Raw genomic sequence first — 1,153,433 nt, 5'->3', positions numbered from 1 at the left:
AAGGAAAAATTGAGGGCAAGGAAAGAGGCATACAAGATGTACATACAGCAGGGGAGAGCATGATAAGGGAGGATTCGAAACGATTAGGAGAGTGGTAAAAAAAAAACAATTAGGAAGGCAGAGCTGTGAAATTAAATTATCAAGAAACATTAAAAAAAAGTAAAATATTTCACATGCACAATAAAAAAAAGGAAGGTTGGGATAGGAATAGGGATAAACAGGACAATACCACAGGTAACGATAGAGAGATGGCAGAAATATTAAATAATTATTTTGCTTCAGTATTTACGAGGGAGATAAAACAGGTGGAAATAACATTGGACGATGAACTTACTAATGAGAACAATGCATTTAAAATAAAAAGAGGGGATGAACTTTTGTTGGACGGCACAGATATAATGGTAATTACTGCAGGGAATAGAATACAATCAGGGTGCTCTCCTGGACTAGTTTCGATCACCTGGATGGGTCAGAGAGGAATTTTCCCAGGTTTTTTCTTCCTAAATTGGCCTGTGTTTTTATCTGGTTTTTGCCTCTCCCAGGAGATCACATGGCTCCGGTTGGGGTGGAGTATAGATGTTTTAGTCTAAGGGGTGTCGCAGTTGTGGTGAGGTGGACTGGTTGCTCATTGCCTTTCCATCATTGTTCATAGGTTTATATGTAACCTTTAGGGCTGTTGACCAAGGGCCATGTGGCTCTTTGTTGGCCGGCGAGGACACGATGGGCCGAAATGGCCTCCTTCTGCGCTGTAAATTTCTATATTTCTTCTATGTTTCTACATTAAATAAACTAATCAAACTCAAAGAGGATAAAACCGCTGGTCCGGATGGATTGTGTCCACACATTTTAAAACAATCTAGGGAAGAGTTAACAGAGGCCTTACTACACATATTTAATAATTCATTTGAAAAAGGTGTCGTGCCAGAGGACTGGCAGATAGCTAACGCAATACTTATATTTAAGAAGGGGGACAGAACATGTCCAGGGAATTATAGACCAGTCAGCTTAACATCGGTGATAGGAAAAATAATTGAATCCCTGCTAAAGGAGAAAATAGAAGAACATCTAGAAACCAAAACTATAATAACTAATAGTCAGCGTGGATTCAAAAGGGAAAGTGTAACTTGACCAGCCGCATTGAATTTTTTGAAGAGGTAACAGCGAGAGTAGACCAGGGTAATGCAGTAAATGTAATTTATCTAGATTTTCAAAAGGCCTTCGATAAGGTACCCCATAATAGACTGATGAACAAGGTCAGAGAATGCGGACTCAGGGGACAAGTAGCAGAATAGATCGCGAGCTGGCTTCAAGACAGAAAGCAGAGAGTAGGGGCAGAAGGTGGGTCGTGGTGTTCCACAAGGATCAGTGCTGAGACCACTGTTGTTCACCATTTAGACTTTGAAATCAAAAACACAATTTCTAAATTTGCGGATGACACAAAATTGGGTCAATAATCAATACTGAGGAGGACTGCAACATATTACAGGAGGACATTAATAAGCTTGCAGAATGGGCATATAATGGCAAATGAAGTTCAACACAGATAAATGTGAGGTATTACATTTTGGTGGAAGAATCAGGAGGTCACTTATTACTGGGAGACTGCGAGTCTGGGTGGGGCAGAGGAACAAAGGGATCTCGGATACAAATACACAAATCACTAAACGTTGCGACACAGGTTAGCAAGGCCTTAAAAAAAGCAAACCAAGCACTCGGGTTTATCTCTCGAGGGATAGCATTGAAAAGTCGGGAAATAATGCTCAACCTGTATCAAACCTCGGTTAGACCACACAGAGTACTGCGTACAGTTCTGGTCACCATATTATAAAAAGGATATAGAGGCACTGGAGAGGGTGCAGTGAAGATTTACAAGGATGATACCAGAAATGCGAGGGTATACATATCAGGAAAGGATGAACAGGCTGGGTCTCTTTTCTCTTGTAAAAAGAAGGCTGAGGGGTGACCTACTAGAGGTCTTTAAAATTATGAAAGGTTTTGATAGAATGGATACAGAGAGAATGTTTCCACTTGTGGGGAAGAGCATAACTAGAGGCCATCAATATAAGATCGTCACCAAGAAATCCAGTGGGGAATTCAGAAGAAACTTCTTTACCCAGGAGAGTGGTGAGAATGTGTGAGTGGTTGAAGCAAATAGTATCGATGCATTTAAGGGAAGGCTAGATAAGCATTTGAGGGAGAAAGGAATAGAGGGTGATGCTGATAGATTTAGATGAGGAAAGACGGGAGGAGGCTCGAGTGGAGCATACACGCCGGCATGGACTGGTTGGGCCGAATGGCCTGTTTCTGTGCCATATGTCCTACATAATCCCAAGTAAGAGCCAGCATGGTTTTATGAAAGGGAAATCGTTTTTAACAAATTTATTAGAATTATTTGAGGATGTAACTGGCAGGATAGATAAAGGGGAACCAATGGATATAGTATATTTGGATTTCTGAAGGGCATTCAAATAAGGTGCCACATAACATCTTATTGAATCAATCAATTTATTGTTGTTTGTGAAAGGCATTCAATAAGGTGCCACACAAAAGGTTGTTGCAAAAGATCAGGGCTCATGGAGTTGAGGGGAATATATTAGCATGGATAGAGGATTGGTTAATTGACAGAAAACACAGTCGGAATAAACGGGTCATTTTCAGATGTGCAGGTTGTAAGTAATGGGGTGCCGCAGGGATCAGTGCTGGGGCCTCAGCTATTTGCAATCTATATTAATGGCTTAAACGACGGAATGTGTGATGTTTCCAAATTTCCTGATGATACAAAGCGAGATGAGAAAGTAAGCAGTGAGAAGGACACAAAGAGCCTGCAAAGAGATATAGATAGGTTAGGTAAATGGGCAATAACATGGCAGGTGGAGTATAATGTGGTGAAAATGTGTGATTATTCACTTTTGTAGGAAGACGAGAAAAACAGAGTGGACCTGAAATTGCAGTCAGAGGCTTCCCACGGGCAAAAGCCTCCAATCCACAATAAAAGTACGCACCTATCTGGTGCCTCCGAATCTTCAGACTCTTGCGGACCCTGGGCCTGCAGGCATACTCCTGCGGAATAGCCCATGTATCCCAGAGGAACATACGGTTCGCAAGTATCCCTGGGATCACGTGGGCCAGCCCAACCAATCAAAACGGGGATTCCCATTTTGCTTATGGGGATTTCATTTACATACAGGATCTCCATTAGCATATTAGGAAGTCTATTAAAAAAATATTCACATCACCTAAATAAAAATAAATCACATATTTAAAATTCATAAATAATACAATTTAATTAAACACTTAAAACAAAAATTAAATTTTTTGAAAAATAAATGTAAATATTTTTACAGCCAAAGGGATCAAGGAGTATGGAGAGAAAGCAGGAAAGGGGTACTGAGGTGAATGATCAGCCATGATCTTATTGAATGGTGGTGCAGGCTCGAAGGGCCAAATGGCCTGCTCCTGCACCTATTTTCTATGTTTATATGTTTAATAAGCGAAACTAATTTTAATGATTTCTGAATGTTTAAATGATTTTTTTTAAAATTATGTAAATATTAATTTTCACTCTTATGCTGGTAAAAGGCGGCCCTACAGCTGCTTTTAGCAGAAGGGTTTTGTGGCCATTCACTGGGCTGTAGTAACTCTCCACCACAGACTGTTCATTTCCTGCTCACGCGGATGATCTGTCAAGTTGGAACGTGACAGAATGCAAGTTCAGGGTTTGCGCACATCAAGAGGAAACATGGAACTTACGACCGCAGTCATAGGCTCCATAAAATCCAGGCTAATATTTTTTAAATGGTGAGAAACTATTAAATGTTGCTGTTCAGAGCGATTTAGGTGCCCTCGTACAGGAAACTCAGAATGTTAGTGTTATATATGTGGACTTGTATTTACTCTGTACAGCCAACAGAGGGCTCATTCCCCGGAGTCCCAAGGAATCCCATAATCCCTTGGAGCACAGGTATTTAAGAAGGCTTCACACGTTGGAGAGGCACTCTGGAGATCTGCAATACAAGACTATGGTCACACTTTAATTTAAGCTCACAGTGTTCAGTCTGACTCTTTCTCCAAACACAACAACTGGCGACAAGGTACAGATAGTGAACCCAAAGATGCAGAGAACAGTGGGCATCCTGGAGAAATCTTCAGTGGGAGATGATTGGGAAACTTTTGTGGAGCGACTCGACCAATACTTCGTGGCCAATGAGCAAGATCGGGAGGAGTGCACTGCCAAACGTAGAGCGATCCTCCTCACCGTCTGTGGGGCACCAACTTTTGGCCTCATGAAGAATCTGCTCACTCCAGCGAAACCCACGGAGAAACCGTATGACGATTTGTGCACACTGGTCTGACAGCATTTGAACCCAAAGGAAAGCGTCCTGATGACGAGTTACCAGTTCGACACCTACAAAAGGTCTGAAGGCCAGGAAGTGGCGAGTTATGTCGCTGAGCTGAGACGCCTTGCAGGACATTACGAATTTGAAGGACATTTGGAGCACATGTTCAGCGACTTTATCGTACTTGGCATTGGCCACGAAACTATACTTCGCAAACTCTTGACTGTAGAGACCCCAACCTTGAGTAAGGCCATAGCGATAGCCCAGGCGTTCATTGCCACCAGTGACAATACTAAGCAAATCTCTCAGTGCACAAGTGCTGCTGTAAGTACTGTGAAAAAAGTGATGTTGTTTTCGAATCGTAACGGACAGGGCAGGTCATACATATCTGCAGCTACACATCCGCAGATGTCTCAGAGTCCACCATCAAGGGTGATGAATGCAAGGCCATTAACACCTTGTTGGCGCTGCCGGGGTGATCATCGTTTCCATTCATGCCGATTCAAAGAGTACGTTTGCAAGGGCTGGGGAACAATGGGATACCTCCGAGTGTGCAGGTGAGCTGCTAAGCCTGTTAAACCTGCAAACCACCACGTTGCAGAGGAGGACAGATCTACGGAGGATCACGATGAACCAGAGCGTTATATAGAGGAGGCAGAGGTACATGGGGTGCACACATTCACCATAAATTGTCCCCCGATAATGCTGAATGTTGAACTAAATGGACTCCCGGTGTCACTGGAGCTGGACACAGGCGCGAGCCAGTCCATCATGGGCAAAAAGACTTTCGAAAGGTTGTGATGCAACAAGGCCTCAAGGCCAGTCTTAACTCCAGTGCGCACAAAACTAAGAACTTATACTAAAAAACTGATTCCTGTAATCGACAGTAAAGGTCTCCTACCATGGAGCGGTGCACACGCTACCACTCTGGGTGGTACCGGGCGATGGTCCCACGCTGCTCGGCAGGAGCTGGCTGGGAAAGATACGCTGGAACTGGGACGATGTCCGAGCGCTATCGCCCGCTGACGACACTTCGTGTGCCCAGGTCTTAAACAAATTTCCTTCGCTGTTCGAACCAGGCATTGGGAATTCCCAAGGAGCAAAAGTGCAGATCCACCTTAATCTGGGGGTGCGATCCATCCATCACAAGATGAGAGTAGTACCGTACATAATGAGAGAAAGGGTAGAGATCGAGCGAAACCGGCTGCAACGAGAGGGCATCATTTCACCAATCAAGTTCAGCGAGTAGGCCAGTCCTATCGTCCCAGTCCTCAAGGGAGGCGGCACCGTCAGAATCTGTGGCGATTACAAAGTAACAATCAATTGTTTCTCCCTGCAGGACACCCACTACCAAAGGCCGACGACCTCTTTGCAAAGCTGGCGGGAGGAAAGATGTTGACGAAGCTGGATCTGACTTCAGCCTACATGACGCAGGAACTGGAGGAATCATCGAAGGCCCTCACCTGCATCAACACGCACAAGGGTCTTTTTGTTTATAACAGATGCCTATTTGGAATCTGTTCAGTGGCAGCGATATTCCAGAGAAACATGGAAAGTTTACTGAAGTCAGTCCTGCACACCGTGGTCTTCCAGAACGACATCTTGGTCACAGGTCGGAACACAGTCGAGCACCTGCAGGACCTGAAGGATGTTCTTCGTCGACTCAACCGTGTGGGGCTCAGGTTAAAATGCTCAAAATGTGTTTTCCTAGTGCCTGAAGTGGAGTTCCTGGGAAGGAGGATTGCGGCGGACAGCATCAGGCCCACCAACGCGAAGACGGAGGCAATCGAGAACGCACCGAGGCCACAGAACGTGACGGAGCTGCGGCCGTTTCTGGGACTCTTGAACTACTTTAGTAACTTCTTACCAGGTTTCAGCACCCTGCTAGAACCACAACATGTCTTACTACGAAAAGGGGGCGAATGGGTTTGGGGCAAAAGCCAAGAAAATGCCTTTGTAAAAGCAAGAAAATTGTTATGCTCAAACAAATTGCTTGTGTTGTATGATCCATGTAAGCGTTTGGTACTAGCATGTGATGCGTCGTCATATGGCGTCGGGTGTGTATTGCAACAAGCTAATGATTTTGGGAAACTGCAACCGGTTGTTTATGCATCCAGGAGTCTTTCTAAGGCCGAGAGAACTTACAGTATGATTGAAAAAGAAGCGTTAGCATGTGTCTATGGGGTAAAGAAAATGCATCAATACCTGTTTGGGCTAAAATTCAAATTGGAAACTGACTTAAGGCACTTATCCCTGTTTTCCGCATCCAGAAATGGGCGCTCATGTTGTCCGCATACAACAAGCCATCCGCCACAGGCCAGGCACAGAAAACTGCGCCGATGCTCTGTACTGCTATTACCCACCATGGGGGTGGAAATGGCGCAGCCCGCAGATCTAGCCATGGTTATGGAAGCATTTGAGAGGGAGCAATCACCAGTCACTGCCCGGCAGATCAAAACCTGGACAAGTCAGGACCCCTTATTATCTCGAATCAAAAGCTGTGTGCTTCATGGGAGCTGGTCCAGTGTCCCAGTGGAAATGCAGGAAAAAATAAAGCCGTTCCAGCGGTGCAAAGATGAAATGCCTAGACAAGCAGACTGCCTTCTGTGGGACAATCGAGTAGTGGTCTCCAAGAAGGGCAGAGACACTTTCATCAATGACCTCCACAGTACCCACCCAGACATCATAATGATGAAAGCGATAGCCAGATCCCACATCTAGTAGCCCGGTATCAATGCGGACTTCGAGTCCTGTGTTCACAGATGTAATACATGCTCGCAGTTAAGCAATGTACCCAGGGAGGCGCTGCTAAGTTTATGGTCTTGGACCTCCAAACCGTGGTCTAGAGTGCACGTCGACTATGCAGGCTCGTTCTTGGGTAAAATGTTCCTTGTGGTTGTAGACGCATACTCCAAGTGGATTGAATGTGAGATAATGTCGGTTAGCACGTCCGCTGCCACCACTGAAAACCTGTGGGCCATGTTTGCCACAGACGGCTTACCCGATGTCCTGGTGAGTGACAACGGGCCATATTTTACCAGTGCTAAGTTCAAAGAATTCATGGCCCGTAATTGGATCAAACATGTCACATCTGCCCCGTTTAAACCAGCATCCAATAATCAGGCAGAGAGAGCAGTGCAAACCATCAAGCAAGACTTGAAGAGGGTAACTGAAGACTCGCCTATCCCGAGTCCTGCTTAGCTACCGCACAAGACCGCACTCACTCACTGGGATCCCACCTGCTGAACTGCTCATGAAAAAAGCACTTAAGACAAGGCTCTCATTTGTTCACCCTGATCTTCATGAACAGGTAGAGAGCAGGCGGCTTCAACAAAGTGCATACCATGATAGCGCAAATGTGTCACGCGAGATTGAAATCAATGATCCTGTATTTGTATTAAATTATGGACAAGGTCCCAAGTGGCTTCCCAGCACTGTCGTGGCCAAAGAAGGGAGCAGGGTGTTTCGGGTCAAACTTTCAAATGGACTCATTCACCGGAAACACTTGGACCAAATCAAACTTAGATGCACGGACTACCCTGAGCAACCCACCTTGGACCCTACCTTTTTTGATCCCTCAACACACAAACCAGAGGCAACCGACACCACAGTTGACCACGAAGCAGAACCCATCATCCACAGCGGCCCAGCAGGGCCCAACACACCAGGCAGCTCAGCGAGGGCCCAACAAATGATTCAACAACACCAGCTTTCACACTGAGACGATCAACCAGGACAAGAAGGGCCCCAGGTCGACTCACATTGTAAATAGTTACACTATTGACTTTGGGGGGGAATGTTGTTATATATGTGGACTTGTATTTGCTCTGTACAACCATCAGAGGGCTCATTCCCCGGAGTTCCAAGGGATCCCATAATCCCTTGGGAGCACAGGTATTTAAGGAGGCTTCACAGGTTGGAGAGGCACTCTGGAGACCTGCAATAAAAGACTCAGGTCACACTTTACTCTGAGCTCACAGTGTTCAGTCTGACTCTTTCTCCATACACAACAGTTAGCATGCAGGTACAGCAAGCAATCAAGAATGCAAATGTCATGTTGGCCTTTATTGCAAAGGGATTGGAGTAGATTGGTCCTATATGCTCTCGAGTTTAGATGAATGAAAGGTGATCTCATTGAAACGTGCAAGTTTCTGAGGCGGATTAACAGGGCAGATGCTGATGGATTTTTTTCCCTGGCTGGTGAATCTGGAACGAGGGGACACAGTCTCAGGATAAACCTTTTAAGATGAGAATTTCTTCACTCAAAGGGTTGTGAATCTTTGGAAATCTCTACCCGAAAGGGCTGTGGATGCTGAGGCGTTGATTATGTTCAAGGCTAAGATAGATTTTTGCACTCCAGGGGAATCAAGGGATATAGCGATCGGGTTGGAACGTGAAATTGAGGTCGAAGATCAGCCATAATTTTACTGAATGGCACAGCGGGTTCAGCGAGCTTTTGACCTACACCTGCTCCTAATTCCTACGTTCTTATATTAGTATCTACTGTGCGACTACCTTCCTTGTAAATAAATGGAACACAACAGCCTGACAGTCTGATGTTTACTATCTTTTGTAGTGGACAGGACAGTGTGTTAGCAGCTCACATTGTCTTCAATGCATGATCCCGAGATAAAAGGGTACTGGTTTGTTATGTGGTTCATTCTTCTGCATGACATGAATGGATTAAAGAACACTTCAGTCCAAAGGAGACACTGGACTGCTATGGAAATTGTGTCTGTTGTTGTGTATCCACACTAAAATATTAGGAGGAAGCCTAGATTGTGTGTTTCCATTATTTATTTTTTACCTGTTATTAATGTTGCACCTTTAAATTGCTTGATTTTGATTTGCTGCCCTTTTTAAAAAGTAGCATGGCTGCTTGTGTCATTTTCATGGAACCTCACCAGTTTCCCAATCAGTCTTTAATGGCACGAGATAATGCCCTCTTACTCCCTCCAGCAGTCGAGGATATATACCATATGCAAGAACACGGTCAGGTTTTCTACACTGTTGTTAAAATACAGCAAGTGATGATCGCTGCATTGAAAATCTTCTTTCCCAAGAAAATAGACAAACTCACTTGGCACACATGGCTGTGAAGCCTTTTAAATGGAGATAGAATGAAAGGGATAGAAGCAAGATGGAGTGGTGCAACAAGGAAATAAAGATTTTAGACATTTCGCTGGGAGCTAAAAAATGGAAATGTACTCCGTGTAAGTCTTTCAACACACCGGAATAATCCCAATACCCTCATCATAAATCAATTCAGGTCTGGTATAAAGATAAGATTTGGAAAGGATTAAACCAAGATTGACCCAACTTCGCCACACAAGATAATTATCTTATGAATGAGAAAACAATGGTTTCAATCCTACAAGTGAACAGAGTATTTCCAAAGAACAGAAGATTATTTTCACTTACGCAAGTGTTCACGAATAGAAAGTAAAAAATACTTATCACCTGCAACAGGTTCGAATGAGGAAGTTAAACTTTTCTGAGAGGACCACAGGAATGTCATTTACCAAGAATATGATTATATAGTAAGTGGAATGGTGGCAGAGGAGAAGGAACAAAACTTGCTGGATCAAGCAAAGAGATGGAAGGTTTTGTATTATGCCGATTCCACAAAGAGTGTAAGGGTGGCTCATTAATGAAAGAATGATGCGTGACAACTGTCAGTTTGTCGATGACTGACTCTTCATCTAAGAGGAACTGTCAACAAGCAACAGATTTCAGGACTATTGATTGGATGCCTTCAATCTCGCCAACACCTCATGGGTAAATACTCTTCATTTGCTAACATGTATTTTCTTTTGAAAATAAGTTTTTTTTAAATAATTTGCGCATCCATAGCTCCTTGTAAGCTCCTGTGGTAAGAAAGTAATACTTTTTCCCGCCAATACAAAATTGCAGCACCACAAGTGTATAATAATTGTCCAAAGTCTTTCTGTGAAGCGCCGTGGGACATTTTACTATGTTAAAGGCGCTATATAAATGCAAAGCTGTTGTTAAACTCAATAAAAATAACACAATTGTCTGCAAGATGACAAACTCCAGATCCCACTCAGCCTTAAGGTTTAACTTCCTGCATTTCTGTGATGCTTTCACTGTACACCTACCTACATGAGTGTCGATGCGTAAACTGAAATTAGGCAACAATTATACGATAGCTTTCAAAACAAAGAAATACAATTTTTATTTATACGTGAAACTAGCGCATCACAACAACCTACAAAAGCCACTTCCATACTAGGCCTCCATAGACCAAAATTGCAAGTTAAATGAGAACTGATTACATCCCTGTGGAGGATGCAAGTACTCCAATTGTACGATTTCAAGATCCATGGAATATCCGAAGTGCAAAATGATCCTGTTGTTGGATAATTAAATGTCAGCATTGAGTCAGTGGGTAGCATTCCTGCCTCTGAGCCAGAGGGTTCTGGCTTCAAACCCCACTCCAGAGACTTGAGACAGTGATGAATAAAAATTAGGCTGACCAATCAGTGCAATACTGAAAGAATACTGTACCTTCAGAGGTGCTGTCTTTTGGATGAGATGACAAACCTCATCACTAACTGCCCTGCCACAGTGAGATGCTAAATATCCCATGGCACTTGCTGACAAAGAACAGAGGAGTTATCCCAGTGTCCTGGACAATATTTATCCGTCAACCAACATCACTAAAATAAATGATTTGGTCATTTATCCGACTGCTGTTTGTGGGACCTTGCTGTGCACAATTTGGCTGCAACATTTCTCTAAATTACTGCAGTAACTACATTTCTCAGGAAGTAACGTTGGGGTACCCTGAGATCATGAACGGCGATATAATGCAACTTTAGTTCTTCATTAATGAAGACAATGTCTCTCTCACTCATTTTCCTGTAGATAATGGCTAGAAATTGTTGTCAAAAGAATGATAAAGCCAATGGCATTCACTGTTATTTATGCGTAAATAGTACAGAAATTCAGGGGAGAGACAGATGGTTAAATGTGTATATCCAAACTCTTCCGCCACCATTGACGAGCACTGAATGTCATAATAGTTGCTGTATTTGCATGGTAGATACAAAATACATTGTCACAGATATTTAGGACTAGTAATTACAAGTACCCTTTTAATGATGCGTTAATTATGAATTACAACCAATCAGGCCCAGAAATTTAACAATTAAACATGTGGAGTCTCATTCCTTCAAGTATTAATTGTTATTGGAGATATTGAAATATCAAATTTAAAATGTTAAATTTTTTTTAAACATTTCCTCTGTCTATTTTTCGCTCTCTCAATCCAGTCTTTCTTTCACTCTCTTTATTTCCCTCTGTGCGATTTGACAGTGAATTCACCCACTCTAATTTACACTTCCTTCTCCATTTTTCCTGTGTTTATTTCTGAATCCTTCGATCTGGTTGGTTCAGGAAATATACAGTTGCTTGCCCTGTTCACTCGGGTCCCAGATGTTTCCCTCGGTGCTATGTTATCAGCTTGCACTCTCAACAACTTGCCACACAAACATTTTTAAACCTTTAACGTGCACGAACAAGTCTACCTAACGGCAAATACCCTGCTGCAGCAAAATCTGGCATGAATGTTTATTTTCATTCTTCGAGATAAAGTAACATTGAATTGAATAACACATCGATTATGCATGCACTTTAAGAATATCACAGTGGGAGATCAGTAGTTAAGGCACAAATAGAATGCCAGTGATTCCTCAACTGAATTGAAACGAATAATATAAAGGAGGATTAACAGTAAATAAAGTGTGGAATGGATGTTATCCAACTCCACTAGTGGTAAATTCATTAATAAATAATGAGTTGAAACAATGAATAATTCTAGAAATGTCAGACTTGGAACAAGTTTTGGCAAGCCTATTTATAATTATTTATAATGTATAACTTTTATCGTGCAAAGAGGCATCTTGCAAGTTTTGTGACCCAGTGTGCTTCGATTAGAAATAATTAAATTATATTTCTGCAGTATCTTTCACATCAAGATGGCCCAAAGTGTTTCATCGCCAATTAATTATTTATTTTAAACTGCAGGCACAGTTATGGGCTGCTGCAGTTGCCCACCTCATTTGAGCACAGCTAAGTTCCTTGAGCAGCAAAGCAGATAAATGACAGTTTGCCTGTTTTGGTCCTGGCTGAGGGAGGAATGTTGGCCAGGACACCAGAGAAATCCCCTGCTCTTCTCCTTCAAGGGTAGACAGTTGATTGAAGGAAAAAGGGGATAAAGGGATATGGGAACAAGGATTAGGATTACTGTTTGTGTAAAGGATAAACACCAATTCTGACGAAAGGTCATCGACCTGAAATGTTAACTCTGTGTCTCTCTCCACAGATGCTGCCTGATCTGTTGAGTATTTCCAGCATTTTCTGTTTTGATTAGCACAGACTGGTTGAGTCAAACAAGCATTTTCCATGCTGTAATTTCTGTGTAATTCTATGCAAATAGTGCCGTGGTATCTTTTATATTCACGAGAATGGGATCTCAATTTAAATTCTCATCCTAAAGACAGGACTTCCAATAACACAGCATTCCCTCAATACTGCACTAAAATGTCTGTCTGGATTATGTGCTCAAGTCCTGGAGTCGGGCTTGAACACAGCCTTCTGATTAACAGGACAAAGTGCTATCGACTGAGCCAAAATGATATCAGTCAGTGTTTCTTAGGTCTTTATCTGTAATCACCCCTTCATAAACCAATAGCAAATGAAAACAAAATTAATCCATAAATTTAGCAACAAAATGCTATTATGCGGCAATGTAATTCTATCTGCTTGATTTTTGACAGGTTTTGAAACACTTTACCTTTCCTTTTACATAAGTATATATGCTAATTGTGTACGCAAGTTAAAACATCTGTAAAAGGGTGGGGGAGGGGGCGGAAGGACCGCGCAAGCCGTGTAATTGCACAGGGGTAATTGACAGTCAGAGGCCCTGGGAGGACATCTACACAGTGGTAATAGCCACAGGGGCCCAAAACCAAATCTTTCCACAGCTCCCCACTGACAACCCCCCCCCCCGCCACCGCCCCCCCCCCACGACCCCTCACCCACCAACCATGTAAGCCAAACGCTGCCCCGTCTGTAAAAATACTGTAATATCTTCATTACTGTTTATCAGTTACTTTTAATAAACCTTTGCTATATTGTATAACTTCAACCATAGAATACTGTTGGAAAGTGTGAGGTCATGCACTTTGGCAGAAAAAAATTAAAGAGCAAGTTATTATTTAAATGGAGGTTAGTATGCAGGTACAGCAAGTGATCAGGAAGGCCAATGGAATGTTGGCCTTTATTGCAAAGGAGATGGAGTATAAAAGCAGGGAATTCTTGCTACATTATACACGGTATTGGTGAGGCCACACCTGGAACACTGCGTGCAGTTTTGGTTTCCATATTTACGAAAGGATATACTTGCTTTGGAGGCAGTTCAGAGAAGGTTCATTAGGTTGATTCCCAAGATAGGGGGGTTGACTTATGAGGAGAGGTTGAGTAGTTTGGGCCTCTACTCATTGGAATTCAGAAGAATGAGAGGTGATATTATCGAAACGTATAAGATTATGAGGGGGCTTGACAAGGTGGATGCAGAGAGAATGTTTCCACTGATGGGGGGGACTCGAATTAGAGGGCATGATCTTAGAATAAGGGGCCGCCCATTTAAAAGTGAGATTAGGAGAAATTTCTTCTCTGAGGGTTGTAAATCTATGGAATTCGCTGCCTCAGAGAGCTGTGGAATCTGGGACATTAAATAAATTTAAGACAGAAATAGACAGTTTCTTAACCGATAAGGGATTATGGGGAGCGGGCGGGGAAGTGGAGCTGAGTCCATGATCGGATCAGCCATGACCTTATTACATGGCGGAGCAGGCTCGAGGGGCCGTATGGCCTACTCCTGCTCCTATTTCTTATAGTCTAGGAGAATATGAGGGTCTATAATGTATCCTGTAAGCTAAGTACATTAACAAAGATTTCTGTTCAAACCTTCGGCTAAATTACCAGATATTGGACATATGAAGGTACACTCTGGTCTATTGATCACTGATGGAAGTAATTTTAGACATTATGCATGAGGAAGGTATCTAAGTTAAAACACAAAAATGTGACAGTACCTGCATACAATAAAACAATATTCAATTCTGAGATTATAACCTCTGCAAACACGAGATGCCAGCAAATCTTTAAAATAAAGTTTATCATCAAGAATGATTACACCTTGCACCATTAGTATTGCGTATGCAATAACTCAATGGGCTTAGTACCGTGAACTCAATCAGGTGCGACCTGACTCTACTTTATTCGCTCTCAAGGGTTAAACATGGAGGCTTTCTTTATATATAAGGGCTGCATGTGTATTTCTGTGGCCCAATGACCTCCGACAGTCACTCCCCCTGGTGGCAGGTAAATCCAGGCGTACATACATTCTAATTAGCATCATCGACAGTCCCTCGAACGAGGATGACTTGCTTCCACACCAAAAAGGGATGAGTCCACAGGTGTTTCAATGAAGGACCTAATATTCCAGATCCCGAACTACATCCTGAAGGGTAGAAGATGCCTGTGCGTGGATTTTTTTAACGTGTGGTGGTCGTTGTACAGCAGCCACCAAACGGGCTTGACAGAGCTAGGACTATATCCAGTGGCAAGGGTTAACCAGGACGACTGGAGACCAGCTCTGCTGCACAGACCTAGTGCACACACATATCGCAGTGTGGGCTGGCCCGTGCTGGCCCTGGGCCCTCACCTCTCCTGGGCCCCGATCACATCCCTCTACAATCTCTCGCCGCTCCTTCGCTCCGACCTCGCCGCTCCTGCTGTACCTGCCCGCACTGCAATCAGCGACCTGGATTTGGGGGACGTCAAATCCAGTTGCCCTCTTCACAGCCGTCGCCCTCCTGCAGCAGCACGCGCTGCTCCCTGCAGTGGTATGCTGCCGCACGGTGCTCCCTCTAATAAACCCGGCCTGCTGATGGTTTTGCAGGCCGGGATCGTGCTGATTTCCAGGCCGGGCCGCTACATGTTGCTCCCTCTAATAAACCCGGCTTGCTGATGGTCTTACAGGCTGGGACTGCACCAACCTCCGGGCTGGGCTGCTGCCCGTAAATCGGCACGGTCCTGGCCTGCAAGACCATCAGCAGGCCAGGGCCATTAGAGGGAGCAACGTTACACCTTGCAAACCACTGTGCCAAGCCCGTACCAAACATTTACAGAATTACTGTGCATGAGAGCCAGAGTGAATGCGATGTGCAGCTTGGGAGCAAAAGAGCAGCAATCATTTTGAAACATTGAAAAATTGCTGGACCAAAGAAAGTGATGAAGTGATAGTGGATGCTCAAACTGCTGGCCTTGGTGACATACTTTCCTAAAGTGACTGATCTCAGAAACGGCCTGATAACCTAAGTCAACAAGGCACTGTCATCTGTTGAACAATGCTGTTCGCAAACAGAACGTGAGGCATCAGTTATTCTATGGACAATTGCATCCATTCCTTTACAGTGATCAGTTTATCCAAATTCAAAGCCACCGGCTCATAAAGAGAGGGAGACTGTAATCATACAATCTTGCAATAGCGCACCCGACAAAAAAAACAAGCAGACAATATTTCATGACATCCATTACTTAATCAAACCCTGTGGAACAACAGAATGATCAAACTCGCAGAGGCATGTGTGGATTTCATTACCCTCAGTATTGCTCCTAAAGTAATGACATTGCAGGGAGTTTAGCAAGAGATCAAAGATGATCCTATCTGGTATCACTTGATCCATTGGGGCTGAAATTCCAAACGGATGCTTCCTGCTGGGAATTGCCTCCGACCTGAAACATTTCTGCGAATTTACCTGGTGGTCCGAGAGGAGCGTGCGATTCCAGTGGGGAGGCTCCCATCCTCCGTGTTCCCACGGAGACAGTGCAGTCATGTGTGACTGCTCAACCAATCAGGTACAGTATTCCACAGCTTTCTCATTAATAGCAATGGGAACTCCGTATCCGAGTTCTCAGTGCTATTAATGAGGAAAAAATAAATAAAGGCACTAAACACGTCATAAAAATTAAAAAACACACTTCACATAATTAAAATTAATTGAAATGAAAGTTAATATCTTAGAGAAAAATGTTTTTTTTGAGTTTTTTAAAAAAGTTTTAAAAGTTAAAAATAAATGTAATATAGTGGGCAGGGTTTTTAAAAATATGTTTTTTTAAATTCATTTGATATATTTTTGTATGTTTTTAAACTCTTATGCCTGTAACAGGCTATGTGCCTGCTTTTATCTGGCGCAAGAGTTTTGAGGACATTTACTGATATGGGTGAATACCGCAATCTTACCCATGCAAATGTCCTCGCTCCCGAGATGCACGAGATCTGTCAAGCTGGAGCTTAATAGATCGGAAAAGCCGGTTTTCAGCGCATGCGCATTGTCCGATGCTTTTCCGATGCTTTCCCGGGTCCGCACACACTCCGCACGGACCCGGGAGGCCGGGATTTCTGGGACAATAAGCCAAGTTCAAGCAATATCACTGCCACCCTGATGATCTTAAATCATTTTCAACATCCATGACAAGTTTATTACACTGAATAATGAGATTTTTTTTATAGTGGCACACAGAATTCATTCAGTACGCCTTTTTTATTGGCTCAAAATAATCCAAGGAGTAAAAAGTTTGATCAGCTTATTCCAATTCAAAGTGGCACAGATCACTATGTGGAAGACCTGTATTCCATACAAAGCCACACTCCCCAAAAGCAAAACTGAACCACTACAAATGTCAGAATTACCGAATGGACCTTAAATTGGATATAGGGCTAGAGGGAGTGGTGTCCAAATTTGTGGATAATATAAAACAGGAAACAAAGTAAATAAATTGGAAGACCAAAGAAACCTACTATTTTGCCTTTTCTGATCACTGTTGAAATGTTCTCCTCGTGACAACTGATGCATACTCTCAGCATTCTGTGGCAGACACAATGAAGTCTGCAGCAGCAAACACAGTTTGTTCATAATTGGACAAAATAGTCTCAGAATATTTCAGAATACCTTAAGTGTTTAAACTTATAATTATTCACTCTTCAATAGCAATGACAAAGGCCATGCTTGCTTGGGTTCATGACCACTCTAATTGGCTCAAAGCCAATGCAGAGGCCAAGTACTTCATGAATACATTGCAGAATGCAATCTCTGCCACAAATGTCGAAGCAATTCTGTAAATTCTTGGTCAACTACAAAGCAACACTCCTTCAAACCTCAGATAAATTGGGAATAAAAAGCATTGTTTGATCAGGAAAATCAAATTCAAGCTCCCCAATATCCCCCAACATGCATCACTGGCACAACTCTTCACAGAACAGTCCAAAGGGCAAAACTGACAATAAAAACATATATTGTTCAACATTCCCAAGCGATGCCATCCAAAATTGGCAAACATTTCTGAGTTTTGCTCAACGGCCACCAGCAAACAAACGAAGGGAGATTTTTCTCGAGAGATGCCCAACAGCAGCTGACAGGGATAATTCACTGAAGCTACACTACAGCCGTGCTGGGCTTTCAAGTGCAGCAAACTATTCTATCTTTATTTTGATATGGCCTCAAGTGCAACTGTGCTGAGTATTTACTGTCTGAGTTCATGTTTTTTTGTTTATTTTTGTAGAAAGGAGGGGTATTAAGCCATTCCATATTCTGTATCTGACATGCCGACAAGAAAAACACCTTGTATTTATATAGTGGCTTAAACATAGTAAAATGTCCCAAGGTGCTTCAAAGGAATGTTATAAAACAAAATTTGACACCGAGCCACATAAGGAGAAACTAGGGCAGATGACCAAAGACGTAGGTTTTAAGGAGCGTCTTAAAGGAGGAAGGAGAGGTAAAGAAGCCGATAGGTTTCGGCAGGGAGTTCCAGAGCTTCGGGTCTCGGCAGGGAGTTCCAGAGCTTCGGGTCTCGGCAGCTAAAGGTACGGCCACCAATGGTTGAGCGATTAAAATCAGGGATGCTCAAGAGGGCAGAAGCGCAGATATCTCGGGAGGGTTGTAAGGCTGAAGGAGATTACAGAGATCGGGAGGGGCAAGGCCATAGAGGGATTTGTAAACAAGGATGGGAATTTTGAAATCAAGGCTTTGCTTAACTGGGAGCCAATGTAGGTCAGCGAGCACAGGGGTAATACGTGAAAGGGACTTGGTGCGAGTTAGGACATGGGCAGCTGAGTTTTGGATACGGAGGGTGGAATTGGCGATTTTAGTTATGCCGCGGATATGTGGTTGGAAGCTCAATTCATGGTCAAATATGACACGAAGGTTGCAAACAGTCTGGTTCAGCTGCAGACAAATGCTAGGAAGAGGGATGGAGTCAGTGACTATGGAACGTGTTTGTAGCAGGGACCAAAGATAATGGCTTTGGTCTGCCTCATATTTAATTGGAGAAAATTCTGCTCATCCAGTATTGGATGTCAGAAGTCTAACATTTGAGAGACTGTGGAGGTGTCGAGAGAAGTGGTGGAGAGGTAGAGCTGGGTGTCATCAGCGTAAATGTGGAAACTGACACCAAGTTTTCGGATGATGTCACCAAGGGGCAACATGTAGATGAGAAATAGGAGGGGGCCAAAGATAGATCCCTGGGGAACACCAGAGGTAACATTGCGGGGGCAGGAAGAGAAGCTGTTGCTGGAGAGTCTCTGGCTACGATTAGATGGATAAGAATGGAACCAGGCGAGTGCAGTCCCACCCAGCTGGACGACGGTGGAGAGGCGTTGGAGGAGGATGGAGTGGTCAACTGTGTCAAAGGCTGCAGACAGGTCCAGGAGGACGAGGAGGGATAGTTTGCCTTTGTCACACTCACAAAGGATGTGATTTAGAAACATAGAAACATAGAAAATAGGTGCAGGAGTAGGCCATTCGGCCCTTCTAGCCTGCACCGCCATTCAATGAGTTCATGGCTGAACATTCAACTTCAGTACCCCATTCCTGCTTTCTCGCCATATCCCTTGATCCCCCTAGTAGTAAGGACCTCATCTAACTCCTTTTTGAATATATTTAGTGAATTGGCCTCAACAACTTTCTGTGGTAGAGAATTCCACAGGTTCACCACTCTCTGGGTGAAGAAGTTCCTCCGCATCTCGGTCCTAAATGGCTTACCCCTTATCCTTAGACTGTGACCTCTGGTTCTGGACTTCCCCAACATTGGGAACATTCTTCCTGCATCTAACCTGTCTAACCCCGTCAGAATTTTAAATGTTTCTATGAGGTCCCCTCTCATTCTTCTGAACTCCAGTGAATACAAGCCCAGTTGATCCAGTCTTTCTTGATAGGTCAGTCCCGCCATCCCGGGAATCAGTCTGGTGAACCTTCGCTGCACTCCCTCAATAGCAAGAATGTCCTTCCTCAGGTTAGGAGACCAAAACTGTACACAATACTCCAGGTGTGGCCTCACCAAGGCCCTGTACAACTGTAGCAACACCTCCCTGCCCCTGTACTCAAATCCCCTTGCTATGAAGGCCAACATGCCATTTGCTTTCTTAACCGCCTGCTGCACCTGCATGCCAACCTTCAATGACTGATGTACCATGACACCCAGGTCTCTTTGCACCTCCCCTTTTCCTAATCTGTCACCATTCAGATAATAGTCTGTCTCTCTGTTTTTACCACCAAAGTGGATAACCTCACATTTATCCACATTATACTTCATCTGCCATGCATTTGCCCACTCACCTAACCTATCCAAGTTGCTCTGCAGCCTCACAGCATCCTCCTCTCAGCTCACACTGCCACCCAACTTAGTGTCATCCGCAAATTTGGAGATACTACATTTAATCCCCTCATCTAAATCATTAATGTACAGTGTAAACAGCTGGGGCCCCAGCACAGAACCTTGCGGTACCCCACTAGTCACTGCCTGCCATTCTGAAAAGTACCCATTTACTCCTACTCTTTGCTTCCTGTCTGACAACCAGTTCTCAATCCATGTCAGTACACTACCCCCAATCCCATGTGCTCTAACTTTGCACATCAATCTCTTGTGTGGGACCTTGTCGAACGCCTTCTGAAAGTCCAAATATACCACATCAACTGGTTCTCCCTTATCCACTCTACTGGAAACATCCTCAAAAAATTTGTGACTTTGATGAGAGCAGTTTCAGTACTGTGGCAGGGGCGAAAACCAGATTGAAGGGATTCAAACATTGAATTCAGGGAAAGATGATCACAGATTTGGGAGGTGATAAACACATTCAAAGTCTTTGGAAAAGAAAGGGACGTTGGAACTGGGGCGGTAGTTTGCAAGTACAGTGGGGTCAAGGGTAATTTTTTTTGAGGAGAGCATGATGACGGCAGATTTGACGTAGAGGGGGATGGTACCAAGGAGAGAGAAAGGTTCGCAACATCAGCTAACATGGGAGCCAGAAAGGAAGGTGGTTAGGCAGCAGTTTAGTGGGAATAGGGTCAAAGGAGCAGGACGTGGGTCTCATGGACAAGATGAGAGTGGAGTGGTTAAGAGGGGAGATCAGAGAGAAACTGGAGGAAGATGTGATTTCAGGGCTTGGGCAGGGGGGAACCTGAGAGGAAGTTTGGGTTAAGGTTAGGGTTAGGGGTGTAGAGAAGTACCATCCGCGAGGGACAAGCTGGTGGACTAGGGGAAGAGAAGAGGCAGAGGCAGCTGGTCAGATGGTCTCAATCTTTGAGACAAAAAAGTTCATGAGCTCCTCACACTTGTTGTTGGAGGTGTGTGGTGGAGACAGGGGACAGAACAAAGGCATGGATGAGGGTTTTAGCGGCGGATGAGCTGTGACTAGTGGTGGAAATAGTCGGTTGTCAGTTATGGCGCAGATATGTGGTCATTTCAAGGTTAAATATGACGCCAAGGTTATGAACAATGTGGTTCAGCCTCAGACAGATACCAGGGAGAGGGATTGAGTCAATGGTTAGGGAATGGAGTTTATGGTGGGGGCCAAAGACAATGGATTCAATCTTCCCAATATTTAGCTGGAGAAAATTTCTGCTCATCCAGTACTGGATATTGAACAAGCAGTCTGACAATTTAGAGAATGTTGTTCAAGTTTGCTTATCTCTAGTCTTTCGAATAATCATGTTTGAGTGTAGGCCAATCTGGTGGGTATATTGTGTTTAATTGGAGTTTAGGATGCAATATAACACACCAGTTATACAGCAAAAATATCCGACCGTAACTAATAGCTGGTACTGGACAGACAGCTGGCATGTGTGAGCAACTCCTCTTATTTGTTCCTCTCTCCTTGAACTACCCAAAAGTGTTAGACAAAGATCAGCAAGGGGGTCCACTCTCAAAAGAGTGTTCGACCACCTCATCCACTGTCGGGAGCTCCTCTCCACAATCTGCCTGAGATATATTTAGCTCTTCCTTTCATTCTCCTTTTAGCAGTGGGTCTCAGGTAGCATAACGGACAAGACCATTTAACGGATAGAAATTCCCCTTAAAACACAGTGCCCAATGGGACGTCGAGTTCTTTGTCGAAACTTGCCAATGAAGCCCCACCCCCAACAAAGGGTCTTCAACCATTACACAGCTTTTCTTGTTTATACGTTTTAAAGGCCAATCCTTCTGGACTCTCTTATCTCGTCCGGCCCTGTCCTCCCAAAGCTATAGGTGTTATGTCTTGAATAAATAATTAGACCAGATACTGCAAGCTCAAAGTAAGTGTGACCGCAGCCCTTTATTACAGATCTCAGAGTGCCTCTCCAGCCTGTGAGGCCTTCTTATATACAGGTGCTCCCAAGGGATTGTGGGATCCCTTGGGACTCCAGGGGATAAGCCCTCTGGTGGTTAGACATGGTAGTTACAGGTTTACATACAAAACAATAGGGCTGGATTTTTGACTCGTTACCGCCTCCGTTTTTGCCCCGGAGCAGCGGTAATGGTGGCAAAACTCACTTCCAGGTGGGCAACCAGCTTCCAGTGCCCCGCCGGGACTTGCGCTGCCGGGTTTGAAGGGGCACAGAGCATTACCGCCCGGGAGAGGCGAGCCGGGGTGCAACACCCCTGGTTGCAACACCCTCTCGATCTTTGTTCCACACCTCATAGCGCGCCTGAGTGGGACCATCTGTGAAAGCGGGCGGTCCGAGCTGTAGCGGCCACAGTGAGTGAAGTAATGTCGATCTGATATCAGTGGGATTGGTTTTCATTTGTGTGATTTATGTTGCTATGGCGTCAGCAATATATTGGCAATGATTTTAGTGGTTATTTTTTCCAATGGAAGCCTCTCTTTGGGCACTGTGAGGTGGGCTGTTCAGCTTGGGATTTTCGGTTGCTCAGCTGACCTCGTGCCCTCAGGGTCCAGCTGATAAATTTTGCAGCTGGCGACACAAACCATTTCCCGGCGCAAAATTTACCGCTCTGCCTGGATTAACGCCGCAACAGAGGCAGGACCGAATTTCCACCCCATAGTCTCTTATCTCATCCTGCCTTGTAGCTCTCCTGGTCTGGACTCATTCGTCCATACACACCAAGCTTGACCTTGAGACGCTTTCAATCACAGGCCTCATTGTTCATAACTGATCAGTTATTTATGTTACATGCAGCTGGTGTATACACTAACTGTTTCATTTCATTATTAGACTGTTGTACCATGAAATTAATCATTAAGTTCTATTCTATTTTTACACACAGGTTAACTTACACATCTTAGCAAGCAATTGCATTAAACAAACTCCAATTCCTAATTTAGCATTATAATATGGTTATTAGCAATAATGGTGGAAACATAGGTTTGGCCTTCATTAGCCAAATTAAAAATACATTAAACAAAGTCAAAACCCTAACTTCCAAGCATCAGACAGCTCAGCCTGGCAAGGCGAAGTCATGCTATGAGCCTCTATGTTGGATGTTATGCATCCTCTAATCTAACTTTTTAAACACTGTCTCAATTCTAATGCCAGTCTTCTGAGGAAAACAAAACTTAAGCAATCCCGGGTAAAACATAACTTATACATTAACCCCTTATTTGTCTCGAGCAGAAACATACAATCATTTAAACACAGTATTATTCACGTCACAGTTTAATTTGCATAACCATATATTTTTCAGGTATCCCTAATTTATAACAATGTGGAGGGGGCAAAGGAAGTGGTGGTGAGGTTGAGCTGGGTGTTGTCAGTGTACATGTGGCAACTGACCCTGTGTTTTCAGATGATTTCGCCAAGGGGCAACGTGTAGCTAAGAGGGGACCAAGGATTGATCCTCGATTAAATAGGTAAGAATGGAGCCAGACAAGTGCAGTCTCACCCAGCAGGATGATGATGGAGAGGCATTGGAGGGGGATAGAGTGGTCAGCCTTGTAAAAGGCAACAGACAGGTCACGAAGAATGAGGAAAAAAAGTTTACTTTTGTCAGTCACATAGAATATCATTTATGACTTTGTTAAGAGCCATTTTGGAACCATGACTGGAGGGAATCAAACATGAGAGTTCTGGGAAAGGTGGGCACGGATTTGGGAGACGGCAACATGCGCAAGGACTTTGAAGGGAAAAGGGAGGTTGGCGAGGGGGGTGATAGTTTGCAAGGACGGTGGAGTCAAGGGTTGTTTTTTTGGGCAGATGGGCGATGACAAAAATTTTGAAAGAGAGGGGTCAGTACCTGAGGAGAGAGAACTGTTGACAGTATCAGCTCATATGGGAGTCAGAAAAGGACGTTAGATGGACAGCAGTTTAGTGAGAATAGTGTCAAGGGGGAGAAATTGGGTCTCATGGAAAAGATGAGCATGGAGAGGGCATGATGGGAGATTGTGGGGAAACTGGAGAAAGATGCGAGTTCAGGGCTAGGGCAGGGGGGAACCTTACAGGATCACAGTCTGATCAGAGGTCAGAAGCGAGTGTGTGACCAATTAATATTCATTTTGCTGATGAAGACGTACATTTCTTCAGCAATAAATGTGAGCTGTTCTAAATCACATGTGTCCTAGCTCTCTCTCGATTACAAGTACAATATAATTGCACCATAATATACTTGGTTACTTTTGTGTCGAGCACTTTCATCCATATCCAGTGGGGTTCATCTACTGACTTAAATATCTCAACTGAGGACTTAACACAGAAATTAGACAATGCAACATTTAAAATAAATTACAATGGAGCGGGAATGAAATGACGTGAGCAATGACATTGTATGAGTGTAAAAAAAGAAATTGAACAGAAATTAATTCTTAATATTGGTGCCTTCTCAAATAGACAAAATCTGCCATTGTGAACTGCCCCAGAGGGAATCAAAACAAAGTGCACGGTCCCAGCATAATAATATATTTACAGTTTTGTATCAACAATCCCAGATGCAGGAATTTAAAAGGGATCTGCCAAAAGCAATTAAAAAGAAATGTGAGAAAGTACAAGTGTTCAAATTAAAGATCTTGGAACAGTCCTCGAACCCAATGTTTAAATATCTGGAGATTCCCAAGCTCCGAGAAAATGAAGTTATCCTACATCTAATGAACGTACCCATTTGTGATCTAAAATAGCAATAAGTAAAGTTTGGTAAAGCTAAAAAAAATTACATAAAATTCTGATACCAATGAAATCAACTTTTTCAAATAATTGTTTGGTAATTATTAAATGGACCGGACTGTGATTGGTTTGGTGGTACATATGGATTTATCTACAAATGTTAATAGGAAGTTCACTTGAATGCTCCAAAGTATCACATTTGCTGCATGAAAAAAACATAACCCAAACACACAGCACACTGCATCAACTTAAATGATATAGGAATGTCACAACCATTTATCTTAATTTTATTATCCATCACATCCTTTATCGTAGTAGTGTCAAAAGTCTCTAATTTTCAGCACGACAAATATTACACATTAATGAGCAAGCTCATGTATATGCTCTACAGATTGTTGCACTTAAACATAGACCAGTGAGGCACAGAAGCTGCTTAACCCTTTCCTAGTACAGACTTCCCTTAGGCAGTCATAGATGAATGTTAACAACGTTCTATTGACTTTGTAATACTATAAAGTGCATCTACATTTTAAGTTTGCTGAAGTTGGACAATGTTTGGGGCTGTGCTGATTTTACTCGATTCTGGGAAATTGGGTAGCTGGATCAGAAATTCGTTGAAGAGAAAAGGATTCATCGTCCAATCCAATCCGATGAGAATGCATATATTAACGACTTGGAAGAAGGGACTGAGTGTAACGTAGCCAAGTTTGCTGACGATACAAAGATGGGAGGAAAAGCAATGTGTGAGGAGGACACAAAAAAATCTGCAACAAGGACATAGGCAGGCTCAGTGTTTCGATGTTTCTAAGTGAGTGGGCAAAAATTTGGTAGATGGAGTATAATGTCGGAAAGTGTGAGGTCATGCACTTTGGCAGAAAAAAAATCAAAGAGCAAGTTATTATTTAAATGGAGAAAGATTGCAAAGTGCCGCAGTACAGCAGGACCTGGGGGTCCTTGTGCATGAAACACAAAAGGATAGTATGCAGGTACAGCAAGTGATCAGGAACGCCAATAGTATCTTGGCCTTTATTGCAAAGGGGATGGAGTATAAAAGCAGGGAAGTCTTGCTACAGCTATACAGGATATTGGTGAGACCACACCTGGAAAACTGTGTGCAGTTTTTGTTTCCATATTTACAAAACGATATACATGCTTTGGAGTCAGTTCAGAGAAGGTTCACTCGGTTGATTTCGGGGATGAGGGGGTTGACTTATGAGGAAAGGTTGAGTAGGTTGAGCCTCTACTCATTGGAATTCAGAAGAATGAGAGGTGATTTCCTTGTGCATGAATCCCAAAAAGTTAGTTTGCAGATGCAGCAGGTAATCAGGAAGGCGAATGGAATGTTGGCCTTCATTTCAAGAGGGATGGAGTACAAAAGCAGGGAGGTCCTGCTGCAACTGTACAGGGTATTGGTGAGGCCGCACCTGGAGTACTGCGTGCAGTTTTGGTCACCTTACTTAAGGAAGGATATACTAGCTTTGGAGGAGGTACAGACACGATTCACTAGGCTGATTCCAGAGATGAGGGGGTTACCTTATAGATTGAGTAGACTGGGTCTTTACTCATTGGAGTTCAGAAGGATGAGGGGTGATCTTATAGAAACATTTAAAATAATGAAAGGGATAGACAAGATAGAGGCAGAGAGGTTGTTTCCACTGGTCGGGGAGACTAGAACTCGGGGGCACAGCCTCAAAATACAGGGGAGCCAATTTAAAATCGAGTTGAGAAGGAATTTCTTCTCCCAGAGGGTTGTGAATCTGTGGAATTCTCTGCCCAAGGAACAGTTGAGGCTATCTCATTGAATGTATTCAAATCACAGATAGATAGATTTTTAACCAATAAGGGAATTAAGGGTTATGGGGAGCGGGCGGGTAAGTGGAGCTGAGTCCACGGCCAGATCAGCCATGATCTTGTTGAATGGCGGAGCAGGCTCGAGGGGCTAGATGGCCTACTCCTGTTCCTAATTCTTATGTTATGTTCTTCTGATCTTATCGAAACGTATAAGATTATAAGGGGGCTTGACAAGGTGGATGCAGAGAGGATGTTTCCACTGATGGGGGAGACTAGAACTAGAGGGCATGATCTTCGAATAAGGGGCCGCCCATTTAAAACAGAGATGAGGAGAAATTTCCTCAGAGGGTTGTAAATCTGTGGAATTCGCTGCCTTAGGGAGCTGTGGAAGCTGGAACATTGAATAAATTTAAGACCGAAATAGACAGTTTCTTAAACCATAAGGGGATAAGGTGTTATGGGGAGCGGGTGGGGAAGTGGAGCTGAGTCCATGATCGGATCAGCCATGATCTTATTGAATGGCGGAGCAGGCTCGAGGGGCCGTATGGCCTACTCCTGCTCCTATTTCTTATGCTCTTATGTTCTTATATTTCAACCTAATTTTCTCTGTTGTTGAACTTTGCAATTTTTCATTGCTGCTTTTAAATTTAAAATTATACCCAGCAACACTCAAGAAATTGTATTCTGGCTTAAATGTTATTGCAGTTGAAGAAAGTAGAGAATTATTAAAATATACTGAACTCAGAGTGGGGTAGATTTTGACTTTATGCAAGTGTTAAATGGATGATAGCAACCCAGCAACCCATTTTATATCACACTCAATTTTTATTTCCATTGATTTCAAAATCTACCCTAGTATGAAAATAAAACAAAAACAACATTCTAAAATCATGAATGGAAGAGCCAGCAAACAGCGACTGAGATTAAATAGCATTTTTCGGCTTTCTACCACTAAGACATTCCAAGATAGATGCATTTAAGGTGACTTGTGCAATCGGAGCTTGTTTAAAACAAAGAGGACCCAGCTGTCTGTAACAACCAGCCCTGTCTCTGTCCCTCAGCTCTGGAGATCAAAGTTTAAATCCAGCTCGGGGAGACATGTTTATCTCCTTCGCCGATAATTATTGATGGTCTCCCAGGTTTCTAATAAAATCCACATCTCAAGACTGTTTGAAGTTTAAAACCTCTTCCAGGAATATCTCCAACAGAATACGAGTATGAAAAGAGAAAAGTATAGCTGGTGTAATGTGCGTCTATGAGTGAGTGAGTGAGACAGACATTAAAACAGTATAGTCATAACAATGCAGTCCGCAAAACAATTCCAAGCACATTAATAGTCACATCGCTTGAATTAATTTACAAGTCTTCCCGTTCCAGAAGAAAAATTGTAATGTACAAAAAGTCTTGTGGCATCTTTTGTGGGGCTTAATGTCCTGTGTGAAAAGTAGGTCATTGCTACTGATCTGGAACATGTTAGGCTAAGAATTATACAGTATTTTTGTAACTGCATCGTTGCACCACTGTGCTTGCTTTAAATGTGAAAAATCCGTAAATGTGCATTATAAAAAAAAAATTCTTTGTCCCCCCCCCTCTCTCTCTCCCACCCCTTCCCTTTGCTTCTTTTTAAATGCAGTTCAGAAGACAGGTCCACTCTAGAAACATCAACCTGTCTGTTCTCTCCACAGACACTGACTGACCTGCTGAATGTCTCCAGCATTTTCTGTTATTTGTTTCAGATTTCCAGCAGTTTTTACATATTCTATTTTGTTCGCTCATTTACCTGAAGCTTTAGTCATTCATGTCCAAATAAAAGCATGAACACGTGACCTCTCAGACATCTGCTTGTGCTGCTCAAGGTCAAAGGTGGAAGTGGGGGAGTGGTTGAGCAAATCTACAGCAGAACTATCGTGGTGAATGGAGGGGCCAAAGACGTGGCAACTGCGAGTTGGGCTTATCCAGGGATGGAAACAGAAGAGGAAATGATATTAAAAAGGTATTGAGGTGTGGGTGGTGAGGGTTACAAAGAAGTGGTTGGAGATGGCCTCGCCAGTAATCATCATAATCATCATCATAGGCAGTCTCTCGGAATCGAGGAGGACTTGCTTCCACTCTTAGCATGAGTCCTTAAGATGGCTGAACAGTCCAATACGAGAACCACAGTCTCGGTCACAGGTGGGACAGACAGTGGTTGAAGGGAAGGGTGGACGGGGAGCCTGGTTTGCCGCTCTTTCCGCTGCCTGCGCTTGATTTCTGCATGCTCTCGGCGATGAGACTCGAGGTGCTCAGCGCCCTCCCGGATGCACTTCCTCCACTTTGGGCGGTCTTTGGCCAGGGACTCCCATGTGTCAGTGGGGATGTTGCACTTTATCAGGGAGGCTTTGAGGGTGTCCTTGTAACATTTACTTTGCCCACCTTTGGCTCGTTTGCCGTGAAGGAGTTTCGAGTAGAGCGCTTGCTTTGGGAGTCTCGTGTCTGGCATGCAAACTATGTGGCCTGCCCAGCAGAGCTGATCAAGTGTGATCAGTGCTTCAATGCTGGGGATGTTGGCTTAGTTGGGGACACTAATGTTGGTACATTTGTCCTCCCAGGGGATTTGTAGGATCTTGTGGAGACAATGTTGGTGGTATTTCTTCAGCAACTTGAGGTGGCTGCTGTACATGTTCCATGTCTCTGAGCCATACAGGAGGGTGGTTATTACTACAGCCCTGTAGACCATGAGCTTGGTGGCAGTTTTGGAGTCTGGTCTTCAAACACTCTTTTCCTCAGGCGGCCGAAGGCTGCACTGGTGTCACTGGAGGCGGTGTTGATCCCGTCGTCAATGCCTGCTCTTGTTGATGGGGATTCCTGTGATATGGGAAGTGGTCCACGGTGTCCAGTAGCCACACCGTGGAGCTTGATGACTGGGGGACAGTGCTTTGCGGCATGGACAGGCTGGTGGAGGACCTTTGTCTTACTGATGTTTAGCATAAGGCCCATGCTTTCGTATGCCTCAGTAAATACATTGACTATGTCCTGGAGTTCAGCCTCTGTATGTGCGCAGACGCAGACGTTGTCCGCGTACTGTAGCTCGACGACAGAGGTTGGGGTGGTCTTGGACCTGGCCTGGAGACGGCGAAGATTGAACAGGTTCCCACTGGTTCTGTAGTTTAGTTCCACTCCAGCGGGGAGCTTGTTGACTGTGAGGTGGAGCATGGCGGCGGGGAAGATTGAGAAGAGGGTTGGGGCGATGACATAGCCCTGTTTGACCCCGGTCCGGATCACGGCCTGCATGTCGTCGTGGAGCAGGCGGAGGATGGTGACGAACTTTTGGGGGCATCCGAAATGGAGGAGGACGCTCCATAGACCCTCGCGGTTGACAGTGTCAAAGGTCTTTGTAAGGTCAAAGAAGGCCATGTATAAGGGCTGGTGCTGTTCCCTGCATTTTTCCTGTAGCTGTCGCGCTGCAAAAATCATGTCCGCTGTGCCCCGTAGGGGACAAAATATGCACTGTGACTCTGGGAGGAGCTCCTCAGCCACAGGAAGAAGACGGTTGAGGAGGATTCTGGTGATGACTTTCCCAGTGGCTGATAGTCGGGAGATTCCTCTATAGTTGTCGCAGTCGGAGTTGTCCCCTTTTTTAAAGATGGTCACGATCACTGCATTTCTGAGATCTCCCGGCATGTTCTCCTTCCTCCAGATGAGAGAGATGAAGTCATGTATTCGCGCCAACAGTGCCTCTCTGCCATACTTCATCCGCATCCGTAGCTTTGTTGTTTTTAAACTATCTTTTGGCTTTTTCTACCTCATGCAGTGTTGGGGTCTCACTGAGGTGGTGGCGGGTAGCATGCTGCGGGATGGAATAGAGAACACTCGAGTCAAAGGCAGAGTCTCAATTGAGGAGATCTTCGAAGTGCTCCTTCCAGCAGGCCCTGAATGCCTCAGTGTCCTTGATGAGTGTTTACCCGTTCTTGACCAGCAGTGGGGTGGGGCCTTGGGAGTTTAGATCGTAGGTGGCCTTGACTGCGAAGAAGAATCCTCGCACATCACGGCTGTCGGCCAGCTGCTGTATCTCCTGTGCTGTCTCCATCCACCACCTGTTCTTTAGTTTTGTTGGACCTCAGCCTTGAGCCAGTAGAGGGGACAGAGAGAGAGGGAAATGAATGGTGGTGTGACTCAGTGACAGTAAGTGGGTAGATAGCAAAGAGGGACCAAGAGTAAAAAGAAAGGGAGACCAAAATAATTGGCTCACATCTGGAGTAGCAGCCAAAATGCACACATAAATGGATACCAAGACCAAAAGCATATTTGAGACTCACGGGGCCCATACTTGAGAGAAGGTCACTCTGTGACCAGTAACCTTTATTAGCCAGCACTGAAGTGATGAAGGTAGGTGGGGCTTCCCCTTTTATACCTGAAAGTCCAGGTTAGGAGTGTCTCCCACAAGCTCACCACCTAGTGGTCAATGTTCTCAAGGTGTACAACGTAGGTCAGTTTATACATGGGTTTCAATGACAGTTAAATACATGACACTTTCAGTGTGTATCATTGAGATTGAGGCCTAAATAAGGGAAAAGAGTGAGTAGTTGCATGGCAACAAGGGAATGTGGCCAACTAAAGGAATGATCCAGGCACAGAAGGAGATGGCCTTAGCAATCAAAGCCACCTTCCACAACCCACACACAGCAGCTGAGTGCCAGGTTAGCTATACATCTGCCACATATTGTTTTTATATTTATATACATCTGCGTTGGAGCACCTTTGTTCTGAATTCTCAAGAACAGGTATTATAGTTTGAAAAATAAAACTCCATCTTCCACCTACTTGTTTCAACTCCGATAAATGTTTTGGATGCAGCGATATGGAGGGTTATTGGTCAGGACCCACCTGAGCAGTAGAACAATGCAGGTTACTGACAAGTCGGTAGAATGACCAAAATCTGACACAGCCGCGAGAAACTGATCTTGTCTCCCCATGTGTTTCTCAAAAATGCTTTAAATATTTATTTCATCCATCTCATAAATAGATGATTTATACAATATGAATTAAAGATTCTTCACTACGTTTAATTTCAATCCCAAGGGATAGAAATTTGAAAGCAGGCTACATTTTCATAACCTTTCTGAATTTTCTCATAAGTTGTTTTTTAAAAATTCGGTTTGCAAATAGGTGAATTGTTAAACAACGTATGAAGGAGATCGCAGTGACCTGTAGAACGTGAAGATATTAATTGGCACACATCAGTGAAACTGGTGCCCCGATTTTAACGAGACATGAACGGAATGAGTTTCGGGTCAAACGCCATTGGTGAATTTACTCAAACAGGGTGTAAAATGACCATCCGACCCAAACCCACCTATTTTTCTGCCGGTAGGTGAGGTTAATTCAGGGTTTAGACTTCAGTGAATCAACAGATTCATGGAAAACAATTACAATTAATACGGCATTTCAGTTCACTTTTTTTTTAAATTGACAAAAATACATCAGTTCTCTGATCAAGCACAAATCCTTATCATGCTTTGCAGGAATAAAAACAGAAAATGCTGCAACTACTCAGCAGGTCAGGCAGCACCTGTGCAGAGAGAGAGAGTTAGCGTTTCAGGTCAATGGCCTTTTGTCAGAACTGTTAGAAAGGTCATTGAAATTTTGAAGGGTATTCGCACAGCCCTGGTGACAGCCATTGCATCTATTAGCATCCGCCCACGGGAAGCCTCCGACCGCAATTTCTAGTCCATCAGAGCCTGCCTGAAGGGTCAAACCATTTTGCTAATATTTACCAAATGCTTAATAAAATAAAATGGAACAAAAATGCAATTTCTTTGGTGGGGTAATATGTTATAATAAGGCATTGTGAAGGTCAATTATATATAAAATGCATGTACCTGTGTGTTAACATTGATGTGCAGCTAATTATGTCTGTGTGTCTTTGCAATTACATCTGCATTTATGTATGAATGTTCAGTTATCCCTTGCATGCAAATCTATCCAGGTCTGTATATACGTGCATTGTGTGTTGTTTTTTCTAATTGTTCACACATGCGATGGAAGTTTAATAAATGGGATTTGTTGACAGTACATGCACCAGTCGGTGGGAATTTGTTACCTCAGTATAAGGATTTTATATTGGTCCTGAAATTGCAGCCTCTCCAGGTGCGGACGATGGGCCCATGAGCTCGAAGAAGCCCCATAGGTTCCGGGTTTAGGCACACAAAATGCATGCGCCGAAATCCAGCACTTGAGAACTGTCAAAATGTCTTGTGACAGATCCAACGTATATGAAAGTAAACTATTTGCCCAGCGAATGTCCTCCAAACTCCTTCGCCTGGTAAATGCGGGCGTATTGCTTGCTTTTACCAGCACAAGAGTTTTAAAAGATAGAAACATTTAATTTTATCACTAATTTTTAATAATAAAAACCCTGTCCATTAAAAGGTAAGTTTATTTTTAAGTCTATTAAAACATTTTCTGAAATAACTTTTTTCCTGAAACATTTAATTTAATTCAATTTCAATTAATTTTAAATATTTGAGGTGGTTTGTTTTTATATATTTATTGTGTCTCTGTGTTTGGGGGGGTATTCACATCGATAGCAATGGGAGCTCGTACAAACGGAACTCACCATCATCGTCAATGAGAATACTCCATGTTCATTGGTGTTCCAGGCCCATGTGATCCCAGGTTGTGCTTACGTTCCTGGGATGCGTGGGGTTCTACGCTGGGCTTTGCATCTAGGCCTCGGGTCGTAAGTGTTCGTTCCTCCGGGAACTTTCGTAAAACAATTTCGGTCAGAGGCATCTGCCCACAGGAAGCCTCAAATGCAATTTTTGGCCCAATAAATACCATTTGTGATGGAGTGCACAGGTTAGTACAGACAACTGATGTTAGAGGTTCTCCCAGTTGCTTTTTATGGAGTTGATTTAATTTATCAAGCAACATGCATCTAACCCAGAGCTCCAGTCAGTGAATGCAATCTCCAATTCTCCGGGGCTGCTTGAGGGAATTCCAAGCTGCTTTCTGTAGAATGAATTGTTTGGATTTTACATGCAGGCACAAGGAGAGTTATGTGCTGGGTCAATCTGAAAACCAAAAACTTACCGCTGGATCCACTTGAGGCGCCCCTGACTGGCGTGGGGGTGCGGGGGGCGGTCTGACTGTTGTGGGCAGGCGGGGGGGGGTCAGCAGCTGACTGGCGTGGCGGAGAGAGGGCCTGACTGGCTGGAGACCCCATGCTATTGCACAGGTTGCATGGTCCCAACGCTGCCCCTGATGACAGGAATGTTTTTACAGTGGCCAGAAGTAGCGACAACAAAAAGATGACGGTTATGAGCCGTGTCCACAGACCTCTCACGGACAGTCAAGAGGTTCTCCTGTGCAACCTTTTCCATGAAGCAGCCCCTTTGCCGCCTGCTCACCCTGCTGGCTTTGTGCACCTTCCTATTCCTCTTCTGGGGCATTCATTAAGCCTCCTCTGTGAGCTCCAAAAAGCAATAAATCCAGACAGCCTTGGCCGGACTGTCTGAGAAGCTCCCCCCAGATTGCTCAATAAGCCTGTCGGGTGCGGTCAGAATACCAAAGAATGTTCCTGACAATGTGAGCCTCAATACGATGGCTTACCAGTGGTTCCTGGCATCTGAACCAGGGTCGTCAGCCACTGCTCCAGAGGGCAACACGGATCTCCAAGCAGGCACCCAGACACGTGCCTTTCAGCTAACAGCAATGGTGGTTGGGTGAACCGTCAGACAGTAAAAGACTTGTGGCAGATCCCTGGATAGCAGGTTTTCACAGGCAGTGTAAGGTGGTTCTGATCGCGTACCAAATGTTCATTCATCGATTGAACACCTTCTGTCTTGAGAAAGTCGATTGCATTTTTGGTAAAAGTGCATGTTTGGCTACATGGGTGCAATTCTTTGAACTTTGCACCTGAGGAAATTCTGCCACGCTCATGTGGAAACAGTTTTTAATTCATCTGTTGTCTATTGCTCTCATTGTTAGAGAGCCCCGACCTGTGTGAGAACACCACCGTAGGTCAGGGCTATAAATAGAACTGGAGCGCCGGGCCCTTGAACATCGTGGGTGGAGGTGCAGCGAATGAGGGTACGGGCCCCAGAAGAGCCGAGGGCCCAGGGGCAGCCCACACTGCGATGTGTGTGTGCACTAGCTCCGTGCAGCAGAGCAGGTCTCTAGTCGTCCTGGTTCAACCCTTGCCGCTGGATAAAGACCTAGCTCTGTCGAGCCCGTGTGGTGGCTGGTGTGCAACGGTCACCCCACGTTAAAACAATCCACGCACAGGCATCTTCCACCCCCTCAACTAGAGTTCAGGACTGGAACATCGAGTCCTTCAGTGAAACATCTGTGAACTCTCGTGAAGCAAGTCATCCTCGTTCGAGGGACCGCCGATGATCTGATCATGATGTTGAAAAGTTTGTCTTTCTGTGAATAAAATGTGTTTGCTTTTGTGGCTCAGAAAGTTCTGTTTTGAAACCAAACAGGAGATTGTCAATCCATATGTTATACTGTAACAGCTTCCTTTTCTGTTATTTTGAGGTTTTGTTACTTGATACATTTTCTATTTCCTTCGAGGATACCTTGATGGTGAGTAATGCCCTATAATTATCGTTTTTGATTAGAGCTGGGAACTTTGAGTGCTGCAGGCCATTGTTAACAGTTAGTACAACTGAATACTGTTGAGCGTATACACAATATGCCTCAAGCAATTTTCTTCAACTGATTTTTTTGTGTGCAAAAGTGACAAGTTTAGAAATAACGCACTGCAAGTGAACCATTTCTATCAAATACACTGTACAAATGATAGTGTTTCAAATTAACCTTCAAATTAAGTCTTCATTTAGTAAGCTGTTCTTATCATTTTTTTTTAATCAGTGGTTAAAGAGCTATTGACACTAAGAAGGTGAAAGTCATCTTGGGCCGTGGTGCTCAGACTGTCATGCACACAAACATTCATGGGCAGTCCCTCGGAATCGAGGAAGACTTGCTTCCACTCTTAGAATGAGTCCTTAGGTGGCTGAACAGTCCAATACGAGAACCACAGTTGCTGTCACAGGTGGGACAGATAGTCGTTGAGGGAAGGGGTGGGTGGGACAGGTTTGCCGCACGCTCTTTCCGCTGCCTGCGCTTGATTCCTGCATGCTCTCGGCGACAAGACTCAAGGTGCTCAGCGCCCTCCCGGATTCACTTCCTCCACTGAGGGTGGTCTTTGGTCAGGGTCTCCCAGGTGTCAGTGGGGATGTTGCACTTTATCAGGGAGGCTTTGAGAGTGTCCTTGTAACGTTTCCGCTGCCCCCCTTTGGCTCGTTGGCCATGAAGGAGTTCCGAGTAGAGCACTTGCTTTGGAAGTCTCGTTTATCATTTTTATAGTGTTTATCATTTAACACAAACATTAGTCATTGGGTGGTAGTCCAAAATGAGCAATAGAGAATTAGCAGACCATTTCACATGCTGTCCGGTATTCTTTTCGACGGAAGTCATTGGAAAAGACTGTCGGGTGGAGTGTAAAATCAGCTGCTATTTCGCTATCGCCCTTTAATACAGAATGGGCAACTTTGAAAAGCAACACTAACTGTTGTGTATAGAAGAACTCCATGAGGCTGAGTACTGTAAGCTAAACTTAGTGTGACCTTAGTCTTCTTTATCCAGAGTGCCTAAACAACATGGCAGCCAACCTTTTACACTGGCCCTGCACGTGTGTGCAGGTGACCATTAGAACTCCAATAGTCACGCCCTCTGCTGGCAAGTATTACATAGTTACATACATAACACGAACAGCAGCAGCAAGAAGTGTGTTTACATGGAAGGATCATCAAAATCAATGGCAGGGGCAACCAAATGACCAAAACAGGTCTTCCATATGCACACACTGCAAAATGCCACATGCTCGCACTACACAACTAAATCTTCATGATCGAAGAACTCGCCTCTACCACTTGCACTTTGACACTCACAGTGCTTCCATTTCGCGTTTCTGATCTATGCTGTTTATATTGCCGGTATTGATTTTTTGCTATGCACTCCACTTAATGTATTTGGTATATTAATCAACCAAGCCAAGGATGTAAGTGCAGAGAGTAAGAAGAGGCCACAGTATTTACCAACATGGATTTGCTGAATGAAAATGTAACTATAGAAAGTCGAATTTTCAAAATAATCCCAATTTTTTCATTGATGGACATTTTCGTTTCATTACAAATACTTTTAGAAGTAGATACATTAACCATTATTGAGCTGCCAGATCCGACTCCAGACAATGGGCATGAAAACATGGATGAGTCATTTAGTTGGAGTTTTAAAGTTTCTTTGTCTCTCTCCATCCTGCCCCACCCCCACCGACCCACCCTTATTAAGTTTATTTTACTTAAAGTTTGAGGCCATAGCTCCTTTAGTTACCACAACCATTCCTCTGCCCGACCTGTGACAGAGACTGTGGTTCTTGTATTGGACTGTACAGCCACCTAAGAACTCATATTAAGAGTGGAAGCCAGTCTTCTTCGATTCCAAGGGACTGCCTATGACAATTTTAGCTGTGGTGTTTATCATTTACTAAAGTCTGCATATACTTCAGTGCATGAGAAAAGCCGGGGGGGGGGGGGGGGGAGGAGGCGCCCGTTCTTCCCGCGGGGGGGGGGGGGGGGGAGGAGGCGCCCGTTCTTCCCGCGGGGGGGGGGGGGGGAAGAGAGGAGGCGCCCGTTCTTCCCGCGGAGGGAGGGGGAGAGAGAGGAGGCGCCCGTTCTTTCCCGCGGGGGGGGGGGGGGGGGAGGAGACAGTGAGAAGCCTCAGTGCTGATGGCAATGTGCTTTTATGAAAAAAAATGTTCAAAAATTAAACAGCTACAAAGAACTACAAAAATGGCCGAGTGCCAATGTTTTTTTCACACTGAGCATGCTCCAACGCGCACGCGCAGCGTTGCCGGCAGGAAAAAAACTAATTTAAATAGTACCCGCCCCCTCCCACTTACAAAATCGGCGCGAGTGTAGGCTCCGCCCCCCTGGGCGCTGCGCCAAACAGACAAGGAGCTGCAGGGCGCTCCAGAATCGCGAGTTTCTTTTAGGCGCCGTTTTAGGCGCGAAAAACGGGTGCCCAGCTCGGAGTAGCACCCGTTTTTTATCGTGTGGAAACTTGGGCCCGACATGTGGCCGAACCAACGATCCTTTAAAAGACAGCTGAAGACCATCACCAAAAAATGGTTGATTATTACAAATAATATTTACCTGAATGTGGAGTCTGGAGGAGCACGAGTGTTGCTGTATTACTAGAGCCAATAGTTGCCAGGTAGCATTCTTACTGGTTTGAGAAAGTTACGGTGAGGTGACGAGACGAGACGAGACGAGACGAGACGAGGCGAGGCGACGAGAGGCGAGGCGAGGTGAGGTGACAAGGTGAGGTGAGGTGAGGAGACGTGAGGTGAGGTGAGGAGAGGTGAGGTGAGGTGAGGAGACGAGAGGTGAGGTGAGGTGAGGTGAGGTGAGGTGAGGAGACGAGAGGTGAGGTGAGGTGAGGTGAGGAGACGAGAGGTGAGGTGACGAGAGGTGAGGTGAGGTGAGGTGAGGTGAGGAGACGAGAGGTGAGGTAAGGTGAGGAGACGAGAGGTGAGGTGAGGTGAGGTGAGGTGAGGTGAGGTGAGGTGAGGTGAGGTGAGGTGAGGTGAGGTGAGGTGAGGTGACGAGAGGTGAGGTGAGGTGAGGTGACGAGAGGTGAGGTGAGGTGAGGTGAGGTGACGAGAGGTGAGGTGAGGTGAGGTGAGGTGAGGTGAGGTGAGGTGACGAGAGGTGAGGTGACGAGAGGTGAGGTGAGGTGAGGTGAGGTGAGGCGAGGTGAGGTGAGGTGAGGTGAGGTGAGGTGAGGTGACGAGAGGTGAGGTGAGGTGAGGTGAGGTGAGGTGAGGTGACGAGAGGTGAGGTGAGGTGAGGTGAGGTGAGGTGACGAGAGGTGAGGTGAGGTGACGAGAGGTGAGGTGAGGTGACGAGAGGCGAGGCGAGGCGAGGCGAGGCGAGGCGAGGTGAGGTGACGAGAGGTGAGGTGAGGTGACGAGAGGCGAGGCGAGGTGAGGTGAGGTGAGGCGAGGTGACGAGAGGTGAGGTGAGGTGACGAGAGGCGAGGCGAGGCGAGGTGAGGTGAGGTGAGGTGAGGTGAGGTGAGGTGACGAGAGGTGAGGTGAGGCGAGGCGAGGCGAGGCGAGGCGAGGTGAGGTGAGGTGAGGTGAGGTGACGAGAGGTGAGGTGAGGTGACGAGAGGTGAGGTGAGGTGACGAGAGGTGAGGTGAGGTGAGGTGAGGTGAGGAGAGGAGAGGAGAGGAGAGGTGAGGTGAGGTGAGGAGAGGTGAGGAGAGGTGAGGTGAGGTGAGGTGAGGTGACGAGAGGCGAGGCGAGGCGAGGTGAGGTGAGGTGAGGTGAGGAGAGTCACCTTAATGAAAATTTCCTGTTTCAGGTGGCTGTCAGGCAATTCATGTGGCAAAGCCTGGGACTGTTTTGATGAAAATTGCTCAAGTCCTTCAGTATTGTTCACCCTGATTAGAATGAAGAAATCTAGCTGTGCATTATCTTAATTTCAAATTGGTTTTGTGATGTTACACAATTTAGAAATGAGCGCATACCATAACAGTTATTGAATATAGATATTAGACATTCTCATTGAGGTACACAGTACTTCTGGAGCAAGTTCCATTGGACTAGAACACGGATCTTCAATCTCAGCAGTATCAATTGCAGATCATCACTGCAAAAGTCTTAGTTTGTGAAGTATTCCCTAGAGCTCTCCCAGACACTATGTGGTCATCTGTAATAAGTTCATGTGTTCAAACTTAACCAGTGAGCTTTTCAAGCCATAACCCTCATCAGTTTGAGATCATTGACATCTTTAAAATTTGACATATTTAAAATCTCCAACAATTACTACCTGAAAGGATTGAGCCTCATACTTTGAGTAGTTAATTGTCAGTGCCAGAGAGGCTAATCAGCAGTAACTGCGCTCAAAATGGCAAAGGCCCCAAGTTTTCAGTCGGCGGTGCAGCAGCAGAATACGCCTCCCAACGGAACAATAAATCCAAAAGTACCTGGTGCCTCTGGAGCTTTGGAATCTTCGGTCCTGGGCCCCCAGGTGTAAGCCTGTATAAAGGTCTGCGGATCCCAAGGACTATTGATTTTTATCACATGAACTTATTACAGATTACCACATAGTGCCTGGGAGAGCTCTAGATAATACTTCACAAACTAAAACTTTTGCAGTGATGATCTACAATTGATACTGTTGAGATTGAAGATCCCATGTCCCCAAGGATCGCAAGCATTTCAGAAGTGTCTCTGGGATCATGTGGACCAGGCTAACCAATTAGAAAGGGGGATTTCTCATAATGATTATGGGTGTTGTGTATTGCTCTGGTACATTAAGGTGATATTGTGTATTGCTCCGGTACATTAAATCTATGATAAGTACAATGGTGCACCACAGAGGGTGCTGTGGAGGGAAACCTGAAAGTACCTGCACAAGGCAGTGTAAAAGGCTGCCCACCACACCTGAAGGCCACTCTGGAGCTGTTCAATAAAGGACTAAGGTCACAGCAGTTAGATCAACACCAGACCGTGTGGAGTCAGTGATTTTTGTGCTACATACATCACAATGGGGATTCCATTTATGAATGGAACCACCAAAAGCTTATGAGAAATCCCCAAATAAAACACAATTCTAATAAAAATCAATAGTTCTATGTTCAAAATTAATGAAAAGTCCCTTTGATTAAGCATTTAAAATAAAAAAAAAAGAAACATTTTATTCCGCTCCAAAATTTACATAAACTAATTTTAAATGTTTCTATATGTTTAAAAAATGTCTAAAATTTTAATTTTACATTTGATTTAACCCTTGTGCTGGTAAAAGCAGGTCTTGCACCGAGGTGTAAGGTTTTTCGTGGGCATTCGCTGGGCAATAGTCTGCGCCAGCGAAAGTATTTTGGGGGCAGATGCGGACTGTCAAAGAGAAACGTGACAGAGCACAAGTTATGGGTTTTTGCGCGTGCGATGCGCATTGGAAAGCTGGATCATGCGAGGCCATTCTGAGGACTTACGCTGGCATGTGCTGTGCATACGCAGTCATTGGCCCCGTAAATTTCGGGCTGCTATTTTTGTGGCAAGTTTAGTTCACATCCACCGCACAAATAAAGCAACTTCACGACACAAAAGCAGAATAGGGAATGAAAGTGAATGAGAGGGAATGCTTAAATTCTTGATAATTGCCAGGTCTGGAGAACTGGTAATAAAGTTCCCTGATTGGTCAAAATCTACCAAGCAAGGAGCATCCCAGTCTTCCAGATTTGGAAGTTAATTTCAAGAGTTTGACGGTGTTGAAGTCAGCTATGCCAAAGAAGAGAACTTGCTGCAGCACCTTGGAGCCTAAGAAATTTACAGGCCACATTTAGGACATCACTGCAGTCGAGGAAGGATCTGAAAAGACCACTTGCCCATGTGACAGCGGTGAATTGCCAAACTCTCAAATGGTTCCAACCGAAGTGGCTTTGACCACTTATGAAAGGAAATGTGTGTCATGGAAGAGTTCAATCAAAAAGCATTACCTTACACTATTGTGGAGAAATTTTAAACTTGAATTCCTTCCATGTGCCCAGGCAACAATTAGGATTCCATCTACTATGCAGTGCACATGTGCTCAACTGGCAATAAATTGTAAAGTACAAATTAAAATTAACCTCAGGGCATACCACACACATGTCCACCTGCAGAGGTGAAACCTGGAGTCAGAGGAGGGTGTGACAGGTGCTTTCATGTGGAAGGCACAAATGATGTTCCAGGATCAAGCCTGACAGGGAAAATGTGACATCCACAAACTCAAGCAACTCGTTGGAAAAGAGCTGGCATGCTGAATCCTCCTTCTCCAAACTATGCAACTCTTTGCATCGTAACATGCGCAAGTTCCTGGATTTCCTTATAACGAAAGCCCTTCTTTGCATGTGTTGGAAGTGGCTGCAGGAAGACCCATTCCCCCTCCCCCCCCACCCCGCCCCCAATCACCAAGAGATGTGGCTTACGATGCTACCTCAGTCAGAGAAGATTTATTCAAAGAGGCTGAAGCAGGAAAGATTCTTCAATATCTACTCACCATTCCTTGGCCACTGCCAACGCCTGGTAGGCACATCAATAGCAGCTCCAAATACATTGCACCCGAACAGGGTTACTTGCAAAACCCTAATGCACAATCAAAGCCCACCAGACACTGACACAGCAAGTGAGTGCAGCCGTTCAGACCACTGCTACTAAACTTGGAATCAGTTCCTTTGATCTTCCACAACCCAGTTAATCAATAAAAGTGATTCATTACCATTTATACCATGATGTGCAGATGATGATCTATGAAGGCAATTCAAGTCAACATATTGCAGTCAAAAGAACAATTACGTTTTTAAAAATCCTATCTCAATTTATTTTCAAACAATATCTTCAGCGGACAAACACAATCATTTGCCTTGTACAACAACTTGAATCATATAGCAACTAAAACATATTGGCCCAGAAATCCTGGTCGGCTGCTTCCCGCGGGCGATCGAGGGGAAACAGTTACAAAAGCAGCACACCTACCTGTTCCCGCTGTGCCCACACGAGTTCCCGGTCCTGAGGCCTCCACTGACTGCGCGTCGCAGTGCGTGCACATCGGGGCATACGCAGGGTTGGAGAGCTGCAGTCACATGGCTCTGGGCAGCCAATCAGGTAAAGTATGTTCTCATTCATAATAATGGGAACTCCGTAAGTTGGACTTCCCATTATTATGAATGAGAACCACCCCCCCACACACCCAAAACACTAACAAACAATAGAAAAAATATACCACATATATTTATTAATTTAAATTAAAGTTATTTATGTATTATTAAAAATATATATTTTTCCGATTTGAAACATTTTTGTAAAATTATGGTTTAAAATAAACTGACCGTAGTGGGAAGGGTTTTTAACAATAACGTGTTTTTAAAATTTTATTTTATAATATGTGTGTATTTTAAAACTCTTGCATCTGTAAAAGTAGGCTATGTGCCTGCTTTTATCAGGCGTAAGAGTTTTCAGGACATCTGTGGGCAAGATATGAGTAAATACTGCAATCTTGCTCATGCAAATATCCGCGCTCCCGAGATGCAGAAGATCTGTCGAGCTCCAGTTTAACAGATCGGAAAAGCTGGTTTTCAGTGCATGCGCATTGTGCACTGAAAACCGGCTTTTACGATGCCTTCCCGAGTCCATACACACTCCATTCGGACCAAGGAGGCAGGAATTTCTGGGCCATTTTCAAAGCTATGTTGCACAATACATTTAATGTCAATGAAGGATTTCACAAATGTCACTTTAATTAGTACAGGTCAATGCATTTTCTACTTTGTGATTAACTGTGTTGAAATTAAAACAGTATGTCCTCAATATTAGATATCCAATATAAAGAGATTAAAGTAGAAAACTTGGCTTACCTATTTCACGACTACGATACTCAAAACTTGGATTTCCCTTTTCATCCGATTATTTAAAAAAATGTAAACTTGTCTAGATAAATCAATATGCAGAATTATTCATTCAGTATTCACTATGGACAATGAAGGATTTTAAAACAAATCTTGCCCTCAGATTGCAAAAGCATTATTTCACGCAAACTAATTTTTTTTCTTTACAACTTGCAAACCTGCAAACGACATTGAGAATGGTGGCGTGATCTGAGAAACAACCACTCAGTTGAAGCAGCAATCTTACTCAGAAATTAGATGTCCTCAAGCTTCAAGGCACCAGCAAAGGCCCCTGAAAACAACTGTCATTTCAATCTGATCATTCAATTGAAAATGGAGTTGACAAGATGTTACAAAACGATTATTGCCACAGTGCCCTTCTACTGGACATCAATTCTTTGGGTCACAAAAGTTCTTGTGTCTTCTCAAGAGCCACTGAAGTTCATTCTGTCTCCAACAGTGATTGCGCTTTTGACATCATCTGCATAGCTGCAAGCAAGGATCTGTGGTAGGAAATTAATACTAATGCTCAATGTCATCACATTGGCCAGTTCACCCACTCACAGTTGTAACTCAAGAATGACCTTGATGGTATGGTCCTCGGACACAATTATGGTGGTCATTAAATTCATCAAGCTAGATACTATCGGTTCAGGAGTCCTTAAGTGCAATGACTTACATCTTGCGCAACAGACAGAGCTCATATTCTATCCAGTGTGCTGCCTGTGACTGGTCCCCCTCAGGGATCAATACTTGGGTACTTATCTTTCATCGACATTGTGCTCGTGTACATCTGCATGGTAATGCATTACTTTTTTATGTTTCAGAAGAAATTGCTTCAAGAAATGAGTTTTCACAGCTGTCAGCATAACGGCAAAATATAGCCATCCATGTAAATATTAAGAAAACCAAATCACTTCTATTAATACTTCACGGAAATAAATACTTGGCCGAATTTAATGTCGCACCTAGAAATGAAAGGGCACCAATTATAAAAATGCTTCAAGTTAAAACTCTAACAGTTTCTTTCTAAAAAATCCTGGCCACATAATGAAGAAAAACATGCATTTAAAAACAAAAATGTACTTAGTGACTGGCCGCCTGACAGCAGTGACCATTTTTGCAATGCCAGTGAAGTTTCTGCTTGAACATGAAATTAAAATACTAGCCATTGATACTGAAGCACCGAATCAGATACCCATTGCAGCCCTTCCAGTGATTTCAATGGAGACAATCTTCAGCATTGATAACTTTGCAAATTATTTCTATTAAAGTATCAACTTGATATAATTATTTTCAAGGCACGCTGAAGCTGTAAATTTCCTTTCGTGACATCAACTCCCTCGGAAAGTAGGAAGGGAAGGAGAGATAGTTAAGAATATTAAATGTTGCACTATCAGTATCCATGGACTCCTTGAGTTTGCTAGATTGCTGTAGTGAGGGAGTCAGAGGCGAATTTTCCAGAGATTTTCCTGACATTTTTTGCCGTTTTGGTCTATTTTTTGGCCTCCCCCGAGAAGTATGTGTTACTGTGAACTGATGCACTAGATTTCAGCATCCTGTGGACACATTGAGTACTGATGGGTGAAATGGTACTTTGTTCTTTTTATAATGTCTCTTTTTTCCCAAAAAAAATCAATGGTTGAGTATTCAGCTTGGATAACAAATCAACTTTCTTAACTCACAAACAGGAGGATAGCTTCAATCCGTTAATCATTGCAAAATAACAATGTGCCTCTTCACCAGAAGAAATTGCCTGCAGATTTTAAAGTTGTTTTCAAGAATCACTTTTTCTGCTTCATCTTTTATGCAATTCAGGAGGGGTGGGGGGAGAGGGGGGGGGGGGTGGGAAGGGAAAACAACCTGCTACATTTAGAAGTAGAATGAAGGCACTTTAATTTAAGGGCCGGAAAGTGGAGTTGAGGTCGAAGGTCAGCCATGATCCCATGATCTTATTGAATGGCGGAGCAGCCTACTGCTGCTCCTAATTCTTATGTTCTTACGATTATCCAATCCCCACAGCGGAAGCCTAGCGGGCAAGCAGTTAAAATCTGGCGGGTGAAATACCCCCCCTACCTCCACATGGATCCGGCAATCTTCAAATTTAACCTGCTCTTTTGAGCAAGCGGCAAGGACACTCACTTGAAGCTGGCAAGGTCCTTCTTTAATTATGCAGTTTGAACTGCACTTTGAGTGAGGAAGTTGTTGTGGCTATGAGGCCAGGTAAAAACAGCTGGAATAGGATGTGGGACTAGAGGAGGCAAGACCATTTAAGGTGAGTTTTTCATACTTTCCTTATTGGGCCAGGAGGTGCAGGAGTCGGCAGGTGATCAAGGCAGATAGGGCCAGGGCGGGAGGAATGCAGTTTAATACTATAGTTTAATGGCGCTGAACCCAGTAAACAAAGTCCCTAAGTTAATTAACATCATGCACAGCCAAATTTCCATCAACTTACACTTCATGCAAAGCAACAATTGTAACAAATGAAAATGTTTGGGCGACCATTTGACCATGCCACTTATATTTACAAGTGTGCTGTCAGTTCCAGCATAATCATAGAATAGTAAATAGACATTGAATTAATCCTCACCCTTACTTCCTTAGAAACTCTTTCAGGGATTTGAACACAATTAGCCAACACACCAGTACACAGAGAACATAATTTTATTTTTGTACATGGTTAATTAATTATAGCCAACAGTGAGGTGGTAACAATATTTCACAAGTTGAGTACAAATATTCAGATATCTGAAACTGGATTTGAAATAAACATGGCGTTTCACAATTAAAAGTTCCACAGACCAAATCAAGCCCGTCAGACCATTTGCTGTGGCACTCAATGTACCTTAAATTATTTAGTACAGCTCAGCCAGCGAGTGGTCCTCAAAGGCCAGGCCAGACTTTCATCCAGCCTGTCAATTCTCCAGCAATCAGCAGGAGCCCCAGCAGTAATCTCCTCCCCAAACGTCTCAGGATTGCCAACTCACACAAACAGAGGGCAGGAACAAGCAAAGAAACCACGGACTCTCTATTAGCAGTTACATGGAGCATATGCACATTAATAGATGAAGGGAATAATCTTCCGATACAGTGCTCGTTGTGCACAAACTCATTGGCTACATCATTAACATTGCAGAGCTCAGAACTGTGATTTGGAGAAGAGCGAGCACCGAGCTGCACATTCTTTTAGGAAGGAAAATGCATACACCAAGCAAGGACAGGATTGGCCTCAACTGTGATTCCCCACAATCTGACAAAGCTGTCTGAGCTCACTTTAAGAATGGATTAGGTAAAGTATCTGATGGCTGCCAGTGTCTATGAAATCAAAATTCTGGATGTGCTTCTCAGTTCTTTTTTTATCCAATTTGAGATGGTATTATGAATTCACATTGAGGTGATCCCGCAATAGCACACAGCTCAGCCTGGCTCCATCGCTGATGAAAATCCACCGATCTCAATCCTGGTGTAGCTCTGGTACCACCTGCCTTCCCAGAAAGGGAGTGGGCGGGGGTGTTGCCACAATCTCCACCACACATGGGGGCAAATATTTCAACAAAATAAAAATCCTTTACTTCAGGGCCCATATGTTGCCGTTCAGAGGCCAGTACACCTCACCCATTTGGCCTACAAATCTCCACCGATGGCCCATGTACTGACTGAGCCAAAAGGAGCAGGAACTCCTGGTGCAAGGAGTCCCTGCCCACATCATCATTTCCTTGCAAGTGTTGGAAGAAGCACCTCCCTTACAAAGCAAACCGGAAGTTCCAGAACAGAAGACCTGAAGCAGCTGGATCTCCACCGCTTTCTCTGGTTTCCTGACAGAATTACGGAAGATGACTAGCAGATTCCCAAGGAATTTCAGCACTATTGCATTATCCTGTGCTCTCACATTTACACACTTCATGTACATCTTTACATTGAGTAGTCATTCAGTATATCTTTTGAACAAGCAATATAAATAAGGATCACGAATGATTTATCCTCGATATTGTTCACCTCACTACTTATTTTCCAAAAAGCCACTTAATGAATCACAATTATGTATTTTCTCTTTCCAATAATCATATCCTTTCTTTTCCATACAAGACTAGTCCACTGAAGTTTCCATATGCTAAATTATTGAATGTTCCAAAACTAGGGCCCAAGTTTCCCCAGGAGTTGCTCCGTTTTTTTTGGAGCAACTAGATTTTTTTTGAGTATCTTAAAAATTGCAATTCTCCCCATTTAAGTTGCTCCACTGTAAGTGAGTTAGTTAGGTTTTTTTTTAAGTTCAGTTTTTTTTTCCAAAAGGGGGCGTTACCAGCCACTTACGCCTGTTTTGTCCATTTAAGCAAGTTTAGCCAGCTAAAACTTACTCCAAACTAACTTAGGCCAGCGTAAGTGGGCACTTTTGTACGTTCAGAAAAACCCAGCGGTGAATTAAGAAATCAGCGCAGGCAGCCAGAGATGTGGGGGTGGGGGGAAGGGAATTTAGAGGGTTTTCCAAAGCATTAAACACTTCACTTTTAACCATAAAGATGCATAGAAACCATCATAATTTTTAAACAATAAATGAACATTAAATCAATTAATAAAAATTAGATGTCCTACCTTGCCGACTGGAACACGCAACGGCAAAGCCCTTCAGCCAGGGGTCGTGGCGGGAGGCTGGGAGGGACCTGTGCGTGTAAGGTTGCTGGCTTGCTCGCCCCACGGACATTCAAGATAGAATTGCTATATTTTGTACCTAGACGCTTATTCAGTTAGGTGTTTATTAATTTGGTGCTTCCAGATTGCAAGATTCCACTGTTAGAATTCCAACCAGTCCGGAATAAAAGCAGGGCCTTTCTCCCCCAGTCTAGGCATGCTCCCCACGGATGCGCAGATCGGTCTTGAAGTGTCATCTCCTTACTTTGACGAAGTCTGTGGTTGTCAGAGAATGTTCAAAGACGTGGATCCCGAGTCCAGCTCAGAGTCGTCAATATTGGGCAGGTCCCACATCTGAGCTTTTCAGTCACGCGTCCGTATCAGCCACTTACCTGGAGTGTTTTCTCACAGTCAGAACATAGTCTTGTTAAATGGGGCAAGCTGTGTCTGTCAACAGGTGTTGTGTGCGAGTTTTCTGCCCTGTTACTGATCTTTGGTCATTGTTAACGCATCCATGGCCAGAGCGCCCATCTTCTGAACCGAGCACAGGCTGACTCCGAACATGGGCTTGTGTAACTCCCGACCACAGCAAGTGAGTGGGCTCTCCCTCCAACTTACTTCCCATCAGGTGATTTGTCAGTCGGTCTGTCAATGAAAGCAGTGATTTCCCTCCCAGACATCTCAGGCAGACATTGTTTTCTGGGCTCCCAGTTAATTGGATCATCCCAGCGATAATCGGTGTGGGTGTTTCTAGGAAGCCTAAGTCCCGATAACTATTTAAGCACATCTTCAATGCCCCGAGAGCCCATTCAGCCAGGGCTAGGGGCAGCGTGCTTCGGGCCCCTCCCACACAGCGTTGCAGAGATTCGGGCTGTGAGGAGCTACTGCCCATGTGCTCACATTCTAGCGCGCATGTGCAGAGGTCCTGGCACAGTTTTCAGCGCGGGGACCTAGCTCCGCCCCCCACCCCTTGTGCTGTGCTATGCTGATATCAAAGACGTCCTAAGGAGCGGGGAGAATTAGAAGGTAACTTTTCAGTGCCCCTTTTTATTCTAGAAAGTTGCCACACCTCACGGAGGTGCACCGTTTTTACAGGGGAAGGAAACTTGGGCCCTAAGTAATAAGAATATCTAAAGTACTAATTAGAGTATTTGATCTTTTGCTGTGTGACATTATGGTTTTATATTTAGAAGACTATTGCAATTCATTGCAGTAGACATTCCAATTACTATTGTTCCATTCCCCAATACAGTCACCACTTTATAAAATTATGTACAGAACTCAAGTTAATCTCCATATCCAGTAAATAGCATATAGTGCAGTTCAATTAAATTTTCAATCACTATGTATCAACACTCATGGAATGAATAAAGCAAATTTGATGGAAAGCATACAGATGGTCTAGATGGTAGAAAACAATTAACTGCTGCCTTTTTATTGCCTCTTAAGCCATCGAGTACATATTTCTTCATATGTCTTATGCAAATACTTACACATGGCTTAATTGTTTCAATCGGACTTTCTCAAGGGAAGGGAAAGTAAAAACAAGTGACATATTAAACATTTTACCCTTTAAGTACCCAGTCCAATTTTTCCTGCAATTGTACCAAAGCAAAATTATGACCTCAGGGACACATTATTTTTACATAATTAATATTGTCACTGATACTCCCAAACTGCTATATCCAATAATAACTATGAAGCAGCTAATCTATTTTAGAGATTACGGCAAGTTTTCACCCTGTCACATATTTAAAACTTACTTATTCTGGGTAATGAGAAATGGGAATTTCAGGCCACCATTGTAATTACTGACATAACTTGGTCTTGCCAATAGAAGCGATGCAGCAGGCGATGATTATCTCCAAAATGCTTTTTATAAACAGGTTTTGACATGCTATTGTACGCATTGTCAAATTATAAATGATGTACACGTCAGAATGTCATCATAACCTGCAGGTTTTAAATATTCAGTTCATAAGCAGTCATTTAATATTGTAGTAGTGAGAGACCCAATATAATTACTGTCAAATGCAAAAAGGTCTCTGTAGATATAAATGATGAAATGGTTCACACAGAGACTTTTAAATATGAAGCCAGAACATAACACCTCACATAATTCTCTTTAAAAACTATTACAACTGATGCTTTCTTTTTAAATTCAGCTCTCTATAATGGAAGGCGATAACTCAAAAACCAACATGGAATTACAGCAAGTTAATTAAAATTCACTCTGCTTCGAATCTGTGCATTTTTCCAGCCACACAATCTTGTGCCTGAAACTAGTTTCTATACAAATGCAAATCAAAACAAAATGTTTTATATTCAGTAGACCAGGTTTCAAGAGGATCCCTCCCACTCCCCAAATTATTCTCCTCATAATGGCGGCAACACTGATTAGCGTACATCATCATCAGAGGCAGTCCCTCGGAATCGAGGAAGACTTGCTGCCACTCTAAACATGAGTTCTCCAGCGACTGTATAGTCCAATACGGGAATTACAATCTCGGTCACAGACGGTTGTTGAGGGAAAGGGTTGGTGGGACAGCTTTGCCGCACGCTCTTTCCGCTTGATTTCTGCATGCTCTCGACGATGAGACCCGAGGTGCTCAGCACAATCCCGGATGCACTTCCTCCACTTAGGGCGGTCTTTGGCCAGGGATTCCCAGGTGTCAGTGGGGATGTTGCACTTTATCAAGGAGGCTTTGAGGGTGCCCTGGAAACGCTTCTTCTGCCCACCTGGGGATCACTTGCCGTGTAGGAGTTCCGAGTAGAGCGCTTGCTTTGGGAGTCTTGTGTCAGGCATACATGTGGCCTGCCCAATGGAGCTGGTCGAGTGTGGTCAGTGCTTCGATGCTGGGGATATTGGCCTGGTCGAGAACACTGACGTTGGTGCGTCTGTCCTCCCAGGGGATTTGCAGGATCTTGCGGAGACAGCATTGGTGGTATTTCTCCACGATTTGAGGTGTCGACTGTATATGGTCCATGTCTCTGAGACATAGAGGAGGGTGGGTATTACTACAGCCCTGTAGACCATGAGCTTGTGACCATAAGTATCACACCTCTGGAGTCATCATCAGATCGAGATCTTAATATTAAGAATTCTCCCTCCTGATTAGTATATCATCCTTACTGCTGGTTTTATATTAACCCAACATTGGTAGAAAAAAAAGTGAGACCCCCAGAAATTAGAAAATAATTTCTTCTCAATAGTAAGAATGGCAAGAACAAGGAGGCAAAAAGGTGCAAATATCAAAGTCAAAATTTAACAAAAGCTCAGTGAATTTCTGAAAACATTTCTATTTTAATATACATGGAATCTACAGCACAGAAACATGCTATTCATCCCAAATAGTTTATGCCAGTGTTTGTACTCCACACGAGCCTCCTCCCATTTCAATTACCTCTCTTCATCTTGCCCCTTGTATCTCTCCATTCCCTTCATATATGCATCAATCCTTCCCTTAAATGCATCGATGCGATCAGCTTCAACCACGCTGTGTGGCAGAGTTCCACAATCTCACCACTTTCTGTGCAAAGAAATGCCTCCCCAATTCTATATTGGATTCATCAGTGGCTGTCTTATACTTATGATTCAATGTTTGACTGCACATTAACAGAAACTTCACATGAACAATGGCTAAAACACACAAGTGCCTACCCTTCAAGATATATTCAAGAGGGAGCTATATATGGCTCTTACGGCTAAACGGATCAAGGGGTATGGAGAGAAAGCAGGAAAAGGGTACTGAGGTGAATGATCAGCCATGATCTTATTGAATGGTGGTACAGGCTCGAAGGGCCGAATGGCCTATTCCTGCACCTATTTTCTATGTTTCCTTATGCGTTGTTAGTTAGTATGATTGGACAAAGATGAGTGTGAGGGTTGGCTAGTGAGATGGGGTAGTGAAAATGTGGATAGATAGAGGGATGGATGGAGGTGCAAGGTCAGTTGGTGTGAGTAAGGATGTGTAGGAGTCGGGTAGGGAAGGGAGAGTGATGGGGATGTGATGAGTGGCACAGCAGGATGAGGTGGAGTGTGGCTTTGTAATAACATTATGATCTCCTATGATTATTGAAAGGTTTGCGCCACATAGAAAATAGGTGCAGGAGTAGGCCATTCGGCCCTTCCAGCCTGCACCACCATTCAATAAGATCATGGCTGAACATTCACCTCAGTACCCCTTTCCTGCTTTCTCTCCATACCCCTTGATCCCTTTAGCTGTAAGGGCCATATCTAACTCCCTTTTGAATATATGTAATGAACTGGCATCAACATGCAGTAGAGAATTCCACAGGTTAACAACTCTGAGTGAAGAGGTTTCTTCTCATCTCAGTCCTAAATGGCTTACCACTTATCCTTAGACTGTGACCCCTGGTTCTGGACTTCCCCAACATCGGGAACATTCTTCCTGCATCTAACCTGTCCAATCCCGTCAGAATTTTATATGTTTCTATGAGATCCCCTCTCATTCTTCTAAACTTCAGTGAATACAGGCCCAGTCGATCCAGTCTCTACACATATGTCAGTCCTGCCATCCCGGGAATCAGTCTGGTGAACCTTCGCTGCACTCCCTCAATAGCAAGAATGTCCTTCCTCAGATTAGGAGACCAAAACTGAACACAATATTCCAGGTGAGTCCTCACTAAGGCCCTGTACAACTGCAGTAAGACTTCCCTGCTCCTATACTCAAATCCCCTAGCTATGAAGGCCAACATGCCATTTGCCTTCTTCACTGCCTGCTGTACCTGCATGCCAACCTTCAATGACTGATGTACCATGACACCCAGGTCTCGTTGCACCTCCATTTTTCCTAATCTGCCACTGCAGCCTGGTCCTCCTGACCACATCCCTGCTTGTGCCCTCCTGTGCAATGTGCATCCATACTCTGTTGATCACCTTGGGAGGTCTATTATGGCCATTGGAACGGAAGAGAACCTCCCTGCATGCTGAGACTCCCTTCATAAGCAGATGGAGGGAGTCATGGGAGAGCCTGTGTGCAGTGCGTGTCAGTGTCTGCAGCACCTCAGTACAGTAGTACATCATCATCATAGGTTCCTCAATTCCAAGGGACTGCCTAAGAACATAAGAAATCGGAGGAGTAGGCCACATGGTTCCTCGAGCCTGCTCCGCCATTCAATAAGATCATGGCTGATCTGATCATGGACTCAACTCCACTTCCCAAAGACTTGCTTCCACACCAAAAATGAGTTATTAAGTGACAGAACAGTCCAATACGAGAACCACAGTCCCTGTCACAAGTGGAACAGACAGTCGTGGAGGGAAAGGGTGGGTGGGGAGTCGGGTTTGCCGCACACTCAGCGCCCTCCCTGATGCACTTCCTCCACTTCGGGCGGTTTTTGGCCAGAGACTCCCAGGTGTCGGTGGCGATGTTGCACTTTATCAAGGAGGCTTTGAGTGTGTCCTTGAAACATTTCCTCTGCCCACCTTTGGCTCATTTGCCATGAAGGACACTAACAGCACAAATGTCAAAATTCATTTGCGCATGGTCCCTTTAAGGATGATGTCGTCAGACCCACTCCCTTCAACTGGCCGGGAAACTCACTGGGCAGGCTTAACAAGCCCAATCAGGGAAAAATAGTTTTGGGCAGCAGGCTGGTGCCAGTAGCGAGGCCAGGACCCCCCACTGATGTCGCCTGCCACGGACCCACCGAGGTTGGTAAAATCCAGCCCTATGTGTCAGTTGACATCACAATTAGAAACAGGTTTGAACCTGGAATGTCAGCTGGCTGATGTTTTCTGATTGGGTGCTGCCTGACCTGCTGAGTGTCTGCACTGATCTCAGAATGTTTTATTTCCTTCAATAACTATTACAATTTAACATTTCCCCTTTCATAAGAACATAAGAATTAGGAACAGGAGTAGGCCATCTCGCCCCTCGAGTCTGCTCCTCCATTCAACAAGGCTGATCTGGCCATGGACTCAGCTCTACTTACCCGCCCGCTCCCCATAACCCTTAATTCCCTTATTGGTTAAAAATCTATCTATCTGTGATTTGAATACATTCAATGAGCTAGCCTCAACTGCTTCCTTGGGCGGAGAATTCCACAGATTCACAACCCTCTGGGAGAAGAAATTCCTTCTTAACTTGGTTTTAAATTGGCTCCCCCATATTTTGAGGCTGTGCCCCCTAGTTCTAGTCTCCCCGACCAGTAGAAACAACCTCTCTGCCTCGATCTTGTCGATCCCTTTCATTATTTTAAATGTTTCTATAAGATCACCCCTCATCCTTCTGAACTCCAATGAGTAAAGACCCAGTCTACTCAATCAATCATCATAAGGTAACCCCCTCATCTCCAGAATCAGCCGAGTGAATCATCTCTGTACCCTCTCCAAAGCTAGTATATCCTTCCTTAAGAAAGGTCTTGCACCAACTGACACTTAAAGCAGACATTATTTAAAATATTTCGAATAGACATTTATTAAAAACAGACAATCCAGAATTTTCACATATTTGAGCCTCCCATCCGTAATTATTCCTTCCAGCATACTAAACTGCGTGCTTAATAATAGTGGTGATCTCCTTTAGGAAAGATTTTAAGACAACTACTCTTCCTTAATGACACATCTGCTTACGCTAAAGCAATTAAAGCACAATATTAGAACACAGTAACATGTGTCCAATGAACAAATATGAGCTCCTTGAATGGTTCAATGGATAAATATGCATATGGTGCAGTTCAGATCTATCCATCTAATTTGAAAGTCTCCAGTGACATTTTTCTACTTACAATCCATTGCCACATCATTTCCATCAAAATCTCCAATTTATTATCAACCCATCATTTACACAACTGGAAAATAGCAAATACGCAATTCCTCAAATGAATAGCGAAGTAGTAATATCTATGCAATCCCAAACCAAGTGACAACAGTTCATTTAGTGCATCTCAACAAATCTCGCACACTGCTTTGATTAACAAATTCTTAAAGTGCTGCAAGACTGCACTTCGATGTGGCTTCACCGCTTAATCCACCAAAGATGCTCTTGAAGAAAAATGACGTGTGCCAATGAATGGCTAAAGTGGACTGGGAAAATAGACTAAAGAATGGGACGGTTGATGAGCAGTGGCAGACATTTAAGGAGATATTTCATAACTCTCAACAAAAATATATCCCAATGATAAGACTGTAAGAGGAGAGATAAGCATCGGTGGCTAACAAAGGAAATAACAGAGGGTATAAAATTGAAAACAAAGGCATACAATGTGGCCAAGACTAGTGGGAGGCCAGAGGATTGGGAAATTTTTAAAAGTCAGCAGAGAACAACTCAAAAAATGATTAAGAGAGGGAAGGTAGATTATGAAAATAAACTAGCATGAAATGTAAAAACAGAGAGTAAGAGTTTCTACAGGTATATAAAAAGGAAGAGTGGCTAAAGTAAATGTTGGTCCCCTGGAGGATGAGACTGGTGAATTAATAATGGAGAACAGGGAAATGGCAGAGGCGTTGAACAAATATTTTGTATCGGTCTTCACAGTAGAAGACACTAAAAACATCCTAATAGTGGATAATCAAGGGGCTATCGGCAGGGAGAACTTTAATACAATCACTAATGAAGTAGTACTAAGTAAAATAATGGGACTAAAGGCGGACAAGTCCCCTGGACCTGATGGCTTACATCCTCGGGTCTTAAGAGAAGTGGCTGCAGAAATAGTGGATGCATTGGTTGTAATCTACCAAAATTCTCTGGATTCTGGGGAGGTCCCAGCAGATTGGAAAGCCACAAGTGTCACGCCCTATTTAAAAAAAGGAGGCAGACAAAAAGCATGAAACTATAAACCAGTTAGCCTAACATCTGTCTTAGGGAAAATGCTGGAGTCCATTATTAAGGAAGCAGTAGCGGGACATTTGTTGAAGCATAATTCAATCAAGCAGAGTCAGCATGGTTTTATGAAAGGGAAATCATGTTTGACAAATTTGCTGGAGTTCTTTGAGGATGTAACGAGCAGGATAGATAAGGGGGACCCAATGGATGTGGTGTATTTGGATTTACAGAAGGCATTCAATAAGGTGCCACATAAGAGGTTACTGCACAAGATAAAAGCTCACGGGGTTGAGGATAATATATTAGCATGGATAGAGGATTGGCTAACTAACAGAAAACAGAGTCAGGATAAATGGGTCATTTTCCGGTTAGCAAACAAGGACTAGTGGGGTGTCGCAGGGATCTGTGCTGGGTCCTCAACTATTTACAATCTACATTAATGACTTGGATGAAGGAACCGAGTGTAATGTAGCCAAGTTTGCTGATGATACAAAGATGGGTGGGAAAACAAATTGTGAGGAGGACACAAAAAATCTGCAAATTATAATTTAAATAGAGAAAAATTCCTAAGTGCTGCAGTACAGAGAGACCTGGGGGTATTTGTGCGTGAAACACAAAACATTGGTATGTAGCTACAGCAAGTAATCAGGAAGGTGTAAGATTTCTAAATCTCTGGCATTAAATTTGACAGCGAAACAATTCTTCTAAAACAATTGGAAGTTTATTATAAAAACACTTAGTTACAGCAGATAGAATGAGGTTATAATAAAGAGTGATATACGTTACTTACCTTTGGCTAGTTGGTTCAGGAGAGCTAGAAAAGTCTTTGGCCAAGTTCTTTATACCTCTCAAATCCATTGCCCCTCCGAAAGCCTCAGGATTGGACCGTGGTTCCAGGGCAGTTCCTTATTTCCCTCACACATGTGGCTGTCTGGTCTGGCTCAGCCATCTCTTGATTAGATTAAATGCCTTTCCAATACACAAAACCCATGCGGCAGCTCTGTGGGCTTCCATTTTGTTTCTTACAAAACTCAGCCTTTCCGTATAATCTACACTTTTAACATTTATACATTCACAGAATTCATTTTAATTATTAACACTTTTATTCTTACAAAGGCAAATGGAATGTTGGCCTTTATTGCAAGGGGGAAGAGAGTATAAAAGCAGTGAAGTCCTGCTACAACTGTACAGGGTATTGGTGAGGCCAAACCTGGGATACTACGTACAGTTTTGGTCTCTGTCTTTAAGGAAGGATATACTTGCATTGGAGGCAGTTCAGAGAAGGTTCACTAGGTTGATTCCAGCGATGAGGGGGTTGACTTATGAAGATTGGTTGAGTAGGTTGGGCCTATACTCATTGGAGTTTAAAAGAATGAGGGGTGATCTTATCCAAACATAAGATAATGAGGGGGCTCGACAAGATGGGTGTAGATAGAATATTTCCACTCATAGGGGAAACTAAAACTAGAGGACATAGTCTTAGAATAAGGGGCTGCCCATTTAAAACTAGATGAGGAGAAATTTCTTCTCAGAGGGTTGTAAATCTATGGAACTCTGTGCCCCAGAGAGTTGTGGAGGCTGGGTCATTGAATATATTTAAGGCGGAGATAGACAGCTTTTTCAGCGATAAGCGGGTAAAGGATTATGGGGAGTGGAGCTGAGTCCATGATCAGATCAGCCATGATCGTATTGAATGGCGGAGCAGGCTCTTATGTTCTTATGAACCAAAGACCAGCAAAGCATAAGTTCAAGTTCAGATTCAGAATCTCAGCTGCACTGTATAGTTTGTCAATGCTTCGTAGGCATCTGGACCGATCTCCGTTAGAAAAATTGCTTTTTTCCGTTCACTAATTACTTTATTTTGAGCTTGAACATTCGCATCTGCACCTTCGGTCTCAATACTGTTATTGGTTTTAAAAAACATCTCCATCCTCTCACTAGAAGAACTGAATGGTTCTCGCGCTCGGTCATACATGCGGAGGCATCCTCTGAACCCCGTAAGCATGGCCGCGATTGTCCCGATCCCGTCAAACAGCAACTCAGCACACTCCCTGTGTACCTGTGAGAATCAACACCGCTGTTGCTATGTATACATACCCGCGAAGGCGAAACACAGACGATTCTGCATGAGCATTAACAATAAAATTTTGTAAAAATTCAGTTTAGATGTCACAAATTCACCTTAAACCTGTCCACTCGAAGGTTGAACACTGTGTCCTTCCATGATCCCTAAAAATGGCCTTGAAATCCCATCCTTGTCGCCAAAATATAATTTGTGTGTAGCACAATGAAGGACAGAATCCATGAGCTTGCTTTATTAGGCCAGAGCGAAGTGAGTATGCTTATACTAAACCACCTGATAATATATTACAAAAGTGAAGTGAGGATTCCTGTTCTACCTCACAGAAGGCCAGATGCGGGTGGGACAAGTCAAGCATCCTCTACCTTGTCAAATTAGTTTGTCAGTGTACAGGTAAGAACTTTTACCTGCCCCAATTTGTGGCTGTAAGTGGGAGAATCAGAGCCATAATCAGAGCCATGGCAACCTTTGAAGGCAGCTGATCACAAAAGATGCATTGCATCAAATGCGTACATATGCAAGACACACAGTTTAATCACATATGAAGATGGGTAACCGGCTAATGACTAAAACATTTTCTACACGTTACCCAAGAGCCTGGGGTTGGAGATGCCGACATATGTTGCAAAATATTAAGAGCATCTTTATCTTTTTGTTAATAACTTATGTTTTTTTGTTTAAGCTATATGCACTGCTCACTGAGAAATTGGTCTGAAGGAGTTTCTGAATGTGAACAGACTAACAGAGGAATTAACATAAACACCTTAGATTAAATATTAACTTAATAGTTCTAGCTCCATTTTATTCTCAGCCTCAGTTAGCTGGAAACTTGTTTGACTGCTGAAAGTCACAAAAATATAAACAAAAAAATAAAAGCTGAGCTAGTCAGAAATCACAGGGTTGGCTAACTTCCAAAAATATGTAGTAGGTCACATACACTTGTTGGCTGAAATATTCTGAAAGGTTGGCAGTGCAGATAGTATAGATGAGGAATTGACACCGCATTAACAAAGTATTTTTCATATTTCATTCATAGGCAGTTCCTCAAAAAGAGGATGACTTGTTTCCATGCCAAAAAAAGGATGAATTCACAGGTGTTTCAATGAAGGACTTAATATTCCAGATCCTGATCTACATCCTGAAGGGTGGAAGATACCTGTGCATGGATTTTTTTTTAACCTGGGGTGACCGTTGCACACCAGCCACCACACGGGCTTGTCAGAGCTAGGTCTTGGCCCAGTGGCAAGGGTTAACCAGGACGACTGGAGACCAGCTCTGCTGCACAGACAAAGTGCTCACACATATCGCACAGTGTGGGCTGGGCCCATGCTGCCCCTGGGCCCTTGGCTCTTCTGGGCCCTGATCACATCCCTCTACAGTCTCTCGCCACTCCTTCGCCCTGACCGCGCCGCTCCTGCTGTACCTGCCCACGCTCCAATCACCGACCTGGACTTTGATGACGTCACTCTTCGCTGCCGTCGCCCTCCTGCACCAGCTCGCACTGTACCTTGCCGTGGTACACCACCGCGCTGCCCATGGCCGCCGCTCGCTGCTCCTTTTATGGCCCCGACCTGCCGCTGATGGTTTCTCATAGGTTGGGGCCGCCCAACCAACCAACCAAGTACGACATCACTATGACAGCTCCCAGCATATTGTGAATTCAAGTGCAAGGAGCTGTGGCTAACATTGTAAACTCCCTGGATATTCAGAGAATGAAACCACTGCAGTTCATAGAAATATTGGGGTTTTACATTTGAGGCTCCTAATGCCACATGGATGCAATCCATATTTCTCACAACACTGGGGAATCTGGTCATTCTGACCACTATCAAGTTTGAAGAGATCACAAAGTCTCTGTTTAAAGAATGGATTCAGTCGAGAATAATTCGTGGACTTTATGGTTTTTTTTCACTGAGGGTACTTTCCCTGTGATGGGGTCACCCTGTGCAGATACGTGAAAAGGCTGGTTTGTTAAAACTCCAGAGACCGCCTGGCAGTTGGCTGTGACAAAAAACTGTCAGTCATCCAGAATGTATGGGCTCGCCCTAGCAAAGGGAAAGGGGCTCAGATATCTGAGGCATGCATAAACTATTGGAAAACCTCTCTAATAGGCAAAGGCACTTCTCACCTCCATTTCAGAAGTGAAGCAGAACAATGGACCCACGAGCCTGGCCAGACCAAGAGGGGCCAGTTCCTCCCTATACAAAAGCCCAGAGATGTCCCAGGCCCAGGGCTATCGGTCCAACACACGTGGGCCTGATAGCCCATCACCGACTAAGCACCGGAGTACTTAGAAGCAAGTGTTATGTATGCAAACCTCACCAATGTGTAAGACTTGCCACTAGGGGGCACACCTGTGGGTGACCGAAGGGTCACCTGTGCAAGCAGGTATAAAAGGCAATCCACCATGCTGCTGACTCACTTTGGAGTTGCATTAAAGAGACCAAAGTGACAATGGTTTGAGTTTATAACAGTCTCGTGGAGTTATTCTGAACTTAACAAAAAGGAGTTCAAAGATTGGTGGGAGAGATGAGGGTAGCAGGACTCCTTTAAAAGATAGACTCTTTTCCACCATTCTCGAGCGTTGTGGAGCGTTCGAGCGTTCCCCTTCGCTCTCTCGCTCCACCAAGACCGACGTGACAAGAAGGAGGACCAGCTGAGCGATCGAGACTAACTGGTGAGCATGGTCGCCAGTGTCCCAAGCCGGTAACCAGAGCGCCAGGCGAGCTGTGTAAAGGGCTCAGAGTTTTCTTGGAAGTGAAGCTTTTTCGGGTTATTCTGGGGAGGGAGTTTCACGCGACTGGGTAATTCGCTGGGGGTGGGGGGGGGAGGGGAGTTAGACTCCACCATAGCGACAAGGAAATAACTGCATGTCACCAGTCCTCAGTGTTGTTCTGTATCTTGTTTTAACCTGGATCATTTTCTCCACAGAGACAGTGATTTTGTTTAGTACTGCATGTTTTAGCCAATGTATCTTAGACCAAATAAATATTTGCAATTTTTCACTGAAGCATTCCTGTCTATGACTTATTCCATTTACACTCTGAATAATAATCCCCGGGTATAGAATTCTCCTAAGGCAGGGACGATTCAAACTGTCCATCGAGCCATTGGGCTAGAATCAAAACCGCTTACAAATTATATAAACTGAACCGCAACAATGAAGATATTCCCATTCCGAAACCAACTGCGCAGCCTTTGGTTACGAGCTCCCGAATTATTATTTTTTAACATAATGCTCATCAAAGATACGACAGAATGTTGGTGAAGGCTTTGCAAATACAGTGGGGAAAAAAACCTGCAGTCAATCCAAGATATGGCCAAAAGTCTCCACAGGCAATCTTACGTCAGTAATTTTCCTTTAACCAAGTACTTCTGCCTTCATGAGCAGATCCTGGCAATCTGTGGCATTAAAATAGTGGCACAAAATCACAAGGGCAGACGCGAAAGAGGAAGTAAAGGAAAGCAAGATGGGAGATGTTATATATGTAAACTTGTATTTACTCTGTACAGCCACCAGAGGGCTCATCCCCTGAAGTCCCAAGGGATCCCATAATCCCTTGGGAGCACAGGTATTTAAGGAGGCTTCACAGGTTGGAGGTGCCCTCTGGAGACCTGCAATAAAAGACTAAGGTCACACTTTACTTTGAGTTCACAGTGTTCAGTCTGACTCTTTCTCCATACACAAAAACTGGCGACGAGATACAGATAGTGAACACAAAGATGCAGGGAACAGTGGGCATCCTGGAGAAATTCTCGGAGGGAGATGATTGGGAAACTTTTGTGGAGCGACTCGACCAATACTTCGTGGCCAACGAGCTAGATGGGGAAGAGAGCGCTGCCAAACGAAGGGCGATCCTCCTCACCGTCTGTGGGGCACCAACGTATGGCCTCATGAAGAATCCGCTCACTCCAGCGAAACCCACGGAGAAATCGTACGACGATTTGTGCACACTGGTCCGAGAGTATTTGAACCCGAAGGAAAGCGTTCTGATGGCGAGGTACCGGTTCTACACCTACAAAAGATCTGAAGGCCAGGAAGTGGCGAGTTATGTCACCGAGCTAAGATGCCTTGCAGGACATTGCGAATCTGAAGGACATTTGGAGCACATGCTCAGAGTCTTTTTCATACTTGGCATTGGCCACGAAACCATACTTCGCAAACTTTTGACTGTACAGACCCCAACCTTGAGTAAGACCATAGCGATAGCCCAGGCGTTCATTGCCAACAGTGACAATATGAAGCAAATCTCTCAGCACACAAGTGCTGCTGCAAGTACTGTGAACGAAGTGATGTTTTCGAATCGTAATGTACAGGAAAGATCACGCATAACTGCAGCTACAAGTCCGCAGATGTCTCAGAGTCCACCATCAAGGGTGATGAATGCAAGGCCATTAACACCTTGTTGGTTCTGTGGTGGTGATCATCATTTCCATTCATGCCGATACAAAGAGTACGTTTGCAAGGGCTGTGGAACAATGGGACACCTCCAACGAGTGTGCAGGCGAGCTGCAAAGCCTGTTAAATCTGCAAACCACCATGTTGCAGAGGAAGACAGATCCACGGAGGATCACGACGAACCAGAGCCTCAGATCGAGGAGGCAGAGATCCATGGGATGCACACATTCACCACGAATTGTCCCCCGATAATGCTGAATGTTGAACGAAATGGACTCCCGGTGTCAATGGAGCTGGACACAGGCACGAGACAGTCCATCATGGGCAAAAAGACTTTGGAAAGGTTGTGGTGCAACAAGGCCTCAAGGCCAGTCTAAACTCCAGTTCACACAAAACTAAGAACTTACATGAAAGAACTGATTCCTGTAACCGGCAGTGCTACCGTAAATGTCTCCTACGATGGAACGGTGCACAAGCTACCACTCTGGGCGATACCGGCCGATGGTCCCACGCTGCTCGGCAGGAGTTGGCTGGGAAAGATACGCTGGAACTGGGATGATGTCCAAGCACGATCATCTGCTGACGACACTTCGTGTGCCCAGGTCTTAAACAAATTTCCTTTGCTGTTCGAACCAAGCATCGGGAAATTCCAAGAAGCAAATGTGCAGATCCACCTAATTCCAGAGGTGTGACCCATCCATCACAAGGCGAGAGCAGTACCGTACATGATGAAAGGGTAGAGATCGAGCTAGACCGGCTGCAAAGAGAGGGCATAATTTCCCCGTTCGAGTTCAATGAGTGGGCCAGTCTTATCGTCCCAGTCCTCAAGGGAGACGGCACCGTCAGAATCTGTGGCGATTACAAAGTAACTATCAATCGTTTCTCCCTGCAGGACCTATACCAACTACCAAAGGCCGACGACCTCTTTCCTCTCACCAACGTTGCAAAGATATTCACGAAGCTGGATCTGACTTCAGCCTACATGACGCAGGAATTGGAGGAATCATCGAAGGCCCTCACCTGCATCAACACGCACAAAGGTTTTTTTGTTTATAACAGATGCCCGTTTGGAATCCGATCGGCGGCGGCAATATTCCAGAGAAACATGGAAAGTTTACTGAAGTCGGTCCCGCACACCGTGGTCTTCCAGGACGACATCTTGGTCACAGGTTGGAACACAGTCGAGCATCTGCAGAACCTGGAGGAGGTTCTTAGTCGACTCAACCGTGTGGGGCTGAGGTTAAAACGCTCGAAGTGCGTTTTCCTGGCACCTGAAGTGGAGTTCCAAGGAAGGAGGATTGCGGCAGACGGCATTAGGCCCACCAACGCGAAGACGGAGGCAATCGAAAACGCACCGAGGCCACAGAATGTGACGGAGCTGCAGTCGTTTCTGGGACTCCTGAACGACTTTAGCAACTTCTTACCGGGTCTCAGCACCCTGTTAGAACCACTGCATGTCTGACTACGAAACGGGGATGAATGGGTTTGGGGCAAAAGCCAAGAAAATGCCTTTGTAAAAGCAAGTAAATTGTTAGGCTCAAACAAATTGCTTGTGTTGTATGATCCATGTAAGCGTTTGGTACAAGCATGTGATGCGTCGTCATATAGCGTTGGGTGTGTATTGCAACAAGCTAATGATTTCGGGAAACTGCAACTGGTTGCTTATGCATCCAGGAGCCTGTCTAAGGCTGAGAGAGCCTACAGCATGATTGAGAAAGAAGCGTTAGCGTGTGTCTATGGGGTAAAGAAAATGCATCAATACCTGTTTGGGCTAAAATTCAAATTGAAAACTGACAATAAGCCACTTATATCCCTGTTCTCCGAGAGTAAAGGGATAAATACCAATGCATCGACCCGCATCCAGAGATGGGCGCTCACGTTGTCCGCATACAACTATGCCATCCGCCACAGGCCAGGCACAGAAAATTGCGCTGATGCTCTCAGTAGGCTGCCATTGCCCACCATGGGGGTGGAAATGGCACAGCCTTCAGATCTAGCCATTCTTCTGGAAGCATTTGTGAGCAATCACCCGTCACTGCCCAGCAGATCAAAACCTGGACAAGCCAGGACCCCTTATTATCTCTAGTCAAAAGCTGCGTGCTTCATGGGAGCTGGTCCAGTGTCCCAGTGGAAATGCAAGAAGAGATAAAGCCTTTCCAGTGGCGCAAAGATGAAATGTCTATACAGGCAGACTGCCTTCTGTGGGGGAATCGGGTAGTGGTCCCCAAGAAGGGCAGAGACACCTTCATCAATGACCTCCACAGTACCCACCCAGGCATTGTAATGATGAAAGCGATAGCCAGATCCCCCGTGTGGTGACCCAGTATCAATGTGGACTTAGAGTCCTGCGTTCACAGATGTAATACATGCTCGCAGTTAAGCAATGTACTCAGGGAGCCGCCGCTAAGTTTATGGTCTTGGCCCTCCAAACCGTGGTCTCGGCAACACGTCGACTATGCAGGCCCGTTCTTGGGTAAAATGTTCCTTGTGGTTGTAGACGCGTACTCCAAGTGGATTGAATGTGAGATAATGTCGGCTAGCACATCCACTGCCACTACTGAAAGCCTGCGGGCCATGTTTGCCACAAATGGCCTACCCAATGTCCTGGTGAGCGACAACGAGCCATGTTTTACCAGTGCTGAGTTTAAAGTATTCATGACCCATAATGGGATCAAACATGTCACATCTGCCCCTTTTAAACCAGCGTCCAATGGTCAGGCAGAGAGAGCAGTGCAAACCATCAAGCAAGGCTTGAAGAGGGTAACTGAAGGCTCACTGCAGACTCGCCTACCCAGAGTCCTGCTTAGCTACCGCATGAGACCCCACTCACTCACTGGGATCCCACCTGCTGAACTGCTCATGAAAAGAACAGTTAAGACAAGGCTCTCGTTAGTTCACCCTGATCTACATGAGCAGGTAGAGAGCAGGCAGCTTCAACAAAATGCATACCATGATAGCGCAAATGTGTCACACGAGATTGAAGTCAATGATCCTGTATTTGTATTAAATTATGGACAAGGTCCCAAGTGGCTTCCCGGCACTGTTGTGGCCAAAGATGGGAGCAGGGTAGCAGGGTATTTCGGGTCAAACTTTCAAATGGACTCATTCACCGGAAACACTTGGACCAAATCAAACTTAAATTCATGGACTATCCTGAGCAACCCACCTTGAACCCTACTGTTTTTGATCCCCCAGCATACACACCAGTGGCAACCGACACCACGGTTGACCATGAAGCAGAACCCATCATCCAAAGCAGCCCAGCAGGGCCCAACACACCAGGCAGCCCAGCAAGGCCAGATGCACAGCAGCCCAGCGAGGGCCAATAAATGATTCAACAACACCAGCTTTAACACCAAGATGCTCAACTCGGGCAAGAAGTGTCCCAGATCGACTCACATTGTAAATAGTTACACTATTGACTTTGTGGGGTGGGGGAGTTTTGTTATAAGAACATAAGAACATAAGAATTAGGAACAGGAGTCGGCCATCTAGCCCCTCGAGCCTGCCCCGCCATTCAACAAGATCATGGCTGATCTGGCCGTGGACTCAGCTCCACTTACCCGCCCTCTCCCCGTAACCCTTAATTCCCTTATTGGTTAAAAATCTATCTTTGACTTGAAAACATTCAATGAGCTAGCCTCAACTGCTTCCTTGGGCAGAGAATTCCACAGATTCACAACTCTCTGGGAGAAGAAATTTTTTCTCAACTCGGTTTTAAATTGGCTCCTCCGTATTTTGAGGCTGTGCCCCCGAGTTACCAATGGAAACAACCTCTCTGCCTCTATCTTGTCTATCCCTTATATATGTAAACTTGTATGTACTCTGTACAGCCACCAGAGGGCTCATCCCCTGGAGTCCCAAGGGATCCCATAATCCCTCTGGAGCACAGGTATTTAAGGAGGCTTCACAGGTTGGAAAGGCACTCTGGAGACCTGCAATAAAAGACTACGGTCACACTTTACTTTGAGCTCAGTGTTCAGTCTGACTCTTCCTCCATGCACAATAAGTGACATCATCCCATCCTAAGTCTGGAATGTACTGAGAGGATGGACGTTTCTTTAGTGAGCCCTGAAATGGAACGGAATTCATGTCAGGGCATGTCTCGGGCTAAAACGCATCATGGTCCAAATTGCTCACCTCACAAAGGCTCAGTTACAGATTTACCCCCTTTCCCAACTCAACAATTTCATGGCCAAGATGTTTAACTCTGTTTTTGTTAAATGAGCACTGGGTGGGGGGGGGGTGGGGATCACTGAGCAGCATTTTGTTTTCAGCTGTACTGCATTTCTATCTGATTGTTTAACAAAATAAGGTGATAGGCCTTGTGTTGTGGTTTGCCTGTTTATTGATACAGTTGTTAATTATTGGCAAACACTTCACAAAGAAGAGATGCTTTTCTATAAAAGGACATTTACATTCAAAAATATACTGTGAAGGGCAACTACATATTGAATACTTCAGTTCACTGCAAAACCAATTGCTTCTATCCTTTTGAGTTATATAATTTGCCTCAGCTATATCAATCAATATGTTGTAAGCTGTGACCCAATGCTGTGATTCTGATGAGGATTATAAATTACTCAACTGTGTTAATCATGTGACCCAATCTAATCACTTTCATATATTTTATGTCATGTCATCAGGAGACAGCAATTAATAAAACTGGATAACTGTGAAACTGGAAAAAAATGTATATTTAGATTCAATCCGTGAAATTTTCACCTTGAAGGAGAAATTGATCAGCACCTCAGATTGTTTCCAGGAGAGACTGTAATGCTTAATTTAGCTCTGTAGTTATCCTGCATAAAAGATAAACTCCATTAAACGGATACAGATTGTGAGTAAAGTACAGTACTAGTATTCATATATAGCTCAGTCTCCCTCAGAGATATCAAGTACCTGCAAGAACAATGTCCGAATCGGAAATATTTCACTGCTTCCACAGATGTAAAAGTAATAAAGTTGTCAGCATTAACATATTAAATAATAACACAAATTACAATAGCACCATATAAGATGGGTGCCATTTAGCATTACAGTAAAATTCAATTTCCAAGTGCTTAGCATAGTTAGCCATTGCAACTTACATAGCAAGGCAAAATATAGCAATCATATACTTCCAGTAGTAAGCCTAACTTAGGTTGTCAGTACAATGGCATTTGATTTCTGATTGGATTCCAAAAGAATTGATGCATCAAAATAATTTAGTCATTCTCTGTCGTGCACTGATTCAAATTGTTGCAATCTATTTTTAATAAGGTCTTATTTCTTCCTGGCCTGGTACCTGTGTTATCCAAACTCTCTTTTGTTTCCAGCCAGTGTGTGTGGTTCAGGGGATGTGCAAGTTTCCATGGTACTCCTCGAAGAACACCAGTTTCCCCTGTAGTCCTCAACCAATACATGAACTTGCCATTTCTCTCATTGCTGCTGCATTCAGCTACATAAAAGTGAACAATGTGAACCACTAGGGGCAGAGGTCATGGTCTGAAAATGTTGAACTCTATGTGGAGTCCAGAGGGCTGTAAATGTGCCTAATCGAGGTGTTCATGACCCCGAGCTTCGGGTCGCCTATCTTTTTATTTCTCCACTCCACTCTCACTCTGACCTCTCGGTTTTCTAGACCAATATGTCGAGAACCAACTAGGGGGGAGGCCATCTTAGACTGGGTGTTGTGTAATGAGAGAGGATTAATTAGCAATCTCGATGTGCGAGGCCCCTTGGGAAAGAGTGACCATAATATGGTGGAATTCTGCATTAGGATGGAGAATGAAACAGTTAATTCAGAGACCATGGTCCAGAACTTAAAGAAGGGTAACTTTGAAGAGATGAGGCGTGAATTGGCTAGGATAGATTGGCGAATGATACTTAAGGGGTTGACTGTGGATGGGCAATGGCAGACATTTAGAGACCGCATGGATGAACTACAACAATTGTACATCCCTGTCTGGCATAAAAATAAAATAGGGAAGGTGGCTCAACTGTGGCTATCAAGGGAAATCAGGGATAGTATTAAAGCCAAGGAAGTGGCATACAAATTGGCCTGAAATAGCAGCGAACCAGGGACTGGGAGAAATTTAGAACTCAGCAGAGGAAGACAAAGGGTTTGATTAGGACAGGAAAAATAGAGTACAAGAGGAAGCTTGCAGGGAACATTAAGATGGACTGCAAAAGCTTCTATAGATATGTAAAAAGAAAAAGGTTAGTAAAGACAAACGTAGGTCCCCTGCAGTCAGAATCAGGGGAAGTCATAACGGGGAACAAAGAAATGGCAGACCAATTGAACAAGTACTTTGGTTCGGTATTCACTGAGGAGGACACAAACAACCTTCCGGATATAAAAGGGGTCAGAGGGTCTAGTAAGAAGGAGGAACTGAGGGAAATCCTTATTAGTCGGGAAATTGATGGGATTGATGGTCGATAATTCCCCAGGGCCTGATGGTCTGCATCCCAGAGTACTTAAGGAGGTGGCCTTGGAAATAGCAGATGCATTGACAGTCATTTTCCAACATTCCATAGACTCTGGATCAGTTCCTATGGAGTGGAGGGTAGTCAATGTAACCCCACTTTTTAAAAAAGGAGGGAAGAGTGAAAACAGGGAATTATAGACCGGTCAGCCTGACCTCAGTAGTGGGTAAAATGATGGAATCAATTATTAAGGATGTCATAGCAGCGCATTTGGAAAGAGGTGACACGATAGGTCCAAGTCAGCATGGATTTGTGAAAGGGAAATCATGCTTGACAAATCTTCTGGAATTTTTTGAGGATGTTTCCAGTAGAGTGGACAAGGGAGAACCAGTTGATGTGGTGTATTTGGACTTTCAGAAGGCTTTCGACAAGGTCCCTCACAAGAGATTAATGTGCAAAGTTAAAGCACATGGGATTGGGGGTAGTGTGCTGACATGGATTGAGAACTGGTTGGCAGACAGGAAGCAAAGAGTAGGAGTAAATGGGTACGTTTCAGAATGGCAGGCAGTGACTAGTGGGGTACCGCAAGGTTCTGTGCTGGGGCCCCAGCTGTTTACATTGTACATTAATGATTTAGACGAGGGGATTAAATGTAGTATCTCCAAATTTGCGGATGACACTAAGTTGGGTGGCAGTGTGAGCTGCGAGGAGGATGCTATGAGGCTGCAGAGTGACTTGGATAGGTTAGGTGAGTGGGCAAATGCATGGCAGATGAAGTATAATGTGGATAAATGTGAGGTTATCCACTTTGGTGGTAAAAACAGAGAGACAGACTATTATCTGAATGGTGACAGATTAGGAAAAGGGGAGGTGCAACGAGACCTGGGTGTCATGGTACATCAGTCATTGAAGGTTGGCATGCAGGTACAGCAGGCGGTTAAGAAAGCAAATGGCATGTTGGCCTTCATAGCGAAGGGATTTGAGTACAGGAGCAGGGAGGTGTTACTACAGTTGTACAGGGCCTTGGTGAGGCCACACCTGGAGTATTGTGTACAGTTTTGGTCTCCTAACTTGAGAAAGGACATTCTTGCTATTGAGGGAGTGCAGCGAAGGTTCACCAGACTGATTCCCGGGATGGCGGGACTGACATATCAAGAAAGACTGGATTAACTGGGCTTGTATTCACTGGAGTTCAGAAGAATGAGAGGGGATCTCATAGAAACGTTTAAAATTCTGATGGGTTTCGACAGGTTAGATGCAGGAAGAATGTTCTCAATGTTGGGGAAGTCCAGAACCAGAGGTCACAGTCTAAGGATAAGGGGTAAGCCATTTAGGACCGAGATGAAGAGAAACTTCTTCACCCAGAGAGTGGTGAACCTGTGGAATTCTCTACCACAGAAAGTTGTTGAGACCAATTCACTAAATATATTCAAAAAGGAGTTAGATGTAGTCCTTTCTACGAGGGGGTTCAAGGGGCATGGCGTGAAAGCCAGAATGGGGTACTGAAGTTTCATGTTCAGCCATGAACTCATTGAATGGCGGTGCAGGCTCGAAGGGCCGAATGGCCTACTCCTGCACCTATTTTCTATGTTTCTATGTTCTCAGCCTCTTGCGCTGTTCCAACGAAGCTCAACGTAAGCTCGAGGAAATGCACCTCATCTTTTAAACAGGCACTTTTACAGAGTTCTGGACTCAACATCAAGTTCAACAATTTCAGACCATAACCTCTGCCCCTATTTTTTCACATGGCAGCTGTTGGTGATCCTGCCATTCCCATTTACACCTCTTCTCGACGTTGTTTCTTTACTTGTACCATTACTATCTCCTTTTGCTGTGTACAATCATACCTTCACCTTCTGGGCCCGAGATTGGTGAAAGCAAAGATCCGCCCAAGTACCGTGCAAAGGACCTCTGAGATCCTGACGGTACTTTGGGCAGAAGTTTCATGGAAAAATCTGGGAAAGATCGCCTGGCGGCAAAAATGGGCCTTGCACGCTGATTCTGGGCCGCAGCGGGCGGGAGCTCCCATTCTCAGCGGCAAATGCAATCCTCGGCAAAGTTCCACTGAGGACTCAGTCGGGCCCAGGGAGGGGGGAAACTGAGCAAATAAAAAATGTTCAAAACATTAAAAAAAAATCAACAGAAATCCTTCAGGGGACCCCATCCACCTGAATACCTGTAAAAAAAAAGTAAAGAAAAGTTTACTAACCATTTTTTTGCAGGTCTTCATACTCACCGTTGAGGTTAGACCTGCCTCCACATGGTGGTCCTTCTCCCTGCTACATTGGAGGACCGCCCGGACCAAACTGGTAGCTCGGCGGGCGGGAGGACTCTTGTGGGCGTTGCACGCTGGTGCACACCAGCGGACAGTCCCCAGCGGTCTTCTCTCCCCGCCGGCGGGAGGCCTCCAACAAACTCGCTCGGAGGGGAGACCGCCCAGAAAACTCAGCGGCAGCGGACGGTCAGTCCCCCAATTGTGGGCCCTTTGTCATTTAATCACTGCTGCCTTCCACTCGATCACAGATCTTCCCTTTCGTTCTTTCTTCCCCTCCCCAATTTCCCTGCTTAAAATCTGTTACATTGCTACCCTTTTCCTGTTCTGATGAAAGGTCAGCGACCTGAAACGTTAACTCGGTTTTTCTCTCCGCAGATGCTGTCTGATCTGAGCATTTTCTGTTTTTATTTCAGATTTCGAGCATCTGCAGTATTCTGCATGTGTACTAATATTGCCCAGGTGACTTCTCCAATCTGGAGCTGCCAGGAGCTGACCTTCCGAGATCTCCTAACTGAGCAGGCTCCAGGCTAGCAGGATCCTGTTTAACATAGGCAGGTCTGTCCCGATCACGTCATCGGGGCCCAACCCTTGTCATTTTTATAAGGCGGGTGAGCAGGAAGTGCCAGTGTATTTCCTGCCAGACCAACCCAGCACAGAAACGGATTCGATCAGAAGAGGTATAAAAGGTACGTTAATTATTTTTTATAATTTTCCTTAATGGGCCGAGAGAAGGAAGACATATCGCATCTCCACTTGGGAAGGCAATGGCTGCCAGGAGTCTAGATAATGATCGAGAAAAGGGTCAAATGTTATCAAGTTCTGTAAACACTGATGACAGATGACAGATAAACAAGATGACAGAATCCATAGGTGATCTGAGCTTTAGGATACTTTACAAAGGTAACTGGCACAATTTTGGGTTGTCAGTTTTAGGTTAGCTCAACTGTGATTCTATTCTATTCGAACACAAGATCCCAGCTTTATGTTTCCAACCAAAATGATTCCATCTGGTTACCTCCTGCAAATCCTCACCTATAAATAATGGTTTGATTGCAACTTCTCACAAATTTATGATCAGCAATTTGCTGTCACAGCAGCACATTTACTCCATTTATAATATCTCCCCAGGTGCTTAAGTACTTATCAATCTTATAAATCAAAACAGTGAAACAATTCTTCTATTTACAGATCCACACTGAATTACAAATTCATTTGGGGTGCAGAGAAAGTGATCATTGTTACAGAATTGATGTGAGCAAATGGCCTTTAATCCGATCAAATTTAGCATACCACAGAAACCAGAAAAAAACATCATAGATCAAAGCAATTCATTGTATTCTGCAGTAATTTTGCATCGCAAGTCTGAAGATCATTCAGAAATCCAATCAATCTCAACCGATGCTCAAGGCGAGAAATTAATTTTTTAATCCATGCATAGAGTGAGCAAAAATTTAAACAGAAACGCCAGTAAAGGGCTCTGGAATATTACCTCAGGCCAGTGCAGTCCTGCAGTCAGGATAATACCAAAGAAGACAAGTTAGAAATGGCGAAGAGCAGACATTGGGATTGACTACTTTCACAACTTGCAAATGTTGATCCCACAGTGGACTATGCTTTTGAATGATAGCACTTTTCTAGACGTCTAATGTTCCATTCACACCGCTTGAAACATTTACAAAGACCAATGGGCTTATTCAGGGACAGTTAGAAGACAAAATGAGTGATTTGCTCTACTCAGTCTCCCTCAAAATCCACAGTTAGCCGGTAGCAAAATAAAATCCATTCGAAAGGAAAAGTTGCTCCATCATTGCTACGGTCCGACTTGTAACAAATTGCCACTCATACTTCACTTCTCAAAATTGAAGGGTCAAATCTTTTTACCCAGTTCTGTAAATAATGAAGCCAAGGGCACAGTGTCCACGGGAGATGTGAATAACAGGGATGTTTTAAAAAACAACAGGTACAATTTTGGGCTGTCAGTTGAAGGCAGGTTTGTGGCAATGATTTAATTTCAAATAGAAAGATAAGCTGACCAAACATTAGGGGTTGAGGGCGGGAAATCTAAATTAAGCAACCAAACAAGTTGCATGCGAGATCATTTTCACTCAATATGTAAACACGATGAGTAAATCGATCACTTTAAGTTAAAACATTGTTTGAGTAGGCAATGGGTTTGATGATCGAGATGACCAAAGCCAGACATGCTGTTGCGAATATTTGGTGCTAGTATGATGCTTGGAAATGCTCAGCAACAGAAATACATTGTGTGCTGAATCGCAAATGGCTGTACTGGAGAGACCACAATGCAGGGAACATTATCCAGTGCAGTGATTGCAGCCGAATCCTCAGTTACCCGTAAATACAAGGAGTAGAATTTCACACTGTTTTGACAGTGACTGGAATAGATACAAGAGCAACAGTCTCAAACTGCTCAGAGAACAGAGCTGATTAAAATTGGAGAAGTATTGCAATCAACACAGAAGGAACATTCGAGAGGGGTTAGGGATCACATTTGCTCTCAACCAAATGAATATTCATCTTCAGCATTTTCAAGCAAATACGGTGCAAAATGTGAAACAAAATAGATTTTTAAACATTACTCAGAGCAAAAATATATAAGATAATTCAATTATTGTATCTGTCTATTACCTTTATGTATATATGTGTCAGACTATGTCGTTCTTTCGACGATGGGAGCTTACTCAAGAATTAAGGCCAGTATTGGATCAGTGGCAAGTCAGGATCCCGTTGCCAAGCCACCGCAACACACCTTTCCCAATGGCGCACGTGTGATCTCCAATTCAACCCAGTCTGCAGAGGGGGGGCAACCCAATTAAACCAATTATTGGGTTGTTTACAGTTCCTTAATAATGCTTTTAACATTGCCTTTTAACTTTATTTTTTTAACAAGTACTTTGGTTTGGTATGCACTGAGGAGGACACAAACAACCTTCCGGATATAAAAGGGGTCAGAGGGTCTAGTAAGAAGGAGAAACTGAGGGAAATCCTTATTAGTCGGGAAATTGTGTTGGGGAAATTGATGGGATTGAAGGCCGATAAATCCCCAGGGCCTGATGGACTGCATTCCAGAGTACTTAAGGAGGTGGCCTTGGAAATAGCGGATGCATTGACAGTCATTTTCCAACATTCCATAGATTCTGGATCAGTTCCTATCGAGTGGAGGGTAGCCAATGTAACCCCACTTTTTAAAAAAGGAGGGAGAGAGAAAACAGGGAATTATAGACCAGTCAGCCTGACATCAGTAGTGGGTAAAATGATGGAATCAATTATTAAGGATGTCATAGCAGCGCATTTGGAAAGAGGTGACATGATAGGTCCAAGTCAGCATGGATTTGTGAAAGAGAAATCATGCTTGACAATCTTCTGGAAGTTTTTTAGGATGTTTCCAGTAGAGTGGGGACAAGGGAGAACCAGTTGATGTGGTGTATTTGGACTTTCAGAAGTCTTTCGACAAGGTCCCACACAAGAGATTAATGTGCAAAATTGAAGCACATGGGATTGGGGTAGTGTGCTGACGTGGATTGAGAACTGGTTGTCAGACAGGAAGCAAAGAGTAGGAGTAAATGGGTACTTTTCAGAATGGCAGGCAGTGACTAGTGGGGTACCGCAAGGTTCTGTGCTGGGGCCCCAGCTGTTTACATTGTACATTAATGATTTAGACGAGGGGATTAAATGTAGTATATCCAAATTTGTGGATGACACTAAGTTGGGTGGCAGTGTGAGCTGTGAGGAGGATGCTATGAGGCTGCAGAGTGACTTGGATAGGTTAGGTGAGTGGGCAAATGCATGGCAGATGAAGTGTAATGTGGATAAATGTGAGGTTATCCACTTTGGTGGTAAAAACAGAGAGACAGACTATTATCTGAATGGTGACAGATTAGGAAAAGGGGAGGTGCAACGAGACCTGGGTGTCATGGTGCATCAGTCATTAAAGGTTGGCATGCAGGTACAGCAGGCAGTTAAGAAAGCAAATGGCATGTTGGCCTTCATAGCAAGGGGATTTGAGTACAGGGGCAGGGAGGTGTTACTATAGTTGTACAGGGCCTTGGTGAGGCCACAACTGGAGTATTGTGTACAGTTTGCTCTCCTAACTTGAGGAAGGACATTCTTGCTCTTGAGGGAGTGCAGCGAAGGTTCACCAGACTGATTCCCGGGATGGCAGGACTGACATATCAAGAAAGACTGGATCAACTGGGCTTGTATTCACTGGAATTCAGAAGAATGAGAGGGGATCTCATAGAAACGTTTAAAATTCTGATGGGTTTCGACAGGTTAGGTGCAGGAAGAATGTTCCCAATGTTGGGGAAGTCCAGAACCAGGGATCACAGTCTCAGGATGAGATGAGGACCGAGATGAGGAGAAACTTCTTCACCCAGAGAGTGGTGAACCTGTGGAATTCTCTACCACAGAAAGTTGTTGAGGCCAATTCACTAAATATATTCAAAAAGGAGTTAGATGTAGTCCTTACTACTAGGGGGATCAAGGGGTATGGCGAGAAAGCAGGAATGGGGTACTGAAGTTGCATGTTCAGCCATGAACTCGTTGAATGGCAGTGCAGGCTCGAAGGGCCGAATGGCCTACTCCTGCATCTATTTTGTATGTTTCCATGTTTAGCTGTTCGCCCATGGTGTGCATGCTGCTCAAGGATCACATCTGTCAACTTGAGGCAGGATTTCAGTGGCCATTGCTCCAGCTGACTGCTTGACAGCTTCAAATGTACAGTAAAAGCTCCCACCTGATAAATCACCACTTTCCTCAGCCACAGATTGCTTCTCAGTCCATTTCCAGCACAGATTCTGCATGCTTTCCACTGTCCACTCATTGGAAGAACGACCTCACCATTGACAGAATGGTTCTGTCATCTCTACTTCACCTGCCATCTATTCAATCAACATGGGTACCCTTTATACTGTCTCACCTCGGTCCTCAGAATCCAACCACGATCAGCCCCAACACCAGCATCACGAAAAACAACACCAACCTTCTTCCGCAATCACCTGATGGTGCATAGGACACGAGGCATCAGCATCCGACCACATTGCTGCCCGGGAGGCCAGGGATGGCCTCACCATGGCCAGATGTACTTCACTTGACGCTGTACACCCCGGCTGCCACATGATGCACCAGGTTGGCACCACCCCACACCAACTCCATCCCTGCAATGCCCAAGCTATTCCTTTCACACTCACCACCATTGTGGGGGTTCTGTTATGTCTCACCATTCACTAAGCCACTTCCAAAGGTGCATATAACTCTGTCCAAGAACAGAAAGTATTGAAAATAAACGTTTCAATGTTTAACAGCACTTTAACAGAAACTTAACATGAACTTTGTATAAAAAAAAACAAGTAGCTAGCCTTTTGTTTTGTTAGTTGGTTTGTGTGTGAGGGGTGGCTGGTGAGATGGGGATATGATAATGTAGATTGGGAGAGACAGAGATGGGTGGAGGTGTAAGGTATGTTGGTGTGAGTCAGCATGTGCAGGAGTAGGGTAGGGAAGGAGGCAGAGTGGCAGGGATGTGATGAGATGCACAGGAGGATGAAGATGAGTGTAGCTTTGTATTAATGTTTCTTGATTTAATGAGACTGAAAGGTTTATGCCACTGCAGCCAGGCCCTCCTGTGCAATGTTCAACCAGGCTGTGTTGGTCTCCTGGGGAGGTCTCTTCTGCCCATGAGAAGGGAAGAGAACCTACTTGCGTGCTCCGACTCCCTCCATAAGTGTATGGAGGGAGTCATGGGAAAGCTGGGTGTAGCTCTCTGTGCAGTGATTGTCAATGTTTGCAGCACTTCAATGCTGCAGAACACAGAGAGCACAACTGTCGAGATAAAGTCGTCCATGGTCCCTTTAAGGAAACTGACTGATGAAGCGTCATGAATGACATCACCAGACCTGCTTCCTCTAATTGGGCCGAGACACGAGCTAAACAAGCCCCGTTTATGTAAATTCATTTCAGGCAGCGAGTTGGAGCCAGCAGCGGTGTGCCACCTGCCACCGACATCGCCCACACCAGACCCGACCCGCTGAGCAAAATCCCAGCCCACTGATTCCCCCACTCCAGAGGCAATTCAAGCCATTCCTCGAACAAAGAGAGAGGGGGGGCAGGAAGAAAGAAAGAGCGAGAAAGAGAAAGAGAAAAAGAGAAAGAGAGAAAGAGAAAAAGAGAAAAAGAGAAAGAGAGAGAGAAAGAGAGAGAAAGAGAGAGAAAGAGAGAGAAAGAGAGAGAAAGAGAGAGAAAAAGAGAGAAAAAGAGAGAAAAAGAGAGCGGTGAAGGGAGAGAGAGGAAGAGCGAGAAAGAGCGAGATGGAGGGGGGGCTGGGAAGAGCGCGCGGGAGAGAAGAGAGAGGGAGAAAAAAGAAGGGTAATAAGTAGTATCTCTTTGGTTCCGAGATGATATGGCCAGCGGTGGATATTGAAACCAAGACAATCTCCTCTGGGATTAATGTTGATTAGTCCCGAGCACTGTTTATGATTGAGCAGGGTTGGGTGGTCATTGGTGGGACTCGAGTCCACTCATCACTGGGATTCTTTCCACTGAGCATCAGATAATCTTGCAAGCTCGTGTCTTAGGGTTAGGATGGTCATAGCTAGATAAGGAGTTGGAAAATTAAATGCTGAGTGAAAGATCTGAACATCGCCAGTGTCCTTTTGAGCACTTGGAGTTCCATATGCCTTGGATCTCGCTAGCTATATCCAAGTTCGCTATGATAGAAAAGCAGGATATATCCTTACGGAGGGAGTGCACACCTTGTCAGTCAGAAGGAAATCACTAAAACAAATTTCTCAGACGTTTGGGTTAGAGAATCTTAAGCAAGTAATTTGCTTCAATGCAATTTAGACAACTGGCTGATCAGGAAAAAATGTTCGAACCTCCAGACATTAGAGTGTACCACCGATCTCTTCTATTTTCCAAATTGCACATGTCCATCTCCTTTCTCTCCGCTTGACGTGGTAAATTGCAATTACAAATGGGATGATACCATCCAGTTTTACTCCTAATCATGGAATTTATATCTGAGGCAATATTTAATCCTGGTTCCAACTGGAATTGATAGTCACAGGACTGGATTTTCCCGTCCTTTGCGGGCGGGGTTTCGCCCCGGAGCGGTGTGAAAGGCGGCACTGAGGTCTCCAGCACCCTGCCGCGATCCTCCGGTCGGGTTTTGTGACCGCGCTAAGCAGCACGGGTGTGCAGTGCCCCTGGTTGCGACGGCGTGAGTTTGAGCTCCTGCCCGACCCGTCCGTCCGCCCAGAAGTACATGCGACCGCAATGACCACCTGGGAAATCAGAGCTGTCCAACCACGCCGGCGACGGAGGGGAAGGTAGAATACTACAGCAGTAAGTGCGAGTGGTTTAGGTTTTAATTTGTTGTGCGATTTGTGTCGTGGTGGCGTGGCCAATGTTTTATGTCAGGTTTCTCCACCCCACCCCCTCCCCCACCCCGCCTCTCTCGGAGCGCTCACCGCCCGGCTCTTTCGCCCAGGAGTTTCCCTTCCTTGCGCCACAAGAGGAGTACAACGCCTCCCTCAGCACTGCGCCCCCTTACGCAGGGTCCAGGTGCCCAAACTTACATACTAAAGCACAAACTATTCCCCGCCGCCATTATCGCCCTTAAAACAGAAAAGCCAAAAAAACAGCCCATACGGTTTTTATAGTCATACAAAATGGCATATATTTCAGTAGAATTGGAAGGAAAAAGGGTTGACACAACAAATAATCACAGAAACCAATGAACAGATTGAATAACCTGCAACTCACTTGCAAGGAAAGTAGGACATCATTGAATGATATAGAAGATCTTCCCAGTGAAACAATGAAAAGGCATTAAAGGAACAAAGGAGCATTTAATTAACTTCGGCAACGACAGGTCCACAGAAGAGAAATACAGGAAAGTCGAGAAAGAAGAACTTGCATTAACGTAGCGAATTCGCGACCCCAATGTAAAGTCCTTACCCTATGGCATGAAACCACACGAGGCACATTCCAGGGACAAGGCCACTCTGTGACCTTAACTCTTTATGACATGACTCCAGAAGTGATGACCCTGCGTAGGACCTCCCTTAATATACCTGTGTGATCAGGTAAGGAGTGTCTGCCACAAGTTCACCCCCTGTGGTCAAGGTGTGCATAGAAACATAGAAACATAGAAAATAGGTGCAGGAGTAGGCCATTCGGCCCTTCTAGCCTGCACCGCCATTCAATGAGTTCATGGCTGAACATTCAACTTCAGTACCCCATTCCTGCTTTCTCGCCATACCCCTTGATCCCCCTAGCAGTAAGGACCTCATCTAACTCCTTTTTGAATATATTTAGTGAATTGGCCTCAACAACTTTCTGTGGTAGAGAATTCCACAGGTTCACCACTCTCTGGGTGAAGAAGTTCCTCCGCATCTCGGTCCTAAATGGCTTACCCCTTATCCTTAGACTGTGACCCCTGGTTCTGGACTTCCCCAACATTGGGAACATTCTTCCTGCATCTAACCTGTCTAACCCCGTCAGAATTTTATATGTTTCTATGAGGTCCCCTCTCATTCTTCTGAACTCCAGTGAATACAAGCCCAGTTGATCCAGTCTTTCTTGATAGGTCAGTCCCGCCATCCCGGGAATCAGTCTGGTAAACCTTCGCTGCACTCCCTCAATAGCAAGAATGTCCTTCCTCAGGTTAGGAGACCAAAACTGTACACAATACTCCAGGTGTGGCCTCACCAATGCCCTGTACAACTGTAGCAACACCTCCCTGCCCCTGTACTCAAATCCCCTTGCTATGAAGGCCAACATGCCATTTGCTTTCTTAACCGCCTGCTGCACCTGCATGCCAACCTTCAATGACTGATGTACCATGACACCCAGGTCTCTTTGCACCTCCCCTTTTCCTAATCTGTCACCATTCAGATAATAGTCTGTCTCTCTGTTTTTACCACCAAAGTGGATAACCTCACATTTATCCACATTATACTTCATCTGCCATGCATTTGCCCACTCACCTAACCTATCCAAGTCGCTCTGCAGCCTCACAGCATCCTCCTCGCAGCTCACACTGCCACCCAACTTAGTGTCATCCGCAAATTTGGAGATACTACATTTAATCCCCTCATCTAAATCATTAATGTACAGCGTAAACAGCTGGGGCCCCCAGCACAGAACCTTGCGGTACCCCACTAGTCACTGCCTGCCATTCTGAAAAGTACCCATTTACTCCTACTCTTTGCTTCCTGTCTGACAACCAGTTCTCAATCCATGTCAGTACACTACCCCCAATCCCATGTGCTCTAACTTTGCACATCAATCTCTTGTGTGGGACCTTGTCGAACGCCTTCTGAAAGTCCAAATATACCACATCAACTGGTTCTCCCTTATCCACTCTACTGGAAACATCCTCAAAAAATTCCAGAAGATTTGTCAAGCATGATTTCCCTTTCACAAATCCATGCTGACTTGGACCTATCATGTCACCTCTTTCCAAATGCACTGCTATGACATCCTTAATAATTGATTCCATCATTTTACCCACTACCGATGTCAGGCTGACCGGTCCATAATTCCCTGTTTTCTCTCTCCCTCCTTTTTTAAAAAGTGGGGTTACATTGGCTACCCTCCACTCCATAGGAACTGATCCAGAGTCAATGGAATGTTGGAAAATGACTGTCAACGCATCCGCTATTTCCAAGGCCACCTCCTTAAGTACTCTGGGATGCAGTCCATCAGGCCCTGGGGATTTATCGGCCTTCAATCCCATCAATTTCCCCAACACAATTTCCCGGCTAATAAGGATTTCCCTCAGTTCCTTCTCCTTACTAGACCCCCCGACCCCTTTTATAACCGGAAGGTTGTTCGTGTCCTCCTTCGTGAATACCGAACCAAAGTACTTGTTCAATTGGTCCGCCATTTCTTTGTTCCCCGTTATGACTTCCCCTGATTCTGACTGCAGGGGACCTACATTTGTCTTTACTAACCTTTTTCTCTTTACATATCTATAGAAACTTTTGCAATCCGTCTTAATGTTCCCTGCAAGCTTCTTCTCATACTCCATTTTCCCTGCCCTAATCAAACCCTTTGTCCTCCTCTGCTGAGTTCTAAATTTCTCCCAGTCCCCAGGTTCGCTGCTATTTCTGGCCAATTTGTATGCCACTTCCTTGGCTTTAATACTATCCCTGATTTCCCTTGATAGCCACGGTTGAGCCACTTTCCCTTTTTTATTTCTATGCCTCTGAGTTGAGTGTATACAGTAATACAGTGGTTACATTGTAGTTGCAAACATGGCACCCAAGGCGTCCCAAAACGCTTTACAACCAATGAAGTACATTTGTAGTGCAGTCACTATTGTAATGCAGGGTAACACGGCAGCCTATTTTACACAGCAAGGTCCCACGATCAGCAATGAGATCATGGCCAGATCATCCTGTTTTCGTGATGTTGGTTGAGGGAAAAATATTGGACAGGACACCGCAGAGAACTCCCCTGCTCTTCTTCGAATAGTGGTACGGGATCTTTTATACTCACCTGGGAGGGCAGGCCTTGGTTTATCTCACCCAAAAGCCTTCCTCAGGACTGCATTGGAATGCCAGCCGAGATTATGTGCTCAAGTTTCTGGAGTGGGTCTTGAACCTACAACTTATTGACTTGGAGGCAAGCATGCTATGAAATTAGCCAAGGATGACAGCCAAGGGAAATTTAAAAAAAGGGAAACATAATAATAAGAACATAAGAATTAGGAATAGGAGTAGGCCATCTAGCCCCTCGAGCCTGCTCCGCCATTCAACAAGATCATGGCTGACCTGGCCGTGGACTCAGCTCCACTTACCCGCCCGCTCCCCATAACCCTTAATTCCCTTATTGGTTAAAAATCTATCTATCTGTGACTTGAATACATTCAATGAGCTAGCCTCAACTGCTTCCTTGGGCAGAGATTTCCACAGATTCACAACCCTCTGGGAGAAGAAATTCCTTCTCAACTCAGTTTTAAATTGGCTGCCCCGTATTTTGAGGCTGTGCCCCCTAGTTCTAATCTCCCCGACCAGTGGAAACAACCTCTCTGCCTCTATCTTGTCTATCCCTTTCATGATTTTAAATGTTTCTATAAGATCACCCCTCATCCTTCTGAACTCCAACGAGTAAAGACCCAGTCTACTCAATCTACCATCATAAGGTAACCCCCTTATCTCCGGAATCAGCCTAGTGAATCGTCTCTGCACCCCCTCCAGAGCCAGTATATCCTTTCTTAGAGGAGAAAGCTTGCAAATGAAGAAGGTCTGAAATTAAAACTGAAAATGTTGAATTGCCCGGTAGGTATATGCATCATCTCAAAATGGCCAACACAACGGGTGCAGACCTCCCACCAGAACTGTGTTTTGATGAAGAGTCGACATCGAGAATATTTGCCGATCTCCCCTGCCTTTCACAGTCATCCTTCCTCACCTCGCTGTGAAGAACATTGGGGATATTGCTAAGTTCTGAAGTCACAAACAGGATGGTCGAGGTAGATTTGGATATGCAACGTAACTTGGCCGGCCCGCTGGCTAACTAACATCACCAACCGATATTTATACAGCAACTTATTACGTTAAACTATCTCAAAGCACCTCACATGATGAATCACTTTTTGACATGCAGTGATTATTACATCGTTATAATAATTAACACACTGAATACAAGGGCTATTTTGAACTGCAGGCTGCTCACTTCCCACCTGAAAAACAGGCGGCCAGCAATTGCAAACCAGGGGCCACTTCAGCCATCCCATGGAGGCCCACGACCAGCTTGATGCAATTTTCTGGTCGGGCGAGCTGTAAATGGGCGAGCTGTGTGCCATTTTGTTTCAGGCCGGGGTCTGCTTGCAAATACAAACTGGGGTCCTTTGGCAGTTGTTGGATCTTCATTGCAATTTCCAGGTACAAGGGACATTTGTACCAGGCAGTGAGCAGCCCTCAAAGGGACCGCTCGAGGCCGCTGCAGGAAAAGCCAAGAAATTTGAGGGGGGTGTGGGGGGAGAATTTATGTGGGGCCAAGAGCAGCAGACATGCTCTTTCTGGCTTCACAAAAATACTGCAGCCCACTGCCAGGCCATGTTCCCTCCACCCACCATCCCCGCCCCCGCCCCCGCCCCCCCAGTGAGGCCTGAAATTGGTTCATGTCTCCCCAACGCTGGTTTTGGGTGGGCAGTTCATCCACCCGATAGTCTTCGCATCCATTGAGTGGAAATGAACACCCACTCCCGCCACAACATGTCACCAGCTGACTGAGCCCCGACACATCAGCATTCTAACCTTCCCCTGTCTACTGAAAACAAAAACACATCGTATGTGTCTAATGTACACAAAGAAATGGACTTCAAATTAATTCAAAAGCTCCTCGGGGACAAAAAAAAGGACCAAATGACTGAGAGATCAGAGGTGAAAGTAAATAAGCACAATGGCTTTGAAATAACCGTTCCTCAATTTAGTGCAATGAATCGACAGCAGTAGATACATTTAATAATATGATTATGGATGGTTGGAAAAAGCCGTTGAAACAGTACGCAATTGGTTGTTGAGCAATATGTTAATCCCTCTGGACAGCCCGAGATCACATCTGATTTGATACTTGCAAATTAAGGCCATAGCACCCTTCGCTGAATGATTCAGTAAGGAGTTACTGAGGCAACAGTCTGTTCGTCAGATGGAGAGAGAAATCACTAAGATGTAGGAAAGTATTATCGGTCTCAGCTGTGCTATAACAATGGACGAGAAACACAAATGGCAAGGTGCAATACACTGTCGAGTTAGCAGTAATTAATATTTGGATTCCACCAATTGTTCAGCTGGTTAAATCAGTGAGCAAATGAGCTCTATAAACCAGAAAAGCCGCAGGTTCAATCCACAGCGTGTACTGTGTTAGCTGAAGGTAGACAGGGCACCGCTAGCAGCCTTGGGCTAAGAAGAGGGGAGAAACATAATGTGATGAGCTTTCTGGTCTTGACTGCCATCCAGTTACCCCTCCTGGAAGTGTGCATGTGTAGCCATTGAGTGAGAACGGGGCCACATTCAGCTGTGTTGCAGGCCTCCAACAAATAACCTGCCAACACTCAACGTCTCGGCTCACATATGAAGAATGGCCAATTTGGTAAGGTACTGAGTTGATACAGCCCCCTGTGGAATAACACTCCATCGAGGAGCTGACATCTTTAGGAGAGGGGGAGGGGAGAAACTTGGCAGAAAATGAAAAAAAAATCAATAACGGATACACTTTCTTCAAGATTCATGCTTGCTTCAGCTTTTCATCCATGCTTTGAGTTCTGCAGGTACTTGCAAATCTCATTTATATTTATACAAAACTCATTTGAACTTTTGAGATAATTGGCTAATGCTTCAAGTCCTCCATTTCCTCCATCACCATCCCGGGGATGCCCTGTCCCACCGGCAGGGCAGACCCATCCAAGGTCTGCATTTACACTGCAGTAACCGATCCCAGAACAGCATCTGGATTCAAAAAATTAGTACCCTGTTTACACTGCCTGGCTGCAACAGCAAATCGCCAGCGAGCCCACGCTGTCGAGATATTTAAATTTCCTGCAGCTCAGTTTAAAATGTCCAGGAAGTTCTGACTCTGGACTGTATACCACTGTGCAGTCACCCCTGGTGGGTCTGTCCTGCTGGTGGAGGAGTCCGGAACATCTCCGTTCAGTCAATAGCAATGGAGGAGTCCGAGACATTGGCAGAAAGGTATGATTCTGTGAGCGTGACTATATATGCTGGAAATCTCAGCGGGTCAGGCAGCATCTGTGGAGAGAAAAACAGAGTTAATGTTTCGGGTCGATGACCCTTCGTCAGAACTGCTGAATGTTGGAAAAGAGCAGATTCTTAAGCACTGAAAGGGGAAGGGAAGAACAAAAGGGAAGGTCTGTGATAGGGTGGAAGGCAGGAGAGATTAGAGAGACAAAAGGGATGATGGGCCGAATTGAAAACAGTAATGACCAAAGTTAGAAAAAGGTTAAACTGGACAGGGTGTGAATGGCAGAGTAATGACCAGCTGCCATTAGAGACAAAGAGAAAAAAAGAGAAGAAAGAAAAACATAAGATGGGGAGGGGGGTGGGGGTGGAGGAAGACAAAGATGGCCAGAGGTTATGGTCTGAAATTGTTGAACTGGATGTTGAGTCCAGAAGGCTGTAAAGTGCCTAAACGAAAGATGAGGTTCTGTTCCTCGAGCTTGCGTTGAGCTTCATTGGAACAGTGCAGGAGACCAAGGACAGAGAGGTCAGAGTGAGAGTGGAGCGGGGAATTAAAGTGACAGGCGACCGGAAGCTCAGGGTCACACTTACGGACTGAACGGAGGTGTTCAGCAAAGCGGTCACCCAATCTACGCTTGGTCTCCCCAATGTAGAGGAGACGACATCGTGAGCAGTGAATACAGTACACTAAATTGACAGAAGTACAAGTAAATCGCTGTTTCACCTGGACGGAGTGTTTGGGGCCCTGGACAGAGGGAAGGGAGGGGGTAAAAGGGCAGGTGTTGCATCTCCTGCGCTTGCACGGGAAGGTGCCGTGGGAAGGGGAGCGGGTTCTGGGGGTGACTGCGGAATGGACCAGGGTGTCGTGGATGGAGCAGTCCCTTCGGAATGCTGAGAGGGGAGGGGAGGTGAAGATGTGATTGGTGGTGGGATCATGCTGGAGGTGGCGGAAATGGCGGAGGATGATCCGTTGAACGTGGAGGTTGGTGGGGTGAAAGGTGAGGACAAGGGGAACCCTGTCATGGTTCTGAGAGGGAGGGGAAGGGACGAGAGGAGATTTGCGGGAAATAGAACAGACACGGTCGAGGGTCATGTTAACCATGGCAGAGGAGAATTGTCGGTTGAGGAAAAAGGAAGACATGTCAGAAGCACTTAGTGTGAAAAGTGGCGTTATCAGAGCAGATGTGACAGGGACGGAGAGACTGGGAGAATGGAATGGAGTCGAAGGGACTAGGCTTTGTATTGAGGGAATAAGGACAAGATAGAAGAAACATTTTCCACAGGAAGAAACCCTGGGTTAGGATAAAGAGAGAGATATCAAAGGAATTCTCCAGAAAAGCGATTTTGATAAGGTATAAACAGTGGCATATGGCCAGAATTGTAAGGCATGTTTAAGGCGGGTTCTTAAAACAAGAATCAAGACAAGGAACTCAAAGTCATATTGGATATTAAGTTTTTCGGGACCCTCTATAGGTCAAAAGGTCTTGTCAATATCCAGGGTCAGGCCACCCCTAAAAAGAGAATAAAGGTAACATTTGGCGATCTGTTTAGCACAGGTATGTGAGGGAAGAGCGGAACCCAAGTCGAGCTGATCGAACAGAGTGATCCCATGCTTTACCGAAGGAAGCTCCAGACCGAGAAAGAGACTGCAAGCCAGAGAACTGCTCACATGCACCAGCCATTTGTCCGATCGGGATGGGTATTAACTATCTGTCACGGTTGTATGCTTATGCTGTATAACTAATGTGTTATATTCCGTCAAACTCTGATTCAACACAATGTACCCACCAGATTGGTTTTACAGTCGATCCTGATTATTAAAGTGAATAGAGATAGCCTTAACCTGGCACATTTCGAACACTGGCATACGTTCGAGCCCCAACTGTAGATTTAAACGACAACTTTTGCGTTGATTGTGAAATGAAAACAGAACCAATGTTAAAATTGGAATGTAACGGCGACCTGAAATCAATATTCAGGTTACGGTTTAAAAATTAAGCTTTACCCTCATCCCTCCCAAACACAATAGCCTAGAAATTCGAGAACGCTGGAAATCTGTGTGTAACAGCAGCGGCCGAGGATAACGGCAGCGGGCCGAGGGAGCGCAGGCAGTACATTGGTGCTGTCTGCTCGTTAACATTAGCGTGGCATTGATTTTGTGGTTTGTGGTGTAACACGCACTTTGTAGCGCTCAGCTCAGCAGGAGGACGAAGGTCGCATCTGTCTCCCGCTTGCAACAAAGGAGAACAGGGAAGAAAGGAGCCAAGCTGTAGGCCATCTATGGATCAGTTGACATAATTGCTACAAAGATATTACCTGCCACCTGACGTCTGTTGATTTTTTAAATATTTCATGAAATGAATGCATTTCATGAATCTTTCCCCAATGGTTACTCTTGAAAGTGTTTAAATGTGTCGTCATCATGTCAGCTTTTTAGTGGGTCTTGCGTACTCAACATAAAATAATGATTTGATAAATAATTGGTTCTGGTATTTTGAATGAATTAATGATAATTCCTTACGTTCTTAAGCAGTGTTGTTCAAATTTGCTAGGAGATGGTGTTGTGGTGATACTACCATAAAGATAAAAGAGATCTTATCAGAGTTGATCGTCAAACGTTGCAATGGAGGTCACCCATTCATTTACTGACCCAGAAAGCCGCTAATAAATACAATCCCCGCACCCCCCATCCCGCCGACTGATGGGCAAAATATGAAAGTATAAAAAAACCTTTGGAAAGGTGCCGTTTGAAGTTGTGGCATCCAACTGAGGTGTTTTCCATTTGTCAACCTCCATCCTTGTGTACAATCTGCCAAGTTGTGCCGGGCACCCCATGGGTTAATGCTGCTGAACCACGTTTAACGGCTGCACCCACTGGCGGGCTTCAGAGTGGGCCGCAATAGAAGCAGCAAAATCCAAAGTGGCTGAGCGGGCGTCAGCGCGGGGGGCCTTGCACACCGATTGACGTCACGCTCCAACTCCGTGACATACTTTCGGCGATCGCAGGCAACGGCAGCGCTGCTCACCTGGCAAAATGGCGGCCACCACAGGACCCGCCGACTGCTTTTTTAACATTACTTCATTCATGGATTGTAGGCGTCACTGACAAGGCCGGCATTTATTGCCCATCCCTAATTGCCCTCGAAAAGGTGGTGGTGAGCCGCCTTCTTGAACTGCTGCAGTCCGTGTGATGATCTTTCTTTGTAGCGGTTTGGTACAATTCAGAGAGAAGTGATAATTCAACCGCATTGCTGTGGGTCTGGAGTCATATATAGTCATCCTCACAGAATCATACCTTTCAGCCAATGTCCCAGACTCCTCCATCACCATCCCTGGGTATGTCCTGTCCCACCGGCAGGACAGACCCACCCGAGGTGGCGCACAATGGTATACAGTCGGGAGGGAGTGGCCCTGGGAGGCCGCAACATTGATTCCGAATCCCATGAAGTCTCATGGCTTGAGGTCAAGCATGGCCAAGGAAACCTCCTGCTGATTACCACCGACCGCCCTCCCTCAGCTGATGAATCAGTACTCCTCCATGTTGAACACCACTTGGAAGAAGCACTGAGGGTGGCAAGGGCACAGAATGTACTCTGGGTGGGTAGTTTCAATGTCCATCACCATGAGTGGCTCGGTAGCACCACTAATGACCGAGCTCTGAAGGACATCGCTGCCAGACTGGGCCTGCGGCAGGTGGTGAGAGAACCAACACGAGGGAAAAACCTACTTGACCTCGCCCTCACCAATCCACCTGTCGCAGATGCATCTGTCCATGACAGCACTGGTAGCCGTGATCACCACACAGTCTTTCTGGAGATGAAGTCCTGTCTTCACACTGAAGACACCCTCTATCATGTTATGTGGCTTCTACCATGCCACCGTGCTAAAATGGGAAAGATTCAGAACAGATGTAGCAGCTCAAAACTGGGCAATCACGAGGCGTCGTGGGCCATCAGCAGCAGCAGAATTGTAATCCACCACAATCTGTAACTGTTGTGTATCTGTAAAGCATGCACTCCCATGTTCCGCCACCAGGGAGCTCATCCCCTGAGGTCCCAAGGGATCCCAGCATCCCTTGGGAGCACTGTATATAAGCCAGCCCCAAAGGCCTGTTCCTCACTCTGGAGTGTCTTAATAAAGACTGAGGTCACTGTTACTTTAACCTTCCTGTGTGCAGCCTCATCTGTGTTAGGAACACAATAGTAACCTCATGACCCGGCATATCCCTCACTCTACCATCGAGCTAGGGGACCAACCCTGGTTCAATGAGGAGTGTCGACGAGCATGCCAGGAGCAGCACCAGGTGTACCTAAAAATCAGGTGCCAACCTAGGGCAAGCTGCAACACAGGACTACATGCATGCTAAACAGCAGAAGCAGCATGCTACAGACAGAGCTAGACGATCCCACAATCAATGGATCAGATCAAAGCTCTGCAGTCCTGCCACATCCAGTCGTGAATGGTGGTGGACCATTAAACAACTAACAGGAGGAAGAGGCTCCATGAACATCTCCATTCTCAATGATGGCGGAGCCCAGCACGTGAGTGCAAAAGACAAGGCTGAAGCGTTTGCAACCATCTTGAGCCAGAAGTGCCGAGTGGATGATCCACAGCGGCCTCCTCCTGAGGTCCCCACCATCAAAGAAGCTAGTCTTCAGCCAATTTGATTCACTCCATGCGATATCAAGAAGCTACAGAGCAAAGGCTGTGGGTCCTGACAACATCCCGGCTGTTATGCTGAAGACTTGTGCTCCAGAATCAGCCACACCTCTAGTTAAGCTGTTCCAGTATAGTTACAACATTGGCATCTATCCGTCAATGTGAAAAACTGCCTAGGTATGTCTTGTCCCCAAAAAGCAGGACAAATCCAATCCGGCCAATTACCGCCCCATCAGTCTACTCTCAATTATCAGCAGAGTCATGGAAGGTGTTGTCGACAGAGCTATCAAGCTGCACTTACTCACCAATAACCTGCTCACCGATGCTCAGTTTGGGTTCCACCAGGACCACTTGACTCCAGACCTCATTACAGCCTTAATCCAAACATGTTCCAGAGGTGAGGTGAGAGTGACTGCCCTCGACATCAAGGCAGCATTTGACAGAGTGTGGCATCAAGGAGCCCTAGTGAAACTGAAGTCAATGGGAATCAGGGGCAAAACTCTCCACTGGCTGGAGTCATACCCAGCACAAAGGAAGATGGTTGGAGGTCAAACATCACAGCCCCAGGACATCGCTGCAGGATTTCCTCAGGGCAGTGTCCAGTGAACTTCTCTCCATCATGAGGTCAGAAGTGGGGATATTCACTGATGATTGCATTCTTCAGTTCCATTCACAACTCCTCAGATAATGCAGCAAGACCTGGATGACATTCAGGTTTGGGCTGATAAGTGACAAGTTCCATTCACACTACACAAGTGCCAGGCAAGGACCATCTCCAACAATCAAGAGCCTAACCATCTCCCCTTGATATTTAACGGCATTACCATTGCCGAATCCCCCACCATCAGCATCCTCGGGGTCACCATTGACCAGAAACTTAACTGGATCAGCCACATAAATACCATGGCAACAAGAGGTCAGAGGCTGGGTATTCTGCGGCGAGTGTCTCACCTCCCGACTCCCCAAAGCCTTTCCACCATCTACAAGGCACAAGTCAGGAGTGTGATGGAATACTCTCCACTTGCCTGGATGAGTGCAGCTCCAACAACACTCAAGAAATTCGACACCATCCAGGACAAAGCAGCCCGCTTGATTGGCATCCCATCCACCACCTTCAACATTCACTCCCTCCACCACCGGCGCACCGTGGCTGCAGTGTGTACCATCTACAAGATGCACTGCAGCAACTCGCCAAGGCTTCTTCGGCAACACCTCCCAAACCCGCGACCTCTACCACCTAGAAGGACAAGGGCAGCAGGCGCATGGGAACACCACCAGCTCCACGTTCCCCTCCCAGTCACACACCATCCTGACTTGGAAATATATCGGCCGTTCCTTCATCGTCGCCGGGTCACAATCCTGGAACTCTCTCCCTAACAGCACTGTGGGGACACCTTCACCACACGGACTGCAGCGGTTCAAGAAGGTGGCTCACCATCACCTTCTCAAGGGGCAATTAGGGGGATGGGCAATAAATGCCGGCCTTGCCAGCAACGCCCACATGCCAGAACAAATAAAAAAAGAAAAAAATGCACTTAGCAATACATTCCTGTATCACGGATATATTCCTGAATCATGGATTGGTTGATGGTAGGGACAAGCTAAATGTATGCTTCCTCAAGCTTACTGTTGAAAAGCAGAGTTTCTCAACAATCGGCACTTACTGTCCCAGTTTTACAAATCTGCTCATATTGCATGTTCCGTAGTAAAACATGCTGCTCTCCCAGACTGGAGTGTAGATGTTTTTAGTGTAAGGGGTGTTGCTGTGATGTGGGGCGGACTGGTTGGGCTGGGTGCTTTTTGCCTTTCCGTTATTGTTCATGGGTTTGTATGTAACCTTTAAGGCTGTTGACCGAGAGCCGTGCGGCTCTTTGTCGGCCGGCGTGGACACGATGGGCCGGAATGGTCTCCTTCTGCGCTGTAAATTTCTTTGGATTATTAACATAGAAACAGAGAATGCGAGTTCAAATCCCAACATGGGAGTGTGAGAATTTTAATTCCGTTTTTTAAAATCTGCAACTAAAAAGCAGATGCTCTGTCAGTAAAAGTGACCATGGAGTTGTCAGATTGAACCTAAAAGCCCAACTGGTTCACTCATGTCCTTTAGGCAAGGAAATTGGTCATCTTTACCCGGTCTGACTCCAGTCCCAGCCCGATGTGGTTAACTCTTAACAGCCCTCTGAAGTGCCCTCGCAAGCCACTTTGTTGCACAAGGACAACTAGAGTTAGGCAATAAATGATGGCCTCGCCCGTGATGCCCGCATGCCAAGAATTAATGAAAAAATACAAAAGGATTCTGATGTGACCAAAATGTAACATTTCGGTCAAGGATGGACTATGTGAATAGCTTGTTTCGCCACCAAGTTACAGAAATACACACAAGACAGGGCAGATGAAGTGCCGTTCAGGACGATTGCCTTGATATGCAAATGTGTACTGTTGCACGGGAACACATTTCACAGGCTGTCTAAATTGTTTTGCCCAACAGATTTATCTGTTCCCAAGAACAGGCCAAGCCATTCAATTCAAATATCAGGTGGATTAAAGTATAGGTTTGATTGCAGCTCTGTTTGAGAGACTTTTTTTTAAAAAACAGAATTTGTCCCGGACTATCTACAAAGCTTACCTTGAGCTGACTTGTTTCAAGTCTGCAATTATTCTGACGCCATCAGAGAAAGTGAAAGGCCAGAGCCTTTAAATGGTCAGCAGCAAATTGGCACACAAGATTCAGCAGGATCCGTATTTCAGGACTCTCTATTACTGCCATTTTGTGCAGGAGGAAAAGCTCTGTCGCCTTCCAAGTCCAAACGATGAATAGTGAAGTCTGTAATTACTGCAAATCTACTCTTTGTTTTTGCTACTGTTCATTTATCTTTCCACTGTTCAATATATCGGTCTCGTAGTTTATAGTCTGAAACACAGTCCAGCAGAGTGCCTTTCAAAGTCAAGAAATCCAAGCAATGAAAGATTACAATGACGAGGGTTTTCTATTTAACCAAGACTCAGTACAATCATCTCCTGTAAAAAGCCAAACCCATAATTAAGAGTGAACTCATGTTATTTTTCCAGCACTGATCATCATCTCACTGTGTATTTCCTGGTTTCGCCATTTTGCTTACAACTTTACAACCACCTCATCACAAAATCTGAATGGCCTGGATTTTGGGGTCAGCGGCTAACCAACGTTGTTTGCCATTCATTACAGCTGCCCACAGGCTTTTTGTAGGCTTTTGCAGGACAATTTACGGTAATTCGAGATCCATTTCAGCACAGCCCCCTCTACAAGTGTGTGCACAGGGCAAGCAACAGTGTGTCTCTTCAACCAATCACATTGACGAATCCTCACTGAGACATGCAGGCCCCAATCTTTACTGGGACGGAATTTCCAAGCGGAAGGAGGAGTTTTGGTCGAGAAACCCAGAGTTCCAGTTTCCCCCAAACACTCTGAAGGTTTAACCTCGACAACGTGCATGTTTTCTTCCCCAACAGGGTCAGCACCTGGAAACCAACCTGATTTGACAGGTTTGGCCAGGAGCAAGTACGTATCCTGCTGGTGGAGTAGAGATTGCAGCAGGGGTGGGCGTAGTGGTTACAGTGTGGTTTGGAGGGGCGAAGGGGGGGGGCGGAGGGGTTCAGTGGTCTCAGATGTCGGTGATCGCGGAGGCGAGCCAGCGATCATGGGGGCGGGGTTTGTGATCACGGCCAGGAGTCTAATCGTGGCGGGAGGGGGGTCCTCACGTCCCTTTAGCTGCTGGGATTCCCCAAGGCCCGGGGAAACCGGACCGCCAGTATTAAATCTGGAGGAGAGGTTAATTAACCAACCCAGCTCTTGGAAGTGATGTTCAACATCTGATGTTCAAATCCCTGCATGGAGTCAATGTTCCCTACTTCTGTAACCTCCTGCAACCCCAAGAACTGGGCTTTGCTCTGACTCTTGTACATCCCCCACTCCCGTCGGCCCACTATTAGCGGCCATGCCTTCAGCCGTCTCGGCCTTAAGCTCTGGAATTCCCATCATAAACCTCTCTGCCTTTGAGATGCTCCTGAAAACCGACCTCTAAACAAGCTTTTCGTCATCCGTCCTGATATCATCATCTTTGGCTCGGAGTCAATTTCTGTCTGATTATGCTCCAATGAAATGTCTTAGGACAGTTTCCAGTGGAGCGGTGCCATGAACCATGTTTGAAGGGGGTTATCCCATGTCCCCAAGTAACCATCCTCTCCGTATTCCTGGACGGGTCAAATATTAGGGGGATGTCTGTGATCAGATACTAGCTGCACATTCATGTAGTGGTACCCTTTTCTATTGACAAATGCTGCTAGCTTTTCTGCGGTGACCCTGATGGCAAGATGAGTGCAGACAATAACCCGGTTGAAAGGGACTGGATGAAAGGGAAGTCAGTCACTGTTGCAAACTCCCAAGCCCTCTCCTGTTGAGGTCAATGAGGAAGGTGATGTACTGCTGAGCCGTGGCAAACAGGACATCAGTGACCTGCTTAACACTGGAGAAGCATAGCCTCCTAAGGCACTACTCTTCAGATAGATTAAAAACATGATTTCAACATCACAACAATAAAAGGGCAGTCAAAGAGGTGCAAAACCTAAAAGATACAAACAGGCTCAAAACTCATGATCACAAAATAATAAATATGATTACTTCCTCCAAGTATTCACAACATAGAAACATGGAAAATAGGTGCAGGAGCAGGCCATTCAGCCCTTCGAGCCTGCACCACCATTCAATATGATCATGGCTGAACATGCAACTTCAGTACCCCATTCCTGCTTTCTCTCCATACCCCTTGATCTCTTTAGCCGTATGGGCCACATCTAACTCCCTTTTGAATATATCTAACGAACTGGCCTCAACAACTTTGTGGTGGAGAATTCCACAGGTTCACAATTCTGAGTGAAGAAGTTTCTCCTCATCTCGGTCCTAAATGGCTTACCCCTTATCCTTAGACTGTGACCCCTGGTTCTGGACTTCCCCAACATCGGCAACATTCTTCCTGCATCTAATCTGTCCAGTCCCGTCAAAATTTTATACATTTCAATGAGATCCCCTCTCATCCTTCTAAACTCCAGTGAATATAAGCCTAGTCGATCCAGTCTTTCTTCATATGTCAGTCCTGCCATCCCGGGATACATATGCTCCTCAGAGATAACCTAAATAGCATCAATGACTTTGACATAAATGAAATAATCTTACAAAATAATAAAAGGATATTAAGGGCACTGAAAAGATAAATCCAGAATATTAAATTGAATTGCAAGAGTAGGACAAGGGACATAGGCTCAAAAGAGTAAATTATAAAGTTAGGATTGAGGTCAGAAAAGTATTTTTGATAGAAAGGTCAATGTGATATAGCCTTCCAGTTAGAGTAGTAGAGATAAAAACCTTGGAGGGATTGAACAAACAATGGGGTGTTGCAATGGGTGGACTTTAGAATATTTCTGTATGGATGAATTTAGATGGGCCAAATGGCCTTCCTCATCCCCAAGTATCCAATGACATGACATGAGAAAGTTGACCAAGGAGACCACACAAGATGCAGTCAATGGATGTCAAAGCGAAAACCAGAGTAACTGAAGTTATACTCGGACACAAACAGAAAGTGGTCATGGTAGTTACAGGCCAATGATCGCATCTCCAGGATAGCATTCCAAGAGTTTCTCAGGAATGTGTCCTTGGCCCAATCATCTTCTGTACTTTATCAATAACCATCCCACCATCATGAGGTTAAATACAGGGATGTTTGCTGACAAGTCGAGTGTTCAGATCCATTCAAGACTTCTGTGATAATGCCAGCCGACAGCAAGACTGGAGCAGATCCAAATTTGGAAATATTTGCATGATACAAGTGTTGGCAATGACCATCTCAACTAAGAGAAAGGCCAGCCATCTCGGTTTGACCTTCAGCAAGAACAGTATCACCATGTTCCCCGACATGAACATCTTGTGTGATCACTAATGACCAGAAGTTTACCTGACTTTGTGCAGTTTCAAGAACATTCAAAAGCTCAATAGCATTGAGGAGAAAGTGGTTAACGATTAGCACCTCTGTCACTGGACTTCATGTCTTCCATCATTGGTGCATTGCAGCTCCATTATATATAATCGGCAGATTGCATTGCAGTCGGGTATCAAAGGTTACTTCAGGAACACCTCCCTCCCTTGTGACTTCTACCATCGAGACAGCATTATCATCGGGAACATCACCACCTCCCAGTCACACAATATCTTGGACATATATCACCGTTCCTTCACTGTCACGAGCTAAAATATTGCAATTCCCCACCGAACACCATCAGGGGAGCACCATCATGACTAGGACTGCAGCAGTTGAAGGAGAAACCCCGACATCACCTTCGCTGGACAACTAGGGATAGGAAATAAATGCGGTCTCACCAGCACTGCCCATATCCCAAGAACAATTTAAAAAGAGGCAAAATCATTTTTGTAATCACTGGTTGCATATATAAATATGTATATACATTTACAGCATGCTTTGCAAAAGAAAAGTGAAAGTCTTCATCAAGCTCGCTGCTTTGAACTTGTACTGAAAAAGAAATTGTGCACACATACTTCATGCACTGACAGCTCCATCATTTCTGATGAGGAAAGGACATCGATTTTGTCAAGTTCACAAGAATCAATTTTTTTTTTTAAAGATGAACCAATTCAAATCACACATGGTTTCTTACAGACATGTAAATAGTTTCAAGCATGACCATTTTTGAAAGGGGCTCTGAATTTGATAAGGGGAATATGACAAGGTGGATGCAGAGAGGAAGTATCCACTGATGGGGGAGACTTGAACTAGGGGGCAGAATCTCACAATAAAGGGCCGCCCATTTAAAACTGAGATGAGGAGGAATTTCTTCTCTCAAATTAAAGACAGAGATAGACAGTTTCTTAAACGATAAGAGGATTAAGGGGTTATGGGTAGCAGACAGGGAAGTGGAGCTGAGTCCATGATCGGATCAGCCATGATCGTATTAAATGGCGGAGTAGATTCGAGGGGCCACATGGCCTACTCCTGCTCCTATTTCTTATGTTCTTATGACACTTAAAAGTTTAAAATCTGGTGAAGTATTAATTTACGACCATGTACGCTGTGTGTATGTGGTCATAGGCCCCATAAAATCTGGCTAGTGTGCTTCGACTACCCTTGCTGCCATTCCTGAAAGGAACTGCAATTATTTTTGTGAAGTCCTTACACAATACCACAAATCCACACGAGGCACATTCTATGGACAAGGTCACTCTGTGACCTGAACCTTTATTCACAGGACCAAGAAGTGATGACCCTGCGTGGGACCTCCCTTTATATACCTGGATGACCAGTTGAGGAGTGTCTCCCACAAGTTCACCCCCTGTGGTCAATGTGTGCATTATATACAGTATTGCAGTGCTGTTACATGAAGGTTACATACATGACAATTTCTTGTTCAATGCTTCAGCCTTCACTTTCCATTTAGCATTCCACTTTTTGCCAAGACATCCATCTGCTCCGAAAGTCAATTTGAATGAAACAAAATTTACAAGCAAGTACCTTGTATTGTCTTCCATCAAGTTTATGCGGTACTAACCAAAGTAATGGCACTTTGTACTGCACATTGGAACAGGAATCACGCATACCAGCAGGAAGGGATGCTGCGGGTATTTGGGAAGCAGAATGTTAAATTCAGTTAAGTCAGTGGAAAAAATGGATTTTTGGGGTAACTGAATCTCCAAAAAGATTCAAGTCAAAAATCAGATGACAAGGGAAACAGCCTAATGGAAGAAAGAAGCATGTTTTATTTTTGCTGGGGGAAAAGCAAACACTGACATAGTTGTACAGATCTTTTAAGATGTTTTGATTTATTTTAAAAATAAAGCTTTTGCACAAATTATCTCATCAATGTTCCTTGCTATAGAAATAAAAGCCAATTGATTTTTTTTAAATAGCTCTATAACAATGCAAGCTGATTTCAACCACTGCAATGTCATGCAAGTTCAAATAAATTTGCCTATTTGATGCGAGAGGTTGCTACGGCATTTTGATTAAGGATTTAACGGGAGGAAGAGCTAATTCGCATCTCCCTGGTCACTCGGAGGCCCAAATGATGACTTAGAATCTGGTCTTCAGTGGTATAGAATTTCAGCTGTGCGTGCGTATTGCAACAAACCCAACGCAAATCAATGAAAATTTCATGCAGCTCTTCTCATCTCCTTAAGGGTATGGTTTTACAAGCACCAGCAATCCTGCAGTGGCTCATTCAAGTGGCCATTTTTCAGATCAAAGCCAACATGGTGAGTATCAACTTGACCTTAGCTAGCATCACAGCTGAGCCTAAATCTGTACAACAGCCAGATGCATGCAGTTTGCAACAGTGGTCCCTGGATAGATGTCAGGATCAGGAAACCTGGTTGATGTTATCCCTCCCTACGGGTTGCCAAGGGCAACTGTGGTGCTCTATTGCTGCCCTAGGTTTAAAATCAGCCAAGTCAGCACAGACCACAGACTCGAACCAGAGACCTTCGAGATGTGCATTGGCTCAGTACCAAGCCACACAATTCATTCATCTATGAAGCTATTGAGCGGCCAGAGTGTGCATTTTGTGGCAGTACGACCTGCATCTATTTTCTTCCCAGTCTCCTGGATACACAGTTTCAGAAGTTGGAAGGAACAGATAATCGGTACCCCTCTCCACCAATGTTGCACTACATGTATGTCACTTTTCAAAGCGAAAGGAATGGAATAAAGCAAACCAGAAAAAATATCATTGTGTTACTACCTTAGCAGCAAAGTTGTTTTGGGTCAACAATTATCTTTGCACTTTTCTAAGGTTATGTAAAATTGTGATCGATTAACACCAAATCCTAACAATTACTGGCAAGTACAGAGCCTGGATTCAAAAATATTTCCTCCCCCATCTTATCAAAAACTACAATGGTTAAAGCAAAACCTACCATCATTTAACTATCTTAATACTCACAGGAGTTTACTGCTGTCTGAAGCTTCAATGTTATCTCCACTTGGTACTCACTCCTTCCAAACTCAATTCTAGACTAGTCAACTTTAGAGTAAGCTCCTGGCAATTGACACAGCAGCCTCCAACAAAACTTCAAGCGTCAACGAGTACCAATGGTCACTTCCTTAAGAAAAAAGTCTCTCTTGCATTTCTTTAACTGAAAGCACATTTTATTCCCAATCCCTCATTAAATGTTGAAATATTTCCACATCATCTTCTCAACTAACTCTTTCTCACCATCAGTCACTGCTGAAGGACTCACAACCACTTTGGGTCTTCCACCAGAAAATAAGACTTGTGTTTATAATACCTTATCACTTTTCAAGAACACTCCAACTGAGTTAAAAATACCTTTTAGTGCAGAATTGTTTTTGCCTAGGCAAATGCCACAACCATTTTATAAATAGCAAGATTGCACAATGAATTAGACAAAGGTCTAGCTAATCATCTTTTTTGCCAGTGTTAGTTCAAAGAAGCATCTTTCTTCATCCTCATAGGCAGTCCCTCGAAACTGCTTCCACTCAAATTGAGTTCTCAGGTGACTGAACAGTCCAATATGTGAATTAGTGTCTCTGTCACAGGTGGGACAGGCAGTGGTTGAAGAAAAGGGTGGGTGGGGAGTCTGATTTGCCGCACGCTCCTTCCGCTGTCTGCGCTTGGTTTCTGCATGCTCTCGGCAACGAGACTCGAGGTGCTCCATAGTCTAAGGATAAGGAGTAAGCCATTTAGGACAGAGAGGAGGAGAAACTTCTTCACCCAGAGAGTGGTGAACCTGTGGAATTCTCTACCACAGAAAGTTGTTGAGGCCAATTCACTAAATATATTCAAAAAGGAGTTAGATGTAGTCCTTACTACTAGGGGGAATCAAGGGGCATGGCGGGAAAGCAGGAATGGGGTACTGAGGTTGCATGTTCAGCCATGAACTCATTGAATGGCGGTGCAGGCTCGAAGGGCAGAATGGCCTACTCCTGCACCTATTTTCTATGTTGCTATGTTTCTATGCTCAGCACCCTCCCGGATGCTCTTCCTCCACTTAGGGCAGTCTCTGGCCAGGGATTCCCAGGTGTCAGTGGGGATGTTGCACTTTATCAGGGATGCTTTGAGGGTGTCCTTGAAATGTTTCCTCTGCCCACCTGGGGCCCGCCTGCCATATAGGAGTCCCAAGTAGAGCGCTTGCTTTGGGAGTCTTGTGTCAGGCATGCGAACAATGTGGCTCACCCAACGGAGCTGGTCGAGTGTGGTCCGTGCTTCGATGCTGGGGATGTTGGCCTGATCAAGAACACTGATGTTGGTGCATCTATCCTCCCAGGGGATTTGCAAGATCTTGCAGAGACATCGTTGGTGGTATTTTTCCAGTGATTTGAGGTGTCTACTGTACATGGTCCACGTCCCTGAGCCATACAGGAGGGCAGGTATCACTACAGCCCTGTAGACAATGAGCTTGGTGCCAGATTTGAGGGCCTGATCTTTGAAAACTCTCTTCCTCAGGTGACTGAAGGCTGCACTGGCGCACTGGAGGCAGTGTTGGACCTTGACGTCGATGTCTGCCCTGACTGATGATAGGCTCCCAAGGCATGGAAAATGGGCCACGTTGTCCAGGGCCGCACCGAGGATCTTGATGACTGGGGGTCAGTGCTGTGTGGCGGGCTCAGGTTGGTGGAGGACCTTTGTCTTACGGATGTTTAGTGTCAGGCCCATGCTTTCGTACGCCTTGGTGAAGATGTTGACGATGACTTGGAGTTCAGCCTCTGAATGTGCGCAGACATAAGCGTCATCCGCGTACTGTAGTTCAATGACAGAGGATGGGACGGTCTTGGATCTGGCCTGCAGACGATGAAGGTTGAACAGGTTCCCACTGGTTCTGTAGTGTAGTTCCACTCCAGCGGGGAGCTTGTTGAGTGTGAGGTGGAGCATTGCAGCGAGCAAGATTGAGAAGAGGGTTGGCCCCCAGTCTGGACATGGATTGGGTCTGCGGTGGATCCGTTGATCAGGATCACGGCCTGCATGTCATCATGGAGCAGGCGGTGGATGGTGACAAACTTTTGGAGGCAGCCAAAACAGAGGAGGACGCTCCATAGTCCCTCACGGTTAACAGTGTCAAAGGCCTTTGTAAGGTCAAAGGCGGCCATGTACAAGGGTTGGTGTTGTTCCCTGCACATCTCTTGCAGTTGTGGCGCTATAAAGATCATGTCCGTTGTGCATTTCAGTGGATGGAATCCACACTGTGACTCCGGGAGGAGCTCCTCAGCCACAGGTTGAGGAGGATTCTTGCCTTGACTTCCCCAGTGGCTGATAACAGAGAGATTCCTCTGTAGTTGCCGCAGTCGGACTTGTCCCCTTTTTTAAAGATGGTCACGATTACTGCATCTCAGATATCCCAGCATACTCTCCTCCTTCCTGATGAGAGAGAGATGAGGTCATGCATTTGTGCCAATAGTGCCTCTCCGCCATACTTTAGTGCCTCAGCAGGGATTACATCTGCTCCCGATGCCTTGTTGTTCTTGAGCTAACGGATGGCCTTTTCTACCTGGTGCAGGGCTGGGGTTTTGCTGAGATGGTGGCAGGTAGCGTGCTGCGGGATGGAGTCGAGGACACTCGAGTCAAAGGCAGAGTCTCGGTTAAGGAAATCTTCGACATGCTCCATCCAGCGGGTCCTGACTGCCTCGGTGTCCTTGATGGGTGTCTCCCCGTTCTTGGCCAGCAGTGGGATGGGGCCTTGGGTGCTTGGGCCGTAAGTGGACTTGACTGCGGTGAAAAACCCTTGCACAGCATGGCTGTCGGCCAACTGCTAAATCTCCTGTGCTTTCTCCATCCACCATCTATTCTTTAGTTCGCGGGTTTTTTGTTGAACCTTGCCTTAAGCTGTCTGTAGAGCTGTTTTGCTGCTCCCGAGTTGGGTTGTTGCTTTAGGTTCAGAAATGCCCTGCGCTTGTGATCTATTAGCTCTTGGATCTCCTGATCATTCTCATCAAACCAGTTCTGCTGTTTCATGGTTGAGTGACCGAGGGTCTCATTGCAGGCGCTGGTTATGGAGGCCTGGAGAGCAGACCAAGCACTGTGGGCATTCTGCATCTCATAAGAACATAAGAACATAAGAATTAGGAATAGGAGTAGGCCATCTAGCCCCTCGAGCCTGCTCCGCCATTCAACAAGATCATGGCTGATCGGGCCGTGGACTCAGCTCCACTTACCCGCCCGCTCCCCGTAACCCTTAATTCCCTTATTGGTTAAAAATTTATCTATCTGTGATTTGAATACATTCAATGAGCTAACCTCAACTGCTTCCCTGGGCAGAGAATTCCACAGATTCACAACCCTCTGGGAGAAGAAATTCCTTCTCAACTCGGTTTTAAATTGGCTCCCCCGTATTTTGAGGCTGTGCCCCCTAGTTCTAGTCTCCCCAACCAGTGGAAACAACCTCTCTGCCTCTATCTTGTCTATCCCTTTCATTATTTTAAATGTTTCTATAAGATCACCCCTCATCCTTCTGAACTCCAACAAGTAAAGACCCAGTCTACTCAATCTATCATAAGGTAACCCCCTCATCTCCAGAATCAGCCTAGTGAATCGTCTCTGTACCCCCTCCAAAGCTCGTATATCTTTCCTTAAGTAAGGTGACCAAAACTGCACGCAGTACTCCAGGTGCGGCCTCACCAATACCCTGTACAGTTGCAGCAGGACCTCCCTGCTTTTGTACTCCATCCCTCTTGCAATGAAGGCCAATATTCCATTCGCCTTCCTGATTACCTGTTGTACCTGCAAACTAACCTTTTGGGATTCATGCCAAGGACCCCCAGGTCCCTCTGCACCACAACATGTTGTAATTTCTCCCCATTCAAATAATATTCCCTTTTACTGTTTTTTTTCCAAGGTGGATGACCTCACATTTTCCTACATTGTATTCCATCTGCCAAACCTTAGTCCATTCGCTTAATCTATCTAAATCTCTTTGCAGCCTCTCTGTGTCCTCTACACAACCCGCTCTTCCACTAATCTTTGTCATCTGCAAATTTTGTTACATTACACTCTGTCCCCTCCTCCAGGTCATCTATGTATATTATAAACAGTTGTGGTCCCAGCACCAATCCCTGTGGCACACCACTAACCACCGATTTCCAACCTGAAAAGGACCCATTTATCCCGACTCTCTGCTTTCTGTTAGCCAGCCAATTCTCTATCCATGCTAATACATTTCCTCTGGCTCCACGTACCTTTATCTTCTGCAGTAACCTTTTGTGTGGCACCTTATCGAATGCCTTTTGGAAATCTAAATACACCACATCCATCAGTACACCTCTATCCACCATGCTCATTATATCTTCAAAGAATTCCAGTAAATTAGTTAAACATGATTTCCCCTTCATGAATCCATGTTGCGTCTGCTTGATTGCACTATTCCTATCTAGATGTTCCGCTATTTCTTCCTTAATGATAGCTTCAAGCATTTTCCCCCTCGGTGTCATCAAGGGTCGCCAGATTAGCTGTGAGGCGCTGGCTGTATGGGGCTCTCTTAGCTGGGTCTTTGAGTGCCCCGGCGTTGATTTTTTTTGCGGTACTGCTTCTGCTGTCCCCTCCGCTTTGGGGCTATGTTGATGTTGATGATGGATCGGATTGGGCGATGGTCCGTCCAGCAGTCGTCAGCTCCAGTCATGGCGCGGGTGATGCGCACATTTTTGCGATCCCTGGCTCGGACAATGATATAGTCGAGCAGTTGCCAGTGTTTGGAGCGAGGGTGTTGCCACGATGCCTTATACTTGTCCCGATGGCGGAACAGGGTATTAGTGATGACAAGGTCGTGTTCTTGGCATTTTGTCAGGAGCAGGGTTCTGCTGGATTTGGTTTTCCCTACCCCCTCTCTGCCGATCACAGCGGATCACGGATAAAGAAGCATCTCTACCATGTCATCAAGTAATTTATCTGCTCTTTAAAGAGATAGACAGGACATCAATTTAACATATGAACAGTTACATTTCAGATTACCAGCATCCGCAGTATTTTACCTTAATAATACCTCATCTAAATGACAGTGCCTTTGTCGATGGACATTCCCCGAGTATGTCACTGAATTGTCAGTCTAGATTCTGTGACTCAAAGATGAAATTACCAGGACTGAGCTCAGCTGACACCGAATTCGGTCTCCCTCTCAGTAAAAGTTGTATCCAACTAATTTCCTTAAGGGGAATATATGCATCTCACAGAACTCATCTGTACTGATGCAGGCAAACTGCAAAACACACAATGATTCCTTCTATGTGTAACAAGTAAAGCCCAGGCAATTTCTTACAACATGAGCAATGTCAAAATGAGTTCAAGCAGACTTTTTATTGAATGTTGCAAATCACTGAAATACTGCATTCACTCAACCGTTTGAGATTTTATCCTGGAAGCCACTGAATTCACTCGGTGAGAAACCGGACCTTAACAAGACAGGAATCAAACTTCCACTTTATACAGCAACATAACTGAATACTACACATTTCCAGCTTATTACATTTGTTCATCTTTATTTTTACAGGATTTAGATACTATGCCATCAATTACCAAGGTTATTCGTAGAAGGGTAAAAACAATGAGCCTCTTGCTTGCCCTAAATGATAATTAATAAAATGCTATTTTTCTAGCCTTGCATGGGAACAATACACCTAGTGGCTAGGTTGCATCAATTGCTGCTGCAGCAGTGTCATTTGCACAAATGTTCAATTATTGCATATACGTTTGCATACCATAATCCTTCAAGTCACTTCAACACTCCCATTTTTTCTTGTCGATATTCATAACATTTTTCCCAGAGCTACCGCTGCACCAACTAGCTCCATCATGGTCTCAGTTCAATACTTAAAATTGTTTCCCCTACCCATAAGTGATGACTTTTTATTAATTTCCTCCCCTTCGGCCAAATCCCCTTTTAAGCTCATTATTTGCCACACCAAAACCCCACTGACATTAATTGTTGTTCATAAAAGGATAAAAGAAAGTAACTCAATTTTATTTGGTAACGTGCTTCCTGATAAAGGGATAGCAACAATACCACAGCAACATAATTGTGATTTGTTTATTACGTTAATCTGTTCTCAGTATGTATTTTTCTATACAGACTTCATGTAATTATCACCAGAAATTGTTGGCTTTGGCAAAGGCAAGTGAGCACAACAGATGCACCTTCATTAGATTTGAGAATTGAATTGTTTAAACACATTTTTTACACTGGGTTTCCTCAAACTCCACTTTAGCCTCTTGTCATAAAGGCACATGTTTCAATATTCATTTATTTTTCAAACACTCACCTCTTGTACATGTTGTGCACAACTTCACTGTCACTACCACTCATATCTTCGTCCATGTTCTGCCACTGCTTACAGCAAGATGGCCTTTAAATTTTTAACCACTGATAGAGAATTCAAACAGGCTGCATTTAGACAGACTGTGAAAATTCACAGACCCCCAAGTCAAGGCTGCTATATGCAGTTCAGCATGTTGCATTAAGTCATCAATCAACTTGACATTTTAGGACCCTTGGGTAGCGAGCCAATTAAAAGGTTAAAAGACTATTAATTGAGCCAATAAGGTCAAAGAAGGTGAGTTCTTTTCTGTAAATTGATCCAGGTATAAGTACAGCCATTTTGACCATGTGGTCTCAGAAGGACAAAGACCTGGCTTAAAGCCAAGAAGCTTGTTGTTGCTCTCTGCCAGAAATAAAGAAATTAAAACTACAATCGGAGTTCGTATTTCATTGGAAATTAAGAGATCTAACAATTTTGGCGTCACGAACATGATTGCTGAGGAAAGAAACTGAATTTTGGACATCGGACCTACATACTGAGGTAAGGATTTAAAAGTCCTCGGTCAAAAGTCTAAATTCGCCTCTCCTTCTACGCGATTCCGAAAGCCTCCGGTTTGCAAACCCTCCGGTTGGTAGTCGGCTTGAGGTCCTATAGACGTCTAAACTTCGGCGGTGTGTTAGTTAATTAATCATCGACCTGTTGATCGGCTAGAAAGCCAACGACTCGAGACCCCAGTAAAGAAATCAGTATTATGGCAGCAGGAGATAAGGGCAAAGAATTGCCTACAACTGTTAAAGGTGGGCAGGCACCACCTGAGGTTTCGCGAGATTTAATTCTCGAACATTTGAAAGAATACATAGAGCAACAATTCAACTTATCTAAATCCTGTATTAAGATCGAACAAAAGTACGGAACCTCCAAAGGACAATGGTCCTTGGACGAGATTAAAAGGGTCTGGGGAAAAATGACCCGTATGAAAAATGAAGAGCGAACTAGATGGTCCCTAGCGGTTATGGGCCAGATTCGAATGCGGAATGAAATTATAATGCGTTCCCAACATGATCGAGAACTGACCAGTACAAAGGACCAATTGCAAGCAGTTTGTGCACAGCTGCGACAGAAAAAGCTTGAACTTGAAAAGCTGGAAGCGGAAGTTAAAGATCTTAAAGGTGAAATTAAAGAATGGAAAAAATCATTAGGTCAAGAGACAGTAATAGGAAAAGGAAAATGTATTGGTCAATTCCCAGGGTACCCATGTTTGGATAAATTAAAAGCGCAAACCCGAAGACACGACCGAGGAATAGATACGGATTCGGAGGATGAAGAATTAGGGGTGCGCTTTGCCCCGTTTAAAAAAAGACGAGTTGCAGTCAAATCAGAAGAGACTGTGGATGAGGGCGGAACCAAAAAAACGAGGAAAAGGGTGTATTCAGAATACTTATTTCATGATCCGGCAGACCCAGAGAAAATTGATAAATGGTCCAATGAATTACCCAATCCAAAGAAAGGGGGAGTAAAAACGTGGAACCAATTGGACCGCTTCAGAAATATATATCAACTTCATCCCTGGGACGGAGTGCTAATTTTGACCATAATGGTGCCAAAAACACAAGGAAGAAAATTGCACGACAAGGTAGAAGCAGCTTTGGGGCAGGATGAGCAAGAATTAGACGCAGGATGGGAGGCGATTAAACACTGGCTGCAAGCCTTCAGTCCAGCTAAGACAGACTGGGGAAAAATTGCAGCTTGCCAACAGAAAGGAACAGAGGAGGTCCTGGAGTATGACGAGCGGTTTAGATGCACGTGGCTAGAACATTCGGGTATGAATAATACGGATGAGGAAATGGATGAACAAGTGTTTGGACCCCTGAAAGCAGCTTTCGTGGCAGGTCTAAAGCCAGAACTGTCCAAAATGCTTAAGGTAGCGTTACCGGACTGGGAAGGTAGAGGAACTACCTTTGCAGCATTGGTGGATCGATGTAACCAATTAGATCGGGATATGGGAGCTAAAGTCCGAGTTGTACAGGCTATGGGATGGAAATCCCAGGATTCCGATAAACAGTCATTAGGAAAATTACCCGGAAAATTTCATTATTGTGGGAAAGAAGGTCACTGGGCCAAGACGTGCAGGGCAAAACAGCAAGGTCGTGGCTGGGGAAGAGGACGCAGCCAGGGATACAATTCAGCCAACAAACCAGGCTTGTCACAAGATAACGACCTCATAGAAGCATTTAAGCGACTGACAATACAACAACAGAAGGAGTTACTTGGGATAGCAAAAAACGGTTAGAGCCCACCCTGGCCCCCTTCCTCGCACTAATACAACAAAGGGGAGATGGGCTATATATAACTGTGAGGGTGGGCGATAAGGATGTGGACTGTCTTTTAGACACAGCGGCGGAATTAACATGCTTACCCCTACAATATGGAGACTTTTTGTCGTTGGATGGTAGGGCACATACAGCCTATGGAGCTGGGGGCCATAAAATGGAAATTAAAAGGACAACACTGGTACTTATAGGGCTGGGTCCACATGAACTAACCACGCCGGTCTGGATAGGCCCAGTGGATCAACCCCTTTTGGGAATGGACGTTCTAATCCAAGTAGATTCATCGTTGCATTTCGAGGATGGTCGGGTGACATGGTCAATTAGAACTTTGAAGAAAGAAGAATTGAAGGAACACCCGATATGGGCTAAAGATAAGAACGATTGTGGCCTACTCCAGATGGAGCCTACGTCATTTACCGGGACCAAGACTCCATGCACTAAACAGTATCCCATCAGTCCAACTGCCATCGCAGGAATCTTACCGGTTATTCAGCAATTGGAGAAACAAGGGGTGCTTATTAAAACGCATAGCTCCTCCAATAGCCCCGTGTGACCGGTACAGAAATCTAATGAGACTTGGCGTTTGACTGTCGATTATAGGAAAGCTAACCAGTGTATTGATCAAAAAGCTCCTTTGGTCGCAGATCCCTCCACCATTTTTAATGCCCTCAAACCGGAACATAAATATTTCTCGGTTATAGATATGGCCAACGGATTTTGGTCGGTGCCTCTGGCACCGGAGGTTCGACAGTGGTTTGGTTTCACGGTCCAAGGACAACAGTATACTTGGACCCGGTTACCGCAGGGTTTCCACAACAGCCCTACGGTATTCCACATGGCTTTACAAAGCCATTTGCGAGAATTACCTCCCCTGTCATCCACAGTCATCCAATATGTAGACGATATCCTGCTAGCTTCAAACACGGAGGAACAGCATGAACAAGATTTACGAGCTTTGCTGGACCACTTTCGGCTGAAAGGACATAAAGCCAGCATCGACAAAGCACAAATATCCCAAGAAGAGGTTGTATACCTGGGACAAAAGATTTCACAAGGAAAGAGAGAACTTACCCAGCATAGAACTGCAGCCATTCGGGCTGCTGAAAATCCCACCACTATTCAGGAACTAAGGTCTTTTTTGGGATTGTGTAACTTTAACAGAAATTGGATTGACTCCTTCACACAGCTTGCTCAGCCATTGAATGATATTTTAAAGGGGAAACGTGCCTCGAAAGAAGCCATCACCCTCACTAAAGAACAGCAAGAGGCCTTCTGAGTTTGAAAAAGGCTTTGTGTTCGGCACCGGCTCTGGGAATCCCCGACAGTGGTAAGCCATTTACCCTGTTTGTCCATGAGAAAGAAGGATATATGACAGCTATACTGACACAAGAACATGGGGATCGGCAAAGATCTATTGGATATTATTCGGCAAAACTGGATGCGGTAGCCCTCGGATGGGGAAGTTGCCCAAGGACCATGGAAGCTACATGTCGAGCGGTAATGACCACTGCGGGTCTAGTCCTCGACCAAAAGCTGATTGTCAAGTGTCCCCACACCGTACACGCTTTGCTGTCTATGAATAGAATGTCTCAGGTGACGACAGCTAGATGGACCCGCTGGACAGCAGTTTTGGAAGCTCCTAATCTCCATATTGTCCGGGCCAGCCCTGTTAATCCTGCAACTATGCTCCCGATGTCAGAATCGAGGGAGCAAGAGGGGGGAGAATGTGAAGAGCATGACTGCGTGGAGATTTTAAAAGAAACAGAAGAAGCAGCCTTAGCAGCAGAGGAGCCTCTGCACAACCCAGACCTCATCCTGTTTACAGATGGTTCCTCCTTTGTTGACAATGGTACCAGAAAAGCAGGATGGGCAGTTACAACCTTATATGAGGTAGTGGCAAAAGGACGTTTACCCTCAGGAACGTCAGCACAACAGGCCGAGTTACGGGCCCTGTCAGAAGCATGTCGAATAGCAGAAGGGCAGACAGCTAATGTCTACACAGATTCGCGTTATGCTTTTGGAGTCGCTCACGACTTTGGTATGTTATGGCGGAAAAGAGGATTCCTCACTGCTGCTGGTACACCTATCCGAAATGGAAAAGAAGTCTGAGACTTACTGGAGGCCATACAATTACCTCAGGAAGTCTCCATCCTGAAGTGTAAGGCCCAGACCAAGGAAAATACCACAGAAGCACAGGGAAATGCCCTAGCCGACCAGGCAGCTAAAGATGCCGCCTCACAGGGCGTTCCCCCAGAAGAACCAACACAGATGTGCAGATTGAAAGCACTCAGGACTCTGACACGAGACCTTCAAACAATGCAAGGCGAGTGCTCCCGAGAGGAAAAATGGACATGGATTGAGGCAGGAATTAAGCTATGTGAAGATGGTGTCTGGAGACAAAGAGTTACCGACAAGCCAGTCGCGCCACAAGCGCTTATGCCTTTTTTAGTCCAACAGATCCACTCGTGGGGACACTTGGCCTCACAACAGATGACAGCACAGTTCCAGAAAAGCTGGTGGGGTCGGGGATTTAAAAAACATGCCCAGCTGGTAACAGACCGCTGTGTGGTCTGCCAGAAAAATAATTCTGGACCCATCACGGTAATGCCCCAACTGAGGCCCCCTGCCCCTGTCGGACCATTCCAGCATCTGCAGGTTGATTATATATCTCTTCCTTCATGCCAAGGATACACTAACATTCTTGTCATGGTCGACAGATTCTCTCGATGGGTAGAAGCTGTCCCAACTAAAAGAGCCACAGCCAATCACACTGCAAAGGTCTTGTGTAAGGATTACATTCCCCGATGGGGAGTCCTGAGTAGCATTGACTCAGATCAGGGAACACACTTCACAGGTGCTGTCTGCCAAGAAGTCTGTAGGTTACTGAACATTACGTGGGATTTACACTATCCTTATCATCCACAATCATCAGGACAAGTAGAACGAATGAATCGAACTCTGAAACAACAGCTTGCCAAATATCACCAAGAAGGAACACCATGGCCCCAGGCACTACCAATAGTGCTATGTAGCATTAGGGCAACCCCAAACAGAACTACAGGTCTTAGCCCATTTGAAATTATAACAGGAAGACCCATGTCGCTGCCAGGAACTATCGATTTACGGAAAGCTGATGTTCACTTAATGAGTGACATTTTGTTATCATACTGTCAGAACCTAACCAATGCTATTAGTTCTGTTTCCCGACAGGTATCGGCAGTTTGGGGTAATCCACCCGAAGGAGGACACGACATCATCCCGGGAGTCTGGGTATATGTGAAAAAGTTGCATAAAGAACCTTTGGGTGCCAATTGGGAGGGACCTTATCAAATGTTATTGACCACCCAGGCAGCTGTTAAAGTCCAAGGAAAGAAAGCCTGGATCCATGCTTTACATGTTAAACGAGCACCCGTAACTGAAGCTGAAATCTAATAAGGACAATTACTTTTTGCGAAAATGTATAAATTTACTGTATTATTGATTGTAGGTATTCTAGGCATAGGCCTACTTCTTACTAGCCGACCCTCTGCACCAAAGGGAAATAGTAGGGTAGCAAGGGAATTACATGTAAATACCTTTTTATATATGTCATACATTTATGCCAAACAAGGTAACATTTCTAGTTGTTGGGTGTGTGCGCATATTCCTATTCACTCAAAGGGAGGGATTCCCTTGAGGCCAGTTCCCTTGAATATCTCGGAAATGGCTGAGTGGATAATTAATCAAAACAAAACAGGCAAGGCGTTTCAGGATACGGAAAACTGGGCACGTAAATGGAAGTCAGCAGGTTACAATCTGATTACCTTTGAAGGGGGATACCAACCGTGCTACAATAATTCCAAACGGCCCCCATTTTCTGTTATCACTAATACAACGGGAATAGGAAGACCGGGGGAATCGGTCTGTCTGATTAGAAACATCAAAGGAGACCAAAATATGGGGTATAGTAACTGTTCCTGGAATTATAATATAATCAAGCCACGGAACCGATGTGGGAATTTTTAACGTAACGGGGATTCTGAATAAAACAGATGGAAAAGCCTGGACAGGCCCCGGAGTGTTGCTGACAAAGAAACAGCTAACATTCATTGCCTATAATGGCACCTATTGGGTGTGTGGCCACAAGGCCTACCCTTGGCTACCCCAGAATTGGATGGGATCCTGCTATTTAGCCTACATTGTGCCTTATATGTATCATATAAAGTCACTGTCAGAACATTTACACCGTCCTAAGAAAGCTATCACAGGAACAGAGAGGTTCTTTGCCATTCTGATCCCCGGGTATGGGACCACCAGACTGGCAAGGGAATCCATTAACATGGCATCCGTTGTGGAACGGGTAGCCAATGATACCTCAGAGGCCCTAGTTCAAATCAATGCAGAAATGGTAGCAATCCTCACAGTAGCCCGACAGAATAGACTGGCCCTTGGTTACATCCTGGCTGAAAAGGGAGGTACTTGCGCCCTACTCGGAACTGAGTGTTGCACATATATCCCAGATAGCTCTAAAGAAATTACCCACTTAGTGGAGCATATCCAAAAGGAGGTAGAAAAACTTAAGCAACCCTCATCATTCACTCTGTGGAGCGGAGCCACTGAATGGCGAGGTTCAATAGGAACTTCATTGGTGGAAGGTTTAATTCTATTTGTTGTAATTGTTTTACTTTTATATTGTTTGTTTATGTTGATTAAATGTTGTTGCGACCAGGCGGCTGTAGCTGCTGTCCCGCAGGTGAGACACCTTGCAGGTCCCAGCAGACCGTCTGTACGTGGCACAGGGGTATGTTATGCTTAAGGGAAGGTTGTTTACTGGTTGAATTAAGATATTGATTTGGATTAAATTGGAATAAGGTTAATTAACCTACTAAAACCAGACTTCCATTGTGGCTACGATGGAACTCGGGTTGGTGTAAATTTGTGTGGAAGCTACTAGTCCGGACATGTGGCGAAACAAATCAACAAATTTTCGAAGGAAACTCTATTAACATGTATGAAATTATTTTGTAGAATGTTTAACCAGTGATACCTGATGTTTTATGATTCAATTTGTGAAAGAATCAAAGGGGGGATTGATGGAGAATTCAAACAGGCTGCATTTAGACAGACTGTGAAAATTCACAGACCCCCCCCAAGTCAAGGCTGCTACATGCAGTTCAGCATGTTGCATTAAGTCATCAATCAACTTGACATTTTAGGACCCTTGGGTAGCGAGCCAATTAAAAGGTTAAAAGACTATTAATTGAGCCAATAAGGTCAAAGAAGGGGAGTTCTTCTCTGTAAATTGATCCAGGTATAATTACAGCCATTTTGACCATGTGGTCTCAGAAGGACAAAGACCTCTTAAAGCCAAGAAGCTTGTTGTTGCTCTCTGCCAGAAATAAAAACTACAATCGGAATTCGTATTTCATTGGAAATTAAGAGATCTAACAACCTTGCTACAGCAGCACTAACTGCAGCCAATCAGTATGCAGCCTAATATCCCAACAGTTGAAGTCTTGTTAATTTTAGTTTTCAACTCGGCCCTATTACTCTTTTGACCTTCCCACAGTATCCTCACAACTAAGCCCAATTTAAACCCTTTCAATTTAATTAAGGTTTTGAACAGGTTATAATTTAACTGTGGCTATTTGCTCAATTAATTTAATACAAATGTAAGCAGATATACCTGACATTTTTCATGGCTTTTTTTTGCAGCTCTGCTCCGATACCCCTCCTCATGGGACTTACCTTCGGGCCCGGCATAACATTTTTTTTCTAATGGGCGAGCTGCCTGTGACAGGCGGCAGTAGTTCACCCAATGAATATTAATGAGGCCTGAGGCCCAGTTTTTGGGCCGGCCGTGGGCCTCCTATTCAGGTATGTGTTGTGGCTGCACACTGCAATCACTTAAGGATTCTTGTCAGAGATTATTGAGCAAATACCGTTGGGTAGGCTGTAGATAAGGAAAGCAAAGTATAAGCTACAAAAAACACTTATCTACAAAGACTGCACACAGCGCAAAAGGATTGCATGGCCCCATGAGATTAGACCACTTTCCCAAGGGCAGCAAAGAAGATGAGAAAGAAGATGAAAATCAAAGATTTTTATTTAACAATAACCAGAAATTTACGTCAAATAGGTTTCTCAAAACAAATGGGACTAATTAATGCCAATGCCTCTCACAATTACAAAGAAATACATGTTTATTTTTTGGATTCAAGTTCATTTTTATGTGATTAATTATTGGAAACAAATCTATTTTAATTTTGCTTGAATGTAACACTCCAGCCTATGTCCACTCCTGTGTCAGCTGTGGCTCAGTGGGTAGTACTCTCGCCTCTGAGTCAGAAGGTTGTGGGTTCAAGTCCCACGACGGGGACATGAGCACAAAAGAATCTAGGCTGACACTCAAGTGCTGTCTTTCGGATGAGACATTAAACTGAGCCCCTGTCTGCTCTCTCAAGTCGATGTAAAAGATCCTGTGGCACTATCTCGAAGAAGAGCATCGCAACATAGAAAATATGTGCAGGAGTAGGACATTCAGCCCTTCGAGCCTGCACCACCATTCAATAAGATCATGGCTGATCATTCATCTCAGTACCCCTTTCCTGCTTTCTCCCATACCCCTTGATCCCCTTAGCAGTAAGGGCCATATCTAACTACCTCTTGAATATATCCAATGAACTGGCATCAACAACTCTCTGCGGCAGGGAATTCCACAGGTTAACAACTCTCTGAGTGAAGAAGTTTCCCCTCATCTCAGACCTAAATGGCTTACTCCTGATCCTTAGACTGTGCCCCCTCATTCTGGACATCGGCAACATTCTTCCAGCATCTAACCTGTCCAGTCTTGTCAGAATTTTATATAATTCTATGAGATCCCCTCTCATCCTTCTAAACCTCCAGTGAATACAGGCCCAGTCGATCCAATCTCTCCTCATATCTCAGTCCTGCCATCCTGGGAATCAGTCTGGTGAACCTTCGCTGTACTTCCTCAATAGCAAGAACGTCCTTCCTCAGATTAGGAGATCAAAACTGAACACAATATTCCAGGTGGGGCCTCACCAAGGCCCTGTACAACTGCAATAAGACCTCCCTGCTCCTATACTCAAATCCCCTAGCTATGAAGGCCAACATACCATTTGCCTTCTTCACTGCCTGCTGTACCTGCATGCCAACTTTCAATGACTGATGTACCATGACACCCAGGTCTCGTTGCACCTCCCCTTTTCCTAATCTTCCGCCATTCAGATAATATTCTGCCTTCGTGTTTTTGCCACCAAAGTGGATAACCTCACATTTATCTACATTATACTGCATCTGCCATGCATTTGCCCACTCACCTAACCTGTCCAAGTCATCCTGCAGCCTCTTCGCGTCCTCCTCACAGCTCACATCGCCACCCAGCTTAGTGTCATCCGCAAACTTGGAGATATTACACTCAATTCCTTCATCTAAATCATTAATGTATATTGTAAATAGCTGGGGTCCCAGCACTGAGCCCTGTGCCACTCCACTAGTCACTGCCTGCCATTCTGAAAAGGACCCATTTATCCCGTCTCTCTGCTTCCTGTCGACCAACCAATTCTCTATCCACGTCAATACATTACCCCCAATACCATGTGCTTTAATTTTGCACACCAATCTCTTGTGTGGGACCTTGTCAAAAGCCTTTTGAAAGTCCAATTACACCACATCCACTGGTTCTCCCTTGTCCACTCTACTAGTTACATCCTCAAAAAAATTCCAGAAGATTTGTCAAGCATGATTTCCCTTTCATAAATCCATGCTGACTTGGACCGCTCCTGTCATTGCTTTCCAAATGTGCTGCTATTTCATCTTTAATGAATTGATTCCAACATTTTCCCCACTACTGATGTCAGGCTAACTGGTCTATAATTACCCATTTTCTCTCCCTCCTTTTTTAAAAAGTGGGGTTACAGTAGCTACCCTCCAGTCCATAGGAACTGATCCAGAGTCTATAGACTGTTGGAAAATGATCACCAATACATCCACTATTTCTAGGGCCACTTCCTTAAGCATGGGAGTTATCCCCTGACCAATATTTATCCCTCAATCAACATAACAAAATAATAGATTATCTGGTCATTATCACATTGCTGTTTGTGGGAGCTTTCTTGTGTGCAAATAGCTGCCACATTTACTACATTACAACAGTGATTACATTCCAAAAGTACTTTATTAGCTGTAAAGCACTTAGGTGAGCGGGCAAATGCATGGCAGATGCAGCATAATGTGGATAAGTGTGAGGTTATCCACTCTGGTGGCAAAAACAGGAAGGCAGATTATTATCTGAATGGTGAGAGAGATTAGTAAAAGGGGAGGTGCAACGAGACCTAGGTGTCATGGTACATCAGTCATTGAAAGTTGGCATTCAGATATAGCAGGCAGTAAAGAAAGCAAATGGCATGTTGGCCTTCCTAGCGAGAGGATTTGAGTATAGGAGCAGGGAGGTCTTACTACAGTTGTACAGGTCCTTGGTGAGACCACACCTTGAGTATTTTGTGCGGTTTTGGTCTCTTAATCTGAGGAAGGACATTCTTGCTATTGAGGGAGTGCAGCGAAGGTTCACCAGCTGATTCCCGGGATGGTAGGACTGACATATGAAGAAAGACTGGATCGACTAGGCTTATATTCACTGGAATTTAGAAAAATGAGAGGGGATCTCATTGAAGCATCTAAAATTCTGACGGGATTGGACAGGTTAGATGCAGGAAGAAGGCTCCCGATGTTGGGGAAGTCCAGAACCAGGGATCAAAGTCTAAGGATAAGGGGTAAGCCATCTAGGACCGAGATGAGGAGAAACTTTTTCACCCACAGAATTGTGAATCTGTGGAATTGTCTACCACAGAAAGTTGTTGAGGCCAGTTCGTTGGATATATTCAAAAGAGAGTTAGATGTGACCCTGACGACTAAAGGGATCAAGGGGTATGGAGAGAAAGCAGGAATGGGGTACTGAAGTTGCATGTTCAGCCATGATCATATTGAATGGTGGTGCAGGTTCGAAGGGCCGAATGGCCTGCTCCTGCACCTATTTTTTATGAGACATCCGGTGGTCGTGAAAGGCATTATATAAATCCAAGTCAGTCTTTCTTTATTAAATGCTACGATCCATCAGAATCCCACTAGATTGGTGGCAATGCAAACTTTGCTCCTGCGTCTCTCCATGCTCTAGCTCTGGGCAGATCCTCTTGGGTCAGGCTCACTTGATATTTTGTGGTGGTATCCTGACGGTATTTCCCGTGCCATGAGATCGCCCAGCGCAGGTGAAGGGAATGGGCAGGGAAGGATGGAGATCAGTGTGGCTCCTGCCAGGATCTAGCAGGGCCAATAGCTCTCAGGGCTGCTCCCATAAAAAGAATCTTTCTTAAAAAATTGAAAAGCATGCCTTGTCTATTGGCTCTTGAAATGTTAATGTCCCCTCTGCTGCCTTGGCAATTCTGGGTGCCAGGAATTTGATGGTATTCCTGATGTGCAGCATTGAGAAGAGGTTAATGACAAGAAATACATTGAGCGATGATCTATTCCTGTAACCTATCATTTGCATATGTCTGCCCAAATATTTAACATCAGCTGTCACCTCTAGCACAAAATCACAGAAGTGGCGGCAGAGGTCAAGAAATCCGAGGAACTGTTCCCATTACCGTTATTCCCAAAAGTGCCCTAAAACAGTCCTACAAAAGCATGGCATTAAGTTCAGAGTGTTATTGATCACTAGACCTTATTCATTTACTATTTAACATTGCAAACTCATTAGAAAATGTTGATGAACTGTGTGCCTGGAAAGTTAGATTATTCTCCTCACTAGTTTGTGAAGCTTGCCAACCTTATCTCTTACCCTATCACTACCCTCCCCCCGAAAAACATTCAAGCCATCTAAATGGATCAGAGAAGAGTTTGCAGCAATGAAATTCTATTAAGTAAATGCAGTGCAGATGGAACATTTTATTGACTGAGCAAAAAACAGTACCAGTGGAAACAAATGCCAGTTAATGCCCTTCACTGTACATTTTGTTTCAATCTAATGAACATTTACTCCATTAAGGAGATTAAAACCATCTACAAATCAAATGAAGGCAGTTTATTGCCTTGTGCTGTTACCTTGATACATTTTGAAAACATCTGGTGATCAGTGAGTAGGATGCAAGGGCAAGACAAATATATTTGTGGAGTCAGGTACAAATACAGCAGGTTGCCAGGAATAAGTGGCAGGATGGATCCACGGTAAATGCTGAATATTTCCATGTTCAATGAGTTACAAATGTGATTACTTCAACTTCTGAGTCAATCATTATTTTACTTTGGGGGCTAGGAAGCAGGTTTTTATGCCTAATTGCAACAGATCAGCAAAGAACACCTTGAGGTCGATTTTCATCTTCAATGCGTGGGCGATAAGCTAGCAAAGCGGATCACCTGCCATTTACAGAACCTCCTTTATATTCATTCCATAATGGCATGAACAACGGGCAGGTTCTATCTAGGGTGGATGATGTACTCGGCCCGATTACTGTCCAGGTGCTGAAAATGAAAATCTATCCCTTTGTGCTTCCACACTCTGCCCCTGCTGCTCCCTCACCCCTCCCCCCACACCCGCCCCTGCTGCTCCCTCACCCCTCCCCCCACACCCGCCCCTGCTGCTCCCTCACCCCTCCCCCCACACCCGCCCCTGCTGCTCCCTCACCCCTCCCCCCACACCCGCCCCTGCTGCTCCCTCACCCCTCCCCCCACACCTGCCCCTGCTGCTCCCTCACCCCTCCCCCCACACCCGCCCCTGCTGCTCCCTCACCCCTCCCCCCACACCTGCCCCTGCTGCTCCCTCACCCCTCCCCCCACACCCGCCCCTGCTGCTCCCTCACCCCTCCCCCCACACCCGCCCCTGCTGCTCCCTCACCCCTCCCCCCACACCTGCCCCTGCTGCTCCCTCACCCCTCCCCCCACACCCGCCCCTGCTGCTCCCTCACCCCTCCCCCCACACCCGCCCCTGCTGCTCCCTCACCCCTCCCCCCACACCCGCCCCTGCTGCTCCCTCACCCCTCCCCCCACACCCACCCCCTGCTAAAAGGTACCCACTAGTGCCCTTGCACCTACATTTTTAAAAAGGTACCTATTTGTGCATGTCTGCTTAAAAATAAGCTTAATTTTAAAGAGCCTTGTCAAAGGCCCGCAAACAGGTGCAATTAGCAGAAACTCAGCTTAGCGATTAATTCAATCTGGGACTCCATCAGTTTTGTGTGTGGGATTGGCTTCCACATGATTTTTTTTAACCACCGCAAAAGATTACAGAGACTCAATTTGTGTTGGACGTAATTTGCACTTGAAATTCCCTGATCGTTTGTGCTGATTTAGTCGATGTGGGGCGAACTGTGCTGCAAGAACCAGTGCAGCCTAGCAGAAGATCTATCCACTGCCCCCCTCCCTCAACCTGCGTATCTGCCTCCTGAATCACAAATCATTTGCTTTGAAGCAAGGCTATTTGACAAAGTCTCAAAAAGCACAATTTAGTCAACTGTTAGACAGAAAATACACTTTATAAAAATGACCATTTTGACATGAGTAATTCAAATCAGTTTTTAAAAAACTCAAATAATCAAACTTAGCTTCAATTCACACTCAACATAACAAATGTATGTAATTTATAGCACTATAATGAGACCAGTAGTGGCATCAAATATATTTGACAGAGACTAATACCGCAACTGGCAGTTTATTTCTACATGACTGGGATTGGTAGCGTGTTCCTGTTTAGCTGACTAAATGGGACCAATAATACAGCTGGTAAGAGTTTGACAGATTGGCTTACTAGACTGTTTGCGGGATTGGTTGGTATTTGATTGACTAACTGGGACCAGTAACATTGCTGGTCGTGTCTTAGTGATTGACTGGTTGAGCTGGCTGGTGCAAGATTGAATGACAGCATAAGGATGGCAGTGAAGCTAGTTTTCTGATTGATTAGTACTGGCAAGATGTTGACAAGCAACATTCCCTTTAAGCTGTGTGACCACACAGCGCTCTGTGGGTCCCGCACGTTCGGTGAGCCAGCTTTTAAATGGAAAAACCGCGCATTTGCGGAATTTTGAATTTCCTGTGCAGCCGGTTCAAGGGGCCACGTGGATTGAAACAAAATTAGAGGGAGCATTGTTGGCAAGTGTTTCGACTGATTAAGTGAACATTAATGAGTATATGATTAGCACGGGGAAATTTACTGACCAGAATGAAAGTAATTTTTGCCAGCTATGACATAGGAATAATGATGGACAGTTAAAGACCCTCTGGTCCATCCAGCCTGTCCCACACCATTGTGATACATTGTGCATCACAATATATACACTCCGCCCCACCCAAAACCACGTGATCTCCTGGGAGAGGCAAAGAAAGATTTTGAGATACCCAGGCCAATTTGGGGGAAAACAATCGGGGAAATTTCTCTCTGAGGCGATCGAAACGAGTCCAGATCACCACTCTGGCCCTGAATTCCCTGCAGTACCTACCTTTTGTAAGAGATGATCTCCACCCCAGCCCGAAACAGGTCCAGCTCTCACTTGGAGGAATTCAGTGACTAAGCATTCACCACACGAAACGGCTGCCTGTTCCAGAGGTCCACTATTCTCTGGGAAAAGAACCACCTCTGGACATCAAACCTAGATCTAGATTTATACAACTTAGTTTTGTAACCCCTGATCCTCCCGAACCTATTTAATAGAAACAAACTGTCAACTGGAACACAATCTATTCCCTTCAATATCTTTCAAATATCGAATCAGATCACCTCTAAGTCTACTCTTCCCTAAAGTGTACAATTCCAACTTTTTTAGCCTTTGTTGACAATTAAGATGCCTTAGACTGGGAATGAGTCGAGTGGCCCTCATCTGCACCTTCTCCAAAGCCTCAATATTACCCACCATGTGAGGAGACCAAATGGAGACAGTGATCCCAATCTTTACTCGGGGCGGGATTGACAAGTGTTTGGGGGGAGGGGGAGGGGGCAATACAGGAGTTCTGAGAAAATGCTGTGGATTTTAAACTCTGTGTGTGTGTTTTCTCCCCGCAGTAGGATCCCCGTCTGGAAGCTAGACGGCTTGGCAGGCTGGGCTCCTGGTCGGGTAGGGAATGGTGTGGTAGAGGCCACAGCTGAGGAGATGGATGGGCGGTGGGCAAGAAACCCACTCCCAGGAAGCGGGTTGCTCATTTAAATATTTGAATGAGGCTACCTACCTGGTATTTTATCTCTCTTCCAGGTTAAAACTTGGTAAGTCATGTTTCCTTGGCTTCAGGAAACCTGGCAGCTAAGGGGAGGCGAGGACTGCTGTGTGGAAGAGGCATGTACTTTTCCAGCACAGCTTGTGGGCGAGGAGGAGCAGAAGTGCTCCCTCCCGACCCCGAAGTTAATCAATTATCTATTTCCCTCCCCGTGCTCGGCCCTCCAGCCCCTTATCATCAGACCTAACCCCCCACGATCTCCAATTTCTTTGATGATTTTCTAAATCTAAGTTAGGTTACAGAGCGCACTGAATTTCAGGACCACAGCAGTCCCTTCACAAGTTTGTTCCCTGTCGAAGCTCATGAAATTGGCAAAAAACCATTCTGCATCTGTCACAAAATGTAATATCGGGCTATCATCTGAATAATCTTCCCATGGTGGTGAAATTCTTCAAATGTTTTAGCTGCCATGAGTTTAAAACTTTTCAACGTGAGGCATCTACTCCAATTCCATTTTCCCTACTTTTTCACACATACATCTTTTAAATCTTCCTTTTCAAATACTTAATTCCCTTTTATATATTATGTTATAGCCATTAATGAGAAATAAACCTGTATAGAAAAAACACCTTACAACTTCATCCTTGGTTTTTCTAGTGATAATCCTGAGCCGATACCCTGATTTATTATTGATCTATCAACCAGGGAAACAATTATTCACTAGTTGAAAACTCTATTCGATTCCCTTTAATCTTCTCTGCTCGAGTGTGTAAAAATTTGTTTTTTTAAGTTTTACTTCATTGCAAACTTATATCATTTACATCACTCAAATAAAGTTGTACAGTCCCCTTTCCTTGATTCTAACTGTCTTCTTCGAAGTACATGCACTATTCTAATTATAGTCTAATCATCTGTACAAATTCATCATCACTTTCTTGCATTGCTATTCTAGCTCCTTGTGTATAAAACCCACAATATTATTTGCCAAATACAAGGTTGGAAGGTGATGTCTTTTTTTCTGGTATAATGTTGTTTTGATGGATATAAAGAGTATGGTTAAAGGCATACATATAAGTGACTACTTATGCTGTCTTTGTGAAATAAGCTGAAAATTCTACACCAAAAGAGTAGCAGTTCTTTTTTAAACAAAATATGGAACAGCAAGCAAATAAATGTGAAATGTATCTTTAAACAGGTTTTGGACTGATGACATCCATCTCTACCTCCCTAGACCCTCCAATACCTTTGAGCACTTGTCCAACATCCAGTCTTAAATGAACCGCAATTTTTTCCAGTTAACTACTGGGAAGACGGAAAGCCATAATTTTCAGCTCCCAGAACAAACTCTGTATCCTCGCCACTGATCCCATCCCCCTTCCTAGTCACTGTTTCAATTTGAACCAGACTGTTTGTATCCTCAGCATCCTATTCGACCCTAAGCTGAGTTCTCAATCCCATATCCTCTCCATTACAAACACTGTCAATTTTCAGCTAGATAACATCAGCTGCTTTTGCCCTGCCTCATCCCATCGTCTGCTGAACTTTTACCTATGCCTTTGTCAGCTCCAGATTCAACTATTCCAAAGCTCTCCTGATAGTCTCCCATCCTCAGTCCATCCAAAACTCTGCTGTTCATATCCTAACCCACACCAAGTCCCATTCAAACATCACTCCTGTTCTGGGCCCCTAGTCCCCAAAAGCCTCCAATTTAAAATTTGTATTGTGTTTAAATCCTTTCGCTGTAACCTCCTCCAACCATGTTCCCCTCCCCTCCAGAACTCTCCGAAACTCTGACTCAAGTATCTTTGGTATCCTGTCCCCCTTCCCCCCTGCCACAGTTGGCCATGTCTTCAGCCGCCTGGGCTCTACGCTCTGTCTCTCCATTTGCCTCCCCATGTTCCTCCTATCCTTTCACACCCTCCTTAAATCTCACCTCTTTGACCAAACTTAAGTTCACCCTTCCTGATATCGCCTTGGTGTGCACTTTTGTCTGATTATGTCTGTGAAGCATTTTCAGATGCTTTTCTGTACTTAAATGTAAATTGTTATTGCTGCGTTTGTCCTCCCCCTGAAAGAACAATTGACTGCTGTGCAATACCTCATCTAGTGGCCATGGTGAAAACTGACAGAATTGAATTCAAGTGGAATACAACTCCGGGAAATAAAGTCTACAAATTGCTGAACCAGGCCTCCCCTTGTTGTCTAATTCAATAGGATATGTGTGTACACACAGTTACACCATTGAAGTGGAGAAAGAATTCACACCTGCAATGAAAATGGCAGGTAGTGGGTGGAGATTGGACATTTACCCCAAGAGAGAATTAGAAGGCAAGTAACAATCCTGTCACTTGTGTAAACGTCCTTGTACCAGCAGTGAGAGCAAAAATGTTAAGAGGAGGCAGTTTATCAATTAAGACAGTCTGACCTGCATTCTTGGCCATTTGAGGTTTCCGACAGGGATGGAGAGAGATACAACTTTTAAATGTACCATTCTGTATGAGCCATGAAGACCAGAATGGGTCTGTATTCATCCCTGAGCATTGCCGAGTGACGAGAAAAACTGGCCAGAGTCTCTGCTGCAGAAAACAGAACCCCTAACCCCCATGCAGCCCTGAAAGGGAGCTTTAGAAAGGTTGTTTAAAAAGACTTCCTAGACCACCCCATCTTCAGCACACACACACACACACACACGTATTCATCTTGTTGCTTTGAGATTTTTCAAAAAATCTGTCACGGCACTAAACTGAGCATTAAAATGTGCACACGTTGAATTAGCATTGTAATGTTTCAAATCATTTTGACGTGTCCACAAATGCCACTGCAGCCCCCAAATCCTTTAAAAATAAACGAACTTCAAGACTTGTGAGCCTCAGTTACTGAGCGCAAATAGACCCGGCATAGAGGCAGTTTTAGTGGAACCGTTAAACGGGAACATCTGACAAGACTCTGGTGTTACTTCTGAACAGTTAGCCAACACTGTGACAGAGCCGGGTGCTATACCATCCACCAATATACAACCGTGGGCCGGATTTGTTGTTTTGACACAGGGGCATGTTGTCGGGTAAATACATCCACAAATAGAAACCATGTCAATAATGCTCACCCACACAAAGCACGTTTGAGCCAGCCCGACAAGTATCGGCACACACACACAGAATTATACCACTGACTATATTCACATGCAGTGCTTGACAAACTTTATATACAGAGCCACAGCCCGCACCGCCAGCCGGCCCGCGGGGGAACGGCGCCGGGAGCCCATCCTGAGCTAGCGGCGGCCAGAACCGCCCCGCACCAATATCCCACCGGGGGCCGCTCCAGTCACACCCTCCCCTCCCCTCCCCAAATTTAATGTCAAACCCACCAGCCGAGATGACAACACATCACTTTGTGCCGAGCCACGGCCGCCCGTGTTAACTAACCCAAATAAATACATCACCGAAGGCAGCCCCCTGTCCGCGGGTGGGTCGCACCGACACTCAGCTTACCGCTCCCGCCGGCCGGTGTGCAGCCCCCGCTCCCCGCACTGCACAGTGCTGCTCTCTTCCCCCGGTACCGAGCGCCCAGCTCCCGCACACCTCCTGCCTGCTGCCTGCTGCCTGAGCCCCGCAGCCCGTCACACCGCCCGCTCCGCTCCGCTCGCCTCGCCTCGCCGCGCCGCGCGTCACTGGCTCTCCCAGTACGTCGCCCGCCCGCACTAACACCCCCGCTCCCCAAACCCCCCCACTCTGAGCGCTGACCGACCACCTGGCGACCCGAGGGCGGAGGGCGCGACCCGGCTCAGTACTGTCTGAGGGAGGGAGGGGCCCGGGGGGTGTGTCTGTGTATCTGTATGTGGTGTGTGTGTATGGGGATGTGTGTGTGTGTTGGGGGGGGGTGTGTGTGTGTTGGGGGGGGGGGGTGTGTGTGTGTTTGGAGCAGGGTGGGGTGTGTGTGTTTGGAGGAGGGTGGGGTGTGTGTGGGAGGGTGGGTTGTGTTGGTGGGGGGGAGTGTGTGTGTGGGAGGGTGGGGTGTGTTTGGGGGGGTGAGTGTGTGTGTGTGTGGGGGAGGGTGGGAGGTGTTGAGTGTGTGTGTGTGTTTGGCGGGGGGGGGGGGAGTGGGTGTGTGTGTGTTTGGGGGTGTGGGGGGAGTGTGTGTGTTTGGGGGGGGGGGAGTTTGTGTGTGTTTGGGGGGGGGAGTTTGTGTGTGTTTGGGGGGGGAAGTGTGTGTGTGTGTGTTTGGGGGGGGGAGTGTGTGTCTGTGTTTGGGGGGGGGGGAAGTGTGTGTGTGTGTGTGTGTTTGGGGGGGGGGAAGTGTGTGTGTTTGGGGGGGGGGAAAGTGTGTGTGTTTGGGGGGGGGGGAGTGTGTGTGGTTTGGGGGGGGTGAGTGTGTGTGGTTGGGGGAGGGGGAAGTGTGTGTGTTTGGGGGGGGGAAGTGTGTGTGTTTGGGGGGGGGGGAAAGAGTGTGTGTGTGTTTGGGGGGGGGGGGTGAAGTGTGTGTGTGTGTGTGTGTGTGTGTAGGGTGCAAGTAACTGCGTGTGAGATTCTCCCAGCGCCCCAAACAAGCTCTTGCGGTTGCCAAAAACAGAAAGAATGAAAACAAGGAAGCTCTGAGTTGAAATGTTGGTTAGCACCTTATTAAACGGGCACGGCTCTCCCTCGGGGGACGCGGGATGTACAAGCTCTCACTCACTATCGATTGGGTGCCGTGCACCGCACTATAAATACATTGCTCTCCATTAACCAGTTTCCCTCGGTGAGGACAAACTTTGAAAGTCAGTTTCCTTACATTCAAACATCGAGCCTCGCGAAAGCAGAGATTATTATTTGTCCCCTTTTCCCCCTACATTGTGTAAAATAACTGATGGTCCGTTAACCTTGTTTCCAGCGAGGATGAACCTACTGGAGCATGTGATAAATTGGTTGGGGCGCAGTGCCATCTTTTTATTGGACCAACAGAGGATTTATTTCCCATTTGGTGAAAGGACCTACGAGATGTGGAAAGCACGTGTGTTTTAGCTCTGTTTATAAGTCTAGTTGATCCGAGGGAAGGTTATAACAAAAATCATTGCTCTGACCAAAGATATTTGATGTTTCTATCACATAATTTGTTTTAATTCTATAAATCAGCTTTTTTTAAGTATCTATCTAAATTCAATCGACACGCATACAGACAATGCACCGTGACCTACTAAAAGTCAATACCAGGAGGTACTGCATAAATATAAGAACTCTGCAACAGACTGTTTGACATGATGTCTCAACTCGTCCTCCAGCGTCCCACCAACACCGACATTCTCTCGGTCCCTCAAACACCAAGCAACTATTGTATTCTCCATTCTGCTTTTGTAGAGTCAAATCTTACTGTGGTGAACCCGAGTATGTTAGTCGCATGGCAAATACTTTTCCAACAATTGGCACATAATTGGTTGCAGTATTTTTTAATCAGCAAAGCAAAGACTGCTGTAGCAATTAAACGCAACACTGATTGCCATTATTATTCGCATTTACATTCTATTATCACAGTAAAACTTGTTTCTTGCTATCGCTTTGAATAACATGTCTCGGGGACAATAAATAATAAGTATGAAAATATTACGAGGGAAAAAGTTTGAAATTTGCTAATTAAAATCTCAGGGCTGGGTTTGCAGTTCAGCTCACACAGGGCAGTACAAGTCTACAAGCACGCACCGCTCGAGTAGATCCAAATATAGTCTTAAAATATTTACAGTTCTGTAATTCGATTATTTTAACGAGTGCATAAATCTTTATAAAACCAACGGCATGGGTAGCAAAATGAGTGAATACTGTGACCATTCAGCTAAGGGGACTCGGGAAAGTCGCAGTGTGTTGAATGTTGGGAAAGCGACACAGAGCTAATTAACAGCAAAAGGCGCCTGGAATACCTACTCAACTGGTCATTCGTTTATTTCTGTACATATATTACACACGATGCCAACATTTTAACCTGTTCCTTCCAGTGTAATTTGTGCAGCCAAGTATCTCTTTAATCCGGAATCCCTATTCGTCAAGTGTGGTTGAAGCTGAAATGTATCCCTTCCCTACTGCTGCGCTGCCACCGTGAGGCTTCACTCTGCACACTGAATAAACTCGCAGATCCAAAGCCGAGTTTCTCAAAGCTAGGTTACAACAGACTACTCTCTCTCGGTCTCTAAATTATACCAGTAAATCTCTTGTGGTTGCTCATCCAGATTGTTTGAAATATCTTTCTCTACCACATTGGCCTCTCATTCTTTCCTCCTGCCTCATTTGTTTTTCTCTGTGTCCCTTATCTCTCCTTGGCGGCATCTATTCTTTCATTTCTGTGTTTTGGCAATGGTGCAATATTGTCCTAAAACGTGTTTAATCATCTTTTTTAAAGCCCAGGATATACCGGGAGGTGCTTGCATTGGTTTGAAAGTGGGTACTAAGTTCAGACAAATGGGAGATGTCTGGCATGCTGGAACAACCATGCCTAAGAGCAGGGAAGGATTAGGAGTCCCTCGGCCCCGGGCAGTACTCCGGTCATGGGCCCCCTACTCCCATTCACATCCTGCAGTAAATGAAATTAGTGAGCTAAGTCACAGGGCACTATACTGAGTATGCATCAGATCCAGGTCAGGTCTACATCTCAGGTTCAGTTCTCATTGATACAATGATAATAAAATATTAAATGTATCATGTTTCCAAACAATCAAACCGATACCTTGATGAAACCCTGTGTAAACAACAATGCGTTAATGTTTTAAAATCCTTACATTTTGAAACGAAATCGACAATGACAACAATTTAGAACAAGACAGCGGAAGTTTTTTGGAATACCATCATTTGTCATTTGCATTCCATTTTCTCCACAGAAGCAACTACAAGTATTATATTACATTGGTCTTTTCCTAGATTTGTGCCGGCGAAACTCGTCAATGATTCTCAAGACGTCAAGTCCTCTCAGTACTTCGCTCTTGATGCTCAGGATTAAAGGACTATTAAGTCGATCTTGTCCCATCCGGTTCCTGACCTCATCCTTGATGCGTTTTAGATTCGAGAAGGACCACTCACCACTCAATTTGATACTATCGTCGACAGATATATCCGAAGAGCTATTTCAATGTTAGAAAAGGTTTGGGTGAGGGCATGTGTAGGGAGGAATTGGTACATTCTCAGCTCTGCCAACTTAGTTTGTTTGACACAAATTGAGGTTTGAAGCTCCGTTGAGGATGCCACCAAGCTAAAAAAAAACTGGATGAATGCACTTTCAATCATAAGTTCCAGATCTTTGGGAAAGGAGCGGGCAAGATTTGCTGCTGCTTGCTTGATCTCCTGAGTCGAGAGAGTGGCTCGCTTGGACAGGAATCCAAACTTACAGTTGATTTCCTTGTATGCTTCAAGGCGATGTGTGAAGGTACTGATTAGTTGATCAATGATGACAAGGAACACTCCAGTTTTGAATTTCTCCTTGGGGGACAGCACAGTGTTTTCAGCAGCTCCATCGTCATAGCGACAGTTGCGTACCCGGACACGCCTCTGAGCTGAATTCTACTCGTTGTGGCCACACAGTTTAATCCCGAGGTCTTCAAAGTCCTCAAACTCTGTCCGCTGGGTCTTGACAAAATCGACAAGGGACTCGAGTAAGGACACCATGACATTCAGATTCACGCCGGTCTCTTGAAGCGAGGGATTGGTCAGATGAAAGCGCTTCAGGACTGTGTTCCAAATAACAATGAAAATCGCTGAATCCCATTCGCCCAATTTGTCAAGGATCAACTGAGCTCCATTTCGGCATTCATCTTTCTGTTCCCCGTCAGTTGCCAGGGATTCCAACACGTCGCATAAGGGAGTGTAACCTTCGAGCAGGGCTGACATTGCTTCATACCTTGCCGACCATCGAGTAGCAGAAAGCTGTTTGACCACAGACAGCCCTAAAGGCTTTAGTTTTTCATAAACAGTCACCAGCGATACGTTGGTGCAGAGAGAAAAGTGTACAACTTTTGCACAATGTCAAACAATCTGAGGATCACTGGGCTGCACTGGGCACTGGTTTTCCTCACAAGGTTGAGTGAGTGCGCTGCGTGTGGTATAAACGTCGCATATGGGCATTGCCCTTTGATGATAGTTTGGACACCAATGTATTTTCCATTCGTATTTGAAGCATTATCATAAGATTGTCCGTGACAATTTTGTAATTCGATCCCGTTCTCATCCAGAAAGACCAGTATTATTTCTGCTATTTCTTGTCCACTATGACCGACTATCGGCAAGAACTTTAGGAACCTTTCCTCAGGACCAATCGTTAGAACTAGGCAGACGACAAATGTCAGCTGATCCGAGTGTGTGACATCTGCCGTTGAATCAACAGATGTTGAATAGAACTTCACTGATTTCAATTCCTGAATAATCGTCTCAAGTACTTTGCCACCCATCAGACTAATCAGTTCTTCACAAGTGGTGGAAGACAAGTATGAAGTATGCCCCTTGCCTTTGCTGGCGAACCGCTTGATGTGTTCAGCAAGAAATGTATCGTCATTTGCGAGAACCTACAACACACCCAGATAATTATCATTACTTGGAGACCCAACGATTTTGTCTCTGCCTCACAATGAAAGACCTCGTTCATAGAGAAACGTTATCACACAGACAGCCCGCTCTAGCACCTTGTGCCAGTACTGCCGTTCATTTTCAATTGGAAGACAATATGACCATCCACACAACCAGTGTCCGCTTCTCTAGTGCACATTACTACCAGGGCTTCTCTATGCTACTGTCTGTTTGCATGAGATGAAATCCTCTCATCTCCACGCTTCTAGTCATTAAACCCATGAGTAAGGTGGCTACTTGTTCGTGCTGTGATCTTGCAAGTAAAGCAGTATACTCTACCGTTTGATGGTGAATAACAGACCACGTTCACTCCACACATTCCCCTGACAGCAGGTGCACATGTGTGAAGAAGGACTTCGAGCAGAATTGGCAACATCCTTCCTTGGTATGAATCACGTCGGAGATTTGGAAGTCTTTATCACAGTTTCAGCAGTCCTCATACCTTTTTCAATGGCTTTGCATGTCTTCTGAGATATTGTCTCCCCACAGCCCAATGTCACTCACAAGTTGCGCTTCTTTCAGCTCAGTATGCGCCAGTTGGTTTTCATCATCTTCAACTTTCTGGACTTGGAGCTCTAACTCGCCAACTCCGGGACCGGGGCCATGGGTGGTTTTGTTGTTGAAGTTGACGGCACAGTGTCGTCTTGGCCTTTATCTTCACGATCTTGAGTTTTTAGTTGGAACAAATTATCTACTTTAAGCAGTTTAATACTTCTCGTCTGTTTTGCTCCTCACGGAGCTGGTACGCATTCCTTTTATTCCCCCCGATGTGAGTGGAGAATGCGTCTCTAGCAAAAGGGCATCTAGAGTCTGTTTACATCGTCGAGAATAACATGGGCCTGAGCCCTTGCGGCTTCGCTCCGCTCTTGTTACGTCACTTTGTTCAACACTGCTTACACTGACCCTTGAATCCCACCCTGTATGGGCCCCACTCTAGGCTTGGACCCCGGGCAACTGCACTATCTACCACACCACCCCCCCCACCCCCCGCCTTAATCCATGTCTGCTTAAGAGAGAAAGCGGTTTTTGAGATGAAGTGGGATGGGCCTGGGTTTTGGCAAATGCAAGGCTGGAGGGGATTAGGCCAGGGAAAGATTTTTCACACCTGTGACAGAGTCTATGGCTCTCGTATTGGACTGTTGAGCCACCAAAGAACACACTTCGGAGTGGAAGCAAGTCTTCCTCGATTCCGAGGAACTGCCTATGATGATGATGATGACGTTTGAAGCGTAGTCACTGTTGTAATGAGGGAAACGCGGCAGCTAAATTGCGTACAGCAAACTCCCACAAACAGCATTGTAACGATGGCCAGATAATTGTTTTTTTTTGTTTGGGTGGGGGGGCACCTGGAAGTGGGGGCTGGCAGCACTTGGGGTGGTTGAGTTTTTGATGCACTGGGAAGGGCTGAGCCATTTGAGGTAAAGGTCGGCCAGTAGTACATTAATGATTTAGACGAGGGGATTAAATGTAGTATCTCCAAATTTGCAGATGACACTAAGTTGGGTGGCAGTGTGAGCTGCGAGGAGGATTGACTTGGATAGGTTAGGTGAGGGTGGGCAAATGCATGGCAGATGAAGTATAATGTGGATAAATGTGAGGTTATCCACTTTGGTGGTAAAAACAGAGAGACAAACTATTATCTGAATGGTGACAGATTAGGAAAAGGGAAGGTGCAACGAGACCTGGGTGTCATGGTACATCAGTCATTGAAGGTTGGCATGCAGGTACAGCAGGCGGTTAAGAAAGCAAATGGCATGTTGGCCCTCATAGCGAGGGGATTTGAGTACAGGGGCAGGGAGGTGTTGCTACAGTTGTACAGGGCCTTGGTGAGGCCACACCTGGAGTATTGTGTACAGTTTTGGTCTCCTAACTTGAGGAAGGACATTCTTGCTATTGAGGGAGTGCAGCGAAGGTTCACCAGACTGATTCCCGGGATGGCGGGACTGACCTATCAAGAAAGACTGGATCAACTGGGCTTGTATTCACTGGAGTTCAGAAGAATGAGAGGGGATCTCATAGAAACGTTTAAAATTCTGACGGGTTTAGACAGGTTAGATGCAGGAAGAATGTTCCCAATGTTGGGGAAGTCCAGAACCAGAGGTCACAGTCTAAGGATAAGGGGTAAGCCATTTAGGACCGAGATGAGGAGAAACTTCTTCACCCAGAGAGTGGTGAATCTGTGAAATTCTCTATCACAGAAAGTTGTTGAGGCCAATTCAATAAATATATTCAAAAAGGAGTTAAATGTAGTCCTTACTACTAGGGGGAATCAAGGGGTATGGTGAGAAAGCAGGAATGGGGTACTGAAGTTGCATGTTCAGCCATGAACTCATTGAATGGTGGTGCAGGCTCGAAGGGCCGAATGGCCTACTCCTGCACCTATTTTCTCTGTTTCTATGTTTCTAATCAGGGTGCATCTAAAGCACTGGGAGCAGAGGCTGAGGTTGCATTCATTGGGACAGGACAGAACGGTGTGCAGCTGCTGAGAGGAGCATGAGGGAAGAAGGGGATTGCACACACCTCATGCATGCAAGGAATACTGAATGCCAGATCAGGGTGGCACATAAAAAAACAATGTAGCCCCAGAACAAAGCATTTTGACAGAAGGGAGGCTTATGTGGAGAAAAACTATTGGAGGAATGGTTAAGTTTCATGCATTTTTCTTTCAGAATTGTTTATTTGTATTGTAAAATGTTAATTTTAGATGTGCGCAGCAAAGGACTCAACGTGGCCACTCAAAGGATATTGACTTCTTTTCAGGGGTTTAGTTGATAATGTGGTGGATGCTTATCGTTGCTTTTTAATGGCTGGAAAAAATATAAAGAAACATAAGCAATTCTTTTGAACAGATGTTTTTGAATTTTATATACTTCACTGAATGGGACATTTGAGTCAGTTCACAATATTATTTTTGATTGATTACTTATTTGTGAATGGCTTATCAGCCCTCCAGACATTTCCCCATGCCCTACAGGCACATTACAGGCATGTATCAGGTATTTAATGATAAGGACCTGGGCACATTTGTATCAGTTCACAACAAATATAATGTAAAAGCAATAATAATGGAGAAAAATGTTACTGGATTAATGGATTATAGCATGGTTTAGTTAGTATGTGTGACATGTAGCTGTAGAGCTTAAATACCCATTGTTCAGAAAAAACTACATCAAATAGGTCATGCAGAGCAGTGCGGAGGATATATCTCAAGTAGGAATGAGATTTATGTTCAAAAACAGTGGAACATTTTTTAAGCTTGTCCAAACATACGGCAAGGTGCATTTGAAATATAAAATTCATTTTTACATTTTGATTTCTTAACAATTGAGTGAAGCTTGAAAGGTCAGTATACAACTCCTCCAAGAAATATATCATTCACCTGACAGATAATGAGACAGAGTTTCCTCTTTTGCACTTGAGTTTTAAATAATAGAAAGAAAATCAGATGGGGAAGGTTGGCTGTAATGAGCCGAGCTGGGTTTCTTTCCAGTTACACGTCTGCGATGCTCACCACGCAATTGTCCTCCAAGGGATTATTTAACGTCCAAAGGCAAAAATAGGAGGTGTGCCCCAACTGTAGCTAAACACAGAAATTACATTTTCAGCAGTAGTTAGTCAATTGTAAACACACAAATGTTCTCCTTTATTCCTAATTTGACATAATACTGTTCTTCACTATAAACATGTTACTTTACAGGCTTCTCTCATCAGAATTCACATTTTTCATTCTCTGTGCAAGATAATATTTGAGCATTGAGAAATATCTTAAGCAATGTTTTGGAGCTTTGTTTTTTTCGCCCCCATTTGCCCTGTGTCCTCGTCAGTTTTCCTGTATGGCTTCTCACATACTGTTCACTACTTTGGTTCTTACAACAGTGACTACACTCCAAAAGTACTTCATTGGCTGTAAAGTGCTTTGAGACATCTGGTGGTTGTGAAAGGCGCTATATAAATCCAAGTCTTTCTTTCTTATCTCTACTTGGTGAAGCGCCTTGGGTTATTCTGAAGTTAAAGTTGCTATAAAAATGCAAGTTGTTGTAGAAATATATTTTCATTGCCTCACTGAGGTATAGTGAGCAGTTTCATAGAAACATAGAAGTTTCCAGCACGGAAGGAGGCCATTTCAGACCATTGTGTCCGCACCGGCCAATAAGAGGCTATCCAGCCTAATCCCACTTTCCAGCTCTAGGTCCCTAAGCCTGCAGGTTACGGCACTTCAGGTGCACATCCAAGTACTTTTTAAATGTGGTGAGGGTTTCTGCCTCGATCACCCCTTCAGGCAGTGAGTTCCAGACCCCCACAACCCTCTGCGTGAAGAAATGTCCCCTCAAATCCCCTCTGAACCTTCTACCAATTACTTTAAATTTATGCCCCCTGGTTGTTGACCCCTCTGCTAAGGGAAACAGGTCCTTTCTATCCACTATATCTAGGCCCCAGATAATTATATACATGTCAATGAGGTCTCCCCTTAGCCTCCTCTGTTCCAAATCTGTCCTCATAGCTCAGATTCTCCATTCCAGGCAAGAGCCTCGTAAATCTCCTCTGTACCCTCTCCAGTGCAAACATGTCCTTCTTGTAATGCGGTGACCAGAACTGCATGCAGTACTTCAGCTGTGGCCTAACCAGTGTTTTACACAGTTCAAGCATAAACCCCCTCCTCTTGTATTCTATGCTTTCTTAACCACCTTATTTACCTGGCCTGCTACCTTCAGGGATCTGTGGACATGCACTCCAAGGTCCCTTTGTTCCTCTACACTTCTCAATGTCCTACCATTTAATGGCCCAGAAATCCCGGTCTCCCTGGGTCCGTACAGAGTGTGTACGGACCAGGGAAGGCATTGCAAAAGCCGGTTTTCAGCACACAATGCGCATGCACTGAAAACCGGCTATTCCGATCTGCCAAGCTCCAGCTCGACAGATCCTCCGCATCTCGGGAGCGAGGACATTTGTATGGGCAAGATTGCGACATTTACCCATATCGTGCACAGCAAATGTCCTGAAAACTCTTGCGCCTGATAAAAGCAGACACATAGCCTACTGTTACAGGTGTAAGAGTTTTAAAATACACAAAAACATAATTAAACTAAATTTTTTAAAACATATTTTATTGTTAAAAACCCTGCCCACTACGGTAAGTTTATTTTAAACCATAATTTAAAAAACTTTTTTTAAAAAATAGGAATTTTTATTTTCTCAGACATTAACTTTGATTTCAATTAATTTTAATCAGTTTTCTTTCTCATTAATATCAATGGGAAATCGTAGATATGGAGTTATTGCTATTAATGGGAAAGCTGTGGAATACTGTACCTGATTGGCTGAGCAGTCACACATGACTGCACCGTCTCCGTGGGAACCTGGAGGACAGGAGCGCACTTTGCAGCGGGGGAAGAGAAGGCCTCCCCACCGGAATCCCAGGCCCCTCCCGGACCACCAGGTACTTTCATAAATGTTCTCCGGTCAGAGGCGTTCGTCTGAAAGAAGCCTCCCACCAGAATTTCAGGGCCAGTGTGTATTCCCTTTCCTTGTTAACCCGCCCCAAATGCATTACTTCACACTTCTCTGGATTAAATTCTATTTGCCACTGTTCTACCAACCTGACCAGTTCATTGATATCTTCCTGCAGTCCGCAGGTTTCTTCTTCATTATTAACCATACAGCCCATTTTAATATCATCTGCAAACTTCTTAATCATGCCCCCTAACCCTAACCCTAACCCTAACTGCATTGATGTATATCACAAAAAGCAAGGGACCCAGTACTGAGCCCTGCGGAACTCCACTGGAAATGGTCTCCAGTCACAAAAACACCCATCAACCATTACCCTTTGCTTCCTGACTCTGAGCCAATTTTCGTTTACTTTTGTGGCCAGTCTGCCATATGGGACCTCATCAAAAGCCATATACACTACATCCTATGCACTGCCCTCATCGATCCTCCTTGTTACCTCCTCGAAAAATTCAATCAAGTTAGTCAGACACGACCTTCCCTTAACAAATCCATGCTGACTGTCCTTGATTAATCCATGTCTTTCGAAAGGAAGATTTATCCTGTCCTTCAGGATTTTTTACAATAATTTTCCAATAATAGTTTGCAGATAAATCAACACAAATTTCCCCCCTCCTCAAAAAAACCCACCCTTGGCCCCTCTGTCCTTGCAAACGTCTGCCCCATCTCTAACCTCCCTTTTATCTCCAAACTCCTTGAATGAGTTGTCACCTCCCAAATCAGTGCCTATTTCCATGCAACTTCATGTTTGGACCCCTCTAATCAGGTTTCTCTCTGTCACAGCACTGAAATGTACCATATCAAAGTCACAAATGACATCCTATGTGACTGTTACCATGGGAACCTATCCACTTTCATACTTCTTGACCTTATGCACCCTTTGACACGGCTGATCACACCATCCTTCTCCAGCACCTTTCCTCCATTATCCAGCTGGGTGGAACTGCCCTCGCCTGGGTCCATTCCGATCTATCCAGTTGCAGCCAAACAATCACCTGCAATGGCTTCTCTTCCCGCTCCCGCACCGTTAACTCTGGAGTCACCCCGGATCTATCCTTGGCCCCTCCTATTTCTCATCTACATGCTGCCCCATGGTGACGACATCCAGGAAAATGTCAGGGTGCACATCCAGCTCTAACTCACCACCACTTTTCTCAATCCCTCCCCTGCCTTTGAGTTTTCACGCTGCTTGTTCAGCACTCGATATTGGATGAGCAGAGATTTCCTCCAATTAAATATTGGGAAGACATTGTCTTCAGGCACTGCCACAAACTCTGTCTACCTGGTAACTGTCTGAGGCTGAACCAGACTGTTCGCAACCTTGGTGTCCTGTTTGACCCTAAGCTGAGCTTCCGACCCCATATTCTCTCCATCACCAAGACCCATCTTCAACTTACCTGCTGCTGAAACCCTAATCCATGCCTTGATCATCACTAGTCTTGATTATTATTTTGCTTTCCTGGATGGCCTCCCATCTTGCACCATCCATAAACGTGAACTTATTCAAAACTCTGGTGGCCATATCTTAACTCGCACAAAGTTCCTTTCACCCATTGCCCCTGTGCTCGCTGACCTACATTGACTCTCGGTCTGGCAATGACTTGATAAAAAAATTTCTTAACCTTGTTTTTAAAACTCTCCATGGCCTCACCCCTCCTTGCAGCTGGAACCTCCTCTAGCCATACAACCCTCCAAGATCTCTGCTCTCCTCCAATTCTGTCCGTTTGAGCATTCATGATTGTTATGTATTTAACCCCTTGTAACCTGTATTACACTACCACCAGAGGGCCTATCTGTTGGAGTCCCAAGAGATCCCAGCATTCCTTGGGAGCACAGCATATAAGCAGGTCACCCATGAGGTACCTGCACTCTGGAGTCTTATTAAAGGAGCTAAGGTCACAATTGCTCATTGTACACAATACTCAGTTTCATCCTTATTATAAACTTATCAATGATTTTCTTTGTTCCACCACTGGCAGCTAATGCCTTCAGCTGCCTGGGCCCTAAGCTCTGGAATTCCTTCCCTAAACCTCTCTGCCTTTCTACCTCTCTCTTCTCCTTTAAGACACTTTCTTAAAGCCTACCTCTTTGGCCAAATCTTCAGTCACCTATCCTAATATCTCTTTATGTGATTTGGTATCAAATTTTTTCTGATAATTACTCCTGTGAAGTGCCTTGGGACATTTTACGACATGTATGTGCTATATAAATGCGTTATTGTTGTTGTTGATTGGACTAACTGTATACTCCCTCTTTTATCCCTCCACTCTGCAAATGGGCTTGACTTATCTTTCTGCTTTCAGCTCTGAAAAAGGATTTTACATCTGAAACGTTAACCTGCCTTTTCTTTGCTAGATGCTGACTGACCTGTCGTGGTTTTTCAGAATTTTCTGTTTTTGCCTACATAATAGTAGTCAGTACATTCCAAAACTAACTATTTGTGTGAAGTGCTTTGAGCTGTTTTAATAATCAGGTATGCAGCCACATTGGTCCAAAAATTGCTGCCAAAGTAACAGTGAGGCTAATGGCGCTCGCCGGTATTTATATGCAAATGTCACAGCAACTTCAGACGAGGGCAGATGTGCGAATGCCAAAACCCCAAAGTTGCTGTTGGAGATGTACCACTTTGCCGTTAGCTTTGCAAAAATGATATCTCGCTGTCTGGCTCTCCATTCAAATGCATTGAGGAGCGCAAAGATCCTGTACTTGCATGGTAGATACGAACTAAACTCGCCACAGAAAATTAGGACATGGCCATTTCAATTCTAAGTACCCTTTTAACTGCATTACAAGTGTTAATTACTGCCAGTCAACCTCTCTGGCACTGAAAATGAACTGTTACAACTGTGGAGTCTCATTCATACAGGTTTTAATTGTTGTTGGAGTTTTTAGGAAAATAATTTAAATTAGTTTTTAACTTTTTCTTTCTCTTTTTTTCTCTTTCTCTTAATCTAATCTTTCGCTCTCTGTCTCTTTCTATACACAATTTGACATTGAATTTACCATTCTAATTTACACTTCCTTGTTCAGACCTTGCATTGTTCATTTCACAATAAGAACATAAGAACATAAGAAATAAGACTCTGGATCAGTTCCTATGGAGTGGAGGGTAGCCAATGTAACCCCACTTTTTAAAAAAGGAATGAGAGAGAAAACAGGGAATTATAGACCGGTCAGCCTGGCATCAGTAGTGGGTAAAATGATGGAATCAATTATTAAGGATGTCATAACAGCGCATTTGGAAAGAGGTGACATGATAGGTCCAAGTCAGAATGGATTTGTGAAAGGGAAATCATGCTTGACAAATCTTCTGGAATTTTTTGAGGATGTTTCCAGTAGAGTGGACAAGGGAGAACCAGTTGATGTGGTGTATTTGGACTTTCAGAAGGCTTTCGACAAGGTCCCACACAAGAGATTAATGTGCAAAGTTAAAGCACATGGGATTGGGGGTAGTGTGCTGATGTGGATTGAGAAATGGTTGGCAGACAGGAAACAAAGAGTAGGAGTAAATGGGTACTTTTCAGAATGGCAGGCAGTGACTAGTGGGGTACCGCAAGGTTCTTTGCTGGGGCCCCAGCTGTTTACATTGTACATTAATGATTTAGACGAGGGGATTAAATGTAGTATCTCCAAATTTGCGGATGACACTAAGGTGGCAGTGTGAGCTGCGAGGAGGATGCTATGAGGCTGCAGAGTGACTTGGATAGGTTAGGTGAGTGGGCAAATGCATGGCAGATGAAGTATAATGTGGATAAGTGTGAGGCCACTTTGGTGGTAAAAACAAAGAGACAGACTATTATCTGAATGGTGACAGATTAGGAAAAGGGGAGGTGCAACGAGACCTGGGTGTCATGGTACATCAGTCATTGAAGGTTAGCATGCAGGTACAGCAGGCGGTTAAGAAAGCAAATGGCATGTTGGCCTTCATAGCGAGGGGATTTGAGTACAGGGGCAGGGAGGTGTTACTACAGTTGTACAAGGCCTTGGATAGGCCACACCTGGAGTATTGTGTACAGTTTTGGTCTCCTAACTTGAGGAAGGACATTCTTGCTATTGAGGGAGTGCAGCGAAGGTTCACCAGGCTGATTCCCGGGATGGCGGGACTGACATATCAAGAAAGACTGGATCAACTGGGCTTGTATTCACTGGAGTTCAGAAGAATGAGAGGGGACCTCATAGAAATGTTTAAAATTCTGATGGGTTTAGACAGGTTAGATACTGGAAGAATGTTCCCAAAGTTGGGGAAGTCCAGAACCAGGGGTCACAGTCTAAAGATAAGGGGTAAGCCATTTAGGACCGAGATGAGGAGAAACTTCTTCACCCAGAGACTGGTGAACCTGTGGAATTCTCTACCACAGAAAGTTGTTGAGGCTAATTCACTAAATATATTCAAAAAGGAGTTCGATGTAGTCCTTGCTACTAGCGGGATCAAGGGGTATGGCGAGAAAGCAGGAATGGGGTACTGAAGTTGCATGTTCAGCCATGAACTCATTGAACGGCGGTGCAGGCTCGAAGGGCCGAATGGCCTACTCCTGCACCTATTTTCTATGTTTCTATGTTTTCTATGAGCAGGCGTAGGCCATACAGCCCCTCGAGCCTGCTCCGCCATTCAATAAGATCATGGCTGATCCGATCATGGACTCAGCTCCACTTCTCTGCCCGTTCCCCATAACCCCTTATCCCCTTATCGTTTAAGAAACTGTCTATTTCTGTTTTAAATGTATTCAATGTCCCAGCTTCCACAATACTCTGAGGCAGCGAATTCCACAGATTTACAGCCCTTTGAGAGAAGAAATTTCTCCTCATCTCAGTTTTAAATGGGCGGCCACTTATTCTAAGATCATGCCCTCTAGTTCTAGTCTCCCCTGTCAGTGGAAACATCCTCTCTGGATCCACCTTGTCAAGCCCCCTCATAATCTTATACGTTTCGATAAGATCACCACCTCTCATTCTTCTGAATTCCTATGAGTAGACGCCCAACCTACTCAACCTTTCCTCATAAGTCAACCCCCTCATCCCCGGAATCAACCGAGTGAACCTTCTCTGAACCAGCTCCAAATCCTTTCGTAAATATGGAAACCAAAACTGCACGCAGTATTCCAAGTGTGGCCTCACCAATACCTTGTATAGCTGTAGTGAGACTTCCCTGCTTTTATACTCCATCCTCTTTGCAATAAAAGCCAAGATACCATTGGCCTTTCTGATCACTTGCTGTACCTGCATACTATCCTTTTGTGTTTCAGGTCCTGCTGTACTGCGGCACTTTGCATTCTTTCTCCATTTAAATAATAACTTGCTGTTTGATTTTTTCTGCCAAAGTACATGACCTCACACTTTCCAACATTGTACTCCATCTGCCAAATTTTTGCCCACAATCCTTCAATCTGATTGGTTAAGGAGATATACAGTTGCTTACCCTGTTAACCCAGAAACCAGATGCCCTGTAGAAGGCACCACATTGTTTCCATCTCAAATATGTAACAATTTTCAGGGCAAAATATTGTCAACATTAAACGGGCAAAGGCAAATCTAACTAACAGCGGGCACCTTTTGTTGGACTACAACAGCAATTTTTGAACCAAGTATTTTTGCTTTCTTTGTTGAAACTGTTTCGATAAGCGTTGATTTCCTAGCTTTTTACTGAAATTCTATCCCCATTTATATCGTAGTTGCAGTTATTGAGACTTCAAGGAGGGAAAAATTGGTGCTCATAATAATACTCTCCAGTCACAACTTTATGGTCAACTGATGAGAGAGAAAAATTAATACTGGGCCATAATTATGTTCATTCTACACTGACACATTGCATGCTGCTCTGAATCCTAACATAAAGCACTTAGCTTTTGATACCAATTTCAAGGAAACTAATAATTTACATGACAGTAATATTACCTGTTAGTTACCTTGTTAATTTAAACAAGGTTTTCTTTTCAATACAATAGTAGTGACTCGAGTTCACAATACATGTTTCTCACTCTTCAGTTGGTCACAGATCATTTCGGACCGAGATGAGGAGAAACTTCTTCACTCAGAGAATTGTGAACCTGTGGAATTCTCTACCACAGAAAATTGTTGAGGCCAGTTCGTTAGATATATTCAAAAGGAAGTTAGATGTGGCCCTTACGGCTAAAGAGATCAAGGGGTATGGAGAGAAAGCAGGAATGGGGTACTGAAGTTGCATGATCAGCCATGATCATATTGAATGGTGGTGCAGGCTCGATGGGCCGAATGGCCTACTCCTGCACCTATTTTCTATGTTTCTATGTTTCTATGTGGTTGTCCATTATTCATTATTGAGTCACATATTTTCAGTACCATTGGGTAACACATGGTGAGATATTTTAGGCAAAAGGTGAAAACAAACACTAATTGGTTACTGCGCTTATAAGGCAGGCCTGTTTGAGAGCGAAAAATTGGGCTCAGTGGTTACAAAATGGCATCTGCGGTGCAAGCACTCAATTCTGACATGAAGCGCGCCATCTTGGTAAAGGGGTTAGCAAGAAACAGAAGTATGCAAAGCAGGCAGATCATGAAGTCAATCAATGTGCAACATGATCTGATACAAGTGCTGCCATTTTGGAGCTCTATGCTCCAGCTGATGCCTTCTCCTAACCTCGCACAGCTGAACACACATTAACGTACTGTATATGAAAGGATCCTCAACTACTTACAGGTTAGTTGCTGGTTGATTTCTTCTGGCTATTGCTATAATTCTACACATTTTTGGTGCTTTCCATAATTGTTTCAAGTTTCAAAAGTCTACAGAGAGTGGTGTGGCAGGTGCGGAAGTACTGTTTGCTGAATTCTAGGCTTCTGCACAAACAAGTTGCTCCCAGACATGGATGCACGAGTAGACCTGCCTCATGGAATCGAGCATGACTGGGAGAATGAGCAGAGGCCACACTGAGCAGGACAAACTGCTGGAAGAGGAGAGGGAAAAGGGCTGTCAGCGGGAAGCCATATCCGCCCAGGGTGTTGAGGTAGCATTTCTCCGACCGGAACTTCAGCAACAACCAATGCTTGCGACATCTGCGCTTCATGAAGGAGGGCATCACTGAAACCTGCCAACTGCTGCAGTCACATCTCCACCCTCAGAGCAGGGCAAGGACTGCAATGTCAGTGACTGTGAAGGTGACCGTGGAGATGAACTTTTATGCGTCTGGCTTCTTTCAGCCTGGGCTGGAGATATTAGCAACATCTCACAGTTGGCAGTCCATTGTTGCATTTGGGAGGCCACTGAGGCTTTCTATTCAAAGAGAGATCATTTCTTTCTTTCCCTCTTGCCAGAGACAAGCAGATGGAGTGAGCACGAGTGTTTGCAAGGTTTGCAGGCTTCCCCATGGTGTGGGGTGACAATGACTGTACACACATGGTGTGGGGTGACATTGACTGTACACACATGGTGTGGGGTGACATTGACTGTACACACATGGTGTGGGGTGCCACTGACTGTACATACATGGTATGGGGTGACATTGACTGTACACACATGGTGTGGGGTGCCACTGACTGTACACACATGGTATGGGGTGCCACTGACTGTACACACATGGTGTGGGGTGACATTGACTGTACACACATGGTGTGGGGTGACATTGACTGTACACACATGGTGTGGGGTGATATTGACTGTACACACATGGTGTGGGGTGCCACAGACTGTACACACATGGTGCGGGGTGCCACTGACTGTACACACATGGTGTGGGGTGACATTGACTGTACACACATGGTGTGGGGTGACATTGACTGTACACACATGGTGTGGGGTGCCACTGACTGTACACACATGGTGTGGGGTGCCACAGACTGTACACACATGGTGCGGGGTGCCACTGACTGTACATACATGGTGTGGGGTGACATTGACTGTACACACATGGTGTGGGGTGACATTGACTGTACACACATGGTGTGGGGTGCCACTGACTGCACACACATGGTGTGAGGTGACATTGACTGTACACACATGGTGTGGGGTGACATTGACTGCACACACATGGTGTGGGGTGCCACTGACTGCACACACATGGTGTGGGGTGACATTGACTGTACACACATGGTGCGGGGTGCCACTGACTGTACACACATGGTGTGGGGTGCCACTGACTGCACACACATGGTGTGGGGCAACATTGACTGTACACACATGGTGCGGGGTGCCACTGACTGTACACACATGGTGTGGGGTGATATTGACTGTACACACATGGTGCGGGGTGCCACTGACTGTACACACATGGTGTGGGGTGCCACTGACTGCACACACATGGTGTGGGGTGACATTGACTGTACACACATGGTGCGGGGTGCCACAGACTGCACGCACATTGCTTTGTGGGTGTCGCATGTCAACTCTGCCATGTACCGGAAATGAACACGATTCCAATCCCTCAACAGCCAGCTGGTTTGTCACCATAGGCATCATGCAAGCCAATGTCCGTTATACTGGCAGCAATTATGATACCTTCATTCACTTCAGTCCTCTCTGCCAGCTGTATTTCAGCCACCATGGCAAACCAAAGGTTGGTTATTGGGTGACAAGGGCCTATCCACAGACAACATGGTTCATTACTCTGATTCACAACCCACGTACACATGCACAGCATGCATACAATGAGAATCATAACAACAGCAACTTGTAATTATATAGCGCCTTTAACGTAGTAAAATGTCCCAAGGTGCTTCACAGCAGTGTTATAAGATAAAAAATTTGACACCGAGCCACATAAGGAGAAATTAGGGCAGATAACCAAAAGCTTTGTTAAAGAGGTAGGTTTTAAGGTGCGTCTTGAAGGAGGAAAGAGAGGTAAAGAGACGGCGAGGTTAAGGCAGGGAATTCCAGAGCTTGGGGCCTAGCTAACAGAAGGCACATCCACCAATGGCTGAACGATTATAATCAGGGATGCTCAAGAGGGCAGAATTAGAGGAGTGCACATATCATGGGGGTTGTGGGGTTGGAGTAGATTACAGAGATAGGGAGGGGCGAGGCCATGGAGGGATTTGAAAACAAGTATGAAAGTTTTGAAATCGAGGCGTTGCTTAACCGGGAGCCATTGTAGGTCAGCGAGCAAAGGAGTGATGGGAGAACGGGACTTGGTGCAAGTTAGGACACGGGCAGCTAAGTTTTTGATGACCTCAAGTTTACGTAGGGTAGAAGTGGGAGGCCAGCCAGGAGTGCGTTGGAATAGTCAAGTCTAGAGGTAACAAAGGCACGGGTGAGGGCTTCAGCAGTGGATGAGCTGAGGTAATGGCGGAGACGGGCAATGTTACGGAAGTGGAAATAGGTGATCTTAGTTATGCTGTGGCTATGTGGTCAGAAGCTCATTTCAGGGTCAAATATGACACCAAGGTTGCGAACAATATGGTTCAGCCTCAGACAGATGTTAAGGAGTTGGATGGAGTCAGTGGCTAGGAAACGGAGTTTGTGGTGGGCACCGAATTCAATGGCCAGAACTGGATGTCGGACAAGCAGTCTGACAAATTAGAGACCTTGGAGGGGTGGTAAGAAGTTTGTGTCGTCAGCGTACATGTGAAAACTGATGCTATGTTTTCGGATGATGTCGCCAAGGGGCAACATGTAGATGAGAAATTGGAAGGGCCAAGATAGTTCCTTGGGAGTCACCAGAGGTAACAATGTGGGAGCGGAAAGAGAAGCCATTGCAGGTGATTCTCTGGCTATGATTAGATGGATAAGAATGGAAGCAGGCGAGTGCAGTCCCATCCAGCTGGACGATGTTGGAGAGGGATAGAGTGTCAAAGGCTACTGACAAGTCAAGAAGGAAGGGGAGGGATAGTTTACCTTTGTCACACTCGCATAAGATGTCATTTGTGACTTTGATGAGAGCTGTTTCAGTACTGCGGGAGGGGTGGAAACCTGATTGGAGGGTTTCAAACATGGAGTTGTGGGAAAGATGGGCACGGATTTGGGAGGCTGCCACAAAAAATGTGATAGAGCTGACCATTGGTATGCTGAAGCAACCATTCCACTGGCTGGACGCCACTTGAGGAGCTTGGCAGTACACGGCTGAATGGGTCTCAAGATTCGTGGTGGTATGCTGCATGTACAAACTTGCCACCACCACCTATCAGGTGAGAAGCTGAGGAGCAGGAGCACGAGGAGGAGGAGGAAGAGGAAGAGGAGGATGAGTTGGAGGAGAAAGCGAAAGAGGAGGAAGGGAAGGGAGGCTGCAGGCTGGGTAGCCTCTTACTGCCCACGTTCTTGCTGTAGAACTAATTCAAGTGTGACTCCAGGAAATACAACCCCAATTCCCATTCACTAACAGTTCCACATTCCGTACTTGCCGTCTGTCACTAACCATCGCAACGTCCCCTTGGCTACAATGCAAACATAAAAGCCCCAAAAAATAGACATTGCAAACCAAATTGATCAATGAAATCATGCCATATTGCATACAAACTTAAACTAATCATGCTTGTGTTTTCCTCACTGCTTGTCTTTTATGTGCCTTTGCCTGACCAAGTGCTCCTGTGCAATGCTCCTGCAGCATGGTGGAAGGCTGCTGACTTTCAGTGGGGGACACTGCAGATGGACTTGGAGCCCAACCTCAAGCAGCTCTGGTCCAAGAAGGCCCGGCTTCAGACTGCACCATCTCGGCATGGGTGGCAACAGTCTGGGCTGACTGGCCGGCACGCAAATACTAGGCCAGTGGCATGAGTGGGAAGACGGATGCTGTAATCCTGAGAGAGAACAGCAGGCTCATGCTCCAAGGAACCACTGCCACTCCCCCAGGGCAGCACCTCAGCAATCTTAGTAATCTGTTGGAGAATAGATTGCTGAACTGCTCGTCCCTTTGAACACTGGTATCCACAGTCATGATGGAAGCAGCCTGAGCGTGCATGGCAGCGAGCTAACCTTGACATCAGTCTGATTTTCCACCACAGCTCTGACTTTTGGTGGAAGCTGTGTGTGCTGCAATGGAAGCTGAGACATCGTCCATCAGTCGCTGCACCATGGTTGGGTTCACAGATGGAGTTGGCCACCAGTTCCATACTATAAAGGATGGCACCTAGCTCTGCACAATGACCTGCGCCAAATTGGTGCCGGCCTCCTCCATGCTCCTTGACATTGAGTGCAGACTTTATGGCAGGCTCCCCAATGCGCCAAGCATTTTATTATGTGTACCCATCTTCTGTAACCTGGATCATCTGAGTCATCTGTAGCTGAACATGTGTGCACCCACGTCCTCTGGTGAGCTGGCACCTGCGCTATCCTTGCTCCCTGCCCTGGCTGCAGCGCAATTGTGCCCGGTGTCTCACCACGTGCAGATGTTGCCTTTATGCTATCCTATAAGATTCATGTAGCGTCAGTATCTGAGCTGGTGGCTGCGGGTGTGAAATTAAGTGATAGTGAGTTTTCATCGTCTCTGTCTTCTTGGTCTTCCTCCACTGCCTTCTTAGGTATCTGAAAGGAAAAAGGAACATAGAAACATCGAAAATAGGTGCAGGAGTAGGCCATTCAGTCCTTCGAACTTGCACCACCATTCAATATGATCATGGCTGAACATGCAACTTCAGTACCCCATTCCTGCTTTCTCTCCATACCCCTTGATCCCTTTAGCCGTAAGGGCCACATCTAACTCCCTTTTGAATATATCTAACGAACTGTACTCAACAACTCTCTCTGGTAGAGAATTCTACAGGTTCACAATTCTTTGAGTGAAGAAGTTTCTCCTCATCTCGATCCTAAATGGCTTACCCCTTATCCTTAAACTGTGACCCCTGGTTCTGGACTTCCCCAACATCGGGAACATTCTTCCTGCATCTAACCTGTCCAATCCAGACAGAATTTTAAATGTTTCTATGAGATCCTCTCTCATTCTTCTAAATTCCAGTGAATACAAGCCCAGTCGATCCAGTCTTCCTTCATATGGCAGTCCTGCCATCCCGAGAATTAGTCTGGTGAACCTTCGCTGCACTCCCTCAATAGCAAGAACGTCTTTCCTCAGATTAGGAGACCAAAACTGAACACAATATTCCAGGTGAGGCCTCACTAAGGCCCTGTACAACTGCAGTAAGACCTCCCTGCTCCTATACTCAAATCCTCGCACTATGAAGGTCAACATGCCATTTGCCTTCTTCACCGCCTGCTGTACCTGCATGCCAACTTTCAATGACTGATGTACCATGACACCCAGGTCTCGTTGCACCTCCCCTTTTCCTAAACTGTCACCATTCAGATAATATTCTGCCTTCCTGTTTTGCCACCAAAGTGGATAACGTCACATTTATCCACATTATACTGCATCTGGGTAAGTTTGAAGTGTGGAGAGTAAGAAGTGCATTTGTTGCGCCACCTGCAGCTTGCAAGTCTCTGGATGAAGGGAAAGTGGAATGTGAGAAGGAGGATTAGGTATGAGGATCCCATCATCATCAACGGATTCAGCTCACCGCTGGCCACGGCTTCAGTAATGGCACTTCTAATAATGTCCAGCACCGTCTCCTCCATGGGGGTCAGACATGCAAGTGCACCTCTCTGCCTCTGGTTCATTCCTGCTGCCTCCGGTTGTGAGCCACCTTCGACTGCAAGAGAGAGGGAAGTGTGTCAATGAGTGTCGTGTAATATGTTAGGGTGATGTGGCTGTATTGGTTGAATAGCTGGCCATGTGTGCAAGCTGTGAGTTGTGGGTGTGAGGCTAAGTATATGAGGGTGAGGTGAAGCATATGAGTGTTAGCTATCAGCCCTGATTGATGGAGATTGTGAGTAGGTAAGTGATGTGTGTGTAGTGAATTGAAGAGTGCCTGAGGCTACTGGTGCAGATGGTAGGATATGGAATTTGAAGATATATTCACTGACTTTGACAACTCGTGTGAGATCATTAAACTTCTTGCGGCACTGCAACCAGGTCCTCAGGGCTAAACGTCTGGCATTTATCTCTGCGACTATCTGATCACACTGCGTTCCCATGTCTCTGGAAGGCCTCCTACCTCCCTCCGCAGATACAAGGCATCTTTCCTCCTTTCCACCTCCTCCACAAAGACCTCCAATGCAGCATCAGAAAATCTTGGTGCACGCGCTCTCCCATGGTCAGCCATTGTTCTTTGTTGCACAGCATTATTCTGAATGATGTCAACACCTCCAACAGCCACAATGCACTTTCCCTTTAAGAAGTGCAGGCTAGCTTTAAGTAGTGCAGGCTAGCTTTAAGTAGTGCAGGCTAGCTTAAATAATGTAGGCTAGCTTTAAATAGTGCAGACTAGCTTTAAGGAATGTAGGCTAGCTTTAAGAGGTGCAGGCTAGCTTTAATTAGAGCAGCCAGGCTTTAACAGGTGCAGACTAGCTTTAATTAGAGCAGGCTAGCTTTAAGAGGTGTAGGCTAGCTTTAAGTTGTGCAGTAACGATATTGGGTGCCTGCTAATAATAAGCAGGAAGCACGAAGATGGCGTGCTGCCTGCATTACATTGTAATTGCAGGGTAATTGTGTAACTCGATCCCCACCCCCGTTTTCAGTGGCTATCCAATTTAGACCCATTGAAATTTTGGATTTAGCACACAATTTTGGTCCTAGTTGGTGATTGCCATAATTTAAACTTGCCTGGAGGTGTTAAAACAGGCACCTGCAGGTTTACCACTAAAGTGCTGATGAGATGCAATTTTCATTGAGCAGCATATATGGGCTCCTCGCACCCACTTCCACTGAACATGTGGAGCACTCTGGCTGGCACACAGCAGCACATCGCAGGATGGCTCAGGACCGAGGGAGAGGGCGCGGGCGCGGGCGCAGGCGCACATCTTCTCGGATGAGGCACTGGAAGTCCTGGTGGAGGAGGTCCAGAGGAGTCGGGATGTCCTGTAACCATAGAGGGGAAGGATGCCACCTCGCCCTCCTGTCCCTCAGCTGTTGGTGCTGCTCTGCCTGGCCTCATGACCTCCTCCCATGCCTCACGCAGACCAAGGGAGACCCCTAGCAGAATGCCCATGACCAAGCATTCCCTTTCTCCTGGTTACTCCGAAAAGGTGGATTAGTACAGCACTTACCCTTTCTAGGTGACATCCTCAGAGAATTTTAGGAATAAATGTAGCTCACTGGCTTCAACTCTTTTACCAAGATAGCGCCTTGCGTTAAATGCGGGCTAAACTGACATTTCACCTCAAGAACCCATGTTGGCCATTTCTTTACCTCTTTAGCGCCTGAATTATTTGGTACAATTTGCCTCCCCACTCTTTTCAGGTGACGTCCTCAGAGAATTTCCAAAATAATAGTTACTAGAGTTTGGTGAAATCTTGACAAAGTGTTCCAGAAAATCTCCCAATGTTTTGCAGATGTCCTCTTCACAGTGAACATGAAGTGGTGAGTATTCCTTTAAGAAGCAGTTGAAATCCACATCAACGCCTTGTTCACTCCCAAACAGTTAGTCACAGTTTGGACAGAGCACTACACAGAAACATAGAAACATAGAAAATAGGTGCAGGAGTAGGCCATTCGGCCCTTCGAGCCTGCACCACCATTCAATGAGTTCATGACTGAACATGCAACTTCAGTACCCTATTCCTGCTTTCTCGCCATACCCCTTGATCCCCCAAGTAGCAAGGACTACATCTAACTCCTTTTTGAATATATTTAGTGAATTGGCCTCAACTACTTTCTGTGGTAGAGAATTCCACAGGTTCACCACTCTCTGGGTGAAGAAGTTTCTCCTCATCTCGGTCCTAAATGGCTTCCCCCTTATCCTTAGACTGTGACCCCTGGTTCTGGACTTCCCCAACATCGGGAACATTTTTCCTGCATCTAACCTGTCTAAACCCGTCAGAATTTTAAACATTTCTATGAGGTCCCCTCTCATTCTTCTGAACTCCAGTGAATACAAACCCAGTTGATCCAGTCTTTTTTGATATGTCAGTCCCGCCATCCCGGGAATCAGTCTGGTGAACCAGGTGTAGCCTCACCAAGGCCCTGTACAACTGTAGCAACACCTCCCTGCCCCTGTACTCAAATCCCCTCGCTATGAAGGCCAACATGCCATTTGCTTTCAAAACCGCCTGCTGTACCTGCATGCCAACCTTCAATGACTGATTTACCATGACACCCAGGTCTCATTGCACCTCCCCTTTTCCTAATCTGTCACCATTCAGATAATAATCTTTCTCTCTGTTTTTACCACCAAAGTGGATAATCTCACATTTATCCACATTATACTTCATCTGCCATGCATTTGCCCACTCACCTAACCTATCCAAGTCATTCTGCAGCCTCATAGCATCCTCCTCACAGCTCCCACTGCCACCCAACTTAGTGTCATCCGCAAATTTGGAGATATTACATTTAATCCCCTCGTCAAAATCATTAATGTACAGTGTAAACAGCTGGGGCCCCAGCACAGAACCTTGCGGTACCCCACTAGTCACTGCCTGCCATTCTGAAAAGTACCCATTTACTCCTACTCTTTGCTTCCTGTCTGACAACCAGTTCTCAATCCATGTCAGCACAATACCCCCAATCCCATGTGCTTTAACTTTGCACATTAATCTCTTGTGTGGGACCTTGTCGAAAGCCTTCTGAAAGTCCAAATATATCACGTCAACTGGTTCTCCCTTGTCCACTCTACTGGAAACATCCTCAAAAAATTCCAGAAGATTTGTCAAGCATGATTTCCCTTTCACAAATCCATGCTAACTTGGACCGATCATGTCACCTCTTTCCAAATGCGCTGCTATGACATCCTTAATAATTGATTCCATCATTTTACCCACTACTGATGTCAGGCTGACCGGTCTATAATTCCCTGTTTTCTCTCTCCCTCCTTTTTTAAAAAGTGGGGTTACATTGGCTACCCTCCACTCCATAGGAACTGATCCAGAGTCAATGGAATGTTGGAAAATGACTGTCAATGCATCCGCTATTTCCAAGGCCACCTCCTTAAGTACTCTGGGATGCAGTCCATCAGGCCCTGGGGATTTATTGGCCTTCAATCCCATCAATTTCCCCAACACAATTTCCCGACTAATAAGGATTTCCCTCAGTTCCTCCTCCTTACTAGACCCTCTGACCCCTTTTATATCCGGAAGGTAGTTTGTGTCCTCCTTAGTGAATACCGAACCAAAGTACTTGTTCAATGAGTCCGCCATTTCTTTGTTCCCCGTTATGACTTCCCCTGATTCTGACTGCAGGGGACCTACGTTTGTCTTTACTAACCTTTTTCTCTTTACATATCTATAGAAACTTTTGCAATCCGTCTTAATGTTCCCTGCAAGCTTCTTCTCGTACTCCATTTTCCCTGCCCTAATCAAACCCTTTGTCCTCCTCTGCTGAGTTCTAAATTTCTCCCAGTCCCCGGGTTCGCTGCTATTTCTGGCCAATTTGTATGCCACTTCCTTGGCTTTAATACTATCCCTGATTTCCCTTGATAGCCACGGTTGAACCACCTTCCCTTTTTTATTTTTACGCCAGACACGAATGTACAATTGTTGTGGTTCATCCATGCGGTCTCTAAATGTCTGCCATTGCCCATCCACAGTCAACCCCTTAAGTATCATTCGCCAATCTATCCTAGCCAATTCACGCCTCATACCTTCAAAGTTACACCTCTTCTTTAAGTTCTGGACCATGGTCTCTGAATTAACTGTTTCATTCTCCATCCTAATGCAGAATTCCACCATATTATGGTCACTCTTCCCCAAGGGGCCTCGCACAACGAGATTGCTAATTAATCCTCTCTCATTACACAACACCCAGTCTAAGATGGCCTCCCCCCTAGTTGGTTCCTCGACATATTGGTCTAGAAAACCATCCCTTATGCACTCCAGGAAATCCTCCTCCACCGTATTGCTTCCAGTTTGGTTAGCCCAATCTATGTGCATATTAAAGTCACCCATTATAACTGCTGCACCTTTATTGCATGCACCCCTAATTTCCTGTTTGATGTCCTCCCCAACATCACTACTATTGTTTGGAGGTCTGTACACAACTCCCACTAACGTTTTTTGCCCTTTGGTGTTCTGCAGCTCTACCCATATAGATTCCACATCATCTAAGCTAATCTCCTTCCTAACTATTGCATTTAATTTCCTCCTTAACCAGCAATGCCACCCCACCTCCTTTTCCTTTTATTCTATCCTTCCTGAATGTTGAATACCCCTGGATGTTGAGTTCCCAGCCCTGATCATCCTGGAGCCACGTCTCTGTAATCCCAATCACATCATATTTGTTAACATCTATTTGCACAGTTAATTCATCCACCTTATTACGGATACTCCTTGCATTAAGACACAAAGCCTAGCCTTTGGTGACTGGCACTAGGACAAGTGCCAGTCACCAAAATTCCGTGCAGCCTCTTTAATGAGCGTCAGCTGGTGAAGTCGGATTTTAGAATCCCACTGTAGTAAGACCCTGGCAGTAGTCAAAGTAGGTCAGCAGGAAAGTCTTCGATAGAAATAATAACCGTACATCACGTAAGCAGTTCCGAGAAATCGCATGGGACAGGATGTCCAGTTGCGAGAATGTAAAACTGCAGTCGCTGGAGACTGTGAGTTGTGTGCTTCTCTGTACCTGTCCGAGACATTGTGGTTGAGATGTTAAAACCACACAATTCAAGCGAACTTGACAACACGATGTTTTCCTCTCACCGAAATAGGTCAATGTAGCTGCATAAACGATTCGACCATTTTATGTTCGGAGAGAGAGAGAGCCCTGGAACGCCTGAGTGAGGACCCAGGGAGATCGCTCTCCCCTGCAGGTATAGGGAATAAACAATTCTTTGACTTTCAACAGACTTCGAATGGTGTATTCATTTGTTACACTATATTTTAAGTGGCAATCAGCCACGTAACGAGTCTTCGGGCGGCCATTCGTAGCACAGGCTTCAATTCCTTCACCAAGATGGTGTTTTGCATTAAACGCGGACTCAATGGGTGTGATTGAGCTCAAGACCCTATCCTGGTCACCTTGGAGAATCAGTGGCACCTGACCCTCCGCCAAAAATCACACCCATGGTTCTTACTGGGCCACACTTTATTTAAGTGACAGATTTGCGCAACTTCTTACTTAGTTCTGGACCACTAGAAATTCGTACTTTAAAAAAACAGTGTGTATACAGTTCTTCATTCTGTCAGTCAACACCAGAATTAAATGTCATTAGTTCTATATTTGGTTCTCAATTAATTGAGATTTGTTTCACTGAAGTGCAAGTAACTCCTAATCATTTGCAAAATGCTTGACATAAGTATCACTCTGTTGCTTGGCACTTTTCACATGACTATCTGTTAGTTATCTTTATCCTGTAACAACTTATCTGACAGTATATATGTGTAAAAATCTGGTCCCTCTTTGGTTACTTTAGAAGTTCACAATAAGCCATGAGCTAGGTTAGAGATGAAAAGGTGTGTGCTTGACAAAGAACTACCTGAATGATGGAATCCATCTCATGGTTTATCATACTTTTTGACATTTGTTGTATTCCAATTGTCTCACTATAAAGTTCGCACCACAATTGGCAGGTCAGCTATTACAGAGTATGGTCATGCATCATTTGAGTCCAATCTCACTCAGACACATGTCAATCTTCACTTGGTCACACATCACTTCACATTAGTATCACAGAATCATGTTACATATCACTCAAGTTCAGTATCATACCGTCACGTGTCAGTACTTATTTGGTCACTTGCTGTTAGTTTCACCAAGTTACAGGTCACTCCTTACTCAGTGAAGAATCATCTCCAGCACAGTTAGATATCACTTATTACTTATTCATTTGACAGTTAAGCTCAGAATGTGATATCGAAAAGAAATTACATTTCATCTATATTTCTGTTTTAGCAGGTGATTTACAAAATTGATGCCATTATAACTTGTTAAAGGACATTAAAAATTTATTTTAAAAGCAGTTCTCCAGCTTCACATTGTACAAAATGTTTTGGTTTTAATATAAAACTATCCAATCTTCCGTGGTGTTGCACACTTTAGGTGAAGCGCAGCTAGAGGGTAGGGAATAATTGGACCAAAGCATGCCAACACAATTCAGCCCCTATTTTAAAGTCATATTGTTTTTCCTTATTTTAATATGATACTTAGATTTTCTATTATTAGTAGTAGTTAAATAGTCCAACTTTCAGTCATTTGGCAGCAGAGATGTTGTGGAAGATCTTGGATATGATCTGGAAATGGGCGCAGGGATCGTGATGCGCGATTAGACCATGCCTGTTCATTGCAATGCAGGCAGTACGATAAATTTGTGCTGCCTGCTGTTTTAAATGATTGCTACATATAGCCAACACTACTTGCACTGTTCATTGGCTGCACGCATCAGCAGGGGGCCCAAAACCACAGAAGACTGGTGCTACTTAAAGGCAGCCTGCACTTCTTAAAGGGAGAGGTGCATTGCGGCTGCAGGAAGTGGTGACAGTGCTTTGTAAATCTGTGCTGTCAAAGATTGAAGAGTGGCTAAACATGGTAGAGGGTGTGCACCAAGGTTTTCTGATAATGTGCTGGAGGCCTTGGTGGAAGAGGAGGAATGGAGGAGCGATGTCCTGTATTGGCAGGACGCCCTCCGGACACATGCTCAGGAGGCAGTGGGAAGAAATAGTGGTGGATGACAATGCCAAGAGTGTTGCTCATTGAACATGGATGCAGTGAAGGAAGAAGTTTAGTGATCTCATATGGGTCATCAAGGTGAGTGACTTCTTATTCATATCCTACCAACTGCACCAATAGTTTCAACCACTGCTCAATTCACTACACTCCATCACTCACTTACCAACAATCTCCATCAGTCAGGACACCACCCGAATATTCATATGCTTCAACTCACCCTCACACACTTAGCACTGTTGCATACCTCACACCCACAACTCATAGCTCGCACACACTGGCAGCTATTCAACCTTGACAGCCACATCACCCAAACATATTGCACGACACATTTCCCTCTTTCTTGCAGGAGAAGGTGATGCATAAGAGCAGGCAGCAGCGAGGAACTGGAGGAGGACACACTGCTTGCATGTTCTGATGCCCTGCAGGAGACCGTGCAGGCCATCATGGGAAGGGGCATCGCTGAAGCCGTGGCCATATGGCACTGAAGCAATTAATAATGAAGGCATACCTGATGCCCCTCTCGCATCACACTTCTCCCTCATCCCCCAATCTTTTCTGAGTGAGAGGCCACAGAGGAAGTAAGCACACACTCACCACAACTGAACCCTTGTTCCTTTTTCATTTCAGATACCCAAGATCTGGAACCTGCCCAGGCGGTGGAGGAAGTCGAAGAAGACAGTGAAGATGAAAAAACACCATCACTCGAACTTACAGTTGCCACCATCAGTTCAGATGCTGACACTGTGTGTAGTTTCGAGGCGAGGATAGAGGAGGGTTCTACATGTGGTGAGACAGTGGGCGCAAGTGCGCAGGCCAGGGTGGGAGGAATGGATAGCGCAGAGGGCGAGGTCATACGCTAGTTCATCTGCAGAGGACTCAGACGAGGACTTCGAAGGGCCAGGCTACAGAAGAAGGCTGATGGGTGCACATAAAGAAAGAAATACTTACATTTATATAGCGCCTTTCACGACCACCAAACATCTCAAAGCACCTTACAGCCAATGAGGTACTTTTGGAGCGTAGTCACTGTTGTAATGTGAGAAACGCGGCAGCCAATTTGCGCAAAGCAAGCTCCCACAGACAGTGATTTGATAATGACCAGATAATCTGTTTTTGTTATGTTGATTGAGGGATAAATATTGGCCAGGACACCAGGGATACTCCCCTGCTCTTCTTCAAAATAGTAACCATGGGATATTTTACATCCACCTGAGAGAGCAGATGGAGCCTCACTTTAACGTCTCATCCTAAAGACAGCACCGCTGACAGTGCCGCACTCCCTCGGCACTGCACTGGAGTGTCAGCCGAGATTTTTGTGCTCAAGTCCCTGGAGTGGGACTTGAACCTACAACCTTTAAAACTCAGAGGTGAGTGTGCTGCCCACTGAGCCACAGCTGGCACTGCTTGGTGCCCTGGAAAGCCAGCCAGGAAGCCTGCATTCAATGTCCAGGAGCATGCTGGATCAATGTCAGCACCAACTTGGCACAGGGCTTTGCGCAGAGCTTGGAGCCATCCTTTAAAACATGGAACAGGTTTCATCTCCATCAGCACACTTGTGGAACCAATCATGATGCAGTGAGAGGATTTGAGTATAGGAGCAGGGAGGTCTTACTGCAGTTGTACAGGGCCTTGGTGAGGCCACACCTTGAATATTCTGTGCAGTTTTGGTCTCTTAATCTGAGGAAGGACGTGCTTGCTATTGAGGGAGTGCAGTGAAGGTTCACCAGACTGATTCCCAGGATGGCAGGACTGACATATGAGGAGAGACTGGATCGATTAGGCTTATATTCACTGGAATTTAGAAGAATGAGAGGGGATCTCATAGAAACATATAAAATTCTGACGGGATTGGACAGGTTAGATGCAGGAAGAATGTTCCCGATGTTGGAGAAGTCCAGAACCAGGGGTCACAGTCTAAGGATAAGGGGTAAGCCATTTAGGACCGAGATGAGAAGAAACTTCTTCACTCAGAGAATTGTGAACCTGTGGAATTCTCTACCACAGAAAGTTGTTGAAGCCAGTTTGTTAGATATATTCAAAAGGGAGTTAGATATGGCCCTTACGGCTAAAGGGATCAAAGGGTATGGAGAGAAAGCATGAATGGGGTACTGAAGTTGCATGATCAGCCATACTCCTGCAGCTATTTTCTATGTTTCTCTGTTTCTATGTATGACAGCCAATGTCTAAGCTTCCACCAAAGTTCAGAATACTACCATCATGGCTCTGGATACCTGTGCTCAAAGGGGCTTCCAGGGCATCACAGCAGTCTATCAATCTTTCCTTCAACAGATTACTAGGAATGCTGAGGTATCACCTCGGGCGAGTGGTAGTGGCTCCATGGAGTACAAACCTACTGTCCTCTCTCAGAATGACAGCATTCGACCTCTCACCCCTGTCACGCCACCACTACCCTTGCTGTTGCCTCTCAGCCAGCCAGTCCAGACTGTTGCAGCCCAGGTTATGAGTGTGCAGTCTGAAGCCTGGCCTTCTAGGCCCAGAGCTTCTCAAGGTCAACCGCCAAGGCCGTCTGCAGTGTCCTCCACTGAAAGTTAGCAGCCTTCCAGCAGCCTTGCTGCAACCACTGGGGAAGGACCTCACAGGAGCACTAGGACAGGCACAGGTACATGAAGGGGCACTAAGGCAATGCACAAGGATGATTAGTTTATTTTTGTATGCATTGTGTCATGATTTAATTTATCAATTTGGATTAGAATGTGCACTTCTGGTTGTCAGAAAGAGGATGATATGATGGTCAGTGTTAGAGGAAAGGTAAGCAGTGAGGGACTGTTGGTGAATGGAGAGCAGTGGCTGAGGTTACTGATATTGCTCATGAATTATTCATAATGTAGAGCCAGGGCAGAAAGGAGCTGTCTGCATTGTATCCTCCCTTCTTCTTCTGTTCCTCCACTTCCTGTTGCACTTGCTCCTCCTCCACTTCCACTTCCTGTTGCCCTTGCTCCTCTTCCACTTCCTGTTGCACTTGCTCCTCCTCCACTTCCTGTTGCACTATCTCTGCCTCCTCCTCTTCCTTATGTTCCTGTTCCTCAGCTTCTCGTCTGATAAGTGGTGATAAGGACTGTTCCCTCACAATGGACAGGTTGTGCAGCATGCGGCATCCTCCCAAAAATCTTGATGCCCGCTCAGTTTTGTGTGGCAGGACTCCTCCAGAGCAATCCAGCCAGCGGACACGTTGCTTCAGGATACCGATGGTGCACGCTATAATAATCCTTGTGGCAGCATGGCTCTCACTGTAGGCCTGCTGTGCATGTGTGTATAGGTTCCGGACCGGAGTCATGAGCCAGGTCATGAGTAGATAACCCTTATCGCCCATTATCTTGCCTTAGACTTGCCCCAGTGGGTCAAATGCAGCTGGCACAGAGGACTGCCGCAGAATGAAGGAATCATGACTACTGCCAGGATAACAGGCATCCACCTGCATGATGTGCTGCCTGTGGTCACGGACCAGCTGCAATCATGTGCGAAGGTCAGGCCCTAAAATCTGCCACCAAGCTCATGGTCTACAGGGCTATAGTAATACCCGCCCTCCTATATGGCTCAGAGACACCTCAAATTGCTGGAGAAATACCACCAACGATGTCTCCGCAAGATCCTGCAAATTCCCTGGGAGGACAGACGCTCCAATATTAGCATCCTCGACCAGGCCAACATCCCCAGCGTTGAAGTACTCAATCAGCTCCGCTGGGCAGGCCACATTGTTCGCATGCCAGACACGAGGCTCCCAAAGCAAGCGCTCTACTCAGATCTCCTTCATGGCAAACGAACCAAAGGTGGGCAGAGGAAATGCTTCAAGGACACCCTCAAAGCCTCCCTGATAAAGTGCAACATCCCCACTGACACCTGGGAGTCCCTGGCCAAAGACCATCCTAAGTGGAGGAAGGGCATCCGGGAGGGCGCTGAGCACCTTGAGTCTCATCGGCGAGAGCATGCAGAAACCAAGCGCAGGCAGCGGAAAGAGCGTGAGGCAAACCAGTCCCACCCTCCCTTACCCTCAACGACTATCTGTCCCACCTGTGACAGAGTCTGTGGTTCTCGTATTGGACTATTCAGTCACCTAAGGACTCATTCTAAGAGTGGAAGCAAGTCTTCCTCGATGCCTATGATGATGATGATGCACATTGAGAAAGTGGAATCTGCTTTGTTTCAGGAAAATTGCAGAGTTCACAAAAGGCACAAGGCAATTTGCATGCATTCAACGGCAGCCTGCTCATGGGGAAGCCTGCAACCTGAGTAAACCCTTGTGCTCACTCCCCCTGCTTGTCTCTGGCAAGAGGGAATGCGATGAAACTGTCTCTTTTTGTATGGAGAACCTCAGTGACCTTTTATGCAGACTGAAAACTGCGAGCTGTTGCTAATATCTTCAGCAGCAGCCTGGAAGGAGCCAGATGAATAAAAGTTAAGAACCACAGTGACCTTGATGGCTATAGGCAATTCGTTCCTTGCCCTGATCATTCTCCCAGTCAAGCTCAATTCCAAGAGGAAGGTCTACCAAGCCACCTATGTCTGGAAGTAACTTGTTTCAGCATAAAAGTTCTTCAGCACCAGCCAGACCACTCCCTGTATACTAATGGAACTTCAGACAAGTATAGGAAAGCTCCAAAAACACACAGAATTTCACCAGAAGAAATAATCCAGCAATTAACCTACAAGTAGTTCATGATTCCTTTAAGTAATGCGGTGGGAGTTGCCATTGAACACATGAAGCCAGGCATTGGCTGAAGCGTGGTGTTCAAAAATGGTAGCGCTGGTGTCAAATCAGCTTTGCACGCTGATTGTCGTCATGATTTTCGCTACAGAATCTATGGAGCATAAGAATTTCTTTGAAATACAAAGTGCCAAAAGTACCGCTCTGCCTCGATTAAAGCCACAACACAGGCGTGACCGAATTTCTACCCCATATCTCCAAAGGACTTTATCTCATGGCTTTGCATCCAGTTGTGTTTTGTAATCTTGCTTGTATAATCTTGAACCCAGTTGTGATTTTTTTTCTGCAACATTATATAATTTATTTTTTCTTATTTGCCAACTAACATTAAATACACCTTTAACTCAGAAGATAAAACCAAATTTATTTTACCTTGTGTTCATCCCCCTTCTGTTTTGGGTCGTGAATGAATTGTCCCCTTCTGCATTCCAGAAAAGCAACGCCAAAATAATCAATAACCTCAGGCTCGATATTCCAGTTCCTGAAAAGGATTAATGTCAGCTGCACTTTTCAAGAAGAAAAATGCCTCCCACCTGTTATATATGCAGACTATAGATATACTCTCTGTGTTATTACTATATAGTTGCATAAGATGGAGACTTGATACCTGATGTACTATCAATAAGGTTTGCACTGTGTATATACTATGCTGGCACCACTAGAGGGCGCAACTGGTGGAGACCGGGGTTTCCTACCCTTGTGGCAGAGGCTGTCCACCAGAGGGCACTGTGATGGGAGACCTGGGGGTCACCTGCATAGGTGTGCAGGGCCCAGTATAAAAGGCTGCCCACCATGCTTGTGCCTCACTCTGGAGTTACGAATAAAGGACCAAGGCCACTACAGTTTGAGTACAACACATCGCCTCGTGGAGTCATTCATAAGTGCATTACAGACTTAACACCACCAACTAAAGGAAACCCCAGGATTCAACTTCAACCCCATTGCCATCAATTTATTACAAGCTCTTAGATGGACGGTGACCAACCATTAGAACCAAAAGATTCTTCGCTCTTTATTCTCTTCAGCAATGTAGGTGATTTCTGGATCGTGTCCAAAAAAAACATAATTTTTGAGACTGTACAGGGAGAGAGACAAGAAAATTGGTTCTGTGAAATGCTCTATATGTGGGCAGGGAGGAAGAGAGATTTTCCTTAGGTGCAGGTTAATGATGTCATCACTAGTAAAATTACATTCGAATTATACACAAAACAACCAATCCCGGAATGGATCAAGGGATTGTTTATTTGTCATAGAAAACATTGATTTTGTATTTAAAGCATTTGTGATCTTTCATTTTACACATCGGATTGGACAGTCACAGGCAAGCTTCAGCAATATGCAAGCTTTTTTCAATTCTATTCCTGGTATTTCCTTTGCAAACTATGTCCAGTCAAATAAATGCTGGGATGCATCTGAATGAATATCAATTGAAAGTTATCATATCCCCCTATACCTATTGGGAAAACCACATTTGGGACACTATGAATAATTTTGGGCACACTACTTTGAAAAAATATTGATGCCCTGGAGAGGATTTAGAAAAGGCGACAGATATGATTCTGGTGCTTAAGCAAAACTAGCGTTCACAAGAATTCCCTCTCTTTTGTTATTATGTAAATTGTGCATGTTTTCATTGGAAAAGAAATGGTTGAGAGGTGATATGATTGCTGCTTTTAAGTACTCCAGAACCTGTGCTGAAGCGGGATAAATTCAAATCTAATGTGCGGAAACAATGAGGGTAATGTTATACAATACCCCAAAATGGGTGGATTTGGGTCGGGTGGGATCTTAAAATGCTAAAAATATCAAACCCCCACCAAACACGCCTTGAACCCACCCACTGCTGGTTGTAACGGAGCTGAAACAAGGAGCCGTTCCTGCATCGTCGCTGGGTCAAAATCCTGGAACTCTCTCCCAAACAGCACTGTGGGAACACCTTCACCACACGGACTGCAGCGGTTCAAGAAGGCGGCTCCTTCTAAAGGGCAATTAGGGATGGGCAATAAATGATGGCCTTGCCAGCAACGCCCACATCTCATGAATGAATAAAAAAATCTCTGGGTCTGTTATAGACTAATTGATTGTTATGATTAGTTAACAACTCCATTATCATTGAATCATGTGACTACCAGGATGGCAGAAGATGAACTAGATGCACCTTGGTCATTTTTCATCCAGCAATTCCTATATTGCTCCCTCCCCAGTGTATATACAAGGGGAATATTCTCCTATCAAAAGCAAATAATGATATGTCGAATACCCTCTTTTATAAAAAGAACTGTATGAGTCTCTTTTATAAAACCAAGACTGGCAGTTATAATAAAGGTAAGTATAAACACAGCATCAAATGTTCTATGGAATACTATAATCATAGTCCTGATGGAGCTATGAAAATGCCATCTGTGGAATGCAATGCCAGAGTTCAATGATAAATACAGGGTAAGAACAGATTACCTTCAAGAGTTTTCATTTGATTTCTTTTGGGTCACTTTATGTACTGCACTGACTCATTTGTCACCCACGTGATTTTGAGAACTCGTACCTGGCTGTTTTACAGATGTAGGAGTGTGCATTAAACAAGCAGCCAGCATTGAAATATACTGGTCCCAGACACTACTTCCAAATCCGGGAAAAGCAGGGCTCTGCCCACTGGCCATAACATGTTTTGCCTTTATTGTCAGCACTTTCTGACATAAGAGAGGTCGAGGCCGAGTAATTACAGGCCTGTCAGCCTAACCTTAGTGGTGGGAAAATTATTGGAAAAAAATCCTGAAAGACAGGATAAATCTGCATTTGGAAAGGCAAGGATTAATTAGGGACAGTCAGCACTGACTAACCTGATTGAATGTTTTGAGGAGGTAACCAAGAGGGTTGATGAGGGTAGTGCGTACGATGTATGGACTTTAGCAAGGCTTTTGATAAGGTCCCACATGGTAGACTGGTCATGAAGGTTAAAGCCTATGGGATCCAGGGCAAAGTGGCAAGTTGGATCCAAAATTGGCTTGGAGGTAGGAAGCAAAGGGTAATGATTGATGGATGTTTTTGTGATTGGAAGGATGTTTCCAGTGGGGTTCTGCAGGGCTCAGTACTGGGACCTTGCTTTTTGTGGTATATATCAACGATTTAGATTTGAATATAGGGAGTATGATTAAAAAGTTTGCAGATGACACTAAAATTGTCTGTGTGGTTGATAATGAAGAGGAATGTCATGGGCTGCAGGAGGATATCAATCGACTGGTCAGGTGGGCAGAGCAGTGGCAAATGGAATTTAATTCAGAGAAGTGTGAGGTGATGCACTTTGCGAGGGCTAATAAGGAAAGGGTATACACATTAAGCGGTAGGCCACTTAATAGTGTAGATGAACAAAGGGACCTTGGAGTGCTTGTCCACAGATCCCTGAAAGTAGCAGGCCAGGTGGATAAGGTGGTTAAGAAGGCATATGGAATGCTTGCCTTTATTGGCCGAGGCATAGAATATAAGAGCAGGGAGGGTATGCTTAAATTGTATAAAACTTTGGTTAGGCCACAGCTGGAGTATTGCGTGTAGTTCTGGTCACCGTATTATAGGAAGGACGTGATTGCACTAGAGAGGGTGCAGAGGAGATTCACTAGGATGCTGCCTGGAATGGAGAATCTCAGTTATGAGGACAGATTGGATAGGTTGGGTTTGTTCTCATTGGAACAGAGGAAGTTGAGAGGAGACCTCATTGAGGTGTACAAAATATTGAGGGGTCTGGACATAGTAAGGGTCTATTTCCATTGGTGGAGGGGTCTATTACGAGGGGGCATAGTTTTAAGGTGGTTGGTGGAAGGTTTAGAGGGGATTTGAGGGGGGCTTCTTTACTCAGAGGGTTGTGGGGATCTGGAACTCGTTGCCTGGAAGAGTGATGGATGCAGAAACCCTCATCACTTTTAAGAGATAGTTGGATGGGCACTTAAAGTGCAGTAACTCGCAGGGTTATGGACCTAGAGCTGGTAATTGGGATTAGACTGGATGACCTTTTGTTGGACGGTACAGATATAATGGTAAGTACTGCAGGGAATAGAATACGGCCAGGGTGATCTCCTGGAGTAGTTTCGATTGCCTGGATGGGTCGGAGAGGAATTTTCCCAGATTTTTTCTCCTTAAATTGGCCTGGGTTTTTATCTGGTTCTTGCCTCTCCCAGGAGATCACATGGCTCCGGTTGGGGTGGAGTGTAGAATGTTTCAGTATAAGGGGTGTCGCAGTTGTGTGAGGCGGACTGGTTGGGCTGGGTGCTCTTTGCCTTTCCGTCATTGTTCAGAGTTTTATATGTAACCTTCAGGGCTGCTGACCGAGGGCCGTGCGGCTCTTTGTCGGCCGGCGTGGACACGATGGGCCGGAATGGCCTCCTTCTGCGCTGTAAATTTCTATGTTTTTATGTTTTTAAAATTAAACTGTGGCACACTGGTGTCCACACACTTAACATGTTCCGGTGGAATTTCTTCCTCTGATATTTTAACAGAGATATTGACCTGGAAATTCATCTCAGGTGGTGGTGGAAAACGGATGATATTGCATTGACTCCCCCCCCCTTTAAAGGCAGCGCCTGTATTTGAGTTCTATTGCAGTCAATGGAACTGAATATCAGGCACTGTGTATAACGGGCGGCCAAGTCGCTACTGCCCGCTTTGACCCAGTGCCAAAGATGAATTTCGAGCCTTACTCATTGAAAATAAATAGGTTAATTCCTCCATCAACATACCACAGGAAGGAATTGCATCTAAATGTGTTAATTGCTTATATACTATTATCCCATGGCATAATTTCCAAGACCATTGACAGACTCGCAGACTGCTTGTGTGCTGATTAAATTTAAATTTGCACCAGTTTTCGCAGATGTCCTTACAGCTCAATTCAAATGCAATATACAACACAGCTTGTCTGCTGTGATAGAAGGAAAGAACTTGACTTTATATGTATTTATTTAGTGGCTTTCATAACCTCAGGACATCCCAAAATGCTTCACAGTCAATGATGATAAAACTGTTTTGAAGTAATGAAAAATCTGCAGTATAACTGCATTGAGAGAAATTTCAGGGTTTTATCTTTGAGGACATTTTACCTGTGGTGATTCACCTCCTTCAAGAGATTAATCAGTTGGTGAAGAATCCTTGACAACACAAATCATGAATGGCCTATTGGGAAAAAAGAGTTTTGAAAGCAAAATGACCATTTCTCATTTTATATTAAATCTTTTATATAAGGTGAACTAAAGCTACCACTTGAAACTTTAACTGACTGTGAAATTAGTGTTCTATTGAAGAAATAGAATAATATATTTGTGTCTCTATATATGAAAATACATTTCTCAATTTGTTTCTCTGCAAATTGTAATTTCTCGTTTCTAATCCTTTAAATAAACTGAGCGACCTTTGAACCCCGGTAACAAAATATTCCACAGAAAAACCACTATATCTATCTCTGTAATCTCCTCCAGCCCAACAACCCCCCGAGATATCTGCGCTCCTCTAATTCTGCCTTCTTGAGCATCCCTGATTATAATCGCTCCACCATCGGTGGCCTTGCCTTCTGTTGCCTAGGCCCCAAGCTCTGGAACTCCCTGCCTAAACCTCTCCGCCTCTACCTCTCCTCCTTTAAGACGCTCCTTAAAACCTACCTTCATGAACAAGCTGTTGGTCACCTGCCCTAATTTCTCCTTATGTGGCTCAGTGTCACATTTTTTGTCTCATAACACTCCTGAGAAGCGCCTTGAGACATTTCACTACGTTAAAGGCGCTATATAAATACAAGTTGTTGTTGTTGTTGCAGAGAGACGGACTGTGTTATGGGTCGCTGGAATAGGTTATGGGTTTCTGGATGATAAATGTAGTTTCCTAGCCTAATACTTGAGTTAGAAAGGGAGGCAATATAGTAACCAAGTGATCTGACTCCGCAAATTCAATCCCTGTTGATAATGCAACCTGTTAAACTCTGATGTCCTACACAAAGAATGTGTGTGTGTGTGTGGGGGGGGGGGGCGGGGGGGAGAGGGGGGGGGAGAGGGGTGGGTGGGGGGAGGGGCGGGCGGTGGGAGGGGCGGGCGGTGTCTTTGGATGGGGTTGTCAATTTATTTTTTTATAACGCTCCTGTGAAGTGCCTTGGGGGTGTTTTTATAAGTTAAGGGCACTATTTCAATGTAAGTTATTGTTGTTAGGGAGCGGTCTGCTGGTGATGGTGGGGGTTCTGATGGCAGAGACGCAGGGAGCTCGAGGGTTTGGGAGGAAACACTTCTGCTCCTCCTGGCCCACAAGCAGTGCTGTGAAGGTATTTATCCTTTCCCTGGCTCTGTCCCCACCTCCCTTTAGCTGCCGGGTTTCCCGAGGCCAGGGTTAAACCTGGAATAGCGGTTAAATATGAGGCACTCAGCCTCATTATAATATTTAAATGACCAACCCGATGGATGGTCTCCCGTGCACCGTCTCGCTTCCATTAAACCCGGAAGTTGGCAGGTTAAAAGTGGTTCGTGTAAGGTTTGCGATTTAAACATTTTTAACATCCCACCCGACCCCAACCCACCCATTTTCTGTGGTTAAATTACCCCCCAAGTTTCTGTTCAAATTATGTTAATTCCATGGGGAATTCTTTCACAAATTGTGTGCAATCTTTGATACAAATCTCAAAATCTCCTATTGGATACAACTTTGCACAAGCTGAACACTGACGGGTTATTTTGGTGAAAACAGGTGTTAAATGGGTGCTGTGCTAATAAGACATGCTGGTTTGAAAGTCTGGTTTTAGCGTGCAATTTTGGTCCTAATTGCAGATTACCATAATTTTCACTTGCCCGGAGGCGCGAAAACAGGGACACCTGCAGGTTTAGCATTCAAGCGCTGATTAGGAGCAATTTTTGTGGAGCAGTATCTGTGGGTTCCACTCATGAACTTCTGCTGAAGGTGTGGAGTGTGCTGGCTGACACACAGGGGCTGGTTTCAGAATGGCTCGGGGACCGAGTGAGAAAGCGCACAGTTTTTCGCGCACTGGAGGTTCTGATCGAGGGGCTCCACAGGAGGAGGAGGGATGGCTGTACCTGCAGGTGGTAAGTAGCCGAGCTCGCCCTCCTGCAGACCAAGGGGGACCCTAGCAAGATGCTGGTGACCAGGCATTCCCATTTCACCTGGTGACTCCTATAAGGTGTCCAATAAGGCCGAGTATCACAGCACTTACTCTCTTTAGGTGAAGTCCTCCGAGAATTTCCATAATAAATGTTGATTATAGGCCCAGAAATTGCGGTCGGATGCTCCCTTCATACGAACACCTCTGACCTGAAAAAAATCGACAAAAGTACCCAGTAGTCCCGGAGGAACGTAAGATCCTGGTCGAAGGCCTAGATTTACCGCGCAGTGCACGGGGAGATGCCTTTCAGGTACGTATTACATGCTGGAGTCATGTGGGTCTGGACCACCAATCACGGCGCAGTATTGTCATTGATAAAAATGGGAGCTCTGTTTGTACGAGTTCCCATTACTATCAATGAGAAAACCCCCCAATACACACAAACATAGCATAATAAATAGATAAAACACCTCATATATTTAAAATTAATTGAAATTAAATATAATTAATGTTTTTGACAAAATATATATTTTTTGGAATTTTTTTAACGTGTTTTAACAGCGTTAAAAATAAACTTACCTTAATGGACAGGGTTTTTAATATAAAAATAAGTGTTTAAATTTAATTTTTATAAGTTTTAAAAGAATTACGCTGATCAAATTAGGCTGTTTTTACCAGGTGTCAGAGTTTGAAGGATATTCACTGATCAAGAGTTGGACAAATAGCCCATTTTCTGCCCCACGGATGTCCTCCCGGGGATGCGCAGGATCTGTATGTAGAAATCTTGACAGATCGATTCTCTGCGCATGCGCATTGTGCAGCGAGAACCTGCTTTTGCGAGGCATCGCCGGGTGTGTGTGCATTTCGAACGGACCCGGCAAGGCCGGGATTTATGGGCCATAGTGTTGGTGAAATCTCGATAAAGTGTCCCAGAAATTCTCCTGACGTGTTTCAAAAGTCCTCTTCAATCCTCCAGCAGCAAATTAGCAGTAAAAGGTGATATACCTTTAAATCATACACAAAATCATCTGCAATAACTTGTTCACTCCCAATTGGCTGGTCATTGTCAGGAGAGGGCGTTAGTTCAACTGTTGTCCACCAAAGTGCCTGCAACCTCCTGAATGAGCGCTAGCAGGTAAAATAGCAATCAGTTGCTTAACGATCATCCGAGAGCCGTTCCTAGCACAAGCCTCAACTCCTGCAAAGAGATTTGGATAGGTTAAGCGAATGGGCTAAGGTTTGGCAGATGGAATACAATGTCGGAAAGTGTGAGGTCATCCACCGTGGGGAAAAAAAACATTAAAAGGGAATATTATTTGAATGGGGAGAAATTACAACATGCTGAGATGCAGAGGGACCTGGGGGTCCTTGTGCATGAAACTCTTTTTGGAGTTCACCTGCAAAAACATAAAACATTAAACGGTGCCACCCGACCTGGGTGACACTCCAGACATTTACAAGGCCCTTTTTTTTCCCCCCCTTTTTTTTTTTGTGTTTTTCTTTTTTTTGTTTTTTTTTTTGGGCACTAAAATCACAAATTTCCCCAGTGCCCCCTATAAAAGGGAAGGGGGACACTAAAAGCACCGGCAATTAAAACAAATTAAACTTAAAAACGTAAAATCAAATTAAAATTTGGTTGCCGGGCGTGATGATGCACTCCAGTCCCTCCGGTGCCCACCTCTCGCGGAAGGCCGCGAGCGTACCGGTGGACACCGCGTGCTCCATCTCCAAGGACACCCTGGACCGGATGTAAGAGCGGAAGAGAGGCAGGCAGTCAGGTTGAACGACCCCCTCGACCGCCCACTGCCTGGACCGGCTGATGGCACCCTTGGCCGTGCCCAGGAGCAGTCCTACGAGGAGGCCTTCGGACCTACCCGCTCCCCTCCGCACAGGGTGCCCAAAGATCAGGAGAGTGGGACTGAAGTGCAGCCAGAATTTCAGGAGCAGCCCCTTCAAATAATGGAACAGGGGCTGCAACCTCGTGCACTCAATAAAAACATGGAACACGGACTCCTCCAGACTGCAGAAATTGCAGGCGGCCTGGGAGTCCGTGAACCGGCTTAAAAATTTGTTGCACGGCACTGCTCCGTGCACCACCCTCCAGGCCAAGTCCCCGATGAATAGTGGGAGGACCCCTGCGTAGAGTGCCCTCCATCGGGGACCCCCGCCTCCTCCGGACGGCAAGATGGTACGCCATGGCGTGTCCGGACGGCCGGCGAGGATGGCAAAGTTGAGGGTGTGCAGGAGCAGCCCGTACAGGAAACCCCTCCGCGCGGAACTGAAAGGCGCGGAGGGGATTTCCCAGAGGCGGCTCAAGTTGTGAGGCGCCGGCCCCCGAGGGAGGTTCCGGGGTTTGGCGCCGATGAGGAATTCCGTCCGGACGGGGGTCAGTTCGGATGGGATCACCCCACGTGCTTGAGCCTCCTCGATGCACCTAAAGGAGTCAGGGCCCAGAGCTGTTTTTAGCGACTCGATGGCATCGGCCGCGTGGCGGACGTTGGCAGAATTTAGGCGCCGCGCCAGCGTGTCTGGCGCCATCCAGCCCGCTCCTCCGCCATCGAGCAGGTCCCTGACCCTGGTCACCTCACCAGCCACAGCCCTCTCTTCCGACCGCCACATAAAACCTCGGCCGTGGAGGTACGGATTCCCGAGCAGCGGTTCCTGCAGGACGGCCGCCACTCCAGCCGGCGGAGAGCTGCGCTTGGTGGAGACTTTGTTCCAGACCCTGATGAGTTCCCTGTAAAAGACAGGCAGCTCCCGGAGGGCGGTCCTGGCACCCCCCCAAGTTCACAAACAGGAGCTGCGTGTCATAATTGAGGTCGCGCTGCTGGCGGAAGAAATACCTCGCCAGAGCACACCACCTAGGAGGAGGCTCGACGTAAAGGTATCTCTGCAGGGTCTGAAGACGGAAAGTCGCGAGCTGGGCGCTGGCGCACACCAACGACTGACCGCCCTCCTCAAGCGGGAGACTCAAGACCGCAGCAGAGACCCAGTGCTTCCTGTTGTTCCAGAAGAAGTCCACCAGCTTCTTCTGTATCTTGGCGACAAACGCAGGGGGAGGGGTCAAAGTGACCAGCCGGTACCACAGCATTGCGGCCACCAGCTGGTTTATGACTAGCGCTCGACCCCTGTAGGACAGCACTCGGAGCAGTCCTGTCCAGCGCCCTAGGCGAGCGGCGACCTTGGCCTCCAGCTCCTGCCAGTTCGCCGGCCAGGCTCCCTCGTCGGGGCTAAGGTAGACTCCCAGATAGAGGAGATGGGTCGTGCTCCAGGCAAAAGGCCTGAGCTCCTCCGGCAGGGAGTCCACCCGCCACTGACCCACCAGGAGTCCGGAACATTTCTCCCAGTTGATCCTGGCGGAGGACGCGGCCGAGTAAATCTCCTGGCACTCACGCATCCTCCGCAGGTCAGCGGGATCCTCTATCGCGAGGAGCACGTCATCGGCGTAAGCCGAGAGGACGACCTCCACGCCCGGCCCTTGCAGAGCCAGTCCCGTCAACCTCGTCCGCAAGAGGCGCAGGAAAGGCTCCACGCAAACGGCGTATAACTGGCCGGACATGGGGCATCCCTGGCGCACCCCTCTCCTAAAGCGAAGGGGCGCCGTCAAGGACCCGTTAACCTTAATCAGACACTCCGCGGCGGCGTACAAAAGTCGGATCCGGGCGACGAAATGCGTCCCGAACCCGAAAGCGCGCAGAGTTCCGAGCAGATAGTCGTGATCCACCCTGTCGAACGCCTTCTCTTGGTCGAGGGATAGGAAGGCGACCGACAGACCAGCCTCCTGGGAACAATGTCCTTGTGCATGAAACTCTTTTTGGAGTTCACCTGCAAAACATAAAACATTAAACGGTGCCACCCGACCTGGGTGACACTCCAGACATTTACAAGGCCCTTTTTTTTCCCCCCTTTTTTTTTTGTGTTTTTCTTTTTTTGTTTGTTTTTTTTTTGGGCACTAAAATCACAATTTTTCCCCAGTGCCCCCTATAAAAGGGAAGGGGACACTAAAAGCACCGGCAATTAAAACAAATTAACTTTAAAACGTAAAATCAAATTAAAATTTGGTTGCCGGGGGTGATGATGCACTCCAGTCCCTCCGGTGCCCACCTCTCGCGGAAGGCCGCGAGCGTACCGGTGGACACCGCGTGCTCCATCTCCAAGGACACCCTGGACCGGATGTAAGAGCGGAAGAGAGGCAGGCAGTCAGGTTGAACGACCCCCTCGACCGCCCGCTGCCTGGACCGGCTGATGGCACCCTTGGCCGTGCCCAGGAGCAGTCCTACGAGGAGGCCTTCGGACCTACCCGCTCCCCTCCGCACAGGGTGCCCAAAGATCAGGAGAGTGGGACTGAAGTGCAGCCAGAATTTCAGGAGCAGCCCCTTCAAATAGTGGAACAGGGGCTGCAACCTTGTGCACTCAATAAAAACATGGAACACGGACTCCTCCAGACCGCAGAAATTGCAGGCGGCCTGGGAGTCCGTGAACCGGCTTAAAAATTTGTTGCACGGCACTGCTCCGTGCACCACCCTCCAGGCCAAGTCCCCGATGAATACTGGGAGGACCCCTGCGTAGAGTGCCCTCCATCGGGGACCCCCGCCTCCTCCGGACGGCAAGATGGTACGCCATGGCGTGTCCGGACGGCCGGCGAGGATGGCAAAGTTGAGGGTGTGCAGGAGCAGCCCATACAGGAAACCCCTCGGCGCGGAACTGAAAGGCACGGAGGGGATTTCCCCGAGGCGGCTCAAGTTGTGAGGCGCCGGCCCCCGAGGGAGGTTCCGGGGTTTGGCGCCGATGAGGAATTCCGTCCGGACGGGGGTCAGTTCGGACGGGATCTCCCCACGTGCTTGAGCCTCCTCGATGCACCTAACGGAGTCAGGGCCCAGAGCTGTTTTTAGCGACTCGATGGCATCGGCCGCGTGGCGGACGTTGGCAGAATTTAGGCGCCGCGCCAGCGTGTCTGGCGCCATCCAGCCCGCTCCTCCGCCATCGAGCAGGTCTCTGACCCTGGTCACCTCACCAGCCACAGCCCTCTCTTCCGACCGCCACATAAAACCTCGGCCGTGGAGGTACGGATTCCCGAGCAGCGGTTCCTGCAGGACGGCCGCCACTCCACCCGGCGGAGAGCTGCGCTTGGTGGAGACTTTGTTCCAGACCCTGATGAGTTCCCTGTAAAAGACAGGCAGCTCCCGGAGGGCGGTCCTGGCACCCCCCAAGTTCACAAACAGGAGCTGCGTGTCATAATTGAGGTCGAGCTGCTGGCGGAAGAAATACCTCGCCAGAGCACACCACCTAGGAGGGGGCTCGACGTAAAGGTATCTCTGCAGGGTCTGAAGACGGAAAGTCGCGAGCTGGGCGCTGACGCACACCAACGACTGACCGCCCTCCTCAAGCGGGAGACTCAGAACCGCGGCAGAGACCCAGTGCTTCCTGTTGTTCCAGAAGAAGTCCACCAGCTTCTTCTGTATCTTGGCGACAAACGCAGGGGGAGGGGTCAAAGTGACCAGCCGGTACCACAACATTGCGGCCACCAGCTGGTTTATGACTAGCGCTCGACCCCTGTAGGACAGCACTCGGAGCAGTCCTGTCCAGCGCCCTAGGCGAGCGGCGACCTTGGCCTCCAGCTCCTGCCAGTTCGCCGGCCAGGCTCCCTCGTCGGGGCTAAGGTAGACTCCCAGATAGAGGAGATGGGTCGTGCTCCAGGCAAAAGGCCTGAGCTCCTCCGGCAGGGAGTCCACCCGCCACTGACCCACCAGGAGTCCGGAACATTTTTCCCAGTTGATCCTGGCGGAGGACGCGGCCGAGTAAATCTCCTGGCACTCACGCATCCTCCGCAGGTCAGCGGGATCCTCTACCGCGAGGAGCACGTCATCGGCGTAAGCCGAGAGGACGACCTCCACGCCCGGCCCTTGCAGAGCCAGTCCCGTCAACCTCGTCCGCAAGAGGCGCAGGAAAGGCTCCACGCAAACAGCATATAACTGGCCGGACATGGGGCATCCCTGGCGCACCCCTCTCCTAAAGCGAAGGGGCGCCGTCAAGGACCCGTTAACCTTAATCAGACACTCCGCGGCGGCGTACAAAAGTCGGATCCGGGCGACAAAATGCGTCCCGAACCCGAAAGCGCGCAGAGTTCCGAGCAGATAGTCGTGATCCACCCTGTCGAACGCCTTCTCTTGGTCGAGGGATAGGAAGGCGACCGACAGACCAGCCTCCTGGGAACAATGTCCTTGTGCATGAAACTCTTTTGAGTTCACCTGTGAAAACATAAAAACAATAAACGGTGCCACCCGACCTGGGTGACACTCCAGATATTTTCAAGGCCCTTTTTTTCCCCCCTTTTTTTTTTTTTTTTTTTTTTGTGTTTTTCTTTTTTTTTTTTGGTTTTTTTTTGGGCACTAAAATCACAATTTTCCCCAGTGCCCCCTATAAAAGGGAAGGGGGACACTAAAAGCACCGGCAATTAAAACAAATTAAACTTTAAAACGTAAAATCAAATTAAAATTTGGTTGCCGGGCGTGATGATGCACTCCAGTCCCTCCGGTGCCCACCTCTCGCGGAAGGCCGCGAGCGTACCGGTGGACACCGCGTGCTCCATCTCCAAGGACACCCTGGACCGGATGTAAGAGCGGAAGAGAGGCAGGCAGTCAGGTTGAACGACCCCCTCGACCGCCCGCTGCCTGGACCGGCTGATGGCACCCTTGGCCGTGCCCAGGAGCAGTCCTACGAGGAGGCCTTCGGACCTACCCGCTCCCCTCCGCACAGGGTGCCCAAAGATCAGGAGAGTGGGACTGAAGTGCAGCCAGAATTTCAGGAGCAGCCCCTTCAAATAGTGGAACAGGGGCTGCAACCTCGTGCATTCAATAAAAACATGGAACACGGACTCCTCCAGACCGCAGAAATTGCAGGCGGCCTGGGAGTCCGTGAACCGGCTTAAAAATTTATTGCACGGCACTGCTCCGTGCACCACACTCCAGGCCAAGTCCCCGATGAATAGTGGGAGGACCCCTGCGTAGAGTGCCCTCCATCGGGGACCCCCGCCTCCTCCGGACGGCAAGATGGTACGCCATGGCGTGTCCGGACGGCCGGCGAGGATGGCAAAGTTGAGGGTGTGCAGGAGCAGCCCGTACAGGAAACCCCTCCGCGCGGAACTGAAAGGCACGGAGGGGATTTCCCCGAGGCGGCTCAAGTTGTGAGGCGCCGGCCCCCGAGGGAGGTTCCGGGGTTTGGCGCCGATGAGGAATTCCGTCCGGACGGGGGTCAGTTCGGACGGGATCTCCCCACGTGCTTGAGCCTCCTCGATACACCTAACGGAGTCAGGGCCCAGAGCTGTTTTTAGCGACTCGATGGCATCGGCCGCGCGGCGGACGTTGGCAGAATTTAGGCGCCGCGCCAGCGTGTCTGGCGCCATCCAGCCCGCTCCTCCGCCATCGAGCAGGTCCCTGACCCTGGTCACCTCACCAGCCACAGCCCTCTCTTCCGACCGCCACATAAAACCTCGGCCGTGGAGGTACGGATTCCCGAGCAGCGGCTCCTGCAGGACGGCCGCCACTCCAGCCGGTGGAGAGCTGCGCTTGGTGGAGACTTTGTTCCAGACCCTGGTGAGGTCCCTGTAAAAGACAGGCAGCTCCCGGAGGGCGGTCCTGGCACCCCCCAAGTTCACAAACAGGAGCTGCGTGTCATAATTGAGGTCGAGCTGCTGGCGGAAGAAATACCTCGCCAGAGCACACCACCTAGGAGGGGGCTCGACGTAAAGGTATCTCTGCAGGGTCTGAAGACGGAAAGTCGCGAGCTGGGCGCTGACGCACACCAACGACTGACCGCCCTCCTCAAGCGGGAGACTCAAGACCGCGGCAGAGACCCAGTGCTTCCTGTTGTTCCAGAAGAAGTCCACCAGCTTCTTCTGTATCTTGGCGACAAACGCAGGGGGAGGGGTCAAAGTGACCAGCCGGTACCACAGCATTGCGGCCACCAGCTGGTTTATGACTAGCGCTCGACCCCTGTAGGACAGCACTCGGAGCAGTCCTGTCCAGCGCCCTAGGCGAGCGGCGACCTTGGCCTCCAGCTCCTGCCAGTTCGCCGGCCAGGCTCCCTCGTCGGGGCTAAGGTAGACTCCCAGATAGAGGAGATGGGTCGTGCTCCAGGCAAAAGGCCTGAGCTCCTCCGGCAGGGAGTCCACCCGCCACTGACCCACCAGGAGTCCGGAACATTTCTCCCAGTTGATCCTGGCGGAGGATGCGGCCGAGTAAATCTCCTGGCACTCACGCATCCTCCGCAGGTCAGCGGGATCCTCTATCGCGAGGAGCACGTCATCGGCGTAAGCCGAGAGGACGACCTCCACGCCCGGCCCTTGCAGAGCCAGTCCCGTCAACCTCGTCCGCAAGAGGCGCAGGAAAGGCTCCACGCAAACGGCGTATAACTGGCCGGACATGGGGCATCCCTGGCGCACCCCTCTCCTAAAGCGAAGGGGCGCCGTCAAGGACCCGTTAACCTTAATCAGACACTCCGCGGCGGCGTACAAAAGTCGGATCCGGGCGACGAAATGCGTCCCGAACCCGAAAGCGCGCAGAGTTCCGAGCAGATAGTCGTGATCCACCCTGTCGAACGCCTTCTCTTGGTCGAGGGATAGGAAGGCGACCGACAGACCAGCCTCCTGGGAACAATGTCCTTGTGCATGAAACTCTTTTTGGAGTTCACCTGCAAAACATAAAACATTAAACGGTGCCACCCGACCTGGGTGACACTCCAGACATTTACAAGGCCCTTTTTTTTCCCCCCTTTTTTTTTGTGTTTTTCTTTTTTTGTTTGTTTTTTTTTTGGGCACTAAAATCACAATTTTTCCCCAGTGCCCCCTATAAAAGGGAAGGGGACACTAAAAGCACCGGCAATTAAAACAAATTAACTTTAAAACGTAAAATCAAATTAAAATTTGGTTGCCGGGGGTGATGATGCACTCCAGTCCCTCCGGTGCCCACCTCTCGCGGAAGGCCGCGAGCGTACCGGTGGACACCGCGTGCTCCATCTCCAAGGACACCCTGGACCGGATGTAAGAGCGGAAGAGAGGCAGGCAGTCAGGTTGAACGACCCCCTCGACCGCCCGCTGCCTGGACCGGCTGATGGCACCCTTGGCCGTGCCCAGGAGCAGTCCTACGAGGAGGCCTTCGGACCTACCCGCTCCCCTCCGCACAGGGTGCCCAAAGATCAGGAGAGTGGGACTGAAGTGCAGCCAGAATTTCAGGAGCAGCCCCTTCAAATAGTGGAACAGGGGCTGCAACCTTGTGCACTCAATAAAAACATGGAACACGGACTCCTCCAGACCGCAGAAATTGCAGGCGGCCTGGGAGTCCGTGAACCGGCTTAAAAATTTGTTGCACGGCACTGCTCCGTGCACCACCCTCCAGGCCAAGTCCCCGATGAATAGTGGGAGGACCCCTGCGTAGAGTGCCCTCTATCGGGGACCCCCGCCTCCTCCGGACGGCAAGATGGTACGCCATGGCGTGTCCGGACGGCCGGCGAGGATGGCAAAGTTGAGGGTGTGCAGGAGCAGCCCATACAGGAAACCCCTCGGCGCGGAACTGAAAGGCACGGAGGGGATTTCCCCGAGGCGGCTCAAGTTGTGAGGCGCCGGCCCCCGAGGGAGGTTCCGGGGTTTGGCGCCGATGAGGAATTCCGTCCGGACGGGGGTCAGTTCGGACGGGATCTCCCCACGTGCTTGAGCCTCCTCGATGCACCTAACGGAGTCAGGGCCCAGAGCTGTTTTTAGCGACTCGATGGCATCGGCCGCGTGGCGGACGTTGGCAGAATTTAGGCGCCGCGCCAGCGTGTCTGGCGCCATCCAGCCCGCTCCTCCGCCATCGAGCAGGTCTCTGACCCTGGTCACCTCACCAGCCACAGCCCTCTCTTCCGACCGCCACATAAAACCTCGGCCGTGGAGGTACGGATTCCCGAGCAGCGGTTCCTGCAGGACGGCCGCCACTCCACCCGGCGGAGAGCTGCGCTTGGTGGAGACTTTGTTCCAGACCCTGATGAGTTCCCTGTAAAAGACAGGCAGCTCCCGGAGGGCGGTCCTGGCAACCCCCAAGTTCACAAACAGGAGCTGCGTGTCATAATTGAGGTCGAGCTGCTGGCGGAAGAAATACCTCGCCAGAGCACACCACCTAGGAGGGGGCTCGACGTAAAGGTATCTCTGCAGGGTCTGAAGACGGAAAGTCGCGAGCTGGGCGCTGACGCACACCAACGACTGACCGCCCTCCTCAAGCGGGAGACTCAGGACCGCGGCAGAGACCCAGTGCTTCCTGTTGTTCCAGAAGAAGTCCACCAGCTTCTTCTGTATCTTGGCGACAAACGCAGGGGGAGGGGTCAAAGTGACCAGCCGGTACCACAACATTGCGGCCACCAGCTGGTTTATGACTAGCGCTCGACCCCTGTAGGACAGCACTCGGAGCAGTCCTGTCCAGCGCCCTAGGCGAGCGGCGACCTTGGCCTCCAGCTCCTGCCAGTTCGCCGGCCAGGCTCCCTCGTCGGGGCTAAGGTAGACTCCCAGATAGAGGAGATGGGTCGTGCTCCAGGCAAAAGGCCTGAGCTCCTCCGGCAGGGAGTCCACCCGCCACTGACCCACCAGGAGTCCGGAACATTTCTCCCAGTTGATCCTGGCGGAGGACGCGGCCGAGTAAATCTCCTGGCACTCACGCATCCTCCGCAGGTCAGCGGGATCCTCTACCGCGAGGAGCACGTCATCGGCGTAAGCCGAGAGGACGACCTCCACGCCCGGCCCTTGCAGAGCCAGTCCCGTCAACCTCGTCCGCAAGAGGCGCAGGAAAGGCTCCACGCAAACAGCATATAACTGGCCGGACATGGGGCATCCCTGGCGCACCCCTCTCCTAAAGCGAAGGGGTGCCGTCAAGGACCCGTTAACCTTAATCAGATACTCCGCGGCGGCGTACAAAAGTCGGATCCGGGCGACAAAATGCGTCCCGAACCCGAAAGCGCGCAGAGTTCCGAGCAGATAGTCGTGATCCACCCTGTCGAACGCCTTCTCTTGGTCGAGGCATAGGAAGGCGACCGACAGACCAGCCTCCTGGGAACAATGTCCTTGTGCATGAAACTCTTTTAGAGTCTACCTGCAAAACATAAACATTAAACTGTGCCACCCGACCTGGGTGACACACCAGACATTTACAAGGCCCTTTTTTCCTTTTTTTTGTTTTTTTTGTGTTTTTTTTGTGTTTTTTTTTTTGCTTTTTTTTTGGGCACTAAAATCACAATTTCTCCGGTGCCCCCTATAAAAGGGAAGGGGACACTAAAAGCACCGGCAATTAAAACAACTTAAACTTTAAAACGTAAAATCAAATTAAAATTTGGTTGCCGGGCGTGATGATGCACTCCAGTCCCTCCGGTGCCCACCTCTCGCGGAAGGCCGCGAGCGTACCGGTGGACACCGCGTGCTCCATCTCCAAGGACACCCTGGACCGGATGTAAGAGCGGAAGAGAGGCAGGCAGTCAGGTTGAACGACCCCCTCGACCGCCCGCTGCCTGGACCGGCTGATGGCACCCTTGGCCGTGCCCAGGAGCAGTCCTACGAGGAGGCCTTCGGACCTACCCGCTCCCCTCCGCACAGGGTGCCCAAAGATCAGGAGAGTGGGACTGAAGTGCAGCCAGAATTTCAGGAGCAGCCCCTTCAAATAGTGGAACAGGGGCTGCAACCTCGTGCATTCAATAAAAACATGGAACACGGACTCCTCCAGACCGCAGAAATTGCAGGCGGCCTGGGAGTCCGTGAACCGGCTTAAAAATTTATTGCACGGCACTGCTCCGTGCACCACCCTCCAGGCCAAGTCCCCGATGAATAGTGGGAGGACCCCTGCGTAGAGTGCCCTCCATCGGGGACCCCCGCCTCCTCCGGACGGCAAGATGGTACGCCATGGCGTGTCCGGACGGCCGGCGAGGATGGCAAAGTTGAGGGTGTGCAGGAGCAGCCCGTACAGGAAACCCCTCCGCGCGGAACTGAAAGGCACGGAGGGGATTTCCCCGAGGCGGCTCAAGTTGTGAGGCGCCGGCCCCCGAGGGAGGTTCCGGGGTTTGGCGCCGATGAGGAATTCCGTCCGGACGGGGGTCAGTTCGGACGGGATCTCCCCACGTGCTTGAGCCTCCTCGATACACCTAACGGAGTCAGGGCCCAGAGCTGTTTTTAGCGACTCGATGGCATCGGCCGCGCGGCGGACGTTGGCAGAATTTAGGCGCCGCGCCAGCGTGACTGGCGCCATCCAGCCCGCTCCTCCGCCATCGAGCAGGTCCCTGACCCTGGTCACCTCACCAGCCACAGCCCTCTCTTCCGACCGCCACATAAAACCTCGGCCGTGGAGGTACGGATTCCCGAGCAGCGGCTCCTGCAGGACGGCCGCCACTCCAGCCGGTGGAAAGCTGCGCTTGGTGGAGACTTTGTTCCAGACCCTGATGAGTTCCCTGTAAAAGACAGGCAGCTCCCGGAGGGCGGTCCTGGCACCCCCCAAGTTCACAAACAGGAGCTGCGTGTCATAATTGAGGTCGAGCTGCTGGCGGAAGAAATACCTCGCCAGAGCGCACCACCTAGGAGGGGGCTCGACGTAAAGGTATCTCTGCAGGGTCTGAAGACGGAAAGTCGCGAGCTGGGCGCTGACGCACACCAACGACTGACCGCCCTCCTCAAGCGGGAGACTCAGGACCGCGGCAGAGACCCAGTGCTTCCTGTTGTTCCAGAAGAAGTCCACCAGCTTCTTCTGTATCTTGGCGACAAACGCAGGGGGAGGGGTCAAAGTGACCAGCCGGTACCACAACATTGCGGCCACCAGCTGGTTTATGACTAGCGCTCGACCCCTGTAGGACAGCACTCGGAGCAGTCCTGTCCAGCGCCCTAGGCGAGCGGCGACCTTGGCCTCCAGCTCCTGCCAGTTCGCCGGCCAGGCTCCCTCGTCGGGGCTAAGGTAGACTCCCAGATAGAGGAGATGGGTCGTGCTCCAGGCAAAAGGCCTGAGCTCCTCCGGCAGGGAGTCCACCCGCCACTGACCCACCAGGAGTCCGGAACATTTCTCCCAGTTGATCCTGGCGGAGGACGCGGCCGAGTAAATCTCCTGGCACTCACGCATCCTCCGCAGGTCAGCGGGATCCTCTACCGCGAGGAGCACGTCATCGGCGTAAGCCGAGAGGACGACCTCCACGCCCGGCCCTTGCAGAGCCAGTCCCGTCAACCTCGTCCGCAAGAGGCGCAGGAAAGGCTCCACGCAAACAGCATATAACTGGCCGGACATGGGGCATCCCTGGCGCACCCCTCTCCTAAAGCGAAGGGGTGCCGTCAAGGACCCGTTAACCTTAATCAGACACTCCGCGGCGGCGTACAAAAGTCGGATCCGGGCGACAAAATGCGTCCCGAACCCGAAAGCGCGCAGAGTTCCGAGCAGATAGTCGTGATCCACCCTGTCGAACGCCTTCTCTTGGTCGAGGCATAGGAAGGCGACCGACAGACCAGCCTCCTGGGAACAATGTCCTTGTGCATGAAACTCTTTTTGGAGTTCACCTGCAAAAACATAAAACATGTATCCGTGCCACCCGACCTGGATGACACACACAAGACATTTACAAGGCCCCTTTTTTATTTATTTTTTTGTGTTTTTTTTTTGGGGCACTAAAATCAAATTTTTCCTTTTTCCAGTGCCCCCTATAAAAGGAGAGGGGGGACACTAAAAGCACCGGCAATTAAAACAAATTAAACTTTAAAACGTAAAATCAAATTAAAATTTGGTTGCCGGGCGTGATGATGCACTCCAGTCCCTCCGGTGCCCACCTCTCGCGGAAGGCCGCGAGCGTACCGGTGGACACCGCGTGCTCCATCTCCAAGGACACCCTGGATCGGATGTAAGAGCGGAAGAGAGGCAGGCAGTCAGGTTGAACGACCCCCTCGACCGCCCGCTGCCTGGACCGGCTGATGGCACCCTTGGCCGTGCCCAGGAGCAGTCCTACGAGGAGGCCCTCGGACCTACCCGCTCCCCTCCGCACAGGGTGCCCAAAGATCAGGAGAGTGGGACTGAAGTGCAGCCAGAATTTCAGGAGCAGCCCCTTCAAATAGTGGAACAGGGGCTGCAACCTTGTGCATTCAATAAAAACATGGAACACGGACTCCTCCAGACCGCAGAAATTGCAGGCGGCCTGGGAGTCCGTGAACCGGCTTAAAAATTTGTTGCACGGCACTGCTCCGTGCACCACCCTCCAGGCCAAGTCCCCGATGAATAGTGGGAGGACCCCTGCGTAGAGTGCCCTCCATCGGGGACCCCCGCCTCCTCCGGACGGCAAGATGGTACGCCATGGCGTGTCCGGACGGCCGGCGAGGATGGCAAAGTTGAGGGTGTGCAGGAGCAGCCCGTACAGGAAACCCCTCCGCGCGGAACTGAAAGGCACGGAGGGGATTTCCCCGAGGCGGCTCAAGTTGTGAGGCGCCGGCCCCCGAGGGAGGTTCCGGGGTTTGGCGCCGATGAGGAATTCCGTCCGGACGGGGGTCAGTTCGGACGGGATCTCCCCACGTGCTTGAGCCTCCTCGATACACCTAACGGAGTCAGGGCCCAGAGCTGTTTTTAGCGACTCGATGGCATCGGCCGCGCGGCGGACGTTGGCAGAATTTAGGCGCCGCGCCAGCGTGACTGGCGCCATCCAGCCCGCTCCTCCGCCATCGAGCAGGTCCCTGACCCTGGTCACCTCACCAGCCACAGCCCTCTCTTCCGACCGCCACATGAAGCCTCGGCCGTGGAGGTACGGATTCCCGAGCAGCGGTTCCTGCAGGACGGCCGCCACTCCAGCCGGCGGAGAGCTGCGCTTGGTGGAGACTTTGTTCCAGACCCTGATGAGTTCCCTGTAAAAGACAGGCAGCTCCCGGAGGGCGGTCCTGGCACCCCCCAAGTTCACAAACAGGAGCTGCGTGTCATAATTGAGGTCGAGCTGCTGGCGGAAGAAATACCTCGCCAGAGCACACCACCTAGGAGGGGGCTCGACGTAAAGGTATCTCTGCAGGGTCTGAAGACGGAAAGTCGCGAGCTGGGCGCTGACGCACACCAACGACTGACCGCCCTCCTCAAGCGGGAGACTCAAGACCGCGACAGAGACCCAGTGCTTCCTGTTGTTCCAGAAGAAGTCCACCAGCTTCTTCTGTATCTTGGCGACAAACGCAGGGGGAGGGGTCAAAGTGACCAGCCGGTACCACAGCATTGCGGCCACCAGCTGGTTTATGACTAGCGCTCGACCCCTGTAGGACAGCACTCGGAGCAGTCCTGTCCAGCGCCCTAGGCGAGCGGCGACCTTGGCCTCCAGCTCCTGCCAGTTCGCCGGCCAGGCTTCCTCGTCGGGGCTAAGGTAGACTCCCAGATAGAGGAGATGGGTCGTGCTCCAGGCAAAAGGCCTGAGCTCCTCCGGCAGGGAGTCCACCCGCCACTGACCCACCAGGAGTCCGGAACATTTCTCCCAGTTGATCCTGGCGGAGGACGCGGCCGAGTAAATCTCCTGGCACTCACGCATCCTCCGCAGGTCAGCGGGATCCTCTATCGCGAGGAGCACGTCATCGGCGTAAGCCGAGAGGACGACCTCCACGCCCGGCCCTTGCAGAGCCAGTCCCGTCAACCTCGTCCGCAAGAGGCGCAGGAAAGGCTCCACGCAAACGGCGTATAACTGGCCGGACATGGGGCATCCCTGGCGCACCCCTCTCCTAAAGCGAAGGGGCGCCGTCAAGGACCCGTTAACCTTAATCAGACACTCCGCGGCGGCGTACAAAAGTCGGATCCGGGCGACGAAATGCGTCCCGAACCCGAAAGCGCGCAGAGTTCCGAGCAGATAGTCGTGATCCACCCTGTCGAACGCCTTCTCTTGGTCGAGGCATAGGAAGGCGACCGACAGACCAGCCTCCTGGGAACAATGTCCTTGTGCATGAAACTCTTTTGAGTTCACCTGTGAAAACATAAAAACAATAAACGGTGCCACCCGACCTGGGTGACACTCCAGACATTTTCAAGGCCCTTTTTTCCCCCCTTTTTTTTTTTGGTTTTTTTTTGTGTTTTTCTTTTTTTTGGTTTTTTTTTTTGGGCACTAAAATAACAATTTTCCCCAGTGCCCCCTATAAAAGGGAAGGGGGACACTAAAAGCACCGGCAATTAAAACAAATTAAACTTTAAAACGTAAAATCAAATTAAAATTTGGTTGCCGGGCGTGATGATGCACTCCAGTCCCTCCGGTGCCCACCTCTCGCGGAAGGCCGCGAGCGTACCGGTGGACACCGCGTGCTCCATCTCCAAGGACACCCTGGATCGGATGTAAGAGCGGAAGAGAGGCAGGCAGTCAGGTTGAACGACCCCCTCGACCGCCCGCTGCCTGGACCGGCTGATGGCACCCTTGGCCGTGCCCAGGAGCAGTCCTACGAGGAGGCCCTCGGACCTACCCGCTCCCCTCCGCACAGGGTGCCCAAAGATCAGGAGAGTGGGACTGAAGTGCAGCCAGAATTTCAGGAGCAGCCCCTTCAAATAGTGGAACAGGGGCTGCAACCTTGTGCACTCTATAAAAACATGGAACACGGACTCCTCCAGACCGCAGAAATTGCAGGCGGCCTGGGAGTCCGTGAACCGGCTTAAAAATTTGTTGCACGGCACTGCTCCGTGCACCACCCTCCAGGCCAAGTCCCCGATGAATAGTGGGAGGACCCCTGCGTAGAGTGCCCTCCATCGGGGACCCCCGCCTCCTCCGGACGGCAAGATGGTACGCCATGGCGTGTCCGGACGGCCGGCGAGGATGGCAAAGTTGAGGGTGTGCAGGAGCAGCCCGTACAGGAAACCCCTCCGCGCGGAACTGAAAGGCACGGAGGGGATTTCCCCGAGGCGGCTCAAGTTGTGAGGCGCCGGTCCCCGAGGGAGGTTCCGGGGTTTGGCGCCGATGAGGAATTCCGTCCGGACGGGGGTCAGTTCGGACGGGATCTCCCCACGTGCTTGAGCCTCCTCGATACACCTAACGGAGTCAGGGCCCAGAGCTGTTTTTAGCAACTCGATGGCATCGGCCGCGCGGCGGACGTTGGCAGAATTTAGGCGCCGCGCCAGCGTGACTGGCGCCATCCAGCCCGCTCCTCCGCCATCGAGCAGGTCCCTGACCCTGGTCACCTCACCAGCCACAGCCCTCTCTTCCGACCGCCACATGAAGCCTCGGCCGTGGAGGTACGGATTCCCGAGCAGCGGTTCCTGCAGGACGGCCGCCACTCCAGCCGGCGGAGAGCTGCGCTTGGTGGAGACTTTGTTCCAGACCCTGATGAGTTCCCTGTAAAAGACAGGCAGCTCCCGGAGGGCGGTCCTGGCACCCCCCAAGTTCACAAACAGGAGCTGCGTGTCATAATTGAGGTCGAGCTGCTGGCGGAAGAAATACCTCGCCAGAGCACACCACCTAGGAGGGGGCTCGACGTAAAGGTATCTCTGCAGGGTCTGAAGACGGAAAGTCGCGAGCTGGGCGCTGACGCACACCAACGACTGACCGCCCTCCTCAAGCGGGAGACTCAAGACCGCGACAGAGACCCAGTGCTTCCTGTTGTTCCAGAAGAAGTCCACCAGCTTCTTCTGTATCTTGGCGACAAACGCAGGGGGAGGGGTCAAAGTGACCAGCCGGTACCACAGCATTGCGGCCACCAGCTGGTTTATGACTAGCGCTCGACCCCTGTAGGACAGCACTCGGAGCAGTCCTGTCCAGCGCCCTAGGCGAGCGGCGACCTTGGCCTCCAGCTCCTGCCAGTTCGCCGGCCAGGCTTCCTCGTCGGGGCTAAGGTAGACTCCCAGATAGAGGAGATGGGTCGTGCTCCAGGCAAAAGGCCTGAGCTCCTCCGGCAGGGAGTCCACCCGCCACTGACCCACCAGGAGTCCGGAACATTTCTCCCAGTTGATCCTGGCGGAGGACGCGGCCGAGTAAATCTCCTGGCACTCACGCATCCTCCGCAGGTCAGCGGGATCCTCTACCGCGAGGAGCACGTCATCGGCGTAAGCCGAGAGGACGACCTCCACGCCCGGCCCTTGCAGAGCCAGTCCCGTCAACCTCGTCCGCAAGAGGCGCAGGAAAGGCTCCACGCAAACGGCGTATAACTGGCCGGACATGGGGCATCCCTGGCGCACCCCTCTCCTAAAGCGAAGGGGCGCCGTCAAGGACCCGTTAACCTTAATCAGACACTCCGCGGCGGCGTACAAAAGTCGGATCCGGGCGACGAAATGCGTCCCGAACCCGAAAGCGCGCAGAGTTCCGAGCAGATAGTCGTGATCCACCCTGTCGAACGCCTTCTCTTGGTCGAGGCATAGGAAGGCGACCGACAGACCAGCCTCCTGGGAACAATGTCCTTGTGCATGAATCCCAAAAAGTTAGTTTGCAGGTGCAGCAGGTAATCAGGAAGGCAAATGGAATGTTGGCCTTCATTGCGAGAGGGATGGAGTACAAAAGCAGGGAGGTCCTTCTGCTAACTGTATAGGGTACTGGTGAGGCCACACCTGGAGTACTGCGTGCAGTTTTAGTCACCTTAATTAAGAAAGGATATACTAGCTTTGGAGGGGGTACAGAGACGATTCACTAGGCTGATTCCGGAGATGAGGGGGTTACCTTATGATGATAGATTGGGTAGACTGGGTCTTTACTCATTAGAGTTCAGAAGGATGAGGGTTGATCTTATAGAAACAATTAAAATAATGAAAGGGATAGACAAGATAGAGGCAGAGAGGTTGTTTCCACTGGTCGGGGAGACTAGAACTAGGGCACACAGCCTCAAAATACGGGGGAGCCAATTTAAAACTGAGTTGAGAAGGAATTTCTTCTCCCAGAGGGTTGTGAATCTGTGGAATTCTCTGCCCAAGGAAGCAGTTGAGGCTAGCTCATTGAATGTATTCAAGTCACAGATAGATAGATTTTTAACCAGTAAGGGAATTAAGGGTTATGGGGAGCGGGCGGGTAATGGAGCTGAGTCCACGGCCAGATCAGCCATGATCTTGTTGAACGGCGGAGCAGACTCGAGGGGCTAGATGGCCTACTCCTGTTCCTAATTCTTATGTTCTTCTGTTCTTATGTTTATCAAGATGGCGTCCTGTGTTAAACATGGTCTAAACCGACACTTCGGCTTAAGACCCCATCTTGGCCATTCTTTAGCGCCTAACGTATTCGGTGAAAATCACCCCCTGAAGATTACATTGGGGTAAAATGTAATTTACAGATTATTTTGTATCATAATAACACGTGTAATTTCCACTGAAATTAACCTAATTTATTCCTGCCCAGTTTAGTCTAGTTAAAGTTATGTATTATTTGGAGTGAGGTCCAAACTAAACCAATGTCAAAATGTTAAAGGACTTCCTCAATCGGATAATTGATAAATGCACTGACCAGAGCAGACTGAGGTGGTTGATGTCAGGTTCTGGATGTGTTACAATTTGCCTCAGTGCCCCCGGGGTTAGGATGGAGAATAATATTGCTGTGCACGTTCTGCTGCAAAACGCATGTATTGATGTTGCGTGACTTCAGGATGAGGCTCATTTGTGATGCATACCACCGTTGAATAGTATTCACTGTCTTAGCTCACAAACAAAGAATGCACACCTGGTCGAGGTACTGGAGAGAAGTTAGTTGCTGTGGAGTCATATCTCAGCAGGGCCAGCACCTTCTAAAAGTAATTCAGGGGAGGGTTATTTGAATTTCTTTATAAATGCCGAATTTGGCCCCAAGCTGATTTCAGGTGAATGTCATTTTTCCACGATGCTACCTTCTCCTGTATCCCACTGTACCTTTTCACATGTTAATAGCAGATGTTGAACTTGTAATTGATGTGTATGCCTGAAACCACAGAATGAAAGAGCTATTTTAAAAAAATCTAACAAGTCGTAGTCTACTGGGGGTATTTCATTTCCTACCAGATATACCTGATCTGTGCAGGCAATGAGGATGGTTTGAGGTGGAAGGATATTTATGTCAGCTTTAGTAATCTCGAGAGGAAGCTGGTGGCCTTGATATTTTTGCTGTGATTTCAGCCATGCACAACAATCGCTTTGGAATTCTCTTCTTAAATCTCTCTGCCTCGCTCTTCTCCTTTAAGAATTTCCTTAATACCCACTTCTTCGTGTAATTTTCGGGCACTCCTCCTCATATCTCCTTTTTTGATGCAGCAGCAATTTTTTAATTGCACCACTGTGAAGCACCTCAGGATGGTTTTCTCGGTAAAGGTGTAATAACTGCAAGTTCTGGTGATCATACTGCGTCTGTCTCGGCTCACAACTGCCGAATGGATCCCTCACATTTCTGGCTGCACGGTGCTGACATGGGTCTCCATCTTCTGCTGTTTGCTCTCCTTCCCCCTGACCAGGTCTGGCGAGGACTGCTGTCGCTGCTGTTCTCCCTCCTCCAAATGCAGGCCTCTGCAATGCAATGCTGTGCAATGTATGCAGACCAAAACAATACGTGGCACTCTCCCTGGGGCATATTGCAGGGAGTCCCCCCCCCGCCCCACCCCACCACCCCAAGCAGTCCAGATACCTAAACCTCTGGATGAGCATTCCTGTTGTGTGCTCTATAAGGATCATGGCTGTGCCTAGCTTTGATTTTATCAATGCTGCTCAGGAGTGGTGGGGTTGTGTAGAGATGTCATCAGCCATTTCTACAGGGGCAGGGGGGAGGGGCGGTATGTCTTGTCCCCTAGTAACCATCCTGTCATGATCCTCATTTGTTGAATAGTGATGAGATGGTCGAGTTTTTGAGCCCAAAATTCCACATGGACCTTTTTTGGCGCAGTTGTCGAGGTACATCGTTTTTTTTTTTAGTGGCCCAACTGCGCCAAAAAAAGAAGTTGCAAGTTTCGCAGGCATAACCGTTCAGTTTGGAGCGGCGCAGATGTCCTCAAGCTCTGTGGGTGGAGCTTAAGGTCTGCGCCGAAAAACTGAGATTGCCAGGGTAACGAGGGACACTCTGAAGGGCTGAAGCACAAATAAAGCATTTCCCCTTTGTAAATAGATCACTGAGTGAGACTTGGGACAACAGACTGAAATCCCAATATATCAAACAATATGAAATTCCTTTGTTCCTTTTCAGCATTATTTTTTTCACCTCTACAGAGCCGGTGCCATTGCAATCCTGGACCGAAGGTACCCCACAACCCCCGTACCCCCCCCCCTCCCTCACTGGCCCCCACCTATCCTGGGCCGAAAGGACCCCGCACCCGCACCGCCCCCCCCCGCAACCCCCCGTCCCTGCCGTGTCTTCAGCTCCACTGAAACAATGGCGTCTTCTCGACACCGAATTTATCTCCCCTGCGCCGATTTCCTTAAGTGTGGGGAAAGTTTTCCAGAAGGGTGCAGTGCGCCATTTTAGAAAAAAATCGTACTTGGCCAAAGTCGCTTGAATGGCCAGAAATGGCGCACCCGGCAGGTTAAGCCCCCCCCCCACCACCTCACCACCCGTCCCCGTCCCCCACCTCAGTGACGTAAAAAAATCGGGAACTAAAAAAATTGGACATACCAATTTTAGAATGCCGCAGAAACTTTGGCAAAACTCGCAGATTTTTGTCTGCTCCAAAGAAAACCAGCATGGGCCAAAAAACATTGCAGAATGGTGTCGGAAATTCAGCCCAATGATAGTAAAGGTATCGGGGTAGCTCCCTGGGTGGTGAGCACAGACCTGCATATTGTTTGTGTGATCGGTCACCCGCTACTCAGTAATAGAATTGTAGCCTTTTCTGCTGATGAATGTTGCTGGTCATCTAATGACCACATGTGTCCCATCAATCACACCCTGTAGCAAAGGTAGCTAGCCACTGCTGCTGAACAATATCAGCTAAATGGATAGGAAGGACCTTTTCCCCTTCGCAGAGGGGCCAACAACCAAGGGGCATAGATTTAAAGTAATTGGTAGGAGGTTTAGTTGGGATTTGAAGGGGAATTTTTTCACCCAGAGGGTGGTGGGGGTCTGGAACTCACTGCCTGAAAGGGTGGGAGAGCCAATCAGAGACAAGGTGGCCATTTTGGCAGTACAAATAAAAGCATCATAAAATTATGAGGCGCCTAGATAGAGTGGACAGGAAGGTCCTAGATAGAGTGGATAGGAAGATCCTATTTCCCTTCATAGAGGGGTTAATATCCACGGGGCATAAATTTAAAGTAATTGGTAGGATTTTTAGAGGGGACTTGAGGGGAAATGTTTTCACCCAGAGGGTGGTGGGGGTCTGGAACTCACTGCCTGAAAGGGTGGTAGAGGCAGAAACCCTCACCACATTTAAAAAGTACTTGGCTGTGCACTTGAGGTGCTGTAACCTACAGGGCTACGGACCAAGAGCTGGAAAGTGGGATTAGGCTGGGTAGGTCTTTGTCGGCCGGCGATAGACCAAAATAGCCTCCTTCCGTGCTGTAAATTTCTATGATTTCTATGATTTCAATCAGAGAATGAACTCTTTATCCCTACTCTCTGACTCCTACCACCCAAATAATTATCGACTCAGGTCATATCACCTCCAATTCCATGGGCTCTCATTTTTGCTAATAAACTCTTGTGCAGAACCTTATCAAATGCCCTGATGCTACATTATTGCAAATGATTTCTTTAACACAAATCCACTTTTCATAATATAAGAAATAGGAGCAGGAGTAGGCCATTTCCAAAGACATGGCAGCCTTTAACAGTACCTCTGTTGTGAAAATATTCCATTAAAGTTAATTTTGAAGATAGCAGCAATACTGCAGGGCAATGTTATAGTTTGAAACATTTGATAATAAGCACATCTGCAGAAAATTAAATGCAAACCTGCCAGATATGTAAGTGCTGTTATGCAGATTTTGTTTTCATTTTAAATTAGCAACATGTTGTTACAACTTTTTTGAAATGCTAAATGTAATATAGTCCCAAACATGCAAGCTGTAGGCTCCAGGCATAGCACTGCTTTATAAAACATGTTAAAAAGTGTACTTTATAATTGTTAGCAGCAAACCGTAAAATTATATTCTGCAAAAGATGCTTCATTTGGCAGCAGGAATGATGCGAGATAATGAATTTGTTTTCAGTGGTGATCTTGGCGTTGTTATGCCAGAAGATGCAGCTTGAAGCTTTCCACTAATAAGAATGCATTAGTGTGTCAAGCAAGAAGTGAATTATACTTACTGTGTAGCATACAATTTATTTCCATTTTCCAATAACAATAGTAAGGATTAGCTCTGATAGATATTAATCCTGGAAGAAGCATTAATTAAGATTAAGTTTTGCTGCATAGTTCCAGATTGTCTCAATGAATTGTTAAAAAAGGAAAGAATGAACATGTATTTATATAAAGCCTTATCATGACTTTGGGACATTCTGAAGTGCTTTACAATAGATTACTTTTGAAATACAGTCACTGTTATTGCATAGACAAGTGCTATAGCCAACCTGCATACATCAAGATCCTACAAACGGCAAACGATTGAAAGATCCATTCCTTTTTTTCAATGGTGCTAGTTGAGAAAGGAATGTTTCAGGTGAATTTATAATGGGGAACAAAGAAATGGCGGACCAGTTAATCAAATACTTTGGTTCTGTCTTCATGAAGGAAGACACAAATAACCTTTCGGAAATACTAGGGGACCGAGGGTCCAGTGAGAAGGAGTAACTGAAGGAAATCCTTATTAGTCTGGAAATTGTGTTAGGGAAATTGATGGGATTGAAGGCCGATAAATCCCTGGGGCCTGATAGTCTGCATCCCAGAGTATTTAAGGAAGTAGCCCTAGAAATAGTGGATGCATTGGTGATCATTTTCCAACAGTCTATCGACATTGGATCGGTTCCTATGGACTGGAGAGTAGCTAATCTAACACCACTTTTTAAGAAGGGAGGGAGAGAGAAGGTGGGTAATTATAGACCGGTTAGTCTGACATCAGTAGTGGGGAAAATGTTGGAATCAATTATTAAAGATGAAATAGCAGCACATTTGGATAGCAATGATGGGATCGGTCCAAGTCAGCATGGATTTATGAAAGGGAAATCCTGCTTGACAAATCTTCTGGAATCTTTTGAGGATGTAACTGGTAAAGTGGACAAGGGAGAACCAGTGGATGTGGTGTATTTGAACTTTCAAAAGGCTTTTGACATGGTCCCACACAAGAGATTGGTGTGCAAAATTAAAGCACATGGTATTGGGGGTAATGTACTGACGTGGATAGAGAACTGGTTGGCAGACAGGAAGCAGAGAGTCGGGATAAACGGGTCCTTTTCAGAGTGGCAGGCAGTGACTAGTGGGGTGCCGCAGGGCTCAGTGCTGGGACCCCAGCTCTTTACAGTATAGATTAATGTTTTGGATGAGGGAATTGAGTGTAATATCTCCAAGTTTGCAGGTGACACTAAGCTGGGTGGCGGTGTGAGCTGTGAGGAGGACGCTAAAAGGCTACAGGATGACTTGGACAGGTTATGTGAGTGGGCAAACGAGTTGCTGATGCAGTATAATATGGATAAATGAGAGGTTATCCACTTTGGTGGCAAAAACACGAGGGCAGAATATTATCTGAATGGCGGCAGATTAGGAAAAGGGGAGGTGCAACGAGACCTGGGTGTCATGGTACATCAGTCATTGAAAGTTGGCATGCAGGTACAGCAGGCGGTGAAGAAGGCAAATGGTATGTTGGCCTTCATAGCTAGGGGATTTGAGTATAGGAGCAGGGAGGTCTTACTGCAGTTGTACAGGGCCTTAGTGAGGCCTCACGTGGAATATTGTGTTCAGTTTTGGTCTCCTAATCTGGGGAAGGACGTTTTTGCTATTGAGGGAGTGCAGTGAAGATTCACCAGACTGATTCTCGGGATGGCAGGACTGACATATGAGGAGAGACTGGATCGACTGGGCCTGTATTCACTGGAGTTTAGAAGGATGAGAGGGGATCTGATAGAAACATATAAAATTCTGACGGGACTGGACAGGTTAGATGCAGGAAGAATGTTCCCGATGTTGGGGAAGTCCAGAACCAGAGGACACAGTCTAAGGATAAGGGGTAAGCCATTTAGGACTGAGATGAGGAGAAACTTCTTCACTCAGAGAGTTGTTAACTTGTGGAGTTCGCTGCCGCAGAGAGTTGTTGATGCCAGTTTATTGGATATATTGAAGAGGGAGTTAGATATGGCCCTTACGGCTAAAGGGATCAAGGGGAGAGAAAGCAGGAAAGAGGTACTGAGGTGAATGATCAGCCATGATCTTATTGAATGCTGATGCAGGCTCGAAGGGCCGAATGGCCTACTCCTGCACCTATTTTCTATGTTTCGATGTTTCTATGTTTTCAGGACACTGGGATACCTTCATTCTTTGAATAGTGTCCTGTGATCTTTACCTGAACAGGTATACAAGGCTTCGCTTTAGTGTCTGAACAAAACCATCGCATATCCAATAGTGTAGCATTCCTACATCCTGCATTGAATGTCAACCTAGGTTATGTGTTGATTTTGTTAGTTAAAAATGGAAAGTATAACTGATAATTAAAACCTTATCATTTTATTGAGGACTATGGTTGAAAATTCAGAAGAACCTATTCCTATTCCTATTATCCACCTGAATTTTAACAGGATGGAGCCAAACACAACTCATTGTTATTTATATTTTATCTTTTGTCAGTGAATAAAATGACATAATGCTTTGGTTATTTGTACTCTATTTGTCTTCATTCTCTGCCGAGAGTATTACTGTACCAAAAATGTAAGACCCAAGTTTGTAGAGTCTTGATTAACTGTCAATTTCCATTACTCACCAGGAAATTCCCTATAGTAAGATGGATAATGGAGGTGCCACTGTTTGCCAAAATGTAATTGTATTTTGTGTTGTTCTAATACTGTAAATACATTCTGATTACTTAATTGGTATGAACAATGAGAAATCTTTCCATTAAAATGCATTTTTAAACCATAAACATTAGACGCTCACTGTGGGCCTGCTTTTCTTTTATTAACAGCAACATTTTAACGGCATCAAAGAGCTGTGGGGTTGTATGCTGCAGTTATTCTGTTTGTGAATCATCGCTCTTCTGGGAAATCAGCTGTGTCAATGATTGTCATTCTGTTCAACAAGATGGACATAGTATGTATCACTGGTTGTCTGTCTGAAAATTGCATTTCATCCTGCAAAGCTATTGCGTACTGTCTCAAAAAGGGGAATCAATAACTTATAATGTCAATATTAAATTTCCATCCTTATATGAAATAAGCAATACTTTTCCATATTAAATATTTTAGATCTGACATTTGCAACACATTCTGCTCAGACCTACTTGGCTATGAGGAGCTGATAATCTACATTGTGGAAATAACTGGATTTTACCTGTCACCTGCTCTATTCCAAAATGGAATGATTGATCAAGAGCACAAGCACTATTGAAAATAAATCAGATATCTGCCTGTATGTTGTAGGCATTAGGCACCTGCTGAATATATAAAACACTCGGCATTAGGCACCTGCTGAATATATCTAAACTCATATAAGTTTAAAGTGGCCACATATAAAATGGCTGCCCAAGCATGATGGGAACCCCGTTAGTCAAGTAATGAACTGGGGCTGACCGAACAATGACCCTGTGAGGCCCACTACCAGGAATGCCTTGGATACAAGATAATTATAATGAACCAGTGATTTCACACAGCCGAAGCCCGAGGAAGAGAGATAAGGGGAGAACCTGCCTCACATAACGAGGTCATTAATCAGCCTGAGCTGACAAAAATCGAACATGCAGTTCCTGAGGTATCAGGGGAATTCTATTGGGTTAAAGAAACCTATATGTAATCTATAATCGTTATGATTGGATTGTGTCCAGCCGAAGTGGGCTGAGTAACCGTAAAGAACTATTGTAAAACATATAAATATTGATGAGTTTCTTTGTTCGGCGGAGTGAAGTGCCTGGATCCAGTCCTGAGGCTTCCTCCCTGCTGGAGTTAATAAAGGCCGCATTGGCGTTGGAACCGACTCTGAGTGTTGAGTGATTCTTCTAATAAAACACTAAAACTAACACTGTACCATCTTAAAGTTTATTTTCTAAGCGTAGGGTTGTTTCATTGTTGCTGCCAGTTGAATCAATGATGTCAAATGGCTGACAATTTTAGCTCTCGTCAACATACTAATTTTAACAGACAGCAATACAATTGTTTAGAATTATTGAAATGAAAATATGAAGACAACATTATATTGAAAGCCGAACTGGAAGTGACATATGTTGCACAGGAGTTGTCATTCCTTCATATTTTCCAAAATATACATGCTTTCTCTTTTTGTAATAGGTTATTTTTGAACACATTTGAAATTCCATAGTTTTCTTATACTCTCCATTTCCTGCCTGATTTTTTTCCGTGGGTTACAATGGCAAGTCTACATTTATTGCCCAACCCTCAATAATCTGCGTTCGGTAGGGTTGTCCCATCTCCGTGAACTGCTGCAATCGTTGTGGTGACAGGGCTTCCATAATGGAAAAATGGATAAATGGAGAGAGATTGCAAAGTGCCGCAGTACAGCGGGACCTGGGGCCACTTGTGCATGAAACACAAAAGGATAGTATGCAGGTACAGCAAGTGATCAGGAAAGCCAATGGAATCTTGGCCTTTATTGCAAGGGGGATGGAGTATAAAAGCAGGGAAGACAGCGATACAAGGTATTGGTGAGGCCACACCTGGAATACTGCGTACAGTTTTGATTTCCATATTTACGAAAGGATATACTTGCTTTGGAGGTAGTTCAAAGAAGGTTCACTAGGTTGATTCCAGGGTTGAGGGGATTGACTTATGAGGAAAGGTTGAGTAGGTTGGGCCTCCACTCATTGGAGTTCAGAAGAATGAGAGGTGATCTTATCGAAATGTGTAAGATTATGAGGGGCTTGACAAGGTGGATGCAGAGAGAATGTTTGATGGAGGAAACTAAAGGGTATGATCTTAGAATAAGGGGCCGCCCATTTAAAACAGAGATGAGGAGGAATTTCTTCTCTCAGAGGGTTGTAAATTTGTGGAATTTGCTCCCTCAGAGAGCTATGGAAGCTGGGACATTAAATAAAGTAAATAAATAAATAAAGTCGGGATAAATGGGTCCTTTTCAGAAATGCAGGCAGTGACTAGTGGAGTGCCGCAGGGCTCAGTGCTGGGACCCCAGCTCTTTACAATATGCATTAACGATTTGGATGAAGGAATTGAGTGTAATATCTCCAAGTTGGCAGATGACACTAAACTGGCTGGCGATGTGAGCGTGAGGGGAACGCTAAGAGGCTGCAGGGTGACTTGGACAGGTTAGGTGAATGGGCAAATGCATGGCAGATGCATCATAATGTGGATAAATATGAGGTTATCCATTTTGGGGGCAAAAACACGAAGGCAGAATATTATCTGAATGGCGGCAGATTAGGAAAAGTGCAACGAGACCTTGGTGTCATGGTACATCAGTCATTGAAGGTTGGCATGCAGGTACAACAGGTGGTGAAGAAGGCAAATGGTATGTTGGCCTTCAAAGCTAGGGGATTTGAGTATAGGAGCAGGGAGGTCTTACTGCAGTTGTACAGGGCCTTAGTGAGACCTCACCTGGAATATTGTGTTCAGTTTTGGTCTCCTAATCTGAGGAAGGACGTTCTTGCTATTGAGGGAGTGCAGCGAAGGTTCACCAGACTAATTCCAGGGATGGCTGGACTGACATATGAGGAGAGACTGGATCAACTGGGCCTTTATTCACTGGAGTTTAGAAGGATGAGAGGGGATCTCATAAAAACGTATAAGATTCTGATGGGACTGGACAGGTTAGATGCGGAAAGAATGTTCCCGATGTTGGGGAAGTCCAGAACCAGGGGACATAGTCTTGGATAAGGGGTAGGTCATTTAGGACTGAGATGAGGAGAAACTTCTTCACTCAGAGAGTTGTTAACCTGTGGAATTCCCTGCCGCAGAGAGTTGTTGATGCCAGTTCATTGGATATATTCAAGAGGGAGTTAGATATGGTCGTTACGGCTAAGAGGATCAAGGGATATGGAGAGAAAGCAGGAAAGGGGTACTGAGGGAATGATCAGCCATGATCTTATTGAATGGTGGTGCAGGCTCGAAGGGCCTGTTTCTATTCCCCGGATTCCCAAGGGATCCCATAATCCCTTGGGAGCACAGGTATTTAAGGAGGCTTCACAGGTTGGAGAGGCACTCTGGAGACCTGTAATAAAGGACTAAGGTCACGCTTTACTTTGAGCTCACAGTGTTCAGTCTGACTCTTTCTCCATACACAATACATTCCAACTGAGTTGGGTAGAGAGGATGTGCCAATCCATTGTTACAAATATGTTATTGTATCTCTCTCTCCACAAACGGAGCTAACTCCCACTTCTGAAATACCTGCTGGGATTCAAACCAGAGTTTGCTGTTTACAATTGCTTTAGTCTTTATGCCAAAAGCTTGGAAAAGGATATTGTTCAACTTCTCACAAAATCTCCCAGTTTTCACCACGGTTTACAAAATAAAGTTATAAAACATTTATCTTTCTAAAGGTACACGTTGCACATTTTCTACGGCATTCAATGCCAATTATTTCTGGATTTTGATCATTTTGTTTTGTGGTTTCCCACTTTTCATGAACTGCATTGAAACAGCTAAAATTCATTTCACTTAGGATTCTTAAGAGGCGAATTTGATTGGATCACTCAGGTCAGAGTGTGAACCCAGCCAATGCAGTGAATGGGTCGATTTCTATTGCACATTTTCACCTATAAAATCTATTCCAGATTTTATTATATCGTCCCCAAGCCATATGGGACAATGGAGCACAGCTGGCTCCTTTCAGTGGAACTCAACCCAATTTAAAAGAAAATAAATTTCATTAGTTTCCTCGTAAACGCAATTTATGTTTTGATCTGTTCAACCACATGCTGTTATGTTGTGGAAAAATTAAGAGCTTATAACATTGCACCTTATGAACTCCTTGGCCTCTATTTTATCCCGTGTAGTCTGTTTAATAAGCAATATTATAACTCTAAGTATTATAATTTTAGTTCTTCAATTTTGCACAGACTTTTAAAACACATAAAATACATATTAAAACAACTGAACAGTCCACTCTTTCTCACTGCACAAATAAGCTTACATATCATTTTGGTTATCTGTTTAAAAAAATAAAGCATCCTGTACCCAGCATAAGAATAAACTGTGGTTGTCAGTGCTGAGAATCACAACGGGAATCGTAACTTTAAGTAGTTATTGATGTTTGTGATATCACAATTTCAGGATAGTACCCGCGCAAATGGCACCTTCTCTGTCATTTAATGGTGCAGTCGCTTGACAAGATCGTCTAATAAGCTAATCATCTTCATGGCAGGTAAGTAAGTGTCAGCCAGTGACTCAGTGGGCAGCACCCTCACTTCTGAGTCGGAAGGTTGTGGGTTCAAGTCCCACTCCAGAGACTTGAGCACAAAAATCTAGGCTGACACTCCAGTGCAGTACTGAGGGAGTGCTGCACTGTCAGAGGTGCCGTCTTTCAGATAAGATTGTTGTGTTCATACTCTATTTGTTTATTACAGGACACTAGACAGGCATTAGGACCCTGCGGGAGCTATTCACACACTGCTGTAAACATGCAGGTTTTGGGATACCATTTTGGGAGTTGCTATAAGGGACACAGTTAGTTACATTACTCCTTTTTAGTTAGTCTGGTTATTTATGTACACAACATAATTTGGCGACGAGGGTGAATCAAATGAACCTCCCTACGCCCCGGCTTTCCTCTCCACATCTGGGGACCCTTCAATCCCGTGGCCGAGATGGAGAAAAAGCTTTTCTACCTACATCACGGTGAGTGGGTTAGATATGACAACATAACGTCAGCTGGCCGCCATGCAATACTTATCCACTGCCTCGGGACTGAAGACTAACGCATCTTTGGCCAAATCGAAGACATGGAGTCCTACGACAAAATGGTAAACACCCTAGAGGAATATTTTGGGCCAAAGAAAAATATCATGATGGAGAGATACACATTTCGTAAAAGGGGGCAAGGGAACGATGAACCAATCAAACAGAACATCATTTCATTAACTGAACCGGCCGCTACGTGTATCTTTGGAGCACTCACAGAGGAAATGATCAGGGATCAAATTATTGAGAAACCAACGATCCTCACATTCAGCTTGCTAATGGAGGATGATAAATTGACAATGGACAATGAAACTAATTTGGCCATCCAAATCGAATCTGTGCTTTCCGATTCAAAAGCGATCAGGTCCCCTGCTCCCCGTGCAGCAGACTGCAGCTGCAGCCCATGTGCAAGGTGTTCGTCCAAAACGGAAATCACAGCAGAGACCCAGGGCTAGTAATAAGCCACCCACTATGGATCGCGGGTCTACCTTCCACTGCTTTAACTGTGGGGACAAATCACACTCAGCAAAGAGTTTTAACTGCCCTGCACCTGGGAAGAAATGCTCTGCATGTGGTAAAATGAATCATTTTGCTCGTGTCTGTCGCTCATCGCAGCATATTCAACATGTGGACAACCCGATAGTGATGAACCCAGTATGGTTTACACCGTTAGTGACATTTCGCACGTCAGTTCGGGCAAATTCAAGGACTGTGATGTAAACATTGACGGCACGCCCATCTGCCTCCTCATTGTCCTTGGAGCCAAAGTCTCCATATTGAGCGAGGCTGTGTACAAAACCCACTTCACGCACTGTCAACTGCAGCCTGCAACTTCCACTCTACATGCGTACTCTGACTCCAACACTGAGGTACTTGGGGTCATATCTGTCCCCGATATACTGCAAGGACATAACATTGGGGAACTTTTCCTTTCACGTCGCGAAGGGCCGAAGCCTCATGAGTGTTGACCTTTGATAAGCTTGGGTTCAAAGTTTACGACCCAACCGGCACACCTGTGTACACGGTGGACTTTGACAAGCAGAATACCTCAACCTTCACAGGGTTTGGAGTGACAACAAAATTCTATCATCGTCCCTGCATTGACCCTACCATCAAACCGGTTACGCAGTGACTTCGCCATCTCCCATTCGCAGTTCGTGAGCAAGTATCCGCAGAATTAACACGAATCAAATCTCAGGGAATCGTTGAGAGCACCGACTCCTCACCCTGGATCTTGAACTCAGTCATTGCTTGGCGTAAAAATGGGGAGATCCACCTATGCATCAACCTGAAAAAGGTCAACAAGGCCACCATCCCCGACAAGTAACCTCTTCCTACCATCGACGAACTGTCTTCAGAATCCCACGGCTCAACAGTTTTTATGAAACTCGACATGCGCCGCAGTTACCTGCAAATACCCCTAGCGGAGGGCAGCAAACCGCTCACGGCATTCACGACGCATGATGGCCTGTATCAGTATCGACGTATGCCCTACGGACTATCTTCTGCACCAGGTGCATTTCAGAAGATTGCTACTACTATGCTAGCAGGCACAGAGGGAGCCCTCAACCTGCTTGATGATATCGTCATCCATGGACAGACAATGGAAGAACATGACCAGCGACTTCACACAGTTATGGCTAGACATGCTACACATAACATTACCCTTAATGCCGATAAGTGTACATTCACTACTGGAGAAATAAACCTTCTGGGCTACAGAGTCACAGCACAAGGTGTCAGGCCGACGCTCGACAACATTGACGCGATCCAGCGAATGCAGGAGGCTACCAACGTTGAAGAATTTTTATCATTCCTCGGCACTTGCAACTTCTACCTGAAGTTCATCCCGCACATTGCCAAAGTACTTCGCAGGTTGCTGTGCAAGGACATCCCTTGGGAATGAACAGATTCCCAGGATCAGGCATTCACCATGCTTAAGGAGAAAATCCCATCCCCTCCTATCCTCGCGCACTTTGATCCGAATGTCACTATGTACATCACCACGGATGCTTCAGGCACCGCCATGGGTGCTGTGCTCTCGCAATGGATTGACGGCCTGGAACGCCCAGTCGCCTTCGCCTCTCGCTCGCTCCCGCCTGCAGAACATAAATACTCTAAAGGGGAACGCAAAGCACTCGCTTGCATCTACACATGTGAACGCTGGCACATCTACCTCTATGGCAGGAAATTTACCCTCCGTATGGATCACCAAGCGCTAACTATGCTACTCGCTACAATTGGATCTGGGCACAGACCTCTACGAATCAGCCGATGGTCAGATCGCCTTCATCAGTATAACTTTGATGTTCAGTACATCGCTGGCAGTCGTAACCACATAACTGACATGCTCAGCCGCTCGACACCTGTTTCGGACTCTGGTGCTGACTTGTTCACAGATGATAAGGGGTAAGCCATTTAGGACCGAGATGCGGAGGAACTTCTTCACCCAGAGAGTGGTGAACCTGTGGAATTCTCTACCACAGAAAGTTGTTGAGGCCAATTCACTAAATATATTCAAAAAGGAGTTAGATGAGGTCCTTACTGCTAGGGGGATCAAGGGGTATGGCGAGAAAGCAGGAATGGGGTACTGAAGTTGAATGTTCAGCCATGAACTCATTGAATGGCGGTGCAGGCTAGAAGGGCCGAATGGCCTACTCCTGCACCTATTTTCTATGTTTCTATGTTTCTATGAAGACACATATGTCACGTTGATCATCATTCAGTCCATCAGAAACCTTGTCTCCCGCGACAAACTCAAAAACCGAATCACAGAGTGATGCTACGCTCCAGCACGTGAGCCACTTCCTCCAGACTGAGTGGCCTAAGCAAATTCCAGAAGAGCTGAAAACATTCCACAGACTTCGCGATTAATTTTCCGTTTGGAATGACGGCTGCCTAGTTTGTGATGATAGAGCAGTACTTCCCAAGTCGCTTCAACAGCGCGTTCTCTCATTGGCACACGATGACCCCCCTGCCATTGTCCGCATGAAGCAGAGATGTCGGGATTCAGTTTGGTGGCCTGGGATTGACACTCGCATAGAGGAGTTGGTCTCACACTGCGAAGCCTGCAGTCTGAGCGAAAAGGCCGCAAACATCCGACCAGCGCCAATGAAGCCATTCCATGGCCACAAAGGCCATAGCAACCACTTGTTGGATATCTTCAGTCCAATTGAAGCAGCTCCACAGCACCAGCGGTTCCTTGTTGTAGTACATGACCTGCATTCCAAATGGACAGAAGTCGCTACAACAAGTTCAGTGACCTCATCAACGATCGTCACTATTCTGCAGCGTATGTTCACGAAGTGGGGCCTCCCAGAGGTCATAGTCACTGACAATGGACCACAGTGTGTCCGACCAGTTTGCGGATTTCCTCATTCGTCATGCTATCGGGCATCGCCTTACTGCTCGGCACAATCCTCAAAGCAACAGAGGTGTTGAGCGGTTTAACCGCGTCATCAAAGGGTTTGAAAGCCAACCTCACAGCAGGCCAAACATTCAATGAAGCGGTTCAAACCATTTTCGGCACATACCATTAGACAAAGCATTCGCTAATGGGGAAGACACCCGCTGAGCTCATGATTGGGCAGAATCTTCGCTGGCTGCTGGACACACTCAAACCCCCAGCCAAACCTAGCACGGAGATGACCACACTCGCATCCCAGATTTTGGAACGCTAACGAAAAGCGAAGTTGTACACTGACACAAAATGATGCGCTCAAAAGCCCCAACTGAGGAATGGAGGTTGGGTCAGGGTTAAGCGCCCAAACCGGAGTCATAAGCTCGCATCTTCACTTTCGCCTCCAAAACAGATCGGGCGAAAGTTCAGCCCTCACACCTATGAGCTCAATGGTGGAACTCGATGGAACGCTCTTAGACTGATCCCAACTCACAGGCCAACAGACCAGCAGGATGGACCATCGGTACCCAACCGAAAACCTCGATCAAACACCGTAAGCTCCACGCCGGTCTTGGCGTATCAGGACACGGCCTGGCTATCTCAAGGACTTTGTCTGTCCATAGATTGTGTTTTCAAAAGGGAGGAAATATGTTGTGTTCACATCTGTTTGTTTGTTACAGGACACTATACAGACACTAGGATCCTGCGGGAGCTATTCACACACTGCTGTAAACATACTGGTTCATGCTGGTTTTGGGTCACCATTTTGGGGAGTTTCTATAAAGGACACAGTTAGTTACATTACTCCTGTTTCAGTTAGTCTGGTTATTTACATACACAACAGAGATGTTAAACCGATGCTCCATCTGCTCTCTCAGGTGGATGTAAAAGATCCCATGGCACTATTTCAAAGAAGAGCAGGGGAGTTAACCCCTGTGTATCAGCCAATATTTATCCCTCAATCAACATAACTAAACAGATTATCTGCTCACTATTTCAGTACTGTTTGTGGGAGCTTGCTGTATGCAAATTGGCTGCTGTGTTTCCTACACTGCAACAGTGACTACATTTGAAAAAAAACTTCATTGGCTGTAAAGTGCTTCGGGACGTCTGGTGGTCGTGAAAGGCGCGATATAAATGCAAATCTTTTTCTTTAAGCTCGAAATCAACTGCATCGATAGACAGACAGTTTGTTTAAAAAATTAGGGTGGAAAGTGAGTCAAAAAGAGGTACATCGTAATTATTGTGTTCCTAACACAGATGAGACTGCACACAGGGAGGTTAAAGTAACAGTGACCTCAGTCTTTAATAAGACACTCCAGAGTGAGGAACAGGCCTTAGGGACCGGCTTATATACAGTGCTCCCAAGGGATGCTTGGACCCCTTGGAACTTCAGGGGATGCACTCCTGGGAGTGCATGCTTTACAGATACACAACATCACTCCCCCCCGCCCAATGTCAAAGTGAAACCTATTTACAAGGTGAGGCGGCCGGGAGCCTTTCTTTCCCTGGTGGACCGCCTCGGTGCAAATGTCTGTTCTGGTGTGTTGGCTGTGCCCTCGCTGGGCTGGCGTGTTGTTAGCCCTGCAGGGCTGCTGGGTGAGCCTGGCCTTGCTGGGCTGTTGGGCGTGATGGGTTCGATTTCCTGGTCCGGCGTGGTGTCGTTGATCCTTTGGGTGCGTGTTGTGGGCTCGAAAAAGGTGGTGTCTGCTGTGGGTTGTTCAGGGCAGTCTGTGAACCGCAGCCTCGTTTGGTCCAGGTGCTTTCTGCAAATTTGTCCATTGTCTAGTTTGACTACAAACACCCTACTCCCTTCTTTAGCTAGCACCGTGCCCGCGATCCACTTGGGACCATGTCCATAGTTTAACACATACACAGGGTCATTCAGATCAATTTCCCGTGACACAGTAGCGCGACCATCATTTACATTTTGTTGTTGCTGCCTGCTCTCTACCTGATCATGCAGGTTGGGGTGAATCAGCGAGAGTCTGGTTTTAAGTGTCCTTTTCATGAGTAGCTCAAACGGGGGCACCCCTGTGAGCAAGTGGGGTCTCGTGCGGTAGCTGAGCAGTACTCGGGACAGGCGGGTTTGGAGTGAGCCTTCTGTGACTTGTTTAAGGCTCTGTTTGATGGTTTGTACTGCCTGCTCTGCCTGCCCATTGGAGGCTGGTTTAAACGGGGCCGAGGTGACAGTTTGATCCCATTGCGGGTCATGAATTCTTTAAATTCGGCACTGGTGAAACATGGCCCGTTGTCACTGACCAGTATGTCAGGCAGGCCGTGGGTGGCAAACATGGCCCTCGGGCTTTCAATGGTGGCGGTGGCGGTGCTTCCCGACATTATTTCACATTCAATCCATTTTGAAAAAGCATCCACCACCACCAGGAACATTTTACCGAGAAACGGGCCCGCATAGTCGACATGGATCCTCGACCATGGTCTGGAGGGCCAGGACCACAAACTTAGTGGTGTCTCTCTGGGCGCGTTGCTCAACTGAGCACATACGTTGTATTGCTATACACAGGACTCTAAGTCAGAGTCAATACTGGGCCACCACACATGGGATCTGGCTATCGCTTTCATCATTACTATACCCGGGTATGTGCTGTGGAGATCCGAGATGAACGATTGGTAGCATTACACGGTTATCCCACAACAGGCAGTCTGCCTGAATGGACAGCTCGTCCTTTCGCCGCTGGAACGGCTTGATTGGCTCTTGCATTTCAACGGGGATGCTGGCCCAGCTCCCATGCAGTACACAGTTTTTTACTAGGGACAGCAGAGGATCTTGGCTGATCCAAGTCCTAATCTGGCAGGCCGTGACAGGTGATTTATCATTTTTAAATGCTTCCATGACTATCAACAAGTCTGCAGGCTGTGCCATCATCAACAAGTTTGCAGGCTGCACCATTTCCACCCCCGTGGTGGGCAATGGTAGCCGACTGAGAGCATCCGCACAGTTCTCAGTGTCTGGCCTGTGGCGGCTGGTATAGTTATACGCTGATAGCGCGAGTGCCCACCTTTATATGCGGGCTGAGGCATTAGTATTTATCCCCTTGTTTTTAGTGAACAAGGATATGAGGGGCTTGTGATTGGTTTCCAGCTCAAATTTGAGGCCAAACAAATGCTGATGCATTTTCTTTACCCCGAACACACATGCTAATGCCTCTTTCTCAATCATGATGCAGGCCCTCTCAGCCTTAGACAAGCTCCTGGAAGCATAGGCGACAGGTTGCAACTTCCCCGCAACGTTAGCTTGTTGTAATACACACCCGACTCCGTACGACGACGCGTCACATGCTAGCACAAGTCTTTTACACGAGTTATACAATACAAGCAGCTTGTTGGAGCATAAAATGTTTCTGGCTTTCTCAAAAGCAATTAATTGGTTTTTTCCCCATACCCAGTTCTCACCTTTGCACAATAACACATGTAGGGGCTCTAAAAGGGTGGGGCTTAACCCCGATAGGAAGTTACCAAAATAGTTGAGGAACGACCGCAGCTCCGTGATGTTCTGTGGCCTGGGCGCGTTCCTGATAGCCTCTGTCTTGGCGTCTGTGGGCCGAATGCCGTCCGCCGCGATCTTTCTCCCCAAAAACTTCACTTCTGTTGCCATGAAGACGCATTTCGACCTCTTCAGCCATAGCCCTACGCGATCCAGTCGCTGGAGGACCTCCTCCAGGTTTTGTAGGTGCTCGACGGTATCCCGACCTGTGACCAATATGTCGTCCTGAAAGACCACCGTGTGTGGTACCGACTTGAGTAGGCTCTCCATGTTTCTCTGGAAGATCGCTGCAGCTGACCGAATTCTAAACGGGCATCTGTTGTAGATGAACAGTCCCTTGTGCATATTGATGCGGGTGAGGCCCTTCGAAGACTCCTCCAGCTCCTGCGTCATGTAGGCCGAAGTCAGGTCGAGCTTGCTGAACATAGAAACATAGAAACATAGAAAATAGGTGCAGGAGTAGGCCATTCGGCCCTTCTAGTTGCACCGCCATTCAATGAGTTCATGGCTGAACATTCAACTTCAGTACCCCATTCCTGCTTTCTCGCCATACCCCTTGATCCCCCTAATAGAAACATAGAAAACATCTTGCCTCCTGCCAGTGTTGCAAATAGGTCGTCTGCCTTAGGTAGCGGGTATTAGTCCAGAATCGAGAAACGATTAATAGTTACTTTATAATCGCCGCAAATCCTGACCGTGCTATCACTTTTGAGTACTGGAACAATCGGGCTGGCCCACTCGCTGAATTCCACTGGGGAGATGATGACCTCGCGTTGCAACCTGTCCAGCTCGATTTCCACTCTCTCCCTCATCATGTGAGGTACCGCTTGTGCCTTGTGGTGAATGGGTCATACCTCTGGGACCAAGTGGATCCGCACCTTCGCCCTGGAAAAGTTTCCAATGCCTGGCTCAAAAAGGGAAGGAAATTTGTTAAGAACCTGGGTACATGAGGCCTCATCGACATGTGATAGCGCTCGGATGTCATCCCAGTTCCAGCGGATTTTGCCCAGCCAGCTCCTTCCAAGCAGTGTGGGGCCATCGCCCGGGACAATCCAGAGTGGCAGTTCATGCACCGTGCCCTCGTAGGTGACCTTGAGCACGGCGCCGCCCAGGACAGTGATAAGCTCTTTAGTGTACGTTCTCAGTTTCCTGTGGATGGGGCTCAGGGCTGGTCTGAATGCCTTGTTGCACCACAATCTCTCAAACATCTTTTTACTCATGATGGATTGGCTAGCGCCAATGTCCAGTTCCATGGCTACGGGTAAGCCATTCAATTTTACACTTAGCATTATAGGTAGACATTTCGTCGAAAATGTGTGCACCCCATGTACTTCAGCATCTGCCTCCTCTCTCTGAGGCTCGAAATTGCTTTGATCCACCATGGACCGATCTTCCTCTGCCACGTGGTGGTTAGCAGGTTTTGCAGAACTTGCAGCTCATTTGCAAGCTCGTCGGAGGTGCCCCATTGTTCCACAGCTCTTGCAAACATACCCTTTGAAGCGGCATGAATAGGCTGAATGGAAGCCTCCACAACGCCAACAAGATGTGAATTACCTTGCATTCATCCTTTGTTGGGGACTCTGAGTCATCTGGGTCACCTGAGGCCTGCTAGCAGTTGTAGACTTGTGGGTTCTGCCCTATACATTTCTGCTCGCAAACACAGTTCCTGTTAATTTTTGAACATTGCTGGCACTTGTGTGCTGAGAGATTTGTTTGGTGTTATCACTGGTGGACATAAACGCCTGTGCTATCGCAATGGCCTTACTGAGGGTTGGTGTATGTATAGTCAAAAGTTTTCGTAGGATGGTCTCGTGGCCAATGCCCAGTACAAAACAGTCTCTGAACGTTTGCTCCAGGTAGCCATCAAACTCACATTGTCCTGCAAGTCGCCTTAGCTCGGCGACGTAGCTCGCCACTTCCTGACCTTCAGATCGCTGGCACGTGTAGAACCGATACCTCGCCATCAGCACACTCTCCCTCGGGTTAAGATGTCCCGAACCAGTGTACACAGCTCCTCATACGACTTATCTGTGGGTTTCACCGGAGCCAGAAGATTCTTCATGAGGCTGTAGGTCTGTGCCCTGCAGACTGTAAGGAGGACCGCTCTCCTTTTTGCAGCGCTTCCTTCTCCGTCCAGCTCGTTGGCTACAAAGTTCTGGTCTAGCCATTCGACATAGGCTTCCCAGTCCTCACCCTCCGAGAACTTCTCCAGGATGCCCACAGTTTGCTGCATCTTTGCGTTGGATTCGTATTCTCGTCACCAGTTATTGTGTTCCTAATACAGATGAGGCTGCACACAGGGAGGTTAAAGTAACAATGACCTCTTGTCTTTAATAAGACACTCCAGAATGCAGAACAGGCCTTAGGGGCCGGCTTATATACAGTGCTCCCAAGGGATGCTGGGATCCCTTGAGACTTCAGGGGATGAGCTCCCTGGTGGCGGAACATGGGAGTGCATGCTTTATAGATACACAACAGTAATGGTAATGCTCTGTCTAGAGGCAGAAATCTAAGGACTTGTATTGTGTATGAACTGCCCTAAGCCATACTAAGTGAGGCTGGATGACTGGGCAGACCAGGCAGGATAGTGGGGTCTCTGTGATAGGTGTTTGGTGAAAAACTCCTTCTGACCAGGACATTCATGTTTCAGGCCACATTAGCGCAGAAGATACCAAAGGGTTCATTCCAAACAGTCTAACGTGGACTTGGGGACCAATTGGTGAGGCTTTGGTCCTCCTCAGACTCTCGTTCAGAGAATCCCTGTCTATTTTCCTTCATCTGAAAAGTGAATGAGTAAAGGACAAGGAGAGCAACTGATTATTGTTATCACTTGTGTTGAATATGCAGACTATGGATGTACTCTCTGTGTAGTTACTGTGTGGTTGCGTAAGACGGAGCCTTGTACTGATGTGACTTGTACTGATGTTTACACTGTGTATATACATGCTGGCACCATTAGAGGGTGCAACTGGTGGAGACTGGGTTTTCCTGCCCTGGTGGCAGGGCCCAGTATAAAAGGCTGCCCACCATGTTTGCACAGCGCTCTGGAGTTTGGAATAAAGGACCAAGATCACTACAGTTTGAATACAACACATTGCCCCGTGGAGTCATTCATAAGTACATTACAGACACAATAACTTCACCCTCACAGCATCGAAGTTACAGAAGTAAAAGCCACTGACTCTAGGCGGGCTATGGTACATGCTGGAAAATCAAACAAGGTTCAAGGAAAGGAGGGTTAACATCTTGGTCGGAAAAGGTTTCATTTGTCAAATTTGATCCATCTTCAGAAAGAATTTAGTGCAGAATCTGATTCTGGCTAGTGTGAAAGACATCATCGGCGGTCCCTCGAAGCGAGGATGACTTGCTTCCACACCAAAAAGGGATGAGTTCACAGGTGTTTCAATGTTCCAGATCCTGAACTAATATTGCAGATACTGAACTACATCCTGAAGGGTGGAAGATGCCTGTGCGTGGATTTTTTAACGTGGGGTGACCGTTGCACACCAGCCACCACACAGGCTTGACAGAGCTAGGTCTTGGTCCAGTGGCAAGGGTTAACTCAGACGACTGGAGACCTGCTCTGCTGCACAGACCTAGTGCGCACACATATCGCAGTGTGGGCTGGCCCATGCTGCCCCTGGGCCCTCGCCTCTTCTGGGCCCCAAACTCACGCCTCTCCTGGGCCCCGGTCACTTCCCTCTACAAACTCTTGCTGCTCCTTCGCCCCTCCTGCTGTGCCTGCCCGCACTGCAATCAGCGACCTGGCTTCGCAGCCGTCGCCCTCCTGCAGCAACACACGCTGCTCCCTGCAGTGGTATACCCCTGCACGCTGCTCCCTCCAATGGCCCCGGCCTGCTGATGGCTAGTGTGAAAAGCATGCCAGGACTGAACAATAGACCAGGCCATATGTCCCCAAGATCCATGGGAGAGGGAGCTGATGCCAAATACTTCTCAATAGTCGAACCAAACATTTTGAGGGATGTTCATTGACTGACTGATAACAATAGCTTTTTCGACTGGGACAATATCAAAGACTTATTAGCTGTGTATGCTGTCAATAATTTATATTTGTGCTCATGGCAGTTGGTGCTGAAGTTTTCTTTTCTCAAAGACTGTGTTGGTGCACCAACAGATTCAAATAGCCAGAGCCAGTTGATGCCAATTAGCAGCAATGGAGCCCATCCTTCTACATAAGGTTTCTTGTACCTAGCAAATGCGAACATTGAGTTTGTGACACTGTGATTGGTGTAATTGGAAAATAAAACTAAACAGATCTTCAAAGGAGAAAAGAATACATGCTTAAAGAATATCGGCACAACGGATCACTGGTTATGGCTACAGTGAAATCTTGAGAGCACTTCACAGATTGTTGAAGATTGGCTGACACAGCCATAAATGCAGTACTAAAACATTTATCACAAATTCACAGAGGGTGCATGCAACATTTGCAAGCTGCACATTTGGCAGACCAAGCTCCGGATTGAAGGATGGCAAATTCACAAAATTATGCCTCTAATGTTTAAGAAACAACTGATTGGAATTTGATAAAGCGGAGCGAACTTATCCATTGTGAAACATAGAGCAAGGATCAAGAGGAAGCATCTTTTTGAATTCCAGGAAATAGTAATACAGGAACTGTCCTGTCCATATTATATCATGAACTCGAAAAACATTTCACAGGCATTCCATCAATCCCGATGCCTTTATTCCTGTTGCATGTAGCTGATAATGAATGAGAAAGAATGAAGCTGCTTTCTAAGCTCCTGCCCTATGGGCACTATAAATGTTCCATTTGTCATCTATTTTTGTCTAATTTCAAACCATTTGGCATTTCACCCTGCCTTGCTTCCCCTTTCTCTAATAGCCGAGTTAATGTTACAAGTCTGCTTGGCTGTTATAAGGTGTACTGGTGAGAATGTTGCAGGTAGGAGATATTAACAAAAGCATCTAATTGCCATATAATTCCCCGTTTGATAAATAATGGAACAAAATGTTGCTGTTCACTGGGTAATTTGATTAATATCTCCCACCTGAAACCGTGCAAAAGTACAATAATCCTCCCCTGCGATGTTTATCAGTCTGTTAGAGAAAAAAATAATCAAAGGCAAACTATTGAAAGGCAATTGTGAAATGGTCTGAAATTAGTCAAAAGATAACAAAGAGCAGTTAGGCTGTTTAGTGTCCAATGGGAACCATACAGGAAAATTAGAAGTAATATTGACTTTAGAAATTTAAAATGTTTATTTCTATTTTTTGAAAATGATATTTAATGTTATATATATATATAAAACATATGTATATATCTACCTCCTGCCCCACACTAAATCCCACTTGTCCATCATCCCAATCTGACCTACAATTGTTTCCCGACCCCGAAATACAAAATGTAAACTCCTTCGGCAAAAGATTGAATTGCTGCGGGTGGTACAGGTGCCGTTTTGGGTCACAAATTACATCAGAGCTACGCCTGCACAATCCTGGTGCGGACCATGCTGGACACCATCTTGGCAAGCATGTTAGTGTCAGAGCTGGGAGCGGTGCCACAAGTACGTACAGTAATCAGATTGTGGTATCAATCAGCACTGCATCTAAATGCTGAGTCGTACCACAGCCACAAAGCTTATCACTTGCTGCGTGTGCAGCTGACGTGCGGCCATGCCCAGCACATCATAATGGTGAATGCCCGATATACGCTCTGAAGGAGCCGAGCAGTACTCACGAGAACACATCTCAAGATCCATCGTGGTCTGCTGCATGCTCCACAGCCTCGCCATCGTGACGGCCCAGCCTTTGCCATCAGACCTATGCCGACCAGCTGAGAAGGAGAAGGAGGGAAAGAAGGAGGAGGATGAGAAGGAGGTGGAGGTAGAGGAGGAGGAGGAGGAGGAATGGGAGGAGGAGGAGGAGGATGAGAAGTCAAAGGAAGTGGAAGAGGAGGAAGTGGAAGGGAGGAGGCACCCCAGACAGCCCCTTTCTGCTCGTGTTGTCTCTGATCGACTCATCTGATTGCGGAACCAGTGAACGTGTCTGCAATCCCACGTTCACAATAGACACACACCTTACCATCCCTCTGTTACTGACCATCACAGCGTCCTCTTAAACATAGAAACATAGAAGCATAGAAAATAGGTGCAGGAGTAGTCCATTCGGCCCCTCGAGCCTGCACCGCCATTCAATGAGTTCATGGCTGAACATGCAACTTCAGTACCCCATTCCTGCTTTCTCGCCATACCCCTTGATCCACCTAATAGTAAGGACTACATCTAACTCCCTTTTTGAATATATTTAGTGAATTGGCCTCAATAACTTTCTGTGGTAGAGAATTCCACAGGTTCACCACTCTCTGGGTGAAGAAGTTTCTCCTCATCTCAGTCCTAAATGGCTTACCTCTTATCCTTAGACTGTGACCCCTGGTTCTTGACTTCCCCGACATTGGAAACATTCTTCCTGCATCTAACCTGTCTAAACCCGTCAGAATTTTAAACGTTTCTATGAGATCCCCTCTCATTCTTCTGAGCTCCAGTGAATACAGGCCCAGTTGATCCAGTCTTCCTTGATATGTCAGTCCCGCCATCCTGGGAATCAGTCTGGTGAACCTTCGCTGCACTCCCTCAATAGCAAGAATGTCCTTCCTCAAGTTAGGAGACCAAAACTGTACACAATACTCCAGGTGTGGCCTCACCAAGGCCCTGTACAACTGTAGCAACACCTCCCTGCCCCTGTACTCAAATCCTTGCGCTATGAAGGCCAACATGCCATTTGCTTTCTTAACCGCCTGCTGTACCTGCATGCCAACCTTCAATGACTGATGTACCATGACACCCAGGTCTCGTTGTACCTCCCCTTTTCCTAATCTGTCACCATTCAGATAATAGTCTGTCTCTCTGTTTTTATCTCACATTTATCCACATTATACTTCATCTGCCATGCATTTTCCCACTCACCTAACCTATCCAAGTCACTCTGCAGCCTCATAGCATCCTCCTTGCTGCCACCCAACTTAGTGTCATCCGTAAATTTGGAGATACTACATTTAATCCCCTCGTCTAAATCATTAATGTACAGTGTAAACAGCTGGGGCCCCAGCACAGAACCTTGCAGCACCCCACTAGTCACTGCCTGCCATTCTGAAAAGTACCCATTTACTCCTACTCTTTGCTTCTTGTCTGCCAACCAGTTCTCAATCCATGTCAGCACACTACCCCCAATCCCATGTGCTTTAACTTTGCACATTAATCTCTTGTGTGGGACCTTGTCGAAAGCCTTCTGAAAGTCCAAATATACCACATCAACTGGTTCTCCCTTGTCCACTCTACTGGAAACATCCTCAAAAAATTCCAGAAGATTTGTCAAGCATGATTTCCCTTTCACAAATCCATGCTGACTTGGACCTATCATGTCACCTCTTTCCAAATGCGCTGCTATGACATCCTTAATAATTGATTCCACCATTTTACCCACTACTGAGGTCAGGCTGACATCTTGGCCACACTGCTACAGTAAAAGCCATCACAAAACAAACATTCCAATCTAACTTTATCCACTAATATCCATCCAAAGTAACAAAACAAAGTTAATGAATCACCCTTCTGCATTCCCCTAGCGCCTGTCTTCCGTGTGCCTTTGCCGGTCCTGGTGCTCCTACGCAGTACTTCCCCAGTGGCTGCAGCACGGCTGGTGGAAGTCTTTGCCTGTCAATGGGAGACACTGCAGACGGCCTTGGAGGATGACCTCGAGGAGCTCTGGGCCTAGAAGGCTCGGCTGCGGACTGCACCACCTCGGCATGGGCTGGCTGGCTGACAGGCAACAGTACGGGCAATGGCGGAGTGGCAGTGGTGGGAACATGAATGGTGTCATCCTGAGAGAGGACAGCAGGTTCCTGCTCCACAGACCCACTGCCACTCCCCCGGGGTGGTGCCTCAGCATTCCTAGCCAGGTGTTGGAAGACAGATTCTTGGACTGCTGTGATACCCTGCAATCCCCTTTCCTTACTGGTAAACCCAGCCACAATAGCAGCAGGCTGAGCTGGTGTGCCAGCAAGCTGAACCTGGGGCGGGGTTTATTATGGCCAATGGGTGAAAAAAGGTGCTCAATGGATGCTGTGCTAATAAGAATTGCCTTTTGGAATGTGAGGATTTAGCTCAACATTTTTCAGTTAATTGAAGACTATCATGATTTGAACATGCCTGGTGGCGCTAACCAGAAACATGCAGGTTTAGCATTCATGCTGATTAAACGCAATTTTCATCGAGCAGTATATGTGGGCTCCTTACACCCACTGCCACTGAAGGTGTGGAATGCTCTGGCATGTTGCAGGATGGCTCAGGGACCGAGGGAGAGGGCACACAGGGACCGAGGGAGAGGGACCGAGAGAGAGGGAACACAAGGACCGAGGGAGAGGGCACACAGGGACCGAGGGAGAGGGAACACAGGGACCGAGGGAGAGGGATCAAGGGAGAGGGGTTCAGGGACCGAGGGAGAGGGCGTTCAGGGACCAAGGGAGAGGGACCGAGGGAGAGGGAGAGGGTGTTCAGGGACCAAGGGAGAGGGTGTTCAGGTTATCGGATGCGGCACTGTAGCTCCTGGTAGAGGAGGTCCAGAGGAGAGATATCATGTGCCTGCAGGGAGGTAGGACACCACCTCGCCCTCCTGTCCTGTGTTTTAAAGGTCCTCCTCGCTGTTTCAACAGCAGTGAACATGAAATAGTAAGTATCCCTTTAAGTGGTGTGTATTCCTTTAAGTAGCGCTTGAAATCGACATCAATGCCATGTTTACTCCCAAACAGCTGGTCACTGTTAGGAGAGGGCGTTAATTGAAGTGCTGGCCACTAAGATTCCGTGCAGCCTCTTTAATGAATGCTGGCAATCAGAAGTTTAACGAGCATCCAGCCGGACGTTATTAGTGCTGGCTTCAACCCCTTTACCCAGATTGCGTCTTGTGCTAAATGCGAGCTAAACTGGCATTTCAGCTTAAGACCCCATTCAGGCCACCTTTTTCCCTCTTTTGAGAACACAATTTAAACCAATTCTGTCAACATAACTGGTCAGTTTTGTTCGAAATAAAAGTAATGTAAAAACATCAAGCTTCTTACATTCCCTATTTTGAGGCTAGGAATGACTTGTCGCAAGCTTATTTTCCTGTCAGATCTAATATTTCTATTGTATTCACTCCTATCGTAACTTGTTTCAGGGTTTGTTTTTTAAATCAAGCAAACATTATGTAAAGACAATCAGCACGAATTGTCGCTGGCAGGTATGTCGAGGCTGCTCTTATCCAGAGATGCTATGTTGTCCCTCTCATCGTTCATGGCTACCCAGCGTGGCAAAAGACTGTTCAATATCTTCATTCCACTGCTGCAGGGGTTGATGTTGTCCCTGAGAAGTGCTGGAATCTTGCAATATAGATTTAAAACTGAAGAAAATGTTGTTCACCGAGCCATACATATGGTATGTAATGCAATATCTTCCTCTCTCCCAACATTAGTTCTCTTTGAGTTCATCGATCAAACTGTATAATGAGGTTTGGGAATTCTTCAGCCAGGATAAAGTCACACATTGTCGATGCATAGGCTGGCAACACTTATCCTGGAACAGCAAGAGGTATCTGGGGCTTTTCAGACTTCCTCTAACTAGTATGCTTCAATTGTTTACAAACTTCTTCCGAATATCATTTTCCAAGTCTGTCAATTCCACTTTAAATACTTCCATCGGTCTTACATTGGCAGTTAACAATGGTATTGCTGTTATTGCAGGAATCAGTCCAAAATAATACTCTGCTTGTCGGCTTCCTGGGACAATACACCAATCTGAATCTGCACAGCTTACACCAAACTATATTCCCATTTGATTTGCTAGCTCAATATAACATTTGGTATCCAATTGGTTTCTCTATCATTTAACCCCTTTTTGTATCTGATAGAAACTACCTTTGAGATCCGTTGTTCTTAATAATATTTATTGTTCTGATATAACATCGCCTGTCAATGGTCCCTTTAATTACTTGCGCATTGTTTAATCTTTTGCCCACATTTTCTTCATGTCTATTCAATTGATTTTCTTCCCGAATTGTGCGTAATAACATTCTGCACCTAGAGCATAAGAACATAAAAAATATATGACCAGGAGTAAGCCACAAGGCTCCTTGAGCCTGCTCTGCCATTCAATAAGGTCATCGCTGAACCTTTACATCAATTCCACTTCTCTTAGCAGTGCATCCTTAAATTTTACATGTGTACAATTTCATAAATCGGAAGGCAAAGAAACAAAAGGAAAATTTCACAGAGTAGGAACGTTTCTGAATTGCAAATCATGATCAGTCCATTATTTTTTGTCTTTCTCCTTGTCTCGGACATTTTATTGACTCATGCTGGTCCAAATTACTTCTGTTACATATGGGATCTTGCCTTTTTTCTTTAACATAGTCTGCAATTCAAACAATTACCACAATTGATGAATGTTCATTGATTTGCCTTCATGTCATTGCCAGAAATATGAAAAGCTTCTTGTTTTTGGGTGTTTCATTCTGCCAGATAAATATTGTCTATTGTCAAACTGCTGGATAAGAATATTAAGCAGATTGATAAAGTTAGAGACATTAATAAGTTTAATGATCCACTTAATTTCTCACTGACAAAACATTAATCTTAAACACCCTAACCAACCATTCTGAGTAACGCCTATTCCCCATGTCCAAAACTCACGTGTGTGGATCTTAATGATGATCCCTGAAGATGGCTGCTCCAAGCCTATTTATCGCACTGGGTCTCAAAGGTAGCAACGGTCTCTTTTTTTCTAATTAAATAAAAACATGGCATCTCTTTATGCCATTTTCTTTTATGCTGCTCTTCTTACATAAGAACATAAGAAATAGGAACAGGAGTAGGCCATACGGCCCCTCGAGCCTGCTCCACCATTCAATAAGATCATGGCTGATCTGATCATGGACTCAGCTCCACTTCCCTGCCCGCTCCCCATAACTCCTTATCCTCTTATCGTTTAAGAAACTGTCTATTTCTGTTTTAAATTTATTCAATGTCCCAGCTTCCACAGTTCTCTGAGGCAGCAAATTCCACAGATTCACAACCCTCTGAGAGAAGAAATTTCTCCTCATCTCAGTTTTAAGTGGGCGGCCCCTTATTCTAAGATCATGCCCCCTAGTTCTAGTCTCCCCCATCAGTGGAAACATCCTCTCTGCATCCACCTTGTCGAGCCTCCTCATCATCTTATACATTTCGATAAGATCACCTCTCATTCTTCTGAATTCCAATGAGTAGAGGCCCAACCTACTCAACCTATCCTCATAAGTCAACCCCCTCATCTCCAGAATCAACCGAGTGAACCTTCTCTGAACTGCCTCCAAAACAAGTATATCCTTTCGTAAATATGGAAACCAAAACTGCATGCAGTATTCCAGGTGTGGATGTAACCCTATCTAGTGTTTTATATAAACCCACTTGCTCGAACTGATTGATAAACAGAAATGAGAGGCCCCTTACGTTTTCACACCATATTGCTTCTCCCTGAGCCATAGCTTTGTTGTAAACAAGCTTCGATGCATGCTTTATAGCAGCACATTGCCTTTTCTATTGCAGAATTCTTCCTACCCTTATACTAACCGCTGCTGTGATGACAAACTTGTGTTTTGAAAGCCCATGTATGTTATCAGCATCATTGAGAGAAAAGACAGGCTTTGTGAGAACATGATTTAACCAATTCTGTCTACATTACTGTTCTATCTTTGTTAGAAATAAAATAATGTAAAACATATTGCTATTCTTACATGCAGCCTTTGCCCTGCCCTTGTATCCACAGTATTGATATGGCTGGTCCAGTTCAGCTTCTAATCAGTGGTGACCCCTTTTCCTCTTCCTAGGACGTTGATGGAGGACTTGGAAATGGTGATACCATTTGAGGTCATGGCGAAATGGCTCAATTTTCTCTTGTTCAAGGTGGCCATTGCCTGCTACTTATGTGGCACAAATGTTACTTTCAACTTGTCAGCCCAAGTCTGGATGTTATTCAGGTCCTGCTATAGACTGGTATGAGTTGGTTCATTATTGGAGGAGATGAGAATGCAACTGAATGCCGGGGAATTGTCCTCAAACACAATATTTCTAACCTTATAAGAAATAAGAGTAGGAGTCGGCCATTCGGCCCCTCGAGCCTGCTCCGCCATTTAATACGATCATGGTTGATCTGATCATGGACTCAGCTCCACTTCCCCGCCCGCTCCCCATAACCTCTTATCTCCTTATCATTTAAGAAACTGTCTATTTCTGTCTTAAATGTATTCAATGTCCCAGCTTCCACAGCTCTCGGAGGCAGTGAATTCCACAGATTTACAACCCTCTGACAGAAGAAATTTCTCCTCATCTCTGTTTTAAATGGGTGGCCCCTTATTCTAAGATCATGCCCTCTAGTTCTAGTCTCCCCCATCAGTGGAAACATCCTCTCTGTATCCACGTTGTCAAGCCCCCTCATAATCTTATACGTCTTGATAAGATCACCTCTCATTCTTCTGAATTCCAATGACTAGAGGCCCAACCTACTCAACATATCCTCATAAGTCAAACCCCTCATCCCCGGAATCAACCGAGTGAACCTTCTCTGAACTGCCTCTAAAGCAAGTATATCCTTTCTTAAATATGGAAACCAAAATTGCACGCAGTATTCCAGGTGTGGCCTCGCCAATACCTTATATAGCTATATGATGGCGAGGGGGTCATTAAGGAATGAGCTGAAGATGGTTGGATTGAGAACTCTTCCCTGCATTTATGACCTGGAACTGTGATGACTGGCCTCTGACAACTTTGACCAGCGTCCTTTGCATCAGATATCACTCCACTAAAAGGTTTTATTTCTAACACCCAGTGACTTCAGTTTTGCTCGGGCTACTTGGTGCCATACTCAGCTGAATGCTGCACTGATGTTTGGATGGGTACTATCACCTCTCCTCCAGTATTGAACTCTTGTGTCCAGGTCTGGATCAAGACCAAAATGAGGTCTGGAGCCAAGTGGTTCTGGTAGAACCTGGTCATAGCATCAGTGAGCAGATTACTGGTGATCCAGTTTTGTTTGATGGCAGTATTGATGACTCTTTCCGTCACTTTGCTGATAGTTGGGGAGTCGGCGGGGGTGGGGGGGGGGATGGGGGGGGCGGTGCTGAGAGGCACTACTTGATTGATATGTTATTTGTGGACAGTACATACCTGGGAAATCTTCCACAGTCCAGGCAGATACTAGTGGCACAGCAGTACTGGAACAGCTTGGCAATGTGAGCATAGAAGGCACACATTTTTCATTATTGCATACCTGTCGCACTCGGTAGAAAATGAATGCTTCCCATAAGTAGAGAGATAGTGAAGCAACTGAAATATACAGATCTTCTTCAACAGTTTTAATTAGAACTAGCCTTTGAGGTATTCATTCTATAAAGACACTATTGAGCAAAGGATTCAATCTAAGAATTCTTCTTTGCATACACTTTGGGTCCAATCCCTCAACAATAATAGTTTACAGATTGTGTTTGTGCAATTTTAATTGAAATTCTAAACTCAATAGATTGGTCAGACACCCTGAAATTATTCTTTAATCCTGATAAATGAATGTATTTAAAGTGAAAGGAAAGTTCTGGGGAATACATTTTCTTACAAAGTACTCCCCTTATATGGAGAAAATTACTTTCTCATTGGATTACTTTTAAAATTGCACTGATCTGAAGAACCTTGAGTGGAGTCTCCTTCCCTGGTCAGTCCTGTCTTCAATTACACATCCTCTTCTTTGTAGCCTGGAGCAGCTCCACTGCAAACCATTCATTTGTGGCTTCAGGTCTGAGGCCGACTAATCCTGATACACCGGGAAATTAGCATTCTGGATCGCTTCTCATAACTGAAGCCACCAGATTGGCATGGCAGGGAGCTGAGACCCTAATTGAGTTTCACCATGGTAGTTCTAAAATTGACAATGAGACTGTCATTTACTTATTTAAAATGGGAGGTGTGTTGAACAATGAAAGAATGGAGTGTGTTTCAAAATGTGTGGAAAAAGTGTAAAGAATGTTAGATATATCATCATCATCATCATAGGCAGTCCCTCGGAATCGAGGAAGACTTGCTTCCACTCTTAAAATAAGTCCTTAGTCCTTAGGTGGCTGAACAGTCCAATACGAGAGCCACAGTCCTTGTCACAGGTGGGACAGATAGTCGTTGAGGGAAAGGGTGGGTGGGACAGGTTTGCCGCACGCTCTTTCCGCTGCCTGCGCTTGATTTCGGCGTGCTCTCGGCGATGAGATATGTAGATAGGTGAGGAGGGTTTAGATAGAATGTAATGGCGTAGACTGAATATTGCAACTGTTAGCTCTAAGTTTGTCGAGTATAAGAGATATAGTGGCTCATTCCACAATCCCATACACCTAACAGGGAGGCACACTGGGGAGTTTAGATTATAATGTTGGAACTTACTTCTATTACACCATGGGGTTAATTTCTTGATCCGTGCTCCCAGCAGGGAATCTGCAATCCTCCACAGTGCAACTCCCTGCTGCGAGCGTGGATTCATGGAACTAACGCTACAGTATAAGTATGTGCTTATCGAAGCATCGAAGCACTGACCACACTTGATCAGCTCCGCTGGGCAGGCCACATTGTTTACATGCCAGACACGAGACTCCCAAAGCAAGCGCTCCACTCGGAACTCCTTCACGGCAAATGAGCCAAAGGTGGGCAGTGGAAACGTTACAAGGACACCCTCAAAGACTCTCTGATAAAGTGCAACATCCCTACTGACACCTGGAAGTCCCTGGTCAAAAACCACCCTAAGTGGAGGGAGTACCTCGAGTCTCATCGCCAAGTGCATACAGAAACCAAGCGCAGGCAGCGGAAAGAGCGTGCGGCAAACCAGTCCCACCCACCCCTTCCCTCAACTAATGTTTGTCCCACCTGTGACAGGGACTGTGGTTCTCGTATTGGACTGTTCAGCCACCTAAGGACTCTTGTTAAGAGTGGAAGCAAGTCTTCCTCGATTCCGAGGGATTGCCTATGATGATAAGTATGTGCAAGGTGCTAACTAGAAATTAGGAGAAGACCCTTGATAATCAACCAGGAAAAAAAAGGACTGCACATAATTTGCTAAACACATATTCCACAGAGGAAGATTGAAGTGTTTTAACTTACGTGATCAAATAGGTTACATATCTTTATACTAATGTCATTCAAATTATAGATTTAACATCAAAAGCATCTGATTGGCATCTGTTACACTCGATATAAAGTGCAAATGTTGACTTTGCCAATCATCCACTGTAATAGACAAAGCAAATATTACTGTTATAGTATGTTGAAGACAGCTAAGGATATACTCTGTAATGTTTGAAATTGATTTATGTTAAGTTAAACTCAGCTAACACCATTCTTTTCCAATTCTCAATCGAAGTTAACATTCTCTTTTGTGATGATTATGTTGACAATTATAATGGCCCAGAATTTACAATAATAATGGCGTGGCTATCAGTGCTCACCGTTTCACCGTTACAATGGACTAACCCACACAGCAACTTCTGGAGTATGTACATGCTCAGTTATAAATGCAGAAATCCAGAAGTTACTGTCAGAGATACTGTGCTCCTCCACAGTGTGTGCTGTAACACTCCTCAGCGATACACTTGGCACCAACATCACTGTAATAGCATGAAGTTAGGATACTTGCCCATTAGTTTCGCACTAAAAATGCCAGAATAGGTTAGAGCTGGTGCATTCAGGAGTAAGTCAATTTTTAATGGTATAATAACTGATAATTACTGTCAAACAACCTCTCTGGCCCTGAAAATTTAATGTTACTAGGGTGGAGCCTCATTCATTCAGCAGTTAATTAATGTTGGAGACTTTTTTAGACATTAAAATTAAAATAAAAAATGATTTTACTTTTTCTGTCTATCTGTTTTATCTCTTGTTCTTAATTAATATTTTATCTCTTGTTCTTAATTAATATTTTATATCGGTCTTCACGGGAGAAGACACTAAAAACATCCCAATAGTGGATAATCAAGGGGCTATAAGGAGGGAGGAATTTAATACAATCACGATCACTAAAGAAGAAGTACTCAGTAAAATAATGGGACTAAAGGCGGACAAGTCCCCTGGACCTGATGGCTTACATCCTGGGGTCTTAAAAGAAGTGGCTGCAGAAATAGTGGATGCATTGGTTGTAATTTACCAAAATTCCCTGGATTGTGGGGAGGTCCCAGCTGATTGGAAAACCGCAAATATAACGCCCCTATTTAAAAAAGGAGGCAGACACAAAGCAGGAAACTATAGACCAGTTAGCCTAACATTTGTCGTTGGGAAAATGCTGGAGTCCATTATTAAGGAAGCAGTAGCGGGAGATTTGTTAAAGCGTGATTCATTTAAGCAGAGTCAGCATGGTTTTATGAAAGGGAAATCATGTTTGACAAATTTGCTGGAGTTTTTTGAGGATGTAATGAGCAGGCTGGATAAGGGGGAATTAGTGGATGTGGTGTATTTGGACTTCCAGAAGGCATTCGATAAGGTGCCACATAAAAGGTTACTGCACAAGATAAAAGTTCACAGGGTTGGGGGTAATATATTAGCATGTATAGAGGATTGGCTAACTAACAGAAAACAGAGAGTCGGGATAATCATTTAGAGAGAGTCATTTTCCGGTTGGCAAACAGTAACTAGTGGGGTGCCGCAGGGATCGGTGCTGGGGCCTCAACTATTTATAATCTATATTAATGACTTGGATGAAGGGACCGAGTGTAATGCAGCCGAGTTTGCTGATGATACAAAGATGGGTGGGAAAGCAAATTGTGAGGAGGACACAAAAAATCTGCAAAGGGATATAGACAGGCTAAGTGAGTGGGCAAAAATTTAGCAGATGTGGGAAAATGTGAGGTTATTCACTTTGGCAGAAAAAAATAGAAAAGCAAATTATAATTTAAATGGAGAAAAATTGCAAAGTGCTGCAGTACAGAAGGACCTGGGGATACTTGTGCATGAAACACAAAAAGTGAGTATGTCGGTACAGCAAGTAATCAGGAAGGCCAATGAAATGTTGGCCTGTATTGCAAAGGGGTTGGAGTATAAAAGCAGAGAAGTCCTGCTACAACTGTACAGGGTATTGGTGAGGCCACACCTGGAGTACTGCATACAGTTTTTGTCTCCGTATTTAAGGAAGGATATACTTACATTGGAGGCTGTTCAGAGAAGGATCATTAGGTTGATTCTGGAGATGAGAGGGTTGACTTATGACGATAGGTTGAGTAGGTTGGGCCTATACTCATTGGAGTTCAGACGAATGAGAAGTGATCTTATTGAAACATATAAGATAATTAATATACTTAAGGCGGAGATAGACAGATTTTTGAGCAATAAGGGAATAAAGGGTTATGGGGAGCGGGCGGGGAAGTGGAGCTGAGTCCATGATCTGATCAGCCATGATCTTATTACATGGCGGGGCAGGCGCGAGGAGCTGTATGGCCTACTCCTGCTCCTATTTCTTATGTTCTTGTGTTCTTATCCCATCTTTTTTTCCCAACTTTATTTCACTTTCTGTACATGATTTAAATCTAATTTATGTTTCCTGACTGATACTTCGTGGTTTAGACTCCGTGTATATCAGTGAGGATTCTGCAATCTGATTGGTTGAAGAGTCTTGCTGCCTTTGCTTGTGCCTGTAGAGGGCGCTATGCTGAAACTGATGCCAGATTAGAGGGAATCTGTGCTGAAAGTCCGTGGAAACGTTGTGGGCGGCTGTCAGTGAGGTGAATAGCGAGCGCCGTTCATTCGCTGCTGACCTCAAAACCTGTGTCATTATTTTTGCATGCATAAAAGTAAGTGCATTAAAACTGCTGTTATTGCTATGCCAACTTGGATCCTGTTCAGTCCTTGATAACGTTGAGGTGAGCTAGAAATTTAGTACTTCAACCTATGCTGTAATCCATTGAGGCTGACAGTGAAACTGTGGTTCAATCTTTGTAACTGAGTCAGTCTTTGTCTGATGGCTCAGCATTACATAAAAAACCCCAGAGATAAAATTACATTCCAATCCATTTTTCTACATTGTATGTTTTTGACAAATTTTACATAACTGTTTATATGTTCGTTTACAAATCAAAACAAATGCAAAGCTTTTGAAGGTGGGATCCCTTTAAGTAGAGTTAATCAATCCTTAAATTGTTAACTTGACTATTTTTATTCTTTCGCATATATAACTAAAATTAATACTGAGGGACATTGTCTCTTCCTATCCTTTGTGTTCTACAATGTAGGTAATGCTGTTCGTGTTTTTTTGCCATTGAGCTGTACTATTAAATAGTTTATCTGGGACCTGGGGAATGCCAATGTGACCAAGCACATTGTGACTTTGTTCCCTGCATCACTCAGGAGGGTATGGTGGTGAGTTTAAATCAGTACTGGGAGGAGAATGATTCATTTCTTCTCAGTAAATAGGACACAGCATCCACATCGACATTCCACAAGGGAACCTTAGAAATAGACAAAACCCGATCACTTTAGAGATAAAGTATTACTTCATGTTCCTTATGTTAAAGGTTGATGTCTGGAGTAATTACTTTGATAACCTATTTGCTATATTTGTGAAGAGGAGAAATTCAGCCCACACAGTGGCACAATATTTTAGTGCCATGTTACTATGCCATGAACTAAGACAGAGGTTCTCCACAATATGAGGTCTCAGTGATAAGCAAGCTATCCCAAGAGGTTTTGGCGAGGTGCAAGATTCATTTTCTAGACGGAAGAAACATATGAGGTAATGTCAACCAATGCTACTCTAAATGGCCCCTCATGGCCTAAGATTGCTACTCTAGATGGCCCCTCGTGGCCTAAGATTGCTACTCTAGATGGCCCCTCATGGCCTACGATTGCTACTCTAAATGGCCCCTCGTGGCCTACGATTGCTACTCTAAGTGGCCCCTCGTGGCCTACGATTGCTACTCTAAATGGCCCCTCGTGGCCTACGATTGCTACTCTAAGTGGCCCCTCGTGGCCTACGATTGCTACTCTAAGTGGCCCCTCGTGGCCTAAGATTGCTACTCTAGATGGCCCCTCATGGCCTACGATTGCTACTCTAAATGGCCCCTCATGGCCTACGATTGCTACTCTAAATGGCCCCTCATGGCCTACGATTGCTACTCTAAGTGGCCCCTCGTGGCCTACGATTGCTACTCTAGATGGCCCCTCATGGCCTACGATTGCTACTCTAAATGGCCCCTCATGGCCTACGATTGCTACTCTAAATGGCCCCTCGCGGCCTACGATTGCTACTCTAAATGGCCCCTAGTGGCGTAAGATTGCTTCCTAACCATTTTTGGACCAGCTACACCAGTATTGGACCAAAATAATTTGCATTTATACATCACCTTTTAGGTCGTCAGGACACCACAAAGCGCTTCACAACCATTGAATTACTTTTGAAGTGTGCATGTAAGCGAGCATGGAACCAGTTTGTGCACCGCAAGCTCCGACAATCAGCAAGCAAGATGAATGGTCGGTGAATCTGTTTTTGGTGGTGCTGGTTGAGGGATAAATGATGGCCTGGATACCGACAACTCTTGCTCTTCTTCATGGGTTCATTTACGTCTACCTGAACAGGCAGATAAGTTCGCATTTCACCACGTCTAGCAATGTGGCAATCCCTCATTACTGCATGAAGTGTCATCGTGGGCTGTTTGAGAACTTCTATCTTGTAAACTAGATGCCCAAAGTCTGCTTTTAAAATCAAGATCTTTGTTTCCACTGTGCTACTGTGTCTTATCGGAAGCATTAATGATTATTGTTGACAGTTTTTGTCCCAATCTTCGCCAGCCTGCCAGCTGCCTCCCAGTATCTCGCACAAGAAGCCATTCTTTATATGCGAGACCAAACCGTGTCAGCTGATTACTTGACTGGGGGGAGGAGGGCGATCCAGTCCTCACTTTCATCTATCTGCATGTGTACACTTCCATTAGGGATCATTGGACAGTGATCAGGAGCAGTAAACACAGACCTATTTTCCACTTGGATAAACCCAAGTCACATGTTGTCACCCACACTGCCACTGTGGCCATGATCAGCTAATTCAACCACAGACTGGAGGTCAAACCTGCGACTTCCTGGTCTGCCCTGTTCAGCCACTCGTTCATCAGCAGCAAAGCAAACTTAACCCCTGTAATGTCCTTATCCTGCTTCCTGCCCAGGCTTAGACTTGGCTAACCTTCATGGCCTAGAGTTTCCGTTAGGTTGCATTGTTTCTCCAATGCAATTTGCCCCAAATTGGCCTAACCATCACAAAAGGTTGTGGGATTTCCAAGCGCAAATGACATCCAGCGCAAATCGAGTTTCTGCAATTTTTTGAGCTAGTTTTAAAAACATTGCGCTGGAAGCTGGGCCCACCCACAAAATTGGCCACACCCCCAGATTCTCAAAACAACGGCAAGTTTGGGCACAATTTGTACCCTGATCTCCGACTGTGCCCAAAGCAGAAACTCTATCCCGATCAGTTTAAGGTCGATATGGGTCTGGAAAGGGCAGTCCACAGATTACTTGGTTGGATGGAGAACAGGAAATGATGCAGAGAAATCTAAGATAGTAGAATCAAGTTTGATCATTGGGAGACAAATAAGAAATTTGTTTTAAGCAGCAAATTCAAAAATGCATAACCATATCTTGCAGTTTTTCTTTGGTGAAATATAGTTTTCAATTAACACTGTTTGAATTCCAGTGCGACAACTATTTTGTAACTCGTATAAACTGTGACCAATGATATAGAAATAACATATTCAGTGCTTTAGTGTGACATAAACATGATGTGGCCTGATTTCTCACAAAATTGGCCCTAATGAATACAGGTACTAAGAATATAAAAGGCCCCGACTATGCCTGATGGGGTTCTATGGAGCACATCAAGGGGAATACTCTCCCTGTAATCTACCCAAGTTGGGATGGAATAACTGTGGAGAATAAGAGTAAATTGGACCAGTGAGTCCGATGGTCACCTCATCACCTTGACCGAGATTTTTCTCTTTCCTGCCATACCTGGTACACCCCTGGCTTCTCTTTCCTTGCCTGCCACAAGCAGATGGTGGCGGGGTGCTGGGCTGGTGTCCCCACAGAATTTGCCTCCTCTTGGCCACAGTTACTGCTGCTTTCCGAGCCCACCACATGGAAGGTGAAGGTCGGCCCCGGTAAACCATGATCAAGGAGTTGAGGTCTCTCCATAGAGGTACAGGGCCTGTAGCAACCTCTTCTCCCTCCAGTCAATCCCAAACACTTAGCTGCTGGAGTTCCTGGTTTTGGCTGAGGCTTTATGTGAGACAGGACATTTCTTCCTCTTTAAAGTCCTCGCTGCTTATTCTGGTGCTGTAGTGGTGTCAGCAAATCCTTTTCAAACTTAATGTAAAATTCTATCATATTATAGTCATTCTTCCCTAAGGGCCCCTTTACTACAAGTTTATTAATTAACCCTTTCTCATTGCACCATACTAGATCTAAAATAGCCTGTTCTTCAGCCTGGATGGCGCATAAATGGTTTTAACTGTTCTCCTTGTGTACAATTGCTAATTTCCGTTAATCCCACATCTGATCCGGTGTGGCACCCTCGACAGGGGATCTGTGCTGACTGTGAGCTGGGAAAACAGCAGGGAGACTCAAACAATCCACTTAAAGAACCCTCGGTGAGACACGCAGACTGCAAACCATGACATAAAAACAGGAAATATATAATACATTGAAATTATTTGAACAGGAAGCTAAATAAATATTGGGACATACATATGGGATTAAGGGAGAGACATAAAACAGAAAAAAAAAGTAACATAAAAAAAATGTAATTTAAAAAGAAAATATGTTACATTAATTTTCTTCAGAAAAAATGAAACTCCACACGTGTAAAATTAATTTTTCTGGGCCAAAGAGGCTATCCAGCAGTAATTAACACATATTATGCTGTTAAAAGCTCACTTATTCCCAATTGCATCAGCTCTACTTCTTTCATCTGGCTGTAGTGTGAGATTAGTGGGTAATTACTCGAACTTCACGTCACTGCAGTGATCTCTGCAGAGATCTTTGGCAAAGACTGCAACAGCACAGCCGGTGGAGGAGCAGGGTATCACTGACAGCAACTTCAAGATTTCCGCCTTTAACTATGCATGTGCAGGCGCCCGAAGTTGCTATCAGTTTTGCCCTGTAATAACGGTGAGCGCTGATTACGTTGATGTAGCAAAATCACGTAGCAAAATCCAGGACAGTGTTGTAAACCAGAAAAAAATATCCAAACTGTGTAACACCATATAATGCACAATCTATCCATCTTCCTACAATTTTCAGGCTTTTAAAATTGGGCCGCGATTTCGCCTCCCGAGGCGAGCGACATCCGGGGCGAGCTGCGACTCCGCTCCTGTCTCCATGCATGCTTCCTCCATGACATTCCCCTGATTGGCTTGTTAATCCCGGCCTGCGAGGTTCCCGGCCAATTAAAAGGAAGTGAGTCTGCTGATGTAATTTGATGACGCGTCATCCGCCAGTTTCCCAAAGCGACAATCGCTAACTTTATTTTGGCAGTTATGCTCTAGTGCTCTACAGCATTGAGGTGCTGCAAACACTGACAAGCACTGTACAAAGGTGCATGGTTACCCCAGGCTCTCCCATGACTTCCTCCATATTCCTATGCCGGGAATCACAGCACACAGGGAGGTTCTCTTCCCTTCCAATGGGCGGAAGAGACCTCCCCAGGAGACCAAAGCAGCATAGTTGCACATTGCACAGGAGGATACAAGCAGGGATGTGGTCAGGAGGACCAGGCTGCAGTGGCACAAACCTTTCAATGATCTCAGTAGATCACGAAACATTACTGCAAAGTCACACTCAACCTCATCCTGTTGTGCCACTCATCACATCCCCATCACTCTGCCTTCCCTACCCTACTCCTGCACATTCTTACTCACACAACTAACCTTGCACCTCCACCCATCCCTCTCTCTCTATCTATCTACATCATCATATAAGAACATAAGAATTAGGAACAGGAGTAGGCCATCTAGCCCCTCGAGCCTGCTCCGCCATTCAACAAGATCATGGCTGATCTGGTCGTGGACTCAGCTCCCCTTACCCGCCCTCTCCCCGCAACCCTTAATTCCCTTATTGGTTAAAAATCTATCTATCTCTGACTTGAAAACATTCAATGAGCTAGCCTCAACTGCTTCCTTGGGCAGAGAATTCCACAGATTCACAACCCTCTGGGAGAAGAAATTCCTTCTCAACTCGGTTTTAAATTGGCTCCCCCGTATTTTGAGGCACTGATCCCTGTGGCACACCACTAACCACTGATTTCCAACCGGAAAAGGACCCATTTATCCCGACTCTCTACTTTCTGTTCGCCAGCCAATTCTCTATCCATGCTAATACATTTCCTCTGACTCCGCGTACCTTTATCTTCTGCAGTAACCTTTTGTGTGGCACCTTTTGGAAATCTAATGCCTTTTGGAAATCTAAATACACCACATCCATCGGTACACCTCTATCCACCATGCTCGTTATATCCTCAAAGAATTCCAGTAAATTAGTTAAACATGATTTCCCCTTCATGAATCCATGCTGCGTCTGCTTGATTGCACTATTCCTATCTAGATGTCCCGCTATTTCTTCCTTAATGATAGTTTCAAACATTTTCCCCACTACAGATGTTAAACTAACCGGCTTATAGTTACCTGCCTTTTGTCTGCCCCCTTTTTTAAACAGAGGCGTTACATTAGCTGCTTTCCAATCCGCTGGTACCTTCCCAGAGTCCAGAGAATTTTGGTAGATTATAACGAATGCATCTACTATAACTTCCGCTATCTCTTTTAATACCCTGGGATGCATTTCATCAGGACCAGGGGACTTGACTACCTTCAGTCCCATTAGCCTGTCCAGCACTACCCCCCTAGTGATAGTGATTGTCTCCAGGTCCTCCCTTCCCACATTCCTGTGGCCTGCAAATTTTGGCATGGTTTTTGTGTCTTCCATTGTGAAGACGGAAGCAAAATAATTGTTTAAGGTCTCAGCCATTTCCACATTTCCTATTAGTAAATCCCCCTTTTCATCTTCTAAGGGACCAACATTTACTTTAGTCACTCTTTTCCGTTTTATATATCTGTAAAAGCTTTTACTATCTGTTTTTATGTTTTGCGCAAGTTTACCTTCGTAATCTATCTTCCCTTTCTTTATTGCTTTTTTAGTCATTCTTTGCTGTTGCTTAAAATTTTCCCAATCTTCTAGTTTCCCACTAACCTTGGCCACCTTATACGCATTGGTCTTTGATTTGATACTTTCCTTTATTTCCTTGGTTATCCATGGCTGGTTATCCCTTCTCTTGCCGCCCTTCTTTTTCACATCCCCATTTCATTAGCCACCCCTCACACTCACCTTCATCCTTGTCCAATGATATCAACTAACAACACACAAGGGGAGGCACTTAGCTCGTTTAGCCGCTTTTCATGTAAAGTTTCTGTTAATGGGTTGTCAAACATTGAAATCTTTATTTTCAACATTTTTCCTTGGACAGATTTGTGTGCTCATTTGGAAGTGGCTTAGTGAGTTGTAGTGAATAGTGAGACATAATTGTACCCCCTGCAATGGTGATGTGTGTAAGGAATGACTTGGACATTGCAGGGATGCTTTCTGGTGTAGGGTGGTGCTAATCTGGCGCATCATGAGGCAGTCAGGGTGTACAGCATCGTGAAGCAAACCTGGACATGGTGAGGCCATCCCTGGCCTCCCGGGCAGCAATGTGGTTGGATGTTGATTCCCTGTGTCCTGTGCAGCATCAGTTGATTACGGAGAAGGTTGGTGATGCTGGTGTGCCTGGGTCTGCTGGTATTCGGTCTGATCGTGGTAGGATTCTGAGGACCAAGGTGAGACAGTTTCAAGGCTACCGATGCTGATGGAATAGATGGCAGGTGAACTTGAGATGACAGAAGCGATCTGTCAATGGTGAGAGAGGTAGCTCCATGGAGCTGACACTGGATAGAGCGTCTACTCCAAACACTTGCAATCATCCTAAAGCTGAAAGATGTATTCTAAATCCTGAAGGTTCCAGCTTCTAACATTGGAAAGTGAACAGCTGTGAAATGGTGGCTTTTATACCACTTTTGCAGCTGTCACCTAATCAAGGCAATGGAGAGTCAGTGAAAACCCGACACACTTACCTGATGTGATACCCGAGCGCCGTGAAAGTCATCAAAAAGCTGGCAAAATGTTAAGTAGATGGTAAAATGTTGTTTAAGTACCTTTTAACAATCTCTTAACTATTTCAATTGTCTCACCAGTCACTTAGTGTCGGGTCTATAAAGCATAGGCAGGCCTGGCACTTGGGAAACTGACACGGAGGCGGGTTCACAGTGGGATCCTGCCTCGCTGTCAATCGTTTAGATTTTGATGGTGGACCCGCCTCTGGCCCCGCCTCCTGAGCGCCGGCAAAATCCAGGTCTTGTTGTGGCCTAATTGCTACTTCCTGATTACCTCATCTCTAGTTCTTTTCAGTCATGGTTGTGCCTTGCACTACAGACCCTTGGCATTTGAGATTTGATTCTGAATAATAAAACAAAATTGCAATTATACAATGAATCACTGAATGAAACATTTATTTTACAACCAAGATGACAGACAACAATCCTTGTGTGGACTAACCAGTAATTGAATATTTTTAGCAAGAAATAATATACCGATGAAAATACACGATCTGAAACAGAACCCGTTTGGGCTAGAATTTCCACTTAGCCGGCTGTCGCCCAAAATATGGGCAATGTTTCAGCTTTCAGGATCGCTGGAAGATAACCCATTTTTCTGATCGCTACTTTCTGCTTTTTTGGGGGGGCGATAGCTCGGCGATGTGGAAGGCAAGGAGTCCCCAGCAACGACCTTTCTACGCATATGTTTTTTTTTGTAAAGATTTCCCGCAATTCAGGAGGTCGAGGGTCATCTGGGCATGCACAGAAGGCGAAGGGAGGGAGCGAGAGAGAGAGAGAGAGAGGCACACACAGACAGACAGACAGAGAGGAGAGGAGAGATTATGATATAAATCAGGAGAGATTATGATATAAATCTTATATATTGCATAATATATCATAATCATAAATATGTCCAACCTGGAGCAAGAGTTGGCGGAGAGTGGCCAGGATGTGGAGGGGTGGAGGAGAGCAAAACCCTTCTCCGGCGAGGCCAACGAGGCCCTCGTCCAGCAGGTGCACTCGCGGTGGGCCCAATTAACCCGGGGTGGGCGTGGGAAACCTCCACCCCGGGCCTACCAAAGGATTTGGGACGAGATCGCCGTCGTGGTCTCATCGGCGTCGCATGAGATGAGGAGGTCGGACCAGTGCCGCAAGCGCTGGAACAGCCTGGTTACTTCGGCAAGAGTAAGTATTAAATAGATTTTAAATTGTAATGCTCCACATAATTATATAAATCTCCCGAATTGAAATTAAGCTGGTTATTCTTGCATATATCCCCTGCTAAGATCTGGATAGAGCTCGGAACATGCGCCCTTTTTAAGTCTAATTTTGGCACCATCTCCTTTTGGGTTATGTTGGTCTCCTTTTGGTCTCCGCAAGATCCTACAAATCCCCCGGGAGGACAGACACACCAACATTAGCGTCCTCGTCCAGGCCAACATCCCCAGCATTGAAGCACTGACCACACTTGATCAGCTCCGCATGCCAGACACGAGACTCCCAAAGCAAGCGCTCTACTCGGAACTCGTCCATGGCAAACAAGCCAAAGGTGGGCAGAGGAGACGTTACATGGACACCCTCAAAGCCTCCCTGATAAAGTGTGACATCCCCACGGACACCTGGGAGTCCCTGGCCAAAGACCGCCCTAAGTGGAGGAAGTGCATCTGGGAGGGCGCTGAGCACCTCGAGTATCGTTGCCGAGAGCATGCAGAAACCAAGCGCAGGCAGCAGAAGGAGCGTGCGGCAAACCAGACTCTCCGCCAACCTTTCCCTTCAACCACTGTCTGTCCCACCTGTGACAGGCACTGTGGTTCTCATATTGGACTGGTCAGCCACCTAAGGACTCATGCTAAGAGTAGAAGCAAGTCTTCCTCGATTCTGAGGGGCTGCCTATGATGATGATGTTGGTGGATGGGGCACGACTGAGCAATGAGGGGTCCGGTGACCTTTACCCAGACTGTGTCAGTCTCTCCGGCTGCTGTCACTTACACAGTGAGACAGCCTGGACTGGGGGAGAGCTGCCCTGGCTCACTGTCTGCCCTGGGACACTTTGGGACATTAGCTCCTGTCATTGCCGAACGCACCAATCCCCCCTGGGGCCCCTGGGAATAATTAAGAATATGGCACATCACTTTGGATTTTTAAAAATGGCTTTAATATGTAAGTTCATAAATACTCTGTAGAACCAATCAGATCATGTAAGAAGTTAGGATTGGGATAATTTTACATGGTTGTATACATTTATTTTAGAACATAAGAACATAAGAATTAGGAACAGGAGTAGGCCATCTAGCCCCTCGAGCCTGCTCCACCACTCAACAAGATCATGGCTGATCTGGCCGTGGACTCAGCTCCACTTACCCGCCCGCTCCCCATAACCCTTAATTCCCTTATTGGTTAAAAATCTATCTACATTGTGACTTGAATACATTCAATGAGCTAGCCTCAACTGCTTCCTTGGGCAGAGAATTCCACAGATTCACAACCCTCTGGGAGAAGAAATTCCTTCTCAACTCGGTTTTAAATTGGCTCCCCCGTATTTTGAGGCTGTGCCCCCTAGTTCCAGTCTCCCCGACCAGTGGAAACAACCCTTCTGCCTCTATCTTGTCTATCCCTTTCATGATTTTAAATGTTTCTATAAGATCACCCCTCATCCTTCTGAACTCCAACGAGTAAAGACCCAGTCTACTCAATCTATCATCATAAGGTAACCCTCTCATCTCCGGAATCAGCCTAGTAAATCGTTTCTGTACCCCCTCCAAAGCCAGTATATCCTTCCTTAAGTAAGGTGACCAAAACTGCACGCAGTACTCCAGGTGCGGCCTCACCAACACCCTATACAGTTGCAGAAGGACCTCCCTGCTTTTGTACTCCATCCCTCTCGCAATGAAGGCCAACATTCCATTCGCCTTCCTGATTACCTGCTGCACCTGCAAACTAACTTTTTGGGATTCATGCACAAGGACCCCCAGGTCCCTCTGCACCGCAGCATGTTGTAATTTCTCCCCATTCAAATAATATTCCCTTTTACTGTTTTTTTTCCAAGGTGGATGGCCTCACATTTTCCGACATTGTATTCCATCTGCCAAACCTTAGCCCATTCGCTTAACCTATCTAAATCTCTTTGCAGCCTCTCTGTTTCCTCTACACAACCCGCTTTCCCACTAATCTTTGTGTCATCTGCAAATTTTGTTACACTGTACTCTGTCCCCTCTTCCAGGTCATCTATGTATATTGTAAACAGTTGTGGTCCCAGCACTGATCCCTGTGGCACACCACTAACCACCGATTTCCAACCCGAAAAGGACCCATTTATCCCGACTCTCAGCTTTCTGTTCGCCAGCAAATTCTCTATCCATGCTAATACATTTCCTCTGACTCCGCGTATCTTTATCTTCTGCAGTAACCTTTTGTGTGGCACCTTATCGAATGCCTTTTGGAAATCTAAATACACCATATCCATCCGTACACCTCTATCCACCATGCTCGTTATATCCTCAAAGAATTCTAGTAAATTAGTTAAACATGATTTCCCCTTCATGAATCCATGCTGCGTCTGCTTGATTGCACTATTCCTATCTAGATGTCCCGCTATTTCTTCCTTAATGATAGTTTCAAGCATTTTCCCCACTACAGATGTTAAACTAACCGGCCTATAGTTACCTGCCTTTTGTCTGCCCCCTTTTTTAAACAGAGGCGTTACATTAGCTGCTTTCCAATCCGCTGGTACCTCCCCAGAGTCCAGAGAATTTTGGTAGATTATAACGAATGCATCTGCTATAACGAATGCATCTGCTATAACTTCCGCCATCTCTTTTAATACCCTGGGATGCATTTCATCAGGACCAGGGGACTTGTCTACCTCGAGTCCCATTAGCCTGTCCAGCACTACCCCCCTAGTGACAGTGATTGTCTCAAGGTCCTCCCTTCCCACATTCTCGTGACCAGCAATTTTTGGCATGGTTTTTGTGTCTTAGACTATGAAGACCGAGGAAAAATAATTGTTTAAGGTCTCAGCCATTTCCACATTTCCCATTATTAAATCCCCCTTCTCATCTTCTAAGGGACCAACATTTACTTTAGTCACTTTTTTCCGTTTTATATATCTGTAAAAGCTTTTACTATCTGTTTTTATGTTTTGCGCAAGTTTACCTTCAAAATTTATCTTTCCTTTCTTTATTGCTTTTTTCGTCATTCTTTGCTGTTGTTTAAAATTTCAATTGATTTTGTTCTATCTTCAGCACTGAGGCAGGGTCTTAAACAGCTGCCAGGCAAATCCTTTAGCATTTTAACACTATTTTATGAATGCTTTTCTTTGCTAGATTTTGACCCATCGACTATGAGATTATCTAATCCTTTAGTAGAGGGCAGAAATCATTGCTTTTAAATATGAAACCATGCAAACGTATGAAAGTTTGGATCATAACTTTCAAATTTCCCCTGAAAGTTAGGGTTGTCTGAGGTAGTCTCTGTAAATTGCTGTTATATCTATGCTAGCTGCATAGAATATATTTGCGCCATGTATGCGTTAACAATCTTGCACTTTAAAAGCATTTTTCTCTCAATCATATAACAGCAAATTGTATTGAGCCATCCTGCATTTTTAAACCAGAAGAATATCGCCTGGGTTGGAGGTATGACCTATAATTCAGTTATTTATGTTCCTTGGGTAGGGCTCAAGTTTACATAAGGCTCATATACAAGGGAGGCCGATATGTGCATCAATATTATAGCTTCCTTCAACATTAAGGCAGAATTGCTTCGGGACAGTTCGATTAAAATTAAAATTTATTTCTGGAAATCACTTAAGCCGATTATCAGTCCTAGTGGGCACAGTATAAACATTTAGGCCGTAATAAGTGCGTAAATGGATCTATGAACTCAAGAGACATACACTAGCAAGTTATGGTAGGTTTCAGGTTTCATATAATTACAAAGAGGAAATAATACTAAAGAGGTGTTACTGAGATGTTATGGAAAAGAAAATGTCTGCTCACAGCTTAGCCGTGTTACATTTATGACGGAGGAAGTGTATATGATCCCCATAAAATGATTTTATAATTGTAGTGATTTTGGAACTGGTCTTCTAAAGAGTTGAAGTCTGCAATAATATTTGTAGCTTTTCGTTTTTCTGCATTTGCATGTTGTGGGATAATTGCGAGATTATCAGTTGTGACTGTGGAACAAAATCAGATGTCAAAGAAAAAATCAAGACATTTTGTCAGATTATTCACATCTACGCCCCAAAATGATGAAAACAGATTATGATTGTTTTAACTTCCTCTAAAACATCCACAAGTGTATTATCCAGACTACCAATTCCGAAAGCAATTTGAGAGATATTACTGAACATTTATAATTCAAAATCTGCAGACACGTGTTTTATAGTGGTATCACATATATACCAAAAGCTATTAAATCTTCGGCTCGTGGTTTCATGTTCTAGATGATGAGTACTCGATTGCTGTTGTTTAAAGATCCTTATTAGTTTGAATTTCAATGCTGTCCACATTAAACTGCAATATGCTTCTCAGAGAATTGCTCAATAATATTAACATTTTCCAACTTTCAGCATTAATATCCAGCTGAATAAATCATATTGAATATTGTTACTGCATAGTTCATGTATATTTCATTTTAAATTGCATGTATTTTAGGATGTGATATATGCATCTTATTGCATGTTGTTTTGGAGACCCCAAAATCCCATCGAATCACGGGGCAGAATTTGCGGTCGGCGATGAGACTCGAGGTGCTCAGCACCCTCCCGGATGCTCTTCCTCCACTTAGGGCGGTCTCTGGACAGGGACTCCCAGGTGTCAGTGGGGATGTTGCACTTTATCAGGGAGGCTTTGAGGGTGTCCTTGTAACGTTTCCTCTGCCCACCTGGGGCTCACTTGCCGTGCAGGAGTTCCGAGTAGAGCGCTTGCTTTGGGAGTCTCGTGTCGAGCATGAGGACAATGTGGCCCGCCCAGCGGAGCTGGTGGAGTGTGGTCAGTGCTTCGATGCTGGGGATGTTGGCCTGATTGAGAACACGGACGTCGGTACGTCTGTCCTCCCAGGGGATTTGCAGGATCTTGCGGAGAAAACGCTGGTGGTACTTCTCTAGCGACTTGAGGTGTCTACTGTACATGGTCCACGTCTCTGAGCCATATAGTGAGTACATTGCTTATGTCAGGATTTCAGAACGTTAGTACTGATTATTAATCTATGGATTAATATGACAATAGAAACAACAGCTGATTGCTCAATAATGAGTCAGGATGTGTACAGTTGAGCGTCCCGAACCCGGCAACCTCGGGACCGAGACCAAGCCGGTTTTCGTGTTTTTCCAGATTTCGGAACGTGTTTCTGACGTCCGAAATCCGGAAACGCCCGAGCCCAGGTTTGGGTATTTCCGGATTTTGGAACGTTAGAAAGCGGGAGGGAAGGTTGCTCTCCGAGGAGCTATTCGAGTGGGGCCCGTCGCAGAGGAGTTGTTGGGGCGGGCCGGTGAGGAGGGCCCGAGGTCGGGCAACAGCGGGGTCCCGAGGTCAGCAGGGTCGGTGGGTCCGGATTCCGGAACATTTTACGGATTCCAGATGACCCTGCCACCAGTCGGTCCGGAATACGGATTTTGGACGCTCAACCTGATTACATGAATTTCAGGGGCATACCACTAAAGGCGACTTCAGCTAAACTGAAAACCTATTCAGGGTAAAAACTGAAGACACTTGGACAAATGGATTGTACAGTACAATACCAGGGGCAACAAGCAAGATTACCTATTATTATAGTGAAATATGTCAATCGGCCAACACTGATGGGCAAAGGTGGGCTAAGAGTGCTTCATTTGGATTGGTACAGCGTCTGTAGTACAGAAGTCTTGGATTGATACTCTGCAGGTGAAATATGCTAACATGTTTGAGGACATATACAAGGGCATCAAGGGATATAATGCACATATTCAGATTAGGTTGGGTGTCAAATCTATATTTGTAGACCAAGGCCGGTACCATATGCATTAAAATCACAGATTGAGCAAGAGCTTGATAAGTTGGAGAAAAACAGAGTTTAGTGAAGACTGATAGAAGTAATTGGGCCACCGCGTAAGCCCCGAAGGCAGAAAAAAAGGGTACGGCTCATACAAACATAGACATAGAAACATAGAAAATAGGTGCAGGAGTCGGCCATTCAGCCCTTCTAGCCTGCACCGCCATTCAATGAGTTCATGGCTTAACATACAACTTCAGTACCCCATTCCTGCTTTCTCGCCATACCCCTTGATCCCCCTAGTAGTAAGGACTTCATCTAACTCCTTTTTGAATATATTTAGTGAATTGGCCTCAACAACTTTCTGTGGTAGAGAATTCCACAGGTTCACCACTCTCTGGGTGAAGAAGTTTCTCCTCATCTCAGTTCTAAATGGCTTACCCCTTATCCTTAGACTGTGACCTCTGGTTCTGGACTTCCCCAACATTGGGAACATTCTTCCTGCATCTAACCTGTCTAAACCCATCAGAATTTTAAACGTTTCTATGCGGTCCCCTCTCATTCTTCTGAACTCCAGTGAATACAAGCCCAGTTGATCCAGTCTTTCTTGATAGGTCAGTCCCGCCATTCCGGGAATCAGTCTGGTGAACCTTCGCTGCACTCCCTCAATCGCAAGAATGTTCTTCCTCAAGTTAGGAGACCAAAACTGTACACAATACTCCAGGTGTGGCCTCACCAAGGCCCTGTACAACTGTAGTAACACCTCCCTGCCCCTGTACTCAAATCCCCTCGCTATGAAGGCCAACATGCCATTTGGGGCTCTGTGGGGATTCTAAAATTACCCTGAATCATCATCATCATCATCATAGGCAGTCCCTCGGAATCAAGGAAGACTTGCTTCCACTCTTAAAATGAGTCCTTAGGTGGCTGAACAGTCCAATACAAGAACCACAGTCCCTGTCACAGGTGGGACAGACAGTGGTTGAGGGAAAGGGAGGGTGGGACTGGTTTGCCGCACGCTCTTTCTGCTGCCTGCGCTTGATTTCTGCATGCTCTCGGTGATGAGACTCGAGGTGCTCAGCGCCCTCCCGGATGCACTTCCTCCACTTAGGGCAGTCTTTGGCCAGGGACTCCCAGATATCAGTGGGGATGTTGCACTTTATCAGGGAGGCTTTGAGGGTGTCCTTGTAATGTTTCCTCTGCCCACCTTTGGCTCGTTTGCCGTGAAGGAGTTCCGAGTAGAGCGCTTGCTTTGGGAGTCTCGTGTGAACAATGTGGCCTGCCCAGCGGAGCTGATCAAATGTGGTCAGTGCTTCAATGCTGGGGATTTTGGCCTGGTCGAGGACGCTAATGTTGGTGTGCCTGTCCTCCCAAGGGATTTGTAGGATCTTGCGGAGACACCGTTGGTGGTATTTCTCCAGCGACTTGAGGTGTCTACTGAACCGAGCAGTTGATGATAAACAGTACCCTTTACCGACATCACAGGACCTGTATGCAGAACTGACAGGAGCCAAAGTCTTCACAAAACCGGATCTCTCTCACACCTAGGCTCAACTCAACATTGACAAGGATAGTCAGCTGTATCTGACAGTCAACACGCACAAAGATTTATATTCATACACTAAGTTGCCCAATGGTATCACGTCCTCACCAAAGATATTTCAGGCTACCATGGGTCAGACCTCACAGGGAATAAATCACTGTTTGGACAATCAAGATCATGTGTTGACAACCACCGACACAGAGAAGGAAAATCTGGAAATCTTCGAAGAAATATTCAGATGGTTCAATGACCATAATCTGAAGTGGAAGAGGAGTAAATGGGCATTCATACAGCGTGAGATGGTTTAGCTAGGATTGTGGGTCGATGAAAATGGTCTACAACCAGTTAAGGAGGAAGTGCAAGCCGTCATGATGGCTCTGGAACCAAAAGATGTTGCTGAATTACGATCCTTTTTAGGCATGGTCCAACATTATGCTCGTTTCCTTCCTGGATTAGCAACGGTGCTGGTACAACTCCATTATTTATTGAAGAAAGTTGTGAGTTGGATATGGGACAAAGAGCAACAGAATGCATATGACACATGGAAGCATCACTTGAGCAGTAGTGCTATTCTCATCCATTATAATCTGACTCGTGAACTAAGACTAGCATGTGATGTCTCTGGGTATGGTGTGGGAGCAGTGAGCAGCCATGTTATGAATGATGGGCAGAAAAAAATAGTTGCCTTTGTGTCGTGTACGCTCAAGAAAAGTGAACAAAATGATGCGCAGATTGAGAAAGAAGCTTAGGCAATTATATTTGGTCATAAAAAGTTTCATCAATTTCTTTTGGGATGACAAACCGATCACAAACCGTTACTAACTATCCTCGGCCCAAAGGCAGCAATTCCATCTATGCAGCTTCCAGGATACAAAAATGGGCTATTTTATTGTCTCAGTACGATTACAAAATCGACAATCGCACGTTGAAGCAGAATGCAGTGGCGGGTGCCCTTTCACGGTTGCCCCATGAAGATTCTGAAATTGGCCGCGAACAGTCAGTCTTCACTCTAGATGTCGTTGATGAGGATTTTCCGGTCACTGCCTGTTATTGTAGAGCACACAGAGAAAGGTGCCACGTTACAGTGGGTCTATGAGCTCACCCTGCGAGGGGGGTCTGAAGATCAGACACATTTAGATGAGGGGATAAAGCCCTTTTATTATCGTCGGCTCAAATTATCACGTGAGCAGCGATGTCTAAAATGCAATTTTGGTCCACGCAATTTGCGAATTTTGCCAGACACAGCGGTATCAACACACACGTTGGTAGCACCATAAAATCCTGCTTCGAATGGTGCAGCTGAAAGGTCGGTCAGGATTGTCAAGGAGGCTTTGCAGACACATGTTTTACAGACTGGATCATCGGTGAGCATGAAGCATAGGTTAGCAAATTTTCTTTTCAAATACAGAACTACACCCCATTCTACAGCAAGGTACATACATGCTGAATTAGCGATGAAATTTAGGCTGAGGATGCGTCTCAGTTTATTGCAAGCAAACTTGCCTGATAAAGTACAGAAGGTGCAATCGGTGCTCCCGACCTCGGCTCAACTGACCCCCCCCCACCCCCCGACCTCTGCCCGACCTCCCACATGACTCAATAAAACCCCGGCCAGTTGGGTCTAGGCCATCCACGATGAGGTATGCAGTTGTGAGCCTAGTGGATGAACTGGTAATGTGTAGTTTGATTGTTAAACCTTTGTTAATAAACCAACTAGTTCTTAATAGCAATGTGTTGCTTTAAATTCTTAAGAAAAGAACCCGTTAAGCAAATATATTACAATAGTAAACAATCAGGAGGAGAGGGATAGACTGCAGGAAGACACAGACAGGCTGGTGAAATGGGCGGACACGTGGCAGATAAAATTTAACGCAGGAAAGTGTGAAGTGAAACATTTTGATAGAAAGAATGAGGAAAAGACATATAAACCAAATGGTACAATCCTAAAGCGGGTGCGTGAACAGAGAGACCTGGGAGTATATGTGCATAAATTGTTGAAGATGGCAGGGCAGGTTGTGAAAGCAGCTAAAAAGGCTTACAGGATCCTGGGCTTCATAAATAGTGATATAAAGTGTGGAAGTTATGATCAACCTGTATAAAACACTAGTTCGGCCCCAACTGGAGAATTGTGTCCAATTCTGGGCAGCACACTTTAGGAAGGATGTGAAGGCCTTAGAGTGGGTGCATAGAAGATTTACGAGAATGGTTCCAGGGATGAGGGACTTCAGTGACGGGGAGAGACTGGAGAAGCTGGGGTTGTTCTCCTTAGAGCAGAGAAGGTCGAGAGGAGATTTGATAGAGGTGTTCAAAATCACGAGGGGTTTGGACAGAGTAGAGAGAGAGAAACTGTTCCCATTGGCAGAAGGGTCGAGCACCAGAGAACACAGATTTCAGATGTATGGCAAAAGAACCAAAGGCAATGTAAGAAAAAACTTTTTAATGTAGCGAGTGGTTGGGATCTGGAATGCACGGCCTGAAAGGGCGGTGGAGGCAGACTGAATCGTAACTTTCAAAAGGGAGTTGAATGAGTGCCTGAAGGAAAAATAATTGCAGGGCTACGGGGAAAGGGCGGGGGAGTGGGACTAGCTGAGAGTCGGCATGGGCTCGATGGGCTGAATGGCCTGCTTCTGTGCTGTAACCATTTTATGATTCTATGATCAAATCAAGCATTTTGCAAAGAGCACAGCTTAGTTGGGTTTGCAGGATATTGATTACAACCTACTATAGGGGGCACTGTTGTCAGCTGCAGCAGTATTGAGCAAAGAATTATTTTACAATGACATCAGACTACCTGAGCACCACAGTGAAGGTTACACAAGGGTACAGATACCAACAGGAAGTCCTAGCAACAAATACTTTGACACTAGTAACTGAAGAAAATTGTGAATGATCCTGAATTGTAATCATATTTGATGTGGATATTTATGTCGGACAAAATCATACAATTTGTTAGCTTGCTGATTCCTGTTACTTAAATTATAATTTTCATTAATTACAATAAAACATCGCACCCATTATTCATGAGGGAAGTAAGTGCATTTTATCTGCATTAAACCATGTCAGCCATTAAGCCAACATCCAATTAAACCCCTAGACCACTTGTGAAAATTGTACGAAATTGCTTTGAAAGTTCCAATTAAAGGAAGGTCCTTCAGTTTGCTGTACAAAGCATTTCACCATTTAATACTTTTTAAAATGCAATTTCCTATAACACTTAGTTCAAATATTGCGAAATATCGAAGTGCTAATTCAGTTTCTTTTTATGCTGCACTAAAATGTTAAATGATTTGTGGTGAATGTGAATCAAATTCAGCACAGAAGTGAGTGAAAGTAAAAACATAAGTACTCGCCAGAAGTTTAAAGTGAGGTGGCCGGGGAATGATGGAGTATTGATACCTGGGAGTCGGTAACAAAGCTGTAATGAAGCTCATCGAGCTCAGGTGATTTTATAAGCTTCAGAGGGGGAATGTTAACCTGACAAACAGGTGGGTTTGGGTTGGGTGGGATGTCAGAATTTGAAAACCCGAACCCAACCCGTCTCGAACCTGCCCACTTCCGGTTTTAATGGGGGCAGGACGAAGGGGTGGGCAACCAACCCACTCCCAGGAGGCGGTCGCTCATTTAAATATGTTAATGAGGCTTCAGGTCTTAGATTTTATGGCCTAGAAATTGGGGGTTCAGCACCGCCTAGTACCGCCGGAATCGGGCAAAAAATGGCGGCTGCTGCTCTTCCGCCAGCTGGCAGCGGTTCCCATGGTGACTGCCATTTTCAGATGGCTGGCAACGCGGAAATCATGGAAATGATGCCGATCGTGATGTCAGTGAGCGGGGGCCCGATCTGCGAGCATGGAATTCACTGCACAACATACTGGCGTGCCCCGAGTGCGAGCACACGTTGCCAAGCAGGAAGGAGGTTCCAGCAGCGTTATTTATCACTTGCACCTGACACGTTTGTTCAATTTGGCTGGTACTGTGCAACTTTCTGCAACTCTCAAAGCTTTACAAACTTCTTTCAAGTTTCTCAGGGAACAGAGTGTGTTGTTGCAAGTGGAGCACGCATTCAATTATTATTTGAAGGCTTCAGCTCGCAACACTTGCTCACGTGGGGCCTCGATTGGCAGTCCCCATCGCGCTCAAGGATCTTTGGCAGAGGGAGCGGAGGCAGCGAGGAAGACGAGCAGATGCATGCTGAGGCAGGAGGAGGAGGGTTCTCAACAAGAGGCCTTACCCACCTACCTACCATACAGAGGAGCCCACAGTAGAACCTGAAGGATCAAATCTTCCTCGCAAACACTGAATAACCATCAACCATTTTAGAACCGGTCATGGTCGATGCTGCCATCTTCTCCATAGGGGAAGATTAAAACCTCCCTATCATGCGACTGTGGAGCTCCTAGTCACACCCTCGAGCACTGCCCTCAGAGGGAATTCACAGGCAGCCTACAAGATACCCACACTGTTACACTGGAAACTTTGGCCTGGATGTCCGACTTGGATATTGATGTTTGATTTGCTTTGCGACTACCGTACGAAAGAAGAAGACCTAGGGCTGGATTTACGGCTCATTTGCGCCACGTTTAGTGCTTCGGTGGGGCGTGAAAATTATTTTCTGGATGTGAAACGTGGCGCACAAGATTTTGCGCCCGGGTGAAATTTCCGCCAATGGTTGTGCAGTGGTGCTAAAACTTAGCGCCCTGCTGCTGGTTTGACCATTTTGATGATGTAAATCACGTGCATTGCTGCGCTAACGCCACGGGCGGAACTTTCGAGCATTTCGCCCGATTTAGCGTCCACCCGAGAACCCGCCCAGAAAATCAGAGCACCAGGCACTAACGGCGCCATCTTGAAAACAGAGAATGTCACAGTTGTGAGTGATTAAAAACATTGGGAGGAGAACGCTGCGAGCACCTTTAGCGAATCCAGAGGCTTTACAAAACCGAAAGGGATTCCACTCCCTGAACGTACAGATCATCTGGGACCATACTCAGCGCATCATGACAGTCAATGGCCAATATCCAGGGAGCATCCATCATGCCTTCACCTTGCGTGAGAGCAGTGTCTCAGGCCTGTTCCAGCATCAAGCCAAGGCCAGAGCTGGATGCTGGGGGACAAAGGTTACGACCTCACCACCTGGATCATGACCCCGCTCCGGAACCCTCAGACAGAAGCTGAGCATCGCGATAATGAGAGCGATGCAGCCACACACAACATCATCGAACAGACAATTGGAGAGCTCAAGCTCAAGCAACGCTTGCGATGCCTGGACCACTCTGGAGGCTGCCTACAATACTCCCCGCAGCAGCTCTCTGAGTTCCCTGTGGTGTGCTGCATGCTACACAACTTAACCATCATGAGGGGACAGGAATTGCCAATGGGGATTGCAGGAGCACCTCAGGAGAAAGGGGGAGGGAGGAGGAGGAGGAAGATGAGGAAGAGGAGCCTGGTGAGGAACCTATGCCACCACCACAACCACAGGGGGGGCACCGTGGAGCTTTCGCTGCTGCAAAAGCCTTACGTTGGCAGCTCATAATTCAACGCTTTGCTTGAAGAGCAAATGGCAAGTTTGACCGTTGCCTGGTCACTCGATCCCACCATGTTGACTATTCCTCCTCTTATTCTGCAAATGAGACACTGCACAGGAATAGTTAATGTGAAGAAAATAATTTATTAAACATTGTAAACTTTGTCAACTTTGTAAACTTAAATTGTGAAACTTTAATAAAATAACATAAATTAGCTGCATCCAGCAATGTGATCGTTCAACAACAACAACAACAACATTATCAACAACACAATCCAGAACATCAGAATGCAACATAAAACAGAGGATGCACTCAGCATCAACAACATAATGCAGCAACCCCCACCCCACTAGATTTTCCCACCAGCTTCCCACCCTTTCCCTTCTCCCCCTCCCTTCCCTGCTGCCCCTAACCCAAGTGGCACCGGGACGTACAGCAAGGCTGCCAGAGTGCTGCTGTGTTGGGGGGTGAGACAATGGAGGCACCACCTGGGGACACACTGGACCAGCTCGTGGCGCGGAAGGTTCAGCTTCTGACTGGCGAGCCTCTTCATCGGCGTCGCCAGTCACAGGTGGTTGGTGTCTGGGTGTGCCAGTGGGGACCACAGAGAGTATGGTGGGAGGGTTTATGGACTGCATCACCTGCCCAAGCTGAAGTGGAGCTTGTGCCTGTGATGCACCATATTCCGCAAAGGTTCGTGCCACACTCTCCGGGACTCCAGCGTCACTGCTGGAGGCCACCAGCCTCGTGTGGGCAATGATGGCCCCGCAGCTCGCACCGACAATCTGTGACCCTACCTCCGTAATGGTCGCAGTGAGAATCTCGCTTCTCGCGGGAATCCTACCCAAGACATCAAGGAGCTGACGGGTGAGCTGGATGCTCTCCCTGGACAGTCCCACCATGTCCAGTTCCACGTCTGCCTCTGTCAGCAGACCGACTTTGTCGACTCACCCTCCAGAGAGATGGCCCGCGGGATTCAACCCCAGAACTGCGATGCTGCACGCCACTGATCCCAGGAGCCTCGGAGTAAAACCCTGAGAAAGTCACGTTGTCGTCCTCAGAGGAGCGGAGTGCCGATGGTAAAAGAGGGGTGGATTGCATCTGCACGGAGTCGGCTGATCGGTAAACTCCTCCTCCGCTTCCTCCTCTTTCTCCAGACGATGGCCTGACGTGGAGGGCTTCCTTGAGGGATGCTGCGCCTGTGGCTGGTCATCTGGAAGTAGGAAGCAACAGACATAGAAACATAGAAACATAGAAAATAGGTGCAGGAGTAGGCCATTCGGCCTTTCGAGCCTACACCACCATTCAATAAGATCATGGCTGATCATTCCCTCAGTACCCCTTTCCTGCTTTCTCTCCATACCCCTTGATCCCTTTAGCCACAAGGGCCACATCTAACTCCGTCTTGAATATATCCAATGAACTGGCATCAACAACTCTCTGCAGCAGGGAATTCCACAGGTTAACAACTCTCTGAGTGAAGAAATTTCTCCTCATTTCAGTCCTAAATGGCCTGCCCCTTATCCTAAGACTGTGTCCCCTGGTTCTGGACTTCCCCAACATCGGGAACAATCTACCCGCATCTAACCTGTCCAGTCCCGTCAGAATCTTGTATGTTTCTATGAGATCCCCTCTCATCTTTCTAAACTCCAGTGTATAAAGGCCCAGTTGATCCAGTCTCTCCTCATATGTCAGTCCAGCCATCCCGGGAATCAGTGGTTAGCAGCAGGGGAGGGGGCAGGGTGACATGAGGAAGGTCGCTTCGCACAGGCTCATTTGAAGGATCGCTGCTACTCCTTTATATCTAGTCCAGAGGCACTGCAGGACATTGCCCCAACACAGCCCAGGGAGTGTGCAGGACATTGCCCCAACACAGACCAGGGAGTGTGCAGGACTTACCCTCAGTATCTGAGCGGGGTCAGCGCCCCTAGTGGCAGTTGCCCGACCTGAGATGCCGATGAGGCCAGTCACTTGTTCTTCAATGTCCGTGAGTGGCAGGGTCTGAGGAGGACCGCCACCTGTCCGCACCTGCTCGCGACGGATATGTGACTTCTGGGCCTACAAAGATGAAAATGGGAATGGTTACATCTGTTCTTGTGAGCCACCAAACCACTTATACCATACTGTCTGAATGTAATGCAATCCTCTGTTTAATGACCTTGGAAGTTGCACGTGGTTCATAAGGAGGACATTGAAGTGCGGAGCCAACATATGAGATCTCAGAAATCAATCTTAATAATGCGTAAAGATCATTCATGGCAAATAGGGTGCCACACTAAGCCGACCGATGTGTCAGGCATTTTAGGAGGCAACCCACAGAGTGCTGAGAGGCACCGACAGCATGAGAACAAATAGTGTGTCAGATTTATAATTGAAACAATGAAGGAGTGCATGAATTAAAATTGTACTCACTCTAACGACCCTCGGAAGATCATTGAACTTCTTTTGGCAATGTGTGCTAGTCCTGATCACAGTGTCTGAGGCAGAGATCTCCAAATGTGCTTGAAAATGGGTGACAGTGGTCGAGAACCACCCCTACGATGTAACTCCTGTTATCTTCTCTCCACAGCCCCCACTAGAGCTTCATTAGCCTCGTGGCTGAATCGCCCGGCACGCTGTCTTGATTCGTCATCCACCATCATGAAAATTCAGCCCTCGGTGTACTGCGCATGCGCGCGGCCGCGCCCTGCATTAGCGTTTGCGACCATGTCCGCGCCTGCATTGGCGCTTGTGATCGGACAGCAGACCAGAAGTGCGGGGGGGAAAAATTGCGCATGCGCAGAACGGCCAATTGTTTTAGCACCGGAACTTTCGGCTCCGGTGCACAAAGTGTGGAGTGCAACGCTAGAATTAGCGCTAACGCCCCTCATGAACTTTCATTTGGTGAAGGTTCCTCACTCTGGCGCTAACGTTAACCCGGCGCTAAATGTTTTGAATCCGCCGCGAATTGTGCCCAGGAACTGCCGGAAACTCAAAAAGCCAAAAATCCAGCCCCTCGGGTCTTCTGAGGACACTTCTCTTATATCCACCTAAGCCAGGAGCAGTGTATTAGGAGGCTCCGCTTCACCAAGGAGGTGGTCACAAAACTTTGCCATCTCCTGCAACCAGACCTGCAGCCTGAGATCAGGGTGAACACGGCTCTCCCAGTGGCAGTCAAGGTCACCGTGAACCTCAATTTCTTTATCAGCGGATCCTTCCCGTCTGCAGCAGGAGACATCTGACACAGTTTTCCGTCCATCGCTGGATGCGATCACCGAGGCTCTACACTAGGAGAAGGGACTATGTTGTCTTCTCTCTGAGCATAGCGAAGCAGGACAAGTGCACGCATGTGGCTTTGCCAGGATAGCGGGCTTCCTCATGGTGCAGTGTGCCATCTTCTGCACCCACGTGGCTTTGCGGGCGCCAGATAACAATCCTTCTATAACTGCAAAGGCTACCACTTTCGTAATGTGCATTGATGTGTGACTACGCCTGGTGCTTCCTGATGGTCACTGTCCGCTATCCTGGCAGCCGGCATAATGCCTTCACCATCTGCCATTCCGGTGTGCCAGCAATCTTCCAGCTACCAGAGCAAACTGGAGGATGGCTGCTTGGAGGCAAGAGCTATCAGCTCTGCACCACAGCTCTCCGCCACACCAACACTCATGCCCAGCACTCATATAATCAGAGCCACGCTAAAGCCGCACTGAAGCAATAGTTCCGATGCCTTGACCACTCGGGAGGAGCCCTCCGGTACAAGCTGGAGCAAGCGTCCCATGTTGTGGTGGTCGGCTGCAAGCTTCACAACTTGGCCATCATGAGGGTGCAAGCCTTGCCCGCAGGAATTGCGGGACTATCTCAGAGGAAGACGAGAGAGAGGAGGAAGAATAAAAGAATGAGGAGAGAAGGAGTATACAGGCAGCCAATCCCCCTTCTAGATGGTCTGTCCGTGAATGCCTCATCAGAATTTGATTCCAATGAATTAAACCCCAGATCCCTGTTGCTCACCACATACCCACACATCCCCAAGCATCCCGCGTCAACAGCTTGAAAGTAAGAACAGATTGTGTGTTGAGTGGGAAATGTGATGTGAGAAGAAGGATTAGGAATAACCATACAGGTAAGGTCCCCAAGGGGCCCAACCTCACCAGGGGCCATGGCCTCTCCAATCTGCTGCCCACTTATGTCCAGCCCTCTCCCCTCCAGCTGGCTGAGGTCATAGATGTCAGCCTGCCCTCTGCCTGTCTGTTGCTGCTGGTTTTGTGCAACCTTGCCTGCAAGAGAAAGAGAAATGTGTGAGTGCGTGTGGTGCAATGTCTTTGGGTGATGTGCCCGCCATACTTGAATAGCTGTCAGTGTGTGCAAGGTGTGAGATGTGGGTGTGAGTGTTAAAAATATAGAAACATAGAAATTTACAGCGCAGAAGGAGGCCATTTCAGCCCATCGTGTCCACGCCGGCCGACAAAAAGCCGCACGGCCCTCGGTCAACAGCCCTAAAGGTTACATATAAACCTATGAACAATGACGGAAATGAACAAAGAGCACCCAGCCCAACCAGCCCGCCTCACACAACTGCGGCACCCCTTATACTGAAACGTTCTACACTCCACCCCAACCGGAGCCATGTGATCTCCTGGGAGAGACAAAAATCAGATAAAAACCCAGGCCAATTTAGGGAGAACAAATCTGGGAAAATTCCTCTCCAACCCATCCAGGCGATCAAAATTAGTCCAGGAGATCACCCTGGCCGTATTCTATTCCCTGCAGTACTTACCATTGTATCTGCGCCAGCCAACAAGAGGTTATCCAGTCTAATACCACTTACCAGCTCTAGGTCCATAACCCTACAGGTTACGGCACTTCAAGTGCCCATCCAAACACCTTTTAAATGTGGTGAGGGTTTCTGCATCAACCACCCATCCAGGCAATGAGTTCCAGATCCCCACAACCCTCTGCGTGAAAATGCTTCCCCTCAATTCCCCTCTGAAACTTCCACCGACCACCTTAAAACTATGCCCCTCGTAATAGACCCCTCCACCAAGGGAAAAAGGCAATTGCTATCCACTATATCCAGGCCTCTCAAAATTTCATACACCTCAATGAGGTCTCCTCTCAGCCTCCTCTGTTCCAATGAGAACAAACCCAGCCTATCCAATCTCTCCTCATAATTAAGATTCTCCATTCCAGGCAGCATCCTAGTAAATCTCCTTTGCACCCTCTCTAGTGCAATCATGTCCTTCGAATAATACGGTGGCCAGAACTGCACGCAGTACTCCAGCTGTGGCCTAACCAAAGTATTATACAATTTAAGCATAACCTCCCTGTTCTTATATTCTATGCCTCGGCCAATAAAGGCAAGCATTCCATATGCCTTCTTAACCACCTTATCCACCTGGCCTGCTACTTTCAGGGATCTGTGGACAAGCACTCCAAGATCCCTTTGTTCATGTACACTTTTAAGTGACCTAGCGCTTAATGTGTATACTCTTTCCTTATTGACCCTCACAAAGTGCATCACCTCACACTTCTCTGAATTAAATTCCATTTGCCACTGCTCTGCCCACCTGACCAGTAGATTGATATCCTCCTGCAGCCCATGACATTCCTCTTCATTATCAACCACACAGCCAATTTTTGTGTCGTCTGCAAACTTCTTAATCATACTCCTTATATTCAAATCTAGATCATTGATATATACCACAAAAAGCAAGGGACCCAATACTGAGCCCTGCAGAACCTCACTGGAAACATCCTTCCAGTCACAAAAACATCCATCAATCATTACCCATTGCTTCCGACCTCGAAGCCAATTTTGGATCCAACTTACCACTTTACCCTGTATCCCATGGGCTTTAACCTTCATGACTAGTCTACCATGTGGGACCTTATCAAAAGCTTTGCTAAAATCCATAAACACTACCCTCATTGAATTTTTTGAGGAGGTAACCAGGAGGGTCAATCAGGTTAGTCAAACACGATCGGGATAAATGGGTCCTTTTATGAATGAGGGGGTTGACTTATGAGGAAAGGTTGAGTAGGTTGGGCCTCTACTCATTGGAATTCAGAAGAATGAGAGGTGATCTTATCGAAACGTATAAGATTATGAGGGGGCTTGACAAGGTGGATGCAGAGAGGATGTTTCCACTGATAGGGGAGACTAGAACTCGGGGGGCATAATCTTAGAATAAGGGGACTCCCATTTAAAACTGAGATGAGGAGGAATTTCTTCTCTCAGAGGGTTGTAAATCTGTGGAGTTCGCTGCCTCAGAGAGCTGTGGAAGCTGGGTCATTGAATAAACTTAAGACAGAGATAGACAGTTTCTTAACCGATAAGGGAATAAGGGGTTATGGGGGGTGGTCAGGGAAATGGACCCGAGCCCATGATCGGATCAGCCATGATCATATTAAATGGCGGAACAGGCTCGAGGGGCCATATGGCCTACTCCTGCTTCTATTTCTTCTGTTCTTATGTGGAACATCTTTGGGTTTTCCTTAATTTTACTAGCCAAGTGTTTTTCATGCTCTCAGCATTCCTAATATCCTTTTTAATTTTACCTCTTAACTTTCTATATTCCTCCAAAGATTCTACAGTATTTAGCCGTTGGTATATGACATAAGCTTCCCTTTTTTTTATCCTCCCCTGTAAGTCCCTAGACATCCAGGGGGTTCTAAAATTGTTATTCCCACCCTTTTTATTTAAGGGCTTAGCCCTCCAGATCTCCTCCTTGAATGCCTCCCACTGTTCCGACACTGTTTTACCTACAAGTAGCTGTTTCCAGCCCACTGTGGCCAAATCACTTCTCAACTTAGCAACGTTAGCTTTTCCTCAATTTGGGACTTTTATTCCAGGCCTATGCTTGCCGTTATCCATAACTACCTTGAATCTGACTGAATTATGGTTACTGGCACCCAAGTGCTCTCCCACTAATACCCCTTCCACCTGCCCAGTCATTGAACACCAGTCATTGAAAGCAAACAGGCAGGTGCAGCAAGCAGTTAGGAAAGCTAATGGTATGTTGGCCTTCATTGCGAGAGGATTTGAGTACAGGAGCAAGGATGTCTTACTACAGTTATACAGGGCCTTGGTGAGACCTCACCTGGAGTATTGTGTGCAGTTTTGGTCTCCTTACCTAAGGAAGGATATACTTGCCATAGAGGGAGTGCAGCGAAGGTTCACCAGACTGATTCCTGGGATGGCAGGACTGTCATATGAGGAGAGATTGGGTCGACTGGGCCTGTATTCACTGGAGTTTAGAAGAATGAGAGGGGATCTCATTGAGACGTATAAAATTCTGATAGGGTTGGACAGACTGGATACAGGGAGGATGTTTCCCCGGGGCTGGGAAGTCTAGAACAAGGGGTCACAGTCTCAGGATACGGGGTAGCAAATTTAGGACCGAGATGAGGAGAAATTTTTTCACTCAGAGGGTGGTGAACCTGTGGAATTCTCTACCACAGAAGGCTGTGGAGGCCAAGTCACTGAATATATTTAAGAGGGAGATAGATAGATTTCGAGAAACAAAAGGCATCAAGGGGTATGGGACAAAAGCGGGAATATGGTGTTGAGATAGAGGATCAGCCATGATCATATTGAATGGCGGTGCAGACTCGACGGGCCGAATGGCCTACTACTGCTCCTATTTTCTATGTTTCTATGTTTGTATTCCCCAAAACTAAATCCAAAACCATCCCCTCTCGTGTTGGGCTTGCTACTTACGATAAAAAAGTTCTCGTGAATGCATTTTAAGAATTCCGCACCCTCTATACTCTTCACACTATATTTGTCCCAATCAATATTAGGATTGTTGAAATCCCCTACTATTACTGCCCAATGGTTTTTGGACTTCACAACAATTTGCCGACATATTTGCTCCACTATCTCCCTCCCACTGTTTGGGGGTCTATAATACACGCCCAGCAGTGTGGTCGCCCTTTTTTTATTTTTCAATTCGACCCATATGGCCTCATTTGATGATCCCTCGAACATATCATCCCTCCTCACCGCTGTAATAGTTTCTTTAATCAGTACCGCAACCCCCCCATTTTTACCCCCCTCTCTATCTTGCCTAACAATCCTGTAACCAGGAATATTGATCTGCCAAACCTGCCCCTCTTTCAGCCATGTCTTGTAATGGCTATAATGTCATACTCCCAAGTGTCTACCTGTGCTCTTAGCTCATCCGCCTTATTTGCTGTACTCCTTGCATTAAAGTATGTGCCATTCAGTACAGGAAGACCTCCTTGCTTACTACTTACTAAACCTTGTTTCCTCTGTCTTACAGATTCACTTTCTAAATTCTTGCTATCCAATTTCTGCTTTACTTCCTTCCCTATTGAATTTGTTCTCAGGTTCCCATCCCCTTGCCAAGCTAGTTTAAACTCTCCCCAACAGCACTTGCAAAACTCCCCGCGAGGATATTGGTCCCGGCGCTGTTGAGGTGCAACCCGTCCGGTTTGTCCAGGTCCCATCTCCCCAGAAGCAATCCCAATGCCTCAGGAATTTAAAGCCCTCCCTCCTACACCAACTCTCCAGCCACACGTTCATCCTCTCTATCCTTCTATTCTTGTACCCATTAGCACATGGCACCGGTAGTAACCCGGAGATTACTACCTTTGAGGTCCTGCCCTTTCAGTTTCTTCCTAACTCTCTAAATTCTGCCTGCAGGACCTCATCCAAGGCCAAGGTTAGTGGGAAACTAGAAGATTGGGAAAATTTTAAACGACAGCAAAGAATGACTAAGAAAGCAATAAAAAAAGGAAAGATAGATTACGAAAGTAAACTTGCGCAAAACATAAAAACAGATAGTAAAAGCTTTTACAGATATATAAAACGGAAAAGAGTGACTAAAGTAAATGTTGGTCCCTTAGAAGATGAGAAGGGGGATTTAGTAATGGGAAATGTGGAAATGGCTGAGACCTTAAACAATTATTTTGTTTCGGTCTTCACAGTGGAAGACACAAAAAACATGCCAAAAATTGCTGGTCATGGGAATGTGGGAAGGGAGGACCTTGAGACAATCACTATCACTAGGGGGGTAGTGCTGGACAGGCTAATGGGACTCAAGGTAGACAAGTCCTCTGGTCCTGATGAAATGCATCCCAGGGTATTAAAAGATATGGCGGAAGTTATAGCAGATGCATTCGTTATAATCTACCAAAATTCTCTGGACTCTGGGGAGGTACCAGTGGATTGGAAAGCAGCTAATGTAACGCCTCTGTTTAAAAAAGAGGGCAGACAAAAGGCAGGTAACTATAGGCTGGTTAGTTTAACATCTGTAGTAGGGATAATGCTTGAAGCTATCATTAAGGAAGAAATAGCGAGACATCTAGATAGGAATAGTGCAATCAAGCAGAAGCATCATGGATTCATGAAGGGGAAATCATGTTTAACTAATTTACTGGAATTCTTTGAGGATATAATGAGCATGGTGGATAGAGGTGTACCGATGGATGTGGTGTATTTAAATTTCCAAAAGGCATTCGATAAGGTGCCACACAAAAGGTTACTGCAGAAGATAAAGGTACGCGGAGTCAGAGGAAATGTATTAGCATGGATAGAGAATTGGCTGGCTAACAGAAAGTAGAGTGTCGGGATAAATGGGTCCTTTTCGGGTTGGCAATCGGTGGTTAGTGGTGTGCCACAGGGATCGGTGCTGGGACCACAACTGTTTATGATATACATAGATGACCTGGAAGAGGGGACAGAGTGTAGTGTAACAAAATTTGCAGATGACACAAAGATTAGTGGGAAAGCGGGTTGTGTAGAGGACACAGAGAGGCTGCAAAGAGATTTAGATAGGTTAAGCGAATGGGCTAAGGTTTGGCAGATGGAATACAATGTCAGCAAATGTGAGGTCATCCACCTTGGAAAAAAAAACAGTGAAAGGGAATATTATTTGAATGGGAAGAAATTACAACATGCTGCGGTGCAGAGGGTCCTGGGGGTCCTTGTGCATGAATCCCAAAAAGTTAGTTTGCAGATGCAGCAGGTAATCAGGAAGGCGAATGGAATGTTGGCCTTCATTGCGAGAGGGATGGAGTACAAAAGCAGGAAGGTCCTGCTGCAACTGTACAGGGTATTGGTGAGGCACACCTGGAGTACTGCGTGCAGTTTTGGTCACCTTACTTAAGAAGGATATACTAGCCTTGGAGGGGGTACAGAGACGATTCACTAGGTTGATTCCGGAGATGAGGGGGTTACCTTATGATGATAGATTGAGTAGACTGGGTCTTTACTCGTTGGAGTTCAGAAGGATGAGGGGTGATCTTATAGAAACATTTAAAATAATGAAAGGGATAGACAAGATAGAGGCAGAGAGGTTGTTTCCACTGGTCGGGGAGACTAGAACTAGGGGGCACAGCCTCAAAATACGGGGGAGCCAATTTAAAACCGATTTGAGAAGGAATTTCTTCTCCCAGAGGGTTGTGAATCTGTGGAATTCTCTGCCCAAGGAAGCAGTTGAGGCTAGCTCATTGAATGTTTTCAAGTCAGAGATAGATAGATTTTTAACCAATAAGGGAATTAAGGGTTACGGGGAGCGGGCGGGTAAGTGGAGCTGAGTCCACGGCCAGATCAGCCATGATCTTGTTGAATGGTGGAGCAGGCTCGAGGGGCTAGATGGCCTACTCCTGTTCCTAATTCTTATGTTCTTATGTATCCCTCTTTCTACCTATTTCTTTGGTCCCAATATGGACCATGACCTCTAGCTGTTTACCCTCTCCCCCCAAAATGTCCTGCGTCCGCTCTATGACATCCTTGACCCTGGCACCAGGAAGGAACCATACCATTCTGGAGTCACGTCTACAGCCGCAGAAACATGGCTCTGTTCCCCTAATTATAAAATCCTCTCCCACTACAGCTCTTTTATTCTTTGTCCCTCCGCCCTGTGCAGCTGAGCCACCCGTGGTGCCTTGAAATTGGCTCTGGCTACATTCTCCAGAGGCAGCATCGCCCCCACCGGTGCTCAGAGGTGAATATTGGTTGGAAAGCGAGATGGACTCACGGGGGGACTCCTGCACTACCTGCCTAGCGTTCTTCCTCCGTCTGGTGGTCACCCACTTCCCCTCTGCATGCACACCTTTAAGCTGCTGGGTGACCACCTCCTGAAACGTGCTAGCCACGTAGCTCTCAGCCTCGCAGATGCACCATAGTGACTCCAGCCGCAGCTCAAGCTCTGAAACACGGAGCTCGAGTAGTTGAAGCTGGAGACACCTCCTGCACACATAGTTGTCTAGGCCAGGCGAAGCACCCGGGACTTCCCATATGCCACAGGACGTGCAGTCCACAGGACTGAGCTGCCCTGCCATCCCTCTAATTAAACTTATCTCATTTAAAATCTAATTAACAGAAAAGGAAAAAAAAGATACTTACCAATCAAACACTTACCTGCCCGGACGAGGGCTGTGAGATCCTCGTCAGAAGTGAACTCCTCACCGACGTCTGGGTGTCCTGCTCCTCGGACTCCTGACCTCCTGAACTCCCAAACTCTCTGACTCTCCCGGACCTCTCTGGCCTCGCGAACTCACAAACTTTCAGACCTCCCGAACGTCCCGAACTCACGGACCTCCCAGTTGCAGCAGTGGTAAGGTTGTGAGCGTGAAATAAAGCTCTGATTGTGAGGAATGAGTGGCGATAAGTAGAGATTGTTGGCGGGTGAGTGCTGGGCGTTTGGTGCAGTGAGTAGTATGTGAGGCTTACGATGGAGATGGTGGGGTAATGGCATTTGCTGAAGCCTCCACTCACCTTGACCAACTGTGTGAGATCATTAAACTTCTTTTGGCACTGGATGGTCTGAGCTTGGCACCACAGTCCTAGCCATCACATGGGTGATGATCTGTTGCCACAGCCTTCGGGAGTTATGTGGTGATTGCTGGGAAGAAAACAGCCAACCTCTGCTCCATGGCCTCCAGAACCACATTGGAAAATCTCCGGGCTCTCTCCCTCTGAGGATCTCTGCCATGGCTTTGCAGTTGTTTTTTCTTTTTCTTCTTCTTTCTACAGTTCTGAGTAGCTTTGTCAATGAAGTGCTGTAGCATCAATGCACCTCCCCTTTAAGTGCTGAATAAAGCTTGTGCCACACATTAGACTGACTGGATATTGGTCCACCCGTTGAGCATTAAGCAGCAGCTTTAGCACTGAAACCAGGACTATAATCATGTTAATGAGGATTGTGCATGCTATCTGTACCATTTTGAAGTGCCACTGCTTAACATCACTGGGCCTTAACATTGCCCGGTTCATAGCCACATCCAATTTCCAGGCCCAAATCTCTTCCAGCAGTGACCCTGGTCGGCTAGTTTTCCCAGGCCTCGGGAAATCCAGCAGCTAAGAGGAGGCGAGGACTGCTGCATTGCTTATCCAGCACTGCTTGTGTGACAGAAGAAGCAGGAATGCTTCCTCCAAGCCCCCCCCCCTCCAAGCTAACCTGCTTCCCTCCCCCTCATGCGATCGAACCCCCTCTTGATCACCAACTCCCCCTGACGATCGAACCCTGATCTCTGCCCCCGATCTGTCTCCGACTCCCCACGATCACACCCAACTCTCCAAACCACCCTCACGATCTCGACCCCAGCAGCAAGATACCGCTCCGCTCCTGGGCGTTCCCTGCCCGACAGGGAGCCAAGTCTGGCAATCAGGCTGGCTTCCGGCTGGGAATATTGCTACAAAAAGAACACGTATGCCGCGCATTTAAACCGCCACAGCCTGACCAAAACTCCTTCCCCTTCCCCCTGCCCCACTCCCCCCCGACCCCCTCCCCCCCGCACCACCACCCCCATCCTCTGCCCAACCCGCTTGGACATCTGTAACTACCATTGTACTTACATTCGCAAGGGTGTGCCCATAAAGCAAGCTTCTCGTGAAACCCAGTTGCATGATGAATGTTCCTTAACTTACATACAAGAGGGTGCAGGAATGGCAATTAAATGTCACTGTTATGCTTTTCACCATTCCAAAGTTTCCACATGTTTCCTCTGGTGCGCTATAAGGGTTAATACAAAAGGAGGCCACAAACCCACAGGAGAGGAGGACCTGGAACAATGCTACCTTTAACTGCAATTTAAGTTGCCACTATCACAGTCCTGGAGATTGAGAATGTCGAGGACACACCTAAACTCAGAACGAGTCCCATTCTTTTCCTGTCATTCACTCTCCCTTGCTCAATCTCTCACTGACATATACCCAATCACAACAATATGACGCACCTTAACAATTTAGGACTATTTCAAGAGATAGTTCACAACTAGCATTGCAACATATGTTTCTAAAGCATCCTCTCGGAATCAGCCAATCTCGATGGCACAGAAGAAAGCAGCGCCCTCATTGTGTCTTTCATTGCACCTGTCTTAAGCACCAGCATAGCTCCATCCACCATGGAGGATATGACAGTCAGTTTGAGGAGAGGAAATTCTAATGCACAAGTTGATAGGTGCGTGCAATGATAGCAATGCTGAACGGAGGGGCAACACATATCCTTCCTCAGCTACAAAGTCCTGAGATTTGGACCGCATGGTGCTTGCATATCAAGAGGTTTGCTATCAGAGCATGAACATTATCTGCAGTGATCAGGTTCTGTCGAAAACACTTTGGAAGGTCTGACGATGTTGGTGCAGGAGCGTGATATCCACATCTGTCATCTCTTGTCCTGCAAACAGCTTCTTGAAACTGCAGTTCACCACGAAGAGTGTGGCAACTAGCTGAGTTTCTAATCCTTTGTTATATTTTTCTTCTAAGCGTAAAACGTTTAGCATTGTGTGTGAGTGGAAGTGCTTGAGACACATCATACATTACAGTCCACAGTGGACTTTTCATTGAATACTGTAGCTTTTCTCACAATAATGGCTCCGTGCTTGCTTTTACAGGCGTAAGGGCTTTGTGTGCATCTTGCTGGGCAACAGTTGGGCAAATAGCCCAAAGCTGCGCCAGCGAAAGTGATTTTTGAGGCGTTCCAGTAGATCTGTCAAGGAGAAGCTTGACAGATCGCAAGTTCCGGGTTTTCGTGCATGCGCAGCACTCGTGGAAATCCAGAACTTGCGGGGACTTTTACAAGGCTTACGGTGGCATATGATGGTGTCATTGGCACCGCAAAATCCGAGCCATCATACAGTAGGTGCAAGAGCCACGGCAAACTGCCCCTCTAGGTGTTGCAAAGTTCCTGCCAGACACGTAAAGAGTTCACTGCAAACTGCTTGTTTATACCAACTAATACGCTTCTAACCAGCAGTAACATTTGTGTGACTCAAGCTTATATAAACAAGCATATTAAGTAAATGGTGCACTGCAGTGAATACATAACTAAATCTACTGGGGTTTCATTAAAACTAAGCAACACAGCTCCATAAATAAACAGCTGAGTAAACGATGCAAGACTAGCTGTTGAATTTGCTTCAAATTATTGGCAACTATGGTGAATACTAAATACAGTGGATTGTAATCTTGTTTTCTATAAGTGTCACTATCGGGAGGCAGCTGATTGAGCGTTACTTCTTTGTGGTTTAATGAACTGAGAAAAGCAGCAGGTTCAAGTCACCTGCAGTAATTAACCAACAGCATGAATTTGCTGCCTTCAATTCAACTCAATTCAATGAGTGCTTTAAAGACACCAGGCTGAAGAAGCATTCTCTACTCTTCAGGTTGAGAACCAGATCTTAATCCCTTTTGCAGAGTGACAAGTTTAGGATCCTGAGAAGCAACAGAAGATGAAATGTAATCCATTCAAGGCTAATTAGCAAGGAGCCCTCATAACCGAATTGGAATGCTAACTATGCTGACACAAGGAAGCTCAAACAGCATAATGTCCACTTCATAGTCCCTCGGAATCGAGGAAGACTTGCTTCCACTCTCAAAATGAGTCCTTAGGTGGCTGAACAGTCCAATACGAGAACCACACTCCCTGTCAAAGGTGGGACAGGTTTGCCACACGCTCCTTCCGCTGCCTGCACTTGGTTTCTGCACGCTCTCGGCGATGAGACTCGAGGTGCTCAGCGCCCTCCCGGATGCACTTCCACCACTTAGGGCGGTCTTTGGCCAGGGACTCCCAGGTGTCGGTGGGGATGTTGCACTTTATCAGGGAGGCTTTGAGGGTGTCCTTGTAACGTTTCCTCTGCCCACCTTTGGCTTGTTTGCCGTGAAGGAGTTCCGAGTAGCGCGCTTGCTTTGGGAGTCTTGTGTCTGGCATGCGGACAATGTGGCCTGCCCAGCGGAGCTGATCAAGTGTGGTCAGTGCTTCGATGCTGGGGATGTTAGCCTGGATGAGGACGCTGATGTTGGTGCGTCTGTCCTCCCAGGGGATTAGCAGGATCTTGCGGAGGCATCGTTGGTGATATTTCTCCAGCAACTTGAGGTGTCTGCTTTTATGTATGTATGTTAATGTATGTACTGTAACACTAGACCACTGAATGTACCTTCACCCTGTATACACCATACCTGTACCACCAGAGGGTGCTGCTGCTGGAGACCCAGTATAAAAGGGAGCTCACCTCTTGGTGTCCTCACTCTGGGAGCAGCAATAAATGGACTAAGGTCACTACAGTTCAAGTACTATACCCTTATTTCATGGAGTCGTTATTAGAGTGCTTGCATATACTACAACTGGCGACGAGGTTATGATTTTCCACGCACATCATGTCTAACCTAAGCAACTTCCAACAATTCACTGATGGGAAAGATTGGGATGCCTTTGTGGAAAGGCTCGAACACTTTTTCATCGAGAACGACCTGCTAGCCCCAGCGAAGACGACAACCAAGACTTATGCGGAGCTCGTAACCATAATACAAGAGCCGAACGAGAGCATCCTCACAGCCAGACACCGGTTCTACACCCACCGGCGGCCCGAACGGCAAGAAATTGCTAAATATGCTGCAGATTTGAGAAGATTGGTTAAACCGTGTGATTTTGGTGACCACGTCACCGAAGCACTGAGGGACATCTTCGTTATTGGAATCGGCCACGAGGGCCTCCTCCATAAACTGCTCTCTGCGGACACTACGGTCACCCTGCAGAAGGCAGTCGAAGTGAACCAGGCATTCATGATTTTGGTCTGCGACTCCAAGAGGATGATGACTCACCCCCAGGACTCTAACCCGACGAGTACAGTGAACCGAATGGTGCCTTTCAGAGGCAAGATTGCTGCCCCGAGTCCCGCAACCCTGAGTCAGCCACATGGGGCCAACCGGCTAGCCCCGTGCTGGCGCTGTGGAGGAAACCACAGGGCCCACCAGTGCCGATACAAAGACTACACCTGCAAAGGCTGTAACACTAAAGGTCACCTTCAGTGAATATGCAGAAGTTGTTTTACTCACCGAGTTGCTGAAGAGTTGGCTGATCACCCGGGCTCCAGCGCTGATGAAAGTGAAGCGACTCTGCCCCTGGAAGAGGTGTACTGAGTGTATACCTGCTCCACCGAGAGTTCCCCACGGAAAATGGAAGTAGAAATCAACGGTGTTCCAGTCTTGATAGAGAGCGACACAGGGGCGAGCCAATCGCTGATGAATCAGATGGCCTTCGAGAAACTCTGGGACAATCCCGCCAAACGACCCAATCCAGGTGAAGCTGCTCACCTATATGAAAGTCACCATCCCAGTCGATGGCAGCTGGAGGTCCAGGTGTCCCATGGCGGCACGATGCACAAGCTTCCTTTGTGGATCGTTGCCGGTGATGGTCCAATGACTTGCTGGGAAGATGGATGGAACAAATCCAAATCTCTTGGAGCGGGGAAAGCCTCCAGGCCCCGGCGATCGACATCCTACGAGGCCCCAAACCTGGATCCACCGCAGCACCTGAAAATCCTACCGTCCGACTCGACTGCGTGGTGACGACACAGACCACACAACTCAACGGCGAGATGATCCAACCTGAACGACCAGACCTCACCTTCCGGGCTCCACTGGCAGGACTCCGAGGGAAGAAGATCGGTGCAGAAGGTAGATTCCCGACTTCCGTGGCAGAACCTGGGGAGAAAAGGATCACCGCAGCCTAGCTCGTGGAGAGAAAGAAGATGGCACCCACACCACGAGGTGAAGCACCTGAAATCAAGATGGCCGCGACCAGACCATGAGGGAGCAACATGTGTTGCCGAGCGGCAAACCGGATTGGGGTAAAGATTGCAGGGCCCTCTTAAAGGGGACCGGCAACCCAAAACAATTAAAGGGACAGTTCCACTCTTGGCATGGCGATGCTGGTGATACTAATGATAAAAGTGTAATTAATGAATGCAGGTATATTAATGTACTGTTGAACAGTGATGCCAGTAATGCTAATGAGACAAATGTAACCAACAAAGGCAGGAATCCAAATGTAACCTTGCACAGAGATACTGATAGTACACAGGAAAGTGTTGTAATTGACAAATGTGAAAGTGTAAAGAGAAATAACTAGCGTCGGCTAGTTGCTGTCGGAGCCAATGTATCATGAATGCTAATGATAAAGTGAGAAATTATGCCGGGTTCTATATGTATACCGACAATGCCAAAGGAAACCCCCCGTAGGAAACACCCAGGTCCAGCGAGCTACCTGATCATGTAGCCTGCGCTTCTGGGACCAATGTGATGCCCCAGGGAGGGTTCACACACACACAGTGGGAGCATACCCACTGCAGGGACAGCGATCAATGGACAGCACAGCCACCACCACTGGCAAACTGCCCCAGATCGGCCCTACCAGGGCCAGCACCGGGAGCAAGAGGCCAGTACCCTCCAGCCTTCCCAGCGGGACCTGGGATGACCAGACTTCCACCACCGTGAAGGGAAACGGGGCGACCCTACAGCCCTCTGTGGAGGACAGGGAGGTCACACCACCCTGTGGCTCTGCCCAGCACTAAACGTCCTCACCCACCCAATCAATAATGTATGTAACTTACCGATAACATGTACTTGCTCCACCACTGCTGAATCCTCAAACAGTGACATATCCACATGGTCGATGTATGGGGGGGGGAATGGATGAACACATGGATCACACCCGGAACCCACACAACCCTCACCGCAACCTTCAACCGTCCACTACTGACCACTTCCCCATGTCATGGCAATAAGGACTTGGGGAAGACTTGGGGGGAGTGTTGTTATGTATGTATGTTATTGTATGTACTGTAACACTAGACCACTGAATGTACCTTCACACTGTATACACCATACCTGTACCACCAGAGAGTGCTACTGCTGGAGACCTAAGGATTTACCTGCACACTGCAGGTAACCAAGTATAAAAGGGAGCTCACCTCTTGGTGTCCTCACTCTTGGAGCTGCAATAAACGGACTAAGATCACTACAGTTCAAGTACTATACCCTTACCTCGTGGAGTCGTTATTAGAGTGCTTGCATATACTACATCTACTGTACATGGTCCATGTCTCTGAGCCATACAGCAGCATAATGCATTGTTTAGCTAACAAGCAGTGACTGACGAAAGGTGAAAGATATAGAGATGGGAGGGAAAGATACAAGACAGTGAGACAACATGTTGAAATTCAGAAATCAAGATAAAAATAGCTTCTATCGATTCATGTTGCCAACAGTAATACTACCCAACAGAAGCAAATAGACACCAGCGATAGCCACTGCAATGTTTGCTGCGGATGCCTATTTGCTTGTTGCTCAGCACTTCAAGGCAGACTGTGCAGTAGGGTACTTGAGCCCAGGAATCTGAGGGCAGAAGAAGATTAAAGCCAGAAATCTAGCATTTTCACAGTCCAGGGCAAGGTCATGATATTTCACTGAACGGGGCCAGATATGTAATAGAATCACAAATTTATAGCGATGGCTTCACTACAGTATTGAAGAAATTGGAGATGGTAAAAAAAAATTCTTGCTATCAGGCATTTTCTAAATTAATCAATTTACATTCATAATGTAACTGAACAAATCAGTCACAAAATGATCAGCAAGCTAATTTGTTTCTAAGACTATTTTGTTAAAAGAAATCAGACCCCATTACAAACCAGGGGCATAACATAATATTTTGGATATAATATAAAAAAAGTGTTCCCCCCAAAACTGTCCTAAGCGGAGTTGTGTGCGAGATGTGAATGCTGCCACGTGAACTATATGCAAGGGATTCACCATCCTTTACTAAATTGCTCAAAGTTGAATGTATGAATTAAGTAGATACAACAATGGCTTGAAATACAAAAATAAATGGTACCAATTCAACAAAAATTAGCAGCACCTTTCGAACCCCTCAAGTACAGAATCAGCATCAGATTGGCTGAACAGAACTCGTGTCTCAACATCGTCTGAAGGCACTGTAGCCATGACCAGTCGCTGAAGTTCAATTTCCAACCAGCCAGAAAGAATCCTGTTAATAGTGCTTGGCTCCTGCCTGCCTCAAAGTTAACAGTTCTATTCACTGGACACATGAATGGCCACATATTTAAATTTTTAAAGAGAAGGGAGAGTAGAATTCTGCAAACGCTTAAATTAAATTGAGGCAGGTTTATAAAGCATCCAGGAAGGCTCCTGCTGCACCAATGGGTAACTGGTACGAATGCAATTGTGGCCTCGGTTTACATACAGTTGTCAGTGTCATCGCCTACCTGGTCAAGTTAAGACTCATCGTCTTCCCACAAGTGGTGGGCATAGTCCATCTTTGGTGAAGCCCGCCCTGCTTTGCATCCCTCCATTGCTCTTACTCTTCTTCCTCCAAAAGACCTAACTAAAGTGTGATTCCCGCCGGGAATTCATTGTTCCAATATTGTGGTTGGTTCAATCAAAATGGCAGTGCAAGTTCATTTGGTGCAAAACTTACTGATCAAGTGAGTGGAAACAGCCTCCACAGCCTTCTGTGGTAGAGAATTCCACAGGTTCACCACCCTCTGAGTGAAAACACTTCTCCTCATCTCGGTCCTAAATTTCCTACCCCGTATCCTGAGACTGTGACCCCTTGTTCTAGACTTCCCAGCCAGGGGAAACATCCTCCCCGCATCCAGTCTATCCAACCCAGTCAGAATTTTATACATTTCAATGAGATCCCCTCTCATTCTTCTAAACTCTAGTGAATACAGGCTTAGTCGACCCAATCTCTCCTCATATGACAGTCCTGCCATCCCAGGACTGGTTTGATGGAGAACAACCAGGAGATCCAGGAGCTAATAAACCGCAAGCGCATGGCATTTGTGAACTTAAAGCAGCAACGCAACTCGGGAGCAGCAAAGCAGCTCTACAGGCAACTGAAGGCCGAGGTCTAACAAAAAGGACCGAAAGAATAGATGGTGGGTGGAGAAAGCACAGGAGATACAGCAGCTGGCCGACAACTATGATGTGCGAGGATTCTTCACCGCAGTTAAGTCCACCTACGGCCCAAGTACCAAGGCCCATACCCCACTACTGGCCAAGAACGGGGAGACACACATTAAGGACACTGAGGCAGTCAGGACCTGCTAGAAGAAGCACTTTGAAGATCTCCTTAACCGAGACTCTGCCTTTGACTGGAGTGTCCTCGACTCCATCCCGCAGCACGCTACCCGCCACCAACTCAGCAAAACCCCAGCCCTGCACCAGGTAGAAAAGGCCATCCATCAGCTCCAGAACAACAAGGCATCGGGAGCAGATGGAATCCCCGCTGGGGCACCAAAGTATGGCAGAGATGCACTATTGGCACGAATGCATGACCTCATCTCTCTTATCTGGAATGAGGAGAGCATGCTGGGATATCTCAGAGATGCCGTAATTGTGACCATCTTCAAAAAAGAACAAGTCCGACTGCGGCAACTACAGGGGAATCTCCCTGCTGTTGGCCACAAAGTCATCGCAAGAATCCTTCTCACCATCTTCTCCCTGTGGCTAAAGAACTCCTCCCAGATTCACAATGCGGATTCCGTCCACTATGGGGTACAACAGACATAGAAACATAGAAAATAGGTGCAGGAGTAGGCCATTCGGCCCTTCGAGCCTGCACCGCCATTCAATGAGTTCATGGCTGAACATGCAACTTCAGTACCCCATTCCTGCTTTCTCGCCATACCCCTTGATCCCCCTAGTAGTAAGGACTATATCTAACTCCTTTTTGAATATATTTAGAGAATTGGCCTCAACAACTTTCTGTGGTAGGTAATTCCACAGGTTCACCACTCTCTGGGTGAAGAAGTTTCTCCTCATCTCGGTCCTAAATGGCTTACCCCTTATCCTTAGACTGTGACCCCTGGTTCTGGACTTCCCCAACATTGGGAACATTCTTCCTGCATCTAACCTGTCCAAACCCGTCAGAATTTTAAACGTTTCTATGAGATCCCCTCTCATTCTTCTGAACTCCAGTGAATACAAGTCCAGTTGATCCAGTCTTTCTTGATATGTCAGTCACACCATTCCGGGAATCCGTCTGGTGAACCTTCGCTGCACTCCCTCAATAGCAAGAATGTCCTTCCTCAAGTTAGGAGACCAAAACTGTACAAAATACTCCAGATGTGGCCTCACAAAGGCCCTGTACAACTGTAGTAACACCTCCCTGCCCCTGTACTCAAATCCCCTCGCTATGAAGGCCAACATGCCATTTGCTTTCTTAACCGCCTGCTGTACCTGCATGCCAACCTTCAATGACTGATGTACCATGACACCCAGGTCTCATTGCACCTCCCCTTTTCCTAATCTGTCACCATTCAGATAATAGTCTGTCTCTCTGTTTTTACCACCCAAGTGGATAACCTCACATTTATCCACATTATACTTCATCTGCCATGCATTTGCCCACTCACCTAACCTATCCAAGTCACTCTGCAGCGTCATAGCATCCTCCTCGCAGCTCACACTGCCACCCAACTTAGTGTCATCCGCAAATTTGGAGATGCTACATTTAATCCCCTCGGTGATCTTCACCGTGCGACAACTACAAGAGAAATGCAGGGAACAGCACCAACCCTTGTATATAGCCTTCTTTGACCTCATAAAGGTCTTTGACACTGTCAACCGTGAGGGACCATGGAGCGTCCTTCTCCATTTCGGCTACCCCAAAAGTTTGTCCCATCCTTCGTCTGCTCCATGATGACATGCAGGCCGTGATGCTGACAAAAGATCCACCACAGACCCAATCCACGTCCGGACCGGGGTCAAGCAGGGCTGTGTCATCACGCCAACCCTCTTCTCGATCTTCCTCGCTGCAATGCTCCATCTCACACTCAACGAGCTCCCCGCTGGAGTGGAATTAAACTATAGAACCAATGGGAACCTCTTCAACCCACGTCACCTCCAGGCTAGATCCAAGGTCGTCCCATCCTCTGTCATCGAACTACAGTATGCGGACGACACTTGCATCTGCGCACATTCAGAGACTGAACTCCAAGCCATCGTCAACACCTTCACCGAGGTGTACGAAAGCATTGGCCTTACACTAAACATCCGTAAGACAAAGATCCTCCACCAACCTGACCCCACCTCAAAGCACTGCCCTCCCCGGTCATCAAAATCCACGGCGCGGCCCTGGACAACCTGGACCATTTTCCATACCTCGGGAGCCTACTATCAGCCAGGGCAGACATGGATGCCAAGGTCCAACACCGCCTCCAGTGCGCCAGCGCAGCCTTCGGCCACCTGAGGAAGAGTGTTCGAGGATCAGGCCCTCAAATCTGGCACCAAGCTTATGGTCTACACGGCAGTAGTGATACCTGCCCCCCCCATATGGTTCAGAGACGGGGACTATATACTGCAGACACCTCAAATCGCTGGAGAAGTACCACCAGCGCTGCCTCCACAAGGTCCTGCAAATCCCCTGGGAGGATCGACGCACCAACGTCAGTGTTCTCGCTCAAGATAACATCCCCAGCATCGAAGCACTGACTTCACTCGACCAGTTCCGTTGGGCGGGCCACATCGTCTGCATGCCCGACACGAGACTCCCAAAGCAAGCGCTCTACTCGGAACTCATACATGGCAAACGTGGGCAGAGGAGCATTTCAAGGACACCCTTGCAAAACTTTACCATCCAAGATGTGCGTGTGTGTGTGTGAGTCGGGAGTGATAATATTATCAACCCAAGGAGTATTAATCAAAAACTTACAGTACACAGATAGTAAAACGATTTAAAAATACTTAAAATGTTTAGCTAACATATTTTGCATCAAGTTTTCAGAACTTGTATCAAATTAACAAAAATATAAATGTGATTTCAATTTTATTAGAACGGGTCAAAACATCTATACTGAACGCAATATTGTAAATATATTGGGCTAGAAATTTGGTAGGTTAGCAGCTTCCGTTAGCGCTGGGGGGGCGCTAAGGGGTTAGCGAGCGGGCATAGCGAACTCAGCGATGCCCGTTAACTTCAGTGCTGGTTTAGTGCTGGTACTAACTCGTAGCAACTGGGCCTCTAGTGCCTCGCCGATCATGACATCATAAAGTGCGCAGCGCCCCCTTATCGCCCCCTGCTGTATCGCCTCGGGCCAACAGCACCAGCAAGAGGAAGTTGTGAATGGGAATGGTTTACAGTTGCACAAACTTTATTTTGTGCACCAGTCTGGTGCCTGTGCAAAGTTTTTCATGTTTCACTAGTGCAAGCTGTCTGAGCCATCCCCTCTGTGACAGTATTTTGGGCTGTAATGGCAGTCGTGCGGGTAACCTTGAAAACCAGAACTGCTGCCAAACGAGCTTGGGCTGCATTATTGGCCCTTCCCTTTGAGCGAGGAAAGAAATCTCTCACACCGTTACCAAAGCGGTTGAAATTGTTTAGCACTCTACTGCTACCGCCCTGTTCTCGGACTTTAGCGCCCTCAGAGAACTGGTTAGTGTTTGCTTTTACACTCCACTTCCCTCTCGGAGCAGCTAAAACTGAGTATCGCTGGAGGAAAATGATTAGTGCCTGGCACTACTTTTTCAACTTTTCAAAATTTAACCAGGGTGCTGCCGTTTTTCTGGCCCTTTATTGTTGTTTGCTGGGCCAAACACAATCTAATTCGGAGCAGAACAGGTTCAGACTCAGACGGATTCTGGAGTGTAATATTATCGGTGTTGGACAAATGAGGTTTAGAATTAATGGTGTACACTTTGCTCATTTTATTTTCAGTGATAGGGAGGTGAGTCATGACATGCAGACATTAATTCTACCTTAGCCCGGCATTCACAATCCATATATCCATTTTGGTAATAGGTCATTTAATGTTATTGCCATGCTAAGAGGTTGGCACAGTGCCACCTGTAAAACAATCAGTAAAATGATTACCCTTTATTGTCTTTCTGAGCAGACCCAGCATTATCCATTCCCTGCAGTTTCTGTGGGAACCAACAGTAATTTTCATTTAAATGCCATTGGAGAAGAGAAAGTTACTTTGACTGGATAGTCAATTCAATCTGGACTTCACCCTCATGCTGAAAGCTTTGAAGATTTACAAATTGGGGCGTCTTGAATTAGAAAGCAAAATAGATACCTAATATTTTATATATTTACAGTTTACTGGCACTATCAATGATTTAACAGCGATGAACTCTTGCGTAACAAAACAATGATCTTATTGAATGGTGGTGCAGGCTCGAAGGGCCGAATGGCCTACTCCTGCACCTATTTTCTATGTAACTCACTTGCAGTCAAATGTAATTTTGTATGTTTTCAAGAAAAATATGGTTTTTCGATTAATCAATTAAAGTGAACTGCTTAAATGCTTAAGACAGTCAAGCACAAGTACAATATGTAACATCCATACATATTTACTGATATTAAGAGTTAAAGCAGTGGTCTTGTTAGAAAATTCACAACAATCCTGCCACCAACAATGTGTACTTAAAAAAGACAATGACTTGTATTTAGAAACATAGAAAATAGGTGCAGGAGTAGGCCATTCGGCCCTTCGAGCCTGTACCACCATTCACTATGATCTTGGCTGATCATGTAACTTCAGTACCCCACCCCTGCCTTCTCTCCATACCCCTTGATCCCTTTCGCCGTAAGGGCCACATCTAACTCCCTTTTGAATATGTCCAACGAACTGGACTCAACAACCTTCTGCGGTAGAGAATTCCACAGGTTCACCACTCTCTGGGTGAAAAAGTTTCTTCTCATCTCGGTCCTAAATGGCTTACCCCTTATCCTTAGACTGTGACTCCTGGTTCTGGACTTCCCCAACATTGGGAACATTCTTCCTGCATCTAACTTGTCCAGTCCCGTCAGAATTTTATAAGTTTCTATGAGATCCCCTCTCATTCTTCTAAATTCCAGTGAATATAAGCCTAGTCGATCCAGGCTTTCTTCATATGTCAGTCCTGCCATCCCGGGAATCAGTCTGGTGAACCTTCGCTGCACTCCCTCAATAGCAAGCACGTCCTTCCTCAGATTAGGAAAACATCCCAAAGTGTTTTGCAGAGGTGTAATGAGGCAAACATGGATGCTGAACTAAGAACGAGATATTAGGAGGTGTGACGAAAAACTTGGTCAAAGAGATGGGTTTTAAGGAGGGTTGCAGGGCTGAAAAAGGTACAGGGATAGGGAGGGGCATGGCCATGAAGGGAGTTAAACACGAGTATGAGAATTTTAATTTTGGGGCCTGATGGAAGTGGGAGCCAATGTAGGTCAGTGAGCACATATGGACAGCAGAGTTTTGGATGAGCTTAAATTGGTGGAGGGTAGCAGATGGGAAGCCGCCCAGCAGGGCATCGGAATCGTCGAGTCTGCAGATGACAAAGGCATGGCTTCGGAGCTCAGCAGCAGATGTCTGTACTGAGGCAGGGCAAAGGCAGGGAATGTTATGGAGCTGGAAATAGGCAGTCTTTGTAATGGAGAGCATATGGGGGTCAGAAAATCTGCTCACGATCAAATACTGAGATTATCAACAATCTGTTTCAACCTAAGCCAGTGGTCGGGGGATGAAATTGGTGGCAAGGGCAGAGTTTGTGGCAGGGGCCAGAAATAATGGGGGGATAAATTGGGTACCACCCAGAAAACGCCCAGCATCCCAATGTATAATTAATCCGTGTCTGTTGATTGTAATGCAGGCAGAACCTGCTCATTTCCATGTTCATTGGCTGCATGGGCCTCATTTCTAAATCTAATATGGCTTGCCCACTTGTTAGTTCTCCCGTGAGTGACTTCACTACTTAAAGCTAGCCTGCACCTCTTAAAGGGAAGATGCACTGTGGCTGGTGGTGGTGCTGAGATCATTCTGAATATTGTGCTGTTGAAGAACCAACAATGGCTGGCCATGGGAGAGAACATGCACCAAGGTTTTTGGACACTACACTGGAGGTCTTGGTGGAAGAGGTGCAAAGAAGCAGAGATGACCTGTATCCTCGGGCGGGGGGAGGGGGAGGTCCTCTAGACGTATGTTCTGAAGGTAGTGGGAAGAGATAGCAATGGAGGTCAATGCCAGAAGTGCAGCCCCAGGGACCTGGATGCAGTGCAGTAAGAAGTTTAATGATCTCTCACGAGTTGTCAAGGTTAGGATTGCATCTTCAAATGCCATATCCGACTGCCTCATCCAATGCTCAATTCACCACACCTCCATTGCCCACTACCAACTGTGATGTATGGAGCACTCAAATCACTGACTTCACACAGTCTGGTGTCGTAGTAATTGCTGTGACCTTGGTCCTTTATTGTGTAACTCCAGAATGCCCCTCAGGTGTGGTGGTCAGCCTTTTCTACTCTGTCTCGCAGGTACTTCCGGGTCTCCCACCACAGTGCCCCTTGTGGCGCACCATTGTAACTATACATTTAATGTACCTGGACATAACGTAACACTAAGTCTCTATCAATCAGGACTTATACCTATGCTTCACCTCACCCTCACACACGTAGCACTGTTGCAAGCCTCCCATCCACATCTCACAGTTCGCACACACTGGCAGCTCGTCACCTATGACAGTCACATCACCCAAACATTTTGCATGGCCCTCAGTGACACACTTCCCTCCTTCTTGCAGGAAAAGGTGGATCACAACAAGAGCCAGCAGGAATTAATAGAAGGGGAGAGGCACGCCTCCATGTTTTAACCCCATGGAGGAGATATTGTGGGAAGGGCTGAGGATCCTGCTCTACCTCCTGCTGCCTCTTCGAGCAGCTTGTCCTGCTCTGTGTTGCCTCTGCACATTCTCCCAGTCATGTTCAATGCCGAGAGGAAGCCCTTCTAGGCCACCCATGTCTGGAAGCAACTGGTTTGTGCACACGGCTTTAAGTCACCAAAAAAGCACTTCCTCACCAGCCAGACCACTCTAGTAGACTATTGAAACTTTAAACAAGTATGAAAATGTATCCAAAACATGTAGTAATAGCCAGAACAAATAATGCAGCAACTAACTTGTGAGTTGTTGATGATCCCTTTAAATAGCGCTGGTGGGGGAGGTCCTTCAAGTCATTTAATGTCATGTTCAGCTGTGCAGGGTTAAGAGAGGGCCTAGGCTGGAGTGCGGAGCTCCAAAATGGCAGTGCTGGTGTCAAATCAGCGTTACATGCTGACTGGCATCATATGCCCGCTCTGCATCATGATATGCCCGCTCTGCACACTGCCAGTGATCACTAATTCCGCACACTAACCCTTTTACGAAGATGGTGCCCACAGGAAGTGTGCGTGCATGAAACAACACTTTGGTAATTTAAAAGGCCTGACAGTCAGCGCTACAGAGCCAGTTTCATTCCCAATGGCTTTGGTCTTCCAACATCGAACTGGAGGAAATTGCAGCTCATCTGGGATTGGACGTCAGACTACAACACAAAGGCAGTGGAGTGGTCATGGTCATGGGAGGTGGTGGAGAGGTAGATTTGGGTATTGTTGGAACTTGACCCGATGTCTTTGGATGCTGTTGCCAGGAGCCACTGGATGTCAATCAGAAAGAAGCATTTTTCTGTATTTATTGAATTATTAGCAAGCTATTTCTTCTGCTATCTGCTAATTAAAAATAAAATTTTCTGCATCATAGGCTTGTTTTAATAAGAACATAAGAAATAGGAACAGGAGTAGGCCATATGGCCCCTCGAGCCTGCTCCGCCATTCAATAAGATCATGGCTATCTGATCATGGACTCAGCTCCACTTCACTGCCCGCTCCCCATAACCCCTTATCATTTAAGAAACTGTCTATTTCTGTCTTAAATTTATTCAATGTCCCAACTTTCACAGCTCTCTGAGGCAGTGAATTCCACAGATTCACAACCCTCTTCTCTCTTCTCCTCATCTCAGTTCTAAATGGGCGGCCCCTTATTCTAAGATTATGTCCCCTAGTTCTAGTCTCCCCCACCAGTGGAAACATCCTCTCTGCATCCACCTTGTCAAGCCCCCTCATAATCTTATACGTTTCGATAAGATCACTTCTCATTCTTCTGAATTCCACTGAGTAGAGGCCCAACCTACTCAACCTTTCCTCATAAGTCAACTCCCTCATCTCGGGAATTAACCCAGTGAACCTTCTCTGAACTGCCTCCAAAGCAAGTATGTCCTTTCGTAAATATGGAAACCAAAACTGCACGCAGTATTCCAGGTGTGGCCTCACCAATACCCTGTCCAGGTGTGGAATACTGAGTGCAATTTGGATAGCTGACACTGTCTTTCAGAGGTTACAGAAGAGTTTTAGTATTTCCATGGGAATGTATCAATACTTTCATGAGGTCCCCACAGCAAAGTTTGAATATTCAACAATAATATACAGTATGGTGTGTGCAAAAAACAAGAGACACTTAAAACATTGTTATTCTGTTTTTAATAAGACCAGCATCCATGTCCTGAAAGATCACAAGGTCATTTACACAACACATATTAGTAGCTGAAACATTCCATGATGATCTTATATAATACAAGAGTGATACACAGGTAGAAAACATGAGTTTGCAAACCTGACATGACTCTTCTTTAAGTGAAAACACATCATTGTATCACCTGAAGGGGTATCTCTGAATGTTTTAATGCTCATATACTATAAAGTACATTAGTCATCAAATGGTATGACTTAAACTGTTTCTAACTAATACAGTGACTGCAAGTACTATATATTCACACAGATTTTTTTGATAACACCACACCACTGCAACGTTAAATAAGTTAACAGCTATTCCTAGGGGATTTTACAATATCTGTGTAAGCATACAAATTACGAAAATTGTTCTGTTAAACTTGATACAAGTTTTCGAATTTTCTTTTGAGAAGACATAAAACGATACAAAGATACTGACTGCGATTGAAGACTATAGCGGTAAACCATTGAGCCAAAGGCTACAGAGTGAGCAAGTGTTTCAATAAAGGACAACAGCTAATAACATCATGCATACTGACAGTAACCTCTGTAACTTGAGGAGCAATAGTTTACATATAGCCTGAAAACTGCAATCGGTATATAGTTTATTGTACCCTTGGGCTCAAGTTTATTTCAAAAGCAAGATACCTGTTCGCATGTTTTGTGCTTCAGGGTGTCAGATGGCAAAATAATTTGTTCTCATGTGTGAAGGCTGTTCCGCCAATCGTGCAGCATTTCAGTCCAAAGGTAGAATAAAATGAAATATACCATACAAATATAAGGCTACAAATCAGAAATTATACTTTGGTTCATCAACGTTTAAAAAAAAAAGCAAGCCAAACTAAAAAGCTACTCCCTTACTACAGAAAATACAGAAGCAACTTTGCATTGGGAGTACTTTTATTGAATCAGATCATCATCAGAACACTGTTTCCTACAAATATTGGCATGGTTAAGGTCTGTCATTTACATATACTAAATGGTTCATTTGCAGTAAATATGGTAATTGCACAAATGAAAGAACAGTTTTAATAATACAATTCATCCTGATAAAAGAAGTTAAGATAGCGTGATGTATAGCCATGTATGAACCAAAGCTTAAAAATGTTTTCACACTTTAAAAAGTTGTGAATTTGCACTCTGCGTGACATGCATTTTAATAAGGCTAATGAAAATATATATAATTCCTTTTGGTTTTTACACACCAAAAGATTTAATTCCATTTTTCCCAACAAACCAATCTACTGCAAAACATGAATTGAAAACATTTGATGCACTTGTATTAAGACGGTTAGTTTTTTGCCATTATAAGTACTGTAAAGTTTTCTGCAACAGATGCAGAAGTAGACAAATACTTCCCAATTCGTTAATATAAATATTATGTCCTTTTTACAAAAATGTTGCAATTTGAAATACGTTTTAAAATAAAACTTTACCAGCACTGCTAAGCAAGAAACAAAAATAAGACTTATTGGATCTATAGTGATAAAAACTTTGACACAAGTACAATAACTTCACAATTGTTCACTAATAAAAAATTGAACTGACAACTCTTCGAAATATACCAATTTTCTGAGGTGGAGACATGTAGTTGATTTAGTTCAATATCACGGAGCTATGTTTTACATATTTTATACACAATATAAAGTCACACATTTAGTTACTTCTTAAAGACACCTAGCCTATGAGTCAACAAAAGTAATGCTTCAAGGTGCTCATCCAGAACCTGTCAGGAACATTGTTTTAAAAACATTGGAGTAGAAATTCCAACGTCCCGGGTCCGTACAAAGTTTCTATGGACCTGGGAAGGCATCGGAAAAGCCGATTTTCAGCACACAATGTGCATGCGCTGAAAACCAGCTTTTCCGATCTGTCAAGCTGGAGCTCGACAGATCGTAGCCAGATCGGGAGCGAGGATGACAGATTGGCAGCGAGGACATTTGTACGGGCAAGATTGCAGGATTTCCGCATATCTTGCCCGGCAAATGTCCTCAAAGATCTTGCGCCTGAAAAAGCTGGCGCATAGCTTACTGTTACAGATGCAAGTGTTTTAAAACACACATAAACAAAGCACATTGTATTGTTAAAAACTCTGCCCACTAAGGTAAGTTTATTTTTAACCCGAATTATAAAACTTAAAAAAAATCAGAAATATATTGTTTTTTCTAAGGCATTTATTAACTAATTTCAATTAATTTTAATTATGTGAGGTCTTTTTTTTATTTTTTATTAGTGTGTGTTTGTTCTTTCCACATTAATAGCACTGAGAACTCATAGTTTTCCGAGTCTCAGTGCTATTAATGGGAACCTGTAACTACCTACCTGATTGGCTGAGCAGTCACACGTGACTGCATCTTCTGCGTCGGGACCCTCTGGGCAGGAGCACGCTTTGCAGTGCGGTAGGAGAAGGCCCCCCCCTTCAGAATCTAGGGTACCTTCTAGACCACCAGGTATTTCGTAAAAAATATCCAGCGAGGAGGCACTTGCCCGCGGGAAGACCCCCAGAGGAATTTCTGCCCCAATGTTGATTTGTTGAGAATTACTTTTCAGCAGTCCCTCCCCAAATTCTAAATGTATTCCTAATTACAAAATGTACATTGTAGTCTTTTGCCTTGATAATAACCAAACCAGATGACTGAATACAATCGATAAATGCGAAACTTTGGGTAAAGAGCATATTTGAAGAAAAATAAGACACGAGAATTTGAACAGTCTTATGCATACCTAATGGTAGCACAGGTTATACTATGATTTATAGTCCTGACAACTCAACTTTGCCATAGCTGCCAGCTGAACAAGTACATGATTACCTTAACGGTACACTTCTATCCCCTGGATGCTATTCATCAACAAATATTCAATTCCAAATCAGATTCTCACTGGAAGTTAACACTTCAAACTGACGTGCTTGCTAGATAGAGCTCTGCGTGTAAATATTTAATTTGTTACTTTCTTCCTGTGGCTACAAATGTTAATTTGTAAAATGCGATTGTAGTATTTTGTGAGTTGTTTTATTAGTTAAAAAACATAGGAATAAAGTTCTTGGTCCCCTCAGCTGCCATAGTCATTGTATTAAGAGGCATCGGTGTGCTAGGCATTGGTCTCCTTAAGTTGATATATCGTTATCAATCACAGTCCTGCAGGTTCTTAACTTCGAAACATGTAGGGTCACACGTCACTTAAACTAACTGTAACTATAGGGAGTCAAATCTGCTTTCGGCAGTAAGGATTTAAATAGTTATAAGTTGTTACAGTGCCAGTAACTGGAATCCATTTCTGTTATGAACCTACAGACACTTACATTTTACATGAGTTTTGCACAATAAACCTTCAGAATGAAAGGTGGACTGCAACAAAATGTCCCATGCATCTTATTCTTTATCAAATATTGTACATCAGGTAAGCATTCCTTATGGCCCATCATCTTTTCTTGTCTTTTTTTAAGTTTGTTGGTAATCTGAGCTAATTTAACAAATATTCAGTTGTATCACAAATTTATTAAGAAAGTGAGGGAAATTTATGGACATGTTACTCATGCTTTAACTGGAGAGGTGGCAATTGAACTTCCATTTTCATCTGCGGCATCTTTCTCTTTATTTCCACTGTACTGTCCAATGAATGAACCATCTTCATTAAACTGCCCTTCTGATCCACCATCTTCATATTCTGCCAAACTGTCATCACTTCCTGTTGGCTTCACTCCTTCATTCAGTGACTGCTGGCTTTCTTTCAAAGGTTTATCTTCATTATCACTGGAAAAGAAATTTGCTGTCAGAAATCAAGTGCATTGGATATTTGTGATGGAGGCCTGTAAAATCTCTCGGGGTGCATTGTTCCTTTGAACTGAATTGCTTAACAATCTTGTCATTAATTCTTTGTTAAACGAGTGTCATGATTCTATAATGCATTAATAGTTTATATAATCATCTTTCATTTCAACAACTCAAATTCTGATCACCTGACAGCATTAGCAATTTTCCCCTCTACCTAAAGCATTTCAAATCTATGATCACAGTATCTTTTTCAAAGGTTAAATGGGCAGTAACGATGTACCTTTCTTTATATTGAGTGGTAAATTTCAGTAGTCATTTTATAATCTTCATTATTGTTAATTTGATCAAATAAATAGTATCAGTTATGGAAAACAATGTCATATCGGTCTTATCATCATCATCATAAGCAGTCCCTCGGAATCGAGGAAGACTTGCTTCCACTCTTAATATGAGTTCTTAGGTGGCTGACAGTCCAATTCGAGAACCACAGTCCCTGTCACAGGTGGGACAGATAGTCGCTGAGGGTAAGGGAAGGTGGGACTGGTTTGCCGCACACTCCTTCCGCTGCATGCGCTTGATTTCTGCATGCTCTCGGTGATGAGACTCGAGGTGCTCAGCGCCCTCCCGGATGCACTTCCTCCACTTAGGGCGGTCTTTGGCCAGGGACTCCCAGGTGTCAGTGGGGATGTTGTACTTTATCAGGGAGGCTTTGAGAGTGTCCTTGTAACGTTTCCGCTGCCCACCTTTGGCTCATTTGCCATGAAGGAGTTCCGAGTAGAGCGCTTGCTTTGGGATTCTTGTGTCTAGCATGTGAACTATGTGGCCTGCCCAGCGGAGCTGATCAAGTGTGGTCAGTGCTTCAATGTTGGGGATGTTGGCCTGGTCGAGGACGCTAATGTTGGTGCGTCTGTCCTCCCAGGGGATTTGTCAGTCTTAATCACATCAAGCTTTGCATATTTTCAGCTTTTGTGCAAGATTTGGTTCCAAATGTTAGAATGTTGCTCATAGCTAGACAGTTCTATAAGCATGGAAAATACTTACATAGCATCTACAGCAGAGAGACAGGCCTTCCATCCCAACTGGTCTATACTCCACACAATCCTCCTCCCACTTTAATTAACTCTTCCCGCCCAATCCCCATTCTTCTATTGTCTTCTCCTCATGTTTGCAGCAAGCCTCCAATTAAATGCATCAATGCTTCAATCACGTCATGTGGCAGTAAAATTGAAATTCTCACCACACTCTGTGCAAAGAAATCCCCCCCCCTCTCTAAATCCTTTGTTTGATGTAGTAGAGGCTATCTTACATTTATGCTTCCTTGATTTGGATTCACCCACAAATGGAAACAGTTTCTCCACAGCCACCTTACTGAGCCCTTCATAATTTTAAAGACCTTTATCAGGTCTCCTCTTTTCCAAAGAAGAGATCGATCTTGAACAAACTTTCTTGATAATAACATCCTTGTAAATCTTTTCTGCACTCTGTTCAATGCTGCAATGTTACTTTTGTTGCATGGAGACCAGAACTGTGCACAGTACTCCCACGCGTGGTCGGACTAAGGTTCTATATACATTTAACATTATCTCCCTCTCGTTGTATTTCATTCCTCGAGAAATGAACCCCAGTACTTTAGTTAATCGATGTATCTGAATGCTCCTCTACTCCATTAGTTTCTTACCTTGCAAGGAATAAGCGGTCTCCGTACTACTCCTATCAAAAGGAACCACCTCGCACTTCGTTATATTGTATTAAATTTACCATTTAGTCACCATTTGAAAGCTCTTTGGGGGAGAAATTTGCGTCGTTTGCGCCTCCTGTTAGCAACCCCAGAGACGCTATCGCTCGGGGCACGGGGCCACGACCAACTCTCGCGGGATTCCGTGGGAGTTAGCAAAGGCGCTGACCAGTAGCACCCTGCTCCTGCCGCTAGCGCCTCGGGGCACTGTGCCAGCGATGACAATGTCATCACCATGCACAGCAACCCGTTTTCGACCGGAAGAATTCGGTAGCACTCAGAGACTGCCACGGGCAATGTCCGCACCAGCCTCGCAGGTCAATATCCGGGTTTCAGTTCGCTCGTGGGGTGAAATTAAAGGGCAGGGGGGCGCGCAGTGCCGACATTTTTTTTAAATGGCCGACTTACCGGTCGCGACCTTGCCCTCTTACAATCACGGGGTCTGTGCCGCGATGTTGCAACCCATCACTCTGCTTATGTGCCAGGCTGCTGCCATGGTGGCCCCTTCTCCCCGATGCAGAGTCTACAGCGTGTCCTCCCCTTTACCGGAAGGGGTGGGCCCTGTGCTCCCGCTGGTGCTATGTGCCTCTCCGTGTTGCGCTGGAAAATTCCCGCAGTTAACGCCCCAGTCCCGGCCCCGAGAGGAACTGGAGCGCGCGACATTGTGTTCCACTTCTTCATGGCCGAGGTGAGCCCAATTTAGCTGCCTGGGTGAGACCTCCCCAGGCAGGAAGTCCCGCCTTCCAGCTGGTACCACCCCCAAACATGGCGGCACTGAATTTAGCCGCCGTTATGTTTTCCTGTATTTTGGTGCAATCTTCTAAAATACTACATTATTAGTTGTACTCTCCAATTTGGTATCATCTGCAAATTTTGACATATTAGGGGCTAAATTCGATGGCCCCAAGAAATAGGCGGGGGTATCGTGATGTGTGATTGGCTCGCGCCTGTTGAGTCCGATGCAGGCAGAATGCAAACATTGCGCAGCCTACTATTTATTTAATTGATTTTAGTGTGCAACCCAGCACTAAATGCACTGTTAAGTAGCTGAGTGCCTGAGCAGGGGGCCAATTTTGTGACAGGCTAGCAGCAGTTAAAGCTAGCCTGCACTGCTTAAAACTAGCCTGCACCTGTTAAAGGGAGGTGCATTCTGGCAGGTGCAGTTACTCGCAGTGGCTGAGGAAGAGACTCTCACCTGGAAGAACACGAAATTGTGGTGCAACGGGGAAGAGAGCATGCTCCAAGGTTCTCAGGTGCTGCACTGGATGCCTTGGTGCAGGAGGTAGATAGGAGGCGAGCGGTCCTCAATCGACAGTGGGCCAGGCGATCCTCCAGACAAACTCTGCGAAGGCAGTGGGAGCAGGTTGCCGTGGCGATTAATGCCAGAAGTGAAGCCCCAAGGACCTGGATGTGGTGCTGCAAAAAGTTCAATGACCTCACACGAGTGGCCAAGGTCAGTGAATGCATCTTCAAATGCCATATCCCACCAACTGCACCACTAGCCTCACGCACTGCTCAATGCACCACACTCCCATCACTTACCTACCAACAATCGCTATCAAACAGGACTCATACCTTACATTCATAGCTTCATCTCACCCTCGTATGACTGAGGGTATGGCTGAGGTGCTAAATGGGTACTTTGATTCTGTCTTCACCAAGGAAGAAGATGCTGCCACAGACATAATGAATGAGGCAGAGGAGATACTGGATGGAATAAAAATTGATAGAAAGGCTAGCTGTATTTAAAGTAGATAAGTCACCAGGACCGGATGAGATGCATCCTAACATGCTGAGGGAAGTGAAGGACGAACTTGCGGAGATACTGGCCATAATCTTCCAATCCTTGTTAGGATGGATGGGGTGGTGTCAGAGGCCTGGAGAATTACAACTGTTACACCTTCGTACAAAAAGGCGGGTAAAGATAAACCCAACATCTACAGGCCAGTCAGTTCAACCTCGGTAGTGGGGAAGCTTTTAGAAACAATAATCAGTGGCAAAATTAACAGTCACTTGGTCAAGTATTGATTAATTAAGGAAAGCCAGCACGAATTTGTTAAAGGCAAATCATGTTTAACCAACTTGATCGAGTTTTTTGATGAGATAACAGAGAGGCTTGATGAGGGAAATGTGGTTGACGTGGTGCACATGGATTTTTAAAAGGCGTTTGACAAAGTGCCACATCATAGGCTTGCCGGCAAAGTTGCAGCCCATGGAATAAAAGGGACAGTGGCAGCATGGATACGGAATTGGCTCAGTGACAGGAAACAGAGAGTAGTGGTGGCCGGTTGTGTTCCGGACTGGAGGAAGGTATACGTGTGTCGCCCAGGGGTCGGTACTGGGACCACTGCTTTTCTTGATATATAATGAGTTAAATGTGGGCATACAGGCGACAATTTTAAAATTTGCACAAAATTTGGAAGTATAGTGAAAAGCGAGGAGGACAGTGATGGTTTGAGACGTGAATTGTCGAGAATCGACCGGCGAGTGATACTTAAAGGGTTGACGGTGGATAGGCAATGGCAAACATTTAAAGATCACATGCATGAACTTCAACAATTGTACATCCCTGTCTAGAGTAAAAATGAAACGGGGAAGGTAGCTCAACCGTGGCTAACAAGGGAAATTAGGGATAGTGTTGAATCCAAGGAAGAGGCATATAAATTGGCCAGAAAAAGCAGCAAACCTGAGGACTGGGAGAAATTTAGAATTCAGCAGAGGAGGACAAAGGGTTTAATTATGAGGGGGGAAATAGAGTAGGAGAGAAAGCTTGCAGGGAACATAAAAACTGACTGCAAAAGCTTCTACAGATATGTGAAGAGAAAAAGATTAGTGAAGACAAATGTAGGTCCCTTGCAGTCAGAATCAGGGGAATTTGTAATGGGGAACAAAGAAATGGCAGACCAATTGAACAAATACTTTGGTTCTGTCTTCACGAAGGAAATACAAGGGGACTGAGGGTTTAGGGAGAAGGAGGAACTGCAGGAAATCCTTATTAGTCAGGAAATTGTGTTAGGGCAATTGATGGGATTGAAGGCAGATAAATCCCTGTGGGCCTGATAGTCTGCATCCCAGAGTACTTAAGGAAGTGGCCCTAGAAATAGTGGATGCATTGGTGGTCATTTTCCAACATTCTATAGACTCTGGATCAGTTCCTATGGATTGGAGGGTAGCTAATGTAACCCCACTTTTTAAAAAGGAGGGAGAGAGAAAACAGGGAATTATAGACCGGTTAGCCTGACATCAGTAGTGGGGAAAAAGTTGGAATTAATTATTAAAGATGTAATAGCAGCGCATTTGAAAAGCAGGGACAGGATCAGTCCAAGTCAGCATGGATTTATGAAAGGGAAATCATGCTTGACAAATCTTCCAGAATTTTTTGAGGATGTAACTAGTAGAGTGGACAAGGGAGAACAAGTGGATGTGGTGTATTTGGACGTTCAAAAGGCTTTTGATAAGGTCCCACACAAGAGATTGGCGTGCAAAATTAAAGCACATGGTAATGTATGAACGTGGATAGAGAACTGGTTGGCAGACAGGAAGCAGAGAGTGGAAATAAATGGTCCTTTTCAGAATGGCAGGCAATGACTAGTGGGTTGTCGCAGGGCTCAGTGCTGGGACCCCAGCTCTTTACAATGTACATTAATGATTTAGATGAAGGAATTGAGAGTAATATCTCCAAGTTTGCAGATGACATTAAGCTGGGTGGCAGTGTGAGCTGTGAGGAGTACGCTAAGAGTCTGCAGGCTGACTTGGACAGGTTAGGTGAGTGGGTAAATGTATGACAGATGCAGTATAATATGGATAAATGTGAGGTTATCCACTTTAGTGGCAAAAACAAGAAGGCAGAATATTATCTGAATGGCAGCAGATTAGGAAAAGGGGAGGTGCAACGAGACCTGGATGTCATGGTACATCAGTCATTCAAGGTTGGCATGTAGGTACAGCAGGCGGTGAAGAAGGCAAATGTAACTAATGTAACATCACTTTTTAAAGAAGGAGGGAGAGAGAAAACGGGTAATTACAGACCGGTTAGCCTGACATCGGTAGTGTGGAAAATGTTGGAATCAATCATTAAGGATGAAATAGCAGCGCATTTGCAAAGCAGTGACAGGATCGGTCCAAGTCAGCATGGACTTATGAAAGGGAAATCATGCTTGACGAATCTTCTGGAATTTTTTGAGGATGTAACTAGCAGAGTGGACAAGGGAGAACCAGTGGATGTGGTGTATTTGGACTTTCAAAAAGCGTTTGACAAGGTCCCGCACAAGAGATTGGTGTGCAAAAGCAAAGCACATGGTATTGGGGTGATGTACTGACATGGATAGAGAACTGGTTGGCAGACAGGAAGCAGAGAGTTGGGTTAAACGGGTCCTTTTCAGAATGGCAGGCAGTGACTAGTGGAGTGCTGTAGGGCTCAGTGCTGGGACCCCAGCTCTTTACAATGTACATTAACGATTTAGATGAAGGGATTGAGAGTAATATCTCCATGTTTGCAGATGACATTAAGCTGGGTGGCAGTGTGAGCTGTGAGGAGTACGCTAAGAGTCTGCAGGCTGACTTGGACAGGTTAGGTGAGTGGGCAAATGTATGACAGATGCAGTATAATATGGATAAATGTGAGGTTATCCACTTTAGTGGCAAAAACAAGAAGGCAGAATATTATCTGAATGGCAGCAGATTAGGAAAAGGGGAGGTGCAACGAGACCTGGATGTCATGGTACATCAGTCATTCAAGGTTGGCATGTAGGTACAGCAGGCGGTGAAGAAGGCAAATGTAACTAATGTAACATCACTTTTTAAAGAAGGAGGGAGAGAGAAAACGGGTAATTACAGACCGGTTAGCCTGACATCGGTAGTGTGGAAAATGTTGGAATCAATCATTAAGGATGAAATAGCAGCGCATTTGCAAAGCAGTGACAGGATCGGTCCAAGTCAGCATGGACTTATGAAAGGGAAATCATGCTTGACGAATCTTCTGGAATTTTTTGAGGATGTAACTAGCAGAGTGGACAAGGGAGAACCAGTGGATGTGGTGTATTTGGACTTTCAAAAAGCGTTTGACAAGGTCCCGCACAAGAGATTGGTGTGCAAAAGCAAAGCACATGGTATTGGGGTGATGTACTGACATGGATAGAGAACTGGTTGGCAGACAGGAAGCAGAGAGTTGGGTTAAACGGGTCCTTTTCAGAATGGCAGGCAGTGACTAGTGGAGTGCCGTAGGGCTCAGTGCTGGGACCCCAGCTCTTTACAATGTACATTAACGATTTAGATGAAGGGATTGAGAGTAATATCTCCAAGTTTGCAGATGACACTAAGCTGGGTGGTTGTGTGAATTGTGAGGAGGATGCTAAGAGGCTTCAGGGTGACTTGGACAGGTTAGATGAGTGGGCAAATGCATAGCAGATGCAGTATAATGTGGATACATGTGAGATTATGGGGGCAAAAACACGAAGGCAGAATATTATCTGAATGGCGGCAGATTAGGAAAAGGGGAGGTGCAACGAGACCTGGGTGTCATGGTTCATCAGTCATTGAAAGTTGGCATACAGGTACAGCAGGCGGAAAAGGCGGCAAATGGTATGTTGGCCTTCATAGCTAGGGGATTTGAGTATAGGAGCAGGGAGGTCTTACTGCAGTTGTACAGGGTCTTGGTGAGCCCTCACCTGGAATATTGTGTTCAGTTTTGGTCTCCTAATCTGAGGAAGGACGTTCTTGCTATTGAGGGAGTGCAGTGAAGGTTCACCAGACTGATTCCAGGGATGGCTGGACTGACATATGAGCAGAGACTGGATCAACTGGGCCCGTATTCACTGGAGTTTAGAAGGATGAGAGGGGATCTCATAGAAACGTATAAGATTCTGACGGGACTTGACAGGTTAGATGCGAGAAGAATGTTCCCGATGTTAAGTCCAGAACCAGGGGACATAGTCTTAGGATAAGGGGTAGACCATTTATGACTGAGATGAGGAGAAACTTCTTCACTCAGAGAGTTGTTAACCTGTGGAATTCCCTGCCACAGAGAGTTGTTGATGCCAATTCATTGGATATATTCAAGAGGGAATTAGATATGGCCCTTACAGCTAAAGAGATCAAGGGGTATGGAGTGAAAGCATGATAGGGGTACTGAGGTGAATGATCAGCCATGATCTTATTGAATGGTGGTGCAGGCTCGAAGGGCCGAATGGCCTATTCCTGCATCTATTTTCTATGTTTCTATGATAGACGACAGGGGATTTGTCGGACGTCTCCGCAAGATTCTACAAATCCCCTGGGAGGACAGATGCACCAACATTAGCGATCTCAACTAGGCCAACATCCCCAGCATTGAAGCACTGACCACACTTGATCAGCTCCGCTGGGCAGGCCACATTGTCCGCATGCCAGACACAAGACTCCCAAAGCAAGCGCTCTACTCGGAACTCCTTCACGGCAAACGAGCCAAAGGTGGGCAGAGGAAACGTTATAAGGACACCCTCAAAGCCTCCCTGATAAAGTGCAACATCCCCACTGACACCTGGGAGTCCCTGGCCAAAGACCGCCCTAAGTGGAGGAAGTGCATCCGGGAGGGCGCTGAGCACCTCGAGTCTCATCGCCGAGAGCATGCAGAAACCAAGCGCAGGCAGCGGAAAGAGCGTGCGGCAAACCTGCCCCACCCACCCTTTCCCTCAACGACTATCTGTCCCACCTGTGACAGGGACTGTGGTTCTCGTATTGGACTGTTCAGCCACCTAAGGACTCATTCTAATAGTGGAAGCAAGTCTTCCTCGATTCTGAGGGACTGCCTATGATGATGATGACGATGATGATAGACTACAGGAGGACTTAGACAGGCTGGTGGAATGGTCAGACACGTGGCGGCTGAAATTTAACGCAGAAAAGTGCAAAGTGATACATTTTGGTAGAAAGAATGAGGAGAGCAAATAGAAACTAAAGGGGTCCAATCCTAAAGGGGTGCATAAACAGAGGGACCTAGGGGTTTGTGTGCACAAATCATTGAAGGTGGCTGGGCAAGGTGAGAAAGCAGTTAATAAAGCGTACGGGATTGTGGACTTCATCAATAGACGGGGGCTAGAAATTCCCCGGCTTTGCGACCAGGTTTTTTGTGATAATTCACCATATTTGGCGAAACCCGGTCGGTGGGAATTTCGGGCACCTTTTTGAGGTGGTGTTTTCCACGTACCCCTGGGGAGAGGAGCACCGCCGTGCAAGACCCGAAATAGTGTTTTGGTCTGAAATTTGCCTCTCTCTGCACCCGAATTCTGCGGCCAGAATACCGACAGGGTACAATCTGTGGTACAGTCTGACCAGCAGGCGGTCGGTATGAAGAGCTGCAAAAAAAGTAAGCTAAATTTTTATTTTTTAATTCTTTTTCAGCCAGTTAGTACCTAAGGGTTTTGTGAATGTTTTGTGATTATTTTTTTTTGTTTTTTCCAATTTTTGGGAGGGTGTTTCTCCCCCCTCCCAAGGCCTCTCTCGCAGCGCTATTGGCCTCGGACTAAATTTGCCGAAATTCGCGGTTTGCGCCACGAATCCTCGTGCAACGCTGATTTTTACCGCTGCGCAATTTAAAGGCTGAATATCTGGCCTACCAACGGTAGCGAAGCGAAAACAGTAATTTTGACAAAAAATACTGAAAACCGAATTTAGAACCCTATGAGTACAAGAGTTTGGAAATTATGATGAACCTGTATAAAACACGGGTTTGGCCACAACTGGAGTATTGTGTCCAATTCTGGGCACCACACTTTAGGAAGGACGTGAAGGCCTTACAAGGGTGCAGAAAAGATTTACGAGAATGGTTCCAGGGATGAGGGGCTTCAGTGACGTGGATAGACTGGAGAAGCTGGGGTTGTTCTCCTTGGAGCAGAGAAGGTTGAGAGGAGATTTGATCGCGGTGTTCAAAATCATGAGGGGTCGAGACAGAGTAGATAAGAGAGAAACTCTTCCCATTGGCGGAAGGGTGGAGAACCAGAGGATACAGATTTAAGGCGATTGGCAGAAGGTCCAAAGGCGACATGAGGGAAAACATTTTTACGCAGCGAGTGGTTGGGATCTGGAATGCGCTGCCCGAGAGGGTGGTGGAGGCAGACTCAATCGTGGCTTTCAAAAGGGAGTTGGATAAGTTCCTGAAGGGAAAAAATCGCAGGGTTACGGGGACAGAGCAGGAGAAGTGGAACTCGCAGAAGTGCTCTTGCAGAGACCCTGCACGGGTTCGAAGGGCTGAATGACCTCCTTCTGTGCTGTAACCATTCTATGATTCTAAGCTGAAGAGGAGGAAGCAGAAGAAAGGAGGCAGCCTAGACAGCCCCTTTCTGGCTGGGATATCCGGGGTCGAATCAGCTGCCTGCGGTACCAGTCAACATAACCCCAATTTCCTTTGTCAACATTAGTCCCACAACTTACCTTCCCTCAGTTACTGACCATCACATTGTCCTCTTGGCCACAATGCTGCAATAAAAGCTACCACACAGCAAACACTCCAGTCCAACTTTATCCATATATGCATCCAACATTACATCAAAAAATAAGCTAATCACCTTTGTGCATTCCGAGTGAGTGTCTTGCATGTGTGCCTTTGCCTATCCCAGTGCTCCTACATAATGCATCCCAGTGGCTGCAGCATGGCTTGTGGCAGGCTTCTGCCTTTCAATGAGGCAGACTGCAGATGGCCTGCAGGATGAACTTGGAGCTGATGGTTGGGAGTGTGAAACCGAGTGACAGTGCATCTTCTTCACTCTCCTCTCACTCTCCTTGTTCAACCAATGGCTGGGCAAGCTGAAATTCTTGGGTGTCTGAAATGAGGAAGGCATGTGGGTCGAGTTGTGGTGAGGGGAGAGGGAGTCGGGCTGTCACCATGGACATCTGGTAAATCGGAAGATATTGTGGGATGAGGGGGAAGTGGGATGTGAGAAACAGGATAATGGATGAGGATACTGGCATCTTCCATTCTTTCAGCCTCACGCTGGCCATGGGCTCAGCCATGACCCTGCCAAGAATGGCCAGCACAATCTCCTCCACGCGGGTGAGGTGAAGGAATGTGAGGTCTGCCTTATGTTTGGTAGAGATTGTTGGTAGGTGAGTGATTTGGGGAGGGGAGGGGGCGTCGTGCATTGAGCAATGTGTGAGGCTAGTGGTGAAATTGGTATTTTGAAGATACATCCAGAGAAACATAGAAATTTACAGCGCAGAAGGGGGCCATCCCGGCCCATCGGGTCCGTGCCGGCCGACAAAGAGCCGCTCGGCCCTCGGTCAGCAGACCTGAAGGTTACAGATAAACCCATGAACAAAGAACCATGGCGGAAAGGCAAAGAGCACCCAGCCTAACCAGTCTGCCCCAGACAACTGCGACACCCCTTATACTGAAACATTCTACATTCCACCCCAACCGGAGCCATGTGATCTCCTGGGTGAGGCAAAAACCAGATAAAAACCCAGGCCAATTTAGGGAGAAAAATAAATCTGGGAAAATTCCTCTCCGACCCATCCAGGTGATCGAAGCTGACCTTGACCACTTGTCTGAGGTCATGAAACTTCTTTTGATCCTGAAGCCACATCCTGGGGATGACCATCTCGACGATCTGATAACACATTCTTCTTTCCGGAGGGCCTTCTGGCCCCTGTGGGTAGGGGACCTCTCGTCCAGTGATCACCCCTGCACAAAGGCCTTGAGTGCTGCTTCTGAGGCCACAGACTGCCCTAAGTGGAAGAAGTGCATCCGGGAGAGCGCTGAGCATCTCGAGTCTCATCACCGAGAGCATGCAGAAATCAAGCGCAGGCAGTGGAAAGAGCGTGCGGCAAACCAGTCCCACCCTCCCTTTCCCTCAACGACTATCTGTTCCACCTGTGACAGGGACTGTGGTTCTCGTATTGGACTGTTCAGCCAGCTTAGAACTCAGATTCTGAGGGAATTGCCTATGCTGCCTCTGATGGGTGTCCTTTCACTGCATTTGAGTTAGTGCTGAAGCACTTTCAATGTTTTTGACCACCAGAGGGCAGCTCCACTTAAAGAGGTGCAGACTGCCTTTCAGAGGCACAGCTTAACTTTAAATAAAGCTAGCCTTGCTTGAACATCGAGAACTTTGGCCCCGTACTGAGCGCACAGCTTGTCCTCCATAATTGATGATAAAGCTATGATGATTGTGATTTTAAAAAATGTGTTCGTTTTAGTTTCCTGTCTAATTATCATTTCGGTGGATTTCAAGTTGATCAAAGGGGCAAGTGATTTGGCATGTTAAAGCATCCCACAAATTTCTGCACGTAGTGGGGGTGAAACTGGCCTTTTTTATAGCCCTCGTTAGCAGCTCCAGGGGGCGATGCATTTTCACGCGGGGGAGGGTGGCAATTGCCCGAGAGGTTTGGGAGGGGAGCGCTGTCCTGGCAGCGCTGCACCTCACCATCAGCACCCCGGGGCCAGCGCGCAACTGTCGATTATGTCATCGCTGTGCGCGCCGACCCCTTTGTGCTTCGCAGGGGGAAATTGCAGGACGCGAATCTGGCAAACACGCGCCGTCGGGGCACCCCAGGCCACCATTTTTATTTGTTGGCCGATTCTTGCATCAGCCCGACAATGGCTGCGTTGGGTGCCCGGCACCCAATACTCCGTTTTGGATGCTGGGCTGCCGGCCCGGTCTATTGCCTCCCTGGTGGCCCAGTGGCAGCCACCAAAGGGCCTGCAGAGTGCGCAGTGGCCCTCCCCTTTAATACGCTGCACGGATCATTCGCGTAGCGCTGTCGGACTCAGCGCCGCACTGCCGTCCATGGTGCACCTTCACGGCCCAATTCCGCATCGGGGGCGGGACCACCGGGCTGGGCGCAGGAAGTCTCGGCCTCGGATGGTTACCTCCCCCCAATCAGGGCGAGGGGCGATTTCGGGGCCAATATGTTTTGCACAATTTGCTCCAAGTTCCATAACTTTTCACAAAAAGTCCTGGAGGCAGTGAAAATGCTGACTCTATCCAGATCGGAGAAGTATCAAATCACTTGCTGCAATAAATCACCTCTCCTAATGATCATTTTTGCCTCTCCATTAGCTTTGTCGGTACAACACGTAGCACACTGTGGGAAAGAGCAGAAGGCATACACACCAACAGTCTGTATTCCACACACTCAGCGTTTTTGGGACAGAATCTGCTCGTCAGCCAAGAATCAGCAATGCTTCTGACTTCTACCTCCTGTTGTCACTCGCAGAGATTAAACGCTCCTGCACACTGTGGCCAAGCAAGCTCCACATACCCATACGCAGCCTGCACTGACATTTAATCTCCTGGAGCAGTAGCAGGAGGCCAGAGCCAGCAGAAGTGCTGAGGTAGGGGGAGGGGGTCTAAAAGTAAGGAGCGTGTCAATATGAAGTGCGGAGAGAGGGGGAGAATTCAAGGTTACCCAATGGGCACATGAGAAAGCATGGGCAATAGGTAACGTGGGCCATCAAGTCTAGATATAGAATTCCCATGGACAATTTAACCTCCTGTGTCAAAGTTCTGTGTAAATAATCTTTGATCGTCAAAAGACAACAAACAAAATAATCATCTCATATCCCAATAACCTTGAGACCTTTAGCCAGATACTCATCAATTCCTTTTTGAGGAGGTATTTGGCACGTGAACAGCTTTTTCTGGCAGTTAATTTTGTATCTCGATGACCAAATGTGCCTTCTAGCTCTGTGCTAAAAATCCAAGTTAAATAATCGTTTCATATCAACATCACCTTTGCCCCTCAACAGTTTAAAGATTTGAATCACATTCCCCACAGGCTTATTTTGCTGTTGGATTGTTGGCCTAGTTGCTAAACCAGGTGGAAAACACCCAAAAGTGACACTGGAGCATCAAATGGCTCCAGAACATGGCTAAAATTTTTAGCGGAGTTTTTCTTTTCATTGTATCAAACTTTTGACGGCCAATTAAAGCCTGTTTGTAATATTACTATTTCCACTGGCATGACTGATTTCTACTTGAATACACCAGCCATTGCTTACCCTTAACTGGAGTTAAAATAATTGTGTAAACTCTGCAATGCTAGCTGCACTATGAGTAGCATTGTCAGTGTTGGTTTGTATTTAGCGTATTAGCACAGAAACAGAGGGTTGACTGAAAGGTAATGTCGACAACAGCATACCCTCAAAGCCCCTGATGTCACAATCACAGGAAGGCCTCGACTAACCATTCTGGATGGGGAGTGCTGTTTAATTCTGAACAGATGCACCAGGCAAGTGAGGTTCATCTAGCAACAGGATTCTTTAAAAATATCTCTGCTTTGTCAAGCCTGCACTTCAGTGACATGTTCAGATACAGTCCTGTCAGTGAAATGTGGTAGCTGTTATACTCACACCTTTCCTTCTACTCGCCTCGATTGTCACATTTGCTCTTACAACAATTATTATAGACGTTAAGGCTTAATAAGTGGCGACTAGCTAAGCCGTTCGGTCAGTTTTTTAAAAATTGGCTCGGTGGGTAAAAATATCACCCAATGCTGCATTGCACTGGCAACCACTAGTTTTTTGCATTATCAGCAACCCCAGCAAGAAGATCAGAAGTGCAGGAATTAACCTCTTCCATCATCTTTTCCCCAATGAAAACAATTTAGGCTCTGTAAATATCATCTCATAAATCAACCCCTTTCATGTTGCCCTTCTTTGAGCATTTCAATACATCCACCTCTTTTTAAGGCCGGGTCCCCAAGCTTGCATACGATGTTTCTTTTCAAATGTAATTAAAGCGTACGTGTGTTTTGGGGGTATTCCCATTCGTACTTATGATGATTCCTTACAAACGGATCTCACCACAAGTATGAATGAGGATCACCCTACTTCCATTGGTTGGGCCGGCCCACTTGATCCCAGGGGCATTTGCGAACCGCATGCGCTCCTGGGATATGTGGGCCTCTACGCAGGCCTACGCATAGAGGCCCAGGATCGCACATCGCCAAACCTCCTGGACTACCAGGTAAGTTCATAGATTTCTTTCAGGTCGGAGGCATCTACCCACAGAATGGCCTGTTCTCATTTCATGTATTATTACAATTTACACTGATAATTCTGTTGCTTGTGTTTCAGTACTGCTTTTGAACTGGGCATTTAACAGATGATACCAGAGCAGTTGCAGAATTATTAGCTGACAAGGTTTTATAATTCAGTGGGACAATGATACTTTAGATATGTCTAGATCATCATCATCATCGTCAGTCCCTCGGAATCGAGGAAGACTTGCTTCCAATCCTGAAGTGAGTTCTTTGGTGGCTGAACAGTCCAATACGAGAGCCACAGTCCCTGTCACAGGTGGGACAGATAGTCATTGAGGGAAGGGTTGGGTGGGACAGGTTTGCCGCATGCTCTTTCTGCTGCCTGCGCTTGATTTCTGTATGCTCTCGGCGACGAGACCATTAATGAAAGGCTGAGTTTCCTTGACATGTTAGAACAGCAGTTCTTCAGGAGGCTCAGGTTGTTGTGTCAGGTGGTGACAGACATCTACATACTCCGAGAAGACGACCTCCTCCCTGCTGGACTTGGTAACCACGCATTTCTAGTGGCTGTCAAAGTGACCACTGCCCTCAATGTTTTTGCCCCTGAATCCTTCCAGCGATCTGCCGGACACATATCCCCGATCTCCCAGTCAGCAGTTCGCATAAGACAGGTGACTGATGGTCTGTTTGTCAGGGCTTGCAATTGTGTGAACTTGGCCTGCGATGACACCAGTCAGATTGAGCAGGCGCTTGGTTTTGCGTCTCTGGCTGGCTTCCCACAGGTGCATCATCATCATAGGCAGTCCCTCGAAGCGAGGATGACTTGCTTCCACGCCACAAAGGGATGAGTTCACAGGTGTTTCAATGAAGGATCTAATATTCCAGATCCTGAACTGCATCCTGAAGGGTGGAAGATGCCTGTGCGTGGATTTTTTTAACGTGTGGTGGCCATTGCACACCAGTCACCACACGGGCTTGACAGAGCTAGGTCTTGGTCCAGTGGCAAGGGTTAACCAAGACTAACTGGAGACCAGCTCTGCTGCACGGACCTAGTGCGCACACATATCGCAGTGTGGGCTGGGCCCGTGCTGCCCCTGGGCCCTCAGCTCTGCTGGGCCCCAAATTCACGCCTCTCCTGGGCCCCGCTCACTCCCCTCTACAGACTCTTGCCGTTCCTTCGCCCCTCCTGCTGTGCCTGCCCGCACTGCAATCAGCGACCTGGCTTCGTACAGGTGCAGGGCGCCATCGACTGTACACTCATGGCAAACCTCATATCCTCAGATCAACCAATATTCGTGAGCTGCAAGAGCCTTCCCCACTGCATCAATGTGCAACTGGTGTGCAACCACAAAAAGATATTTCTGCAAGTGTGCGCATGATTCCCTGGGGGGTGCCATGATGCTTTCATCCTGTGGAAATCCAAACTCCTCGACGTCTTTGGACTGGAAACTGACTTAAGGGATGGCTGCTAGGAGACAAGGGATACGCATTTCAAACTTGGCTCATGATACCCAATAAGAAACCCGGTGAATGAAGTCCAGCAGTGCTACAATGAATGTCAGATGACGACCAGATGTGTTATTGAACAAGCCATTGGCATGCCGAAGATGACCTTCAGCTAGGATGTCCAGAATGGCCGTGGTGTGCTCTGCACAACATTTCGCAGGTCTGGACCTGCAGGGAGAATGAGGTATAGAGTGCATATCCTCGGAGGACGATTCCGAGGAGGAGGAGGAGGAGGAGGAAGGTGATGAGGGACACTGCCACCCAGGATGCCATTATTAGTGCAAGGTTTACTTAGATTGCAGTGGACCCATGTCACAAGCACATGCAATGGCCACTCTTTTCGCGGTCCCCTCCCCCAGTAATGACACTGACACAAAGCATTTCTGCAAACAACTTACCGACCCTTGCACATCCCCCCATTGGTCCCTGTGAATTCATGTCTAGCATAAGAACATAAGAAATAGGAGCAGGAGTCGACCATACGGCCCCTTGAGCCTGCTCCGCCATTCAATACGATCATGGCTGATCCGATCATGGACTCAGCTCCACTTCCCCACTCGCTCCCCATAACCCCTTATCCCCTTATCGTTTAAGAAACTGTCTATTTCAGTCTTAAATTTATTCAATGTCCCAGCTTCCACAGCTCTCTGAGGCAGCGAATTCCACAGATTTACAACCTTCTGAGGGAAAAAATCTCTCCTCATCTCAGTTCTAAATAGGCGGCCCCTTATTTTAAGATCATGCCCTCTAGTTCTAGTCTCCCCCATCAGTGGAAATATCCTCTCTGCATCCATCTTGTCAAGACCCCTCATAATCTTATACGTTTAAATAAGATCACCTCTCATTCTTCTGAATTCCAATGAGTAGAGGCCCAACCTACTCAACCTTTCCTCATAAGTCAACCCCCTCATCCCCGGAATCACCCGAGTGAACCTTCTCTGAACTGCCTCCAAAGCAAGTATATCCTTTCGTAAATATGGAAACCAAACCGTACGCAGTATTCCAGGTGTGGCCTCACCAGTACCCTGTACAAATGTAGCAAGACTTCCCTGCTTTTATACTCCATTCCCTTTGCAATAAAGACCAAGATACCATTGGCCTTCCTGATCACTTGCTGTACCTGCACACTATCCTTTTGTGTTTCATGCACAAGTACCCCCAGGTCCCGCTGTACTGCAGCACTTTGCAATCTTTCCCCATTTAAATAATAACTTGTTCTTTGAAGTGCATGACCTCATATTTTCCAACATTATACCCCATCTGCCAAAGTTTTGCCCACTCATTTAGCCTGTCTATGTTCTTTTGCAGATTTTTTATGTCCTCCTCACACATTGCTTTTCCTCGCATCTTTGTATCATCAGCAAACTTGGCTACGTTGTCTTCCCATTCATCCACCCAGAAACCCAATAATTGCCAATACAGGAAAGTGGTGAAAACTAATAAAATTTGTGTGATTCTACTAAAGAACAGTAAATTCACAACATAGCATTTTCTCATACATCCATGTGCATACCTTTGTGCAACTACAAAGCTTTACTCTTCCTTTTCCTACCCCTCCTACAAGGTGCAACCTTGTGGCTTCAACAGAGGTAGAGGCAGGCTGCTCCAATCCCTGCTCTGACTGCTGAGGTGCTCTTGGCTGATGACCTCTGGGTTTTGAAGCCTGTGAGGGCCCCACCAAAGACTGCTCCATCTGCACCTGTGCATGGGAGATGGGGCAGCGTGTGGGCCTCTGACTGGGGGTATCAACGGGTGAGAAGCATCTTGAGTGGGGTTCCCACTTCCATGTACCCATCCTCTATTGTCCCAATCTGGGCCAGCTGCACTTCACTGTTACACTCTGCTGGAGAGCACTTTGCTGCAGATCAGTGCCCGTGCTGTAAGGCCAAGGCTAAGGTATCAGTTACCCTATTTAAGGCAGCAAACATGTTGGCATCCAGAGTGTGCCCGACCATGGTCAAAGTGTGCATGGACTCATTTCATTGCTCCTCAACTATGGTCCTTTCCATCAACGGCCCTTGGGATACAGCATCTGTGTCCAGAGCTTGGAAAGGGCTGCGCATCCAACACGGACTCTCCACAGCTGTCCCTGCCACGACCAAGTCTTGCTCACTTGTGAAATATGAGTCACCAGGTGAAAACCCAAATATCTGATTCCACCAAAGTGTGAGTATCTGAGCTGGTGCATGGTAAGCACGGGTCATGTGACGGTGGGCCCTCAGAACCAATCAGCTCCTCTGAGGATTCGTCTTCTGCGAAGTCAATGGACTGGTGAAGGCCCTGGCAGAGAGAAAATATCTGAATCAGTACTGGCCAGGTGGGACATTTGCAACTTATATGATGATGATGATCATATTTCAATCACTGTTGAAGTCAAGTCAGCATGACTGAGTGTCGTGATATGTGGGTCGCTGATAATTAATTGTGTCACTAGGTAGCTGAGAGCTCCTAGTCTCCCCATCTCCGATGGCCAGGGATGCCAAAACGCCACTGATCTCCAGCACTTCCTCCTCTGCGGTTGTTAGCTGTGAGATCTGTGGAGGACCACCTCTGCTTCTCTCCCTCTCCCTAGTGTGCTGTGCTCTCTTCTCAGGCAACGGGGGAAAGAAGAGATCTATAAGTTACTGTAATGACATGTGACCACACAATGGGTACAGTGTATAGGCTGCGGGTGACAATCAGAGAGATGGCATCAAATTGAGGGCGGGTGGCAGTAATGGATGCCTAGATGGGGATGGGGAAGTGAGAAAGAGAAAGGTGGATGCGCTTGCAAGGTAAGTGGGTGTGAGAAAAGATGTGATGGGAGTAGGCTCGACAAGGCAGAGTGAGAGGCTGGGGTGTTGCACACAGCAGGGTGTAGGTGAATGTGCAACTATACTCACCTTTCCTGACCTGGTTAGGTCATTAAGGTACTTCCTGCACAGCATCCAGGAGCATGGCACAATGCTCCTGTGCTGACCTCATGGGCCACCTGCAGCTCTGCCTTATTTGTGGCAGTAGGAGGTTTCTTCCTCTCGTTGGGCTGGAAAAGAGTACTGTCTCCAACTCCTCACTGCCTCCAGCAGTACATCACGGGAGGTGTCATTAAAGCTGGGCGCAGCCTTTGATCATGCTGAATCCAGTCAAAGTTCTTCCCCTCTTGCTTCAAACTCCCAACTCCTCTAAATTGCACCTTCGGATTGGCCCTTTAAACACTGGGGTTGACATTGTGTCCTGGAGGTCCTCCACATGCCCGCTGCTGTGCAATCAACACCAAACCCAGAAGTAAAATTATATTGAGGTGGCTCCATTAAAATGACACAGACAGGCACGCTGAAATTCTTTCCGGGCTTCTCACGCGATATCGCACCCCACCCTCAACGTGTCTCCAGTTAATATTAGGGCCTTAGTAAGGATTCTTTAATCTGGTTGGTTAAGAAGATGCACAGTTGCTTTCCCTGTTCCCACAGGTCCCAGATCCCCTGTAGTTGGTGCCATAATGTTTTGGCTCTCAAATTTACAGTGGTTCCTGTAAAATCCCATAAAAAGTCTGTGTGAAAGTGTAATGAATGGCTGCCACTATCTGTTCCCCATTGATGGTGACATCTGGCCCAGTGCAAAGGTAATCTGACAGTTAATTCATGGCACAGACCTCTGTGTGGTAACTGATGCAGCTAAACCTTTGTTGCAGTGCAAAACTTAAATATACTTCTCAAATGTCCTTTGATGAAGTTTGAAAGAAAAAGACAATTTTTTTTGTTATCGATCACCCGCTATATATTTGAAAACGAAAAATGGATTTTAAATATAATTAAGTTGTGGTATGAAAACATGCTGGGCCATGCTTTAAATTATCATTCGGATAGTGAATTAAATTGAATTTTCACATTACAAATGGGGACTTTATACAGTGGGAAATGTTATAGAAATTGCAGCAAGGGCTCACTGGCTGCCCACAACTTTGATGGATAGAAAAAAGTAAACCAACAATAAAAATATGAAAAAAATCTATCAACAACACAGCTGAAAGGACAAACACTGTTACTGTCTTACCTTTCCAAGGATCTGTGCCCATTGCATAGCATAAAATCAAAGAATATAATGCATTAAAATAAAACTACTGGCTATGCAAGGAAAATAATTCATTGGTTTATGACCTACTCCATCAAGTAAATTAAGGTGAAAAATCCAACAGTTGTATAATAACTTAATTTATCTTTGTGCAATTATTTAAGATATTTTCCTTGTTACTTATTCCAGCAACAAGGGAAACATTTCCCTGCCATTTGCTATAGTTACAGGGATTACTGGGTTCAGAATAGAGTTCGCTGTTGTCAAACATATTCATCTCACAAATACACGGCAAGCACAATATGAATTTCATAAGTAGAAAATCTATGTGTAATTTTCCAGACCTCTGTTTTCTATCTTCAGTGCATTATATGTGTTGTCTAAATGTAAAGCAGACAGAACTTCTGTTTAGAAAAACTTCGATATATGCAATTCCTTATCAAGACTCTCAGAGGTCTCAAAGTGCTTCACATACCAGGAATGAATTGTGCACACAGCAACATTCCACAAACAACAAGGAGATGAATGACAAGCTAATCTGTTTTAGTGGTTTTGGCTTAGCAAGCAATTTTGGCCAGGACACCGAGAGAACTCTTTGAAAAGAGCCATGAGACTTTGCATCTGTACCTGAACTTGTGGAACAGGCAGAAAGGGCATTGATTTAATGTCCAATGTGAAGGGCGGTATCTCTGAGTTTGCCAATGCTGCTTCATGATCAATTGTAAGAGGCATATCAAAACCAAATGGATTTATGTCAACTTCCCTGCTCAATTTTCCTAAAAAGATGGAATGCCTAATTAGCAAATGCTATTGGGCAGCACTCGTCATTATCTGGCACATTTTTACTGAAACAACTAAAGGTGTTGGCAGACAACTCTGGAAATCACAGATGACCTTTCCGTTGAAACTGAATGTTTTAGTTGACTGACGTGTGTGTTGCTTTTATTTTACATTTAGACATAGCAAAAAAAATATTTTTACCAACACCAAAAAATTAAAGTTTTATGTCCAAGATATATTTTTTATGACCAATTCAATTCATGATCAGCTCAAGTACATGTCTGTGATAAAACGAACATCTTAACTGCAGTGTTGTAATTGGAGGTTTGACTGGTGGTATATTATATAGTTCCTTTCCTTAACGTAAACCCACTAAGTACATTTGGCATTTTCTGCTTGGCAAATTACAAGTCAAACTACAGTTATGCTGCTATTAGATATTAAATACTTGACGGATCAGAGTTAAGATAACAATGTAAATAAAAGCATTTCTTTCCAAATGAAATTGCTTGAATGACCATGAGGTTATTCACTTTAGTCGGAAGAATAGAAAAACAGAATATTTTTTAAATGGTGAGAAACGATTAAATGTTGCTGTTCAGAGAGATTTGGGTGCCCTTGTACAGGAAACACAGAGTTAGCACGCAGGTACAGCAAGCAATTAGGAAGGCAAATGGCATGTTGGCCTTTTTTGCAAGGGGGTTTGAGTACAAGTGTAAGGAAGTCTTACTACAATTGTACAGGGCTTTGGTGAGACCACACCTGGAATATGGTGCACTGTTTTGGTCTCCTTATCTGAGAAAGGACGTACATGCCTTAGAGGCAGTGCAACAAGGGTTCATTAGATTGATCCCTGAGATGAGAGGGTTGTCCTATGAGGAGAGATTAAGTAGATTGGGCCTATACTTGACATGCTTGACAAATCTTCTGGAATTTTTTGAGGATGTTTCCAGTAGAGTGGACAAGGGAGAACCAGTTGATGTGGTGTATTTGGACTTTCAGAAGGCTTTCGACAAGGTCCCACACAAGAGATTAATGTGCAAAGTTAAAGCACATGGGATTGGGGGTAGTGTGCTGACGTGGATTGAGAACTGGTTGTCAGACAGGAAGCAAAGAGTAGGAGTAAATGAGTACTTTTCAGAATGGCAGGCAGTGACTAGTGGGGTACCACAAGGTTCTGGCTGGGACCCCAGCTGTTTACATTGTACATTAATGATTTAGACGAGGGGATTAAATGTAGTATCTCCAAATTTGCGGATGACACTAAGTTGGATGGCAGTGTGAGCTGTGAGGAGGATGCTATGAGGCTGCAGAGTGACTTGATAGGTTAGGTGAGTGGGCAAATGCATGGCAGATGAAGTATAATGTGGATAAATGTGAGGTTATCCACTTTGGTGGTAAAAACAGAAAGACAGACTATTATCTGAATGGTGACAGATTCGGAAAAGAGGAGGTGCAACAAGACCTGGGTTTCATGGTACATCAGTCATTGAAGGTTGGCATGCAGGTACAGCAGGCGGTTAAGAAAGCAAATGACATGTTGGCCTTCATAGCGAGGGGATTTGAGTACAGGGGCAGGGAGGTGTTACTACAGTTGTACAGGGCCTTGGTGAGGCCACACCTGGAGTATTGTGTACAGTTTTGGTCTCCTAACTTGAGGAAGGACATTCTTGCTATTGAGGGAGTGCAGTGAAGGTTCACCAGACTGATTCCCGGGATGACGGGACTGACATATCAAGAAAGACTGGATCAACTGGGCTTGTATTCACTGGAGTTCAGAAGAATGAGAGGGGATCTTATAGAAACGTTTAAAATTCTGATGGGTTTAGACAGGTTAGATGCAGGAAGAATGTTCCCGATGTTGGGGAAGTCCAGAACCAGGGGTCACAGTCTAAGGATAAGAGGTAAGTCATTTAAGAGCGAGATGAGGAGAAACTTCTTCACCCAGGGAGTGGTGAACCTGTGGAATTCTCTACCACAGAAAGTTGTTGAGGCCAATTCACTAAATATATTCAAAAAGGAGTTAGATGTAGTCCTTACTACTAGGGGGATCAAGGGGTATGGCGAGAAAGCAGGAATGGGGTACTGAAGTTCCATGTTCAGCCATGAACTCATTGAATGGCGGTGCAGGCTCGAAGGGCCGAATGGCCTAATCCTGCACCTATTTTCTATGTTTCTATACTCTCTGGAGTGTAGAAGAATTAGAGGTGATCTCATTGAAACATATAAGATTCTGAGGGGGATTGACAGGGTAGATGTTGAGAGGTCGTTTCCCCTGACTGGAGAGTCTAAAACCAGGGCGCGTAGTCTCAGGATAAGGGGTCAGCCATTTAAGACTGAGATGAGGAGGAATTTCTTCACTCAGAGAGTAATGAGTCTTTGGAATTCTTTACCCCAAATGGCTGTGGAGTTGAGGTAGAAGATCAGCCATGATCTTAGTGAATGGCTGAGCAGTCTCAAAAGGCCGTATAGTCTAATCCTGCTCCTAATTCTTATGTTTTTATGTAGCTCTTTAATTTGACATAGATATGTAAATATCTACTTTGATTGCAAAATATAAATTTAAATATTGAACCAGAACCCCAAATCCAGTATTGAATCTAACCTGCAAGCTCCCTGCCATCTGATTAACATGGTGCTGGGTTCAGCTGGTAAAACTGGAAATAAAACTTGAGGAGAACAGCAGTCTTAAGATCTGGGAAAAATGTGTCTCTTTGTGTGTTGTTAGTTGATGCTAAGTCACATGTAATTAGTAGCTCTTGCCGTGTATGTCAGAGACGATGGACTCAAAATTGGACTTTCACCCAAAACGGGTAGGAAGAGGGTGGTTGGTCCGTGCTGGCACGAGGCCCCTGCAAAATTCACATTTAAGCAAAGAGGTGTGGATGCTGATCAGGTGTTCGGAGGTGACACATTTGGGCCGACTGTAACACTGGAAGCAGCCCTCAGATCGGTCCCGGTGAATGAGCACTGCAAGGTGAACAGGAGCGGGCGTGGGGGTGGGAGGGGACACGGGCTGGCAGTGCTCCTCCTGGTTCCACATTCAGGTTAAAAACTAAAACTTAGCTCGTCCTTGGTGGGCTTCAGCAGTTCCCTTGAAGGACCACTCATTAAGCCACCGTAGAGCTGGAGACATTAAGCGGAGCATGTGTGGCACCTGCTCTGCATAGATTTTTCCCAATTTGGCATGGTCATCCTTCGACAGGCTTTAATCTCCTGATTAGCCCAATACTTGTTTGAAGCGGGCACCTGGGCATTCAAAAATTTGCCAGCTGTCAATTAGGATACTGGCACCCGAAGTTGATCCCCTAATCCTCATTTTTCAGGCAGAGGTTGGGCATGATGTATACAAATTTCTACCTCTATATTTTCCTAAGACACTTGTGCAATGTATCTCTGGTTGAGTAATAATGCTGCATTCTTTTCTATATTATTCAAGTCACAATTGCGAAAGTAGTTCAAGGCTTTGAATCAATACTAGATGTGTTTCTCCTTTTCACCGTGCTGTAACCGAGATGTCGTTATGAAGATAACATCAATTACTCTACACATATTAAAGACGTAAGATTAAGTGAGCAATATCATGTATTTCTGCAGTCACAGGTCAGGACTGCAAAGGAAAGGATGGAATATCAATAAACAGAAAATATGATTACAATTTTAATTGATCAACGAGGGATTAAGGGATTAGTTATTGGTTTTGTTTAATTGGAAGTTCTGTAATGTATGCACAATTTTTAAAAATGGTATAAAGCAAATGATGTGCAAAATCAAAGTCTCATTAAACAAAATGGGAAAGATGGTGGTTTCTGTTCTCATCACATCAATCTGTAGGAAGGACAAAAACAAAATCTAGTATTGATTCAGGAGAACGTAAAAATCTCACAAAAAGTGGATGATATTATGGGGGCGAAATTGCCCCGCACCCCGTTTGGAGGCGGTAACTTTCCGGGGCTGGGACGTTTATCGGCCGGATGTTCTGCCCCCGGCCAGGAATTTGGCCCTTCCGCTCTCTGCGTCCGTGGAGGGTCGCTCCAGGGTGGTAGCGCTGGCGCTATGTCACCATGCGGGCCAACAGCCCGGCACCTATACTGGAGTACCTAGCTGCAGGGTGGTGGCCTGGTCGAAGTGAGAGCCGCCATTGTCAGGCCGACAGATGAGCCGACCAACAGAAAAATATGGCAGCCCACGGCACAAACGGCCTCCCCTTTAAGGGCCGTACCTGCAGCGGATGTCCGCTAGCTTCGCGCCCTGTGAAGCTGGTGTTGACATTGGCTGGCGCCAGCCTTGCATTGCGCGGGGCAATTTCCCCCACGGCACACAACAGGGGCGGCGTGGGGCGGTGAAGGATTGACGTGCACGATGATGACGTCATCAGCATGTGTGCGCCAGCCCGGGGTGCAAAAGGCGGGGCGTGGCGCTAACGACGCATCGCCACCCAAACCTCCGGGGCAATTTCCCCAGAGGCGCAATCATCCCCTTCCCCCCCCGGCAATAACCTCGTTCCACCCCATTAGCGCCCCCTGAAGGTCGTAATAGGCCTATAAAAAAGGGCAATTTCTCCCCCTATGGGCCCAACATTGCCCAAGCCGTTTTTTCGGCGTACTGACCTGACGCGCGTCGACTTTGCACGCTGGAAAGGGCACCAGTAACAAGGGGCCCTATCCTGGCCACTCTTCAGAGTCCCCGGAGTTGTGTTGTGGCGTGGCATGCAGTCTGAAGGGTGGGGGGCGCGTTGAGCAACAGGCCAGCGCCGAAAGCACTGCCGGCACCTGTGCGCATGCTCAGTGAGGGCTGCGCGCATGCTCCTTCCTCCCAGTGTGTCCTGTGGGCTGTGAGCAGGACCCGATGCTCGCAGACCCTATTCCAGGCCGAAGGGATGCCCTGATCTTGCAGCACCCTGTCCCCGGCTGAGTAGCTTCCTGCACCGGCCGGTTGGCCCGCTGACTTCCCGGGCGAGGTAGAACTTCGGTTTTATTTTTTATTTCTTGGCTGTGTTTGAGTCTTTTGATTGGGGAGTGGGGGGGAGGGGGAGAGTTTTGGCGGCGGCGGGGGGAGAGAAAGAGTGTTTTGTACAACAGCATTTCTCTCTTTCTCTCTCTCTGTCTCCCTCTCCCTGTGGCTACCCACCCCCCCACCCCATCCCGTGATATCACGGCCAGCAGCTCGTATTTCTCCGGTAGGATTGACTTCATTTTTATTAGTATTTTAATTGTTTGAGCATTTCCTTGCAATGTTTGGTGCTTGCTTGTTGAGGCCCTCTCCAGTTCCCTTCCCTCCCCTATCCCTGCCCTAATGTCTGCCGAATGTGCGCTGCTTTTTCTTCACTGCCCGTGAGGTTTTCCAGAACTGGCCACACACGCTGACCTAAGTCGATTTGGAGTAAGTTTTTTGTTGGCCAAAGTGGCATAAATGGTCAAAACCGGCGTAAGTGTCAGGGAACGCCCCCTTTTGAAAAAAAACTGACCTAAAAAAAATCGTACCTAACTGACTTACTCTGGAGCAAATTGTTTGGGGAAAATGGCATTTTTTAACTTACGCCAGAAAAAACAACTTTCTCCAAAGAAATTGATGCAAGTCATGGCCAAAATTGGGCCCATTGACTCTACAGGAGTTCTGGTGATTGAAGTACATGAAAATCAAAGCAGATAATATGTCTGCTCCACAGGAAAGCATGGTTGACAAAGCCAGTCAGTCAATATAGTACTCAGCTCAGAATTGCAATGAAAATTAGAGTGCAAGTAAAATATCCCAGTTACCTTCCTGTTCGCCTATCTTGCTGTCATACTTTGCATCAAATGATTTTTTTTAAATGCTGATTCACACAGGTAATCGGAAAAGCTCAATAGCTAATTTTACGATTGAAAATTTCTGGATAAATCCAGATGATTCTGTTCAAATTAATTATCCAAAAGAATATTAAAAGTCTCTGGACTATCCATGCATGAATGTGACTGAGTTGGATCGAGGAGTCAGCAATATAATGCCGTAGCGATTGAATACTGCAACAAGATGAATTTAGGACCATTTGTATCAATATACGAAGATTAAGCATGAAACCTATTTGGCATAAAATATTAAAGTTTCCCTTTTAATACAATTCATCTGCACCGGCCCTACTCTATATTGTGCTTTGTAATCAAATGTAGATTTTTATGTTAATACTACACTGATCAACTACAAAATGGAAAAAAAAATGAAATGGCATAGCTTCCAAAGCAAATGGACAATTCAGTGAATGATTATCTTGGTAAATAAACTGCAAAGACCCTGGGCTAGAAATTCCCCAGCCTTTCGTTATTTGAAAAATAACATAATTTTAGTTAATAAATAAGAATAAAAGTTTTGCCATTTTTTAAGGGGGTAAAATTGGCCACAAATATGCCTGTCATTAAAAAACGGTGTTTTACGAAGATTTGCGTTAAAAGCCGCAATCTCGCCAACTTTAGTCCGAAGCCTATCAACGCCAAAAATACAGGCCCTGGGAGGGGACAAAACACAAAAACAATTTGCAAAAAGTTAAAAAATAAAAAAATCACAAAACATTTACAAGACCCTTAACTAAGTAATTGCTGCAAAAGAATTAAAAAATAAAAACTTTAATTTACTTTTTTGCGGGTCTTCCTACTTACCGACGTTTCTGAGGCTGCAACGCTGGCTTTTCTCGTGCGTTTTTTTCATCCCAAAACAAGTTTGCTGATGCCCAAACTCAGGCTGTGCGGTGTGTTCCCCAGTGTGTTCCCCGGTGTGTTCCCCGGTGTGTTCCCCAGTGTGATCCCCGGTGTGTTCCCCGGTGTGTTCCCCAGTGTGTTCCCCGGTGTGTTCCGCAGTGTGTTCCGCAGTGTGTTCCACGGTGTGTTCCGCGGTGTGTTCCCCAGTGTGTTCCCCGGTGTGTTCCGCGGTGTGTTCCCTGGTGTGTTCCCCGGTGTATTCCGCAGTGTGTTCCCCGGTGTGTTCCGCAGTGTGTTCCGCAGTGTGTTCCCCGGTGTGTTCCCCGGTGTGTTCCCCGGTGTATTCCGCAGTGTGTTCCGCGGTGTGTTCCCCGGTGTGTTCCCCGGTGTGTTCTGCAGTGTGTTCCCCGGTGTGTTCCGCGGTGTGTTCCCCGGTGTGTTCCCCGGTGTGTTCCGCGGTGTGTTCCCCGGTGTGTTCCCCGGTGTGTTCCCCAGTGTGTTCCACAGTGCACCAGGTGCGATCCGCTTTTTGGCGATATTTTCAAAACGCCATTCTTAAGGTTTGGGCAATTTTGTGCACTTCATTTTAAGAACAAAAACGCACTTTTAACGTGAAACAATCGTGTTAAAATGTGCGTTAGGCTGGGGAAAATCTAGGCCAGATGTATTCAACTGGAGAAAAGATATACATTGGGTTGCATGTAAACAAATGATTTTTCAGAAATAACATAACTCTATGGCTATTTATTTCAGTGGGAAAGGAAGGCCTACATTACGAAGGAATCTACTGGCTGTTACATTCTGGGCAAAATGTTCCAATGCCCTCATCATAGAATCATTGACTGATACAGCACAGGAGGCCGCCATTCGGACCCTCATGTCTATGCCAAATATTCAGCAGAGCTATCCAATTAATCCCACTGCATCACTCTTTCCCCATAGCCCGGCAAATGTTTTCTCCGAGCATTTATCCAATTCTCTTCTGAAAGTCACCACTGAATCTGCTGCCACCACCCTTTCAGGCCGTGCATTCCAGATCACAACAACTCGCTGCGTAAAAAAACGTTTCCTCAGGTTGCCTCTTATTTTCGCCAATCGCCTTAAATCTGTGTCTTCTCGTTACCAGCCATTCTGCTGCTAGAAATAATGGGGGCAAAATTCCCCAGCGCCCCGTTTGGAGGTGGTAACCGAGTCAGGGCAGGACATCCTGTGCCCAGCGCAGAAGTCCCGCCCTGGCTGCCAAATTACAGTTATTGCCCCTCACAGGAAGGGGAATGCAATGTCACGCGCTCCACTTCCTGTTCAAGCGGGTTCGGGGGCACTACTCGGGCAGCACCAACTTTTAATTCCATTCCACCTGCGGCCAGATCTCTTTTCAACTCACTGAAGTTAACCCTCCTCCAGTTAATTATTTTTATGCCTGATTGTATCTTGTCTTTTTTGCTTAACTATTCTAAACCTGATGATATTATGATAATTGTTCCCAAAATGCTCTGCCACTGAAACATGGCCCACTTCATTCCCCAGAACCAGATCTGGTGCTGCATCCTTCCTCGTTGGGCTGGAAACACACTGATCAAGAAAGTTCTCTTTGCACATTTGAGGAATTCTCCCCTCACTTTGCCTTTTACACTGTAATTATCCCAGGCTTTATTTGGATAATTGATGTCCCCCATTATCACTGCTCTGCAGTTCTTGCATTTTTCTGTAATTTGACCGAACATTTGCTGCTCTCTCTCCTTCCTACTAATTGGTAGCCTATAATATACACCCTGTAGCACAATAGTTTCTCTATTGTTCCTTAATTCTAACCAAACAGACACTGCCCTTGGCCCCTCAACTACATCATTCCTCTCCAGTGCTATAATAGTTTCTGTTCTATATGTAAACATTCTAACTGTGTAAGTCTTGCCACCAGAGGGCGCACCTGTTGGAGGCCCAAGGGTCACTTGCACACCTCGTGCAAGCGAGTATAAAAGGTTGTCTGCCATGCTGCTTAGGCACTCTGGAGTTTTATTAAAGAGACTAAGGTCACATCAGTTTGAGCTCAGTCTTGGAGTTATTCCAAACATAATAGTTTCTTTGATCAATACTGCCACCTCCACCCAACATTTTTCTTGCCTCTCTTTCCTGAATATCCCGGAATTTTGTGGGCTAGAATTCCCAGTGGTTCACTGCCCGGTTTCTCGGCGGTATTGGCCGTTTTGGGCGAGAACCGGGTCGGCGAGAAATTTCCCCAGCTGAGTTACGCCAGCGGTTTCGAGGTACCGCTGGGGAGCGGATCGCCAGTGGGCACTATCCACAGATCGCCCTGGCCTGGCGCCATCTTTGGCTCAGCGGTGACCCGTACGTAAGTATAAAAATACGCACACCAGGATCAGCGGAGCTGGGCGGTAGGTGAGTAGCTCTGTAAGAAGTTGTTTTTTTACTCATTATTTTAACATTCTGTTATGGTGCTTTAGGTTAAAAGTGTCTTGAGAATGTTTTTATGATTTTTTTTTTAAGTTCTGTTTTTTGAAAAAATATTTTTAGTGTTTTTCTCCTCCGAGGCTCAACCCACAGCCTCGGGGTAAATTTTTAGTGAATTTTTTATTTATCGTCCATTTTCTTTAAGAATCGCCCAATCGACCCTAAATTCCACTTTTTCACCGAGAATCGGGGTGCAACGCCCATTTATTTTGCTGGGCGGGTTTTTTTCTTTTTTGGGGGTACGTTTTCACCAGAGATAATATTGGTAATCTTAGCGGTAATTGGGCGCTAGCGGGCTGTTCGGAAATTCTAGCCCAATGTTCCAAATCCTCCCCTTCTTTAAGCCAGCTCTCTTTATTGCCACTATATCATAGTCCCATGTGGTGATTTATACCTGAAGCTCACCAACCATATTCACCATGCCCCATGCATTTACGTGCGTGCACTCCAAACTCACCTTACACTGCTCCAGATTTTCCCCCTCTTTGATCCCTCTTATTTCTGAACTCGTTTTCACTCTGGTGCTATTTGCCTCTCCCAGTCTTTTGTGCACTTTGTTTCTCCTCTCTGTTGTTTCATCCTGGTGTCCAACACCCCACAGAATTAATTTCAATCCTCTCCCAAAGTACCAGATAACCTTCCCGCGAGAATATTGGATAGAGCTTAGTTGAGGTGTAACCAGTCAACCTTGAACAGGTGCCTCTTGCCCCAGAACTGGTCCTAATGCCCCCAGAATCTGAAGCCCGATCTCCTGCAGTATTTCTCCAGCCCCGTGTTAAACTGTTTTATCTTAATATTCCTTGTCTCACTGGTGCATAGTACTGGAAATAATCCAGAAATTACTATTTTGGGGTCCCACTTTTAAATTTCCTCCCCAACTCATAAAATCTCGACTACAGGACCTCAGCCCATTTCCTTCCTCTCTCATTGGTACCCTCAAGGACCACGACTTCTGACTATTCTCCAACCCCCCTCAAAATGTTCTGCGTTATGTCTGTAATGCACTTATGAATGACTCCACAAGGCAATGTGTTGTACTCAAACTGTAGTGACCTTGGTCCTTTATTCGTAACTCCAGAGTGAGGCACAAGCAAGGTGGGCAGCCTTTTGTACTGGGCTCTGCACACCTATGCAGGTGACCCCCAGGTCTCCCACCGCAGTGCCCTCTGGTGGACAGCCTCTGCCACAGGGGCAGGAAACCCCGGTCTCCACCAGTTGCACCCTCTAGTGGTGCCAGCATAGCATATACACAGTGTAAACCTGATTGATAGTACATCAGGAAACAAGTCTCCATCTTATGCAACTATACAGTGACTGCACAGAGAGTATATCTACAGTTTACATATATAACATTCTGCACCCTTTCAGTGATGTCCTTTACCCTGACACCAGGGAGGCAGCACATGCGAGACTCACATCGGCGGTTGCATAAATGCCTTATAATCCCCCTGACTATCGAATCCCCTATGACCAATTCATTTCTACACTTTGCTGTACCCTGCTGTATAGTCATTTTCCCCACAGTGCTGTGGTTGTGCTCTAGACTGCATTCCCCCAAGGTGTCGGTACTCTCGCCTGTAGTCAGCGCTGAAAACCAATTTGAGAGTGCCACACTCCCAGAGGATTCCTGCTCTACCTGTCTCATCCCACGCTGCTGCCTGGCCAGCCACTTACTAGCTTCCTGAACTCTCTGTAGCTACGCGGTGACCACCTCCTGCACGGACAGTCCAGGAAATTCTTAGCTTAAGGGGTGCCCTGCAAACACTCCAACCACTCCTCAAGCTCGAGTTTGTGCAACTGAAGGCACCTCCTAAACACATGGTTATCTGGGACACGAGAAGTGTCCTGGAGTTCCCACATGACACAGGAATTGCAGGCAAAAAGGTCTCAGTTGTCCCATCATTTTGCTTAAAAAATCCCTTAAAATCCAATTAATTTCACCGTATATTTCTATATTTACTGCTGCCCCTTGGTTGAAATTACTTAGCACCTCCATCCTGTTGTGTATGCATGCCTGTTTACTGTGTGATGTCTGTAACACTGTTATGCCACACTGAATGTACCCTTATACTGAACACACCTTACCTGTACACCAGAGGGTGCTGCTGTGGGAGGTTGTGGTGAGGGTTGTGTGGTTGCCAGGTGTGACCCCTGAGCTTGAGGCTGGCCTCGTACGTTTCCCCTCCCTCACACACAAACCAAGTGGGTGTCACTGGTGTGGGATCCCTCAGGGAGGTAGCCACGGCAGCAGTGGGTGGTGTGTATACACTGTGATGCGGGTAGTTGTGGGGTGGTGGGCAGGGCCACAAGACTGACTGGGCTCCTTGTCCACCAATTGGGATGAGGGTCAGATCATCCCAGGGTTTGCCAGGGAAGCTGGAGGGTATTGGCCTCACGCTCCTGGTGTTGGCCCTGGTGGCCAGGGGCTGTAGGGCTGGTCTGGTGCAGGTTGCCATTGGTGATGGCTGGGCTGCCCATTGACCACTGTCCCTGTAGTGGGTCTGCTCCCACTGGCTGTGTGTGTGTCCTGCAAGGGGCATCACATTTGTTCCAAAGGTCCAGGCTACATGGTCAGGTAGCCTGCTGGACCTGTGGGTCTCCCACAGGGGGATTCCATTGGCATCAGCATGGTCCCTGAAGGATCCAATGTCCTTTGGCAGTGTCCTACCGGTACACATGACACCTTGGCTCCGATCACACATAGTCGAGCCTGCATTATACATTCTAGCATTTGTATCACTTTTGGTGTCCTGGTTTCAACAGACATGGTTACATTAGGCATTTCACATTCTCTATCATTATTGTTAAGCATAATAAACTTGTTCTTAACCTTACTGACACCGGCATTCATCTCATTAGACACATTAGTTAAACCAGCATCACAATTCATTATTACATTGCATACATTTTCATACTTGCACCCTTTAATTGCATCTTTAGCTTTAAAGTCCATGTACTCAAATAGTTGAAACTTTCCCTTTACATTTCTTTGGTTACCGGTCTCCTTTAAGGGAGCCTTCAAATCCGATTGGCCGCTCAGTATCACGTGATGCTCCTCCAATGCTCCTCGTGGCATGGCCGTGGCCATTTTGATTACAAGTGTTTCTCCTTGTGCTGCTGGTGCTGCAGCCATTTCCTGGCTTTCCTGCAGGTGGGCTGCGGTGGTCTTTACTTCCACAGGGCCACTTCGCCTGATGTGGACCCGGTTCATCCAACTCCTGCCCAGCAGCGTGGGACCGTCACCGGCTACAATCCACAGGGGGAGTTTGTTCAACACACCGCCCTGGGAGACCTGGACGTTTACACTGCCAACGATTTGGATTTTACCTTTGGTATAGGTGTGCAGCTTCACCTGGACAGGAGACAGTTTTGGTCGAGTGGCGGGATTCATCCAAATTTTTTCAAAGGTCGCTTGGCTCATCGCAGACTGGCTCGCCCCTGTGTCAATCTCCATAGAAACTGGGACCCCGTCGATGTCTACTTTCATCATCTACGGAGAACTTTCGTTGGAGCAGGTATGAGTTTCATACTCTTCTCCCAGGTGTTGAGCAACTTCACTTTCATCTGTGTCGGAGCCCCAGTGAGCAGCAGACGCAGTGAGTAAAGCGTTTTCTGCACATCCTTTGAAGGTGCCTTTTCTCTTTGATGTATAGTCTTTGTAGCGGCACTGGTGGGCCCTGTGGTTTCCTCCACAGCACCAGCACGGGGCCATCTGGTTTGCCCCATGTGGCGGACTCAGGATTGCGGGACTCGGGGCAGCGTTTCTGCCTTTAGAAGTAGCCATTCGGTGCACTGCTCTCGTCGGTTTCGAGTCCCTTAGTGCTTCATTTAGTTGGTTGCCAAAGTCGCACGGTGCAGCCAGTCTCCTTGCATGTTCTAATCTTTCTACAAAAGCGTCCCAATCTTCCCCATCGGTAAATTGCTGAAAGTTGCTGAGATTCAACATGCTGAGCATGTGTTTCGTGGCCTCGTATTCTCGTCGCCAGTTGTGGCGTATGTAGGCACCTTTAGTGATGACTCCACGAGGCAGGGTATGATACTTAAACTGTGTAGACCTGTAGTCCTTTATTTGCAGCTCCTGAGTGAGGACAACAAGATGTGTGTTCCTTTTTATACTGGGTTACCTGCAGTGTGCAGGTAGCCCTTAGGTCTCCAGCAGCAGCACCCTCTGGTGTACCGGTAAGGTGTGTACAGTATAAGAGTACATTCAATGTAGCGTAACAGTGTTACAGACATCACACAGTAAACAGGCATGCATACACAACACATCCCATGCTCACCAAATTCTCACTGCCATTCTGTTGAGCAAGCCACTCCGTTCAGTAGATTCTCCCAGCTGTGTGTGTGGCAGATATCCCTCTGTTACAGGGGTTCTCACTCGGGGCCGATGGCTCCCGAGGGGTCCGCGAGAAGATTTCAGGGGGTCCACACCACGGGAGATCAACTAGTTTTAGCAGGTGGCTTTGGGCGGGCGCGCCTCGCTGCTGCGGCCTGCAGTGGATGCCCTGTGGGGAGGTCAGCGGCTGAGCCTGGGCTCCCCGGGTCTTCGGTGTCGGTAGAAGTGTGTGCTACCTGCGGGTGCTCTGTAAACCGATTGAGACCAGCAGGTGGGGGGGTGGAGGATGGGCTGGAGCTTCTGCGGGCAAGCAAAGACTTGGAGCCCGGCTGTCACTCTCTGCCAAACCAGCCCGGGGCATTGGTCTCTGTTTTAAGCCAGCGTGGGTGGGCCAGAGGAAGGAAAAAAAAAACAACCAAAGGACCCTGTAGGAGCCATGGCGAAGGTGCTGGTGAACAAGGTGGACAACCCATTGCCGTGTTTCAACCGTTCTCAGTTTGAGATCACCTTCGAGTGCACTGAGCATCTGTCGGAGGGTGAGTGAAGCCTGGGGCCTGGGCACAAGGGCCTCTCTGCACCATAACGTGGGCGGAAAGTTATTGCTGCTTGACAGGCTGAGGCCTCGTGCACTTTCGAGGTTTCTAATGGCAACCATGTGAGATGAACCCCCATCACCTTTCTCCACCCATACTCCCTTCTTCCCCTCCCCACACCCACTTCTTCCCTCACAGTGGGTCCATGGAACTTTTATTACATGGGAAGGGGCCTCAAATGGAAAAGGATTGAGAACCCTTGCTCCAATATATACCTTTTACAGACACCTTAGTTCCAACTAGTCAGTCAACAGCCAGCTACAATAATTAACACCTAGTCAGGTACCCATGTACAGCTGATTGATTGTTAACTACCACTGACTTAAAGTAAAGTTTTAAAGTAAGAAAATTATGTTCAATTTCAGCTCGATAAAAACACATTGGGACGGATTTTGCAGACAGTGCTCACTGTTTTAACTGGTAAATCGGACAGCAACTTCTGGCATCCTCACACGCGCAGTTAAATGAGGAAATCCAGAAGTAACTGTCAGCGATACCCTGCTCCTCCACAGAGTGCTCTGTTGCAGTCCTCCCTGATCGACTTGGCAGTTAAATGACTAACGATGTGAACTTGGGATACTTGCCCACTAGTTCCACAATAAAGATAGCAGAAAAAATATGGGCTGGTGCATTCAGCAACAAGTGAGTTTTTAATGGCATAATTACTGCTGAACAAACTCTCTGGCTCGGAAAAATTAATTTTACAAGTGTGCAGTCTCATTCCCTCAGAAAATAATTAATGTTGGAGATTTTAATTTTTTTTTTAATATCAGCTAGCGCTATCTATTCACGGCTGACCTGAGAATCCAGACCATTATTTGTATTATTTACCCATTATTTACCACTCTCACCAAAGTCCCGTTGCCACGTTTGGCAAGCCACTCCATTTAGTAGATTCTCCCAACTTTAGTAAATGCGCACAGCTCATGCTGTAAATTATTATTGCATTCAGTTATTGCAGTCTGAAATAAAATGCTGAAGAAATCCAAACTGTTATATCTAGTTAGCTACTAGTTATAGATTATTGATTTAAAAGTCACCAAGATAAAAATGATCAATATCACCATTTAAGTAGATTTTGAATAAATATAACTTTCCTTATAAATTCTTCACATGCAAGTTTGATTTAAAAACAAAATGAAAACAAATGAACTAAAATTATGAATTTAGCCGAATTTAATGTTAGCAGCAGCAAAGGCTGCATACTGTTTAAGCATGGCTTAATATAAAGGAACAAAGTAAGATATTATTGGAGAAAAATAAAAGAGAAATAGAACATGAATGGTAAAGAATTTGTTCTGATCAGCTGCATGATTTTAAAAATGTTTACCCATATTCTCCAAATGTTTCCTCTTTCATTGGTTGTGCCTCTGGATCTGCACGGGCATCTTCTTTATCTTTAACTGCATAAAGAAAATGAATAATACATAATGATACCAGAAATCATATTTGGCTTGCTTTTTCTTGGTTCTAGACCCTCAGCTCCAGAGTTCAATTGAGAAAACGTACCTCAAAGCAAAGGTATCAAAAAATAATTGCTATTCATCTTTTCTGCATTATACTTTAAAAGGAAAAGATGCTTTGCCGAGTTGCCACTTAATTATATGTCATTAATGGAAACACCTTTTTATCGTCTGCGATTCTTCAATCTTCACTATTCCTGTCTTTTATGCTATCAAAAAACTGGTTGGTGGCAGTCAAAAAGCAGAGAGACTCGTGCAGTATTTCCTTTCAGGGACATAATGAATTAAATGTATTCTGTTTTGCAATGTGATAGCAAAGAGTTATTTCACAAAATGTCCATACCAAGTTGCCTTTGATTAGCAATTTGAAAGGCACAATAACAAAGGAGAGCTGAAACTACTCAAAAGCTGAATAGGTATCTCCCTTTATAACATTAAAGTTGAACAACAATTGTGTAGAATTCTTTGCATTTTAATCAGATGGATTTTTTTTTCAGAAATGCAGATGCTAATCTTAGTTTTACCAGTTACCATAATTCTGATTGAAATGACACTTTAAAAGTTGAGTCCAAAGAGTAATACAAAAGATATGTGCACAAGATTTGGCAGAAATATTAGGACAAGACTAAGGGGCCGAAATTGTCCCGTTTCTCGGGTTTTTACCGCCGCGATGGTTGAGGTGGCCTCTTGAGTGAAATTCTGCTCTTTGGTTTTTTTTTCCCCTCGGATCCGGAAGTTGCTCTTAATGGGGGCGGATATGTGGCGGTGACACCACTGGGGGCGGTGCAGAGTGACCGTGTCACCAAGCTCTCCCCTTCAATTAAAGGGGAGAGCCTGCGTGACGTTTAAACTTCGGTCCACTGGGCCAGCAGGGAGGGTTTCGGCCAGGCCAGTGGCCTGGCACTGAAGAGGAGGTGCCCAGCTGCCTGTTGGTGGCCAGTCTGAACTCGGGGGCATAACTGTCAGGCCGACATGGCAGTCGGACGACAAAAAAAAAACATGCCGGCAGTGGCAGTGCGCCTTCCCCTTTAAGGAGAGCCGTGTCGCCATTACTGAAGGCCTCAGCCTCACTGGACGCCGCGAAAAAGCTTGTTTTGGCACCGCCGGGTGGGCCAAAGATTTTCACTGTGGAATTTTGCCGTTGGGTGGGGTGGTAAATCGGTGGTGCGCACTGTGGTGATGCACTTAGGGTGGATCGGCACAGCGGAGCAGTAGGGGGGAGCGGGTCACCGACAGGATAACACGGGAGCATAATTTGGATAATGACGACCATCGCACGGAAAGTTGGCGGCCATTGCACTCCACAGCGTGGCAGCCACTTCCGGTCTTAAGCGGCCGTCAGGAAAGGGGCAATTTCGGCCCTTAACTGTCTTATTAGGCTTACCATACATACAACGAATATAGACAAATTAAAATGAGCTTTCTCGGATTATCCAAAGTGGGATTTAATTTGGTATTTTGAAATATCAGAGATTTGTTTACCAGAGAGGAATTAGTGAGATCAGACACAAGGTTTTTTTTGGAGCCAGGTAGCACCTGGACGAAGGAAATATTACTGTAATAGTTACAAATCTTTTTCAGTTTTGTACTAGATATTTATTCAGGTTCAGTGTGATTAGCACTCATTCAGTGGACTTCATATTCCTTACGATCTGGAGTGCAAAATTTACTGCCCAATATCTAGTTAAAGGATATCCTGACCTGGAGTTTGTAAAATAGAAATCTTGCTGTGTATATCAGCTACTGTTATATCACACACACCAACACTTGCATTTTTCTGTCTTTATGAAAAATGGACTGTAAGCATTCGAACAAGACAAGGTAGCATTGCAAATGAATAAATGGGTTCATTTTACATGAAGTACATAAATGAACAAAATATGGTGATGTAAGCCAAATCCTTATGCACTTGTTTCATTAAAAAACAACCCTACTGATGCCCCAGATGGACCTCTTTCATTACTCAAGTTAGCCAGAGTAGACAGGTATTTATATTCGATGAAAACCATTTTTGCTGATAGCCTAGGATTTTTAAAAATGTATTCATTCACGGGATGTGGGCGTCGCTGGCAAGGCCGGCATTTATTGTCCATCCCTAACTGCCCTTGAGAAGGTGGTGGCGCCTTCTTGAATCGCCTAATAAGACAGTTAAGGGCCGAAATTGCCCCTTTCCTGACGGCCGCTTAAGACCGGAAGTGGCTGCCACGCTGTGGAGTGCAATGGCCGCCAACTTTTCGTGCGATGGTCGTCATTATCCAAATTATGCTCCCGTGTTATTCTGTCGGTGACCCGCTCCCCCCTACTGCTCCGCTGTGCCGATCCGCCCTAAGTGCATCACCACAGTGCTCCCATAGTGTTGATAAGTCATTTTAACTCATTGAAATCTGTGGTTTTCACACCTCAAAGCTACTGAAATTTGCATAAATGAGCAGCTTTGATGCCAGCACCTTAAGGGGGATGTACCCCCCCACTCCCCACCCCTGCCATCTTCCTGACATGAAATCCGAGAGATGTTGCAAAATAACCTTCCCTTTGTTTACTAATTAACATTTCAAAATACTATTATTGCAATGAGAATGAGGCAGTTGGCCTCATGTTGAGATAGATGCTGCATGGCCATGGGAGTTAGCTCCTTATGAGCTGAATCTAACATTATAGCAATATCATAAATTAAAACATTCAGTATAGGAAGGAAACCTGCTACCTCTCCCTGATCTGGTCTGCCCTACCATATTTAGGATTTTTAGCTCTACGTTTTGCTAGTTTAATTATTTTTTTCAAAAAGACTTGTGAAACAGCAGAGTAGAAATGCTAATATCATTATTTATTCTGTTTTCTGGCTCAAAATACTGTACAAAAAGGTCACACGCTAATATTTTAATCCTAGTCATTGATCGTCTCACTACTTTTCAAACAGTTTTTATTTAAATTGAAATCTTACAACTGTTGTACTGCTAGATGCATCATTTGAGAAATTTGAGTCGGGAGGTCATGGAGGTCATAGGCTGCAAAGCTGAAAATTTTTAACCAGAAGCAGTAATTCATTTTCAGGAGAAACACAAATCCAGATTTATCCAGACGATAGATTAGGGATGATCATTCAGAATAGAATATCACAAAGTTAAGAATTCAGACTATACAAGCAGCATTACCCAACCCAATAGACAGTGAAAAATAGTTATTCTTACACTTTGTTACTAAACTCTAATGTACATCAACTCCCCTCTCTCATACACATATATCCCCATAGGCATGCACTTATTTTGGCTAGTTTGAAACCAGTTCAGGAACCTTGGTCCTGTGCTTATTCATAATATTGATACCAATCTGTTTGCCAATCTCACTTTATTATTTGGATCTGGAAACTAGGTTATTATGTATGTTAAGTGTGTCTTTGGTCTCAGTAATGAAAGGAATCTAATCATCAAACTGGAGCAGATGAAAGTTGGACTGGTTTCAGAAAGCGGAGCATTTGAGACAAGATGAATAAGAGTGTTGGGTTGAGATTTGTCTTGGTGCAGGGAACATATAATTGTGTTGGCTGGCAATAAGAAATGAGACTTGGGCCTGGCACAGGAGGGACTATGCTCGAAAAAATGAGTCTCAGTAGTTCTCTAACAAAAGCATTTTCAATGAGGAGTTGACAGCAAGGTGTGTTCAGCAGTTTCTATGGAAAGAAAAAAGTTTATTCACATTTCACACTTTCCTGAGTATTTAAGGCCTGTGCTATTTTTAATCTGAATGAAGTATTTAGGTTGAATGAACTTGAGTTATAACTGAACAGTCGCTATTGATTGTTCATCTTAAAGCAATACTATTTCCTTCTATTATGTTCTGTTAGTAAGCAAACAGAAAATATAACCAATATTTTATTTTGTTCATTCTGTTAAAAAAAATTAGATAGATAATTTTATCTATTAAATGCCACACTGTTTATACAGAATACTGAAGAAAAGGGACTGAAAATACTGCTTTACATAATAAGTTTGTAAATTAATTTTGCTTATATTCTGGCTGGTTGCAAATTCAATTCAAATAACTTGCCTACTTTTTTAAAAAATCACTGTATTTAGATTTTAATAGACAACTAGTAAAATGGCTGCGCCCATGGTTATTTGATGATCAAAGGTTTTTCTTAATATAAAATGGTGACTGAGTTTGGAGGGAGACTTCAGAAACTCACTCCATTACATTACCTACAAGGCAACGTCTGCAACTATTTAATTACTGCTAACGGTTTACATGAAGGGTTTCCATTCTTAATATTTACATAGGCAGTTTCAATGTTAACTGTGTACATAAATGCATTTCTAAATTGGAAGTGCATGCACAAGATTTTTAACAATATTAGTTAATCTCCTGTGATCTTGTACATTCGGAGTCAAGATGAAGGGTAGTCTTCAGGTGAAAGGAGATTTGATGGTGAAGGTAATTGGACCATTTTGCAGTCATACATCCTGTCCTTATTTTTGTATAATATTTTGAAAAAACTTAAGGCAATTTCAGAAGCAAAGAAGTAGAATTGGTTGCTGTAGAGGAATTTCTTTGCCAGTTTCCATTCTAAATGTGGACATAGCAATTTATATTGGAAAAGTTGATAAAGGAAGTGTGCACAGACATAATATTTTAACTATATTATTGATATATATATATATATATAGATGCTATATTACAGCAAATGTTAACACTGATCATAATTATGCCGTGTTTCATTGTGGTCTTATTAAAATGGTAAAAACAAAATTAATCTTTGCATGCCTGACTATCAGGAACAATTTGTAGACCTATCTTGATTATGCTATTTTAACCTTTTCTTTCCATTTGGGCCATGCATTCCTTCAATCAGAACCAACATATCTATTTTAATGTGCATCTATATTCAGTGGTCATATATTTCTCATATGCTATATAATTAAACTTAAGTACATACCAGAATATTTTCCTCCTTTGTTTCTCTTTATGAAGCAAGCAATTAGTAAAATCAAGGTAAGGAGTGCAACTGCACACATCAGGCCAATAAACCATCCTTGAGTAGATATTCCTCCGTGAATTCCTGCATAAGCTGTTGTAGGCCATATAATTAATCATTAAGAAAAAGCAGCAATTAGTAAAATTAAGTCATCTTTATAACCATCAGAAAGAAAGATATAGTACAAGACATATTGTTACAACTTTATACAATTGATATACCATCCATCATTTTTCTCATGCACCTTATCTAAATTTCAATAATTGTTACATTTTTAGATATTTAAACTTGCTTATTAGAAACTGATTATTTATTTTATAATATATACAAAGTATGTCTAATCTGGTAATGAGCTGCAAGAAAAAAAATCTCACATGCTTCAATTGTGTTTCGTTAATACCCTTGAAGTTAGCTTTGTTAGATAGTAAACTTTTCACTTGGCACAATGTAAGCATGAAAGAACTGAGTCAGAATGTGCCAAAAAAGCCAATACAATTTTGAATTTCCTAAAAGAAGCACACAACTTGTATATATTATAGAAAAATAACCTAACCACTAAGAAAGATTGAAGACTTTTATGTTATCCTTAGCTATTGATGATATCAGTGCACGGTTTTTGAATTAGTGGTTATGATGCCAGTCAGCTCATGGCTGTGTTCCTGTCTCATAACTCCATTTCAGGTATCCACGGAGCTCGATATAAACTGAACAAAGCAAGCTGTCACAGTTATGTCCTGAAAACACAATTATGGGTAACACTGTGTAATAACAATTTCTTCTGTATTAGATAAGAATTTAAGCAAATTGTTCTTGACATCTGCTGTACAAATACATAAAATTATTCAGGGAATTGAGAATAGGTTTGAAATTTAAAAGGAACCCTAAATTACCACTGTGTGCAAGGACACTGATTCGGTTGATTCATTCATTGTTATCTCATCATGTATGAATTTGGCTTGAAATACCAGTCATGACTGAATTATAAAGCACAGTAACAAGAACCAGTTAAGTAATGGGGAAAGCAGCAGTGACGCATATACAAACAATGCTGATGGATTAAGAAAAAGCAAGTTGAACCATCGGGATAGCAGCAAAGCACGAATATGCAAAGGAACCTAAAGAACTGAACATTATGTGCAGCTGGACCATTGTCCCAATGTAACCACATTCCTGTAGATTATAACATCCAGATGTGTTTCGCTGGAACTCATTCTGATGTATTTTTTATTTTTAGAATCTTAGACAAATATTTTTCCATATCAACAACAATACTTTGAAATACAACTTATGTTTCTTTCAGTGGCGGAGCAAGATTTAGCCAACTCGGGGGGGGAGGGTTATCGAACTTGAAATTTGGCCAACTTGGCAGGAAGGAGGACCAAACTGGTAACTGAGGAATGTTCACATACACTCGGCTGAAGGTCGAGCCAGGAAATGCACAGGCATACTGGCCAAACCCAAAGACTGAAGACAGGTGACAGAGGTTCCTGGGAGTGAAATGGAGGTGATCCTCCAAAGGCACTTTGGCCAACCTCAAGATAATTGGAGGTGGGGGGAGGGAATTATAATCCACCCCTGACCCCCTTCTCCTGCCCGAATCCCTCCCACCTACTGGCTCCGCCACTGGTTTCTTCAGTGTTTTTATTTTTAATGTATGAAAAATGTGCTCACTCGATTCTAAATGGGACCAGTGCCTCACCTGTTCCCCTTGTTTCTATAACATCTTCAAAAATGCTAGTGTTATCAAACCAGTTCTTAGCCATAAGACGGATTGTATATTCAGTTCCAGGTTCTAGCCCTTCTAAGATGTGGAAATTTTGTGAAACATTTACTGCGTCTGAAATCTTCCATTTACCTTTACCTATGGAAATTGCATTCAGAAAATTAACTCCAAAACATTGGTTGGGATTTTAATCCCAAAACAACTCAAGTATAATTAGGTTAAATTATAAAAGTTCTGCCACATTTATCACTATACTTTATTAGTTATTAAATTGCCACCATGGGAATAGGTCACTGGAAACTACATAACAATACATATTATATCGACAATACAATTTGGTATTTATAATAAAAAGTTGCCTATAGCTGCTGCTGATTTGAGAGTGAGTTATAAAGAAATAAACTGCATTGATTTGCTTCATTAATCATAGTTAGTGGGGCTAGTTGAATAGGTACGTTAATAGGCCCATGGGGATTTCATTACAATTTCTGCAAGAATTAGAGAGCGAGAACAGCTTACGGTTATTCATATATGCAACATAAAATTCAGAAGCTGCATGTCCCATTCCTGGAATCCAGCTGATGTTTGCATATGTAGCACTTACAGAAGAACTGATGTTCAGCAAGACTGGAACTATTGAATAAGTAACAAGACAAGCAACATCGCATTAATGCAGCATTGTTATTTGCAGATACAGGAAAGGAAAAAGGAGGGTTAGATTACAACTTTGCCAAAAGCATGCACACTGCAGGGTTTGTCATTAAAGATCAGTTAAAACGAGGTGACCTGTTGGGTGCTGATTAGATTCTGCTCTGCAAATCAGCTATAAATACATGTTTGTCATGGCATTTATATTAATTTCAAACCCTGACATACTGCAGGACGGAACAAAGAAATAAATATGAGCAGAAAACAATAAATGTTTCATTTTTGCAAATTATTCTTTGATGCTGTCCAACAAAGAGACTGATCAGAAGAATGAGAAATGCGTGTTGTTAAATAGGTAATTGATACAAGATCGAATTCAAATGTTTTCTTTTGAAATGATGAATCTGCAGAACAGCTAACTCTACAATGTTCCATTCTGCAGGAAGGTAGCAGCATATAGCAGGCTCTGCAAAAAGAAAAAATGTCAGTTCCATCTTATTAGTTGGTCAGTTGAGAAAGGTTTTGCTAAGCCCCAAGGATACAGCGAAAGACAAATTGGTAAAACTGATGAGATAGTGATTGATAAGATGCAGATTCTACATAGGCATAATTGTAGAAAAATACAATGTTTTTATCTGTCAATATTACAACACTTTTATTGGAATAATGTTCAATATGACCAAGCTTCTCACTTAGGGCTTTGCAGAACTGCCATTAGATGCTGCACAGAGCAAGAATTTCATGAACACAAGGAAATGACTGCTGATAGAAGTGCAATTAAAGTAACAGTTTAGAATAAGCCATGACTCCTCAGTCAGAAAAAAAAGCCAAGCATATTGTTTTCTGGTATCTCAGCCTTCAATATAATTCAAGGTCATCTTAAAATGACTTCATATTAAACACAAGAGCAGAATGTTGATTAATGGTTCATTCTCTATTTCAATAGCATAACCCTTATTTACTTATGTTTCTAGGGCAGAGGGGAATCACATCGGTCACAGGGAATCAACTCTTTCCAAAGTGTAAAAGTCCCCCAAGTCATGAGTTCTATAAGTGTGAATGAGGTACAGAGCTTTTACATACTGGACTGTTCCATCAGTGCCTGGAGCAAAATTGTGCTCATTTTCAAGCATTTTTAGCCCACATTTTTGGGAGACACGATGGTCATTTTACATTTTACTTCCTATATAATCGCCTTGTTTTCACTGCTGTAAAAAATACTTTCGGAGACTGTGAAAATATGACCATGGCTCATTAAATACACTCCCCTATCAGATGGGTACAATCTACATATAGTTTTGTGATAAATGACACATAGCGAGTACATTTGAAAAGTGTTGAAAATGGCGAATTTTCAGTTTTGAATATGGTAATTTTAAAAAGTGCCTGTTTATATGTCATTTGATTGTGTATTTTGCATTTCTCTGGCTTGCTGGTAGTATTCTTTCACTGTGCTCCCTATGGCAAACCTCAACCGTGGAGAACAGATGTAGAAACAGCAGGGAGAAATTTACAAATCTCAATATGCTAATCCATTGTCAACAGAACAAAAAACCCTTAGCACTTGAAACTGTTTCCTATGATATGGCACTTTGAATTTCGTGTTGCTGAAATTCAGGATATTATTCAACTTAATATGAAATACCTATAGAAGACAGAGTATCATTGGCAACTGGGGTAGGGGAAGTAGTTGGAATAGAGAAAGTGGAGGAGAATCCTGAAAAATAAAGCACAGAGATAGGCACATGAGAATTTACAGAACTGTCAACAAATATTGGGAAAGAACAAAATGGGAATGATACTACTTGAACAACACACATTGCAATACTCTTCTGTTGTGTTAAACTAAAAGTAAGTCTATAAAATGGTGCTAATTTTTCAATGTTATTTAAACAATTGGGAACAGAACAAACTATTAATAGTTTGGGTTGGAGCTTTCTGGTGCCTACATGTACAAACAGTGGGCTAAATTTTCACTTTGGCACGCATATTTTGGACTCCATTTTGTGACTTGTGGCCATCGCTATATCTAATGTATTTTATCACACTGTTTACATCTCCCCATTCGTAACAATTATTTAGTATAGGGATTCCAAAATGTTTCCTCCAGAATAAAACTGCCATCCTCAGGTCAAGCACTGATGTATAATGACACCAATTGAGAGTTGGTAACATTGCATTGTCAAGCTCCAGTCATTTCAAAGTAAACGGTTAACTCCACCACAATATGCATTTTCTCACATGCTTAGACTTCAAAGCAAAGGTAGAGATTTCAAAGCAAACAGGGAATAAATGAAACATTGTTGTCATATTTTATATATATATGTGTATATATAATTTGAGACCATGCAATAGAACCAATTAGCTGAAACACGACGAAGTGACGGAGCTTGCCGTGGGCCTCGAAGAAATCTGGCCACAAAGATTTAGCGGGCCCTAGAGCATCGATTTTCCCTATTCCGACATGATTTTCAGTCTGGGGCCAGCAAAAGGGGATCTGTGGCATACAACTGACCGCTGAGCAGCCAATCAGATTGAAGAATTCTCACAGACAGCAAACCAGGAACTAAAAAGCACAGATTATAATTCACTTTTTAATAATTTTACAGAAAGCGAAAGAGAAATTGTGACATGTATATGGGATTAAGATAGAAGCTGAAATATTATAAACAAACTTAATATAAACAAAATTAAATTTTATTTTGATCATTTTTAAAAAATCATGGCATTTTTATCATGGAATGGAAGGAATGACACTTCACACTTATAAAATTAGTTTTTCAGGGCCAGGGAGGTTATTCAGCTGTAATTATGATTTAATACGCCGTTAAAAACTCAGTTACTCCTCATTAAACAAGGCTTAATGATTTTCAATGGCTTTTACAGCGTGAATAGTGCGTAAAAAGTTGAAGGTCACGTCAAATGACTGATTCCGTGTTGGTTGCCTCTGAGAAGACTGCAGCTGTGCACTCTATGCGCTTCCACCTTTAACTGCGCAAGTGTGAACACCAGATATTGCTGGCGAACGCTGACAGTTTCACCATCATTACAACTGCAGATTCCGGGCCATAGCTTCTGTTCTAATTAGCTGTTTTTTTCGGGGCAATTCGATGGTTATTGTCGTAACTGGTGCAAAGGATCATGGAATTTGTGTTCAGCGCAACTCATGCTTCTGCGATCTTTTGCGCTAGTTTTAAAAACATCGTTCTAGAAGCAGGCCTCCCCCACAAAACTGGCCATGCCCCCAGGTCAAGTTCAGCATCATCAGAGGTTTTCACTCACTGCTCATTTACAGGCCTTCGAGGACGCGCCAAAAATTAAGCTGGGTCTCTTGGGCGCAAGGATAATATTGGGAATGTTTTGAAAGGTTTAGAATTTTTAAAAAATTATTGGGGATCGGGTTACTGTACCTTATCTAACTAGAATATAGTTTCGTATATTTTTTAAAAGTAATTTTTAGACATTTAAAATTGTTGCTGGATTGACGCTGAGATTTTAAGGTCCCAAGTTTCCACACGATAAAAAATGGGTGCCCCTCTGAGCTGGGCGCCCGTTTTTCACGCCGAAAAAAAAACGCGCGATTCTGGAGCGCCCTGCAGCTCCATGTCTGTTTGGCGCGGCGCCCAGGGGGGCGGAGCCTACACTCGCGCCGATTTTGTAAGTGGGAGGGGGCGGGTACCATTTAAATTAGTTTTTTTCCTGCCGGTAACCCTGCGCGTGCGCGTTGGAGCGTTCGCGCACGCGCAGTGTGAAGGAAACATTGGCACTCGGCCATTTTTGTAGTTCTTTGTAGCTGTTTAATTTTTGAACATTTTTTAATAAAAGCACATTGCCATCAGCACATCAGCACTGAGGCTTCTTGCAGCAGTGAGAAGGTGCAGGAAGCCTCAGAAAGTTGAGGCAGCCGTTTCCCTCCTCCCCCCCCCCCCGCGGGAACGAACGGCTGCCTCAATTTGTGAGGCTTCCTGCAGCATTCTCCCTGGCTGAAGCACTTTCACACAGGTAGGAAGATGGTTTATTTCATCTTTTCTTTGCTTATAAATTTTTATTCAGCTTGGATTTATTTGTATAATATTTGTAGAAGTATAAATAAGGATTTATTGTAGAATTTAATGAGTTCCCTTCTCCCCCCTTCCCCCCCCCACCTCGTTCTGGACGCCTAATTTGTAACCTGCGCCTGATTTTTTAATGCGTAGACAAGGTTTTTTCAGTTCTACAAAAATCTTCACTTGCTCCATTCTAAGTTAGTTTGGAGTACGTTTTCACTGTGGAAACTTTCAAATCAGGTGTCAGTGGCCGGACACGCCCCCTTTTGAAGAAAAAATTCTGTTCCAAAGTGAAACTGTTCTAACTGACTAGAACTGCAGAAAAAAAAATGTGGAGAATTGCGATTTCTAAGATAGTCCGTTCTCCACCAGTTGCTCCTAAAAATCAGGCGCAAATCATGTGGAAACTTGGGCCCTAAATGTGTATTTTTTGCGCTAAACCCATTTTCAGCTGTATTAATCAAACTTTACCAAGTTACCGCTCTTAAATATATCAAGGAATAATTTTGAAACCCAAAATTTTGAAACAGTAAAATGGTATTAAAATGTGAGATTAGTGATATGCAAAGTAAATTTGAGTGGAAACGTGGGGAAAGAAAAAAAACTTTTCAAAACGGGCGCAATTTTGGGCGCAACTTGCCACCAGAATCATCGATTGGGCCCAAAGCAGAAACTTTACCCCGTTCACTTTTTCCAAAATTAAGTCAAAATCTTACATGATTTAGCACTGGATGAGATTCAAGTATGATACAAAAAATATTTGCACAGTAAACTCTGTAGTACTTGAGCACAAATCACTCTTACTTTATGGATGCCAGTTTTGTTGAAAAGAAAACATCAAAAATCACCATTAATGTGCAGGTCACACCTCCAAACAGTATTTAGAGGACATACAAAGAGATATGAGAACCCGTCCATTACACCAGATTTAATAACTATGTGCCTATTTAACTACTGCCAATGGGCCAGAAATTGCTGCAATGGCGGGTTTTGTGAAGAACAATGTCAATTGGACTTTAACACTCACCACTGACATCACACTACACTTGAGTCACAAATGGTTGGATTTTTTATGAATTAATAGTGGTCTGCGACGTTAATGCGTTATTTTAATGACATGACTTGCCAACAATTTCTGGCCCAATGGGCTGGATTTTCGGGTGTTCTCTGCTCCATTTTTTGCCCCCGAGCGGCAGCAATGGCGGGGGTGAGGTGTCCTGGGTGGGCAGTTAGCTTCCAGCGCCCCGCAGTGATCCTCGGGTCGTGTTTAGCGGCGGCGCGGAGCAGCACCACCCAGAAAAGCTGCGCCCGGTGTGTAAGGCCCCTGGTTGCGACAACGGCACGAGTTTTGACGAATGGCCAACCGGTCCGCTGGAAAGCACACCTCGCGCTGACTGCCTGGCAAATCAGGGTGATCCAACCATCGCGTCGGCGAAGAGGTGAGTAATGGACTCCGAAGGCAAGTGTGATTGTTTTTTCTGTTAAATCTTTTTGCGATTTGTGTTGTGGTGGCGTGGCCAATGTGTTGGGAATGTTTTTGTGGTATTTTTTTAGGTTTACCTCTGGGAGTGCTCCCGGCCAGGCTCTTTAGTTCGGGAGTTTCCCGTTTCCCGTATAACGCCTCACTTAGCGCTGCAAATCCTGACGCAGGGCCCAGCTGCTCAAACTTCACCACTGAGGCGCTAACTTACTGTCCCAGCGCCATTATCAGCCCAAATACATCAAAGCCAAAAATCCAGCCCAAATATCTTTTAGTAATGATTGAAAACAATAACCATTTTCCATCATTTGTCAATGATTTAATGTTATCTGAAGCAAATCATCTCTAATTCTAGTGAATGTTAGTAGTTGCTAGTTATGCTATTTGAACTACATTTGTATTCCATCACCTGTCTTCACTGTGGGTAGGAGAAAATAATCTTTTGAAAGAAAAGAAAGCAAAAATATATTAAAAAATACTAGTTGTTAAAAATGCACTGAGTATCCTGTGGAACAATGCACCACCACGACTAAAGTCTATAGAATTGCAGGAGATCTCTAATTGTGAAGTTTCTAACCAAGTTCAAGGGAAAACTTGATTCTAGGACTGCAAGGTTAGCCTTCAAAATCTTAATTGCAAGGAAGCAATACAACATTTTAAAAACAATTTTCTCAAACCATTTTGTTGACAGATCTGTTTCAAATAAAATGCAACGTTTATCTAACTGCTGGAGCTGAACACACATTTGGGCCAAAGATTTAAGCCAACCAGATACTGGGCCAATTTATTTTGACCAAAGTCAAATTGTGTTCTATTTGGATTCATACAAGTTCTGATTTTATTTACATACTGGGAGAATTCACACTTCCCAGATATAATTCTATTTGCATGGAAAAAAAACATTAAAAATGCGTCACAAAAATTACAAATGTGTACCGTGCCACAGTCACTTCAGAACAGTTTGTGACAAATCGTAATCCATGCGTTAGGAAAAATCAGCAATTGGAGTCGATTAATGGATTTACACTTCCTTTCATGAACAATAATTCAAAGAGAAAACTTCCAACATTTCTCAGGATTTTTAAAAAAGAAAGTTGAAACACTAAGACTAAAACGAAACAAATTGGTAAACTCGACACAATGAAAGCTGTGGGCGGGGAGCGAGGAGGGGAAATACAAAGAACCCAACAAGGTTAATCTATTTGCTACACATAATGTAGTCAACAAATAGAAAGCTGGACTGCAGTGGTTCCAGTTTAGTATAAGCCAGAACTAACATTTTCTTTACAACAGTAAGTTTGAGGAGTTGCCCTGTTGGCTCTCAAAGCAACCATAAATTTTCATTTATACCTTTTACATGGAAAAACATCTGAAGGTGCTCCACGAGAGAGAAATAGACACCAAGCATGTGGGTAGTCAGGGGCAGTGACCAAAATGAGAGTTGAATAGGTCATTTTTAAGTAGGCATTTAAAGGCGAGGAGACAGAGGCCCCAATTTTGGAATTTAGTGCACATGGGCATCCAGCGAGTAGAGCGATCACAACACCGCCCGATATGGTCAGCGGGAAGCCTGAACAATTTTGATGGTCGGGCATTGTTCACATTTAATTGATGAGTTGCCTGCATGATTCAAGCAGTGATCGAGAGCTCACAGTTTTGGGGATCAGGAAATCTAGCCGGGCCAGTCACAGAACTGCAGCTGGGCAGTTGTGGATGGTGATGGGGAGAAAGTGTAGGGGAGAGCTTGGAATTATTGAAAGGGGGTGGGCTGTGTTAGAGAAGAGCAGGGAAAGCAACTACGCTCATTTGGAAGCACGGCAAGTGCCATATAGTCTGTGCTTTCTTTTTGTCAGAACTGTTTCCAGTGAGGGCTTGAAGGGATATTAGTTCTGGTCATTTTCCAATCTGAACAGTGAACGGGTCCGGCACTCCGCTAACTGCATTCTTCTTTACCAAAATGGCCTTGGGGTCCTGACTTTGCCGTATGCCTCCAGTTTTATGTGACAAATAAGGCTTCCACCTGTTTCTGGAAGGAAAGCTGGGCACTTAAATCGAGATTTACAGCAGGCGGGTCTTGAGTAAAAAGTTGCCATCAAGTCGATTCCTGCAATTTTGTTCATGCTACTGCCTCATTCCTGCTGCAAAGTGGGGGAGTAGACAGACCAATATTTGGGTCAATCTGTGATGTGGGGAGGCGAGGCTGTTTCAGAGAATAGGGCCCCAAAATTGCATACCAACTCCGGGAGTGCTAGCGGGAAGTACAAATGCCTTGAATTTCTCCCCATAGGATTGTAACAGGTGAAAGTTCGGCCACCTATGGTGGAATAGAAACACAGAAACATAGAAATTAGGTGCAGGAGTAGGCCATTCGGCACTTCGAGCCTGCACCACCATTCAATAAGATCATGGCTGATCATTCAACCTCAGTATCCCTTTCCTGCTTTCTCTCCATACCCCTTGATCCCTTTGGCCGTAAGGGCCATATCTAACTCCCTTTTGAATATATCTAACGAACTGGCCTCAACAACTTTCTGAGATAGAGAATTCCACAGCTTAACCACTCTCTGAGTGAAGAAGTTTCTCCTCACCTCGGTCCTAAATGGTTTACTCCTTATTCTTAGACTGTGACCCCTGGCTCTGGAGCTCCCCAGCAACGGGAACATTCTTCCCGCCTCTAACCTGTCCAATCGCATCAGAATTTTATATGCTTCTATGAGATCCCCTCTCATTCTTCTAAACTCCAGTGGATAGAAGCCCAGTTGATCTAGTGTCTCCTCATATGTCAGCCCCGCCATCCCAGGAATCAGTCTGGTGAACCTTCGCTGCACTCACCCAATAGCAAGAACGTCCTTCCACAGATTAGGAGACCAAAACTGAACACAATATTCCAGGTGAGGCCTCACCAAGGCCCTGTACAACTGCAGTAAGACCTCTCTGCTCCGATACTCAAATCCTCCAGCTATGAAGGCCAACACGCCAATTGCCTTCTTCACCGCCTGCTGTACTTGCATGCCAAACTTCAATGACTGATGTACCATGACATCCAGGTCTCATTGCACCACCCCTTTTCTTAATCTGTCACCATTCAGATAATATTCTGTCTTCCTGTTTTTGCCACCAAAGTGGATAACCTCACAATTATCCACATTATACTGCATCTGCCATGCATTTGCCCACTCACCTAACCTGTCCAAGTCACCCTGCAGCCTCTTAGCATCCTCCTCACAGCTCACACCGCTAGCCAGCTTACTGTCATCTGCAAACTTGGAGATATTACATTCAATTCCTTCATCTAAATCATTAATGTATATTGTAAATAGCTGGGGTCCCAGCACTGAACCCTGCGGCACCCCACTAGTCACTGCCTGCCATTCTGAAAAGGACCCGTTTATTCCAACTCTCTGCCTCCTGTCTGCCAACCAGTTCTCTATCCATGTCAGTACATTACCCCCAATACCATGTGCTTTAATTTTGCACACTGATCTCTTATGTGGGACCTTGTCAAAAGCCTTTTGAAAGTCCAAATATACCACATCCACTGGTTCTCCCTTGTCCACTCTACTAGTTACATCCTCACAAAATTTCAGAAGATTTGTCAAGCATGATTTCCCTTTCATAAATCCATGCTGACTTGGACCGATCCTGTCACTGCTTTCCAAATGCGCTGCTATTTCATCTTTAATAATTGATTCCAACATTTTCCCCACTACCGATATCAGGCTAACTGGTCTGTAAATCCCTGTTTTCTCTCTCCCTCCTTTGTTAAAAAGTGGTGTTACATTAGCTACCCTCCAGTCCATAGGAACCGATCCAGAGTCAATAGAATGTTGGAAAATGACCACCAATGCATCCACTATTTCTAGGGCCACTTCCTTAAGTACTCTGGGATGCTGCCTATCAGGCCCTGGGGTTTTGTCGGCCTTCAATCCCATCAATTTCCCTGACACAATTTTCTGACTGATAAGGATTTATCAGTTCCTCCTTTTAGGTAGCCCCTCGAATCAATAGTATTTCCGGAAGGTTATTTGTGTCTTCCTTCGTGAAGACAGATCCAAAGTATTTGTTCAATTGGTCTGCCATTTCTTTGCTCCCCATTATAAATTCACCTGATTCTGACTGAAAAGGGCCTACGTGGTTTTTGCATCTTTTTCTCTTCACATATCTATAGAAGATTTTGCAATCAGTTTTTATGTTCCCTGCAAGCTTCCTCTCATACTCTATTTTCCCCCTCCTAATTATACCCTTTGTCCTCCTCTGCTGAATTCTAAATTTCTCCCAGTCCTCAGGTTTGCTGCTTTTTTTGGCCTATTTATATGCCTCTTCCTTGGATTTAACACTATCCCTAATTTCCCTTGTTAGCCACGGTTGAGCTACCTTCCCCTTTTTATTTTTACTCCAGACAGGGATGTACCATTGTTGAAGTTCATCCATATAATCTATAAATATCTGCCTTTGCCTATCCACTGTCAACCCTTTAAGTATCATTTGCCAGTCTATTCTCACCAATTCACGTGGCATACCATCGAAGTTACCTTTCCTTAAGTTTAGGACCCTAGTCTCTGAATTAACTGTGTCATTCTCCATCTTAATAAAGAATTCTACCATATTTTGGTCACTCTTCCCCAGGGGGCCTCGCACAACAAGACTGCTAATTAGTCCTCTCTCATTTCACAATACCCAGTCGAGGATGGCCAACTCTCTAGTTGGTTCTTCGACATTTTGGTCTAGAAAGCCATCCCTAATACACTCCAGGAAATTCTCCTCCACCGCATTGCTCCCAGCTTGGTTAGCCCAATCTATATGTAGATTAAAGTCGCCCATGATAACTGCTGTACCTTTATAGCACGCATCCCTAATTTCTTGTTTGATACTGTCCCCAGCCTCACTACTACTGTTTGGTGGTCTGTACACAACTCCCACTAGCGTTTTCTGCCCTTTGTTATTCCGCAGCTCTACCCATACAGATTCCACATCATCCAGGCTAATGTCCCTCCTTACTATTGTGTTAATTTCCTCTTTAACCAGCAACGCTCCTTTTCCTTTCTGTCTATGCTTCCTGAATGTTGAATACCCATGGATGTTGAGTTACCAGCCTTGGTCACCTTGGAGCCATGACTCCGTAATTCCAATTTTATCAAAATCGTTAATAGCTGCTTGCGCAGTTAATTCATCCAACTTATTACGAATACTCCTCACATTGAGGCACAGAGCCTTCAGGCTTGTCTTTTTAACACTCTCTGTCCCTTTACAATTTTTCTGTAATGTGGCCCTTTTTGATTTGTGCCTTGGGTTTCTCTGCCCTCCACTTTTACTATTCTCCTTTCTATTGTTTGCTTCTACCTCCATTTTATTTCCCTCTGTCTCACGGCATAGGTTCCCATCCCCCTGCCATATTAGTTTAACCACTCCCCAACAGCACTAGCATGGTATCCACAGAAGGGTGGAGTTGGAGGAATGAAGAGCTCAGGTATTGGTGGAGGAGTTCACAGCAGTTGGATGGGATGAGGCCAAAGAGGCTTTTATCGATAATAGGATTTAGGAATCGATCTGTTGGGGAAGCCAGCACAGGCCAGCCAGAATTAGAGTGATAGCCAATTGAGATTTAGTGGGGACAGGCAACAGGCAGAAGAATTTTCAATGAGCCAGAGTTTTGGAAAATGAAACTTGGGACGACATACAAGAAATCAAGTCAAAATATGAGAAAAATACAGGTGAGGATTCATAACAAATTGTGTCAGTCCCAATTAGGAGGTTTAAAGTTTTTATCTCTTTGAGTAATATACGGGGGCGGATTTTCGGCGGGTTTGCGATCAGGGTTTTCGCTGTGATTCGATGCTCCGCCGCGAAAAGCGGGTCGCAAAGCCCAGGGCGTGATCCTTGGGCACCTGGTTGCGGCAGCGCTTCCAAGTGCCGCCGGGGAGAAGTGCGCCAACGTGCAACGAAGCAGATTGCGTTTGTGTCCGAGTTTCAGCTCTCTCCCAACCCGTACGCCGCGCCCAGAATAGCGACAGGTCAAACCTAACGGTGCAGCCCTGCCAGCAACGGTAAGTGTGAAAACCTGCAAAAAAAGGCAAGTTAAAGTTTTTATTTTTTTATTTTTTTTCAGTGATTTGATAGATAAGGGTATTGGGAATGTTGTCTGATTGTTATTTTTTGTTTCCCCCCCCCCCGCCTCTCCCAAGGCCTCTCTCGCAGCACTCCAGGCCCCAGACTAAAGTTGCCGAAACTCGCGTTTTGCGTCGTGAATGCTTGTGCAACGCCTCCCTTACCGATGCGTCCCTGGAGCAGATGTAAAGGTAGAAAGTTCGGGCTAAAAACGGTAGTGCAGCGAAAATGGTAACTTTCAGGTATCGCTCCCATTTTCATCGAAAAACCCCGAAAGCCAAAAATCCGGCCCACAGAGCCAACTATCCTGACTGGGAATCTTCAGAAATTTCTGAGATTATCGGGCATTAGAGTTTGCTGTCTGAGGTAGGATTACATCGAAATTATAACCAGAAGCAGGCTGTTTGGCCCAACCAGCCTGTGTTGGCATTTATCCTCCACATAGGCAGTAATCCTAAGCCACGTATCTGCTCCTTGATATCCTTCTCTGTTGTAAACACTGAAGTTATGTGCTTCTTACGTATCCCCACCAGTTTCTGCCTGTTCTCTACGAACGCACTATCCTGTCCACACGGGTCCCGCTCAACACAATTCTTTGTTTAAACTGAAACATTCGTAGAATACTTTACTGTTCTGTTTTATATTTTCTGGAAATTCTCTCCTCACACTCCATCCTTAATATGTTTCCTTACTATCTCATATTTTTACATTTTTAATTTAAGATAAATTCAGCTCCATAGGATTGCACTTTCTCAGGTGATTGTGGAGAGTCATTGATGATGGCAGTGGAGAGTTTTCGGACCAATCATGCTGTCCCTGATGAAGGATGAGCATTGTTACGGATTTCATGTTGGAAACATAGAAACACAGAAAATAGGTGCAGGAGTAGGGCATTCGGCCCTTCGAGCCTGCACCACCATTCAATAAGATATGGCTGATCATTCCCTCAGTACCCCTTTTCTGCTTTCTCTCCATACCCCTTGATCCCTTTAGCAGTAAGGGCCATATCGAACTCCCTCTTGAATATATCCAATCAACTGGCATCAACAAATCTCTGCGGTAGGGAATTCCACAGGTTAACAAGTCTCTGTCCTAAATGGCTTATCCCTTATCCTTAGACTATGTCCCCTGGTTCTGGACTTCCCCAACACCAGGAACATTCTTCCTGCATCTAACCTGTCCAGTCCCATCAGAATTTTATATGTTTCGATGAGATCACCTCTCATCCTTCTGAACTCCAGTGAATACAGGCCCAGTCGATACAGTCTCTCCTCATATGTCAGTCCTGCCATCCCGGGAATCAGTCTGGTGAACCTTCACTGCACTCCCTCAATGGCAAGAACGTCCTTCCTCAGATTAGGAGACCAAAACTGAACATAATATTCCAGGTGAGGCCTCACTAAGGCCCTGTACAACTGCAGTAAGACCTCCCTGCTCCTTTACTCAAATCCCCTAGCTATGAAGGCCAACATATCATGTGCCTTCTTCACCGCCTGCTGTACCTGTATGCCAACTTTCAATGTCTGATGTACCATAACACCCAGGTCTCGTTGCACCTTCCCTTTTCCTAATCTGCCGCCATTCAGAGAATATTCTGCCTTGTGTTTTTGCCACCAAAGTGGATAGTCTCACATTTATCCATATTATACTGCATCTGCCATGCATTTGCCCACTCACCTAACCTGCCCAAGTCACCCTGCAGCCTCTTAACGTCCTCCTCACAGCTCACACCATCACCCAGCTTAGTGTCATCTGCAAACTTGGAGATATTATACTCAATTCCCGCATCCAAATCATTAATGTATATTGTAACTAGCTGGGATCCCAGCACTGAGCCCTGCGGCACCCCACTAGCCACTGCCTGCCATTCTGAAAAGGACCCGTTTATCCCAACTCTCTGCTTCCTGTCTGCCAACCAGTTCTCTATCCACGTCAGTATATTACCCCCGAAACCATGTGCTTTAATTTTGCACGCTAATCTCTTGTGTGCGACCTTGTCAAAAGCCTTTTGAAAGTCCAAATACACCACATTCACTGGTTCTCCCTTGTCCACTCTACTAGTGACATCCTCAAAAATTTCTAGAAGATTTTCCAAGCAGGATTTCCCTTTCATAAATCCATGCTGACTTGGACCGAACCTGTCACTGCTTTCCAAATGTGCTGCTATTTCATCTTTAATAATTGATTCCAACATTTTCCACACAACTGATATCAGGCTAACCGGTCTATAATTACCCGCCTTTTCTCTTCCTCCCTTCTCAAAAAGTGGTGTTCCATTAACTACCCTCCAGTCCATAGGAATTGATCCAGAGTCGATAGACTGTTGGAAAATGATCACCAATGCATCCACTATTTCTAGGACTACTTCCTTAAGTACTCCCAATGCAGACTATCAGGCCCCGGGGATTTGTCGGCCTTCAATCCCATCAATTTCCCGAATACAATTTCCCGCAATTAAGGATTTCCTTCAGTTCCTCCTTCTCACTAGACCCTCGGTCCCTTAGTATTTCTGGAAGGTTATTTGTGTCTTCCATTGTGAAGTCAGAACCAAAGTATTTGTTTAACTGGTCTGCCATTTCTTTGTTCCCCATTATAAATTCACCTGAATCTGACTGCAAGGGGCCTACATTTGTTTTCACTAATCTTTTTCTCTTCACATATCTATAGAAGCTTTTACAGTCAGTTTTTATGTTCGCAGCAAGCTTCCTCTCACACTCTATTTTCCCCCTCCTAATTAAACCCTTTGTCCTCCTCTGCTGTGTTATAAAATTCTCCCAGTCCTCATAATGGAACATTCTGATGAAAACTGGGATGAGCAGACTCTTTAATGAGGTTCTATTCGCATGCTGTGTTTTTTTTAAATTTGAGATTCACAAGTTATTTCTGTGTGGGTCCAGATATTCTGTAACCTTTACAACTTTAAATAATTATTCCATTTACGGTAATGCATGAATCATTAAAACTATGGTGGTAATTTTAATCGCGCTCACCCGGAAGCTGACCGGATTGGGTCGGCCACCCATTTTACACCCCACCTGATTTTACACTACGTTGCCTTCAATGAGGAATAAAATCAGTTGAAACATAGAAACATAGAAAATAGGTGCAGGAGTAGGCCATTCGGCCCTTCGAGCCTGCACCACCATTCAATATGATCATGGCTGATCATGCAACTTCAGTACCCCAATCCTGCTTTCTCTCCATACCCTTTGATCCCTTTAGCCGTAAGGGCAATATCTAACTCTCTTTTGAATATATCTAACGAACTGGCCTCAACAACTTTCTGTGGTAGCGAATTCCACAGGTTCACAATGCTCTGAGTGAAGAAGTTTCTCCTCATCTCGGTCCTAAATGGCTTACCTCTTATCCTTAGACTGTGACCCCTAGTTCTGGACTTCCACAACATCAGGAACATTCTTTCTGCATCTAACCTGTCCAATCCTGTCAGAATGTTATATGTTTCTATGAGAACCCCTCTCATTCTTCTAAATTCCAGTGAATATAAGCCGAGTCGATCCAGTCTTTCTTCATATGTCAGTCCTGCCATCCCAGGAATCAGTCTGGTGAACCTTCGCTGCACTCACTCAATAGCAAGAATGTCCTTCCTCAGATTAGGAGACCAAAACTGCACACAATATTCAAGGTGTGGCCTCACCAAGGCCCTGTACAACTGCATTAAAACCTGCTCCTACACTCAAATCCTCTTGCTATGAAGGCCAACATGCCATTTGCCTTCTTCACCGCCTGCTGTATCTGCATGACAACTTTCAATGACTGATGTACCAGGACACCCAGGTCTCATTGCACCTCCCCTTTTCCTAATCTGTCACAATTCAGATAATATTCTGCCTTCCTGATTTTGCCACCAAAGTGGATAACCTCACTTTTATCCACATTATACTGCATCTGCTATGCATTTGCCCACTCACCTAACCTGTACAAGTCACCCTGCAGCCTCTTAGCATACTCCTCACAGCTCACACTGCCACCCAGCTTAGTGTCATCTGTAAACTTGGAGATATTACATTCAATTCCTTTGTCTAAATCATTAATGTATATTGTAGATAGCTGGGGTCCCAGCACTGAACCCTGCGATACCCCACTAGTCACTGCCTGCCATTCTGAAAAGGGCACGTTTATTACCACTCTTTGCATCCTGTCTGCCAACCAGTTCTCTATCCACATCAATACATTACTCCCAATACCATGTGCTTTAATTTTGCACACTAATCTCTTGTGTGCGACCTTGTCAAAAGCCTTTTGAAAGTCCAAATACACCACATCCACTGGTTCTCCCTTGTCCACTCTATTAGTTACACCCTCAAAAAATTCTATAAGATTTGTCAACCATGATTTCCCTTTCATAAATCCATGCTGACTTGGACCGATCCTGTCACTGCTTTCCAAATGCGCTGCTATTACATCTTTAATAATTGATTCCAACATTTTCCCCACCACCGATGTCAGGCTAACCGGTCTACAATTCCCTGTTTTCTCTCTCCCTCCTTTTTTAAAAAGTGGTGTTACATTAGCTACCCTCCAATCCATAGGGACTGATCCAGAGTGAATAGAATGTTGAAAAATGACCACCAATGCATCCACTATTTCTAGGGCCACTTCCTTAAGTACTCTGGGATGCAGACTATCAGGCCCCGGGGATTTATCGGCCTTCAATTCCATCAATTTCCCAAACTCAATTTCCTGATTAAAAGGGATTTCCTTCAGTTCCTCCTTCTCACTAGACTCTCGGTCCCCTAGTATTTCAGGAAGGTTATTTGTGTCTTCCTTAGGAAGAAAGAACCAAAGTATTTGTTTAATTGGTCTGCCATTTCTTTGTTCCTGATTCACCTGATTCTGACTGCATGGGATCTACATTTGTCTTCACTAATCTTTTTCTCTTCACATATCTATAGAAGCTTTTGCAGTCAGTTTTTATGTTCCCTGCAAGCTTACTCTCATACTCTATTTTCCTCCTCCTAATTAAACCCTTTGTCCTCCTCTGCTGAATTCTAAATTTCTCCCAATCCTCAGGTTTGCTGCTTTTTCTGGCCAATTTATATGCCTCTTCCTTGGATTTAACACTATCCCTAATTTCCCTTGTTAGCCACGGTTGAGCCACCTTCCCCGTTTTATTTTTACGCCAGACAGGGATGTACAATTGTTGAAGTTCATCCATGTGATCTTTAAATGTTTGCCATTGCCTATCCACCGTCAACCCTTTAAGTATCATTCGCCAGGTGTAAAATGGATAGTCGACCCAAACATGCCTGTTTCCTGCAATGCACTGCACTGAGAGTTGGTTAAAATGATCTCCCCCCCACCCCGTATGTCTCAGGATCAAACTATTTATCATTACCGATATTTTCCCTTGCTTTTCTACATAAACCTCTGACAGAATCAGAATTGAGTTAAATAGATCTGAAACAGCACATCCCCATTATTTTTGGTTTGATAGTCCGATGCATTTCGACTTTGTTGGGTTGTGCATAATGAGTATGATAAAAGCTGCCATTTAACAGCTAAAGAGGCTGTACATAATAAATGAATGAAAATTGGCCTTTAGTAGCTAATTAATGCGGCACTGGTTGTTCGTAATTCGATTGCTGAAATCGGGCATTGAAATCAGCAGATTTCAACTGTACTCGGAGGTTAGCTGGTTTAGCAATTCTCTCAGCTTGTAAAAAGCCAAACCATACTACAACTGCTGGAAATCTGAAATAAAAACAGAAAATGCTGGAAACATTCAGCAGACCACTCAGTATCAGTATGCCTGACATGAGACTCCCAAAGCAAGCGCTCTACTCGGAACTCCTTCACGGCAAACGAGCCAAAAGTGGGCAGAGGAAACATTTCAAGGACACCCTCAAAGCCTCCTTGATAAAGTGCAACAACCCCACCGACACCTGGGAGTCCCTATTGAAAGACCGTCCGAAGAGGAGGAAGAGCATCCGGGAGGGTTGCTGAGCACCTCGAGTCTCATCGCCGAGAGCAGGCAGAAATCAAGAGCAGGCAGCGGAAAGAGCGGCAAACCAGACTCCCCACCCTTTCCCTCAACCACTGTCTGTCCCACCTGTGACAGGGACTGTGGTTCTTGTATTGGACTGTTCAGCCACCTAAAGACTCATTTTTAGAGTGGAAGCAAGTCTTCCTCGATCCGAGGGACTGCCTATGATGATGATGATCAGTCGAGAGCAGACAAATTAACGTTTCTGGTATAACCCTTCATCCTTTTCAGTTTTCAGTTCAGTTGCACTATGAAAGACTTTAGAACTACTTTCTTGACAATACATTGCTGTCAGAAAAAAATCATGCTTGGGTGTCAAGATGTCTTGTAAATCAAGCTGAAAATTACACCTGGTGAACTGAGAATGTATTGTCAGAGATTGATTAGCTACTATACGTTCCACAAAGCATTCTCCACTGTCTGGAGAATCTGGAGTAAGCTAGTGTTCAATAATATCTGTTCCCACTCTGAAGCAGCACCCTGTTGCGGCCCAAAGCTCAGAAACTGGCACCACTGCACTGAGTAATTGTTGGAAACTGACCCAATGAAAGAAGCAATCTGACAGATATGCAAAGAAGGATGGGAGATATACTGCACCACTTGGTGTTAGTGTGCAGTGGAGTAGATCAGAAGCTAGAATCTTCCAGTTGATGTGCACTCGAAATTTCTTTACATCAATGCAGTCAGGTGCAGTATAGGCCCAGCCATTTTTTTTCCATCTCCCCAGTCCACTGTTTACTCTTCTTTCTGGTCCTTAATATATATTTCTTTCCTACTTTACTAACTTTTGGGTCTGTATTCTCAGCATTGTATTTGTCTGACTTGTTTTCTCTAATTCTTTTTCTCTAATTTCTATATCCAACACTTATATTCATCATCATCACAGGCAGTCCCTCGCAATGAGGATGACTTGCTTCCACGCCAAAAAAGGATGAGTTTACAGGTGTTTCAATGAAGGACCTAAAATTCCAGATCCCGAACTACATCCTGAAGGGTGGAAGATGCCTGTGTGTGGATTTTTTAAATGTGATGTGACCATTGCACACCAGCCGCCACACGGGCTGAACAGAGCTAGGTCTTGGTCCAGGGGCAAGGGTTACCCAGGACGACTGGAGACCTGCTCTGCTGTTTGCTCACACCACATTTTGCTCTTAATGTCTGCCAGCTCCTTTAATAGTTTTGCCTGTCACCTTATGGTCTTCGAATGTCCAGCACTTTTGAGCACCAAACGGACGCGCCAATCCTGTCATGGAGGGGCTAAAATGAACACTATGGGGCACTGAAGAGTTTACAGTGGTCTAAGCAAACTGCATGTGTATGCAACACGGAACGTTTGAACGTGTGCAGTGGCTGAATTCAGTAATGGGAAGACTGCAAATAAACAAAACACAAGATTGAATCTGGTAAGAGGAAGGAAATCTGTGAAGAGGATAAAAGGATCCCTTTTAAATTATAAACTATTACAATATGGGACAAAACAGGTTGAGGAATCAACATTTTCATGCTAGGAGAAAGTTGGAGATTAAACGAGGGAAAACGAGGGTGGAAAACAAGATGATTTCTCACTTTTTTTCAGGGATACAATTGGTTCATTTTTGTAAATATTTGGAGAAAAAGTAGCATGTACAGTGTTTATATTTGTGTTTGAATATTTTATTTGCCTGGTTGCTTTTTAGTGAATGTAATATTTGAGCTAATAAATATATTTCACATCCAATGAACATTTCAGGCACTTAACTATGCTGCTTGGGCATATCAGACTCACAACAGATGGAAAGCTTTAATTATATAGGTAAATTGAGAGTGTGCACCTTTGTATTATTGCATTGTGTTTAATTCAAGCAGCCATTGTTTCTGAGCAATGCACTTTAAACTGACATTAAATATATAAAACCGCTTGCAGAATATTCCTCTGACCGTGGCTTTTCACAGTTTATTATTTCCACTATACTTCGAATCATAGAATGGTTACAGCCAGATGAAGGCCATTTGGCCCATCAAGCCCATGCTGACTCTCAGCCAGTCCCACTCCCCTGCCCTTTCCCTGTAGCCTTGCAAATCTTTTTCCCTCAGATAGTTATCCAACTCCCTTTTGAGTCTGCCTCCACCGCCCTTTCCAGTTGTGCATTCCAGATCCCAACCACTCGCTGTGTAGAAAAAGCTTTTTCTTACATCGCCTTTGGTTCCTCTGCCAATCCCCTTAAATCTGAGTCCTCTGGTTCTCAACTCTTCCACCAATGAGAACAGTTTCTCTCGACCTACTCTGTCCCTCATGATTTTGAATGTCTCGATCAAATCCCCTCTCAATCTCTGCTCCAAGGAGAACAACCCCAGCTTCTCCAGTCTGTCCACGTCACTGAAGTCCCTCATCCCTGGAACCATTCTCGTAAATCTTTTCTGCATCCTCTCTAAGGCCTTCACATCCTTCCTAAAGTGCAGTGCCCAGAATTGGACACAATACTACAGTTGGGGCCGAACCAGTGTTTTATTAAGGTTCATCATAATTTACACACTTTTGTACTCTGTACCTCTACTTATGAAGCCCAGAATCCCGTAAGCCTTTTTAACTGCTTTCTCAACTTGCCCTGCTTCCTTCAATAATTTATGCACACATAATCCAAGTTCTCTCTGTTCATGCACCCCCTTTAGGATTGTACCCTTTAGTTTATATTTCCTCTCCTCATTCTTTCTACCAAAATGTATCACTTTGCACTTTTCTGCATTAAATTTCACCTGCCACATGTCCGCCCATTCCCCCAGCCAGTCTATGTCTTTCTGAAGTCTATCACTATCCTCCTCACTGTTCACTTTGCTTCCAAGTTTTGTGTCATCTGAAAATTTTGACATTGTGCTTTGTACACCCATGTCCAAATCATTAATGTATATCAAGAAAAGCAGTGGTCCCAGTCCCGACCCCTGGGGAACACCACTGTATACCTTCCTCCATTCCAAAAATAACCGTTCATCACGACTCTCTGTTTCCTGTCACTGAGCCAATTCCGTATCCATGCTGCCACTGTCCCTTTTATTCCATGGGCTTCAATTTTTCTGGCAAGCCTATTATGTGGCACTTTGTCGAACGCCTTTTGGAAATCCATGCATACTACGTCAACCACATTACCTTCATCAACCCTCTCTGTTACCTCATCAAAAAACTCAATCAAGTTGTTTTAACACGATTTGCCTTTAACAAATCCGTGCTGGCTTTCCTTAATGAATCCACATCTATCCAAATAACTGTTAATTTTGTCCCTGATTATCGTTTCTAAAAATTTCCCCACTACCGAGGTTAAACAGACCGGCCTGTAGTTGCTGGGTTTATCCTTACAACCTTTTTTGAACACGGGTGCAACATTTGCTTAACTTAAGGTGATTGGCTTTTTTAAAATTTGTCTTATTTATTGGTTTGCAATAGAGACATTATTATTTTCGTGATGTGACATTGGCTTTGATGTATTTTTGCCTATTTTTGATCAAAAGAAGCAGATGAACCAAAGGTGCTTTGCTCATCAGATTCACTTTTCCAGTCCTGTTTCCTACAACTGTAGAGGCCTTTGTTACATCGTGAGTTGAAGACATTTACATAATTGCCATTTATCAGTTTTAAAATGATATGGTATTTCAAATAATGGATATGCTTTTGGTTTCACATTTATTTAACTGGAACAAAGGCTTAATCTTCAAAATCTCATCTGGAATGTTCTATGCCATTTATTCTAATGTGCAACAGTATTTCTTTAGTGCTGAAGGAGAATGAAATAGTCATTAGAATTTACGAAACTATAGTAAAGATGATAAAAATATATTAAATGCTTTATGTTCAGTCTTAAATGAACCAAGAAATCATGGCCTATTGGTTATAAATGTTCAACATGAAACACTGCATCCAACTCCCATTAACATAGACAGAAGCAACAGCATGGAAACAATATTATAGATCACCTTATAGAATTAGATGTATGCATATTTTATATATTCGAACATGCAGTATTTTAATTTGGACGGAGAAAAACAGCATTTGACAAAATAGCTGCTGCTTTAGTGTAACAGCTAAAAATGTAATTCCAACAAATTATCTGATTTTGCTTTGCTGCTGAACAAGCCACTTGAAATAACCTAGCACATCAAGTGTTGGACCTGGAATTAGCTTGGTTCATATAAGCTGCTTAACTCGGCTGGGTACAGAATAATGAAAGTTCATACATTAAGGTTGAATGTTTGATCCAGATAATTAAATATAGTGGTACTGTAAGTAATGATTCCAGCAGGAGAGAATTATCAGACTAATAAGGAAGAGCAGAAATTCACACCATTCTCTATTTAGTAATTACTTGGGAATATTCTTTTGAAGGTTGCTGGCAAATCTTTCTTCCAATTAATGAACAGGAGTTTGAAGTTGTTTCACTCAATTTTTAAATAAACTCAAGCTGCAGCTTGATTACTTTACAACCCTTACATTTCTGATGTAAAATTATCTATGTAACGTTTTGCTATACTGGTTGCTGTTGAATGTAGCATATCCCAAGGGATCATGTTCACTCAAAGCAGCATGCCCTAAAAGTAGATCATCATATTCCAAAGTATAGCTGTATTACTCCAGCAGAAGTATGGAAGACATTCAGTTTTCAGCCTAATATACTCTTTGATTTGCTATAATTTAATGATGGTTCAGTAGTAAACTAATTTAAAAGGCATTCAATGTACCTCACAACACGCATTAAAGTATCAAGCACTGCTTGAATGTGACATTGAATTATCGTACATTTTCCAACATATCATTTTTTTTCCATCATTTATTACAGTCAGTAATATTTTGTTTCCCTTGTATGGCAAGACACTTCATCCCAGTACAGCATAGGAGCAGGAGTAGGCCATTCAGCCCCTTCAGTCTGTCCTGCCACTCAATTAGATAATGACTGATCTGTACCTCAACTTCAAATACCCATCTTCGACCCATATCCATTGATACCATTACCAATCTCAGTCTTGTAAATTTCAATTGACCCAGCATCTACAACCTTTTGGGAAGCGCGATTCAGGTTTCCACTAGCCTTGTGTGAAAAAATGCTTTTTGACTGCAATCTTAAATAGCTTAGCTCTAATTTTAAGATTATGCCATCTTGTTCTTAACTCCCCCACCATTTAAATAATTTTTCTGTAACTACCCTATTGAATTCCTTTATCATTTGAACACCTCAATTAGATTGCCCTTAAACTCATGAGATTACAAGCCAAGTTTATGCAATCTATCCTCATAATTGAACCCTTTAAGCCCTTATATAATTCTGATGAATATGTACTGTACTCCTTCCAAGATCAATAGACCTTACCAGACATTTGCTGCCCAAAACTGAACGCTGTACTCCAGATAGTGTCTGACCAAGGCTCTGTACAAATGAAGCATAACTTTGTCACTTCTGAATTCCAATCCCTGGAGATAAAGGCCCACATTACAGTGTACTTTTGGATTCTTTTTGTAGCTTTTAGTGATTTGGACACCCATTGCTTCTCCACAGCTCCTAGCCTCTCACCATTGAGAAAATATTCTGATTTGTCTTTCTCAGATGCACAGTACATCACCTTGTACAGTGCACACTTGCCCAGATTGAACTCCCTCTACCATAGTTTTTCCCACTCACTTAGTCTGTCTTTGCAACAGCCTGCTCCAGTCCACTCAGTTGACTGTCTGTTATCTAACTTAGTGTTATCTGCAAACTTGGATATCCAACTCTCTATTCCTTTATTCAAGTCATTAATATGTGTGGTGAAAGCAGAGGCCCCTGTACAGATCCCCAGGAAACACCACTGGTCACATCCTGCCAATCAGACAACGAATCTGTATCCATACTCTCTGTGTGCGACCTACCAAACAATTACCAACCCATGTCACAAGGTTGCGTCCAATTCCATTCGCTCTCATTTCTGATAATCTCTTGTGCAGAACCTTGTTCTCTGGACGTCTATGAAAACAACATCCATACTCCCCTATCCACTACCAGTTAATGACCTCCTCAAAAAATTAAGTTAGATTAGTCAGCCATGACGTACCCTTCACAGATCCATGCTGACTCTCTGTGATCAGCTCTTACATGCTCAAGTGCTCACTCATTCCATCTCCAATGATTGATTCCAGTGACTGTCCCATCATTTGATTTTAAACTGACAGGTTTGTGGTTATTGGGTTTCCTCCTCCCTTCCTTCTTAAATAATGACGTGACATTTACAATTTTCCAATCCAACTGCGCAATTTCTGAATCTAGAGAACTGTGGAAAATTATGACTAATGCGTCTGCAATTTCCTCACGTATTTCTTTCAATACCCTGGGGTGGAAACCTTCAGTTCTTGGAGATTTGTCTATGTTAAGTCACATTATTTCCATCATTACCATTTTTTCTGCCTTATATTACATCCACAAAGATCCGACCCACGAGTGATGTTAGGTTCTGTTGTACTGCTTGTTTTTCCTCTATTGTGAATCCGAATACAAATGACTCATTGTTCCACAACCTAATTGCATTATGCAATCAAAGTTCTGAGGCGGTTGTTGTTTAGTATTGCGAGGAGCTGCCGATGATGATGATTGGTGGTACGCATGTAGGTTGCAGAATGGTTGTGATTGCACACAGATTAAAAAATACTACCATTAAATACAATAATTTACAGAATATATTCTTGTAATTGCTGGTTAGAATTTGGAATTTAATACGGAACAGATTTTTCACAGTTATATTCTATATATAAAGTTTTACAGAATTTTAGTTTATTGTTGTGCCTCTAATTTATCCATTTTCATTTGCCATTTTTTATGAAATGAAAGACCGACTAAAATGAGTGAAACAAATAAAAAAAACCTTATTGTTCAGTATACAGCGAATGCATTATCACAAACAGCTGCTCTAAATTATGCACAAAGATTAATAGTTGATGAGCAACAGAGATTTTTATGAATTCAATAACGAGCAGTTCAAAGATCCTTGAATTCAATACAGGCATATTCTGCAATAATCACTTATTTACTACAGATTCCAATTTGCAAACATAGTTGTCTTACCTCCTTTCATAACTGTTGTCCCTTCTTCTGTCATAAGTTTCCCAGGTCCAGCTTTGGTGTAAGCGCTCAGGTAGAACTTATATTTGCTGCTGGTGTCTAGGTCAGAAACGACTATCTTGGTTGTATTAGGGTCCGTAATATTAATAGTATTCAGGGCACCAATTTCTTCTGTGTCGTTAACTGTAAAATAAAAGATGTCGTCATTATGTAGTTCAGAGTCTGTATCCGGAAGATACAAAGAAAATAATTTCCTGTGTTAGTTTAACAACTAATTGAAGTAAATAAATAGCTACAGGAAAACCGTGCTTTTGTTTGATGTACTCCTGTTTGACGTTTTTGTTAAATATGCATAATAAATAGAATACTGGTCTTTTCCTCTCGCAGCAGGTTGGTTAACGCATACCTTCTCCGAAAGCAGCAAGTTACTATAGAGGACCATCTTCTTGCTCCATTCTCGGTGTATTTCTAGAGTTCTGACTACCATGCAATTTGATAGCAGCTCAAATTGGGGTGAGTGGTAATTCAAATTCCAATATCCAGAGTGACCAACTAATTGTCTGGCCACAAAAATTCATAGAAATGAAATGGCACCTTGTATCATTCATGGTCATTATACAGCACATGTTGCTGAACAACTTGTGTGATACAATGCTTTTCAGGTCAACTGCGATGCAGCTGAAACAGATATTGAACTGTATAGCTTGTATTTTCAGCTCTATTATGTCCCATTAATTAGTGTATAATGGGGTGCAAATATGCGAAGAGATAATGATCGCTACCCATAATGCTCAGAATGCACCTTTTTGGCGAGAGTGGTCACTGCTGAAGATAGCTCTTGTTGAAAGGTGGTGGAAGCTTTATTTCAATATTATAATGAAGGGGTAATTATGGCATATATTTCCTTCCCAGCACTTATGGCAGATATGCACCCAGGCATCGATACACCGATGTAAAACAGGATTTCAAAATTGCTGGAAGTCGCTGAATGCAACAATGGTGATTTAAAGAGTCAGAAGGAGATAAACTGCTGTTGTGAAGGACACATGATGGCCCAGAATTTGCTGGGAAAATACCCCAAGTTTATTACAGTGTAACTCCTACAGCAATTTGTGGTGAGGAAAAGACACCCTGTGAGTTGCGAATCACCACAAATTGCTGAACAATTTGCACCGCTCATCCGTTAACCTCATGAAAAGGGGAGCTGTTCGAGTGAGAATTTATGTCAGCTCACCTCATTGAATTTACATGATAAAGTAGCTTCCTAATTAATATTAGGATAGTCCTGAATCTGCTCTTTCTCTCTGAAGGTTTGTTGGCCCATGTTCTACCTACCACTTCTCAGTGGTCATTCTTCCTAAATGTGCACAGTTTGAAGCTGATCCCATATTGGTAACAGTTATGATTTTTATTTAAGCATAAGTGAGAATTAATACATTCGAGAATTTAAGCAGCAGTTTACAGGGAACAAGTGAGAAGTACTTTGCTCTGTGGCCCATTCACATCGGCTTGTATACTTGTCTGGCATCCACCTTGACCCTTCCACACTGAGAATGACCCAAACCCCTTCCAATATATCCCAAAAACTGTAAGCACTGAAAAATCCATCCAATCATAGGCATAGCAAGTTCTGTGTCTGGGCACAGGCCTTATCTGCTTTTAGTCTTAGCACAAGCTTTTTCTGGTTTCTCATTGATGACGCAACCCATGAACATTGGCAACAATCAGAGTTCTAACTGTAAATAAAACCCAAGTTCAACATGCATTTCCTTCATTCTATTAGAGGAGAACTAAAACGAAAGTAATAAATGTTGTTTCTGTAAACTTGTATTTGCTCTGTACAGCCACGAGAGGGCTCATCCCCTGGAGTCCCAAGGGATCCCATAATCCCTTGGGGGCACAGGTATTTAAGGAGGCTTCACAGGCTGGAGAGGCACTCTGGAGATCTGCTATAAAAGACTAAGGTCACACTTTACTTTGAGCTCACAGTGTTCAGTCTGACTCTTTCTCCATACACAACAATAAAACTAATGGCTAGCAAACTTAATATTCAATTGCAAGCTAGCAAAGTTTAATAATGAACAACAGATTATACTTCAACAAATATCAAAGGTATTCTATACAGTCCTGCTCACATTGCAAGAGATAAGAGATATCTCGATAGACAGCTTCAAGCCTCACACTGTTACTCCCTGTCTTCCAGCAATAACAATTTGTTTTTGCAATAACAAGGACACTTGTGATACTGAACTTGCCTGGCATCTACAGACAGTTCAAAAGCAGTGTATTTTGCAGAACAGCACTTTTAGCAAAAACTGTTGCAATGCCCAAACTCTTGTAAGTCTACATTCTTACATCACTTTCCAACAGGGGAACATGGATAGCAATGAGGAGCAGAGCCCCTGAGGCCAATTGTGGTGCATCATCACTACTTTGGCTCAGAGCAACTAATTCTGCAAATTCTGGGGATTAAGCCTGGAACTTTCTTGGTCTGTGTGACACAGTTCCACGCTGAGCTGTAATCGTTTTTATTCTGAGTAAAGATAAATTTGCGTTCAAAGGAAATCATTTGGATTGATTGCACCTATGGAGTAAAAAGCTGAAGAAAACTGAATTCTCAGATATATTGCTTCATATGGTGAGCCCGGAGATTCTCGTGGTTAGTGATACATAATTGATAGCAGAGGGAAAAGCAAAAGATTTATTTTTAAACACCCATAATCTTCAATGAAGGCTTCACACTTGAAGCGGAGTGCATTTTGGAAATTTGGGTGCATTGTTCACATGATTTTCTGACCATTAACTTAAAGGTTTGGAAAACCACAGGCAGCATGTGCCCAAATTCCCGATATGCACTAGCAACAGGCATGGCTTCCCACTGCTGGTGCAAAACCAAAATGTACACACAGAACCACAGGGCTGGATTGTCCTGTTAAATCGCTCCGCCCGATCCTTAGCAGTGTTGCGGCAGTTGTGTCATGTTCAACAGCCGGAATGCCCCTGCTGCGCTCCCGTGGTTTTCGGATGCTTCATGTCGGCGGCGGCGAAGCGACACGGGAGCGAAGTGCAGCCGGGCGGTGTGCGGCAGAGCAGGCCGATCGACTCGGGAATCTTCGGCTGCCGAGTGGTGCACGTGCGCGGGCGGCTGTCAAGCTCTGCCCCCCCGCAAGAGAGGCACCGACGAGAGGCCTGAGATCACTGTGGGTGGGGGGTCACTGTGTGGGGGGGGGGTGTGAGATCACTGTAGGGGGCGAGGCAGACTGCGGGGGGGGGTCAGAGGGAGAGAGCCTGGAAGGGGGGAGTGGGAGGGGGGGGAGAGATACTGGGGGGCGGGGGGAGAGACAGAGGGGTGGGGGAGGGAAAGTGAAACTGGCAGGGGGTGGGGGGAAGAGAGACTGGGGGGTGAGAGAGACTAAAGGAGTAAATAAGGCTTTATTAGACCATTTATATTATTGCCTAACAATAGAAAATACAAAAATCCATTTAAATATACATCAAACTGGAGAACTATAACGATCTGTGTGATATCAAACAAACCTGTCAGATCTCTGTCCATACCACCCACTTAACATCCACTTAAGATCCAGTAAGACCTGCTTTTTCAGGACGGTATTAAGATCCGGTGGTAAACGGTAATATATGGGCAGACAGTATCGAATACCGTGTGGCACTATCTGGGTGGTAACTGGGCGATTTGAGAGGAAACACTAGCCCACAGAAGTTTACAAGGCTGCCATTCCTGTCTGCGCTAACTCCCTTCGCAGAGCCCTGCCTCTTCTGTGGCTTCAAATTTATCCACTTTTCCTTTAAAAGATGCAATAAACTCTGCCGGAACCACTCCCTGCGGCAAAGCATTCTAAAAATACATTTCTCTCATGACAATTTTAAATTCATGACTCGCGAACCAGAGGGAATTTTTTCCCTATTCATCCGATCAAAATCCAGCATGATCTTACAACCCTCTATTAAATCTCTTATTCTACTCAAACCTCTCCTCACAATGACAGTTTCCCATTCCTGGTATCATTCTGGTAGATCTATGTTCGCTATGGATTTAATGGGCTAGAAATTCGTGTTTCGCCAAAAATGCTGCTAATCACACCGCCATTCTTTAAAGGCCTAAGTTCCGTCACAAAATGTGCCCAGAGGTAAAAATCGGCGGTGTACGAGGATTCGTGGCAGAAACCGCAGTCCTTGCCAACTTTAGTCCGAGGCCGACTACCTCTGGGAGAGAGGCGCCTTGGGTCAGGGGAAATCACAAAAAGCAATTGCAAAAATACAAAAAAATAACAAAATCACAAAACATTCACAAGACACATTACTATTGAATCGCTGAAAAAGAATTAAAAAATAAAAACTTTAACTTACCTTTTTTGTAGGTCTGCTTACCTACCGCTGTTTTTGGGGCTGCAACGCAGGTTTTTTTCGGGCGGTTTTTGTCACCCAGAATATGGGTGTGCCAAAAGTCCAAACTACGGCGATAGTGATATTTCCAGTCTTGCACGGCGGCGGTCCGCTTTTCAAAATCGCCGGGGCAAGACTTCGGCGAAACTGCCGTTTTTCACCAAAAACAGCGAACTGTCGCCGAACAAACGGGCACAAGATTAGTGAATTTCCAGCCCAAAGTCTTTTCTGTAATGGGACATGCAGAACTGCCACAGTACTCTGACTGTGACCTACTCATTGACTTCTACAAATGTATCATTACATCTTTGATCTCGTACTCTGTGCCTCTATTTATAAATCCCTAAAATGCCATTCTTTACTCACAAATTAAGGGTGCTGGATTAAAGCATCAGTGCACATCATGCAGTTGCTACACCCTCCCAGACTGCAGTACATTCTCTGGAGCAAGGCAGCGGTGAAGACAGATTGCCTCTTTTGCCAGCAGAACACTCGATCAGCTCCGCTGGGTGGGCCAACATCCCCAGCATTGAAGCACTGACCACACTTGACCAGCTCCGCTGGGCAGGCCACATTGTCAGCATGCCCAACACGAGACTTCCAAAGCAAGCGCTCTACTTGGAACTCCTTCATGGTCAACGAGCCAAAGGTGGGCAGAGGAAACGTTACAAGGACACCCTCCCTGATAGAGTGCAACATCCCCACCGACACCTGTGAGTCCCTGGCCAAAGACTGCCCTAAGTGGAGGAAGTGCATCCAGGAGGGCGCTGAGCACCTCGAGTCTCATCACTGAGAGCATGCAGAAATCAAGCGCAGGCAGCGGAAAGAGCGTGCGGCAAACCTGTCCCACCCTCCCTTACCCTCAACGACTATCTGTCCCACCTGTGACAGAGACTGTGGTTCTCGTATTGGACTGTTCAGCCACCTAAGGACTCATTCTAAGAGTGGAAGCAAGTCTTCCTCGATTCCGAGGGACTGCCTATGATGATGATGATATTGCATTAATTAAAATAGCGCACAGCACACACCCACAATTTCAAACAAGTGCAGCCAGTAGGTGTGGCTCCCTGTTGGAAGTGGAAAATCAGTAAATGGCCTCTAAATGCTTAAGTTCTATTTGTTTTGCGTCTATTCTCCAAATACAACCCACAAAATGGCTGGCATTAGATGTTGTTCTTCCTTCATGATTGTTGGGACCAAACAGACATACATCGCATTCTGGAATTTACAGATACAAACAGCAGCATTTCTAGGCATGTCATACAGCCAGATTACATACAGCCACATCAATATATCAATATGCACAATTGATGTTAGAGTTGATGGTGGTAATCGTAGATTTTTGCCTAGACTTTGAACCGAATAACAACAATTAGTAATGTCATTTCATTTTTCAATACTTTAATGCCCTGTTTGCCATACTGCACGAGAATAGCAGCAACATGGAATAACTTCAACAAGTTACTCATTTCTACAGTCCTATGAAATTACAGTTTATACATTGAATGCATGACTGATATCTTACAACAGTCCGTCAAACATTGGCTGAAAATTGATAGATGAAGTTAAATAACTTATGGGCTAGAAATTTGTATGCGTGCACCATTATTGTGGATGCAATAGCATACCAAATTAGCAGTGGGACAGCCTGAGGTGGAGGTCCCACTGCTGAATTCATGGGTACCGTATTTTCAGCATTCTGGGCGGACCGGCGTTAAGCCCCAAAAATGTGTTAACGAGGAGCCTACCACCTGTTTAAGAACCACTTTATTAAATCTGTTATCGATTCTTCAGCGGCTCCTGTGGCCGCTAACAAAAGATAATTGTCAGGTGTATTTTTTTTAAATCTATGTAGCTCGGGAGTGAAAGTGCCCAGCTATATCAATAGCATGGCTGGGATTCTGAGTCAACAAAGGGGGAATTTTAACCGAAATAAAAAACGGGCTAGTTAGAAGCGTGCGGTGGTTCAATTGTTCAAAATCAGAATCATACCACCTGAACCACCTCCAACCCGCCACTTCTGGTTTTAACGGAGGCGGGACGAGAGCGGGCAGCCAATCCACTGCCAGGAGGCGGGGCATCAATTTAAATATTTTAATGAGACTGGAAGCGACTACTTTAACCTCCATTTTGTTTTTAACTGTGGCTGGTTGGGTTTCACACAACCTGTAATACCCGGCAGTTACACCTACCTCCTGAATCCAGGGTCCCTGCCTAACCCAGGCCCCGCGATCGGTGACCCCCTCACAAGGCCTCTGATCACCTCCCCTCAGGCCTCCTGCTGACCCCAGGCTTCCGATCCCTCCAGGAGACCTCCCCTCCTGCACCTCCGGCCTTCCCCATCGTCCTCCCGGTCCCGATCTTCCGCAGACTCCCCCTACTTTGCTCCTCTGGCCCCCCCCCCCATGGCCCATCACCCCGTGATCCTCGGCAGAATCCCTTTTTCTATTGAAGATATCCATGTGCTTTTACATTTTTGGAGCATAGCTGACTGCAAACAGATGAATCTCCCTCCAGCGGTTGCAGTCCATAGAATAAAAAGGCCAATCTTCAGTAAACTAATTGCAACATGGAGTCATTAAAATAGCCCTGAAGTTTCGGTCGGAGGCTTCCCGCGGGGAAATGCCTCCGATCCACAAATAAAATGCCCGCGTACCTGGCGATCCGGGAGGGATGAAGACTCGTGGTCCTGGGCCTCTCCGGGTATGCGCGGGTAGAGGCTCAAGTATCCCGGTGCAGAGGCGTTCACAAGCCTCCCCGGGACCATGAGGGCTGGCCCAACGAATGACAGGAGGGAATCTCCATTCATGCTTGTGGGAATTCCGTATATACAGGAAACCCCATCATTATGAATGGGAGTACCTAAAAAGCACATCTACACATCAAATAAATAAAATAAAAATCACATATTTAAAATTAATTAAAATGGCATTTAATTAAATATTTAAAAAACATTTTAAAAATAAATGTATATGTTTTAAAGGGGTTAAAAATAAACGTACCTTATTTCACATATTTTTAAATGTATAAATTATTGATAAATTTTATTTTTCTATTTTTTTAAAACTCTTACGCTGGTAAAAGCAGGCCTTATGCCTTCATCATCATCATAGGCGGTCCCTCGAAATGAGGATGACTTGCTCCCACGCCAAAAAATGATGAGTTCACAGATGTTTCGATGCAGATCCTGAACTACATCCTGAAGGGTGGAAGATGCCTGTGGGTGGATTGTTTTAACGTGTGGTGACCGTTGCACACCAGCCACCACACGGGCTTGACAGAGCGAGGTCTTGGTCCAGTGGCAAGGGTTAACCAGGGCGACTGGAGACCTGCTCTGCTGCACAGACCTAGTGTGCACAGATAGCGCAGTGTGGGCTGGGCCCGTGCTGCCACTGGGCCCTCGCCTCTTCTGCGCCCCAAACCCGCGCCTCCCCTGGGCCCCGATCACGTCCCTCCACAGTCTCTCGCTGCTCCTTCGCCCCGACCTCGCCGCTCCTGCTGTATCTGCCCACGCTCCAATCACCGACCTGGACCTTGATGACGTCACTCTTCGCTGCCATCACCCTCCTGCACCAGCTCGCGCTGCTCCCTGGAGTAGTATGTCTCCACCAGGCGTAAGGATTTCATGGGCCTTCGCTGGACACACTCTGCACCAGCGAATGCCTTTTCCCGGGGATTTTTACAATCTGTCATGAAAATTCTTGACATATTGTAAGTTCCAGGTTTTAGCGCATGCGCAGTGCTTGCCTAAACCCGGAACTTGCGTGGCCCTTACGGACGAGTGCACATTTGGTTCACGCCCATAGAGGCTACAAATGATGGCCCGTTATCTATAAATGTTCTGTTGGACGTCGGAAGCCAATTTACTTAAAGCAAGTCCTGTATGTTTGGATTCATGTTTACAATCGATTCCAGCTTTGCTATTAGGACCATTTCCAAAGTGTGAAGCACAGAGGTCATTCTCCTGGGCAGATTTTTTGTTGTAAGCACTAGCAGAATATTGGTGCTGTGTGTTTAATGTTTCTAATCTGGTGGTTTCCAGCAGTAATTAAATATGCGACAACTAATACCCATTTGCCCTGGCAGTAAGTAGTTTACATCTGCCAAGTAGAACATTGTGACTGCTTTACCAAGCTCAGTTTCATAAGTAGCACGTTAGGAAGTTCTTCAGAATACATTATGTCTGGAACTTTCACAAGAAATTATGAATAAATACATCAATAAAATATGCCATATCTTGTGCTCTGATGACTTCTAATCTGGTTTGACAAAGATCAATTTCTGTCCTTGAGCTACAGATAATACCAGCCAGAAAATAAGGCCATCTTGCACTTTTTATAAATCTACAAATATCAGAAGGATTTTGAAAGCCTGATTCATCACATTAACCTCTATTATTCTGAAGGCATGATGTTAAATCCATTAAAGAATTTTATTTGGGACCTGAAGTGTCACTTGAATCAGAAATCCAATTGTGATACAATTACTTAAAAAAAATGTTGAAAGATAAATCGATAAACGGTACTGAAGGAGAAAAGCAACCTAACATAAAGTGAATGCTTTCAAGGCAAAAGTGTTCACACTGAAACCTGAGCCCAAATAGTTAAACAGTGAGGTTAGAAACAGCATAAAGAAAAATAAAAACAATTGTGAAATACTTAATGAAACTGGAGTTAGTTTGGAAAATATGTAAACATAATTCAAAAGGTAGCGATAATCCATGAATGAAAACCAAGAACTGGAACAATATATTGCCAGATATTGAAGAGGATAAACAAGTATTAAGGTATGAGTGGGACCTTTTAATGATACGACAGGTAAGACATTAAACAACATAAATAAAATTTTGAATCATTAGGACATACTAGTCTTCATTGTAGACAAGAACTATTTCCCAGGGGATGGATCCGAGTTCATGAATATACACAGGCCCGGTGATTAGATAGGAACAGGAGTAGGCCATTTAACCCCATCAGCCAATTTCACTGTTTAATTAACTCATGGCTGATCTGTGCCTCAACTCCATTAAATCATTATTATAATCCTGGAGTGCTTCAGGAACAGATGGGATGCATCCAAAGCTGCTCTTATTGAGGTCTGTTAATTCATATCATCATGATAGGCAGCCCCTCAGAATCAGGCAAAACTTACTTCCACTCTAAAAGGGAGTTCTTAGGTGACTGAACAGTCCAATACGGGAATTACAGTCTCTGTCACAAGTGGGACAGACAGGGAAGGGATGGGTGGGACTGGTTTGCTGCACGCTCCTTCCGCTGCCTGCGCTTGATTTCTGCACTCAAGGTGATACTCAAGGTGTCAGCACCCTCCATCAACCCTCTCTGTTACCTCTTCCTCCACTTAGGGCAATCTTGGGCCAGGGATTCCCAGGTGCCGGTGGGGATGTTACACTTTACCAAGGAAGCTTTGAGGGTGTCTTTGAAGCATTTCCTCTGCCCACCTGGGGCTCGAGTAGAGCGCTTGCTTCGGGAGTCTTGTGTCAGGCATGTGGACGATGTGGCCCACCCAGTGGAGCTGGTCAAGTGTGGTCAGTGCTTCGATTCTGGGGATGTTGGCCTGAGCGAGAACACTGACGTTGGTGCGCCTGTCCTCCCAGGGGATTTGCAGGATCTTGCGGAGGCAGCACTGGTGGTACTTCTCCAGAGCTTTGAGGTGCCTGCTGTATATGGTCCACGTCTCTGAGCCATACAGGAGGGCGGGTATCACTACTGCCCTGTAGACCATAAGCTTGATGCCAGATTTGAGGTCCTGGTTTTCAAATACTCTCTTCCTCAGGCGACCGAAGGCTGTGCTGGTGCACTGGAGGCGGTGTTGGACCTCATCATTGATGTCTGCCCTTGCTGATAGTAGGCTCCCGAGGTATGGAAAATGGTCCACGTTGTCCAAGGCCGCACCGTGGATTTTGATGAACGGGGTGTAGTGCTGTGTGGCAGGGTCAAGTTGGTGGAGGATCTTTGTCTTACGGATATTTAGTGTAAGGCCCATGCTTTCGTATGCCTCTTTGAAGTTATTGACAATGGCTTGGAGTTCAGCCTCTGAGTGTGTGCAGACACAAGTGTCATCTGCATACTGTACTTCGATGACAGAGGATAGGACGATCTTGGATCTAGCCTGGAGGCGACATAGGTTGAACAGGTTCCCACTGGTTCTATAGTTTAGTTCCACTCCAGCGGGGAGCTTGTTGAGAGTGCGATGGAGCACTGCAGCAAGGAAGATCGAGAAGAGCGTTGGTGCGATGATGCAGCCCCACTTGACCTCGGTCCGGATGTAGAATGGGTCTGTGGTGGATCCGTTGGTCAGGACACAGCTAGTATGTTATTGTGGAGTAGGCGAAGGATGGTGACAAACTTTTGGGTGCAGCCAAAATGGAGGACGATCCATAGTCCCTCATGGCTGACAGTGTCAAAGGCCTTTGAGACGTCATAAAGAAGGCCATGTACAAGGGTTGGTGCTGTTCCCTGCATTTCTCTTGTAATTGCCGTGCAGTGAAGATCATGTCCATTGTACCCCTTAGTGGATGGAATCCGCATTGTGACTCTTGGAGTTCTTCAGCCATAGGGAGAAGACGGCTGAGGAGGATTCTTCCAATGACTTCCCCAGTGGCTGATAAGAGGGAGATTCCTCTGTAGTTGCCGCAGTTTGAAGATGGTCACGATTACTGCATCTCTGAGATCTTCTAGCATGCTCTCCTCCTTCCAGATAAGAGAGATAAGGTCATGCATTTGTGCCAATAGTGCTTCTCCACCATATTTTAGTGCCTCAGCAGGGACTCCATCTGCTCCCGTTGCCTTGTTGTTCTTGAGCTGACGGATGGCCTTTTCTACCTGGTGCAGGGCTGGGGTTTTGCTGAGATGGTGGCGGGTAGCGCGCTGTGGGATGGAGTCGAAGACACTCGTGTCAAAGGCAGAGTCTCAGTTAAGGAGCTATGGCAAGAGACAGGTGTGCATGAGCTAACTCTCAGTGTTGATGCTGATAAATCCACTTTCCATAGTCTGCCGATTGATCTTGATAAAGTTGCATCTGTGAGTATATTGCCAGATTGTGGGCTCCAAGCATCCAAATGAAAAGACCAACATAAAAGCAACAAGAAATACTCAAGAAAATTAAGGTAGGAGCGATGGAAGGTATGACAGGAGTTTTATCAATTTTCTGGTACCACCTTGTGCTCACAAGGTACGAGATAATACTAAAAGATTGGAAAGCAAGCTTGAAAGAAGAACCAGAAAACCAATTCTGGGGATTCTAGATGTATTAGCTTAATATATACAATGGGAAAATATTGTAAAAGAATTATAAAATAGTAATTTATATATATATCAAGAGAACAGTACCAACTACACATGAACATGAGTTTATTAAAAGCATGTCATGCCTAACCAATTTAATGAAATTGTTGGAGAATATAATAAAATATGCTGATGATGTTAATATAGTTGAAATCAGTAATCTCTCCTTTGAGAAGGTGTTTGATGAAGTCTTTCACAGCAGACCTACGACTTTCATGAAAGCACTTGGGATAAAGCAGGCAATTTAAAATTTAACAATGAATTGGCTCAACAATAGGAAACAAAAGTATTAATGAAAATATTTCAAAGCAGGCAGCTGTAACCAATGGAATACTTCAAGAAATCACAAAATTGATCTTTAGACAGCACTTAAAGCAAAACCTTCCCTGCCTCCTATCGCAGTTGCCTACCCTGGTATGACTGACATCTTCATTCCCTCAAGTCTAAGAGGTGGGAGCTGGAGTGTGTGTGTATTTTGTGCAGAACTAGCTTAGCCATCAATCACCAAATCTGACCAGACTCCACTAAATTCTACTGAGCCTCACATTCCTCTGCCAAAACCGGCCACCCCTCCAAGGCCAGTCTGATGAGCAAAGATAGCCATAGGCTTCTGTTATCCACCACCTATAGCCTCCTTAACTCCCTCGAGCCTGTCCCTTCCATCCTCATCTGTAACAAAAATTGTCCTTTGCCTTTGATACTATTAATACATTTTATTGTAACTTTTCCCTTTTCCTTTCTCATTAGTTGCTTTAAGTTTGGAAAAGCAATACGCCTGGAAGCCCAGGATTGGAACAGTGCAAAGCTCCAGAGACACAAGTTAAGTAGGTCGTTTTCTTGTGGTTCGGAGGAGTACGCAGGCAGCAAGTCTCCGACTGCAATTTACAGGCTGTTAAGTCTTGTTTCTTTCTCCAGAGATGCTGCCTGACCTGCTGAGTATTTCCAGCATTTCCTGTTTTTGTTGTTATCGGCAGCAGAGCAGCTAAGTATTATTGTCAAAATGAGAGTTTAAAGTCGTGCCTCATGCAGTCAAAAGGACTCATTTCTCTTAATAGGGTGTTTGCCACACAATTTATTTTCGATGCTGAACATTTACAGCGCAATTAGTCCAGACAGCTTGCAGGCAAATTTGTTGCAATGGTTAAACTGCACAAACAAAGATGACTGCAAGGATAAGGCGCCCGAACAACAATGTTTGCGCTCGAGCGTGTTCACAGAGCTCAATACTGAATGATTCCTATTACTGTCTTCTAAATGCACCATTTTCTTAAAAAGGCTAAAAGATCTTGACATTTTTGCATAATTCTTCAATGAAATATAATTGGACAACAATGAACACGAGGGCATGCGTATATCAGAGATTTCACTCCACTACTGATTGTTTTGACATGAGGCAAAGCCAAGCACTAAAACAGATAATGCAGTTAGATTCCTGTCATCATTTTATGCAAGTGAATACTCCAATGATTTTTACAATGCTGTACCATCTAAAATACAGGTTGGATACTTATATCAAAGTGATCTAATATAGGATTTAACCATCCACATGTTCAAAATTATAAACATGAATAACGGATGAATTCATGAGTGGATGATATTTTATGTAGCACTAATATTTGAGCAGTACTTTTAAACAACGCCACTCATTATGAGAAGAAAACATAATCTATTCATGAATTAACACTAGATACTGATGCCAAAATTGGATAGGAATTTAATGGCTGTTTAACAATTATGACTTCACCAATCCCAATCCTAAATTTATGCCCTCTTTTTCAATGTTCTAATTAAATGTCGAACCACTTTGAAATTATGGAGGGGTTTGGTTTCCTGATTGAATACCTTGGAAAATCACTCCTGCAGCAACTAATCTTGTTAATTTAATCCCATTATCACAACAGTACATTTGCAGAGTAAAAGTAAACACTCTCTTCAAATATATGAAGAGAAAATAGATGGTTTATATACATTCAAATATGCTCTGCCACAATCTGGCTGCTTTGCTTCTGGCACTCAAAGGATGCTGGGTAATTAATTAGCATTTACACATTTTCAATAAGCAATGCCTCGCAGAGAAATCCATTCGAACTTAAACTGACATTTCATTTGTGTTTTTCCCAATTACCTATCCCAACGATAGAAGAGAACTGTGACTAACTCAATAACATTTCCCACAGTAGTAAATAAATCTTTATAATACTGCTGAATGGTTTCAAATTTTACTTATAAATTATATTATAAAATATATATGGTTATCGTTTAATATTTGTTAGCGTTAAAAGTACTTTTACCTTCGTATTGACAAACCAATTTTTTAGGGGATCAATCAACAATTAATGCTAGCTACATTGTAACATTGACTACGGGGGACATTTTTCAGTGGGGTGGGGTGGGGGGGGTCAGCGGATGCATTTGCTAGCAGGTGGGGTGGTAAATTAATTTTTGACAACAGGGTCAGGAACCCGCTGTCAACCCGCCGACACGCTACTTTCCCAGATGTCGGGTCTGTCAGGGCTGAACAAACCTGACACACAGTGCCGGGAGAGGTAATTTAAGTCATTATGACCTTGTTAACAGGCCTTTAAACAGTATTCTGAGCTCACCTTACCATATTACCAGGTTGTCCATGGTGTCTACACTGCTCGGGGATCACGTCCGGTAAGGAAGTCGCGAGTTGTGTGACCATGAATTCATTTCTTTACTTGACAGCTGCAAATGTACTATAAAAGCTCCCATCTCACAACTGTTCACTTTCCAAGATCAAAATCTGTCGCTTACTGCATTTAAAGGCAGATTGAGCTTTATGCAGGTTGCAAGTGTTTGGAGCAAACTCTCTATCCAGTGTCACCTCATTGGAACAATCTCTCTCACCATCGACAGATCGCTTCTTTCATCTCAAGTTCACCTGCCATCTATTACATTAGCATCTGTGCCCTGGAAACTGTCTCACCCTAGTCCTCAGAATCAGCAATGATCTTATTGAATGGCAGAGCAGACTCAAGAGGCCAAATGGTCGACTCCTGTTCCTATTTCTTATGTTATTTTCTTAAGTAGAATCCCAACACGATCAGTCCCAACACCAGCAGCACCAACAACAACGCTAACCTTCTCCATAATCAATTGATGCTGCACAGGACACGGGGCATCAGCACCCGACCACATTGCTGCCCGGGATACCAGGGATGGCCTCACTATGGCCAGATTTACTTCACTTGATGTTGTACACCCCGGCTACCACATGATGCACCAGGTTGGCACCACCCCACACCAACACCATAAAACATCCCTACAATGCCAAAGCCATTTCTTTCACAATCATCACCATTACCATTGTGGGGGGGTGGGGGGGGTGGGGGAGTACCGTTATGTCTCACCATTCGGCTCACTAAGCCACTTCCAAAGGTGTACACAAATCTGTCCAAGAACACAAAGTATTGAAAATAAAGATTTCAATGTTTCACAACACATTAACAGAAACTTTACATGAACATGTGTGTTGTTCGTTGGTATGATGGACTAGGATGAGGGTGAGTGTGAGGGATGGCTAGTGAGATGGGGATGTGATAATGTAGATGGAGAGAGGGATGGGTGGAGGTGCAAGGTAAGTTGGTGTGAGTAAGGATGTGCAGGAGTAGGGTAGGGAAGGCAGAGTGATGAGGATGTGATGAGTGGCACAGCAGGATGAGGTTGAGTGTGGCTTTGCAGTAACTTTCCTGATCTACTGAGATCATTGAAAGGTTTGTGTGACTGCAGCCTGGTCCTCCAGACCACATCCCTGCTTGTGCCCTCCTGTGCAATATGCAACCAGGCTGCGTTGGTCTCCTGGGAGGTCTGTTTCACCCATTGGAAGGGAAGAGTATCTCCCTGTGTGCTGTGACTCCCTCAATAAGCATCTGGAGGGCGTTATGGGAGAGTTTGTGTGCAGCCGTGCCCCTATGCGCAGTATTTGCAGCACCTCAATGCTGTAGAACACTGACAGTACAACTATCAAAATTAATTTGCACATGGTCCCTTTAAGGAAACCGTCATCAAATGACGTCATCAGACCCGCTTCCTTCAATTGGCCAGGAAATGTGTTGGGCGGGCTTAACAAGCCCATTCATCGTCAAATCATTTCAGAGTGGACTGGAGCCAGCAGCGAGGTCTTGACACGCTACTGACCCTGACTGCCGAGGGAGGGGAAATCGCAGCCTATATTTCAAAAGTACTTCATTGGCTGTAAAAACCTTGGGACATCCCGATGTCATGAAAGATATAAAGGTAAGTCTTACTTTTGTTTCTTAATTAAAGATTATCTTAACAGCGACATTTAATAGCTGTCTTGCTCATTGGATATTGCTACAGGACTAAAAGCAATAGAGATACCAACTGACCCTTGATGTAAAGTTAGTCCCCAATTTCACTCTCAGAACTTTCTGACCCGAACTGAAACAATCACCAAGAAAGCTCCAGGTGTACAATCCAGAGAAAGTGGACACATAAAACTATCCATTGTTCCCAATTGATCGCCTTGGACAAAAAAAATCAGTCGGTCTACACTAAAGATCAAAACATACATCTCTACATTTGTTACTATTATCTACATCATGGAAATGCTTCCTATGTATCGAGTGTAAACATGGTATTTAGCAGCAATTGCATCAACAATGGCACCTTTCAAAAGATTAAACTGTTAATTTGAAACAGTATTTTCCCATCAGGTGATCTGGCGAGAAGTGTTAAATTTTAGGTTACAACCAGAGTATAAGGGAGGAATTTTAACCCTCAAAAATGGATGGGTTTGGGTTGGGTGGCATGTAAAAAATGTACAAAATCTGAAACCCGACCCAAAACCGCCCACTTCTGGTATTAACAGAGGTGGGACGGTAGGCAGGCGACCAATCCGCTCGCAGCAGGCGGGCTGGTCATTTAAATATTATCATGAAGTTGCGTGTCTCAGAATTAGCCACCATTTTAAATTTAACCCTCGCCAGCCAGGTTTCCCGGGCCTCTGGAAACCCATCAGCTCGGCTAAAGGGAGGCGAGGAATACTGGATCCAGGAGGCAACTGCCTTTCCACTTACCGATTGGATCTAATTTACCTGCTTCACGCACCCCCTTTGGATCTACTCCCAAACTCTTCCGATCTCCCCCGCTGTGGCCTCTGATCTCCTCCAAAATTAACCCTTCCGATCTCCCCCCCCCACCACCCCCACCCCCCGCAGGCCCTTCCGATCTCCCCCCCCCCCGCCCCGAGGCCTCCAAACCCTCCCCCCTCTCCACGCTCCACTCCCCGGCGCCGAAAACCCACCCGCCCGACAGCCTCTCAATCTGGCTGACTGCGGCTGAGAAACGGAGAAAAAAAAATGTTAAGCATGTCCTACCATTAAATTCAGCAGGACCTGATAGAAACCCGTTCTTCCCGGAACTCCCAATATCAAAACAACCCACCCCACCGCCCCCCACACCCACCCCGCCTCTGACCTAATATTGGGGCCTACATATCTGATTTTACAAAGTATGGACAACAAATTTGTTCGGCTAGTTTGTATTTATGTCGGTCTACCTTTGAGCATCTAATCTTTGCTGTCCGTTAATGAAGTGTAGCAGTTGTGATGATTTAGACACTCCAGAGATTGCATACATACATCCAACCTTGGTGGTCCAGTGGAAATGAATGTGTTTGTTTCCGTGCAGTCGAGCATCGAACAGGAGAACAGATTCACTGATGGTCACATCAGAGAATGGTAGGCAGAATAACCCATGGAGTTATGAACTGGCTCTGGCGCTGAAAAGAATTGTATTTTATAGCCTGTAGAGATGAAAACTGCACCAAAACCCGATTATAATCCTTTGGTAATATTGGGGGTTCAAAAATATTGGTATTGCTGCCAATAAGACATATTGGAAAGTTAGGCTAAGAGCAAATAAACATAATCAATTGAATGCGACAGTTCATATTTATTCGGCTACAGATGCCTTGTGTAAGTGAACATATGAATAGCAAGATATTTCATCTTTTCTGTCAATAGATATGGAATCTGTATTATAGTATTCTTGTATTTACGGTATTAAAATAAGGATTGTCAGCAAAGTTTGGTATCCATAAGCCCCAAGTAACTTTTCACAGAGCAATATAAAAATATTTGACATCTAACAGCACACCAACAGGCTTATTAAATATGAACATCTTGTTCCATAGGCTAAATATTATTATAGCCCAAGGGTACATTAAAAATTTGATTGCAATTTTATGGCAAAAGTATTAAAGATGCATCTCTTAATTTTCTTGATGGCTAAAATAAGATTAAACATCAAAGGCAGCAGAATATTACTCAGAGTATGTTAAATATTCAAAACATGTCTAACATAGCAGTCACTGTATTTCAAAATGAATTCACTCTGCAAAGCAGTTTGAAATGTTGTGATATGATAAAAATGATCCATAAATACAAGTTTCAGCATTATTTTCGTTAGTCTTCAATGCACTGAGTGTCTTTATAAAGTTGCCCTCGTTGGTTACGCAGTTTACATCTACACTCGTGTTCTAAGCAAGGTAACACACTGCCTGAAAAGGAGAGAAGATTAAAGCACGGCAGGAGAAGAGGATAAGCATGGGCCAATGGACAGGGAGAAACATTGCCAAGAGAAAGAAATGCCTTTGTACATTATGGGTAACAATGAGCACTTTTTTTCATGTGCGAGACAGACTTCATCGCGTTTAAGCCCTTGTGGAATATTTTTGTTTAAAAACCAACTGACCATAAACATTTGATAGAAGAAAAAAAGGAAAATTTGAAGCTTTTGGATTTCAGCCAAGCTTAGAGTTTGTTTCTGTCGAGGAGAACCATTGTTATTTTGTGATACCACCGTTCAAGATTACAGGAGCTGAGTGGCCACTGATGAAATCTATGGCAGGCTGGTGATGGGATCAGACAAGGCAATGTGGGTGCAGTCTATGATGGCATCTTGCACCCTGGGGAAGCCTGCAATGTGGTGCTGTCTTGTTCTTCGCTCTGTCCATTGGAAAAGCAATGTATGTGTTCTTCCTGGCTTAGCAAGCCTCAGTCACCACCCTGACACAAAGGTGAACAGCAATCTGGGAGATGTCGCTTATGTCACCTGCTGCAGCCTGGAACGACTCCGTGGCATAAAAGTTAAGGGCCAGGGTGACCTTGACAGCCAAAGACAGAGCTGGCCATGCCCTGGTTCGAGGCTTGAGTTGTGTCTGCAGCTGGGGACACAGCTCAGAGATAGCCTCCCTGGTGACATGAAGGCACCTGACACACTGCCCCCCAGTGAAGATAAGGTAGGAGAAGTTACCCATTTACTCAATACTTAAAATTAAAAAAAACAGTCTGGTAAGTGCATATATTAAGATTCTTTTTCTATGTTACTTATTTCACACAGGAAAATGATGAGTGATTATTTTTAAGATTCTGAACAGAAAGCTTCTTATACTACTACCCACATAAAAATGTGCTTCATTGTATATTGATAGTGAGGACTCTTTTTAAAAAAAACTTTGCATTGCTAATTGCATAAATAACCTTCGACTGGTGAAGTTGTGACGAAGCAGAATTGCACAAATTGCTATCACTTCTGCAAACTGAATCCAAAACCAGCCCAGACTGATTGGATGAAAATCTCTCTCTGCAGGTCTGAGATGAAATGAGTTTGTGCTATCTGGATCCAGTTCCAAGTGAACATATACTCACAGCATGAACCGTCCATAATTCAGCACTAATTGGAAATTTCACTCAGCGAGGCCACCGAAATGATTGAAGTTGAAGTGGAGAAAATTCACCCTGTATCACTGCTGCTCTTCTGAGGGTTGAGTTCAGATTCAATGCTGGGACAGAACAAAGGGCGTTTTGCTTTCTACCTTGCCTGTGCTATATCTGATAATTGCGTGTATGTTTCTTGTTCTGGGCGATGAAAGTGGGAAGTGTTCCATTCATTGGCTCTGACATCCCTCAGCGCAATGAGCACATATATTCATTCAAAAAAAACTCCTTCTGATTTGAATTTCAGCAGTCAAATTAGATGTTTAATGGATTCCTCATGCTTCTGGCTCTACCTCCAATTTTCTCACAGTGTTTGGTCTTGATTACCATCTCTTGTGCATTCAGCTAAAACAAGCTGTAACTGCAACAGTGCAGCCTGAACAATCATGAATTAATATTTCTGTCAAATGGCTTAAACTTAGTTGGTTTGAAGCCATAATGTAGTACAGGTTGAACCTCCTTTATCCGGAACCCTTGGGACCTGGCCTGTTCCTAATGAGGTATATTTACAGATAAGGGGAGGTCACGTGTTTTCATTGTGTGTGTGCGCCGATTGGCTGGAATGACTGTCAGTCAGTCAGTCAGTCAGTCAGTGTGGTGCCGTCGGGCCCCGAAGGAATCGGCTCCAAAGTTGGGTAAATTTATTGTACATTGATATTTCGAGGATTTGGGGTAAATTTATTGTAAGTATAAATGGTCACTTTTTTTTTTACATTGATATTTTGTGGATTTTGAGCGGACACGTTCTGCGCATACGCCACCCGGTGACAGGGAATGGTTCCGAACGAGGGGTGGTTCCGGATCAGGGAGATTCAACCTGTATTGCTTGTTTGACACACTCGATTGGTTAGATCTCATAGAAACATAGAAACATAGAAAATAGGTGCAGAAGTAGGCCATTCGGCCCTTCTAGCCTGCACCGCCATTCAATGAGTTCATGGCTGAACATTCAACTTCAGTACCCCTCAGGAACATTTGATGAACTCCATTTCCAAATTAATTGTAAATCATTTCTTTTCTCCTCAACAAATCTCTGAAGCTCAAGGCCTTCATGACTTGAATACTGGTCCCATATCTGACAAAGCTCTTACAGCACCTCTCTCACACTTTTGGAGATGCTTACTGTCTGATAGGTTAGTCCCACTCTCATCTCTAGCCTCAAACTTCTATATCTTTATCATAAACTTTTGCCTTTCTCTATTCTGGTCAGTGCTCACTCTGCAATGTTCTTCTTTTTCCGATTCTATGCTTTACACATGTCCTGAAAGCTTTTCCTACTGTATGTTGAACTCAAGACTTCTCACCAAGGCAGTAAGAAATCTGTGGGAATAGGTGTTCCCTGTAAAATATAGATTTTTTAAGTACCTGCGCCTTTCTGGATATTTCAGCATTTCCAAAGGATTTCCTTGCTCGTGAGCATTTCTTTTAATCAATGCCACTCCACAAATAAAACAAAAATAAAGTGGAATTACAGACGTTATTTTTAACGCAAACATTTTTAACTCCATCCTTAAAAATGGTGCTACCTTAACACTTCACCAAAATTTAAAAAACTTTTGGTGAAACTTAGGCTTTTTTTTTGTCGCTATTTCGGCATTAAAAACATCAGCCGTTATTCACAAATAGCTCCAAAAAACGATGCTATTCTTAAATGTGGAATTTCTAGCCTTTAATGTTTTGTTTTGGAGTTTTAGTCAAGATATTTTTCTCTGCTTCTGCATCTTAAACAATTCCCATTGGTGGGACCTTGCTCCCAATGACCCAGAGTGTATCTTTACCTATCCAATACCTTGTACTTTGCACTGAGCCCAGGAATTAAACAGCCTTTTTCAGCTTACTGGTTATGTCACATGCCCCCACATGACAGGTAAAGGTCATGTGACAGGTGTGCCCACGCATGCGCAGTACACTTCCTGGCCTGGACAGCCATTTTTAAAGACCATTGTAACTTGCAGGAGGTTTGAGTGTACTTCCACACAGGAGCTCCAAAACAAAAAATGGAGTCTGATTCAGAAAGGAAAAGGGGGCAGGAAGTTTAACCAAGATGCCAATGAGGGCCTGGTAGGTGCTGGGTAGAGAGGGCGGTGCCAGATTGGCAAGAAGGGGCCTGGTCAACTTAAACCAGCAGCAATAGCTCAAGCTTGGGAATGCGTTGCAGAGCAGGTTTCCTCAGTGGGGTCCATCAGGAGGACTGGCCAGCAGTGCTAGAAGAAGTGGCAGGACCTTTGCCAAGCAGTTAGAGTAAGTAATGTTTTTACTCATGCACTACAATTACTTGAATTGTAAATGTGACTATCTGTGTGTGTCACGATAGCAGAAGGCCCCTCTCTTAAAAATTTCTATTGCCATCTTTGCAGAAGAAGGTGTCTGACAACAACTGAGAGCGGACAAAAACTGATGGAGGTCCGCCAAGCGTGCACCCACTAACAGCCTTGGAAAGTAGAATTGCAGGTTTTATTGGTGGGTCCCGAAAGTCGACCACCCATGCAGATACTGGGTCCAGGTTGCAGAGAGAGGGTAAGTCCTGCAAAATCCAGTCTAGGTTGGCACAAGTGGGCTACGCTTCGGTTTATGCGATGTACTATCATTCGTCATGGTCCTTCAAATGAGCCTGCGCTATGTGAGCCTACTCATGTCACTCTGCCCCCTCCCCTGTTGCTAACCATTCGTCTGTTCTGTTAAATTTTGCAGATGTTGCACAGACATTCAATAATGAAGGACAAGACCTCACCACCTTGCCAGAAGCAGAAGTGGATGAGCTAGACGATCTCGGCCAAACTGAACAAGTTCCACAGGGCAATCAGGAGGACCAGGAGGAGAATGAGAAGGAGCAGGAGCTCGACAATATTTTTCAGGAATGTGTGGGATGGCAGGGGGTGGGTGGGAAGAGGAGGAGGATGATCAGATGGTGATATTACTTGGAGGAGTTGCAGCCCATGGGTGTACCAAGCGTTTGCAACAGCTCTATGCACAAGGGGACATTTGTGAGTTGGCCACCCGCTGAGGTTGTGGGTCCCAGTGGGTTGCAGGAAAGCACACCCAGGGCAGCAGCAGGCCCGTCTGTACGGAGGAGGAACCTGAACAGCGCGTTCCCTGAAATGCAGGCTCGTTGGGAAGTGGTAGTGCCCATGGGAATGTGTGGGGAGAGTGTTCAGCTTACAAAATCGCTCCAAGGCCGATGGTGGGATCAAGGAAGGAATATCATCATCGTAGGCAGTCCCTCGGAATCGAGGAAGACTTGCTTCCACTCTAAAAATGAGTCCTGGGGTGGCTTAACAGTCCAATAAAAGAGCCACAGTCCCTGTCTAAGTTCTCGGGCAACGATGGTGGTGTGACGTTCCGGCCTGCCGCTGCTGGAGTTGTCCATGAAGGTCCTGACGTTCCAGGTCCCGAACTTCATGTTAAAGGAGTGGAAGATGCCTGTGCATGAGTTCTTTTAACGTGGGGTGGTCGTTACACACCGGCAACTACACGGGCTTAGCTGAGCAAGGTCCAGTGCCAAGGGGCTCCAAGATAACTGGAAACCAGGCTCTACTGTATGGGCCTAGTTGCTTGCGGCAAGATGTTGGCTACAGGCTCGGTGCTGGGTAGCGCCCTTGATGGTAGGTGGTCCAAGGCGTGGTCGAGGGCAGGCATTGGGAGGGTCAGTGGCCCACTGGAGTTCAGTGTGGAAGATCAGGGTGGTCACAGCCGTGGTACTCACCACGGACTGGAGGAGAAGAGGCTGGGTCACCAGTGGGGAAGGAGAGGCCCAGCCGTCGCTGAAGGAGGAGAAGCCAACCACGGTCGTAGAAGAGGAGGAAACCCAGTCGCTATTGAGGAGGTGGTCACCAGGAGGGAGAAATAGCAATATTACCTGCTGACATTAGGGAGAGCATGTTGGGAGGAATAGCAGGCATGTCGGAGGTAGTCGCTGTCACGCGGGAACACACCCAGGCTCTCATTGCCCAGCGGCAATTGACGGTACCAAGTGATGCCACTCCCACTCCAATCCCGCAGGTTGATCCACAGGCCCAAGCCGGGCCTTCCGGATCGCCGCCTCCTGGGTCTGTCTTCCAACAAGCGGAGCGCTGTACCCGAGACACTAAGAAGACTCACCGGGAGTAGGGCTAAGCCTGCGGTAATGGGTAGGGGCAAGGCGGGCGGGCGGCGCGAGAGGGTTGGGGGGGGGGGGGAGGGGAATGAGGTGGCTGCAGCTGGAGTCAGTTTGCTGCTGCTGTTGTAGTAGTTTTGCTGTTCTATTATTCTTCTTTTATGGTTATTTAAGCGCTAATAATTTAAACATTTAAAGTTTAATATACATTTTTTAATTAACATTAAGTACAAGTGTACAAATGTTTAATATACTGCAAATTATTTTTTTCAAACAAACCAAACTTATGTCGTGTCTCATTCGCAGAACAGGTGGAAAGAGTCAACATGGGATACAATGATCAAACGTTCCGTTCAGCCTTCATGCAAAGCGGCGAAGTATCAGGTGCTCACACAAGGCTCTTGCAATGGTGTAACGTCCACGAGGCCTCCTCCCCCATCGTCCTGCGGGCTGTCGTGGTCCCATGGGCTCCTCCTCCTCCTTCTCTCCCTCCTCCTCATTCTCATCATCAGCCTCTTCCGACACCTTCCCCCCTCCACTCCCGCCCACCGCCCTCGCCTGAGCTGCTTGTACTATGTCCTCCAGTGAGAAATCCTGTCCCCTCATGATGGTTAAGTTGTGTAGCATGCAGCACACCACAGGGAACTCAAGAGAGCTGCTGAGGGGAGTATTGTAGGCAGCCTCCAGGGTGGTCCAGGCATCGGAAGCGCTGCTTGAGCTCTCCAATTGTCTGTTCGATGATGTTGTGTGTGGCCGCATGGCTCTCATTATCGCGATGCTCAGCTTCTGTCTGAGGGTTCCGGAGGGGGGTCATGAGCCAGGTGGCGAGGTCGTAACCTTTGTCCCCCAGCATCTAGCTCTGGCCTTGTGGCTGATGCTGGAACAAGCCTCAGACACTGCTCTCACGCAAGATAAAAGCATCATGGATGCTCCCTGGATAATTTGCATCTACTGCCATGATGCGCTGAGTACGGTCGCAGACGATCTGTACGTTAATGGAGTGGAATCCCTTTCGGTAAACTTCCGGGTCGTCTAAAGGTGCTCGCAGGGCGATGTGCGTAAAGTCAGTGGCAGCCTGTACCTTGGGGAAGCCAGCAATTCATGCAAAGCCTAAAGCCCTCTCATTTTGTGCCTCCCTGGTCATTGATAAGTTTATGAAGTCCATCCTGTGTGCATACAGTGTGCTTGTCACCTGGCGAACGCAGCTATGTGCACCGTGCTGCGAGATGCAGCATAGGTCCTCAGTTGATGCCTGAAAGGAGCCGAAGGCATAGAAGGCAAGTGCCGCAGTTACCTTGATCTCAATGGGCAGTGCAGTCCTCCCGCTTCTAGGCTGTATATCTGCCTTTATGAGCTGGCATATCTCTGTGACCACCTCTTTTTCGAAAGCACAGCCTCCTAACGCACGGCCCCTCAGTGAGGTGCAGGTATGAGCGCCTCTCCCTGTAAACCCCTTCGGGGTAAGGCCTCCTCTCCATAACTCTGCGACTGCTTTGATTATGCAGATAACGCTGCCGAATAAGCCTTCTTCAATGAAAAGCCAGGACAGCATAAACACACTGTCATGTATTCAACTATCATTGTAACCCGTGTATAAGCTGACCTAAGTTGTACACCTTGAGGACACGGACCACAGGGGGCGAACTTGTGGGAGACACTCCAAACCTGAACTTTCCGGTATAAAAGGGGAAGCTCCACCCACCTTCATCACTTGAGGTCTTGGTAATAAAGGGAACTGGTCACAGAGTGACCTTCTCTCAAATATGGGCCTCGTGTGCATTTATACTGTATAGTAAGGACATATTATTGGCGACGAGAAACTGGGATTTAAACCACGTGAGCATGGCCACTTGCAGCACAGAAGAGAGGTACTGTATTGGTGATGATTGGGACGACTTTGTTGAGAGACTACAGCAAAGTTTTGTCACTAAGGAATGGTTGGGACAGGATTCGTCCGACAAACGCAGGGCTCATCTCCTGACGGTTTGTGGATCCAGAACGTACTCCCTGATGAAGGACCTTCTAGCGCCAGAGAAGCCGACTGACAAGATGTTCGAAGAGCTCAGTAAGTTGATCGGGGAACACTTTAAACCGGCGAGCAGCATGCACATGGCGAGACACCGGTTTTACACGCACCGGCGGCGAGAAGGACAAAGCGTTCCAGACTTCGTGGCAGATCTCCGGCGACTGGTGAGCCTATGTAAGTTCCCAGATGCATGCAGAGTGGAGATGCTGCGAGACTTTTTTATTGAGGGCATCGGGCACGCTGGGATTTTCAGGAAACTGATTGAGATCAAAGACTTGACCTTGGAAGCGGCGGCTCTGATAGCCCAGACAATTATCTCAGGGGAGGAAGAGACCAGAATGATTTATGGCAACAATCTTGGCTCAAATGCGGCAAACAACCAGGGAGTCAACATTGTTAACGCGGCACACAGTTCTCTAGGCAGACGAGGGCAATCGGACATGCCCCAGCATGCAGTTGAACCCAAAGGGAGAATTCAACAGAGACAAGGGCTAGCTGAACGGTGATTCATGGCATCGCAATGAACAATACAGCCAGTAATGGGGCCATCAACAGCTGTTAATGATGCACTTAAGGACAGTTACAGAGACAGTCAGAGACGATCGACTGGTAATGGACCTTTTGTTTCCAACAATGAGGCCTCCAGCTCATGCTGGAGGTGTGGAGGCAAACGCCCAGCCAGAGCTTGCAGGTATCAGCAATATACCTGCAGAAACTGCAACGTCAGCGGTCACTTGGCGCGTATATGCAGGAAGTCTGCAGCCAGGTTGATGTACGAGGAGGATGGGCCCGATGTAAGCCCTACGAGGCCAAATGAATACTGGGGGAAATCGCTGGAAGCTGAAGTTCAGCGAGTTCATGTGGAGCACATATACAGTTCATATACCAGGACTCCACCGATAATGATGAAAGTGCTCCTCAATGGCATCCCAGTATTAATGGAGCTGGACACGGGGGCCAGCCAGTCCCTGATGAGTATCAAACAGTTTGAAAGGTTGTGGGTGTCCAAGGCCTGGAGGCCAAAATTATCGCCGATTGACGCACAGCTACGGACTTACACAAAGCAGATCAGTCCGGTGCTCGGCAGCACCACGGTAGTCGTGACCCACAAAGATTCGGAGAACAGGTTGCCACTCTGGATTGTCCCGGGGGACTGTCCCGCACCACTGGGGAGGAGTTGGCTTACTGTCATGAACTGGAAATGGGGCGATGTCAATGCAATTTCATTTGTGGAGCGAGTATCATGCTCACAGGTCCTGGACGAATTGGACTCATTATTTCAACCCGGCATCAGCATTTTTATGGGGACCAAGGTAGTGATTCACATAAACCTGGACGCCAGGCCAGTACACCACAAGGCCAGAGCGGTGCCGTACGTGATGTGCGAAAAGATAGAATGCGAATTGGACCGCCTGCTGAGGGAAGGCATCATCTCGCCAGTTGAATTCAGTGACTGGGCGAGCCCGATTGTGCCGGTGCTCAAGGCGGATGGGTCTGTCAGGATATGTGGCGATTACAAGGCCACCATCAATCGGGTGTCACTCCAAGACCAGTACCCGCTACCGAGAGCGGAGGACGTCTTTGCGACGCTATCCAGTGGCAAACCTCTTTCAAAATTGGACCTGACCTCAGCTTACATGACCCAGAGCTGATGAGTGAGTTGAAGAAGCTGCCCACCATCACGACACACAAGGGGTTGTTTGAGTATAACAGATGTCCATTTGTTATTCGTTCGGCCGCCACGATCTTTCAGCAAAATATGGAAAGCCTCCTCAAGTCAATTCCAAGGATGGTGGTTTTTCAAGACGACATCCTCATCACGGGTCGCGATACTGAAGAACACCTCCACAACCTGGAGGAGGTGCTACGCAGACTGGACCGGGTACGGCTGCAACTGAAAAAGGCGAAGTGCGTCTTCTTAGCTCCAGAGGTAGAATTCCTGGGGATGAGGGTAGCAGCAGACAGGATCAGACCCACTGTGTCCAAAATGGAAGCGTTCCAGAGAGCACCCAGACCCCGTAACACAACGGAGCTGCGTTCGTTCCTGGGGCTCCTGAACTATTTTGGCAACTTTCTTCCCAAATTGAGAACGCTGTTCGAGCCGTTACACGTGTTCCTACGCAAAGATCGCGATTGGGTCTGGGGGGACAGCCAGGAAAGGGCTTTTGATAGAGCACGCGATTTGTTATGCTCCAACAAACTGTTAACGTTATATGACCCGTGTGAGAAACTAGTTTTAACATGTGATGCATCGTCCTATGGGGTCGGGTGTGTGTTGCAATATGTGAATGCCAATGGTCAGTTACAGCTGGTAACTTATGCCTCCAGAAGTCTGTCCCGGCAGAAAGGGGCTACGGGATGGTTGAAAAGGAAGCGCTAGCATGTGTATATGCAGTAAAAAAAAATGCACCAGTCCCTATTTGGCAGGAAATTTGAGCTGGAGACAGATCACAAACCCCTAACGTCCCTTTTGGCCGACAACAAGGCCATAAATGCGAGTGCATCGGCCTGCATACAGAGGTGGGCACTTACGTTAACCGCCTATGACTACACAATTCGGCACAGACCAGGCACTGGAAACTGCCCCGATACACTCAGCAGGCTACCACTAGCCACCACTGAGGAGGCAGCTGAGCATGGTGCTGAGATGGTCATGGCTGTTGAAGCTTTCGGAAGCGAAGGCTCACCTGTGAAGTCTGGACAAATAAAGACCAGCTACTATCTTTAGTTAAGAAGGTGTCCTGAATAGTGTAAAGTCCTGTCTCCTCAGTACAGATTCACACGAGGCATGTAGTGAAGTCAAGGTCACTCTGGACCTGCACCTTTATTTCACAGCTCTGGAATGCTGCACTTGCCTGAGACCTGTCCTTATATACCTGTCTCTTGCAAGTGCACCCCTGGTGGTAAGATATGCTGGTGGTTACAGGTCATATCTTATTATAGTCATGTATAGCATGTTAGGATACAGTTATAAATAATAATGTAAGATACATGACAAATAGGGACTGGGCAGCCACGTACGGGACATGCCCTGAGGAGTTTAAACCGTTTCATAGGTGCAAGGATGAACTCGCGATTCAGGCCGATTGCCTACTGTGGGGAAACCAAGTAGTCATGCCCCAGAAGGGCAGAGAGGTGTTTATCAGAGAACTTCACAATGAGCACCCGGGCATTGTCATGATGAAGGCAATTGCCAGGTCACACATTTGGTGGCCAGGGATAGATGCAGACCTGGAACTTTGTGTTCGCAGGTGCAACACGTGTGTTCAGCTGGGCAACGCACCCAGGGAAGCTCCCCTTAGCCCCTGGTCCTGGCCTGCCAAGCCATGGTCACGCATCCATGTGGACTACGCAGGTCCTTTCATGGGAAAAATGATTTTGGTTGGAGTAGACGCCTACTCCAAATGGATTGAGTGTGCCATTTTAAATTCAAGCACATCCTCTGCCACGGTAGAAAGTCTATGGGCAATGTTCGCCGCCCATGGTCTACCGGACATCTTGGTCAGTGACAATGGCCCGTGCTTCACAAGCACTGAATTCCAGGACTTCATGGCAGGCAATGGAATCAGTCATTGAAGGTTGGCATGCAGGTGCAGCAGGCGGTTAAGAAAGCAAATGGCATGTTGGCCTTCATAGCAAGGGGATTTGAGTACAGGGGCAGGGAGGTGTTGCTACAGTTGTACAGGGCATTGGTGAGGCCACACTTGGAGTATTGTGTACAGTTTTGGTCGCCTAACCTGAGGAAGGACATTCTTGCTATTGAGGGAGTGCAGCGAAGGTTCACCAGACTGATTCCCGGGATGGCGGGACTGACCTATCAAGAAAGACTGGATCAACTGGGCTTGTATTCACTGGAGTTCAGAAGAATGAGAGGGGACCTCATAGAAACATTTAAAATTCTGACGGGGTTAGACAGGTTAGATGCAGGAAGAATGTTCCCAATGTTGGGGAAGTCCAGAACCAGAGGTCACAGTCTAAGGATAAGGGGTAAGCCATTTAGGACCGAGATGCGGAGGAACTTCTTCACCCAGAGAGTGGTGAACCTGTGGAATTCTCTACCACAGAAAGTTGTTGAGGCCAATTCACTAAATATATTCAAAAAGGAGTTAGATGAGGTCCTTACTACTAGGGGGATCAAGGGGTATGGCGAGAAAGCAGGAATGGGGTACTGAAGTTGAATGTTCAGCCATGAACTCATTGAATGGCGGTGCAGGCTAGAAGGGCCGAATGGCCTACTTCTGCACCTATTTTCTATGTTTCTATGTTTCTATGTCAGAACGGCACCGTTTAAGCCGGCCTCAAATGGCCAGGCGGAACAAGCAGTGCAGATAATCAAACAGGGGATGCTCAGAATCTCAGGGGATTCCCTACAAAGCCGCTTATCATGCCTCCTGTTGGCCAATCGATCCCGACCACACTCACTCACAAGGGTTCCACCCGCAGAGCTGCTAATGAAAAGGATGCTGAAAACTAGGTTATCCCTTATACACTCCACCATGAAAGAAATTGTTGAGAGCAGGTGCCAGTCACAATGTGACTACCATGACAGGAATGCGAGGGCGCGATGTATTGATGTAAATTACCCTGTTTTTGTCCTTAATTACGCTGCAGGGCCCAAATGGCTTGCAGGCACTGTGATTGCCAAAGAGGGGAATAGGGTTTTGGTAGTTAAACTTACCAATGGACAAATCTGCCGCAAACACGTGGATCAAACTAAAAGGAGGTTCAGCAACCCCATAGAAGAAGCAGAGGAAGAACACGACGTAGAGTTTACTCCACCACAGGTGACCGAACACCGGAACCAAGTGGAGGAGAGCCCAGTCACTGTGGGCAGTCCGGACAGGCCTGAGGCACCGCAAACAGCAGACACTCAGGCCAGCGCCCAACAACCGGAGCCCCAACTCAGGCGCTCTACAAGGGAGCGTAAACCACCAGAGAGACTTAACCTGTAATCCCAATAAGACTTTGGGGGGGAGGTGATGTCATGTATTCAACTGTCATTGTAACCCATGTATAAGCTGACCGAAGTTGTACACCTTGAGAACACTGACCACAAGGGGCGAACTTGTGGGAGACACTCCGAACCTGGACTTTCCGGTATAAAAGGGGAAGCTCCACCCACCGTCTGCCTCTCGAGGTCTGGTAATAAAGGTAACAGGTCACAGAGTGACTTTCTCTCAAGTATGGGCCTCGTGTACATTTATACTGTATAGCAGGGACATATTACACGCACCACATATGGAAAAGTTAGAATAGCCCCCATTCTTTAAATGTCCTTAGAAACGAATTATAACCTCACAAAAAACTCAATGTGTAAACGCAGCCTTCCCTCTAAGCTTTAACTCAGCTCCGTGTTCCAAGATGGCACTGTTGATGCCGATTTCAATCGGACTCGACTCGATAAGGCAAGGTTTTTAAAAACGGTACTGACCACTATCTTTACAAATATCCTTATTGGGGAAACTCGCAAAAAACAGCATTATCGTTGGGTTTGGCCAAGTGACATCACAAAAACGGTTCTCAAAAAACTCGACTCTTATTTATAAAGGATGGCGTGACACCTCTGGTGAAACTAGCAAAAACAGGAAGGCAGATTATTATCTGAATGGTGACAGATTAGGAAAAGGGGAGGTGCAACGAGACCTGGGTGTCATGGTACATCAGTCACTGAAGGTTGGCATGCAGGTACAGCAGGCAGTTAAGAAAGCAAATGGTATGTTGGCCTTCATAGCTAGGGGATTTGAGTATAGGAGCAAGGAGGTCTTACTGCAGTTGTACAGGGCCTTGGTGAGGCCTCACCTGGAATATTGTGTTCAGTTTTGGTCCCCTAATCTGAGGAAGGACATTCTTGCTATTGAGGGAGTGCAGCGAAGGTTCACCAGACTGATTCCCGGGATGGCAGGACTGACATATGAAGAAAGACTGGATCGGCTCTGCTTATATTCACTGGAGTTTAGAAGAATGAGAGGGGATTTCATAGAAACATATAAAATTCTGATGGGATTGGACAGGTTAGATGCAGGAAGAATGTTCCCAATGTTGGGGAAGTCCAGAACTAGGGGTCACAGTCTAAGGATAAGGGGTAAGCCATTTAGGACCGAGATGAGGAGAAACTTCTTCATTCAGAGAGTGGTGAACCTATGGAATTCTTTACCACAGAAAGTTGTTGAGGCCAGTTCATTCGATATTTTCAAAAGGGAGTTAGATGTGGCCCTTCTGGCTAAAGGGATCAAGGGGTATGGAGAGAAAGCAGGAATGGGATACTGACGTTGCATGATCTTATTGAATGGTGGTGCAGGCTCGAAGGGCTACATGGCCTACTCCTGCACCTATTTTCTATGGGGTCAAGTTTCGGGCCGTGCCTAGAATGGCGCAGCCCCGACCTGGGCGTCCGTTTTTCGCGCCTAAAAGTACAACAGAAAAATACTTCTTAATTCTCGGGCTCCTTGCTGGTCCCTGGGAGCTCGGTGCGCACACAGCAGCGGGGGGCGGAGCCACAGAGTCGCGCCGATTCTGTAAGTCGGGGGGGGCGGGGCTAAGTTAAATGAGGCAACGTCGTGCTAGTAGCCGTGCGCGTGCACGTTGGAGCATGTGCAGACGTGCAGGAGCCCAGAAACATTGACACTCAGTCATTTTTAAACGGACTTAAAGAAATGTGTTCATTTGTCCCGTGGACCCTTGGAAAGGCTTGGGATTGAATTTTGATGATTTCTTTGTGTCTGAAGGAGTGCTTTTAGCAGCACTGCTGAATAAATCATCTGCTGAAATCAGTGAGTGCTGCTTTGCACTGCTAAACTTCCAGAACAGGTGCTACATTGGCGCATGCAAATTAAGGATTGTGTGTTTTGAGAAATAAGAGTGTCAATTCAATATAGCAATGGAACAACATCCACCAAAAACAAAGAATTTCTTGCATGAGAAAGTGGAGATATTAGTCAACGTAATTGAGCAGAGATGGCAGGAGCTAGATACCAGCAACAGAGGTCGCATAAAAGTGCCACCGAAAGAAATGAAGAAACGCTGGAACCAAGTTGCAGAAGATTACTGCGCAGTGGTGCATACCAGGAGATCTGGAAGCCAGTGTAAAATGAAATGGCACGACCTTGGTTAAATAGTTAGTGTAAGTAATATTTTCCATTTTTAATGTAATCGTAATTGTAATGTGACTATCTGTATGTCTCACCCTGCAGACTGACACACTCTGTAAAAAGTTATATTTTACTCTTTGCAGAAGAAATTGGCCCACAACAAAAGGGAAGCAACTCGGACAGGAGGAGGCGTGCCCAATCTGCATCCACTGACACCCTTGGAACAGAGGGTAGCTGCTATGATGCGTCGGACATGGAGTAAAGCAATCGGTACAGCACAAGCTGGGCCCGCACGCGAGGAAGAGGGTAAGTCCTGAAAATGCATCGTGGCCCTTCAAATCAGCCTGCTGCCTAACCTGCTATGTGTGAGAGTACTCATGCCACCCATCCGGCCCCCTCCCTTGCTGTTAAACATTTGTCTGTTCTGATGTATTTTGCAGAACATGATGATGATGATGATGATGATGATGCTGCTGCTGCCAACCCTGAGGATCCTGAAGATACAGAACAAGAACCAGTACAACCAGATGCGGACGATCCAGACTAGATGATGGCGGTGATGACTGAAATGTCTACAGGGGAGAGCTTCCAAATTAATGTCAATGAACCCCCATTAAGGGGCATCAGAGTTTCAACCCCTTGCATGGGTTCTGGTTCCACCTTCCATGGTTTTGATTCCGACATTGCGGGTCCCAGTGATGCTGGTGATATAATGGAGCAGTTTAAACCCATTCACCCACCATTCCAGCCCATGGCTCACACTCGAGTGCTGTAGTCTGGAACACCGAGCACCCCACCGTCCCAGCCCGAGCCTCTCTCTCTAGTGCTGCCATCTGGAGCACAGAGCGTCCCATCGTCCCAGCCCGCGCCTCCCTGTGTAGTGGTGCCGTTTGGAACACCAAGTGTCCCACTGTCCCTGCCCGCGCCTCCCAGTGTAGTGGTGCCACGAGGCAGACCCAGGCAGAGGAGGAGGAGATTGGAGACACGCTCTCCTGAGATGCAGCGTGCAACAGATGCGACTCAGGTTGTGGCTTTGGGTATGGAGACCAATGAGCTTACCCGATCACTCATCGGTGAAGAGTTGACGGTCCTGACGGGAGAAATAGCAATAATGACACGGGAACTTCGGGAGGGAGTGCAATCGACGGCACAGGCCATCAGGGAGGGCCTGCAAATTATGACACAGGCCGTCAGGGAGGGCCTGGTTGAGGTAGCTGCTGCAATAAGGGCACACAGCCCGGCCAATCAAATGACACCCCCATGAAGAAGTGAACATTCAGTGAGATATGGATGAGATGGTTGCAGCCTTTCTTTGCTGCTTTTGTTCTTGTTCTTGATGTAGCTCTAGTAACGTTTTTCAAATTGAAATTGTTTTGTAAGTTTTGTAACTTTACAACTTATAAGTGATCTTATGGTTTTTAAAGTGATCTTATCGTGTAAATGCTGTCACATTTTGTAACTTATTTAATTTTACATCTAAAAATATGATCTTGAAGTTTGTGATCTTAAGAGTATAAGATTTTTCACATTGAAATTGTTTTGTAACTTTTGTAACTTTACAAGTTTATAAGTGATCTTAAAGTTTTCAAGTGATCTTCAAGAGTCATATTAAAAAGTAAAGTTTGATACAACAAATATTTTATTACAGTGACGTTAACTTTTCAATAAAATATTTTTTCATTAAAACTGTTTCATGTTCCATTTACACAACACAACGTAGGAACAACTGCAAAGAATAAACATGTCCATGCGCAACACTGGTCGCAGAGCCCTCAGGCATCAGTAGTTGAAGAATTCACGGATGAGCTGCTGGCGCAAGTCTTGAGCAATCGTTAAAGGGGCACGATGGACGGCCCTCCTCTGACCTCGTGCTCTGACATCAGGCACTTGCATGTTTTCCTGATCGTCGTCATCATCCACATCCTGCTGTTCCGTAATATTATCATCAGGCACTGGACCCTCACGTGGGTCTTCTGGTTCCACTACCAGCTCCTGCTGCCTCATGATGGCTAAGTTATGGAGCATGCAGCACACAACAGTGAAACGACCAACAATCTGAGGAGAGTATTGCAACTGTCCTCCGGAATGGTCCAGGCATCGGAATCACTGTTTCAATATGCCAATGGCCCTCTCAATGATGCTGCGCGTCGCAATGTGCGCCATGTTGTATTGACGGTCAGCTTCTGTCCATGTCACGCGTAGGGGTATCATGAGCCAGGTGGTCAGGCCGTACCCTTTGTCTCCCAGTAGCCAGCTCTGCCCTTCTGGCTGCTGCTCAAACATGTCAGATAGAACGCTGTCGCATAGGATGAACGCATCGTGGGTGCTGCCAGGGTATCTCGCATCGACTGACATGATGCGCTGCTTGTCGTCACACACGAGCTGCACATTGATAGAGTGGAAACCTTTCCTATTTCGGTACGGCTCAGAATCCTCCACAGGTGCTCGCAAGGTTACGTGGGTACAATCTATGCAGCCCTGTACCTTTGGGAAGCCGGCAATCCTGAAGAAGCCCACAGCCCTCTCATGGATCGCTTGTGCGGTCATTGGGAAATTGATGAAGTCATTCCTTCACGCATACAGTGCAGCCGTAACCTGCTAAACGCGGGCATGTATTGCACGTTGAGAGATGGCATACACATCTTCAGCTGTAGCCTGAAACGATCCCGAGGCATAGAAAGAAAGTGCAGCTGTTACCTTCACTGCAACAGACAGGGCAGTTGGCGTTCTGCTTCTGGGCTGCAAATCTGCTCTCAGCATATCACAGATCTCAGCGACAACTTCTCTGCGGAAAGGCAGCCTTTTGACACAATCAGCCTCGCTCATGTCCAGTTACGAGCACCTGGCTCGATATTGCCGACGTGGGTAAGGTCTCCTGCCCATCAGCCTACGGGCTATGACGTTCCTGGTGCAGTGAGCTCTAATCAATTCTCTCCTATGCAGTGAATTGATGGCGAACCATTGCATATTCCATGGTGTTGACAATGCAGCACCCATTCTGCAAATTTAAGTTTCAACCTAGCTATCTAGCTGCCTCTCCCTGTCCCTGGCCGAATGGCCTCAGTCTCCCTTGCAGCTCGAAGGCTGCTTGCTGTGTCTTCGGCTGCCATCAGCCACTACCGATGCCCCTATCCCGTGGCCAAATGGCCTCAGTCTCCCTCGCAGCTCGAAGGCTGCTTGCTGTGTCTTCGGCTGCCATCAGCCACTGCCGATGCCCCTATCCCGTGGCCAAATGGCCTCAGTCTCCCTCGCAGCTCGAAGGCTGCTTGCTGTGTCTTCGGCTGCCATCAGCCACTGCCGATGCCCCTATCCCGTGGCCGAATGGCCTCAGCTTCCCTCGCAGCTCGAAGGCTGCTTGCTGTGTCTTCGGCCGCCATCAGCCACTGATGCCGCCCCTGACTCCAACATGGAAGGCCTGCCTGAAGCACCGCAGCTCGAAAGCTGCTGCTGTGTCACACAGGTAGGAATATTCAATATTTTGTCTTTGCTTTGTTTATAATTTTTTATTCAGGATGGCTCTTTATTTATGTAAGTAAGTCTATTGAATGCTTGTCGAATTTAATTACTTCCCTTCCCCCTCCCCCCTCGTTCCCTACACCTGATTTGTAACCTACGCCTGATTTATAAGTGTAGGCAAGGTTTTTCTGAGTGTACAAAAATCTAAGTTAGTTTGGAGTAAGTTTGCACTGCCTAAACTTTCAAAACAGGCGTAAGTGGCCGGACATGCCCCTTTTTAAAAAAAAACAATCTGTTCCAAAATGAAACTGTTCTAACTGACTAGAAATGGAGCGAACTAAATGCCGAGAATTGCAATTTCTAAGATACTCCATTCTAAACCAGTTGCTCCAAAAAAATAGGAGCAACTCAGGCCGAAACTTGACCCATTGTTTCTATGTTTCTAAAATGGCCCTAAATTTATTTAGCTCCAATAAATGGAGCTAAGTCGATCGTTATGATGGCAAACTTCTAGCCTTACTAATTTCTGTCTTACCCATTTTTCATCATTTACCTTTCAACTTCTGTTCGAAAAAAAGTAGTACTCTACAATCAGGCTCATTTCAGTCAGCTTTCTCTGATTACACAACTGGGAACTGTTTGTGGACATTGAGCAGAGGGAAATTTCTGTTCTGGATGAAGCAAAATTAACGAGATGGCGATAAACATTTGTACATGGGCAAATATTGGTTCCATGAGAACAATGAAAGTGGTGTTCTACATCTGTTCTCCTGGAAGAAGCAACTCTGTGTCAGCAGGGCACATATAACAGGGTGAGAAGGGTTTACTGGCAGAGCATGCCTGAAATTTATTTTCGTTTTTAAGTTGCAGAATATAAAACTAAATTTCAGTGTTATTGGTAAATGCGATGACCTTTGCCGTTAACTTGTCCAACTTGTCTTAACTAGATTTCTATGTTATTTTAAATGTAAAAAGAAAAGTCGAAGTTTTGCTTTCTCAAAAATTCTCACAGCTGTATGCATTGTCAAAAGATATCAACATATTAAACACTTTCACTTCAAAATATTAATAGTAATCCAGATTTTTTATCAAAAGAATAATTTTTAAAAGAATTCTGCTCGATTATGAATGTCATATGACAGTTATTAAAAAAACCTTTTAACACGTCAAAGATACGTTAGAGTAGAAGTTATGTCACTGGATGAATAATCCAGAGGTTGGACTTTTAACCCAGAGACAGTGATTTCAAATCCCAATAAGGCAGTTTGAATATTTGAATTCAATTTTTTTTTAAACTGGAAATAAAAAGCAGGCATCAGTACAAATCACCATAAAGCTGTCGGATTGTCATACAAACCCACTTGGTTCACTGATGTCATTTAAGGAAAGAAATCGACCATCCTTAGCTGGTCTGGCCTTTCTGTGACTCCAATCCCACACCGACATGGTTGACTCCTCTAACTGCCCTCCAAAGTGGGCAAGGAAGCCACTCAGTTGTGTCAAACTGCTGTTGCAGCAGTCCATTACATTTGCAGGGCAACTAGGGATGGACAATAAATGCTGGCTTTGACAGCGACACCCACATCACAAGAATTAATTTTTAAAAATTTAGCACCATGTCACTTATACCTGATGTAATGAAAATTCTCCAAATCATAATAATTTGGTCATTATTTTTTCAGGAAAATAATGCTCTGCTAACATTATTTTTTGCCCGAAACAGCAAGGGCTCTTTACAATACTGTCATACATGTATCACTGAGGTTGATTGTGAGGAAACAAAACGAACGAGAACAACTGAAATGACAAGATCAGGGTTAGTGACTTTAGGCGTCATCATTCTCCATTTGCTAATTTTAGTGAAAAGGTACGTGTCAGTACAAAGTAATGCTCCTGTTTAATATTCATATTTCTTTTGCTTAAAAACAGCAAACAGAGTAAAATATATTCACTTATGTTGATTCACTGCTGGGCTAAGTAATTACACCAAGATGCAATGATGCCAACCATACAGAACCAGTGGGAACCTGTTCAACCTTCGCCGTCTCCAGGCCAGGTCCAAGACCACCCCAACCTCTGTCGTCGAGCTACAGTACGCGGATGACGCCTGCGTCTGTGCACACACAGAGGCTGAACTCCAGGACATAGTCGACGTATTTACTGAGGTGTACAAAAGCATGGGCCTTACGATAGACATCCGTAAGACAAAGGTCCTCCACCAGCCTGTCCTCGCCACACAGCACTGCCCCCCAGTCATCAAGATCCACGGTGCAGCTCTAGACAACATGGACCACTTCCCATACCTCGGGAGCCTCTTATCAGCAAGAGCAGACATTGATGATGAGATCCAACACCGCCTCCAGTGCGCCAGTGCAGCCTTCGGCCGCCTGAGGAAAAGAGTGTTCGAAGACCAGGCCCTCAAATCTGCCACCGAGCTCATGGTCTACAGGGCTGTAGTGATACCCCCCTCCTGTATGGCTCAGAGACATGGACCATGTACAGCAGACACTTCAAGTCGCTGGAGAAATGCCACCAACGATGTCTCCGCAAGATCCTACAAATCCCCTGGGAGGACAGATGCACCAACATTAGCGATCTCGACTAGGCCAACATCCCCAGCATTGAAGCACTGACCACACTTGATCAGCTCCGCTGGGCAGGCCACATTGTCCGCATGCCAGACACGAGACTCCCAAAGCAAGTGCTCTACTCGGAACTCCTTCACGGCAAATGAGCCAAAGGTGGACAGAGGAAACGTTACAAGGACAGCCTCAAAGCCTCCCTGATAAAGTGCAACATCCCCACTGACACCTGGGAGTCCCTGGCCAAAGACTGCCATAAGTGGAGAAAGTGCATCCGGGAGAGCGCTGAGCATCTCGAGTCTGATCGCCGAGAGCATGCAGAAACCAAGCGCAGGCAGCGGAAAGAGCGTGTGGCAAACCAGTCCCAACCATCCTTATCCTCAACGGCTCTGTCCCAATTGTGACAGGGACTGTGGCTCTCGTATTGGACTGTTCAGTCACCTAAGGACTCAATTTAAAAGTGGAAGCAAATCTTCCTCGATTCCAAGGGACTGCCTATGATGATGATGACTGATATTTTAGCAAAAATATTAAAAATTTCACAGGTAAAGCAATATAGAAACAAATATTAAAGTAAATCATAAAATGTTTGACTTTTAAAAGGGGCAGTACTAGTAAGACTCCAATGCACCATTTTATTATAACCAATGAGGACTATTACTGATACTTAAGTATATGTCTCACATTTATTTTAAAATGATGTGCATCTGTTTTAAAGTAGATATCAATTATAGGATATAGACTACTGTAACCGTGCTTTAAATTTTTATAATTACTAAAGTTAATTAATAGCCGATCATTAATTGATCTCAAAATATACAGACAATCCTCTTTTTTGCTGACAACAATCTCCACAAAGTAGAGATGAAAATTATATTTCATCTTTGGTATTGCTGGTCTCATTATAATGGACTACAATCGAGTTTTCATACGGTTAATTGGACAGATATTGTTACTTATTATGTAACGTTATCATCCCAATTAACAAAAGATTAAATAATGTTGTACGGTATTTAAACCCACAGTTTTAATTGTGTGTGCAGATTTTAACGACCATAGATTGATCTGATGAGATTATTTGCTCATAATTGCTGCATATTCTTTCAAGGGCGGGGCTTCGTACTCGGGCAGATGTTTAGCAAAGGCTGGTACAGTGCAGTATTTTTTCAAGATGAAAGCAAATAAGAAAATAAAATGCAGAGATCTGAGTTTGAGATACAAGTACAGAATTAGTACTCTGGGCAAAAAAACAAAGTGACAGACTCAATTAGCAAAAAAAAGGTACAATTCAGGGAGACATCAGCAAAGTCCAAAAAGAACAGGATTCTGTTTCGGAGCAGGTCAAAAGTGCTGCACACTTCTAAACTTGCTGATATTGGAGTCGAACTTTTTGATTGATTTAAGGCAGCATACGAGACAAATCTTCTGGAATTGCAGAAAAAATTTTCTAAAAGCCTTCAATATAGCACAAGAAATCAGGTTTCGGGATCGTGCGTGAGTCAAGTTGGGATAGAAAAATGTTACCGTCATAACTCGTAAGATAATGGTTGGAGAAACTAATGATCTGACCTCTGAACTGACAAACAAATGGCTTTCGTCAACTCCGGCTGCATTACCTCACAAGTGTGGCCTCATGATTTGTTCAATCTTGATGAAGTGGGACTTTTCTGGAAGCTTCTGGGAGACAGGAAGTGCATTGATGGGAACCAGAGCAAGGAGGTATGACTGTCCTTCTGGACACCAATGTGAACAGATCGGAGAAGATTCCTCCGCTGTTCATTGGTAAGCGTGAGGGACCAAGATGTTCCAAAAGTATTTGATACCTTCCCTGGAGGCATTAGTTATCATTTGATAGAGAATTCAAACAGGTTGCAAAGTTGAGAAAACACAGACCCCATGCCAATGTGAGAATGAGCACATTGCATTAAGTTAGCAATCAACTTGACATTTCAGGGCTTTTGGCAGCAAGCCAATTAGGGGTTAACAACATATCAATTGAGCCAATAAGGTCAAAGGAGGAGAGTTCATTTCTGCAAATTGATCCAGGATAAGTACAGCCATGTTTTGCCATGTGTTTGAGAAGAACAAAGAGCTGGAATCCTGCCAAGGTTCTGTTGCTGCTGCTGGAATAAAATTACTTTAAATCTACAACCGGAGTTCGCGTCTCATTGAAAATTAAGAGATCTAACATCATTTCAACTCAAAAAATGTTGGCCATTTTAGCAAAAATTGAAGAAGCAACTGCTCGTGATTCAACCGAAAATGAAACAGTCCAAAATAGAAACATAGAAACATAGAAAATAGGTGCAGGAGTAGGCCATTCGGCCCTTCTAGCCTGCACCGCCGTTCAATGAGTTCATGGCTGAACATTCAACTTCAGTGCCCCATTCCTGCTTTCTCGCCATACCCCTTGATCCCCCTAGTAGTAAGGACCTCATCTAACTCCTTTTTGAATATATTTAGTGAATTGGCCTCAACAACTTTCTGTGGTAGAGAATTCCACAGGTTCACCACTCTCTGGGTGAAGAAGTTCCTCCGCATCTCGGTCCTAAATGGCTTACCCCTTATCCTTAGACTGTGACCCCTGGTTCTGGACTTCCCCAACATTGGGAAAATTCTTCCTGCATCTAACCTGTCTAACCCCGTCAGAATTTTAAATGTTTCTATGAGGTCCCCTCTCATTCTTCTGAACTCCAGTGAATACAAGCCCAGTTGATCCAGTCTTTCTTGATAGGTCAGTCCCGCCATCCCGGGAATCAGTCTGGTGAACCTTCGCTGCACTCCCTCAATAGCAAGAATGTCCTTCCTCAGGTTAGGCGACCAAAACTGTACACAATACTCCAGGTGTGGCCTCACCAATGCCCTGTACAACTGTAGCAACACCTCTTTGCCCCTGTACTCAAATCCCCTTGCTATGAAGGCCAACATGCCATTTGCTTTCTTAACCGCCTGCTGCACCTGCATGCCAACCTTCAATGACTGATGTACCATGAAGAAGTTCCTCCGCATCTCGGTCCTAAATGGCTTACCCCTTATCCTTAGACTGTGACCTCTGCTTCTGGACTTCCCCAACATTGGGAACATTCTTCCTGCATCTAACCTGTCTAACCCCGTCAGAATTTTAAATGTTTCTATGAGGTCCCCTCTCATTCTTCTGAACTCCAGTGAATACAAGCCCAGTTGATCCAGTCTTTCTTGACAGGTCTCTTTGCACCTCCCCTTTTCCTAATCTGTCACCATTCAGATAATAGTCTGTCTCTCTGTTTTTACCACCAAAGTGGATAACCTCACATTTATCCACATTATACTTCATCTGCCATGCATTTGCCCACTCACCTAACCTATCCAAGTCGCTCTGCAGCCTCATAGCATCCTCCTCGCAGCTCACACTGCCACCCAACTTAGTGTCATCTGCAAATTTGGAGATACTACATTTAATCCCCTCATCTAAATCATTAATGTACAGTGTAAACAGCTGGGGCCCCAGCACAGAACCTTGCGGTACCCCACTAGTCACTGCCTGCCATTCTGAAAAGTACCCATTTACTCCTACTCTTTGCTTCCTGTCTGACAACTAAATAAGAACATTTTACAGTGAAACGGAAGTAAAATGTTGAATTTTTGGGGGGCGAAATTGTCCGTTTGAGAAAGGCCCATTAGGCAGACGTGCTAACAGGGCGTTAATTTTTTATCACCCAGGTGCTGCGGCCCGGGTGACTCCCGGAATTGCCCTCCGGGATTCTGTGGGTAAAAACGGGTTTGCGCTGCATCCCGTACTTTTCCCCCTGGGCGGGGGGGGCACACACGATGAAGTCATCACCGTGCGCGCCGATTCCTTAGCCAACATGTCGCCGGGCACCCTCTCTCTCTTTCTCTCTCTCTCGAGTGCCGGGCCACTAGCCCGGCCGAAAATCTTCCCTGGTTGCACAGTGGACCGCCACGAAAGCGGCTACAGAGTTCGCAGTGGCCCTCCATTTTTAAAATAAAACGGGAGGGACGCTGATGTCTTCAGTGCCGTGCCCTGCTAACGCCCCAGCAGTGCCCCGTGGCGGCCATATCGCCGGACGCCAAACCTTCACTTAATTCAAACTGTGAGCCTGGGGCGCAGGGCAATTGCAACCTTATAATTGAAATCGAAAATGCCTTCAAAACTCTGTGCAAGTGTTTAGGTGAAAAGTTCCTCGATTGTTACAGTATGTTTAATGGTTTGTCCGGTCCGACAGCGTACAACATTAGCTCGATCAGATTTCTAACCTTCATCCTTGATCCTGGTTGACTTCCTGCTGCTAAATTCTGACAATACTCATCTTTCTCATCTCCCGCACTTCTACCATTTAAATACCTCCAGAGGTATTTTACTCAACCTCAGGTATACATCCCCTGTTTCTTTTTGTCAAATCAGATCAACACAGCATCATGAGATATTGAGCAAGTGAAAAAATTGACTGTGCAGAGGTTCTGACCCCTACAATTCTTCACAAGCTTGACAGGTGTTCAGTTTGGAGAACACTGCAGGAAGTTCCATTTGCATTGACATGGGCACAGTATAATGCACCATAACAATCACACATGAAACAGTATGTGGTTGTAATGAAAATTTAATCTTTTGAGCTCAGCTTTGGCAAAAACAGAAGAGAATGCAGGTAGTATTAAGTTTTCATTTCAAAAATATTCAATGGTACTTGTCAAGGAAAATAGGCTTTATTTATAATCAGCTAATCCATCAGCATTATGGACATTGAATTTATCCATCAAAATGTGAGACAGGTAGTATTGTTATATTGCAGATAATGCTCATCAGCCAGCAGGAGAACTCAATCCAGGAGCATTCTTCAATTGGAAAGTGTGCCCTTAAATGCAACAACAACTTGTATTTATGGAGCGACTTTAACATCGTAAAACAACCCAGGGCACTTCACGATTATCAAACAAAATTTGAAACCGAGCCACATAAGGAGAAATTAGGGCAGGTGAGCAAAAGCTGGGTCAAAGAGGTAGGTTTTAAAGAAGGTCTTAAAGGAGGAAAGAGAGGCGGAGAGGTTTAGGCAGGGAATTCCAGAGCTTGGGCCGAGGTTTTAGAAGGCACGGCCACCAAGGGTTGAGCGATTATAATCAGGGATGCTCAAGAGGGCAGAATTAAAGGAGCGCAGACATCTCGGGGGTTGTGGGGCTGTAAGAGATTACAGAGAGAGGGAGGGGCGAGGCCATGGAGGGATTTGGAAATAAGGATGAACATTTTGAAATCGAGGCATGGCTCAACTGGGAGCCAATGTAGGTCCGTGAGCACAGGGGTGATGGGTGAGCGGGATTTGGTGCGAGATTGGAGAGAAACTGGAGAAATATGTGAGTTTAGGGCTAGGGCAGGGGGGAACCTCAGAGGAAGATTGGCCCGGTGGGCTTGGGGAAAGAAGGGAAATAGCAGAGGCAGCTGGTCGGATGGTCTCAATCTTAGAGACAAAGAAGTCCATGAGCTCCTCACACTTGTTGTCGAAGGTGAGGGTGGAAGAGACAGAGGAGAGAAGATGGTTAGCAGTGGAGAATAGAAGCTGGGGTTTATCTTTGCATTCCAGAATGAATCTGGAATAGTGAGCGATTTTGGTAGACAAAAGCAGAACCATTTAGTGCTTTATGTGGTCCAGTCAGATCTGGCGGTGAATGGCTAAACCTACTGTCCGCCATATCCGTTCAAGTCTGCGCCCCTTGGACTTAAGGGAGCGAAAATGGAGAGCCGTACCAGGGGGAACGGCCAGGGTGAGAGAGAATAGTTGTTTTAATAGGGACTAGGACATCAAAGTTGGTGGTGAGGGTGTGATTGAGCAGATCGGTAACTGCAGAAATGTCCTGGTGAAAAGAGGGCCAATGGCTGGACAGTTGGGATTTCATAAGTGCAGTTTTACAAGAGTTTGGAGAGTTTTTTTTCGAGGCGGTGGACACAGATGGAAGTAAGGTTTGAGGGGGGTGGGGAGGGTGAAAGGGGGACGTGGGTGGAGAGCGATACTAGGAAGTGGTCAGAGATGGCCTTATCTGCGATTGACATGATGGAAGTAGCGAGGCCACGAGAGATGGCAAGGTCGAGGGGATGGCCATGAATATGGGTTGGGGAGTTTCCAGGGAGAAATTAAGGGAGGATAGGAGGCTAGTGAACTCAGAGGAGAGCGAGCACAATGAATTGAGATGGAGTTTGAAATCACCGAGGATGTAAAGTCATTTGGTGCAGAGGCTGAGGGAAGAAAGCAGTGAGGTTTAAGGAGTGCCTTAATGGAAGAAAACGAGGTAAAGAGGTGGAGAGCTTTAGGGAGGGAATTCCAAAGCAAATGCACATTTAAAGCTCTGCTAACCAGTCTCTGATTGCTGGTTACATTTTCCATATTAGTAAAGAGCAGATGGACCTGACTTGCCCAACATAAAAAATGATGGTAGATCAGTGGACTGCTTGGGAAATGTTTATTTTAAAGCTTAAAAAAGTTCACTTTACAGAGGCTGCAGTTTTTGAGGCTTCCTGTTCGAGTGTGTCTCTCAGCAGAATCTGAAACCCATATGCAATGTAGTCTGGTTTCAGGTATTCATCGTCATTTACTTCACTATGGAACAAAATGTGTCATATAACCGATCTGCAAGAGTGTAAGGATTCAATAGTTTTTGAATGAGCTCCAGAATAGTGTTACCCTCTCGAAATAAGCACAAACTTTTTTGGACCATTCACAATCGTCAGTATTATTTCATTTTTTCTTACTGTTCTGACTAATGAATTACTCATTTGGGAGAAGAGGTGATTGGTGGTTTAAAACTGATTCAGGTGACCCAAGTTATTATGATCTTGACTGCACTTTCCCAAGGGAATTGCATATCTCCTGTTAGAGAGCCACACAGGCCCAGTTGGCCAACGGCCACCCTTTGCAGGATTATTCTAGGATTCTATGAATAAGGAGGAAAGGAAAGCTGCTCATATTGGACTTGTCTTCATTTGAATTCTCAATTACGGACATCCGTGAGTTGGCTCCCAATGTTTCCACAACTAAATCATGAAAATTTTGGATAATGAAGACAGATTTAGCCTTGCAAACACTGGGAACTAACTCGCTGATAGCCATCTCCCAGAATCTGAATTAATACATTAATAACAATAGCTGCAGTGATGTATCATCTCAGCTGGGAAGTGAAAGCAGTACAACAACTGGCTAAGACAGCCCAGATTAAGAAAGTGAAAATGGGCAATGATTGCTCATTACTGAAGCTTCCAGATGTATATATGTCTGGATTGAACTCAGTTGAGCTATCCTCTACTGTGCTGCCACTCACTGTCAAAAGCTCATCCAAAAATAACTCCACTTGGGGCGCGGGATGGGCTGGGGGGGCGGAAGTAGCAGAGGAGGGCCAATACCTGTAAAAAAACTGTATGCAACTGAGGCCTTGCAGATGAATAGCCTAAAAGTGGCCTTTTAAACCATACTGCTGAATTCTGCAAATATACAACAATATTAGAAATCTGGGAAAGTTCAGAAAACACTCAGAGCAAGAGACAAACAGAAGGGTAATGTAACTCACAACTGTTTACAAATTGCTGACAAATACCAGTAAAGGCCATTAAATAACTGGCTGTCTCTGGCCGCATAAGGAACATTTGGAATCGACTCACGGTAGGGCATTTTTATTCAGTACTACTGTCTTGTAATGTGATATAAAGCTGAAGAAAGGCATGTATGTTGAGCACTGTCCCAACGGTTTGGCCCTCATCAGCTATTTAGAATCTGGCTAAGATGGGATCGTGACGTGTCTATCCAAAAAGAATCACGGCTAAATGTGAATCTTTGTGATCCAAAATGGATCATCTTGATTGGTTAAACATAGAAACATAGAAAATAGGTGCAGGAGTAGGCCATTCGGCCCTTCGAGCCTGCACCACCATTTAATAAGTTCATGGCTGATCATTTTTGCAACTTTAGTACCCATTCCTGCTTTCTCTCCATACCCCTTGATCCCTTTAGCCGTAAGGGCCACATCTAACTCCCTTTTGAATATATCTAACGAACTGGCCTCAACAACTTCTTGTGGTAGAGAATTCCACAGGTTCACAATTCTCTGAGTGAAGAAGTTTCTCCTCGTCTCGGTCCTAAATGGCCTACCCCTTATCCTTAGACTGTGACCCCTGGTTCTGGACTTCCCCAACATCGGGAACATTCTTCCTGCATCTAACCTGTCCAATCCCGTCAGAATTTTATATGTTTCTATGAGATCCCCTCTCATTCTTCTAAATTCTAGTTGATCCAGTCTTTCTTCATATGTCAGTCCTGCCATCCTAGGAATCATTCTGGCGAACCTTCGCTGCACTCCCTCAATAGCAAGAATGTCCTTCCTCAGATTAGGAGACCAAAACTGAACACAATATTCCAGGTGAGGCCTCACCAAGGCCCTGTACAACTGCAGTAAGACCTCCCTGCTCCTATACTCAAATCCCCTCGCTATGAAGGCCAACATGCCATTTGCCTTCTTCACCGCCTGCTGTACCTGTATGCAAAGTGACAAGTAGTTGGAGCAAGGCATTACATTTTATAATTAAGGGTATAAAAGATCGGCCCTTTTGAAAGTCAAACTGGAAGGTTTTGAAAAGAAATGATCTCAAAGGGTTTGGGAACTTTTAGAAGTGCATCACACTTATGTCGAAGTTCAAGGGCTACAAATTTGTGGGCTTTACGCCACTCGCTACCACTAAAACGTAGCAAAAAGAGGGCAGCCACTGCTCTTTTGCCAGCTGGTGGCAGGACCCACAGTTTTCACCATTTTCCGATGCCCAACAGCGCTGCCAGTGAGCGATTGCCCTGAAACTTTAAATTAGGGAGCGGTGACATCAGTGCAACACCAACTTAACATCATCTCGGCGAACTTGAACCTTAGCACCTAGTCCTCAGTGTTCGGCACACTGACACAGGAGCTGTCAGCACCTCTTGAAGAGACACACACATCTTTCACACAAGTTTGCATTTAAGCTTTTGAACTGGATTTTGTTTGATTTTATTGAAGTAGTGCTCGGTGCAATACATGTTAAAACTTTTTGACGTGTGTAGGGAGTGCTGCTGGAGTCTTGCAAGGCCTCAGATGGTAAAGGAAGACAGAAAATGCTGCAAATACTCAGCAAGTCAGGCAACATCCATGGAGAGAGAAACAGAGTTTACGTCTCAGGTTGAGATGGCGCCTGAGCTGCTGAGTATTTGCAGCTCTATGCTGTCATTTCAGATTTACAGTATTCACTCACAGTGGGACTTCTTTTAATTGTTTCTTTTCAAAGAGGCCATAAGGGCTGAAAACCAAATTTTTTTTACCATTTTTATTTTCATCAGTTTTAATGCCTTGCTTCCAGAGGCTGTTGGAAGATGGAACGCCGCTTCTGGGCGACAACTTTCCTTCCGATGCCTGCACTAATGCCACCAGGTGTTACATGGTGAGTTAGCGCTGGGCTAAAAATCGTGAGTCGTGCTCTACTACTGTAGTCACCCCTTTCAGTGGCTGTTATCCCGAGGTCGTATGACACCGGCAACCTTCGTGGTGGCCACACCTTTCTCGGCCCAAGTCTCTTAAGAACAGAAACAAGAAGCAAAGCAATAGCCCAAAAGGAACATATTTTAGGAGTAGACACAGCAGGATGAGAAGCTGATAACTAGGAGGGAAGGAACACTATGATTACAGACAGGGATTAACCCTGTCAGCGCCCTCAGTAGTGAACACGAATGTTATAGAGGTAGGTAGAACCATCTAACTCCAACCCAAACAGTCCTGGAAAGATAAAATGGTATACCACTATGAAATAGTATTGGTTGAAGCTAGCACCTTACCAAAATTGCATTCAAATAGTCAGTGATAAAAATCTTGTTAACCCGCTGATAAAATTGGACAACTGTACTTTTGTTGTGTTGAAAAATCATCACTGCAATGTCTGAATATTAATACCCATAAACCAAGCTTATGCCTGTAACAATTTCAACTTTCAATTAATAATATCTACCAAATATAACATGGCCTCCTTGTTGCTTAATCTTATGATGATATTAATGGTGTTATCAAAGATGTGTTAATCATCATCCCATCATCTGTTAATTCACGATTTCTGTGCATGACTTCATCTTTAATGACTTTGGCGAGAATAAGTTAACTTGTTTACTCAATAGTGTGCAGCATCCCCTGGGAGTTTAGCTCAGCTTGTGTAAATGCTGATATACTTTAGATAGGGTAACATAATAGAGTTTAAAGGTGAGCCATAATTTTAGCTATTTAATAACCCATCGCATCAGGGCACATTTCCAGTCAGTTCTCTGATGCAGAATTGAGGTAGAAGGGCTAACTATTCATCCGATACCTTTTCATTAATATTCCTTATATTTTTACAGATTTACCAGCCGCTGGGCCTTTGGGAAAGAAGGGGAGAAAATGAGAGAGAAAAAAGAAAATGCTACACCAACAATGTCTGTTAAGTTGGTAGCTGACAATAACAAATCTAGCTGTGCATTGCAGTATTCAGTCATCTTTTATTTACATAGATTCCAGTACAATACACAACCACCCCCTGAAGCCATTACACAGAAAGGGACTCCATCACAGACTGCAGCAAACGGCAAGTATTCTTTCTTCAGCAAATTCTACAATCATTAACTTGACATCCCATTGTAACGACGATAAAAAGCTTAATCCCAGTATTAACAATCATATAGCTCTGTTGCTTCAGGAATTTCACCTCAAACTGCCGAATATGACCATCATCCCTTAGTCCATCCTACATTTAGAATGCCCTTTTCATGGTTCACACTAGACTTAGTATTTGCTGTGCAGTAGAATGAGAGAAAATTACACAACATTCTGCACCCAGCACATTCTTCAGGTGGAGCTAATAATTAACATGTTTCGACCTGCATTTAGTTCAGCTACTGCCTTCAAAGTTCAAGGGAATGATTTTCCAAATAAATGAACAACTCGGTATAAAGTTCTTTTCTTTTGCAATTAACAACAATTCTTTCAAAGTGCACTTGAAAGATTCAAACTGTCATTTTCTTTAAGTATTAAGGATAAATGGAGCAGATCCTAAGAACAGTCGGATCATTTAGTTTAATAAAATGGAAAAAGTGCAGATGCTGGAAATACACAGCAGGTCAGTTAGCCTCCGTAAAGCAACAAGGCGTTGCAGAGGTACACCTTTATCAGAAATCAAGACTTAAATGTCTAAACCTATCCTTTCTGTTTATAGACGCTGACCAACCTGCTATGTACTTCCAGCACTTTTTGATTTTATTTTTGAGCAATTTAGTTTATTGTTTTAAATGTTCAACCTGGTTTTATTCTTGCAAATCAGTTGTTACAAATTTCAGACATGCACCAGATATTCTCTTGTATTCAGCTTCACCACATCCATTATGATCAGGAGTGTACCTTTACTGCCCAATATCTCATCATATGATAGCATGACGTCAGGGTTTGTAACAATGAAACCCTTCCTATCTGAGCTGGATGCTCTAATCTCCCACATGACCCCATGTACCCTTCTCTAACCTCCTGAAGAGAGGACTGATTATCACTTTAATGAGTCACGATCAAATAAAAATCAATGAACTGGTTTATTATTTTACAAACCATAAGTGAATGAACAGAGCAACGTCAGTATATCTCTCTGTACTTTAACTTAAACCTGTAATTATGTGAGAAGCATCTTTCCAGAAATTGATTTCTCTAGCGTTAATACAAATCCTCCAGCACTTCTGTTCATTGACTTTTACCCCTTGAGAGCGAGATTTAACTTAACAGTAATACATTGATAGAAATCAAAGCAAGATGCTTCCAAGGTGAATTTATTTAAGGTATCAATCGTGGCTCAGTAGCAGCACTCTCGCCTCGGAGTCAGAAGGTTGTGGGTTCAAGTCCCATTTCAGAGTCTTGCACAAAATCTAGGCTGTCAGTGCAGTGCTGAGGATATGCTGCACTGTTGGAGGTGCTGTCTTTCAGATGAAATGATAACTAAAACAGTTTATCTGGTTATAATCATGCAGCAGTTTGTGGGACCTTGCAGTGTGCAAATTGGCTGATGCATTTCCTACATTACAAAAGTGACTACACTTCAAATGGCTGTAAAGCACAATGGGATGTGTTGGGAGTTGTGAAAGATACGAAATAAATGCAAGTCCTTCTGTGTGTATTTATATTGTGTTTGGGTGTATTTATATTGTGTGTATTTATATTGTATTTGGGTGTATTTATATTGTGTTTATGTATTTATATTGTGTAAGTGTATTTATATTGTGTGTATTTATATTTGGGTGTATTTATATTGTGTTTGGATGTATTTATATTGTGTTTGTGTATTTATATTGTGTTTGGGTGTATTTATATTGTGTTTGTGTATTTATATTGTGTGTATTTATATTTGGGTGTATTTATATTGTGTTTGTGTATTTATATTGTGTGTATTTATATTTGGGTGTATTTATATTGTGTTTGTGTATTTATATTGTGTTTGGGTGTATTTATATTGTGTGTATTTATATTGTGTTTGGATGTATTTATATTGTGTTTGTGTATTTATATTGTATTTGGGTGTATTTATATTGTGTTTGTGTATTTATATTGTGTTTGTGTATTTATATTGTATTTATATTGTATTTATATTGTGCGGCACTGGAGCTGCGGGTGGATGAACTCTGGAGCATGCACGATGCTGAGAATGATGTGAATTGCACGTTTAACGAGTTGGTCTTACCGCAGGTTAAAGATACACAGCCAGATAGGGGATGGGTGACCAACAGGAAGACCAGTGCAAGGAAGGTAGTGCAGGGGTCCCCTGCGGTCATCCCCCTGCAAAACAGATACACCGCTTTCGGTACTGTTGAGGAGGATGTCTCATCAGGGGAGGGCAGCAGCAGCCAAGATCATGGCACCGTGGGTGGCTCTGCTGCACAGGAGGGCAAAAGAACATAAGAATTAGGAACAGGAGTAGGCCATCTAGCCCCTCGAGCCTGTTCCGCCATTCAACAAGATCATGGCTGATCTGGCCGTGGACTCAGCTCCACTTACCCGCCCGCTCCCCATAACCCTTTATTCCTTTATTGGGCAGGAAAAAGAGTGGGAGAGCGATAATGATAGGGGATTCAATTGTAAGGGGAATAGATAGGCATTTCTGCGGCCACAACCGAGACTCCAGGGTGGTATGTTGCCTCCCTGGTGCATGGGTCAAGGATGTCTCGGAGCGGGTGCAGGACATTCTGAAAAGGGAGGGTGACTAGCCAGTTGTCATGGTGCATATAGGTACCAACGATATAGGTAAAAAATGGGATGAGGTCCTACGAGACGAATTTAGGGAGCTAGGAGCTAAATTAAAAAGTAGGATCTCAAAAGTAGTAATCTCAGGATTGCTACCACAGCCACGTGCTAGTCAGAGTAGCAATCGCAGGATAGCTCAGATGAATACGTGGCTTGAGGAGTGGTGCAGAAGGGAGGGATTCAAAATTCCTGGGACATTGGAACCGGTTCTGGGGGAGGTGGGACCAGTACAAACCGGACGGTCTGCACCTGGGCAGCACCGGAACCAATGTCCTAGGGGGAGTGCTTGCTAGTGCTGTTGGGGAGGAGTTAAACTAACATGGCAGGGGGATGGGAACCTAGGCAGGGAGACAGAGTGAAATAAAATGGAGGCAGAAGCAAAAGATAGAAAGGAGAATAGTAAAAGTGGAGAGCAGAGAAACCCAAGGCAAAAAACAAAAAGGGCCACATTACAGCAAAATTCTCAAGGGGCAAAGTGTGTTAAAAAGACAAACCTGAAGGCTCTGTGTCTCAATGCGAGGAGTATTTGGAATAAGGTGGACGAATTAACTGCGCAGATAGCATTTAACGGATATGATGTAATTGGCATCACGGAGACATGGCTCCAGGGTGACCAAGGCTGGGAACTCAACATCCAGGGGTATTCAACATTTAGGAAGGATAGACAGCGAGTGTATTTATATTGTGTTTGGGTGTATTTATATTGCGTGAAACCCTTGCTGGTACAGCTGGTTTCTTCAAGCAAACCAACTGCAAGCCAAGTGTAAAATTCCCAATCATCAAGACCAGTTGACGGATACACCTTTTTGCAGCTTGTTCTGACCATTTCACGTTTGGCTTGTAGTTGCTGAAGCAAGATACACGTTTAGGGACCGCAGCAGCAATAGTGCAATCTAAACAGTACTGTTGGTCGTTCCAGCTGACACTTGCTCAGATGTACACCCGTGACCAGATCAGCCATGATCTTATTGAATGGCGGAGCAGGCTCGAGGGGCCGAATGGCCCACTCCTGCTCCTATTTCTTATGTTCTTATTTGTACACCAACTTTAGCAGTCTGGCCAGTACCTTCCCCAGTGTGAGAACGAATTTCAAACACTTGGCAGTGGGGGTACTGGATATTAGCTACTACAGGCCTCAGCAGGTTGATGCAACATAGTAAGGCCAGCATGGGCATGGGGTAGGGGGGCACAAAATGTCCCTTGGCCTGCACAACTAATCATCGTGTGCTTCCAACGCGTCAATCTGAAACCCCCTTTCACCGCCCTTAACAATGCTTTACTGAAGGAAAGCACAGTGTTGCTATGGTGCAAATAATAACATTTACATTGTATGTTTTAATGCCATCATTTTATTGCTAGGGAACATGACCCCCAGACTGAGCAATGTTCTCTATGACCCCATTCCTTGCGGCTGAAAATCTCTGAGTGGCAGGAGCAAGCGCTGGCGCTCCCGAACATCTTTATAGTATTCTGCAGGAATTACGCCAGCTCAGGTATCCAGCTAAACCTCCTCGAGAAACGTTTCATTGCCTCGGACAGCGGGAGCATTGGCTAGTTTACAGAGTTGCCTTTGATGGTTGGGTATTAATTAATTGGTAATGTTCCAAGAGCAAAAAGTACAATGAATGAAATTCAGAATTTTTACTATTTCTTTGTTGAACAAGGTGCACAGCTCAGTGGCAGCCTTGTGTTGTGGAGTATGAGATGCGGGGCTTTGTTGGGGTTATTTATATTGTGTGAGACCAATGCATAGGTCTTGGACAGCTAACTGCATGCCCAGTGTAAAATAGATGGGGCATCAGCTTTCACTTTGTGAAGTATATATATTGGATTGATAGGTAGGGTTATATAATAAATTATACATTTAAATTCAATTGCAATGTTTTATATTTATTGTAATGTCTGCAGCTATGCTCACAGATTTGTAGAGCTGTTGCGTGGTTTAAGGTGGCTGGCAGATGAGAGAGAGCTGTGTTTGGCAAGGTGATCAGGGTCAGGGACCTGCTCGATGGCGGAGGAGCGGGCTGGATGGTGCCTGAACAGCTGGCACGGCACCTATCCTGGGCCGACGTCCGCCGCGCGGCCAATGCCATCGAGTCGCTAAAAACAGCGCTGGGTCCTGACTCCGTTAGGTGTGTCGAGGATGCTCAAACACATGGGGCGATCCCGTCCGAACTGATCTCTGTCCGGATGGAATTCCTCATCGGCGCCAAGCCCCGGAACCTCCCTCGGGAGCCGGCGCCTCACAACCTGAGCCTCCTCCAGGAAATCCCCTCCGTGCCTTTCAGTTCTGCGCGGAGGGGATTCCTATACGGGCTGCTCCTGCACACTCTCCACTTTGCCATCCTCGTCTGCCATCCGGACACGCAATGGCGCAATATCTTGCCGTCTGGAGGAGGCGGGGATCCCCGATGGAGTGCTCTCTTCACGGGAGTCCTCCCTTTATTTATTGGGGACTTGGCCGAGAGGGTGTTGCACGGAGCAGTCCCGTGCAATAAGTTTTTAAGTCAGTTCACAGATTCCCAGACCGCCTGCAATTTCTGCAGTCTAGAGGAGTCCGTGTTCCATGTTTATCTTGTATGTGTGAGGTTGCAGCCCCTCTTCCATTATTTGAAGGGGCTGCTCCCCAAATTCTGGTTGCACTTCAGTCCCACGCTCCTGATCTTTGGGCACCCTGTGCGGAGGGGAGCGGGCAGGTCGGAAGGTCTCCTCGTAGGACTGCTCCTGGGCACGGCCAAGGGGGCCATCAGCCGGTTCAGGCAGCGGGCGGTCGAGGGGGTCATTCAGCCCGACTGCCTGCCTCTCTTCCGCGCGTACATCCGGGCCAGGGTGTCGCTGGAGATGGAGCACGCAGTATCCACCGGTACGCTCGCGGCCTTCCGCGAGAGGTGGGCGCCGGAGGGACTGGAGTGCATCATTTCAACAGGGAACAGAATTTTAATTTGATTTAATTTGACTTGATTCAACAAAGGTTCCCTTTATGTTAAATTGTTCATTTGTATTTTGGTGGCCTCAATAAAACCCAAGAGGGCACTTGAATGAAAGTTTCGACGAAAATAGTTGTAGAGCTGTTGCATTGTGAGTGGCTTAGCCAGTCACATGATGTTCACAAGATGCAATAAAACCCCAGTCAGTTGGGTCGAGGTCATCCACGATGAGGTATGCAGTTGTGAGCCGAGTGGATGAACTGGTAATGTGTAGTGTGATTGTTAAACCTTTGTTAATAAACCAACTGGCCCTTAATAGCAATGTGTTGCTATGAATTCTTAAGCAAAGAACCCATGAAGCAAATACATGACATTTAATGGTTAAGTGTGTTGTATACTTTCGCTATTCATTTTCGCAATGGTTCTCCTGATCATCTGTTGTAATTTCAGCAGAAGATCCAAGGAAACCCCAGAGAAAACTGTTCATGCCTTTTCTCCAGGATTCCCATGGAGCTTCTGTCAAAGTTACAGTGGAAAGTCAGAAGAATCCCTGTGGAAATGCAACCCCTTTATGCTCACACAATGGATGTTAGAATGGCTTATGTATACTTGCACAACAAAAAGATTTATAAACCCAGTCCCCTGCCTTCGTATTTGCTTTTGAAAGAAAAACATAAAGAATGAAAGAGAAGAAAGAAAGCATGAAAGGCTTGCATTTATATCGTGCCTTTCATGACCGCAAGATGTCCCAAAAAGCTCTGCAGCCAACTAAGTACGTTTGACAATGTTCTCTTTAAGCTGCACGCCCGCGCTGCTCTCTGTACCTCTCGTATAGCCGGCAAGTCGCGTTTTCAAGGGGAAAAAGCGCGCATGAGCAGTGTTTTAAATGGGCCACACAATCTCTTAAAGGGGCTTTGTGCCACAAAAATAAATTAATGGGAACATTGGTCACTGTTATAATGTAGGAAATGCAGCAGCCAATTTGCACACAGCAAGGTCCCACAAACAGCAATGTGATAATGGCCAGATTGTGCCCCAGAAAACAGGTGTGGGGATCGTGATGCTGGATCAACCCGTTCCTGCTCAAGGCAGCATGTAAACTTTGTGCTGTCTGCTAATTACAATGATAGTTTCGTGCATCATCATCATCATCATCATAGGCAGTCCCTCGGAATCGAGGAAGACTTGCTTTCACTCTTAAAATGAGTCCTTAGGTAGCTGAACAGCCCAATACAAGAGCCACAGTCCCTGGCACAGGTGGGACCAGATAGTTGTTGAGGGAAAGAGTGGGTGGGACAGGTTTGCCGCGTGTTCCTTCTGCTGCCTGCGCTTGATTTCTGCATGCTCTCATGCAGCCCAATGCTGAGTGTGCTGGAGTGGCTGCACGCACAGCAGGGGGTCCAAGTTCATGCGCGGCTCGCAGCAATTAAAGCTAGCCTGCACTTCCTAAAGCCAGCCTGCACCTCGAAAAGGGGAGGTGCTTTATGGCTGCAGTTAATGATTCAACTGGTTGGGTGCAGAGTTTGAGTAAGAACAAGTACAATTGGACAAAAGGGGAGAGATCGTGCTCCAATGTTCTCAGATGCGGCACTGATAGCCTTGGTGCAGGAGGTGGACAGGAGGAGGGCGATCCTATTTCCACAGGGGCGCAGGGGGCCCTCCAGGCAAATACAGAAAAGGCAAAGGGAGCAGATAACCGTCGCGGTCAATACCAGCAGTGTAGCCCCAAAGACCTGGACGCAGTGTCACAAGAATTTCAATGACCTCACACGAATGGTCAATGTCAGTGAATTCATCTTCAAATGCCATATCCTTACAACTGATCCACTGGCCGCAGACACTGCTCAATTCACCAGATCTCCTTCACTCACCCACCAACAATCTCTGTCAATCACGACTCATTCCTCACATCCATAGCTTCACCTCACCCTCACACACTTATCACTGCCACAAGCTTTGCACTCGCATCTCTCAGCTTACACACACTGCCAGCTATTCAACCATGACAAACGCAACACCCAAACACACTGCACCACATTCACGGACACACTTCCTTCTCTCTTGCAGGACAACCATGATGCAGCGCCTGATGGCCAATGTCTCAGCTTCCATTGCATCACAGGCAGAGGCTTCCTATAAGTGTATGCAGGCACCTTTAGTAATGACTCCACGAGGCAGGGTATGGTTCTTAAACTCTCGAGACTTGCAGTCCTTTATTAGCAGCTGCTGAGTGCCAACAACAAGCTGTGTGTTCCTTTTTATACTGGGTTACCTGCCGTGTGCAGGCAACCCCTGGGTCTCCAGAAACAGCACCCTCTAGTGTACCGGTAAGGTGTGTACCGTACAAGAGTACATTCAATGTTGCATATAGTGTTACAGACATCACACAGTGAACAGGCATGCATATACAACACATCCCACCATCTGAGTGCTGCAGCAAAAGCTCATCAAGTCATGCAAGCTCAGCTTACTGCCACACCAAGCACAGTCGACTGCCATCATGGCTGCCGTTACCATGTTGAAAGGGGCTTGCAGGGTGTCAGAGCAGTCCAGCAGTCTATCCTCCAACAACTGACTGGGATTGCTGGGGCACTGCCCCGGGGGATTGGCAGTGGCTCCGTGGAGCACTAACCTGCTGTCCTCTCTCAGGTTGACACCATTCGTCCTCCTACCCCTGCCACTCCACCTGGGTCCTGGCTTTTACCCGTCAGCCAGACAGCTGCCACGCATGCCAAGGTGGTGCTGTCCAAAAGCATGCTGTCGAGGCCCAGAGCTGCTCGAGGTCATTCCCGTCTGCAGTCTCCTCCACGGAAGACCAGCTGTCTTCCACCAGCCATGCTGCAGCCACTGGGGTAGCACTGCGGAGAAGCACCAGGACAGGCAGTGGCACAGGGAAGACAGGCATTAAGGGAATGCAGGAGGGTGGTTAGTTTATTTTGGATTGTGATCTTGGATGGATTGATGTATAAAGTTGGTTTGGAATGTTTCTTTTGTCGTGGTTTGATTTCAGCATTGTGGCCAAGAGGACACTGTCATGGTCAGTAACAGAGGGAAGGCAAGGTGTGGGATGATTGTTTAGTGGGTAATTGGGGTTTGTGATCACTGGTACCCCAGTCAGATGAGTCGATCGCGAACAGCCCAGGCAGAAATGGGCTGCCGCCTCCCTTCCGTTTCCTCCTCCTCCTCAGCTCATCGCTGTATACGTGGCAAGGGCTATTCTCGCATGATGGCGAGGTTGTAGAGGATGGAACAAACCACGATGAATCTTGAGAAGGGTACTGGCGAGTAGTGCAGGGCTCCTCCAGTGCGGTCCAGGACCACGATGGTCTGGTTGATCAGATTCTGTGTAGCAGCATAGCTTTCATTATACGCATGCTGCCCACACGTGACTGGGTCACTGACCGGAATCATGAGGCAGGTGGTTGACGGTCAGCTCTCGTCACTCTGTAGCCACCCTCTGCTTTGTTCTGGTGGCTCAAATGCGGATGGTACAAAGGACTGCCGCAGAATGAAGGCAATTATGCCTTCTGCCAGGATACCGGGCACTGACTTGCACAAGGTGCTGACCATGGTCACACAGCAGCTAGACACGGAGGGAGTAGAATCCCTTCCCCTTGCAGTACGTTTCCGACTTCACATGCGGCGCTCGCAAAGCGACATGTGCGGAGTCAATGACACCCTGCACCATGGGAAAGCCTGCTATCCAGGCAAAGCTGCATGCTCAAGCCACCTGCTTCTCTCTGGCAATACAGAGCCCTGGTTAGACCACACCTGGAGCACAGTGAGCAGTTCTGGGCCCACACCTGGAGCACTGTGAGCAGTTCTGGGCCCCACACCTGGAGCACTGTGAGCAGTTCTGGGCCCACACCTGGAGCACTGTGAGCAGTTCTGGGCCCACACCTGGAGCACTGTGAGCAGTTCTGGGCCCACACCTGGAGCACTGTGAGCAGTTCTGGGCCCACACCTGGAGCACTGTGAGCAGTTCTGGGCCCCACACCTGGAGCACTGTGAGCAGTTCTGGGCCCACACCTAGAGCACTGTGAGCAGTTCTGGGCCCCACACCTGGAGCACTGTGAGCAATTCTGGGCCCACACCTGGAGCACTGTGAGCAGTTCTGGGCCCCACACCTGGAGCACTGTGAGCAGTTCTGGGCCCACACCTGGAGCACTGTGAGCAGTTCTTGGCCCCACACCGAATGGCCTACTCCTGCACCTATTTTCTATGTTTCTATTTTTGCTATGAACCCGATGCAGAAAGTTGATGGCCATGCTCGCCCTGACAGTCACTAGCAATGCTGTCCTTGCCTGACCCTGAGGCAGCACATAGCAGATTTCAGTGAGCACCTCCTTAGTGAAGCGGACACGTCACACACACTGTTCTTCACTGAGGATAATGTCGGGAAATTGTTTCCTGAAGACCTTGGGTGGATATAGCTTCTCTCCCCTGCACCTCCTCCTCCTCCCTCTTCGAACCGCTTTTCCTCCTCTGTCACCTCTGCTCAATCTCCCCGTCATGCTGCAGGCCAAAGGGGGATACAAACTACTACACGTCCAGGAGAAACTGGTCTGAGCAGAAGCCTTGAAGTAACCTGCCAAACCACTCCCTGAACACTTCAAATATGGCACCAAACCAAGAAACACCTCGAGAAACAAATCAAGAGCCAGTGGAAATCAATCAGCAACGAACCGTAAAGCAGGTGATGATGCTTTTAAATAGTTCTGGTGCAGTGTCCTTCCTGCTGCTGACCACATGTTCAGCTGTGTGAGGTTAAGAAAGAACATAACATAAGAACATAAGAAATAGGAGCAGGAGTCGGCCATTTGGCCAATCGACCTGTTCCGCCATTCAAAAAGATCATGGCTGATCTGATCATGGACTCAGCTCCACTTCCCTGCTCGCTCCCCATAATCCTTTACTCCCTTATCGCTCAAATATCTGTCTATCTCTACCTTAAATATATTCAATGACCCAGCCTCCACAGCTCTCTGGGGAAGAGAATTCTACAGATTTACAACCCTCTAAGAGAAGAAATTCCTCTTCATTTCAGTTTTAAATGTGCAGCCCCTTATTCTGAGACTATGGGCCTAAGTTTGCCCCCACAATTAGGTGCGGCGACTTTTTAGACCAGAAACGGCGCCTATTATTTACCTTCGTATTCTCCCTGCAGTCCGGCCGATTCAGGCCCTTGGCGCAGTGCAGTAGAATGGGTGGAGCGCAGAGCCAGGTCCCAGCACTGAAAACATTGCCGGGACCTCTGCACATGCACGCTAGAGTGTGCGCGTATGTGCAGTAGCTCCTCGCAGCCCGAATCTCTGCAGGCTGTGTGGGAGGGGCCCGAAGCACGCCGCCCCTAGCCCTGGCCGAATGGGCTCCCCCGATGCCCGCGTTCATGTGAGCAGGCCCCCAATGGCCCTAGCAGCATTATTTCAGTGGCTGTGCCTATGTGTGGGCGCACGCTTTGATTTAAAGTATCTTGAATATCTCATGACAAGATTGGGATCTTTACAGCATAACTTGACGAAGGCAGTATTGTTAACCAGCAAGTCAAAGGCAGGAGATGCTCGGCAACAGGGTTAGTGTGCGTGTGGGGCACAGGAAGCATTCAGAGAGTGGGGACGGTTTCGTGCAGCGTGTGAAAGTGAAGGAACAGGGCAAGAGGGGGCGAGGCAGATGGGGACCTGACTTGAGATGAATTACCGAGCTGGCTGAGGCCAGAAAAACAAACTTTGAATGAACCAAGGCAAACAGCCAACAGCTGCTGGCACCAATCCAATATACGGTTTGTGGCGTTATTTTGTTGACCAAATTGAATACATTTCGTGAGTGTGTGTGAGTCTATCTCAAAAAATCCCCCCCCGTTAAGATGCTGCGTTCACCACCCACCGCCCCCAGCACCCCCCCGCCCCGCAGCCTGCCGCGTTGAGCCTTCTCCCTCCCCCGCCTCCGTTCAGATGCTGCGTTCTCCCTCCCTTATCCCAGACCGAAGGGACTCCCGCACGGCCAGCCAATGCTGAGTTTAGTTGAAGGTAGGATTTACTTCAGTTCTTTATTTGTTAATTTAATTATTTACTTCACTTCTTTATTTTTTATTGAATGCTTATTACTTTTTGTGCTTTGTTTGGTGCTTGGTGGTGCTTTAAATGTAGTTACTTGCGCTGATTCCTTAACTCGAGGTAAGGTTTTTCTGTGCGGTCAGAAGTGGCCACATACGCTGGCCTAAGTTAGTTTGGAGCAACTATTTGCGGGCCAAAAGCCTAAAACAGGGGTAAGTGGCTGGGAACGCCCCCTTTTGAAAAAAAAACGAAACCAAAAATAAACCTAACTAACTCACTTACACTGACGCAAATTAAATGGCCAGAATTGCAACTAAAAAGATAGTCCAGAAAAATCAAGTTGCTCCAAAAAAAACGGAGCAACTCCTGACATGTCCCCTAGTTTTAGTTTCCCCTATGAGTGGAAACACCCTCCCTGCATCCACTTTGTCGCGCCCCCTTGGTATCTTATATCCTTCGATAAGATAGAAATATAGAAACATAGAAAATAGGTGCAGGAGTAGGCCATTCGGTCCTTCTAGCCTGCACCGCCATTCAATGAGTTCATGGCTGAACATGCAACTTCAGTACCCCATTCCTGCTTTCTCACTATACCCCTTGATCCCCCTAGTAGTAAGGACTTCATCTAACTCCTTTTTGAATATATTTAGTGAATTGGTCTCAACAACTTTCTGTGGTAGAGAATTCCACAGGTTCACCACTCTCTGGGTGAAGAAGTTTCTCCTCATCTCGGTCCTAAATGGCTTTCCCCTTATCCTTAGACTGTGACCCCTGGTTCTGGACTTCCCCAACATTGGGAACATTCTTCTGCATCTAACCTGTCTAAACCCGTCAGAATTTTAAACATTTCTGTGAGATCGCCTCTCATTCTTCTGAACTCCAGTGAATACAAGCCCAGTTGATCCAGTCTTTCTTGAGATGTCAGTCCCGCCATCCCGGGAATGAGTCTGGTGAACCTTCACTGCACTCCCTCAATAGCGAGAATGTCCTTCCTCAAGTTAGGAGACCAAAACTGGACACAATACTCCAGGTGTGGCCTCACCAAGGCCCTGTACAACTGTAGTAACACTTCCCTGCCCCTGTACTCAAATCCCCTCGCTATGAAGGCCAACATGCCATTTGCTTTCTTAACCACCTGCTGTACCTGCATGCCAACCTTCAATGACTGATGTACCATGACACCCAGGTCTTGTTGCACCTCCCCTTTTCCTAATCTGTCACCATTCAGATAATAGTCTGTCTCTCTGTTTTTACCACCAAAGTGGATAACCTCACATTTATCCACATTATACTTCATCTGCCATGCATTTGCCCATTCACCTAACCTATCCAAGTCACTCTGCAGCCTCATAGCATCCTCCTCGCAGCTCACACTGCCACCCAACTTAGTGTCATCCACAAATTTGGAGATACTACATTTAATCCCCTCGTCTAAATCATTAATATACAGTGTAAACAGCTGGGGCCCCAGCACAGAACCTTGCGGTACCCCACTAGTCACCTCCTGCCATTCTGAAAGTACCCATTTACTCCTACTCTTTGCTTCCTATCTGACAACCAGTTCTCAATCCACGTCAGCACACTACCCCCAAACACATGTGCTTTAACTTTGCACATTAATCTCTTGTGTGGGACCTTGTTGAAAGCCTTTTGAAAGTCCAAATACACCACATCAACTGGTTCTCCCTTGTCCACTCTACTGGAAACATCCTCAAAAAATTCCAGAAGATTTGTCAAGCATGATTTCCCTTTCACAAATCCATGCTGACTTGGACCTATCATGTCACCTCTTTCCAAATGTGCTGCTATGACATCCTTAACAATTGATTCCATCATTTTACCCACTACCGATGTCAGGCTGACCGGTCTATAATTCCCTGTTTTCTCCCTCCCTCCTTTTTTAAAAAATGGGGTTACATTGGCTACCCTCCACTCCATAGGAGCTGATCCAGAGTCTACGGAATGTTGGAAAATGACTGTCAATGCATCCGCTATTTCCAAGGCCACCTCCTTAAGTACTCTGGGATGCAGTCCATCAGGCCCTGGGGATTTATCGGCCTTCAATCCCATCAATTTCCCCAACACAATTTCCCGACTAATTAGGATTTCCCTCAGTTCCCCCTTCTTACTAGACCCTCTGACCCCTTTTATATCCGGAAGGTTGTTTGTGTCCTCCTTAGTGAATACCGAACCAAAGTACTTGTTCAATTGGTCTGCCATTTCTTTGTTCCCAGTTATGACTTTCCTTGATCCTGACTGCAGGGGACCTACGTTTGTCTTTACTAACCTTTTTCTCTTTACATATCTATAGAAGCTTTTGCAGTCCGTCTTAATGTTCCCTGCAAGCTTCCTCTCTATTTTTCCTGCCCTAATCAAACCCTTTGTCCTCCTCTGCTGAATTCTAAATTTCTCCCAGTCCCCAGGTTCACTGCTATTTCTGGCCAATTTGTATGCCACTTCCTTGGCTTTAATATTATCCTTGATTTCCCTTGATAGCCACGGTTAGAAACATAGAAAATAGGTGCAGGAGCAGGCCATTCAGCCCTTCTAGCCTGCACCGCCATTCAATGAGTTCATGGCTGAACATGCAACTTCAGTACCCCCTTCCTGCTTTCACGCCATACCCCTTGATCCCCCGAGTTGTAAGGACTTCATCTAACTCTCTTTTGAATATATTTAGTGAATTGGCCTCAACTACTTTCTGTGGTAGAGAATTCCACAGGTTCACCACTCTCTGGGTGAAGAGGTTTCTCCTCATCTCGGTCCTAAATGGCTTTCCCCTTATCCTTAGACTGTGACCCCTGGTTCTGGACTTCCCCAACATTGGGAACATTCTTCCTGCATCCAACCTGTCCAAACCCGTCAGAATTTTAAACGTTTCTATGAGGTCCCCTCTCACTCTTCTGAACTCCAGTGAATACAAGCCCAGTTGATCCAGTCTTTCTTGATAGGTCAGTCCCACCATCCCGGGAATCAGTCTGGTGAATCTTCGCTGCACTCCCTCAATAGCAAGAATGTCCTTCCTCAAGTTAGGAGACCAAAACTGTACACAATACTCCAGGTGTGGCCTCACCAAGGCCCTGTACAACTGTAGCAACACCTCCCTGCCCCTGTACTCAAATCCCCTCGCTATGAAGGCCAACATGCCATTTGCTTTCTTAACCGCCTGCTGTACCTGCATGCCAACCTTCAATGACTGATGTACCATGACACCCAGGTCTCGTTGCACCTTCCCTTTTCCTAATCTGTCACCATTCAGATAATAGTCTGCCTCTCTGTTTTTACCACCAAAGTGGATAACCTCACATTTATCCACATTATACTTCATCTGCCACGCATTTGCCCACTCACCTAACCTATCCAAGTCACTCTGCAGCCTCATAGCATCCTCCTCGCAGCTCACACTGCCACCCAACTTAGTGTCATCCGCAAATTTGGAGATACTACATTTAATCCCCTCGTCTAAATCATGAATGTACAATGTAAACAACTGGGGCCCCAGCACAGAACCCTGCGGTACCCCACTAGTCACTGCCTGCCATTCCGAAAAGTACCCATTTACTCCTACTCTTTGCTTCCTGTCTGACAACCAGTTCTCAATCCACGTCAGCACACTACCCCCAATCCCATGTGCTTTAACTTTGCACATTAATCTCCTGTGTGGGACCTTGTCGAAAGCCTTCTGAAAGTCCAAATATACCACATCAACTGGTACTCCTTTGTCCACTTTATTGGAAACATCCTCAAAAAATTCCACCTTCCCCGTTTTATTTTTACGCCAGACAGGGATGTACAATTGTTGTAGTTCATCCATGCGGTCTCGAAATGTCTGCCATTGCCCATCAACTGTCAACCCCTGAAGTATCATTCGCCAATCTATCCTCGCCAATTCACGCCTCATACCTTCAAAGTTACCCTTCTTTAAGTTCTGGACCATGGTCTCTGACTTAACTGTTTCATTCTCCATCCTAATGTAGAATTCCACCATATTATGGTCACTCTTCCCCAAGGGGCCTCGCACAACGAGATTGCTAATTAATCCTCTCTCATTACATAACACCTAGTCTAGGATGGCCTTCGCGCTAGTTGGTTCCTCGACATATTGGTCGAGAAAACCATCCCTTATGCACTCCAGGAAATCCTCCTCCACCGTATTGTTTCCAGTTTGGTTCGCGCAATCTATGTGCATATTAAAGTCACCCATGATAACTGCTGCACCTTTATTGCATGCACCCCTAATTTCCTGTTTGATGCCCTCCCCAACATCACTACGACTGTTTGGAGGTCTGTATACAATTCCTACTAGTGTTTTCTGCCCTTTGGTGTTCTGTAGCTCCACCCATACCGATTCCATATCATCCAGGCTAATGTCTTTCCTTACAATTGCATTAATTTCCTCTTTAACCAGCAACGCCACCCCGCCTCCTTTTCCTTTCTGTCTATCCTTCCTAAATGTTGAATACCCCTGGATGTTGAGTTCCCAGCCTTGGTCACCCTGGAGCCATGTCTCCATGATGCCAACCACATCGTATCCGTTAACTGCTATCTGCACAGTTAATTCGTCCACCTTATTCCGTATACTCCTCGCATTGAGGCACAGAGCCTTCAGGCTTGCCTTTTTAACACACTTTGACCCTTTAGAATTTTGCTGCAAAGTGGCCCTTTTTATTTTTTGCCTTGGGTTTCTCTGTCCTCCACTTTTACTCATCTCCTTTCTATCTTTTGCTTCTGTCTCCATTTTGTTTCCCTCTGTCTCCCTGCATTGGTTCCCATCCCCTTGCCATATTAGTTTAACTCCTCCCCAACAGCACTCGCAAACACTCCTCCCAGGACATTAGTTCCAGTCCTGCCTCGGTGCAGACCGTCCGGTTTGTACTGGTCCCACCTCCCCCAGAACCGGTTCCAATGCCCAGGAATTTGAATCCCACCCTGCTGCACCACTGCTCAAGCCACGTATTCATCTGAGCTATCGTGCGATTCCTACTCTGACTAGCACGTGGCACTGGTAGCAATCCCGAGATTACTACTTTTGAGGTCCTACTTTTTAATTTAGCTCCTAGCTCCTTAAATTCATCTCGTAGGACCTCATCCCGTTTTTTACCTGTATCGTTGGCACCAATGTGCACCACGACAACTGGCTGTTCACCCTCCCTTTTCAGAATGTTCTGCACCCGCTCCGAGACATCCTTGACCCTTGCACCAGGGAGGCAACATACCATCCTGGAGTCTCGGTTGCGACCGCAGAAACGCTTATCTATTCCCCTTACAATTGAATCCCCTATCACTATCGCTCTGCCACTCTTTTTCCTGCCCTCTTGTGCAGCAGAGCCAGCCACGGTGCCATGAACTTGGCTGCTGCTGCTCCCCCCTGATGAGTCATCCCCCTCAACAGTACTCAAAGCGGTGTATCTGTTTTGTAGGGGGATGACCACAGGGGACCCCTGCACTACCTTCCTTGCACTGCTCTTCCTGTTGGTCACCCATTTACTATCTGGCTGTGTACCCTTTACCTGCGGTAAGACCAATTCACTAAACGAGATATTCACGTCATTCTCAGCATCGTGGATGCTCCAGAGTGAATCCACCTTCATTTCCAATTCCGCAACGTGGTCTGTCAGGAGCTGGAGGTGGATACACTTCCCGCACACGTAGTCGTCAGGGACACCGGAGGCGTCCCTGATTTCCCACATAGTACAGGAGGAGCATAACACGTGTCCGAGCTCTCCTGCCATAACTTAACCCTTAGATCACCTCTCATTCTTCTGAACTCCAATGAGTAGAGTCCCAACCTACTCAACCTATCTTCATAAGTCAACCCCCTCATCTCCGGAATCAACCTAGTGAACCTTCTCTGAACAGCCTCCAATGCAAGCATATCCTTCCTTAAATACAGAGACCAAAATTGCACGCAGTACTCCAGGCTTGGCCTCACCAATACCCTGTACAGTTGTAGCAGGACTTCTCTGCTTTTATACTCAATCCCTCTTGCAATAAAGGCCAACATTCCATTAGCCTTCCTGATTACTTGCTGTACCTGCATACTAACTTTTTGTGTTTCATGTACAAGGACCCCCAGGTCCCTCTGTACTGCAATACTTTGCAATTTTTCTCCATTTAAATTGTAATTTGCTTTTCTATTTTTTCTGCCAAAGTGGATAACCTCACATTTTCCCACATTATACTCCATCTGCCAAATTTTTGCCCACTCATTTAGCCTGTCTATATCCCTTTGCAGATTTTTTGTGTCCACCTCACAATTTGCTTTCCCATCCATCTTTGTATTATCAGCAAACTTGGTTACATTACACTCGGTCCCTTCATCCAAATCATTAATATAGATTGTAAATAGTTGAGGCCCCAGCACCGATCCCTGTGGCACCCCACTAGTCACTGTTTGCCAACCGGACAATAACCCGTTTATCCCGACTCTCTGTTTTCTGTTAGTTAGCCAATCCTCTATCCATGCTAATATATTACCCCCAACCCCGTGAACTTTTATCTTGTGCAGTAACCTTTTGCGTGGCACCATATCGAGGGCATTAGCTCCAGCATTAACGTTAAAAAAGGCAGCACTGGCATCATGTCAGCGTGACATCACTATCTGCGTACTCTGTATACTCCAGCACCCACGCGGATGGCCTCCTGTGTGGCTTGCACCAGAAGTGTGCACCTGCTCTTCGAATACTATTTTGGAGCCAAACCCGAACCTGCAGCACCGTAAAAACCAGCCACGCTGGGCCGAATTTAAGGCACATCTGTTTCAGTGACATTGGTTGAGGGATATATAGTGACAAGGGCACTTGTGAGAACACCTCTGCTCTTCTTCAAAATAGTGCCATGGGATCTTTTACGTGCACCTGGTTTAACGTCTCATCCGAAAGACATGAAGGAATCTTGCACATCATCCTGCACAATAGCAGGCAAGGCGTAAAGTTCATGCTTTGTGCAGCACAGTACAATTCTGAGAGTCAAAATTCTGAACTTGATTCACTGGAGGATGTCTGGCTGTAGAAGCAGTAAACCAATTAACTACTGCAGAATTGGGAAATGAACCAATTTATTTTCCTCTGCGTATGTACAGAAGGCCACATTTAATCATGTGCAGAGCACAATTTCCTCACCAGCTGCTGACAGACTTTTACTATGTGGTTTTATTTTCCCCTAAAAAACAGGCAGCTTGCTCAAAAAAGGACTGTCCAATTAAAAAAAACTGGATGGCTAGCAAACGTAATGTTCCTGGTTTTGTTCTAATGCACTTCCTGGAAATGGTTAGCATTAGTTTAAAGAAAAAGCTCTCTCCAAAAGTACAGATGCATTAAACCTTTTCAAACATACTCAGCGGCCAATATATTATGCACCAAAAGTTAACTTTGTGCGATCCTGAATCAAAAGAGCTAATTATAGTTGGGCTTATGTAAAAGGATACCAGTGTATTCAGATAACACAACAATGTTTCTGCTAGGGACATTGTATCAGAGATCTCACAAGAAGAAATACAAGAACTTGAACCCAAGGATATATATGCAACTAAGTGGCACAAGGATATAGTTGATGCAAATGTAAACTGAAAAGCACTTTGCAGATATTCAGCTACTTTGGAAATGCGATAGTGATTCAGCCATGAATGCATTACTATTCTGATGTCAAAGTATCTTTTATGTTCTACTTTTGGTAATGATCCTTTACAAACAATTGATACTACTTTTCTGCAGTAAATAACCTTTTAAAGTAATATTACAGAAAGGACAATGATATGTCAATATCATTACTTCTCAAATATTCAGAAATACTCAAAAATCGAAAATCAGCAGCCTACACAGAACACAGATGGTCATGCAACAAAATTTCACATTGGGGTTTACACTTCGATAAGGTTCCTGTTAACTTGGGTAAATCCATATTTCCTCGTGCCGCTGCCACCATCAATAAGCTGCATTAGAGGGACGAGAATTTAACAGACACAAAACTTGCAAGTGAAATTATCTGCCCCACGTATAATTTTGTTTAAGTGCCTCTGCGAACAAGGTGAATACAACTGCTCACTGCGCTAACAGATGACTCCATGCACAGGTATTGACAGTTATTAAAGATAGCCTATGCTACCATTACAACTGCTGTGCAAACATCAATCAAAGTAAGCACTGATAAAACAAATTGCAGCAAAAGAAAAATATGGTTGTTCAGTATAATTAAAGATCTCAGTGATCTAAAATTCAGCCAGCAAATTTTTATGATTTTTCTTTTTTTTTTAAAAAAGAACCAGGAAACCTCGAGAAAGGGAGGCAATGTAATTTACAGATCTTCGGAAAAAAATGACTCACAAAATTGTTGGAATCCAAGGACTTACAGAACTGGCTTTTACTCATACAGCACCCTCCAATATCAAATCTTGTTGAACTTAAATCCCAACAGTGCCTTCGAGCTATAGTACTGAAAAATGGAATGTAAAACTTTATCAGTAGCCATAAACCATGCACATGCTCATTCTTTCACCTAATTTAGCTCCCTCCATTCCCTTTCTCATGCGTTCAGCTGTTCATGGTCTTCATTGCAACTGCTGTAATGTTCTGCTGACAAGCATCTGTTAGAAATATGCCACAAAGCCTGAGCCGACTTTCCAAGCTGTACAAAATAAAATTAACTGAGAAATGCAGACTGACAGCTTTTCATACGTGTGATATAAATTGGCCCAAGTTTCTGTCTTGTTTAATAACATTATTTGAGTATAATGTTTGGTATTAAAGTGACAGCTGGAGAATTAGACTGTTTGCTTGCAATTTGTTCTGGCCCTGCAGCTATTCTGCTTTAATTTAGCAAACATCCTTATGCGATCTAAAATCAAATCCACTTATTATGCGCATTAAGAATTTTGTGAATAGCTGAATATAGTATCATTTTCCCAAACAACTAATCACAATATCAGGAAAGTGAATAATTGATGTTACTGTGACAATTTACTTTATATATACACATACATTGTTTAATTTTTTTTTAATTATCTGAATAAATTGCAAACAAGTCAGCATTGTTTGCTGGAGAATGTGTTTTATTTCAAGTTACTGAAAGACTATTAAATTATATGGTAGCATTATGGAATTACCTAAATCTAAAGTCGTAAAACTTGCCCAAAGAATTCATACATTCAAAAACAAGATCCATAATTAGTAACTGCTATGGTTGGATAACATGCTTCTAGTCTGCTAGTATTACATGCCCAAAAGACATTTAAGACTGCAAAAGATCACACTGAGTTCACAATCATAAAACCGAGTGTTACATTTAGTCACTAGGTATATGACTTTCCTTCAAACACAGCAACAACTTGCATTTCTATAGCATCATTAATCTAGTAAAATGCCCCAAGGTACTTCACAGGAGTGTTATCAAACAAAAGTTCTCACCGAGCCACACAAGGAGAATTAGGGCAGATGCCCAAAAGCTTGGACAAAGAGATAGGTTTTAAGGAGCATCGTAAAGGAAGAGAGAGGCAGATAGGTTTAAGGAGGGAATTCCAGAGTTAAGGCTGAGGCAGCTAAAAGCAAGGCCTGCCAATCGTCAAATATGACACCAAGGTTGTGACCGGTCTGGTTCAGACTCAGACAGTTGCCAAGGAGAGGGATGGAGTTGGTGGCTGGAGACCAGCCTTACACCTCCGCAGACTGTGGCGAGGACACAGAAGTACGATGGGGTGGGCTTTCTGCCTGCCCAGAACCACAGTCCAAATCCCGAGGATGGAGACATTTTAAAATTTGGAGTGGATACACTGCACCGACCGAGGCGAATAGCGGTGCTCAGCTGTGGTGGTGGTAAACTGGAGTGGCCAGCTGCTGTCCCGAGAGAGTAAGCCCTCTGGGATTAATTACCTTTCTTTTCAGCAATCTTGAGGATTTCTGTCACACCCAGAACAAGATCTATGCCTGCTCGCAGTCAGCGGAAGTTTCATTTTTTCTAAGGCATTTAATTACCTTTAACATCAATTAATTTTAAATATGTGAGGTGTTTTTTTTAAATAAAAGGGCTCAATTTTCCTCAATGCCGAATTACGGCTGTTTTTCTTGGCTCCAACTACTCCAAAAAAAAAGTAGCAAGTTTCCCCGCTCTATTTTTTTAAATTGATGCCGCACAGCCTGTCCTGTAACCCCATTGGCAGGCTTAGCCTAATGTCTGCGCCGAAAAAACGATGCCGCCCCTTCTGCGCATGTGCGGAAAAAAGTTAATTTTTGACGTGATTGCTGTGGGCGGGCCCAGTACAGCTCCCGGTCTGCAATTGGCCATTTTTAAAGAGCCAGTTGTGTGTGTGAGAACTTTAATTCTCAGTGGAAAAATCGGAGCTGCAATACAAGATGCAACGTGGCAAAAGGACCAAGAATTTCTCACAGGATGAAGTGGAGGCACCGGTTACTGTGATTGAGAACAGATGACAGGAGCTGGACACCAGCAGAGGTCACATAAAAGTTCCACCCAAAGAAATGAAGAAACGCTGGAACCAACTTGCAGAAGATTACTGTGCAATGGTGACCACCCCGAGGTCTGGAGGCCAGAGCAAAAAGAAGTGGCAGGACCTTGGTCAAGTAGTTAGTGTAAGTAATATTTTCATTTAGTCACTGGAATTGCAATTGTAAATGTGACCATCTGTATATGTCCCACCCAGCAGAAAGACACCCTCTCTAAAAAGTTATATTTTCATCTTTGCAGAAGAAAGTGGCACACAACAAAAGGGAAAGAACTCGAACAGGAGGAGGCCCGGCAAATCTGCACCCACTGACACCCTTGGAAGAGATGGTCGCTGCTTTGATGGGTCCTGCCTGGAGAAAAGCAACCACCACTGCACAAGCTGGGCCCACACTCGAGGGAGAGGGTAAGTCCTGCAAATTCCACAGTCTGGCTTTGCTAAATGTTAAGTACTGCGTGAGCTAGCCAGGCTTTGGTTCATGGGGATGTCTCCATCAGCTACGCTTCGGTTGATGCAATGTGCTATCATTCATCGTGGTCCTTCAAACCAGCCTGCTGCCTGCGCTGTGTGAGCCTACTCATACCACCCACCCTGCCCCCTCCTCTGCTGCTAACCATTTGTCTGTTCTGTTATATTTTGCAGAACTTGAGGTCAACCCTGACGATGCAGAAGATTCAGACGCGGACGAGTCTGAAGAGGAGAACATCTTCCAATCCCACATTCCAGACCAAGAGCATGGGGGTGAGGGGGAGAGGCAATGGAGGGGGAGGATGAAGGCCCCACTGTTGTACTCACTCTGGAGGAGGTGCAGGTGCCACCCATTGAGGTGCCAGCACCTTCCCTGAGTGGCACGAGTGTTGGTGGGACATTCATGGTTTCCCACCGTCCAAGGCTGGCGATTCCAGTAGGATGCAGCGAGGCACACCCAGGGCGCCACCATCCGAGACTGTGGGTCCCATTGGGGTGCAGCGAGCCACACCCGGGGTGAGGAGAGGAAGGAGAGCTCAACAGCACTCTCCTTAGGTGCAGGATCTAACAGATGTGGTTCACATGATGGCAATGAGTGCGGAGAGCATTGACCTTACCCAAACACTCCTGGACATCAGAAGTAGGGTGGGTGATGAGGGATCGGGAATGTCGGGAGAAGTAACAACACTCTCATGAGAAATGGAAACACTGTCCGGGAAAATGAGGGCGGGAATGTCGCAGGTAGTTCAAACACTCTCAGTGAACATGAGGGAGGGCATGTCACAGGTAGGTGAGACACTGTCGGCAAAAATGTGGGCGGGAATGTTGGGGGTAGTTAACATACTGTCACGGCACATGAGGGAGGGAATGTCGGACATAGCTGCTGCAATAAGGGAACATGCCCAGACCCCGCGGCCATTGACAGAATCAACTGCCACTCCCACTCCAATCCCCAGACCAGCCTCTGAAGAAGCCCAAGCCGGTCCCTCCACATTACCGCCTGCTCCCACCCCCCATCGAGAAGTGCGCATTACCCGAGATGTTCGAAAGAATAAGCTTGGTACCAACCCGAGAAACACTGCACCACCGCCTGTGGGCAGGGGTGACGTCAATAAGATCAAGCGCAGCTGGCGGTCTTACAATAGGTGGAGGAGAGATGGGTGCAGCCTATCTTTGCTGCTGTTGTTGTTATTATTGTTGGTACTGTTGTAACTGTTCTTAAATTAAGTTTTTTTTTAAATTATGTAAATTTATGTTTAAAAGTTCATAAGTGATGTTAAAGTTTGTAAGTGATCTTAACTGAAAACTTTAAAGTTTGATACAAGAATATTTTTATTGTAGTTAAGTTATGTACAAACAAATGCTTGTTAAACATCTAAATAAAATATATTTTATATTATAACTGAATCAATTACATTATTTGTTCCATTATTAGAACAACTTTTTGAACTAAACAAGAATAATTTCCGTTATTTGTTCCAGTAACACAACACATTACGGAACAGGTCCAAACAGTACACATGGTCCATGTGGAATAGTTGCCACTGAGCCTTCAGGCAGCAAAGCGTGCACGGATGAGCTGCTGGCCCAAGGCTCGAGCAATTGTTAAAGGGGCACGGCGGCCTGCCCTCCTCCGCCAATTGACAAAGCACTCCTCCTGATGCTTCTAGGTCGCAGGTCTGCTTTTACTAACTCACAGATCGCAGTTACACCTTCTTTCGGAAACACAGCCATCTGACACAGTCTGTATCACTCAGGTGCAGGTACTTTAGAGGCTCGATTAGACACGGGATCAGCACGCAATGAGACAACAGGCATCATTGACCTGCAGCCATGGCCAGGTGTTAGCTCACCGGAGGGTGAACACACACACACACTCACGCACACATGCAGTCATGCACACACACACACACACACACACACACACGTACGCACACATGCAGTCATGCACACACACACACACACACACATATGCACGCACGCACACACATGTACACGAGTGCTGCTGCACAGGACTCAGATGAGGACTTCGATGGGGTGGCCTACAGATGAAGACTGATGAGTATGCACAATGAAATGCTTGGTGCGTTGGTGGGCCTGCCAGGAAGCCTATGTGCAATGTCAAGGAGTGTGGTGAAGTCACGTGCCAACTTGGCACAGGGCTTTGCGCAGAGCTTGGAGCCCATCCTTTCCAGCATGGAAGTGATGGGCAACTCCATTAGCGCACTTGTGTCCGATCTCTCAGCTTCCACTGCAGCACAAGCAGAAGCCACCCAACACCTGGGTGCTGCTGTGGAAGCTTCAACTCCACTGTGGAGGCTCAGCTATCTGCCAGGCAAGCTCAGACTGGTGCCAGCATGGCTGCAGTTACCAATGTTGAAAGGGGTCGCCAGGTGTCACAGCAGCCCAAGCATCTGTCCTTCAACAGGTTCCTAGGATTGCTGAAGCATGTGGTGACAGCATTTTTGCTCCCACCCTTGCCACTCCGCCATTGCCCTTGCTGTTGCCTGTCAGCCAGCCAGCCCAGACTGCTGCTGCCCGTGCGGAGGTGGTGCAGTCCGAAGCCGGGCCTTCTAGTCCCAGAGCTGCTCGAGATCGTTCATCAAAGCCATTTGCAGTCTCCCCCATAGAAAGTCAGCGGCCTTCCACCATCGTGCTGCAGCCACTGGGGTAGCATTGCATAGGAACACCAGGATAGTCAAAGGCACATGGAATATAGGCACTAGGGGAATGCACGAGGTGATTAGTTGACTTTCGTATGTAATATTAGATGGTTTGATTTATAAATTTGACTTAGAATGTTTGTTTTATGATGGCATTTATTGTGGCCAAGAGGTCACTTTGATGGTCAGTAACAGAGGAAAGGCGAGGTGTGGGACTTTTGCTGAATGGGAATTGGGGTTGCGCTCACTGGTATCGCAATCGAACAATCACGGACAGCAGGGCCGGAAAGGGAACGTGTTGTTGTCTCCTCCCCTCTTCCTCCTCCTCTTCGTCCTCCTCCTCAGCTCTTCACCAAATATGTGGTGGCATGGGCTGTACCCTCATGATGGCCAGGTTACGGAGCTTGCAGCAGACCACACCGAATCTTGAGACGTGCTCTGGTGTGTACTACAGGGCTCCTCCAGAGCGGTCCAGCGAGTGCAGGCATTGTATAAGCACGCCAATGGTCTGCTCTATCAGATTCCTTGTGGCAACATTCTTTCATTATAGGTATTCACATGTGCTTGGGTCACGCACCGGAGTCATGGGCCTGGTGGTCAGTGGATAGTCCTTGTCGCCCAGTAGCCATTCTCTGGTTGTCATGGTGACTCAAATGCAGATGATACAGTGGACTGCTGCAGAATGAAAGCATCATTGACCTGCATGATGCACTGAGTAGAGTCGCACACTAGCTGGACACTGGGCTAGAATCCTTTCCAGTTGCAATATGTCTCCGAATTCACATGCGGTGCCCTGAAAGCAACGTGTGTGCAGTCAATGGCGCCCTGCACCATGGGGAAGCCTGCTATCCTGGCAAAGCGCGTAGTCACTCTGCCTGCTTCGCTCTGGCAAGAGAGAATGAAATGTATTCACCTCTCTTTGCACAGTGCCTCAGTGACCTCCCTAATACAACAGTACACGGCAAACTGGGAGATGTTGGAAATATCACCTGCACCAGGCTGGAAGGAGCCCGATGCATAAAAAGTCATGGCTATGCTCATCTTCACAGCCCCTGGCAATGCCTTCCTCACCCTGCTGCCAGATTGCAGCTCTGCCTGCAATAGGTGGCAGATTTCTGTGAGCACCTCCTCAGTGAAGCGGAGACATCGCACTCACTGTTCCTCACTGGGTTAAGGTAGGTCTGCTCCCCTCCCCCTCCTCCCTTATCGAGCAGCTTGTCCTCTCTCACCTCTGCTCATTCTTCCTACCAAGTGGCATTATGCCACGTTGGCCAGAAAAAACTTACTCCAAATCGACTTAGGTCAGCGTACGTGGCCAGCTCTGAAAAACATTGCGGACAGTGAAGAAAGCGGCGCACATTAGTCCATCAGCGGACATTCGGCCAGGGATAGGGGAGGGAAGGGAACCGGAGTTGACCTGAAACGATACAACCAAGCAACAAATATTGCAGGAAAAAGTTCAAACAATTAAAAGACTCATAAAAATCAAGTAAATCCTACCTTAATCTTTAAAGTCAGCCCGGGAAGGCATCGGGCCGGCCTGTGCATGAGGCCATTCGGCCAGGGATAGGGACGGCTGCAAATGAATGGGGGAGTGTGGAAGCAGAACGGCCAATCGCAGCATCGGTGGGGGGGGGCGGGGGAGAGTGAGTGAGAGATGCTGGCCTCGATATCAACGGGGGGCGGGGGAGCAGGTGAAGCAGAGCAGCCGACACGGCATCGGGGGGCGGGGGGGAGATGCTGCCCGAGTGCCAAGTTTCGGCGCTACTGAGCATGCGCGCACATCGGACCTGACACCACCGCGCATGCGAATAGCTGCCGGCACTGTTTTCGGCACAGGGCTGTAACTCTTCCCCCCACTGCACTATATATGCCGTGCCTGGACCCGGGACACTCGGCAGAGCGGCCAGGATGGGGGCACATTTTTTCCGCGCCGTTTCCAGCACACAAAGTCGGCGCCGAAAAAAGGGGTTGGGGAAAATTGAGCCCTCTGAGTGAAGACATTTCTCCTCATCTCAGTCCTAAATGGCCGACCCTTATTCTGAGACTGTGACCCCTGGTTCTAGACTCCCCAGCCCGGGGGAAACATCCTCTCTGCATCTACCCTGTCAAGCCCTGTAAGAATTGTGTATATTTCAATGAGATCACCTCTCATTTTTCTAAACTCGAAACAATATATACCTGGTCTACTCAATCTCTCCTCATAGGACAATCCCCCCATTCCAGGAATCAGTCTGGTGAACCTTCGGTGCACTCCCTTTATGGCAAGTATATCCTTCCTTAGGTAAGGAGACCAAAACTGTATGCAATACTCCAGGTGTAATCTCCACAGGGCCCTAAAAAATTTCAGTAAGACATCTTTACTCTTATACTCAAATCCTCTTGTAATAAAGACCAACAACATACCATTTGCTTTCTTAATTGCTTGCTGTACCTGCATGTTAACTTTCAGTGATTGGTGTACAACGTCACCCAGGTCCCTCTGAACACCAACATTTCCCAATCTCTCACCGTTTAAAAATACTCTGCTTTTGAAAATCCAAATTCACTACATCCACTGGTTCTCTGCTATCTAACCTGCTAATTACAACTTTAAAAAACTCGAATAGATTTGTCAGATACTATTTCCCTTTCATAAATCCGTGTTGACTCTGCCCTAACGTAATATGATTTTCCAAGTGCCCTGTTACCACATCCCTAATCGTAGATTCAAGCATTTCCCCTTACTAGGCTAATTGGCCAAAGTTCCCCGCTTTTGCTCTCCCTCCCCTCTTGAGTGGAGTTATGTTTGCTACCTTCTAATCCACAGGGACCATTCTAGAATCTATGGAATTTTGGAAGATCAAAACCAATGCATCCATGATTTCTGTAGCCACCTCTTTTAAAACGTTAGGATGTTGGCCATCAGTTCTAGGGGATTTGTTGGCTTTTAGTCCCATTAATTTTAACAGTACTTTTTCTTTACTAATATTAATTTCTTTAAGTTCTTCATTCTCACTAGACCCTTGGTTTCCCACTATGTCTGAAATATTGTTTTGTGTGTTCGACCGTGAAGACAGATACAAAGTATTCATTTAATGTCTCTGCCATTTCCTTATTCATCATTATAACTTCACCTGTCTCTGCCTGTAAGGGGCCCATGTTTACATTAGCTAAGCTCTTCATTTTAACATACCTATAGAAGCTCTTACAATCTATTAAGTCTCTCGCTAGTTTACTCTCATTCTATTTATTCTCGCTTTATCAATTTTTTGGTCATCCTTTGCTGAATTCTAAAATCCTCCCATTCCTCAGGCTTACTACTCTTTTTGGTACAATTATAAGCCTCTTCCTTTAATCTAATACTATCTTTAACTTCTCTTGTTAGCCACGGTTGGAACACTTTTCCCATGTTTTTATTTTTCATTCCTTAAAGGAATATATATTCATTGTGAATTAATAATTATTTCCTTAAATTTTTGCCATTGCTTATCTGCCATCATATTTTTAAATCCAATTTCCCAATCTACCTTAGCCAACTTGCCCCTAATACCGACGTAGTTTGCTTTGTTCAGATTTAAGATCCTAGTTTTGAATTTAACTCAATCACTCTCAAACGCAATATAAAATTCTATCATATAATGGAATGCTCTTCCCCAAAGGCTCCATTACGACAAGGTTATTAATTAAACTGGTCTCATTGCATAATACTAGATCTAAAATAGCCTGTTCACTCGTTGGTTCCTTGACATAATGATCTAGAAAATTATCTTGAATGCATTCCATGAACTTGTCCTCCACACTATTACTGCAAATTTGATTTACCAGTCTTTATGAATATTAAAGTCCCCCATGTTTACTGTATTACCCCGGCTATAGACACCTATAAATTTCCTGATTTATACTCTGCCCAACACTATAACTACGAGGACATATAAACTACTCCCACCAATGATTTTTGCCCCTTGTTGTTTGTCACCAAAACTGATTCTAAATCTTGATTTCCGAGCCAAGAACCTTTCTCTCAGGGATGCCCCCAGTAAAGGCTGTGATTGTAGTTGCGGTGGGCTTAAGAACTAATTAGCCTCCCCAGATTGTGGGTAGACACCTGATGGAGCAACACCCCTTTCCTGCCACAGCTCCACCAGGAGGTAGGATTTCTACCTTTGTGTTTTTTCCGTCATTACTACAGATGGTATGAAAGGATTACTGTGTGTACCCACAGTCATAAGCATATGGGCATAAAATCTTTGAATATTGTTTGTTCATTATGACATTTGGATTAGTGCTATTTGCAGGAATTATTTATGCACCTAAGTGGATTTAATTTTAGATCACAGTATAAGGATTATTTTTGAATTACTGCTTTCTCTGTTAAAATTTCTGAGCCAAATGACATTTGTTATAACTTAAACAGCATCAATCTTGATTCTAACTGACAGACAAGTGCAAATGTAGTAAAAGCTACGCAGTACCATTTGGTATTTAAAGCCTTAGGGGGATGAGAGTAAAATACTTAAAAGAACAGAAATTAGGTTTTATCAATGGAATTGATTATAATTTAAGCTATTTCCCCGTGTTGATTTGCAATAGCTTTTTACAATAAAACCCATTAAAAATAACAAGATATATTACTTTCTGTTTTGAACTGTTCCTTAATTTAGACCCTGCTAGAAAAATGCCAATAGATAGCCTTTATTACTTAGGACATAATGATTGCAAGTCTGAAAGTAAAGTTTTACATGCATAAATTCCAAACAGGAAAGTCATGATTTAACAGCTCAGTTCAGTCTCCATAATCGCAAATATTCTTTTACTGCCCTTAGCTAGAAAACTGACACAAGTCACATTAAAACCAGAGCATTCAATTAATATGTACTAATTGATTCAAAAAGTTTATACGGAATTTAAACTTACAGGTTCTGTGCTTTTCAGTGTTAAAGTGGTAGCTGTGACAGATTATTAAACTGTCTAAGTGGAAAACAAAAATAACCAGTTCTTCTCAAGTTCAGGTCAGCAGAAGATCACAAAATAGATACAGATGACAGCTACTTGACCCATCCAGGAAGTACCTGCAGTTCCACCTATCTCAGCTGTGTCTCAAATTGTTGCTGGATTTTTCTTTCACTAGGCGACAAAGTCCATTCCATATGTTGAACACTCTTTGTACAAAAATAACTTGATATAAATCCTAAATTTGCCTACTGTTAGTTTGAACCCATATTCCCTTGCTCTTCTGTCATGGTTTAATTTACGCACTGTGAGTACATATCATTCTCTTCTGATGATGCTCATCTATTTGTACAGCATTCATGTAGTAATTATATCACTGATTCTTTTTCTCCCTCTGTGCAATACTTTAGTCTTGTTCTCATTAAATTTCACCTCATACTAATTGCCCACTTACATATTTTATCTAACTCATTCTATTCGTTCCTGAATGCATCCTCCGATTCAGCAACGCACCCTCCCCTCCCAATCTAATTTGGTATAATTTGTCAATTTGACCAGTTTCTGTATCCAAATGATTGGAAATTGGAAACAGCTGGGGTTCCATTCTGCACGTACTTTCAACCCAATATCAGCGCCCTCACAAAAATCTGTTGCTTCCCATCCTTCAGCCAATGTCTCATACATTTCTATGTTTTATCTTCAATATCCACTGTTTCAAGCTTAATAGGAGCCTTTTGAGTGGAACTTCATCCAAGGAGATCCTGAAGTTGGGAGTTGTGCTATATAAATGTAAGTTCTTTCTTTATAGTCTGAAAGTTAATCCTAACCAAAATTCCAAACCAAATCATAACAGTACACCTATAATTTGCAGAAACAATCAAGTGCCCCCTGATTTAAGGGGGGGTCACACTCAAAACATTTTTCAAGTGCCCTCCTTTTTTGATGATAACAGTACAACTATTTTGTTGTAATCTGTAAAACAATCATTAAATCAAGTCCCCCCTTGTTTTTTGGTTTTTTGGGTTTTTTTTTGAGGGCACCAGAAACACAAATTATACAAGTGCCCCCTGGCTAAAAGGGGGGGGTGGCACTAAAACTGACAACTTAAACAAATTAAACTTCAGACACCAACGGTTCAAATTAAAATTTGGTTGCCGGGGATGATGATGCACTCCAGTCCCTCCAGTGCCCACCTCTCGCGGAAGGCATCATAACAGTACAATACAAAAATAAAGAGACCATATGGAGTTGATTAGCAATCAAGCTTATCAAACTGTATTTTCGACTTACTCAATTGGTACTTAAGCAAATAACCGGTGAGAATGCCATTCGGTTTTGCTGGAGGTCCCCACATCAAAGTCACCGAGCTTTTGGCAAAGTTTGCAATTCTCAGGAAAGCAGGCTGCTCAGGGACTGTGAGAAGAAAACAGAATGTGAAACATATTTTTAAATTGTGGTTTCAAGTTTTTATATTTTACATTAAGAATGGAAAGACATTGCAAACAATGATCCCACTAATATTTTCATGACTGATCAAAAACTTACAAAATGTGATCTTGCCAAAAGTAACATGATTTTTCCCAATATTATATTCAGTTTGATTTGTTCATTTGTGCGAATACATAAAATTCCAAGTATTACCTTTTTTCAAATAGTAGAAAATGATTTGCTGTCGTAAAAAAAAAGGCAACTCCATAAATCACGCCATTAGCAGGGCACTTACGATGTGAATTACCGGCCTGAAATAGCTGCGATGAGATTACTTTGTATTAACAGCACAAATCCAGCAATTTCATGACACACAATGAGGAGGCTCACGGATGATGGTAATTTTTTCAGTTTTGGCAAGGTTAATGGCAGAGCGGTGCAAATTGTCCAGCAATTTGTGGAGAATCGGAACTCATGGCGCATCTCTTCTGCACCACAAATTGCTGGATATTTTATGCTCTATTAATGGCACACATCATTAATTCGTTATTACTTTTCCAGCAATTTCAGGAATATAATTTTAATGAATTAATTTCCTCTGCACTAGTCATATCAATTAGATATTAATTCATTAATTTTAGACATTAACAAACGGTCACTAGGTGCAAAGTTGATACTGGGTTTAAGACCATTGTTGAAAAGGCAGAGGTGATCTGTAAAGCACAGCTTTCACAGCTAGAATGGAGCAACTGTGATTAATCTAGATTGTTTTCTTTGTGCTTTGAAGTATTCAGAAGATAGAACATATAAACAAAGCTTTTAACGCTACATTATGAAGCATTTAGTGACAAACCTATGAGATCTCCAGCTCTGTCATAAAAGATCATTTTTTGCCAGAATGTACTTCCCAGACAGCATCGTGTTTTTTCCCAGTGCAGTCACTTCTGAATGTAGGCATTACTGGTTCAAGTGATTCTGGTTGGAGAACTGTTTATGTTTGGAGAGAATTTGCTAGTCACCAAACGTTTTGATTTTCCGATCAGGCGTACCCTCGATGGGAAGTTAGATAGTGAGGGAAGAGCATGTGTGTGACCTTCAGTATATTGCTCACATATATTTTAGAGTCAGCTTTATCAACATAAGGTAAGTGAAGTGCCGGCTCTGGAAATGTCTGTAATTGGAAGCTCACGCATTGGCGGCCAGGAAATTTGGTGCTACAGCGGTTTTGCAACACTGCAATCCACTATGGAACAGCTCCAATGATATCTAATACTCCCCCTTCCCCTCCACTGTGGCACAAGTTCGAAGGCAATTTGCTACCTTTTTAATGAATGCTCAGATGGGAACCATGAAGGCTTGGGTACCCCAGGTGAAACAGGGCACTTCTCTCTTTGACAGGCTTGGGGATTGGCAAGAGTGAACCTTGAAAAGGGGCTTTATTGATCCTATTGGTGCCATTAGCTCTGCTCTGATGTCAATTTCTAGCCATGATGATGCAGTTCGCACCAGCAGGGTCATGCTTGGAATGGGCAAGGATGATGGTGCTCTCTGTCGGGATTGCAAAACATTCAAGCCCTCCTGGCAGCCCCGCCTAATGCCCGAGGAAGTAAGTCTTCCTCGATTCTGAGGGGACTGCCTATGATATGCGGAGAGTCAGGCCATCCCTACAGTTATGGCAGGGGTAGAGCTAGGAGCTGGTCCATCTTACAACCTAGTTGCCAGGGAGCAAATGCCACCTCAATCCCAAGATTCTCTTATTGATGCACAGCAACCTGCCTCCTCATACTCTTGCTACTGAAGTAGCAACAGGAATACGTCAAGGGAGCGTCGAGAGAGGCGGGAGTCGAGAGAGGCGTACTTGTGCAGCTCCAGCTGAGAGAAGTCAAAAAAGAAGTAGAAAGAAATCAAAAGGTGACGTCACAGCCAACGTGGTAAGTGATTGGCTGCTGATTGGTGAGTAGTTTTTCTTTTTCTTTATTAGTCAGTAACTTTTAACATTGTTGTCGGCAATTTAAGTGTATCTAAGGGTTAAGTCATGGCAGGACAGCTCGGTCACGTGATATGCTCCTCCTGTACCATGTGGGAACTCGGGGACAACACCAGTGTCCCTGACGACTACATGTGCGGGAAGTGTGTCCACCTCCGGCTCCTGACGGTCCGCATTGCGGAGTTGGAGCTGAGGGTGGATTCACTCTGGAGCATCCACGATGCTGAGAATGACGTGAGTATCACGTGTAGCGAGTTGGTCTTACCGCAGGAGAAGGGTCCACAGCCAGCGAGGGAATGGAAGACCAGCAGGAAGAGTAGTGCAAGGAAGGTAGTGCAGGGGTCCCCTGTGGTCATCCCACTGCAAAACAGATACACTGCTTTGAGTGCTGTTGAGGGGGATGACTCATCAGGAGAGGGCAGCAGCAGCCAAGTTCATGGCACCGTGGCTGGCTCTGTTGCACAGGAGGGCAGGAAAAAGAGTGGGCGAGCGATAGTGATAGGGGATTCAATTGTAAGGGGAATAGATAGGCGTTTCTGCGGCCGCAACCGAGACTCCAGGATGGTATGTTGCCTCCCTGGTGCAAGGGTCAAGGATGTCTCGGAGCGGGTGCAGGACATTCTAAAAAGGGAGGGAGAACAGCCAGTTGTCGTGGTGCACGTGGGTACCAATGACATAGGTAAAAAAAGGGATGAGGTCCTACGAAACGAATTTAAGGAGCTAGGAGCTAAATTAAAAAGTAGGACCTCAAAAGTAGTAATCTCGGGATTGCTACCAGTGCCACGTGCTAGTCAGAGTAGGAATCGCAGGATAGCTCAGATGAATACGTGGCTTGAGCAATGGTGCAGCAGGGAGGGATTCAAATTCCTGGGGCATTGGAACCGGTTCTGGGGGAGGTGGGACCAGTACAATCCGGACGGTCTGCACCTGGGCAGAATCGGAAGCAATGTCCTCGGGGGAGTGTTTGCTAGTGCTGTTGGGGAGGAGTTAAACTAATATGGCAGGGGGATGGGAACCAATGCAGGGAGATAGAGGGAAACAAAAAGGAGGCAAAAACAAAAGACAGAAAGGAGATGAGGAAAAGTGGAGGGCAGAGAAACCCAAGGCAAAGAACAAAAAGGGCCATTGTACAGCAAAATTCTAAAAGGACAGAGGGTGTTAAAAAAACAAGCCTAAAGGCTTTGTGTCTTAATGAAAGGAGTATCCGCAATAAGGTGGATGAATTAACTGTGCAAATAGATGTTAACAAATATGATGTGATTGGGATTACGGAGACGTGGCTCCAGGATGATCAGGGCTGGGAACTCAACATCCAGGGGTATTCAACATTCAGAAAGGATAGAATAAAAGGAAAAGGAGGTGGGGTAGCATTGCTGGTTAAGGAGGAGATTAAGGCAATAGTTAGGAAGGACATTAGCTTGGATGATGTGGAATCTATATGGGTAGAGCTGCAGAACACCAAAGGGCAAAAAACGTTAGTGGGAGTTGTGTACAGACCTCCAAACAGTAGTAGTGATGTTGGGGAGGGCATCAAACATGAAATTAGGGGTGCGTGCAATAAAGGTGCAGCAGTTATAATGGGTGACTTTAATATGCACATAGATTGGGCTAACCAAACTGGAAGCAATACGGTGGAGGAGGATTTCCTGGAGTGCATAAGGGATGGTTTTTTAGACCAATATGTCGAGGAACCAACTAGGGGGGAGGCCATCTTAGACTGGGTGTTATGTAATGAGAGAGGATTAATTAGCAATCTCGTTGTGCGAGGCCCCTTGGGGAAGAGTGACCATAATATGGTGGAATTCTGCATTGGGATGGAGAATGAAACAGTAAATTCAGAGACCATGGTCCAGAACTTAAAGAAGGCTAACTTTGAAGGTATGAGGCGTGAATTGGCTGGGATGGATTGGCGAATGATACTTAAGGGGTTGACTGTGGATGGGCAATGGCAGACATTTAGAGACCGCATGGATGAACTACAACAATTGTACATTCCTGTCTGGCATAAAAATAAAAAAGGGAAGGTGGCTCAACCGTGGCTATCAAGGGAAATCAGGGATAGTATTAAAGCCAAGGAAGTGGCATACAAATTGGCCAGAAATAGCAGTGAACCTGGGGACTGGGAGAAATTTAGAACTCAGCAGAGGAGGACAAAGGGTTTGATTAGGGCAGGGAAAATGGAGTATGAGGAGAAGCTTGCAGGGAACATTAAGACGGATTGCAAAAGTTTCTATAGATATGTAAAGAGAAAAAGGTTAGTAAAGACAAACGTAGGTCCCCTGCAGTCAGAATCAGGGGAAGTCATAACGGGGAACAAAGAAATGGCGGACCAATTGAACAAGTACTTTGGTTCGGTATTCACGAAGGAGGACACGAACAACCTTCCGGTTATAAAAGGGGTCGGGGGGTCTAGTAAGGAGGAGGAACTGAGGGAAATGCTTATTAGCCGGGAAATTGTGTTGGGGAAATTGATGGGATTGAAGGCCGATAAATCCCCAGGGCCTGATGGACTGCATCCCAGAGTACTTAAGGAGGTGGCCTTGGAAATAGTGGATGCGTTGACAGTCATTTTCCAACATTCCATTGACTCTGGATCAGTTCCTATGGAGTGGAGGGTAGCCAATGTAACCCCACTTTTTAAAAAAGGAGGGAGAGAGAAAACAGGGAATTATAGACCGGTCAGCCTGACATCGGTAGTGGGTAAAATGATGGAATCAATTATTAAGGATGTCATAGCAGTGCATTTGGAAAGAGGTGACATGATAGGTCCAAGTCAGCATGGATTTGTGAAAGGGAAATCATGCTTGACAAATCTTCTGGAATTTTTTGAGGATGTTTCCAGTAGAGTGGATAAGGGAGAACCAGTTGATGTGGTATATTTGGACTTTCAGAAGGCGTTCGACAAGGTCCCACACAAGAGATTGATGTGCAAAGTTAGAGCACATGGGATTGGGGGTAGTGTACTGACATGGATTGAGAACTGGTTGTCAGACAGGAAGCAAAGAGTAGGAGTAAATGGGTACTTTTCAGAATGGCAGGCAGTGACTAGTGGGGTACCGCAAGGTTCTGTGCTGGGGCCCCAGCTGTTTACACTGTACATTAATGATTTAGATGAGGGGATTAAATGTAGAATCTCCAAATTTGCGGATGACACTAAGTTGGGTGGCAGTGTGAGCTGCGAGGAGGATGCTGTGAGGCTACAGAGCGACTTGGATAGGTTAGGTGAGTGGGCAAATGCATGGCAGATGAAGTATAATGTGGATAAATGTGAGGTTATCCACTTTGGTGGTAAAAACAGAGAGACAGACTATTATCTGAATGGTGACAGATTAGGAAAAGGGGAGGTGCAAAGAGACCTGGGTGTCATGGTACATCAGTCATTGAAGGTTGGCATGCAGGTGCAGCAGGCGGTTAAGAAAGCAAATGGCATGTTGGCCTTCATAGCAAGGGGATTTGAGTACAGGGGCAGGGAGGTGTTGCTACAGTTGTACAGGGCATTGGTGAGGCCACACCTGGAGTATTGTGTACAGTTTTGGTCTCCTAACCTGAGAAAGGACATTCTTGCTATTGAGGGAGTGCAGCGAAGGTTCACCAGACTGATTCCCGGGATGGCGGGACTGACCTATCAAGAAAGACTGGATCAACTGGGCTTGTATTCACTGGAGTTCAGAAGAATGAGAGGGGACCTCATAGAAACATTTAAAATTCTGACGGGGTTAGACAGGTTAGATGCAGGAAGAATGTTCCCAATGTTGGGGAAGTCCAGAACCAGAGGTCACAGTCGAAGGATAAGGGGTAAGCCATTTAGGACCGAGATGCGGAGGAACTTCTTCACCCAGAGAGTGGTGAACCTGTGGAATTCTCTACCACAGTAAGTTGTTGAGGCCAATTCACTAAATATATTCAAAAAGGAGTTAGATGAGGTCCTTGCTACTAGGGGGATCAAGGGGTATGGCGAGAAAGCAGGAATGGGGTACTGAAGTTGAATGTTCAGCCATGAACTCATTGAATGGCGGTGCAGGCTAGAAGGGCCGAATGGCCTACTCCTGCACCTATTTTCTATGTTTCTATGTTTCTATGTCCCTCAGTGCTACCAAAACTAAGCACTATAGCAGCAAAGAATAGGCACATATATGACATGTAGGGCTATTAATAGGTTGTTTGCACTTACATTGCAGCATTCACAAGAGTGCCCTTGCTAAAGTTTTGTCGCATGTATGAACAACTATCATGAATAAATTTGAAAGTTACATACAAGAGTTTAAGCACTGCAGGTGTGTATTTGTGAAGTGCACGGGAAGGTTAGACAGAATGCAATAGGCACATTTCCATGTTGGGAGGTCTCCTCTGTGAGAGTTTACCGAAACGCTTACATCGTCAGCAAAAGACTCTTTCTTTTGCTCCTCCTGCTGCTCTCAAGTAGTGGCCTTCCTGAGGTTGATCTTCCTACACCAGCAGCTCCCTGTTAATGCCTCTAATTGGTATGCAGTAGTTAACATTGTATAGGCCTGGCGTGGCTGTATTGCATGGCTCACCCAGGCCTATACAGGGACCTGAAGCACTGCTTTGACATGTAATAGTGTGGTCTACGATTATGCAAGTAGAAGAAAGCATTTTGATATATTAATTTTCATCTGGTGTCCTTGGATGCTACAACAATGTCATGAGCGAGGGTAACTTTCAGTTCCCAGCAGTCACCTTGTTGTTATATTGTGTAGGGAAAAGATTGATGGCACAGTGGATTGCTTTAAAAAGAAGGCTTCATAACAGCTGCCTCAGAAGCAAGCATTGACTTGCATCATTCAGCACTGCTGGTTACAAAGGAGCTGAACATTTATAGAGTAGAATCCTTTCAGATTCATGCAGGTTGTGTCATTATGCAAAGAGAGCACATCAGGTCATGTGGGTAGAATCTATAACTCCCTGGTTACTCTGTAAAATTGCATAGCCTTCTCATGTTGTTACCAATTGTCCACAGGGAAGGTGATGAAATTGGTTGCTTGAACAAACAAGGAATCGGTGACTTGCTTACACATCTATGAACAGCTGGTTTGTTCATTTTGTTGATATGCCCAGTCCAGGCAATCAGTTTTTCTTATAATAAAAACCATAATGACAAGATACATACACTGATGAGAAAGCCATTCGACTGTGGAAAACAGGAAGTTTATGCAGACAGCATGAATACTGAAAATCTCTTGTGTTGGAGACTTTTTCATGTTTCTGTTCATATCTAAAGTGGAGCCCCAGTTTTTATATGGATGTCAAACTAGAGACTGTGGAACATGCACTTTATCTGGTGCAGCACTAGAACCTCTTATCCTGCCTCAAACTTGCCATTTCCCCCTTATAGTAGTGACCAGAGGTTCACATGATGTTTTGTGCCAATTAGTGTGTCAACTGGATGGTGTCTTAAATTGGAGACAAGCCTATTTTTTCGAGCATTCAGATTTATACAACTCCTTTTCTGATGTTAATGTTGTCTGTGAAAAGGTCTAATGTAAAGACTTCTCTCCCATTTGCAGCAATAAGGAAGATTTTTTTGTGCTAGAAAGAATAACCAGATTGAATGATATAAAATAACTTGCGTAACATGGATTCTATTGTTGCTGCAACACAATGAATCTAATTCTGCCTCTCAAAAAAACCCGATACAGCCTGCAATATCCCATTATTGTCTCCAATGTCTGCACCAAGGGAAGGACATGGTGTTCAGACTATATTGCCATATTTCCAGCTCTACTACAGTTGACTGAAGGATTGGAATGCCATCATAATCCTGTTTCTCTTCTCACTTCCAAAGATAGATGAATGCAGTCACTTACCCTAAGTCCTAATACCATCGAGTATTTGGCACAAGCTCAATCTCAAGACTGATTAAAGGGGTGTTATGTTATTTTGCTGATTTGACTTTACATATCCTTCTCTATTTCAACTGGTCATATGATACTGGCAGCCAAACTCAAATTGTTCATGACCGCTCCATTGATATTTTCTCCATTTGTTCCCATATCTTCACTTCGTTCAGTCATAACATGGGCTAAACAATTACTGAAGATATAAGGGAAACAAAATATTCCACACTTCACCTCTATCTACTGGTTGTACAGACTATGAACACAGTTGGTAACTATGTTCATATGCAGAATCAAACGGAATAGTTCTTAGTGTCAGGGTGCATATAATATGTAAAGCATCATTATCCCTTTTTTCAACTTCATAATCTAATTTTCCAGAGTATCCTGATAAATCATTATTTTATTTCCTGCTTTAGGACGCAGTTGCATGGAGAATGTTCAATAAGAAACCTCAAGGTAATTATTCATTGATGTCCTAAATCCGATCAATCATCATTTTTGCTTTTGCATGTGATACGTATAATTTGAAGTAATGTTATGAAAGAAAAATATGTTTAGCAAAGGGCTCGGAAATGTACGTTATTCTGTAAACTATTGTTTACTTATAGCTATAAAGAGATTCAATTACATTCACATATGATCCTTTGATCTGCAGCAACATAAGAAATTCCAAGTTTGCTTAACCTTCTGTAATTGATATTGCAAGAGCCTTCTGCTTTACCTCCTTCTGGAGTCTTGAAGTGGATGGATCCACTTTGTGGCCCATCACCCTTTCTATTAAAAACCATCATGATCAGACCATATTCACTGTAGGGTTCGAGACCTGGAACCATTCCATGACCGCGTTGTCCACTGAAAGTAAGCACGTGTCTTTCAACATGTCGTTTTCTCCGCTCCAACAAACTTTTTATTTTCCAGTAGACAATCTGTTACAGAAAAAAACAAATTTGTTAGCTGTCTTAGAAAACAAGCACACACTGCACACTAAATATATTACAATAGAAAAGTGAAGTGCTGAGAATAGATTAAACCAAGTATGTTGTTTAGACACATCTGTGGTTCATATTGGCAATCTATCATGTTAATACAATATATACTAAATTTTGTTTCCTTGTTATTGTTCATGGTAATGGTCTGGATTTTGCGGTCAGCGGGAAAAGAACAGCGATCACCGTTCATCTCGAAAAAAGCTGCCCATGAAGTTTTAGCGGGTTCTAGAGCATAAACTTCCTCTTTTCCAATGTCAATTTGAATTCAACGTCTTCTATGGGGGATCTGTGGTATCTAGCTATAGGGCAGGCAGCAGGGAGGCTGCCCCACGGGCAGTGAGGATGACGTCGGCCGATGACACCACCAGCCAGGGACGCCAATTAAAGCGGAGGCTGTTTGCACCGTGGGCTGCCATATCTTTCTTTCGGCCTGACAATGTCAGCCCTTGCCTTGTCCGGCCGCCATCCTGCAGCCTGGCACTCCGTTTTGGGTACTGGACTGTTGACCCGGTCCCTGGTGGCCGCCAAAGATACTGTAGAGCACGCAGCGGCCCTCTCTTCAATTAAAGGGGAGGAGCGTTCTGTCATGTCGGTGCCACGTGGAGCATGCGTGTAGCATGAGGCGTTGGGATCCAGAGCACGGTGCTTGAGCTATTGCCCCACAGCACCCCTCCACGGACACCCCTCTGGCCCTATAATTTAATTTTACACATCAGATTGAAGAATCCTCACAGATGGCAAAGCAGGAAGTAAAAAGCAGGAAATACAAATTACATTTAAATCACTGTACAGAAAGCGAAATAAAGATTAGGACATACATAAAGGATTAAGGGAGAAATGTTATCGAAAAACACAAACTTTTGAAAAAAAAGCTTTATTTTTTTGAAAATTTGCAACATTTTAATTTTCTTCTGAGGGAATGAGACTGCACATGTGTAAAATTAAATTTTTCAGAGCCAGAGAGTTGTTAAGCAGTATTTATGATTTACTACATCATCAAAAACTCAGTTACTCCTGATTGAACAAGCTTAAATTTTTCATTGGTCTTTAGTGCGATAAGAGTGGGTAATTAGTTTAAGTTCACGACTCAACAGTGATTACTATGCAGACTCTATCGGCAAAAATTAGCACAGTCTGTGAAAGGAGCAGGTTATCACTGACAGCAAATTCCGCATTTCCGCATTTAGCTACAGATGAGCAGACACCAGAATTGCTGTCAGATTTACCGAGTAATAATGACAAGTGCTGACGGCCTCAGCATTATTACTACAGCAAATTTCAGGCCATTATGTCTGATGATTGCCAAGTTAAGAAAACCAATAACAAATAAGGAGGTGACCATCATAGATGTCACTTAACAATCTCGGCCAAGAGATTCCACTTTGGGTGCAATCGGTAACCCGGGCACAAATTGCGCTCGTTTTCAGAAGTGTTTTATTTTGCTCAAAACGCATTTGCATATCGTCGAACGTAAAATCTCCTATGAATGAGCGCAATTGGGCAACGATTGAGAATACAATTTTTTTTTAAATGCATTTTTGCATGAAAACATATCCCTTGATATATTTCAGAGTGGTAACATGATGCAGTTTTATTAATAAAGATGAAAATGGGTTTATCACAAAAAAATAACCATTTTTATTTTTAGTCCAGCACTTGTAAGTAACCTGATTTTAAATAACTGAAAATGACTTTAAAAAAAAACTATACAGCACCATTTACTAGTTACATTAGTGTACAGTAATAAGTTTCTTAGTAACTTTTAAAAAACATGTTTCATAGCTTTTAAAATATGTGTAAGGGTGTCATTGCACCTAATAAAACAGCTTCATTTTAAGAGCCTTCTCAAACGGGTGCAATTAGCTGAAACTTGCAATGGTGATTAAATTGCGCTGGGGGTGTGGCTAGTTTTGTGGGCGGGGACAGGTTCTAGCGCAATGTTTATTAAACGCAAAAGATCACGGAAACTCGGTTGCGCTTGAAATTCTCGATCTTTTGCGATAGTTTAAAAACCAGTGAAACTCTAAGCCCCAATGTTTTATTCTCTCAATTTTCTGCTCAAGATCTCGGGCCTTTTGGTCTGTGGGGCTTGATGCTGCACTAGAAATTGTCTTTACCTGCTAAGGATGGGGGACCATGCCAAAGAATTGCAAATTTATTATATAATAGTTTGCACAGACAGCGTTCGACAAGAAACATAGAAAATAGGTGCAGGAGTAGGTTGTTCGGCCCTTCGAGCCTGCACCACCATTCAATATGATCATAGATGATCATGCAACTTCAGTACCCCCTTCCTGCTTTCTCTCCATACCCATTGATCCCTTCAGCCATAAGGGCCACATCTAACTCCCTTTTGAATATATCTAAAGAACTGGCCTCAACAACTTTCTGTGGTAGAGAATTCCACAGGTTCACAATTCTCTGAGTGAAGAAGTTTCTCCTCATCTCGGTCCTAAATGGCTTACCTCTTATCCTTAGACTGTGACCCCTGGTTCTGGACCTCCCCAACAGCGGGAACATTCTTCCTGCATCTAACCTGTCCAATCCTGTCAGAATTTTAGATGTTTCTATGAGATCCCCTCTCATTCTTCTAAATTCCAGTGAATATAAGCCTAGTCAATCCAGTCTTTCTTCATATGTCATTCCAACCATCCCGGGAATCAGTTTGGTGAACCTTTGCTGCACTCCCTCAATAGCAAGAATGTCCTTCCTCAGATTAGGAGACCAAAACTGTCATGTATTCAACTATCATTGTAACCCATGTATAAGCTGACCTAAGTTGTACACCTTGAGAACATTGACCACAAGGGGCGAACTTGTGGGAGGCACTCCTAACCTGGACTTTCAGGTATAAAAGGGGAAGCTCCACCCACCTTCATCACTTGAGGTCTTGGTAATAAAGGGAACTGGTCACAGAGTGACCTTCTCTCAAGTATGGGCCTCGTGTGTATAGTAAGGACATATCATTGACGACGAGAAACTGGGATTTAAACCACGCGAGCATAGCCACTAGCAGCACAGAAGAGAGGTACTGTGTTGGTGATGATTGGGACGACTTTATTGAGAGACGACAGCACAGTTTTGTCACTAAGGAATGGCTGGGACAGGATTCGTCCGACAAACGCAGGGCTCATCTCCTGCCGGTTTGTGGATCCAGAACGTACTCCCTGATGAAGGACTTTCTAGCACCAGAGAAGCCGGCAGACAAGATGTTCGAAGAGCTCAGTAAGTTGATTGGGGAACACTTTAAACCGGCGAGCAGCATGCACATGGCGAGACACCGGTTTTACACGCACCGGCGGCGAGAAGGGCAAAGCGTTCCAGACTTCGTGGCAGACCTCCGGCGACTGGCGAGCCTATGTAAGTTCCCAGATACATGCAAAGCGGAGATGCTGCGAGACTTTTTTATTGAGGGCATCGGGCACGCTGGGCTTTTCAGGAAACTGATTGAGACCAAAGACTTGACCTTGGAAGCGGCGGCTCTGATAGCCCAGACATTTATCTCGGGAGGAAGAGACCAGAATGATGTATGACAAAAATCTTGGCTCAAATGCGGCAAATGACCAGGGAGTCAACATTGTTAAAACGACACACATTTCTCCAGGCAGACAAGGGCAATCGGACATGCCCCAGCATGTAGTCGAACCCAAAGGGGGAATTCAACAGAGACAATTGCTAGCTGAACGGCGATTCGTGCCATCGCAATTGACAATGCGGCCAGTAATGGGGCCATCAACACCTGTTAATGATGCGCTTAAGGACAGTCGCAGAGACAGTCAGAGACGATCGACTGGTAATGGACCTCTTGTTTCCAACAATGGGGCCTCCAGCTCATGCTGGAGGTGTGGAGGCAAATACGCAGCCAGAGCTTGCAGATATCAACAATATACCTGCAGAAAGTGCAACGTCAGTGGTCACTTGGCGCGTATGTGCAGGAAGCCTGTAGCCAGGTTGATCTACGAGGAGGACAGGCCCGATGTAAGCCCGATAAGGCCAAATGAATAATGGGGGAAATCACTGGAAGCTCAAGTTCAGTGAGTTCATGTGGAGTACATATGCAGTTCATATACCAGGACGCCACTGATAATGATGAAAGTGCTCCTCAATGGCATCCCAGTATTAATGGAGCTAGACACGGGGGCCAGCCAGTCCCTGATGAGTATCAAACAGTTCGAAAGGTTGTGGGTGTCCAAGCCCAGGAGGTAAATTTATTGCCGATTGACGCACAGCTACGGACATATACAAAGGAGATCATTCAGGTGCTAGGCAGTGCAAGGGTAGTCATGACCCACAAAGAGTCAGAGCACAGGTTACCACTCTGGATTGTCCCGGCGGACGGTACCCCACTGCTGGTGAGGAGTTGGCTTGCTGTCATGAACTGGAAATGGGGCGATGTCAATGCAATTTCTTCTGTGGAGCGAGTATCATGCTCACAGATCCTGGACAAATTTGACTCATTATTTCAACCCAGCATCGGCACTTTCACGGGGACCAAGGTAGTGATTCACATAAACCCGGACGCCAGGCCAGTACAGCACAAGGACATAGCGGTGCCATACGTGATGCGGGAAAAGATAGAATGCGAATTGGACCGACTGCTGAGGGAAGGCATCATCTCGCCAGTCGAATTCAGTGACTGGGCGAGCCCGATCGAGCCGGTACTCAAGGCAGATGGGTCGGTCAGGATATGTGGCGATTACAAGGCTACCATCAATCGGGTGTCACTTCAAGACCAGTACCCGCTACCGAGAGCGGAGGACCTCTTTGCGACGCTGTCCGGTGGCAAACTTTTTTCAAAATTGGACCTGACCTCAGCTTACATGACCCAAGAGCTGGCGAGTGAGTTGAAGAAGCTGACCACCATCATGACACACAAGGGGTTGTTTGAGTACAACAGATGTCCATTCGGGATTCGTTCGGCCGCTGCGATCTTTCAGCGAAATATGGAAAGTCTCCTCCAGTCGATTCCAAGGACAGTGGTTTTTCAAAACGACATCCTCATCACGGGTTACGATACTGAAGAACACCTCCACAACCTGGAGGAGGTGCTGCGCAGACTGGACCGGGTAGGTCTGCGACTGAAAAAGACGAAGTGCGTCTTCCTAGCTCCAGAGGTAGAATTCCTGGGGAGGAGGGTAGCAGCAGACGGGATCAGACTACTGCATCCAAAACAGAAGCGATCCAGAGAGCACCCAGACCCCGTAACACGACGGAGCAGCATTCGTTCCTGGGGCTCCTGAACTATTTTGGTAACTTTCTTCCCAAATTGAGCACGCTGTTAGAGCCGCTACACGTGCTCCTACGCAAATGTCGCGATTGGATCTGGGGGGACAGCCAGGAAAGGGCTTTTAATAGAGCACGCAATTTGTTATGCTCCAACAAACTGTTAACTTTATATGACCCGTGTAAGAAACTTGTTCTAATATGCGATGCGTCGTCCTATGGTGTCGGGTGTGTGTTGCAGCATGTGAATGCCAATGGTCAGTTACAGCCGGTAGCTTATGCCTCCAGAAGTGTGTCCCAGACAGAAAGGGACTACGGGATGGTAGAAAAGGAAGCGCTAGCATGTGTATATGCAGTAAAAAAAATGCACCAGTATCTGTTTGGCAGGAAATTTGAGCTGGAGACAGATCACAAACCCCTAACGTCCCTTTTGGCCGACAACAAGGCCATAAATGCGAATGCATCGGCCCACATACAGAGGTGGGCACTTACATTAGCCGCCAATGACTGTACAATTCGGCACAGACCGGGCACTGAAAACTGCGCCGATGCACTCAGCAGGCTCCCACTAGACACCACTGAGGGGACAACTGAGCATGATGCTGAGATGGTCATGGCTGTTGAAGCCTTCGAAACCAAAGGCTCTCCTGTGACAGCCCGTCAGATTAAAGTTTGGACAAATAAAGACCCACTACTGTCTTTAGTTAAGAAATGTGTCCTGAATGGGGACTGGGCAGCCACGTATGGGGCATGCCCTGAGGAATTTAAATCGTTTCATAGGCGCAAGGATGAACTCTCGATTCAGGCCGATTGCCTACTGTGGGGAAACCAAGTAGTCATGTCCCAGATGGGCAGAGAGGTGTTTATCAGAGAACTTCACAATGAGCACCCGGGCATTGTCATGATGAAGGCAATTGCCAGGTCACACGTTTGGTGGCCAGGGATAGATGCAGACCTGGAACTTTGTGTTCGCAGGTGCAACACATGTGCTCAGCTGGGCAATGCACCCAGGGAAGCCCCCCTTAGCCACTGGTCCTGGCCCGCCAAGCCATGGTCACGCATCCATGTGGACTACACAGGTCCTTTCAGAGGAAAAATTATTTTGGTTGTAGTAGACGCCTACTCCAAATGGATTGAGTGTGCCATTTTAAATTCAAGCACATCCTCTGCCATGGTAGAAAGTCTACGGGCAATGTTTGCCTCCCACGGTCTCCCGGATGTCTTAGTCAGCGACAGTGGCCCGTGCTTCAACAAGCACTGAATTCAAGGACTTCATGTCAGGCATGGAATCAACCATGTCAGAATGACACCATTCAAGCCAGCCTCAAACGGCCAGGCAGAACGAGCAGTGCAGATAATCAAACAGGGGATGCTCAGAATCCAAGGGGATTCCCTACAAAGCCGCTTATCGCGCCTCCTGTTGGCCAATAGATCCCGACCACACTCGCTCACAGGGGTTCCACCCGCAGAACTGCTAATGAAAAGGACGCTCAAAACCAGGTTATCCCTTATACACCCAACTATGAAAGAAATTGTTGAGAGCAGGTGACAGTCACAATGTGACTACAATGACAGGAATGCGATTTTGCGATGTATTGATGTCAATGACCATGTTTTTGTTCTTAATTACGCTGCAGGGCCCAAATGGCTTGCAGGCACTGTGATTGCCAAAGAGGGGAATAGGGTTTTGGTAGTTAAACTTACCAATGGACAAATCTGCCACAAACACGTGGATCAAACTAAAAGGAGGTTCAGCAACCCCATAGAAGAAGCAGAGGATGAACACGATGAAGAGTTCACTCCACCACAGGTGACCGAACACCGGAACCAAGTGGAGGAGAGCCCAGTCACTGTGGGCAGTCCGGACAGGCCTGAGGCACCGCAAACAGCAGACATTCAGGCCAGCGCCCAACAACCGGGGCCCCAACTCAGGCGCTCTACAAGGGAGCGTAAACCACCAGAGAGACTCAACCTGTGATCTCAATAAAACTTTGGTGGGGGTGGGGAGATGATGTAATGTATTCAACTATCATTGTAACCCATATAAGCTGACCTAAGTTGTACACCTTGAGAACATTGACCACAAGGGGGCAAACTTGTGGGAGACACTATAAGCTTGACTTTCAGGGATAAAAGGGGAAGCTCCACCCACCTTCATCACTTGAGGTCTTGGTAATAAAGGTAACTGGTCACAGAGTGAGCTTCTCTCAAGTATGGGCCTCGTGTTTATTTATACTGTATAGTCAGGTCATTTCAAAAACTGTACACAATATTCAAGGTGTGGCCTCACCAAGGCCCTGAACAAATGCATTCAGACCTTCCTGCTCCGATACTCAAAACCCCTTGCTATGAAGGCCAACATGCCATTTTCCTTCTTCACCGCTTGCTGTACCTGCATGCCAACTTTCAATGATTGATGAACCATGACACCCAGGTCTCGTTGCACCTCCCCCCTTTTCCTCATCTGTCACCATTCAGATAATATTCTGTCTGCCTGTTTTTGCCACAAAAGTGGATAACCTCACATTTATCTAAATTACACTGCATCTGCCATGCATTTGCCCACTCACCTAACCTGTCCAAGTCACCCTGCAGCCTCTTAGCATCCTCCTCACAGCTCACACTGCCACCCAGCTTAGTGCCATCTGCAAACTTGGAGATATTACGTTGATGATTTAGATGAAAGAATTGAGTGTATCAACAAGAAATTGACTATACAGGCCACATTGCCTTGAATCCCAGGAATTCAGATGATGGCAATTTTCCTCGAAATGTTTAGAAACATACAAGTTTTTATATAGTGTTGAAATATGTCTTCCACAGTGCAATCTAAATCTGGAAATCTGGAGGTTTTTGCCTTGCTCCTCCACATACAAGAAAAAGCTAGGGCTGGTATATTGAGGGAGAACTGAATTTTTAACAACATGATAAGTCTTAATTACTGCCAAACAACCATGCTGGCATAGAAAATTTAAGTTTACAAGTGTGGGGTCTCATTCCTTCAGAATGTAATTATTGTTGGACATTTGAAAAAATTAACTAAATTAAATTAACGCTCTCGCAATCCAATTTTTCTTTCCCTTTCTTTATTTCCCTTTCTGTATATGATTTTACATTGAATTAAATTATCTCTATCCAGTGTCATCTCCTTGGAACAACCTCTGTCACCAGTGACAGATCTCTTCTGTCATCTCAACCTCACCCGCCATCTATTCCATCAGCATCGGCGCCCTTTTAAAAAATATCATCTTGGTCCTCAGCATCCCAGCCCCAACACCAGCATCACCAGCATACCAGCAGCACCAACAACCAACTCCACAATCACTGATGCTGCCCAGGACACAGGGCATCAGCACATTGCTGCCCGGGATGCCAAGGATGGCCAGATTGACTTCACTTTATGCTGTACACCTTGGCTGCTACATGATGCGCCAGGTTGGTACCACCCCACACCGGCACCATAAAGCATCCTTGCAATCCCAAGACATTCTTTCCACACTCATCACCATTGTGGGGGATACTGTTATGTCTCACCATTCACTCACTAAGCCACTTCCAAAAGTGCGCGCAAATAAAGATTTCATTGTTTGACAACACATTAACAGAAACTTTACACGAACAATGGATAAAACACCCAAGTGCCTATCCTTGTGTGTTGTTCGTTGGTATGATTGGACTAGGATGAGGGTGAGTGTGAGGGGTGGCTAGTGAGATGGGGATGTGATAATGTAAAGTGATAAAGGAATGGATGGAGGTGCAAGGCACGTTGCTGTAAGGATGTGCAGGAGTAGGGTAGGGAAGGCAGAGTGATGGGGATATGATGAGTGGCACAGCAGGATGAGGTTGAGTGTGGCTTTGCAATAACATCTGTGATCTACTCAGATCATTGAAAGGTTTGCACCACTGCAGCCAGGTCCTCCTGACCACATCCCTGCTTGTGCCCTCTTGTGCACTGTGCAACCGAGCTGCATTGGTGTCCTGGGGAGGTCTTTTCTGCCCATGGGAAGGGAAGAGAACCTCCCTGTGTGCTGTGACTCCATGGGAGAGCCTGGGTGCAGCCGTGCCCCTCTGTGCAGTGCTTGTCAGTGTTAGCAGCACCTCAATGCTGTAGAACACTGATAGCACAACGGTCAAATGTGTGGACATGGTCCCTTTAAGGAAACCGGTTGATGACGCATCAACAAATGACGTCATCAGACCCGCTTCATTTTAATTGGACAGGAACCTTGCTGGGCTGGCTTAACAAGCCCCATCATTGTAAAATCACTTGTACAGAGCGGGATGGAACTGGCAGTAGGCTGAGATCTCCGCCTCACTCCCGCCTCGGTCGGCAAAATTGGGGCCTGTGTGTCTCAGTGAGGAGTTGTCAATCTGATTGGTTGAAGAGTCACGCTGTTGTTTGTGCTGTTCATTCACGACACAGTAACCGTGTAGCTGTGATGAGCTGTCAGTACCATCAGTTGCCACCCAAAAACCCGCAAAAAGTCTGTGGGCAGCTGTAAGCTTGATAAACGCAGTTTCTTTGCCGCAGACTTTAAAATCCGGGCCATTATTTTTATTATATCTTGAATATAATGCAAAAAATTCTCAGACTGTAGTCAGTAGCAACTTGGGCAATAGGGCAACTTGCTTGCATCAAATATTTTACAGTACAAAAGCAAAATACTGCGGATGCTGGAAATCTGAAATAAAAGAAGAAAATGCTGGAAATACTCAGTGGGTCAGACAGCATCTATGGAGAGAGAAACAGAGTTAACGTTTCAGGTCGATGACCCTTCTTCGAGACTGGAGAAACTGCAACAAATATTTTACAGTGTTCCTTACTAACTGATCTACAGGTGAGGTAGTTTTCACTTTCAATTACTTTTTTCTATGTGTAAAGCTAAGTAAGAAAATGTTTGGAATTTTAGGATCAACAATCTCCAACCGATATGTAATTAGTACAGTATGAAGCTTCTTTCTCTTTGACACAGTCTCTCAATTTTCAAAAACATTCAATATAAACTTTACTTGAACGAATCTTTTGAAATTTATCCTCTAGCTTCTCTTCAAATAATTTTGAAAATCAACCAACAAGATAGTGTTGAAGGCTGAAGAGACACAGGGGGTGAAACTGCCCTTTTTTATAGCCCCATTAGCGCATCCGGGGGGCTACTATTGGGGCGCAACGAGGTTATCGGCTGGGGGAAGCGGTCGGTAGTGCCCGCGGGGAAATTGCCACCGAGGTTTGAGGGGTGTTATGTCATGAGTGCCACGCCCTGCGATTTGCGCCCCGGGTTGGCGCATGCATGGCGATGACGTAATCGCCGTGCGCACAGACCCCACACTGCCCCGCGCCGATCACTTTGCGCCCTGTGGGGAAAATTGCCCCGTGGGCAGCGAGGATGACGCCGGCCGATGACACCACCAGCCAGGGACGGCAATTAAAGCGGAGGCTGTTTGCACCGTGGGCTGCCATATCTTTCTGTCGGCCTGCCAATGTCAGCCCTTGCCTTGTCCGGCCGCCATCCTGCAGCCTGGCACTCCGTTTTGGATACTGGACCGTTGACCCGTTCCCTGGTGGCCGCCAAAGGTACTGTAGAGCACGCAGCGGCCCTCTCTTCAATTAAAGGGGAGGAGCGTTCTGTCATGTCGGTGCCACGTGGAGCATGCGTGTAGCATGAGTCGTTGGGATCCAGAGCACGGTGCTTGAGCTACTGCCCCAGAGCACCCCTCCACGGACACCCCTCTGGCCCTATAATTTAATTTTACACATCTGAATTTTCATTCCCTCAGAAACGTAGTATTGGAGAATTAAAAAAATGTTTTTAATTACATCCCCATCTCGTAACTCACCCCTCACACTCACCCTCATCCTTGTCCAATCATACAAACTAACAAGGGTAGGCACTTGGGTCTTTTAGCCAATGTTCACGTGAAGTTTATGTGCATGTGCTGCCAAACATTGCAATCTTTATTTTCAACACTTTGCCTTCTTGGACAGACTTGTGTCTCTTTGGAAGTGACTTTTTGAGTTGCAGTGAATGGTGAGACATAACGATACCCCCCTCAATGGTGTTGGGTGTGGAAGGAATGGGTTGGACATTGTCGGGATGCTTTATGGTGTTGGTGTGGGATGGTGCCAACTTGGTGCATCATGTGGTAGCCGGGGTGTACAACTAACATGCCAAATTTCTCCCCTTCAAAACTGAAATTACTGAGAGAAAATGGCAAACAAAATCACTTTCCGAAAAATATTGACTTTTTCATGGTAGGTTCTCCTGACTGCTCATTTAGGATTAATTCTTTAATAGAAACATAGAAATTAGGTACAGCAGTAGGCCATTCGGCCCTTCGAGCCTACACAGCCATTCAATAAGATCATGGCTGATCATTCAACCTCAGTATCCCTTTCCTGCTTTCTCTCCATACCCCTTGATCCCTTTAGTTTAAGAGCCATATCTAACTCCCTTTTGAATATATCTAACGAACTGGCCTCAACAACTCTCTGCAGTAGGGAATTCCACAGGTTAATAACTCTCTGAGTGAAGAAGTTTATCCTCATCTCGGTCCTAAATATCTTACCCCTTATTCTTAGACTGTGACCCCTGGTTCTGGACTTCCCCAACATCGGGAACATTCTTCCTGCATCTAACCTGTCTAAACCCGTCAGAATTTATGTATTTCTATGAGATACCCTCTCATTCTTCTAAACTCCAGTGGATACAAGCCCAGTTGATCCAGTCTTTCCTCATATGTCAGTCCTGCCATCCCAGGAATCAATCTGGTGAACCTTCACTGTACTCCCTCAATAGGAAGAACATCCTTCCTCAGATTAGGAGACCAAAGCTGAACACAATATCCTTATTAGTTTCTCATTGGTAGTTTTATAGCCACTTTCCTTACATTTAATTTGTGTGTTCTGTAACTCTTCAGAATCTGACTTACTGCTATTTCAACAAAGTGAGACAGTTGCAAGAAGTATCATAGAATAGAAAGTGCACTCAGATGCAAGACTTTTAATATTTACAGATATATTATAGATAAATCTGTGCATAGATTGGTCCAGTCAGGCATGTAAAAATTTCAATCTTATTTATGCATATAATTAATGCATCTTTGGACAGATTGCTCCTGTGCAATTGAAATATTTAATAATGCTTACTTTTGATAAAGAAACGGGTGTAAAATATTTATTTTCATTGGGTGCGGGAGCACACTTTAACTGCTTCTTCCGCTGGATCCCTATTTTGTCTGACGTCTCCCACTTTTCCAATGTATTTTAACTGGATTTCCTTGCCATATTAATCCTTATTTGCCACAAATGAGTTAACTTGTGCAGACATACTGTTCCTCTGTGGGTTGAATCCAAGTACACTCATTTATCAACAACCCCTTCCTGATTGGACAGATGAAAATGCATCCAAGATTGACCTGATCATATCTTTATTGTGACTACGGCCCACCCACAGCCACCGAGGTTCCACCGGAAATGAAGTTTTTTTCGGCAATTCCTCTGGTCCCGCCCACCTGCTGCCCACATTCTGCCCGCCGCGAGATTGGCCCTGGTGGTTCCCTTGGTGCGCCGGCCTGCCGCCCGTGCTGGAGGCGGGAAATCCGTCTTTTTCCTCATCGGAGACCGTCTATGATCGCCCGGCCTGCCGGCCGCCAAAAGGGCCGCTGGGGAAAAGCTGGTGTGAGCTGGCTGTGAGTCGGGCGGCTCGCTCAGAGTCCTGCAGCGCTGCACTTCCCGGATATCGTTCACATCCTGCAGCATTATCAGTGGGACATCAATCGTGAGGTGATGGACATTAACCCGCCCAGAGAGGTCAGATATGTGACTCCCTGTGACTCCGTTGAAGGGACAGTGTGGTAGAGGAAGCGGCAATAAGTTGCAGTAGATGGTGAGGGCTCAGTAGCGATGCCCTGCAAGGGTTTGGTGACCATTTCATGCGGAACCTATTTAGTGACTGATTGTGACTGTGCTGATGGTATGAGCTTATGCCAGAGTTATTATGAGAAAGTGATAAGATGCCAAGCGATGGCATCTTACAGGGGCAGGGAGGTGTTGCTACAGTTGTACAGGGCCTTGGTGAGGCCACACCTGGAGTATTGTGTACAGTTTTGGTCTCCTAACCTGAGGAAGGACATTCTTGCTATTGAGGGAGTGCAGCGAAGGTTCACCAGACTGATTCCCGGGATGGCGGGACTGACCTATCAAGAAAGACTGGATCAACTGGGCTTGTATTCACTGGAGTTGAGAAGAATGAGAGGGGACCTCATAGAAACGTTTAAAATTCTGACGGGTTTAGACAGGTTAGATGCAGGAAGAATGTTCCCAATGTTGGGGAAGTCCAGAACCAGGGGTCACAGTCTGAGGATAAGGGGTAAGCCATTTAGGACCGAGATGAGGAGAAACTTCTTCACCCAGAGAGTGGTGAACCTGTGGAATTCTCTACCACAGAAACTAGTTGAGGCCAATTCACTAAATATATTCAAAAGGGAGTTAGATGAAGTCCTTACTACTCGGGGGATCAAGGGGTATGGCGAGAAAGCAGGAAGGGGGTACTGAAGTTTCATGTTCAGCCATGAACTCATTGAATGGCGGTGCAGGCTAGAAGGGCTGAATGGCCTGCTCCTGCACCTATTTTCTATGTTTCTATGTTTCTATAGCTGCAATTGATACTGAGAACATCATGACAGGAGGTGTGGAAGAGGGGAAAATACATATAATGGACTGCAATGTAGCTGATGAACATATCGTCTCAGGGGTGGCATTCCGCCATGTTTGGTGCCATAAAAAGTGGCTTGACCTGCAAGCATTAACATGTGCCCTGCAAGTACTTCAAGTGACTCTCAATGAGTGGCAGCCTTTCCATATTGGTCGTCCTTACTTGTTGTGCCACGATGTCCTGATGACAGGACCATTATACATTACAATCATATGTGGAGCGCAATATATTCCTCATACAGTGGAACCCCTGAGGGAATGCTCTGTGTTTCTCACATGGCACCACATATCACATGGGAATGAGGCACTGACCAAGAGCGGGTGAACATTGTGACGGTGTTTAAAAGTGCATCATTACAAAAGTGACATAACCTTATAGAATCTTCCAACATCTTGACCACTAACACCCACCCCCTACCCACTACCACCACCTCTCCCCCCCCCCCACCTCCCCCCCCCCGATGTGAGGCCCATCTTCCTCTTCTTTGCCCCGCCTTGAAGACGGCACCCTGCACCCCTCCCCCTCCCCGCCTCTGCTTGAGAAGGTTGTCCAGGAGGGCAGCCGGATCTCTGCAGACATGTCCGTCTTGGCGAGAAGTTGGGTGGGCGGGGGGCGGTTGTGTGACTGAAGGCGCCGGCAGCTCTGGCTCCTCGAGATCTGTGTGCCTTGAGGGTGTGGAGTTGGAGGCTTGCACAAGCTGCCCAGAAGCCATCGCTTGCCTCATCGCCTCAGCAGCCTGGGTGTTGTGCACCACCGCACTACTGAGCCAGTCCATTGGGTCAGTGTGGTGCTGAGCAAGGGATTTGATGCTGGCACCTATCCCAGCCATGGTCTGCAGCAGCTGGCGATCTCGGTCGACGCTCATCCTTGATAGCTGGACCATCTCGTTAATTGCTGTGAACTGTCCTGCAACGTCAGCAGCTTGTTGGGTCGGTGCGGGTCACCGGGTCGGTGCAGGTTGGTGTGGGTTGGCTTAGCTCCACGGCCTCTGCACCTGGCAGCGCTTGAATGCATGAATTCTGAGCCCGACGCCGAGGGTCTCAGGACAGGGGGCATACGTGGCAGGAGGCTGGTGTCATCCTCTTCCAGCTCCTCCACCTCAAGGGGCTCAAAGACGGGCCCTTCTCTCTCTTCTTCTTCATGACTCTGGGTGGCAGAGGTGGGTGCAGTGGAAATGGGTGGGGGGGGGGCGGGGTGGAGGAAGGAGCTCATGTCTTGGGCTGGGGACAATGTCGGGGTGGGGGAGACTGGGGTCACACTCCTCCTTTGAGTGCCAGAGCTGGATGGTGTCATTGATCGGTGCTGTCCGACTCACCATCTGCAAGCAGAGGACAACATTTCAGTCTATGGGGGGGGTCGGGGGGAGGGTACGTCAAGCTGACACGTGAGCCATCTCATCTCACAATGTGCCAGCAAGGTGTACCATCTCTACATGGGCACACCAATAATGGGCGACAAACTGTGCGTTAAAACGCATCTGCCTTGACATTGCATGACCTTTCATGCCATGAGCGTTACTCACACCGGAGACTATTATACCCTTAGCATGCTCCAGCACGGGATCTGCATCACCCTTTGTGGTTGCATGGCGGCGGTCACCCACCAATGCCAAGGCATGCTCCGCCAGGCTGCTCAACTCTATCACCTCTGCCGGACCCCCTCCCATGGCACAGAAGCTTGCTGCCTTGGAAGTTTATTGGCAGCCTTTACCCCCTTTGCTCATGCCCCCCACACAATTTCACACACACTCACACACACATCTGGGCCAATACCTTTTGCAGTTGCACGGAAGGGGTCCCATAAATGTTTACTCACTCTTGTTGACGCCACCACATGGTTCCAACGTTTCCTACACTGGTTTCCATCCCACTCAATGTTGTCCATTAAGGACACGGCCTCACCAATCTCCCTCCAGATGCGTCTGTATTGAGGTGGTGGAGGTTTGCCACAACCATCCCGGGTGAGGTCTTTATACCTGCGCTCCACCTCTGATACAAGCTCCTCCAGTTCCTCATCATTAAACAGGGAGCGCTGGGCCTGGTCTTGACAGTCTTCTTTGAAGCTTTTTTTCCCACTCATGATAAATCACTAAACGAATGGAAAAGTGTCTCCTACAATCTTCGCTAGACAACCGGCAGGTGCAAGAGCGTGTTCAACGTTTATGCGCATGCGCAGATGTCCCAGCAGCCTCAATTGCGTCAGAAATGATGTCGGTGTGCTGAAAGAACTCCCAAAAAATCCAGATCTCGCGCATGCGTGGTGCGGTGTCTCCAAAGTTCTCCGATTCGGGAGGCCTGCACCTGACATCCAATGGTGCCGCCGGCCGCTGGTGCTCGTCGACTCTCACTGTCTGCTGCCGCTGCCCACAATACCGAGCCGAAAATTGGTACCAGCGGCAGCAGGCGTCAGAAAGGTAAGTGCTGCCCGGGGACTGCTGAAAAATGGGCAGGCCTTACAGCTCATCAAAATTGGGGCCTTCGTCTTAATTTTCTTACTTTTCAATTAGCAATAAAATGGTTCCTGAAATCAATTTTTAACCAATAAATCTGGGGTAATAGGACTTGGTGCGAGTCAGGATATGGACAGCAGAGTTTTGGATGACCTCAAGTTGATGTAGGGTGGAAGATGGGAGGCCGGCCATGGAGAGTATTGGAATAGACAAGTCTAGAGGTAACAAAGGCATGGATGAGAGTTTCAGCAGCAGATATGCCTCGGCAGGGCAGGTTTGGGCAATGTTACGGAGGTGGAAATAGGTGGTCTAGTGATGCTGTGGATATGTGGTCAGAAGCACATTTCATTCTCAAATATGACACCAAGCTTGCGAACAGTCTAGTTCAGCCTCCGACAGTTGCCAAGGAGAGCGATGGAGTCAGAGGCTACGGAAGAGAGTTTGTGGTCTGACTCAAATACATTGGCTTCAGTCTTTGCAATATTTAGCTTGAGGACATTTCTGCTCATCCAGTACTGGTCGTCAGACAATCAGTGTGACAAATCAGACCCAGCTGAGGGTTAAGAGAGGTGACGGTGAGGTAGAGCTGGGAGAGCCAATTGCATACATGTGGAACCTGATGTGGTGTTTACAGATGTTGTCAATGATAGGCATTAGATGAGAAATCTGATAGATTCTTGGGGGACTCCAGGGATAACTGTGTGAGGGCAGGAAGAGGTGATTTCCTGGCTACGGCTGGATAGATAAGAATGGAACCATGCGAGGTTAGTCCCATGCTGCTGGTCGACAGAGGAGGTGTTGGAGGAGGATGGAGTGATCAATTGTATCAAAGGCTCCAAGCAGGTCGATGCTGCAGCACACGGCATCACTTGTGTGTAATGGCATTGTAAATAAATGGTATAATGCTCATGCTCATTTCAGACAGTCTCTCTCTCTCAACAGAAAAGTCCAACACTTTCCATCGGTACAGTGCATAATATTAGTTGTTGTAGCATTGATTATATGCTCCAATGTTCTCTGATACTTTCCTTTTTTCAGTATACATTCTGTTCAGGTTTTTTCATTATTCCACACTCCGCGATCCACATTCATTGCTTCAATTGCTTCTGCTGCTTTAATCCAATTGGTTATTTTAGCTTTTAGGGTAATGAAAAATCTGGCTGACAGTTTTCCAGAAAAATCAATTATTTCGTCTCTTTTAGGGTACTTGTCTCAGCCTAAACATTAAAACAAAAATAAATTGGCCATATCATTTACCTTGTGTGTGCAACTGTCAGCAACACTATTGGGTAGATTACAGAACAAGCCGATAGCCAATTTGTTCCAGTACAGCTACAACACTGGCAGATGATGGAATGGCAATATATACAAGAAGCCTTGGCGAGTTGCTGCAGTGCATTTTGTAGATGGTACACACTGAAGTCACAGTGCGCCGGTGGTGGAGGGAGTGAATGTTTAAGGTAGTAGATGGGGTGCCAATCAAACGTTCTGTCCTATAGTGGGGCTTGAACAGCAAACCATCTTTTACCTCAAAGGAAAATTGCTATGTCAAGTTTTCTTGCCTCATGCTAATGTGACGATGCCACTGCTAGACAAGAGCTCCATGAACCTCCGAGAATCTTCATTAATTGCAGTGGGAAACGTGTTTGCAGATGAGCCTGAGAGCCGAGTCAGATGTGCCATTCTCTATTAAAAAAAAATAAGCTACTGGCTGTTTGTGCAGCGTAACCTAATCAGAAACATATTGCCCCAGAGTTGGGCAGCTCTGAAAGAGGGTGAGGAGAATTACTTTCCGCAGAGGGTAGCCACAGGGAATAGATGAGTCAGCAATAGTTCCACCTTGCAAGGGAAAATTGGATGAATATTTGAATCAGAGGAGGGTAAAGGACTGCAGGGAGAGGAATTAGTTTCACTCTAAGATTAGTTTCGGATTGCTCTAGCAAAGAGCTGCCACGAACATAATGGGGCATATCTATGCTACTGAGGATCAATGTTCGAGAAAGACTAACAGATCAGAATACAGGCCAATGGTCATAGATTTTCAAAGATTTTATAGAAGTTTCCTGATCATTTTGCCTTGCAACAAGAAAGAACAGGAAATACATGTTTTCGTCCATTACTTAATATGGAAAGCTGAACACCAGATAAATCTGTAAGTGTTGCATTATCTGAACTATTTCCTGTTTTAAACTTTCAGCTAAGCTCATAAAGGGCATAAAACATAATCTGAATAGCTACACAGCACCCTTTTTAAATTAACTTCTGCTACCTAAAGTATCTTGCGTTCAAATGACAAATGTTGTTTCAGTGTGAAGAAGTTCCAGCTTTTGAACAATGCTGAACTCGTAGAATGTAAATTCAAGTCCCAAAATAACTCTGAAGGGAAGCAGAATGATATTATCTCCTCCAGGGAGTCTCATACTTCTTCAATCCAGTGTTGGGTCAGATCCTGACTCTGGATTCACGCTCTGTTTACACTGTTAGTAGCATTCATGCCATCAAACCTCCTCATGCAGAATCTGCAGTTATGATGCGAATCCACCCTCAGAGCCCAGAAAAATAAGGCCTTCTATTAATTCTCCTGAAAGACCAATTGATGTGTGAAAACATCACAATTATATTGCTGCAGACGTTTAGCAAATATTGGCAAGTTGTCTTCAGAAAATCTCATGATTTACTCATATGCACCAGAAGTTATTCAGGAAAGGAAATTGAGCAGTAGATAATCTGCAAAGTGTTGAACATGAATTATCTGCCAAGAAAAGTCACTTGTTGTCATGGCTGTCTCCTTAAAGGGTTTTGATTGTAATGTTAACTTAGCTTCTATCACAATTTGCAATTGGCTCAATACTTAAAGGAATAATTATACTCTTGTACATAATCCTAAAGTAAGTGATCTTATTTCCATTCAAGATGAGAAGAATAATCAGCCAGAAACATGAATCTTGGCCCACTTATTGATTCCTTTGCTACAGTTGCCAAGCATTGCTCTCAAAATCTTCTCTCCGTGATAAGCACATCATCAATCACAGAAGAAATACAAATCAACTATAAATATAAATGATTTAATCTTCAATCAACTTTACCTCTGACAACGATTTCATCTATTGCCTTTATGTAAAACATTAGAGAATGCTGAGAACTTTAAATGATTATTGACAGGGATAAAATGGACAGGAGATATTTGGAATCCTTTGCTTTGGTCATTATGGGGACTGTGAGAGAGGCTTTTAAAAATCATAACACAGACACCAAGAGGCAGTCGAGCAGCTTAAGGTTCTGAAGGAAACCACGTCCTGTCCTGGGTAATAGGAGAAGGCAAATAGAGATTGTGTTTTTTTGCAGTAAGATAACCCACTGGAGTGGGCTCATGTGCGCTTAATACTTGTCGCAGTACGTGAACAGAAGTTGCATTGATGGTATCAAGTGATTCTCATTCATCTCATAGTTCTGTATATTTTATCTCTTCTAAAATAAAGCGGATACATTTGGAATCAAACTTCGCCTTGCCCAGTATTAATTGAGACTGAGGACTACACATGCATAAAACATGTAGATCCAGTTCAGAGCACAAGGGCCCGGAAGTTGTGGCTGTAATGATGGTAAAACTATCAGTATTCGGCGTCATTACACCTGTGATACTGACACAAACTTCTGGTGTCCATACATGCGCAGTCAAACGTGGAAATCTATAATTTTCGGTCGGCCATTCCCTGCTCCTCCACAAGAGATGTTGTTGAACTCCCCACAGTGGGCAATCAATTGAAATCACTGAACCGATGAGAACGGACAAGAACCTTAGCTAAAATATTTCTAGTAAAACCCCTCAAAAAGTTAAGCCTTGTTCAATGAGGTGTAACTGGGTTATAAGGGTGTATAGTGTCATAACTACGACTGAACAATCGTTCTGGCCCTGAAAAACTAATTTTATATTTGTGAAATGTAAATTTTTTTCATTATGATAAAAATTCCATGGTTTTTAATATCATCATTTTTTTGAAATTTGTTTACGATATTTCAGCTTCTGCCTTAATCCCATGTGTATATCCCAATCTTTATTTTTCTCTCTGTAAAATTTATTAATAGTGAAGGATAATCAGTGCATTTTACTTCTTGGTTTGCTGTTTGAGAATTCTTCAATGTGATTGGCTGCTTAGACAGCTTGATGACATCACTGTTGCTGGATGCTGGAGATCCCCGAGACTTGGCACCAGTTTATAATCAATGCCAGTGAGGTGAAATCCACGCCACAGAGATCATTAGATCTTTGTGGGCAGCTTTCTTCAAGGTCAGTGGTGAGCGCTATCACTTCGCCGCTGACGGCAAAATTCAGGCCGAGGTACTTTCATTGTTACACTTCCGGATCTTGCTAGTGAGTATTGGGTAGTGGATGCCAACTTTTCTAAGAAGCAGGTGACCAGACCACTTCAGGGAGCAGATAACACCACTGAAGCAGAGTAGATATCTGCAGAAGATTCCAAATAATTACTAATGTATTTCTACTTTCACTATGAACCTTTCATCCATTGTTCCTTTGCTTTTTCCATGAAGTGGAATTGGGAAATGTAGCCAAGTTTGCTGATGATACAAAAATGGGTGGGAAAGCAAATTGTGAGGAGGACACAAGAAATCTGCAAAGGGATATATACAGGCTAAATGAGTGGGCAAACATTTTGAGTCCATTATTAAGGAGCAGGAGCGGGACATTTGAAAAAGCATAATTCAATCAAGCAGAGTCAGCATGGTTTTATGAAAGGGAAATCATGTTTGACAAATTTGCTGCAGTTCTTTGAGGATGTAACGGACAGGGTGGATAAGGGAGAACCAGTGTATTTGGATTTCCAGAAGGCATTCAATAAGGTGCCACATGAGGTTAATGCACAAGATAAATGTTCATGGTAATATATTAGCATGGATAGAGGATTGGCGAACTAACAGAAAACACAGAGTCGGGATAAATGGATAATTTTCCGGTTGGCAAACAGTGACTAGTGGGGTGCCGCAGGGATTGATGCTGGGGCCTCAACTATTTACAATCTATATTAATGACTTGGATGAAGGGACAGAGTGTAATGTTGCCAAGTTTTCTGATGATACGAAGATGGGTGAGAAAGCAAATTGTGAGGAGGATACAAAAAATCTGCAAAGGAAGATAGACAGGCTAAGTGAGTGGGCAAAAATTTGGCAGATGGAGTATAAATGTGGGAAAATATAAGGTTATCCACTTTGGCAGAAAAGTAGAAAAGCAAATTATGATTTGAATGGAGAAAAATTGCAAAGTGCTGCAGTGCAGAGAGACCTGGGGGTCCTTGTGCATGAAACACAAAAAGTTAGTATGCAGGTACAGCAAGTAATCAGGAAGGCAGATGGAATGTTGGCCTTTATTGCAAGGGGGATGGAGTATAAAAGCAGAGAAATCCTGCTACAACTGTACAGGGTATTGGTGAGGCCACACCTGGAGTACTGCGTACAGTTTTGGTTTCCGTATTTAAGTAAGGATATACTTGCATTGGAGGCTGTTCAGAGAAGGTTCACTCGAGTGATTCCGGAGATGAAGGGGTTGACTTATGAGTAGGTTGGGCCTATACTCATTAGAGTTCAGAAGAATGAGATGTGATCTTATCGAGACATATAAGAATATGAGGGGGCTCGACAAGGTGGATGCAGAGAGGATGTTTCCACTGATGGGGGAAACTAAAACTAGGGGGCATAATCTCAGAGTAAGGGGCCGCCCATTTAAAACAGAGATGAGGTGGAATTTCTTCTCTCAGAGGGTTATAAATTTGTGGAATTCTCTGCCCCAGAGAGCTGTGGAGGCTCAGTCATTAAATATATTTAAGGCGGAGGTAGACGGATTTTTGAGCGGTAAGGGAGTATAAGGTTATGGGGAGCGGGCAGGAAAGTGGAGCTGAGTCCATGATCAGATCAGCCATGATCTTTTTGAATGGCGGAGCAGGTTCGAGGGGCCAAATGGCCTACCCCTACTCCTATGTCTTATGTTGTTATTGTAATGCATGTAACCACAATGTAACACCACTGTATTACTGTATACACTCAACCTAGATGCACACCTTGACCACAAGGAGTGAACTTGTGGGAGACACTCCTTACCTGATCATACAGGTATAAAAAGGGAGGTCCCACGCAGGGTCATCGTCTTTGGAGTCCTGTGAATAAAGAGTTAAGGTCACAGAGTGACCTTGTCCCCATAATGTGCCTTGTGTGGTTTCATATTGTAGTTTAAGGACTTCACATTGGCGACGAGAAACGGGAATTCACGACCCATGAGAATGGCCACCGGTAGCACAGAGGAACGGTACTGTGTTGGGGGAGATTGGGACGATTTTGTCGAGAGGTTTCAGCAAAGCTTCCTTACGAAAGAATGGCTGGGGGATGCAGCCACCGACAAGCGAAGGGCTCATCTTTTGACCAGCTGCGGACCAAAGACTTACGCACTCATGAAGGAATTACTAGCCGGCAGACAAAACCTTGAAGAACTTAGCAAACATATGGCCCGACAGAGATTCTACATCCACCGACGTCGTGAAGGACAGAGCATACCGGACTTCGTAGCGGACCTCTGCCGTTTGGCCAGCCTCTGTAAGTTCGCAGACGCCTGCAGGGGGGAGATGCTAAAGGACTTCTTTATCGAGGGCATCGGTCATGCGGGAATTTTCCGCAAATTAATTGAGACCAAGGATTTGACCTTGGAAGCGACGGCGTTGATGGCTCAAACTTTCATGGCGGGGGAGGAAGAGACGAAAATAATATACGCGCGCAATTCTGCCTCTAACGTGGCGATGGATCAGGGAGTCAACATCATCAATGCGACTCAGAGCCCCGCAGGCAGGCAGGGGCAGTCAGACATGCCCCAGGCAGCAATAGACCCCAGAATAGGACTTCAACAGAGACAATGGCAGGCTGAACGGACATTCACACCATCACAGTGGACAATGTAGCCCGGGATGGGGCCATTGACACCCACGAATAGGGTACTTAAGAGCAGTCAAAGGGACAGTCAGCGCGGAATGCCTGGCCATAGTCCCTTTGTTACCAACAATGAAAACCTTAACTCATGTTGGAGGTGTGGGGGAAAACACTCAGCTAGATCTTGCAGATTTCAACAGTTTGTCTGCAGGAACTGCAATCTCAGTGGCCACTTAGCTCGAATGTGCAGGAAGCCTGCAACCAGACTAATATATGAGGCGGATGGACCAGAAGAGGGTTCTTTGAGGCAGGATGACTTTTGGGGCAAATCGATGGACGGCGAGGTTCAGCGGGTCCATGTGGCGAATATTCACAGTTCATACACCAAAACACCACCAATGATGATGAAGGTTTTATTAAATGGTATCTCTGTACGCATGGAGCTGGACACTGGGGCCAGCCAGTCACTCATGGGCGTTCAGCAATTTGAGAAGCTATGGCCACTTAAAGCCAGTAGACCCAAATTAGCACGTATTGAGACACAATTACAGACTTACACTAAAGAAATCATTCCAGTGCTAGGCAGTGCAATGTTGGCTGTCACACACAATGGGTTAGTGAATCGGCTGCCGCTCTGGATTGTCCCGGGCAATGGTCCCGCACTGTTGGGGAGGAGCTGGCTAGTCGAGATGAACTGGAAATGGGGGGATGTTCACGCAATGTCGTCTGTGGAGCGAAGTTCGTGCTCACAAGTCCTACAACAATTCGGTTCACTATTCCAACCTGGCGTTGGGACTTTCAAAGGCACTAAAGTAATGATACACATCACCCCGGACGCCAGGCCAGTGCACCACAAAGCCAGAGCGATGCCTTATGTGATGCAGGAAAAGATCGAGAGCGAATTGGACCGGCTGTTGAGAGAGGGCATCATCTCGCCTGTTGAATTTAGTGACTGGGCGAGCCCCATCGTTCCCGTCCTAAAAGCGGATGGCTCTGTCAGGATCTGTGGCGACTACAAGGCCACCATAAATCGGGTGTCCCTACTAGACCAATACCCGCTCCCGAGAGCGGAGGACCTCTTCGCCACGCTGGCAAGCAGCAAGCTGTTCACCAAGTTGGACCTCACTTCAGCCTATATGACCCACGAACTGGCCGACGAATCTAAACTACTGACCACCATCACCACGCACAAGGGACTGTTCGTTTATAACAGGTGCCCATTTGGCATTTGATCAACGGCCGCGATTTTTCAACGAAACATGGAAAGCCTGCTCAAATACATTCCTGGAACGATCGTATTCCAGGACGACATCCTCATCACGGGTCGAGACACCGAGGAACACCTCCACAACCTGGAGGAGGTGCTACACTGACTGGACCAGGTAGGCCTGCGACTCAAGAAGTCTAAATGTGTGTTCTTAGCTCCTGAGGTTGAGTTTCTGGGCAGGAGGGTTGCTGCAGCTGGGATTCGGCCCACCGAATCCAAAACAGAGGCGATTCGACGAGCACCCAGGCCCTGCAACACATCGGAGTTGCGTTCATTCCTGGGACTGTTGAACTATTTCGGGAACTTTCTGCCGAACTTGAGCACGTTGTTGGAGCCGCTACACGTGCTCCTGGGTAAGGGTTGCAATTGGTTTTGGGGGGGACTGTCAGGAACGGGCTTTTGATCGGGCGCGAAACCCACTTTGTTCAAACAAGTTGTTGACCCTGTACGACCCCTGTAAAAAATTGGCTCTGACATGTGATGCATCATCCTATGGGGTTGGGTGCGTGTTGCAGCAGGGCAATGCTGAGGGTCAACTACAACCTGTGGCTTATGCCTCCAGGTCGCTCTCTCAGGCAGAACGGGGATATGGGAGGATCGAGAAGGAAGCGCTTGCATGTGTCTATGGTGTAAAAAAAATGCATCAGTACCTCTTTGGTTGGAAGTTTGAATTAGAGACGGACCACAAGACATTAACATTCCTGTTGTCAGACAGCAAGGCTATCAATGCCAATGCCAAGGCTATCAGGACCATGGGCAAACTACACACTTTTGATTATATTAACTCATAAGGGCTATCTAGCAGCATTAAATGAAATCAATCTTCATTGACTGTTCCAGATGCCTCTCAGTGATTCTCGGGGTGGGAGTGGGGGTGGGGGGTGCTTTCTAATTTTTTTTTTTAAGCAGCAAAACTTGCATAAGTAAGCAATATTGATGGCTACATAAAGGACCAATTCTGATTATTTGATAGCTAATTAACATTTTAAGTTACCATAGCAACTCGCCTGGTTTCAGTTCTGCTGGCTTACTGTTGAGACAAAATGCTGAATGTAACTTTACAAAAAATGTATACATTTTAAAAGTCCAGTTCAGGCTATCGATGTAAAGACTTATCATCCTCATCATAGGCAGTCCCTCGGAATCGAGGGAGACTTGCTTCCACTCCAAAAATGAGTCCTTAGGTGGCTGAACAGTCCAATACGAGAGCCACAGTCTCTGTCACAGGTGAGACAGATAGTCGTTGAGGGAAAGGGAGGGTGGGACTGGTTTGCCGCACGCTCTTTCTGCTGCCCGCGCTTGATTTCTGCATGCTCTCGGCGGTGAAACTCGAGGTGCTCAGCGCCCTCTCGGATGCACTTCATCCACTTAGGGTGGTCTTTGGCCAGGGACTCCCAGGTATCAGTGGGGATGTTGCACTTTATCAGGGAAGCTTTGAGGGTGTCCTTGTAACGTTTCCTCTGCTCACCTTTTAGATTGTTTGCTGTGAAGGAGTTCAAAGTAGAGTGCTTACTTTGGGAGTCTCGTGTCTGGCATGCGAACCATGTGGCCTGCCCAGCAGAGTTGATCAAGTGTGGTCAGTGCTTCAATGCTGGGGATGTTGGCCTGGTCGAGGACGCTAATGTTGGTGCGTCTGTCCTCCCAGGGGATTTGCAGGATCTTGCAGAGTCATCGCTGGTGGTATTTCTCCAGCAACTTGAGGTGTCTACTGTACATGGTCCATGTCTCTGAGCCATACAGGAGATGGGTATTACTACAGCCCTGTAGACCATGAGCTTGGGGGCAGATTTGAGGCCTGGTCTTCAAACACTCTTTTCCTCAGGCGGCCGAAGGCTGCACTAGCGCACTGGAAGCGGTGTTGGATCTCGTCGTCAATGTCTGCCCTTGTTGATAAGTGGCTCCCGAGGTATGGGAAATGGTCCACGTTGTCCAGGGCCGCACCGTGGATCTTGATGATTGGGGGGCAGTGCTGTGCGGCGAGGACAGGCTGGTGGAGGACCTTTGTCTTACGGATGTTTAGCGTAAGGCCCATGCTTTCGTTACACCTCAGTGAATACGTTGGCTATGACTCGGAGTTCAGCCTCTGTATGTGCGCAGACGCAGGCGTCGTCCGCGTACTGTAGCTCGACGACAGAGGTTGGGGTGGTCTTGGACCTGGCCTGGAGACGATGAAGGTTGAACAGGTTCCCACTGGTTCTGTAGTTTAGTTCCACTCCAGCAGGGAGCTTGTTGACTGTGAGGTGGAGCATGGCAGCGAGGAAGATTGAGAAGAGGGTTGGGGCAATGACGCAGTCCTGCTTGACCCCGGTCCGGACGTGGATTGGGTCTGTGATGGATCCGTAAAGACCTATCACCTGATGCTGCACAGGGCATCAGCACCCGACCAGATTGCTGCCCGGGAGGCCAGGGATGGCCTCACCATGGCCAGATCTACTTCACTTGATGCTGTACACCCCGGCTGCCACATGATGCACCAGATTGGCACCACCCCACACCAACTCCATAAAGCAGCCCTGCAATCCAAGTCATTGCTTTCAAACTCATCACCATTGCAGGGGGTACCGTTATATCTCACCATTCACTGTAACTCAATAAGCCATTTCCAAATGAGCACACAAATCTGTCCAAGAACGCAAAGTTTTGAAAATAAAGATTTCAATGTTTGGCAACACATGAACAGAAATCTTACTTGAACATTGGCTAAAAGACCCAAGTGCCTACCTTTGTGTTGTTAGTTGGTATGACTGGACAAGGATGAGGGGTGGCTAGTGAGATGGGGATGTGATAATGTAGATAGAGAGGGATGGGTGGAGGTGCAAGGTCAGTTGGTGTGAGTAAGGATGTGCAGGAGTAGGGTAGGGAAGGCAGAAAGATGGAGATGTGATGAGTGGCACAGCAGGATGAGGTTGAGTGTGGCTTTGCAGTCACATTTTGTGATCTACTGAGATCATTGAAAGGTTTGTGCCACTGCAGCAAGGTCCTCCTGACCACATCCCTGCTTGTGCTCTCCTATGCAATGTGCAACCAGGCTGTGTTGGTGTCCTGGGGAGGTCTTTCCCGCCCATTGAAATGGAAGAGAATCTCCCTATGTGCTGTGACTCCCTCCATAAGCATATGAAGGAAGTCATGGGAGAGCCTGGAGTAGCTGTGCACCTCTGTGCAGTGCTTGTTAGTGTTTATAGCATCTCAATGCTGCAGAACACTGACAGCACAACTGTCAAAATCAATGTGGACACGGTCCCTTTAAGGAAACTGGTTGATGACGCGTCAACAAATGATGTCATCAGACCCACTTCCATTTAATTTGTCAGGAACCTTGCAGGGCGGGCTCAACAAGCCTTATCAACGCAAGATTCTTCTCACAGAGCGGGATGGAGCCGGGAGCGGGGTACAGTCCGCCATCTACTTTGCCCGCACTGGGCCCGCCTCGGTAAGTGAAGTCGTGGCCATGGAGTGGCCAACAGATGCAGATGTTTGATTTATGGGCTAACAGATAAAGACAGTTTTTCATATAGGGTCATTAGATTGAACTACACAGGCACTTGCAAATAATTCTCTGTGACCCTGAATGTCCCCCGGATGGATCCTTTTGTTTCAATAGCAAGAGCCAGAATTCTACCTGAAACTAAGCTGTGACAAAGGGGTAAGGCAAGCAAAGACAACTTTAGACTGAGAGGGGAGTTATCCCCAGTGTCCTGGCCAATATTTATCCCTCAATCAACATAACAAAAAAAAAAACAGATTTTCTGATGGTTTTCACATTGCTGTTTGTGGGAGCTTGCTGTTCACAGAGCGGCTGCCACATTTCCTACTTTGCAACAGTGACTACACTCCAAAAGTAATTAATTGGCTGTAAAGCGCTTTGGGGTGTCTAGTGGTCGTGAAAGGCGCTGTATAAATGCAAATATTTCTTTCTTTATTTCAAGTGTCCTGCTTTCTCTCCTGAAGGCAATGATCTATTTAAATTATGTGGCTCTATGTGTGTCAGTGACTCACCAAAACCCTACTCAAGGGCATGCTTCACATGAGTCTGCACAATGATAAAAACTCAAACGTCCCAGTATAGATTGCTCAGCACTTCATTTATCAATGATTATCAAGACCCTTTATTATAAAAATAAAATGATCAAATAATTGTTTACTTACAGTTGTATAAAAAATTTTTGTGTTTCAGAATCATGAAAATAAGTCAAGTCACACATAAATGGAACAAAGGAGACACCGTACTTTTGACAACTCAGAGATAAGGACTAAGATTTGCTAGGTTTGTATATTTGTATTATTCAACAAACTTTGACAAAATCATCTGCAAAACTGGTATAATGAACTTTAGGTAAAGACGTCTTACTGTAATTATATCGGGCCCTGGTGAGACCACACCTGGAGCACTGCGCACAGTTTTGGTCTCCTTACCTAAGGAAGGATAGACTTACCATTGAGGGAGTGCAGCGAAGGTTCAGCAGACTGATTCCTGGGATTGGGGATTGTCCTATGGGGGAAGATTGAGTAGACTAGGGCTAGATTCTCTCATCATCATCATCATCATCATCATAGGCAGTCCCTCGGAATCGAGGAAGACTTGCTTCCATTCTTAAAATGAGTCCTTAGGTGGCTGAACAGTCCATTACGAGAGCCACAGTCCCTGTCACAGGTGGGACAGATAGTCGTTGAGGGAAGGGGTGGGTGGGACAGGTTTGCCGCACGCTCTTTCCGCTGCCTGCGCTTGGTTTTTGCATGCTCTCGGCGATGAGACTCGAGGTGCTCAGCGCCCTCCCAGATGCACGTCCTCCACTTAGGGCGGTCTTTGGCCAGGGACTCCCAGGTGTCAGTGGGGATGTTGCACTTTATCAGGGAGGCTTTGAGGGTGTCCCTGTAACGTTTCCTCTGCCCACCTTTGGCTCGTTTGCTGTGATGGAGATCCGAGTAGAGCGCTTGCTTTGGGAGTCTCGTGTCTGGCATGCAGACAACGTGGTCTGCCCAGCGGAGCTGATCAAGTGTTCTCTAGAGTTTAGAAGAATGAGAGGTGATCTCATTGAAACATACAAAATTCTTACAGGGCTTGACAGGGTAGATGCGGGGAGGATGTTTCCCCTGGCTGAGGAGTCTAGAACCAAGGGTCACAGTCTCAGAATAAGGGGTCGACCATTTTGGATTGAGATGAGGAAAAACGTCTTCACTCAGTGGGTTGTGAATCTTTGGAATTCTCTACCCCAGAGGGCTTGAGTATATTCAAGATCGAGATCGCTAGATTTTTGAGTATTAAGGGAATCAAGGCATATGGGGATTGTGCAGGAAAGTATTGTGGTAGAGGATCAGCTATGATCTTATTGAATGGCGGAGCAGGCTCGAGGGACTGAATGGCCTACTCCTGTTCCTAATTCTTATGTTATTATGTTTAGTAGTTGCAGTTTATCTGTGAATAGATTTGTGAATACTACCTCTGATGAAATGTGCTGAATACCAACATTATACATTCAAATGCAGCGATGGATTTGCGCGTCTATGAGTGCCAACATAAGCTATGTAAGCAGAAACACAAACACAGACACAGAAAGTGCTCATTATGTGCTGTTCACAAATCTAAGATGACCTGGAAAATTACACTTTATTCACTCCCGCTGATACTAAGTATTTGATTTGCCATTTTCACAGGTTTCTAATATCTGAAGGCCACAATGTTTATTTAAAGCTGTTAGACTTTCTGACATACCAATGTCAAATATTCCTTGTTTGAGAGAAAGAATTAAGATGGCGCCCGTTTGGGTCGGTTACTTTTTACTCAGAGATTTCCGCCCCAGGAGTGCGGGGGAGCAGTAAATGAGGGGCTAATGACCTCGGCTGGGCACTGCATCATCATCATAATGGTAATGTGTCGTGTGATTGTTAAACTTTTGCTCATAAACAAACTGGTCCTTAATAGCAATGTGTTGCTATGAATTCTTGAGCAAGGAACCCATGAAGCAAATACATTACAGGTGGGGATGCTGAGGTGCTGCCCCGGGGGAGTGGCAGTGGGTCAGTGCAGCAGGAACCTGCTGTCCTCTCTCAGGGTGACACATTCCTGAGCCCACCACTGGCACTCTGCCATTGCACTTGTCGCTGCCCATCCCCCAGCCAGCCCAGACTGCTGCCGCCTAGCCTGAGGTGGTGCAGCCTACAGCCGGGCCTTCCAGGGCCAGAGCAGGTCAATGGCGTCCTGCAAGGCCACCTGTAGTTTCTGGACCTGACACACAGAAGCCTTCACCAGCCCTGCTGCAGCCACAGGGGACACTGCGGAGGAGCACCAGATTAGTTAGACCGAAGAGGGGATATAAGGAAATGCACAAGGATGATTAGTAAATGCATTGTGGAAGCCTTTGTTGTTGTGAAATCAATTTTGATTGAGATGTTTAATCTTTGCTGTGTCTCTCATTTCAGGTTTGGGGCTTTTGGAATGGAATGGAACAATGATGCGGTGATGGGGACGTCCAGAGGGACCGGGAAGTGGGATGGAATTCACTGGACCCAAAGTCTGAAGACAAGGTCGCGAACCTGCCTTGCACAATCGCGATGGTGTCGCTGCCTCCTGCACCGCTGTTGTTGCTGCTCCTGTTCCCCATCTCCTCCTCCACCTCCTCACCTTCCTGCTCCTCTTCATCCTCCTCATCCCCCTTGGGTGGTGCGGCTATGCCTGGTGGCAATGGCTGTGCCCTCATGATGGCCAGGTTGTGCAGCATGCAGCAGACAAAGACGATGAATAGGGACACCCGCTCAGTCGTGTACTGGAGGAGTCCTCCCGAGCAGTCAAGGCAGCGGAACCGTTGCTTCAGCACTCTGATGGTCGTCTCAGTGACTCCGATGGTCGTCTCAGTGAAGTTCCTGGTGACGGCTGGGCTCTCACTGTACGAGTGCTGGGCAGGAGTGGTTGGGTTGTGGAGGGGAGTCATGAGCCAGGTGGATAGCAGATATCCCTTGTCTCCAAGCAGCCAGCTGGAAACTTGATGTGCGGGCTGGAAGAGAGCTGGCACACTGGTCTGGCGCAGGATGACGTCATTGTGGCTGCTGCCAGGATAGCGGGCATTGACGGTGAGGATTCTGCGTGTGTGGTCGCACACTAACTGCACATTCAGTGAGTGGAAGCCTTTATGGCTACGGAGGATCTCAGGATTGTGATGCGGTGCCTGCGGGTGCAGTCAATGGCTCCCTGCACCATGGGGAAGCCCGCTATCCTGACAAAGCCACATGTACGTGCTGCTTCTGTCTGGTCAAGGGGAAGGAGATTTAGTCCCTCCTCCTTATGTGAGAACAGCTGTGACCTCATGGATGGAGCAATGGATGCCAAACTGGGAGATGTTGGCGATGTCTCCTGTTGCTCTCTGGAAGGATCCATTGGCCTAGAAATTTAGCGTGATGGTGACCTTGACTGCCACTGAGAGAGCCATGGTCACCCTGGTCTGAGGCTCGAGGCCTGGTAGTAGCAGATGGCAGAGCTCTGTGACCACGTCCACGTAGCCTTTGCACACACTGTTCCTCAGTGAAATTGATGTAGGACTGCTGCTGGAATACCCAGGGAGAGTAAGGCCTCCTGGTGCCAGCCTTGTTGGGCCTTCTCCCATTGGCCACATTTTGCTGCCTTTCTCCTGTCCTGTCTCATGCCCTTTTCCGTGACTTTCTCTCCCTTTCTCTCTGCAATTGTCTCTGCCCTTGTCTTCGCCCAAGCAACCTCCGACGGTAACGTTGGAGCAGGAGGCCGAGTGCCAATGCAGTCCCCATGAAGTGAGAGGAATGTTGTAATTTCAAATCTGCCCTGAGTGATACAGGGGAATAGTGAGGAGGCAGAACGGTCCTCGAAGTAAAGATCGCTGCGACCAGCCACTGTGTCCATGTGTTGGAAAGCAGAAAAATGTCATAGGCAAAATAAATTTTGTTTCAAGATAGCGCTTTTAAATAGTGCTGCTCCAGCCGATTCCTGACTGCAACTTGACAGCTGAAGCTGTCGTCTCCGGCAGGCGGTAAGTGAGGGTGCATGGCTGAATTTCACAGGCGGAGCGGTAAAGGGACGATGCACATGGCGAGGAGGTTATCCAATTCTGCGGCGGGGTGGGGGGGAAATTTTAGCGACCCCGGAGCTGCTAACGGCAGCAGCAAAACAGGGCAAATTTGGCCCCGAAGTGTCCATCAAAAATCCTGACTGAAATATCTCTGATGTGGAAAGGACAGGCAACTCAAGAAACTACCAGCTCCAAGAATATAAGATAGAATGGAATGAAAAAAAAGGCTATTTAGCCCATTAAGTCCACTTTTTCCATGTACAAACTACCTATTATGAACTCTATCCCATCTATTTTATTTTCTGAAGTAAAGGCTTTCATAAATGTTCCCTGATTTCTAAACGTACCGAATCAGAGCAGAGTACAGCACAGTCGGTGTCTCATGTGGCCTCTGGTTCTTTTGCCAATCACCTTAAATCTGTGGTCTCTCATTCTCAACTCTTCAGTCAGTGGAAACAGTTTCTGTTTATTTACTCTATCTATATCTTTCATGATGTTGAATACCTCTATCAAACCTCCTCTTAGCTTACTCTGGTTCTCAGGAGAACAACCCCAGCTTCTCCAGTCTATCCACGTCACTGTATCCCTCATCCCTGGAACCATTCTGGAACATCTCTTCTGTACCCTCTCCAAAGCCTTCACGTCCTTCCTTTAGTGTGGTTCCCAGAATTAGACACAATACTCCAGCTGGGGCCAAACAAGTGTTTTATATAGGTTTAGCGTAACTTATAGAATCATAGAAATTTACAGCACGGAAGGAGGCCATTTCGACCCATCGTGTCCGCGCTGGCCGACCAAGAGCTATCCATCCTAGTCCCACTTTCCAGCTCTTGGTCCGTAGCCCTGTAGGTTACGGCACTTTAAGTGCACATCCAAGTATTATTTAAATGTGATGAGGGTTTCTGCCTCTACCACCCTTTCAGGCAGAGAGTTCCAGACCCCCACCACACTTTGGGTGAAGAAATTTTCCTTCATATCTCCTCTAAACCTCCCCCCAATTACTTTAAATCTGTGCCCCCTGGTTGTTGACCCCCCTGCCAAGGGAAACAGGTCTTTCCTATCCACTCTATCCAGGCCCCTCATAATTTTATACACCTCAATGAGGTCTCCCCTCAGCCTCCTCTGTTCCAAAGAAAACAAACCCAGCCTATCAAATCTTTCCTCATAGCCAATTCTCCAGTCCAGGCAACATTCTTGTAAATCTCCTCTGCACCCTTTCCAGTGCGATCACATCTTTCCTGTAATGTGGTGACCAGAACTGCACACAGTACTCCAGCTGTGGCCACCCAGTGTTTTATACAGTTCAAGCATAACGTCCTTGCTCTTGTATTCCATGCCTCGACTAATAAAGGCAAGCATTCCGTATGCCTTCTTAACCACCTTATCTACCTGGCCTGCTACCTTCAGGGATCTGTGGACCTGTACTCCAAGGTCACTTTGTTCCTCTACACTTTTCAGTGTCGTACCATTTAATGTGTATTCCCTTGCCTTGTTAGACCACCCCAAATGCATTACCTCACTTCTCTGGATTGAATTCCATTTGCCACTGTTCTGCCCACCTGACCAGTTCATTGATATCTTCCTGCAGTCCACAGCTTTCTTCTTCATTATCAACCACATGGCCCATTTTAGTACCATGTGCAAACTTCTTAATCATACCCCCAACATTCAAATCCAAGTCATTGATATATACCACAAAAAGCAAGGGACCCAGCACCGAGCCCTGCGGAACCCCACTGGATACAGCCTTCCAGTCACAAAAACACCCATCAACCATTACCCTTTGCTTTCTATCTCTGAGCCAATATTGGATCCAACTTGTTACTTTGCCCTGGATCCTATGCACTCTTACTTTTGTGACCAGTCTGCCATGTGGGACTTTATCAAAAGCTTTGCTAAAATCCATATATACTACATCATACGCTCTGCCCTCATCGACCCTCCTGGTTACATCCTCGAAAAATTAAATCAAGTTAGTCAGACACGACATTCCCTTAACAAGTCCATGCTGACTGTCCTTGATTAATCCATGTCTTTCCAAGTTAAGATTTATCCTGCCCCTGGCCAAAGATCGCCCTAAGTGGAGGAAGTGCATCCGGGAGGGCGCTGAGCACCTCGAGTCTTGTCGCCAAGAGCATGCAGAAATCAAGCGCAGGCAGCGGAAGGAGCGTGCGGCAAACCAGTCCCACCCACCTCCCATTAACGACTATTTGTCCCACCTGTGACAGAGTCTGTGGCTCTCGTATTGGACTGTTCAGCCACCAAAGGACTCACTTTAGGAGTGGAAGCAAGTCTTTCTCGATTCCGAGGGACTGCCTATGATGATGATGATTATCATCATGTTCTTTGAGAACATGGAAATAAAACTGTTCAAAACTGCACGTGTTTTCACACACGGTGTGCAACACCACAAAACATCAACTAATAATTTAAATAATCACCCCTGCACAGCTGTTGGCTGCGTATGCTCTGTTAAGAATTGTGTCCTTTCTCTTTGTGGAGCAGTCTTCCAAGATGAGGATTCTGACATATGTCGAGCACTTCAAAACACTCCAGATCCAGCCCAGACACATCACTTTGGGGAAATTAGATTGGGAGAGCAGAGAGGCTATTCCAACATCTGTGTTACCATTCAGGAAGTATTTGAGAATCTGGAAAGTACTACGGAGAATACTGAGGAAGAGTAATTAAAGGTGGCAGCATGTTAGCAGCAACAGGAGGAAGGAAGGGTTTAGATAACAGGAGCAGCTTCGATTTGAACCTGACAGGGGCTGCATTGCTCAGCAGATGCTCTTCAGTAATCCTTAGAGAATCTTCCGAGTTCCCTGCATGAAATGGCAGAGAAACTACAGTAGCAATATTCTAACATCTGTGTTACCATTCAGGAAGTATTTGAGAATCTGGAGAGCACGATGGCATAGCAGCTCCAAGACCCAAAAATAGAGTGCACAAGCGCTGATGCAGTTTTATTTGTCAACACTGTGTTTTCCACAACTTCCAAAGTTAATCTCCAACCTCTGTCAACCAGAAGAGCTCTTGTAAGTTGGAGCCCATGATCAAACCCAAGCTGAGCAAGATGAAGTGCTTGAGGCCAAGTTGAAAGAGATTGATGAATTTTGATAGCAGACTCTTTAGTGCCAGCCAAAGTTCTGTCCCCACACAGATCCCTGGTCATTCACAATGCACAGCCCATAGTTGGGACATAGCAGGTGAATGAAGACTTCACTTCTCAGAATCAGGACCCATCCACCCCTCTCAGCTGACCCCCTCAGAGGACTCCAGAAGCGGCAGATTGGGAACAGCAGCAGCCAACCAGTCCACATGCCAAAGCACTGACACTTGTGGCAGAACTGCCTCATGACTCAGCAAATTTGCCACATATGATTCACTGAGAAGGAGCTGTGTCCCAATATGCTTGTTTCTCCCACTGAGCCGGAACTTAGAAAGAACAGGAGATTGGAAAGTATGTAACGCACAATATACATTTCCACCAAGAACAAGTAGCCAGGTAAGCAAACACTGATGCAAGGCCAGAGAAATTGAGTAGAGAAATAAACTGCTCGTACTTTCCTTGAAATGTTTGATAATGATGTTTTGGCCATAATTAATATATGACAGGAGCCAAATATGGAAGGAAGGTGGTGAAGGCAGGGAATATTTGACCCAGCATTTTATATGGGGTGAGTGGAATAGAGAGTGGTGCATAAGATTGCTCTTGCAACACTCCTTTTAACGGAAGGTTTTGTCAATCAGTCCTGACTGGTCTTCTCTCTCTTCATTTTCTGGAGACCAGAGCGTAGACTCAACTACCAGAATCTCGAGCTCTATTCTTCGAACGGTAAAGTGTGGAACACAGAAGCCACAAATAATCTTGGATACTTTCTCTGAGCTATAGAGTAAGATCTCACTTATTCTGTCCTGACATAAAAAGCATTGCCTCAACATCCCCACGGCATGTTCCATGGTAATTCAGCTGGAGACATCAGCCCCATCGTCTTTTCTTTTAGCATCAGTGTGGAAACTCCAAGACAGCATGAGGTATTCCTGAATCCAATCATCCTGCTCCTTCAAAGAGTTGTGGCATCGTTGACTGACAGAAGGTGGAAGCATCATGGTTGCTACCAGGATATTGTACAGACATCTGAATTGTTTGGTTATAGTGTTCTGAGACCTTCTGCATGTTGATCAAATTAATTACCAGGCATAAGAATTTCACGGGCATTCACTGGGCAGTCACTCTCCGCCCGTGAATGCCCTTTTCCCGGCGATGGCTACGATTTGTCAAGATCGCAAGTTCCGAGTTTCTGCGCATACGCTTTGCACATTAAAACCCGGAACTTGCTGGGCCCTTATAGGTGCGAATGCATGGCCTATGCAGCCATAGGCTCCGGAAATTACATAAGAACATAAGAATTAGGACCAGGAGTAGGTCATCTAGCCCCTCGAGCCTGCTCCGCCATTCAACAAGATCATGGCTGATCTGGCCGTGGACTCAGCTCCACTTACCCGCCCGCTCCCCATAACCCTTAATTCCCTTATTGGTTAAAAATCTATCTATCTGTGACTTGAATACATTCAATGAGCTAGCCTCAACTGCTTCCTTGGGCAGAGAATTCCACAGATTCACAACCCTCTGGGAGAAGAAATTCCTTCTCAACTTGGTTTTAAATTGGCTCCCCCGTATTTTGAGGCTGTGCCCCCTAGTTCTAGTCTCCCCGACCAGTGGAAACAACCTCTCTGCCTCTATTTTGTCTATCCCTTTCATTATTTTAAATGTTTCTATACGATCACCCCTCATCCTTCTGAACTCCAACGAGTAAAGACCCAGTCTACTCAATCTATCATCATAAGGTAACCCCCTCATCTCCGGAATCAGCCTAGTGAATCGTCTCTGTACCCCCTCCAAAGCTAGTATATCCTTCCTTAAGTAAGGTGACCAAAACTTTCCGACATTGTATTCCATCTGCCAAACCTTAGCCCATTCGCTTAACCTATCTAAATCTCTTTGCAGCCTCTCTGTGTCCTCTACACAACCCACTTTCCCACTAAATACTTGTAGTTATATATAAACTAAAAAACATCTCCATAATATTTCAGCAATATGTGAATACTTTTTAGAAAATCTGCAGGCCACTGTTCTCATCAATAAGAATCTTCATGATGTTTTGCACAAAATAAAAGCAGAATGAAGTAAGAACAAAAACAGTTGAGGCTTTGAATCAGTACCTTTTAAGGGCATTAAATTGATTTGCTTTTATTTATACTAGTCTTCTGAAGCTGTGTAATTAACCTACTTTTAGTTATTGCACACTGGGCTGATTGACAAATGGGTCCTATTAATGGAGGAACATTAACAAAAGGGCTGGTACTGTTTGGACCAGCAACGTTGATTGGCTGATGTGTCAAAATTTTAGTTTTGTATTATCCAGATGGGGCAGATGCTATCTTTGAGCAAAGTGGGAGCCATGTCATTAGGCAGCATGGCGGCCTAGCCCAGCAGTCTGTGCGGCCCCCGGCCTGCCAGCACCATCGGAGCAGGCCAGGGAGCGGAAGGAGCAGCGTGGCGGCCTACCACTCCAGGGGGCAGCACCTGCTGGAGCAAGGGAGCAACAGCAGTGAAGAGGGACGTCATAGAAACATAGCAACATAGAAAAAAGTTGCAGGAGTAGGCCATTCGGCCCCTCGAGCCTGCACCGCTATTCAATAAGATCATGGCTGATCATTCCCTCGGTACCCCTTTCCTGCTTTCTCTCCATACCCCTTGATCCCCTTAATCGTAAGAGCCATATCTGACTCCCTCTTGAATATATCCAGTGAACTGGCATCAACAACTCTCTGCGGCAGGGAATGCCACAGATTAACAACTCTCTGAGTGAAGAGGTTTCTCCTCATCTCCGATCACCTCAGCTCGAGCTGCTTCCTGAAGTGGTACGTCTCCACGCTGCTCCCAGGCCGCTACTCGCCGCTCCTTTAATGTCCCCGGCGTGCCGCTGGTGTCCTCACGCAGGTCACTCACCATCACACTCAGAATGAAGAACTGAAATCTCTAGTAGTTGGGAATTTGAAACCTCATCTGCAGTTGTCAGTATAAGTGTGGCCTTCAGAAGATGAAGCCTCACAGCAATCTGACCCAGCATGGGCCGCTTTGCATTGTCTCCAAGTCATCTTTGGAATAAGCTCCCCTCACCACATTTAAGATTTATTTTTCAATGTATAACAGTCAGTGTTTCTCACTATTTAGGTATGTACTCCAGTAAATCGAGGTCATGAGAGCAATATAAGATTTAACACAACTTCCCAAAAAGGAAGCGAGATTGGTTTTAGTCACACCGGTGAGAAATGGCCGTCACAACCTCAGCAAACATGTATAATGTAACTGAGCCCAGGTTTATTGATGGGAGAGCTCAGGCCCAGTTTCAATTGAAAGTGGACATGAAATTAAAAGGCAAAGTCCAATGTGATGAGGCAAGTTCTGTGGCGATAATATAAAGAGTCTGTTTCCATCTGATCTGCAGAAAAACAACACAGCAATATTTTTCTTTTTCTTTTAAATCAACACTGCTGTTTTGCAAACGTAAAAGCGTTGATCCTGTTCTCTGATTAGTTTAACTTTTCAAATGCACAGAGACAGAGAAGTGGAAGTGAGACAGTTACAGGTAATATTTTGAGTACAGATGTAGGCCGTGATTTCGCCAACCGAGGCAGGTGATGGACTGAGAGCCGGTTTGATCGTGCTCTGTTGGTGATTTTGCCCTGATTGGCCAGGTTCCCATCCAATTAAAACAACAACAACTTGTATTTATATAGCATCCCAAGGCGCTTTACAGGAGTATTGTCCGATAACAATTTGACACCGGGTCGTATAAGTAGAAAAGGAAGCGGGGCAGATGACATAATTTGATGACTCATCATCAGCCGGTTTCCTTAAAGGGACCATGCCCACATTCATTGCGACAGTTCTACTGTCAGTGTTCTGCAGCATTGAGATGCTGCAAGTACTGACCAGCACGGCACAGATGGGCACGGCTGCACCCAGGCTCTTCCATCAGTCCCTGCATATGCTTATGGAGGGAGTCACAGCACGCAGGGAGATTCTCTTTCATTCCAATAGGCAGAAGAGACCTCCCCAGGACACCAACACAGCCTGGTTGCATATTGCACAGGAGGACACAAGCATGGATGTGGTCAGGAGGACCAGGCTGCAGTGGTGCAAACCTTTCACTGATCTCGGAAGATCACAAAATGTTAAGTACAAAGCCACACTCAACCTCATCCTGCTGTGCCACTAATCACATCTCTTCCCTGCTCCTGCACATCCTTACTCACACCAACTTATCTGGCATCTCCACCCATCCCTCTCTCTCTATCTACATTATCACAGCCTCATCTTACTAGCCATCCCTCACACTCACCTTGTGCAATCATACAAGGGTAGGCACGTGGGTCTTTTTGCCAATGTTCATGTCAAGTTTCTGTTAGTGTTGTCAAAACATTTTATTTTCAACACTTTGCCTTTTGTGTGCTCCTCTGGAAGTGGCTTCGTGAGTTGTAGTGAATGGTGAGACATAACGGTACCCCCCGCAATAGTGATGAGTGTGAAAGTAATGGCTTGAGCATTGTAGGGATGCTTTATGGTGCTGGTGTGGGATGGTGCTAACCTGGCACATCATGTGGCAGCCGGGGTGTACAGCGTCAAGTGAAGTAAATCTGGCCATGGTGAGGCCATCCCTGGCCTCCCGGGCAGCAATTTGGTCGGGTGCTGCTGCCCCGTGTCCTGTGCAGCATCAGGTGATTGTGGAGAAGGTTGGTGTTGTTAGTGCTGCTGGTGTACCTGGTGATGCTGGTGTTGGGGCTGATCATGGTGGGATTCTGAGGACCAAGGGGAGATTTTTTTCAAGGGCATCGATGCTGATGGAATAGATGGCAGGTGAGGTTGAGATGACAGAAGCGATCTGTCAATGGTGAGAGAGGTTGTGCCAAGGAGGTGACAATGGATAGAGAGTTCACTGCAAACACTTCCAACCTGCATTTAGCTCAACGGTGTCTTCCAAATCCTGAAGGCTCCAGCTTCTAACATTGGAAAGTGAACAGCTGTGAAATAGTAGCTTTGATTCCACTTTGCAGCAGTCACCTAATCAAGGCAATGGAGAGTCAGTAAAAACCTGCCTACTTACATGACGTGATCCCCGAGCAACGGGAACCTCTTGAAAAAGTTGGTTAGTAGCTGGTAAAATGCTGCTTAAATACCTTAAAACAGCCTGTGTTTCAATTGGCTCACCTGCCTCTTGGTGTCGGGTCTACATAGCGCAGGCAGAGCCGGCACTTGGGAAAGGTACATGGAGGCGGTTTCAGAGCGGGACACCACCCCGCTGTCAATCTTCTAGATTTTTACAGCGGACCCGTCTCCGAATCCTCTCGCTGAATGCTGGCAAAATCCAGCCCATGAAGTGGGTGGAAGTGAGCAGGTCATTCCTTTTGATATGCGATGCCAATCACGACATCAGATGCTGATTCACTTCTGTGCACGTGTGCAATTGTTCGAAAAAAAAAGTTTGGAGTTGGGTTAATTTTTTTTTAGTACTGCTCAAAATGACTCTGCTGCAAAATAAAATTGTGCACCTTCTCAGTGTCAATTCAGTTTTTGGCTGCTGTTTAAAAACTGTGATTCATGGGCAAACAACAGCCTGGAATCAGAGTTGAATCCCTCACCTGGGAGCACACTGTTGTAGGCTCGTCTGTTTGTTGTTTTCTCTTTATCAAAACATCACACAGGTTTGTGCAGGTCAGCATGAGCCATTGACTGGAGGCATAACTCCAAAAGACAAGTAACGTTGCTTCTGCCAATGCTCCTGAACGGTATATCCTCACCCAAACACAAATGATTACTTTCTGTATGGCAGCAATTGAGAATGGAAACAATGTACAGGGCAAAATGATGACGTGTTTTCTAACTGATTTCTAATAATGAGGCCACCTTCCTTAGATAGACTGAAGCTTTGTCAGCAAAGTGATTCAGTAACATGGTTCCAGTGCTTTGCCTATTGAAGCAATTGGCTGACATGGCAAATATTTAACTGCAAAGAAGCTCTCCCACATATCACTGTGTATGTCTGCTGCTGTGAATTATGATTACAGACTTGTGTGTGAAGATACTGTATTTCACAGAAAGATTTTAATCACATAGGGGTGCATACTGATTTCTCGCTTCCATTGCAATGGGGTAACCTGTTGTTGTTGAAGATTAAATTTATATTTTAAGTTATAATAAATTCATTATAATAAATATTTATCATTGTGTGTAATATGTCCTTACTACACAGTATAAATGCACACGAGGCCCATACTTGAGAGAAGGTCACTCTGTGACCAGTAACCTTTATTAGCCAGCACTGAAGTGATGAAGGTAGGTGGAGCTTCCCCTTTTATACCTGAAAGTCCAGGTTAGGAGTGTCTCCCACAAGTTCACCACCTAGTGGTCAGTGTTCTCAAGGTGTACAACTTAGGTCAGTTGAGACATGGGTTACAATGACAGTTAAATACATGACATCACCTCCCCCCCCAAAGTCTTATTGGGATCACAGGTTAAGTCTCTCTGGTGGTTTACGCTCCCTTGTAGAGCGCCTGAGTTGGGGCTCCGGTTGTTGGGCGCTGGCCTGAGTGTCTGCTGTTTGCGGTGCCTCAGGCCTGACTGGACTGCCCACAGTGACTGGGCTCTCCTCCACTTGGTTCCGGTGTTCGGTCACCTGTGGTGGAGTGAACTCTATATCGTGTTCTTCCTCTGCTTCTTCTATGGGGTTGCTGAACCTCCTTTTTGTTTGATCCACGTGTTTGCAGCAGATTTGTCCATTGGTAAGTTTAACTACCAGAATTCGATTCCCCTCTTTGGCAATCACAGTGCCTGCGAGCCATTTGGGCCCTGCAGCGTAGTTGAGGACAAAAACAGAGTCATTGACATCAATACATCGCGCCCTCGCATTCCCATCATGGAAGTCACATTGTGACTGGCGCCTGCTCTCAACAATTTCTTTCATGGTGGGGTGTATAAGGGATAACTTGGTTTTGAGTGTCCTTTTCATTAGCAGCTCTGCAGGTGGGACCCCTGTGAGCGAGTGTGGTCGGGATCTATTGGCCAACAGGAGGCGTGATAAGCAGCTTTGTAGAGAACCCCCTTGGATTCTGAGCATCCCCTGTTTGATTATCTGCACTGCTCGTTCCGTCTGGCCGTTTGAGGGGGGCTTGAACAGTGCCGTTCTAATATGGTTGATACCATTTCCTGCCATGAAGTTCTGGAATTCAATGCTTGTAAAGCACGGGCCATTGTCGCTGACCAAGATGTCCAGAATACCATGGGTGGCGAACATTGCCCGTAGACTTTCTACCGTGGCAGAGGATGTGCTTGAATTGAGAATGTCACACTCGATCCATTTGGAGTAGGCATTTACTACAACCAAAAACATTTTTCCCATGAAAGGACCTGCGTAGTCCACATGGATGTGTGACCATGGCTTGGCGGGCCAGGACCAGGGACTAAGGTGGGCTTCCCTGGGCGCATTGCCCAGCTGGGCACACGTGTTGCACCTGCGAACACAAAGTTCCAGGTCTGCATCTATCCCTGGCCACCAAACGTGTGACCTGGCAATTGCCTTCATCATGACAATGCCCGGGTGCTCATTGTGGAGTTCTCTGATGACACCTCTCTGCCCATCTGGGGCATGACTACTCGGTTTCCCCATAGTAGGCAATTGGCCTGAATCGAGAGTTCATCCTTGCGTCTGTGAAATGGTTTGAATTCCTCAGGGCATGCCCCGGTGGCTGCCCAGTCCCCATTCAGGACACATTTCTTGACAAAAGACAGTAACGGGTCTCTATTTGTCCAGACTTTAATCTGACGGGCTGTCACTGGTGAGCCTTCGCTTTCGAAAGCTTCAACAGCCATGACCATCTCAGCAGCATGCTCGGTTGCCCCCTCGGTGGTGGCTAGTGGGAGCCTGCTGAGTGCATCGGCGCAGTTTTCAGTGTATGGTCTGTGCCGAATTGTATAGTCACAGGCGGCTAATGTGAGTGCCCACCTCTGTATGTGGGCCGATACATTTGCATTTATGGCCTTGCTGTCGGCCAAAAGGGACCTTAGGGGTTTGTGATCTGTCTCCAGCTCAAATTTCCTGCCAAACAGGTACTGGTGCATTATTTTACAGCATATACACATGCTAGCGCTTCCTTTTCTACCATCCCGTAGCCCCGTTCTGCCTGGGACAGACTTCTGGAGGCATAAGCTACCAGCTGTAACTGACCCTTGGCATTGACATGCTGCAACACACACCCGACCCCATAGGACGATGCATCGCACGTTAAAACAAGTTTCTTACATGGGTCATATAGCGTTAACAGATTGTTGGAGCATAACAAATTTCGTGCTCTATCAAAAGCCCTTTCCTGGCTGTCCCTCCAGACCCATTCGCGACCTTTGCGTAGGAGCACATGTAGCGGCTCTAACAGCGTGCTCAATTTGGGAAGAAAGTTACCAATATAGTTCAGGAGCCCCAGGAACGAACGCAGCCCCGTCGTGTTACGGGGTCTGGGTGCTCTCTGGATCGCTTCCGTTTTGGACGCAGTTGTTCTGATCCCGTCTGCTGCTACCCTCATCCCCAGGAATTCTACCTCTGGAGCTAGGAAGACGCACTTCGCCTTTTTCAGTCGCAGGCCAACCCGGTCCAGTCTGCGTAGCATCTCCTGCAGGTTGCGGAGGTGTTCTTCAGTATCACAACCCATGACGAGGATGTTGCCTTGAAAAACCACTGTGCTTGGAATTGACTTGAGGAGGCTTTCCATATTTCGTTGAAAGATCGCGGCGGCTGAACGAATCCCGAATGGACATCTGTTGTACTCAAACAACCCCTTGTGTGTCGTGATGGTGGTCAGCTTCTTCGACTCACTCGCCAGCTCCTGGGTCATGTAAGCTGAGGTGAGGTCCAATTTTGAAAAAGGTTTGCCACCAGATAGCGTCACAAAGAGGTCCTCCGCTCTCAGTAGCGGGTACTGGTCTTGGAGTGACACCCGATTGATGGTGGCCTTGAAATCACCACATATCCTGACCGGCCCATCCGCCTTGAGCACCGGCAAAATCGGGCTCGCCCAGTCACTGAATTCGACTGCCGAGATGATGCCTTCCCTCAACAGGCGGTCCAATTCGCCTTCTATCTTTTTGCACATCACGTACGGCACCGCTCTGGCTGTGTGGTGTACTGGCCTGGCGTCCGGGTTTATGTGAATCACTACCTTGGTCTCCATGAAAGTGCCAATGCCGGGTTGAAATAGTGAGTCAAATTTGTCCAGGACCTGTGAGCTTGATACTCGCTCCACAGAAGAAATTGCATTGACATCGCCCCATTTCCAGCTCATGACAGCAAGCCAACTCCTCCCCAGTAGTGTGGGACCGTCCCCCGGGACAATCCAGAGTGGCAACCCCTTCTCCGAATCTTTGTGGGTCATGACTACCGTGGCGCTGCCTAGCACCGGAATGATCTCCTTTGTATATGTCCGTAGCTGTGTGTCAATTGGCAACAATTTTGGTCTCCTGGCCTTGGACGCCCACAACCTTTCGAACTGTTTGATACCCATCAGGGACTGGCTGGCCCCTGTGTCTAGCTCCATTAATACTGGGATGCCATTGAGGAGCACTTTCATCATTATCGGTGGTGTCCTGGTATATGAACTGTATATGTGCTCCACATGAACTCGCTGAACTTCAGCTTCCAGCGATTTCCCCATGTTCATTGGCCTCGTAGGGCTGACATCGGGCCCATCCTCCTTGTACATCAGCCTGCTGCAGGCTTCCTGCACATACGTGCCAAGTGACCGCTGACGTTGCAGTTTCTGCAGGTACATTGCTGATACCTGCAAGCTCTGGCTGTGTGTTTGCCTCCACACCTCCATCATGAGCCGTTGTTGGAAACAAAAGGCCCATTACCAGTCGATCTTCTCTGACTGTCTCTGTAATTATCCTTAAGCGCACCATTGACAGGTGTTGATGGCCCCATTACTGGCCGCATTGTCCCTTGCGATGGCATGAATCGCCATTCAGCTAGCCATTATCTCTGTTGAATTCCCCCTTTGGGTTCGACTACATGCTCAGGCATGTCCGATTGCCCCTGTCTGCCTGGAGAACTGTGTGCCACGTTAACAATGTTGACTTCCTGTCCATTTGCTGCATTTACACCAAGATTTTTGTCAAACATCATTCTGATCTCTTCCTCCCCTGAGATAAATGTCTGGGCCATCAAAGCCGCCGTTTCCACGGTCAAATCTTTGGTCTCAATCAGTTTCCTGAAAATCCCAGCGTGCCCGATGCCCTCTTTAAAAAATCTCGCAGCATCTCTGCTCTGCATGCATCTGGGAACTTACATCGGCTCGCCAGTCGCCGGAGGTCTGCCACGAAGTCTGGAATGCTTTGCCCTTCTCGCCACCAGTGCGTGTAAAACCGGTGTCTCGCCATGTGCATGCTGCTCGCCGGTTTAAAGTGTTCCCCAATCAACTTACTGAGCTCTTCAAAAGTCTTGTCCGCCGGCTTCTCTGGCGCTCGAAGGTCCTTCATCAGGGAGTACGTCCTGGATCCACAAACCATCAGGAGATGAGCCCTGCGTTTGTCGACCGAATCCTGTCCCAACCATTCCTTAGTGACAAAACTTTGCTGTAGTCTCTCAATAAAATCATCCCAATCATTACCAACACAGTACCTCTCGTCTGTGCTGCTAGTGGCGATGCTCGCATGGTTTAAATCCCAGTTTCTCGTCGCCAATAATATGTCCTTACTATACAGTATAAACGCACACGAGGCCCATACTTGAGAGAAGGTCACTCTGTGACCAGTAACCTTTATTAGCCAGCACTGAAGTGATGAAGGTGGGTGGAGCTTCCCCTTTTATACCTGAAAGTCCAGATTAGAAGTGCCTCCCACAAGTTCACCACCTAGTGGTCAGTGTTCTCACAGTGTACAACTTAGGTCAGTTTATACATGGGTTGCAATGACAGTTAAATACCTGACAGTGTGGCAGGGTTCAAGTGCACTCATAATGCCAAAGTGAGACGAGAACATGTAAGCAGATTCAATGTTGTGAAGTTTTGGGTGGTTTTGTAACATGTAACTATGTTTCTTTCGCCGAGCCTGCGGCCAACATCTCGCCGTCGGCAACTATTCTCATACAGCAGTGCCTGGTCTCCCGTCGTCTTGGACCCCCTTGCCACTAGATCAAGACCTTGCTCAGCTCAACCCGTGTAGTAGCTGGTTTGCAACGACCGCCCCACGTTAAAAGAACTCATGCACAGGCATCTTCCAATCCTCGAACATGTTTCTTTCAAAGTAAATCTTCTGCTTCAGAATGCTGCATACTGTATTCATGTTCTTTTCTGAACAGTTAATAATAATTTGCATTACAATATATTTTTAAGACAGAACCAAGGGGAGCTTTTCGAACAAGAGGCCTTCTCCGTCAACTTTTGATCCTCCTGGTCTATGTTGTCAGTTCCTCAGCAACATTACAATATCAGTGGCTTACTGATGTCTTAAATGATCAGCCCCAAATTTGCTGGAGCAGAGAATATGGCAGCGTCGCAAGGAACGACGGAGAACAAAAATAGGGTGAATTTGTGTCAAATAAAAAGAGGGAAAGAAAGATTGGATTGAGACAGAGAAAAGAGAGATAGAAAGGAAAAGTAAGAAAATAAATTTAAATTTTAAATTTTAAAAATCTCGAACAATTTACTACCTGTAGAAATGGGACTCCACAGTTTCAATTGTTCCCTTTCTCGAGGTTGGGTGACATTGCAGGAACATAAATCTGTAAATCTCGTCATTAAAAAGGTACAAATGCAGCAATTTTTTGAAACTCACGAGGGCGAGATGCCGTTTTCACGAGGCCAATGACGGAGCATCTCAAATCGCCTCGCAGCTTGTGGCGAGTCGCAAGTCACGGCATATCTCTTTCTTGTGACAAATTTCTGGGCGATTTAGACATGAATAACTCGTCATTATTTTGCCAGAAAATCTTGGCCCAATATACTCACTAATTTTGATAATGTAAACAGCATGTTAAAGGAATTCAGTTGGGAGTATTCAGTATTGGCCCGGGTTTCCCAGGGCCTATGACTGTGTAAGCGGTGCGTACACGACTATAAGTGCCCCACAGGTTGCGGGTTTTTGCATGCGCTGCGCAAGTTCCAGCTCGACAGATCCACTGCATCCCCATGAAATGGACATTCGCGAGCGGAGAGTTGGGCTATTTGCCTCACTACTACCCAGGGAATCTATAAAAGTTTCATGGGCATTGGAATCCCCACAAGCATAATGGAGATCCCCCTTTATGATTGGTTGGGCTGGCCCACGTGATCCCAGGGGCGTCTGTGAACCTTGTTCCGCCCCTGGGATGCATGGGCCTTTATGTATGCGTACGCGTAGAGGCCCAGGAGCGTGGGTCTACGAACCTCTGGGACCATCAGCTAGGTTTGTACTTTTCTCGCGTTTCAGAGGCATTCACCCGCGGGAAGCCTCCAACCGAAAATTCAGACCCATTATGTTGTGACAGGTGTGAGAAATCTATCAGTACACTCTGTTGAGACAATGGTGAACTTGCACATGGAAATATTTTTTTTTTTGTTGCATTAACTGACAATGGGAAAGTGCAATGAAGAGTCTTTCGGTACCTGAAGAGAAACGGAGAAGTAAACTTTTAAAAAAATGATTTGAAAGCAAGTTTGACCTTCAAAGTCTAATTGGTTAAGTTCCTCGTCATTTTTTTAAATGTATGGCTGTCTTAAAAAATAGAAGGTGGCAAAATGATATTAAAAATAAAGTATTTCTGTGACTTCCCCAGTTGCTCAGTGTCTTGTCAAATGCATTTTAAGTATGCGAGAGTGGCACTGAATCACACCAGCAAAGTCTGACGATTGATTCTCATCAGTGCTGAGTTGGCTGATGTCAAAAGGGGCAGGGAACGGGAAAACTAGCACTGCTCTCATTTTTCTGGACTAGGCAGAATGGACAGTTGGTGGGGAAATCCATCCAGGGCCCCTCCCCTGAATAGCTAGGGATTGAGTACTTGCTAGCCTAAATTACAATAATGACTACATTTCAAAAATAATTAATTGGACATGAGTGCTTTGGATAAAGATGTGGCGAGATGCTATTTATTGCAAGATCATTCTTTCGCTGCAAAGTGTTCATGGATAGACGGGATCGGGCCCTATGTGATGCTCCCATAGTCAAACATAGAAACATAGAGAATAGGTGCAGGAGTAGGCTATTCGGCCCTTCGAGCCTGCATCACCATTCAATATGATCATGGCTGATCATGCAACTTCAGTACCCCTTTCCTGCTTTCTCTCCATACCCCTTGATCCCTTTATCCATAAGGGCCATATCTAATTCCCTTTTGAATATATTTAGTGAACTGGCATCAACAACTTTCTGTGGTAGAGAATTCCACAGGTTAACCACTCTCTGAGTGAAGAAGTTTCTCCTCATCTCAGTCCTAAATGGCTTATTCCTTATCCTAAGACTGTGACCCCTGGTTCTGGACTTCCCCAACATCGGGAACATTCTTCCTGCATCTAACCTGTCCAATCCCATCAGAATTTTATATGTTTCTATGAGATTCCCTCTCATCCGTCTAAATTCTATTGAATATAAGCCTAGTCGTTCCAGTCTTTCTTCATAAGAATTAGGAGCAGGACTAGGCCATAGGGCCCCTCGAACCTGCTCCGCCATTCAATAAGATCATGGCTGATCTTCGACCTCAATTCCTCTTTCCCACCCAATCCACATATCTTATTTATTAACCTAGTGTCCAAAAATCTCTCTCTCAGCCTTGAATATACAACAATTCAGTATTCTTTAAGGTAGAGAATTCCAAAGATTCACAACCCTCAAGGAAAGATGTTTCTCCTTGATGATAGGTGGACGTTTGGAGGGTGTGTTATCATAGACAGTCCCTCAGAATCGAGGAAGACTTGCTTCCACTCTTAACATGAGTTCACATCTGGGTGATTAAGGCTGTACTGACACACATTCAGTGGCTGGCAGGGTTACTTACTGGCATTGCCACAGGTTACAGATGTACATGTGCACGTATAAATAGTGAGTTGATTGGAGAATCATAAGTAATGAGGAGAGGAAAAAATGAGCATCCCCGATGGCTCAATGAGTTTATCCAGGGAAGCCATTGACAGGATGGTCTCCGCTTTAGTAACCAGTCTGTGCTCAGTTAGGCTAGTGTCCTGGGCCAATATTTATCCCTCAATCAATATAACAACAACAGAATATCTGGTCAGGATCACGTTGCTGTTTGTGGGAGTTTGCTGTATGCAAATTGGCTGCCACGTTTCCTACATTACAACAGCGACTACACTCCAAAAGTACTTCATTGGCTGTAAAGCACTTTGAGACGTCCAGTGGTCATGAAAGGTGTTATAGAAATGTAAGTCTTTCTTTTTTCTGAGTGAAGAAATTCCTCCTCATCTCAGTCTTAAATGTCCGACCCCTTATCCTGAGACTATGACCCTAGTTCAAGACTCCCCAGCCAGGGAAATATCTCAGCATCTACCCTGTCAATCCTCCTCAGAATCTTGTATGTTTCAATGAGATCACCTTTCATTCTTCTAAACTCCAGAGAGTCATCCACTCACTCTCTCCTCATAGGATAACCCTCTCATCCAATGAATCAACTTAGTGAACCTTCATTGCACCATCTCTAAGGCAAGTGTACCCTTCCTCGGATAAGGAGACCCAAACTGTGCACAGTGCTCCTGGTGGGGTCTCACCAAAGCCCTGTACAATCGTAGCAAGACTTCCTTACTTTTGTACTCCAACTCACTTGCAATAAGGCCAACATGCCATTTGTCTTCCTAATTGCTTGCCGTACCTGCATGCTAACTGGCTGGAATTTTCCCCTGAAAAACATGTGGGTTTGGAGCGTGGGGGCAGTTAAAGTGTTAAACATGGGATTCCCGACCTGATATCGTGTCCAAACCACCCACTTCCAGTTTTGCCAGAGGCAAGACTGGGGCAGGCAGCCAATCCGCTCCCAGGGGCGTGACCTCAAGTTAAATATTATAATGAAGCTGGAAGCCTCCTTTCTCCCGTCCATCTTGTGTTTTACTGCCTGTGATGGATTTCACCCAATGATGATGATGAGGCCGGCCAAGATCCTCCCGTGGCGAGCCCTGATCCTCTATCTCGCCCTCTCCCGCTACCCGCCGCTCCCTAGCTCACCCCCCCACCCCTCTCCACAATCCCTGGCCGTCCCCCCATGCCCATGTCATGTATCTTACATTATTATATATCACTGTATCCTAACATGCTATACATGACTGTAATAAGATATGACCTGTAACCACCAGCATACCTTACCACCAGGGGTGCACTTGCAAGAGACAGGTATATAAGGACAGGTCTCAGGCAAGTGCAGCATTCCAGAGCTGTGAAACAACGGTGCAGGTCCAGAGTGACCTTGACTTCACTACATGCCTCGTGTGAATCTGTACTGAGGGGACAGGACTTTACAGTGGCGACGAGTTACGGGATTACAGAATCCACAGAATGACGAACAACGGATCAGATGAAAAGTACAATGCGGGAGACAATTGGGAGGACTTTATAGAAAGGCTCCAGCAAAGCTTTGTAACCAAAGACTGGTTAGGCGACGATAAGGCAGACAAGAGAAGAGCCCATCTCTTGACCAGCTGTGGCTCCAAAACATACGCTTTAATGAAGGATCTGTTGGCACCCGAGAAATCAGCAAGCAAGTCGTTTGAAGAATTAAGCACACTGGTAAGAGACCACCTGAAGCCAGCGAACAGCCTACACATGGCCAGACACAGGTTCTACAACCACAGACGCTGTGTGGGCCAGAGCATACCCGACTTCGTGGCGGAACTTCGGAGGTTGGCTAGTTTATGTGAGTTCACCGATGAACGGAGGAGAGAAATGCTGAGAGACTTTTTCATTGAAGGAATAGGCCATGCAGGCATAGTCTGAAAGCTCATAGAGACCAAGAACCTGGCCTTAGAGGCAGCAGCACTGGTTGCATAGACATTCTTGGTAGGGGAAGAAGAAACGAGGTTGATTTACAATAAGGGTACGACAACTAACGAAATATTGGAACAAGAAGTTCACAGCACTAAACAAGCTGCTACCACCACACATAGACAAAACCGGGAGAACAGGTTCTCGGCAGCAGGCTGAAGCCATCAAGTGCCACAGGAACGGCCGTTCACACCTCATCAACCCACAATGCGAGCAATCAACTACAAACTGAGAGAAGCTCAAGAGAGATCAGCCAGATGCAGCTCATTCTTTGGAAACTCTTTGAACAATGGAACAGGTCTATGCTGGAGGTGTGGGGGTGGGCACTCGGCAAGGGGATGTCGATTTCAGCAACATGTTTGCAGAAGTTGTGAATATACAGGGCATTTGACCCGCATGTGCAAAAAAACGGCAGCTCGGCTGGTATACGAATCGGATGGGTCGGAAAGCGGACCAAAAGATGGTGGGGACAGTACCCGGGACACCGGTGTACAGCGGGTCAACACGATCAATGGCCGCTGCTCCAACATCCTATAATGACGAGGGTCCTACTCAATGGGATATCTGTCAACATGGAGCTGGATACGGGAGCGAGTCAATCTCTCATGGGCGCTCAACAATTTGAACAACTGTGGCCGCATAAAAGAGGCAGACCAAAACTCACAAGGATAGACACCAAACTAAGGACCTATACCAAAGAAATTGTACCAGTCCTCGGCAGCGCCATGCTCTCTGTCACACACAAAGGGACAGTGAACCGACTTCCCCTGTGGATTGTCCCCGGAGACCCCCCAGCACTGCTGGGGAGAAGCTGACTGGCAAAACTAAACTGGAAATGGGATGATGTCCATGCCATGTCATTAGAGGAACGGACCTCCTGCTCAACAGTTATAAAACGATTTGAACATCTCTTTCAGCCAGGTGCTGGCACTTTCAAAGGGGCTAAAGTCAAAATCTACATCACACAGGATGCTAGACCGGTCCATCACAAGGCTAGAGCTGTACCCTATGTGATGAGGGAAAAGATGGAACACGAACTATACAGGCTTCTGCGGAAAGGCATTATATCACCTGTGGAATTTAGCGACTGGGCAAGTCCCATCGTCCCAGTCATGAAGCCTGATGGATCCGTATGAATCTGTGGGGACTACAAATGTACCATAAACAGAGTCTCCCTACAGGACCAGTACCCACTGTCCAGAGCGGAGGACTTATTTGCCACATTGGCTGGAGGTAAACTTTTCTCAAAATTAGACCTCACATCTGCATATATGACGCAAGAATTGACCGAGGAATCCAAGCTACTCACCACCATCAACACACATCGAGGCCTTTTCATGTACAATCGATGCCCATTCGGCTTCAGGTCGGCAGCTGCCATATTCCAGCGCAACATGGAGAGTCTGCTCAAGTCCATCCCGGGGACGGTTGTATTTCAAGACAACATACTTATCACGGGCAGGGACACCGACTCCCATCTCCATAATTTGCAGGAAGTACTAAAGCGGTTGGATCGGGTAGGCCTTGGAGTCAAGAAATCCAAGTGCCTGTTTCTCGCACCCGAGGTTGAATTTTTGGGCAGAAGGATTGCTGCTGATGGAATCCGCCCAACAGAGTCCAAAACAGAAGCAATTCGCCTGGCACCCAGGCCCCGGAATGTCTCAGAACTGCGTGTCTTTCTCGGGCTACTCAATTACTTTGGGAACTTTATGCAGAACTTAAGCACGCTGCTGGAGCCTCTCTATGTGCTACTCAGAAAGGGGTGCGATTGGTTTTGGGGGGACGCCCAGGAACGCGCCTTCAATAAGGCATGCAACCTTCTGTGTTCCAACAGTGTTTTGACTTTCTTTGACCCAGGTAAAAAGCTAGTTCTCACATGCAATGCATCAGCGTATGGGGTCGGGTGCGTTTTGCAACATGTCAATAGTGCGGGCAAATTACAACCCATAGCTTATGAACATAAGAACATAAGAATTAGGAACAGGAGTAGGCCATCTAGCCCCTCGAGCCTGCTCCGCCATTCAATAAGATCATGGCTGATCTGGTCGTGGACTCAGCTCCACTTACCCGCCCTCTCCCCGTAACCCTTAATTCCCTTATTGGTTAAAAATCTATCTATTTTTGACTTGAATACATTCAATGAGCTAGCCTCAACTGCTTCCTTGGGCAGCAAATTCCACAGATTCACAACCCTCTGGGAGAAGAAATTCTTTCTCAACTCGGTTTTAAATTGGCTCCCCCATATTTTGAGGCTGTGCCCCCTAGTTCTAGTCTCCCCGACCAGTGGAAACAACCTCTCTGCCTCTATCTTGTCTATCCCTTTCATGATTTTAAATGTTTCTATAAGATCACCCCTCATCCTTCTGAACTCCAACGAGTAAAGACCCAGTCTACTCAATCTATCATCATAAGGTAACCCCCTCATCTCTGGAATCAGCCTAGTGAATCGTCTCTGTACCCCCTCCAAAGCCAGTATATCCTTCCTTAAGTAAGGTGACCAAAACTGCACGCAGTACTCCAGGTGCGGCCTTACCAATACCTTATACAGTTGCAGCAAGACTTCCCTGCTTTTGTACTCCATCCCTCTCGCAATGAAGGCCAACATTCCATTCGCCTTCCTGATTACCTGCTGCACCTGCAAACTAACCTTTTGGGATTCATGCACAAGGACATCCTCGCCGGCCGTCCGGACACGCCATGGCGTACCATCTTGCCGTCCGGAGGAGGCGGGGGTCCCCGATGGAGGGCACTCTACGCAGGGGTTCTCCCGCTATTCATCGGGGACTTGGCCTGGAGGGTGGTGCACGGAGCAGTGCCGTGCAACAAATTTTTAAGCCGGTTCACGGACTCCCAGGCCGCCTGCAATTTCTGCGGTCTGGAGGAGTCCGTGTTCCATGTTTTTATTGAGTGCACGAGGTTGCAGCCCCTGTTCCATTATTTGAAGGGGCTGCTCCTGAAATTCTGGCTGCACTTCAGTCCCACTCTCCTGATCTTTGGGCACCCTGTGCGGAGGGGAGCGGGTAGGTCCGAGGGCCTCCTCGTAGGACTGCTCCTGGGCACGGCCAAGGGTGCCATCAGCCGGTCCAGGCAGCGGGCGGTCGAGGGGGTCGTTCAACCTGACTGCCTGCCTCTCTTCCGCTCTTACATCCGATCCAGGGTGTCCTTGGAGATGGAGCACGCGGTGTCCACCGGTACGCTCGCGGCCTTCCGCGAGAGGTGGGCACCGGAGGGACTGGAGTGCATCATCACGCCCGGCAACCAAATTTTAATTTGATTTTACGTTTTAAAGTTTAATTTGTTTTAATTGCCGGTGCTTTTAGTGTCCCCCTCTCCTTTTATAGGGGGCACTGGAAAAAGGAAAAATTTGATTTTAGTGCCCCAAAAAAAACCACAAAAAAATAAATAAAAAAGGGGCCTTGTAAATGTCTTGTGTGTGTCATCCAGATCGGGTGGCACGGATACATGTTTTATGTTTTTGCAGGTGAACTCCAAAAAGAGTTTCATGCACAAGGACATCCTCGCCGGCCGTCCGGACACGCCATGGCGTACCATCTTGCCGTCCGGAGGAGGCGGGGGTCCCCGATGGAGGGCACTCTACGCAGGGGTTCTCCCGCTATTCATCGGGGACTTGGCCTGGAGGGTGGTGCACGGAGCAGTGCCGTGCAACAAATTTTTAAGCCGGTTCACGGACTCCCAGGCCGCCTGCAATTTCTGCGGTCTGGAGGAGTCCGTGTTCCATGTTTTTATTGAGTGCACGAGGTTGCAGCCCCTGTTCCATTATTTGAAGGGGCTGCTCCTGAAATTCTGGCTGCACTTCAGTCCCACTCTCCTGATCTTTGGGCACCCTGTGCGGAGGGGAGCGGGTAGGTCCGAAGGCCTCCTCGTAGGACTGCTCCTGGGCACGGCCAAGGGTGCCATCAGCCGGTCCAGGCAGCGGGCGGTCGAGGGGGTCGTTCAACCTGACTGCCTGCCTCTCTTCCGCTCTTACATCCGGTCCAGGGTGTCCTTGGAGATGGAGCACGCGGTGTCCACCGGTACGCTCGCGGCCTTCCGCGAGAGGTGGGCACCGGAGGGACTGGAGTGCATCATCACGCCCGGCAACCAAATTTTAATTTGATTTTACGTTTTAAAGTTTAATTTGTTTTCATTGCCGGTGCTTTTAGTGTCCCCTTCCCTTTTATAGGGGGCACCGGAGAAATTGTGATTTTAGTGCCCAAAAAAAAAAAACCAAAAACACAAAAAAAAAAGGAAAAAAAGGGCCTTGTAAATGTCTGGTGTGTCACCCAGGTCGGGTGGCACAGTTTAATGTTTATGTTTTGCAGGTAGACTCTAAAAGAGTTTCATGCACAAGGACCCCCAGGTCCCTCTGCACCGCAGCATGTTGTAATTTCTCCCCATTCAAATAATATTATCTTTTACTGGTTTTTTTCCCCAAGGTGGATGACCTCACACTTTCCGACATTGTATTTCATCTGCCAAACCTTAGCCCATTCGCTTAACCTATCCAAATCTCCTTGCAGCCTCTCTGAGTCCTCGACACAACCCGCTTTCCCACTAATCTTAGTGTCATCTGCAAATTTTGTTGCACTACACTCTGTCCCCTCTTCTAGGTCATCTATGTATATTGTAAACAGTTGTGGTCCCAGCACTGATCCCTGTGGCACACCACTCACCACTGATTTCCAACCGGAAAAGGACCCATTTATCCCGACTCTCTGCTTTCTGTTCGCCAGCCAATTCTCTATCCATGCTAATACATTTCCTCTGACTCCGTGTACCTTTATCTTCTGCAGTAACCTTTTGTGTGGCACCTTATCGAATGCCTTTTGGAAATCTAAATACACCATATCCATCGGTACACCTCTATCCACCATGCTCGTTATATCCTCAAAGAATTCTAGTAAGTTAGTTAAACATGATTTTCCTTTCATGAATCCATGCTGCGTCTGCTTGATTGCACTATTCCTATCTAGATGTCCCGCTATTTCTTCCTTAATGATAGTTTCAAGCATTTTCCCCACTACAGATGTTAAACTAACCGGCCTATAGTTACCTGCCTTTTGCCTGCCCCCTTTTTTAAACAGAGGCGTTACATAAGCTGCTTTCCAATCCGCTGGTACCTCCCCAGAGTCCAGAGAATTTTGGTAGATTATAACGAATGCATCTGCTATAACTTCCAGGTCACTTTCGTGGGCGGAGCGCGGGTACGGAATGGTAGAGAAGGAGGCGCTCGCGTGCATGTACGGTGTCAAAAAGATGCACCAATACCTTTTCGGGGCCAAGTTCGCGTTAGAAACCGACCACAAGCCCCTCATGTCCCTCCTATCTGAGAGCAAGGCAATAAACGCCAACTTCTCGGCATGAATTCAACGGTGGGCACTAATGCTCGCATCCTACGACTATACCATAAGGCACAGACCAGGCACAGACAACTGTGCTGACGCGCTCAGCAGGCTACCCCTGGCGACCACGGAAGGGTCTGACGAACAGGACTGTGAGATAGTCATGGCAATCAGTGCCTTTGACTCCACAGGTTCGCCCATGACGGCTCGCCAAATCAGAGCCTGGACGGCCAGCAACCCCACGTTATCCTGAGTAAAAAGATGTGTCCTAACCGGTGACTGGGCAGAGGCTCGCGATGCCTGCCCCGAGTAATTAAAACCCTTTCACAGGTGCATGCATGAGCTATCATTACAAGCAGACTGCCTGACGTGGGGCAGCCGAGTAGTCATGTCTCTGCGAGGCAGAGAGACATTTGTCCGGGAGCTCCACCGCGAGCACCCGGGGATCGTTCTCATGAAGGCCATAGCCAGATCCCACGTCTGGTGGCCTGGTATTGACACGGACCTGGAGCTCTGTGTCCGAAGGTGCACCATTTGTGCCCAACTCAGCAATGCCCCCAGGGAGGCTCCACTGAGCCCCTGGCCCTGGCCTACCAAACCGTGGTCGCGGGTGCACGTAGACTATGCGGGCCCATTCATGGGCAAAATGTTCCTCGTAGTTGTAGATGCATTTTCAAAGTGGATTGAATGCACCATTTTAAACTCAAGCACAACCTCCACCACTGTGGAGAGCCTCGTAACCATGTTTGCAACGCACGGAATCCCTGACATATTGGTCAGTGACAATGGTACTTGCTTCACCAGCGCAGAATTCCAAGAGTTTATAATTGACCACGGCATAAATCACGTCAAGACTGCACTGTTCAAGCCGGCCTCCAACGGCTAGGCGGAGAGAGCAGTGCAAATCATTAAACAAGGCATGCTTAAAATCCAAGGTCCCACGCTGCAGGGTCGCCTGTCGCGACTGCTGCTGGCATACAGATCTCATCCGCACTCACTGACTGGGATCCCCCCCGTGCAACTGTTGATGAAAAGGACTTTAAAAACAAGGCTCTCATTAATTCTCCCAGACATGCACGAAATCGTTGAGGCAAAGCGCCGTAAGCTGACTGAGTACCATGACAGAAATTCGATGGGGAGATGGAATGAGATAGGAGACAAAGTGTTTGTACTAAACTATGGCAGGGGTCCCAAATGGCTAGCAGGGACAGTAACGGGCAAGGAAGGAAACAGGTTACTGGTAGTACAAATGGACAATGGCAAAACCTGTCGGAGGCATGTAGACCAAGTCAAAAGCAGATTTACTAACAACACTGCGGAACCAGAGTTTGACTACAATGTGGAACTCGCACCACACTGGTGGACAGACAGAGGGAACAACCTGAGGAAAGGGCAATCCCAACAGACAGCCCAGGCGAGTCAACAACAATCACACCAATCGAAACAGACAGCCCAGGCGAGATACCAGCAACCACACCCAAAGAAAAACAGACACCAAGACAAACAACTGAATCACAACTCAGACGCTCCACGCGAGAGCGTAGACCATCTGAGAGACTGAACCTATAAAGACAATAAGACCTTGGGGGAGGGTGATGTCACGTATCTTACATTATTATATATAACTGTATCCTAACATGCTCGACATGACTGTAATAAGATATGACCTGTAACAACCAGCATACCTTACCACCAGGGGTGCACTTGCAAGAGACAGGTATATAAGGACAGGTCTCAGGCAAGTGCAGCATTCCAGAGCTGTGAAATAAAGGTGCAGGTCCAGAGTGACCTTGACTTCACTACATGCCTCGTGTGAATCTGTACTGAGGGGACAGGACTTTACAGCCCCGATCTCTGACTGCTGCCGATTCTCTCCCCGCACCCCCCTCCACTCGACACCAACCCCCATCCCCATCATGGTCCCCGACCCTGGCCGATCCACACCGCACCCCACCAGTTCGCCCGCAATCTCCGAGCGATTGCCGACCACGTCCCGCTAAAGTTAGCAGGTCTACGAGAATCCCGGCCTCCCATGTTTCCCGCCTGCCTCGGCGACACCCCGTCCCAACCCCGCCTCCCTTGAGAAAAGGACGTGGTCGGCAATCGCTCGGAGATTGCGGGCGAACGGGTGGGGTGCGGTGTGGATCGGCCAGGGTCGGGGACCATGATGGGGATGGGGTTCGGTGTCGAGTGGAGGGGGGTGCGGGGAGAGAATCGGCAGCAGTCAGAGATCGGGGCTGTAAAGTCCTGTCCCCTCAGTACAGATTCACACGAGGCATGTAGTGAAGTCACGGTCACTCTGGACCTGCACCTTTATTTCACAGCTCTGGAATGCTGCACTTGCCTGAGACCTGTCCTTATATACCCGTCTCTTGCAAGTGCACCCCTGGTGGTAAGGTATGCTGGTGGTTACAGGTCATATCTTGTTACAGTCATGTATAGCATGTTAGGATACAGTTATATATAATAAAAGTCTGTGTTTCCTGCAGGAGGACACCTAAATCTTTCTGAACACCAACATCTAATGGTTTCTCACCAATTAAAAAATATTCTGTTTTTCTATTTTATTAATGTGAATAACTCAACAGTTCCACACTGCTGGAACTCACTGTCCAGGCTCATGTATGAAGAATGAACAAATTATTGGAAGGATGGGCCTCATCCATCATGGGATAATGCAATATTCGGAGAGGAAGAAAGGATTTGGGGAAATAAAGTGCACTGACTACTTGCTGGGATATCATTTCACAAACCCCATGCACTTACTGGCACCTCATCCAAGTGAGTTATTCATGAGAAAATATTATTCCGTCCATAAAAAGCTGCTTTTTATATAGTTGCTGGATAGAGTAAAGCAGCAAGAATCCTACACAGTTTTTCAAACCCAGAGATTGAGAAGAAGTGCAGCGTAGCGACTGCCACTGTGACTGAAACAACGGATTCAGTATAGACAGGTAATCAAACCCAGGACCATACCGGTGTGCATAGCTCAGCTAATCTTTGACCAGCTCCAACAACGCAGGGTCTCAGCAAAAGATTCCTACTCCTAAGTGTCTTTGTTTTTAAAGAATGCAGTGATCTAACATGCTTGGATCCCATATGCATATCATTCTTGCAGGGTTCAACAAATTAGAGGATCAAAAAGCCTAAAGAGAAGGACATCCTTTCTGACTTATTTATTCTTGTACAAAAATGTTCACATTTGGTCAACTATTCTGTCTGACAGCATTGGAAGGAATTAAAAACCTTTGGATTGTCTGTCACTAAAACCCGAACTGTCCTTTCTCCCAAACCATTTAATGAATGGTTTTCTCCTACACTTTTGTCCAGGTGCATTCCAATTTACCTCTCAGCAAAGAATGATCAGCCCTATAACCAATGAGGGAGGAGAGCATGCCAGGGGATCTCAGAGATGCAGTGATTGTGACCATTTTTTAAAAAGGGGACAAGTCTGACTGCGGCAACGACAGAGGAATCTCCCTGCTATCAGCCACTGGGAAAGTTGTCGCTCGAGTCCTCCTCAACCGTCTTCTCCCCGTGTACTGAAACATGTAAATTCATATATATATCTGAAGGAGTCGCAGTGCAGATTTCATTCCCTACGGGGCACAACGGACATGATTTTTGCAGCGCGACAGCTGCAGGAAAAATGCAGGGAACAGCACCAGCCCTTACACGTAGCCTTCTTCGATCTTACAAAGGCCTTTGACACTGTCAACCGCGAGGGTCTATTGAGCATCCTCCTCCACTTTGGATGCCCCAATACCATCCTCTGCCTGCTCCACGATGACATGCAGGCCATGATCCTTACCAATGGGTCCAATCCAGACCCAATCCATATCCAGACCAGGGTCACACAGCGCTGCATCATCGCCCCCAACACTCTTCTCAATCTTCCTCGCTGCCATGTTCCACCTCACACTCAACAAGCTCCCCGCTGGAGTGGAACTAAACTACAGAACCAGTGGGAACCTGTTCAACCTTCGCCATTTCCAGGCCAGGTCCCAGACCCCAACCTCTGTCGTCGAGCTATAGTACGCGGACAACGCCTGCATTTGCGCACATACAGAGGCTGAACTCCAAGACATAGTCGATGTATGCACTGAGGCGTAATAAAAGCATGGGCCTTACGATAAACATCTGTAAGACAAAGGTCCTCCACCAGCCTGTCCTCGCCGCACAGCACTGCCCCCCAATCATCAAGATCCACGGCGCGGCCCTGGACAATGTGGACCATTTCCCATACCTCGGGAGCCACTTATCAACAAGAGCAGGCATCGACGACGAGATCGAACACCGCCTCCAATGTACCAATGCAACCTTCAGCCACCTGAGAAAAAGAGTGTTTGAGGACCAATCCCTCAAAACTGCCAACAAACTCATGGTCTACAGGGCTGTAGTAATAACCGCCCTCCTGTATAGCTCAGAGACATGGACCATGTACAGCAGACATCTCAAGTCGCTAGAGAGATACCACCAACGATGTCTCCGCAAGATCCTACAAATCCCCTGGGAGGACAGACGCACCAACATCAGCGTCCTTGACCAGGCCAACATCCCCAGCACTGAAGCACTGACCACATTCGACCAGCTCCGCTAGGCAGGCCACATAATTCACATGCCAGACACGAGACTCCCAAAGCAAGCGCTCTACTCGGAGCTCCTTCATGGCAAACGAGCCAAAGGTGGGCAGAGGAAACGTTACAAGAACACCCTCAAAGCCTCCCTGATAAAGTGCAACATCCCCACTGACACCTGGAAGTCCCTGGCCAAAGACCGCCCAAAGTGGAGTAAGTGCATCCGGGAGGGCGCTGAGCACCTCGAGTCTCATCGCCGAGAGCATGCAGAAATCAAGCGCAGGCAGCGGAAAGAGCGTACGGCAAACCAGTCCCACCCACCCTTTCCCTCAACGACTATCTGTCCCACCTGTGACAATGTGTATGGGCCCAAATTTGGCCAGGAGTTGCTCCGCTTTTTTTGGAGCAACTTGATTTTTCTGGAGTATCTTAAAAATCTCCATTCTGCGCATTCAATTTGCCCCAGTACAAATGAGTTAGTTAGGATTTTTTTAGTTTAGTTTTGTTTTTTTCAAAAGGGGGCGTTACCAGTCCACTTACGCCTGTTTTGGCCATTTAAGCCATTTTGCACAGCTAATAGTTGCTCCAAACTAACTTAGGCCAGTTTATGTGGCCACTTGTGGCCGCACAGAAAACCCTTGCGGAGAGTTAAGAAATCAACACAGGTAGGTACTTAATGACTTGACAAAAGAATGTGAATAGGATCAAACAGCTGTACAGGACATCATATGACAAACTTCGCAAAGTTAATTTACTATACAACAGAAGCATTCATGGAAGCTTCAACTACAAAAATAAAAGAAGTAAAGAGACAAAACATATTTACATAATTTTTTCAAAATATCCAAATAAAAATAGAAGTACCTCCTGCTCGTAATTCTTATTTTCTTCTGTAGGAAAGCATTTTATCAACAGGGTTGAGAAAAGTCTTGAATAAGCGCATTAAAATTACTGGCTACACAGCTATCAGTGCTCCCCCATCAAAACCCCCCTCCCTGGATCAAAACTCTCCCCCCCCCCGCATCAAAACTCCCCTCCCCCGATCAAAGCTCACGCGCACCCCCCCCCATCAAAACACTTCCATTCCCCCCATCACCCCCCCCCCCCGCCCCCATCAAAACTCTCCTCACTAAAAAAGCACAACCATCAATAATAAATAAAAAATAAAACTCAAGTCCTACCTCGGCCCGGGAAGTCAGCGGGCCGGCCGGCCGGTGTGGGAGGCCACTCGGTCGGGGCTGGGGGTCGGACACCGGGTCCCATGCTGCAGAGGAGCTACTGCGCATGTGTGGAACCTCCAGTGCGCATGCGTTTGATCTGCCGGCAGTCTTTTAAGCGCAGGGCCCTAGCTCCGCCCCCTAATTGAACTGCCACGCCGCGCCAAGCCATGGGAGAGGCCACAGAGCGGCCAGAATCCGGAGACCACTTTTTGGCGCCCTTTTCATCCTAAGAAGTCGGCGAATCTCACGTCAGTGCGCCGAAAAAAAGGGTGGGCCAAAATTGGGCCCTATGGGTCTCATATTCGACTGTTCAGCCACCTAAGGACTCATTTTAAGAGTGGAAGCAAGTCTTCCTCGATTCCGAGGGACTGCCGATGATGATGATGATTCGCAAGCTCTTCCCTTTGCATTGACACCTATCTGACTGAAGTGTCAAAGCTTCCACTTTTAACAAGCTCCTGGAATATTGTGTTCAGTTTTGGTCTCCTAATCTGAGGAAGGACGTTCTTGCTATTGAGGGAGTGCAGTGAAGGTTCACCAGACTGATTCCCGGGATGACTGGACTGACATATGAGGAGAGACTGGATCGACTGGGCCTTTATACACTGGAGTTTAGAAGGATGAGAGGGGATCTCATCGAAACATATAAGATTCTGACGGGACTGGACAGGTTAGATGCGGGAAGAATGTTCCCGATGTTGGGGAAGTCCAGAACCAGGGGTCACAGTCTAAGGATAAGGGGTCGGCCATTTAGGACTGAGATGAGGAAACACTTCTTCACTCAGAGAGTTGTTAACCTGTGGAATTCCCTACCGCAGAGAGTTGTTGTTGCCAGTTCATTGGATATATTCAAGAGGGAGTTAGATATGGCCCTTATGGCTAAAGGGATCAAGGGGTATGGAGAGAAAGCAGGAAAGGGGTACTGAGGGAATGATCAGCCATGATCTTATTGAATGGTGGTGCAGGCTCGAAGGGCCGAATGGCCTGCTCCTGCACCTATTTTCTATGTTTCGAAAACCAGCAGTAATTGATCACATGCCAGAATTTTTAATCAGTACTTTGAAAGCAGTAAAATTAACTGTTCTCCTGATCTATCAGAGTTTAGAATATGCGCTGATATATTTTTGCCAACTGGAGAGCAGGATTTATGATAGGCAAATATGCCACATCACCAGGAAAGAGGGCCACATACCTAATACTATTCTGGGTGGAGGGAAATAAAGAAACGAGAGTACTGTGCCACTGAACGAGGACTAACCCTTTCTAAATAGTTTTAAATGCAATGGCCTTCAGAATTACAATTCCATTCTCTGCTGGAAGCTATTGCTGAAAATTCCAATCCACAAAATTGGAATTTCTCGGTTTTAGAATGTCAGGTGCCTAATTTACATAACACAACAGTACCACATGTCAGTTACCTCAGCTTATGGAAATTAGCAATCAGGGCAATTCCCCAAACAGTCGACAAAATAATTCAAAGCTTTCTGTGATGGCACTGAGAAGATGCTACTCTAAAAATTCATGTCAAATAGCTTTCCTACTCCATAGAACTACGGGTCTGCTCCAGAAAAATGTGTGAGACTGCCAATAATGTGAGTTTATTTAAAATTTCTCAATAAAACATAAAGCTGGAGCACATATATTGTCCATGAGTAACACACTCTCCATTATTGCTGGAAGGAATGTTGTATCCAACAAATAGAGAGGCAGTGTACAGTATTTAGTACATGGGTCGAGCCATATTCCAAACACTAAGGGGCCAAAATTGTCCTGTCAGAAAGGCCTGTTCGTGCCTCCGGGATGCACTAACGGGCGCTAAAGGGTTTTTGCCCGGGCGCCATACCCGTAAATCCCTCCAGGGCTTCAACGGTGAAAAGTGATGTGTGTAACTCCCCACGATTAGCACGGCGCACACACACGGCGATGATGTCATCGCTGTGCGCGTCGACCCCTTTGCACCCCACGGGGGAAATTGCACCACGGGATGCAAGGTCGGCGAGGGGCGAAGCCACCGACAGCTTCTCGGAGCGAGAAGGCGCCTCAGCCCGCCCTTCGAGGACCTAGTGCGGCGGCCGCCATCTTTTTTCTGTCGGCCGACTTTTAAATCGGCCCGACAAAGGCGGCCACACCGCTAACGTGCAGGCAAGCGCCCCCTCTTGGGTACTGACCCGCTGGCCCGGCCTATCCCCTTCCTGGTGGCCCAGTGGGCGCCCCGCTAAAGTGGCTGCAGAGCTCGCAGCGCCCCCCCCCCCCTTACATTGTGACGTGTCAGTGTGATGTGTCACATCCACATCGCGCTGATGTGCTGAGCTTGGCGCTGAACATTGCACAAATGCCCTGTTACCACAACCAACATTTTTTTCATTCCAATCGGCCAATTCCGAGCCGGGGCCGGCGCTTCCCGCACCGGCACAAAAAAAAATCAGATAATTCGGATTGACCGCCCTAAACCCAGCACAGGGCAATTGTGGCCCCATAAAATACAGAACTGTAACAAGATTATTTTTAAATTCCAGTTTTTCTTGTCCACCAGCACCTCATAATGGCCAAGGTTGGTTTGCTGTAGTACAGAGAAATAATTCTAACGGGCTTCAAATTTTACACTGGATATTGATTAATATAGAAGGATGTACCATTTGAATGGATGCCAGTAATAAATTTAATATTTGTAGCTTCGCATCTGCAACAAGTATTCCCCAACTGCCAGCTACAGAAACTGCAGCCCATGAAGATACATGTGACCAGTTTTTAGTGCCTAAATACAGATGTTACTTAGGAAATGCATGAAGTAAAATGCTTGCATTATGATTTTGAACTTCAAACAATTGCTATCTTCCCCTTGGTTCATGATTTACACAACCATTTAACTGCAAAACAAACTTGTGGCACAACATATGTGTCCGTGCTGCTCTCTGCAAGAGCACTTCAGCCAATCCCAATCCCCCGTGCTTTCTCCGTAGCCCAGGCTGCTCTATGCTTTTTTAACTGCTTTCTCAACCTGTCCTGTCACCTTCAACAATTTGTGTGCATATAACCCCAGATCTCTGTTCAGGCACCCCCTTTCGAATTGTATCCTTTAGTTTACATTGCCTCTCCTTGTTCTTCCGACTAAATGTATCACTTTGCACTTTTCTGTGTTAACTTCATCTGCCACGTGCCCGCCCATTCCATCAACTTGTCTATATCCTCTTGACGTCTATCATTATGTTCCTCACTGTTCACTATACTTCCAAGTTTTTTTTCATCTGCAAATTTTGAAATTGTGCCCTTTACACCCACGTCCAAGTCATGTTTGACAAATTTGCTGGAATTCTTTGAGGATGTAACGAACAGGGTGGATAAAGAGGAACCAGTGGATGTGGTGTATTTGGATTTCCAGAAGGCATTTGACAAGGTGCCACATAAAAAGTTACTGCATAAGATAAAAGTTCACGGGGTTAGAGGTAATATATTAGCTTGGATAGAGGATTGGCTGACTAACAGAAAACAGAGAGTCGGAATAAATGGTTCATTCTCTGGTTGGCAACCAGTAACTAGTGGGGTGGGTGCCACAGGGATCAGTGCTGGGACACCAACTATTTACAATCTATATTAACGACTTTGAAGAAGAGACTGAGTGTAACGTAGCCAAGTTTGCTGATGATACAAAGATGGGAGGAAAAGCAATGTGTGAGGAGGACACAAAAAATCTGCAAAAGGACATAGACAGGCTAAGTGAGTGGGCAAAAATTTGGCAGATGAAATATAATGTTAGAAAGTATGAGGTCATGCACTTTGGCGGAAAAAAAATCAAAAAGCAAGTTATTATTTAAATGGGGAAAGATTGCAAAGTGCTGCAGTACAGCGGGACCTGGGGGTACTTGTGCATGAAACACAAAAGGATAGTATGCAGGTACAGCAAGTGATCAGGAAGGCCAATGGAATCTTGGCCTTTATTGCAAAGAGGATGGAGTATAAAAGCAGGGAAGTCTTGCAACAGCTATACAGGGTATTGGTGAGGCCACACCTGGAGTACTGCCATCAGTTTTAGTTTCCATACTTAATAAAGAATATACTTGCTTTGGAGGCAGTTCAGATAAAGTTGATTCCGGAGATGAGGAAAGGTTGAGTAAGTTGGGCCTCTACTCATTGGAATTCAGAAGAATGAGAGGTGATCTTATCGAAACGTATAAGATTATGAGGGGGCTTGACAAGATGGATGCAGAGAGGATGTTTCCACTGGTGGGGGAGACTAGAACTAGAGGGCATGATCTTAGAATAAGTGGCCGCCCATTTAAGACGGAGATGAGGAGAAATTTCTTCTCTCAGAGGGTTGTAAATCTGTGGAATTCACTGCCTCAGAGAGCTGTGGAAGCTGGGACATTGAATATATTTAAGACAGTGATGGATAGTTTCTTAACCGATAAGGGGATAAGGGGTTATGGGGAGCGGGCGGGGAAGTGGAGCTGACTCCATGATCAGATCAGCCATGAGCATATTGAATGGCGGAGCAGGCTCGAGGGGCCGTATGGCCTACTCCTGTTTCTATTTCTTAAGTTCTTATTAATAATATATCAAGAAAAGCAGTGGTCCCAGTATCAACCCCTGGGGAACACCACTGTGTACCTTCCTCCAGTGCGAAAAACATCCGTTCCCCACTACTCTCGGTTTCCTGTCACTTAACCAATTTCATATCCGTGCTGCCACTGTCCCTTTTATTATGGGCTTCAACTTTACTGGCAGCCTTCAATATTATTTCCTATTTGGCTGCGGAAAGACATTGGGCCAGAAATTGCGGTTGGAGGCTGCCCACGGATGGATGCCTCCAAGCAAAATGTTTTTTACGCAAGTACCTGGTGGTACCGGAGGAAAGAACACCAGCTCCGAGGCCGAGATGCGGGGCCCAGCATAGAACCCCCATACATCCCACGAGCGTACAGGCATCCTGGGATCACATGGGCCTGGACCACCAATGAACATGGAGTATTCTCATTGATAATCATGGTGAGTTCCATTTGTACGAGCTCCCATTACTATCAATGAGAATACCCCCCAATACACAGAAACACAACACATAAATTTAAAAAAACACCTCAGATTTAAAATTAATTGAAATTGAATTAAATTAAATGTTTTAGAAAAAAAAAATTTGTTTTCATTTAAAAAAGAAATATTTTAATAGGGTAAAAAATAAACTTACCTTAATGGACAGGGTTTTAATATAAATATTAGTACCTTAATAAAATTTAATTTTCTACCTTTTAAAACTCTAACACTGGTAGAAAACAGGCTTTATGCCTGCGTTAACCAGGCGTAAGAGTTTGAAGAACATTTGCTGGGCAGGAGTTGGGCAAATAGCCCAAATCTCCACCCGCGAAGGCCCTTCTCCTGGAGACGCGTGCGATTTGTCCAAAATAAATTTTCACAGATCACAAGTGCCGGGTTTAGGTGCACACACAACTAAACCTGGAACTTGCGGGGCCTCTTCAGGTGCGAGCGCACATTGTACACACCCAGAGAGGCCGCAATTCACGGCCCGCCATTTCTATCAAAGACTACGAACATTGTACCAAAAATAATTTGGATATCTTTGATCTTGGGACCTACTACTGTTCTGCAGAGAATGATTCATTTGGAATTAGTTTAGTATATTAGCAAAGGTTCTGCCAGAAAAGCAATTTCTAGCAAAAGTGGGGGCAATACTTAAGAACTGAGATTGTTATAGGAAGTGGCTCATGGTGTATATATGTGTTTGGTGACCCTCCGACCCGCGAGAGAACAGCTCCACAGGTCAGGCTATAAAACAGCTGGAGCGGCGGACCACTTCAACCTCCAGCGCGAGCTGCTCCAAGTGTGTGACGATTTTGAGATGGGCGACTGAGTGTCGTCATCAGAACCCTGGTTGCCATTTTGGAGCATGGGCAGGAACATCGGCAGGGCCCAGATACAGAGGAGTGGGAAGGTCGGGGCAGAGGAGCGGCGAGAGATCATGGTGGAGGTGCGACAGATGAGGGTACGGGGCCCAGAAGAGCCGAGGGCCCAGGGGCAGCACGGGCCCAGCCCACACTGCGATATGTGTACACACTAGGTCCGTGCAGCACAGCAGGTCTCCAGTCGCCCTGGTTAACCCTTGCCACTGGACCAAGACCTCGCTCTGTCAAGCCCGTGTGGTGGCTGGTGTGCAACGGCCACCCCACGTTAAAAAAATCCACGCACAGGCATCTTCCACCCCCTCGATTGGAGTTCAGGACTGGAACATCGGGTCCTTCATTGAAACAGCTGTGAACTCGTGGAAGCAAGTCATCCTCGTTCAAGGGAACGCCTTTGATGATGATGTGTTTGGTTTGTGGTCTGCAAGCTATTGTGATAATAAGCAATGGGAAAAGGGTCAAGCAGGTAAATTGCATTAATAGATAACAGAAGTGGAGTCCATGTCAATGATCAAAATAGATGACAGTCAACCAAGGTAAGTTCTAGAGGAAAGTGAAAGGGCAACAGTATTTCTGTAAAACTAATCAATTTCATCAATCAGTTAAGTTACTTGTCAAATGTGGTGCCAGGTCCAAACATATGATCAAAGAGTGAACAAAAAATATGTATTTTATCACATTTCTACAATTTGCATATATGTACTTTTGTTACCAAGACATAAATTATGATGTATTATAGGTCTAACTTTTGGCTGGGCCTAAATTCCTTTTATATATATATATATATATTTATATATTTTTTATTAGTATTAACCAACCAATCTGTAAGATAACACTTACCTGCATGTTGTGATAGGGTTTAATAATGCTTTTGTTTAATTATTATATGCTAAAATCAACTAAAATGCGTGTAAGCTTAGCTAACCATGGTAAATTCTGAGAAGCAAGGCATCATGGTTAATTGAGCCAATATTGTTTTGGCTGCTGCTGAAGTAATGAAAATATTCTGTTCTGTTCGAACCCAGGATGTAGTCAAGGACAGAATGTTACTTAGACACGAAATAAAACAAAGGTCTGCAATGCATTTCTTATCGCTAAAGCTAAATAATACGAGATTGTCTGTGTTGAAGTTCTCAGAGTAAAACGGCTCCTTCTGCAAAAAAGGAAGCTAGTGAGATAACATGTTGAAGGTCGGGGGTTGATCGAGTTAATAACGAGAGCATTGTAAGGACATGTGAAGCTCAGACAGCTGCAAGCTATCACAGCATTTGAAAGGGGAAAAAAAGGTACACGAGAAGCAGCTATTGAACCCTGAAGGCAGCACGGCCACAGAGGAAGACTTGAGGAGGACTACAGTCAACAGAACACAGCAAGAGACCACACCACAGTCACTCTGGGTTTCCGTTCAAGGAACAGACTGCCGACTATCGCCTTGTTAAGTATTATTTCTTTGTACTGGAAGTAAGCCACCTAATAAAACCTGTTGTACTTATTTACAATATACCTGTGCCCAGCGTAGTTCGTTGTGGTCACGGACAAGTCTCGTCTGTCAGATCTTACCGATTTTACAAATCTCCCAATAATATGATGAAATTACTATTTTCTGTTCTTGTAATTCTTCAGCTGAATACAATATGTCTCACACAAGTCTAGTTTTTCATTCAAAATTATGAATAATTATAAATAATGCATCTTATTTTTTAACAAATTAAAAGCTCATGCTGATCCTTCCTGTGTTAGCTGAAATACACACATGTGCCATTTTTGCACCAAATGGATATGTACTGTAGAATTAAATGTGTGAAATAAACAAATACTAGAGCAAGATTTTTAAAATACCTGTAACTTATGTGTTTATACACTGCAATGCCTGCTCAGCAAAACATGAAAGGTAATCATTAATGTTTGGGACATACCGATTTTGTTCTCCACATTAATGTAAAACCTTTGCAATGTCGTTGTACAGGAAATTGCATTCAAAATAAAAACAGCCCCAAGGTTTATTGACTGTGGGAATGGATCATAGTTGAGCAAATTTTTCATCTCAAAAGAAATGCAAATGAAGCAAATATGAATCTTGAGATTGTTTAGTAGTTTTTTTTCCTCTTTGTCATCTTTCTCCTCGTCCATCATCTCTCTCAAAGGTGTCAACACCAGTCACACTCCAGTACAGTATGCAATGACGATTATTCGTGTCTTCACAGCGGGTATCACAACCAAACTCATTGCCGTCCTTGCTCAACGTTCACAATGTTCACCTAGACCACAGGTCCCCGGATAGTGATTAGGAGACAAACCCTGACCGATGTTCGAATCCCTAATTTAAATTCACCAATGTCAATTATAGCACATTTAAAGCCACCTCTGCAAATATCAGCACAGATCAAATATTGAAATTGGGATTTCCCGGTCAGTATGGCTCAGCTATTTCTTGGACTAATGTTCCAGGGCCATCTCGGGAAAGCTCATTTTAACCGTCTCATAATTTTAAATTCAGTGTTTTTTTAAATCAAAAAATGGAATGTATTGGAACTGGCTGTAGAAATGTTTTACTCTGTAGACCAGACTGATTCCCGGGATGGCAGGACTGACATATCAAGAAAGACTGGATCAACTGGGCTTGTATTCACTGGAGTTCAGAAGAATGAGAGGGGATCTCATAGAAACATTTAAAATTCTGACGGGTTTAGACAGGTTAGATGCAGGAAGAATGTTCCCAATGTTGGGGAAGTCCAGAACCAGGGGTCACAGTCTAAGGATAAGGGGTAAGTCATTTAGGACCGAGATGAGGAGAAACTTCTTCACTCAGAGAGTGGTGAACCTGTGGAATTCTCTACCACAGGAAGTTGTTGAGGCCAATTCACTAAATATATTCAAAAAGGAGTTAGATGCAGTCCTTACTACTAGGGGAATCAAGGGGTATGGTGAGAAAGCAAGAATGGGGTACTGAAGTTGCATGTTCAGCCATGAACTCATTGAATGGCGGTGCAGGCTCAAAGGGCCGAATGGCCTACTCCTGCACCTATTTTCTATGTTTCTATGTTTCTAAATGTGAAAACTCCTCCTAATATTGAATTGCTGACCTGTGTGTCAGAAGCGATCCAAGAGATGTTCAGGAATGGCTTCCATTTTGTTAATAATTATCTGCTGATATGACAATAAGGGCAACCAGACATGAAAGAACAGGCATCTAATGCACCAGGATTATGGGCCCAACTTTCGGGCCGCGCCTAGAACGGCGCAGCCCCGACCTGGACGCCCGTTTTTCGTGCCCGAAAGTGCGCCTAAAAAATACCTGCAGATTCTCCGGCTCCCTGCAGGTCCTTTGGAGCTTGGCACGGTGCAGCACGAGCTGTGGGGGGGCGGAGCCAGGTCCCTGCGTTGAAATCAGTGCCGGGACCTCAGCACAGGCGCGCTACAGTGTGGGAGGGGCCCAAAGCACGCCGCCCCTAGCCCTGGCCGAATGGGCTCACTGGGGCGGCGAAGATTAGGCTGCACCTCCCTCGTCCAGCTCCTGCTCTGGCTCCAGCTTCCTCCCCTGTTGAACTGGCTCTCCCACCCCGCCCCCCCCCAGCTCCCGCTCCGCTCCCCCCCACAGCTCCCGCTCCGACCCCCCCTGCCCCAGCTCTTGCTCTGACCCCCCCGCCCAGCTCCCGCTCCGCTCCCCCCCACAGCTCCCGCTCCGCCCCCCCCCGCCCCAGCTCTTGCTCTGACCCCTCCCCCCAGCTCCCGCTCCGCTCCCCCCCACAGCTCCCGCTCCGCCCCCCCCCCGCCCCAGCTCTTGCTCTGACCCCTCCCCCCAGCTCCCGCTCCGCTCCCCCCCACAGCTCCCGCTCCGCTCCCCCCCCCGCCCCAGCTCTTGCTCTGACCCCCTCCCCCCCAGCTCCCGCTCTGACTCCTCCCCCCAGCTCCCGCTCCGCTCCCCCCCACAGCTCCCGCTCCGACCCCCCCCGCCCCAGCTCTTGCTCTGACCCCCCCCCCAGCTCCTGCTCCGACCCCCCCGCCCCAGCTCTTGCTCTGACCCCCCCCCAGCTCCCGCTCCGACCCCCCCCACCCCAGCTCTTGCTCTGACCCCCCCCCCAGCTCCCGCTCCGCTCCCCCCCACAGCTCCCGCTCCGCACCCCCCCCCGCCCCAGCTCTTGCTCTGACCCCCTCCCCCCCAGCTCCCGCTCCGACCCCCCCACAGCTCCCGCTCTGACGACACCACCCCCCCCCACCCCCCCAGCTCCGCCTTCCCCCGGCCACCTACCTTTAACTCCGGTCCGCTCCCTCTTCCTTTGGCGGGGCCCGCCCGCCTGACATCTTGCTGGGGGTGGGCCCCGCCCGAAGTCTTGGGCCCGGCTTCTTCACGTCGACTGGGCCCATTCAGCCTCCTCCCTCTCCTCCCTCCCTCTCCCCCTCTCCTCCCTTCCCCTCTTCCCCCTCCACCTCCTCCTCCGCCCCCCCCCTCGCTGTCAGAAACACAGAGACTCTGACAGACAGAGAGAGAGACACACTGGGGGGGGGGGGGCCCTGTCCCAGCACGCTGTTGGAGGGCTCCCGGTTCTGCAGTCAGTGAGTAGAAATTTATTTATTTATTGATTTTTTAATTTTTTTATTTTTTATTAATTTTTTTGATTGATTTATTGGTTGATTTATTGATGTTTTTATCATTTATTATTGATGATGGCTCTTTATTTGTAAAACTGAAGTGTTTAATGTTTGTAAGCTTCCTTTTAAACCCCCCACCCCCACCCATTCCCTACGCCTGATTTGTTAACCTACACCTGATGTTCTAAGTGTAGACAAGGTTTTTCTGAGCGTACAAAAATCTACACTTACTCCATTCTAAGTTAGTTTGGAGTAAGTTTTCACTGCCTAAACTTTCAAAAAGGCTGTAAGTGGCCGGACACGCCCCCTTTTGAAAATAAAAATCTGTTCCAAACTGAAACTGTTCTAACTGACTAGAACTGGAGCAAACTAAATGCCGAGAATTGCAATTTCTAAGATACTCCATTCTAAACCAGTTGCTCCAAAAAAACAGGAGCAACTCAGGCCGAAACTTGGCCCCAATATAACTATGGATGTAGCACTAAAGAGAAATTGTTGATTCATGGGGCAGTGTCACAGTAAACTCCAACTAGGAGACTTTGCAGATACAACGTAGTCTCTACTTTCTTATAAAGCCTAAAGATCTTCCAGATGTCACTTTCTGAGTGAACTCATTTATTTTGGTATAAAATCATAAGCTAGTCTGATAAATGTTACTCTTAAAAATAAATTATTTGTTCCTGGCATATGGGCATCGTTGGCAAGGCCGGCATTTATTGCCCATCCCTAATTGCCCCTTGAGAAGGTGGTGGTGAGCCGCCTTCTTGAACCGCTGCAGTCCGCCTGGCACTTGTGTGGCGCGAATATTACTTGCCACTTATCAGCCCAAGCCTGAATGTTGTCCAGATCTTGCTGCATGCGGGCACGGACTGTTCCATTATCTGAGGAGTTGCGAATGGAACGCAACACTGTGCAGTCATCAGCGAACATCCCCACTTCTGACCTAATGATGGAGGGAAGGTCATTGATGAAACAGCTGAAGATGTTTGGGCCTTGGACACTGCCCTGAGGAACTCCTGCAGCGATGTCCTGGGACTGGGATGATTGACCTCCAACACTACAACCATCTTCCTTTGTGCTGGGTATGACTCCAGCCATTGGAGAGTTTTCCCCCTGATTCCCATTGACTTCAGTTTTACTGGGGCTGCCTTGATGTCAAGGGCAGTTACTCTCACCTCACCGAAAGACCCCTGAACTTCTTACTCCAGACAGTTTTCTTGGGTTCAGCATCTCAGACTATTTCTGCAGGTAAGTCTTCACCATCGATAACCTAGAGTATGCCGCTTTCAGCCCAATGTCTAAGTCATTTGCACGAAGTTCAGCGCTCAATCAAAAAACCTCATCACTGTATTTCAGTTTACTGCTTATACCATGTGCCCTCACGTCATGTCCATCAACTTGGGAAGGTGATACAATAAACATTGCCCTAGACTATAGTTCGGATTATAAATTGTCAAACTGATCTATTAAACAATAAATATACAAGTACATAGTGATTCATTTACAGTAATTGCAGTTTTAAATATTCAGAATGCACTAAAAATGCACTTTAAACTGGACTTCCAATATTAACTTTACATGTCAGGCTGTTGGTGACCACCTATGCAGTCTCTCTGGCCTGTCCAATGGGCTAAGCAATTTGGAATAAGACAACTGAGAAATACATTTCAAAGTTTTAGCAGGATAAAATAAACTGTATGTATATGCCTCTATGAAAAACTTGCTAGTCAAATATATATACCAAAAAACCCCTCAAGATTTAAACAAAATGGTTTGACCCCTCTCTGTTACTTGGATCAGATCTGACATTAGTGCAACAAAGTAAGTAAGCTATCTTCTGTCAGTGAGCCAAGCTTTTAATCCCATATATGCCATGAATGTAAGAAACCAATGCATCATAGACAAAATGCTTCATTTTTGTCACAATCATATTAAGCAATATGTAGCTTTGTATTGTTACAGATTGTCATGAAGCTTTAAATGGGAGACTGGGTAATGACAATACATGGTACCCATTAAGATATCTGTTCCACTATGTCAACAAATGAACTGCTTCTGAAGTTTTTGTAAGGAAGATAAACTAGTTTCTTGGGATGTGTTTGAATTGCCATTTGTTCCTTTATAAAACTCTAACTGAGAGCTATTATAGATGGCAAAACTGATTTTTTAAACAGTCATAGCCTATTACAGGTTTATCAAAACTAAATCATTGCTGAATTTGCATTGGTTTGTCTTGGCAAAAGGAAATATTTCTGTGTTTATACCCATTTCTCTCCATAGCGATTTATTAATATATTTTCCCTTAGATACTCCACAAATATATCAACTTTTTATACACCGATCATAAATTTGTGAAAAAGTTACTACAATGTAAAAATTGGTGTGAAAAAAATGAAGGAGTAACCCACTTAAACAGAAATGAAAATGTGTGGGCTAGAAATTCAGTTGCACCCAGTCTGGGGCGTTAATCTTTCAACTATTTTGTTGTAAACTGTCCCCTGATTAAAGGAGCGGGCACACTCCAAAAACTTTCAAGTGTCCCATTGTTCTTTTTTGAGGGCACGAAGAACATAAATTATACAAGTGCCCCCTGGCTAAAAGGGGGTGGTGGGGGGGGGGGGGCACTAAAACCGACAACTTAAACAAATTAAACTTTAAATATATAAAATCAAATTAAAATTTGGTTGCCGGTGGTGATGATGCACTCCAGTCCCTCCGGCGCCCACCTCTCGCGGAAGGCCGCGAGCGTACCGGTGGACACCGCGTGCTCCATCTCTAAGGACACCCTGGCCCGGATGTAACCCCCTCGACCGCCCGCTGCCTGGACCGGCTGATGGCCCCCTTGGCCGTGCCCAGGAGCAGTCCTACGAGGAGGCCCTCGGACCTGCCCGCTCCCCTCCGCACAGGGTGCCCAAAGATCAGGAGCGTGGGACTGAAGTGCAGCCAGAATTTGAGAAGCAGCCCCTTCAAATAATGGAACAGGGGCTGCAACCTCGCACATTCGATAAAAACATGGAACACGGACTCCTCCAGACCGCAGAAATTACAGGCGGCCTAGGAGCCCGTGAACCGGCTTAAAAACTTATTGCACGGGACTGCTCCGTGCATCACCCTTCAGGCCAAGTCCCCAATAAATGGAGGGAAGACTCCCGCGTAGAGAGCACTCCGTAGGGCGTCAATCTTTCAAATCTTGAAAAAAAGTAGCACCAGGTGCTAATGATTATGAGGTTCCACTAAATTGGCTGTTTGCTCTCCAGGAAAGAACTGAAGCACTAAATTCAGTGCTAATGACTTCAATAGGGAATTTCAGGGGCTCTACCAGCAGGGCGATAAAGAATTTCAGAGGCAGTGCAATCAGAAATGATCCTTCACACTGGCTCCTTCCAGCTCTTAAAGGAGAGGTTGCATCATTGTGTAGATTCTCACTGTCAGCACTGCTGGCTGTAAAGGTGACCTGCAACCAAGTGAATCCTCTGATCGTCAGGAGAGAGCTCATCGTGCCACAGGCCAAGCATTCTAGGCGTTGGTCATGGGAATGGAACAAAGGATTGCAGTGCTGTTCCTGGACACTGGACGGAAGCCATTGCCCGAGGTTTTCAGGGCAATGTGGGGGGGAAGTGGCCCAGGAGGTCTCGGCCAACAGTGTGGTCGTCTGGAGCCTGACACAGTGCCAGATGAAATTCAACTACCTCACTCGGGTGGTCAGGGTGAGTGCATGCTTCATACCAGCTTCTGAACCTCAGTCTGTACACACTGCACAAAGCACCACACCCCCACCAGTCACCCACCAAACATCTCCACCTACTAAAACTCACATCAGGGTGATGCGCAGCTCCAACACCTGGAGGAGTGAGTGCTGCGACTCGTTGGTCCGCAGGTTGTGGGCGCCGTGGCTGTCGGTGATCCCGCTGGGGGCAATAACGGTATCTTCATCACTTCTCCTTCTCTCATCCCACTTCCCCCTTACACTTCAAGTATTTCTCACTTTCCAGCTCTTGATACTGCCCGCATTCCTTGCTCCAATCCTGCCCCCCCTGCCCTCACCTTAACGCAAGTCCTGTGTCTTTATGCTTTCAGATAATCAGCCGGCAGATGACCAGCCAGTCCCTGAGCCTCTCAGTGAGAGTGAGGAAGGAGAAGAGGAGGAGGATCCAAGCACCACATCGCTGCATCTCTCACCCGCAGGCACCACCTCAGAGACTGTCACTACATGATCTTTAGAGGCAGGTTTAGTAGTGGGGTCTGCACTGGGTGATGCACCTGAGAGGAGCGGGCGGCAGCAAGGCCAAGGGGAAAGGGTAGCTCTGGAGCCAGCTCCCCGGAGGGCTAGTTTATGCGCAAGTTCTGCTGCACAGGACTCAGATGAGGACCTCGATGGGGAGGCACTCACAAAAAGGGTGATGGGCCATGCACTTGGAGATGATCGGTGCAATGGAAAGGGTGCCCGAGAGCCTCTCGCCAATGGTAAGGAGCATGGAGGAGTCCGTCTCCAACACTGCACAGAGCTCTGCGCACACCATGGAGCACATCATTTCCAGTCTGTAGTTGATGGTGGACTCCCAGAGAGACCGTGGGGACCCAGACCTCATGACACGTGTCATGGGAAACACGGCAGCTTCCATTGCAGCACGGGTGGAAGCAACGCAACGTCTTAGTGCTGTAATTCAGTCAATGTTTGGTGGCATCGAGTCTCAGACTGCTCTCCTGCCGTCTCAGCTGGATGCCACGTGAGCCCTGACTGCTGCCATCGTTGCTGGGTCCACCACAGCCCACCGGGGATCTCACGGTGTCAAAGGAGGCCACCAATCTGTGCTCCAGCCGATCGATACGGATGCTGAGTTGCTGCCCCCGGGGGAGTGGCACTGCGTCAGTGGAGCAGTAACTAGTCAGGGTGACACACTCCTGATCCCACCACTGCCACTCCGCCATTGCACTTGTCGCTGTCTGTCACCCAGCCAGCCCAGACTGTCGCCGCCCAGCCTGAGGTGGTGCAGTCGACAGTCGGGCCTTTCATGCCCAGAGCTGGTCGAGGGTGTCCTGCAAGGCCATCTGTAGTCTCTGGCCCTGACACACAGCAGCCTTCCAGCAGCCCTGCTGCAGACACTGGGGAGACACTGTGGAGGAGCAGTAGATTAGGAAAAAGCATGAAAAGAGGGGAAGTAAGGGTTTGCACAAGGGTGATTAGTTAATATTGTTGTACATATGTGGTTACTGAATTTGGATACATTTATTATTGGAATGTGGCAGATTTGGTGGTTATATCATTTTGGCTTTGGGGTGTGACATAAAAGGAGAAATTGATGGAATGATGGGGACGTGCTGAGAAACCGGGAAGTGGACTCAAATTCATTGCAACCAAAGTCTATTGAGGCGGTCACAGACCTCCCTTACACAAAGCCAATTGAGTGGCTGCCTCCTCCGTCACTACTGTTTGTGCTCCTGTTCCCACTCTTCATCTCCATCATTCACCCGAAGTGTTGCGGCTATGCCTAGTGGCAATGGCTGCGCCCTCTTGATGGCCAAGCTGTGCAGCAGATGATGAGGAAGAGGGAGACCGGCTGAGCTGAGAACTGCAGGGCTCCTCCCGAGCGGTTAAGGCAGTGGAACCGTTGCTTGAGCATCCGGTGGTCTGCTCAATAATGTTTCTGGTGGCAGCATGGCTGTCAATGTACGAGTGCTGGGCAGGAGTGTTGGGGTTGTGGAGGGGAGTCATGAGCCGGGTGGAGAGTGGAGAGCCCTTGTCTCCCAGCAGCCAGCTGTGAGCTTGATGTGGTGGCTGGAACAGAGCTGGCACACCAGCCTGGCACAGGATGATGACATTGTGGCTGCCACCAGGAGAGCGGGCATTGACGGTGAGGATTCGGCGTGTCTGGTCACGCACCAACTGCACATTCAGTGAGTGGAAGCCTTTGCAGTTACGGAATACCTCGGGATTGTGATGCGGTACCTGCAAAGCGACATGGGTTCAGTCAATGACACCCTGCACCATGGGGAAGCCCGCTATCCTGGCAAAGTCACATGCACGCTTGTGCTGCTTCTCTCTGCTCATGGGGAAGGAAATGTTGTCCCTTCTCCTTGTGTCGAGAGCATCTGTGACCTCGCGGATGCAGCAATGCACGGCGAACTGCGATATGTCTCCTGTTGCACACTGGAAAGATCCGCAGATGTAGAAATTGAGCGCGATGGTGACCTTGACGGCCACTGAGACAGCGGTCCTCACCCTGGTCTGAGACTCGAAGTCTGGTTGCAGGAAGTGGCAGAGCTCTGTGACCACGTCCTTGCTGAAGCCATGCCTTCTAAGACACTGTTCCTCAGTGAAAACAATGTAGCTTAACTGCTGCCGGAATACCTTGGGAGGGTGAGGTCCCCTGTTGAGAGCCCTGTTGGCCCTCTGGCCACATTTTACAATCTTTCTCTCTGCCTCTGCTGCCTCCGACGTTGATGCTGGAGGGTGGGGCCCAGTGCCAGTACAGCCCCCATTAACGTATGGAAATGTTGCACGTTTGAATTTCACCCAAATGATCCTGAATAATTTTTTTGAGACAGAAAATTCCTGAAAGTGAAAATTGCTGAAATCCCTCAAAACATGAGCCAGTGCAAAACCGCCAGAGGAACTCACGGGCATCATTGGATTCGCCGTGACCCATCCTGACCTGCTGTCAAAATATTTTTTCCCATCCGTCCCACCACCGATCGTCCCCGCTGATCCCCTGAAAAACTGCCGCCTTTGTTTCTCAGGCAACTCATTTGATGATCCCACTTTCTTTGGCCATCTCTCACGTGATGCAGACTGTTATCAGTTATAATCCCAACACGCCAGAAACAGATTGGCAGTGGATGATATTTAGGAACATAGTTCAAAATTTGTTTTAAAAATGTCGCCTTCCTTTGTTTTTCATCCTGGCTCCTTTACCATAGTGTGAAAATACATCCTCCCCAAACAAATACACACACACAACATGTAAAGAACATTTTTCAGAGACCCTTTACAATTTTTTTGGAGGTTAGTGAGTGCTGAGTCAGCAGAAGGTCATTTCACTGGCACTTTAATACAGGGTTTCATCAAGGGCGGTTTTTAATGAGAAGAGTGTTGATGATTAACTTATTTTTCATTTGTAACTAAATAGGTCTTGGTCTTACACCAGGTCCTGTGCTGGTAATATATTACCATTATTTTACTAACAAATGAATTAACATTATCAATTCGAAATGTCTTGTTGTAAAATCCAACAGAATTACATATGTACATTGTCACCTAAATTTCAAGAAGGATTGTTATCAAAAAACATACTGAACAACTAAAAAAATGTGTACCTGCAATAATTCCAGATCACTAATATAATACCGGCTTATACCAAGTGATATTATTCAATAATGTAGAGGAACCTTTACCTTATAACCTTCAAGGTGTCCGTGAATTTTCTCTTTCGGCACTTCTGACCAAGTAACCTTAATTAAAGTACTGTTCATGATTTCAACAGCAACGTTCAAAGGTGCAGCTTCAGGAACTGGTAATAAAAGCAGAGAAGTCGTGAGATTATTTTAAAATATTATAAAATATTTTTAGATATTATATGTTTTATTATCCTTTTGGTTCTTCAAACAGCAGTGTGTACAAATGTATTAAAACTTAGAATTTGAATTACAGATTGGGAGAGGAGATTAATATTTTAGTAACATTTTATTTCAAGACAATGTCAGAAAAAATAAAATTATATTGATTTTTGAAGTAAAAATTCTTGAAAATACTTTGCAATTACAGTTGAACATGAAGTTATACAAAAGTTAAAGCCTAATTTATATGGTAGAGCTTATATGATTCCCAGACTGCCCTTATTGCTTAAATTTTATTCAAATACTATGCAGACCATAATATGCCATATGGGATTTTAACAGAATACAAGTGTGACGTTTTAAATATAGCTGACTTCTTTAAGAAAGGGTAGGGCCTATTAGAGACCATGAGGGTAATCGTTGTGTGGGGATGGAAGATGATGGGAGGGTTCTGAACGAATACTTTGCATCTGTTTTCACAAAGGAAAGGGGCAATGCAGATCCTGCTATCGAGGAGGAGTGTGATATTCTGGATGAAATAAATATAGTGAGAGAGGAAGTATTAGGGGGTTTAGCAGCTTTGAAAGTAGATAAGTCCCCAGACCCAGATGTTGAGCGAAGTAAAAGAGGAAATAGCAGAGGCCTTGACCATCATTTTCCAGTCCTCTTTGGATATGGGCATGTTGTCGGAGGATTGGAGGGCTGCTAATGTGGTACCCTTGTTTAAGAACGGAGACATAGATAGGTTGAGTAATTACAGGCCTGTCAGCCTAACCTCAATGGTGGGAAAATTATTGGAAAAAATCCTGAAAGACAGGATAAATCTGCATTTGGAAAGGCAAGGATTAATTAGGGACAGTCATCATAGATTTGTTAAGGGAAGATCATGTTTGACTAACCTGATTGAATTCTTTGAGGAGGTAACCAAGAGGGTCGATGAGGGTAGTGTCATGAATTCAACTATCATTGTAACCCATGTATAAGCTGACCTAAGTTGTACACCTTGAGAACATTGACCACAAGGGGGCGAACTTGTGGGAGACACTCCTAGCCTGGACTTTCAGGTATAAAATGGGAAGCTCCACCCACCTTCATCACTTGAGGTCTTGGTAATAAAGGTAATTGGTCACAGAGTGACCTTTTCTCAAGTATGGGCCTCGTGTGCATTTATACTGTATAGTAAGGACATATCATTGGCGACGAGAAACTGGAATTTAAACCACGCGAGCATGGCCACTAGCAGCACAGAAGAGAGGTACTGTGTTAGAAACATAGAAACATAGAAACATAGAAAATAGGTGCAGGAGTAGGCCATTCGGCCCTTCTAGCCTGCACCGCCATTCAATGAGTTCATGGCTGAACATTCAACTTCAGTACCCCATTCCTGCTTTCTCGCCATACCCCTTGATCCCCCTAGCAGTAAGGACCTCATCTAACTCCTTTTTGAATATATTTAGTGAATTGGCCTCAACAACTTTCTGTGGTAGAGAATTCCACAGGTTCACCACTCTCTGGGTGAAGAAGTTCCTCCGCATCTCGGTCCTAAATGGCTTACCCCTTATCCTTAGACTGTGACCCCTGGTTCTGGACTTCCCCAACATTGGGAACATTCTTACTGCATCTAACCTGTCTAACCCCGTCAGAATTTTATATGTTTCTATGAGGTCCCCTCTCATTCTTCTGAACTCCAGTGAATACAAGCCCAGTTGATCCAGTCTTTCTTGATAGGTCAGTCCCGCCATCCCGGGAATCAGTCTGGTGAACCTTCGCTGCACTCCCTCAATAGCAAGAATGTCCTTCCTCAGGTTAGGAGACCAAAACTGTACACAATACTCCAGGTGTGGCCTCACCAATGCCCTGTACAACTGTAGCAACACCTCCCTGCCCCTGTACTCAAATCCCCTTGCTATGAAGGCCAACATGCCATTTGCTTTCTTAACCGCCTGCTGCACCTGCATGCCAACCTTCAATGACTGATGTACCATGACACCCAGGTCTCTTTGCACCTCCCCTTTTCCTAATCTGTCACCATTCAGATAATAGTCTGTCTCTCTGTTTTTACCACCAAAGTGGATAACCTCACATTTATCCACATTATACTTCATCTGCCATGCATTTGCCCACTCACCTAACCTATCCAAGTCGCTCTGCAGCCTCACAGCATCCTCCTCGCAGCTCACACTGCCACCCAACTTAGTGTCATCCGCAAATTTGGAGATACTACATTTAATCCCCTCATCTAAATCATTAATGTACAGTGTAAACAGCTGGGGCCCCAGCACAGAACCTTGCGGTACCCCACTAGTCACTGCCTGCCATTCTGAAAAGTACCCATTTACTCCTACTCTTTGCTTCCTGTCTGACAACCAGTTCTCAATCCATGTCAGCACACTACCCCCAATCCCATGTGCTTTAACTTTGCACATTAATCTCTTGTGTGGGATCTTGTCGAAAGCCTTCTGAAAGTCCAAATACACCACATCAACTGGTTGTCCCTTGTCCACTCTACTGGAAACATCCTCAAAAAATTCCAGAAGATTTGTCAAGCATGATTTCCCTTTCACAAATCCATGCTGACTTGGACCTATCATGTCACCTCTTTCCAAATGCACTGCTATGACATCCTTAATAATTGATTCCATCATTTTACCCACTACCGATGTCAGGCTGACCGGTCTATAATTCCCTGTTTTCTCTCTCCCTCCTTTTTTAAAAAGTGGGGTTACATTGGCTACCCTCCACTCCATAGGAACTGATCCAGAGTCAATGGAATGTTGGAAAATGACTGTCAACGCATCCACTATTTCCAAGGCCACCTCCTTAAGTACTCTGGGATGCAGTCCATCAGGCCCTGGGGATTTATCGGCCTTCAATCCCATCAATTTCCCCAACACAATTTCCCGGCTAATAAGGATTTCCCTCAGTTCCTCCTCCTTACTAGACCCCCCGACCCCTTTTATAACCGGAAGGTTGTTCGTGTCCTCCTTCGTGAATACCGAACCAAAGTACTTGTTCAATTGGTCCGCCATTTCTTTGTTCCCCGTTATGACTTCCCCTGATTCTGACTGCAGGGGACCTACGTTTGTCTTTACTAACCTTTTTCTCTTTACATATCGATAGAAACTTTTGCAATCCGTCTTAATGTTCCCTGCAAGCTTCTTCTCATACTCCATTTTCCCTGCCCTAATCAAACCCTTTGTCCTCCTCTGCTGAGTTCTAAATTTCTCCCAGTCCCCAGGTTCGCTGCTATTTCTGGCCAATTTGTATGCCACTTCCTTGGCTTTAATACTATCCCTGATTTCCCTTGATAGCCACGGTTGAGCCACCTTCCCTTTTTTATTTCTATGCCAGACAGGAATGTACAATTGTTGTAGTTCATCCATGCGGTCTCTAAATGTCTGCCATTGCCCATCCACAGTCAACCCCTTAAGTATCATTCGCCAATCCATCTCAGCCAATTCACGCCTCATACCTTCAAAGTTAGCCTTCTTTAAGTTCTGGACCATGGTCTCTGAATTAACTGTTTCATTCTCCATCCTAATGCAGAATTCCACCATATTATGGTCACTCTTCCCCAAGGGGCCTCGCACAACGAGATTGCTAATTAATCCTTTCTCATTACATAACACCCAGTCTAAGATGGCCTCCCCCCTAGTTGGTTCCTCGACATATTGGTCTAAAAAACCATCCCTTATGCACTCCAGAAAATCCTCCTCCACCGTATTGCTTCCAGTTTGGTTAGCCCAATCTATGTGCATATTAAAGTCACCCATTATAACTGCTGCACCTTTATTGCACGCACCCCTAATTTCCTGTTTGATGCCCTCCCCAACATCACTACTACTGTTTGGAGGTCTGTACACAACTCCCACTAACGTTTTTTGCCCTTTGGTGTTCTGCAGCTCTACCCATATAGATTCCACATCATCCAAGCTAATGTCCTTCCTAACTATTGCCTTAATCTCCTCCTTAACCAGCAATGCTACCCCACCTCCTTTTCCTTTTATTCTATCCTTCCTGAATGTTGAATACCCCTGGATGTTGAGTTCCCAGCCCTGCTCATCCTGGAGCCACGTCTCCGTAATCCCAATCACATCATATTTGTTAACATCTATTTGCACAGTTAATTCATCCACCTTATTGCGGATACTCCTTGCATTAAGACACAAAGCCTTTAGGCTTGTTTTTTTAACACCCTCTGTCCTTTTAGAATTTTGCTGTACAATGGCCCTTTTTGTTCTTTGCCTTGGGTTTCTCTGCCCTCCACTTTTCCTCATCTCCTTTCTGTCTTTTGTTTTTGCCTCCTTTTTGTTTCCCTCTATCTCCCTGCATTGGTTCCCATCCCCCTGCCATATTAGTTTAACTCCTCCCCAACAGCACTAGCAAACACTCCCCCGAGGACATTGGTTCCGATTCTGCCCAGGTGCAGACCGTCCGGATTGTACTGGTCCCACCTCCCCCAGAACCGGTTCCAATGCCCCAGGAATTTGAATCCCTCCCTGCTGCACCATTGCTCAAGCCACGTATTCATCTGAGCTATCCTGCGATTCCTACTCTGACTAGCACGTGGCACTGGTAGCAATCCCGAGATTACTACTTTTGTGGTCCTACTTTTTAATTTAGCTCCTAGCTCCTTAAATTCATTTCGTAGGAACTCATCCCTTTTTTTACCTATGTCATTGGTACCAACGTGCACCACGACAACTGGCTGTTCTCCCTCCCTTTTTAGAATGTCCTGCACCCGCTCCGAGACATCCTTGACCCTTGCACCAGGGAGGCAACATACCATCCTGGAGTCTCGGTTGCGGCCGCAGAAACGCCTATCTATTCCCCTTACAATTGAATCCCCTATCACTATCGCTTGCCCACTCTTTTTCCTGCCCTCCTGTGCAACAGAGCCAGCCACGGTGCCATGAACTTGGCTGCTGCTGCCCACTCCTGATGAGTCATCCCCCTCAACAGCACTCAAAGCAGTGTATCTGTTTTGCAGTGGGATGACCACAGGGGACCCCTGCACTACCTTCCTTGCACTACTCTTCCTGCTGGTCTTCCATTCCCTCGCTGGCTGTGGACCCTTCTCCTGCGGTAAGACCAACTCGCTACACGTGATACTCACGTCATTCTCAGCATCGTGGATGCTCCAGAGTGAATCCACCTTCAGCTCCAACTCCGCAACGCGGACCGTCAGTAGCCGGAGGTGGACACACTTCCCGCACATGTAGTCGTCAGGGACACTGGTGTTGTCCCCGTGTTCCCACATGGTACAGGAGGAGCATATCACATGACCGAGCTGTCCTGCCATGACTTAACCCTTAGATACACTTAAATTGCCGACAACAATGTTAAAAGTTACTGACTAATAAAGAAAAAGAAAAACTACTCACCAATCAGCAGCCAATCACTTACCACGTTGGCTGTGACGTCACCTTTTGATTTCTTTCTACTTCTTTTTTGACTTCTCTCAGCTGGAGCTGCACCGGTACGCCTCTCTCGACTCCCGCCTCTCTCGACGCTCCCCGGACTGCTGAGCCTTTTATAGGCCGCTGCCTCTCTCGACTCCCGCCTCTCTCGACGCTCCCCGGACTGCTGAGCCTTTTATAGGCCGCTGCCTCTCTCGACTCCCGCCTCTCTCGACTCCCCGGACTGCTGAGCCTTTTATAGGCCGCTGCCTCTCTGGACTCCCGCCTCTCTCGACGCTCCCCGGACTGCTGAGCCTTTTATAGGCCGCTGCCTCTCTCGACTCCCGCCTCTCTCGACTCCCCGGACTGCTGAGCCTTTTGGTGATGATTGGGACGACTTTATTGAGAGACTACAGCAAAGTTTTGTCACTAAGGAATGGTTGGGACAGGATTTGGCCAACAAATGCAGGGCTCATCTCCTGACGGTTTGTGGGTCCAGGACGTACTCCCTGATGAAGGACCTTCTAGCGCCAGAGAAGCCAGCAGACAAGACATTTGAAGAGCTCAGTAAGTTGATCAGGGAACACCTTAAACCGACGAGCAGCATGCACATGGCGAGACACCGGTTTTACACGCACCGGCGGCAATAAGGGCAAAGCGTTCCAGACTTCGTGGCAGATCTCCGACGACTGGTGAGCCTATGTAAGTTCCCAGATGCATGCAGAGCGGAGATGCTGTTAGACTTTTTTATTGAGGGCATCGGGCACGCTGGGGTTTTCAGGAAACTGATTGAGACCAAAGACTTGACCGTGGAAACGGCAACTTTGATGGCCCAGACATTTATCTCAGGGGAGGAAGAGACCAGAATGATGTTTGACAAAAATCTTGGCTCAAATGCGGCAAACGACCATTGTGTCAACATTGTTAACGCGGCACACAGTTCTCTCGGCAGACAAGGGCAATCGGACATGCCCCAGCATGTAGTCGAACCCAAAGGGGGAATTCAACAGAGACAATGGCTAGCTGAACGGCGATTCATGCCATCGCAAGGGACAATGCGGCTAGTAATAGGGCCATCAACACCTGTTAATGGTGCGCTTAAGGACAGTTACAGAGACAGTCAGAGACAATCGACTGGTAATGGACCTTTTGTTTCCAACAACGGGGCCTCCAGCTCATGCTGGAGGTGTGGAGGCAAACACCCAACCAGAGCTTGTAGGTATCAGCAATATATCTGCAGAAACTGCAACGTCAGCGGTCACTTGGCACGTATATGCAGGAAGCCTGCAGCCAGGTTGATGTACTAAGAGGACAGGCCTAATGTAAGCCCTACGAGGCCAAATGAATACTGGGGGAAATCGCTGGAAGCTGAAGTTCAGCGAGTTCATGTGGAGCACATATACAGTTCATATACCAGGACGCCACCAATAATGATGAAAGTGCTCCTCAATGGTATCCCAGTATTAAGGGAGCTAGACAGGGGCCAGCCAGTCCCTGATAAGTATCAAACAGTTCGAAAGGTTGTGGGTATCCAAGGCCAGGAGGCCAAAATTATTGCCGATTGAAGCACATATACATACGAACATATACAAAGGAGATCATTCCGGTGCTCGGCAGCGCCACGGTAGTCGTGACCCACAAAGATTCGGAGAACAGGTTGCCACTCTGGATTATCACAGGGACCAGTCCCTGGGGAGGAGTTGGCTTGCTGTCATGAACTGGAAATGGGGCGATGTCAATGCAATTTCTTCTGTGGAGCGAGTATCATGCTCACAGGTCCTGGACAAATTTGACTCATTATTTCATCCCGGCATCGGCACTTACATGGGGACCAAGGTAGTGATTCACATAAACCCGGACACCAGGCCAGTACACTACAAGGCCAAGGCAGTGCCGTACGTGATGCGGGAAAAGAAAGAAGGCGAATTGGACCGCCTGCTGAGGGAAGGCATCATCTCGCCAGTCGAATTCAGTGACTGGGCGAGCCCGATTGTGCCGGTGCTCAAGGAGGATGGGTCTGTCAGGATATGTGGCGATTACAAGGCCACCATCAATCGGGTGTCACTCCAAGACCAGTACTTGCTACCAAGAGCGGAGGACCTCTTTGCGATGCTATCCGGTGGCAAACTTTTTTCAAAATTGGACCTGACCTCAGATTACATGACCCAGGAGCTGGCGAGTGAGTCGAAGAAGCTGACCACCATAAGGGATTGTTTGAGTATAACAGATGTCCGTTCGGGATTCGTTCGGCCGCCGCGATCTTTCAGCAAAATATGGAAAGCCTCCTCAAGTCGATTCCAATGACGGTGGTTTTTCAAGACAACATCCTCATCACGGGTCACGATACTGAAGAACACCTCCACAACCTGGAGGAGGTACTACGCAGACTGGACTGGGTAGGGCTGCGACTGAAAAAGGCGAAGTGCGTCTTCCTAGCTCCAGAGGTAGAATTCCTGGGGAGGAGGGCAGCAGCAGACGAGATCAGACCCACTGTGTCCAAAATGGAAGCAATCCAGAGAGCACCCAGACCCCGTAACACGACGGAGCTGTGTTCGTTCCTGGGGCTCCTGAACCATTTTGGTAACTTTCTTCCCAAATTGAGCACGCTGTTAGAGCCGCTACACGTGCTCCTACTCAAAGGTCGCGATTGGGTCTGGGGGGACAGCCAGGAAAGGGCATTTGATAAAGCACACAACTTGATATGCTCCAACAAACTGTTAAAGTTATATGACCCGTGTAAGAAACTTGTTCTAACGTGCGATGCGTCGTCCTATGGGGTCGGGTGTGTGTTGCAGCATGTGAATGCCAATGGTCAGTTACAGCCGGTAGCTTATGCCTCCAGAAGTCTGTACCGGGCAGAGAGGGGCTACAGGATGGTAGAAACGGAAGCGCTAGCGTGTGTATATGCAGTAAAAAAAATGCATCAGTACCTGTTTGGCAGGAAATTTGAGCTGGAGACATATCACAAATCCCTAACGACCCTTTTGGCCGACAACAAGGCCATAAATGCCAATGCATCAGCACGCATACAGAAGTGGGCACTCACGTTAGCTGCCTATGACTATACAATTCAGCACAGACCGATCACTGAAAACTACAGCGATGCACTCAGCAGGCTCCCACTAGCCACCACTGAGGGGGCAACTGAGCATGCTGCTGAGATGGTCATGGCTGTTGAAGCTTTCGAAAGCGAAGGCTCACCTGTGACAGCCCATCAGATTAAAGTCTGGACAAATAAAGACCCGCTGCTGTCTATAGTTAAGAAATGTGTCCTGAATGGGGACTGGGCAGCCACGTACAGGTCATGCCCTGAGGAATTTAAACCGTTTCATAGGCGCAACGATGAACTCTCGATTCAGGCTGATTGCCTGCTGTGGGGAAACCGAGTAGTCATGCCCCAGAAGGGCAGAGAGGTGTTCATCAGAGAACTTCACAATGAGCACCCGGGCATTGTCATGATGAAGGCAATTGCCAGGTCACACGTTTGGTGGCCAGGGATAGATGCAGACCTGGAACTTTGTGTTCGCAGGTGCAACACGTGTGCTCAGCTGGGCAACGCACCCAGGGAAGCCCCCCTTAGCCCCTGGTCCTGGCCCGCCAAGCTATGGTCACACATCCATGTGGACTACGCAGGTCCTTTCATGGGAAAAATATTTTTGGTTGTAGTAGACGCCTACTCCAAATGGATTGAGTGTGCCATTTTAAATTCAAGCACATCCTCTGCCACGGTAGAAAGTCTACGGGCAATGTTCGCCGCCCATGGTCTACCGGATGTCTTGGTCAGCGACAATGGCCCGTGCTTCACAAGTAGTGAATTCAAGGACTTCATGGCAGACAATGGAATCAACCATGTCAGAACGGCACCGTTCAAGCCGGCCTCAAACGGCCAGGCGGAATGAGCAGTGCAGATAATCAAACAGGGGATGCTCAGAATCCAAGGGGGTTCCCTACAAAGCCGCTTATCACGCCGCCTGTTGGCCAATAGATTCTGACCACACTCGCTCACAGGGGTTCCACCCGCAGAGCTGCTAATGAAAAAGATGCTCAAAACCAGATTATCCCTTAAACACCCAACTATGAAAGAAATTGTTGAGAGGAGGCGTCAGTCATAATGTGACTACCATGACAGGAATGAGAGGGCGCGATGTATTGATGTCAATGACCCTGTTTTTGTCCTTAATTATGCTGCAGAGCCCAAATGGCTTGCAGGCACTGTGATTGCCCAAGAGGGGAATAAGGTTTTGGTAGTTAAACTTACCAATGGACAAATCTGCTGCAAACACGTGGATCAAACTAAAAGGAAGTTCAGCAACCCCATAGAAGAAGCAGAGGAAGAACACGACGTAGAGTTTACTCCACCACAGGTGACCGAACACCAGAACCAAGTGGAGGAGAGCCCAGTCACTGTGGGCAGTCCAGACAGGCCTGAGGCACCACAAACAGCAGACACTCAGGCCAGCGCCCAACAACCGGAGCCCCAACTCAGGCGCTCTACAAGGGAGCGTAAACCACCAGAGAGACTTAACCTGTGATCCCAATAAGACTTTGGGGGGGAGGTGATGTCATGTATTCAACTATCATTGTAACCCATGTATAAGCTGACCTAAGTTGGACACCGTGAGAACATTGACTACAAGGGGGTGAACTTGTGGGAGACACTCCTAACCTGGACTTGCAGGTATAAAAGGGGAAGCTCCACCCACCTTCATCACTTTGAGGTCTTGGTAATAAAGGTAACAAGTCACAGAGTGACCTTCTCTCAAGTATGGGCCTCGTGTGCATTTATACTGTATAGTAAGGACATATCAGGTAGTGTCTACGATTTAATATGTATGGATTTTAGCAAAGCTTTTGATAAGGTCCCACATGGGAGAATGGTCATAATTGTTAAAGCCTATGGGATCCAGGGCAAAGTGGCAAGTTGGATCCAAAATTGGCTTGGAGGTCGGAAGCAAAGGGTAATGGTTGATGGATGTTTTTGTGACTGGAAGGATGTTTCCAGTGGGGTTCCGCAGGGCTCAGTACTGGGTCCCTTGCTTTTTGTGATATATTTTAACAATTTAGATTTGAATACAGGAAGTATGATTAAGAAGTTTGCAGACGACACTAAAATTGGCTGTGTGGTTGGTAATGAAGAGGAAAGTCATGGGCTGCAGGAGGATATCAATCTACTGGTCAAGTGGGCAGAGCAGTGACAAATGGAATTTAATTCATAGAAGTGTGAGGTGATGCACTTTGGGAGGGCTAATAAGGAAAGGGTATACACATTAAGCAGTCGGCCACTTAATAGTGTAGATGAACAAAGGAACCTTGGAGTGCTTGCCCACAGATCCCTGAAAGTAGCAGGCCAGGTGGATAAGGTGGTTAAGAAGGCATACGGAATACTTGCCTTTATTGGCCGAGGCAAAGAATATAAGAGCAGGGAGGTTATGCTTAAATTGTATAATACTTTGGTGAGCCACAGCTGAAGTACTGCGTGCAGTTCTGGTCACCGTATTATAGGAATGACGTGATTGCACAAGAGAGGGCGCAGAGGAGATTTACTAGGATGCTGCCTGGAATGGAGAATCTTAGTTATGAGGACAGATTGGATAGGCTGGGTTTGTTCTCATTGGAACAGAGAATGTTGAGAGGAGACCTCATTGAGGTGTACAAAATATTGAGGGGCCTGGACATAGTGGATAGTAAGGGTCTATTTCCATTGGTGTAGGGGTCTATTATGAGGGGGCATAGTTTTCAGGTGGTTGGTGGAAGGTTTAGAGGGCATTTGTGTGGGGGGGGGGGCTTCTTTACGCAGAGGGTTGTGGGGATCTGGAACTCGCTGCCTGGAAGAGTGGTGGATGCAGAAACACTCACCACTTTTAAGAGATGGTTGGATGAGCACTTGCAGGGTTACGGACCTCGAGCTGGTAATTGGGATTAGACTGGATGACCTTTTGTTGGACAGAGCAGATATAATGGTAAGTACTGCAGGGAATCGAATACGGCCAGGGTGATCTCCTGGACTAGTTTCAATCACCTAAATGGGTCGGAGAGGAATTTTCCCAGATTTTCTCTCCCTAAATTGGCCTGGGTTTTTATCTGGTTTTTGCCTCTCCCAGGAGATCACATGGTTCCGGTTGGGGTGGACTGTAGAATGTTTCAGTATAAGGGGTGTCGCAGTTGTGTGAGGCGGGCTGGTTGGGCTGGGTGCTCTTTGCCTTTCTGTCATTGTTCAAAAGTTTATATGTAACCTTTAGGGCCACTGACCGAGGGCCGTGTGGCTCTTTGTCGACCAGCGCAGACACGATGGGCCGGAATGGCCTCCTTCTGCGCTGTAAATTTATATGTTTCTTTGTTTAACTTAAAGTTTATTCATCTTCTGCTAACTACAATTACTTGCCTCATGGCACAGCTTTCCATCAGATTAAGCTCAACTCCTTATTCATGCTCTGTCAATTGCCTTAACTAGCCTCAGAAGTATGAATTCATAAATAATGTTCAGATCTTCAATTGTACAGAATGTCACTAAAATTATTTTCATGATCTTTGCATAGGACTTAAAAAGAAAGCAAAGTCCCATCAAAAAGGGTATATTTCAATTGTAGGATAAGTTGTTTTTCAGCAAAAATATTTGTTTTCAGGAAATGCAACTGTAGGATGAAAATATAATCGTTTGAACTAATTTTAAAACAGCATCCACAGCCGACTTTAACTGCTGAATGTATTTTCTGTGCTCATGACAGGTATAGAAACTTACTCAGACTGGTACTATTGTCAGAAAAAAATCAGTTTTTGTGATCTATTGAAAATATATGCTTTAACTGTAGAGAGAATGTTTTCAAGACTGAAACAATCCTTTGTCTGAGGTTTGGGTTTACAAAAAGGATTTTTACATTCTTTAGAACGTATTGACAATCGAAACAACCTTCAGCTCGCGTAGTTCTCTGAAGACAGGCAGGGTTTTTATTTGAATGGATCCCCACTGGCACTTTCTCCCACGTTCCCTTTATTCCGCAAATCACCATGATAGAAATGTGATCTTGCTTTATTCGACAGAATAAATAGACTAATGTATTACTGGAGTGTGCACGCTTCAAGATACACTTCAGGGGATAGTCACATTTGCAGTCTAATGAACCTTGGTGATGCCTTATAAACACGTGCCCTCTCCCATCCCAGTCAGAAACGCAACAGAAATTGCAGCATTTCTTCTGCAACTTTACTGAAGCATGAACTTGCTTAACCACACCAAAGATTAGTCATCTTTTGTCATAAATAAATATGTGAACAATTAGAGAACCACACATTGATTTTGGAATATGCTGGTTAAATGATTTACAAATATTTTTGTAGTTTTTCTTCTCAAGTCTTTGTTTTTCTCCCTTTCCCTATGGACAGAAAGCACTCAGCAACGCAATATCTTTCATTCGGGAAGCTGACAGGGTCTGAAGAGAAAATATTCCCACAGTTTACAGTCAACAATGTACCATAAATGGACAATAGAAAGTGCTGAGAGGTATTAAGTTTTATTCCTTTTAATCTCCCCTTTCTCCAAAATGGAAGCTTTCATCACACCATAGCTGTCCATCTGCAGCAGTAGTTTTCAAACTCTCTGCAACTATTGATAGATTCCTCTGAATTCCTGAAGACAACTTCTTGGGATTCCTGTAAATACATCCACACTCCTGGAAAACTGTGTCAGCCACATAAAAGTCAAACAGTGCTTCCATTGCAGAACCTTTCACTAGTATGCATCAATAAGTGAACAAAATCGCCAAGGCTTCTTCAACAGCACCTCCCAAACCCGCCACCTCTACCGCCTAGAAGGCCAAGGGCAGCAGGTGCACGAGAACCCCATCACTTCCAAGTCACACACCATCCTGACCTGGAAATATATTGCTGTTCCTTCATCATCACTGGGTCAAAATCCTGAAACTTCCGAAGAGCACTGTGTGACTACCTTCACCACACGGACTGCAGCGGTTCAAGAAGGCGGCTCACCACCACCTTCTCGAGGACAATTAGGGATGGGCAATAAATGCTGGCCTTGCCAGTGATGCCCACATCCCATGAACAAATAAAGAAAAAAAATACAGAAAAACAAAATACAAGTAACCTAGTGAAGGAGAACACACATTTGATGACCTAAGTGATGCTTCACAGATCTCAGGCGAAAACCTAGAATCTAGTGATGCAGCCAGTAGCTGCAATAATTTATTCCTAAAGTGGCATGGTTTATAGAAAATGTTGGAAAACTTTTTTTCATTTGTTTACAAATGCATAAGGGAAAGCGAGATCAAGTGCAGCAATGCATCTCTTGTATGCGATGTTATCCTGTCTAAAACAGGTTTAGCAGCTTTGAAGGTAGATAAGTCCCCAGGCCCGGATGAAATGCATCCCAGGCTGTTGAGCGATGTAAAAGAGGAAATAGCAGAGGCCTTGACCATCATTTTTCAGTCCTCTTTGGATATGGGCACGGTGCCGGAGGTTTGGAGGATTGCTAATGTAGTACCCTTGTTTAAGAAGGGAGAAAGGGATAGGCCAAGTAATTACAGGCCTGTCAGCCTAACCTCAGTGGTGGGAAAATTATTGGAAAAAATCCTGAAAGACAGGATAAATCTGCATTTGGAAAGGCAAGGATTAATTAGACACAGTCAGCATGGATTTGTTAAGGGAAGATCATGTTTGACTAACCTAATTGAATTTTTTGAGGAAGTAACCAAGAGGGTTGATGAGGGTAGTGCGTATGATGTAGTGTATATGGACTTTAACAAGGCTTTTGATAAGGTCCCACATGATAGATTGGTCATGTAGGTTAAAGCCCATGGGATACAGGGCAAAGTGGCAAGTTGGATCCAAAATTGGCTTGGAGGTAGGAAGCAAAGGGTAATGATTGATGAATGTTTTTGTGACTGGAAGGATGTTTCCAGTGGGGTTCCGCAGGGCTTAGTACTGGGTCCCTTGCTTTTTGTGGTATATATCAATGATTTAGATTTGAATATAGGGAGTATGATTAAGAAGTTTGCAGACAGCACTAAAATTGGCTGTGTGGTTAATAATGAAGAGGAAAGTCATGGGCTGCAGGAGGATATCAATCTATTGGTCAGGTGGGCAGAGCAGTGGCAAATGGAATTTAATTCAGAGAAGTGTGAGGTGATGCACTTTGGGAGGGTTAATAAGGAAAGGGTACACACATTAAGCGGTGGACCACTTAATAGTGTAGATGAAAAAAGGGCCCTTGGAGTGCTTGTCCACAGATCCCTAAATGTAACAGACCAGGTGGATAAGGTGGTTAAGAAGGCGTACGGAATACTTGCCTTTATTGGCTGAGGCATAAAATATAAGAGCAGGGATGTTATGCTTAAATTGTATAATACTTTGGTTAGCCACAGCTGGAGTACTGCGTGCAGTTCTGGTCGCCGTATTATAGGAAGGACGTGACTGCACTAGAGAGGGTGCAGAGGAGATTTACTAGGATGCTGCCTGGAATGGAGAATCTTAGTTATGAGGACAGATTGGATAGGCTGGGTTTGTTCTCATTGGAACAGAGGAGGTTGAGAGGAGACCTCATTGATGTGTACAAAATATTGAGGGGCCTGGACATAGTGGATAGTAAGGGTCTATTTCCATTGGTGGAGGGGTCTATCATGAGGGGGCATAGTTTTAAGGTGGTTGGTGGAAGGTTTAGAGGGGATTTGAGGGGGGGGCTTCTTTACGCAGAGGGTTGTGGAGATCTGGAACTCACTGCCTGGAAGAGTGGTAGATGCAGAAATGGTTGGATGGGCACTTAAAGTGCAGTAACCTACAGGGTTACAGACCTAGAGCTGTTAATTGGGATTAGACTGGATGACCTTTTGTTGGATGGCGTAGGTATAATGGTAAGTACTGCAGGGAATAGAATACGGCCAGGGTGATCTCCTGGACTTGTTTCGATCACCAGGATGGGTCGGAGAGGAATTTTCCCGGATTTTCTTCCCCTAAATTGGCCTGTGTTTTTATCTGGTTTTGGACTCTCCCAGGAGATCACATGGCTCCTGTTGGGGTGGAGTGTAGAATGTTTCAGTATAAGGGATGTTGCAGTTGTGGTGAGGTGGACTGGTTGGGCTGGGTGCTCTTTACCTTTCCGTCATTGTTCATAGGTTTATATGTAACCTTTAGGGCTGCTGACCGAGGACCGTGCGGCTCTTTGTCGACTGGCGCAGACCCGATGGGCCGGAATGGCCTCCTTCTGCGCTGTAAATTTCTATGTTTCTATTTTTCTAAAACATTGATAATTCTTCTTGCTCCCCAAACAGAAAGGAACTTACCAAACATATTTTTATTAAGACAGTGCCCCTCTTCAGGAAAAGAAAGACTTGCATTTAGATAGCACCTTCCATGACCTGAGGACGTTCGAAAGTGCTTTATAGCCAATGAAGGAATTTTCAAAATATAGTCATTGTCTTAATGTAGGAAATGAGGCATAATTTAACAGCTGAAAATCAAGTACTCTTAACTGGGTTAATAAACAACCATAAGAATTTTCATTAAAACCATTACAAATTAAAAACCGAAGGATAAACATTTTGCTGCACACATAAAATTAAACTTTTGAAATAAGTCCATAGCTCGCAGAGTAAAGGGAATGAAAATATTTGCTTTTATGCTTAAAGACCAATTAAATGCATTACTGAACCTATTATAGATTGCTTAGATCATACTGATCAAAGTAGTTTCAATTATCTCAAATATCTCTCGGATGGGTTCTGCGTGTTAAGACTCCCAGAGAGCCAAAGAAGATCCATCTCGTCGGGGGAATTTATGCATTAACTACTGTCAGACAGTTAAATAGCTGCAGCAAGTTATTTTTCTTATCTGGGGCACTCATTAATTAACTCATTCCTATTTGTTTATAATTTGCTCACTGAGAACCACCATCAAAGATGGTTGTTGGCAGAATAGAACAGTTTAACAGCTGAGGTGAATGAATACACTCCGTTAGGTTCCAATGTCCCACCTTATATTCACTTATCAAACCCTCTGGACTTAAAAGGACTGATATGTGAACAGTGCTTGTATGGTGCTCGCTGCACTTACCCCTGTGAGTGCTGACCTTACTCCATAAGGCAACGTCAGCTCATTCACATAATTTTCTGCTGATGAGTAAAACTATCATAGAACAATATCCTGGAAGGTCCCAGGGAAGGCCAAAATTGCAGCCCTGCATTTAAAAACATAGAAAATAGGTGCAGGAGTAGGCCATTCGGCCCTTCGAGACTGCACCGCCATTCAATGAGCTTATGGCAGAACATGCAACTTCAGTACCCAATTCCTGCTTTCTCGCCATACCCCATTGATCCCCCTAGTAGTAAGGACTACATCTAACTCCTTTTTGAATATATTTAGTGAATTGGCCTCAACAACTTTCTGTGGTAAAGAATTCCACAGGTTCACCACTCTCTGGGTGAAGAAGTTTCTCCTCATCTCCGTCCTAAATGGCTTTCCCCTTATCCTTAGACTGTGATCCCTGGTTCTGGACTTCCCCAACATTGGGAACATTCTTCCTGCATCTAACCTGTCTAAACCCGTCAGAATTTTAAATGTTTCTATGAGATCCCCTCTCATTTTTCTGAACTCCAGTGAATACAAGCCCAGTTGATCCAGTTTTTCTTGATATGTCAGTCCCGTCATCCTGGGAATCAGTCTGGTGAACCTTCACTGCACTCCCTCAATAGCAAGAATGTCCTTCCTCAAGTTAGGAGACCAAAACTGTACACAATACTCCAGGTGTGACCTCACCAAGGCCCTGTACAACTGTAGTAACACCTCCCTGCCCCTGTACTCAAATCCCCTTGCTATGAAGGCCAACGTGCCATTTGCTTTCTTAACCGCCTGCTGTACCTGCATGCCAACCTTCAATGACTGATGTATCATGACACCCAGGTCTCGTTGCACCTCCCCTTTTCCTAATTTGCCACCATTCAGGTAATAGTCTGTCTCTCTGTTTTTACCACCAAAGTAGATAACCTCACATTTATCCACATTATACTTCATCTGCCATGCATTTGCCCACTCACCTAACCTATCCAAGTCACTCTGCAGCCTCATAGCATCCTCCTCGCAGCTCACAGTACCACCCAACTTAGTGTCATCCGCAAATTTGGAGATACTACATTTAGTCCCCTCGACTAACATAGAAACATAGAAAATAGGTGCAGGAGCAGGCCATTCAGCCCTTCTAGCCTGCACCGCCATTCAATGAGTTCATGGCTGAACATGAAACTTCAGTACCCCCTTCCTGCTTTCTCGCCATAACCCTTGATCCCCCGAGTAGTAAGGACTTCATCTAACTCCCTTTTGAATATATTTAGTGAATTGGCCTCAACTACTTTCTGTGGTAGAGAATTCCACAGGTTCACCACTCTCTGGGTGAAGAAGTTTCTCCTCATCTCGGTCCTAAATGGCTTACCCCTTATCCTCAGACTGTGACCCCTGGTTATGGACTTCCCCAACATTGGGAACATTCTTTCTGCATCTAACCTGTCTAAACCCGTCAGAATTTTAAACGTTTCTATGAGGTCCCCTCTCATTCTTCTGAACTCCAGTGAATACAAGCCCAATTGATCCAATCTTTCTTGATAGGTCAGTCCCGCCATCCCGGGAATCAGTCTGGTACATCATTAATGTACAGTGTAAACAGCTGGAGCCCCAGCACAGAACCTTGCGGTACCCCACTAGTCACTGCCTGCCATTCTGAAAAGTACCCATTTACTCCTACTCTTTGCTTCCTGTCTGACAACCAGTTCTCAATCCATGTCAGCACACTACCCCCAATCCCATGTGCTTTAACTTTGCACATTAATCTCTTGTGTGGGATCTTGTCGAAAGCCTTCTGAAAGTCCAAATACACCACATCAACTGGTTGTCCCTTGTCCACTCTACTGGAAACATCCTCAAAAAATTCCAGAAGATTTGTCAAGCATGATTTCCCTTTCACAAATCCATGCTGACTTGGACCTATCATGTCACCTCTTTCCAAATGCGCTGCTATGACATCCTTAATAATTAATTCCATCATTTTACCCACTACTGAGGTCAGGCTGACCGGTCTATAATTCCCTGATTTCTCTCTCCCTCCTTTTTTAAAAAGTGGGGTTACATTGGCTACCCTCCACTCCATAGGAACTGATCCAGAGTCAATGGAATGTTGGAAAATGACTGTCAATGCATCCGCTATTTCCAAGGCCACCTCCTTAAGTACTCTGGGATGCAGTCCATCAGGCCCTGGGGATTTATCGGTCTTCAATCCCATCAATTTCCCCAACACAATTTCCCGACTAATAAGGATGTCCCTCAGTTCCTCCTTCTTACTAGACCCTCTGACCCCTTTTATATCCGGAAGGTTGTTTGTGTCCTCCTTAGTGAATACCGAACCAAAGTACTTGTTCAATTGGTCTGCCATTTCTTTGTTCCCAGTTATGACTTCCTCTGATTCTGACTGCAGGGGACCTACGTTTGTCTTTACTAACCTTTTTTTCTTTACATATCTATCGAAGCTTAATGGAGGGGGTGCAGGGAAGGGCAGTCAAGCTAATTTGAAAAACATTTATTGGAGCATTCTCAAATTGTACAGCAATCACATTATGGAGAAACACCTAATTTAAATCCTTCTCGGAGTCTCAATGAGCTTTGTAGCTTTTCCAGAGCTTCGATTAAGGATAACATTGTTCATCCTGCGAACACGTTTCCTTGTAATTGCTGGCTGCATTGGGACACCTTTGGTGCCCACATTGCTACACACCCAATATTAAAGAAACCATGCTTGATGCACAATGTATCAATCACTGAAAATAAGAACGTAAGAAATAGAAGCAGGAGTAAGCCATTCGGCCCCTCGAGCCTGCTCCGCCATTCATCATCATCATAGGCGGTCCTTCGAACGAGAACAACTGCTTCCACACCAAAAGGGATGAGTTCAGAGATGTTTCAATGAAGGACCCGATATTCCAGTCCTAAACTCCCATTGAAAGAGTGCAAGATGCCTGTGCGTGGATTTTTTTAACGTGTGGTGGCTGTTGCACACCAGGCACCACATGGGCTTGACAGAGCTAGGCATTTATTAACCAGGACGACTGGAGATCTGCTCTGCTGCACGGACCTGGTGCGCACACATATTGCAGTGTGGGCTGGCCCGTGCTGTTCCTCCGCAGCAAACATTCTCTGCATCTCTATCACAATCACTCGCCGAATCTCAGCCATGATCTCTCATCACTCCTCTGCCACAATCATTCTCTGCACCTCCGACACGATCTCTTGCCGCTCATCCGCCCCGACCTTCCCACTCCTCTGCTGTACCGGGGTTCCAACGATGTTCCTGCCCACGCTCCAAACGGTGACCTGGGTTTTGATGGTGAGAGAACAGCTCCATAACTCGGGCTATGAAAGAGCTGGGCGTGGCGGGAGTGGAACATTGTGATCCCCCCGACCTGCGAGAGAACATCTCCGCAGGTCACCAGTACAACTTCCAGCGCGAGCTGCACCAATGAGATCACGGCTGATCTTGTACCTCAACAACACTTTCCTGCACTATACCCATATCCCTTGATTCCCATAATATCCAGATTCCATGGAGCATCCTATTGGCATATACAGTGAAGCAGAAAAATCCAATGTCTTCAGACTCAAGTTATGTTTCTCCCTTTGTTTTGCAGTCTGAACTTGGCCGAAGGAGGACAAAAGGGTGCCTGCACAAAATAATCCTGTTATTCAATACTGACTTCAAAGGTACCCTTAGACAGCCATTCACTCATTTTCAGAACACAGCAGAACTGCGATCTGGTAAATAGGACCCTGTTGAGATAAACATCACAAGTCGTGGTCCTTCCAAGGTCAGGTACAATAGTAACTTTAATTAACTGTAAATATTGGATGATCAGAGCCGAGTCATCGATATTAGTAATTTCCTTCACCTGGGTGGGCACTAATTCTTCTTTCATTTGTTGAAAAATTCCATTCCAGATAACTTGTCTGAGTCTTAATTATTTCCTCATGAGTAATTCAAGACAGAGAAAAATACAACAAAGCCACACTAATAGCTACAATCCATCGACACAGAACTCCGGCACCAAATCTATTTTACATGTGATTTTGTTTCATAACGCCCCTGTGAAGTGTCTTGGGACATTTTAATATGTTAAAGGCGCTATATAAACATGAGTTGTTGTTGTTTCTCCGGAGGCACAGACGCCGTTGTCCATCGATGCTGGGACTTTGGCGCCTGTCAGTCGCATCCCACTGGCTGAAGCTGGCGACATTAGAAACAGAATATCGAGCAAAGAAAGTTTATAGGTTTAAAGGTTTTGTCAGAGAAAGTCTTACGATTTACAACAAAACTTCACAATGACAGCAGCTGAACAATGAATCTATTGGAAAGGAAAGCAGATTATTTCCTTCTCGATTTCTTTTTTAATTAATGACATTAATTAAATATATCTCTGAATTTAAATTGTCAGAGAACAGGAGAGTGGAGAGCGGAAATTAAATCAATCACAGCTCAGGAGAGCGGAAAGCATCAGTTCCAACTGTCAAAGGATAGGAGAGTGGAGAGTGCCATGTTAAACCAATCGCAAGACAGAGAGCGCGATTTCAAACAACCACAGGAAAGAAGTTCGATCAACATTCTTTGGAATGATTATCTCTCATTGTTTTTTTTGATCTACGGGAGAATTGATTTATTAAGACAACTAAAGACTGAGTTAACTTTTTCAATTACTGATGTTGTGATTTTAAATTCATTTATAATTATTCTGTATATTATTTAATTTTGTTTTATTATTAATCTTAATTATGCTGAGCCTACTATTGTCGAATCCCTATGGTATTTACGATGTGAATTGGATTTATTTTTTCTTCTTCCCCTGTGTTTATTTGCGTGCGCATTTTGGCTGCCACTTCAGACCCGAGCCATTGACTTTTAGTTTCACTCCCTCCTTCTGCTTTTTCGTTCTTTCCATCCCTGGTCAGTTCTGTCGTTATGCTGCCTCTCATCACTCCTCTCTCAGATACTCTGCCCTCCCAAATCCCTACCCCAACCCTTCAATATTCTACAACCTTCCTACTCCCCTGCCGCCTTGTTGGGTGTGTGTGTGTGTGGCGTGGCAGTGCGGCGGCCCGTCAAGGGGAGAGCGCATTGCCGTGGCCGCCATGTTTTATTTTGCCGGACGACGACTTCCCGATCGGCTGGACAATTCTGGCCCCGGGTTCGGCCAACAGGCAGCCCAGCACCCCCTCTTGGGTGCCAGGCCGCTGGGGCCCGGCCGAAACCCTCCCTGGTGGCCCAGTGGCCGAACCTAAACAATCGCCGATTCTCTCCCCTTGAAATGAGCAGAGAGACGTGGTGACGCACACGCGCACTGACATCACCACTGCTCCACCGCTGACTCCCGCCCCTCACCAGCACTTACCGCCGCACTTCTGCCCCCATTATGACCGACTTCCAGTCTGCTCAAAAAAAATGACAAAGACGAATATCGATCACGAGTCGACCTCTTCCGAGACGGCGGTAAAAGCACTTAAAAAATCGTAAGGGTACCATGACCTTCAATCGAAGCCTCCCCTCCTGGCTATACCGTCCACCACTTGCCCCGCCCATCACTAAATCACACCTTGGTCTGTCTCCCTACTCCTCCAGCACTGTCTCCACCTTTGAACATTTCCCCTTATTCCACCCCTCTTACCTCTCTTTTTAAATTCTCATTCTCTACCGCCCACCCAAGTATGATAAAACTTTTATCACGGATATATCCTCACTGCTTTCCTCCCTCAGCCTCTACACCGAGCGACTTCTCATCCGCGGTGATTTCAACCTCCATCTCAATTCATCATGTTCTCTCTCCTCTGAGTTCATTACCCTTCTGTCCTCCCTTAATCTCTCCCTCCATGTAAATTCCTCAACCCATATTCACAGCCACCCGCCTTGACCTTGCCAGCTCTTATGTACTCACTATTCTATCCATGTCAATTACAGATAAAGCCATCTCTGACCATTTCATGCATCACTCTCGCCCCACATCCCCCTTCCCCCAATCCAAACCTACTTCTTTCTGCATCCACCCCTGGAAAAAACTCTCTCCAAACTCTCTTACAACTGCACTCATCAACTGCAAAATATCCAGCCTTTGGCCCTCCTTTCACCAGGATATTTCTGCAGCCACCGATCTGCTCAACTGCACCCTCACCACCACCTTTGATGCCCTAGTCCCTATTAAAACCATTACCCTTTCTCACCCTGGCCGTTCCCCCTGGTACAGCCCTCAACTTCCCTCAAGTCCAAGGGGCGCAGACTTGAACGGATGTGGCGGACAACTGGTTCAGCCATTCACCGTCAGAACTGGCTCGACACATAAAGCATTATCAGGTCCTACTGCAAAAACTGCTCACTATTCCAGGATCATTCTGGATTGCAAAGATAGCTCCTGGCTGCTATTCTCTGCTGCTAACCATCTCCTTAAACCCGTCTCCCCTGTCTCCACCACACTCACCTCCAACAAGTGTGAAGAGCTCATGGACTTCTTTGTCTCAAAGATTGAGACCATCCACTCGGCTGTCTCTGCGAGTTCCCTTCCTTCCCCTAGCCCAGGGCCAAACTTCATCTGAGGCTCCCACCTGCCCTAGCCCTAAACTCACATTTTTCTCCAGTTTCTCTTTGATCTCCCCTCTTGACCTCTCCAAGCTCACCCTGTCCACGAGACCCACGTCCTGCTCCCTTGACCCTATTCCCACTAAACTGCTGACCACACAACTTCCTTTTTTGGCTCCAATGTTAGCCGACATTGTTAACGGTTCTCTCTCCTCAGGTACTGTTCCTCTCCTTCAAATCTGCTGTCATCACTCCTCTCCTCAAAAAACCAACTCTTGACCCCACTTTGTTTGCTAGCTATCGTCCCATCTCCAACCTCCCTTTCCTGTCCAAAGTCCTTGAACGTGTTGTTGCCTCCCAAATCCGTGCTCATCTTTCCCTGAATTCAATGTTTGAATCTCTTCAATCTGGTTTCCACCCCTGCCACAATACCGAAACTGCTCTCATCAATGTCACAAATGACATCCCCTGTGTGTGTGGCAAAGGTAAACTATCCCTCCTCGTCCTTCTGGACCTGTCTGCAACCTTTGACACAGTTGACCACTCCATCCTCCTCCAACACTTCTCCATCATCCAGCTGGGTGGGACTGCACTCGCCTGGTTCCATTCTTATCCATCTAATCGTAGCCAGAGAATCTCCAGCAACAGCTTCTCTTCCCACCGCCCCCCCCCCCCCCCGCATCGTTACCCCTGGTGTCCCCCAAGGATCTGTCCTTGGCCCCTCCTATTTCTCATCTACATGTTGCCCCTTGGCGACATCATCCGAAAACACGGAGTCAGTTTCCACATGTACGCTGACGACACCCAGCTCTACCTCACCCCCACTTCTCTCGACCCCTCCACGGTCTCTAAATTGTCAGACTGCTTGTCCGACATCCAGTTCTGGAATGAGCAGAAATTTTCTCCAATTAAATATTGGGAAGACCAAAGTCATTGTCTTTGGTCCCCGCCACAAACTGCGTTCCCGAACCACTGACTCCATCCCTCTCCCTAGCATCTATCTGAGGGTGAACAAGACTGTTTGCAACCTTGGTGTCATACTTGACCGTGAAATGAGTTTCTGGCCGCATATCCCCGGCATAACTAAGACTGCCTTTTTCCACCTCCGTAACATTGCCCGTCCCCGCCCCTGCCTCAGCTCTTCTGCTGCTGAAACCCTCATCCATGCCTTTGTTACCTCAAGTCTTGACTACTCCAACACTCCCGGCTGACCTCTCACATTCCACATTACGTTAACTTGAGGTCCTCCAAAACTCAGCAGCCCATGCACTAACCCGCACCAAGTCACAATCACCCATCACCCCTGTGCTTTCTGACCTACATTGACTCCCAGTTAAACAATGCCTCGATTTCAAAATTCTCATCCTTCTTTACAAATCACTCCATGGCCTTGCCCCTCCCTATCTCTGTAATCTATTTATCCCTCTGTAATCCCTCATACAAGATGTCTGTGCTCCTCAAATTCTGCCCTCTTGAGCATCCCTGATTATAATCGCTCCACCATCGGGGGCCGTGCCTTCTGCTGCCTGGGCCCTAAGCTCTGGAACTCCCTCCATCAACCTCTCCGCCTCTCTACCTCTCTTTTTTCCTTTAAGACGCTCCTTAAAACCTACCTCTTTAACCAAGCTTTTGGACATCTGCCGTAATTTCCTCTTATGTGGCTCGGTGTCACATTTATCTGTTTTGTCTTGTAACACTGCTGTGAAGCGCTTTGGGACGTTTTACTACGTTAAAGGCACTTAAGGACCAAATTTCCCCAAGAGTTGCTCCGTTTTTTCTGGAGTATCTGTTTAGTTGCAATTCTGGCCATTTAATTTGCCACAGTGTAAGTGAGTTCGTTAGGTTTTTTTTTTAGTTTAGTTTTTTTTTCAAAAGGGGGCGTTCCCAGCCACTTCCCCCTGTTTTAGGCGTTTGGCCCGCAAATAGTTGCTTCAAACTAACTTAGGCCAGCGTATGTGGCCACTTCTGTCTGCACAGAAAAACCTTACCTCGAGTTGAGGAATCGGCGCAAGTAACTACATTTAAAGCACCACCAAGCACCAAACAAAGCACAAAAAGTAAGAAGCATTCAATAAAAAATAAAGAACTGAAGTAAATAATTAAATTAACAAATAAAGAACTGAAGTAAATCCTACCTTCAACTAAACTCAGCAGCGGCTGGCCGTGCGGGAGTTCCTTTGGACTGGGATAGGGGAGGGAGAACGCGGCATCTGAACGGGGGGGGGGAGGGAGAAGGCTCAACGCGGCAGGCTGCGGGGGGGGGGGGGGGGAGCTGGGGGCGGTGGGTGGTGAACACGGCATCTTAATGGGGGCAGGGGGGAGGGAAGAGATCCACAGCAGGCCCGCCTCTACCGCTGCGGGAGCCTCCCCCCCGTCCCCCGCCGGATCAAAACTTCACCCCCCCCCCACCCCCATCAAAACTCTTCCCCTCCCCCTCACCCCGCCCCAAAAACTCTTCCCCCCCACAAACCTGTCTCTTGTAACCCTCAGCGCGGGAAGGCAGCGGCTGGCCTGTGCGGCAGGCCACTCGGCCCGGGATAGGGGCGATGAACATCGCCTCGTCGCTTCGGCCAGGGATAGGGTCGCCCAGAGCCAGGCCGCGCTGGGAGGGCCGGGAGCTACTGTGCACGCGCAGGGCTGTAGCTCCGCCCAGCACGCGTTCCGATGCGCTGCGCCACAGGCCTGGAACCAACGGGGAGAATATGGAGGTAAGAAATCGGCGCCGTTTCTGTACTACAAAGTGGGCGCACCTCATGGAGGTGTGCCGTTCTAGCAAACGTGGGCGATATACAAGTAAAAGTTGTTGTTGTTGTTGTTGTTGTTGTAAAGCTGCTCCCAGTATGCAGTTGTCATTTTGATGTGATAACAATTCTGGCACAGTTACAATCCCCTCACCCCTCCGATCTCGGATAATATCTAAATTTATACGATATAAACAAGGATATAGATCCAGATTGTTATGGATTAACATGCAACTAACTAAAACCACCCATTATTTCAAAAGAGGCATCATTATGGAAGAGAAACAGTTCAGGAAATAGGTAGACGGAAACGAGGCTGTTTCAACAGATTCAAATAAACTACCAGAATACAAACTAGCGCAGACACCGAGTGAAAGTGAGCGCTAACACTGCACTACACATCAAGCAACTGTTCAGGGATAACTTTATGAAAATACATGATTTTGGTCAAGGCGGCTAAGATGCTATGTACCAAGTTATATTTCAAATCTTTTATTAAAATACATTAGGAATGCTGTGGGTTGAGCAGAACTGCTGCATAATAATGCATTTGCTGTTGAAAAGGCTTCCCAGAGCTTTATAATCACAGTAAGCTGTGCAAACTACAACGCTGCACAAGTTACCTGATGACCATATGCTGCTTGCACTGAAAGGGTTCATGGATGTTTATGACAAGGTGGCTAGAAGGTTGGACAAGCTGGTGGCAATATGCCAGTGAATATTTCAGTAAGCTTTTTGAAAGCATGCGAACCGAACCCAGGTAGTTCTGAGACAAATCCTCCAGCAGGTGACCGTTTCCGTTGCTTCCTGACCTGCAATGTAGCAATAAACGGAAATCCCACTCTGCGACATAATCCACTAAATTTTGTGATTCATTTGTACAAGATGTGGTTTCATAAGGAACTATTGCCTATGTTGGCAAAAGCTCTTAATTCTATCTATGAACGTCTGTCTCAAAATAGAACAGGAAAGAATGATGTTCGATGTTGTTTATTACAATTCCTTAAATAAATCACGCAATATTTTTCCTGCCCCATTCCTTATGCAATGTCTGTTCTCTTGTTACGATGCTACGCTATTTAACTCAGGACAGGGCAGTCTCTCTCAGGGATATCTCCACATATGTGTTCAATGTTGCTCTTGATCACCGTGTCAGAATATTTATTGGAGTACTGCAGATCTTTCCCTTTCGTTGTTTTCATCATCAGATTCCATGGCCTAACTTCCAATAATATTTGCAACTCGGATTTAAACGAATATATGCAGTTGAAGAGTTCAACACTCCAGCAGTAGGCTGTTCGAGAATGGCACTTAGATGAAAGTCATGAACCACTAAAATTCAATACATTACATCTCATTTTAAGATTAAATGTTGCAAATACTTCAATTATATATACATTAATTCAGGAGAAAAGAATAATTGAAGTATGCTATGTAATAATTTGGATTTAAAAATAATCTTAAAATGTTTCTTTTGAGCTGTACCTAAGGTAAAAAATCAATTTGGAATAGTTACACTGTATAAATGCTCGATATGGTTTTCATCATTTTTTTAAGTTAAGTCCAATTTCCAAGTATATTGGCTTGAGCTATATAGCTCTGAATTAATTGGGTCATATATTTCTAAATGCATTCAATGCCTCTGTTATAAGGTTATACTCATTAACTGATATATGATGCCCTAAGTAAATATTATAATATTGTATACTTTCCTTGTTACATAGATAGAAACATAGAAAATAGGTGCAGGAGTAGGCCATTCGGCCCTTCTAGCCTGCACCGCCATTCAATGAGTTCATGGCTGAACATTCAACTTCAGTACCCCATTCCTGCTTTCTCGCCATACCCCTTGATCCCCCGAGTAGTAAGGACCTCATCTAACTCCTTTTTGAATATATTTAGTGAATTGGCCTCAACAACTTTCTGTGGTAGAGAATTCCACAGGTTCACCACTCTCTGGGTGAAGAAGTTCCTCCGCATCTCGGTCCTAAATGGCTTACCCCTTATCCTTATCCTTGTTAATGGAATGCTTGAACAGTAGAAGATCTGGAATTGACTCCTGCAGAAATCCAATTGTTACTGTCACGAGGTCACAACATTTCCATTTATCATTACATTCTGCTTTTTACTGTTAGGTCAATTTGCAATTTAGCTAGCTAATTTGCCATTCATTACATGACTCTTAACTTTTTTTAATACATGGACATTGTTATGTATGAATGAAGAATCTGACTGGATACTGTGAGCTTAAAGTAAAGTGTGATCTTTGTCTTTTATTGCAGGTCTCCAGAGCGCCTCCCCAGCCTGTGAGGCCTCCTTAAGTACCTGTGCTCCCAAGGGATTGTGGGATTCCTTGGGCTTTCAGGGGATGAGCCCTCTGGTGGCTATACAAGATATATACAGGTTTGCATATATAACAGACACAACAGTTGAATGGCTGAGAGTAGCTGCCCTTGACATCAAGACACCTGACATGGAGCCCTAGCAAAACTAAGGTCAAGTGGAAAGCCCTCCAGTAGCTGGGGGCATATCTGATACAAAGGAAGATGGAGACCAAGCATCACAGCCTGAGGACATTGCTGCCAGACCTCCACAGGGCACCATCCTCAGCCCAACCATCTTTACCTACTTCATCAATTACCTTCCCTCTCTCATGCATTTGGGAATGAATGGACTCACAAGTGACCGGCCAGGTTATCCAAGTGTCAGGCAATAAACCATTTCCAACAAGAAAGACCCAACCATCTCTTCCTGCCTTGAATGAAATCACTATCATCCAGTCCCCCACCATCAATATCCGAGAGATTACCAATGCCCAGAAGCTCAACTGTACCAGCCATATCAAAACCATGGCTATAAGACTGGAGATCTGGTTGGATGGTTGGATCTGCAATGGTTGGCTCATTTTCTGATTCCTCAAAACCACTTCAGCATCGACAAGTCAGAAGTACGCCCATCACTGCAACAACAGTCAATTAGCTCAACTCCATCTCGGACTGTGCAGCCTGTTTGATCGCCACCTATGGCCCTGATGCAGTATTACACAGTATGTACCATCTCAAGCAGCGACTCACCAAGTTTATTTCAACAGCATCTCCCAACGAACAACAAGAGTAGAAGATCATAGCAATACCCTCACCTTCAAGCCCCCCTCTGAGTCACACACTGTCCTGATTTGGACCTGTGATGCTATTCCTTTATCATTGTTCGTTCAAATTCCTGGAATTCCTTACCTGACATCACTGTGGGGGCACCATTATTAAAGAACTGCAGCAAGAAGGACCAGCACCCACCTCCTCAGGGCAGCTAGGGATTGACAATAAATGTTGCCCATATCCCAATAACAAATAAAAAATGCCTTACATGTGATACTTGAAACAAGTGTCTTCTGAATGTCCCAAAAAGTCTTACATCCACCAAATTACCTCATCATTGAATTCAGTAAATGTGTTCACATTGGCTTATCAATGTTAAAGCCATGCAAACAAATACTTACTCAGTGGCCAAAACTAATGGGAGGGCAGAAGACTGGGAAGTTTTTAAAAGCCAGCAAAGAACGACTAAAAAAATGATTACGAAAGGGAAGATAGACTATGAAAGTAAACCAGCGCAAAATATAAAAACAGATAGCAAGAGTTTCGATTGGTATATAAAAAGGAAAAGAGTGGCTAAAGTAAATGTTGGTCCCTTAGAGGACGAGACCGGGGAATTAGTAATGGGGAACATGGAGATGGCAGAAACTCTGAACAAATATTTAGTATCAGTCTTTACAGTAGAGGACACGAACAATATTCCAACAGTGGATAGTCAAGGGGCTATAGGGGGAGAGGAATTTAACACAATCACAATCACTAAGGAGGTGGTACTCAGTAAGATAACGGGACTAAAGGCAGATAAATCCCCTGGACCTGATGGCTTGAATTCTAGGGTCTTAAGAGAAGTAGCGGCAGGGATTGTGGATGCATTGGTTGTAATTTACCAAAATTCCGGGGAGGTCCCAGCAGATTGGAAAACCGCAAATATAACGCCCCTATTTAAAAAAGGAGGCAGACAAAAAGCAGGAAACTATAGACCAGTTAGCCTAACATCTGTGGTTGGGAAAATGTTGGAGTCCATTATTAAAGAAGCAGTAGCAGAACATTTGGAAAAGCAAAATTCGATCAGGCAGTCAGCATGGATTTATGAAGGGGAAGTCATGTTTGACAAATTTGCTGGAGTTCTTCAAAGATGTAACGAACAGGGTGGATAAAGGGGAACCAGTGGATTTGGTGTATTTGGATTTCTAGAAGGTGCCACATAAAAGGTTACTGCACAAGATAAAAGTTCATGGGGTTGGGGGTAATATATTAGCATGGATAGAGGATTGGCTAACTAACAGAAAACAGAGAGTTGGGATAATTGGTTCATTCTCTGGTTGGCAACCAGTAACTAGTGGGGTGCCGCAGGGATCAGTGCTGGGACACCAACTATTTACAATCTGTATAAACGACTTGGAAGAAGGGATTGAGTGTAACGTAGCCAAGTTTGCTGACGATACAAAGATGGGAGGAAAAGCAATGTGGGAGGAGGACACAAAAAATCTGCAAAAGGACATAGACAGGCTAAGTGAGTGGGCAAAAATTTGGCAGATGGAGTAATTTAAAACAGAGATGAGGAGAAATTTCTTCTCTCAGAGGGTTGTAAATCTGTGGAATTCACTGCCTCAAAGAGCTGTGGAAGCTGGGACATTGAATAAATTTAAGACAGAAATAGATAGTTTCTTAAACGATAAAGGGATAAGGGGTTATGGGGAACGGGCTGGGAAGTGGAATTGAGTCCATGATCAGATCAGCCATGATCTTATTGAATGGCGGAGCAGGCTCGAGGGGCCTTATGGACGGCTTCTGTTCCTATTTCTTATGTTTTTATGTACTAGTGTTTTGCTTTTTAAATGAATATTCAGAGTATCCCAAATAACAGAGTATCTCAAACATTTTCCACAAGGTAGATGTTAGACTAAGTGGTCTCTAATTTTCAAGTTGATGTCTCACTTCATTTGCTTTCTTTTACTTTTCAGAGTTAAAAAAACTCTCCAAAAGTATCAACAGAACCAATGCCATTTCTTTCCCCATTTCCCTAAAGTCTCTAGGATGTTTCCCATTTGAGCCAGATGCCCGATAAATATTCACTTCTTTGAATTTATTCATAACACATGCTTTACTGATTTTTATATCTTTAGATTCGTGCTTCAGAACAACAGAATCTCAAATTTTATTTATATACCCGTGACTAAGAAAATACTGTCTGTGATAGCAACTGACCAAAGTGGATGTTCAGCAGTTTTTTGGATCATGCATCTAGAATGTCTTGTAACAATATGCAAACCTATCACATCAACTCAAATGTTTATATTCTCTTCGGAAGTACAGATATTTTGAAGCTGAAAAATTAATGGTGAGTCAGCAGTGGGCTATATAAACAGGCCTCCTTTGTTGCCATAGATACCCTTTTATAGTTCAACAGGCTATGTCATATTTGCTGAACAACCTTTGTGGCAGATCACATAGGAAGAGGTAAAAAGTGACACAGGCTCATTTAGATATCAAAATCTATCAGATTCATGACATAATTTGTATTATAGTTAGAATTTATATTAACAGTAGGATTCTCTAATGTCTGGATTCTCAATTGGGTGGAGATACATGTAAAGTCCTGTCCCCTCAGTACAGATTCACATGAGGCATGTAGTGAAGTCAAGGTCACTCTGGACCTGCACCTTTATTTCACAGCTCTCGAATGCTGCACTTGCCTGAGACCTGTCCTTATATATCTGTCTCTTGCAAGTGCATCCCCGGTGATAAGGTATGCTGGTGGTTACAGGTCATATCTTATTACAGTCATGTGTAGCATGTTAGGATACAGTTATATATAATAATGTAAGATACATGACATCACCCTCCCCCAAGGTCTTATTGTCTTTATAGGTTCAGTCTCTCAGGTGGTCTACGCTCTCACGTGGAGCGTCTGAGTTGTGGTTCAGTTGTTTGCCTTGGTGTCTGTTTTTCTTTGGGTGTGGTTGTTGGTATCTCGCCTGGGCTGTCTGTTTCGATTGGTGTGATTGTTGTTGACTCGCCTGTGCTGTCTGTTGGGATTGCCCTTTCCTCAGGTTGTTGCCTCTGTCTGTCCACCAGGTGTGGTGCGAGTTCCACATTGTAGTCAAACTCTGGTTCCGCAGTGTTGTTGGTAAATCCGCTTTTGACTTGGTCTACATGCCTCCGACAGGTTTTGCCATTGTCCATTTGTACTACCAGTAGCCTGTTTCCTTCCTTGCCTGTTACTGTCCCTGCTAGCCATTTGGGACCCCTGCCATAGTTTAGTACAAACACTTTGTCTCCTATCTCATTCCATCTCCCCATCGAATTTCTGTCATGGTACTCAGTCAGCTTACGGCGCTTTGCCTCAACGATTTCGTGCATGTCTGGGAGAATTAATGAGAGCCTTGTTTTTAAAGTCCTTTTCATCAACAGTTGCGCGGGGAGGATCCCAGTCAATGAGTGCGGATGAGATCTGTATGCCAGCAGCAGTCGCGACAGGCGACCCTGCAGCGTGGGACCTTGGATTTTAAGCATGCCTTGTTTAATGATTTGCATTGCTCTCTCCGCCTGGCCGTTGGAGGCCGGCTTGAACGGTGCCGTCTTGACGTAATTTATGCCGTGGTCAATTATAAAGTCTTGAAATTCTGCACTGGTGAAGCACGGACCATTGTCACTGACCAATATGTCAGGGATTCCGTGCATTGCAAACATGGTTGCGAGGCTCTCCACAGTGGTGGAGGTTGTGCTCGAGTTTAAAATGGTGCATTCGATCCACTTTGAAAATGCATCTACAACTACGAGGAACATTTTGCCCATGAATGGGCCCGCATAGTCTACGTGCACCCGCGACCACGGTTTGGTAGGCTAGGGCAAGGGCTCAGTGGAGCCTCCCTGGGGGCATTGCTGAGTTGGGCACAAATGGTGCACCATCAGACGCAGAGCTCCAGGTCCACGTCAAGATCAGGCCACCAGACGTGGGATCTGGCTACGGCCTTCATGAGAACGATCCCCGGGTGCTCGCGGTGGAGCTCCCAGACAAATGCCTCTCTGCCTCGCAGAGGCATGACTACTCGGCTGTCCCACATCAGGCAGTCTGCTTGTAGTGATAGCTCATGCATGCATCTGTGAAAGGGTTTTACTTCCTCAGGGCAGGCATCGCGAGCCTCTGCCCAGTCACCGGTTAGGACACATCTTTTTACTAAGGATAACGTGGGGTCGCTGGCCGTCCAGGCTCTGATTTGGCGAGCCGTCATGGGCGAACCTGTGGACTCAAAGACATTGATTGCCATGACTATCTCACAGTCCTGTTCATCAGACCCTTCTGTGGTCGCCAGGGGTAGCCTGCTGAGCGCGTCGTCACAGTTGTCTGTGCCTGGTCTGTGCCTTATGGTATAGTCGTAGGATGCCAGCATGAGTGCCCACCGTTGAATTCGCGCTGAGGCGTTGGCATTTATTGCCTTGCTCTCGGATAGGAGGGACGTGAGGGGCTTGTGGTCGGTTTCTAACGCGAACTTGGCCCCGAAAAGGTATTGGTGCATCTTTTTGACACCGTACACGCACGCGAGCGCCTCCTTCTCTACCATTCCGTACCCGCGCTCCGCCCCAGAAAGTGACCTGGAGGCATAAGCTATGGGTTTTAATTTGCCCGCACTATTGACATGTTGCAAAACGCACCCGACCCCATACGCTGACGCATCGCATGTGAGAACTAGCTTTTTACCTGGTCAAAGAAAGTCAAAACACTGTTGGAACACAGAAGGTTGCGTGCCTTATTGAAGGCGCGTTCCTGGGCGTCCCCCCAAAACCAATCGCACCCCTTCCTGAGTAGCACGTGGAGAGGCTCCAGCAGCGTGCTTAAGTTCTGCAGAAAGTTCCCAAAGTAATTGAGTAGCCCGAGAAAGGCACACAGTTCTGAGACATTCCGGGGCCTGGGTGCCAGGCGAATTGCTTCTGTTTTGGACTCTGTTGGGCGGATTCCATCAGCGGCAATCCTTCTGCCCAAAAATTCAACCTCGGGTGCGAGAAACAGGCACTTGGATTTCTTGACTCGTAGACCTGCCCGATCCAACCGCTTTAGTACTTCCTCCATATTACGGAGATGGGAGTCGGTGTCCCTGCCCGTGATAAGTATGTCGTCCTGAAATACAACCGTCCCCGGGATGGACTTGAGCAGACTCTCCATGTTGCGCTGGAATATGGCAGCTGCTGACCTGATGCCAAATGGGCATCGATTGTACATGAAAAGGCCTCGATGTGTGTCGATGGTGGTGAGTAGCTTGGATTCCTCGGTCAATTCTTGCGTCATATACGCAGATGTGAGGTCTAATTTTGAGAAAAGTTTACCTCCAGCCAATGTGGCAAATAAGTCCTCCGCTCTGGGCAGCGGGTACTGGTCCTGTAGGGAGACTCTGTTTATGGTAGATTTGTAGTCCCCACAGATTCGTACGGATCCATCAGGCTTCATGACTGGGACGATGGGACTTGCCCAGTCGCTAAATTCCACAGGTGATATAATGCCTTTCCGCAGAAGCCTGTCTAGTTCGTGTTCAATCTTTTCCCTCATCACATAGGGCACAGCTTTGGCCTTGTGATGGACCAGTCTAGCATCCTGTGTGATGTAGATTTTGACTTTGGCCCCTTTGAAAGTGCCCACACCTGGCTGAAAGAGATGTTCAAATCGTTTTATAACTGTTGAGCAGGAGGTCCGTTCCTCTAATGACATGGCATGGACATCATCCCATTTCCAGTTTAGTTTTGCCAGCCAGCTTCTCCCCAGCAGTGCTGGGGCGTCTCCGGGGACAATCCACAGGGGAAGTCGGTTCACTGTCCCTTTGTGTGTGACAGAGAGCATGGCGCTGCCGAGGACTGGTACGATTTCTTTGGTCTAGGTCCTTAGTGTGGTGTCGACCCTTATGAGTTTTGGTCTGTCTCTTATATGCGGCCACAGTTGTTCAAATTGTTGAGTGCCCATGAGAGATTGACTCGCTCCCGTATCCAGCTCCATGTTGACAGATATCCTGTTGAGTAGGACCCTCATCATTATAGGAGGCGTCCTGTTGCAGGAGCAGCAGCCATTGATCTTGTTGACCCGCTGTACACCGGTGTCCCGGGTACTGTCCCCACCATTTTCTGGTCCGCTTTCCGACCCATCCGATTCGTATACTAGCCGAGCTGCCATTTTTTTGCACATGCGGGCCAAATGTCCTGTATATTCACAATTTCTGCAAACAGCCTGCTGAAATTGACATCCCCTTGCCGAGTGCCCACCCCCACACCTCCAGCACAGACCTGTTCTATTGTTCAAAGAGTTTCCAAAGAATGAGCTGCATCTGGCTGATCTCTCTTGAGCTTCTCTCAGTTTGTAGTTGATTGCTCGCATTGTGGGTTGATGAGGTGTGAACGGCCGATCCTGTCGCCCTTGATGGCTTCTGCCTGCTATCGAGAACCTGTTCTCCCGGTTTTGTCTGTGTGTGGGGGTAGCAGCTTGTTTAATGCTGTGAACTTCTTGTTCCAATATTTCGTTAGTTGTCGTACCCTTATTGTAAATCAACCTCGTTTCTTCTTCCCTTACCAAGAATGTCTCTGCAACCAGTGCTGCTGCCTCTAAGGTCAAGTTCTTGGTCTCTATGAGCTTTCGGAATATGCCTGCGTGGCCTATTCCTTCAATGAAAAACTCTCTCAGCATTTCTCTCCTCAGTTCATCGGTCAACTCACATAAACTAGCCAACCTCCGAAGTTCTGCCACGAAGTCGGGTATGCTCTGGCCCACACAGCGTCTGTAGTTGTAGAACCTGTGTCTGGCCATGTGTAGGCTGCTCGCTGGCTTCAAGTAGTCTCTTACCAGTGTGCTCAATTCTTCAAACGACTTGCTTGCTGGTTTCTCGGGTTCCAACAGATCCTTCATTAAAGCGTATGTTTTCGATCCACAGCTGGTCAAGAGATGGGCTCTTCTCTTGTCTGCCTTATCGTCGCCTAACAAGTCTTTGGTTACAAAGCTTTGCTGGAGCCTTTCTATAAAGTCCTCCCAATTGTCTCCCGCATTGTACTTTTCATCTGATCCGTTGTTCGCCATTCTGTGGATTCTGTAATCCCGTAACCCGTCGCCACTGTAAAGTCCTGTCCCCTCAGTACAGATTCACACGAGGCATGTAGTGAAGTCAAGGTCACTCTGGACCTGCACCTTTATTTCACAGCTCTCGAATGCTGCACTTGCCTGAGACCTGTCCTTATATACCTGTCTCTTGCAAGTGCATCCCTGGTGATAAGGTATGCTGGTGGTTACAGGTCATATCTTATTACAGTCATGTATAGCATGTTAGGATACAGTTATATATAATAATGTAAGATACATGACAATACAATCATTATACACTTCAAAGGAAACAATGTAAGAGGCTGGATTATAGATAGCTGCCGGGACCCTTAAAGGACAGGCTACCTTTGTTCCTCCCTTTACAAACCTATTTTGTAAACTGCATTCTACGATCAGATGGAATATGCAGCAGGAAGCTCAGGATAAAGAACACCAACTCCATGTGAAATGAGCCCTACTGCTGACTTTGTCACTGGAAACAACCTAATGGCTTTTAACATCAGCGTTTCACTAAAGTATCTATCCATTAACAGAGCATAATTAGCAATAGTCGACGCTTCAATAGATTACTTTACCTTGACTTCACAGTGATTAAAAATATTGCTTTTAAATTCTTCTATTTTGAATTCTGCTTCTTCCACTCATTTACCATCAACTCCCATAATCACACCATCACAAATTATCTCCTGCTTGAAAGGAAGTGCACATGGACAACACATGCCTCAATTACATGCAATTTTATTTTAAAATGGGATTTTAAGTTACCACTGTCAAATTTTCCACCCAAAACTGAATCATCACAGGCAGTCCCTCGGAATCGAGGAAGACTTGCTTCCAATCTGAACATGAGCCCTTAGGTGGCTGAACAGTCCAATACGAGAACCACAGTCCCTGTCACAGGTGGGACAGATAGTCGTTGAGGGAAAGGGAGGGTGGGACAGGTTTGCCGTACGCTCGTTCCGCTGCCTGCGCTTGATTTCTGCATGCTCTCGGTGATGAGACTCGAGGTGCTCAGCGCCCTCCCGGATGCACTTCTCCACTTCGGGCGGTCTTTGGCCAAGGACTCCCAGGTATCAGTGGGGATGTTGCATTTTATCAGGGAGGCTTTGAGGGTGTCCCTGTAACGTTTCCGCTGCCCACCTTTGGCTCGTTTGCCGTGAAGTAGTTCCGAGTAGAGCGCTTGCTTTGAATAGGCCTCCCATCAGTCTGATGACATTCATCGTGACAAACTTGGTTAATTTTAACTAAACTATGTCACTAGCTCTCAAAATAGAGACCAGAGCAGGGCAGGAAATTGAAAAGGGTCATGGACAGATTAAGTGAGTGGGAAAAACTACGGCAAATTAAGTTTAATGTGGGTAAGTGTGAGGTCATCCACTTTGGACCCAAGAAAGATAAATCAAACTGTAGAGGAGCAAGTAGCTTTGGAAATCCAGGTACACAAATTACAAAAAGGTCAAAAAATAATCAAAAAGGCGAATGAAATGTTGACCTTTTTCTCAAGGGGCTGGAATACAAAGAGGAGGAAATGATGCTTCAGTAGTACGGAGCCCGGGTCAGATCCCAGCTGGAGCACTGCGTTCAGTTTTGGGCATCACACTTCAGGAAGGACATATTGGTCTTGGAAGGTGTGCAGCAGTGACTCACCAGAATGTTACCAGGCTCCAAGCGACAGGTTATGAGGAGAGATTAATTAAACTAGCCTTGTGTTCCCTGGAATATAGAAAGCTAAGGAGTGATAGGGTAGATAAAGAGTATTTTTTTCCATTGATGGAGGAATCTAGGGCAAGGGAACATAACCTTAAAATCAGAGCCAGGCCATTCAGGAGAGAGTTAGGAAACACTTCTTCACACAAAAAGTAGTAGATGCTAGCTCAAATAATCATTTTAAATCTATGATCGATAGATTTTTGCTATCGAGTATGAAGGGATATGGAGCCAAGGTGAGTGGATGGAGTTAGGATTCAGATCAGCCACCATCTCATTGAATAGTGGATCAGGCCCATGGGACTGAACGGCCTGCTCCTGTTCCTATGTTCTCTCCATGGCTATTTATGAGCTTATATTTTCCATTAGATACCACACAAATACATCTACTTTTTATGCAATGGTTCCAAATTTGTGCAAATGTTACTACAATATAAAAATTAATTTAAAAAAATGAAGGAGTAATGAAAATTTTTGTTACTTTGTGAACCATATTCTGAAACAATCAGTGAGATCTATCAATTTGTACTTTGTCGATAAAGCATTTTCTTTCAGAAAACTACAAATATAGGACATCATTTGTCTGTTAAGATATCTTCTTTGTATTTGTAAAACCCCACTAAAAAACACAGCACAGATCCAGCAGAATTATACTGGAGATTAAAGAGGTCAATTATGAGGACAAGTGACATAAAAGCTTTATCTTCCCTTGAGTTTAGAAGGTTAAGTGGTGATCTAATTGAACTGTTTAAAATGATAAAGTGATTTAATTGAGCAGATACAGAGGCCCCAAATTTCCCCAGCCGCTTCGAGCGGTGTCGTTAGATGTGCTGCGCCGACTTCGTGGGGGAAAAACCGCGCCGAAAATTTACCGGGATAATTTGGCCGTTCCTTGATCCCTGTGGGCCCGTGGCGTGGCGCGGAGAAACCTGCGGGGGGGCGGAGCTTGGGCCGCGCTTGTTCAGCGCAGCCGGCAGAGGGGTGGGGCTTGGTCCCGGCGTGTCCTCGAGCGCCAGCAGAAGGACGCATGGCCGTTTGTGCATGCGCAATGCACGTTAATGCGTGCACGCATGCGCGATGGGGCAGGAACCTTGGCAATCGGCCATTTAAAGGGAGGGCTTCAACAGAATTGGCAGAGGACCATATTAGAAGGTAAAGGTGTGAATTGTGATTTCTGGGTGGCTGACGTAATGGAAAGGAGTGCTGCATAGGTGCATGAAAGGTAGGAACTGTGTGTTTTCAAGATGACCTGAGTGTAAATCCAATACACCAATGACACAAGAGCGTGCAACAAGGACGAAGAACTTCTTGCATGAGGAGCTGGAGAATCTAGTCACTATCATTGAGGACAGATGGCAGGAGCTGGATATCAGTAAGAGTGGTCCCACAAAAGTTTTACCCAAAGAAATAAGGAGACGCTGGAACCTAATTGAAGAAGAATTCTCAGCAGGGGTGAAGACCACAAGAAGTGGAAGCCAGTGTAAAATGAAATGGCAGGACATTGGTCAAGTAGTGAGTGTAAGTATTATCTTGAGTGTTAAATGGAATTGCAATTGTTACTGTGATCATCTGTATATGTCCCATCCATCAGAAGCTCACCATGTGGCAAAAATTATATTTTCCTCTTTGCAGAAGAAATTGGCCCACAACAAAAGGGAGAGAACGAGAGCAGGAGGAGGGCCGCCAAATCTGCACCAACTATCACCCCTGGAATAGAGGGTCGCTGCCTTGCTAAGTCGCACCATCAGAAAAAGAATCAGCTCTGCACAAGCTGGGCCCACACGCGAGGGTGAGGTTCAATCATGAAAATGCATCGTCGCCCTTCAAATCAACCTGCTGACTGGCCTGCTACGCGTGAGACTACTCATTGCACCCATCCTGCACCCTCCTTTCCTGCTCACCATTTGACTGATCTGTTGTATTTTGCAGAAGAAGAAGATAATCCTGAACATCCTGCAGATCAACAAGAAGATCCAGATGCGTCCGCTCCAGACTAAGGCGGATGGGGGAGGAGGGGTCCATGGATCTGTGTTCACGGGAGAACGCTGAGTGTGATATGGATCAGTCCATGGTACAGGGCATCACTTTGCCAGACACCTCCATGAGCTCTGCAACGACATTCCTTGGTTTCACACCTTCCCAGGTTGCAGGTCCCAGTGGATGTGGTGGAATGCAGGTTGGAACACCCAGGGCCCCACCGTCCCAGCCTGCGCCTCGCATTGGAGGGGTGCCGCTAGGCAGACCCCCGGCGAGGGGAAGGAGAAGCCGACCAGTCTCTCCTGAGATGCAGCCTTCATCAGATCTACATCAGGTTATGTCATTGGGTGAGGAGACCAATGCCTTTATCCGATCACTCGTGGCCGCCGTCAGTGGGGTGTGTGATGAGGTTGCGACACTGTCGGGAGAAATATCAGCACTGAGACGGGAACTGAGGCCGGGCATGTCAGAGGGAGTGCAAATGATGGCAGAGGCCATGAGGGAGCTAGCTGCTGCAATAAGGGCACAGAGGCCTGACAATCAAATGCCACTCCCACTTCAATCCCCAAGACCCAAGCCGGGCCCCCAGCCCTCCCCCCGTCATCCCCACCACCATCACCGCCCCCACGAGGAAGTGCACATTCCCCAATATGTGGGTGAGGGATGGGTGCAGCCTTTCTTTGCTGTTGTTGTTGTTGTTGAAGTGCATTGCAAACTTTCCAATAACAGATTTTTTGCGTTAAAACTGAATCATGTTCCATCATCACCTCACAACATTTAGGAGAACTGTAAAAAGTAAAAATCCCTCACCCCTACAGTCATGTGTGCCTGCCGCCCCTAGCCCGAGCGGGAGGGCTAGCCGGTGTGTTTGGCAGTCGGCAAGGTAGGACTGCTCTATTTTCAGTAGCTGATTTATCTTTCATTTATTTTTGATGATATCGTGAAGATGTTGTGCTGAAGTTGTTTTGATGTTATGCTGATGCTGTGAAGGTGTTTAGTGCTTTAGAATCCTCTAACTCACCTTCCCCCGCCCCTCCCTCAATCTCTGGCTACCTGCGCTGATTTCTTAAAATGAAGGTAAGGTTTTTCTGTGCCTACAAAAGTGGCCACATACACTGGCCTAAGTTAGTTTAGAGTAACTTATAGCTGGCCAAATTTGCTTCCATGGCCAAAACAGGTGTAAGTGGCTGGTCACGCCCCCTTTTGGAGAAAAATAAAACTAACCTCAAAAAAAACCTAACTAATTGACTTACACTGGAGCAAGTTATATGGGGAAATTTTCAATTTTTAAGTTACTCCAAAAAAAGCTACTTACTCAAAAAAAAAAGCGGGGAAACTCCTGGGGAAATTTGAGCCCAGAGGAACTGTATCCTCTGGTGGGGGAATGGAGAACAAGGGCCACAATCTTATAATTAGAGCTCGACCATTTCGGAGTGAAATCAGGAAGCGTTTTTTTAACACAAAGGGTGTTAGAAATCGGAAACTCTTTCATCCAAAAGACTGCGGAATATGGATCAATTGAAACTTTCAAGGTGGAGATCAATAATTTTTTGTTAGATATAGGTAGGATTTGGAGAACAGGCCTTGAGATACAGATCAGCCATGATCTAATTGAATGGTGGAACAGGCTGGAGGGGCTGAATGTTCCTATCATAGATTTCCTCCTCCAAAGCCAGCAGACAGAGAGGGGTGACTATTAAGATGCCAGTAAGCCTTATTAGGCAGACTTAAATTACAGGTCCCACAGCTAATGCCCACAGATGGCAGTCGGGGTGCAACTTGAAGATTTAAATTGCTGCAATTGTGAAACCAACGGACACAGTGTAATAAACTATGAAATCGTTGCGTCAAACTGAAGTTATTTGATACAACTACCAAGCGAAGGCTGATTTTAGGAACAGGAACTGACTGGACTGTGTGAGTCAGCCAATCAATGCCCACTTTGCACAGGCTCCAGCAGTGCTTTTGTGCTTTGAGGCTTTAATGTGCTTAACATACACAGGTCCTCCAGTGCGACAGGTGCTTTGTCATCCCATTAGACCGTATTTTCTGCACACGTTGTACAGCAGGCCACAGCATCCAATAATACAGACCACAACCTATCCCAGAAATACATCAGTTCATAGAAACATAAGAATTGCGGACGAAAAAAAAGCCACGATCCATCGAGTTCACCTTCCACCATCCTGGTAGATGTATAACACAATGATAATGGAGTTGTTGACTAATCTTAGCATTCAATCGCTATCAATTAGTCTCCAACAAACCCGGAAATGGAACGAGGGAAACTCCAGTGGTGGAGAGTTTGAGAACCAGAGATTCAAAGCCACATTTTTCCTCTCAAGCATGCTGCACTTACCACGTGTCATGTCTCATATTACTGATACATTCTATCGCAAATAGTTATTTTCTGAAAGAAAATCTAACTAATTTGCATTTGAATGAATCAATACTAACTACCATTGACCTCGGGAGTCTGTTCCACAGAATGGCCATTCACTCACTGCAATGTTTTAACGAGCACTGAATGTCGCCCTAATCCTAGATCCGTGCAGCAGAGCTGGTCTCCAGTCGCCCTGGTTAACCCTTGCCACTGGACCAAGACCGAGCTCTGTGAAGCCCGTGTGGTGGCTGGTGTGCAACGGTCACCCCACGTTAAAAAAATCCACACACAGGTATCTTCCACCCTTCAGGATGTAGTTCGGGATCTGGAATATTAGGTCCTGCATTGAAACACCTGTGAACTCATCCTTTTTTTTGGCGTGGAAGCAAGTCATCCTCGTTTCGAGGGACTGCCTATGAATACACCTTTAAAAGAAACTCTTTGGTCGGAATTTACTGAAGGGGGTCAGCGGGCAGGATTGGCGGTGGCTCGGATGGGAAATTTGTTTTTTTTGGACAGTGAGTCGGGACCTCACTATCATTCTGCCGCAAGGCGCCTTTCCTAATGGCGCATGTGGTCTCCGATCTGACCTGACCCGCAGGGGCGGGTGACCCAATTAAACCAATTATTGGTTGTTGACGGACCTTTAATAATGCTTTTAACCTTACTTGCTTGCTTCGGAGGTCCACGCTGGTCAGGGACCATGCCTGAGAACCGGAGGCGGGAGTTGATTGGCCATTGAATCAGCTGATTAGTTGACAGCTGTAAATATGCTATAAAAGCTCCCAGCTTACAGCTGGTCACGTTCCAAGCACAGAAGCTGTTGCTTACTCCATTTTGAATCAGATTGAGCTTTATGCAGGCAGCAGGTGTGTGGAGCAAACTCTCCATCCAGACCCACCTCATTGAAACAAGGTCTCTCACCATTGAGAGGGCGCTTCTTTCATCTTGACTTCACCTGCCATCAATTCCATCAATGTGGGTGCCCTTTATACTGTTTCACTTTGGTCCTCAGAAGCCGACCACGATGAGCCCCAAAACCAGCAGCACCAACAACACCAACCTTCTCTGCAATAACCTGATGCTGCACAGGACACGAGGCATCAGCATCCGACCACATTGCTGCCCGGGAGGCCAGGGATGGCCTCACCATGGCCAGATGTACTTCACTTGACGCTGTACACCCCGGCTGCCACATGATGCATCAGATTAGCACCACCCCACACCAACACCATAAAGCATCCCCACAATGCCCAAGACATTCCATTCACAATCATCACCATTGCGGGGGGTACCGTTACATCTCACCATTCACTGCAACTCACAGCCATTTCTAAAAGTGCACACAAATCTGCCCCAGAAGGCAAAGTGTTGAAAATAATGGTTTCAATGTTTGACAGCCCATTAACGGAAACTTTACATGGACATTGCATAAAACACCCTTGTGTGTTGTTAGTTGGTATGATTAGACAAGGATGAGGGTGAGTGTGAGGTGTAGGGGAGGACGAAAACCCCCTCATTTTACCCAGAAGGAAAAGGGCTGTGGGATCAGTCTGTGCTGTGAATTGAAACCGAGATGGTTTGACCTTGGCAGAGCAGTGATTGGACGGGGAGGACACCGGAGGGCCAATGGTGGGACAGAGTCAGCCCGAAGCATGTGGCTTTCAAGCCAATGGGAGAGCACTTGCTCGAAAACTGTGGGACTGACTCATCGCCATTATCGGGCTATTGTCTTCCCCATGTTTACACTATGGAAGGAAATTATGCAGACCTTCAGAAACCAGGGAACACAAAACAACCCAAGGGCCTACACAATGGCTACAGGAGGCCAACGCAATCAACACCCATTCAAACCTTGAGTAGGTTAACATCAGTGGAAAAAATCCACAATAATCTAAAACTGCTGCATTTTTCAAAATCACAAAGCCCACCAATGGGAAGAATCGATTTCAGCAGGAGAGGCGGACTGGATAATCTGGCTATAAAAAGGGGTTTCTGACATAGTGTGTGTGGTTTCCTGTTCTCGTGATCCAACAATCAGCAAGCCTCTCGAAACTGAAGGGAAACCAGTGTCCGAAGACACCGAAGATAGAAGAAACAAACCACCAGACTGCAGAAGGCACAGTAGTGAGTATAACCTCTGGTCCCCAGAACTCCCAACTCAGTTAGACCAGGAAAGGTGGGAGGTTGGGCATTGTACGGCTAAACTTGTGTAAAGATTTTCGTTGTGTCCGTTTAGTGGGATTTAGGGGGATTATTTTGTTGGTGTATTGCTGTTTGTTGAGATACACCTTGTCAAATAAATTGGAAGCCTAAGTTCCTCTTAGAATCACCTTGTCTCAGTTCTATCGTATTACATCTCCTGATCGTGAGTCTTATGTCAGAACAGTGTAAGGGAAGCTAGGAGCGACTCGAAAACGCTCAACTGTGTGTCACAGGCGAGGGAAGAAGGGGTTAGGAGTGTTTGACACTCACGGGTGCCTCACAGGCTAGGCATAAGCTGTGGGGACGCACGAGTCTCAAAACCCCCTTCATAAGCTGTGGACACAGTCTCTCCAGGGGTGCTCTTGCAGCACTCAGGGTACCTCACAGGCCAGGCATAAGCTGTGAGGGCAGAAGCCCAGAGAGAGAAACCCAAGGCACAACAACACTCCCTGAGAACCCCTTACAGAGGGGTGGCTCGTGAGATGGGGATGTGATAATGTAGATAGAGAGAGAGGGGGATGGGTGAAGGTGCAAGGTAAGTTGGTGTGAGTAAGGATGTGCAGGAGTAGGATAGGGAAGGCAGAGTGATGGGGATGTGATGAGAGGCAGAGCAGGATGAGGTTGAGTGTGGTTTTGCAGTAATGTTTCATGATCAGAGGAAATGTATTAGCGGAGTCAGAGGAAATGTATTAGCATGGATAGAGAATTGGCTGGCTAACAGAAAGCAGAGAGTCGGGATAAATGGGTCCTTTTCGGGTTGGAAATTGGTGGTTAGTGGTGTGCCACAGGGATCGGTGCTGGGACCACAACTGTTGACAATATACATAGATGACCTGGAAGAGGGGACAGAGTGTAGTGTAACAAAATTTGCAGATGACACAAAGATTAGTGGGAAAGTGGGTTGTGTAGAGGACACAGAGAGGCTGCAAAGCAATTTAGATAGGTTAAGTGAATGGGCTAAGGTTTGGCAGATGGAATACAATGACGGAAAATGTGAAGTCATCCACCTTGGAAAAAAAAACAGTAAAAGGGAATATTATTTGAATGGGGAGAAATTACAACATGCTGCGGTGCAGAGGGACCTGGGGGTCCTTGTGCATGAAACTCTTTTGAGTTTACCTGAAAAAAAACATAAACATTAAACCGTGCCACCCGCCTGGGTGACACAGCAGACATTTTCAAGGCCCCTTTTTTTTTCTTTTTTTGTGGTTTTTTTTTGTTTTTCTTTTTTTTTTGGGGTTTCTTTTGGGCGCTAAAATCACATTTTTCCAAGTGCCCCCTATAAAAGGGGAGGGGGACACTAAAAGCACCGGCAATGTAAACAAATTAAACTTTAAAACGTAAAATCAAATTAAAATTTGGTTGCCGGGCGTGATGATGCACTCCAGTCCCTCCGGTGCCCATCTCTCGCGGAAGGCCGCGAGCGTACCGGTGGACACCGCGTGCTCCATCTCCAAGGACACCCTGGACCGGATGTAAGAGCGGAAGAGAGGCAGGCAGTCAGGTTGAACGACCCCTCCTTGTGCATGAAACTCTTTTGAGTTTACCTGCGAAAACATAAAACATTAAACGGTGCCACCCGACCTGGGTGACACTCCAGACATTTACAAGGCCCTTTTTTTTTTCCCCCCCTTTTTTTTTTTGTGTTTTTCTTTTTTTGGTTTTTTTTTGGGCACTAAAATCACAATTTTCCCCAGTGCCCCCTATAAAAGGGAAGGGGGACACTAAAAGCACCGGCAATTAAAACAAATTAAACTTAAAAAACGTAAAATCAAATTAAAATTTGGTTGCCGGGCGTGATGATGCACTCCAGTCCCTCCGGTGCCCACCTCTCGCGGAAGGCCGCGAGCGTACCGGTGGACACCGCGTGCTCCATCTCCAAGGACACCCTGGACCGGATGTAAGAGCGGAAGAGAGGCAGGCAGTCAGGTTGAACGACCCCTCCTTGTGCATGAATCCCAAAAAGTTAGTTTGCAGGTGCAGCAGGTAATCAGGAAGGCAAATGGAATGTTGGCCTTCATTGCGAGAGGGATGGAGTACAAAAGCAGGGAGGTCCTGCTGCAACTGTACAGGGTATTGGTGAGGCCGCACCTGGAGTATTGTGTGCAGTTTTGGTCACCTTATTTAAGGAAGGATGTACTAGCTTTGGAGGGGGTGCAGAGACGATTCACGAGGCTGATTCCGGAGATGAGGGGGTTACCTTATGATGATAGATTGAGTAGACTGGGTCTTTATTCGTTGGAGTTCAGAAGGATGAGGGGAAATCTTATAGAAATATTTGAAATAATGAAAGGAATAGACAAGATAGAGGCAGAGAGGTTGTTTCCACTGGTCGGGGAGACTAGAACAAGGGGGCACAGTCTCAAAATACGGGGGAGCTATTTTAAAAGCGAGTTGAGAAGGAATTTCTTCTCCCAGAGGCTTGTGAATCTGTGGAATTCTCTGCCCAAGGAAGCAGTTGAGGCTAGCTCATTGAATGTATTCAAGTCACAGATAGATAGATTTTTAACCAATAAGGGAATTAAGGGTTACGGGGAGCGGGCGGGTAAGTGGAGCTGAGTCCACGGCCAGATCAGCCATGATCTTGGTGAATGGCGGAGCAGGCTCGAGGGGCTAGATGGCCTACTCCTGTTCCTAATTCTTATGTTCTTATGTTCTTATCTACTGAGATCATTGAAAGGTTTGTGCCACTGCAGCCTGGTCCTCCTGACCACATCCCTGCTTGTGCCCTTCTGTGTAATGTGCAACCAGCCTGTGTTGGTGTCCTGGGGAGGTCTCTTACGCCCATGGGAAGGGAAGACGACCTCCCTGCATATGGAGGGAGTCATGGGAGAGCCTGGGTGCAGCCATGCCCCTTTGTGTCGTGATTGTCCGTGTTTGCAGCAACTGAATGCTACAGAACACTGACAGTAGAGACATCAAAAAGTAAGTTGGCCATGGTCCTTTTAAGGAAACTGGCTGATGACGCGCCATGAATGACGTCATCAGACCCACTTCCTCTAACTGGGCCGGGACATGCGCTGGGTGGGGTTAACAAGCCCGATGAATGTAAATTCATTTTAGGCAGCGCGGTGGAGCCAGAATGGCGTGCCACCTGATACCGACATCGCCCGCACCAGACCTGCTGAGGTGAGCAAAATCCCGGCATGAGTCTTGTTTTCGTCTTTAAAAATAAACTATAAATTTGAGACATTTCTGATGTTTTCAGAGAGGAAGAATGTGAAGTTGTTCACTACAATTGAATTCAGCATGCCTTGCAATGTTTTCTCTATGGATTTACCAATGTTGCTATGAATATATTATGCTATAGTGCATAAACAGCATATTTTACTGAAAAACCTTCAATCTGAATAATCACAGAGGCTTTATATCTCTGAGTTATTTTGTTGTAATTTTTTCCTAAACTGCTTTTCCCCCCATGTTATAGATAAACTGTAATTTTTGGAACATAAATCATGCAAATGTATGTAGATTTTACCAGATTAAGGCAGACATTTTTCTATTTTCAGTTGCAAAACAGGGCTGTTGGAGGTAATTAGCAAGGATATATCACGGCACAAATTTTAATCTGGTGTATATGGAGAGAACAAAACTGAAGAAGTTGTTGCAGGGCATCAGTGAGAAATGTCAGATTTTCTGCACGCTAACGCATGCTCTGACATCTCTTCCAGGAAGTGAACATTGACCCCCAGTGGGGTCATGTTATCCATTCCCCGGGGGATGGGAAGGTTATTGGGGGAATGTTAAAAAGTAATGAAAGGGTAACGCGCTCAGTTCTGGTTTAAATGGAGGCACGTGAGCAATTATCTCTCAGGAGACAGGTCAAACACTAAAATATTTTGAGGAGGCTGCATGCCTCCAATTTAACTTGGCCTACTCCTGTTCCTAATCCTGCCTGCAGACTGGGTAAATGCCTTTATAGCACTGCTTGTGGGCCATGTGGAGATGAGTGCTACCCACCCCGCCAAGCTTACCTCCACACACTATCGGACTCCCATGATCAGCCAATCGCTGCCCCCACTATGCACGATCCGGTAACCTCCCACCCTGGGATCAGGCACCCCCCACCCCCGCCACGAGATCCGAATTTTACCACCCACCCTATCTGACTCTTGTGCCCTCCCCTCCCCCAACCTGCGATATCCGACTACCTCGCCGCGATATCCAACCCTCATTCCCCGCGTTATCCGCTCCCCCCACGCCCCCCACTCCGTGATATCTGACTCCCCCCCCCCCCGCCCTGCGATATCTGACTCTCCTCCCCCTCTGCCATAACGACACTCCAACGACCGCGCCCCCCCCCCAACCCTGCGATATACGACTCTTCCTCCTCCCACCCACCCGCCGTGTTATTCGACTCTCAGCCCCACCCACCCATCCCTAGCCCACAACATCCACAACCTGCCTTTAGGGAATTGAATTCACAACCGCTGGATTACTCGTCCAATATTATAACCACTGGGTTATTCTATCCATAAATGTGGTATTTGCTGAATATATTTAAGTGTGAAAAAATCTCTAAAATTTTTATACATTATAATCTTACTTTTCAATATAAAACTATTTATCATCACAATTTCCCAAATAGCTCCCATTTTATACAGTTTGGAAGCATCTCTAATGGTCCATACCAAGATGAAATTCGTATGGGTGTTAAGGGAAACAGAGACCTGACAACAACAATTGCATTTTTGCAGTGCTGATCAAATGCAGAAAGACATCTCAAAGTGTAATAAAAGTCAAAAATACTTACTATCTTCTCCTGAATATCCTGTCACTATCTTTGGATCAGGGCCTGCTCCAATATCATTTAATGTTTGCACCTTGATGTCAAAAGGGACAAATGTTGGGGTATTTGCAACCAAGTGGTGATGCTTATTGACGATATGTTCATGCCATTTTGTGTCAGCTCCTTGTTGTCTCCAGCTAACTTTGTACTTCAGTCCAGGTGCATTCCAGTCAATGGGTTTCAGTGGCTGCAAAAATACATGCAGAGAAAATGTTAGTCGATTGTAAACCAATTATTGAAAGGTCACACCAATATAACTGTGGCCCACTTGAAAATAAATCAGATTTCAGCATCAATAATGTTTACAGAATACAGGAAGAATGTATTTTAATGGCAATGCAGGATATGTACTGTGGTTAAAAAAAAACTAGAGAAATCCTGGACATGTTGTTCAGAATAATTGCTTTCTGCAAACATTGCAGATATTCTGGGTAGCTAAAGGGGATAACAGGGAGATTCTAGAAATAGACAAATGGTTCAAACATCCAAGAATTGAGATATTTCCAATTAAAACTAGTGTCGGCTTCAATGGGGATCTGTTTGAGACCACAAATCGAAGGGCTGATTAAAGTACAATAATCCTAAAACTGATAACATTAATAAGCCTAAAAAACTCTCAAAACTATTAATATGATAAATTGTCTTCCTTATCATGATTTAAGTACTTGATAGAGGAAAGAAGTATGATGCTTCAATGAAAATCTGTTCCTTGTTAAACTACTCGAGCAATTACAACTTCTAGGGCCCAAGTTTCCACGCGATAAAAAACGGGCGCCCCTCTGAGCTGGGCGCCCGTTTTTCACGCCTAAAACGGCGCCTAAAAAAAAACTCGCGATTCTGGAGCGCCCTGCAGCTCCTTGTCTGTTTGGCGCGGCGCCCAGGGGGGGCGGAACCTACACTCGCGCCGATTTTGTAAGTGGGAGGGGGCGGGTACTATTTAAATTAGTTTTTTTCCTGCCGGCAACGCTGCGCGTGCGCGTTGGAGCGTTCGCGCATGCTCAGTGTGAAAAATACATTGGCACTCGGCCATTTTTGTAGTTCTTTGTAGCTGTTTAATTTTTGAACATTTTTTTAATAAAAGCACACTGCCATCAGCACATCAGCACTGAGGCTTCCTGCAGCCTTCTCACTGTCTCCTTCCCCTCCCCCACGGGAACGAACGCCTGCAGCACTCTCCGTGCCTGAAGCACTTTCACACAGGTAGGAAGATGGTTTATTTAATCTTTTCTTTGCTTATAAATGTTTATTCAGGTTGGATTTATTTGTATAATATTTGTAGAAGTATAAATAAGGATTTATTGTAGAATTTAATGAGTTCCCTTCCTCCCCCTCCCCCCCCCACCTCGTTCTGGACGCCTAATTTGTAACCTACGCCTGATTTTTTAATGTGTAGAACAGGTTTTTTCAGTTCTACAAAAATCTTCACTTGCTCCATTCTAACTTAGTTTGGAGTACGTTTTTACTGTGGAAACTTTGAAATCAGGCGTCAGTGGCCGGACACGCCCCCTTTTGAAGAAAAAATTCTGTTCCAAAGTAGAACTGTTCTACCTGACCAGAACTGCAGAAAAAAAATGTGGAGAATTGCGATTTCTAAGATAGTCCGTTCTCCACCAGTTGCTCCTAAAAATCAGGCGCAAATCATGTGGAAACTTGGGCCCATAAAGTGCTGTCTGGTTGAATGACATCATGGAGAAGGATCTATGCAATTGAATTAATCATATTAGTTGATCACTAAAGGTTCCTTCACTTCAATGGGATTTTCTTTGTGGTAAGGAAGGTATGCAAATTATGTTTTGCCCAGCCAAGTGGCCTGTTTGTAACTGGTCTGCAAAAGCTGAAAGTTTAAGAATGGAAGTGAAACATTACAAAACGTTATGTGTGCAACTGAACAGAAATAAAGACCTACAAAGTGTATCCCAAAGTTTAGTCTAATTGCTTGAGTCCTGAACCCACTGCAAAAAGTTTATTTTTGTTCGTTCATGGGATGTGGGCATCGCTGGCAAGGTCAGCCTTTATTGCCCGACCCTAACTGGCCTCTGTGTGCCCGTTGCAAACTGTGTGGTGAAGATACTCCCACAGTGCTGTTAGGGAGAGAGGCATTGCCAGAGCTCAAGTCACAACATTCCAAAGAGAAGCCGAATTGCCCAATGTTACAGCAGGCAACCGACAACAAAGGATGCCGTTGTATATCTTTTAATGCCATAGAGAGTCTTAATGCTAGGAACATACCAGAAACTTTAAATACAAACTATGAACTAAGTCATACTGTAAATCTAGATATTGAAATAACTGTGATGTTGGGGGCGAAATTCCCCTGTCATGCACCTCCCGTTAACACCTCCAGGTGGAGGGGGGGGGTGGGCGGTTATGGAGGCATGAGCCTGTTTTCACCCAGGGGGGGGAGGAGGGTGGGGGGGGGGGCACTACCCGCTCCCACGAAATTGCGGGGAGTTAGCAGAGGCACTAACACGGCAGCAACGCGCCCCGCTAACAGAGCCCCTGGCCGCCGTGCAACCGACAATGACGTCATTGCTGTGCGTGCCGACCCGTTTGCGCCCCGTAGCGACCCCTTTCCAACCCGTAGCAGAAATTGGCCAGCCGGCAGGTCAGAAACCGGCCTGACCTTTGCTGCCGGGGTGGAAGTTGAAGGGGAGGTGCACTGAGCCGCGCGCCGCCATTTTGGCTGACTCACGGGTCGGCCGGTCTTGCTGCTCTGTGGCGTTTGGGTGCCAAGCTGTGGCCATGGCACCATGCCGCTCTGGTGATCCAGTGGAGGTCATCAGAAGCCCTGCAAGTGTGCAGCAGACCTTCCCCTTTAGCAGAAGGGGAGAGGCGTTGAAAGGAGTCAGGGCTGCCGATCCCGCCCGTGTAGTGCCCAGGAAACCACACCAACAGGAAGTGGAGTGCGCGACATTGTGCTCCATTTCCTGAGAGGGGCGGTGACCCCAATTTCATGGCCGGGGCGGGATTTCCACGCCAGTTGCAGGAAGTCCCTCCCCGATTGGGTACACCCCTAAATGGGGCGCTTTGGAATTTCTCCCTCACTGTTACTAAAATACTACGACTGAAAATGTCAGCTGTGGCTCAGTAAATAGCACCCTTGGCTCTGAGTCAGAAGGTCATGGGTTCAAGACCCACTCCAGGTACTTGAGCACAAAAATCTAGGCTGACACTCCCAGTGCATTGCTGAGGGAGTCCTGTACTGTCGGAGGTGCTGTCTTTTGAATGACACGTTACACCAAGGCTCCATCTGCTCTCTCAAATGGATATAAAAGATTTCATGGCACTATTTTGAAAAAGAATAGGGCAGTTACTGCCCGGCCCAACATTTTGCCCTCAATCAACATCACTAAAGCAGATTATCTGGTCATTATCACATTGCTGTTTGCTGTGCTAAATTGGTTCTCACGTTTCCGACATTACAACAGTGACTACACTTCAAAAAAGTATTTCATTGGCTGGAAAGCGCTTTGGGATTTCCGGTGGTCCAAGACTGGGTGATGAGTAATGAAAAAGGACTAATTAGCAATCTTGTTGTGCAAGGCCACTTGGGGAAGAGTGACCATAATATGGTAGAATTCTTTATTAAGATGGAGAGTGTCACAATTAATTCAGAGACTAGGGTCCTGAACTTAAGGAAAGGTAACTTCGATGGTATGAGACGTGAATTGGCTAGAATAGACTGGCGAATGACACTTAAAGGGTTGACGGTGGATAGGCAATGGCAAACATTTAAAGATCACATGGATGAACTTCAACAATTGTACATCCCTGTCTGGAGTAAAAATAAAACAGGGAAGATGGCTCAACCGTGGCTAACAAGGGAAATTAGGGATAGTGTTAAATCCAATGAAGAGGCATATAATTTGGCCAGAAAAAGCAGCAAACCTGAGGACTGGGAGAAATTTAGAATTCAGCAGAGGAGGACAAAGGGTTTGATTAGGAGGAGGAAAATAGGGTATGAGAGGAAGCTTGCTGGGAACATAAAAACTAACTGCAAAAGCTTCTTTAGGTATGTGAAGAGAAAAAGATTAGTGAAGACAAGCGTAGGTCCCTTGCAGTCAGAATCAGGTGAATTCATAATGGGGAACAAAGAAATGGCAGACCAATGAAACAAATACTTTGCTTCTGTCTTCACGAAGGAAGACACAAATAACCTTCCAGAAATACGAAGGAACCAAGGGTCTAGTGAGAAGGAGGAACTGAAGGATATCCTTATTAGGGGGGAAATTGTGTTAGGGAAATTGATGAGATTGAAGGCTGTTAAATCCCCAGGGCCTGATAGTCTGCATCCCAGAGTACTTAAGGAAGTGTCTCTAGAAATAGTGGATGCGTTGGTGGTCATTTTCCAACAGTCTAGCGAATCTGGATCAGTTCCTATAGACAGGAGGGTAGCTAATGTAACACCACTTTTTAAAAAAGGAGGGAGGGAGAAAACGGGGAATTATAGACCGGTTAGCCTGACATCAGTAGTGGGGAATATGTTGGAATCAATTCTTAAAGATGAAATAGCAGTGCATTTGGAATGTAGTGACAGGATCGGTCCAAGTCAGCATGGATTTATAAAAGGGAAATCAGGCTTGACAAATCTTCTAGAATTTTTTGAGGATGTAACTAGTAGAGTGGACAAGGGAGAACCAGTGGATGTGGTGTATTTGGACTTTCAAAAGGCTTTTGACAAGGTCGCACACAAGAGATTGGTGTGCAAAATTAAAGCACAAGATATTGGGGATAATATATTGTCATGGATAGAGAACTGGTTGGCAGACAGGAAGCAGAGAGTAAGGATAAACGGGTCCTTTCCAAAATGGCAGGCAGTGACTAGTGAGGTGCCGCAGGGCTCAGTGCTGGGACCCCAGTTATTTACAATATACATCATTGATTTAGATGAAGGAATTGAGTGTAATATATCCAGATTTGCAGATGACACTAAGCTGGGTGGCGGTGTGAGTTGTGAGGAGGATGCTAAGAGGCTGCAGGGTGACTTGGAAAGGTTAGGTGATTGGGCAAATGCATGGCAGATGCAGTATAATGTAGATAAATGTGAGGGTATCCACTTTGATGGCAAAAACATGAAGGCAGTATATTATCTGAATGGCGGCAGATTAGGAAAAGGGGAGGTGCAACGAGACCTGGGTGTCATGGTACATCAGTCATTGAAAGTAGGCATGCAGGTACAGCAGGCGGTGAAGAAGGCAAATGGTATGTTGGCCTTCATAGCTAGGGGATTTGCATATAGGAGCAGGGAGGTCTTTCTGTCGTTGTACAGGGCCTTGGTGAGGCCTCACCTGGAATATTGTGTATTGTGTTCAGTTTTGGTCTCCTAATCTGAGAAAGGATATTCTTGCTATTGAGGGAGTGCAGCGAAGGTTCACCAGATTGATTCCCAGGATGCAGAACTGACATATGAGGAGAGACTGGATCGACTGGGCCTGTATTCACTGGAGTTTAGAAGAATGAGACGGGATCTCATCGAAACATGCAACATTCTGACGGGTTTGGACAGGTTAGATGCAGGAAGAATATTCCCGATGTTGGGGAAGTCCAGAACCAGGGGTCACAGTCTAAGGATAAGGGGTAGGCCATTTAGGACCGAGATGAGGAGAAACTTCTTCACTCAGAGAGTTGTTAACCTGTGGAATTCTCTACCGCAGAGAGATGTTGATGCCAGCTCATTGGATATATTCAAGAGGGAGTTAGATATGGCCCTGACAGCTAAAGGGATCAAGGGGTATGGAGAGAAAGCAGGAAAGGGGTACTGAGGGAATGATCAGCCATGATCTTACTGAATGGCGGTGCAGGCTCGAAGGACCGAATGGCCTACTACTGCACCTATTTTTTATGTTTCTATGTTTCTATGAAAGGCGCGATATAAATGCAAGTCTTTCTTTCTTTTAATAAACAGAACACAGCTGGTGCTGAGATATTGTGACACATGTAAAGTATAGTCATGTCTATGCTGATTTTGGTTCTGTCAAAATAATATATATCCAATTACTTGATGTAATTCTCAATGTTTAATCTCGTAATGGTATTAACATCATAAATGTTGTTCAATAAAGTAGTTTCAGTTGATGCATCTCTGGTCTGACTTCATCTTTGATGACTCTGGCAAGTGGAAGTTAATTACATTTCACTCGGCTTTGTACGTTGATCCTTCCATGACTGATTCGGCTAAGGTAACTATCAGCATAATTTACATTGTGTGACAGTCCAAAAGCAAGATATATTAAGCATCTTATAAACCTTTAGAGTTGGATGGCAGATGCAAATGTAATTCTCCTACATATATGTATTAGAGAAGGATGGGGCATTGGAGAGTGAAGATTCGTATGGTACTCTCAATACTATAAATTAGCGATTGGAATTTCTGAAGCTATGAACTGAATTCTCCTGTTGGCGGGTTTGCAGTAATGTTATTTTCCTTACGTCTGTCAATGTGAATAGAAACATAAAAACATAGAGAATAGGTGCAGGAGTAGGTCATTCTTCCCCTCGAGCCTGCACCACCATTCAATATGATCATGGCTGATCATGCAACTTCAGTACCCCATTACTGCTTTCTCTCCATACACCTTGATCCCTTTAGCCGTAAGGGCCACATCTAACTCCCTTTTGAATATATCTAAGGAACTGGCCTCAACAACTTTCTGTAATAGGGAGTTCCACATGCCCACAACTCTCTGAGTGAAGAAATTTCCCCTCATCTTGGTCCGAAATGGCTGACCATTTATCCGTAGACTGTGACCCCTGGTTCTGGACTTCCCCAACATCGGGAACATTTTTCCTGCATCTAATCTGTCCACTCCCGTCAGAATTCTATATGTTTCTATGAGATCCCCTCTCATTCTTCTAAATTTCAGTGAATATAAGTCTAATCGATCCAGTCTTTCTTCATATGTCAGTCCTGTCATCCCAGGAATCAGTCTGGTGAACCTTCGCTGCATTCCCTCAATAACAAGAATGTCCTTCCTCACATTAGGAAACCAAAACTGTACACAATATTCCAGGTGTGGCCTCACCAAGGCCCTGTACAACTGCAGTAACACCTCCCTGCTCCCATACTCAAATCCCCTCGCTATGAAGGCCAACATGCCATTTGCCTTCTTCACCTCCTGCTGTACCTGCATGCCAACTTTCAAAGACTGATGTACCATGACACCCAGATCTCGTTGCACCTCACCTTTTCCGAATCTGTCACCATTCAGATAATATTCTGCCTTCCTGTTTTTGCCACCAAAGTGGATAACCTCACATTCATCTACATTATACTGCATCTGCCATGCATTTGCCCACTCACCTAACCTGTCCAAGTCACCCTGTAGCCTCTTAGCATCCTTCTCACAGCTCACAGTGCCACCCAGCTCAGTGTCATCTGCAAACTTGGAGATATTACATTCAATTCCTTCGTCTAAATCATTAATGTATATTGTAAATAGCTAATAGCTGGGGTCCCAGCACTGAACCTTGCGGTGCCCCACTAGTCACCGCATGCAATTCTGAAAAGGATCCGTTTATTCCTACTCTTTGTTTCCTGTCTGCCAACCAGTTCTCTATCCACGTCAATGCATTGCCCCCAATACCATGTATTTAAATTTGCACACTAATCTCTTGTGTGGGATCTTGTCAAAAGCTTTTTGAAAGTCCAAATACACCACATCCACTGGTTCTCCCTTGTCCACTCTACTAGTTACATCCTCAAAAAATTCTAGAAGATTTGTCAAACATGATTTCCCTTTCATAAATCCATGCTGACTTGGACCTATCCTGTCACTGCTTTCCAAATGCACTGCTATTTCATCTTTAATAATTGATTCCAACATTTTCCCCACTACCGATGTCAGGCTAACTGATCTATAATTCTCGGTTTTCTCTCTCCCTCCTTTTTTAAAAAGTGGGGTTACATTAGTTACCCTCCAATCTATAGGAACTGATGCAGAGTTTATAGAATGTTGGAAAATGACCATCAATGCATCCACTATTTCTAGGGCCACTAACTTAAGTATTCTGGGATGCAGACTATCAGGCCCCGCGGATTTATCGGCCTTCAATCCTATCAATTTCCCGAACACAATTTCCTGACTAATAAGGATTTCCTTCAGTTCCTCCTTCTCTCGAGACTATCGGTCCCCTAGTATTTCCGGAAGGTTATTTGTGTCTTCCTTAGTGAAGACAGAACCAAAGTACTTGTTCAATTGGTCTGCCATTTCTTTGTTACCCATTATAAATTCACCTGATTCTGACTGCAAGGGACCTACATTAGTCTTCACTAATCTTTTTCTCTTCACATATCTACAGAAGCTTTTGCAGTCACTTTTTATGTTCCCTGCAAGCTTACTCTCACACTCTATTTTCCCCCTCCTAATTAAACCCTTTGTCCTCCCCTGCTCACAACTAGCCCACTGTGTAATGAGACAGGAATAATAAACGATCTCCTAGTAAAAGATCCCCTCGGAATGAGTGATCACAGTATGGCTGAATTTGTAATACAGATTGAGGGTAAGGAAATAGTGTCTCAAACGAGGGTACTATGCTTAAACAAAGGGGACTACAGAGGGATGAGTGCAGAGTTGGCTAAAGTGGACTGGGAACACAGACTAAACGGTGGCACAATTGAGGAACAATGGAGGACTTTTAAGGAGCTCTTTCATCGTGCTCAACAAAAATATATTCCAGTGAAAAAGGGCGGTAAGAGAAGGGATAACCAGCCGTGGATAAACAAGGAAATAAAGGAGAGTATCAAATTAAAAACCAATGCGTATAAGGTGGCCAAGGTTACTGGGAAACTAGAAGATTGGGAAAATTTTAAACGACAGCAAAGAATGACTAAGAAAACAATAAAGAAAGGAAAGATAGATTACGAAAGTAAACTTACGCAAAACATAAAAACAGATAGTAAAAGCTTTTACCGATATTTAAAATGGAAAAGAGTGACTAAAGTAAATGTTGGTCCCTTAGAAGATGAGAAGGGGGATTTAATAATGGGAAATGTGGAAATGGCTGAGACCTTAAACAATTATTTTGCTTCGGTCTTCACAGTGGAAGACACACAAATCATGCCAAAAATTGCTGGTCACGGGAATGTGGGAAGAGAGGACCTTGAGACAATCACTATCACTAGGGGGGTAGTGCTGGATAGGCTAATGGGACTCGAGGTAGACAAGGCCCCTGGTCCTGATGAAATGCATCCCAGGGTATTAAAAGAGATGGCAGAAGTTGCAGCAAATGCATTCGTTATAATCTACCAAAATTCTCTGGACTCTGGGGAGGTACCAGCGGATTGGAAAGCAGCTAATGTAACGCCTCTGTTTAAAAAAGGGGCATACAAAAGGCAGGTAACTATAGGCCGGTTAATTTAACATCTGTATTGGGGAAAATGCTTGAAGCTATCATTGAGGAAGAAATAGCGGCACATCGAGATAGGAATAGTGCAATCAAGCAGACACAACATGGATTCATGAAGGGGAAATCATGTTTAACTAATTTACTGGAATTCTTTGAGGATATAACGAGCATGGTGGATAGAGGTGTACCGATGGATGTGGTGTATTTAGATTTCCAAAAGGCATTCGATAAGGTGCCACACAAAAGGTTACTGCAGATGATAAAGGTACGCGGAGTCAGAGGAAAAGTATTAGCATGGATCGAGAATTGGCTGGCTAACAGAAAGCAGAGAGTCGGGATAAATGGGTCCTTTTCGGGTTGGCAATCGGTGGTTCGTGGTGTGAAACAGGGATCGGTGCTGGGACCACAACTTTTTACAATATACATAGATGACCTGGAAGAGGGGACAGAGTATAGTGTAACAAAATTTGCAGATGAAACTAAGATTAGTGGGAAAGCGGGTTGTGTGGAGGACACAGAGAGGCTGCAATGAGATTTAGATAGGTTAAGCGAATGGGCTAAGGTTTGGCAGATGGAATACAATGTCTGAAAATGTGAGGTCATCCACCTTGGAAAAAAAAACAGTAAAAGGGAATATTATTTGAATGGGGAGAAATTACAACATGCTGCAGTGCAGAGGGACCTGGGGGTCCTTGTGCATGAATCCCAAAAAGTTAGTTTGCAGGTGCAGCAGGTAATCAGGAAGGCAAATGGAATGTTGGCCTTCATTGCGAGAGGGATGGAGTACAAAAGCAGGGAGGTCCTGCTGCAACTGTACAGGGTATTGGTGAGGCCGCACCTGAAGTACTGTGTGCAGTTTTGGTCACCTTACTTAAGGAAGGATATACTAGCTTTGGAGGGGGTGCAGAGACGATTCACTCAGCTGATTCTGGAGATGAGGGGGTTACCTTATGATGATAGATTGAGTAGACTGGGTCTTTACTCGTTGGAGTTCAGAAGGATGAGGGGAGATCTTATAGAAACATTTGAAATAATGAAAGGATCGACAAGATAGAGGCAGAGAGGTTGTTTCCACTGGTCGGGGAGACTAGAACTAGGGGGCACAGCCTCAAAATACGGGAGAGCCCTTTTAAAACCGAGTTGAGAAGGAATTTCTTCTCCCAGAGGGTTGTGAATCTGTGGAATTCTCTGCCCAAGGAAGCAGTTGAGGCTAGCTCATTGAATGTATTCAAGTCACAGATAGATAGATTTTTAACCAATAAGGGAATTAAGGGTTATGGGGAGCGGGCGGGTAAGTGGAGCTGAGTCCACGGCCAGATCAGCCATGATCTTGTTGAATGGCGGAGCAGGCTCGAGGGGCTAGATGGCCTACTCCTGTTCCATGTTCTTATGTTCTTATGTTTATGTTCTTATTATCTCCCAGAATCCTCATTAGCCACGTAGGGTGCTTTAGAGGCCGTTAAACTGTCCTCCAGTGCGTTACTGTCTATGGAAGGGAAGGAAACATAGCTCTGGCTCAGCCTGGTCACAACCAATTAAAAGGACACCTTACAGTTACAGCTCTGGACACTGCACTTTGGCCAAGGCCGCAGCAGCAAGTGCAGCAAGGTGTTCGGATGTATCTGTAGAAGTGCTCCTGTCTGAAGGGAGGTGCCTGGGACAGTGGTCCAGAAATGCAGGCAAGCCCATTTTTAGGTGGACAGAGTTCATGTCCTGTGCGTGAATGCTGAGGCCAGATATTGGGTGTCGGGCCTCATTATAATGGAGCAAAGATTGGGGATTACAACCCGGAGCACGGAACCTCCTCAGAGAAATAATTGTTCAAAGTAAACACGGCTTAATCAAAGTATTATGTGTTCATAACTGTGTATTCTTTCAATTTTTGGGAGTTGGATGATAGCAAGGGAAATGGAAATTTCTGAAGAAACTTGAGCAGTGAGAAACTTTGTAAGGGTGTTGGAGGGAGAACAAATCGGTGGGCATGACTTGACTATGGTGATAAACATACATTTCTTAAATCAATGTACTATTTGGTTTGTTCTGGAAGATGTACCTGTTCTACTTCCCCTTTCCTTCATACCCTCCTCATGTTTTATTGTGCTTTGGGTTTTCAGATCTTACTTCTCCCTCATCATCATCATCTTCAAGTCCCAGAAGTAGCAAGCAATGTTATGTGGCACACAACATGCAGAAACTATCCTGGAGACTCGATCTTGGCTGTACTGCAGAATTCCACCGGATTCAACCAGGCACCTATTGGGAGACTTCAAGATGCTTATTGGCTGCTCTGTAACATTGCTTGTGGCTGTATGGACCTCATTATATCTGTCGATGGAAGCTGCAATGGAGTCATCAGTGGATGGAATAGTTCTGGTCACCAGTTAACCACCCTGATACTTCGCCTTGAGTCATGCAGGCTGGGATAGTGAGTGGATTGTCGCCTGATGGAAGGGACATGGCATTGTGCCAGGTATCTAAAACTAACACTCAAGATCGGGTGATTAGCATCGCATACTAGCTGCAAATTTGATAGAATGCCAGCCTTTTCTGTTCATAAGAGAGGATTTTTACTGGAAGCTTTGAGGGACACCATAGTTCCACCAATTATTCCCTGCAGTTGTGGGAAGCCAACCCGCCGATAAAGCGGAACCCTCTCTTTGTTCCTATGGGCTCATCGAGAAGGAAATGAATTGTGATGCCCTCCTGAAGAGGGCAGCCTTGACCTTCTTGATGCAGCAGGAAGGCACTGACTGGTTAATGTGGCACATAGAAACATAGAAACATAGAAAATAGGTGCAGGAGTAGGCCATTCGGCCCTTCAAGCCTGCACCGCCATTCAATATGATCATGGCTGATCATTCACCTCAGTACCCCTTTCCTGCTTTTTCTCCATACCCCTTGATCCCTTTAGTCGTAAGGGCCATATCTAACTCCCTCTTGAATATATCCAATGAAGTGGCATCAACAACTCTCTGCGGCAGGGAATTCCACAGGCTAACAACTCTCTGAGTGAAGAAGTTTCTCCTCATCTCAGTCCTAAATGGCCTAACCCTTATCCTAAGATTTTGTCCCCTGGTTCTGGACTTCTCCAACATCGGGAACATTCTTCCCGCATCGAACCTGTCCCGTCCCGTCAAAATCCTATACGTTTCGATGAGATCCCCTCTCATCTTTCTAAACTCCAGCGTATATAGGCCCAGTTGATCCAGTCTCTTCTCATCTGTCATTCCAGCCATCCCTGGAATCAGTCTGGTGAACCTTCGCTGCACTCCCTCAATCGCAAGAACGTCCTTCCTCAGATTAGGAGACCAAAACTGAACACAATATTCCAGGTGAGGCCTCACCAAGGCCCTGTACAAATGCAGTAAGACCTCCCTGCTCCTATACTCAAATCCCCTAGCTATGAAGGCCAACATGCCATTTGCCTTCTTCACCGCCTGCTGTGTACCTGTATGCCAACTTTCAATGACTGATGAACCATGACACCTCCCCTTTTCCTAATCTGCCGCGATTCAGATAATATTCTGCCTTCGTGTTTTTGCCACCAAAGTGGATAGCCTCATATTCATGTCACCTGATGGTGTCTGGAATGATGTAGATGCAAACAAATTTACAACAATGGTGTTCTGGGCTGTTACAATGCTGTACCACGCACAGAAATGGGCTGCAGACCTCCTTCAGCCAGCAACAGACATATTTCTCCACTTGCCTCTGGGGGAAAGTGCAGCCTTCTGAGACACAGATGTTCTAAGAAGTCGACTTAAGACCTTCTTGGTGAGCAGACCCTGGTGAATCTGTCCACATGTGGGGAAGAGGTGCCTTCTGTGATGAATGAATAAAGAGTCTGACCAGATACTGTGAGCTCAAGGTAAAGTGTGACCTCAGTCTTTTATTACAGGTCTCCAGAGTGCCTCTCCAGCCTGTGAGGCCTCCTTAAGTACAGGTGCTCCCAAGGGATTGTAGGATCCCTTGGGACTCCATGGGGTGAGCCCTCTAGTGGTTAAACAAGGTATCTACAGGTTTACATATATAACAACACTCCCCCCTCCAAAGTCAATAGTGTAACTATTTACAAGATGAGTCGATCTGGGACCTTTCTTTCCCTGGTTGATTGTCTCAGTGCAAATGCTGGTTTTGGTGAGTCGTTTGATGGGCCCTCGCTGGGCTGCTGTGCAGCCGGCCTTGCTGGGTTGCCTGGTGTGGTGAGTCCTGCTGAGCTGCTGCGGGTGATGGGTTCTGCTTCGTGGTCAACTGTGGTGCCAGTTGCCACTGGTGTGAGTGTTGGGGGGGTCAAAAAAGGTAGGGTCTAATGTGGGTTGCTCTGGATAGTCCGTGAATCTGAGTTTGGTTTGGTGTTTCCTGTAGACGAGTCCATTTGAAAGTTTGACCTGAAACACCCTACTCCCCTCTTTGGCCACGACAGTCCCGGGAAGCGACTTGGGACCTAGTCCATAGTTCAACACAAATACAGGATCATTCATCTCAATTTCGCGTGACAATTTTGCACTATCGTGATATGTACTTTGTTGAAGCCGCCTGCTCTCTACCTGTTCGTGTAGATCAGAGTGGTCTAACGAGAGCCTTGTCTTAAGTGTCCTTTTCATGAGCAGTTCAGCGGGTGGAATCCCAGTGAGTGAGTGGGGTCTCGTGCAGTAACTAAGCAGGACTCGGGATAGGCGAGTCTGCAGTGAGCCTTCAGTTACCCTCTTCAAGCTCTGCTTGATTATTTGCACTGCTCTCTCTGCCTGACCATTGGATGCTGGTTTGAACAAGATGTGACATGTTTGATCCCATTGCGGGTCACGAACTCTTTGAACTCGGCACTGGTGAAACACGGCACGTTGTCACTCAAAAGGACATCAGGCAGGCCGTGCGTGGCAAACATGGCCTGCAGGCTTTCAATGGTGGCAGCGGACGTGCTTGCTGACATTATCTCACATTCAATCCATTTGGAGTATGCATCTACAACCACGAGGAACATTTTTCCCAAGAACGGGCCTGCAGAGTTGACATGGACCCCAGATCACGGTTTGGAGGGCCAAGACCATAAACTTAGTGACGCCTCCCTGGATGCATTGCTTAACTGTGAACATGTGTTACACTTGTGCACACAGAACTCGAAGTCTGCATCGATACCGGACCACCACACATGGGCTCTGGCTATCGCTTTCATCATTACGATGCCTGGGTGGGTACTGTGGAGATCACGAATGAAAGTGTCCCTGCCCTTTTTTGGCACCACTGCCCGATTATCCCATAGGAGCCAGTCTGCCTGTATAGACATTTCATCTTTGCGCCGCTGGTACGGCTTTATTTCTTCCTGCATTTCTAATGGGACACTGGACCAGCTCTGGTGGAGCACACAGTTTTTTACAAAGGCCAGTAGGGGGTCCTGGCTCGTCCAGGCTCTAAGGTGTCGGGCAGTGACGGGTGATTGCTCACTCTGGAATGCTTCCATTACCATGACTAAATCTGCGGGCTGTGCCATTTTCACCCCCATGGTAGGCAATGGCAGCCGACTGAGAGCATCGGTACAGTTTTCTGTGCCTGGCCTGTGGCGGATGGCGTAGTTGTATGCGGACAACATGAGCGCCCATCTCTGGATGCGGGCCGATGCATTCGTATTTATCCCCTTACTTTCAGAAAAGAGGGATATCAGTGGCTTATGGTCAGTTTGCAATTCAAATTTTAGCCTGAACAGATATTGATGCATTTTCTTTACCCCATAGACACACGCTAACACTTCTTTTTCAATCATGGTGTAGGCCCTCTCAGCCTTAGACAGACTTCTGGATGCATAAGCAATCGGTTGCAATTTCCCAGATTCATTAGCTGTTGCAATACACACCCGACACCGTATGACGGCGCATCACATGCTAGTACCAAACACTTACATGGATCATACAACACAAGTAATTTGCTTGAGCATAACAGTATTCTAACTTTTATAAAGGCATTTTCTTGGCTTTTACCCCATACCCATTTGTCTCCTTTATGCAGTAAAGCGTGCAGTGGTTCTAACAGTGTGCTGAGACCCGGTAAGAAGTTACCAAAACAGTTCAGGAGTCCTCGAAACGACCGCAGCTCCATCACGTTCTGTGGCCTCGGTGCGTTCTCAATTGCCTCCGTCTTTGAATCGGTGGGCCTGATTCTTCTCCCCAGGAACTCCACTTCAGGCACCAGGAAAACGCACCTCGAGCGTTTTAACCTGAACTCCACACGATTAAGACCCTCCTCCAAGTTCTGCAGGTGCTCAACTGTATCCCGACCTGTGACCAAGATGTCGCCCTGGAAGACCACAGTGCATGGGATCAACTTCAGTAAGCTTTCCATGTTTCTCTGAAATATCGCCGCGGCTGATCGAATCCCAAACGGGCATCTGTTGTAAATGAAGCCCTTTGTGCGTGTTGATGCAGGTGAGACCTTTCGATAATTCCTCCAGCTCCTGCGTCATGTACGGCAAGGTCAAGTTCAGCTTCGTAAACATCTTTCCTCCCGCCAGCAATGCAAAAAGATCGTTGGCCTTTGGTAGTGGGTATTGATCTTGCAGGGAGAAACGATTGATAGTTACTTTGTAATCACCACAGATTCTGATGGTGCTGTCTCCCTTGAGGACTGGAACAATTGGACTGGCCCACTCGTTGAATTCGATCGGCGAAATGATGACCTCTCGTTGCAGCCTGTCCAGCTCGATCTCCACCCTCTCTCTCATCATGTATGGTACTGCTCGCGCCTTGTGATGGATGGGTCGCACCCCCGGAATCAGGTGGATATGCACTTTTGCTCCTTGGAACCTCCCGATGCCTGGTTCGAACAGCGAGAGGAATTTGTTTAGGACCTAGGCACACGAAGTGTCGTCGACGGGCGAGAGTGCTCGGACGTTGTCCCCGTTCCAGCGTATCTTCCACAGCCAGCTCCGCCGAGCAGCGTGGGGCCATCGCCCGGTACCACCCAGAGTGGTAACTTGTGTACCGCTACATCATAGGAGACCTTTACAGTCGCACTGCCGATTACAGGAATCAGTTCCTTTGTGTACGTTCTCAGTTTAGTGCGACTGGGAGTCAGGACTGGCCTTGAGGCCTTGCTGCACCACAATTTATCAAAAGTCTTTTTGCTCATAATGGACTGGCTCGCGCCCATGTCCAGCTCCATTGACACCGGGCGTCCATTTAATTCAACTTTCAGCATTTTCGGGAGACATTTTGTAGTAAATGTGTGCATCCCATATACCTCTGCCTCCTCGGTCTGAGGCTCTGGTTTGTCATCATCCACCGTGGATCTGTCCTCCTCTGCAACATGGTGGTTTGCAGAATTAGCAGGGTTTGCAGCTTGCCTCCACATACGTTGGAGGTGTACCATTGTTCCACAGCCCTTGCAAACGTATCCTTTGAAGCGGCATGAATGGAAACGATGATCACCCCCGCAGTGCCAACAAGGTGTTAATTGCCGAGCATTCATCACCCTTGATGGTGGACTCTGAGACATCTGCAGACGTGCAGCTACAGGCATGTGAGGCCTGCCCTGTACATTGCGATTTGAAAACAACATTACTTTGTTCACAGTACTTGTAGCAGCACTCGTGCACTGAGAGATTTGCTTAGTATTGTCATTGGTGGCAATGAACGTCTGGGCTATCACTATGGCTTGACTCAAGGTTGGGGTCTTGAAAGTCAAAAGTTTGCGAAGTATTTCTTCATGGCCAATGCCAAGTACAAAGAAGTCCCTGAGCATGTACTCCAAACATCCTTCAAATTCGCAAAGTCCTGCAAGGTGTCTTAGCTTGGCGACATAGTTCGCCACTTCCTGGCCTTCAGATCCCTTGCATGTGTAGAACCGGTACCTCACCATCAGAACGCTTTTCTTCAGGTTCAGATGCTTCCGGACCAGGGTGCACAAATTATCATATGATTTCTCTGTGGGTTTCGTTGGAGCAAGCAGATTTTTGATGAGGCCATATGTTGGTGGCCCACAGACGGTGAGGAGAATCGCCCTTCGTTTTCTTCTCCTTCCATCGAGTTGCTCCACGAAGGTTTCCCAATCATCTCCCTCCGAAAATGTCTCCAGGATGCCCACTGTTCTCTGCATCATAGCGGTGGGGTTCAATATCTGTATCTCGTCACCAGTTGTGGTGTATGAATAAAGAGTCTAACCAGATACTGTGAGCTCAAAGTAAAGTGTGACCTTAGTCTTTATTGCAGGTCTCCAGAGTGCCTCTCCAACCTCTGAGGCCTCGTTAAGTACAGGTGCTCCCAAGGGATTGTGGGATCCCTTGGAACACCAGGGGATGAGCCCTCTGGTGTTTAAACAAGGTATTTACAGGTTTACATATGTAACAACTTCTATGATGCCTGGCCCGAAGGGCCTCTAATCTGGTCTCTTCTTCCTCCTCCTCTTCATAGCAGAGAAATAAAGGAATTCTCTGAGAAGAATCCATTTCTAGAGTGTGAAGCATACTTGAAGAATTGACGAGTGAAGGTAGCACCAAAAGTCAAGTGAAATCGAAACATAGAAACATAGAAAATAGGTGCAGGAGCTGGCCATTCGGCCCTTCGAGCCTGCACCACCATTCAGTGTGATCATGGCTGAACATGCATTTCAGCACCCCATTCCTGCTTTCCCTCCATACCCCTTGATCCCTTTAGCCGTGAGGACCACACCTAACTCCCTTTTGAATATATCTAACGAACTGGCCGCAACAACTTTCTGTAATAGGGAATTCCACATGCCCACAACTCTCTGATTGAAGAAATTTCCCCTCATCTCGGTCCTAAATGGCTTACCCCTTATCCTTAGACTGTGACCCCTGGTTCTGGACTTCCCCAACATCAGGAACATTCTTCCTGCATCTATCCTGTCCAATCCCGTCAGAATTTTATATGTTTCTATGAGCTTCCCTCTCATTCTTCAAAATTCCATTGAATACAAGCATAGTCGATCCAGTCTTTCTTCATATGTCAGTCCTATCATCCCGGGAATCAGTCTGGTGAACCTTTGCTGCATTCCCTCAATACCAAGAATGTTCTTCCTCAGATTAGGAGCCCAAAACTGTGCACAATATTCAAGGTGTGGCCTTACCAAGCCCTGTACAACTGTAGTAAGACCTCCCTGCTCCTATACTCAAATCCTCTCACTATGAAGGCCACTATGCCATTTGCTTTCTTTACTGCCTGCTGTACCTGTATGCCAACTTTCAATGACTGATGTACCATGACACCCAGGTCTTGTTGCAACTCCCCCTTTACCAATCTGTCACCATTCAGATATTAATCAGCCTTCCTGTTTTTATCACCAAAGTGGATAACCTCACATTTATCTACATTATACCACATCTGCCAAATATTTGCCCATTCACCTAACCTGTCCAAATCACCCTGCAGCCTCTTAGCATCCTCCTCACAGCTCACACCGCCACCCAGCTTAGCTTCATTTGCAAACTTGGAGATATTACATTCAATTCCTTCATCTAAATCATTAATGTATATTGTAAATAGCTGGGGTCCCAGCACTGAACCTTGCGCTACCCCACTAGTCACTGCCTGCCATTCTGAAAAGGACCCATTTATTCCTACCCTTTGCTTCCTGTCTGCCAACCAGTTCTCTATCCACGTCAAAACATTACCCCCAATACCATGTGCTTTAATTTTGCACACTAATCTCTTATGTGGGACCTTGTCAAAAGCCTTTTGGAAATGTAAATACACCACATCCACTGGTTCCCCCTTGTCTGCTCTACCAGTTATATCCTCAAAAAATTCTAGAAGATTTGTCAAGCATGATTTCCCTTTCATAAATCCATTCTGACTTGGACCGATCCTGTCTCTGCTTTCCAAATGTGCTGATATTACATCTTTAATAATTGATTCCAACATTTTCCCTACCACCGATGTCAGGCTAACTGGTCTATAATTCTCTGTTTTCTCTCTCCCTCCTTTTTTAAAAAGTGGGGTTACATTAGTTACCCTCCAATCCATAGGAACTGATGCAGAGTTTATAGAATGTTGGAAAATGACCACCAATGCATCTACTATTTCGAGGGCCACTTCCTTAAGTACCCTGTGATGCAGACTATCAGGCCCTAGGGATTTATCGGCCTTCAATCCCATCAATTTTCCGAACACAATTTGCTGACTAATAAGGATTTCCTTTAGTTCCTCCTTCTCGCTCGACCCTCGTTCCCCTAGTATTTCCGGAAGGTTATTTAGTGAAGACAGAACCAAAGTATTTGTTCAATTGGTCTGCCATTTCTTTGATCCCCATTATGACTTCACTTGATTCTGACTGTAAAGGATCTACATTTGTCTTCACTAATCTTTTTCTCTTCACGTATCTGTAGAAGCTTTGCAGTCAGTTTTTATGTGCCCTACAAGCTTACTCTCATACTCTATATTCCCCCTCCTAATTAAACCCTTTGTTCTCCTCTACTGTATTAAAGAATTCTCACAGTCCTCAGGTTTGCTGCTTTTTTTGGCCAATTTAATATGCCTTTTCCTTGGATTGAACACTATCCCTAATTTCCCTTGTAAGCCACGGTTAAGCCACCCTCCCCGTTTTATTTTTACGCCAGACAGGGATGTACAATTGTTGAAGTTCATCCATGTGATCTTTAACTGTCTGCCATTGCCTATCCACTGTCAATCCTTTAAGTATCATTCGCCAGTCTATCCTAGCCAATTCACATCTCATACTGCCAAATTTACCTTTCTTTAAGTTCAGGACTCTAGTCCCTGTATTAACTGTCACTCTCCATCTTAATGAAGAATTCTACCATATTATGGTCACTCTTCCCCAAGGGGCCTCTCACAACAAAATTGCTAATTAATCCTCTCTCATTACACAACACCCAGTCGAGGATGGCCAGATCTCTAGTTGGTTCCTCGACATATTAGTCTAGAAAACCATCCCTTATACACTCCAGGAAATCCTCTTCCACCATATTGCTACCAGTTTGGTTAGCCCAATCTATATGTAGATTAAAGTCAACCATGATAACTGCTGTACCTTTATTGCACGCATGCCTAATTTCCTGTTTGATGCCATCCCCAAACTCACGATGACCGTTTGGTGTTCTGTACACAACTCCCACTAGCGTTTTCTGCCCTTTGGTGTTCCGCAGCTCTACCCATATCAATTCTACCTCATCCACACTAATGTCCTTCCTTAATATTGCATTAATCTCCTCTTTAACCAGCAATGCTACCCCACCTCCTTTTCCTTTCTGTCTATCTTTCCTGAATATTGAATACCCCTGGATGTTGAGTTCTCAGCCAAGGAAATGGTCCAAAAACTTTCTAAAAATGTTATTTTTGTGGAGCCGAGTGGAGTACAAATGATCCTCCTGGCTCCATATCTGAACGACTGTGAAGGTAACTTGTCAAACAGCAACAGCTCTTTATTTGACGTGAGAAAAGCACATCAAAGAAAGATCTAGCACATGTACATCACAGACCCCATCAATAACTTATGACAGAAATAACCACTTGAGTAGAAAAGATTATGGCCCATGTTTTCTGGGACCCACTTTTACCAGCGTAAGAGTTTAAATGAATATAAAAATATAACTTATTTAAACATTAAAACACCAGTAAAATAAGTTAAGCTTTAAAACATTTCCATTTATTTTTCAAAAAACTAATTTCTGTTTTAAATGTTTAATTAAACAGTACATGAATTAATTTTATATATGTAATTTTTTTATGTATTTGGTATGTAAATGTGTTTCTAATGTGTTCCCCATTCATAGAAACATAGAAAATAGGTGCAGGAGTAGGCCATTCGGCCCCTCGAGCCTGCACCACCATTCAATAAGATCATGGCTGATCATTCCCTCAGTACCCCTTTCCTGCTTTCTCTCCATACCCTTTGATCCCTTTAACCGTAAGGGCCATATCTAACTCCCTCTTGAATATATCCAATGAACTGGCATCAACAACTCTCTGCGGTAGGGAATTCCACAGGTTAACAACTCTCTGAGTGAAGAAGTTTCTCCTCATCTCAGTCCTAAATGGCCTACCCCTTATCCTAAGACTATGTCCCCTGGTTCTGGACTTCCCCAACATCGGGAACATTCTTCCCGCATCTAACCTGTCCAGTCCCGTCAGAATCTTATATGTTTCCATGAGATACCCTCTCATCCTTCTAAACTCCAGTGTATAAAGGCCCAGTTGATCCAGTCTCTCCTCATATGTCAGTCCAGTCATCCCGGGAATCAGTCTGGTGAACCTTCGCTGCACTCCCTCAATAGTAAGAATGTCCTTTCTCAGATTAGGAGATCAAAACGGAACACAATATTCCAGGTGAGGCCTCATCAAGGCCCTGCACAACTGCAGTAAGACCTCCCTGCTCTTATACTCAAATCCCCTAGCTATGAAGGCCAACATACCATTTGCTTTCTTCACCGCCTGCTGTACCTGCATGCCAACTTTCAATGACTGATGAACCATGACACCCAGGTCTCGTTGCACCTCCCCTTTTCCTAATCTGCCGCCATTCAGATAATATTCTGCCTTCGTGTTTTTGCCCCCAAAGTGGATAACCTCACATTTATCCACATTATACTGCATCTGCCATGCATTTGCCCAATCACCTAACCTGTCCAAGTCACCCTGCAGCCTCTTAGCATCCTCCTCACAGCTCACACCGCCACCCAGCTTAGTGTCATCTGCAAACTAGGAGATATTACACTCAATTCCTTCATCAAAATCATTAATGTATATTGTAAAGAGCTGGAGTCCCAGCACTGAGCCCTGCGGCACCCCACTAGTCATTGCCTGCCATTCTGAAAAGGACCCATTTATTCCTACTCTCTGCTTCTCGTCTGCCAACCAGTTCTCTATCCACGTCAGTACATTACCCCCAATACCATGTGCTTTAATGTTGCACACTAATCTCTTATGTGGGACCTTGTCAAAAGCCTTTTGGAAATCTAAATACACCACATCCACTGGCTCCCCCTTGTCTGCTCTACCAGTTATATCCTCAAAAAATTCCAGAAGGTTTGTCAAGCATGATTTTCCTTTCATAAATCCATGCTGACTTGGACCGATCCTGTCACTGCTTTCCAAATGTGCTGCTATTTCATCTTTAATAATTGATTCAACATTTTCCTCACTACTGATGTCAGGCTAACTGGTCTATAATTACCCATTTTCTCTCTCCCTCCTTTTTTAAAAAGTGGTGTTACATTAGCTACCCTCCAGACCATAGGAACTGATCCAGAGTCGATAGACTGTTGGAAAATGATCACCAATGCATCCACTATTTCCATGGCCACTTCCTTAAGTACTCTGGGATACAGACTATCAGGCCCCAGGGATTTATCGGCCTTCAATCCCATCAATTTCCCCAACACAATTTCCCACCTCAGAAGGATGTCCTTCAGTTCCTCCTTCTCACTAGACCCTCGGTCCCCTAGTACTTCTGTATGTACCAGATTAGAGGCTCTTTGAGCCAGGCATCATAGAACACACCTCTTCCCTATATGTGGACAGAATCACCAGAGCCTGCACACCGAGAAGGTCTTACGTAGACTTCTCAGAGCATCTAAGCATGAATGGGGATCCCCTTCTTTCATTGGTTGGGCCACCCCACGTGATTCCAGGGGCGCCTGTGAACTGCCTGCGACCCTGGGATGTGTGGGACTCTACACATGTCTATGTGTGAGTCTCTGTGGACCCCAAGGCACCAGGTAGGCATGGATTTTGTTTGCGGATCGGAGGCATTTCGCCGAGGGAAGATTCCGACCACAAATTCAGGCTCAATGAGATCTTCAGCTTTTTACAAAATGCGCAGATCACTAGAAGTCAGTATCCTGGCTCAGCAAAAAATAAATTGCAATAAAGACCTAATGCCATAATGCACATTTAAACTAAATATTTTCAAAACACTTTACTAGGTTTTAAATTTTTGAAGAAATTTTCCTTTGGTCCCCAAATTATGCCATGAGATTTTAGGCAATGAATGCTTGATGTTAATTTGAAATTTGTCTCTCTCCTATTTTAACACAGAAGTTACCCGGTTAATGATTAATGGGGTAAAGTGTTCATCATATGTATGCTGCTTGCCCCAGAATGTCAAGACCTTTACCTCATTACATGATTAATACAGAAAAGAGAAATTAAAGTTAATCTATCGTAATATGTTCTTAAGAGGTTTGACAAACATGTTATTTCAAACAAGATGGTTTAAAAATTCATGTTATTGGCAGGGCTGTTTTTATAAGTTCATGAAAAATCATTACCGTACATTAAGATCAGATGGAGTCGATTCATCTCTGTTATTTCTCCCTTTAGAAATGCATTTTAATACTACTCCACAGTTTTGGTGTTCAAAATAATCTCAGAAATACATCTTAAAATGCATTATGTACAAGTGAATGAGGTCTCTGGATGTGGAACACATGGGTATCTGAAGATATACTGGTCAAAGAAACAATTTTCCTGAAATGTTACACCGAGAATCTGTATTCCTAATTTTATGCCACAAACACTGCTTTTTTTATTCCATTATAGCCAAACTACCACTTTTGCACTTTATTATATTGGGATTAAATATCAGCATACACATGTGCAATGCGAATTTATCAACAGTTATAGTGTCATAAAAACCCAGTTTTAAAATAGGATAATGCTCTATAATCCCTAACCTTTCAACACGTAATGTCACCAATCCCTAGTAATGCAAAGAAAAACGTGTTCTTTAATGCACCCTCGTCACATTTTCATCTTTCCATCTCGATCACTCCAGACCAGTGTAGGCAACCACATTTGCATTTTTACGAACTAAACTTTAGTTATGATTTCACAGATGAATTCCATAAAGTACACAATAATAGAAGCAATATACTCTACTTTCATTAAATGCCGATGCAGTATTGTCCTCAAGAGATCCGTCTTTTTTGCTGAACAAAGACTGAGGACATTTTCGAACCATTTCTCACAGCCAATCATTTCCCCCTCCATCTGTCAGTGTATCTGTAATCAGCAGAGGGCAGAGGGCCAGGCTGCTGGATCGGATAGCAGGTGGGACAAGTGAAATTTATACACTGTACTTTGGAATATACTGCTGCTTAGAGGACATGGCACAACAGAGATTTTTGCTCTTATTAGAAATGTCTACTTTCAAGAAAAATAGACAGCTTCAATACACATTTTGCCTCATACAAATTGAATTAGGCAGACAGAGTTCTCAATTGGGAAATTCAAACCTCTATTAATTCCGGTCAGCCTTTTGTCAGTTATATTCTGAGAACTGTGCACACTCCCATTGTAACAGAGAGCAATTTCATTAAAACTAAATCAAAGCTTATGTGTACTGATAACTTTCAATGTGTTAACATTTCGACTGAGCCAATGGGCTGGATAGTAATTCGGAGGTGGGGAGGGAAGTGGAGGGCTCCTTTGATTTGGGGAAACCAGGAAGAAAGGGTTTCCTGAAGGTCCTGCATATTTAACAGCAGGTACTTGATTACCATGTTATTATCTCCGTTTCCCAGCCGCAGCCAACCAGATTGAGAGGCTGGCTAGCTGTCGGACGGGTAAGCCTTCGGCACCAGGCCCCAGCCAGGGAGCAGAGCGGAGGGCGAGAGTGATTGGAAATGCTGAAGGATGTGTGTGAAGATCGGAGGCCAGAGAGAAGATTGGAGACCAGAGCAGGGGTGGGGCAGGGGGGGGGGGGAAGCGGAGGGGCGGGGGGAATCGGAGGTCTTGAGGCAGATCAGAAGAGTTGCGGGGGGGGGGGTGGAATCAGAAGGTTTGGGAAGGGGGAGGGGATCATAGGTCTCGTGGAGGAGACCAGATGAGCCGGGGGAGATCGGAGGCCTTGTGGAGGAAATTGGAAGGGTTGGGGGGAGGGAGACCAAACTGGTTGGTGCTGGGAGATTGGGAGAATTGGGGGGGGGGTGGGGGGGATGTCAGATCATGGAGGGTGGGTGAAGCAGGTAAACTGGATTCAGCAGTTTAATGGAAAGGCTACAGTCCTCACCTCCCTTTAGCTGCCGGGTTTCCAGAGACCTGGAAACCTTGGCCAGCCAGGGTTAAATTTAAAATGGCTGTGAAAGATGAGGCACGCAGCCTCATTATTTTATGTAAGTTGCCAACCCACCTCCTGGGAGCGAGATGGTTGCCCGTCCCAACCAAATTAAAACGGAAGTTGATGTGAGGGAGGCGTGTTGGGGTCAGGATTCAGATTTTTAACATTTTAGCTTCCCGCTCAACCCAAACTCACCCATTTGTGAAGTTTAAAATTCCCACCAACAGGTCAATGCTGGCTTTTGTATTCTATTCAGTCCCACAAATGTCTTTTTTATTTGAAGAAGTCATTGCTAATATGTAAAGTTAGGTATAATTTATCAACCAAAGAAAACAATGAAATTGAAAATAAAGCCAGCTATAATTTCCTTTTAGTAACCAAAACTATTTGTGATGCACTCTCCAAACTGCATCAGAACCATTCTAGTATCCTTTGAAACTTCTGAAACATAATCATGCTTTTTATTATATGAAGATCCAATTTTGAGATCTGTAAATGTGGAGATTTTGATTCACAAAGTTCGTGTTAAAGTCATTAATATATATTAATAATTGCACAGGTTCAAGACAGACCACGTAGATTACCTGTTTGTAACCACTTTCCAATATGAGAAGTGCTATTCATGGCTACCTTTTTACCCCCTTGTTTTTAACCCCTTTCTATGCGAGACTCTTCCTCATCTTCCTTGACTCATTGGTTGGCAGCAGGCGGTTAAGAAAGCAAATGGCATGTTGGCCTTCATAGCGAGGGGATTTGAGTACAGGGACAGGGAGGTGTTACTGCAGTTGTACAGGGCCTTGGTGAGCCACACCTGGAGTATTGTGCACAGTTTTGGTCTCCTATGAGGAAAGACATTCTTGCTATTGAGGGAGTGCAGCGAAGGTTCACTAGACTGATTCCCGGGATGGTGGGAGTGACATATCAAGAAAGACTGGACCAACTAGGCTTGTATTCACTGAGGTTCAGAAGAATGAGAGAGGATCTCATAGAAGCGTTTAAAATTCTGACGGGTTTAGACAGGTTAGATGCAGGAAAAATGTTCCCAATGTTGGGGAAGTCCAGAACCAGGGGTCACAGTCTAAGGATAAGGGTTAAGCCATTTAGGACCGAGATGAGGAGAAACTTCTTCACCCAGAGAGTGGTGAACCTGTGGAATTCTCTACCACAGAAAGTTGTTGAGGCCAATTCACTAAATATATTCAAAAAGGAGTTAGATGTAGTCCTTACTACTCGGGGGATCAAGAGGTATGGCGAGAAAGCAGGAATGGGGTACTGAAGTTGCATGTTCAGCCATGAACTCATTGAATGGTGGTGCAGGCTAGAAGGGCCGAATGGCCTACTCCTGCACCTATTTTCTATGTTTCTATGTTACCTTAACAAGGTCAAGCTTAAGAACGTTCTGAAAATCCAAATATGCATCAACTGCATTTCTTTGTTCAGCATGCCATTAATATCTTCAAAAAACGTCAGTAGGTTAAACATGACCTCCCTTTCCAAATATTATGCTGAATCACGATCAACAAATTATATTTTCCTAAGTGCTCTTCTGCTAGACCTCTCAACACCATTTCAAAGACAACAAATATTTAACTTGTCGGTTCCTGGTTTCCAAATATGATTCTCAACCCTTCCCTAAATTATCAAATGAAGTTAGGCACTTTACAGTCCTCTGTAATCTCTCTTAAATATACCACACATTAAAAAAAATGTTTAGTTGAAGATTCAGTAATTTCCATTCTCATCTCCTTTAAGATGGTGTGAGTAAATTGCTGATGTTAAATTATACTAAGTAGAAATAAAAGAATGACCACAACATTCATGAAAAAATACTTCTCATGATCTGAGGGCATTCAGAATGCATTGCCGCATGGAATTAAACAATCGTTTACTGTGGATAAAGGCTCAAAGTTTCCTACTTTGGTTTCTGTTCTCATATGTTTTTCCAAAGCCAAAATTGCAATTTAGTTCATGAACTGCTGTATGATTCCAATGTACTAGTAGTTCTATATTTTGTGGGATGCAGGTGATATTGATAGATTACCACTCAGATGGTATGTATCAGTCAAAATGGAATTTGTATGCAAGTTCAGAAATGCATCTATTGTGGGCACATAATACTGTCGGATATAAGAGCTGGTTGCAGATTTATTGTAACAGACTTCCATTTCATATCAGTAAAGGTGTGATAGACAACAGACCATGGAAAGGAAGACACATAAGGAAGGCATTAGTATGTATCAGCCTCTGTCACCGGCTCCAGACTCTTAAAATGAAATGGTTCTGCAACTACCTGTTCTATTTCAGCCAATTCTTTCACCTCTTTTAACCACCATTTATGATGGTTGAAGGCCAATTTTTCTTTTATATTTTTGAATACAATATGAAAATGAATTTAGACCACCCGAATATTTTGTTTGGCTCATAGACCTTTCTAAATAGCACACTGGTGACGTTTACCTGGCCACCCTTCTTGTAGACGGATCGATCAAATTTGTCCTAATGCCAAAAATACTGCTAACCTTCTCCGTGTTCCCAAGCTAGGACCTCCTGTACAGTGACGCCATTTCAATCTCTGTAAAACAAACTTTTCTGCTTGTTGCTCAAGTTTGCAAATAGAAAAAATGTATTGGGTAAACATTTTCTTTCTTGCAGGAGCTGAGAAATTCATTTAGTGATCTTCTTTCATATGGCAGCTTGAAAATGAACTTTAAGCTTCAAAGTCTTCATCCACTCTATGCTCTCTGGCGATATAGAAAAGTCACGATTTGAGGGAAGTATCTTAACAAGCAATAGTTCATGATGCTCGATGGTTTGGACTGTCTCTCCAGAGACACATATGAGTCACTTTATGGAGAAGGTGGTTGCAACGTTCAGATGAAGTGCTGCTGCAGTTTGCAGTGACCTATATTTTATGTGGCATGTTGCTCGTGCGGTACATGATCAAGTCTTGATTTCTCACCCTGCTCATTCCCCGCATTCTCCACCACTCACCTTCAGGTGGCAGTGCTCAGCTTGAGAGCATTTCGGTGACATCGCGGTTACTTCTAGAGATCCTCATTAATAGGCAGATCTGAGTTTGCCACGGCCCGGTTGTATTCTCTGATTATTGCTGCTTCTCTTCTGAGAGGAGGTGACAAGATATATGCGAGGACAGGGAGCCAAACTATGTATGTTGGTTTCAGAACTCCTATGATGATTCTCAGAAGGTGTCATGTATTCAACCAGCATTGTAATCCATGTATAATCTGACCTAAGTTGTACACTGTGAGAACTATGACCACAAGGTGGTGAACTTGTGGGAGACACTCCTAACCTGGACCTTCAGATATAAAAGGGGAAGCTCCACCCACTTCGATCACTTGAGTGCAAAGAAATAAAGGACAGGTCACAGACTGACCTTCTCTCAAGCATGGGCCTCGTGTGCATTTATACTGTGTAGTAAGGACGTATCAATGGCGACGAGAAACTGGGATTTAAACCACGCGAGCATGGCCACTAGCAGAACAGACGAGAGGTACTGTGTTAAGGAATGGTTGGGACAGAGATTCAACATTGTTAAAGCAGTACACAGTTCTCCAGGCAGACAAGGGCAATTGAGCATGCCCCAACATGTAGTCGAACCCAGAGGGGGAGTTTGACAGAGACAATGGCAAGCTGAACAGCAATTCACGCCATTGCAAGGGACAATGCGGCCAGTAATGGGGCCATCAACACCTGTTAATGGCGCACTCAAGGGCAATAACAGGGGCAGTCAGGGACGATCGACTGGCAAGGGACCTTTTGTTTCCAACAGCAGCTCATGTCAGAGGCGTGGAGGCACACACTCAGCTGGAGTTTGCAGAGATGAGCAAAATACCTGCAGAAATTGCAGAAATGAACGCTGGGGGAAATCGCTGGAAGCTGAAGTTCAGCGAGTTCATGTGGAGTACGTATACAGTTCATACACCAGGACGCCACCAATAATGATGAAAGTGCTCCTCAATGGCATCCCAGGATCAATGGAGTTAGACACGGGTGCCAGCCAGTCCCTGATGGGTATCAAACAGTTCGAAAAGTTGTGGGCGTCCAAGGCCAGGAGGCCAAAATTATCGCCGATTGACGTACAGCTACGGACTTATACAAAGCAGATCATTCCGGTGCTAGGCAGCGCCACGGTAGTCGTGACCCACAAAGATTCAGAGAACAAGTTGCCACTCTGGGTTGTCCCGGGGTACGGTCCCGCACTACTGGTGAGGAATTGGCTTGCTGTCATGAACTGGAAATGGGGCGATGTCATTGCAATTTCCTCTGTGGAGCGAGTATCATGCTCACAGATCCTGGACAAATTTGACTCATTATTTCAACTTGGCATTGGCACTTTCATGGGGGCCAAGGTAGTGATTCACATAAACCCGGACGCCAGACCAGTACACCACAAGGCCAGAGAGGTGCCGTACGTGATGCGGGAAAAGATAGAAGGCGAATTGGACCGCCTGTTGAGGGAAGGCATCATCTCGCCAGTCGAATTCAGTGACTGGGCGAGCCCGATTGTGCCGGTGCTCAAGGCGGATGGGTCGGTCAGGATATGTTGTGATTACAAGGCCACCATCAATCGGGTGTCACTCCAAGACCAGTACCCGCTACCGAGAGCGGAGGACCTCTTTGCGACGCTATCCGGTGGCAAACTTTTTTCAAAATTGGACCTGACCTCAGCTTACATGACCCAGGAGCTGGCGAGTGAGTCAAAGAAGCTGACCACCATCACGACACACAAGGGGTTGTTTGAGTACAACAGATGTCCGTTCGGGATTCGCTCGGCCGCCACGATCTTCCAACAAAATATGGAAAGCCTCCTCAAGTCGATTCCAGGGACGGTGGTTTTTCAGGACGATATCCTCATCACGGGTTACGATACTGAAGAACACCTCCATAATCTGGAGGAGGCGCTACACAGACTGGACCGGGTAGGGCTGCGACTGAAAAAGGCGAAGTGCGTCTTCCTAGCTCCAGAGGTAGAATTCCTAGAGATGAGGGTAGCAGTCGATGGGATCAGCCCTACTGCGTCCAAGAAGGAAGTGATCCAGAGAGCACCCAGACCCCGTAACACGACGGAGCTGCGTTCGTTCCTGGGGCTCCTGAACTATTTTGGTAACTTTCTCCCCAAATTGAGCACGCTGTTAGAGCCGCTACACGTGCTCCTATGCAAAGGTCGCGAATGGGTCTGGGGGGACAGCCAGGAAAGGGCTTTTAATAGAGCACGCAATTTGTTATGTTCCAACAATCTGTTAACGCTATATGACCCGTGTAAGAAACTTGTGTTAACGTGCGATGAGTCGCCCTATGGTGTCGGGTGTGTGTTGCAACATGTCAATGCCAAGGGTCATTTACAGCCGGTAGCTTATGCCTCCAGAAGTCTGTCTCAGGCAGAAAGGGGCTACGGGATGGGAGAAAAGGAGGCGCTAGCCTGTGTATATGCGTTAAAGAAAATGCACCAGTACCTGTTTGGCAGGAAATTTGAGCTGGAGACAGATCACAAACCCCTAATGTCCCTTTTGGCCGACAACAAGGCCATAAATGCAAACGCATCGGCCCGCATACAGAGGTGGGCACTCACATTAGCCGCCTATGACTACACAATTCGGCACAAACCGGGCACCGAAAACTGTGCCGATGCACTCAGCAGGCTCCCACTAGCCACCACTGAGGGGGCTACCGTGCATTCTGCTGAGATGGTCATGGCTGTTGAAGCTTTCGGAAGTGAAGGCTCACCCGTGACAGCCCGTCAGATTAAAGTCTGGACAAATAGAGACCCGCTATTGTCTCTAGTCAAGAAATGTGTCCTGAATGGGGACTGGGCAGCCACGTACAGGGCATGCCCTGAGGAATTTAAACCATTTCACAGGCGCAAGGATGAACTCTCGATTCAGGCCGATTGCCTACTGTGGGGAAACCGCGTAGTCATGCCCCAGATGGGCAGAGAGGTGTTCATCGGAGACTCCACAATGAGCACCCGGGCATTGTCATGATGAAGGCAATTGCCAGGTCACATGTTTGGTGGCCAGGGATAGATGCAGACCTGGAACTTTGTGTTCGCAGGTGCAACACGTGTGCTCAGCTGGGCAATGCACCCAGGGAAGCCCCCCTTAGCCCCTGGCCTGCCAAGCCATGGTCACACATCCATGTGGACTACGCAGGTCCTTTCATGGGAAAAATGTTTTTGGTTGTAGTAGACGCCTACTCCAAATGGATTGAGTGTGACATTTTAAATTCAAGTACATCCTCTGCCACGGTAGAAAGTCTACGGGCAATGTTCGCCGTCCACGGTCTACCGGACATCTTGGTCTGCGACAATGGCCCGTGCTTCACAAGCACTGAATTCCAGGACTTCATGGCAGACAATGGAATCAACCATGTCAGAACGGCACCGTTCAAGCCGGCCTCAAACGGCCAGGCAGAACGAGCAGTGCAGATAATCAAACAGTGGATGCTCAGAATTCAAGGGGGTTCCCTACAAAGACGCTTATCACGCCTCCTGTTGGCCTACAGATCCCGACCACGCTCGCTCACAGGGGTTCCACCCGCAGAGCTGCTAATGAAAAGGACGCTCAAAACCCGGTTATCCCTTATACACCCCACCATGAAATAAATTGTCGAGAGCAGGTGCCAGTCACAATGTGACTACTATGACAGGAATGCGAGAGGGTGATGTATTGATGTAAATGACCCTGTTTTTGTTCTCAACTACGCTGCAGCGCCCAAATGGCTCACAGGCACTGTGATTGCCAAAGAGGGGAATAGGATTCTGGTCGTTAAACTTACCAATGGACAAATCTGCCGCAAACATGTGGACCAGACAAAAAGGAGGTTCATCAACCCCATTGAAGAAGCAGAGGAAGAACACGATATAGAGTTCACTCCTCCACAGGTGACCGAACACAGGAACCAAGTGGAGGAGAGCAGTCACTGTGGGCAGTCCGGACAGGCCTGAGGCACCACAAACAGCAGACACTCAGGCCAGCGGCCAACAACCGGAGCCCCAACTCAGGCGCTCTACAAGGGAGCGTAAACCACCAGAGAGACTTAACCTGTGATTCCAGTTAGATTTGGGGGGGGAGGTGATGTCATGTATTCAACCAGCATTGTAACCCATGTATAATCTGACCTAAGTTATACAATGTGAGAACAATGACCACAAGGTGGTGAACTTGTGGGAGACACTCCTAACCTGGACCTTCAGATATAAAAGGGGAAGCTCCACCCACTTCGATCACTAGAGTGCTAAGAAATAAAGGACAGGTCACAGACCTGACCTTCTCTCAAGCATGGGCCTCGTGTGCATTTATACTGTATAGTAAGAACGTATCAGAAGGTGTTCAGTTCAGATCAACAAGAATATAAGAACATAAGAAATAGGAGCAGGAGTAGGCCATACGGCCCCTTGCTCTGCCATTTAATAAGATCATGGCTGATCCAATCAGGGACTCAGATCCACTTCCCTGCCCGCTCCCCATAACCCCTTATCGGTTAAAAAAACTGCCTATCTCTGTCTTAAATGTATTCAATATCCCGGCTTCTACAGCTCTCTGAGGCAGTGAATTCCACAGATTTACTATCCTCTGAGAGAAAAAATTCCTCCTCATCTCAAGACCTGTACACGTGCTTCTTGCCCAAGTTGCTGTGCAATATTCAGCGACTGAGGCTGTCCACAGGATGTTAACATCTGCTCCTTCCGCTCCCTGCAGTCTGTATGGCCCCCGGCCTGTGAGCACCATCAGAGCAGGCTGGGCAGCGGAAGGAGCAGTGTGGCGGTGTACCACTCCAGGGAGCAGCATGTGCTGGAGCAGGAGAGCAACGGCAGCGAAGAGGGCGAAAGGATTGCTTGTCACTAAGATCCAGGTTGATGATTGGAGCATGGACAGGTATAGCAGGAGTGGTGAGGTCAGGGCGAAGGAATGGCGTGAAATTGTAGAGGGACGTGATCGGGGTCCAGGAGAGGTGTGAGTTCGGGACCCAGGGACAGCATGGGCCAGCCCACACTGCGATATCTGTGCACACTAGGCCTGTGCAGCAGAGCTGATCTCCAGTCGTCTTGGTTAATCCTTGCCATTGGACCAAGACCTAGCTCTGTCAAGCCCGTGTGGTGGCTGGTGTGCAACGGTCACCACACGTTAAAAAAATACACGCACAGGCATCTTCCACCCTTCAGGATGTAGTTCGGGATCTGGAATATTAGGCCCTTCATTGAAACATCTGTGAACATTTTTGGCGTGGAAGCAAGTCATCCTCGATTCAGGGATTGCCTATGATGATGATGATGAACATCTGCTCCCCAACTGGTTCCAGCTAATTTGTGGAATTATTATCTCGGCTGCAATCTTCGCTAGATGTTGACAGTATGAGCGACTATGACCCAGAACCTGCTCAGGGTAATTTGGGAAGTCCTTGCGCCCGAGTTCAGCACCACAGAAGGGAACGCTCAGCTGCTTCTTTGCATGCTGGTTGCTCAAATAATATGCAGAGACAGAGGATTTGGATGAAGCTACCACAGTTTATAATCATACTCAAATATTTTTAAGTCTTCTTCAAATGTGCATAAGATGCCCAACAATGATGATTGAAACCTTGAAATGATCAGAACATGAACTTTACAAATTGAGAGGAGTATCGAGTAGCTGTGAGGAAACTGTCGTGCTCCAATAGGTTCACAATCTGAAAAGGATCTGCCTTGAACAACCAATTCATCTTCCTTGATTCATCCCTAAATTATACCATAATCATGACTTTCTAGCGATTGAAATACTGTTCTAAGCCTCACAGGATTAAACAACAAAGGCTTGAAGCTTGAGTTTTATTTCCCTCTTCTTGGTATATTTTTTTAAAGATATATAAATTTGCATTAATATCTCCTTGCAGATGAAAACACCCAAAAATTAAAGTAGTTGTTAATACACAATTCTTCTTAATGATATAATAATGCACCATATCGTAATTCTTAGGCCGAGATTTTCTGGGGGGTCAACGGGTATGGTCGGTGGCTGGGAAAGTGTTGTTATTTGGCCTGTGGGTCGGGACCCCACTGTGAACCCTCTGCCACACAACTTTCCCAATGTCGGGTCTGTCAGCACTGAGCGAACCCAACACACAGTGGCAAGGGACCCAATTCAGGTCATTATGACCTTGTTTCGAGACCATTAAGAATACATTTGATCTCACCTTTTCATTTTATGTCCTCGCCCACAGGGTCCACATTGGTCGTGAACCAAATCTGTCAAACTGAGCGGGAGTTCAGTGGCCATTGAATCAGCTGTTGAATTTACAGCTTCAAATGCACAGTAAAAGCTCCCACCTTACAGATATATCTTCTCTCAGCCACAAGCTCTGCCTCACTGCATTTCCACAACAGATACACCATGCTGCAAGTCTTTACATCTAATCAGATTTTTTGAGGATGTAACGAGTAGAGTGAACAAAGGAGAATCAGTGGATGTGGTGTATTTGGACTTTCAAAAGGCTTTTGACAAGAGATTGGTGTGCAAAATTAAAGCACATGGTATTGGGGGTAATGTACTGATGTGGATAGAGAACTGGTTGGCAGACAGGAAGCAGAGAGTTGGGATAAATGGGTCCTTTTCAGAATGGCAGGCAGTGATTGGTGGAGTGCCGCTGGGCTCAGTGTTGGGTCCCCAGCTATTTACAATATACATTAATGATTTAGATGAAGAAATTGAGTGTAATATCTCCAAGTTGGCGGATGACATTAAACTGGGTGGCGGTGTGAGCTGTGAGGAGGACGCTAAAAGGCTGCAGGATGACTTGGACAGGTTAGGTGAGTGGGCAAATGCATGGCAGATGCAGTATAATGTGGATAAATGTGAGGTTATCTACTTTGGGGGCAAAAACACGAAGGCAGAATATTATCTGAATGGCGGCACATTAGGAAAGGGGGAGTTGCAATGAGACCTGGGGGTCATGGTTCATCAGTCATTGAAAGTTGGCATGTAGGTACAGCAGGCGGTGAAGAAGTCAAATGGTATGTTGGCCTTCATAGCTAGGGGATTTGAGTATAGGAGCAGGGAGGTCTTACTGCAGTTGTACAGGGCCTTAGTGAGGCCGCATCTGGAATATTGTGTTCAGTTTTGGTCTCCTAATCTGAGGAAGGACGTTCTTACTATTGAGGGAGTGCAGCGAAGGTTCACCAGACTGATTCCTGGGATGGCGGGACTGACATATGAGGAGAGACTGGATCAACTGGGCCTTTATGCACTGGAGTTTAGAAGGATGAGAGGGGATCTCATAGAAACTTGCAAGATTCTGACGGGACAGGACAGGTTAGATGCGGGAAGAATGTTCCCGATGATGGGGAAGTCTAGAACCAGGGGACACAGACTTAGGATAAGGGGTAGGCCATTTAGGACTGAGATGAGGAGAAACTTCTTCATTCAGAGAGTTGTTAACCTGTGGAATTCTCTACCGCAGAGAGTTGTTGTTGCCAGTTCATTGGATATATTCAAGAGGGAGTTAGATATGGCCCTTACGGCTTAAGGGATCAAGGGGTATGGAGAGAAAGCAGGAAAGGAGTATTGAGGGAATGATCAGCCATGATCTTATTGAAGGGGCCGAATGGCCTACTCCTGCACCTATTTTCTATGTTTCTATGTTTCTATTACCTCTCTCACCATTGACAGATCGCTTCTGTCATCTCTACTTCACTTCCATCTATTCCATCAGCATAAGTGCCCTTTATACTCTCTCTGGACCTCAGAATCCGACCACGATCAGCCCCAACACCGTCAGCACCAACAACAACACCAATCTTCTCTGCAATCACCTGATGCTGTACATGCATCAGCACCCGACCACATTGCTGCCCGGGGGACCAGGGATGACCTCACCATGGCCAGATGTACTTCACTTGATGCTGTACACCCTGGCTGCCACATGATGCGCCAGGTTAGCACCACCCCACACCAACTCCATAAAGCATCCCGACAATGCCCAAGCCGTCCTTTCACACTCATCACCATTGCGGGGGGTACCGTTATGTCTCACCATTCACTACAACTCACTAAGCCATTTCGAAAGGTGAACACAAATCTGTCCAAGAATTCAAAGTGTTGAAAATAAAGCTTTCAATGTTTGACAACATATTAACAGAAAATTTACATGGACATTGGGTAAAACACACAAGTGTCTAACCTTGTGTGTTGTTAGTTAGTATAAATGGACTAGGATGAGGGTGAGTGTGAGGGGTGGCTAGTGAGATGGGGATGTGATAATGTAGATAGAGAGAGAGGGATGGGTGGAGGTGCAAGGTCAGTTGGTGTGAGTAAGGATGTGCAGGAGTAGGGTAGGGAAGGCAGAGTAATGGGGATGTGATGAGAGGCACAGCAGGATGAGGTTGAGTGTGGCTTTGCAGTAACGCTTTGTGATCTACTGAGATCATTGAAAGGTTTGTGCCACTGCAGCCTGGTCCTCCAGACCACATCCCTGCTTGTGCCCTCCTGTGCAATGTGCAACCAGGCTGTGTTGGTCTCCTGGGGAGGTCTCTTCCGACATGGGAAGGGAAGAGGACCTCCCTTTGTGCTGTGACTCCCTCCATCAGCATCTGGGGGAAGTCGCGGGAGAGCCTGGGTGCAGCCCTGTGCCTTTGTGCCGTCATTGTCAGCATTTTCAGCTTCTCCATGTTGTCGAACACTGACAGCTCAAATGTCAAATTAAAGTTGGCCATAGTCCCTTTCAGGAAACCTGTGTGGAAGAGAGCGAGTGTTCCTCTGACATTTGATTGACTTCAAGTGCATGAAAGCCGATTAAGTGAGAGTGAGCAATCCTGACACAGCAATCATTGTAAATAACACCTCTTCTGTTCCTGCTCTCTAAAATTCACCATTTTAAAGTTTCTTCAAATTCAGAAAAATAATGATAATGTCCCAAATTTGCTGTGGCAGTCCAGCAAATGGTGCTCGTTGGTAGACTGGCCCTTGCCCATTTAATGTCAGCAATATTTTGCCCTGCAAGTTGCTGGATGGGGGATGGAAACAATCCAAGCATCTTGGATCTGAGTGCACAGGTCAATCAACAGTGTATCTCCTTAACCAATCAGACTGAAGTATTGTGAGATTAACAGGACCAGGACTGAGAGGAAGGCAAGTTAGAATGGTGAATGTCATGGCAAATCAGGTACAGAAAAAGAAATAAAGAGATGAAAAGAGTCAAATTGGATTAAGAGTCAGCGAAAACATTTAAAAAAAAATGTCCCACATTGTAAAACTGAAGGAATGCGACTCCACATTTAGTTAATTTTCGGTGCCAGAGAGGTTGACTGGCAGTAATTAACACTTATATCATCAAAAGGGTACATCGGCTTGAAATGTGGAGAGTTTACTTTGTATTGACCGCTCGAGTTCAGAAACTTCCCCTGCTCTTGAATAGGGAGCCAGAGAGCAAGGTGTCGCTTTTACAACGCTAGTGGTGGAGCAGTGTATCTCCGACAGCAACATTTTGATTTCCACATTGAACACGTTCACTTTCTGAGACTCTCTCTCGCACACTCACTCTCTCCCACACAGATTCTAAGGGCTCAATATTTCCTACTGAGGCGGGATAGAGGTGGGCGAAATCCAGGGCAGGCTGCTCCCAGCTGCATGTCAGCTCTCCCCACGAATTTCTCTTGATGGGGCTTGTTAAGCCCGCCCTGCAAGGTTCCTGGCCAATTAAAAGGAAATGGGTGTGATGACATCCTTTGATGACGCATCATCAACCAGTTTTCTTAAAGGGACCAGGCCCACATTCGTTTTGACAGTTGTGCCGTCAGTGTTCTGCAGCATTGAGGTGCTGCAAACACTGACAATCACGGCACAAAGGTGCACGGCTACCCCAGGCTCACCCATGTCTCTCTCCAGATGCTTATGGAGGGAGCCACAGCAGGCAGGGACGTTCTCTTCCCTTCCCACCAGGAGGACCTGGCAGCAGTGGCGCAAACCTTTCAATGATCTCAGTAGATCATGGAACGTTACTGCAAAGCCACACTCAACCTCATTCTGCTGTGTCACTCATCACATCCCCATCACTCTGCCTTCCCTACCCTACTCCTGCACATCCTTACTCACACCAACTGACCTTGCACCTCCACCCATCCCCCTCTCTCTCTATCTACATTATCACATCCCCATCTCACTAGACACCCCTCACACTCACTCTCATCCTTGTCTAATCATACCGGCTAACAACACACAAGGGTAGGTACTTGGGTCTTTTAGCCAATGTTCATGCAAAGTTTATATTGATGTGTTGTCAAACACTGAAATCTTTATTTTCAACACTTGGCCTTCTTAGACAGATCTGTGTGCACCTTTGGAAGTGGCTCAGTGAATTACAGTGAATGGTGAGACATAATGGTTACCCTCCCCCCCAACACACAATGGTGATGAGTGAGAAAGGATAGCTTGGGCATTGCAGGGATGCTTTATGGAGTTGGTGTGGGGTGGTGCCAACCTGGTGCGGGATGGTGCCAACCTGGTGCATCATGTGGGAGCCGGGGTGTACAGCGTCAAGTGAAATAAGTCTGGCCGTGGTGAGGCTATCCCTGGCCTCCCGGGCAGCAATGTGGTCGGGTGCTGATGCCTCGTGTCCTGTGCAGCATCAGATGATTGCGGAGAAGGTTGGTGTTGTTGCCGCTGCTGGTGTGCCTGGTGATGGTGTGTTGGGGCTGATCGGGGTGGAATTCTGAGGATCAGGTAAGATTTTTTCAAGGGCATCGATGCTGATGGAGTAGATGGCAGCTGAATTTGAGTTGACGGAATCGATCTGTCAATGGTGATAAAGGTTGCTCCAAGGTGGTGACACCGGATAGAGTTCACTCCAAACACTCCATAAATCTGGAAAGTGTATTCCAAATCCTGAAGGCTCCAGCTTCGAAGATTGGAAATCGAACACCTGTGAAATGGTAGCTTTTATACCACTTTTGCAGCTGAAAACTATTCATAGCAACGGGGTCATTGAGAACCCGACACTCTTACGTAACGTGATCCCCTCAGAAAGGTGGGAAATGATAAGTACCTGGTAAAATGCTTTTAAAATACCTTTAAACAACCTATTGACTATTTGAATTGGCTTCCCCTCCACTTGGTGTTGGATCTGTGAAGCGCAGGTAAAGTGACATGGAGGCGGGTTCAGAGTGGACCCAAACTCGCACACACAGAGCCGGAAAGATTCCGGCTGAAGCCCCACTCCCACATGCAGTTGCCTTCCCCTGAAGTTGCTGTGGCATTTGCACATAAATATAAGGCCAACCCTATTCGCCTTGATGCTATTTTGACAGCAATGTCTGGCATGTTGTTCTATACATCTATTTTGTTCTGCTTTTTTATTCTTCATATGGTGCTCCAGTATCATAACAGCATCTTAAAGCTTTATATGATGGACTTCCAAACTTTCAACTTTAAACACAAGGCAGTTATTTAAATAATGCAACAGTTGTTCCATGATTCAGAAGACTGAAGTGGTGGTGTAACAAGCTGAAGGAGGCCCAGGGCAGGCAGACTGGAGCTTAATGTTCCAAACAAGTGAGTTATTCACCCTTAGCAGTTGTGTCTTTAAGTAGAGATGAACAAAACAGGAACTTAAAAGCATAAAGATTCTCACTCTGAGCTCTTTCCTCTCTAGCCTCTCCCCAACTGAACCATTTCGCTGCCTTTTATACTTCCAGGCTGGGGGGTCCTTCCTTAATTGCTTTTAAAGATTTCTTAAAGCAATGCTGGGACCCCAGCTATTTACAAACTATATTAACAACTTGGAAGAAGGGACTGAGTGTAACGCAGCCAAGTTTGCTGATGATACAAAGATGTGAGAAAAAGCAATGTGTCAAGAGGACACAAAAAATCTGCAAAAGGACATAGACAGGCTAAGTGAGTGGCAAAAATTTGGCAGATGGAGTATAATGTTGGAAAGTGTGAGGTCATGCACTTTGGCAGAAAAAAAATCAAAGAGCAAGTTATTATTTAAATGGAGAAAGATTGCAAAGTGCTGCAGTACAGCGGGACCTGGGGGCACTTGTGCATGAAACACAAAAGTGTAGTATGCAGGTACAGCAAGTGATGAGGAAAGCCAATGGAATCTTGGCCTTTATTGCAAAGGGGATGGAGCATAAAAGCAGGGAAGTCATGCTACAGCTATATAGGGTATTGGTGAGGCCACACCTGGAATACTGCGTGCAGTTTTGGTTTCCATATTTACAAAAGGATACACTTGCTTTGGAGGCAGTTCAGAGAAGGTTCACTCGGTTGATTCTGGAGATGAGGGGGTTGACTTATGAGGAAAGGTTGAGTAGGTTGGGCCTCTACTTATTGGAATTCAGAAGAATGAGAGGTGATCTTATCGAAAGGTATAAGATTATGAGTGGGCTTAACAAGATGGATGCAGAGAGGATGTTTCCACTGATGGGGGAGACTAGAACTAGAGAGTATGATCTTAGAATAAGGGGCCGCCCATTTAAAACTGAGATGAGGAGAAATTTTTTCTCTCAGAGGGTTGTAAATCTGTGGAATTCGCTGCCTGAGAGAGCTGTGGAAGCCGGGACATTGAATAAATTTAAGACAGAAATAGACAGTTTCTTAAAAGATAACGGGATAAGGGGTTATGGGGAGCGGGCGGGGAAGTGGAGCTGAGTCCATGATCGGATCAGCCATAATCGTATTGAATGATGGAGTAGGCTCGATGGGCCGTGTGGCCTACTCCTGCTCCTATTTCTTATGTTCTTACGTAATTCCACTTTGCTTTGGTCATTCTGACATTTTATACAATTTCCTAAAGGCATACCCCTATAATGGAATAAGAGCCCTCAAAAACCCCTCTCACTCTGTTACAGTGGGTATTTGAAAATTTCATAGTAACAGCAGACTCCTGAGTATTTTAACCATTTGCAGGTGCAAAAATAACATAACTACTTGCATTATATATGCGAAAAGTGTGGAACTGGAGTGAGTTTCAGCCTGTAGTATAATATTAAGGTTCAGAGGACAAACTGCTGAAGTATGATTTTTCAAAAGCTCCTGATGTTATCTAAATCACTCCAGCCTGTTACAGGCTTGCATCAAATGGGAAATTAGGGATGCGTGAAATAAAGGTACAGCAGTTATCAGGGGTGACTTTAATCTACATATAGATTGGGCTAACCAAACTGGTAGCAATACGGTGGAGGAGGATTTCCTGCAGTGTGTAAGGGATGGTTTTCTAGACTAATATGTTGAGGAACCAACTAGAGGGCTGGCCATCCTAGACTGGGTGTTGTGTAATGAGAGAGGATTCATTAGCAATCTTGTTGTGCGATGCCCCTTCTGGAAAAGTGACCATAAAATGGTAGAACTCTTCATCAAGATGGAGAGTGACACAGTTAATTCAGAGACTAGGGTCCTAAACTTAAAGAAAGGTAACTTGGATGGTATGAGACGTGAATTGGCTAGAATAGGCCGGCGAGTAACACTTAAAGAGTTGACCGTGGATAGGCAATGGCAGACATTTAAAGATCACATGGATGAACTTCAACAATTGTATATCCCTGTCTGGCATAAAAATAAAACGGGGAAGGTGGCTCAACCGTGGCTAACAAGGGAAATTAGGGATAGTGTTAAATCCAAGGAAGAGGCATATAAATTGGCCAGAAAAAGCAGCAAACCTGAGGACTGTGAGAAATTTAGAATTCAGCAGAGGAGGACAAAGGGTTTAATTAGGAGAGGGAAAATAGAGTATGAGAGTAAGCTTGCAGGGAACATAAAATCTGACTACAAAAGCTTTTATAGATATGTGAAGAGAAAAAGATTAGTGAAGACAAATGTAGGTCCCTTGCGGTCAGAATCAGGTGAATTTATAAAGGGGAACAAAGAACTGGCAGACCAATTGGACAAATACTTTGGTTCTGTTTTCACTAAGGAAGACACAAATAACCTTCCGGAAATACTAGGGGACCGAGGGTCTAATGAGAAGGAGGAACTGAAGGAAATCCTTATTAGTCAGGAAATTGTGTTAGGGAAATTGATGGGATTGAAGGCCGATAAATCTCCAGGGCCTTATAGTCTGCATCCCAGAGTACTTAAGGAAGTGGCCCTAGAAATAGTGGATGCATTGGTGGTCATTTTCCAACATTCTATCGACTCTGGATCAGTTCCTATGGATTGGGAGTCAGCTAATGTAACCCTACTTTTTAAAAAAGAGAGAGAGAAAACAGGGAATTTTCGACCAGTTAGCCTGACATCGGTAGTGGGGAAAATGTTGGAATTAATTATTAAAGATGAAATAGCAGCGTATTTGGAAAGCAGTGACAGTATCGGTCCAAGTCAGCATGGATTTATGAAAGGGAAATCATGCTTGACAAATCTTCTAGAATTTTTTGAGGATGTAACTAGTAGAGTGGACAAGGGAAAATCAGTGGATGTGGTGTATTTGGACTTTTAAACAGCTTTTGCCAAGGTCCCACACAAGAGATTAGTGTGCAAAATTAAAGCACATGGTATTGGGGCTAATGTATTGACGTGAATAGAGAACTGGTTGGCAGACAGGAAGCAGAGAGTGAGAATAAACGGGACCTTTTCAGAATGACAGGCAGTGACTAGTGGTGTACCGCAAGGTTCAGTGCTGGGAACCCAGCTATTTACAATATACATTAATGATTTAGACGAAGGAATTGAGTGTAATATCTCCAAGTTTGCAGATGACACTAAGCTGGGTAGCGGTGTGAGCTATGAGAAGGATGCTAAGAGGCTGCAGGGTGATTTGGACAGGTTAGGTGAGTGGGCAAATGCATGGCAGATGCAGTATAATGTAGATAAATGTGAGGTTATCCACTTTGGTGGCAAAAACAGGAAGGCAGAATATTACCTGAATGGTGACAGATTAGAAAAAGGGGAGGTGCAACGAGACCTGGGTGTCATAGTACATCAGTCATTGAAAGTTGGCATGCAGATACAGCAGGCAGTGAAGAAGGCAAATGGCATGTTGGCCTTCATAGCGAGAGGATTTGAGTATGGGAGCAGGGAGTTCTTACTGTAGTTGTACAGGGCCTTGGTGAGGCCACACCTTGAATATTGTGCACAGTTTTGGTCTCCTAATCTGAGGAAGGACATTCTTGCTATTGAGGGAGTGCAGCGAAGGTTCACCAGACTGATTCCCGGGATGGCAGGACTGACATATGAAGAAAGACTGGATCGACTAGGCTTATATTCACTGAGATTTAGAAGAATGAGAGGGGATCTCATAGAAACATATAAAATTCTGACGGGATTGGACAAGTTAGATGCAGGAAAAATGTTCCCGATGTTGGGGAAGTCCAGAACCAGGGGTCACAGTCTAAGGATAAGGGGTAAGCCATCTAGGACCGAGATAGGAGAAATTTCTTCACTCAGAGAATTGTGAACCTGTCGAAATCTCCACCACAGAAAGTTGTTGAGGCCAGTTCGTTAGATATATTCAAAAGGGAGTTAGATGTGACCCTTAACACTCAAGGGATCAAAGGGTATGGAGAGAAAGCAGGAATGGGGTACTGAAGTTGCATGATCAGCCATGATCTTATTGAATGGTGGTGCAGGCTCGAAGGGCCGAATGGCCTACTGCTGCACCTATTTTTGGAAAATTGCAAAAAGATAGAGTTTATAATCTTGTTGACCATAAAGCATGCATTTGTTTAAAGCTAGAAATATCAGTCACTACTCAGAAGTGTTAACCGGTTTATTTTTTGAAGGTTTTCCTATTTATTCCACATTAATCGTGACTGTGCTTGAGGTGGGGGAAATGTTTATTAGTTGCTGAATAGTAAACTCTATTTTTATACTTTAGAACATACAAAGCAAGCCCAGCTGAATTTCAAAGGAAGCAATTATTTTAAGGTCAGTCTATTTCTTCCACTAGAACAACCAAGCGACATAAGCCTTTCGGGATTGCCACTAAATGAAAAAAGACAGTAAGCACCATCTGGCCGCTGGGAATGAAATACTATAATACATGGCAAGGCATCCGCAAAACTGACAGCAAAAGCTAGATCAGAAAAAAAGGCAAACAGCAGCTGAAGGCCATGAGATATAAGCATAGCCAGCGGACATCAAACCATAAAAAAAAACATACACCATTTACTCCAAAGAATTGAGAAAAACCAGTGGTTGTTCCAATCACTAAGAAATACAATTTACAATACACTTATATCCTTGAAGTTCTCACAAAATACAACATAAATTCTTTGGAGAACAACAATAAATAAAATATAATTGGATGATCTGCTAATAAGATGCCCCATTGCTTTTAAATGTACTAATCATTTTGAGAGAAAAGGGAACCAGTGTATGTGTCAGTTTTATTTCTGCCCTAGTTGAGCAGTGAGATAAGTTACTTTGAAAGCTCTGAAATCTATTTGGAGCACACGTATTAGCCACTGACAAAAATAAAGCGAATCACACGCCTCTTTGGATGCACAGAAAATTGTGAACAATAAATCAGGTTCAGCGCTTTCTTTCTTTCAAATCTCACTTGCATTTCCAACATTACAGACAAAAGAGTTTGGACAGTTATTTTTTGTCTATGAGTTGATTTTGTTCAGGACTCCTGCAACTTGAAAATAATTAATATAATGATAAAATGCCAAACTTTTTCTGGGCAACAGATGAAGAAAACTGATTCCAATATCTCGCAATAAGGAGATAAATCAATGCAAGTAAACAGAAAAAGCAACAAAAAAGGTTCTTAAGAAGTTTGATTGAGCGAATACAAACATAAGATTCACAAGTTGATTTCGGGGATGAGGGGGTTGACTTATGAGGAAAGGTTGAGTAGGTTGTGCCTCTACTCATTGGAATTCAGAAGAATGAGAGGTGATCTTATCGAAATGTATAAGATTATGAGGGGGCTTGACAAGGTGGATGCAGAGAGGATGTTTCCACTGATGGGGGAGACAAGAACTAGAGGGCATGATCTTAGAATAAGGGGCCGCCCACTTAAAACAGAGATGAGGAGGAATTTCTTCTCGCAGAGGGTTGTAAATCTGTGCAATTCACTGTGGCAGCTGGGACATTGACTAAATTTAAGACAGAGATAGACAATTTCTTAACCGATAAGGGATTAAAGGGTTATGGGGAGCGGGCAAGGAAATGGACCTAAGTCCATGATCGGATCAGCCATGATCGTATTAAATGGCAGATATTGCACTCTCGCATAGGAAGAATGCATCAAGGGTGCTCCCAGGGTATCTCGCATTAACTGACATGATGCGATGCATGTTGTCATACATGAGTTGATCATTCACAGAGTGGAAGCCTTTTGTGTTCCAGTACATCTCGGAATCCTCCAAAGGTGCTCGCAAGGCAATGTGGGTACAATCAATGCAACCCTGTACCTTTGGGAAGCCAGCAATCCTGGAGAAGCCCACAGCCCTGTCATGGATGCCTGGGCGGTCATGGGGAACTTTATGTAATCATTCCTCTGGGCATATAGTGCAGCAGTCACCTGCCGAATGCAGATATGTGTTGCATGTTGAGAAATGGCGCACACGTCCCCAGTTGTAGCCTGGAATGATCTAGATGCATAGAATGAAAGTGCAGCTGTAACCTTCACTTCAACTGACAAAGCAGTCCTCCTGATGCTTCGAGGTTGCAGGTCTGCTTTTACTAACTCACAGATCTCGGTTACAACTTCTTTGCGGAAACGCAGCCTTCTCACACAGTCTGCATTACTCAGGTGCAGGTATGAATGCCTATCTCGATACACTCGATGTGGGTAAGGCCTCCTGCCCAGCATCCTACGTGCTCTGAGGTTCCTCATGCGATGACGTTGAATCAATTATCTCCTCCGCGGCACCATCATGCAGAAGGCTTGCACAAGGTATGGCATTGTCAATATTGTCTCCATACTTAAATTGTACCTTGGCAAGAAGCTCAAAATGGCAGGCAGGACAAGGTTCTTTTTCTCTCCCTCCCCAAGGTCGACGCCCTAGTATGGACCATATGCAGGTCTGTCCATGTGCAGAGATTGGGAAGCCCCCCATTCACCTTCTGCACCCACCCCGCCCCCCCAACCCCACACATACCGCCGGGCTTCATTTGATGCATAGTGGGGGGCATAGTGCAAGGCTCCTCATGCCTTCAGTTCGCCTCCCACACCCTCCACCGCACCCCGCCCCCCCTTCCCCCATCCCGGGCTTCTTTTCGAGCCAAGCCCGGAGTCCCTGTATCCGGGTGAGGGACCGATTCTGCCGTCCAACGCTCCGATCCTTGTGCCCGGTTTGGGGACGTTCAGTGGTGGCGTGGCACTTTAAAAAAAATCAAAACTTAAAGAATTCCATGAAACTTCCATTTTTTGCATTTTAAGTTTGAAAAATTTAAGTTTGCAAAATTTAAGCTTGATGATGCATATTTATGTGTTCTTGACTCCCTCCAAAACTTCGCATAAAAACAATGGCGTCTTTCTGCGCCCATTTCTTGATGTGCGCTGGTGTTTCTTAAGAGCCCAGAAGGTTTTTGGGAGTGGTGACATACACCTTCCTGGGAGAAATGTAAGTTAGCCAAACTTGCATAAATGTGAAAAACTGGTGCAGACTCTGGGTCAGACATCAGGTTACACCCCCATGAAGCAAAAAAAAAACCTAAAAAATTCGTAATTAACTGAGTTATGTTGGCGCCCAATCTTTGGGGAAACTTGAATATTTTAATTTAGGCCCAAAAAATGGCGCAAATCACTGGGGAAAATTGAGCCCATAATTATTGTTTTTACAAACCAATACATCATTGACTTTATCATGTCTTGCCCACTATGTGCATGACTCAAGCTTTTCCCAGCTTCAAACTTGTATTGGGACTGAGCTATCAGGGGGAATTTTAACTCCCGGCTGAAAAGCTGGCAGAATGTGCAAACCGCCCATCTGGGAGGTAAATTGAGCCATTTTGATGGCCCGGCCTAATTAACATCCCATTGACCAGTTGCCCTCCTGAAACGATTGTTCAGAGTTAGCCCGCCAATTTGCATGAAGATCAGGCAAGTCCAGAGTCCGTCAGTCATGTAAATTAACGGAAGGGGCTCGGGCGGATTGTGTGGAGTGGAAGCAGGGCCGGGTTGCCCGAGGTGGTCGTGGCTCCAAATTTCAGCCAGCGAAGAGTTACCAAAGTGGAAGGGTTAGGTGCCTCTTTGTCAGAAGGAAGAGTTTTCATGCAGCTTCTCTTGTCTGGCTCCTGGTTGTCAGCCAAGAGCAGGACTGGTGGAACAGAACATTCATCTACCTTCTGGGTACAGACAGTCCAGAGCCTGACAGGACTAGCGGATGGAAGAAAATTAGGTTGGGGAATAGGTAGTATACGGTCATTGGAAAGATCCCCAAAATAAACACTTTAAGCTTGCAGAAATACTAAAACCAGAGAACTGTCGGAATAGCTGAATCATTTTCAGTTGCTACTCTGACAAGAAGACTTTTATACATCTCTCTGGGTTCCTATCTACTATCGACAAGGAGGAAACACTAAACAAGAAGAATTTAAAAGAGTTGAAGATGTTTGACTGAATACACTCCAAATAGACCATTCAAATGACACTCCAGTTTGCCTGAGATAGACGCCTGGATTTATTAACCACTTGTTCAACCAGTGACAATCATTCAAAAAAATAAATCTTTACCAACACTCAGATTCAAAAATCTAATTTTCATTGTGGGGACTTTCGATATCAATGTGCCCATTTTCTTTGGGCCCCTGATAGCAATCCATTCAAATGGTATTAAATTTAATTGATATTTTAAAAAATTGGGCTGGGTTTTCGGTTGAGATCATTTCGGAGTGTTAATCATGGCGGGGCGGTAATTATAGCGCCCGAGAAAAGTTTGCACCTCAGTCAGCAAAATTCTTCATCTTGGGGGTGGAGTGCTGAGGGAAGCGTTACACACCTCTATGAGGGCGCAAGGCCGACAGAGCAACTGAAAATCCGTTGCTGAAGAGCTGGCTTCAGAGTGCCCTAACAGAGGCTTCTGTGGCAACAAAAAAGTCACAACAAAAAACACAGCAAACATTCGCAAATACCTTAAACACCCCACAATAAGCTAAATTGCAAATAGAAACACTTTAAGATTGCAACAAAGCAACCAAACGTACCTCATTCACCAATTTCATCACTCACCACTGGCAGGGACATCTGTGACCGCCTGGTTTTCCAGGCAGTGCCACCAGGGCGCGCTATTTCAACGCGCAGTCAAAGCCGGTGGCATTGCACACCGGCTCGAACTCCCGCGCGGTGCTGCTCCGCGCCCCCACAAAACCGGCAACAAATTTTCCAGTGGGGCGCTGGAAGCTGGCCGGCCGCCCGGAAAGCATTTCCTTTGCCATCACCGCTCCTCAGGGGCGCGGGGAGAGGTGGCAACAGAACACAAATTCAAGCCAAAATCTTTTACATTGCTTTAAATGTGTTCCACTGCAGACAGCAGCACCACTACATTCCAACCATAGAGGAAGTCAGAGTGGAAGATTATGTGGTCGACAGTGGATTGGTAGTACTACAGACACTTTCTTAAATGGATTGACCCCAAATAAATCCTTCCGTCTCAATGCAGCTTCATGACGCACGCACATGTTATCGCAGCCACTTTGGCTGCACCATGAAATTTGTTTTGACTTCTGATAATTCCAGCCTTCCATCTCAGCTTTTATGTTTGTGTCTGAAAGCTGCACATACAGGAGGGTGAAGGCACAAAGTGCAGAAGCAGCCTTGATTTTAGAATGCTGAGTTGCTTTGCGGAATCAGGCTGACAATCATTGGCTGAGACAGCGCAGAAGAAGCTACTGATGGAGAAAGCTGAGGCCGAATCTCAGTTCAGCGTTTGTAATGTTCTTCTCAAGCTGGTCCTGAGCAGCCTACCCACTCATCCACTGCCATGAAAGCGACTCACTGTGCAGTAAGCCACATTTCAAGCATTGCCTTGATGATAGCATTGTCAGCTTTGTTTAAAATTAGGGGCTAGAATTTTCTAACAGCTCACCAGCGCCCGATCACCACCCAAAAGACCGCTAAAATTTCCAAGATAATCGCCGGTGAAACCTTCTCCCCCAAAAAATAAAAAAAATACGCCGAGCGAAAAACATGAGCCTTGCACCCCCAATCTGGGCGAGAAAGTGGAATCGAGGGTCGATTGGGCGGTTCCTAAAAAAATGGGTGATAATTTTAAAAATCAATAAAAATTTACCCCATGGTCTAGGGTTGGGCCCAGCAGCAGAAAAACACTAAAAATAATTTTTCAATTAAAGAAATCAAAAAAACATTCTCAAGCCCCTTTTAACCTAATTTACCACAACAGAATTTTAAAATAATTAGTAAAAACCAATTACTAATCTTTTTCTTACAGAGCTACTCACCTACCGCCCAGCTCCGCTGATCCTCCTGGGCATCTTTTTTTATACTTACCTACGGGTTACCGCTGAGCCAAAGGTCGCGCCAGGGCGATCTGTGGATGATGATGCATGCCGACGGTTCGCTTCCCAGCGGGACTTCGAAACCACCGCCGTAACTCAGGTAGGGAATTTCTCGCTCACCTGATTATCGCCCACAATGGCCAATACCGCCCGGTCCATTGGAAATTCTAGCCCTGTTGTGTTTTTAACTGATTTTGACCAGTAAGTTCCTGGATTTTTCTGCATTCCTGGATCAGTAATAAACAATTTTTGCTTGATCTTTTTCTCTTTTAAAAACCCAAATTCTCCTTTTAAAAGCTGTTGCTCCTTATGGATCCGGGAATGTGTGGACATTGCATGGTTACATCATCATATATGTTGCATGATGCTATATACAGGTAATAGGCTTTACGATGTCATTAGCGTGATGCATGAGCATCTTGGTATTGACTTGACGTGGGAAATGTGGAGGTGAAGCCTGCTTAGGTAAATTCACATGTCGCTAATGCTAGTTATATTGATTCAAGGCTGATTGACAAACTTGTCCTTTACTGCTTATATTGGGTAAAGCACTGAAGAGCAGAAGGCAAGTATCCCTTGACACAACCATAAGCTGGAGTGAGACCAATAAATAAGTTGATTGATGCATGAGATGTATGGAATAGCAGGGAATCTGAAGAGGAGGGCATGTAGCAACAAGACAGGAAGGAAGTGTAAAGTGGTGCCTGTGAACGATGTAAATAATCATGGGTTGTTATGCACCTTAACTGTACTTAGAATCATAGAATGATCCAGCACAGAAGGATATTTGGCCCGTCGTGCCTGTGTCAGCTCTTCCGTAAAGCCATCCAACTAATCCCACTCCCGCTCTTTCCCCATACTCCTGCAAGTGTTTCCCTTCAAGTATTTATACAATTTTCTTTTGAAAGTTACTATAAAGTCTGCTCCCACCACCCTTTCAGGCCGTGTGTTCCAGATCACAACAACTCACTGCGTAAAATAAATGTTACCTCTGGTTCTTTGCCAATCACCTTAAATCTGTGTCCTCTGGTAATCAATACTTCTGCCACTGGGAACAGTGTCTCTATTTACTTTATCAAAACCTTTCGTGGTTTTGAATATCTCGATCAAATCTCCTTCTCTAATCTAAGGAGAACACCCCCAGCTTCTCCAGTCTCTGCACACAACGAAAGTGCCTCAACCTTCGTACCAGTCGAGCAAATCTCTCTGCACCCTCGCCAAGGCCTTGACATCCGAAAGTGTGGTGCCCAGAATTGGACACAATGCTCCAGCTGGGGCCTCACCAGTGTTTTATACAGGTGAAGCATAACTTTTGTACTCTGTTTCTCTATTCATAAAGCCAAGGATCCCATATCTTTTTTCAACAGCTTTCTAAACGTGTCCTGTCACCTTAAAAGATTTATGTTCACATACCCTCCAGGTTTCGCTAATCCTGCACCCCCTTAAAAAAGGGACTATTTCGTTCATATTGTCTCTCCTTATTTTTCCCACTTAGTTCATCTCTGTTGATTGTTTTCTTTAGGTTTAATGACGCTCAGAATAAAAACTGATTCTCACTGATATTCTCCAAATTTACTACATTTTTGGACTCTAATTCTTCCCCTGATTTTCTTCTGGTATTTCAAGCTAAAATAAAAACTGGAAAAACACCCGAAAAAATATGGGATTTTAAATCGGCAATAAAACCAGATTTTGAAGGTGTTTACCAACATGCCTCTTCATTTACCGTGTGTGTGTCCTGAGAAGCAGAGCACGAGCCTTGTGGGCCAGCATTCTGGCAGCATCCGGATACACACGGCTAACCTCACAAACACCAGCAAAGTACAGGTTGAGCATCCAAAATCTGGAATGTTCCGGAATCCGGACTCCAGACTGATTGGTGGCAGGGTCGTCCGGAATCCGTAAAATGTTCCGGAATCCAGACCCGCCGACCCTGTCGACCTCGAGGTCCTGCCGCTGCCCGACCTCGGGCCTCGCCTCACCGCCCCTCGCCTCGCCTCTGCCCGACCTCGGGCCTCGCCTTACCGCCACTGCCCTTAGCTCAAGGCCTCCTCGCCAGCCCACCCGAACACCTCCTCGGCAGCAGGGCCCAGTCCGAGCACTTCTCCGGCAGCGGGGCTCGCCCGAACTCTGACCCGGTGGCGGGGATCCGGCCGACGACCTCATCGTCCGGCGAACACCCCCCTGCTGACGTTCTGAAATCCGGAAATACCTGAACCTGGGCTCGGGTGTTTCCAGATTCGTGACATCAGAAAGACGTTCCAAAATCTGGCAAAATGCAAAATCCGGAACGGCCTCGGTCCCGAGGGTTTTGGATTTGGGGCGCTGCACCTGTATTAAAAAATTGTTCCCGTCATTGGAGACTTTCTTAGCCTGAAAAAGACAAAGTCCCACACCGCCTTCAGTGTGCCAGTGCAGCCTTCGGTCGCCTGAGGAACAGAGTGTTTGAAGACCAGGACCTCAAACCCGGCACCAAGCTCATGGTCTACAGAGCAGGGGTGATACCCGCCCTTCTGTATGCTTCAGAGACATGGACTATGTACAGGAGACATCTCAAAGCACTGGAGAAGTACCACCAACGCTGCCTCCACAAGATCCTGCAAATCCATTGGCAGGATAGGTGCCCCAACATCAGTGTTCTCGCTCAGGCCAACATCCCCAGCATCGAGGCATTGACCACTCCGATGGATGGGCCGCATGCCCGATACTAGACTCCCAAAACAAGCAAGTTACTCAGAGCTCCAACACGGCAAGCGAGCCCCACGTGGGCAGAGGAAATGCTTCAAGGACACCCTCAAAGCCTCCTTGAAAAAGTGCAACATCCCCACCGACATCTGGGAATCCCTTGCCCAAGACAGCTCAAAATGGAGGAGAAGCATCTGGGAAGGCGCAGAACATCTCGAGTCTCTTCACCGGGTGCACGCGGAAGCCAAGCGCAAACAGTGGAAGGAGCACACGGCAACCCAAGCACCCCACCCACCCGACCCTCCAACCACCGTCTGCCCCACCTGTGACAGAGACTGTAGGTCCAGCATTGGACTCATCAGTCACCTGAAAACTCATTAGTGTGGAAGACTATTCTCTGTGAAAAGAACCACCTCCTGACGTCTAACCTAGATCTAGCCCTTTCCAACTTAAAATTGTGCCCCTGGTCCTGCCTAACCTATTTAGTTGAAATAAATGGTCAGCTGGAACACTGTACATTCTCTTCATTATCTTATAAACCTCAATCAGATCTCCCTAAGTCTACGTTGCTCTAAGGTAAAGAGTCCCAACTCTTTTAGCCTATCTTGATAACTAAGATGCTTTGGACTTGGAATTAGTTTGGTGGCCCTCTTCTGCACCATTTACAGAGCCTCAATATCCCTCATCATGTGAGGAGACCAAAACTGGACCCAGTATTCCAAGTGCGGCCTGACTAAGGTCTTGTACAGGGACAAAACAGTACTCCTCGTCTTACACTCAATTGTCCTATGGATACACCCTAACACACTATTTGCTCTCGCTATTGCTGCACGGCATTGCTCATGTACCTTTAAGGATGTATGCACTAGAATGCCCAAATCTCTTTCGATCCCCACCATCTTTAATGCCTTCCCCTGGAGGTGTATGAATGTTGAGCATTCGCCCTGCCCACATGCATAACACTGCATTTATCTAAGTTATACATCATTCTCCAGTCATGAGGCCAGTCTCCCAACACATTAAGATCTGCCTGAATCAGATGAGCCTTTTCGAAAGTTCTAGCTCTCGCACGGATCTTGGTATCATCGGCAAATTTGCAAATTGTACCGCCAACCCCTTAATAAAGATCATTCATAAAAATAGTAAATAGCAACGGTCCCAACATTGATCCCTGCAGGACAGCACTGGTGACCAGTCTCCAAACAGTTCCTAATCCATCGATAACTGCTCTTTACCTGCATCCTGCCAGCCAGTTCTGTATCCAACTCAATATATTTCACTAATACCAGAGGCTCCGATCTTATAGAGAAGCCTCTTGTGCGGTACATTGTCAAAAGGTTTTTGAAAATCTAAGTAGACAATGTCTACTGGGCTTCCCTCATCCACCAACTTTGTAACTTCTTCAAAAAATACAGTTCGATTTGTGAGACATAACTTCTTTTTTATGAAGCCATATTGGGTGTCCCAAATATGACACTCCCTATTCAAGTATTCATATATTGCATCCCTTATGATTCTTTCAAGCATCTAACCTATTACTGATGTGAAACTGATGGGCCTATAGTTACCCGGGTCTGCCTTGTGACCTTTTTTTAAAATGGGGAATACATTAGCCTCCTTCCAATCTGTAGGAACCATTCCAGAGTGCAATGAGCTATTAAACATACAGGCCAGGGGCCCGCACAGCACATGTCCCATCTCCCGGAGGGGCTCACACAGCACATGTCCCATCTCCCGGAGGACCCTCACACAGCACAGGTCCCATCTCCCGGAGGGGCTCACACAGCACATGTCCCATCTCCCGGAGGGGCTCACACAGCACATGTCCCATCTCCCGGAGGGCTCTCACACAGCACATGTCCCATCTCCCGGAGAACCCTCACACAGCACATGTCCCATCTCCCGGAGTACCGTCACACACACATGTCCCATCTCCCGGAGGACCCTCACACAGCACATGTCCCATCTCCCGGAGGACCCTCACATAGCACATGTCCCATCTCCAGGAGGACCCTCACACAGCACATGTCCCGTCTCCCGGAGGGGCTCACACAGCACATGTCCCATCTCCCGGAGGGGCTCACACAGCACATGTCCCATTTCCCGGAGGACCTTCACACAGCACATGTCCCATCTCCCGGAGGGACTCGCACAGCACATATCCCATCTCCCGGAGGACCCTCACACAGCACAAATCCCACCTCCTGGAGGACCCTCACACAGCACATGTCCCATCTTCCGGAGGACCCTCACACAGCACATGTCCCATCTCCCGGAGGACCCTCACACAGCACATGTCCCATCTTCCGGAGGACCCTCACACAGCACATGTCCCATCTCCCGGAGGACCCTCACACAGCACATGTCCCATCTCCCGGAGGACCCTCACACAGCACATGTCCCATCTCCCAGAGGACCCTCACACAGCACATGTCCCATCTCCCGGAGGGGTTCACACAGCACATGTCCCATCTCCCGGAGGACCCTCACACAGCACATGTCCCATCTCCCGGAGGACCCTCACACAGCACATGTCCCATCTCCCGGAGGGGCTCACAGCACATGCCCCATCTCCCAGAGGGGCTCACACAGCACATGTCCCATCTCCCTGAGTACCGTCACACAGCACATGTCCCACCTCCCAGAGGGGCTCACACAGCACATGTCCCATCTCCCGGAGGGGCTCACAGCACATGCCCCACCTCCCGGAGGGGCTCACACAGCACATGTTCCATCTCCCGGAGGACCCTCACACAGCACATGTCCCATCTCCCGGAGGACCCTCACACAGCACATGTCCCATCTCCCGGAGGGGCTCACAGCACATGTTCCATCTCTCGGAGGACCTTCACACAGCACATGTCCCATCTTCTGGAGGACCCCCGGGTGAATATCGTTCGACTCTATTTTTAAGTTCTTAATTCTTTCTAAAACAATATGCTTATCTATGTTAATGTTGCCAATAAAACTAATATTTAAGCATCATCTTCAAGGATGAATACTGATGCAAAATACTCATTTAATATTCTCGCCACACTCAGTAAGTTCTGTATAACCTGTCCTTGAACACCCTTCAGTGGCCCAATACAATCTTTGATAGTTCTCTGACCCTTCACATAACTAAACAAGCTCTTCCCATTACTGCCACAGTTGTCTACAATCCTTTTTTCTATTAGCCTTTTTGATGATCTAATAGCAGCCTTCGTTTTCTTTAGTTGTTCTTTGTATTCAGTCCTATTTTTTTGAGTGTTAAATTTATAGGAACATTTCTGTTTACAGTTTATTTGTCTTTGTAAATATCCAGTCAGGAACCTTGGTTTTTCTTACCACATTTCCTTCTTTTGATTTTTGGGTACAGGTTGTATTCCACATTTTTAATCTTATTCTTAAAAACTTTCCATTTATATTCAACATCGGACGCATCACCACCGAGGAGGGTGAGCCAATTTAACCATTCCAAATCATCTGTCATTTTGGAGAAGTTTGCCCTTCTGAACTCCGGTACGGGTTGCAGGTTCTCAGTCCCTTTGGTGCTACTAGCCAATTGGGACCGTATAATATGATCACTGTTGCCCAGATGTTCCCCCACATGGAGGCCTGATACGAGGTCAGGCTCACGACTAAACACCAGATCCAATATATGATTTTCCCCAGTTACTTCATGAACATGTTGAGTCAGGAAATAGTCTGGTATATTTTGAATAAATTTTTCAGCTGCACTTCCCACCATCGTGCCACTGAGCGCCAGGGAAATTAAAATCACCCACCAGACAAAGATGGCATTTTATATTGAAAGCATCAGTGATCTGTTTCCATAATGACTCATCACGTTCAAGTGTCTGACCCAATATCAATAATTATCCCTGCCCGTGAGCTTGGTCCACTTGAACCCAGATAGCTTCAGCTGAGCCTAGTGCGCCTACGATTTCTTACCTGTTTTTGCCGGCGCATGGGAGGAGGTCGTCTCCTGATCGATATTCAGCTCTTTGATGTTTATTTTCGACAAGACCGGAAGTCGGTTGTAATGGTGGCGGAAGTGCGACGGTAAGTCCTGGTGAGGGGCGGAAGTTGGGGCAGGATCGAGTCTCTGCCGCTCTCAGTCAGCGGCGGAGAGGTGGTGATGTCAGTGCGCGTGTGCGTCACCACGTATCTCCCCGCATTTAAAAGGGGAGAGAATCGGCGATTCTGTAGGTTGGGCCACTGGGCCACCAGGGAGGGTTTTGGCCGAGCCAGCGGCCTGGCACTGAAGAAGGGATGCCAGGCTGCCAGTTGGTGGCCCAGCCAAACCCAGGGCAATAATTGGTCGAACCGATCGGGAAGTCGGCCGGCAAAAGTAACAACATGGCAGCCGCGGCAGTGCGCCCTCCCCTTGACGGGCCGCCGCGCTGCCGTGCCACACACACACAGAACAAGATGCACCGACAGAAAGAACTGTCGGGGTCACCGTGCGGCGGAGCGAAGATTTTTGCAGGTAAATTTGGGGGGGGGAGTGTGCTGTAGGTGCGGGAGAGCGGTGCCGCGCGCTTTGGTGATGCGCTTGCGGCAGTCGGCAGCACTGGGGCGGAAGACCGAAAAATCCCCGAGCTGAATTTGGGTCGCGGCGGCCAATCAACTGCAACGTGGCGCTCACTCGATTCCGCCGCATGGCCGCTGCAAAACGGCGATAACGGGCTTTATACGGACCCTGAATTTCAGCTCCCAATTCTCTCTCTCGTGGTTAGATTCTCACAGATAAAAACTCTTAAAAGTGTTTAAATGTGTAGCCATCATGCCAGATTGTGGGCCTGTGTCTGCGCACACACAGAGGCTGAACTCCAGGACAAAGTCGACGAATTTACTGAGGCATATGAAAGCATGGGCCTTATGCTAAACATCAGTAGGACAAAGGTCCTCCACCAGCCTATCCTCGCCGCACAGCACTGCCCCTCGGCGCGGCCCTGGACAACGTGGACCACGTCCCTTACCTCGGGAGCCTCTTATCAACAAGAGCAGGCATCGACGACGAGATCCATCACCGGCTCCAGTGTAGCCTTAGGCTGCTTGAAAAAAAAGGGTTTGAAGACCAGGCCCTCAAAACTGCCACCAAGCTCATGGTCTACAGGGCTGTAGTAATACCCGCCCTCCTGTACGGCTCAGAGACATGGACCATGTACAGCAGACACCTCAAGTTGCTGGAGAAATATCACCAACAATATCTCTACAAGATCCTACAAATCCCCTGGGAGGACAGACGCACCATCATCAGCATCCTCGACCAGGCCAACATCCCCAGCATTGAAGTACTGACCACACTCGATCAGCTCCACTGGGCAGGCCACATAATTCGCATGCCAGACACGAAATTCCCAAAGCAAGTGCTCTACTCAGAACTCCTTCATGGCAAACAAACCAAAGGTGGGCAGCGAAAACATTACAAGAACACCCTCAATGCCTCCCTGACAAAGTGGAACATCCCCACTGACACCTGGGAGTCCCTGGCCAAAGGCCGTCCTAAGTGGAAGAAGTGCATCCGGGAGGGCGCTGTGCACCTCGAGTCTCATCGCCGAGAGCATGCAGAAATCAAGCGCAGGCAGCGGAAAGAGCGTGCGGCAAACCAGTCCCACCCTCCCCTTCCCTCAACGACTATCTGTCCCACCTGTGACAGGGTCTGTGGTTCTCGTATTGGACTGTTCAGCCACCTAAGAACTTATTTCAGGAGTGGAAACAAGTCTTCCTCGACTCCGAGGGACTGCTTATGATGATGATGATTTTAGTCGTCACAAAGTCATTATTTGATAAATAATTGTTTCTGGGATTTTGAATGAATTAATTATAATTCCTTACGTTCTTAAGCAGTGTTGTTCAAATTTGCTAGGAGATGGTGTTGTGGTGATACTACCATAAAGATAAAAGAGATCTTATCAGAGTTGATCGTCAAACGTTGCAATGGAGGTCACCCATTCATTTACTGACCCAGAAAGCCGCTAATAAATACAATCCCCGCACCCCCCATCCCGCCGACTGATGGGCAAAAAAATGAAAGTATAAAAAAACCTTTGGAAAGGTGCCGTTTGAAGTTGTGGCATCCAACTGAGGTGTTTTCCATTTGTCAACCTCCATCCTGGTGTACAATCTGCCAAGTTGTGCCGGGCACCCCATGGGTTAATGCTGCTGGAACACGTTTAGCGGCTGCACCCACTGGCGGGCTTCAGAGTGGGCCGCAATAGAAGCGGCAAAATCCAAAGTGGCTGAGCGGGCGTCAGCGCGGGGGGCCTTGCACACCGATTGACGTCACGCTCCAACTCCGTGACATACTTTCGGCGATCGCAGGCAACGGCAGCGCTGCTCACCTGGCAAAATGGCGGCCACCACAGGACCCGCCGACTGCTTTTTTAACATTCCTTCACAGAAACATAAAAAATAGGATCAGTAGTAGGCCAGTCGGCCCTTCGAGCCTGCACCGCCATTCAATATGATCATGGCTGATCCTCTATCTCAACATCATATTCCCACTTTTTCCCCCATACCCCTTGATGCTTTTTGTTTCCAGAAATCTATCCTTCGCCCTCTTAAATATATTCAGTGACTTGGCCTCCACAGCCTTCTGTGGTGGAGAATTCCACAGGTTCACCACCCTCTGAGTGAAAAAATGTCACCTCATCTCTGTCCTAAATTTCCTACCCCGTATCCTGAGACTGTGACCCCTTGTTCTCAACTTCCCAGCCCCGGGGAAACATCCTCCCCACATCCAGTCTGTCCAACCGAGTCAGAATTTTACACGTTTCAATGAGATCCCCTCTCATTCTTCGAAACTCTAGTGAATGCAAGCCTAGTCAATCTAGTCTCTCCTCATACAACAGACCTGCCATCCCAGGAATCAGTCTGCTGAACCTTCGCTGCACTCCCTCAATGGCAAGTATATCCTTCCTTAGATAATGAGACCAAAACTGTGCACAATACTCCAGGTGCGGTCTCACCACAGGATGTGGGTGTTGCTGGGTAGGCCAGCATTTATTGCCCATCACTAATTGCCCTCGAGAAGGTGGTGGTGAGCCGCCTTCTTGAACCGCTGCAGTGCGTGTGATGATATTTCTTTGTAGCGGTTTGGTACAATTCAGAGAGAAGTGATAATTCAACCACATTGCTGTGGGTCTGGAGTCACATGTAGGGTAAGGACGGCAGATTTCCTTCCCTAAAGCACATCAGTGAACCACATGGGTTTTTCCGACAATCCGGTAGTTTTATGATTACCATTACTGATGCTAGCATTTTATTCCAGATTTATTTAATTAACTGAATTTAAATTCCCCAGCTGCCGCAATGGGATTTGAACACATGTCTCTGGATCATTAGTCCAGGCCTCTGGATTACTGGTCCAGTAACTGTTAAGTATGCAATAAAGGTTCAAATTGAGTACTGTGTAACTAAGCAAGGTACAACCTTGGCTCTGCTTAATTTGGGCCCAAAGTGCCTGACTCTCAAAATGGCTGGCCTTTTATACCTGAGCAGTGCCATGGTGCGTGCTGCTCAGTGGCCTCCAACAATGATGCCATCTGGTGGCTACAAACAGAATGTACATACAAGACAGTAACATACCCAGCTTACTCCGTTCCCGATGGACCGCTGATCCAGTGCCCGCCACTGTTCTTTCAGAAGCTGACAGTAATCGGTGTCGCTAAACCCCTGAGTGTCTAGGCCCATAACTTTGCTTCATTATTTTGAAAATGTTAACAATTATGAATGCCCCCCAACATGCTGAGTTAAAAGTACAATGTGAGCAAATGTGACATATACAGCATCACAGATGTCAGGGGCTGAGCTAGGCAAATGTAACTTACAACTATGCCAACTAGTGGGGTGCCGCAGTGCTGGGACTCCAACTATTTACAATCTATATTAACGACTTGGAAGAAGGGACTGAGTGTAACGTATCCAAGTTTGCTGACGATACAAAGATGGGAGAAAAAGCAATGTGTGAAGAAACATAGAAAATAGGTGCAGGAATAGGCCATTCGGCCCTTCGAGCCTGCACCGCCATTCAATGAGTTCATGGCTGAACAAGAGGACACAAAACATCTGCAAAAGGACATAGACAGACTAAGTGAGTGGGCAAAATTTGGCAGATGGAATGTAATGTTGGAAAGTGTGAGGTCATGCACTTTGGCAGAAAAAAAATCAAAGAGCAAGTTATTATTCAAATGGAGAAAGATTGCAAAGTGCTGCAGTACAGCGGGACCTGGGGGTACTTGTGCATGAAACACAAAAGGATAGTATGCAGGTACAGCAAGTGATCAGGAAGGCCAATGGAATCTTGGCCTTTATTGCAAAGGGGATGGAGTATAAAAGCAGGGAAGTCTTACTAGTTATACAGGGTATTGGTGAGGCCACACCTGGAGTACTGCGTGCAGTTTTGGTTTCCATATTTACGAAAGGATATACTTGCTTTGGAGGTAGTTCAAAGAAGGTTCACTAGGTTGATTCCAGGGATGAGGGGATTGACTTATGAGGAAAGGTTGAGTAGGTTGGGCCTCTACTCGTTGGAATTCAGAAGAATGAGAGGTGATCTTATCGAAACGTATAAGATTATGAGGGGGTTTGACAAGGTGGATGCAGAGAGGATGTTTCCACTGATGGGGGAGACTAGAACTAGGGGGCATGATCTTAGAATAAGGGGCTGCCCATTTAAAACTGAGATGAGGAGAAATTTCTTCTCTCAGAGGGTTGTAAATCTGTGGAATTCGCTGCCTCAGAGAGCTGTGGAAGCTGGGACATTGAATACATTTAAGACAGAAATAGACAGTTTCTTAAATGATAAGGGAATAAAGGGTTATGGGGAGCGGGCGGGGAAGTGGAGCTGAGTCCATGATCAGATCAGCCATAATCTTATTGAATGGCGGAGCAGGCTCGAGGGGCCGTATGGCCTACTCCTGATCCTATTTCTTATGTTCTTATAATAAGGGCTACATGATAACATCAGGTTTTCACGAGAATAATGTTTTAAAAAGTGAGGCAAGTATGTCTGGTGAATGACAGATAATCCAGCCAACTGCCCCCAGTCATGCAATCACTAAGGTCAATGTTCAGAGATGATTGTAGGCAGAATTCCAAAGCAAGAGTTTATTCATGTGCAGCAACTGATGAGCACTTTTCACTTTATTTTCTGGATACTTTCACAGGTACTTATCACCATGTTGAGAGCACTTTCATAAGTCTCAGACTACGACTCTGGAACTGTGAGGAGATAGCTAAGTGGTTCTGGTGTGTGAAAAGACGCTCGACATGCAGTGTTGTGATAATTTTAGTTTATAAATTGACCCCAAAAACTTTACTGAAAGGTACCATGGGAACTGAATGTTCTCTGGTTGAGAGTGTACCTCTGTTGCTTGAGACGATCTGAGGATTGGAAGCGATTAACAAAGGCTGTAATGCTTTATGAAGCATAAAGCATATGAGCAAAAAATTACTAAAAGGTTTCAGTACATTGCTATCTATTTTTATAATGATCAGAATTATATGGCAGTTCAGTAACCACAGTGTCTCTTTAATAACTTTCCTTCTTTTAAATGTTAACTTTTTTTAATTGAACATTTTGGGGGCAAAATTGCCCCTTGTTAAAGCCTCATTAGCGCCTCCGGGGGGGGGGGCTAACAGGGCGGAGGGGAATTTTCACCTGGGGGAGGAGGGCGCACTGTCTCCCAGGAAATTGCCCAGGAGCTTGTGGAGGCGTTCCCACGGCAGCGCCCTGTGCTCTGCGGTTAGCGCGGTCATTGCCGTGTGCGGCGACACGGAAAATTGTCCAGCGGGCCGCGATAGGATATCACGGGTCACGGGTCACGAAGCCAGCCGACATCCGCTCTCGGGTCACCAGCACTCCGTGCCTCCATCTTTTTTGGATTGCCGACACTCGGGTTGGCTCCGCGATTGCGTGGTTTGGGCCGCCGTCGTGCGGCCCGGCACTCCGTTTTTGGTGCTGGGCTGCAGGCCCGGTCCAGCGTTGCCCTCGTGGGGGCCGTGGGAAGCCTTGCGGAGTGTGCAGCGACCCTCCCCTTTAAGCGAAGGGGAGAGGCGTTGAAGCACGTCAGCGCTACGCGGAGCATCCGTGTAGCGCTTCCCCCCACCACCACAGTCGCGCCCCGGTAACCGTCCCCGAAGGCAGTGGAGCTCGCGGGACTGTGCTCCGCCTTCTTTGAGGGGCGTAAACCAGATTCAGCGGCAGGGGCGGGACTTCTACCCGGAGCGCAGAAAGTCCCGGCCACAGGTGGTTACCCAATCGGGGCACAGAATGTCCCGCCCCCCCCTCCAGGTGGTTACCCAATCGGGGCACAGAATGTCCCGCCCCCCCCCCAGGTGGTTACCCAATCGAGGCACAGAATGTCCCGCCCCCCCCCCCAGATGGTTACCCAATCAAGGCACAGAATGTCCTGCCCCCCCAGGTGGTTACCCAATCGGGGCACAGAATGTCCCGCCCCCCCCCCCCCAGGTAGTTACCCAATTGGGGCACAGAAAGTCCCGCCCCCAGGTGGTTACCCAATTGAGGCACTGGGCAATGTCGCCCCCTTTATTTCTGCTGATGTAAATTCACAGTTCCAGCATGTTGTGTTGAAACAGTGGGCTCGAAATTGGACCTAATTGCAACCACTGTACAGGCATGAAATCAGTGTGACGAGGCTTAATCTCAGGTACTTATGTTCTACGCCCCAAGGATGCTTGAGGAATGGCCAATCTGAGATGGGCTGGTTCATGTTTCAGTTGCCCTTGTGGCCGCCCAAAACAAGCATTAGATGCCCAACATGTGCAAGTGAGATTCTGAATGCCTGTTCTCAGTCCGCTCACAGAAATTGCACGGTGATGAATGGCAGAGGTTCTGGGCCTTCTGCCCTCAGGATTCCTCACGGCTACTGCCGCCCAATCAGCGGCCACCAAGACAGGGTAAGTATTTTCAAATAAGAGCAAGAGAGAGCTCCCTCGACTCCATAGTTGTCGCAACTGCCCCTGGAACGATGCCCATTCCAACCACCCCCTCGGGCTGCTGCCGCCCAGGTGAACAGTGCGACCTTCCTGCTGTTCAAATGCGTGAGCTGCCTGTGGAGATACAACAGGTGCTCACGGTGAAAAAGATTAATGGGACGCAATTTCAGAGCAGCCGCGATCAACAACTGTCACACAATCTTTCACAGTTACAACAGCCTATTCCCAATGAATGAAATCTTTCTGCTGCCATTTCAACAAATGGACATTCGTTATCTTTTTCACCAGAGGAATTGTATGTTTTTAAATCTTGAAAGGTCATCTACAAATACGTCCGTAATGAGTCAATAGAAATCACTGGCCCAGATTTTGTGGTTGGCGATGAAGGAATGGCTCGAACCACAAAGGCTTTTGCAGACTTTAGTGTGCAGACTTGATCAAATCCAGCATTTCAGTGTGGCGTCTGGCACCCTCCTCAGGGGATCTGAGACATCTGTGAGAAGTTCAACAAACAGCGAGACTCTTCAACCAATCAGGTTGCAGAATCCTCACTGAGCCAGGCACGGCTGGATTTTAATACACAGACGCGCTGGGAGCGAGGAGGGGCCGAAATGCGCGGGAAACCTGGAAGTAAATTCAGATTGTCCATCAGCAGCTTTTTAAGTGAGCTACCTCATTTAATTTTACTTCCGGGTTTCCCGTCCAATTAACGTCAGCAGCGTGATGACGACCCGCATGACGCGATCCTACCTTCAGTATTTAAAGGGCCACTCCAAACATGCAAGTTGAATCAGTTAGAGTTGCGATGGATAGAAAAGGCCTGCCTGGGGGCTGTAAGGACCCGGAGGGAGACGCCTGCTGGTGACACAAAGAAGGCATGGTTGGAGATTGCCCAGGAGGTCAGCACTGCAGCAGGAGTTTGGATCCAATGCTTCAATGACCTCGGCAGGACAGGAAAGGTGAGAGCAATGGCACATTGCCCTACACCTTGATTTGCATATCACTCTAACCCCCTTCATTCTGCCTTCTCCAGCACATCACTCCCCACATCAATTTACCTTGCAGCTACACACATCTCTCTCTCGCTATGCACTTACTCATATCCCCGTCTATCCATACACCACAGACACTCACCCTTATCCTTATGCAATGTCATGCCTATCCCTGTCACTCTGAACAAATCTGAGAGATCTCCGGCATGCTCTCCTCCCTCCAGATGCGAGAGATGAGGTCATGTATCCGCGCCAACAGTGCCTCTCCGCCATACTTTAGAGCCTCAGCAGGGATTCCATCCGCTGCCGTAGCCTTGTTGTTCTTAAGCTGTCTTATGGCTTTTTCTACCCCGTGCAGTGTTGGGGTTTTACTGAGGTGATGGCGGGTCGCATGCTGCGGGATGGAGTCGAGAACACTCGAGTTAAAGGCAGAGTCTCGATTGAGGAGATCTTCAACGTGCTCCTTCCAGCGGGCCCTGACTGCCTCAGTGTCCTTGATGAATGTTGCCCCGTTCTTGGCCAGCAGTAGGTTGGGGCCTTTGGGATGCTCTCCAAACATTGGGTGAGCGCAAACCATTGCTCTCATTCACAGCTGTTTCCTTTCCCTCCTTACAGGAGAAGAGAGCAGAGAACACCAGGGAGAGGCAGAGAACCGGAGGTACTCTCGATGCTGATACTCCCGGTACTGATACTCCCGGTACTGATACTCCCGGTACTGATACTCCTGGTGCTGATACTCCCGGTACTGATACTCCCGGTGCTGATACTCCCGGTACTGATACTCCCGGTACTGATACTCCTGGTGCTGATACTCCTGGTGCTGATACTCCCGGTACTGATACTCCTGGTGCTGATACTGCCAGTACTGATACTCCTGGTGCTGATACTGCCGGTACTGATACGCCTGGTCCCGATGCTGATACTCCCGGTACTGATACTCCTGGTGCTGATACTCCCGGTACTGATACGCCTGGTGTTAATCATCTTGGTCCTCATCTCTGGTCCAATCTAAGGCAGCATAAGTGGCACCCATCCTGATCTTACAGATCAGAGCTCCAAAAGGCAGATCAGACTTCCAAATCTCCTCTAAAGTGTTGAAGAAACCTCCAATGTGTGTAAAGTAACCTGTGAGCACAAGTACTGTGAACAACCCCATTCCCACAAGCAGGTAAGAAAACAGCGCTGAGTACTGAGTACGATTGGCGTATTTCCCTCACATGACTTCAGCACGCTCAATTGCCGGTATTCTCACCTTGCTTTCACTGGCAAGTTCCGGGAAACCCGCGGTCACAAAGTTAAAGTAGAAATCCCATGTCAGTATTGCTCACTGAGCGATTATCATCTCCTGAGGGGATTGTTCGCATGCAGCTTAATGTGCTGTAGTGAGATGGAGAAGTTGGGGGATTGGAGCCGGTTTCGTGACACGCTGTCAATTTTGCTGGTTTTAACCCTCCACCCGCAACAAGCCCCTGAAGATTAAAGTTCAGCCTGCTGAGTCCAAACCAGGAAGTATAAATTAGATTTAAATCAAGTACAGAAAACAAAATAAAGTTTGGGAAAGACAGATGGGATTAAGAGAGAGAGAGATAAAAGAGACAGACAGAAAAAGTAAGAAAATATAAACAGGTTGAACCTCCTTTATCCGGCACTTTCGGGACCTGGCCTGTGCCGAATAAGGGATTTAGCCGGACGAGGGGAGGTCAGCCAGCAGGGAGGGGGGGGGGGGGGGGGCGGTCAGTGCCCTGGTCAGGCCGAGTGTCGACACGACCCCAAAGTCGGAGTGGAGGTCGGCCACGTTCTGTGCATGCGCCCCCGGAATCATGCCGGGCGAGGGTTTGTGCTGGATGTTGAAGGTCGAACCTGTTCCCGAACTAAAAAAAGAATCTGTAACATCTGAAGGAATAAAATTGCACACTTGTCAAATTACATTTTCGAGGGCTAGTTTGGCAGCACCTATCATTTACCACGCCGTTAAAAATACACTTGCTCCTCAATTCACCAGCCCTAACTTTTTCTGACAATCTTAGTGGGGAACTCGTCGGCAAGTACCTCAACTTGGTGCCATTGCAATGATTTCAGTGCTGAGTCTATCACGAGGAATATTACAGCACATACTGTGGAGGAGCATGGATCTCTGACAGCAACTTCCAGATGACCGCTGTGGTCCGATTTACTCCATAATAATAGTGAGCGCTGTTAGCCTCATCGTTAATAATAATACAAAATCCAGGCCATTATTTTATATATCTAGTCCTTCTTTTACCCTTTGAATAGTATTTTTCATCGAAGATAATTTTACCAGAGGTTCGACTGAACATTAGCAAGACTTAAACCATACCCTTACCCCTGACTCCATCCCCCTCCCGAGCTATTCCCTTTGGCTGAACCAGATGATGCACAGCCTCACTGTTGTGATTGACCCTCGCTGAGTTGCAAACACTGAATCCTCTCCGTGACCGCTTATTTCCATCTCCCCAACAATGTCTGCCTCTGCCCATACCCTTGTTACTTGTCTCCCTGCTCTGAAAGGCCTCCTCAAAGCCGACCTCTTCAATCATACTTTTATAAATGCATGCTATTGGAATCAAATGACTGTGTGAACTAGCAATATTTAGTAGCATTATATGATTTAGAGTTTTATAATACACACGAAAATAAATAGACCCCACACTCTGGAATTCCCTCCCTGAACACTTCCACCTCCCTTCCCTCCTTTTAGACTCACCCACAGACTCACATCTTTGACCCTTGCTTGTGGTCACCCTCCCAATAGCTCCTTCTTTGGCTCAGAATTCATTTTTTAAATTACACCGATGCAAACTGCCTTGGGATGTTTTTCTACATTAAAGGTGCTGTAAAATATGAGATGTTGTTTTGAACATTTGAAAACTCATTTTGTATTATGAGGTCAAATGTGTTGCACAGAACAATCCTTGGTCATCGACCTACGGTACGCAGGCGACGCTTGCGTCTACGCACTCTCGGAGGCCAAACTCCAAGCCATCGTCAACACCTTCACCGAGACGTACGAGAGCATGGGCCTTACGCTAAACATCCGTAAGACAAAGGTCCTCTACCAACCTGATCTTGCCACAAAACACTGCCCCCCGATTATCAAAATCCATGACGAGGCCTTAGACAATGTGGGCCATTTTCCATACCTCAGGAGCCTACTGTCAGCAAGAGCAGACATTGACGATGAGGTCCAACACCGCCTTCAGTGCGCCAGCGCAGCCTTCGGTCGCCTGAGGAACAGAGTGTTTGAAGACCAGGACCTCAAATCCGGCACCAAGCTCATGGTCGACAGGGCGGTAGGGATTCCCGCCCTCCTATATGGTCAGAGACGTGGACTATATACAACAGACATTCCAAAATGCTGGATAAGTACCATCAGCGCTGCCCCCACAAGATCCTGCAAATGTATTGGTAGGATAGGCGAACCAAAGTCAGTGTTCTTGCTCAGGCCAACATCCCCAGCATCGAAGCATTGACCACGCTCGATCAGCTCATTGGGCGGGTACATCGTCCACATGCCCGACAGCAGACTCCCAAGCCAAGCACTCTGCGCAGAGCTTCGACACGGCAAATGAGCCCTAGGTGGAACAGACTGCCTGCCTCTCTTCCATGGTTATATTCGCACCAGGGTGTCCCTTGAGATGGAGCACGTGGTGTCCACCGGTACGCTCGCGGCCTTCCACGAGAGGTGAGCACCGGAAGGACTGGAGTGCATCATTACCCCGGCAACCAAATTTTAATTTGACTGTTTGAGGTTCACAAAGTTTAATTTGTTAATTTGTCGGTTGTAGTGGCTTTTTAATAAGGGGGCGCTCATCTTCATAGTTTAATTAAAATAGTTGTCGAGTTGTTGCATTGTGAGTGGCTTAACCAGTCACATGATGTTCACAAGACTCAATAAAACCCCAGTCAGTTGGATCGAGGTCATCCACGATGTGAGCTTAGTAGATGAACTGGTAATGTGTAGTGTGATTGTTATAGCTTTGTTGATAAACCAATTTGTTCTTAATAGCAATGTGTTGCTATGAATTCTTAAGCAAAGAACCCATGAAGCAAATGAGTAGCTAGTGAGTACAGAAACAGGAGGAATCTTTGTGTCACCTGCAAATTTTGTTACACTACACTCTGTCCCCTCTTCCGGTCATCTATGTATATTGTAAACAGTTGTGGTCCTAGCACCGATCCCTGTGGCACACCACTAACCACCGATTTCCAACCCGAAAAGGACCCATTTATCCTGACTCTCTGCTTTCTGTTAGCCAGCCAATTCTCGATCCATGCTAATACATTTCCTCTGACTCCGCGTACCTTTATCTTCTGCAGTAACCTTTTGTGTGGCACCTTATCGAATGCCTTTTGGAAATCTAAATACACCACATCCATCGGTACACCTCTATCCACCATGCTCGTTATATCCTCAAAGAATTCCAGTAAATTAGTTAAACATGATTTCCCCTTCATGAATCCATGTTGCATCTGCTTGATTGCACTATTCCTATCTAGATGTCCCGCTATTTCTTCCTTAATGATAGCTTCAAGCATTTTCCCCACTACAGATATTAAACTAACCAGCCTATAGTTACCTGCCTTTTGTCTGCCCCCTTTTTTAAACAGAGGTTACATTAGCTGCTTTCCAATCCGATGGTATCCGATTGATAAAGGATGGAATCACTTCAATAGTGTGAAACGATATTGGCTCAAATAATCAGGATGTTGAAACAGTTTGGGTGGAGATAAGGAACAATAAGGGGAAAAAGTCACTAGTGGGTGTAGTCTATAGGCCCCCTAAGAGTAGCAACTCTGTTGGTCGGAGCATAAACCAGGAAATAGTGGGGGCTTGTAAAAAGGGAACAGCAATAATCATGGGTGATTTTAACCTCCATATTGATTGGACAAATCAAATTGGTCAGGGTAACTTTGAGGAGGAGTTCATAGAGTGCGTAAGGGACTTGAGCAGTATGTAACGGAACCAACCAGAGGACAGGCTATCTTAGATCTGGTCCTGTGTAATGAGACAGGATTAATAAACAATCTCCGAGTAAAGCATCCCCTCAGAGTGATCAGAGCATGATTAAATTTCAAATTCAGATGGAGGGTGAGAAAGTTGGATCTCTAACCAGCGTACTAAGCTTAAATAAAGGAGACTATGAAGGTATGAGGTCAGAGTTGGGTAAAGTAGACTGGGAAAATAGATTAAAGTGTGGGACGGTTGATGAATAGTGGTGTATATTTAAGGAGATATTTCACAACTCTCAAGAAAAATATATTCCAATGAGGAGGAAAGGGTGTAAGAGAAAGGATAGCCATCCGTGGCTAACTAAAGAAATAAAGGATGGTATCCAATTAAAAACAAGGGCACACAAAGTGGCCAAAACTAATGGGAAGACATAAGATTGGGAAGCTTTTAAAAGCCAGCAAAGAATGACTGAAAAAATGATTAAGAAAGGGAAGATCGACTATGAACGTAAACTAGCACAAATTATAAAAACAGATAGCAAGTGTGTCTATAGGTATGTAAAAAGGAAAAGAGTGGCTAAAGTAAATGTTGATCCCTTAGAGGACGAGACCGGGGAATTAGTAATGGGGAACATGGAGATGGCAGAAACTCTGAACAAATATTTTGTATCAGTCTTTACAGTAGAGGACACAAACAATATTCCGACAGTGGATAGTCAAGGGGCTACAGTGGGGGAGGAACTTAACACAATCACAATCACTAAGGAGGTGGTACTCAGTAAGATAATGGGACGAAAGGAATAAATCCCCTGGATCTGATGGCTTGCATCCTAGGGTCTTAAGAGGAGTAGCGGCAGTGATTATGGATGCATTGGTTGTAATTTATCAAAATTCCCTGGATTCTGGGGAGGTCCCAGCAGATTGGAAAACTGCAAATGTAACGCCTCTATTTAAAAAGGGAGGCAGACAAAAATCAGGAAACTGTAGACCAGTTAGTTTAACATCTGTGGTTGGGAAAATGTTGGAGTCCATTATTAAAGAAGCAGTAGCAGGACATTTGGAAAAGCAAAATTCGGTCAGGCAGAGTCAGCATGGATTTATGAAGGGGAAGTCATGTTTGACAAATTTGCTGAATTCTTTGAGGATGTAACGAACAGGGTGGATAAAGAGGAACCAGTGGATGTGGTGTATTTGGACTTCCAGAAGGCATTTGACAAGGTGCCACATAAAAGGTTACTGCACAAGATAAAAGTTCACGGGGTTTGGGGTAATATATTAGCATGGATAGAGGATTGGCTAACTAACAGAGAACAGAGAGTCGGGATAAATGGTTCATTCTCTGGTTGGCAACCACTAACTAATGAGGTGCCACAGGGATCAGTGCTGGGACCCCAACTATTTACAATCTATATTAACGACTTGGAAGAAGGGACTGAGTGTAACGTAGCCAAGTTTGCTGACGATACAAAGATGGGAGGAAAAGTAATGTGGGAGGAAGACTCAAAAATCTGCAAAAGGACAGAGACAGGCTAAGTGAGTGGATAAAAATTTGGCAGATGGAGTATAATGTTGGAAAGTGTGAGGTTATGCACTTTGGCAGAACAAAATCAAAGAGCAAGTTATTATTTAAATGGAAAAAAATTGCAAAGTGCCACAGTACAGCGGGACCTGGGGGTACTTGTGCATGAAACACAAAAGGATAGTATGCAGGTACAGCAAGTGATCAGGAAGGCCAATGGAATCTTGGCCTTTATTGCAAAGGGGATGGAGTATAAAAGCAGGGAAGTCTTGCTACAGCTACACAGGGTATTGGTGAGGCCACACCTGGAATACTGCGTACAGTTTTGGTTTCCATATTTACGAAAGGATATACTTGCTTTGGAGGCAGTTCAGAGAAGGTTCACTCGGTTGATCCCGGGGATGAGTGGGTTGCCTTATGAGGAAAGATTGAGTAGGTTGGGCCTCTACTCATTGGAATTCAGAAGAATGAGAGGTGATCTTATCGAAACGTATAAGATTATGAGGGGGCTTGACAAGGTGGATGCAGAGAGGATGTTTCCACTGGTGGGGGAGACTAGAACTAGAGGGCATAATCTTAGAATAAGGGGCCGCCCATTTAAAACAGATATGAGGATGAATTTCTTCTCTGAGGGTTGTAAATCTATGGAATTCGCTGCCTCGGACAGCTGTGGAAGCTGGGACATTGAATAAATTTAAGACAGAAATAGACAGTTTCTTGAGCGATAAGGGGATAAGGGGTTACGGGGAGCGGGCGGGGAAGTGGAGCTGAGTCCATGATCAGATCAGCCATGATCTTATTAATGCGGAGCAGGCTCGAGGGGCCGTTTGGCCGACTCCTGTTCCTATTTCTTATGTTCAAATACATTACGAAATGGTGACAAGAATGGGAGTTTCTTCATGAAGAAATTTTGGTGCAATTTCTTTTTCAAGGCAATTGCAAGTGGAGCACAACATGAAGATATACCGGCAGCATGGTTCCCGAATGAGTCTGGCGGTACCATTTTTTTGTGAGTAGTGAACAGTGTGGAATAAGGAATTGTTTAGATCCTACAGGGAGAGATTGAAATGGTTTTTTTAGAGCTAATGATGTCAATGAAGTCCCAACATGTGTGTCAGTTTTGCAATGAAGGAATCACGCAGTTCAGGAGAAGGTGAAAGCTATTCTGTCAATCATGATTGGAGCAGAGAATGTATTAACGCTGAGAAAGGTTAAGGATGCTTCATTCTCAGACATACTACAAATATTGGAGAATTATTTTGATCCACAGCCTTTAGAAATAGCTGAGAGCTATCGGTTTGCAATGAGAAACCAAAGGCCCAATGAAACCATCAGTGTTGCCAAAACAAAATTGTTTCCACACTGCAATTGTGGAAGATTTCTGAACAGGGCTCCTCGAGATAAATTTGTGTGTGGATTAACGAATGAATGCATCCAGTCAAAATTGTTAGGTATGGAATATCTCTCTTTTGAGAGAGCTTGCAAGATAGCCACCTCCATGGAAATGGCAGAATTAAATATGAAGGAATTTCACCCATTACTGACAGTAGGAGCAGTTCACAGCCACAGGGTTGTAGAAACACAGAAGATTATACGCCCTAGTCAGAGGGAGAGTTTTGAAACCAAGAACAGATGTTTTAGGCGTAATGGCAACCATACGCACAACAGTGTGGTTCGAGTGGGCAAGATGCTACCAGTGCCAAGTAAGGGGACACATTGTAGCTGCAGGTAAATCTAAGGACAGGCCCACGATAACTGGGTGGAAACCTGTGTAGGTCCAGAACAGTGTTGGTTTTGGTGTATATGCAGTGAAGGGCAAGGCAATACATTCTTTAGGTCAGGATTTCAGAACATTAGTACTGATTACTAATCGATGGATTAATATGACAATACAGTGGCTGATTGCTCAATATTGAGTCAGGATGTGTATTACAAGAATTTCAGGGGCATAGCACTAAAGGTGAGCTCAGCAGAGCTGAAAACCGATTCAGGAGGAAAACTTCAGATGCTTGGACAGATGGAGTGTACAGTGCAATACCAGGGGCAACATGCAAGATTACCTATTATTATAGCAAAATACGTCAATCGGCCGACACTCATGGGCAAAGATTGGCCAAGACTGCTTTGTTTGGATTGATACAGTGTCTAGTACAGAAATGGATCAGCCTCGGTAAGATACTTTGCTGGTGAAATATGCCGACATATTTGAGGACTCATACGAAGGCATCAAGGGATACAATGCACATATTTGGAATTGGGTCGGATGTCAAACCTATTTTTTGCAGCCCAAGGCCGGTACCATATGCATTAAAATCACAGATTGAGCAAGAGCTTGATAAGTTGGAGAAAAACGGAATTTTAGTTAAAACCGTTAGGAGTGACTAGGCCACCCTGTTAATTGTAGCTTCGAAGGCAGACAAAATGGTATGGTTCTGTGGGGATTATAAAATTACCCTGAATCGAGCAGTTGATGACCATAATATGGTGGAATTCTGCATTAGGATGGAGAATGAAACAGTTAATTCAGAGACCATGGTCCAGAACTTAAAGAAGGGTAACTTTGAAGGTATGAGGCGTGAATTGGCTACGATAGATTGGCGAATGATACTTAAGGAGTTGACTGTGGATGGGCAATGGAAGACATTTAGAGACACGCATGGATGAACTACAACAATTGTACATTCATGTATGGCGTAAAAATAAAAAAGGGAAGGTGGCTCAACCGTGGCTATCAAGGGAAATCAGGGATAGTATTAAAGCCAAGGAAGTGGCATACAAATTGGCCAGAAATAGCAGCGAACCCGGGGACTGGGAGAAATTTAGAACTCAGCAGAGGAGGACAAAGGGTTTGATTAGGGCAGGGAAAATGGAGTACGAGAAGAAGCTTGCAGGGAACATTAAGACGGATTGCAAAAGTTTCTATAGGTATGTAAAGAGAAAAAGGTTAGTAAAGACAAACGTAGGTCCCCTGCAGTCAGAATCAGGGGAAGTCATAACGGGGAACAAAAAAATGGCGGACCAATTGAACAAGTACATTGGTTCGGTATTCACTAAGGAGGACACAAACAACATTCCGGATATAAAAGGGGTCAGAGGGTCTAGTAAGGAGGAGGAACTGAGGGAAATCCTTATTAGTCGGGAAATTGTGTTGGGGAAATTGATGGGATTGAAGGCCGATAAATCCCCAGGGCCTGGACTGCATCCCAGAGTACTTAAGGAGATGGCCTTGGAAATAGTGGATGCATTGACAGTCTTTTTCCAACATTCCATTGACTCTGGATCAGTTCCTATCGAGTGGAGGGTAGCCAATGTAACCCCACTTTTTAAAAAAGGAGGGAGAGAGAAAACAGGGAATTATAGACCGGTCAGCCTGACCTCAGTAGTGGGTAAAATGATGGAATCAATTATTAAGGATGTCATAGCAGTGCATTTGGAAAAAGGTAACATGATAGGTACAAGTCAGCATGGATTTGTGAAAGGGAAATCATGCTTGACAAATCTTCTGGAATTTTTTGAGGATGTTTCCAGTAAAGTGGACAAAGGAGAACCAGTTGATGTGGTATATTTGGACTTTCAGAAGGCTTTCGACAAGGTCCTACACAAGAGATTAATGTGCAAAGTTAAAGCACATGGGATTGGGGATAGTGTGCTGACGTGGATTGAGAACTGGTTGTCAGACGGGAAGCAAAGAGTAGGAGTAAATGGGTACTTTTCAGAATGGCAGGCAGTGACTAGTAGGGTACCGCAAGGTTCGGTGCTGGGGCCCCAGCTGTTTACATTGTACATTAATGATTTAGACGAGGAGATTAAATGTAGTATCTCCAAATTTGCGGATGACACTAAGTTGGGTGGCAGTGTGAGCTGCGAGGAGGATGCTATGAGGCTGCAGAGTGACTTGGATAGGTTAGGTGAGTGGGCAAATGAGTGGCAGATGAAGTATAATGTGGATAAATGTGAGGTTATCCACTTTGGTGGTAAAAACAGAGAGACAGACTATTATCTGAATGGTGACAGATTAGGAAAAGGGGAGGTGCAATGAGACCTGGGTGTCATGGTACATCAGTCATTGAAGGTTGGCATGCAGGTACAGCAGGCGGTTAAGAAAGCAAATGGCATGTTGGCCTTCATAGCGAGGGGATTTGAGTACAGGGGCAGGGAGGTGTTGCTACAGTTGTACAGGGCCTTGGTGAGGCCACACCTGGAGTATTGTGTCCAGTTTTGGTCTCCTAACTTGAGGAAGGACATTCTCGCTATTGAGGGAGTGCAGCGAAGATTCATCAGCCTGATTCCCGGGATGGTGGGACTGACATATCAAGAAAGACTGGATCAACTGGGCTTGTATTCACTGGAGTTCAGTAGAATGAGAGGGGACCTCATAGAAACGTTTAAAATTCTGACGGGTTTAGACAGGTTAGATGCAGGAAGAATGTTCCCAATGTTGGGGAAGTCCAGAACCAGTGGTCACAGTCTAAGGATAAGGAGTAAGCCATTTAGGACCGAGATGAGGAGAAACTTCTTCACCCAGAGAGTGGTGAACCTGTGGAATTCTCTACCACAGAAAGAAGTTGAGGCCAATTCACTAAATATATTCAAAAGGGAGTTAGATGAAGTCCTTACTACTAGGGGGATCAAGGGGAATGGCGAGAAAGCAGGAATGGGGTACTGAAGTTGCATGTTCAGCCATGAACTCATTGAATGGCGGTGCAGGCTGGAAGGGCTGAATGGCCTACTCCTGCACCTATTTTCTATGTTTCTATGTTTCTATGATAAACAGTACCCTTTACTGACATCACAGGACCTGTATGCAGAACTGACAGGAGCCAAAGTCTTCACAAAACTGGATCTCTCTCACACCTAGGCTCAACTCAACATTGACAAGGATAGTCAGCTGTATCTGACAGTCAACACACACACAGGTTTGTATTCATGAGTTGGATATGGGACAAAGAGCAACAGAATGCATATGACCGTGAAAGGGCATCCGCCAGTGCATTCTGCTTCAATGTGCGATTGTCAATTCTGTAATCGTACTGAGACAATAAAATAGCTCATCTTTGCATCCTGGAAGCCAACATAGATGGAACACTTGAGCAGTAATGCTATTCTCGTCCATTATAATCTGACTCGTGAACTAAGACTAGCATGTGATGTCTCTGGGTATGGTGTGGGAGCAGTGAGCAGCCATGTTATGAATGATGGGCAGGAAAAAACAGTTGCCTTTGTATCGTGTACGCTCAACAGAAGCTAACAAAATGATGCCCAGATTGAGAAAGAGGCTTTGGCAATTATATCTGGTAATAAAAAGTTTCACCAGTTTCTTTTGGGATGCCAATTGATGCTAGTAACCAATCATAAACTGTTACTGGCTATCCTAGGCCCAAAGGCAGCAATTCCATCTATGGCAGCTTCCAGGATGCAAAAATGGGCTCTTTTATTGTCTCAGTACGATTACAGAATCGACAATCGCACGTTGAAGCAGAATGCACTGGCGGGTGCCCTTTCACGGTTGCCCCATGAAGATTCTGAAATTGGCCGCGAACAGTCAGTCTTCACTCTCGATGTCGTTGATGAGGATTTTCCAGTCACTGCCTGTTATTGTAGAGCACACACAGAAAGGTGCCACGTTACAGTGGGTCTATGAGCTCACCCTGCGAGGATGGTCTGAAGATGAGGGGACAAAGCCCTTTTATTATCGTCGGCACGAGTTATCATGTGAGCAGGGATGTCTAAAATGGGGCCCAAGAGTAGTCATTCCAAGTTTTGACGGAACTTCACGGTGAGCATACTGGCATCATTGGCATGAAGTTTTCTTTATTGGCCTGGGTTGAATAAAGACTTAGAAGTATTAATAAGTAAGTCTGTTGAGACTGCAGGGCTATGCCAGCTAAAACGCCGCTCCAAACATGGACTTGGTCAATGAGACCATTCCAAAGAATACATATTGATTTTTGCAAGGGGGGCGCAGTGATCATTTTCTGGTTCTAATCGATAGCCATTCGAAATGGCTGCAACTACTGCTTATGGGGTCATCTACGACTACAGAGCATACATTTGATGAATTACGGGATATTTTTGCATTCCATGGCCTGCCCAAAGAAATGGTGTAGATAATGGGCTGCAATTTTGGTCCACGCAATTTGCGAATTTTGCCGGACACACGGTATCAAACACACGTTGGTAGCATCATATCATCCTGCTTCGAGTGGTGCAGCTGAAAGATCGGTCAGGATTGTCAAAGAGGCTTTGCGGAAACCAGTTTTAGAGACTGGATCATCGGTGAGCATGAAGCATAGGTTAGCAAACTTTCTTTTCAAATACAGAAGGTTTACGTTGATCAAATGTTTCTAGCCACTGATGCACCTTCGGTACCACGAGTAGATGATTATGAGTCTGACTTGGGCGATCATCAGAGTGAGTTGGCAGATACAAGTACTTCAGCAAACACAACGGTCACAACGTCCATATCCCCAACAACTCCGATGCAGCCGACTGAAGCGGTTCTGTGAGCATGCTCACAGGTTTGTAGAGCTGTTGCATTGTGAGTGGCTTAGCCAGTCATGTGATGTTCACAAGACTCAATGAAACTCCAGTCAGTTGTGTCTCGGTCATCCACGACGAGGTATGAAGTTGTGAGCCTCGTGGATGAACTGGTAACGTGTAGTGTGATTGTTAAACCTTTGTTAATAAACCAACCAGTTCTTAATAGCAGCAGGTCAGGCAGCACCTGTGGAGAGAGAAACAGAGTTAAAGTTTCAGTTCGATGACCCTTCGACAGAACTGGGTTCTGCCAAAGGTTCATCAGAAGGTGAACTCCGTTTCTCTCCCACAGATGCTGCCTGGCTCGTTGAGATTTCCAGCATTTTCTGTTCTTATTTCAGATTCCAGCATCCGCAGTATTTTGCTTTTGTGTAGTTCTTAATAGCAATGTGTTGCTATGAATTCTTAAGCAAAGAACCCATGAAGCAAATATATTACAATGGCAAATGCTGACTGCTTTACCATCATTTCACAAATTTTGGGCCATTGAATTCACCCACTTTAATTCGCCCTCCTTCTGAGTCATTCCTCTGATCATTTCTCAGTCCTAAAATCTCATTGGTTAAGGAGTGGGACTGTTGGTCCCGCCATTGAGGAAAGTTACATATACCCTGTTGCCCTCCCCACGCCATTATCAGCTCACATTTCCAACAAGTTAGGACGCAAATCATGGTGCAGGAAAAAGTCTACCTGTGTACGTCATGTGATGCCCTGCTCCAGCCAGTTTCCCGCCAATGGGCCAGATTTTTCTGTCGAAATAACGATGAGGCTAATGGTGCTCTGTGTTATCGATGTGTAGATGGCACAGCAACTTCAGGCGAGGGGCAGGTGCACGATTAAATGTCAATATCCAAAAGTTGTTGTCCAAGTTGTGCCACTCCACTGTTAGTGTTGTGATAATGGCATTTTGTGACCTGCCTCACCACAAGCACGCATTGACTGGCGCGACGTTACTGTATTTACATGGTAGATATGAACTAAACCCGCTGCAGATATTTAGGGCTAATAATTACAACTGTACGTACCCTTTTAACGATGTGGTGAGTGTTAATGATTGTCAATCAACCTCTCTGGCACCAAACATAACCATCATAAGGTTAGTCTTGTTCCTTCAGTTGTGAATTCTTTGAGGGCGTTTTCTCTAACTTTTCCTTTCTGTCTCTGTTTTCTCTTTGGTCATCCACTTTGGAGCTAAAAATGATAGAGCAGGGTACTTTCTAATGGTGGAAAACTAGAAACAGTGGAGGTCCAAAGAGACTTGGCGATCCAGGTACATCGATCACTAAAATGTCATGAACAGGTACAGAAAATAATTTTTAAAAAGGCTAGTGGAATACTGGCCTTTATATCTAGAGGACTAGAATGCAAGAGGGTAGAAGTTATGCTGCAGATATACATAGCCTGGTCAGACCACACCTGGAGCACTGTGAGCAGTTCTGGGCACCACACCCGAGAAAGGATATATTGGCCTTGGAGTGCAGCTTCGGTTTACCAGAATGATACCCAGAATTCAAAGGTTAAGTTACGAGCAGCGATTACAAATTAAGGTTTTTTTCCCTGGAAGTTAGAAGGTTAAGGGGATTTGATTGAAGATTTCAAGATATTAAGGGGACCAGATAGGGTAGATAGAGAGAAGCTATTCCCGCTTGGTTGGGGAGTTTAGGACTAGGGGACAGAGTCTAAACATTAGAGCCAGACCTTCAGGAGTGAAATTAGGAAACACTTCTACACACAAAGAGTGGTAGAAGTTTGGAACTCTCTTCCACAAATGGCAAATGATGCTCGATCAATTGTTAATTTTAAATCGGAAATTGAGAGACTTTTTATTAACCAATGGCATTAAGGGATATGAGCCAAAGGCGGGTATTTGGAGTTAGGTCGCAGATCAGCCATGATCTCATTGAATGGCGCAACAGGCTTGAGGAGCCGAATGGCCTCTTCCTGTTCCTATGTTCTCTCTCCTAATACAATCTTTCTTTCCCTCTCATTATTTCTTTTTCTGTACCTGAGTTGCATTGAATTCATCCCCTTTAATACCCCCCACCCCGCCTTAAATCTACCCCAATCCTTAAATCTGATTGGTTAGGAGATCCCCTTTTGGCTGCCCTGTTCACTCAGGTAGCAATTGCCCTGTTTGCTTCGTTGTGCTGTTAGCAGCTCGCACTTTCAGCAAAACAAGCTGTCGAGTGCAGAGGCAAGTCTAACTAACAGCAGGTGCCGTTAGATGCCCTGCTACAGCAAACTCTGGCCCTATATAATATTTGTATATATGCTAGGATTGTCCTTTAAAGCAAACTATTCACTGGGTACTTCAAATAGATGCTCTTGAATTTTGCACTTGAATTCCTGTCAGTGTGTTGGCACTATCTCAAACTGTTTTTTAAAAAAATTTTTTATTTTTATTCGTTGCCAATCTTTCCAATTTTTTGTCAGATCACAAACGCCAGAGGTCACCTTGCACACATCAAGGATCACCCTGCGCCAATGCTCTTAGCCAAAAGGCCTAGAGCCCAAGCACCGTTCCTGGAAGTACTGCAATACCAGGTTCGTGCCATGGAGGTGGATGGGTCAGGCCCCCCACACACCTCCAAAAAGCATAGGAGAATCACCTTCCTGATCCAGGGAGAACCACGTTGGGGTCATGGTTACTCCCCTGTCAGGTCAGTTACGCATGATCTTAGCCTCAAACTGTTGATGTATTCTTGTGAGAACTGTAACACATTTAATGCAATGCATCAGGGCAGTTGGCGGAAGAATACCTTTTTATTCTACACTTTTCAGTGAGGCTTTTTATTCTACAATATTACTGGGGAATTTATTTTCATGAGCAATCAAGCAGCAATATTGTAGAAAACCACTACGTGTGAAAACAATAAAGGAAATGTTGGTAAATTAGTAATTAGAGATTAAGTGGTGATGTGTTTTAAAAGTGTGGAATTCTAGGAGAAAAGAAGGAAAGATTCGGGAGGAATAGAGCAGGAGATAATGCAATCAAAGTTAATTTCAACGCGGAGAAAATGTGGGCAGGATTGAGAGCAGTATTCAAATCTTGGGCAAATGTGGGCTTTAGAAACATAGAAACATAGAAAATAGATGCAGGAGTAGGCCATTTAGCCCTTCTAGCCTGCACCGCCATTCAATGAGTTCATGGCTGAACATGAAACTTCACTACCCCATTCCTGCTTTCTCGCCATACCCCTTGATCCCCCGAGTAGTAAGGACTTCATCTAACTCCTTTTTGAATATATTTAGTGAATTGGCCTCAACTACTTTCTGTGGTAGAGAATTCCACAGGTTCACCACTCTCTGGGTGAAGAAGTTTCTCCTTCTTAGAGTTCTTCTCAACAGATCCTAATTTAGAGAGAGATAGGACCTGTTGAGAAGAACTGAATTAAAAGCATTCACGTGCTTAAAAGGAAATTGAGCCTTTTTTGGCAGCAGCCTCAGCAAAAGGGGAGATGTGCAAGTTTTTTTTTTGTGGACTGAGGAGAAAGGCCAAGAATCTCAATAGGTCAGGATGAACAAATGTTTGAAACTGCTGGTATCTGATCCATCATAGGCAGTCCCTCAGAGGCGAGGAAGACTTGGTTCCAGTCCTAAAGTGAGTCCTTTGGTGGCTGAACAGTCCAACATGAGAGCCACAGACCCTGTCACAGGTGGGACAGATATTCGTCGGGGGAAGGGGGGGGGTGGGACTGATTTGCCGCACGCTCCTTCTGCTGCCTGCGCCTGACCTCTTCACACTCGCGGCGTTGAGATTCGAAGAGCTCAGCGCCCTCCTGGATGCACTTTCTCCACCTCGGGCGGTCTTCGGCCAGGGTCTCCCAGGTGTCAGTGATGATGTCGCACTTCACCAGGGAGGCTTTCAGGGTGTCCTTGTAACGCTTCCGCTGCCCACCTTTGGCTCGTTTACCGTGAAGGAGCTCCGCCTATAGCAGTTGCTTTGGGAGTCTCGTGTCTGGCATGCGGACAATGTGGCCTGCCCAGCGAAGCTGATCAAGTGTGGTCAGTGCTGGGGATGATAGCCTGGCCGAGGACACTGATGTTGGTGCGCCTGTCCTCCCAGGGGATTTGCAGGATCTTGCGGAGACATCATTGGTGATATTTCTCCAGTGACATCTGATCATTGGACTTGCAAGAAACATGAAGAAACTGGAGCTGAATTTCCACGTGGTGATTTGCGCCGCTTTTAATGCATTCTCATGTGCCTCCTTGTGAATATATATTTTTTTTAAAGATTTTGGCAAAAATCTACAAACAGGTTGCTTTCAACTCTCTCAGTTGTGAGCTGGTCTATGACATGTGTGAAGTCTATGAAAGCAATGTAAAAGATTTTTTTCTAATATATAACATAATTTTACTACTAATCTTCCATTGTGAATCTTCATCACCGTTGAAGTTTAAGTATATCATTTATGTACACATCATAGTCTTTGGTATTCAACTATCCTCTCTGGCATAAATCTTGAGGTTCCAGTCCCAGTGCAGAGCCTCGCTCAACTTGAGCATAGATCTGAGAATTGGGTGCTCCCTATTTTTCTGTCACTTATTCTGTACATAACATTTATTACTGTCTGGAAATCTTGTGTCCAAAAATATACCTTTAAAGTACAATCTGCATTCTTGGATAAGGAGCAGTGCTCCACTGACCTGCCAACATAAAATAAAACAACTGTCGCTCTTTAGTAAAGGAACACTGCAAACAATTACATAAATGATTACTGTTTTTCCTTACTGCTATTGCAGCAGTCCAATTGGAAGTTACCATATATATCATTATATTGTACAGAGCTGGTAAAGAAACTCCAACATTATACAATTGTCCAATATATATTTGCACCTCAAGTCGCTGGAGCTTTATCACCAACGATGCCTCCGCAAGATCCTGCAAATCCCCTGGGAGGACAGACGCATAAACATTAGCGTCCTCATCCAGGCCAACATCCCCAGCATTGAAGCACTGACCACACTCGATCAGCTTCACTGGGCAGGTCACATAGTTCGCATGCCAGATGTGAGACTCCCTAAGCACATGCTTTATGCGGAGCTCCTTCATGGTAAACGAGCCAAAGGTGGGCAGCGGAAGCGTTACAAGGACACCCTCAAAGCCTCCCTGGTAAAGTGCGACATCACCACTGACACCTGGGAGACCCTGGCCGCAGACCGCCCGAGGTGGAGAAAGTCCATCCGGGAGGGTGTTGAGCTCTTCGAGTCTCAACGCAAGGAGCATGAAGAGGCCAAGCGCAGGCAGCGGAAGGAGCGCGCGGCAAACCAGCCCCACCCACCCCTTCCCCCGACCAATGTCTGTCCCACCTGTAACAGGGTCTGTGGCTCTCGTATCGGACTGTTCAGCCATCAAAGAACTCACTTTGGGAGTGGAAGTAAGTCCTCCTTGATTCCGAGGGTGATGATGATGATGATATATTTGCATAAATTCTACATGGGCATTAAAACAATGTTCTTACCTCCCACGAAATTTCCATATTGTCAATATTTGTTCCTTCTCCTTTTACATTTTTTGGATTCTTCTCAGGAACTAAATAAAACAAAAGCAATTGATTGAAGAACTGAAATCTCATTATATTAGAAAAGTATTTCTATTTTTTGCAGTTTATTTAACCCTTGAATACATTTCAGACAAATTAAGAACTTAAGATCGATTTTTCCTGCACATAATTGTTTTTACTTTAAAAAAAATGCAAGTTCACAATTACTTTTGTCTGCAATGAACGAAGGCAGGTGGCATTGATATACATTACATATACATCCTAAAGTGGTGGATGGCTTAATGCACGAATGGTCCAGGTATTGTTGGAAAAACATAGGCCTGTTAACAACGCTGCTGTTATTAATGCGATGTAACTGTTTGCACTGTGGTTTTTTGCGCATGCGTCTGTCAAGCTCCGCCCCCCCATGCACCCCACCCACCCCACCCCCTTCCTCCCATGTCGCTTCTGTCAAGCTCCGCCCCGACCCAGAATCATTCACTCCATGTGGTGCCGAGAAGCAGGACTTGAGGACTGAGACTGCCGACCTGATCTCGGCGAGGGGCCGAGAGAGCCCATGGGCGGCAGCAGCGGGTGGAAGAGAAAGAGACTGGGGGAGAGTGAGAGAGACTGGGAGAGGGGGAGAGAGAGAGGCTGGGAGAGGGGGAGAGAGAGAGGCTGGGGAGAGAGAGAGACTGGGGGAGAGAGAGAGACTGGGAGAGGGGGAGCGAGAGAGGCTGGGGGAGAGAGACTGGGAGAGGGGGAGCGAGAGAGGCTGGGAGAGAGAGAGACTGGGAGAGGGGGAGAGAGAGACTCTGGGAGAGGGGGAGAGAGAGAGGCTGGGGGAAAGAGAGCCTGGGAGAGGGAGACAGAGACGTGGGCGGGGAGGGGGAGGAGAGAGAGGGACTGCGAGAGAGAGAGGCTAGGGGAGAGATAGAGAGACTGCGGGGTTGGGGAGAGAGAGAGAGGGGCTGGGGGAGAGCTAGAGAGACCGAGGGGGGGAGAGAGAGAGGCTGGGGGAGAGAGAGAGGCTGGGGGAGTGAGAGAGACTGGAGGGGAGAGAGACAGGGTGGGGGGAGGAGAGAGACACGAGTGGGGGGAATCGGAATGGAGAGAGGGAACTAAGGGAAGACGGATCACGTTCTTCCAACCCCCTGCAAGGAAAATCGTTGGAGTGGATGAAATCCAGAAGCTATGACAATGTCACAGTTCACTTCATACCCAATGAACCTGTTAACAATCCGCACACAATGCCCCATCTATGGTGGGGGGCAAGTGGTAAGGTCATGCATTTGCGCTGGTGTACGGAGGGACTTCGGCTGGGGGAGACAGGCACTTGGACTGGGGTAAGGCACTTTGGCTGGGAGAGGGATGTACTTGGACTGGAGTAAGGCACTTTGGCTGGCCCTTGCTGTCTTCTGGGGAGTTCTGTCCTCTGTCGCTTCAAGAAGTCAAAGTGGATCGAGTTACAATTTGCAAAGTCAGTGAGACCTTGGGATGGATGGTTCTAGTTACACATTCCTGTGAAACTTCAGGGTGTGGCTTATCCTCCAAGGGGACCAATCATAGACAAAGGGTGGAGCATGTTGGCCATGGTGGGAATTAAACATACAGGGGTATCTGACAATTCGGAAGGATAGACAAGAAGGGAAAGGAGATGGGGTAGCTCTGTTAATAAAGGATGGTATCAGGGCAGATGTGAGAGACGATATTGGCTCTAATGAACAAAATGTTGAATCATTGTGGGTGGAGATTAGAGATAGTAGGGGAAAAAGTCACTGGTGGGCGTAGTTTATAGGCCCCCACATAATAACTTCACGGTGGGGCGGACAATAATCAAGGAAATAATGGAGGCATGTGAAAAAGGAACGGCAGTAATCATGGGGGATTTTAACCTACATATCAATTGGTGAAATCAAATCGTATGGGGTAGCCTGGAGGAGGATTTCATAGAATGCATACGGGATTGTTTCTTAGAACAGTATGTTACAGAACCTACAAGGGAGCAAGCTATCTTAGATCTGGTCCTGTGTAATGAGACAGGAATAATAAACGATCTCCTAGTAAAAGATCCTCTCGGAATGAGTGACCACAGTATGGTTGAATTTGTAATACAGATTGAGGGTGAGGAAGTAGTGTCTCAAACGAGCGTATTATGCTTAAACAAAGGGGACTACAGTGGGATGGGGGCAGAGTTGGCTAAAGTAGACTGGGAACACAGACTGAACAGTGGCACAATTGAGGAACAGTGGAGGACTTTTAAGGAGCTCTTTCATAGTGCACAACGAAAATATATTCCAATGAAAAAGAAGGGCGGTAAGAGAAGGGATAACCAGCCGTGGATAACCAAGGAAATAAAGGAGAGTATCAAATTAAAAACCAATGCGTATAAGTTGGCCAAGGTTAGTGGGAAACTAGAAGATTGGGAAAATTTTAAACAACAGCAAAGAATGATTAAGAAAGCAATAAAGAAAGGAAAGATAGATTATGAAAGTAAACTTGCGCAAAACATAAAAACAGATAGTAAAAGCTTTTACCGATAAATAAAACGGAAGAGAGTGACGAAAGTAAATGTTGGTCCCTTAGAAGATGAGAAGGGGGATTTAGTAATGGGAAATGTGGAAATGGCTGAGACCTTAAACAATTATTTTGCTTCGGTCTTCACAGTGGAAGACACAAAAACCATGCCAAAAATTGCTGGTCACGGTAATGTGGGAAGAGAGGACCTTGAGACAATCACAATCACTAGGGAGGTAGTGCTGGACAGGCTAATGGGACTCAAGGTAGACAAGTCCCCTGGTCCTGATGAAATGCATCCCAGGGTATTAAAAGAGATGGCGGAAGTTATAGCAGATGCATTCGTTATAATCTACCAAAATTCTCTGTGGACTCTGGGGAGGTACCAGTGGATTGGAAAGCAGCTAATGTAACACCTCTGTTTAAAAAAGGGGGCAGACAAAAGGCAGGTAACTATCGTCCGGTTAGTTTAACATCTGCAGTGGGGAAAATGCTTGAAACTATCATTAAGGAAGAAATAGCGGGACATCTAGATAGGAATAGTGCAATCAAGCTGATGCAACATGGATTAATGAAGGGGAAATCATATTCAACTAATTTAATAGAATTCTTTGAGGATAAAGCGAGCATGGTGGATAGAGGTGCACCGATGGATGTGTATTTAGATTTCCAAAAGGCATTCGATAAGGTGCCACACAAAAGGGGTTACTGCAGAAGATAAAGGTACGCGGCGTCAGAGGAAATGTATTAGCATGGATCGAAAATTGGCTGGCTAACAGAAAGCAGAGATTCGGGATAAATGGGTCCTTTTCGGGTTGGAAATCGGTGGTTAGTGGTGTGCCACAGGGATCGGTGCTGGGACCACAACTGTTTACAATATACATAGATGACCTGGAAGAGGGGACAGAGTGTAGTGTAACAAAATTTGCAGATGACACAAAGATTAGTGTGAAAGTGGGTTGTGTAGAGGACACAGAGTGGCTGCAAAGAGATTTAGATAGGTTAAGCAAATGGGCTAAGGTTTGGCAGATGGAATACAATGTCGGAAAATGTGAGGTCATCCACCATGGAAAAAAAACAGTAAAAGGGAATATTATTTGAATGGGGAGAAATTACAACATGCTGCAGTGCAGAGGGACCTGGGGGTCCTTGTGTATGAATCCCAAAAAGTTAGTTTGCAGGTGCAGCAGGTAATCAGGAAGGCGAATGGAATGTTGGCCTTCATTGCGAGAGGGATGGAGTACAAAAGCAGGGAGGTCCTGCTGCAACTGTACAGGGTATTGGTGAGGCCGCACCTGGAGTACTGCGTGCAGTTTTGGTCACCTTACTTAAGGAAGGATATACTAGCCTTGGAGGGGGTACAGAGACGATTCACTAGACTGATACCAGAGATGAGGGGGTTACCTTATGATGATTGATTGAGTAGACTGGGTCTTTACTCGTTGGAGTTCAGAAGGATGAGGGGTGATCTGATGGAAACATTTAAAATAATGAAAGGGATAGACAAGATAGAGGCAGAGAGGTTGTTTCCACTGGTCGGGGAGACTAGTACTAGGGGGCACAGCCTTAAAATATGGGGGAGCCAATTTAAAACCGAGTTGAGAAAGAATTTATTTTCCCAGAGGGTTGTGAATCTGTGGAATTCTCTGCCCAAGGAAGCAGTTGAGGTTAGCTCATTGAATGTATTCAAGTCACAGATAGATAGATTTTTAACCAATAAGGGAATTAAGGGTTACGGGGAGCGGGCGGGTAAGTGGAGCTGAGTCCACGGCCAGATCAACCATGATCTTGTTGAATGGCGGAGCAGGCTCAAGGGGCTAGATGGCCTACTCCTGTTCCTAATTCTTATGTTCTTATGTTCTTTTGGCAGTACAAATAAGCGCGTCCTTATTAATGTGCAAGTCGGTAAGCATGTTCAGGGAATAAAGAGATATGCTGTGAGTTGCTAATCTCCGGTACTTGCTGGTCGATTTACACCGCTCCGCCGTTTGCTTTGTACAAACAGCATCTCACCCTTAGCCTCCTCGTTATTTTTAAGCACTTTCTGGAGTCGCACATTAAACGTGCCACTGAAAATTAAGGCTGGCATTAAGAGTGCATGTACCCTTTGAACAGTGCGATAATTGTGAATGTAAAGCCAATCAAACTCTCCGGCACAGAAAGGGTACAATTTAAACTTCTTAAAATATTTTAAAAATTCAAAATTTTAAACTTTAAAATTTCTTTCTTACTTTTCCTTTAGGTTTCTTTTTTTCTCTCTTTCTTATTTGAATCTTTCTTTCCCTCTTGTTAGTTCTCTTTCTGTACCTGATTTGACTCTAATTCACCCTATTTCCTTCTCTGTCATTCCTCTATTTATTTAAAAAATTTTAAAACTCATTGGTTGAGGAGAGGCACTGTTGCTCCCACCATTCACACAGGGCCCAGAGGCCTTGCTGCTCTCCCAACACCACTACCAGCTCACACTTGTGGCAAGTTAGGGCACAAACCTTTTTCAACACCTTGAATTCCCGGAGTTATCAATAAGATATCTCCCATCTGGCCTTCCCTTAGTTACATTTGGTGAGGTTAAAGACATCATACAATGTTCCACCAGCTTTTACTATAAAGTCCAGGTCAGAAACAGATTATAGTCTGAAAGGCTTTCTGAGCCTGTGTTGTCGTGAATATGTCACCTGTGCAGAAATATTTGGACTTCAAAGCCATCTAAACTTAGTTTATTTTTAGGGGTGACATTCTTCAACATAGTTTGGATTTTTATACTAAAACACTCTTACTTCTCAAAAGTGATATGGATTGAAAATTGCAAATATCACTCCATTATTTAATAAAGGGCAAGAGGGAGAAACTAAGCAATGTCAGACCCATCAGATTAACATCAGTTGCTGAAAGTTACTGGGATCGATCTTCAGAAACAGAGAGATGGAAAACTTGGACAAGTCGGAGCTGATCAAAGAGAGTGGGCTCGGATTTGTGAAGTGTGGGTCTGACGAATCACGCTGAAGTTTTTGAGGATGGGTGGATGGGTGAGTGCCTCTGGATGTTATCTATATGGACTTCCAGAGTGCAATTGATAGGTTCTGTACAAGAGATTATTATAAAAAATGAAAGCACATGGAATTGGAGGTATCCTTGTGATATGGATTGTCAATTGGTAGAGAACAGGGATCAAGGCTGCATTCTCTGGGCTCAATTTTCCCCAATTCCGTTTTCTGGCGTATTGCCAGAGTTACGCCCATTTCTCTAGGCCAGAAATGCGGCAGAAATATTTTGCCAAAGTTTCCCCGATGTATAATTTGAACTTGGTGCCGTGCAGCGTGTCCAGTCGCCTCGGGGGGTGGGGGGGGGGGGGCGGAGCCTGCTGTCTGTGCCAAAAAACAATGTCGCACCTTCTGCGCATGCGCGGGGGAAAAAGTGAAGTTTTTGACGTCGTTCCAATGGACGCTAATGCTCAGTGCAGCTCGGATTTGGCAATCGGCCATTTTTAAAGAGCCAGTTGTGTGTGTTACAAGTGCTGTGTGAGAGCATTGGGAAAATTACAGCTGCAGCCGTACAAGATGCAACGCGGTGCAAGGACCAAGAATTTCTCACAGGATGAAATGGAGGCACTGGTTACTGTGATTGAGAACAGATGACAGGAGCTGGACACCAGCAGAGTCACATAAAAGTTCCACCCAAAGAGATTAAGAAATGCTGGAACCAAGTTCCAGAAGATTACTGCGCAGTGGTGAACACCACGATATCTGGAGGCCAGTGTAAAAAGAAATGGCAGGACCTTGGTCAAGTAGTTAGTGTAAGTAATATTTTCATTTATTCAATGCAATTGCAATTGTAAATGTGACCATTTGTATATGTCCCACCCAGCAGAAAGACACTCTCTCTAAAAAGTTGCATTTTCATCTTTGCAGATGAAAGTGGCACACAACAAAAGGAAAAGAACTCGAACAGGAGGAGACCCGGCAAATCTGCATCCACTGACACCCTTGGAAGAGAGGGTCACTGCTTTGGTGGGTCCTGCCTGGAGAAACGCAACCACCACTGCACAAGCTGGGACCACACTCGAGGGGGAGGGCAAGTCCTGCAAATTCATCGTGACCCTTCAAATCAACCTGCTGCCTAGCCTGCGATGTGTGAGCCTACTCATGTCACCTACCCTGCCCCCTCCTCTAACCATTTGACTGTTCTGTTATATTTTGCAGAACTTGAGGCCAATCCTGACGATGCAGAAGAAGATTCAGACGCGGACGAGCCAGAAGAGGAGAACATCTTCCAATCCATCCATGGGGGAGAGGGGGAGGGGATGGAGCTGGATGAAGCTCCCACTGTTGTACTGACTTTGGAGGAGGTGCCACTCATGGAGCTGACATCCCCTTCCGTGACTAGTAGTTTGTGTGCTGGTGGGACATTCCATGGTTTCAAACGTTTCGAGGTCGTGGGTCCCAGTGGTGTGGTGTAGCGAGGCACACCCAGGGCCCCACCTTCCGAGGCTTTGGGTCCCAGTGGTGTGGTAAGAGCCACACCCAGGGTGAGGAGGGGAAGGAGAGCTCGACAGCTCTCTCCTGAGGTGCAGGATCTAACAGATGTGGTTCAGATGATGTAATTGAATACGGAGAGCATTGACCTTACACGTTCACTCCTGGACGCCATCAGTGCGGTGAGTGATGAGGTAATGGGACTGTTGGGAGAAGTAACAACTCTCTCATGAGAAATGGGAATGATATCCGGGACCATCAGTGAGGGAATAGTGCCCATGAGGGAGGGAATGTCAGAGGTAGTGCAAACCATGTCACTGACCATGAGGGAGGGAATGTCAGAGGTAGTGCAAACCATGTCACTGACCATGAGGGAGGGAATGTCAGAGGTAGTGCAAACCATGTCACTGACCATGAGGGAGGGAATGTCAGAGGTAGTGCAAACCATGTCACTGACCATGAGGGAGGGAATGTCAGAGGTAGTGCAAACCATGTCACTGACCATGAGGGAGGGACTGTCAGAGGTAGTGCAAACTACGTCACTGTCTTTGAGGGAGGGAATGTTGCAGGTCGTTGAGACACTGTCAGGGCGCACGAGGGGCAGCATGTTGGAGTTAGCTGCTGCAGTAAGGGAACACGCCCAGACCCCGCGCCCATTGACAGAATCAACTGTCACTCCCACTCCAATCCCCACACCAGCCTCTGAAGAGCCCAAAGCCGGGTCCTGACGCTGACTCCCCCGCACCCCCCCAAACAGGTGCGCAGTACCCGAGATGTTAGAAAGAATAAGCTTGGTACCAAGCCCAGAAACACTGCGTCACCGCCTGTGGGCAGGGGTAGTGGAGTGTTCAAGACCAAGCGCAGCGGGCGGTCTGAGAATAAGGTGGAGGAGAGATGGGTGCAGCCTTTCTTTGCTGCTGTTGTTGTTATTGTTGTTATTGTTGTAACTGTTCTCAAATTAAAAGTTTTTTGTAAGTTATGTAAATTTACAAGTTTATAAGTGATCTTAAAGTTTTTAAGTGATCTTAAAGAGTGATCTTAAAGTAAAGTTTGATACAAGAATAATTTTATTAAAGTTAAGTTATTGTAAACTTTTGAATAAAATATATTTTACATTAAAACTGAACCATGTTCCACAACACAACAATATGGAACAGCTCCAAACAGTAATTATTTCCATGTGGAATAGTTGTCGCTGATTAAATTTAACTTTGAAAGAAGCTCAAAACGGCAGGAAAGCAGGCAGTACAAGTTCGCAGTTGTATCTCTCCAGGTCTGTATGGATGGACCACACCCAAAGGTCTTGTGACTTCTCCTCTCTCCCCACCCCACCCCCTTGAGTCTTGTGATTTCTCTCTCTCCGTACCCCTCCCTGGGCTCCAAACCTTCCGATCGGCACCTCAGTCTCTCTCTCTCTCTCTCTCTCTCTCTCTCCTCCCCCACACTGCCCCCACCCCACGGCTTGTTTTGTAGCCAAGCCCTGAGCCGGTGTCCGGACGCGAGGCCGATTCTGCCGGCCAAACCTATCACCCTCCAGGCCTTCTTCAAGACGTTCGCTGGTGGCGTGTGAGTGAGTAAAAAAATGTGAAAACTTCTGAAATCCAACATATTTACACTTCTACATTGACAGGTAAAAAAAAGTTGAACTTTATTATTGATTTTGACAGTGTTTGTGACTCCCTCCAAAATCTTTGATTTAAAAACAATGGCGTCTTTCAGCGGAGATTTGTGAATGTGCGCTGGTTTTCTTAACTCACCAGAAGGTTTTTCAGGAGTGGCCAGATACGCTGACCTCGGAGGAAAACATGTTGGCCAAACTGCGAACAATTGAAAAAACCGGCGCAGACATGAGGGAACTGGCCTAGAAAAATCGTAGCTAAGTCAGTTACGCCAGCTCAGATAGCAGGGGGAAACTTGGAAACAAATCAATACGGCAAAAAAAGCATTGCGCGCCAAAAAAACGGCGCAAATGACCGGGGAAAATTGAGCCCTCTGATTGGTGAGATGTGACAAGTGAATGCAGTACACAGCAACATTCTATTATACCATGACTGAAAGAAAAATTCCAACACCAAGATACATTATAGACAAAAAGACTTCATTTTTGTCACAGTCACACATTTGATAAGTTCTGCACTGAAGATTGGTAAGTAAAACTGAAGGGCAGCCTTGTGAAGCTTAGATATAAGGAGCATTTTCAGATTGCAACTGGGCGATGACAATGTGATGTTTCTCAGAGCTTGGTGTTGGTGGCCCAAAATTTTAGTGAAAACATGACCTGGTTTTAAGAAAAGAGTGGGTATTAAAATTGTAGATGACACTGAGCTGGGAGGTATAGTGAACTATGTTGAAGAAGGCATAAAATTATAAAAAGATACAGATTAACTGGGTCGGTGGAGAGAAGGCAAATAAAATTTAATCTAACTCACTGGGAGGTAGCACAATATCTATATATATATATATATGAACATTAGCTGGGAATACTGTCAGGGTTGGAAATGAATAAATGGTATTTAGGAGTCCAGGCATGAAAAGCTTGCTCACAAGTGTAAAATTGATTGAAAAGCCTCGTCACAACAGATATAGATCAAATAAACAAGGATGTATAACAGCAATTATACCGAATGCTTGTCAAACCAGATTTTTGGTTTGGGGTACCTCAGCTTAGGAAGGCTATATTAGCCCTGGAAAAGTCCTCTGATGATTCACCGGGATGAAGGGACTTGGCTATGATGAGATTGAGGAAACTTGAGTCATTTTCCCTACCAATAGGGCAGTTAAGTGTGACAAAAGTGAGGCATGTTTCTTTGTTTGAGTTTATCGATTGGTTCCTGTATTGTTGGTCACAGAACACACAGGGTGAGTTGTGGTCTCCGTTGATTGATTCTGCAAAATGCAGGAATATATATTTTGAAAAGGCAGGCGGAAACTCAATGATATTTCTCTGAGTTATGATTCCTGCTGTGTAGTACAGTGGTTGTTATGTTAATTGTCTAATTGGCTAAGCTATTTATTTTAAAACTTCTGAACCATATGTGTTCCAGGCTGGTTACAATACTTTCACATTGTCTGTGTTTGAATACCGTGAAATGTTAGCCAATCTATCTAATTATAAGTACTTCAGTTTGTTAATATATTTTCTTTTGACATGTCTTCACAGGATCTTGAAACCGTTCAGTGAAATCCTTGGACATAGATCGAAGCATCAAACATCTTGGGGCAGTGGTTTTGATTGACAGCTGTGTCTGAGAGCTGTGAGAATGTGCAGAGTTACTGCCTGACAATCAATCTTTGATGGACTGCTCTGCGGCAAGAATCCTCCAATTTGGGATTATCTGTAGTTGCCTGAGCCTAGTTGATGAGTCAAGTTTACAAGCTAGCACAAAGACTGGACTAGTTTGATTCAGTAAAAGTGTTCTGCCTTGCATGCAATAAGCAATTATTTTCAAGGATCCCATCCTGTTGAAATATAGCTCAGGTAAAGCACCATTGTTCGTCTTATCTATTGTGCAGTTTACATTTATAAACTGCTCTGCAGTCATTTTTATAGAGTACTGCCCATTTACCTATTCTATGTTAAATAAATTGTTGGTTCAAGCGTGTATATTCAATCTACCTGTTTAAGATGAGGAAAATCACATAACTGTGTCATTGAAAGTTGGCATGTAGGTACAGCAGGCGGTGAAGAAGGCAAATGGGATGTTGGCCTCCATAGCTAGGGGATTTGAGTATAGGAGCAGGGAGGTCTTACTGCAGTTGTACAGGGCCTTAGTGAGGCCTCACCTGGAATATTGTTTTCAGTTTTGGTCTCCTAATCTGATGAAGGACGTTCTTGCTATTGAGGGAGTGCAGCAAAGATTCACCAGACTGATTCCCGGGATGGCAGGACTGACATATGAGGAGAGACTGGATCAACTGGGCCTGTATTCACTGGAGTTCAGAAGGATGAGAGGGGACCTCATAGAAACATATAAAATTCTGACGGGACTGGACAGATTAGATGCAAGAAGAATGTTCCCGTTGTTGGGGAAATCCAGAACCAGGGGACATAGTCTAAGGATAAGGGGTAAGCCATTTAGGACTGAGATGAGGAGAAACTTCTTCACTCAGAGAGTTATTAACCTGTGGAATTCCCTACCGCAGAGAGTTGTTGATGCCAGTTCATTGGATATATTCAAGAGGGAGTTAGATATGGCCCTTACGGCTAAAGGGATCAAGGGGTATGGAGAGAAAGCAGGAAAGGGGTACTGAGGTGAATGATCAGCCATAATCTTATTGAATGGTGGTGCAGGCTCGAAGGGCCAAATGGCCTACTCCTGCACCTATTTTCTATATTTTTATGTTTCTAACAGTATGTGATAAATTCCAATCACCTGGCATACAGTGGCAAAGGTTCTCCAATGCCTGTTTTTGTTATTATTTAGCGAGAGATTGGTCAGAAAAATACAGACTATGGTTCATAGGTGACATGAGTATCACTTACAGGAGTGCCCAGTGACTGTAAATCTGAGCAGAATATCCAGTATAAAACCCCAAAATCTAACAGGGTGATCTGCATGAGATACGTAGGGAAGGGAATTTATAGCGGAGGCAAGAATGAATCTTTTCTCCATTAGCTAACTTTAAAACAATGGGACATCATCTTAGAATACAAACTAATCCAGTTAAAAACAATCCTAAAAAAAGCACCTTCCCTGAAAGGGTTGAATGTGGAATGCATGGCACCAAATGACGATAGAACCAGCTAACCAAAAGGGAGCAATATATTTACTTGGGAATTAAAGATATGGCGGGGGGCGAAATTGCTGCGCGCCCCAATTGTGGGCGGTAACCTTCCGGGGCCGGGACTTTTAGCGCCTGGTGTGAAAGTCCTGCCTCTGCCGCGGAATCGCTGAAAGGAAGCAGAGAGCAATCTCCTGTGCTCTACTTCGGGGACGCTACTGGGGAGGGGAGTCAAGCGCTATGTGGATGCACTGCATGGCGTTGACGTGCTTCAACGCCCCTCCCCTTTGCTTAAAGGGAAAGGCCACTGTGCACTCTGTATGGCCTCTGATGGCTTCCACTGGGCCACCAGGGCATCGTGCGACCAGGCAGCCGAGAAGGAGTGCTGGGTTAGGGCCACCATCGTCGAGCCGACCTGAGAGTCAAAAAAAGATGGCGGCCCGGTGCGCTGGCGCACTCCCCTTTAAGCACCGCCCTGACAGCGGATGTCGGCCAGCTACGCAACCCGCGAAGCTGGCACTGGCATCTGCTCGCGCCAGCCTGGCGGCCCGCGGGACAATGTCCTCCGCGGGGCGGTGAGGGGACGGCGTGGGGAGGCGAGGGTTTGCCGCGCATGGCGATTATGTCATCACCAATTGCGCGCCGGCGCAGGGCGCTAACCGGGCATTAGTCCTGACTCCTGGGCAATTTCTAGAGGCGGCGGTAGTGCCCCTCTCTCCCGGGCGAAGACTTCTTGCATTCCCCCCCCCCCCCGGAGGTGCTAATAGGGCTACAAAAAGGCCACATTTCGCCCCCATGCAGAAAGAGCTGAGAATTGGGCTTACAACTTCCATTTGAAACAAAAGGTGCAGGTTCAATGAGATGAATGATTTACTTCTGCTTTTATGTTCCTAAAAGTCTGTGCTTTAAGCTTTAATGCTCTGGCGTTTTAATTCATTCTCCAAGAAATGTTACTGCCACAGATTGCTCAGATATGGTAAATAATGATGGTCCACATTGATTATGCTACGATCATCAACTGATTTATTCTACTTCTTGTTTGACCGAGCTATGCTGATCAATGAACAGTCATTACCTTGAGCCAAGGTACTTTAAGTGCAATTTTATTGGGGAACATGAAAATTTGCAAAGCAATTTACAAGCACTGAGGGTTAAGAAAGAAAAGCATTTCAATGCGTGCCTGCGCTAAATCTAGTTGCAATACAATAAAAAGCAATTCAGAAAGAATTCAAGTTTGATGGAAAATTAAATCCCTGGGGAAAGAATGGAAAGAAACACTGTCTAAATTCAAATGAAAGTCACAAATGGAACCTCAACGCAGCTGCACAATGAACAAATAAGACATGTAAACAGTATATGGTACAAAACAACATTATTCTCCATGACATCCGTCTTTGGTTAATTTTGTGCCCATCAAGGTAAGGAAGGGAAGCACTTTCTATTTTGGGCATCCTGAGGCCATCAAGCATTTTCAGGTCAAGTACAAGATTCGCAGTGCAGTAATGAGCCAATTGGTCAATTAAATAATCAATTATTGTAAGAGTAACATAATAACCATCAACCATCAACCTGTTTCATTGGCATCCCATCCACCACCTTAAACATTCACCCTCCACCACCGGCGCACCGTGGCTGCAGTGTGTACCATCTACAAGATGCACTGCAGCAACTCGCCAAGGCTTCTTCGGCAGCACCTCCCAAACCCACGACCTCTACCCCCTAGAAGGACAAGGGCAGCAGGCACATGGGAACACCACCACCTCCACGTTCCCCTCCGAGTCACACACCATCCTGACATGGAAATATATCGGCCGTTCCTTCATCGTCGCTGGGTCAAAATCCCGGAACTCCGTCCCTAACAGCACTGTGGGAGCACCTTCACCACACGGACTGCAGCGGTTCAAGAAGGCGGCTCACCACCACCTTCTCAAGGGCAATTAGGGATGGGCAATAAATGCTGGCCTTGCCAGCGACGCCCACATCCCAGAAACAAATGTTTTTTTTTAAATCAATTGATAACTGATCTAGTTTTTTTTTCCTTGTCAAGTATCCCCATCTATTTTCTCCCAACTCCTCCTCTCCCAAAGATTTTAAATCCTTACTAGGATATGGTTTCACAGATATGGGCATCTTTTGGTAGCTTTGTTTCATGTGTGAGTCTTGACAGTGAGCGGCAGAAGCCAATAAACCTCACTTTAACACAACATTTTTGGGAAGGAATTGAAAGGGGAAATCAAGAAAATCACGACTCCAAACTGCTGAAGGAACAAACAACCTACTCTGTGAATGTGATCATTCAACTACAAGTATGCCCATTGCCTCTATCCAAAAGTGAACACACAACTTGGGATGAAATTCAGGGTCCAATTAAGACCCCTTTCCACCGTTTTGCGGCAGCCATGTGGCGGAAACCAGTGGCCGCCCCGACCCAAATTCAGCTCGGGGATTTTTCGGCCTGTCCCCACTTCCGCCCCTCTGCTGATGACCGCCACACGCACGTCGCCAAAATGCACACCGCCACTCTCTCTCACCCACCGTGCGGTGCCCCTAACAGCTTTCTCTGTCGGTGCACCTTATCCTAAGCGTGGCGGCCCACTGCCGCGGCCGCCATGTTGTTATTTTTTCCGGTCAACTTCCCGATCAGCCGGCAAAATATTGTCCTCCGGGTTTGGACGGGCCGCCAACAGCCTCTTGGGTGCCAGGCCGCTGGTTGGCCGAAACCCTCCCTGGTGGCCCAGTGGCAGAGGATAAAAAATGCCCGAGTCTCGACCCTTTAACGGAGGAGGGAGAACGTGATGACACACACGCGCTGTGATGTCACCACCGCTCTGCCGCTGAGTGACAGCGGCGGAGTCTCGATCCCGCCTCAGCTTCCGCCCCTCAGCCTGACTTACCGCCGCACTTCCGCCCCCTCTAAGGCCGACTACCGATACAACATTAAAAAAATTACTAAATGCCGAAAATCGTAGGAGGGGCCGCCTCAACGCTCCCGGTGGAAAAAACTCAACATAACAGGTCGGTCCATTAGCGTTCTGGCGACACTCAATTTCAGCACCAAGCTTTTTGGTTTTGGGAGATCTTAAAAAATGAAGACATTTCTCCGACTCCCAAGAATAGAAACTTCAGTTGAAGCCGAGTTAACATTCTTGTTACAGTCCGTCCTCAGACAATGAGTTGTCCCATATTTACAGTCCGTTCTCAGACAATGAGTTGTCCCGTATTTACAGTCCACTCTCAGACAATGTGTTGTCCCGTATTTACAGTCCACTCTCAGACAATGAGTTGTCCCGTATTTACAGTCCGCTCTCAGACAACGAGTTGTCCCGTATTTACAGTCCGCTCTCAGAGAATGAGTTGTCCCATATTTACAGTCCATTCTCAGACAATGAGTTGTCCCGTATTTACAGTCCACTCTCAGACAATGAGTTGTCCCATATTTACAGTCCGTTCTCAGACAATGAGTTGTCCCATATTTACAGTCCGCTCTCAGACAATGAGTTGTCCCATATTTACAGTCCGTTCTCAGACAATGAGTTGTCCCATATTTACAGTCCGTTCTCAGACAATGAGTTGTCCCATATTTACAGTCCACTCTCAGACAATGAGTTGTCCCATATTTACAGTCGCTCTCAGACAATGAGTTGTCCCGTATTTACAGTCCGTTCTCAGACAATGAGTTGTCCCATATTTACAGTCCGCTCTCAGACAATGAGTTGTCCCATATTTACAGTCCGCTCTCAGACAATGAGTTGTCCCATATTTACAGTCCACTCTCAGATAACGAGTTGTCCCGTATTTACAGTCCACTCTCAGACAATGAGTTGTCCCATATTTACAGTCCGTTCTCAGACAATGAGTTGTCCCATATTTACAGTCCGTTCTCAGACAATGAGTTGTCCCGTATTTACAGTCCGCTCTCAGACAATGAGTTGTCCCGTATTTACAGTCCACTCTCAGACAATGAGTTGTCCTATATTTACAGTCCGTTCTCAGACAATGAGTTGTCCCATATTTACAGTCCGCTCTCAGACAATGAGTTGTCCCATATTTACAGTCCGTTCTCAGACAATGAGTTGTCCCATATTTACAGTCCATTCTCAGACAATGAGTTGTCCCATATTTACAGTCCACTCTCAGACAATGAGTTGTCCCATATTTACAGTCCGCTCTCAGACAATGAGTTGTCCCGTATTTACAGTCCGTTCTCAGACAATGAGTTGTCCCATATTTACAGTCCGCTCTCAGACAATGAGTTGTCCCATATTTACAGTCCGCTCTCAGACAATGAGTTGTCCCATATTTACAGTCCACTCTCAGATAACGAGTTGTCCCGTATTTACAGTCCACTCTCAGACAATGAGTTGTCCCATATTTACAGTCCGTTCTCAGACAATGAGTTGTCCCATATTTACAGTCCGCTCTCAGAAAATGAGTTGTCCCATATTTACAGTCCGTTCTCAGACAATGAGTTGTCCCATATTTACAGTCCGTTCTCAGACAATGAGTTGTCCCGTATTTACAGTCCACTCTCAGACAATGTGTTGTCCCGTATTTACAGTCCACTCTCAGACAATGAGTTGTCCCGTATTTACAGTCCACTCTCAGACAATGAGTTGTCCCATATTTACAGTCCGCTCTCAGACAACGAGTTGTCCCGTATTTACAGTCCGCTCTCAGACAATGAGCTGTCCCATATTTACAGTCCATTCTCAGACAATGAATTTTCCCGTATTTACAGTCCGCTCTCAGACAATGAGTTGTCCCGTATTTACAGTCGACTCTCAGACAATGAGTTGTCCCATATTTACATTCCGTTCTCAGACAATGAGTTGTCCCATATTTACAGTCCGCTCTCAGACAATGAGTTGTCCCATATTTACAGTCCGTTCTCAGACAATGAGTTGTCCCATATTTACAGTCCATTCTCAGACAATGAGTTGTCCCATATTTACAGTCCGTTCTCAGACAATGAGTTGTCCCATATTTACAGTCCGCTCTCAGACAATGAGTTGTCCCATATTTACAGTCCATTCTCAGACAATGAGTTGTCCCGTATTTACAGTCCGCTCTCAGACAATGAGTTGTCCCATATTTACAGTCCACTCTCAGACAATGAGTTGTCCCATATTTACAGTCCGCTCTCAGACAATGAGTTGTCCCATATTTACAGTCCGCTCTCAGACAATGAGTTGTCCCATATTTACAGTCCGTTCTCAGACAATGAGTTGTCCCATATTTACAGTCCGCTCTCAGACAATGAGTTGTCCCATATTTACAGTCCGTTCTCAGACAATGAGTTGTCCCATATTTACAGTCCATTCTCAGACAATGAGTTGTCCCATATTTACAGTCCGTTCTCAGACTATGAGTTGTCCCATATTTACAGTCCGCTCTCAGACAATGAGTTGTCCCATATTTACAGTCCGTTCTCAGACAATGAGTGGTCCCGTATTTACAGTCCGCTCTCAGACAATGAGTTGTCCCATATTTACAGTCCACTCTCAGACAATGAGTTGTCCCATATTTACAGTTCGCTCTCAGACAATGAGTTGTCCCATATTTACAGTCCGTTCTCAGACAATGAGTTGTCCCATATTTACAGTCCGCTCTCAGACAATGAGTTGTCCCATATTTACAGTCCGCTCTCAGACAATGAGTTGTCCCATATTTACAGTCCGTTCTCAGACAATGAGTTGTCCCATATTTACAGTCCGCTCTCAGACAATGAGTTGTCCCATATTTACAGTCCACTCTCAGACAATGAGTTGTCCCATATTTACAGTCCACTCTCAGACAATGAGTTGTCCCGTATTTACAGTCCACTCTCAGACAATGAGTTGTCCCGTATTTACAGTCCATTCTCAGACAATGAGTTGTCCCATATTTACAGTCCACTCTCAGACAATGAGTTGTCCCGTATTTACAGTCCATTCTCAGACAATGAGTTGTCCCATATTTACAGTCCATTCTCAGACAATGAGTTGTCCCATATTTACAGTCCACTCTCAGACAATGAGTTGTCCCATATTTACAGTCCATTCTCAGACAATGAGTTGTCCCGTATTTACAGTCCACTCTCAGACAATGAGTTGTCCCATATTTACAGTCCGCTCTCAGACAATGAGTTGTCCCATATTTACAGTCCACTCTCAGACAATGAGTTGTCCCGTATTTACAGTCCACTCTCAGACAATGAGTTGTCCCATATTTACAGTCCACTCTCAGACAATGAGTTGTCCCATATTTACAGTCCACTCTCAGACAATGAGTTGTCCCATATTTACAGTCCATTCTCAGACAATGAGTTGTCCCGTATTTACAGTCCATTCTCAGACAATGAGTTGTCCCGTATTTACAGTCCACTCTCAGACAATGAGTTGTCCCATATTTACAGTCCATTCTCAGACAATGAGTTGTCCCATATTTACAGTCCACTCTCAGACAATGAGTTGTCCCATATTTACAGTCCATTCTCAGACAATGAGTTGTCCCATATTTACAGTCCACTCTCAGACAATGAGTTGTCCCATATTTACAGTCCACTCTCAGACAATGAGTTGTCCCACATTTACAGTCCATTCTCAGACAATGAGTTGTCCCATATTTACAGTCCACTCTCAAAATAGTGAATTCCATAGGTCCATTCTGCCAGCTAATGCTTATTCTATGTACAGCCTAGTCCTAAATAATTAATTATTTTGTGTTTATGTCAGTCAGTTCGACAATAAATTATTCCATAACTTCTATCAGTATTTGGGTAGTGAATTATTCCATTTTTATAGTGAACATACAGATAATGAAAAATTCCGTATAATAAGTATGAAGTAATTATTTGTGAAAGTCTGTAAGGGGTAAGGCCATTGATAGAGAGAGAGACAGCAAAAGAGAAATAAGTAAATAAAGAGAGACAGAGAGAAGGAGATAAAAATTAGTGAGAGACCAACGACAGAGGAAGAGGGATACAAGAATACGTTGATACATCAACTCGTGTAAGTAAAATAAATCAAGAAAGTTAATCAGCATATAGTAACATCAGAGCTAAACGAAGCATTATCATCGGCAGTTCCTCGAAACGAGGATGACTTGCTTCCATGCCAACAAAGGATGAGTTCACAGGTGTTTCAATGAAGGACCCGAACTACATCCTCCAGGGTGGAAGATGCCTGTGTGTGAATGTTTTAACGTGTGGTGGCTGTTGCATCCCAGCCACCATACGGGCTTGACAGAGCTAAGTCTTGGTCCAGTGGCAAGGCTTATCTACGACAACTGGAGACCTGCTCTGCTGCACGGACCTAGTGCGCACACATATCGCAGTGTGGGCTGGTCCTGTGCTGCCCCTGGGCCCCTGGCCCCGAACTCCTAAACGAAGCAGGAAATTGGTGTCCACCATATATTGAGATCATTGGGACATGTCTCGAAGAAATCCAATACTAAAATGGAAATTTTTCAGCAGGTATAACTTAGAGAATGCATTTATAAACTCATTTTTATTGTTGTTGTTATTCTTATTATCCATTGTATGATAAAAGTCTTTTTTTGACAGAAAAGGAATAAATTGTGATTTGCATTTACATACCTGCCGATATTGTTGTGTGCTTTTTCGAAGGCATACTGGGCTGGCTTTTGCCGACTTTATTTCGAGCTGATATACGAAACTGGTAGGTCACATAAGGGGAGAGCTGCAATTCAACTGAACTTTGATTTCCATCAACTTTTTCCTTCACATGCCATCTTCCAGGTTCAAATGTATTTTCCTCCACGATAAACTCTATAAAAAAGAACATGTAAAATCCAGTATTAGTTTGATATTACAAGGAGATACAAATTAAGGTGAAGGGTTAATAGCGTTAGTGCGAAATTGCTGTGCTTTAGAAAATGTACTCTATGACAGGATAAGATAAGCAATTGTGAAAAGGTCACAAGATGCTGATCAATATAGAAACCAACCACACCGGACGCTGGCCGAAGATAAGGAAGTAAGCTGGACAGAGACGAAAAAACCCCCGCTGTGTAGACACTTTTGCAATGCCAGATTCAGAAGCAGTGACATGTGACCTCTGCGTTTACGACTTTAAATACTCATTTTTTGTACCCCCAAATTGAGTTGTTGCCTGGTTGAGGGACCTACATACAACTCTCCTGGTGCCTTGTATTATTAAACTGTGTGTGTTTTCAACTCTCTAACATAGTCTCGGAGTAGACTTATTTCTACCTTGGGGTTTTCCCCCAACAAAGGCTATTTTGTTAGAAGTGTTATTTTCTGATCATTGAACTTGCTGTATACCACCTGTGAAGATTTGAATATGACACAGCAATTAATTTATAAAGCAGCAGACATTGAAACGTAGTATAGGTAGGATGTCCGAAATCCAGAGTTCTAAAAGGCAGAATTGTCCGAAAACCAGACATTGTGCAGATTGCAAGAGTGGTTGTCCGGAATCCGGAAATATTTCCTGAAAACTGGACTTTTAAGCTGTACATACTTTTCTCCGAGCAGGAATCAAAAAAAATACGCAGCCCAGCCCGGCCCGGCCTCGAGGTTGCCGGATTCGGGCTGTCGGATTTCTTCTCTGAAATCCGGAAAAACCCATAAACCGGAATGGCTTTGGTCCCGAGGTTTCCGGTTTCGGGACATTATACCTGTATTTTCTAGACCTATACTAAACTAACATTTCTCATATAACTGTTGGTATTTGAGACTTTTTGCATTTGCTTTGTTTTGCACAAATAGAGGTTTATATTTCAAAAATATACACATCTCCAGCATTTTTGTTCATTCACATCATTTTTGTAAAGTACACAGAATATATTTAAACTCCATAATTGAAAAACAGACATATTTTTATTTGTTGTGTCATTAAAAAAAACTTTTTTTCTGCATCAAAAAGATAAGAAAGATTAAAATGGCTCCGACATTCGATGACTATTGGAGCATTATTTGGCAACATTTATTTTTCTGGCTGGAAATCTGCTTGTAAATTCGAACATTTGAATTTAGTGCAGATGGAACTAAATTATTGCGCGTGTTTTTTCTACGAAGCAAGGTGATAAGTATCAATAGTGAAAATGGAGCACCTTCTCTTTTTTTGCATGTAGCAGCAGTATCAAGCACTACTAAGGTTATTTACAGAACAGGTTAGATGCTGGATAAACCTCCCTGCACTCTGTCCAACAATCTAACTCGAGGTTCCTTTGCTTTAACATTTCCTCTATCCATTCTAGCCCTTGTCTTAAATGATTCAGCCAATTTGGTACCCAATTAAAAGCAGTCCTGTGTGGTGTATTTAGCCCCATTCGGACTTATTTCACTTGCAATCCCAACAGCCATCCAAGTCAGAAGAATTTCTGTCCATTTGTCTGAGATCAGAATCAAGTCAGAGCCTTCAATTATTCACCATGTTCCCTCTTTGAGCACAATTTAATATAAATTATGGGAAGCAAAATATATTTGTAAAATATTAAACTTTACCTACCTGTTATGGGACTGTTATGGCTATCTCCAGGCTTCCATTCCAATCTAACACTCCTGTTTTGCAGGATAGACAATTCCAAATCTTCTGGTGGCCCTGGAACACCTAACAAAAATAATCTTTTTGAATGTCAATAATTTTTTGCAAATGCACATCATACTGAAAATTGAAAACAAAAGCTGTTTAATATTCAATGTGTTTTGCCGAAGGATAAATTAACATTGACAGATGTTGTTTAGAGATAATGATGAAAGCTTCCAGATTTTCCGTTAATACCAAAGGAACAATAATGACATGACAAAAATCAATCCTTGTACATCTTCTGGTTGCTTCACATAGTTTGTACCTGTAGGTCTGACTGCAAGCTGTTACCAACTTATTGAGATTTACAAAAATCAATATCCGCATGTTGGAATGGATTTATTTGTCAGTTTTACAAACACCCAGCAGGTAATAAAAAAAGAATTCTGAAGAAAATGAGTTAGTATAATTTTCTTTTATATAGAAAAACAGTGGTTTTTAACATTCCTCTACCAGAAAAATAAAGAAAAATGTCTGTAATTATCTGTGGAAACAGAAAATAGTTGACAGTGTAACATTGCTGAATAACAAATAAACCTTTGACATCTAACCATTTTTTTTGCTTGCTCGCAGAAGCTCATGAATAAACATTTTACGGTTTTGTATTTTTCTCGCACTGCGTAATGCCACTTTTGCCGATATTGTGTTGCTAAAAATCTATTTTCCAAAAGAAATAACAAGAGTGTTTTGGAACAAGCAAAGGTCTTTCGGTCCCGAAGAAATCTATTCCTATTTCATAGATCAATCCCACACACACGCTTTCTTATAATAGCTCTTCTACGTCCAGGAATGCATTCATACGTCTCTTGAACTTTTCATACTGTTCAAATTCACTGGGAAGTTGAAAAATTACATAACTTTATTCCCCTCTGGGTGATACAGTCCCTCTGACTTCCCTCCTTACGCCTAACTTTCTCATTTTAATGTTTTATCCTTTGGTATTTGGAATTTTCATCAAAATGAACTGGATCTATTTTGTCGATTCACTTCATAATCTTGAAAACTTTAATCATGCCACTTTGGAAACTCAATTTTCCCAAAAACGTAATCCTTTAACGTGTACTCCTAACTTAGATTTCTGATGCACAGGACTGAATTTTAATGGGGAAGGTGATTTGGGGTCGAGGGGAGGAGTTGGACACGGTCGGGAAACCCAGGAGAATAGGTTTGGAGAAGGCCCGGCTGAATTCAATGGCAGGGCCTGATTTGAATGGGAAGCCTCTGTTTCCCACCCACAGCCAGCCAGATTGAGAGGTTAGAAAATCAGGGGCTGGGGAGAAGATCGGCGACCGGGGTGGCTGGACAAGGCTCGGGAGGGGATCTGAAGGGACCGGGGAGCCACAATTGCAACACAAGGGGTGGGTCTGAAGGGATCGGGGTCAGAGAAGCAGCATGGGGAGGGCAGGAGGGGGTGGGGTGGTGTTGTGGGAGATCCTGTCGGGAAATCGGAGGCCGGAGGGGCCGGAAGGCTTCATGAGGCGATCGGAGGCCTGGGGAGTGGGTGGGGAAAGGCCTCATGGGGTGATCAGATGCCTGGGGCAGTGAAATGGTAGGCCTACAAGGGGGGGGGGGGGGTGATCGGTGGTCTCATGGGGGGGCAGGTCTGATTGTGTTGGGGGGGTGGGTGCGCGGTAAGGTTCGGTAAGGACCCCCCTGGATTCAGAATGCAGCAGTCCTCACCTTGCTTGAGCTATCGGGTTTCCCGAAGCATGCGAAACCCGACCAGCTAAACTTAAATACAAAATGGCGGTTACAGCAGAAACACACCAGCCTCATTATAATACTTAAATGGTCGGCCCGCCTCTTGGCAGCGGATTGGCTGCCCGCCTCAGTTAAAACCGGGTGGGTGGGTTCAGGTTGGGATTCTGATTTTTAACACTTTAACTATCCCCATGCCCCCAACCCACCCGGTTTTTTTGGGTTCACATTTCCCCCATAGAATTTTTGTTCCTTGTCTTTCAGAAATAATCAGACCAATATTTTCCCTCTCACGTGGAGCCCAATACTGCCCACAGAACTCTCAATGACATTTTTTTTTAAGCTTTATACAGGACCTGCATTATCTCTTAGCTTTTATATTCTATACCACGTAATAAAACCAAGAACTTATCAACCAGAGATGCTGCCTTCCATGTTCTGTGGACCTGTTTCCCGCCCCCTCCAAATATCTCCGCTCTTCCACACAGTACTGATATTACTTCCATTCAGAGGATAATTGTTGCTTTTTATTGCCAAAGTACATCATGTCACGTTCACTGACACTGAATTATATCTGCCAGATTTTGGCCCATTCACCACCCCCCTCCCATCCTATTAATATCGTCATTCAGCTTCCTTCGGTCCTCTAAAGAATTAACTATAACTATTTGTATTATCTGCAAATGTTGATGCAACTCTCTCTGTGCTCCAACCCCGCCAAGGTCAATATATCTTTCCTGAGGTGCGGTGCCCAGAACTGGACGCAGTGCTCCAGACGTGGTCTAACCAGAGCTTTATACCACCCCTTTGTAGTCCAGCCCCCTTGAGATAAAGGCTAACATTCCATTAGTCTTTGAATTATTTTTGTACCTGTCCACTAGTTTTTAGTGATTTCTGTACATGACCCCCAAAATCTCTCTGCTCCTCACAGTTCCGAGCTTCTCACCATTTAGAAAATACGCTGATCTATCTTTCTTAGGTCCAAAGTAGATGGCCCCACACGTCACCACATTAAACTCCATCTGCCACAGTTTTGCCCATTCACAATCTAAGCTTTCCCCCACTCATGGAGAGATGCTTTGCTTTCTGCTTGGTGCCTGCCCATGACAGCTAAGATGTGTAATATTGCCCATGAAAAATCACAAGGTTAATTCCACATTTCACCACTCTGGACACATGCACCATTTGGTAAATAGCATGACCAGCTCCACTGGGCGGGCCACATTGTTCCCAAGCTGGACACAAGACTCCCAAAGCAAGCGCCCTACTCAGAACTCCTGCACGGCAAGCGAGCCCCAGGTGGGCAGAGGAAACGTTTCCACGACACCCGCAAACCTCCTTGGTAAAATGCAACATCCCCACCGACACCTGGGAGTCCCTGGCCAAAGATCGCCCTAAGTGGAGGAAGAGCATCCAGGAGAGCACTGAGCACATCGAGTCTCGTCGCCGAGAGCATGCAAAAAACAAGCGCAGGCAGCGGAAGGAACGTGCAACAAACCAGACTCCCCACCCACCTTTTCTTTCAACGACTGCCTGTCTGACCTGTTGTGTATGTGAACTTGTATATATCTTGTACAGCCACCAGAGGGCTCATCCCCTGGAGTCCCAAGGGATCCCACAATCCCTTGGGAGCACAGGTACTTACGGGGCCTCACAGGCTGGAGAAGCACTCTGGAGAACTGCAATAAAAGACTACGGTCACACTTTACTTTGAGCTCACAATATCCAGTCAGACTCATTATTCATATACAACAACTGGCGACGAGATACAGATATCGAACCCAATGATGCAGAGAACAGTGGGCATATTGGACAAATTCTCGGGGGGAGATGATTGGGAAACCTTTGTGGAGCGACTCGACCAATACTTTGTGGCCAACGAGCTGGAAGGAGAAACGAACGCTGCCAAACGAAGAGCGATTCTCCTCACCGTCTGCGGGGCACCAACGTATGGCCTCATGAAAAATCTGCTCACTCCAGCGAAACCCACAGAGAAATCGTACGATGTTTTGTGCACACTGGTCCGGGAGCATCTGAACCCGAAGAAAAGCGTTCTGATGGCGAGGTACCGGTTCTATACCTACAAAAGTCTGAAGGCCAGGAAGTGCCGAGTTATGTCGCTGAGCTAGGACGCCTTGCAGGACATTGCGAATTTGAAGGACATTTGGAGCATATGCTCAGAAACTTTTTCATACTTGGCACTGGCCATGAAGTGATACTTCGCAAACTTTTGACTGTAGAGACCCCAACCTTGAGTAAGGCCATGGCGCTAGCCCAGGCGTTCATCGCCACCAGTGACAATACCAAGCAAATCTCTCTCAGCACACGAGTGCTGCTACAATTACTGTGAACAAAGTGATGTTGTTTTCAAATTGCAACATACAGGGCAGGCCTCACATGCCTGTAGCTGCACGTCTGCAGATGTCTCAAAGTCCACCATCAAGGGTGATGAATGCAAGGCCATTAACACCTTGTTGGTGCTGTGGGGGTGGATCATCGTTTCCATTCATGCCACTTCAAAGGGTACATTTGCAAGGGTTGTGGAACAATGGGACACCTCCAATGTATGTGCAGGCGAGCTGCAAATCCTGTTAATCCCGCAAACCACCATGTTGCAGAGGAGGAGAGATCCATGGCGGATCACGACGAACCAGAGCCTCAGACCGAGGAGGCAGAGGTATATGGGATGCACACATTTACCACAAAGTGTCCCCCAATAATGCTGAAGGTTGAATTAAATAGACTCCCGGTGTCAATGGAGCTGGACACGGGCGCGAGCCAGTCCATTAAGAGCAAAAAGACATTTGATAAATTCTGGTGCAGCAAGACCTCAAGGCCAGTCTTGACTCCCATTCGCTTCTCCCTGCAGGATCAATACCCACTACCAAAGGTTGACGACCTTTTTGCTACGCTGGCAGGAGGAAAGACGTTCACGAAGCTGAACTTGACCTTGCCCAACATGACGCAGGAGCTGGAGGAATTATCGAAGGGCCTCACCTGCATCAACACACACAAAGGTCTCTTCATTTATAACAGACGCCCTTTTGGAATTCGATCAGCCGCGGCGATATTCCAGAGAAATATGGAAAGCTTACTGAAGTCGGTCCCGCGCACGGTGATCTTCGAGGACAACATCTTGGTTACTGTCAAGCATCTGCAGAACCTGGAGGAGGTTCTTAGTTGACTCAACCACGTGGGGCTCAGGTTGAAATGCTCGAAGTGCATTTTCCTGGTGCCTGAAGTGGAGTTCCTGGGGAAAAGAATCACGGCGGATGGCATCAGGCCCATCGATTCGAAGACGGAGGCAATCGAGAGCGCACCGAGGCCACGGTGATGGAGCTGCGGTTGTTTCTAGGACTCCTGAACTATTTTGTTAACGTCTTACCAGGGGTCAGCACACTGTTAGAACCACTACATATCTTACTGCGTAAAGGAGACGAATGGGTTTGGGGCAAAAGCCAAGAAAATGCCTTTGTAAAAGCGAGAAAAATGTTATGCTCAAATTGCTTGTGTTGTATGATCCATGTAAGTGTTTGGTACTAGCATGTGATGCGTCGTCATACGGCGTCGGGTGTGTATTGCAACAAGCTAATGACTCTGGGAAATTACAACCGGTTGCTTATGCATCCAGGAGTCTGTCTAAGGCTGAGAGGACCTACAGCATAATTGAAAAAGAAGCGTTAGCGTGTGTCTGTGGGGTAAAGAAAATGCCTCACTTACTAAAATTTGAATTGGAAACGGACCATAAGCCACTTATATCCCTGTTTTCCGAGTAAGGGGGTAAATACTAATGCATCGGCCCGCATCCAGAGATGGGCACTCAGGTTGTCCGCATACAACTACGCCATCCGCCACAGGCTAGGCACAGAAAACTGTGCCGATGCTCTCAGTCGGCTGCCATTGCCCACCACGGGAGTGGAAATGGCACAGCCCACAGATTTAGTCATGGTTATGGAAGCATTCGAGAGTCAGCAATCACCCGTCACAGCCTGACAGATTAGAACCTGGACAAGCCAGGACCCTTTACTGTCCCTGGTAAAAAATTGTTTGCTTCACGGGAGATGGTCCAGTGTCCCAGTGGAAATGCAGGAAGAGATAAAGCTGTACCAGCGGCGCAAAGATGCAGTGTCTATACAGGCAGACTGCCTTCTGTGGAGCAATCGAGTAGTGGTCTCCAAGAAGGGCAGAGACACTTTCATCAATGACCTCCACAGTACCCACCCAGACATCGTAATGATGAAAGCAATAGTCAGATCCCACGTGTGGTGACCCGGTATCAATGCGGACTTAAGAGTCCTACGTGCACAGATGTGACACATACTCGCAGTTAAGCAATGCATAGAAACATAGAAACATAGAAAATAGGTGCAGGAGTAGGCCATTCGGCCCTTCGAGCCTGCACCACTATTCAATAAGATCATGGTTGATCATTCATTCAGTACCCCTTTCCTGCTTTCTCTCTATACCCATTGATCCCTTTAGCCCTAAGGGCTATATCTAACTCCCTCTTGAATATATCCAATGAACTGGCATCAATAACTCTCTGCGGCAGGGAATTCCACAGGTTACCAACTCTCTGAGTGAAGAAGTTTCTCCTCATCTCAGTCCTAAATGGCTTACCCTTTATCCTTAGACTGTGTCCCCTGGTTCTGGACTTCCCCAACATCAGGAACATTCTTCCCGCATCTAGCCTGTCCAGTCCAGTCAGAATCTTATAAGTTTCTATGAGATCCTCCTCTCATCCTTCTAAACTCCAGTGTATAAAGGCCCAGTTGATCCCGTCTCTCCTCATATGTCAGTCCAGCCATCCCGGGAATCAGTCTGGTGAACCTCCGCTGCACTCACTCAATAGCAAGAACGTCCTTCCTCAGATTAGGAGACCAAAACTGAACACAATATTCCACGTGGGACCTCACCAAGGCCCTGTGCAACTGCAGCAAGACTTCCCTGCTCCTATATTCAAATCCCCTTGTTATGAAGGCCAACATACCATTTGCCTTCTTCACCGCCTGCTGTACCTGCATGCCAACTTTCAATGACTGATGAACCATGACACCCAGGTCTCGTTGCACCTCCCCTTTTCCTAATCTGCCGCCATTCAGATAATATTCTGGCTTCGTATTTTTGCCCTCAAAGTGGATAACCTCACATTTATCCACATTATACTGCATCTGCCATGTATTTGCCCACTCGCCTAACCTGTCCAAGTCACCCTGCAGCCTCTTTGTGTCCTCCTCACAGCTCACACTGTCACCCAGTTTAGTGTCATCTGCAAACTTGGAGATATTACACTCAATTCCATCATCTAAATCATTAATATATATTGTAAATAGCTGGGGTCCCAGCACTGAGCCCTGTGGCACTCCACTAGCCACTGCCTGCCATTCTGAAAAGGACCCGTTTATCCCGACTTTCTGCTTCCTGTCTGCCAACCAGTTCTCTATCCACGTCAGTACATTACCCCCAATACCATGTGCTTTAATTTTGCACACCAATCTCCTGTGTGGGACCTTGTCAAAAGCCTTTGAAAGTCCAAATACACCACATCCACTGATTCTCTCTTGTCCACTCTACTAGTTACATCCTCAAAAAATTCCAGAAGATTTGACAAGCATGATTTCCCTTTCATAAATCCATGCTGACTTGGACCAATCATATCACTGCTCTCCAAATGCGCTGCTATTTCATCCTTAATGATTGATTCCAACATTTTCCCAACCACCGATGTCAGGCTAACCGGTCTATAATTACCCGTTTTCTCTCTCCCTCCTTTTTTAAAAAGTGGTGTTACATTAGCAACCCTCCAGTCCATAGGAACTGATCCCGAGTCGATAGACTGTTGGAAAATGATCACCAATGCATCCACTATTTCTAGGGCCACTTCCTTAAGTACTCTGGGATGTAGACTATCAGGCCCCGGGGATTTATCAGCCTTCAATCCCGTCAATTTCCCTAACACAATTTCCCGCCTAATAAGGATATCCTTCAGTTCCTCCTTCTCACTAGACCCTCAGTCCCCTAGTACATCCAGAAGGTTATTTGTGTCTTCCTTTGTGAAGACAGAACCAAAGTATGTGTTCAATTGATCTGCCATTTATTTGTTCCCCATTATAAATTCACCCGAATCTGACTGCAAGGGACCTTCACTAATCTTTTTCTCTTCACATATCTATCGAAGCTGTTGCAGTCAGTTTTTATGTTTCCGGCAAGCTTCCTCTCATACTCTATTTCCCCCCTCTTAATTAAACCTCCTCTGCTGAATTCTAAAATTCTCCCAGTCCTCCGGTTTGCTGTTCTTTCTAGCTAATTTGTATGTCTCTTCCTTGGAATTAATACTATTCTTAATTTCCTTTGTTAGCCACGGTTGAGCCACCTTCCCCGGTTTATTTTTACTCCAGACAGGGATGTACAATTGCTGAATTTTGTCCATATGCTCTTTACAGGTTTGCTATATTCACCCAGGGAGGCACCACTAAGTTTATGGTCTTGGCCCTCCAAACCGTGGTCCCGGGTCCATGTCGACTATGCAGGCCCATTTTTGGGTAAAATGTTCCTTGTGGTTGTTGATGCGTACTCCAAATAGATTGAATGTGAGACAATGTCGGCAAGCACGTCCGCTGCCACTACTGAAAGCCTGCGGGCCATGTTTGCCACGCACGGACTACCTGATGTCCTTGTGAGCGACAACGGGCCGTGTTTTACCAGTGCCGAGTTCAAAGAGTTCATGACCCGTAATGGGATCAAACATGTCACATCCGCCCCGTTCAAACCAGCATCCAATGGTCAGGCAGAGAGAGCAGTGAAAACTATAAAGCAAGGCTTGAAGAGGGTAACTGAAGGCTCACTGCAGACTCACCTATCCCGAGTTCTGCTTAGCTACCACATGAGACCCCACTCGCTCACTGGGATTCCACCTGCTGAACTGCTCATGAAAAGGGCACTTAAGTCAAGGCTCTGTTAGTTCACCCTGATCTACATGAACAGGTAGAGAGCAGGTGGCTTCAACAAAGTACATATCATGGTAGCGCCAAGGTGTCACGCGAGATTGAAATCAATGATGCTGTATTTGTATTGAATTATGGACAAGGTCCCAAATGGCTTCCCGGCACTGTTGTGGCCAAAGAGGGGAGCAGGGTGTTTCGGGTCAAACTTTCAAATGGACTCATTCACCGGAAACACTTGGACCAAATCAAACTCAGATTCACGGACTACCCTGAGCAACCCACCTTGGACCCTAACTTCTTTGACCCTCCCAACATACACACCAGTGTCAGCCGACACCACGGTTGACCACGAAGCAGAACCCATCATCCACAGCAGCCCAGCAGGGCCCAACACACCAGGCAGCCCAGCAAGGCCAGCTGCACAGCAGCCCAGCGAGGGCCCAACAAATGATTCACCAAAACCAGCTTTCACACCGAGACAATCAACCAGGGAAAGAAAGGCCCCAGATCGACTCACCTTGTAAATAGTTACTTATTGACTTTGGGGGGCAGGGGGAGTGTTGTTATGTATGTGAACTTGTATATACCTTGTACAGCCACCAGAGGGCTCACCCCCTGGAGTCCCAAGGGATCTCACAATCCCTTGGGAGCACAGGTATTTAAGGAGGCCTCACAGGCTGGAGAGGCACTCTGGAGACCTGCAATAAAAGACTACGGTCACACTTTACTTTGAGCTCACAGTATCTGGTCAGACGCTTTATTCATACACAACACCTGTGACAGAGACTGTAATTCCCGTATTGGACTGTTCAGTCACCTGAGAACTCACTTTTAGAGTGGAAGCAAGTCTTCCTCGATTTTGAGGGACTGCCTGTGATGATGAAATAGCATGTCAACAGTGGTTGCAAGTAATGATACATCTTAGAGATACATTCTCCCTAATTTAAAAATACAGTTATACTGCCATTTGGTACAATAAAAATGGTTCCGAGTGTCCATCAGCACAAATTGTGGCAGTATGTCAGTGACTCAAGAGTTGTCAATGGTCTGAATACCAAATATGCTGAAGCATGTTGTAGGGACTTTATAAACTTATGTTTGCAATTGAGAAAGCAGCAATCTCTCCGAACATTAAACGTACACAGTCGGGGAGTGGAGCTTTATGCATTCACCTCTGCGATTGAAGTTAAATCAGTGGAGCCTGGTAATTCCTTATAACCACTGTGGCAGACACATTGTGTATCACTGGCTTTAGTCTAAGCCACAAGTGCTTTTATACCTGCCCTTGGCACACCTTTTAAAATACCGAATAAAGCAGATACAATTGCCTGCTCCTCTGTATCTTCATCAATTACAAGTTTTCAGTGCATAATTTACAGCGTACAGTTAGACACAAAAATAGAAAAGAGAAAAGGGAGAGTTGTTTATAACACAATTTGGATACATTTCTCTCGGGCTGCATTGCTGTTTCACTTTGTCCCACAAAATGTTCCCTTTCCCACATATTTTGCAATCCCTGAGCACTTCATGTTACTTTCAATTAAGACATTTTTAATTTAAAAAAGTGCACCTATATTGAATTAGCTGATGTAAATTGTGGTGTCATTAGGTGCAATTGGCTTTAGAACATTGGCCAGAGGTCCTGCTCCAAGTTTCTAGCGGGTGACTCCTACTGGAACTGGTATGCATGGATGATGGAAGAGAGCAGCACCATTCATGGCTCCAATCAGCCGGCGATGGCTGATTGCAGTGCGGGCCGATACAGCAGGAGCAGCGAGAGTTCGTAGAGGGATGTGATCGGGGTCCAGGAGAGGCGTGAGTTTGGGGCCCAGAAGAGGCGAGGGCCCAGGAGCAGCACGGGCCAGCTTACACTGCGATATGTGTGCGCATTAGGTCCGTGCAGCAGAGCAGATCTCCAGTCGTCTTGGGGAATCCTTGCCACTGGACCAAGACCTAGCTCTGTCAAGCCCGTGTGGTGGTTGGTGTGCAACGGCCACCCCACGTTAAAAAAATCCATGCACAGGCATCTTCCACCCTTCAACAATGTAAGGTCCTTACTCTACAATATGAAACCACACAAGGCACATTCTGGGGACAAGGTCACTCTGTGACCTTAACTCTTTATTCACAGGACTCCAAAGACGATGACCCTGCGTGGGACCTCCCTTTTTATACCTGAGTGATCAGGTAAGGAGTGTCTCCCACAAGTTCACCCCTTGTGGTCAAGGTGTGCATCTAGGTTGAGTGTATACAGTCATACAGTGGTGTTACATTGTGGTTACATACAGGACAAACATGGAGTTCGGGATCTGGAATATTAGGTTGTGAACTCATCCCTTTTCAGTGTGGAAGCAAGTCATCCTCGCTTTGAGGGACTGCCTGTGATGATCATCATCATGGCTCTGATGTGTGCTGCAGTTGAATAACTTCTAAACATTTAGGGGTAAAAATTCAGGGGCTTTATGCCATCCGTTACTGGCAAAAAATGGAGAAAGGGCGGTGGCGGCCGCTCTTTCACCAGCCGGTGGCAGGTCCTGCGGCGCCCACCATTCTCGATTTCCTGATAGCGCTGCAGGAAAGTTGTAGCACCCTGCAAAATGGCAGCATGGTGATGTCCCGTCGACTTAACATCACACGGCCAACTTCTACCCTAGCGCTGAGTTCCGTGCTGGGACCTAAGCATGCCAGGGAAATCCAGCGTGCAAACAGACCGACAGAGGTGCTGTCAGCATTTCTTCCAGGGACACACACATCTTTCAGGTAAGTTTGCATTTAAACTTTTGGACTGGGTTTTTTTTTTGATTTTATGATTGAAGTAGTAGCTTCTTGCTACAATAGATATTGAAAGTTTTTAAATGTGTACGGAGTGGCGCTGGGTGCTTGCAAGGCCTGGGATGGTAAAGGATGGCCACTGAGAAGCCTGTTTGCCCCAGTCGTAATCTTTTCACACGTAATTGCTGATCAGTTGATGGGAAATTGAAGAGAGCAGCAGGAAGAGGAACAAGTGGACTTCCCTGAACACCGTGGCTCTAGTCGATGATTTGTGGGCCCCGGTGCACAGTGAGCTCTCCCCTGCCCGATCCTGACTGGTCCAACTCACTTAAAAATAAAAGCGGCCTCCCTCTGTTATTTTTTAAATGCGAAGACCGAGTGCTTTGCATTCAAAAATATCGAGGGTTCTGCGCTGCTTTTTTTTTTAAATATAGAAAGGGGCCCTGCTGTTTTTCTAAAGTATAAATAATTCCTTAGCTCAATTTTTTTTTAAAGACTGGCTCTACACAGTTTAAAAACAAATGAAGAATAGTTGCCATCAGTGTTTTACGATTGAAGCCACCAGCTCTCAATATGGCCTTCCCACCAATATTACCCACTCTGGTTGGCCTTGCCCAATAGGTGCTGACCTCCTGGCCAATATTTCACATATCCCTTCCTGGCTTCATTGGCCCTTCCCCTTTCTCATGTATATGCTATTATTTTATATAAAATCAGATGATTAAAAAAAAAATCTGAGCTGATTAATTTTGTATGAAGCTTGCCTTACCTCCTTCACCCCCACATCCTGCTTTTTCTCTCCTCTCTCCCTCTCAAACTCCTATCCCTCTTCTTACTAACTCCACCCCCCCTTATTCTCCCATCCTCCTCACTGCCCCAATGTCTCTGCGCTCCTCCCCCTCTCTCCTCCTCCTCAATCCCGTGCTCTGCTCCACCCTCCCTTGGTTCAATTACCATTTTCCCTCGAACCCTTTCTTTGCCTGAAGACTAAAGGGATCAGCTGGTATTGATATTTCAATATTTACACAGTTGAATTTATTATTAACTGTTTATCTGTATGAAATTTTCAGTTGACAGCCAATAAGTGTCACTGAGGAAAAATGGACAGGTTAAGAATCAACCTCAAATTTTCAATATTAATATGAATTGAAGATTTCTTACGATCAGGCATATCTATGTAGGAACACAATTAGATATTTTGCAATACTATTTAAAGGCAACAATATGGAGGGAGAAGGTGGTTTAAGGTCAGTTCAATTTAAAGTACCATCCATAAATCTTATTAAAGAAGTCTCTTACTTGTAAACTGAAATGTCACGTTTCTGGAATCATAAACTCGACACAAATGTTTCAGTTGACTGAGAGCTGTTCAACCAGTACGACTGTCTCATTATGGAGAGAAAGGGTTGTGCACTTGACAGCCTCGATGCTGATTACAGCAATCCAACAATAATTACAGTTCAAAAACAACTGGTGCCCAAGCTGCAAGGTTTTTCTCCTCACCTTTTGTCTTCAAGGGGAAAGTTCTTTAAATTAGAAGATGTCCTCCTTCCCATGTAGTGATCACCTATAAATGTGAAAGAAGGCCCTAACATGCAGTGCGGCTTCCCAGGGTTGTCGAGTTCTCAGGCTTCCCAGAGTCATGGGCCCTGCTGTTGCAAAGGGTGCCACTCCATTTGTCACAATGACCATCTCTGGTGTGACCTAGCAGCAAGATAGACCTGGGACAAAGCCTTCTTGGTGGCAAGAAACTTGACTGAACAAGTCCAGGGAACAGAAGAACATAAGAAATAGGAACAGGAGTTGGCCATATGGCCCCTCGAGCCTGCTCCACCATTTAATACGATCATGGCTGATCTGATCCTGGACTCAGCTCCACTTCCCCACCCGCTCCCCATAACCCCTTATCCCCTTATCGTATAAGAAACTGTCTATTTCTGTCTTAAATTTATTCAATGTCCCAGCTTCCACAACTCTCTGAGGCAGCGAATTCCAAAGATTTACAACCCTCTGAGAGAAGAAATTCCTCCTCATCTGAGTTTTAAATGGGCGGCCCCTTATTCAAAGATCATGCCCTGTAGTACTAGTCTCCCCCATCAGTGGAAACATCCTCTCTGCATCCACCTTGTCAAGCCCCCTCATAATCTTATACATTTCGATAAGATCACCTCTCATTCTTCTGAATTCCAATGAGTAGAGGCCCAACCTACTCAACCTTTCCTTGTAAGTCAACTCCCTCATCCTCGGAATCAACGGAGTGAACCTTCTCTGAACTGCCTCCAAAGCAAGTATATTCTTTCGTAAATATGGAAACCAAAACTGCACGCAGTTCTCCAGGTTTGGCCTCACCAAAACCTTATATAGCTGTAGCAAGACTTCCCTGCTTTTATACTCCATCCCCTTTGCAATAAAGGCCAAGATTCCATTGGCCTTCCTGATCACTTGCTGTACCTGCATACTAACCTTTTGTGTTTCATGCACAAGTACCCCCAGGTCCCGCTGTATTGCGGCAGTTTGCAATCTTTCTCCATTTAAATAATAACTTGCTCTATCGACCAATTAGCTTAATGTCACTGGTAGGAGAGATAATGGAATCCTTACTCAAAAATGTTCTAGAAAAACATCTAGAAATTGAAAATATAATAGGGTGGTGAGCAAAGATTCCAAAAGGGAAGGTCATACTTAACCAACCTTATTGAATTCGTTGAGGAAATAACAGAAAGGATAGATAAGGGTAATGCAATAGACAAAATATTTTTGGAGGTCCAAAAAGCCTTTGATAAAGTACCACATAGTAGAATCATGACTAAGGTCAGAACATGTGGAGTTAGGAGAGAAGTAGCAGAATGGCTAGCAAGCTGGCAAAAACAGAAAACAGAGAGTCGGAGTTAAGACTAGTTACTCAAATTGGCAAATGGTGGGAGGTGGTGTTCCACTGGTTCTACTGATTGGTGTTAGGACCACTGTTGTCCACCATTTACATAAATGATTCGGACTTGGGAATCGGAAGCACAATTGCAAAATTTCTGGATGACACCAAATGGCGGGTTGTGGTTAATACAGAGGAGGACCGCGTTAAAATACAGGAAGTCATTGATAAACTTGTAGAATTGGCGTGTAATTGGCAAATCAACTTCAAAAGAGATAAGGATGAGGTAGTACATTTTGATAGGAAGAATAAGGAGGCCACTCCTTGGAAAATAAGGCCGTGATTTCGCCAACGGTGGCAAGCTCGGGGCGGTCGGCATCGGTGTCGTGTGGGGAAGGCACTCCCGGCTCCAGCCCGCCCTGCGAGGTTTCCGTCCAATTAACAGGAAGCGGGTCTGATGATGTCATTTGATAATGCGTCATCAGCCGGTATCCTTAAAGGGACCATGGCCCACCTTTTTTTGACAGTTGTTCTGTCAGTGTTCTGCAGCATTGAGATGCTACAATACTGACACATGCTGCACAAAGGTGCACAGCTGCACCTAGGCTCTCCCGTGACATCCTCCAGATGCTTATGGAGTGAGTCACAGCACACAGGGAGGTTCTCTTCCCTTTAAATGGGCGGAAGAGATCTCCCCAGGACACCAACACAGCCTGCTTGCATATTGCACAGGAGGACACAAGCAGGGATGTGGTCAGGAGGACCAGGCTACAGTGGTGCAAACCTTTCGCTGCTCTCAGTGGATCACAAAACGTTACTGCAAAGCCACATTCAACCTCATCCTGCTGTGCCACTCATCACATCCCCATCACTCTGTCTTCCCTACCCTACTCCTGCACATCCATACTCACACCAACTGACCTTGCACCTCCACCCATCCCTCTCTCTCTCTATCTACATCATCACATCCCCATCTCACTAGCCACCCCTCACACTCACCCTCATCCTAGTGCAAGCATCGCAACTAACAACACACAAGGATAGGCACTTGAGTGTTTTAGCCAATGTTCATGTAGAGTTTCTGCTAATGTGTTGTCAAACATTGAAATTTTCATTTTAGACACTTTGTGTTCTTGGATAGATTTGGGTGCACCTTTGGAATTGGTTAATGAGGTGCAGTGAATGGTCAGACATAAGGGTACCCCACACAATGGTGATGAGTGTGAAAGGAATGGCTTGTGCATTGCAGGGATGCTTTATGGTGTTGGTCTGGGGTGGTGCCAACCTGGCACATCATGTGGCAGCCGGGGTGTACAGCGTCAAGTGAAATAAAAGTGCCCATGGTGAGGCCATCCCTGGCCTCCCGGGCAGCAATGTGGTCGGATGCTGATGCTCTGTGTCCTGTGCAGCATCAGGTGATTGTGGAGAAGGTTGGTGTTGTTGTTGGTGATAATGGTGTGTTTAGTGATGTTGGTGTTGGGGCTGATCGTGGTGGGATTCTGAGGACCAGGGTAAGATTTTTCAAGGGCACTGATGCTGTTGGAATGGATGGCAGCTGACGTTGAGATGACAGAAGCGATCTGTCAATGGCGAGAGAGGTTGTTCCAAAGAGGTGACCATGGATAGAGAGTTCGCTGCAAACTCATCCAAACTGCATACAGCTCAAAAGTGTCTTCCAAATCCTGAAGGCTTCAGCTTCTGACATTGGAAAGTGAACAGCTGTGAAATGGTAGCTTTTATACCACTTCTGCAGCTGTCAACTAGTCAAAGCAATGGAGAGTCACCAAGAACCCCACACACTTACCTAGTGTGAAACCCGAGGGACGGCAACCTCATTAAAAACTTGGTAAAATGGGAAGTGGTTGGTAAAATTAATTTAAATTACCTTTAAAGTGCCTCTTAACTATCTTAATTGGCTAGCCCGCCGCTTGGTGTTGGGTCTGCGATCCGCAGACAGACCCGACACTTGTGAAACTGACACGGAGGCGTGTTCAGAGCGGACTTCTGACCCGCTGTCAATCAGGGCCATTTTGTCAGTGGTCCCGCCTCCAAACCCGCACTCGCAGGGCAGGGAAGATTCTGGCCTGAGTGTCTAAATGGGGTAGAGGAGCAGAGTGATCTGGGGTACAGATACACAAATCACTAAAAGTTGCGATGCAGGTTAATAAAGCCATAAAAAATGCAAACAAAGCACTGGGGTTCATTTCTAGAGGGATAGATTTGAAAAGCAGAGAAATTATGTTAAACTTGTATAGAACCTTGGATAGACAACACTTGGAGTACTGTGATCATCATCATCATAGGCGGTCCCTTGAACGAGGATGACTTGCTTCCACAAGAGTTCACAGATGTTGCAATGAAGGACCCGATGTTCCAGTCCTGAACTCCAATTGAGGGGGTGGAAGATGCCTGTGCGTGGATTGTTTTAATGTTTGGTGACCGTTGCACATCAGCCACCACACGGGCTTGACAGAGCTCGGTCTTGGTCCAGTGGCAAGGGTTAACCAGGACAACTGGAGACCTGTTCTGCTGCATGGGCTGGGCCCGTGTTGCCCCTGGGCCCTCGCCTCTCCTGGGCCCTGTACCCTCATTCGCCGCACCTTCACACACGATGTTCCAGAGCCCGCGCTCCAGCTCTATTTATAGCCCCGACCTGTGGTGGTGTTCTCAAACAGGTCGGGGCAGCCCACCATGTTCCAGGAAGACCATTGCAATTAGTGAACAGTTCTGGTCTCCACATGATAAAAATGACATAGAAACACCGAAGAAGGTGCAAACAGATTTAGTAGAATGATACCAGAACTGAGAGGCAAAACCTATCATGAAAGATTGAACTGGCAGGAGCTCTATTCTTTAAAGAAGGGAAGACTGAGAGGTGTCCCGATAGAGGTCTTTAAGATTATTAAAAGGTTTGATCGGGTAGACGTAGAGAAGCTATTTCCATTTGCGGGCGAGATCAGAACTAGAAGTCATAAATATAAGGTAGTCACTAATAAACCCAATCGGGAATTCAGGAGAAACTTCTTTACCCAAAGAATGTGGAACTTGCTAACACAGATGCATTTAAGGGGCAGCTAGATAAGCATACAAGGGAGAAAGGAACAGAAGGATATGTCGCTGGGGTCAGATGAAGGATGGGAGGAGACTCGAGTGGAACTGTTGAGCTGAATGGCCTGTTTCATTACTGCAATACTTTGTAAAATTGATCTTTTTCTTTGAAAGAAAAAAGCCAAAGAAATTTATAGTAAGTCTATTAATCTTTCCATAAAATGGGGAAGTACTTTGATCAAAAAGTGCTTTGCGGACTTTTCTATCCCTTTCAGCATTTTTGCATCAATTACTCCAAACCAAATATATTTTTGCAATTTTTACAATGGTTGAATCCACTAGTATATATTCACTTAAGATTATAGAAACAAATCAAGTAATTTCTGAAGAAAATGTTCACTTTTTTCACTTCTATGATGTGTCTCTCAGATACTGCAGTTCCTGAAAGCGACACAATTTCAATGATTTAACTTTGAGGTATGTCCTCAAATAACCTCAACTAAAAGCAATGCCTGCTTTCTGTTTTCTTTAATTATTGACGGTAACATTACATTAATTGGATTTGCTATCTGTACAGCACTCAGCCAGCCATGTGGCTGTATCGAAGATCACAGGCTCCCCGTCTGACAGCAGTCTGTAGGCCTGGCCATGTCCACACAGGTGGTTGACAGCTCTCAAGATAAACAACTTTCCACAAGTAATTACACAGAAATGGACAGGTTTTTTGTTGTGAGTACCAGTTATTTTGGAAGTACTTTAGAATTTATTCTTAAAATAGGTGGCTGGGGAAACAGCAGAGAAGAGAAATAGTTTTAATGCACATGCTGCTAAGTTACAATTTATGCAAGGCATAGTAAATTCTATTATTTTAAATTGGATGATGTGAAAATTTGTCTCCATGTATTTTTTATATATTTACCGGCATCTTACCCTCATGATTTACCAGCTATTAATAACACTATAAGGCAGTCGGTTGTACAAAGGGGATGCAGCATGTAACAATCCTGACTCAGACCTGTCACTTTATACTGTGCATGTTTCAGGAGAAAGCATAGCACTGAGTGCGTACATCACTTCTCTGCTGACGCATCTTTCAACCTAATTACTAGTGTAAATCGATCAGCCTGGGGCAATTGATGCTAGTAACAAAGTTAGCTGAAGTTCCTGCAAGTTATGCTGTCTTCTACTGCTATGTTGGAGACTACACTACGTGAATGCATTGTCTGATTTTTCTTTTGCGAGGGTCTGCTGGGAAGTACACTTAGGGTGGCAATTCCAGAGGAATCGTTGTATCCTGTGGTTATATTTGCAAATTTGTGCAATTGTATACTGACAAGTTGGAATAGCCTCCTATCAACAAGAGCAGGCATCAACGACAAGATCCAACACCGCCTCCAGTGCACCAGTGCAGCCTTCGGCCGCCTGAGGAAAAGAGTGTTTGAAGACCAGGCTCCAAAACTGCCACCAAGCTCATGGTCTACAGGGCTGTAGTAATACCCGCCCTCCTGTATCGCTCAGAGACATGGACCATGTACAGTAGACACCTCAAGTTGCTGGAGAAATACCATCAACGATGTCTCCGCAAGATCCTACAAATCCCCTGGGAGGACAGGCACACCAACATCAGTGTCCTCAACCAGGCTAACATCCTCAGCATTGAAGCACTGACCACACTCGATCAGCCCTGCTGGGCAGGCCACATTGTCCACATGCCAGACACGAGACTCCCAAAATAAGTGCTCTATTCGGAGCTCCTTCACAGCAAACGAGCCAAAGGTGGGCAGCGGAAACGCTACAAGGACACCCTCAAAGCCTCCCTGATAAAGTGCGACATCCTCACCGACACCTGGGAGTCCCTGGCCAAAGACCGCTCTAAGTGGAGGAAGTGCATCTGGGAGGGCGCTGAGCACCTCGAGTCTCGTCGCCGAGAGCATGCAGAAATCAAGCGCAGGCAGTGGAAGGAGCGTGCGGCAAACCAGTCCCATCCTCCCTTCCCTCAACGACTATCTGTGACAGAGTCTATGGTTCTCGTATTGGACTGTTCAGCCACCAAACCTGGACTGTTCAGTCACTTCAGGAGTGGAAGCAAGTCTTCCTCGATTCCGAGGGACTACCTATGATGATATGTTACAGACAAGTGTCAAATTTAATGTCCTGGAATTCCCGCTGGGTTGCACTGTTTTTTTTCAGTGCAATTTGCCCGAAATCAATCAAACCAATGTAAAAGATTGAGCAATTTTAAGTGCAAATCGTGTCTCTGCGATCTTTAATGCTGGTTTATAAAACATCGTGCTGGAAGCCAGCCCTGCCCACAAAACTGCCCACGCACCCAGACTGAATTAATGAGTTTAGGCCCTTCAAAGAGTTAAAAACATTTTTTATTCATTCATGGGATGTGGGCATCACTGGAAAGGCCAGCATTTATTGCCCATCTCTAATCGCCCTCAGAAGGTGGTGGTGAGCCATCTTCTTGAACCGCTGCAGTCCGTGTGGTGAAGGTGCTCCCACACTTTGTTGTAGCAATCTGACACAACTGAGTGTCTCGCTGGGCCATTCCAGAATCAACCACTTTGTTGTTGGTCTGGCATCACATATGGGCCATAAAGGTAAGGACAGCAGATTTCCTCCCCTAAAGGACATTAGTGAACCAGATGGAGTTTTCCAACAATCTGGTAGTTTCATGGTCACCATTACTGATATTATTTTTTTAATTCCAGATTTATTTAATTAAATGTAATTTCCCCCAGCTGCCGTGGCTGGATTTGAATTCACATCGGCGGATTATTAGGCCAGGCCTCTGGATTAGTAGTCCAGTACCATAACCACTCTGCTACCGTATCCTGTTTTTTAAGGTGCAAGGGCACTAGTAGGCATGATTTTGAATGTTAAAAAATATTTAACTTACTAAGAAACTGACTAATGTACACCAATGAAACGAGTAAATGGTTCTGTATAGTTCAGCAATTTAAAACAGGCTACTCACACATGGTAGACAAGACACTCTTATTAAAAATGCTTATTTTTTGTTACAAAAACAATTTCAACTGTATTACTAAAACAGCCCCAGATTATCATTGTTGTATAAAACAATGGCCTGGATTTTGTGGTCATCCTATGACCTCGAAGAAAGCTGGAATCGATTTCCCCTATTACGACATCAATTTCATTCTGGCGCCATCTATAGGGGATCTGTGGCATCCAGGAACAGTGAAATCATTGAGCAAGGTGAACAGCCAATCAGATTTAAGAATTCTCACAGGCAGCAAACCAGGAAATAAAAAGCACTGATGATCATTCACTTTTTAATAATTTTACTGAGCGCAAAATAAAGATTGGGGCATACATGTGGGATTAAGGTTGAAGCTGAAATAGCATAAAATAAACTTTTAAAAAATAAAATAAAATTTTTAGAATGGAATGGAGGCTTAATACTACAGAATGTTTTAATTAGTTTTTCATGGCCATAGAGGTTGTTCAGCAGTAATTATGATGTAGTATGCCATTACAAATTCAGCGACACCTTATTCAACAAGGTTTAACTTTTTCAAAGGTTTTTACAGCAGGAATAGTGCATGACAAGTTGAACTTCATATTGAATCAATGACTGCATTTGCAAAGGCGACAACAGTACACCCTGTGGAGGAGCGGGGTATCACTGACAGCAACTTTCGGATTTCCATGTTTAACTGCGCCGGTGGGGATGCCAGAATTGCTGTCAGTTTTACGCAGTAATGATGGCGACCGTTGACAGTTTCGCCATCATTACAACCACACATTCCAGACCAATAGTATTTAATGTAAGGAAAGAAAAATAAACAATTACATTCTATTAAGCTGCTTTATTGCGCTGGTTCATGGAAGATTTTACATTTGGTGATATGCAAATGAGTTTGAGCGGAAATTGGAACCATAACTTTACTTTGGAAAACGAGCAAAATTTCAGGTGCAATTTGCACCCTGATTGCCAATTGCTCCCAAAGCGGAAACTTTATCAAAAGATGCATACTCGTATTCCCACCGTAAGTAAAATATACCAAGTATGTTATTTTGCCATCTAGTTGATCAACGTGACAATTCAAACGTTTTGTTTCCAGCTACTTAGTTGGAAATTCAATGGTCCTCTCTCTTGTCCTTTGTCCCAGTTTCATCCCCTCTCTCAATCTTTCTCCCCACTCATTTCCTTGCGTTCCCATCTTTTTCTCATTTGTTTTTGCCTCTTGCCATTTATTCCCTCTTGCTCTCCGCTCCTTGTCTCTTTCTGTGCTCTCTCCCTCTCAGTTTCCATTCAGTACATGATAATCAAGCGAAGGTTGGTAGCTTTTACTGACTTGAATCATTATTCCTCACAGCAACAGAACAGGAGCCAGTGCAGACCAGAGTCCCCAGTGAAACTTGCTCAGGAAAAGCTGAGTGTTAATTGTGTCTTGTTCTCCCTCGATCCCATTAATTATTCTCAATCAGAATCTGTACTTTGCAGGTCAGCTCTGTCATCTCATTCAAAAATGGCATAAGTGTGTGATGTCCATGTTGTTAAAGTGAATGATCTTGCAGTAAACCAGCCTTGAATTCCCCACTCCAATTAGCTTGTTTTTGCTGCAGAGACTGGTAGTGCATGGAAGCTGTGGCAGCAGTGGTAGTATCAGTCTAGTCTGTTGATCTGCCGGACTGTAGATGGGATTGAGTATGAAAAGTGTGGCTCAGGAAAGAGCAATACCTCAGTGCAGCAGAGCAGCAGGCAGCTCAAAAGATGTGGTGAGCTGTCCCTAGGCTTTAGCCTCAAGCCCAGAATTATTTCAGGTCCTAAACCACTTTTGAATTGTGATCTCCAATATAAGTTGTTATAGCTTGAAATAAAACATGCTTAAAACAATCACCCGCGACAACAGTCTTTCTATTAAATTAATCAGAAAGGACACAGATGCTAAACTATAAACTGAGATTCATTAACATTTCAAAACATGATCCTCATTAAGAAAATCTCCCAAGCTGACACTTTCGGCTGGAGCCCTCACAACATAAAAAGACATGCATTTATATCGTGCCTTTCATTTCTCAAAGCACTCTGCAGCAATTGAAGTACTTTTTGATGTGTAGTCACTGTTGAAATGTAGGAAACATGGCAACCAATTTGGTCACAGCAAGTTCCCACAAACAGCAATGTGATAATTGACCAGATAATCCATTTCAGATGTTGACATGAGCAGATTTTAAGGTTGCAGTGTTTGTACTAACAAGAGATTCTACAACTGGGTGGGTCCGATCATAGAGGCTTCCCGTTGATGTTCACACCCACTACTGCAGCTGTACCGTTCAATTAAGTTGAGCATTTCCGAATGCGTGACAGCACATCTGCATTTGCAAGCTCCAGAGTTTATTTAGTTAATCATGTGTTGTATGTCTCGTGTTGAATAGGATCAGCAAATGGCTACTGCATTGTTGGTTTAATATCAGTCTTTGCATTTTCCAAGACTGACTCCATTTTTTTTCTACATATAGATCAACTTCCTTTATTTTCCTCTCAATCTCTCTCCCAAAGCTGTGGTTCAACTGGAACCACAGCAGTGAATACTGACCTGCTCCCATACTTTAACACTGCTACTCTGCACCACACCAATCCAGGAATGACTCTTTCTGGTTTTCAAAGGGAGCAAATGGGCTCAGTTCACACCTTTCCTAACTGAGATCTAGCATTCAGCAGCAGAGTAAATCAGCAGCATTGTAAATCTAACCACTCTGTGCTGCTGTTGGTGCTCCTCTTGCATCAATTTTGAAAAAAAGATTTTATTGCAAACATTGTGCGACAGCATTAACTATGATAAGCAATTAGTAGTGCTAACTAATTTATTTTAACCTGCATACACGTTAAACAGAGCAACACAGCAGGTTTGAATAAAATTAAAAGTGATTGTGGCCTGTGACATGTACAGACATACACCAGCTGTTGTTTCTGACAACTCTGTGGGGAACCCACATTAGCCAATACAGAGCAATGAGTGTGAAATAAATTGAAGAATACAGTAAATATATTGTGTAAAAATATACTAATACTTACTTGCTCATATTGCAATGTCATATATTGCCAATTATAATAATTACAATGGAATTTACTTATTGCTCGATTTTAATAGCATTTGACTAGAATTTAACTTCAGGGAACACTGTTCCCAAAGAATTGGTGAAAATATCTGGTGAAAACAAAGCAACAGATGTTTGCTGAAGTACTCCTGAAACTAATATGGTAGATAGCGCAACTGGGGAATGTGACAAGGCCAAAGGGTGTTGTAGGACTAGCTGGTAATAAAGCCGTGTATTAAATTTATGTAGATTTGTAACATCTGCTTAGATGACTTCAACTGATGGATTCAAAATATTAGGTTTCAGAAATGAGAACACGCTCGATAGCGAAACTGTTTTAATGCACAAATTATCAAATCATATACACAAAGGCTTTAACAAATCATAGCAAAGAAGTGAATAAAAATGTATCAATATGTGTAATTCTCAAGCTGCCATACATCCATTGTGGGATCTTTTTTGTTGCGATTTTTGTCATTAAACTGAGAAATGATTGCCAGAGAAAGGAACAGTTCCCAACAGACATCCAGTAAGAATAGTAAACACGGTCAGTGCCAAAATGAGTCTTTCTGACAAAACTCCTCAATTCCCTGTCAGTACTCTCACTGCTTCAACGTGACACTTCTATTATCTCCAGTCGCTTCTGTCCTTAAAACTGCACTAAAATTGACAACTGGGAGTCCAGAACTAAAAGCAACTATTTTATTCCAAAATAAAAACAGCTATAGACTCAGCAAACATTCCACATCAGCCATTGTCTCATTGTCAGTAAGACTGGGGAGGGGATTTTCAGCTTACCACTGGAGTGTAAAAATGAATCAATGTAAAGGAACATTGGGCGGCTTCTATAATGGGTGCCGATCCCACAGTAGCGGTTTTGTGCTCCATCAGTAAATTGAAAGTGACTTCCTAAAGGCTTCAGTTATTCGAGCAATCACACCTCTGTAGGTATGCTTTTCTGTTTATACTATAGCAAGTTATTTGGTCATATCATGGTATATACGTGTCAATAAAGAAAACTAGCAACATCTAACTAACAGTTCAAGAAAGCTGCCAGTTCAAGAACGGTCTTAAGAAATAGAAATAGGAGTAGGCCATTCGGCCCCTCGAGTCTGCTCCACCATTCAGTATCATGGCTGATCTTCTACCTTAACTCCACTTTCCTGCACTAACCTCATGTCCCTTGGTTCCCTGAATATCCCAAAATTTATCTCTGTCTTGAATATACTTAATGACTGAGCCTCCGTAGCCCTCTGAGGTAGAGAATTACAAAGATTCACCACCCTCTGAGTGAAGAAATTTTACCTCAATCTCAGTCCTAAATGGCCGACCCCTTATCCTGAGACTGTGACCCCCCCCTAGTTCTAGACTCCCCAGCCCGAGGGAAACATCCTCCCTGCATCGACCCTGTCAACTCCTGTAAGAATTTTGTATGTTTCAATGAGATCACCTCTCAGTCTTCTAAGCTCGAGAGAATATAGGCCTAGTCTGCTCAATCTCTCCTCATAGGACAATCCCCCCATCCCAGGAATCAGTCTGGTGAACCTTCATTGTACTCCCTCTATGGCAAATATATCCTTCCTTCAGTAAGGAGACCAAAACTGTACACAATACTCCAGGCGCGGTCTCACCAGGGCCCTGTATAATTGCAGTGACATCTTTATTCTCATACATCTTGTAATAAAGGCCAACATTTGCTTTTCTAATCACTTGCTGTACCTGCATGTTAACTTTCAGTGATTGATGTACAAGGACACCCAGGTCCCTCTGAACAACAACATTTCCCAATCTCTCACCATTTAAAAAATACTCTGCTTTTCTATTTTTCCGACCAAAGTGGATAACTTCACATTTCTCCACATTATATTCCATTTACCATGTTCTTGCCCACTCACTCAGACTGTCTATATCCCAGTGAAGCCTCTTTGCATCCTCCTCACAACTTACATTCCCACCTGGTTTTGTATCAGCAGCAAACTTGGAAATATTACATTTGGTCCCCTCATCCAAATCATTGATATAGATTGTGAATAGCTGGGGCCCAAGCACTGATCCTTGCGGTACCCCACTAGTTACAGCCTGACAACCCGAAAATGACCCATTTACTCCTACTCTCTGCTTTCTGTCCATTAACCAATCCTTAATCCATGCTAGTATATAACCCCCAATTTCATGAGTTCTAATTTTGTTTAATAACTTCTTGTGTGGCACCTTATTGAATGCCTTCTGAAAATCTAAATACACCACATCCACTGGTTCTCCCTTACCGATTCTGCTAGTTACAACCTCAAAAAACTCTAAGATTCATCAGATATGATTTCCCTTTCATAAATCCGTGCTGACTCTGCCCAATACTATTCTGATTATGAGCCTACAATGATTATGAACCTTGATTACGAGCCTACAAAGTGCGAAAGCAAGTGGTTACATGTGGTATGTAATTTTAAATTATAGGTATCCACCACCACTGGAAAGCCTAAAGAGGGCAATCCGATATTAGGTGAGGGTCTGAAACCATACTCTCCCACAAAAATTTTAATTTCTATATTACAAAATGCATTTTGATTCATTTGAGAATGTCAACAAATTACAATTAAAAAAAGGCTTGCCTTATATAGCGTCTCTTACCACCACCGGACGTCTCAAAGCGCTTTACAGCCAATGATGTACTTTTTATTGAAGTGTAGCCACTGTTGAAATGTGGGAAACTGTTACATTTTTAATCCCAAAGAGGAAAGACAAAGTGTAATTTAGATTTTCAACCAGTTCATTATGTCCCCCATACTTTCTGGCATCAACCACAGTCCCTCACCCATGTCCAAATTCATGGAAGCATTGGACCCAGTCAGAGTAGCTGGGTATTTCCGGGGGCGGGGGTCAGTGGGGGGATCAGTGGCGGGTCAGGTGGGAAATCTGATTTTTATTTTGACAGCGGGTCAGTACCGGGCTGGCATATGCCCTTCCCACAGGCCAGTGTGTGATCTCTAATCCTATCCGACCTGCAGAAGTGGGTGACCCAATTAAACCAATTGTTAGCTTCTTGACAGACCATTAATAATGCTTTTAACCTTTCCTTTTAACTTTAACTGCTCGCCCACGGGGTCCATGCTGCTCGGGGATCACCTGTTAGTGCCGACCCTTGTGTGTTGTTAGTTGGGACGCTTGCACTAGGATGAGGATGAGTTTGAGGGGTGGCGAGTGAGATGGGGAAGTGATAATGTAGATCGAGAGGGATGGGTGGAGGTGCAAGGTAAGTTGGTGTGAGTGAGGATGTGCAGGAGTAGGGCAGCGAAGGCAGAGTGATGGGGATGTGATGAGTGGCACAGCAGGATGAGGTTGAGTGTGGCCTTTTACTAACGTTTCGTGATCTACTGAGATCATTGAAAGGTTTGCACCACTGCAGCCTGGTCCTCCTGACCAAATCCCTGCTTGTGTCCTCCTGGGCCATGTGCAACCAGGCTGTGTTGGTGTCCTGGGGAGGTCGCGTCTGTCTATTGGAAGGGAAGAGGACCTCCCTGCGTATGGAGGGAGTCATGGGAGAACCTGGGTGCAGCCCTGCACTCTGTGCAGAGCTGGTCAATGTTTGTAGCACTTCATTGTTGTAGGACACTGACAGAGCAATTGTGAGGATAAGTTTACCCACAGTCCCTTTACGGAAACCGACTGATGCAGTGTCATGAATGACGTCACTTAACCTGCTTCCTCTAATTGGGCTGGGAAGCGTGCTGGGTGGGCTTACGTGGGCTTAACAAGCTCCATCAACGTTAATTCATTTTCCAGAGTGGGATGGAGTGTGGCCGGGACTGCCGCCAACATTGTCCACACCAGACCCGCCGAGGTCAGGCAGATCCCGGCCAATGACTCTGTATCCCATCTAAGTCCACATCCCTTCCTAAAGACTCATTTTCCTCTTCCAATCCTTCCAGTTCAGAGTTCTCCCTCTTTGTTTCTATCTAACCTGGCCCTCTTCTCCGCACTCAATTCAAACCACTGTCCGTACACTCCCTCTACCCTCTCCTTCACCACCACCCCCACCCCACACACACTATTCGAGCAGGAAAGTGGAGCTGAGTCCATGATCAGATCAGCCATGATCTTATTAAATGGTGGAGCAGGCTCAAGGGGTCAAATAGATTACTCCTGCTCCTATTTCTTATGTTCTTATTCAAGCTCCCAATCCTGCTCCAACTGTAAGGGTGTTGGTTAGTTATCTAGGACTTGGGACTCTCTGGGTCCCAAGTTCTGCGCTTGAGCGTTCTTCCATCGACTTCCATCCCCACCCCGCCCCCCGCGAGAAAATTAGTTCGGAGGCCAGAGACTGCCGTCGTCGGATCACAGGTATGTGTCTTCAGGTACATAGAAACATAGAAAATAGGTGCAGGAGTAGGCCATTCGGCCCTTCTAGCCTGCACCGCCATTCAATGAGTTCATGGCTGAACATTCAACTTCAGTACCCCATTCCTGCTTTCTCGCCATACCCCTTGATCCCCCTAGTAGTAAGGACCTCATCTAACTCCTTTTTGAATATATTTAGTGAATTGGCCTCAACAACTTTCAGTGCTAGAGAATTCCACAGGTTCACCACTCTCTGGGTAAAGAAGTTCCTCCGCATCTCGGTCCTAAATGGCTTACCCTTTATCCTTAGACTGTGACCTCTGGTTCTGGACTTCCCCAACATTGGGAACATTCTTCCTGCATCTAACCTGTCTAACCTGTCAGAATTTTAAATGTTTCTATGAGGTCCCCTCTCATTCTTCTGAACTCCAGTGAATACAAGCCCAGTTGATCCAGTCTTTCTTGATAGGTCAGTCCCGCCATCCCGGGAATCAGTCTGGTGAACCTTCGCTGCACTCCCTCAATAGCAAGAATGTCCTTCCTCAGGTTAGGAGACCAAAACTGTACACAATACTCCAGGTGTGGCCTCACCAATGCCCTGTACAACTGTAGCAACACCTCCCTGCCCCTGTACTCAAATCCCCTTGCTATGAAGGCCAACATGCCATTTGCTTTCTTAACCGCCTGCTGTACCTGCATGCCAACCTTCAATGACTGATGTACCACAACACCCAGGTCTCTTTGCACCTCCCCTTTTCCTAATCTGTCACCATTCAGATAATAGTCTGTCTCTCTGTTTTTACCACCAAAGTGGATAACCTCACATTTATCCACATTATACTTCATCTGCCATGCATTTGCCCACTCACCTAACCTATCCAAGTCGCTCTGCAGCCTCACAGCATCCTCCTCGCAGCTCACACTGCCACCCAACTTAGTGTCATCCGCAAATTTGGAGATACTACATTTAATCCCCTCATCTAAATCATTAATGTACAGTGTAAACAGATTTTTAACTGTTTTGTGTAGGGTTTTTGATTTATTTATAATATATTGTGATTTATTTATTTATTTACTTTCTCATTTTTCGGGGGGGGCGGAATAGATCTTGGTGGTGGGATTAGATCTCTCTGGGAGGATTAGATCTCTCTGGGAGGATTAGATCTCTCTGGGGTGATTAGATCTCTTTGGGGGGTTAGCTCTCTCTGGGGGGGGGAGGACTAGATCACTGTGGGGAGGACTCTGGGTGGGGAGGGGGGAGATTAGATCGCTGGAGGGGGGAGGAACATTGAGGTTTGCATACCGCCAAAATACCATCGGCATAAAAACTACCTTTTATTAGACGGTGTGTCAGCAGGTATGCTGCCAATGTCGGACTTTTGGGCATTCTGTAGGACGCTCCGTGTGGGCAGATGGTGTGCATACCGCCCGGCGGTATGTCACTGATGAATTTACCGCCGAGCGGTATGTGGGCGATATGTCCACCAATTTTGGCCCCCATGTGTTTCTCTCCATAGATGCAACCTTCAATGAGATAATGAGGGAATTTTAACCCCCAACAAACACTTTAAACAATTGTTGTTCATAATGAGCTAGCCATGTGGTAAAGCTCAATGATTGTATATTAACAGTAATAACGCAAAACTGGTCATAAAGATGGCCCATTATTATTAATAGTGGCTGGGTTTTCTGTTGATTTAGTTTTTGCTGTTGGTTGTATGCAAAGATATGCTGTTGGTACTGCTGGTCTGATAATAGGACACAGCATGCAATTGGCAGAATATGGTCCGAATTTTAACAGATATGATTCTATAGCATTATATGTACTGTAAACATTACCCACGGTTTTTTCTTCAGAAACCATCCTGTAAAGCAAAAACATGTAGTGATAAAAGGATATATTTTGCTCATGGGTAAATTCTAATCTTTAGTACGTGTTGGTTGATATTTCTGACTATTCCAATAGGTCGGTGTGTTTAAAATAAACTATATTGCTTTATTTCATATTTTTTGAAACATTAGTCTTTTCACCCATTTAAGATGCCTTAAGAGGGCAATAAATAGCTTAAAATAGACCCTTGAGGCAGAAAAACTGAATGAATGTATTAATATTTTTTTTAAAGTATGAGTTACTGAAAATTGCACACTTTAGAAAACATGTTTGCATGTCATCCCCATAACCACCAATGAATGCATTATATCCTGGGACCTCAGTCCCATCACTTTCAATCAATTGGATTAATTCACTGTTAAGGTAAACATTATTTATTTGTGGCTTCACAATATTCCAAGACATTTTGTCGTCTCAATAGCAAACTTGTTTGTTAGTGTTTCAAGAGACAATATTTATTCAATGTGTTGGCTTAAGATCTTCATGTGTTGCTTGTGCCTTATGCTGCTAAAGCCCATTCTGATCAAGTATCCAATCACTGCCCAATCACGGATTCTGTTTTCCTGCACTGAGAGGACAGAATTGAAAATTCTGGGACCTTTAAGATTGTGCCATTTCTTTAATGGCAACTTTTAGTGTTGTAGAAAATGTTGTAAAGCTTTTCTGTGGATCAATGGCATTAACTTATCAATCAGTTCTTGCCATCCCTGCTAGGACGAACCATATAAATATTGCATCATTTACAATTTCATCAATAGATTATCATCCAGGTTCACTCGAAATGGCAAAGTTGAAAATGCTCCTACTTTGTTTTACAGTCATATGAAGTGAACGGCCGTAACATTGATTATTATTTCACAGAATGTTACAATGAAATGGCACACACCATTTTGTGTGTGTTATTATACAAAATAATTGCTATACTCTTTTCTTGTACTATTTAGTAAATCACTTCTTGCGTCACTCGTCTTTTATTTCACACAACACTTTAGATCTCTTGTCGTAACTGCTAATATTTCCATTGATAATAATTACCATCCTTTTCAGATCTTGATCATGGTGTCAAATCAGAGTAACTCTGGGACTGGATAAGAAACTGATTCAAGGGCAGCAAACAAGTACTTGTGAGAGAAATAATTTCAGAGGGCAGGGATGGGGGGCTTAAGATAGGTGCGGGGACCATTACTGCTTTGAAATTACATCAATGACCTAGATTCAGAAGCTCAATGCAAAGTGGTCATATTTGAAGAAGATACCAAACTAGAAGGGGCAGTGGAATTGGAAGAGGCAGCTCAGAAAATACATAATGACCTGGATTTTCCGTGACCTATGACCACGTACACGCCTTACAAGTTCTGGGTTCCCACATGTGCTGCGCATGCGCGAAAACCCCGAACTTGCGATCTGTCAAGTTTCAGCGTTCCCCGGGAAATGGACATTCGCTGGCGGATTGCCAACTACTGTCCAGTGAATGCCTGGAACTAACCCTAACCCTAACCCTAACCCTAACCTGGTAAAAGCAGGCATAGGGCCTTTTATATTACGAGCGTAAGAATTTAAATAAATATATTTTTTTAATTATCTAAACATTTAAAAAAATAAAATTAGTCATAGGTTATTCTTAGCCCCTTTAAAACATTTAAATTTATTTTTCAAAAAATAACATTTTTGTTTTAAATGTATAATTTAATTGTATTTGAATTAATTTTGAACATGTAATGGTTTATTTTTTATTTAACTGGTGTGTAATTGTGCTTTGTAGGGGATTCCTATCCGTGCTTGTGTCACAGAGCAAGCTATAGACATGCTGCAGATGCACTTCAGATGCCTTGACAGATCTGGAGGAGCCTTTCAGTACGTACCAACCAGGGACTTCGGAATCATTGTGGTTTGCTGCGGCTGCAGGGGGAGCAAGGCACAGAGCGCACAGCCTTTTCAGAGGAGGAGGAACAGGTTGACGAGGAGGAAGAGGAGGAACCCAAGGTGAAGATGGCACCAGCAGCAGTGCACACTGCTGCCCGGGATGGCCTCGTAATGGCTACATTTACTTAACTTGCTCCAATGCACCATATGGCTGCCACATGGCGTACTAAGTTTCCCCGGCCCCACCCCGCCCCACCAACAAGACCATAAAGCAGCCCCACAATGCACCAAGTAATTTCTCTCACCCAAACCCCAATAGCTCGAGGTTAACTAATGTCTCACCATTCACTCCAAGTGACAAGGGCTACTTCCCAGTAGCTGGCAAAAATGGACAAGACCTGAAGGTGCTGCAAAGAAATAAATTTATCTGTGTCATAAATATAACTGAAACTTATCACTAACATTTTTTCATACACCCATGTGCATAATTTTGTACAGCTAGGATTGTGTCTTTTTTCTATTCCGAGTGCGTCTACAAAGTGTAACCCTTGTGGCTTCAGCAGAGGTAGAGGCAGGCTGCTCACCTGCTGTGACTGGTTGGACACTTTTGCCGACATGCTCTGTGTTTTGGAGCCTGTGAGGGCCCCACCATAGAATGCTCACCCTGTGACTGTGCAGGGACAGACTCGGCCCTCGGGATCCGAGGCAGCATGTGGGGCTCTGACTGAGGGGGAGGCAATGGGGGAGAAGTGGGAGCGCTTTGAGCAGAGCCCCCACATCCATGACCCTGCTCACCATCACCCCTCTCACGGGCCATCCGCACTTGCCCTTCGAGCAAAGAGCTGGAGAGCAACTTGCTGCAGATAAGCGGGGCCATGAACGCCCAAGTCTAAGTTTATATCCCTCCTAGAGATGAGATTATTCTGCCATCTGTTGCCCACAGCTAGCATGCGCTCGTGTGACTGGTGCATTAGCTGCTCCGTGTAGCTGGCCATCCTTTCCATGGAACAGCACATCGTCGCCATCGCCTGCGACATGTTGGTGCTCACTTGGAGATGGACTCCTCCATTCTGCACATTTGCACACATGAGGCTCTGGCTGCGGAAGCCTCACGCAATTGCTGCTGCCCCTCCAAGATCACCCTCTTTCTCAATGCTCCCCGAGGTTCAGCAGAGCCTGGAGCAACCTGTGCCCTTCGGTGAGGAGTCTCCACCACTGACCCCGTCAACACCATCTGCTCTTGCTCACTTGTGATATGAGAGACATCAGGTAACACCACTATATCTCTCACACGACCCATTGAGGTGTGCCTATCTGCACTGCTGCTGGCTGCACTTGGGTCTACTGATGTTGCATCCTCAGAGGCTGGAGGTTCCTCTGAGGAATCGACTTCCTCCTGCAGCTGGACAGTATGGTGCGGGGGTGGGGGCACTTGATGGACCTGTGGGAGAGTAAAGACATGAATTAGAAACGTTATAATAAGAATGGGTAACGTTACTATAATGCACATGATGACATTTCACTGACTGCTGACATCAGTCACCATGTGACTGCTGTATGCCATGTGGCTGTATATGAGATTTAATTCTGTCACCAGGTTGCTAGGAGGTCCTCCTCTCCCCATCTCCCATCGCCAGCAGCTCTGCAACTCCAGTGATCTCCAGGGCCTCTTCCTCTGCTGGAGTCAATTGACTGAAGACTGGAAGGGCACCTCCAGTTCTCTCCCTCTCCCGAGTGTCATTGGCTCTCTTTGCCTGCAAGGAGGGAAACAAGAGAACTTTGAGCAAGAGTGATGGAATGGGTAAGGAATGGATGGACGACCTCTGTCGAGGGCGACTAGGAGGGGGTGGCATGACATTGCCAAATGGCCTCCTTCTGTGCTGTTACTTGCTATGATTGCAGTAGGATGAGGGTGAGTATCAGTGGTGGTTAGTCAGGTGGGGATGCAAGTAGATGCAGAGACAGAGAGGGATGGGAGGACCTGCAAGGTATGTTGGTGTGAGGAGTGATGTGCAGGAGTAGGCTTGTGAAGGCAGAGTGATGTTGTGGTGGTGACCAGCACATCTGGATGATGTTGTGGTGGTGACCAACACATCTGGATGTCGGTGAGTGCGGCATTGCACTTACCTTTCCTGACCTCATCAGATCATTGAATCTTTTCCGGCCCTGGATCCACATCCTCCTGCCCACAGCCCTGTTACTGACCAACTGAGCAATCTCCAGCCATGCCCTTTTTTGTGCCTTTGTGTGACCGATTTCGTCCATCGCCAAGGAAAAGGACTTCCCTACTTGCTCTCATTGCCTGCACCAGCACTTCCAGGGAGGCATCGCTGAATCTTGGTGCTCTCCTCTGCCTTGTCTCCATGACCCACAGTTTTATCGTGTTATTGAGACCTCTGATAATCACCTTCATTTAATTTTCCTGGAAAATGCATATGACTGTTTTAGTTGGGGCCATTAAGTTAAACGTGCGGGGCAGAACGTCCTGTTCACATCTTCGGATTCCCGGCCTGCACGCACGTAACCCGACTCCAAGGTATAGATTCCGGCCCTAGTGTCAGGGGTCTTAGTTGTAGTCAGGAGGTTACTTGGAGGTGATTTTATAAGGGTATACAACATTATTGAGGGTACAGAAAAATTAACAAAGAATGTTACTTTTAATTAAACTGTGGGAATACAACTACAGAACATACATTTCATTTAAGAATTGACACTAGGAAATTCGGCGTCACACAAAAAGCGTTAAGCGTGTGGAATAAATGTCCAGATAGAGTAGTGCAAGCAAAATGCCTGGATTCCTTTAAGTAACAATTGGGTGCCACAATGGGGTGATGTTAGGATATTTCTGGATGGATGAATTGAAATGGGTCGAATTGCCTTTCTCAACCGTAATGATCTTACGAACAGCAGAGAATGGCAGACTGCACAGCTGCCAATGATTCTACTCGAACAGTGGGAAGTACAAAATAACTATGAAAAATATCTGTTATATTAGTACCCTGTAACACAGTGAAATGAAACTTATTATTGCAGTTCAAATCCTTTTAGTACAGGCGGACGTTAGTTTAAACCATTTGTTGAATGTGGAAGCTGCTGGCTACTATTATATTCATCACAATAGATACCAACAATAAGGGATCTTTATGGAAGCAGAATAAAACCCTGAGCTGCAACATATCACAGGATGGAATGTATCAAAAGAACATAATTCACTTCAGGGCTCAGGTGACATTGATAAACCACTTGAGATTCACTTTTGTCATTTTTTGTTATCACCTGAACCCCTGTATGTGCAGACTTGTTAACACACTCCAGTTTACGTGGCATCCTCGAGTGAGTTTTGAACTACAACACAACCTGGGTTCAAATGAAGTTCACGGACAGTGGGCTTGCTTCACTCTGCAACCCAGTATTATTCGATATTTTTCTGGGGAACTGAACAGCAATTTATAATTTCACTGCTCAGTAGAGTGATAATTCTAGCCAGGGAGAAATAACAACAATAATAAAGATGGTTGACAGCTAGTAAAACACTCCAGAATTCATTTAAAGGCCACCTTAGAAAGTCAGCTGCCTGATAATACTTCACCTATGACAGTTAAGGTGCAGACCTCCTTTCAGTCAAGCAAAAGAGGATCATCGGTCTCTTGCACCTGCAGTGCTCGTGAATCATGGATCTTTCATACACGTAAAGCAGCACGAGCGAGGAACCGCAAAGACGTGCGCATCACCCGCGCTATGACAGGAGCCAGCGACTGCTGGACGGACCACCGGCTAATCCGTTCCGTCATCAACATTAATGTAGCCCCAAAAGCAGCGACGGCAGCAGAAGCAATGCCGCAGAAAAATCAACGCCAGAGCACTCAAAGACCCAGTTAAGAAGGCCCTATGCAACCAGCGCTTCACTGCCAACCTGGCGACCCTCGATGACCCCGAGACGCAGAGTGCCCACAGGGCCTGGTCTGCACTCAAGGCCACCATAACCAGCGCCTGCGAAGAGATCCTCGGTCACTCAACCAGGAAACACCAGGACTGGTTTGATGAGAATGATCAGCCATGATCTTAGTGAATGGCGGAGCAGGCTCGAGGGGCTAGATGGCCTACTCCTGTTCCTAATTCTTATGTTCTTATGACCAGGAGATCCCGGAGCTGATTAACCGCAAGCGCAGGGCATTTCTGAACCTAAAGCAACAACCCAACTCGGGAGCAGCAAAGCAGCTCTACAGACGGCTGAAGGCCGAGGTCCAACAAAAAAACCCACGACCTAAAGAATAGATGGTGGGTGGAGAACACACAGGAGATTCAGCAGCTGACCGACAGCCATGACGTACGAGGATTCTTCACCGCAGTTAAGTCCATCTATGGCCCAAGCACCCAAGGCCCCACCCCACCGGTGGCCAAGAACAGGGAGACACTCATTAAGGACACCGAGGCAGTCAGGGCCTGCTGGAAGGAGAACTTTGAAGATCTCCTTAATCGAGACTCTGCCTTTGACTCGAGTGTCCTCGACTCCATCCCGCAGCATGATACCCGCCACCAACTCAGCAAAACCCCAGCGCTGCACCAGGTAGAAAAGGCTATCCGTCAGCTCCAGAACAACAAGGCATCGGGAGCAGATGGAATCCCTGCTGAGGCACTAAAGTATGGCGGAGAGGCACTATTGGCACAAATGCATGACCTCATCTCTCTTATCTGGAAGGAGGAGAGCATGCTGGGATATCTCAGAGATGCCGTAATCGTGACCATCTTCAAAAAAGAACAAGTCCGACTGCGGCAACTACAGAAGAATCTCCCTGTTATCAGCAACTGGGAAAGTCATCGTTCCTCAGCCGTCTTCTCCCTGTGGCTCAGGAACACCTCCCAGAGTCACAGTGCAGGTTTCGTCCATTAAGGGGCACAACGGACATGATCTTTGTCATGTTTGTAACCTCACATAACTGTAACCTTTATGTAACAACATTGTACACTGTATACACCTGAGAAATGCACACCTTGACCACAGGGGGTGAACTTGTGGGAGACACTCCTCACCTGGTCATCCAGGTATATAAAGGGAGGTCCCACGCAGGGTCATCACTTCTTGGTCCTGTGAATAAAGGTTCAGGTCACAGAGTGACCTTGTCTCCAGTATGTGCCTCATGTGATTTGTTGTAGTGTGTAAGGACACAACATTTGGTGACGAGAAACGGGAATCAACGACTCAAGAGAATGGCCACCGGTAGCATGGAAGAACGGTACTGTGTTGGTGAGGACTGGGACGATTTCGTTGAGAGGCTCCAACAGAGCTTTATCACGAAGGACTGGCTGGGAGCAGCAGCGGCTGACAAGCGAAGGGCGCATCTACTGATCAGCTGTGGACCTAAGGCGTACGCGCTGATGAAAGACCTGCTCGCACCCGAGAAACCGGCAGACGAGACCTTCGAAGAGCTCAGCAAACTGATTGGTGAGCACCTCAAACCAGCGAGTAGTATACACATGGCCCAACACCGTTTCTATACGCACTAACGTCGGGAAGGGCAGAGCATACCGGACTTTGTTGCAGACCTTCGGCGCTTGTCCAGCCTCTGTGAGTTCACAGACACCTGCAGGGGGAGATGTTACAGGATTTCTTCATTGAGGACATTGGTCATGCCGGGATTTTTAGGAAGCTAATTGAGACCAAAGGACTTGACCTTGGAAGCGACGGCGTTGATGGCTCAAACCTTCATGGTGGGGGAGAAGAAAACCAAGATCATATACGCACGCAATTCTGCTCCCAACGTGGCGATGGAGCAGGGAGTTAACATGGTAAACGCGACTCAGAACCCCACAGGCAGGCAAGGGCAATTCGACACCACCCAGGCAGTAACAGACTCTAGGGTGGGTCCGCAACAGAGACAATGGCAGGTTGAACGGACCATCACAAGGGACAATACGTCCCGGGATGGGACCATTGACACCCACAAACAGAGTGCTCAAGAGTAATCAAAGAGACAATCAGAGAGAAATGCCTGGTAACAGCTCTTTTGCTCACAACAATCTCAGCTCATGCTTGAGGTGTGGGGGCAAACATGCTGCGAAGACCTGCCGGTTTCAACAATTCATCTGCAGAAATTGTAACTTGAGTGGACATTTAGCCAGGACGTGCAGGAAGCCCGCAGCGAGGCTGGTTTACGAAGTGGATGAACCACAAGAGGGGTCTGCAAGGCAGGGGTAAGCCTGGTACACAGCAATGGATGCTGAAGTTCAGCGGGTCCAGGTGGCAAACATCCACAGCTCATACACAAAAACTCCATCTATGATGATGAGAGTACTGTTAAACGGCCTCCCGGTACGCATGGAGCTGGACACAGGAGCCAGCCAGTCACTTATGAATGTCCAACAATTCAAGAAACTGTGGCCACTCAGAGCCAGCAGACCTAAACTAGAACGCATTGACACGCAATTACGGACGTACACCAAAGAGATCATCCCAGTGCTAGGCAGTGCAATGTTGGTGGTCACACATAATGGATCTCAGAACCGGCTGCCACTCTGGATTGTCTTGGGAAATGGTCCCGCGCTTTTGGGGAGGAGCTGGCTTGCCGAGACGAACTGGAAATGGGGGGATGTGCACGCCATTTCATCTGTGGAGCGAAGTTCATGCCCACAGGTCCTACGAAAGTTTGAGTCATTATTTCAACCTGGTGTCGGGACTTTCAAAGCACCAAAGCAAGGTTATGCATCACCCCGGACGCCATACCAGTGCACCACAAAGCCAGAGTTGTGCCGTATGTGATGCGGGAGAAAATTGAGAGTGAGTTGGACAGGTTGCTAAGAGAGGGCATAATTTCACCCGTTGAATTCAGCGACTGGGCAAGCCCCATCTTCCCTGTTCTAAAAATGGATGGCTCATTCAGGATCTGTGGCGACTACAAGGCCACCATCAACCGAGTGTCCCTTCAGGACCAATACCCGCTTCCGAGAGCGGAGGATCTTTTTGCCACGCTGGCAGGTGGCAAACTGTTTACCAAGTTGGATCTACATGACCCAGGAACTGGCCGAAGAATCCAAGCTACTGACCACCATCACCACACAAGGGGCTGTTTGTCTGCAACAGGTGTCCATTTGGCATTCGTTCAGCAGCCGCTATCTTTCAGAGGAACATGGAAAGCCTGCTCAAATCCATCCCCGGAACAATCGTATTTCAGGACGACATCCTTATCACGGGTCGAGACACCGAGGAACACCTCCACAACCTGGAGGAGGTGCTACGCCGACTGGACTGGGTAGGCCTGCGAAGAAAGAAGTCTAAGTGTGTGTTTTTGGCCCCAGAGGTTGAGTTTTTGGGCAGGAGGGTTGCCGCAGACGGGATCCGGCCCACCGAATCCAAAACGGAGGCGATCCATCGCACGCCCAGGCCCGGCAACACATCAGAGTTGCGTTCATTTCTGCGACTATTGAACTATTTTGGGAACTTTCTGCCGAACTTAAGTACATTGCTGGAGCCGCTACACGTGCTCCTCAGTAAGGGTTGTGGTTGGTTTTGGGGGGACTGTCAGGAATGGGCTTTCAATCGGGCACGGAACCTACTTTGTTCTAATAAGTTATTGACCCTGTACGACCCCTGTAAGAAATTGGTTTTGACATGTGATGCATCGTCCTATGGGGTTGGGTGCGTGTTGCAGCAGAGTAATGATGAGGGCCAACTCCAACCTGTGGCTTATGCCTCCAGGTCGCTCTCTCAAGCAGAAAGGGGGCATGGGATGGTTGAAAAAGAAGTACTCGCATGTGTCTACAGGGTGAAAAAGATGCACCAGTACCTTTTTGGCAGAAGGTTCGAGTTAGAAACGGACCACAAGCCGTTAACATCCCTGTTGTCCGACAGCAAAGCAGACATCGCCGACGAGGTCCAACACCGCTTCTAGTGCACCAGCGCAGCCTTCGGTCGACTGAGGAAGAGAGTGTTTGAAGACCAGGACTTCAAACCTGGCACCAAGCTTATGGTCGATCGGGCAGCAGTGATACCGACCCTCCTGTATGGCTCAGAGACGTGGACCATATGCAGCAGACACCTCAAAGCTCTGGAGAAGTACCATCAGCGCTGCCTCCACAAGATTCTGCAAATCTCCTGGGAGGACAGATGCACCAGCATCAGTGTTGTCGCTCAGGCCAACATCCCCAGCATTGAAGCACTGACCACACTTGACCAGCACCGCTGGGCAGGCCACATTGTCCACATGCCTGACACAAGACTCCCAAAGCAAGCGCTCTATTCAGAACTCCTACACGGCAAGTGAGCCCCAGGTGGGCAGAGGAAACGTTTCAAGGACACCCTCAAAGCCTCCCTGATAAAGTGCAACATCCCCACCGACACCTGGGAGTCCCTGGCCCAAGATCGCCCTAAGTGGAGGAAGAGCATCCGGGAGGATGCTGAGCACCTCGAGTCTCATCGCTGAGAGCATGCAGAAAGCAAGCGCAGGCAGCAGAAGGAGCGTGCGGCAAACCAGTCCCACCCTCCCTTCCCTCAACCACTGTCTGTCCCACCTGTGACAGAGACTGTAATTCTGTATTGGACTGTTCAGTCACCTGAGAACTCACTTTTAGAGTGGAAGCAAGTCTTCCTCGATTTCGAGGGACTGCCTGTGATGATGATGATGATGATGATGATGAAAGCAACACCAGAATGGCACGACCACCAATGAGACATCGTCCACAAACACACAGAAACAGGATCACATGGCATTTCTTCAATTCTGACTGATTCATGGAGGAACGTTTTGGAGTATTACTTTCAGTATTTGTTGTTACATTATCAGAGCTCTTCTACCCAATAGGATATAACAGTTAATCTTGTTTTAACCAAATATTCTTCCTCCTTCATCCCATCCCCTTTCTGCAGAATGGCTCCTTGTTGTGGGATGTTCCGTGGGTGTGTGGAACACCGATTGGTCCATTAAACATGTGTGAACTCGGTGATAAGTATTAGAAGGCCGTTTGTCTCTGGGAGCCATCTGATCCAAGCCAATACAGTGGTTTATTAACCTGAAGAGTGTCACATAACACCCACACTGCTCACTGATAGAATGAGCATTCGTCTTCTCATCTGGAGTATAGTTCTGCACAATTAATTAACATAATATTGTAACCAATTTAAATCACTTTACAGGCTTTCGAAGTTGTCCCCATATTAAAAACTTAAGCAGTAGATTCACCAAATTAAGTGCCAAAAAAGACAAAATGTACAACTACACCACAGTGTGAACCAAAATTATGAAGCAATCAACAATTGTTAACAGGTTCCCTGGAGCCTCCGTGCAGTTATTCAGTGAGTAAGTTAATCATACAAGCCAGGCAGGTTGCAGGTCTGATTCCCCAGTCTATGCTTCACTGTGTCAATTCAGCTCAGTTTCCAGCATTTTTACCTCTGATTTAGAAGGATATACATTTGTCCTTGTTATATACAATCGGCTGCCACATTTGTGTACATAACAACAGTGACTGCACTTCACAAAGTAATTCATTGGACATGAAGTGCCGAGATATACAGCAGAGGTGATAAGGCACTACATAAATAAGAGAGTTGTACGTAATCTTGGCTACTGCATTAAAACAGCACCTTTGCTCCTACTGAACAGTATTTTTCACTTTCCTCCTTCTATTCCGACCCTCTGACCGGTTTGTTGATCTTTAGCTCCCTTCTTGTATGAATCATCGTTTTGTCAATTGGTGCCATGCAACCCACAGTTCTTTGGCTTCTGCTCTGTCCCTATTCATTCCTCCATCTTCTCCCTCTGCTCTCTCCTCTTCGCTCCCTCCTCTCTATCTCTCTTTCCTCCCCTCCTCTGTCTGTCCCATCTACCTCCAATCCCCCAACCTCCCCTCTCCCCCCTCCCCCCCTCTATTAGTCACATAACCAGTGTTGTTAAGAGCACACAGACTGTAGAAGATAAATATGCACACTTGGCCTAAAGCACTATCCGTTATACAATCCTACCCACTTAAGTCGCCATGCTGGGGATCATTCTAATTTTGTTGACACAGCGGTTTATTGACACAACAGGACATTACACATATTGGGACATTTGTTAGGTATTTAACTTTTTTAAAGAAATGCTGTTTTTTTTTTACTTTCTTAATGCTAGAAACTATAACTTATCTGTTCCAGTCATGTTAGTGGTGACAAGAGTTAAAACTCTGTCTTTACATTGGTTACCCCCAGTACTTGGCCCGTGATGGAATAAACTTTGACAAGGGTGCAATTAACAACAAGGCTGCCATGCCTACATTATAAATATGATTGGAGGCAAGACAAGTCAGCAGATTTACATGTGATGATAAGGACCTGTCAATATAAGTGATTATAAAATAAGTCCTTTATTACTACTGTACTAGGGAGGAAAACAATTAGCAAATTAAATATGCCAGAGTTTATGCCAACAAGGACATACACGGTAAGTATTTGGTATTAATATGTAGAGAAGCGATTGGGACTTCACTTTCTTGTCGATACAAGTGGGATATCATCGTAAACAAGTTTGAGCTAAGTGGGTACTTATTATCTCTTCTTGAAGATACTTGCGAAGACTGTTCTGTTGAGTTACGCTGGTTTTTAATGTAACTTGGATGGCTGGGGTCGAAAATTGAGCAGGGACACAACCTACAAGATCTCTGCTCATTTCTAGTTCCATAGCGATCCTCCAACATCACTTCCACCAGATACCAGAAAATACTGCCCAAAGAGGATGGACGTTAACAAATGAGGCGGTAATGACATAGTGACATGGTACATCAGTATCACTCATTACTGCCAAAGCATTTTTGGATGCTCGCAATGCTAGCGTGTTGCTGGTGTGTACTGCTGCCAGGACTATTAGGGCCTTTTAAAAACTACAGAGTGCAATTGATCATGCGGTGATCCATTCAGATTGCCTAACTACGAAGTTCGTCTCAGATCAAGCAGAGCCCAGATGTTTTCTTCCTGGTCTGGTGTGTGGCTTCTTTGAGCTGTTTCAGGTGACAGGCTCCTTCAGCAGCAGAGATTTTCTGGCCCCGCCCCCCCGCCACCTCACCAGTGGAGGCGGGCATCCAGCATGTGACTGTCAAGACGGGTGAAATTTCTGCTCCAGCACACTTTCGATGGCACAGCTACTAAAGAGGAAAATCTAGAACTTGTTTGAATTTACATTGAACTAAACATTTTCTTTAGATGGCACTTCAAGTAAATCACTGCAATCGTGCTGAAAAAAGTGGACAGGGATGATACCCAAAGCTAAAAGCTGGCATAATTATGGTGAGAAAATTAAGTCATTAATGGCAGCTATTTGGGGGTGAATGAGTCCAGGAAAATATTGCAAAATAGCTCTTGGATGTGAGCACGAACACATACCAACTGATTGCAGGTCAATCTCATTGCTCTTACAACTTTGAAGAATGAAAATTATTCATTTGTATCTTAAAACACTTCTTGTCTTACCTTCTTGTAAAACACCACTGCACCTTCTGATTTGAAATTACAATCGATCTGTAGCACTTTAAATTGTCTGAGAATAATCAGAACTGACAATTCATCATGCATGACAGATTGCACTGCTCAATATCTAGGTCAGTCAGACTTAGCTAACAGGTACCTTACAGCAAGATCTCCTAACAAATGCATAGAACACAACCACTATTATTTATTAAGTAATACTTACCAATGATAGTGAGTTTTGCTTCTGCTGTTACAGTGTCTAAGGAGGTTCTTGCTACACAGGTGTATGTCCCTTCATCATCTTCACTTACATCAATAATTTGAAGGATATCATCATCCATTATTATTCTAAAAGATTAGAAAATTATAGATGATATACCAACTTAGTTGAAGTTTAATGACACAATTTAGAACACACAAATGCACTCCTGGTGCAGTGGCATAAAATGCTAGAATTGCAACATAGGAACAAAGGCACAGAGCTAGGTTTCCGTTTATTTCCTTCTGTACTGAGTTCCAGGTCTGAGTCATGACACCTTGGCATGTGCAGACCAGAATAACAAGAGAGTTATCATCAAATTACAATCACGCATATCCCTGCAGTTGGCTTGTGAGCTACGTTGCAGGGAAATGAGGAAGGGATAAAATAACCAGTAATAAAGAGCAGATGTACCTTTATGAAAAATGCACCAAGTCAGGGAATAAAGTCGCAGTTTGCCAAATTTTGAAAATTTAGCTCGTGTATAAACTTAGAGGTGTATTCTGCTCTGCTATTTTTAGCAAAAAAGAGTGTTCTCGACTTAACATTCACATTTTGTTCACTAAAAGTAGGGAACATACAAAAATGGATTTCTTGTAGTATGTGAAAAAAATTTCTGCAAATGAATTGTGTGCATAAGCCAAACATTAAATTTATGTAAACACATAAAAAAATTCGTAACACATAAGCTTTCAATATAGATTGAAAGACAGTCGACCTAAGAAATGCATAGCTGCTAGTTTGACAGCTTTTATTCTATCTGATGTTGTTGGTGGTAGATTGACATTCGCAATAATGCTAACTGAAATGGAGTGCGTCTTGTCCATTTTACAAAATATTACCTGTCATTCTCTGTTTGGTCACTGTAAATTTCGTCTCCATCCTTTTTCCATGATAACGCAAAGTCACTTTCGAAAGCCGAGTCATATTCAGCATGACATTTAAACTGTGCTATTGTAGACTTCTGTATCATCAAATCCTCAGGAGGGATCACTATTTCTGTAGCAACTGAAAGAGTAACAGAGGACCGAAAATGTTATTAGCACTATTGCCACAACGGTAAGAAATATATAAAACTGAAGAGAATAATTTCAGATGTATGAATGTTAGCAATGACAACATTTGGACATTTAGATCAATATGTAGCTATAATTAAAGTCGTCAATCGCTCTGTGAAATGTGTGCCTGAAGAAGCAACTTTCTAGATCTGACTTACCTGTTCCTTTGCTTTGTTTCTGATTGATTAGACCGCCATTGTTCAAAGACACAGTGCAGAAAACAATATAAAATAGCGTTGTTTCTTGTGTGAGAAAGAGCACGCGTGTAGAATAATATAATAAAAAACAGAAAATGCTGGAAATACAGTGAAGCCCAATCAGCATTTGAAAGACAATGCGTAATGTGCAGCCGAGAGGGAGAGTAGGCCTGCAGACATTGCTGCTGCTGTAACAGGTGAACAATGGCTCTGAAATTTTCCAAAATGAAGAGACATCAATTCAGACACTTAATCTAAAAAAACTGAAATGTATTATACACCCCATAGACCCGAAAAGTTAGATTTATCCATGGTTTAATTGATTGACACGCGTAGCTTGACTAAAGTGTTTATTTTTAAACAGAATACTGTGGCATTCAGGGCCAATATATACTAAGTATTGTGACTGGTACAATCATTGTAATGTGCAGAAAATTACATCATCATCTGATTCAGTATCAGTTTTTGACATTTTTTTTTAAAGATTGTGAACCATAACAGCAATCAAATTACAATGCACAAGAGTAACCATAATGTACAATGTAATACTGAAGAATAATGATATACCATTAACTGAATATAAAACTGCCAGCTGGCAATGAGCACTAAGTATCGAGTGGCTCAGTACCGGTTTGATCAGCCAACAGCCTTATTGTTGTTCACCAAATGGAACAGCATTTAAATGGCAAAGTAATATACCACTGAATAGTGGTTAACTCCAATGTTGTGATGATACATGGTACTCCAATGTTTCTGTTAATTTTATTAAATATATCCAATCAGTGGTGCAGGCAAGATTTTCTCTTTTTTTGGTGGTGGGGTGGCAGAGGGGCAGGGGTAGTGAGGAGATGGTGTTTCGATATGAGCTTACCTGAAAGAAAACAACCTCAAAAGGTCTATTTTCAAACAGGAATTTCAAAATAAGTTCCAAATAGAACCTCTTTAGTTGATCTAACAATTCAAATAAAGCAAATGAAAAGAAAAACAGTATTGTTGAACTAAAACTCTAAAGTACGAAATGCCAGTTATGTGTCACTAGTTGATCAGTCGCGTTGTTACTATTCACTGCAACATCCCAGGCAACATTTCAAAGCACAAGCCCAACTAATCCGTTTGCATTAGTCGAATTGTGGAACTGACTCTCTCTGGAATAATATCCATTGTTACTGTGTTCTATGAAGTGCTCTGTATCACATTCTTTTGAAAAGAGTGGTTTGATTTTTTTTTAAAAGAGACATTTCAGCGGATGTCTGAACACTGCTTCTGCCTACACCACTGCTCTCACATATAACGTAGATACATTGGGAACTGGTACCAAAGAAATATCCATGAGAAAGGAATATCTAAATGGATCCATCTCATTAATTGTGCTATAATTTATAAAAACATAAAAATTTGAAGAAGAACTGACTCCAAGCCCGTTTGCTTTAGCTGGTAAAAACTCTGGTGCCTTATAGTTCTGACAAAATATTTTTTTCTCGCGTCAGTAAGTACTGAAGAAGCCCACTTGTTAAAAATGTATCCCTGGTGTCATCCATTATGAATGGAGGTTGGTTTCAGAGCTGCTTGATTTTGGACTTTGCCCCAGGTTCCTGCCAATCACAGAGCTAGAAACCAGGACAAAGAACACAGGTCAGTCAGATGCATGCACCAACCAGATGTTTTTGAAATTGGCCTCCTTTGAGAAAAGCAAACACTTTCAAAACAAAAGATAGCTAAAAAGATATTTTTTTTCCATGTATGTAAGCTTCTCCAGTTCAATACTTTGGTGAGGAGAGACCGACTCAAACTATTCAACTTCTACATAAAAATCAACTTTAAAATTAAATAAAGTAGTGCAGAGCCAAACTGTGCTTGTAGGCCAAAGAATGCATGTTATGCCCTTTCTGATGTAATTGTATTATAATACAAAACCGTTTATAAGAACTCATTCAAAATGCACATGCATGCAAGTGTGCGAAGTGGATAGCTTGAAGAAAAATCATCCCATTATCAGGCAGTTCCTGTGAAATTATACCACAGCAAGGAATCAGCAATTTAGAGAGAGGAGGTATGGCAAGAAAATTGATGAATGAAAGACACCAATTATTGCTTATAAATAGTAGAAGGCCATTAAACCCAATGAGTCCATCCTTTTGATAGATCAGCCTCCACCTACCCAACTTGCTGCCGCTCTCCAGAAACAAATATTTGTTGCCTCTTTTGCTGGTCACGGGAATGTGGGAAGGGAGGACCTTGAGACAATCACTATCACTAGGGGGGTAGTGCTGGACAGGCTAATGGGACTCAAGGTAGACAAGTCCCCTGGTCCTGATGAAATGCATCCCAGGGTATTAAAAGAGATGGCGGAAGTTAAAGCAGATGCATTCGTTATAATCTACCAAAATTCTCTGGACTCTGGGGAGGTACCAACGGATTGGAAAGCAGCTAATGTAACACCTCTGTTTAAAAAAGGGGGCAGACAAAAGGCAGGTAACTATAGGCTGGTTAGTTTAACATCTGGGGAAAATGCTTGAAACTATCATTAAGGAAGAAATAGCGGGACATCTAGATAGGAATAGTGCAATCAAGCAGACGCAGCATGGATTCATGAAGGGGAAATCATGTTTAACTAATTTACTGGAATTCTTTGAGGATATAACGAGCATGGTGGATAGAGGTGTACTGATGGATGTGGTGTATTTAGATTTCCAAAAGGCATTCGATAAGGTGCCACACAAAAGGTTACTGCAGAAGATAGAGGTACGCGGAGTCAGAGGAAATGTATTAGCATGGATAGAGAATTGGCTGGCGAACAGAAAGCAGAGAGTCGGGATAAATGGGTCCTTTTCGGGTTGGAAATTAGTGGTTAGTGGTGTGCCATAGGGATCGGTGCTGGGACCACAACTGTTTACAATATACATAGATGACCTGGAAGAGGGGACAGAATGTAGTGTAACAAAATTTGCAGATGACACTAAGATTAGTGGGAAAGTGGGTTGTGTAGAGGACACAGAGAGGCTGCAAAGAGTTTGGATAGGTTAAGCAAATGGGCGAAGGTTTGGCAGATGGAATACAATGTCGGAAAGTGTGAGGTCATCCACCTTGGGAAAAAAAACAATAAAAGGGAATATTATTTGAACGGGGAGAAATTACAACATGCTGCGGTGCAGAGGGACCTGGGGGTCCTTATGCATGAATCCCAAAAAGTTAGTTTGCAGGTGCAGCAGGTAATCAGGAAGGCGAATGGAATGTTGGCCTTCATTGCGAGAGGGATGGAGTACAAAAGCAGGGAGGTCCTGCTGCAATTGTAAGGCCGCACCTGGAGTACTGCATGCAGTTTTGGTCACCTTACTTAAGGAAGGATATACTGGCTTTGGAGGGGGTACAGAGACGATTCACTTGGCTGATTCCGGAGATGAGAGGGTTACCTTATGATGATAGATTGAGTAGACTGGGTCTTTACTCGTTGGAGTTCAGAAGGATGAGGGGTGATCTTATAGAAACATTTAAAATCATGAAAGGGTTAGACAAGATAGAGGTAGAGAGGTTGTTTCCACTGGTAGGGGAGACTAGAACTAGGGTGCACAGCCTAAAAATACGGGGGAGCCAATTTAAAACCGAGTTGAGAAGGAATTTCTTCTCCCAGAGGGTTGTGAATCTGTGGAATTCTCTGCCCAAGGAAGCAGTTGAGGCTAGCTCATTGAATATATTCAAGTCACAGATAGATAGATTTTTAACCAATAAGGGAATTGAGGGTTACGGGGAGCGGGCGGGTAAGTGGAGCTGAGTCCACGGCCAGATCAGCCATGATCTTGTTGAATGGCGGAGCAGGCTCAAGGGGCTAGATGGCCTACTCCTGTTCCTAATTCTTATGTTCTTATGTTCTCTTTGAGTGCCATCTTTGGTACCTTGTTCCACAAATATATTCCCCTTTTAATGGCAAAGTTCCTCCATACCTTCAATTCCTAACTTAGTACTTTTCAACTTGCTACAATATTTGTACCATTTATCATCTTGAATAATTTCTGCATCACCTTAACAATAGTGAAAATTGCAAGCTGAAATTCCTTAAACTTTCTTCAAACCTGAAATTGCCTTCATTGCTCACTTCTGTATCCTCTCAAATGTAACTCGGAATGTTCCAAGGAATGTATCCCAGATTGGCCAAGACAACAGCGACAACGTAATTTTTCATTTTATCTTATCCTTTTGCTAATACAACCCAGTATCACATTTGCCTTTTTACTGCAAATGAGCTGGGCTGACATTTTAATGGATTTGTCACTATAACTCTTGGATCTTGCTGGTGCGGAATGAATGCCACAATAAACCATATAAGTCTCTGTGTTTCAAAAAGTAATGCTGTCACGCATTTTCAGATGTTTTGACATTGCAAGGTGCTGTATTTTTATCCCTCTTTTAATTCCTTCCTTCCATACGAATTACCTTAACACTTATCCACATTACACTGTTAAGTTACCATGACTAAGTTGCGAGCCCTCACTCAAGTCATTAATATACATTAAAAGGCATTAAGAGTTCCAGTGGGAGAAAAAGTGCATTGCAAAATATAAACTCACTCCAGTGCCCAATTGGGAACACTTTTAGTATATTTTCCGAGTGGGATAATCCTGATTGTTCCAAAAATTCTATGGAGATGAATATTGAGGGCACAATATGCATACATGTGTTTTTTTTAACGCAATACAAAGGGAATAAACTTGTGCTTAGAGTTATATGTAAGATTAATTAAGCATTTATATTTCTGCATTGAACAAAATGTATAATTTAAGCCCTTCAGTGAAACTTGATTTGAATAGCTGCCTTTGCCACAACTGTTAAAGTTAATATTTTGCCGTAACAGAAGTTTGTAGTACAGGGTACTGTATTTCTCTGTTCAAATCTGGCTTACTGTATCTGACATTAAATAGGTTTCCAGCATACTGCTTATATTGTCTAGAGAGAGGAAAAGTGTTGCTTGGGGATCTCTGTCTTCTCCCCAGACAACTTGCTGAAGGTTTGTGCCTATAACAGGGTAGCCATGACAATGAGGGGGCATTGTGAGTTCTGTCGCTCCACTTTCCCCTCTTTAAATGCTTATTTAATCTTACATATAACTCTGAGCACAAGTTTATTTGTATTGTGATAAAACAGTGTGTGTATTTTCTGCAGATGTGTCCCCAATATTCCTCTCCATAGCTCGTGTTACAGAGGAGAAGCAAATAGAGACCTCTGACGTTGCTGGGCCTCTCCCCAGGCTGGCTCTAGGTTGGTGCAAGGCCAGGGTAGCCATGACAATGTGGGGGGCATTTGAGTTCTGTTGCCTCACTTTCCCTCTCAAAGAAGTTTGCAGTCAGCCTCGCACCGGGGGCCTCCTCAGATCAAAGGGTCTGAGTGGGCCTGGCAACAGGGCATCAGAGCCAGACAAGTTAAGTGCTACATTTCTCTTCCAGATCACTGACAGATCTCTGGGGCTGGAGGCCTTCTGGCTGGTGTTCTCCAACTGCAGCCAAAAAGGCCTTGAGGCCAGCAGCCAGTTGTACTCGCATCTCCCAGTATAAGGCCTACCAGGACAGGTGCCTGTACTGGGGATGCAATCAGGTCATGCAAATGACCAAGCCTACGCAATTCAGGCTCGGTGGCCCGTGCAGTGTGGGAGGGAGATAAATAGCGAGGGCTGTACCTACACTACCTGATTTTTTCCTTCATGTTGTATCGTATTGGAAGAGGTTTGAACATGTCCCACTGAAATAACTCTGACTGCTGTTGCCACACAATAGCGGAATATGGGCAGCACTTGTATATTAATATAAATTACATACTAGCTTATTGATCTAGTTAAGCATTCTAAGAATTTTTGTTATTTTTTAATTCACTTTTAAATGTTGCAGTACAGGAATTGGCTCGAGTAATTGCATATTATTTTTTCTGTCCCCATTGCCTCTCGATAACTTCAACTTGAAAATGCACAGAAAATACATTTCAATTAGGTTCTGAGTATTTATTTAGTTGTAGTGAACAGAATATCAAACACAGTGCCTCAAGATTGATTCATCAGAGACAAACTGATCTTATTGGAGAAGTACCATTTCCCCTCTGTGTAAATCAAACTTTTCAGCTTTAATTGTAGAATGGGTAAAAATATTATATTTGTTGAAGATGTATTTAATACGATGGCTATACTGTAGCATAACTTTAAAATTACAAATATAGTCCAAAAGGGCAAGACATTCAGGATAAGATGGACAACAGCACAGACTAGTGGCCACACTGTTAAATCACAGTTTCCTTTGTTGTACAGAGATTTAACAACATTGCCAACAAGCTCTTTGAGCAGAATAATAAATCAAACAGAAGGCCTGATTTGAACCTGGGACAGTAGTCAGGCATCTGGGAGGCGGAGCAGAAGGGAAGTGGCCATGACAACAATAGTGCGAGGCCCAAGCCATTTTAATTTGCGGGCTTCATTTAAGTTCATCAAGCTGGCTCCGACCTGAACCTGTCAGGAATGACATGGAGGCCAGTGGAAGAAAGCGGGATTTTGGGGGTCAGGAAGCTGCCGCTGGGGATCAGGCAAGGTAAGTCAATCTGGATTTTGCTGCCGACAACCTGACTGTGCGATTCGCCTGATTCTTTATTGATTCTTACTGCAGTTATACAGGGCCTCGGTGAGACCACACCTGGAGTATTGTGTGCAGTTTTGGTCTCCTAATCTGAGGAACGTCATTCTTGCTATTGAGGGAGTGCAGCGAAAGTTCACCAGACTGATTCCTGGGATGGCAGGACTGACATATGAAGAAAGACTGGATTGACTGGGCCTGTATTCACTGGAATTTAGAAGAATGAGAGGGGATCTCATAGAAACATATAAAATTATGATGGGACTGGACAGGTTAGATGCAGGAAGAACGTTCCTGATGTTGGGGTAGTCCAGAACCCAGGGGTCACAGTCTAAGGATAAGGGGTAAGCCATTTAGGACCGAGATGAGGAGAAACTTTTTCACTCAGAGAATTGTGAACCTGTGGAATTCTCTACCACAGAAAGTTGTTGAGGCCAGTTCGTTGGATATATTCAAAAGGGAGTTAGATGTGGCCCTTACGGCTAAAGGGATCAAGGGGTATGGAGAGAAAGCAGGAATGGGGTACTGAAGTTGCATGATCAGCCAAGATCATATTGAATGGCAGTGCAGGCTCGAAGGGCCGAATGGCCTACTCCTGTACCTATTTTCTATGTTGCTATGTTTATTAAAATTGCATCATAGGACCCAGATTTTTGAATATTGATGAGACACCCACGGGCAGTACCCAACCGCCATGTTAAAGCCCCCACCCACGCTGGGTGCGTAAGGTTAAAATAGGGGCTACAGGTTGATGCAAAATTCTCCTAAATGTGTGCATTTAAGAAGATACAAACAGATTCAGAATATAGTTTTCTCAGCCAAAATGTGGGAATTTTTAAAGTTACTTTTGAGAAACCTCGCTGAAGGATGAAGGGCCATAGGACTGGGCAGCGTTGACATTGAAAAGACAAGGTCAATTGTGATAACCTGGCGCCAACCTTAAGTTTGAGGTTTTGTAGGTTGTCGGGAAGAATAAATAAATTATACAGTACACGGTGATAATTTCTTAGTTAACAAGCATGCAAAAATAGTTTAACATTTTTTTTTAAAAAGCTGTGCATTTGAGCATCACCTTGAACTTTACAGTTAACAAAAAATAGTAATGAGCTTAAAATTTCACCCAAATGTCACACTTTCACAGTTTGCATGTCTGAGTCATGCAATGAAATTACAGAGGTAATGTGCATTGCTAATAATGAGCAAAGGGTGCCGACTCGAACTTCCTGTGGCCGGTTCTTCAAGGATCAGCCAATTTCTTGGAAAAAATACTGCAATTATAGAAATAGTTTGAAGACTTCTTCCGCAGCTATTTGCCAAGAATATGCTGATACAGGTTTGCGCAGCTAATTGCAGAATTGTTTCCCTTTTAATCCTGAAATTGGCTAACACCTAGATTTGTGATTTTCCATTAACTTTCAAATTAAATTTTGGCCAATCGTAGTCATCAAGATAATTCAAGTGATCGCGCTAAAAATGCTCTCAAATATACCAAGTTCCATTGTGAGGCATCGTTTACAGTTGTACATCTTTTGCATTTTACATGTTTTATTTCCACTAAGCTGATCACACAACATACCTCAACAATGGAATCTGGAGAATGGATACTTCACGATCAATCAAAGACTGGCAGCTCATGACACCACGGGTAGGCTAAACAAGCAGCTTGAAGCTAACCAGTTTTCTGGTAGGCTGCGTGGTTTTAACTAGCTACACTCCAGTACCACCAATGTGCACACTTGTGGGGGCGGGGGGGGGTCTCAAAGCCTTAGTTCTGCCAACCTGCATTTAGTGTCTCTAGACTTAAGTAAGTAGGGTGTGTCCCAACAGTGTACATCATCAACATCGTAGACAGTCCCTCGAACGAGGATGACTTGCTTCCACAAGAGTTCACAGATGTTTCAATGAAGGACCCGATGTTCCAGTCCTGAACTCCAGTTGAGGGGGTGGAAGATGCCTGTGCGTGGATTGTTTTAACGTGGGGTGACCGTTGCACATCAGACACCACACGGGACTGACAGAGCTAGGTCTTTATCCAGTAGCAAGGGTTAACCAGGAAGACTGCAAACCTGTTCTGCTGCACGGACCTAGTGCGCACACATATCGCAGTGTGGGCTGGGCCCGTGCTGCCCCTGGGCCCTCGGCTCTTCTGGGCCCCGTACCCTCATTCACCGCACCTTCGTCCACAGTGTTCCAGGGCCCAGCGCTCCAGCTCTATTTGTAGCCCCGACCTGCGGTGATGTTCTCACTCAGGCAAACAGAAACGGTGCCTCTGGAAATCTATACAAGTAGAGTTTCCTGCATGTGTCAGACATACAGCCAACCACAAAGAAACTGCATCTCTATTTTCTTTCCAAAATAATTGTGTTTTGGTACTTTGCCGTGTAAGGATGAGACGTTGCAGGGGAAAGACAGAGAATGGGAAACAACGTTGCAGAGGCTGCCTGATGAATAGCAGTAGGAGACAGGAACTGGGATGGGACATGAAACTAGTACCAGAGATATGAGGCTTTAAACTAGGAGCTAGAACGACTACTAACAAGAAACACACTAGGTGGCCACGTGGAAAACATTTCCTGAAAGCTTTTATTGTTCTGTATTTGGGTATTCATGAATACATTTCCAAGCAAATTAAAAACTGTTTTAAAAGTTTTGTTCTGTTTTATTTTTTGTTTGATCAACTCAAAGATCCTGAGCTTTTCAATAAATTTCAAAATGACAACAGGAAAATCAAGGGTATTCCACAGACCATACACAACTATCAATAAGATGCGTGTTGTGAAACCATGTAATGGGCAAACGCAGTAAGCATTTGGACCAGACCAAATTGCGAACTACAGATAACTAGGAACTACTGGAAAGGACCTGGCCCCCAGAGACCCACTAACACAATCGACCTCGCTGTCAACCACGAGGATGAATGCACCATGCTGAACAATCTGATCAGACCAGCCACGCGGGAGTGCAGCAACAATCCAACCAACTCACCCAGGCCAGGACTTCAACTCAGGCGATCAACCCGGGAACACAGAGCCCCGAATCACCTCAACTTGTAAATAACTTGTATCTAAGACTTTGAGGGGGAATGATGTTATGTATGTAAACACTATCAATGTGTAAAACTTGCCACCAGGGGGCGCACCTGTGGGAGACCCAAGGGTCACCTGCACACCCTGGTGACAAGTCTTACACATTGGTAGTGTTTACATACATAACAATGCGGACATAAAAATAGGGCAGGAGATTGATTCTGATGATCTTTTGGCGTAGTAAGGAATTGGACAGATTATAGGGGGAGTGGTTAAGTTGGAACAGGAAGTGGAAGGACTGGGGATTGTTATGGAAAGTGAGAATTTGGAGGACCCATCATTTGCCAATCTCCTGCCTTAATTTTGTCGGAGCCCTGCAGAAATGGCATAAGCGTATGTTTCCGGAATTTCTCTGGGCATTCTGCCGAAGCTCCAATAAAGTTATGATGGAGGGCTTGGAGAAGCCTTTTGAAATTTTGGGCAAAAGTGTTGAGAGAGAATGGTAAGAACACTGGAGCTGAGAGTCCGTTGGTAGTCAGATTAGCAATGCAGATTGGAAATATTACAGCCAGGATAAGACTGCTGATGAGACAAGGATAATTAAATAAATCAGGTACCTGGAAAACTTGCACTCTGTCTGCAAAACTAAAGTAACGACATTTCAAAAGTGACTGCATTCAAAGTTGGGCTAGTTTTCAGAATTGATTTTATTGTCCAAGTTTCCGCTCAAATTGATTTGCATAATTAAAAACATGGGACTGAAATTGCACACCGCCCGAAACGAGGCGCACCTATCGGTTTTGTTGTGTTCTGCGGCGGCCAAACCATCGAAATTCAACATTTCGGTGATTTTTTGGAGTGGGTGCAGAAGTGGAGCAGTGGCTGAGGCTGTCAGTCATCAGCACCATGCTGGTGACATCATCAGCGTCGCGTGTCACAACGTCCCACCCCTTCAGTTAAAGGGGAGGTCCGCTGTGAACTCTGCAGCCACTTTAGTGGCAAACGCTGGGCCACCAGGGAGGGTTTCGGCCGGGCCAGCGGCCTGGCACACAAGGGGAGGTTCCAGGCTGTCGATTGGCGGCACCGGCCGAACCCCCACAGCCATAATTGTCGGACCAACCTGGTAGTCGGTCGACAAAAAAAAATAACATGGCAGCCGCGGCAATGCGCGCCATCCCCTTTAAGGGCGGCCGGGACAGAGAGTGCACCGATGGTAAAAGCTGTCGGGGGGGGGGGCAGCGATCGGCAGCAGGACTGCTCTCGCGGGGCAATGTCGAGAAAGGGCCAATTTCGCGAGGGGACCCCCGCCAGTCGGTAAGGGGGTCGGCACGTGCATGCCACGGCGGGAAAACGGTCAGAGCGGTCCCGGACACCGCTCCAAAACTGAGCAAAGACAATTTACAAAATGGCAGCCCCTCCGCGGAGAGTCGCCGGCCATTCCTCGCCGCCCCGTGGCGCTGCTTTCAAACGGCCAGAGGCCTTATCGGAAGGCCCCGTAACAGCGTCAGGAACCAGAGCAATCGGGCAGCATTTTACAATGTAATTGGTTTTTGGTTCTTGAATTTAAAATATTCCTTGATATATTTGAGTGGTAGCCTGGTGCAGTTTTATTAACCCAGTCAAAAATGGGTTTAATCACAAAAAAAAACATTTTTAATCAGAGTGTCTGGTCTACCACCTGCGAGTAACGTTATTTTAAATAACTGAAAATGACTTTAAAAAACGATATAGAACCATTCACTGGTTACATTGGTACACAGTGATCAGTTTCTTAGTAAATTAAAATCATTTTGATATTTAAAAGCTTTTAAAAGGTGCTGACTAGTGCTCTTGTACCTCGAAGGCCCGCAAACAGCTGCAATTGGCAGAAACTCGGCATTGTGGTTAATTCCGTCTGGAGGCGGAGCCAGTTTTTGTGGGTGGGGCCAGCTTCCAGCGCAATTTTTTTTAAAGCAGTGCAAAAGGTCGCGGAAGCCAATTTGCACCGGACGTAATTTGCACTTGACATACCAGCCCAACCCAACAGACACCCGACCCCCAAATGTGGGATTGGTAGCACAGTAAAAAAAAACAGGAGAGGAGAGATTATTTTCTCTGGAATGCTTCCAGTATTAGGCAAATGCGAGGGGAAGGCGAGACTGACAGGGACATTGAAGATGTTAGCAAGTGACTAATTGAATGGTGCAAGAACAACAAAGTGAATTGGGAGTTGTTTTCCAAATAAAAAGCTGGGACAGGGGTGATAGGCTGTGACTAAATAGTGCAACAATCAGCAGCCTTGTGGGAACAAAGACATAGCTACTAAGTGCTGTTTAAATTCAATGGTAGATGGACAGATGGAGTCAGGCAAATTGGATGACAGACCATCAGTTATCCTGTTACCTCAACATAAGTACCAGACAATGGCCCAAAATTTCCCTAACCTCTTTTTCTGCCGCCCTCACACGAGCTGCGGCGCTTTTGTCCACCTCCAAGCGCGCCGAAAAAAGACCTCTGTATTTTGGCCACTCCCCAGCCTCTGCTCCGTCGCGGCACAGCGTTGCACAATGGATTGGGGGCGGAGCCAGGTCCCAGCGCTGAAAACAGTGCCGGGACCTCTGCACATGCGCGCTAGAGTCTGCGCGCATGCACAGTAGATCCTGGCAGGCCGTGTCTGCAAACGCTGTGTGGGAGGGGCCCGAAGCAGGCCGTCCCTAGCCCTGGACAAATGGGCTCCCTCATCGGTGGCCAGAGTGTGCTCTGCAGGCTGTGTCATCTGATTGTTTTCTTCTCTTCACATCAAAAGATGATTTGATTCCTTTCAGCCTTGGATTAGGGGATTTACAGATTAGAAACACTTTAAGAAAATCAAGATGGAACTTTGGCCTGGGAGGGGCCCGTGGTGATGGTTCTTGAATCCAGCAGCAGCGATGCCCCTGACCTGATTGTAAAACTCCTGGACAGTTTCTGGGGGTCTGGGCTTGTAACTCTCGACCAGATGAACCGGGTGTTTGATGCCATGCCGTTCATCAGCCTAAACGTGCTTCGCAAGAGGGTACTTCCACCTCCCCCCTCCTCTCCCCCTCCTCTCCGCCACCACCCCCCCTAGCCCTGGCCGAATGGGCTCCCTCATCGGCGGCCCGCTGCATTCCCTAACGTAGGATTTATATTTTTTATTTGTTATTTACTGATTGACTTTGGTGCTTTAGGTGCAGGCTTCCTTCTATTTTATTTGTTAATTAATTACTTATTACCTTTTGTGCTTTGTTTGGTGCTTGGTGGTGCTTTAAATGTAGTTACTTGCGTCGATTCCTTAACTGTAAGTAAGGTCTTCCTGTGCAGACAGAAGTGGCTGCCCTCAGTTAGTTTGGTACAACTTTTTTCTGGCCAAATTGGCATAAATTGTGTAAGTAGCTGGGAACGCCCCCTTTTGAAAAAAACACTGACCCAACAAAAAACCTAACTAACTCACTTACACTGGCGCAAAGTAAATGGCCATATTTGCAACTAAAAAGATACACCAGAAAAATCAAGTTACACCAAAAAAAACGGTGCAACTCATGGGGAAATTCGGGCCCAATAAACTTAGATTCCTACATTTTGATTGCTTCTGGCATGCATGTTCAGTGGGTGAACTGGAGACCTGATTGGCCATCGACTCATGATGTAGAAATAACAGACACATAGGTAACCCAAGAAACTTAGAGAAGTGCAGGGCATCAGGAACGGCAGGGTAAACGAAAGAAAGACTTGGATTTATATAGCGCCTTTCACGACCACCGCATGTCTCAAAGCGTTTTACAGCCAATGAAGTACTTATGGAGTGTAGTCACTGTTGTAATGTGGGAAACGCGGCAGCCAATTTATGCACAACAAACTCCTACAAACAGCAATGTGATAATGACCAGGTAATCTGTTTCAGCGATGTTGATTGAGGAATAAATATTGGCCATGGGATCTTTTATGTTCACTTGAGAGCAGACGGGGCCTCGGTTTAACGTCTCATCCGAAAGACGGCACCTCCGATAATACAGCGCTCCCTCAGCATTGCACTAGAGTGTCAGCCTAGATTTTTTTTTGTGCTCAAGACCCTGAAGTGGACTTGAGAGCGAGTGCTACCCACTGTGTCAGAGGTGAGAGTCAGAGGTGAGAGTCAGAGATGAGAGTGCTACTCACTGAGCCACTGCTGGCACTGAGAGATAGGGAAAGTGAAGGTTCTTTGATATGTGAAAGACACTCACTTGATTCGGCTATTGAGCCAGCATCACAGGAACAAAATGTACTGTCAAATTCCCTCATTGGATATATGCAATAGGTAAACACTTGGGATTTGCTGCACACATCCAGACCAAATAAGGTTGTTCACTTTGTGATAAGAATGCTTATTTACTTGATGGCCAGGTTTGAAGAGTGAATGAGAATAAGAAATTGGTCCTGATGAGGAATTTCATCCAGCCTAAAATAATTGGGAATGTCTAAGAGAATGTTCATTGAGCACACATTTTCATCTTGGCTCAGTATATTTGGGAGCCCTCGTGAACCATCTCTCTTCCAGACTTGATTCTTGCAAGTGACCTTGATACTATTCAAGAAATTGAAGTAGTTGAACTGGTGGGTGATGGCAGTTACATTTCGCTGAATGAATTGCAACATTCCACGTGAAAACACATTGAAAAATACTTTGTCAATGGGAAAATGAATTGTAAAATTCTTTACAGTAACCTAAAGTACCAGTTAGGCTTACAGGTGATTGGGTTTTTTCCAATGTTAAATGTCACATAACATTGCTTGTTACAACAATAGCTGATATATGGTATAATGAGAGTTAACGGTTAAAAAAAAGCTTGAGTCTCTGGAGCAGCCTATTCCTCTGAAGTACCATTCTCTCAACTAGCAACCATGTTGGTATAGATAAGGAAAGGAAGGTAAGTAATGAACACAGCTCCACTTGACATTCTGCCACCGCATCCTGATTTCTGACTGTATTTCAACTCAACAAACACTAAACAATTCCCTCTCCCTACTCTCCCCACCCACATCTAAAGTGACTCTGTGCCCACAGCCCCTACTTCATTTAATTTTTGTTCCATGCAGAGCAGAAACAAGATTGCTGACAGCCCCTTCCCCACTGGGTACCATACAGTCTCTAACCGTCCGCCATTGAACAAACCCACACTCTCCCAATGGACTTCTTTGGCCTACAACTCTTCACTGCCCAAAATGAGCTCATTTATGACACCCCACTCACAAACACCGAGCCCCAAACCACCCACTAGGCTCAACAGCATTGCGACCTTTTCTTTTCATTCTCGACACTAAGCAACACCATTATCACCCCTATGTTTCTCCACTTCCTCCCTTGTCTACTGGTCCCAAGTGCTGCTCCCCCCCACCCAAACATTTGCAGTTCCCACTCATCCTCTATCTCCTGCATACCTTCCCTATCCTCCCCACTATCCCTCTCCTTCTCCCCACCCCCCTCCTCTTCTCTCTCCCCCCATCCAGCTTCCTCATTCCCCACAACTCACTCTTACCCAGCTCTGCCTCTCCACGTTGGTCTTCCCCCACACCCCAACCCTCTTTGCCTTGGGCCCTGAACTTGGTACTGGCACTGCTTGCTGCTGCTGAGTATTTTGGGCGGTCTCCCCTTGGTCCTCTGGGCCTCCGGAGGGGGGTGAATGGGGGGGGGGGGGGGTGCCACTGGGGACCGCCCACTGATGTCTGCTCATGCTCAAGGCGCATAAGTATCCTCCCGCCCGCCGAGTTGCCAATTTGCTCTGGGCAGGAGCAGGGGGAAGGACTCCTGTGTGGAGACAAGTCTAACCCCAACGGTAAGTATGATGGCCTGCAAAAAAAGGTCAGTAAACTTTCTTTTTTCAGCGATTCAGGTGGATGGGATCCCCTGATGGTTTTCCGATAGTTTTTTTTTGTGTATATTTTTATAATTATGTGCTCCCCCCCTCCCTGGGCACGACTCAATCCTCGGCGGCACTTTGGCGAGGATTGCATTTGCTGCCGAGATTGGGAGCTCCCGCTGCTGTCGCCCACATTTTGCCGCTGGGTGCTTTTTGCAGATCTTTTGGAGGAATCTCCCAGCCAAGATTCCGCCCGGTCTCTCAGCTTTGACCAAGTTCAGGTCCATGGTCTCTCCATCGACCCCATTAATGGAATGAAAATCCAGCCATTTCGATACAGGACATGCAATTCACTCCGCCAAATTACTGGTCAGGTATGTAACACTTCCAAAATGTCATTCGGGGAATTAGCTGAAATGGGTATGATGCTAAGTTATTGAGTCGGGTGCCCCAAGCATTCATGCAGGTACCGTTGTGTTGTTGGAATAAATGAATGACCTGTACTCTCAATCCTTGTGCAAGGTAGTTAAAATTCACAGGTAACACCAAGCAAAGGAGATTGTCGATTCAAAGGATGCAGCCAATATCTCTGGGTTTGCACATGGCCGATCGACGGCAAATCAAGGTCAATATGAACAAATGCAAGGTACTATATAATGCAAAGAAAAATACAAGTCATATACCATCCAGAAGTGGGAAAGGATCTGCCAAGGGAGAAGTTGAAAGAGACCGAGGGTGTTGTCTGACTCATGACTCGCATGCAGAAACAGTGCAAGGCAGAAATATTCAACGTGAACAGCATGTAAGATTGCCAAACAAGGTACATTCAATGTCCAGCAATTATGCTGAAGTTTACAGTGCTCTGGTCAGACTATTTCTCGAGTACAATTCATATTTACATGAAATAAGGGGTCATTTAGACCTCAGATGGAATACAGCGGACAGCAGTGAGGACGATCTTTGAAAGAATCACTTGGATTTATATAGCGCCTTTCACAACCATCGGATGTCTCAAAGCACTTTACTGCCAATGAAGTACTTTTTGGAGTGTAGTCACTGTTGTAATGTCAGAAACGCAGCCGCCAATTTACACACAAATGGCAATGTGATAATGACCAGATAATCTGGATTTTTTTTGTTATGTTGATTGAGGGATAAATATTGGCCAGGACACCAGCAATAAGTCCACTGCTCTTCTTGAAGTAGTGCCGTGGGATCTTTTACGTCCACCTGACAGAGCAGATGGGGCTTCGGTTTAACGTCTCATCCGAAAGACGGCACCTCCGACAGTGCAGCACTCCCTCAGCACTGCACTGGGGAGTGTCAGCCTCGATTTTTGTGCTCAAATCCCTGGAATGGGACTTGAACCCACAACCTTCTGACTCATAGCTGAGAGTGCTACCCGCTGAGCCACAGCTGACACTAATGTCAGAGGATAAGTTACGTTAATGATAGAGGATAAGTTACGTTAATGATAGAGGGTAAGTTACAAGAATAACAAGTTGAGTTGAAGTTTGACAGCCTCAGAAAGTGATGTCTCCAAGACGAGACATAGAGATATGTGATATTTAACAGGATAAAGCAGGTAAACCCAGATCAGTGTTTTTAAATGTGCATGGGCAACAGATTCAACATCATAAAGGAAAAGTTTAGGACAGGCACCAAGAAGACCAATGGCCAGAATGTGTTCTCAGGGATGCTGGTTAAGACTAGGACACCGGACACATTTAAGTAACAGCTAGAATTAAATCAAATGGGACAAATTACATTCTTCATCCAAAGTTATTGCGCAATCTATTAAATTGCCCTTTAGGTTCACGAGTGATATGCAATGAAATTCTTGAACAGTGACTCTGTGATGTCTGGAAACATTAGTCAATGCTTTTAATACTGACAGTAGCATGGTACCTGTACTGAAATAACTTATTCTCCATTTCCAATTCTGCAAAGTGCAGTCTGGAATGCCATGCTAAAAATGTCACAATCATTAAGGTTTGTTAGACCCAGACAGGATGTTGCAATAATCCGTACAATAACATGAGAGCACAGCACTACAATGTGAAGTGAAATAATTTTACTTTTCTAAGATACTGAGAAAGTTGAAAGATGGTCAAATCCAGAAACAAGCAAAGGATAAATATATTGCAGAGTGAGGGAAAAGCAAAGATTCTCTGAGTTGAGAACAAGTCGAGGTGATCTCAATGAAATGTATAACATTCTTAAAGGACTTGACAGGGTCGAGGCTGAGAGGCTGTTCCCCTGGCTGGAGAGTCTAGAACCAGGGTCGTAGGGCTAGAATTCCCACGGCATCGCTGCCTGGTTTTTCGGCGGTATTGGTTGTTTTGGGCGAAAACCGGGTGGGCGAAAATTTCCAGAAAGAGTTGTGCCGGCGGTTTCGAAATACCACTGGGGAGCAAACCGCCAGTGGTCACTGTCCAAAGTCGGCTCGCGCCCGAGTTTTGACTCAGCAGTGACCCGTAGGTAAGTAGAAAAAAAACCGCCCACGAGAAGCAGCGGGAGCTGGGTGGCAGGTAAATAGCCCTGCAAAAAAAGGTAAGTTAAAGGGTTTGGAATAATTATTTTAAAATTCTTTTACAGCGATTAAGGTGAAACGGGTCCTGAGAATGTGTTCTGATTCTTTATTTTACGGTTTTTTAGAAAACATTTTTTTGTGTGTTTTTCTCCTCCTCGGCCCAACCTGCAGCCTCGGTGTAAATTTTAGTAATCACCGCCCATTTTGTTTAAGAACCGACCAATCAGCCCGAGATCGCGTGTTCCGCCGAGAATCGGGTTGCAAGGTCCATTTTTTATCGCCTGGCGGAATTTTTTCCTTTTTTAAAAGGAATCTTTTGGCAGCGGTAATTTTTAAATCTTAGCGGTATTTGGGCGACAATCCGCCACTGGTGGATTTTTTGGAACATGCAGCCCACAGTCTCAAGATACGGGGTTGGCCATTTATGACTAAGATGGGGTGAAATTTCTTCAATCAGAGGGTTGTGAATCTTTGGAATTCTCTACGCCAGCGGGCTGTGGAGGCTCAGTCAATAAGTATATTCAAGCCTGAGATCAATAGATGCTTGGGCACTAAGGCAATCATGGAAACATAGAAATTTACAGCGCAGAAGGAGGCCATTCCGGCCCATCGTGTCCGCGCCGGCCGACAAAGAGCCACACGGCCCTCGGTCAGCAGCCCTAAAGGTTACATATAAACCTATGAACAATGGCGGAAAGGCAAAGAGCACCCGGCCCAACCAGTCCGCCTCACACAACTGCGACACCCCTTATACTGAAACATTCTACACTCCACCCCAACCGGAGTCATGTGATCTCCTGGGAGAGGCAAAAACCAGATAAAATCTCAGGCCAATTTGGGGAAAAAAAATCTGGGAAAATTCTTCTCCGACCCATCCAGTCGATCGAAACTTGTCCAGGAGATCAGCCTGGCCGATTTCGATTCCCGACAGTACTTACCATTATATCTGCGCCATCCAAGAAAAGGTTATCCAGTCTAATCCCAATTACCAGCTCTCGGTCTGTAACCCTGCAGGTTACTGCACTTTAAGTGCCCATCCGACCATCTCTTAAAAGTGGTGAGGGTTTCTGCATCCACCGCTCTTCCAGGCAGCGAGTTCCAGATCCCCACAACCCTCTGCATAAAGAAGCCTCCCCTCAAATTCCCTCTAAACCTTCCACCAACCACCTTAAAACTATGCCCCCTCGTAATACACCCCTCCACCAATGGAAATAGACCCTTACTATCCACTATGTCCAGGCCCCTCAATATTTTGTACACCTCGATGAGGTCTCCTCTCAACCTCCTCTGTTCCAATGAGAACAAACCCAGCCTATCCAATCTGTCCTCATAACTAAGATTCTCCATTCCAGGCAGCATCCTAGTAAATCTCCTCTGCACCCTCTCAAGTGCAATCACGTCATTCCTATACTAGGCGACCAGAACTGCACACAGTACTCCAGCTGTGGCCTAACCAAAGTATTATACAATTTAAGCATAACCTCCCTGCTCTTATATTCTATGCCTCGGCTAATAAAGGCAAGCTTTCCGTAAGGCTTCTTAACCACCTTATCCACCTGGCCTGCTACTTTCAAGGATCTGTGGACTGCTTAATATGTATACCCTTTCCTTATTAGCCCTCCCAAAGTGCATCACCTCAAACTTCCCTGAATTAAATTCCATTTGCCACTGCTCTGCCCACCTGACCAGTAGATTGACATCCTCCTGCAGCCCATGACTTCCCTCTTCATTATCAACCACACAGCCAATTTTAGTGTCGTCTGCAAACTTCTTAATCATACTCCCTATATTCAAGTCTAAATCATTGATATATACCACAAAAAGCAAGGTCCCAGCGCTGAGCGCTGCAGAACCCCACTGGAAACATCCTTCCAGTCACAAAAACATCCATCAATCATTACCCTTTGCTTCCTACCTCCAAGCCAATTTTGGATCCAACTTGCCACTTTGCCCTGAATCCCATGGGCTTTAACCTTCATGACCAGTCTACTATGTGGGACCTTATCAAAAGCTTTGCTAAAGTCCATATATACTACATCGTACGCATACCCTCATCGACCCTCTTGGTTACCTCCTCAAAAAATTCAATCAGGTTAGTCAAACACGATCTTCCCTTAACAAATCCGTGATGACTGTCCCTAATTAATCCTTGCCTTTCCAAATGTAGATTTAACCTGTCTTTCAGGATTTTTTCCAATAATTTTCTCATCACTGAGGTTAGGCTGACAGGCCTGTAATTATTCGGCCTGTCCCTTTCTCCCTTCTTAAACAAGGGTACTACATTTGCAGTCCTCCAATCCTCCGGCACCGTGCCCAGATCCAAAGAGGACCGGAAAATGATGGTCAAGGCCTCTGCTATTTCCTCTATTAGTTCGCTCAACAGCCTGGGATGCATTTCATCCGGGCCTGCCTGGGGACTTACTTACTTTTGAAGCTACTAAACCCCTTACTACTTCCTCTCTCACTATATTTATTTCATCCAGAATATCACACTCCTCCTCGATAGCAGTATCTGCATTGCCCCTTTCCTTTGTGAAAACAGATGCAAAGTATTCGTTAAGAACCCTACCAACATCTTCCGCCTCCTCACAAAGATTACCCTCATGGTCTCTAATAGACCCGACCCTTTCTTTAGTTACCCGCTTATTCTTAATTTATTGAGAGAACAGCTTAGGGTTTTCCTTAATTTTACTGGCCAAGGGACATGTGGATAGGCCGGGAAAGTGGAGTTGATGTAGAAGTTCAGCCATGATATTACTGAATGGCGGAGCAGGCTCAAGGGGCTGTATGGTCTACTCCTGCTCCAATTTCTTCTGTTCTAATATTTTTTATTAAGTTTACAGGTTTTTTTCTTCTCGTAAAATTTGCTTTGAAAATACGATTTTGCAGATAGCAATGCAATATATTTACAACAATTCACATATGAATTATTTGATATACATCAAAATGACATGCAGAGTCAGCATACCATCTGTTTGAAGCAGTAGCCCCATACAACAGCTGGAAATACAAGCATATAGCTTCCATATTGCACCTAGCCTGTTCCACCTCTCCCCCGCTCCCTTAAAATTATAATCAAGTAATAACGAATGCTCTAGATTTAGAAGTGAAGCATGCAAGTGGTGATCACTTTACGGAACTTCTGCAGCGAAACTGTGGATGGGTTTCGTCAAATTGTCAGACTGCTTGTCCGACATCCAGTCCTGGATGAGCAGAAATGTGATCCAATTAAATATTGAGAAGACCGAAGCCATTGTTTTCGGTCCCCGTCACAAACTGCTTTTCCCTAGCCATTGACTCTGTCCCTCTCCAACATCTGTCTGAGGCTGAACCACATTGTTTGCAACCTTGGTGTCATATTTGCCCCTGAAATGAGCTTCCGACCACATATCTGTGACATAACGAAAACCGCCTATTTCCATCTCCGTAACATCGCCTGTCTCTGCCCCTTCCTCAGCTCATCCACTGCTGAAATCCTCCTCCATGCCTTTGTTAGCTCTAGACTTGACTATTCCAACGAACTCCTGGCTGGCCTCCCACATTCTACCCTTCTTGAGCATCCCTGATTATAATCGCTGGTTACCGTGCCTTCTGTTGCCTCGGCCCGAAGCCCTGGTATTCCTTGCCGAAACCTCTCCAGCTCTTTTCCTTCCTGTAAGACACTCCTGAAAACATACTTCCTTGACCAGGCTTTTGGTCACCTGCCCTAATTTCTCCCTATCTTGTTTGATGTTAAATTCTTTATCTTATAATGCACCTTGGGACGTTTTACTGTGTCAGAGATACTATATAAATACAAGTTGTTGTTGTAGTTATTGTGTTCTGAGTCAAGTCATGGCTATTTATAGTCTTTCTTAAATTATTAGGTTTTATTAGGTTTTTCTCCAAATAATCAAATGGGAAGGAAAAGCAAATTAAAGTCAAACAAATCAATTTACTCTTGGCAAGCGGGTTACACATTGGAAATGTTGAGTACCTATATTTTTACTAGAAGGCTATGTCTTTAATTCTTTGGCAATAGATTCATCACCATGCTAATGATATGTTTTAAATGCAAACTACCTGGCCAACTGGTCTTCCCTCAGGGAATAAACCACAAATAAATGACCTTCAGAGATTCAGATGAGTTTTCTGAGGACAGATCTGAGGACAAATGAAAATTATACAAAATTGTTGCCATGGGACACTCTGACTTAAGATGCAGAGAATCCTTGAAGCTAAAGTATAGCTCCAACAACATTTCATTAAACTAAAGCACGAGATCACAAAACGTGCATGACTGATCAGTTCCACCTATTTCAGGTTAACATTTACACTCTCAAGGATCCTTTATAAGTGGCTTTTCTTAACCAATTATTTAAATAAACAATCTCATAAATTACGCAGCCTACAAACAGGGTTAAAATGCCATTTGTAATTAACACTCACTGCTTGTGGAGCGACCAATGAGTTGATCAATACTGATATTGATGTTCATTTCAGCATCACAGTGCATGAGCTGAAAGTAAACAAAACCAGTTGCTTCAGGGAGTTGGGAATGGACCAAGCTCTATCACCCGTCTCTGTCAGCTGCCCGCCTGATCTCACTCTCCATCTCAGCCTCGGACTGCCTTGTCCTGGTCACTGGCTGACCTTATCCCCACTTGCCCAGTGTTAAATTAGGAAATAGCAGTTTGATTTTAACATGCTTATAATGCTTTGTGTTATAAAACAAATCATGGGTTTCGCAGCTTATTTCCGGGAAAGCAGCTTTGCTTAGATTTCGGGTCTACTTAGACTAGGGGATTGGCGAGTGTGAGTATAGAAAAGGGGAAATGGTGAGGTGGATACGGTTACACAAAGGGCGATATAATGGAAAAAGTGGTCATGTCGGGTCGCTAGGGTTAGTAGGTGGGGAAACAATGGGGTGTAAGATGGGGAACAGGGAATCCTGAATGGGGGATAAAAAGCAGACAGGGTGAGGGCACAGGAGGCAATGGGATTCAGTAGGCAGTAGAAAAGGGAGGGGGAACAGGAAGGTAAAAGGGATAGGCAATGAAATAGGTCTAAATGGATGAGGTGGAAGCAAGAGTGACAAAGATTGGGGATGGGAACTATTGAGGGCTCCAGACAACAATTGCTTTATAGGTGCTACCACAAACTCTGGCTCGAGACGCTCTGCATCTCCCTTTCCCACCACTGGCCACAGGCTCACAGAAGACACAGGCTGGCTGGCTGCAGGAATCAATGGACAGCGGGCCAGCCAGCCGGTGTGGGAGGCCACTCGACTGGGGATAGGTGCGGGCGGGACGACCGGGCGGGAGAGCACAGGGAACTGGCCGATTGCCAATGTTATTCGCTACTGCGCATGCGCGAACGCTCCAATGCGCATGCGCAGCGCCTCCGGCACTCTTTCACGTGCAGGGCCCTAGCTCCGCCCCCCAAATCCACTGGCCACGCCACGCCAAACCCCGAGAGAGTCAACAGAGCAGCCAGAATCCGGGGATATCTTTCTGCCGCCGTTTTCAGCCTATGAAGTCGCCGCATCTTTGGTGAGTGCGTCGAAAAAAACGGGTGGTCCAAATTTGGGCCCAATGCCATGCCAACCTCACACCCCACTTGAAAAGAAAGAAGAAAAGAAAAAGAGAGAAGCAGGAGGAGACAGATAAACAGCTATATGAATGTTTCGGTAATGAAGACACCATATCCTCTAACTTCCTCCATTCAATAACATAGGAGATCCAATTGTTTGTTAAAAAAAAATGTAAAGTATTGAACAGGAACTATTCCACAATTAAAATATTCTTGCCAGTCTGATGGCAAGAGAGAATCGCAGGCGTGCGTTAGATGCTAAGCACAACTCACATTCACATGCTGGTGAAATTATTGACACAAATGGTCCATGGGAAAACTGAGCTGTTGGCATCTTCATTAAAATCAGAAATGCGTAACTTCAAGGTTCTTTGTCTGTAACATTCACCAGTTTGACTTATAGCTCTGGGAAATAAAGAATAGCAACACTGCTCCTTATGTGGATCTCTAAGTCGTTGAGGGTAGCAAGGTGTACTGAATGACAGCTTTCCTTCATCACTACGTTAGCTCTTTGAAGCATTTTTCTGGTATGCTCCATATCATAAAATAAGAATTGTCTTCCTCTCTGAAGCTAAATTCTCCTCATCCAACACACCTCTGGGACCTATTTTCTTTCTTTGAGTTGAAGAAGTTTATTCGAACCAGTCCGGAAGGAAATAAATAAAAGATTATGGGCCGGAATGTGATGGACTCACCGCCCACAGCCACCAGCATTCTTCTTCGGGTCCTGCGGTGCCACTTTCAATTTGGGCTGGAGCGGACGGGAGGGGAGAGCGTCCGGGAACCGCCCGCTGACGTCAGCGGACGGCCGAGTGGCGTAAGTAGATTCCCGCCCGCCGAGATGCCATGTTCCTGCGGGTGGGAGTCGGCAGCAGAACGTGGTGGACCACTGCGAGGAGGCTGGTCTGTCCCCTAACGGTGAATATCAAGATCCGAAGAAAAAGGTTGGTGAACATTTTTTAAATATTTTTTTCACAGCGACTTATCTGATTGGGGTCCCCTGAACGTTTTCCGATTGTTCATCTTTTTTATTCCCGATGCTTTTGGTTTTCAGGTCTTCGACCCTCCGTGGGCCCGGCTCCATCCACGGTGACACTTGGGCGGCAAGCGCCTCTGCCGCCGAGAATGGTAGCTCCCGCCGGCTGCCGCCCAGGTTGGTGGTGTAAGTCTCTCATTTGCCGCCCGCCGACCTTCGAGGGACCTTTTTGATGAAAACCCCGCCCAAAGTACCGTCCGGTACCTCGGCGGCCATCGGCGGTCCTTTGGGCGGGCGGGGGCCTTCATCAAATGCGGGCCCTAGAACTATTGCTTTCTGCCGTTGAACTATGTCCTGAATCCACGCAATCCTAGGCATGGAGGAAAGACTAGGAAACACATTGTAAAACTATTTTCATCTGACATTTTATGATATCGAGGGTGGGTAAGGAGACTCCCGCCCACCACGATGCCATGTTCCTGTGGGCGGGAGTCGGCGGTAAAACGGGGATCAAGCGAGTCGGGATAGGTTTAAGACGGTTGAAGATAATTACAACCCTTATTAGAAATCCTAAAAAGGCATTGTGGTTAAGTGCAGCAGCAGTGATAACGTTTTTTTTTTATCCAGTTATGTCAGGAGCCAGAAAATGATTGCACACCAGATAGAAATTTATCAGATTCGGTTAATTAGAAGGACCAAGAAATGTCTGAAGTGCTTAATGGATATTTTGCACCTATTTTCACGACTGAAGATGATGCTCACATGTCTATGATATCAGATTGGGATGTTGTTAATATTAATTTTAGACAATTAAATGTACAAGATGATCTTAGCTAGGAATAAGACACTTGGGTTGATTGGCTCGGTGACACTTATCCCAAAGTACTGAAGGAAATGGATGGATTATTTTCTGAGCCATTGGCTCATATATTTAACAGCTCTTTGAAGTCTGGGCGAGTTCCACAGGCTTGAAGGAAGTCTCGTGTGATCCCAAAATTGATGAAGGAAAAGAAATCAGACCATTCAAATTATAGCCCTCCAAGTTTGATGGCTCTTATATGAAAGATACTGGAAAGTATGGTAAGGGATGTGATTTGCAATCAACTTAAGTGGTTGGCAGTTATTAGGCATTCCAATATGGCTTTCGAAAACAGAGGTACCACCTCACTAACCGCAGTTCTTGAGAAAATTGTCAAATTAGTGAATGACTGGATTCCAGCAGAAATCATTTACCTTCAATAAAGTGTCACATGGGCAGCTATTGGCAATAGATTTCAACACTTGAGATTAGCGGCCAGATAGGAAAGGTTGGAACGGTCGTTGGTTGGAGGTTCCCAGGTAAAGGGGCATTATCAATGGTAGTTGATCTGCATGGAGCCAAGTCATGCTGGGCTCTATGGTGGGACCATTGTTGTTCCTCATCTTCATCAATAATTTGGATCAGGGCATCCACAAATTTGCAGCTAGCATAGAAATGAGCAGATTCAAGATAGGGGAGTAGGTCTGTGTGTCTGGATAACTGCAGTGCTCTGCAGGTGGGCCTGGGAGACTCCAGACATGCATGTACAAGGCAGGGATACCTGCTCTTGTTTATGGAACAAGAGAGGAACCTGGGATATGTGATAAATTACTGAAGGTGCAAAAGCAAGGTGATGAGGCCAGTGGGTATTGTCAGACAATGCAATTTAACACTGAGAACACAATGGCCCTGAAATTCCGGCCTCCCCGGGTCTGTACGGAGTTCCTACGGACCTGGGAAGGCTTTGGAAATGCCAGTTTCCAGCGCACAATGCACATGCGTTGAAAACCGGCATTTTCGATCTGGCTTGACAGATCTCGTGCACATCGGGAGCGAGGACAGTTGTAAGTGGAAATTTCCAATATTTACGCATACAAATGTCCTCAAAAATCTTGCGCCTGCTCATAGCCGACTTTTGCTGGCGTAAGTGTTTTAAAAAGCACAAAAACATATAAAGATAAAGTTATTAAAACATATTTTATCATTAAAAACCCTCCCCACAATGGTAAGTTTATTTTAAAAACTTTTTTAAAAAATCAGAAAATTATTTTTTTTAAAGACATTAATAACTTTAATTTAAATGAATGTAGTGTAATTATTTTCTATATTTTATTCGTTTTTTGGGGCTGTGTTTTGGGTGCTTTGAGACCCTGCGGAACTCCGATTACTATGATACTTTAGCTAATTGGCTGCCCAGAGTCATGTGACTCCAGCTCAAGGCCTGCGCATGCGTCGACGTGCACGGGCTGTGAATCGCAGTTGAAGGAGGCCACAGCATCGGAAAGTCCAACGTGGGCACCAGCTTAAGGTAGGTGCGTATTTTTTCTCAAAAATGCCCGCGGGAAGGCCAAACCGGAATTTCAGGGCCAATACTTTAACTGTACAAGGCCCTCAGGATAGGTCCAAGCAAATGAGGCTATTTTCATTAGAGAAATGCAAACTCAGAGGAGATATGATTGAGGTTGTTAAAATAACGAAGGGATTAGATTCCATCCAGTCAGTTAGGTTTCTGGCTGAGGGGGCATGCATTAAAATAACGGTTATGATTATTGTTTTAAATAATGGCTTCTCTTCCAACCCCTGCACGATTATCTCCAGTGTGTTCCCAACAAACTTTCCTCAGCCCCTTTCATCCACTTACTCATCTAAGATTTTCCCCTTGGTGAAATAATTCGTAAGCACAGGATCAGCTTCCACACATGCCGAAAACATCTACCTTTCCACCACTTCCTCTGAGCACCTCTGTGCTATCTGACATGAAATCACGATAGAGTCTAAATTTCCTCCATCTGAACATCAGGAAGACCCAAAGGTATTTGTTTTCAGTTCTTGCCATAAATTCCCCTCACTTGTCACAGACTCCATCAGATTGCGTGATCACTCATCAGGCTGAACCAGACCATACAACATTTTGGCAACCTGTTCAACCCAGAGCTGAACTTCTAATGACACGTCTGATCTATCACCCAGACAGCTTCCTCCCACAGCTGCAGTATCACCCGCCTCCACTCCTACCTCACTGTCACTGCTGCCAAACCCTTATCCATGTGTAGTGATTTCTCCATTGTCCTCCCTGCTGGCTTCTCATCCTCCATAAATCCAACTTGTTCAAAATTCAACAGCCCATATCCTGTCTCACACTCAATTCAGTTTGTCCATCACCCCAACCCTCATCGACTGACAATGGCTCCTCGACCCCGCAATGCATTTAATTTAAAATTTGTGGTCTTGTCTTCAGGTCTGTCCGTGATCTTGCTCCACTCTACCTCTGCAATCACCCCTCTCCTCGCCCCATCATTGAGGGCAGAGACTTCAGCAGGTGCATCAACATCAGTGTCCTCGACCAGGCCAACATCCCCAGCATTGAAGCACTGACCACACTCGATCAGCTCCGTTGGGCAGGCCACATTGTCCGCATGCCCGACACGAGACTCCCAAAGCAAGTGCTCTACTCGGAGGTCCTCCGCGGCAAACGAGCCAAAGGTGAGCAGCAGAAACGCTACAAGGACACCCTCAAAGCCTCCCTGATAAAGTGCAACATCCCCACCGACACCTGGGAGTCCCTGGCCCAAGACCGCCCTGAGTGGAGGAAGTGCATCCGAGCACCTCAAGTCTCATCGCCGAGAGCATGCAGAAACCAAGCGCAGGCAGCGGAAAGAGCGTGCGGCAAACCTGTCCCACCCTCCCCTTCCCTCAACGACTGTCTGTCCCACCTGTGACAGAGTTTGTGGCTCTTGTATTGGACTGTTCAGCCACCAGAGAACTCACTTTGGGAGTGGAAGCAAGTCTTCCTCGATTCCGAGGGACTGCCGATGATGATGACGCTCAGGAATGTTTTTCTCAGCCCCTGCTCTCCTCCTTTAAAAACCTTTACAAATCGAATCCTTCCAAACAAGCTTTTGGTTAACACTCTTTCACTCTCGTTCTATTTTTTGATTTTTGTTCTCTCCCCCATTCTCCAGAAACTGCCCTGGAATATTTTTTTACTATGATGGTTCATTGTAAATGCGCAATGTTGTGACTGTGTACAATAACATCCGAAGGCCTGAGCCCTGAGGCAGCCTGTACATCACCTCCTTCCATGCAAATCCAGCTCCGTGTGCAGCTACCCTTTTCCCTGATTCCATCAATTTCCAATCGACTGCTCAAGCACACCCTTATTCCGTGTCTTCCAAATTTGTGGACCAATCTTATGCATGGCAGCCTTTAATACACTTTTCTAAAATCTAAACATTTAAACCCACTGTGATCTCATTGTCCGACAAGTTTGCGATACTGCAATAGATATACTGGCTCCAGTCATCATCATCATAGGCAGTCCCTCGGAATCGAGGAAGACTTGCTTCCATTCTTAAAATGAGTCCTTAGGTGGCTGAACAGTCCAATATGAGAACCACAGTCCCTGTCACAGGTGGGACAGACAGTCGTTGAGGGAAGGGGTGGGTGGGACAGGTTTGCCGCACGCTCCTTCCGCTGCCTGCGCTTGATTTCTGCATGCTCTCGGTGATGAGACTCGAGGTGCTCAGCGCCCTCCCGGATGCACTTCCTCCACTTAGGGCAGTCTTTGGCCAGGGACTCACAGGTGTCAGTGGGGATGTTGCACTTTATCAGGGAGCTTTGAGGGTGTCCTTGTAGCGTTTCCGCTGCCCACCTTTGGCTCGTTTGCCGTGAAGGAGTTCCGAGTAGAGCGCTTGCTTTGGGAGTCTTGTGTAAAGGCATGACGACCTCCTTCAGGATGTTCTCTTACGTTTATCCTTCTATACATGTATGAATCACTATCCTGTAGCTCCCCAAATTATCTTCAGGCCATTTTTAAATGAAAGGATATTTTATTTACGTGCTTTCTTACATTGTACATGTCCCCTCCGGTGATTTGCGCTTTTCATGAGTAAGCACTAACATTTTTTGCTGACACATTTGTGTCAAGCGGTGTTGCACTTGGTGGCCAAATGTGAAAAAATATAGTATAGATTGTAAGCAGTGTCTTGCAATTATCTTCACAAATAATGGATCCAAAAAGGACCTCCAAATGCTTAAAATATATATGCATCATATAAAGAGGATAGACATCGAGATCTTATGGGAGAAATTTCCACTTCCGCCCAGAATGTGCACGAAGGCAGCAGAGTGACCTCACTGTCTGCCCGATGCGTTGGGAGGCCTGAATTATTTTTGGTAAATGAATTCCGCTGCAGCTTGCCGGTTGCGATAGGGCAGGAAATCAGCTGGCTCCTACACTGAGCCAGCCGACAGCTGGGACCAAGCGAGGAGCCAACCTCAGAGGGCTCAAACATGGGCCCAATGAAAGGATGTAGGCTCAAATTGCGAATCGCAAGTCAGTGAGCAAGGAACGTTGATGTCCTCAACTCCTCACCAGGCTCCAGGCACAACACCTTCAGAGTCAGCCAAACGTTACTCAGCAGACGCAGCCTCGCACTCCACATCACACACATCCGGGCATGCCATACCTTCCACGGCTAAACACTTACTGCCACATCCCATCGCCTTTCCATGCTGGACATATGGAGCGAAAAATGAGGGGCTGGTAATAGTGGGGAGCATAGGAGTTATCAATGCTGCTGAGTATTGGGCATCACACACAAGTGGGGTTATTAAAGACAGGTAGCACACAGGTGGTCAATAATGCTGAGTAATACATAAGTAGGGTGAGGTAATGAGGTAATGGCTGAGTCCTGTCACTTTTTGGTTTAATTTCCGTTTCTTTGTTTCTTCTTCCCCAGATAAGCTTAACAATCTTGGTCAATTCACTAAAATGATCATAGTGGAGAAAATCATTTTGTATTGGATCAACTCTAATCCATCGTATCAGTGGCAGATTGTTCCAATGTCCAAGGACAGTTCTTACTCATTTATAATAAAATTTGATTATCTCTACAAACCTAATAAACACCGTGCTTAAATACTTCATACTCTGAAACCACAGAAATAGGAAGCATGGATGATGGAAGCAGGTAGCACAAGAACAGGCTGTAACCACTTCAATAATAAACCTGAAATACATTCCACTTGTCACAATTCATCACAGTTGTTCACTCCACTAAAATAGACACATAAGGAGTCCCGTGTGGAGGAAAACAATTTAATTGCACAAAAATAATGTCGAGGTAAGTGCAATCATTCTTTGTACGTTACCCTACACTAAAATTCCCTTTAATGATGAGCAGAACACTGCTCGAATGTCTCATCTATTTTTAATGAGCCCAACTGTTCTGGGTTAATCATACTCCCCAGAGCCAACTGCAAGGAAATAGCTACATTTTTTGTCAGAATTTTAAAATATGTGTCGAGAATTTTTTTCTTTAATTAGGCGGCATGATAAAAGGGTGCAGACAGAAACCATTTGGGTCATTCCAATTGTCTCACAAAATTAGTCCTCATAGTTGCGGTGAACACAGGGAGAATTGAAAATACTGTACTGGGAAACGAAATGAATAGGTTTCCCATAGCCGAAAGCATTGGTTCAGCAAGTAGTGGTTAACTCTGAATTTAATCTTTTAGCATTCAAAGGCTGAGTTCGAAGTGCTAAAACTACCTGTGAAAGGGAGCCACTGCTGCCAAGCTGGACAGTTTCAGAAACAGATAATAAACTGGAAAACAGCTAGTCCCTTCGATAGAAGTTGTACCTACGCCATCTGGTTAGTAAATCTTTTCATGATTGTATTCTTCAAAAGACTTAGGGGCCGAATTTCATCAAGGCCCCCGCCCGCCCAAGTGCTGCCCAAAGTGTAGCCGATGGCCGCTGAGGTACCGGATGGTACTCTGGGCGGGATATTCATCGCCAAGGTCCCTCGAAGGTCGGTGGGCAGCAAATGGAAGACGTACGCTGCCGGGCCGGAGCTCTCATTCTCAGCGGCAGAGGTGCTTGCCGCCCAAGTGCCGCCGAGGATGGAGTCGGGCCCACGGAGGGTCGAAGAGCTGGAAAAAAAATCGCCAATAAAAAATACAAAAGACCTCCAGGGGACCCCATCCAGGTAAGCAGCTGTTGAAAAACATTTCTTAAATGTTCACTGACCTTGTTTTCAGATTCTTCAGACTCACCGTTGGGGACAGACCAGGAATCTGGGAGCTCGGCGGGCGGGAGCTCAGTTGCGCCATTCTGCCATCCGCCGGTGTCAGCGGGTGGTTCCTGGTGGCTCTCCCTCCCGCCCGCTCCGGGCCACCCCGAAAGTGGCACTGGGCGGAAATCAGCCCCTTAATTTTCTTCTGGATAATATTGCTTTGTTTCAGTGTGATATTTACTGTGGTGAGAGCTGTGGCAATTGGATTTGAATTTTAGATGACTTTTTAGTCAAGATTATGGTCAATTACTTAAGAATGATGAGGCTGGGCCAAATGTTCGGACAAAGATTTGACCATCAGTCCTTAAACCCTGCCTAAGAATCTTACAAGTAGCCTAATGATGCTCAACATTATGTCTGCTTTTGGTAAAATTGATGTGGTTGCCTAATTCAACATTTGTGGTCATTTTCTCTTAGTTTTTGTCTAATCATATAACGATGGACACTTTGTCACCCACCACTTTATAAAATTCTACCCGCAATAGTCCTCCTAGCATCTTTCCTGGTGCAAGTAGGTGCTTCGTGGTCTGACTGATATTGATACTACCAAATTCTGATGGGTTTAGACAGGTTAGATGCAGGAAGAATGTTCCCGATGTTGGGGAAGTCCAGAACCAGGGGTCACAGTCTAAGGATAAGGGGTAAGCCATTTAGGACCGAGATGAGGAGAAACTTCTTCACCCAGAGAGTGGTGAACCTGTGGAATTCTCTACCACAGAAAGTTGTTGGGGCCAGCTCGTTAGATATATTCAAAAGGGAGTTAGATGTGGCCCTTATGGCTAAAGGGATCAAGGGGTATGGAGAGAAAGCAGGAAAGGGGTACTGAAGTTGCATGATCAGCCATGATCATATTGAATGGTGGTGCAGGCTCGAAGGACCGAAAATGGCCTACTCCTGCACCTATTTTCTATGTTTCTATTTCATCATACTAGCAAGGCGTAAAGGAATATGCCTGTGCTTGTTCCCCAAACTTATGTGCTACTCTGTAAAATACCTCTGAAGAATCTGAACACTTTCATTAAATCCCTGATGTTACAAGTCATCTGCTCTCTCAGCTATGCTCATTCTAGAATGAAGTTTCAGTGTTCCTTAATCACCTGGTTAGTGACTGTCTCCTTTGTCCCTTTCCATATACAATCTTTTGTCTTTTGTTGGCATGCGCCGATACCTGGTGCTAGTGAGCTTTGGTCAGGTCTGGCAGAGGAGGGTCGGTTGATATTTTTACTCTTTTTAAATTCTGATTCCAGTTAAATTATTATTTTTCTCTCTCTTTTTTTAGGTGAAATAGATGATACCATTTATCCATCCATACTGTGGACAGAAAGTCCGTCAAAGCTATCCCATTATTAATGTATTGTTCCACTGCTTACTTTATGAAGGATAGAAAATTCAAATTCTGCAGTTCACTATTATGAGTCATCTTTTATTTCTGGCATTTATTTAAGTGACTCTCACTCAAAGTACTGAATACACAGAGCTGCCAATCTCGACCACAATTTAACAGTCGTCCCTTTTTCGAGCATCATTTGATTTTCTGGGGGAATGAACTGCATAAAAATATGCAATAACCTAATGCCTGAAAGCATTTGGCATTACACGGATCTCCAATATATCCATTTCACTTCTCTTCAGCTCATTGTTTTTAGATAACTTGGGGTTGCAGAGTTATTTTAATATATATTATTTGTCACAATACTTCAATTGCTTTATATTTGGAAACTATGAGGGCAGATTTTCAACTTGCTGTCCAGGTGTAAATCTGGCGTGGCACTGTTATAGAAACCACACAATTTTTATTTCCAGTGATAGTTTTTAAAACTATTTGACTATAGGAGGCATTACAAATAAGCCTGAACCTGTCCCCTCCGAACAGCAAGACATTTACATTTTCCAGCAGAGGTTGTTAGCGAGCAGGGACAGGAACCCTATATGATTTGTACAACATGTATGACTTTTTTCCCCCTAATCCAGAGGTGCTAAATTCTGGATGTGATAACTTTTAAAGCAACATTATTCAAAAAATATAATATTGAAAATAAAACCTACTCTATATTAGTTCAATTGATACATCAGACCAGTATTTAAAAATAGACTGAATTTGTCTTTGTTAGTAAATAACTGCCAGACCAGTGCTGTTTTAAGATGAAGCCAAATGGTATTCGAAGCAATGACTCTTCAGTTTGCTGCAAATCTGGAAAACTTTGCTCCCCTGATTTTATAGTATTTTGTTTACTGCCAACCTAATTTGCCCTTAAAAACTGTGTTTTATTTTTTTTGCCTCGAACTGGTTCTAAATGAGGCTACAAAAAACAATATATGCCCCAGATAAAACGACTTTTAATGCTCCATTTATATTCCAGTTAGTGTTCTGAGACTGGTATACACTGGTTGGAACTGCAATACTGCTACCCAGAAGGAAGCTCTGTCATTAAAATGTGAATAATTTGAGTGCGATGGGAAGAAGTGTCTGTATCTCTGAATATTTAAAGTAACTCCAGGCAGGGTTAATTGGAATCACGGCGGTTCAAGGGACCCCTCTCTCAGCATTGCACAAATTTGGCTTGATATGGCACATGAGTTATAGTCCATGCAGTGTCAAACATAGGCTGTGTGCGATGGTCTCCTTCAGGGAGTCTCACACCACTTCACTCCTAATTATATCAATCCTGAGTTCACAGCTATACTGGCTGGGAAAAACACCACCACTGCCCAGCATTATATGCAGGAATATATCAAATAAGTTTAGCCCAAAAATGCTGAATACGGTCTTATTTTATGCAAGATTTTACATTTAAATTGCATTGTCAAAACTTATCAGTTATACCCTTTACATCAGCAACACTTTCAGGAAAACAGCCTCCTCCCCTCACACACACCCTTAAATGAAACTAATGCTCTCTCTGAACTAAAATTAACCAGCTCTCGCTAACTAGAGCAACTTCCGATCGCCCTTTCTGGATAAGACACAGTACTTATATTTAAGCTTTTTATTTTAAATGACAGTTCATCTCCATCCAACATATATGAAGAAAAACCTTTTCTTTTCATCAAGGTGAATAATGGAGGCATTGTCCTTGCTGGGTAAAGGGCACTTCAACTTTTGTCACTTAGTGTGAACATTCTGTACTCCCAGGTCAGGTATAGCACTGTCCATACTGTAGTGCATGGAGAAAGAGCCAGACTGAACACTGCGAGCTCAAAGTAAAGTGTGACCTTAGTCTTTTACTGCAGGTCTCCAGCGTGCCTCTCCAACCTGCGAAGCTTCCTTAAATACCTGTGCTCCCAAGGGATTATGGGATCCCTTTGGACTCCAAGGGATGAACTGTCTGGTGGCTGTACAGAGTAAATACAAGTCCACATATATAATAACACTCCCCCCGAAAGTCAACAGTGTAACTATTTACAATGTGAGTCGATCTGGGGCCCTTCTTGCCCTGGTTGATCGTCTCAGTGTGAAAGCTGGTGATGTTGAATCATTTGTTGGGCCCTCGCTGGGCTGCTGTGCAGCTGGCCTTGCTGGGCTGCCTGGTGTGTTGGGTCCTGCAGGGCTGCTGTGGATGATGGGTTCTGTTTCGTGGTCAACCGTGGTGCCGGTTGCCACTGGTGTGTATGTTGGGGGATCAAAAAAGGTAGGGTCCAAGGTGGGTTGCTCAGCATAGTCCGTGAATCTGAGTTTGATTTGGTCCGAGTGTTTCCGGTGAATGAGTCCATTAGAAAGTTTGACCCGAAACACCCTGCTCCCCTCTTTGGCCACGACAGTGCCGGGAAGCCACTTTGGACCTTGTCCATAATTTAATACAAATACAGGATCATTGATTTCAATCTCGCGTGACACATTTGCGCTATCATGGTGTGCACTTTGTTGAAGCCGCCTGCTCTCTACCTGTTCATGTAGATCAGGGTGAACTAACGAGAGCCTTGACTTAAGCGCTCTTTTCATGAGCAGTTCAGCAGGTGGGATCCCAGTGAGTGAGGGGGTCTCGTGTGGTAGCTAAGCAGGACTCGGGATAGGCGAGTCTGCAGTGAGCCTTCAGTTACCCTCTTCAAGCCTGGCTTGATGGTTTGCATTGCTCTCTCTGCCTGACCATTGGATGCTGGTTTAAACGGGGCAGATGTGACATGTTTAATCCCATTACGGGTCATGAATTTTTGAACTCAGCACTGGTAAAACATGGCCTGTTGTCACTCACCAGGACATCGGGTAAGCCGTGTGTGGCAAACATGACCCGCAGGCTTTCAGTAGTGGCAGCGGACATGCTAGCCGACATTATCGCACATTCAATCCACTTGGAGTACGCGTCTACAACCACAAGGAACATTTTACCCAAGAACGGGCCTGCATAGTTGACGTGTACCCTAGGCCACGGTTTGGAGGGCCAAGACCATAAACTTAGCGGCGCCTCCCTGGGTACATTGCTTAACTGCGAGCATGTATTGCATCTGTGAATGCAAGACTCTAAGTCCGCATCGATACCGGGCCACCACACGTGGGATCTGGCTATCGCTTTCATCATTACGATGCCTGGGCGGGTACTGTGGAGGTCATTGATGAAGGTGTCTCTGCCCTTCTTGGGGACCATTATTCAGGATTGCCCCACAGAAGGCAGTCTGCCTGTATAGACATTTCAACATTGTGCCGCTGGAACGGCTTTATCTGTTCCTGCATTTCCACTGGGACACTGGACCAGCTCCCGTGAAGCACACAGCTTTTGACTAGAGATAATAAGGGGTCCTAGCTTGTCCAGGTTTTGATCTGCCGGGCAGTGACGGGTGATTGCTCACTCTCAAATGCTTCTATAACCTTGGCTAGATCTGTGGGCTGCGCCATTTCCACCCCCGTGGTAGGCAATGGCAGCCTACTGAGAGCATCGGCGCAGTTTTCTGTGCCTGGTCTGTGGCGGATGGCGTAGTTGAATGCGGACAACGTGAGCGCCCATCTCTGGATGTGGGCTGATGCATTGGTATTTATCCCTTTACCATCAGAAAACAGGGAGATAAGTGGCTTATGGTCAGTTTCCAATTAAAATTTTAGCCCAAACAGGTATTGATGCATTTTCTTTACCCCATAGACACACGCAAATGCTTCTTTCTCAATCATGTTGTAGGCTCTCTCAGCCTTAGACAGACTCCTGTATGCATAAGCAACCGGTTGCAGTTTCCCGAAATCATTAGCTTGTTGCAATACACACCCAACGCCATATGACGACGCATCACATGTTAGTACCAAACGCTTACATGGATCATACAACACAAGAAATTTGTTTGAGCATAATAATTTTCTCGCTTTTACAAAGGCATTTTCTTGGCTTTTGCCCCAAACCCACTCGCTCCCTTTTCTTGGTAAAACATGCAGTGGTTCTAACAGTGTGCTGAGACCCCGGTAAGAAGTTACCAAAGTAGTTCAAGAGTCCCAGAAACGACCGCAACTCTGTCATGTTCTGTGGCCTTGGTGCGTTCTCAATTGCCTCTGTCTTCGCGTTGGTGGGCCTAATGCCGTCTGCCGCAATCCTCCTTCCTAAGAACCCCACTTCAGGTGCAAGGAAAACGCACTTCGAGTGTTTTAACCTGAGCCCCACACGGTTGAGTCGACTGAGAACCTCCTCCAGGTTCTGCAGGTACTCGACTGTGTTCCGACCTGTGACCACGATGTTGTCCTGGAAGATCACGGTGTGCGGGACCGAGTTCAGTAAACTTTCCATGTTTCTCTAGAATATCGCTACCACTGATCGGATTCCAAATGGACATCTGTTATAAACAAAAAGACCTGTGTGCGTGTTGATGCAGGTGAGGGCCTTCGATGATACCTCCAGTTCCTGCGTCATGTAGGCTGAAGTCAGATCCAGCTTCGTGAACGTCTTTCCTCCCGCCAGCATTGGAAAGAGGTCATCGGCCTTTGGTAGCTGGTATTGGTCCTGCAGGGCGAAACGATTGATAAGTACTTTGTAATCGCCACAGATTCTGACGGTGCCGTCTCCCTTGAGGACTGGGACAATAGGACCGGCCCACTCGCTGACCCTGATCGGTGAAATGATGCCCTCTCGTTGCAGCCAGTCTAGCTCGATCTCTACCCTTTCTCTCATCATGTACGGTACTGCTCTCGCCTTGTGATGGATGGGTCGCGCCCCTGGAATTAGGTGGATCTGCACTTTTGCTCCTTGGAATTTCCCGATGCCTGGTTCGAACAGCGAAGAAAATTTGTTTTAAGACCTGGGCACACGAAGTGTCGTCAGCGGGCGATAACACTCGGACGTCGTCCCAGTTCCAGTGTATCTTTCCCAGCCAGCTCCTGCCAAGCAGCGTGGGACCATCGCCCGGTACCACCCAGAGTGGTAGCTTGTGCACCGCTCCATCGTAGGAGACCTTTACTGTCGATTACAGGAATCAGTTCTTTCGTGTAAGTTCTTAGTTTCGTGCGAACTGGAGTTGACTGACCTTGAGGCCTTGTTGCATCACAACCTTTCGAAAGTCTTTTTGCCCATGATGGACTGGCTCGCGCCTGTGTCCAGCTCCATTGACACCGGGAGTCCATTTAGTTCAACATTCAGCATTATCAGGGGACAATTCGTAGTGAATGTGTGCACCCCATGTACCTCTGCCTCCTCGATCTGAGGCCTGGTTCGTCGTGATCCTCCGTGGATCTGTCCTCCTCTGTAACATGGTGGTTTGCAGGTTTAACAGGCTTAGCAGCTCGCCTGCACACTCTTTGGAGGTGTCCCATTGTTGCACAGCCCTTGCAAATGTTCTCTTTGAATCGGCATGAATGGAAACGACGATCATACCCGCAGTGCCAACAAGGTGTTAATGGCCTTGTATTCATCACTCTTGATGGTGGACTCTGAGTCATCTGCAGACGTGCAGCTGCAGCTATGTGTGACCTGCCCTGTACGTTACGATTATAAACAACATCATTTTGTTCACAGTACTTGTAGCAGCACTTGTGTGCTGAGAGATTTGCTTCATATTGTCACTGGTGGTAATGAACGCCTGGGCTATCGCTGTGGCCTTACTCAAGGTTGGGGTCTCTACAGCCAAAAGTTTGTAAAGTATGGCTTCGTGACCATGCCAACTACGAAAAAGTCTCTGAGCATGTGCTCCAATTGTCCTTCAAATTCGCAATGTCCTGCAAGGCTTCTTAGCTCGGCGACATAACTCGCCACTTCCTGGCCTTCAGACCTTTTGTAGGTGTAGAACCGGTACCTCGCCATCAGAACGCTTTCCTTCGTGTTCAAATGCTCTCAGACCAGTGTGCACAAATCGTCGTACAATTTCTCCGTGGGTTTCGCTGGATTGAGCAGATTCTTCATGAGGCCATACGTTGGTGCCCCACAGACGGTGAGGAGGATCACCCTTCATTTGGCAACGCTATCTTCCCCATCTAGCTCGTTGGCCACGCAGTATTGGTTGAGTCGCTCCACAAAAGTTTCCCAATCGTCTCCCTCCGATAATTTCTCCAGGATGTCCACTGTTCTCTGCATCTTTGGGTTCACTATCTGTATCTCGTCGCCAGTTGTTGTGTATGGAGGAAGAGTCAGACTGAACACTGTGAGCTCAAAATAAAGTGTGACCGTAGTCTTTTATTGCAGGTCTCCAGAGTGCCTCTCCAACCTGTGAAGTCTCCTTAAATACCTGTGCTCCCAAGGGATTAAGGGATCCCTTGGAACTCCAGGGGATGAGCCCTCTGGTGGCTGTACACGTCCACATATATAACACATACAGAATGCTATCTCCAGCCCCAACTCTGTCCCTACCACTTGCTTCAGCCACAGTCTCATAGCAGTACATACTGCAACCCGCTTTGCACATCGTAGAATCATAGAATGATACTGCACAGAAGGCCATTCGGCCCATCATGTCGACCCTATGAAAGAGCCATCCAATCAGTCCCAGTCCCTCTCGCTCTTTCCCCAGAGCCCAGCAAATTTTTCCTTTTCAAGTATTTATCCAATTCCCTTTTGAAAGTTATTATTGAATCTGATTCCACCACCCTTTCAGGCATCGCGTTCCAGATCACAACTCGTGTAAAAATAAATGTTTCCGCATGTCACCTCTGGTTCTTTTGCAAATCATCTTAAATCTGTGTCCTCTACATACAGACCTTTACTGGAAACAGTTTCTCCATATATACTCTGTCAAAACTCTTCAAAATGTTGAACACCTCCATCAAATCTCGCCTTAACTTTCCCTGCTCTAAGGAGAACACCCCGGTTTTTCTAGTCTCTCTCTGTAACTGAAGTCCCTCATCCCTGGTACCATTATAGTAAATCTCCTCCGCACCCTCCCTAAGGCCTTGTTATCCTTCCTAAAGTGTGGTACCCAGAATTGGTCACAATACACCAGCTGGGGCCTAGTCAGTGTTTTATAAAGGTTTAGCGTAATGTCCTTGCTTTTCTTCTCTGGGCCTCTATTTATAAAGCCCAGGATCCTGTATGCCATTTTAAAAGCCTTCTTAATTTGCCTGCTACCCTCAAAGACTTCTGTACCTACACTCCCAGCTCCCTCTGTTCCTGCACACAGTTTAAAACGGTACCCTTTAGTTTATATTGTCTCTCCTCATTCTTCCTACCACAATGTATCACTTCACATCTCTCGGCATTAAATTTCATCTGCCATGTGTCTGCCCATTTCACCAGTCTGTCTGTGCCCTCCTGAAGTATGTCACCATTTACTACATTTCCGAGTTTCACCTGAAAACTCTGAAATTATGCCCTGTATACTTAAGTCAAGCCATTAATAAATATCAAAAAGTGCAATGGTCCCAACTCCGACCACTAGAGAACGCCACTGCACACTTCCCTCCAGTCTGAAAAATCACTGTTGACCTTACTTTCTGCTTTATGACACTTTGCTAAGTTCCTATCCACATAGCCACTGCCACTTTATTCCCATGAGCTTCAATGTTGCTAACTAGTTTATTTGTAGGTGACCTTTTGAAAGTCCACATACACAACATCAGCCGCACTACCTGCAACCATCCTCTCCGTTACTTCATCAAAGAACTCAATCAAGTTAGTCAAACACGATTTTCTTTAACAAATCCTTGCTGGCTTTCAATTATTAACCTATATTTTTCCAAATGACAATTCATTTTGTCCCAGATTAATATCCCTAAAGGTTTCCCCTTGCTGATTGGCCTGTAATTGTCGGCTTTATCCCTCTCGCCTTTTTTGAATGGAGTGTAACATTTGCAATCCGCCAGTTCCCTGGCACCACTCCCATATCAAAGAAGGATTGGAAGATTGTGGTCAAAGCCTTCGCTATCTCCACTCTTACTTCCCTCAGTAACCGAGGATGCATCCCATCCAGACCAGGTGACTTTTCTACTTTGAGCGTGGCCAATCTTTTAAGTACCTCCACTTTATCTATTTCTATCCGATCCAATTTCTCTACTACCTCCTCCTTTACTGTGGCATTCCAGCATCCTCCTCTTCAGTGAAAACTGATGCAAAGTACTCATTTAGTTTCTCATTTAGTACCTCAGCTCTGCCCTCTGACTCCATAAGATCTCCTTTTTGGTCCCTAATTGACCCACCCTTCCTTTTACTATTTAAATGTTTAGAAAGGATTCCCTTTTAAATTAGCAGCTAATCTATGCTCATACAATCTCTTTGCCCCTCTTATTTCCTTTTTCAGTTCTTCTGTGTAGCTTTCGTGTTTAGCTTGGATATCTACTGAATTATGAAGCCAAAATGTTATCATAAGCTTCCTTTTACTGTTTCATTTTAATATCTTTAGTCATCCAGGGAAGGGAACGCTAGCTTCCGATGCTCTTACTTTCACCTTGTGGGACTGTATCTAATCTGTACCCGAACAATCTCCTCATTGACGGCCTCCTATTGCTCATTTACTGGTTTACCAGCCAGTCCTTGATTGCAATCAATCTGGGTCAGATCCCTCAACATGCTGAAATTAGCCCTGCTCCAATTGAATATTTTCACATTTGATTTTTCCTTGTCCTTTTCCATGACTACTCTAAACCTAAAGATGTTGTGATGAGTGTTCCCAAATGCTCTCCGACTGAAACACGGCGCATGTCATTGCCCAGAGCTACCTCCAGCCCTGCTTCTTACATCGTTGGACTGGAAGCTTACTGATCAAGACAATTCCTTTGAACACAGTTAAGGAATTGCTCTGGTCTTTTCTCTTATTTTCCCAGTCCCTACTTGGATAATTGAAGCTCCCCATTGTCACTACTCTCAAGGTTTTGCATCTTTCTGAAATTTGCTGCAAACTTGCTCCACGATCTCCTTCCCACCACTCCTCTGTGCACCTTGTATCCCCTCTCGAATACTCCATTCTGGTGCCCCTCCCCCTGCCAAATTAGTTTAAACCCTCCCGCAACGCACCATGCAAGACTCACAGCGCTTGCAGAAACGCCTGTCTCTGCCCCTATCGAATCCCCTGTGTCCTCTGTATTTTTACATTTTGCTGTGCCCCCTGTGCAGTGATTTTCAGCTTTACGGCCTGGGGGGTAATTTGATGGAGCACATCACAAGTCCTTTACAGAACCCAGCCGATTTTCATTCCATTGAAATCAGGCGGTTTCTATAAAAGGTAGGTGATCTGCTCCATCAGATTATCACTCCGATGGTGAAGGTGAAAATGTACGCCTTTGTTACTTCTACAAAATTATATTTAAGAGTGTGATTTGTACTGCACTTTTTTGACCGACAGACGACAAGCCCCGCTCCCTGTCAAGCTCCGCCCTCTGCCATGGAAGGATGCACTTGCACGAGGGTAAGGCACTTCGACTGGGGGAGGCATGCACTTGGACTGGGGCAAGGCACTTTGGCGGGGGGGGGGGGGCGAGGGATGTACTTGGACTGGGGTACAGGACTTTTGTTGGCCTTTGCTGTCTTCTGGGGAGCTCTGTCCTCTGTCGCTTCAGGAAGTCAAAGTGGATCGAGTTACAGTTTGCAAAGTCAGTGAGACCTTGAGATAGGCGGATCCAGTGACACATTCCTGTGAAATTTCAGGGTGTGGCTTATCCTCCAAGGGGACCAATCAGAAACAAAGGGTGGAGCATGGTGGCCATTTTGGCAGAACAAATAAACGGGTCCATAAATATTCGCTCGGACACCAGGTGAATTCCGCAGCTCTTCTACGAATCGTGCCATTGGATTTTTTACGTCCCCTTCGGAGAGCAGACAGGGCCCCAGTTTAACACCTCATCTAAAAGACAGCACCTCTGACAATGAAGGTCAGCTTCGATGGAAACCTGACTGCAGTGGCTCAAACCGGGTATTGTGGAGAGGTGGACACAGATCTGAGCGATGACAACACGTTCAAGGAGACGTTCAAGGCTGTCAGTAACGAGAACAGGGGGGTCGCAATTGAATCTTTGGAGGAAGGGATGGTTGACGGCAGTTTTGAAAAGGAGCTTGACAGTGTCTGAGGAGAGGGAACCATTCACAATGTCAGCCAGCACGGAAGCCAGGAAGGGAAGTTGGGCAGTCAGCAGTATTAGTGGGAATGGGCTCGAGAGAGAGCAACAGGTGCGTCTCATAGACAAGTTGAGCTTGGAGAGGTTTTGAGGAGAGCTGGGAGAGAAAGTAGAACAAGACGTGGGTTCAGGGCCAGGGTAGGAGGGGGAGCTAGGGGACATTTGATTTAGTGTGCAAAGGGCTGGAGGGCAGCAGCAGCTGAATGGATAGTCTCTATCTGGGTGACAAAGGACTCCATGAGCTCCTTGCTCTTGTTGTTCGAGGTGAGGGTGCAGGAGGTGGGGAGAGGCTTTCTGTATGCATTGCTGCCTTGGAACATACAATTATATTCACTTTTATGCACTTGCGACATATTAGAACATTAAAATAAGATTTATCTCTATCAGGGTAAGGATATGTCATCCTCCGCTAAATGGAGAGAACTTCAGTTGTCTTTTTGGGGGACAGCTTTTTATACACCATTTTCCATTATTTTCTGTCAATATATTATGAAGCACTGCAGTACCACTAACGTTCTGCTGACAGAGCTGCAGATATCTCATCTATTCAACACACCAGCACCATCTTCTGGCTGCTCGTGATACTGCAGGTCTTTCACAAAAGAACTGTACAAATTCCTTCACTTTGCCAACTTCACAGCCTGTCACAAAAGGATTTCCTGAGATTTCGATGCCCATCTTGGGACATTAATTTTCCCTGAATTTTCTGCTTGCCAAAATCAAATTCTCCACTTCCCCTCTCCTTTTAGCATTTGGGCAAAATCTTTGCATTTGGGCAGCAAAACACACCACACAGAAATTCACCGGATTTATAATGCTGGGGTTTATTTTTTATAAACATAATGACACACTATTCTTATATAAAGACAGTTCCTGGAAGTAAACCATCATATTACTAATTGGGAGGAATCGACAGGCAAGACTATTGAAGCTGGAAATGATGTCTTTTGCATGATTTTTAAATTGGAAAAAGCATATCTGTTCTTTAAAAATCACATATAGAGTGCTGTTACTAAGCTCCTACTAATGATACATTTTTTAAATGACTAAAGACAAATAATCATGTCTATTCAAACATTAAAATGTCAATGCTGGAACAGCAGGACACTGCTTTTGTACTCCATCTCTCTCGCAATGAAGGCCAACATTCAATTCGCCTTCCTGATTACCTGCTGCACCTGCAAACTAACCTTTTGGGATTCATGCACAAGGACCCCCAGATCCCTCTGCATCTCAGCATGTTGTAATTTCTCCCCATTCAAATAATATTCCCTTTTACTGTTTTTTTTTCCAAGGTGGATGACCTCACACTTTCCGACATTGTATTCCATCTGACAAACCTTCGCCCATTCGCTTAACCTATCCAAATCTCTTTGCAGCCTCTCTGTGTCCTCTACACAACCCGCATTCCCATTAATCTTTGTGTCATCTGCAAATTTTGTCACACGACACTCTGTCCCCTCTTCCAGGTCATCTATGTATATTGTAAACAGTTGTGGTCCCAGCACTGATCCCTGTGGCACACCACTAACCACCGATTTCCAACCCGAAAAGGACCCATTTATCCCGACTCTCTGCTTTCTGTTCGCCAGCCAATTCTCTATCCATGCTAATACATTTCCTCTGACTCCACGTACCTTTATCTTCTGCAGTAACCTTTTGTGTGGCACCTTATCGAATGCCTTTTGGAAATCTAAATACACCACATCCATCGGTACACCTCTATCCACCATGCTCGTTATATCCTCAAAGAATTCCAGTAAATTAGTTAAACATGATTTCCCCTTCATGAATCCATGTTGCGTCTACTTGATTGCACTATTCCTATCTAGATGTCCCGCTATTTCTTCCTTAGTGATAGCTTCAAGCATTTTCCCCACTACAGATGTTAAACTAACCGGCCTATAGTTACCTGCCTTTTGTCTGCCCCCTTTTTTAAACAGAGGCGTTACATTAGCTGCTTTCCAATCCGCTGGTACCTCCCCAGAGTCCAGAGAATTTTGGTAGATCAAAGAACGGGACATTGCCTACAGAAAGGTAAGCATTTACTCTATTGGCTAAATAGGGACCAAAAAGAGAAGTTGGTTGATCAGTAGTTTAGGGAAATGGGGTTAAGATCTTGTGCATGCAATGTGGGGGTAAAACGTGAGAGAAATTAGGGTTCAGTGCTGATGGGGATGGGACTCAGAAAAGCATTGGCTTAACGAACGGGAGAAAGCGGGAAGCAGCAGAGGCAGTAGAATAGATGGTTTCAATCTTAGTCAATTAGTTCTTTGCAATTGATCTTGGAGTGGGGAAGGGGAGCAGGGCTTCGGTTGCCGGGAGAGAAAATATTTGCCCTCGAGGTTGATCCTAAAGTAGTGTGTGGTTTTGCTGGAGGAGAGCAAGGCAATGCAGAGCATGATGTGGCTGTGCCAAATCTGGTCTTTATCTTTTGTCCTTAAGGAAGCAAAGATGGTGCTTTTAGCCAAGGGAACAACTAGAATAAGAGAGGTTGAAGGCTTTGCTGGAGACAGTGAGTTGAAAGGTGGAGATGAGAGAATATTTTAAACAGATGTATCGAGTTGATTGGAGGACCAAAGGATCAGCAGTTGGGAGTTTGAAAGCGCAATTGTAAGCAGCGTGGGGAGAGTTTCTGCCAGGTGTGGTGCAGAGTGAAGTGGGGTTAAAAGAAGATGATGGGTGTGGGTGGTGACTAAATGAGGAGGGGGCTGGAGATAGCCTTGTGGGTGATGCAGACAGGAATGGAAAGGCTATGGGAGATGGCAAGTTCGAGGCACAGTTTCTATGGAGGGTGCCGTTTAAAGAGGACAGGAAGTCAGTGAATTTGGAGAGGGCAGGGGAGGATATCCTGGTTTGATAGGGTTTGGGAGGAGGTGGCACACAGCAACATGTTAAATTAGATGCGTGAGCGATGGTAGTGGGTGGTGTGCATGAAGGAGGGGACAGTGTCAGATGTGTAGAGGGAGAGGACAAAGTGAAGCTTGCTGATAAGGGTCACGTCGCCAATGTGACATGGGTGGGTCAGATGAAAAATAGAGCCAAGTGCAGCGATATTTTTAATGTGATGATGAAACTAGAACAGCATCCACTTACATAGAGACAGGATTGGCAACTAAATATTGCTGGATATAACAGGGCTAAAATTGCAGTCGGAGGCTTCCTGCGTACGAACGCCTCCAACCCGAAAAATATCTCGGAATCCACCTGCTGGTCCCGGAGGAATGTGCATATCCCGGTCGGAGGCCTTCATTGGCTGTGCATCACACGGGGATCTGTCTTCGAGGTACGTAAGTCCAAACTGGAGTCACCTGGGTCTCGACAACCAATCACGATGCAGTATTCTCATTGATAATAAGGGGAACTCCATTTCTCCGCGTTCCCATTACTGTCAATGAGAATAACCCTAAAACACCCAAACACAGCCTAATAAATAAATAAATAAAACACCTCATATTTAAAATTAATTTAAAACTAATTAAATGTTTTAGAGAAAAGAAACATGTTTTGAATATTTTTTTTAATGTGTTTTAATATGGTTTAAAGTAAACTTACTGAAACGGGCAGGTTTTTAAAACATAAAAATGTGTTTTAAAATTTAATATTTATAAGTTTTAAAACACTTACGTTGGTAAAAGTAGACTATGCCCCTGCTTTCACCAGGCATAAGAGTTCGAAGGACATTCACTGGGCATGAGTTGAGCAAATAGCCCAACCTGGGCCGTGCGAATGTCCTTCCTGTGGGGATAAGCATATAAGAACATAAGAACATAAGAAATAGGAGCAGGAGAATGCCATACAGCCCCTCAAGTCTGCTCCACCATTCAATAAGATCATGGTCGATCTGATCATGGACTCAGCTTCACTTCACTGCCCGCTCCCCATAACCCCTTATCATTTACGAAACTGTCTATTTCTGTCTTAAATTTATTTAATGTCCCAGCTTCCACAGCTCTCCACAGATTTTCGGTGCATGCACATCGCACACCGAGAACCATTTTTTGCACGGACTCGCCGTGTCCATGCACACTTTGTACAGACCCGGCAAGGCCGGAATTTCAGCCCCAATACATTTAGGAAGGAAAGGGAATGCAGGAGGAGAGGTGCAGTTGCTGTACTCGTTAAAGATAACATAATGGCGGTAGAAAAAGATCTAACGAGCCGGGAGATAGATACAAAATCCATATGGATTGAGTCAAAAGGTAAGAAGAGATCCATCACCCTAATAGGGGTATACTATAGACCACCAAATAGTGGAAGGGAATTGGAGAAAGAAATATGTAGGAAAATCTACGAGGTGCATATCAGATAGAATATAATCACGGGAGAATTCAACTGCCCCCAAATAAACTGGCAGGAAGAACTGGTGTAAGGTGAAGAGACTAGTGAGATTTTACAGTATACACAGGATTCCTTTCTCACTCAGTGCCTAAGAAGACCTACAAGAAAAGAATCAATGCTAGATCTTGTAATGGTTGATGAAGCTGAACAGATAGGAGAAGGAAGAGTAGAAGAGCATTTTTCAACAGAGTAAGGTTGAAGATTAGGATTGAGAGTGACATAAGTCGGTCCGTGACTAAGGTAATAGATTGGAAGAGAGCAAATTATGAGGAAATGAGAGTGAACTAAAGAAGGAAACTGGGAGAAAATCTTGAAAAACAAAATCACAAAAACAGTGTGAAATCTTTAAAAGGGAAATCAATAAAGTTCAAGAGAAATATATTCCACTAAAAGCCCCAAACAAGCAGGCTAATTATGGGGCACCATTGGTCAATAAAGAACTAACATGAAAATTGAATCTAATAAAGATCGAAGCAGTACATAGATACTAAAGCAGGCAAAAAGGAATACCAAACACTCAGGAGTGAAGTTTAAAAAAAAATCAGGAATGCAAAAAGAAATTACGAAATCAAATTATCAAGGAATATAAACATAAATAATAAAGTGTTCTATAGGCACATAAATAACTAAAGCAAAATTCTAGTTGGGATAGGGCCACTAAAGTTTGAGAAAGCTAAAATCACAGGTAATGACAGAGAAATTGCAGACGTATCGAACATCTACTCTGCCTCAGTTTTTACGAAAGAAGATAACGAAATAAACACATCACCAGAGGATGAGTATAAAAAGATTAACACAGTTGGGATAGAAACAGAGAAAATAATTGACAAACTAGCAAAACTAAAAGAGGATAGGCTCCAGGTCCCGATGGTATGCACTCAGATATACTGAAAGAACCTAGAGAGGAGATAGCAGAGACACTAGTTTATAATATATATATATATATATATATATACACACTCAGGCTGGAATCTTCCAGCTCTGTGAGGGCAGGTTTGGAGGCCCTGACTGACAGCGGAGCTAAAGTCCGCTCTGAACCTGTCTCCTTGTAAGTTTCTCAACTGTCAGGTCTGCCTGTGGATCACAGATCCAACACCATGCACCTAAGGTGCTTAACAGTTTAACAGTATTTAAGAGGATTATAACTAGGCATGTACCATTTTACCAAGTTTGTGAAGAGTTTTTCAGGTTTCATGCCAGTTAAATGGAGTAAGGCTCTCAATGACTCTCCATTGCTTTGACTAGTTGACAGCAGCAGAAGTGGTATAAAAGCTACCCTTTCACAGCTGTTCACTGTACAATCTCAGAAGCTGAAGCCTTCAGGATTTGGAAGATCTTTTGAGCTTTATGCAGTTTGGAAGTGCCTTCGGAACTCTCTACCCACTGACACCTCCTTGGAGCAATCTCTCTCACCATTGACAGATCACTTCTGTCATCTCAACCTCACCTGCCATCTATTCCAGCAGCATCGATGCCCTTGAAAAAATCTCCCCTTGGTCCTCAGAATCCCACCACGATCAGCCCTAACACCAACATCACTAAACACAGCAGCATCACGAACAACAAAACCAAACTTCTCCGCAATCACCTGATGCTGCACAGGACACAGGGCATCAGCACCCGACCACATTGTTGCCCGGGAGGCCAGTGATGGCCTCACCATGGCCACATTGACTTCACTTGATGCTGCACACCCCGGCTGCTAAATGTTGCACCAGCTTGGCACCACCCCACACCAACAACATAAAGCATTCCTGCAATGCCCAGGCCATTCCTTTCACATTAACCACCATTGCGGGGATTACCGTTATGTCTGACCATTCATTACAACGCTTAAGCCACTTCCAAAGGTGCACACAAATCTGTCCAAGGACACAAAGGAGTGGAAATTCGATCTTCTGCTGCCCCTCTTAGCGCCACGGAAGGGCAGCAATGGCGGTGGAAAGCAGTTCTGCCCGGGCAGCCAGCTTCCAACGCCCCGCTGGGACATTCGATGCTGGTATCGGCGGGGTGCAGAGCATTACTGCCCGGGAGAGACGAGCCGGTGTGCAATGCCCCTGGTTGCGACACCGCTTTGATTTTTGGTTGCCGCCCGACACGTAGTGCTCCGTGGCGCCCCTTGGTGGGCATGCCTGTGAAAGCAGGCAGTCCGAGCTGTAGCGGCCATAGTGAGGGAAATAATATAACCTCAGGTAAGTGCGATTGTTTTGTTAAAAAAAAATTTCTGTGATTTATGTTGTGGTAGCATAAGCTGTGTATTGGGAATGTTTTTGGTGGTTTTTTTCAGAGTTTTCTTTCCTCACTAGGCCTCTGTGAAGGTTGTCTAAGGCCAGCTATTTAGCTCGGGATTTTCCCATGCTCAGCGACCTAGTGCCCGAAAAGGTGTGCAACGCCTAGCAACGCCTGCCTTAGCCCCCCGCTCCAAACTTCAGGCCCAGCTGATGAATTTTGCTGCAGCAGAAGCAAGCCATTTACTGCTCCACCCGGGACATCGCCCCAACTGAGGCGCGACCAAATTTCCACCCCCAAGTGTCCAAAATAAAGATTTCAATGTTTGACAACACATCAGCAGAACCTTTACATAAGCATTGGCTAAAACACCCAAGTGCCTACCCTTGTGTGTTGTTAGTTGGTATGATTGGACTAGGATGAGGGTGAGTGTGAGGGGTGGCTAGTGAGATGGGGAAGTGATAATGTAGATAGAGAGGGGGATGGGTGGAGGTGCAAGGTCAGTTGGTGTGAGTAAGGATGTGCAGTACATAAGAACATAAGAACATAAGAATTAGGAACAGGAGTAGGCCATCTAGCCCCTTGAGCCTGCTCCGCCATTCAAAAAGATCATGGCTGATCTGGCCGTGGACTCAGCTCCACTTACCCGCCCGCTCCCCGTAACCCTTAATTCCCTTATTGGTTAAAAATCTATCTATCTGTGACTTGAATATATTCAATGAGCTAGCCTCAACTGCTTCCTTGGGCAGAGAATTCCACAGATTCACAACCTTCTGGGAGAAGAAATTCCTTCTCAACTCGATTTTAAATTGGCTCCCCCGTATTTTGAGGCTGTGCCCCCTTGTTCTAGTCTCCCCGACCAGTGGAAACAACCTCTCTGCCTCTATCTTGTCTATCCCTTTCATTATTTTGAATGTTTCTATAAGATCACCCCTCATTCTTCTGAACTCCAACGAGTAAAGACCCAGTCTACCCAATCTATCATCATAAGGTAACCCTCTCATCTCTGGAATCAGCCTAGTGAATCGTCTCTGTACCCCCCACCAAGGTTAGTATATCCTTCCTTAAGTAAGGTGACCAAAACTGCACGCAGTACTCCAGGTGCGGCCTCACCAATACCCTGTACAGTTGCAGCAGGACCTCCCTGCTTTTGTACTCCATCCCTCTCGCAATGAAGGCCAACATTCCATTCGCCTTCCTGATTACCTGCTGCACCTGCAAACTAACTTTTTGGGATTCATGCACAAGGACCCCCAGGTCCCTCTGCAGCGCAGCATGTTGTAATTTCTCCCCATTCAAATAATATTCCCTTTTACTGTTTTTTTTTCCAAGGTGGATGACCTCACATTGTCTAATATTGAATTCCATCTGCCAAACCTTAGCCCATTTGCTTAACCTATCTAAATCTCTTTGCAGCCTCTCTGTGTCCTCTACACAACCCACTTTCACACTAATCTTTGTGTCATCTGCAAATTTTGTTACACTACACTCTGTCCCCTCTTCCAGGTCATCTATGTATATTGTAAACAGTTGTGGTCCCAGCACAGATCCCTGTGGCACACCACTAACCACCGATTTCCAACCTGAAAAGGACTCATTTATCCCGACTCTCTGCTTTCTGTTAGCCAGCCAATTCTTGATCCATGCTAATACATTTCCTCTGACTCCGCGTACCTTTATCTTCTGCAGTAACCTTTTGTGTGGCAGCTTATCGAATGCCTTTTGGAAATCTAAATACACCACATCCATCGGTACACCTCTATCCACCATGCTCGTTATATCCCTCAAAGAATTCCAGTAAATTAGTTAAACATGATTTCCCCTTCATGAATCCATGTTGCGTCTGCTTGATGGCACAATCCTATCTAGATGTCCCGCTATTTCTTCCTTAATGATAGCTTCAAGCATTTTCCCCACTAGAGATGTTAAACTAACCGGCCTATAGTTACCTGCCTTTTGTCTGCCCCCTCTTTTAAACAGAGGCATTACATTAGCTGCTTTCCAATCTGCTGGTACCTCCCCAGAGTCAAGAGAATTTTGGTAGATTATAACGAATGCATCTGCTATAACTTCCGCCATCTCTTTTAATACCCTGGGATGCATTTCATCAGGACCAGGGGACTTGTCTACCTTGAGATCCATTAGCCTGTCCAGCACTACCTCCCTAGTGATAGTGATTGTCTCAAGATCCTCCCTTCCCACGTTCCCTTAACCAGCAATTTTTGGCATGGTTTTTGTGTCTTTCACTGTGAAGACCGAAGCAAAATAATTGTTTAAGGTCACAGTCATTTCCACATTTCCCATTATTAAATCCCCCTTCTCATCTTCTAAGGGACCAATATTTACTTTAGTCACTCTATTCCGTTTTATATATCGGTAAAAGCTTTTACTATCTGTTTTTATGTTTTGCGCATGTTTACTTTCGTAATCTATCTTTCCTTTCTTTATTGCTTTCTTAGTCATTCTTTGCTGTCGTTTAAAATTTTCCCAATCTTCTAGTTTCCCACTAACCTTGGCCACCTTATACGCATTGGTTTTTAATTTGATACTCTCCTTTATTTCCTTGATTATCCACGGCTGGTTATCCCTTCTCTTACCGCCCTTCTTTTTCACTGGAATATATTTTTGTTGAGCTCTATGTAAGAGCTCCTTAAAAGTCCCCCACTGTTCCTCAATTGTGCCACCGTTTAGTCTGTGTTTCCAGTCTACTTTAGCCAACTCTGCCCTCATCTCACTGTAGTCCACTTTGTTTAAGCATAGTACGCTCGTTTGAGACACTACTTCCTCACCCTCAATCTGTATTACAAATTCAACCATACTGTGATCACTCATTCCGAGAGGATCTTTTACGAGGAGATCGTTTATTATTCCTGTCTCATTACACAGGACCAGATCTAAGATAGCTTGCTCCCTTGTAGGTTCTGTAACATACTGTTCTAATATGGCAGGAGAGGGAGCAGGGTAGGGAAGATAGAGTGATGGGGATGTGATGAGTGGCACAGCAGGATGAGGTTGAGTGTGGCTTTGCAGTAACTTTCCTGATCTACTGAGATCATTGAAAGGTTTGTACCCCTGCAGCCTGGTCCTCCTGAACACATCCCTGCTTGTGCCCTCCTGTGCAATGTGCAACCAGGCTGCGTTGGTCTCCTGGGGAGGTCTCTTCCGCCCATTGGGAAGAGAACCTCCCTGCATGCTGTGACTCCCTCCATAAACATCTGGAGGGAGTGATGGGAGAGCCTGGGTGCAGCTGTGCCCCTCTGTGCAGTCATTGCAGCTCAATGCTGAACACTGACAGAACAACTGTCAATAAAAGGTTGTCCATGGTCCCTTTAAGGAAACCGGCTGATGACGCATCATCAAATGATGTCATCAGATTCACTTCCTGTTAATTGACCGGGAACCTCCAGGACGGGCTTAACAAGCCCAATCTAGGGAAGATTGTGTAGAGAGGGTAGGACGGAGTCAGGAGCATTTTGCTCACCTGCTATGGATTCCGGCAGCACCGTCGTGGCTACCGAAACCGTGGCCACAAGTTCTATAGAAGAGGGGATGATACCAGAAGACTAGCGGACTGCTAATGTTATTCCTATATGCAAAAAGGGAGGTGGAAAAACTGGGAACTATAGACGAGTCAACTTAAGGTCAGTGAGAACTATGGTACTGGAATCTATACTAAAAGAGCATCTAGAGACAGAAAATGTAAAAACAAATAGTCAGCATGAATTCCGAAAGGCTAAGTCAAGCTTAACTAACCCAACAGAAATTTTTGATGAAGTAACGGAAAGTGAAATCAAGAGCAATGTAGTAGACGTCGTATGCTTGGTTTTTCAAAAGGCCTTCAATAAGATTCCTCACAATAGGCCACTGACAAAAGTTAGGGTGTGCGGAGTCAGGGGACATCATCACAGGCAGTCCCTCAAAACGAGGATGACTTGCTTCCATGCCAAAAAAGGATGAGTTCACAGGTGTTTCGATGAAGGACCTGAACTACATCCTGAAGGGTGGAAGATGCCTGTGGGTGGATTTTTTTAACGTGGGGTGACCGTTGCACACCAGCCACCACACGGGCTTGACAGAGCGAGGTCTTGGTCCAGTGGCAAGGGTTAACTAAGACGACTGGAGACCAGCTCTGCTGCACGGGCCTAGTGCGCACACAAATCGCAGTGTGGGCTGGTCCGTGCTGCCCCTGGGCCCCTGGCCCCGAACTCACACCTCCCCTGGGCCCCAATCACGTCCCTCTACAATCTCTCGCCGCTCCTTCGCCCTGACCTCGCCGCTCCTGCTGTATCTGCCCACGCTCCAATCAGCGACCGGACCTTGATGACATCACTCTTCGCTGCCGTCGCCCTCCTGCACCAGCTCGCGCTGCTCCATGGAGTAGTATGCCTCCACGGTGCTCCCAGGGCCACGCCGCTCCTTTTATGGCCCCGACTTGCCGCTGGTGTTCTGACGCAAGTCGGGGAACAAATAACTGAATGGATAGCAAATTGGCTAAACAATAGAAAGCATTGACTCGTGGGGTCATCCTCGATTTGAGGGGCTGCCTATGATGATGAGTGTATTTATTCAGATTGGAGGAAGGTAGAAAGCAGTGTTCCACAAGGATCAGTGCTGGAACCACTGTTATTCATAATTCACATTAATGATTTGAACTAATTCAATATCAACATTTGCAGATTATATCAAACTGTTGGGAAGGTGTAAGTATTTCTCACTCTGAGGAAAATGCAACATATAGGGCCCAAGTTTCCACATGATTCGCGCCTGATTTTTAGGAGCAACTGGTGGAGAACGGACTATTTTAGAAATCGCAATTCTCCACATTTTTTTTTCTGCAGTTCTAGTCAGGTAGAACAGTTCTAGTTTAGAACAGAATTTTTTCTTCAAAAGGGGGCGTGTCCGGCCACTGACGCCTGATTTGAAAGTTTCCACAGTGAAAATGTACTCCAAACTAAAGTAGAATGGAGCCAGTGAAGATTTTTGTAGAACTGAAAAAACCTGTTCTACACATTAAAAAATCAGGCGCAGGTTACAAATTAGGCGTCCAGAACGAGGTGGGGGGGAAGGGAACTCATTCAATTCGACAATAAATCCTTATTTATACTTCTACAAATATTATACAAATAAATCCAACCTGAATAAACATTTATAAGCCAAGAAAAGATTAAATAAACCATCTTCCTACCTGTGTGAAAGTGCTTCAGCCAGGGAGAATTCTGCAGCTGTTCGTGCCGCTGAGCGGGAGGGGGAGAGAGAGAGAGGGAGGGGGAGGGGAGGGGAGGGGAGAGGGAGGGAGGGAGAGAGGGGAGAGAGAGAAGGGGAGAGAGGGAGGGAGAGGGAGGGAGAGGGAGGGAAGAGAGGGGGGCGGTCGGGGAACAGGAGCGGGGGGGAGCGGGTGTCGGGTCGGGTCGGGGGGGAGCGGGTGTCAGGTCGGGGCGGGGGGGGGGAGCGGGCCTCGGGTCGGGGCGGGGAGCGGGTCGGGGGTGGGGGGGGGAGCGGGTCTCGGGGCGTGGGGGGGTGGGGGGGAGAGCGGGTCTCGGGTCTCAGTCGGGGCGGGGGGGAGCGGGTCTCGGGTGTTGGGTTGGGGCGGGGGGGGGGAGCGGGCCTCGGGTCGGGGCGGGGAGCGGGTCGGGGGGGGGGGGGGAGCGGGTCTCGGGTCTCAGTCGGGGCGGGGGGGAGCGGGTCTCGGGTGTTGGGTCGGGGCGGGGGGGGAGCAGGTCTCGGGTCTCGGGTGTCGGGGGGGGGAGCGGGTCTCGGGTCTCGGGTGTCGGGGGGGGGGAGCGGGTGTCAAGTCGGGTCTGGTCGGCGGGGGTGGGGGGAGCGGGTCTCGGAGGGGGAGCGGGTGTCGGGTCTCGGTCGGGGCAGGGGGGAGCAGGTCTCGGGTGTCGGGTCGGGGCGAGGGGGGGAGAGCGGGTGTCGGGTCGGGTCTGGTCGGTGGGGGGGGGAGCAGGAGCTGGCCGTGGGAGGAGCCTCATTCACGCAGCCCCAGTGAGGCCATTGGGCCAGGGCTAGGGGCTGCGTGCTTCGGGCCCCTCCCACACAGTTCGGCGCCTGGTGCTACTGCACTTGCGTGCCGACTGTAGCGCGCATGTGCAGAGGTCCCGGCACTGTTTTCAGCGCCGGGACCTGGCTCCGCCCCCCCCACAGCTCGTGCCGGCTGCGCCGAGTGCCACAGGACCTGTAAGTAGGTGGAGAATACCGAGGATTTTTTTAGGCGCCGTTTTAGGCGCGAAAAACGGGCGCCCAGCTCGGAGGGGCGCCCGTTTTTTTTCTTGTGGAAACTCGGGCCCAATATAAGAAGACGTTAAAAAACTTGCAGACTGGGCAGTTAACTGGCAAATTAATTTTAACATAGATAAATATGAAGTGATGCACTTTGTTAGGAAAAATAGATAAATCACTTACACCTTAGACAATGAGAAACTGAATGGGCCAGAAGAGCAAAGGGATACAGGTAAACAAATCATTAAAAGCAGCATAGCAGGCCAGAAAAGCAATTTACAACGCTAACAAAACACTGGGATTTATTTCTGGAGGTATAGAATTCAAAGGTAATGAAGTGAATTGAACTTGTATAGGACCCTGGTCAGGCTGTACTGAGAGTACTGTGCACAGCTCTGGTCTCCATACTATCAAAAGGATATGGAAGCACAAGAGAACACGCAAGTGTGACTGACAAGGTTGGTAGCAGAACTGAGCGATTACAACTATTGGCAAATATTGAACAGGCTAGGGCTTTTTCTTAAGAAAAGGGAATACTTTGAGGTGACCTGTTCGAGGTCTGTCAACGTATGAATGGGTTGGGCAGGGTAGAAGTGGAGAGAATGTTTCCACTTGTGGGAGAAGCCAAACTAAGGTCCATAAATACAAGATAGTTACTAATTAATCCAATAGGGAAATAAGGAGAATTTTTCTTACTCAGAGGGTGTTTTGGATGTGGAACTCGCTACCACAGGAAGTGGTTGAGGCAAATAGCTTTCAACAGGAAACTGGACGAGTACATGAGAGAAAATGAAATTGAAAGATATACTGAAAGGCTGAGATGAGGTAAATGGAATGGGAGACGATGAGTGTGAAGAATAAACACCAGCACGGACTAGATGCCTGTTTCCACGCTGTATATTCGATGTAATTCTACGTAATTTATAGTTGAATTGTAAACTATTTTGTGTACAAGAGTTCTACATTTGGCATATATCATAATGGCCTGGAATTTGCGGTCCACGGCAAAGAAAGGCCACAACAAACGCAGAGTCTCTGTGGTGGCTTTGTCGACGCGCAAGCGATTTCTGTGCAGTATAATGGAGGATTCCCTCGTGCGATCTACTGTGACCTCGACAAGCTGTCTCAGCAGCCAATCGCAATGCGGCATTCTCAGGGAAGCAGCAAATGAAGAATCTGCTTTTATTCGGATGTTTTAAAAATGTTACAGAGAGCTTTAGAAATCAGGGTTGCCTAAAAACGTATAAAACGGATATGGATATATAAAACGGATAAGAATGCTGTGCTTAAATCATTCTTTTGAACTTCAGATGGAAAGTCTATTGGAATCAGAGAAATGCTTAGAAACGGAGAATATAGTCTTTTGTACTGTATACAACCTTGCCGTTGCTAAGCGATTATCTTAAGATTTCATTATGTATTTTATGTATAATGCAAAGGATAGGGTTTGAAGCTAGCTTAACAAAACTGCTGGCGAAGATAATGGATGGAAGTTGAGAGTTTACATAAACATGTTGCTACATCGTAAAAGAGTTAATGAAACTGGGGCGAGCAATTTTCTGGTTTGGCTTCATAAGTTCAGAGGATAGAGGATAAGGCTTTGTATTGATTGTACCTGGGCTGAGAGACATCAATGGAATTCCAAGGAAAAGCGTCTTCGAAAAGGTATAAACGATGACATGTGACCATCTTTAAGGTGGGTTCTTGAAACAAGAATCGAGAGAAAGAACTGGAAGTCTTATTGGATATTAAGATTTTTGGGAAACCGCTATAGGTCAAAAGGTCTTGTCAATATCCAAGGTCAGGCCCACCCCTAAAAATGGAATAAAAGTAGCCTCCTCCAGGTTTCTCTTACAGACGGTATGAGGGAAGAGCAGAACCAAAGTCGAGCTGCTCGAACACTTTGAGTGATCCCATGCTTTACTGAAAGACGCTACAGACACAGAAAGAGACTGCAAGCCAGAGAACTGCTTACGTGTGCCAGCTGTTTGTCCGATCGGGATGGGTATGAACCATAGATTGGGCTAATCAAACTGGTAGCAATGCAGTGGAGGAGGATTTCCTGGAATGTATTAGGGATGGTTTTCCAGACCAATATGTCGAGGAACCAACTAGAGAGCTGGCCATCCTAGACTGGGTGGTGTGTAATGAGAAGGGACTAACTAGCAATCTTGTTGTGCGAGGCCCCTTGGAGAAGAGTGACCATAATATGGTAGAATTATTTATTAAGATGGAGAGTGACAAAGTTAATTCAGAAACTAGGGTCCTGAACTTAAGGAAAGGTAACTTTGACGGTATGAGGCGTGAATTGGCCAAATTAGACTGGCAAATGATGCTTAAAGGGTTGACGGTGGATAGACAATGGCAAACCTTTAAAGATCATATGGATGAACTTCAACAATCGTACATCCCTGTCTGGAGTAAAAATAAAATGGGGAAGGTGGCTCAACAAGGGAAATTAGGGATAGTGTTAAATCCAAGGAAGAGGCATATTAATTAGCCAGAAAAAGCAGCAAACCTGAGGACTGGGAGCAATTTAGAATTCAGCAGAGGAGGACAAAGGGTTTAATTAAGAGGAGGAAAATAGAGAAAGAGAGGAAGCTTTCCGGGAACATAAAAACTGAATGCAAAAGCTTCTATAGATATGTGAAGAGAAAAAGATTGGTGAAGACAAACATAGATCCCTTGCAGTCGGACTCAGGTGAATTTATAATGGGAAACAAAGAAATGGCAGACCAGTTGAACACGTACTTTGGTTCTGTCTTCAAGAAGGAAGACATAAATAACCTTCCGGATCTACTAGGGGACCGAGGGTCTAGTGAGAAGAAGGAACTGAAGGATATCCTTATTAGGCAGGAAATTGTGTTCGGGAAACTGATGGGATTGAAGGCTGATAAATCTCCAGGGCCTGACAGTCTACATCCCAGAGTACTTAAGAAAGTGGCCCTAGAAATAGTGGATGCATTGGTGATCATTTTCCAACAGTTTATCGACTCTGGATCAGTTCCTATGGACTCGAGGGTTGCTAATGTAACACCACTTTTTAAAAAAGGAGGGAGAGAGAAAACGGGTAATTATAGACCGGTTAGCTTGACATCAGTAGTGGGGAAAATATTGGAATCAATCATTAAGGATGAAATAGCAGCGCATTTGGAAAGCAGTGACAGGATTGGTCCAAGTCAGTGGATTTATGAAAGGGAAATCATGCTTGATAAACCTTCTGAAATTTTGTGAGGATGTAACTAGTAGAGTGGACAAGGGAGAACCAGTGGATGTGGTATATTTGGACTTTCAAAAGGCTTTTGACAAGGTCCCACACAAGAGATTGATGTGCAAAATCAAAGCACATGGTATTGGGGGTAATGTACTGACGTGGATAGAGAACTGGTTGGCAGACAGGAAGCAGAGAGGTGGGATAAATGGGTCCTTTTCAGAATGGCAGGCAATGACTAGTGGAGTGCCGCAGGGTTCAGTGCTGGGACCCCAACTCTTTACAATATATATTCATGATTTAAATGATGGAATTGAGTTTAATATCTCCAAGTTTGCAGATGACACGAAATTGGGTGGCGGTGTGAGCTGTGAGGAGGACGCTAAGAGGCTGCAGGGTGACTTGGACAGGTTAGACGAGTGGGCAAATACATTGCAGATGCATTATAATGTGGATAAATGTGAGGTTATCCACTTTGGGGGCAAAAACAAGAAGACAGAATATTATCTGAATTGGCGGCAGATTAGGAAAAGGAGAGGTGCAGCGAGACCTGGGTGTCATGGTTCATCAGTCATTGAAAGTTGGCATGCAGGTACAGCAGGTGGTGAAGAAGGCAAATGGTATGTTGGCCTTCATAACAAGAGGATTTGAGTATAGGAGCAGGGACATCTTACTGCAGTTGTACAGGGCCTTGGTGAGGCCTCATCTGGAATATTGTGTTCAGTTTTGGTCTCCTAATCTGAGGAAGGACGTTCTTGCTATTGAGAGAGTGCAGCGAAGATTCACCAGACTGATTTCAGGGATGGCTGGACTGACATATGAGGAGAGACTGGATCAACTGGGCCTTTATACACTGGAGTTTAGAAGGATGAGAGGGGATCTCATAGAAACATATAAGATTCTGACGGGACTGGACAGGTTAGATGCGGGTAGAATGTTCCCGATGTTGGGGAAGTCCAGAACCAGGGGACACAGACTTAGGATAAGGGGCAAGCCATTTAGGACTGAGATGAGGAGAAACTTCTTCACTCAGAGAGTTGTTAACCTGTGGAATTCCTTACCGCAGAGAGTTGTTGAAGCCAGTTCATTGAATATATACAAGAGGGAGTTTGATATGGTCCTTGTGGCTAAAGGGTTCAAGGGGTATGGAGAGAAAGCAGGGAAGGGGTACTGAGGGAATGATCAGCCATGATCTTATTGAATGGTGGTGCAGGCTCGAAGGATCGAATGGCCTACTCCTGCACCTATTTTCTATGTTTCTATGTTTCTATCTGTTACGGTTGTATGTTTTTGCTGTATAACTAATGTGTTATATTCCATCAAACTCTGATTCAACACAATATACGCACCAGATTGATTTACAGTCGATCCTGATTATTAATGTGATCACAGATGGACTTAAACTTGGCTATTTTTAACAAGAGCAAAACAAAGATGGGGGCTCTCACATGGGAATAAGGTAGAACCTGAAATATCATGAACAAACTTCAAGAAATCTTTTCAAGTTTTTTAAAAATTGTAATTTTTATCATAATGGAGAAACTTGATACTCAAAAAATTAAAATGTGTTTTTTTTCAGGCCCATAACGTTTGTTTAGCAGTCAATGTGCAGTTAAAACCCTAGTTACACCTAATCCAATATGACCTACATTTAATGGGGTATTTAACAGTGATATTAGTGCGGAAAAGCTTAAGACCTCGAAATTCGGTATCGCCCCATTTGGGGGTGGGAACACTCGGGAGGTACGAGACTTTGTGCCCGACTGCCCCGCTACACGCTCCCTGCAGCTATCGCTGTTACCGCCCGGCGCAACTGCAGGGCGCGAAGCTCAATCCTGAAGTTACGGTCAGTGTAACACGGGTAATAAGCACGAACGCTGTTAATTTGCCATTATTACCCCACCGTAAATTCCGTGCCAATACCTTTGCAGCAAAATTTGACAAAGAATGGTGCCATGTATGTTGTGTTTTGATACACTTTCAGAAAAAATTACCAGTACTGAATTAATTCCAAAATAAATTGTACTTTGAAAAAAAACACAAGGACATATCATATCGGTAAAAATATACCCGACACCAGAGTGGGCTGTTGCAGTTTTTTATGTATCATATATGCTATCGATGCCTGTTATCATAGATAATTTTGTGTTTAGCTTACTAAAGCATTACACAAGCAGCTTACAATCTATTCATTATGTTATCAACAGAACTGGATTCGTTTCATAAGCAAAGTCTTAATAATTAAATATCTGTAATATCCTTGGAACCAAGATCAGTTAAAATAGTTCCTTGATTTTTAAACAACAGTGGAACTATTTTTAACATCGATTTCAGGAATGGATTCACCAATATTATAGAATAGAAAAATAAATCACAGCTCAATAGACAAGATCGACTTACCCCTGACTTCTAACATACTGGTCGTGGTGTCATTGCCTAATACATTAGATGCCCAACAAGTATAGAATCCTGCATCCTCCCTCTGAACATCCTTCATCTCCAAAGTACCATTTTTATGCACAAAATAATTCTGGCCCTCAAGTGCGGTCTCCATGTCTTCCTTTAACCTAGAAAGAACAAATACAGAAATGACTATTAAATCAGAATATATAAACTGTATAATGAAGAAAATACATAATTTTTCAGAGGTTATAATCTACAATACATTTTAAAGCAGAATTGATGGTAGATTAGTACAATATATATTTTCTTCTTGACTAAATAAGTTCTTACCAAAACACTGTGGGTGCCGGAGAGCCAAATACTTTACAGTGCAGATGAACTATTTTTCCTTCGACTGCAATATATTTCTGATCATCCGGGGTCAGCATCATTGGTGCAAGGTCTGTTGATGAACATTGTTAACAATTAAAAATAAAACACTTTGTCAAAGTCTGTTTATTGATTGGGACCTCTACCGGTGTCTGAAGCTTGACTCTACATTAATAAAGCTGTTAACCATTTACCATTACCGTGCCTGTACTCCTTGGAACTCTGATCGGCCAAATTGCTATTGTCTTCAGTACTACAGTTCACACTTTGTGACACTCAAAATTTATGGTTAGAAAAAACTACTGACATGCCAGAAGTAGCTTTATTTCCAGCGAAGGTGGACTTAGGGGCTTGCAATGTGGCCAAGGAACCCCAATCAACCATTGAGCTCACGGTTTACCAATCGGTGTCTCACTTGTCTGTGAGTAAGGGCAGTGTTTGGGAAAACAATGGAGTGGGATTCTTCAGGTGTCAGCAGTACTGCACACATAAATCGGGTGATTTAACTGACACAAACTTCACAGAAGCTTGAGAAATTTGAATCAGCTGAACGGGCTGATTTTAATCATGCAATGCTGCCAAGAACTGAAGAATCGCTCTCCATCAATTTCCCTCAATGCTGCGTCATCCTCTATCCCCGGAAGAGTACCAGTAAGTTTACAATGAGTGTTATGGAGTACCATTGAAGCAACAGTTCAGCCTAATAGAAAGCTATACTGCGAGTCTGTGCATCAATCGTTTAATATGCATTTGGGATAAATGCAACTGGATGCGTCAACAGTTTCTTGTTAACATCCCAGAAAAACAAAATGTTTTACAGCATTCCGACAGCTGAAATGGATGTGGTTCCTACTGAAAGCCTAGATAGTTCAAACTGCTCCCAATCACTGCAATTTTTATTCTAAAGAATCCTAAAGTTAGCAAACTATGGCTCAGATCTGCCTTCTGTTTCCTTCCCGATTTTATATTGCGGGCTCAACCCCGCTGTACGTTTTCAAATTGGGCCTCGGAATATTTAAAATCTGTGTTTAATTGGCTGAAACTCTCTTCTGAAGGACATTATTTTCAATCAAATGGATGAAGACCATTGTAATTTGACCTGTTTGCAACATCAAAGTGTGACTGGTCACAATTTTCAGCAAACCTCTCCACTCCTATATGTATAGGACATATAATGAGATAAGCGAGGACAATACACTGAAACAATTTATCTCATCGGCAACTTGATGAGGATTATAAGCATGACATAATTGTATGTTTATATTCAAATTAACTTTCAAGGTCATGAAACATAAGATTTTATTAATTAATAAGATTTCAAGTTTAACAATGCATTTTAATTAATCAAGCTGTGAACTTTATTCAACCAATGCTAGATTTGACATATTTATAATTCATGCAACTTTTGATCTCTGTTGAAGATAATAATGTAAAGATTTTACAGATATCCAAGCTGATTTTGTAATTTACGTCACGGGTAAAACAATCTCCCTGGGTGGACATGGCTCGAATGCTGGGAATTATCATCCTACCACCTCACAATTGTTCATGCATGCCATCATCCATTTAGATAAATGTTCAACATGCAAAAAGAATGCAGTGAAGGTGTCACTTGCAGGGTGAAGATGGAAGAGGAGAGATTCAGCAGGATTGGCTTATTGAGAAAGAATGAGAGATCAATAATCTTCAGACACATTGCAAAATTCTGAAAATCTCACTTTTTGCTTTGAAATTAACTTTTCAGGTGTCCAATGCATCATTTGACTACTTAGCAACCCATTAATAAACATTTTTTATTATGAAAGATTCCCTGATGAACCTAACTCCACAATGTTTTCATAATTTTGCAAAAGCAATAAATATGAATTATACAGCACGTTTCTGAGTGCTAAATTTGATAGCAAATGCATCAGAAAAATGTTTAAAAAGCACTTTAAAAGCTTCTGAAATAGTGAAGAAAAAAAACAGAATTATCATTCAGAATGTTACGCAATTATTGTTGTCTTTCAGTGCTGTAATTGTATCAGCGTCAATCCATTTATAAAAGCGTTGCTAAGAAAAGGTTTGCACCTTTTTTCCAGGTGATGCAGCTATGTGACGTTTTATGGACATCCTTTAATACATTTTTCATAACTGCTGTTTTAAGTATCAGTCAACTTTTAGCAAAAGAAATTCAAAGGATTATTGTATTTGCTTTAAGAATTAATCTTACATTAATTGGCAACCTATTGATGAGATATGCAAACTTCAATTAGGTTATTTCCCAATGGCATGAAGTGTTTGTATATCTATAAGTTGCATTGATAAGAACACATTGAACAAGTAGTTTGACAAATACTGTGCCTGTGGCTTACAATAAAGAATCATCATTCCACATTGACACTTACTCAGGACATTGACAATTGCATTGGCAAGAATAGATCCATGCTTGTTAGAAGCTTCACACTGATAGACTTCGCTGTCATTCAGCTGCAGATTTGTGAGTGTGATAACACCTTGAGAAACCTTGCGATTAATGGCAGGTTTAGTCTCTGTAATACATAAAAATGTCTTTCTTATTAACAGTCATCAATTTTGTTACAAAGCAATTTTCATTTTATACTACTATTGATTTCTGGTGATAAAGAATGGTGAGAAAACATATTGCATTCGGCTTCTTCAATTAGTTCTAGGAAGGGTATCAAGGAGATGGTACAACTGAAATATCAATGCATCTGCTTAGTCCATAACCCCCAAAAACGAGCGCAGGGATCGCGATGTGCAATTAACCCATGCCTGTTGCTCCCATTGCAGGTAGCACACCAACTTCATGCCGGAAGAAGTTCAATGACATCACATGGATGGTCAAGGTAATGTATCTTCAAATGACATATCCTACAAACTGCAGCACAGGCCTCACACACTGCTCAATGCACCACACCCCTTTCACTTACCGACCAACAATCACGATCAATCAGGACTCATACCTAATATTCATAGCTTCACCTCGCTCTCTCATACTTAGCAGTGCTGCAAGCCTCACACACATCTCACAGCTTGTATACACTGCCAGCTATTCAACCATGACAGCCACAACACCCAACAGATTGCACTACACTCACTGACACACTTCCCTCTCTATTGCATAACAAGGTGGTGAACAACCAGAGGCAACAGGAGCCCACCGGCGGGGACAGGCATGTCCTTATGGAAGACATGGTGCTTGGCATTAATGGCCATTGCTGAGGCCATGGCCAGCGACGTGGCTGAAACTATAGAAGATGACGGTCCCCTCATACCTAATCCTTCTCACATCACACTTGCCCCTCATCCCACAGTTTCTTCTGACTTACAAGCTGCAGATGGTGAAAGCACGCACCTCTTGCTTTCCCCCCTCACCGCAACCCTACCCTTGTGCCTTTCTCCTTTCAGATATCCAAGAAGTGCAATGCTAGTGCCAGCCAGCCCAGACTGCTGCCGCCCATGCTGGGGTGGTGCAGTCTGCAGCTGGACCTTCTCGGCCCACGGCTGCTCGAGGGTATCCTGCAAATTCATCTGCAGTGTCCCCCCATGGAAAGTCAGCGGCCTTCCACCAGCCACACTGCAGCCACTGGGGTCGCACTGCGTAGGAGCACTGGGACAGGCACAGGCATGTGGGAGGCAGGCACTAAGGGAATGCGCAGGGTGACTGGTTTACATTTGTATGCAATATTGTCTGCTTTGATTTATAAATTTAGTTTGGAATGTTTATTTTGTGCTGGCTTTTATTTTTGCATTGTGGCCAGGCAGGCGGTGTGATCGTCAGTGACAGACGGAAGGTAACATAAGAACATAAGAAATAGGAACAGGAATAGGCCCCTCGAGCCTGCTCCGCCATTCAATAAGATCGTGGCTGATCCGATCATGGACTCAGCTCCACTTCCCCGCCCACTCCTCATAACCCCTTATCGTTTAAGAAACTGTCTATTTCTGTCATAAATTTATTCAATGTCCCAGCTTCTACAGCTCTCTGAGGCAGCGAATTTCACAGATTTACAACCCTCTGAGAGAAGAAATTTCTCCTCATCTCTGTTTTAAATGGGCGACCCCTTATTCTAAGTCCATGCCCCCTAGTTCTAGTCTCCCCCACCAGTGGAAACATCCTCTCTGCATCCACCTTGTCAAGCCCCCTCATAATCTTATACATTTCGATAAGATCGCCTCTCATTCTTCTGAATTCCAATGAGTAGAGAGAGGCCCAACCTACTCAACCTTTCCTCATAAGTCAACCACCTCATCCCCGGAATCAACCGAGTGAACCTTCTCTGAACTGCCTCCAAAGCAAGTATATCCTTTCATAAATATGGAAACCAAAACTGCACTGAGATGAGGAGAAACTTCTTCATTCAGAGAGTTGTTAACCTGTGGAATTCCCTACCGCAGAGAGTTGTTCATTTAGTTAATTTGATATATTCAAGAGGGAGTTAGATATGGCCCTTGCTGTTAAAGGGATCAGGGGTATGGAAAGAAAGCAGGAAAGGGGTACTGAGGTAAATGATCAACCATGATCTTATTGAATGGTGGTGCAGGCTCGAAGGGCCGAATGGCCTGCTCCTGCACCTATTTTCTATGTTTCTACGTTTCTATTCCAGGTGTGGCCTCACCAATACCCTGTATAACTGTAGCAAGACTTCCCTGCTTTTATACTCCATTGCCTTTGCAATAAAGGCCAAGATTCCATTGGCCTTCCTGATCACTTGCTGTACCTGCACACGATCCTTTTGTGTTTCATGCACAAGTACCCCCAGGTCCCGCTGTACTGCGGCACTTTGCAATCTTTCTGCATTTAAATAATAACTTGCTCTTTGGTTTTTTTTCTGTCAAAGTGCATAACCTCACACTTTCCGACATTGTACTCCATCAGCCAAAATTTTGCCCACTCACTCAGCCTGTCTATGTCCTTTTGCAGATTTTTTGTGTCCTCCTCACACATTGCTTTTCCTCCCATCTTTGTATCGTCAGCAAAGGTGTGGTACTGTTGGTGAATGGAGAATTGGGGTTGCGGTTACTGGTATCAGAGTCAGATGAGTTGATCATGGACAGCCCAGCCAGAAAGGGGCTGTCTAGGTTGTTTCCTCTCTTCCTCCTCCTCCTTCTGCTCCTCAGCTGGTGGCAAGAGCTGTGTCCTCCTGATGGCGAGGTTGTGCAGCCTACAGCAGACCACCATCAACCTTAACACCCGCTCTGCCGAGTACTGCAGGGCTCCTTCGGAGTGATCTGGGCAGCAGAAGCATTGTTTCACCCTGAGAATGGTTCGCTCGCTCACATTTTGTGTGCCAGCAAGGCTTTCATTGTACACCTACGTGCTTGGGGGTTACGCAGCGAAGTCATGAGGCATGTCGTCAGCGGATATCTAATGTCACCCAGTCACGACCCTTTTACTTTTTACTTTGCTGCCACTATCACTTTCCACCCCACCTATAAACAACACCCCCCTCAATGCCCTCCGCAGAAATCATTCACATTCGTCGCTAGAATCCTGCACAATACTCCAGCCATGTACAGGAACCATGAAAAAAACCTACAGAAATAAAATTAACCTCTGATTAGCCTCATTTTCGCTGATATTTGTTTGTTCTTAAAAAGAAATATTATGCATCTCTACAGAGCAATCTGTATTGGCCTAACCCGCCACTTTGCCACATCTGGTGCTGGGGAAAGAGGCTCAATCTCAATTATAGTGATGGCCATAAACAAAGATTGAAGGAACAACAGTCTGGAGGCACCCCACTGCCCTGCTCTAGGAGACTAAGCAGAGAAAAATACAAGTCAATACAATGTTGATTATATCTACACTCGATAATGTGTGAAATAAATTCAAGCAATCTGAAGGAAGGTAAAGTCACATTGTTATGGAGATTGAGTAGATTGACCTGAGGGTGACTGGGGGGTGAGGGGACGGAGAGGAGGAGGGGAGGAGGGAGGGAGGGAGGGAGGGTAGGGGAAGAAACCAGTAATTTCCGCAGAGATTGTGTTGTATTTCTGTAGCTGATTTAGTGTCTTTTTTTAAGCACGCAATACAGACATTTCCTTTCCCCTCACACAGTTAGATGTCAGATCTAGCCAGGTGTAATACAAGCCGTAACTTTTCTGCAAAAGTCGATCTTGTCTGGATCCCACACTGGGAAATCAGAGTGCATCAAGCACCTTAAACACTACTGGGAAATCAGAATGATACAGCCATAAAACACAGCTTCAATAAACTGAAATGTTCGCAAAGGTTTGCTTCTCCACAGTGGCCATGCTAAGGCAGTACTCAGCAGCAGGGAAATAGCAGGAGCTGGCTGGCCTGGAGTACAAAGATGCTCTCAGGGAAAACCACATACCTTGCGGAGGGCCCTGGCTATGGCCACGCTCTCCGTGCATTACTGCTCCGAGGCATCAGTGGGACTATTCCAGAGATATTCCAAAGCTGTACAAGTTGCTTGAAACTGAGCTACCAAACTCAATTTGTGGGCAAGCACTGTGGAGTCTGAATCTATGGGCAGATCAGAGATGGCACCTTTGGCCTGCTGGACTACATTGACAATTGAAAGGCATAAAAGGTAGTTACCAAGCACTGACATCAGAGATATGAAGGCAGATTACAGACATTTAGCTTTGGAAGGGTGATGGCCAGTAGCAAGCAATTGGAATCAGAGGTATGTGAGAATATTCCAAATTCATGGCGAAAAATTGGGTGTGTTTCTTTATAGGCATGCATTCCAACCCATCCACTTTGCCAAAATCATTATGCACAGACCCAAGAAAATCTCCCCTTTAATCTATGACCATTATGCTGGATTACTTTTTAACATCAAACAGACTCTAGTTATTGGCCTGTATTTTTTCTTATTAATCTAATTTTTCTTTTGTCTACAAAACGTTCTTACCGTTCAAAGGTTTCCCATTCACTTTCCAATGAACTTCAGGCTGTGGCTGACCACCAATTTCACATTCTAATTCAGCATTTTCCTCAGAAAAATATACTTTACTTCTGGGTTTTTTGATCCAGTAAGGGGCAGCTGGTAAAAACAAAGTTGGAAATAAAAAGAATTGCTGAAGATTTACAATTGATATTTCCATTTTAAAGGTATAACATGGTCACCTGCATCACAAGCACACACAGGAAAAGCTGGTGTACAATAAAGGGAACGCAGGATTTCCTATAACATAAGATTCTGAATTACACATTGTTTATTGGTCTTATTTGATGGGTTAGTCATCCTGTTCAATGCTTGCCAGAAACTCGACATGCTAGCCACTGACTCCATCTCCTTATGTTTTTTCTCACTCAGGCTGAACCGTGCTTGTTCAGTCTTAGTGTCCTTCTGTTGAGCCAAAGACACGTAATCAGGGTAGGGTAATTGGGAGCTCAGCAACAGTTATTGTTCTGGCACTGACAGATATTTCGTTAGCATTCATCGTTGCTTCTGATTTAAAAGCTCTGCAGGTCTCAATATCACCCACATCAAGGAATTTGAATCTCAATATTTTGACACTGAAGATCTTGACACTGACCAAGCAGGATATCTGCATTGTAACTACAGGAGGTAATGCTGGTTTGATCAAAATCAATAGAATTGGCATCAATTTCTTTGGTGCTAGATTCTGGTACCAGGCATAAATTAATTTCCTGACAGCTTATACCGAAATCTGACACCACTAAAACTCCAGAAGGGAAGGAGCATGAATTTGAAAGAGTCCTCTCGGGCCGAATGAAAAGTAAAATTGTAGCATTTTGAAAAGTCGGCAATCCCTTACCTAAAGAGGCAATGAGAGGCAGTGGAGCCCATTCATCAAAATCTCCTGTGCAGTTTTAGAGGGTAGTTTAGGAAGTGTATGCCTCCAGTGAACGCAGCAAAAAGCTGAACATACTCGCAGTTTCAATTTCGACATCATTGTAACCCCGGAGCAGTACAGGGTTCGAAGGTCAATGCCAGGTCTAAACCACCGATTCTGGCTAAAAGCTTCAAAAATCGGTAACGGGAAGCTGGGCTTCCAACAAAGCCAAGCACATGCTGTTAGCATCCTGGAGATGGAGGTTTCTTGGCATGAATGCTAATTCAAAACTTGAACAGTACGGAATATCGGAAAATAGAAAAGTGAAAGCTATTTAAAAGTAAAAGCTATTTTAATAATAACTGAAACAAAATAAATAAATACATTCTTTTGTCTTTTTTGGAGTCAAGCTACTTCAAATGAAAAACTGACAAAATATATATTTTTTACAGAGCCTGACGCCAAAAATTGTCAAGATTAATTTTAAACTTTAAGCAATTTACAGTAATTATTTTCTATAAGTTGGTGAAAAATGATTCTTGCGATTTGGGCATTGCTGACAAGGCCAGCACATATTGCCCAGCCCCAGTTACACTTAAGAAAGTGGTAGTTGGCCTTTTTTTCGAACCACTGCAGTCTCTGTGGTGAAGGTGCTCCTACAGTGCAGCTCCCCCGCGAGTAAACAATCAGCAATTAACATCCAGTTATTATTTGACAGGTTTGGATTTTTTTTCAGCCTACAAGTAGTTATGCTACAGGAAGGAAAGTGGATTCATATTTTTAGCTAAATCTACATTTATTTTGCTATTATCTTGAAATAACTTTATTAAAATATTATAAAAGGTTTCCACTAGATGGAGCACTTTAGCTTAAAATAAGGGAAGACAAGGAATTTGAAAGCTGTAGTCATACATTTACCAATACTAGAAAAAACAAGAATCATGTCCCTTCTCGCAGTACATGTCAAACAATTCATGTCCAATCCTTTGCTGTGTCCCTCTACCCAACAGAGTGACATCATCGAGGTCCAGGTTAGTGATTGGAGTGTGGGCAGATACAGCAGGCACAGCAAGAGTCTGTGGAGGGATGTGATCGGGGGCCCAGGAGAGGCGAGGGCCCAGGGGCAGCACGGGCCCAGCCCACACTGCAATATGTGTGCGCACTAGGTCCGTGCAGCAGAGCAGGTCTCCAGTCGTCCTGGTTAACCCTTGTCACTGGACCAAGACCTCGCTCTGTCAAGCCCGTGTGGTGGCTGGTGTGCAACGGCCACCCCACGTTAAAAAATCCACGCACAGGCATCTTCCACCTTTCAGGATGTAGTTCGGGATCTGGAATATTAGGCCCTTCATTGAAACACCTGTGAACTCATTCTTTTTTGGTGTGGAAGCAAGTCATCCTCGCTTCGAGGGACTGCCTATGATGATGACCCAACAGCTCAAATGGCAAACTCTGACAATGTGCTCAGTGATTATTTCACAGCTCATCATGTTGCTCCATGCTCAAAGTACAACATCCTTGTTCTTTATAAATATGCGGCACTTGAAATCAATTACCAATTTTAGAACATCTCTCTTCAGGACGCGTTCTATATCAAGGGTGGGGTAGAGGCAGAATAGAAAACTGCGAGGCCCAGGTATTCTTTTAAAAATAGGTTTTCCTAGGTCTGTTTTCACAGCACAATGCCTTCAGCAATTTCCTTGCACATTCTCAAAGTACCATAACTGGTTAATGGGATGTATTTTCACTGATATCTACCTCTCCCCAACATATAGACCAATCAGCAGTATTCTAGGCTGACGTCAGCATTTTCTGGCAAAACTCAGCTTTGATCAGGTCCATCTCCCCGCTACCAGAAGACCGTCTATCTGCTGATGGAAGACAGCAAGCCACTCACCCCTCAATTCTTTAAATGATTGAGAACTCTTGTGGGCTAACTGGCTCTCTCACTGCTCCCTACTGCCTCCCTTGAGTGCTACACCATTGCATATATATTGTCAGACTGCTTGTCCGACATCCAGTTCTGGATCAGCAGAAATTTTCTCCAATTGAATATTGGGAAGCCATTGTTTTCGGTCCCCGTCACAAACTCCGTTCCCTGGCCACTGACTCCATCCCTCTCCCCAACTCCTGTCTGAGGCTGAACCACACTGTTCGCAACCTTGGTGTCATATTTGATCCTGAAATGAGCTTTCGACCACATATCCACAGCATAACTAAGACCACCTATTTCCAGCTCTGTAACATCGCCCGTCTCCGCCCTTGCGTCAGCTCTTCCGCTATTGAAGCCCTCATCCATGCCTTTGTACCTCTAGACTTGACTATTCCACCACACTCCTGGCTGCCTCCCACATTTTGGTGCTGGTGATCATAATTCAGTCAGATTTAGGGTAGTTATGGAAAAGGACAAAGGTTCTCAATTGGGGTGAAGCCAATTTTGCTGAACTGAGATGGGATTTGGCCAAGGTGGACTGGAAACGGCTACTTGACGGTAAATCAGCGACAGAGCAGTGGGAGGCATTCAAGGAGGAGATCCGGAGGGTTCAGAGCGAGTATGTTCCCTTAAAAAAAAGGGTGGGGCTAATAAATCTAGCGCCCCCTGGATGTCAAGAGACACACAGGGTAAGATAAAGAAAAAAAGGGAAGCTTATGACAGATACCGAAAACTCAATACTGCAGAAACTCGAGAGGAATATAAGAAGTGCAGGGGTGCAATTAAAAAAGATATCAGGAAGAAAAGAGAGAGCATGAAAGAATGTTGGCAAGTAAAATCAGGGAAAACCCAAAGGTGTTTTATTAAGAGCAAGAGGATAACTAGAGAAAGAGTGGGGCCTATTAGAGACCACAAAGGAGATGTGTGTGTGGAGGCAGAAGATGTGGGTATGATTCTATGAATACTTTACATCTGTTTTCACAAAAGAGAGGGTCGATGCAGACTTTGCAAAGAGGGAGAAGTGTGGAATATTAGACGAGATAAACATAGTGAGAGAGGAGAAGGGCTTAGCCGCTTTGAAAGTGGATAAATCCCCAGGCCCCGTGAGCTGACCCGAGTGGAACACCACCAAGCAGCACGCGAGTAGCAGCAGACCGTAAACAGCCCAAACACCAACTGACCCAAAGACAAGAAGTAAAAAGCACCAAAATCAAAGTGTGATGTCACATGAAAGATGGGATGTGATTGGTTGGTGAGCTTTTCTCTCTTTTCTGGGGCATTGGTTTGAATTAAGAGCTGGGATTAAAAACAAAACCTGAAAACTTAATTCATTAAATATATTAGCGATGGCAGGGCAGGCGATGTGTTTGTGCTGCAGCATGTGGGAGCTGGTGGACACCATTGAGGTCCAGGCGACCACATCTGCAGCAAGTGTCTGCAGGTCGAGGAACTTCGGCTCCGTGTTGATGAGCTGGAGTCCGAGCTTCAGACACTGCCACACATCAGGGAGGGGGAGAGTTACCTGGACGCCACGATCCAGGAGCTATTCACACCAATTAGATTAATTAATTCAAACTCGATCCGTGGTCAGGTACAGGAGGGTGTGACTACGAGTGAGGGAGGTATGGGGATCCAGGAGGTAGTGATGGAGGAGCCTCGGTCCTTGCTCTTGTCCAACAGGTTCGAGGCTCTTGCTCCGTGTGTGGACGAGAGCAGGGACTGCAGGGAGGATGAGCAAACTGACCACAGCACCGTGGTGCAGGGGGCCATTCAAGTGGGGGGAGTAAAAAGGAATGTTGTAGTGGGAGGGGACAGTACAGTTAGGGGGATAGATACTGTTCTCTGCAGCCGAGAGCGTGAGTCCCGAAGGCTGTGTTGCCTGCCCGGTGCCAGGGTTAAGGACATCTCCTCTGGGCTGGAGAGGAATTTGGAGTGGGAGGGGGAAGATCCAGTTGTCGTGGCCCACGTAGGTACCAATGACACAGATAGGACAAAGAAAGAGATTCTGCTGAGGGAGAATGAACAGCTAAATTAAAAAGCAGAACCACAAAGGTAATAATCTCTGGATTCCAACCTGAGCCACGAGCAAATTTACACAGGGTAAATAAGATCAGAGAGTTAAATATCTGGCTCAAAGACTGGTGTGGGAGAAATGGGTTTTGGTTCTTGGGACACTGGCACCAGTACTGGGATAAGAGGGAGCTGTTCCGTTGGGACAGGCTCCACTTAGACCGTGCTGGGACTGGTGTCCTGGCAGATCAAATAACTCGGGCTGTAGAGAGGGCTTTAAACCAATTAGTGGAGGGGGGCGGGGTTAAGGTGAGCGAAAATGTAAAAAGTCAAAGAGTAAGGAGAAGGCGATGGGGCAGGGGAGCACGGGGGGAAATGATAACCAGAGCGTGACAGGAAGGGACAGAATGTAGAAACATAAAGTGGGGTCAAATTAGGAAAAAATGGTAAAAAAAAAAAAAATTTAAAAGCTCTTTATCTGAACACACGCAGCATTCGTAACAAAATAGATGAGATGACGGCACAAATAGGTACAAATGGGTATGATGTGATAGCCATTACAGAGACGTGATTGCAAGGCGATTGAGGCTGGGAACCGAATATTCAGGGGTATTTGATCATTTGGAAGATCAGACAGAAAGGAAAAGGAGGTGGGGTAGCTCTGTTAATAAAGGATGCGATCACTGCGTTCATGTTGGGGTAAGAATTAGTGGGTGCATAGCTTTAAGAAGAGAATGATGGGAAAAGATATCAAGTAAGCTAAATGTAAGACACAAAGGTAGATTAAATGAGTGCCTGAGACAAAAGGGAAGAAGCCACAGGTGCAGCCAGAGGAAAGCTTGTGGAGTGATCGTCGCTGATTGTATCGAGAAACCATTCCAATTAAATAAACGAGGCAGTTCGGAAAAGCTTGGCAGCAGAGACAGGCCCAGACAGGGAGATCAGATAATGCAACTCGAGATAAGTCATCATCATCATCATCATCATCATAGGCAGTCCCTCGAGGAAGACTTGCTTCCACTCTTAGAATGAGTCCTTAGATGGCTGAACAGTCCAATACGAGAACCACAGTCCCTGTCACAGGTAGAACAGATAGTCGTTGAGGGTAAGGGAGGGTGGGACAGGTTTGCCGCACGCTCTTTCCGCTGTCTGCGCTTGATTTCTGCACGCTCTCAGCAATGAGGCTCCTCGAGGTGCTCAGCGCCCTCCCAGATGCACTTCCTCCACTTAGGGCAGTCTTTGGCCAGGGACTCCCAGGTGTCAGTGGGGATGTTGCACTTTATCAGGGAGGCTTTGAGGGTGTCCTTGTAACGTTTCCTCTGCCCACCTTTGGCTCGTTTACCGTAAAGGAGTTCCAAGTAGAGCGCTTGCTTTGGGAGTCTCATGTCTGGCATGCGGACAATGTGGCCCGCCCAATAGAGTTGATCAAGTGTGGTCATGTATGTGCGCAGACACAGGGGTCGTCCACGTACTGTAGCTCAACAACACAGGTTGGGATGGTGTTGGACCTGGCCTGGAGACGGCGTAGGTTGAACAGCTTCCCACTGGTTCTGTAGTTAGGTCCACTCCAGCGGGGAGCTTGTTGACTGTGAAGTGGAGCATGGCGGCGAGGAAGATTGAGAAGAGGGCTGGGGCGATGACGCAGCCCTGTTTGACCCCGGTCCGGACGTGGATTGGGTCTGTGATGGATCCAGTGGTAAGGATCATGGCCTGCATGTCGCCCAAGATTACTGGGCCCACGGACCATCAAAACCATTGTGCGATTAACTTGAAGACAGGATCTGTATGCACATGAAACCTCCCGGAACAAACACAATGTCAGCGTTCTATAACTGATAGCAGAATTGTATTTGATTGCGAAGGTGGGAAGAGACATCGAGATCTCTCCTGGGCATATGCTCGAGAAATAAAGATCTGATGTGAATTAAGACCAACTCGACTCGACTCATTCGAAGAACCAGAGGTGGCCTCGGTTGAAAAGCAGCTGAGACAATGCGAGTGCATTTCACCCAGACAAGGTCCGGTCTCTGAAGTGTTACCTCAACAGTTAGTGAGAAACGATATTGGCTCAGAAGATCAAGATGTTGAATCAGTTTGGGTGGAGATAAGGAATAATAAGGGGAAAAAGTCACTGGTGGGCGTAGTCTAGAGGCCCCCTAACAGTAGCTACACTGTTGGACGGAGTATAAATGAAAAAATAATGGAGACTTGTAAAAAAGGTAATCATGGGCGATTTTTACCTTCATATTGATTGGACAAAGCAAATTGGCCAGGGTAGCCTTGAGGAAGAGTTCAGAGAGTGTATCCGGAATAGTTTCCTTGTACAGTACGTTGCGAAACGAGTCCATAAATAAGAAAGCAGTAGCTGGACATTTGGAAAGGCATAATTCAATCAAGCAAAGTCAGCAGGTTTTCCGAAAGGGAAATCATGTTTGACAAATTTGCTGGAGTTCTTTGAGAATGTCCTGCTACAACTGTACAGGGTATTGGTGAGGCCACACCTAGAGTACTGCATGCAATTTTGGTCTCGGTAGTTAAGGAAGGATATACTTGCATTGGAGGCTGTTCAGAGAAAGTTCACTCGGTTGAATCCGGAGATGAGAAGGTTGACTTATGAAGATAGATTAAGTAGGTTGGGGCTATACTCATTGGAGTTCAGAAGAATGAGAGGTGATCTTATCGAAACATATAAGATAATGAGGGGGCGAGACAAGATGGATCCAGGGAGAATATTTCCATTCATAGGGCAAACTAAAACTAGGGAGCATTGTCCCAGAATAAGGGGCCGCCCATTTCAAACTGAGATGAGGAGGAATTTATTCTCTCAGAGGGTTGTAAATCTGTGGAATTCTCTGTCCCAGAGAGCTGTGGAGGTTGGGTCATTGAATATATTTAAGGCGGAGATAGACAGATTTTTGAGCAATAAGGGAGTAAAGGGTTAAGGGGAGCGGGCAGGGAAGTGGAACTGAGTCCATGATCAGATCAGCCAAGATATTAAATGGCGGAGCAGGCTCTATGGGTCAAATGGCCTACTCCTGCTCCTATTTCTTATGTTCTTATGTTCATAAATGTATTCCATGCTGTTAAAGAGAAGCAAAAGAGGAAATAGCAGAAGCTCTGACCATAATTTTCCAGAACTCTCTGGCGACAGGTGTGGTGCCAGAGGACTGGAGGAGTGATAAAGTTGTGCCTTTGTTTAAAAATAAAGGGATAGACTGAGTAATTACAGGCCAGTCAGCCTAACCTAAGTGGTGGGAAAATTATTGGAAAAAGTCCTGAGGGACAGGATAAATCTTCATTTGGAAAAACATGGATTAATCAAGGACAGTCAGCATGGATTTGTTTCGGGAAGGTCGTGTCTGACTAAATTGATTGAATTTTTCGAGGAGGTGACCAGGAGGGTCAATGAGGGCAGTGCGTATGATGTAGTGTATATAGATTTTAGCAAAGCTTTTGATAAGGTTCCACATGGCAGACTGGTCACGAAAGTAAAAGCGCATCGGATCCAGGGCAAAGTGGCAAGTTGGATCCAAAATTGGCTCAGAGGCAGGAAGCAAAGGGTAATGGTTGATGGGTGTTTTTGTGACTGGAAGGCTGTATCCAGTGGGGTTCCGCAGGGCTCAGTGCTGGGTCCCTTGCTTTTTGTGGTATATATCAATGACTTGGACTTGAATGTTGGGGGTATGATTAAGAAGTTTACAAATGGCACTAAAATAGGCTGTGTGGTTGATAATGAAGAATAAAGCTGCAAATTGCAGGAAGATATCAATGTAATGGTTAGGTTGGCGGAACAATGGCAAATGGAATTCAATCCGGAGAAGTGAGGTAATGCATTTGGGGAGGTCTAACAAGGCAAGAGAATACACGTTAAATGGTACGACACTGAAAAGTGTAGAGGAACAAAAGGACCTTGGAGTACAGGTCCACAAATCCCAAACGATAGCAGGCCAGGTAGATAAGATGGTTAAGAAGGCATATGGAATACCTGCCTTTGTTAGTCGAGGCATAGAATACAAGAATTATGCTTGAACTATATAAAACACTGGTTAGGCCACAGCTGTGTGCAATCCTGGTCACCGTATTACAGTAAAGATGTGATTGCACCAGAGAGGGTACAGAAGAGATTTACGAGGATGTTGCCTGGACTGGAGAATTTTGGCTATGAGGAAAGACTGAGATACTGGGTCTGTTTTTTTTGGAACAGCAGAGGCTGCAGGGAGACCTGATTGAGGTGTATAAAATTATGAGGGGCCTGAATAGAGTGGATAAGAAGGACCTGTTTCCCTTGGCAGAAGGGTCATAAGAACATAAGAACATAAGAATTAGGAACAGGAGTAGGCCATCTAGCCCCTCGAGCCTGCTCCGCCATTCAACAAGATCATGGCTGATCTGGCCGTGGACTCAGCTCCACTTACCCGCCCGCTCCCCGTAACCCTTAATTCCCTTATTGGTTAAAAATCTATCTATCTGTGATTTGAATACATTCAATGAGCTAGCCTCAACTGCTTCTTTGGGCAGAGAATTCCACAGATTCACAACCCTCTGGGAGAAGAAATTCCTTCTCAACTCGGTTTTAAATTGGCTCCCCCGTATTTTGAGGCAGTGCCCCCTAGTTCTAGTCTCCCCGACCAGTGGAAACAACCTCTCTGCCTCTATCTTGTCGATCCCTTTCATGATTTTAAATGTTTCTATACGATCACCCCTCATCCTTCTGAACTCCAACGAATAAAGATCCAGTCTACTCAATCTATCATCATAAGGTAACCCCCTCATCTCCGGAATCAGCCTAGTGAATCGTCTCTGTACCCCCTCCAAAGCCAGTATATCCTTCCTTAAGTCAGGTGACCAAAACTGCACACAGTACTCCAGGTGCGGCCTTACCAATACCCTATACAGTTGCAGCAGGACCTCCCTGCTTTTGTACTCCATCCCTCTCGCAATGAAGGCCAACATTCCATTCGCCTTCCTGATTAGCTGCTGCACCTGGGCCAATTGTGGAGCAGTGGAGGCGTGGCCTAAACAGTTGGAGCTGTGAGCAGTGAGAGGAGGAGCTGCTGCTTTTGCTCCTGGCTGGGCCTGTGAATCAGCCCAGGAAGAGAAGGAAGGAAGGAAGGGGCTTCACCACCAACTTTCACCCAGAGGGAGAGGAGGAAAAAGCAGAAAACTTGAACAACTTCACCATTTCTACAAAGAGTTGGAGAGAGGGGGAAAGACCAACAACAACATCCAGTGTGGAAGGAGGGAGACTCTACCATTCTACAGGTGGGTGTATTGGTGCAGTCCCTAAAAGACTTTGCTGTATCGGTGGGGGGAGGAAAGAAGACCAGTCTGGGGCCGGAACATCGCGGGAGGTGTGTGTGTGTGTGGAAGTGTGTGTGGGGGCCTTGCTTACAACTAGGCCCCACACACCTTTGAAGCACCCCTCCCCCATTGCCTAGCCTGGGATAGCTGGAGCTACCAGGCTGAAGAAACAATTAATCCACCCGAATTAACATCGTTGGGAGTGTGTGCCTGTGTGGCTCCAGTTGCACCAGGTGAAGACATCTTCTCCCCTCACCTGAAGACCACCCCAAAGACTATTTTTTGTTTGCCATCTGGGGATTGCACCCACCCACAGCTGCGAGGGGAGACCTGCCCTCGCAGTTCCCCCCCCTTCCCACACTCCTCTCTCTTTCTCTGTTACTCTCTGTCTCTCCCCTCTCTCTCTGAGAGCCCTTTCCTCCCAAATTGATTGGAAAAATATAAAACAATTAAGACAACTGAGCAGAGGGAGCAAGGCCCCTCCCCAATTGCCAACTAGGGGAGAGGTGTGCCTCGTTAAGAGCTCCTCTGCTCAGTGTATTAAACGAGGCCATTTAAAGACCATTAAGGCCTGTGACTTTGGGGTGGGTGTAGCCCTTAAAGGGACCCCGTGATGGCGACCCCATCCACGCCGGTGGCAGGGCCAGCAAGGACATATGCGCAGGTGGTGTCCACATCCACGGCACCTCCTACGCCACCCGCTGCCCTGCCACCATTCAGACTTATAACTAAGAAACACGGGGTCAAGAGCTACACTCACCCCACAATGAGCATTGAGGAGTGCGTGCGGGCGATGGCTGGGGTAGTTGGCCCCTCGGCCATTGTCGCAGCCTCCAAGATGTCTGGGAAGGCCGTGTTCTTCCTGGGGTCGGAGCGGGCGGTGTCCCTGGCCATTGAAAAGGGGCTCACGGTGGGCGGGGCGTTCCTGCCGGTGGACCCTCTCGAGGCCACCACGCAGAGGGTCATTCTATCAAACGTCCTGCCCTTTGTTCCCGCTGAGCTCCTCCTCCCTCACCTACAGCAACTGGGGGAGGTAAGGTCGGGGATCAACCCCATACCGCTCGGCCTCAGGGAGAGTGGCCTGCGCCACGTGTTCTCCTTCCGCCGCCAACTCTTTGTCCGGCTGGCGCGGGAGGACACGACGGAAGGGCACTTTAATGTGGTGCACGAGGGGACTGCCTACCGCGTCTTCTGGACGTCGGACGGCGTGCGGTGCCATGCCTGCAGGGAGGTGGGGCACGTTCGCAAGAACTGCCCCGCCTCCAAAACCGCCAAACCACCGAGGGCGGCCAAGGCTGACGCCGCCGCCACCCCTCCCCCTAGTTGTGTCCGCGTGCCGGGAGCTGTAGGTGCGCGGGCATCGTCGGGGGCCTTTGTTTTCACGGCCTCCGGCGGGGGGGAGAGCGTCCGGCCGGAAAGAAGGCGCGGAAGAAGGCGAAACACCTAGAGGCGGGTCCCCTCAGTGCGCCAGACAAGCTGTTCACCGCGCTCGGCCCAACCCCGTCACCGGCGAGCGCGGGGTGCCCTGAGCCCGTGCCCGAGCCCTTGAACAACACCACAGAGGGGTTCGGGCACGGGCAAGACAAGAAAAAGGGGGGAGTGGAGCGGGAGGCCTCGGCAGACATGGAGGTCTCCCTGACTCCGTGCCCCCCCAGGAACAAAAGGAGGCGCCGCTCCAATGAGTCGGAGGGGGAACAACATCCCTCCGCGGAGGAGTCGGTGCCCGCCGCGTGTCCCGCGTCCCCCACCGGCGCCCCCAAACTGCGCCGTAGGCACGAGGAATCTGTTCCCGGGGAGGGTGAGACAGTCGAGGCTGCCCAGCCGCTGCCTCCCGGGGATGGCGTGGAAGATCTGCCTGTCGTGGGGGGCGTGGGGCCAGTGGAAGAATGCGTAGCCGCCGGGCCGGGCGTCCCGGGGACTGAGGCGGGCGGGGCCGAAAAGGCCGAACCTGAGCCCACCCAGCCAATACACAACTTCCCCCGGGAGTCGCTCGACTCGGCAGAAACACAAAGTATTAGCACTTTTAATGAATCTGTACACGCTGGGCCGGGGGGTGGCGGCGGGGAGGGGGAGGAACACCCACCCTCGCCCCCTACTTTGGAGCTGGAGTGCTTGGGGAGCATGGGGATTTCCTATGGCCGGGTCTCTCCTTGTTCCCTGGCTCCTGGGGCGGAGGGGGAACCCCTTCCGCTGTCATTTCCCGACCCAGCACCAATTCTAAAAGAGCCCAGTGGGGACTCCTCTGCCGACGATCCTGGGGGTGGGATCGGGGCAGAGCCAGGGTCGGATGGAGTGGCCGGGCCGTTTGCCGTACCTCGTGCGGTCGACGGGCCGGCTGCTGGCGGCGACCTCCCGGAGGGGGACGGGGACTCGGTGGGGGACGCGGGAGAAGATCTCGAGTCCATCGCCAGTGAGGCGGTGGATCTCCTTGTGCCCAGCGCTGAGTCCCCCCTCATTCCCGTAGAGGATCTCCAGAACTTTTTGGTCGAGAGCCAGGGTCGCTGCAACCGAGCCCATCGGGCCCGGGAAAGATGGTCCGAGCCGGGGCTGCTCATTGCTTCCGTCCGCGCCGCCGCTAAAACCATGGCCGCGGGCGGGCCCTTATCAAGGGCGCAAGGCCTTGAGCTGCGCCGGCTCAAAAGGTTCCTCGCTGGGCTGCTGAAGGAGTGGAGGTCAACAAACGACTCCACTCCCCCCCCACAATAGGTTAAGGTAGAGGTTGCATTATGCTTTTGCCATGAAGATAACCATAGCCAGCCTCAACATCAACGGCGGCAGAAGGGCATGTCGTAGATTTAACAATTTTTCGCTCCTGCGGGAGGGGAAATATGCGGTGTGCTTCCTGCAAGAAACCCACACCGTTCCAGGAGACGAAGTCACGTGGCTTCTGGAATGGCAAGGAGAGGTCCGCATGAGCCACCTCACCGCCACTTCTTGTGGGGTGGCCATCTTGCTGGCCCCGCATTTTCAGCCGGAGATCTTGGGGGTTGAGGAGCCCGTGCCAGGCCGCTTGCTGCACGTAACGGTTCGCCTGGGGGACGTGCCGCTCCATCTCGTGAGCGTGTACGCCCCTCATCCCGGCCCGCAGCAGGCACGCTTCTTTGAAGAGGTGTCCGCTCTTCTTGGCTCCGTCGACGTCGGCGACTGCATTGTCCTCGGGGGGGGATTTTAACTGCACCCTCGAGGCGAGGGACCGCTCCGGTGCCCGGCAGAGCATGACGGCGATGGAGAAGTTGAGGGACCTGGTCGGGTCCTTCGACTTGGTGGACGTCTGGCGAAATCTCCACCCCGACTCCAGCGCCTTTACTTGGGTGAGGCCTGGAGTAGGATGGTCTAGAGTCGACCGCCTTTACGTGTCTCGGGCGTACGTTTCCTGCATCCCGGCGGCCTCCATGCGGCCGGTGCCGTGTTCGGACCACCACCTGGTGTGGGCGGAGCTCGCTTCGCTCCGCGCGAGGACGGGGTCCGCGTACTGGCACTTTAACAACCGGCTGCTGGAGGACGTGCGGTTCCAGGACTCGTTCCGTCGATTCTGGTCCGACTGGAGAAGGAAGCAGGGGGGCTTCCCCTCCTTGAGGCTATGGTGGGACGTGGGCAAGGCTCACGTCCGCGTCTTCTGTCAAGAGTACGCGAGGGGGTCGACCAAGAGGCGGGCGGCCAGAGTCGGGCGCCTAGAAAAAGAGGTGCTCGACCTGGAAGCCCGTCTCGGTCAAGTCGTCCAGGACCCGGCCCTGCGGACGGTGTACGAAGCTAAGAAGGCCGCGCTGAAGGACCTGCAGCTCGTCGGGTCCCGAGGCGCGTTCGTGAGGTCGCAGATCCGGTTCCTGCGGGATCTGGACCGCGGCTCCCCCTTCTTCTACTCGCTGGAAAAAAGGCAGAGTGTCCGTAAGCAGCTCTTGACGCTGCTGGCAGACGACGGCTCTCTCGTCTCGGATCCGGAGGGCGTCAACAACAGGGCCCGTGAATATTACGGGGCTCTGTTCTCTCCGGATCCGTCCAGCGAGGAAGCGCGTAGAGTTTTGTGGGAGGACCTGCCGAAAGTCAGCCCGGAGGGCGCCGAAAATCTGGAAGCTCCGCTAAGCCTGGCGGAGCTGACCGGTGCCCTCGACCGGCTCTCGAGGGGAAAATCCCCGGGGCTGGACGGGCTGACCGTGGAGTTCCACAGGGCGTTCTGGGACATCCTGGGAAGCGACTACGCGCGGGTCCTGGGGGAAAGTCTGGCGACCGGGCAGATGCCCCTCTCTTGACGCAGGGCAGTCATCGTCCTGCTGCCTAAGAAGGGCGATCTCCGCCTCCTTAAGAACTGGCGCCCGGTCTCCCTCTTCAGCACGGACTACAAAATCTTCGCCAGGGCGATGTCTGCTCGCCTTGGCGCCGTGCTGGACCACATGATCCACCCCGACCAGTCCTACACGGTCCCGGGCCGGACAATCCACGATAACATCCATCTGGTCCGGGACCTCATCCATCATTCCCAGGAGGCTGGTCTGTCGGTCGCCTTCCTATCTCTCGACCAAGAGAAGGCGTTCGACAGGGTGGATCACGACTATCTGCTCGGAACTCTGCGCGCTTTCGGGTTCGGGACGCATTTCGTCACCCGGATCTGACTTTTGTACGCCGCCGCGGAGTGTCTGATTAAGGTTAACGGGTCCTTGACGGCGCCCCTTCGCTTTGGGAGAGGGGTGCGCCAGGGATGCCCCATGTCCGGCCAGTTATACGCCGTCTGCGTGGAGCCTTTCCTGCGCCTCCTGCGGACGAGGTTGATGGTACTGGCTCTGCAAGGGCCGGGCGTGGAGGTCGTCCTCTCGGCTTACGCCGATGACGTGCTCCTCGCGGTAGAGGATCCCGCTGACCTGCGGAGGATGCGTGAGTGCCAGGAGATTTACTCGGCCGCGTCCTCCGCCAGAATCAACTGGGAAAAATGTTCCGGACTTCTGGTGGGTCAGTGGCGGGTGGACTCCCTGCCGGAGGAGCTCAGGCCTTTTGCCTGAAGCACGACCCATCTCCTCGATCTGGGAGTCTACCTTAGCCCCGACGAGGAAGCCTGGCCGGCAAACTGGCAGGAGCTGGAGGCCAAGGTCGCCGCTTGCCTAGGGCGCTGGACAGGACTGTTCCGAGTGCTGTCCTACAGGGGTCGAGCGCTAGTCATAAACCAGCTGGTGGCCGCAATGTTGTGGTACCGGCTGGTCACTTTGACCCCTCCCCCTGCGTTTGTCGCCAAGATACAGAAGATGCTGGTGGACTTCTTCTGGAACAACAGGAAGCACTGGGTCTCTGCCGCGGTCTTGAGTCTCCCGCTTGAGGAGGGCGGTCAGTCGTTGGTGTGCGTCAGCGCCCAGCTCGCGACTTTCCGTCTTCAGACCCTGCAGAGATACCTTTACGTTGAGCCCCCTCCTCGGCGGTGTGCTCTGGCGAGGTATTTCTTCCGCCAGCAGCGCGACTTCAATTACGACACGCAGCTCCTGTTTGTGAACTTGGGGGGTGCCAGGACCGCCCTCCGGGAGCTGCCTGTCTTTTACAGGGAACTCATCAGGGTCTGGAACAAAGTCTCCACCAAGCGCAGCTCTCCGCCGGCTGGAGTGGCGGCCGTCCTGCAGGAGCCGCTGCTCGGGAATCCGTACCTCCACGACCGAGGTTTTAGGTGGCGGTCGGAAGAGAGGGCTGTGGCTGGTGAGGTGACCAGGGTCAGGGACCTGCTCGATGGCGGAGGAGCGGGCTGGATGGCGATAGACACGCTGGCGCGGCGCCTAAATTCAGCCGACGTCTGCCGCGTGGCCGAAGCCATCGAGTCGCTAAAAACAGCTTTGGGCCCTGACTCTGTTAGGTGTATCGAGGAGGCTCAAGCACGTGGGGAGATCCCGTCCGAACTGACCCCCATCCGGACAGAATTCCTCATCGGCGCCAAACCCCGGAACCTCCCTCGGGAGCCGGCGCCTCACAACTTGAGCCGCCTCGAGGAAATCCCCTCCGTGCCTTTCAGTTCCGCGCGGAGGGGTTTCCTGTACGGGCTGCTCTTGCACACTCTCAACTTTGCCATCCTCGCCGGCCGTCCGGACACGCCATGGCGTACCATCTTGCCGCCTGGAGGAGGCGGGGGTCCCCGATGGAGGGCACTCTATGCGGGAGTCCTCCCACTATTCATCGGGGACTTGGCCTGGAGGGTGGTGCATGGAGCAGTGCCGTGCAACAAATTTTTAAGCCGGTTCACGGACTCCCAGGCCGCCTGCAATTTCTGCGGTCTGGAGGAGTCCGTGTTCCATGTTTTTATGGAATGCACGAGGTTGCAGCCCCTGTTTTATCATTTATCGGGGCTGCTCCTGAAATTCTGGCTGCACTTCAGTCCCACACTCCTGATCTTTGGGCACCCTGTGCGGAGGGGAGCGGGTAGGTCCAAGGGCCTCCTCGTAGGACTGCTCCTGGGCACGGCCAAGGGTGCCATCAGCCGGTCCAGGCAGCGGGCGGTCGAGGGGGTCGTTCAACCTGACTGCCTGCCTCTCTTCCGCGCGTACATCCGCGCCAGGGTGTCCTTGGAGATGGAGCACGCGGTGTCCACCGGTACGCTCGCGGCCTTCCGCGAGAGGTGGGCACCGGAGGGACTGGTGTGCATCGTCACGTCCGGCAACCAAATTTTAATTTGATTTTATGTTTTAAAGTTTAATTTGTTTTAATTGCCGGTGCTTTTAGTGTCCCCCTCCCCTTTTATAGGGGGCACTGGAAAAAATGTGATTTTAGTGCCCAAAATAAAAAACAAAATAAAAAGAAAAACAAAATAAATAAAAACCACAAAAAAGAAAAAAAGGGCCTTGTAAATGTCTGGTGTGTCATCCAGGTCGGGTGGCACGGTTTAATGTTTTATGTTTTTCAGATAAACTCCAAAAAGAGTTTCATGCACAAGGACCCCCCAGGTCCCTCTGCACCGCAGCATGTTGTAATTTCTCCCCATTCAAATAATATTCCCTTTTACTGTTTTTTTTTCCAAGTTGAATGACCTCACATTTTCCGACATTGTATCCCATCTGCCAAACCTTAGCCCATTCGCTTAACCTATCTAAATCTCTTTGCAGCCTCTCTGTGTCCTCTACACAACCCGCTTTCCCACTAATCTTTGTGTCATCTGCAAATTTTGTTACACTACACTCTGTCCCCTCTTCCAGGTCATCTATGTATATTGTAAACAGTTGTGGTCCCAGCACCGATTCCTGTGGCACACCACTAACCACCGATTTCCAACCCGAAAAGAACCCATTTATTCCGACTCTCTGCTTTCTGTTCGCCAGCCAATTCTCGATCCATGCTAATACATTTCCTGTGACTCGGCATACCTTTATCTTCTGCAGTAACCTTTTGTGTGGCACCTTATCGAATGCCTTTTGGAAATCTAAATACACCACATCCATCGGTACACCTCTATCCACCATGCTCATTATATCCTCAAAGAATTCCAGTAAATTAGTTAAACATGATTTCCCCTTCATGAATCCCAGTTGCGTCTGCTTGATTGCACTATTCCTATCTGGATGTCCCGCTATTTCTTCCTTAATGATAGCTTCAAGCATTTTCCCCACTACAGATGTTAAACTAACCGGCCTTTAGTTACCTGCCTTTTGTCTGCCTCCTTTTTAAACAGAGGCGTTACATTAGCTGCTTTCCAATCCGCTGGTACCTCCCCAGAGTCCAGAGAATTTTGGTAGATTATAACGAATGCATTTGCTATAACTTCCGCCATCTCTTTTAATACACTGGGATGCATTTCATCAGGACCAGGGGACTTGTCTACCTTGAGTCCCATTAGCCTGTCCAGCACTAACCCCCTAGTGATAGTGATTATCTCAAGGTCCTCCCTTCCCACATTCCCGTGACCAGCAATTTTTGCCATGGTTTTTGAAGCAAAATAATTGTTTAAGGTCTCAGCCATTTCCACATTTCCCATTATTAAATCCCCCTTCTCATCTTCTAAGGGACCAACATTTACTTTAGTCACTCTTTTCCATTTTATATATCGGTAAAAGCTTTTACTATTTGTTTTTATGTTTTGTGCAAGTTTACTTTCGTAATCTATCTTTCCTTTCTTTATTGCTTTCTTAGTCATTCTTTGCTGTCGTTTAAAATTTTCCCAATCTTCTAGTTTCCCACTAACCTTGGCCAACTTATACGCATTGGTTTTTAATTTGATACTCTCCTTTATTTCCTTGGTTATTCACGGCTGGTTATCCCTTCTCTTACCGCCCTTCTTTTTCACTGGAATATATTTTTTTGTTGAGCACTATGAAAGAGCTCCTTAAAAGTCCTCCACTGTTCCTCAATTGTGCCACCGTTTAGTCTACGTTCCCAGTCTACTTTAGCCAACTCTGCCCTCATCCCACTGTAGTTCCCTTTATTTAAGCATAGTACACTCGTTTGAGACACTACTTCCTCACCCTCAATCTGTATTACAAATTCAACCTACTGTGATCACTCATTCCGAGAGGATCTTTTACCAGGAGATCGTTTATTATTCCTGTCTCATTACACAGGACCAGATCTAGGATAGCTTGCTCCCTTGTAGGTTCTGTAACATACTGTTCTAAGAAACAATCCCGTATGCATTCTATGAATTCCTCCTCAAGGCTACCCTGTGCGATTTGATTTGACCAATCGATATGTAGGTTAAAATCCCCCATGATTACTGCCGTTCCTTTTTCACATGCCTCCATTATTCCCTTAATTATTGCCCGCCCCACCGTGAAGTTATTATTTGGGGGCCTATAAACTACGCCCACCAGTGACTTTTTCCCATTACTATCTCTAATCTCCACACACAATTATTCAACATTTTGTTCATTCGAGCCAATATCATCTCTCACAACTGCCCTGATATCATCCTTTATTAACAGAGCTACCCCACCTCCTTTCACTTCTTGTCCATCTTTCCGAATTGTCAGATACCCCTGTATGTTTAATACCCAGTCTTGGTCACCCTGCAACCACGTTTCTGTAATGGCCACCAAATCATACCCATTTGTAATGATTTGTGCCGTCAACTCATTTACTTTATTTCAAATGCTGCGTGCGTTTAGGTAGAGTGTTTTAATACTAGTTTTTAAACCATGATTTTTAGTTTTGACCCCTTCTGCAGCCCCTTTATATTCATACATATTGTCCCTTCCTATCACCTTGTGGTTTACACTTACCCCAGTGCTACTCTGCTCTGTTGCCTCCTGCCTTTTGCATTCTTCCTTGGGGTCCTGTTCATCTGCGCTCTCACCCACTCTAACTAGCTCAGAGCCCTCTCCTGGGTTCCAAATACTCCTCGCATTGAGGCACCGAGCTTTCAGGCTTGCCTTTTTATTACACTTTGACCCTTTAGAATTTCGCTGTACATTGGCCCTTTTTGTTTTTTGCCTTGGGTTTCTCTGCCCTCCACTTTTACTCATCGCCTTTCTGTCTTTTGCTTCTGTCTCCATTTTGTTTCCCTCTGTCTCCCTGCATTGGTTCCCATCCCCCTACCATATTAGTTTAACTCCTCCCCAACAGCACTAGCAAACACTCCCCTAGGACATTGGTTCCGGTCCTGCCCAGGTGCAGACCGTCCGGTTTGTATTGGTCCCACTTTCCCCAGAACCGGTTCCAATGCCCCAGGAATTTGAATCCCTCCCTGCTGCACCACTGCTCAAGCCACGTATTCATCTGTGCTATCCTGCGATTCCTACTCTGACTAGCACGTGGCACTGGTAGCAATCCCGAGATTGCTACTTTTGAGGGTCAACAACCAGAGGAGGTTTAGAGGAGATATGGGAGGAAATATCTTTAACCAGAGGGTGGTGAGGGTCTGGAACTCACTGCCTGAAAGGGTGGTAGAGGCAGAAACCCTCATCACATTTAAAAAATACTTGGATGTGCACTTAAAATGCCGTAACCTACAGGGCCACAGACCAAGAGCTGGAAAGTGGGATTAGGCTGGATAGCTCTTGGTCGGCCGGCACAGACAAAATGGGCTGAAATGCCCTCCTTCCGTGCTGTAAATTTCTATGATTCTATCCTACGTAATCTAGAGATGATCCAATATTCGGCTGCCCATGTCCTAACTCGCAACAAGTCTTGTCCACCCATCACCCCTGTGCGCACTGACCTACATTGGCTTCCGGTTTAGCAACACCTCGATTTCAAAATTCTCATCCTTGTTTTCAAAATCCCTCCATGGCCTCGCCCCTCCCTACCTCTGTAATCACCTCCAGCCACAGAACCCCGGCAACCCCCCCACCACCCCCCCCACCACCCCACCCACCACCCCCCCCCACCACCCCCCCCACCACCCCAAGATGTCTGCGCTCCTCTAATTCTGCCATCCTGAGCATCCCTGATTATAATCGCTCAACCATTGGTGGCCGTGCCTTCTGTTGCCTGGGCCCCAAGCTCTGGAATTACCTGCCTAAATCTCTTTGCCTTTCTTTCCTCCTTCAAGACGCTCCTTAAAACCTACCTCTTTGACCTAGCTTTTGGTCACCTGCGCTATTCTACTTAAGCGGCTCGGTGTCAAAGTTTTTATCCCATAATACTCCTGTGACGTGCCTTGGGACATTTCATTACATTAAAGGCGCTATATAAATACAAGTTGTTGTTGTAAATATTTATCAGTAACCTGAAGCTATGGTCTCGATCAGGTGTATCCAACCTCTTGGAGTAGGTGAGCCGCCGTATGTGAAAACTGCATTTTAAATTCCCCATGTGTCTCACAAGCATTTAAACAAAGCATTCAAATAACATAGTCCTATCTGTGTTGTTATTTCATCTTAACAAAGTATACAAGACATTGTCTTCTCCTTTTCTTTCAAACCTTAAAACACTTACTACCCATGATTCTCAAGTCAGCTGAAACCATTGTGGAAGAGGCCTTTCACTCGTGCCATCGGCAAGAGCACCAAATCACGTGACCACCATCTGAGCAATAAGAGACCTGTACCCATAGCAACTGTGAAATCTACATTAAAATTATGGACTGGCTGATCATTTTTAACCTGCATACACATAAAATTGAGCCATTACATAACACTTCAGTCAATAATTAAGTGCTAAATCTTGATAAACAACATGTCTATTTCCCTTCTGAATTCTAAATACCATGCTTGCTCGGCAGATTTGTCCTCATTAGGACTGAATACAATCCAAAAGTGAGCTATCCTCATTTTGGGTTTAGTTGGCATATTCTCAGACCGCTTGCACTGGGTCCAAAAACACCAGATTTAACTTAGTTGACAGTATAACCTGGGGAAATTAAACTGACCGTGTCTATCAAATGAAGAGAGCTTTCCCGAAAGCCGCTCTTTGTTTTTGAAAGACTTGCCTAAGGTTTTACACAAGAATCAATGTAAACTCAAGTGTTCTGATTGTTATTGCGTTAGATGTTGTACAAATTAATTGAAGGCAATCTTAAATAATGCAAATTTCTTTTTAAAAAATCATGTTCTGTGGGTCATGGTTAAATTCAATTAGTGTACTGTTTCATCTTAAATATTCTCTGCAAAAAGAATTGCTGTACTGAAAGGTGATCAAATTGAAGGTAGTTAACACAGAAATTAAATAGTCCAACGTAGTCCATACCTTCCACTGTAACGGAGAATGCATGTTTCACTGCACCAAATTCATTTTCAGCTTTGCACTCATATTTTCCATCATCAAGTTCTGTCACATTAATTATTTTCAAAGTTTTGTTGAAGTTTTCTTCTGTTGCTTTATGTTTAGGCATATCACCATCGATCTTCACCCAGGAGATTTGTGGTGTGGGGCTGTGAAGGAAGCAACAGGGAGTTAGGAAATAATCTGATCACATCAGCCAGAATTCCATGATCCAAAACAATTAGAATATGTATGGGAAAATTAACAATTCACACTAATTACACAGATTATGCTAATTACAGGATTATACTTTCTGTATTAGAATTATCTAACACAGTAGCTTCTTTGCATGCAAATAATAACCATAGTAAAGAAATCCTAGCAACAATGGCATTATGTAAATAGGCCAAAAATCATAAGGTGTGCTGAAACAAGTTGTGGTATTGGTGAAAAAGGTGAACATCTGTGTACTGTCTCCACTGAAGTAAGACTGTAATTCTTGGAGACTAAAATATCAGCGTGTGTTCCATACTGTCAAATTGGGTCATTAATTGCTTCAAGAGTTATTTTCTTTTTACTCACAGGCCTTGAGCAATGCATTCCAGTTGAAGAGTTTCTCCTCGCAGTGCAGTAATCTTCGAGCTGATGACAGAAGGTGTCAGGAAATGTGGTTCTCGACCTCGAATGGAATTTGCTACATGAAAAGGAAATGTAATTGGAATGTGATCTTAGGTGAATAGATAAATGATGATTTTTATGTAAACTATGATAGGAGGCTCAACAAACGAAACAAAAGTCAAGTCAAAGCAAGTAAGATAAAGATGCAAGCCAGTTATGTTAATTTGGTTAATGCTGGACAAAGAATTTCAGAAGAGCAGAAATGAAAATAAACAAGTACAATCAGAGCCTGTTATAAAATCGAAAATGAATTTGCTCTTAACCAAATTTCCATGATATTGGAATATTTTTATATTTTGTCCCCAACAGTCAAGTAATTCAAGACTTTTATTTTGACTAACTGTGAATGTACAATTAAACAGTAAAGTTGTAAGATCATAGTATAACTGACATTTACCAGATGTATACTGGCAAAAATCTTCCTGTAGTATAAAAATGTAATTTACCAGAGATAAGAGTCTAAAAGTTGTGGTTCATTGGAGCTTAAAAAGAGGAAGCTCCCTGTTTCACAGTGCCAGAAGTGGATCACCAGAGATATGTATCACAGTATAGTCAGTTGGTAAAAGGGGTCCACTCATCAAACTCACAGAACAAAGCTAGGCACCATAAACAAGGTGCTGCCAAGTTGGAATCAATTCTGTCACAATTAGGCCAGTAGCTAAAGCATAAACACATACTTATATTAAAAGAGTAAATACAGCTTTCGGTGGTCTCGGTAATTTGGTGTATTACTCTGAACTGCAACGTGCCCTGGACTTACAGGACCTGAATTATATCCCCGGACTTTCCAACATAATGAGTTTCTGACTGCATCCAGAATTACCTCAGAAAAAAATTGAGTTGAAACTTCAAAGCTCAGAGCCAGCCTCGTGTATCGTCAATCAACTTCTAAAATCGTGAGCAGAGCCAGTGAAAAATTTCACATGCTCTCCTTCTTGGCCAATGAATAATGCATTGTACATTAGCATCCAAGGAGGAGTAAACTATATTGAAAATATAATTGGGGGCAAAAATATGAATACATTTTAAAATGTCAAGTTTTATGATTTGCAAATTATAATGATTGTATTTATACAGTACCAACACGTTTTTAATATCCATCTGAACTATTGGAACAGATGGACTAGGTTTTAGTTTAATACCTCAGCTAAACGACAGGAACATAGGAACAGGAATAGACCATTCAGTCTCTCGAGCTTCCTCTGCCATTCAATTCGATTATGGTTGATCTGTATCTCAATTCCATTTACCCTCCTTAGCTCCATATCCCTTGATGCCCTTACCTAAAATTAATGAATCTCAGTCTTGAAAGCTCCAATTGTCCCAGCATCCGCAGCCTTTTGGGGTTGAGAATTATAGATTTCTACTATTCTTTGTGTAAAAAAGTGTTTCCTGATTTTCCTCCTCAATAACCTCACTCTAATTTTAAGATTGTGACCCTTCGTTCTTGATTGCCCCACCAGAAGAAATCATTTCTCGGTTAAATATCCTTTTAACATTTTAAACAGCTTGATCAGATCACTCAATCTTCCAGAATCAAGAGAATAGAAGCCAAGTTTATCCAACCAGTCCTCATAATTTAACCCTCGAAGCCCCGGTATCATTCTGGTAAATCCAAAGAGAATATATAATTCCTGAGGTGCAGTGCCCAAAATTAAACCCAGTACTCCAGAAGGGGTCTGACCAAGGCTCCATACAACTTTTAAAAAATGTGTTCATGGGATGTGGGTTTTGCTGGTAAGGCCGGCATTTATTGCCCATCCCTAATTACCCGTGAGAAAGTGGTGGTGAGCCACCTTCTTGAACCGCTGTTGTTTGTAGCAGTTTGGGACAACTGAGTGGCTTGCCCCGCTATTTCAGAGGGTATGTCAGAGTCAACCACACTGTTGTGGTTCTGGACTCATATAGGGCAGACCGGGTAACGATGGCATATTTCCTTCCCTAGAGGACATTATTGAACCAGATGGGGTTTTTCTGACAATCAGGTAGTTTCATGGTCACCATTACTGACACCACACCAGCTTTTTATTGCAGATTTATTTAATTCATTGAATTTAAATTCCGTGGGATTTGAACTCACATCTCTGGATCATTAGTCCAGACATCTGGATTACTAATCCAGTAACGTAACCAATATGCTACTGTTCCTGAGAGCAACTGAAGTATAGCTTCCTCCCCTTTGTCATCAAGACCAGTTGAGATAAAGGCCAAAATGCCATTTGCCGTTTTGATTGTTTTTTGTTCCTGTCTACAAGCTTTAAATAATTTGTGTACTTGGACTCCAAAATCTCTTTGCTCCTCTACAGTTTGTAGTTATTCACCATTTAGAAAATATTCCGATTTATCTTTCTTCGGACCAAAGTGGATATCCTCACATTTGCTCACATTAAACTCCATCTTTCATTGTTTTTCCCGCTCACTTAATCTGTATATACCCCATTGCAACTCCCTGCTCCCATCTGCACTAGTTACTGTCCCCAGCTAATTTAATGAAATCTGCAAACTTGAATATAAAACTCACTATTCCTTCATCCATGTCATTGATAAATGATGAAAGATTGAGGCCTTAGAACAGATCCCTGGGGAACACCACACATCACATCTTGCCAATCTGAGTACATCCCTATATCTCCACACTTTGTCTCCTACTTCCCAACCAATTTCCAACCCAAGTTAAAAGGCTACTTCTAATTCTGTGTCCTCTCATTTTTGCCAATCAGCATTTGTGTGGAACCTTATCGAATGCCTTCCAGAAGTCCATATCCATAACATCCGTAGACACGCCTTTGTATACCTTCTAATTGCCCATCTCAAAAAATTCAACTAGTTGAGTCAGGTGGTTCCTTCAACAATGCAGCCTCAGTACTGCACTGAAGTTTAAGCTTAGACTGTGACCTCCCATTGTGATAAGCTTTAACCCTCAATTTATCCTAGAGGCAACAATGGTACTAAATGAACCAAGCTCACACACCTAAATTTGACTTGTGACTGGTTTCATTCATGCATGTAACTATAACCAACAACTTTACAACATGTTCATAAGAATACAAAAACTTTTGGGAACAGAAAAAGTTTATTGGTCTCAACAAGCCCAACATATTTTGAATTATCTCAATCCAACTGACCCACCCTTCTCAATATATCGTTCTTTCCAGAACTACCGTGATTTGTTGCTTGAACTCATTTGCACTATTGTTTTATCCCATTTATTGTTTTCAAATCTTCTATTCTAAAAGTTCATACTTTAAAATCAAGTATTTAGATAATCACACACATTGGCAGGGATTTGGCTGCAATAATAATGGCGAGGCTATCAGCGCTGACCATTATTACAGGGTAAATCTGACAGCAGCTTCTGGCTTCCGTGCTTATGCAGTTAAATGCAGAGATCCGGAGATTGCTGTCAATGATAACCCACTCCTCCTCCACAAGCTGCGCTATTGCAGTCTTTGACGACGGAATCTGCACTGAAATCAATGTAATTGCATGAACTTGGGCTAACTGCCCACTTGTCCTGCATTACAAACAGCTGAAAAAGTTAGGCTGGTGTATTCAGGAGTAAGTGAGTTTTTAAACGGCATAATAAGTGATAATTCCTGCTGAAAAACCTCCCTGACCCTGAAAAATTAATTTTACAAGTGTGGAGTCTCATTCCCTCAGAAGAAAATGAATGTCGCAGATTTTTTTTAAATATGCATTTTTTTTAAGTTTGTCTATTTTTCTTTTTTTTATCTCTCTCCCTTAATCTCAGGTGTACCTCCAAATCTTTATTTTGCTTCCTGCACAATGATTTAAATATAATTTATATTTCCTGTTTTTTACTTGCTGGTTTGCAGTCTGTGCGGCTCAGTGAGAATACTACCATCTGATTCATTGAATCACCTCGCTGCTGCTTGTCCTGCTCACAGACAGCACAGATCCCTGTAGAGGATGTCGCACTGCATCAGACGTGGGATTATTGGAATTTCCCAAGCCCACAAAATGTTTTACGTAAGGTGAAAGGCAAAAGCCGAAAGCCGTTCCTTCGTCACTGACTGCAAAATCCAGGCCGTTAGTTTTCACGATGATGTTTTTGTTTTTTCATTCCCAGATTTCACACCTCTACAAATTATGCAAGAGATTGTGACATCAAAGCAAACCCTTAAATTGTAAGTTAAATTTAACTTGTATTATGGATACTTAGACACTTACATCAAAAAAACAATTGTTAATCCCACCAGGCATGTGATTATAGGTCATCATCATAGGCAGTCCCGCGGGATCGAGGAAGACTTGCTTCCCCTCTAAACATAAGTCCTTAGGTGGCTGAACAGTCCAATACGAGAACCACAGTCCCTGTCACACGTGGGACAGTTGAGGGTAAGGGTGGGTGGGACTGGTTTGTCGCTCGCTCTTTCCGCTGCCTGCTCTTGATTTCTGCACGCTCTTGGCGATAAAACTCGAGACGCTCAGCGCCCTCCGGGATGCACTTCCTCCACTTAGGGCGGTCTTTGGTCAGGGACTCCCTGATGTCGGTGGAGATGTTGCATTTTATTAGGGAGGCATTGAGGGTGTTCCTTGTAACGTTTCCTCTGCCCACTTTTGGCTCTTTTGCTGTGAAGGAGTTTCGAGTAGAGCGCTTGCTTTGGGAGTCTCGTGTCTGGAATGTGAACAATATGGCCTGCCAACAGAGCTGATCAAGTGTGGTCAGTGCTTCAATGCTGGGGATGTTGGCCTGGTCGAGGACGCTAACGTTGTATAGGTGTATATGAGCAAACATGCCTGACATATCCATGTGCAAAGACATGGTTAATTCATAAAAATTAATTGTAAGCTGAGCAAGAGTACAGAATATATTTGTAGCCAGGGTTTGTTGTGCAAGCTGAAAGAGCAAATGCAGAGCAAGAGCATCTAGGAAAATCAGCTTATCTTCTCAAATGTAACATCATAGAATTATATAGAACGAACAGGACAGAAACATGCGGTCCAACTGGTCGGTGTTTTATGCTCCACATGAGCCTCCTCCCACCCTCCTTCATCGAACCCTATCTGCAGATCCTTCTGCTCCTTTCTCCCTTGTGAACTTATCTAGCATCCGCTTAAAGGCATCTATGCTATTCTATTCTTTTTTAAAAGTTATTCATGAATAGAAGTCAACATCTGGAGGTTGGGATGTTTCATTCCTGCTGAGCTCCGGTACACTATAAGTGCACAATATTGCTTTTCAGTGCACAGCTTCGCAGAGTTCAGAAGCAACAGTGGGCGAAGGAGAGCACTGCCTCTGCTGCTGCTTAAAACATTTGTGAAATATTGGCCCTGAAATTCCGGTCCGAGGCTTCCTTCGGACGAACGCCTGTGACCCAAAATTTTTTAGCGATAGTACTTGGTGGTCCCGGAGACGCCTGCAATTGGGTTCGGATTCCTTCTTTTCCTGTGCATCGCAGCGCGCTCCCGGCTTTGAGATACGGATGGAAAAGTTGGAGTCACGTGGGCCTGGACAACCAATCACGGTACAGAATTCTCATTGATGGTAATGGGAACTCCGATTTCACGAGTTCCCATTACTATCAAGGAGAATAACTCCCTCAAACACCTAAACATAACATAATAATTTTTTAAAAAACCTCATATATTTAAAATTAATTAAAATTAAAGTTAATTAAATGTTTTAGAAAAAATATTTTTTTTTGGTTTTTTTATGTGTTTTAATAGGGTTGAAAATAAACTTACCTTAATGGACAAGGTTTTTACTCTAACAAGGTGTTTAAATTTAATTTTTATGTGTTTTAAAACTCTTACGCTGGTAAAAGTAGACTAAGCGATTGCCTTTACCAGGCGCAAAAGTTTGAAGGATTAATTAGCAATCTTGTCGTGCGAGGCCCCTTGGGGAAGAGTGACTATAATATGGTAGAATTCTTCATTAAGATGGAGAGTGACACAGTTAATTCAGAGACTATGGTCCTGAATTTAAAGAAAGGTAACTTCGATGGTATGAGACGTGAATTGGCTAGAATAGACTGGCGAATGACACTTAAAGGGTTGACGGTAGATAGGCAATGGCAAACATTTAAAGATCACATGGATGAACTTCAATAATTGTACATCCCTGTCTGGTGTAAAAACAAAATGGGGAAGGTGGCACAACCGTGGCTAACAAATTAGGGATAGTGTTAAATCCAAGGAAGAGGCATATAAATTGGCCAGAATAAGCAGCAAACCTGAGGATTGGGAGAAAGTTAGAATTCAGCAGAGGAGGACTAAGGGTTTAATTAGGGGGGGGGAAATAGAGCATGAGAGGAAGCTTGCAGGGAACATAAAAACTGACTGCAAAAGCTTCTATAGATATGTGAAGAGAAAAAGATTAGTGAAGACTAATGTAAGTCCCTTGCAGTCAGAATCAGGTGAATTCATAATGGAGAACAAGGAAATGGCAGACCAATTGAACAAATACTTTGGTACTGTCTTCACTAAGGAAGACACAAATAACCTCCCGAAAATACTGGGGGACCGAAGGTCTAGCGAGAAGAAGGAACTGAGGGAACAGGAAATGGTGTTATTAGTCAGGAAATGGTGTTAGGGAAATTGATGGGATTGAAGGCCGATAAATCTCTGTGGGCCTGATAGTCTGCATCCCAGAGTACTTAAGGAAGCGGCCCTAGAAATAGTAGATGCATTGGTGGTCATTTTCCAACAGTCTATCGACTCTGGATCAGTTCCTATGGATTGGAGGGTAGCTAATGTAACCCCACTTTTTAAAAAAGGAGGGAGAGAGAAAACAGGGAACTATCGACCGGTTAGCTTGACATCGGTGGTGGGGAAAATGCTGGAATCAATTATTAAAGATGAAATAGCAGCGCATTTGGAAAGCAGTGGCAGGATCGGTCCAAGTCAGCATGGATTTATGAAAGGGAAATCATGCTTGACAAATCTTCTAAAATTTTTTGAGGATGTAACTAGTAGAGTGGACAAGGGAGAACCAGCGGATGTGGTGTATTTGGACTTTCAAAGGGCTTTTGACAAGGTTCCACACAAGAGATTAGTATGCAAAATTAAGGCACATGGGATTGGGGGTAATGCATTGATAGAGAACTGGTTGGCAGACAGGAAGCAAAGAGTGGGAATAAACGGGTCCTTTTCAGAATGGCAGGCAGTGACTAGTGGGGTGCCGCAAGGATCAGTACTGGGACCCCAGTTATTTACAATATACATTAATGATTTAGATGAAGGAATTGAATGTAGTATCTCCAAGTTTGTAGATGACACTAAACTGGGTGGCGGTGTGAGCTGCGAGGAGGATGCTAAGAGGCTGCAGGGTGACTTGGACAGGTTAGCTGAGTGGGCAAATGCATGGCAGATGCAGTATAATGTGGATAAGTGTGAGGTTATCCACTTTGGTGGCAAAAACAGGAAGGCAGATTAGTGTGGGGAGGAGCAGTGTCAGCGGCAGTCCGGGGTCAGCGGCCTACAAAGGCCCAGCGGCAGTCCGGGGTCAGCGGCCTACAAAGGCCCAGCGGCAGTCCGGGGTCAGCGGCCTACAAAGGCCCAGCGGCAGTCCGGGGTCAGCGGCCTACAAAGGCCCAGCGGCAGTCCGGGGTCAGCGGCCTACAAAGGCCCAGCGGCAGTCCGGGGTCAGCGGCCTACAAAGGCCCAGCGGCAGTCCGGGGTCTGGGGCCTACAAAGGCCCAGTGACAGTCCGGGGTCTGGGGCCTACAAAGGCCCAGTGACAGTCCGGGGTCTGGGGCCTACAAAGGCCCAGCGGCAGTCCGGGGTCTGGGGCCTACAAAGGCCCAGTGACAGTCCGAGGTCTGGGGCCTACAAAGGCCCAGTGACAGTCCGGGGTCTGGGGCCTACAAAGGTCCAGTGACAGTCCGGGGTCAGCGGTCTACAAAGGCCCAGCGACAGTCTGGGGTCAGCGACCTACAAGGGCCCAGCGACAGTCCGGGGTCAGCGACCTACAAAGACCCAGCGGCAGTCCGGGGTCTGGGGCCTACGAAGGCCCAGGGGCAGTCGGTGAGCGAGCAGTGCGGGGAGGAGGGACAAGAAATCAAAAAGTGACGTCACAGCCAAGCTGGTAAGTGGTTGGCTGATCGGCTGGTGAGTATATCTCTTTGATTTTGTGTTCTAATAGATAAGAGGATAAATGACTAAATAGCTGTTTAATGTGTGCAGTGGGAGTCAGTGTTTTTGCTGGGTAATTTAAGGGTAACTAGTGGGATGGCAGGGCAGCTCGTTCAAACGGAATGCAACACCTGTGCCGTGTGGGAATTCCTGGATGCTTCCCGCAACGGAGATGACCACATGTGCAGGAAGTGTCTCCAGCTCCTCCAACTCGAGCGCCAAGTCTCGGAGCTTGAGCGAGGACTGGAGGCACTGAGGAGCATCCGAGAGAACGAGAGGTACGCGGATAGCTCGTTTCAGGCGTTGGTCACCCCACAGATTAAAAGGGTACAGGAGGATAGGGAATGGTGACTGTCGCACACAAGAGTATGGCGAGGCAGGTAGTGCAGGAGTCCCCTGAGGCTATCCTGCTCTCCAACCGGTACTCTATTCTGACTACTGGCGAGGGCGGTGATGCCTCTGGGGAGTGCAGCCAGGGGCAAGTCCACAGCACCGTGGGTGGCTCAGCTGCACAGGGGGGGGGGAGGAAGAAGACGGGAAGGGCTATGGTGATAGGAGATTCAATAGTTAGGGGAGCAGATAGGCGCTTCTGCAGCAGCAAAAGTGACATCAGGATGGTGTGTTGCCTCCCTGGTGCAAGGGTCAATGATGTCACTGAGCGACTGCAGGTCATTCTGGGGAGGGAAGGGGAACAGCCAGTGGTTGTGGTCCACATTGGTACCAACGACATAGGTAGAAAGAGGGGTGAGGTCCTGAAAGCTGAGTTTAGGGAGCTAGGAGTAAGATTGAAAGCCAGGACCTCAAAGGTGGTAATCTCGGGATTACTGCCAGGCCGCGTACTAGTGAGGGTAGAAATAGGAAGGCTAGTCAGATAAATACGTGGCTGGGGCATTGGTGTCGGAGGGAGGGCTTTAGTTTCCTGAACAATTGGGACCGCTTCTGGGGTAGGTGGGACCTGTACAAGTCGGACAGGTTAGACCTCAACAGAGAAGGGACCAATGTTCTCGCGGGTGGTTTTGATAGTGCGGTTGGGAGGGCTTTAAACTAGCTTGGCAGGGGGATGGGAACCCAGGAGAGGGCTCTGAGCTAGTTGGAGTGGGTGAGAGCTCAGATGAACAGAACTCCAAGAAAGAATGCAAAAGGCAGGAGACAACAGAGCAGAGTCGCACTGGGGTAAGTGTAAACCACAAGGTGATAGAAAGGGACAATATGTATGAATATAAAGGGGCTGCAGGAGGGGTCAAAACTAAAAATCATGGTTTAAAAACTAGTATTAAAACACTCTACCTAAACGCACACAGCATTCGAAACAAAGTAAATGAGTTCACGGCACAAATCATTACAAATGGGTATGACTTGGTGGCCATTACAGAAACATGGTTGCAGGGTGGCCAAGACTGGGAATTAAACATACAGGGGTATCTTACAATTCGGAAAGATAGACAAGAAGGGAAAGGAGGTGGGGTAGCTCTGTTAATAAAGAATGATATCAGGGCAGTTGTGAGAGACGATATTGGCTCTAATGAACAAAATGTTGAATCATTGTGGGTGGAGATTAGAGATGGTAAGGGGAAAAAGTTACTGGCGGGCGTAGTTTATAGGCCCCCAAATAATAACTTCACGGTGGGGCGGGCAATAATCAAGGCAATAATGGAGGCATGTGAAAAAGGAACGGCAGTAATCATGGGGGATTTTAACCTACATATCGATTGGTCAAATCAAATCGCACGGGGTAGCCTGGAGGAGGAATTCATAGAATGCATACGGGATTGTTTCTTAGAACAGTATGTTACAGAACCTACAAGGGAGCAAGCTATCTTAGATCTGGTCCTGTGTAATGAGACAAGAATAATTAACGGTCTCCGAGTAAAAGATCCTCTCGGAATGAGTGATCACAGTATTGTTGAATTTGTAATACAGATTGAGGGTGAGGAAGTAGTGTCTCCAGCAAGCGTACTATACTTAAACAAAGTGGACTACAGTGAGATGAGGGCAAGGTTGGCTAAAGTAGACTGGGAACACAGACTAAACGGTGGCACAATTGAGGAACAGTGGAGGACTTTTAAGGAGCTCTTACATAGAGCTCAACAAAAGTATATTCCAGTGAAAAAGAAGGGCCGTAAGAGAAGAGATAACCAGCCGTAGATAACCAAGGAAATAAAGGAGAGTATCAAATTAAAAACCAATGCGTATAAGGTGGCCAAGGTTAGTGGGAAACTAGAAGATTGGCAAAATTTTAAACGACAGCAAAGAATAACTAAGAAAGCAATAAAGAAACGAAGGCCAGATGATGAAAGTAAACTTGTGCAAAACATAAAAACAGATAGTAAAAGCTTTTACCGATATATAAAATGGAAAAGAGTGACTAAAGTAAATGTTGGTCCCTTAGAAGATGAGAAGGGGGATTTAATAATGGGAAATGTGGAAATGGCTGAGACCTTAAACAATTATTTTGCTTCGGTCTTCACAGTGGAAGACACAAAAACCATGCCAAAAAATTGCTGGTCACGGGAATGTGGGAAGGGAGGACCTTGAGACAATCACTATCACTAGGGAGGTTGTGCTGGACAGGCTAATGGGACTCAAGCTAGACAAGTCCCCTGGTCCTGATGAAATGCATCCCAGGGTATTAAAAGAGATGGCGGAAGTTATAGCAGATGCATTCGTTATAATCTACCAAAATTCTCTGGACTCTGGGGAGGTACCAGCAGATTAGAAAGCAACTAATGTAACACTCCTGTTTAAAAAAGGGGGCAGACAAAAGGCAGGTAACTATAGGCCGGTTAGTTTAATATCTGTAGTGGGGAAAATGCTTGAAGCTATCATTAAGGAATAGCGGGACATCTAGATAGGAATAGTGCAATCAAGCACACACAACATGGATTCATGAAGGAGAAATCATGTTTAACTAATTTACTGGAATTCTTTGAGGATATAATGAGCATGGTGGATAGAGGTGTACGGATGGATATGGTGTATTTAGATTTCCAAAAGGCATTCGATAAGGTGCCACACAAAAGGTTACTGCAGAAGATAAAGGTTCACGGAGTCAGAGGAAATGAATTAGCATTGATCGAGAATTGGCTAACTAACAGAAAGCAGAGAGTCGGGATAAATGGGTCCTTTTCGGATTGGAAATCGGTGGTTAGTGATGTGCCACAGGGATCGGTGCTGGGACCACAACTGTTTACAATATACATAGATGACCTGGAAGAGGGGGCAGAGTGTAGTGTAACAAAATTTGCAGATGACACAAAGATTAGTGGGAAAGCGGGTTGTGTAGAGGACACAGAGAGGCTGCAAAGAGATTTAGATAGGTTAAGCGAATGGGCTAAGGCTTGGCAGATGGAATTCAATGTCGGAAAATGTGAGGTCATCCACCTTGGGAAAAAAAACAGTAAAAGGGAATATTATTTGAATGGGGAGAAATTACAACATGCTGCAGTGCAGAGGGACCTGGGGGTCCTTGTGCATGAATCCCAAAAAGTTAGTTTGCAGGTGTAGCAGGTAATCAGGAAGGCAAATGGAATGTTGGCCTTCATTGCGAGAGGGATGGAGTACAAAAGCTGGGAGGTCCTTCTGCAACTGTACAGGGTATTGGTGAGGCCGCACCTGGAGTACTCGGTGCAGTTTTGGTCACCTTACTTAAGGAAGGATATACTAGCCTTGGAGGGGGTACAGAGACGATTCACTAGGCTGATTCCGGAGATGAGGGGGTTACCTTATGATGATAGATTGAGTAGACTGGGTCTTTACTCGTTGGAGTTCAGAAGGATGATGGGTGATCTTCTAGAAACATTTAAAATAATGAAAGGGATAGACAAGATAGAGGCAGAGAGGTTGTTTCCACTGGTCGGGGAGACTAGAACTAGGGGGCACAGCCTCAAAATAAGGGGGAGCCAATTTAAAACCAAGCTGAGAAGGAATTTCTTCTCCCAGAGGGTTGTGAATCTGTGGAATTCTCTGCCCAAGGAAGCAGTTGAGGCTAGCTCATTGAATGTATTCAAATCACAGATAGATAGATTTTAACCAATAAGGGAATTAAGGGTTATGGGGAGCAGGTGGGTAAGTGGAGTTGAGTCCACGGCCAGATCAGCCATGATCTTGTTGAATGGTGGAGCAGGTTCGAAGGGCTAGATGGCCTACTCCTGTTCCTAATTCTTATGTTCTTATGTTCTTATGTAAAAGTGGTGGTGCAACGAGATCTGGGTGTCATGGTACATCAGTCATTGAAAGTAGGCATGCAGGTACAGCAGACAGCTCAGAAAGCAAATGGCATGTTGGCCTTCATAGCGAGAGGATTTGCGTATAGGAGCAGGGAGGTTTTGCTGCAGTTGTACAGGGCCTTGGTGAGACCACACCTTGAGTATTGTGTGCAGTTTTGATCTCCTAATCTGAGGAAGGACATTCTTGCTATTGAGGGAGTGCTGCGAATGTTCACCAGACTAATTCCCGGGATCGCAGGACTGACATATGAGGAAAGACTGGATCGACTAGGCTTATATTCACTGGAATTTAGAAGAATGAGAGGGGATCTCATAGAAGCATATAAAATTCTGACGGGATTGGACAGGTTAGATGCAGGAAGAATGTTCCCGATGTTGGGGAAGTCCAGAACCAGGGGACACAGTCTTAGGATAAGGGGTAAGCTATATAGGACAGGAGATGAGGAGAAACTTTTTCACCCAGAGAATTGTGAACCTGTGGAATTCTCTACCACAGAAAGTTGTTGAGGCCAGCTCATTAGATATATTCAAAAGGGAGTTAGATGTGGCCCTTATGGCCAAAGGGATCAAGGGATATGGAGATAAAGCAGGAATGGGGTACTGAGGTGAATGATCAGCCATGATCATACTGAATGGTGGTACAAGCTCGAAAGGCCGAATGGCCTACTCCTGCACCTAATTTCTATCTTTCTATGTTAATATACTATTTCCGTGTTATCACTGTGGTTATTTTATGATTTTTTATGTATGAAATATATTACAAAAATATTTACCTTCAGACTGCTAACAGTGTTGGGACTTCAAAATGCTATCTTAAGAATTCAACACAAATACCGTCTGTCTGTGTTTCTCTGCTACCCATGTTGGAATACTAAGTTATATGTGTGATTCCTGGAATTTAATGTTTTTTTTCAGGAGGTAACACATTTTGTGTTCAGGATTCTACATGGCCTCGGGAATGCTTTAAATAGAATTAGAAAAGAGGAGTTAACAACCCCCAAGTCTGTCTGCAGGATGCTTTCTTCAATGTGTGTATAGCCCTTGGCCTGGGAATCATGATTGCATTTGCCAGTTACAAGATCTTCTGCAACAGAAGTAAAGAGCTCCCAGTTACATTCACATTCTCTTTCTTACGCTCTTTGAATTGGACATACAATAACTAGCTTGTTTATTGTGTAACCCCGAGTGCGTTGAGAGAGCAAAAGGAGGTTTCCCCAGATTTGTAAGACTTGGCATAATATAGATATGTAAATGATCAGAATTGATTTTTCATGTTAACATGAAAAAGAGACAAATGTTCACCTCATTCACTGTCTCTGCTAATTTTAATAAGATAATGGGCCCAAAATTGGTGGACATACCGCCCAAAATCGTCAAATTGATCGAAAAATATCAACATACTGCCCGGCGGGAAATTCATCCATGACATACCGCCGGGTGGTGTACATACCGTCTGCCCACACGGGACACCCTGCACACCGCCCAAAAGTCCGACATTGGCAGCATACCAGCCGGCATACCACCGGAGCTGTACACCGTCTGAAAAAAGGTGGTTTTTTCCCGATGGTATGTTGGCAGTATGTAAACGACAATGTTCCTCCCCCCCAGTGATGTATTTCTCTCCCCCCCCCCCACCCTCCCAGCGATCATGTCCTACCCTCTCCCAGAGAGATCTAATCCCCCCAATGATCTATTCCTCACCACAACGATCTATTTCTCCGCACCCCGCCCCCCCAGAGATATAGTCCTCCCCCACCCCCAGCAATCTATTCCTCCCCACAGCGATCTATTTCTCTTCCTCACCCCCCCCCCCACCCGCCCAAAAGATATATTCCTCCACCGCTCCCCCCAGAGAGATCTAATCCCCCCCCCACAGGGATATAGTCCTCCCCTGCCAGAGAGATCTAATCCCCCCCCCCCCAGAGATATAGTCCTCCCCTGCCAGAGAGATCTAATCCCCCCCCAGAGATATAGTCCTCCCCTGCCAGAGAGAACTAATCCCCCCACTGGAGATTTAATCCCCCCCCCCCCAGAGATCTAATTTCTCCAGAGATCCAATCCTCCCCCAGAGATCTATTCCGCTCCCCCGCCCCCAGAAAAATGCTGAAATAAGTAAATAAATAACAATATAAGTATTATAAATAAATGAGAAACATTGCTCAGAACCGCCCGGACCAATGTTGCCAGCACTGCGCCCCGGCAGTACTCGGTGGTATGAAACGACATACCACTGTTATACCGCCGAGAAATGGGCGGACGACCAATTTCGGTCCCAATGATATTTCTGTCAGAAAAAGTTGCAAATTATCTGGATCTTCAGAAATAATTTTGTAATCGGTAAAACATCATTAAAATAACATAATTTGGCAACTATTCAGTTAAATATTCATGCCAACATGTATGCAAGCGTAATGATGCTCAGCAGACCTGCTGTTCACATTCTCCACCTCCCGAAGTGATGGCAGCCTCTAAAATATTCAGATGAAAGGCAAAGTCAATTTAAAGGAATACTCTGGCTTCCAGGTAAATTGATGTTCTCAATAATGATTGTCTGTCTAGTGCAAAAATTAGAACTAACATAAATACTTCTTTTAAGAAAGCTAGTCCACACAGCAGGTAGAAAGTGCAGTGGAGTTTGAAAGACATCTCCCAAGATCGTTGTGACACAGTAATACTGCCTGTGACTGTTAAATGTTAATGGTGAAATACAGGCTTTGTATTAAGCTGTTGTGTACCACTTGCAATGTGAGCAGTTAATTGTTTTTAGCTGTGGTAGTTTCCATTTATTTTAATCAAGCATTCATATTAATACAAATAAAAACACATAACACACCTTTCATTTATTTGACTCTGAAGTATGCTGAGTTATCCAAATTTCTTGGAGCAAAATACTTGACTGAACAGAGCTTCAGGCTATCGTACAGCTTACAAACATTGTTGTAACAGTGCCAGGAAAGCAAGAACACTCGTTTGCACCAACACTGGAATAGGCCACCATGAGAATTAGATTTTCAATAAAGTCGACGCGTAATGATTTACATCATCAGATATTTGAGATTGGAGTTCTTAAGAAATTTGCTTCTGAAACAGGATCATGATTTGTAAGGATGTATGAGAATCAAATTCAAACGAATGAATACCTTTCTACCTGCTAACATACTGGGAGCAGCATTACAGGAAATAAGATTGTTCAGTTTCTGAAAGAAAAAAGATGGGTTAAAGTCTCCGATGGGTCCCGTCACCTGCCTGAAATATGAATCTATTTTAGCCCCATTTTTATTTCAGATTTTGAGAATTTGCAGTTTGATCTTTGTCTCTGACAAACTGTATTGATTACTTTCCAATCTCAGTGTGGAGTCTTTTTTAAACAGTATCATATCTACAACTCATAGCTTGCTTAGTTTTCTGCTAACATCATTTAACCTCATTACTATTGTTGCTCACTCGTGAAATATTGGCCTTGAAATTCCGGTCCGAGGCTTCCTTCGGACAAACACAGCAGAGCTCCTAACCGACCGATTTTCAGCCAGTCAGCTGGCTTTGAGTCTGTGGCCCGCCCCCATTATGAGTCATTTCCTGTGGGACTTTGAAAAAATGTCAAAGTCCTGAAAATGGCTCTTCTGACCACATCAGAGCTCCCAGCGGTAAGTACCACTCTAAACATCATAAGTACGCCAGCTTTCGGCCCCGACACCTGGTGATCTACGTAACCACACAGCTCCAATAATGAAACGTTAGGCACCAAAACAAAGCTTTGATAGTTCAAATGTCACCTTGGACTGAGCTGCTGTTCCTGGCCAGTTTTTTGCTGGGCTAAAGGCACCAGACCAAAACCACAAAAATATAACTCCCATCAGCTGATCATAAAAGCTAGCCAAGGAGCAGTCCAGATTGTTCCGCCTTCTCAACTTAAAATAAAGAGCCACAAAACATCAGTGGGTTAGAATCAAAAAGGGCAACAATCCTAACCAACTGATTTTCACTATTAATCATACAAACCATGAAAAGTACAATATAAATGGCATCTCTGAACCGTGTACAGACTGCACAGGTATGTCCCATGCTGATGTACAATTTATCTAAAATTAATCCAGAGTATGAAAAAATCCAAAACACAGATCCTTGGAAAAAATTCATGGCCATGAAGTCCCGGCCTTGCTGGGTCGGTACGGAGTGTGTACGGAGTGTGTACCGACCCGGCGAGGCCTCGCAAAAGCCGGTTTTCGGGGTACGATGTGCATGCGCCGAAAACCCAGCTTTTCCGATCAGTCAAGCTTTGGCTTGACAGATCCTCCGCATCCCCGGGAGTAGGACCTCAGTGCGGAGGAGATTGAGCTATTTGCCCATCTCATGCCCAGCGAAACATAGAAACATAAAAACATAGAAAATAGGTGCAGGAGTTGGCCATTCGGCCCTTCGAGCCTGCACCACCATTCAATATGATCGTGGCTGATCATGCAATTTCAGTACCTCGGGCCCAAGTTTCCACAGGATAAAAAACGGGCGCCCCTCCGAGCTGGGCGCCCGTTTTTCGCGCCTAAAACGGCGCCAGAAAAAAAACGCGCCATTCTCGAGCGCTCTGCAGCTCCTTGTCTGTTTGGCGCGGCGCCCAGGGGGGCGGAGCCTACACTCGCGCCGATTCTGTAAGTGGGAGGGGGCGGGTACCATTTAAATTAGTTTTTTTCCTGCCGGCAACCCTGCGCGTGTGCGTTGGAGCGTTCGCGCATGCGCAGTGTGAAGGAAACATTGGCACTCGGCCATTTTTGTAGTTCTTTGTAGCTGTTTAATTTTTGAACATTTTTTAATAAAACCACATTGCCATCAGCACAGAGGCTTCCCTTCTCACTGTCTCCTTCCCCTCCCTCCTCTGCGCGGCAACAAGCCGCTGTCTCCTCCCCTCCCTCCCCTTCCTCCACGGCAACAAGCCGCTGTCTCCTTCCCCTCCCTCCCCTGCGCGGCAACAAGCCGCTGTCTCCTTCTAACAATGGCTAAAGCACTTTCACACAGGTAGGAAGATGGTTTATTTAATCTTTTCTTTCCTTATAAATGTTTATTCAGGTTGGATTTATTTGTATAATATTTGTAGAAGTATAAATAAGGATTTATTGTAGAATTTAATGAGTTCCCTTCCCCCCCCTCCCCCCCCCACCTCGTTCTGGACGCCTAATTTGTAACCTGCGCCTGATTTTTTAATGTATAGAACAGGTCTTTTCAGTTCTACAAAAATCTTCACTGGCTCCATTCTACTTTAGTTTGGAGTACGTTTTCACTGTGGAAACTTTGAAATCAGGCGTCAGTGGCCGGACACGCCCCCTTTTGAAGAAAAAATTCTGTTCTAAAGTAGAACTGTTCTACCTGACTAGAACTGCAGAAAAAAAATGTGGAGAATTGCGATTTCTAAAATAGTCCGTTCTCCACCAGTTGCTCCTAAAAATCAGGCGCGAATCATGTGGAAACTTGGGCCCCTCATTCCTGCGTTCTCTCCATACCCCCTGATCCTTTTAGCCGTAAGGATCACATCTAACTCCCTTTTGAAGATATCCAACGAACTGGCCTCAACAACTTTCTGTCGTGGAGAATTCCACAGGTTCACAATTCTTTATTGTTATTTATTTATTTTAGCATTTTTCTGGAGGCGGTGGAGCGGAATAGATCTCTGATGGAGGATTGGATCTCTGGAGAAATTAGATCTCGGGGGGGGGGGGGGGGATTAAATCTCCAGTGGGGGGATTAGATCTCTCTGGGGGGGGGGGGGGGGACTGTATCTCTGGGGCTGGGAGGAAGAGAAATAGATCACTGGGGGGGGGGGGGGGTGTGAGAGGACTATATCTCTGGGGGGGAGGACTATATCTCTGGGGGGGGGTGGAGAAATAGATCGTTGTGGTGAGGAATAGATCGTTGGGGGGATTAGATCTCTCTGGGAGAGGGTAGGACATGATCGCTGGGAGGGTGGGGGGGGGGAAGAGAAATAGATCGCTGTGGGGGAGGAACATTGTCGTTTACATACCGCCAACATACCATCGGGATAAAACCACCTTTTTTCAGACGGTGTACAGCTCCGGTGGTATGCCGGCGGGTATGCTGCCAATGTCGGACTTTTGGGCGGTCTGCAGGGTGTCCCGTGTGGGCAGACGGTATGTACACCACCCGGCGGTATGTCATGGATGAATTTCCCGCCGGGCAGTATGTTGATATTTTTCGATCAATTTGGCGATTTTGGGCGGTATGTCGGCAGTCCGCGGGCGGTATGTCCACCAATTTCGGGCCCATTATCTTATTAAAATTAGCAGAGACAGTGAATGAGGTGAACATTTGTCTCTTTTTCATGTTAACATGAAAAATCAATTCTGATCATTTACATATCTATATTATGCCAAGTCTTACAAATCTGGGGAAACCTCCTTTTGCTCTCTCAACGCACTCGGGGTTACACAATAAACAAGCTAGTTATTGTATGTCCAATTCAAAGAGCGTAAGAAAGAGAATGTGAATGTAACTGGGAGCTCTTTACTTCTGTTGCAGAAGATCTTGTAACTGGCAAATGCAATCATGATTCCCAGGCCAAGGGCTATACACACATTTAAGAAAACAGACTTGGGGGTTGTTAACTCCTCTTTTCTAATTCTATTTAAAGCATTCCCGAGGCCATGTAGAATCCTGAACACAAAATGTGTTACCTCCTGAAAAAAAACATTCAATTCCAGGAATCACACATATAACTTAGTATTCCAACATGGGTAACAGAGAAACACAGACAGACGGTATTTGTGTTGAATTCTTAAGATAGCATTTTGAAGTCCCAACACTGTTAGCAGTCTGAAGGTAAATATTTTTGTAATATATTTCATATATAAAAATCATAAAATAACCACCAGACTCGGTGATAACACGGAAATAGTATATTAACATAGAAAGATAGAAATTAGGTGCAGGAGTAGGCCATTCGGCCTTTCGAGCTTGTACCACCATTCAATATGATCATGGCTGATCATTCACCTCAGTACCCCATTCCTGCTTTCTCTCCATACCCTTTGATCCCTTTGGCCATAAGGGCCACATCTAACTCCCTTTTGAATATATCTAATGAACTGGCCTCAACAACTTTCTGTGGTAGAGAATTCCACAGGTTCACAATTCTCTGGGTGAAAAAGTTTCTCCTCATCTCCTGTCCTATATAGCTTACCCCTTATCCTAAGACTGTGTCCCCTGGTTCTGGACTTCCCCAACATCGGGAACATTCTTCCTGCATCTAACCTGTACAATCCCGTCAGAATTTTATATGCTTCTATGAGATCCCCTCTCATTCTTCTAAATTCCAGTGAATATAAGCCTAGTCGATCCAGTCTTTCCTCATATGTCAGCCCTGCGATCCCAGGAATTAGTCTGGTGAACATTCGCTGCACTCCCTCAATAGCAAGAATGTCCTTCCTCAGATTAGGAGATCAAAACTGCACACAATACTCAAGGTGTGGTCTCACCAAGGCCCTGTACAACTGCAGCAAAACCTCCCTGCTCCTATACGCAAATCCTCTCGCTATGAAGGCCAACATGCCATTTGCTTTCTTAACTGTCTGCTGTACCTACATGCCTACTTTCAATGACTGATGTACCATGACACCCAGGTCTCGTTGCACCACCACCTTTACATAAGAACATAAGAATTAGGAACAGGAGTAGGCCTTACCCCTTATCCTAAGACTGTGTCCCCTGGTTCTGGACTTCCCCAACATCGGAACATTCTTCCTGCATCTAACCTGTCTGAACCCGTCAGAATTTTATATGCTTCTATGAGATCCCCTCTCATTCTTCTAAACTCCAGTGACTATAAACCTAGTCGATCCAGTCTCTCCTCATTGTACATGGATCAATTGTCAATGACAATAGGCTGAATTTTACTGGGGATGGCAGGTTGGGGAGAGGGGATCCGAGGCAGTCGGGTAAGCCCAGGAGCATGGGCTTCCCACAGGCCCAGGAGAATGGGCTTCCCGCAGGCCCAGGAGAACGGGCTTCATCAGGCCCAGGAGAATGGGCTTCCCGCAGGCCCAGGAGAATGGGCTTCCCGCAGGCCCAGGAGAACGGGCTTCCCGCAGGCCCAGGAGAACGGGCTTCCCGCAGGCCCAGGAGAACGGGCTTCCGCAGGCCCAGGAGAACGGGCTTCCCGCAGGCCCAGGAGAATGGGCTTCCCGTCGGCCCAGGAGAACGGGCTTCCCGCAGGCCCAGGAGAACGGGCTTCCCGCAGGCCCAGGAGAATGGGCTTCCCGCAGGCCCAGGAGAACGGGCTTCACGTAGGCCCAGGAGGACGGGCTTCCCGTAGGCCCAGGAGGACGGGCTTCCCGCAGGCCCAGGAGAACGGGCTTCCCGTAGGCCCAGGAGAACGGGCTTCCCGCAGGCCCAGGAGAACGGGCTTCCCATAGGCCCAGGAGGACGGGCTTCCCGTAGGCCCAGGAGAACGGGCTTCCCGCAGGCCCAGGAGAACGGGCTTCCCGTAGGCCCAGGAGAACGGCCTTCCCGTAGGCCCAGGAGAACGGCCTTCCCGTAGGCCCAGGAGGACGGGCTTCATGCAGGTCCTGCCAAATCTAACGGCAGTGCCTTATTGGAAAAGGAAGCCCCCCGTTTCCCACACGCAGCCAGCCAGATTGAGCGGCCGGCTGGCTCTGGGCGGGTAGGCCTGTGGCACTAGGCCGCACAGAGGAGGGAGGGAGAGATCACACAGAGGACTGGAGCGGCAAGAAGATTGTGGGAGGGGGGTGGGGGTAAAAGATCGGAGAAAGTAGGAAGAATATTGCAGGGGGGAGTTGAAAATCGGGGGCCAGCAAAGATTGGGGGACGGCCGGAGGGGTATGGTGCAGAGGGGGATCCGAAGAGGAATGGGGGCCATTGGAGCAGCATGGGGAGGGAGTCTTGTGGGGAGAATCAGAGGCCTGGGGGTAGGGGGAAATCTGAGGCCCTGTGGTGGGTTAACATAAGAACATAAGAAATAGGAGCAGGAGTAGGCCATAAGGCCCCTCGAGCCTGCTCCGTCATTCAATAAGATCATGGCTGATCTGATCAAGGACTCAGCTCCACTTCCCCACCCGCTCCCCATAACCCCTTATCCCCTTATCGTTTAAGAAACTGTCTATGTCTGTCTTAAATTTATTCAATGTCCCGGTTTCCACAGCTCTCTGAGGCAGCGAATTCCACAGATTTACAACCCTCTGAGAGAAGAAATTCCTCCTCATCTCAGTTCTAAATGGATGGCCCCTTATTCTAAGATCATGCCCTCTAGTTCGAGTCTCCCTGACCACTTGAAACATCCTCTCTGCATCCACCTTGTCAAGCCCCCTCATAATCTTATACGTTTTTGATAAGATCACCTCTCATTCTGCTGAATTCGAATGAGTAGAAGCCCAACCTACTCAACCTTTCTTCATAAGTCAACCCACTCATCCCCGGAATCAACCGAGTGAACCTTCTCCGAACTGCCTCCACAGCAAATATATCCTTTCGTTAATATGGAAACCAAAACTGCACGCAGTATTCCAGGTGTGGCCTCACCAATACCCTGTATAGCTTTAACAAGACTTTCCTGCTTTTATACTCCATCCCCTTTGCAATAAAGGCCAAGATTCCATTGGCCTTCCTGATCATTTGCTGTACCTGCACACGATCCTTTTGTGTTTCATGCACAAGTACCCCCAGGTCCTGCTGTACTGCAGCACTTTGCAATCTCTCTCCATTTAAATAATAACTTGCTCTTTGACTTTTTCTGTCAAAATGCATGACTTTACATTTCCAACATTCTACTCCATCTGCCAAATTTTTTCCCACTCACTGAGCCTGTCTATGTCCTCCTCACACATTACCCTTCCTCCAATCTTTGTATCATCAGCAAACTTGGCTACATTACACTCAGTCCCCTCGTCCAAGTCGTTAATATAGATTGTAAATAGGGACCCTGGATTCAGGAGTTCACTGTAAAGCCACATACCTCCTGGGTCCAGCAGTCCTTGCCTTGCATTAGCTGGCCAGTTTCACAAGGCCTGCAAAACCCAACCAGCTAAAGTTAAATACAAGATGGAGGTTAAAGCCAAGGCTTCCAGCTTCATTATAATATTTAAACAAATGACCTGCCTGCTAGCAGCGGATTGGTTGGCTGCCCCAACCCACCTCCATTAAAATCCGGTGGGTTAAGGCCGGGATTGTGATTTTTAAAACTTGAACTTACCCTACTTTTAGTTTCAAATTTCCCCCCAATTAATTCTATTAATATTTCTGTTTAAAGCTGACTAAAGGCAGAGTGGTTAGTCAGACTCCCACTGCTTCTTAATGTAAAAGTTCTCAGTTGCAACAATTATACATATAGTAATGATTGGTTGGGAATACATGATAAAAGGAAATATTGTCCTAGGTTAGTTAGACTAGCAAGTGGAAAAAGTCAAGAAACAGATTGCAAGTATCTTGGTGATTATGTTGTTAAACTAATGAAAGCACACTTTTTATTAGCTTTTTTATTATTTTCTCAAGGTGAGCAGAATGCATTGGAAACTGTTTATTTGTATATTGTAAGGTTCGAAAATCCACCTCCGCATTTTCTTTTGGAACACCCTCAGGTCAAGAAAACCAAGATGGGATCGTCCTATACATTTTAAATGAACATTTTTGGCCAAGTAAAATCCTCAGACCAGGCAGGCTGGGAAACGTGTGGGTGGATACAGACATTGTGGAGTCTGGCTCACAAACGAGACAGAGGCACTGGCCAATGGGGGAAAAGTGCACTCTGGCAGGCCAATCAGGGGTCGAGTCGGGCCTGAAGCGGTGAAATCCTCAACCAATGGGGACTACCCGGCCCAGTTCGAAAATATGACTCACCCCCAATCAAATTATGAATGTGGACCATCATCTACCTAATTAATATGGACAGTGGACAATAGTCCTGAGATCACTGCGGTGATGGCCCATCAAAGGGGAGGCCCAAACCGATTGACTCCCAGGACTGTTACAATGGACCAGCAGACTTTGAGGCACCAATGTGCACTGAAACAATACCCCTGTCCTCACACCTACCTGTACCTGTGACATCTTCTGATTAAATATTCAAAGCTATCTCCCCGCCCAAACTTACACAATGGACCACCAACTGAGTTTGGGCGCGAAAAGGCCAGAACTAAATTGGATACAAATATAGGACGTACGGAACCACCGAGGGGGGGAGAAGCAGCTGGAGCAGTAGGAGAAGGAGTCGAGGAGCAGTAGCAGTCACAGACAGACAGAAACCGAGAGAGAACGGAGACGGACTGTTACCGGCTGGGAAACCTACCATTGAACGGGCCCTGGACTCGACTTGTGTGCAGAATATACAACCCAACTACCGAGAGGCCCAACATCGTCTCAAGAAGCCGAGCCGCACACCGAACAACGCTCCGAGGCCAACCAGCTGAAGAACCGGAGACCGAAGTAACTGGGAGAGGCAACATTCACTCCAGCTACCCCGTAAACCAACCATCCTAAGGCTAAAAAAATAACTGTCAAAAGGAATGGTCAGTATTATCCTGGGGTTTCTTTTCCCAACTGTCAGCCTGGGTCAGTCAGGTAAAAAGGGGGGTGGGGGTGGTGTTGGAACTGTCTTGTAAAGATAAAATTGTGTAAGGTTTTCGTTGTGTCCATTTCTTCCCACAGATTTTCATAGTTTATAAGTGTGGGTCAGATATGTGTTTTGATGAAGTTTGACCTTGTTGGAAACTTACCGTGGTTAATAAATTGGACTTACTCGGTTTTTTTTCGTTCCAAGGACCACTTGTCTCTGAGTGTTTTGTTTTCCCTTGTGGAAGCTCATAATCCACCAAAATTGTGAGGTTAGAACCAGATAGGGGTGCTCGGGCGCTTCGAAACCACCAGTTTAATGGTCAGCGAGCCATAAGCTGCTGGACCATCCCCTAGAAGGGACAGAGAGGCCCAATACACCAACAGCCACCAAAGACCCCCGTAACTGGGCAGAGCAAAAACCCCCTACACTCAGGAGATTAAAGAATGCAGAATGCAGGATCAGAGGTGCACACTGGTGGGATGTACTGCAGTATATTGTGGATGTTGCAGGGACTCCATTGCAGAAGGAGTCAGTGTGCTGTACATAAGGGCGAGTTTATTCATGAAAAAACTAGGCCCTGTTACGGCACTTTCTGAATATATTGGGAATGCCAACGAGGTCAAGGATAAAAAGAAAAAGAAGTACCATTGATAACTCTTAAACCATATTATAAAGTGGAGGAATAAAAACAGAACATGCTGGAAATGCACAGTAAATAGATTAGTGGTGATATCAAAAAATATCCTCTCCTGCCACCGTCCCAAATTGTATGTTTTCAGATTCATAATCCAACAGATATTGCTCATATGTCTTTCCTGAATGCTTGATTTTGTGTTAAACTTGCTAGCTTAAATCAAAGTTTCAAAGCCAAATGGAAGTGATGTCCCTGATATTATTACTGATTGTGTCTTGTGACTTCTCAGCCACTGGCATGGTACACTTTGTTCCAAATGTTGAGACTTATATTACTAAGTTTGAAGCATAAGTAGCTGTTAGTATGCAGTTATTCTAATTAGTGCTTAAGTGGCCTCACTCAATATTCAGTCGAACTCACCAGCAGGCAAGTCAATGTTACTGACAGGTGACTCGGTGTCATTGGGATGTGCAACTGGAACAAACAAAACAACATAAACAAGAAACAGAAACATGAGGCAACAGAAAATACACAAAAAATACTCGGCAGTGGATAAAGATTTGTCTTGATGAATGGAAAAATGAATTGTACATACAGCATGACTAAAGACACATAGGGCCCGAAATTCAGCAGGACGTAAGGTCCACCCATTTCTCAGTGGCATTCGGGCGGTACGTCGTTTAAAACCGTCGGATTGCCGCCGAGACTGAAGAGCGCTAGTTTGGTGCCATTTTTTCCGGCGGTATGCAAGCGGTGCGCAGAAGGCGGAATGCAGTATTATAATCAATCAAAGTCGACGATCTAGTCAATGGACAGTGCGGCACTGCACTGCACACGCGCAAATTATTTTTTGCTTTTTATTCCAGATGCTTTTTCCCTTGATTTCGGGGGTCAGGGGTCACCTGCGCATGCGCAGAGAGTTGTCGTCGAGGGAGAGAGAGTAGAAGCAGCAAGGTATTCGAGGGTCAGTTGTTTTCATCAGAGATTCCAGAGTCAAATAATATTAATAACAAATAATAATTATACAATATGAACAATAATACATATTTTATGAATAAAAAATCATATAATATAATAAATATAAATATAATGGAAATTCTGAAAAAGAAGTCTAAGCACTGGAACAGCGAGAAGGGCGGGAGGTTGAGGACACCTGCCTTCGATGAGACGGCGCTGCCTGCCCTGCTGGTGAACATCACGGAGAGATACTCCGACCTACCGAAGGGTGGTCATGGAAAACCCGCCCCAAAGCTGTACAACAAAATATGGGGCGAGATCGGGGAGGCTGTGTCCTCCACAAGTACCACGGTACGCACCGGGGAAAGGTGTGTGTGTGTGGGGGGTGTGTGTGTGCGGGGTGTGTGTGTGGGGTGTGTGTGTGTGGGGTGTGTGTGTGCGTGGGGTGTGTATGTGTGTGTGTGTGTGGGGGGTGTGTGGGGTGTGTGTGTATGTGGGGTGTGTGTGTGTGTGTGGGGTGTGGGGTGTGTGTGTGTGTGTGTGGGGTGTGTGTGTGTGTGTGTGGGGTGTGTGTGTGTGGGGTGTGTGTGTGTGTGGGGTGTGTGTGTGCGTGGGGTGTGTGTGTGCGTGTGTGGGGTGTGTGTGTGTGTGTGTGGGGTGTGTGTGTGTGTGTGGGGTGTGTGTGTGTGGGGGGTGTTTGTGTGGGGTGTGTGTGTGTGTGGGGTGTTTGTGTGGGGTGTGGGGTGTTCTGTGCTGTGGCCCCAGCTGTTTACACTGTACATTAATGATTTAGATGAGGGGATTAAATGTAGTATCTCCAAATTTGCGGATGACACTAAGTTGGGTGGCAGTGTGAGCTGCGAGGAGGATGCTGTGAGGCTGCAGAGCGACTTGGATAGGTTAGGTGAGTGGGCAAATGCATGGCAGATGAAGTATAATGTGGATAAATGTGAGGTTATCCACTTTGGTGGTAAAAACAGAGAGACAGACTATTATCTGAATGGTGACAGATTAGGAAAAGGGGAGGTGCAAAGAGACCTGGGTGTCATGGTACATCAGTCATTGAAGGTTGGCATGCAGGTACAGCAGGCGGTTAAGAAAGCAAATGGCATGTTGGCCTTCATAGCAAGGGGATTTGAGTACAGGGGCAGGGAGGTGTTGCTACAGTTGTACAGGGCATTGGTGAGGCCACACCTGGAGTATTGTGTACAGTTTTGGTCTCCTAACCTGAGGAAGGACATTCTTGCTATTGAGGGAGTGCAGCGAAGGTTCACCAGACTGATTCCCGGGATGGCGGGACTGACCTATCAAGAAAGACTGGATCAACTGGGCTTGTATTCACTGGAGTTCAGAAGAATGAGAGGGGACCTCATAGAAACATATAAAATTCTGACGGGGTTAGACAGGTTAGATGCAGGAAGAATGTTCCCAATGTTGGGGAAGTCCAGAACCAGAGGTCACAGTCTAAGGATAAGGGGTAAGCCATTTAGGACCGAGATGCGGAGGAACTTCTTCACCCAGAGAGTGGTGAACCTGTGGAATTCTCTACCACAGAAAGTTGTTGAGGCCAATTCACTAAATATATTCAAAAAGGAGTTAGATGAGGTCCTTACTACTAGGGGGATCAAGGGGTATGGCGAGAAAGCAGGAATGGGGTACTGAAGTTGAATGTTCAGCCATGAACTCATTGAATGGCGGTGCAGGCTAGAAGGGCCGAATGGCCTACTCCTGCACCTATTTTCTATGTTTCTATGTGTGTGTGTGGGGGGGGGGTGTGTGTGTGGGGGGGGGGGTGTTTGTGGGGGGGGGGGTGTGTGTGGGGGGGGGGTGTGGGGGGGGGGTGTGGGGGGGGGGCGGGTGTGGGGGGTGTGTTTGTGTGAGGGGGGCTGTGTGTGGGGAGGGTGTGTGTGGGGAGGGTGTGTGTGTGTGGGGAGGGTGTGTGTGTGGGGAGGGTGTGTGTGGGGAGGGTGTGTGTGGGGAGGGTGTGTGTGGGGGGGGTGTGTGGGGGGGGGGGGTGTGTGGGGAGGGTGTGTGTGTCGGAGGGTGTGTGTGGGGAGGGTGTGTGTGGGGAGGGTGTGTGTGTGTGCGGTGTGTGTGTGTGGGGTGTGTGTGTGTGTGTGTGGGATGTGTGTGTGTGGGATGTGTGTGTGTGTGGGGTGTGTGGGGTGCATGTGTGTGTGGGGTGTATGTGTGTGTGGGGTGTGTGTGTGTGTGTGTGTGGGGTGTGTGTGTGTGTGTGTGGGGTGTGTGTGTGTGTGTGAGGTGTGTGTGTGTGGGATGGGTGTATGTGTGTGTGTGGGATGTGTGTGTGTGTGGGGGATGTGTGGGGTGTGTGTGTGTGTGTGGGATGTGTGTGTGTGTGGTGTGTGTGTGGGATGTGTGTGTGTGTGTGTGTGTGTGTGTGTGTGTGTGTGTGTGTGGAGTGTGTGTGTGTGGGGTGTGTGCGGTGTGTGTGTGGGGTGTGTGTGGTGTGTGTGTGCTGTGTGGGGTGTGTGTGGTGTGTGGGGTGTGTGTGGGGTGTGTGTGGGGTGTGTGTGGGGTGTGTGTGGGGTGTGTGTGGGGTGTGTGTGGTGTGTGTGTGCGGGGTGTGTGTAGGGTGTGTGTGCGGGGTGTGTGTAGGGTGTGTGTGCGGGGTGTGTGTAGGGTATGTGTAGGGTATGTGTAGGGTGTGTGTAGGGTGTGTGTGGGGTGTGTGTGTAGGGTGTGTGTGTAGGGTGTGTGTAGGGTGTGTGTAGGGTGTGTGTAGGGCGTGTGTAGGGCGTGTGTAGGGCGTGTGTAGGGCGTGTGTAGGGTGTGTGTAGGGTGTGTGTAGGGTGTGTGTAGGGTGTGTGTAGGGTGTGTGTAGGGTGTGTGGGGGATGTGTGGGGTGTGTGTGTGTGTGTGGGGGGGATGTGTGTGTGTGTGTGTGTGTGTGTGGAGTGTGTGTGTGTGGGGTGTGTGCGGTGTGTGTGTGGGGTGTGTGTGCTGTGTGTGCTGTGTGTGGGGTGTGTGTGGGGTGTGTGTGGGGTGTGTGTGGGGTGTGTGTGGGGTGTGTGTGGGGTGTGTGTGGGGTGTGTGTAGGGTGTGTGTAGGGTGTGTGTAGGGTATGTGTAGGGTGTGTGTAGGGTGTGTGTAGGGTGTGTGTGGGGTGTGTGTGGGGTGTGTGTGGGGTGTGTATGGGGTGTGTGTGGGGTGTGTGTGGGGTGTGTGTGTAGGGTGTGTGTGTAGGGTGTGTGTGTAGGGTATGTGTAGGGTGTGTGTAGGGTGTGTGTAGGGTGTGTGTAGGGTGTGTATAGGGTGTGTGGGGAGGGTGTGGGGTGTGTGTGTGTGTATGTGTGTGTGTGTGTGTGTGTGTGTGTCGTGTGTGTGTGTGTGGGATGTGTGTAGGGTGTGTGTGGTGTGTGTGTGGTGTGTGGGGAGGGTGTGTGTGTGTGTGTGGTGTGTGGGGAGGGTGTGTGTGTGGGTGTGTGTGTGTGTGTGGAGAGGGTGTGGGGTATGTGTGTGTGGGATGTGTGTGTGTGGGGTGTGTGTGGGGTGTGTGTGGGGTGTGTGTGGGGTGTGTGTGGGGTGTGTGTGTGGGGTGTGTGGGGTGTGTGTGTGTGTGTGTGGGGAGGGTGTGGGGTATGTGTGTGTGGAGTGTGTGTGTGTGTGTCTGTGGGGAGAGGGTGTGGGGTGTATGTGGGGTGTGTGGGTGTGTGTGTGTGTGGGGGGTGTGTGTGGGGTGTGTGTGTGTGTGTGTGTGTGTGTGTGTGTGTGAGGTGTGTGTGGGGTGTGTGTGGGGTGTGTGTGGGGTGTGTGTGGGGTGTGTGTGGGGTGTGTGTGTGTGTGTGTGTGTGTGGGGGTGTGTGTGTGTGTGTGGGGTGTGTGTGTGTGTGAGGTGTGTGTGGGGTGTGTGTGGTTAGTGTGTGTGGGGGGTGTGTGTGTGTGTGGGGTGTGTGTGTGGGGTGTGTATGTGTGTGGGGTGTGTGTGTGTGTGGGTTGTGTGTGTGTGTGGGGTGTGTGTGTGGGGTGTGTAAGTGTGTGGGTTGTATGTGTGTGTGGGTTGTGTGTGTGAGGTGTGTGTGGGGGATGTGTGGGGTGTGTGTGTACGGTGTGTGTGTGTGGGATGTGTGTGTGTGTGGGATGTGTGTGTGTGTGGGGTGTGTGTGGGATGTGTGTGTGTGTGGGGTGTGTGTGTGTGATGTGTGTGTGTGTGGGGTGTGTGTGTGTGATGTGTGTGTGTGTGGGATGTGTGTGTGTGTGGGGTGTGTGTGGGATGTGTGTGTGTGTGGGGTGTGTGTGTGTGTGTGGGGTGTGTGTGTGTGTGAGGTGTGTGTGTGGGGTGTGTGTGTGTGTGTGGGATGTGTGTGTGTGTGGGATGTGTGTGTGTGTGGGATGTGTGTGTGTGTGGGATGTGTGTGTGTGTGGGATGTGTGTGTGTGTGTGGGATGTGTGTGTGTGTGTGGGGGATGTGTGGGGTGTGTGTGTGAGGTGTGTGTGTGTGGGATGTGTGTGTGTGTGCGGGATGTGTGTGTGTGTGTGGGGTGTGTGTGTGGGGTGTGTGTGTGTGTGGGGTGTGTGTGTGTGTGTGTGTGTGTGTGTGTGTGTGTGTGGTGTGTAGGGTGGGGTGCGTGTGTGGGGTGTGTTTGTGTGTGGGGTGTGTGTGTGGGGTGTGTGTGTGTGGGTTGTGTGTGTGTGTGGGGTGTGTGTGTGGGGTGTGTATGTGTGTGGGTTGTATGTGTGTGTGGGATGTGTGTGTGTGTGGGGTGTGTGTGGGATGTGTGTGTGTGTGGGATGTGTGTGTGTGGGATGTGTGTGTGTGTGTGGGGTGTGTGTGTGTGTGGGATGTGTGTGTGTGTGGGGTGTGTGTGTGGGATGTGTGTGTGTGTGGGATGTGTGTGTGTGTGGGATGTGTGTGTGTGTGGGGTGTGTGTGTGTGTGGGGTGTGTGTGTGTGTGTGTGTGGATGTGTGTGTGTGTGGGATGTGTGTGTGTGTGGGATGTGTGTGTGTGTGGGATGTGTGTGTGTGTGTGGGATGTGTGTGTGTGTGTGTGGGGGATGTGTGGGGTGAGGTGTGTGTGTGTGGGATGTGTGTGTGTGTGCGGGATGTGTGTGTGTGGGGTGTGTGTGTGGGATGTGTGTGTGGGATGTGTGTGTGTGTGGCGTGTGTGTGTGTGTGTGTGTGTGTGGAGTGTGTGTGGTGTGTGCGTGGGGTGTGCGTGGGGTGTGTGTGCGGGGTGTGTGTGTGTGGAGTGTGTGTGGGGTGTGGGATGTGGGGTGTGTGTGGGGCGTGTGTGTGGTGAGTGAGTGTGTGTGTGTGTGTGTGTGTGTGTGTGTGTGTGTGTGTGTGTGTGTGTGTGTGTGTGTGTGTGTGTGTGTCTGTGGGGAGAGGGTGTGGGGTATGTGTGGGATGTGTGTGGGGTGTGGGGTGTGTGTGGGGTGTGGGGTGTGTCTGTGTGTGTGTGGGATGTGTGGTGTGTGTGTGTGTGTGTGTGTGTGTGTGTGTGTGTTTGTGGGGAGGGTGTGGGCTATGTGAGTGTGGGGTGTATGTGTGTGGGGGGTGTGTGGGGGGTGTGTGTGGGGTGTGTGTGGGGTGTGTGTCTGTGGGGAGAGGGTGTGGGGTATGTGTGGGGTGTGTGTGGGGTGTGTGTGGGGTGTGTGTGGGGTGTGTGTGTGTGGAGTGTGGTGTGTGTGTGGTGTGTGTGTGGGGTGTGTGTGGGGTGTGTGTGGGGTGTGTGTGGGGTGTGTGTGGGGTGTGTGTGGGGTGTGTGTGGGGTGTGTGTGGGGTGTGTGTGCGGGGTGTGTGTGTGTGGAGTGTGTGTGGGGTGTGGGATGTGGGGTGTGTGTGGGGCGTGTGTGTGGGGTGTGTGTGTGTGTGTCTGTGGGGAGAGGGTGGGGGGTATGTGTGGGATGTGTGTGGGGTGTGGGGTGTGTGTGGGGTGTGGGGTGTGTCTGTGTGTGTGTGTGTGTGTGTGGGATGTGTGGTGTGTGTGTGTGTGTGTGTGTGTGTGTTTGTGGGGAGGGTGTGGGCTATGTGTGTGTGGGGTGTGTGTGTGTGGGGGGTGTGTGGGGGATGTGTGTGGTGTGTGTGTGTGTGGGGTGTGTGTGTGTGTCTGTGGGGAGAGGGTGTGGGGTATGTGTGGGGTGTGTGTGGGGTGTGGGGTGTGTGTGGGGTGTGTGTGTGTGGAGTGTGGTGTGTGTGTGGAGTGTGGGGTGTGTGTGGGGTGTGTGTGGAGTGTGGTGTGTGTGTGGTGTGTGTGTGTGTGTGTGTGTGTGTGTGGAGTGTGGGGTGTGTGTGGGGTGTGTGTGGGGTGTGTGTGGAGTGTGGTGTGTGTGTGGAGTGTGGTGTGTGTGTGGAGTGTGGGGTGTATGTGGTGTGTGTGTGGAGTGTGGTGTGTGTGTGTTTGTGGGGAGGGTGTGGGCTATGTGTGTGTGGGGTGTGTGTGTGTGGGGGGTGTGTGGGGGGTGTGTCTGGGGTATGTGTGTGTGGGGTGTGTGTGTGTGTGTGTGTGTCTGTGGGGAGAGGGTGTGGGGTGTGTGTGGAGTGTGGGGTGTGTGTGTGCGGAGTGTGGTGTGTGTGTGGAGTGTGGGGTGTGTGTGGGGTGTGTGTGGAGTGTGGTGTGTGTGTGGGGTGTGTGTGTGTGTGGAGTGTGGGGTGTGTGTGGGGTGTGTGTGGGGTGTGTGTGGGGTGTGTGTGGAGTGTGGTGTGTGTGGAGTGTGGTGTGTGTGTGGGGTGTGTGTGTGTGTGTGTGGATTGTGGGGTGTGTGTGTGGAGTGTGTTGTGTGTGTGGAGTGTGGTGTGTGTGGAGTGTGGTGTGTGTGGAGTGTGGTGTGTGTGGAGTGTGGTGTGTGTGTGTGTGTGGATTGTGGGGTGTGTGTGTGTGGAGTGTGGGGTGTGTGTGTGGAGTGTGTTGTGTGTGTGGAGTGTGGGGTGTGTGTGGGGTGTGTGTGGTGTGTGTATGGAGTGTGGTGTGTGTGTGGAGTGTGGGGTGTGTGTGTGGAGTGTGGGGTGTGTGTGGGGTGTGTGTGGTGTGTGTGGGGTGTGTGTGGTGTGTGTGTGGAGTGTGGGGTGTGTGTGGAGTGTGGGGTGTGTGTGTGGGGAGTGTGGTGTGTGTGTGTGGAGTGTGGGGTGTGTGTGGGGTGTGGGGTGTGTGTGGAGTGTGGGGTGTGTGTGGGGTGTGTGTGGAGTGTTGTGTGTGGGGTGTGGTGTGTGTGTGGTGTGTGTGTGGAGTGTGGTGTGTGTGTGGGGTGTGTGTGGTGTGTGTGTGTGGTGTGTGTGGTGTGTGTGTGGAGTGTGGTGTGTGTGTGTGGTGTGTGTGTGGAGTGTGGGGTGTGTGTGGAGTGTGGGGTGTGTGTGTGGAGTGTGGTGTGTGTGTGTGGTGTGTGTGTGGAGTGTGGGGTGTGTGTGGAGTGTGAGGTGTGTGTGTGGAGTGTGGTGTGTGTGTGTGGTGTGTGTGTGGAGTGTGGGGTGTGTGTGTGGAGGGTGTGGGGTATGTGTGTGTATGGAGTGTGGGGTGTGTGGAGGGTGTGGGGTATGTGTGTGTGGAGTGTGGGGTGTGTGTGTGGAGTGTGGGGTGTGTGTGGTGTGTGTGTGGAGTGTGGTGTGTGTGTGGAGTGTGGTGTGTGTGTGTGGAGGGTGTGGGGTATGTGTGTGTGTGGAGTGTGGGGTGTGTGTGGAGGGTGTGGGGTATGTGTGTGTGGAGTGTGGGGTGTGTGTGTGGAGGGTGTGGGGTATGTGTGTGTGTGGAGTGTGGGGTGTGTGTGGAGGGTGTGGGGTATGTGTGTGTGGAGTGTGGGGTGTGTGTGTGGAGTGTGGGGTGTGTGTGGTGTGTGTGTGGAGTGTGGGGTGTGTGTGGAGTGTGGGGTGTGTGTGGAGTGTGGGGTGTGTGTGTGGGGAGGGTGTGGGGTATGTGTGTGTGGAGTGTGGTGTGTGTGTGGAGTGTGGGGTGTGTGTGGCGTGTGGGGTGTGTGTGGAGTGTGGGGTGTGTGTGTGGGGAGGGTGTGGGGTATGTGTGTGTGGAGTGTGGTGTGTGTGTGGTGTGTGTGTGGAGTGTGGGGTGTGTGTGGAGTGTGGGGTGTGTGTGTGTGGGGGTGTGGGGTATGTGTGTGTGGAGTGTGGTGTGTGTGTGGAGTGTGGGGTGTGTGTGGTGTGTGTGTGGAGTGTGGGGTGTGTGTGGAGTGTGGGGTGTGTGTGTGTGGGGGTGTGGGGTATGTGTGTGTGGAGTGTGGTGTGTGTGTGTGGAGGGTGTGGGGTATGTGTGTGTGTGGAGTGTGGGGTGTGTGTGTGGAGGGTGTGGGGTATGTGTGTGTGTGGAGTGTGGGGTGTGTGTGTGGAGTGTGGGGTGTGTGTGTGGAGGGTGTGGGGTATGTGTGTGTGTGGAGTGTGGGGTGTGTGTGTGGAAGGTGTGGGGTATGTGTGTGTGTGGAGTGTGGGGTGTGTGTGTGGAGTGTGGGGTGTGTGTGTGGAGGGTGTGGGGTATGTGTGTGTGTGGAGTGTGGGGTGTGTGTGTGGAAGGTGTGGGGTATGTCTGTGTGTGGAGTGTGGGGTGTGTGTGTGGAGTGTGGGGTGTGTGTGTGGAGTGTGGGGTGTGTGTGTGGAGTGTGGGGTGTGTGTGTGGAGGGTGTGGGGTATGTGTGTGTGTGGAGTGTGGGGTGTGTGTGTGGAGGGTGTGGGGTATGTGTGTGTGGGGAGTGTGTGTGAACCTGTGTATCTATGATGTTAAATGGATTGAAGATTGTTTCTTTCATTTACTTCACTTTCTGTAGAAGACGACATCTGCAACAGCAGCGGATCAGCGGCGTACAGGGGGCGGACCCCCACCATTGACGGAGATTGAGAGCCGTGCCCTGTCACTGGTCGGGGATAGCATCCGTGCCACCACCGGCGTTGGAGCTGACCCAGCCACACAGGACGGTACGTTCAATACAATCCCCGGTCTGTGTTGCGGTCGTGTAATGTCATGTAATGTAAATGTAACTGTAATGTTGGGCTCATGTGATGTACTACAACGTTGGGGGCATGTAACACAATGCATATATGTAATGTCTGTCTGCGGTATGTAATGCAGTACTGCAGCAGTGGTGGACATTTAAGTAAGACTGTGCTAAGTCACTGCACTCATGTAACCCTGAAATCAAATGATTTTTAATGAAAAAAATATTAACTCAAATGCCTCTATCTTAATAATGTACGCAGTACCAATAACAATACCTTTCCCACTGTAAACCACACGGTAAACCGCACTGTAAATCGCACTATAAACCGCACTGTAAACCACACGGTAAACCGCACTGTAAAGTCACTGTAAACCTCAGAAATACTGAGGTGCTGCTTTTGCTGACTGTTCCCGATTTCAAAATGGCGGCACCGAGCACTACCGCCCATTCCCACCCACTTAAGATCGAGTAAAACCACCTTCTCCAGGACAGTCTGCAGCTCCGATGGTATGTCGGCAGTATGTCATGAAACTTGCACTTTTTGGGCAGTGTATGGCGGTTCTATATGGCGGACGGTGTGCACACCGCTCGGTATGTCAATGATAAATCTTCCGCCGAGTGGTATGTCAGTGGTATGTACCTGTTTTTTGACCAAACTTGTATTTCTGGGCGGTAAGCGGGCAGTAGTGGGCGGTATGTGAATGAATTTTGGGCCCATAAAGCTTAACATGAACTCACTGTAGAGGTAGACTTTACCAAATAAGTTAGCAGCATTTGAATTTTTTTTGTCTTGTCCAATTTTCAAATGTGTCTCTCCTCGAGGCTCAGGTTCGAGTATGTTTCCATTAGTGGCGGTTCTTGGCATATTGATCCAACAACCTTTTGCCATATATAATCCTTGGCAATGAGTATCAGCAGCCATCCAATTTGTGCATAAATAACGGTGAGTGCTTAAGGCTTCGCTGTTCTTTTCACTGCAAAATCTCGGCAGTTATATTGTGCCTGATTTTCTGTTGAAAACATAACGTGGCGAGAGAAGTGAAAAAGATGTTTGTGAACCAGGTACCTCATGGTGAGCAGTGTTAGCATTACACTGCAATATACCTGTATTGTAAAGAGCAAAGCACCGAGGCCAATGCCTCTCCACTGGTATCCCCAATCTCTGTTAGTGAGTGATATAGTGAGCTGTATATGGTGATTCGTGTCGAAGGTGCAAAGAATGGTGCAGATTATCCAAACTGTGCGGAGAAAGAGAAAACAACCACTGGTGATAATAAAGAGAGTCAAATCAACAGGAGACTTGGTGAAATAGACCAGTCAATGTCTGAACAGTAAGATCAATTTGACGGTGCACGAAGACAGAATGAGTTTCTGACAAAAAGCTAGCATTGCTGGCGTGGAGACATAGAGACCTTGATAAACAAGTTACCAATGTCATGTGAAGCCAAAGGGACTGTCCACTTCCAAATTTTCCTCCTCAAAGTTTTAAAGCAAGTACCAAACCTCTCAATCTACTTGGTCAATTCAACCCTGCGTTTAGAGAGGGTGGTAATTCCATCTCTGGCTGAAGTGCTGGAGCTACAGATAGAGCTGTGCGTAGGCAACAAAGGGAAGGGTTTGGAGCCGGGATATACCAGAGTTACTTGGGGGAATTGGCACAGCTGGAGTAGGAACACAATCTGAAGGAACTTACTCGAGTTCCAGCAGGGATTTAAATTCTACAGATTTAATTAAATCTCATTGAGTCTGTGAGCATAGCTGACCTAATTGTTTATTATTAGAACGAGAATGTTTTCTGTACTGATTAGTCTGGTTCTGCATAATGTTATTGATCAAGGTTCCTCCATTCAGTTGCTGTTGCCAGGGGAAACATTTGTAAGCTTACCAACTAAATAGGAAAGGCCACATTGTTTTTATGGACTAACATGTTTCATATTTATGAGATACTGGATGCACACTTCTGTTCATGATGCAGGAGAAGGAGTTAACACTCCCAGTCACAAGCCCGAGAGCGAGAGAGAGAGACTGGCTTGAGGGTGAAAGTTAATGTGTTGTCTGGCTATAAAGTTAGTTGAAGAGCTCAGGATGATGATAAGATGAAGATAATTAATTTACAGATATGGAATTTCATTACAATCACGCAAGGGAAATATTAGGAGACATATTTTTACTCCCAGCAGTTAATTTTGATTCTCATAGCAATTATTTGATTGGCGGAGGCAAGATATGACAAGCTGTGCAGTGTTGTTACCAAGTTCAATTCAGCAGCAGACTACTTGTGCTGATGGGGCTGGCAACAATACAGGGCACGGGAAGGATAGAGCACCATGTATTCCAGAATTTAAACTATATATTCTGATGGGAGAGCAAGTTATATTCATTAACGAAAAGAAAATTAAGGGAGAGGTGGCATGTTCCAAGTCTTTAAAATGCTGAGAGGGGTAAATAATATTGCTGCAAACAGGCTATTTAATTTGGAACTAGAAGACATAGACAGAAATTTTAAAAGCTTAAAGCAACTAAGAGATGAGAAGAAACCTTTTCCTCCGTACACTAATGAGTATGTAAAACAGACTGTGCAAAAGCAGTTACGGTGCTGTTAATCAATTCCGTCAAAAAAACTGTTAAAGGATCGAAGTTATATTGATAGCAGAGATGATCAAATAATCCCGTGCCATTTCATCCTTGGAAATGTCATCTGTAGACAAGAACTAACCAAGGTTGAACGATGGAGAAGTAGGCATGAGTACTTATTCTGGAATTCTGTTCAAAATCTTTAAGGATCAGACACCTTTATCGGGAGAGTTAATGAGTGGCAATTTGCGGCCCTTACGGCCGTGTACGAGGAGGGTAGGGGCCCCTTCGGGTCGTCAAGCACTTGCACGCAAAACCTGGAACTTGCGATCTGTCAAGAATCTTCAATGCATCCCCGGGAAAAGGCCATTCACGGACAGAGAGTCGGGCTATTTGCCCAACGAATACCCGTGAAATTCTTACGCCTGGTAAAAGCAGGCATAAGGGCATACCAGCATGGGTGTTTTTTAAAAAAATTATAATTTTTTTCCCCATCATTTATACATTAAAAAATCTATGCAATGAGGTATGTTTAGCCCCTTTAAAACATTTACATTTCTTTTTCAAAAAAATTTCATTTTTCTTTTAGATATTTAATTATATGGCATATTAATTAATTTTAAATATGTAAATTTTTTTGTTTATTTATTTTTGGGGGTATGCCCATTCTTGCTTATGGAATTTCTGTACATACAATAATGAATGGGGAGTCCTGTCCTTTATTGGCTGTGAACTGCCTGTGCCCCTGGAGTACATGGGCCTCTGGGGCATTTGCTCAGAGAGGCCCAGGGTCACAAATCTCCGTACCTCCCAGACCTCAAGATATGCGGGGCATTTCATTTACGGATCAGGCAAATTCAGGGCCATGTAGACAGATAGTACCAATGCCTAGATAGATACACATATAGGACTTGTGAGTCTGTGAAAAGCTGGACTCGATGAGCCAAATAGTTCTTGATCAGCTAAATTTTAATTTAATTAAAGGATATAGAAGTTACTGTCATAAAAAATAAAAGGGCCGAAATTGCCCCCCCCCGACTAAAAAGTGGCAAACCTACTGTTTTTTTTCTCTCCGCCCCAATCCACGGGGTGGAAAGCCGAGGGAAATTCAGCACTTTCATTTTTTTGTCCGGTTGGCGCGGTGTTTGGGGCGACGGGGCAGAAGTGAACGTCGCTCAGAGCACAGCGCCATGCTAATGATGTCAGCGCCGTGCTAATGATGTCAGCGCCGTGCTAATGATGTCAGCGCCGAGCTAATGATGTCAGCGGCGAGCTAATGATGTCAGCGGCGAGCTAATGATGTCAGCGCCGAGCTAATGATGTCAGCGCCGTGCTAATGATGTCAGCGCCGAGCTAATGATGTCAGTGCCGAGCTAATGATGTCAGCGGCGAGCTAATGATGTCAGTGCCGAGCTAATGATGTCAGCGCCGAGCTAATGATGTCAGCGGCGAGCTAATGATGTCAGTGCCGAGCTAATGATGTCAGCGCCGTGCTAATGATGTCAGTGCCGAGCTAATGATGTCAGCGCCGTGCTAATGATGTCAGCGCCGAGCTAATGATGTCAGCGGCGAGCTAATGATGTCAGTGCCGAGCTAATGATGTCAGCGCCGTGCTAATGATGTCAGCGCCGCGCTAATGATGTCAGTGGCGAGCTAATGATGTCAGCGCCGTGCTAATGATGTCAGCGCTTCGCTGATGACATCCCTCCCCTTCAGTTAAAGGGGAGGGCCACTGTGAACTCTGCAGTTAGTTTAGTTTAGCCCACTGGGCCACTAAGGAGGGTCTCGGCCAGGCCAGTGGCCCGATACCCAAGAGGGGATGCCTTGCTGCCTGTTGGAGGCCCAGCCCAATCTGTGGGCGCCATTGTGGGGCCGACTTCGGAGTCAGCCGACAATTAAAATAAAATGGCGGCCGCGGCAGAGCACTCTCCCCTTTAAGGGCAGCCGCGCCGCCCAGCTGCACACAGCTTCCCGCCGGGAAGCACCGAGTGGCGGCCGTACCGCTCTCGTGGGGCAATCTCCCCCGCGGGGCAGAAAGGGGTCGCTGCCAGTTGGTGAGGAGTTGGCGCGTGCCCGACAGGGTGGCAACACAGGCGGTGCGGTGACGATCACCGGTGGAAAGCAAATGGAGGGCAATTTTATAAATGTCGGTGCCTCCGTGTCGACTCGGCGGTGAGTCCTTACCGAACCCCGGTTACGGCTCTCAAAGAAAGGGGCAATTTCGGCCTCAACAACTGTTGCAATCTTTAGTCACTGGCAGTGGGGTGCCTCGAGTGAAGGTAACTATAGATCAGTAATGATTTCCTTTGTAGAGCAAAGCTTGTGCAAGCACTGTTCCTCTGACAAATACAGGGGCAGGTATATGTGATTCTGTCTGTATATACCAGGGTGGGGTGATTGGCAGCTGACTCCTGACCAACTTAGTATTCCTCTGTTGTATCCCCTCCTCTTCTAAAAACCAAAGATACAGGGGAGTTCTCAGTGCAAACCCACTGTGCCTTGTCTGGAGAAATGGTGGGGGCTGGGCAGTAGGGGGAGGGGTACATGGTCGTCCATGGCACAAAGATGGGAAAGTAATTGACAGTAGCAAAAATGATTAAAAAGCACAAAAATAAAGTCAGAAGTAGGTTTCTGCAAGTCACAGCGTTACAGCAACGGAGCTCGCTAAACTTGCCTTTTCTATACCAACGAGCAACCCAGCGTCATGTCGGCACGCAGAACATGATCTGCAAGCGAGGTGGAAATGGCAGAAAATGTGACACATCAAGATGTCATCACCATCCCTTTTGTATGTACCCGTCCAAAACTCCAACTGGAAAAATCTAGAATGAAGCCTTGGAAACTCATGCTGAAATGAAGGCACATTATTGTACAACTCCACTTAGTCTACTCCTACTAATCATAGACTGCTGTGGCTGAAAGTGGGGGGTGTAAAAGGATCAGACAAGGTACGGAGTTTTTCCCCCAAGGTGTGAGAAGGTTTGTTGAATCTGGAAAGAGAAAGCTCTATTGAGTACTTCGTTCAAATTCAAAGATTAATGAAATCAAATTTATTTGTGCCAGTTATTTATTTAGTGTATCTTTTGTAATAATTATCAGTCCCAGAGTGAAGACAGGATGAATAACTATGTGCAGTGGCAACGGCCTTTTAAATGGACAGCTGTTTTTCTAAGAATGTTAAAATTGGTTTTAAGATGCCGAACAAATAGGCCGGAATTTTCCCCTAAAAAGAGCTTGGGGGCAGTTAAAGATTTAAAAGTGGGATTCCCGACCCGACTCTGGCTCTCACCCATCCACTTCCGGTTTTGATGGGGGCAGGACAGGGGGCAGCTGACCAACCTGCTCCCAGGGGCGTTACCTCAATTTAAATATTGTAATGAGGCAGGAAGCCTTTTTTCCCTCAATTTTGTGATTAACTGCAAATGGGCAGGTTTCACACGATTTGTGAGGCAGGGATTGTTGCATGCAGGAGGTAAATGGCTTTATACCGACCTTCTTAATCCAGGGTCCCGACCTAACCCACCCCTCGCGATCGGCGACCCCCCCACCCCCCACAAGGCCTCAGATCACCTCCCGCTGGCCTGCCGCCGCCTTGCAATAAAGATGAGACTATCCACTATCCTCTGGTGGTCAGCACCGATCCTCTCTTCCTTCCCTACTGCCCCCCGCCCCCCTCCCCCCCACCCCACCCCGGCTGATGAGTCCTCCACCCGCAATCCCTGGCTGACCAAACCCCTCCCCCACGCCCCCGCCGTGAATGCCGACCCCACCGATGCTCTCTCGCCCCCTCCCGATTGACGATTCTCCTCCTGCGATCCCTCCCCCCTGACTGCCCCCTCACATCTGAGGCCTACCCGCCTGCAGCCAGCCAGCCTCTCAAGCTGGCTGGCTGCGGGCGGAAACCCGAGGCCTTGCATTCAAATCAGGTTCTGCAGTTAAAGTTGACAGGGCCTGTGGGGGAAACCCAGCCTCTGGGCTTTCCCGCCCGCCTTGGAGGACTTCCAACCTACTCACCTGAGGAAAATTCCGGCTATAAATCAAATCAAATCATAGGCAGTCGCTTGGAATCGAGGAAGACTTGTTTCCATTCTGAAAGTGAGTCCTTAGGTGGCTGAACAGTCCAATACGAGAACCGCAGTCCCTGTCACAGGTGGGACAGATAGTCGTTGAGGGTGAGGGAGGGTGGGACAGGTTTGCCGCACGCTCCTTCCGCTGCCTGCGCTTGATTTCTGCATGCTCTCGGCGATGAGACTCGAGGTGCTCGGCGCCCTCCCAGATGCATCACCCCCATTTCGCGTCATCTTCGGCCAGGGACTTCCAGGTGTCGGTGGGGATGTTGCACTTTATCAGGGAGTCTTTGAGGGTGCCCTAGTAACGTTTCCGCTGCCCACCTTTGGCTCATTTGCAGTGAAGGAGTTCCGAGTAGAGCGCTGGCTTTGGGAGTCTCGTATCTGGCAGGCAGCAAGTGTGGCCTGCCCAGCGGAGCTGTGGTCAGTGTGGTCAGTGCTTCAATGCTGGGGATGTTGGCCTGGTCTAGGACTCTAATGTTGGTGCGTCTGTCCTCCCAGGGGATTTGTACGATCTTGCGGAGACATTGTTGGTGGTATTTCTCCAGCGATTTGAGGTGTCTACTGTACATGGTCCATGTCTCTGAGCCATACAGGAGGGCGGGTATCACTACAGCCCTGTAGACCATGAGCTTGGTGGTAGATTTGAGGGCCTGGTCTTCGAACACTCTTTTCCTCAGGCAGCCGAAGGTTGCACTGGCCTTACTTATATCTACATGCAGACAAGAAGTGGGGAAAAAAGACTCGGGAAGAATCAGGGCAGATATTCCCATCTCTGGAGCAGAGACCAAGTATGGAGGAACTAAGAATGTCTCATACTGATATCAGATGAAGTTTATTCCACTCTGTCTCACTTGCAAGGCTGGACATGTTGCATTTGATAGTTACAGAAAGATACTCTGGTTGATGTGCCTCAGTGCAAGTGTGAAACATTCTTGGGCAAAGTCGGCCACACTGCTTTACGACTGGGAAGACTCTTGTATTCTGGATGGGCGGAGCGGGGAATGAGCCAAGTGGAAGCAGGCATGCAGCAGAAAGCTATATTGTAAAGATTGGTTACTTTCAGGTGGGCCAATCGTAAAAAATGATCTGGTTCTCTCGAATTGAGGGAATCCATTGGATCGGGCTTTCCAGAATTGGTGAATACCATTGCACTTTAAGGGCGAATAGAATAAAAGATCCATGGATTGAAAATCTTCCATCTCCTATTTGATTTTTTTCAAATCTCTGGAGCTGTGCAACTTGATGAATATGTTATATGAAAGGAAATCCTCACCCCAGAACAGTCAAGATACCAAGCTCTACCCTGGGGAAAAAGCACCCACCACTGGCCTGGGAGTTTTTCTTTTTGACAGAATAAAGTTATATTCTGGAGCTGTCACTTGGTGAAACAAAGTCCTGCTGCTTGATAATCTCAAGTATTGCTGCTGTATAGACTGCAGCTGCAGAAGTCATGAGGACATAGCTCTCTAATGGAAACTTCAAAACATACAATTTTACCAGATTAATTAAAAAGACTTGTGTCCTAGAGTCATAGCTAGGAGAAGACAGCCCCATTTGAGCATTTGCTTAAGGAATCAGCTGCACAAGAATTGGATAATATATACATCAACCAGGCAAAAATCTGCACTCAGCTCTCCTAACATTGAAGAGCTTGGCAGTAGAAACTGAATAAAAACAATGTGGGAATAAGGAAAACGGCCCAAACACTGGGGGAAATCAACCCCACTGGGGGAGTAATTGTGCAGCTTATGGAATTTTACACAGGGATCGCTGGAAGAATAGGATGGTTCCTGGGACATATCAGCAAAAAAAAAAGCATGTGATTCCCTGGAGCCAACCAGGATTGGACAAGTTCTTCAGTGTGTGAGGGTTGTCTGAATGACAAATAACGAAACTTCTCCAGTACAAGATATTGTGCAGTGTATGCTGAATAGTGGGCTGCAAAGTAAATTGAAGAGTGCATACTAGGATAAACTCTAGCACTGTAACAACAGTGAAATAACACTTACACATGTCCTTGTATCTCAAAGGTCTGGAGGGACTGCCTGGAAATAATTGCAGAAATAGTGGGATTTCCAGTCGCAGGTGATTTTAGGGATAATTTCTACCTACTTAAGGCAACAGTTCCTGTGGGCCGAAAATAAATAGCTCCCATCAATTGAATACATTCCAATACCGGCATAATAAACAGAGTTCCAGAATGACTTAACTGGGGAGCAAATGTTGTTCTGATCGTTGGGCAGGGTGAAGAAATATGATAGGATTTAGGTGCCAATTGATCTAACAAATGATAGATCAATTGGCACCTAAATCCTAACAAATGGGCCAGATGAGAAGAAAATAATATAATCAAGAGGAGCTTCTGCAGCTCCAGGAGACATCTGAAACTGATAGCATAACCTGAGAGCTCATAGAATGCACAAGTGATATATTAATGTTGTTCAGCTGTATTTTACTAAGTTGACACCAATTATTCATTGGCTGCTAACTTTCTCAGGGAGAAGTATCTTCAGTAAGAACACAAGCTGAAAGTTTGCCTTCAGAGCAACTGGCCAGTGTGGCAGTGAGTGGGAGTGTGCCGATCCCACTGTGGGTTGCCGCAGTCTCTCACTTCCAGCTCCGAGTATAGCTTGCTGTTCAGTATTTCAGTGCTAATGTTTCAATGATTGAAGCAACTACTGACATCTCCCCCTTGTGTCCTGTTTGTGGCTGTTCACTTCTCCACAGCCACCTCCACATCCTTGTACCTTATTTTAAGATGTGACCTCTATGTGTTGTTATTTATTTCTGTCCGCTTACTGAAAGAATGAATACTTACAGGGTTTAACAATCAGACTGATGGGCTCCTTCTGTGCAATAGTTCTTGTTTTGGAAAAATGTGCAAAACAAAGGTAGTCATCTCGGCTATCTGTTGCCTGGACATTTGAAAAGTAAAGATCTCCATTAAGTCCCTGGGAAGCTCTGCTGTTCTGCTGTATGCGTTGTATCTCTGGAAAATAAAGAACGTTTATCAAATCGTAATTTTTACTGTAAATGGTGATTTGCTCACCTTTATCATTTCCTTTTCACAATTTATAATATGAATTTTGCTTTTTTCCATCCCAGTCATTGATTGTACAAATAATGTTATCAATGAATGACAACTAAAAATTAATTAATAGTAACTCATATTTTTATGACTATGATTACCTCTAACTTTCTAAAAGATAATTATTCTCATCGACCTGAGAACATGTTATTTATTCTAGGGCCTGGTTATGCAGTTAAAAGAAAGTTAAGAAAGGCAGCAACATGAATAGGCCATTTGGTCAATTAACCTCATCCTTCTGTTACGCTAACTCTCCCATCATAACATTTAACAATGATTCTGTCCCCACTGCTTATAGTTAGCGCATTGGTGTGAACGCCATTTTCCTGCTATACACGCTGGACGTTAGGACCAAAAAGGTAAATACCCAACGTATTTTTTTGAAACAGGAAGCCGCACTGAGCAACTGCCTCTCCTAATTGTTAGCAGCTGCTTCCAGAATCTCATGACCGAGGTAACCGCAATTTAACAAAGTGCGAATTGAAACTGCCTTTTAAATCGCTAAGTACAATACAAGGGATTTAAAGGTGTCACCAGTTCATTGAAACTGCTTGAGGACCTAACTTTGGCTGAAATCAGCAGAGACTTTTAAATGGGTACGTGCAGGGTAAGTATTTACTGAACTGCCTGAAATAGTTGACGCACTCGATATGTTATTGGCAATATTTGCCTGATTTAGGCAGCTGCCCATGCTTAGCCTGGACGGTGTAAGTGGCGAGGTCTGTCTAACAGATTCTTCTAAATATTTATTATTCTCTCATTTTAAATTTAAATGTCTTCATGATCAAATCACTAAAGTAGTGAGGCAGGTTAATAAAAAAGCAAACCAAGCACGAGGGTTTATTTCTAGAGGGATGGAATTGAAAAGTAGGGAAGTTATGCGAAACCTGTATCGAAACTTGGTTAGACCACACTTGGAGTAATGTGTACCGTTCTGGTTGCCATATTATAAAAAGGATATAGAAGCACTGGAAAGCATGCAAAAAAGATTTACAAGGAAGATACCAGTAGACACGATGGGCCGAAATGGCCTCCTTCTGCGCTGTAAATTTCTATGTTTCTATGTTTCTAATAGAAGGTTAGACCTGTCAAGAAAAGATGAACAGGCTGGGTCTGTTTTCTCTTGAAAAAAGGCTGACGAGTGACTTTAAAATTATGAAAGGTTTTGACAGAGTAGATGCAGAGAGAATGTTTCCACTTGTGGGGAAGAGCATAGAAACATAGAAATTAGGTGCAGGTGTAGGCCATTCGGCCCTTCGAGCCTGCACCACCATTCAATAAGATCATGGCTGATCATTCCCTCAGTACCCCTTTCCTGCTTTCTCTCCATACCCCTTGATCCCTTTAGCCGTAAGGGCCATATCTAACTCTCTCTTGAATATATCCAATGAACTGGCATCAACAACTCTCTGCGGTAGGGAATTCCACAGGTTAACAACTCATCTCAGTCCTAAATGGCCTACCCCTTATCCTAAGACTGTGTCCCCTGGTTCTGGACTTCCCCATCATCGGGAACATTTTTCCGCATCTAACCTGTCCAGTCCCATCAGAATTTTATAAGTTTCTATGAGATCCCCTCTCATCCTTCTAAATTCCAGTGTATAAAGGCCCAGTTGATCCAGTCTCTCCTCATATGTCAGTCCAGCCATCCCGGGAATCAGTCTGGTGAACCTTTGCTGCATTCCCTCAATAGCAAGAACGTCCTTCCTCAGATTAGGAGACCAAAACTGAACACAATATTCCAGGTGAGGCCTCACCAAGGCCCTGTACAACTGCAGTAAGACCTCCCTGCTCCTATACTCAAATCCCCTAACTATGAAGGCCAACATACCATTTGCCTTCTTCACTGCCTGCTGTACCTGCATGCCAACTTTCAATGACTGATGAACCATGACACCCAGGTCTCTTTGCACCTCCCCCTTTCCTAATCTGCCGCCATTCAGATAATATTCTGCCTTCGTGTTTTTGGCCCCAAAGTGGATAACCTCACATTTATCCACATTATACTGAATTTGCCATGCATTTCCCCACTCACCTAACCTGTCCAAGTCATCCTGCAGCCTTTTATCTCACACCGCCACCCAGTTTAGTGTCATCTGCAAACTTGGAAATATTACACTCAATTCCTTCATCTAAATCATGAATGTATATTGTAAAGAGCTGGGGTCCCAGCACTGAGCCCTGCAGCACTCCACTAGTCACTGCCTGTCATTCTGAAAAGGACCCGTTTATCCCGGCTCTCTGCTTCCTGTCTGCCAACCAGTTCTCTATCCATGTCAGTACATTACCCCCAATACCATGTGCTATGATTTTGCACACCAATCTCTTGTGTGGGACCTTGTCAAAAGCCTTTTGAAAGTCCAAATACACCACATCCACTGGTTCTCCCTTGTCCACTCTACTAGTTACATCCTCACAAAATTTCAGAAGATTTGTCAAGCATGATTTCCCTTTCATAAATCCATGCTGATTTGGACCGATCCTGTCACTGCTTTCCAAATGCGCTGCTATTTCATCTTTAATAATTGATTCCAACATTTTCCCCACTACTGATGTCAGGCTAACCGGTCAAAAATTACCCATTTTCTCGCTCACTCTTTTTTTAAATAGTGGTGTTACATTAGCTACCCTCCAGTCCATAAGAACTGATCCAGAGTCGATAGACTGTTGGAAAATTATCACCAATGCATCCACTATTTCTATGGCCACTTCCTTAAGTACTCTGGGATGCAGACTATCAGGCCCCGGGGATTTATCGGCCTTCAATCCCATCAATTTCCCTAACACAATTTTCTGACTAATAATGATATCCTTCAGTTCCTCCTTCTCACTAGACCCTCGGTCCCCTAGTATTTCTGGAAGTTTCTTTGTGTCCTCCTTCGTGAAAACAGAACCAAAGTATTTGTTTAACTGGTTCGCCATTTCTTTGTTCCCCATTATAAATTCACCTGAATCTGACTGCAAGGGGCCTACATTTGTTTTCACTAATCTTTTTCTCTTCACATATCTATAGAAGCTTTTACAGTCAGTTTTTATGTTCCCAGCAAGCTTCCTCTCATACTCTATTTTCCCCCTCCTAATTAAACCCTTTGTCCTCCTCTGCTGAATTCAAAATTTCTCCCAGTCCTCAGGTTTGCTGCTTTTTCTGGCCAATTTATATGCCTCTTCCTTGGATTTAACACTTTCCCTAATTTCCCTTGTTAGCCACGGTTGAGCCACCTTCCCGTTTTATATTTACTCCAGACAGGCCTTCAATATCAGACAGTCACCAAGAAATTAAATAGGGAATTCAGTAGAAACTTCTTTACCCAGAGAATGGTGAGAATGTGGAACTCGCTACCACAGGGAGTGGTTGAAACGAATATAGATGCTTTTTAGGGAATGCTAGATAAACATTTGAGAGAGAAGGGAATAGAGGGTTACGCTGATAAGATGAGGAAAGACTGGAGGAGGCTCGAGTAGAGCATAACGCTGGAATGGGCTGGTTGAGCCGAATGGCCTATTTCTGTGCTTTATTTCCCAAGTAATCCTATATAATGATTTACTTTGAAGAAATAATCTGGGTTTACCCTATCTCTCCTCTGTAATATTTCACATGGTCCAAAAGAGTACATCAAGTCACCAATGTAATTTTAAAATGACACCTTTTACAGCAGAAGGATTGTAAAATAAAAAATGATTGCACTATCTGACCTTTCCTTTTACGTATTACTATTTTGTAGGACATTTGTGAAAAGTTCACAATAGGAAAAAGCCATTTAGGCCAAGAATGAAAAAAGGTCATTACCATATGGCTTGCAGATAGAATTTAACAATTTAGTTGAACAACTGGTTAGAATCTGCTATCATAAATATATAACAGACAGTACTTACTGCTGCTCATCCAATAAATATTTAATGGAGTTGGTCCACTGGGAGGATTACATGGTAACACCACAGACATCCCTTCCTCGACCTCAATAGATTGTTTACTCTCTTTTGGAAATCTAGGGATAGCTGGAATAACAAAAGCATAAGTCATAATATATAACGTTCAGTTGTAATGAAAAATTGACAATTCCAAATAACAAATAAGGGAATGAGAGCAGAAGCCAGATTGAACATACTCAGCAGGAGAACACACATAAAACCTGAACAACAACATCAACAGCCAAATGGAAATCAATAGCTAACTGTTCAAGTTATAAATTCACTCTTGTACCCCACAAAGTTATAGCTAACTGCTGCCAAATACATGGCTGGTTCACGCACAGTATGATGCCAGAAAGAATTGTTGAACAATTTCTTATTCACTGTAATTATTATGCAGCATTCCTTAAATACAAAACATGAAAAACTGCAGAACATATTGCGCAATTATCCATTTTTAAATGATCAACGCATTAAATATAGGCAATTTACTGTCGTAAAAACTGCATCATACTTTAGAAAAACATGATTTTCACTGTTTTCGCTTTCAGATGAATTTGCAGAATAAATTAGTAATTAAGCTGTGAGTTGCAAATTGACTACTTCATTATACACTTTTTTTTAGAAATCCTGTTCCATCTTCAAAAAATACAAATATGGACAAAGAATGCATGTTTTGAGGTATACCTAATGCATGTTTTGAGGTATACCTAATGCATGTTTTGGGGTATACCGAATGCATGTTTTGGGGTATACCGAATGCATGTTTTGGGGTCCCTAATGCATGTTTTGGGGTATACCGAATGCATGTTTTGGGGTATACCGAATGCATGTTTTGCATTCACAGAGTAAAAATGGATGCTGAGCCAAAGAAGATACTAGGAGGGGTATATTTGAATCAAACTGTCACACAACAACAACAAATTGCATTTAAATAGTGCTTTTAAGGTAGTAAAATGTACCAAGGTGCTTCACAGGAGCGTTATCAAACAAAATTTTACACCGAGCCACATAAGGAGACATTTGGACAGGTGACCAAACGCTTGGTCAAAGAGGTATGTTTTAAGGAGCACCTTAAAGGAGGAGAGAGAGAAGAGAGCTGGAGGGCTTTAGCAAAGGCATACAGAGCTGAGGGCCTCGGTAGCTGAATGCCCAGAGGTCAGTGGTGGAACAATTAAAATCGGAGATGCGCAAGAGGCCAAAATTGGAGGAGCGCAGAGATCTCGAGGGGTTGCAGGGCTGGAGAAGGTTACAGAGATAGGGAGGGGCGAAGCCAAGGAGAGATTTGAAAATAAGGATGAGAATTTTAAAATTGAGGCATATCTGCACAGGGGCGATGGGTGAGCGGGACTTGGTGCAAGTTAGGATACAGGCAGCACTTAACATCGAGTTCAACAATTTCAGAGCATAACCTCTGGCCATCTTTGGCTCCCTTTCACCCTCGCACCCCGCCCCTTCTCCCCCCGCCCCCTCTCCCCCCCACCCTCCATTTTATGTTTTTTTTTCTTTTTTTCTCTTTGTCTATTATAGCAGCTGGTCATTATTCCACCATTTACACCCTATCCAGGTTAACCTTTTTCTAACTTCTGGCATTACCATTTCAATTCGGCCCATCATCCCTTTCATCTCTCCAGTCTCTCCTGCCTTCCACCCTATCACAGACCTTCCCTTTTGTTCTTTCGTCCCCTCCCTCTTTCAGTGCATGTTAAGAATCCATTTTTTCCGAACACTCTCCAGTCTGACGAAGGGTCATCGACCCGAAACGTTAACTCTGTTTCTCTCTCCACAGATGCTGCCTGACCCGCTGAGATTTCCAGCATTGTCTGTTTTTATTTTAGATTAACTGGTCATTCCACTGACTGCTGGTGGTAGGGCTATGCTGTTCCCTGATTTGCCACCATGTTTTTTTACACAGTTCAAAAATAACTCATTGGCTATGAAGTGTTTTGAGATGCCTTGAGGATGTGAAAATCACAATAGTTTCTTCTTTCCAATTAATTTTTAAAAGTTATGTTCCAGCTGCTACCTTAAATGATACAAAAACATCTGACATGGTCTTAGCATCATCAGAGTTCGAGACTCCCACTGTCTCAACTACACCTGTACATTTCAGTTTCCCCTGGGATACAGCTCAACCAGGGTGGGCAGTACTCCAGGGGTTTTCCCAGTGTTCTTTCCCTGGGAGAGTATCAAAACAGCATACACATAAAGTGGAAAAAATCAGGCAGCAATCAGGAGCAGTAATCCTGAGTGATTGTCCTTTCTCTAGCTCAGGGCTGCTGAGGTAATTTGTAGCATTGCATCGACCCTGTACTATCAACCTGAGAAGAGCAACGATCAGGAATAAAACCTCCTACAGCTCAGTTACATATTTCTGTCATCCCGAGACTTGCCTGCTGGAACTATATTCAATCCAGCCTGCCATTGTAAATGCAAGAATATCTCCTGCACTATTACAGGTGGTCCAATAACAGTGTGGTGATATGGTAGCCTCGTGACTCTGGTACTGGGCTCGCAACCAAGAAATCTCAAGGAATTGAGTGTAATATCTCCAAGTTTGCCGATGACACTAAGCTGGGTGGCAGTGTGAGCTGTGAGGAGGACGCTAAGAGGCTGCAGGGTGACTTGGACAGGTTAGGTGAGTGGGCAAATGCATGGCAGATGCAGTATAATGTGGATAAATGTGAGGTTATCCACTTTGGTGGCAAAAACAGGAAGGCAGAATATTAGCTGAATGGTGACAGATCGGGAAAAGGAGAGGTGCAACAAGACCCGAGTGTCATGGTACATCAGTCATTGAAAGTTGGTATATAGGTACAGCAGGCGATGAAGAAGGCAAATGGCATGTTGGCCTTCATAGCGAGAGGATTTGATTATAGAAGCAGGGAGGTCTTACTGCAGTTGTACAGGGCCTTGGTGAGACCACACCTTGAATATTGTGTACAGTTTTGGTCTCCTAATCTGAGGAAGGACATTCTTGCTATTGAGGGAGTGCAGAGAAGGTTCACCAGACTGATTCCCGGGATGGCAGGACTGACATATGAAGAAAGACTTGATCGACTAGGCTTATATTCACTGGAATTTAGAAGAATGAGAGGGGATCTCAAAGAAACATATAAAATTCTGACGGGATTGGACAGGTTAGATGCAGGAAGAATGTTCCCGATGTTAGAGAAGTCCAGAATCAGGGGTCACAGTCTAAAGATAAGGGGTGAGCCATTTAGGACCGAGATGAGGAGAAACTTCTTTACTCAGAAAATTGTGAACCTGTGGAATTCTCTACCACAGAAAGCTGTTCAGGCCAGTTCATTAGATATATTCAAAAGGGAGTTAGATGTGGCCCTTACGGCTAAAGGGATCAAGGAGTATGGAGAGAAAGCAGGAATGGGGTACTGAGGTGAATGATCAGTCATGATCTTATTGAATGGTGGTGCAGGCTCGAAGGGCCGAATGGCCTACTCCTGCACCTATTTTCGAAGTTTCTATGTTAGATCCCCAAATGTCAAGTTGTGAAATCGGTCACTATAGTAGCACCAGAAAAAAATAACAGTAAAAGCTTTCAGATTGTTGGAAAAACCAAACAGGTTCGCTAATGCCCTTCGAGTAAGGGAGCCTGCCACTCCGACCTGGTTCACCCTACTTATGACTACGGTTCCACACTAAATGGGTGATTCTTAATGTTCTCTGAAGTGGCCTTCAAAGTTCAATAATAGCGGTGGCATCAACTGAGGCGGATAAACACAGCGGGAGCGGAGGAGAGCGCAGACCTGAGCGAGGTCAGCACCCGAGGAAGCAAATTCGGAGAGTTCAAAAACAACAAGAAACAAGGAGTGATGTCACAGGACATCAGGTAGGTGATTGGTTGGTGGGTATTAACGTTTTCTCCCTCTACGCTAGGCTGTGGTTTAAAGTAAGAGCTGGGAAGCTATAACACACTTTCTTAAATTAATAACTTAAATAGTTAAACTAATTAATATAACTATTAATAATCATTGAATAAAGACTTTAAATAATTAAATAAATAAAATAAGGCTAGACTAAGATATGGGTGAGCAGGTTGTGTGTCTGGACGGCAGTATGTGGGTGTTTGTAGACAGCGAGTCTATCCTGAGCAGACACCATCTGCAGGAGATGTCTCCATCTTGAATCTCTCCGGCTCGGAGTCATTGAGCTGGAATGCGAGTTGGAGACACTTCGACACAGAAGGGAGAGTTTGGGCAGTTTGCTCCAGACTTCAGTCACACCTCGTAGAGAGGTGCAGGATCAGAACAGGGCTGGTGTGACCGATAGTGTGCAGAGTAAGGGGAACCCGGGTAAGAAAGGGAATGAGGATCCACAGACACTTATCCAATCCAACAGGTACATTGTACGTGCTCCCTGTGAGGATAATGATAAAGACTGTCGGACGGACAGCCTGAATACAGACCATGGCACATTGGACCCTGAGGTTGTCCTAAGGGAGGAGGAGGAGGATAGGAAGCATAATGTGTTAGTTGCTGGGGGTTCTATAATTCGGGGGACAGATAGCATCCTTTGTTAGCAATGGTATGTTGCCCACCAGGTGCCAGGGTGAGGGACATCTTGAACCGGCTTGAAAGGATTTTTGAGAGGGAGGGGGAGGAGCCAGTCGTTGTGGTCCATGTTGGGACCAACAAGTTGGGAAGAGTAGGCAAGAGGTCCTGTTTGGGGAGTGCCAGGAACTAGGTGCTAAATTAAAGAACAGGACATCAAGGGTTATAATCCCTGGAGTATTACCTGGGCCAGGTGCAACTTGGTGCAGGGATAAGGTGGTTAGGGAACACGTGCCCCAAGGGATGGTGTGGGAAAGAGGGGTCCCATTTCATGAGGCACAGGTACCAGTATTGGGACAGGAAGGATCTGTACCGTTGGGACGGGCTCCATCTGAACCCGTCTGGGACCAGGGTCCTCGCGGAAAGGATAAATAGGGCGGTCACGAGAACTTTAAACTAGTTAACAGGCAGGGGAGGGCTCAGGGGGAAATTATATGCGACATAATCACCAGTACTGAGACATGGCTGCAAGACTGTCAGGACTGGGAACTAAATATACCCGGTTATAAGGTATACCGGAAAGATAGGGAAAATGGCAGAGGGGGATGAAGAGAATTAGTGATTAAGGATGAAATCACTTCAATGATAAGAGAGAATTATAAAAAGAGATAAGCAGGCAATGGAGACTTATGGGAAGAATTAAGAAATAAGAAAGGATTTAAGACTGTAGTTGGGAGTTGTGTATAGACCTCCTGGTAGCAGCTCTGAAGTGTTAGATTGTATAAATGCAGAGATTAGGCAAGTGTGTAGCAAAGGCAGAATGGTTTTGATGGGGGATTTTAACTTTCATAGTGGGAAAAGCAGACTAGCACCTGTCAGAAAAGTAGTGAATTTCTTCAGTGTGTCCGGGATAGTTTTCTGCAACAATGTCCTGGAGGCAACAAGGGGGGACAGCCATATTAGATTTAGTAATGAGTAATGAGACAGATTTAGTTAACAGCCTAACTGTGCGTGAACATTTATCCAATAGCGATCATAACATGATCAAATTCAGCTAGTATTTGAAAGGGAGAAATGCGAAACAGCGACTACGGTTCTAGATTTGGGTAAGACCGACTTCAACAGAATGAGGCAGAGACTGTCCACATAAACTGGGCAAATCTGTTAATGGGTAAAATGACAGATGATCAGTGGGAGATGTTTAAAAATTAATGTAATGTGATACAGAACCAGGCTACTTTCTAAATGGTGAAAAGCTAAGAATAGTGGAGGTCCAAAGAGACCTGGGGACCAGGTACACAGATCATTAAAATATCATGAACAGGTACAGAAAATAATCAAAAAGGTTAATGGAATGCTGGCCTTTATAACTGGAGGACTAGAATACAAGGGGGTAGAAAAAGAGAGATATAACGCCTTTCATGACCACAGGACGTCTCAAAGTGCTTTACAGCCAATGAAGTACTGTTGTAATGTAGGAAATGTGGCAGCTAATTTGCACAGAAGCAAGCTCCCAGAAACAGAAATGTGATAATGACCAGATAATTTGTTTTTGTTCTGTTGATTGAGGGATAAATATTGGCCAGGACACCGGGGATAACTCACCTGCTTCAAAATAGTGCCATGGAATATTTTACGTCCACCTGAGAGAGCAGACGGGGCCTCGGTTTAGGGACACGCTTATTTGCAACAGAAAAATGCTCTGATTGGTCCCCTTGGAGGATAAGACACACCCAGCAGTTTCTCCAGAATGTGTAATTAGAAACGCCCTGCCTACATAATCCGTGACTTTGCAAAGTGTAATTCGAGCCATTCTGACTGCCGACTCCAGACAGGAGAGAGCTCACTTGCACAGGTTAAGATCTGCACTTTCCTGTCTTGTCCATTCTAAGGCCAATGAGGATTAAAGAGCAAAGTCTTCAGTGGCTGGAGTCACACCTGACACAAAATAAGATGCTTGTGGTTGTTGGAGACAGCCCCAGGACAACACTGGAGGAGTTTAACAGGCAAGTGTCCTTGGTCCAATCATCTTCAACTGCTTCATCAATGACCTTGCCTCCAAATCAGGAGTGAGGCTGTTTGCCAATATTTCCATAGTGTTCAGCTCCATTCACATGCCTCCAAAAATGCAGCAGCCTATGCCAGCTGACAGCAAGAACGGGATAACATGCAGGCTTAGGCTGATCAATGGTAAGTAACATTTGCGCCAGAAAAGTGCCAAGTAATGGCCACCTCCATCAAGAGAAGGCCCAGCCATCTCCGATTAACCTACAATGACAATCACCCTAACTAAGTTCACCACCATCAACATCACGGAGTCACCAGTGACCAGCTGTTTAACTGGGCTAGGCATATCAACACAGTGGCAGGGGATAGGTTGGGAAACAGTACAATAAGTGTCTCAAATCTTGCAACCACAAAGCCTCCCCACCATCTACAAGATTTAATCAGGAGTGTGATGGAATACTCAGCATTTATGTGGATATGTGCATCTGCAACATCAGTGAAGCTCATCACCATCCTGGAAAGAGCAGTTTATTTGATCGATGCCCCTACCACTGGACTCAATGTCCACTCCATCCATCATCAACACATTGTAGCTGCAAAATGTATGATCCACAGGATGCAGAAACTCAGCACGATTACTTCAACAGGAGCTCCAGCCTCTGCTGCCTCTACCACTAAGGAGGACAATAGCGGTAGTGTCATGGAAACATCAACGCCTCCACATTCGCCTTCAAGTCCCCCAATTCCTGACCTGGAGATATAACATCTTTCCTTCATCAGCGCTCAGTCAGATTCCTGGAAGTTCCGACTTAACACCATTGTGGGAGCACCGTTACCACAAGGATTTCAATGATTCAAGGAAATGGCCCATCATCACCTTATCAGGACAACTAGGTGTGGGCAATAACGATGATTTTTCCAGCGCCACCCACATTCCAGAAGTAAATTTTTAAAAACAAACCATTTTCCATTTTGTACTCTACAAGACTATGTTGCAATATTGCATTGTATAGGACAGGAGGGGTGTAGGACTAAGTAGTAAGGTTATAATTTACTTTTGTATTCACCTTGGCCAAAAAATTGCGGTCTGCGGCGTAGCTCTGGTATACGCCGCGGACAAGCGAAAAGAATAAGCACCTACCTGATGGTGACCCTCCTTTGTAAACTTGCTCTCTGATGCTGCGTGTAGGAGAGCAGCGTATTGGCTCACGGACCCCAGGGACGCAGCACGTGCGGAACCCTCCCTGGGATCACGTGGGCCTGCTCCTCCAATCAGGAAGCAGATCGTCTTTCATTCATTTAAATTACTGCATTACTTCATTACTACAGCCTTTAAAATACATAATGATTCAGCTTTTATCGTCGGAATCCAACTCATTGCTCATAATTTCAACTTCGAAACAAATACTGTGCACTGTGCGGAAAGTTATGAAATGTAAATGTTATTTATAAAACAACCCTGCAGCTTTAACATACACTAGATTTGTCTCTCATTACAGCTTTTAATGTTCCTTGATGCTATTTAATATTTTAAGAAAGCATTTTTTTCATTTCGGGTATCTCCCTACGCAGTGGAAACACGCCCTGCACCTGCTCTCACCAGCCGTAACATTTCCGTTCAATATTGCTGGGCAGTTGGTGAGCAAAAAGCCCAGCTCTCAATATCCAGCAATTAGGTTTTTGGTGGCGATGCGGATGGCCTTCAGGCATGTATTGTGTACAGTTTTGGTCTCCTAACTTGAGGAAGGACATTCTTGCTATTGAGGGAGTGCAGCGAAGATTCACCAGACTGATTCCCGGGATGGTGGGACTGACCTATCAAGAAAGACTGGATCAGCTGGGCTTGTATTCACTGGAGTTCAGAAGAATGAGAGGGGACCTCATAGAAACGTTTAAAATTCTGATGGGTTTAGACAGGTTAGATGCAGGAAGAATGTTCCCAATGTTGGGGAAGTCCAGAACCAGGGGTCACAGTCTAAGGATAAGGGGTACGCGATTTAGGACCGAGATGAGGAGAAACTTCTTCACCCAGAGAGTGGTGAACCTGTGGAATTCTCTACCACAGAAAGTAGTTGAGGCCAATTCACTAAATATATTTAAAAGGGAGTTAGATGAAGTCCTTACTACTCGGGGGATCAAGGGGTATGGCGAGAAAGCAGGAAGGGGATACTGAAGTTTTATGTTCAGCCATGAACTCATTGAATGGCGGTGCAGGCTAGAAGGGCTGAATGGCCTGCTCCTGCACCTATTTTCTATGTTTCTATGCGTACATTGACAGACCGCAAGTTCGAGATTTGGCGCTGGAAATATCGAGCTTGCGGTGAATTTCAAAGGCATTATGATAGCGACCGCAAAATCTGGGCCAAACCTCTCAAAACTTTTTTTTTAAAGACTTATCTGGGGTTGAGATGTTCGACAATGTCTTGATTCAAGTGACTGCTAACTATTCAAGTATTGCTCAGGTGACTTATGACATCATCGAAGTGCCAGATTTCCCGTGCAGCTCTATAAATGTTCCCTCTGATTTTTTTCCCACTTACCCTTTTATTGCTAAACATGATGAATCATGGTAAGGTATGGTCACAGGGGAAGATTCAGCCAGTTGGTGTCTCCCAATTGACCATTCTTCATGTCGAAGATTGCCCAAATCAACAGAGGACAGTTTCTCCTCACCTGAGATCCACAGAGATATCTTTTCTTTTCAGTCAGGGGAATCATGAGTGGGACTCTCAGCCTCTCTCCAGTTATGGTATGCAGATAGAAATTGTAGCACCCCAGCACTATATAACTAAGGTTGGTGATTTCAGCAGAAACTCGAGATAAACTTTGGATCATCTTGATTTTCATAGCTTAGTGCTATACCACATATTGGACTTACACCGTTGACCTATTGGGACGAGGTGGTTCGAAAGAAAGGCAATCTAGATTGTTAAAACTGTATTTTAGTGTGTAGTCGGGTAAGGAATTATTGAAGATTGTATGTAAAACTATGATAGGAAAATTAACTTTAGATTTTGAAGGAATACATAGAAAAGGCTGAGAAGGCCAATAAAGTCTAACCTGTAGAAACAAACACATTCCGAGAGGCAGAGAATACACTTTCACAGAAGCCAAATGCTCGGGAAGATGAAGGGATCAGCTCACACAGCAGGCAGTCTGATAAGGGTTAACAAATGAGGCTGTGCTGTGATCGAACTGAAATTCCCGTTCACAAATGTTTCTGTGCTTTGTGAATTAAATGTTTCCGATGCTGTAACAAATGTGTCTCTGCCTTACATCTGTGTTATTTGTGGCAGTTAAATCACTATCACTTTAAAAGATACGTTAAAGACCAGCCCACTAGGAATCTGTATAAAGACCGGCCAGATCGTTGGAATTTTGAAGATTCTGTCTTGGTCGACTAAGAACAGACCTTCCCCTGCCGGAATAAAATCGTTTCAAACCTATCTCTTTGAGTCTGTCATACATCGAGAGCATCGATCCATTATTTCAGTGGATCCACTCGGGAGAAAGGGAGATTTCTCCTCAACATAGTGCTGCATCCTTTAACCCATATTACATAAACCAAGAAATTTCTCAATTCAAATTAAGATAAGTCAAGGGTATCCGGAAAAATACAATCAAATGCATCCTGATAATTGTCTAGCTGTAGAATTTAACTTGGGATATTTGTCTAAGTTACAGGTACTATATAAATGAAAGTTATTGTTATTACAGCCCCTTGTAGTTTGCAGGTTAAAAAGCATAAAAAAGATGCAGAACAAAACACGAAGAAACTAAAATATTTGCCTCCGACTGCACAGGATCAACTTAATGATAATATTTGCTCAAAAAAATTAAAATGTCAAATCAAACATACTTCAGTCATTTCAAATTGAATTAAAAATGTAATTGTCTGCCCCGCAGGGTGCAATCCAACTTTTCTGGTTAAGAAACATATTCAGGAATAGATAGCACAGCAATGTAATTCTGGTATCATGCAGAGCAGAAAATATTGCAGTATAACATCAGTATATACTACAGAGCACTTTGGGAGAGAAATTGGGCTACATAGCGCCTCTTGGGGGCGCCTGTTAACGGGGCACAAATCAGTTTGCGACTGGGCAAACCGAGAATAGCGCTTCCCGCTAAGTCCCGCGGTGGTTTTGCGGCGGCGGTAACAGGTAGCGTCCCGCTCTGCTGCGCCCGGAGATGCTGGCGTCATCACCGTGTACAGTGCCCCGGAACAACAATTGCCCCACGCCCCCTGGTTTAGCGCCTGGCGCTGCCAACGACAGCTTCAGCAGTGGGGTTTCAGTCGGATGTCGCTGGAGGAGCGCTATTTAAAGGCAGCAGCATCCGCAGAAGTTTTAGTCAGCCAATAATGGGATAGAAATCCCGGCCTCCCCAGGTCCGTACGGAGCGTCTACAGACCCGGGAAGGCATTTTGAAAAGCCGGTTTTCAGCGCATAATGTGCACACCTACTTTTTCCAGGCGCAAATGTTTTAAAACACACAAAAACATATTAAAATAAAGTTATGAAAACATTTTATTGTTAAAAACCCTCCCCACTATGGTAAGTTTATTTAAGGCATAATTAAAAAAACTTTTGAAAACATCGGGAAAATATATATTTTTTATGACATTAATTACTTTAATTTAAATGAATCTTAAATATGTAGTGTATATTTTCTATTTTTTATTAGTGTTTTGGGTGTTAAGGGAGGGTTTCTCATTCATAATAATGGGAACACCAACTTAGAGTTCCCATTATTATGAATGAGAAAATACTGTACCTTGATTGGCTGCTCAGAGCCATGTGACTGCAGCTCCACTTACGTACGTCTCTCCGAGCACGCGCTGCGACACACAGGGAGAGGAGGCCTGTGGACCGGGATCTCGAGCAGGCGCAGCAGTTTCAGGTCGGTGCACATTTTTTCTCTAAAATCTAGTCGAACGCCTGCGGTAAGGAGAAAGCGGGATTTCTGGGCCAATGTTTGCTTCTTGGTTTCAAATAGACAGACAGGTGTTTTGACCAATTTGAGCGATTTGCAATTGAAGGAGTGTTCTGCTCTTAAAGACTCCTGACTTTAATTGAGGGCAGATTTGAAACTGCAACATTTATATTATTTCATGGGGGTTGTGCTGGCACTGAACCTCGCGCTCCAGCATTACTGTCGGAGTCAACTGAGGCATAGAGAAACACTGCAAAATGTGGCCCCTCAGGGCTCTCAACAAGAGACCTAACCTCCCAGGGTATTCTGGCAGCAGTTCTCCTACATCAATGTCACTGAGGAATAGTGTATTCGAAGACTGCACTTCAGCAAGGACGTGGTCACAGAGCTCTGCCACCTCCTGCAACCAGACCTCGAGCCTCAGACCAGGGTGAGGACGACTCTCTCACTCAAGGTCACCATCGCGCTCAATTTCTACACCAGCGGATCCTTCCAGTGTGGAACAGGAGACATCTGCAACATCTCCCAGTTCGCCGTGCATTGCTGCATCCACAAGGTCACAGATACTGTCGACAGAAGAAGGAGAAGGGACAACATTTCCTTCCCCTTCACCAGAGAAAAGCAGCTGGAGCGTGCACGTGACTTTGCCAGGATAGCGGGCCACCCCATGGTGCAGGGCGCCATTGACTGAACCCATGTCGCTTTGCAGGCACCGCATCACAATCCTGAGGTATTCCGTAACTGCAAAGACCACCACTCACTGAATGTGCAGTTATTGTGAGACCACACACAGCGAATCCTCACCGTCAATGCCCGCTATCCTGGCAGCAGCCATGATGCATTCCAGTGTGCCAGCTTTCTTCCATCCACCACATCAAGCCCGCAGCTGGCAGCTCGGAGACAAGGGCTATCCGCTCTTCACCTGGCTCATGACTCCCCTCCGCAACACCAACACTCCTGCCCAGCACTCATACAATGAGTCATGCTGCCACCAGGAGCATTCACTGAGCAGACCATCAGAGTACTCAAGCAACGGTTCCGTTGCCTTGATCGCTCGGGAGGAGCCCTCCAGTACTCGGCTGAGCGGGTTTCGTATTTCTTCATCTGCCACCTGGTGCACAACTTGGCAATCATGAGGTTGCAGCCACTGACAACCAGCATAACTCCGCCACCTCAGGAGGAGGAGGAGGACAAGGCTGAGGAGCAGGAGGAGGATGAGGGCGAAGAGAAGCAGGAGAAGGAGGGGGAGGACAAGGAGGAGAGGGAGGATGAGGAGGAGAATGAGGAGGAGGGGGAGGATGAGAAAGTGGACAAGGATGAGAAGGTGGATGAGGATGAGGGGGAGGATGAGGATGAGAAGGAGTAGAAGCAGCAGCGATGGAGGAGGGAGGCAGGCATTCAATCGGCCGTCTGCAAGGTCGGTCCGCGAACACCTCATCAGAATTCAGTTTCAGTGAATTCCACGCCAATTTCCGGTTGCTCTGCACGTTTTTTTAAAAATTCAATCCTGGGATATGGGCGTCGCTGGCAAGGCCGGCATTTATTGCCCATCCCTAATCGCCCCTTGAGAAGGGGGTGGTGAGCCACCTTCTTGAACCGCTGCAGTCCGTGTGGTGAAGGTGCTCCTACAGTGCTGTTAGGGAGGGAGTTCCAGGATTGTGACCCAGTGATGATGAAGGAACGGTGATGTATTTCCAAGTCAGGATGGTGTGTAACTTTGAGGGGAACGTGGGGGTAGTGGTGTTCCCATGGACCTGCTGCCCTTGTCCTTCTAGGTGGTAGAGGTTGCGGGTTTGGGAGGTGCTGCCGAAGAAGCCTTGGCGAGTTGCTGCAGTGCATCTTGTAGATGGTACACACTGCAGCCACGGTGCGCCGGTGGTGGAGGGAGTGAGTGTTGAAGGTGGTGGATGAGATGCCAATTAAGTGTACTGCTTTGTCCTGGATGGTGTCGAGCTTCTTGAGTGTTGTTGGAGCTGCACTCATCCAGGCAAGTGGGGAGTATTCCATCACACTCCTGCCTTGTGCCTTGTGGATGGTGGAAAGTCTTTGGGGAGTCAGGAGGTGAGACACTTGCCGCAGAATACCCAGCCTCTGACCTGCTCTTGTTGCCACAGTATTTATGTGGCTGGTCGAGTTATGTTTTTGGTCAATGGTGACCCCCAGGATGTTGATGGTGGGGGATTCGGCGATGGTAATGCTGTTGAATGTCAAGGGGCGGTGGTTAGACTCTCGCTTATTGGAGATTGTCATTGCCTGGCACTTGTGTGGTGTGAATGTTACTTGCCACTTATCAGCCCAAGCCTGAATGTCGTCCAGGTCTTCCTGCATGCGGGCATGGACTGCTCCATTATCTGAGGAGTTGCAAACGGAACTGAACACTGTGCAATCATCAGCGAACATCCCCACTTCTGACCTTATGATGGAGGGAAGGTCATTGATGAAGCAGCTGAAGATGGTTGGGCCCAGGACACTGCCCTGAGGAACTCCTGCAGCGATGTCCTGGGGCCGGGATGATTGACCTCCAACCACCACAACTATCTTCCTTTGTGCTAGGTATGACTCCAGCCAGTGGAGAGTTTTACTCCTGATTCCCATTGACTTCAGTTTTACTCTGGCTCCTTGATGCCACACTCAGTCAAATGCTGCCTTGATGTCAAGGGCAGTCACCCTCACCTCACCTCTGGTATTCAGCTCTTTTCTCTGTGTTTGGACCAAGGCTGTAATGAGGTCTGGAGCCGAGTGGTCCTGGTGGAACCCAAACTGAGCATCGATGAGCAGGTTATTGGTGAGTAAGTGTCGCTTGATAGCTCTGTCGACAACACCTTCCATCACTTTGCTGATAATTGAGAGTAGACTGATGGGGAGGTAATTGGCCGGACTGGATTTGTCCTGCCTTTTGTGGACAGGACATACCTGGGCAGTTTTCCACATTGTCGGGTAGATGCCAGTGTTGTAGCTGCACTGGAACAATTTGGCTAGAAGCGCAGCTCGTTCTGGAGCACAAGTCTTCAGCACGACAGCCAGGATGTTGTCGGGGCCTATAGCCTTTGCTGTATCCAGAGTGCTCTGCCGTTTCTTGATATCACGTGGAGTGAATTGAATTGGCTGATGACTGGCGTCTGTGAAGGTGGGGACCTCAGGAGGGGGCTGAGATGGATCATCCACTCGGCACTTCTGGCTGAAGATGGTTACAAACGCTTCAGCCTTGTCTTTTGCACTCACCTGTTGGGCTCCACCATCATTGAGGATGGGGATATTCATGGATCCTCCCCCTCCTGTTAGTTGTTTAATGGTCCACCATCATTCACGACTGGATGTGGCAGGAATGTAGAACTTCGATCTGATCCATTGGTTGTGGGATCGCTTAGCTCTGTTTACAGCATGCTGCTTCTGCTGTTTAGCCTGCATATAGTTCTGTGTTGCAGCTTCCCCAGGTTGGCACCTCATGTTTAGATACACCTGGTGCTACTCCTGGCATGCTCTTCTACATTCCTCATTGAACCAGGGTTGGTGACCTGGCTTGTTGGTAATGGTAGTGTGTGGGATATGCCGGGCCGTGAGGTTACGCCCCCATCATTTCAGCAATTCCCCATTCCATAGCAGAGCCCCAAAACTAAAATGAGATACAGCATCAAATAGGCAACATTCCAATTACATTTTTTATCATAAAACATGAACTGCATATGTATGTAATATATATATATATAAATTGACTATTCACCCTTGTACAAAACATATCCCCTCCTAACACTGCCTTTACCTATCCGAGAGCTCCTCCGCAGTGTCCCCAGTGTCTCCAGCAGGGCTGGTGGAAGGCTGCTGTGTGTCAGGGCCAGAGACTCAGGTGGTCTTGCAGGACGTTGTTGACCAGCTCTAGGCCTGGAAGGCCCGGCTATAGACTGCACCACCTCAGGCTGGGCGGCAGTCTGGGCTGGCTGGCTGACCGGCAGCGACAAGTGCAATGGCGGAGTGTCATCCTGAGAGAGGACAGCAGGTTCCTGCTCCACTGACCCAGTGTCACTCCCCCGGGGCAGCACCTCAGCATCCCTAGCAATCTGCTGGAGCACAGATTGCTGGGCTGCTGTGACAACGTGAGATCCCCGGTCGACTGTGGTGGGCCCAGCGGCGATGGCAGCAGACAGGGCTCACATGGCATCCAACTGAGACTGCGTGAGAGCAATCTGAGACTCGATGCCACCAACCATTGTCTGTATTACAGCACTAAGACGTTGCGTTGCTTCCACCTGTGCTGCAATGGAAGCTGCCACATCACCCATGACACGTGTCATGAGGTCTGGGTCCCCACGGTCTCTCTGGGAGTCCACCATCAACTACAGACTGGAAATGATGTGCTCCATGGTGTGCGCAGAGCTCTGTGCAGTGTTGGAGACGGACTCCTCCACGCTCCTTACCATTGGCGAGAGGCTCTCGGACACCCTTGCCATTGCACCGATCATCTCCAAGTGCATGGCCCATCACCCTTCTTGTGAACGCCTCCCCATCGAGGTCCTTATCTGAGTCCTGTGCAGTAAAACTCGCACGCAAACTCTCCCTCCAGGGAGCTGGCCCCTGAGCTACCCTTTCCCCTTGGCCTTGCTGCAGTCCACTTATCCCCAGTGCATCACCCAGTGCAGATCCCTCTACAAAGCTAACCTCTAACGATCGCGTCGTGCCAGTCTCTGAGGTGGTGCCTGCGGGTGAGAGATGCAGTGATGTGGTGCTTGGGTCCTCCTCCTCTTCCCCTTCCTCACTCTCACTGGGGGGCTCAGGGACTGGCTGGTCATCTGCCGGCAAATTACCTGAAAGCATATAGGTGAGGGCAGGGGGGCAGGAATGGAGCAAGGAATGCAGACAGTATCAGGAGCTGGAAAGTGATAAACGCCTTCTGGTATGAGGGGGAAGTGGGATGAGAAAAAGAGAGGGGATGAAGATACCGTTGTTGCCCCCAGCGGGGTTGACATCACTGACGGCCACGGCGCCCACCACCTGCTGCCCAATCAGACGCAGCACTCGCTCCTCCAGGTCGGAGAGCTGCTGGAGATGCACATCACCCCCGCCTGTCCTCTGCTGCTCCCTCCCATTGTGGGCCATCTTGGCCTGCAAAGGACAGAAATGTGTGCGTGAGTCAGAGTCCAGCTATGTGTCTGGGAGATATACCTGCCGTCACTGAATAGCTGTGAATGTAGAAATGAGGAGGTAAGTTTGAGTAGTTGCAGATGTTTGGTGGGTGAGTGGTGGGGGAGGGGTGATCTGCACAGGGTGCACAGACAGAGGTTCAGAGGCTGGTATGTTGGGCTTGTTGAAGCATGTATTCAATTTGACCACCGACTGAGGTCGCTGAACTTCTTACGGCTCTGAGTGAGGCTGCGTTTGACGACACTACTGGCCGAGACCACCTCTGTCATTTCCCTCCACGTGGTCCTGAAGACCTGGGGCAATAGCCTCCTTTCACATGCCGGGAAGAGCGTTTCCCTCCTTTGTTCCACTGCCCCCACCATGCGGCGTCGTTAAACCGACGAGCTCTCTCACTTCGATCTGTATTAGGAGCAGCCATAGCCATGAGGTATGTGAGTTGGTCTCAGGTTGAGTTCAGTTGGAAGAATGGTAAAAATGAGCAGCTGCAGCTTGATAAAACCTCCCCTTTAAGAGCTGGAATGAGCCAGTGTGAAAGATTGAAGAACGATTGCTGAATTCAAGTCACCTGAAATTCAGTAGCACTCTGGTGTTAATGTCCCTGTGGCGCCCTACTGAGGTCATTAGTGCTTGATTTACCACTCCCCTACCTTCATGGGGTGCTAAAGCCCAATTTAGAACTCTTTTTGGAGTTCACCTGCAAAAACATAAAACATTAAACGGTGCCACCCTACATCCGGTCCAGGGTGTCCTTGGAGATGGAGCACGCGGTGTCCACCGGTACGCTCGCGGCCTTCCGCGAGAGGTGGGCACCGGAGGGACTGGAGTGCATCATCACGCCCGGCAACCAAATTTTAATTTGATTTTACGTTTTAAAGTTTAATTTGTTTTCATTGCCGGTGCTTTTAGTGTCCCCCTCCCCTTTTATAGGGGGCACTGGAAAAATTTGATTTTAGCGCCCCAAAAAAAAACGGTGCCACCCGACCTGGGTGACACTCCAGACATTTACAAGGCCCTTTTTTTTTCCCCCTTTTTTTTTGTGTTTTTCTTTTTTTTTTTTTTTTTGGGAGCCCAATTTAGAAGAAGTTAAGATAACTTTGCACCTGGCGCTAAATTTTCTAAATTTTAAAAGTTGGCACTACCAAATTTAAAAGGTCTATATGGAGGCTTATAATTCAAATGTATTTCTAAAATATTGAACACTGCTTTGGGTTAAGTCGACATCAAGGCAGCTTTTGTCTTTTTTTATTTTTGAGGTGAGGCGGACCCCAGTTCTCGGGAAACCAGTGTTGCCCCGGAACAACTCGCAGTCTAGAACTATTCATTAAACACTTCAATCCAAATGTACTTAGAAATAAAAATGTGTAATTTTTTTAATTTTTCACTTGCAATTCGTATTTAGAAAATTGCCCACCAGCTTCACCAGTGAGCAAAGAGCAGGAGGAAGGAAACATACAAGGGTCATTGTAGGGCATTTGCATAACTCCGTGCAGCCATTTGGCATCAATAGAGTTCTAGGAAACAGTCCCGGAAGCCCTCTTGGGTAGGAATGCTGTGAGTCACAGGGAACCAAATCAGGAAAGAAAGAAAATAGAATACTCATAAAAAATGGTTTATTGATCATGTAATGTGAACATAGCCCGGAGGGTCACACTACCAAAAGGTCCCTGGATCTGCCTGAATGGCTGTTACTGCTATATCAGCTATAAATATCTAATTTACTTCAATACAACTCATAGATTCCTGGAATGATATAGCACAGAATGTGGCCATTCGGCCCATCGTGCCTGTGGTAGACCTATCCAATTAATCTCACTCCCCTGCTCTTTCCCCATAACCCGGTAAACTGAATGAAGTACTGAATTAGAAACAAATTTTGAATTTATTTTGAGCGTTGCAGTGATGATTTCAGTTACAGCCAAATACCTTCGTCTCACACCCAATCATCAGCAAACTCTCAAAGTAAATTTGAAACATAGAAACATAGAAAATAGGTGCAGGAGTAGGCCATTCGGCCCTTCGAGCCTGCACCACCATTCAATAAGATCATTCCCTCAGTACCCCTATCCTGCTTTCTCTCCATACCCCTTGATCCCTTTAGCTGTAAGGACCATATCTAACTCCCTCTTGAATATATCCAATGAACTGGCATCAACAACTCTCTGCGGTAGGGAATTCCACAGGTTAACAATTCTCTGAGTGAAGAAGTTTCTCCTCATCTCGGTCCTAAATGGCTTACCCCTTATCCTTAGACTGTGTCCCCTGGTTCTGGACTTCCCCAACATCGGGAACATTCTTCCTGCATCTAACCTGTCCAATCCCGTCAGTATTTTATATGTTTCTATGAGATCCCCTCTCATCCTTCTAAACTCCAATGAATACAGGCCCAGTCGCTCCTCATATGAAGATAAATGTATTAAGAGAAGATTTGCTCTGCAACATGGATTGATAACTTACTGTGTTATTTACCTTGTAACACCAAAATACTTATGACAATAGCATCAGATCAGTATGTATCCTCACACAATTGGTTTAGCAATCATCTAGACTCCTCTGTAAAGAACTGTGCCAATGCAGGACGGGCAGACCTGAGTTCCGCTGCCAACTCGCACATCATTCACTGGCCAGGGAAAAGCGAGATCTGCACTAGCATCCTCACACACAGGCACAAAGCTCCCTCGCGATTGGTTAAATTGTAACTCTAGTAGACTGCCAGTTGCCTGCTAGCACTAAAAGAATATCCCTGTTAATATTTAAAAGATTCCTAATTTTGTTTAGAAGGTTCCCAACTGGTTCAATGCAGCTTCCATTGATGTTGAGCCTTTCATTGATGCAGCTTGTGGGGAATACCCCACAATCGATTGGATAAATGCACTGTGACATTTCAAACAGAATCAAAATCACATCATGCTTCTGAATTGGTACACAGACATAATAAATATACAACTTCTTGTACTGCATAACAAATATACAACTTCTTGTACTGCATAACAAATCTTTGAAATGTTTGTATTAAAATTGGTAATTTGGATACAACTTTAGCTTAGAATTTCCTGGAAAGTTTCAGTGCAATTATGTGCAAAAGTGGAGTTGTGTCATTCTTTTCCAAGGAAATTCGCACATATCATTTATACCGGTTTTATGCTGAAATGTCATTTCAAGCTAATTTTTTCAATTATTTACACTGTTTCTAAAATATATTCACCAAAATCCTCTGCCGTAAATCTCAGTCCTCCATGGCAAAAGACCAGATCACGCAAGCTTCCTGGATTTCACCAAATTATCAGTCTCAGTACAGCTGAAGTTGTTTGGACCCCGTTCACCCCTCACATATTCAGAAGGACTAAGCAGCGGGAACAGTTTTCCTGATGTGGATGCCCCTGTTCTGTACCATAATGGGAGAGGTCGAGAAAGGCAAGAGTTTGTGAGAATGAGGTGCATGGCAGAGGACACAGCCCTCTTGCTATCACACTATCGGTGGTGCTGCGTTCCCACTTGTTTCAAACCCGTTTTTACATTCCAGTGTCGGCAAATGAGCTCTGCAGGAAATGTTGATGGAAGCTCCCTTGGCCAAGATCGGCATGGAATTCGGAACACTTTTGACTAATTTCTGCAAAAGTGCGATCCAGGATTCTTGGAGCCTTTGCGTTTTCAAAAACATTTACCAATAGTCTGATGAAGAGTCATCGACCCAAAACGTTGACCCTGCTTCCTCTCCACAGATGCTGCCTGACCTGCTGAGATTTCCAGCATTTTCTGGTCTTATCCCAGATTTCAGTATTTTGCTTTTTCACAAGTAGTTTACTTTTTCTAGTTGGGTGGTAACCATATCATCATCATAGGCAGTCTCTCGGAATTGAGGAAGACTTGCTTCCACTCCTAAGATGAGTTCTTTGGTGGCTGAACAGTCCAATGCGAGAGCCACAGACCCTGTCACAGGTGGGACAGACATTCGTCGGGAGAAGGGGGGGGTGGCACCGGTTTACCACCTGCTCCTTCCACTGCCTGCACCTGAATTCTTCACGCTTGCAGCGATGAGATTCGAGGATCTCAACGCCCTCCAGGATGCACTTCCTCCACCTCGGGCGGTCTTCGGCCAGGGTCTCCCAGGTGTCAGTGGTGATGTCGCACTTCACCAGGGAGGCTTTGAGGGTGTCCTTGTAACGTTTCCGCTGCCCACCTTTGGCTCGTTTGCCGTGAAGGAGCTCTGCATAGAGCAATTGCTTTGGGAGTCTCGTATCTGGCATGCGAACTATGTGGCCTGCCCAGCGAAGCTGATCTAGCGTGGTCAGTGCTTCAATGCTGGGGATGTTGGCCTGGTCGAGGACGCTAATGTTGGTGCATCTGTCCTCCCAGGGGATTTGCAGGAACTTGCGGAGACATCGTTGGTGATATATCTCCAGCGACTTGATGTGCCTTCTGTACATCATCCATGCCTCTCATCCCTGCAGGAGGGCGGGTATTACTATGGCCCTGTAGACCATGAGCTTGGTGGTAGGTTTGAGGGCCTGGTCTTCGAACACTCTTCCTCAGGCGGCCGAAGGCTGCACTGGTGCACTGGAGGCGATGTTGAATCTCCGTATCAATGTCTGCCTTTGTTGACACAAGACACACAAGACACACATATTCTCCCAAAAAGTGACACATACAGGTTGTCTATTTCTTATTGGTCAGTGGGTATTTCATGCAAAATCTTTGAACGTTTCTAAGTCAAGGTACTGGGCAATTTCTGTTTTACTCAATATGGACAGTACATTCTCACCCCATAGAGATAATTCCACTTACCAGAGTCGAGAAAATTTAGGCCCAGATTAGCAAAGCCAAGTCTTGCGAACACCCAAGTGTACATAGATAGTCCTGGATTTTAAGCACTGAAACCATGTGGCTTACCAGAACTGCTTTCTTTTGCTTCTCCAGCTAGGACTATCTTAACCAATGGGGCATTCCCTTAGAGTCAAACTGAGTGGGAGAAATCCCTTAATGAGCCAGGCTAGCTGGTCCAGCATTAACGGTGCCCTGGAATACTATAGACTCTGATTCAAATATCGGATTACCAACTTTACAACAGAGGGTTGACTTCAGTCACCTGGTTTGTTATTTTGGAGCAATTTTGACTCCATGGAGACCTCATTTGTCGGTTGTCTAACAATCGTTAAATGTGCTGAATAAAGCATATTAAGATCAGTAACATTAAATTCAAAACAATTCCATCAACTCTCAGATTTCCATAAAACAATTAAAAACAAACAATTTAAATCAGGAAGAACTTACTTGCAGTGGTAAAAACAATTTCCTCGGAAATTGCTGTCCCCAGTTCATTGCTGGCGTAACAACGATATTTTCCCTGAAAAGTTTTCAAATTTCCGTTGTTGTTTTTGATTGTAAATGTTCCTGAGTTTACAGTTGTGGTCACTTGGGAGTCCTGCAATGGATCATATCCTTTGCCATCTTTCGTCCAATTAAAACTAAGATATAAACAAAGCAAGGTTTAATGAATTTTCTGAGGTGTACACTTCGGGATAGATATTGCCGGATTCCGCCGCAAAGTTATTATTTAAATGAAGTAAGATTGCAAAGTGCTGCAGTACGGCAGGACCTAGGGACTTGTGTATGAAACACAAAAAGTTAGTATGCAGGTACAGCAAGTGACCAGGAAGGCCAATGGAATCTTGGCCTTTATTGCAAAGGGGATGGAGTATAAAAGCAGGGAAGTCTTGCTGCAGATATACAGGGTATTGGTGAGACCACACCTGGAATACTGCATGCAGTTTTGGTTTCCATATTTACGAAAGGATATACTTGCTTTGGAGGCAGTTCAGAGAAGGTTCACTCGGTTCATTCCGGGGATGAGGGAGTTGACTTATGAGGAAAGGTTGAGTAGGTTGGGCGTCTACTCATTGGAATTCAGAAGAATGAGAGGTAGTCTTATCGAAACGTATAAGATTATGAGGGGGCTTAACAAAGTGGATGCAGAGAGAATGTTTCCACTGATGGGGAAGACTAGAACTAGAGGGCATAATCTTAGAATAAGGGGCCGCCCATTTAAAACAGAGATGAGGAGAAATTTCTTCTCTCAGAGGGTTTTAAATCTGTGGAATTCGCTGCCTCAGAGAGCTGTGGAAGCTGGGACATTGAATATATTTAAGACAGAGATAGACAGCTTCTTAAACGATAAGGGGATAAGGGGTTATGGGGAGCGGGCGAGGAAGTGGAGCTGAGCCAATGATCAGATCAGCCATGATTATTGAATGGCAGAGCAGACTCGAGGGACCATATGGCCTACTCCTGCTCTTATTTCTTATGTTCTTATGTTTAACCTTTTCACCTTACTGCTCACTGACATCAAATCCTGCTCTGAAGTTAGTGACTCATGCATTCCCACCCACACTGGAAGCCCTGCTGAAGCTCTGTGAACATTAACAGCTATTTGACCCATGGCAGTCACCTCACTTGGAATTTTCCTGGAAGGTTTCGGTGTAACTATGGGATAAGAGTCGCGTTTTTCTTCCAAAAAAATTAGCGTATATTTGATTTACGCCGGTTTTATACCGAAACATTGCTTCATGCAAATTTCCTTGTTCGTTTGATGCCGCTTGCAATATATGCCTGCCGAAACCCACTTTTAAACTGTTTATGTAGTCCCCCCCCACCCCGCCGTACAAAAGAACAAATGATGCGAGTCTGCTGCATTTATGAAAATAAATGTGTAGATTTATGACCAAAGATTTAGGTGCCGCACAACCCAATCATCTGATAACACAACTGAGATTTTTGGAACTTGATAGCAATTTTCTTCCGATTTCTTTTAAATTTTCTTACTGAAATTTGCACAATACTTAACTCAAGTGCTGTAACTCTCAGTGCACCTGTCATTTTTTTGTATCACCCCAGCCCCCTGCCCACCCCCCATGCCATCGCCACCTCCCTCTACGCATTCAGAAGGACTAAGCAGCTGGAATGGCCTTCCAAATGGATACCCTGAATAATCAGAGAAGATTCCGAGTGAGGCATCATCACAGAGGACAGCACCTCCGCACTCGACTTACATTTATTTTATGCCGGTTTTACATTCCTGACTTATACAGGAAATTTTGATGCAAGTTTCCAAAGACAAGATTACCACAGGAACTGCATAAAGTTCAGCTTAATTTCTGTGTAAGTGCGATGCAGGAAATTCAAGGCCGAATATGAGCTATGTCAACTGAGGAAAATTAGATTATTGAGACAGCAACTTAATGAATACTGGTTAATCTCTTGTTGCTTTGTCTCACAGCGAGGAATAACAATCTGTTTCTAAAAAATCACATCTCTCACTCCTTTCAAATCTCCAAATCTTATTGCTGCGCGCTCCATCCTACTGTTCATCTTCCACCATTGTTTTATCTCTCTCGTTCTCTCTGTGGCAGTCACATGTCATTATGGTGTGTATCTCTCTACTTGTCCCCAACTTCGTTTCTCAGTCTTGGCACCAGTCTCTCCTTCCCTCTGTCTTCTATATGTTTCCTAATCTCCTCAATTTCCATCTCTTATCTTTTTTACAGCCCAAGATAAATAGCAACAGAACAGAACAATATTCAATGTTAAAGACCTTGAGCAAGGTGTGAGGGGGCGTCTGTGGGGCTTACAGAAGAGCAACAGATAGTAATTAAAAGTGACAGAAAGAGAGGTTGGAGAATAAAGTTCCGGACTAACTGCAATGGTAGCAGAGAGACTATCAAATTGGAAATGGCGAACTATCATGGAGCACAAACTAAGCTGAACTTCCTCAAAGGAATTTTGTGAGATACACTGAAATAAGTGTTTTTAATTTTAATTATTGGGTTGCTTTATACTGAATGTAAAATTTGATTGAATTCTCATCCTTCACACCCGACTGGCACTCAGATGGATCACTTCCAGCCGTGGCTCAGTGGGCAGCATTCACTCGCCCCCTGAGTCAGAAGGTCATGGGTTCAAATCCCACTCCAGTGACTTGAGGCCAAAAATCTAGGCTGACACTCCAGTGTAGCACTGAGGGAGTGCTGCACTGTCGGAGGTGCCCTCTTTCGGATGATATGTTAAACCGAGGCTCTCAGGTCGACGCAAAAGATCCCATGGCACTATTTCAAAAAAGAGCAGGGGAGTTATCCCCGGTGTCCCGGCCAATATTTATCTCTCAATCAACATAACTAAACAGATTATCTGGTCTTTATCACATTGCTGTGTGTGGGATCTTGCTGTGCACAAATTGGCTGCCGCGTTTCCCACATTACAACAGTGACTACACTTCAAAAAAGTACTTCCTTGGCTGTAAATAGAAACATAGAAAATAGGTGCAGGAGTAGGCCATTCAGCCCTTCGAGCCTGTACCACCATTCAATAAGATCATGGCTGATCATTCACCTCAATACCCCATTCCTGCTTTCTCTCCATACCCCTTGATCCCTTTAGCCATAAGGGCCATATCTAACTCCCTCTTGAATCTATCTAACAAACTGGCCTCAACAACTTCCTGCGGGAACGAATTCCACAGGTTCACAATTCTCTGAGTGAAGAAGTTTCTCCTCATCTCGGTCCTAAATGGCTTACCCCTTATCCTTAGACTGTGACCCCAGATTCTGGATTTCCCCAACATCGGGAACATTCTTCCTGCATCTAACTTGTCCAGTCCCATCAGAATTTTATATGTTTCTATGAGATCCCCTCTCATTCTTCTAAACTCCAGTGAATACAGACCCAGTTGATCCAGTCTCTCCTCATATGTCAATCCTGCCATCCCGGGAATCAGTCTGGTGAACCTTCGCTGCACTCCCTCAATAGCAAGAACGTCCTTCCTCAGATTAGGAGACCAAAACTGAACACAATATTCCAGGTAAGGCCTCACCAACGCCCTGTACAACTGCAGTAAGACCTCCCTGCTCCTATACTCAAATCCCCTAACTATGAAGGCCAACATGCCATTTGCCTTCTTCACCACCTGCTGTACCTGCATGCCAACTTTCAATGACTGATGAACCATGACACCCAGGTCTCGTTGCACCTCCCCTTTTCCTAATCTGCCGCCATTCAGATAATATTCCGCTTTCATGTTTTTGCCCCAAAGTGTATAACCTCACTTTTATTCACATTATACTGCATCTGCCATGCATTTGCCCACTCACCTAACCTGTCCAAGTTACCCTGCAGCCTCTTAGCATCCTCCTCACAGCTCACACTGCCACCCAGCTTAGTGTCATCTGCAAACTTGGAGATATTATACTCAATTCCTTCATCTAAATCATTAATGTATATTGTAAATAGCTGGGGTCCCAGCACTGAGCCCTGCAGCACCCAACTAGTCACTACCTACCATTTTGAAAAGGACCCGTTTATCCCGACTCTCTGCTTCCTGTCTGCCAACCAGTTCTCTATCCACGTCAATACATTACCCCCAATATCATGTGCTTTAATTTTGCACACCAATCTCTTGTGTGGAACCTTCTCAAAAGCCTTTTGAAAGTCCAAATACACCACATCCACTGGTTCTCCCTTGTCCACTCTACTAGTTACATCCTCAAAAAATTCCAGAAGATTTGTCAAGCATGATTTCCCTTTCATAAATCCATGCTGACTTGGACCGATCCTGTCACTGTTTTCCAAATGCGCTGCTATTTCATCCTTAATAATTGATTCCAACATTTTCCCCATTACCGAGGCTAACCGGTCTATAATTACCTGTTTTCTCTCTCCCTCCTTTTTTAAAAAGTGAAGTCCAGTGGTCATGAAAGGTGCTATATAAATGCAAGTGTTTATTTTTCTGTTAAAGGCATGTGCCACGTACAAAACATTTAACCCAGCAAAATGAAACAATATTGTTCACTAGTAACTCAATGCTGTAAATAAATGCCATAACACAAGCGCACAGATGGAAATACTTACTGAGGTGCTGGATTTCCTCTGCCTTCACACTTGATAATGAAATCATCTGTTGGATATACAACGTGCTTCTTGGGCGATTGGTCTGTTATAGTTGGAGGCTGCTGAACTGGAAACATATTTTAAAGTATAGAATTACTTAGATTGCAATAATGAAATAAAAAGGTCAATTATAATTCAAAATCCGTTAACCATTCCCATTAACAGCTAAATAATTCTTTTCAAAGGTTTATGCGAACAAAATTCAAATGCAAATATGCAAAATTGAGGCACAAGAGATTAAGTTGCAAAAGCTGCTGTCATAGCCGAATCATGGTAATGAAGTTTTAATGAATAGTTTTTATAAATCCATTTCCCAGAGTTATCACTTATAGATGTATGAAAATAATTTGAAAAAGCTGCCTGTAATGTTACAATTATTATAATTCTCAGAACTATTCCCTGCATTGCATACAAAATTGAAGAATATTATTTCTTAGCTTGGGTTTATTTTTAAAACCAAAGATTATGGTTGAGAAGATTCGTGTAGACATTTAATTTTAGTGTCTGCTCATGGTGATCTAAAAATACTCGTGGCATGAAACACTGCATTAGACCTCGATAGAATAATAAATAGAAACACCAAGTTTGACCTATAATGAAAATTAAAACCCATCTGTTCTTGTGTAAGAGCTGATTTTATACCTCCAGAATACCAACAAGTCAGATGGAAACCTAATTGGGCTAGAAATTCGATAGTGCCCAGTTTGGGGCGCTATTTTTTCAAATCTTGAAAAAGTATCGCCAGGCTCTCATGATTCTGAGCTTCAACTAAATTGGCCGTTAGCGCTCCAAGAAAGAACTGGAGCGTTGAATCAAGCATTAATGGCCTCAGTAGGGTGCCACAGGGGCTCTACCAGCAGGACGATAATGAATTTCAGGTGCAATGCATTCGGGAATGATCATTCACGCTGGCTCCTTCCAGCTCTAAAAGGGAAGGTTCCATCATTGTGCAGATCCTCATTATCAACATTGCTGGCTGTGAAGATGACCTGAAAGCAACTGAATCCGGTAAATCTCATGGCTGATCCCTGTCCCAGTCCCAGGCATTGGAGGCGGGAGTGGAGCAAAGGAGGGCAGTGCTGTTCCTGGCCACTGGAAGGAGGTAATTGCCCCAGGTCTTCAGGGAAATGTGGTGGGAGGTGACCCAGGAGGTCTCAGCCAGCAGTGTGGTCGCCTGGAGCCTGACACAGTGCCGCAAGAAATTTAACCACCTCGCTCAGCTGGTCAGGGTGGGTAGATGCTTCAAATGGTTCTACAGACCAACATCTGAACCTCAGTCTGCAGACACTGCACAAAGCACCACACCCCCACCACTCACACACCAAGCATCTCCACCTACTAAACCTCACATCCACATCTCACACCTTGCCGACAATTACAGCTATTCAACTACAGCACACACACACATCTCCCAAACACATAGCTGCACTCGCACTCACACACATTAGTTTGTCTTGCAGACCAATAGGAGGGAGCAGCAGGGGATAGGTGGAGGTGATGCGCGGATGTAGCAGCTTACAGACCTGGAGGAGCGACTGCTACAACTCATTGGGCATCATGGCCATCGGCAACGTCGATCCCCTTGGGGACAACAACGGTATCTTCATCCTTTCTCCTTCTCGCATCCCACTTCCCCCTCACACCAGAAGCCTTTCTCACTTTCCAGCTCCTGATACTGTCTGCATTCCTTAGCTCCCCATTAGCGCCTCCCCCCCACCCCTGCAAGTGCTAACGGGAAGTTCAAAGCAGATGAATTTCTCCCCCAATATCTTTCCTTTATTGGAAGTGCTAAGTCTAACGATAGTTGTACTGATACATGCACTAAATTTTGACACGGGAAATGACAGAGCTCCATAAATGTACCTTAAAATAGACATATAGGATGATTTACTGGCCTGCTCTACTGCCATTGCGTTTCATTTCAATTGAAAACTTTTGAAAAGTGGATTAGCTTTTTTGAATCGGATGATAATTGTACAATGGTCGTATAAGAGACAGTGAAAATTAAAGGGTCGATTATATAATAATTGCATGTTTAATGGAGGTTAGAGTGGTGCTGTTATGGTGCACTTTTACAGCCTTCACAAAAAAAATCATAACACAACATCGGCACTGAAGGTACAGTTCCACTTTGATTAAATATGGGATAAAAAAATACTAATTTTGATAATACATTTAAAAATGGTAAAGGCCTTTCAGATTCACGCTTCTTCATTAGTATCTCTGATCAATCAATACAGTAAATGTTTATCCTCCAGATCACAAGATAATTACACAAGAATATATGAAATAGAAGCAGGAGTCGGCCATACGGCCCATCGAGTCTGCTCCGCCATTCAATAAGATCATGGTCGATCATCGACCTCAACTGCACTTCCCACCCGATCCCCCGAGACTCCAAAAATCTATCTATCTCAGCCTTGAATATATTCAGAGACTGAGCATCCACAGCCCTCTGGGGCAGAGAATTCCAAAGATTCACAACTCCCTCAGTGAAGACATTCCTCCCCATCTCTGTCTTAAATGGCCTACTTCTTATCCTGAGACTGTGACTGTGCCTCAAAGCTGTTGATGAAGTTGGTCTGGCAAAGTGTCAATCCATGCTGACTGTTAATAACTAGATTACTGTTGTTACATCAGTTAACTCCCAACAATCAGTTCTATTATTTTCCGTGGAATGGAAGGGAAACTAGTGATCTGGAGTTGGCTACATCTGTTTCATCACCATTTTTGAAATTGGATACCATGTTGTTCCCAACCTTCTGGTAGCTCTGCAGTGTTCAATAGCTCCCTCCTAATGATACTGCTTCACCAATCGCTCTCCTAACTCAGCACTCTGGGATAAATACAATTGATCCCTGGGATTTATTTGTCTTGAACCCAATTAGCCTGTCTCGAGCTTCCATCTCATTCCCTTTCAATTTGTTTCTGAATTTGTCTGCACTGATTCTGAGTGAGCGCTTCCTTTCCAACAGAATTTGTACAGGACAATTTTTCTCTTCATCATACTTTTAATTTATTTGTTAATCCATTTATAGTGATGTTTGCTTAAATCAAGGCTTCTGGGTTTTGGGAATGTACTTATCATGAACTGTCAGCATTATACCTTACACCTTCCTTATACCTTCAAAGGGTTTTCATTTCTTTTCTATTGAAGTGTTGAATATTTGCAATTCATTTGATTTAGTTGTTTCCTCATTTCATCAAATTTAGCTCTTCTGCAGTTATGTACCTAGCTCCTGGTCCAAGGTGTTTATGACTCCCAGCTATTAATAAACACTTCAGGTGTGGTGCCAGAGGACTGGAGGACTGCTAATGTGGTGCCTTTGCTTAAGAAGGGAGAAAAGGATAGGCCGGGTAATTACAGGCCTGTCAGCCTAGCCTTGGTGGTGGGAATATTATTGGAAAAAATCCTTAAGGACAGGATCAATCTTCACTTAATCAAGGACAGTCAGCATGGATTTGTTAAGGGAAGGTTGTGTCTGACTAACTTGATTGAATTTTTAAAGGAGGTAATGAGAAGGGTCGATGAAGGCAAAGCGTATGATATAGTGTATATGGATTTTAGCAAAGCTTTTGATAAGGTCCCACATGGCAGATTAGTCACATAACAACATAAGAACATAAGAAATAGGAACAGGAGTAGGCCATACGGCCCCTCAAGCCTGCTCTGCCATTCACTAAGATCATGGCTGATCTGATCATGGAGTCAGCTCCACTTCCCCGCCCGCTCCCCATAACCCCTTATCCCCTTATCGTTCAGGAAACTGTCGATTTCGGTCTTAAATTTATTCAATGTCCCAGCTTCCACAGCTCTCTGAGGCAGCGAATTCCACAGATTTACAGCCCTCTGAGAGAAGAAATTTCTCCTCATCTCAGTTTTAAATGGGCGGCCCCTTATTCTAAGATCATGCCCTCTAGTTCTAGTATCCCCATCAGTGGAAACATCCTCTCTGCATCCACCTTGTCAAGCCCCCTCATAATCTTATACATTTCGATAAGATCACCTCTCATTCTTCTGAACTCCAATGAGTAGAGGCCCAACCTAATCAGCCTTTCCTCATAACTCAACCCCCTCATCCCCAGAATCAACCTAATGAACCTTCTCTGAACTGCCTCCAAAGCAAGCATATCCTTTCGTAAATATGGAAACCAAAACTGCACACAGTATTCCAAGTGTGGCCTCACCAGTACCTTGTACACCTGTAGCAAGACTTCCCTTCTTTTATACTCCATCCCCTTTGCAATCTACTAACCTTTTGTGTTTCATGCACAAGTGCCCCCAGGTCCCGCTGCACTGCGGCACTTTGCAATCGTTCTCCATTTAAATAATAACTTGCTCTTTGATCTTTTCTGCCAAAGTGCATGACTTCACACTTTCCAACATTATACTCCATCTGCCAAATTTTTGCCCACTCACTGAGCCTGTCTATGTCCTTTTGCAGATTTTTTGTGTCCTCCTCACACATTGCTTTTCCTCCCACCTTTGTATCATCAGCAAACTTGACTACGTTACACTCAGTCCCTTCTTCTAAGTCGTTAATATAGATAGTAAATAGTTGGGGTCCCAGCACTGATCCCTGCGGCAACCCATGAGTTACTGATTGCCAACCAAAGAATGAACCAATTATCCCGACTCTCTGTTTTCTGTTAGTTAGCCAATCCTCTATCCATGCTAATATATTACCCCCAACCCTGTGAACTTTTAACTTGTGCAGTAACCTTTTATGTGGCACCTTGTCAAATGCCTTCTGGAAGTCCAAATACACCACATCCACTGGTTCCCCTTTATCCACCCTGTTCATTATATCCTCAAAGAACTCCAGCAAATTTGTCAAACATGACTTCCCCTTCATAAATCCATGCTGACTCTGCCTGACCGAATTTTGCTTAGCCAAATGTCCTGCTCTATTACTTCTTTAATAATGGACTCCAACATTTTCCCAACAACGAAAGTAAAAGCCCATGGGATCCAGGGCAAAATGGCAAGTTGGATCCAAAATTGGCTCAGAGGCAGGAAGCAAAGAGTAATGGTTGATGGGTGTTTTTGCGACTGGAAGGGTGTTTCCAGTGGGGTTCCGCAGGGCTCAGTACTAGATCCCTTGCTTTTTGTGATATACATCAATGATCTCAACTTGAATAAAGGGGTTATGATTAAGAAGTTTACAGATGATACTAAAATCAGCTGTGTGGTTAGTAATGAAGAAGAAAGCTGTGGACTGCAGGAAGATATCAATCAACTGGTCAGGTGGGCAGAACAGTGCAATTTAATCCAGACAAGTGTGAGGTAATGCAGTTTGAGAGAGCTAACAAGATAAGGAAATAGACATGAAATGTGTTGTGTATGCAATAACTGTTAGACTGAGTACTATTTAACTCCAAGAGGTATGACCTTGGCTCTGCTTTATTCAGGCCCAAAGTGCCCAATATACAAAATGGCTGGCCTTTTATACTTGGGCTGCAGACACGTGCGTGCAGCCCAATGGCCTCCAACAGTGATGCCATCTAGTGGCTAGTGACTCCAAAAGTACATACATGACAATACCCACCTCTGAGATATTAACACAGTCTTTTAGAAATTGAGACGGCCCGGTGTTTTAGGCTCCCGGGTTGACTGTCTCTGTTCAACTCCAGCCTTGGGTGAGTGTTCAGAGTCTGTTGTGACTGGTGGCTGACCTGGTGGGAGTGGCAATGGCCATGTCAGGGATTGAAAGTTGTAAGACTAAAAGTGTTTATTAATTGATTCTGTGTATGTATAAATGTTAAAAGTGTAGATTATACGGGAAGGCCCGTCTGTGTTGAAACAAAAGGAATTAAAATGAAATCCCCCATAAATGTCACATGGCTTTTGTCCTTTGTCTTAATTGGAAAGACATTTTAGCATAATCTAATCAAGAGGTGAATGGGTTTGTCCAAACAGTCACATATATGAGCAGAGCGAATAAGGAACTGGCCTGGAACCAAGGTCCAATCGTGAGGCTTTCTGAGGAACAATGAACTTTAGGAGTATAAAGGACCCTGCAGCAACTTTTCACTCTCTCTCTTGGACACGTGGCCTGAGACATCCCTGAAGACCAGCTAAAACAGTAAGCCCTGTGTCCAAACCAGCCAGCCCAAGGGAAGTAATCGCTTGTTATTATAACCTCATTGTAGCTCTGTTATAACATAATTGACAACTGTTGATAAGGAGCTTGTGTGTGTCTTTCTAAGATAACTGATCACTGCTGCTAATGTGCATGTGTGTATGTTTTTAATAAACCCTTCCAATTGTTTTGAACGAATTGTCTCACTGTTAAATATAAGCCCAAAGAGATTTAGAAAGCGTATAAATTGGTGGAGAATGTGGCCATCTGGCGAGACAGCTTTTTGATGATTCTTTTGAACAATTGGAAATCTTGGGAGTTGCGATTCTGACCTGTGTTGCGAATATAATTGAAATGATTAAACGGATCGGGAGAAATTGTGTCTTGAAGAGAGAGGTCGTCTCGATAGTTGTCACTGTGTAAGAGAGCTGGGTTGGAACTGTTTAAGTGAGGACCCACCAGTAGTTATATTCAAAAGACACAGGATGAAAGGATCGGTCATGGACAGAAAGCCAACAATAAAAAGTAATGTTGAGCTAGTTTATCAGGAGAGATTGTCCAAAAAGCTCCCGATACAAGATGCAGATGAGTTAAAGGCACAGGCACAGCACGAGGGTGGACCCGCCTCATTTGGGGGATGGTGAGAATTATCCAGGAGAGGGTAGATAGGGGAGAGCTGAGATCAAAACGGTGCAAACAGTCTTGCGGAGTTTAGCGCTTTTTATTGTGCCAGGAGAGATGAGGAATTAATGAGGCAAGACGCCAAAGTGATACAACATTTGAAAGAATTGCAAGTAAAAGATATTCCGTTAAAAGAAAGAGAGATTGAAGGTATAAAACAGCGAATGTAAGAAGGCCTCCAACTTGTGAAGCAGTTAAAAGAGGGGGAAATACAGAATTCAAGACAAGAAATTGGCCACTTAAACCATAGTATTAAGCAATTAGAAAGAGGGGCGAGCAGGCCGCTTCACTGGTACAGCAACAAAGCCCCTCAAACTTAAATGACACAGCAGCCATTGTTGAAACAAATGAAAACAAATTAGAGTTTAAAAAAATATAAATTGGAAAACTTGAGGCTCCAGCAAGAGATGGAAGATGCTGGGGGACCATTAAGAGAAGTCATTAAGAAGTGACATAGGGAGGCAGGTCACTCCCAATGCCAACTAGAAATAGCAAGGCTAAAAAGTAAGTTAGTGGAGCAGCGGGCTCTGGTATCCGCAGTAACATGGGGAGCCATAACAGAGACAGCAGAAGGGGAAAAGGGGGAAACAGATTGGGAAGAGAAAGGAAGTCAGTATAATCCCCAGGAGAGTGGTGTAGAATGGAATACTTTGGAGACACAAGAGCCAATCGTAGCCGTAGTAACCACTTCTTTACGACACAATGCGCACAGTCACATCACCAGTAACCATACCGACTCACGGCCCATATCTGGTGCTGATGCCACGGCGTGTAGCCACGAGTTCGGGCCCATTAATGATGGGGACGACCCACTGGAAGTTAATCGGAGGTGGGCAAATTCCAGGAGGGGTCACCCCAAGTTGGAAGAGAGAGACTTAACCCGAGTCCTCCTCTTGGCCTGTTCCACTTCCCTCACAGACAATCTGTCAGACGCAGTCCTCCGGCCTGCCACAGCGACCGATGTACTCATGTCCGAGATCCTAGACCATTTCGGGATCTAAAACTGGAACTTAGTGGCTCTGCTTAATCAGCCCAGGCAGCACCCAGAAGAGACCCCGAGAGCCTTCAGTAATCGCCTGTACGATATTTATCAACGTACGCAGAACCAGGCACCCGCAAATACTACAGTAGGAAAGAATCAGGAACTATTTAAATTGATGTTCTTGACCCAACTCCACCCTTTAGTTAAAACCACCCTGGGAATAGCCATGAGGCCCACCAATCAGTGAACAGATATAGAGACCAACGCTCAAATAGCCTGGAAGATGGTAAAACACCAGTTAAAGGTGAAGTCACCACCCATTGCAAATAAACCAGTGTCAATGGTGGAGGGATCTCGAAACTACCCCTTTAAGGGACAGCGCTTTAATTGTAAGAAGGTAGGCCACCTAGCAAAAGACTGCAGCAGACCCAGACCAGCACTGAACCATGATGCAACACATAGATACCTCCCGAGGGACGAATCCACGCCCTCTGGGACAGATCAATGATTGGATCAATTGATAACACTTCTACAAACCCAAATTGCCACGGGGAGGATGCAAAATCATTTACCGGTGCACGCAATCGCCCATGCACACTCATTAGAGAGACGCATTCAAGGATTGACCCTATGACAGGGTTTGGCCCCCAAAGATTGGTCGGAAGTGGAGTTCCGACGTGATGGTAGTGGGAGACCAGTAGTCCTTGTTGTCTTAGAAGGGGACAGACAGCAGATTATGTTTATCGATACTGGCTCAGCCGTTACCATCATCCATACCCCATACTCTGAACGCCATGCGGCAGCGGGCAAGGGTTATATGACCCTTAAAGGGTTTAACGGTGATACAACCACCGCGTATACAGGGAAGGCCACTGAACTTCAGTTGGGAAGCCTCACCTGTAAGGTCCCAGCACCTATGCTGATGACCACCCCTGACGGAAGGGGAATTTTAGGGACTGATGTGTTGGATCAGTATGGTGTGGTGATAGATTATAATCAGGACTGTGTTTGGATGGGATTGGGAGATAAGGTAGGAGTGATAGAAATTTCAAATACTCACTCGGTTTTTGCTATTAAAAAGCCCTCTGATTATGATGCTCCAGGGAGCGAAAATGAAGCCGTGGCAAAATTAATTCGGGAACACATGCAAGCATGACTGTGGAAAAATGGCAGGCGAGGAATCTATTGAGGGACCTCCTCCTCCCACTCATTCACTAAACAATACCCCATCCCAAGGGAGAGTCACCCTTACATCCGAGACACCATAAAATCCCGAGTCGAGCAGGGTGTTCTTAGGACAGGCATTTTCACGACCAATTCATCCACATGGCCGGTTAAAAAGCCTGATAGCAGCTGGCGACTGACTATTGATTACAGAAAGTTAAATTCTGTAACACCAGCCTGCTCACCGGTAGTAAGATAAACTCCCACCATATTATCTCAAATTCCTGCTGGTTCCAAGTACTTCTCAACCCTCGACATCGCCAATGGATTCTGGAGTGTCCCTGTTAAAGGGGAAGACCAGTACAAGTTTGCATTCACATTTGAGGACCAGAGCTACACCTGGACATGCTTGCCTCAGGAGTTCCACAATGCCCCCACGACATTCCACAAAAGAATAGCTGCAATTTTAAAAGACTTTTCCCACCCTACCTGCTTGCTGCAGTACATAGACCACCTACTGCTGGCAATCGACAGCATGGAGGAGCATCTGTCCCTTTTGCTCAAACTTTTGACATTGTTGGCTCAGGTGGGACGAAAGGTGAATCCCCGCAAGGCTCAATTAGTAAAAGAACGGGTCACCTTTCGAGGAGTGTCCATTTCTCCAGAGGGAACATCCCCCGACTCTCACAAGGTGGAGATAATACAGCGACTGCCATTACCCATTCCAAAACAGCCCTACGATCATTCTTGGGTTTGGTGGGGTACCAAAGGAACTTTATCCCAGGCTTTGCAGAGTGTGCAAAGCCCCTGTATGATTTAATAAAACTGCAGGGTGATGACATGTGCCCGGCATGGACTGATACCCAACCCAGTCTGTGGCTAAATTAAAAACTGCAGTGATACAGGCCGCATGTCTGATCCCTCCTGACCCCACGCAGCCCTTCCATCTGGAGGTCGGGGCCACAGAGCAAAGCCTCACTGCAGTTCTGTGCCAAATGTGAGCTGATCGACTATAGCCCATTGCATATGCGTCTCGAATCCTGCAGGGGGCAGAAAAGACATATACCGCATGCGAGCGCCACCTACTGGCCGTCTTCTGGTCGGTACATCACTTTACCTTTATTATTGGGTTACAGGCTACAATCCTGCACAGCGGGGACACACCTCAAACTACTGGTGAAACCTGGAGATTCGTTAGTTTCCTCTCAGTGCCTCAGCAAATGGACATTGGAATTTATGGAAAGAGACATTGATACCATTTCCAAACCCACCACCTTGCTGCCACAATTTCTGATCTATGAGGGGGACCCGCATGAATGTCTGTTTCCCCTGATTAACTTTAAGACCCATCCTACGCAGAAAGAGCCCATACAGGTTGCCCCAGATGTCTACATCGATGGGTCCTCATATCACATTGAAGGATGCCCCCCACACCTGGTATGCTGTGGTATTGCCAGAAAGAACCATCCAGCAAAGATGCAACAGACAGTCTTCACAATATGCAGAAATCACCGCACCTCTAACTGCTGTTAAGGAAACCTCAGATAGACCGGTGAATATTTGGTCCAATAGTGCCGATGTTATAAACACCATGCTCTCCCTGCCCCTATACCACAAAAATGACTATTGTACAATAGACGGTAAGGTCCTGGTCCATGAGCCCTGGTTACGCCTGCTCTGGTCATATCTTCATAGCCCTGCTTCATAGGAAAGGTAGAAACCCATAGAAAAGGGGGCCCACATGGTGAGGGAAATTCCAGAGCAGACAGAGCAGCCAAGGACACTGCGATTGATGGGGAGATGGAGGATATAGTTGTTGAGCCCTGCAATGCTGTTAGCAAGGCCTCCCCAACAGATCACCTCGATTTAAAATCCCTGCAGCAGCAATACTGATCATATGCTGTTGTAAGCGCCAGGCACGAGGAAGGCAGACCCCTTCCTCAACCAACAGCCTGGGCTCCCAACACCAGACTCGCCACTGACCCCGGCTCAGATGAGCAGTTGCTGATGTTCAAAAGAAAGCCAAACGCCTGCCCGGTGGTGTGTGTTCCACCAGAGGTGGGTCAAGAACTGCTCTCCCTCTTTCACTCCCACCCCACAGCAGGGCACTATTCGGCCCTGGTAACCTTCTCTAAGGTAGTATCCACAGCTTGGTGGCCTCCCATGAGGGAAACAATCGACCAATACGTTTACAAGATGCCTACCGTGCCTGCAACACAATCCTCCCGCATGCACTAACCGAGCCTTGCTTCAAAGCGCACCCACGCCTCAAGGGCCATGGACTCACCAGATAGACTTCATTGGGCCACTTCCATGGGCAAAAGGCAATTTTCAGCATGCCCCAGTGGTGGTGGATCAATTCACTAAATGGATCGAAGCATTCCCCTGCCGCTCCAACACCGCAATCACAGCAGCCAAAACACTATTGAATCATGTGTTTTGTAGGTGGGGAGTAGCAGTACAAGTGGTCAGTGATCAAGGTTCACACTTTACCAGTAACATTTTTACCCACCTGCAGGAAATGTTGGGGATAAAACACAAATTACACATTGCTCACCATCCCCGAGTCATCGAGGAGTCGAAAGGGGAACAGAATCCTCAAGTTAATGTTAAAAAAATTGTGTGCAGACCACCCCACTCAATGGGCTAGCATGCTGCCAATGTACTTAATGGCAATGAGGTCTACACCTCAGAGAACAACAGGGGTCTCCCCATATCAGGCCATAACGGGGAGGCTCAGTGGAACACCAGGCCAGCTAACACTAACAAGAGATGGGTCCCCTGACAATGAAAACATGTAGTTCCAAGTGGCTGGAACAAGTGGTAGATCACACCAATCAGATCAATTGATTTGTGGCCACCAAATTGGGGAAGTCAAGACGACAAATTAAAAAGTACTTTGAGAAGAAAGTCCGTCCCTGTGAACACGCGGTGGGAGACTCGGTAATGATTCCACATTATGGGAAAAAGCAGCTGCCTTTGAGCCCAGGTGGTGGGGACCATATACGATTACAGACCGATTGAACCCCACGGTTTATTTGATTCAGTTACCGGGGAAAAGGGTGTTAAGTACAAGAAGTGGTTTCACATTAATCAGTTAAAAACTGCCAAAGAGTAAATACTGCCCTGATCTGGTTTCCCACAGACCATGTTACGGATCCTCACGGTTGTCAGGACGACACTGGCCAAGACCGAAGCCGAGGGAAGATGGAGAAGAGGGAGCTGCAGCATGACTCACGGACATCATCAATCGTCAATGTGCTTGGAGACGCGACGGTGCACCGAGCATACGGGAAGGGGAGAGTCTCCGCTGGAGATATTCATGGACTATAATAAATCCCCTACGTAGCCTACACCATCCGAGGTGGGGACCAAGTCAGGCCACCCACCTTTCGTTCTCTCCCTCTCAATATGAGGGGTCAATAAGGATATTTCCCCCTCGAGGTGGGGAGTCTGTAAGAATAAAAGTGTTTATTAATTGATTCTGTGTATGTATAAATGTTAAAAGTGTATATTAAACGGGAAGGCACATCTGTGTTGAAACAAAAGGAATCAAAATGAAAGTCCCCACAGATGCCACACGGCTTTTGTCCTTTGTCTTAATTGGAAAGACATTTTAGCATAATCTAATCAAGAGGTGAGTGGGCTAGTCCAAACAGCCACATATGTGAGAAGAGCCAATAAGGAACTGCCCTGGAACTAAGGTCCAATCGTGAGGCTTTCGAGGAACAATGAACTTTAGGAGTATAAAGGACCCCGCAGTAACGTTTCGCTCTCTCTCTTGGACACACGGCATGAGACATCCCTGAAGACCAGCTAAAACAACAAGCCCTGTGTCCAAACCAGCCAGCCAAAGGGAAGTAATCGCTTGTTACTATAACCTCATTGTAGCTCTGTTATAACATAATTGACAAACTGTTGATAATGTGCATGTGTGTGTCTTTCTAAGATAACTAATCACTGCTGCTAATGTGCATGTGAGTATGTTTTTAATAAACCCTTCCAATTGTTTTGAACGAATGTCAAATATAACGCAGAGAGATTTAGAAATCTTATAAAGTCCATTTTCATTGAACATGTCAGTGATTGAAAGTTCCGATTCACTGATGACCACTGAGTCCTCTGATGACTGGGGGTAGGTTGGTTGGTCGTCGATTGTCTCTTCCTCCGACTGTTCCGGTTTGTCTGTGTGCCACAGCTTTGTCTGATCTATGTGTTTCCTGCATGTTTGCCCATTTTTGAGCTTGACAATAAATACTCTGTTGCCCTCCTTCGCCATGACAGTACCAGCGAACCACTTAAGACCCTGACCATAATTCAGAACATATACAGGATAATTTACAGAAATATCGTGTGACACAGCTGTGCGATCGTGATACCCTTGTTGACTTTATTTTCTATATTCAACATGATTATTCAAGTCAGGGTGTACAAGAGATAGTTTGGTCTTAAGATCTCTTTTCATCATTAGTTCAGCAGGTAAACGTGTGTGGTCTTGTCCTGTAACTGAGCAGTATGCATGATAGGCGGGTCTGCAGTGACCCTTGGGTTACTCGCTTCAAACTCTGCTTTATAATTTGGACAGCACATTCTCCTTTCCCTTTGGATGCAGGTTTGAATGGTGTTGACCTTACATGTTTGGTACCATTGAGTTTCATGAACTCTTGAAACTCCTGACTGGTGAAGCACGATCCGTTGTCACTAACAACGATGTCAGGCAGACCATGTGTCGCGAACATGACACTGAGATTCTCAATGGTCATTGTGGATGTACTGGATGACATGATTATACACTCTATCCACTTCGAATATGCATCCACCACAACTAAAAACATCTTCCCCAGGAAGGGACCTGCAAAGTCTATGTGGATCCTGGACCATGGTTTCGACGGCCATGACCACAGACTCAGCGGCGTTTCCGCTGGTGGTTTGCTGAGCTGCATGCAAGTGTTGCACTGATGCACACATCAGTCCAGCTCAGAGTCAATTCCCGGCCACCATACATGAGACCTGCCGATGGCTTTCATCATTACAATGCCGGGATGTGTGCTATGTAGTTCACGTACAAATTTCTCTCTCCCTTTCTTGGGCATAACAACACGATTGCCCCACAGTATACAATCCGACTGAATAGACAGTTCATCTTTGCGACAAATGTAAGGTTTGGTCTCCTCGCACATTTGCTTGGGTATGGCAGACCAATCACCTTTGAGGATGCAACTCTTCACCATCGATAAAATCGGGTCCTGACTGGTCCAGGTCTTAACTTGTTGAGCTGTGACAGGGGTTCCTTTACTCTCAGAAGCATCCATAACTAACAATATGTCCGCCGGTTGTGGTGTTTCCACCTCCGGTGTGGGCAACGGCAGACGGCTCAAAGCATCGGCACAATTCTCGGTGCCAGGTCTATGGCGAATAACAGTCATAAGCGGATAATGTCAGCGCCCACCTCTGGATGCGGGATGAAGCATTGGTATTGATATCTTTGTTTTCAGAGAACAGTGAAATGAGCTTGTGATCTGCCTCTAGTTCAAACAGGTACTGATGCATCTTTTTAACCCCATACACACAGGCTAGTGCTTCTTTGTCTACCATGCTGTAGGCTCTTTCCGCTTTAGACAAACTTTTTGAAGCATACGCGACTGGTTGAAGTTTACCCGACTCATTAGCTTGTTGGAGTACGCAACCAATTCCATATGACGAAGCATCACAGGCCAATACTACATGTTTACATGGGTCATAATGTACCAGCAGCTTGTTAGAGCAAAGCAGATTAGTGGCTTTCTCAAAAGCTCTATCTTTAGACATACCCCACACCCAGTTGTCGCCTTTTCTTAGCAGCATGTGCAGTGGTTCTAATAAGGTGCTCAATTTAGGGAGGAAGTTACCAAAGTAGTTGAGTAAACCCAGGAATGAACGCAGCTCCGTCATATTCTGCGGCATGGGTGCATTTTTGATGGCCTTGGTTTTCGCGTCCATGGGCCTGATGTCGTCGGCAGCAATTTTCCTCCCCAGGAATTCGAACTCTGCTGCCATGAAGACGCACTTCGAGCATTTCAGTCTGAGTCCCACTTTGTCCAGACGATGTAGAACCTCTTCCAGGTTGTTGAGATGTTCCTCAGAGTCACGACCTGTGATCAGGATGTCACCTTGGAACACGACAGTTCTGGGAACGGACTTCAGTAGACTCTCCATGTTCCTCTGAAATATTGCTGCAGCCAAGCGCATTCCAAAAGGGCACCTGTGATAAATAAACAGTCCTTTATGCGTGTTAATGCACGTAAGCCTCTTCGACATCTCGACCAGCTCCTATGTCATATAGGCCAACGTCGAGTCCAGTTTGGTGAACAACTTCCTCCCGACTCGCGTTGCAAACAAGTCATCAGTCTTCGGTAACGGGTACTGATCCTTTTTCGAAACCCTTTTGATCGTAGCCTTGTAGTCTCCACAGATTCTGACTGTGCCATCACTTTTCAGCACAGGAACAATGGGGCTGGCCCACTCATTAAATCCAACCGGTGATATGATCCCTTCACGTTGGAGTCTCTACAGTTCAATTTCGACCTTCTCCCTCATCATATATGGAACTGCCCGAGCTTTATGATGGATGGGTCTTGCATCTGAGTCCACGTGGATCTGCACCTTGGCTCCCGTGAAGTTGCCGCTGCCTGGTTCGAAAAGCGAAGGGAACTTGCTCAATACTTGAGCACATGTATCTTTCACCTTGATGTCGTTCCAATCGCATCTGATTTTTTTTAAGCCAGTTTCTGCCGAACAGCATTGGGCCATTGCCTGGGACAATCCATAGCAGTAACTCGTGAACAGTACCGTCAAACGACACTTTAATTGTGGCATTGCCAATCACCGTTATGAGTTCTTTGGTGTACGTGAGCAACTTGGTATTGACTGGACTCAGCCTGGGCCTCACAGCCTTAGTATCACACAGCTTGTCGAATGCCCTCTGGCTCATTATCGATTGACTTGCCCCCGTGTCCAGTTCCATCGATACCAGCACCCCATTAAATTTCACGTTGATCATTATCGGTTGGCTCTTAGTTAGGAACAAGTACAGTCCATACACTTCCTCCTCTGGTATCTCGGATTGCGTATCCGGATCCGCGCTAGTCTGACCATCATCCTCCACGTGGTGTGTTGCAGCACGCTTGCTCTGGACACTTGCACTGGTGATGCCCCACTCTCAGACAGCCTTTGCAACTATATTGCTTAAATCGGCACTGTTAGTGCCAGTGATTTCCCCCACAACGCCAGCACAGAGAAATCGGATGCATTCCCGCTGGCGGACTTTGGGCAGCCACAGGTTTCGTGTACACAGTCGGGTAGGCCCTGCCATGTGCCGCTCTGCCGAACGCCGAATCAATCATATTTACAGTACTTGCCCGAGCTTTGATTTTTCACTGATATCTGCTTTAGACTTCTATCCATCGTCATGCATGACTGAGCGATCGTGATGTCCCTGTTCAAGTCCAACGACTCCACCGCCAGTAGTTTACGCAGGATCACCTCGTGGTTGATGCCGATTACAAAGAAGTTCCGCAGCATGTCTGCCAACACAGCCCCGAACTTACACGGTCCCGCTAGACGTCTCAGGTCGGCAACAAATTCCACCGCATTCTGGCCCTCTGAGCGAACGTGCGTGTAAAATCTGTATCTCGAGATGATGATGCCTTTTCTGGCTTATGGTGGTCCTGTACCAGTGTACACAATTCTTCATACATCTTCTCTGTTGGACTCACAGGCAAGAGTAGATTCTTTGTCAGACCAGAAATTTTTGGACCGCAAACCGTGAGGAACACCGCCCGGCGCCGACCTCCTCCATTTTGTTGGCCACGAAGAACTGGCTCAAACGGCTCACAAAGTCTGCCCAATCTTCTCCTTCCACAAATCGCTCCAACAATCCAATTGTGCTCATTTTTGCATGCAAAGGTTCTTGTTGCCTTGTCGTCAAATGTTGTGTATGAAATAACTGTTAGACTGAGTACTATTTAACTCCAAGAGGTATAACCTTGGCTCTGCTTTATGAAGGCCCAAAGTGACTAATATACAAAATGGTTGGCCTTTTATACTTGGGCTGTACACACGTGCGTGCAGCCCAATGGCTTCCAACAGTGATGCCATCTAGTGGCTAGTGATCCCAAAAGTACATACATGACAAAATGGTAGGATACTGAGAAGTGTAGAGGAACACATGGAACCTTGGAGTGAATGTCCACAGATCCCTGAAAGTAGCAGGCAAGGTAGATAAGGTGGTTAAGAAGGCATACAGAATGCTTGCTTTTATTAGCCGAGACATAGAATACAAGAGCAGGGGGGGTTATGCTTGAACTTTATAAAATACTGGTTAGGCCACAGCTGGAGTACTGCATGCAGTTCTGGTCACCACATTACTGGAAGGACGTGATTGCACTGGAGAGGGTACAGAGGAGATTTACGAGGATGTTGCCGGGAGTGGAGAATCTAAGCTATGAGGACAGATTGGATAGGTTGGGTTTGTTTTCCTTGGAACAGAGGAGGCTGAGGGAAGACCTCATTGAGGTGTATAAAATTATGAGGGACCTAGATATAGTGGATAAAAAGGGCCTATTTCCCTTAGCAGAGGGGTCAACAACCAGGGGGCATAGAAAATAGGTGCAGGAGCAGGCCATTCAGCCCTTCTAGCCTGCACCGCCATTCAATGAGTTCATGGCTGAACATGAAACTTCAGTACCCCCTTCCTGCTTTCTCGCCATAACCCTTGATCCCCCGAGTAGTAAGGACTTCATCTAACTCCCTTTTGAATATATTTAGTGAATTGGCCTCAACTACTTTCTGTGGTAGAGAATTCCACAGGTTCACCACTCTCTGGGTGAAGAAGTTTCTCCTCATCTCGGTCCTAAATGGCTTACCCCTTATCCTCAGACTGAGACCCCTGGTTCTGGACTTCCCCAACATTGGGAACATTCTTTCTGCATCTAACCTGTCTAAACCCGTCAGAATTTTAAACGTTTCTATGAGGTCCCCTCTCATTCTTCTGAACTCCAGTGAATACAAGCCCAATTGATCCAATCTTTCTTGATAGGTCAGTCCCGCCATCCCGGGAATCAGTCTGGTGAACCTTCGCTGCACTCCCTCAATAGCAAGAATGTCCTTCCTCAAGTTAGGAGACCAAAACTGTACACAATACTCCAGGTGTGGCCTCACCAAGGCCCTGTACAACTGTAGCAACACCTCCCTGCCCCTGTATTCAAATCCCCTCGCTATGAAGGCCAACATGCCATTTGCTTTCTTAACCGCCTGCTGTACCTGCATGCCAACCTTCAATGACTGATGTACCATGACACCCAGGTCTCGTTGCACCTTCCCTTTTCCTAATCTGTCACCATTCAGAAAATAGTCTGTCTCTCTGTTTTTACCACCAAAGTGGATAACCTCACATTTATCCACATTATACTTCATCTGCCATGCATTTGCCCACTCACCTAACCTATCCAAGTCACTCTGCAGCCTAATAGCATCCTCCTCGCAGCTCACACTGCCACCCAACTTAGTATCATCCGCAAATTTGGAGATACTGCATTTAATCCCCTCGTCTAAATCATTAATGTACAATGTAAACAGCTGGGGCCCCAGCACAGAACCTTGCGGCACTCCACTAGTCACTGCCTGCCATTCTGAAAAGTACCCGTTTACTCCTACTCTTTGCTTCCTGTCTGACAACCAGTTCTCAATCCACGTCAGCACACTACCCCCAATCCCATGTGCTTTAACTTTGCACATTAATCTCTTGTGTGGGACCTTGTCGAAAGCCTTCTGAAAGTCCAAATATACCACATCAACTGGTTCTCCTTTGTCCACTTTACTGGAAACATCCTCAAAAAATTCCAGAAGATTTGTCAAGCATGATTTCCCTTTCACAAATCCATGCTGACTTGGACCTATCATGTCACCATTTTCCAGATGCACTGCTATGACATCCTTAATAATTGATTCCATCATTTTACCCACTACTGAGGTCAGGCTGACCGGTCTATAATTCCCTGTTTTCTCTCTCCCTCCTTTTTTAAAAAGTGGGGTTACATTGGCTACCCTCCACTCCATAGGAACTGATCCAGAGTCAATGGAATGTTGGAAAATGACTGTCAATGCATCCGCTATTTCCAAGGCCACCTCCTTAAGTACTCTAGGATGCAGGCCATCAGGCCCTGGGGATTTATCTGCCTTCAATCCCATCAATTTCCCCAACACAATTTCCCGACTAATAAAGATTTCCCTCAGTTCCTCTTCCTTACTAGACCCTCTGACCCCTTTTATATCCGGAAGGTTGTTTGTATCCTCCTTAGTGAATACCGAACCAAAGTACTTGTTCAATTGATCCGCCATTTCTTTGTTCCCCGTTATGACTTCCCCTGATTCTGACTGCAGGGGACCTACGTTTGTCTTCACCAACCTTTTTCTCTTTACATACCTATAGAAACTTTTGCAATCCGCCTTAATGTTCCCTGCAAGCTTCTTCTCGTACTCCATTTTCCCTGTCCTAATCAAACCCTTTGTCCTCCTCTGCTGAGTTCTAAATTTCTCCCAGTCCCCAGGTTCGCTGCTATTTCTGGCCAATTTGTATGCCACTTCCTTGGCTTCAATACTATCCCTGATTTCCCTAGATAGCCACGGTTGAGCCACCTTCCCCTTTTTATTTTTACGCCAGACAGGAATGTACAATTGTTGTACTTCATCCATGCGGTCTCTAAATGTCTGCCATTGCCCATCCACAGTCAACCCCCTAAGTATCATTCGCCAATCTATCCTAGCCAATTCACGCCTCATACCTTCAAAGTTACCCTTCTTTAAGTTCTGGACCATGGTCTCTGAAATTACTGTTTCATTCTCCATCCTAATGCAGAATTCCACCATATTATGGTCACTCTTCCCCAAGGGGCCTCGCACAATGAGATTGCTAATTAATCCTCTCTCATTACACAACACCCAGTCTAAGATGGCCTCCCCCCTAGTTGGTTCCTCAACATATTGGTCTAGAAAACCATCCCTTATGCACTCCAGGAAATCCTCCTCCACCGTATTGCTTCCAGTTTGGCTAGCCCAATCTATGTGCATATTAAAGTCACCCATTATAACTGCTACACCTTTATTGCATGCACCCCTAATTTCCTGTTTGATGCCCTCCCCAACATCCCTATTACTGTTTGGAGGTCTGTACACAACTCCTACTAACGTTTTTTGCCCTTTGGTGTTCTGCAGCTCTACCCATATAGATTCCACATCATCCAAGCTAATGTCTTTCCTAACTATTGCATTAATCTCCTCTTTAACCAGCAATGCTACCCCACCTCCTTTTCCTTTTATTCTATCCTTCCTGAATGTTGAATACCCCTGAATGTTGAGTTCCCAGCCCTGATCATCCTGGAGCCACGTCTCCGTAATCCCAATCACATCATATTTGTTAACATCTATTTGTACAATTAATTCATCCACCTTATTGCGGATACTCCTTGCATTAAGACACAAAGCCTTCAGGCTTGTTTTATTAACACCCTTTGTCCTTTTAGAATTTTGCTGTACAGTGGCCCTTTTTGTTCTTTGCCTTGGGTTTCTCTGCCCTACACTTTTCCTCATCTCCTTTCTGTCTTTTGCTTTTGGCTCCTTTTTGTTTCCCTCTGTCTCCCTGCATTGGTTCCCATCCCCCTGCCATATTAGTTTAAATCCTCCCCAACAGCACTAGCAAACACTCCCCCTAGGACATTGGTTCCAGTCCTGCCCAGGTGCAGACCGTCCGGTTTGTACTGGTCCCACCTCCCCCAGAACCGGTCCCAATGCCCCAGGAATTTGAATCCCTCCCTGCTGCACCACTGCTCAAGCCACGTATTCATCTGCGCTATCCTGCGATTCCTACTCTGACTATCACGTGGCACTGGTAGCAATCCCGAGATTACTACTTTTGAGGTCCTACTTTTTAATTTAGCTCCTAGCTCCTTAAATTCGTTTCGTAGGACCTCATCCCTTTTTTTGCCTATGTCGTTGGTACCAATGTGCACCACGACAACTGGCTGTTCTCCCTCCCATTTCAGAATGTCCTGCACCCGCTCCGAGACATCCTTGACCCTTGCACCAGGGAGGCAACATACCATCCTGGAGTCTCGGTTGCGGCCGCAGAAACGCCTATCTATTCCCCTCACAATTGAATCCCCTATCACTATCGCTCTCCCACTCTTTTTCTTGCCCTCCTGTGCAGCAGAGCCAGCCACGGTGCCATGAACTTGGCTGCTGCTGCCCTCCCCTGATGAGTCATTCCCCTCAACAGTACCCAAAGCGGTGTATCTGTTTTGCAGGGGGATGACCGCAGGGGACCCCTGCACTACCTTCCTTGCTCTACTCTTCCTGCTGGTCTTCCATTCCCTATCTGGCTGTGGACCCTTTCCCTGCGGTAAGACCAACTCACTACACGTGATACTCACGTCATTCTCAGCATCGTGGATGCTCCAGAGTAAATCCACCCTCAGCTCCAATTCCGTAACGCGGACCGTCAGGAGCTGGAGGCGGATACACTTCCCGCACACATAGTCGTCAGGGACACCGGAAGCGTCCCTGAGTTCCCACATGGTACAGGAGGAGCATAACACCCGACCGAGCTCTCCTGCCATGTCTTAACCCTTAGATACACTTAAACTGGTAATAACAATGTTAAAAGTTACTGACCAATATAAGAAGAAAAAGAAAAACTACTCACCAATCACCAGCCAATCACTTACCCCCTAGGCTGTGACGTCACCTTTGTATCTTTGCCTTCTCCCTGTAGCTGCACCGGTACGCCTCTCGCCGACCCCGGACTCGCGCTGCTCCGAGCTCCCGCCTCCTCGACTGACTGCTCGAACTGCCCGACTCCCGCTGGCCTTTATAGGCCTCTCGCCGACCCCGGACTCGCGCTGCTCCGAGCTCCCGCCTCCTCGACTGACTGCTCGAACTGCCCGACTCCCGCTGGCCTTTATAGGCCTCTCGCCGACCCCGGACTCGCGCTGCTCCGAGCTCCCGCCTCCTCGACTGACTGCTCGAACTGCCCGACTCCCGCTGGCCTTTATAGGCCTCTCGCCGACCCCGGACTCGCGCTGCTCCGAGCTCCCGCCTCCTCGACTGACTGCTCGAACTGCCCGACTCCCGCTGGCCTTTATAGGCCTCTCGCCGACCCCGGACTCGCGCTGCTCCGAGCTCCCGCCTCCTCGACTGACTGACTTAAGGTAATTGGTAGAAGGTTTAGAGGGGATTTGAGGGGAAATTTCTTCACGCAGAGGGTTGTGGGGATCTGGAACCCACTGCCTGATAGAGGCAGAAACCCTCACCACATTTAAAAAATACTTGGATGTGCACCTGAAGTGCCGTAACCTGCAGGGTTACGGACTTAGTGCTGGAAAGTGGGATTAGGCTGGATAGCCTCTTGTTGGCCGGCACGGACACAATGGCCCGAAATGGCCTCCTTCTGTGCTGTAAACTTCTATGATTCTATGAAGATTCTGTGGTCACTTTCTCCCAGAATGCTATGATTTCCATTTCCAGCACATATTCTAGGTCATTACCGGATCGAGATGAGCAATGCTTCCAAAGGCTTTCTTGATATACAGGATCAAGAAGCAGTCAAGCTCTATGGCCGGGAATTCGCCTCCCGAGGTGGGTAACCTCGACGTTCCCAACACACTGTTGGCTCCATCAGTGAATGGATTTGTTAAGCCTGCCCAGTGAGATTCCTGGCCTTACTCATACCAACTTACCTTGCATCTCTACCTATCCCTTTCTTTCTATTCCATTATCGCTTATCCATCTCAGTAGCAACCCATCTCACTAGACACCCCTCACATCCTAGTCCAACCATACCAACTAACAACACACAAAGGTAGACACCTGGATTTTCGGTTCTGCTCATTTCGGAGCAGTAATGGCGGTGGGGCGGTAAAGTTAGCGTCCAGGAACAGTTTGCGCCTCAGTCAGCAAAGTTTATCAGCTGGGCCCGGAGTGTGGGGCGGAGCGCTAAGGGAAGCATTGCACACCTCTCTCAGGGCGCTAGGCCGGCTGAGCAAGTGAAAATCCTGAGCTAAACAGCCGGCCTCGGAGCGCTCTAACAGGGGCCTGGAGTGGCAAAAAAACCTGAAAAAAAACACCAAAAAAATTCCCAATAAATTACTCATGCCACCACAACATAAATCGCAAAGAAAGGAAAAGAAAAATCAATCAAACTTACCCAAGATTGACATTATGTACCTGATTGTGGCCATTACAGCTCGGACTGCCCGCTTTCCCAGGTGGTCCCAGCAGGGGGTGCTCTATGGTGCGCTACGGATCAGGCGGTAGCCAAAAATCGAGCCGTTGTCACAACCAGGGGCATTGCCTCTTCCTGATAGCAACGCTCCACGCCCCGTCGAAATTGGAACCGAATGTCCCAGAGGGGCGCTGAGAGCTGGCCGCCCGCCCGGAAGTGCTCACCGCCGCCATTGCCTTCCCCCCGGGGCGCTAACAGGGGCGGCAGAAAACCAAAAATCCAGCCATTGATGTTTTTGCCAATGTTGATGTAAAGTTTCTGTTCATGTGCTGTCAAACATTTAAATCTTTATTTTCAACACACTGCAATTTCTGTGCACCTTTGGAAGTGGCTTAGTGAGTTGTAGTGAATGGTGAGTCATAATGGTGCCCCCCGCAATGGTGATGAGTGTGAAAGGAATGGCTTGGGCATTGTAGGGATGCTTTATGGTGCTGATGTGGGGTGGTGCTCACCTGGTGCATCATGTGGCATCAAGTGAAGTCAATGTGGCCATGGTGAGGCTATCCCTGGCCTCCCGGGCAGCAATGTGGTCGGGTGCTGATGCCCCTTGTCCTGTGCAGCATCAGGTGATTGCGGAGAAGGTTGGTGCTGCTGGTGTGCCTGGGGCTGATCGTGGTGGGATTCTGAGGACCAAGGTGATATTTTTTCAAGGGCACCTATCCTGATGGAATAGATGGCAGGTGAGGTTGAGATGACAGAAGTGATCTGTCAATGGTGAGAGAGGTTGTTCCAAGGAGGTGACACTGGATAGAGAGTTTACTCCCAACACTTCCAAACTAAATATAGCTCATATGTGTCTCCCAAATCCTGAAGGCACCAGCTTCTAAGATTGGAAAGTGAGCAGCTGTGAGATGGAAGCTTTTATACCATTTCTGCAACTGTCAATTATTCAGAAGAATGGAGACAAATTGAACACCGACCTACTTACCTGACATGATCCCGAGTGCCATGAATCTCGTGAAAAAGCTGGGAACATGGTAAGTACAGCTTTGATTGCATTTTAACAACCTCTTAATAATCTAAATTGCTTGCCCCACTGCTTGATGTTGTCTCTGTTCAGCGCTGACAGACCGACACCTGGGAGGTTAGTGTGGAGGCAGGTTGATAGTGGGGTCACGACCCACCGTCAATCACTTCAAATTTCACAGCTGACCTGCCTCCGATCCCATCCTCTCAGTGCCGGTAAAATTCCAGCCTACATCTGCCAACCCTGACTTGAGACAACTTGGCTTTTCCCAGTTTCCTTTTGATTAATTGAAGTCTCAAATGGAAATAACTTCCCTGATCTCATATACCCATCCTGCAATGTCATTGAACAAATTGTCCTCGGTATTCTGCTGACCTGGTGGTCTAGAGCATACCCCTAGTGTTAGCTCAGATTTTTTAGCATTAGCAATGTCTATCCAGAATAAATTAATTTGTATTTTCCACCTCTCTCAGAATCAACAACAACAACTTATATTTATATAGCACCTTTAACATAGTGAAACATCCCAAAGTGCTACACAGGAGCATCACGGGATAAAAAATTTGACACTGAGCCGCATAAGTAGAAATTAGCACAGGTGACTAACAGCTTGGTCAAAGAGGTAGGTTTTAAGGAGCGTCTTGAAGGAGGAAAGAGAGGCAGAGAGGCGGAGAGGTTTAGGCAGTGAGTTCCAGAGCTTAGGGCCCAGGCAACAGAAGGCACGGCCACCGATGGTGGAGCAATTATAATCAGGGATCCTCAAGAGGGCAGAATTAGAGGAGTGCAGACATCTTGGGGGGGGGGGGGGGGCGGTTGTGGGGCTGGAGGAGATTACAGAGATAGGGAGGGGCGAGACCAGGGAGGGGTTTGAAAATAAGGATAAAAATGTTGAAATCGAGGCGTTGCTTAACCGGAAGCTAATGTGGGTCAGCGAGCATGGGGGGTGATAGGTGAGCGAGACTTGATGCGAGATGGGACATGGCAGCCGCTTTTTGGATCACCTCAAGTTTACGTCGGGTAGAATGTGGGAGGCCAGCCAGGAGTGCATTGGAATAGTCAAGTCTTGAGGTGACAAAGGCGTGGATGAGGGCTTCAGCAGCGGATGAGCTGAGGCAGGGATGGAGACGGGCGATGTTATGGAGGTGGAAATAGGCGGTCTTAGTTATGCCTCGGATATTTGGTTGAAAGCACATTTCAGGGTCAAATATGACACCAAGGTTGTGAACAGTCTGGTTCAGCCTCAGACAGATGTTAGGGAAAGGAATGGGAGTCAGTGGCTTGGGAACGGAGTTTGTGGCGGGGACCGAATCAACTTAGTTTACCTTCCAGAAGTCTGCCATATAGGAATAAATATTGGCCTCATTTCTTTGTCCACTCTGTCATTTCGAAACACTGTGTACAGCTGAATGCTTTGCCATTTTGATCCTCGAGACTTCGCCATATTTCTGATATTCTTAGCACATCATAGCCCCCTACAATTCCAGTTCCAGCACCTTATTTTAAGCCTTCTAGGGGTACAAATTACCCCCTGCCCGAATTAGGGCGCTCGCACCCTGTTTCGATTGTTTTTACCGCAGCTGCGGTTCAAGTCGCCTCTTTCGGGAAATTTGGCTCTTTGTTTTTTTTTTGTTTTCATCTGGAAGTTGGTCATAATGGGGGGCAATGACTGCACCCGAGGGGCAAAAATGTGGTGGCGACAACAGCCGAGGGGCGGAAGTCGGGGGCGCCGGGTCAATACGGCTCTCCCCTTCACTTAAACTTTTAAACTTCGGCCCACTGGGCCACCAGGGAGGGTTTCGGCTGGGCTAGTGGCCCGGCACCCAAGAATATGCCTGTTGGCGGCCCGGCCAAACACGGGGGCATAACTGTCCGGCCGACCTGACAATCGGCCGACAGAAAAAACATGGCGGCAGTGCGCCCGCCCCTTTAAGGGAAGCCGCACTGCCGCTGCAGAAGGCCACGGCCCCACTGGATCACAGGTTTCGGCACCGCCAGGTGGGCCGAAGATTTTCCGAGGGGGGGGGGGGAGGGTAGATCGGCGGTGCACACGGTGATGTCGCGCTTACCACGGATCGGCAGCAGCGGAGCGGTGGTGGGCGGGATCGGGGCACCGCCGGGAAACTCGGGGAGGCAATTGGGCTACCAGCGGCCATTTGACCAAAAGTTGGCGGTAACTCCACTCCGCAGCGTGGCCACCGATTTGCGGTGGGAACAGGCCTTATGGAAAGGGACAGTTTCGGCCCCCGAGTGTTCATGTAAACATAGCTTACTATAGATTTGCCATTTCTCACATTCCACAGTGTCTGCCGATTCCTGGTTTCTGGTTCGCGTGTGTCTCCGGGTATTTGGGTCCACACCTATCTTTTGATTGTCTGTCTTGTCTGATATCCTTTTCCCTCCATATCTTGCTTCCTCCACCAGTCTATTTTAATGATTTATTATTGCTGCCTCAATGTTCCTCGCAAGGAAATTTGTAACTTATAATTTAGGTGTATTCTCACATTACAACAGTGACTACACACAAAAAAAAAGTACTTCATTGGCTGTAAAGCACTTTGGGACGTCCGGTGGTTGCTAAAGGGAAAGGCTCGATATAAAAGCAAGTTTTTTTATTTTTGTATACTATATCTCCTGCACCAGTTCTTTCTAGTCTGAAAGGAGTTACAGTTATTCAAGAAAGGCAGTCTCTTATTTGACTGTGCTTTACAAAGAAAATATAACCAATGGTAACAAAGTCCATCTTTCATAGTGACAGTGCTGAGTTATACTCTATATGTACACCACAAATAGGGGGCATAATCTTAGAATAAGGGGCCGCCCATTTAAAACTGAGATGAGGAGGAATTTCTTCTCTCAGAGTGTTGTAAATCTGTGGAATTCGCTGCCTCAGAGAGCTGTGGAAACTGGGACATTGAATAAATTTAAGACAGAAATAGACAGTTTCTTAACCGATAAGGGAATAAGTGGTTATGGGGAGTGGGTAAGGAAGTGGAGCTGAGTCCATGATCGGATCAGCCATGATCTTATTAAATGGCAGAGCAGGCTCGAGGGGCCGAATGGCCTACTTCTGCTCATATTTCTGATGGCTTATGTTCTTATGAAACAAATAATAAAGCAGTGAACTTTAATTTTGCTCTCAAGACAGAGAAAGGCTGATCACTTTAAAGCACAAGTTTATCAACAGAAAAAACTGGGATATTAATTATGATATGTCCTTACTACACAGTATAAACGCACACGAGGCCCATATTTGAGAGAAGGTCACTCTGTGACCAGTAACCTTTATTAGCCAGCACTGAAGTGATGAAGGTGGGTGGAGCTTCCCCTTTTATACCTGTAAGTCCAAGTAAGGAGTGTCTCCCACAATTTCACCACCTAGTGGTCAGTGTTCTCACGGTGTACAGCTGTGGTCAGTTTATACATGGATTACAATGACAGTTAAATACATGACATCACCTCCCCCCCAAAAGTCTTATTGGGATCACAGGTTAAGTCTCTCTGGTGGTTTACGCTCCCTTGTAGAGCGCCTGAGTTGGGGCTCTGGTTGTTGGGCGCTGGCCTGAGTGTCTGCTGTTTGCGGTGCCTCAGGCCTGTCCGGACTGCCCACAGTGACTGGGCTCTCCTCCACTTGGTTCCGGTGTTCGGTCACCTGTGGTGGAGTCAACTCTACGTCGTGTTCTTCCTCTGTATAGGATATTGGTGAGGCCGCACCTGGAGTACTGCGTGCAGTTTTGGTCACCGTACTAAAGGAAGGATATACTGGCTTTGGAGGGGGTACAGAGACGATTCACTAGGCTGATTCCGGAGATGAGGGGGTTACCTTATGATGATAGATTGAGTAGACTGGGTCTTTATTCATTGGAGTTCAGAAGGATGAGGGGTGATCTTATAGAAACATTTAAAATAATGAAAGGGATCGACAAGATAGAGGCAGAGAGGTTGTTTCCACTGGTCAGGGAGACTAGAACTAGGGGGCATAGCCTCAAAATACAGGGGAGCCAATTTAAAACCGAGTTGAGAAGAAATTTCTTCTCCCAGAGGGTTGTGAATCTGTGGAATTCTCTGCCCAAGGAAGCAGTTGAGGCTAGCTCATTGAATGTATTCAAGTCATAGATAGATAGATTTTTAACCAATAAGGTAATTAAGGGTTATGGGGAGCGGGCGGGTAAGTGGAGCTGAGTCCACGGCCAGATCAGCCATGATCTTGTTGAATGGCGGAGCAGGCTCGAGGGGCTAGATGGCCTACTCCTGTTCCTAATTCTTATGTTCTTATGTTCTGCAACATCTATGGAGTTGCTGAACCTCCTTTTTGTTTGATCCATGTGTTTGTGGCAGATTTGTCCATTGATAAGTTTAACTACTAGACACCTATTTCCCTCCTTGGCAATCACAGTGCCTGCGAGCCATTTAGGCACTGCAGCGTAATTAAGGACAAAAACAGAGTCATTGACATCAATACATCACGCCCTTGCATTCCTGTCATGGTAGTCACATTGTGACTGGTGCCTGCTCTCAACAATTTCTTTCATGGTGGGGTGTATAAGGGATAACCTGGTTTTGAGCGTCCTTTTCATTAGCAGCTCTGCGGGTGGGACCCCTATGAGCGAGTGTGGTCGGGATCTATCGGCCAACAGGAGGCGTGATAAGCGGCTTTGTAGGGAATCCCCTTGGATTCTGAGCTTCCCCTAATTGATTATCTGCACTGCTCGTTCCGTCTGGCCGTTTGAGGCCGGCTTGAACGGTGCATTTCTGACATGGTTGATACCATTTCCTGCCATGAAGTCCTGGAATTCAATGCTTGTAAAGCACGGGCCATTGTCGCTGACCAAGACGTCCGGTAGACCGTGGGCGGTGAACATTGCCCATAGACATTCTACCATGGCAGATGATGCGCTTGAATTGAGAATATCACAATCGATCAATTTGGAGTAGGCGTCTACTATAACCAAAAACATTTTTCCCATGAAAGGACCTGCGTAGTCCACATGGATGTGTGACCAAGGCTTGGCGGGCCAGGACCAGGGGCTAAGGGGGGCTTCTCTAGGCGCATTTCCCAGCTGAGCACACGTGTTGCACCTGCGAACACAAAGTTCCAGGTCTGCATCTACCCCAGGCCACCAAACGTGTGACCTGGCAATTGCCTTCATCATGACAATGCCCGGGTGCTCATTGTGGAGTTCTTTGATGAACATCTCTCTGCCCATCTGGGGCATGGCTACTCAGTTTCCCCATAGTAGGCAATCGGCCTGAATCGAGAGTTCATCCTTGCGCCTGTGAAATGGTTTGAATTCCTCAGGGCATGCCCCGTACGTGGCTGCCCAGTCCCCATTCAGGACACATTTCTTGACTAAAGACAGTCGCGGGTCTCTATTTGTCCAGACTTTAATCTGATGGGCTGTCATGGGTGAGCCTTCGCTTTCGAAAGCTTCAACAGCCATGACCATCTCAGCAGCATGCTCGGTTGCCCCCCCGGTAGTGGCTAATGGGAGCCTGTTGAGTGCATCGGCGCAGTTTTCAGTGCCCGGTCTGTGCCGAATTGTGTAGTCACAGGCGGCTAATGTGAGTGCCCACCTCTGTGTGCGGGCCGATGCATTCGCATTTATGGCCTTGTTGTCGGCAAAAAGGGACGTTAGGGGTTTGTGATCTGTCTCCAGCTCAAATTTTCTGCCAAACAGGTACTGGTGCATTTTTTTACAGCATATACACATGCAAGCGCTTTCTTTTCTACCATCCCGTAGCCCCTTTCTGCCTGGGACAGACTTCTGGAGGCATAAGCTACTGGCTGTAACTGACCCTTGGCATTAACGTGCTGCAACACACACCTGACCCCATAGGACGACGCGTTGCACGTTTAAACGAGTTTCTTACATGGGTCATATAGCGTTAACAGATTGTTAGAGCACGAAATTTGTTATGTTCCATCAAAAGCCCTTTCCTGGCTGTCCCCCCAGACCCATTTGCGACCTCTGCGTAGGAGCACGTGTAGCGGCTCGAACAGCATGCTCAATTTGGGAAGAAAGTTCCCAAAATAGTTCAGGAGCCCCAGGAACGAACGCAGCTCCGTCGTGTTACGGGGTCTGGGTGCTCTCTGGATCGCTTCTGTTTTGGATGCAGTAGTCTGATCCCATCGACTGCTACCCTCATCCCCAGGAATTCTACCTCTGGAGCTAGGAAGACACACTTTGTCTTTTTCAGTCGCAGACCTACCCGGTTCAGTCTGCGTAGCACCTCCTCCAGGTTGCGGAGGTGTTCTTTAATATCACAACTCGTGATGAGGATGTCGTCTTGAAAAACCACTGTCCTTGGAATAGACTTGATGAGGCTTTCCATATTTCGCTGAAAGATCGCGGCGGCCGAGCGAATCCCAAGCGGACATCTGTTGTACTCAAACAACCCCTTGTGTGTCATAATGGTGGTCAGCTTCTTCGACTCACTCGCCAGCTCCTGGGTCATGTAAGCTGAGGTCAGGTCCAATTTTGAAAAAAGTTTGCCACCGGATAGCGTCGCAAAGAGTTCCTCCGCTCTCGGTAGCGGGTACTGGTCTTGGAGTGACACCCGATTGATGGTGGTGTTGTAATCACTACATATCCTGACCGACCCATCCGCCTTGAGCACCGGCACAATCGGGCTCGCCCTGTCACTGAATTCGACTGGCGAGATGATGCCTTCCCTCAGCAGTCGGTCCAATTTGCCTTCTATCTTTTCCCGCATCACGTACGGCACCGCTCTGGCCTTGTTGTGTACTGGCCTGACGTCCGTGTTTATGTGAATCACTACCTTGGTCCCCATGAAAGTGCCAATGCCGGGTTGAAATAGTGAGTCAAATTTGTCCAGGACCTGTGAACATGATATTCGCTCCACAGAAGAAATGGCATTGACATCGCCCCATTTCCAGTTCATGACAGCAAGCCAACTCCTCCCCAGTGGTGCGGGACTGTCCCCCGGGACAATCCAAAGTGGCAACCTGTTCTCCGAATCTTTGTGGGTCACGACTACCGTGGCGCTGCCTAGCCCTGGAATGATCTCCTTTGTATATGTCCGTAGCAGTGCGTCAATTGGCAATAATTTTGGCCTCCAGGCCTTGGACACCCACAACTTGTCGAACTGTTTGATACTCATCAGGGACTGGCTGGCCCGTGTGTCTAGCTCCATTGATACTGGGATGCCATTGAGGAGCACTTTCATCATTATCGGTGGCGTCCTGGTGTATGAACTGTATATGTGCTCCACATGAACTCGCTGAACTTCAGCTTCCAGCGATTTCCCTCAGTGTCCATTTGGCCTCGTAGGGCTTACATCGGGCCCGTCCTCCTCGTACATCAACCTGGCTGCAGGCTTCCTGCACATACACGCCAAGTGACCGCTGACGTTGCAGTTTCTGCAGGTATATTGCTGATACCTGCAAGCTCTGGCTGTGTGTTTGCCTCCACACCTCCAACATGAGCCATTGTTGGAAACAAAAGGTTCATTACCAGTCGATCGTCTCTGACTGTCTCTGTAACTGTCCTTAAGCACACCATTAACAGGTGTTGATGGCCCCATTAATGGCCGCATTGTCCCTTGCGATGGCATGAATCGCCGTTCAGCTAGCCATTGTCTCTGTTGAATTCCCCACTTTAGGTTCGACTACATGCTCGGGCATGTCTGCCTGCCCCTGTCTGCCTGGAGAACTGTGTGCCGCGTTAACAATGTTGACTCCCTATCCATTTGCTGCATTTAAACCAAGAATTTTGTCAAACATCATTCTGGTCTCTTCCTCCTCTGAGAAAAATGTCTGCCGTTTCCAGGGTCAAATCTTTGGTCTCAATCAGTTTCATGAAAACCCCAGCGTGCCCGATGCCCTCAATAAAAAAGTCTCGCAGCATCTCTGCTCTGCATGTATCTGGGAACTTACATAGACTCGCCAGTCGCCACGAAGTCTGGAATGCTTTGCGCTTCTCGCCGCCGGTGCGTGTAAAACCGGTGTCTCGCCATGTGCATGCTGCTCGCCGGTTGAAGGTGTTCCCCGATCAACTTACTGAGCTCTTCGAACGTCTTGTCCGCCGGCTTCTCTGGCGCTGGAAGGTCCTTCATCAGGGAGTACGTCCTGGATCCACAAACCGTCAGGAGATGAGCCCTGCGTTTGTCGGCCGAATCCTGTCCCAGCCATTCCTTAATGACGAAACTTTGCTGTAGTCTCTCAATAAAATCGTCCCAATCATCACCAACACAGTACCTCTCGTCTGTGCTGCTAGTGGCCATGCTCGCGTGGTTTAAATCCCCTCCTCCTCGCCAATGATATGTCCTTACTATACAGCATAAATACACACGAGGCCCATACTTGAGAGAAGGTCACTCTGTGACCAGTAACCTTTATTAGCCAGCACTGAAGTGATGATGGTGGGTGGAGCTTCCCCTTTTATACCTGAAAGTCCAGATTAGGAGTGTCTCCCACAAGTTCACCACCTAGTGGTCAATGTTCTCACAGTGTACAACTTAGGTCAGTTTATACATGGGTTACAATGACAGTTCAATACATGACAAATTGTAGATCAAACCAACAAAGAGTTTGAGGTCACCAGAACCTTTGGGAAGAAGACAAGTAAAATAAGGAGATGAAATGGAGCTATAATTATTTTCAGGACATTCACTGTCCCAAAAATGAGAATTAAACTGTTCCTTCTGGGGGTGAGAGACAATAATAGAGTACGAGGAAATTCACACAAAAAGGGATCCGTGACAGTGAAAGGATCAGAATGGCTATGGGAGGGGATGGATTACATACTGAGTCTCTTCTATGATACAACACAGTTCTTCCTCCAGCCTCAGAATCCTGCATGACTCAAGTTCCACATCGCTCCAATCAGCATATTTGGAAATCACATCATTTGGAAAGAAACTCAATGATCTGAGGTAATAACGGCTACTTGTCTTTATAATGCTTTATTTAATGACTTTCTCAGATATCAATGTATTGCAAATATTCTCAAATGTTATGTTCACTGATAACAAATTAGGACTGTGCTATAGTTTTGCCAACAACCCCATAACTGTTTCAATAAAATAATTAAAAAATGAAAATGTGCATCTGCTCATAACTCAAACTGGCAAATTTACACTTTGCTTCTATTCATGCCCGGGATGTGGGCATCGCTGGCAAGGCCAGCATTTATTGCCCATCCTTAATTGTCCCTTGAGGTGGTGGTGGTGAGCCACCTTCTTGAACCGCTGCATGTTGAAGGTGCTCCCACAGTACTGCTAGGGAGTTCCAGGCTTTTGACCTAGCGACTATGAAGGAACGGTGGTATACTTCCAAGTCGGGATGGTGTGTGACTCGGAGGGGAACGTGGAGTTGGTGGTGTTCCCATGCGCCTGCTGCCGTTGTCCTTCCAGGGGGTAGAGGTCGCGGGTTTGGGAGGTGCTGCCGAAGAAGCCTTGGCGAGTTGCTGCAGTGCATCTTGTAGATGGTACACACTGCAGCCAGGGTGCGCCAGTGGTGGAGGGAGTGAATGTTGAAGGTGATGGATGGGGAGCCAATCAAGCGGCTGCTTTGTCCTGAGTGTTGTTGGAGCTGCGCTCATCCAGGCAAGTGGAGAGTATTCCTGACTTATTTAAGTGGTTTTGTGCCAGTCTTTTGTGAACTATTACGCAGGTAATGTCTTACATAAGAACATAAGGACATAAGAAATAGGAGCAGGAGTAGGCCATACGGCCCCTTGAGCCTGCTCCCGCCAGTCATAAGATCATGACTGATCCGATCATGGACTCAGCTCCACTTCCCTGCCTGCACCCCATAACCCCTTATCCCCTTATCGTTTAAGAAACTGTCTATTTCTGTCTTAAATTAATTCAATATCCCAGCTTTCATAGCTCTCTGAGGCAGCAAATTCCACAGATTTACAACCCTCTCAGAGAAGACATTTCTCCTCATCTCAGTTTTAAATGGGCGGCCCTTTATTCTAAGATCATGCCCCCTAGTTCTAGTCTCCCCCATCAGTGAAAACATCCTCTCTGCATCCACCTTGTCAAGCCCCCTCATAATCTTAAACGTTTCGATAAGATCACCTCTCATTCTTCTAAATTCCAATTAGTAGAGGCCCAACATACTCAACCTTTCCTCATAAGTCAACTCCCTCATCCCCAGAATCAACCGAGTGAACCTTCTCTAAACTGCCTCCAAAGCAAGTATATCCTTTCGTAAATATGGAAGCCAAAACTGCATGCAGTATTCCAGATGTGGCCTCACCAATATCCTGTATAGCTGTAGCAAGACTTCCCTGCTTTTACATGCCATCCCCTTTGCAATAAAGGCCAAGATTCCATTGGCCTTCCTGATCACTTGCTGTATCTGCATACTATCCTTTTGTGTTTCATGCACAAGTACCCCCAGGTCCCACTGTACTGCAGCACTTTGCAATCTTTCTCCATTTAAATAATAACTTGCTCTTTGATTTTTTTTCTGCCAAAGTGCATGACCTCATACTTTCCAACATTATATTCCATTTGCCAAATTTTTGCCCACTCACTTAGCCTGTCTATGTCCTTTTGCAGATTTTTTGTGTCCTCCTCACACATTGCTTTTCCTCCCATCTTTGTATCATCAGCAAACTTGGCTACGTTACACTCAGTCTCTTCTTCAAAGTCGTTAATATAGATTGTAAATAGCTGAGGTCCCAGCACTGATCCTGGTGGCATCCCAATAGTTACTGATTGCCAACCAGAGAATGAACCATTTATCCCGACTCTCTGTTTTCTGTTAGTTAGCCAATCCTCTATCCATGCTAATATATTACCCCCAACCCCGTGAATTTTTATCTTGTGCAGTAACCTTTCATGTGGCACCTTGTCAAATGCCTTCTGGAAGTCTAAATACACCACATCCACTGGTTCCCCTTTATCCACCCTATTCGTTACAGCCTCAAAGAATTCCAGCAAATTTGTCAAACATGACTTCCCCTTCATAAATTCATGCTGACTCTGCCTGACCGAATTTTGCTTTTCTAAATGTCGTTCTATTGCTTCTTTAAATGGACTCCAACATTTTCCCAACCAGATGTTAGGCTACCTGGTGTGTAGTTTCCTGCTTGTTGTCTGCCTCCTTTTTTAAATTGGTGCATTACACTTGCAATTTACCAATCTGCTGGGACCTCCCCAGAATCCAGGGAATTTTGGTAAATTACAACCAAGGCATCCACAATCCCTGCCGCTTCTCCAAAGTCCCTAGGATGCAAGACATCAGGTCTTAATTAGGCTAGTAACAAAGAATATTAGAAATGAAATGACCCCTTTTTAATAGGCCTGTTAGCACCTCTTGGGGAGGCAAGGCAGTTTTCGCCCGGGGGGAGGGGACGCTAGTGTATCCCGGGAAATTGCCCAAGAGGTTTCGGAGGCGATGATCCGGCAACGCCGCGCCCCGGGCCGCCGCACAACCGGCGATGATGTCATCGCCATGCGCGGCAGCCCCGCGCCGATCCCTTAATGCCCTGCGGAGGAAATTGCTTCGCGGGCCACGAGGCTCGCGGACAGCCACTCTCAGGGCGCTGTTTGAAGGGGAGGGCTGCAGCACCCCGGGCCACCATCTTTGTTGGTTGGCCGACTCGCGGGTCGGCTCGACCGTGGCAGCCCTAGCGTGGTCCAGGCCGCCTCCTGCCGCCCGGCACTCCGTCTTGGCTGCCGGCCTACCGGCCCGGTCTCACACTGCCCTGGTGGCCTGCAGTGTGCGCAGTGCCACTCCCCTTTAATCCAAGGGGAGGGGTGTTGTAGCACGTTAGCGCCACGTGAAGCATCTGCATAACGCTGGACTCAGTGCCGGACTATCGCTCCGTGACCTGCTGGAGACAGCGCTCCGCTTCCTTTAAGGGGCGGTCGGCCCAATTCAGCATCGGGGGCGAAACTTCCGGGCCAGGCAATAAAAGTCCCGGCCCCAGAAGGTTACCATCACCAATCGGGGCGCAGGGCAATTTTGCCTTCATTATGTCCCAAAGACTTTTTTGCTCCGTCTTTTCCACCATTAACACTTACCATGGATAGAAACAGTGGAAGTCAGTGATATAATTTTAGGGTATAGAATTTCATTGAGTACATGATATCTGACAATAATGGTTAGCAGTGGTACAGTCATTTTCCCTGCCAGCCTCACCATCGGGGATAATCAGTTGGCACAAAAGAGACAAAGTTTTATCATTGTGTGTACATTTATAGAGAATGGGCAACAAAGGGAAGAGGAACAAGAAGAAAATAAAGGCAAAGGAGGTGATAAGGGCAAAGTGAGGAAGGGCAAGGGGAGGTAGAGGACATAGAAAGGGAAGACTAGCAAAGGGAAGAGAAGCAAGTTGAGGAAGATCAAGAGAGAAAACAGTGAGTAGAATGAAGAGGAGGAGATGTCTGGGATAGGGCTCAGTCCTATACTTACTGAAACACTATTCTGGTTTGAGGTTTGTGTGCTATTGTGTGGAAAGGAATTATACAAAGAAACTGGTTTTGGTGCAATCATGCCCTCATTCAACCATTCATCTGAATTTCCACCAATGCTTTATGGCTGGTTGTGCTAACATTTCTGGCACAAACACTGGAGCAACACAAACAAACACTTTGCCCTCCAAGCAATGTTTTGCGTACAAGAGGCTCATTTTATAGTAAAATCTAATTTTTAGAACATAATAACTTCACCAAGCGACAGATTCAAACTACATTTTTTTTAATCCTCAGCTCTACTTATATTGCTGCATTCTTGACAGTGATTGATGCTGCTTCAAATAAAATGCTGCACTTGTGGATTCTTCTACTCACCAGGCTAATCTTTAAAAAAAATGACTTGAATCCGAAGGCTGTCTGCTAAAATCAAACACATCTCAAAAATATTGAAGGAAATTCCATGACTGTGCAGCCACAAATGATTTGAGGAGTGACACAAGGTTCATTAAATTGAGGTGCATTCTACTCTTTATAGATTCTATGATGTAAAAATAGCGTAAGAATAGCACCCAGATTGTTGCTGGAGGTTAGCTGTTTAACTGGAACAGGATTGTCATTCTGTTCGGTTAGATGGGAATTTTTCACCACAAAAGGGAACTTAAATGTAGTTTATTAGCAACATGCTCTACAGTAAGTTTAAAGGGATTTGGTTATCTTACAGCATACAACCACATTTAGATGTCTCTGAAAAAGATACCATCTGCTCCAGAAATGCTCTCAGTCATCACCATTTTGAGAAGGATACTTAACAAGTCATGTACAGAGAGGAGTGCATAATTCTACATCTGGTTCGCTTCTTAAAAGTTTACGCTTCAGCAAATACAGGGCGGACACCTGCTTAAAACTGGAACACAGGAATGCAGTCTGAGCACACTGAGCACTTGGAGCTGAATTTGGCCAAAGGGACTGATGCATTTGTCGTAGTGGGATACGAGCAATTTCCAGAGTGCAACTTCAAAATGGCATTTGTCAGGCAAGAGGTTTCGCCTTCAGAGGAAAATCTGACACTTATCTTGTTCAGAGAAGTGCATCTCCTTACTTTTGACCACAGTTAGACGCAGTTGTACAATATCCAGTAACTGCTGTGCTGTGTGGGCCAACACGTTCCTCCGTTAAGGAAAGCGGTAACAGATTTTCCATGCCCATTACCAATTTTGGAAATGGGTTCAAGGAGAAAAGAAACAATGAAGAAAATGAATTGGGGTTGCTGAAGCAGCAGTTTGCATACATCTTTTGTCAACAGCGGTTCTATCATTTTAGTCCAGCTCAGAGATGGCACTAATGGAACCAAGTCTGCCAAATCGAGGCATCGCACAACACTTTGTCTGAAGGCTGGTGCAGCAGACCTGGCTCCCAGCACGAGGAGAGAGGATAAAGGTTAATCTGTCTCTTTGTTACAGACTCTCACACATTAACTTAACGCTTGTAAATACTAAACACGACTAAATGGGGATATGTCTTGCTAAAAAAAACAGGAATAGGAAATGGAAAATCCATGACAATCTGATTGCAAATCATTTCAATTTATAGGCTGTTGCAAGTCAAGATGAATAATCGGTTCCTGTAATGTAATAGTGTGGCTGATACCATACTAACCGATAAAAAGCAAACCTGTACCAATAGGAAAGAGACTACAGTCTTTCAAATTATAATTTTAGGGCACAGTAAATTACCAACTACAACTAAACCTGTCTTTCCTTTTCTGCTCAATAAATAGTGATTATCTTTAAGCAAACTATGTCCAATCAGAAATATGTGCAGTGATGGGAATGGGCTAACATGAGTTCAAATCCCACCACAGCAATTTGTGAAATTAAGTTCAATTGCTAACTTGTAGGCTAGTGCCAGAGAAACATCCATGAAAGGCACCAGCATGGACCTTGCCAGGTCTAGCCTGCATTGAAAGTCCTCGTCATAGACAATGGAATCAAAGGCATGAAAACTCTTACCATCTACTGCCTCCACACTCAACTGATGAATCAGTACTCCTCCTTGTTGAACTTGGAGGAAACATTTAGGGACGCAAGGTCACAGAACGTTCTTTGAATGTCCACTGACTGAGTAGACTGCCAAACTGGGTCTTCATCAGATGGCGAAAGAACCAATGAGGAAGTAACCTATTTTATCTCGTCCACACCAACCTATTTGTTGCAAATAAGTACATAAGAACATAAGAAATAAGAGCAGGAGTCAGCCATTGGCCCCTTGAGCCTGCTCCGCCATTCAATAAAATCATGGCTGATCTGATCTTGGCCTCAACTCCACTTCCCTGCCCACTCCACATAACCCTAGAGTCCCTTATCGTTCAATAATCTGTCTGTCTCCACCTTAAATATATTCAATGACCCAGCCTCCACAGCTTTCTGGGGTAGAGAATTCCAAAGATTCATAACCCTCTGAGAGAAGATATTCCTCCTCATCTCTGTTTTAAATGGGCAACCCCTTATTCCGAAACTATGCCCCTAGTTCTAGATTCCCCCATGAGGGGAAACATCCTCTCTGCATCTACCTTGTCGAGTCCCCTCAGAATCTTATATGTTTCAGTAAGATCGCTTCTCATTCTTCTAAACTCCAATGTGTATAGGCCCAACCTGCTCAATCTTTCTTCATAAGACAACCCCTTCATCTCAGGAATCAACCTCATGAAACTTCTCTGAACAGCCTCCAATGCAAGTATATTCCTCCTTAAATGAGGAGCTCAAAACTATACGCAGTACTCTAGATGTGGCCTCACCAATTCCCTGTACAGTTATAGCAGGACTTCTCTGCTTTCATACTCCATCCCCCTTGCAATAAAGGCCAACATTCCATTTGGCTTCCTAATTACTTGCTGTACCTGCATACTAACTTTTTGTGTTTATGTATAAGAACCCCCAGGTCCCTCTGTACTGCAGCATTTTGTAATTGCTCCCCATTTAAATAATAATTTGCTTTTTTATTTTTCCTACCAAAGTGGATAATCTCACATTTTTCCACATTATACTCCATCTGCCAAATTTTTGCCCACTCACTTAAACTATCTATATCTCTTTGCAGATTATTTGTGTCCTCCTCACAACTTGCTTTCCCACCTATCTTTGTATCATCAGCAAATTTGGTTTCATTACACTCGGTCCCTTCATTCAAATCATTAATATAGATTGTAAATAGTTGAGGCTTCAACACTGATCCCTGTGGCTTCCCACTAGTTACAGTTTGCCAACCTGAAAATGACCCATTTATCCCAACTCTCTGTTTTCTGTTAGTTAGCCAATCCTCTATCCATGGATATATATTACCCCAACCCCGTGTCCTTTTATCTTGTGCAGTGACCTTTTATGTGGCACCTTATTAAATGCCTTCTGGAAATCCAAAAAACACCACATCTACTGGTTCCCCGTTATCCACCCCTCTTGTTACATCCTCAAAGAACTCTAGAAAATTTGTCAAACATGATTTCCCTTTCATAAAACCATGCTGACTCTGCCTGACTGTGTTATGATTTTCTAAATGTCCTGCAACTGCTTCCTTAATAATGGACTCCAGCAATTTCCCAATGACAGATGTTAGGCTAACTGGTCTATAGTTTCCTGCTTTCTGTCTCCCTCCATTCTTAAATAGGCATGTTACATTTGCAATTTTCCAATCTGCTGGGACCTCTCCAGACTCCAGGGAATTCTGGTAGATTACAACCAATGCATCCACTATCTCTGCAGCCACTTCTTTTAAGACGCTAGGAAGCAGGCCATCAGGTCCAGGCGACTTGTCCACCTTTAGTCCCATTAGTTTACCGAGTACTTGGTTAATCCTTGCTACTGAACCAAGACCTAGCTCTGTCAAGCCTGTGTGGTGGCTGGTGTGCAATAGCCTACACACGTTTAAAAAATCCACACACAGGCATCTTCCACCCTTCAGGATGCAGTTCAGGACCTGGAATATTAGGTCCTTCATTGAAACATCTGTGAACTCATCTCTTTTTGGCGTGGAAGCAAGTCATCCTCGCTTCAAGGGACTGCCTATGATGATAATGACTTTTTCTCTAACACTAGTGATTGCTTTACGTTCCCCTCTCCCAATAGCTCCTTGATTATTAATTATTGGGATTATTAATTATTGTCTTCTACCATGAAGACCGATACAAAATATTTGATCAAAGTCTCTGCCATTTCTGTTTCCCATTATTAATTCCCCAGTCTCATCCTCTAAGGGACCAACATTTACTTTAGCTACTCTCTTCCTTTTTATATACCTGTAGGAGCTCTTACTGTCTGTTTTTATCTTTTATACTCTATCTTCGCACTCTTTATTTTTTTTTAGTCATCCTTTGCTGGTTTCTAAAAAACATCCCAATCCTCTGGCCTTCCACTATTCTTCGCAACATTGTATGCCTTTGTTTTTATTTTGATACCATCCTTTACTTCCTTAGTTCGTCGCTGATGGTTTATCCTTCTCTTAGAATCTTTCTTTCTCACGGGAATATATCTTTGCTGAGAGTCATGAAATATCTCCTTAAATGTTTGCCATTGCTGATCTACCATCTTATCCTTTAATCTATTTTCCCAGTCCACTTTAGCCAACTCTGTCTTCATACCTTTGTAATTACCTTTATTTAAGTTCAGGACACAAGTTTGAGACCTAACTTTCTCACCTTCAAACTGAATTTGGAATTCTACCATGATATGATCACTCTTCCCAAAAGGATCCTTTATCATGAGATCATTCATTAATCCAGTCTCATTACACATTACCAGATCTAAAATAGTCTGCTCCCTGGTTGGTTCCACAATGTATTGTTCTAAGAAACCATCCCGAAAACATTCTATGAACTACTCCTCAAGGCTACTCTTGCCAATTTGATTTGTCCAATCAATATGAAGATTAAAATCGCCCATGACAGCACTAGTAGACATGAGCACCGCACAGTTCTTAAGACGACAAAGCGCCATCCTCACTCTGTGGACATCCTCCATCGTGTAGTGTAGTATTACAACCGTGCTACATGGAACAGACCAAGGACAGACCGAGCAGCCCAAAACTGGGCCTCCATGAGGCATTGTGGGCTATCGGCAGCGCAATTGTATGTAACCTCAATCTAGTACTACCCTCACTCTTTGATCACCATCAAGCCAGAAGACTAACCCTGATTAAATGTAGAAGTGCATGCCAGCAGCAGGCACACCTTAGAGAGGTACGCACCTCGTAAAGCTACTACACAGGTCTACTTGCATGTTAGACACTAAAAGCAGCAGGCTATTTCTTATGTTCTTATATAAAGAGCAAAGCTCTGTATGGCCACGACATCCAGTTGAGAAATAACAGCACAAGGTGGCTCCATGAATATTTCCATCTTCAACTGTGGTGCAGCATGTGAATGCAGGAGCTGCAGATGAAATATTTGAAAAAAATTATCAGAGTGGATGATCCTACTTGCACTCCTTCAAAGTCCCCACCATCATAGATCCCAATATCCAGCCAATGTGGCTTGGTCCACACGACATTAAGAAGAAGCCAAGTGCAATGGACACAGCAAAATGCTATGGGCCCTGACAACATTCTGGCTGTGAACGAGAGCTAGCTGCTCCCCTGGCCAAGCTGGTCCAGTACAGCTATGATACTGCCACATATTTAACAATATTGAAGCAGCTCATGACAGCCTATAGAGGTATCTGGGTGATATTCAGGCTTGGAATGACAAGTGACAGATAACATTCACACCACACAAAGGTCAGGCAATGATCATCTCAAACAAGAGAAAGCCCATGCACCTTCCGCTGACCTTCAATGGCACCACCATCGCCAAGTTCCGTACTGCTAACATCTTATTGGGGGGAGGAGGGGGCGGAGAAAGGGATAGCCATTGACTAGAAGTTTAACTGCACTAGCCACATCACCATCATGGCTACAAGAGCAGATCAGAGGCTGAATATTGTAACAAATGGCTCACCTCCTGATTACTCAAAGCCTCTCCACCATCTACATGGCTCAGGTCATGATTGTAATGGAAGACTAACCACTTGCCTGGATGGGTGCACCGGCAACACTTATAAAGTTTGACACCATCCAGGACAGAGCAGTTCATCTGATCAGTGCCACTGATACTGGGCTCAGTATCCACTCCCTCTGCCACAGGCACACTGTGGCTGCATTATGTACTGTCCATGCAACTTCAGGTCCAAACATAAGAACATAAGAAATAGGCCATACGGCCCTTCGAGCCTGCTCCACCATTCAATAAGATCATGGCTGATCCAATCATGGACTCAGGTACACTTCCCCGCCCATTCCCTTTAACCCCTTAATCCCTTATCGGTTAAGCTGCTATCCATCTCTGTCTTAAATGTTTTAAATATCCCGGCTTCCACAGCTCTCTGAGGCAGATGTGGACGTAATAAAATGTACAGTAGCCTTTGTATGAGTGTGTGCATTTCATGGTTACTTCCTCTGCAAACTGTATACTACTTCTCACTGTGTCAAAAAGTACTCATGGTGGTACTGTGTGATCTCCACTTCCAGTAGCAGTCCCGCTGAGCAAGGTGACTCATCTGTCTGTGGACCTACAAATTATTCAAGTGATGAGATCAGCAGCGCTGTGGAAAATCAGGGCAAGTAGAGCTCTCTATTATCCAGTGGAACACTAGAGGAAATGTGGTCAGGACTGCATGAGATCACTGCCCTCATCCAGCCCTCATCAAAATACTCAATCAAATTAGTCAAACACGATTTGCTCTCAACAAATCCGTGTTGGCTTTCCTTTATTAGTCTGTGCTTATGCAAGTGGCTGTTAATTTTCTCCTGGATTATTCTTTCTTAGGCCTATAAATTGGCCTCCTTAGCGCCTCCTGTTATCGCCTCTGGGGGGCAATAACAGTGCGCTAACCACTTACCCACCGGGTGAGATGAACAACTCCCGCTAACGTCGGTGGGAGTTTTACAGCAGCGGTAGGATGTTGTGCCCCGATCTGCATTGCTGTACGCATCACCACGGTAGCACCCTGGACCCAAACTTTGGTTCCACCCCCTGCAGCATTGCCAGTCGAAAGCACCGGCAGCTTGGGGAGGTGTTGATTGGGAAGCCTCGGGCTTTGGGGGTGAAAGGCGAGGTGGCCGAGCTAAGTAAAAAAATATTCAAAAATTTCTCTTTTTTTTTTAGCTTCCTCTCCTGCTGCCATCAATCAGCCTGGCACCCTGCTGCAGTGCAATGGGCTGATCGAGCCGGATCGCGGCTGTCATCAGGGACCAGGTAAATGGTCCCAATGCCGAGCCTGCAGCGATGGCCCTTCCCTTTAAGGGAGGGAAGGAGCCTCTGAACGTGGCAGTGCTGCATGGACCAGTGTGCAGCGTTGCACAACTCCCGCTCCACCTACGGCCTGTTGCTCTCCAGCAAGGAAGTGAAGCGCTTGATTGAGCGCAAATACTGAACTTTCTTAAAGTTGAAAATCCTTAGTGCCTTGTGCTAATTCTTTCAACTTTTAAAAGTTAGCGCCCCAAATGGGGTGCTCCCGAATTTCTTCCCCTAAAAGCCCCCCCCACATAGAAACATAGAAACATAGAAAATAGGTGCAGGAGTAGGCCATTCGGCCCTTCTAGCCTGCACCGCCATTCAATGAGTTCATGGCTGAACATTCAACTTCAGTACCCCATTCCTGCTTTCTCGCCATACCCCTTGATCCCCCTAGCAGTAAGGACCTCATCTAACTCCTTTTTGAATATATTTATTCACTGACATTACCCTGACTGGGCTGTAAATGCCAGGATTAGCCTCCCCTTTTTTTGAACAAAAGTCTAACATTTCCAATCCTGCAGTCCTCTGGCAACCTGAATCTAAAGAGGATTGAAGAGCATTTTCTCCCCTTCCTTCCCTCAGCAACCGAGGATGCATCTCATTGGATCGGGATTGGGTGACTTACCCACTTTCAGTATTGCCAACCTGTCTCGCACCTCCTCTTTATTTTTATCTCATCCAGCATCCCAGCATCCTCCTCATTTACCGTAGCTTTGGCAAAGTCCTCTTCCAATGCAAGGTACTCATTCAGTACCTCAGCCATGCCTTCTGCCTCCACCAAATAAATATCTCCTTCTTGGTCCCTAATCAGCCCCACCTCTCCTCTGACTACTGTTAATATGCATGTCGAAGACCTATCGATTCCCTTTTATGTTAGCTGCTAATCTATTCTCGTACTGTATCTGTGCCCCTCTTATTTGCTGTTTAACATCTGCTCTGTACTTTTTATATTCAGCCTGATTCTGTCTGGGATTATCAAGCTGACATTTGTTTTTCTGCTTTAGTCGACTCTCCAACTCTGTCATCACCCACGGAGCTCTGGGTTTGGTTGCCCCTTGCAGGAATGTGCCGAGACTGTACCAGAACTATCTCCTTTTAAAAGGTCACCCATTGTACCATTATATTTATGCCAGTCTTTGACTTCAATTTACCCGGGTCAGATCGCTCCTCAATTTGTTGAAATTAGCCCTCCTCCAGTTAAATATTTTAGTTCCAGATTGCTCCTTGTCCTTCTCCGTAACTAACCGAAACCTTATGATAGTATGATCCCAATTCCCGAGATGCTCCTTAACTGTGACATTCTCCACTTCACTCACATCATTCCCCTTCCTTGCTGGGCAGGAAACATATTGATCAAGAAAACGCTCCTGAACACTTCACAAGTTCCTCCCCTTCTCTGCCCTTAACACAATCACATTAAGGTAGTAAAATTCTCCCATTATCTGCACTATATTTCTTGCACAAAGTTGCTTTGTTCCTCTATCTTCTTCCCACAATTTGGTGGCCTATAAAATACACCAAGTAGCTTAATAGCTCCTTTATTGTTTCTTAATTCTAACCAAATAGATTCTGTCTTTGACACCTCAAGGACATTTTCTCTTTCAGCCCTGTAATATTTTCCTCAATCAAAATTGCTTCCCCTCCTTTTTTTCCTTCCCTCTCTTTCCCAAATATCTTGCACCCAAGAATATTAAACATCCCGTCTTCCCCTTTTTTGAGCCAGGTCTCAGTTATCGCCACCACATAAGAGACCCAAGTTTCAACTGGATTTGCTCCTATTTTTTTTGGAGCAATTAGTTTTTTTTTGAGTATCCTAGAAATTGCAATTCTCCACATTTAGTTTGTTCCAGTTTCAGTGAGTTCGTTCAATTTCGTTTTCGTTCATTTTTTTTTTCAAAAAGGGGCGTGTCCAGTATGTTTTGCAAGTTTGAACTGCAAAAAGTTACTCCAAACTAACTTAGAATGGAGTAAGTGTCCACTTTTGCACGCCACGAAAAACCATGTGTAGAGTTAAGAAATCAGCGCAGCTAGCCAGAGATTGGGGGCGGGGGAGGCAAAGAGAGAGCATTAAACACTTTCACTTTTAAAAAATAAAGAACCATCATCAATATTAAATGATAAATCAATCAATTAATCAAGAAATCAATAAATAAAAAATTAAAAGTTCCTACCTCACCTACTGCAGTACCTATCTGTTCGGGAACACCAGGAGCACACAGCAGCTCTGCCTGCCTGCTTGCTTGATTAGGGGCCGGCCGCCGGAGAGGTGTTCGGGCGGGGCCCGGCGCTGGGAAAGAGTTCGGGCGGGCCCTGCCGCCGGAGAAGAATTCGAGTAGGGTCCCGCCACCGGGGAAGAGTTCAGGCAGGCCCCGCTGCCGAGGAGGTGGTTGGGTGGGCCCTGCCAAAGATCTGGTCGGGCAGCCCCATCGCGGAGGAGGTGTTCGGGGGGGGCCGGCGAGGAGGCCTCGAGGTAAGAGCAGTGATGGCGAGGGACCGTGAGGCAGGCAGGCCACTCGGCCCAGGCTAGGGACGGTGAACATCATGTCATCCCTTCAGCCAGGGATAGGGTCGCCCGGAGACAGGGCGCTCTGGGAGGGCCAGGAGCTACTGCGCACGCGGACAGCTGCCGGCAGTCTTCTCAGCGCAGGGCTATAGCTCCCCCCCCCGCCCGCTGTTGCTGCGCTGCGCCGACTGGGATGGAGGCTTGCAGAAAGTCCAGAATCTGGCGCACTTTTCATTCTACAAACTCGGCCCAAGGCTCGGAGGTGTGCCTTTCTTACATAGAAACATAGAAAATAGGTGCAGGAGTAGGCCATTCAGCCCTTCGAGCCTGCACCGCCATTCAATGAGTTCATGGCTGAACATGCAACTTCAGTACCCCATTCCTGCTTTCTCGCCATACCCCTTGATCCCCCAAGTAGTAAGGACTTCATCTAACTCCTTTTTGAATATATCAACAGTTCAACAGTACAAACTTAGGCCCCATATTCCCACATGGTTATTTGCACCTGCAACTCACTCATTGTGCACTTACACACATGCACTCCAAAACTAACCTCGACCTGTTTGAATTTCCTCTGATCCCATCTAATTCTGCAGGATTTCTAACTCTTCTTCCAATGCCAAGTCTGAGCGAGAACAGATCACCACTGCCAAGTATGAGCGGTGCAGGTGGAGTTTGCTTACTTACTGCAGGCTGTGTCCGGGTCCCCGCCTCCTCTCTCCGCCAGTGGGTCCCGGGCCCCGGCGGGGAATTCCCTGCCGCCGACGCTCAAGCTGCAGTTCTGGTAAACGTTCAGCTCGGCATGGCTGAAGCGGAGCAGCGGGTCCCAGCGGCCAAAAGCCCAGCCCAGGTACACCTTGCTCCGGTTGGTGTGGTGTTGGGACTCTGCACCAGCCGCTTCTGTCCCCGGCCGAAGGGACTCTGCACCGGCCCGGACCAAATGGTCTCTGCTGATGTTAACGCGTCGTTTTCACATCGCGGGGAACGGCTCCAGCTCGGTGCATCTTCCAGCCAGCCAGCCCGGGAGAAGCGCTAGGTCCACGGTCACCCGGCCCAGGAAAAGCACCAGATTCGGAGGGCGTCTGGCCGGTCGAGGGGACTCCGAGGCCGGCGCCGAACCGGCTGAAGGGACCGAGGCGTGGCGTCTTCTCATATTCCCAAACAAGTTTTAATTAATTTTTAAACATTAAACAATTTGGGAGAACTTTTTAATACTTACATTTTAGACTCTCAACCGAAATACTTTTAAACATCTATTATTAATTTCCATCTTAGATTTTTAACAACTCTTAGAAACTTTTTAAAACGTTTTAACAAATCTTGGAAACTTTTGAAATAAATTGGGAACCTTTATCAACTTTTAATCTTTTAAATAACTTTGGAAGTCACCCTCCTAACACCTGCCCCCCAACCCAGCCTCGGGCCATCTACCATCAATGGCTCTACCCAGCGTCGAGCTTGTGGCCAGTTAGGCTTATCGAGCTGTGCCTGGTCTCCAGGTGTCTTGGGCCCCCTTGCCACTGGACCAAGACCTCGCTCAGCTAAGCCCGTGTAGTTGCCGGTGTGCAGCAGTGGCCACCCCACGTTAAAAGAACTCACGCACAGGCATCTTCCACTCCGTCAGTGTGAAGTTCGGGACCTGGACCGTCAGGACCCTCATGGACAATCCCAACAGCAACAGGCCGGAACGCCGCACCACCATAGTTGCCCGGGAACTCAGACGTTTTGACATTGACATCACCGCCCTAAGCGAGACCCGGCGGGCAGGGGAAGGCCAGTTGAAGGAACATGGTGGAGGTTACACCTTCTTCTGGAAAAGGAAACCAGAGGCAGAACGCCGCCTTCATGGAGTCAGCTTTGCCGCAAGGTCGACCGCCTCAAAGACTCCCCCTGTGGGGTCAACGGACACCTCATGACTCTCTATATTACCGTATTCCGGAACCAATGTGCCACAGTCATCAGTGCGTACGCCCCCACACTCGATGCAACGGATGAGGCTAAAGAGGGTTTTTATTGCAACCTCGAGACATCCTTGTCCCGTGTCCCCACGGGCGACAAACTGGTCCTCCTCGGTGATTTTAATGCCAGGGTTGGCAAAGATACAGCCCTCTGGGGAGGCGTGATTGGCAGAGAGGGGGTAGGGAAAGCCAATTCCAGCGGTACCCTACTCCTGACAAAATGTCTAGAACATGAACTCCTCATCACCAACACCCTGTTCCGCCAGAGGGACAAATACAAGGCATCGTGGCAACACCCTCGCTCCAAACACTGGCACCTGCTTGACTATGTCATCGTCCGAGCCAGAGATCGCAAGGATGTGCGCATCACCCGCACCATGACAGGAGCTGACGACTGCTGGACGGACCACCACCTAATCCGATCCATCATCGACATTAACATTGCCACAAAGCAGAGGGGACAGCAGAAGCAGTTCCACAAAAAAGTTAATGTCGGGGCCAGCTAAGAGAGCCCTATACAGCCAGCGCCTCACAGCCAATCTGGCGTGGCTTGATGACCCTAAGATGCTGAATGCCTACAGTGCTTGGTCTACCCTCCAGGCCTCTATAACCAGTGTCTGTGAAGAGACACTTGGTCACTCAACCAGAAAACATCAGGATTGGCTTGATGAAAATGATCAAGAGATCGAAGAACTAATAGATCGCAAGCGCAAAGCATTCCTGAGCCTCAAGCAACAGCCCAACTCGGGAGCTGCAAAACAACATTACAGACGGCTCAAGGCTCAGGTCCAACAAAAAACTTGGGACCTAAAGAACAGGAGGTGGATGGAGAATGCACAGGAGATACAACAACTGGCCGACAGCCACGATATGCGAGGATTCTTCACTGCAGTCAAGGCTACCTACGGCCCAAACTCCCAAGGCCCCACCCCACTCCTGGCCAAGAACGGGGAAACACTCATCAGGGACACCGAGGCTGTCAGGGTCCGATGGAAGGAGCACTTTGAAGATCTCCTCAATCAAGACTCTGCCTTTGACTCGAGTGTTCTCAATTCCATCTCGCAGCATGCGACCGGCCAACATCTCAGTGAAACCCCAACGTTGCACGGGGTAGGAAAAGCCATAAAACAGCTTAAGAATTACAAGGCTACGGGTGTGGATGGAATCCCTGCTGAGGCGCTAAAATATGGTGGAGAGGCACTGTTGGCATGGATACATGACCTCATCTCTCTCATCTGGAGGGAGGAGAGCATGCTGGGAGATCTCAGAGATGCAGTGACTGTGACCATTTTTAAAAAGGGGGACAAGTCCGACTGCAGCAACTACAGGGGAATCTCCCTGCTATCAGCCACTGGGAAAGTTGTCGCTCGGGTTCTCCTCAGTTGTCTTCTCCCAGTGGCCGAGGAGCTCCTCCCGGAATCACAATGCGGATTTCTTCCCCTACGGGGCACAACGGACATGATCTTTGCAGCACGCCAGGTGCAGGAAAAATGCAGAGAACAGCGCCAGCCCTTATACATGGCCTTCATCGATCTTACAAAGGCCTTTGACACTGTCAACCGCGAGGGTCTATGGAGCGTCCTCCTCCGTTTCGGATGACCCCAAAAGTTTGTCAACATCCTTCGCCTGCTTCACGATGACATGCAGGCCGTGATCCTTACCAATGGATCCATTACAGACCCAATTCAAGTCTGGACCGGGGTCAAACAGGGCTGCGTTATCGCTCCAACCCTCTTCTCAATCTTCCTCGCCGCCATGCTCCACCTCACAGTCAAAAAGCTCCCCGCCGGAGTGCAATTAAACTACAGAACCAGTGGGAAGCTGTTTAACCTTCGCCGCCTCCAGGCCAGGTCCAAGATCACCCCAACCTCTGTCGTTGAGCTGCAGTATGCGGGCGACGCCTGCGTCTGCGCACATTCAGAGGCTGAACTCCAAGATCTAGTCAATGTATTCACTGAGGTATATGAAAGCATGGGCCTTATGCTTAACATCCGTAAGACAAAGGTCCTCCACCAGCCTGTCCTCGCCACACAGCACTGCCCCCCAATCATCAAGATCCATGGCGCGGCCCTGGACAACGTGGACCATTTCCCATATCTCGGGATTCTCTTATCAACAAAGGCATTGTTGCGGAGATTCAACATCGCCTTCGGCCGCCTACGGAAAAGAGTGTTTGACGACCAGGCCCTCAAATCTACCACCAAGCTCATGGTCCACAGGGCTGTAGTAATACCCGCCCTCCTGTGTGGGTCTGAGGCATGGACGATGTACAGAAGGCACCTCAAGTCGCTGGAGATTTATCACCAATGATGTTTCCGCAAAATCCTGCAAATCTCCTGGGAGGACAGGGGCACCAACATTCATGTCCTTGACCAAGCTAACATCCCCAGCATTGAAGCACTAACCACACTCAATCAGCTTCGCTGGGCAGGCCATATAGTACGCATACCAGACACGAGAGTCCCAAAGCAAATGCTTTATGCGGAGCTCCTTCATGGTAAACGAGCCAAAGGAGAACAGTGGAAATGTTATAAGGACACCCTCAAGCCTCCCTGGTAAAGTGTGACATTACCACTGACATCTGGGAGATCCTGGCCGCAGACCGCCCGAGGTGGAGAAAGTCCATCGTGGAGGACACTGAGCTCTTTGAGTCTTGACACAAGGAGCATGAAGAGGCCAAGCGCAGGCAGCGGAAGGAGCGACCCCTTCCCCCGACGAATGTCTGTCCCACCTGTAACAGGGTCTGTGGCTCTCGTATCGGACTGTTCAGCCATCAAAGAACTCACTTTGGGAGTGGAAGCAAGTCTTCCTCGATCCCGAGGTACTGCCTATGATGGTGATGATTTCTAACTCCACCTGTCTCTCCTAGTTCTCGCTGCACCTGGTTTCTACTTGTTAATAATATATCTTGGTGCTCAGCCCCCTGCAAAATGAGCTTAAACCCTCCACCACTGCATTATAACCTGCCCATAAGGATATTGGTCCCAGCTTTGTTCACATGGAACCTGTCCATATTGAATAGGCCTCTCCTGCCACAGAACTGGTGCCAATGTCCCAGAAATCTGAAGCTCTTCCTTGAGCCACACATTAACCAACCATATCCTCCTATTTCTACTCTCGCTAGTGTGCGGCACTGGGAGTAATTCCGAGATTACTACCTTTTGAGGTCCTGGTTTTTAACTGCCTCCCTAGCTCCTTTCACTCTGACTGCAGGACCTCAACCCTTTGCCTCCCTTTGTTGTTGGTTCCCCTCCTGCCCCCCCCCCCCCAGAATATTCTGCACCCTCTCCGTGATGTTCCTTACCCTGGCCCCAGGGAGGCAACATGCCATATGGATCTCGCATCGACAGTAGCAGATCTGCCTGTCTGGCCCCTTGACTATCGAATTCCCGATTATTACTGCATTCCTACACTTTGTTGTACTCCTCTGTGCAGCCCTTACCTTCACGTTGCCAGGCCTGGGACTTCACTCCTTCAAGAGGTGGTCACCCTCACCGCTGTCCAATGATGAATATCGGTTTGAGAATGCCACACTCCCAGTGGATTCCCGTACTGCCTGCTTCTTCCTACGATTTTAGGTGGCCACCCACTTGCTATTCCTACAAATCCCCTGGGAGGACAGACGCACCAACATCAGCGTCCTCAACCAGGCCAACATCCCCAGCATTGAAGCACTGACCACACTTGATCAGCTCCACTGGGCGGGCCACATTGTCCGCATGCCAGACACGAGACTCCTAAAGCAAGCGCTCTACTCGGAACTCCTTCACGGCAAACGAGCCAAAGGTGGGCAGAGGAAACGTTTCAAAGCCTCCCTGATAAAGTGCAACATCCCCACCGACACCTGGGAGTCCCTGGCCAAAGACTGCCCTAAGTGGAGGAAGTACATCCGGGAGGGCGCTGAGCACCTCGAGTCTTGTCGCCGAGAGCATGCAGAAATCAAGCGCAGGCAGCGGAAAGAGCGTGTGGCAAACCAGTCCCACCCACCCTTTTCCTCGACGACTATCTGTCTCACCTGTGACAGGGACTGTGGTTCTCGTATTGGACTGTTCAGCCACCTAAGGACTCATTTTAAGAGTGGAAGCAAGTCTTCCTCGATTCCGAGGGACTGCCTATGATGTTGATGATGCCGAATTCTATATGGCTGTGGCGTGACCACCTCCTGCAACCTGCGATCCAGGAAACATTCAGCTACATGTCTGCCTTGCAGGGAATCCAGCTATTCCTCAAGCTCAAACGCTCAGCGTGAGTTCAAGTAGCTGGAGGCACTGACTGCACACGTGGGCCTCCGGGACACATGGAGCGTCCTGAAGGTTCTACGTGGCATAGGAATTGCCAGCTGTCCCTCCATTCCTCAACATTCTGTGAACCTGGGCTGTTAAAGTAAATAACATAATCGCACTTTAGCTTCATTGGAAAATGAATTAAATAGACGACCAAAACCCCCCCCGAGATCCTTGATGATTTTCATTTTGAGTCAATCATCGCAATAGTTTTCAACATTTCCCTATCATAAAAAAATTTATTCAAAGTTGACAATTATTGTATGACAGCAATTTCTAGTACAATTTATTTTATTTTAACCTCCTGCTTTCTGTGATGTAAATACAAAATCAGCAAGATTGTTGAGGATTAAGTGCATTATTTTCACTGAACACCGCAAAATATTTCAGTCATTGACTATGCAGTTTGTGATTAGCATTGCACAGACCCAAACTGTCAATCATCAGGAGTGACAGTCATTCATTTTGGTTTAATAATGTGACTTATTTTTGATGTTTGACATTCCTAAAAATAAATACTACTCTCCAAAGTTGATGGGTGAGATTACAGAGCCCTCAGTAGTTTTACATCACAAAGCACTGCAAGAACATGACTGCTTTCAGCATCTAATTTATATGTTTTGCATATTGTGGTCTGGAGCTGCCTCCCACAGGCCATCTGTAAAATCCTTGCTGGCTTGATCTAAGGATTACAGGAGTCAATACTGACATACATAGAAACATAGAAAATAGGTGCAGGAGTAGGCCATTCGGCCCTTCAAGCCTGCACCACCATTCAATATGATCATGGCTGACCATGCATTTCATACGAGTTCTATCCACCAGCAAATCTTCACCGAGAAGTTTGTTGGAGCACTTTCTAGGAAGCAAATTGTCCCATCAAGTACTTAACATTATGGACTTGTTGCTTTAACTTATTTATGCCACTCCTCATATTTAATAAAAATCCCTGTAATTAATTGCCAATCACAACTAAACTTGGAGTGATTACTTCAGAATTGATCTGTGATGAGTGATATGAGTGCACTTGCACTCATCGCTGAGAGCATGCAGAAAACAAGCGCAGGCAGCAGAAAGAGCGTGCGGCAAACCTGTCCCACCCACCCCTTCCCTCAACAACTATCTGTCCCACCTGTGACAAAGACTGTGGCTCTCGTATTGGACTGTTCAGCCACCTAAGGACTCATTTTAAGAGTGGAAGCAAGTCTTCCTCGATTCCGAGGGACTGCCTATGATGATGGGTGATGATGGTATTGACATCTATTAATCCATTGCAGTAGTTATTGCCTGGATACCTTTTAAAAACTAAGAAACCAGCTGAAGGGCCAAAATTAACAGGTTGAAGATGTGGTAAATCAGGAAGTAGTGATTAGGCAGTGTCAAGTTTTGGTTTCAAAGGCTTGAAGATTGTCGGAGGAAGTAAAGACCAACAAAGATAAGGAATTTCACAACTTAAAACTCTTTGGAAAGATCGAAGATGGAGTACGCAACAGTGTGATTAATTTTTATTTCAAATTACTGAGGATACAGAGAGAAAAATTGTGTGAGAGAGCAAAGTGGTAGAGGGGAGACGGGAATCGATTATCAGACAAGAAATGTATTGTATCGTGTAATCCCAATTTCAGGGAATTTGAACTTTGTGTTAAAAATCTATACATTATGTACTGATTTAGAAATTGTGACTTCATTTAATGATGCAGATCATTTCAATTCCTTCAGCTTCACTCTTACTGTTTATGTTGTCTGAACCCTTGGCATTCATAATTTTTCATCTAATTTTTGATTTCGTAAATCAAAGGCCAGAAATTGTACAGAAATTCTATCAAGAACAATTCTGAACAAGAGAAAACAAGAAAACAAGTGATGTAGTGAAATTCAGCAGTGTGTGCAGATAATGGATTGCGAAGTTCTGCAGGTAATGAACCACAATCGACAGTCAGAAATGCTCAACAACAATAATTGCACCAGGTTAACTTACTTTTTTCTTGAACAAAAGCTTTAGATCCAGGGTAAGCAAAGGGAAAATAAAAACAATGATTACATTCTTCACATCGTCTAATTTGCATTTTCTTTCGTGCTGCAGAACCAATGAGCATAAAGTCTATTTGTGAGATGCGAGGATAAAGAGGCAATGAACCATTTTAAAATTATTTCCTAGATGCACTTGTTCATCTGCTACCCCTAAAATTAATGCAAATTTATATGTTTATAGCTGCTGACAGACAGGTTTATTGTCCCCATTGGATACTGCTACTCCACGCTGTAACTACACAACTGATTGCAATCCTGTAATTTCCGGTTAATTTATATATATGAAATCTGTGCAAAGCTTAATATAATCACAATTAAAAATGCGGAAGTTATTGTCATTCAATGGCTTCATTTTTAAATTCAATTATTACTATAAATAGGCCTTGATTTTTGAAATGTGTATGGCCTGTTGTAATTCAAGGATATATAATTTTGTTCTGTTTCCTGGTTGAAAGTATTAACAGACAGCAGCCAGGAGATATAATAGTTTTGTTTCTTGCTGTTCACTTATTTGTTGGTTTATGATTGTACTGCTTGACTCAGAGGATGAGTTTTAACAGTGTAAGTACGGGTAGCCAGCTTCCGCGACTGAGACCAGACAAGCATCAATATTAAAGTGTGATAGAACTGGCAATTCTCTTGGCAACATCTGGCTTCTGGTGGAACTCCACCCTTGAAACCTACTTTGAAAAATATGTTACAATTGAGTCTAGATCCTTGCTTTGTGTAACGAAAGGCAGAGCTAGCCAGTAAAATTTAAGGTTAGCAGTTCAAACTAATCTGACAATTTAATAGCTAAAAGATAATTTAATTTCCTCTAATAACACTGTAATACTACTTCACACAGATATTAGATCCATCAGACTCAACACTGAAAGCAGCTGAGTGATTAATCCACTTGACATTTTTCTCAGATTTCCTACTGTTATATTCATTAATTTATTTACCTAGGAAAATTAAAGAAGTTAAATTATTGAAAAATTTGGACCTCTTCAGTCAAATGCCATTTTCTCTTAAGCCACTTTTGCAAAACATTTCGTATTTTACTGCCATATGTTTACATGGCTTTATAATTAAAAAGAAAACCATAAATATATCAGCAACAAATCCACCAATTAGCAGCTTGTGTAATACACTGGCTCAGTTGTAACATTACTTTTATGAAACCACAGTTACAGCCACTTCATTAATTGATCAGTTATCCTTCTCATTATAAATGGCTAGTGTTTTTACACTGCGTATACGGTGTGTCATGTTAATGAACATTTATGCCGCATGCCCAACAGCTACATTAAAATCCTGAATAATGGAACAAGTCTCATCAATAATTTATTGCATGTCAGTTGCTGGTTGTAACTGGATCACAAAATTACAAAAGCCTGATAGGATTCTGCTGCCGAGTTCTTTACAAAAAAATAACTATTTTTACCACTCTTACTGCTGATTACTAAATAAACTTTTGTAGTTTATACATGCACTGATTTTTAATATAGCATTTACATCAGTTTACAAACATTTTGAGTACTGTGTTTTTCATCACAGTGAGGGACCTGATGATTACTATTACAATATTGAATGCAAATTTGCAACCAGTTCTTTTGCAAATAATTTGCGACAGCCCGGGATAATAGAGACAAACTGACAGCATTTTATTTTGCAAACGTTTTCTAAAATTAGTCATTCACTAAATCATTTTGACTGCATGGGAAGGGGAGTATTACCAGTATCACATGTCAGACCACACGTAAATCTCCAGAACAATGAACATAATGCAGAAATTAGGTTTTAATTCATTTTGTCTTACCCTCTTCTGGAATCTCCATTGATGAGCTCCACGTGGACCAGCACAGCAAACATAATAGGAAAGTTCTTGTGTTTAGTAGCATCTTCAGTGCTTAGGAGATTAAACAAGACCCACAAGGAAACATTAAGATTTCTCCTGTGATTCCACTTTGCTTTAGTTCAGCCTAGTGCATAGCCATGAGTCACTGACCAGAATCTGGAGAGGTACAAAGGGTGAAAATTAAACAGCATTAATCCACATGCACTGCAAGACAACTAAACTGAAGTAAACCCAAAGGGTTACCAGGCATGGTGTAATTTTACAAGTAATGCAATTTAGTTTTTTCTCTCTTTTGGAGATATATAATTTTAGTGTAGAAAATATGATGCAAGTCTCTCACGTCCACTTTCTCCCACAGGAGATCTGTAACAGCAGGTCTAGATTTCTCAGTTTATTCTGATTTCACACAGACAAACAGAACATTGAACTTTATGCAATCAGATTACTGTGACAGCACAGTGATAGGGCAAGGGAAATCATTCACATTGCACCTTCTGGGACTTGTTACTACTGCTGGAGGGGATCCCACTTTTCAGACATCCTGAACAAAAGACTCACAAAGATGATGAAATACATTTTCGGTACAAGTGGAAATATAGGGATAGTTTCTTCAAAAAATGATATACAACAAACTCTTAAATACATCTTACTGTCTTTGGCAAATCTCTCGTATAACTAAGACAGATGCAATATTTTGCATTAGGCGTTTTGAGTAATATGGGGATTATTGACATATGATTTACCAATATTCTAGATTTCCATTTAATATCTTTGCAAAGCTGTTTAGCTTTTGATAATATGTTTCATAAACCATAACTGCTGCGACCAAGTTTCAAGAAACTGGAAAAAAGGAATCTTTAACTAATTTTATAAATGTAAAAACATTGTGAAGCAATATTTACTGATGGCTGGTTTATCATTTTCTTCATCAGGAAGACCCAGTTTTGTTTAGCAGAAATTACAGAGACTTTTATGAAAGAAACATGCTCACTTTTTGAAGCATTCAGCGAACAATTAGACGAAAGCGAAGGATGGTTAACATGGTACGTGAAAGCTCTTTGCACTAATCAAAAGCTGCTGCAAAGGTAGATTATGATGCAGCATGTTATCGGGCGAAGAAGCTCATTAGGGAGACGGAGCAGGATCAGTGGGTTCATCCACTACAGTGAGCAATTACAGAAAAATTATCCAAAATCAATTTTCAATTGGCTAAATTCTGCCGTCAGTCATGGTCAAAAGAGTTCCTTGGGGCTATTGCCAATGACTGACAAGTCTGGTGCTCCTCAATAAACCAATGTGGGCATCCTTGGACTCTGGAGAGAGCATTACAATGAGTGGTGTCTGACCTGTCAGGCTATGGTAAAGAGGCCATTTACATGGAGGCTGGATAACTGCTGTGCACATATTAAGGGCATTTTAACGTGACATAAAGCTATAAGAGACAAAATTGGGCTGGGTAGCAGTGGTAAGGGAAGGAAAATCACGTAGAGCGGCCTCTCTCTGCATCCCCATCCCTACCAATGTTGCAGTAAATGATCCCTTTTTTCCCCCACCGCAGGGACCACAGATTCCCACACCTTGCCGACCCTGCTTTATTTAAATGACGGTGGTGAATTTGAAGCTTGACCAATAGCACTGCCTCCACTACTGCTGACCCCATCGACTACCACTGTTTGGAATGCGAGGACCGAGTTATGGGCACCTCCTTTCTTCAGGCCCTGTATGTGTTGTTGGAAGGCCTTGCTCAAGGAGAGCAGTTACCTTTAAAGAAAAATATCTTACATAGAATATACAGCATAGAAACGGGCCATTCAGCCCAAATGTCCTTATCGGTGTTTATGCTCCACACGACCCTCCTCATCTAACCCTATCAGCATAACCTTCTCTTCCTTTCTCCCTCATGTGTTTATCCAGCTTCCCCTTAAATGCATCGATGTTATTTGCCTCAATTACTCCTTGTGGTAGCAAGTTCCAAATTCTGACCACTCTCTGGGTAAAGAAGTTTCTTCTGAATTCCCTATTGGATGTTAGTGACTATTTTATATTTATGGTCCCTTGGTTTCACCCGCAAGCGTCAGAGCACTTCTGTCCCTTTAACTGTGCCTCTGCCGCCTTTTAGTGCTTTAACAGGTGTCTTATCATCATAGGCAGTCCCTCAGAATCGAGGAAGACTTGCTTCCACTATTAGAATGAGTCCTTAGGTGGCTGAACAGTCCAATACAAGAACCACAGTCCCTGTCACAGGTGGGACAGATAGTTGTTGAGGGTAAGGGAGGGTGGGACAGGTTTGCCGCCTGCGCTTGATTTCTGCATGCTCTCGGTGATGAGACTCGAGGTGCTCAGCACCCTCCCGGATGCACTTCCTCCACTTAGGGCGGTCTTTGGCCAGGGACTCCCAGGTGTCGGTGGGGATGCCGCACTTTATCAGGGAGGCTTTGAGGGTGTCCTTGTAACGTTTCCTCTGCCCACCTTTGGCTCGTTTGCCGTGAAGGAGTTCCGAGTCGAGCGCTTGCTTTGGGAGTCTCATGTCTGGCATGCGGACAATGTGGCCTTCCCAGCGGAGCTGATCAAGTGTGGTCAGTGCTTCAATGTTGGCCTGGTTGAGGACATGAATGTTGGTGCGTCTGTCCTCCCAGGGGATTTGTAGGATCTTGCGGAGGCATCGTTGGTGGTATTTCTCCAGCGACTTGAGGTGTCTACTGTACATTGTCCATGTTTCTGAGCTAGACAGGAGGGCGGGTGTTACTACAGCCCTGTAGACCATGAGCTTGGTGGTAGATCTGAGGGCCTGGTCTTCAAATACTCTTTCCCTCAGGCGGCCGAAGGCTGCACTGGCGCACAGGAGGCGATGTTGAATCTCCTCATCAATGTCTGCTTTTGTTGATAAGAGGCTCTCGAGATAAGAGAAGTGGTCCACGTTTCCATGGCCGCGCCTTGGATCTGCAGCACCGGCGGGTGTTTGGTCTCGATTTCCTTCTTCAATGTTAGCAAAGTCCCACTGCAGGTTAGGCATACAGATTATGAGGCAGAGATCTAAACAGTTCTCCTGAATGGTTCAGAATTCCTAGCCATCCAATGCATCCCTTTGATCATTTGAGAGATCCAGAGCCAAGTTGTGAAGTGCATTTCTTAAGTTGAAATATTTTAAGGGAGGGGAATTACAGCCTACACCAAACAAATGGTTCTTTGGAAGGTTGAAGTCACCTTCTTAGCAAGCTGGTATTTTTTATCATAGCCCCTTGCATGAGAATCTGAAGCAGTTGATGATAAGTAAGTACACATCTTTGGACATGTAGAACACGTCCTGCCACCAAGCTGACAACAGATGTTTGTTGTATAGCGTCCCTCTACAATCTCTTGCCGCTCATTTGCCCCGATCTCACCACTCCTGCTGTATCTACCCATGCTCCAATCACTGACCTGGACCTTGATGACGTCACTCTTCGCTGCCCCCTGAAGTAGTATGCCTCCATGCCGCTGGTGTTTTCTCGCTGGTCGGGGCCTCCACGCTGCTCCTTTTATGACCCCGACCTGCCACTGATGTTCAGGGCCCAGGAGAGGCATGAGGTCGGGGCCAGGGGCCCAGGGGCAGCACGAGCCAGCCCACACTGCGATATGTGTGCGCACTAGGTCCGTGCAGCAGAGCATGTCTCCAATTGTCTTGGGTAATCCTTGCCACTGGACCAAGACCTAGCTCTGTCAAGCCCGTGTGGTGGCTGGTGTGCAACGGCCACCACACCTTAAAAAAATCCACGCACCTTCAGGGTGTAGTTCCGGTCCTTCATTGAAGCACCTGTGAACTCATCCTTTTTAGCCGAGGAAGGAAGTCACCCTCGTTTCGAGGGACCGCCTATGATGATGATGATGATGTTGTATAACTGATCAGGAAATTCTGAGGATTGGGTCATTAGCTGCGAGAAGGTATTACCTGGAATGCAGTATGAGAACACGTGTTCATTTGTCCAAGGCTCAATGCCTCCAACGATTGGGTCACAGTTGCTGCTGAAGCCCTGGATCTCTAGCTGGTGGAACCAATATTTTCTAGGGCATAGTGTGTAAACAGGCAGGAGATAGAAGCATCATGTCAATGCACTCATGTTTTATCGTAAATTGTGTTGCTCACTATATTGTTTGTGAGGAGTCCCTGCTATCCACTGTCCATCTCGTGATAGCTCAAACCCATATTTCTACTCACTGTTTTGTGGTGGGTCTGTTCCAATTACCTTACAGATAGAATTGGTATGGACATATTTTAAAGTTACTAAAGCACATCCTGTTATGTTAACATGACTACTTCCCAGTATGTATGTTGCCTCTAAACCTTCATTTTCACCAACTACTCATGGATCTCTACAAATTATTCCATTCAAGGTTGAAAAGGATTGATGCTGAGTGAGGCGGGGGGGGCGGGAATGGGACACTTTGTAAGTGTCACAAATCAAGGAGATGCTTAACATTCAAACATTTACAAACCAAATAAACCATTTAAATAACCAATTCACAGTTAGGTGGGTTATTTGGAACCAGAACAATGAGTAATGAGTTCTCAAGTGTAAGATAATTTTTATTCTATATCTCAGATGTAATTGCAAAAAGCTAACTGGAACATAATTGCTTTACAATTCTCAGACTGCCTTATCATCAAGAACTTCAATCACACCTGCATTTCCACTTTCAATCAAATTTTCACAACCCGATTTGTTCCTTGTATGGTGAAATATAGCAATCCAGCTGGAAGGCTTTCTCCATAAATAACTAACTCCAATCGTTTTTCCTTCTCTTGTAGATAGAACTCAATTTCAAAGTACTCAACCCGGTGGTGATGGAAAATTGGAATAACTCATTCACACACAAAATGTTAGTTCCAGTCTATTATTTCTGTTCAACAAGACATTACATTATAGACAATACTAACAGAAGAATTCTGATGGAACCACCAAAGCACATGCTATTTACAGCTCCAACCTATTCACCTATTATTGTTCTGCATCCCAGGTTTAACATTTGCCCCCATGCAGTTCTGATCAATGATCAATTCCTGAAACATAATTTTTCTGTTCAGATGCTGCCTGATCTGTATTTTCTGGTTTTGTTCCAGCTCTTATTTGAAGCTTCAACCCCATTAGTTAGATGCCATTTGGGGTTTTTTAACGTAATAGAGGATTTATTTAAAATATACCAAAGATCGAAAGAGTAGAGGGGAAAAAAATCCTTATTGAAACTGCCAATTCTCTCCGCAGGACATTGCTCTTCCCACTCTGCCCTTTATCACGCTGTTGAATAATGAATTTAATACATTTGGCATGTTGCTTTAATATCACAAGCTGCATTATCATCTTTCAGAACTCAGCTCATTCAGAAATATGGACACTTAAATCCACAGGGTAATTCAAATCCCATGAGAAAGACTTTCATAAAAACTCATTTTCACAATAATCTGTGTTTTATTGTTCTGCACTGTTTATTCTCCATCTTTTTTATGATAACGAGTTTTTTCTGACATGGGTTGCAAGTTGTTAGTGTCAGTTAGCAGAATAACTTGCCACAGTTTGCTATCATTTTGAAGTCTGTTGCCAGCTTTTCTGACGGAAGTATTTATAATTTGTTGATGAAGAGCCCTTGAAATGTCTACTCAAAATATAGCAGTTTTAAAATTCACTCGACTCCAGTACCATTGAAATAATTGGAAATAAAATGAAAATCTGAAATAAAGTTAGAAAATGCTGGAATTTCACAGGGTCCCAACCAAAATATTAAACTGTGGGATACCGATTGACCTGCTGCACAGTATGCATGGCCCCTGGCCTGTGAGCACCATGGGAGCAGGCCAGGGAGTGGAAGGAGCAGCGTGGCAGTGTACCACTCCAGGGAGCAGCATGTGCTGGGGCAGGAGAGCAACGGCAGTGAAAAGGGACGCCAAGATCCAGGTCGTTGATTGGAGAGTGGGCAGGTACAGCAGGAGCGGCGAGAGACTGTAGAGGGACGTGATCAGGGCCCAGGAGGGGCGCGAGTACGGGGCCCAGGAGAGGCGAAGGCCCAGGGGCAGCACGGGCCCAGCCCACACTGCGATATGTGTGCGCACTAGGTCCGTGCAGCAGAGCAGGTCTCCAGTCGTCCTGGTTAACCCTTGCCACTGGACCAAGACCTAGCTCTGTCAAGCCCGTGTGGTGGCTGGTGTGCAACGGTCACCCCACGTTAAAAAAATCCACGCACAGGCCTCTTCCACCCTTCAGGATGTAGTTCGGGATCTGGAATATCAGGTCCTTCATTGAAACACCTGTGAACTTTTTGGCGTGGAAGCAAGTCATCCTCGATTCGAGGGACGGCCTATGATGATATAAATAGACAATACTGTACATCATTCGTGCTTATGCAATCACTACTCTACTCTCAAAAAAGGAGAATACCACAAAGCTCTGGAACCATCAAGTTTTATTTGTCAGAGGGAAAAAAAATATGTTTCGTGACATCTAATCATAATTAACCTCCCCTAGTGTTTCACTATCTTGAGAGGAGGAAGGACAAGAAAAGTCAGTCGCTGTGTATTTTCTTCCTCCATCTTATTCTCCCCTGAAAGCATTCAGTGCTTTCAAGTACACTTGTATCGGTGCCCAGCTTATACTTTACCCAAGAGGCCATTACTCATGTATGATCTTACACAGTGCGTGTGTAGACAGGGTTTTTCAACCACACTACTGCCAAGCTCCATCCTGTCCTCGACACACATCTACACATGGACACTCCCAGCTGGGGTTGTTGAATACTAATCGGGAGTAAGATCCCTGGACAATTTTCCTTTCCGTAATACAGAGTTACTGAGGCCAATCAGTCCAATAGTTATTTTCAGTATCTGCTAACGAAGGCATTATCAAACTACTTATTACATTTAAATTCATCTTCAGATGCACTAACGCACTCAAAATACTTCACTATGAACATGGAGATGCAATACAAAATTACAGGATACGGCCCATGATATTACACTCTAATTAGATTCCTGTTTAGCTTTGCAGGGAATTTACTAACTACAGTATGTGGTTAAGGCCTTAGTCCAATCCACATACATATTGAAATAAATATAGGAAGGGTTGGCTCTTCACTAGCATGTACTAATGTCACAGAGGTCCACCATTCTTTGCTGATTTTGCACGTGACGATGACTGAGATGATGGTTTTTATGCAGAGCTTTATTTAGATTCAACTCACGTAAACTTTAGAAGGCCAGGAATCTGATCTTTAAATAATCGTAAATTAAATTGTTTGATTATGAATAGTACTAACAGAAATGATTTTGTAAAAAGATGACCTTTTAAGATAAATCTGCTCAAAGTTGATCACGTGGAATTGACATTATACTTTCCGTCAGGTTCTCAATCATTATGCCCAAGTAAACAAACTGTCCCCTTCATGTTTCATGGTCATCAGAGTGAACTTAATGGAGTCCAGAGATTCTGAGCCATCCCCAGTAACAAAATCAGCATTTTATCATATCATCCTTAGGAAGATGACTGAATTACACTTTAACCTAAGAAACCATCTTCTGCTGAGTATCTTCTCATGTATTTTGAATTGTTGAGTTATTAATGCAGGTTTTTTGCAAAGGCACTGCCAAGATAAGATATTTTCTCGATAATTCCAATAAATAATAATAACTTTTATTTATGTTGTGCCTTCAACATCGTAAAACGTCGCAAGCCGCTTCACAGCAGTGTTACAGACAAACCCAAAATTTGACACCGAGCCACAAAAGAAATTAAGGCAGATGATCAAAAGCTTATTTAAAGAGATAGGTTTTAATGGGCGTCTTAAAGGAGGAACGAGAGATAGAGAGGTAGAGAGGTTTAGGGAGGGAGTTCCAGAGCTTGGGGCCCAGGCAGCTGAAGGCACGGCCACCGATGGTTGAGCAGTTATAATGAGGGATGTTCAAAAGGGCAGAATTTGAGGAGCGCAGACATCTTGTGGATTGTGAAGCTGAAAAAGATTACAGAGATAGGGAGGGGCAAGTCCATGGAGCGTTTTGTAAACAAGTATGAGAATTTTAAAATCGAGGCCTTGTATAATTGGGAGCCAGTGTAGGTCAGAAAACACAGGGGGTGATGGGTGACTTGGTGCAGGTTAGGACACTGGCTGCTGAGTTTTGGATAACCTCAAGTTTACGTGGTGTAGAATGTGGAAGGCCGGCCAGGAGTGAGTTGGAGTAGTCAAGTCTGGAGGTAACAAAGGCATGAGGGTTTCAGCAGCAAAGGATCTGAGGCAGGGGCAGAGGCGGGCAATGTTACGGAGCTGGAAATAGGCGGTTTTAGTTATGCCGCAGATATGTGGCTGGAAACTCATTTCAGGGTCAAATATGACACCTAGGTTGTGAACAGTCTTGTTCACCTCAGATTGATGCTAGGGAGAGGGATGGAGTCAGTGGTTAGGGAACACAGTTTGTGGAGGGGCCAAAGATAATGGCTTCGGTCTTCCCAATATTAAATTGGAGAAAATTTCTGCTCATCCAGTACTGGGTGTCAGACAAGCAGTCTGACAATTTAGAGACTGTGGAGGGGTCGAGAGAAGTGGTGGTGAGGTCGAGCTGGATGTCATCAGCGTACATATGGAAACTGACTCCGTGTTTTCGGATGATGTCGCCAAGGGGCAGCATATAGATGAGAAATAGGAGGGGGCCAAGGACAGATCCTTGGGGGACACCAGAGATAACGATGCAGGGGCCGGGAAGAGAAGCCATTAGGAGAGTCTCTGGCTACGATTAGATGGATAAGAATGGAACCAGGCGAGTGCAGTCCCACCCAGCTGGACGACGGTGGCGAGGCGTTGGAGGAGGATGGAGTGGTCAACTGTGTCAAAGGCTGCAGACAGGTCTAGGAGGACGAGGAGGGATAGTTTACCTTTGTCACAGTCACAGAGGATGTCATTTGTGATTTTGATGAGAGCAGTTTCGGTACCCTGGCAGGGGCAAAAACCAGATTGAAAGGATTCAAACATTGAATTCATGGAAAGATGGATACGGATTTGGAAGGCTACAAGTACTTTGGACAGGAAAGGGAAGTTGGAGATGAGGCGATAGCTAGCAAGCAAAGTGGGGTCAAGGGTTGGGTTTTTTGAGGAGAGGGGTGATGACGGCAGATTTGAGGGAGAGGGGCACAGTACCTGAGGAGAGAGAACCATTAACAATGTCGGCTAACATGGCAGCCAAAAGAGGAAGTTGTGTGGTCAGCAGTTTAGTGGGAATAGGGTCAAGGGAGCAGGAAGTGGGTTGCATGGATAAGATGAGTTTGGAGCGATTAAGAGAAACTAGAGAAATATGTGAGTTTAGGGCTAGGGCAGGTGGGAGCCTCAGATGAAGTTTGGCCCTGGGCTAGGGGAAGGAAGGGAACTCGCAGAGACAGCCGAGTGGATGGTCTCAATGTTTGAGACAAAGAAGTCCATGAGCTCTTCACACTTGTTGTTGGAGGTGAGTGTGGTGGAGACAGGGGAGACGGGTTTAAGGAGATGGTTGGCAGCAGAGAATAGTAGCCAGGAGCTATCTTTGAAATCCAGAATGATCCTGGAATAGTGAGCAGTTTTTGTAGACAAGAGTAGAAACCGATAATATTTTATGTGTTCGAGCCAGATCTGGCAGTGAATGGCTGAACCAGTTGTCCGCCACATCTGTTCAAATCTGCGCCCCTTTTGACTTGAGGGAGCGAAGATGAGGGCTGTACCAGGGGAACAGCCAGCGTGGGAGAGAGTTATCTTTTAAATAGGGACTAGGGCATCAAAGGTGTTGGTGAAGATCTGGTTGAGCAGATCGGTGGCTGCAGAAATATCACTGTTAAAAGAGGGCCAAAGGTTGGACAGTTTCGAGTTGATAAGTGCAGTTGTAAGAGAGTTTGGAGTGAGATTTTTCCAAGGGCAGATGCAGAAGGAGGTAGGTTTGGATTGGGGGAAGGGGGATATGTGTCGAGAGCGATACAAGGAAATGGTCAGAGATGGCTTTATCTTTAACTGAGACCTTTGGAATAGCAAGGCCACGAGAGATGGCAAGGTCAAGGGGGTGGCCGTGAACATGGGTTGAGGAATTTACATGGAGGGAGAGATTAAAGGAGGACAGGAGGGTAGTGGAGAGAGATGAGTTGAGATGGAGGTTGAAATCACCGAGGATGAGAAGTCGCTCGGTGCAAAGGCTGAGGGAGGAAAGCAGAGCAGTTATCATGCTTGGGTGGGCAGCAGAGAGACATTCCGTGAGGAGATTTTGGGAACATCCGTGATGGCTGATCTACTGCCAGAATACACACGGTCATTGGTTGGAGAAGTGAGCTACACAGGGAGGAGATTTGCAAGGCTAGCCATCCCAGGACAGGCTGGGCGGGATGGTCGGTGTGAGAGTAGGACGGGACAGCTCGGGTTGCTGTTTGTGAGGAGGCAGCGACGAGGGCCACGATGGGCCCTTCGGAGGATACCAAAAGAGGCACAGAGGGAAGCTGCAGGCTTGTCTAAGAGGGAGTCAAGCCTGGGACGGCAGCAGGAGAGGAGGAAGGTTGAAGAGTCATGAATTCTATGTGTGAAGATTTTGAAGGACAGAGTATATGAGAGAGGATAGATGAGAGGTGGCATGTCGACATTCGATATTGAGCAGGGAGGGAGAGAGAGAAAAAGAAACGGGAGCAGGAAGTGTAAGAAGTCAATGGCTCGGGTCTGAAGCGGCAGCCAAAATGCGCACGCGAATAGATACAAGCATCAAAAAAAAGAGAAATTGAATTTACAAGGTAGGTACAATAACGATTCTACAATAATAGAATCAGTAAATCAAGATTGATTATATTAAATAAAATTACATTTTTACAATAATCATAAATTAAGTTAAAATTAGAAAATCAATAATTGAGGTAAATTAAATTTGTTATTAGCTGTCCTTAAAATTCATTCCCTGTCCATTGATTCAATTAATATTGAAAGGCCAATCACCGAAATAATTGAAATCTCAGCAGATACGCACGACTTTGCATTACAAATGGCTTAGCAGTTGTTGCTCAAAAATCGTCATGCCCCTAAAGTCCAAAGTAACCATGAATATCAGGGCTTAACACCAAGAGTGAATTTTTATTTATTTTGGAAATTTATTGGACTTTTAATACTTAAAACACATTTGTCCCCCGAAGCATCTTATCCCAACTTCAATTAAACTTGATACTCAATGATGTTGCCTTCCAGTGTTGAAATGTTAGCACAACTGACAAAAATCTGCATGCAAACCAATTTTGGTTTGAATGAATTAATGTCAATCCTGAAGGCTACCAGACGCTAATTTGAACATGCAGGGTTTTACAGAGTAGTTATGCACTTTGATACTTTCTCCTAACATTACATGTGTTAAAACTTGTACACTAGAATATACTATTCAGTCCTAAACAATGTAGAAATGGAGGTTGTGTCACGTTTAGCAGCAGAGTGTGTGAAATATTTCTGCATGGCTGATCTTCCATAACATTGCTCACAGTTGGGCAGAGGATGCTCTGTTTTATAAGGATTACACCATATGATGCTCAAGTATCACTGTGTATAACTTAGTGTAATTGACATGACTTTCTCTAGCAAATCCTCAATCCAATCCAATTGTAGATCAGTTCAGCTTTCTTTTTTTAATACTCTTTAGCTGTGATAATGTATGTATGGCACCTGACATGTGATGGACACAGACACATGCAAAACACATTGTTACGCATAAGCTCCCAAATGAGTGACCTCCGCCACCCAGAAGGACAAGGCCAGCAGATGCATGGGAACACCATCAGCTACACGTTCCCTTCCAAGTCACACGCCATCGCGACTTGAACAAATATCGCTGTTCCTTCATCATCACTGGGTCAAAATCCTGGAACTCACTACTCACTACCGTGTACCTTCACTGCAAAGACTGCAGCGGTTCAAGATGAAGGCCCCCATCACCTGCTCAAGGGCAATGAGAGATGGGCAATAAACGCCAGCCTTGCTTGCAACATCCATATTTGGAGAATTAATCTAAAAATTTCCAATCCCCCAAGGTGCTGCTCACGATAAGTAGGAAGGCACACTATTTTATAGAGAGGAAAACTGTGCCACACAAAGTATTATTTTGCTCCAAAAGTTAGATGTGTTCCTTTACAGCTGAAAGGCTTAACTGCACTACATTCTTGAAATAAAAGCTTGGGTTAATTACAGGTTAATTACAGCCTTTCCTTCTCTTTTTAAAGTGAATCAGAGTTTTAATATTGCTTCCTCAGAAAACGTTGGTTGGAATGAGCTCATCAGTTCAAGGTTGCTGCTCAGAAGTATTTTAAAATTATTTTCTAATTGTAAAAAATTGAGTGTGACATCTGCATGTACTGACATTCTGTGTTTAATATTGAGTCATAAGGACTGAATTTCAGCCCCTTAGTTTGTTATGGGGAAGGAAGCAGATTAAAGGGGAGGATGATTCTATGACCTGTGGTATTTTTTCATAGCGACTCAAACTACCATTGGTAACAAGGATTTATTTATGCAAATTTGGTAAATACATTTTCATGTGAAGAAAAGGTTCATTTTGAATTCTCAGCATAATCAAAACAATAGCTGCACCCACTCTCTCATATAGATATAAAATTAATCTGTCTCTGAAGTAAATAAAAAAGCACTTGAAAACTGTTTTCCTCACAAAATGTACCTCAATTTAGGAGCATTAGCCAATAGGGTCATAGAAACATAGAAAATAGGTGCATGAGGAGGCCATTCGGCCCTTCTAGCCTGCACCGCCATTCAATGAGTTCATGGTTGAACATGCAACCTCAGTACCCCCTTCCCGCTTTCTCGCCATACCCCTTGATCCCCCTAGTAGTAAGGACTTCATCTAACTCCCTTTTGAATATATTTAGTGAATTGGCCTCAACAACTTTCTGTGGTAGAGAATTCCACAGGTTCACCACTCTCTGGGTGAAGAAGTTTCTCCTCATCTCGGTCCTAAATGGCTTACCCCTTATCCTTAAACTGTGACCCCTGGTTCTGGACTTCTCCAACATTGGGAACATTCTTCCTGCATCTAATCTTTCTAAACCCGTCAGAATTTTAAACGTTTCCATGAGGTCCCCTCTCATTCTTCTGAACTCCAGTGAATACAAGCCCAGTTGATCCAGTCTTTCTTGATAGGTCAGTCCCACCATCCCGGGAATCAGTCTGGTGAACCTTCGCTGCACTCCCTCAATAGCAAGAATGTCCTTCCTCAAGTTAGGAGACCTAAACTGTACACAATACTCCAGGTGTGGCCTCACCAAGACCCTGTACAACTGTAGCAACACCTCCCTGCCCCTGTACTCAAATCCCCTCGCTATGAAGGCCAACATGCCATTTGCTTTCTTAACCGCCTGCTGTACCTGCATGCCAACCTTCAATGACTGATGTACCATGACACCCAGGTCTTGTTGCACCTCCCCTTTTCCTAATCTGTCACCATTCAGATAATAGTCTGTCTCTCTGTTTTTACTACCAAAGTGGATAACCTCACATTTATCCACATTATACTTCATCTGCCATGCATTTGCCCACTCACCTAACCTATCCAAGTCACTCTGCAGCCTCATAGCATCCTCCTCGCAGCTCACACTGCCACCCAACTTAGTGTCATTCGCAAATTTGGAGATACTACATTTAATCCCCTCGTCTAAATCATTAATGTACAGTGTAAACAGCTGGGGCCCCAGCACAGAACCTTGCGGTACCCCACTAGTCACTGCCTGCCATTCTGAAAAGTACCCATTTACTTCTACTCTTTGCTTCCTGTCTGACAACCAGTTCTCAATCCACGTCAGCACACTAACCCCAATCCCATGTGCTTTAACTTTGCACATCAATCTCTTGTGTGGGACCTTGTCGAAAGCCTTCTGAAAGACCAAATATATCACATCAACTGGTTCTCCCTTGTCCACTCTACTGGAAACATCCTCAAAAAATTCCAGAAGATTTGTCAAGCATGATTTCCCTTTCACAAATCCATGCTGCCTTGGACCTATCATGTCACCTCTTTCCAAATGCGCTGCTATGACATCCTTAATAATTGATTCCATCATTTTACCCACTACCGATGTCAGGCTGACCGGTCTATAATTCCCTGATTTCTCTCTCCCTCCTTTTTTAAAAAGTGGGGTTACATTGGCTACCCTCCACTCCATAGGAACTGATCCAGAGTCAATGGAATGTTGGAAAATTGGAAGACTGAGAGAATCGTATAGATTAAACATTTGTGATAAAAATAGATTATCGAATATTAGTTGGTTTTTTTTGTGTTAATGCTCCAACTGCTTTTGAAGTCATGTGGGAAAACAAACCATTGCAGCCTGAGGATTTGTTGCTTGGATTTGTTGCAATGAGGGAATCTATAGGTGCAGGTTAAGCCGTGTGTGCAATGATCCGTTTTCACCCCGGAGCGAAAATTCGGCCGCACCCCGAGTGGCCGCCGAGGGCGATGCCCGGGTCAGCTTCACGGGTCAAACCCGGGCCACACTCCGTGCTCGAGGCGACAATTAAAGGGGAGGTGCGGCATGCAGTTTTTATAAAATGGCTGACTTACTGGCGGCGGCCCTGCCTTGTCCAATTTGTGGGGTCCGTGCCGTGATGTTGCCGCCCGGCACTCTGCTTCTGTGCCAGGCCGCTGCCCCGGCACCCTGCTCCCTGGTGGCAAAGTGGTGGCCCCTTCGCCATGATGCAACGTGCCCTCCCCTTTAACGGAAGGGGAGGGCCCTGTGCTTCCGCCAGTGCTATGCAGCGCTCTGCGTGGTGCAGGAAAATTCCCGCGGTTAGTACCCCAGTGCCGGTGCAGAGAAGAAATGGAGCACGCAAAATTGCTCTCCACTCCCTCTCGGGGGCGGTGAGCCCAAGTTCGCTGCCGGGGCGGGGCTTCTGTGCCGAATGCAGGAAGTCCCGCCTTGCAGCAGGAAGTCCCGCCTTGCAGAAGTTACCGCCCCTGAATTTCAGCTATTTAGACTTTCAAAAGGAGCGTGGGGTCTGCTATGGTTCCAGCTTTATAATGATTTTCTCAGTCCAAGAGAGAAATACTGCACAATGAAATTAATGTTCATATATCATCACAAAAAGGAAACAACATGTAAGCAAAATAATTGTGCTGGTATCCAACATATTAGAATGTTTGTTTCTATGCCAGATCTCTCGGTATCAGCTGTGATTCAGTAGAAGCACTCTCGCCTCAGAGTCAGGAGGAGTTTGGATCAAGTCCCACTCCAGAGACTTGAGCATATAATCTGCACCGACACGTCACTGCAATCCTGATTGATTCCTGCACTGTTGGTGATGCAGTCTTTCGGATGAACCATTAAACTGATGTGCCGCCTTCTCTCCCATGTGGATGTGAACGATCCCATGGTACTATTCAAGAGAGAGTTCTTCCAGTGTCCTGGTCAACACTTACCCCTCAACCAATGCCACCAAAAACATATTTTCTGGTCATTTATCTTGTTGCTAGAGTATGTCAGCACATAAAGCAGGAGGGTACTCCTCACTGTCCAAGTCAATATTTATCCCTCAACCAACATTTGCTCATTGTTGTTTGTGGGGGGGGGTGCTGTGCGCATGTTGCCTGCCGAGTATCCTTTATTCCAGAGTGTCTGCATTTCAAACGTATTTAATTGGCTGTAAACCCTCTATTCCTTTGTCCTCCTGTGGTTTTCGAACTTTCCCTCAAATGCATCTGTGCTATTAGTCGAAACTACTACTTCTGGCAGCGAGTTCTGCATTCTTATCACCCTTTGGGTAAAGAAGTTTCTCCTGAATTCCCTATTGGATTTATTGGTGACTATCTTACATTTATTGCCCCTAGTTTTCGGGTCTCCCATAAGTGGAAACATCTTCTCTATGTCTACCTTATCAAACTGTGTCATCATTTTAAAGACCTCTATAAGTTCACACTCAGCCTTATTTTTTCCTCGAGGAAAGAAACCCAGGCTGTTCAGCCTTTCCTTTATCTTCTCATTTCTGGTATCATCCGTGAATTCTTCTGCTGTATAGTAAATTAACTTTGCAAAGTTTGTCATATGATGTCCTGTATAGTTATTTGATCCTATTCACATTCTTTAGTCAAGTCATTAAGTTCTGTGGGTCTCCGATGTACCTACCTGCACTGATTTCTTAACTCTCCGCAAGGGTTTTCACAAGCGACCACAAGTGGCCACATACGCTGGCCTAAGTTAGTTTGGAGCAACTATTAGCTGACAAAGTGGCCTAAATGGCCAAAACAGGCATAGGTGGCTGGTAACGCCCCCTTTTGAAAAAAACTAAACTAAACTAAAAAAATCCTAACTAACTCACTTACACTGGCGCAAATTGAATGTACAAAATATGGATTTTTAAGATACTCCAGAAAAATCAAGTTGCTCCAAAAAAAATGGAGCAACTCCTGGCCAATTTTGAGCCCATTATGATTGTGCCTTAAAGCCCTTCAAAACTACCTGAACATGATGCCAAGTTAAAACTTGTTTCACTGCAGCATAAATCACACTGAACAGGTTTTCAGTTCAAGTCTCTTGACTCAATCACAGAAGGCTGCTAGCCAAGGTGACATCCGGCATCACCATAAATAGCCAACAGTGCAACTCGACAAACACAGGAGAAAGTCACCCCAATATCCTTGAACTGGAATGTATTTCATGGAAACATAGAAAATAGGTGCAGGAGTAGGCCATTCGGCCCTTCGAGTTCATGGCTGAACATGCATCTTCAGTACCCCATTCCTGCTTTCTCGCCATACCCCTTGATCCCCCGAGTAGTAAGGACTACATCTAACTCCTTTTTGAATATATTTAGTGAATTGGCCTCAACAACTTTCTGTGGTAGAGAATTCCACAGGTTCACCACTCTCTGGGTGAAGAAGTTTCTCCTCATCTCGGTCCTAAATGGCTTACCCCTTATCCTTAAACTGTGACCCCTGGTTCTGGACTTCTCCAACATTGGGAACATTCTTCCTGCATCTAACCTTTCTAAACCTGTCAGAATTTTAAACGTTTCTATGAGGTCCCCTCTCATTCTTCTGAACTCCAGTGAATACAAGCCCAGTTGATCCAGTCTTTCTTGATAGGTCAGTCCCACCATCCCGGGAATCAGTCTGGTGAACCTTCGCTGCACTCCCTCAATAGCAAGAATGTCCTTCCTCAAGTTAGGAGACCAAAACTGTACACAATACTCCAGATGTGGCCTCACCAAGGCCCTGTACAACTGTAGTAACAACTCCCTGCCCCTGTACTCAAATCCCCTCGCTATGAAGGCCAACATGCCATTTGCTTTCTTAACCGCCTGCTGTACCTGCATGCCAACCTTCAATGACTGATGTACCATGACACCCAGGTCTCGTTGCACCTCCCCTTTTCCTAATCTGTCACCATTCAGATAATAGTCTGTCTCTCTGTTTTTACAACCAAAGTGGATAACCTCACATTTATCCACATTATACTTCATCTGCCATGCATTTGCCCACTCACCTAACCTATCCAAGTCACTCTGCAGCCTCATAGCATCCTCCTCGCAGCTCACACTGCCACCCAACTTCGTGTCATCGCAAACCTGGAGATACGACATTTAATCCCCTCATCTAAATCATTAATGTACAATGTAAACAGCTGGGGCCCCAGCACAGAACCTTGCAGTACCCCACTAGTCACTGCCTGCCATTCTGAAAAGTACCCATTTACTCCTACTCTTTGCTTCCTGTCTGACAACCAGTTCTCAATCCACGTCAGCACACTACCCCCAATCCCATGTGCTTTAACTTTGCACATCAATCTCTTGTGTGGGACCTTGTTGAAAGCCTTCTGAAAGTCCAAATATACCACATCAACTGGTTCCCCCTTGTCCACTCTACTGGAAACATCCTCAAAAAATTCCAGATTTGTCAAGCATGATTTCCCTTTCACAAATCCATGCTGACTTGGACCTATCATGTCACCTCTTTCCAACTGCGCTGCTATGACATCCTTAATAATTGATTCCATCATTTTACCCACTACCGATGTCAGGCTGACCAGTCTATAATTCCCTGTTTTCTCTCTCCCTCCTTTTTTAAAAAGTGGGGTTACATTGGCTACCCTCCACTCGATAGGAACTGATCCAGAGTCGATCGAATGTTGGAAAATGACTGTCAATGCATCCGCTATTTCCAAGGCAACCTCCTTAAGTACTCTGGGATGCAGACCATCAGGCCCTGGGGATTTATCGGCCTTCAATCCCATCAATTTCCCCAACATAATTTCTCGACTAATAAGGATTTCCCTCAGTTCCTCCTTCTTACTAGACCCTCTGATCCCTTTTATATCCGGAAGGTTGTTTGTGTCCTCCTTCGTGAATACCAAACCAAAGTACTTGTTCAATTGGTCTGCCATTTCTTTGATCCCAGTTATGACTTCCCCTGATTCTGACTGCAGGGGACCTACGTTTGTCTTTACTAACCTTTTTCTCTTTACATATCTATAGAAGCTTTTGCAGTCCATTTTAATGTTCCCTGCAAGCTTCCTCTCGTACTCCATTTTCCCTGCCCTAATCAAACCCTTTGTCCTCCTCTGTTGAGTTCTAAATTTCTCCCAGTCCCTGGTTCGCTGCTATTTCTGGCCAATTTGTATGCCACTTCCTTGGCTTTAATACTATCCCTGATTTCCCTAGATAGCCACGGTTGAGCCACCTTCCCTTTTTTATTTTTACGCCAGACAGGGATGTACACTTGTTGTAGTGCATCCATGCGGTCTCTAAATGTCTGCCATTGCCCATCCACTGTCAAGCCCTTAAGTATCATTCGCCAATCTATCCTAGCCAATTCACGCCTCATACCTTCAAAGTTACCCTTCTTTTAAGTTCTGGACCATGGTCTCTGAATTAACTGTTTCATTCTCCATCCTAATGTAGAATTCCACCATATTATGGTCACTCTTCCCCAAGGGGCCTCGCACAACGAGATTGCTAATGAATCCTCTCTCATTACACAACACCCAGTCTAAGATGGCCTCCCCCCTAGTTGGTTCCTCGACATAATGGTCGAGAAAACCATCCCTTATGCACTCCAGGAAATCCTCCTCCATCGTTTTGTTTCCAGTTTGGTTAGCCCAATCTATATGCATATTAAAGTCACCCATGATAACTGCTGCACCCCTTTATTGCATGCACCCCTAATTTCCTGTTTGATGCTCTCCCCAACATCACGACTACTGTTTGGAGGTCTGTACACAACTCCCACATGCGTTTTCTGCCTTTTGGTATTCCGTAGCTCCACCCATACTGATTCCACATCATCCAAGCTAATGTCCTTCCTTACAATTGCATTAATTTCCTCTTTAACCAGCAACGCCACCCTGCCTCCTTTTCCTTTGTCTATCCTTCCTAAATGTTGAATACCTTTGGATGTTGAGTTCCCAGCCTTGGTCACCCTGGAGCCATGTCTCTGTGATGCCAACCACATCGTATCCGTTAACTGCTATCTGCACAGTTAATTCGTCCATCTTATTCCGAATAGTCCTCGCATTGAGGCACAGAGCCTTCAGGCTTGCCTTTTTAACACACTTTGACCCTTTAGAATTTTGCTGCAAAGTGGCCCTTTTTATTTTTTGCCTTGGGTTTCTCTGCCCTCCACTTTTACTCATCTCCTTTCTGTCTTTTGCTTCTGTCTCCATTTTGTTTCCCTCTGTCTCCCTGCATTGGTTCCCATTCCCCTGCCATGTTAGTTTAACTCCTCCCCAACAGCACCAGCAAACACTCCTCCTAGGGCATTGGTTCCGGTCCTGCCTCGGTGCAGACCGTCCGGTTTGTACTGGTCCCACCTCCCCCAGAACTAGTTCCAATGTCCCAGGAATTTGAATCACTCCCTGCTGCACCACTGCTCAAGCCACGTATTCATCTGAGCTATCCTGCGATTCCTACTCTGACTAGCACGTGGCAGTATTAAGATAAAGCTTCTGGGAGAAAATAACTTTGCAATTCCTTAAGGGGTGTACCTCCTTAGAGTTTCTCACACTCCACTGTAACTTTAGCAAAAAACTCTTTCCCATGTATAAACGGGGTTACTGAACTTACGGAGCAACAGGAACTCTGAGGAAATGTCGCCCCCTCCGTTATGTCTTGCGACACACTCCTTTTTCTGTTGTTCTGCCTAATTAAGAAATGAATTCTGCAACAATTATTTTGAGCAAAATGAGAGAGTGTTGATGCTACTATAACTTTTTTAAACAGAAACAGAATATTTTCACTACAATCCGTCATGTTAACATAATTGAACAGCGGATAAAAGTTACACAACTTTCTGAAAATTATAAAATGCACGTAGGTTGGTATCTGTAAGACTTCTGCTGTAGAAAGTTGCACTATTTTAATATAGATACTTTGGTGTTATACTTCATTTTCATGCTTCCTGCATTCTCAAATAACATGAAGTTGGAAACTGACACGCTGCCAGCAGTTTTACATCAACATGTACAGAGGCAAAATTAAATGCCTGCATCAAATCATAAATTTTGATAGGACTAAATGAACCATGGAACATTACAAAAATTTAGTGTATTTCAAATTAAGTTTACTGGAGAAAGAAATGATTGCTGACAGAATGATTGTTTTCTGGTGGTGGGTGCATTAGGTACAGGGCCAATAAACAATGGCGGCTCCAAGCTTTGGCATTCTACTTCGATCAAACTGCTAACTGGCAGTATTAGAATAATGATAATGACCATGTGATACAAGAGTGTGGGTTGGGGAAATCAGTTCAAAGCTGTGCAGCATGGAAGCAATGGCAAGGACAGTGAAAATATGTAGGAAGAGGGAGAACTGGCGTTGCGTGCAGCACTAGTAGAATGAACAGCAACTTCAAAACACCACTGCGTAATTAGGGCAGGAAGAAAAAAAGGTTAAGTGGTTAGCAAACTGGATCAGCCTCACTTTTTGCCTGTTCACACTGGCACTAGGCTTCCGACCAAGTCCCTTGTACCCATTTGTTTTTCACGTGCCGCTCTACCCAGTGAGGAGAGCGACTGCACTCGGTGAATAAAATGCTGTCAATCTCAGCAACTTGCCAACCTGTTAAACCACTCCCTCCCTTCCCCGCAGGCCTCTCTCACAAGTCTTTGTTGTGATTCTGTTTGCAACAGAGAAGGACACCAGCTATATCTGGATAACCAGCAAACGCCGACAATAGATTCTTGCAGCTATATTTTCAAGACAATTCCAAAATTACTGTAAATACCATGAGAGCATGTTTAATACCTTTTTAGCCTCAAACCACAAACAGGGAATTAACCCAAGGTTAATCCTAAAGATGGTGTTTAGATAACCCTGCCTCTGTAATCTCAGCCATCATTTTAAATTACATTAACAATGGACCAGTAAACAGCAGCTCAATAAAAAATACATTTAATCAACACTGTTTTTATCAAATAAATAAAAGTTTATAACAAAGAAGAACTCTATTTGCGACAGATTATATATGACTGCAGAGTTCTACCCATTGCCAAAACTATGTATATGCATTTGGCAATTTAGAACTCGCAGCAATACAGGAGCCGAAATTGCCCTTTTCTTTAAAGGCCGTGGCCGCGGTAAAGAATCACCGCTCGGTCGGTATGGAGGGGCCACCATTTTGTATAACATAGAAACATAGAAAATAGGTGCAGGAGTAGGCCATTCGGCCCTTCGAGCCAGCACCACCATTCAATAACATCATGGCTGATCATTCCCTCAGTACCGCTTTCCTGCTTTCTCTCCATACCCCTTGATCCCTTTAGCCGTAAGGGCCATATCTAACTCCCTCTTGAATATATCCAATGAACTGGCCTCAACAACTCTCTGCGGTAGGGAATTCCACAGGTTAACAACTCTCTGAGTGAAGAAGTTTCTCCTCATCTCAGTCCTAAATGGCCTACCTCTTATCCTAAGACTATGTCCCCTGGTTTTGGACTTCCCCAACATTGGGAACATTCTTCCCGCATCTAACCTGTCCAGTCCTGTTAGAATCTTATACGTTTCTATGAGATCCTCTCTCATCCTTCAAAACTCCAGTTAATAATGGCCCAGTTGATCCAGTCTCTCCTCATATGACAGTTCAGCCATCCCGGGAATCAGTCTGGTGAACCTTCGCTGCACTCCCTCAATAGCAAGAACGTCCTTCCTCAGATTAGAAGATCAAAACTGAACACAATATTCCAGGTGAGGCCTCACCAAGACCCTGTCCAACTGCAGTAAGACCTCCCTGCTCCTATACTCAAATCCCCTAGCTATGAAGGCCAACATACCATTTGCCTTCTTCACCGCCTGCTGTACCTGCATGCCAACTTTCAATGACTGATGAACCATGACACCCAGGTCTCGTTGCACCTCCCCTTTTCCTAATCTGCCACCATTCAGATAATATTATGCCTTCGTGTTTTTGCCCCCAAAATGGATAACCTCACATTATACTGCTTCTGCCATGCCTTTGCCCACTCACCTAACCTGTCCAAGTCACCCTGCAGCCTCTTAGTGTCCTCCTCACAGCTCACACGGCCACCCAGTTTAGTGTTGTCTGCAAACTTGGAGATATTACACTCAATTCCTTCATCTAAATCGTTAATGTATATTGTAAAGAGCTGGGGTCCCAGCACTGAGCCCTGCGGCACTCCACGAGTCACTGCCTGCCATTCTGAAAAGGACCCGTTTATCCCAACTCCCTGCTTCCTGTCTGCCAACCAGTTCTCTATCCATGCTTTCCTTTAGTTTTGGAGTGGTGTACGGGACCATCCTGCCTGTTTTCCCGCCGTGTTGTGCACGCGCCAACCCCTTACCAGCGACGCAGCTGCCGGTGGGTACCATTGACAGCTTTTTCTGTCGGTACCCTTGTGGCTGGGCAGTACGGCCACCCTTAAAGGGGAGGTCGCGCTGCCGGCCACTCCATTTTATTTTTGTTGGCCGATCGCCAGGTCGGGCCGACAGTTATGCCTGCGGTTCAGCCGGGCCGCCAACAGGCTGTTGGCCCGGCCGAAACCCTCCCTGGTGGCCCAATGTTTGCCACTAAAGTGGCTGCAGAGTTCGTAGCAGTGTCCCCATCCCCCCCCCCCCCCCACTTTAACTGAAGGGGAGGGACATTGTGACACGTCAGCGCACTTGTGCTGTGGAGCGTCGACCACTCCGACCTGCCCCGCTCGTGGTGTCCACTCCGACCTGCCCCGCTCGTGGTGTCCACTCCGACCTGCCCCGCTCGTGGTGTCCACTCCGACCTGCCCCGCTCGTGGTGTCCACTCCGACCTGCCCCGCTCGTGGTGTCCACTCCGACCTGCCCCGCTCGTGGTGTCCACTCCGACCTGCCCCGCTCGTGGTGTCTACTCCGACCTGCCCCGCTCGTGGTGTCCACTCCGACCTGCCCCGCTCGTGGTGTCCACTCCGACCCGACCGCACTTCCGCCCCTGTCCCCACACCAACACTGCTCCGACTGGAAACATAAGCCAAAGAGCTGAAAATTACAGGAATTACATGCATTGGGGCGGACGAGGCACCTAAAAAACGATCGGTGCGCCCCATTTCGGGCAGAGGGCAGTCTCTAAAAGGAAACAAATACAGTTGTACAGTTGTCAAGGCAGTACAGGCACCTGATGGCCACTGTTGAACCACGTTTGACAGTACGCACGAAGATAAATAAAACTTTCAGGAATTAAACAAAGTTAAAAAGATTGATGCTGTTTTCATTCAGGACTATAATGCACAACTTTAAATTTCCAAGTTCAGGTTTGGTGAATCTTCCTGGCACCATTTCCATGGGGTAAATGAGTCGACCAGGAACAGGAAACATTTAATGTCTATACTCAACTAAGGTCTGGGAGGAGGGAAACTCAAATGAAAGTCCAACACAGCTGGAATGTTAGTAAGAAACCATATCATTCCCTTCAAAGTGCTCAATAAATAACTAGTCTGGGGAATTTCTTGAGGCTTAGTAATCAGGCAAAAGCCTGAAGCTTGAGATCCAGCTACCTGGATCCTAAACTTCATCACTCCTGACAGTTATGATGCAAGGGGCTGTCAATAATAGAGGCGCAAATCTTCGCAGGATCAATTTGCACAGCATATCCCATTAAGAATGTTAAAGTTAAGAAGCTGAAGACCTGCCCTGGGAATGAGCCAGGGCATGTAGGATCACAGAGATTTCCAATGAAAGTTGGATAATCCTGCACTTAAAATCTCACACCAAAGAATTATCAATAAGTGATGCACACAGCCAGACAGACAGAGATACATTTTCTGCCATTCGCCAATTTTAGCAACATTTAGATGTGAGAATTTATCAAGAACATTTCTTTTGCTAAAATTAGAGAACAATGGAAAATATACCCCATTGATTTAAGACAGAATATAGATTCTTGTGCATACATAAATTGGAGACAACTGGCAAAGAGCTTGAAGGTAGAAATCATTTATGTTCCAGTGAAAGGCAAGAGAAAATTATGACCAACAGTAATTAGATAGCATGACTGAAAGTCTGCTACTTTCTTTCAAGAAGAGAAGATTTGAAATAATTGGCTTGAGTTTTAATGTGGTAAGCAGGGACATTGTTTAAGCATATGAGGAAGATGGGGTTAAGAATTAAGTAGTGCAAAAGAGAAAATCAGTCTAAAATAGAAAGATGAAGGGGGTGTCGAGAGATATACATTCGGACAGATGGGAAAAGAGGTTGGGAAAAGGAGAGTGAAGATAAGAGCAAGAACAAAGCAAAAGTTGTATTGCAAAATATGAATGGGTCAAGATTGCAATGTTTACATTCAAGTGTATAAAGCATTCGAAGTAATGTCAGGGAACTAGGGGCATTACTGAGAATGGAGGGACAGAATATGGTCTTGATGGAAACACAGCTTCAATCGATCAAGATGGGCAACTCAATATTACCAGCTGTAAAATTTTTAAGAGATAGAGAAGAAAAAAAAGCAAGGTGGTATTATTAATTAAGGACATTTTAAGAGATAGAGAAGAAAAAAAAGAAAGGTGGTATTATTAATTAAGGACATTATCATAGCCATAGAAATGGAAGTCTTTATTGATGATAGTGCTCAGACAGAATTTGCTTAGGTTGAACCAAGAAATGATACAGGTCTATTTCTATACTGGGAGTATATTATAGACACCAAACAGTGGGACAGAAATCAAAGGTTAGACTTGTAGACAATTCAAAGAGATTTGAAGTCGCATTAAGTTAGTAATAATGGAAAGTTTTAACTAATCTGAGGTGCATTGAGGTAAAGCAAAAGCTTGTGGCCAAAATAGGAAGGATTTCTTCTAAGAATGTGTCAACACATTACATGTCCAACAAGGAAGTGCACAGTGCTAGATCTGGTCTTGTTAAACTAAGCAGAGCAAGTAACTGACCCGAAGGTAGGAGCACACTTGGAAGACAGTGACCATAACCTAATTAAGTTAATATCGAAAGCAGATAAATAAAGATTGTGACACATCACACATTAGTTACATTACAATGGCCCCACTTTTCATCCACACGATGGAGGGAAATAATCTAAATTTAGAACCTATGCATACATGTTGGATACTTATAAAATCTGCAACTATGTTTCAGTAATGTACTGCAAACTTTTGTTTAAAAACATGAGACATATCGGCTGGAAGAGTATCTCTGTACTTTGGTGTACCAATGCATAGTAGTAAAAAGTGGAGGAACAAAGAATCATTTCTCCATTTGGCAATATGTGACAAGGGACCGAACAGACGCCTGTCATTTTCTGTGGAAGAGGGATAATTGAATGGGAAGTCAGCATTGTCAGGGGTTGTCCATGACTGACATTGATCTGCAAACAGTGCATTGCCCAACTCACAGCCAATAGGAAAGGCGTCGGAAGGAGAGTGCATCCGTAGGGGTGAAAACGAAGGAAATGGCATATAATCATTCTCACTGGCAGGTAAATATCATTTCAAATAACGCAACACTACAAATATTTGGTAACCCTGTTATTTGTCCAAGCAATGTGCACATGCACACACATTGCAGTAACAGTTAAACATCACGCTGATAATGCTCTGTGTTAACCTTTCTTTTCAGAATGTACCATCACAGCTGTTCAGTATTCACTTACACATCTCCCCAAGTTAAAATGGTAAAACAACTCAATCACACTGGTATGAATATTTCATGAGACTCTTTGGAATGCACTGTTAATGGATCAGCCTGCTGCAATGTTTCAAAAGGGGAACACCTTCTGCCAATCAGTATCTGATTGACATAAATTTCTATTTATAATCCTCAGCTAAATATTATCACAACTGAATGAATATAAGAACTGTTGTTCACTTTAAAACTGGAAACATTAGCATAGAACGTGTTGTATCGAGTGATGCGTCATCTGATAATGTTTTTTTCAGTTGTACTTTATATTTGGAGCCACTCTAATACGTACAAAGTTTCATAGCGCCAATGTCCATGCAAATGCAACACAATTCATTTTTTGTTTCTAACATTTAAGCAAATTGCATATTTTTTATGCATGTAAACTTCACTCTTTTCCCCGAGCTGAGCTCTTCAGCTGATACCTCAGAAGTTTTCTTGGTAATATTTAATTTAAAAAAAAACAAAGAGCACATTATTATTTAAATGGAGAAAGATTGCAAAGTGCCGCAGTACAGCGAGACCTGGGGGTACTTGTGCATGAAACACAAAAGGACAGTATGCAGGTACAGCAAGTGATCAGGAAGACCAATGGAATCTTGGCCTTTATTGCAAAGGGGATGGAGTATAAAAGCAGGGAAGTCTTGCTACAGTTATACAGGGTATTAGTGAGGCCACACCTGGAATACTGCGTGCAGTTTTGGTTTCCATATTTACGAAAGGATATACTTGCTTTGGAGGCAGTTCAGAGAAGGTTCACTAGGTTGATTCCGGGGATGCGGGGGTTGACTTATGAGGAAAGGTTGAGTAGGTTGGGCCTCTACTCATTGGAATTCAGAAGAATGAGAGATGATCTTATTGAAACGTATAAGATTATGAGGGGGCTTGACAAGGTTAATGCAGAGAGAATGTTTCCACTGATGGGGTAGACTAGAACTAGAGGACATGATCTTAGAATAAGGGGCCACCCATTTAAGACGGAAACGAGGAGAAATTTCTTCTCTCAGAGGGTTGTAAATCTGTGGAATTCGCTGCCTCAGAGAGCTGTGGAAGCCGGGACATTGAATAAATTTAAGACAGAGATAGACAGTTTCTTAATTGATAAGGGAATAAGGGGTTATGGAGAGCGGGTGAGGAAGTGGACCTGAGTCCATGATCAGATCAGCCATGATCATATTGAATGGCGGAGCAGGCTGGCCTACTCCTGCTCCTATTTCTTACATTCTTATGAATGCTATCACGTTCAAAGTCTAAAAGCTTGTAATATTTTTTTGCCTCAGAATTTTGCTGTTGTGTAGAACTGACGCCATAATGTAATGTGCGAATTAGCAGAATTCTGATGTCAATAAGTATGTTACTTTGTTGTCCTTGAACCTGAATGCTGTTAAAAGATCTAAGGCTAGAACCTCCACTTTTTTTGCATGCTTAACGGCCACTTAACGCCCATTTTACCGCTGAAATAGCGTACAATGCCCAGATATCGCCCATTTAGCCACAAAATGGAAACTGACGGGCATTTTTTGGAAACTTATCGCCGAGCGTTACTTTCCCCATGTGCTTAACGCCGGGAAAAAATAATACCGGCCGCCCACTTTTTTGGGGCGGAATTATCAGAATGGGCTAAATCAACGCCCATAATATCGCCCGGCGTTACTTTCCGCACTGATTTAACGCCGAGATTCAATAATACCGCCCGCCCACTTTTTTTTGTTTTAAAGAGCATATTTACCGAAACTAGCGGCCATGAGATCGCCCAGCGTCACTTTCACCACCTCGCACACATATCGCCCACAATATCGCTCCCCGAAAAAAACGCCCCAAAAAAGTGGAACTAATCCCAGCGTTATGGACGCTATGTTCTACATCACATGTCGCGTCCTTTAAAAAGCTGCTGTGCTTCAACCTCGGCGGAGTTCGGATGTACTCTGGAGGTCACTGGAGTTGATGTGAACATCTGAACAAACATCTTGACCACACTGTGACCGATTGGAATCGAATAGGTGTCTTCGTCGGGGCATTCCTTGTTTGTGACCAATCAGTGGAAAGCAGGGAGCTGCTGCAATGGGGCCTGTCCTTTCTCACCCTCTTTTGGTGACTAATTACATGCAGCAGACTCGAGATGGCCGAAGGTACGCTCCACACATTATCTGCCCAATGTAAGACATGACAGACTGATGAAGAGGACCAGACGTTACACCCCCCCGCAAGTACAAGGAGAAGCATTCTTACCTCGACTTGCCCGAAATCAGCTGCCTTCGGAGACTGCGCTTCCACAAAGAGGTTATCACTGAGGTATGCCAGCTGATAAGGGGAGATCTGCAGCCTGCCAGCACCATCAGTAATGCACTGACTGTCGAGGCCAATGTCACTGCGGCACTGTCATTCTACGCCTCGGGTTCTTTTCAGGCCACAGCTGACGACATTTGCGGATTTTCTCACCATGCCACAAATTGCTGCATTAGACAGGTCACTGAAGCCCTGTACGTACGCAGGAGGGACTTGATCAGTTTCCCTATGACCAGGAAGACACAGAGTGGGAGGGCTCTAGGATTTTCCAGAATTGCAAACCTCCCCAAGTTGCAGGGAGCAATAGACTGTACGCACATCGTGATGCGGGAACCTTTTCAGGATGCAGAGGTTTTCAGGAACAGCAAGGGATTCTACTCCCTGAATGTCCAACTGGTTGTCGACCACCAGCAAATTATACTGGCAGTGAATGCTCAATTTCTGAGCAGCATCCATGATGCTCACATCCTGCATGAGAGCACTGTTTCTGACTTGTGTAAAAACCAGCCACAAGGTCAATGCTGGATGCTTGGTGACAAAGGATATGGCCTCGCCACCTGGCTGATGACCCCCCTGCGTGACACCCACACCAAGGCCGAGAGGCGATACAATGAGAGCCACAGAGCCACTTGCAATATCGTGGAGAAAACCATTGGAGTCCTTAAGCAGCGCTTTAGATGCCTGGACCACTCAGGAAGCGAGCTCCAATACCATCCTGAGCAGGTAGCTCAATTCGTGGTGGTCTGCTCCATGCTGCACAACTTGGCTATCAGGAGGGGACAAGAATTGCCTGATGAGTCTGACAGTCCACTCACCAGAGAGAGGAAGAGAAGGATGAGGAGGCGGATGCTGACATCGGCCCAGACAATCAGGTTGATGCTGAAGCCATGCCCCCGCCCCCACTGTAGACTGCATGAAAGGGCACATGGTGGCATGATAGCTGCAAGAGCCTTACATCAGGAGCTCATCAATAATCGCTTTGCCTGAAAGAACGTTGGTTTTATTTACAAGACTGACACACTGCTGGGTGTACAGGTGATACAACAATGGTGGGCATCACCTTCGTGACAATTAAAGTTTAAGCTGATTGAAGTTAAGTGTCATTACACCCTTTGATGTTAAGGATTCACCAGCGTGTAATGGTGCAGCTATCTGAGCCAATGCGCAACAAGATTTTGTTAAATAAAAAACATTTAAACCGAACATTTGTCTGAAATCATCAGTATTTATGTAAAAACCCTTCCGCACCCCCCCTCCCCCCGCCCCCGCTTCTCCTCCCCACACCTACCCCTTCCGTTCCCCTCCTGACTCCAAGCCACCTGGCCGAGGAGGCCCTCAGGAGTGCTTCATTGCGTGGGGAAGGAGGTGACGGCCGAACCGCTGCTTGGACGAATACGGGAGAGGACGATCCCGAGGTGGGAACATGCTCCGAGCCAGAAGCAAGATGTTGCTGCCGGCTCTCAGGTGTGGTTGGCAATGGGGGGTGCAGCACCTTTGGGTGCAGTGCTGCGCTCCGGGACCACTGGGAGCCCTCTGCCACCAGTGTTCCTGGCTACCAGCTCCAGAGCCTCCTCCATCCCTTCCATGTATGTTCTTGGTACTTAGTAGGCTTTTTGCTGCTGGTGAATCTCTCTCATGCCTCCCACAACAGCCAAACAAGCCCACACCACAGCCGCACTCGCTTTCAGTCCCTCTCAGCTCCCTCTCTCTCTGCCTCCACTTCTGCGCATGTCATGATGTCCCTTAACCTCCTGAATCGCGGGAATCGTGCGTTGCCATGCTGTTGCTAAGGACGGTGACACTTTACGGCAGAAGGTCAGCGAGATTTAACGCTACCGCCCATTTCATATCGCTCACGGTAACGCCCATTTTCAAAAATGGAGACTAGGTGCTTTGAGAATGGGCGAGAAGCCGGCGATCTGAAAACCCATTTTTACCGCCCACGCCGGAAATAACGCCCACTTTTGGGCGATCAGCTCAAAAGTGGAAAATCTAGCCCCATGAGGTATTAATGTCCTTGGCATACAATATGCCCATTCATTGCACAGCAGCAATCAACAAAATAAACAGAATACTAATCTCCAGAAACAATGGAGTCCAAAGGGGAAGGGAGAGAGACATCCTTAGACTGTACAGCACTGCAGGCCGATCACAGCTTGAGTATTGCGTTTAGTTCTGATCACAGAGACACAAGGAAGATATTCAAACACTGGAGACACTGCAGACTAGAGCCACAAAACTGATCTCCAGCATCAGAAAATTAGATAATGAAGAAAGACTGGAGAAACTTGGGCTTTTCAGTCCTGAAAGGAAATGAGCCAGATAAGATTGTTAAGTAAGAACAATGTCAGATGAAAATTAACACATACAACTGTTCAAATATTACAGATAGAAAGAAAAAAATGAGTGGCATGTGTACACTATGAATAGTGTCAAAATCTAAGATCTGAGATTTAAGGATTTCAATAAATTTGACATTCTACGTGGCCAATCACTGTGGAGAAGCAATCAACTAAACTATTCAGTCAAAACATCAAAGTACAAGTCAGAGGAAGTTATGCTTATACTGTACAATGCTCTGCTCAGATCACATCCTGAGTACTGAGCCTAGTTGTGAGCAAGATACCAGACCTGCAAACCCTGGAGACATTGTATTGAAGGTCCACAAGACTGATCACTAATATCACAGAACTGTGTTATGAGGAAAGACTGAAGAAGCTTCTTTGCTTTGAAAGGAGTTACAGTGATTGTATACTGGGAGGACAGACGCACCAACATTAGCATCCTCGGCCAGGCCAACATCCCCAGTAGTGAAGCACTGACCACACTTGATCAGCTCCGTTGGGCAGGCCACATTGTTCGCATGCCAGACACGAGACTCCCAAAGCAAGCGCTCTACTCGGAACTCCTTCACGGCAAACGAGCCAAAGGTGGGCAGAGGAAACGTTACAAGGACACCCTCAAAGCCTCCCTGATAAGTGCGACATCCCCACTGACACCTGGGAGTCCCTGGCCAAAGACCGCCCTAAGTGGAGGAAGTACATCCCGGAGGGCGCTGAGCACCTCGAGTCTCATCGCCGAGAGCATGCAGAAATCAAGCGCAGGCAGCGGAAGGAGTGTGCAGCAAATCTGTCCCAACCCTCCCTTACTCTCAATGGCTATCTGTCCCACATGTGACAGGGACTGTGGCTCTCGTATTGGACTGTTCAGCCACCTAAGGACTCATTCTAAGAGTGGAAGCAAGTCTTCCTCGATTCTGAGGGACTGCCTATGATGATGAATAAACATCAAAAGATAGTGCTTATTACCCAACCCTAAGGGTAGGAAAAGGGGCACAGGTTCAAACTAGTAAAAGACAAATTTAGGACTGATTTTAGGAAATATTTTTTGTACCAAGAGTAATCAACACATGGAATGCGCTTCCACGTAATGTAGTAGGGTGAAAACTCTAGAATGATTTAAGAAACAGTTCGATAATGCAATAGGGGGATATAGACTCTTTCTGAATGAATGAGCTATGAAATGCTGTAAGGCCATCTTCATTAGTATCCATATGGTGTTCTTGTGAATTGATTTTGCCTAAAATCCAGCTCCTTTTCAATTAAATATGAGCATTGCGATCATTTTTAATCAAGTACCTATTTTAAAGCAAATTTTACAAAACGTCCCAAAATATTGAAATGCATGGCCATCTACCAGGAGCCAAAATATTTGTTTCTTGCCCATGATTTTTTTCTTTGTTCTCGATGCTGCTGTTAGATATAAAAGCTTCAGTCATTTAGCAGACATTTCAGGCAGGCTGATCAAGCATTGGCCTCCCCAGTGCAGGCTCTGATGCCAGAATCTGTGCATGCTGAATAACCTGGGGCATTAGCAGAAAGCTATTCTGGTGCCTTGAATAATGTTGCTCTGCGAACATTAGCTCATTTTGATTCTAGTAAATGACACATAGTTGAAGGAGACACACTTCCTGAAGAATTATTTTATCTGGTGTGAAATCCTGCTGATCTGAATTCTCCCCTTCGGGTTCTTGGGCTGGAGCAATTTGATTACTTGTTGCACAGCTGTCACTCAGAAGAATAAAAGATAAGACTGGTCATTTTATTTCTATTATCTGTGTGTTGGGGGAAGGGTGGAACAAACACCACACGTTGAAAAATTCATCAGCTTTCAAAGCTGCACCCAAGTGTTTGCTTTGGCAACATTGGATACAATATGGATTTGAAACTGATCCAAAATTCTGATTGCATTATTAAGGAATTTCAGGTATCAACACTTTGGAGATCTGTTGTCTTCAACAAAGTCACAGGAACAAAGTGACAAAACTATGAAGATTTAAGGGGCAGAAAATATAAAATGAGCAGGGAAAGAAAATACAAACAATATATAAAATTGATGTAATTAGTTTTTCGTTATTGCAGAATAGTTAAGTTGGTCAATTATAATACAACAAAAATCTAGGGCTCAGAAAGTTATGAACTAAAACTCTATAATCATAAAGCTGCCAACAGCTGAGAATGGGGCAATGCACCGTTTGCAGTTCAACTCCTATTCTAATTAAATTACTGATTTTATTGCAGCTTTGTATTGATGAGAGATTACTATTAACTGTGAGACACTGGGGTCCAAGATCTCTCAAAAGCTGTAATGTTACCATCATCGTGACATAAGCTTCTCAGTATATCCTGTCATGTGATACAGATGGACACTGGTACAACAACAACTTGCATTTCTATGGCATCTTTAACGTAAAAAATATGAGAGCATTTCAGACAGGGTTAAAGGATAAGCGATACTGAGCCAGGATGGGAGAGATTTGGAAGTGTGACCGAAAGCTTGGGCCAACAAATGGGTTTTGAGAAGAATTTTAAAAGGAGGAGGAGGTGATGGAAAGATTTATGTAGGAAATTCTAAACAGTACCACCCAAGCAGCTGAAGGCTCTGCGACCAATTTTGTGGCCAAAGTGATGGGTGGGGATGGAGCCGGGGTACAGCTGAAGTCAGAAGAAATAAATGGCTGGCGGATTGAATACAGGGGTGGAAAATATTGCAGACCTAGGGTGGGTCAAGGCCATGGAGGAATTTAAAGATAAAGGTGGAGATCTTAAATGAAATACACTAAGGGACAAAGTCCACATTGGCTGGTGAACATTCATGAGGGATTTAAGTCTGGGATAGAAGCAAGAAAGATGGTAGGGAAGGGATCAAGGTGGGGGGGGGGGGGGGAGCGGGCATGATGATGGAGAAGGGTAAGATTAAAGGTGCCATGGTCAATTGAGGAGAAGAAGAGGAGAGCTGATAAAGTTGAGTCCAGGAATGGCCAACAAAGGAAAATTGGTGTAACGGACTTGTGTCTGGAGTGGTAGCCAAGCTGTGCAAGTAAGTAAGCCTGAGTTACATAAATATCTAAATCTTAATCTAAGGACAGAGGCAAAGATTATGACTGGAGTTTTTCACTTTTGTGTTTGACATCCCAGACTTTTCAATCCGTTTACTTTAAGTGGTGGAAATCCATGGGCTAGGAAGCACAGAAGTTCAAAACTGGAGCCAATATTGAAGACAACGACCTATTTGCAGTTATAATGCTGAGAGGTTGCATTAATACTCTGAAAATCTAAACATTAATTATGTGATTGTCTGTAAATTCACATGAATCAATCTTATTTGCTCTCCCACTGTTCATCAATACTACAGTTTCCCATACGTTTGCTCCCAATTTACCAGTTCTTTCAGGATTTCACAATCAAGAATATCATTGACTACACAATGCACTCCGCAACCATTGACACAGACGTGATTACTTACAATTAGCTTTTATCGAAAAGTATCTTACTCGGGATATTTCTGCTGTAATTTACATGACACATTCACAGAATGTATAAAAGTGGAATTATTATAATTGGGACTCTTTTCAGCTACTTTTTCTCTGTGCTGAATGTAAAAATGAGCTTCCATAGGCAAGCATTCAGTTTATAATCCTGTGCGCAAAGTATCTAGGATGAACAATTAACGTTTTACTGTTGAGGTACGCACTGGAAATGGTGTAGCAAATTCCCACCATTTATGTTTACTTCGTTCAATTAGCTCTATCCAGAAATTCTTTCTGTCCCATGTCTTGTTGATATCCTGCTTTTTGCATACTTTTATATTATCCTTTGTATAAAAAGTAATTCTTCCAGGCCTGCACCGACATCTATCACATCAAAACAGTATATAACATTAGAGTGTTGCACTCGATTTGTGCTCCTCTCACCAAGTTTCCATTAAATCTATAATTTCTACATATTGTGTGTGCACCAACCCTTCCAATTCAGCCATCTGTGACGTTGGACGTCTAGCATGCGTACAGCACCCTTCCATTCCTTCACCAGTGTCCCATTTATTCTCGGCCTTTCTTCCTTAACTGTTTCTTCCTTGCCTTACCTGTGGTTTCTTATTAAGTGTTATCTTCCCATACTATGGTGTACACATGATTTTGCTGTGTCCTATCTGAATCTTCTAGTTTATCTTGTATACTTTTACTAACCTTAATTCCTCAACTTTTTAGTTTACATACCCAAATATCAGTCTATCTACCCTTTCTGACAGGTACATCTAGTTGGTGCAAGTTTGCACTTTCCCAAAAGGTACTGCAGTTCACGGAGAACCTAAAACCTTGCTCCCGACACCAACCCATAACCATATCTCTCATTCTATCAACTGCTCAGAATTGCTCTTGTAGTTTATCTGCAGTATTATCCTCCGCTCAATATGTTCTTTCCAATCTTGGAAAGGTTACTGCAACATTTTGAGATTGCAGTCCAGAAATTTGTCTCGGGAGGTGGCACAAAACGAGCGGTGTTGGATCGACCTCCCGTTATACGCAGGGCCTGAGATTTATTGATTGCGATGGAACTGCATATCAGATGCTGCGTATAACGAGCAGCCAATCTGACACCGCCTGATTTTCACCACTCACCGAGACGAATTCTAAGCCTTTATCCTACATGGCCTGGAAAGGGTTGTTTTAATTTTAGTTATTGATAGCAGGTCAGATGCACCTTACAAAAGTTAAGCCGCAGAGATACAGAGGCGACTTTCATCGTGAATGTGTATGGTTCCTGGGTGGAATATCAGATTATTAATGCTTATATAGCCTTGTAATATAGATTGCACTCAAAATCTTAGTCAGTAAATTCACCAGGATATGCTATTAAAACATCGATAGTCAGCTTAAGTCTTCGATATCTCACTATATAAAGATTTAAAATTCCCGTTGGTTTTCAATTGCAATTCTATTGCCATAAAATATTCAACCACCATAGCAAAGCTTGGTCAAAGGCTGCAGTTATCAAGTGAGCAACACATGACCAGTCAACAGGGATGGAATTCAATCAGGTAACATATTTCTCTGCAAGCCAGAAGCCGAATGAAAGTATGTCATCTGAGCAAAGAAAAATCAGACAACTATTCAAGTTATTTACTTCTGTATGTGAGGAATCAATCATACGCATTGATAGATTTCATTGAATGCCCTTTCATTTGAATGTACTGTGCGTTCCTAGATCTGCGCTTGTGATGGAATCACATTACTATTAATAGACCTTAAGAAAAAACAGAATAGTCTTGCAGTATGAAATATAAACAATGAGGAAGTGTGTTACTGTAATGAAGTCCAAGGGTTATAGGTACCACATAACACAATAGCAAATCTCGAGTGATTTTTATACAGTCACCTAAACATCCAAGGAATATGTCACAAGTTCATAATGGGCCTGAATTTGCACTCCCCGCGAGCGTGTAGGAGGTGCACACCCGCCCGTGGGGTCCCCGCAAGTTGCGGGTTTAAGTATGCGAAACGCATGAGCCAAAACCCGGAACTTGTGATCTGTCAAAGATCCTGTTGACGGATCCATCACAGCCGAAACTAAAGGGGCTCCGCGGGTGGAGAGTACGCATGCCCAGCGAATGTCCTTCAAATTCTTACGACTGATAAAAGCAGGCGTAAGGCGTAAGGACTGCTTTTATCAGCATCAGACTTTTAAAGTACAGAAAAATATATTTAAAAAAATAATTTAAACATTTAAAATCCTGTTAAATAAGGTAAGTTTATTTGTAGACCCTTTAAAATATGTAAATTTATTTTTCAAAAAATAACATTTTTGTTTTAAATAATTAATTAAATTTCATTTCCATGAATTTGAAATAGGTGATGGTTTTTTGTTATTTTCAGCATTTGTCTTTTTGAGGGTATCCCCATTCATACTTTATGATGGTTCCATATATACGGAATTTACTATAAGTATGAATGGGGATCGCCTGCTCTGATAGGTTGCGCCGGCCCACGTGATTCCAGTGATGCGTACGAAACCCTTACGCACTTGGGATACGTGGGCCTCTATGCAGGCCTTCACATCGAGCCACAAGTCTCCGAACCTCCCAGACCAGCAGGTACTTTCAGAGAAATTCCTGCGGTCGGAAATTCTGGTCCATGGTCTGTTACCATCACCAAGAATAAGAATTCCTTTATCCGTAAGATGTAGCAACATGTTCAACATGTTTGTAAAGAAGTCCTCTGATTATGGAAATTGTAAGCATTATGGTTCAGTGGGGGTAATTGTAACTGTGGGCGATATACACCCCTTCTGATTTTCATTTCCATTGAAGTCAATAGCAGGGACAATCAGGCGGGGTGTTTAATTGACGGCCAATTCGATATTGCCCATTTTACACTATCGCCCAAAGTTAAAATGATCCCCGGTGAGGGTATGCAATGAGTTGGTGAGCCATTCTGATTCAATCCCAGATGAGCCAATCAATCAGACATTGTTCCCCGTGTTGCCGACCCCTTACCACCTGGCGGCGACCCCTTTCTGCTCCGCGAGGGAAATTGCCGCGCGGGAGCGGAGCTGCCGACGCTCGGTGCCCCCGACAGCTTTTCCCGGCAGGAAGCTGCCAGTGACTGGGCGACGCATCCGCCCTTAAAGGGGAAGGCTTACCGCTGACGCATCCGCCCTTAAAGGGGAAGGCTTACCGCTGTGGCCGCCATTTTATTGTAATTGTCGGCCGACTCTGAAGTTGGCCCGACAATGGCGGCCACAAGTTCAGGCGGGCCGCCAACAGGCAGCCTGGTATCTCCTCTTGGGTGCCAGGCCACTGGCCCGACTGAAGCCCTCCCTGGTGGCCCAGTGTGCACCACTAAAGTGGCTGCAGAGCTCGCAGCGGCTATCCTCCTTAACTGAAGGGGAGGGACGTTGCTACGTGTCAGCGACATGCTCAGTGTGGCAGTGATGACACCGCCCGCCTTCCGACCCACTCCCGACACACTTCCGCCCCTCAGCTGCCCCAAACACTGCCACAACAAATTCAAAGAGAAAATAGAGCAATTTCGTTCTATTCTCCTCCCCCTTGGATTCAGGTGGAGAATCTTCATTTGATTTGAATTATCCGCCGACAATTTCGCCCCTTAGTCTTTAATCTGACACCACCGCTACTGAAGTTATTATCTCTCTCTGCCTACTCCTAATTCCCTGACTGGAAGGCATCTTTGTACTGTTACTTTATTTTTCTTGCCAATTTTCTTCGCTAATTTGCTCGTCTCCTCTCTCAAAGGCGCCCAAACCCTTGTTGAGATGTTACCAAAGTTGACAGGCCCCCTTTGCCCATGTGGCTGTTATTCAGGTGTGAGCCTTGATAGTAACCGTCAGCAGGCTAGACAATCACAGGTGGTATCGCACCGGGTCACAATGTTGTCCTCATTGTGCAATCACTGCAGCGGTTGCTGTATAACAACAGGAATCCTGGTCAATTTGCAGCTCCCTTACCCAACACCACACTTACCACCACCCCAGCCAAGACCCGCTATCTATGGCTCATCTCGACACTGGATGAACTTGCTAAACTATCAGCGGAGCTACCAGTTATTCCTTGATGCATTAAAAAAAAGAAGTATAATATTTCTGTAACCTATTTTGCTGCAAATGTGCATTGTGCGTGTGAGAAACTCGAAACAAAAAACAATTCTTTTCTAGTAGCTGTTTATATTTTTCACAGTTTACTACCAATTTCTGGTTAAAGTTTCAAATACATCTTTGAGAATAATGCACCTAACGTCAGAGCATTTTCACTATGGTTAAACAAACAGCACAGCCAAGTACATTTAAATGAGTGGTGGGCCTGATTTACTATTGGAATATCAGAACGCAAGATGCTTCAATTCTTCCAGCAGTTACTGTTTTAACAAAATATGCTAAAAATAGTTTCTTCAGGAGAGCCTCAACTCAGCTGGTCTTAGCTCCATCCAGACAAATTATGATCAATCACGTCAGATAAAGAGGCAGGCTGTTTCAACACAAACACAATGCAACAGGAAAATCTGAGACCCATCTTCCTTTTCTAAATTAAACAGTGTCGAGTACTGTATTATATTATCTGAGATACTCTATATAGTAACATTGCAATGCTATGAACATTCTAACCTATACTTCCAAATCTCCCACCAATTTCCTTCCAAAATTATGCTCGAACTAACAGCCCTGTATCCCCTTTGTTAACAGGAATGCATCCAGTTCTGTCTAAAACCTGCCATGGTTTTCTGTTGCATCACTCCACTGATCTGTTATTAAATGTTACCACCCTTTCATGAAAGACATGTTGCCTAATTTTTCTGTTATGTTTTGATACCCTTAACTTAGTAAACTGTGTGTTCTAGTCCTTGAATCCTGTGCCTGAGAGAAGGACTCCTGGATCCAAGTTCTCAGTTGGTGCCTTCAAGCTTTTACTTTTTAGCGTCTTTCCTTGTGCTACAAAGGGTATCGAATCTGTTTTCTCCTTTATAGTCTTCTTAACTCCGGCATCTCCCCACCCCCTTTCAATAGTAAAAACAGTCACAAAATTAAGCTCCATTCCACCATTTTGCTTTCCTCAGAACCTACCTCCCCCTGCCATTGGTTGATGGCACCACTGTCACTCTGAGTCGCTCTTTTGCTCCTGATATACTTAAAGAATGCCCTTTGTTTCTCCCTGCCCTCTCTATCTGCTTCATGTCACTTTGCATTACTTCTCCCTGTTCTTTTCATGCCCTGTACTTTACAGAATTGTTTATACAATTTCATTCTCCCCAATGGTTTTCTCTAACTTCCTTTTTCATTTGTTTCCGTTTTCCTTTCCTGTTTATTTGTTGGAGTAAAAGGAGGGAATTTAATCCCCAAGAACGGGTGGGCGGTGGGACGGGTGGGAAGATTGTTTACATCTCTAACCCGACCCCAACCCGCCCACTTTAGCTTTTCACGGAGGTGGGCAACCAACCTGCTGTCGGGGGCCTGGTTGCTCACTGAAATCTTTTAAGGAGCATGTGTTCTTCCATTTTAATGGCATTTTTACTTTTAACTCATGGAGGCTGGGATTCCCGGGCCTCGGGAATCCCGGCAGGTGATAGGAGACGAGATGGGCTTGATCCACGAGGTAAGTGCCTTTATCACAGTGCTTGTGGGCCAGGAGGAGAAGTGCTTTCTCCTGGCCTAACAAACTTACCTGCACGTGATTGGACCCCCACAATCAGCTGACCACCCACCACGCCCCCCCCACCCGCGATGTCCGCTTCGCCCCCCCTGCCCCACCCCCCGGCGATGTCCGATTCAACCCCCCCCCCAGGCTATGTCCGATTCACCCTTCACCGCCCCCCCACCCCGGCCATGTCCGATAACCACCCCCCCTCACCCCCCCCCCCACACCCCCCAGGCTATGTCCGATAACCACCCCCCTCCCGTGATGTTCGATTCACCGCCCCCCCACCCCGGCCATGTCCGATAACCACCCCCCCTCACCCCCCCCCACCCCGGCCATGTCCGATAACCACCCCCCTCCCGTGATGTTCGATTCACCGCCCCCCCACCCCGGCTATGTCCGATTCACCCTCCCTCACCCCCCCCCCCCCCACCCCGGCTATGTCCGATTCACCCCCCCTCACCCCCCCCCCCACACCCCCCGGCTATGTCCGATTCACCCCCCCCAGCCATGTCCGATAACCACCTCCCTCCCGTGATGTCCGATTCACCACTACCCAGCCCCCCCCCACCCCCCGCGATGTCTAAACTCACTGGACAGCCACTCCCTTGCTGCTTTCCTGTCCGACAAGCAGTCAGCCTGTCAATGTTGTTGCCTGTCAGACTGCAAACCTGGAGAAAACATTTAAATGATGTCCTGCAGTTAATTTCTGTCGGACGTCCAGGAAACCCATACTTCCAGGTTTCGGGTCTGAAAATTCTGTGACCCCCAGCTGCAGGTAAAAATCGGGGCCAAAATGTTTCTGCTATTTAAAGAACATCACCTTCAAACACATTCATTTTTTCACATTGTTACCACTAAATAATTCTTTCTGTTTTATTATTTTCATACAGCATTTTAACCCCTCAACATCTGCACTCCTGGATTACAATTTCTTATTATTATCCATTCTGTCTCATGACAATCTTACAATTAAAATAATGATTGTGAGACCCCAAATTTTCAACTTGGCTCATCATTCCTCGTTATTTCAGAGAAAATTCAATGATGGGTTCCCTCACCTGACACTTAAGACCAGATTCTCAAAGTTCTTCAATAAACTCCCTCATGCCCACAGATTGCCCCACTGTAAGTCTCAGTCTATGTCTGGAAGATTACAATTCGCCATGATTACAACCCAAGCCTTAGCGCTAATCCTTACGACCTCTCACAGCATTGCGTCTACCTCCGTTTTATTAAAATATTATTGACTTAGTATTTTTCTTACATGATGAAAAATAATGAAAGTAGTCCGAAAAAATGATCTGATAGCTTGTACATTGCCATGAGGGTTACTGAGAAACCCTACACAGATTCATACATAAAATGTTCATTTTAATTTTGGGGCTTATTTTTTGTTTTTATTAAAGTAGTGTTATTCGCAATGGCTTAAGTTAATTCAGGCACTTAAGGTCAGCATTCAGATCTCTGAAGTCAATACAGCATAGTTAGATGTAGAGTGAAGCTTTCCCTACTCTCGAGATGAAAGCCAGTGACTAAATCTACTGTTTGTTCAATCTATTGTTTGTTCCTTCCCTTATTTTTAAAATATTTAACTTTTATAGTCATTCAAATTTCACTGAAAGGTCATAAGACCACATGCATAATGTAACGTTGACACATGTCAGATGTGCAGAAGGCCCAGCTACCAGCAATTAAAATTGGTTGCCATAGAAATAGTTGCACCCTGGCACTGAATAAGATTTGGCAGCTTTTCTTCATTAATTACATTTCATTGCCTCACAAAAAAAATGCAGTCTCTTGTCCTTTAATTAAAATGGAGAAAAGCCATCGAATGCATGACTCCTTAGCAAAGTAATGAGTATTACCAAACTAGCAATGCTCTTTGTGTAACAGTGAAGACCTCATAAAAATCACTCATTTGTAAACTACATGGTGACTTTGAAAAGCAATTAATTGAGTAATAATTTTTTTTGTACAAATATAAATAGTTTCTGTTTCGCTTCATGCTTTTCCAGAACTGTTCGACTGTGGAAGTTTTGATTCTAACAATTGTATCCTATCCTTCTGATTAAATGGAATTATTTGAAGCATCTCATTATTAGTGACACTTTTATTCTTTATTATGAATATTTTATTGCAAAATCCTTACTCTCAATTTACTTTTCACATTGAAAAATTCCCATGACAAATGTTCAATATGACAATTTAAAATGTGATTCTCTTTTTAAAATAATCTTGATTAAAGTCAGCTGATAAGTGTTTAAATCAGAATCACAAAAACACTTTGTAGCCCAGATCCTGAATCCACCTCATTGCAGGCTGAACCAGATAGTGCAGTCTTAATGTCCTCATCAATCCTAAGTTGAGCACGTGGAAACAGTTTTCCAGACCGCCCACTTCCATTTGTGCTGCATTGCAGCCCTCCCAATTTATCTCACCCCCACTGCCACTGAAACTCTTATATATGTGTTTGTTAATTCCAGATTACACTTCCCCAATGCTGTCTGTGCCAGCATGCTTCACTCCACCCTACATAAACTGAAAGTAATTCGAAACTCCACCGCTCACGTCCTGTCACACTCACTGACTGCCATTGGCTCCCCGTCCCAGTCAACTTCTGGATCCTCATTGTTGTTTGCACACCATGTGTTAAGTCTCGGCTCAAGGGTAACGCCATCACTTCTCACTCAGAAGGTCAAGGGTTCAAGGCCCACTTTGGTACTTGAGAACATAAACTAGGATTAAGGTGCCATCTTTTGAACGAGACATTAAATTGAGAGAGTATCCATGTGCTCCGGGAGGCATGAAAGGTCCTACGATAGTGTTCAAAGAAGAGCAGCAGAGTTCTCTCAATGTCCAGACAAACAGTTACCCCTCAAAGAGCACCATTCCCAAAAAACAGATAAACTGGTCAATCATTTCAGCACTGTTTGTGGGACCTTGCAAATTGGCTGCCACGCTTGCTTACAAAACAACTGTGACTATATTTCAAAAAATAATTTGCTGTTTTGTTTACCTTTGGGACCTTAACTAGCCTTATATTCTAGTTCATGGCTGTTGGTTGGTCTATTTCTGTTTCCTTTGCATTCCATCGCTGGTGGCAGCAACTTCAGGCATCTAAGCCCCACTGTCAGGAACTCCCTCCCGAAACCTTTCCACCATCTTATTTTTCGTCCACCTTCAAAAGTCTCCTCAATATTTATCTTTTTAAACACACTTTAGGTTATAACTCCCAACTCTTCTACCACCATTTGGCATCCACTTATCTTGCATGAATCACCTCAGGACATTTACTATGTTGAAGGTGCTATAGAAATGCAAGTTTTCGTTGTTGTAGCCACATAAACAGAACATCCTTCAAAGCAAATTAAACTGAATTATTTTACACGGAATTTCAACTTCATTGTGGTATGGTTAAAACTAATATTGCTTCTGTTGAAATATAAGCATTGGAAGCACCATAATTATAACAACGGATTACTGAAATTTAAATGGGAAGATCATTCAGCTTCTACTGAAAGTTGGGTTTTGGCAGTCCCAGTTGAGTAATTCAAGAGAAATAAATATTGATTGCTCTGAGATGCCTCTTTACAACTTTCTAGCACATCTCATTGGCAGGGGGGGGGGGGGGGGGGGAGGTGGATTGAAACGTGGCTCTGATAGAAGTTCTTCACATGTCCATGGGTTAAACCATCTCACTTTCTTCATAAAAATGGTGACTGTGATTATGTGGGATTAACTTGAGGGTGGCAAAGAGAGAGAATAGGAGGACATTATAAACAAACTAGCAATTATATGGATTAAGATAAACTGCAAGCAAATGCATAAATATCCAAATTAATTTAACCAAAAATGAATTTATGTTTTACATCCAATATGTAAATGGCCATGATGTCACTTCAGTTACCACACAAGTAACTCAATAGAAAGAATAGTTACTAAAAAACTGAGTTGACTCGATTGTGCCAGCACTGTTTGTCATTAGGTCACATAACGTTCGCAATACCATGTCCCATTCAAGTGCAACTTCATGCTCAGTAGCGATGAGTGCTGAACAATTTTCAACTTTCAGATATTATTACCATAAGACATTTAAAACAGACACTGCACATTTCCACTAGTGTTGTCTTGCACTCTTATTGTGCTGACATAGTGAGAAATAACAAGACTGAAGGGACATTTATCTGGTTTCTCTCTCATGCCAGCTTATAACACTTGTAGTTTTATCAACCACAAATCAAATATTAGAAGGGCACGCCAGTTACATTGCGTGACATTTCAATTCTTCTCACCTTTAACCTACAGCTCCCAGAGGACAAACTACTCATTTGGGACAGTTGTATGTTGAGGACTCACATCCATTGAGTTTTGGATGGAAATTTGAAATTATAAGTCACTGTTGACCTTTCCATTGATTGGCATCAACTTTGTTCCCGAAAGGTCAAGGCCAATGAATAAATGTCTACTCATGCACCACAGTGCAACTCGCTGAGAACCTCTTTCTGTTGCTGGACAACATGAGTTGTTCATTGTGTTTTATAGCTTAAAAAAAAGAACTAAAACATTTTAGTAACACACTATCCTACAATCATTTTGAATGTAAAAACCTGAAAATATTTGTTGCTAAAATCATATGCTGGTCAAAGTGCACTGTTATAAAGTTATATGTCAAAATATTTAGTTTTGGGTATTACTTCAATACTATTTTTAAGAAAATACAGCAAGTTAAAATGATTATGGTTTATGTGAGAATATATTGAAGAATTTTACTCTTGAAAATCAAAAATGGCTAAAAAAGGTGCAAGGATAAACCCAGCAACTACAGGCCGGTCAGTTTAACCTCAGTGCTGGCGAAGCTTTTAGAAACGATAATTCGGGACAAAATTAACAGTCACTTGGACAAGTGTGGATTAATTAAGGAAAGCCAGCAAGGATTTGTTAAAGGCAAATCGTGTTTAACCAACATGTTTGAGTTTTTTGATGAGGGCAATGCGGTTGACGTGGTGTGCATGGATTTTCAAAAGGTGTTTGATAAAGTGCCACTTAATAGGCTTGCCAACAAAGTTAAAGTCCATGGAATAAAAGGGACCGTGCCAGTATGGATATCACATTGGCTCAGTGACAGGAAACAGAGAGTAGGGGTCAGCGGTTGTTTTTGGACTGGAGGAAGAGGTCAGTACTGGGACGTTGCTTTTCCTGATTAGATATTAATGATTTGGACTTGGGTGTACAGGGCACAATTTCAACATTTGCAGATAACAAAATACTTGGAAGTATAGTGAACAGTGAGGAGGATAGGGATAGACTTCAAAAGGACATGGACAGGCTGGGGGAATGGATAGACACGTGGCACACAAGTTTAACGCAGAGAAGTGCAAAGTGATACATTTTGGTAGGAAGAACAAGGAGAGGCAATATAAACTAAAGGGTACCATCCTAAAAAGGGTGCCTGAACAGAGAGACCTGGGGGTATGTGTGCACAAATCGTTGAAAGTGGCAGTGTAGGTTGAGAAAGTGGTTAAACAAGCTTACCAGATCCTGGGCTTCATAAATAGAGGCATACAATACAACAGCAAGGAAGTTATGATGAACCTGTATAAAACACTGGTTTGGCCTCAACTGGAGTATTGTGTCCAATTCTGGGCACTGCACTTTAGGAAGGATGTGAAGGCCTTAGAGAGGGCGCAGAAAAGATTTACGAGAATGGTTCCAGGGATGAGGGACTTCAGTGACGTGGATAGACTGGAGAAGCTGGGGTTGTTCTCCTTAGAGCAGAGAAGGTTGAGAGGAGATTTGATCGAGGTGTTCAAAATCATGAGGGGTCTGGGCAGAGTAGAGAGAGAGAAACTGTTCCCATTGGCTGAAGGGTCAAGAACCAGAGGACACAGATTTAAGGTGATTGGCAGAAGAACCAAAGGCAACACGAGGAAAAACCTTTTTACGCAGCGAGTGGTTAGGATCTGGAATGCACGGCCTGAAAGGGTGGTGAAGGCAGACTCAATCGTGGCTTCCAAATGGGAATTGGATAAGTGCCTGAAGGAAAATAAATTGCAGGACTATGGAGAAAGGGTGGGGGGAGGGGGACTGGCTGAGGTGCTCTTGCAGAGAACCGGCATGGGTTCGATGGGCCGAATGGCCTCCTCCTGTGCTGTGACACTGGTATGATTTTATGATTCAAAAACAGAAGCCTGGATCATTGAGTTACACAACTAAACTTGACTATTTATTATCTGATGTCTAACCACTGATTAAACAGATTAATGTTGAAAGATATTAATAATTGCTATTTATGCAATAAAGGTTCAAATTGAGTACTGTTTAACTAAGCAAGGTACAACCTTGCTTCTGCTTTATTCTGGCCCAAAGTGTCTGGCTCACAAAATGACTGGCCTTTTATACCAGAGCAACACCACGTGCGTGCTGCTCAGTGGCCTCCAGCAATGACACCATCTGGTGGCTACAAACAGCATGTACATACATGACAATAATGGTAAACAATTTTTGAATTGTCATGTTACTAATTTAGACAATAATTCCAATCAGCTTTTGCATTTATTTTAACCTTGGGCTTTTCTAAATGATGCAGTTTTTATTACTAGCTATTTACACAATCATGTAATGAATTAACAGTTGCTAGAATTCAGCTGAGAGTTCACTTTAGGTTATAAATTACATACATAGGATTACACAGGATATATGGCCCAACCAGTCCATGCCGGTGTTTATGCTCCACTCCTCCTCCGTCTTTCCTCATCTAAATCTGTCGGCGTAACCCCCTATTCCCTTCTCCCTCATATGTTTGTCTAGCCTTAACTATACTATTCGCTTCAACCACTTCCTGTGGTAACCACTCTTTGAATTCTGAATTCCCCATTGGATTGATGCCAAAATCTACATTGTTAATATAAATTGTGAACAACAGCGGTCCTAGCACTGATCCTTGTGGGACACCACTACTCAACTTCTGCCACTGTGAACAGCTACCCTTTACTCCTACTCTCTGCCTTGAAGCCAGCTAGCTATCCATTCTGCTACTTGTCCCCTGACTCTGCACGCTCTGACCTTGTTCACCAGTCGATAAATGGGGTACCTTATCGAAGGCCTTTTGAAAATCTAGATAAATTACATCTACTGCATTACCCTTGTCTATTCTCTCTGTTACCTCTTGAAAACATTCAATGAGGTTGGTCAAGTTTTCGGCTCACGTTAGTAATAGAAAATGAGAAACTAAAAAAATGATGGTGACCTATTTTCCCATTCCATCAAAGGGGGGAGCAAAATGGCGGCCACCACAGCACCCATCACCCACTGGCAAAAGAGTGGCAGCCAACAGTTCTTCGCCATTTTATGGTGCTACGGAGTTGCGATAAGCAGATGAATTTCTAGCCCACTAGTAAATTCTGAATGGGGCTTTTCTGCCTTGTATCGGGGAGCCTCCACATCCCTTTCTGAGGCACCCCTTGTTATATATTTGGTTTGTCAAAGAGAGAAGGCAAATAAAGGCTCTGCTAATTCCTCTTCATCAATAGTAATTAGTTACATATGAATAGCACTCACTCTCCAATTATTGATTCCCCACCCACCCAGATACAGAGACATTACTTCTCCATGCAGAGCTTCCCTGTATCTATATAATATCCATGCCAAACAAGCAGAAATTGAAAGCACTGCAGAGAATTATGCCTCCCTGTTATGTCAGAAACTTTTAAGGATAACATCATTTTGTGTGGTGAAATAAGAGACTTGAGATTAACCATAATTGACTCTGAAAGGATAACATTAATTTGGAATATCAGCACTTAATCCTCCTATCCCCGCCCACCACAAACATGTATATCTCATCTCACAAAACAACTTTTAATTAAATAAAAACTTTCTTCTGTAGATTGATATTTTTAGAGCTCTTTTATGAACTCATGGAGAATGTGCTTTGTATCTACAGTTAATTAACAACGACTTATGGAAGTTTCATTGCATTAAGGTTAGCAAATCAGACAGACAAAAATATTTCCATTTTACTGCTCAAGACAAATTTAGTTCTCTCTGAAAGCTACCCATGATCGTCTGAAAACGATCTCTCCATCAGACTGGAGTGGTGGTGGGTGTGAATTGGGAAAGTTGAATTAAAACTAGAATTAGAGTGCAAATGAAAATTGCTAACATGTTTAACGATGAGTTCTGTACAATCGAACACTTGAAGCACTCTGCCCTCCTCAAATCCCAAGAGCCTGGCTACTGGTAACTGAAAGCTGCCTTCAGAATAGCTCTGGGTTTGTTCGTTATGAATTCTACATATAATTAATTCATTCACTTTGTACTGAAAAGGAAATGTCATATTGCATCTCTCCTATACAAATTCTTTGCAGGCTACAAGTTGTCCCACATTCACAGTTATAGCACAGCATGGTCCGTCAAACATCAAACTGATATCCGGCATGATTGGTGGAGAAGTATGTGGAAGGCAATGCAATCCTCATCTCTTGAAGCATGCCTGCAACTCAATGGGCATAACATTCGGAATAGTTTTTATTTTAATCCAGCTAATTAACAGAGATAGGATTGCTCAACCTGGACTCCTGCTAGTTTTGTGCAGAAGATGAGGCTCATCAATTTGTTCAAGGGATGTGGGCGTCGCTGGCAAGGCCGGCATTTATTGCCTATCCCTAATCGCCCTCGCGAAGGTGGTGATGTGCTGACTTCTTGAACCGCTGCGGTGAAGGTACTCCCACACTGCTCTTACATTCTTTGTAGCGGTTTGATACAACTAAGTGGCTTGCTAGGCCGGTTCAGAGGGCAGTTAAGGGTCAACCATACTGTTGGTCTGGAATCACATATAGGTCCAGACCGGGTAAGGATGGCAGATTTCCTTCCCTTAAGGCATTAGTGAACCAGATGGGTTTTTACAACAATTAGTCCAGGTCTCTGTTATTGTTAGTCCAGCAACATAACCACGAGGCTACCGTGCCCATTCCCCCTGCCAACGGCCCCCTGCCAACGCAGCATGCGGTTATTATTTGTCAGTTCAAGGATACTCGGTTTCTGGAATTGGGTATATTCTAGTATCTAGAAAATTGTAACAACAATATGCATTTCTATACAATTTTTACATTCTCACCCCCGAACACATTACATCTTTAAATAAAAGGGGGAATATGTTTTTTATTGATCTATATTAATCTTCCACTTAACCAAGAAAAACTGATAATATGCTACAAATATTTGGATAAGTTTTTTGTAGACTTAGCAGCATGAACAGTGCAGTTGCTATAGCAATTCGGTTGTATCTCCTGTCAGAACTGGTTATAATAAGGGATGTAGAATGAAGCCAAATAACGTACACGTATTAATACCATGGCTGAAATAATGGATCCCTGTTGTATCCCAAATCAGGTATTCTCTGATCAGTTGTGCAATATTTCAATGGGATTTGTTTAGCAAAAAGCTTTGGATAGCAGTAATGTTCTGATTATCAGGTTAAGGAATCAGGTCTACATTGTGCTTTGGGATTTGGAACATTTAGGTTTTAGGTATGACAATATGAAGATTGCAAACACAGAAACAGACTTATCTTTGGATAATGCCAGTAAACAAAATCAGTGAAGGGGTGGAGGACTGATGTCATTTGGAAATTTAAAAAAATACAGAAATGCTGGAAATACTCAGCAGGTCAGGCAGCATCTGTGGAGAGAGAAACAGGTCGACAACCTTCCATCAGAACTTAGAGATGCAACAGACTTTAAGCAAGTACAGAGGCAGGGAAAAGGGGGGAGGGTGGAAGACAGGAGAGATTAAATGACAAAAGGGATGCTGGTGCCAGGCAAATGCTGATGGTAATGGGCAAGCAAAGAAACGAAAGATGGGTCTAGAGGAGCTGTAAATGGCAATACCACAATCCTTACCTATAGCTGCTGTCCGAAAAAATGGGGGCAGTGGTTATGACCTGAAATTCTTAAATGTAACGTCGAGTCCGGAAGGCTGTGATGTGCCTAAGCGAAAGATGAGATGTTGTACCTCGAGCTTACGTTGAGCTTCATTGCAACTAAATATTAGGAAGACCGAAGCCACTGACTTCAGTCCCAGCCACAAACTCCGTTTCCCCAGCCACCGACCCCATCCCTCGCTCTTGCATCAGTCTGATTCTGAACCAGGTTGTTTGCAACCTTCGTGTCATATTTAACACCGAAATGAGCTTCCGACCACATATCCACACCATTACCAAGACCGCTATTTCCACCTCCGTAACATCACCCAACTCCATCCGTGTCAGCTCAACTGCTGCGAAAACTCTCATCCATGCCTTTGTTACTTCAAGATCTTTGAACTCGACTATTCCAACGTACTCCTGGCTGGCCTCCCACGTTCTACACTACATAAACCTGAGATCACCCAAAACTCTGCTGCCCATGTCCTAATCGCACCGTGAGGTCCCATTCACCCATCACCCCTGTGTTCGCTACCTACATTGACTCTCGGTTAAGCAATGCCTCGATTTTAGAATTATCATCCTTGTTTTCAAATCCCTCCATGGCCTCACCCCTCCACATCACTGTAATCTCCTCCAGCTCGATAACCCTCAGAGATATCTGCGCGCCTCCAATACTGGCCTCTTGAGCATCCCCAATTTTAATCTCTCCACCATTGGCGGTCTTCAGCTGCCAAGGTCCTAAACTCTAGAATTCCCTCCCGAAAGCTCTCTGCCTCTTTACCTCTTTTATGATAATCCCTAAAACCTATTTTTTTGACCAAGCTTTTGGTCAGCTTAAGCAGCTCGGACAACTCTCCTGTGGGAAGGATGCTGGGGGTGACAGAGGAGTGGCCCAGGGTATTGCAGAGTGAACAGTTCCTTTGGAATTCTGAAAGGGAAGGGGACTGGAGGTGATGGAAATGGCGGAGGATGATCCGTTGAATGTGGAGGTTGGTGGGGTGGAAGGTGAGAACAAGGGGAACCCTATCATGGTTTTGGAGGGCGGGGAAGGGGTGAGAGCAGAAGTGCAGGAAATGGGAAGGGCACGGTGGAGGGCCCGGTCAACCACGGTGGAGGGGAATCGTCAGTTGAGGAAAAAGGTAGACTTATCAGAAGCACTGGTATGGAAGGTGACATCGACAGAACACATGCGATGGAGACGGAGAAACTGGGAGAATGGAATAGAGTCCTTACAGTAAATGGGGTGGGTGGCAGTTTAGTCAAGATAATTGTGGGAATCAGTGGACTTATAGTGGACATTGGTTGATAGCCTATCCCCAGAAATGGAGATAGAGAAGTCGAGAAAGGGAAGAGAAGAGTCGGAAATGAACCATCTTAAGGCGAGAGAAGCGAGGAAATTGGAAGCAAAGTTGATGACATGTTCCAGTTTGGAGCGAGAGCAGGAAGCAGCACTGATACAGTCATCAATGTACCAGAAAAAGAGGTGAGGGAGGGGACCTGAGTAGGACTGGAACAAAAAATGTTCCACATATCCCACAAAAAGGGAGGCATAGCGGAAACCCATATGGGTTCCATTGCAACACCTTCTATTTGGAGGAAGTGAGTGGAGTCAAAGCAGAAGTTGTTCAATGTGAGAGCAGGTTCAGCCAGGCAGAGGAGGGTGGGGGATGGGGACTGGTTGGGCCTCTGCTCGAGGAAGAAGCGGAGCACCCTCAGGCCACCCTGGTGGGGGATGGAAGTGTAGAGGGATTGGACGTCCGTGGGGAAAAGGAGACGGTTGGGGCCGGGAAACTGGAAACTGTTAAAGTGGCGGAAGGCGTCGGAAGAGTCGCAGATGTAGATGGGAAGAGACTAGACGAGGGGAGAAAAAATAAAGTTGAGCTAGGAAGAAATCAGTTCCAAGAACAGGCTAAATGACAGGTCTACTAGGGCAGTCTTGTTTGTGGATCTTGGGAAGGAGGTAGAAGTGGGCTGTGTGGGGCTGGGGGGCTATGGTGTTGGAGACCGTGGAGGGAAAATCTCCAGAGGAAATTTATATTAGTGACAGTCTGAGAAACGATGACTTGATGTTGGGTGGTGGGGTCACGATCCGGGGGTGGGGGTAGGAAGAGGGGTCAGCGAGTTGCTGTTCAGTCTCCACAAGGTAGAGGTCGGTTCACCAAACAACAACAGTGCCACCCTCGTCATTAGGTTTAATGACAATGTTAGAATTGGAGCTGAGAGAATGGAATGCTGCAAGTTCTGAGGGAGGTAGGTTAGAGTCTTTTGGGGTTTCGTTGGGAAATAGTGAAGGTTGCACCAATGTGAAACTCACAATAGGACTTAACGCAATTCTGTTTGAAATGATCTACAGCACTCTCTGGGGCCATCAAACATCACGATTCTAAATTATATTTTAATTATATTTTGATCAAAGAAAGACTCGCATTTATATAGCGCCTTTCTCGGCTACCGGATGGCCCAAAGCGCTTTACAGCCAATTAAGTACTTTTTAAATGTAGTCATTGTTGTAATGTAGGAAAGGATAATAAGAGCATAAGAACATATATTTTAAATAGCTCAAAGACACATTTGAAGATTGACCTGCCATTTGTAATGATAGATGATCAACTTCTATCTAAAAGTTTAGATAATTAAGTATATTTGTGCCATAATTTCCATCCAGTTAATGATTGCTTACAAAACATCTGATAAACCACAGATTTCCACGTTATTTGTCAAGAGAACCGTACAAAACACATGAAGGAGCAGTGGTTGGCTTACATTTCAAAAAGCAATTTGGTGAGAAAATGCTTCAGAACAGCAGCAAACACTGAACTTGTTTAAGTAATCAATATATTTAATAATTAATAAATGGCTCCCAGGCTGTTACAGTTAAATGATCCACGGCTTTTGTGGACACTGGCGGCATTCTCAAAAATAATTAGGCTGCAGCAAACACATTTTGATTTTAAATTCTTTTAACCTCAGATATAAAAATGGAAATGTTATTGAATTTATGGCAAGTGGTGTTATGCCGATGTGGCTTACACACCAGCCTGTCAATCATGCCAGAACAGCGCAAGGTGCCAGAGAATCCGAACCAATGTACAAATCTAAGGGCCAGTCTGCAGCTAATGAAAACCCAAATTCAGTACGTGGCCTTATCACACTGAAAATGTAACCACGAAAAATCAAATGTTGAACTCCAGAACTCCTAAATAATTAATACAATTCTGTATGTCATTTTATCTTTGTGTGCCTATTTATTGATGAGATGGACTTTTTCATATAAAAATGTATATTGCACAACACATGCATAAATAAAGCACTCTTCCCTATCTCAATTGCACATTTTGTATATTATGCACATTTTTCTCACACCTGGCTACCAGGTCTGCATTTTATTGCGAAATATGGCTGGATACATACCAGTCCAAGCTCTGCTTTCAAACAAAAAGCTGAGCATAACATACGTTCCTGTCCGACACACACCTGGGTTTTGGACCATTTTTCAATGTAGAATTATTGCTAACTATCTGCAAAATATCACATATACCTTGGACAGGGAGTTGTAGTACCACTGTATACAAGCCTTAGGGTTTGTTAGACTGTATTGTTTATATTAAAAAGACAATACTTAGTGGTATTTTTAGGCTGACTTACCAAATATAATGAAAAAAACCTTTCAATCCCCCAGATATGCATACACTTAACTTGCATTCTTCTACCGATGCTCCACTCCCGAAGAATGGATGAGCAGGATCCAGTGCATATGAACTCGCATCTGCTGGCGTCATGCAGATTTTAGATTGTTCTACAAATGCCTCGCTGATCCCGACATATTTGCTGATAGACGAATATTCGTTTAAACAGAGAACTGGTTTATACCCATCTGGCTCGGAGAGCTGTATGAGATGCTTGCACAAGCAGACAGTGGCACCTCACTATCTACCAGACATGTCATATCAGCTTATTTGTTCCCTCGCATTGATGTTTGACGTGGCTTCGACATGTAGCAGAAATACAGAACAACACCCCGCTTCCCAAACATAGCCGCGCAAATTACTTCACTCACATGATTATCTTCAGTTGCCACCAATATTTAAGGAATAGGGATTATAAAATTCATAGCAAAGAACATTAATGGTAAATCTTGTAGCTTGATGTTGTCTACTTTACAGCTGATTAGTCACACAACCATACTAGCAAACTGAAAAGACACAGTTCTGATGCTTTCCTAATCAAAGAATGGCAATTATGGTAAAAGATTAAGATCATCATTTCATCTTTATATTTCAAGTTTTTAATCTTCTTGTGCACACCTGCTGTCTAATTTACAAGATGATAAAAACATTAGATTGTTTTAATATTGTATTATTGTTTATTTGAAACGCCTTAAAAATAAAATTAGCTCATTAAAAACATGATCCTGGCCATTAAATTCTACTCTTTTCGGGGCGGTACTGGGTGCGGGGCTGGTGGAGGAATCGAGAGGAAGCCAGCTCCAGGAACAGCAAGTTTCAACAGAGGAAGTGTGCGCGCCCTGACACCTGGACAGCAGATGCTTCACTATCTGAGAATGGGCAAGCAAGTTCCAGTTCCCATCAACTCACATCTGCTAGCTTCACAGCAGATTCTACAAATGTCTACCATGTCCTGACATATTTGTTGACATACTAATATTTGTTTAAACAAGAATAGGTTTATAACCATCTGGCTCAGAGATCTTTATGATGTGTTTGCACAAACTGTGATTGGGGGGGCAGGTGAAGAGAAATAACTGGGAGAAACTGGGGGTGTTCCCAGAATCCCCCGTGAGTCTTGCCAGATGCACTGTATGGTAAAGCAGTACCAACAGCTGTAGAACGCAGGCACAGGTGCTATTCTGGGTACCAGCAGGACCTCTTGCTATTTGATTTGGGGGTCGACAAGCAGGGCAAATTCTCCAATGAGTCTTGCAACAGTTCATTGCTTTAGCCCAACAGGTCAGTGGTTCCCTCACTTGGACAGAGAAGCAGAGTGTCTCTCCGACATCCCAATGACTCCAAGGGGAGGTATCCCTGGAGCTCTGTGACGTGCCATTATGGTAATAATCTTGAACCCAGGATTCAGGGTAGGGTCATGGCTAAAGAAGCAGGCAGAGGTTCCACCCCACCACATCTCCAGTGACACAATAAAGCTGCCAGAATATCTACCCTCACATCTTTTTCATGGATAAGATGCTCATAGAAACATATAAAATTCTGACGGGACTGGACAGGTTAGATGCAGGAAGAATGTTCCTGATGTTGGGGAAGTCCAGAACCAGGGGTCACAGTTTAAGGATAAGGGGTAAGCCATTTAGGACCGAGATGAGGAGAAACTTCTTCACTCAGAATTGTGAACCTGTGGAATTCTCTACCACAGAAAGTTGTTGAGGCCAGTTCATTAGATATATTCAAAAGGGAGTTAGATGTGGCCCTTACAGCTAAAGGGATCAAGGGGTATGGAGAGAAAGCAGGAATCGGGTACTGAAGTTGCATGGTCAGCCACGATCTTATTGAATGGTGGTGCAGGCTCGAAGGGTCGAATGGCCTACTCCTGCACCTATTTTCTATGTTTCTATGCTCCGTAAAACCTACATCTTTTACCAGGCTTTTGGTCATCTGCCCTACTTTCTCCTTATGTGTCTCGGTGTCAAATTTTTGTCTTACAATACTCCTGTGAAGCACTTTGGGATGTTTTACTATGCTAAAGGCATTATATAAATACAAGTTGTAGTTATTATAATAAAAAGCACAGTGAACTCTGGATTCTGTTGACCACAATTTTCATACAGGTTTTCCACGAAGGGTTTTGACAGGAGAGCCAGAAAGTATTTTCAAATGACATTTTTGACTTGCAGCAACAGGGGTAGGTTGTTTTTCTCAGAGAATCTACCAGCAGAGGGAGCTGATCGAAGTTTGAATTCCTCCGTCAGCGCAGGGTGCACTGGAAAGCATTTAACTCTTCAATCAACTTCTATCTCTCTAAGCATCTTCTGGCAGGGTGATTAACAAAATTATTCATCAAGCGTGAGGTAACGAGCATTTACTGTAATTTGTTTCAAAACTGCATTATTGTACCTACAGGTCTTAACAGCTAATTAAACCCAACAATTTTATGCACATGCTACAACCAGGAATAATTTCAAACTTCACTGAGCATTAACTTTTTTTGCATTATTCAGTACACTGGCTATTGAGGGAACAAAAATGCTAGGCTCTATACAAAGAAAGGATACAATGTTCAGTCGTGTATTCGAAATAAAGTATTGTGTTCACTTAGAAAACGAATCTAAAGTCGTAAATAATTGCATATGTAATATATTCCCATTAGTTTTGAAGCAAATAGCCATCTCCTCAACTTTGTGTGTATTACTTTGTTACTGGAAATTGATGTACGATATAAATTACTCAATGTGTATAAAATCTGAAAATTGTGTGGTGCAGCAAAATTAAGATTGACATTCCTGGAAGACTTTTTCCAAACACGAGAGAAACAGATAGCAATGAAGGTGAACAGGTTAAAAAGAGACAAATGAAAATCCTGTCGTGAGAAGAGCAGAACTTCTCCAAGGTGAACATTCCTGCAAGATCTTAACCACCAAGCTCTCTATGCGTTGCCAGATTTTCCATGCTTCCCTTCCCCTTTGCTAATCTGCTGCACCAATTGACACCTCCCCAGACCCATCTTTTGTTTCTCTACCTGTCCCATTATCACCTCCTTTAGCCTCGCACCATCATTCCTTTTTTTCATAAGAACATAAGAAATAGGAGCAGGAGTCGGCCATTTTGCCCCTCGAGCCTGCTCCGCCATTCAATAATATCATGGTTGATCTGATCTTGGCCACAACTCCACTTCCCTGCTCGCTCCCCGTAACCCTTCACTCCTTTATCGTTCAAAAATCTGTCCATCTCCACCTTAAATATACTCAGTGACCCAGCCTCCACAGCTCTCTGAGGTAGAGAATTCCAAAGATTAACACACTTAAGAGAAGAAATTTCTCATCTCCGTTTTAAATGTGCGACCCCTTATTCTGAAACCATGCCCCCTAGTTCTAGGTTCCCCCACGAGGGGAAACATCCTCTCTGCATCTACCCTGTCAAGCCCCCTCAGAATCTTTTATGTTTCAATAAGATCATCTCTCATTCTTCTAAACTCCAATGAGTATAGGCCCAACCTGCTCAACCTTTCCTCATAAGACAACCCCTTCAGCTCCGGAATCAACCTAGTGAACCTTCTCTGAACTGCCTCTAATGCAAGTATATCCTTCCTTAAATACGGAGACCAAAACTGTACAGAGCACTCCAGGTGTGGCCTCACCAATACCCTGTATAGTTGTAACAAGACTGCCCTACTTTTATACTCCATCCCCTTTGCAATAAAGGCCAACATTTCATTTGCCTTCCTGATTACTTGTACCTGCATGGTAACTTTTTGTGTTTCATGGACAAGGAACCCCCAGATCCCTCTGTACCGCAGCATTTTGCAATCTCTCTCCATTTAAATAATAATTTGCTTTTTTATTCTTCCTACCAAAGTGGAAAACCTCACATTATTCCACATTATACTCCATCTGCCAAGTTTTTGCCCATTCACTTAACCTGTCTCTTTCCCTTTGCAGATTCTTTGTGACCTGTCCACAACTTAATTTCCCACCCATCTTTGTATCATCATCAACATTGGTTATGTTACACTTGGTTATGTCCCTTCATCCAAGTCATTAATATAGTTTGTAAATAGTTCAGGCCCCAGCACTGATCCCTGTGGCATCCTGCTAGTTAGTTTGCCAACCTGAAAATGATCCATTTATCCCGACTCTCTGGCTGACTAACAGAAAACAATCCTCTATCCACGCCAATACATTAGCCCCAACCCTGTGGGCTCTTATCTTGCGCGGTAACCTTTTATGTGGACTTACTGTTACCCTCCACCATATCACAGAACTTTCCCCTTTGTTATTTCTCGCTCACATCCCCCATCACCCCCTTCTCCCCTTTTCCCTGGTTCTGTCCTTGCTGAAAAGCTGTTCATCGCAAACATCTTCCAATTCTGATGAAAGGTCATCAACCTGAAATTTTGACTCTGTTTCTCGTTCCACAGGTGTTGCCTGACATTCTGAGTGTTTCCAGCATTTTCTGTTTTTATTTTATATTATATAAAATATACATTAATTCTCCTTAGATTGGTTTCTGTAGTCTGGAAGTACTGAAGAGAACCACTTTCATTTCCTTCCCTGGCTCTCAATCACAATTACATGCATGTGCAGTTATATTGAGAACTGTATTCAACAAGAGTACAGAGATGAAAAATTGTATAATTGTTGTTATTCTTCAGATAAGACATTAAAATTGGGCAACAGGCTAAAAATACAAGAATTATTTTCCCTTTTAAGATGCACTGCCTTATCTTATTTCCTACATTTTGCAACAGAAACCTGAGCGTCTCCAACGTGTTAAAAGCCAGATGGACCTCGGAGTTATTATGCTGCATGAATGTACCCAATCTTATTGCTTTCCGATATTAACTAACATCTTCTCCAAGCTTTTTCATCCAGCCTATAAAGAAGCCTGGTGCGACAATTACTGAAGTGCAGTACTTTGCGCTGCCAGTCACATGACTATCATGAAAGTTGAAGTTCAAAAGCAGTGAGAACTGGAACCCGAAATAAAGTGTAATTCACTAAAAATTACACAAGGAAATAGATTTTTAATTTTTTTTTTTAATAAGGATGATTTAAAAAACAAAATGAGCTATTTTCCCTGTATGTTTGGTGTAGCTTTCTCTCGGTCATAATCCTGCTGCCTCTCGCTATGTATTACCTCGTCCTGCATGGGAGATAATTGGGTGGCCGTACGAGTTGGTGCAGCTGGCACAGAACCTTTAGAGGTTTGCGTGCAGAGATCAGATTGCTATTTTCCAAACATTAAAATTAATGGAGGGAAAATTGGCTTCAATTCCCAATTTAAGCTCTCAGCCGGAAGTGCTAAGCCATAAATTCTGCCCAATGAGAATTTTTAGGGACAGGGTAGTCATTAGGCTCAGTAAATCTTCCCCTTTTTCAAGTACCTGTACTACCTTCCACTTACTGACCTGCCCACCATGTCCTTTCAAGCCGCCTCTCTCTGGAGACAGTACGGCTTGGACCTGCATTTGGAAAATGACCCCTTTTCAGGTGGATTTAAACAGAGAGTGAAATCGGGTGCCGCAATCCCACCGGAAAAATGACCAATAAAATTATCCAACTCGTGAAATGCCAATCCCTCTTACCATCTATTCTGCCATGTTATTTCACCCACTTAGCTCAAACTCTAAATCGTCTCTCCTACAAGATTTCTTGAGTGATGCGATTCAGGCCTAGAAATTCGATATTGGTAGACACCTGCTGGTGCAACCGCGGGCAGGTGTTAATGGCCGCCGGACATGGTGGCACTGGCAGGACCGGTAAATTGCCGCTGGTGGCTAATTAACATTAGCCCAGGGCCGCCCCGACCTGTGTGAGAACACCATCGCAGGTCGGGGCTATAACTAGAGCTGGAGCACTGGGCCCTGGAACATCGTGGGTGGAGGTGCAGCGAATCAGGGTACGGGGTAGCACGTGTCCAGCCCACACTGCGATATGTGTGCGCATTAGGTCCGTGCAGCAGAGCAGGTCTCCAGTCGTCTTGGTTAACCCTTGTCACTGGGCCAAGACCTAGCTCTGTCGAGCCCGTGTGGTGGCTGGTGTGCAACGGTCACCCCACGTTAAAACAATCCACACACAGGCATCTTCCACCCCCTCAACTGGAGTTCAGGACTGGAACATCGGGTCCTTCATTGAAACATCTGTGAACTCTCGTGGAAGCAAGTCATCCTCGTTTGAGGGAACGCCTATGATGATGAGTACTAAAGCTACTGTGTAATGTCATTCATCTGGCAGGAGGCCCCAATGTAGTGTGGCAGCAAGAACAGCCTTCTCTCAAAGCAAGGCTGTCATTTCAGAACACAGTTCGGTTTCTTAAAGGGGAACTGCCTTCTGAAATGAAAAAAATAAAAACATGTAAAACTGCCTTCACAGCTCAACTGCCTTCTGAAAAAAATTTACATAAAAGGAAATCCAAAAGTCTTCTATATGCATATAAATAGTAAATGGATAGTAAGAGGAGGGGTGGGGCTGATTGGGAACCAAAATGGAGAGCTATGCGTGGAGGCAGAGGACATGGCTGAGGTACTAAATGAGCACTTTGCATCTGTTTTTCCCAAGGAAGAAGATGCTGCCAAAGTGATTGTGAAAAGGAGGTAGTTGAGATACTGGATGGGATAACAATTGATAAAGAGGAGGTACTAGAAAGGCTGGCTGTAATTAAGATAAATAAGTCACCAGGATGGGATGCATCCTAGGATGCTGAGGGAAGTAAGGGTGGAAATTGCAGAGGTACTGGCCACAATCTTCCAATCCTCCTTAGATATGGGTGTGGTGCCAGAGGACTGGCGAATTGCAAATGATACACCCTTGTTCAAAAAAGAGGGCAAGGATAAACCAGCAACTACAAGCCGGTCAGTTAACCTCAGTGGTGGGGATGCTTTTAGAAACGATAATCCGGGACAAGATTAATTGTCACTTGGACAAGTGTGAATTAATTAAGGAAAGCCAGCATAGATTTGTTAATGCAAATAATGTTTAACTAACTTGATTGAGATTTTGATGAGTTAATAGAGAGGGTTGATGTGGACAATGTAGTTGATTTGGTGTAAATGGATTTCCATAAGGCATTTGATAAAGTGCCACACAATAGGCTTGCCAGCAAAGTTGAAGCCCATGGAATAAAAGGGACAGTGGCAGCATAGATACAGAATTGGCTTAGTGACAGGAAACAGATTAGTGATGAAGTGTTATAGAAGCAGAAAATGCTGGAAATCTCAGCGGGTCAGGCAGCTTTCCAGCATTTTCTGTTTTTATTTCAGATTCCAACATCCGCAGTATTTTGCTTTTGTATCAGTGGTGAACGGTTTTTCAGACTGGAGGAAGGTATATAGTGGTGTTCCCCAGGGGTCGGTACTGGGACCACTGCTTTTCTTGATATACATTAATGACTTGGACTTGGGTGTACGGGGAACAATTTGAAAATTTGCAGGTGAAACAAAATTTGGAAGTAGAGTGAAGAGTGAGGAGGATAGTGATAGACTTCAAGGGGACACAGACAGGCTGATGGGATGGGCGGACAGGTGGCAGATAAAATTTAATGCAGAAAAGTGCATTTTGGTCGGAAGAATGAGGAGAGGCAATATAAACTAAAGGGTGCAATCCTAAAGGGGGTGCCTGAACAGAGAGACCTGTGGGTAAATAGGAGTCTTCAGCTCTTCGAGCTGAATTGTCTTACACACCTAAAAAAATGGGGAAAGTGCTTCTGCAGTAACACAAATGGATTAGCAAGCCCATGAAGGGGCACCCAAGGTCTCACACGCAGCACTCTCGCTTTGTGCAGGGGTTCAAAGCTGAAAGACAGGTCCTCTACCTACAGGGGCCAGGAGGCCCTCCAGAAAGAACAATGTGGTACCAGATCACTGAGGCCGTCACTGTCAGTAGTGTTAGACCCAGGAGCTGGCTCCAGTGCCCAAAGAAGCTTCATAATCTCAGACCACTCGGCTTCAGACCTCATTACAGCCTTGGTCCAAACATGGACAAAAGAGTTGAATTCCAGAGGTGAGGTGAGAGTGACTGCCCTCGACATCAAGGCAGCATTTGACCGAGTGTGGCATCAAGGAGCCCTAGTAAAACTGAAGTCAATGGGAATCGGGGGAAAACTCTCCACTGGCTGGACTCATACCGAGCACAAAGCAAAATAGTTGTGGTGGTTGGAGGCCAATCATCACAGCCCCAGGACATCGCTGCAGGAGTTCCTCAGGGCAGTGTCCTAGGCCCAACCATCTTCAGCTGTTTCATCAATGACCTTCCCTCCATCATAAGGTCAGAAGCGGGGATGTTCGCTGATGATTGCACAGTGTTCAGTTACATTTGTAACTCCTCAGATAATGGAGCAGTCCATGCCCACATACAGCAAGACCTGGACAACATTCAGGCTTGGGCTGATAAGTGGCAAGTAACATTCACACCACACAAGTGCCAGGCAATGACCATCTTCAACAAGAGAGAGTCTAACCACCACCCCTTGACATTCAACAGCATTACCATCGCTGAATCCACCACCATCAACATCCTGGGGGGTCACCATTGACCAGAAACGTAACTGGACCAGCCACATAAATACTGTGGCTACAAGAGCAGGTCAGAGGCTGGGTATTCTGCGGTGAGTGTCTCACCTCCTGACTCCCCAAAGCCTTTCCACCATCTACAAGGCACAAGTCAGGAGTGCGATGGAATACTCTCCACTTGCCTGGATGAGTGCAGCTCCAACAACACTCAAGAAGCTTGATACCATCCAGGACAAAGCAGCCCGCTTGATTGACACCCCATACCCCACCTTCAACATTTACACCCTCCATACCATGGCTGCAGTGTATACCATCTACACGTTCCCCTCCAAATTACACACCATCCTGACTTGGAAATATATCTCCGTTCCTTCATCGCCGCTGGGCCAAAATCCTGAAACTCCCTCCCTAATAGCACTGTGGGAGTTCCTTCTCCACGCGGACCGCAGCTGTTCAAGAAGACGGCTCACCACCACCTTCTCAAGGGCAATTAGTGATGGGCAATAAATGCCGGCCTTGCCAGCAAAGGTCAAATCCCATGAGCGAATTTGAAAAAACAGTAATCAAGGTCAATGGATGCATCTTCAAAAGCTGTCTCCTACCAACTTCACCACTAGCCTCACACACTGCTCAATGCACAACCCCCTCCCCCTGCCCCACCAATCACTCACCTACCAACAGTCTGTACCAAACACGAGGTACACCTCACATTCCTAGTTTACCTCATCCCCTTGGAGGAGACGGTGCTGGCCATTATTGGCAGGGGCATGGCTGAGCCCTTGGTCAGCGGCGGGGCTGAAAGGACACAAGATGCTGGTATCCTCGTACGTTATCCTCCTTCTCGCATGTACCTCTTGCTTTCCCACCCTCCCATCGCCACAACTCCACCCATGTGCTTTCCTCATTTCACACACCCAAGAAATGCAGCCTGTCCAGCCAGTGGTTGACCAAGAAGAGGGAGAGGAGAGTGAAAAAGAATAAGATTAAAATTAAGAATAAGAAACACCATCACTTGATTTCACATGTCCAGCCAGCAGGTCCTCAAGCTTGACAAGGACATTTGTAGTGTCCCCCACTGAAAGTCAGCAGTCTTCCATCAGCCTTGCTGCAGTCACTGGGGTAACACTGTGGACATCAGTAGGATAGGCAAAGGCGCACACAAGACACACACTAAGGGAATGCATAAAGGCGATAAGTTGATTTCTTGATGTCATATTGGATGGATAGATGTTTATAGTTCGATTGGAAAGTTTGCTTTGTATTAGCTTTTATTTTAGCATCGTGGCCAAGAGGACGTCGTGATGCTCAGTAACAGAGCGAAGGTAAAGTGTGGGGAAGTGCGGTAGTGGTCACTGGTACCACACGTGATGATTCCATCCCGGATATCCCAGCCAGAAAAGGGCCGTCTGGATTGAATCCTTCCTTCTCCTTTCTCCTCTTCTGCGTCTTCCTCTTTCCTCTGTGAATGGATGCTGTAAATCTAAAATAAAAGCATAAAACACTGGAAATACTCAGCAGGTTAGGCAGCATCTCAACCGGAGATGTGAACTCTGTTTCTCTCTCCATGGGGGCTGCCTGATTTGCTGAGTGTTTCCAACATCTTGTGTCTTTTCAGAGGTTTTCCTTTACCATACAAGGCCTTACATGAGTCCAGCAAGGCTTCCTGCACTCTAAAAACTTTTAACGTGCATTGCACCAAGCCACTACTTCAATCAAATAAAAAAATCCAGTCAAAAAGATTAAATGCTAACTGAAAGATGTGTGTGTCCCTTTAAGGATTGCTGACAGCGTCTGCATCAGTCTGCTGAATGCTCGCTTTTTAGAGTGAGCTGAGTGCTTAGGTCGAAGTTCACAACGCGTGACGTTAAGTCGGCACTCATTGCACACCGACTGACTTCCCCAGGGCCAGTGTCGTCAGCGTTAAGGCCCTCACCAAAATAACATCCGCTGGGTCTCACGGCAGAGAAGGGCGTTAAAGTGGCGGTTGCCATTCTTTAACCAGGATAGCGGTGCAAACGGGTGGCGATAAGGTGGGGAATCTCTCCCCCCTCAGAGACTTTAGCAGGATCAGTTCCCCTGATGCCTTCAAGGAGTGAAGTATTATTTGTCTAATTGAAGCTGTGGTCCCCAAGAGACTTGCTTCATTTTCTTTTGAAGGCTGGGTCCAGAGATGTGGCTCCCTATACTCTTCCACAGTTGAGATTTGTTTCCTTGTGAAATGCTTAAACATCTATTTGTAATCTGCAGCAGTACAGAGGGTGGTGGGGAGCGCAGTAACTGCCGCTGCTGCCTCCCTCCATCATTTATGCACTACCCTCTTATGAAACTAGCTTGCCTGAGTTTCCAAGATTTCTTTCTTTCTTGCTGTTATCTCAGCATGCAAGACATCAGCCGACACATCTCAAAACCTGAAGGCCCCTGGCTTCTTTCCTGCATTATCAACCGTCTTCTTAAACCCTGCTCCCCCGCCCCTCCACCCTCACCTCCAACAACTGTGAGGATTTCATGGACTTCTTCGTCGTTAAAGTGGAGTTCACCTATTTAGTTGCCTCTGCTGCTTGCCCCTGCCACTTGCACATCGAGCTAAATCTCCCCCCGGCTTCCTATCCGCACTTGTCCTCAACCCATATCACTCCTTATCAAACCTCTCTCAACAACTGCCACCACATTAATGCCTTTTTAAAAGTAAAACTGTACTTAATATTGGCTTAATATAATAATATACATTGCAAATGCACACTAGCACTTGTTCAAGCAGCCTCATATTGACTGAATACTTTCATAGAAAATATAGAAAATAGGCGCAGGAGTAGGCCATTCGGCCCTTCGAGCCTGCACTGCAGTTAACAGTCGATAATCACAACCAAATCTTTTTCGTGCCTTCTTATTGGAGGTCCATTTATCAGGGCTGATTTCCCTCTGCTTCACACCTGGGGCAACATACAGTTCCTGGGGACTAAGCGGGCATGGGGGGGTTGGCGGCGGGGGGAGATCTGTGGTGCGAGCTGCCCATTCCCTTTGGGTGCCCTGCGATTTCAGGAGGTACCCCTGAGGAGGGCAAAGAGTACCTGTTGCTAGGGCAGGTGTCAGCATTCTAATCCAATGCAAATGAAGTGGGAGGGAATAAAGATGCGGTCTGCTGCAGGAAAGGAAGCAGGAATTAGGTGCTGCAGCCAGTCCCACTCGGCACAGAGGATCCGGGAGAGGCAGGCAGCAAAGTCCCAGGGTAGGGCCATCTTCTTGTGAGGGTCAGCAGAAACAATCTTGGGGCCGGAGACCTCCTGACTGCTATTTTTGGAGAACTGTCAATAGGCGTGCAGATGGGAGCCATGACCATTACTGCAGGTCTTTGTTACTTCCTGTATCAGGGGTGCATTGTTTCGAAGCTGATGACCCGAACTTGGAAATATAGGCAGGTCCAGGTTTGGTCTGGCAAAAGCAGTTTGGCCTGACCTGTGCCCAAGTATAGGTTGGGTGTGTTGTGTACGGAGAAAGAGTCAGACTGAACACTGTGAGCTCAAAGTAAAGTGTGACCTTAGTCTTTTATTGCAGGTCTCCAGAGTGCCTCTCCAACCTGTGAGGCCTCCTTAAATACCTGTACTCCCAAGGGGTTATGGGATCCCTTGGGACTCCATGGGATGAGCCCTCTGGTGGCTGTACAGGATATATACAAGTTTACATATATAACAGGGTGGTGGAAACTGAAAATCAGCCCCACTGTCTATGCACTCCACATTTTCTATTCCCTTGTAAATCTCCTTCCACATTATTATCTGACATTGTTCAGCTCATCTGCTTAACTTATCCAGATCCTTTTGAATGTTATAAATCTACCTTACACAGATGACCAGGCTAGATAACTTGATATCCGTAGTAAATTTCAAGATATGATTATGCCGCAAAGTATTCATTACATCACTTATTAATAAAGTCATGATTAATAACAAAATGAAATATCCTGTGAAAAACTTTGTTTGACCTTATCCTCTATATCTTATGTTTTAATTTCCTCGAGGTAAATTTGAACCTCCAAAACACAATGAAGTCATTTTAACAGTTCACCTACTGAATGAACATTAATCTTATATGGTAAGCACAATAAATCCCATGATTAACAATTGAAGGGGCACACTGTAACTTATATTACAAAATCAATTAGTCGTAAAAATGCAGTTATTTCTAAGGCAATTAATACAAATGTTTTCTTGTGAGGATAACAAAGACAAAAGTTTTAAAAATTCAATAATGTAGGGTTATTGCCTCTGGAAAAAAACCTACATTAATGTTTGCTGTAAAAGTCAATTAGTCTCTGGATTCACATAAAAATTCCTTTGTGCTCTTGCAGCTGTAACAGTATGTAATGTTGTTTTTCTATTGTCGATGGGGCTAGAACTTGCACTGGTTCACCACCCGGTTTCTCGGCGGTATTGGCCTTGTGGGCGAGAACCAGATCGGCGAAAAATTCTCCCGCTGAGTTAAGCCGGCGGTTTCGAACTCCCGCTGGGAAGCAGACCGCCATCGTTCACCATCCACAGACCGCCCTGACGCCATCTTTGGCTGAGCGCGGACCCGTGGGTAAGTATAAAAACATTTATTTAAAACCACTCACGAGGACCAGTGGAGCAAGGCGAGAGGTAAGTAGGTCGGCAAGATAAAGGGAAGCGATTGGCTTTTTACTATTTATTATCAAAATCCATTGGGGTGATTTAATTTAATTTGATTTTTTAGTTAGGTATTTTGAAAAATGATTTTTATTCTTTCTCCCAACTCGTAGCCTCGGGGTAAATTTTTTTAGATTTTTTAATTTATCGCCCATTTTCGTTAGGCACCGCCCAATCTAGCTGAAATTGCACTTTTCCGCCCAAATTTGGGGGGGGTGGGGTCGGGGGAAGGCCCATATTTTTCACTAGGCATTTTTTAAAAACATTTTCGGGATGTTTTCGCCAGCGATAATCTTCCCCGCCTTCGCGGTTTTTTGGGCGGCGATTGGGCGCCGGGGGGCTTTGGGGAAATTTTAGCCTGTGTTTCTTTTCCTGTCACACCAACTATTATTTGCTAAATATTCTGAAGGGTCTCACAAGCAACTCCAACGAAGCACGTTAAATGCCTACAGGTATTTTATAGACATCCCTTTATAGAAACCACATATATGTCTTTGTGGTACTCCAGCATACTGACATTGATACTCTTAACTTAATCAATGTTAAGTACAGTGGGAAAACTCAGAAAATATTGATCTCTTTCAGCTGAACTAAAGTAGTCTTCCTGCTTTCTGAATTAAGTGGATTTTGTTGGGTTCTAGAGAGCTTGACTATGGTTAAATGTCTTTGAACTGCTCTGTGTGTTGGCAAATAGGTACCACATCCAATATTTAGGTAATGATTGCGGTTGAAGTTCGCCAACCAAAAACTCAGCAAACAAATTGACTTCCAAATTTATTGACCGCTTTCCATCAATTATATCTTTCATTTTCAGGGTTTCATGCATCCCAACTTAAGAACATGAAAAGAGCATACAATCATACAATCAGCAGACAAGGAGGCCACTTGGCCAATTTCACACGATATTGATGCTATCCACTTTAATCCTATTTCATCCTTTCCTCATATCTTTTATTATTTTATTTCAATTTCCTCTTAAGCATTGTTACTAACTCAACATCAATAACCACTTGTGATAATGTACTTCATTCCCAAAACATTTCTTCAAAAGTCCTGATTTATGCTTTAGAACAATTCCTAAATTAACAGCTCCCTTTCCTATCCATCAGCTGATGGAAATATTCTTTCAATATTTACTCTCCCAAACCCGTTCATGTACTTGAACATTTTCACTGTTACATAAGAACATAAGAATCAGGAGCAGGAGTTGGCCATTCGGCCCCTCGAGCCTGCTCCGCCATTCAATCAGATCAGGGCTGATCTTCTGCCTTAACTCCACTTTCTTGCACTGTCCCCATAGCCCTTGATTCTCTTATTATCCAAAAATCTATTGATCTCTGTCTTGAATATACTCAAAGACTGAGCCTCCACAGCCCTCTGGGGCAGAAAATTCCAAAGATTCACTACCCTCTGAGTGAAGAAGTTTTTCCTCATCTCAGTTCTAAATGGCCGACCGCTTATTCTGAGATTGTGCCCCTGGTTCTAGACTCCTCAGCCAGAGGAAACATCCTCTCTGCATCTACCCTGTCAAGCCCTTAAGAATTTTGTATGTTTCAATGAGATCACTTCTAATTCTTCTAAACTCTAGAGAATATCGGCCTAGTCTACTCAATCTCTCCTCATAGGACAATCCCCCCATCCCAGGAATCAGTCTGGTTAACCTTTGTTGCGCTCCCTCTATGGCAAGTATATCCTTCCTTGGGTAAGGAGACCAAAACTGTGCACAATACTCCAGGTGTGGTCTCACCAGGGCCCGATATAATTGCAGTAAGACGTCTTTATTCTTATACTCAAATCCTCTTGTAATAAAGGCCAACATACCATTTGCTTTCCTAATTGCTTGCTGTACCTGCATGTTAACTTTTAGTGATTGGTGTACAAGGACACCCAGGTCCCTCTGAACACCAACATTTCCCAATCTCCCACCATTTAAAAATATTCTGCTTTTCTATTTTTCCGACCAAAGTGGATAACTTCACATTTCTCCACATTATATTCCATTTGCCATGTTCTTGCCCACTCACTCAGACTGTCTATATCCCCTTGAAGCCTCTTTGCATCCTCCTCACAACTTACATACTATTATAGCTTTGTATCATCAGCAAACTTGGAAATATTACATTTGGTCCCCTCATCCAAATCATTGATATAGATTGTGAATAGCTGGGGCCCCAGCACTGATCCTTGCAGTACCCCACTAGTTACAGCCTGACAACCCGAAAATGACCTGTTTATTCCTACTCCCTGCTTTCTGTCCGTTAACCAATCCTCAATCCATGCGAATACATTACCCCTAATCCCATGAGCCCTAATTTTGTTCAATAACCTCTTGTGTGACACCTTATCGAATGCCTTCTGAAATTCGAATACACCACATCCACTGGTTTCCCCCTTAGTTATTCTGCTAGTTACAACCTCAAAAAACACTGAGAGTTGTCAAACATGATTTCCCTTTCATAAATCCATGTTGACTCTGCCCAGTCCTATTATTATTTCCTAAGTGCCCTGTTACCACGTTCTTATAAATATATTCTAGCATTTTCCCTGCTACTGATATCAGGCTAACTGGTCTGTAGTTCCCCGTTTTCTCTCTCCCTCCTTTCTTAAATATTAGCTGCCTTCCAATCTGCGGGAACCATTCTAGAATCTATGGAATTTTGGAAGATGACAACCAATGCATCCACTATTTCTATAGTCACCTGTTTAAAAACCCTAGGATGTAGGCCATCAGGTCCAGGGGATTTATTAGCTTTCTGTCCCATTAATTTCTCCAGTACTATTTTTTTACCAATACAGGTTGAACCTCTCTAGTCCGGGACTCTGTGGTCCGGCATCATTACCGGCGGGGGGTCACGACCCGCGCTGTGTCCTGGGGCTGGCTGCGGTGGTCATCGTCAGTGAGCTAAACCATGCCACTGAATCTACGCTCTATCATTTGCACAGTCTTTTCTCTTCCCCGTACTACTATTGCTTTCGTACTACTATGAACTAATATTTTTAAATAATATTTTAAAATAAAATATGTTTAAAATAGACTTAAGACAGCAATTCCCCAGAGAAGCTATTATTTCTGCACCTTGGTATGTGAAACTAGGTCTGGTTTGAACTCTACACATCAAGTTAAGGATCTTTTTCAGAACAGTGATCTTTTGTTTTGGAAAGTTCTCTCAGACAGGTGTCAAAGCATGCAAACGAGCAGATATGAGATAATGGTTTCTGACTACTATCCGAGCAGGGAGTATCCTGCTAGGACAGGCAACTATTATGTCTGATGGCCACTGAAGATGAGTTTTGTTCAGCAAAAGTTCATACATGCACCCACTGCATTATGAAATCTGATATAATTGATGGCTGTATGCTTGGAGGTCTCCCAGCAGAGATAAGTACTGTGCTCCCCTATCTTTTGTTAGTGTTGTGCCTTCAGTCGCCTCAACATTTTTCTGCTATTTCTCCAACTCTTAAATTTAAAAAAAATGTAAGGGTTGGAATTTTACCATGTAAATTTTATTTACCGCATTGTTCTAATAAATTGGGAGGCGTGTAGACTAATATTATTAATAAATGCTATTAAATAATCTCTTCAATGCACACTATACAGCCCACAAGTTGTTAAATTAAGGAAAAAATATTTAATTTCTATTCTCAAAGGATGAACTATCTTCGAAGGGTGCATTTATTAAAGAACAAAAAGTGAGCGAACTAGTTTTTGGTTACTTGAAAAAACCCAAATGATGATAAAAATCAGTGAAACACATGAATGGATGGGCAGCACGTCAGGGCAGTCAGTAATAATTGTGGTTACGGTCGGGTTCTGAAAGTACAAAGTGATTTGTTTGTGGCTGACACTCACTGCTTAATCAGACAGTAAATGAACAACAGTATAATAGGTTACAAGCAGTTCCATTAAAAAGATGAAAACATAAGTCATGGCTTAATTAAGCAATCTGTCATTAATTAAAATATCCACTGCGTGATCACCAGCCTATTGCTCAAAATTAATCACTCCTTAAAGATACTGGCATTTTAAGCCAGAATTAAAATTTTGTGTTGTTTACATAGCTTAGAATCATTGCCTGCGTCTGAATCAGGTATTAAACCATAATTACATTATCTGACATCCACTATCAAAGCTGAACGACCATGCAATCAAAATTGAATGTCAAGCAGCAACTAGTCAGATTTTTATTCACTTCTTTTTTAAAACCAGTAAGTCGTACATATTAATTAATAACAAGTTGATTACGTGAACTGTATACATGAACAATAAAAAAAACATACTAATGAGAAAGGAGACAGGTAGCGAATCAGGCTTTGAGAAAGAACAAGCAGAAAAAGCATGAAAGCATAAAAAAAAGAGGTGCAGAGGAAAAAATGAGAATGCTTGCGAAAGGTAAGGAGAGAGAATGTAACATAAGAGATAGGAGCAGGAGTAGGCCATTTAGCCCCTCAAGCCATTTAATATCACGGCTGATCTGATCATGGACTCAGCTCCACTTCCCCGCCCGCTCCCCATAACCCTTTACTCCCTTATCGCTCAAAAATCTGTCTATCTCTGCCTTAAATATATTCAATGACCCAGCCTCCACAGGGCAGAGAATTCAATAGACCCACAACCCTCAGAGAAGAAATTCCTCCTCATCTCAGTTTTAAATGGACGGCCCCTTATTCTGAGACTATGTCCCCTAGTTTTAGTTTCCCCTCTGAGTGGAAATATCCTCTCTGCATCCACCTTGTTGAGCCCTTTATATGTTTCAATCGGATCACCTCTCATTCTTCTGAACTCCAATGTGTATAGGCCCAACCTACTCAACCTTTCCTCGGAAGTCAACCCCCTCATCCCCGGAATCAACCTAGTGAACCTTCTCTGAACAGTTTCCAATGCAAGTATATCCTTCCTTAAATATGGAGACCAAAATTGTACGGAGTACAATGAGTTAGCCATTACACTTACTAGCTCTCTCTCTGTCTTGTAATAACAAACTTTAATACACTGTTTTAGACAATTGGCCCCGACCGGCGGGTCCAAGGTGTGCACACGTTCATAGGGGCCCCGCAAGTTACGGGTTTGGACATGCAGTGCCGTTGCGCCGAAACTCGGAACTTGCAATCTGTCAACAATGAATCTGACAAAAAAGAGCCTCTGTGGGCAGAGAGTTGGGCTATTTGCCCAACTTCTGTCCAATGAATGTCGTTGAAATTCTTAAGCCTGGTAAAAGCAAGCGTAAGACCTGCTTTTACATGTGTGAGAATTTTAAAATATAGAACATATTTTTTTCACTTATTTATATATTAAAAACCCTGTCCATTAAGGCAAGTTTATTTTTAGCCCTGTTGAAACATATTTAAAAAAAATCAAAATATATATATATATATTTTAAATATTTAATTAAATGTCATTTTAAATAATTTCAAATATGTAATGTGCTTTAAAAATATATACTTCATGTGTTTTGTGTGTTTTTAGGGTATTCCCATTCATACTTATGGCAGCTCCATAAAAACGGAACTCACCAAAAGTATGAATGGGGATCCTCCTACGTTCATTGGTTGGGCCGGCCCACATGATAACAGGAGTGTTTGCGAACCGCATGCGTTCCTGGGATACGTGGGCCTCTACGCAGGCCTACGCATAGAAGCCCAGGACCGCAAGTCACCGAATCTCCCAGACCACCAGGTAAGTTTGTAGATATTTTGCAGGATGGAGATATCTGCCTGCAGGAAGCCTCCGACCGCAAATTCTACCCCATTGTCTCACGCATTAGTCAAACAATTTTGACCTGATGCAACTATAATAAACAAACATAGGCTGAATCTCAATCTCCAGTCCAGACAACAGGCATGGATTACTTACACCCAGGCTGTTATGTTACATCAAAGGAAGTCCTTTCAAAAATAACCAACAGTTGTCCATTTCAAAAAATGTAATTGCATTGGTCTGTCTACAGTCTCACCTGACCAGATATATCTATGTGTGCCTAATATATATGTCAAATGAAGCTGGAGAGAGGCAATGTTTATCATACTGAGCTTGGCTCAGTTTTCACCCAACATCCCCAGCCACGGGATAACGATCAGGAGCCGAAACCCATCTGATCTTAGCCCACTGTTGGCCCTATACTACTGCAGCAACTGGGATTATTTAAATCAGCACCAAGAACCGAAGCTGGGACCCTCTAGCTTTAATTTTAGGATACCAATCAGGCAATGCCTTTACTCGCTAGACTGTCACAGAACCAAGGGCATTTCAGTTTATTAATTTGCACAAGCTTTAAAATAAGCAAATCCATTGCAAAGCTAATCATTGCAGATTTATGTTTACTCTGTTTTTCCATGTTGTACTTTTATTGTCATAGTTTAATGAGGTACTGTCATTTACAAGTGCAATTATGTGCAAACAACCTTGTTAAACAAATTGCTAACATAAGGTAAACACTAAAAAAAAGGCAATAAATTTGAATTCACTCTTCAGTGACCGATAATATAACACAGACTATTGCATGCCTGGCAATAAAATATCATCGTGGGGCAGCGTCATTAATATCCATGTCTGCACTGTTGCTGACAAAGCAAGCAGACCTTCAGTTAGTGCACAAGAAAATAAGGACAATCTCAACTCCTGTTCGTCTGAATATCACCTTCGACTTTTCCTTTTTGTACCACAGGTAGTGATGTGGGAAATGACAGTCGTCCACTGATGAGATTTTTTGGATCACACAATTAAGAAGCATAATGTGTTCCTTATTGGAGATATTTGACTAGTTTACACATCATGGGTTGGATTTTACCGATCTCGGTGGGTCCGGGGCCGACAATGTCCGTGGTGAGTCCCGACCTCACAGCGGACTCAATCCCGGCCTCCGACTTGATTTTACGATGATGAGGCTTGTTAAGCCCACCCTGCGAGGTTCCTGGCCAATCAATAGGACGCGGGTCTGATGACGTGTCATCAGCCGATTTCCTTAAAGGCACCATGGACACGTTTATTTTGACAGTTGTGCTGTCAGTGTTCTGCAGCATTGAGGTGCTACAAACACTGACACGCACGGCACAGAGGGGCACAGCTGCACCCAGGCTCTCCCATCACTCCCATTATGGAGGCTCACAGCACACAGGGAGGTTCTCTTCCCTTCCAATGGGTGGAAAAGACCTCCCCAGGAGACCCACGCAGCCTGGTTGCATATTGCTCAGGAGGGCACAAGCATGGATGTGGTCAGGAGGACCAGGCTGCAGTGGTGCAAACCTTTCAATGATCTCAGTAGGTCACGAAACGTTACTGCAAAGCCACACTCAACCTCATCCTGCTGTGTCACTCTTCACATCCCCATCACTCTGTCTTCCCTACCCTACTCCTGCACATCCTTACTCACACCAACTGATCTCACATCTCCACCCCTCCCTCACTAGCCACCCCTCACTCACCCTCATCCTTATCCAATCATACCAACTAATAACACACAAGGATTGGCACTTGGATGTCTTTTACAATGTTCTTGTAAAGTTTATGTTAATGTGTTGTCAAACATTGAAATCTTTATTTCCAACGCTTTGCCTTTTTGGACAGATTTGTGTGCACCTTTGGAAGTGTGTTAGTGAGTTGCAGTGAATGGCAAGACATAACGTCCGTCCACCCCCCACCCCTATGGTGAAGAATGTGAAAGGAATGGTTTGGACATTGCAGGGATGCTTTATGGTGTGGGGTGGTGCCAACCTGATGCATCATGTGGCAGCCAGGGTGTACAGCATCAAGTGAAGTACGTCTGGCCATGGTGAGGCCATCCCTGGCAGCAATGTGGTCAGGTGCTGATGCCCTGTGTCCTGTGCAGCAGCAGTTGATTACGGAGAAGATTGGTGTTGTTATTGGTGCTGCTGGTGTGCCTGGTGCTGCTGGTGTTGGGGCAGATCGTGGTGGGATTCTGAGGACCAAGGTGAGATTTTCTCAAGGGCACTGATGCTGCTGGAATAGATGGCAGCTGAAGTTGAGATGACAGAAGCGATCTGTCAAGGGTGAGAGAGGTTGCTCCAAGGAGGTAACATTGGATAGAGAGTTCATTGCAAAAACTTCAAACCGCCATAAATAATAATAACAACTTTTATTTATATAGCACCTTTAACGTAGTAAATATCATAAGACGCTTCAGAACAGTGTTACAGACAAACATAAATTTGACACCGAGCCACAGAAGAAATTAAGGCATATGATCAAAAGCTTGTTTAAAGAGGTAGGTTTTAACGAGCATCTTAAAGGAGGAAAGAGAGATAGAGAGGCGGAGGGGTTTAGGGAGGGAGTTCCAGAGCTTAGGGCCCAGGCAGCTGAAAGCATATGGTTGAGCAGTTATAATGAGGGATGTTCAAGAAGCCAGAAATTGAGGAGCGCAGACATCTTGTGGGATTGTGAGGTTGAAAAAGAATACAGAGATAGGGAGGGGCAAGTCCATGGAGTGTTTTATAAACAAGGATGAGAATTTTGAAATTGAGGCTTTGTTTAACTGTGAGCCAATGTAGGTCAGAAAGCACAGGGACTGATGGGTAATCTTGACTTGATGCGAGTTAGTACACGGGCTGCTGAGTTTTGGATGACCCCAAGTTTATGTGGTGTGGAATGTGGCCGGCCGGCCAGGAGTGAGTTGGAGAAGTCATGTCTAGAGGTAACAAAGACATGAGGGTTTCAGCAGCAGAAGAGCTGAAGCAGGTGCGGAGGCGGGCAATGTTACGGAGGTGGAAAAAGGCGGTTTTAGTTATGCCGAAAAGTATATTCCAAATCCTGATGGCTGCAGATTCTAAGATTGGAAGTTGAACAGCTGTGAAATGGTAGCTTTTATACCATAATAGTTATTCACAGCAACGGAGAGTCATTGAGAACCCGACACACTTACCTGACGACCTCCGAGCGCTGGGAACCTCGTAAAACCACTGGTAAAATGGTAATTACCTGGTAAAATGCTTTCTAAATACCTTTAAACAAGCTGTTAACAATTTCAATTGCACCCCCCCCCCCCGCCACCCCCACCCCTCCACCCGTCACTTGAAGCGAAGACAGACCCGGCATTTGGGAAACTAACATGGAGGCGGGCTGAGAGGAGTTCTGCCCAGCTGACCCACCTCCAAACTCGCCCTGGCAGCACTGGTAAAATCCCGGCCCATCTCTGGGTGTTTAACATTCACAGGGACATTGAGACAGGCTCAGTTGTATTGCTTATTCAAAGGAAGGCATGCCTGATGGTGCAGTGCTCTCACAGCATGAGTACAAAAGCAAAATACTGCAGATGCTGGAAATCTGAAATAACAACACAAAATAAACTCAGCGGGTCGGGCAGCATCTGCGAAGAGAGAAACAGAGTTAACATTTCAGGTCGATGATCTTTCGTCAGAACTGGAAAAAGTCAGAGCTGTAACTGGTTTTAAGCGAGTGTAGGGGCAGGGAAAGGGGGAGAGGATGAAAGAAGAAAAGGGAAGGGTGAACGGCAAGAGAGATTAAATGCCAAAGGCAAGGCAAAATCGGATGGTAACGGGACTAGTAAAGAAACAAAAGATGGGTCCACAGGAGGTGTCAATGACAATAGCAGAAGCATTATCGACAGCAGCTGTCCGATAGAATGGGAGCAGAGGTTCTACTCTGAAATTGTTGAACATAGTGCTATGTCCAGAAGGCTGCAAAGTGCCTAAACGAAAGATGAGGTTCTGTTCCTCGAGCTTGCGTTGAGCTTCGTTGGAACAGTGCAGGAGGCCGAGGACGGAGAGGTCAGAGTGGGAGTGGAGCGGGGAATTAAAGTGACAGGCGACCGGAAGCTCAGGGTCACACTTACAGACTGAACGGAGATGTTCCGCAAAGCTGTGTTTGGTCCCCACAATGAAAAGGATCCTCTGCCGAGATCGATTGCTAACTAATGCGTGAGGTATACAGTGTACCCTTCAGCCTTAGGTTAGCACCAACCAAATTTGGGAGCAAATTCAATGCTGATCTTTGGGGTTTCCTCATTTGATTTGACTTCCTGAAGCCAGAACTGAACAACTAATAACTAAAAACTGGAAAATAATACAACAGCCAATCACAGCCCAAGAACTGCCCATCTATCCCTAGTACGTTGGTTGAAAGCAATCAAAATATTTCAAACAGATCTAACTTTAAATTGGGAAACTCATTTATGAATGCAAATAAAAATTAAAAATATCCAGCTATTCTGAAAGCACAGAAACCAAAAATGATCTGGCGGACTGTTTAAAAAAAACACAAATCACAGCAAAACAAATAAAAGTTAATTGCTAAAACAATGTTAAAATGCTGTGATGGATACTAATCAAATAAAAAAGTTAATGACAGAATGTGATTAATTGTTCAATAGTGTTTGCTTATACCTTAAACACGTCAGATACAGAGCGCATAATAGACTGAGGAAGGAACTGGCGTACTGGCACAGTTTGAACAAGAAAGGTCGAATTATCGATTGTCAGTTGTTCCCCTTTCTACACGCCTTTGGTGTCAGCAATTGCTGGTATGTGTTCAGCAATTCACCAGAGCTGCAAATGTATCACACGAATGCTTATGGTCTTCCAGGATTAAACCAGCCACCCACGCCTGCATCAGGTTTGAATTTATTCAATTTTTTTCCATCTGCACAATCAGTTCCACGTTCTGCTGGGTAAGGCCAAGCAGAGGCATACAGGGGAAGCAAAAGCAAAATATTGCAGATGCTGGAAATCTGAGGTAAAAACAGGGGGCAAAAATGGGTTACGCCCTGTTTGGCCGCAATATTCGGGTTACTGCCCCTCACAGGAAGTGGAGCGTGCTGACGTGCTTCAACGCATCACGCCTTGCATTAAAGGGAAGGGCCGCTGCAAGCTCTGCAGGCCCTTTGATGGCCTCCACTGGACCACCAGAGCAGCCTGGTGCCGTGGCTGCAGCCTGGCACCCAAACGTAGAGCTGTGCTGTACAACTGCGCCCCGGGCCACACAACATCGCTGGAGCACAGGCCGACTCGTGAGTCAGCCGAAAAAGAGAATGGCGGCATGTGGCACAGCGCACCTCCCCTTTAACTTCCGCTCTGAAGGTGGAGGTCGGCCTGGTTCGCGACCCGTGAGGTTAGTACGGGTATTGCCCGTGGCAATTTCCACCACGGGGCGGAAGGGGGTCGCCGCGGGGTGCAAAGGGGTCAGCTCACACAACGATGATGTCATTGGCGGAGGCACGGTGGCCCAGGGCACTACCAGCGGGGCGTGACACTACCGATTTCGCACCTCAGCTAGCACCCACCCAATTTTGCGGGAGTCGGTAGCCCCTCCACTGGGTGAAAACACTTTTGCCTGTTAGCGCCCGCCAACGCGAGGAGCAGAACAGGGCAATCTCAGCCCCATAAAATGCTGGAAAAACTCAACAGGTCAGGCAGCATCTGCAGAGAGAGAAATAGGGAGAGATTGGAGAGAGGGGGTAGGGCAGTTCACCAGAAATTTCAGTTACTGAGTGAGGAAAAAAAATGGTGGTTTGAAAATATTTTCAGCAAGCATTTTGAGAAAACTGCAAACCCCAGTGGCCAGATTCCGCAAACAGTGACTAGCTTACATCATCATCATCATAGGCAGTCCCTCAGAATCGAGGAAAACTTGCTTCCATTCCTGAAGTGAGTTCTTTGGTGGCTGAACAGTCCAATACGAGAGCCACAGTCCCTGTCACAGGTGGGACAGATAGTCGTTGAGGGAAGGGTTGGGTGGGTGCCGCACAATTTTTCCGCTGCCTGCGCTTGATTTCTGCATGCTCTCGGCGTTGAATGGCGTATGGAAGGGGTCCTTTAATTTGCCTGCTCTGGGCGGAAGTGCCGGGCACCTGTCTGCAGGCTCGTCAGGTGGGCCTGGACATCCCACTGGTGGCTGTTTCTCAGCTGACGCTTTGTAAACTGTCTCCGTGCTGTTACAGCATGCAACAATTTTCTTAGTTCAAATCACTAGACTAAATGAAAATGACGGCCTGAGAATCAGAAGGCCTTCTGGTTTTGGTTAAACTTATTTTGATTTATGTAAATAGTTTATCTGAGGAAGGAGACAGCAGCTGCAAATAATGTTGATGTCCCTAGTTCCACCGGCAGACACCATTCCCAACTGGAAGAGGGCAGAAACAGAAAGTGCTAATGATGCTTATTGTGTTGTTGTGAGTAAATCCATTCATTACTGGTACAGTTGTTGATTGGAGAATCCGCGGGGAAATATTTCCAGGATTATTACAATGTCAAACGAGGGAAGCCCTATGATTAAGATGATTCATAAAATATAACAATGGATTATAAATCTGCACCCATGACTCCCAACACAATCATTTCTTCATTTTTTTGCCAAATTGCAAAACAAAATGAGCTCCTTTCCTACATGCAGGGAGAGGAAACAATCTAAAGAAAATCACAGGCAAGTCAACCTGCATTAGCTTCTTGTGCTTTCTAACAGCCATTTAAAAATCGCTGTTGGCCGAGGTCTGAGCAGGTGATCCATGTGACCACTTAGTCAAGGTACATGGCACCAGGGAGCCTGGAACGTGTGGGAAGGAGTGTGAAGATGGAAGGAAATGCTTTATCCTAGCTGAGAAGTATTAGTCTATACAAGACCATACATATTTTGACTCTCTCAAACACTAAATACTAAATAGGTGCAGACTCAAGCTAAATAAATAGAAGGAATTAGCATCACAAGGCCATATCAGAATTTGTACATTAAAATTAAATAGCCGACAACAACAAATTAATACTGCCCTATACCAAGCCCGCCACAAATCTGGGTTAAGTAAACTAGTTAGCTGTATACATACATAGTGCCAATTGTAGGAAATATTTTTCATATTTCATGGGAATAATGTTACAATTGATAAAAGATGGCACTACAAGATAATCTTGTTTCATACCAACATCTATACCATTCCACATTCTGCTCATCATCCTAGTTTCTATATACATTCTATGTGCTTCTAACTTGGCTCTTTAACACTGATTACTTACATGTTGTCCAATATAGGCATGATGTTTGACATCTTGGTTAATCCTTGCCACTGGACCAAGGCCTAGCTCTGTCAAGCCCGTGTGGTGGCTGGTGTGCAACGGCCATCCCACGTTAAAACAATCCACACACAGGCATCTTCCACCCTTCAGGATGTAGTTCGGGATCTGGAATATTAGGTCCTTCATTGAAACACCTGTGAACTCATCCCTTTTTGGCGTGGAAGCAAGTCATCCTCGCTTCGAGGAACCCCCTATGATGATGATGATGTTTGATCAGCAGTCAGGAGGTATGATTGTTATCAGATTTGTCGTGCTGAAGATAACTTACCGACATAAAACAAGCACAAATACAGCGCCACCAATAGTTGTGATCGAGTGGACTGCTGACCCCTGCTGTGTACCTCACTCTCACCGCTGTTGCTCCCCTCCTACATCGCAGTTGCACCCAAAACTCCAGGAAATTCTGGGCCTGAGTCATTTTATAAAACCGAATGTCATTGCTTGGCTTTGAAATAGACCTCAATCACCACTCCCCCCCCCACCCCCCCCTATTAATTTATATATACCCAAACACAAAAACACAGTACTGCACACAAAGCCACAAGTGTCTCAGGAATCATTACTGATATTTCAAGAAGCAAAGGGATAGAAATTTGTCTGGACCCATTTATGTTTGATTACTACTAACTAGTGTTATAGATTAGCAGCTCGCCTGATTGTGGTGGGGGAGGTGGGGAGGGGGCTGTGGCGTAACATTGAGTCCCACTGACACTATTTAATGGCAGGCTGCAGCTCTTTAATGGGTGGTACACTTTGGTTGCAGGCAACTTCTGAACATGCAAGGCCAAAAGAAGTAACTTCAAGGGCACCCTGCTTTTCCGATGCAACACTGGAGGTGTTGTGGAGGAGGCTGGCAGGAAGAGGGAGGTCCTCTTTCGACCAGGTAGCAGATGAGTGGCTCAGTAACAGTGGGCCCTAGCCCTAGCACTCTAAACCCTTCCCTCCTCTAGTTACCAGCACTCTCCTGGATTCATTGCAGCACACTTCAGTCCTCCTCCGTCTGCTCTCAATGTGACACTCTTCACTTCCTACTCTCCACACTATTATTGCCTTCAACTCACACAGCAGCACCACTACTCTACCTGGACATGCACATCCTCAAAGCTTCTCACTAAGCTACTACTAACATGCTTCTCTTATTGCAGGCCAAGCTTGCAAGCAATAGCAGAGGGGAGGGAGAGCTCCCAAGTTGAGGACGTCATGTAGATCTTGGGAATGGTCAAGACACGAGTGTGGGGCATGGCGAGGCTGGAGGATGCATCCTGCAGGGTTCTCAGCTATGTTACACTCTGTCCCTTCTCACTGAAATCTCACACTTACAAACTATGCCTGACAAAATGCAGCTGTTTTCAGCATCGGTATCGGTTTATCCGTCACACCAAATGCCAAATGATGTCCCTCTCTTCCTGTGGTGAAGGAAACGTAGCGCACTGAGCGGCTAAGGAGTTGGAAGGCAGCATCACTCGTGATGCCACAGTGCCACAGGGCCTTACTTCAGCAAGCACCAGCGCAGATACTGGAACTACATGTACTTTAAAGGATAGGTGAGAGGGGGCTGTACTGGGAGGCTCACCGAGCACTAGTGTGCAGAAGCATGGCAGGGATGGACCAGGAAGCAGCTTGCTCGAGGGAGAACACGCATCCTAGTACTGCTGTAGTGGGTGCAGATATAGAAGCCGAAATTAAAAGAATTATTCCTATACAAGGGGACCTTTGAAGTGCACTTGGCAGCTTGCCTGCAATCTTATGCACAATGGCTGAAAGCATGGAGGAGTCGAGTTCTAGCTGGTCAGGGATAGTCCAGCATGGCATTGAGTCCATGCAAAGCTTGACCCTCTCCAGATCCCATAATTGTGTAACATGTACAAACCATTACAAATCTGAAAATTCATTCAGGGCTACACTGCAATCCACCTCCAGATTAGTCCAGACACCTTAGCCTTTCCTTTAAGGACACCTACGTTTTGTTCAATGAGAGCTCTGGTTTGTGTGTGACTCTCATTCAATCAGCACATAGCATCTGTGTCTGGGTTCCATTCAGAAGTCATGAGCAAGGTTTAAAGGGAATACCCCATTTCCAAGGAGCCGGCCGGCCACGTGCTGGTTTGGGTAAAAGACAAGTTGGATTATCGTTGGCATAGTATCAAGACTACTGCCAGGAAAGCAGGCACAGGCCTTCATTATTTACTACCTCTGTTCAAAGAGCAGCTGAAGGTTCAAGGAGTGGAACCCCTTCCTGCTATAAAACATTGCGGATTATTGACAGGGACAGCGCAGGGCAACTTATGTGTAGGCAATACTCAGCGATGTGGGCAAATATAAAAGCTCTCTCCTTTTGATCAGAAACATTGAGAAGGTGACATATTTGCTTTCTCCCTGTGAAGTGGACATCTGTCAACTGCTTGATGGCTGTTTCAATTTTTGAAAGTGGATAAATGGCCAAGTGACCCAGAATGCTTTGCTCCAGCATTTTAGCCAGAGAGCGAATATGAAGGAAAGGGGGTGGGGATGGAACCTTGGTCTTGGTACTCAGGAAGCTTAGAAAGAGAGAATGCTGAACTTTCCTTTGGCTATAACTCCCAGGACAAGAGGTGACCCTTACCCAGAGAAGAAAGTTAGTTGCTTGATGTCCCACATACCAAACATGGGAAACTCCTCTCACATGCAGGATTTGATTGCCATAAAGTACTGAATGCTTTGATAAGATCATCTTGCACATTCCAAAGGGGCACAGACTATGTCTCTCGGCAAAACAAGAGTTGAGGCCACAAACCATCCGCCGTCGGTGACTGCAGAGCAGGAATGATAGGATCATTTACGATTAGAAGATATGAACAGGAGTGTGTGCGTGCAGCCTAAGGTGGTTGAATAGTATAAAGAAGGAGCGTTGGCCCTTTTGAAAGTTAGAGATTGGTCGGATGACATAGGTACCAACGACATAGGTAAAAAAAGGGATGAGGTCCTACGAGACGAATTTAAGGAGCTAGGAGCTAAATTAAAAAGTAGGACCTCAAAAGTAGTAATCTCGGGATTGCTACCAGTGCCATGCGCTAGTCAGAGTAGGAATCGCAGGATAGCACAGATGAATACGTGGCTTGAGCAGTGGTGCAGCAGGGAGGGATTCAAATTCCTGGGGCATTGGAACCGGTTCTGGGGGAGGTGGGACCAGTACAAACCGGACGGTCTGCACCTGGGCAGGACCGGAACCAATGTCCCAGGGGGAGTGTTTGCTAGTGCTGTTGGGGAGGAGTTAAACTAATTGGCAGGGGGATGGGAACCACTGCAGGGAGACAGAGGGAAACAAAAAGGAGACAAAAGCAAAAGACAGAAAGGAGATGAGTAAAAGTGGAGGGCAGAGAAACCCAAGGCAAAAACCAAAAAGGGCCTCTGAATATAAAGGGGCTGCAGAAGGGGTCAAAACTAAAAATCATGGTTTAAAAACTAGTATTAAAACACTCTACCTAAACGCACGCAGCATTCGAAATAAAGTAAATGAGTTGGCGGCACAAATCATGACAAATGGGTATGATTTGGTGGCCATTACAGAAACGTGGTTGCAGGGTGGCCAAGACTGGGAATTAAACATACAGGGGTATCTGATGATTCGGAAAGATAGACAAGAAGGGAAAGGAGGTGGGGTAGCTCTGTTAATAAAGGATGATATCAGGGCAGTTGTGAGAGACGATATTGGATCTAATGAACAAAATGTTGAATCATTGTGTGGAGATTAGAGATAGTAAGGGGAAAAAGTCACTGGTGGGCATAGTTTATAGGCCCCCAAATAATAACTTCACGGTGGGGCGGGCAATAATCAAGGGAATAATGGAGGCATATGAAAAAGGAATGGCAGTAGTCATGGGGAATTTTAACCTACATATCGATTGGTCAACTCAAATCGCACGGGGTAGCCTGGAGGAGGAATTCATAGAATGCATACGGGATTGTTTCTTAGAACAGTATATACCAGAACCTACAAGGGAGCAAGCTATCTTAGATCTGGTCCTGTGTAATGAGACAGGAAAAATAAATGATCTCCTCGTAAAAGATCCTCTTGGAATGAGTGATCACAGTATGGTTGAATTTGTAATACAGATTGAGGGTGAGGAAGTTGTGTCAGAAACGAGCGTACTATGCTAAAACAAAGGGGACTACAGTGGGATGAGGGCAGAGTTGGCTAAAGTAGACTGGAAACACAGACTAAACGGTGGCACAATTGAGGAACAGTGGAGGACTTTTAAGGAGCTCTTTCATAGTGCGCAACAAAAATATATTCCAGTGAAAAAGAAGGGCGGTAAGAGAAGGGATAACCAGCCGTGGATAACCAAGGAAATAAAGGAGAATATCAAATTAAAAACCAATGCGTATAAGGTGGCCAAGGTTAGTGGGAAACTAGAGGATTGGGAAAATTTTAAACAACAGCAATGAATGACTAAAAAAGCAATAAAGAAAGGAAAGATAGATTACGAAGGTAAACTTGCGCAAAACATAAAAACAGATAGTAAAAGCTTTTATAGATATATAAAATGGAAAAGAGTGACTAAAGTAAATGTTGGTCCCTTAAAAGATGAGAAGGGGGATTTAATAATGGGAAATGTGGAAATGGCTGAGACCTTAAACAATTATTTTGCTTCGGTCTTCACAGTGGAAGACACACAAACCATGTCAAAAATTGCTGGTCACGGGAATGTGGGAAAGGAGGACCTTGAGACAATCACTATCACTAGGGGGGTAGTGCTGGACAGGCTAATGGGACTGAAGGTAGACAAGTCCCCTGATCCTGATGAAATGCATCCCAGGGTATTAAAAGTGATGGCGGAAGTTATAGCAGATGCATTCGTTATAATCTACCAAAATTCTCTGGACTCTGGAGAGGTACCAGCGGATTGGAAAGCAGCTAATGTAACGCCTCTGTTTAAAAAATGGGGCAGACAAAAGGCAGGTAACTATAACCCGGTTAGTTTAACATCTGTAGTGGGGAAAATGCTTGAAACTATCATTAAGGAAGAAATAGCGGGACATCTAGATAGGAATAGTGCAATCAAGCAGACGCAGCATGGATTCATGAAGGGGAAATCATGTTTAACTAATTTACTGGAATTCTTTGAGGATATAACGAGCATGGTGGATAGAGGTGTACCGATGGATGTGGTGTATTTAGATTTCCAAAAGGCATTCGATAAGGTGCCACACAAAAGGTTACTGCAGAAGATAGAGGTACGCAGAGTCAGAGGAAATGTATTAGCATGGATAGAGAATTGGCTGGCGAACAGAAAGCAGAGAGTCGGGATAAGTGGGTCCTTTTCGGGTTGGAAATCGGTGGTTCATGGTGTGCCACAGGGATCGGTGCTGGGACCACAACTGTTTACAATATACAGAGATGACCTGGAAGAGGGGACAGAGTGTAATGTAACAAAATTTGCAGATGACACAAAGATTAGTGGGAAAGCGGGTTGTGTAGAGGACACAGAGAGGCTGCAAAGAGATTTGGATAGGTTAAACGAATGGGATAAGGTTTCGCAGATGGAATACAATGTCGGAAGGTGTGAGGTCATCCACCTTGGGAAAAAAAACAGTAAAAGGGAATATTATTTGAATGGGGAGAAATTACAACATGCTGAGGTGCAGAGGGACCTGGGGGTCCTTGTGCATGAATCCCAAAAAGTTAGTTTGCAGGTGCAGCAGGTAATCAGGAAATTGAATGGAATGTTGGCCTTCATTGCGAGAGGCATGGAGTACAAAAGCAGGGAGGTCCTGCTGCAACTGTATAGGGTATTGTAAGGCCGCACCTGGAGTACTGCGTGCAGTTTTGGTCACCTTACTTAAGGAAAGATATACTGGCTTTGGAGGGGGTACAGAGACGATTCATTAGGCTGATTCCGGAGATGAGGGGGTTACCTTATGATGATAGATTGAGTAGACTGGGTCTTTACTCGTTGGAGTTCAGAAGGATGAGGGGTGATCTTATAGAAACATTTAAAATCATGAAAGGGATCGACAAGATAGAGGCAGAGAGGTTGTTTCCACTGGTCGGGGAGACTAGAACTAGGGGACATAGCCTCAAAATAAGGGGGAGCCAATTTAAAACCGAGTTGAGAAGGAATTTCTTCTCCCAGAGGGTTGTGAATCTGTGGAATTCTCTGCCCAAGGAAGCAGTTGAGGCTAGCTCATTGAATGTATTCAAGTCACAGATAGATAGATTTTTAACCAATAAGGGAATTAAGGGTTATGGGGAGCGGGCGGGTAAGTGGAGCTGAGTCCACGGCCAGATCAGCCATGATCTTGTTGAATGGCGGAGCAGGCTCGAGGGGCTAGATGGCCTACTCCTGTTCCTAATTCTTATGTTCTTATTATGTTCTCATTAAGTCCATGGCCATGCAGGCAGGCTGGAGAGCTGGAACCGATCAGTCTAGGCCGTTGTTCCTTGTCATTCATTTTTTGGGGCCTTGCATTGCCCCTTTAAGGGGCTGCGCGGGACATTCAAAATACTGCACATGCGCAATTTTTACACTGAAATGCCCGGAGGCCGGCCATGCGGATTCCGTGGAGCAATGTGCAGCTGCGCATCTTACAGGAAACACTTCTCCGGGCCGAGCGGCCAGGCTGTATTACTTACTTGTCATTTAATATAATACTGTACAACAATACTGTTATTAGTTCACATAATATATATATATATTAATTAAAGCTTGATGTTTGAAACCACTCCAGCCAGAATGATACGGAAGTTAGTGCTGCAGGACTAACGGCCCTTTGTTGAGACAGTAGCCGTGGTAGAATTAATTTATCAGCTTTCAATGGTCGTGTGGACAACAAGCTGGCTGATGTTGCATCCGCCACCTGTTGTAGCCCCGACGAGAGTGCCACCATAGCCTTCACAGACACAGGCAGTGCTGTATGTGCCCTTGTGTTTGCCTCCAATTGTTGCTGCAACAGGAGACAGGGGTCAGTGATTACCTGCCTGTTGAAGCACAGCCTCCTCATACACCACTCGTCCGTCATGTCGAGAAGAAAAGACTACCTGTTGAGAAACTCACACAAGCTGCAAAGCCTCCTTTGTCCTCTTCTTTGAGTGGGTCTGTGCTGCCATGCTAGCTGATGCTTATGCTGTGGCAATCTCAATGGCAAGCCGTGCAACATTTCCATCTTGTCCAGTACTCCTGCAGCCAATGAAGTGGCAGAGTACAGCTGCAGACAAAACGTGGCTCTCCAACTGCTATTTAAGAAGAAAAACCTTTCAAACTCAAGCAAAGTGACCAAGAATTGGCACCAAAATCCTCAGCAGCCGGAAACAACTATCCCGAGACTTGAGTTGATGGAAGAGGGGATTGCTTTAAATATTGTCACTTCAGGTTGCTTGTCAACTGTTTGCGCCATGTTTTTCTGGGCGGGAAGAATGAGCGAATCAAACACTCCCAGGCACCAGTTTCCAAAAAAAGAGTCCTATGACTAGCGCAGAACCCTTATTTAAATATCTGAATTAGCCAGCATTCGTTGGAGTTGGCCGCCAGGTTGCCTCAGGATTACCTTAACCAATTTGGCAGCTGCCACATTTCGAGCGTATTTCTGCCACAAGATATCCCACTGCGTAATTGATCAGTTTAATGCAGATTTCACGTTCGGAACCTCGGCAAAACGCAAACAAATTTCTACCCCAAGAAACTATTTCATTTTAAATCAGTTTTCACCATCACATAATATATATCTGAAAAAGAAAAACTGCAAAACACACACAGTCTCAGTTTCCTTTGTTTTTTTTTAGTTTAAATCTTAAAACACTCCCAGCGGACCCCGCTATGAATTTTACATTCAATCCCAAATCAGTTTCTCATTGTGTGAATTCATTTTGGAATTTCAGTGTAATGCAATTCAATGAATTTCCTGTAACAGCCCCTCAGCGAAAATGAAAAATCATATTCTTCTCATTGAGTATTCAGAAATAATTACTTTTTCCATTATTGCTCACATAATATTTTAATGCTTATTTAATTATATTTTATTACTGATACTGTAATTGACAGGCTTTTACTTCATGCTTGGTGATTCTCAGGTCATTCATTTGATCCTGTTTTATTGTTTTATTAGGCATCACTCATCAATGGATTTGTTAATAGAATTATAGTCCAAAATATTTATCATTCCAAAGTAATTTAAATATGCAGCAGTTTACGATGATTAATTTTGTTATGCAAAACATGTCAAGATGTCAATGACAGGTTTTCATGGTATTTGTGTTTCCGTCCATTCAGTTCAGACTAACTACTACTCTTCAGATAAGGGCCACTCAAGGAACATTTGAATTATAATGCTCATTGAAAATTGCCTTTTTCAATCCGTATAATGATGCGTGAAAATGCATACAATGATAGCACCTTGCAAATACCAACAAACCTCCTGTCACGTGATTCTGCTCCACTGTGAAGGGGACATCAACTGTAAACATAGTGGGGGGTCAGACTGTGCCGAGATAAATCCCGAGGCAAGTCAGGATTCGGGGGGGTGGGTTGAGCCATCATAAACCTCTACCCGCACCGTTCCCATGGCAGGGGGGGGCTTAAATCGGCCCTATAAAGGCAGAAACAGAGAATCGCGGTGATAGCTATAGACAGAGACAGAACAAGAAACAGGGACAAAAAGAGAGCGATAAAGAGAGTCACAAAAGCAGATTAAGAGAATACACCTGTCTATTTCCACACCATTGCATAAATTATATTGAGGTTCATATTCTTCACCTTTTTTCAGGCTATTATACAACAAGAAACCTGATTACTGAGCTTCTTATTCTCTTCTCTATGATAATTTTCAGCATTTTACACTCCACTCCACCCGGAGCCATGCGATCTCCTGGGAGCGGTAAAAACCCAGGCCAATTGTGGAAAAAAAAGTCTGGGAAAATTCCTCTCCGACACATCCAGGCGATCAACACTAGTTCAGATCACTCTGGCCGTATTAGATTTCATTATGTACTTACCAGCATATCTGCGCCAGCCAACAAGAGGTTATCCAATCCAATACTGAGCCCTACGGAACCCCACTGGAAACATCCTTCCAGTCACAAAAATATCCATCAACCATTACTCTTTGCTTCCTACCTCTAAGCCAATTTTGGATCCAACTTGCTGCTTTGCCGTGGATCCCGTGGGCTTTTACCTTCGTGACTAGTCTGCCATGTAGGACCTTATCAAAAGCTTTGCTAAAGTCCATATACACTACATCATACGCACTACCCTCATCGACCCTTCTGGTTACCTCCTCGAAAAATTCAATCAGGTTAGTCAAATACGATCTTCCCTTAACAAATCCGTGCTGACTGTCCCTGATTAATCCTTGCCTTTCTAAATGTAGATTTATCCTGTATTCAGGATTTTTTCCAATAAGTTTCCCACAACTGAGGTTAGGCTGACAGGCCTGTAATTACTCGGCCTATCCCTTTCTCCCTTCTTAAACAAGGGTACGTACCACATTAGCAGTCCTCCGGCACCATGCCTGAATCCAAAGAGGACTGGAAAATGATGGTCAAAGCCTCTACTATTTCCTCTTTTGCATCGCTCAACAGCCTGGAATGCATTTCATCCGGGCCTGGGGACTTATCCACTTTCAAAGCTGCCAAAAACCCCAAATACCGCCTCTCTCACTGTGTCTATTTCATCCAGAATTTCACACTCCTCCTCGATAGCAGTATGTGCATTGCCCCTTTCATTTGTGAAAACAGATGCACAGTATTCATTAAGAAGCATACCCAAATCTTCTGCCTCCATACACAGATGGTCTCGTATAGGCCCTACCCTTTCTTTAATTATCCTCTTGCTCTTAATATATTTATAGAACATCTTTGGGTTTTCCTTGATTTTACTTGCCAAGAATTTTTCATGCTCTCTCTTTTTAACTTTCTATATTCCTCCAGAGATTCTACAGTATTTAGCCATTGGTATATGACATAAGCTTCCCTTTTTTTCTTTATCCTCCCCTGTAAGTCCCTAGAGATCCAGGGGGCTCTAGAATTATTTATCCCAGCCTTTTTCTTTAAGGGCACATGTTTGGCCTGAGCCTTCCGGATCTCCTCCTTGAATGCCTCCCACTGTTCCGACACTGATTTACCTACAAGAAGCTGTTTCCAGGCTACTGTGGCCAAATTACTCCTTAACTTAGCAAAGTTAGCTTTTATCCAATTTGGTACTTTTATCCCAGGCCTATCCTTGTCCTTATCCATAACTACCTTGAATCTTGAATCTGACTGAATTATGGTCACTAGCACCCAAGTGCTCTCCGACTGAAACCCCTTCCACCTGCCCAGCTGCATTCCCCAAAACGAAATCCAGAACCGCCCCCTCACATGTTGGGCTTATTAGATACTGACTAAAAAAGTTCTCTTGAATGTATTTTAGGAATTCTTCACCCTTTATACCCTTCACGCTATATTTGTCCCAATCAATATTAGGATAGTTGAAATTCCCTACTATTACTGCCCTATGGTTTTTGGACTTCACAGAAATTTGTCGACATATTTGCTCCTCTATCTCCCTCCCACTGTTTGGTGATCTATAATAAACGCCCAACAGTGTGATCGCTCCTTTTTCATTTTTCAGCTCGACCCATATGGCCTCATTTGATGAACCCTCTAAAATATCATCCCTCCTCACTGCTGTAATAATTTCTTTAATCAATACCACCCCCTTTTTACCCTCCTCTCTGTCCTGTCTAAAAATCCTGTAACCAGGAATATTGAGCTGCCAAACCTGCCCCTCTTTCAGTCATGTTTCTATAATGGCTATAATGTCATACTCCAAGTGTCTACCTGCGCTTCCAGCTCATCCGTTTTATTCGCTATACTCCTTGCATTGAAGTATATAACATTCAGCACAGGAATACCTCCTTAATTACTACTTACTAAGCCTTGTTTCCTCTGTCTTATAGATTCACTTTCTACATTTTTACTTTGCAATTTCAGCTTTACTTCCTTCGCTATTGAATTTGTTCTCAGGTTCCCATCCCCCTGCCAAGCTAGTTTAAACTCTCCCCAACAGCACTAGCAAAACTCCCCGCGAGGATATTGGTCCCGGCACTGTTGAGGTGCAACCCATCCGGTTTGTACAGGTCCCATCTCCCCCAGAAGTGGCTCCAATGCCTCAGGAACATGAACAAGATATAACAGAGATTTTACAATTTGAAGTAAAGCAGACTCTGCTCCTGTCACAGTTCACTTGGAGAGGCTATTGAACTGATCTTAGTGATTTTATACATTCAAAGCACATCAATATAGAGCTCAGATTGAAAAGTGCAAATTACATTAAAATGACTGATTTATCACTTCACTATCTAGATACAATTTTTTAAAATAATTGAAGACTGCGGCCCACATTAAGTTGTTATTTAGCTTTCTCTAAGGATTTTTTTACTGTGATTTAGAGTGTAATAGTCAAGGTTGCATTTCACTACATACTATAAATTGGCTACACAAATTGCAACTTGAAAATTTGCGAGTTCAATATATGCACCCTCTCAACTGTTACACCACTTTCTAAGTGTCTAACAGTGATAAAATGGAGTAGAGGTATTTTGATCATGTTTGCATTTCTTTTATTGTCTCTTAATTTAAAATAGCTTATTTTAAAAATGCCACACTTCAAATGAAAGCTGTGCATTCTTTAAAAGCGAATCTTATGACTCAAGAATCAAGCCAGCTACAGAAGCACTGATAAAACAATGTGTCTGCAACATTTTAGACATAGAAACATAGAAACATAGAAAACAGGTGCAGGAGTAGGCCATTGGGCCCTTCGAGCCTGCACCACCATTCAATAAGTTCATGGCTGATCATTCACCTCAGGACCCCATTCCTGCTTTCTCTCCATACCCCTTGATCCATTTAGCAGTAAGGGCCATATCTAACCCTCTTTTGAATATATCTATCGAACTGGCATCAACAGCTCTCTGCATTTCACAAGTTCACAATTCTCTGAGTGAAGAAGTTTTTCCTCATGGTCCTAAATGGCTTACCCTTATCCTTAGACTGTGACCCCTGGTTCTGGACTTTCCCAACATCGGGAACATTCTTCCTGCATCGAACCTGTCCAGTCCCGTCAGAATTGTATATGTTTCTATGAGATCCCCATTTTAATGACAAAGAAATGATGTCTCACCAAAATATTTCCCGCTATCTATTTGCAGTTACCCATCAATTAAATCTGTCAGGCTGTTACTTGAAACCTTCTTTGGCTGGTTTCAATAAATGCTTTCACCTTCCAATTTCATGAGAATTCACTGTTGAGAATTATCTGCAATGAATCACTTTTAGATCAATGCTCAATCGTGTGCATGCACATCCCAAAACTTCCCACTATTAGTCTCACTGTGGAACTCAAAAGCAACATTGCGGTGTCACAGGAACACACCTCCATATACATCCTGTTGATTCAGTCAGGAAACATACAATTATCAGCCTATCAAAAACATTTATTTTATCCCAAGTCCTGCAAAGAAAATCACTTTGAAAGGACTCGTGGTTTGTCTATTAAAAGTTATTTAATGAATTAGCTCCAGACTACTGCTTATTTCAGAGTTTATTTTAATAAGGTGTTCTTACTGCTCACTTCTGTAAATAATTCTAGCCACGATTAAATCTATTTAATACTTCACTTTAGTACAAAGCTGCGTGTATCGGCTGACATTAACCATCTACTGATGCGAGATGGGGAGAAAGGCCTCTGTCCCAGCATACTTGATGTATCAGATCACATTGCAGTTAATAGGGAGTGAAGGTTTGTATATGGAGGTAGATTATTTAGGTTGGATGAGAGAAAAGTACTCGATGAAATTCAAATCATAATGATTAACTTTTCTAACAAAACAAATGTTGGATTTCTGGACCATATCAGGAACGTTTGAGCAACAGTTTTTCTCAACATAATACAAAGATTAAGTTTGGGCATAATTTCAGTAATCTTTCACACTCCTAGCCCCAATATTTACCAAGACACGCTATCAGAGCAGGGGAGAGAAGTTATGGTTAGGAAACCTGGAGGAGAAGGTTACCCCAAACACCCTGGAGTTTCAACCCCAGCGTGCGTTCAAATGTTTTTGCCGCATTTCCTGCCCGACAGCCACCCAGGTTGGCTGGCTGGTTGCTGTGCAAGAAGGTCTGCAGGTCAGAACCGGGGAAAGGAAAGGCGGTGGGAGGGAGGGAGATTGTGGAGGCTTGGGGCGAGGAGACAGGGGAGATCGGAAAGGCAGGGGGAAGGAGAGATCGGATAGGCCGGGGGCTGGGGGACGAGATCGTGAAGGCCAGGGAGAGGAGTTCGGTAGGCTGGGTCGGGGGAGATAGGAAAGAACGGAAAGGTCGGGGGGGGGGGGGCGTGGGGAAATCGGAAAGGCCGGGCCGGGCCGGGGGGTGGGGGGCAAGATCAGAACGGCTAGGGGGGATGGGGGGGCAGCCAAAGGCAGCCCGATGAAATTATTTAAATAACGGAAGCCCCTCCCTTAACACCAGAAGTGGGTGGGTTGGAATTGTGTTTTAAATTTTTACCATTTTAACTTCCTACCCAACCCAATATTTGCGAGTTAAAATTACCTGCTTCACTCCATTCCTTGTGTATTGTTTGCTTATGCTGCCTTGAAGAGCACCGCCTCATTTTTTAAGCCTCATCAATCTTCCTTATAATATTACAACCCCATTACAATTAGTAGACTATGTTAAAATGCATCTCTTTTCAAATTTCATTAATTGTTTTCGTGCCATTTTTCTTTGTTTCTTTCATTCTCTTTAGTTTGATAAAGTTCACTTGCTGATCATTTTAACCCCTTTTTCAAATAACCTGTGCACCGTGGAATGCCACACAAGGGGCTGGATGTTGCTGCACTCAGAGGGCGGGTTCAGGGGTGGGTCCGACAGGGGGGCGGTGTCCCGCTCTGACCCCGCCTCCGTATACCTTTCCCAAGTGCTGGCTCTGCCCGGCACTCAGCGGGTGAGCCAATTGAAATAATTAAGAGGGTTTTTAACGGTGTTAAAGTGTCATTTTACCAGCTACTAAACATTTCTCCAACATTTTCACAACGTTCCCATCGCTCAGGGATCACATCAGGTAAGGAGGTTGGGTTTCCAGTGACTCTCCGTTGCTTTGAATAGGTGACAGCTGCAAAACTGGTCTAAAAGTTACCATTTCACAGCTGTTCACTTTCCTTCTCCGCAATCACCTGATGCTGCACAGGACACGGGACATCAGTATCTGACCACATTGCTGCCCGGGAGGCCAGGGATGGTCTCACCACGGCCAGATTTACTTCACTAAACGCTGTACAACCCGGCTGCCACATGATGCGCCAGGTTAGCACCACCCCATACCCACACCATAAAGCATTTCGACAATGCCCAAGCCATTGTTTTCACACTCATCATCATCGCGGGGGGTACCGTTATGTCTCACCATTCACTACAACTCACTAAGCCACTTCCAAAGGTGCACACAAATCTGTCCAAGAAGGCAGAGTGTTGAAAATAAAGATTTCAATGTTTGACAACACATGAACATTAACTTTTCATAAACATTGGCTAAAAGACACAAGTGCCTATCCTTGTGTGTTGTTAGTTGGTATGATTGGACTAGGATGAGGGTGAGTGTGAGGGGTGGGTAGTGAGATGGGGATGTGAAAATGTAGATAGAGAGAGAGGGGATGGGTGGAGGTGCAAGGTCAGTTGGTGTGAGTAAGGATGTGCAGGAGTAGAGTCGGGAAGGCAGAGTGATGGGGATATGATGAGTGACACAACAGGATGAGGTTGAGTGTGGCTTTGCAGTAACGTTTCGTGAACTACCGAGATCATTGAAAGGTTTGTGCCACTGCAGCCTGGTCCTCCAGACCACATCCCTGCTTGTGCCCTCCTGTGCAATGTGCGACCAGGCTGTGTTGGTCTCCTGGGGAGGTCACTTCCGCCCATGGGAAGGGAAACCAGGGGTACCACTTGTGACTCTTTGTAATCAAGGAAATCCTACCATCCCCGATGTTTCATTTTCGCAGAAGCAATGGAAGGTGTTGCCATGTGCAAACACTGCAATGGTTATATCCCTGATGCATACTGCAGGCTGCGTGTTGTTTCCTGGGTGGCTTGGAAGGGTGTAGTAGCATGTAATCTTCCTGCTTCAATTCTATCAGAAGGAGTTCTTTCAAAGTGCCGGCTCAAGCATGACAGGCCAAATGATCTCCTTCTGTGCTGTAAGATTTTATAATTCTATGAGCCGTCTCAGATAAAGATACTGCAAGCAGGTAATTATACAGCACAACTTGGTGGCAACCTGTCTCGTCAAATGGAGGTGGCGTAGACTGATCTGCTTTGACATATCCAAGTACAGTTCCTGGGGCAGTGACTGGTATGGCTAACACACCCAAAAGGATGTTGCACCTATCGTTGTTGACCTGTCACAAACTCATCTTCCTCATTTCAATTGTGCAGCAGGATTCACCCATCCTCAGCTTCATGCAATGTCGAAATCAGCACCAAGCAAAAATAATGAAGCATTAAAAGTATTGTCAGAAGGAGAAAAAATGAAAGTGCAAAAATGGAGGAGGGCCTAAACAAAACCAAATGGAACAAAACAAACAGGAAAGAAAAATGACAAATTTCCTTGCTGCATTTGTGGAGTCTGTTTCAGCAGATCAGGTTCTTGTGCAACCCATTGTGACAGGCTCAGATCACTCTGTAGATGTAAAATTCAATGGCCCCACCTGTAACAGGGCATTGTAAATGAGGCCGCACGTGCTCAGTAGTGCAGATTCAAACCCAATCACCTGTTGGTAAAACCGGGTGCCCGGGAAATGAGTTGCAGGAGATCAGGCACAGCATGCTCTGAGCCGAGAGCACGGTATGCAAAAATCACAGCATGCTGCCTCACGTTATTTATCCTTCAACATTGTGTATTAATCCAATTCATAATTTCCATCTGACATTTGATACAGTGTATTAATCTATTTCATGTTTTGTATCTGACACTTGCACAGTCCGAGCAGCAGAGGTCAGAAGTGAGAGAGTGATGTGCAGTGACCATTTCAGGCAGACTGTGCTGGTTAAAACTGAATTGGTTTCAGCATTAGGTCTGATCTACTGTGAACTATTTGTCTCTGAGACTTTGTTCATTACAATGAGTACAATACATGCATTAATGAGATTAGCCTAAACGTTTTTAAATCAATTCAATTACAAAAAGATATTAACCTATTATACCAGCGCCACAAGTATCTGTCACCCAGCAATTTGAGAAGTTAATAGAAGGGGATAATTATAGATAGCTTTCATCAGAATAGTTATCTCTAGCTTTGTTGCAGACATACCCATGTGGAAATTGGAATGTAATCTTTAGCTATACGTTAATTATAGTTTTGGAAGCCAAATAATGTTTTCCTGGCACACTATTTTGAAATAGTTTAAGTTGCAAACAGCTTTACCTAAAGAAGTTTCATTTTCTTGAATTGATTTGTCACGAAGCAATCGCCATGTCAGCCGAACACACAAAAACAAGCCGTGCTTGAATTTAACCTTATTCAAAGCAAGCTGTTATGGACAAGATTTAACAGTTGAACTCCTGTAATGGAAATGCACTCGTGGGAATGCAGGGTGACATATAAAGAGAAGCATAGCACAAGTGGAAGGCACAGTATGCACTTGTTTATGATGCCAAGTGCACTGTTGCTGCAGCTTGAAACGCCTCCAACTGTGAAACATCCCAATGCAAATGAAGCAACCCTATTAACTTTTGCTTTCCAGTCTTGAGGAGGATTTAAAAGATCAGAGGTTTTTGCAGCAACCACGCTATTAAGAGTTTCGGTCCTTTATACAAAATGTACTCTGACGTGAAACTTGTGACAGTTTTTATTAAACCATTCCCCAATAAAGGTAAAGCAAGTATCTGTAATGTTTTTTACAATGTACAGTAGTACTTCACCCCAATAGGAATTAACAGCAGGCAACAGATATTTCACAATGACAATTCCGATCAACATTCATTTCAACAAAGCTAAAGTTGCTTGTTATGACGCAAGCCCGATTCGATAAAATCTTAATGAACATGAACAATCTTGTACATTTCGTACATCACCAACTATTACTAACACTTCTCAGCTCAGCTCTAGTAAATATATAGCCAAACTGCAGCTTCCAGAGCACAAAGAATTAATTTGAACTTCTTAGAATAGAAAAAGGAAACATTTCACCCTACTTTTTAAAATGGCACTTCACAAAAAGAATGTTAAACTTTCTGAAGTTTTTCATACATACACGATTTTGCTAATCCTGCATTCTATTCCACTTGTTCTCTCATTATTTTATGTAGCATTTTTGCTTTGTTTCTCAATGATGGAGCGATAAGCTGTATAACGTAAATTGCTAGTTCATTTTTGAAACAAATTTTGAGGTTATTACAAAAGTTCTATTAAATTTCCCCATGCGGTGTGTTAAATTGCTTTAACAACAAATCAAATATGTTTAAATAAACTGATAAAATTACATGGACCTTAATAAAAACACAACTAATATATTTTGAAAAGGCAAAATGTGACTAGAATCAAGCTCTTCTACAAAGAGAATATGTGATCCCCAGTATTAGGATAAAGCTCTTCCCCATTACAAGTTCAGGTCGAACCTTCCTTACCCGGAACCCTCGGGACCTGGCTGGTTCTGGATATGTGATTTTTCTGGACGAGGGGTAGTCTCGTTAAATTGGATGGTACAGGTACTGAGCTGGGGATATCGGGACTGGCTGGCTTGGCGCTGGGAGTGCGGCAGAGAGATCATGTGGGGTGCGGGGGGGGGGGTTGGGGGCAGTGAATCACGGGGTCAGGCCAGCGATTGCGGGAGTCGGCAGCGAGGAAGGATTTCAATTTGTTCGGAGTTCTGTGCATGTGCCACGGTGGCAGGGAATGGGGAATGGTTCTGGACGAGGGGTGGTTCTGGATCAGGGAGTTCTGGATAAGGGAGGTTCAACCTGTAATGGATTGGTAATCCACTTTTGGCATGATGAAGTGATGGGATACAGATTTGATTACCCTGTTTCTACAAGTTTCCATTCTCAGTCAAACTGTGGCGGGGAGACACAGAGTAGTTTTCCACAGGGAAAACCGGTTGGGAGGACTATAGTGGGCTTTGTTTCTCTTGGCAGCTTGCTTTAACAGCACTGACGGGTAGACTATTTATGCTACCTCTTTGAAGGAGGTTCTTGACGCGATATGGATGGTGGAGCAGTGGGGGAAATTGATGACATTTGGGGAAAACAATAAAAGGAAAACAGTAGCATACCTATCACAGCAGTGGGAACGTGGGCCTGTCTGGCACCACGAGGAGTCTTTGATGATCACTACATACTTCCGAGTAGTGAAAGCTATCTGTGATGACCTTGAGTATTACACTGGAACCTCGGCACGCACCTGGTTTTAAAGTAGATAAGGCTTCCACTAACTGGCGCTTAACAGTACAAGGTACACTTAATTAACATTTACCTTAAAACTGCTGTAGAATCAATTTTCCTCTATCCAGAAGCAACCAAAAAAAAAATGACTAGGAGATCCGTAGGCCGAGATGCTCTCCTTCTTCCTGCTCCGATAGGTATATGTTGTCATTTATATCTCCACAAATGTAAAATCCATCTGAACGTTACGCTAAGCTGTGCAATTGTGATTCATGCTTCCATGTGAGAAATAAACATTTTCCGCATGAATGAATTAATTATATGTTAGAAAATGGGTGTTGGCAAGGATCTGCAATTGGGCAGATGTTGTGGATGAGTGTAGTGTGCAGAATTAACCTATGAATTACCAGTCAAAGTTTTTCTTGTGTTAGCTAAATTGAATTCCTTTTTAATTTGGCAAGGCACTGAGCGAGACAGGATATTTATGCAAATTGCAAAAAATTAGCTGCATGCCCCTGCCACAGGTTTGAACCAGCTTTAATCAAATGATATCTCTCCTGGTGCTCTTCGACCTCTCTGCAGCATTTGACACGGTCAACCAAACCATCTTCTTCCAGTGCCTCCCCTCCGTTGTCCAGCTGAATGGGACAGCTCTTGCATGGTTCCGTTATTACCTTTCCAATCACAGCCAGAGAATCTCTGTGAGTGGCTTCTCTTCTCACCACCACACCATTAGGAAAATTGGGGCATAGGAACAGGAGGCCATTCAGCCCCTCGAGCCTGTTCCGCCATTCAGTGAGATCATGGCTGATCTGCGACCTAACTCCATGGGTTCGGAATTCAGTAGCGCCCCAAATTTTGAAAAGTTCTAAAGGTAGCGCCAGGGGCTAATCATTCTTTCCTCCAGCGAGATTCAGTTTTAGCCGCTCCAAGAGGGAAATGGAACGCTAAATCAAATGCTAACCACTTCTCTGACGGCGCTAACGTCCAAGAGTGTGGTGGCAGCGGTTAAACAGTTCTAAACAATTGAGTGCACTGGTAACGGCACGAGAGGCTGTTTCCCTCGCCTAAAGGGATGCGGCACTAGCGGGGTGCCAGCAGGTCTGTTTTACATGGTGGCCTGCGCGACTGCCATTACAGCCCCACAAAGTGGGGGCTTGACATCTTACATCAGTGCAACATGAAAAACTTTGCACAGGCACCAGACTGGCGAGAGTCGATTTTTATATCCAGGGTGATGACGGGGCGCACTTTACGACGTCTCGTTCTGCGAGACGCTAGAGGCCTACGCTCTATCATTTAACGGCAGCATTAAACCGGCATTTAATTTCTCGGGCTTCACTGCAATCGCAGTGCCCGGTCACTAACCTCTTAGCCTCTCCCCCAGGCGCGAGCAGGAGGCGCTAACCTACCGAATTATATGCATATCCTTTGGCCCATAACCCTCAACACCTTTGGTTAAAAAAAATCTATCAATCTCAGACTTAAAATGATCAATTGATCCAGCATCAATTACCGTTTGTGGAAGAGAGTTCCAAACTTCTACCACCCTTTGGGCTCAATTTTCCCCAATGCCGTTTTTTAGCGTATTGTCAGAGTTACGCCCGTTTTTGTCTTGGCCCCAATTACTCCAAAAAAATAAGTAGCAAGTTTCCCCGTTCTACTTTTTGAAATTGGCGGCGCGCAGCCTGTCCTTTAGAGTCAGGGGGTGGAGCCTAATGTCTGCACCGAAAAATCGATGCCCCCCCCCCGCTCTTCTGCGAATGCGCGAAAAAAAGGGACATTTTTGATGTGATTGCTGTGGGCGCGCATACCCAGTACAGCTCCCGGTCTGCGTTCGGCCATTGTTAAAGAGTCAGTTGTGTGTGAGAACTTTAATTCTCAGCGGAAAAATCAGAGCTACAATACAAGATGCAACGCGGCTCAAGGACCAAGAATTTCTCACAGGATGAAGTGGAGGCACCGGTTACTGTGATTGAGGCCGGGTGGCACGAGCTGGACACCAGCAGAGGTCACATAAAAGTTCTACCAAAAGAAATGAAGAAACGCTGGAACCAACTTGCAGAAGATTACTGTGCAATGGTGAGCACCCCGAGGTCTGGAGGCCAGAGCAAAAAGAAGTGGCAGGACCTTGGTCAAGTAGTTAGTGTAAGTAATATTTTCATTTATTCACTGGAATTCCAATTGTAAATGTGACCATCTGTATATGTCCCACCCAGCAGAAAGACACCCTCTCTAAAAAGTTACATTTTCATCTTTGCAGAGGAAGGTGGCACATAACACAAGAGAAAGAACTCGAACAGGAGGAGGCCAGGCAAATCTGCAGCCACTGACACCCTTGGAAGACAGGGTCACTGCTTTGATGGGTCCTGCCTGGAGAAAAACAACCACCACTGCACAAGCTGGGCCCACACTCGAGGGAGAGGGTAAGTCCTGCAAATTCCACAGTCTGACTTTGCTAAATGTTAAGTACTGCGTGGGCTAGCCAGGCTTCGGTTCATGGGGATGTCTCCGTCAGCTACGCTTCGGTTGATGCAATGTGCTATCATTCATCGTGGTCCTTCAAACCAGCCTGCTGCCTGTGCTGTGTGAGCCTACTCATACCACCCACCCTGCCCCCTCCTCTGCCGCTAACCATTTGTCTGTTCTGTTATATTTTGCAGAACTTGAGGCCAACCCTGACGATACAGAAGAAGATTAAGATGCGGTCGAGGCTGAAGAGGAGAACATCTTCCAATCCCACATTCCAAACCAAAAGCATGGGGGTGAGGGGGAAGGGAAAGGGATGGATGAAGCCCCCACTGTTGTTCTCACGCTGGAGGAGATGCAAGTGCAGCCCATTGAGGTGCCAGCCCCTTTCCTAAGTGGTACGAGTGTTGGGACATTCCATGGTTTCCCACCGTCCGAGGCTGGGGATCCCGGTGGGGTGCAGCGAGGCACACCCAGGATGAGGAGGGGAAGGAAAGATCAATAGAGCTCTCCTGAGGTGCAGGATCTAACAGATGTAGTTCAGATGATGGCAATGAGTGCGGAGAGCATTGACCTTACCTGATCACTCCTGGAAACCATCAGTGGGGTGGGTGATGAGGCATTGGGATTGTTGGGAGAAATAGGAACACTGTCGGTGCATATGTGGGAGGAAATGTCGCAGGTAGCTGATGCGCTGTTGGTGAATACGTGGGAGGGAATGTCGCAGGTAGTTGAGACACTGTCAGGGCTCATGAGGGAGGGAATGTCGGAGAATGCTGCAATAAGGGAACACACCCAGACCTCGCGCCCATTGACAGAATTGACTGCCATTCCCACTCCAATCCCCAGACTAGTCTCCAAATCGGGCCTTCCACATTCTGCCTACCCTCCCCCCGCCCCTATCAAGAAGTGCGCATTGCCTGAGATGTTCGAAAGAATAAGCTTGGTACCAACCCGAGAAACACTGCGCCACCGCTTGTAGGCACCAAGACCAAGCGCAGTGGGTGGTCTTCTTAGAATGAGGTGGAGGAGAGATGGGTGCAGCCTTTCTTTGCTGCTGTTGTTGTTGTTTTTATTATTGTTGTTACTGTTCTCAAATTAAAATTTTTTTGTAAGTTATGTAAATTTACAAGTTTAAAAGTTTGTAAGTGAACTTACCTGAAAACTTTAAAGTTTGATACAAGAATATTTTTATTAAAGTTAAGTTAAGTACAAATAAATGTTTGTTAAACTTTTGAATAAAATATATTTTAAATTATAACTGAATCATTTCCATTATTAACAAAACTTTTTGAAGTAAAGAAGAATCATTTCCATTATTTGTTCCATTAACATAACACAACATTATGGAACAGGTCCAAACAGAAAACATGGTCCATTTGGAAAAGTTACCGTTGAGCCTTCAGTTGTCTCCCAATAGCCAGCTCTGCCCTTCTGACTGCTGCTGAAGCTTGGCAGATATAATGCTCCCGCGTAGGATGAATGCATCATGGGTGCTCCCAGGGTATCTCGCATCAACTGACATGATGCGATGCATGTTGTCACACACGAGCTGCACATTAATGGAGTGGAAGCCTTTTCTGTTCGTGTACATCTCGCAATCCTCCAAAGATGCTCAAGGCGATGTGGGTACAATCAATGTAACCCTGTACCTTTGAGAAGGCAGCAATCCTGGAGAAGCCCACAGCCCTTTCACGCATTGCCTGGGCGGTCATGGGGATATTTATGTAGTCATTCCTCCAGGCATATTGTGCAGCAGTCACCTGCCAAATGCAGATATTTGTTGCATGTTGAGAAATGGTGCACACATCCTCAGTTTTGGCCTGGAATGATCCAGATGCATAGAATGATAGTGCAGCTGTAACCTCCTTCACTTCAACTGATAAAGCAGTCCTCCTGATGCTTCTAGGTTGCAGGTCTGCTTTTACTAACTCACAGATCTCGGTTACAACTTCTTTGTGGAAACGCAGCCTTCTCACACTCTGCATCACTCAGGCGCAGGTACGAACACCTGTCTTGATATACCCCATGTGGGTAAGGCCTCCTGCCCATCACTCTACGTGCTCTGAGGTTCCTCATGCGATGATGTCGAATCAATCATCTCCTCTGCAGCACCATCATGCAGAATGCTTGCACAAGGTATGGCATTGTCAATATTGCCCCATGATTAAATTGTACATTTGCAAAAAGCTCAGAACGGCTGGCAGGACAAGGTTCTTTGTTATCTCTCTCCCCAAGGTCGACGCCCTAGTATGGATCACACCCAGGTCTGGGCATGCACAATGGGCTTACTTACATCAGGAAACATCACCCCCTCCCCAACACCGTTCCCCCCCACCCCCCCACACCCTTACCCCCGGGCTTCATTTGATGCTGCTTGCTGAATAGTGTAAGGCTTCTCATGCTTTCAGTTTGGCTTCCACAACTGCCACCCCACTCCTGGGCTTCTTTTCAAGCCGAGCCCTGAGCCCCTGTATCCGGGCGGGGGAGCGATTCTGTCAGCTGACGCTCTGACCCTCGTGCCCGGTTTGGAGACATTCGGTGGTGGCGTGTCACTTTAAAAAAAAAATCCAAACTTAAAGAATTCCATGAAACTTCCATTTTCTGCTTTTTTGGTTGGAAAAATTTAAGCTTGATGATGCGTATTTATGTGTTCTTGAGTCCCTCCAAAACTTTGCCTCAAACAATGGCGTCTTTCTGCGCCGATTTTTTGATGTGCGCTGGTTTTTCTTAAGAGCCCAGAAGGTTTATTGGGAGAGGTCACATACTCCGTCCTGGGAGAAATGCAAGTTGGCCAAACTTGCATAATTAGGAAAAACTGGTGCAGACATCAGGTTACGCCCTCGATGGCACAGAAAAACCTAACCTAAAAAAAATCGTAGCTGAGTTATGCTGGTGCACAATCTTTGGGAAAACTTGCATTTTTAAAAATTCAGACAAAAAAAGCGGGCTTGCGCCAAAGTAACGGTGCAAATCACTGGGGAAAATTGAGCCCTTTGTGTGTAGATGTGTTTCCTAATTTCATTCCTGAAAGGTCTGGCTCAAATCTTTAGATGCATCCCCCTAATCCAAACAAACCCAATCAACAGAAATAGTTTCTCCCGAGCTATCCTCTCTGTTCCCCTTAATATCCTTAAAACGGATCAAATCACCCCTAAACCATCTACATTCTGGGGAATACAATACTAATTTATGTAATCTCTTATAACTTAACCCTTGGAGCCCAGGTATCATTCTGATAAACCCACACTGCACTCCCTCCAAGGCCAATATATCCTCCCCAAGGTGTGGTGCTCAGAACTGTTCCCAGCGCTCCGGGTGTGGTCTAACCAGGGCTTTGTACAGCTGCAGCATAACCTCTACCCCCTTGTATTCCAGTCCTCTAGATATAAAGGCCAGCATTCCATTAACCTTTTTGATTATTTAGTGTACCTGTTCATGACATTTTAATGATCTATGTACCTGGAGAACCAAGTCTCTTTCGTCATCCACTGTTTTTAACTTTTCACCATTTAGAAAGTTCCCTGATCTATTCTTTTTAGGTCTAAAGTGGATGACCTCACATTTGCCTCCATTGAAATCCATTTGCCACACTTTTGCCCAGTCACTGAATCTAGCAATATCCCGCTGTAATTTTATGCTTTCATCTATACTGCCTACAATGCAATCTATCTTTGTGTCATCAGTAAATTTATATGACTTTCTATGCCATCATCTAAGTCGTTAATAAATACTGTGAATAGTTGAGGCTCCAAAACAGATCCCTGCCAATTAGAGTAACTAGCCATTATCCCTACACTCTGTCTCCTGCCGCCCAGCCAATTTCCTAACCAGCTCAATAATTTTCCCTCAATTCTGTGGGCTTCGACCTCAGTTAAAAGTCTCTTATATGGGACTTTATCAAATGCCTTCTGGAAGTCCATATAAATAAAAGTCCCCTGTCCACTACTTTAGTCACCTCTTCAAAAAATTTAATCATGTTTGTCAGGCATGACCTGCCTTTCACAAATCCAAATCCACGCTGGCTCTCTGATCAACTGAAATGTTTTGAGGTATCCAGTCACCCTGTCCTTAATTATAGACTCTAGCAATTTCCCGACAACAGATGTTAGGCTAACTGGTCTGTAATTCCTTGGTTCCCTCTCTTGCCATTCTTAAATAGTGGAGTGTCACGTGTAATTTTCCAATCTATAGGAATGGTTCCTGAATCTATAGTTAGGACATCTGCAATATGCTCATTGACTTCCTTTAAAACCCTGGGATGGAAACCATCTTGTCCTGGGGGATGTCACTCTTTAGTGCTATTATTTTCTTCATTACTGTTATTTTACTTACGTTAATTTTATTGAGTCCCTGTCCCCGATGTAGTATCAGTATCCTTGGGATTTCCGCCTGCCATCCTCTTCCTCTACTGTAAATGTTAAAACATGTCCGACATTTCCTTATTATCATTGACAATACCACTGCTTCCAGTTTTTTAGGGGCCAATGTTGCTCCTGACTACCCTCTTGTTCCTAATGTAATTGTAAAAATTCTTTATATTGATTTTAATATCATTTGCAAGTTTCTTTTCAAACTTCCTTTTTGTGGCTCTTACTATCTGTTTTGTGACCCTTTGCATCTTCCCCATTTGCCAGGATCTGTGCTATTGTTTGCATTTTTGTAAGCTTTTTATTTTAGTTTTATGCTGTCCTGTGCCTCTTTAGTCATCCATGGCTGCTGGTTTTGTTAAGTAGAGCTCTTGTCCCTCAAGGGTATAAACTGGTTCCGTATCACATTAAATTAATTTTTAAATATCTCCCACTGATCCTCTGTCATTTTACCCATTAACAGATTTGCCCAGTTTACCGTGGACAGTCTCTGCCTCATACTGTTGAAGTCGGTCTTACCTAAACCTAGAACCGTAGTCGCTGTTTCGCATTTCTCGCTTTCCAACGCTACATTTAACTCGGTCATGTTATGATCGCTATTGGATAAATGTTCACGCACAATTAGACTGTTAACTAAATGGATTACCTCTGGAGTCTCCCAAGGATCTATCCCCAGGGCCTGCTCATTCCTACCTTCAGGCTGCCCCTTAGCAGACATGATCTTGGTTCTACATGATGATGACACCCAAATCTACCTCCCCACCACCTCTCTCAATCCCCTCCAATGTTTCTGTTGGCTTGCTTGTCCAATTGCCAGTTCAGGATGAGCCATCATTTCCTTCAGTTAAATATCGTGAAGATAGAGCCATCTCTTCAACCTCACCACAAATGCCATACCTTTGCTACCAATTCCATCCCACTCCCCGGTCACTTTCTCCGATTGAAGCTGATTGTTCGCACCACGAGATGCTTTTTGACTAGAGCTGAGCCTCTGGTCCCATATCCTCCGCATCACAAAAGGCCACCTTCCTCCACCTCTGTAACGTTGCCTGTTTCCAACCCTGCATCAACTCATCTGCTGCCAAAACTTTCACCCTTTCATTTCTCACCTCCAGACGTGACTATTCCAATGATAACATGCCCTAACCAGAAACAAGTCACACTTGCTCATCCCCATTATCATCATCGGCGGTCCCTCGAAACGAGGATGACTTGCTTCCACGCCAAAAAAAGGACGAGTTCACAGGTGTTTCAATGAAGGACCCGAACTACATCCTGAAGGGTGGAAGATGCCTGTGCGTGGATTTTTTTAACGTGGGGTGGCCATTGCACACCAGCCACCACACGGGCTTGACAGGGCGAGGTCTTGGTCCAGTGGCAAGGGTTAACCAGGACGACTGGAGACCAGCTCTGCTGCACGGACCTAGTGCGCACAGATAGCGCTGTGTGGGCTGGTCTGTGCTGCCCCTGGGCCCCTGCAACAGCCTGACATAGTCATGCTCACAGAATCATACCCGCTCATACTTGCTCATCACCTCAGTGCTCACTGACGCATCCAGTTTGGCAATCTCATCATCAAATAGTGACAATCCTACTGAAAACAGTGATGCAATGATGCACAAAATAAGATTTCAGAGAGGTGCAAACAGGAGATAAGTAAACAGGGGAACAAGGGAAAATATATACAGGAAGAAAAGTTGGGGAAAGGACAAGAAAGAGCCAGAGAAGGAAGAGAGGGTGGGGGAGAGGTGGCGATGGCGATTGGGGGCAAACAAAGGAGGAAAAGTTGGGGACAAGTGACACGAAGAAGTGAGGAAGGGAGATCATAAGGGAAAAAACAGTTTAGTGGAGGACAGGTTGTGAGGACAGAAATGGAGAGAGAGGAAAAGGGGATACACAAGTGAATAACGATTCACCCCGATGACCAAACTCGTGACAATTCATTTCAGCAGTGTAATGGCTGAGTAAAAAATAAATAAACAAACAACACCGTTGTGGGGGATGAGGGAGGAGATGTGGAAAAATCTTCAGTTTGAAGGTTGAGAGGAGACACACACACAGGTGGTTGAGGCACAGGGATAGAGAAGGAGAGAACCCATATTGCTGGACAGAGAATGATACCGGACTGTTCCTGGATAAGCAGGCATGGTTGCTATCGAGGCTTAGTGGGCCCATATTAGGGAACATCATATCCCCCTATTCATCAGGAGCATTGCCATGGTGTATGCTTATATTGATTATCTTTGAATACAGTTCACTGCGCAACAAAGCTATTCTGCAATGGAACTGTTTAATGTATTTAAATCCTTGCCTGTAAATATTTGCTCACGGATATAAATGCTATACATCAAAGCATATTGCGCATCACTTTCTTCTATTGTCTGTAAGGGAATCCAACATGAAAGAGGTATGCTAGCAAAAGGTGTTGAAGTATGACTGAATATTGTACTTATATGGTTAATAAGATGCTCTGGATTATGTTGTTAATTTTAGGGCTAGCTGCACATTGAATGTGCCTTGACTTCTTTTTAAACAAATTCTTCTTTAAGTTAATTATTTCCCTTTCTTCAAAAGCCAAAGAATTTTCAGTCACTAGGCAAGATTGCACAAATAATACAGACCTTAAATAATACAGACCTTAAATGACTTTTGTGGCTTCGTACATTCAAAACAAACTTGGATCATGAGAAAATTTTCAAACGTTTCACGGCTCCCATTGTTCTGGGAGATCCAAGGAGACATTTTCCTACGTTAAAGGCACTATATAAATGCAAATTATTTTTACTGTTCATTTTAAGACAATGGCTCAGAATTTGGGGTTGGAGGCTTCCCGCAGGCTGGTGCCATCAACCTCAGATATTTCCACGAAAGTACCTGGTGGCCCAGGGGTTCAGAGACTTGTGGTTCTGGGCCTTGATGCGAAGGCCTGCGTATAGGCCCACATATCCCTGGAGCGTATGGGCTTTGTACGCATCACTGGGATCACAAGGGTGGCCCAACCTATCAGAGCAGAGGTATTCCCATTCATACTTGTGGTGAGTTCCAATATACGGAATCACCATAAATATGAATGGGAATACCCCCAAAACACAGAAACACTGAAAATAATTTATTTTTAACCACCACATATTTTAAATTAATAAAAATGGAATTTAATTAATTATTTTCAACAAAAGTTTAATTTTTGAAAAATAAATTTACATATTTTAAAGACTCTAAAAATAAACTTACCTTACAGGATTTTAAATGTTTAAATTATTTTTTGAGATGTGTTTTTCTGCAGTCTTATGCTAATAAAAGCAGGCCTTATGCCTTACGCCTGCTTTTATCAGTCTTAAGAATTTGAAGGGCATTTATTCGCTGGAGAGAAGTTGGGCAAATAGTCCAAGTCTTTGCCCGCGGTGCAGGTGGGATTCTTGACAGATCGCGAGTTCCGGGTTTAGGCGCATGTGCTTCGCATACTTAAACCCAGAACTTGCGGGGCGCATGCACACCTCGTACACACCTATAGAGGCCGCAAATTCAGGCCCAATGAAAGTACATGTGTGGCACTGCAATTAACAGTGTGTGTGTTATTTGATGTTTTAAAATAATTCTTGCCAATTCTGTTTTTTTAATGGTATCAATATGCTAGTGATTGCAAAAGCAATACAAGGTGATAAAAGTATCTTTTTTGTAACTTTGTGTTAAAGAATGCCAGTAAATGTGCACGACCCACAACATGATTTCATTACATAAATATCATCTCCCAGCAGGTAAAAAGGCTGCTTCCATAATTACTTTGCGGTTCCATTGTCAGTAACCTGATAGTGTATTAGCAGCTCTTAACACACATTGACAAGAAAAAAAGAATTAAAAGCATCAGACAAATGTTTTCTCAATTCTACAGCCTGGCACAGAAATGGTGAAAAGCGAATCGAGGTACAGGCTAAATATAATTTCCAAATAATTTTCAAAGGAACGCACTGTGCACAAAAGACTTCCAAAAGCTGCACAAAAGGGAGCTTAATTAACTCACGATTTCTATGGGAGCCCTTTTGAAGATGCAGAGAGAAGCTGCAATCAATACCACTTGCAATTGTGGACTTTCGTACAGCAATCAGCTACACGCACTAGCATTCTTTTGCACAGAGTCATTAAAAAGATCCTTTTATTATCTTGAATTACGTATACAGTCGCTTATTTATTGATTTAATAAAAAAACACAGTATTGCAAAGAGTTAATTTAAACTGAATGATTTGTGTGTCCTTCTGCACATGAGGCTCATGGACTCCGCCCCTTTTTGCGCATGCGCGCTCGATCCGGTCATGCATGCGCAGTACGGTACATGAGGAAGCCGGAAGTAGGCCCGCTTTTGAGTTATCTCCAGAACTTTTGCCTAGAATATCGCTGCAAATATCTATAGGAACATTTTCGTGGGATTCTGAGAGAGAGGAAATCGGAGGTGGGAGAAAGAGAGAGTGGGACAGAGAGAGAGTGGGGCAGTCAGAGGGTGGGGGAGAGAGAGCGAGAGAGAGAGAGTGGCGGAGAGAGGGAAGAGAGAACATAAGAACATAAGAAATAGGAGCAAGAGTAGGCCATTTGGCCCCTCAAGCCTGCTCTGCCATTTAATAAGATCATGGCTAATCTGATGATGAACTCAGTTCCACTTCCCTGCCCGCTTCCCATAACTCTTTATTCCCTTATCGCTCAAAAATCTGTCTATCTCCGCCTCAAATATATTCAATGACCCAGCCTCCACAGCTCTCTGGAGCAGAGAATTCCAAAGATTAACACCCTTCAAGAGAAGAAATTTTTCATGTCCGTTTTAAATGGGAGACCCTTTAATCTGAGACTATGGCCCCTAGTTTTAGTTTGGCCTATGAGTGGAAATATCCTCTCTGCATCCACCTTGTCGAGCCCTCTCATTATCATATGCTGCGATAAGATCACCTCTCATTCTTCTAGCTCCAATGAGTATAGACCCAACCTACTCAACCTATCTTCATAAGTCAATCTCCTCATCTCCGGAATCAACCTAGTGTGCCTTCTCTGAACAGCCTCCAATGCAAGTATATCCTTCCTTAACTACGGAGACCAAAACTGTACGCAGTACTCCAGGTGTGGCCTCACCAATACCCTGTACAGTTGTAGTAGGACTTCTCTGCTTTTATACTCTATCCCCCTTGCAATAAAGGCCAACATTCCATTTGCTTTCCTGATTACTTGCTGTACTTGCATACTAACTTTATGTTTCATGCACAAGGACCCCAGGTCCCTCTGTAGTGCAGCACATTTTTCTCCATTTAAATTATAATTTGCTTTTCTATTTTTTCTGCCAAAGCGAATAACCTCACATTTTCCCACATTATACTCCATCTGCCAAATTTTTACTCACTCACTTAGCCTGTCTATATCCCTTTGCAGATTTTTTGTGTCCTCCTCACAATTTGCTTTCCCACCCATCTTTGTATCATCAGCAAATTTGGCGACATTACACTCGGTCCCTTCATCAAAGTCATTAATATAGATTGTAAATAATTGAGGTCCCAGCACCAATCCTTGCGGCACCCAACTAGTTACTGTTTGGCAACCAGAAAATGACCCATTTATCCCGACTCTTTGTTTTCTGTTTGTTAGCCAATCCTCTATCCATGCCAATATATTACCCCCAACCCTGTGAACATTTATCTTGTGCAGTAACCTTTTATGTGGCACCTTATCATATGCCTTCTGGAAATCCAAATACACCATATCCACTGGTTCCCCTTTATCCACCCTGTTCGTTACATCCTCAAAGAACTCCAGCAAATTTGTCAAACATGATTTCCCTTTCATAAAACTATGTTGACTCTGCTTGATTGAATTATACTTTCCCAAATGTCCTGCCACTGCTTCCTTAATAATAAACTCCAACATTTTCCCAATGACTGATGTCAGGCTAACCGGTCTATAGTTTCCTATTTTCTGTCTACCTCCTTTTTTTAAATAGGGCCATTATATTTGCGGTTTTCCAATCCGCTGGGACCTCCTCAGAATCCAGGGAATTTTGGTAGATTACAACCAATGCATCCACTATCTCTGCAGCCACTTCTTTTAAGACCCGAGGATATAAGCCATCAGGTCCAGGGGACTTGTCCGCCTTCAGTCCCATTATTTTACCTAGTACCACTTCATTACTGATAGTGATTGTATTACGTTCCTCCCTCCCTATAGCCATTTGATTATCCACTATTGGGATGTTTTTAGTGTCTTCTACCGTGAAGACCAATACAAAATATTTGTTCAAAGTCTCTCCCATTTCCCTGTTCCCCATTATTAATTTCCCAGTCTCATCCTCTAGGGGGCCAACATTTACTTTAGCCACTCTTTTCCTTTTTATATACCTGTAGAAACTCTTACTATCTGTTTTTATATTTCATGCTATTTTACTTTCATAATCTATCTTCCCTCTCTATTATTTTTATAGTCATTCGTTGCTGGCTTTTAAAAGTTTCCCAATCCTCTGGCCTCCCATTAGTCTTGGCCACTTTGTATGTCCTTGTTTTCAATTTGATACCATTCCTTATTTCTTCAGTTAGCCACGGATGGTTATCCCTTCTCTTACAGTCTTTCCTTCTCATTGGGATATATTTTTGTTGAGAGTTATGAAATATCTCCTTAAATGTCTGCCACTGCTCATCAACTGTCCTACACTTTAATCTATTTTCCCAGTCCATTTTAGCCAAATCTGCCCTCATACCTTTGTAGTCTCCTAGGGAGGGGGAGAGAGCAAGACAGCGAGAGTGAGAGTGGGGCAGAGAGAGAGAGACACTGGGCAGAGGAAGAGAGTGGGGGAAAGAGAGGGGGAGAGAAAAAGAGAGACTGGGAGAGGGAGTGAGTGAGGGAGATTAGAGGACGAGAGTGAGAGTGAGAAAGAGAGAGGGGAGAGTGAGAGAGAGTGAGAGTGGGGATGAGTGAGAGAGAGAGAGAGCGAGAGAGGGAGAGAGAGAGAGAGAGGGTGATCAAGGGGACCCAATCAGAGCTTTAGGTGTTGCAAACTAAGCATCCTATTTTAAATAACACAAAATACTTTGAATTGCAGAGAAAGGTCTTGGGATCAAGGACCTCAACACCACACTATACCCATATCCTCTGTCTTAAATATACTCCACGACTGAGCCTCCACAGCTCTCTGGGGTAGAGAATTCCAAAGACTTACAACCCTTTGAGTGAAGACAGTTCTCCTCATCTCTGTCCTAAATGGCTGACCCCTTATTCTAAGACTGTGACCCCGTGTTCTAGATTCCCCAGCTAGGGGAAACATTTTCTCAGCATTAACCCTGTCAAGCCCCTTAAGAATTTTATATGTTTCAATTAAATCATTCTTCTAAACTCTAGGGAATGTAGGCTTAGTCTACTCAATCTCTCCTCATCAGGCAATCGCCTCAACCGAGGAACCAGCCTAGTGAACCTGTGTTGGACTCCCTCCAAAGCAAGTATGTCTTTCCTTAGGTAAAACCAGACTTGTACACAGGTGTGGCCTCACCAACGCCCTGTATAATTGTAGTAATACTTCTTTACTCATACTATAATCCCTTTGTAACAAAATCTAACATACCATGTGCTTTCCTAATTGCTTGCTGTACCTGCAGGTTAACTGTCCGTGGTTCATGTACAAGGACACCCCAGTCCCTCTGAAAGCAAACATTTCCTGCTCTCTCACCATTCAGAAGATATTCTGCTTTTCTGTTTTTCCTACAAAAGTGGATAACTTCACACTTCCGCATGTTCTTGCCCACTCAGTCAACCTGTCTATATCTCGCTGCAGCCTCTTTGCATCCTCCTCACAGCTTACTTTCCAACCTAATTTTGTATCATCAGCAAACTTGGATACGTTACACTCCGTCCATTCATCCGTCATTAATATAGATTGTGAACGGCTGGGGCCCAAGCACTGAACCTTGCGGTGCCCCGCTAGTTACAGCCTGCCAACACGAAAAAGTCCCGTTTATTCCTACTCTCTGTGAAACTGGTGATCTGTGTTTGATATTACACCAAACTAAATAGTAAATGACAGATTATTGAAATACATACAGATTCTGGATCATAGAGGACACTGTTGAATTATGGGAACAGCTGTGAAATTCTGGAGAGAAAAAATGCTGTAAAAAATAAAATTATAACTGAGCATACAGGTATGGGAATAAAGCGGTCACTATCAAATTGTGTAAATCTGCCTGTTCCTTTTGGGAGGAAAAGTGACACCTGTCACTAGTGAACTTGGCAATACTGCAAGGAAGCACAAAGTCTGAATATCAATACTGCAATTTAACAATGTAATTTTGGCTGAGCAAATGACAGTATTCTACAATAAGCGGTTTAAGTGAGCTGAAGTTTGCTTCAAAGTATTACTTCCAGTTTTAATGTTTGGTGTCTCTTGAATTTGCTTTTAATTTACCACCTTCAAGTGGTTATAGAGTATAAGCTGTGTTCTGGGGTGGTACATTAACTCAGTGTTTATGGTTTCCTGGGAACACAGATGTGAATAGTCTGACATCTGCAATCACCCCTTTCCCATCTCTTCAACATCATAATGCAAGTCTCTTTCTTCAACAGCTTATGAGTGTGGACAACCTGTTACACTTCTCAGTGTGCTGAGCCACCCAACGATAAGAAGCCATGAAATGTAATGTAGAGTCAAACGAGAACCTCAAGTAAATAGAGATGTAGACACTCCAGAATGTAAATACAATATAAACAGAAAATGAAATAACTGGTATTAGCAGGATACGGGAAATAAGGCTGTGTAATGCTGGACAACATAACCTCTGAACCCAACTGTCAGCTGAAGGAAAAAGCATGACTCCCAGAATGGTTTTTATTTCTCCACAAACCTACGATTTGGAACATACTGGGGTACAAATTGCCCCCCACCCCCCCCACCTACCGCTCCCACCCCGTCTCAATGTTCTTTACCGCAGCTGTGGTTCTGGTCACCGCTTGAGCGACATTCTGCTCTTTGTTTTTTTGTTTCGATCCGAAAGTTGGTCATAATGTGGGTGGTGACATCACCTGAGGGGCGTATACGGGGCGGTGAAATCACCTGAGGGGCGTATACGGGGTGGTGACATCACCTGAGGGGCAGATACGGGGTGGTGACATCACCTGAGGGGGGGATACGGGGTGGTGACATCACCTGAGGGGGGGATACGGGGTGGTGACATCACCTGAGGGGCGTATACGGGGCAGTGACATCACCTGAGGGGCAGATACGGGGCAGTGAAATCACCTGAGGGGGGGATATGGGGCAGTGAAATCACCTGAGTGGCGTATACGGGGCAGTGACATCACCTGAGGGGCAGATACGGGGCAGTGAAATCACCTGAGGGGGGGATATGGGGCAGTGAAATCACCTGAGGGGCGGATACGGGGCGGTGACATCACCTGAGGGGCAGATACGGGGCAGTGACATCACCTGAGGGGCGGATACGGGGCAGTGACATCACCTGAGCGGGCGCTATGGGGCGGTGACATCACCTGAGGGGCAGAAACGGGGCAGTGACATCACCTGAGGGGCAGATACGGGGCAGTGACATCACCTGAGGGGCGGATACGGGGCAGTGACATCACCTGAGGGGCGGATACGGGGTGGTGACATCACCTGAGGGGCAGATACGGGGTGGTGACATCACCTGAGGGGGGGATACGGGGTGGTGACATCACCTGAGGGGGGGATACGGGGTGGTGACATCACCTGAGGGGGGGATACGGGGTGGTGACATCACCTGAGGGGCAGATACGGGGCAGTGAAATCACCTGAGGGGCAGATACGGGGTGGTGACATCACCTGAGGGGGGGATACGGGGCAGTGACATCACCTGAGGGGCGGATACGGGGCAGTGACATCACCTGAGGGGCAGAAGTTGGGTACGGAGCGAAGTCACTGCCGCGAAGACCATCATGGCACCGCGTCACCACAGCTCTCCCCTTCACTTAAAGGGGAAAACCTCCGCGCTTTTAAAACTTTGGCCCACTGGGCCAAGAGGGGGTGCCAGGCTGCGTGTTGGCGGCCCGGCCGAACCCTGGGGCATAACTGTCGGGCCGACATGGCAGCTGGCCGACAAAACATCATGGCGGCAGCGGCAGTACGCCCGCCTCTTTAAGGGAAGCCGTACCACCGTTGCAGAAGGCCACAGCCTCACCGGACCACCGGGAAATACAGGTATTGGCACCGCCGGGCGGCCGGAGAATTTGAGCGGAATGTCGCTGTCAGGGGATTAGATCGGCGGTGCACACGGTGATGACGCGCATACCACGGACCGGCAGCAGCGGAGTGGTGGGCTGGGGCATCGGGGTACTGCCGGGAAAACCCGCGAGGGCAATTCGGCTACCAGCGGCCATTCCACAAAAAGCCGGCGGACACTCCGTTCCGCAGCATGGCCGCTGATTTCCAAGGGTAACAGGCCTTAAGGAAAGGGCCAATTTTGGCCCCATACTGTCTCGTTTGGATGTTGAAATTTAAAATAGGTCTGGAAGTACCATTGCAATGCTGTTTTCTAGTTCTCATTTCATTTTGCTGTCGGGAAGAGAGGACCGAGAGCAGAAGGGAAGGGATCAAACACCCAGGGGCTGATCTTGCAGACCGAGGAGAGAGCACTGTTAAATGAAGGAAAAGCGGCCATTTTGGGTTGGGGGAAGATGGGGGCACGGGGAGGAGATGGAGGCAGGGGGGGTTGTGAGGGGGTGATGGCGTGGTGAAGAGATGTGGTGTGGCTGAGAGAGTGTCAGGGGGAAATGGGGGCAGGGAAATGGGAGGGCGGGGGAGATGTGGGGTCAGGGGAGATGTGGGGTCAGGGGAGATGTGAGAGGGGAGGAGATGGTGAGACGTAACTGAGTGAAGACAGGAGAAAGATATTGAAGAAGATAATTAGAAAAATAGATGGCAAAAGAGTACTGAGGAATATGATTGGGTTAGGAATCGCACTGTTTATGTGCAAATGTGTAAAGCTCAGAAATAAAGTCACGGAACTAGAAGCATTAATTAGTATGGTGATATTGTAAACTTGATGAAAACTTGATGCCAGGCAGGATAAGACTGCAAACCAAATTGTCTCTGATTTTCACACTGGTTGTCCGATATCCAGTCCTTGATGAGCAGATATTTCCCCCAACTAAATATTGGGTAAATTGTCTTCTGTGCCCACCACGACCTCCATTCCCTAGCCATCAACTCCATCCCTCTCCCATTGTCTGAGCCTGAACCAAACTGTTCGCAACCTTGGCATCCTGTGAGCTTCCAACCACATATCTGCCCCAGCAACAAGGCCACCTGCTTCCATCTCTGTAACCTCGCCCGTCTCCGCCCCCGCCTCATCTCACCCGCTGCTGGAACCCTCGTCCATGCCTTTGTTACCTCTCGACTTGACTATTCCAAAGCTTTCCTGGCTTGCCTCCCATCTTCCATCATCTGTAAACTTGACCTCATCTAAAACTCTGCTGCCCCTATCCTAACTCACGCCACGTCCCGTTCACACATCACCCCTTCACTCGCTGACCTACATTGGCTCCCTGACCGGCAACGCCACAATTTAAAATTCTCCTCCTCGTTTTCAAATCGCCCCTCCCTATCTCTGTAACCTCGAACCAATGTTCCCCCGAAGGTGTGAATCGGGAGGCCCCTCACCAGCTGCTACCGCTGGGAAAGATATTGCATGTGTGTGGCCGCACAGGAAATTTAAAGGGAGCGCGCACCAAAAGAAAATTAGAGGGAGCATTGGCTGCAACCCTCTGAGATCTCTGCGCTCTTCCAATTCTGGCCTAGTGAGCATCCCCAATTTTCTTTGCATCAACGTTGGTGGCTGTATTCAGCTGCCTGGGCCCTAAGCTCTGGACTTCCCTCTCTTAGCCTCTCTACCTCTCTCTCCTTCTTTAAGATGCTCCTTAAACTTATCTCTTCCCAGTCCTGATGTCTCCTTATGTGGCTTGGTGTCAAATTTTGTTTGATAACGCTCCTGTGAAGTGCCTTGAGACATTTTACTATGTTAAAGGCGCTATATAAATGCAAGATGTTGCTGTTGTAGTAAATAATAAATAATCCTGGCTATAAAATTTTCAGCATGACAGAGAATGAAAAAAAGAAAGAGTATTGAAGGTGGTGCGAACAGAGAGTCTGTCTGGATATGAAGAAACAGTAAAACAACTGTGATATTAGGAGCAGGCAATTTATAGAGGTTTGCAGTGATAACAAAGTGATAATTTTAAGGGACTTCAACTATCCTGGCTTCCATAATCATTATGTTGCATGCACAACAAAAAAGGCTGTTTTGCCTGATCTCATACTGGATAATGGAAGCAGCACATGTAAATTATTTGAAGCAATAACATTTTGGAAATAATAACCATAACCTAATTAGGTATGCATTGAAAATAAATGAAGATAACCATCTTTGGACTACCAATTAGCTAATTTAAGAGGCATGAAAATGAACAGAACCCAGATTAATCAGTTGAACATATTAGTTGGTATATGAAAGAGCAGACCAGCAGTGATAGATACCTAAATATGAGATGGATACGGTACAGCTTAGAAAAAAACCAGATGCTGAAAGAGGAATATGATAAATATAGGAGGTAAAACGCTGCACATAAACAAGGTCCAAAAGAAAGCAAAGAGGGAATATGAAAGAAGATTGGCAAACATAAACAGCAAGTCCTTTTAAAGCCACATTAGAAAGAAACGGTTAGTTAAAGAAGTGATGGGAACCACTTTGAGATGAAGGAGGCACTCTGTATTTCAGTCAGCAAATGGTGGAGATGCATAATATGTATTTTGCATCAGTTTTTACAGAGGAGGTAAAAACAGGACGAGAGCAGCACCTGAGGATACTGAGGAAGAAGCATGGCCGGACATATGTATTCAAAAGAACATTATCTGAAGTTTCTTTTAGCAGGGCCAAATGGTGGCCATTCCAGAATACTGAAGGAGTTAACAGAGGCAAAAACCATCGTTTTTCTATAATAAAAAAAATAGAGATGGGAATGGTACCAAAGGAGTAGAGGGCAGAGACCTTTTCACAAAAGCAGAAAGACAGGAATTATAGGCCAATTAATTTTACCTTGCTTGTGGGAAACTAAATTATAGCTTCCCTAACACAGGGTGAAATTAATCATCTGTAAAATCATTTGATTAATTTAACTTAATTTTTAACGAAATCATGGAGTGTATGGAAGGATGAGAATGTGATGTGATGTACTGATGTGGATAGAGAACTGGTTGGCAGACAGGAAGCAGAGAGTCGGGATAAACGGGTCCTTTTCAGAATGGCAGGCAGTGACTAGTGGGGTACTGCAGGGCTCAGTGCTGGGACCCCAGCTATTTACAATATACATCAATGATTTGGATGAAGGAATTGAGTGTAATATCTCCAAGTTTGCGGATGACACTAAGCTGGGTGGCGGGGTGATCTGTGAGGAGGACGCTAAGAGGCTGCAGGGTGATTTGGACAGGTTAGGTGAGTGGGCAAACGCGTGGCACATGCAGTATAATGTGGATAAATGTGAGGTTATCCACTTTGGTGGCAAAAACACAAAGGCAGAATATTATCTGAATGGTAGCAGATTAGGAAAAAGGGAGGTGTAACGAGACCTGGGTGTCATGGTTCATCAGTCATTGAAAGTTGGCATGCAGGTACAGCAGGCGGTGAAGAAGGCAAATGGTATGTTGGCCTTCATAGCTAGGGGATTTGAGTATAGGAGCAGGGAGGTCTTACTGCAGCTGTATAGGGCCTTGGTGAGGCCTCACCTGGAATATTGTGTTAGTTTTGGTCTCCTAATCTGAGGAAGGACGTTCTTGTTATTGAGGGAGTGCAGCGAAGGTTCACCAGACTGATTCCCAGGATGGCAGGACTGACTTATGAGGAGAGACTGGATCGACTGGGCCTGTATTCACTGGAGTTTAGAAGGATCAGGGGGGATCTCATAGAAACATAAAATTCTGATGGGACTGGACAGGTTAGATGCAAGAAGAATGTTCCCGATGTTGGGGAAGTCCAGAACCAGGGGACATAGTCTAAGGATAAGGTGTAAGCCATTTAGGACTGAGATGAGGAGAAATTTCTTCATTCAGAGAGTTGTTAACCTGTGGAATTCCCTACTGCAGAGAGTTGTTGATGCCAGTTCATGGCCCTTATGGCTAAAGGGATCAAAGGGTATGGAGAGAAAGCAGGAAAGGGGTACTGAGGTGAATGATCAGCCATGATCTTATTGAATGGTGGTGCAGGCTTGAAGGGCCGAATGGCCTACTCCTGCACCTATTTTCCATGTTTCTATGTTTCTATGAATGAATGAATGAATTTTCTTAAAGCAACTGTTAGACTGTTACATTAGAGCTCATTTATAAAAATTAAGGTATATCATAATAAAGGGAATGTAGTCACAAGGGTAAGGGGATGGCTCTGGAGCAAAAAGCAAAGAGTAAGGGCAAACGGATGTTTTTCAGATTGGTGGGATGTGGGTAATGGTGTGCCTTGTGGCTTGTATTGCATATTCCTGTGTACGAACTATTTGGGAATATGCCCAAAAGCAATTATACTGAAGTTTGTCAAAGAGTGAGGATGAATGCTGGAGATCGCGTAACGTTGTCAACAGGTTAGTGGAGTGAGCGGATAGATGAGAGATGTACTTCAATGCAGAGAAATGAGAAGAACACTGAAAGCAAATATACCCTTAACAGTTAGGGCTTAATTTTCCTCTGGGGCAGAGTCGCCAGCGGAGCTGGGTAGGTGTGGGACTTCCACCCACTGCACCAACTTTCTTAGGTTGGGGTTGTTAAATATCAAGGATGCGTTCTCGGCAATATCGCTGCTCAACAGAAAGAGCTCACCACTGCCAAACCGGAGAATCCCGCGGTATACAGCAGCGCATTCATCACAATAGCTGAAGAGGAAGGAGTGACAGATAAAGGGGCAGAAGCTTCTGGAACACGTCCCAGTAAATGTAATAAAAAATGATTCTCAATGAGCCCAAATCTCAGGTTCTTAGAGGGCAGAAGAGTGGGAGACAGGGTCACAAACAGGTCCTTCCCCCTCCTTTATTGGCATCCTTCCCACCACGAAGCAGTCTTACTTGGGCTTGCTAGAACTGTGTTGGGAAGGCTTGGAAATGATTTGGGTTCCCGAGGCCTTCCCCCATTGTCATTTAAATGCAGCAGGCAAGAACTAGGCAGCAGAGATCCCTGCAACAGGAACATTTCTACCAATGGACTTAGGGTCAGGGATCCGCCATTTGCACCACATTTGCCCTTCTCCGTCTCCACTTTATCAGGCCGTATAGCGGAGGAAAATCCAGTCCAAGAATCTCAACAGAGTGGATGAACAGAGAAATCTTGGAGTACAGCTGCACATACCTTGAAGCGGAAGCAGAAAGGCTGTAAAGAAACAAACGAAATGGGATTATGCAATGTATACCCCATCATGCACAGAGCAGTGTTACATGGAGTGGAGATAAACAGAGTGGTTTATTTGGGCATTTGGAAAGAGTGGGAATTTGTAGTGATGATGATGAGTCACAGTCCCGAAACATTAACTCTGTTTCTCTCCACAAATGCTGCCTGACCCGCTGAGATTTGCAGCATTTTATTTTTGTTTCGGATTCCAGCATCTGCCGTACTTTGCTTTTCTATTGGTAATGCTTTGATTACATGTAGATATCTAATTTCATTATCCATTACTTAATCCAGGTCAATCAACAAGTCAAGGAACTAAACTGTAAACTAAATTACTTAAATACCAAATGTAATTACAGTTGATGCAGGGAAGGCAGGGCAGGTGATGTGCCACAATGGCAGCATGTGGGAGTTTGTGGAGAGCATTGTGATCCCAAACAACCACGTTTGTAGTAAGTGCCTGCATATTGAGAAACTTCAACTCAGAGTTATTGAGCTGGAGTTTGAGGTGCAGACAGGGAGGGGGAGAGTTACCTGGACACATTGATTCAGGAGGCAGTCACACCCCATAGGGTAAGTAATGGTATAGGTCTGGTTAGTGGTCAGGAACAGGATGGTATGGGTGCAACTCAGGCAGGTAAGGGGACCCCAGGTGCAGTGCTGGAGGAGTCTCAGCCTTTGCCCTTATCCAACAGGTATGACTTTTTTGCTGCCTGTGTGGATGAAGGGAATGCTTGCAGGATGGATGAGCAGGCTGACCATGACACTATGATGCAGGAGTCCATTCAACAGGAGGGAGTGAAAGGGAATGTAGTTGTGATAGGGGACAGTACAGTCAGAGAGATAGATACTGTTCTCTACAGCCACGACCGGGAGTTCTGAAGGTTGTGTTTCCTGCCCGATGCCAGGGTTAAAGACATCTCCTCAGAGCTGGAGAAGAAATTGGAATGAGAAAGGGAGGATCTAGCTGTCGTGGTCCATGTAGGAACCAATGATATAGGTACAACTAGGAATTAAGCTCTGCTGAAAGAGTTGGAGAAGTTGGGGGTCCAAATTAAAAAGCAGAACCTCAAAGGTAATAATTTCTGGATTGTTATCTGAGCCACGTGCCAATTGGTATAGGGAATAAGCAGATTAGAGGGTTAAATGCATGGCTCAAAGAGTGGTGTGAGAGGCAGGGGTTTTGCTCTGTGGGGCATGGGCCCAGTACTGGGGAAAGAGAGAGTTGTTCCATGGGATTGGCTCCACTTAAACCAGACTGGAGCCAGTGAGCTGGAGAATCGAATAACTAGGGCAGTAGACAAGGATTTAAACTAATGAAGGGAGGAGGCAGGGGTGGGGGAGATTCAGGAAAGAGTAAATTTAAAAGCAGCAAGAGAAATGTCAAGGCTCTGGAGCAGAGCAGAGCTTTGGGTAAAAATAAACAGAGTGGGTCAGGAAGGGACAGAGAGAGTAACAAAGGTCATAGGACATTACTGACTAAAGGCACATCAGGGAAAAACAGAAAATAGTCAAAGCTGAAGGCACTATATCTGAATGCGCGAAGCATTCGCAACAAAATAGATGAATTAATAGCGCAGATAGAAACGAATAGGTTTGATCTAATAGCCATTATGGAGACGTGATTGAAAAGTGACCAAGGTTGTGAACTAAATATTCCAAGATACTTAACTTTTAGAAATGATAGGCAAAATGGAAGAGGAGGAGGGGTAGCCCTGATAATAGAGGATGGGATAAAGACAGCAGAGAGAAAGGATCTTAGCCCCGAAAATCAAGAAGTAGAATCAGTTTGGATGGAGCTAAGAAATAGCAAGGGGCAGGAAACATTGGTGGGATTTGTTTATAGGTCCCCAAACATTAGCGGTAATGTAGGGTGCAGTATACATCAGAAAATTAGAGCCTCATGTAACAAGGGTAAGACAGTAATCATGGGGGACTTTAATCTACATATAGACTGGGCAAACCAAATTTGCAGTAATAGTGTGGAGGACGAATTCATGGAAGGTATACAAGACGGTTTTCTAGATCAGTATTTTGAGGAACCAGCTGGAGACCAGGTTATTTTAAATCTAGTATTGTGCAATGAGAAAGGGTTAATTAATAACCTTGTAGTAAAGGGGCCTTTAGGGAAGAGTGACCATAACATGATAGAATTTTATATTGAGTTTGAAAGTGATTTATTTAAATCCGAAACTAGGGTCTTAAATCTAAACAAAGCAAACTACCATGGAGGGAGAGTTGGCGAAGGTAGATTGGGAAATTACAGTAAAAAGTACAGTCGATAAGCAATGGCGAGCATTTAAAGAATAAATACATAATTTAAAACAGACATACATTCCTTTAAGGCACAAAAAACCCACAGGAAAAGTGGTCCAACCGTGGATTACAAGAGAAGTTAAAGATAGTGTTAGATCAAAGGAAGAGGCTTATAATGTTGCCAAAAAAGAGCAGTAAGCCTGAAGATTGGGAGGATTTTCGAATTCAGCAAAGGAGGACCAATGAATTGATAAAGAAAGGGAAAATACAATACGAGAGTAAACTAGCGAGAGATATAAAATCAGACTGTAAAAGCTTCGATAGTTTTGTAAAAAGGAAAAGATTATCGAAAGTAAATGTGGGTCCCTTACAGGCTGAGACAGGAGAAATTATAATGGGGAATAAGGAAATGGCAGAGAAATTAAACAAATACTTTGTCTTCATGGAAGAAGACACAAAAATCCTCCCGGAAATAGTGGAGAACCAAGGGTCTAGCGAGAATGAGGAACTGAAAGAAATTAGTATTAGTAAAAAAATAGTACTGGAGAAATTAATGGGACTGAAAGCCAATAAATCTCCTGAACCTGGTGGCCTACATCCTAGGGGTTTGAAAGAGGTGGCTTTCGAGATATTGGTTGTCATCTTCCAAAATTTGATAGATTCTAGAATGGTTCCCACAGATTGGAAGGTAGTTAATGTAACCCTGCTATTTAAGAAAGGAGGGAGAGAAAAAATGGGGAACTACAGACCAGTTAGCCTGACATCAGTAGGAGGGAAAATGTTAGAATTTTATTAAGGACGTGGTAACAGGGCACTGAGAAAATAATAATAGGACTGGGCAGAGTCAACATGGATTTATGAAAGGGAAATCATGTTTGACAAATCTGTTAGAGATACTAGAATAGATAAGGGGAGGGGGGGACCGGTGGATGTTGTGTATTTGGATTTTCAGAAGGTGCCACACAAGAGATTATTAAACAAAATTAGCACTCAAGGGATTGGGGGTAATATACTAGCATGGATTGAGGATTGGTTAATGGACAGAAAGCAGAGAGTAGGAGTAAATGGGTCATTTTCGGGTTGTCAGGCTGTAACTAGTGGGGCACTGCAAGGATCAGTGCTTGGGCCCCAGCTATTCACAATCTATATCAATGATTTGGATGAGGGGACCAAATGTAATATTTCCAAGTTTGCTGATGATACAAAGCTAGGTGGGAATGTAAGTTGTGAGGAGGATGCAAAGAGGCTTCAAGGGGATATAGACAGGCTAAGTGAGTGGGCAAGAACATGGTAAATGGAATATAATGTGGAGAAATGTGAAGTTATCCACTTTGGTAGGAAAAATAGAAAAGCAAAGTATTTTTTAAATGGTGAGAGATTGGGAAATGTTGGTGTTCAGAGGGACCTGGGTGTCCTTGTACATGAATCACTGAAAGTTAACATGCAGGTACAGCAAGCAATTAAGAAAGCAAATGGTATGTTGGCCTTTATTACAAGAGGATTTGAGTATAAGAGTAATGTCGTCTTACTGAAATTATATCGGGCCCTGGTGAGACCACACCTGCAGTATTGTGCACAGTTTTGGTCTCCTTACCCAAGGAAGGATATACTTGCCATAGAGGGAGTGCAACAAAGGTTCACCAGACTGATTCCTGGGATGGGGGAATTGTCCTCTGAGGAGAGATTGAGTAGACTAGACTTATATTCTCTAGAGTTTAGAAGAATGAGAGGTGATCTCATTGAAACATACAGAATTCTTACAGGGCTTGACAGGGTAGATGCAGGGAGGATGTTTCCCTCTGGCTGGGGAGTCTAGAACCAGGGGTCACAGTCTCAGAATAAGGGGTCGGCCATTTAGGACTGAGACAAGGAGAACTGCTTCAATAAAAGGGTTGTGAATCTTTGGAATTTTGTACCCCACAGGGCTGTGGAGGCTCAGTCTTTGAATATATTCAAGACAGAGATTGATATATTTTTTGATATTAAGGGAATCAAGTGATATGGGGACAGTGCAGGAAAGTGGTGAGGTCATAGATCAGCCATGATCTCAGTGAATGGTGGAGCAGACTTGAGGGGCTGAATGGCCTACTCCTGCTACTATTTCTTATGTTCTTATTATGAGTAGGATATTCAAAACACAGAAATGGAGCTGAGAAGGTCCAGTAACATTAGACCAAGGTGTCAGGCTCAGCAGAATGCTCGCACTCTCGTCTCCAAATTAGAAGATGGTGGGTTCAAGCCGCACTTGAGACTTGCACACATTATCAGACTGATGCTGTATTGCCCACTTTCCCTTAAACTGAAGCCCCATCTGCACTCTCAGATGGGCACCAGACATCCTGCACTACTATTTAGAGATAAGCAGAAGTTCTCGCCTGGTATCCACGCCAGCATTTATCCTTCAAGCAGCATCGCTAAACTGATGATCTGATCATTGATATCAGTGCTGTTTGTGGGCGCTTGCAGTGTGCAATTTGGCTATCAGGTTTGCTTATATTAAAGCAGCACTTCAAAAGGATGTGGTGTATTTGGACTTTCAAAAGGCTTTTGACAAGGTCCCACACAAGAGATTGGTGTGCAAAACTAAAGCACATGATATTGGGGGTAATGTACTGACGTGGATAGAGAACTGGTTGGCAGACAGGAAGCAAAGAGTGGGAATAAATGGGTCCTTTTCAGAATGGCAGGCAGTGACTAGTGGGGTGCTGCAGGCTTCAGTGCTGGGACCCCAGCTATTTACAATATACATTAATGATTTAGACGAAGGAATTGAGTGTAATATCTCCAAGTTTGCAGATGACACTAAGCTGGGTGGCGGTGTGAGCTGTGAGGAGGATGCTAGGAGGTTGCAGGGGGATTTGGACAGGTTCGGTGAGTGGGCAAATGCATGGCAGATGCAGTATAATGTGGATAAATGTGAGGTTATCCACTTTGGTGGCAAAAACAGGAAGACAGGTTATTATCTGAATAGTGACAGATTAGGAAAAGGGGAGGTGCAACGAGACCTGGGTGTCATGGTACATCAGTCATTGAAAGTTGTCATGCAGGTACAGCAGGTAGTGACGAAGGCAAATGGCTTGTTAGCCTTCATAGCTAGGGGATTTGAGTATAGGAGCAGGGAGGTCTTACTGCAGTTGTACAGGGCTTTGGTGAGACCACACCTTGAGTATTATGTGCAGTTTTGGTCTCCTAATCTGAGGAAGGACATTCTTGCTATTGAGGGAGTGCAGTGAAGGTTCACCAGACTGATTCCCGGGATGGCAGGATTGACATATGAAGAAAGATTGGATCGACTAGGCTTATATTCACTGGAATTTAGAAGAATGAGAGGGGATCTCATGGAAGCATATAAAATTCTGATGGGATATAAAATTCTGATGGGAATGTTCTCGATGTTGGGGAAGTCCAGAACCAGGGGACACAGTCTAAGGATAAGGGATAAGCCATTTAGGACTGAGATGAGGAGAAACTTCTTCACTCAGAGATTTGTTAACCTGTGGAATTCTCTACCACAGAAAGTTGTTGATGCCAGTTCGTTGGATATATTTAAGAGGGAGTTAGATGTGGCCCTAACAGCTAAAGGGATCAAGGGGTATGGAGAGAAAGCAGGAAAGGGGTCCTGAGGTGAATGATCAGCCATGATCTTTTGAATGGTGGTGCAGGCTTGAAGGGCCGAATGGCCTACTCCTGCACCTATTTTCTATGTTTCTATGTTTCATTCGCTGTGAAGCAATTTGTGACGTCTGGAGGTCTTGAAATGCGCTATATAAAATTGTAAGTCCCTTCTTTCTCACTTAGAATTAAAGGTTGTAGTTATGGGAAAAGGCTTGATATTTTTCTTCTCAACTGGAACAGTTAAGGAAAGACCGAATAGAAGTTTTCAAAATTATTAAATGTTTTCGAGGGTCAACTAATGAAGACAATTTCTACCTGTGAGTGAATCAGTAACAACAGTGCTCAGGAATATCACAACCGGGTTCAGGAATATCACATCCGTGCTCAGTAATAGCACAACCGTGCTCAGAAATATCACAAGAACAAGGGAAAAGGTAGGAGTACGTTTTCTCATGCTTTACCACAAATGTTGTTTGATGCAGAGGCTACAACATAATTTAAACAGGAACTGGATAAGTATTTAAAAGGAAAGAACTTAAAGGATTTGAGATAACGATTGGGAAACGGAATTGAAATAAACCACTTCAACTGAAGAGTTAGCACCAAATGGCCGCCTTCTGTGCTGTAAATTCTTTAATGTCTTGAAATGAATGAATTGTGTTGATGATATTGGTTATGAAATATAATGTACTGTTCACCTGTACCATTGGACCAAGCAAGCAAGACTTATTACCTCATTCAAACGACAACCGCTCTGTCAATGTAGCATGCCCTAAGTGTTGTACTAAATTGTCAGCTTACATTATGTGATGAAATACCGTAGTCATGCTTGAGCCCACACGCCTCTGAGTCAGAACTAAGTGCCACAACTAATGCCAAGCTAACACTTTGAGTATACATTGGAGGATAATTTGGAAATTAGGAATCTGATCTTCTGCATATACATTATCTGATGCATTGAATTATCTCAGCACCCTTAGCAGTGTGAAAGCATGTTGAGACTCCACCAAATCTTGAGATTAATACCTTTATCTGAATACCTTCAGCATGCTATAACTGCTGAAAATCTGGCAGTCAACACTCACATCACAAAAATCCCTCATGCCATGATCGCAAAAATATGGGTAAAAATAACCCATGATGAATAAATCATCAATAGTCAAAAGTTTACATCTGCTATGAATATAAATATGGATTAGTAATTTGTTTTTTTATTTCTGATTTAAAAACATGGTCTTATTGGGTTTTATGTTTTTGCATCATAAAGTGGGATTAAAATCATCGAAAAAACTCGATGCTAAAAAACCTGGACAAGTTCAGAGAGATTTGGTCAAAGTTAGTACAGGTGGAACCTGCCATATGCAGCACGCTCGGGACCTGGCCTGTGCCGGATAAGGGATTTTGCCGGACGAGGGGAGGTCACGTGTTCTACCGTCTTTTACCACTGCCAGCCCCCAGCCTCAGCGAGCCAGCCCCAATACAGGTATCCCTGACCCCGCGATCCACCGCCCCCCACCCCACCCCCAATGATCTCCAAGACTCATTGAAAGTAATGAAGAGGTATTTTCTTTTTGTTTGGCAGAGCGCTGAGGGCAGCGGGGAGCAGAGCGGAGGAACGGCCAGCCCAGAATTCGGCTCGCCAGCCTGACCCCAGAGAGAGCGCCAACGGCAGCGGGGAGCGGAGCGGAGGAACGGCCAGCCCAGAATTCGGCTCGCCAGCCTGAACCCAGCCAGGTCGTGGGAAGCAGGTCAATGGGACTCAGTGCAATCCGTGCGCTGAGCCTGGATCTCGATAAGAGTAAGCCCGCCCAGCGTAAGCGGAGCTATGACAGCTCTGTGGTTGCAGGAGTTCCCGGCATCGAGGAGAAAGATAGCGGCCAAGCGAAAAACTAGCCGGCGGAGGTTAAACATATAGATATTTTTTTTTTTAAATAACTTTTATCAAGCTTTTATTTATAATTTAATTCAAAATATAATTAGTAGTAGTACAGGTTGAACCTCTCTTTCTCCCCCCCCTGCCCCCTCACCCCCCCACCCTCCCCTCCCACCGACTTGAATACCTACCCTCAAAGCCACTTAGGCAATCAGTGCCTTCAGAATCGGACAGAGGAAGGAGTCTCCAGAGGAAGGAGAGCAGAGAATATTGGTGAGTATGAAAACAATGTATCTGCGCATGCGCCGGCGGTCGGGAATGGTGCCGGACGAGGGGTGGTGCCGGATAAGAGAGGTTCAACCTGTAATTTACTTTAAACATTGCTAGAATTTTTAAAAATGGATTAAAAGGAGGCACAGTTAAACAAAAATGACAACTGACAATTATTTACACAGTTCATGAACACCAGTTCTTTTACAGTGATTCCAAAATAGACAAAAGAATTGTTTACTTATGTGGCTCATTTTGTTTTATTTAAGCTCCAGCAACACACAGCTAATTGCAATGTACTACTAATTGGCATAATGTGACTCCACTGTACTGCAGTATACCTCAGTAAATGCATTAGTAATCCAAGATTTGTCAATACTGCCTTGCCCAGGCACAATGGTAACCCGCTGTGTGTGGCAAATACCCTGCAAACAGCTGACCTTTACGATTTCTAAAGCAGTGCCGAGACATGTGTGCATTGGCATGCGTGATGTCAGGGCACTGCACACAGCACACAATGTGCGTACTGATGTGTGTGCTGTGTATGCACATCGTTGTAGCTGATTTTCAGCTAAAGAGCTAGCTTCCTTCAAATGCAGGAAAAATGTGTTTTTATTTAAATCAATCTATTATCTGAAAAAGAACAGAATTTATGGTACAAATTTCTAAATATCAATGTTGATGATACTTAAGTATAAATAAAATTTAATTAAGATTCTTATGAACACAATAATTAAAATGTTTTGCTATTTTTCTAATAATGGACAGGGTCCTTGAAAAAAGCCAATTACAGGAATTTATTATAATACTTAAGGTAAGTTGAATCTTGCGTTAACTGTTTTGCAGCAATTAAAATGATCACATGTATCAACTATAAGTTTACTCAATCTGTAAAATGGAAAATAAGGGTGCTGCAAAATTGACTTAGGTCCTTAAAATATTCTACAGTAAGGCTCTATTGTGGCTGTGTGTTTGAGTATTCATCTGAAAATAACATTTTTAAAAAATCAGCATGGGGTTATTAAAATGCAGTTAATAAATAAAACATTTTTCTGCATGTTGCCTCAGAGACAACAGGAAGTTAGCAGTCCCAATTGGAAAGGCAGCCAGCACTCATTTCTTTATTTTAAATTGGAAACGTGGGTGTTATTCCCAGAAGAGAGTAGGATAGGCCACTGTCTTTAGATCATTTATGATGATTCTGTAATTCACATCTTAGATTATTGTTTGGAAATTTTGACAATAAATGAGATAAAATGAAATCCTGGTGTGCAAACCACAATGTAACCCATCACTTTACAATTCCCTAAAGCGGAGCTTTCTTGCCTGCAAACCTCTATCTATTAATTGGTTTTAGCACTGGGATTCCAGTTAGCTTCAAATCGCTGTCAAATTCTGTCATATCTATGATGATTCTGACTTTGCTCCATATACCCTTGATCCTCTGCTGAACTATCAGGGAAAAATATGACTTCAAATGGGCAACTAAAACTAACACCATCATCATAGGCGGTCCCTCGAACGAGGATGACTTGCTTCCACACGAGTTCACAGATGTTTCAATGAAGGCCCAATGTTCCAGTCCTGAACTCCAATTGAGGGGGTGGAAGATGCCTGTGTGTGGATTGTTTTAACATGTGGTGACCGTTGCACACCAGCCACCACACGGGCTTGACAGAGCCAGGCCTTTATCCAGTGGCAAGGGTTAACCAGGATGACTGGAGACCTGCTCTGCTGCACAGACCTAGTGCGCACACAGATCTCAGTGTGGGCTGGGCCCGTGCTGCCCCTGGGCCCTCGGCTCTTCTGGGTCCCGTACCCTCATTCGGCGCACCTCCGCCACAATCTCTCGCCGTTCCTCCACCACAAACATTCGCCGCACCTCATGTTGCTCAAATACCAACCTATTGTCGCCCCGCCAATCACAGCAGCAAACCCCCACGTCCACTCACAGAGGCAAAGATTTATGGCAATTAAACAATAAATATTTAAACCCAACCGGCAAGTTCCGAGCACGAGCCTCTTTCAACCGAAATCATCGCCGCAAACAAAAGTAATCCCCTTCAACAGATCTATCTACATAGCTTTTTAAAAAAAATCCTTTCGATTGCTCCTGCTGCTACATATTAACCTTTCTACAGACATCTTCGAATAATCATTTTGTTCACGTGACGTATTTCTAGAATTTCTACATGCTTTATAAACAATTTCCATTAATATAGCACTTTTAATGCGGAAAAAAGGCAAGGACTCATCAGACAAAACTAGACGTTGAGCCAATAAAGATATTAGAAAGGATGAGCCAAGGTTTGGTCACTACATTAAAGGCGTTGTATAAATACAAGTTGCTGTTGAGGTTGTGAAAGGCGCTATTTAAATGCAAGTGTTTCTTTTCTTTTAATAGTACTTTGAGATGGTGCTGCAATGGTTCTGTGCAAAATCATTTGTTCTAACCTCCATCAAGTTTATTGGTCTCTGGTCCCCAGGGACATCGCAATTTAAAAGGTTCCTCCTTGTGTTTAAATCCCTTTGTGGCCTCGCCCCTCTCTATCTCTAACAACCTACAACCCTTCAAGAACTGGACCCCAGGGACCTCTCAATTTGAAAGGTTCTTCTTTGTGTTTAAATCCCTTTGTGACCTTGCCCCTCCCTATCTCTGTAACAAACTACAACCCTTCAAGAACTGGACCCCAGAGACCTCTCAATTTAAAAGGTTCTTCCTTGTGTTTAAATCCCTTTGTGGCCTCGCCCCTCCCTATCTCTAACAACCTACAACCCTTCAAGAACTGTGTTCCCCCAACTCTTGTTTCCTGTCCATCGCCCCGTCCCTTAGCCCCACCATTGGTGGTCATGCCTTCAGCTGCTTCGGTCCTACACTCTGGAATTCCCTCCCTGAAACCCCTCCACCTCCCTCTCCTTTTAAAACTAACAATATAGCCGTTGATGAACTCACTTCGTATTAATGTTGTCTGATGTCAAGAGTCAACTGCATTCAGCTTATTTTGGTTTTGAAAACCAGGATATTGCTATTGTTGAAGTTGTTGTGTGTGGAATGTCACTGACATTATTCTTTGTGAAAGGAGGAAGTGCATCCGGGAGGGCGCTGAGCACCTCGAGTCTCATCGCCAAGAGCATGCAGAAATCAAGCACAGGCAGCGGAAAGAGCGTGCGGTAAATCTGTCCCACCCTCCCTTACCCTCAACGACTATCTGTCCCACCTGTGACGGGGACTGTGACTCTCGTATTAGACTGTTCAGCCACCTAAGGACTCCGTTTAAGAGTGGAAGCAAGTCTTCCTTGATCCCGAGGGACTGCCTATGATGATGATGATGATCTTTGTGAAAACAGTATTGTTCAAGTACTGTCTTGACAATGATACTAAGGTCAACTAAGAGGTAGCATAAAGATGGTACTGGACACAGCTGTTCAAATAAAACAAAATTCAATGAGCAAAGCACAGAGTTTCAGAATAGTGAGATGCATGTTTGGTCTTGCATTGTCACGTTCCTAATCTCAGCTATACCACTTTTGGACAAAGAAAAATCAGGGTGGGAGTGGTCACAGGGATACTCTCGTTTGCTATTCCAGAGCACAATCAGTCAGGATTTGTGAGCAGTTCAACAAATATCCTTTCACCTGCACATGCTGTTACCCCAGGGTGTAAAATTGAACGAGTAAAAGCTACCAATTAACTTGCTTTCAAGAAAGTAGTCTTTAACTGGAGAAGTGTCTGGTGTCATATTTATGTCGATGTTTCACATTATAAAAAGGTCACCACAAGTACTAGTTAGCATGAGCAGGAAGACTAGCAAAATTGATATTTTTGTTAGAGAAAAACAGATTAACAGGCAATTTAATACATGCGTTTAAAATTAGATGGGACAGAAAAGATGCAAGCGTAGGGTTAGAAATTCATTATAACCACCCCGACCTGCGAGAGGTCACCACCGCAGGTCGGGACGATAAAAGAGCATACCACTGCAGCTTCCAGCGTGAGCTGCGACAAGTGTGCGATGGCTTCAAGAAGGGCGACTGGATGATGTTGAGTCCTGACTCTAACGTACTGACTGACACAAGACACATGCTGAAGTCAGGGTCACTCAGGAACTGCACCTTTAATTCCAGCTCTCCAGTGCTGCACTTGCCTGAGACCTCCCTTTATATACCTCAGTGGGACAGGTATGGAGTGACTCCTGCAAGTGCACCCCTAGTGGTAAGGTATGCTTATTGTTACAGGTCATATCCAGTTATAGTCATGTATAGCATGGTAAGATACAGTTATATACAGTAATGTGAGATACATGACATCATCCTCCCCCAAGGTCTTATTGCCTTTATAGATTCAGTCTCTCAGGTGGTCTACGCTCTCGTGTGGAGCGTCTTAGTTGTGGTTCAGTTGTTTGCCTTGGTGCCTGTTTTTCGTTCGGTGTGAATGCTGGTATCTCGCCTGGGCTGTCTGTTTCGTTCGGTGTGATTACTGATATCTCGCCTGGGCTGTCTGTTGAGACTGTCCTTTCCTCAGGTTGTTCCACCTGTCTGTCCACCAGGTGTGGTGTGAGTTCCACATTGTAGTCTGCCTCTGGTTCTTCAGTGTTATCAGTGAATCTACTTTTTACTTGGTCTTCATGCCTCCGGCAGGTTTGGCCATTGTCCATTTGTACAACCAGTAGCCTGTTTCCCTCTTTGTCTGTTACTGTCCCTGCAAGCCATTTGGGACCCCGGCCATAGTTTAGCACAAACATTTTGTCCCCTATCTCATTCCACCTCCCCCTCGAATTTTGGTCATGGTACTCAGTTAGCTTTTGACGCTTAGCCTCAAAAATTTCATGCGTGTCTGGGAGGATTAACGAGAGCCTGGTCTTTAAGGTTCATTTCATCAATAGTTGCGCGGGGGGAACCCCAGTCAATGAATGCTGACGAGATCTGTATGCCAGCAGCAGTCGCGACAGGCGGCTCTGCAGCGTGGGACCTTGGATTCTGAGCATGCCTTGTCTAATGATCTGCTCGCTCTGCCTGGCCATTGGAGGCCGGCTTGAAAGGTGCCGTCTTAACGTGATTTATACCGTGGACAACTATAAAATCGTGAAATTCTGCGCTGGTGAAGCACGGACCATTATCACTGACCAATATGTCAGGAATGCCATGCGTTGCAAACATGGTTCTAAGGCTCTCCACAGTGGTGGAGGTGGTGCTCGAGTTTAAAATGGTGCACTCGATCCATTTTGAAAATGTATCAACGACTACGAGAAACATTTTGCCCATGAATGGGCCCGCATAGTCTACATGCACCCGCGACCACAGTTTGGTGGGCCAGGGCCAGGGGCTTAGGGGGGCCTCCCTGGGGGCATTACTGAGTTGGGCACAAATGGTGCACCGTCGGACGCAGAGCTCCAAGTCCGCATCAATGCCAGGCCACCAGACATGGGACCTGGCTATGGCCTTCATAAGGACGATCCCCGGGTGCTCGCGATGGAGCTCCCGGACAAATGCCTCCCTGCCTCATAAGGGCAGAACCACTCGGCTGTCCCACATCAGCAGTCTGCCTGTAGTGAGAGTTCATGCATGCGCCTATGGAAGGGTTTGACCTCCTCGGGGCAGGCATCGCGGCCTCTGCCACAGTCACCGGTTAAAACGCATCTTTTAACTAGAGATAACGTGGGGTCGCTGGTCGTCCAGGCTCTGATTTGGCGAGCCGTCATGGGCGAACCTGTGGATTCAAAGGCATTGATTACCATGACCATCTCACAGTCCTGTTCGTCAGACCCTTCTGTGGTCGCCAGGGGTAGCCTGCTAAGCGCGTCGGCACAGTTGTCTGCGCCTGGTCTGTGCCTTATTGTGTAGTCGTAAGCCGCCAGCATGAGTGCCCACTGCTGAATGCATGCCGAGGCGTTGGCGTTGACTGCCTTGCACTCGGATTGTAGGGACGTGAGAGGTTTGTGGTCGGTTTCGAATGCAAATTGGGCCCCAAAAAGGTATTGGTGCATCTTTTTGACACCATACAAGCACGCGAGCGCCTCCTTCTCAACCATACCGTACCCGCGCTCCGCCCGTGAAAGTGACCTGGAGGCATAAGGAACGGGCTGCAATTTACCCGCATCACTGACGTGCTGTAAAACGCACCTGACCCCGTACGCTGATGCATCACACGTAAGGACTAACTTTTTACTTGGGTCAAAAAAGGCTAAAACATTCTTGGAACATAGATGGTTTCGTGCCTTATTGAAGGCGCGTTCTTGGGCGTCCCCCCCAAAACCAATCACACCCCTTTCTGAGTAGCACGTGGAGAGGCTCCAGCAGCGTGCTCAAATTCTGCATAAAGTTCCCAAAGTAATTGAGTAGCCCGAGAAAGGCGCACTGTTCCGAGACATTCCGGGGCCTGGGTGCCAGGCGAATCGCTTCGGTTTTGGACTCTGTTGGGCAGATTCCATCAGCGGCAATCCTTCTGCCCAAAAATTCAACCTCAGGCGCGAGAAACAGACACTTGGATTTCTTAACTCTTAGGCCTACCCGATCCAATCGACTTAGTACTTCCTCAAGATTGCGGAGATGAGAGTCGGTGTCCCTGCCCGTGATAAGTATGTCATCTTGAAACACAACCGTCCCCGGGATGGACTTGAGCAGACTCTCCATGTTGCGCTGGAATATAGCAGCTGCTGACCTGATGCCGAATGGGATTCGATTGTACACAAAAAGGCCTCGATGTGTGTTGATGGTGGTGAGTAGCTTAGACTCTTCAGTCAGTTCTTGCATCATACACGCAGATGTGAGGTCAAGTTTCGAGAAAAGTTTTCCTCCAGCCAACGTGGCAAATAGGTTCTCCGCTCTGGGCAGCGGGTATTGGTCCTGTTGGGAGACTCTGTTTATGGTAGACTTGTAATCCCCACAGATTTGCACGGATCCATCAGGCTTCATGATGGGGACGATGGGGCTTGCCCAGTCGCTGAATTCCACGGGAGAAATTATGCCTTCCCACAGAAGCCGGTCCAGTTCATTTTCAATCTTTTTCCTCATCACATAAGGCACAGCTCTAGCCTTGTGATGGACCGGTCTGGCATTCTGTGTGATGTAGATTCTAACTTTAGCCCCTTTGAAGGTGCCCACACCTGGCTGAAAGAGATGTTCAAAACGGCTTAGAACTGTTGATCAGGAGGTCCGTTCCTCTGACGACATGGCGTGAACATCATCCCATTTCCAATTAAGTTCTGCTAGCCAGCTTCTTCCCAACAGGGCTGGGAGATCTCCAGGGACAATCCACAGGGAAAGTCGGTTCACCATCCCTTTGTGTATGACTGAGAGCATGGCGCTGCCAAGGACTGGGACGATTTCTTTAGTATCGGTCCTTAGTTTGGTGTCGACCTTTGGGAGTTTTGGTCTGTTGCTTTTGTGCGGCCACAGCTGTTCAAATTGTTGAATGCTCATGAGGGATTGACTGGCCCCCATATCCAGTTCCATGTTGATGGGTATCCCGTTGAGTAGAACCCTCATCATAATTGGAGGCGTCTTGGTGTAATAACAGTGGACATTGATCGTGTTAACCCGCTGTACCTCGGCGTTCCGTGCACTATTCCAACCGCCTTCTGGTTCGCTTTCTGAACCTTCCGATTCGTATACCAGCTGAGCTGCTGTTTTTCTGCACACGCGAGCCAGATGCCCTGTGTAGTTGCAGTTTCTGCAAACGGCATGCTGAAATCGACACACCCTGGTTGAGTGCCTTCCCCCACATCTCCAACACAGACCGTTTCCATTGTTTCTGAAGGATGAGCTGCATCTGGCTGATCTCCCTTGAGCTTCTCTCAATCTGTTGTTGATTGCTCGCATTGTGGATTGATGAGGTGTGATCGGCCGTTCATGTGGCCCTTGATTTTGATGGCTACTGGTGCCAATGTCTGCTGTTGAAGGCCTGCTCTCCTGCCTTTGTCTGTGTGTGGGGGTAGCGGTTTGTTTCACAATGTGAACCCCTTGTTCCGATGCCTCGTTGGTTGTCGTATCAGAAGTATAGATCAGCCTAGTTTCTTCTTCGCCTGCCAAGAACGTCTGTGCGACCAGTGCTGCTGCCTCTACAGTCAAGTTCTTAGTCTCTATAAGCTTTCGGAATATGCCCGCGTGGCCTATTCCTTCAATAAAAAAGTCTCTCAGTACTTCTCTCCTTAGTTCATTGGGGAACTCACATGAACTAGCGACCCTCCGAAGTTCCGCCACGAAGTCGGGTATGCTTTGGCCACCAGTGATAACACCAAACAAATCTCTCAGCACACAAGTGCTAGCAATGTTCATAAGTTAACTGGAACTGTGTTTGCGAGCAGAATTGTACAGGGCAGAAACCACGAGTCTGCAACTGCCAGCAGGCCTCAGGTGACCCAGATGACTCAGAGTCCGCAACAAAGGATGAATGCAAGACAATTCACATCTTGTTGGCATCGTGGAGGCTTCCATTCAGCCTATTCATGCCGCTTCAAAGGGTGTGTTTGCAAGAGCTGTGGAACAATGGGGCACCTCCAACGAGCTTGCAAACGAGCTGCAAGCTCTGCAAAACCTGCTAACCACCACGTGGCAGAGGAAGATCGGTCCATGGTGGATCAAAGCAATTTCGAGCCTCAGAGAGAGGAGGCAGATGCTGAAGTACACGGGGTGCACACATTTTCGACAATGTCCACCTATAATGCTAAATGTAAAATTGAATGGCTTACCCGTAGCCATGGAACTGGACACTGGTGCTAGCCAATCCATCATGAGTAAAAAGATGTTTGAGAGACTGTGGTGCAACAAGGCATTCAGACCAGCCCTGAGTCCCATCCACACGAAACTGAGAACGTACACCAAAGAGCTCATTACTGTCCTGGGCAACACCATGGTCAAGGTCACCTACAAGGGCACGGTGCACGAACTGCCACTCTGGATTGTCCCGGGCGATGGCCCCACACTGCTTGGAAGGAGCTGGCTGGGCAAAGTCCGCTGGAACTGGGATGACATCCGAACTCTATCACATGTCGATGAGGCCTCATGTACCCAGGCTCTTAACAAATTTCCTTCCTTTTTGAGCCAGGCATTGGAAACTTTTCCGGGGCAAAGGTGTGGATCCACTTGGTCCCAGAGGCACGACCCATTCACCACAAGGCGCGAGCGTTACCTCACATGATGAGGGAGAGAGTGGAAATCGAGCTGGACAGGCTGCAACGCGAGGGCCTCATCTCCCCGAGTGGACCAGCCCGATTGTTCCAGTACTCAAAAGTGATGGCACGGTCATGATTTGCGGCGATTATTGTTAAGTCCTGACTCTAATGTACAGACTTACATGAGACACGTGCTGAAGTCAAGGTCACTCAGGACCTGTACCTTTAATTCCAGCTCTCCAGTGCTGCACTTGCCTGAGACCTCCCTTAATATACCTCAGTGGGACAGGTATGGAGTGTCTCCTGCAAGTGCACCCCTGGTGGTAAGGTATGCTTATTGTTACAGGTCATATCCAGTTACAGTCATGTATAGCATGGTAAGATACCGTTATATACAGTAATGTGAGATACATGACAAATGACGTCATCAAAACCCAGGTCGCCATTTGGAGTGTGGGCAGGAACATCGGCAGGGCCCAGGTACCGTGGAGAATGGGGAGGTCGAGGCGGATGAGCAGCAAGAGATCGTGGCGGAGGTGTATCTAGTGATTGAGGTGGAGGTGCAATGAGAGATCGTGGCTGAGATTCGGCGAGTGATCATGATGGAGGTTCGGTGAATGTTTGGTGTGGTGGTGCGAATGAAAAATCGAGGCGGAGGTGTGGCGAATGTTCTGTGGCAGAGGAGCGGCGAGAGATCATGGCGGAAGTTCGGCGATTGTTTGTGGCGGAGGAACGGTGAGAGATCGTGGCAGAGGTGCGGCAAATGAGGGTATGGGGCCCAGAAGAGCCGAGGGCCCAGGGGCAGCACGGGCCTAGCCCACACTGCGATATGTGTGCACACTAGGTCCGTGCAGCAGAGCTGGTCTCCAGTCGTTCTGGTTAACCCTGTCAAGCCCGTGTGGTGGCTGATGTGCAACGGTCACCACACGTTCAAAAAATCCCCGCACAGGCATCTTCCACCCCTGGAGTTCGGGATCATCCCTTTTGGTGTGGAAACAAGTCATCCTCATTCAAGGAACTGCCTATGATGATGATGATAGCCAAGGAATGGGTGGTGTCAGTAGAAAAGTTGGAGAATTAGCGGCAGGCATTAATGCTTTAGACTGCACTCAAAATTCATGCTCACTGCCGAAAAAAATGATTGGAGTCCTAATTCAGATCTTAAAACCCAAGCTCATTGGCATTACACTCAAAAGGGTGGATCAATATCGTGTGTAGTCTAATTGCAAGACATGATTGTCACATGCTTATTCCACTACTTAAAGGTTCATTGATCTATAGCACCTCATTCTCAGCATTGCTGGCAGTGGAACTGCCTCAGGGAGCAGTGGGAGCAGGAGGGTGAGGAGCAGTGGGAGCCAGAGGTGTGCTCATGGCAGATTCATGTCCCAGGGAGAGAGCTCGCCGATTCTGCGATGAAGCATTAGAGGCATTGGGTGTTCACCGTGGAGAGACGGAGGGCAAGTGGCAGGAAGCGGTCACAACACGTCTTCTGCACCATGTGGAGGGAGGGAGTGCAGCATGTCTCGGGCAGCATCGTGGTCCTCAGGACCCCCACACCGTGCAGGAACAACAGAAATTGAAGCAGGAGTAGGCCATACGGCCCCTCGAGCCTGCTCCGCCATTCAGTGAGATCATGGCTGATCTGATCTTGGCCTCAACTCCACTTTCCTGCCTGTTCCCCATAACCCTTGACTCCTCTATAGTTCCATAATCTGTATTTTCTTTTACACAGAGTTGTGAGGCTGTGGAACTGGCTTCCAGAGCTAATGATTGAGGCAGAAAATATTCCAACATTCTCGATTAAATTGGATAGACAGAAGAAGGAAAAGCCATGGAAGGGATAGGGTGGGTAAATGTGATTAGAACTATTCGCTTGCATGGAGGGGAAACACCGACAGGGACTGGCTGGCAGGAATGGCCTCTTTCCGTGTTTCAATGAGGATTGCTTAAAATCATTTAGCATCAGTCCTCTGCAGCGAGGGGAAAAAGAGAGAACTTCATCCAATCACTTCATCCCAATCCATTGAATTCCAAGTTTAACAGCATGAGTGAGAACCTCACTATTACAAAGGAAAGGCAACGCACTGTACAGAGGAGCCAATTCTATATTTCCTACCCTCAACAATAGCCCTAGGCCCCAACAAAGTATTAGTACAGAAACCAGTTCCACGAGTGTACGGACAGAAATATGTTGCTCTCTTTCTTTAAAAAAAAGTTACATTATTTATTAATAACAATTACAAAGAATGGTATCTTTAAAATGTATAAATATTATGAACATGGATACCAAACATACATGTGTTGAACTTCTGTCCCAGGTAGAAGCTTCAGATTTTTATTGCTGAGTTAGCCTGAAATTAACTATGAAAAACATCTTCTTCTGAAAGTGCAATTGAAAAAGGTGGTATTTAACAGTCAAACAATTCAAAACAATTTAGAATGCCTGAACCTTGATTCCTAGTCTATGCCGAGCTTGGCGATTTGAAGTAGGGGGCACTGGAGGTGCTATGATTGGCAGTAGTCTCTCCCGCCCCATTTTCCACAGTCCAGGACCACCCAAGCACAGGCAGTTTGCCAGAGGACAATCCAGGCCACTGCCTCGCATAGTAAAAGCACATTACTTATTTTGAAGATCCTGATGCTGCCTACACATATAGGGCTTGATGAATGCAAAACTGAGAAAGTCCCTGGGTTATAAACATGTCTCTTTTTTTTAGTGCAGTGCCTTGTGAATATTACATCTTTAACAAACAATATCTAAACAGACTCATTATAGTAAACTAAATCAAGGCTAAGGAACTATTCTCAGTACACGGCCTTCGAGGTGAAATAATATGCACAATTAGTGGCAGACATTACATTTCCAGACTGCTTACACAAAAATGAATGAATGGATATATCAATACAAAGGAACATATATATGAGCGATGTTCAGGCCAGCCAGGCATGGATTGCAACAACTAATATGTATTCAGAACAGTCACTTTGTACAACTTGCCAAAGACCGTTTACATGCAGTCAGCCATGTGCATTGATCATCTATGTACCAAGCTTTCCACAAAGCAAAATAAATCTCACACAAACATCCCAAGACATTTTTAATTTTGCTTTATACTACCTAAAGGTTAGCAACACTGTTGATCATCGTGTGAGCATGTTGTGAAAAAGGAACAATTCACGAGTTCCAGCAGATGATGTAAAGGCAGAAATTCTTCAGTCTCATTAGATCATATTTTCTATACTTCAGACCTCAGGTACTGTGCATCTTAAAGATGTGATTGCATTAGATACAGAGGAGATTTACGAGGATGTCAGGACTGCAGAATTTTAGCTGTGAGGAAAGATTGGTTAGGCTGGGGTTGTTTTCTTTGGAACAGAGAAGGCTGAGAGGAGACTTGATTGAGGTGTATAAAATTATGAGAGGCCTGGATAGAGTGGATAGGAAGGACCTATTTCCCCTGGCAGAGAGGTCAATAACCAGGGGCATAGATTTAAAGTAATGGGTAGATGGATTCGAGGGGAGTTGAGGAGAACTTAATTCACCAGTGGGTGGTGGGGTCTGCAACTCACTGCCTGTGGGTGGTAGAGGCAGAAACCTTCATCACATTTAAAAAGTACTTGGATATGCACCTGAAGTGCGTAACCTACCAAGAGCTGGAAAGTGGGATTTGGCTTAATCGCTCTTTATCGGCCGGCACAGACACAATGATCTCCTTCTGTGCTGTAAATTTCTATAATTCTATGATGTACTTTTATTTTGTGGGTTCTTATATTGACCACTGCCACTGCTATTGTCTTTCTCATTTCCTCAAGATCTAGGCTATATTATATTTTGCTTAGAGTATTGAATGACTTGCAATTCAACCCTAGAATGCACCTACAGGTCACATTCCCCTTTGGAATGCACTGGAATTTTACCTTCAGACAGGCGCTATCTGTTTACCATCTTTGAGCATGTAGGGAAGGAGTATCGTGCCACAATATTACCACAATATTCTGCATTGCAAATGTCCACCATTCAATCCTGTCCACTCTTAAAAGCAGAAAACACACTGTCAGAACTTAATGTTCAGGCTGAAACTCACCGGTGAATCTATTTGTAAGAATTACAGGAGCTAAATAATGCCACAAGATACTAATCCTATGAATAATTATGAAACAAAAAACATTGAACAAGACTACAAGCACTTCAATAGCTTCTCCAGATGTATATCTTACACTGATTAATATTTACGTGCATTTTGGAGGAGAGGGATATCCATAAACTTCATGATGTAATGTTATACATGGATGCCACACAACATCGAAGTATCAACTACAGAAATTGAAACATAGCTAAAAGTTGGATTCCGGACTTGAACACTAGGCTGACAAAATAAGGAAAACCCATTCTTCTGGGTCTCTGCAGCAGAATATATCACACAACATCAAGTGTTGTTTCCCACTAAGAAAGCAGTTATGTTATTGATCAAGTTTACTATTCAAGTTGAAGAGCAGCATCCCCTTGGTTAATTGCTGGCTTCATTTCCATTTGACACTTGACTTGCATATCAAGTAGCTCAATTCTGAGAACAATCCTCCAGTCGGTTAGTTGTCTGTATCTTTCTCCTACATTAACATTTTACAAAAAGGTGAGGCAGCTACTGATGCAATTAGTTTTTAAGTACAGGTAACGAACAGCACCGTGGAAAATTGGCTAGTCACCTCCTCCCAAATCAACAGCCATCTCTGGATAGATTTGTTTACAGTTTGACTTCTTCACAAAGTCCAAAACAATTCTTAAGAATAAAATTAATTACAGTTGATTTTAAAACACATTTTAATCTTAAAGGCACAGAAATGTTACGAGACATGACGAAGCTTTTTTAGTGTAACATCCATCAGCTGACTTTTGTTGTAGCGTTATTGTGAGCTGAAGGCCTCCCATTAATATCATTGGCAGTAACAAAATAGAAAGAGATAAACACTGGTTGAACTCACATGGTCTAGCCCATGGTAAGCATGAGAATCAGCTATTTTACAATCAGCAGCATAATAACGTTTAATGCACAATGTATTATTCTGCTGCTAAAGTACAACTGTGTTTAACTTAGTATGTCCCTTTCATTGAGGTGTTGTCTTTGGTCTGTTAGAAGCTCATCATCATAGGCAGCCCCTCGAAATCGAGCAAGACTTGCTTCCACTCCAAAAGTGAATTCTCCAGTGACTGAACAGTCCAATTCGGGAATTACAGTCTCTGGCGCAGGTGGGACAGACAGTGATTGGAGGAAAGGATGGGTGGGACAGGTTTGCTGCACATTCCTTCTGCTGCCTGCGCTTGATTTCTGCATGCTCTCGGCGATGAGACTCGAGGTGCTCAGCGCCCTCCCAGATGCACTTCCTCCACTTTGGCCAGGGACTCCCAGGTGTCAGTGGGGATGTTGCACTTTTTCAGGGAGGCTTTGAGGGTGTCCTTGTAACATTTCCTCTGCCCACCTTTGGCTCGCTTGCCATGTAGGAGTTCCGAGTAGAGCGCTTGCTTTGGGAGTCTTGTGTCCGGCATGCGGACAATGTGGCCTGCCCAATGGGGCTGGTCGAGTGTGGTCAGTGCTTCAATGCTGGGGATGTTGGCCTCATTGGCCTGGTTGGTGCGTCTGTCCTCCCAGGGGATTTGCAGGATCTTGCGGAGGCATCGTTGGTGGTATCTCTCCAGGTAATAGAAGCTAATTGCAGGTCATCAGACCAATACATATTTTTTTGAACCGTTACTCCGACAGCCAATTATAAAGTATTTTCTGTTGGTGGGAAAGTTTACCCGTATCTCCAAAATTATTTGCTTTCTTTTGTTTCTTTTGCAATAATTTAATTATGCATAAGCTGAAGTGTGACTGTTGCTATGCAATATTGTCACTGAGGACAAAAAAGCTATCACATCCTCTTTAGTGTGTGACTGATAATTAAGGAAGAATTATTTAAGATGCTTTCATTACTGAAACGAGTTTATGTAGTTTTCAGCTACTCCAGTCATGGTTTATCCACTCGAAACAGCCAGCAGTATAACACAGGAAATTTAATTTACACATATTTAAGAACATAAGAACATAAGAAATAGGAGCAGGAGTAGGCCATACGGCCCCTCGAGCCTGCTCCGCCATTCAATAAGATCCGATCATGGACTCAGCTTCAATTCCCTATCCACTCCCCATAACCCCTTATCCCCTTATCGTTTAAGAAACTGTCTATTTCTGTCAAATTTATTCAATGTCCCAGCCTCCACAGCTCTCTGAGGCAGCGAATTGCACAGATTTACAACCCTCTGAGAGAAGAACTATCTCCTCATCTCTGTTTTAAATGGGCGGCCCCTTATTCTAAAATTATGTCCCCTAGTTCTAGTCTCCCCCATCAGTGGAAACATCCTCTCTTCATCCACTTTGTCAAGCCCCTTTCATATAGTAGCTTGCAATTATGTTCTCCAAAAACAGCAATCCTTGTGTAACTGGTGATTTCCCACCAAATTGGGAAAGCAATCTAGCTTAATCAATTTAAGAAGTTTAACATTTTAATCTAAAGACCTCCAGTCTTCCATTGCAACAGATAGAGAGAATATTACGGTCTCATTTGAATAAATAATCATTTTCAATTACCATAAATGTGATTTCAGTGAGTATGCTGGTAAGATATTAAAACCCAATTTCCATACCTACAATACACATGTACCAGTTAGATTGTCATCATCATCATAGGCAGTCCCTCGAAATCGAGGATGGCTTAAATTACCACACATTGTCTTGTTAAATACACTTCAGAAAAACTGTAGAGAAAAATTAGAATGAAAACTGAACAACTTCCTGTGGCACTTTGGGTGGGTGGGGGGGAGTAAATGCTATGTTGTATACAAATGCAATTATAAGGTTGCTCAAAAAGTGCAACAGAGATTCCCATTATTACACGATGGAATCCTGAGGGCACTAAGATCCAAAACATCTGAAGTTTTTTAATGTGTTGTTCAAGTATCCCTTTGAACAGGCAGGCAAAAGTATGCATGATCAAAGATTTGCTCAATTAATATTCTGCTCATAACCGGCAGCGACTTTTATTATCCCCTACAAACAATATCCACATCATTAAAGATAAATTTAGCACCAAGTAACAACATGGTTGATTAACTTCAGTGAAAACCTGATGACTTGCTCACAAAATGTGATAATCACACTGATTCAATGTCATCGCAAGGGTCAAACATCTAGAGGCAATCATCAGAAATAACACCCACATTCTCAAACTTAATACAAGTTAATGGTTCTATTAGAGCAATGGTAAAATAAACTTGATTGTATTCACTTGTCACTACAACGTATTATAATTATGGCTATTCTGGGTTAGCCATTTTATGAATTATGACAATTTAAAAACTGAATTACTCCATCTGAAATCAAACTATGGCTATCCTCACACTAAAATAAACATATTCAAGATACTGTTAAACTAATAATTGTGTTTCCATAGTTATATTTTGACACGTTTTACAATGTTAAACAATTCTCTTTCACACATGGTTTAGTCACACAGCTGTTTGTACTGTTTTCACATCATTCTTTTCCCCTTTGATTGGATTATACTTTGACAGATATTGGTCATCTTCCCATACCTCACCTAATTAGTCATTCTTCCTCATGTGAGCTTTGACAGTGACTGCCAGCAACCTATTCAGCTGAGAAGCATTCACACCCAAGCTTGACCTTGCCATCACCCAGTGCACACTTCTGGTCGGGGAACTGAAAAGCAATCAGGAGCAGGAAGCTAACTGATTTCCCCCTTCCTAACACAAGATCACTGAGGATAACGGCATCACTCCCACCTACACCTCAGCCGTGATCGGTTAACTCCGCACAAACCAGGGGCCGTCCTGGTCTGTCTGCCTTAACCAGTTGAGCCATCAAAGAGAACCACATAGCTACTTAAAAAATGTTTTAAAATATAACTTGTTTCATCAAAAGGATGCGGGATCAGCAATATATTGATGCAGCAATGTAATGTCGTATGTACGAAAAGGGTGTGGACTGCTGCTTGCAATTTGGCACATGATAAGTTCACAGTTTCTGATAGGCCAGAGAAAGCATTATGCAAAGGCGAGAGGTTTTTTCCAGGAGAGTCACAGAAGATAAAGGAGAAACTAAGTCCGAGATTACCTAGCTCTAGAGCTCAGCATGGCCATCCCTTTCTGGTCAAGAACTAGTGAATATCATTGAATAAAGGATGCGATAAACAATTTGTAAATTAAAATGAGGACAACAGGTTACTAAATGATGGTTGGTGCTGATGTGGACAGCATTGATGAGAGCTAATTAGATTACCAAAGCCTTTAAAAAAAAACATTCTTTACCCAACAGTTTTCCAATCCGATTTTACATTATTTCAGCTCAGTAGAATGCTTCAGTCAATCTGCTTCTGAGACCATGAACATTAACTTGCTTTGTTTATGATAGAAAATTCTTGAAGAAGCATAATATGTAAATAACTTAAAGATTATAGTCTATCTTTAATGACATTTTGTTGCACTATCACACAATTTGTACAATTCATCACTAAAAATGTTGATGGACATGTGTTTGACTCACTTACAAAACAAATATCACAAACAATAGAAAGTATTTGGCTCACGCTGAATAAACTTTGTTGCTTGTTCTGTGTTACCAGCAGAGGAAAAGACTAAGCTGGTTCCACTGCAGGTGGGTGACTTCCAATGGGAATTGGTAAATGAGAGTTAGTGCCAGAGGCAGCCTGTTACAATTTTGACGGGTAAATAATAATTATATGGGCTATATTTTTGTAGGATTTCATAAATTGTTTTCAAATTGTGTAAGCCACCAATCACCTGTTTCCTAACCAGATGAAAATAAATCCGAGTCCAAGAACTCAAGTTATTCAAGCTCAGTTGCCACTGTTTGAATAGTCTCTTACCCAGTATGATGACTCAGATGCATTACTATTTTGGCACTCTTGTATTGGGGAGTACAGAAAAAAATTGGAAACAGGGATGGACATCCTAGAGCAAATAAACATTTTTTTTTGTAAATGTGCCTCTCTGTCCCACGATTCTGGCTGCTGCTTACTTCATACTGCACAGTTTTTATCTGTTTGAATTCTGCAATTCTTAAGGCTTGGCCAAAAGGAGGCACTTGATTTAACATTCTACTTAAAATAGTTGTAGAGCTGTTGAGTTGGGAGTTGAGCTGGGCTTAGCCAGTCATGTGATGTTCACAAGACTCAATAAAATCCCAGCCAGTTAGGTTTGGGGGACCCACGATGAGGCAGGTGGTTGTGAGCCTGTTGGATGAACTGGTAATATGTAGTGTGATTGTTAAATCTTTTGCTAATAAACCAACTAGTTCTTAATAGCATTGTGTTGCTATGAATTCTTAAGAAAAGAACCTATGAAGCAAATACGTTACAAGTACCTTCGAAGTTTTCACAGTGGAGGAAGAAGACAAAATGCCAGTGTTACAAGAGAACCTAAAGTAAGTCCAGGGGAGGAAATTAGTTGATTTAAGTGATAAAATGGTAATGGAGAAAATAATGGGACTGAGAATAGACAAATCTCCTGGACCTCAGGGTTTCTGCCCTAGGGCATAAAAATAAATAGATAAGGACATTGCAGAGGTATTCATCATAATTTTCTAGAGCTCTCGATTCATGAATTGTGCCTTTGAATTGGAAAATTGCAAATGTCACTCCATTATTTAAGAATGGAGGGGGGAGAAAAATCAGGCAACTACAGACTTGTCAGTTTAAGATCAATTGTGATCAATTTTATACCTTATAGCATGCAGTTACAAGAATCTATCAGAGACCGTGAGACTGAGCACTTGGACAAGTATGAGCTTGACTGACTAATCTAGCTGAAGTTCTGACGAGTTCACCAGCATTGTGGCTAAGGGTGTGTCTATGGATGTTGGCTACATAGACTTTGAGAAAACAGGAGAAAGGAAAGCACAAGAGTTAGAAAGGAGCCAAGAAAAAAGGAAAGAGAAAATAAGCGAAGGGAGAAAAAGAGACACTTTAAGACAGGAGTGAAGAGGGAAACTGGAATTAGATGTAAAAAGAAGAAAATGAAAGTAAAGGAGATAGAAATAGAAATGAAAGAGCAGAGAGAAATGTAAGTGGTAGAAGAGAGAAATCAGAAAAAAATCAGGTTAATAATGTATAGAAAAATAAAGTAGGTATGGTTACCACAAAATATGCTTGTGTTCTTTGTCATTTTTACCATGATTTTTCTGCTTGACATTTTACCGTAACGAATCCAAGGTTTTACACAAAAATTCCTTGACAAAATTACAAGCTAAGTCAGCTTGTCCCACTGTGAGATAAAAGATGAGGAGTAGAGAGAAATAAAGCCAAGAGGGAAAATTTGGAGTAGGCGGATAAGCATAAAAAATGACAGATACAAAGAAAAACATCTTCGTCTGAATATTTCAATTAAATATTACATTAAACATTGTAGATTCAAAGTTATGAATTATACACCGTTCACTTAAGTGACTTATTAAATATAAATGTGAATTTCACATTCTGGTCTCAGAAGATTTTTTTTCACGATTTGCAATGTGTGTTCTGTATCAATAAAGATTTCTTAAAAGATTTTAATACATAATACCGTATCTTAGCAAACTGTTTGAGATTAAATGTAAAACTTCTCTCGTGTTTGTAAAGAAGCAGTTGAAAGAATGTTTTCAATACTGTACTTTCTATTTCGGTCTCGTGTTAGATTTAATAATTTCTTTACAAAGTGATACGGAATTGAGCTTTATGTCATTTTTTAAACTTTTTTTATTGTAATTGTTCTCAAGTTTAATTGCACAGGCGTATACTTTCCTTTGAGAGTAAAGTTAAACAAAAAAATTATTTTACTGAACTGTCATTGTAAATCGATGGCAGTTTAGTAAAGGAATCTTCTTTAACTTCAAACACAAAGCAAAGTACGCCCCAAAGTCATACAATTTTACACTGCTGGTATAGTATAAACTATATATAGTTCAGTTTAGATAATAGAATATTTAAATAGTAGCTTACAAATGACCCAAGAGGCCTGATTCTAGTGAGTAGTATTGTTATTTAAGCAGTCAGCTGAAATAGTTGATGCTGATTGGCTCTTTTTTGCTGTACTGCAAGAGCTTTGAGGACTTCCCTAGGAAAGATGTTTGGCATATGCCCCTCACATGGTTTTCAGACTTTAGTAATAGGCCAACAATGAGCGCTCGGATTGGAGAAAATTTCTTCTGATTTAGCTTGAGCAAAGGTATCAAGTGGTGAAATTGGACATGGATGGGGGACACCAAACTAGGCAGAATTTCTTTTTGCGCCCATGATACTATACGCCCGATATTTAGTTCCATTGAAATCAATGAATCTGAATACCAGGGCGGGGTGTATAACGGGCAACCGATGCTATTTGCATATTTTACTCCCCACCATTTCCAATCTTAGCCCCTTACTGTTTTGCATGGAGCATCACCCCACATTGATCAAACAAGGATGAGTCCTCAGCTGTTACTGACACTAACATTTGCATGGTTTAGCAGAACATAAACACCAAATATTGTTCAAAAGTAGCAAGTACCAGTATAAGTACTTGCCAGTCACCTTGGCTGTAAAACAATATTTTCAAATACATTTTGAACTTTATTCGGTGATACCTGTCAATATTTAAGTCTGTAAGTGTGGCATTGCTAATGAAGCACATTTTATACTTGTTAGCATGCAGGGTCATTACTACCTACATTTATAATTAAAATCATTACTCTGAGGGGATCGAAAATCAGATCACAGATTGTCAATATCGGCACATAAAAAGTCCAAAACAATAAAATGTTCTAGTTTTATTTATTTAAGTGAGTTATATCAAAATGATTAAAATATAGAATTACAAGTTAAACTTTAATGCTTTCATTACAAAGTTCCATTAGCCAAACAATGATCAATTTGCACACGTGCAAAAGACAAGGCTGAAGCATTTGCAATCGTCTTCAGCCAGAAGTGCCGAGTGGATGATCCATATCGGCCTCCTCCTGAGGTCCCCACCATCACAGACGCCAGTGTTCAGACAATTCGATTCACTTCATGTGGTATCATGAGCGCACTGGATACAGCAAAGGCTATAGGCCCCGACAACATCCCGGCTGACGTGCTGAAGACTTGTGCTCCAGAACTAAATGCGCCTCTAGCCAAGCTGTTCCAATACAGTTACAACACTGGCATCTACCCAACAATGTGGAAAATCGCCTATGTATGTCCTGTCCACAAAAAAAATAGAAACATGGAAACATAGAAAATAGGTGCAGGTGTAGGCCATTCGGCCCTTCGAGCCTGCACCACCATTCAATAAGGTCATGGCTGATCATTCACCTCAGTACCCCTTTCCTGCTTTCTCTCCATACCCCTTGATCCCTTTAGCCGTAAGGGCCATATCGAAGTCCCTCTTGAATATATCCAATGAACTGGCGTCAACAACTCTCTGCGGCAGGGAATTCCACAGGTTAACAACTCTCTGAGTGAAGAAGTTTCTCCTCATCTCAGTCCTAAATGGCTTACCCCTTATCCTTAGACTATGTCCCCTGATTCTGGACTTCCCCAACATCGGGAACATTCTTCCTGCATCTAACCTTTCCAGTCCCGTCAGAATTTTATATGGTTCTATGAGAGCCCCTCTCATCCTTCTAAACTCCAGTGAATACAGGCCCAGTCTATCCAGTCTCTCCTCATATGTCAGTCCTGCCATCCCGGGAATCAGTCTGGTGAACCTTCGCTGCACTCCCTCAATAGCAAGAACGTCCTTCCTCAGATTAGGAGACCAAAACTGAATGTAATATTCCAAGTGAGGTCTCACTAAGGCCCTGTACAACTGCAGTAAGACTTCCCTGCTCCTATACTCAAATCCCCTATCTATGAAGGGCAACATACCATTTGCCTTCTTCACCGCCTGCTGTACCTGCATGCCAACTTTCAATGACTGATGTACCATGGCACCCAGGTCTTGTTGCACCTCCCCTTTTCCTAATCTGTCACCATTCAGATAATATTTTTGCCACCAAAGTAGACAACCTCACATTTATCCACATTATACTGCATTTGCCATGTGTTTGCCCACTCAACTAACCTGTCCAAGTCACCCTGCAGCCTTTTAGCATCCTCCTCACAGCTCACACCACCACCCAGCTTAGTGTCATCTGCAAACTTGGAGATATTACACTCAATTCCCTCATCCAAATCGTTAATGTATATTGTAAATAGCTGGGGTCCCAGCACTGAGCCCTGCGGCACCCCACTAGTCACTGCCTGCCATTCTGAAAAGGACCTGTTTATCGCGACTCTCTGCTTCCTGTCTGCCAACCAATTCTCTATTCACGTCAGTACATTACCCCGAATAACATGTGTTTTAATTTTGCACACCAATCTCTTGTGCGGGACCTTGTCAAAAGTATTTTGAAAGTCCAAATACACCACATCCACTGGTTCTCCCTTGTCCACTCTACTAGTTACATCCTCAAAAAAAGCAGGACAAAGCCAATTCGGCCCATTATCGTCTCATCAGTCTACTCTCAATCATCAGCAAAGTGATGGAAGGTGTCGTTGACAGTGCTATCAAGTGGCACTTACTCACCAATAACCTGCTCACCGATGCTCAGTTTGGGTACCGCCAGGACCACTCGGTTCCAGACCTCATTACAGCCTTGGTCCTAACATGGACAAAAGAGCTGAATTCCAGAGGGGAGGTGAGAGTGACTGCCCTCGATATCAAGGCAGCATTTGACCAAGTGTGGCATCAAGGGGCCCTAGTATAACTGAAGTCAATGGGAATCGGGGAAAACTCTCCACTGGCTGGAGTCATACCGAGCACAAAGGAAGATGGTTGTGGTGGTTGGAGGTCAATCATCCCAGCCCCAGGACATCACTGCAGGAGTTCCTCAGGGCAGCGTTCTGGGTCCAACCATCTTCACTTGCTTCATCAGACTGGGTTAGGGACCTTTCCTCAGAAGTGGGGATTGTTATGTGTGAATAAAAGTCTGACTGGATACTGTGAGCTCAAAGTAAAGTGTGACCTTAGTCTTTTATTGCAGGTCTCCAGAGTGCTCTCCAACCTGTGAGGCCTCCTTAAGTACCTGTGCTCCCAAGGGATTATGGGATCCTTTGGGACTCCAAGGGATGAGCTCTCTGGTGGCTACACAAGGTATATACAGATTTACATATATAACAACACTCCCCCCCCCCCCCCCAAAGTCAACAGTGTAACTATTTACAAGATGAGTCAATCTGGGGTCTTTCTTTCCCTAGTAGATCGTCTCGGTGCAAATGTTGGTTTTGGTGAATCGTCTGTTGGGCCCACGCTGAGCTGCTGTGCAGCTGGCCTTGCTGGGCTGCCTGGTGTGATGAGTCCTGCTGGGCTGCTGTGGATGATGGGTTCTGCTTCGTGGCCAACCGTGGTGTCGGTTGCCACTGGTGTGTATTTTAGGGGATCAAAAGGTAGGGTCCAAGGTGGGTTGCTCAGGATAGTCCGTGAATCTGAGTTTGATTTGGTCCAAGTGTTTCCGGTGAATGAGTCCATTTGAAAGTTTGACCTGAAACACCCAGCTCCCCTCTTTGGCCACAATAGTGCCGGGAAGCCACTTGGTAGCTTGTCCATAGTTCAACACAAATACAGGTTAATTAATTTCAATTTCGCGTGACACATTTGCGCTATCATGATATGTACTTTGTTGAAGCCGCCTGCTCTCTGCCTGTTCATGTCGATCAGGGTGAACGAACGAGAGCTTTGTCTTAAGTGCTCTTTTCATGAGCAGTTCAGCAGGTGGAATCCCAGTGAGCGAGTGGGATCTCGTGCGGTAACTAAGCAGGACTCGGGGTAGGCGAGTCTGCAGAGAGCCTTCAGTTACCCTCTTCAAGCCCTGCTTGATAGTTTGCACTGCTCTCTCTGCCTGACCATTGGATGCTGGTTTGAATGGGGCAGATGTAACATGTTTGATCCCATTACGGGTCATGAACTCTTTGAACTCAGCACTGGTGAAACATGGCCCGTTGTCGCTCACAAGAACATCAGGCAGTCTGTGCGTAGTAAACATGGCCCACAAGCTTTCAGTCATGGCAGTGGACGTGCTTGCCGACATTATCTCACATTCAATCCATTTGGAGTACGCATCTACAACCACAAGGAACATTTTACCCAAAAACGGGCTGCATAGTCAGCATGGACCCGGGACCACGGTTTGGAGGGCCAAGACCATAAACTTAGTGACGCCTCCCTGGGTGCATTGCTTAACTGTGAACATGTGTTACATTTGTGCACACAGGACTCTAAGTTTGCATCGATACCAGGCCACCACACGTGGGATCTGGCTATCGCTTTCGTCATTACGATGCCTGGGTGAGTACTGTGGAGGTCACTGATGAAAGTGTCCCTGCCCTTCTTGGGGACCACTATCCGATTACCCCACAGAAGGCAGTCTGCCTGTACAGACATTTCATCTTTGCGCTGCTGGAACGGCTTTATCTCTTCCTGTATTTCTACTGGGACGCTGGACTAGCTCCCATGAAGCAAAGAATGTTTTACTAGGGACAGTAAGGGGTCCTGACTCGTCCAGGTTCTAATTTGTCGGGCTGTGACGGGTGATTGCTCACTCTCGAATGTCCCATAACCATGGCTAAATCTGCGGGCTGCATGGCAGCCTACTGAGAGCATTGGCACAGTTTTCTGTGCCTGGCCTGTGGCGGATGGCTTAGTTGTATGTGGACAATGTGAGCACCCATCTCTGGATGCGGGCCAATGCATTCATATTTATCCCCTTACTTTCGGAAAAAAGAGATATAAGTGGCTTATGGTCAGTTTCCAATTCAAATTTGAGCCCAAACAGATATTGATGCATTTTCTTTACCCCATAAACACACGCTAATGCTTCATTTTCAATCATGCTGTAGGCTCTCTCAGGCTTCGACAGACTTCTGGATGCATAAGCAACCAGTTTCAATTTCCCAGATTCATTAGCTTGTTGCAATACACACCCGCGTTGTATGACGCATCACATGCTAGTACCAAACGCTAACATGGATCATACAACACAAGCAATTTGTTTGAGCATAACAATTTTCTAGCTTTGACAAAGGCATTTTCTTGACTTTTTCCCCGTACCAATTCGTCTGCTTTACACAGTAAGGCGTGGAGTGGTTCTAACAGTGTGCTGACACCCGGTAGGAAGTTACCAAAGTAGTTCAGGAGTCCTAGAAACGACTGCAGTTCTGTCATGTTACCTGGCCTTGATTGCCTCCGTCTTCGAATTGGTGGGCCTGGTCCCGTCCGCCGCGATTCTGCCCACTAGGAACTCCACTTCAGGCACCAGGAAAACGCACTTCGAGCATTTTAACCTGAGCCCCACGCGGTTGATCGAATTCTAAATGGGCATCTGTTGTAAATGAAGAGACCTTTGTGTGTGTAGATGCAGGTGAGGCCCTTCGATGATTCCTCCAGCTCCTGCGTCATGTAGGCTGAGGTCAAGTCCAGATTCGTGAAAGTCTTTCCTCCCGCTAGCGTAGCAAAAAGGTCGTCAGCCTTTGGTAGTGGGCATTGATCCTGCAGGGAGAAACGATTGATAGTTACTTCGTAATCACCACAGATTCTGACGGTGCTGACACCCTTGAGGACTGGGATGATAGGACTGGCCCACTCGTTGAATTCGATCGCGAAATGATGCCCTCTCGTTGCAGCTGGTCTAGCTCAATCTGTACCCTCTCTCTCACCATGTACCGTACTGCTCTCACCTTGTGATAGATGGGTCGCACCCCCGGAATCAGGTGGATCCGCACTTTTGCTCCTTGGAACTTCCCGATGCCTGGTTCGAACAGCGAAGGGAACTTGTTGAAGCCCTGGGCACATGAAGTGTCGTCAGTAGACGAGAGCACTCGGACGTCGTCCCAGTTCCAGCATATCTTCCCCAGCCAGCTCCTGCCGAGCAGCATGGGGCCATCGCCCGGTACCACCCAGAGTGGTAGCTCATGCACCGCTCCATCGTAGGAGACCTTTACAGTAGCACTGCCGATTACATGTGTGTACCCAATATACCTCTGCCTCCTCGGTCTGAGGCTCTGGTTCGTCGTGATCCGTCATGGATCTGTCCTCTGCAACATGGTGGTTTGCAGGATTAACAGTGTTTGCAGCTTGCCTGCACATACGTTGGAGGTGTCCCATTGTTCCACAGCCCTTGCAAAGGTACCCTTTGAAGCGGCATGAATGGAAACAATGATCACCCCCGCAGCGCCAACAAGTTGTTAATGGCTTTGCATTCAGCACCCTTGATGGTAGACTCTGAGACATCTGCGGGCGTGCAGCTGCAGGCATGTGGGGCCTGCCCTGTACACTGCGATTTGAAAACAATATCACTTTATTCACAGTACTTGTAGCAGCACTTGTGTGCTGAGAGATTTGCTTAATATTGTCAGTGGTGACAATGAACGCCTGGGCTATCACTATGGCCTTACTCAAGGTTGGGGGTCTCTACAGGCAAAAGTTTGTGAAGTATCACTTCATGGTCAATGCCAAGTACAAAAAAGTCTCTGAGCATGTGCTCCAAATGTCCTTCAAATTCGCAAAGTCCTGCAAGACGTCTTAGCTCAGCGACATAACTCGGCACTTCCTGGCCTTCAGACCTTTTGTCGGTGTAGAACCGGTACCTCACCATCAGAACGCTTTCCTTCGGGTTCAGATGCTCCCGGACCAGTGTGCACAAATCATCGTAGGATTTCTCTGTGGGTTTCGCTGGAGCAGGCAGATTTTTCATGAGGCCATACGTTGGTGCCCCGCAAATGGTGAGGAGAATCACCCTTCGTTTGGCAGCATTCGCTTCTCCTTCCAGCTCATTGGTCACGAAGTATTGGTCGAATCGCTCCACGAATGTTTCCCAATCATCTCCCTCCGAGAATTTCTCCAGGATGCCCACTGATCTCTGCATCGTTGGGTTCGTCATCCGTATCTCGTCGCCAGTTGTTATGTATGAATAAAGAGTCTGACTGGATATTGTGAGCTCAAAGTAAAGTGTGACCTTAGTCTTTTATTGCAGGTCCCCAGAGTGCCTCTCCAGCCTGTGAGGCCTTCTTAAGTACCTGTGCTCCCAAGGGATTGTTGGATCCCTTGGGACTCCAGGAGATAAGCCATCTGGTGGCTACACAAGATATATACAGGTTTACATAAATAACAGGGATGTTCGCTGATAATTGAATGATGCTCAGTTCCATTCGCAACTCATCAGATAATAGAACAGTCCATGCCCACATGCAGCAAGACCTGGACGACATTCAGGCTTGGGCTGATAAGTGGTAAGTAACATTCCCACCAGACAAGTGCCAGGCAATGACCATCTCCAACAATTGAGAGCCTAACCACCGCCTCTTGATATTCAATGGCATTACCATCACCGAATCCCCCACCATCAATATCCTGGGTGTCACCATTGACCAGAAACTTAACTGGACCAGCCACATAAATACTGTGGCAACAAGAGCGGGTCAGAGGCTGAGTATTCTGTGGCGTGTGTCTCACCTCCTGACTCCCCAAAGACTTTGAGCGCAGCTCCAACAACACTCAAGAAGCTGGACACCGTCCAGGACAAAGAAGCCTGCTTGATTGGCATCCCATCCACCAGCTTCAACATTCACTCCCTCCACCACCGGCGCACCGTGGCTGCAGTGTGTACCATCTACAAGATGCACTGCAGCAACTTGCCAAAGCTACTTTGGCAGCACCTCCCATACCTGCGATCTCTACCACCTAATAGGATAAGGGGAGCAGGCACATGGGAACACCATCCCTCCACGTTCTCCTCCAAGTCACACACTATCTGACTTGGAAATATATCGCCATTCCTTCATCGTCGCTGGGTCAAAATCCAGAACTCCCTCCCTAACAGCATTGTGGGAGCACCTTCACCACATAGACTGCAGCGGTTCAAGAAGGGAGCTCACCACCATCTTCTCAAGGGAAATTAGGGATGGGCAATAAATGCTGGACTTGATAGCGATACCCACATCCCAGAACGAATAAATAAAAATAATGGGAGTTGCTGTACTCACATATTATGAGACCCATTAGCAGGGAAATTACACTGTGCATTGCTGTACAAATGCTTAATGTTTTTGCACAAAATTCTTTTGTCTGCTTTTCAATGTCAGCACTAACCTATTTATTTTAAATCGATTAATACCTCTGCTGAAATATCAAAGAGATGAATTTCATACAAAAGCATTAAGCATTTGTGTGACAATAAGCCATTATGCAGCCTCAGGGCTAATGAAGTTATTTAGAAACTACAGATATTCTCTTATATATAGGCAGTAAATGAAATGAATCAAGTTAGTTTTATTTATTCCAACCGACAGGACAGACCAGGACCTACCAGAAATGCGGGGCACAGTGGTATACAGTGCAGGGGAGGGGGGAAATGGCCCTCGCTATCCTCAACATTGACTCCAGATCCCAGGAAGTCTCATGGCTTCAGGTCAAAAATAGACAAAGAAACCTCCAGCTTATCACTTAGCTGATGGATCACTACTGCTCCATGTTGAACACCACTTGGAGGAAGCCCAGAGTGTAGCAAGGCGCAGAATATACTTTGGGTGGAGGACTTCAACATCCATCATCATGATTTGCTCAGTAATACGACCGAGCTTGCTGAATTCTGAAGGACGTAGCGGCCTGTGACGGAAGAACCAACGTAAGTGAATAATTTACTTGGCCTTGTCCTCACCCATCTACCTGTCACAGATGCATCTGTCCACGATGGTAATGGTAGAAGTGACCACTGCACAGTTCTTGTGGTGACCAAATCACATCTTCACACCGGGGGCACCTGTGGCACTCCCACCATGTTAAATGGGATCGATTGAGACCAGATCTAGCAGCTCAAAACATGGCATCAATGAGGTTGTCAGTCATCAGCAACATCAAAATTGTATTCCACCACAAGCTGTAACCTCATGACCCGGCATATTTCGCACACCATCATACCTGAAAGTGAAGTGCCAACCCGGTGAAGTTGGAACAGAACTATATGCATGCTAAACAGTGAAAGCAGCATGCTATGGTCAGAGCTCAGTGATCCTACAACCAAGAGATCAGGTCAAAACTCTGTAACCCTGCCACATCCAGTCGCGAATGGTGGTGGACAATTAAAAAAACCAACAGGAGGCGGCCCAATGAATATTCCCATCCTCAATGAAGGCAGAGCCCAAATCGAGTGCAAGAGACAAGGCTGAAGTGTTCGCAATCATATTCAGCCAGACATGCCAAATGGATTATCCTTCTCACCCTCCTCCTGAGGTGCCCACCATCAGGCCATCAACCAAATCAATTCACTCCACACAATGTCAAGAAACAGCTGAGCTCACTGGATGCAGTAAAGTATACGAGCCCCGACAATATCCCGACTGTAGTACTGGAGATTTGTACTCCACAACTAGCCGCGCCTCTAGCCAAGCTGTTCCAGTACAACTACAACACTGGCATCTACCCGACAATGTGGAAAACTGCCCAGGTATGTCCTGTCCACAAAAGGCAGGACAAATCCAATCCGGCCAATTACCGCCCTATCAGCCCACTCTCAATCATCAGCAAAGTGATGGAAGGTGTCATCAACAGTGCTATCAAATGGCACTGACTTACCAACAACCTGCTCACCAATGCTGATTAGGTTCCGCCATGACCACTCGATTCCAGGCCTCATTACAGTCTTGGTCCAAACATGACATCAAGGGAGCATTCAACCCAGTGTGGCACCAAGGAGCCCGAGTAAATTGACATCAATGGGGATCAGGGGGAAAATTCGGCAATGGCTGGTCGGACGTGTTATGTCTGTAGTGCACTTATGAATGACTCCACGAGGCAATGTGTTGTACTCAAACTGTAGTGACCTTGGTCCTTTATTCGTAACTCCAGAGTGAGGCAACCGCATGATGGGCAGCCTTTTATTCTGGGCCCTGCACACCTATGCAGGTGACCCTCAGCTCTCCCACTGCAGTGCCCTCTGGTGGACAGCCCCTGCCACAAGGGCAGGAAACCCTGGTCTCCACCAGTTGCACCCTCTAGTGGTGCCAGCATAGTATATACACAGTGTAAACCTTCTTGATAGTACATCAGGTAACAAGTCTCCATCTTATGCAACTACACCTGAGGACTGGGAGGAATTTAGAATTCAACAGAGGAGGACTAAGGGTTTAATTAAGAAGGGGAAAATAGAGTACGAGAGGAAGCTTGCAGGGAACATAAAAACTGACTGCAAAAGCTTCTATAAATATGTGAAGAGAAAAAGATTAGTAAAGACAAATGTAGGTCCCTTGCAGTCGGATTCAGGTGAATTTATAATGGGGAACAAAGAAATGGCAGACCAATTGAACCAATACTTCGGTTCTGTCTTCAGAAAGGAAGATACAAAAAACCTTCCGAACGTACTAGGGGACAGTGGGTCTAGTGAGAATGAGGAACTGAAAGATATCCTTATTAGGCGGGAAATTGTGTTAGGGAAATTGATGGGATTAAAGGCTGATAAATCCCCGGGTCCTGATAGTCTGCATCCCAGAGTACTTAAGGAAGTGGCCCTAGAAATAGTGGATGCATTGGTGATCATTTTCCAACAATCTATCGACTCTGGATCAGTTCCTATGGACTGGAGGGTAGCTAATGTAACACCACTTTTTTAAAAAGGAGGGAGAGAGAAAACGGGTAATTATAGACCAGTTAGCCTGACATCAGTAGTGGGGAAAATGTTGCAATCAATCATTAAGGATGAAATAGCAGCCCATTTGGAAAGCAGTGACAAGATCGGTCCAAGTCAGCATGGATTTATGAAAGGGAAATCATGCTTGACGAATCTTCTGGAATTTTTTGAGCATGTAACTAGTAGAGTGGACAAGGGAGAACCAGTGGATGTGGTGTATTTGGACTTTCAAAAGGCTTTTGACAAGGTCCCGCACAAGAGATTGGTTTACAAAATCAAAGCGCATGGTATTGGGGGTAATGTACTGACGTGGATAGAGAACTGGTTGGCAGACAGGAAGTAGAGAGTAAGGATAAATGGGTCCTTTTCAGAATGGCAGGCAGTTACTAGTGGGGTGCCACAGGGCTCAGTGCTGTGACCCCAGCTCTTTACAATATACATTAATGATTTGGATGAAGGAATAGAGTGTAATATCTCCAAGTTTGCAGATGACACTAAACTGGGTGGTAGTGTGAGCTGTGAGGAGGATGCTAAGAGGCTGCAGGGTGACTTGGACAGATTAGGTGAGTGGGCAAATACATGGCAGATGCAGTATAATGTGGATAAATGCGAGGTTATCTATTTTGGGGGCAAAACACATGATCTGAATGGCAGCAGACTAGAAAAAGGGGAGGTGCAACGAGACCTGGGTGTCATGGTTCATCAGTCACTGAAAGTGGGCACGCAGGTACAGCAGGCGGTAAAGAAAGCAAATGGTATGTTGGCCTTCATAGCTAGGGGGTTTGAGTATAAGAGCAGGGAGGGCTTACTGCAGTTGTACAGGGCCTTAGTGAGGCCTCACCTGGTATATTGTGTTCAGTTTTGGTCTCCTAATCTGAGGAAGGATGTTCTTGCTATTGAGGAAGTGCAGCGAAGGTTCACCAGACTGCTTCCAGGGATGGCTGGGCTGTCATATGAAGAGAGACTGGATCAACTGGGCCTGTATTCACTGGTGTTCAGATGGATGAGAGGGGATCTCATAGAAACATAAGATTCTGACGGGACTGGACAGGTTAGATGAAGGAAGAATGTTCCCGATGTTGGGGAAGTCTAGAACCAGGGGACAAAGTCTAAGGATAAGGGATAGGCCATTTAGGACTGAGATGAGGAGAAACTTCTTCACTCAGTGAGTTGTTGACCTGTGGAATTCCCTGCCACAGAGAGTTATTGATGCCAGTTCATTGGATATATTCAAGAGGGAGTTAGATATGGCCCTTACAGTTAAGGGGATCAAGGGGTATGGAGAGAAAGCAGGAAAGGGGTACTGAAGGAATGATCAGCCATGATCTTATTGAATAGCAGTGCAGGCTCGAAGGGCCGAATGGCCTACTCCTGCACCTATTTTCTATGTTTCTATGTTTACACAGAGACTATATCTATCGTCTGCATATATAACAGTACGTAGCTCAAAGGATGATGATTGTGGTTGTTGGTGGTCAATCATCTCAGCCCCAGGACATCGCTGCAGGAGTTCCTCAGGGCAGTATCTTCGTTCCAACCATCTTCAGCTGCTTCATCAATGACTTTCTTTCCATCATAACATCAGAAGTGGGGATGTTCGCTTAAGACTGCAAAGTGTTCAGCTCCATTTGCAATTCCTCAGATAATGAAGCAGCCTGTGCCCGCATGCACGAAGACCTGGACAATATCTAAGCTTGGGCTGATAAAGTAGCAAGCAACATTTATACCACACAAGTGCCAGAGAACTACCATCTCCAGCCTGAGAGAACCAAACCATCGCCCTTTGATATTCAACGGCATTACCATTACCGAAGCTCCCACCATCAGCATCCTGGGGGTCACCAATGACCAGAGACTAAACTGCACCAGCCACATAAATGGCATGGCTACTAGAGCGGGTCAGAGGCTGGGTATTCTGCAGTGAGCGGCTCATCTCCGGACTCAAAGCCTCTCCACTACCATCAAGGCACAAGTCAGGACTGTGATGAAATACTCTCTACTTGCATTCATGGGTGCAGCTTCAACGTGCAGGAGGTTCAACACCATCCAGGACAAAACAGTCCGCCAACTAAAACATCCACTCTCTTCACAATCTGTGGCTGCACTATATACTATCTACAGGATGCACGTCAGCAACTCGCCAAGGCTTCTTCGACAGCACCTCCTAAACCCGCGACCTCTACCACCTCGAAGGACAAGGGCAGCAGGTGCCTGGGTGCACTAGGTGCTCCAAGTCGCACGCCATCCTGACTTGGACATATATCTCTGTTCCTTCTTTGTCACTGGATCCTGGTACTCCCTACATAATAGCAGTGTGGGAGGACCTTCACCATGTGGACTGTAGCAGTTCAAGTAGGGTCTACCACCTCGTTCTTAAGGGGTACTAAGAATGGGCAATAAATTCCAGCATTGCCAGAGATGTCCACATTCTGAGCATGAATAAAAGAAACGGAATTTGATGAACCACTAATCTTAAATGACTTCTATCCTTTAAACCTTAGTGGTGTCTTGTAGTATGAGCTTTCACCTGCCTTTCTTATTTCAAAATTGATTCCACTACTATAAAATCTCAATTGGTAACAAGGTGCAAATATCGAAAGCCTGTTGGATTTAATTTCGGCTTTTCAGCTCACACTTTTCAATCAGCATTTGATTTTTGTCCAAGTGGTTAGCCCTCCCAGGAATAGACAAACATCGATCTTATGTGAATGTATGAGAGCAGTACAGCTTATACACAAGTGGGCTCCAATTTTACTGTGAAAAAGGCGAGCTGTCTTGCCACCATTGTTAGCTCACAGTTCTGAGAGCTGACAGTTCCGTAAACATTAGCATGTTGGGATTTTTCTAAAATGAAAATTACTGTTAAAGGGAGAAAGAGCAGGACTGAAGTGGAAAAGGAACTGCCACCACTTCATCTATACCTGTGCTACGCACCGAACACCGACTCAAAATCCATTTTAAAAGATCTATCTGATACTAATGGTGAACTTTTGTTGCATATTCACCTCACAAAATACCAAATTATAGTGAATTATTAACACAGCGCTGTTCCTTATAATAGTTTTGATCTATTCTCACAGAATAGATTTTGAATTCCTTATTTGAAAGCTTAATTTTGGTTATAGCAGAAAAATACCAAAAGCAAACGCTTACGGCAGTAAATGAAGAATGGTTCACACAGAAAAAATAAGTGGCATTTTTGTTATTAAGCATGTTGGGTTTAAAGCAAGTCAGGTTTCTATTGTACAACCCCTACGTATTTATTGTGAAATGTTTGCAATTTACTCAACAAATTATCTTTCACATTGAGCATTCTTAAAGTTTCATATCTATATAAAGTCTAGAAATTTGAAAGGTAAAATATGCCTATGTCAAAAATACGAACTGCTAACGATGATTACCTAAGTGTAAACACAAAAACATGATCGTAAAATTAAACACTTATGGAGAAAGATTTCCAAGCTTACTGGTACCATGCAGGATTAGTTTTTTTGTTGTACAATATTGATTTTTCCCCCCCTTTCCTTTCTCCACGCCATTGCCCCCCCTCTCCCCGACCCCCATGAATAAAATTTAAAAACAAAAGCAAAATTATAGAATGATTTATCTATTTTCTTCTAAATCTCAGATAACATTTTCAAACGGTATGTAAAACTGTATCAATTGATGAGAGCTCAGGTAGGATTTTTACAGGAAGTGTTTTTTGTATTTTCTTTCTTAAAAATGTCCACGGGTTCTCTGGTTCCGAGGGAGATTCTAATTAAGGTGTCCTTGTTACTAGCTCTGAATTCGTGATCTTAAGCCAGCCAAGAGCAATTAAGCAGAATGCAACAAATGGCTATCCAGCCCAACACGTCGACTCTTCCCCAGACTACTTACAATTCATCCCATGACTGAATAAATCCAACAGCCTTTCAAAGAAAAAATCTACAACATTTTCTCTTTGCTTTCAAAACATAAATGAAACAAACATTAGAAAAGCTAATATTGTAGCCCAATGTCCCAGAAGCACCGGAGCCATTACGCAGCACAGTGTATTTGACTCTTCCTCCTTTAGGGTGCGCAAACTATGGCATGTGTTCCAAGTTGTCCACGAGCCCTGTTGTTCAGCCTGAGAAGCCCTGACAATTCAGTTTCCATATGTGCTTAAATCGCTCACTCCACTGCTTTCTCTTGAGTGAATTTCATGGGCCTGGAGGTTTGGAGTGGTCTGTTTTCACCCTGCTCCTTCATTGGTGCTTAAACCCTGAATATGAAGACCCACATCTGCTAGTTTTAGCAACTGGAGATTTGTGGAAATTGCTGAACATTCATTTTAATGTCATATGTGGCCCATGGGGCTCTGTTGCATGCACAAGGATGAATATTTTTTACACTCATGCTGTTTTTGCATTTATTCATAAACCTACTCTTCAGTCATTCTCTTTTCATTTCTAAGTTTTTTCCCACATATTGACAACTTTGTAGGAGGAAACATCCCGAGATTAGAAGGAACTTTTTTGAAGCTAGTTAATTTTATTCTCATGTTCTCTACTTCTGCACTTACAATTCAAGTCAAATAATCTGATTGTATCTCTTCCTCTCGGCATTTAAAAAATTTGGATTGTATCTGTTCCCAATATTTTTTGTCTAGTTTAGTGCTCAGTCTCCTTCCATAACTCATAATCGGAATTCCTCTTGCAGATAGGCTGGCCAATATTACACACCAATAATCCATACAAGATTAAAATAAGTTGTTTCAATTCATATTCAAATATCCTCAAGGTACATAACACTGCATGATTAACTAGGTGTCAGCCGTGGCTCAGTGGGTAGCACTCTCACCTCTGTGTCAGCAGGTTGTGGGTTCAAGTCCCACTTCAGCACATAAATCTAGGCTGACGCTCCAGTGCAGTGCTGAGGGAGTGCTGCACTGTTGGAGGTGCCATCTTTTGGATGAGACATTAAAACGAGGCCCCATCTGCTCTCTCAGGTGGGTGTAAAAGATCCCATGGTACTATTTCGAAGAAGTGCAGGGGAGTTATCCCCGGTGTCCTGGCCAATATTTATCCCTCAATCAATATAACTAAACAGATTATCTGGTCATTATCACATTGCTGTTTGTGGGAGCTTGCTGTGTGCAAACTGGCTGCCGCGTTTCCCACATTACAACAGTGACTACACTCCAATAGTACTTCATTGGCTGTAAAGCGCTTTGAGACATCCGGTGGTCGTGAAAGGTGCTATATAAATGCAAGTCTTTCTTTTCATTACCAACAGTTTCACAATGCCTGAATACTTTCAAAGAATGCTCATTGATCAGTTCCTAAAACTCTTTCCAACTTTGCTAATGGACATCTCTTCACCAGATATTTATTTCCTGTTCGAGAGTCCTGTTCCAATCCAACTGGTATTCCTTCATTGAATTGAACCAGATCCCTTTGAATTCTATCAACCTGTTTTGTAGTAGCCACTTAACTTGAATTAAGCAACAGTCTACTCCTCAAAACGATTGGAATTACATGATAATTTACTGTGTTGGAAAAATTAATGGATGCAGAAGCAGCTTAAGAAAAATAGAATTAGCTTCTAGTATTCCTCACACACTGTTCAAATTTTTCCAATCTTGATTGGTTCAGGGTAATCATATTTTCCCCTTTTTCATCAGACTCACTTCCCATGGAACCCTGGCTTCCACACCGACCAGAGTGTTTTATTTGACCTACACTACCCTAAAATGTAATTTATTAATCATTCCCTAATCATAAAACAAGACTAATGCCCCCATCAAGCCCTGAAAGCATGGTTGTGGGGCATTGTAATGTGTGTGGGTTGCTATTATGCAAAAAAAATGTACTGCTTTCAAGATAGGTAATCTTACGTTCTTGATCATTCAACCGTCCATCATGCACCTTTAGGGTTACACCAAAGTAATAGTGATTTAGAGGGTTTGAAGACCCAGACTGGGATGCTTTAACCTCTGCAGGCAAAAAATGTATCCTGGGTGTTGGCCAAATTTAAATAGCAATATTTTGCAGATGCATGAAGCTGCCTTCCAGATAGTGAAAGGAAACTTGACTAAGTGAAGCCACGAAAGTAGTCATGTAACAAGCAGAATAACCCAAACCTGGACCTCGAGTATTTACCATCCAAATGGTTAACAATAGGGATGCACTCTAACCTTTCTACATACCACTTCACTGTCGAAGTGCCAAAGGTCTATTTTCCTTAAAACACAAATAACTACAAGGATTTCCTTTGGTTCCAAGCTGGGTGAACATAAAAACAAAATGCTCTGCGTGCAGTGACACAGTAAGACCTGCCGACCTCATCCAATTGATGGGGAGGAAGCTAACAGGAGAATACTTAAATAAAATGGTGAGACAACCTCAAGGAGAAATCTTCACGAGTCAGAGAGCTCCCCTATCCTCGTACCAAAGCAAATCGGGCTGATGTGCAACTGTAACACGAATCACGCGCCTGAAAGTAAGGGAGGTTTATTTGGACTCAACTTCAATCACTTAAGGAATCAATCAGAAGAAAAACAGATAATGCAGAAAAAGGGTAAGAATGAAACATTCAAAAATGAAAAGCTACCTTCTACCTTAAAACTAGTTGAAAATAGCAGGGTGTGGACGTTGAATAAAAGTGATTGTGGGGCATTAGTGAATGTGCTCAGAAGTCAAGAAACAAAGCAGTGACCTTTTATACAGCATGACAGCAAAAGACGCAGGTGTGTGGTCCCAATGATGTCAAAACAAAGCAAACACAAATGTGATTTACCAAAAGCAAATCAAGATTGGATAAGTTCTGATGGTATGTCAGGGATGCCTGCATGATGAAGAAATACCTTCTTTCCCTCTGTTTTCTGACAGAGATTGTGAAATGGGTTTTATTTTGGAGCAGTGAGGTTCTTGTGTTAATTAGGATACTGATGCTTTCAGAGACTTATTTTCTGCCTTACTACTGGCGATGTTTTGATTTACTAAAACTTAAAACCAATGTTTTTAGTGAAAAATAAACTTAAAGGGGATTTTCACTAATGGCATTGGTTTTAAGTTTAAAAAAAAAATTCAAACATCACGCTTCACAATTCATCATATGTAGAATCTCCTTTTAATTCTAGCCAACAGCATGCATCAAAATCCTTATGTTGATAAATGATGTTGGGAGTAAATAGAACCTGCATAGTCTGACTATATTGGCCACAGCATGTCCCAGTTTACTATCACTGCATAGATCATCAGTATCACACGCAAATCAGAATTCGCATAATCTTTCATACACAGTGGAATTTCAAAACATGCTGGGGCAAATTATCTTTGGTTAGTGCAAACTAAATGGCATTTTCAATGTTCCTTCCTTGTCATGGCTGGTTAAGTATAATGTAGCATGGTGCATAAAGTAGAAGGGAGTTGAATTAGCACAAATTTAGTGCTAAGGATGCTGGTGAACCCTGAATTGTTCACCATGGGCTCGTGTTAACATTTGTAATTCGTCTGAAATCGGCCAAACCAGCATAAAATATCGTGGAATTTTAAGCGCAAGTTATGTCAAGAGTAAATCGAGTTGACGCAATCTTTAACACTGGTTTAAAAAACAGACCATTGAAGGCCGACCCCACCCACAAAACTGGCCACAGCCCCAGATCGAAATAATGAGCATGGGGAGTTCCGGCCCATTGTGCCCATTTGCGACAATTCGAGGAGGTTCTTCAAATTTGTTTTTTAGGTGAATGCATTAAAAGTTTTGAAATATTTAAAAATATTGAATTTACTAAGAAACTGACTCGTGTACACCAATGAAACAAGTAAATGGTTCAGTATAGATTTTAAAGTCATTTTCAGTTGTTAAAAATCAAGGTTACTCTCAGGTAGTGGACTGGACAGTCTTGTTACAAATGCTTATGTTTTGTGATAACCCCATTTTCAGTTCTATTAATAAAACTGCATCAGGTTACCACTCTTAAATACATCAATGAATATTTTTTAATGCAACGAAAAATAAATAAGCAATCACGTTCTAATGCGCTGCCCAATTGCAGTGAGTCGTGGAAGATTTTATGTTTGTGGTTATGCAAATGAGTTTGGGCAGAAACTTGAACCACACGTGCTCTTCAGAAAACCTGCGCAATTTCAAGTGCAAATTGCGCCCAGATTGCTGATTGGGTGCAAAGCAGAAACTGCACCCCCATATCTTTTGATGATTCAGCTCCCTCCTATTATTGTTGAGCTGAGAAAATCTACCAAAGCAACGTTTCCTCATCTCATCACTGACTACCTAAAAGAAAAAGAAGCATTCTTAAGCAAAGGCAGGAAGAGACATAAAATTAACAATAATGGGCCAGAATTTGCAGTCGAAGGCATACCTCTACAGTATGCCTCGGACCTGAAATAAAATCTTCCCCTCCCTTCAGGCTCCCGGTCCGTGGGCCTGCGGGTGTATACTGCATAAAGGCCCACGGATCCCAAGGATAAGGGCACTATACAAATGTAAGTCTTTTTTTTATTTCTGTGCATAAACTACTGGATTAATTTCTCCAATTTAATTTATTCTTTTTAATTAATATGTGCCTCCAAAAACCTATTTCAGTATCATAGTGCGTGAATTGAAAACAAAATTAGTCAGCCCAACAAAATGGGAGTTTCCCAGAACCTGGTCGCAATCGAGGGGTGCAGTGACACAATCACTGTTACATTGCTACAACACAGCTTTCACTTTGCAGTGATATAAAAGGGACAGTAACTCCAGACAGATCCCGATTGGACTCCAGAACTTCTTTCACAGGCCTTCCAATTGACTGCATGGAATATAATTGCAGTGTAATGGAAGATCGGGTTTAAAAAGCACTGAAGGAGCACAATGGACTGGCAGAGCATTCCAAAACCAGTCAGTTTCTTCTTCAACATTTTAGGAGTGCAGATGCTCCTGTCCACAATATGGGCTCAATTTTCACCAAAGCATTTTTTTGGCGTAATTGAAGAGTTACGCCCAACTTTTTGGGGACAAGTACACCAAAAAAAAAGATGTTGCAAGTTTCCCCGCTGGATCTCTTCATTTTGGCGTGGCCGAACCCGAGGGGGGTGGAGACTTGATCTGCGCCAAAAAGATCGGCTGCCATGGTAACCAGGGACACAATGCAAGCTGAGGCTGCAAAGTGAAGCATACAGGCAGTTCGCAACACATTAAAAAAATCTCTCTCTCTCTCTCTCTCTCTCTCTTTCCCCCCCCAGGGACTGAGAATGGGACCGAACAGCCTTCAGGCGGGGTTGGAGGTAAGTTGCTGCTATGTGTTTTCAATTCTTTCAGTGTGCCCAGGCATCTGCTGCGCCGATTTCCTTACCTGCGCCGATTTCCTTAACTCTCCGCAAGGTTTTTCAGGGCAGACAACATACGCAGGCCTAATCAGAATGAGAATAACTCTCAGCTGGCCAAACTTCCCGAAATGGCCAGAATTGGCGTAGGTGGCAGGATGCACCCCCTTTGGCTGAAAAAAAAACTGACCTTAAAAAAATCGTAATTAACTGAGTTATACTGGTGCCAATTGATTGGGGAAACTGGGGATTTTTAAGTTAGGCCAGAAAAAGCCAGAAAAAGCAGCCTGCTCCAAAAAAACCAGCGCAAATACTTGGGAAAATTGAGCCCTATAAAGTTACCAGCCGGACCAGTGTTCTCATTCACAGCACAAAGTATAAATACTGCTCACTGTTGTTATCAGTGTCAGTCCATTAGTGCAATAGAAAGGCAATAAAAGAGTTAAAATACTACAATCATGCATTTCCATCAGGTTGTGAGTAGTTTTGCACAAAGTTGTAATTAACGCAATGTCTCCACAACTCCTCGCATCAAACTTGTACTACATCTGAACTTTTTTGTCAGCAAAAAAATGGACTTAAATCAGTATATTTTTGACCAGGGAATGATATCTAGCATTACTTACAGTCATTATGTTACATTTCAATGCTTTCATCAAGGAAGTAGATCACATCGGGATGACTGGTGACTAAGATTGTTTGTTTGTAGAAATCTAGATTTAGTCATTGGGGCATGTGCAACATCATACAAATGTTTAACACATTGGTATTGAATTCCTTCACTGAGACACTAACCTTCAAATAAATAGGCTAAAATAGCTAACAAGAGAAATTTGACACAAGCATTCATACAACAATGTTACAAAACATATCTTCTAACCTTCTACAAATAGCACAGTCTCATAATTTTTTTCATTTACAAGGATGGGTTCTTAACACACACATGTCACGACTGCCTAAAATAACAGTATCACACCAACCAAATGCACTGGTTAACATATGAGCAGCAATGTCATTATGATTGTTATCAATTGCATTCTTACCAAGTAAAAAATAAAACATCAACTCGAAAAAACCAAAGTAAAATTAGAAAAGCCTGAATAATCAATTTGAGCTGAGGGACTTGGATGTAATCTTTTTTAAAGTTGCAAAGATATTAACTTGAGTAATGGTTGTACAATTATCTACTGCCAAACGTGTGATGGATCGCAATCTTCCCCTGGTAACCGACAGTTTTGTTACACCACTCCATTAATAAACATATCGAGGCCGAAATTGGTCGCTCCCGATGGTCCGCCCATTTCTCGGTGGTATGTCGTTTCATATCGCCGAGACTGAAGAAGGCGGCAAAATTGGTGAAAAAAGTGTTGGCATTATGTCGCTGGTATGTCAGTGGTCTGCATCGGGCGGTATGCATCTTGGTAGTCGATCCAGATCGACTCTCTGTTCCATGGGCGGTGCAGCACAGAACTGTGCATGCGCAAATTTTTTTTCATCCGATTTTTTTTCACAAGCATTTTACCTGCGATTTAGGGGTCAGGGGTCACCCACGTATGCGCAGTGAGTTGAAGAGGAGAGAGAGAGAGAGAGAGTGAGAAGGAGCAGCAAGATAGTCGCCGGGCAGTGAGTTTGAAAATAGATAGCACAGTGGAAAAAAATTGGTGGCAACTAGCAATTCTTCAGTTTCAACACAAGAACAGATATTTAAGAAGGGAAAATTAATATCCAGAAAAAGATTTTGGCAAAGTTGAAGAAAACTTCCAAGCGCAGGAACATCGAGAAGCAGGGGAGGTTGAGGGCGCCTGCCTTCGATGAGGCGGAGTTATCTGCCCTTCTGGAGCAAACAACATAAAGTTACTCTGACCTCACCAAGGGTGGTCGTGGAAAGCCCCTCCCAAAGGAGTACAACCCAATTTGGGACAAGATCGGGGAGGCTGTGTCCTTGAAAAGTACGATGGTACGCACCAGGGAAAGGTGCTGTAAGAGGTGGAACGACCTGGTGAGGGTTGCAAGAGTAAGTAATGATTTTATTTATGCCCCCCCCCCCCCCCCCCCATGTGCCATGTACCATGTAAATGCAGGTTCAGTGTCACACAGATGATGTTATTTATCGTGATGTAACTGTGCTTTTCAGGCAATGACAAGAGGATCATCGCAGTGTTTTTTTAGTGTGTGTGTGTGTGTGCCATGTTAAATGGATTGAAGATTTATACTTTGACTGACTTTACTTCCTGCAGAAGACGACACCTGCACTAGCGGCTGATCAGCATCACACAGGGGAAGGACCCACCCACAACCCAGGAGCCGCTTACTGACATTGAGATCCGTGATCTGTCCCTGGTCGGGGATAGCAACCATGCCACCACCGGCATTGGGGCTAACCCACTCACACAGGATGGTGCATTGTATAAAATGCAGTCCTCTCATGTCATGTAATGTAACTGTAATGTTGGCCTGATGTAATGTACTGCAATGTTGGGTGCATGTAACACAATGCATATATGTATTGTCTGTCTGTGATATGTAATGCAGTACTGCAGCAATGGTGGACATTTAAGTAAGACTGTGATAAGTCACTGTACTATGTACTAATGTAATCTTGACCCCTCCCCTGGTGCCAAGCTTTTTTCAATGTTGTTGTGTACTTCCAGACTCCGATGATTCAGACCACAGCGACACAGAGAGACCCACTGCCTCCACCTCTGGCATCACCCAGCCTTCTCCCGACCACCCCTGCCAGAGATGAGGAAGAGGAAGTGCTCCTGATACTGCATCCAGTGGAGGTGGAGGTGAGGGTGGAGATGGAAGAGGATACACCAGCTCCATGTGGGACAGCTGGAACATCCTCCACCACCGAGTCTGTATCCAGGGGATTCCCCCGTGGCTCCTCTGATTCTGTGGGACCAAGCGGGGCGCAGCAAGGCACCCGCAGTGTTGCAGTGCCTTTGCCGCAGCGATGGAGGTTGGTGCAGGATAGGTCACTTGCTGCAGGCGTGTACCAGGACATGATGTATCTGTCACAGGCCAGCATCGACATAGGTCGAGAGCTGCTCAAGGCCATGTCTACAATAACCACAAACATCGCGGCTCTATCAGAGCAGCAGTCGGAGGGAAGGTTGCATATGATCGCCGCGATGGAGCGAACCGCCAATACCATCGAAGCCATGCGGCAATCAATGGGATCGGGACATGACACGGAACCCCCTCCCGTGCCATAATAATCAGGTGGACAGCACCTGAGGGTGGGGAGCTGACATCATCTCCCAGCCCTGAAGTCGCGCCTTCCACATCGCGAACTTCTCCTGAGGCCCCAGTTATTGCACCGGCAATGTCTCACTCACCCCCACAACGACAACAACGGCACTTGAGGTGCAGTGCTGGATGCCGGCTTAGTATATACCCGGGGAGGGTCATGCCCATTGGCACTGGGAAAGGGAAGGGCGGCAATAAGAAAGGGGGGGGAAATAGTCCCAAGGGTGGTGTACCACGCGGCCGTGGAAGGAGCAGAGGGTGTGGGTGGGCAAAGTAAAAGGTTTGTTATTAAAGTTATAAAATATTTGTTAACATTTTTATTAAAGTTGTAACTGTTGTTAATTTATACAAAGTTTCGAAATAGTATATTTTTTAAATCTTCAGATAAATGTTTGAACTAAATTTAACCAATCTTGTACAGTGTCAAACTTTCGGGCTAACAGTCATCAGGTCCCAAAACGCAGCTCTCCACATTCAAGCAAAGCGTTCATTTCTGAGCTGCTGCAGTAACAATTTTGCAGTGGCATACGCTCCACGTGTCCTCCGCTGTGGTGTTGGGGGGGCTAGTGCCATGGCTTCATCTGCAAGCTCCTAATCTTCCTCCTGCCCCTCATTGTCCTCTTCTTCCTCCTCTGTGTCCTGCACTCTCTCCTCAGGTGGTCCCACAGACCCTGTGGCAATTCCTGTCCCCGCATGATTACTAAATTATGCAACATGCAGCACACCCCTGTGAACTGAGTAACCTGCCTCAGGGTGGTATTACAGCCTGCCCCCCGAGTGGTCCAAGCATCAAAAGCGCTGCTTCAGCACTCCAATTGTCTTTTCAATTATGTTACGTGTGGCTAAATGGCTCTTAGTGTATCGTTGCTCAGCTTCTGTCTGAGGGTTCCGCGGGGGGGGTCAAGAGCCAGGTGGCGAGGTCGTACCCTTTGTCCCCCAGCATCCAGCATTTACCTTGTGGCTCAGACTTCAACAGGTCGGACACAGTGCTCTCCTGCAAGATGTGCGCATCATGGATGCTCCCTGGAAAGTTGGAATTCAATGCCATTGTCCACTGTGTCTGGTCGCAGAGGAGCTGCACGTTGAGGGAGTGATACGCCTCCGCCTCCTGTAATGGTGCTCGCAGGGCAGTATGGGCACAGCCAACAGCACCCTGCACCTTGGGGAAGCCGGCAATGCGTGCAAATCCTAAAGCTCTGTCACTCTGTGCCTCCCTGGTCATTGGGAAGTTTATAAATTCCATCCGGCGTGCATACAGTGCTTCGGTTACCTGTCGAATGCACCGACGAGTATCGTACTGAGAAATAGAGTGTATGTCCCCAGCTGATGATTGAAAAGAGCCACATGCATAAAAGGCAAGTGCCACAGTCACCTTCATCTCGACAGAGAGTGCAGTAATGTTGCTGGTACTGGGCTGCAGGTCTGCCTTAATGAGCCGGCAAATCTCAGTGATCACCTCTTTTCAGAAGCGCAGCCTTCGGACGCACTGTCGATCGGTCAGGTCCAAGTATGAACACTTCTCCCTGAAGATCCTTTGCGGCAAGGCGTCCTTCTCCTCACCATCATCATTCTGCAACCTCTTCCATGAGCCTTATAACTCTGCTCAATAAACTTCCTCACATCTGGTTCCTCCATTCGACAGGTTGTCAGCAATACAGGCTGAGATAACACAGGCCCCATTCTTTTAAAATCTCCACAATATTTTCCGATCAAAAAAATATCAATAAAATGCCTTTCTATCTTAAGTTACTCAGTAATAGTAAATATACCTTTTCCAATCAAAATCGCACCGTAAAATCACTGTCCACCTCAGAGATACAGAGCTGCTGCTTTAGCTGACAGTTCCCGATTTCCAAAATGGTGGCTCCGTGCACTCCGCCCACTTACCATGGCGTAAAACCACCTTCTCCAGGACGGTAGGCAGCTCCGGTGGTATGTCGGCGGTATGCGATGAAAATCGCACTTTTTGGGCGGTACGCGGGCGGTCCTGCATGGCGGACGGTGTGGATACCGCTCGGTGGTACGTCAATGATGAATATTCCGCCCAGCGGTACGTAGATATTTTTTGACCAAAATCGCGTTTTTGGGCGGCACACTGGCACTACGCAGGCGGCGTGTCGACCAATTTCAGGCCCATAAAGTGCACCACTGCCACAGGCACTAATTGTTTAGTTTCTGATTGACCCAACATATGTTACAGCAAGTTAATATCCAACAGTATAAAACTGACATGATTTTCATACTGATAGACAAAATCTGAATAGCACAGAGCATCCCATGTTCTCCGAGAATACTAGAGTACTCTTGTCAAAGTAATCTTGTCAAAGATCATGCCACCACCAGGTAGACTTACCAAGCCATGAAGAACTGAACAAGATATTGGTGGCGAGAGTCTCTTTCTTTTTTAAAGATAATATTCAAATTAAATCATTTCACCCAAAAGGAAGTTATGACACAAGAGCATATATTATCCAGCTTCTAGAAAATGTAAATCCGTCCCCTATAAACATCCAGAATTCATTGAATGGTGGTTTAGTGTGGTCCAGGCTGAATGACATTTACTCATTTACAGCAACCTGCGGAATGATTAGGGTAGCAGGCAAGGCAGTAGTCACTAATACTCCCACCATATTTGTTTTTCTTTTGTAAAACAACCACACGTTGGCCCCAAGTTTCCACACGCGGCACAACAGGTGCCCCTCCGAGCTGGGCGCCCGTTTATCACGCCGAAAACGGCGCCTGAAAAAAAACACGGTATTCTTGAGCGCCTTGCAGCTCGATGTCTGCTTGGCGCGGCGCCCAGGGGGCGGAGCCTACCACTCGCGCCGATTTTGTAAGTAGGAGGGGGCGGGTACAATTTAAATGAGTTTTTTCCGTGCCGGCAACCCTGCGCGTGCGCGTTGGAGCGTTCGCCCATGCGCAGTCTGAAGAAACATTGGCACTCGGCCATTTTAAAAAGTGCTGCAGAAAAAGTGAAAATTTGTTTATTGAACCCTTGCAAAGGCTTTCTGTGTGTAAGGGTGAGGGAGTGCATTCTGTAATTAAAGATAGACTGTGATAAACAGGACACATGCACTTGTTTGAGACTATTCAAATTTTTTGTAGCTGTTCAATTTTTTACATTTTTTAATAAAACCACATTGCCCTTCCATGATCAGCACTGAGGCTTCCTGCAGCTTTCTCCCCCTGCCGTCCATCGGTCCCGATGGGAACGGCTGCCTCAAGTACTGAGACTTCCTGCAGCCTTCTCCCTCCCTCCCCCCCCCCGCCGTCCATCGGTCCCGACGGCAAACCGCTGCCTGAAAGGCCTGCCTGAAGCACTTTCACACAGGTAGGAACATGGTTTATTTAATCTTTTCTTTGCTTATAAATTTTTATTCAGGTTGGATTTATTTGTATAATATTTGTATAAGTATAACTAAGGATTTATTGTCGAATTTAATGACTTCCCTTCCCCCCCCTGCCCCCCCCCACCTCGTTCCCGTCACCTAATTTGTAACCTGCGCCTGATTTTTTAATGCGTAGACAAGGTTTTTTCAAGCCTACAAAAATCTTCACTTGCTCCATTCTAAGTTAGTTTGGAGTACGTTTTCACTGTGGAAACTTTCAAATCAGGCGTCAGTGGCCGGACACGCCCCCTTTTGAAAAAAAAATTCTGTTCAAAAGTGAAACTGTTCTACCTGACTAGAACTGCAGAAAACTTAAATGTGGAGAATTCCGATTTCTAAGATACTCCGTTCTCCACCAGTTGCTCCTAAAAATCAGGAGCAAATCATGTGGAAACTTGGGGCCAATAGTCTGTCTTATATTGGTAATAAATGTTTTGCCTAATCATCCTGGTGCAGTCCACAATTCCATTGCAGCAGTATAAAAGCAACCAATCCACGTGCTAGTTTCCTGATATGGCAGCAGCAAATATAATTACTCAACATCGCCATCGAGTTCCACATCTCCGACATCCCACACCATGTCTGCTTCTGACTTCTAATCACTTAACACCTCCGCCATGGCAGACTTTTACAGGAGTGAAATAAATGATGAAACTGTGTGGTACTGTACATCTAAAGCACTACCAAGTATTACATGGAATTATATAGCACAGAAACGGGCCATTCGGCCCAACGAGGAGGCTGCACACGAGTCTCCTCCTACTCTATTTACTTCATCTCACCCCATCCACACATCCTTCCATTCCTGTCTCCCTCATGCACATAGCCAGCTTCCTTCCCCCTTCAGTAAATCGACAAACACATCCAGCCAGTAAATGATTTGTAGTCATGAATTGCTACTTTTTCAGCTGTTTTTGCAGTGCAGAAGACCCACACTAGGACAGCTAATTCCTGGAAGTGTGATCCTTGCACAAACAGCTGGGAGCTGAATGTAAAGCTGGCAGGATTCACTATGCCTGGCAGGTGTTCCCAGCTGCCATTCATAGCGAGTCCCATCGGGTTTACGTGTCGATTGCAGCTGGCTGTGGGAACCAGTGGTGCGAGCGCGGGTCATGTGTGATGTATCAACAGCTACCAAGCACAACAGATGTTATGAATCATCAATTCTTGGTGAAGCTAGTTACAGTTAAGTGCAGTTAAAGTACTTCAATGAATGGGCAAAACACTATTTTAAATTACTTCATAACTTCTCCTACATGAGAGGAGAGATAACCTATTTTCCCAGTGAGATTATAAAGGGTCCTGTCACATCAAGCGGGGCGGGAGTGAGGGGGGGCGCGGCAGGGGGTGAAATTCAAAAAGACCCAAAATCAAGTGGGGGCAATGGGGAGGGGCTGTTTAGAAAGCACATTAATTTGGTGCTGTCGGCTAATTTGAATGATTTTAACGCACACCCCAGCAACGAACGCATGCTTCAGGCTGTCACTCAGCACGGGGCTCAATGGCTCACACTGTAGCATGGCTGTTCGTTTTGAAAGCAGTCTCAAGCCCTTAAAGGTGAAATGCCTTCTGAAAAAAAATTATTTAAATTAAGAATTAGGCAGTCTCTTGCCCTTAAAGCTCAACTGCCTTCTGAAAATAAAACAGTAAAAATCATTCCAAAACTAGGTAGTCTTCAGCTCTTAAAGCTGAACTGCCTTCTGCACTTTTTTAGAAAAATGATAAAAGTGCTTCAGCACGAATACATATGGCTCAACATGCCAGGGAAAGAGCAAGTAGAGTCCTGCAGGTAGCACTTCAGCTTTGTGCAGCAGGGTCACCACTGGAAGAGTGGTCCTCTACCCACAGGGGGCCAGGTGGCCCTCCAGAAAGAAGGATGTGGGCCCAGATCATCGAGGCTGTCACTGCCAGCCGTTTCACCCCCACCACTTGGCCTAAAGAAGTTCCATGACCTCAGACAAGTGGTCAAGGTCACTGAATGTATCTTCAAAAGGTGGCTCCTATCAACTGCACCACTAGCCTCACACACTGCTCAATGCACAACACCTTCCCCCTCTGCTCTACCCCCATCACTCACCTACCTACAATCTCTACCCAACACAAGTCACACCTCACATTCCTAGCTTCACCACACCCCTTGGAGAGCAGGGGCATGGCTGAACCCTTGGCCAATGGCGGGGCTGATAGCATACAAGATGCTGGTATCCTCGTACATTATCCTCCTTCTCACATACCACTTACTCCCTCATCCCACAATCACTTCTGATGTGGAGGCTGCCCATGGTGTAAGCATACATCTCTTGCTCTCCCGCCCTCCCCTCATCGCAACCTGATCCTTGTGCCTTCCTCATTTTAGACATCCAAGAAATGCAGTCTGCCCAGCCAAAGGTTGATCATGAAGAGGAAGAGGAGATTGAGGAAGAAGAAGAAACACCATCATTCGATTCGACACTCCCAGCCACCAGTTCCTCGAGGTCATCCTTCAAGGCCATCTGCAGTTTCCCCATTGAAAGTCAGCAGCCTTCCACCAGCCTTGCTGTAGCCACTGGGATAACACTGCATGATATTACTAGGATAGGCAAAGGCACTCACAAGACAGTGACTGAGGGATTGCACAAGGTTGATGAGTTTACTTTTTGATGCAATATTGGATGCATATATGGATAAAGTTGGATTGGAAACTTTGCCTAGTGGTGGCTGTTATTTCAGCATGGTGGCCGAGAGGATGCTGCGATGATCAGTAACAGAGGGAAGGAAAGGTGTGAGACAAATGGGAATTGGGGTTGTGCTCACTGGTACCAAGGGCAGATGATTCGATCCCAGACAGCTCGGCCAGAGAGGGGCTGTCCAGGTTGCATCCTCCTCTTCACTCGATGAACAGCTTCTCCCCTTTGCTGCCTCTGCTGCATCTCCATGTGGTGTTGGAGCCCAAGGGGGACTACAACGAGAGCCCCAGGACTGTGATTCCTCAGTTCAAATCGTCAATGTAAATTGTGAACAGCAATAGTCCCAGCACTGCTTCCTGTGAAACACCATTTCTCATCTTTTGCCAGTCTGTTTTCTGTTTTGTAGTGAGCTTGCTGTCTATTCTGCTATCGAACCTGACTCCACATGCTCTGGCCTTAGTGATGAGTCTGCCTTATTGAAGGCCTGTTGAAAATCGAAATATATTTCATCTACTACATTACATTCTATTCTATTCTATCTGTTACTCTGTATTTGCTACAATGGGCTGGGTGGGGGGGAGGGGGGGCAGTGGGGGGAGTGTAAGCATAAACATTCCTTTAATACAGTTGTGTGCAAGATTTGGTGCTTGCATAAGAAGAGTATAGTTTTCCATGCATTTACAGATGCATTTATTGTTAAGATAAAATCAGAATTGTCAAAACAACAAAATGTAATATCTATTTCCTATTGTCACACTATGAATTATTACATTTTGAATTCCTAAGCTGCATTTCTTGCAAAATAAAGATGTATTCAATGAAATATAAAGGAGAACAATGTAGTTAAATAGTAGATAGCTCAAAAAAACAAGAATCGGTTTAGAATCTATTCTACAGAAGAGGAGAAAACATCCTCAAAGATTATTGGAATGTTCATTGGAAATATTACTTTTAACAATAATAAGTTTCAAAAATTATGTAATGTAATGATGACCACACTTACAAATAAAAACAATATCTATGTCAAATTCTGACTGTGGGTACCAGGAATGGAGATTAAATAACTTACCCTAACTGCGCTTCTGGCCAAATTGACTCAAGTTTCAATCATTTCACTGAAATGCAGAAAGACATAAATAAAAGTGAAAACATTATTAAAAGTAGACACGTGTGAAAACAACTATTTCAAAAGAAAGAAAATCAAAAACAAGCAGAATTAAATAAATTATTTTCAGGTAATATATGCAATACACCAAGATGTCCTTTAAATGTACCTGCTGATATTGGTGAAATACACCAAACATTAATGTGCAATAAGATGAATAATCTGCAGCACACTAACATCCTCTGCTAATGGATTTACAAAATATCGAAGTATTTGAAGCAAAGCACCGTAATATTTCAATGTTAACAGTGAATTATTAAACATTGTTCAACAGTTGGGAACATCTTCAGGCTGAAATGATGAGGCTGCACTGATAGTACCATAAATCATGAGAGAGTCAGGGTCAGAGATTGGAGAATATTGTCGGCCAGTTGTTTTAGACTTTAGATGAGCCAAGTTCAATGCTGGGAGTTGAGACTCACATGTTTTTAATGTCAAAATGTTCAGATTCTCAAGTAATAGAGCTGAGTTCTGCAAAAAGGTTTGCAAATGTAAATATAAAGTATTGTCTTTTCAGGTATTCGTTGAAATGCCACTTCCCAGAGTACAGGTAAAAGGAAGTCCCATTCCACTCAATCAAATGTCTGGAAGGGACCGCTCCCTCCATGGCACCCTGGTCCATTCCGCAGTCACCCCCAGCACCCCCTCCCCTTCCCACGGCACCTTCCCGTGCAAGCATAGGAGATGCAACTCCTGCCCTTTTACCTCCTCACTTCCCACTGTCCAGGGCCCCAAATACACCTTACATAGAAACATAAAAAATAGGTGCAAGAGTAGGCCATTCGGCCTTTCGAGCCTGCACCACCATTCAATAAGATCATGGCTGATCATTCACCTCAGTACCCCTTTCCTGCTTTCTCTCCATACCCCTTGATCCCTTTAGCCGTAAGGGCCATATCTAACTCTCTCTTGAATATATCCAATGAACTGGCATCAACAACTCTCTGAGGTAGGGAATTCCACAGGTTAACAACTCTCTGAGTGAAGAAGTTTCTCCTCATCTCAGTCCTAAATGGCTTACCCCTTATCCTTAGACTATGTCCCCTGGTCCTGGACTTCCCCAACATCGGGAACATTCTTCCTGCATCTAACCTGTCCATTCCTGTCAGAATTTTATGTTTCTATGAGATCCCCTCTCATCCTTCTAAACTCCAGTGAATACAGGCCCAGTCAATCCAGTCTCTCCTCATATGTCAGTCCTGCCATCCCGGGAATCAGTGTGGTGCACTCCCTCAATAGCAAGAACGTCCTTCCTCAGATTGGGAGACCAAAACTGAACACAATATTCCAGGTGAGGCCTCACTAAGACCCTGTATAACTGCAGTAAGACCTCCCTGTTCCTATACTCAACTCCTCTCGCTATGAAGGCCAACATACCATTTGCCTTCTTCACCGCCTGCTGTACTTGCATGCCAACTTTCAATGACTGATGAACCATGACACCCAGGTCTTGTTGTACCTCCCCTTTTCCTAATCTTCCGCCATTCAGATAATATTCTGCCTTCGCGTTCTTGGCACCAAAGTAGATAACCTCACATTTATCCACATTATACTGCATCTGCCACGTGTTTTCCCACTCACCTAACCTGTCCAAGTCACCCTGCAGCCTTTTAATGTCCTCCTCACAGCTCACACCGCCACCCAGCTTAGTGTCATCTGCAAACTTAGAGATATTACACTCAATTCCCTCATCCAAATCATGAATGTATATTGTAAATAGCTGGGGTCCCAGCACTGAGCCCTGCAGTACCCCACTAGTCACTGCCTGCCATTCTGAAAAGAACCTGTTTATCCCGACTCTCTGCTTCCTGTCTGCCAACCAGTTCTCTATCCATATCAGTACATTGCCCCCAATACCATGTACTTTAATTTTGCACACTAATCTCTTGTGTGGGACCTTGTGAAAGGCCTTTTGAAAGTCCAAATACACCACATCCACTGGCTCTCCCTTATCCACTCTACCAGTTACATCCGCAAAAAATTCCAGAAGATTTGTCAAGCATGATTTCCCTTTCATAAATCTATGCTGACGTGGACCGATCCTGTCACTGCTTTCCAAATGTGCTGCTATTTCATCTTTAATAATTGATTCCAACATTTTTCCCACTAGTGATGTCAGGCTAACCAGTCTATAATTACCCATTTTCTCTCTCCCTCCTTTCTTAAAAAGTGGTGTTACATTAGCTACCCTCCAGTCCAGAGGAACCGATCAGAGTCGATAGATTGTTGGAAAATTATCACCAATGCATCCGCAATTTTTAAGGCTACTTCCTTAAGTACTCTGGGATGCAGACTATCAGGCCCCGGGGATTTATCGGCCTTCAATCCCATCCATTTCCCTCACACAAATTCCTACCTAATAAGGATTTCCTTCAGTTCCTCCTTCCCACGAGACCCACAGTCCCCTAGTATTTCCGGAAGGTTATTCGTGTCTTCCTTCGTGAAGACAGAAGCAAAGTATTTGTTTAACTGGTCCATTTCTTTGTTCCCCGTTATAAGTTCACCTGAATCTGACTGCAAGGGACCTACGTTTGTTTTCACTAATCTTTTTCTCTTCACATATCTATAGAAGCTTTTGCAGTCAGTTTTTATGTTGCCAGCAAGCTTCCTCTCGTACTCTATTTTCCCCCTCCTAATTAAACCCTTTGTCCTCCTCTGCTGAGGTGAAACAGTAATTTACTTGTACTTCTGTCAATGCAGTGTACTGTATTCGCTGCTCACGATGTGGTCTCCTCTACCTTGGGGAGACCAAGCACCGATTGGGTGAACCCCACCCCCACTCCCGGAGCACCTCCGTTCAGTCCGTAAGTGTGACCCTGAGCTTCCGGTCGCCTGTCACTTTAATTCCCCGCTCCACTCCCACTCTGACCTCTCCGTCCTCGGCCTCCTACACTGCTCCAACGAAACTCAACGCAAGCTCGAGGAACAGCACCTCATCTTTCATTTAGGCACTTTACAGCCTTCCGGATTCAATATCGAGGTCAACAATTTCAGACCATAATCTCTGCTCATCTTTGGCTCCCCTCCCCCACCCCCAACCGCCACCCCCCCCAACCCCCCACCGATCTTATGTTTTTTTCTCTCTGTCTCCAATGGCAGCTGGTCATTACTCTGCCATTCACACCCTATCCAGAGTAACCTTTTTCTAACTTCTGCCATTACCATTTCAAGTCAGCCCATCATCCCTTTTGTCTCTAATCTCTCCTGCCTTCCACCCGATCACAGACCTTTACTATTGTTCTTTCCTCCCCTCCCCCCTTCAGTGCTCCTTAAGAATCTGTTCTTTTCGAACATTTACCAGTTCTGACGAAGGGTCATCGACCTGAAACGTTAACTCTGTTTCTCTCTCCACAGATGCTGCCTGACCCGTTGAGATTTCCACCATTCTGTTTTTATTTCGGATTCCAGCATCCGCAGTATTTTCCTTTTGTGTTAACAGTCACCTTGTTGTTTCCCAAATGAAGATTTTATAAAAAGCCCATTTGGCCCACATGGACTTTGCTTGGGAGTGGGGGTGGAGTTCAAAGCCTGGGTCAGCAGCTTGTAAATGAGAGAGGGTCTTTGCTCTTATGTACAGTTTGTGTGAATGTCTTGAAAGTGTCTGGAAGGGTTTGCAGCTCCAGAACAAGAGGGAAAAGCTTTTGCAGGAATGTCAGTCCAGGGAATAGGCTCTCGTAAAACTTGACCTGAATGTAGGGGGTATGATTAAGAAGTTTGCAGATGATACTAAAATCGGCTGTGTGGTTGATAATGAAGGCCAAAGCTGTAGACTGCAGGAAGGTATCAAGGTACTGGTCAGGTGGACAGAACAGTGGCAAATGGAATTCAATTCGGAGAAGTGTGAGTTAATGCATTGGGGGAGGCATAACAAGGAAAGGGAATACACATTACATGTGTTATGTATGTAAACCTTACGAGTGTCTAAGACTTGCCACTAACGGGCGCACCTGTTGGAGACCCAAAGGTCACCTGCACACCCTGGGCAGGCAAGTTAAAAGGCAGTCTACCATGCTGCTTCCTCACTCTGGAGTTACATTAAAGAGACCAAGGTCACAATAGTTTGAGCTTACAATATATAGTCTTGTGGAGTTATTCTGAACATAACAAAGTGGTAGGACACTGAGAAGTGCAGAGAATCAAAGGGACCTTGGAGTGCATGTCCACAGATCCCTGACCGTAGCAGACCAGGTAGATAAAGGTGGTTAAGAAGGCATACGGAATGCTTGCCTTTATTAGTCAAGGCATGGAATACAAGAGCAAGTAGGTTATGCTTGAACAGTATAAAACATTAGTTAGGCCACAGCATTGAGTACTGCGTGCAGTTCTGGTCACCACATTACAGGAAAGATGTTGTAATGTCCTTACACACTACTATAAATTCACACGAGGCACATTCTGCAGACAAGGTCACTCTGTGATCCAAACCTTTATTCACAGGACCAAGAAGTGATGATCCTGCGTGGGACCTCCCTTTATATACCTGGATGACCAGGTGAGGAGGGTCTCCCACAAGTTCACCCCCTGTGGTCAAGGTATGCATTTCTTAGGTGTATACAGTATGCAGTATTGTTACATGAAGGTTACAGTTACATGAAGGTTACATGCATGACAGATGTGATTGCATTAGAGAGGGTACAGAGGAGATTTACAAGGATGTTGTCTGCAGTAGAGAATTTTAGCTATGAGGAAGATTGGATAGGCTGGGTTTGTTTTCTTTGGAATGGAGGAGGCTGAGGGGAGACCTTATTGAGGTGTATAAAATTATGAGGGGCCTAGATAGAGTGGATAAGAAGGATCTATTTCCCTTAGCAGAGGGCTCAACAACCAGGGGGCATAGAATTAAAGTAATTGGTAGGAGGTTTACAGGGGATTTGAGGGGAAATCTCTTCATCCAGAGGGTGGTGGGGGTCTGGAACTCACTGCCTGAAAGAACTCACTGCCTGAAAGGGTGCTAGAGGCAGAAACACACAGCACATTTAAAGGCTACTTGGATGTGGACTTGAAGTACCATAACCTACAGGGCTATGGACCAAGAGCTGGAAAGTGGGATTAGGCGGGATAGCTCTTTGTCGGCCGGAGCGGACACGATGGGCTGAAATGGCCTGTAAATTCTGTGCTGTAAATTTCTATGATTCTATGATTCTAACTGTCCAATCTAGGGACTTTCCCATATTGGAACCTCTTTATTGGATCTGTTTGGCTGACATTATAAAATTGCTTCTGATCACACATACTGAACCTGATGCTGAATAGAAAGATCTAGCCCTTCTTAATTTATTCCTCCGTTACTAGTTCCAAGACTTTCCCTTGTGATGACGTAGAAGGGGAATTACAGAGGTCTTTGTCTAGAAGAATTTATATAGATTCATTATAGACCACACAAAGTGGTCCCACTGATGACTAAAGGGCAGAAATTAACTTTTCGGTTTCTGAGAAATTCTATTTCCCACAGCAGACATTTATTTCCTATTTAGTGGGATTTCAAACTAATCTAAGAGCTGATGACAAAGTAGAGCTGCATGTGTATTAAAATGTAAATTACACTGTATTTTTAAACTCTTGAGAGTGTACTAACAACAGTCTAGTGCCAGCCCTCTGAGGAGGAAGACAATTGAAATAGGATTTTAAATTAAACTTGAATGCTCTTACATTAGACAAAGACTGATCAAGAGTTGGCATTGTATCGGAAGTGTCTTTCTTGCTAGGCAATAGTTCACTCAACAGAGTTTAATTGCAGAACTATTTTTCAATCTTTCAGTTTGGTTTGAGAATATGCATAAAGTTAATAGGTTTTATGGAAAATGACATTGATCATAGGTACAGAAGTTATAAATAGACGCGTCAGGCTATATAAAGATGCACTCACAGGAGCTATTTGGCTCACGAGAGAAAGTGGATGCAGTCAACATGTAACAAGTGGATATCAATGTTTTAACACTGATACCTATTCGCACAAGATAATTAATGAACAGGATTTGAGCCCAAGCTTAAAAATGCTTCGAATAAAAAACATGTCTAAAATGTTTCTCAGCCAGATGTTTGGGCTTTGGTGCTTATATACTTGTAACATAATTTTCATTAGAAATAATAAGGCTCAGCTTTAACTGGTAAAGATACTGCTGAGCCATACAGAGCAAAGATTGCTTCGGTTTGAATAACTGTTTACAGAATTGGTTGTTTCAGTAATGGAAGCAGTCAAGTCAGAATGAGCAGTCCTCGGACGAAGAAGCAGGGTGGGGTTGGGAAAATAACCCACTCCCAGTGATTCAGTGAGGCCGGAATTCAGGCTCCCAGAGACCCGTTACTGCCCGTTTGTCAAAATCGAATAGCCGCCACTTTGGGGTCAACTGGCCGACCCAAATACAGGTTGGGGATTTTTTGGCCTGGACCCCATCCCGTCCGATGCTGATGATCGCTGCACTGACACTTTTAATTACAATAAAAATGTACCGACCTAAATTCAGTCTGATCCGTCGATCCCCCGCCACGTGGTGCCCCTGACAGGTATTTCTGCCGGTGCACCTTCTCCGCATTGAGTGCTCCCAGCGGCCCTTAAAGGGGAGGGCCCACTGCCGCGGCTGCCATCTATTAATTCTTGCAGCAGACATTCCGATCAGCTGGCAAGACAATGCCCGCCTGGCACTCCCTCTTGGCCTGGCCGAAATCTTCCCTGGTGGCCCAGTGGCCAAAGATAAAAAAATGACTGAATCTCTTCCCTTTAACGGAGGGGAGAGAGCGTGGTGACGCACACGCGCTGTGACATCACCACGACGACTCCACTGCTGATTGACAGTGGTGGAGTCCCGGTCCGACCCATATTCAGCCAATCAGCCTGGCGTTGAGTCTATGGCCCGCCCTCATTATGACACATTTCCCCTGGGATTCTGAAAAAATTTCAACGCCCTGAAAATGGCTCGTCCGACCGCATCAAGAATCTGTGCGGTAAGTACAAAGAAAAAAAATCATAGGTGCACCAGCTTTCTTGCGCTGCTGAATTTCGGCCCCAGTGACCATTGGTGAAAAGGGCCCATATGGATGCAAGGCAAGTCCAAAATCAAGTTCAACAGGATGGGCCTTCAACAAGATCCAATGGCCTGCCAGTAATCACTGTCCAAACTCACACTCAAAGATCTCCTTGGTGCAAGGTACTGGAGGGCACCCAGTGCTGGGGAACTATGGCCAGCACGAGTTGGCATCTTCAGGACAAGAGGGGAGAAAGTTGATGGTGGGGGAGGGCGGCGGAATCACAACATGGATTAAAAACTGGGTAAACACAGAATGGGGCTTGTGACATGCTGTCCAAAGTTAGTTCACAATTCATATTAGAATTAGGTCAACCGTAAGGAAAGCATGTGAATTGGAAAGAAAACAAACCTCTAGTTTTAATAAATTCATTATTAGGCAAACAACTTATGCAGTGCAATTGTAAATAATAAATTAAGCAAATCCAATATAAAATACGTAATCATTGAGCAGCAATACCCTCAATAAATAACTTTAATCAAATACATTATTCCCTCATGAATACTAATAGACAAAACACATTTTCAGAGATATATATACACACGGAGATGCACACAGGATTCTGAAAGTATTCACTCCGTGAATCTCTTTTTACCAGACTGCAAAAATATTGTTGCTTCAAATGAAAACAGAAGATTTAGGGGTAGAAGTTCTCCCCCGCCCGAAATGGGGAGCAGCTTCCGTTTTTGGAAGTTTTCTCCGCCGCATGGGTTGTGGCCGAGATGTCCTCGATCCTCGGCACTTGGGAGTTTTTTTTGCTCGGGGCAGATGTAGTTGTGGCTGAGTGGCGGAGGTGCCCTTGCAGTGGATCGGTCTCCCCAATCACTCATCAGTGCCATGCTAATGATGTCAGCGCAACGCGTCACAATATCTCTCCCCTTCAGTTAAAGGGGAGGGCCGCTGAGAGCTCTGCATATTTTTAAGTTAGGTCCACTGGCCACCAGGGAGGATTTCAGCCGGGCCAGCGGCCTGGCATTCAAGAGGGGGTGCCGGGCAGTGCCAGCGGCCCGACCGAACCCGGGGCATAATTGTTGGTCCACCCTGACAGTTGGCTGACAATAAAAAATAAAATGGCGTCACTGGCTGTGCACCTCCCCTTTAAGGGCGGCTGCACCGCCGACCAACAAGGAGCGCGCCGACACGGTGAGCTGCCGGGGGCATTGACCGGCGGTGGCGCTGCTCCCGTGGGGCAATTCTGCAAAAGGGATATTTCCCGCGGGGCAATTTCGGGAAGAGGTCGACGCCAGTCAGTAAGGGGTCGGCGTGTGCACACCATGGCGGGAAAACGGGCGGAGTGATCCCCTACACCGCTCCGACCCTGAGGGAGGGCAATTTTTAAAATGGCAGCCCCTCCGCACCGCCCCACGGCCGACCTTATCGGGCCCTCAGTCAGTGACAGAAGTTGGTGAACAGGACATAGTAGTTTTCCTTTACTTTGGACCATTTTAAAATCACAGCACAGCACAATGTCAGTTGTTGAGATTACAATAAATGCATGTCAGAAATATAAAACCAGATAACAGGCACATTAAAGCAAATCTAATCTTTGGTTTCTCAATTAAAAAATTACACAAAGTAAAGGAGTTAAAGCATAATGTGCAGTGCTTTGAGGCTAAAAAGGTAGTGGAGAGAATCAGTGGTGAACAAGAGACAGGATTGATTGGGAAGTGTAAGCAGAAACCGGGGCATGACCATATACACCACAAGCTTCAAAAGAAAAAAAGACAGACAGCTACTGCAACAACTGGTTTAAATTGTTATCAGTTTGTGCTGACTTGTTACTGTTGGGAACTGTGGCACCTCTGGTAATGAAGCAAGAGGCTTGTACCCAGCAAAGGAATAGTCAGAGATCTTGAGAGCAGTATGACAGTAATGGTGAATAGCAATCCTATTTGTTACACAGTACAGGGTACCATGAATTTGCGGGATTCAATCACAACAGGCATTCAAGATAGCAAACTGTGTTGCTCACCCTCCCCGAAAGGCACATGGCAATACTTTTCTTCGCTCTCTCCACTTTTGCATTGCATTGTCAAAACAAAGTTTCTGCACTCTTGGAACTCTGGCCAACTTCATGTAACCGACACAGAGCATAAATAAAATTGATCAATTGATTGAACCAGACATTCTGCAATGTTTACACAAATGGAGCAAATGGATTGGAGAAACATGGCAGCACAGGGTTGCCATTACTGTGTGGAGAAAGAGAAAATATATATAGATTATAAATGTGTCCTTTGTACTAAGCTTTTTGATACGTCCTTACTACACAGTATAAATGCACACGAGGCCCATGCTTGAGAGAAGGTCAGTCTGTGACCTGTCCTTTATTCCCTAGCACTCAAGTGATGAAGGTGAGTGGAGCTTCCGCTTTTATACCTGAAGATCCAGGTTAGGAGCGTCTCCCACCGAGTGGTCAGTGTTCTCACAGTGTACAACTTAGGTCAATTTATACATGGGTTACAATGCTGGTTGAATACATGACATCACCTCCCCCCCCAAAGTCTTATAGGGATCACAGGTTGAGTCTCTCTGGTGGTTTACGCTTCCTTGTAGAGCACCTGAGTTGGGGCTCCGGTTGTTGGGCGCTGGCCTGAGTGTCTGCTGTTTGCGGTGCCTCAGGCCTGTCCGGACTGCCCACAGTGACTGGGCTCTCTTCCCTTTGGTTCCGGTGTTCGGTCACGTGTGGTGGAGTGAACTCTACATCGTGTTCTTCCTCTGCTTCTTCTATGGGGTTGCTGAACCTCCTTTTTGTTTGATCCACATGTTTGTGGCAGATTTGTCCATTGGTAAGTTTAACTACCAGAATCCTATTTCCCTCTTTGGCAACCACAGTGCCTGCGAGCCATTTGGGCCCTGCAGCGTAGTTGAGGACAAAAACAGGATCATTGACATCAATACATCGCGCCCTCGCATTCCTGTCATGGTAGTGATATTGTGATTGGCGCCTGCTCTCGACAATTTCTTTCATGGTGGGGTGTATAAGGGATAATCGGGTTTTGAGCGTCCTTTTCATTAGTAGCTCTGCGGGTGGAATCCCTGTGAGCGAGTGTGGTCGGGATCTATAGGCCAACAGGAGGCGTGATAAGCGGCTTTGTAGGGAACCCCCTTGGAATCTGAGCATCCCCTGTTTGATTATCTGCACTACTCGTTCTGCCTGGCCATTTGAGGCCGGCTTGAACGGTGCCGTTCTAACATGGTTAATTCCATTGCCTGCCATGAAGTCCTGAAATTCAGTGCTTGTGAAGCACGGGCCATTGTCGCTGACCAAGATGTCCGATAGACCGTGGGCGGCGAACATTGCTCGTAGACTTTCTACCGTGGCAGAGGATGTGCTTGAATTTAAAATGTCACACTCGATCCATTTGGAGTAGACATCTACTACAACCAAAAACATTTTCGCCATGAAAGGACCTGCGTAGTCCACATGGATGCGTGACCAAGGCTTGGCGGGCCATGGCCAGGGGCTAAGGGGGGCTTCCCTGGGCGCATGGCCCAGCTGGGCACACGTGTTGCACCTGCGAACACAAAGTTCCAGATCTGCGTCTATCCCTGGCCACCAAACGTGTGACCTGGCAATTGCCTTCATCGTGACAATGCCCGGGTGCCCATTGTGGAGTTCTCTGATGAACACCTCTCTGCCCATCTGGGGCATGACTACGCGGTTTCCCCACAGTAGGTAATCGGCCTGAATCGAGAGTTCATCCTTGCGCCTGTGAAATGGTTTAAATTTCTCTGGGCATGCCCTGTACGTGGCTGCCCAGTCCCCATTCAGGACACATTTCTTGACTAGAGACAATAGCGGGTCTCTATTTGTCCAGACTTTAATCTGACAGCTTCCGAAAGCTTCAACAGCCATGACCATCTCAGCACCATGCTCGGTAGCTCCCTTAGTGGTGGCTAGTGGGAGCCTGCTGAGTGCATTGGCGCAGTTTTCGGTGCCCGGTCTGTGCCGAATTGTGTAGTCATAGGCAGCTAACGTGAGTGCCCACCTCTGTATGCGGGCCGATGCGTTTGCATTTATGGCCTTGTTGTCAGCCAAAAGGGACGTTAGGGGTTTGTGATCTGTCTCCAGTTCAAATTTCCTGCCAAACAGGTACTGGTGCATTTTCTTTACCGCATATACACATGCGAGCGCCTCCTTTTCTACCATCCCATAGCCCCTTTCTGCCTGGGACAGACTCCTGGAGGCATAAGCTACTGGCTGTAACTGACCCTTGACATTGACATGCTGCAACACACACCCGACACCATAGGACGACGCATCGCACGTTAACACAAGTTTCTTACATGGGTCATATAGCGTTAACAGATTGTTGGAACATAACAAATTGCATGCTCTATTAAAAGCCCTTTCCTGGCTGTCCCCCCAGACCCATTCGCGACCTTTGCGTAGGAGCACGTGTAGCGGCTCTAACAGTGTGCTCAATTTGGGAAGAAAGTTACCAAAATAGTTCAGGAGCCCCAGGAACGAACGCAGCTCCGTCGTGTTACGTGGTCTGGGTGCTCTCTGGATCGCTTCCGTCTTGGACGCAGTAGGGTTGATCCTGTCTGCTGCTACCCTCATCCCCAGGAATTCTACCTCTGGAGCTAGGAACACGCACTTCGCCTTTTTCAGTCGCAGCCCTACCCGGTCCAGTCTGCGTAGCGCCTCCTCCAGGTTGTGGAGGTGTTCTTCAGTATCATAACCCGTAATGAGGATGTCGTCCTGAAAAACCACCGTCCCTGGAATCGACTTGAGGAGGCTTTCCATATTTCGTTGGAAGATCGCGGCGGCCGATCGAATCCCAAACGGACATCTGTTGTACTCAAACAACCCCTTGTGTGTCGTGATGGTGGTCAGCTTCTTCGACTCACTCGCCAGCTCCTAGGTCATGTAAGCTGAGGTAAGGTCCAATTTTGAAAAAAGTTTGCCACCGGATAGTGTCGCAAAGAGATCCTCCGCTCTCGGTAGCGGGTACTGGTCTTGGAATGACACCCGATTGATGGTGGCCTTGTAATCTGCACATATCCTGACCGACCCATCCGCCTTGAGCTCCGGCACAATCGGGCTCGCCCAGTCACTGAATTCGACTGGCGAGATGATGCCTTCCCTCAGCAGGCGGTCCAATTCGCCTTCTATCTTTTCCCGCATCACGTACGGCACCGCTCTGGCCTTGTGGTGTACTGGCCTGGCATCCGGGTTTATGTGAATCACTACCTTGGCCCCCATGAAAGTGCCAATGCCGGGTTGAAATAATGAGTCAAATTTGTCCAGGACCTGTGAGCATGATACTCGCTCCACAGAGGAAATTGCATTGACATTGCCCCATTTCCAGTTCATGACAGCAAGCCAACACCTTCCCAGTAGTGCGGGACCGTCCCCTGGGACAATCCAGAGTGGCAGTCTGTTCTCCGAATCTTTGTGGGTCACGACTACCGTGGCGCTGCCTAGCACCGTAATGATCTGCTTTGTGTAAGTCCGTAGCTGTGCGTCAATCGGCGATAATTTTGGCCTCCTGGCCTTGGATGCCCACAACTTTTCGAACTGTTTGATACCCATCAGGGACTGGCTGGCCCCCGTGTCTAACTCCATTGATACTGGGATGCCATTGAGGAGCACATTCATCATTATCGGTGGCGTCCTGGTGTATGAACTGTATATGTGCTCCACATGAACTCGCTGAACTTCAGCTTCCAGCGATTTCCTCCAGTGTGCATTTCTGCAATTTCTGCAGGTATTTTGCTCATCTCTGCAAACTCCGGCTGAATGTATGCCTCCACGCCTCCAGCATGAGTTGCGGTTTGAAACAAAAGGTCCCTTGCCAGTCGATCGTCCCTGACTGCCCCTGTTATTGTCCTTGAGTGCACCATTAACAGGTGTTGATGGCCCCATTACTGGCCGCATTGTCCCTTGCAATGGCGTGAATCGCTGTTCAGCTTACCATTGTCTCTGTCGAACTTCCCCTCTGGGTTCGACTACATGTTGGGGCATGCCTGACTGCCCTTGTCTGCCTGGAGAACTGTGTGCTGCTTTAACAATGTTGAATCTCTGTCCCAACCATTCCTTAACACAGTACCTCTCGTCTGTTCTGCTAGTGGCCATGCTCGCGTGGTTTAAATCGCAATTTCTTGTCGCCATTGATACGTCCTTACTACACAGTATAAATGCACACGAGGCCCATGCTTGAGAGAAGGTCAGTCTGTGACCTGTCCTTTATTCCTTAGCACTCAAATGATGAAGGTGGGTGGAGCTTCCCCTTTTATACCTGAAGGCCCAGGTTAGGAGTGTCTCCCACCTAGTGGTCAGTGTTCTCACGGTGTACAACTTAGGTCAGTTTTTACATGGGTTACAATGCTGGTTGAATACATGACACTTTTATTTTTCAACAAATGTAAACATTATGCATGTGAATAATAAACCAGTATTTAAAATGTTCCAAGTCTGCTTTGCTTTGAACAGATTATTACAGTGTGTGGAAAGGAATCCAATTAATGGTCTTGTATGAACAGTTAATTGATGATCCACTAATTAATCCCTTGATTGTGTAACTGTAACTCCATTCTCTTGTATCTCCTCATGCATATTTATTAAACATTAGGCACTGTCTGAATAAAAATATATATCAGAAGAACTATATTAGATTGCTACAAGCATGGCCATTTACTACAAATGACAAATTTCAATTTGACCTTCTGTTACTTCAGCAAACCACTTAAAGTTCCCTATTCAGTTCATTCAATTAGCTCCAACACTGCTGTGCTTCCCCGGAAAGTTGTGCTGAGGTTTTTACCCAGACATGGTGACCTACTTCCCTTTCAGCGAGTCCCACAGAAAACACAATATGATTAAGATTTGTTACTCTCAAACATCATTAATTCAAAATTACAATGCTGTACTTGATAAAAATGAACGCTTTGTTCTATTCTCGTTGCACATTTTATGCACGCAGAATTGTATTTTACTGTGATCATTTCTGTTCATTGAATATTTTTCTTGGATGATTTAAAGCAGCATAAATATTAGCAAGTCACTCGGTTACAATTCCCTATGTCCCATATTTCTAACAGAATAGTTTCTGCATGTTTTAGCTTTACAGTTTACTGTAAATAAGATGTTTTACTGACTGTTTTTAGGTTTGTGTTATATATTTGCAAAATAGTAAAACGTTTAATCGTAAAACATTGGCTGGCTGAAAAACGAAGTGCACTGCATCAGTATCATATGAAAACTATTTTGCTGTTTAAAGTAATAACTAAGCAAAGTCCACTTTCAGTTGGTGTTTTATGCCAAGTTGTGTGGGTAAGTGAGTATTCTCACACCAATCAAGCAAATCACCTTGTGGTGAGTCAATTAGAGCATCATCATGTGAGAAAAAATCCAAGAACTGGAACATTGTTCCAAGAAAGGATAATGTGGTTGCCAGGGTGATACGGGAGGAGGGGTAGAAATGTACAGTGGGGAAAACTAACTTCATCGTACCATTCAGAAGTACCTTCCTATCCCAAGTATTTAGCAGTGCAACTTGAAAGCGTGATGTTAAAATGTTAGGCTGGACAAGTTAATTCAAATGGTCAGGAGAATGAACTTAATCAGCAAAAGAGGAGCCAGTTTGAAAGTATGTTTACTCTTGGATTCATTCAGAAATCGATGGAGACAAGACAAATAAGTCAATTCAACTACTTCCACGTGTCGACGCTCTTGGCTGTTGACTGACTCGTTATTTCTTCCGATCTGAAACTTTTCTCACCGAGTGTAACGGTTGAGGTTTTCAGTCACCATGTGCACTGACAATCTGGGGGCGAGATTGCATGTCGCCCGGTTTGGGGGCGGTAACCTGTGGGAGGCAGGACTTACTGCGCCTGGCGCAGAGATCCCGTCCCGTGACCTAAATTCAGGTTTACCGCCCCCGAGAGGAAGCGAAGCGCAATGTCAGGCGCTCCACTTCCCCCCGGGGGCGGGTCTGGGGCGCTAAGCATGCGAAGGTCGAAGCACGACGTGACCTCTCCGCGTAGCCTTGATACGATCACAAGGCCCTGCCCTTCTGGTAAAGGGGAGGGCTCGCTGCGTACTCGCCAGTGGTTTTGAGGGGCCTCAAATACACAACCAGCGGTGCAGGATGCCTCAGCCCGGCACCAGTGGAGTGCCGGGCCGTACCATGCCGGGCTGCACCATTGCAGCACACCTCCCCTTGGAGTTTTGCCCTGCGAGCGATGAGCGGCCCGGTTCGTGATCGGCGAGGCTGGCACTGGCATCGCCCATGGCGGCCTCACGCGGCGCTGCCCAATTTCCGGAGCGGGGCGAAAATGGGTCGCTGCACACGGTGTGGCCAGGCAGCGCGGCCGCCCTTAAAGTGGAGGGCCCACTGCCGATCGGCCGGCAAAATACTGCCCCCGGGTTCGGCCGGGCCGCCAACGGGCAGCCTGGCATCTCCTCTCGAGTGCCAGACCGCTGGCCCGACCAAAACCCTCCCTGGTGACCCAGTGGCCAAAGTTAAAGAACGATCGAATCTCTCCCCTTTAATAGAGGGGAGAGAGTGTGGTGACACACATGCGCTGTGACGTCACCATGACTCCACTGTGATTGACAGCGGCGGAGGCCCTGACCGACCCATTTTCAACCAGTCAGCTTGGCTTTAAGTCTAAGGCCCGCCCCCATTATGATCCATTTCCTGTAGGACTTTGAAAAGTTAAATCGGGAAATTTGTGATTTTTAAGTTACTCCAAAAAAAGCTACTGAGTCCAAAAAACACGGGGCAACTCTTGGGGAAATCTGGGCCCTTTATCTTATATGTTTCAATAAGATCACCTCTCATTCTTCTAAGCTCCAATGAGTAGAGGCTCAACCTACTCAACCTATCTTCACAGGTCAAACCCCTCATCTCAGGAACCTAGTTCAACCAAGTGAACCTTCCCTGAACTGCCTCCAATGCAAGTATATTCCTCCTTAAATAAAGTGACCAAAACTGTACACAATACTCTAGGTGTGGCCTCACCAATACCCTGTACAGTTGTAGCAGGACTTCTCTGCTTTCATACTCCATCCCCCTTTGCAATAAAGGCCAACATTCCATTGGCCTTCCTGATTACTTGCTGTACCTGCATACTAAATTTTTGCGTTTCATGTACAAGGACCCCAGATCCCTCTGTACTGCAGCATTTTATAATTTCTCTCCATTTAAATAATAATTTGCTTTTTTATTTTTCCTACCAAAGTGGATAACCTCACATTTTCCCACATTATGGGCACAAGTTTCGGCCTGAGTTGCTCCTATTTTTTTTGAGCAACTGGTTTAGAATGGAGCATCTTAGAAATTGCAATTCTCGGCATTTAGTTTGCTCCAGTTCTAGTCAGTTAGAATAGTTTCATTTTAGAACAGATTTTTTTTTCCAAAAGTGGACATGTCCGGCCACTTACACCTGTTTTACAAGTTTAGGCAGCGAAAACTTACTCCAAACTAACTTAGAATGGAGTAAGTGTAGATTTTTGTATGCTCAGAAAAACCTTGCCGACACTTATAAACATAAGAACATAAGAACATAAGAATTAGGAACAGGAGTAGGCCATCTAGCCCCTTGAGCCTGCTCCGCCATTCAAAAAGATCATGTCTGATCTGGCCGTGGACTCAGCTCCACTTACCCGCCCGCTCCCCATAACCCTTAATTCCCTTATTGGTTCAAAATCTATCTATCTGTGATTTGAATACATTCAATGAGCTAGCCTCAACTGCTTCCTTGGGCAGAGAATTCCACAGATTCACAACACTCTGGGAGAAGAAATTCCTTCTCAACTCGGTTTTAAATTGGCTCCCCTGTATTTTGAGGCTGTGCCCCTAGTTCCAGTCTCCCCGACCAGTGGAAACAACCTCTCTGCCCCTATCTTGTCTATCCCTTTCATTATTTTAAATGTTTCTATAAGATCACCCCTCATCCTTCTGAACTCCAACGAGTAAAGACCCAGTCTACTCAATCTATCATCATAAGGTAACCCCCTCATCTCCTGAATCAGCCTAGTGAATCTGTATCCCCTCCAAAGCTAGTATATCCTTCCTTAAGTAAGGTGACCAAAACTGCACGCAGTACTCCAGGTGCGGCCTCACCAATACCCTATACAGTTGCAGCAGGACCTCCCTGCTTTTGTACTCCATCCCTCTCGCAATGAACGCCAACATTCCATTCGCCTTCCTGATTACCTGCTGCACCTGCAAACTAACTTTTTGGGATTCATGCACAAGGACCCCCAGGTCCCTCTGCACTGCAGCATGTTGTAATTTCTCCCCATTCAAATAATATTCCCTTTTACTGTTTTTTTTCCCAAGGTGGATGACCTCACATTTTCCGACATTGTATTCCATCTGCCAAACCTTAGCCCATTCGCTTAACCTATCTAAATCTCTTTGCAGCCTCTCTGTGTCCTCTACACAACCCGCTTTCCCACTAATCTTTGTGTCATCTGCAAATTTTATTACACTCTGTCCCCTCTTCCAGGTCATCTATGTATATTGTAAACAGTTGTGGTCCCAGCACAGCTCCCTGTGGCACACCACTAACCACCGATTTCCAACCCGAAAAGAACCTATTTATCCCGACTCTCTGCTTTCTGTTAGCCAGCCAATTCTCGATCCATGCTAATACATTTCCTCTGACTCTGCATACCTTTATCTTCTGCAGTAACCTTTTGTGTGGCACCTTATCGAATGCCTTTTGGAAATCTAAATACACCACATCCATCGGTACACCTCTATCCACCATGCTCGTATATCCTCAAAGAATTCCAGGAAATTAGTTAAACATGATTTCCCCTTCATGAATCCATGTTGCGTCTTCTTGATTGCACTATTCCTATCCAGATGTCCCGCTATTTCTTCCTTAATGATAACTTCAAGCATTTTCCCCACTACAGATGTTAAACTAACCGGCCTATAGTTACCTGCCTTTTGTCTGCCCCCTTTTTTAAACAGAGGCGTTACATTAGCTGCTTTCCAATCCGCTGGTACCTCCCCAGAGTCCAGAGAATTTTGGTAGATTATAACGAATGCATCTGCTATAACTTCCGCCATCTCTTTTAATACCCTGGGATGCATTTCATCAGGACCAGGGGACTTGTCTACCTTGAGTCCCATTAGCCTGTTCAGCACTACCTCCCTAGTGATAGTGATTGTCTCAAGGTCCTCCCTTCCCACATTCCCGTGACCAGCAATTTTTGGCATGGTTTTTGTGTCTTCCACTGTGAAGACCGAAGCAAAATAATTGTTTAAGGTCTCAGCCATTTCCACATTTCCCATTATTAAATCCCCTTTCTCATCTTCTAAGGGACCAACATTTACTTTAGTCACTCTCTTCCATTTTATATATCGGTAAAAGCTTTTATGATCTGTTTTTATGTTTTGCGCAAGTTTACTTTCGTAATCTATCTTTCCTTTCTTTATTGCTTTCTTAGTCATTCTTTGCTGTCGTTTAAAATTTTCCCAATCTTCTAGTTTCCCACTAACCTTGGACACCTTATACGCATTGGTTTTTAATTTGATACTCTCCTTTATTTCGTTGGTTATCCACGGCTGGTTATCCCTTCTCTTACTGCCCTTCTTTTTCACTGGAATATATTTTTGTTGAGCACTATGAAAGAGCTCCTTAAAAGTCCTCCACTGTTCCTCAATTGTGCCACCGTTTAGTCGGTGTTCCCAGTCTACTTTAGCTAACTTTGCCCTCACCCCACTGTAGTCCCCTTTGTTTTAGCATAGTACGCTCGTTTGAGACACTACTTCCTCACCCTCAATCTGTATTACAAATTCAACCATACTGTGATCACTCATTCCGAGAGGATCTTTTACTAGGAGATCATTTATTATTCCTGTCTCATTACACAGGACCAGATCTAAGATAGCTTGCTCCCTTGTAGGTTCTGTAACGTACTGTTCTAAGAAACAATCCCATATGCATTCTATGAATTCCTCCTCCAGGCTACCCCGTGCGATTTGATTTGACCAATCGATATGTCGGTTAAAATCCCCCATGATTACTGCCGTTCCTTTTTCACAAGCCTCTATTATTCCCTTGATTATTGTCCGCCTCACCATGAAGTTATTATTTGGGGGCCTATAAACTATGCCCAACAGTGACTTTTTCCCCTTACTATCTCTAATCTCCACCCACAATGATTCAACATTTTGTTCATTAGAGCCAATATCGTCTCTCACAACTGCCCTGATATCATTCTTTATTAACAGAGCTACCCCACCTCCTTTCCCTTCTTGTCGATTCTTCCGAATTGTCAGATACCCCTGTATGTTTAATTCTCAGTCTTGGCCACCCTGCAACCACGTTTCTGTAATGGCCACCAAATCATACCCATTTGCAATGATTTGTGCCGTCAACTCATTTACTTTATTTCGAATGCTGTGTGTGTTTGGGTAGAGTGTTTTCATATTAGTTTTTAAACTATGATTTTTAGTTTTGACCCCTTCTGCAGCCCCTTTATATTCATACATATTGTCCCTTCCTATCACCTTGTGGTTTACACTTACCCCAGTGCTACTCTGCTCTGTTGCCTCCTGCCTTTTGCATTCTTTCTTGGGGTCCTGTTCATCTGAGTTCTCACCCACTCTAACTAGCTCAGAGCCCTCTCCTGGGTTCCGAATACTCCTTGCATTGAGGCACTGAGCTTTCAGGCTTGCCTTTTTATTACACTTTGACCCTTTAGAATTTTGCTGTACAGTGGCCCTTTTTGTTTTTTGCCTTGGGTTTCTCTGCCCTCCACTTTTACTCATCTCCTTTCTGTCTTTTGCTTTTGTCTCCATTTTGTTTCCCTCTGTCTCCCTGCAGTGGTTCCCATCCTCCTGCCATATTAGTTTAACTCCTCCCCAACAGCACTAGCAAACACTCCCCCTAGGACATTGGTTCCGGTCCTGCCCAGGTGCAGACCGTCCGGTTTGTACTGGTCCCACCTCCCCCAGAACCGGTTCCAATGCCCCAGGAATTTGAATCCCTCCCTGTTGCACCACTGCTCAAGCCACGTATTCATCTGCGCTATCCTGTGATTCCTACTCTGACTAGCACGTGGCATTGGTAGCAATCCCGAGATTACTACTTTTGAGGTCCTACTTTTTAATTTAGCTCCAAGCTCCTTTAATTCGTCTCGTAGGACCTCATCCCTTTTTTTACCTATGTCGTTGGTACCTATGTGCACCACGACAACTGGCTGTTCTCCCTCCCTTTTCAGAATGTCCTGCACCCGCTCCGAGATATCCTTGACCCTTGCACCAGGGAGGCAACATACCATCCTGGAGTCTCGGTTGCGGCCGCAGAAACGCCAATCAATTCCCCTTATAATTGAATCCCATATCACTATCGCGCTCCCAATCTTTTTCCTGCCCTCCTGTGCAGCAGAGCCACCCACGGTGCCATGAACTTGGCTGCTGCTGCCCTCCCCTGATGAGTCATCCCCCTCAACAGTACTCAAAGCGGTGTATCTGTTTTGCAGGGGGATGACCGCAGGGGACCCCTGCACTACCTTCCTTGCACTGCTCTTCCTGCTGGTCATCCATTCCCTAGCTGGCTGTTGACCCTTCACCTGCGGTAAGACCAACTCGCCACATGTGCTACTCACGTCATTCTCAGCATCGTGGATGCTCCAGAGTGAATCCACCTTCAGCTCCAATTCTGCAACGCGGTCTGTCAGGAGCTGGAGGCGGATACACTTCCCGCACACGTAGTCGTCAGGGACACCGGAAGTGTCCCTAAGTTCCCACATAGTGCAGGAGAAGCATATCACGTGACCGAGCTCTCCTGCTATGACTTAACCCTTAGATACACTTAAATTGGGCGTAAGGAACGATTGAGAGGGGGAGCGGAGGGGGATTTATAAACATTAAACACTTCACTTTTACAAATGAAGAGCCATCATCAATAATAACTGATAAATAAATCAACAAAAAAAATTTAAAAATAAAATATTTTAAAAAAATCAATCAATAAATAAAAAATTATTTCTACTCACCTACTGCAGCCCTCCAACAGCATGCTGGGACGGGGCCCCCACAATGTCTCTCTCTCTGTCTCTATCAGTGTCTCTGTGTTTTTGACAGCAAGGGGTGGGGGGAGAGGGTAGGGGGGAGAGGGAGTGAGAGGAGGGGGGAGAGGGGGAGGGAGGGGAGGCGGAGAGGGGGAGGGAGGGGAGAGGGGAGTGGGAGGGAAAGGAGGAGGGGAAGGGGGAAGGAGAGGAGGAGGGAGGGAGGTGAGAGGAGGGGGGAAAGAGAGGGGGTTGGGGGATGGGGGAGAGGAGGGGGGAGGGGAGTGGGAGGGAAAGGAGGAGGGGAAGGGGCAAGGAGAGGAGGAGGAAAGGAGGTGAGAGGAGGGGGTAAAGAGAGGGGGGAGGGGGATGGGGGAGAGGAGGGGGGAGGGAAAGGAGGAGGGGAAGAGGGAAGGAGAGGAGGAGGGAGGGAGGTGAGAGGAGGGGGTAAAGAGAGGGGGGGAAGGGGATGGGGGAGAGGAGGGGGGATGGAGGGACGGGGGAGGAGAGAGGAGGGGGGAGAGGCTGCACAGGCCGGGTCGGGCCGCCGAAGCTGAATGGACCGAGTCGGGCTGCTGCCCCCGACGTCACTTTGGGCGGGGCCTGCCCTCGGTGAGATGCCGGGCGGGCGGGCCCCGCTGACGACGGGGAGTGAGGGGAGGAGGGGGCGGGGGGAGAAGAAGGGGGGGAGGTCCGAGTCCCAATCTTTGCCCAGTGAGCCCATTCGGTCAGGGCTAGGGTCGGGCCCCTCCCACGCAGCCTCGGGGGCCTGGAGCTACTGCACATACGCGCACACTCTAGCGCGCATGTGCAGAGGTGGCGGCACTGTTTTCAGCGCTGGGACCTGGCTCCTCCCCCGACCCCTTGTGCTGTATCACGCCGAGCACGAAGATGTCCTGAGGAGACCGGAGAATCACAAGGTAAGTTTTCGGGGCCCTTTTTATGCCAGAAAGTTGCCGCACCTTATGGAGATGCGCCGTTTTGCTAGAGGGCGGAAACTTGGGCCCTATACTCCATCTTCCAAATTTTTTCCCACTCACTTAGCCTGTCTACATTCCTTTGCAGATTTATGTCCTCCTCACAATTTGCTTTCCCACCTATCTTTGTATCATCAGCAAACTTGGCTACATTACACTCGGTCCCTTCATCCAAATCATTAATATAGATTGTAAATAGTTGAGGCCCCAGCACCGATCCCTGTGGCATCCTAAAAAGGACGTGAGTGAACAGATGGGTTTTTATGACAATCCGATAGTTTCATGGTCACTATTGCTAGCTTTTTATTCCAAATTTATTTTTAATTGGATTTCAATTCCAAGCTGCCATAGTGGGATTTGAACTCTGAGTCTCCAAATCATTCGTCCAGGACTCTGGATGATGAAGTTCAGTAACCACTTTTCTACCAACAAGCGATCCATGAACTCCATTTTTATTTTTTTTAATTATCGTGGTCATCTCAATCAATATCCTTCTTCGGCTGTATTTACAAATCAGCTTCAAAATATAGGTTTTTAAAATTATTTGAACAAATCTAGTTTTAAACAAATTCTGGTTCGGTATTCCAACGCAAACATTCTCATTTGCAGTTGATATCTCCTATCGTGCATTCTCAGTGGTGAAACATACAAAGACAGATTCGGCTTCTAAGTTTTGGATTTTGTGATACATCAGGATTCACAAACTGACAAGGAATACAAAATAACTACCTCAGATATCCAATTGCTCACAGATTATGGAGGAATTGAAAGCACAAGGGGACCATTTCTAGAAAGGAAAATGGTTAACAAACAAGTACTGTTGATGCTTAAAATCATTACCGTAAAAATAGTGAATATTTAACAAAACAGGAATGGCTATGCAGTGTTCACACTGTCTCCATTTAATTAGCTTGACTATAATTATGGCCAGCTTTAGAACCATTTCAGTAATTTTGATGGTACTGAAGCAGACTAAACAATATCATTCTGAGTTCACTTGTGTTCGTGAACCCACAGACACATCACCATTGAGAAACTTAGTCGGAAGAAAGGAAGTTCATAAGGTCACACCATTTATGCATCAGGGCATGACAATGTAGTGATGTACAGCTCGACTTACATTTTGCAATTTCGACAAGTAGCCTGTGCTTGTGGTGTACGACTGACATACTGTCTGAATAGAATCGAGTGAAGCAACTTGCTCTCAGACCTACTTCTAACACAGGTCAAGTTATTCTGTCTGAATGCAGTGGCCTGTTTAACGACTGTGGTCTCATTACATCAGAACTATTCACATTCACAAAGTACTTGTTGACAAGTATTCTTCCAGAAATAGCCTTGTTGGTCTGTGCGTGATAAAACACTGACCCACTTTGCTGTCATAACGCAAGAAAATACCCTCTGAGCAACAACAGTGCCCTGGGCATTTCAGTCATAGGCGGTCCCTCGAAACAAGGATGACTCGCTTCCACGCCAAAAAGGGATGAGTTCACAGGTGTTTCAATGAAGGACCTGATATTCCGGATCCCGAACTGCATGTTGAAGGGTGGAAGATGCCTGTGCGTGGATTTTTTTAACGTGGGGTGACCGTTGCACACCAGTCACCACACGGGCTTGACAGAGCTAGGTCTTGGTCCAGTGGCAAGGGTTACCCAAAACGACTGGAGACCAGCTCTGCTGCACGGGCCTAGTGCGCACACAAATCGCAGTGTGGGCTGGCCCATACTGCCCCTGGGCCCTCGCCTCTTCTGGGCCCCGAACTCACACCTCTCCTGGGCCCCGATCACTTCCCTCCACAGTCTCTCGCCGCTCCTGTACACATAATGTAAAAGGCACATACATGAACAATAAATGTATGTCATTCTCTACTGTATAAATGTGATATTAGATCAGTACGAACATACTGACTGTTCTATCATAAACACACTGGGTAGATTTTCTTCTGCACGGCCTGAGCGGCAACCTGACAGATTAGCTCACCCAGCTTTATGGAATCTGCCCGATTTTCATTCCATTCATGAAAAGCGGGAGGGTTATATAAATGGTGATCAATCCACCAGATTGCTGCCCAAAAGATGAGGGGAAAAAATCTATCCTACAGTGTCCTGCTCACAAATACAGACACCTCAAACTATGGTCGACATAATTTACCTAGTTTGCGGCATTCATATGTTCATATGCTGGATTCCAACATGAAGCACACACAAGCCACAGTACTCAGATGCCCCTGAACTGCGTCAGCCACAAAGGAAATATCTTTTAGTGTACTATTCAAGTATCTCACTGCACCATAATCCTTTCTTTTCTATTGTACCTTTGATGCACAACGTAATAAATTGCCTGTGGCACTGTCCACTGTGCATTGAGGGATACAGGTTTTTTTAATATTGTGTGAGAGAGACTTTTGGGCTGGGGGTGGGGGGGGTGGGGTGGGAGGGGGGCAGTGGGGGCGTGGAATTGCTCCTCAAAGTTACCTTGTAACCAGAACATGAAGCTATATCGTGACAATTGGCACACAAAGATATAAATGGTAATATTGACGAAGCAATTTACAATGGTAATTGAAAGCATGGTCAAAAAGTAGTGACCAAAAATTGTGACAATGGGAATTAAGGTTTAGGGAGAGGAAGTGTGCAGCCCCAGCAAAATTGTTAATAATATATTGATTGGGAGCACTGGCACTGCGTGATCTGTTCGAACAATATTCCTATGTGTTGAAGCTTCGAGCAGCCTGATGCACACTTAGAAAATCAGATTCAATATTCAATCATTTTCCATTCGAAGTCCAGATCTAATATGGTATCAAAAGCAGTATAATGAAGACAATGTAAAAATGCAATTAAAGCTATCCCCCAGGTAAAGCCTGCAAATCACTTGTTTGAACAGTTTTTTGCTGCAGAAGGTACATTCCAATTGTTCTCATATCCTGTACATTTCCTCCCACAGAGAGTTCTATGTTGGGGACCTACTTTGTCATCAGTTGCACTTTATCTAAGCATTATAACGCCCCTGACACCTCACTTTTCCAGTCTTTTGGACATGGCAGCACTCATCGGCCATAGGATTGCAGTCAATACACCTGTAAAAGGATCATTTAAGTGGATCCGAATGGAAAAATACAGATAGGCTTTTATTGGTTTGCACACTTCAATGGTTTGAGATTGTGTGCTACTAAAATCATAAAAGTACTTTATCAGTTTTTAAAATGTATTTGTACTGCCATATAGATTCATTTTTCCACTGTTGAGTTCAGACAATGCCGTGTTAACACTTCTGAATACAGTTAACACACAGCACTAAGATGTCACCAGCAGAGTCAAACATTTTGCACATACACGGAGAGTTATATCTGGGGTCGACCAGAAATCAGAAGTAGCTAGTTCCTATGGACTGGAGGGTAGCTAATGTAACCGTTTTTTTTAAGAAAGGAGAGAAAACGGGTAATTATAGACCGGTTAGCCTGACATCAGTAGTGGGGAAAATGTTGGAATCAATTATTAAAGATGAAATAGCAGCGCATTTGGAAAGCAGTGACAGTATCGGTCCAAGTCAGCATGGATTTATGAAAGGGAAATCATTTTGAGGATGTAACTAGTAGAGTGGACGAGGGGGAACCAGTGTATGTGGTGTATTTGGACTTTCAAAAGATACATTTTTAACCAATAAGGGAATTAAGGGTTACGGGGAGAGTGCGGGTAAGTGGAGCTGAGTCCACGGCCAGATCAGCCATGGTCTTATTGAATGGCGGAGCAGGCTCGAGGGGCTAGATGGCCTACTCCTGTTCCTAATTCTTATGTTCTTATGTTCTTTTGACAAGGTCCCACACAAGAGATTAGTGTGCAAAATTAAAGCACATGGTATTGGGGGTAATGTATTGATGTGGAAAGAGAACTGGTTGGCAGACAGGAAGCAGAGAGTTGGGATAAATGGGTCCTTTTCAGAATGGCAGGCAGTTACTAATGCATAAGAGGCACATTATCCTTTGCACCGAATATCTAAGATACAATTCCAGCAAGCGATGCTCTGTATGATGAGCATAAAGTCATTAAATTATTCCTTAAAACAACAATAATTTTCAATAAGATATATTTTATCTGTGAGCAATGATTACTGAAGGATTCTAATAGCATAAATGCACCAGTCATAAACCTGAGTTCAAGAGTTCCTTCATAAACAGAGCTCGTATCTTACAATGTTTGCAAAATAATGGCCTGAGCAACACAGAAAATGAGAAAAATAACAGCAGTACAGGGAAGTACGAATCCAGACTCTGAAGCAACGTGGAGTCCCTTTTGTTCCAATGGTAAATGCAGTCTTAGATATTGTATTACAGGGAGACTCTCTCCGACTGAGAGCCAGAAAAGGCTCCCCCAAAGCTAGAGGAGAATGAAATGATGAGGAGACCTTCAAGCTGGAGAGCAGAACAAGAGTGTGTGGGAGTTGAATTGTGCTTTATTGATGTTCTTGAGGTGATGGGAGTGCAGTGAGATCTGATTAACAAAGCAACACATGAGTAAACTAACTGATGGTTGAATTTTTTCCTTGGCTTTGTGTATTTCTGTCAGAGGAGAGAGAGAGAGATTGATCCTGGCAGCTTGCAGACGTCCCGGAGAAACAAGTTTATTGGGACGAATGTGATGAAGAGAAAAAATATCTGAAAACAGAGATCTGTCGGGCATATCAATTGGGAACATTAAAGGCACTTATATTTTGCAGTACTGCAGATGTGCAGTCCGTCCATTGTCAGCTGTAGTCTGAAGGACAAACCACAGACCTGCAGAGAACCCACAAGGGTCTGAGTTTGTGAATCTGCGGTTACATTAAGCCAGTCAATTTCAGCAGAGTTAACACAGATATCCAGTCGTTCATTTTTATATGGTCATCAGGATGGCTACCAAGCATGTTCATTAAAGCTCTCACTATGTGACTTGAGTTGTGTGAGACCCGGATTGTATGCAACAACAATAACATAGTAAACTTAAGAGCCCACATCCTGGAAGTAAGTAAAAAGCCAATAACAATATCCAATTATCCTACAAATCACACATTTATATTTGTGCATTTTAACATTTCTTTTACTGTGGATCTGATTTTCTGTGTACCTATGCAAGCAGAGTTCTATCCAATTCACAAGTGACATTTTTTCCAAGTAGGCAACTGATCCAGGCCACAGAACTGATCTCTGACAGAGCTCCGTGGTGACTGGAGGAGGGGGAATGGGAAGGGGGTTAGCCCAGATATAGAAGGGATGCTCGAGAAAAGGAGTAAAACTTATGCCCGAGCTTGAGAGCAAATAGAGCACTCAAGGCAAAAAACATTTTGGTTAATTTCCCACAAGACTTTAGATGCAAGTTTTGTAAATGTATTGTTAAATGTTTGTTATGTTATAAATTGAACAATTTAGATCTGTATACCCTGCTCACTGAGAAAACGACACGGCTGCAGAATAAATCAGAAAATACATTATTTGAGAAGTTTGAATGATTCACTTGGACCAGTTGCTGCTTTCCAATTGGTAACTTTGAAATAAAAATGTTCTTGGTTTGCAATGACCTTTTTCTATCCATCTATATTTAAACTAATCAGTACAGTATCTAAAACAATCAGATACAAGTACAGGGTGCACTTCCTCATACATTACAAGCATGTGCTTGATGCAAGTCTTTTCATTATGTAGATGGATTTAATTTTTTTCAAATTATTATTACAGTCTGAAATTCTTCGATATATTTTCTTCTCAGTCTCCCAGTTCACACACCACCTGTAAGCCAGTAAGCTAGGTCGAAACACACCTTTCACACATGCCATTCACAGCATCTCGTTTCCAGGGTATATCGGAGCCCATGAACAACTCCTCTGATTTTTCCTGATCAGTTTCTAAGTTAGCAGTAAATAACAACACCACCAAAGACCTCTCAGCTACATCTCCATCTTGGGACTATCTAAAAATAGATTTATGACCAGATGCTATCTGCCCCTCCTCGCTAACCCCTTGCAGAGCTGCCGCAAGACTCTGCAGCCATCACCCTTCCCCCTCAAGCCCAGAAGTACAATCCCAGCCCCTGCATTGACTGAAGCAAAACTCTTCAAGTACCTTTAACTTCTGCTTTTTTTTGCATCTCCCAGGAGATCACATGGCTCCGGTTGGGGTGGAGTGTAGAATGGTTCAGTATAAGGAGTGTCGCCGTGGTGTAAGGCGGGCTGGGTGATACTTGCCTGTCCACCAGTGTTCATTGGTTTATATGTAACCTTCAGGGCTGCTGACCGAGGGCCGTCCGACTGTTTGTTGGCCGGCGCGGACACGATGGGCCGGAATGGCCTCCTTCTGCGCTGTAAATTTCTATGTTCCTATGTTTCAGCCCACAGTTAGAAATGCCATACTTCCAGCTATTGCCAAGAGTGGCTTTTAAAGTTCTCTTAACTACCCTTGGAGCTTTTATCATTGCAGATAAGTGGGAGGACGGAGCAGGGCGGGGCGGGGCGGGGGAAGAAGGGTTCTTGAGAGTCAAGGTTGGCGGTAACTATTTTGGTTAATAAGGGTTTTTCCAGTTCATTGCTGGGCAAAGTGTTTTAAGAAATCCCCTTTGCGCCATGACTGCTCTCCCCACTATTGCTGCCCACCTTACCAGCACCTGCCTGGAGCACCTTTCTTGCTCTCCCCTCTCCCTCCTGGTCTTCTCTCCACTCCTATCCTCCTTTCCAAGCTCAGACCTCATGCTCCCTTACACACCAACAACCCATGCCTCCCCTCCCCCCACTGCCAACCTGCCCTGAAGATAAGCCCTAACAGCACACTTTTGTCAGTGGCATGCCATAGCCTGCTTCCCAGCCCTTCCAAACTCGGCAACCACCCTCCATAATGCTCCTACGGTGTGCCACACCATCTAAGGGTTCCCACACCCCAAAATCCACCACACCATCACTGGCACACCCAGAAAACCTTCCCAGTGCTCCCACAACCCAGGACCCCTCCCCATTGCTGGATTCCCCTCATGTCTGCCATATCCTGACATCTCTTTCCCAGTTCTACATCACCATGCTACCGTATTCCAATCAATCTCAAATGCTACAACTTTGATGTCTCAAAATCCTCTTCCTGGTTCTTCCGGACTGTCACACCTCCGGCCATTTGCCCACATCCCATGAACTCTGCTCCCATACCCCAGAATCAGCCTTCCACACAGCTCCCCCCATTACCAGCAGTTCCTACAGCCTACCTTTCACATCTTTCCTACCATCTCCCTCTTTATAATGTAAAAAAAAATTAAACAAACTTTTACAGGTGTGACGTCCGAAGTCCGGAAACCTCGGGACCGAAGCGATTCCAGATATTTCCGGATTTCGGAATGTCTCTGCCTGGGCCGAGGTAGGTGAGGTCAGGGGGAGGGGGAGGGATCGGGCAGGGTCAGGCAGCCGAGGGAAGAGGATGAGGTCGGGGGGCCGAGGTAAGGGGGGGGAACAGGGAGGCGAGGGAAGAGGGTGAGGTTTGGGGGGCCGAGGGAAAGGGGGGGGCGCGGGGAGGCGAGGGAAGGGGGTGAGGTTTGTGGGGGCCGAGGGAAAGGGGGGGGCGCAGGGAGGCGAGGGAAGGGGGTGAGGTTTGGGGGGGCCGAGGGAAAGGGGATTGGGGGGGGCGGGATCGGGCCGCCGAGGTAAGGGGATGGGGGGGGGGGCGGGGTCGGGCCGCCGAGGGCTAGGAGACCGAGGGAAGGGGGCGAGATCGGGATGCCAAGGCGGCGGAGTCCGGATTTCGGAACATTTTCCGGACGACCCCGCCATGGATCGGCCCAGTGTCCGAATTCCGGAACATTCTGAATTTCGGAACTCTGGATTTTGGATGCTCAACCCCGATTAGCAATTAAAGCCACTGATGTACAGTTTTTATGCAAATGTGAACATAATTATAGAATTGAAGGTGGAAATATATCTGACACTCCTAGAATGCTCGACAATAAAATACAATTTGACTTTTGCAATCAACATAAATTGTCCTGATAATAATTTATATGTTACACAGCATATCCTATGAATCAAAAATGATTATTAATAAGAACAATGTAGATCAGTGCTGCTGAATTTACTCCTAGAATGGTCCACTGCCACCTCAATGTACAACAGTAATGTAAATTTGCCAGCATAAATTTAAACAGATATAATTAACTAACACCAAATCCCAACAGGCAAATGACATTCTCATGACAATAAACAGACTCAGCACCACCTAAAGCACTTCAGACTATGAACATTTTATAATTACTGTCACTTTAGAATCTTTAAGATAGTATGAAATTGTAATCTTTGCTATTGTTGTTTTGTAAAATCATACACTTTCTTTGCAGAATAGTTTGAAGTGCTGGAAGGATTTTCAGGCTGATTAACAGTAATTAGCCTTGAAGTGAACACAGCAAGAACATTTTGATGGCTCCAGTAAGTTTCCATTTTATTTAACTCTACTGAAGAGGACCATTCAACTGCAGCTTAATGTTATTGCTGCTAATTTAGGAGGCTGGGCCTAATTAGTTCCCATCTATATACTTTCTTATTCTTCAAACTTCAGGTCATGAAATTTCAAATAGTATCTTGTGACTTACATACAATAAATAATGATGAGTTGAAATCGAACCTTGTGGCACAATAAGTTATATAGTTCCCTCATTATATTAACGATTCACATGACATTTATGCAAAGCAGTTAGAAGGTCATTGAGATCCACAGCTATGATCACTCACATTCGAAGTGAACACCCACATACAGCGTGACAAGGTAGATTAATTGGCATGGTTGTCTTCTTGATATAGTGCACTATTTATCACCCATGTGAACTGCCTGAGCTAATGTTTTTGATCTGAGAAATTCCATTGCGATTTTACAACCAAGTACAAATGACGTCATAAATATGATATAGTTCTGAGCAAAATTTACTACTTTATGAAAAAGCAAAATATTTACTAAAGCTATATTAATCCTCACTCTTCAACATTACTTGGGTCCAGTTCTAACATCATCAACTCCCACGAGGAGTTGTCTCGAAGACCCACACTGGCAGTTTTCAATCATGAGCAAGGCTGAGCAAAAGAGGGCACTGCAAGAAAAGCACCCACCCACCTAACGTGTCGTAGACTGGCCCCACATGCATTTCAAGGGTCAGCCTCATTTGTCTAATGGAGGCAAGGTCCTCATCAGAAAATGCCCATCATTGTCAATTTTCCCACTGGAGGGCAGGAAACTAGGTGCTGTTGCAGGAATTAAATATATGCACATGCTTAACAGGGCAGGGATCAGGGTTTCTTATTTTCAAAGCTTCTTTGGGAGGAGTTCTGCGCAAGGATTCCTTTATTTTGACAGTTGCAGGGGACTGGGAGAAGTTTAGAACTCAGCAGAGGAGGACAAAGGGTTTGATTAGGGCAGGGAAAATAGAGTACGAGAGGAAGCTTGCAGGGAACATCAAGACGGATTGCAAAAACTTCTATAGATGTGTAAAGAGAAAAAGGTTAGTAAAGACAAACGTAGGTCCTCTACAGTCAGAATCAGGGGAAGTCATAACGGGGAACAAAGAAATGGCGGACCAATTGAACAAGTACTTTGGTTCGGTATTCACTAAGGAAGACACAAACAACCTTCCGGGTATAAAAGGGGTCAGAGGGTCCAGTAAGAAGGAGGAACTGAGGGAAATCCTTATTAGTCGGGAAATTGTGTTGGGGAAATTGATGGGATTGAAGGCCGATAAATCCCCAGGGCCTGATGGACTGCATCCCAGAGTACTTAAGGAGGTGGCCTTGGAAATAGCGGATGCATTGACAGTCATTTTCCAACATTCCATTGACTCTGGATCAGTTCCTATGGAGTGGAGGGTAGCCAATGTAACCCCACTTTTTTAAAAAGGAGGGAGAGAGAAAACAGGGAATTATAGACCGGTCAGCCTGACATCGGTAGTGGGTAAAATGATGGAATCAATTATTAAGGATGTCAAAGCAGCGCATTTGGAAAGAGGTGACATGATAGATCCAAGTCAGCATGGATTTGTGAAAGGGAAATCATGCTTGACAAATCTTCTGGAATTTTTTGAGGATGTTTCCAGTAGAGTGGACAAGGGAGAACCAGTTGATGTGGTGTATTTGGACTTTCAGAAGGCTTTCGACAAGGTCCCACACAAGAGATTAATGTGCAAAGTTAAAGCACATGGGATTGGGGATAGTGTGCTGACGTGGATTGAGAACTGGTTGGCAGACAGGAAGCAAAGAGTAGAAGTAAATGGGTACTTTTCCGAATGGCAGGCAGTGACTAGTGGGGTACCGCAAGGTTCTGTGCTGGGGCCCCAGCTGTTTACACTGTACATTAATGATTTAGACGAGGGGATTAAATGTAGTATCTCCAAATTTGCGGATGACACTAAGCTGGGTGGCAGTGTGAGCTGCGAGGAGGATGCTATGAGGCTGCAGAGTGACTTGGATAGGTTAGGTGAGTGGGAAAATGCATGGCAGATGAAGTATAATGTGGATAAATGTGAGGTTATTCACTTTGGTGGTAAAAACAGAGAGACAGACTATTATCTGAATGGCGACAGATTAGAAAAAGGGGAGGTGCAATGAAACCTAGGTGTCATGGTACATCAGTCATTGAAGGTTGGCATGCAGGTACAGCAGGTGGTTAAGAAAGCAAATGGCATGTTGGCCTTCATAGCGAGGGGATTTGAATACAGGGGCAGGGAGGTGTTACTGCAGTTGTACAGGGCCTTGGTGAGGCCACACCTGGAGTATTGTGTACAGTTTTGGTCTCCTAACTTGAGGAAGGACATTCTTGCTATTGAGGGAGTGCAGCAAAGGTTCACCAGATTGATTCCTGGGATGGCGGGACTGACCTATCAAGAAAGATTGGATCAACTGGGCTTGTATTCACTGAAGTTCAGAAGAATGAGAGGTGATCCATAGAAACGTTTAAAATTCTGATGGGTTTAGACAGGTTAGATGCAGAAAGAATGTTCCCAATGTTGGGGAAGTCCAGAACCAGGGGTCACAGTCTAAGGATAAGGGGTAAGCCATTTAGGACCGGGATGAGGAGTAACTTCTTAACCCAGAGAGTGGTGAACCTGTGGAATTTTCTACCACAGAAAGTTGTTGAGGCCAATTCACGAAATATATTCAAAAAGGAGTTAGATGTAGTCCTTACTACTAGGGGGATCAAGGGGTATGGTGAGAAAGCAGGAATGGGGTACTGAAGTTGCATGTTCAGCCATGAACTCATTGAATGGCGGTGCAGGCTCGAAGGGCCGAATGGCCTACTCCTGCACCTATTTTCTATGTTTCTATATTTCTATGCATATCTCAATCTGTAAATTTGGGTTTTGTGATATTCTCAGGTGGTCACAGAACACCTCGTGTGCAGCCTGATCTGCTTTACGTCGTTCCTTTCGTCATCCTCCTCTCTCTCCATAAAGCTCAGATTTAGGAGGATTTACACGTGGAACTACATTGTGGTATTATTGCAGCTTTTAAAAAAAAAACTGCTATGCCACAATCGTTGCTACAAAGGCTCCTGAATACTTTGTGATAATAGCCAAAAAACCCCTAAGAATAATGGTTGAGGAATGGGCTGAAAGTTAAGCAAAGAGTCTTCTTACAAGGCTCTTTAAATAAACTTGAGCATATGCAGCTCAGTAAGCAGGCAGGTAGAGATATCAGCGTCAGGCACACAACAATATCAGGAAATGTCAATGGCATCTAAATGATGTAATTAACATATTGAAATGAATTTCCTGTACTCATCAGAATATAATTGATGTAACAAATGGCTGTAGATTAGGCATCGAAGCCTCTTATTCTGATTTGTGACATCAAGTTTATCTTTACAAATTTGGCACAACCTCTCTGAAAATCATGGCCATCATGACATCCAGTTCATTAACACATGACTTGCCAAAAGGACCTGAATTATCAAATGCAGACATCGTCAGCTGAAAGAGAGGTGCACTGCACGGCACATGAGGCATGGAGAGGGAAGAGGAGGAAGACAAACATCTTTTAAAATTTTGTTTGATAAGCTTTTATAGCTTGGGAATATTGTGATATGCTTAAAATGTTGTGCTTTACTGTCTGGATACACTGTGGAATCCCCAGTGGGAAATCCATTGTGTCCCGACTAAAGGAGCGCGAGTCGCAGCACACACCCCACTCCGCATCCATTGACAGACAATCAGGGCAACAGCAACAACAAAAATTATACAATGATAAGCTTTTAACAGCACCTGGAAACGTCAAATCTAATTACTTACATTTTTTTGCACCGGGCAATGTTGAAGAGCTGTATTCCATCAGTATGAAATTTGGGACAAGCTGGGCTTTCCTCCAATGGAATGTGGTGGACAGGTAACTGCCCTCTGAAGTGGCCTCGCAAGCCAATCAGTTGTAACAACCCGCTACAAGAAACAATAACAAAAATAAAACTAGACGGACCACCTGCCATCGATCTCGGCAGCGGATACGGACACCCAGCCCAGTCAACCCGGCAAAGTCTTCCTCACCAACATCTGGAGACTTGTGCCAAAATTGGGAGAGCTGTCCCACAGACTAGTCAAGCAACAGCCTGACATGGTCATACTCACAAAATCATACCTTTCACTCCCTCCACCACCGGCGCACCGTGGCTGCAGTGTGCACCATCTACAAGATGCACTGCAGCAACTCGCCAAGGCTTCTTCGGCAGCACCTCCCAAACCCGCGACCTCTACCACCTAGAAGAACAAGGGCAGCAGGCGCATGGGAACACCACCACCTCCACATTCCCCTCCAGGTTACACAGCATCCTGATTTGGAAGAATATTGCCGTTCCTTCATCGTCGCTGGGTCAAAATCCTGGAACTTCCCTCCCCCTCAACAACACTGTGGGAATACTTCAACAGCACTATGGGATTATCTTCACCACACGGACTGCAGCAGTTCAAGGCGGCGGCTCACCACCATCTTCTCAGGGGCCATTAGGGATGGGCAATAAATGCTGACCTTGCCAGCGATGCCCACATCCCAGGAACAATTTATTTTTCCTTTTTAAACCGGACAGCTGCAGGTCCTGCCCCACCTCACTAGCACCAGAATTTGGTCCCTATTTGTTTAGAGATGCTAAGTTAGTATTCTACCCAACTTGATTTGTATTATTGTGACAATCATGGACAATGGAATAAGTGTAAAGCACTTCTAAATTTTCCTTTGGTCACACTTTCCCATCATCACTCAGTGGTCAGAGTGAAGCTCAGAAGTTCCAAGCATTTACCATCCATTTTCTGGCAGTTTTTGGATAGGTCTGTGCATGAAATGCAGCAATGAGCCATTCCACCGGCTCCCCAGCCTCTGCTACCATTCTGGGGCCAGAAATTCCCCACTTTAACACCACAAGTTAGTGTCGCAATCTTGGTGAAAAATGGTGGCCACCACTCTAGCACCCTTCTCTGGTGTGGGACTCGGTGGCCGCCATTTTATTGAGGACCTTCACGTTGCCGATAATAACGCTGATGCAAATGAGGCCGACTGAATATCACGCTCTGCGAACTTGGACCTTAGCGCTAAGTTTAGCGCTGGGTCCTAAGCTCGTTCTGGAAAGTGAGCGTGTAGCAGACTGAGAGACATGATCAGTACTTCTTAAAGGGACACGCACATCTTTTAGGTAAGTTTGCAATTCAGCTTTTGGACTGGATTTTAAAAATTTTTATTGAACTAGTGGCTTGGTGCAATACATGGTAAAATATTTTTTAAGTGTGCAGGGAGTGCTGCTGGATGCTTGCAAGGCCTCGGATGGTAAAGGAAGACCTCTGAGAAGAGAGAAAATGCTGGAAATACTCAGCAGGTCAGGCAGCATCCGTAGAGTGGGAAACAGAGAGTTCATATCTCAGGTCGAGATGCTGCCTGACCTGTTGAGTGTTCCCAGCAATTTATGCTTTTATTTCAGATTTACAGCATCCGCTTGCAGAAGGGAGAGGAAACAGCAGAAGAGGAGGGAGCAACTCAGAAAGTCCCTTTCTGGCTGGGATATCTAGGATGGAATCATCTGCCTCCGCCCAGTGATCACAACCCCAATCCCCCTTCAACATCAGTCCCACACCTTACCTTCCCTCTGTAACTGACCATCACAGCGTCCTCTTGGCCACAATGCTGAAATAAAAGCCCCCACAAAGCAAACTTTCCAATCCAATGTATACATCTATCAGCCAGGCACAAAGGTGGAGTTGTGGAGAGGGGAGGGCGGGAAATCAAGAGGTGCTTGCAAGAAGGAGGATAACGTATGAGGTTACCAGCATCTTTTATCCTTTCAGCCCCGCTGCTGGCTGAGGGCTCAGCCATGTCCCTGCCAAGAATGGGCAACACCGTCTCCTCCTACAGGTTGAGGTAAAGCTATGAATGGGAGGTGTGCCTCGTGTTTGGTACAGCTTGTTGGTAGGTGAGTGATTGCCGGGGTGGGGGGGGAGTCATGCATTGAGAAGTGTGTGAGGCTAGTGGTGCAGTGATAGGGGACAGTTTTTGAAGATGCATTGTCTTATCTTAACTACTGGTCATAGGTCAGGAAGCTTCTTTGGACACTGGAGTCAGGTGGTGGGGCAGCATTGCTGGGAGTGATGGCCTCGGTGATCTGGTCCCACATCCTTCTTTCTGGAGGGCCTCCTGCCCCCTGTGGGTAGAGGGCCAATCTTGCCTTGGTGAGGCCACACCTGGAGTATAGTGTACAGTTTTGGTCTCCTAACCTGAGGAAGGACATTCTTGCTATTGAGGGCGTGCAGCGAAGGTTCACCAGACTGATTCCCGGGATGGCGGGACTGACCTATCAAGAAAGACTGGATCAACTGGGCTTGTATTCACTGGAGTTCAGAAGAATGAGAGGGGACCTCATAGAAACGTTTAAAATTCTGACGGGGTTAGACAGGTTAGATGCAGGAAGAATGTTCCCAATGCTGGGGAAGTCCAGAACCAGGGGACACAGTCTAAGGATAAGGGGGAAGCCATTTAGGACCGAGATGAGGAGGAATTTCTTCACCCAGAGAGTGGTGAACCTGTGGAATTCTCAAAGTTGTTGAGGCCAATTCACTAAATATATTCAAAAAAGAGTTAGATGAAGTCCTTACTACTAGGGGGATCAAGGGGTATGGTGAGAAAGCAGGAATTGGGTACTGAAGTTGCATGTTCAGCCATGAACTCATTGAATGGCGGTGCAGGCTAGAAGGGCCGAATGGCCTACTCCTGCACCTATTTTCTATGTTTCTATGTTTCTATGTTTCTATGAATGGCGATGCAGGCTAGAAGGGCCGAATGGCCTACTCCTGCACCTATTTTCTATGTTTCTATGTTTCTATGACCCCCTGCACAAAGCTGGAGTGCTGCGTGTGAGACCCTGGGTGCCCCTTGCCTGGCTTACTGTGCCATTTGTGTTAGCCCTGGAGCACTTTTAGCATTTTCTTTAAGGTGCGGAAGGCAAATCAGTTTTAAGAGCTGAAGACTGCCATTTGGGAACTCTTTTTAACGTTAATTTTTTTCAGAAGGTAGTGCGAGAGCAAAAACTGTCTATTTCTCCATGATTTTTATTTTTTCATTTCAGAAGGTAGTTCCCCTTTAAGGGACCGAACTGCTTTCTGAAATGCCAGACTTGCTACAAGAGACGGTTGTTCTTGCTGCAATGATGCTATGGCTACACTACATGGGGGCTTCCTGACAGGACTAACGCCATCAAAACGGCCTTGCACAGCAAGTTTAGCGTTGGGCTCATGTTATTAAGCCACCAGTGCCAATTTACTGATCCTGCCAGGCCATCAGTTTCGGCGGCTGTTAACATCGGCCCACAGTGGCAGTGGCAGATTTTTAGCAATGTGGAATTTCTAGACCTGGGAGTTCCCACTCCAAGTGACAGCAGATGCTGGTGGGCATATTCAACTGAAACGGTAACAATAGAAATACGACATCCAATATATTTTCCATCATTTACGCCTTCACAACTCTGAAGGACAGGTTTCTAGTGCATTCTTGACATCTAGTGTTGCTAAAGCAATGTAATTGGATTACAAAGTTTAAAAGCAACATTGCTAAGTGTAAAGGGCTGTGTTGATGTACATTTGTATGAGCGATCAATTGAATTACACAAAAGCAGGATAACAGAAAGGTATTTTCCTTTTAGTAGCATTGCTGGTCGTTTTACACTTGGCCAAGAGCGGCAGCAATTTAGCCTCTCTCCACCCGCCATGCACGACAGCCTGCTATGGCTCGATTGGAAGAAATCAGTTTTTGCAGAACTCGCCATATGTTACGATCATAGTTTCACTATATGCAGGTTTGTGACTCCAAGAAATGAAACTTGTAAAAGCCCCACATAGGCTTGTATCATTGGAAATATGTCAACGTCTTGTCGTGGGACGTGCTATATGATGTGGATCAAGACATCTCCTATCCCAAAAGGGGCCAGATTAAAGGGACTTGGATTGCCTAAACTATTTAGCAATAGACTTGTTAAGAGTCCTGCCATATGTCTAACAATTTGGAGAATCCACATGGAACATGCACAAGTAAGCAGTGCGCAACAATTATGGTTATAGAAGCTTCAGAGCAAAGATTCCAACAATACTCCATTTGTCCAAACAGGTGAGTCAGACAGTATAACCACATTTGTTCAACAAGATTAGAGAGTCTTCCTCTTCCTCATTACTGCATCTGAATCAGTTAGTGGAATTTCTGCAACAGCTGAGCACCAGCTCAAATTGTCCCAACATTAAAAGGTATCATAGCAAATATCGAATGTACAATTTCCAAAAATATGTTTTTGTTCAAATGCTAAGAAAACAAAAGAATCTGTTATTAAGTTGGCATATCTCACTCAGTTTCAGTGATATACATGAACTTGAGACAGTGAAGTACTGATTCGAATATTGTAAGTGAATTTTATGACCATCTTCTTGTACTGCATTCAGCTAGATCTTACACAATATTATGACATTGAAATTTCTCAAAATGAAATCAGTAAAAATTTACTATAAAAGACTCATGCATCTGAAACTACAATTTAATTTTTAACACCCTTCCACTATGAAATCTCATTAGTAATGATATTTCTCCATATCTAGAGCTGGCTGACATAACATTATTGACACAGTGTTCCAGAGTCTCTTTTGAAGAAGGAGAAATCTGCAAGATAGAGTTTAATTGCAGTCAGTTCAATTTAAAATTGTTTTCTTGGCATTAATTTTCGAATTGGCACTATGTTTTGCTGCATTCTGCTTCATCAAGATCTCAACCTAATTGCATATTTTTAAACTCCATAGATCCCGAGATATACTTCAATAATTTATCTTGAGTGACTGCTTTGAATAAGAAATGAAGTTCGGCCCTGCAGACAGGGTCATGGAACTGATGGACATTTTTGGGTTCCTGGAATGCAAATCAACAAATGTGGCAGGAAGAAGAAATAACTTTCTTGACCTTGGGACGCTTAAGCACTTCATAGCCAATGAAGTACTTTTGAAGTTTAGTCACTGTTGTAATGTTTTACATAAGAACATAAGAAATAGAAGCAGGAGAAGGCCATTTGGCCCCTCGAGCCTGCTCCGCCATTTAATACGATCATGGCTGATCTGATCATGGACTCAGGTCCACTTCCCTGCCCGCTCCCCATAACACCTTATCCCGTCACCAGTTAAGAAGCTGTCTATTTCTATCTTAAATTTATTCAATGTCTCAGCTTCCACAGCTCTCTGAGGCAGCGAATTCCACAGATTCATAACCCTCTCAATTTTAAATGGGTGGCCCCTTATTCTAAGATCATGCCCTCTAGTTCTAGTCTCCCCTATCAGTGGAAACATCCTCTCTGCATCCACCTTGTCAAGCTCCCTCATAATCTTATATGTTTCGATAAGATCACCTCTCATTCTTCTGAATTCCAATGAGTAGAAGCCCAACCTACTCAACCTTTCCTCATAAGTCAACCCCCTCATCCCCGGAATTAACCGAGTGAACCTTCTTTGATCTGCCTCCAAAGCAAGTATATCCTTTCATAAATTTACGAAATGCAACAACTAATTTGTTTACAGCAAGGTTCTGCAAACTGTAATGAGCTATGTGGCAATGAAGCTGTTTTTAGTGTTGACTGAGGAATAGACACCAGGAAAACTCCCCTCTTCTTCTTCAAATAGTGCCATGGGATTGATTATGTTCACTTAAGGTTTAACTTCTGATCCACAAGACAGAACATCCAACCATGCAGCACTCCCTCAGTACTACACTGAAGTGTCAGCCTAGATTATTGGCTCATCTCTCCGGAATGGGGCTTGAACATACAATCTTTTGATTCCCAGTGCCACGAGCTAGTGAGTACAGAAATAGGAGGATAGAGCAGATGAATGCGTGGCTGGAGAGATGGTGCAGGCGGGAGGGCTTTCGTTTCCTGAGGCATTGGGACCACTTCTGGGGCAGGTGGGGCCTGTACCGGACGGGTTGCATCTCAACAGAGCCAGGACCAATATCCTCACGGGGAGGAGGTTTGCTAGTTGGGGAGGGTTTAAACTAGCTTGGCAAGGGGATGGGAATCTGAGAATAGATTCAGTCGGGAGGGGAATAAAGCTGGAATTAGAAAGCAAAAATGAAGCAAGTGAGTTTGAAGGACAGAGGAAACAAGCAAGAAAAAAGAGGGAAAAAAAAATGTAAAAGCTCTGTCTAAATGCACGCAACATTCGTAACAAAATAGATGAGTTGACAGCACAAATAGATACAGATGGGTATGATCTGATAGCCATTACAGAGACATGGTTGCAAGGTGACCAGGACTGGGAATTAAATATTCAGGGGTATTTGACAATTTGGAAGGACAGACAGAAAGGAAAAGGAGGTGGGATA

At 45.5% G+C, this 1,153,433-nt stretch overlaps 1 protein-coding gene across 2 annotated transcripts; it reads right to left on the bottom strand.

Annotated features, from left to right (window-relative positions):
* Nucleotides 1-272,333: 272,333 nt before the first annotated feature.
* Nucleotides 272,334-1,032,006, bottom strand: LOC139277131 (neural cell adhesion molecule L1-like protein). Of its 2 annotated transcripts, none has more exons than XM_070895152.1 (26): nucleotides 1,031,829-1,032,006; nucleotides 933,632-933,826; nucleotides 877,109-877,214; nucleotides 872,483-872,676; nucleotides 850,590-850,712; nucleotides 846,447-846,617; nucleotides 827,553-827,606; nucleotides 802,514-802,625; nucleotides 801,917-802,101; nucleotides 780,210-780,341; nucleotides 775,707-775,850; nucleotides 773,281-773,392; nucleotides 772,948-773,114; nucleotides 711,052-711,217; nucleotides 710,174-710,298; nucleotides 666,947-667,048; nucleotides 665,050-665,241; nucleotides 645,742-645,812; nucleotides 562,824-563,046; nucleotides 513,731-513,846; nucleotides 432,751-432,955; nucleotides 424,047-424,169; nucleotides 343,252-343,431; nucleotides 316,155-316,286; nucleotides 311,092-311,164; nucleotides 272,334-274,643 (listed from the first exon to the last, which is right to left on the bottom strand). In XM_070895152.1, the coding sequence occupies exons 2-26, from the start codon at nucleotides 933,711-933,713 to the stop codon at nucleotides 274,424-274,426; spliced, it is 3,510 nt and encodes a 1,169-aa protein (XP_070751253.1). In that variant the 5' UTR covers nucleotides 933,714-933,826; nucleotides 1,031,829-1,032,006; the 3' UTR covers nucleotides 272,334-274,423. The 2 variants fall into 2 exon arrangements, with proteins under 2 accessions (XP_070751253.1, XP_070751254.1); XM_070895153.1 differs by lacking the exon at nucleotides 1,031,829-1,032,006 and adding an exon at nucleotides 1,031,629-1,031,716.
* Nucleotides 1,032,007-1,153,433: the final 121,427 nt, after the last annotated feature.

Source organism: Pristiophorus japonicus, chromosome 12 (assembly GCF_044704955.1).
Source record: "Pristiophorus japonicus isolate sPriJap1 chromosome 12, sPriJap1.hap1, whole genome shotgun sequence".
Classification (NCBI taxonomy): Eukaryota; Metazoa; Chordata; class Chondrichthyes; family Pristiophoridae; genus Pristiophorus; species Pristiophorus japonicus.
The sequence above is the reverse complement of the archived record's forward strand: the minus strand, read 5'-3'. Positions and strand labels throughout refer to the sequence as shown.

Bases quoted from the DNA above. Each gene is read 5' to 3' on its own strand.
- LOC139277131 (XM_070895152.1), bottom strand. From the start codon at position 933,713: ATGCTACTAAACACAAGAACTTTCCTATTATGTTTGCTGTGCTGGTCC. The intron at 711,218-772,947 runs GTAAGTCGATCT...TTACTCTTTCAG, and splicing joins CAGTATGTTAGAAGTCAGGG to TTGCTACAGAAATAGTGATC. The intron at 513,847-562,823 runs GTAAGTATTTTT...TTTTATTACCAG, and splicing joins AGGATATTCAGGAGAAGATA to TTCCTGAAGCTGCACCTTTG.